At 28.4% G+C, this 1,153,433-nt stretch overlaps 28 protein-coding genes and 1 long non-coding RNA gene across 40 annotated transcripts; 14 read left to right on the forward strand and 15 right to left on the reverse strand.

Annotated features, from left to right (window-relative positions):
* The first annotated feature begins 5,849 nt into the window (after positions 1-5,849).
* On the forward strand, positions 5,850-248,848 carry LOC123296251 (protein scabrous-like). Its single transcript, XM_044877713.1, has 4 exons — positions 5,850-6,010; positions 93,293-93,728; positions 248,242-248,802; positions 248,834-248,848. The coding sequence occupies exons 1-4, from the start codon at positions 5,892-5,894 to the stop codon at positions 248,846-248,848; spliced, it is 1,131 nt and encodes a 376-aa protein (XP_044733648.1). The 5' UTR covers positions 5,850-5,891.
* LOC123294632 (protein scabrous-like) lies at positions 248,844-268,858 on the forward strand. The gene is made up of 2 exons (XM_044875726.1): positions 248,844-249,066; positions 268,054-268,858. Exons 1-2 carry the CDS (start codon positions 248,857-248,859, stop codon positions 268,801-268,803), a joined length of 960 nt encoding a protein of 319 aa, XP_044731661.1. The 5' UTR covers positions 248,844-248,856; the 3' UTR covers positions 268,804-268,858.
* Positions 268,859-275,181: 6,323 nt separating this feature from the next.
* Positions 275,182-277,700, forward strand: LOC123295333 (estradiol 17-beta-dehydrogenase 8). The gene is made up of 4 exons (XM_044876641.1): positions 275,182-275,450; positions 276,700-277,010; positions 277,075-277,387; positions 277,558-277,700. The coding sequence occupies exons 1-4, from the start codon at positions 275,414-275,416 to the stop codon at positions 277,644-277,646; spliced, it is 750 nt and encodes a 249-aa protein (XP_044732576.1). The 5' UTR covers positions 275,182-275,413; the 3' UTR covers positions 277,647-277,700.
* A 37-nt stretch (positions 277,701-277,737) lies between these two features.
* LOC123295716 (deoxynucleotidyltransferase terminal-interacting protein 2) lies at positions 277,738-279,689 on the reverse strand. Its single transcript, XM_044877148.1, has 4 exons — positions 279,547-279,689; positions 279,181-279,491; positions 278,951-279,115; positions 277,738-277,948 (listed from the first exon to the last, which is right to left on the reverse strand). Exons 1-4 carry the CDS (start codon positions 279,608-279,610, stop codon positions 277,739-277,741), a joined length of 750 nt encoding a protein of 249 aa, XP_044733083.1. The 5' UTR covers positions 279,611-279,689; the 3' UTR covers position 277,738.
* A 1,484-nt stretch (positions 279,690-281,173) lies between these two features.
* On the forward strand, positions 281,174-282,392 carry LOC123295331 (28S ribosomal protein S29, mitochondrial). The gene has a single exon (XM_044876639.1). The coding sequence runs from the start codon at positions 281,202-281,204 to the stop codon at positions 282,348-282,350; it is 1,149 nt and encodes a 382-aa protein (XP_044732574.1). The 5' UTR covers positions 281,174-281,201; the 3' UTR covers positions 282,351-282,392.
* Positions 282,393-285,019: 2,627 nt separating this feature from the next.
* Positions 285,020-286,472, reverse strand: LOC123295210 (putative peptidyl-prolyl cis-trans isomerase dodo). Its single transcript, XM_044876462.1, has 3 exons — positions 286,267-286,472; positions 285,997-286,200; positions 285,020-285,266 (listed from the first exon to the last, which is right to left on the reverse strand). Exons 1-3 carry the CDS (start codon positions 286,340-286,342, stop codon positions 285,046-285,048), a joined length of 501 nt encoding a protein of 166 aa, XP_044732397.1. The 5' UTR covers positions 286,343-286,472; the 3' UTR covers positions 285,020-285,045.
* An 820-nt stretch (positions 286,473-287,292) lies between these two features.
* LOC123296252 (zinc finger protein OZF-like) lies at positions 287,293-289,320 on the forward strand. The gene is made up of 2 exons (XM_044877714.1): positions 287,293-287,320; positions 287,549-289,320. Exons 1-2 carry the CDS (start codon positions 287,293-287,295, stop codon positions 288,856-288,858), a joined length of 1,338 nt encoding a protein of 445 aa, XP_044733649.1. The 3' UTR covers positions 288,859-289,320.
* A 12,290-nt stretch (positions 289,321-301,610) lies between these two features.
* On the reverse strand, positions 301,611-763,264 carry LOC123296756 (protein bric-a-brac 1-like). Of its 4 annotated transcripts, XM_044878401.1 has the most exons (8): positions 763,230-763,264; positions 762,137-762,185; positions 703,863-703,936; positions 660,791-662,409; positions 336,454-336,520; positions 302,877-303,301; positions 302,385-302,810; positions 301,611-301,867 (listed from the first exon to the last, which is right to left on the reverse strand). In XM_044878401.1, exons 4-8 carry the CDS (start codon positions 662,306-662,308, stop codon positions 301,742-301,744), a joined length of 2,562 nt encoding a protein of 853 aa, XP_044734336.1. In that variant the 5' UTR covers positions 662,309-662,409; positions 703,863-703,936; positions 762,137-762,185; positions 763,230-763,264; the 3' UTR covers positions 301,611-301,741. The 4 variants fall into 4 exon arrangements, with proteins under 4 accessions (XP_044734336.1, XP_044734335.1, XP_044734334.1 ...); XM_044878400.1 differs by lacking the exons at positions 703,863-703,936; positions 762,137-762,185; positions 763,230-763,264 and adding an exon at positions 671,667-671,762 and having other exon boundaries at positions 302,877-303,298; XM_044878399.1 differs by lacking the exons at positions 703,863-703,936; positions 762,137-762,185; positions 763,230-763,264 and adding an exon at positions 671,667-671,762.
* On the forward strand, positions 428,373-432,259 carry LOC123296773. The gene is made up of 4 exons (XR_006535195.1): positions 428,373-428,383; positions 429,845-429,852; positions 430,211-430,214; positions 432,192-432,259. It is a non-coding gene; the product is annotated as an uncharacterized LOC123296773 (long non-coding RNA).
* Positions 763,265-765,011: 1,747 nt separating the features above from the next.
* LOC123296758 (MAGUK p55 subfamily member 7) lies at positions 765,012-777,136 on the forward strand. Of its 4 annotated transcripts, none has more exons than XM_044878403.1 (10): positions 765,012-765,083; positions 765,449-765,521; positions 767,056-767,345; positions 767,405-767,536; positions 768,709-768,738; positions 771,049-771,216; positions 771,848-772,172; positions 774,523-774,810; positions 774,878-775,221; positions 775,938-777,136. In XM_044878403.1, the coding sequence occupies exons 2-10, from the start codon at positions 765,473-765,475 to the stop codon at positions 776,112-776,114; spliced, it is 1,803 nt and encodes a 600-aa protein (XP_044734338.1). In that variant the 5' UTR covers positions 765,012-765,083; positions 765,449-765,472; the 3' UTR covers positions 776,115-777,136. The 4 variants fall into 4 exon arrangements, with proteins under 4 accessions (XP_044734338.1, XP_044734340.1, XP_044734339.1 ...); XM_044878405.1 differs by having other exon boundaries at positions 774,631-774,810; XM_044878404.1 differs by lacking the exon at positions 768,709-768,738.
* Positions 777,137-794,160: 17,024 nt separating this feature from the next.
* LOC123296762 lies at positions 794,161-803,498 on the forward strand. Its single transcript, XM_044878412.1, has 5 exons — positions 794,161-794,314; positions 798,455-798,596; positions 800,888-801,028; positions 802,027-802,347; positions 802,809-803,498. The coding sequence occupies exons 1-5, from the start codon at positions 794,183-794,185 to the stop codon at positions 803,213-803,215; spliced, it is 1,143 nt and encodes a 380-aa protein (XP_044734347.1). The 5' UTR covers positions 794,161-794,182; the 3' UTR covers positions 803,216-803,498.
* Positions 803,499-807,392: 3,894 nt separating this feature from the next.
* LOC123296763 lies at positions 807,393-809,800 on the reverse strand. Its single transcript, XM_044878413.1, has 4 exons — positions 809,618-809,800; positions 809,040-809,204; positions 808,277-808,680; positions 807,393-807,966 (listed from the first exon to the last, which is right to left on the reverse strand). Exons 1-4 carry the CDS (start codon positions 809,798-809,800, stop codon positions 807,576-807,578), a joined length of 1,143 nt encoding a protein of 380 aa, XP_044734348.1. The 3' UTR covers positions 807,393-807,575.
* A 361-nt stretch (positions 809,801-810,161) lies between these two features.
* Positions 810,162-814,377, reverse strand: LOC123296253 (zinc finger CCCH domain-containing protein 3). The gene is made up of 6 exons (XM_044877715.1): positions 814,357-814,377; positions 814,215-814,271; positions 812,961-814,143; positions 811,867-812,062; positions 810,867-811,243; positions 810,162-810,195 (listed from the first exon to the last, which is right to left on the reverse strand). Exons 2-6 carry the CDS (start codon positions 814,255-814,257, stop codon positions 810,162-810,164), a joined length of 1,833 nt encoding a protein of 610 aa, XP_044733650.1. The 5' UTR covers positions 814,258-814,271; positions 814,357-814,377.
* Positions 814,378-815,568: 1,191 nt separating this feature from the next.
* Positions 815,569-816,079, forward strand: LOC123296770 (protein SREK1IP1-like). Its single transcript, XM_044878422.1, has one exon. It carries the CDS (start codon positions 815,614-815,616, stop codon positions 816,043-816,045), a length of 432 nt encoding a protein of 143 aa, XP_044734357.1. The 5' UTR covers positions 815,569-815,613; the 3' UTR covers positions 816,046-816,079.
* A 1,187-nt stretch (positions 816,080-817,266) lies between these two features.
* On the reverse strand, positions 817,267-821,484 carry LOC123296764 (LETM1 domain-containing protein 1). Its single transcript, XM_044878414.1, has 4 exons — positions 821,223-821,484; positions 819,268-819,636; positions 818,464-818,755; positions 817,267-817,963 (listed from the first exon to the last, which is right to left on the reverse strand). Exons 1-4 carry the CDS (start codon positions 821,324-821,326, stop codon positions 817,613-817,615), a joined length of 1,116 nt encoding a protein of 371 aa, XP_044734349.1. The 5' UTR covers positions 821,327-821,484; the 3' UTR covers positions 817,267-817,612.
* Positions 821,485-832,370: 10,886 nt separating this feature from the next.
* LOC123296767 (ER lumen protein-retaining receptor) lies at positions 832,371-838,463 on the reverse strand. The gene is made up of 4 exons (XM_044878418.1): positions 838,287-838,463; positions 834,644-834,903; positions 833,768-834,020; positions 832,371-832,814 (listed from the first exon to the last, which is right to left on the reverse strand). The coding sequence occupies exons 1-4, from the start codon at positions 838,375-838,377 to the stop codon at positions 832,780-832,782; spliced, it is 639 nt and encodes a 212-aa protein (XP_044734353.1). The 5' UTR covers positions 838,378-838,463; the 3' UTR covers positions 832,371-832,779.
* Positions 838,464-838,762: 299 nt separating this feature from the next.
* Positions 838,763-841,440, forward strand: LOC123296255 (zinc finger protein 525-like). Its single transcript, XM_044877716.1, has 3 exons — positions 838,763-838,767; positions 840,295-841,241; positions 841,433-841,440. The coding sequence occupies exons 1-3, from the start codon at positions 838,763-838,765 to the stop codon at positions 841,438-841,440; spliced, it is 960 nt and encodes a 319-aa protein (XP_044733651.1).
* A 992-nt stretch (positions 841,441-842,432) lies between these two features.
* Positions 842,433-846,100, reverse strand: LOC123296759 (probable cytosolic Fe-S cluster assembly factor CPIJ010948). Its single transcript, XM_044878408.1, has 8 exons — positions 845,996-846,100; positions 845,840-845,935; positions 845,630-845,785; positions 845,299-845,572; positions 843,806-844,042; positions 843,336-843,546; positions 842,813-842,970; positions 842,433-842,751 (listed from the first exon to the last, which is right to left on the reverse strand). Exons 1-8 carry the CDS (start codon positions 846,056-846,058, stop codon positions 842,507-842,509), a joined length of 1,440 nt encoding a protein of 479 aa, XP_044734343.1. The 5' UTR covers positions 846,059-846,100; the 3' UTR covers positions 842,433-842,506.
* Positions 846,101-847,615: 1,515 nt separating this feature from the next.
* On the reverse strand, positions 847,616-852,065 carry LOC123296769. Its single transcript, XM_044878421.1, has 4 exons — positions 851,868-852,065; positions 849,636-849,834; positions 848,668-848,778; positions 847,616-847,801 (listed from the first exon to the last, which is right to left on the reverse strand). The coding sequence occupies exons 1-4, from the start codon at positions 852,018-852,020 to the stop codon at positions 847,647-847,649; spliced, it is 618 nt and encodes a 205-aa protein (XP_044734356.1). The 5' UTR covers positions 852,021-852,065; the 3' UTR covers positions 847,616-847,646.
* An 884-nt stretch (positions 852,066-852,949) lies between these two features.
* Positions 852,950-855,031, reverse strand: LOC123296256. The gene is made up of 4 exons (XM_044877717.1): positions 854,852-855,031; positions 854,080-854,293; positions 853,532-853,636; positions 852,950-853,113 (listed from the first exon to the last, which is right to left on the reverse strand). Exons 1-4 carry the CDS (start codon positions 854,999-855,001, stop codon positions 852,950-852,952), a joined length of 633 nt encoding a protein of 210 aa, XP_044733652.1. The 5' UTR covers positions 855,002-855,031.
* Positions 855,032-856,755: 1,724 nt separating this feature from the next.
* On the reverse strand, positions 856,756-859,025 carry LOC123296768. The gene is made up of 4 exons (XM_044878420.1): positions 858,826-859,025; positions 858,120-858,324; positions 857,407-857,505; positions 856,756-856,977 (listed from the first exon to the last, which is right to left on the reverse strand). The coding sequence occupies exons 1-4, from the start codon at positions 858,973-858,975 to the stop codon at positions 856,802-856,804; spliced, it is 630 nt and encodes a 209-aa protein (XP_044734355.1). The 5' UTR covers positions 858,976-859,025; the 3' UTR covers positions 856,756-856,801.
* Positions 859,026-960,623: 101,598 nt separating this feature from the next.
* LOC123296766 (CTD nuclear envelope phosphatase 1 homolog) lies at positions 960,624-966,175 on the reverse strand. Of its 3 annotated transcripts, XM_044878417.1 has the most exons (5): positions 965,837-966,175; positions 964,289-964,355; positions 963,151-963,340; positions 962,921-962,967; positions 960,624-961,010 (listed from the first exon to the last, which is right to left on the reverse strand). In XM_044878417.1, exons 1-5 carry the CDS (start codon positions 965,933-965,935, stop codon positions 960,865-960,867), a joined length of 549 nt encoding a protein of 182 aa, XP_044734352.1. In that variant the 5' UTR covers positions 965,936-966,175; the 3' UTR covers positions 960,624-960,864. The 3 variants fall into 3 exon arrangements, with proteins under 3 accessions (XP_044734352.1, XP_044734351.1, XP_044734350.1); XM_044878416.1 differs by having other exon boundaries at positions 962,921-963,340; positions 965,846-966,175; XM_044878415.1 differs by having other exon boundaries at positions 962,921-963,340.
* Positions 966,176-967,343: 1,168 nt separating this feature from the next.
* Positions 967,344-968,126, reverse strand: LOC123296771 (DNA-directed RNA polymerase II subunit Rpb4). Of its 2 annotated transcripts, none has more exons than XM_044878424.1 (2): positions 968,017-968,126; positions 967,344-967,952 (listed from the first exon to the last, which is right to left on the reverse strand). In XM_044878424.1, exon 2 carries the CDS (start codon positions 967,880-967,882, stop codon positions 967,469-967,471), a length of 414 nt encoding a protein of 137 aa, XP_044734359.1. In that variant the 5' UTR covers positions 967,883-967,952; positions 968,017-968,126; the 3' UTR covers positions 967,344-967,468. The 2 variants fall into 2 exon arrangements, with proteins under 2 accessions (XP_044734359.1, XP_044734360.1); XM_044878425.1 differs by having other exon boundaries at positions 967,344-967,949; positions 968,017-968,116.
* Positions 968,127-968,934: 808 nt separating this feature from the next.
* On the forward strand, positions 968,935-969,555 carry LOC123296772 (biogenesis of lysosome-related organelles complex 1 subunit 1). Its single transcript, XM_044878426.1, has 3 exons — positions 968,935-969,071; positions 969,134-969,206; positions 969,261-969,555. Exons 1-3 carry the CDS (start codon positions 969,011-969,013, stop codon positions 969,502-969,504), a joined length of 378 nt encoding a protein of 125 aa, XP_044734361.1. The 5' UTR covers positions 968,935-969,010; the 3' UTR covers positions 969,505-969,555.
* Positions 969,556-970,469: 914 nt separating this feature from the next.
* LOC123296755 lies at positions 970,470-977,899 on the forward strand. 2 transcript variants are annotated; one of them, XM_044878397.1, is made up of 3 exons: positions 970,470-970,790; positions 970,863-971,000; positions 972,696-977,899. In XM_044878397.1, exon 3 carries the CDS (start codon positions 972,728-972,730, stop codon positions 977,441-977,443), a length of 4,716 nt encoding a protein of 1,571 aa, XP_044734332.1. In that variant the 5' UTR covers positions 970,470-970,790; positions 970,863-971,000; positions 972,696-972,727; the 3' UTR covers positions 977,444-977,899. The 2 variants fall into 2 exon arrangements, with proteins under 2 accessions (XP_044734332.1, XP_044734333.1); XM_044878398.1 differs by lacking the exon at positions 970,863-971,000.
* Positions 977,900-989,532: 11,633 nt separating this feature from the next.
* LOC123296257 (CD63 antigen-like) lies at positions 989,533-1,021,395 on the reverse strand. Its single transcript, XM_044877718.1, has 5 exons — positions 1,021,372-1,021,395; positions 995,784-995,975; positions 993,881-994,063; positions 993,286-993,510; positions 989,533-989,627 (listed from the first exon to the last, which is right to left on the reverse strand). The coding sequence occupies exons 1-5, from the start codon at positions 1,021,393-1,021,395 to the stop codon at positions 989,556-989,558; spliced, it is 696 nt and encodes a 231-aa protein (XP_044733653.1). The 3' UTR covers positions 989,533-989,555.
* A 27,400-nt stretch (positions 1,021,396-1,048,795) lies between these two features.
* Positions 1,048,796-1,055,283, reverse strand: LOC123296760 (UDP-N-acetylglucosamine--dolichyl-phosphate N-acetylglucosaminephosphotransferase). 2 transcript variants are annotated; one of them, XM_044878410.1, is made up of 5 exons: positions 1,054,966-1,055,283; positions 1,054,711-1,054,881; positions 1,054,521-1,054,635; positions 1,052,249-1,052,694; positions 1,048,796-1,050,974 (listed from the first exon to the last, which is right to left on the reverse strand). In XM_044878410.1, the coding sequence occupies exons 2-5, from the start codon at positions 1,054,869-1,054,871 to the stop codon at positions 1,050,491-1,050,493; spliced, it is 1,206 nt and encodes a 401-aa protein (XP_044734345.1). In that variant the 5' UTR covers positions 1,054,872-1,054,881; positions 1,054,966-1,055,283; the 3' UTR covers positions 1,048,796-1,050,490. The 2 variants fall into 2 exon arrangements, with proteins under 2 accessions (XP_044734345.1, XP_044734344.1); XM_044878409.1 differs by lacking the exon at positions 1,054,966-1,055,283 and having other exon boundaries at positions 1,054,711-1,054,910.
* A 1,464-nt stretch (positions 1,055,284-1,056,747) lies between these two features.
* Positions 1,056,748-1,065,312, forward strand: LOC123296258 (polycomb protein Sfmbt). The gene is made up of 7 exons (XM_044877720.1): positions 1,056,748-1,056,896; positions 1,057,094-1,057,293; positions 1,058,965-1,059,202; positions 1,060,024-1,061,320; positions 1,063,035-1,063,698; positions 1,063,788-1,063,952; positions 1,065,139-1,065,312. The coding sequence occupies exons 1-7, from the start codon at positions 1,056,890-1,056,892 to the stop codon at positions 1,065,310-1,065,312; spliced, it is 2,745 nt and encodes a 914-aa protein (XP_044733655.1). The 5' UTR covers positions 1,056,748-1,056,889.
* A 1,004-nt stretch (positions 1,065,313-1,066,316) lies between these two features.
* LOC123296761 (transcription factor AP-4) lies at positions 1,066,317-1,133,094 on the forward strand. Its single transcript, XM_044878411.1, has 3 exons — positions 1,066,317-1,066,619; positions 1,081,067-1,081,244; positions 1,131,323-1,133,094. Exons 1-3 carry the CDS (start codon positions 1,066,552-1,066,554, stop codon positions 1,132,277-1,132,279), a joined length of 1,203 nt encoding a protein of 400 aa, XP_044734346.1. The 5' UTR covers positions 1,066,317-1,066,551; the 3' UTR covers positions 1,132,280-1,133,094.
* Positions 1,133,095-1,153,433: the final 20,339 nt, after the last annotated feature.

The following is a 1,153,433-nucleotide window of genomic DNA, read 5'->3' on the forward strand; positions in this document are numbered from 1 at the left end:
CAAGTTATAACATAAATCGCCATCAAAGTTGAAAAAAAATTTCTTTTAAATTGTCTTCCCACTATCGTGTTCATACATCCTTAATAATTCTGACACAACGGATTTTTTTTTGTTTTAAATGATTTATTAAGGTTTTAAATTTAATTTAAATAGTCTTGTTTTTAATTTCCACCGACTAGTTTTGGAGAAATCTATGAAAATATATCATCCATCTACCGTTTTCCCATAAGACCAACGTTAAATATGCCTACTTTTGAAGTAATTTATTTATTTAAATAATCGGCAAACCCACCCTCCCCCTAAAATATTCAGAATTGATTTAGACTAAGTCCAACTTCATATAAAAAAAACTGAGCTTTTTATCCAAATTATCCCTGGCGCTCGTACATCCTTAAGAAATGAGTTCAGAAAGTGGCAGTCCCAATGTCTTAATGACTCAACTCCTTCAATTCTTTTTATATCGAAATTTAATGTACAAGGGAGTATTGTGGATGCCACCCATCATAAGTTTTTGTATATTTCAATAACAACAAATTTATAATAATAAATACAATTTATATATTTTTTTGTTCACCTGCTCTGCTTTAGCTCTTTGGTTGCTTTTGCTTTGCTGCTGCTACATGCATATGATGCTGTTTTTTTATTTTTATTGTTGGACATTTTGTATGCATAGCACATAAAACGCTCACTTCTCTACCAGAGACCTACCATGCATACATACATCGTCCGTCGCGTCGTCCGTCCGGCAGCTGCTCTTTCCAAAAAAACACCACCTTACTAAAAATCCTTACGAACTACAATGTATACATTCTTTCCATCTTTATTTATCTTAGTTATTTATACAGATTTTTCAAATCAAAATATTGTATATCTCTCTCAATCTCTCAAATTGTTTTTTTTTTTTTTTTTTTTTTTTGTATTTGTAGCTGAAATATTTTATTATAAAAATTGTATTTCAATTTTTGTTTTGAATACAAATAAAATTATATTTTCAATACAATATTTATACCAAAAAAATATTAATAAAAGATGGCAACTAATAGAGTTAAATGTTTAAGAATTTTTTTCAGTTTTGTACATAAAAAATCGATATTGTTTGGATTTCTTTTGGAAAATCTGTTATTATAAGAGAATAATAAAATTGTGTTCGTCTAAAAACACATATTTACAACCTTGTGGATCAGTTGGCTGCAGCAGTATCAACTCATTACGTGGTATGCCAAGTCCGTCGAAACAATAAAAATTTCTTTAGTTAATAGTTTTGATGGGCCTGGTATAGTGCAGGGTATATGCATGAAGACGGTGTACCTACTTAACTTCGGACAATAATTGTTGATAAATTAAATTAGTAGCGGAAAGTGGGTAAAACACATAAAAGTATCTCAATAAGCCCTATGGTGCCCCTCGTGAATAGCCAAAATAACCTAGCCCAACACGTTGACAATGATAGTTCTAAAAAGTGGGTGAAAAATAGGCTCCCACTCTAGGATCGCTTTTAGTGGTCAGAAGAAAAAAAAAAAAAAAAACAAACAAAGTAATAAGTAATATCGTCTTCTAGTCCCTAAAGGACACATTTTATTGACACATTTCGGGCATTTGAGGAGTGGTTTTAGCAATTTTCAAAAATTTGCTGAAAAAATTTACGTCAGTAGGTAAAATGAATTTTCAGAATATTAGTATACGTACAGATCATTAGTCAGCGCTTACTGGACCATATATATATAATAAGCCAAATAATTCTTCATAAGCTTCTTCTTGTTTCGGAAGTTGCGGTTTTTAAGCTGTTTAATTTTTAAGAAGGCTTGTTATTACGCGTGGCTAATAACACGCAAAAAATGCAAAAGTTATAAACAATTAACATTAATTATAAAATATTGGAGAAAAATGAACTGGCTTTTTTCATTTTTAATTATTTATATCTTTTGAAAGTTTTTATGTGCTGAAAAACGCTTCTGGGGCAATTTTCTAGACATCATTCCGAATCTACCGAGCTATCACAAGTATTTTTACGATCAGTATTTCTATATTTCACCAATTTGAACTTGTCGACCAGACTAGTAATAAAAATTGATTAATTTATACATTCTTTGCATTCATTTCATTTCCTGTAACATTCTGTACACACATTTTGTAACCAAAGTGCAACAATCAGTTGATTTTCATCTCCCACCTGTTCATATTATTAAATTGTTATATATTTTACGCGCATGCGTGTCTCTATCATTTATTTTAATAATATCGTTACGTTAAAATTGTATCCTGTATGCTCCTTCTATCTCCGTTCTGCTTCTAGTGCTACAAATTTACTGTCATATGGGCTCTACGAATGTATATACGTAAGTGCATATACACAAAGCCAACCAATCGACCAATTCAATGTAAACATACATAGAAATACAAAATGATCCAGGAATTATATCTTAAATGTGTATTAATCGAAGCATAGGAACGTGACGATAGATAATAGGTGGAGAATCTCAATTCTGGTAAACGATAAAATAAAATTTTAACCGAAAATTTAAGTTAACAAAACAAAGTTATATGATGCCGAATAACGCTTTTGTCCAGGGGGTGGTAACCACCCCTTCCAAGGACTGGAAAATATACTTTCAAAACGACAACAGGAATGAATTCTAAGCAAAAAGTGTCATTCAAGCATATGTCGAAGAGTCATTACTTTCCGAGATAGAAATTCGGAGTATTTAACGTCAAATAACTGAAAAATTTAACGTTTTTTGAAAAAACCTTAAAAATGAAACAAATTTCAAATCATTTGCATGAAAGTTAACGGAGTTATAATGAAAAGAAAGTTGCTTTTATCTTTTCTTTATGTTATATTCAGCACAAAAACGGAAGAATTTAACACGGGAACTAAAATTAATGCTTTCCGCTTTTCAAGTACTGATAACATGCTCAAATAGTTATAGAAGTTTCAGATAAATATTTTCTGAAATATTGCAATTTAAATGCAAAAAAAAAAATTCGAAACAAACAAAAAATATGTCTTGCCTGTACTTAAATAAAGTATTTTGGAAAGCGGCAAGCATTAATTTTAGTTCCCGTGGTAAATTTATCATTTTTTGTGTTTAATAAAACATAAAAAAAGATAAGAGTAACTTTCTTTTCGTTAAAACTCCGTTAATTTTTATGCAAATAATTTAAATTAGTTCTTTAAAAAGTGTACGATATACATTTTTCAAAACATTTCTTTGACATTCGAAATATGCTTGGAAGATAATTTTCGCTTAGAGTTCATCCCTCTTTCGATTCCCGTTATCATTTCTAACATATATTTACCACCCCCCTGGACAAAAAACAACCCCCTGGACAAAATTTAGAGATTTTCTCTTTTTTTTCTCTTTGTTTACTAGAGTAATAGTATTTCTAGCACATTTAGTACATATATTGTCATACTGTTAGAGTTAAAGCTGTCCAGTACATATAGTATATACTTGATAGGTATAAATGAGTGTAGTCTAGTGCATTGCATACCCAGTATGTATGGTGTACTGTACATACATAGTAAGTTTAGTTGGTACTATATGTATACTAAGTACCAAGTACCATGTACTAACATAGTCGTGCATACTCTAAGTATAGTTACTGTATGCACGATGTATATAGTACTGTGTAGTAAGCATAGTAGTCACTAGTCAGTCAACGTCACACTTATCACGAGAGTTGTAAGTAAGTGTTGTTCACACAGCAATGTAGGATGCTATAGTATATACTACTTTGGGGGTAGTGGTATATATTATATAACTAGAGCTGATTTCAAGGAAATTGACATTTTTAGAAAACGCACTTAAGGATCTATGTACGTGTTCTCAATACTTGATTTAAAGGTTCAAAAATTTTTTTATAGGTAGGCTTTTACTTTCAACATAGGTATTCATGCAAATTTTTCATAAAAACTAGTGAAAGCAAACAATTGACTGAGTTAATTGTTGAAATACCATGTATAGACAGTGTTGATGATGCAATCGTTTGTTTTTCGACGTCATGTAAGTAAAGAAAAGATATCCACTATCCGATAGCCACACATTCATAACTGATATTCCCATATAGTATATATTATAAAATTTGCACCTAATTTGCGCCCTCGTGGGTAAACATTTTTTACAACAACTTTTTTCTATCTCTGTTGTTCATTTACGAACTAAGTCTCACTTTTTACGTCCTGAGCACGCTATAAATTTCAGCTTGATATTTCATTTCGTTTTTGATTTATCGTGTCCACAGACAGATAGGCAGACGGATAGACGGGCGGACAACCGGAAATGGACTAAAGATAGTGATTTCATGAACACCTATATCAAACTTGGGAGCAAACTTTATATACCATGATATATTTCATATATACATGATATATAAATCATTGAAAGAATATATATTGCATCAAATACATTGCTCCTATGGAGAAATCTCAAAAAACAACATATTTTGAGAATTTTGAAAATTTTCACTTGAAACGAAAGAATATATATTAGCAATGAAACAGAAAAGAAAAAACCAAGTGGGATCCATCCATATAAGAAATGTTCGAGCAGACTGAATTTAGGGTTGAAATTATTATAACATGTATATGAAATATACCAAGGTATACTAAGTTTAGTATACTTGGCAAAAATTTAAATTAAATTTTAAACTTCAAAAACTCGGGCATCCAATTTGGTGACGTAATATCGGTATTATTATACGAAATAACACAGTTAAGTTTAACAGATATATTCATAGACAACTAATTATAATAAATATAAATATTTATTATCTATGGATATATTATAGCCAGCTGTCTAAACTGAACTAACTGATGGTCTATGGTTCATACCGATATGACATCACATCCGGCCTTTCCTGCGTTTTAGGTCACGTGGTATACAGTTTAAAAATTACGATTTTTAATTTTGTGTTTTTATGACTCGAAATTATAATATTTAAGTATATTTTTACATAAATTTTCACTTTTTTCAAATTTCATAATTTATTTTTCACTATCGAAAGTACTCTATTATTACGTAGTTATATTGTTTCCGCAGTGCGTTATCATCTATCCTCACTTATCCAATCGCAATGCATGGAAAACCAAAAGAGAACACATTGAATCGGAATTGACTCTAGAGTATGCAACGTACAGTTGAACAACGACTGATTCGTTGTATGTACATGCCTGCCTAGCATACCTTCGTTAATATTACACAGCCACTAGATTCACTTCTCATGCTGTGGTATATATACATATATATACGATGTACGATGCAGATCTCATTCTCAACTAAGCATACACACTGAACAACTGAACAGATGCTCTTGGTTGCTGAGTAACAACGAACGAGTCGTCGTGAGTGTTTTGTATGCGGCTGAGTCAACGCTGAGCTTATCGTTCGTTATATGTTCGTTACTAGCTCCCTCAAACATACATACACTACACAGAGCGAGCATACACACAAAATATAAATAACTTGTGTTTACATCAAAACATATTCAGTTAACAAAGATTGTTGTTCAACGAATGTATTAAACTCATTGTTGTGTTTTCTGTGTAATACAAACGACCGTTACGTTACATTCGTGTTTGATTTTCAATTGTTTTTCACGAGTTTTTTTTTTGTGGTTTTCTTTTGTTTTTATTTATTTATTTATTTTTGGTAAAAATCACGTGTTTTTTGTGTGAAGATTATTATTTTTTTGATGAGATAAAAACAAATTAATTTGTTAAAATGTGTCGTGTTTTGTGTTTAATTGTTGTTTGTTTTTTCATTGTTGAATATATCAATTGTGTAACAACGGATCATGATGATGATCAGTTAAATGATAATAATGATACATATGATAATAATGATATTGAATTGTTATCATATAAAGAACAAATTAAATTGTTAAATAAACAAATGACAGCATTGTTAAGTAAACGACGTGAGGATTTTGAATTGTTGGAAGATAATATGCGTAAACGGTTTATTGAAAAATCGGATTTGGATGTTGTAAGGCAAGAACTGAATGAATTAAGGTAAGTTCGTTTGAAACTTCTGGTCTATTTGTTTGTTTGTTTTTTTATTTTTTGGAATTGAAATTTCCAAACCAATGGAATGATTTTAATGTGCTTTTTCTATTGAAAAATAGGTAAATAGAAGGATTAGTTTCCATTAAAATTAAAATTAACTATTTCTTTGCGCTTCCACACTGAAAAAACAATTAATTATTTAATCTAGCTAGAGTTTCAATTCATATATCGTTGGATTGTTCAAAGAACAGCTTTAACAATTGAAGCTACATTTAAATACTTTTTATGCAACGATTTATTTTCTGTTCTTGATGAATTAGTTTTGTTTTTAATGAACAATAAATCAATTCTTGATACTACAAAAGCCCATTTCCTTGCGCTTTCATACTGAAAAACCAATAATTATTTTATCCAGTTGGCAATTTTGAATTCACTATTGTAATCGCTAGAGTTTCAATCAGATAGCTTTCGATTGTTCAAATAAAAGCTTAAACAATTAAAGCTACTTTCAAATAATTTTGATGCAACGATTTTTTCTCTGTTGTTGATTAATTTTTTCTGTTTTTAATGAATTATAAATCGATTCTAGGCACAAGAAGAGCCTATTTTCTTGGACTACCAAACTGACCAAAAAATAATTTAATTTTATCCAATAAAAAAATTTTCTATTTAAAATAAATTATGTCTTCAAGTTGTGTATTTTGAGCTCGAGCTATATTTAATATTAACCACTTAAAAATATATAAAATCATGCGAGTTAAAATGTTATAACCGCCAGAGTTCCAATCACATACATTTAAAGCTACAAGTGAAGCTACTTTTAAATATTTTTGATGCAACGATTTCTTTCCTGTTATTGATGAATTTTCGATGTTTCATCGTCCAATAGAAAGTGAATTAAATCAATAATAGAGCTATGAAACTACATAAATATTTGAAATTGTCATGACAGTAATGTGAAATATGGTGGACGCGTCGGGAAAAAAATTTGTAGACGATTTTTTATATTAAAGAATTTGAACATTAACTAATCAAAAATTATTTACCATTAAGTTTGAGAGTGACTTTTCTAAGAGTTATGTAAAATATTTGGTTATATAAAATAAATATTTTAATAATTATTGAAGATGGTAAAACCAAATTGATCCAAGTTTCATTTTCTTTAAAATAGAAATTTCTTTATGACGATGAAAAAAAAAGTTTTTATAATTTCTATGCTTCTAACCACACTCAAGTGTCATTTGGCATAATTATTCCTGAGAAATTCCAAGTTCTTATATTCATGAAGAATTATAAAAAATAATATAATTTTTTTAAATAAAAATAAATTAATAAAATATTCTTTTATAATATTTATTTGTACTATTTTAACCATTAAAAAAGCATAATTTGCTTACAATTTAAAAGCGCATTTTCTGTATTTTCTCACAAAGATAAAAGTGTAGGTTATATTATTAAGATTGTATCGTCCTCAGTTATAAAATATACTGTTTGTTGGATAAAATTGTCACATGTTTGACTACTAACTGAAATTAATTAACTATAAAAGCAAATCGTGTTTATATTATATTAATATTATATTATATTACACAATATAATAGAGTCTATAATATTGATAATATATGAACGAGCCTATAGTCTATACATATAATATATACAGGCTGTCTACTTAAGTTGGCTATTTTTTTGTTATAAGGTTTACGAAAAAAGGTATTCTTTATAAAAATCTCTGCTTTCGAAAATATTAATATTCAGCTATTCACTTTGGGCAAAGAATGTGCAGGGTGTCTGCAACTTCAAAAAGTTTGACAGGAATGTTAATTATCGCTTAGAAGAGTAATATATGGACATGGACATTGTTTTACTATATAAGTTCTTAATACAGTTTTAAATTTATTTATATTTTCAATGTGCTTAATTTCTACTGGTAAGTTGTTATATAAAATTCAGTCCCAACGATTTGAGGATCTTTTCTATATTTATCAATTCGATAATTTTGAACATGAAGATCAGTACATTGTCGAGTATTATAAGAATGAATTTCTTTTCTCAGTTTAAAATTTTGGTAGTTTTTCTTGATGTATACTAACAATTCATACAGGTATATACCATAAAAAGTTAAAATATTGTGCTTTATAAAATGATCATTACATGTTTCTCTATAGTTCAGATTAAAAATATAAGTCGAATAATTCTCTTTTGTAGAGTTCGTACAAAACGAAGTGGCACCGAGCAAGAGAGAGTGTATGATGTATATGTATGTGCACTCGTATCTACACTCTCTCTTGCTCGGTGCCACTTCGTTTTGTACGAACTCTAACACAAATATTCGAGAGCAGTCCGAACATTGTCCCCAAAGAATAACACAGTATTGCATGCAACTATAAGCAAGCCCATAATACAGAGCCAAAAGTGCGTCTGTATCATGCGTTTGCTTCAATTTTCTTATATAGTAGCATACTGTACTCAATTTTTTACAAACTACATCAACTTGAAGATGCCAACCCATGTCTTTATCTAGCACGACTCCTAGGAATTTCATTTCAGTTACTCGACTGATCGGATTCCTGCTATTCAATAGCTTGGTATTGTCGATGTGCTTATTATTAAACAGTAAATAAGTAGTTTTGCTCATATTTATAATTAAATGATTTACTCTACACCAAACACTAAACTGATCAAAGACCATTTAGACCATTTAGAACCCGAAGGAGGAGACGTTGAGGGTAAAACGTACTAAAGATAATTGTTTTTATTACGTCAAAAATAATAATTGTAACATTTTGTATAAAAAATAAATCTTCTGTATTAATTACTTTGTTATCAATGTTTCAAATTAGCAAATAAACGTTTTAATTACGATAACTTAACTGGTTAATTTGGATAACGTGTTATATAAGTAGTATTTGAAAATTTAATTTAAAATTGAATTGGTCAAAACATTCCCATCAACAATTCATTCCAAAACAGTTATCTTCAGTTGGTTTTTGCCTCAACGTATCTACCATCATGTTCCATACATATAATTTTTCTTTTTTAAAATTGCTTAAATACACTCCTACATATCTTGGGATTGATTTCTTAAACCGTTCCCCTTAATATCTGTTCAAAATACCTTACATTTATAAACGACTGTTCTTATCGAACTTTCTCAATTTTTGGACAATCTGTACCTACACTCGATGTCAAAAGTGAATAGCTGAGTGTTATCTGTTCAAAAGGGCTTACATTTCTAAACGACCATTCCCATCGCGCTTTCTCAATTTGTGGCCACTCTGTACATTCGATGACAAAAGTGATTAGCTGAATGTTAATATTTTCAAAAGCATTTTCATAAAGAATAACTTTTTTTCGCAAACCTTTCAATAGAAAGTTTAGCCAACTTAAGTAGAGACCCTGTAAAGGTATCCCTTTGGTAATCATCACTACATATTATAAAACAAAGTCGATTTTTCTGTCCCTATGTCCCTATGTCCCTATGTACGCTTAAATCTTTGAAAATACGCAACGGATTTTGATGCGGTTTTTTAATAGATAGAGTGATTCAAGAGGAAGGTTTTTATGTATAATACATCCATATTATAGTAGAGTAAGGAGTTGAAATAGGGGTTGAAAGGGATATGCTTCAAAAAATAAAAAAGTTGTGCATCGATTAAGCTCAAATATTGACACGATATACAACCAGCTTCAAAGATCTATTGTTTTTATCTACTTTTAACCTTCGGAGGGTAGAAAGGTGTAGCGAGAAAGTGGGAAGGAATGATCGAATATTTACAAATATACCTAAGTGGGGTATCAAATAAAAGAGCATGACGTGTACATTACAAAACTGTTATCCAACGCAAGGAAATGTGGAGGGAGGGATGCAAGTGGGGATGTTGCCCAGCAAAGCGGGTAATTCACAGCTAGTCACTAATAAAGAAGTAAGTTCAAATAAGGCTGCTTAGAACAATAATAAAATTAATATGCAATTAAAAGGAAAAGAAATATTTATTATTTCTTCTTCAGCCTCAAAAAAGATAAATCAAGGTTTTATTGATATTATATTACTTTTTTGACAAGAAATACAAATTCTAGTTAAGTCTGATTCCGGAAAACATGTAGAAGAAGCCGTGGGCCCAACTATTTCATTCAGAAACTATTCAACCTTTTATACCGTTTTGTTGTTATATACTACATGTATGCATTATTCGTACAGGCATGTATGTATGATGGCCTATACTTGCATGATTAAACTAAAATATTACAACAAATATATAACATTGTCCGAATTGCTTTGTATTAAATTTTTTTATATTTATAATAATAATGAATTATCTTGATTAATAGAAATAAATAAATAAAATTTTTTTTAAATTTCATGTTCGTCATCAAATTATAATTAAGTTAATGAATGAAATGAATTTAATTTATTTAAATATATTTATCTGTTAGTTAGTGTTCATTTTACAAATACATATATAAACGTCTATCTGCCCTACCAGCTGCGCCATTTATATTCTCGTGTTGTATATGTTTGTGTGTTTTTTTGCTGTATATGTGTATTTTTTTCATGCACTATACTACGGAAGCCTGAATGGCTCACAATCAATTTATGAGAAAGTGGCGCTACACAAGCTTTTTTTTTTTAAATGTGTACTACCCACAAGTATAAAACCAACTTTTAAAAAGCCACTAGTTCACTTTCAACAAGTGCACTAGTGGCTTGTGGTATTATGGAAACGAACCTTTTTGAAGATGTCAGTATTTTGTCGTGTACAGATAATTATAACATCATAATAAACATTTAATAATACTTTTAAGGTTAGAAATTAGAAATGTGTAGATGCAAAGAAAAACATCAACAATTAAAGAATTATATTTTTTAAATAATACTAAAGAAAATTTTGAACTAACTACATAAGACAAATTATAAACATTATCATATTATTATTAAATCCGGACAAATAATTATTAATAACTTCAGACAGTTTCGGTAGTGTCTAATTAAAGGATAATCATCACCGACTGACATCTTCAAAATGGTTCGTTTCCATAATACCATAAGTCCCAAGTGCACTTATTGAAAGTGAACTAGTGTCTTTTTAAAAGTTGGTTTTATACTTGTGGGTAGTACACATTTAAAAAATAAGCTAGTGTAGCGCCACTTTCTCATAAATTGATTGTGAGCCATTCATACTTCCGTACTATTCGTATTTACATTATATTTGGTTTTGTTTTTTTTTTGTATTTTATGCTGATTAATTTTTTTAATTCTATTTAAAATTTAAAGTTAATTAAATTATAAATTGAATGAATATGGTTGGTTGTTTTTGATTATTTGTTTTTAGTTAACAATCTGTGTGTATGATTTGTAAGAGAGGTTTTATAAAAAACAAGACAAAGGAGAAGGCTTTTTTAATTATAATTTAATTTATTGAGTGCTCATGAAGTTAGCCTTTAAAAGTCTCTTATTGAAAAAATAAATGAACATAAATATAGGTATTCTACCATGGAAAGTGTGTAATACCTGCTTCTTATATGCCTCCTTCGACTTTTTTCACATCAATGCCAAGATATTTTGTGTAAAATTATTAGTCGCATGATAAAAACTTAACCTCTACATAATTTCATATAAATTTATTTTTTAATGCACTAGCTAATTAAAAATAGTTTGATTACGTGATTATTGATCGATTAATGTTTGAGACTGAAATTGTTCGAGCAGAGAAATAATCTAAATAATTAAATTCATTAATTTCACCATATTTCTATCACAAGTTTTTTAATTTACTGAGTACAACTTTTATTAAACTAACGAAAATGCACGAATAGGAATATTTCCCAAGATCATGTTTTTTCTACTAACGGCTTTATTCTCGTGATGAGAGAAATTCTCACACTTTCAGAAGGGTTTGAAAAAAAATATACTTAAAAAAACTGTGGATAGATTGGAAAATGTGTAAAATTCAAAATTCAATGTTTCAACCAAATATATCATTTGAAAAATAAGAGTTATTTATGTTTTAAATCGAGCACTAAATGCTCATAAGATGAGTGCTGACGGGTTAATAGTGTTTCTTATGAGATAAATGAAAAGTTGAGTAAATTTGCTTATTATTTCTTTTGTAGAGATGACCTGACATGGATCATAATTAATTATGATTTTCGTATATTTTAAATTAAATTTACTAATTAAAAATAATTTCACTTAAACTAATCGAAAAATGTTCGTTTTAGTTACAACTCTTTTTAAACGACGTTAATTTACCAACTCTTTAAGACGACGAAAGATCAAAAAGTAATGTCTATATGTATAATATGTTCGCAATTTGAATGAATTATGCGATCAAATAAATTTGATGAATTAGGAAAAATTTAAAAATCGTTATAGTGGTTATTTGATGATAATTTATGAGATTTCAACTAAACCCATCACAGAGAAGCGAAATTTTAACAAATAACACTAAATCAATAAATCGGGATTTCGCACTAATTTCATTTTTAAATTATCTATGATCAAAGAAAAGTTTTGTATACATCTTTTGACAAATGAAAAATATATTAGATTTGAAATTTGAAGGCTCTTAGCTTAGCTTTTCTCATATTGATTGTAAAAATTTCAAATATTTATATATTAATACGATATTTTATAAATAAGCTTGGAAAATATCTTTTGTGACGCGCATTTGAGGCGTAGAAAAACCCGGCAATATTTTGTACACAAAAAATTTCGGTAGGCTGTTTTCTGACATAAATTCCAAACAGAAAAGAAAGGCTTGGCTGAAATATTTACACATGATATATACATTACATTCACACATATTTGTATAGTAATGAGAAATAAAGTAAAATCGAATAGAAGTGTATTTAGTTTAAAAAGTGTATAGCAAGTAATATGATCGTATTTATAGATAGTTGATAACTAAACTAAAAAAAAGTCTGAGCTATACACATTCTAAGCTTTACACAGTTGCAGAGCTGCTAGCACATAAATAGGTAGCGTTGAGAGCTTGTTCAGAGCTTTATACACAAGATGTAGTATTGGTTGGTAGTTAGTTACATTTCAGTTTCACACAGAATAACTTTATATTTATGCACAGACTGTAACCATCAAGATTAGCCATCATTTATTTCGGCTTTGCAGAATAATCCAATTTTTATGAATAGGTTTATAAAGTTTTAGTCATTAAGTATAAATCTATTGTCGCTATAATCTTAAGAAGGTCTTCCAATTTTTAATCGAGTGAAAGTTTCCTAAAAATTACTGATACAAATTATAATATGTGCCCATTCTGAAAACTAAAAAATTGTAAATGTGAAACTGTATTAATCAGATACATAATCTCATGATAATGTCATATTTAAGCTATCGGCCTGAAACAATGCAGAGGGAAATTTGTCGGATACTATAACCTCTTGATAACATAAATAATTATTAAACAACACAGCAAAAGTGAACTATGTATGTATTGAAAAACAAGAAGTACGAAATGTTCGCGGTGGTAGACAAAATCATCGATGCAGTATTTTTGCCGCTCTAAATATTTTTCGAATTTCTTATTAAATTATCTTGTAAATAGGAGAAAAATAAGAATATATTCGCCAAGAAAGAAAAATTCAAGTATCTGGTATATTTCGAGCAAGCTTGTTTGAAAACGAAGCACTTTCGAAAAAAATCGTAGAGGAAAGTTAGGTTGACTAATCACAAGGAAGTCACGAAGTTTCAAAGTGTGTATTACCATTTAAAAAAAACCGTGGTGTCCCACTGTCTATATATAAAAAGATCAATTTCATAAAATATTTTTAATTATTTATAGAGGTTATATTGATTTTTAAATTATACCATGTTTCCGAAATGGTACCTATACACACTAATTATGTTTTCCTTAGAGTTTGTATTTATTTTCTGTGCAATTTTTATCAAATAAAATTATTTACAAGAAAGATCTTGATTTTGAACATCGTCCTTAATAAATTTTTTTCAATTTTAAGCTTGAAGAGAAAACCACGCCGGCAATATTTTCGCATTTCAAAAGGTTAAAAATGATCTTAACAACAAACACCTCAAATTTTCAGCTGTTCAGAAATGACAGTTAAATACTAGGCCTGACCCAAGACCGAACAGTGGTTGTGATTACAGAAAAAAATTTATGTGTATGTGCTACTCTAATTCAGACTAAACCTATATCTGGCTAGTTTTAAAGGTAACAATGTATACAGATAAGTACACAATGAAATTCATGCTACATACAGGATATTATATAACATTTGTAAAGCCCTTTTTGACAGATTTTCTGTTTTTCTTTTTGAGTTGTTGAGATTGTGTGTGAAACACCTTTTTTTTTATTTTGATAGATATAGGTTTAGGTCGAATGTATAGATTCGAGATGAGTCGAAGATGGCAGTGGGTTAGTGGGTAGGTATTGGTTTTCACTGAAGTGTATGTATACGTGTGAGTGTGTGTGCCAATGTAGAAATTCAAGTGAAGTTTTATTTTCACTTAAAATTCAAACGCATTCTACTGTAAACTGTGTGATAGATACAAGGAGTTCTTTGAAAATCGTACACTTATATTTTTTTCCTGTTTCTTTGATGAAGATTTTAGTTTTTGCCTTTTTGTTGGCAAAAATTTAAAAACTTTATTCTCTTGATACGAAGATCGAAAAAATATTTTTCTTTCAATTGGCAAAGTAATTTTCTTGACTTGGCGATTCTGTTTTATTTAAATACAAACAATGCAACTTTTTACAAGAAACTGTCGTTAAAAGAATAATTTATTTAATTTCTAAGTATGTATTTATAAATATTAAGGATTTACGAGCGCATATTAACGGATGCGTGTTATTATTGTTGTCGCTCTAGATTTACCGTGTCATTCAATTTACGTTTGCTATGTTTGTTAGTGCAATTAGGTAATGATTTTTTTTTCTATATAAAACGAAGTTTTGTGCTTTCTTTATTAGTATATAATGTTAATGTTTCTATTAATATAATTAAATATTTGTGGTTCATATTTGCTGTTATAAAAGGTAATTTCTTTCATTAAATTTATCATACTCAGAGCTTTTCGTTTATGTGTCTGGTTTAGCTGGGCAAAATTTTTTCTAACAAGTCACAGTTTAAATTTCTTTTAACAAGTTTTTAAAAAAATATTGCGCAAACTTGCCCGTTTTCTTTTAAGACTAAGATAAGGAGAGAGATCAAGATAGCTTAAGGAAAAAATCAAAAAAAGGAGCAAGCAGTTTTCCAGCGAACGTTTGTAACTTATAAGTCCAAAAACACCTTACGTGGAAACAAAAGCAAGCAAAGATAAGAAAGAAAATTGGTTCAGAAGCAAAAAAATTAAATAAATTGAATAATAATTGGGTTTAAAGACGAATACGATTAAGATTGGCAAATAAAAGATACTTTTTGATATAAATACTCCACTGTGAGACGGCTTACAAAAGAAACGTTTGGTTTAATAACGTTTCGACAAAATCTGATTTAAAAGTAAACAATCTATATAAACATATAAAACAGTATTTTTCATTCTAGATGGCTTTTCAGAGTTGTCGACAATGTTTCTGACTTTTCTTTTGATGAAAAGGAAATATATTTCATTTATTATACATAACCTCAGCTCTCAGAGATTGTGAGCTGAAGCAAGCCTAGGCTTCCATGTATTTATGTATGTATATATGGTTTGTAAAGAAAGATTTATATATATGATATCCTCGCATTGGTTTGGGAACCACTGAGGTTTATGTCTCTTTTCTATCCACTTGTGAATTAATATATGTTTCTGTAATTTGTGAAAAATCACTGACGAAAATGAATGGACATTTGATTTCCTGTTTAGTACGTTGAATGTCTATATAATATCGATGGACGTTCTATTTGATTCGATTCCAATATTATGTAGGTTTGATAGGTCATAATACCTATTTATTATTCGAACATTTCCAGTTTTATATTCGATTTATATCTGATCAACTGTAGGTACTAGAACCACAAGTAAAATCGTTTTTATTTTTTTTTTATTGAGATCATTCAGTTTTACAACGTTATTTAAAATTTTGTATTAAGTGTAAAAATTACTTTTATCGGTGCAATTATCAAAAAAATCTACAGGGGAATTTTATCTTTTTTTTTAAATCTCATGTATTATTATATCATAATGGAAAATGACTATGTTTACAGAAAAAAAAAAACACCTTAAACTGAAAATTTTTCAAAAATGTGCTTCATCATGAGGATTGTCTCAAACTGATGCAAGTATTTCCGAAGATAAGACCGAAAATTAATATTATTTCTTTTGGGAAAGCCATAATTTTTATATTTAACAACGATTTAACATTGTTATAGAAACAAGAAATTTTGTTTTTGATTTATTATATAAAAACCTAGCTGTTTCCAGCCCGCTTCGCTGGGCACACTAACCATTTGCATGTGAAGATGGATGTGATTACTTCGTAAGTCTACACCGGCTAATTTTAAACTCTGACCTTGTGCTTTATTGATAGTCATCGCATAGCAACATTTTACTGGAAACGGCAAACGCTGAAATTCAAAATAATAGTCCTATGGAATCAGAGGGATTCTCGGAAATACGCTTTCACCCTCATACTTTCCTGTAAAAATTGTTGCTTCGATAACGTTTCTTTGCAAGGTTTTTACTCGTAGACTGGTGCCATTACACAATTTTGGGGGGGGGGGGGTCACCAATTTTTAGATTAAGAATATGAGGTGGTATTAACGGTAGGTTGAGTGTTTGTAGAAACTCGACAGGATAGTGAACAGTATCTTCTACCTCTAAAACTATAGCTACAGACTTATAAACTGCAGAAAATCCGTTGGGACTACAGAAAATCCGTTGGGATAGGAATTCCGTAAAATCTGTCCTTAGTGGACGTCTTTGTGGCGAAAGAGGTAAGTAGGCGAAAAATGAAGTTAATCGGACCGATAGTTTCGGAGATAAATCGGTAGGTTATTTACTGATTTGGGTGAAGAAGATAGTCAAGATTTTTCTTTTTCCACTTATACTTAATTTCCACTTAATTTCATTTGGAAATCCAAAACACACAAAAATAACATTACTTTGCGTAATTGAAACTTTACCTCCTAAAAATTTTACGTTGTGTTTAAAACTAGAATAACGTATAACAGTATACTTATGTATAATCGATGAAAAAGTGCGAAAATGGTGTTAATTTAGCCATTTGTATTAATTTTGGATTGCCTTCGATTATTTTAAATTTTTTTATAAATCTTTGTTCATTGGGAATGTAAACTTCGGAGTTTTTCCTTACAATTTCTATTAGAATATCGAGAATAATTTGTCACAAATACAAGCTTTTTATGTTTATTGAATAATGCTTTTGTTAGAACCACTTTGTTTACAATTGTCAAAAATGTCAGTCGATAATAAAATATATAAAGGGTCGATTTACAACTTCTATTAATAACTTTTTTTTTGTGTTCATGTGCAAATAACAGTCATATATTAAAACTTAAGAGTATCCTTCAGTAACTCAAATTGTACACGTATAATATATTATCAAATGTATTATACTATCATGATCGTAAATGATTCAATGTTCTCTGCCCAACTATATCTTAAATGCTATCAAATCTATATTTTTGGAAAAAATGGTCACCAATGTTCTCACCTAATTTGCTCCATCACGAGAAAACAGTGATATTTACTAAAACTTGTTTCAAACAAAAGTTGTTTTTTTCTTATAAGGAACATTTTTACGTTGAAACTTGTGCTATCTCTAACGGTTTAACATAAGCAAAACTTAAAATTTTATTATTTTGGAAAATCAAGTTCATTTTTTCATAGCAAAATAGCAGGTTTACATCCCGTAAACCCGCGATTGCAGATTTTAATGGCGTAAGCAATTAAAAATTATTTTTGTTATTTTGTTTCTGTGATTCAAAAAAAATATAAATACGTTTTATTTGGTCAGACGCAAAAAAATATGATACCTAATCAGAGAAAAGTTGATTTATCGAAAATGATTTTCTACGTTCTATTAGTTTCGGAAAAAGAAGAATAGGGCATTGGACTCACTTCATATGAAGAATTCTCACTTCAGAAATACAAAAATGAAGTGGGTTTTTAAAAACTTTTACAAGTATGCAAGATATAAACGTTTAAAATTCTTAATTAAACAAAGAGAAAGATACCCACTAGTGACGTCATACGTGGGTATCACCATAGAGATTACATATAAAACTTTCTTTTGCTAAAAGGAGATGGACAACCTTTGAATGCAATCATTGATTGCTTATAACTTCTTTGTTTTTTAATCAATTTAAAATTCACTTCCAAATTTTATCATGGTATCAATTCAACATCAAGATTATCCCCTATTACGGTCATTTTTTAACCAGTTTCTCATCTTGTTACTTACATTTAAATACATTATTTGTATGTTATATATATGTACACAAGATCCTTATAAAAACCTCTTCAGAAACACTAGAAGCTTTCCATAGGTTGGCAGTCATGTACTCATCATAGGCATAAAGCATTCACAAGAGGAACCCGGGCAGTATGAGGCACATGAAGAGTCGTATGAATTCTTGAATTTATTATCTACACCTCAATTTTGTTGTAAAAAAAAGTAATAATAAAAAAAACTAGCTGGACCCGTCAGGAAATTATTTCCCGTAGTTATCGTAACCTGTGGCTACTCTGTACCCGTGGCTAAAAATAACAAACAACAATATTATGTTATTAAATTAATATTATGAGGAGCACATCTGTAAAAACTAACATGTTTGCCTAATAATATTTTGAATATTATATGTCTAGAGTATTAGGAGAGCATCTGTGAAAACTAACATGTTTGTCTAGTAAACTTATTATTTAAATTTATAATATTTTTTCGTAAAATTTATTTGTCTAGCGTGTTTTTTCCTAAGCGGTACATATTTAGACCTCTAGAATATTTTTCGCCAAACCTAGACATAATAAACTTGAAAATGATGGGTCAATCATGGAATTTGATAACGAAATAAGGAAGATAAGGGTAGGACAGAAAAAAACCTGCTAGAGTAAATAATATAAAAAATAAAATAAAATTGTATAAAAGAATTATTATATTTGTGCGTTCTTTGTGTGTGTATTTTTTTTGTTTTGAGTACTCTAGGGAATCACTTTTTTTTTATTCCATATTTACTTCTCTTTACAAAATTAAAATATTCATAATGGTCAAATCGAATTAGTTTTGATTCGTCAAGATTTAATTATAAAGTTCTTTTTTTATATTTGTGGAATAAAAAAACTTTTTAACACAAAAAAATACAATTACAGAAAAATAAAAAACACTATAAAAAGTATTTAAAAAACAAAAAATTAAAATAAATGCTATTCACCTTTCTTGGTGCTATGGAAAGTAGAAAGACAAAACAAGTGAAAACAGACAATTGACAGAGTTAATTGTTGAAATACTCTGTACAGAAAGTGTTGAATGTTAGTACTAATTGCATAAATTTTTATAAGTGAAAAGACTTTCAAATTACATTCATACACAATTATGAAGATCTTTCAGCCGCCTTTAATATGGTTTTCGAAAGCTTCGAAAATTTTCGAAAGTATATTCTAGAATGTTTTGTTTTTCGTAAATGTTTTACTAGACCATTATTTTACAAGACTACCTACTAGTGGAAGCTACCTGCAACTTTTCAACTTCCTGTCTTTTATAATTTTGAGAGAAAATGAAAGGAAAACCAAAGGTTTCTTTTATCCTATAATTGGCGCCCATACGGATAAACAGTGATGACATATGTTGCTCATTTACTAACTAAAATTCACTCTTTACGTCCTGAGCACACTATAATTATCCATTGCAAAAGATATTAACTTTTAAATCACGCATAATTATCCATCACAAAAGAAAGGAAATAGTTTTCTGCATCTGGAAAATAAACTAAATAATCAGGTGATATGTTCGTTTCAAATATCGACCCACATCATTATTACCATTAAACCCGCAAATTTTCCCAAAAAAAAAAAAACCATTAACGAAAATTATCTCTAGAAACTACAGCATTAAAAACACTACTGAAAATGGATATAAATATATGTTGTTAGAAATTGTGATGAATGTGATCTTCAGAAGTCAGACTTACCCTTGCTTTATGATTAAGGTTATTGTCTTGCTTTGGGCATATTGACAAAAAATTCTAAATTTGTGTATACTTATTAGGAATATAATAATACATTAACCAAAAAAATTTGAAGTCGATCGACCGTCTCTAACTCGAGTTAAATACAATTATAGTTCGGATAATTAACATGGAGAGCATAGGAAAGGTTGCGTTTTGTTGTGTTTTTAACAAGTTTTTTAATTCTAGAAAGTCCCATACCACTGTTATCTTTTTTATTATAGATTTAAGTCCGCGTTTGACTCCCACATTGACTACGTCGTCACTTATTGTCCCAACAAAACTTTTAATTTCGATTTTCTGATTGAAAACAATAACTTTCTAAAAAAAAAAGTGGAAAAAGAGGGAAAAATCCCCAAAAGACTAATAGATAAAAATTGACGTAACTGAGATATTAATCAATTTGATTATATATATGTATGTAGTTACGTCATGATTACGTCACTTGGAAACCATTATAACACAACACTGAGTATTGGTGCCACAACAAAATACACAGATGTGTGCGTTAGAACGAGTTAATCATATCACATTAAATACAAGTTGATGAGAGATCATCATATACATCCTTATCCCTGTATATTATAAATGTGAAAGTAAGGATGTTTGTTTGTTTGTTTGTTACGCTTTCACGCAAAAACTACCGAATAGATTTGAATGTACAACAATATAGCTCATTAGCTATAATTAATAAAGATATATTGAAATATAAAAAATCTGACATTTTACTGCTTCTATTATAGATCTACTCCATCTATAATCATCAGTTTGAACCATAAATAAAAGATTTCTGTAAGAAATTGAAAAAGGTAAATGTAAAACAATTCACGGCCATCTTCTCTGATATACTTAATGAATTATGAGTCTTTTACACTTAAAAAAAATTGAAAATTATACATATATTTTAGCTATGTACAACAAGCCCTTCGAGTGTTATAGAAGGGAGATAAGTCAGATCAAGAGTGGTGGATGCTATAAAGCGGTAGTTTTTACTTTTCAATCCAGTGAAGTGGGCGGGTATCAAGCTAGTAATATATAAATGGATGCTATATAAAAACAGAAACGAACCAGAATTTCCAGAACATTGATGTGGATTTTATGGTTTTTGATACAAATAATATAGAGAACAAAATATAAAAAAAAAATGAAAAGAAACGAAACTAAAAGACAAAAACAGGTAACAGGATAAGAAAAAATTACGTAGACACGATCCTTAATTCTATTAAATATGTTATATATGTGATAAGGATCTTATTTACTTCATTCAAGGTACAGGATGGATTAAGATATATGTTGTGATCTGTTCAGACTGTCAGAAAATTTTAAATTTGTGTATGCTTTGTAACTAGTAACTAGTAACTTAGTTCAATTATGTTTGGAAAAGTACTTCAAAATTTTGATTTTCCTAATATAAAGCCACAAAAAAATATATTTCGGCAAAATAAACACACTTTCTTGCCACAAAATTAAATTAAATTTGAAACCTTTTTTATCCTTGCAAAAATATTGTCAGCCATTTTGGTGACGTAATATTGGTAAAAACAACAGTCGTGTACGTAATTATTATACGTAAAAATAAAGTTGATGATAACATAACCTACAATTATTATGAAAGTCATCAACAAATCAGTAATTATTGCATATTATTTTTGTCTATATGATGTCACCTCATGGCGGCTCGTGTTTTAGGTCACGTGATATACAAATTAAAAATTTCGATTTTTAAATATTAAAACAATAATGCTTTTATGCCTCAAAATCAGCATCAACAAAATCAACATTTAAGTATATTTCTAGTAGCGATTTTTTGTCTTGGAGAAAGTCATATTTTTATTTTTGAGGAACACCCTCCAATGTTTTTCTAGCTACGAGTGTTTCACAATGTGTTGTGAAAGACTCAGTACCAATATTCACAGACCTATCTATATAAAGTGATAAAGTGATAACAACTACACTCAACACAACTCAACTCAAACTGATGAGATGTGATAAAAACATAAAAGAAAATGTTCACAAAAAATTATTAGTCAAGTGTGTAGTGAACTGTTCTTTTTAAATTCAGTTGGTTAACAATTGTTTTTTAATTTTTATTAATTATCATATTAGCAATTAAAAAAATGCAGAAATGAAACAATGCTGATAAATGCTGTCCGAATTTTTACATATTTTTTGGCGAAGCAGACTATTGGAATATGGGAATATCAGTTATGCGTGTGTGGCTATTTTACAGTAGATATCTTTGTTTATTTACGTGATTAAGCAAAATTTTTATGTATATCGAATTCTGGATCTTAGTTATATAACTGACTCAAATTCGATTTATCAAACACTCTCAGGTTTGAAATTACGTAAAAGGGATTCAAATTCAAGAAAATTAATTTTAAATCGTAATGTTATGAAGCAAATGTAAATGAAAGTTATCATAGATGCGAGTAGCGTTTAGGATCATTTCTTGAAATTTTGCAAACAATAATTAACCCATCTACTTCCCGGTTTCTGCTTGAGTTGAAATTTAACATGCTTGTATGTAAATTGGAAGGAAACTTTTATGGTAAGTATGACCTGATTTTCCAAGCGCTTCCACCATATTCCACCTTTTTAGCGAATTGCCGAAGGAAATTAACTCTCTAGAGGTCGCAATTGTATAAAGTCCGATTTGTATAAAACTTGGTATCAAGAAGGGTTTTGGTACTTGAGAGGTCCAGTTCGTTAATGAGAAAAATTTTTGAAGTTTTTCAAAATAATAAATATTTTTGTATTTTTGATTGAAATTCTTGGAAAACTAAGAATGCAATGCAAAGAAAGATGTGTTATTTTTTCAATCTCTGAGAGAAATCGCTTATCTAACGCAGCTCCTGCGCTACGAATTTTTTTTAGTTTCAAGTTTAAAATTTAAATAAAAATACTTTCGTAGGGACAATCTTGATATTTTAAATTGAGCACGCCAATCTTTTACAAATAAGAAAGATTATTTTCGACTTTTTAGTTTAATAAAAGCTTAAGTAATTAAAAAAGGATTTTTTTAGAAAATTTTTTCGGATTAGGTACTTCTTTTTTATATCTTGTTTCATAGTTTATTATTTTTTGAAACGGAATAATAAAAAAGTACAAGAGTATTTGAGTATGAAGTTTTTAAAGACAGTGAAAGACAAAACTTTACTTCAAGATGTGTACAGTATTTCACATATTACAGGATAAGGAATATGTATATATACAGTGTGTCTTTCTTTCTTTTAATAATCCTGTAAAACAATTTCTTTCAATATAATTTTAAAGTTTTACTTTTCAAAAACTTCGTGATAACTTTCTAGGAAAAACTTTCTTTTCCTTCGATAGAAAAATATTCAACTTAAGAAATTTATTAAAAAACATACTTTCTGTTAAAAGATACCTTCATTGATTTTATAGATTACTGTTAAGCTTCAAAATACATTTTGGGATTATAGAAAAACAGCTTTTCATAAAGCTTTTGATTTTTAAGTAAGTTTCGCATTAATTCAGAGTTTTAGAAATATAGCAATAGTACACGGGACGGTATACAGTCGAACTTCACCCATCTGATAACCAGATGAGACACTTTTTTTATGAAATTTTATTGATTTACTACAGTGTGAGTGGCTTCATTTCAGTGTAACCTACAACATTTTTATTTACGAAAATTTTGGAAATTGGAGCGTTAGCTTATAGTCGTTAACCTGACATGTTTAAGGCTTAGCTTGGTCTGAGAAAACTGCTCATGAAATATTTAGGGCAGTTTATATATATTTTTTTATGAATATAGTAAGAGAGAATAATAGTACCCTACAAAAGTTTTAGGCCGTTTGGTGTGACCTCCACCCACAACATGTCGAAAAAACGAGGGTATGAATTGTTTAATAAATATAAGTGAAATTAAATGTTCATACTGGCCTTCATATTTCATGAGCCGTTTTCTCAGAACTTCGCCTTAAACACATCAGTTTAAGGACTATTCACGAAGTTTCGTGAGGGTGTTAGTCACAAAATCATACCCCCCTCTGTACCTTAGACTAACAGTTTTTATATAGAAAAGTATTACTATATTTAATTAAATTAATTTTAATCAATTTCTTCCATGAACGGTTTTTTCCAGAAAAGCCTATACCATTATTTTCGAAATCAAATTATCTTTGGATAACAATAACGAATCCTGAACAAATCGGTGTATTTACTTATATTGCTCTACCTGTTCATATGGTATGAGCAAATCGATACCGTTCTGTTAACCAATCGAAGTTTGGTTTGTCTGGAAAAAATCGTTTATGGAAAAAGTTGATGAAAATTATTTAAATTAAATAGCCATGAAAAATTTGCGATATAAAAACTATGATAGGTGTTAAATCAATAAAATTTCATAAAAATTATGTCTCATCTGGTTAACAGAAGGGTGAAGATTATCTATAAATTTCCTTAATGTATCTTTCTATCTTTACAATGAAATGTAATGTACCGACCAGCTAAGTTATCGACCAAAGAAATAGAAATTAGAAAATTTTTTTGTTTTTATGACATAGTGGTACGTGTGAGTACTTTCGGAAGCTGAAGAGTTAGTAAGGATGTGTGACACCCTGTATGTGAAGTAACTTTTAACTTTTAACAGATACACAATATCTAATATAATAATGTGTATTTATTTTGTTTTGTAGTGTGTTTTTTGGTTTTTGTTTGTTATTATTTGAACATTAGTGTATCTACCTTTCTATTCTACCTATAGAATGGAGAAGAGTTAGATGCCAACAAGATAAAGAAGTTTGTATAGTTCCTTCCGGTTTTACAGCAACCTTTATGCTATCTAGATATTAGATGATACGAATGAACAAACATAACGAAACACAGGTGCATCTTTTGTGACAGATATATTATAATGTATATTTAAAGTACAAGCTGTCACACACAGGTACATTGAACTCAATTTACTTAATAAATACCAGACATTTTAACATCTGTACAGAAAATTTTAGATTTACTTTCAGTTAAGGATTAATTTTAGACCATTACCAAAATCGCGGTTCTGGATTTCCATTAATTTAGTTGGTTGAAAAACTAATTTATTAAGGAAATTTTTAGGCCAAGAATGACCGCATGAGCGAAGACTTTTCATTTTAGGGGCTTGGAAAGGTTTTATTTCCGAAGAAATTTTCTAATAAATTTACAAACAAACATTTTTTATGGTTAGTAGCGAGCGGTATCGAGTATTCCGATTATCGAGACTCTACTGTATATGTATTCCCCGCCATGGAGATAATTCCAACGAGCTGTAAAGACATAGGAAACAATTCCATAGAGCTGTGTAAGTGAATTGTTGACCGCAGTGAGAGAGGTAGAAAGAGACTGATATTGTAGGCGTATTAGAGAGACAAAGACAGCTACATGCGCCTACTTTATCTAACTTTATTTGTATCTCTACAGCTGTTCGCCTACTTTATTATCTTTTTCTCTTCGATCAAGCGATTGGTGGCGACTATGCAGCTCAATGGAACTATCTATCTCTATATTCTTCTCGGTTAAATAATAAAATGCATTTGGTAGGATCACATAACTTTAACTCACTATACTTGAGTTATTTTATCAAGGCCAACCTGGAAAAAAAAACAAAGTACGTTTTTAAAGCACACAGTTTAATTTAAGTGGTTAAAATAACTCAAATTGTACTAGTAGGCTCGAAAAGTCACTTTGAAATTCCCAAGGTTGGCCTTGGTAAAATAACTCAAGCATTGTTCTTATAAGGGTTGGCGTTAACCAAGGATTCAATACATGAATAAGTAAAGAAAATTCAACCTTGAATATTTTCCAAACACTCCATATTATAACATAAAATATCTATATAGAATGAAAACAGGATATTAGATCTAACACAATATAGATTACAATTGAAAAACAACAATAGAGAACTTCTGGGGGTAGTAAGTTGTAAGTAGTAACTAAGCGGAATTGTTGCTGTTCCTTGTTCTATAACTGAAAAGCAAACAAAACAAAACATTAACTACACTAGAATAGAAAAGTAATATTAAAACAGTCACAAACAATAAACTCATCTATAAATATGAATGTTATTACCTGCAGTTGTTCATTTTTAACATCAACAGATCGCACAGCGTGTATCTGTTAATTTAATAAAACTTACCCTTGATTAAGGATGAAATTATGGTTAGGTTAGTTTAGGTTATTAGTTATGTTGGCTGTCGACGAAGAGTACACTTAGGCTATAGAGCCTATTGTGATACCATATATGTGTTTTACCATTTTTCCACTGATAATTTCATTTATCCAGCTCCTCTATTATTTTCAGAGGCTGAGTGCACCTCCTTCATGCATATACCATGCACTACACCAGCCCATGACAACTATCAATTAAAATATTTTTTGTTATTACGGCAGGAATCGATCCCGCTACCCTAGGCATACCGCAAACGGAATTAGTTACACCATAACCAACTAAGCTACAAGGGTTATTATTATTATACCCGATATATATGAAATATATATCAAGGTATTCTAATTTTAGTCCTAAGTTTGTAATGCTTAGAAACAATGATGATACGAATAAAATATTGGTACAGGTGTTCATCAAATCATCTAAATATTCCATTTCCGATTTTAATACAGCCCGCCCACCCTTCTATACGATAACTAAAAAACGATAAAGATATCAAGCTGGAATTTTTAGGAAGCGTGCTTAGGAAGTAAAAAGTAAGTTTGAGTTCGTAAATGAGCAAAAAAATAAAGTTAATAATACACAATTAATAATAAATTAAATTGTTTGTTTGATAAAACAATTGCACTAAAATGAATAAAAACTAAATAAGCATAATTTGTATAGAAATTCAAATGCCCGTTTTCAGTAACTTTGTATTGGTACGATTTAGGAAACATAGTGCAATTTATAAAAAATCAAAATAACCTTTATATTTATTTAAGATGATACCAACACTTTATTTTGTACATTTAGTCGTCATATAAAATTGAAATTTGTTGTCGTGATTATCAATTTATCAATTAGTCATAGAATTGCCGGTACTGTTTAGGAACCAGTGCGCAATATTCTTCCTTTTTACCTTCTTATTAATGAAATCCTGTATCCATGGCAGCTTACCTCTCTCCTCCGACCCTTAAAATTGCGTTATACCTGATACATTGTGTATGTCATAATAAAAATAAAAACATCCATTCAGTTTATTCATTGTTTCTAGATTTTAATAAACTAAAGATGTTTATCAGACAATTATTACTATTATTATTATTATTATTATTATTACTATTATTATTGTCATTGTCAATTTTTATTGTCATTGTTATTGCTATTGACTGTTGAATGCATGTTGTCATGTTATTGTTTTAGTATTATGTTGTTTTACTCCAACATTGACTAGTGCAGTAAAAGATGTTAAAAATAAAGGAAATTGAAAGAAATCGCTCGCATTGTGCTAAAACCACATGGACTGAGTTTCTTAGGTGTCAAATATTATTAGTAAAGCATGATTTAGTGGTGCAAATGTTTCTATTTGCTTATAAACAATAAATTGTTTATTTAATGAATCGATCAATGGTAGATTTAATTTACAAAATTAATAAATAGGCAACTTGAGTTACGTATGCTTTATACATGTATAATAAATACTTCGATTATTTGACAAACACTTAACATTTACGTCATGGAAGTTGCCTATTTACGAATTTTTTAAGTGAACTTTTATATTGATCGTTTCATTGAATTAACAATTTATTGCTTATTAACAAATAGAAACATTTGCATCACTAACTCATGCCTCACTAATGATATTTGACACATAAGAAACACATTCCATGAGCTTTAACAAAATTCGAGCGGTTTCTTTCATTTTCCTTTATTAGTCGATTTTTGTAACATCTTTTACTGTACTAATATGAAGTGTTGTTGAAGAACTATTTACTCAATTTTATCACTGCTTTTAATTTTAATTAACGTTGACTGTGATATTTCGATGTTGTTTTTATGATGGAAGGGTGGAGACAGATTGGGTGATATTAAGTCACCCACCCACTACATTTTAATAAAATATGTCACTCGCTTTTCAGAATTTATTTAAATGCATTAGTTAGAAAAAAGTTGCAGTCGGAAAAAATAATTTTTGCATGTTTTTCTTTAATTATCTTCTTATTGAATATCTTTATCAATGAATATTCAATTTTTAGTGTTCGCTGGAAGGGTAACCAACCTCTGGAAGATATCAAGAGAATAATAGCTTTGTTTATCACTTCAGGTGATAAACAAAGGGGCAAAAAAGTGAAGTTAATTTTTGAAATATTTAGAATAGAAGAAGTGCGCAAAATATGAACGTTTAAAGTTCTTAATTAAACGAAAAGGAAGATATAGGTTCGTGACATCATTGCACAATATCACCATGGAGATACATATAACATACATGTAAAACTTTGTTTTGCTAAAAGGAGATGGGCAATAATCTTTGAATGTTTATAACTTCATCATTTTTTAATTAATTTTAATTTCACTTTCGACGACAGGCAACTATTATGGTTACCGCCATTTATTTTGGTTTTAGACAACTTCAAAACTTTTAAAATTGCTCTCTCAAGTTTGAAATAGTAAAAATAGTGAGTACTCACTATTTTCTAATGAGAAGTATACCACTATTTCAAATAGTCGTATACTTCTAACTAGCAAATAGTGGATAGTCACAACAAAATAGTGATTTTTTATACTTTTTACTTTTTCGTTTTTATAGAGTGTAAATACTTCTAATTTTTTATACTTTTATGGAAAATAGACCCCAAAACTTTGTCCTAGCCTGTGATAGAAATATGGTGAAATTAGTCAAGATAAGTTAAATTATCACATCAATAATCAACGTAATCAGTATAGCTTTAATTAGCTAATGCATTAAAAAAATAAATTTATATGAAACTATGTAGAGGTTTTGATTAAGTTAAAGAATATTTAAGCAAATCTCGTGAATAATGATTACCGAACGGTTGACGCGAATGCTGACGAGATAAGGGTTTAATTTTATAAAAATTACGAAATTTATTATTAATAAATTTCTTAACCCTTCTTTACAAAAGCATACAATTATAAATTTTCCATTGATAATGAGTTAAAATAAAGATATAATTTCCCAAACGATCAAAATAATTTCCTAATAACTGTGAGTGACCATTTCCCAGGACCGTAGACCACTTAAAACTGTGTAACCGTAATTAATTATAATACTATGATGTCCTTTTCTACATAATTTATATTTGGTTCATATCATATGATTACAATTATTAAAACAAAACTTTGTACTGCAGGCTGTACGGTATGTTCTCTGACTGCCTTTAGTCCTTTTGTTAAATGAATTTTTTATATGATAAGGAATATCCTCTTAAATAAAACATATGGTAAGATGAACACGGACAGAAGAATAGTATTTAAAGGATCTCCTATAAGGACCTTTTATATTATATAATATTAATAGTGGTCTTTGAATTTATAATAATTATATTATTAATTTTGATTACATGTTATTGTAGAGTTTATTTCAAGTAAAATGATCCCTGTGTGTTGAAATAGCCTGTATATTAGAAACTCGTTATGTACTTTGATACAGAGATGAAAGTTCCTAGAAGAAAAGTTCTTATAAATTCTTCAATTCGATATCCTAATAAAGATATGAGACTTTGAAATAATAATAATCAATTTTGAGAATTTCTCGATTAAGCATTTTTGACTAAAGCTCCCTGAAACCTTACAATTGAGTAATGCCTTAAAAACAAGTTATCGAATTGTTAAACAAACGTGATTTTTGTATTTTGTGATCAAAATTTTGGATAATTTTGATGTCGAATTGACCATATTATCAATTAAAATGTATATTTAGATTTTATACCATGACAAAATTGGAAAGTGAAACAAAAATTGATTGAAAATCAGGAGTTTTAAGCAGTCAAAGATTGCATTCAAAAGTTTTCAATCTCTTTTTAGCAAAACAAAGTCTTGTATGTAATCTCTATGTTCATACCCACGTATGACCTCACTAGTGAGTATCTTCCTCTTTGTTTTATTAGGAATTTTAAACGTTCATATCTTTGATACTAGTAAAGATTCTTAAAAACCAAATTCAATTTCCTATTCTTGAAGTGAGAAATCTTCATCTGAAGTGATAAAAAAAATTTAATCCGATCCGATATTATTCTACTAAAAAAGTTTTGTTAATTTACCGGTACTTTTTAAGAAAATTTTTAAAAATGGAGAAACAATTTTTTTTTATCTAGATAAAATTTATTTAAATGAGTAAAGACCCAAAAACAAAATAAGTTTATTATTATTAAGTTTATTTGATGATTGACTGGATATTTTCTGAAATATGTCCCAAATTTCTCTGCAACAATAAATTTTTCAAGTAGATTTTCATCCTAATTAACCTGATTTTTGTATTTTGTGCTAAGATTTCGATCTTTTAAAAGTTTTTTTTTATAAGATTCGGTAGTAAAAACTGTAAAAAAATGAAACACTGCCCAAAATTTTTTATATAAAATCGGGAAAAAAATTCTAGAATTATCACAATTTTTGCTAAACAATCCTTTTTACCCGCGAGGGCGCAAATTGGGACAAAATTTGTGTGTCTCTTTCTTCCAAAACTATAAAATTAAGTAGCTACTTCAACTACTGATATGGTGAATGATTCTCGAAAAATGAAAAAAAACTTATAGAAAATACATTCGAAAACTAAAAAAAAAACAGTCGAAAGTCCGTCATAATTGTCTTGGTTTTTAAACTTTTCTAATTTATGAAAAATTATGGAACCAATGTCATTTAATATTTTCTATACAGGGTATTTCAATTCTTGAAGACTCGTATTATCTGATACTTCCTCTAGATTATCATATTATAGTTTTATCTTCCCCATATTTATAATTGATAAAATTCATATTTATATTCCCTACATTATACATACATATATTTTAAAATAATTTTCATAAATATTTTAATATGTTGGGTTGAGTTTGAGTGTTAGAGATTGGGTTGCGTTGTGTTGGGTTTACCTGCTTCTTGCTATTATGTGTATAAAATTATTAAATAATTCATACAATTTATATGCAAATATTAATAGTTTTATAACATTTAAGATAAATATGTTGAAATTTAATTACATTTTAGAAACACATATGGTTGTTTGTTTCATATTTATTTTAATGTGTATACCTTGGCCGTAGAACGTAAATGTTATTGGTATGTTTGTCGAAGATGGTAGAAGGAAATATATCTGTTTATTATATACTGTTTACAGCCTGAGATATAAAAGTAAATATCCCAAACTATATTATTAGGCTTCTATTAAGTCCTTATATTTCTCACTTCATATTTCACGCCACTTGCTCTGGCATAAATTTAATTTTTAGATCATTCAACTCTTCTTGATTAAAAGCAACAATTAGCCATGTTGATTTAAACAATTAACAAATTGAAATGTTAAGGTTGATTGGTGGGTTAAGGTTGATTGCAGATTAAGGTTGGTTGATTTTATAAAAGAAATTAAATATTACGATAGGGTACTTTCGGTATTGAAAAATTAATTATGAAATTTGATAAAAATTTAAATTTATGTAGAAATATGCTTAAATATTCTGATTTTGAGTCATAAAAGCACATTATTGTTTTATTATATTAAAATTAAAAATCGTAATTTTTAAACTGTATATCATGTGACCTAAAATACTAGCGAGCCCTGATGTAATGTCATATAGGCAAAAACTGTCAGTTCAGTGTAACTAGTTGGGTAATATCTGTCAAATTTAACTGTGTTCATTCGTGTAAATTTAGATTGCATCTAATATCACTAAAAATAATATATAATCATCTTTTGACTCTGTCCGTGACTTCTACTTGTTTCTTTTGACTTCTACTTTTATAAAAAGTAGAAGTTTTTTCCTTTTTAATCTATAGAAAAGGGATCAACGTTATCAAAAATGTATGATTTCATTCAGCATTTTCTGTTCACAGCATCTAAATATTCCAATTATTAACGATTAATTACATCAAAATCCATCACCTCAATTGGACACACTTTTTTTGATCACTTCAGGTGAAGAATTCCCACTTCACGAATAGAAAAGTTTACTTGATTTTTAAAAATCTTTAGTAGTATGCCAGATATGAACGTTTAAAATGCCTAACTAAAAAAAGAGGAAGTAACGTCATATGTGGGTATCGCCATGGAGATTACATATAAAACTTTGTTTTGCTAAAAGGAATCTGATTGCTTATAACTTCTTCGTCTTATAATCAATTTTAATTTCACTTTCAAATTTTGTCATGGTATAAAGTCTAGTTATACATTTTTATGCGTAATGTGGCCAATTTGACATCAGGGTTATCCCCTATTAATTTTTTCTCTACGAGTAAAAAATGCTATTTAGTTGATTATACTTTATGATTTTGATCAAAAGCTAATTAATTAGATTTTACATCGCTGGAATGATTTCATATTCATTTTAAGGTCTCCAAGGAACTGGAAGTAATGCCATATATTAATGAAATTTATAATCGAATTGAGAGAAAATTTTGAACTTTTTGAAACCCTTTGTTGAATTCAGTAAATGAGAAAACAAAATTATGTTTTACAAAATTTATGAAAATTATTATATTTGTGACCGAACGTATAAACATATATGTACATACACTACGGACAAAAATCCCTTAAAGCAAAAATTAATTTAGTTTACAATTTAAAATATTTGCAGCAAATATAATACATATAAATGGGATAAATTCTAATACATGTTTGTTCATAATTATTGTACCGACTAACACTAATAAAGTAAATTAATTTTACCTCAAAAAATTAATAACTTCAGATTCTTATGGCAAGGTAATCAATTAGCATACGGTAGACTTATGCTTAGGAACAGATAATCAATTAGTGATAGCTTCTGTTTTGATCATTTACGGTTTAGCATGGATACCACGTTGTTCAGGGGGAGAAGAGTTACTTGGGCAAAAAGTTCACCACTTAGAAGGCGGTTACCATAACTGTACCATTTGGTTTATAAAATCTCCCTAGTATAATAAGGCATTTTTAACCCCCGAATAAAAAAGAGGTGTTGTAAGTTTGACCGCTTGTGTGTCTGCCTGTGCAATTTAATTTAGAAAAAGGTAATTTAATGGGAAGTGTTCTTAGATATGTTTCAACCGCAGGTTCAGGGTTCCGTACCCAAAATATTTTTCGAGGGTTTTTTAAACTTTGGTTATTCCACTTGTACAAACGCGCTTTTGTGAAGGACTTGCGAAGCACTTTAGGTTATAATCTTGACTACTTTTTGTCAGATGAAGCAAAAGTTTTTTTTACCATTTGCAGGGTCGTTGTTGCCAGGAAACATTCTGTACACATGAAGTATAAATAAGTTTGGTATAAAGTGAACATACACAGATATTTATTATAATTTGAAACAAACAATAACATTGTATTGTTATTTTAAAGTAAATAATTACAACGTAACACATCACATGACTATAGACTGACTGTTTGTTCACTGTTGACACTATAAACTGTAATATTGTGGCACTGTAGATGACTGTAGATGACTGTAGACTAGTATATCTCTATATAGATATTGTTGGTACAATAGTACAGTAAACGAAGTTACAAATAATGGAAAATGAAAGAAACTTCTGGCATTTTTCCTAAAACCTCATGGACTGAGTTTCTTAGGTGTCACATATTATTAGTAAGGCATGAGTTAGTGGTGCAAATGTTTCTATTTGTTAATAAACAATAAATTGTTAATTCAATGAAAGTTGTCTCACAAAATTAAACACTTAACATTTATGTCATACAAGTTGCTTACTTACTAATTATTTTTTAAGTGAACTTAAAAATTTATTGTTGATTAACAAATGGAAACATTTGCACCGCTAATGCGTGCCTTACAAATGATATTTATCAAATGAGATACACATTTCAGGAGGTTTTAGCAAAATGCGAGTGGTTTCTTTCATATTCCTTTATACGCCGATTTTTGTAACATCTTTTACTGAACTATAATAACAGTACCATACCAAGCCATTGTTTGTTGAATGGCTTTGTATTTATATTAATAATAATAGCAATGTATATACATTCCATTTAAAGACAGCATATAGCCTTAACGGCTACGAGCACGGTATCCCAAGTTCCAGTTTTCCTTCTCCTTTTTTATTTTTTCTTTAAAGTTAAATATTTTGAACTCTTTGGGAAACAAAGTATAATAAACAAGTAATAATAATGGGGTTTAACCTCCGTTTCCCAATCTTCGCCGATAACAGAGGCCACCCACATCATTTTTTTTATCTTAATGTTTTCTTAAACTACATCAGAATAAGTAAAAATAATTTATGATGTGGGTGGAACCTCCCAGATAGTAGGCAAAGCAAGTTAAGACGCCTTAACAAGCTTGGCTACTAGCCGGTTTAATAATAAACAAGTGAAAACAAACAATTTACTGAATTATTAGTTGAAATACTCTGCAAAGAAATTGTCGAAAGCCAGTGCTTGTATTAGTAGGAAAGTGAAAATAAACCAACACCTTTATGGCAGCCAAAAAGCCGTCATTTGTTTTGGTTTTTGAAAATATTTTCTGGACACAGAGATTGTTATAGCGCGTATTTTAAGTGTTTCAAAATGATAGTTATTACTTATTCTCACTGAGGTATCGTGCTCGTTAATCTCTAAAGGTATCTATTTCTGTATTATATATACTTAATTTCTGACAGCGTTTATTATTGTCTCCTTTAATGAAAAGAAAAAGCGCTGTTATGCACGCTACGGTAAAGCTTCGTTCTATTCTTTACTTCTTTATTCTCTACTTTCTGCTGCGCTACTTTTTGTTTATTTATTTGTTTGCTAACTTATTCGTTTTTCAGTTTTTGGCTAAAAGGAAGACTTATAAAGAAAAGCTTTAATAATAATAAAATATAGTTTATAAATTAAGTACAGAGTATGATTGGAGAAAAAATGTACTACGGTTGAGTAACAAACATTTTTTTCACACAATAATATAGCACAAAAAAATTTTCTTACACAAAAAAGGAGAAATATAATTCTGTTAGTACACTTATTTGAATTCGTTTATTGTAAAGGTTGATTTTTAGAGTTTTACTTTTTTGAGTAGGCAACACTCTTTTGCTTGATAACCGATTTGAAAGCAGACAGTTGTTTTGTGTTTAGTTTGGTGTGCTATTTCATATACATATAATAGACCCACGACAGAGCAACGCTTGCAAATTGTTATAAAAATTATGAAACTCTATGCAATTTTTTATTAATCTCACGCAATATAGAGCTGTTAATTAGTCTCCAAGATAGTACGGTGTAACTTCATTTGATTATTTTCTTTGCGAATATGTAAAGTCACTTGTCTACGCCGATAAACGCAATGATATATGCGCAATTAATTACTGCGAAAAGTGTGAAATAATTGAACATTCAAATTTAGCCTTCTACGCATGGAAGTCGTATTTAGGAATTGATAGCATAAAATTATTTTTTTAATAAAACCATTTCATTGATATTAAAAATATTTTTATTTTATTTATTTAAAGCTGTGAAACTATAAAAAAAATCATCCGTAATAAATATATCGGAGCTGACCAGCGTCTACTAATTTGAATACTATAGTAAATTCAGATTTTCAAATTTTTACCATCAACTCCCGATTAAAATTTCTGAAGAGAATCTAACATAAACTTCGAAACAGTATTCTTGTCGAATAACTCTTAAAAAATAGTATACTTACATGATTTTTTGGCGTCTTAGTAGTATACTTGAATATTTTTGTTCGTTTCTCATTCAGCAATGAACGACATAATTTCGAGATAACAATTAACTACATTGAAATATGGAATGCAATTTAATACGATCGTAATTCTACATTTAAGAACAGTCAATTCCACTTGTATCAATTAATATGTTGACAATTTATATTAAGTGTCGTCACTGTATTAATCTATAATTGAATATACTATGTTTTAATATATATCTTCGGTTCTGTTAAATTGTTTCATATACAGAATGTTCGACCAAACGATGCTAAGAAATAAAGATTGGACATACATTACAACGTTTTTTAAAAATCGTCAGCTTTCGGTGAAAATGTGACTTAAAAGTATGTCATTATTGCATTAAATCGAAAAAAAATGCGCTAACTACGAAGAAATGCTTTAGCCAGAAGTTATTAAGGGCAAAAGAGGACATTCGCCTGTGTCCGTGACTTTGACCTACAATTATCGATAAACATTAAGCGTATTTTCTTTTGATTAAATGCAATAATGGCATATTTTTAAATCGTATGTCCTTCGAAAGTTAACGTTTTTCGAAAAAATCTCTTAAACAAAAATCGTTGGTTTTTGTATCAGAATTAATTTTCAAATTTAAAGTGTTATTCTATCTTTTACCGTTTAGCATCTAAATTGGCTATTAATACAACCTAAAGAACCCTAGTTGAATTTGACAGCTACATGCTTTCTAAATTTTTTAGTGAAATTTTCTACGATTGTTTCGAATTTGCTTATTAATTCTAATTTTCAAGATCCTTAGGACTCAAAAAAAACAAGTTTTTTTGACCGATAGAGATGTTTCTTAATTTTTTATTTTTTTATTTTGTAAAAATATTTCTGGTTTGTCTAATTAAACTATCTTTTCTACTGTCTATTTTTTGATAGAAATAAGTTGAAAAACGTAAATTTAGCGTGATTCCGATTGGTTCCAGCCTCCACGAATGTAAATACGTCACTAACGTTTTTAGACCTATCCAATCTGGTGTCAGAACTTGATGTGCCCCATCAAACTCTACAAGTTTTGTTTTAAGTTATTTCTTTATTGTTTAACTACAAAACCAGCTATTAAAATTCGACTGTAGTGTCCGTAACATTTACTTCATAGATCCCCCCCCCCCAAACTCAAAGCATACATAATTACTTAAAACAAATAAATAACTAAATTATTGGGAGACAGATTGTAAACTTTTCCCAGACATTTTGTAATGATTTAGTTAATTTTGTATAATAATATATAACATAGCTAACGAATACTATATAATTTAGTTGAATTCTCTAGATGTGTAAAAAGAGTTATTTAAGTATTAAATTTAACTTGAAAACACTTTTTGTTTTAGTAGATAGAATAGGTAGGTAGCTATATAATATCTACCCACGTAGATACCTTCTAAATGTATACAGATAAATAGATACTACAGTAGTTACATACATAGTTACATACATACATACCTTAGTTTAAGAATTGGTATTAATAAACTGTTGGTTTATATTGTGGTTTTATTTTATACCCAAACAACAAAAACTTTTCACTATATTCACTAAAGTAGACACAGTTAGTTAAATAATTGTGTATGCATATATATACTCAGAAATTGAGGCGTTAAGTCTCATTATCTGCTCCTATTGTACTGGAAAAGATTTCGAATTATATCCTAAAAACAGTTTGATAAGTTTTTGGATACATGTAAATTCAATCATCAAAATTGCCTTATACTGTGAGTTTTACCCAAATTGGAGATTCGATTTTTGGTATTTTTCTTAGGGGCATTTTTCTTACGTTTCGTAATTCAATAAAATCGGTAAATAGAATAATTTAGACCCAAAAAGCTATTTTATAAAGTACTAGCTGTGAACTACCCGCTTTGCTGGACAACATTCCCACTTTCACCCCTCCCCCCATATTCCATATCCTTTTCTAGGTTACTATCTATCACCTAACTAAATTTCAACAAAATCCGTTCAGCCGTTTAGGCATGATAGAGCAAAACTCCCAGCAAAAACCATAAAAAAATCACTAACTCAATTCACTTTTCTGCCTACTTCCTACCCCCTAAGTACGATGACGTGATCATATTGATCTTATATCCGTTTTTAGGTAACCATCTATTACCTTACTAAATTTCATCAAAATCTGTTCAGCCGTTTAGACGTGAAAGAGCAAAAGTCCCAACAAAAACGACTAAAAATCACTAACTCAATTTAGTTATCTGCCTACTGCCTACCCCCTAAGAACGATGGCGTGATTATTTATAGCCTATGACCATTTCTAGGTTATCATCTATCACCATACCAAATTTCATCAAAATCCGTTCAGCCGTTTAGGCGTGAAAGAGTAACAGACAGACAGACAGAGTTACTTTCGCATTTATAATATTAGTATGGATTGAAAAAACAGATCTTGCATTAATTTTTTTTACCGCTAGTTCATACATAAATCAAAGAATAATTCAACTAAAGTATATTTAGACAATTTTTTTAAAATTAATAATTTCATTTTGTTATTAATTATTAATTAAAAATAGATATATTTTTGAATTAAAAAAACGTTAGTTATGTACATCCGTGGAGGCTGGAGCCAATCAGAATCATGCTAAATTTACGTGTTTCTATCTAAATATGCGTTTAATTAGACAGACCATTCTGCATGTTATTTGATTCTCCATGTGGTGGGCCTGCTGAACCAAAATTGGAAATCTATTTTCTAAAATTTATAGTTTAGAAAACTTATTTTCATAAGTAAAATTACATGAAAAAGCAATTTAAAATTTTTTAAATTTATTTTTAAAAATTTTTGAAAAAAAAATAAAACTAATAAACATCTTTATTGGTCAAAGAAACTTGTTTTTTTTGGGTCCTAAGAATCTTGAGAATTAAAATTCATAAGCGAATTCAAAGACAAGCGTAGAAAATTTCACCAAAAAATCTAGAAAGCATGTTGCTGTCAACTGAAATTATTTTCCCAAAAATTTGAAAAACCAGTCACGCTACGCTGTTACTTTACCTGTTCGTTTAAAAAAGTTTTCAGGCATTTGTATAACTTTAAAATTTTATGTAAAATTATGTGCGTTATTTTTGGTATTTAGCCCCTCAAAGGTAGATAGATGGATCCTTATAAGTATATACAAATAAATGTTTTATATTTATAATACTTTAATTTATTAAGTACGGTTTTATATAACTAAATAGTTAAATATTTAATTTCTTTCACTATTTGTCAGTTTATTAACGTCACTCGGTTAAAATAAAATTAATATTTTTACTACCAAGACGATTTTACTACTTTGTTTGTTACTTTGTAGTTAGTAGCAATATTATTAGAAATTATGATAGAAAATAAATTCAAATTGTTCTAACTTTGATGTAAATAATATACACGGTTCGACAAATTTAGACTTAAGGTTGAAATTATTTCTACTTTATTTTCAACTTTGATGATGAATTTTATTATAACTTCATTAATGTAGACGAAAATTTCAATCATTTCAATTTTCGATATTTTGAAAATTACTCCAAATATTGATTAATTTTAATCTTACTTTCCATCTTATATTGTCCTGTTATTCACCATCAAAATTGAAAAAATAAATGTTTTTAAATTTGTGTCCCCACTATCGTGCTTATACATCTTAAATTAGTATGGCGCAGCGGGTGTTTTTTTGTTTTCAATAGTTTATTAAGGTTTTAACTTTAATTTAAATAGTTTTTTTTTTTTTATTTCCACTGATTAGTTTTGGAGAAATGTTTGAAAACATAACATCCATCTACCGTTTTCCCATAAGAACATATGCTTCCTTTTGAAGTCATTTATTTATTTAAATAATTGGACAAACCCCCCTCTACATTCCCTAAAACTTTCAGGATTGATTTAGACTTAGACCAACTTCATTTAATAAAAAATCAAGTCTGTTATCCAAAATTGCCATGGCGCTCGTACATCCTTAAACTTACCATACGGACTAGCGTAGTAAATGTGCCGCAGGACTCTGATACGGACGTCTAAAATGATTCACCTGGAACCATGTTGAAAAAGATGCCCATTATTGAGCGATAGAGATGTGCCATAGATGAATGTCCAGTAAATATATACGGCGTTGCTGGATACTAACTCAGGATAAGTAGGTATTCGAAGCGAATTACATAAATGCCGTACAGAATTACTTATGCAAAGTTAGTATCCAGCAACGCCGTACATATTTGTTGGTGCAGGGGTGAGACGCCGAAGGGTGTGACATTCAAATTCTCACCTGTATTCACCTGTTCCGCAAAAAACTGACGCCATGGTACTTTAACTTACTTTTACATATAGGAGAAGCATCCTTTTCAACATTATTGTTGGTGTGTCATTTCACTCGGAAATTTTAACATGGGATTGTAGAGTAGAACATTGATTTTTAATTGCTGTTCTTAATTTTCCAGTATTTATAAAAAAAGAATTGTACATTATTTTTATATTTTCATAAAATTAACATGTTATTTCAATGGTTATATGGGTAATTGTAGATTAAAAGTTTATCTAATAAGATAAGCTTTTGAAAATGATAGTAATAACCATTTGTATTTTAAACTCAGATTAAATTATATTATGTGTTGAAACAATTAAGTTTTACTTGTTCTAATTCGATCTATATGAATCGAATCGAATCGAATCGAAAATTTTATACCTAATGATTTTTGATATTGAGACAAAATTTTTAACAACTGTAGTAAAATTCTAAAAAAATTTAAATTTAAGTCTAAATTAATTCATTTTCTAAGCTTAAGACAATAATTTAACTGCACTATTGATTGATTAGTAAATGCGCTGTTCTTACTTTTTTCGTCTTGAGAAATCCAACGTGTGTCATTATTGTAGTAATATTAGAAATAAATTATAAATAAAATATTAATCAATTGTAAAAATTCAATTAAAATAAATATCTCTATTAAAACTAGCAACGCTCCGCGGTGTTACCCGCGATTAAAAGCCAACTTGTTACCCGAGATTTTGAGAGTTTTTATCGTTACTGTGTAAATTAATAAAGCCATCTTGAGAAAAAATCTATTTCACGAGCTGTTACAAAAATCTTTAAAAAAAACACGGATCTTGTATGCTATCCCATAGGAAACCTATATTTTTTCTGGATAAAAATTAGCCTTTGCCATTTTTTGACTCCCAAACTACCACTATCTGTGCAAAAATATTGTCGAACTTTTGCTCTCTAAATATTTAAAACAAATCTATTCCACGAAAATCATACATTTTACTGGGATTATTTTTACTGGGAGTATATGTGCTATTCCAGACTATAATCTATCTCTATTTCAGATTTCCTCCAAATCTGCACCCATCCATCCATCCATGCAAACTTTCATGATTATACTATACTAGTTTGATACCCGCCCGCTTGACTGGCCTCGAAAGTAAAAACCACCGCTTTGTAGTCTCTACCTCTCTCAATTTCACTTACCCCCCTTACTCACTCCAAAGGATTGTTTCACACAGTTAAAATATATGCATAGTTTTTTATTTTTTAAAGTGTAAAATAATCATTCAGTATATCAGAAAAGATGGCCATGAATTATTTTTTATTTAATATTTAAAATTTTTACAGAAATCTTTAATTTATGGTTAAAAATGATGATCATAGATGGAGTAGTAAAATGTTAAATTAAATTTAACTTTTTTAGTTCAGTAGTTCAGTTTCATTCAAATCCATTCGGTAATTTTTGCGTGAAAGCGTAATAAACTAACAAACAAACATCCTTTTTCAAATTACAAAAAATATACGTAAAATAACCTAATTCTAAAAAAAAAAAACTGCATCAAATTCTAAGCAGCTTTTCAGTATGAATTGCAATTATTTAATGTGCTTATGATTTATGTCTGACAGCTACATGGTCAATAATACAGTTAGAGTCATCTGTGACTTATATAAAGAGGTTTTTAGGAGAGTCAATGACAGGTTTTTAGGAGATGAATTGACTATCTTATTGAACTAGCGTCATGGACAATTTTTAAGAATTTGACGTACACTTGGCAGTTTTATTTTTCTTATAAAGGCGGTAAAATCTACAAAAATAATTTTCATGTGCTTAGAAATTTTACGCTAGACTAACAACATGGTCGACAATTCATATGGAGTCATCTGTGAATTATAAAGTGGATTTTAGGAGAGTCAATGTATTGACTATCTTATGGACAATTTTGTAGAATTTGGCACATTTGACAACTGTATTTCTTTCAGTTGGAGGTATAATCATTTATTCCAAACAATAATAGAATACCATGTATACACTTAATATATTTTGAACTATTTAATTGAAAATACTGGGCTTTTGTTGTTATTTAAAATAATGAATAATAATTATAAACAATATAATACATACATGGGTAGTAGATAGACCATGTAGAGTACCTACGTAGGTAGGTAGGTAGGTAGATAGATGGGTAAGTAGATAGTATATACAGACCATTAGCACATAATGAAATGAAATTTCTATGTTTCTTTGTGCATGCCTATAGCTAAGGATTGTTAAACGTAAGTTGGTGATGACAGAAATTTGAAGTTTTAATCGTGCCTCGTTTTTATGAAAATAGACTTTTCAATGTTCTCGAAAAGGCTGGAAGAAAGCAACTATCGAATAGATTGATAAATGATATTTCATTTTAAAATTACAATTTATTTTTAGGGTTCCGTATTCAAAGGATAACTAATGGGAACCCTATTACTATGACTCTTCTTTCCGGCTGTCTATCTGTCAGCTCGTTGTATTTCATAAACGGCTATATGTAGAAGGCTTAAATTTTATCAATGTTTGTATTACTATTGCCGCTACAACAAACAAGTATGGTTGTACGAACCCTACATGTACGAGTCTCTTACTTGACCGATTTATTCAATAGGTTTGTTGACTAAATTTTTTCATCACTCAGGTGATGAATTTTCACTGTACGGGCAGAAAAGTGAAGTTGGTTTTTGAAAATCTTTGGAAGTACGCAAAATATGAATGCTTAAAATTCATAATTAAACAAAGAGAAAGAGATAGGTTAGTGACATCATTGTCCGATATCACTATAGAAATACATATAAAATACCTATGAAGCTTTGTTTTGCTAAAATGAGATGGGCAATCAATCTTTGAATGCTTATAACTTCTTCGTTTTTGAATCAATTTTAATTTCACTTTCAAATTTTGTCAAGAAAACAAGAAAAATCGAAAAACTCGATTTCCATTATTAACATTTACATATAAAAAATTCTAATTTCTAACTTACCAAACCCTCAAGTATTTTCGCTGATAGAATCAAAGATATTTCGTGTGATTATTGGCTCACGGTCTGTGCACCATACCTAAAAACCTCTGATTAAATAACAAAATGTACAAAAGTCTCATTCAACATCTACTCTTCTCTGTAGAAACGTGAATTTTAATTAAGTTAAATAATTATGCATATCTGTTTTATCTATTTATTGTTTTATATATATTGTGTTTTGTTGTTGTTAACCTATATTGTTGTATCCAACTCTACCTTTTTAGAGGAAAATTTGGAATCAAATATCTATATGTATCTAGATATAGTTGAATGTATACATTTAGATACATAGATATAGACACATTCATTGTTGATGTTTCTAATTAATTTTTATTAATGTTTTATTTGTTTGTTTTTTGAAAACGTTGTTTGTGTTTCAACAAGCTTTTTAAACATAACAATTGTGATTGGTTCAAAATGATCTTAAGGTAGTTCATAAGTAAATTTTCTAGTGACTATGGTACCCTCCCAGCATGCACAAGGTTGCCAGCCTGGTCGAAATCCCGCCACTTTATGTTTTTGCTGTCTACCTGTCCGCCCGTTAACAGGATAACTCAAGAAATTTTGAAAAAACTCCTGGAGAAATTTTTCGGGTCGGTACAGAACCCTTAACTCGCTCTTAAAACGTATCTAAGAACCTTCTCCATTAAATTACCTTTTTCCTTAGAGCCTCCTCCAAACTGAATCGATTTTGATTATCATATTTATTTTTTTTTTGCTTGGGTACAGTTGGGCACTCGAAAATAGCTAAGAACACTATCCATTATATTACCTTTCAAACGAAATAAACAAAATCAAAATCAGTTCATCCGTTTAGGCGCTATGATGCCACAGACAGACACATATGGCGATCAAGCTTATCACATCCCTTTTTTGGTTCGGGGGTTAAAAACGAAAATACATATCATGCTGAAATTTTAATAGCGTGCTTAGGACGTAAAAAGTAAGGTCGAGTTCGTAAATGAGCAACATAAGGCAAGTCCGTACTACCCATCTTGAAAACCGTTAGAGGTAGAACCAAAGTTTAAATGTAAAAAATGTTCCTTATAAAAAATAAACACATTTTGTCGTAAACATGACAGTGTACTCGTTAGGGCGCAAATGGGTGAGGGTACACTGAAGAAGTGAGAATAAAAATACTCTAATTAATTTGCGTGGAAGAGTGGCTATCTTTCTTTACTTACATGACATAAAATACAAACGATTGCTTAATCAACACTGCCTAGTTAATTGTTTGTTTTCACTTGTTTTATTTTTATTTTTATTTTTTTTTTTTGTGTATTTAACCCAGAAAATCGGATCCCTTTACTATTTTGAAACTAAACATATCTCGAATCGAAAATCACACAACCAATTTAATAAAACCAATATCGGTTTACATTAAAAATAAGTGAAAGCTTTCGATTCGTTCCTAAAATCTACATACATACAACATACACATAAAACTTTTTAATCTTAAAACCCTTCGCACGTAATTTTGAAAAGTAAATTCACAGCAGATGAATTTTAAAACGTAGAGTATTATTTAATAAATACGTTTTGCTTGCTTGTTGTGTTCGTTAAGAATTTTGATCTGATTTCCTCTATCCATGTGTAAAGGAATTTATAGGTTTTTGTATATAAATTTATTACGTAAGGTAGAATGGGGCTAGATGAGAATGGAGTATATGTATATGCATGTGTAAAAGGGATTTTGTTTGTATGTTTATGTGTAGGTATAGTTACTTAACAGTTTATTTAGTTTTATTAAAAAGTTAGACGAATTCATTTGGGGATATATTTATTTTAAGTCGTATTAAAACTTTACTTGAAATTAGAAAGTATATACAGTGTGTCTAAACACAAATTAATACTCCAAATCCAATCTGCTTTCTGAGTTTTAAGATTGAAGAATAATAAATTCAAAATTTATATGCCGTTAAGGTAGTTTAATCGTTATTTTCAAGTTCATAAAAACATGCTACTATATCCGTGTACTATTTGTGACAACAGTGTACAATACTAAGACATTGTATATACAGCGTGTCTTCTTAAGTTGGTTTCAAATAGAAAACTGCTTTAGAAAATATTACCATCGAGCTTTTCACTTTTGACATCGAATATAGAGGGTGTCCACAAATTTAAAATGTTGGATAGGAATGTTAATGGCTGTGCTTGAAATGTAGGTCGCTTAGAAGAGATAAGAATGATTAAAGAGATATTTAGGAGCGTATTTAAACAATTTATGAACAATTACATCATGGAACGTGAAGGTGGATACGTTGAGGCAAAAACGAACTGAAGACAGCTTAAACTTTGGGTGGTACACCCAATATTTTTGTATGTATATGCGTGTGTTAAAGGTATTCAATGAAATATATACAAAACGTAGGGGTTTGGGGATAAAAAAGAAGAAAATAAAGTTTTTTTTTTTATAAGTAATTCATAAAATAAAATCCTTAAAAAGTTTATAAAAATAATTTAGTTATCTCTATGAATAATAATATTTGTTGAGTATTTTGTAAAAATAGTTACATCTTGCTTGTAAAAATATGCTGATTAAGATTTTGTGAATCAATTTCCTTAAGGTTGATGGGACATTATGGCAAGTTATAGATAAATATCTAAATTTTTCATATGTTAATCTATCTAAAAATGAAATCTAGACTTGATTCAAAGATTGATTGCCCATTTCCTTTAAACAAAACAAAGTTTTATATGTATCTCTATGGTGATATCCGACAATGACGTCATTAACCTATATCTAATTTTAAACGTTCATATTTTGTATACTTCTAAAGATTTTCAATAACCAACTTTTCTTTTCTGCCCCGTGAGTGAGAATTCTTCACCTGATGAGAAAATTTAGCCAACAACACTAGTACAAATTTTTTTAAGCCCGAACTAAAAAAAAAAGAAGTGTTATAAGTTTGACCGCCATGTGCGTGTGTGCCTGTCTGTCTGTTTATCTGTGGCATTGTAGCGCCTAAACGATTGAACCGATATTCATTTTTTATGTTTCGTAATTTAATGGAGAGTGTTCTTAGCTATGGCCCAAGTGCGAGTTGAGAGTTCCGTACCTAAAAAAAGTAAACATTGGTGATGATGTTCAAAATCAGCTCAATTTGGAAAAGCCTTTATATTAAGGAAAAAGGTAATTTAATGGAAACCGTTCTTAGATATGTTTCAAGCGAGTTTATTGTTCCGTACCCGAAAAATTTGTCTACTTTTTTAAATTTTGGAAACTTCAGTTGTTGAGAGAACATAGCATTATCAAGATTTGATTAAAATTTCCACTTTTTTTTCATCAATGCTGGAAATTAATATCTCACATAACCTTCATATAAATGTAAATATTTACATCAAACAAGATTCTTGTTTAATATAAACATAGAAAAATTAAAAAGTCCCATGAGGAAAACGCATACTTTTTTTAGTTGAATAAAAATAATAATAAAAAGTTTCTATAAACATTTTCAGTTATATTCGTCAGTCATCACCGTGGGTACAACTTCAATAAATAAAAAAAGTTGACGAAAAGTAAAAAAAGTATTTTTGTGTTGTGATCTTGTTGGCACAACAAGAATAACTTAATAGATTTTATACAAATTTTCCTTGGAAAGTTTTTTAATACCTGGACACAGAGAGAAAATTTTACGTCGAAGTTTTTGTAAAATGTTGTTAAGTATAGGATAATAATTTTTCTTTTTTTATTTATTATGTTTATAACCTTTTTTTCTTTAAATGAATACTTTTTTTTTGTAATGAAAAGACAAAATGCCTTCTAAAAATTATTTGTGCTAAGAAATTTTATATAATATCCATACACTGTAAAAAAAAAGTACCAACTAGTTGCAAGAGAAAATTTTTCTAACATTTTTTTGGTTTAAGAAAATTTTTAAGTAATGAAATACTTATTTTCTTAAATTAAGTATTGAACTTATTGATTTAAGAAATACTTTCTTGTTATAAGAATATCAACAGTCGAGTAAACGTGGTTACTTTCGTTCAGGAATTTTTTTTTACTGTGTAGAAGTCTTCAATCTGTTATCATTTCAATCAATTAATAAAAGACCTGAAGTTTCCAGATAATTAGTCCGGAAAATGTTTCGGGGCTACGGTTTGAGCTTTATGCTCTTACCACGCTTACTACGAGATATCCGTAATTATGTCAATATTTTCTTGCAACTTTTACAATACTACAAACAACAAAATTATTGCTAGGTTTCATTTGAGTACATTTAAAGATATTACAAATAAAGAAAAATGAAAGAAACCGCTCGCAATTTGCTAGAACTTCATGGAATGTGTTTCTTAGGTGTCAAATATCATTAGTAATGCATGAGCTAGTGGTGTAAATGTTTGTATTTGTTAATAAACCAAAAATAGTTGCCTATTAATTAAGGAATTGGATAAGCTCTTGGAATACAACATTCGTGATTATTGGCGAAATATGGCTACAATTTAATTTTTAAAGTGGCGAATCTCTAAAAATAGTACTTTTTATAAAAGATACTCATTTTTTCTATTAGCGAATTTAAAAACTTACTTAAATCGTTTTATTTCGAAGTAAACTTGAATGACAATTCTGGGATTAGGCTAGACTTGTTGAAGAAAGCTTAGTTTGATATGACTCAGGATACCAACGCGATATCTATAAGAGATCTGTTTTTCAATTAAAATTTGACATTTCACTTTTCTTTCAAATTTATAATAAAATTACTTGAATTAAATTCTATTTTCAACTTCCTCATTTAACAACTCCCCTTCCCCGCAGTTACAATGTTTTATAAGTAAATAAATGTTATTTAAATAAATAAGTATATACCCTTATATTATTATTTTTGTATATTTCTCTGAATTCTTCCTTTACCCCTGCTCTCCCACGCACACATATCGTCAGTTAAAACATATATAAAGTTAACAAATATTTGTGTTTATTAAATATTGTATAACATATATAGACGAATCATTTTAGATCAAAAAAGGCTTAAGGAAGAATTTTTATGTACCTCAACCTATCGGGCCGGTTTTTTTTTAAATGTTCAGGAAGGTACTTATATCAAAATCTACATCTAACTTCTTGCCGCTAGAAAGTAACTAGCCATTGCTATGGTCCAAAAAAGCCCATTATTATAATAGGTGATTTTGAAAATTTCAAAACCTTGAAAATATGCAACAAAATGGGCCAGAAACGTACATTTGGGGATTTTCGGGCTCGCTGATCACTACTCTGAAGTTAGAGTTTCGATGCCCCCCCCCCCCGGGGAGTGTAATTCGTCTCGCTGGTCCAAATTGAATATTTACAGAAAATTGCAGTGTTAGGTCAACGAAGGGCAAAAACCCCCGCGTATACTTTTTTGGACCAGCGGGGGCGAATAACCCCAGAAGATTTTTGTTGAATATTTACAGAATATTGCAAATTTGGGCCAGCGAGGTAAATTACCCCTAGAGAGGGAGATTATATCGTAATACTGATTTCGGAATAGTGATCGGAGACTCCGAAAACCCTCGAGTATACGTTTCTGGCCCATATTTTCAAGGTTTTAAAATTTTCAAAAATCACCTCCTAAATGAATTCTAATGATTTCTTTCAAAACCAAAGCTTTCTAGCGGCAAAAAGTTAGATATAAGTTCCGATATATGGGCCTTCCTGATCATTTAAAAAAAAAAAATACTGGCTCGATAGGTTGAGGTACAAAAACATTCTCTATGAAATGCTAAAATGACACGACTAATAATATACGTAGTATATATAAAATTCTCTATTAAACCGAAAAGTATTTTTTTTTTTTTTGAAAATTATTTTGAGAGAGGGCTGTAACCGGAAGTTTATAAAAGAATATAGTTTATTTATTGTTCATTTCAAATAAATTGAATTCATTTTAGTCATATTTTTCTCAATTGTTTTGTGTGGTTTTTAAGATGAAATTGATATGTTTTGAGGGGTTTATAACATCTGTTTAGCGTGTTTTTAGAAATGAAAGTTTTCTATGCTGGCGGTTACAGAATTATTAAGAGAAATTAATAGCTCCTGGTTGATGATTAAGAATATAGTAAAATATCTACGTTAGAATTAGGATGAAGTCTATCGAAAAAAGATAAATCCTTCCGTTTAAAGTATATCATGTTTCTTTTCTGTGTGAAAAAGCACCCTAAGTTTTAGCGGTGTTTAAGACAAAGTTATTGGAATTTTGGTCTACATTTTGCTTTCATTCGTTTTATATGCTACGAAGAACTCTTTTTGTTACAAAGTTTTTACCAGAACGTTTTATTTTCTCCTTACAAGTATTACTCCCAGAAAGATTGAACTTATTCCAGTCACTTTTTTGCATTGTCTCAATGTTTAAAGATGTACGAGCGCCAAGGCAATTTTGGACAAAAGGATTGATTTTTTTTAATGAAGTTTGACTTAGTCTGAAAATTTTAGGGGAGGCTTAGGGTAGATGGATAATATGTTTTCAAAGATTTCTCCAAAACTAATCGGTGGAAATTTAAACTTTAATAAATTATTGAAAACAAAAAAAAAACCGTTGTGTCCGAATAATTAAGAATGTATGAACGCTGTAGTAAGGAAACAAACTAAAATTATATTTTTTCAATTTTGATGATGAATAATTTTATAACTTGATATCTAAAGTAATTTTCAAAATATCGGAAATTTAATAATTTGTTTAATTATTTATATTTCGATATTTCAAAAACTAAGGCAGCTGTCGAAAAATTTTATTCTTATAATTGGTTCACATTTACGAAGTTATAACAAAATTCATCATCAAAGTTGAAAATATGGTAGAAATAATTTCTACCACAAATCTAAACTTGTCTTGGAGTTTGTACTACCTTAATTAGGTTTAGTGAAACACAAAAATATTTCATTAACAAAATTTCTTTTTCTTGTTTCAGGTAATTAGCAAAATATCTACTTTTTGTTTTGGAAATTATTTGGGTAATGTATACAATTCAACTTTTTAAGCCATGATAATAATCTTCGCATCGAATCATATTCAACGATTTTTGTAGAAAAATATTTTCCCAAGGGCGCAATAGGTTTCATTATGTACGAATGGCCAAAATAATAGTTTTAAAAATTACTTGGTTTTGGAGACAGTGGTATTGATTCTTCAGAACAACGGACAAAGTACCTGTTTGTCTTTCAAAGGTTAATGCAGGCTTTTCAAACAGCATTTATTTGAAGCTACTCCATATAAAACAAGAGATGAGCTATTAAAATTATCTAAAATAAAATATATAATATTAGTAACTAAAACTATTAGCCATATATTGTTTTACAAAACTATTATGATTTTTTAGCCTGGAGCCAACTAAAAACAACGACCAAATTATTGTTAAACTACAAAATATAGAAATAACGTATGGAATATTATAATAATGGCTATACCAACAAAGTATTATTATCATTAACAACATTGTATTTAGTTACATTGACTGATTAACTAAACAATAACCATCAATTAACCAGCTAACTAACTAACAAACCTTAAATCATAATAATAAAACTAAATATATGTATCGAAAATCCGGAGTATATACCGTGTGTCAAGTTGCTCTCGTGCATGAGAAATGGTGGACAGTTGGAATAAAAATAATAAAATCGTGAGATTGGAAGAGATGGGAATTTTATCACTTTGTCCCGTTTTGTTTCTACAATTTTGTCGACAAAATTAAAATTAAAAAGTTAGTTTTTGGTCCTAAAGTTGATCAGTTATTTAGTCAGCACTCGCATTAATCGTTTGCCTCTTCCATATTTATTCACGTGATTACAGACTGCTTATGGGTTTTGCACATGCGTCAAATATTTCGAGCGTTAAATATTCTTGCTTTGATTGAGAGTGAAAATATTAGAGAAGAGAAATATTGTAAATAAGTTAATTCATTTTAACTAATTTCAAAATATCACAAATTTTTTTAATTGATTGAGTATGACTTATATTAAACTAACAAAAGTAAACGAACAGGCACGAAAATTTCGGAAGTATATTTACTCTCCTGATGTGAGAAATTCTCACAATTTCTGATGCACTTGAAAAAGTATATTTTTAAAAACTGTAGAGTTGAATAAATCTATAAAATTTATAATTCGAAAATATATAAAATTATATGAAGATAGAACTGAAACATATGCTTATATATACCATTTGAAAAATAAAAGTTATTTATGTTAAGTCGAGCGTGAGCAAATTGCTCATAACGCGGAGTGCTAACGCGGTTTTTGTTGCTAACTCATACTTATTTCTCATACAAATAGTTATTTTTTAAAAACTGACGAAGGGTTTTCATGTAATAGTCATTAAAAATTGGAATTTTATCAAGTTGTGAATAGCAAAATAAAGCTTAAAATATAGATACTCATACTAAAATTATTTAAAATGATACTTTACCTTAAAATTAAAAAAAAATAGTTTGACGAAGTATTGCTAATATTTAAATAAAAAAGGTAGCATACCTATTCGCGTAAATTTTCGTCTGCTAAGACGGACAAAGTAAATCAACGATTATTTATTATTTTTAGTAATTAATTTAAAAATTCTTAAATTAAATTTTTAATTCTGTAAAAAAAAAGTTGCAGTGTACTGAACAATAATTAAGTTGACATTCGGTATACATGAAAATATACAAAATCTTATTAAAAACATGTAAATTTTAGGTTTTAAGACTCATACACTTATCCCAGGTGGTGGGGATGTAAAGAGAAGGGTTTTTTGTAACGAATTTCTTTGTTTCCTCTTTAATCTTGCTATTCACATAAAATTTCTATCCATTTCATTAATAATAAATTATTTCGTATGTATGTAATTTTATCTTTTATCTTGTGGGTACAATCAGCTAACTATATTATATCTTTAATATATAATACATATATTTTTACTTTGTAAGTCTGTTATCGGACTTTTAACCGAACGGTCTTGTCCATCTGTCTGCGAGACTCATGTACTTACCTGGTTTATTAAAAACCATATGTTTATTTAAATATTCATTGTCCTCTGTAAATAATTTGAAATGTATAAAAAAGGGATCTTTAGAAAATAATTAACAACCAGAAAAATTAACGAATTCGTTTTTTGTACAAAACTAATTGGCCTCAAACATTTTGATACAAATGATCTAGGTAAGGCGGTTGATAATACAGGTATTTCTTCTATAGAAATAATTTTAACCTGAGGTCTTACTAAAATCAGTTTTACTGAATCTAAGGATATTTTCCATATTTCCCTTTTAGGTTCAATGCAATAAAACACCACTAAGTAAATTTTTTTAAAACTTTGTTATATTCTATTGTTTAATACAGAGGTTCGTAAATTGTTCTACATAAAATCTTGTTTTCTAAATATATTTACCACATTTAACAATAATTAACTATATAGTCCGTACACTATGACAGTCCATAGAGGACTGATTCGTTGTTTCCAAAGCACCTATTACTTTAGACTTTTTCAAAATTTATTTTCCATGAAATCTTGTTCTTCAAGAAAAGACTCTTACTGGAACTAAAACTGATATAATTACCGTGCTAACTTTTTACTGCCAGTCTTTTCTTAAGGTAGTTTGATCATTAACTTACTTTTCTTAAGATTTTGGTGCAATTTAAATATAGTGTTAAAAGTATATGAGCATGACAACAAGGTTTGATTCAAAAGCTCAACATTTTTTTATAGGTAGACTTTTTCCCAAAGAATAAGTGGTTGAAATTTTACCTCAGGTATCCATGTAAATTTTTAAGAAAAAAATCATTGAAAATCGATATCTCAAAATAGTGTATATTTTGAAAGTTTTTGATAATTTTAACTTGGAACAAATGAAAACAAATCAAAAAAATTTTATAATAGAAAGGAAACATAGACTTATGTACGAGCAGAGTAGATTTAGAGTTGTAATTATTTTTATCTTATTTTTAACTTTGATGATGAATTTTATTATAGCTTCATAAATGTATACGAAAAATAAGAATAAAATTTTTCGATATCTACCTTGGATTTTCAAAATATCGAAAGCTGAATAATTACAAAAATTTTCAAATTTCAATATTTTGAAAATTTCGCCAGATATCGAAAAATTTTATTTACGAAAAAGCTTACTTTTGTACAATATCGTCAAGTTTTCGCATCTTTTTTTAAGTATACTACGTCAAAGTATTATGTATAATTATATGACTTGTGTGCGTCTGTGTGTTTGCCTGTCTGTGGAATCGTAGCGCCTAAACGGATGAACCGATTTTAATTTTTTTTGGTTTCATTTGAAAGGTAATTTAACGTAGAGTGTTCTTAGCAAGTGCGAGATTAGATTTAAACATTGTAGATGATCTTCAAAATCGAATAAGTATGGAAAGGCATGACATAAATAATTACTATGGATATGAATGGTCAAGTAAACCTGGTTCAATTCATTTCGAAAAGTGAAACGGTAAAATAATAAAGTAATTTAAAACAATAATTCAAAAGAACAAAGTCAACTCAAATATTTCATTTTCAATTAAAATATTTCCAAAAATGTGTCCCAAAAAATTATAGTTCTCCAAAACGGTCGATCCGACTTGATTGAGAACATTTTGTAGCAAAAATCGGTTTACAAGGAATAAATCGCATTTGTTGGGGGTTTTTTTAATTTTGTAAATTTAACGTGTTATACCTTCTCCGGACAGACGACCCTATAACTATTTACTTCCAGTAGCTCACTGTTTTATCTATAACCATTTACTTGATCTAATTAGAGTATTTATCTTTGATCCCTATAAAAAACATAATTACCTACTCGTGACAATAGAATCAATCAATTTACAATATGGATTCTCTCTGGTGTTTTGTCACTAGAAACTAATTCTATTGTTTGATTCTCTAACTAAGTATCTTACGATGTCATCTTTCATTACATTATTATATTTGTGTAACCAAAGCTGTATAACAAGTATCTAAAGCTAAGTACTGAAAGCTTTATGTTATGTACATTTTAAAGTAAAGCACATGATAATATTATTAGATATTCAATGTAATGGGTATTCGAACTAATGATCAATGAATTGGAAAGCCAAACTAGTTTATGTTCACACATACCTATATATAGGAGTACCTAAAGCTCATAAAGCTTCAAACCATATACGTACATATAGCTATGACAGAAGCAAAAGCTCAAGATATCATATAAACGATTTATTGTTTAAACCTGAATGCATATTATTTTATATTCATATCGATGTACAAGTGGATCTATTTCACTTTGTCAACAAAACAAGTACACAGTCTTAAGAGGTTTAATTTTTGGCGTGTTATTTAATGCGCGTAATAACCATCACTTCTTAGAAATTTAAAGAAAACCAGAACAAGTTGTTCAATGTAGTTTTACAAAACCTTTCCTGTGATCCTTGAAAATACGTAAAATCAGTCCTTAAATGTCCAAAATCTTACAAAGATATAAATAATTTTATTGTATTACCATTTTTATACCATGTAAGAATATATGAAATATATCAGGGTATACTAAGTATTGATGCTACCAACAAAAATTTGGTGTATGTGTTCATAAAATCACCTAATTAGTCCATTTCCGATTGTCCGTCCGTTTGTCTGCCTGTAAACACCTAGAGACTTTATTAGCCCGGATTAAAAAGATTTGAGCAAAATCGATCATCTTATACATTGAAGACAACATCTAGTAATGTAATAATTAACTAGTCCAATCAAATTAAGAATTAATAATAGCTTAACTGTCCCACATAATGTGTTGTACATCGATTATCTTCGAAATTTATTGTGCAATATCAGAAACAAATGAATACTTTGGAAATAGATTAAGTAAAAGTACTGTTCGAGTAAACTTTGTTCTAAATATATCGTGAAACATTATATTCGAAAAATTAATAAACTCAGATCACTTGTAAACGGGGACAAGTTTTGTAGAAATAAAATAATTATAAAAAGTATGAAACTAAATGTCTTTATTTTCACAATAAAAGTTTAGAATTTTTTACATTTATTTAGAGTAATGGAAAAATATTATAGAATTCTTATAACCACTTGCTTTAAGGTTGACTTGACAGTATATTCTAAATTTTTCAGAACAGAAATAACAAATTTTTACCTGAAAATTAATTACTTAAGGCTGTTATACCTACACAAATTTAAGACATACTTTTATTGGCGTGAAACTTTATAACTTTTTTTGAGAATACTCTTAAATAATCGTTGGTGGAAAAAAAAATTTACAAAGAAAAGCGGTTTTTCAGATAGGAATGTTTATAATTACAATTGAATTTCATGCACTGCGATTATACTCTTTACGTTTCCAAAATTTTATTTTTCACACCCAGGTACAGTGGAATAAGAAAAATTTCTATAGCTTTGAGCCTTAAAATTACTCAAAATAAATTGTATTTTAGAAATGGTTCACTTGTTTTGTAATATTGAATCAAATAGTTAAACTTGTAAATTTTTCTTACACTATTTGTAGGTAAATAATTAAATATAAAATATAGTGTAGTACAATACGAACAAAAAGAATTTAATTGAATTTAAAATTAATTTTAAAGTCTTTGTTTTTAAAATAATAATAAAATTTTACAGACTGTAAAAAATGAACAATTTTTAATTAGTAGGTGGTTGGTATCTATTTTTAATTCTCTGTCTGTAAATAAAAATAACTAAAACTTTATTTATGTATATTAAGTTCGTATAATAAAAATATTATATGTATAATAACATAATAATATTGTTAAATTTACTTTTAAAACATTTGATTTTGCTTGCTTGAGCAAATTTTCAAAAAATATATGTTACGTAGTTTAACGTCACTGACCTGGAAAAAAATGATAACGAAATTAATTTTTTTTATGTTTTTTTAGCAGCTTGTTTGTTGAAATTTGCCAAAATTTTTAACAACAAAAATATAACCGATAAATTGGAAAATTTTCACGGACATTAGGTAACAGAAAACTAATGTCGAAAACATAGAAAAACTACACAGAGTTCAACAACATAAAGGTGATGGAGAGAAGGAACATTTTCCTCTACGAAAATGTTCATAGCTGAGTTGTTCTCGTTCAGAGAGTGTGAGAAATATTTTATAGCGAGGCCAGCTTAAATATGGGGAATATTCTTTGAGGAAGATATTCAAATGAGAAGATTTGATACATAACGCAAAAATAGCTTTTACTGACTCTCGAAGGTCAGCCTGCCATATTGAGAGTATGGCAAAGTTTATTATCACTCTGGTTGAATATTCATCAGTTTTATATTGGCCACGCAATTAAAAATTTTCCAGATGCCTTGACCTTTGCTCTACATTTTCGAGTAGTAACCTTGTCGAGTAAAGTTGCCAAGGTTAGCGGAAGTGAAGCACTTACTACAACACTATAGTCTTACTGCACAAGTATCTCACTCTTATGGCTGACATCGAAGTTGCAATAGTTGCTTCGTTAGTTCTCTGTGCGTATTGCTTGTAGTAGGTATAAATTTTTGGCAGAATGGCCATTTTCGAGAGAGGGTGTAGAAATGAGGTAAACCGTGGACCCTAACCGTCTGGAAAAAACGATAAGTCAAAGCATCCATTATGTATAAATGGGGAAAAAAGTTTCAGATAAAACTTTATGGCGGTTTTGGAGAAGGTGGGTTTGAAGTTTATCGGATAAAAGTGGATCCTAACAGGATAAACTCATGTGCGATTTTCTTGTTACAGCATATTATTTTATGGAAAAGTAGTGGTAGACACCACGGACTGGTAGTAGACAATAACTTGAAATCAATTATGGAAGAAGTGCCACTTGTCAAGTTACTTCCATAACGATTGCCCAACCGTTATACAATAGGGGCAGACAATTCCCCCTCCCCTTCGATGGAAGAAGTATCAAATCCCTTGCCTGGGCTATTGTGCCTCGCTGTCTCTACACTGTCCTTAATCTATCAACGATTATCTGATGTGAATCTATTATGTTAAATGGACCCTTAAAATTCATCATTCGAATTAATTTCTCATCAAATACACACAAAAAAGCTTTATATATACAAAATAAAAACGTTTCTTAGAACAACAAAAATAATAATAAACCGCAGATGTTTTTGGCTCTTTATTTACAACAAACAACAACTCTCTAGTATATATAACATTTATATATATAAATAATATAATTCAGCAAAAGAAAATAAAAGCCAAAGGATTTCCTGTTGACTGATGATAAGTACTTCGTAACATAATTTAACTTGTGAACCTTACAACTATGCCTTGTGTGTTGTTTCACTTTGCATATACATATATAAAGGTAATAATAGGTAATATCAAAAGACATTATTACATGTTATTTACATAAAATAATCTATAACCTCACTTTTGTTCTAAATTCTTGAAATGTAGTTGAAGAGGCAATTGCAAAATATTGAAGCACTCTTATAAAGATAAAACTTTTTGAAATGATAATGTTATTACAATATTGTATTAACACTCATGGAACTTTTTTGACTTTTAATGAAAGTCTACGTAAAATAAACGCTTTAGTTTTTCATAAAGTCAACATATTTCAGTATGCACAGGGTACTTAAAATTGTCTACTTTGAGTATTGTATCTCCCATATATATCTTTAACGAACTCTTGATTTTTATATATCTGTTGTATTTCCTCTAAATGATTTTACATGTCTCAAGGCTAGCAGATTCCTTGTTTTATTTACGATTCCCCATATTGGTATACTTCAGATTCACTAAAAGTCACAAAATAAAAATAAAAACTATAAAAAAAAAAGAAAACCGACTTCAAAAGAAAAAAACAATTGCAAAACAAATTAATATGTACTAAAAAGAAAAAAAAACGATAATATAATGTAGTTAAAATTATTGTTATTTTCGGAGTCGGTGTCAGCCAAGGAAACAACTCTGACAGAATAGTTTGAAACATTAGCTTGGCTGACACCGACTCTAAAAATAACAATAATTTTAACTACATTATATTATCGTTATTTTTTTACTTTTAAGTGCATATTAATTTGTTTTGGAGAATTTGTCGGTTTTCGTTTTGTTAAAAGTTTTTTTTTTTTTATTTTGTGACTTTTAGTATCTGAAGTACACTAGCTCATTTGTCACTAATAAAAGAATCATCGAAATCGGTTGGCGTGATATTTAGTTATTCGTCCTCTTGTCTTGCAAACTTAATGCAAATTTAAGACTTTTATGGTTTTCTCATGGATGCCGGAACATTGTCAGAACTGGACCAAAATGAAACGAGAACACACGGGAAGCATCAGCTTTCAACTAGATAAAGAATCACCAAAATCGGTCCACCCAGTCGAAAGTTCAGAGGTAACACACATACAAAAAAAAAAAAACATACAGTCGAATCGATAACCTCCTCCTTTTTTGTTTGTAGGTTAAAAAATAAAAATAGTCGCGAGGAAACTTTTTTAGTGGAGAGGATACGAAAAGAATTGCGCGGATTAGACAACGATGGGATAGTATTGTGGTTAAAACAGAAACAAATGTGTTAGCATCATTTTTTCATAAATAAGGATTGGTTTTTTGGACTCGTCTCTTAAACTAAATGTATTATAATAATAGTACTTCTTATTGAAGGTATTATTACCTTTAAACCTGTGTGTATGTTCCTGTAGGTTCTTGTCTATACACATATCACGTATGTAGTAGATATAAAGGACACAAAACATATAGAATACGGAAATAAGGATATCAAACAATATGATATTTTCTTGCAAATATTCAGCAAATAAATGTTATTTACTTTACTATACTTATTTTACTACGACAAACCAGGAAAAAAAAAGTTACTTGGTGTTTGGTTCAATTTGTATTTATGTGTCCTTCTTCATGGTAGACTGGTATGGTTTAACCTGAATTCATTCATCTTAACTTCGAAATATAGCGATTTCAAAATTTCTTTTCTGAAGAAGCTGGGCATACTTTTTTGTCAATACAAACCTAAAAGAACCATATATAAATCGCATAGGGGTTAATTATTTAAAACCCGATTCGAAAACGGTCTATAAGTGGATAAACACATAAAATGTTTCATAATTGCCCGTCTCGCCCTTAAATATATTCCAATTCGGACGCGATTTATCTTTAATTTTGTTTCAGTTTTGTAGCCTACAGAGGTTCGATACAATAAAACAGCACTAGATGAATTCTTTGAAAACTTTGGTATATTTTAATGTTTTACACAATGGTATATACGTTAATTGATCCATCTCAATTTCTAAATAAATTTACAACCATTATATTTAATAGTAATTCAGAACCTACTATTGGCACTGCACTAGTATATTCGCCGTTCATATTGACTGTCCATAAGGAACTCTTCATATCGACTGACTTGATATTTAACAGTATCCACTACCCATAACCACGCTTTTACATAAAAGTCATTTAAAAGAAAACCATATACTGTTTTCGTTATCCACAGCTGCCTAAGATTCCAGACTTAATTGTACTGTTCTCGATTTGTCCTTCACAGCTGCTCACGTTACCAAAATCGCCAAAAAATTATAAACGGCGTCAAGATCCAATTTGTATCTTGATACATTTAGTTGTGTTACAATTTGTGTAGCAGCAAATCGTTATTTTTTGATGTTATCTGAGTGAAAATTATTTTTGGAAGATGCTCTTGACTCCATAAAAGCTGAACCATGATCTCAATGGTTTCCTACCAGAACAATCTCTTAACATCAAATTCCGATGTTAATGTTGTCGATTACGGCAAAAATTAAAAGTCCATATTTACTATAAACTCTTTAATTTATGTGGAATGTTAATTAGGTTTGTAACCTTTAACCTTTTTTAGAATAAATTTTCGAATTCGAACACTATCTACCTAGAATATATTCACATTATGTATATAATATGTATATATTGTTTATATAAGTACATTTATTGTACCTATATTGTCTGATTATGTTTGGTGGCAATATGTACTTGTTAGAAAATGTAATAATACCGTAAAACCAAAAATATTAATATATACTTTCGTGAACGAGGCTTAACCTTTTAGCTCTCGGCGATACTCTTTGCCACTCGCCGTGCCTCATTTTCCAACATAATGCAAAAATATAATAATTTCATAGGTCTGAAACACAAGGTCTGAAAAACTATAAAAAAGGAATGTAAATCTCATACGGCACCATAGTTAATAAACAAAAGTTTTATCCACTAAAGACAAATTCGTTGGTTTAACTTGTAACTGTAAGAGATCCAAGGAGAGTTTTTCCCAAAAAATATTTTTAGTGGAAGGGTGATTAAATGGTGTTTAAATTCAACGATATGTATAAGTGACATCAAGATCCAATGCTCAAAATTGTACTAGTAACTGAAGAATTGATATCAAAATTAAAATGAAATAAGTTATGATTTAAATTAAAAGTAAAAGTTACTGTCAAGATTTCAAATTATGTAATATACATTTTTTATTAAAAGCCGAATTTTGGTGAAAACAGTACTAGAAAATACGTTTTACTTCCGTCGGAAGTTTGTCTAGCTTCGTTAATTACTGTAAAAAATAATAAATTTAAATACATTTAAAAAAAACCTATCGGGTAACACTTTTAACACTCAAATAGTAGGTATATGATAAATTTGGTTTAATAATATTTGTTGTATACCTGTAAATAAGATACATATTTATATATATGAACAGAAATAGTCGTGTACAAAATGTAAATAATTAAAATGAATATCGTCATGATATATTTTATTAAACAGCCATAACTTGGTTTGCAACCAACTCAACGGAGAACTGTAAGCTTTAAGCTCAACTCATTTGAACGAAAAATAAAATAAACAAAGTCATAAATAAATCTTTCTTTATACTTTCTAACAAAAATAATATTATCTCTCAGAAAGTCGTATGTCGTTTTTATCGAATCCATCTACATTGAAAATACATACAACAAAATTCGAAATTCATTTTTGTATCAAACTAACAAAGATTCTAAGTAAAATAATTCTAAGAAATTTAGAAATGAAGAAAACCACTTTAATAAGCTACATTTCAAATTCGTTTTAAATTGAAAAATAGAATCTTTGATAAAAACAAGAGAAAACAAACAATTGACTGAGTTAATTGTTGAAATACCATGTATAGACATTGTTGACTACGCATTCCTTTGTTTTTTGACGTGACGTAAATAAAAAAATTATCCACTTTTAAATAGCCACACACATATAACTGATATTCCCATATTAATACAACCTATAAAATTTTCTCCTAATTACCTCTCTCGTATGGGTAAGCAGTGATGTTTCCAAAAAAAATTTTTTTGAACAAAAGTTGTTTATTTTTTAAAAGGCACATTTTTTACCATTAAACTTTTGTTCTATCTCTAACGGTTTAGAAGATGGGTCCTACAGTCCCAAGACCCCATTGAGCTATATTACTCATTTATCTACTCGACCTCACCTTTTACGTCCTGAGTACGCTATAAAAATTTCATCTTGATATCTCTTTTTGTTTTTGATTCATCATGTTGACAGACAGACAGACGGACAGACAACCGGAAATGGACTAATTAGGTGATTATATACCTACACTAAAATTTTTTCGTAGCATCAATATTTTTAAGCGTTACAAACTTGGGACTTAGCTGAATATACCATGTATATTTCATATACAATCCGTTTTTGTACCATCTAGGGATACCAATATCACTAGTATGACAGAATACATGCGCTAAGCAATGAATCTAAGTGAGAGGTATTATAGTTGTAAGACTACAGATACGATACGACAGATCTTATGTTATGTGAATGCATCTTACAACTACATGCTCAATACATGTATATAATACCTCTCACTTAGATGCATTGCTTAACGCATGTATTTTGTTATACTAGTGATATTGGTATCCCTAGATGGTACAAAAACGGCCTGTATACATGGTATAAAAAGGGAAAGCATGAAAGTTATATTCGTTGAGAATACTGAATAATAGTTTTTTGTGCTTAGTATAAACTTATTATTATTATTATTATAATTTGCATAGTGCAGAAATTGAAATGTACGTTTTCAGCAACTAAAATTATTTATTAAGGGCGTGATGAAGTAATTTCAGGTGAAAAAACTTTTTAACTACTTCTCGGTTGTATAAAATCCTATATCTCTTTTGTTATCATTTTAATTCTTCCAATATCTAAATATCATTTACAAAATTACAAAATTTAATCTTGCCAATTATTTTTCGAACAATATAATTTTTTTTATTAAAAAACAAATTACATTTGAAAGTTTAACAACGTACGTACACTTAAGAAGATAAAATTAATATATTTTGATATGGTTTCTTCTGTAATTAAGTAGTACGATAACACTACTTAGAAAGTGTTTTGTTGGGTAGAAATTGATATTTAAATAGATTTTAGAACACATCATCATCTATCTCATTATGAACACAAGAGAATATATAGAAAACATAATCAATGAACTTTATACGTTTTACTTCTTATCCAAAAAGGGGTAAAACATTTTCTGTTGTGTGATGTGATAACACTTAATGAAAGTGTATTGTAACATAGAATCCATTATCTTTTGAATATCTAATGAACCTGAATTACGGATCAATGCGTTCTTAATAATGTAATATACTCGCATATACTGTAGGTACGTCGATATATCTTAATATATATATTTCTTGTGTGTGTGTGTATGTGACTGAACTCCTCCTAGACGGCTGGACCGATTTCGATGAAATTTTTTGTGTGAGTTCAAGGGGATTCGAGGATGGTTTAGATTATGCATATAACGCATATAAATCATATCACATTATGTATACTATGTGTACTATGTATTTTTAATAGTATTCAGGTATTGTCAATAGGCATTTATTAGAGCCATATGCGAGCGCAGCGAGCTCTACTATCAAAGGTCAGGGCAAAGGTCGAAGGTCAGGCCACTCCAATAAATAGGAGTTAAATTGGGGTTTAGCGGGATGGGTTTAGCGGACAGGCTAAACGTAGTATAGGTATTCATGAATTGGAGCTACGTTTTTACGGGACAACGTCCGTCGGGGCCGCTAGTATATATATATATATATATATATGTACTCAATACAGATACTCAATCTCATTTCGATATTATCATCTTTCTATCTGCCTATTATCGTCTACATCTGCACTGTAAATTACCGGAAGTACGAACAAATTTAATAGAAATTTTGAAAAAAATAAATTCGAAAAATTCAAAGACAAAAGATTTCGAAGTCAAATTATTCAAGTTATTAAATATAATTTTCATGTTTTTTTAGAAATTATTTCTAATTAAGGATGTTCGAGTGTTAGGGCAATTTTAGATAAAAGGCTTCATTTTTTTTTATATGAAGTTGGACTTAGTTTAAATCAAAACTGAAAATTTTAGGGGAGTTCCTTCATTATGTAAATAAATAAATGACTTCAAAAGTAGGCATATTTAACATTGGTCTTATGGGAAAATAGTTGATGGATAATATGTTAACATAGATTTCTCCAAAACTAGTCGGTGAAAATTAAAAAGAAACTATTGAAATTAAAGTTTTAGCCTTTGTAAATTATTGAAAACTTAAAAAAAAAACCGTTTTGCCCGGCTAATTAAGGATGTATGAACACAGAAGTGGAGAAACAAATTTAAAAAAATATATATATATTCGGACACTACTTCGGGTATCATACGTACTTCATCCCTAATTAGTTTCAACAACAAAAAGATATACCTTTCCAAAATCCAATCTCCTTCAAAATCAACTTAACAGCTCTGAAGCCATTTGCTATCTTTTCGAAAAATCACTGTTGTTTGAGAATTGTAGAAGAAAGCATAATTTTATGCTTAACAACATCCAAGTCATGGCGCAGGAGTGGCAGACAAAAAGGAGCATATTTTTGGACAAAGATAGCTTCCGCTAGGAACCCCACGTAGATTTTTCGAAGGCAAAACAAAAAACACACTTCTGTCTGAGACACAGTCACACTGTATGAGGTGAAAACAGACCCCGCTATACTAAATATCTCTAGATACAATATCATTTACACTAAACTAAATGGATAATAAAAGGATTTTACACAATAATGCATTCAATATATTAAACATATTCTAAATATATTCGTGCTATGTGACGTGACGACAAGCGACACGACAACGACAACGACACACACATTAAACATACATATATACCTAAAGTGTGACATTAAATTTCATTTTATTAATTTTGTAATACTTAAAATTGCTTGTATGTCATTTGAAATTAATTTTCAGTTAATTTGTTACTTAACAAACAAATAAATGACACATTATATGTTATTTTGTGAAAGGGTGGAATAGCGAGGAGTTAAGAAATTGAATGTGTTATTTGGGAGAAACAGAACAGGAAATAATATTGTGTGTAGTGGATGAAAATATAGTTAGCTTTGGTGGGTGTGTTTGTAAAGCTAGTCTTCATAACATATATATTATTCTTAATATGAAAATTTAGTTCTCTTAATGTAACCCTCAAAATGTGTCATAAGTTTTTAGTATTTGTACGGTTTTTTTATTTAAATGATTTCCAATAGGGAATATTCATGAAATTTAAATTTGGTTCAAATATTTTTCTTCCGTAACTTTAATGACTGGACATTTCAATAAAACCATTATTTTAGTAATTAATATATTTTTAATTGCTTAAAATTAATTAATAAAAGTGCAAACTCAGTGAAAGAAATTCAAAATTTCTAAAACGGAAATTCAAATTTTAAAACGGACATAAGGCAATAGTATTGGTTTGTCAAATTCGTTGACATACTGTATGGTATTAATTACTTATATTTTGTATGGTATTACATTGAGTTATATTATTCTACGACTTTTTATGAGAAAACTTAATAATAACGAGTGTTGTAAATTCATTTTTTTTAAGCGTAAATTATACATTGAACTGTCACCAATTGGCAGGTCACATATTAATAATTCATCTTCAGAAAGCGCCCAAAGACTGCGTTTAAACATCTCAAAATTATTCTGTATTTTAAATATTTTTGTACACTTAATTAATTTTTAAACAGTATTAATATTTTTACTATGTTATAACGGTGTAAACAATGAATTAAAAAAAAAAAATGAATATTTCCTATTCTCTGCCCATATTTTCTAACAAATACAACATTAAAATGAACGGTTGAGAAGTTATTTACAAAAGAAGAAGCAAAAAGCTTCCATGTTCCCGGGGAGATTCTAGAATATTCGTTAATCCCTTCAATTGAATTAAGTCCACTATTGAACTATCAACGATTTTCATTTCTGTACAGATTTAGTCACAGTTACCAAATTTTTCAAAGCAATCACTCTAGTAGAATTAAATTATTTGCTCTAGTTGAAAAGTTTTTTCTTTCTTTATCTGTACTTTGAATAAACTTTTCAAGTATTTAAAACTTGCAATTCAAATTATAATTTATTGATATTCAAATTATATATATTTGGAAAATTCATCTTTTTTTTTTCGTATGGAAAACTTACAAACTTTTCACAGGTTTTTTTTCCATATATTTTCTTTTCTATATAATTTGTACGAAAATCCTTATTTGTGTATAGCTGTCATCTCTCTTGTTAACCTTCTACCAATGAACGTACCTACACGTTTACACGTTTATAAGGTATAAAAGGTACAAAACCATCAATTCGTCACCACCTATCATTACTCATGCCATATTATTCGAAGCAAACAACGAAAATGAAATCAATAAACGAGAAGCATTTTTATATTTTTTATTGTTGTCAAGTCAAACCATCCCTGAACCTCATACAAATAGTTGTTATTATTTTGGACCGGAATCTAGTCTGAAAAGTTGGCCTTGACTCTGATGTACCATACTCATACATTTTGTTAAGACTGACAGTTTTGAATCAAGTTTTCATCAAGAACGGATTTTAAGCGGATTTGAGCGGATGTTAAGAAATTTACAAAACTTGAAAAATAAGGAATTAAATCCACTACAGAAACCATGTTGAAATTTGAAGGCGATTTACACCATTTACAAGAGAAACGAGGATAATTATAATTTATAATTTTCTGTGCTTAGTAGGAAAATCACCATTTTAATAAAAAACTGATATCTATTAGAATTATGAAGGGTATCTTTTTGACATATGCTTGAAACTCGAAAAATAACTTTTATCGATAAAAAAGCTTCAAGCGAAGAATGTTGGATGTGTAGGCTCACTCTACTCCATAACTGGAACTTAATAGATCCCTTTAAATTAGAAAGTTGTTATTGATTAAAAAAAATACATTTTTTGTTCGAAACATTATTTCGCAAATCTTATTATTGTTATTTGGTATAATTCAGCGAAATCTAGGCTCTCTTCTAAAGTTTCCAATAAATCCAATGAACGTGATTTGTTTTTTTATAAAGACCATTTTCTTTCAAATTACTCGCTACTATTCGTTTAACAAAAAAATGCCCGAAACAAAAAATGTTTCTGTATTTATAAAGAACAGCTTTCTAATTTAAAGCATTCATCTAATGTTTGCCAGTTATGAATCAGAGTGACATTTTAATTGAACCTGGAAAATTAGATCGAATTCGACGTCAGTGTAAGATGTGTGACTTGAAACTCACTTTTTTCGTTTGAAGCATTTATCTTCGATTTTCGATCGAATTTCAAGCATTAGTCAACGAAGCTACAGTCTAAATATAGGCTAGATTGAAGATACAAATGCCATGAATGAAATTTATTGATTAATTATTTGGAGAAATTGATACGATTGATATCTACTTCGGAGTCATGACCTATTCTTAGAGACTAGAAATCGGTCTATCATACGAAATAGTAGTTAACATTTGATTCAACAGAAAATTGTATTTAGTAGAGATGCCATTTCACCTTTGCAAGATCTCCCGGGGTTGTTGTAATATTCAAGGAGCACGAAATCATTTATAGGGAGGTTGTTTTTTCTGTCAGGATATATTTTTTTATGTGTAACGAAAAGTAAAACCACCTTGCTTCGCATTCACTTACATCCATGTAGTAGAACATACTAGACAAATACATTTATGGAATTAGAAGTGGCTTTGTTGAATAAGATCTGAAAATTTAATCTAATCGCAAGGATATCAAATCATACTAATTTTTCCAAAAACACACAGTAAATAACGAAGGGTATCATTTTAGAGTTAGATTTGATTCATTTTCATCAAGTTTAGCCTTCGTATCTTGGCTTTGTTACCAGGACATTATTGGGTTTTTCAATTAATATTTCAGCGCTATAATGTTGAAAATATTAATCATTTTCGATAAAACAGCTGATGTCAAATAGTACTTTTTCTGTCAAATATATTTTTACACCATAGAAACAAAATTATTATTTAATTAATGTCAAATAATTATCTTTTTCTAATTTTGGACATTTCAAAACATTACTTATTTTACTTTTAAAATTTATTGAGAAAATTGAAAAAAATTATATTAAGTTTATTACACAAGATTACAAGAATTGAAGTAATATATATCTTGATTTTTTCGCAGTAACAAGTTGGAACTGTTTTTAGTCGCTCACCGCCTAGACTATTCGATTAGAATCTACTTTCACAATAAGATATTTCTATTATTATTATTATTATTTTTATCAATTTTTTTTTCCTTTTTATTTTATTTTGACATTTTTCTGTTTGTAATTTAATATGTGAATCGTATTAGAAGTATCTACCTTCACTATATCCGTTTTTCGTCTAACTTTTGTCTTATGTAGCAAAGTCATCGAAAAAATTACTTTTACTACAAAATTTTTAGTATAAGCAATTTACTTTTCGAGAAAAAATAATACAAAAAAAACAAACAAAATCTTTGTATTTTTCATAAAATAGATTTTATTAAAAGTTTTTCTAAAATTATTAAATCGAGGTATTTTATTTTTGATTTTATTTTCAAATTTTATTTTAAACATTTTGCAAAATTATCGGTTTTCGAAATTGTATATTTTTGTGTAATGAAAAATTTTGATTGTGATATATTAGATGAAACCATTCTAACTGTGATTTTTTATTCTAACCATTTCAACTGTGATATTGGTTGTTCTCATTGATCAACTATTGATTTTTCCTACCATATTATAAATGCGACAGTAAGCATGCTTCTTTGTTTGTTTGTTACGCTTTCACGCTAAAACTAGCGAATGGTTTTCAATTAAACTGTACAGCTTTATAGCTCATACAGAATAACACATGAGATATAATTTATAAAGATATATTAAATTAAAAAAAAAAATGTTTTAAATAATTTAATTTGACATTACCGTAAATTACAGATTTCTGTAAAAATAATTTAATTATTATAAATTACTACGATTTATTAATATTTATCAAATTTTAAATAATAAATACATGCTGAAACACAGTTTGAGCTTTTTATCGTAGATAAGTGATTTTCGCAATACAGTAGCCGTATAGCCTTAAGATACACTATGTCAATCAAATAGAACAACCTACAAATTTATTGTGTACATCAGTTAAAATGTACTGGTTTTGTGTAAAAGGTTTTGTGTATCCTTTTCATATTATTGTCGGCGTTTTGTTGTACCTCGACAAAACATAACCTTTTTTTTTCGTGTATTTTCCATGCCACCATTTTTTTTATTTATTTCCACTTTCATATCATCATCATTGTGATAAATAATTCAATATAGACTATAGAGAAAAAAAAAAGGTTCCATATCATTGTAACGCATCATATTATATTAGTGTGAGTAGGTACCTCCACCTTATAGTCCCACACTCATTCCAGTTTTTTTTGGTGAATGTGTTTTTTTTTCCTGGATGTGATATATTTAATATAAAAAAATCAAAAACTTTGCAACATCATAAAAGCTGACTTTTCAATAAAAATTTTTTTAACTTTGATACTGAGTGCAAAATGTGCAAAATGTTTTCACAGCTAATAAAAATTATAGAAGTAATTTTCATGATTTGGCATGTATCATTTATAAGCGATATCTATCTTACCTAATAGATAAATATGCGGAATTTTTAATTTTTTTTTGGTTTTTTTTACTCCCGGTTTTGTGGCAATCGAGGAAAAAAATCCCAAAAAAACAAATTTGTTTCAGAATATTTACCCATAATATTCAAAAATGGGTCCCGATTAGAGATGTGACTGTGTCATCTTTGACCAATTTCAAGCCTTATCTCAAAAGTCAAACGTCTAATAGACAAATGTACTGTCTATTTGTTTAATATAACTGAGTAAATTAAAAAAACTTGTGATAGAAGTATTGTGAAACTAGTTGAATCAATTTTAATATTCAAATTATTTCTCTGCTAAAATAATTTTACTCTCAAACATCATCATTAATCACGCAATAAAACTATTTTTAATTCGCTAGGGCATTAAAAAATAAATTTATCTAACATTATGTAGAGGTTATAATTTACAAATAATATTTGACGCATATGCAGATCGCGTGAGAAAATCTCTCATAACAAGACTTAAGATAATCTAATACAAAAATTGTCTCTCGATTTCTAAAGGTTTTCACACAGACCCTGAAGCATATCATTTTGGAACACTCTATAGTTATAGAGTTCTACAGTTGGAGAACATATGTATTTCCGTCGTAATCAAATGTGAACTTTGAACAATTTGAACGTGTCATTGGGTAGTAATCACATACAATATAGATACGTAATATTTGTATTAGATTATGACCCAATTGAAAATTTAATAAGCACAAAAATATCAATACACAGAAATTGGGTATTTTTACTACGGTAAAACTATAATGATCCGAGTACCATTTTTATACCTGTGAGAAAATAAATAAAATGCACTTTTAAGTTGTAAAAAAATTAACTATTTTTACTGGTTAACATTTATATAAACAAACATTGGTAGCAAATATCTCTTTTAATTGACGGGTAAAAATTTTTATAAACTTATCTCATTCTTAAGGGGTCGGTTATTGGTAACATATGCTTAAAATTTCATTTAGAATGACTTTCTGCCTTGATAAATTAAATTCTTCATGAAGTAAGTAAAGTAGTAGTGAAATTTGAGATTTCTCTGGAAAAATTATGACAAATGACATTTGAATGAGGGTGGTATGAAAGACTTACGAAGAATTATGTTTTTAACCGTTACCGAATGGCCAAATTTTTGATTTAAAAAAATGATACTTGGCTTACTATGATTCTACCATCGTCAGTTTAATATTTGGAAAGCTTAGAAGGTTTAGTTTTTATTGATATTTGTTGTATCATTTTTATAAAATTCTAAAAAGCTTATCTCTCTACTAAATATTTGATTTTAGAAAATGCGAAACATTCGATATTGCGAGCTTTTTAATATTTAATCGAAGTTGACATTGTAAAAGAAAATGTCGCATATAAAAAATTATTATTTTATTTATCAATAATAATTTCGTTTTATTGATTTTTATCGTAGAGTTTCTTTTCTTATTTTTAACAACAAAAATAAGTATTTAGTAAAATATTTCGAATTTGAAGTTGAAAACAGGAAAATCGGTTTTGCCTCGTTTGAATTGTAAACTGGGCTGTTTAATTTAACACATAATGAATTACTGGCCCCGAAAATAAACCGCTCCATCCATGCTGGCAAAAAATTATCCCCACATCAGCGTAACTATTTAATAGCAAGTGGTTTAGTTCCAGAAAATATTGATTGATCCTTTATCGAAATCTAGGTAGTTCAAGAGTTTGAAGTGTCTACTATTAAAATATCTAGGATATTTTAGACAATTAGATTATTTAAAAGATGAATATTAATTTGATAAGTCGTTTCCATAAATTTCTAGGTTTGAGTTCATTATTCAAGATTATGGATATTATAGCACATAGGTCTGCTCAAACCTCTAAGCGAACATAATTTATTGATATTTTTATTTTTTGTCATTATAGTTGGTTTAATTTTATCAAAGCTTGAGATAATTTTCGATCTTAAAACCACTGTGACTTGACGTAGAGTTTTCGAGATTGGAGAAACATTTTTCATTACTATACCAAACGTTACAAAAGCACAATGTTGATAATATACTGCGCCAATTTACCAAAGTAAGAAAATTATTACACAAAATTTTACCCAAATTTCAAACAACTGTATCTCCGCGAAAAATCTTCGCATTCGAAGTTTCAATAGCTCATTATTTAAAATTTTTATCTCCTCCTTGCCGCTTTGCACGGAGGATTCAAAGTATGAGAAATGTTTACTTTAAATTTTATATAAAGTTTAGAAGCGTACCAAAATTATTTTTCAACATATTTTTTTAAACCACTGAACAGCATGTAAAAAGGATAATTTAATCGAATTTTTGGGTGATTTAATAATCTTATAATCTTAGATGCAATCATCGACATCTAATAAATACATCATAGATCGGCCATTAATGGATCGAAGTAAATCGTTCTCTTCTAATTGAATCATAAGTTTCATCCAAATAACTGACATTTTTTTGTTTTACAAGAAAAAGTAAAAGTTAATACAGAAATATATTCTAATTTTCTTTTAAATGGAAAATTAGATTTAGAAATATTTGTATATTCTCGTGTAATTAAATTTTTCAACAAAAGATAAGTCTAGATTATAACGCATGACCTATATTTGTCTGCGTATATACATAATAGATTTACATTATTTTTAAAACTACATTTGTAATTTTATGAATGATAGTAAATATGTACTATATGTATGAATATATATTAATCTTGCTTGCAGTCAGTTTTTAATTAATTTATTTTTGTATATAAATTATTATGCTGATTTGGAAATAAATTGGTAAAATTATACTTCATATCTGATCAAATATGTGATTTCACATGAGATTTTTTCTAATTTTATATCTGTACTATATTATGAATGGTCTATAAAATCGAATCGATATCGATAAAAATATCATCTACTTGATGGTTTGATTTCAAGACTGTATATGTGGTTTTCGATAATTACGACTGATTTCTTTGCCTGTGAATTTTATTAAGATAAAAAGTGATAGACTATCAAAATATTAATAGGCTCACGTTGACTAAATTTTTTATCACTTGTTTATCACAGGTGAATAATTTTCACTGCACGGGCAGAAAAGTGAGGTTGGTTTTTGAAAATCTTTAGAAGTACGAAAAATATTAACGTTTAAAATTCCTAACTAAACAAAGAGAAAGACATAGGTTAGTGACGTCATTGTCCGACATCACCATAGGGATACATATAAAATACATATAGAATTTTGATTTGCTAAAAGAAGATGGGCAACAATCTTTGAATGCTTATAGCTTCTTCGTTTATAAATCAATTGCAATTACCCCTTTCAAATTTTTTCACGGTATCAAGTCTAATTTTACATTTTTATGAGTAATATGGTAATAATTCGACATCGTCACGCAACTATTGTTATTTTTATTCCTCCGAAAAGCTAAAAATTCGCAAGTTTTCACGTTATACATTCAATTTTAATTCAGTAGCCGAATAGCCCTAAGATACACCATATCTATGCAAAAAAAAAAAATGTGCATATGTCTATAGCTTCAAAGAATATCAAGTTTCAACGGTTACAGTTGATTCAAGCTTGTACATCCAATTTTGTATAAATTTTAAATAAATCTGCCTGAAGAATGAAAAAACATTTTCTCAAAATTTTCAGTTTTGGTCATTAACTTATTTCAATTTTTATCAAAGGTGAAAAATCAGAAAGGTAAAATTGTAAAAACAATATTGTTTAAAATTGTTCAGAAAATGCTAATTATTTTTTATTTCAAAAATCCCGGAGAAAAATGTCTAAAAAAATTGGGTAGGTCTTTTAAAATTGGCTAAACGGTGATATTTCCTCCTGGCATTTTTTTTATTATATATATATAAGGATTAGCAAGGCTTCTTTTCAAAGTAAACCATTATTGTCAAATACTATAAATTTGATTTCCGTTCCTTGGTGCATATTTAAGTAACCTTTATAAATAATATATTATATCGGAAGTATCTTTTGAATAAAAGAAAACATGTAAGAAAATAAATAAATATATCTAAAATGAAAATTACATATTTGAAATTCTTAAAAAAAAAATTGACTGAGTTAACTGTTGAAAATATATAGACTGTGTTGATTACTCTGTCATATTACACATGCATACATGTCACACATACATAACTGATATTCCTATATAATACATACTATATAATTTGCGCCTAATTTGCGCTCTTACGGGTAAACAGTGATGTTTACGAAAATTTGCTTCAAACAAAAGTTGTTTATTTTTTTACAATAAATATTTTTTACATTTAAATTTTTTTTCTATCTCTAACGGTTTACAAAATGGCCCCTACGGACCCAAGACCCAATTGACCTATGTTGCCCAATTACGAACTCGACCTCACTTTTTATGTCCTGAGTACACTGTAAAAATTTTAGCTTGATATTATTTTAATTTTAGAGTTACTGTCAGACAGACGGACAGACGTACAGGCAACCGAAAATGGACTAATTAGGTGATTTTATGAACACCTATACCAAAATTTTGGTCGTAGCATCAATATTTTTAAGCGTTACAAACTTGTGACTAAACTTAATATACTATGATATATTTCATATATACATGGTATAAAAACATTAAAAACAATGATAATATTAAAAAGAAAAATTCTAAAAACAAAGTCTGCAACAAAGTCAAACACTACAAGCTCAGTACACAATTACTACTAATACAATAAGTTTGAGGTAATATTTTATTGACTTTATCAATACAGCAAAGACAATAATATTTTAATATTTCGATTTCTTAACAAATAAAAAAAGTTTTTACAAGTTCGAATGTTAAACTTTGAATTTTTGTCTACATTACCAAAGAAATACCAATTTATATATCATTCAAATTGATTCCGTCCTTATTTAATATATATACATTTTTCACTCATATACATGTATAACCCATCTCCATAATTCTTTAAACCCCCGTTCTACCCTATTTAGATATTCATATAAACTTGTAAGAATACATAAAGCATATTATTCCAGACACAAGCTTTCAAAAAGGTTTTTTTTTTATGTTTGAACCTACAATCCTATGTTTTTTGTATTTTTTTATACAAAATTACCCAATTTACGCAGTTTACGCAGTTTTAAGAAATTCTAGAACAAAAATAATTCAAATTAAAAAAAAACTACCTCTTTACAAAATTGCAAACAATTGATGGTACGTTTTCGACATTTGATCGATTTTAATACCACTACAAATATGATTCTAATAACAATGCTAGATAGAAATTCCGTAGCTTTACTAGCACCTATCCCTTGTTAGCCTCGAATAAAACTATAGTTTTAGTCTGGATATTCAGAAAATGTGACAACCGGTGGCTTACAATTACATTACGATAACATAGTAATTTACAACAACACTGTTTAAATCTATAAATGAACTGTCTAATTTTAAATAGTATACTTTTTTTTGGTCCACTCATTCTATGGATCGCTACAACTGTCATATTGGCTTGTTGACATCATTATTGAGATTGTGTAGTTACCCACACTTTTGAAATCCATTGTATAAAATTTAAATATTATCATTGTTTCTGTGTATAAAATGTGAACTTATTTTCATATATTTAATAGATAAGACATTGCTTTGCATAGCCTGCTGCTTGAGCTTGAATGAGGTAAGCTTTAGAAGTATGGTGAGGTGAGCTCTATAGCTTGCTTGTAGGTAAACTTAACGTACCTCAGGTAGAGAGAGCATTTATACATACACAAAATCAATAAAATACATTTTAAAATAACATACAAAAACCACACGGATGCGATGGAAATTGTATTTTGTATTCACAAAAATACATAATTAAAACAAATATATTGATGATGATGAAAATGGTAATTTATTATTGACGAGGATTGAATGATTAGAGGAAGTGACATTTTCATTTTCGATATCGAAGTATTAGTGCGGGAGTTGTCAATCTATACCTATTTAAAATGTTTTATTCTACCAGTTAAAGCGAGATTTTGAGAGAAACACCGTGAAACGTTTACTTATACGGTAGTTGCCTGATGAAGAATTTGCCATATTACGCATTAAAATGTAAAACTAGACTTGAGATCATGACAAAAATTGAAAAGGCAATTAAAATTTAACAAAAAACGAAGAAGTTATAAGTATTCAAAGATTGATTGCCCATCTCCTTTAAACAAAACAAAGTTTTATATGTATTTTATATGTATCTCTATGGTGATATTAAACAATGACGTCACGAACATATATCTTCTTCTTTGTTTAATTCGAAATTTAAACGTTAATACTTTGCGCACTAATAAATCATAATTCTTCACCTGAAGTGATTTAAAAAAATTTAGTCCAATCCCCTATTGCAAGAAATTACGTTTTTAAGGTAATTCCAGCCTGTTGTTTGCCGTTCCTATGTTGAGACTTTGTTAAAACCCACTTTCCGACAGAATTCAACCAATTTTTTTTTCTCAGGCAAAGAATTGGATTTTCTGTTAAATTCCGAAGTTTCAAAAATTTTGGCCGTTTAAAACACGAGATAATTAATGCCAAAATCCTAATTTTGACAATTTACGTCCAAATTAATGTCTCAAAATCGGCGTAGTGTTATTTTTTTTAATTCTAGAAACATTCCTTTCATCTCTGCTACTTTTTAATATCGTGTATGATAACAGCTGGAAGAACGTGAGTCTTACATGCTTTGATCCTCGAAATCGCGAACCTTGTAGCTGACTATCTCGCGATCTAAACAACCAAAAATTATGCACCCTCTACACCATTATCAAAAATTAAATCAAGGAGAGATATGCAAAAATCGTGGTAATTGTGACATAGCTCGAAATTTATGGGTAAAATTGATTGAAGTTCTGCTTAGACTAAATTTTCCGAATACGTCATTTAATTACTGACTCAAAATTTAACGGTGAGCTTTACTATGAACTATAAAATTTTTGAATGATTAAGAACGATAAATTCGATAAATTCGATAGGTCCCTGACTACAAAAGATACCATCAAAACCAGGAATTTTTTTGTCAAGAATCTGATTAACAATATTTATTCTGTTTTTATATTTATTTTCGTGTATTTTCCTTTCCCAAAACATTCACGAAGTTTTAATGATTTTGTTCTGGTAATTGTTTTCGATATAAAATCAAATAATTTGCATATGAAAAGTGTTTTTGTTTGTTTTCGTTACATCTCGTCAATCGTTCTTAAATATCGAAAAATGTGGTGAATAATGAGGGTTGAGGGGTGGATTATTCAAATTTATACAGTTAAATAAATATTGATATAAATGCTTATAATTTTTTTTTTTTTAAATTTGTTTTTCATGAATCAAAATTATATCGAATTTCCAATTTTCTAAATACTATAATAACAAAAAAATTATATAAAATAAATAAAATAAAAAAATGATGTTTTAAGGATATACGAGCACCAAGGCAACTTTAAATAAAAAGCTTGTTTTTTAACCGACCTCAAACAAAAAGAGGACGAGGTTATCAATTCGACTGTATATATTTTTTTTGTGTGTGTTACCTCATAACTTTCGACTGGATGGACCGATTTTGATGATTCTTTATCTATTTGAAAGCTGGTGCTTCTCGTGTGGTCCCATTTCATTTTGGTCCAGTTCTGACAATGTTCCGGCATCCATGGGAAAACCATAAAAGTCTTAAATTTGCCTTAAGTATGCATGTCAAGAGACGAATCACTCAATATCACGCAAACCGATTTCGATGATTCTTTTTTTAGTGAAAAATTAGTTAGTATACTTCAGATTCACTAAAAAACACAAAATAAAAAAAATTTTTAACAAAAAGAAAACCGACTTCAAAAGAAAACCTTTTCCAAAACAAATTAATATGCACTAAAAAGTAAAAAAATAACGATAATATAATGTAACTATTATTGTTCTTTTTTGGAGTCGGTGTCAGCCAAGCTAATGTAGCAAACTGTTCTGTCACAGTTGTTTCCTTGGCTGACACCGACTCCAAAAATAACAATAATTTTAACTACATTATATTATCGTTATTTTTTTACTTTTTAGTGCATATTAATTTGTTTTGGAAAAGTTTTTCTTTTAAAGTCGGTTTTCTTTTTGTTAAAAGTTTTTTTTATTTCATATGAAGGTGGACTTAATCTAAATGGATTCTGAAATTTGGGAAGGGAGAGGATTAGTAGCTGTTTAATCGAAGATAGTGGTTTTTTCAAACATTAAGACAAATCTTAATTGAAAACTTTAATAGGAAACATTCAATTGTATTACTAGTAAATAATTAAATTTTTCGTTATGATAGATACATAAAAATAAAAAATTAGATATAAATTAAATTGAAATTTAAAATGTTTAAAAATAAAAGTAAATTCATTTCATATATCGTTATTTATTTAATGCAGTTTATAATTAATAAACAACTGAAAAAGTTTACTTATTCAATTCAACACACGATCATGTGAGAGACTCCTATGACCGACCATATGTATCTAGGATATGGAATAACGTAGGTACTTTTGAGTTTCTTTATTTAGGATTCAGTACTCTTGAATGTGAATTAGCTCTAGGTGCTAATTGTCGGTAGTTTAACATCATGACTGAACCTAATCATAATATGCTTTCATCTCGGAATCTAACTGAGAAAGCTGAATGCTTGTAAAAATAGTTATATGTCAGTGTCCTTAGATATTCAAGGTAAAAAGACACAAAAAGCGGTTTTTTGAGAATATCTCGTTTCCTTTGCCTTCAATCGTACTAACGTTTATTATAAAAGTTGCAGAGGAGAAAATTTCTTACAAATCCATATACCTTTTGACTTGTAATGTCTGAGGACGCTGACATGTCGAATTGAGACAACTTTGGTATTATCAAAATAAAGGTTTGTTCACATATTTATATTTTCCCGAGGTTGACCCTTCGTAGAATACTTTTATGAATCTTATATATATATGTGAATCGAATATATTTATTTTATTGAATTTCTAAGAAAATTTATTTGAGGATTAAAACTGCCTTAAGATATAATACAACTTAAGATATAACAGTTAGCTTAGACAGGTGTTTAAATAAAATAATGAAATCAAAAACTAATAATCTTGAATTTAGTTTTAAATTACAATCTTTTTATTTTAATTAACAAAATATTATTTTACTAATTGGGCTCATATTTTTACTTTCTAAAAATTATCAATAAAATGTGAAAATATTTTAATAAATACCTGTATCACATTTCAGCACGAAAAAAATCGTTGATTAAAAAAAATGTAATGCGATATTTCGTAAATTTTTTATATTTTGAACAAACTGCGCCTTTACGCATTTACTTAGCTGCCTATGATCTTAAAACAAGTATATATTTATGAAAATTAAAGTAAATGAAGTAAATATTTTCTTGAACCAAGAAAATATTAACTTGCTACCATTTATAGAACATATTTTCACATCAGTGCTTTTTTTACTGTGTTCACTTTTCATCAAATAAAATTTTTTTGAAAGTTTCTAAAGTTTTTAAATTTTTAATATCAAAATGGATTTCATACATTTTATGTATGAATTTGAGACAACTATACATGTATATAAATAAAACTGTATGAAAAATGCCTTTTTAAGGATTTTCATTTTTCATTACTGAAGTCTTGTTTTATTACTGACTATACTTCTTAATCTTCAGAACCTTTATCGTAAAGAATTATCATTCTTAATAATTTCCAGTTGCTCTTTTTAACTATATTTATTGTATGTAACTTGAACGAAAAATATATAGGGTGATTAATTTTAATTTTTTCCACGCAATATGAATTACATTATTTGTTCGATTTGTTTCTCAAAGTATACAATTTAAATGTAAAAAACCACAGTCAAAAAAGAACTTTAATGGATTTTTTGGACTATATTTAGAAAAAATTGTTACTGATTGTCAAGATTGTCAAATAGAATTTTTCGCTATATGCCTTGATTTTGGAAATATTGAAAGCTAAATACTTAAACAAAATTTTTAATTTTCGTTATTTTGAAAATTATTTCAGATATCAAATAATTTTATTATTACTCGTCTTATATCGTCAAGTTATAACAATAATTCAAAATCAAAATTGAAAATATGCATTTTGTTTAATTTGTGTCCCCACTAAAGTGCTGATATAACCTTAATTAGTCGGGAACAACGGGTTATTTTTGTTTTCAATAGTTTATTTAGATTTTAATTTAATTTAAATAGTTATCTTTTAATTTCCACCGACTAGTTTTGGAGAAATGTATGAAAACATATCATCCGTCTACCGTTTTACCATAATACCAAAGTTAAATATGCCTATTTTTGAAGTTATTAATATTTTTAAATAATCGGAAAATCCCCCATAAAATTCATATTCAAAAAAAATCAAACCTTATCCAAAATTGCCCGGGCGCGCCCACATTCTTAATGAGAATGCATATAGACGATTTATAGAGATGATCCTAAGAATATGTGATTTTTTTGTGCTTCCCGAAGGACTTTTGTACGTTTTGAATGAAAATCCGCTAGTTTATTTGGATCACAGTTTTGTGTTAATAATAAATGAACCAACAAGTGAAATTTACAAAATTTAAAAAACATCGAAAAATCTTTTGGGTAAGGAACCCTAAGCTCACACCTGAAACATATCTAAGAACACTCTCCATTAAATTATCCTTTTCCTTAGAGCATATTCCAAACTGAACGGTTTTTGAGGATCATCGCCTACTTTTTAGTTCTTGTGGATACGGAACCCTTAAATTGCGCTTGAAACATACCTAAGAACACACTCCATTAAATTACCTTTCAAACGAAACGAAAAAATCAAAATCAGTTCATCCGTTCAGGCACTACGACTGCGTTTTTGGTTAGGGAGTTAAAAATCAAATCAAGTTCCCAGTAAAGTAGAAATCAAATAACCCTGTACTTGTATAGCAAGTCTAGATGATATTAACGTCTATCCAATTAGTTATTTTATTTCAACATAGTTACTGTAATTGATGCATGCTTGTGCATGCTTCAATTAAAAAAACATACAATGCAGCGTAGCACAGCGTAGATATATAAAATTTATACATATCTATAATATGCACTAATTGAATACCATCATATCCAGCACATCGTCAAGACAGACAACAACATCGACTTAGCTCCATAGCACCAGGATAAAAACTCGTAATACCTATAGACGTGCAGTAACTTTAGGATACGGAATCAAATGTATATATATTTGTTCTTTTTATTACTTATACTCCTATTAAAATCGAAACGGAATAAATAGGAAAGTTTATTATATAAATTTTACATAATTTTGCATATTTTCTCCTAGTATTAATAATAATTTTTGCATATTTCATATTTATAGTTTTTTGCATAATTATGTTCTGCATAATTATTACTTTTAAATGTATTTTATCACTTTTTTTAATGTTGTTTTTCTCTCGAAAAAGTGTCGACTTTAATAGTTTTTATTAGTTTGAATTTGAATATTTTACGGTTCATCAGTATTTCGTTGGTAAGGTCCGTTTAACGATGATAATAAACGGATCGTTGTTAAAATGCAAAATACATATCCCGATTAGAAAATAGATTTAAAAATTAAGGAGATGTGTTTACTGCCCTGCGTCAACACAATTTATATTTTTGACGGCTGGTATGTCACTAATGGATCAGGAATCATAGGATTTTCTTCAATATAAATTGCAGTAATAAACAAGACATACTTTCAACATGTTTAGTTCTTGAAAGGGTATATCCAATTGCGAGCGCGTTTTGTTGGGAAGACCATTCATTTTACATAAATATAAAAAAATCTTCTGGAGACCTTCCAAAGGGTGTTTGGCTGAGAGCACCATGTAAAAAATTTAAAAATCCAGAAAATTTCGTTAGTCGATACATGAATACAGATAATAATGATCAGAATAGTCAAAATTATTATTTTTGGCAAAATAGCAGCTTCAAAGTGGTATAAAATATCGAAATAATTTTCAAAAATCTTATTCCTTTGATTTTTATCCGAGTAAAATGTCTAAGATTGCGAAAAAATTTGAAACCAATCAGAGGAACCATTTCCGAGAAATCTTACTCGTCGACTTTGAAAATGCTTGTTCGAGAAAAAACGCATTTAAAGTTTCAAAAGACGTTTACACTCACTTAATTTTGATTTTTGTTTGATGCGTTTATCTTTGTGAATATTAATAAATATATGTAAATTTCGGAAAAGCCAAAAAAATCGGCTCCTTTAAAAATTCTAACTGGATATAACCCCTTAAAACTTCTGTGCCCACTGAATCTCATAACGTTTTGAAAAAAATAGTTTCAAACAAAAGTTTATTTTTAAATATTTTTTTACCTTGATATTTTGGATATAACAAGATATATCTTATGTTTTACGGAAATTTGAGCACTCTTTTTACAATCACTTTCATTTTCAAAAATCAAGATCTTTCAAATCTATAAGAGACTACTCATGCTTTCATGACAAAAAACCGGTTTCCTACCGACCGAAAATAGTTATGTATTTTTACGGCTGATTTTTTAAAATTTATAAATTTTCTCTTTGTTGTTTATGAGTCGAGATAGAGATTTATGATCTAATTAGGTCATTTTATAGAAACTATATGTCCTAAAACTATGTTTCTGCAAACATAATATTTCAAGCTTTGAACTCTTCTTACATAATTATATTATACATTACCTACAGCGAATATAAAAATAAGCATTATTTTTATGTACATCTATGTACATATTTCATACACTTTTCTTTTATGACCATTTTTTATGACATATTTTTAGACATAGTTTTTTAAAGTACATAAAAATCCTGTCCCTTGAAATCATCATCACAAACCTGTGATACATATGAAGTACATAGTTAGTTAAATCTAAACGTATAAAATAACTCTTTAGAATTTTAAAATATGTAAACCTTTTTATAAAATCTATGTTGAATCAAATGGGTAGAATAAGTTTTATATGTATATGTTGCAAAAGGGATGGACGAAGTCTGTTTGACGATGCTTTAACAACTTTTACTTTTTTTGCTAATGTATTTTACTGTTTCAAATCCTGTGATACTTTTTATTCAAGTTTCTCGATGCAAGCTGTTTCTTTGGTGGACATAAAAATATTCTTATTTATTATAACGACGACTTTAAAATTGTTTCATATTCATGGTGGAGGCGCAAGGAACAAATGTAATTTATATTTTCCTCGTGGATTAAGAGCCAAGCCAAAAAAATTCTTTGAATTTACGAAAGGTGGTCATTTGAAGATTGGTTATAGTAGTTGTGTACACACACATACTGTGGTCAAACAAGCGAACGATAGAACAAGGGTCGGATATATGCTATCGAAACGATTATATTTACCGTGATATTTAAATGAATTTACTAAATCTGAAAATTGTTATACAGCTTGTATATTGCATATAAATAACAGTTATGACAGTCAGTCAGTTAAATGTTAGAATAAAACTGCTCAGTCAGCTCTTATGTATCTACGATCGATAAATACAATTTTTTTATGATTTCCGTGGTATTTCAATGAATTTACTAAACCTGATAATCTTTATAGAGGTTGTATATTGCATATAAATAATAGTTATGACACTCAGTATGAATAACAGTTACACGTTAGAACAGGGTTGGTCAGTCAATCCTAATGTATGTACATCAAATAAATTGGTCAATATACCCAATTTGTCGGCTTTTAACTTCAATTAATATTGGTCGATTTAGCCGATATGCCGTTATAGCTGATGTCATCATAACCGGTTTTGAAAACAATAGGTTGAATTTTTCCAAAATAATGGTTAGCCTATTTGAACGATTTATGTACTACAAACTGGAGATATACAAATTTGGAATTTCTTCTTTATTATAATATAACACACTTTTTAGTCATTAACAAATTAATTTTTTTCAAGTGCGTTAGCCAGTTCATTCATACGATCACCAGAGCGTTCTTTTTTCAACGCATCGAACTTTTATGTTTGTATATTAGCCATTCACTTATTTAATTATTCTTTAAGTTTTGTTTACTAAACTCTTGTATACAATTTTTAATTCACTTCAAATTCTCTCGATTAAAAGTGACGTTTTTATTGATAAAATGATTATTTATATTATAATAAATATAACTGACATTTTTATATTAATCGAGAGACTTTGACGGTAAATAAAAATTGTACCAAAAAGTTTAGTATAAAAAAACAAGTTACAAAAATTTTGATACTGTGAGTATAAAATGTGAAAACTTGTTTTTAATGTGAAACATATTACACACTTTAAAATTAAAACCTGTAAAAAGTTCACGAAAGTGTAATATTTGCACGCTCGTTTTATGAGGTATCATTTATAATGTTCTCAAAAAAAATCTATTTTGAAATGAACTATAAAATTTGACTCAACAAAAATTAAAATGAAAAATACAGAATTAAATCCATGACAGGTAAATATTTTTGCAACGAAATCTCATTTTCATATGAAAAAAAAAATGAAAATAAAAAACGAACGTAACATTTAAAAAACGATTTAATAAAATTTGTATTTAAAATAAGTATACAGTCATTGTAATAAACTATAAAATAACTGTCGTATTTAATGTGCAAACTCTTTCCCTCTTGTGAAGCTTGCTGGATACATTCGTAGGTATATATATAGAGTGACAAAATTCAATTAACAAATTCCATCAGTTTTTCCAGTCATTAATAAGGAAAAACGAATATTGTTTCTCATGACTCACCTGAAATTGTGACATTAATTTTTATATATCACACACAAAATGTATATATACAGGTATTTACATTTATATACAGTGTCAATTTTAGCATGTGCTTTCGGATTTTTTTGATTTATACTAATCACTGCTGTAAAGAGGATCAAAAACTTCAGAGGATCAGAAATCGGTTCATAGACAAGTAGTGTCTATTATGTTCGATCAGAGATCATATTTTAGGTCTATATTCCGGAAAATACCAGTCTAATCGTTAAACCTATATCCAATTTTCGTATTTTTTGATTTTGATTTTATCTAACAATTACCTTTTTTACTTATTTTTATCAATTTTCGAAATTGAATATTTGTATTTTCCAAGAATATTTCAAAAACCGTGGAAAATTTTTTCCGATAATGTCGTTACATTTCCATATTTAAGGTAATTTTGACCCAAAACATCGAAAATCGGGATACATTTAATCAGTTGTTAAGATAAATAGTGAAAACCTACACAACGGTATATACATTCGATGTTTTTCAGTCGAAATCATTTGGCTTGTTAAATATAGATTTTCTAAACTTCTGAATCGTATTTACTCTAAACAAATAAAACGTACGAGAAGAGTCGTGGGACTATGGAATCGGAACTATGTTCCTTTTAATCCTACGTTCATGATAAATATAGCGCTTACTTTTTTATTAACAAAATATTCCAGAAATTAACAAGATATTTATTTGAGAAGTCATATACGTGTATTTAAAGAATTTAATTTTATAGCTACTTTTACATTTTACTGTATTGGTAATATTAGTTTAAAAAAGACATACTTTTGATTTAGTAGTCAACCTAATAAGCGCATACATTACCTACATTTGATTTGATTAGTGATCTAAGTGAAAACAGATCGGTTTGGGGTATCATTTAATTTGATTATTTTATTTTATTTTTTTTTGGTTTTACCTTCTAACCAGCAAACAAATGAGAACGATAACGTTATATGAGGAACATAGTTCAAGAACAATTTTTATTGTATGATTTTTGCATAATTTAAAATCATGATTATTCTTAGAAATCCAAAAACTATTTTTGGATATTTTATTTAACTCTTCATTTTAAACTCTGTATATTGTAGAAAATATATTTAGCAATGTCATAGCTTTTTATCTATTACAAAAAATAACGGGTGTTTGTGTTTAAAAACATTTTTTCCGTTTCTAACTCAAGCATATAGGTAAATTTTCAGTTAAATAACTGAAAATTCTATAATTTTATTCCACGCTTATTCACAAGTGGTCTTTACATAGTTTTTAAAATAATTTTTATGTATTACTTTTACATGAAACACTTGATACAAATATAATATGCGGGTATATATGTAATTAATAAATTGAATATCAGGTGTTTTATAGATAATTTTAATTAAATTATTATTAGAGAATACATAAATTCCTCTTTTTTTTTATTATTTATTTTGTGTTCGTTTTTGAAAAATATTTGTGCAGTTTAATCCACTTTTAATTACTCACTAATTAAAAAAGAAGGTATTGTTTTCTCGTAATGATCAAGTTTAATTGAAAATTATTCGAACATTCTATAGCTTTCACATACTAATTTTAACAGAAAAATTTCTATATACCAAAAAAAAAATCACTCTCAGTAAAATATTGCAGGCAATATCTCAAGAACTGTTATGCAGATTTTTTAATTTTTTGTTTTTTCAATGACAATTGGGGATCGAACTTATTTTTTTAATCACTTCACAAGAAGAATTCTCACTTTACGAATAGAAAAGTGAAGTTGGTTTTTTTAGAAACTTTACTAATATGAACATTTAAAATTCCTAATTAAACAAAGAGGAAGATTCCCACTAGTGACGTCATATGTATGTATAGCCATAGAGATTAAATATAAACCTTAGTTTTGCTAAAAGGAGATGGACATCCTTTGAATGCAATCATATTTTGTTATGGTATTCACTTCCAAATTCACTTTCAAAATATCAAGTCCAGTTTTACATTTTTATGGATTATATGGCCAATTCAACATCAAGATTATCCCCTATTATCGAGAACAAACTTTCGTTTCAATTTAGATAAAACTTCGAGCCTATGGTTATTTTGAAGCCGGTTGATTTGACGGCTATAAAATTAACGTACTAATTTACCCTCTTGCGGGTAAGCAGTGATGTTTACGAAAAAAAATTGCATACAAAAGTTGTTTCTTTTTTTATAAGGAATATTATATATGCTTAAACGTTTGTTCATCTCCAACAATTTACAAGATGTTGCTCATTTACGAATTCAACCTCACTTTTTACGTCCTAAGCACGCTATAAAAATCAGTTTCAATATTTTCAGCTACAAATTTCTCTTCCGTTTTTGAGTTATCTTGTTTACGTACAAATTCTCTTTAGGTGATTTTAAGAACACCTGTACCAAAATTTTGTTCGTAGCATCAATATTTTTAAGCGCAACAAACTTTATACTAAACTTATTATACCTTGATATAAATTACATATAGACATGGTATAATAACTAAAATCTGGGAATATATTGTCATTTGAATTATTCAAAAGTTATTTTTATAATGAAGGTTTACTGTAATAGGCCAATGTGATTCAAATTCATATGTAACGTGACTTAAAAGATTATGTTCATCATAAAGAGTTTATATCCACCGATGGAGACACAGAGGAAGCATAGAGGGTAGGATAAAATCATTTATATGTATTTTTTTTCATAAAAACAAATTTTTCCTACAAACTAAGCAATTTTTTTATATCATAATATTAAAGTTAGGATACATTATAGGCAATGTGTTTACTACACTTATGTATATCGTTTAAATTATTGCATATCATATATTTTTATATTCATATTATTATATATTATGCGGGTGTTCCAGGAAGTAACAGATACTCTTGTTGCATCAGACCGAAAATAAAATTTTAAGACGAAAATGACTCTTCCATTTTTTGATCCAATAAATTTACACCCCATCGGCTTCCTTCCTACACAATCACACTAGCTATTCTCCCTCCCTCACTATCTTGCTGCTGTAAAGGCTTCGGATTGGCTTCCTATTAGAAAGCTACTTATCAGGGCATCGGATCAAAAAATTGAAGAACTTTTCTTGTAAGAATTTTATTTTTTACCTTATGCTACAAAGGTGTCCGTTACTTCTGTGTAACTTCTGTGTAATTATTGCTTTACAAACAGATTTCGACAATCTAAACTAGCTAAAAATAATCTTAAGAAAATTGTAAATATGGAATGTATCTTTTGAGATAGTTTCCATGAATTTTGAGCAAATGCAAAAATTCCAAGATAATAAAATTCCAATCAAACAATTTTGGTTTTCACAATTTTTTTCCAAATGGAATTGGAAACTCTCTTGGCAGAATTGAAAAAAAAGTAGAGGAAAGTTGAAATGAATGTTTTTTATAAAAAATATAACTAGCGCCACGTAGTTTTGTTTTCAAGACAATAATTTTGACGTAAATTGTCAAAATTGGAAACTTAAATAATCTCGTGTTTTTAACGGTGAAAATTTCTAAAACTTATGTCACTCCAAATTACTGACATTGTCAAAAAAAAAATTATCCTTTTTTGAGATTTTGGCTTATTTTTAAAAAATTGAATAAGAATAATTAATCACACTAAGAATACACTGATTATTTTGATTTGTCGGTTCAATTATTTTAGAATTATCGAGAAGCTCGACAATTCAATAATCTCGCCGTCTCGTTTGTTTTCTGCAATTTTTAACCAGACTCTAAAAAAAACTACAAATGCTATAACCATAATTCTAGCATAGGAACTGCAAATGCTATGCTGGAAATGCCTTAATTACCTTACAAATCATTCAGCATGAGATAGCTAAAAGTTATAATGACTGCATTAAAATATTATCATCAATTTGTAATTATAAAATAGATAAGATCCGGTTTAGGTTGTCTGCTTGTGTTATAAGTGGCACAACACTCATCAATTATACAAAGTAGACATTAACTATTATTATTATAATATTTATTATGTTCTATATACCCGCATTAAATAGAACACATCCTGTATATTATATTGTATAAATATGTATATGACTACAATATTTTTACTGTGTAATGGTTCAGAGATTTAAAAGGTAAAAATAGGTTAATTGTTATAATAAAATATTAAAAATGATGATGTTTTTCAAACTACCTACTACCTCAAATACCTACGAACGTATATAGGGTATCTAGAAAGTCTCGTGAGGCTCAAAGGTCTGGTTATAAAAGGTCTAATTATTAAACAAGATTTTTGTAACTATGTTCGTTATCGCACGTTATCGTTCTGATTTGTTTGAGTTAAAACCAAAAAAAGTGCCACAAAAAAAAAAAACGTCACCAAAAACCGACATGTACGCTACCTAGGAAACTAAAACTTTGTCAATCGATTCTGCTTGCCATGAATTTTCAGAAAAAGCAGAAATATTTTTATAATATGTATAATTTGTCAATTTGTATATTATATCAAAATTTTATGTTTTATCGTTAAAAGAAAAAGTTGTGAAAGTTATCAGATGTTAAAACTAACAGAGATAATTTAAGGTAAGTAACAATGAAATTTTTTTGCTATGTCATAATAAATATCCTAATCAAAATAAACATAATGTACGGACATATTGGGTTGACTACTAAGCCAGAAGTATGTCTTCTTCAGAAGTATGCAATTTTTTAAAGAACACAACAAGTTCTTGACTTCTAAAATTAATAGCTTTTAGTTTAAACTAAGTAAGCGCTATATTTTTAATGTACCCAGGTACGAAATGAGTATAGTTCCTTTCTTTTACCTCGATGTTTCAACCGTTCTCTCTACCTTGAAACCTGTGAACACAATTTTAGGGAGAAAATTTGTGTCTTATCTCTCATCAAGTTAAATTTTTAGCCGTGGTTTTGAAAATGTATAAATTAGGTTTTCTAGGAGTCTCATTAAAAATTAAAGAAGACAAACAGGACGGTGGCGTTTTGAATTGTCGCAAATAGAGATTACCGGGAAAAAAGCAGTTAATAGTTTCTCGTCAATTATAAAATAATTGAACGAACAAATCGAAATAATCATTGTATTCTTGTAGAATACAAGCCTATGCTAAAATTTTTGGGGTGAAATGACCCACATGGACTCATGTTGAAAAAGATACTTCTTTATGTAAAAGTATAAGCCTTAGCACCATGGCGTCAGTTTTGCGTGGATCAGGTAAGCATACGTGAAAATATCAATGTCACACCCCTTGGTTTCTCACCCCCTGCTCCAGCAAAAAGGCAGCAAATATGGACGGCGTTGCTAGATACTAACTTTGCATAAAAATTAAAATCTGAAAAAGTTTTTTTGACAATACTAGTTATTTTGATTGATTATATGTATATAAAAGTCAAAAAACTATCCGTCCAAATCTTCAAAGACTAAAATTGTCTTTGTGAACACCCATATGCACATAAATAGTTTTTTATAATGTTAGTTAACAACAAAACTCACTGCTATATCTATTTAAAGCTCAGAGAGAGCTGCACTATCAAGCTCCTTTGTATTGTGTTGAACTATAATATGAGCTATGATAATACATAACTGAACTATTTAACTGTTTGTAGGTATGGAAGGTAAAAGTGTTAAAAATGTTAATAGTAGGTACTGTAGAATAAAGGTATGTATGACTGTTATAAATGTTAAGTGAAGTCTGTTTTACCTTACACAATATATACCAAAAATACACTAACTCATGTATGTCACGAGGAATTCAACTTCCTCCAAGCTACCTCGAAGTAGCGTGAAATCGAGCGAGGTACGGGAATATTGATCTGATGTAATAGCTCGCCTTTTTTAAGTTTAAGATTTTTACCGTTTCAGAGCCAAAGACAAAACAAGGTACTCTGACAGGTACAGGCTAGTCAATGACTAAAAATGAAAATCAATAGTAAAACTAAAAAAGGAATGTGATAAAAATGACAAAAAACATCCGTGAGAAACCAAAAAAGGTAAACTGTTTCTTCAGATAAAAAGTTATGACAGATCTAAATATGATTTTATGACATATAATCGATCTGTCCCGACAAATGTAACTAATAAATGTAGGGTGAGGTATCAAAGCCGTCATAATTTACGAAAAACCAAAAACTAGGTGTATAAATTGCTAAAAATATTGAAATTGTGTTGATTATCACAAAGTTCGATGTATCAATGGCAGACGATTTTTGGGGGATTAAATACTTATCGTACTAGTGAAAAATTGATTAAAATTAACAAAACAGGTTTTTTTGTGTAATATCAGGTGAAAAACTCCGACAAACGAAGAAATATCGACAATGAAAAATTTCACTGACCCCAAGCTCTAAAATTTCGTTGAATGGATCTAGTGCAATCCTCGAGATCAACACAAATAGCTTCCCAGTAAAAACTCGACCGAATTTTACGAAATTATTTTCGGATCATATTGCCAGTAAAACGCTTCGATTGATACCTCAACGAAGTCGAAAACATTTTTTGTTCACGAATGGTTCAGGATAAATCCGGATATCGAATCCGATCAGTATATCGAAGATATATTGAAAATTTTGCTTCAATGAATACTTTTTGATTTTGCATCAATGAATACTTTTTTATAAAAATATTTTGAAATGAAAACAGACGTTTAAAATATAATTTGTATTTAACAATATATATACAGTTAGTTACATTAAAAAGATACCAACCTCAATAACATAATACGTTCATACGTTATGTTATAGGTTATGTGGTGTTGGTTGGTGATGGCTTGAATGGTATTCGCGCTACCGTTGCTGGGTTGTTGGACACATTTTACGAATTAGATAAAATTTTGTTTTATAAAATATACCGAGTCATACAATTTAATGATTTTATTTTTAGGGGTTGTTAGGTTTTGTGTTGTGTAAAATATCATTTACGTATATATTACTATTAGTAGAGTAAAAGATGTTACAAATAAAGGAAAATGAAAGAAACCGCTCGCATTTTGCAAAACTTCATGGAATGTGCAAAACCTCTGAGGTGTCAAATATCATTAGTAAGGCATAAGTTAGTGGTGCAAATGCTTCTATTTGTTAATAAACAATAAATTTTTAATCAAATGAAACGATCAATGTTAAAGTTGACTTACAAAATTATTAAATGGACAACTTGAATCACGTATACATTATACATGTATAATACTTTTCGATTATTTGATGAACACTTAACATTTACGTCATACAAGATGCCTATTTACTAATTTTTTAAGTTAACTTCAGCATGTATTGTTTCATTGAATTGAAAATTTATTCTTTATTAACAAATAGAAACATTTGCACCACTAACCCATGCCTTACTAATAATATTTGACCCATAAGAAGCACATTCCATAAGATTTTAGCAAAATGTGAGCGGTTTCTTTAATTCCCCTCTATTAGCCTTTTTTTTAAACATCTTTTACTGTACTTTATACCTTGTGATTAGGTTTTTAGGTTAGGCGAGAATGTTCTCATTATTGTGGAATGGGAGTTACGGGAGGAGAGAGGTTAGGTTGATATGATATTATGTTCAATTGAGGGTGTGAATTTTTTATCATAATAAATATATCGGCAGCTATTTGAAAATTTTATTACATGCATATATGAGTTTCGGGTTTGGTTTTGATATTCATTAATTTCCAATGGCTTATTTAATTGTTTTTCAATTGATTTTTCAACAAAAATTGATTAATTATTAAATTATTTTTTATTGGTTTTTTTTATTCATACATCCGGCTTTACTTAAATGATTATTGGTTTTTTCTCCATTTGTTAGTTATTAAACGGAAAATAACAGTTTTATTAGGAATCCGTACCTAAAATTAATTAAAATGCTGTCTAATTAAATCCTTATATAATATTATTGGTTTTTTTAAATCGTCGTAAAACGTAAAAGCTGGCGGCGCTGAATTTAAAATATCAGTGACTCAAAGCGAAAATTATTTTCTACTTTTCAGTACCTACAATAGGAGCTTGTTCCTTAAAAAGGTTTCTTTATTTAAATTTTTAATTAAAAACAAAATTAATTACATACAGATTTACATCTGTATGCAAAATTTCAGTTCAATCGTAAACTGGGAAGTGGGACAAATTTAACATACAAGAATTGATTACAGACAGATAGCCAGATGAAAGCAAATTAAAGCTAGTTAAAGTATTCCCGTCTATAAGTGTATTGAGAAATTATCCTGCTCTAATTAGTATTACCTCTTTGACCCTTTGTATAAACATAAACATTTTTTAAGATGTTGAACTCACTCTACATCGTTTACAGTCTATCATAAAATTTCTGGTCCTTCCAGCCGGTTATAAATAACTCAAAAGAAACTTCATTATTATACTAATTTTACAATCAACAATGATTTCGTTTACATTAAAATAAAAATTCTACACTTTGTTTGAAGATTATTAAATTATGTCATTTTTTCATGTCATCGCGTTAAGTTAGAATAAATGATAAATTTTGAATAGTTATATCTCGGAAACTATTGGGTCTCCAGAGAGGATTCTAGTCTCATGTTGTAGCAAATTTAGTTTATTTTAAAAAAGTCAAAAACTACCTCTTTAGGGTTATAATCCCCAAAATCTGAAAAAAAGAATCTTTACGGGTTTGTTCAATTTTGAAAAAGTTGCGTTCATCGCTTGAAGTCACAGACTTAGATTCTTCATTGGGACAAGATCATAAACAAGTCTGCTAAAAATCAGAACTACCGGATTTGACGTTAGCTCTGATGTATAAAGTTACGTCGATAAATTTTGAAAGGCTTTATCTCGGAAATTATTTGGTCAATGGAGTCCATTCTCATCTCATATTGTAGCAAATTCAGTCTGCTTTAAAAATGTTCTGAAAAAGTTTCATCAAAAAACTAGTCCTTTAGGGTTATAATCGCCAAAATCGAAAATTTTTACGGATTTTTCGATTTTTGACAAAGTTGCGCTCAGTTCTCGAGGTCAGAACCTTGGATTATTCATTGGAATAACATTATAAACAAGTCTACGAAAAATCAGAACCACCGGATTTGATGCATTCGGTGATGTATAAAGTTATTGTAATAATTATAAAAAAATTTGAAGTAGTTCTTTTGTAATAAGTTGGACCACCATGGATCACTGCTTAAAAATAAACATTCTTCAAAGCGTTAAACTCACTCTACATTGTTAAAGTATCCCATAAAATTTTTGGTCCTTCCAGCCGGATATAAATAGCTGAAAAGAAAATTCATTATTAAAATTATATTAATTTTACAATTAAAAATGATTTCGTTTACATTTAAATAAACATTGTTTAGCCACTGTTAAAATATTTCCTGTTTTTTAAAAATAAATAAAATTCTATACTTTGTTTCAAGGTTTTAAAATTATTTCATTTTTTTCATGTTCACAGACAAGAAATTCAAGAATTACGCACTAACAAACAACAACAAAATCAAAAACCCATATCATCATTGTCAACACATGAAGAACAAAACATTGTTGCAAAGCAACATCCTCATCAGAAACAACAACAACATGGTAACCAAGAGACAAATGATCATTTAACTGTAAAATGGTTATCAGATACTGTAAATGAATTACGAACGGAGTTAAATGAAATACAATATTCACATAATATGAGTGTACAATTAGAACAACGTTCACAAATACAGAATGATATGAAATTATTACATACGGATATTATAAATATGAATAAAGAATTAGAGGGTGTACGAACGGAGCAATTGAAGTATGAGGCAACGTTAGGACAATTAATGGAAGAAGTGACATCGGTACGGGATAGTGAACGTACAACAGCTGTACAGTGTGCGAAAGTTAAAAGCCAGGTAAGCCAATTTTTTTTTTCTATTATTCAATTTTTGTAAAATATTGGAATGTGTGTTTTTATACACAACAGTCACAAATCATCTCACTTGTCTAGTTTGATATTTTTGTGAAAACTTCCTTAGCTGCGTTGAGTGATTTTACTATAAAATATTTTTAAAAGTGACGAACGTCATGATTCTTAAAATTAATGACGGCATCAAAATCAAAAAAATTTAATTTTGCTCTATATTAACCTACCTTTAATAGATTTAAAAAATGTGGGGTCCTGGTTTCGATATTTAGCAAAAAGGTCTATGGTATCGAAAAACTTATTTTATATATAAAAAGTTTAAGCCAAAATTAGTGGGATTCAAAAAAATTCCAATCAAATCCGATAAGCAGTAGTTGTAATATCAAAAAAATCAATTTTTTAAACTTAATGACGTCATCAAAATTCAAAAAAAATTAATTTTGCTCTATCACACCCAAATTTTATCCAATTTTGATACAACAAGCATGAAATGGTCTCGATATTTAGCATAAAAATGGTATTGAAAAGACCAAGAAAGAAACTTCAAAAATGAAAAAATTGATAAAAAGTTAGTGGGATACAAAAAAAAGTCCATTCAAATATCATACAATTTGGCTGTTAAATGGAAAAGATCGTTCTTTCATACTTTATGGCGTCATCAAAATCAAAAAATCTTTTCCAACTCAGGCTATTTTAACTCGAAGATCTTCGTCAATTCATTGATTCGTGTCAGTAATAGTTTTGTACGAAGTTATTTCATTTCTAAATTGTAACTTCACTTCTTGTGCGGTCAGGAAGATAATTACCGACCGATAGAGCTAATTTAGTCTCAGGACTTTGTAAGTAGTTCACGACGTAAACAATTTTTTTTTTTTCAGACTTTTTAAAATATTTTTTTGAATAACTTCTCTTATTTTTCTTAAATACGCCATTGTAATCCTTAGCATGACTTTGAAATTAAAATTTACGCTGAAACACAAGAACTTTCGATATAAAAAATTCAAATACACAATCAATATTTTACAAACTACCAGTAAAACAATCCGTTAAAATATATATATGTAGAAAAGTTTTTGAGAGAACTATGTTGTTCCAAAAGAAGAAAGTTTAAAATTAACACTAATTATAAAACAGTATTTAGTAATTAAATGATTTAATAATTCACAACAAGTAATTTACTTGGGTGTAGATACTGACTGAATTGTTAGTACCCAGCTTTTGATATACATATATATAGATACAAAGCAAGTTCTCTCACAGTCTTCTTGTCTCATCCTATCACTTTTACTTCAAATTACAATTTATATAACTGTATCTGTCTGGTATGACTGTTAGCTTGATATTATGTATTTAGAGTTTAGAGCTACAGTAGTATCATTATTATAATATTTAAAGTTTTTGGTTTGTGAAGGGTTCTGAGATACATACACACTTCACTTAATAAGTAAAACAACTTCAATTAAATTTCATCATAAATTACAGTATGATCAAGAGTTAAAATCTTCATCTACTTCTGGTCCTTCAAGCCGGATATGAACAACTTATTTACTGTTAAAATCTTTAGTGGCTAATGCATACTTTATCTGCATGTAGATAACAATTCCCAACTGATGAGACAATGTATATATTAATATTTTAAGTATCTCGTACTGTGTATGGTCCTTCAACCCGGATATGAATAGGTAATTTTCAGTAAAATCCTTTCGTTACTACTATATCCTTACGAAAATTACACTGTATACAAAATTATAATATGTAAAATCTGCGTATAATTTGGAGAATAATTTACGTAGTAATTTGTAGCACCTCAAATAACAATTTTATTGTGATATAGATAATACTGATTTCAGATTTCTGATATGAAAACTTCTTTATCCGGTTTGAGCGATTTTATTTTAGAATATTTTTAGCAGAGAGAGTTCTAGTTTAGTTATCACCATAGTTTGGATCATCTCGGAATCGACATGCACCGATTCACAACCGATTACTGAAGTTAAACAACATTGGGCAGTGGGCACAGTCAGTATTTGGATGAGATATTGCTTGAGAACATTGTGTGCTGTTGCCTTTTTATTATTTATAATAGTTTTTATATATTTCATATATAAAATTTACATTTCGTATGTTTATAGCCACAAATCTTGAAAAGTAGTCGATGAATTGATTTGAAATTTCAACAATCATTGTACTTATAAACAAGAGTGTTATACTTACTTTGCATTTCGAAGTTCTCACGGGAATAAATATTCACAAATAACTGAAAATAGGGATAAAAGTCATATAATCGTCAAATGTGTGTCTAGGCTATTCTTATTTACTCCCCTAATAATTATTGCGAAACAAAGCCATAGTATAACGCCGATTATAGGTAGTATACTAATTATTTAAATTTTTTAATTATTAAATTTAAAATTCAAAAAAAATTACAGGTACTCCAAAATTTTAAGTATTTATTTGTGTCAGCAATCCCCATGAGAGCCTATCATTTGTTATTTCCTAGAGATTTATCTTGAAAACAAAGTATCTAACCGGATGTATGGCTCCTCTAATCTTTTTTTTCGATTATTATAAATGTCTGATCTATTTTTGCACACTTTGTATTTACATGATATCTGAAGTGTATTCGTTGTATATGTGTTCCTTTGAAGAATGGGTTTCGGGGTAGATTAGTTTATTTAAGTCAAATCAAAATGTTTATATGTATATTTAAGTGGTAAAACTTACCTCAACTTTTAAGTTAGTTCGAACACTTGACATATTTTATTTACATAGTCTAAAGTGTAATAAATTTTGTATTTTAAAGTTAGTAGGAAAAAACACGTTTTTGAAAAATAGTAGATAGTTTTAAAAAGCACTCAAAAGTGACGTCTATATGATTACTCCAGCTGAAAATTTTGTCATTTCTAATGTTTTTAAACTTAGAAAATCAAGGCAGCAGATTTTGAAGATGTACACCACCTTCCACGATTTAATGCAAATTTCGTTCACTAATTCATATTTAAAACAAAAAGAAAAACAAGCAAAACTTTTTTGAAAAAGTAAGCCTCCTGGACTACAATTCATTAGTATAAAGAATGAGTTTATATTATTTCTTACTAGGATACAAAAATAATACATCAAGTTCATTACCCCTCCTGACTCTGCCTCACGTAGTTTGACATGCAAAATATTGCAACAATAGAAAAAGTTCAATTTAAAATAAAATAAAATTGATGTAAAACTATTTGACGCAGATGGCATTTTCCGAATGTGCGAATATATCTAGAGGTGATGGTGAAAATTTTACATTTACATATAAGTATACAGGGAGTCCGCTGGTCTAATGATAACTTCTTAGCGGGATATATGGATATACAATCGGGTCCTTCGTTTCTTCGTCTTTATCAAATTTTCTACGGTAGTTGATATTTGCAATCCCTCATTCCTAGAAATTAACTGCGACAGTATAGTTTTTTGCAAGTACTCCTCTCGTTATGATTTAGAAGTTGTTTTGAGACAATCGTTGATTTTACTTAAGGATTACATCAATATGTCTTCTAGTCATTTGATCGATGGTAGCAGCGAATGGAAAATTTTTAGGTGGTCTTTCTCATCTGATAATTCTGGAATTCTGTCCATTCCTGCTCCCTTACTTGCTGAATCAGAAACCTTTGAGACCAGATGATACCGTCAAGTATTAATAGTTCAGGATACAAATTCTGTATAATTTCGCTCTAATCTTTTATCTTATCTCGATTGTCACTTGAATCAAATCAATAGGCGCTACAGCCTGGTGTATACCTTGCCCTCCTTCACAATTCGTCTTCTTGCACGGTCGTTGCATTTTGTTCTCCACGCAAGTACTCGCATTGCCTTCATATAACTCAGCACTGGGACTATCCATCTAAACCTTTTTCTTTGGTAGCATATACCTTGACATTTAAACCAGTTTTTACCATTCTGGCATCTTCCATTCTCTGAACGTCTCTAAACTAACCTCTTTAGGATTTAATAAATTTCTTCTAAATCGTCACCGTTCAGGATCTCTACTGTTTCGCTGCTATGACGGATACGCCATTCTGTTTTTGATACTCCATGTATTTTCTAATTATTTCGATTTTTCTTATCTTATCTTCTTCTAATCTTGTACACTCTCGTTACAAAAATTTCACGGGTTTACATTGATTATATATACTTAAATCCAGTTTTCACTATTAAGGGTCGAAATAAGGTCTGGTATATTTTTATCTTGTATATCTCGTTTGACTCCATTCAAGGTAAAAGCTATTGTCAATTGTGAACTGATCAATTAATCCATCATTAAGAAGAGATGGCTAGTAGAGGCCATCCTATATAAATATCCAAATAATATAAATAAATAGAGAAAAAATAATGTAGAAAATGTTTCTTCGACAATTCGAAAACTATAAACATACATATAGAAAATACACACAAAACCAAATGACGAATGTTTATATGTCAAAAGCATGGCGATAACAAATGTATTTAAAATAACATTGTTTAGTGTTGTTGGAGGTTATAAACAGGTAACAAACACGGTGTTAGTACTGGAGTCTGGTGGATAACTTAAGGGTATATACCAAACGAATTAGTTCAGGTAACAATAATATACAATAATCCCCAGGATCATACCAAAAAAGGTGGTTCATTTTAGTTTGTCCAGGGAGACGAACTGGGTTATATGGTTTTATATACCTACCATATATGTTTGTATGTTATTATTAACAACATAGCCATACTTTTAAAATATGTTGTTGTTAAAAACATGAGCGTAGTTCTATTGGATCTTTCCCGGTTTTTAGGTTTAAAAATTAGGAACAAATATTAAAAGGACTTTGGAAAAAGCCCCGAAAATACATCTTTGATCACAAATAAAAGTATCCTCTGAAAAATTAGAGGGTTCTAGTTTCCACCTGTTCATGCTAAAGCCTTTCAAAATCTTGCAGAAATCGCTTCCTATGGGATTGAAATCGGTTAATTCCATTTTATAAGTCGTCTGCATCTCAAATAAAATTCTAACATAGAAGTGGATTCTTTCTTCTTCTTTTTAATGGCACAATTTCCGGCCTTCTCCGTTCTCGTAGATTCTGTCTTAGTGCATTCACAGGCCTTATCACTAAGCGTATTTTTTAGAACCTTTCGTAAAAAGACAATTCAGAATGTCCCCGATTCAACTCTGACAATATAAAAATAATTCTCAGAATAACACATAAATTTAAAAAAAAGTCTCCGATCCAAAGTCAGGTCTGATCAATTTGTTTGCGGTATCGTAGCGCCTAAGCGGACAAACCAATTTTGATTTTTTTTTTCGCTTGAAAGGTAAGTTGATTGACATTGTTGTTAGCCAAATTTCAAGGGATCTCAGCTCAGATTTGAAGATTATCACCTCTTTTGTGGTTGTTATCGGAAACGGAATCCTTCAACTCGTGCTTGAAGCATAGCAAATAAAACTGTCGATTAAATTACCTTTCAAACAAAGAAAATAATCAAAATTGATGCATCGGCTTAGGAACTACGAGGTTACAGGCAGACACACAGATACACATACACACTAAACTTCCCTCTATTTTTAGGAGAAAAAGTAATTTACTTGAATCCTTGAATTAATTTGTGACTATTTTCAAAACCGAAATGGAAATTGGATATCAACAACAGGAATAAAATTTGTTTGTACCCTGAAAATGTCTTTTACATCCTGTTAAAGAGTTTCGAAATCAACAGAATCATATTTACAAAATCATATAAATATGATAGATATTTCGTCAAATTTCACAGTTGTTTATCCCAAATGTATTAGAGTACTCTAGACCTTGAGTTAAAAATCTAAATTGAAATGATACATTATCATTCGCCCACATCTTCCTTTGGGACCGTCACTGATTGATACTAATGTAAAATACAATACATAAACAGCATTAGGTTATATTTATAGTACCTTAACCATTTGTTAAAACACAACATATATTCTATAACGAAAATACTATTCAAATATTTTAACTAAGGCAATTCAAGAAACATTAATTCAATCACGTTCTTTTCTTTGAAGTACGGACATTTATTGTAAACAATTCTTACGAATTTTTTTTTTTTTTTGGTCAAATGACTTCCCTCCTATAATCCCAAAAAAACTTTTTGTTTGAAACATTTTTTTGTCAACCGATAAGTTTAAAAAGTAATCGACAGCAAAAGTCTAGCTTTTTGTGCGTTTGTTCATTCAATTTGAAGAAAAATTATCTCTAAAGAAAAAAATCACTTTTATTGAATTTATTGGAATTTTTTTTTTCGAAGAATGAATAGATTTCGCAGAAACAATTATACAAAATTAATTTACAATTTTACAAACAGTACGGAAAAATGTTTCGAACAATGAATGTAACTTTTTTAATGAATAACGGCTTATACATCCAAAATTTTTGGCTTGAAGTATTTTTATTGATAAAACTTATTTTTCGAGTTTCAAGCATATGCCAGCCTAAAAAAACATCTTGTATGCTTAAAATAAGTTTAGAAAAATTGAAAATTATTCAGCACATAGTTTCAAAGGAAATACTAAAAATTATAACACATTTAGGTGACAATTTTTAGTGGATAGGACAACTATAGTAGAGAATTGTGATTGTAACAGAAATAACTAGAGTAGAAGTATTGCAAAACACTAATGACACACTGAGTATTGTATGTATGAAGCCTCCATTGGTACAGTATGAGACAAAAATTATATCTGATTTTACTGCAAGCTTACTTATGCATATAATAACTTTTTGAAAATTAGTCGATTTTTGTAACATCTTTTACTGTACTAAACGGACCAACCACCTTATAATGTGTGAAGTGTACCTAAATTTACACTAAACTTAGTATTATTTAGATCTATGTATAGCAGTAACTATGTAGTTGATGGATTGATGATAGACAATGAATGGAATATAACAAACATACATGTATAGTGAGACATACTGATTGTAAGGTATCTCGTTAGGCATATAAAATATATGATGTAAGAAGAGTTTTTATGGACGTTTTATACAGTCTCTTTGTTTTATACATAAGAACGCCCATAAGAACTTATCTTACTTCATCTCTAGATATTATAAATGCGAAAGAAAGGATATTGTTTGTCTGTTTGTTTGTTACGCTTTCGCGCTAAAACTAGCAAATGGTTTTAAATGAAACTATACAGCAATATTGCTGATACTTCAGAATAACACATGAGCTATAATAAAGATATATTTAAAAATAAAAAAAATTTAATCTGACATTTGCTATTTTAAATTTTTACAGAAATCTTTAATTTATGGTTGACAAAAATGATTATAGATGATAAATTTTTGAATGATAAATTAAAGTATTCTGTAAAAGTTTAAAATAGTAAATGTCAAACAATTCATGGCCAACTTTTCTTATATACTCAATGAATTATGACATTTCACATTTAACAAAATTGAAAACTGTGCACATCAAGAGAGGGTTGAGGCTAACGATATGGTTTCCAAACAGTATACACGTACTGATATAACATGTAAATGTTATAATATAACACTAAACACTGTTATGTTAATAATAACATTGTTGTAGTTTGTTGTGTTGTGTTGTGTCATTGTTGTTGTAGCTGTATATATATTTATAAATGTTTGCTTACATTGTTTACATATAAAATAAATGGAATGAATGTTTGATATTTGATCAAATAAATATTTTATTTATGTAATATAAATACATACACAAACAATGTACTAGCAGTACACCATACCATCCACGGCATCCACCATACATTTATTTTTTTGTGACGAACGACATAGGTATATTATTATTATACATACATACATATAGGTTGTACAGAATGTGCTAATAAACGTCAATCAATCATTAATGTACTATGAATATTACCGAAACGATCGGTTAATTATCGATTAACTTCAAATTCCGCATACCTCTTTCGTGACATAGACTTTCACTTAGAAGGCTTTACGGAATTTCTATCCCAACGAGTTTCGAGTTTCTACACACACTCAACCCACTGGGAATACAACCTCGTTTTCTTCATGTAACAATTGGTGCACCAATAATGTTATTGCGTAATTTAAATCTTCCAAAATTTTGTAATGGCACCAAACTACGAGTAAAAACCATGCAAAAAAACGTTATCGAAGCAGCAATTTTTACAGGAAAGTATGAGGGTGAAAGTGTATTGTCATTCCAAGAATCCCTCTGATTCCATCAGACTATCATTTTGAATTTAAGCGTTTGCAGTTTCCAGTAAAATGTTGCTTTGCGATGACTATCAATAAAGCACAAGGTCAGAGTTTAAAATTAGCCGGTGTAGACTTACGAAGTGACTGTTTTTCTCATGATCAATTTTATGTGGCGTGTTAAAGAGTGAGTTCGCTTGAGGATCTCATCGTTCTCCAACCATGAGATAAACGTAAAGGAATGTTGTTTACAGAGAAGTTTTGTAAATGTAAGTAAAGTATTTTACAGGTTTATATATCTTTCTCCTTTATTATGAGTTTCATGTACATGAAATGTTATTAAATGTTAAAATTAAGAGAAATAAATTAATGTGATGAAAAATGGAAATGTAGTTGTTATTTATAAAAATTGTCATACATAAAAAATAAAGTACGTAAAAATTTAATTGATTACAAAATTTAATTCAATAGATTTAAAAAATTAATTAATATTTTTAATAAAAAAAAAAAGATTTTCAAAATTTGTCCTTAGATTTTAAAGGCGCGTATAGCTATTTTCGATAAGACATAGATGGATAAGACATATTAACGTATAAACGTCTTTATTTTTTGTACCGTTTTTAGTCGCCAAGAATTCTCTTTTTGCGTTCCTATATCTTTACACCTCTAGGTTATTATCGTACCTCACAAAGTCCGGCATAGTAAGTTTATGACATTAATGATGACGTCAAGCTGTCAATATTACAGTCATAAGCAAGCTTAACTCAAAAAATAACAGCGGTCAATTAAACTGTTCGACCATTCGAAGAGTTAGCTACTTGTTGTTAGACAATTCATACATTTGAACAGTTTTGTTTTAAATTACTTAGTATGCATTTATTTATTCAACGTCTGCAGAAATCCAGTTTGAGCATATTACCCTAAATCTTGTTTTAAAACATCGGCAATACTGTCAAAATTGTCGTATAGCAAAATCATTTTTCCAGTAATTTTACGCTTTCCAAAAAGATGATTGTGTGTTGGAAAATGAGTGGCTAAATTTTTTTCGTGTTATAATTCCTGAACGAATAATGTGAGAAAGTGAAACCTCTCCAACCATTGAGCCTCTCTTTTTTGATTCATTGTTGGATCAATTTTGAATAACATGGCGTGATATTAGCTGATATTTAAGTATGTTTGTATTAACGATTTTATCTCATAACTCTCTTGAATTTATGACCGTTGTAGAATTTAGTTGCACTAAAATTGATACAAAAGTTTCTAATTGATTCATAAAATAACAGAAAGGTGAAATCCACTTCTAGATTTTATTTCAAACTATAACATATGTAACCCATACTGTATATCAGAATATATGTAAAATATTTTCTATATATGCTTAGTTGGGTTCCTGTTTTTTCTTCCCATTTTTACTTAAATTTACATTTATTTATAAATAATAAATGTTTTCCATTTATTTTGCGTCTCTTTTCCACTTTATTTTTTGAAAAAATATACTTTTGTTCCGTAACATATTTGATAATGACCATTTTCTTTTAATAGTAAATATCCTTAAAGCTATTTACCCAAAAAAAAAACAAGATATTTTTTATCTGAGTTATTATTATAGTTAATACACTGATCTGTTAAAATGATAAGTAGTGAGAAATTTCTAGTTTTTCTACCAACTGTAGAAACAATTTTAAGAGGATCTTTTGTTATTGTAATCTGATTTCTATTTTGCGTAAAATCCTTTATATAGGGAAATATTTTCCATTACAAGGAAAGATTTACGAACCCTTATATTGAGATTTGTAAAGAAAATTTTGTTACATATAAAATGGAGAAGGAAAAATTCTTCATAAAAACTAAATAATTATTGACCATGTTATAAAATAAGCACAAGATCAGGCTAAGCGATTATCACAAAAGAGTCTGATTATTAGCAAATCAAGAGACTTCTCAAACTAATAAATCATATACTTCATCTACTTATAAGACGATTAATAACGAAAAAAGTGGGCTTGTTAAATACCAAAATTCTTCCGGACACTAGCGTTTAAATCAGGGGGCCGAGATCTTTCATAAATTAATTTCTGCTTTACGGTCTATTCATCTCTGCAGATTACTCTATTTTTTGGATTACTATTTTTTTTAGATCTGAGTAGATAATAGGGCAGGTTGTAAAGGCTGTTCGGGGGAGGGGGTAGAATCACACTTTTGTGACAAGTAACATTTGAGGAGCAGAAATTGAGGACCAGAAGAGGTTTATCGTTGACAGATTTAAGACACAAGGGTTTTAGGTTTCTCTTTGCAATATCTGAGAAATGACAGATTGAATAATCTTACCTTAATCCTTTTATCTCTACTTAATCCCTTTCTTACTGTTCGGCACTTCGTGCGGTAATCGTGGTGTACTGCCATGTTCAAGCGATCAACTTGCCTGAAACTGAGGGGAAAAAGAGATTTATCGCCGACCAATTTATGCTCCGCCGCCCAAATTAAGGGCGTCCAATATTTCAAGCCTTCTTGGCAATACCTGTGCAATGACAGAGGGAATCATTTATCTGTTCTTCCTGAACCTCTGATTGCTACACTTTCCACACTATTCTAACACTCAGTATGACTGGAGTCAGTTGTGAAAAAGCTACTTTGTGACTAATAGAGGTCTTTACAAAGGTCACTGTGTTCGAAACTTGTTCGAACATACACATGTACTGTTCCCAAAGTACTGCAAGTGAATTTCCTCTTTCCACCTAATATTTGACTTTTCTAAGAAAGGTTCCACTCAGGAGTAGCTTAAATTTTTAGTAATGCTTATTTCTGATGCCTTTGTATCATTGCCAACTCGCTCGTTGGCTGTGCATTTCGCGTGTTCTTGTAACGCGCAGTTTATGTTCCTGTCTTGAAGCAGACATGTGTATGATGATGATTTAGAAATGAATGTGTGTGTGAACAGAACACATCATTTTTGAACAGAGAACAAGCCTCAACCTTTCTCATATAATATCACAACGATATTTGTGTCATGTTTTATAAATTTTCATTTTTTTTTTTTTTTTTTTTTTTTTTGCTGTCTTTTTAAATAAATTGTTATATTTTTGTTGTATGTTATTTTTTTCATATATTTTTGTTATTTGTTGTATTTATTTATCGTTTCGTCAAGTAAATAATAATTCTTGTTTTTTTTCATGTTTTTTATTTAAATAACAAGAGGAATTTATATTATTTTGTACACCCCTTGTAATACAAATATACTAAGTGAAACTATTTTTTGTATAAAAAAGACACTTTTAAATTATAAAGTTTACCATTAGGTTCAGGATCGTTCAGCCACTGCAAAATTTAGAAGAGTATTGAAAAACAGATATTGTTAACTTTTTTAATTTGCTGATTTAACTAATGAGAGTCCTTGAAACAAACTTATTATGAAAAAACTGGAACTGAGAGGCCTGCATCAAGATCGTGACATGCAAATATATTTTTCCTATTGGAAAATTTTCATAGCCGAGGACTATTTTTCCAGAGTCTCATTAAAGCAGTTGCTTCATCATCCGATGCCTTTGAAATTGAGATTTCTTCGGTATCGGATACGGAAAACCTTTTTTTTTCTAATTTAAGCAAATAATTTTTGCAATTTTACTTAATTTGATTCACTCTTGAATTCGATGTATCTTAGTGTCAAAAATCAGTGCGTAATGTAGAGAGTACTTTACTATATTTGAACCCCAAATATTAGAACAAGTCAAATTGACAAAATTTAAAAACCCACGACAAATGCTGTTTTACCTTTTAAACTTATAACACCCTTTTTTCGGAGAATAAATGCGGAGATGAAAAAAAATCACCTCAAACTGATATAAACAAAATTAAATGTTCATAATTAAGATAAAAATTTCAGTTTTAATTTTATTATAATTTTATTTCCAAAAACTTTACTAACACACACTAAAATTAAATAAAAAAATGGACACTTGAATACTGAAAAGCCAAGTGGTACTCTATAAAATAAAAACTTTTACCACACAAACAAATGCTGATAATAATAATTATAATAAATAGTTATTGTCGTGGATTAAAATAATAAATATTTTATAAAGTTTTAGAAAATATTATAAACAGGGTGGACCATTTTAGTCTATACACCTAAATATCTCGTTTTGTAGCAAACCAATCAAAAAATAACTTGAACAGAACGTTCAAAGTTTGATGGAGAACATCATGTCCTGGCATCAGAATGTACTTAGTTCTTCGGGTTTCTTTATTAGCCAATTTGTAGAATAATACAGTAGAAAGTTGATCCTTATAAAAAACTGACAATATTTGTTTAAAACATTTTAACGAAAAACGTTAGATTTCTGAGTAAATGTGACTTAAAAATATATCAATATTGCATTTAATCGATAGAAGGCACGCTAACTACGGAAAAATGTTTTATCCAAAAGTTGTTCAGGCAACATTCGCCTCTGTTTATGCTTTAAGAGTAATTTCGTAAATTTTTAGGTCGCATTTCGTACAATAGGTAACATTTTTCGAAAAAATGTTTTAAACAAAAATTGTTTGTTTTTTTTTATGAGGATCAACTTTCTAATTTAAAGTATTATTCTATCTTTCTCTTAGCCTTTAGAATCTTAATTGATTATTAAAACAATACAGAGAACTAGGTCCAATCTGAAGTCAGAATATGATGTCCCTCATCTACAAAACGGGATATTTAGGTGTATAGATTACAATGACCCACCCTGTGTATATTTGCAGCAAGGAAAGCAACAATAATAGAAACTATATTAGAAATTGTCGTAACTATATGATGTAGCAACTAGATAGTAATAGTTGTATCTAGTGTATAGTAATTGTAGTATAGTTCAAAATACTAATTGCTATCTATATAACTAAAATTCTAAAACTTTAGTTATATATAGTAAACAACTACATAGTATTATAAATGTAATTGTGTATATGTCACACATAAGGTTTAAGTTACTACCGACTAACCGACTGCTATAACAGAGCTTCTAGAAGGTCTTTAACTACATAGTATAGTATGTTTAACTCCATTTTTTTAAAGGATTCAACTTGTCAAAGAAATGGTCAGTGAAAGACCACACAAATATAATTTTCTATAATACAACATATTTTATACAAATAAAACTCATTGAAGTAAGTTTGTATAATTCCGGCACGAAGGACCAAAATTTTTCAAATATATATGTATTGCAAAACGGCGTGATGATTTATAAACCATGTGTTGCTAGATTTATCTTACTTACCGTTATTTTTGGTCTAATTATCTCTTATTTTTAAATTTAATCATGAATATGAAGTAGGAATTTCAAGTTTATTACATTTAACCATGTTTTTTTAAGGTTTAATTAGTTTTATTATCCTGTAGTGAAGGAATATCAACAACTCAGCCCCTGTTTTGATGGTTTTTCATTCATTTGAACTTCCTGTACATAATAGTGATAATAAATAGTTCAGTAATAAGTAATAGTCACATATTACTGGTTATACATATATATTTATATATACAGGGTGAGCCATTTTAATCTATGCATCTGAATATCTCGCCAAAGCCACCAATTAAAAAATGACCTCAAAAATAATTGTACAGTTTGATGAGGGTATCATGTTCTAGCATCAGATTTAACCTAGTTCTTCGGGTTTGTTTAACACCCAATTGAGACACTAACGGTAAGAGATAGAATAGCACTTTAAATTAAAAGTTGATCCTCATAAAAAAAGTAATCGTTATTTCAAGATTTCAAGTCAGCTTTTGGAGGAAATGCGACATTAAAATATCAGAAAGAAAATAAGCTAACTACAGAAAAATGCTTGAACCAGAACCAGAATCCGAAGAACAAAATTAGTAGGTTCCAAAACAAATTGATATTTTATACTTTATGACGTCATTGTAATCAAAAAATCTGTTTTTGGTCTATCAAACCCAAATTTTATCCTATTTTAATCAACCAAGTATATAATTCCACTAATTTTGGGTCATACTTTTCAAATTTTTTATCAAATTTAACGAAACTGTAATATTTTTCAAAACACTTGGCAAAAGGAATAGTAAAAGCAAGTAACTAACACGAAAAATCGAAAATATGACACAAAATTAGTAGGTTTCAAAAAAAATTTCATTCAAATCGAATAAACCTAATTTGATGTCAGAACATGTTGTCCTGTTTTGAGGTCATTTTTTTAATGGATGGCGCCTTTGGCGAGATATTTGGTTGTATAGATTAAAATGGCCAACTCTGTATACATAAAATAAGGGGTACAAGTTAAAGTTCCCTAGCCTAGTTGAAGTTAAGCAATGCATTTGCCAAGCTAATATATAACAAACACATACTAAAAACTATACATATAATTGCATATGATTATTACAAATTGTTGTTATTGTCATTGTTATACGTTTGTATGTGCTGTTATTGTTGGTTAAGTCTTCACCATACACAGTTTTGGGGTCGTTTCGTTTGGTACTAAATAATATTAGTTTTGTACAAACTATAACTAAAGCAGGACGTATTCTCATAATAAATTAGATGTTTTTATGTAGGACAAACAATTATATAATTTATTGAAGTTCATACTTGTTTTTATCCGATTTCCTCCGGGAAGAAAGCAGATGAAATGTTTCGGGTAAACATTACTAACAATTTAAATGAAATTATTATAGTTTGTATGAAAGATGAATGTATGTATTTGAGTAGTTTATATCCGGCTCGAAGGACCAGAAGTTGTATAGCAGAATGTCCATTATAATTGTGAAAATTGAAAATATGATCTGAAATATAAAAATAGTTTATATCTTACAGAAATTTCCATCCTTGTTTTTCTATTATAGGAATTTATTAGAAAGGAAGAATAAATAACCCTAAAAATTAATATAAAACATAATAAGTTAGAAAATAACGAACGTAAATATAAAACAAAAATAATTATTTATTTATTTATTAAGATCTTTCATAATCCTTTAATCATTTATAAATTTTAATAATTCTTATTTGACCTTATGAACCTTTGAATAATAAATTTTCAGATATAGCACACACACACACACACACACACACATCTCTAGATTAAAATATTATTTACATTTCAGTATTCAAGAGCCGTATTAGGATAAGATTTATAATTCATACTTTTTAACTAAACTCTTTTTCATCAAGCAATTTTTCTGTGAAAATGGAATTTCTTAAAATGAGAAAAAGACGAAATATGATTTATTCTCGACAAATATCTCGTGAAATGTTACGAAACAAGCGATGATGTATCAGGTTTTAGGTTAGGTTATTTTGGAAGCCCACGAAGGACACACTTAGGCTATAGAACCCATTGTAATACCATATATGTGTTTTACCACCTTTCCGCTGATAATTTCATTTATCAGCTCCTCAATTTCAGGGGCTGAGTGCACCTCTTTCATGCATATACCATGCACTACACCAGCCCATCACAACTATTAATTAAATTAATTTTGTTGCAACGGCGGGAATCGAATCCGCTACTCTAAGCTTACCGCGAACGGTTGAGTTGACATTCAAGTTTTATTTGATAACATGGTCTTATTAGGATCTGACGGAACTAGATTTGTAATTTTTCCAGTTCCATTTTGTATATTAATAGCAACGAAAAAATTTTAAATTTTATTTGAGAACGGATTTTCTTGTTTCATTTCTATTTGATCCATTCTAGTTTCTTTTTACTCGAATTTCTAGCTATTTGGTTCTGACTGAATAGAAAATAAATTCTGACCATACACACCTGTCTTCGGTCATCTAGAAATAAATTTATTCGGATATTTTATTCAACAACAAATAATATATGTTTGACTTTCTACAAACATTTCATATATAACATAAAAAAAAACAAAAACAAACACACATCAAGTAACTAAGTAGACCAAGAGTAACGGCTAAAGCTCTAAGCCTCAATAGTAACCAACTAAACCATATCCAAAAAGCTCTTTTCTTTATTTATGTTCAAGGTGTATAAACGTTCATTTATCCAACTATATATAAACCTTCATACTGGGTTTTTTAAAAGTATCAAATTCTACTTGCTATTGAATTTTATCGTATAAAAAAGATGGTGAACAAGTTTTAATGGAAAAGTTTTTCCTGATAAATAAACTGAAAGATTACTTCCAAGCTCACTCTGAAAGAACCGAGTACAAGCAAATTTTGCAATCGATTTATGCAGATACGTTTAGTTTGTATGACGAATGCATGGTCAATTAAGTGACGTCATTCTAAATTCAACATAGCGGACCACCCAAGATGGCGGAATAGTTATTTTGTATGCCCTATCATGATATGGGTATCAAAGGAAAGGGAACCTTATAAGAATACGAATAATGTACGTCAATCGGGTGATAATGCATTTTTAAGGTAAATATGCCCTGATTTTCTCTACGCTTCCACAATTTTTGATATATATACCATGTTTAGTTTTTATACCAAGTATATGAAATATTTCAAGGTATACTAAGTTTAGCCTCAAGTTTGTAACGCTTAAAAATATTGATGAAATGAACCAAAATTTCTTATTGGTGTTCATAAATTCACCTAATTAGTCCATTTCCGGTTGTCTGTCTGTCTGTTTGTCCGTCTGATAACACGATAACGAAAAAAGATATCAAGTTAAAATTTTTACAGCGAGTTTAGGACGTAAAAAGTGAGGTCGAGTTCGTAAATGATCAACATAGGTCAATTGAGCCCTTAAGGGTAGAACAATAGTTAAATGTAAGAAATGTTCCTTATAAAAAAAATTAGTATTGTTTATTTGAAACATTTTTTTCGAATACATCACTGTTAACTCGTAATCGCGCAAATTAGGTTTAAACATTGTATACTGTGTATTATTATAATTCGGAATATCAGTCATGTGTGTGTGACATGTATGTATGGCTGGCGATCTATCTTTACTTACATGACATGAAAAAACAAACAACTCCGTAATCAACACTTGTCTATACATTGTATTTTAACAATTAACTCTGTCAATTGATTGTTTTGACTTGTTAATTAAAAATTAATTTAAAAACACTTTTAAATAGATAAGCTTTTATTATACTACAAAGTAGAAACTTTAGCGCTTCGAGTTTTCCTTGAAATTCTACATTTAGCGCTGCTAGGTTACACAAACAACCATGTATACATATTTGTAAGTGACTCATTGAATCAATTACTTTCTAAATTTTAGTACAATAAAATCTTGTTCCTATTACAAGTATTCTTCATTTAATTTTTTTTTTTTATATATTGTTAATTTTTTAAATCAAGAATAATGTATTATATACTAAATGAAGATGAGGTTCGAGCCTGAGACCCTTTTTGGAGTTTCATACTTTTTGAAAACTTGGTACATTATACAACTGCTTGTTGAACATTTATCTCTAAAAGCACATGACTAGAGATATCTCTAGATTTGTGGACTGTGGATATTCATTCTAAATCTTGTCGAAAGGATATAAATGACTTTTTTACTCATTTATCCACATTTTTTATTTTGTTTATTTGAATCAGTTTTGTTTATCAGATCAGTTTCTAAGTACAAATAGATATATAGTTTGTAGATCAAACATCCTCTGTAAAAAAAAAATTATTGATTGAAGTAATCGCGTCTACTTGACTGTTGATGTTCTTATTACATGTAAAAAAATTTTAAGTCAACAATCTACATGCTTTTCTTGAAGCAAGTCGAGGTCCACTCTTGATAAGGCACAAGTTAGTGTTGCAAATATTACTATTTGTTAATAAACAATAAATTGTTAATTCAATGAAACGATCAATGCTGAAGTTGACTTACAAAATTAATAAATAGGCAATTTTAATTACGTAAACGTTATACATGTATAATAGTTTTCGACTATTTGAAAAATACTTAACATTTACGTCATACAAGTTGCTTATTTACTAATTTTTTAAGTGAACTTTAACATTGATTATTTAATTGAATTAAAAATTTATTGTATATTAAGAAATAGTTACATTTGTACCACAAACTCGTGCCTTATTAATCATATTTGACGCCTAAGAAACACATTCCATGAGATTATAGCAAAATGCGAGCGGTTTCTTTCATTTTCCTTTATTAGATAATTTTTGTGGTATATTTTACTGTTCTATATGCGCTATAACTTTGTACTTATTGCACTAATGTGCATAAACTGATAAAAGTTTTGAAAGTTGTTTGTGATTAGACTTTACTTGAGTGCGAGCTATAACGTAAAGTAATGCGTTTATGGATTGAATGTGACTTTCCATAAAGTATTATTACACTCATAAAATTCAATTAATCCATGAGCTTCATAAAATCATATAACTCCTTATACAAACCATTTAATTTAAAAGTTTTTAATAATAAAAGTAATAAAAAAGTGTGTGCTTTATTATAATGGAAAATATATCTACACGGAAAAAGTAAGATAAAGAATGAAAAACCATGAATATCATCATAAAAATTTTTAGTGTGCAATGTACCACATAACCTCGATATGCAAAAAAAAAAAAAAAAAAATCGCAACACAGAATCTGCGGTAGCTAAGCGAATTCTCTCAGAGGTTAAAAAAACAGATTTTTCTTAAAATCGAAGATTGCATTTCTAATATTTTTTATTCCAAGAATTTTTATTTCGAAAACTAAGCGCCTAGACAAAAAAAATCACAAGAGTATTTTTTTGCTTAAAACTTATATAAAAAAATACAAAAATATTTTTTCTTTTGAAAAAATTCAATTTTTTGTACTTTGCAACTATTTCATCGATAACAACTCCTAGTTTATTTGTCGATATTTCTCATTTTCGAACTTGAACTTTCAAATACTTACTACCACTATTTGTTTTTTTGAAATCTAAATTTTATTGAAATCAGGCTTAAATTGCGACCGGTAGAGAGGGTATAGACACATAAGTCTTCAGCCTACCTACATTCTGATAAATATATCTTAATTCGCATCCCAAATGTAGCAATTTCACCAACTAAATACTGAAAATAGATTTCAATTCTAGCCATTTACAATGCTGAAATGATTATCTTAAATTAAAACTTTTTTATAAGATAAGCGAATAATTGAATACTACGAATAATTTTTCTACGAGAGTTTTTCATATGGAGGTAATAATAAAATAAAATGTGAATTTGTAATTTAAAACATTATTTAAATTTTATGTACGAACAAAAACACACACAAAAAAAACACAGAACACAGAATCAAATATTAATAAAAAAGAAAAATTTATTTTATAAACATTTAAAACTTGTAAGTAATGTTGTGTTAATTATTTGAGCTAATTAAAATATTATTATGACGAAAAATAGACAACACATTGAAAAATCAATAATATTCTTCATATTTGCCTTTCAAACTTTTCTATTAATATTAAGAAATTGAAAATTTTGATCGTTAGTAAACTTGTAGAAATAATCCAATCATCTTAGGGTTTCACCTCGGAATAGTACAAATGTTGTCTCAAAATTCGTATATGATCACGCGTTCGCGCCCCTATAGATATTCAAATCAAATGTTTCGAAAATCAGTTTTTTTCGAATATCTTGTTTATTTTGCCTTCAATCGTATCATTTATTATAAAAGTTGTAGAAGATAAAATTTTCTACAAATTTTGTCTGAAATTTTTTTTTGTACGTTGAATCGTTTTTGAAATAGAGGGCACAGACGATGGTACGCTAAGCTTAACGAATTTCAGTGCTGGGTCACTATTTATAAAAATAAGGTATTAAATAATTATTTAATACCTTATTTCAGCCAAACAGTATCTCAGCGAAACGTACCTTAGTTCAGAGTCAATATTTATAAATATAAGGTATTAAATAATTATTTAAATAGTATTTAATCTATGATTCAGTGAACAAACCGTATAATCGACAGGGTCAATATTTAATCCCAATTTATTATGCGGTTTTATTACTTAAATAACTATTTAATACCTTATATTTATAAATAGTGACCCAGCACTGAAGTACGTTAAGGTAAGCGTATCATCTTTAGCGTCCTCTATTTCAAAAACGATTCAACATACAAAAAAAAATAAAAAATATGTCTCATCTGCTTATCAGATTGGTTAAGATCAACCTTATACCGTCTCTTAGGCTATGGTTCGTGTCATCAATACGTTTATCTTATATATTATTACTCTAGCAAGTTTTCTTTTGTCCTACCATACCGTCCTTATTACTATATGAAATTCCATGATTCACCCCTCCTTTCAATCTTATGTCTAGATTTGACGAAAAATATACTCACGGTCTGAAAATTACCGCATAGGAAAAAACACACTAGACAAATAATTTGATCGAAAAAATATCATAAATTTAAATAATAATTATACCAACTGTTTTTGTACCATCTAGGCATATACATGTCTGTAGTATGACTGAATACATCCGTTTAGTAATGCATCTAAGCGAGATGTATTATATACATATATTGTAAGGCTACAGATACGATACACAAGACTTTTGTTGTATGCATGCAGAGAGTGGGAGTTTTGTTGCATACAAATATTATTAATTATCTAAAAAACTTCCACTCTCCAAGCGTCTCCCAACTAATGTTAAATACATGTATATAATACATCTCGCTTAGATGCATTACTAAACGGATGTATTCAGTCATACTACAGACATGTATATGCCTAGATGGTACAAGTTGGTATAATGTAAACATGTTAGTTTTTACAGATGCTCTCCTAATACTCTAGACATGTAATTCCTATCTATTTTTAATACATGTTCTCCAAAACGAAATTTGTTGTTTGTGGCTTTTAGCCACGGGAACAGGGTAACCACGAGTTACGGTAACTACAGGAGTGGAATGCCGCTCGGGTCGAGCTAGTTAGTGGATATTGGTGTTATACCATACTTTAATTTAACGAGAATAACCTAAAATGTTGAGGAGGTAAAGTTTTGAAAGACCAAATTAACTGTCATTGCTTTATGTTTACCAACGATTGTACATTGGACATTCCAGCCAATGGCTACATGATTATTATGTTATTATGTTCTTGTATTTTTTTTTTTTTTCAAATTATTTCGTTGAATATTTTAAAATTAAAATTTGTGTGTAATTTGAATTTTAAAACGATAAATAATAATGTTAAACGTATGTATATAATGTGCGGGGTTGGAAGGATTGGATAAATGGAAAAATGAATATGTTGTTGTTTTGTTTTATGTACAAAGATAATGGGATAATTATTTTGTTTTACATAAAAAATTATGTATGTGATCTGTTAATATCCAATCGAATCAGTGTATTAATATATGTATGTAATATCGAAAAATGTATATCATGTAGATTTTGATGACGTTCCTCATATACAGAAGGTCACAAAAATTGCAATTCGCATTCCCCCATTTTTTTTGGCTCGGAAGATATCTCTGGTATATTAGTTATGACCAGCATGATGGATGGAAAATCACAGTTGTTTCATGAAAATTTCGTTGGTTAAAATTATTCTAATTCTTTTATTTTTTACTTAATTTGGTTTCATATATATCCGTTCTTATGATCCATTTGATAACATTTTTAGGGCTCCGTACCCGAACGGTAACCAATGGGGCTGTATTATTAAGACTCCGTTGTCTGCCTGTATTTCATAATCTCATAATTTTGACAGCTGTGAGTATTGAGTGTGTAATTGTGTATTACTACTCTGAGTGTGCATTACTGTTGCTGCAACAAAAAATAAATAAAAATGACAATTTCGAAAATACCTGCCATGCAAATTTTAAGAAATATTACGATCATTATATATTGCAATAATTATACATATAAGGTAGCATACTCCTAATGCATACTTGTAGTGTGTGTTGCATATGTAAATATATTTAGGGTTGATCACAATCACAAATTGTAACTATTAACTATCAAATACCAATCTGGTAAAATCACTTTGAATATAAAATTGTACGTTTCTCATGAAAATATACACAGTTATAGGACAGTTGATGGTATTTGATAGTTAACAGTTTCAATTTACATTTACTGTTGACATAAACCCTGGGTTTGTTTTTTAAGTTAAACAAGTTATTATCGTTTAAAACTTGTAATTCTTTAGTTATAATTTTGTACTAACCTGTATAGGTAAAATTATTCACAGCGATAATAAACTCAATCATTTAGTGGGTAAACTCCAAGTTAAATTTGGTTTGAAAACGTAATATAAGCTTTGAGAAATTAAAGTTAAAATTGCTACTGCAAATTCAGAAAATACAGAAAATTTCGAAAACCGTTAACTTAAAGTGAGGTAAACCCTGATTAAAAACACATTTCTTTTGATCTAAAAATGAAATAATAAAGAGAGTATCCATTTTTAAAAAATGTAGCTTTGATGCATTCAGCGTTTCCGGTCATCCTGTATATTACGAAAATAGTGTTAAAATGTATAGTTAATAACCCTCCATCTAGCCTTGAAAGAAAATTTTGTTAGCTATAATCTTCCGTGTCGTATAGCGTGATCAACCCGGTATATTACATGAAATTAATAATTACATATTGTTATTGCGCCTCTCTTGTTTCTTTACAAAATTATTTAAACTATACAGTGTTTCTTGTAAGATGGTATTGAGCCATTCGTGTGCGAGTCCAACTCACACTTGGTCGGCTTTATTATGATCCATTTAGTAATAATTTCTAGCGTCTTGTTTTGAGTGTGACAATGTCAAAACTAGAGTTAAATTAAGATTGAATGAAGGATATTTACTAACCTGATAGCGTGCTGGGTTGGTATGTAAACTAAACAGATACATACACTACATTGAAAATATGTTTGTCAAAAATAACACAATTAAATTATTAACTCTACCAAATATGTTGAATTTACTTTATAATTATTACGTGCAAGTTTTATACAGAATGTGCCAAATATGTACTGCTATCACCAAAATATTACAAAAATCCAAGGTCATATTATATGGATTTCACATACAGTTTCAGACATCTTACCTAGCATTCCGCAGAGTAAAAATTCCCACAGATATTTCATACCTTATTTCGGTAACGTATAGTTGTTTAAGGTTGGTTTTTGAAACCTTTACGATATTTTTTAGCATTTTAATACATTTGCGTCATACAAATTGCCTAGTGTACGATATTTTTAAAGCATTTTCTTACGTTTACAAATTGCCAAGTTGACTAGCCACGTAACAGCCGAACCACTTTAAGAAATAAATGTGTTTCAATGTAGATTAGTGAAAAAAGTACAGTATATGCGATGATTTTAAGAACTGAACTTATGACACGAAACTTATTTTTCGATCTACACTATCTACACACTCAAGTGCAAATACTGAATTTTTCCACACAAACACATAGTATCGAACTTTTCGATCAACCAGTAAATTTCTATATAAATACATTTGAGTTACAAGTACACTTCTCATTTATTAAAATATAATGTCATGTTATGACATGGTAACAAAACGTCCAATGTCTGTCATTATTTTATAAAATGTCTACTATTATATGCGTCATAATGTGTTATTTTATTTTAGTTAGTATAAAATATAACATACAGACTGGGGTGTAAGTTGATATACAGTTGTAGAAAGTAATAATTAATAAGGCTTCTGTACCCATACAGTAATCAACGAAAATCTATTACTAAGATTAGAGTCCGGCTGTCTGTCAGGGCAGATATATAATAAACCGCAATAGTTAGACAGCTGAAATAAGGGATAATCCTGAAGTCGAATTGGTCATATTACCCATAAAAATGTAAAACTAGACTTGATAACATAACAAAATTTGAAAATGAAATTAAAATTGATTACAAAACGAAGAAGTTATAAGCAATCAAAGATTGCATTCAAAGGTTGTCCGTCTCCTTTTGGCAAAACAAAGTTTTATATGTAATTTCTATGGCGATATCCATGTATGACGACACTTGTGGGTATTTTCCTCTTTGTTTAATTAGTAACTTTAAACGTTCATATCTTGCAAAATAGTGTAAAGATTTTTTAAAACCAACTTCACTTTTTTATTCATGAAGTAAGAATTCTTCATCTGAAGTGAAAAAAACAATTTAGCCCGATCACCTATGCAGCATTGTGTGTATTATCATTGCTTCTATAACAGAAAGTCATAAAAATTAAAAATCCAAGCTCCAAAATAGGATCATACTAATATTGACGAAGTATCCGACCATCCTGGAGCTTCTGGTTTCTGTTACAAAAGTATTCAAAAACTACATATTCTTACGTATTATACGGTGGTACAGAACCCTTTTTATGCAAATTCGACTCACACTTGATCGGTTTTACTTATTTATTGTAGATATAGTCTTTGTATCGATTTCTAAACTATCGGAATATGACACCATTTCTGAATGGTATTGTAAAAATAATGTGATTTCAAAAAAAATTCACATTCCGAAAATCCTGCAAGAAATTTTTTTAATTTTTGTAATAATAATAACTGTATATCTACTAACGGCTCCCTCTGTATAAATAGTTATTTATATGTTCATACATACATACATAAATACATAGCTTTCATATATAATAATATTAAATTAAATAAATAGATAAAATATGTCAAATTATTTATTTATTAAAATAATAGACATTATAATATCAAAATATAATGTGAGTAACTTGCTCGACCCGTGCGACATTGCGCAGTGCAGTGGCTAAACGTGGCTAAAAACAAGCTAGACAAATATTAATATATAATAAGTGATTACTTCCTTTTTATTTATAGACAATTTAATTACAGATATGTTATACAAATTATTTAATGAACAAAATGGAATCTTAATATTATTTATCGAGCCTGTTTTTTCCTAAGCGATACATTTTTAGATTGTGAGTTAATTTTTTTTCGTCATTAACCATTGTTCTGTTTCAAATCAGCTGTAAATCATGGAAGGTGAAAAAAAAAAGTTAGATATCGCGTGGACAGGAAAAACCAGGATAGAGAAATAATATATAAATGATTAATTTCCTTTCTTTGTTATTTATAGGCAATTTTATTACATATATGATATAAAAATGAACAAAATTAAATATTAAATTTTTTATCTAGCATGTTTTTTTCTTAAGCGGTACATTTTCAGACCGTGAACCTATTTTTTGGCATTAACCAGCACGGTTTTAAATGAGAGATAAATCATGGAATTTGAAAAGAAATAGGACGATCTCCCGTGGACAGGAAAAAACAGGCTGGAGAAATAATATATAAGACAGGTGATGAAATGTACAGACTGTGGGGTAAAGGGTTTAGGGGTAACATATAGTTTATTATGTATCGTATGAAATAAAACTATTAAATGATTATTATCAAAAATAATTAAAAAATTTTAAAAATTATACAATATATATGAAAATGTTATTTCGCTTACAATAATTTCTATTTATTATAAAAAATTTCTGATAATGATCGAATATCAGGGAAATGACACTTAATTGCCTTAAAAATTTTTAAAACACGAAAAATGTGATAATAATGATAAGAATGGGGTTTAACCTTCGTTTCTCAGATCACGTCTATAACAAAGGCCACCCACATCATTGTTTTTAATCCTTAATTATTTTTTAAACTATATCTTTAATTAGCCTTTTTACTCAGAAGATTAAAAAAAGATCCGCTAGATGGCAACACCAGGAGGGTAGAAATATATCCTGCCGTCTAGAGGATCTTTTTCTAATCTTCAGAGGAAAAAGACTAATTAAAGCCGGGTTTTTTCTTTTTTCATGGATAATGTGGCTTTTTATAATATTTTTACTCGAATTTTCACAATAAATTTTTTTTGTACTATCGCAAAAAAATTGATAATTAAGTAATATTTTTTTGTTTTTTTTTTTTTGTTACAGGTAATTTTTTCAATATTAATGCCGGAATATTTAGGGTAATGTATACAATTTAAATTCATATTAGTAGGAGGAAAAAATCGGTTTCAGGACAGATAATTTTTCAAACACAGCTGTCTAGGTTAATGTCTCTTAATTTAAGTAAAACATTTGCGTCTGTCTGGGTTATTGACATCACAAGCATGTCTTTCTGTCTGACTTTAGGGTAATGACCATTCGAGGAATACAATCTGAGATTATTTCAAGGTCATTTTCCTTAAAACCGCTATTTTTCTCCTATTCAATTTTCATGAATGCTCGGTTTTACAAACATTCTAAATTAAAATATTGATATCGTGCATAGATCTTGCTTTAAATCATAAAATTTTCAACCAATAAAAAAATTGCAAACTTAACTTTTGCTAACTATAAATAATAATTAAAAGTCGGAATAATTAAAAAGTTCTATTTTCTCACATAAATTGCTTATAAAAATATGCATCTATCATAAATAATAAAATAATAATATTCATTGCTAACGGAGTAAAGTCATAAACATAATCGACCTGATCCAGGTGTTAGTTAATTAGTACATAGAATTTTATATATTATAATAATATTTAGATTAAAATCTATAATTAAATTGGTTAATTCATATTAATAAAAATATTTTATTATACACACAATATGATATATACAATGGATAAAGATATACAGTGGAACTTGGTTAAGTGAGACTTGCATAAGTGAGAAACCTCTATAACTGGAACTCATGCTAAGGTCCCAACACTTTGGCACTCAATTACCTCTGTTAATGAGACGAAACAAACCTCTATCTCTGAAATTCATTCTTTCGATTTTATCGTCATAGTTACCTCTATGTGAATTGCGTGTGAATTTTATATGCATTAATCTCTGCAACTGAGGTCTGAGATAACATCGTTTTGTTCATTTGCTTACTTATTCTGATTCTATCTGCAAATTCCTCACTTAACTGATTTTGAGCCTCAATGAACTTCAGTTTTAGTTTTTCCTTAGTGTCATACGGATGTTTAATTAAATAATGCCGAAACGAAGGCTTAAATCGTTATCAGTGCGTGAAAAACTGAAGTTAATATCCGTTTATAAAAGTGAGAAGACAAGCGATGAAGTCTCTGACGAATTTAAAGTGCACAAAATCTATTCTTTGCACAACAATTCAGAATAAAGTTTCGTTCCGATGAGGCACAAAATTTCGGGTGAAGGATCGGCAATCATAATTCTTGTAGCAGCAATGGGTGGTTGGAAGAGTTTAAGAAAGAAACGGTATAGTTTTCAAAGCAATTTTTGGAGAGAGTAACACTGGTGATTTTAACAAATGTAACCACCAGCTAATAGCCAACCTTGTTAAAGCTTCTTATCAAGTAGCAGCAGTGTGAACAAAGTAGTTAATGGGGCGGTAAATTGATCACGTCACTTGGATAAGAACGAACTAACCGATTCCACCCACATCATAAAATTAATTGTAAATTCGAACGTAGTTTATGAAATAATTAAATATTAAAAATAATGATGTGGATGGCCTCTGTTATAGACGTGGTCTGAGAAACGGAGGTTAAATCGCATTATTATTATTATTATTACAAATATAACCAATGGATTGAATACGTAATTTGCTTTAATAATCGCACTTCCATAACTGAAATAACCTGTATTCTGACCTCTATTAATGGAACGCTCTGTAAATGAGACAAATATTTATTTATACCTAAATATCTGAGACACCGCGTAAGTGGAATAACTCTATGAGTGAGACAAATATGCAGGTCACTTGGTGTCTCACTTAACCAGGTTCCACTGTACATACATATAATATGTCTATCTTTGTTTAAACCATAATATATTTTACACAAGATACTACTTATGGATAAAATTTAATAGGTTAATGTTTGATTTATTACGATAAAATTGAGGGCATAATTATTATATTAGCAAGTATGATATATTTCATGTATATTGTATACCGTATGAGCGAAATATTACCAATATATATTAACTGCACCCTTATACATTGTCTACCCCTTTTTGTAAAATATTTTACCTCGTTCGCATATTTTTCCACCCTTTTACAAGATTTATTTTTCTCAGTATTTCTCAAAATAGATTCGTTCTCATTAGAAATAACCCCGCTATATAATTCAAGTATGAAAATTACACACTTTTCATGCATTAAAAATACACACATTGAATTACACATAACAAGTGATAAGAAATAATTAACTTAGTTAATTGTTGAAATACCATGTATAGACAGTGTTGATTACCCATATACCTATACATGTCACACATATATAACTGATAATCCCATATTAATACAAACTATAAAAGCATCTAATGTGTGCCCTCGTGAGTAAACAGTGATGTTTACAAAAAAAATGTTTCAAACAAAAGGTGTTTAATTTTTGATAAGAAACATGTTCTATCTCTTACGGTTTACAAAAAGGGTCGTACGGACCCAAGACCCATTTGACCAATGTTGCTAACTTACGAACTCGACCACACTTTTTACGTCCTGAGTGCGCTGTAAAAACAATCAATTTCTTAATTAGTTATTCTACAATAGTTTTTTGCGATTCCACAGAAAAAAGATTATTTTATGGCTGGTACAAAAATCATTCCTTTTTGATCTGATTAAATTTTCTGGAATAAGTAATATATTTTCAACCGCTTCGATTTTGAGCTAAATGAGAAATGACATCAAAATCAAGTCAAAACTAAAATCGTCAAAATAAGAGTCTTTGTTTTTGTAATTTGATGACATAGTTAATTCGTGGCGAAGCTGCAAATTACCGCACTCGAATAAGATAAATTGAGATATCTCTAATGGAATAGTTATTAAACATCCAAATTAAGTACTCCGTTATCGAATTATACTTTTTCAAATAAACCACAAAATTTTGGTTTTAACCCGATAAATCACCTAAACTAAACACTGTATATATACATTTTATAAATGCAACTAATCAAACGATTATAATTTATCCTTGATTCCCACATAATATTCTGGATGAAAATCTTTCTCTACTAATTCTCTAAGTTTAGTTAGAACATTGTATATATATATTGTTATTGTTCTAAATCTATACTCATAATAATAGTAATAACAATAATATATTAAAACAGGAATAACAGGAATAGTTTATTATATGTTATATATAACAGGAATACATAGGATATCAACAGGATCAATTATTATTATAGGATGAAATTTATGTATATAGAAACGATAAAACCATTTTAATAGCATGGATTTTAAACTTTCTATCCCCCAGTTTCTTGAAAGATACTGCAATCTATGAGGCAGCAAGCATATACAAGAGAAATTTACAAAATTTAAAAAACACTTATCGAAGAACAGTCTCCATTAAATTACCTTTTTTCTTAGAGCCTTCTCCAAACTACACCGATTTTGTAGATTATCGCCTATTTTTTAATTGTTCTAAACTCACACTTGAACACTCCCCATTAAATTATCTTTCTAACGAAACAAAAAAAATCAAAATCGGTTCATCCGTTTAGGCGCTACAATACCACAGACAGACACACAGATAGATAGACACTTATAACACCCTTTTTTAGTTCGGGGGTTAAAAAGCACAACCTACTTACAAGAAGGCAAGCGACAGTGACAATGGTTTCTATGTGATTATGTTTTCAAGTAAAAAGGAAATAACATTTTTCAGTATTGTTTATTTCTTTACAATTTAGCTATTGTGTTGTGTGTTTTAAGGTTGATCAAATTATAGTGTTCCTACTGTCCCATCAATCTTAGGTCACATTATTTGTACCTTATTCCATATACAGTGAGATATAATATTAGTTAATACTTAATATACTTGTACTCTTGTGATGGTGAAGCATTGTACTTGTAAAGTCAGAGGTATCAAAAATTTTTTAATAACGTTAAAATAAAAATTAATGAATTGAGTCGTTATATAAAATAAAGATAGATGTAATTGATTTTAATGTCTGTGTAAGTGAGATGAACAAATCCATGTTAAAACTTATAATGTATGTTTGTATACCCGTGGTGTTGAGTTAAATAATTGAGGGTATAAACTTTATGCTTCCTTGATTCTGTTTGACGATAGCAAATTTATACAAATAGTGTGTTTTAAGGTACTTGTTTAATGTACTGTGGTATTTGAAACTTTTCACGAAAAAAAAATTATATTTTGTTTCGCGGAAAATACATGCCCCTAGCCAGAAAAAAGGATCTGGGTCCCTAATTTTGTCAGCATCCTACAAAAAACATTTAAAACTTACTAAGACGATTGTCTTTCACGTATACTTCGAAAAATAACGATAAAATATGCAAAACTTACACAAAACCAAAAATGGAGTCAGGATTTTTGCATTGTTTAGGGCGAGATTGGCTATTAAGCAAAAATGTATGTTTATCAAAATCTCAATCCTTTTTCGAAGCTATTTTAAACTTAAGTGAAATAATTAACTGATTTTCGATTTACCAATCACTTCAGTTTTAAATCGACATAAATGACGCTTAGATTTAAGGATCCAAGGATATTTTGTAAACTTATTCCCATAATTATCAAATTAATTTTCTTTTGTTCATTATGACATTCAATTCAATTATACTGAGTTAAATTTTGATTTTATATCTTGTTAAGTGATTTATATAGCGAACGTCGTGGCTTAGGACCATAAATATTTAATCAAACCCCTGTATCACAATCATTGATATAACATATCTCCGATATGTATTTTTGAGCATTGTATATACACTTTAAGGTTAGTTGAAATGCGAATGTATCTCAATAGGAAAATGGACTAGGAGAACTTTTTTAGTAAGTATAACTTTTAATGATTCTTAGCTAGATTTGAATAAATTTACTCAGGTGTTTGAATATCATTGGCTTTTTCGTAGTTATTTGTCAGATTTCTTGTCGATATCTGATGAATGATAAAAGCTTGAATGAGTTAGAAAATCGAAAATTCCTTTTCTTAGTTCTTATTGGGTTTTTCAATTAAGATTGCGGTATAATGTCAAAAGCATCAACCATCATCTTCGATAAAACAGAGGTTTTTTCTTTACCAAATTTTTTTTGTCAGGTCAAGTAAATTATTTTTATCGAATTTATTTGGTAAGGACAGTTTTTTTAATTAAAATATAATTTTAATGTCATAAAAACAAAATAATGTCAAATAATAATCTTCTTACACTTTCTGAAAGTTACTCATTTTTTTTTAATTTTTGAAATTATGATTCCTTGGAAACAAAAAACAAGCAATTATTGAAAATTATATAGGCCATTTCAATGATTTGCTTTTTTTGTTTCGGGCAATTGTCAAAAAACTATTCAACTGAAGAAAATCGAATATATTTGTTTTACTTTTATCAAACAGCGCTTTTTGACAAAGGTATATGATATGTAGTATGTCTTTACTTGATTAACATCTGTCCGAAACAAAAAGAAATCATTTTTAAATGAAAAACTGTATGAACAGTCCCTTTCCTTAGCTAGAAAAGTCAATATTTTGTAATTTTCTAACGCGATTATACATGTGCGCTTTCATTTATACTTCTAATTGAGGATTGAAATAGTAAAAATTCAATTTGTCTATATACAGTTTTAAAACATACAAACTGTTTTTTTATAAACAGACACATAAGACCAAACACACAAGCACAAGCTATTAGCGTGAATAAAACATTAGGTAAGAAAAATACTTATATTGAAAAAGTTTTTAATTTAAAAGTTTTTCATACAATTTTATTTTTATTTTTTGCCTCATTCTTATAATTTTATTTTTTTCTTTGCCTACTCTTACTATATATATATATTTTATTTTTAAATTCATTTTTTAATGACATTAATATTAAGTGTAACAAAAAGAAACATACAATATGTATGTATATGTATTATGTATATGGATAAACTTTCTTGTAGGTCTGTATGTTTAACAACTGTATACACAACTATAGAACCTGGTTTATGTAGTAACTCAGTATATAATAAAGAATAAAATAATTAATAGGGGTGTCTATCGTTACCAACGAACGACATATTATTATGTTTTATGCCACTGTAATATTTTATTTCCGTCCAATTGTAAACTAACTAGTAAAATTGTAAATTTAACTTCCAAAAAAGGGCCAAAAACCATCCCAATTTATGCTTATTAATCGTTGAATTATTTTAATATTTCTTATGCTGCCTGCAAGAACATATATATTAAGGACGTAAAACTAGAGTTGAGAGAGTAGCAGGAAAAAGGTGCTTTCTCTTGCTTTCACAATTTTCAATCACTTAGACAGCCTGATGCGCAGTAAAAAGTACACAACGACCAATGACTAGACCCTGCCCAGGTAGACGCCTCGCATCCAGCCACGGGCGCTTATACTTCAGCATAGAAAGTTCATTTCCTTAATACATATGTTCTTGGCTGGCTGTTTACTTGAAAATTACACCTGTTAAAGAAACTTTAGTTCATGAAAATTTTAAAACTTCCCTCCATCGAAACTATCAGTATAGACGAAAGTTCCGAAAAACTGAGCGCTATTTATGTCAATATAGAACTGATAATACTTGATAAATCGTATTCAATTAAAGACTGATTCGAAATAGTAGTGACAATTTGGTAAACATAAACTTTTATTTAACCCGCCAGCATTCGTGTCAACCGTTCGGTAATATTTGGTCCCATCCCGCGTCAAACATTTCGCGTTTAATATTCTTTTACTTAATAAATCATAACCTCTACATAATTTTATATAAATTTATTTTTTAATGCAGAAGATTATAAAAATTGTTTGATTTCGTGATTATGAGCAGGGAAATAATGTTAATAGTTAAATTCATTTTAACTAATTTCAACGTTTTTCTAATACAAGTTTATAAATTTACTGAGTATGACATATAAAACTAATGAAAGTACATAGAACAGGCCAGAAAATTTTCGAAGTTAATATTTTTCGCTAACACCTTTGCTCTCGTGATGAGCGAAATTCTCACAATTAATGAAGAAAAAACTAGAAAAAAATAAATTTTTTAAAACAGTAGGTAGGTTGAAAAATCGGTTGTATAAAAATCCTACAATTAAATTTATATTTTTTATTTCAGTTTTGAACCTTTTATCGTTAGTAGTAATGTAAAAAAATTATCGTGTTTGAGAATAATTCTACCATAATCCTCACATTTCTTATAATCCGTTATTTAGATGTCTAGTCTATGAAAAAACATAGACTGTTTATTTTCATCTAATAACGTTTATTTGAATTTTACGAATTGAGAATTTCCTTTTGATTAAACAAATCTCTTTCTGATTCTATATCATTTATAAATAAACGAAAATGAAAAGTAAACTAACTCAATAAAATTATGTTTTTGATAATAAAATAGTAATCAAAGGTATTCGCACCGTGCGTGAATTTTATTGGAGACGTTTCTATGGTAACGATGCACTACTTTAATTATAGAATTGAATGGATGCATATATAATTATGTATGGATTGCATTTATGACTTACATTGAAAATTTAATATTATTGTCTCACAAATTTAAATAAATAATTATGATAATTTACATTTGAAAAATAATATTTGTGCAATTTGATTTCTTATTTTCACAATTTTTAATGCATTAAGTTTAATTAATAAGTGTTTTTCAATAATTTAAATTTGACATTTTCTATAACATTAACATGTAAAGAACTGCAAATTAGTCATAACAGCCTTCTTTATGGCCAAAATTTTTCACTGGAAGCGCTGGCATCGATTTTATTGTCCCTACCATGACTACGCACGCAACGAATAAAAATATTTAAAATAATAAAATAAACTAAATGTGTTTATTATATTATTATATAATTAGTTTAGATCCACAAAAAATACTAAATATTATTTCTATGTCTGGCTAAAATCCATGTTTAATTAAACTGAAACTATAGGGTGTCTAAAAATCTAAGTTTAATTTTGGAAACCATTCAATAAAGTTGTTAGTTTTTAGAAATGTTAAATAAATTATGTTTTAAACTGGCATTTGATCATACAGGGTGGGCCATTTTAACATATACACCTAAATATCTCGTTTTGTAGTTAACCATTTAAAAATAAACTTAAACAAAAGTTGAGTTTGAAGGGGGACGTCTTATTCTCACATCAGATTGGACCTTGTTCTACGTGTTACTTTAATAGTCAATTTAGATCCCAAATGGTAAGAGATCCTCAGAAAGTTGATCCTCATAATTTTTTTGGAAAATGTTAGCTTTCGGAGGAAATGCAACTTAAAATATATTATTATTGCATTTAATCGAAAAAAAAAACACGCTACAAAACTCTACTTAATATCAGTCGGAAAGTTTTTATACCATGTATATGAAATATACCAAGGTTTGTTAAGTTTTTTGTATAGGTGTTCATAAAATCACCTAATTAGTCCATTTCCGGTTATCTGTCTGTTTGTCGTCTGTCGTCTGTCTGTCCGTCTGTCATCACGATAACTCTAAAACGAAAAAAGATATCTAGCTGAAAATTTTATAGCGTGCTGAGGACGTAAAAAGTGAGGCCGAGTTCGTAGATGAACAACATAGGTCAATTTGGTCTTGGGTCCGTAGGACCCATCTTATAAACCGTTAGAGATAGAACAAAAGTTTAAAAGTAAAGAATGTTATTTATAAAAAAGTAAACAACTTTTGCCTGAAACATTTTTTCGTTAACATCACTGTTCACCCGTGAGAGCGCATATTATGCGCAAATTGTAGTATTATATGGTTATGTCAGTTATATGTGTGTGGCATGTATGTATGTGTAATGTGACAGAGTAATCAACACTATCTATACATGGTATTTCAACAATTAACTCAGTCAATTGTTTGTTTTCACTTGTTTTATAGGAAAATTTATCCTTCTTGCAAATTTACAAATATTCTGGTACAAACTGTATAATTGAACTGGCATTAACAATAAAAAAAAAGCGGTTGATTTATGAATTGATTTAAAAATTGTTTCCACAAATCTCTATAATCCCCTTTAAATCCAGTAATCAAATTTTATCGTTTTTCAACTTCAATTATAGCAAAAAATATATAAATAACAACTCCAATAATAATCTCGTATTTAACAAAAAATAAATAATATTTAGTCCAAGATATGGCAATAAACAGGTATGGTATGTTCCAGGTAGGAAGTAAATTGGACACTTGTTACCTATATAATAATTGAATATAGCAAATTTCTCGGAATAATTTGATGTTATAAATTTTTTTATAAAAGCTATTTGTTAGAAACTTTTTTTTCACGTTTTGGAACCATCAGTTTTTAGATTTTAGAAAAATTCAAGAAATTTTAGCTTCTGTTGAAAAAAATCGCACAATTTTTGAAATCATACCGATAACTTTCTCCTTTATCTGTGCTCGATATCGGGGAGCAAAATATGTACAGAACATACCTCATTATTAATATATCTTGTTTATAATTCATTTTTTCAACTTTTAAATACATGATTATTAAAACGTCATAATAACAAATAAATTATTATAAATCGTGACGTCACGAATATAAATGTTATTTTTTTTTTTTATATAAATAAACGACACTTAAATTGAGTTTGTTTATATTTTTGATGAAAAATACAACAACAAAAAAATATAAATAAATAATACATGTTTTAAAAAAAATGAAAAATAGATGGTAAATTATTATACAATTTTTTTTTCAAACTTTTTATTTTTTTTATTAAAATGACAACTTTATAACAAAAATACAAAATAAATACATAAATAAATAAACACATTTCATAAAGAACAAGAGCCAGTGACCAATTTTAGGTGGTCATTTCAAAAGTCACGAAACTTTTCATAGTAAAACCTCAATACCTACATATACTGAAAAGCCACTTCTGGCAACTCTGTGTGGCCGGGGTGGACTACCCTAAATTTTTAAGGAGGTTAAGAAATAAGACTTATTTTTGTTAAAGTATAAGTCATAAAATTTTAGGAAATTACTTTCGACAGTATTTTTACTTCATAAATTTTTTGCCAGAGCATTTACATCCCCCCTAATTGCTGACAGAACGCTATAAATATTTATTTTAAAAAAAATCCAATTTTGCCATTTCATCAGTCTTGAAATTTTAACAGAATAAATAAAATAAATTAATAATTCATAATATTTAATGTCAGAATGAAATTCCATCACCAACAGTCTGCCAGAGCGAAAAATGTGCGAAAACCTGTGAGTTAGAGTGAGAGCGCTTGTTGGGCATTGTTGCATACGATTCAACATCTCAGTTGTCGTTTACGAACATTTACGACTGTTTACGAATGTTCGTAAATGACTATTGTTCGTAAACGACTATTTATAGTAGTCCACCCTGGCCACTCAGGGCTGCCAGAAGTAGCTTTTCAGTATCAGCAGGTATTGGGGTTTTACCATGAAAAGTTTCGTGACTTTTGAAATGACCACCTAAAATTGGTCACTGGCTCTCCCTCTAATAGAGAAACGTAAAATTTGTTTAACTGCATTCTTGCAGGATAAGTTCTCTCTTTTCGCACTCTGTTGTCCTTGCTTAAATTGTAATTTTGCCATTGGGAAATTCCACAGGAAAGAAACGTCCTACTAACTTGCAAGAAAATACGTTTTTAACATGGAGCATTTTCTTGAATCAAGAAATATTTACTTTTTATAAGAACATCTACAGCCAAAGTGTACAAGTTCATTCAATTAAGGATGTAGGAGTGCCAGGACAGTTTTGGAAAAAAATGCTTGATTTTTTTATATATGAACTTGGACTATGTCTAAATCAATTCTGAAAATTTTAGAGGGGCTCTCCAATTATTTAAATAAATAAATGACTTCAAAAATAGACTTATTTAACATTGGTATTATGGTAAAACGGTAGATGGATGATATGTTTTCATAGATTTCTCCAAAACTAGTCGGTGGGAGGAAATTAAAAAAAAAAAAACTATTTAAATTAAAGTTAAAAACTGAATAAATTATTCTAAACAAAAACCCCGTTGTGCCCGACTAATAGAAGATGTATGAGTACGGCAGTGGTGACACAAATATAAAAAAATATATATTTTCAATTTCGATGGTGAATTATGTTATAACTTGACAATATTAAGTAATAATAAAATTTTTCGATATCTGGTGGAGTAATTTTCAAAATACCGAAAATTGAAAATTTTATTTACTTACTTAGCTTTCGATATTTCCAAAACCAAGGCAGATATCGATAAATTTGACTCTTTATTTTTCGTCTACATCATGAAGTTATAACAAAATTCATCATCAAAATTGAAAATAAGGTACAAATAATTTCAACCAAAAGTCTAAACTTCCCTTGGCTCTTGAACTACCTTAAGTAATTTCTTTTCTGTGGTAATTATACCGTGAAAATTGTTCCACATTCACAAAAAAAAGTATGTGCAACTCGTACGATTTTCTTATACGCTCCCGAGTGATATGAATACTGACTTCATTGGACTGCCGTGTGCTGTTGACAATTTGCAACTTGTTGCGTAGTATACTAAATTCATACTTTTGTATTTTTTTCTGTTAAATATTTAAATTATTTTGTTAATTGATGCTGAATATCAATTCAGTAATTTTTTATTATTTTTCATTTTTTATTTTTTGTTCGTGTTGTTTAAAAATAACATGATCGATCAATCAGTTAAATAATTTTATAATAAGGTACTGCGATCACGGCTTCCTTAAATGCATTCAAGTTCACTAATAAATTAAATAATTCAAATGGTTTTATAACCCCCGAACTAAAAAAATGGGTGCTATAAGTTAGCAGGTAGCTTCAACTAGTAGTGGTCGTGTGAATCATTCTCGGAAAACAAAAAAATGTTCTAGAAAATATTTTCGAAAATTTTCAAAAACCAAATAAATGGCATCCGAAAAGCCGCCATAATTGAGTTGGTTTTTAAACTCTTGTATATTCAACACTTTCTTAACAGAGTATTTCAACAATTTACTCAGTCAATTGTTTGTATTCACTTGCTTAAAAATTTTGTATCAGAGCGAGCATGGATTAATTTTTTTTTCTCCCTGGACATCATTTAAAATTTCAAATTTTTCAAAATTGAATTGTTCAAATAATAACCGTCGTTTCTGGGAAATAAATTTATTATGTGTGTGGTAATTATCCATATCAAATACATGTATCTCTTCCCATTCTTCCCTGTTTTGTAATAATCTAAATGGATTATTAACGCAAAAACAAAAAAATTAAAAAAATGTTTTTTTATCCATCAGAAAAATTTTCATTGATAAAAAAAAGTAGGTACTATATGAAAATTAATATATTATTTTTTTTAATTACACTAATTTATAAATGAACGTCGTGTAATGCGTAGCGAAGCCTATATATATAGTTTGAGTTTGAGTGAAATAAGTGGCAGGGGAAATGTTGAAAACTCCGCGAGTACTGTGGAATGAGTAAAAAAAGTGTGATAATTAATACTGGGTATCCTATAAAACGTGTTATAGTTAAAAAAAGTAAAATTTACAAAGTTTGAACCCCCTCCCCCGAGAAAATTTTCGGGTTTGGAACTCTAAACTCGCGTTTGGAACGTTACTAAGAAAACTCTCCATTAATTTAGGTTTTTCCTTAGAGTCTTTTCCAAACCAAAACCGATTTTGTGAATCATCGCCTATTTTTTAGTTGTTCCGTTAAAATAGCTAATAGCTAAGAACACTCCCCATTTAATACCTTTTAAACGATATAAAAAAATTGAAATCAGTTCATCCGTTTAGGCCACAGACAGACACACAGACACACAAACACACAAGCAGATACACATAGCGGTCAAACTTATAACACACCCTTTTTTAGTTCGGAGGTAAAAAATATATTTTCAAGGTAATGTTTTGTTCAACACTCTTGCTTTTTGTGAAATTGTAAAAAACTGGGAAATTGTTAATTTCAAATTAGAGTGAGATGGTGATAACTAACACTGAATGCGCATTTTTACGGCATCCGAATTTTTGTCTAGCACAAATTTTAATTACATTCCTAAATCATATTAAAATTACAGCCGCACTATATTTATTTGAAAACGTTTTTCTATTGTAATCTTATAATTGCACTTTACTCGATTTGTTCCAATTACTGGGGAAGTATGGGACAATTCATTATTTTATCAGTCAGCACTCGTGTCAATAGTTCGGTAATTTTTAATCGCGTGATGAGAAATTTGCTCACTCGTTCTGTACACGCGTCTAATATTTTGCGAGCTAAATATTCTTTTACTTTTAAAATCATAACCTCTACATAATTTTATATAAATTTAGTTTTTAATACAGTAGCTAATTAAAAATAGTTTGATTACGTGATTATTGAATGATGTTTGAGAATGAAAATATTAGAGCAGAGAAATAATCTAAATAATTAAATTCATTTTAACTAATTTCACCGTATTTCTATTACAAGTTTTTTTTTTTTTAAATTTACGTCTTATATTAAACTAACTAGAGTACACGAACAGGCCCAAAAATTTCCGAAGTAAGTATTTTTTGCTTACACTTTTACTCTCGTGGTGAGAGACATTCGCACAATTTCTGAAGGACTTATAGATAAACAAAAACTTTTAAAATGATTGTTTCAACCACTCCATAGCCTCACTATTGTGGTTTTGAAAACCTCAGTATATAACGAACACACGGGTCGTTGATAAGTATATATGAGCTGTACGAATAGAGTCTACTACGCGTACCGTATAGATAAAATATATACGTACGACGCACTGCGGAAATGCGTCACGCCTTTGTAATTTTTAACGTATATAAAAATTCAAAAAAAAAAAAAAAAAAATTCCATTCACTTAGTGTCGAGTATTATAGTCGCTTGTACATAGATATTATGATATTAACGCGATGATAGACTGCTTGTACAGTTCAAATATTTATAACGTGGGTAGTATGATAATATCAGTTAATCTACTCACTAGGAAGAAATCTGTATTAGAAAGTTTAAATTTAAAAGAAAAAACCGGCAATGATTTATGGAATCCATGAAAGAAGTTGGTTACTTTTTATTAAACAATTAGTACATTTTAACATTAATGTTGTAAATTACTATTGTTTATTATTATCCATAAGTATATTTTTTCAACGCTTGTTGAACTCCTATTGGTATCTGTCGTTTTAGTTCTATTTCATTACACCAGTTGTGTGTGGCTTTCCCTATAAGAGTGATGCCATTATTTCGGATCACAAACCCCCAAAACATGGTAAGAGAATGGACTTTAGTCTTCCCAAGAATTTTTTATTCTTTTTATTGTATTCACATATTAAATCATCTAAACTTACCAAAACAATTGGTATTTTGAACCAAATTTTTTTTGTCAAAAATGGTACGATTATACATAAATTTTAAAATAAAACCTTTTTTTATTTCCATGATAATTTTAAAGTTACAGACAGTTTTAAAAGAACTATTCAAAATGTAAGACTGGACAAAAGAATTGTTCGTAAAGCATCGTTTTGACGTAAGAAGCTTTATTAGAAAAAAATTTTGCTAATTTTCAAATCGTTTCTTGAAAAAAACAAATTGTGCTTATCTATGAATCTACCTTACCTTTGGTCTTCTACATTGTCTGCGTTTAATTAGTTTTGCTGTAGAATTCACATAAAGCGATAGACAGACTAAAATAACCGACCGACAAGCTTTAGTGGTTTTTAACGTACATTATTTTTATTTTTTATAATCATATGCAAACATGCAAATTTTAATGTGAGAACACAAAAATTTATTAAAAAAAAAAAAAAAAACTGTCATATCATAAAATTAACAAAGAAAATGGGTTGTTGTTAGGTTTTTCCATTATATGTTTCACTTTCTTTTCTATTGTGTGATGTACGATACACATAATACACACATTTTCTCATGTTAAATCTAGTAAGTTTTGGCACCACCCACTCGAATAATTAACCCTACAGTGTTTCTAGCAAAATGATTACACAAAAACACATACATTCCTAGCCAATTCTCTACCTCAAAAGACGTCAACAGTCTTTCAAAAAGCATTTCTTTACCACTCCCATAATTTCCTATCACCTTTGCTTCGAAATATAACGATTTTAAATCTGTAATTTGCTGTTTAAAACCAATTGGAAAAAATGTCACGAATATATGCTTTTTAGTCTGTCTCGGTCTTAAGTATGTAAAAATCCTAGCTTCATTCTTTAGTTTTGTTTCAGTTTTGCTTCAACAAAAAAACAGACAATTATGGAGTCTACAAGGGGCGTCCATTCATTACGTGGGGTATTTAGGGGGGAGTGGTAGAGCCGAATCTTACTAAATCTCACTTCGAGAGATTTAGTAAGAGGAGGGGTCTTGGCAAATATCACGTAATTTTTTGTAGTAGAAAATGTTGTAAAGCTGCGTGAAAATTAAGTTAACTTAAAATGAAAGTAAAAAACGTATCTTGAATCAAATATGGCAAAATCTGACACAATTATATTTATCATATTAGTCCGAACGCCACAGAGCAGCATAGTAGCTCTTCGATTGTTTAACCGAAGTTTTAATTTTATCACGTTAATTTAAGATTACAGCAATATTCGCAAATACTAGTCTTGCTAGTCTTAAATAAAAGTAATTGAGCAAATTGAGCAAATTGTGTTATTTTTTTAATCCAATACTTTTATACCCAAAGTATAAGTTTTGAAAAATTTCCCGTGAGATTGGGATAGGTGGGAGGGACCCGACAAAAATCTTACAATGTCTCACCAAGGGGGAGGGGTGGTAAAAAAATCCTTAAAAATGCCTCACGTAATTAATGGACGCCTCCTATATTCTTCAAAACAATTTTTCATAAATTGTTTGTTATACTAACAAGTTTTTGAGCGCTTTGTCTTTTTCTTGAAATTCTCGATAAAGTTAAAACAATCCAAAATTCTGTCCAACTTTTTCATATTTTAATTTAATAATTGTCGTTCACAATTTTAAAGCAACCAATGTTTTTCCCTCTCTTTGCCAATGCAAGCGGGACTATATCCTCATATACATAAACACATTTTCTTTCATATCTATTAAAATAATTTCGGCTATACGGTAAAAAGAAATATTATTATCATCCATTTTTTTTCGCCTACAGCTAAAAAATGTTTTTCAAAACATTTTTGTTTGAAATCAAAAAATAAAATACGATAAAAATGTCAAACTTTTGTGTTATTTTTTTGTTTTTACTTTTTTAGAAATCTTATTTGAAAAAGTTTGTAAAATAAAACAGAAATTTTTTGTATGTATAATCTTCATGATTTTAATGATCTGACAAGGATAACAACATAACAGTATCATGGCATGATTGGTAAAATTAATATTTTTTAAATAGACTTTCAATCGTAAAAATAGTAGTAATTGGGAAATTTTTTTGAAATAGGACTATAGATGAGGAAAATAGGTATTCTGCACGGGTCAAGCTAGTCAAATATTAGTTTTTAACAACATTCCTATCCAACGGTTTTTAAGATATAACTAAATTATTTTATATACTTCATCGACTGCGTTGCTTGTTAATTATGTGTACTTTAATTATATAAATATTTCGTTTCACAATCTATTGATAAATATTTTTGTGTCAAATTAAAGACATCGTGATTAAAACTATATTTTAATTTCATTAAGTTCTTAAGAAAAGTGGGTTTATAGTCAAACTATCTAAAACAAAGAATGGCTTTGATGATAATACACAATAGAATAATAATTCCCTACACTAGAAAGTTAAAAATAGGTCACTTAAAAAAAATAATTTATTTAAATAAAATAAAAATTCCACTTTTGATGTAGGTAGAAATTTTACCTTATACAGGGTGTCCCGTGATTTGATTGTCATAGTTGAAGAGTGTATTCTCTGAACAGTTTTAAGTCAAAAGTGCCTTCTGGACATTTGTCCAAAACCCAATAGTTCAGGAGCTATGGGCACTATTAAATTTAAATCAATAAAGACATTTTTGAGTGAAAAAGTTTTCAATTAAAAATTTTCATACAAAAGCTATAGCTGATGCAATTCTGCATATTTTTTCTCCAACTTTCTAGTATCAAAATTGGTTGAGATATGTTATTTTTACGAGAATACTAATATCTAAAATAATAGTATATTAACATTAAAAAAAATACTTATTGTAAAAACTGGCATATCTCAGACAATTTTGATGTTGGAAAGTTGAATAAAAATTTGGAGAACTACTCCAAATATAGCTTTTGTAAAACATTAAACTTCTTTACTTACCAATGCCTCTACTTTATTGGTTACTCCTTAACTATTGGGTCTTAGACAAAAGTCCAAAAGGTACTACTTTCGACTTAGAATTGTTCAGAGAATACACTCTTAAGGTATGACCAGCAGCGAGTCACGGGGCACCCTGTACATGAAACAACATATGTTACATATGTGTTGTGGCAGGAGGAGCAGTGGGAATGTTTTGTTCTGCTGTTTATCTATGTCTAAAACTAATTAAAATTAAAAATGACAAAACCACTTATTTGCTCCTAGAATTGTCTAGATACGTACTATACCTATGTTTGTAGATCCTTTAAAAATGTTTAGAATATTTAACTTTAAATAGCTTTTTGTTGTTTTTTCTAAATGAAGGTTTAATGAAAGTAATCATCTATGTTTTCAAACAACACAAGCCGTACACACAAGTAGAGAAAAAAATAAATGCTTGATAATGTTTTTCGTGGTCTTTTTACCTTTTTTAATTATGTCTTGGTATTATAATACTACCAACATTACTCGAAATATATCAGTGGTTATCAAACTATGTTTTAATCTTAACTTTAAACTATCCCATTGGCGCAAGATTTCTACTCTGTGATATACTGGGTGGCCATTTTAATCTATTATGGCTAATTAGTACACTAAAATGTGGCAAAAATCGGCTAATAAAGGAAAATGAAAGAAACCGTTTGCATTTTGCTAAAACCTCATGGAATGTGTTTCTAAAGAGTAGTTTCTAAAGTTTCTAAGAGTCACTAGTAATGCATTAGTTAGTGGCGCAAATGTTTCTATTTGTTAATTAATAAACAATAAACGGTTAATTAAATGGAACGATCAAGGTTAAATTTCATTAAAAAATTAGTAATTAGGCAACTTGTATCACGTAAATGTTAAGTGTTTGTCAAATAATCGACTTCATCTTTTCCAAGTGATGAAAGTGAAATACAAACTTCCATTCTGAGCAGATTAAAACTGTAACTAAATATTGGAAAAATGACGCTAGTCAAGTAGTCAATATGGATGCCATAAGCTGGCTTCAATCTTAAAAAACAGTTGTGGTCTATGAAATGACTAGACTACCATTCGAAAAGTATTATTGTAAATTACTACAGTATTACTTACGACACAACTATTTTATCAACGCCCTCTGAAACCCAGATTAAGACTGTTATCGTAGTTCTATCTTACACCTTGGTTGTCTAATGGTACTTTCGTTCGAGGAGATGATTTGTTCGGTAATTTGAACGCCCTCGTATATATCAATAAATATTTTTGTATTGAGGATTTATTAACAATATTTAAACCCACATTTTTCAGAATAATACAAGCGGAAGCTATTCTTAGAAGCTCGCCCGAGGAAACATGCTGTTTATATATTTAGTTTTTCTAGGAAATTGTTTCAATTACACTGAATATTTTTATAAAATAATATTTTACTTTTATAAACACTCATCATAAGAGTATTAAGCTCTAATAAAAGCTCTATATATATATATATATATATATCTCTCTCCATTTATATTAAGTAAGCTCACATAGACAGGCGGACAGACAGACAGGCAGACAGACAGATACATGAACAAACAAACATAACTATATACTGAGAATAAAACCAACCGCACTTAGTATTAATAACAACAATACTGAAAATATGGAGAAAAAAATATTTTGTAAATGCCACATAACTTCCATATATTATATAACGTAAAAAAATTATACAATCCTTTTACCACTTGTGAGCTTTGTGACTATTATTTTATGATGTTTCTATTATATGTATAGTTCATCTAGTAAGCATACCAGAAACGACAAAATTATTACTTTTCAAGGGCTAATCTTGCAAATATTTCCTGTTTCTATGCCATACTAATATAATTTCGGCCCCCTTCGTAATAGATGCGAGAAAATGGTCTCCATTAGCCTTGGATTGTTTTACGGTGATCTGTCTATCAAGAAAAATTTGAGCTTTGAGGAAATATTTATTATTAAACTAATAGAATATTTCTTAAACTAACCCAGACCAATGAATAAAAAAAGCATTTTTAGATTCGAAGATCCTTAAAATATCAGAGTCCATTGGAATAGATCTCAGGTCTATCCCGAAAAACTAATTACTTCACCGTTGATACGTTGTATCTGTGTATTTATATTATGTAGTACAACTCCTGTAATAAAATTATGTAACAGGTTGTATTGTGTAAAAAGACCCGCAATATTTTTTACTGTACCACCAAGTTTTTAATTGAGGGACAGTCAATATCCATCGATTTAAAGTAAGGTCACGTCATCAACAACAGACATGTGTCCGAAAACGACCACCTTCATAGCTTCGAAAAAATTGGAATTGACAAAAAATTCGGACATGGAAATAGCCACCGTAGAAAAATATTTTCATGAAAATCTAAAACAATTCAAACATTTTGGATGTCATAGTTCTATTAAACAAATAGGCACGATTTTTGTAATATTTGGATCAAGTAACCAGAAAAATGCAATCTGCTTTATGGTTTCCTATATCCGTGAAATTCGAATCCAGCAACATTTGCTGATAAAGTAAAATATTTTCTTGTAACTAATATATATAGAGGTAAAAAAGCTCGGTGCACTATTAAAAGTAGGTGGGTTGCCTAGCTATCAACGGCATACCTATAAGTTTTATTATTATTCCAAAGTCATTTGCACTAACTGCTCTGTGCTTTTAAGAAGCTTATATAGAAAATTTTATTTTTTATTCTGTTTGCCATTGTTTTTCTAAATAATTACTACGAATTAAAGTTCTATATATATATTCAAAGGATTCATATTCGCGGAAAAATTGTCATCAAAATTTATTATTCAGGTGCAGTAAAAAAAGTGCCAAATCTTGTAGTTTTGCATACCTTTTGGGGATATTAAAAGAAAAAGCAATATCCAGGGGCCTAAGCATGTATGCAATTACCAAGACAATGCTGGCCTTAATAAATAATTTAAAACAAAAAAAAAAACCGTTCAGCCTGACTACGAAAATATAATACGAAAAGTTAGAATAAAATTTTTCGATACCAGGAGTAATTTTTAAAATATCGAAAATTGAGAATTTTGTTAAATTATTTAGCTTTCAATATTTCGAAAACTAAGGCAGATATTAATAAATTTGATTTTTATTTTTCGTCTACATTCATGAAGTTATAACAAAATTCATCATGAAAGTTGAAAATAAGGTACAAAAAATTTGAACCACTAGTCTAAAGCCGCCTTGGTGCTCGATGGCAGTTCACGAATGATATGAAACAAGTTTTAGTGTGATTATTATTTCAAAAAGTAAAAATCATAATTTGTAAATATTGATAGATTCTTGTTTGTACAACGTTTTTCAAAATCGCATATTTTTCTGCCTCACCATGTCTACAATAAACTTTAATTTACAATATACATGACAATAAGTTTTGTTACTTCCCTTCGTAAAGATGATGTTATCTGAAATAAAATAAATGTAGCCATAGGGTGGAAAATTGTAACAACGAGATAAAATATTGAGGATTGTGACTGGATTGGTTAGTTTTAGACATTTTCAATGATAATGTTAAATTGACAGAGAAAAATGTTTTTCCAGATTGTTGTCTGGTGTTCTGTTCTCCTAACCCCCCCCCCCCCCCGTTTATTTCAAACTTTATCATTTGACACTTTTTCATTTCGATTTTTATCGAATACAATAACACCTATCGAAATATCCAACAAGCAAATAGTTTATTTTAATGGTAGGAAGATATCGAATTTTCCTTGTCAAATCAAGTGTTTTTATCTACATGAAGTGTTTCATTGAAAAAGAACTACTTAAATTAAGGTACTTAAGTTGTGAAATGGATTTTCTCCTAAATTCAATAAAACAGAAATATAATATTAATCAAACTATTTGATGGCGCACATCATGTTCTGATATCAGATTTGGCCTAGTTCTTCGGATTTCTTTAGTAGCCAATTTTGATCCTAAACGGTAAGAGATAAAACAACATTTTGAATTAGAAAGTTAATCCCCGTTGAAAAACTAACAAAATTTAATTGAAAGAAAACACGTAAACTACGGATAAATGCACTAGCCAAAAGTTGTCCAAGGCAATTAGCATGTGGCCGTGATTTTGACCTACAATTATTGATAAACCTTAAGCGTATTTTCTTTCTATTAAATGCAATAATGACATATTTTAAGTCATATTTTCTCCGAAAGCTGATGATTTTCGGAAAAATGGTTTAGTGGAAAAATGTCAATTCTTTTATCCGGATTTACTTATCCTAATTTAAAGTGCTATTCTGTCTCTTACCTTTCTCGGATCTAAATTGACTATTAAATCAACCAGGAGAACTAGTTTCAATCTGATGTCAGTATATGATCAATCCCTGCATAAATGGTCCACCCTGCATATCTCAAAATGATTCTTATCATTTTTTTCAAAAACAAGTCTTTGAAATATTAATTTTGAACGAATTTTTTGGTACCAAGAAAATGGTTCTTACCAGATTTGTTGAAAAGTTAAGTAAACAAAACAAATTATAATTATTTTAGAGTATATGTATATCGATAAAATGTCTTAATATTGTTCACTGTTGTCACAAATAGTGCACGAATATAAGAGCATATTTTGTGAGCTTGACTTAACTACCTCAAACCATTTTTAAAACATAAAATAAAGCAATAGAATGTTTCATGTTAATTAAAAAATTCTTTCTAAATGCAAAATTACAATTACAATCTAAAAAAAATTGTTTTCTATTGGAAAAAAACTTTTAACCAAAAAAAAAAACCGACTTAAAAAAAAACTATTAGAGAACAAATTAATATGCACTAAAAATTAATATAAGGTAAGTTACAATGATTGTTATTTTTGGAATCGGTTTCTGCCAAGGAAACAACTGTGTCAGAACAGTTTGCTACATAAACTTCTCTGACACCGACTCCAAAAATAACAAAAAATGCAACTACATTATATCATCGGTGAAAGCGTGATATAGAGTTATTCGTACATTTGTTGTGCATACTTAATGCAAATTTAATTAAGACTTATATGGTTTTCTCATGGATGCTATTGTCAGAACTGGATCACACGGGAAGCAACATCATAAATAAAGAATCATCAAAATCAATCAAGTTTTCACCCAGTCGCAAGTTCTGAGGTAACAAATATTAAAAAAGAATACAGTCGAATTGAGAACCTCCTTTTTTTGAATTTAAAGTCGGTTAACAAATGTAAAAAAACCAAAAAAAAAAAAAAAACTCTATCATCAATTCAATGAATGTAACACATTTTAATTTGAAATATAATTACATTAATTAATATTAAATCTACAATCTTTATACACACAGAAAAGAGCTTTTGTTACATAATAAATGAACAGTTTAATACTGTACAAACCTTTTCAATCTACATTTATAATGTTAACTAAAACAATTATCTGAATTTACATTATTGATTTAACTGTCAAATATAATCTTATTTAATTAATTAAATGAGATTATGAAAAATCATGACAATTTTTAGGTTTTATTTTTAAAAATATTCTCGATTATTAATACGTTGGGAGTCATTAACAAAAAGAGTTTATTATGTTACTCATCAATATTTTTTCGTAGGAACATGTTCGATGTGTTTTTTAGACCTATTTATTTCAATAAAGAAATGTCCAAGATTTTTAAAATAGATCAAAACTCTAGGTCGAATACTGCTTGCATCACTAGTCAAAATCCCTTCATAAAACCTTTCGAGTTTGTGTTCTTTAATTTTAGCACTACTAAAAACCTAAATTAAATTTAAAATTGATTCGAAAAAGATCAGAGAATTTGCTTTACATAAGCTTTTGCTAAATAATAGTCATTCACTCCCTAAAATATTTAAAAATTCTGACACCATTTATCAATTTTGTTCCAGTTTTGTAAAGTTTTTATTAGCGTATTTAAATCAACTTGTGTCTGATAATTCCATCAATAAATCGTTATAAATGGTCATTTGGATTATAATAAGCAGACTGTACGTCATTATGTAATGTAGACAAATAAGGTGTCCCGAGGAAATTATCTATCTGTAGGGAACGTATTTTTCTAAGGGACTCACGTCACCACTAAGGTTTAAAATAAATCCCAGTCACACTAGGTACTATACGATTATTTTCTTTCTCAAATTATACTTTGAGGAGGTAATTAATAACATTTTACATACTGGAAGCTACGAACGGCGGAAGATACGACTGTCAGTGAAAATGTCATATTTTATCTATCAATAGTTCTTTGAAGTGAAAAATTGTTGGAAACTTTTGGGATGACGACAAAGCACTGAACTCGCGTGACTGCCACGCACGAGCTTCACGAAATAACCGTCGAAACTAAACGATAAATTCAACGTGCCTGGGGGATCAGTAGTATCGCTACTGAAATGCCATTACAAAACCCGCGCTCGAAACCCAACCCAGCCAAAATATTTTTTTATTATTTATCATGGTTTTTTATACTCACGTTAATAATTTCAATTTATAAATTATAAAATTCAATTTACAAATTATATAATTAATTAAAAAACTTAAAGAAAAAAAACACAGTCGTTCCAAAGTTTTGACATTTTAATTTTGTTGACAGTCACCATGACTGATTATCTCTTTGTATTTGAGCATACGTGGCACACGTTAAGGCTCGTAGTGGAGCTAGGATTTGTCTCCTGGACTTTTGTACCATTTTGCAGACATCGTCTGTCTATTTACAAATGTTTCTTTATCATGCAGAACGAAGATAGTTTTTCTGCACCATGCTGTGTGTTTGTTTATTAGTGAGGGTATTGAAGTGTTGTAAATCTAAGCTTTGTTTGTTTACAATCGAGAACTAAAGCTTTACTCCTGGCTGCTGATTGAGGTGGCAACCAGTGTGAGACTATCTGTTTGTTGACTATAGGTATTGTTGTGATGTTTATTTAATAGACAACACATCACACAATACAACATACAGCTATACAGGCTGTTACCGTTAAGACAAGTTACCATTTATACTTTACTAATGAATTGGCTCCTTTTCTAAAAATCAGCCTTGTGCAGGTGTTCTAGCATTGAACGAGGATAACTTTAAGAAGCAAACATTAAAAATGGCATGACCAAATGGGGCAATCTCATCTTGTCACGACTTTAGTGAATAAAATTAGGTACAATAAAGGTCAAAATCACAGGAAATTGAAAAAAATTTCTTAGTTTTATCTATTTTGTAATATTTTTTCTTTGGTCAATGAAATATATCTATCCTACTGTAACAAAGCTAAAAAAATTGGATAATCTTTGGAAGTGAGGTTCGAATAATTTTATAAGAAAACTCAAAGTTCGTTCCAAAAAACTAGAAATTTCTTCAAAGATAGCAGTAATGTGACGTGTGTCCAAAATTTGTAATATCAAGAATAAACAAAAAAACTACTTAACAGATTTTTAAAATTATTTCACCTATAGAAAGCTACGTTATCAGTAAGTAACATGGGCTGTATTTTATTTTCAAAAAAGTTATTATTTTAGATAGTTACAGCGCGGAATTTGGGTTTTAAATCTGAAATGCCAAGTGAAGTAGGCGGGTAACCGCCAGCTAAAACTTATTGAAATAAAAAAAGTTACATAGATTTGGAAATAAATATGGTGGGTGCGTAATGAAATTGAAATGTGAATTTTACGATATTAATAGGACACCGTATGAATGGCAACTCTTAACGGTAACAACCGATATACAATCACTCATTATATAAACAATAATAAATGTACGAGTATTATTGTGGGTTTTATTTGTGTATTGAGTGTATATAATTATTGATTTTGATTTTGATTTGATTTGATTGATTGATTCATGATTGATTTACAATAAATTTTTATCCACATATCAATCAACATATAACACTTCATATAATTTACAAATCACAATATCTATCGAATTTTAAAACCTAAATTAACAGTCTATGGATTTTAAATAAAAGTAATTTGTATGATAAATACTCAATGCAGCTAAAATGAACATAATATATTCATTCTATGAATTAACTAAAATAAATAAATAATTATGATTTTAATTAAAATATTGTAGCTATAGAAATAATAATTAGCTTTGTGTAGTGTTGTGTGTACTGACAACTGACTTTGTGTACGGTACTGGTTATTTTAGTGGGAGAGCTGGTGATGACAAAGCATTCGCGGAGGCAATAAGCACATCTATCATCTTGTTATCTGTTATCGTAGTACTATTTTTAACCACCGATTGTCGAATAGCAAAATGATTTTCAAGATATTAGAGAAAGACTTAGCTCTTCCTAGAAAGTCATGTTTTGAGGAGTGGTAAAAATATTTCCACATTTTTTTCCACCCAGGTTTAAGAATGACATGTATCATTGTATTTTTAATAGATATTATATACACTTTCAAACAAAAATTAAACTTTTTTGAGCGTACTTTGAGAACGTTCCCAAAATAGTGATCGTAAGAAAATATTTGAGACTCAAATTTCGAGGATGAATTCTGTTAGAACTTGGGAAAATTAAATTAACAGTCAAATTTTAAGATATTATCCGTGAATTGTTAAATGATTTTTATGAGGCCATTCTGTAAAAATTTTTAGGACTTCGTACACTTAAAGAGTTTTAAAATTATTAGGGAAAATAAAAGCTTAATCATAGAGGGTTTATATACATCGCCTCCTTGACTATTTTGTGTATAAATTCCATTGCAGTTGTTTTGTGATTCAAGCGTTAATTCAAAGCTTTGACATCAAGCATGTTATTATGCTTGTTTATTATATTCCAATTTTGGTTTTGTAAATTATATCTAAAAAAACAACAGATATAAACCAAATTCTCATAGTTATTTATATAAATATCCTGTTTACAGAAATTTTTTAGGCTAATGAAAAAAAAAATGCATAATATTGTTTTTGGTTGTGTACATGATGCTAGAATACAAACACATTCCTACTCTACTTTCAGTGGTGAATTTTAATAAGTGCGCCAAGTGATTATATTTTATATAATTTCTTCAAAATTTCCTATTATTTTCGATAAAAACTAGAGAGAGTTGGCACAATATTCGAAAGAAGGGGTTGAAGCTATTGTTTCAGGGCCCCTAGGGAGATTTTTCTCACTGGGTTTCTTTCCTTAAATCCGCCACTGTTTGCTTGTAAGGATGACTTAAGTGTAATTTTAACTAGCATGACAATAATAGATTAACTGTGTACAATAAAATATTTTATCTAAATTTTTTTCTAAATATCATATAGTTTAAAGTATATTACATCACCCCAAAAAATTCACATTTTATAAAATAAATTTATTAATGTTTTCAATTTTTTGTTTTAGGTAATTTTACAAATTGGAATATCAGAATATATTATGGTAAAGTTAATATTATTTAAAAATTAAAATTTATATAAATAAACTCCGGGGTCAATGTTGTTATTATATTCTAAATAATATTGAAGGCCTGAAAAAGTCTTAAAATAATATTTCAATACCTTTTTCTTTTGTTTGAAAAGAATCGTTTTTGAGATATATTCAGTGAGTCGCATTTAAGATGACGAGCCCCAATTTTTTCTGAATTTTTAGGAATTTCGATTTGGAATTTTGCAAGTCATACAGAGTGATGAAATTTTATACTTGAACGAAATATGAACTTTATTTCTCAAAATTATAAAAATTAAAAGTTCAGATTTCCGTTAAGTATCTAGAAAATTGTGACCCATCACCCTGCTTGACCAAATTTCAAATCGTTGATCCCATAAATAACGGAAATGCGAATCTAAAATGCAACACACTGTAGAACAGAATCAATTATATTATACTGGACATACCTCCAGCATATTAATTATTCACATTTGGATGGATAAAGTGATTCGGCTGGGAAAAAGCCTCAAAAACCAAAGTTTGTTTTATGTTTTAGTAAGGTAATTTTTTTTTTTTTGCATAAATAGAATCTGTGATAAATTTTCTTCATGATGAAAACTTTTTTGAAGCTGCTCCGATTAATTTTTGTTCAATTAACATTATTGAGAGTTCTTCCTTAAGAAGTTATGTTAAAAATCAACTTTTTAAATGAAAAAATTTAAAATTTTTCCCTGCAAGAGGCCCTAAAACTGTGTTTATTGTTGTCAAGGGATTTTGAACTATCCTTTATCGCAAAAAAAATTAACATTCACCGTACTTTCTCAAACAGCCGAACCACTTTAATATCTATCTCATTTCACTAATGGTGAAAAAATTTATCTTTTTTTTTTTAAATATATTAATATTATTTTTCAAATTTTTTGAATTCTTAAGAAAAGTCATTGAACTACCTTAAATTATTGTGATTCTTTTTGTCGTGGCCTTAAACGTTAATACCCTAAATATTTTCACGTCAAAATCAGTGAAATTGCCAACTAATTAAATTAAAATGGTTATTTTTCATTTAGATATGTCCTGCATTCATCCACATTTTCCCTTTAATGGATATAAATGAGCAATACCCAACATAATATATATATATATACTAGTTTGATACCCGCTCGCTTCACTGAGCTAAAAAATAAAACCACCGCTTTATAGCCTCCACCTTTTTTGATCTCACTTGTCAACGTTCCATAGCACTTGAAGGGATTGTTTTACGCAGCTAAAAGATATGCACAATTTTCAATTTTTTTAATTGTTAAGTAGTCATAGTCATTAATTAATGGTTCAAAATGGTGATCACAGATGGAGGAGAGCTATGATCATCATTTTGATCCATAAATTAAAGATTTCTGTAAAAATTTAAAATGGTAAATGTCAGATTAAATTTATTTAAAAAAAATTTTTGTTAGTATCTATTTCTTTTTATTTTGTAGCTCATGTTATTCTGATGTATGAGCTATATTGCTGTACAGTTTCATTAAAAACCATTCGCTGGTTTTTGCGTGAAAGCGTAACAAACAAAAAAACAAACAAACATCCTTACTTTCACATTTATAATATATAGGGATAGGGATAGGGATATATTTTATATATGCATATTACTACCCATATACACGTATGTATGTCTGGTTGCCTATAATGCAATGCATTATTAATCTATTGTACAGATGTATATCCATCTTTCTCTATCTTATTATATGTCTAAATGATCTATTATGGTTATCTTTATTATATTCTTGTTACAAGAGTTACAAGTTAACTTTCGTATAAAGCTTGCAAATAATATTGTTTTGTCTGGTGGTTTTATACCGTGTGTTCACCACAACAGAGTACATATTCTTCAATTCAACTCTCTTCTGTCTTATTGACGATGGTGTTATAAGGTAGGGATGAAGTCATTGTACATGAAAATGAGAAATGAAATGGTTGTGGAAATTGTTGGTTACGTGGATGGATAAAGGCATTTGTATGAAATACACAAAATGTACATTAAAAAATATATAGGATGTGACATGAAAATTTAACTTTTCCGACGAAAATTTTCGTGAATTTTTGTCTTTTTAATTAAGATAACTATAAAAGTATTTGCCTAACTAGACAGAAAGACATATATTCGAATTCGAAAATATACTATTTTGTTTCTATTATTAATAACTCACAATTCTTGAATTACACTTTAAATGTCACTCCAAGAAAAATGGTTCAATTTTCCGTCATATAACTGTAATATCTGACAATCGTTTTATGCTTTAACGTCAAGAATTTCCTCAAATTAAAATAGGGGCCATTTGAAACGCCTCTGGAGTATACCTATTGCGTTCAGAAAATCAAAATATTCAGACTTATTCAAATTATTGAGAGTTTTTTTTTCTTATTTTTACAAAGAGACTTGAATATTTTCTTTCCACTGAATTTCAATGTAGTTACATATCCAGACTATGTATATCACGGTTTAGTCATATTTTCCCTGAAACTATTCTGCTACTTTTGGAATCTTCCCATGGCTCTGCTTAGTTCAAAGACCTTGACATTCAGCATTTAGGACTGTTTACTAGGTAGATCGTTTTAATTAAAACGTGGATTGATTTCAATATTTTGAGGAAGTATTTCCGGGGAGAAAAATCTCTTTTTTCGAAATTTCTAAGAATTGCACATCGCCTTCAAACTGGATTTGGTGGTTCGAAAATCTTATATAGCCTTTTGGAAAGCCTTGAAGAGCCTTTTGGAAGTTTTAACCCCCTTCACAGTCTCTCCAAAGTGAATAACGAGGAGGGCGGGCATAACACCTTAGAGATGAAGTTTTACGGCAAACGATTTTTTATTGCTTATTTTTCAGTAACATCCTGTATATAAAACATTTCTATATTGTACATTATAACGTCTTTTCTATTATCGAATAAACCTTATATATGTTTCACATTTGAAAAGCCTTAGGGAGTCTACCGTTTTCCTAGTCTAGCTAGAGTGTAAGTGTATGTTCTCTATTTAAAGTCTGTGTTCTTGTTCTTGTTCTGGGTACATAGCCATTATTATTAGGTACCATGTACATTCAATATCTATCATATTACTGTGCGGGTATCTATGTATATATGAGCTAGAAGCTAGGAACTAGACTAGACTATACTCCATGCTAGGGAGAGTCTAGCTAGTATGTATGCTTATGTCATGCACATAAAGTATCATTCATTCAATATAAGAGGTGGTTGAAAATGAGTTGACATGATCGTAACAATTAGGAAGAGTAAGGATCGATTCAGTTAGATTAGAGTGGTTATTCTGGGGTGGGATAAACTAAGACCATACCGAAAAAGAATTGTCTCATCCCCGGCCACTACTCCATGAACCATTTGGAGCTGTTAATAATAGCAGGGGTGCTTTGATTTCAACGGGCTTCAGGTCGAAGAGATCGTCAAACAAAGGCTGGCTCAAGTGAGTCCACCTCCGCGAGGCAAGAGCTGGGTAGTGACAGAGGTTCATGGAGTAGTGAGTGTCCACTTTTGCATGACTCATTTGGAGCTGTTTAATAACAGCAGGAGTGCTTCTCTATGTTCAGGTCAAAGAGATCGTCAAAGAAGGTCTGAATCAAGTAAGTCCACCTCCTCGTGGCAAGAGCTGGGTAGTGACAGAGAAAATGAGACATCTTTTCCTCCTCTTCTTCACTGTGATAGCTTCTGAAATAATCATGACACACTGTCAGGCCCAGATGTTCAGCATGCCTGCCACCTATAGCCTTTGATCATGAATTATGTTATAACTCAACAGTATAAGATAAAAAGTAAAAATAAAATTTTTCGATGTCAGGAGTAATTTTCTAAATATCGAAAATTGAACGTTTAATTATTTCGCCTTCGATGTTTTGAAAGCCTACTTTTTCGTCTACATTCATGAAGCTATAACAAAATTCATCATCAAAGTTGAAAATAAGGTACAAATAAATTCAACACTAAGTTTAAAATTTTTTGGTGCTCGAACTACCTTAAAGAAATGTGTTCGTAATGCCAACACAATAACTATTGTGTTATTCACATTCCAAACCATTTTCATTTTAATTAATACAAGATACGCCACTGTACTTTGCATATATAAGCACATTATTTAGTATACAACACAAAACAATGCTTTAGAAAATGATGGCCACACTAATATGAAAATATTACATATCATATTAAGTTAATATTCAGTGAAGAACTATAACCACGATATATCATCTAATATATATACAAAATATACAGCATGTTTACTGTAAAATGATACAATTATAACATTAAAGTTAATAGACCGTGGGACAGAAAGGATGTTTTATTAAATGATTAATGCATACTTGAAAATTCGTGAGTGTTTTCATCATTTCAGATAGGTATCATCCCTACAGAAACGTGGAAGTGTGAAAAGTATAAGTCTCTATGCAAGTCAAAGTACCGTGTAGAAAACACCTTTAAAACAAATAGAATTAATCTAATTCACTGTCGCAAACGGAGCAAATCTCGTTGTAAGTTTAAACTTCAATATTAATCGGAAACACATTATAATAACACAGACTCAATTTGTATTATTTTCTTCGAATCATTATCATTTCTCTGCGTTTATAATATATTTAACACTTCATACAAAATCTAAATATAGATTTTTATACATTCAAACAAATACATAAATTTTGAAAGGTATCTTTATTAAAAGTGTTCGTACACATTTATTCAGCCAGGTATATATATGTCGCAGCCAACTGCCTTAATTAGTCGTTCAATTAACATCCTTGACTTTTTACTAAATCGTGCCGTTTATCAAGCGGTCTGAACGATATTCAGGAATTCAATCAAACAGCTAAGCTAATGACTTAGTTCGATAACTTTTAACTACTTACCCAACCTAGTCAATTTAATTTAGTTCCACTTTCTGCCACCTGAAACTGAAATTCACACATAAGCAATATGTCGTCGAAACCTAACAATATTGTTGGTGTTTCTCACAGTTTGAATGCATTTACGTCAAAAGTGCAGTGGAAGTACATTTTTCACTTCAACGTATGAAGTTGGAATTAAATATGGTACTAGTGTTTTAGTACTCAGATACAAATTATGATGACGAAGTTTTAGAAAGTCTAATTTCTTTGAGAGAGGCTGTGGCAATTATGCTGTCTTGGGATGTATCTTTTTTTTTGTCGAGTCAATTGTGTGAATGTTGGGCAAAATTAGTCTCGGTCTTGAAGTCTTGGTCTTGGTCATGCAAATTTTTCAAGATCAAGACCAATATAGTACCACTTCCACAAGACCAATACCAAGACCCACCCTAACTGAACGGCTAATTAAATTAATTGGCTGCGACATATATACATATACCTACAATATGCACCTTACAATATTATAATTATATTGTTATCTTGTATAACTATTTTATATGTTCCCACAGGATTCTATAAAAATAGATATATATACATTATAATATCTAGTCTAAATATATAAAATAACAATAGTTTCTATAATATTATACTGCAATGCAGCCTCAAACTAACACCGCTCAATGCTCATGATATAGGCAAAGGCATTAGATAATATTTATTAGCATTGGAAAAGATATGTATGTCAATATAATACAACGCCAATCTTATATGTTGCACTTTGTATATTATTATTAAATTAGCTGTGATATGCAGCTTTATTTACGAGCATTTCATATGTTCTACACGGTATAGAGCAGGCATGGGCAAACGTGGCTTATAGAAGTCCTTCAGACTTCTGTATCTAAAATACGAGTAAGACAGAGAGACAACATCTTTTTCTACCTATCTCATTACTATTAGGGAAACTGAGACAGGTAGAAGAGTCGTATACCCGTCTCGCTTCCTCCTCTATGAGCAATACGGACTTGGATAAAGAGACACACAATAAAGTCTATGGCACACAATAAAGTTCTAACAATGGTGACTTCGACTTAAAATAACTCGCCCATGCCTGGTATAGAGACAGATACATATATTATCTATATGTTAGCATAAGTAATATTTCAAAATTGAATAGGGCTATCCACCAGAAGTATTGTTGGTATCGCCACCTAGCACACTGCATTAACTCGTCCGCAACAACTATTGTTAATGATAAAAAAATTTTCCCTGCGACAATCGGTGCCTTAAAATAGAACTACAAGAACCAACTTAAACTTGATTTCAGCACGTGTTGAATAAATAGACAGATAAAGGAACCAAAGTAATTTACAACAAAATTGTTTAAAATGCATGCATGAACTGTTTAATAAAAAAAAACTTACTCTTAAATGTTTTTTTTAAGATTTAAGATTGCTTATGACTGCCATATTGACTGCGTAGCATTATAGGAAATTTTCTCAATAGGTGGTCTCCTGAATGCTTAGAAAATATGAAGTCCTCTTTTGATTTTGGGAAAAAATAATGAAGAAATTGTTTCTTTTAGTTGACATCTTATTTCGAAATCGATTTGATTATACAAAAGGCAATTATTTTGCATTCAATTTCTGCTACTGAATGCTTAGAAAATTTCGACTCCTCTTTTGATTTTGGTCAAAAAGTAATGAAAAAGTTGTTTTTTCTGATGGGCATCTTTTCGAAATTACATTGCAGAATATCACATTCAATTTTTGTCAAATTTTATTTTTACTATACTTTTTTCAGGAAATAAACGTTCGTTTTTTTATTGCCGAAAATCATTATGGGTCAAGCAGAAAATATGCCACTGAGGCTTAAATTTTTAAAGAAAGCAGTACTGGTCTATGGAATGACTAAACCATTTAAAGTGTGGGCTATTAATTATTAGACATTTCAATCATACATTTAAACAGTATTATTGTAAATTACTATGGTTTCTTAATATCCATCAATTTTTTTCGACGTTTGCTGAAACTCAGTTGAAAGCTTTTATCGAAATTCTATTTTCATTCTCCGATTGTCGTATAGGAAATGAATAAATTATCTAATCAATTAGAATCACCTTAGTTGAATTTAGAATAATGGTGAAGATCAAAAACCAAAAGTCACCAATAAGTTTCCTTCTTTGTACAAATTAAGTTATCGGTGAGCTATTTTTCTTCAAAGTCTTTGGAATTAGAGTGAAGCGGTGATTTCTGAAAAGTTTCTCTTGTGAAGAAATTTTGCAGTACAAAAGCAAATCAAAAATCATTTCGAATTATCCACGTTTTCAACAAATTTTCAACAAAGAAAGAAATTTATTTTTTAAAAACGTCGTAAAACCATGAATTTTTATGATACTTCAACGTATCTATTGTTGTTATATATATCGAATATAAAATATTATTTTTCGCATCTAGACACATCTAGAAAATATTCTAGGAAGGTTTTTAAAATGGAGATAGACTGATAAATAGACATAATAATATCCATGCATATAAATAATATATAAATATTGTTCTTTTTGTTTGAGTGTATAACACTAAGTGTAAATAGAAAAGCATAGTGATATTGACAGCAGAACTAAACTGTCTTTTTCTATTTACAAGCAATGTTAATCATGTATACACTTTTGTACAACAAGAACACTGTTATCGACATATTTTATACCAGTGCCTATCAATCAGTAACTATATTGCATTAGCAGTGGAATATTTTAATTAAAATTTATAACAAAAAAAAATTGTAATCAAAATGTATTTTTCCATTTTAATTAAAATGTAAATTTTTTTTCTACGAAAAAAATTCGATGTGTCACACTCTAGTCAAATACAAATAAGTATCGACTCAGTAGACTTTATATCATAAAAAATGATCACAAAGAGCCACATTTGGGATTTTATATTTTAAAAGTGTCCTTGGAGCATCTTAAGGCAGGATTTTCTTAGATATTCATTAGAATTGATATATATATATAAGATTAATGCAAGTATTCTGTTTTTAATAAAAAACAAGTGAACACAAACAATTGACTGAGTTAATTATTAAAATACCCTGTATAGAAAGTATTGAATATAATTGCTTGCATTTCAATACAATTATGGCGGCAAAAGTTTCCAAAAATTTTGAAAATGTCAATGCTTGCTTTATTTTTATAAATTATAATTTAACCTTTATTGCTAGAAAACTAAACTTACAGAAACTTTATACTTTTAAAATTTTTACAACCACATCGAATTTTGCGGTCTAGTTTTTATAAATTAGAGGAGTTTAAGAAACCAACAAAATTATTGCGGCCGAATTTATTTGGTTTCCGAAAATTTTCGAAAATTTTCGGAATTATTTTCGAAAATAGAGCTTTTTAGAGTCGGGTACATACCTATCAAATTTAACTGCGTTCTTTCGTCAGTGAATTTCATTTAAACCTATTTATTTATTAAAATGCAAATGATAACCTCTAAGGGCATGGTAAAAAAGAAGGTAAAAACTGATGAAGGAAAAAGTATTGGTAAAGTGACAAATGTAGTAGAAGATTTTTTGACAAAATCAAAAAAAAGAAAAATTACTAATATCAATACTTAAAACATGAAACGTCGAGAAAAGAGACCAAGAATCAATATAGAAGTGGATTAGATAATTAATGGTACGAGTTGGTACGCCATGGGGAGAAGGAATTATTGCTTCGAAATGTTTTGAAGTAATGCCTGTTGATAATACCAGTATAACGTCACTAAAATGGATGACAGCGTTTTTGACAGAATAAAAAAGGTTTAAAATTTAATTTAATTTGATGGCAAGAAAGCGGGTTAATTTTGCCAGAATATTTTGTGGCTTTTTATTACGAAAATCAACATTTTGAAGTACTTTTTTAAACTTAGTAGAATATCCTATTAAATATCGTAGCTAAAAACGTTCCTCGGTAATGACATTAAACTTATGTTTGACTTTGTCTGTTTTTATAAAGGTTTTATTGTGGTTATACGGTTTGAGCTTCACTGGACATTTCATTTGAATGTCGATGAAAGATTTTTTTTCATGGGTAGTTATATATACCTCGATTTTTGCTCGAGTATTCTTAGTAAAAACCACCACATATCGTTTAGATTATGTGCCGTTCGTAGCATATAAAAAAAAGAACAAGTAAAATAAACATAGACACTAGATAAATATAGACTAAACACATCGAACCTAAACCTAAGCCAGACTATACTAGTACAACACTAAACTAACTATAATACTAGGTATATGTATAAGTGAAGGCAGATGAAGCTTTGGTATTACCTAACCGATAACATATTATAAAGCTTATAAAGTGTATTTATGTACGAGGTATATATGAAAAACAACAAAGTTTGTTAGATACGGGCCTTAGGGGTAAGACCAATTACTTTCATTGTATTCAACGATAGATTAGTCTTTAAGTCAAAAAAATTATAGACTAAAAAAACTAAAATAATTATTATCCAATTTTATACTTTTAAGCTATAGGTAATTTTCTTATTTTTTAGTTTCAGTTAATTCTAAATTGTGTACCCTTTAAGTAAGGAAGTGACCTGACCACCTTTGCGCATGATTAGCGGGCACCTTCACCACAAGATCACGTCCTCGTTGAGCCTACTATTACTATGTAAGAAATTACTATGATATTATTCCTGGAGATCCTGATCAGGATTCTAGGATAAAGTTGTTAAATTATTGCATTGTCATTGGACCTTGATACATGTGCAAATTTTCATGTAAATCGGACAATTAAAAATAGATTAAAATTGGCATCTAAGATTTTTTTGCATTGTTAGCTATACAAAAGTGCAGTTAATACAAGCATGTTAAAAATTCATAGAAGATTTAATCATATCAACGTAAAAATCTCTCCAAAAATTTTTTCCAGTTTACTGCGATAATTTTATTCACGTTTACTTAAAGCCTTTTTTAACCCCCGAACTAAAAAAAGGGGTGTCTGTCATAAGTTTGGCGGCTATGTGTGTGTGCTTGTATGTCTGTGGCATCGTAACACCTAAACGGATGAACCGTTTTTTTTTTGTTTCGTTTGAAAGATAATTTTATGAAGAGGGTTCTTAGCTATGTTTCAAGGGCGAGTTTAGGGTTCCGTATCCGAAAAAGTAAAAATTGGGCGATGATCATCAAAATCGGCTCAGTTTGGAAAAGGCTTTAAAGAAAAGGTAACTTAATGGAGAGTGTGCTTAAATATGTTTCAAATGAGAGTTTAGGCTTCGGTAGCCGAAAAATTTGTCGGTGATTTTTTTAATTTTATAAATATCAATTCTTTAAATGTGAGTGGGTTACTTTTGCTTAATCAGTTTTGCATATTTTATAGCTAGTAAACAGCGTAATAAATTTGGAGGAATTCTTACAATTTATGTGGTTTTTAATAAAAGAAAACCAAATCCTGGGAGGGTATGTTAAGTGGGATGACATCCGCGCACAAACAAAACTTGCTTTGGTTGAATTGATTGGAAATTTGATGGTATCGCTTCCCTTTTATTAGCACCATAGGATATGGTACATTTTCTCCTGATTTTTGGGCAGTATACAATAAATTTCTATCAATTATAACCCGTATAAAGCTTACTTGCATATCAACCCCCATCCACGTTCCTTTTTTATATGAGTTTAATACGACGTTTATAAATACCCTATCAAAACATTTTTACCCTTCAATACACTTAATTTTATGTAAATATCAATATATATATACTTAGAAGGTAGAAAGAAGGTCTATCTTCGTATAGATTTCTTTTTCCTTCTTTTTTTTTCTTTATTTGATTGAACAATTCAACCAACAACTTTAACCGTGATTTGTGGAATCAATCATTGCAAGTTGTGGGTATCAAATTACCATTTATCAGGGTTTGTACATAATTTTTTATTCTATTGCATGAGGCACCGTTTGGTTTATTATAAAAACATCGTCTTAATGCGTTGCTTAAGGTAGTTGCTACGCAATTACAGTATTTATTAACACACTGTTTATAAGATATTTCCAATGAAAGTTGGCTTCAGAAAAGTTATAATCTTTATGAAATCTGATATCACCTAGAATTATATGTTCAAAATAATTGGACAAAAATTGAAAATTTTTCCCCACATAGTTTCAATAAAAATTAAAAATTATAACACATTTAAACAGTATTTTTTAGCGAAAAGAATTATGAGAGTAAGGCAACTAGAGTATTGTGGTTGTAACAGAAACAACTGTATTGTAAACATCACACACTGAGTACTATGTATGTACAGCCCCCGTTGGTACAGTATTAGACAAAAATTATACCTCACATCACTGCAATCTGATATACTCTAAGCATGCATATAATTCAAAACTTTGAAACAAAATTGTATAACCCTCAAAATTGTAATCACCTTATTTCTGTCCCTCGAATTTCGATGCTAAATGAATGTAAACTTTCGATGTAACTAAAAATATATTATTTTCACTAAAAATATATTATTTTCTGGAACGAAGGTGTAGGTCATTCCAGATTCGAAGTATCAATCCCAAGTATATTAACGAGGAAACTAAAAATAATGTGCTTTTTTCAAAAAAATCTCAATTTTATATAAAGTTTTTATTATTTAAAAAAAAAATAAAAATATTTATTAACTTCCCAGAGGAAGTTAATGTTATGGGACTGATTTTGAAACTCTCCAGCTTTACATATTGCCGCGGTTTCAAGACCTTAATATCCGAATCAAACCTTTTCAATGGGATGTCTGTGTGTGTGTGTGTGTGTGTGTGTGTGTGTGTGTGTGTGTGTGTGTGTGTGTGTGTGTGCCTCGATTATCTCGCGAACCAGTTAAAAAAAAACTTGAAAAAAGGAAAAAACTAAATAAACAAAATCTGAAAAGTGGATAAAGCACATCATTTATCTATGGAAATAATGATCGTTATATAATAGATATAGGTCCTTTTTATAACTTTTTATTATACTGGGAAGTTTTCGTGTAGACCTCGAGTACGCACCAGACCCAATTTATTTAAATAAAAAATAATAATTTTCTAATTTGATAAAAATCAAAAACATACTCGCAACTTTTTTTTCACAGAACCCTTGTGGGCACGATAAATTCAAGCTTAATCGAATTTTATTCTATTTTTAAATATGACATATTCAGTGATATTTAAACATTTTTTTTGTTATCATATTGAATATTTGAAACTAAAATTCTGTCCAATCTGTCGTAAAGTGATATATTTTAATATCAGCTAATATTAAAATATAAAAAAATATCTATAAATATAAATATCAATGTATATGATATCTGTGATATCAGTGTGCAATCATGATATACACGTATACCTACACACATGAACGGTATGGTATAGAGATATACTGAACAACAGTTTTTGTACTCCGATCGTATATTATCGATATATATTTTTCAACATATTAAATTCCCTAAAGGGCACTTTGAAAACGTTTAAATCTTTTTAAATAAAAATATATTTTACATATACAACAAAATTTATGATATATGTTTTTCATATTTTTTTATAGATAATTTTTTAGTCCACAGTACGTGTATTTTTGATGACAGAATTTCGAAAATTTCTTTTCCTTTTGAAATAAGGTAGAAAAGAAGTGCGCCATGCACGTGTTAGCAATTGCGTTAATTAAGGCGAAAGGCGCTTTAGTAAAGCAACTTTTCTGTCAGGCAAATTAAAATTAGATTATTTAGTTATAATCTAAAAATGAATGAAAAAGCTAAGTCAAACAACTAAGCTAATGACTTGGATCGAAAACATTTTACTACTTGCCTAACCTAGTCAATTTAATTGAGTTCCACTTTCTGCCACCTGAAACTGAAATCCACACACTGGCAATAAGTCGTCGAAACGTAACAATGTTGTTGGTGTTTCTCACAGTTTGAATGCATTTACGTCAAAAGTACAGTGGAAGTACATTTTTCACTTCAACGTATGAAGCTGGAATTAAATATGGTACTATTAAAAACTGGTTTTCGCAGCTAGTGTTACAATACTCAGATATAAATTATGATGACGAAATTTTAGAAAGTCTAATTTCTTTAAGTCTAATACAATAAGAGTTAATCAAAACTTGATAGTTAAAAATATGGTTGATAAAAGATCAAAAACAAGACTCGATTGACCAAGACCAGGGCTGGTATTATTCATGCGAGACCAAGATTAAAACTAAAATTAATAATGCAAGACCAATACCAATATTCAATCGTCAAGATCAAGATCAAGACTAAGATAATTATGGTCTTGGTCTTGGTCTAGTCACGCTTATCAATTTTGAATATCGTTCATCACTTCTGAATATCGTAAGGCTGTTAAAGTGGCTCGGCTGTTTAAGCAAGTTCGGTGAATGTTCATTTGTTTTTGCGGTATATGTTAGTTCAAAGTTCCTTAATCACAATAAACACAGTTTCGGGGCCTCTTGTGGGGCAAAACTTTGAATTATTTCATTTTAAAATTGTGATTTTTAATAATAAATATCGGTCGAGGCTAGATAATGTGTACTAAAATTTTGTTATTGTGTGAAATAATGGATTTTTGTGTGAAATAATTTGACATTAAAAAAAATGAATTTTCCGTGTAATGTTTTTTTAGTTTTACCTGCAAAATACTATTAAATTGGTTTTTAGACAGTAATTACATCATGTTATCAAAGATAATTTCTGAGTAACTATTTTTAAACTTGTTACCTTAAAGCGATTCATTAGAATCGGGTTTTTTTCTAAATATTGAAAACCTTGTATTAAATAAAATTTATGATTTTTAATTATTCTGGTAAATATTTTCAATTACTAAGTGCCATTTTTGTATATTTTTGAATAAAATTTATAGATTATTAGTAAAGCTTAAACTGCATACCTGAAAAAGGCAACAAAAAATTAATTTGGGATATTTTGAAAACTCTACATGATTGAATTATAATTTAGTTCATTATTTCCCTGTTTTTAATAGGAAAGTAAGAACATCGGCTTTGTGAGAGGTTACAATGTCATTTTCTATGTTATTTGAAATGTTTTAAAATTATTTATTTTATATTTGTTGTAATTATTTTACAATTTTGTAAACTTAAAAGTATTATTATAAATTGACCAATAATGCTTGTAATTTTATATGTAAAATTCTCATAGAAATATTATAAAACAATTATAAATAATTTTAGATTTTTTTATAAAAGGGTAATTTATTAATATAGGGTTGTTTTTGAACTAATTTTAGGCTATTAATATTTTTCACCAGAGGCTAGTACATAAAAAAATTTTTTTTGTATTCATCCCGAAACGTGTGATTATAATTTAATATTTATTTTATCAAATATAGTGTACATTTAAGTTATCAAAGTTACGATTTACAAATTAAAAAGTTAATTTAAATGATTTTAATTTGAATAACCAATGGAACCAAAAGCAACCATTAGTGGTACCCTTTCTAAAAAAAATTCCAACCTTATCTACTCAATTTTTTTATTAATTTTTGGACAAATTAATATTTAGTTTACTAAATATCTATCAGACGGACAAAAAACTCAACCCCAAATTTTAAAATTAAACATAAGAACGTTAATTTCATATTTGGGCACTATTTTTGTATGCATAATTAATGATAAAACGTCAATCAATGTACACACATCTTTTATTCTTCAATAGACTATTTTAATTTATTTTTGATAATAATTAATTATTTTATAATTAGATAATTAATTAAAAATATGAATTTCGATAAGCTTGAAGTATTTCAGCTGTTAAAGGATTCAATACGTCGATATTTTATTTAGAAAATACTACCTACCCTATAATTAAAAAAAAATTTTGTAAGCAATTTATTAATTTTTTTTTTCTTTGTTTCAGGTAAATTTTTTTCATTTACCTTTAGATAATATCGAAGATTTGGGGTAATGTAGAAAGATTACAATTATTCAATTTCTATTATTTAAGAAATAATATCCGTTATAGACGATTATAGAAGTTCTTAATAAAAAGCTCAGATTATTCAGTTGTTTTTGAGCAAAATCTGCATAAAAAATTTTACAGTTACCTTTATTATCCTTTATCAAGGCAACTTTTCAACAAAATACAAGGCCTTCTTCGTCATAAGGTATGGGTATAACAAATTTTACATATTACTTTGCCATTGGCAAAGAGAATAAAATATGAATTCGTTAAAAAAATTTTTTTGTATCATAACAGAAATAAAAATTTGGTTTTTGCAACAAAAAAAAAAAACAAAATATTTTTATTGATAATAATGAATGAATTTGATTCATGTTCAAAAAAATATGTACTTTTTTATTCCATACATAAAATATTTTGTTATGCATAATTATCTGGAATGCATTTTGTTCTACGTTTTCTGTTCAACTTCGTACATGAGACAAATTCTGCTTAATTTTAATTGAGAAATTAAATTACAAACGATACGTAAAGGAAATTCTATGTCATTAATTGTATATCAATCGTATTCAAAATGAAGTATCTTTCCTTCTTGGAACTATATTAATGATCAAGAATGTTCTGATTTTACTTATTACAAGTTCTACGAAAGTTTTCTAATTAATGGGCTTCTATTTAATGTAAAATGTATGTGTATGACAACACTAATATGATGAATATTCAAATAAGAGGACCGATAGCACAGGATTGCCGAACCTCCTTAAATGGGCAGAAAAAACAAATTTATGTTAACCTGATATGGGTACCGAGAGACAGGGGCATTCCGGAGAATTTTGAAGCTGAGAAACTCGCTAGAAATTCCACAAGGAAAAATGTTTCATGGAGTAGTGGGCCGGGGATAGATCAAACCATTTTTCGGTATCACAACTGATTCTTTGGCCTAAGTGTGCCTCACCTCAGGCCAGCCACCCTAACCTAACTCTTGCCTAAATAAGAAGACTACATTAAAAAAAAAGGAGATAATTGAATAAAAAATACAAAAATTGTCTAATGCAACACTTCCAATCGTTCAAATATTTGGCCAGACCTCAGACCTATTGATTGCCATTAGCCTCTCAACAGGTTTGCTTCTCCTCATGATGTTAAATAACACATATATAGACAGACAGATAATACAAAGCGAATACCAAATGTATATTATTGGTCTCTGGCGATGGTTCTCACATATATATTATATGGGATAGATGAATGGTAAATTCTAATTAATTATACAAAGGTACCAGAAATATTTTTTAATCAAAAACAAAATAAAATAATGGGTAGAGAATGGTTCACTTTTTATTTCTATGTTTTTATGAATTTAAATTTTATAAATGAAAAAGTCCTTTGTACCTTTACATATTTACATATTATAGATGAAAAAAATAGATTAAACCGATTTGATTTTTTTTGGTTGTTTGTTTTTTGTTTGATTTCCATGTTTTATTATTTGCCAGAATCGGACTCTGTAATAAAATACGGATTTAAGAACCAATGCATTTTTTTAAGAATTCTGTATCAAAATGATAAAAGAAACAAAGATAATGAAGAAAATTAAAAAATAAAGGTAGGTACTAAAAAGGAAAATGGTAGATATTCGATAAATTTCTGGTTTCGTCAAAATGCGTATCAAAGCATGCAGATTCCTAAGATCTTACCCACAAAGGAATTTTTTGTTATATTTTAAACCAATATAAGACCCCGCTTTCACGCACATTATAAAGTCGAATCCGGTTCTCACAGAGGAATTAATAACTGGGCAGGAATTAACAACCGAATTAATTTTGCAACAAGCTTTGGTGAGGATAATCAAGAATTGGGAAAGACAGGTCTCGTCTTACATAAGCATCAATTAATAAAATGGCTTGAGCCAATCCTCGTTTCGAGTTTTCATTCAAGTCAACCAAATTTTGATTTCGTGATTTTTAGTGTGCGACCTTGATAAAGTGTAGTAGATTTAGTTTACGAGCCTTGGCCAAGGCTTGGCCAAAAGTGGATGAATCTGGGCTCGGTTCATAAGTCATCCCCAAAAACAGAAGAACCATTTCCCACCACAAACTCGACGCTTTCTAATTTCGAATGTATAACAAATCTAAAAAGAAATATTTTATCTGTTACACAATAAATCGAAAAAAGTACTAAAAAATAATTCATACCGATGCATTGAATTTACAAAAAAAATGATTCCTTGTTCCATTTTTTTCATTCATTGTTTTTTATATAATTTTTTTTTTCCGCTTTTCTAAAAAAATGGCAAAAAATTATGTAATAATCTATTTAAAATAATAAACTTTTTCGAACAATGGCTTTTGTGGAATAATGATATATTTTTTAAGCAAATTTTTTTTTTTTTTTGTTAATTTATAATTTTTTTTATACAAATATTTGGTTAAAACATGAAAAAATTTATGTTTTTTTTTCTCTTTTTTAAGCAAGCTAATATAAAACTTTACATTTAAATAATTAGGCTAGTTTAAACAGTATGTATCATGTAAATTCAACCTTATTGTACGAGCGCAGTAAACTCAAATTTATGTTCTCTCATAGTCTAGTCAGTACTTACGCATACACCGTTCTTTTTCCTTTTATCTGCCCTATTAGTGGGCGAAAATTATAGAACAAAGACCGAATTCAAACCGAACATTGCAAAGTTTTGGGAAAAATTCAAAATTTTTTTTGATTTAATTAGCTTTTGATTTTTAAGAATTTTATTGTTTCTTTTAAAAAACTGAATGACAATTAAAATTTCATAGGCCCTATTCTGAACACAAATAGGATGATGAAGAACTATGGCTGAAAAACTTTCGAAGATTTCCAGCTTTATATTCGATTTACTCAAAATGATATTCACGGCAGCTCAATCGTTAAATTGCTTTTCGTAAGAACTCAATAGAGTTTCAAATATAATATTAATAAAATTTTATATTCGACTGAAAATATTATTTATGGCAACTCAATCGTCAAATTGCTTTTCTTAGGAACTCAATAGAATTCCAAATATAATAGTAATAAAATTTTTCCTTTTCTAATAACATAAAAGGAAATTTTACTATCTATAAACAAATTATGAACAATTATATAAAGATGTATGTACATTGTCTTAGTATAGTACACTGTTATCACAAATACCAATCTGTAAGATACTGTTGAATCCTGATCTAATTCTGTCCTACTTATTACTTCTTGTTTGATGAAACCGATAAAAAATAATCATCTATAAACAAATTATGAATAATTAATCATAAATTTGATGTAAGTACTTTAAAAGTTAAATAGTAACTTTATATAATTTAAATTTACGTTACAAATTTTCTTCCAAAAACAAATTTTACACTTTATACAGAGTGGTCCATGTTTTTGTAGCAAGATTGTATCAAATAGAAGATAATGTACTGCAAATAAAGGTAATTTTTAAATTTCTCTAATTTGAAGAAAGCATTCTTATCGAACTGAATGTTAATATTTTCTAATGCAGATATTTTTATAAAGAATAATTTTTTTTCGTAAACCTTAATAAAAATATTAATACCTTAACCTTAATAAAAAACTTTTCTATATGAAGCCAACTTAAGAAAACACGCTGTATACTAGAATTATATGCTTAAAATAAGTCTAAACAAATTGAAAATTTGTCTAAGCAAATAAGTATTCATCACAGAATTATTCAATGAAAAATTAAAAATAATCACACATTTAAACGATAATTTGTAATGGTGAGGAGGAACGACTTTTGTGGGCAAGGCAACTACAATAGATTGTGGTTTTAACAAAAACAAACATAGTATTATAGTTGTAACCAACTGATCAAACACCCAAAACCCCTGTTGGTACAGTATTAGACAAAAATTATACCCCATTTCACTACAAACTCATATACTCTTACCGTGCATATAATCGAAAACTTTCTGGAAATATTATTGTGGGACACCATCTTTAATGCTGTCATAGCTTGGACCACGCTGTATATATTTGCAAGAAGAAAACTGACTTCGAAACTAAAAATAGAGTAAGTATATATAGCTTACCGAGAAAAGTATAAGTATATACCTTCGTTTCACTTATAAGTCTCTGCAGTTGTCACAAACACTCAAGATATTATTACCAAAAATATCTAGAGCTTACTAGAAAATATCTCTAGTAAGGTAAATGTAGATACTTTTTTGGTATGTAAATGTGTAAGTTTTGTGTGATGTTGATTGCCTATATTACATCTAACATACAAGTTTATTCAATGTTTTCTAAGTCGTACCATAAATATAGCTCTGTTCGAAAAAATTGCTCAATCGAAATTATTAATAATTATATAAAAATAGCATGGCCCAAAACATTTCATTTATTTTTCTGTTTCGATTGGCTTGTTTTTGATTAACCCCCGATACCGATATGTGTAGTATCAAAATTTTTGATATCTTCAGCCATTTTCCCAAAAATTGGGAAAAACGAGCAAATATATATTTATATGCTAATTAACAATATCTTGAAACTAATTGATTTTATAAAAAAAAAAGTTCAAACAAAAGTTGTTGGAAAATTTTTTTCCTAAAACAGTAAACAATTTCGATATCCTTAGCCCTTTTCAAAAATATTTTTCGTTAATTATTCAATCATTCAGATAAATATATATATATAAAATTGATCGTTTTGAAAACGGCTAAAGATATCGAAATTGTTCACTCGACATTTTTTTTAGAAAAACAAATTTCCAAAATTACGAAAATGACTGAAGATACCAAATTTTTGATTAAACATTTAATAAAGGGAAAAAAATTTCCGATAATTTTGTTTGCACTATTTTTCTTAAAGTTGATGGTTTCCGATATATTGGCCAAAAATCGTTTTTTATGTATACAAAGCGTTAATTAAAGCAACCCTAGAATTTCTGAGATTGCGCGTTAGAGGGTCTTAAAGTAGATGCCAGACTTCCTTCCTTTTTTTTTAGATTTTTTTTTTTTTGCCTTTGAATAAATTCATAAAATCGTTCATCATTTTTATGATGAATGAATGTGTACTTAGGTAGAAAACCAAAACTCTCTTTTAACAACCAATATAAATATCGTATCTATCTATCTCTTTACTTATGTGTACTTATTTCGTACAAACTTCTATTACATTACCTAGGTGGATAAGTAGAAGTGTGTACATACCTACTTTCTAAGTATATTCTAGTTTTCTACCTATACCTATAGTCTACATACCCATATAAAATAGATACATACATACCTTAGTCTAAAAATATTCTAACATAGTTTCAACTACAGTTCTAGAATTTATTTGTTACATCATCATCGTAGAAGACATAGAAAACGTTATTAGGTATAAATGTATACGATATATCTGTACATAGTATATAGCCCTAATATTATTCGAATCATGATTCTAATTTTACTTTGATCTTCTGGGTAAAATACGAATAGAATTTACCATACCGTATAGTTAATACTGTATGCATTATATTTCTTAAAAATAGAGAGTGATTAAAAAGTACTTAGTGATTTTATTCATACAGTCGTTACTCGAACGACTTCTATTTATCCAACGAACAGAGGAAAAAATCCAAACCGGATACGAGAAGGAAATAGTCCCGACTGAATCTTTATACAAGCACATACAGGGTAGGTTAATTTAATCTATAACGAGTAATATCTCGTTTTGTAGTAAACAAAACAAAAAATAACTTACACAAAAGTTACACAGTTTGATGGGACACATCATGTTCTGACATCGGATTGAGCCTAGATGTTCGGGTTTCTTTAATAGCCAATTTGGATCCTAAACGGCAAGAGATAGAATAACACTTTAAATTAGAAAGTTGACCCTCATAAAAAAAACTAACATTTTTCATCTAAGCAATCTTTTCGAAAATCGTAAGCTTTCGGTGGAAATGCGACTCAAAATAATGTCATTATTCCATTCAATCGAAAGAACACACGATAACATCGGAAAAATGCTTTTGCCTAAAGTTTTCAAGGGCAATAGAGGACACTCTCCTATGTCCATGACTTTGACCTACTATTATCGATAATCTTTAAGCGTATTTTCTTTCGACTAAATGCAATAATGCCATATTTTTAAGTCACATTTCTTCCAAAAACTAACGTTTTTCGAATAACTGCTTTTACAAGGAATTATTCACTTTCAACTTTCTAATTTAAAGTGTTATTCTATCTCTTACCCTTTTGGATCAAAATTGGCTATTCAAGAAACCCAAAAAACTAGAATCAATCTGATGACAGAACATGATGCCCCCCATCTAACTCTGCAACTTTTGTTTAACTTATTTTTTGAATGTTAGCTGCGAAATGGCATATTTAGGTGTGCCGAAAATTATACCAGTTAATTAAGCTTATCAAGACAAATAGAAAAGTTCTTTGCCAAATTTCGATTTGAGGCTTCATTCGGAAGATGTGGCTATGGGAAAAATAGAAGAATTTATGCATTCACAGACCATTCAAACTCATCAAACGTAGTAAATGTGACTTTAGAATATTGAGGGAACAATCATAAAACAATAATTTATTGTAAATTGATTAAAATAGGTAGGCAATACTAAAAAGTATTTTGTAAAAATAAAGAGATTTTAGACAACAACAAAATATTACATATTTATCAAATTATTTCGCCAATAAAGAGACAGTTAGATGTGGGAGGTATCAAACTATACATACAGAGGGGATTAAACTTTGTATTAATACTAGTACAATACACTTTAATATTTTATTATTTGTTAAACTACTTTATTATAACTTCGTTCTTATCCAAGCGATGACAGTGTGACCAATTTACCGCCCCATTCATTTTTCCATTGGAACCTACAACCAGCCAATAATCAAAGCAAGTTAAGACGCTTGAATAAGCTCGGCTACTAGTTAAGTGACTTATAAACCACATTATACATATATTTATATAAGATATATAAGTTAATAATTGTACTCACTTATATAATGGATGTCCCAATACTCATAGGTAGTTAAAATTCTATAATATAATTCAATTCAAATACATGATACTTACACGAATCAGACAGACTAGGCTTTATATAGCAGTTACCAAACCAAACCAGTTCTGGGAAGACATTCTAACCATAATTTGCGCTCCAATGACTATCAGTTTCCGAATTCATATTATTTTGTAATAATATATAATACACTTATATACATATATTTGTGTGTTTATTTGAAATCGAATTTATATAACGAATTTTGACAAACACATTTTATTTCAATCATGTCTCTTTGGAATCAAATATTTATAATTAGTTCCAACGTGGAAGAATATTATTTGGTTGTTTTCTAAATCCACACACACTAATCGAGCAAAAATCTTTAGACAAATCATTTTACTAAATTGAAAGCAAAATAAAAAAGAGCCATTGTATAAAGGAGTTTGTTTAAGAACAATTTCAACGCTTATTGATTAAACAAAGAGTTCAGTTGCATTGAAAAACATTTTGTACAAAAAGAAAATAAAGCTGCTGATTGATTATAATAACTATACGTATTTCTATAAAACGTCTGTATACGATGTTCTCAATCAAGTCGGTTCGACCGATTAAGGGCTACGATGTCATTGTAAAACACACGGACGCACAGATTAACACTTTATACTTATAACACTCCTTCTTTAATCAATATAAAACTAATGGCCAAGGACATCAGATGAGATGAAAAGGATACTTAGAGAGCTATCATTTTTTGGGACAAATTTATAGAAATATTTTAATTGAAATTGAAATATTAGAGTTGGCTTTGTTCTTTTGAATTATTGTTTTCAATTACCTAATTATTTTACCATTTTCCTTTTCGAAATGAATTGTGCCATGTTTATTTGGCCATTAATTTCCATAGTAATTATTTATATGTGAAACATAACTAAGAACACTCTCCGTTAAATTACCTATGAAACGAAACCAAAAAAATTAAAATCATCCGTTTAGCCGCTACGACGCCCCAGACAGACAAACACACAGACACACACACACACACACAGCAGTCAAACTTATAACACCCCTTTTTTTTAGTTCGGGGGCTAATTAAAATGAAAAATAATAATCATTTTTCAAATACCGCATAATCCTTATACGACAAAATGTAATCCACTAGAACTGGATAGTAAATGCATATATGTAAAAAATTAATGAATCTAATATAATATTTAATATATAATTAAAAATCATACTATATTTCAGATTAAAGTATATATAATATATAATATATAAATATTATATACAGGATACGGAAATAGGAACTACATTAGATATATATGTTTGGAATTAAATAACATACATATGTGATGTTTATTTATGTAAATTATTATAATTATTTGTTTATATATTATAACATATATTATTATAGATACGATTTATATACAGATTGTAAATAAATTCATTGAATATTTTAGATGATATTAGGTTAGGTTATATTGGCTGTCTACGAAGGACATACTTACGTTATAGAGCCCATTGTGATATCATAAATGTGTTTCACCACCTTTCCGCTGATAATTGCATTTATCAGTTCCTCAATTTCGGAGGCCGAGTGAACCTCCTTCATGCATATACCATGCATATACCACTACACCAGCCCATCACAACTATTAATTAAATTAATTTTTTTACGACGGCAGGAATCGAGCCCGCTACTCTAAGCATACCGCGGACAGAATGGGTTACGCCTTAACCAACTAAGCGAATAGGGCGACATTTGATAGATGATATTAACATTGATAAAATAATTGTACTTCGATGATAAACAAGAGACTATCTGAAGTCGAAAGTCGTTGCCGGGATCGGGTAAGCACGATGTACATGCAGACCGTCAAACTTGGCGAAATAGTCAAGTTTGTCCACTAAGAATAAATCGGTTGGATAAAAGTTTCTAAGGATTAAAATTGATATGTAGATAACAAACATAAAAAATAATTTTTATAAAATATAAAATACAAAATCAATTAACAATCTTGATTTACAAATATATTCGTAACTAATATATTTAACAGTTATTCAACAACTATCCATAGTACATCCATCGTCCATCTTGACTGTCCGCAGAACTGTCAAGATTTCGAACTGAACTGTTATTTCCACTAACCCATCACTAAACATTTTCATATTTGTTGTTTCCATGGAAATCATATTATCTTTTTGTTATTCGCACAGATACCTTGGATGTCAGAATTAATTACAATTTTTCTAGAAACGATTTTCACAGCCACCTACGATACCAGTCTCGTTACAATATGTATATTACATATGGAAGTAATGATGTGATGTATTCAAAATGACACACATAGATAGCTAATAATAACATTAAATAATAGAATATGCAAAATGATTTAATAATATATTTATGTTTTCGGGTATAACTAATAAGGCTATTAATTCGAAAAGGTATGTAGAATAGGCATAGGCACAAAATCTATATAGGTAGGATTTATATTTATTTGTACTACAACAAAGTATTTTACATTAAACAGTATTATTAGGATATGGACAGGATGTTTCAGGGAAAGGTGTCTTAAAAAAGAATGAGATTTCTTGTTTTCGTCTTTCTTAAACTTTATTTTATTTATTTCATTTTCAATATACAACGGTACTCAGGGATGGAAGGTTTCATTTCAAACGTTTCTGTTAAAATCTTCTGATTGCGCTTGTAATCATCCTCTGTGATTTTTCACTTTTGGAGCATCATACCGACCACAGAGTTTCCTGTAAATATGCATACAAAATTCTTTCTATAACTTTTGCTTTAAGGATTTCGCTTTTCTCATGTCTTCTTTTGTGTTAGCTGCTCTTACCCAGTCGCTCCGGCGAAATCAAATAATTGTCCGTGTAGGTTAATGAAATCTCTTTCTGGCTTGCCTGATTAATTTTAGAGATGAAGAATCCATGGACAAAATTATTATGGTCAAACAGTTCAAATGACGACCCTTTCCATATATTCACAACCAACTTCGCATTTTTCGTAAGCTTTAAGTTGACTGATCGGAGATATTGAACAAAATTTAGATTAGTGGAGAGCTTAGATAAAGATAGTCCAAGAGATAAATCAATAAAATGTATGTATAGAGCAATGAAGTAGAAAGTGAAGAACCTTTGCTAATGTTTGTGAAGAACTGAGGAAATCGAGAGTGCAATGGAAGGAAGAATGAATGAGATGATGGATATAAGGTATAAAGAAGAGTAGAAATAGGTGGCTAGAATAATAGGGGATAATACTGATGACGAATTTGCCATATTTCCCATAAAAATGTAAAACTAGACTTGATACCATAACAAAATTTGAAAGTGAAATTAAAATTGATGAAAAAATGATTGCTTATCATAGGTTGCCCATCTCCTTTTAGCAAAACAAAGTTTTATATGTAATCTCTATGGAGATAACCATGTTTGATGTCACTATTGTATATCATCCTATTTAACTAGGAATTTTAAACGTTCATATTTTGCGTACTTGTAAAGATTTCTTAAAACCAACTTCACTTTTCTATTCGTGAAGTGAGAAGTCTCATCTGAAGTGATAAAAAAAATTTAGTCTGAATTGCTATTTTATTCTTTGCGACTTTACTGATACATATTATACACAATATTCACATACAATATTAACTGTATTAAAATTTAGAGAAATAAACCTACGTTAGAATATGCATAGATAGACTTCAAACAATAAGCTTCAGGTGATAGTAACGATACGATATGATGATGATAACTCTCACTAGGTGGGATTATATCAAAACAAAATGAATAATAAGGGTTATGACAACATGATGTTGTGTGTGTATTCATATTGGATTTGTTGTTGGTGTTTTGTTTTTTTACACCCTTTGCATCCTTGCCTATAGGTCACGCAAGTGTGAACCCTTCGCATCCTTATAAGTCATGTAAAATTAAAAGGGTGTTGGGATTATTTATGAATTTTTTATCAAATCATTATCAAGTTGTCACATCTTTCTTCAAAGGGTTTGTTTTTTAATTTTTGTTAAATCCTTTAAGTCAAATAATTTAATAAGTTAGAATTTCTTTTTCAAGGACTAGGTGATCAAAATGTTTTTCTTTTTTCTGTGCATTAAGAAAACCTTCAGGTATTTAGATAAATTCAAACAAAAACTACTGAAGATATTGAGAGTATAAATCTACTCGTTTTGAGAGTATGAATCCACGGATCACAAAGTAGAGAGGAAATATTTTGTTAATTGGAGAACTTCCACTTTAAATTCCTGCAATTCTAAGAAAACGCCAACGCAGACTAATTATCTAATTCCAGGAAATGAAACAAATTCAACTTCCTGTATACCATTTCCTGTCTGCTTAAGTCATCAACCATTTTAAATTTCCCCGCACCACCTCTCACCATCAAGTTTACTAGGTTTCCATATTTTTGTAGGTGTTCGCTTTTTGTGTACCATTACTTTGTGCTAGGACCGGCGTAACTATACAACTCTAGGTCACTGTAAAACTAAAATTATGTAAAAGGTTCATTTCTTCGCTTGTCAAACATTGTGATTTTTTATCAAATTTCTTTTATTGGTTTTTAATCAAAATATTTTACAAAATTGAATGATTTTCTTGCTATAAGTAAGTAAAAGCTTTTTTCAATAATATTTTGTTCCTCCTTTTTTAATTCTTATTTCAAGAAAACATATTCTTGATTCAAGTTTGTTACAAGAAAAACTTTTTCCATCCCTGCCTTAATACAATAAAACTTCACAATATTATTTGTTTAATCAGATTTCCATAAAATTTTCATAATATAATATCGTATAAATTTCATCTTTTGAAGATGACGACAATTGTTGAATATTTACGTCATGGTACAAAGAATATTGGTATCCCTTGTTGTTCCTAACATTTCCCTACTTTATTAATTATTACTTTTTAAGGTAATCGATCAAAGTGAAAAGTATTGTGAAAATTGTACAAAAGTTTTACATCTCTTCGCATAAAATTATAATATAATAAATATAAAATACCATTATTTAAAACCCTTCTATATTTTTAATATAATATTTTATTTAAAATTTAATAAAATATTAATTAAATATTGATAATCCTATTAGCAACAAAAGTTTAAAAATTTGTTAATAAAAGGTTGACAATTATTATTATTCATTCATTCAAGGTAGTGTGTTCTTTAAAGTCAAATTCTTAAAAATGTGCTCATATAAATGTAAATTCTTTCACATCAAACGTGATGAATTAATTTAGAATTAATATATATATATATATATATATATATATATATATATATATATATATATATATATATATATATATATATATATATATATATATATATATATATATATATGAATTAATTTAGCTACTGACGATGGTTGCGATGCAATGATGCAATCTAAATATCGATATTTAACGAAATGTTAGTCTATTGAATGTTTTAATAAAATTTTTTAAATAGAATTTCACAATATATCTTTAACGAGTATCGTGGTATTTCAATAACAAACGAAAACTAATTTAAATGGTTCGTAGAATTTTCTACTTGAGAAATGCATTCTCATTGGTATACATATTCAAACTTGTAGAAATTTTCTTAGAAACCTAAATAATAATTCTTCGAAAAGTAAATTATGGAATAAACTTCATTAATCGTACCTATATACATGAATATTTCTCTTCACCCAGATATTTTTAATTTATGTTTTATTTATCTTCTAGAAAACTCTTGGAGTAAATAAATAAGTTTCGATAATAAATAAAGTTTGACCAGAATTCAAAGAATTATTTAAATATTTTAATAAAACCAAAAAAAGACAAGAAACTCGATTTAGTTTCCGTTTTAATAAAATAAAATATGAAATTTTTAATTATTAAAAATATTAATTTTTAATTAAAATAAACATAATAATAATCATATTTAATATAGATATATTATAAGAAAATGTTAATAATTAAAATATGTATTTACACTTGGTATATATATATAGAATTTTCTTTGTTACAGGTCATACATTATAGCATAGTGAATCGAGTATATGCCATTAGATGCATATTCTAAATTATTTTAATGAAAATGATTGCTAGCTTATTTATTAAAGACGAGCTGGAATTTCAAAGTCACAATTTTCTTGAATTTTGATGTAATGTTTACTAAATAAACAGATATATTATTACAGCCACACTTAACAAATTGGGAACATATTTTTCTAGACAAATATCTGGTACGATGTAAGCAACGGAAAACTTTTTGGCAATTATAATTTATATTGCTAAAAGGGCATGAAAAATGATTTTCAAAAAATTTCCTTCAAATAATGTTAAAATCTGCAATTTTTGTTTTTCGGAGTCGCTTTTAAATAATCGATATCAATTGAAACAATCTAAGAAGGCAGGCGAACTTTCCATATGGAAAGAAATATCCAAAGTTCAGCCGTCTTGAAATCAACTTTTTCCTGACATGACTATAATGGATTTTTGGCATACTACATTCAGAGATTTTTCTCGGGTTCTGCACATGCATCAAATATTTGGAGCGTTTAATATTCTTTAACTTAATCATAACCTCTACATAACTTTATATAAATTTATTTTTTAATGCACTACCTAATTAAAAATAGTTTGATTACGTGATAATCGATTAATATTTGAGAGTGAAAATATTAGAGCATAGAAATAATCTAAATAATTAAGTTGATTTTAACTAATTTCACCATATTTTTATCACAAGTTTTTAATTTACTGAGTACAACTTATATTAAACTGACAAAAGTACAAGAACAGATATGACAATTTCCAAGTTTTTTCGGAATAAATATTTTTTTGCTTACACCTTTACTCTCGTGATGAGAGAAATTCTCACAATTTTTGAAGGGCTAGAAAAAAATATTTTTTAAAACTGTAGATAGGTTGAAAAATTTATAGCTCGAAAATAGACAAAATTATATAGAATTTCCAAGCACATATACCATTTGAAAAATAATAGTTATTTATGTTTTAAATCGAGCTTCAGTAAAATGTTCACAAACGCGGACGTGTCAAACATGAAAGTTGAATTAGTACCTACGTTATAATAACCCATCTATACATACACGAACGAATAATAATATACACCCAACAAAAAAAAACCAATTTTATGTAGGAAAAAAGAAATACGATATAATTTATTTTAACAAAAACGGCAGATGTGATTTTCAATAATATATAATAAAAATATCAGATAACTTCTGTATCAGATGATGATCAGAAAAATGGTTTTATCAAGAGCAGATTTTTATTGTAAATTATTTTACTTTTATGAATGAAATTCTGTATTTTTATTTTTGAAAATAATAACATCAGGAGGACGGCTTTAATGAATGCATATTTTGTTTTGTTGATCACATATTCGAACAAACTCATAAGTGATGACGGATAATTCCTGTTTAATTACAAATTTCAAAAGGTCACTCATTAGGAAATGATTTATGTATATTAATGAGATTATGAGAGATTGCTATATCAAAACAACAAAAATTATCTGGAAGAAATTTTCTTGGTATTTTTCTATCTATGCGTTAATTCATTAAAGTTCACAGTCTCGCCTTCATATGTTGTGAGGTATAATATGTTAATATCGAAAAACTATTTAAAATATCAAAATTCGAAACAAATATACATTTTGTTTCATTAATAATCGTAGTAAAAACTTCCAAACTCACATGCCAGGCAACTTTATCTCTACTTAATTTTAACACTTGAAATTTACAAAATTTAAAAACCTCCGACCAATTTTTCGGGTACGGAACCCTAACCTCGCGCTTAAAAAATATAGCTAAAAACATTCTCCATTACCTTCCCTTTGAAACGAAACAAAAAAATTAAAATCGGTTCATCCGATTAGGCACAACGATGCCACAGACAGACAGACCGACAGACACATACACACACATAGGGGTCAAACTTATAACACCCCTTTTTTTAGCCATCACATGGCTACCATGAAAAAAAAAAAAACCCAAAATTTTGCTTAAATTGGTACTAGGAGAACATGTTTTAAAACTAGTAAAATCGTTTTGAAATATCTGTTGTTAAATCTTAATGATGTCTTTAGTTTTAAGAGAACATTTTTAAAAACTGTTATATTCGAAACATGTTCACCTGATTACACTTGTGATTTCGACTTATGATACTTATTTTTTCGTTAAATATTTGTCTAGCTTTTCTTTCCCTAGCGGCATATTTTTAGCTTGAAGCCAGCATGATAAGCATAACAAGTGAAATTTACAAAATTTAAAATCCCGCGACAAATTTTTTGGGTACTGAACCCTAAACTCGCACTTGAGACATATAAATAAACACTCTCCATTAAATTACTTTTTTTCTTAAAGCATTTTGAAGATCATCGTCAATTTTTTATTTTTTTTTTCGGGTACGGAAACTTAAACACGTCTTGAAACATAGCTAAAAACATCCTCCGTTAAATTACCTTTCAAGTGAAACCCAAAAGAATTAAAATAGGTGCATTCGTTTAAGCGCTACGGTATCACAGACAGACAGACACACATACATATCGGTCAAACTTATAACACCCCTTTTTTTAGCTCGGGGGTAAAAAATGAGGAACAAGGTTTTGACATAAAAATACATCATACTGGGGAAATAATATATAAAGCTTTTCAAAATACAGCCTTCTTGAAATCAACTTTTTTGTGTTGTTAATAAACTCTAAAACCATTTTTAACCAGCAATTTTTATCAGAAAAAAATACATCCTGTGTTAGCTTCAAGCTACTAGCCTATAAATTTGTGTCAGGAAGTTGGGAGTAGTGTAGTTTGGGGTTGATGGTGAGCAGTCTATTTTTGGTCAATTCAGAAATTCAATTAATATCACGATCGGAATCAATAGTCAATTAACTGACATTCAATACAGTTACTTATTGACTGACATCAAGTCAATCATACTGGCCATTCACAGCATATTGTATATGTATACATAACGTATGTCTGAACTTGTTACATAGCCTGCAAGCAACATTAAAGCTCAAAGCTTTCATACATGTAATGTGTGATCACTTGACAAATAGTCAATGGATAGATATTATATTGAATTTTAGTACAGTGAATAGTTTAGGTAGTTCCTTCGCAAACTCAGTTTTAATTTGGAGAAACGAAATTAACTATACACATTAGCTCTTAATAGTAAGAGGAACTACCGTTTTATTTTATATTTTTTAAGTGCTTGAAGAGGAAAACTATTTTATACAGCCACAAAAAAATGGGCGAAAACTTTTTGGGGAAGAACATCTCACCATATACAGAATGTTCGATTTACATCTAGGCATATAAATATCACGAGTATGACAGAGTACATGCGTTAAGCGATGCATCGAACATTCTGTATATACCAAATAGTTTACTAATCATTTGAAAGACACCGACAAATTTTTGAGAGTTGTACAAGTAACCACTTTATGTAACATGGCAAATCTGGATGCCAGGATAGGCGTTAAGATTTTTACAAATTTTAGAGTAGAGGCTAAGTACTAAATTCTCGATTCAAATCGGTTTTAAATTTAATATTTTTTCAAGCACTTTCTCGTAATTTTTGCAAGTAAATATAAATGAAAATTGTCGAATAAGACTAGAAATGGTTTTTGAAGGAAATTGAATGTCTGATGGCTAAATACCAGTCACAAAAATATATACGTCTCAGATTTAAAAAAATAAAATTTTCTTAAGCTCTCTCTGACAATAAACTTTTTTCAATTTTAATCAATAAACATGTGTATATATACAAGAGATTGAGTTAATTGTTGAAATACCGAGTCTTGAATATCAGTGTTTCCGAAATTTTTTCACAAAACTCAGTAGTTGAAGCTACATCTACAAATTTTGATCTCTCTACCTGTATATTTGAAAAAAAGGGATACTAATGGCCTTAATCTACGCCCTCATGGGAAAATAAACGTCTTTACGACAAAATTTCTCTTGAGATGGGTTTATGAGCACCTTTACCAAAATTATATCAGTAAAATTAATATTTTTAAGATTTGCAAACTTGGGACTAAACTGAGTATACCTTGATATATATTTCATATATACAGAGTATAAAAATAACGATTTAATTATTTTAAAATTGATTAGACTGACCTACCGTCCACCTTTTTAGTTAATCCCAAATTTTAGGATAGGTAATTAAAAACAAAAGATATTTTTTATTCTAAAAAAAAATGATTGTCTGAAATTATTAAAAGTGGTTTCGAATTATATCCCATTTTATTATTAAATGGAGAGAATTTAATATCCAACTATTTGTAAATCGTCTACCTGTATTAATATAGGTATCTAAATATCTAGGGGTTGTTTAAATAATAAACATATATTATTAATAATTATATGTGCATCTAATATCTGAACTGGAATTGACTGATAGGATCAGATCCATTTTTAATTGTTAACCTATCACAAAATTATTTAAAAAAAAATGTATATAAAGGTGTCTTTTTTAAGTTAACATATGCTTGAAACTCGATAAATCAATAAATCGAGGAAAAAGGCACACATCTTATACCGGCATCGAATTCAATCTAAGTTTTCAGGTTCAATTAAAACCTCACTATAATTCATAACTGTCAAACATTAGATGAACGCCTTAAATTAGAAAGTTGTTCTTTTTTGTAAACCGAATAATTCAGACAGAACTTGATTCTGCATTCAATTTGAACAAATATGGTCTTTGTAGAAAACAAACCCGATTTACTGAGATTTATTGGAAAATTTTTTTCGAAGAGTGCCTAGATTCCGCATAAACAATTATACGAAACTATAATTTTGATACGAAAAAGCAATTTTGGGTAAAGTTTTCAGTTCGTTTTTGCCTAAACTATTACGGTTTTCAGACATTCGATAAAGTTATTTACTTTTTATTAATATTATATTAATTTATTTTGTTTATTATCTCGCAAAGTAAGCCTCAGATTCAAAATTGGTAAATAACTTTTTCCTTCGACTTTAAGAGCTTATTCTGTGGGCCAACAACTTGCAGTAAATAACAGAACGCCTTGTATACATGGGATACATAGAGTATACTGTAAAATTTCAGTGTTGTTCGATGAACCTTGAAGTATTGAAATAGTTGAATTTGCAGTGCAAATATTTATTTTATTTTTTCAACACATTTTGTGAAGAATGAGAAATATTTTTAATGAAGGCTTTGAAAATCAATCGGTATATAAAGTTCAGAAAAAAAAGAACATTCTAATTAAGACAGGTTTATATGAAATAATCAGAATCACAATATTATTATCTATTAAAATATATTAATTGGTTCTGTATTTTTTTTTTTTTTTTTTAGGGTGTAAATAATTCTGTTTTTCAATTCGTCTGTTAGACACGTTGAAATTGGTTTCCATTTTTTTTTCAATTCCTTTGTTCTCAAATCAATCAATTTTTTTTAAATTAAATGTTGTTTTTTGTATGCTCAATACACTCACTAACATTGGTTACTTGTTTGTTTAAAAAATTTATTCATTGAACACAAATTTCAGAAAAAAAAACAGTTAAATAACAAACAAATAGGCTTTTGTGTTTGAGTATGAACAAGTTTTTCATACAATTTTCATTCAATACAGGTTGAAAATACGCGGTGTCTTATTTTTCCGATATATGTATTATGAAAAATGATCAATATTTCTTCTACATTTTATAACGAAAATGGTCACCAGTCTAAGGGATTCTTCCCAGAAGGAAGAAACAAGGCTAGTTTAAAAATTAAAGAAAATTAATAAAAAAAAAACTTAGTAAAACCCGTAAAAATTGTACTTCCCTTTTTACCGTTAAAATTTCAAAAAATCCAAAATTATACTATAATTAAATTTTTTAAACGAAAATTTGTTTATATCGTCGTCGCGAGTCATCATGCAAAGTTTCAGCTCGGTTGGACACGGGATAAGGGTTAAAAATCGATCCTATTTTTCGACAGGCAAGCAGATTCTACGAGTTAAAAGGAAGGGAGGAAAAAGGGAAGATACTGAATTTTTGAGATTCTCTAAAACGGATTAGTTTAAATAATATGGTAGAAGCGCAAAGAAAAGCACATCTTAAAGGAGCATCCGCAAACCACGTGTTTAAAGTCGATTGCGCTTTAACTTGCTCAGCCACTTAACCTCGGAAAATAGAAATAAAACACCGTGTATAAATCATAGCCAGGTATTACAAAAATATTCAAATGATATGTCATGAATAATAATTTAAAATGTTTTTTTTTTTTTTGTTTAATCTGAAAAAGGGAAATTTTATACCTCTTTGTTATAAATAGGCATACAACAGTGATTTTGTGAAAATTTGTTTTTCAATCGATTTATATAACGAAATTTAATTGGATTAAATTTACTGGTTTTTTCTTAAATTTTCTTATTTGCTGATTTTGGATAGTACCTTGGTTCAATTTTTTTTCAATTTTATTAAAATTTCTTTGATCAAGTTAAATATATATTCTATCATTTTTCAAAAGCCCATATAAAAGATTTGCTGATAGATTTGCTCAATTGTAGATTTAATTTTCTTGATTCTTCAACCGTAGATATTATTTGAATTAGATGAAAATATTATTTTTCCGAAAAAGTCAGTTATATAAAAATGATTCAGGATTTCTGTCCGTCCGCATATATTTTAAAAAAAGTTATACCATTTTTGTAGTATGTATTGCATATATTGGTTTTAAAAAAATGTACTAGAATTAAGATTACCTATTAAATTTGCACTCTCAAACGTTAGCTCTGTTTTCCAAGGAGCGAATATAAATAATAATTTGCCTAGATAATCTAGATTATATTTACATGAGCATTTTTCCTACGAATTTTCAGCCAGTGTGCAAGTAATTAAATATAATAGCTATGTTGGTGATGTTATGAAACTTTGTAATAAATAATGATTCAAGTACTTCTTCGTACTTGTTAGAAGGTAGATAGTTTTAGTACACTAACAGGTAAAAATAATCAAATATTAAATATCAATAAAATTTACTGCAAAAGCGATAAAAACTAATAAAACGATCGGTGGGCAAACCTTTTCAAAATCGAGGTGCATTCAAGCGCGGCAACTACGCCACCAAGTTATTTACTAAGTAATCGGTGCAGTCATCAAAGAGAATGAAACTCGGATGAACTGGTTCAACAGGGGGAAGAACTAGAGGATGACTGGGACATCTATCGTCTTGGGACAAGTTGATGATTTTATTCCATAATGGTTTGGACAAGTTTATGGAACACCTTGATCCAAGATTACTTTCTTTACCCAGCTTGAAATATAAAAGTAAACTCACTAGTCTTCAAACTCTTGTATAGTTACTCGGTGATGGTTCTATTGAGAAAAATTACTAATGACACCAATATGGCAGTCAGCAAGCTTAAATATTGAAAGACAAAAAAACATTGCTTTATGGAATAACTAGATCACTAAAAGGGTAGGTTTTTTTTATTAGACAATTTATTCATTCATCTGATCAGTATTGTTATAAACTATGGTTTCTTAACTCGTCAACTGTTCGGTAATATTTTGACGGGAGATGAGAGATTTACTCACGCGTTCTGCATATTCGTCGAATATATCATGTGTTTAATATATTTTTTAACTTTGTAAATCATTACCTCTACATAATTTTTTATAAATGTATGTTTTAATGCACTATGTTTCAGAGTGAAAATATTAGAGCAGAGAAATAATCTAAATAACTAAATTCATTTCACCGTATTTCCATCAAAAGATTTTTTAATTTACTGAGTACAACTTATATTAAATTAACGAAAGTACACAAACAGGTAAGAAAATTTGGGTAATTGGCGTAGTTCATGTGTTTTGCTCACACTTTTACTCTCGTGATAAAAGAGTTTCTCAAAATTTCTGAAGGACTTGAAACAAATCTATTTAAAAAAATTGTAGTTAGGTTGAAAAAATCTGAGCAATTCATAATTCGAAAATAGATAAAATTAATTGAAGATAAAAAAAGTTTCAACCATATATATCATAAGAAAAATTTAATTTATCTACGTTTTAAATCGAGCGGGAACAAACTGCTCATAACGGGAGTACTAAAGGGTTAATATTCATCTATTTATTCAACGCCTGTTGAAACCCAGTTAAAGTAGATTGTCGTAGTTTGATTTTCCCAATATCAGTAAACCAATTTCTTTACTGGTGACTGTATTATAAACATAGTTGTTGGTATTAACTGATAGCTCTTGAGCCATAAGTCATATGCATTAAGTTTGATACTCTTTACTTACTTTGGTGGTGTAAAGTTACTTTAACTTTAGCTATATTATATTCTAATATAAATAATATAAGGGAGCTAACTACATCGGACAAACTGTCAGACATTTTACATCATCATAGTTAATCTTCATTCAAGTTCAAATAAAATTATCTATCTTGGATACATTTAAGTAGTAGTTCTAGAAAGATCTATTTCTCTATTCATTTAGAAAATATGTTATAATTTAATTAGCAATACAGAGTGATCCAAGCTATAACAAAAAGATGGTAAATAATATTAAATTAATAACATTTTAAAAATACACTGATAAAGTGTCCTTTTATTTAGAAAAAGGATATATTTATGTATATTACCAAAATGATGCCAAAAAAAAAAAAAAAATTATTATTTTATCTATCATTTGATAAAGTCCTGTAGTTATTTCTTGGAACACTTTGTACACCACAAAGATGTACAATTCAGGTAGCTTCCAAGTAGATAAGAATTTATCTTAAAAGCACATTTGGTACGTTATTAAGGAGTTCTATATTTATAACGCTAGAATAAATTAAATTTGAATGCGAAACTAGTTGAAAAATTAATTTTACCCTATTTGAGAAAGAATAAAAGGTAATTTTAAAGCAAGGATCATTCAAAAATCGGGTTCGTTTGGCGATTTTTCACTTACTAACGCATCATCTACTAACGCATACATTTTCGACAATATTGCTTGTTGCTTCATCTTTTATAGATTAAGAAGTACAAAACTTCTACTTTTATTAATTATTTCTCATACAACCCATTAAAATTTAAAAAAAAAAGTCGAATAATAGTCTATAGAGTTTTGTAAATATAATCGTAAAAAAGGTACTATTTCAGAAATTTTTTTAAAGAATGTCTTTTATATTTCTGACTCCTGTAAATAAATAAAAAATTAACTTTAAACAGCATGATCTGCTACAATTCTCCGTGATTATACTTAACGTATTTTTTATATGTGTTGACCTTTTTCCTTTTTCTCGAATATATTCAGAAAATCAATTTTAATAAATTTTTTTTTTTTTTGCAATATAAATAAAAATATCAAATAATAATAATTTAATAACGCCCAATATAATTTTGAATTTTTCTATAATATTAACCGAATACCAGGTGTCCAATTGTGACAAAACCCAGCTAAAAGATTCGCAAACGCCCACTTGGAAAAAAAGAACCCTAATTAAAGTGGTTCTACTCAAAGAAGGGCATCTCACAGACACCCTAAATTTGTCCTTGCATTAGACAATCATTTAAACCGTGAGCACTCGCGTTATGGGGATTTTTCTCGCGCTCGTTTTAGAACATAAATAAATTTTATTTTTCAAATGGTGATATGTACTTGAAACTTTTTCTATCATCGTATAATTTTATTTTTTTTCGAATTATAAATTTTTCAGATTTTTTCAACCTATCTACAGTTTAAAAAATTTTTTTTTTCTAGTCTTTCAGAATTGTGAGAATTTCTCTCATCACGAAAATAAAGGTGTTAGCAAACAATATTAACTTCGGAAATCTTCAAGTCAGTTCGTGTACTTTCGTTAGTCTATTATAAGACGTACTCAGTAAATTAAAAAAACTTGATAGCAATCGTTTTAACATTGACAAATTTACTTCGCTTATACAACTACTATTTAGAGAACTTTATTTTTTCTCTTTCTAAGACATCGTGCTTTTACTCATTCGATAGAAATACCTTAAAATGGGACACTTGGTATTCACGTAATAAATATTTTCATTTACATACTTATTTTTTATTGATTCGAGGTAGAAGGTAGAAGGCAGGTAGAAGGTATATTCGAAGTAGGTATCCATATAAATTGTACCTTGTAAGAGAGTCAACCATACATATACACATGTTGTGTGTATTTTTTAAATGTCTTAAGTGTTTCTGCAAATAAAAATCCGATAAAATACGAAACGATTTTATTATATACAACAATATGTACATATATATTTATAGATTCGAGATAGATTACATCGAAAATACGATAAAAATATTTATGGATGGAGTAAGAGGTTCACGTATTATTTTATACGATGATTCAAAAGTTTGTTAGTTGAATAATTCATATTCAATATCACGTGTTTCTGAATTATCGGAAAGTAAATTCATATAATTTTCTGGAAACTAATAAAAACTACAAAAGTTGCGAAACTCTTACTTTTTACAGTTTTTATTGAATTTTATTTCTAGATTTAGTTTTCCAAAGAATTAATATTCAATTTTATTCCAAAAATGCTTAATATTAGTGCGGAAAAACTACTGATTGTATTATTCAAAACTACTGGAGATATCGAAATGCTGCATATCAAAGTACTGGCTACTTTGAAAAGTAATTGTTCACAAGATATAGGTAAAAAAAATAATATTCGAAAGAGGCTTCTACGCCTTGTCTCTACATAGTAGGTAATTAGAGTAATCACCCGCGAGATTTCGCTAAAATTAACGAATCTATGACAATTTCTGAAGAATTTATTGGATTTTCGAAAAAATCTCTCCACCCAGTATTTTCTAGTTAAGTACTTTTCTTCTAAGGCTTTCAGACTTAAAGAATTTCTGTATCTCTTATTAGTTATAAATATTTGAATAAGCATTAACTATCAAATGATCCTACTTCAAATCTATTGTCGAAATTAGATATCAAAATTGGACTCAAAACTTCCCAAAAAGTTATTTCTTTTGTTGATTTAAAAATTTACACACTATTTCAATTATCGCAAAGATGCTCATAATTAAAATCTTACGATTTAGTATAATTAACCTGTTTGTGGATACAATCAAGTGACTTTTTAAACATCCTATATATTATACGATTCTATACGGGAAAAAAATTCTTCAAATTTCTAAATTGTTTTGATTAATAATATTATATAAAATTCCTCCTTAATTCTATTTTCGTAGAGGGTTGAGATAAGAATTTTTTTTTCTTAGCAAATAACATTTCTGGGAAAATTTTATGGTAAAATTACAATTTTAAGACACAATTAGTACTCAAAATACCATTAAATTTTAAAACTACAAAATCCACTTTGAATCCGTAGGCGATGATCCATATATTGCAAAAAAGTTTCGAAGGCATCCCAGACAGCCTTGAAACCAAACTCAAAATTATTGCAGTCCTGTAGGACTAAGACTATATAAGATTTTGTGGGTTGGGAAAAGTATTTTTTTCCTAGCAAATAACATTTCTGGTAAATTTTAGGGTAAAATTACAATTTTAAGACGCAATTAGTCTTCACAATACTATAAGATAACCATTTTGAATCAATCGTCTATGATCCATATATTGCAAAGCAGTTTCGCAGACATTCCAGGCAGCGTTGAATTAAATTTCCGTAAGTTTTGCAGCCCCATAAGCTAAATAACTAGTCGGGTAAAAAAGATTATATAATTTGTTTAACCAAATAAAATGTCATTTTCTGCTTAACACATACTGAAAAACCCTGAAAACTTTTACCGATGCATGACAAGTCTAAATTACAAAGTTTTCTTGAGAATATTTTTTTTACAAAAACCAATTCCACCCTGAAAAATAACTTTTACCGGTGGATAAAGAGTATAAATTACAAAGCTTTCTGGAGAATTTCATGCCACAAAAAAGGGTGAGAAAAAAACTTTTCTATTTCGATCCGTAAAAGTATGAATATAAAAAGTAAACTATATTGTTAAGGACATTTAGGCTAGATTTAAATTTATTTATATAAAGGTATAAATAATAACATTTTGGGAGAAAAATATTTATTACATAACATATTTCATATATAAACCAGTTATAGTGGATGTAACTGTTTGGAACTAAACCAATAACTCTTTCGGAGTCGGTAAAATTATTATATTCGACGATAAATTACAATAAAATTTATTTCCCAAAACCTTGTGTATGATGAATATTTCAATCGACAACATCGAAACTTCTTTCTTTCTCCAAAAATTCAAAAACATCTTAAATATTGGACTTCCACAAAAAATAATCTTAAAAAAAATTCTAGGAAAATTTCTATACCTTTAATATGAAAATATCGACTTTGTAATTTCGTTTTTCGTGATGAAAATAATAATTTTCGAATCAGAAAATTAATAAAATTCCCTAAGGACATTCTTAGAAGGATAAATCAATCTTATTTTGTTGTTATTAATGATATTGTAATACTTACTTATTTTATGGAGGAAAAATATTCTATAAATATCTGCTGTATAGCTGATTCAGAATAACCCAGTTAAACAGTATAACGTAAGGAGAAAGAGGGTGGTGCATCCTTATCAATCTCCCTTAGAAACTACCTGGAAGATATTTCGTAATTTAACTAACGTTCTGGTATATATGATTTATATTTGTGTTCCATTTATCGTCATTTATCAATTTTTGATATATATTTTTTTTACATTCAAATATCTAGATTCTTCATTCTAGTGTAAAGATTTCGATTAAGATTACGAATTATGATAGTTCGAATATTGAATGATTCCAAGAAGCTTTCTTTTAACCTTTCTTAACGTTGAAAATGTTTTATAATTATTTTCACCCAAATTTTCTCAGAAGGAAATAATAAGAAAATTCCGCCAGTATTGTATAAATACTACTTTAAGAAACAATCTTTTATCGCACTAAAAGTAGAAAATAATTTTTGTTATGAATCACTCATACATAACTGTTTGTAAAAGCTGCACGCGCTTAAGTATGGTTCGGAGCTCTTCAAGCTTTTCTGTCTGGTCACGAATGAGAGACTCATAAGGAATTATTTAAAATTTGAAATTATTTTCTACTTTTTAGTACAATAAACTAAAAAATTATTTTAAAATTTATTAAAATGCATTATTGTCATATGATTTACATTTCAGCTTAATCGGAAACCGCAAAGTGGATAGCATTTAACTTGCAAAATTCCAGGACATACATACATACTTTTATATGAAAACATGTAAAAAAATACAATCCGAAGAAAACTGGAAGAAATCGTTAATTTTTAATTTTAGAAACTTTTCCGTTCAAAACATAAAAAAAAAAGCATTTCTTTTTTTTTATTGAAATGAATAAATTATGATTAAAGTTAAAAGTTCGAACTTTTTAATGGTTTTGTTTATTTTTTTATCCAAGTTTTACTTTAGATCTCAATGTCAATTAGTTTAGATATCCTAAAAGTAAATAATTTAATATCTTATACAGATATATATAAAAGTCTACATCAGATATCTTAGTTCAAATAGTAACGATATGTGAAAGTTAGATATTTCAATTACGTCTTATAATGCAACAAAAAGTCCGGATACTAAGCCCTGTTTTAAAGAGTATACCAACCTTGAAAGCTGTTGTATTCGTTTGGTCTTTATTTTGACTCTAACATTCAAGAAAAGGATGGTATAAGAATAGTGATCCAAGTAATATCATTACCCTTAAAATAAGCATTTTACCACAATAAATCCATCTCCTTTTAGCAAAACAAAGTTTTATATGTATTTTATTAGTATCTCTATGATGATTTCGGATAATGATGTCACAAGCGTATATCTTCCTCTTTGTTTAACGTGCAGTGAAAATTCTTCACCTGAAGGGATAAAAAAATTTAGTCCACATGCCCATAGCCACAAGGCCACAGTCATCCAAATAACGACTTTTTAATGGTTTTTTCTTTATTTTCTCACAAATATCAAAATATTACATCGATCACTATTGTCCTACAGTTCCCAAATAATCCTTTAATTTCCGGTACTCTACAAATATCAACTTTTGTCCTGTGTTTTGTGAAAAGAGCTACTTCAAGTCACAGAGTTTTCCACTACTATGAAGAGAGCTTAATATCATGACTTCTTTCTTCTATTTTGAAAGCTTGATATAAATCAAAAATGACATGACACGACAATTAACAAGAGGTTTTGTAAAATGTTGAAAATGACCTAGAAAACAATAAAATAAATGAATTTCGAAAATTATTTATTTCAAATTATTATAAATATTGTTATTATTTTTTTAATTTAATTGCTTAGAAAAGTTTTGAAGTTTTAATCTTTAGAGGATTGATAGTAAAAATATAAAAATAAACTCCGCCAAACTCTGTAGAGTCTAGTCAAAATTTCGACTGTCAAATTTCAAAAGAAATTAAATGACACCCTCTTTTCAACCATTTCCTGATTTTCTCATCGCTTCCTCTTTATTTGATTTACCTTTATTTTTTTTAGTTTTAAATAAAAAATTTTTATAAAAAATACACAATAAAGTGTTTTTATTGCAGTAGAAAATAACTTTTTATATGAGTCAATTGTACACGAGTATTGGTCAAAGCTTGAGACGCTCCCCATTCATTCATAGTTAGTGACTTTGACTGAAAAAATTATTTTCTACTTTTTAGTACAATAAAAGTTTACTTCGGCTTCCATCATAATTATTAATCAGACTTCTTTGGAATGTTGCTCCGCTACAATGTTGTCAAAAAGTTTGGACTATCTACTCTGTTAGAGTGTATGGGCTTGTAGTGAAATGAGGTACAATTTTTGTCTACTACTGTTTACAATCATAATACTATAGTTGTTTCTGTTACAACCACAATACTCGTGGTTATTTTGTCCACACAATTCTGTCAATTTACTAAAACTAATCCTCTAAATACGTGATTATTTTTAGTTTTTCATAGAAACTATGTGCTGAATAATTTCCAATTTTCTTAGACTTATTTCAAACATATAATTATCAGTTTTCCATACAGATGGTGATCTTTCTACGAAGCAAAAACAAATTATAACTCTTACGTTCGCACGCTTCATACTGTACCTGTAAAATCAATCAATTTTAATTGCGATTATCTTATGAACAAGTTTTGTAAATTTCGTTATATATCTCTATTGCAATCGTGCAACTACCTTAAAAAAAGGCACAGATGTAGAAATTCATATAGAACATTTATTCTAATAGAAAAGATTCCTTCACTTATATTTTTTTTACAAATTGTGAACATTTCAATTTTCTAATACGTAACTAGAAATAGATTCAACAACTTGTTTTCGAGATTGATTGATTCTAATCGAAAACTATAAAATATAGACATTACATATATAACAATCTGACAGAATACACAGATATTTTATTGTTCGACATTTCATAAAAATGTATAAAAGTAAATTTTCAATATAATCGATGTACAATTATAATCATAAAAAATTGTTCTATCTAATATTTATAAATTACTATGTATTGTTAATCATTTTAATTGAACATTAGTGTACATAAAATAAATGCATCTTCTAAAGTGCCAGTCAATGTCATTTGCCACAAAGTGAACAATTATAAAGTTTCTTGCAACTGATGTACACAGGTATTCATTTAAAGTGCACAAATTGTAGAAAATGATTGATGAATTTTGAATATGTACACATTTATGTACAACATTAAAAGTTAATACAAGTCTATCAATGTTAAAAGTGTCATAAATTTGTGTACAGAGTGAATCGGAAGGAATATTCAAATTTATTAAATTTGGTTTCATTGAAAGGTATTTTTTCCTCCACAAAAACAGAAACAAATTATATGCCTGCTATGAAGTGACTAATAGATCCGTCAATGGAATCGATTTTAAATTTTGACTGATTGTAGTGCTCTTGAATTGCATTAGAAGCCAAAAGGAGAATAGGCATGCTGACTAAATTTCTTTTTTCTTAATTAAATGAAGAGGAAGTTATAGGTTAGTGGCGTCATTGTCCGATTTCACCGTAGATACATATAAAATATATATAAAATTTTGTTATGCAAAAAGGAAATCTTTGAATGCTTATAGCTTAGTTTCACTTCCAAATTTTGTCATGGTATTAAGTCTGGTTTTACATTTATGCGTAATATGGCAAATTCGACATCAGGCAACTACCGTATTTAAATTTGATTTTTGTAGATTTCCGTCACTGAAATGGAAATGTTTTTCATAAACAAAATTAAGGCAAACCAATTTACAAAATTTCGAATTTTTTCAAAATAAAAAATATTATCATTTATCGTTTTTAAGCAAACAAGAACTCTTGTGACTTTAAAAAAATTAAAAATGCAATGTTCGATATAATAAAATTGTATTTTTTTCAATCTCTTAGGGAATTCGCTTAGCTGACGCAGCTTATGTGCTACGATTTTTTTTAAGTATTTTATTATCATATTTGCTCATCCTGTTAAAAGAAATGTATTAGTGTTTTGTTCATCGCAGATAATCGTTCAAACAAACACGATCAGACCAGACCAAACCAAATACAACCCAGACCAACCAAAGCACTCATAAAAGTGTCACTAAATTGAAAATACAAACTCCATGAACATAAACCAGATGGTACCCGTAAATACTCAAACTATTACTAATAGTTTACCCATAAAATATAGGATGTCCCAATACCTAGATAAGGCAATAAGCATATTGCATTAGAAATAAAGTTTTTCACCACATTTTAAAGAATGACAAATTTTTATTTACTAAGTACATATTTTAAAGAGAATATTTTTTTTTTGCGTTTGTCCCCGGTTATGTACTTTCTTTCGTTAACTACGATATACGTTTATATCAAAACAGCTATCTATCAACAAAAACTAACAAAGACACACGGACGTCACACTATACAATACATAAGAAGCGAACCACGTACAATGTATATACTCGCCAATAGATGTCAGGTAGAGTCATATTTTGCAGTTTATATTTCACTTTTCCTTTTCCTGAAAACATGGATAAAAACGAGGATTTCTACTAATGAAACCTAGCTAAATCGATTTTTCGACCCCGAAACCAACTGCATTCTGAATTTCATGAAAATAGTTGGAACCATTTCTGAGATTGTTGATATATATACAAGAATTTTTCGTTTAAATATATAAGATATCCACCTATTAAAATTTAGTTTTACTTCCTACATTACCGACTAAGATTGCTGATAACTTCGTTTAAGTCACTCACAAGGGGTTAAAGTTCACTCATAAAGAGTTAAAATAAAAAACTCGGTCGAATGTGATGAAAATCTTTTCGGATCAAATTGTTGTTAATACGCTTCGATCGGCATCTCAAGTCGATACTATTTTTCCTCGCTTGATATTGGTGAGAAAAAAATTAAATAAAAACTCTACTGACTCGATCGAATGCTATGCAATTATTTTCGGATCATATTGCCAAGCAATTTTCGCAGCCTAATAACTTAATAAGGGAGTTATGCACAATACACAAGAACCAGTCATGATATCCTTATCAAATCTCAGGGCCACCCAATGTATACAAATGTTTATAGGTAAACATGACAAGGCTTTTAAAGTGGTTTTTATTATACCAAATAGAAACAAACACGAAAGCACACAAGCTTTATATACAAGTATTATTATTAAAGCTTGCTATTAAGCTACCTACAGACGAACAGACAGACAAGCAGACAGACGATTCATATATAAATAAAATACTACAATGCACATCCAAACACATTTAAACTCAAAATAGTCAATTCAGCTATAAACTATAACAACAATATGAAATGTTTTATATTTATACATTGTGTTTAGATTTTATTTGGATCCATTCAAGGATAATAAGTTGCTCTTCATTGGATAATATTGTAATAGACATTTTCTTGAAAAGAAAAGATTGCACTTATAATATATATAAATTAAAGAACGAAACCCTAAAAAATTATCTGCAAAAATTTAATTTATACTTTCTTTTATTAATATCTTCTTTAATCAATATATTCTTCTTTAATTAATAATTTCTTTTTTTGTTTCAGGTAATTGTCAAATATTGAAGAAGTTTTGGTAATGAACGCAATTGTCTAATTTCGATTTTATTAATTCGGGGTCGATAGTAAAAAGGTGGATTAGGTAAGGTAAGAGAGGCTGTGCAGGGGTGAAGGAACGCACCAAGATCATAAGACTCATTGTGATACCGAAAAAAGGTTTTGCCCATCCCTAGTCACTGTTCCTCGAACCATTTGGAGCTGTTTAAGAACAGCAACTGCTTTGACATCGACTGTCTTCAGATTGGAACAGTGGTCAAAGAACGGCTGACTCAAATGAGTCAATTTCCTCATGGCAAGAGCTGGACAGTGATAGAGAAGATAAGACCCGGTTTTTGATTTCTCCCCACTGTAAAGGCACCTGCAATAATCGCGATATTCTGCAAATCTTCGAAACGCCTACAATTGTTCTAGGACCATGTATGTCTTGCAGTACCACGAAGGCGTTGTTCCTCCCTCCATATAAGTTTGGCCTTTCTTTAGACTTTCTCATACAGGAGCAGCCTTTAGTTCGCAAAGCTACCTCGAAGGTGCCTAGTGACATTCCTTACAAGGTCGTTGACTTCACAGTTGATTGGATTTTCCCTCTGCCTAGATATTGATATCAGGTTTTCATTCATTTGTCCCGGCAGTTTATTTACGGAAATTCGACATCCAGATGCTACTTTAAGTAAAAAGGAACCTTTACATTAAAATTAAATGCTTTAAAGTTGATCAATAGCACAGAATGGAATGAATAGTTCGCTTTTCCTATAGAATCTTTCAGAATTTTATAAAATACGCCCCTATCATAAACTAAAGTACCATCTAAACGAAAGTTTTCTAATTACGTTCAATAAAACCATTATTACAAAATGATATATAAACTTAAGTTCCATTATACCAACAGTTTAAAGGAAATCCTTTCGATTTCTAAGAAAACTTCATTCATTTTATGACTTGTAATAATAACCCACAAATAAACTTAATTACACTTTACACTTGAAACACAATGTATAAAAAACGATCACTTTTGAATACTTAGAATGTATTCGAACTCTCATAATAATAAAATCCTTATTGGAGTGTTTCTATTCAATGTACAGAGTGAAGCAGTAATGTGTGTGATTTTGAAAACGTACAAAAATAATTTTTTTTTTAATTTTTACCATCTTAATATACATTAATAAAAATTTAAGAAAATTTCTTAAGTTGAACTTTATTATATTAAGTAAGTTTTAAATTGATTGACTGAAAAGCGGAGTGTCAAAAGGCAGAGAAACTGTACCAGGATAAGCTATCTTATACCGGCATCGAATTCAAGCTCAATTGAAACCTCACACTGATTCATAACTGACAAAGATTCGATGAACGCTTTAAATTACAAAGTTGTTCTTTATAAGTACGCATATTTTGTGTAAACCGAATAGTTTAGACAGTAATTGATACCAAAAAACTAGCTTTTTGTGCGTTTGTTCATTCAATTTGAACAAAAGTGGTCTTGATAGAAAAACGTACCACTTTTAATGGATTTATGAGAAAACTTTTTACAAAGTGTCCTAGATAACAATTTTGATACGAAAAGACAATTTTGGGTAAAACATTTCAGTCAGTGTTTGACTAATCTGTTCGGTTTACAGACAAATATTTCGAACAAAAAATGTTACTTTCTAATTTAAAGTGTTCATTTATCGATTACCAGTTATGGAGTAGAGTGAGCTTTTCATTGAGTTTGAAAACTTAGGTTAAGTTTAAGATACCTGCTTAAGATTTGTGCCTAAACACCCAACATTTTTTGCTATTTTTATCGATAAAACTTATCTTTTGAGTTTCAAGAATAAGCACCCTGCAAAATTTAACAACATAAAATTGACCCAATTATTAAAAATACAATTTATAATTCACTTGAAAATACAATTATCGTAAATACATTTTAATATAATTCAAGACTATAAAAATAATTTGAAAACATTGATTAGTTTTCATTCAAAGAGCGTTTTCAAAATCACACACTTCTTTGCTTCATCTCTTATATGTATATATACCTTTATATAAACCGCAAATAAAACTTTTAGATGAACGAAATAAGTTATAATGAATTTCCGAATAGCTCTTCTCTAGCAACCGAATAGCTCTAAATGCTCTTTATATAATATCGTATATTTAGATATAAATCTATTGTTCTCAACTCTTTGTTCAAAGTTCGGTTTTTTTTTTTATTCTGTATTTTTATTAAAAATAACTTTAATTCATTTGATAAAATTATCCTTCCTACAGGATAGTTTTATTATTATTATTCCTGTAATTGCCTCTTTTATCAGAAATTTAATCAGACAGTGATTTTTATAAGTATTTATCATATCATTTTAATTGCTAGCTGAATAACTATCTGTTTGTCCCATAGACATTTTTGTTTTTTTTCTGAAAATCATGTACATACAAAAAAAAACCGTAGCGCAGGAGCTGAGTTAGCAAAGTAAATTCCCTCCTTGAAAATGGAATATTACGTTTTTAATTTTCCAAGAATCTTTATTTCGATAACTAAGCATCTAGAAAAAAATCACAAAACTACTTTTTTTGCTTAAATCTTATCAAAATATACAAAAAAAATCAAAATTTCGTACTGTGCGCATCGTTTCTTTCGGAGGAAATTCGGTAAAAACGTCAAAAATCATATTTACAAAACTATTATTGTGCCTTAACTATTAATTTGATATATTTTTTATTAACCTGTGGAACTCACGCGAAATATAATGGAACGTTGTGAATGTACTAATTGTTTACTAAACATATGGTATATTTAATTGTTTATGTTATTTAAGCTAATTTAATACGAATTACAAATAAATAAAATAAATAATACCTACTGCTTCTACCTCAAAATCTTATGAATCGTCTTTAAAAGGATTTAGAAAATAAATTATCCTAAAATAATCCGAAAAATAAATAAAGTTTAGTGTTAAACTGTTAATTAGTTCTTTAATCTTTAAATACAAACAATCCCATTGGTTAAACTGAAATAAGAAAAAAATTTGACTTTTTCCTCTTAAATCATATTCTTTCTTTTTTCATCTGGTATTACAGCCTAAATATCTCGTTTGACCTTCATTGTTCTTCCCGTTAGCCATCATCGGTAATGAAATTTGGATATTTTATAGGCATTCATATTCTACCTGCCTTGGATACTTTTATTTTTCGAAAATCCTGTTAATTTTATCAATTTTTATTGTTTAAACCCAGTGGAATAAGAAAAAATACCATAATGTGAATAATGAAAAATGACTTTCGAAAAATGAAAGTATCCAGGGCAAGTATAATATGAATACCTATTATATATCCAAATTTTCAAATGGATAGAGTCAAGGCTATAATCGCAGGGCTTTAAATTCAATTTTAGCTTCATTCTTTTCTGGAAAACCGCTTTTCTTTCTAAATTTTTTTCCCACTAAACCAAGAAAATATTTACTTCTAACCATGTTAAGAGAATATTTTCTTCTAACTATAGTTCGTACTTTTTTTGAGTACGATTTAATAGATTGCCTTTAACGGTCTGTCATTTGTGAAATATAACTGATATTGTATTTGAAATTTGGTAAAATGTAAAACATTTCCATTAGCCAGAGTTTCTTCTACTTTCGCAATCTTTCTTTTACCCAAAAACCGCCACCGGTTCGAGAACCTCTGATTTAACTTAATGTTTTTTTTCATGTAAAACGTACCCATTATAAACATAAAAGAAGTAGAGAAGAGTTTGGTTGATTCTTTGATGAATTTTATCGTCACACTCTGTGTATTGATAAATTTTTTATAATTATTATTTTAATTATAGTGTGGACAAAATTGGTAGACACCGCTAGACAAATGGTACACTTTTTAAATAATTTAATAACAATGTCGTTCGTATGTATAGCGACTGTACCGATAATTATATCCATCCAAAAACAGGATTGGTAAAAAATGTAATAAATCGATATTAAAATAATATGTTTTATTTTTTTTCTTTTATCAAAATTATTGTCATTATTGTTCATATTTTTATTAATTTAAAAAAAATATATATAAAAAAAGACACAAAGTACAAAGTATTTAAAAATCATGGACATTTTCTGTAATCTTAGTATTTAAAAAGCTATTCACGCTACAAGTGGGATAAGAGCATATTATGTACGTAGGTATGCAAAATTTGCACAACGAGTGCGTAGCAAGAGTTGGGTAAGCCCAGAAGTACATTAATAATACTTTATCATACGAATATCTTACAAAACTTTATCTGCGACTCTAAAATGTAATAATTAACGCTAATTACTCGACTGTCAAGACGAGGTTATGGTTTTCGCGTGTATCTCGTATGTATGTTTGTCTGTAAATTTTTTTATTCCTTCGTACTTCCAAACGACTCAATGGATTTCGATAGTTAAGGTATCGTTGTTTTCGTCTTAAAAATCCAAGTGTTCATATAAAATGACGAAAATTTGGCGCGAAGTAGTAATACGTTAGTAAAAGAAGTGAAAACAAGCAATTGACTGAGTTAGTTATTGAAATACCATGCAAAGGCAGTGTTGAATACTCAGTGTTGAATGTCACACATACATAGCTGGTATCCCCATATAATACAAACTATACAATTTACGGGTAAATAGTGATGTTTACAAAAAAATGTTTCATACAAAAAAAGTTTTTTTTTATGGAGAATATTTTTACATTTAAACTTTTGTTCTATCTCTAACGGTTTACAAGATGGGTACTACTGACCTCAGTCCCAATTGACCTATGTTGCTCATTTTCGAACTCGACTTTTTACCTGAGCACGCTGTAATTTCAGCTTGATAACGTTTTTCGTTTTTGAGTTATCGTGTTGACAGACAGACGGACAGACAACCGAAAATGGACTAATGAGGTGATTTTATAAACACATATACCAAAATTTTGTTCAAAGCATCAATATTTTTAAGCGTTACAAACTTGGGACTAAACTTAGTATACCTTGCATATTACATATATGCATGGTATAAAAATTAAGCAAACCTATCGAGTAGGGTATCATAATAAACGAAATTAAAAGAGAATTTCCAAAATGTACATCAAAATTATATGTTTAATTTATAGTTTTATAAAAACATAAAATCCAGCTCTTACGTGTCAGCATTTTCCATCCCTGTCTAATGTCAATAAGAAAAGAAATATCGAAAACCAGCCATCTGGAAATTAAATTTTTAATGATTAAGCATATACAAAACGATTTTATATTTTCCACGGGTATTTAGATGCCTATATCTTTCTTTTTTTTTGAAGTACACGGTTGTCCTTAAAGCAATTAAATAAATGAAAGTACCCTTGTACTCACTTAAAATTAATGTAATTGCTTTAACTTTTTTTTTTTTATATTTTGTATAAAAGTAAATTATTATAAAATTCATTGGTTATTTTATAAAGTGACTACAAGTTTTTAACTCAAACCATTCGAGAAAAATAAAGAAATTAATAATTAAGTTAAATAATTAAAAGTATAATTTTTTTTTTATACATAATTATACATAATAATGTGTGTGTGTATGGTGACTTGTAGTCAACTCAATAAGTTTTATATTGAATATACAGAATGAATCAGGAAGAATGAAAATAACACTGAGTGAATTCTACAAAGGTATAATTTAAATAAATGTATATGTTCCATAATCCGATTGTATTTTCTTTTCAAGCTACAGAAATTATTTAGTTAACAACTTTATACGTAAAAATCTCTTGGTAAATATTAATTTAAAGGAAAAAACAAGGGAAAACAAACAATTAACTAAGTTAATTGTTGAAATACCATGCATAAACAGTGTTGATTACTCTGTCACATTACACATACATACAAGTCACACTCATATAACTGATATACCCATATAATACATACTATACAATTTGCGCTCTCACGGGTAAACAGTGATGTTTACGAAAAAATTTCCAAACAAAAGTTGTTTATTTTTTTATAAGGAACATTTTTTACATTTTAACTTTTGTTCTATCTCTAACGGTTTACAAGATGAGTCCTACGGACCTCAAAAACGAAAAAAGAAATCAAGCTGAAATTATTACAGCGTGGTCAGGACGTAAAAAGTGCGTCGAGTTCGTAAATGAGTAACATAGATCAATTGAGTCTCCGTAGAAACCTTGTAAATCTTGTAAACCGTTAGAGATAGAACAAAAGTTTAAATGTAATATAATAATGTAAAAGATGTTCCGTTTAAAAAAATAAGAACTTTTGTTTTTTCAACAAATTTTTTCGTAAACATCATTGTTTACCCGTGAGGGTGGAAATTAGGCGAAAATTATACAGTATGTATTATATGGGAATATCAGTTATGTGTGTATGTGACATGTATGTGTGGCTATCTAAGAGTGGCCATCTTTCGTACTTACATGACATAAAAAACAAACGATTGCGTAATCATTACTATCTATACATGGTATTTCAACAATTAACTCAGTCAATCGGTTGTTTTCACTTGTTAACATTAATTTCTATCAATTTTGAAGAATGATAATGATTCCTACCGACTCATTCTGTATATAATGATAACTTTTTTTAATGAATTTATATATTATGAAGAAAGTTGTCAATACAAACAAACAAAATAATAATTATTTTACCATAATTTTAATGTATTTTGTTATCGACAATCAATTTAATTTTAATACCAATCAATATGTTATTGAACACGCATTGAGTTTTATATTAAAAAGGCACGAATTTTCAATGACATTTCAACTTTTTAACATTGAACATTATAACTTAATTCAATGTAAGACTAAAAAACTGGTAGTCGAAATTTCAAACTGATTTTGACAGGCCTATGAGTAAAAGGAGAAACTATATAGTTTTTTCCTTCCAAAGTCATGTGCGTTTTAAAACACATTACAATTGCAATTTACAAAACTTAAAAAACTCCCGACTATATTTTTCGGGTACGGAACTCAAAACTTGCAATAAAAACATACCTAAGAACACTCTACATTTAATTATCTGTTTCCTTAAAAGTTTTTTAGGGTACGGAACCTTAATATCGCCCTTGAAACATAGCTAAGAACACTGGTCGTTAAATTTTCTTTCAAAGGAAACAAAAAAAATCAAAATCGCTTCGTCTGTTTAGGCACTGCGATGCCACAGGCAGGCAGGCAGACACACACACATAGCCGTCAAACTTCTAACACTCCTTTTTTTAGTTCGGTGTTTAAATACAAAACTTTTCAATTACATTTGACTGAATTTCTGTGAAAAAAAGACGCTTATTTTGTAAAACTAAGCGTGGAGTTATTTATATTTTAGGCAGGATAACAAAAATAAACAAAATTGTCAGGAAAATAGGACTCTCTAAAGAACAGAAATTTACGTGACTATGTGATATTTGAACTTTGTTTCTTTTACAAATGATCTTGGATTTTCGATTTTTAAACAATATTCGGGTATGATATCTTCAAGTTTACTTCTTTATCCTCAAAAGGAGCCCCGATTGATGACTGAGTCCAAAAGAACTAAGGATAACAAAACTTCATACCTACAAACATTGTAGTTTTTTAATGAAGTAGATTTTTTTTTTGGTGTATTCCGAATAATTTTTAGCATTATTTGATCATATGCGTCACCTTTTGGGTGAGAGAGGGCCTTTCTGTATTTATACCCCACAACATAACTACAAATAAAGTATATCATATTACGCAGCCCCTTTTTTTTAATTTTTTTTGTTTTTTTTTTTCATTATATTTAAAAGCTCATTCTATTATAAAATTGCACATATCAAAAAGTTTCTAGGTAAAATTCATTTATTATAATAATAGTTTCTAGAATTTAATTACTAGAATCCAGTGCCTCCACATTCTACGGAGCTACTAGTTAGTAATAAGAGCTATAGTAACTAACTGGAAATACATTATATAAAATACAAAACTAATTATTTAATCCGTTCTCTTTAAATATAATATACCTACTGCACATATTTAGGCTAAGTTCTAATAGCAGCAGTGTTGCCAACTCTAAGAAACTTTCAGGTAGATCTACCAACTTTAAGTCTAAACTTTTTTCAAATCTACTCTTCAAGGAAAATCTACCAAGTTTATAAAAAGTTTAAAATTTTAACAAAATATCGTAGAGATGCTTTTAGCTATGCCTCATAATATTATGTTCCTGTGTTCTTTATCGACGATTCTATTGCCCTTTCATTAATTAAACACTCACTGAAGGACAATTATAAATTGTTAAATCAAAATATGAGGTAAAGAATCTAGTTTTGTGGATTACGAAGATAAGATGAAAGGTAGGTTAGGTTAGTTTATATTGGCTGTCCACGAAGGACACACTTTTCTGCTGATAATTTCATTTATCAGCTCCTCAATTTCAGAAGCTGAGTCGAACTCAGTAAATTGTGACAGAAATATGATGAAATTAGTTAAAATAAATTTAATTATATAAATTATTTCTCAGCTCTAATATTTTCCCTCCAAACACCCTTCAGTAATCACGTAATCAAACTATTTTTAGAGGTTATGATTACAAAGTTAAAGAATAATTAACGCCCGAAATATTTGACGCATGTGCAGAATACGTGAGCAAATCTATCATTACGCAACTAAAGAATCGAACGATTGACGTGAGTGCTGACGGTCTAATATCAAGAAATCAGATATCACATTTTTATCGTATATAATTGTCCATTTAACCATAATACTTTGCATCCAGCGTTAGTAAACGAAACGTGTGCAACTTACGACTTATTTTATCCCTATCTACACACAATAAGGAAATAAATATATCCGTAATTCAGTAGTCTTGAAATAAACTTTCTAAAACGTTACCAGCTTTCTTACCATAACATATTCAATCATATACTTTTCATGTTTTTACATTTGAATGTTTTATAACATATTTATTACTGTCATGTGATCTTGGACTATATAGATATAATAGTCTTATCTTATTTATTAATATACCTATCTCATCACATTACTATAGTTAGCATTTTACTAGATACATAACAATCATAATCTGAATATTATGTATTCCAGTAGATACGTATTCCAAATCCACATATCTATATTTGCCTAATATGTAGAATATAGTTTTAGGAGTGTGTATATTTTATTGTCCTTTTATCCTGACACACACACACATACAAAGTAATCAGGAAACAATATATTCATATCTAAAACTATAGTTACATTAATATCATTCCATTTCGATATACAGGACTGGAAATCTTTTTATCCTAATATTCTCAAATAAACTCCTGAGTCAATGTGGAGCATTTTATCTTATAGGGCATATGTATGACAGAACGACCATTTTTGAGATAAAAGGGGTTGTAGAAAACTGTGGGAAAAAGTGTACTCTAACCGCCTGGAACCAACGGTAAGTCAGAACATCCATTTTTTAAAAACCGTCAAAAATAAAGGGGTTTCAGTAAACCGGAAAAAAGTGGATTCTAACCGGATAAATTAAATTGCGAAATTCTTGTTAAAACAGGTACTTTTATGGAAAAACTAGCTGCACTTCGCGGTGTTACCCGCGATTAAAAGAGATTTTGAATTAATCAAGCATTCTTGAGTAAAATGTGCTATTTCACGAACTTTTACAAAACTCTTTAAAAACACGCTCCTTTATCCTATCCCATAGGAACCGTGAATTTTACCGGGTAAAATTAACCTATGTCATTTTCAGACCATTACCTATCATTACCTGTTTTCTGACCATTAACTACCACTACCTATGCAAAAAATCTTGTCGATCCTTTTCTCTGTGAAAAACTAAAATAAATCAATCCCATGGGAACCATACATTTTACCGGGATAGTAGCCTTTGTGTAGACTATAATCTATCTCGGTGATAAATTTCATCAAAATCAGTTCGGTAATTTTTGCGTGAAAGCGTAAAAAACATACATCCATGCATCCATCCATCCACACTTTCGCGATTATAATATATATCAGATAGTGGCAGACACCGCAAACCGGCAGCATGGCGGTAATATAAAGTAAGTAAACTGTAAAAAATATCTTCCACTTGCTGATCGCACAAACGTTACACAATGCTGGCCGCTCATATTTCAAACCTCTCTACCTGGCTATGACTGCCATATTGATTATTTGACGTCCTTAGTAATTTTCTTAACATAAAATAAAAATGTTTTTTAAATTAACATTATGGTATGAATAAAATGTTATACAATTACAAAGTTCAATCGATTGTAAAACATTTACAAAGCTTTGTAGTTTTCCTTCCTTCCGTTGAATTTCTACTAACGAAAATTGAAAATTACTATAACAACTAGACTGAGCTACTACTATATTTTAAATATATATATTTTATTCTATAGATGTACACAATGATTCACGCTCTAACAGCGGGACTTCATCAAATAGCAGAGTTACAGATGTTACAAATGTTTCAATTTGTTAATAAACAATAAATTGTTAATTCAATTCAACGGTTAAGGTAGTACCAGCATGAAATCACTTTTCGACAGATTTGGCCGAATTTTTTTTCTCGGGTTTATAATAGCTTTATTTATAAATTCCTAAAATTTCATAATTTTTGACCGTTTAGATCGCGAGATATTTAAAGACAAAGTTCGCGATTTTAAGGGTCATGTCCCATTTAAAGCATGTAAAATGTCCGGTCTCTCCAACTATTTTCTATGATATTATTATATATTGAAGAAAAAGTAGAAAAAAATGTTTATACAATAAAATTCTAAAAAAAAAAATTTAGAAATTAATTTTCACTTTCGAGATATTAATTTTGACGTAAATTGATCGAAATTGGGACGTTGGCATAATTATTTCCCATTTTAAACGGTCAAAATTTCTGAAACTTTGGGAATTAATAGTAAGCATTATTAAATTCTTAAATTTAATTTTTCGTTAAATTCTGTCGAAAAAAAATTGTACCATTGCTTTAACATAGAAACTGCAAATACCATGCTGGAAATACCTTAATGTTAAAGTTGACTCGCAAAATTAATAAATAGGTAACTACGTATACGTTATACATGTATAATAGTTTTCGATTATTTGACAAACATTTAAGTTATACAAGTTGCCTAACTACTAATTTTTTAAGTGTACTTTAACATTGATCGTTTCATTGAATAAACAATTTATTGTTTATTAACAAATAGAAACTTTTGCACCACTAACTCATTCCTTTGATGCCTGAGAAACACATTCCATGAGGTTTTAACAAAATACTAGCGGTTTCATTTTACTGTAAGTTGAATAATTATCTAATTAACGCAGTAGTTCATTTGGGAAACCTTATATTTAGAAAATACTAGAAAGTATTGTTGAGATATTGCTATTATTTCAATGTTATCCAAGATTTTTCCCTGCGGTTATAACTTGGATCATCCTGTAGAATTGAATATGATGTCTATCCCATCAACCTGCAGCCCCTACATACCCTAGCTAGTAGATAACTACTATACCGCTAACTGTTAGTACATGTGAGCGAACACCGAATAACCATTCTATTATACAAATTTTATAAATATGAGACTATTAATTTATACAATGTGTTTAGCAAACATTTAGAAAATAGTAAAACTTGATAGCTACGGGCAATTAATCCGTCATAATTGGATTACCTGCATCTCGTGAATAATTCAATCGATTTGTATACATACAGTAACTTTAATTTTGTATGCAGATGCAAAAAAAAACTTACCCTTAATTAAGCGGTTATTAGGGATATACGCTGGGACAATTTTGGATAAAAGGCTTGACTTGTTTTTATATGTTGGACTAAATCTAAATCAATTTGAAAATTGAGGGGGGGGGGTCCCCTGATTATTTAAGTAAATAAATGACTTCATGTAGGCATATTTAACATTGGTCTTATGGGAAAGCGGTAGATGGATGATATGTTTTCATAGATTTCTCCAGAAAAAGCCATTTGTGCCTGACTAATAAAGTATGTTCGAGTATGGTATTGGGGGCATAAATTTAAAAAAAAAATATATTTTTTCAATTTTGATCGTGAATTATGTTAAAAGTAAGAATTTAATTTTTCAATATCTGGAGTAATGTTCAAAATACCAAAAATTGAAAGTTTTGTTTAATTATTTAGTTTTTGATATTTGAAAACCAAGACAGAAATCGAAAAGTTATATTCTGATTTTTCTTCTACATTCATGAAGTTATAACAAAATGCATCATCAAAGTTGAAAATAAGGTACAAATAATTTCACCCTCAAGTCTTAGTCTTGCCTTGGCGCTCGTACTACCTTATTTGACTCTTGTGCAGAACACATAAGCGAAACTTTCATCACGCGACTAAAAATTACTAAACGGTTGATGCTAGTGCTGACGGGTTAACCATATGCAAACTGTATATTACTTACATATCTGTCTATTTGATAATATTTTCTATGTGTATAAAATATTTTAGGTTGTGAATTTCAAAAGCGCAGCATAGTTTTTAGAATTATAAATAAATTAAATAATAAATAGTTAGTTTATTTTTTATATATTTCATCATCCATCATTTTCATCATTTTATCCATGCTATGTTGTTATGAAGAACACTAAAACAAAAATTGTTGTTGTCATTTAACAAATTTAATTTATTGATCAAAGCAACAAACAACTATATAATAACAAAACCTTTCAAAAAACATTTTCATTCACTTTACTCAATTTTCTATATTTTATCTCCACAACGACATACATCTCTATCTCTATCTCTATATATTATAAATGCGAAAGTAAGCATGTTTGTTTGTTTGTTACGCTTTCACTGTACAGCAATATAGCTCATACTTTAGAATAACACATGAGATATAATTTATAAAGATATATTAATGAAGAAATAAAAAATTTAAAAATTAATTTAATTTGACATTACCATAAATTACAGATTTCTGTAAAAATAGTCAATATAAAATATTTCACGACCATCTTTTCTGATATACTCAATGAATAATTACTACTATTATACATTTAAAAAATTGAAAACCATTTATTTTACCTATGTAAAACATCCTTATCATTATTTCGAGTGTTATAGAAAGGGGATAAGCGAGAGTAATCTTTATCAATCTTTACTTTTAAATCCAGCGAAGCGGGTGGGTATCACTCTAGTTTATTTATAATAGATTTAAAAAAAACTTTACTAGATAGAGAAAGAAATCTTTTGTGATGCGATTTAGATTTAAATTGTTTGAAAATAGTTTTATAAAATCTTTTTGCGCACAAGTGCACAATTATTAACTGTTTTTTTTTTTGACAATAAACAACCTTTTATTGTTACCAAAAAAGTTGACAACTTAAATTCCTTTGCTAATAATATAATCATATTCAGCGTGGGTCAGGAGTAAACGTTTCAAAGTCACCAGGCTGGAATTCTTGGTATACAAACGAGCTAGATTAAAACAAATTGATTTTTGATGTTTTTATATCCTATGAAATATATATCAAGTTATCGTAATTTTCCCTATTCGCAAGGAAGGAGGAAATAAATATCAAGGTATCCTATTAGTTTCAAGTTTGTAACGCTTAGAAAAATTGATGAAACGAACAAAATTTTGGTATATGTGTTCATAAAATCACCAAACTTGTCAATTTCCGGCTGCTGGTCTGTTGCCATGATAGTCATCTATATATCGGTGTAATAAATTTTTACTATCCTTCTTCCTTGGAGTAAGAAATTCCATGCTTTAAACATAGTAGTAGGTAAGTATATTACAATTAATTTTATGTAGGTAGATATATACTTGGTACAGTTATTTCAATATGTCTCATATATCTTGTAGTATTTCTAGAATTCTACAATATATTAAATTTACAATTGCTTTGCTAGTAAATACATTGTAATTGTAAACTATAATTGTAATTGTATTGAATTGGTATTAGTTATGTAAATCTTCTCAATTGTTTCTTACATCAATTAAAATTGTGTTTATATTTTATAGCAAAATTTACACGAGTTAGTATTTATTAACACTCAACTGAGAACAAAAGCGGGCATAAGTATGGCCAAGATCTTATATCACTTCCAAGGGCCTGTGTTCGCAAAGTTGTTGTGGCTATTACAGGAACCTGTTTGGGCGGCAGGCATGCAGAACGCCCGGGCCTGGCAGTGTATCACGACTATTGCAGGAGCTGCCACAGTAGCAAGGAGGAGGAGACAATGTCTCATCTTCTCTGTCACTGCCCAGCTCTTGCCATGAGGAGATGGACTTACTTGAGTCAGCTTCTCTTTGACGACATTTCCGACCTAAAGTCCGCCGACGTCAAAGCTCTCCTGCTATTCTTAAACAGCTCCAAATGGTTCATGGAGTAGTAGCCAACCCTTTTTCGGTATCACAACGGACCCTATGGACTAAGTGGGTCCCACCCCAGGACTGCCACTCTAACCAAACCTAACCTAAGGACAAGTCAAATAAAGGCTATAACGTAGTAATTTGTCTTTCTTTTGTAAGTTGAAATTTCCCAGCAAAGTGGCCGGGTAACTGTTAGTTGTAATATAAAATTCAAAGCATGGGGTGGTCGGTATCTGTCAAATTATATAATGCAAATTGTGAATTCGGAGCACCCCACACTTTTTAAATTTTATATTACAATTAAAATTACTATCCACTTTTTAGAAAGGTTGTTTTTATACCTTTATACATCCGTTTCGCTGGACAAATACAATTTTGGAAACTTTTAACCGCTGGAAAATATATTTGTCTTTCTGACCCCATAAAACTATACAAAAAAGGAGCCCTGGATCTGCATCTAGAGAGAAAATCACAAGAGTACTTTTTTGGCTTAAAACCGGTAAAAAATACAAAAACCGTTCTTTATACCAAATTTTATTCAAATCGGACTGAAATTGGTACCACTAGAGAGAAGGTACAAACACATTCGACATGTATTAAGTAGTCATCATCAGTACAAAAGCAATAGCTCCATTTCCTTCGAAAATTCGCTAATAAAAGAAACAATATCTAGAATTTTATCCTTGAGGACACCAGTCCGAACACACAAATACTATCAAACTGGGGTCAGGCGTAGAATTTGAGACTATTTTCATGGCTAAGAGCTTTTTCCTCTTGAATTTTGTATTCATTTATTTTCTTCTTATTTGAATAATATTCTAAATTCAGGCTTTGTATCGTGTAAATTATACACTATATTTCCAAATTACAAATAGAACAATTCCTATGTACCTAACAATGACCAAATACTTAACAATTAAATATGTTAACATGGGTTTGAATCTATGGTGTATCGTTGGTTGATAAGGTTGGTGGTATTACAATAATAATAGTAATAATATTATCAAACTAACCACACACAACTATATTATAATATTTAACAATGTTCAATATTCATGTTAACAATATATATATGTTAACCTAGTGTTAAACTATATCATACGTAGGTAGATAGGTATGTATACTAATAATTATGTTATATTTAGAATATATAACTTAATTATAATATCTAAACTGGCTTGGACCATAGTTATGATATACAATATTGTTTTAAATAATATAAAAGGAATATTAGTAAAGTTAAAGATGTTACAAATAAAGGGAAATGTGAGAATACGCTCGGATTTTGCTAAAACCTCATGGAATGTGTTTCTTATGTGTGAAATATCATTAGTAACGCATGAGCTCGTGGTGCAAATATTTCGAGTTGTTAATAAACAATAATTCGTAAATCAATGGAACGTTTAAGTTTAAAATTGACTTACAAAATTAATGAATAGTCAACTTGAATTGCGTATACGCTATACATGTGTAATAGTTTTCGATTATTTGACAAACACTTAACATTTACGTCATACAAGTTGCCTAGTTACAAATTTTTTTTAGTAAACTTCATCATTGATCGTTTCATTGAATTAACAATTTATTTTTTATTAACAAATAGAAACGTTTGCACTAATGATATTTGACACTTATAAGAAACACATATCATTTTCCTTTGTTAGCCGATTTTTGTAAAATCTTTTACTGTACTATAATGAGTCACTTGGCTATTTCTAACAATTCGAAGCGCTCAATTTAAAGTATCAAAAAGTATTTGGAGCATCTCAGGCTTATATAAATAATCGTGTATGATGGTCGTTTACCAACAACTTTAGATTATCAATATAGTTACACAATACAGCGTGTTTAACCCGTCAGCACTCTCGTTTTGAGCATAAGATTAAAGAAGTAACCTAAAAAATATTATCGGCTCTATACGGTATGAATTGTTGATATTTATTTGTCAAAAATGTTGCAATGTCATAATATTTAACTGTGTAATAATTTTAGTGATTTTAATTGTGATAATATTAATTAATTTTAATAATAAGTTTATGATTTATTTATATTATAATTTTTATTGAAAGTATTCTTACTGGTATATAACCTATAAGTACATTTTTTCTATATAAAATCGTTATTTATAATATGCAAAGAATTAATTAATAAATATTTTCGTAATTCGTACTCTCTCATCATGGAACTAGAGTAAAAACATATATATAAGGACGTCAAACTCGATTGGAGAGAATTGCATACAAGAAGCGCCTATATGAACGAAGTCTAGTTCTCGATCGTTGAATACTTTGTACTGCGCTGTCAGGCTGTCTTTTTTTTTCGATTTTTTGTATCTTGTTTTCAATCAATTGAAAGTGGTTTTAAAAAAAATCACTTGTTTTCAATCACTTAGGCAGCGTGATAAAGTACGCAACGACCGATGGCTAGACCTCGGGCGCTTATAGCTCCGCATAGGAGTTTAACGTACTTATATATACTGTTCTTGAACTTAAGATTACTGACGTTGTTAAGGGGAGTGCTGACGGAATAAACAATTAATTGAAGATATATGTTATATTATATTCCAAGGTTTTTTTTTTAAGATTATCTTTCGATTGTTTTAAATAATCAATTCAAATACTTTGACCTCATATAAAATAAAATTCCACCTTTCTAAGGTGATAAGATTACCCACCTTACACCTTACACCTACACATTTACACCCTCCCCCATATCTATTTCTTTTCAACAAAGCTTTTAATAATAACAAACAGCTTTTTAAAATCCATTACACAACACCGTATCACTTACTTTTCTATGTTGTTCAAAAACAACAACGAAAACAAAAAAAAAACACACCACACGTATTTTGTAGCTCATAAACAAAATTTAATCAACATAGCTCGCTGAAACTCAAGCTCAACTCATTCTACTCACATCGTTTTTATGAGCTTTTATTATTCTTTGCTATAGGTATCTATATCGTTGTTGGATATATTTTTATAGTCATAATATATCTGTCTTTCTCTTTCCTATTAATTTATAATTCATTCAATATACGGGGTGACTCATCTTAATCGAAACGCTTTGAGTTTTAAATTTGTATGCAAAGTTTAGTGAACAATCTTAAATAATAAATAAATAAGTTAATGTTGACACATAGAGTCGAGTTGGTTAAAATGTTTGTCATAAATCCAAGAGATCCGGTTTCGATTCGCGGTATGTGTGTATATTTTTCAACTCTTTTAATTAACTCGACAAGTTGCATCATAAAAAACATATTCAACAGGCTTCTACGTTTAAGTTTGTATACAAAATTCAGTAAAAAATATAAATAATAAATAACTACTTTAATTTTGCCAGTTTCGATTTCAATTTTCATATACATAATAGAAGTTTCTAGCCCAAAAATTTTCCAGGACACCATTAATATCAATTGTTAGAATCCCTCCAAAAACCTACTACAAAATCATTAAGTGCTTTTTTCGATGATGGGTTGCATTTTAAACTTCTAACTTAAGTCAATTTCAAAATATTGAATCTTCAAGTCCAAGAATTTGGCATTTCTGAGCTATGAGAGTGCTAGCTTAAAAACGTTTAATTGGATCGTATTTTACCCGGCTATTTTTTATCGAATTTTTACCATTTTTTTTAGAGTATTCTGAAAGTTACGAAAATATTTTTTATTCCCGATTTTAATGAAAATCATTTTCTAGGAATATACTGACCCAAACTTTACCAAAATAATATGTTTATAGCCGTCTGATTTAAGGATTTCGAAATATTGGATCCTCAAATACTTGGATTTGATATTTCTGAGCTATATATTCCGGTCAATTTTTAGTGCTTGGCCTGTCTACAACACTGATTTGTTTTCGTAAATATTAGATACAGTAGAGTCCAGTAATCGGAAAAATTTTCGCTCGACTGCACTTTCTAAAATGTTATTTTATTTATAATGAATTTTTCTATTCCATTTCCCAGTTATCGATATACCGCTGATTTTTATTGAATCCCGACTATCGAGACTCTACTCTATACTTTCTTTCTCAAAGGTAGAATCTTTCCAAGATGTTTTTCGTACCTTTTGAATAATGTCTCAAATTAATCCTGTCCTTAATGAATCACCCGGTAATAAATCCATCCTTTATTATTCGAGTAAGTTTTTTTTTAATGAGAAAAAAAACTATTTATGTGAAATAATTTGTACACGAACATTTGTTTTGGTATTTTTATTGCAAAAACTTTAAAGTCTTCTTTTCTCCTTTGTGTTCTGTTAAAATTGCGTTTAATAGGGAAAGGGAAAAGACATGATGATTCACCTTTTTAGTTTAGTTTGACGTCAATCACAATATGCTTGTGTATTTTAAAAGGGACATAATATTCCCTAAGGATAAACTTATCGTCGTCGATTTAATTAGCAAATCATATATATTTCTCTTCTTATACCCTTTTAAATAGTGTGATTATGTTTTAATGTCCGTGTATTGAAAATCCCTGTTTGTTTCAGGGATATCAAATAATGTATTAACAAAGTGTTCCTTTATGGTAATCTCTTAAATATGCTTAAACTCCCATCGGAATTTCGGATCATTTAGTAACACTTTATATATTGAAAGTACGTAATATTAACATACTTAGCCCCATTTTGGAACAATTTAAGTACAGAATGTTTCATTATAACAATTTTATGCAAATATTTTTTCTCTGATCGATATTGGGAAAATCCTTTTGCCATGAGACAACTGGTACTTTTAAATACTAAATAGGAACTCAAACTGATTTTCATCAGGCGTTAAATAAATACATAGATATTAAGAAACCACAGTAATACTGTTTAAATGTATGAGATATATATTAAGTTGTACTAATTTTACTCCCAAGTTTGTAACGCTTAGAAATATGAATGATAAGATTAAAATTTTGCTATAAGTGTTTTATCACTTAATTAGTCAGCGCAAAAACTCAAAAAACCAAAAGAAATATCAAGCTGCAATTTTTAAAGCATGCTCAGGACGTACTGAGTGCGTTTGAGTTTGTAAATGAGCAAAATATACATCTAATCTTATAAAAGTTCCCTAAAAAAATTTGCATCTTTGGTGTCCATTTTGTCCAAAACTAAAAGATAAGTTGAAAATTTGCAAGTAGCTTCAATGAAAAGTTCTAGAAAACAGTTTAGAAAATTTTCGAAACTTTCGAAAACGAATGGTGCCTTTTCAACTTTGTTAATTGTGTTGGTTTTTTAAACTAAAACGTTTGTTTTATGTGCATTCTTTGAGCTGAAAACGTTATATCTAACCAAGTTATGGCTGTTTCAATGTGCGCTTAAGCTCTCGAGAGAAATTTCGTCCTTTATTTATGAAAACTTGCTGAATTTTATTAGAAAAAACCTTCCTTTTAACAACCAAAATATCTGTATCAAAAAGTCTCAACATACCGAACAAGTTCCATAAATTGACCCCCCAAATGACCTCAAATAAGTATGACATATTTGTTAAACCTAATAATAAATTTTCTCACATTTTCCGATATCTCTATTTTAGCTATGTGTATTATTAACAGAACAAAATTCGATGTCCAACTGTAAATTGATAATTTTATTGAAATATTTCGAAACAATTCGAAACTATAAACGAACAGTATACACAACTGTAGTCGAACAATTTATTTAAATACTTCGTAAATGTATATATCTATTGCATGGTAGAATATTCGATATCTTTATCGTATAATATCTTATTGCAAAAGCAAGCAGGAAGCTTCTAAATTCATTTATATAGTTGGCTGCTTGTTAGAAATGCTTTATATCAAGTGATACGAAGTGCTGGTAACGTTTTCAAGAGTTTATACATTAATTTTAAGACGGCTGAATTTTGAATGGTCCTAAATTGCGTTTACTAGTTCGTATTCTGGAAAAAAAATTGCATGGCTTATTTAAAAATGTACCTATTATAATTTCCAGACAGTTTGTCCGTTATTAACACCGCGTCAGATATTATTCTAATAATTAACCCAGAACTCGCGTTATGAGCATTGTGCTCATTCTCGACTTTAAACATAAAAAATTTATATTTTCAAATGGTATGTATGGTTGAAACTATTTCTATAGTCATAAAATTTTTATCTATTTTCGAATTTTCGAATATTTTTCCAATTTTTTCAACCTATCTATATTTTTTTTTTAATATATATTTTTCAAGTGCTTATGAGAGGAATAATAAGGAATTATGAGAATTTTTCTCATCATGGAAGTAAAGGTGTAATCAAAAAAATGATAACGTCGGAAATTTTCGCACGTTCAACCAGCTTAAAATAATTTCTAGTAAACGTTCCCAGCTCTCGTACTAACATATATCTGTTCGAAGCGATGATATAGAAACCCAAGTTATGTTATATAGAATGTCCAAGCTACAAACTCAAAAAGCTTGTAAATTATATTTAGTTAAAACAAACTGTGGTTTTAATTAATAATTGTTATCGCAATGCTTTCGAGTTTGTCGACATCTATATAGAATTTGAATATCGTACACATGATCGTATTCGGAGGAGGGGGGTCTTATAAACAGCCTTGTTTCTCATAGACAGAAATACAAACGAGATTTTCCAAATTCTAATAAACCAAATTTCGAAATTTCTCTCACTTAATTTTCAATCGAGTTATGGGAGACATGATCGACACTTTTAAGAAAAAATACATCCCAAAATTTGTGAGTAGCAAACATTTTTTATCATAATCAAACTTTCACGAAAATCTACAAAAATTACAACTATAACAAATATGCTAAGGATTTGAAGATTTTGGGTACATGGTCTTTATATTTAACACAAGAAAATATCCCTCGCTTCAGAAATGATGACAATAAATGTGATCAGGATAACGGCGAACCTTACTAATAATAAGTTGGACCCTAAAACTGTAATTGATATAATATGTGTAAATTAATATTTTATCCCCCTCTCTACAAAATGTTTTGGCTACGACCATGCTATCGTATTATTATTATTCGTAGCATAATAATTATTATTTTATAAAATCATTTGATATTTCTAATTATATTAATTACTTTGTACAATTTAATTATTCTATACTTGATTTAATTTAATTCGATATCTTAGCATTATTATTTATTAATATAAATGTATATTTATATTTATCCATTAACGTGTTTTATTAGAAATTTTATTTCTGGATATAAACTCGAACACACAAAAAATTTGAATCTGGAAAAGGTATACTAAATTAACTTCCCACTAAAGAAAGTTATTGTAATGGGTTCGATTTTTGAAATCGAAATTTTCAACATATCTTTATGTTTCATGGTAAGGAGAAGGTATTAACACTAATTTGGAGAAGAAGTATATATATGTGTGTGTGTGTGTGTACGTACGCGAACAAAAACTGATACCGATTTCGTTGCGTGTCGATCGATGCGTAACAAAGGCAATATGATCCGAAAAGAATTTTATTACATTCGGTCGAGTCGTTTCGGGCCGGGCGAGGTTTTTCTTTAATTTTATCCTGTTCGATATGGCGCGAACAAAAAATATGAGCCGAAAATAATTTCATAAAGAATTTTTTAACATTCGATCGAGTCGGTCGAAACTCTGATACTCAGCTTTCTCTCACATCTTTCATAAGAAGGGGGTACAATTTTATAATAACAAAAAAATTTTACAAAATCTTTTTTTTGAATTTTTTAATTAATTAAAGTATGAATAATTAAAATTTCATTAATTGAAAATTGAGAATTATAAACATACTAGGTAATTCCGGCCACGTTTCGCTGTGATTTTGTCTGATATTAATTATTCGCAGATTAAAATAAAACTGAATTTTTTCTTGGATACAATACTTCGTATAAAAGAGTGAAAAATACTAAAAATACAAATAAAATTTACAAAATTTAAAAAACCCCCGACAAATGCGATTTTTTCCTTGTAATCCGATTTTTGCAAAGTTTGCTATAAAATGTTCTCAATCGAGTCATTTCACTGAGAAATACACAGACGCACGGATAAACACTTTAAACTTATTACACTCCTTCTTAAATCAATATGAAAGTAATGGTCAAGGACATCAGATGAGATGAAAATTCTACTTAGAGAGCTATCATTTTTTGGGACAAATTTTTGGAAATATTTTAATTCAAATGGAAATATTTGAGTTGACATTGTTCTTTTGAATTATTGTTTTAAATTACCTAATTATTATACCATTTCACTTTTCGAAATGAATTGAACCAGGTTTATTTGTCCATTCATTTCCAGAATATGATTATTTATATGTCATGCCTTTTCCAAACTGAATCGTTTTAGAAGATCATTGCCTTTCTTTTAGTTTTATCGGATACGGAAACCTAAGTTCGCACACAGCTAATAACACTCTCAGTAAAATTACCTTTCAAATGAAACCAAAAAATTAAAATCGGTTCATCTGTTCAGACGCTACGATGTCACAGACAGACTAACACACAGACACACCCATAAAGCGGTTAAAGTTATAACACTTTTTTTTTTAGTTCGGGAGGTAAAAAATAAAAATTATAACTTAGAAATTGATAGTTCTGTATTTTATTTCGAACTTACTGGAAAATTATTACAGCCCTGACTAATGCTAAAACAATAATATAGCAGGCTTTATGCTAGCTTAGTGCTGCTTATTATCTATATATATATATATATATTGATTTATAATCAAATATTAATTGAATCTACTATTATTATGATTGGTTAATAAATGATAATAATAATTGAAAATATGAATTATTACACAATATAGTGAGTAGGTGGATACTGGAACTCCATTTATAGACTATAATATGACCAGCCACTTCATTATGTTAGAAAAATTATTGTTTTCATCCCAAAATTCAAAACTTTAGCATTGTCTTATTTTTTTTTCATATTTCATGATCCAATTCAATAGAAATGTATTACAGAGAAAACTGGATGGTAAATTTATTATAAACTCGAAATATTTTTTAACTTAACGTTTCGAATTTATTTAATTCATTATCAGGCTCTAAGAATATATATGTATAGATAACTGTCCAATTAATATTCCAAATAATAAAGAACGTCTTAATAAATGTGATCTTAATAAACTGTTAAAAAAGTGATGGTTTAATCGTGGTTCGAGTATTGAATTGATGGTTGTTTTATTTTTACCCTTAATACCTATAGAAGACAGGTGATTGACAGCATCATAAATAATTGGAAGAAAGTTTGTAATTATAGAAATGGGGTGAATTCTTTCGTTTCTTCCAAATTATTTTTCAATCAATTTCACAGTTTCCATGAAATATACAAACATTCTGTTCCAATGGCCTATGTTGCGCATTTACGAACTAAACCTCACTTTTTACGTCCTGAGCACACTATAAAGTTTTTGAGTTATCGTGTCCACAGACAGAAGGACATTCAGAAGGACAACCAAAATTTTGTTCGTAGAATCAATACTTTTAAGCGTTACAAACTTAGGACTAAACTTAGTATACCTTGATATATGTCATATATATATGGTATAAAAAGGGCTATGCCTATAAAATCTATTTTATATAAGCCCATGCAAATGACATTATAATATTGAAATATACATTGATAACACAATACATATAATTTTTAGCGGATAGTATCCTGGTCAAATAATAATTAAAAACATCCCATCTACCCACACATACACACACACACACACACACACACACACACACACACACAATATTTTCCACATTCATAAATAAACCAAATTTTGGTTAATAATAAAATCTCAATATTTGTTTTGAAAATAATTTTATTAATTCATATATTATAATGTAACTAATAATGTTTGTATTTTCTGGTTAGAATCTTGTTTAGTCGGAATATAATATCTGGTGAGACCAGATATAGTATCTGAAAATCATTTTCAAGGTCCTGTCGAATAACTTTTTAAAATGTCAAAATTTCCATAAACGGGGGGCTATTTCAGAGGGCCTAAGATTATTTATGGAAACTGTATGGTACACAAGTCATAAAAAAGTTAATTTCGAGATGGTTGAATCTAGGATATTTCTAAGTATTTTTTGCACCGAAGAGCGTTAACTAGTGACCATTTTCGAAAAAAGCTGTGAAAATTGTTGATTTTACAACCATTTTAAGATATTTATTTAAAATCATTTTTCATGTTCTTTTAGGAATATAAATTATAATTGCCAGGCAGAAATTTAAAAAAAAAAGTTTTATAATCATTTTAGTGTGATTGTAATTTTAAAATGATTTCCCTATATATAAAATTATATATTATAAATGCAAAAGTAAGGATGTTTGATTGTTTGTTTGTGGCGCTTTCATGCAAAAACTACTGAATGGATTTGATTGAAACTCTAACTCTTGAAACGAGAATAATATAAAGAATGCATACATCAGACTAACACGTGAGCTATATTGTATAAAGATATTTCAAAAAAAATTAATTAATTAAATTGAGTCTGACACTTCACTGCGCCATCTATGAACCATAAATTAAATATTTCTCTAAAAATGGTATACGCAAAAATGATAAAATACAATTAATGGCCATCTGTTTTGATATAGTCAATGAATTAGGACTATTTTACATTCAATAAAAAAATTTGAAAACTTGAAAACAAATATTTATAATAGGGATGTTAAGGCTATAGCACGGTTTTAATTAAGAAAATTCAACTTAAATTTACCAGATATTAAATTATTTGCTTTTTTAGGGCAGTGTTAGTGAAGCCGTCCGCTCTCAAGTGCAAGACGTCTTTCATCTTTGCCAATAAAGCAAGGAACATCAAATACACTCTCGAAAACGCCCCTATTTCCCCACAATTGAATATTTCGTTATGGTATATACAAAATCAAAATTCATAGAATTCTGTTTAGGTATAATAATTTATTTTTGTAATAGTTTTTTTAAAATTAGGCTAGCGTGATTATAATACGTCTAAATTCAAATGGGGTTCTAGTCACATTATGTTAATGTAATAGTTCAGCTTTATTATAGCTTTGTATAATGCATTAAAATGATAGATTCTATATCCTACTGGTACCATTATCGATAATTATATATAATTAATTAATAAATTACTAATTTAGTGTGGATGAATAAAATAGCCACTTAAGTTATTATTAATAACTAATCTATTTATTATTAATTCAAGAAGCTTAATAACAAGTTTAGAATTATCATTGGATTAAAATATCAGCTTTATGAGCTTTTAGCGTAACTCGAGGTATTATTAACACGTTCAAGCAAGCGCCTGCTCTTAAAGTAATCCGGCCGTCACGTAACTAGTCAACTAGTAAATCAAAGTTTTTTTATTGGAAAGCGACGTTAGGTAAAGTTTCTTTTGCATAAACAGAATCTGAGAAATTTTCTTTATGATGAAAATATTTTTTAACATTCTTGTAAGTTCTTCCATAACTGGTACTGTGTTAAAGATCACAATTTTAGAATGAAATAATTCAAAATTTTGCTCCGTAAGAGGCCCCGAAACTGTAACTGTGTTTATTCTGATCAAGGGATTTTGACCTATCTTTTACAGCAAAAAATGAACATTCACCGCACTTGCTCAAGCAGCCGGACCACCTTAAATTATCCTCAATATTTATTTGTCCAAAAACCCAACATTTTTCTCAGTCCATTTAAACTTTTCACTAAACATTTTCCTTACTCTGTCCCATTACACATACATACATGTCACACATATATAACTGATATTCCCATATAATACATACTATACAATTTTTGCATAATTTGCGCTCTCGCAGGTAATCAGTGATGTTTACGAAAAAATGTTTGAAACAAAAGTTGTTAATTTCTTTATAAGGAACATTTTTAACATTCAAACTTTTGTTCTATCTTTAACGGTTTACAAGATGGATCTTACGGACCCTAGATCCAATTGACCATGCTCATTTACGAACTCGACCTCATTTTTTACGTCCTTAGCACACTATAAAAATGCCAGCTAGATATCTCTTTTCGTTTTTGAGCAATCGTGATAACAGGTAGGCAGACAGACAGACAACCGGAAACGGACTAATACCAAAATTTTTTTCATAGTATCAATATTTTTAAGCGTAACAAACTTGCAACTAAACTTAGTATATCTTGGTATATTTCATATACATGGTATAAAAATGAATACTCGAAAATCGTTATTATACCAAAGACAAATCCACAGGTCCAAAGAAAGGTTTATTTAAAATCCTTTATCCAACAGAATACTTTTCATTTTTAGTAATAAAACATGACACCAAAAATACAAACAAAAAACACACCAATTTAACTTCGTTTTTTTCAAGTTCACTGAGTATGTCAGACATTTTATAAAATAACTGAGGAGACATTAAAAAAAACCTGTCACTTGAAAAAGAAAAAACAGAACATTATAACGTGTGACAAATGTTTAAATTAATTGGTTATTCAGGATGACATGGAGATCGTTGTCAAATTATTATTATACATAAAGAAAATAAGAAAATAAAATAATATAATATTTTATGTTATATTTGAAAAGCGAATTAACATACAAAAAAACACACGGACAGATAGTAGAGTAAAATTGGTACGAATAACAAATAAAGATGGATTATAATCTAGATATTATTTTGTACAATAATGTATTTATTATTAATTGGGTCTGTTTTACCTTTATTGAGTTTTCTAGTAAGATAACAACGACATACTCAGTCAAAAATGACTTTTAATTTGATAAAGCATAAATTTATACAAAAGAAAACCAAAATCAAGTGAGATTTTCCAAATTGTTATAGGAGGAACACTATTTTTAACCTAAGAACTACCTTGCTATTAAAAAACAAACACTACGATTGTTAATCATCATTATGAATCAACACATTTCATTGTATTTTTCTAAAAATAAGTTAATATCATGTATCTTAAATATATGATAAATATATACCTAGCCTAAACTTTGATACTTCGTTTTAGAAATGGAAAAATTTTAATACAAAAAACCATTTAAATTAAAGCAGTTACATTAAGCTGCTCGTATTTCATTAAATAATTTCATTAAATAATATATCCTGTATATATGAAATATTTATCAAGGTATTTCGTCGCAAGGTTGAAACTCTTAGAAATACTGATGAAACGAACAAAATTCTGGTAAAGGTGTTCATAAAATCAGTCAGTCCATATTCGGTTTTATCCATCTATCCATCTGGTTTTTTATCCATCCGTTTTTCATCACGAGAACTCAAAAAAGAAAAAAAGATATCAAACAGAAACTTTAATAGCGTGCTCAGGACATAAAAAGTGAGGTCAAGTTTATAAGCGAGCAACATACACCAATTGGATCTTGGATCACTTGCACCCATCTTGTAAACTGTTAGAGACAGAACAAAAGTAAAATTAAAAAAATGTTTCTTATAAAATAAACAACTTTTGTTTGAATTATTTCTTCGTAAACATTATGAGTGTTTACAAATTTTCTAAAAAATGGCAGCTAAAAGACTGCCATAATTGTGTTGGTTTCTTGTAATTAATTAAATTTATTAAAAATAATGCAAGCACTGGCATTCAACACTTTCTATACAGGGTATTTCAACAATTAACTCAATCAAATGTTAATTTTTGTAAGATAATTCGTGAAAATAAACTATTTTCTCGACGATACTAGTTTATAAATATATAATTTCTATTAAAATGGTGTTAAAGGAAGGTGAATACTGAATACATCTTGAATACATCTTGAATAAATCAACCTGAAAGTTAATGTTTAAATTCCAAAATCCACAAAAGCATTCAAGGAAATAATTTTGAATTTTTGACGGTTCGAAACGAAATTTCGGTAAAAAATAAATGCTTTATAGCTTTGCTCCTAATCGGTTGTATTGCTGAAGAATGAATCAAAAAATTTTTAATTTTTTTTTTTTTTTTGTTGAAGTGAAAACCAACCCAATAAATATTGTACTACAATATTTGTATGTGCTTATGGACGATGATCATCAAACAAACTGGCTACAAACTTACTCTCTTTATCTTTATCTTCTATCTAAACGAAGATAGATAATTCGATATATTTTCTTTCCTTTTTTTCGTTCCTTTTTTTAATTTGAAACAAAGTTTTTTATTATATAAATTTGTAATAAAATGTGAGATTAGTTTGCGAATTGTAAGAAAAAAGAGGGATGAGCATATACAATCAAAGTCTTGTAGTATGAGAGGGATGAAGCTGTTATTCGATGAAAAAACCAACTGTTGGGGTTTTGTGTTGGAAAAATTGTGAAACAAACGTCGTATATTTTGTTTTCTATGTGTATTCGTGGCATCGCGTTCGCGAACTATATGTATTACATTCACTAAAGGAAATCGGTCTTATTTTCTTTTTTTGTATTGCACTGATTCAATAATATCGTCAAATATTCATACAGAGTGTATCAGTAAAATAATTTATTATTACACATCCTGTACTAATGACGATATGCTTCTTCCGAAAAAAATATGCGGGAAAGATGTGTTCCTTGGCATGAAACTGTCCAGCCAATCAAATCAATGGAGCAGAAATCCATCCATTTTGGCCGAAATTGAATTAGATGAATTGTTGGACGTCATCTTTTATTCAGTGTCAGTCAAAACGATTTTTTCATTTGTTATTCAATTTTCTTCCTCGTCGAATAGAGGTGTCATAGGTTAGGTTAGATTAGAGTAGCTGTCCTGGGATAGGACACACTAAGACCATACCTTCGTTGTGATACCCAAAAAAGGATTGGCCCTTCCCCAGACACTGCTCCATGAACCATTTGGAGCTGTTTAGGAACAACAGGCGTGGTTTGACGTCAACGGACTTCAGGCATTTTTCTTAAGAAGGCTGGATTAATTTACATAGTAACGATAAAAACTCTCAAAATCTCTTTTAATAACGGGCAACACCACTTTCTTTTAATCGCGGATAACACCGCGGGGCGCAGCAAGTAAACTGATACCCCGAAGATTTTGTTAACTAATTTCGATAATAGAAAGTATACAAATTCATAATCAACCCGTATAGCTCCAACAGCAATACTCGTACTATAAGATGGTGGTGTGAATACCATTCACACCACATCCACCTGAGTACGTCTTACCTCACCCATCCTCTACAAATTCTCCCATTCCACACTCTCATTCACCCACAGATTTTACTTTACAAACTGGTATAGGTATCATCGTATAAACAGAGATATATAGATATTTTCCAGTTGATTGTATAAAACATTGAGTAAAAATATTTTCTTCGGTTGGAATATTTTTCTTTTCGTGATCAATATTATTTTCTTGTGTTTTATTTTGGTTTATTTTTATTTTTTATTTTGTTTATTTTTTTGTAAAACTAATTCTATTTTATACCCCACATTTTCAATTCACTTCTACAATGTTTTAAAATTGATAGATAAATATCTCTATATATAAAAACCAACTGGCGAAAACCTGTTGAAAGCTGTTTTTATGAGTCTGTAACAGGTAAATTCTATGAAGGCTAGTATTATATATTTAAAAGGACCAAAAATAAGATATACATGGACTTTTTCTTGATAACATGTCTCGCCCTTAAATAAATAAGTAAAAATCATGACGCAATTTTCTTTCACTTTCACGCATCTTTTAGCGATTGTATAAACGCTGTCAAATTTCAATTTTCGGAACGGCTCTAAAAATGGATTTTAGTGACAATCAGATTACAATTCCAACCCAGTTTTCTATGCTAGGACCTCTCTATCAGAGGTTACTTCCAATCAAACATTCAACAAAATTATTATAATATCCAGTTTATATCTATATATAGGTATCGATACATATCGTACTTATATTGCATATTGATATCTCACTACCTATCGATAGTTTGATACTAAGTCTTATACATTTTCTACGTTATCGTTATCGTTCTGTATACGTATTTTATCTTTGTTTTTTTTTTATCCATACTATTTGTTTTTTTATTGAAATAATTGAAATTTTAAATTGTGTATAATTCAATTAAAATATTTTATTAGAAAAAGTACTTTCTATACCAAACTCTATAGCAAAAAAAACACAACCTAGAAATGTGTCGTACATTTTTACATCTGTTTAATATTCTGCGTACAGAACGTCCCCACACAATCTTATTAACCCCTTTTAATCCAAAAACTTTTAGATTTTGTAAATTATAATCGTATGATTTGCACTCTATATCGACAAGATTAGATGTAGACTAAGAAATTGGACTATCTTTCCAGTCTTTTCTAAATATCGCCTTTTTTTTAATATTTACGATTTTTAATGTTTTAAATTCTTTCAACAGTTCACTGTTTTATGCAAATCTTACATTGCGATGTGGTTTATCAAATATTGTTGTAGTTTCAGCTTTATTTTAGTAGTAATCTCTGCCTAGCAAAATGTTTCTTATTTGTATACCCTGTATACATGATATGTATATCAAGCTATACTAATTTTAATCCCAAGTTAGTAACGATGAGAAATAATGATGCTACAACCCAAATTTTGGTATATTAGTTCATTAAATCACCTAAATTGTCCATTTCCGGCTGTCCGTTTGTCCGTCCGTCCTTCCGTCACCACCATAACTCAAAAACGAAAAGAGATATCATGTTAGAATTTGTATAGCTTACTCAGGACGTAAAAAAGTAAGTTTGAATTTGTAAATAAGCAACGTGGGACGGTAGGACCCATCTTGTAAACTGTTAGAGATAGAAAAAAACAGTTTTTATTTTCGAAAAAAAAATGTTAAAAGCAACTAACCAACGATGTTAAAAGCAACTAAAATAATCATATAGATGTCATTGGAGGAATTCACACCTATTATTTTTTGTCTAAATTAGTAGTGTTCCACAGTGGTTTTTTTTTGTAGGTCAGTTAACAAAAACCATAAAGCATTCGTTGTGGTTTCATGGTTACAGTGATATAGTAGATACGTTTTATCTAAATGAACCAAAACTTTGTTGGTTTTTATACAGGGCTTTTTATAAATAATAATAATAGAGTCTTAAATACTCTAAAAAAACAAGTGAAATTTTGTAAAATTTATTAAAAACTGCGTCAAATTTGTCTAATAAAACTAGCATAAGGTGCACAAATATACTTATCACGCTCAAATTACATTTTTTGTGCTACAAGTAAATTTATCGCAATTAATGAGCAGTTAGTTTTATGTTATTAGATGGAAAATCATTAAAAAAGAGACATTAGAAAATTGTAGTTCAAAATTCGTCAATATCATAAAAATATCTCAACTAAAAGATAATTAAATTTTTTTTTTATAATTTATTTAAATTACTTTAATTATACATAATTATAATATAATAAGTAGATTATTATTATAATTATGTTTATATCTTTATACTTATTTGTTTATATATAGAGTTTAAAATAACATACTAATTTGCATACGAATGTTTTAACTACAAAAGTATCATCAACTTGAAGCTTTAATAATAATGTTTTGTCATCTGTTTTAACGATATATATTCTGTTTTGTTCTGCTCCTTTCAATATGACTTAACTCTTTAGTGAATGAATGGTTGTTACTAAGTAACATTAATCCTATCAAAATATTACCATTTCCATTTCCATTACCATTCTTCATTCACTGTTATAATTAGTTATTATAACATCACATTTGATTTTATATAATATAAATAAATATATACAGTAGCGTAGAATATAAAGAAAGGGATAAAAACCTTTTGTTTCTTAACTTTTATTATCTATCGCTGATGTAAAAAAAATTTTTATTAAAGAATATTTTTTACAGGGCAAGCTTTTATTGTACTAAAAAGTAGAAAATAATTATTTCTATCAGTCACTGATGCATAACTATTTGTAAAAGCGCTCAATTGAAAATATCAAGGATATACAAGCTTTTACAAATTAGTGGCTCATAAATATAATTATTTCCTGAGTGTTCTATGGGTATCGATGTATCCGATAGTTAACGTGTATTCAAAATAATAGCTAGAACAGTTGAGGATAACTCTGTATCACAAAAAATGCACGTGTTTTACCATTCTTAGGGATATAGCTATAACATTTTATGTGAATTAAATATACTGTTATAGTAATATCACTTAGAAAGGTCCAACTTTTGCGTATATTTTGACTTAGAGTGTACATACAAACATTGGAAGTTAAATTAAACCTTGTAAAAATGGTAGTATTGTTGAATCCCTCGTTGATAAAGGTATATCCTTGAAAGATTTAGCTCGTTTAGATAAGTATCTGCTTTACAGACTATTTTTAACCCTCGAACCAAAAAAACAGATGTTATAAGTTTGACCGATGTTTGTGTGTCTCTGTCTGTATGTGGCATCGTAGCGCTTAATCGGATGAACCGATTTTGATTTTTTTATTTCATTTGAAAGGTATTTTAATGGACAGTGTTCTAAACAATGTTTCTAGTGCGAGTTTAGGGTTCCGTACCCGGAACTAATAAAAAATGACGAGTGCCCTCAAAATCGGTTCAGTTTGGAGAAGGTTCTAAGGAAAAAGTTAATTTAATGGAGAGTGTTTGTAGATTTACTTTAAATGCGAGTCGGGGGTTTTTTAATTTTAAAAGTGAACTAATCGATAAAAGAATTCGAAAAAGTTAAACTTCAAATGGTATTCTTTCTTAAAAGATTTACTGTTGTTAAATATTTTATCGATAGCTGAATCGATTGATTGATTACATAAATGAAAGCCTGTTTTTAAGCATTTTCTCATAATAATCAGTCATAACTCAACGAAGTAATGTACTCAAAATTGACCTTTCCATTGAAATTTCCTTTCTTTACTTTCCGCAATGAAGTAATAACAAAATGAGTAGTTTTGAATTTGATTAATTTTACTTTTAAAAATAAGCTTCTCAAATATGTATTTTAAGTACACTCCTGGCACAAAATATTTTATAATTTATATTAATAAATTATTAATTACGTATATAAAATTGTTTATTTCGTTTTAATTTTAGTATCTATAACGAAACATTTAAAGTATTAATTTTACAAAAATTTTAATTTTTAATCAGAAATAATGAAAATATTTTAAAAAAATGTTATTTTCTTTAAAAAGTAATCAAAATACTCCTTTGGGTTTAAATGAATAATAACCTTAATTGAGATTCAATTTTAATTAATATATATTTTTTATATTAGCCTTTTTTTTTGTATTTTTATTCAATATTATTTAATAAAAAGAAAATAATTAAAATCACTTTGAAACAGCCATTTTTGTATTATTTTTATATGATGATGAGAGAGCACTCAAAAGTAAAAAGAGAATAATTGAAAAAAATAGATAAATATTTTATTTAAATAAAATAAAAAAATTTAATGAAAATTTTTTTACCAATAAAAAATACAATTTATATTTACAATTACAAAAAAAAAAATTTCCACTATGTTGATTTGTATGGTTTTAAATGAAAAATTGTATTGTATAGGATGATTTATGAAAATTCATACCGACAGTTTATATCTATTTTTGGCGAAACTGTATACCTTTTTGACTTTCGATTATAGTTATTTGAATAAACCACCTATTCAGGTCTGATCGATTTGCATGTGGCATCGTGGCTTATAAGCGAATGAACCGATTTAGATTTTTGTTTGTTTGGAAGATAACTTATTTTTAAAGAACATATATGTGGGCTTGTTTTAAAGCGATGATCAATTACCGCTTTTATTATTCATTTTTCCATTAAATATTGGAAATTCGGAGTAAGAAACCGAAAAAAAATACTTCTATTTCTCATATAGGAGAAGCTGTCTTATAATGATCCTCCTAAGCAAAAATTAATTTAAAGTCAAACTATTCGAGATATGTATACCTAACGTCGAAATATTTTTGGTTTCTTTATTCAAGTGTTGCAATATTAGCAAGCCAACTTCTTTTGATATGTTCAAATTTTTAAAACTATACAATATTTCTTAAAAGGGATCGTTTTACTGACCTTGTGGGAATAGGTGGGTAAAATGATCCCATTTTCATTTTTTTATCAAACTATTCACATAAAATATTACTTGTTCTTTTAAATTGCATCAAAGATTAGTATGAAAACAAAAGTCACTGGTAAAATCATCTAAATCAACACATTCAAAACCTCCCTCATGATGGGGAATCATTTTATATATTATAATTTTCTTTTTTATGGAAAATGTTCTAATCTATCTATCTAAGAACATTTTCCATTAAATTAAATTTTTGCTTAAAGCCTGAGCCTTTTCCAAACTGTGCCGAATGCGATAACTATCGCCAATTTTTAGTTTCGGGTACGGTTTCCGAAAACTCGCGCATTAGCATAGCTGAGAACACTCTCCATTCGATTACCTTTCAAATGAAACTAAAGAAATCAAAATCGGTTCGTCCGTTTAGGCGCTACGATGCCACAGACAGACTTACACACACAAAGCGATCCAACTTATAACACCCCATTTTTAGTTCGGGGGTTAAAAAATGAATCACCTTGTATTTTGATAGTAGAGTAATACATAGATTTTTGTTCATTTTAAGGTTAGTTATTACAACATTCATATTACTAAACAAATATTGACTTTAAGGATTATTATTGTAACTACTATGTGGGGCGGTTGGGTTAGTTGGTTCGTTGGTACATTGGTCTAGTCTTTTATATCTTTTATATCACTCACTTATACCAGCTCTAGTGCTAGTAAAATAGTACCATACTAGTATACGAGTGTAGTTACTAAGACTTCTAGCTAACTAGAGAGCTACAGAATTAGTTTACTAGTGAAGTGAGCTAGTATACACTGAATGTCCCAACACATGATGGGCAAACTTTTAAGAATATATTACAATTTTGTCTAAAAATACAAAAACTAAGAAGTTATAGGAATTTATAATATTATGATATATTTTTAACAGTATTTTGTTGTTTTTATAATGTTTGAGTGGAGAACCGTAAGATTTATACCTCGGAATCGAAGAACAGTCAATGAATCTATATAAAAACTGTGCGACTGGATTGTTTAAAGCTTACTTAAAAAAGTTAAAAACAAAAATCTTCTTGCCCAGGGGGTGAGAGCCACCCCTTCTTGGGGGTGGAGAAAAATATATTAAAAATGACAACGGGAATCGATATAGAAATGAATCAAGCAAAAAAAAAAAGCAAAAAGTGTCATTGAAACATATTTCAAAAAGTCAATTCTTTCCGAGTTATTGGCAATTGAAATTCGGAGTATTTAACATCAAATAATAGAAAAATTTGACGTTTTTGAAAAAATTATATCGTACACTTCTTAATGTGCTATAAAAATTCATGAAAAAGATAAAATTTTAAGTCATTTCATGAAAATTGACGGAGTTATGATGAAAATAAAGTTCATCGGACCTTTCTTTGTTATGTTTTATTCAGTACAAAAACTGATGAATTTACCACGAGAACAGATTAATATTTTTTGAAATATTGCTACGTAAATGAAAAATTTTTTTCGAAAAATATAAAAAATGTCTTTATCGTTAAATAACTCGAAAAATGATAAAGTTACAGAAAGTTTCGGAGGGAAAAATTAATCTTTTCTTCAGCCAAATATTTTACCTTCTAAACTTTTTTTTATTTCGAATTATTTAACAATAAAGACATATTTTTGTATTTTTGGAATTCTTGGAAAAAAACTTTTTCAAGTCTCGTTTTATATTTCAGTTTTCGTCTTATATTGTCAAGTTCTGAAATGATATAACTTGACAATATAAGACGAAAATTAAGAATAAAATTTTTACCAATATTGTGCAATTATTTAGCTTTCAATATTTCGAAAGCCAAAGCAGATATCGAATAATTGTATTCTTACTTTTCGTCTACATTCATGAAGGTTTAACAAAATTCATCATCAAGGTTGAAAAAAAGGTATAAATAATTTCAACCACAAGTATAAACTTGCCTTGGCGCTTGTACTACCTTAAGAAGTTATGGGCAGAAGATATGGCTATTTTTATATTGTTTGTAGTAAATAATATGCATTTTTTTAAACATTTCTACAGAGATAAGCAAAAACCGATTTTTCGACAAAAGTGTATAAAGCGTTTTTTAAGTAAATTTTCTCGCTTTACGTATCGAGCTTATGGTTCAACCTGTACAATATAATAATATGAAGTTTTCTACAAGTTTTATGTATTATTATGTTTATATCGAACGTACTATAAAATCCATGAAATATGTTATGTGAACGGAGTTTTCGAGTTTTTCCCGTTATGGTATGGAACGATTTTGTGTATAATAATAATATGAACGGAACTACTTTACTATGTTATATGTGTAATGTGTTACGTTGAACTCTGGAGCTGATGCTGAATTGAACACTTGTAATATTCTATGAACATTCATATCAAAAAGTTCTACTTATTATTATTGTTATTGAGTTTAGAGTGAATTTTATAGTTTTTTCTTTATTAGGAAGTGTCTCCTCTGTCAATGCATATCTTCATACAATTTTACAAGTTTTTAATTAACACTTGTCTAAATAAAACTCCTGCGATACACATATTTTGACAAGGAATTGTATGTGAACAGGCTGCAAAGCTTTTGTTTACACATAAACAATTAAATTTTTGATTGACCAGCTAGTTTTTGTCAGCAACACTAATGCCTAATTCGCGGCAGAATCCCCAATTCCTAAATACGGATTGTACTTTTGGATATGTAAATCTACCCATATATCCTTTAAACCTTTGTAACGGTCCAGCTTCTGTCATAATTACTATTCCGATTTATTCTGGATGAACGGAAGAAGGTAGAACCATTGTATCCAAGTTTTTGATAATAGTGGAATATTCAAAAAAATTTATTTTCGCATTTCTAAATAAAATATGAAAATACCATAAAAGAGATGACGAAAAGTTTAATTAAATTAAAATCGACCAAGAAATATGGAAGATATACGCATTTTAAACTGCTAATTAGGCGGATATTAAATAGAGAGATCGGACATAGTAATTGATGTCATATTCTATGTTTGTCATAGAACTCCATGCTAAATTCTGTTTGGCTAGAAAGGCATACAAAAAAATTTTTCACGAATAATTCCCATTGTAAGAAAATAAAGAAAATGGGTTTTAAGATTGAAGATTTAAGGTATTTCGATACCCTTAAAATGAAAATGATATCAAAAATTTGAAATTGTATCTACGGTTTATAAGAAATTAACTATCAAAGTCAGTGTTTTTTTCCAAAAAAAATTTTTCATTTTTATGCACTGTTCCTAATTTTGATTTGATTGTAAAGCTCAAAACTTTATTAAAGAATATTGGTAAAATTTTTTCACGTAAATGTTTAAAAGTACTTATTGACTAAAAAACATTTATTACAACTTCTTCATAAACCACCATGTAAAAAGGGCTATTTTTAATCATTAATTTATCGTAAGCGTTTCAGAGAATCGACTTGAAATTTATACAGAAGGCGTATTAGATACTCAATAATTAAACACACACCAAATTTCAGTTTTTTGGTAACACTTTCAAACACGTCAAAAAATAAATTCTTCACATATTAAAAAGTTGCGATTTCTAGTGAAAAAAAAGTGAAACCTGGCAGTCGGATGAATGTAGTATGGAGGAATTATGAAGAAGAATTAGGTTTTTTTATGATCGTAGGTTACAAAATCTTTATTTTAAGAAAAATGATACTTGGATCACTATGGTTTTACCATTGTCAATTATACTTTTTTTCCAATAAAAATTGAAGTTTGAAAAGTATACTCCCTTTAAAGTATGATGATGATTATTATTGTTATAAAATAATCGTGATCAGGGAACCAATTTTATTATTATTACTAGCTGATTCCCGCCCGCTTCGCTGGGCACACTAACCATTTGAATGTGAATTTATACTTCTTTTATTAACGAAATGTTTAATTTAACGAAATGTTGGTATTTAATGTAAATTTTTCAAATTTTAAATTAAAAAATATAGTGCCAGTCAGTGACTACACAGATTTCCATATCACTCATGAGGCCTTGTGTATTGGGATGCGTTCCCGTTATTTATTGTGGCGTTATCCCCAGTAGGCATACACCACGAAAAAATTGCCAACATAAAACTAAGGACAAATTTTGAAAATGTTTTTTTTATAAAAATATTTATTCATTTTTTAAATCTATTAAATTAAATTTTGTAATCAGTTATATTTTTACGTCTTTTATTTCTCTTAATTTTAACATTTAATAACATTTCATGTACATGAGACTCATAATAATGGATAAAGATATATAAACCTGTAAAATACTTTACTTACATTTACAAAACTTCTCTGTAAACAACATTCTTAGTACGTTTATCTAGTTGGAGAACGATGAGATCCTCAGGTGAACTCACTCTTGAACACGCCACATAAAATTAATCATGACAAAAACTTCGTAAGTCCGGTAACACCGGCTAATGTTAAACTCTGACCTGGTACTTTATTGATAGTCATCGCAAAGCAACATTTAACTGGAAACTGCAAACGCTTAAATTCAAAATGATAGTCCGACGGAATCAGAGGGATTCTCGGAATGAATACACTTTCACCCTCATACTTTCCTGTAAAAATTGTTGCTTCGATCATGGTTTTTACTCGTAGTCTGGTGCCATTATACATTTTGGTGGATTTAAATTACGCAACAACATTATTGGTGCACCAATTTTGAGATTATAAATTTGGGGTGGAATTCCCGGTGAGTTGAGTGTGTGTAGAAACTCGACAGGATAGTGAACTAGTATCTTCTACACCTATGACTGTATCTACAGAGTTATAAAGTACAGAAAATCCGTTGGGATAGGAATTCCGTAAAATCCGTTCTTAGCTGACGTCTCTGTCACGAAAGAAGTAAGTATGCGAAATTTAAAGTTAATCGGACCGATAGTTTCGGAGATTTCGTGATGAGTCAATCAGTGGTAAATCGCTTATATATATATAGATTATTATTTCTCTATTTTTATTTTATTTTCTTATATATATTTATTTTTTTTATTCTTTTATTATTGTAAAAATTGTTTAACATTTTCTTTCTAATAATAATCAGGGTAAACTTGTTCGTTCAGTTCCTCTTCTTATTCTTTATAAAAATTGCTGTTCTTTTGTGTGTTATTCAGAGTTTTGTATGTCGTTCATTTTATGCGAAACAATACAGAAAATTTTTATTCTTATTATTACATGACCGAACAACACGTCCATACGGAGAAAAAAGTTGGGTAAACATTGTCAATTATTATATTTTTAGAGGAAAAGTTTTATTCAAAGTTTTTTTTTTCTTTTACTAATTGTGGGTAGAAAAACGAAATAAGTTCTGAAGCGAAATTCATATTGAAGAATTGAAATGTTAAAAATTAATATTAAAACGACGGTACTCTTGTCTCGTTTGGCGTATCTACGAAAACCCTCTATAAATATGGAAGACTTTCAATAGAATTTTTCTGACAAATTAAAATTCATTCTTTAATTTCAAAACTTATAATCATATTAAAATTACAGTCATACTAAAATGATTTAAGTATTATTTTATTAAATACTAATTTCACTTTCCCGGCCTTTATTTGTCTTTCGGAAGTCTTATTTAAAAAATAAAATAAAATGTAGCCCATGTTATTTGCTGAAAATGTAGCATTCTATAGACAAAAGAATTTTTAAAATCGGTTAAGCTGTGGATTCAAAAATGACGGATATTCATGCAAACTTTCATCCCCTTGGTCCCCTTAATCGAGGGGTGGGGGTCGAAATCGGCAATTTTATTCCTTTCTTAACCAAATATGAAACTACAGTAAATGAGATAAATAGTAAAATTAAAATTGAAATTAACCAAGAAATAATTGGACAGAAACATCCGACAGATACTGTGACGTCAGAGGCTACTACAGCCATATGTTACCATAGCTTTTCTATACTAAACAAATCTTCGATAGATTTTATTTTGTTTGTTTTTATATTTATTTGAACAATTATTTTTCTATGCTTTTTTTACATGTATAAGCTTTTAGAAAATCCAAAAAAAAATCATATATAGGTATTCACTGTTCCACTATTCTCAAATTATTGTAGGAAAACCGGTTAACATGGTTAACAAAAAATAGATACAAAAATTATAAATAAACACTATAATGAAATAAAAAATAGTCCGATAGTGAAACCTTAAAACTTTGGAATAACTGTGTTTTGTATTCAATTAATTATAATATAAATAATTAAAATTTCGCAACTTGTAAATTGAAATTGATAAAAGCAACAACACATAGTTTTTTGTGGTATGTATGGAGTGTTCGGTGACGATGACGCGAGTTCCATGATTTTTGTTCACACAAAAAGTGCTCAATGTGCCAAAAGAAGTCTTCACTTCAAAAATTATTAAGATATGTAAATTTTAAAAACATCAATTTTTTGCATGACCTCAAATGTTATCTTCTCAAATATAATATTTTGTTTCTATAGAAGTACTTAACATCGTAAATGAACATACTCCGGCATTAATCACCTGGTACTTTAGAGAGCTATTGAAAATAATCTATTTTTTAAACTAATAATTGTAGATTCACTAGACTAGATAGATATTACTACTCTCTTGTATACTTACTATTCTTATACATTCGTGTGTTCGTGTGCAAATAAATGTATAAGTTATAACACAAGAAGATATTTTCAATATGTTTGGTTGGTAATATCTTCTACCAACATAAGTATCATATCATATAATATCATATCATCATATTATATTATATGTGTTTTATATACATGGTGTTCCAGACATTACGTCACAAGAAACTACAGCTTTTGTGGATACATCACATTATATAATGATGAAAGTGAAATTAAAATTGATTAAAAAAGGTTATAAGCATTCACAGATTATTGCCCATCTTCTTTTAGCAAACAAAGTTTTATATACATAACGTGATTTATTTCATGTTGATAATATAAGTCAGGCTAGGTTAGGTTAGGTTATATTGGCTGTCCACGAAGGACACACTTAGGCTATAGAGCCCACTGTGATACCATATACAGTAGAATCTCGATAAGTTAAAGTCCAAGGGAAACAAAAAATATTTTAAGTTATAGAGGTTTTTAGTTATCAAGGGTCTATGTATTTTGCTCCATATCAGCTATCATTTTTCTAACAACTTCTTTTCTGTATAATGTTTTAAAATTTTTAATTATTCCCTGATCCAAAGGTTGAAGTTGTGATGTTGTGTTTGGTGGAAGAAATTGGACTTTGTTTGATTTAGATAAAGCAAACAATAGGTAATGTTATTGTTTACGTTAACAAGTAAAAACGTGCAAGCAATAAATATCGAAACCATTTGTTTTGACACTCTTTCAAAATGACTCATTCACACAATTTTATGTTATAGAGGTTGTGGAAACATTTCTTTTAGTTACTGAGGGCCTAACAGAAATTATTTATTTAAGTTATAGAGGTTGCGTATTTTAAGCTATAGAGGTTTTGGGCTCTGATGGGAAGGGAACGTAGTATTTTTTGAAGTAACTAAGGTTTTTATGTTACCGAGGTTTAACTTATCGAGATTCTACTGTATGTGTTTTACCACCTTTCCGCTGATAATTTCATCTATCAGCTCCTCAATTTCAGAGGCTGAGTGCACCTCCTGCATGCATATACCATATACTACACCAGCCCATCACAACTATTAATTAAATTAATTTTGTTGCGACGGCGGGAATCGAATCGTTACCCTAAGCATAGAGCAGACTGAATTGGTGACGCCTTAACCAACTGACCTATAGTGCGACGAATAAGTGACAAAGTTGCGCTAGAAAACTGCTTGCTCCTTTTTTGATTTTTGCTTTGAGCTATCTTAACCTCTGTCCTTAGCCTTGCCTTAAAAGAAAATTCGCAAGTCCGTGTAAGATTTTTTTTCATAAACAATTTAAAGAATATGTAAAGTCGCTATGTAAAATACAGCAGTTTACATAGCGACTTTAACAGTGGGGCGAAATTTCATTACTGACATATCATCTCACAATGTTAAGACTAATCGATTCACGTAAGAATCATAAGACCCGGCCGGCGCGTTTGATCTCTAGTGTGTCACATAGGAACAGACATAGACTGATAAACACTTTGCCACTCCTTTGCGTTGCTCAGTCGAGTAAAATTACCTTTTTTAACAGCAAATATGAATTAAAAATATTTAATTATATTAATAGAAACATTAAAATCAAATACTAATAAATAAAGCACAAACCTTCGTCATCAATATCCAATATAAATATTTCCTTAATAGGGAATATTCATGAAATTTAAATTTAGTTCAAATATTTTTCGTCCGTAACTTTAATGACTGGACATTTCAACTAAACTATTATTTTAGTAATTAATATCTTTTTAATTACTTAAAATTTATTAATAAAAGTACAAATTTAGTGAGGGCATTTAAAAATTTCTAAAACGGAATTTCAAATTTTTATACGGACGTGACATCATAGTAGGGGCTTGTCAAATTTGTTGACATACTGTATGATATTAATTACTTACATTTTATATGGTATTTCATTAAATTATACTATTCTACGGCTTTTTATTAGAAAACTTAATAATAACGAGTGTAAATTCTGTGTTGTAAATTCATTTTTTTAAAGTGTAAATTATACATTGAACTGTCACCAATTGACAGATCACATACTTATACGTCATCAACAGAGAGCGCCAAAAAACTGCGTTTAAATATCTCAAAATTATACTGTATTTTAAATATTTTTTTTACACTTAAATACAGAATTTTTAAGCAGTATTTATATTTTTTACTTTGTTATAACGGTGTAAACAATGGATTAAAAATATAAACAAAATATATGAATATTCCCTATTGCACTAACAAACACAGTAAACATAAACTGAATGACACGATAATTCGATAGCGACAACAATAATAACATGCATTCGTAAGAGCAGGTAGACAAAACAGACATGGGGGCTCAAGGTAACTCAAGTGATCTGTTTGAGATGGAGTGGTTGTCTAACTACATCAAAAAACAACTTTCAATGCAAAACAAAATAGTTGAGTCTTCTGACTTTTGTCCAGAAATTTGATATAAATACTTCACCATGCACTGTCTGAGACACCTTGGAATATAGATACTCTATTTGGTTTTTAGTATTATAGAAAACGAAGAACACATATTCTGTAAATAAAATATGATTTAAAATAGAATCTAGAATACTAGAATACTAGAATCTAGACCATGAACCGCCACTACGACTGATATAGTTCCAGATACAAGAACCATGTTTCAAATACACACTCACTCACTCATTCATTCAATTTCTAATAAAATATTCTTAATAAAAGATGATGATATAGAGAACGATATCTTCCTAAAAACTTGTAGAAAGTAGAAAAATATTATTTTTCCAATATTAAATTTTGTATATTATTATTAAACTTTTATCGATATGTTATTTAGTTTAGGCAACCATGACTACATACATGTATCTGTAATATACATACATGTACATAGTAAGGGGCTCTCCATTAAGAGGTGTCGTTTTATTTTTATAAAAAAAAATACATTTCTCACTCAAAAGCTACGCTAAGCTAGGTTAAGGGAGGGTGGTAATTAAGTCAAGTAACGTAATTTTCTTGAAATATTGCGATATAATATTTAATTTCAAACATTGGGTAGTTTTATACATTATGAACGCCATATGCGTACAAGACAGCAATGCGAGGGCTTTAGAAATTACAAAATGTCTTCTTAACTTGATAATGGAAAAACTACGTTCCATCCGCGAGGGAGAGTTCATAGTAAAGGCTATGGTTGGCTTCAAGGAGGGAGGGAGATGTTTCTAAAGAGGCTGGAAGAAGAGGTTACTTTTTTCACGAATAACAGCTCGAATATTATCCTTTAGCACTTCAAATTTTGGAAAATTGTTGATGTAGACAATATCTTAGATCTAGGACCACAAGAAACATCTTCAATTATGTAACTCGGCTAGTTTTTTTTTTCATTAGGTTATTATTTTTGACAGTAGAATAGTGTGAATTTTAGAACACTTAATGGAGAACCCTATACAGAATGTTCGATTTACACCTAGGTATATAAATATCGTTAAGCAATGCATCTAAGTAAGAGGTATTATAGGTCTTATATGAAATTGCAAAAGTGACTTGTATCGTGGCTTATCTGTTGTAGTTCATCTATTCAACTAAGAATCTCCCACTCTCCAAGCGTCTTACAACTATCTCAACACACATCGAAGCTTCAACACATGTATATAATACCTCTCACTTAGATGCATTGCTTAACGCATGTATTCTGTCATACTCGTGATATTTATATACCCAGATGTAAATTGAACATTCTGTATATAAGTGTTTATTGAATATGGTATTATAGTAAGTAGATTTGATGACCAAACCAAAAAGTCATTTTCTAACTTCGAACTTTTTCTAGGTATAAAGTAACATATTTATTTGACTGGTTCAAAAATAATATATGCTTTTAAATATTTGATTTTAGTTTTTAATATAGTTGCGCCAAGTAGAAGTCTAAATATGAACTATGGATATTATACCAGATGTCCCAGTTTAATCTAGCGTACAGATTTTTCACCTGGAAAATCCTTAATCAAAACATGATCTTCATGCAAGTTATCGAATTGAAAGTGAAAGATCTGGCGATCACATTTACTTGCGCCTTTACAAGAATCTTTTATAAGAGATACTTTGACGAATAAATACCAACTTTGTCGCAAATTATACATTTTGGCGGGCAATGGATCGAAAATTTGAATGATGAAGCTTTTTTTTGTTGTGTTTTTGTTTTGAGAAAACAACGTAACCTTTGCTGGGAATTTTGTGACTGATGAATAATTTGCTCACGCATTCCGTCAAATATTCAACGCGTTAAATATTTTTCAACTTTCTAAATCATAACCTCTACATAATTTAATATACATTTATTTTTCATTGCATTAGCTAATTAAAAATAGTTTGATTACATGATTATTGAATGACGTATGAGACGGAAAATATTAGAGCAGAGAAATAACCTAAACAATTTTGATTCATTTGAACTAATATCATCACATTTCTATCACAATTTTTCTTAATTTACTGAGTAGAACTTGCGAAGTTTATATTTTTTGCTTATACCTTTACTCTCCTGATGAGAGAAATTTTTACAATTTCTGAAGAACTCATAACGATAGTAAAACTTTTTAGTAAGCCATTCTGTAAACTAATATTTACCAATATTTATTACTATTAACGATCAAAAACGTAAAATATAAACGAATGCAACAAAACATTACTATGGCTGCACTCACTATATTATGTAGGTACATATGTCTGTCTGGGCTTATATAAATTGTGGGTTGCTTCATTAAACACTTTTAATATTTATAGCAAAATGATTTTTGAATTATTATTTTCTGTGGTTTTTCATATACGTATATAGTAGCATTTACAATCAATTTAACAATTTATTACCTAATATGTATTGATTTTAATTTTATAATAATTTTATAAATACGTTCATTTTAGTTTCCAATATAATTTGGTTTTTGTTTCATTTACCACAACGTTTACACTTTACAAAACGATTAATTGATGTGACAGAATTTGGTAAATCAAATTTCTTTCAAAATCAGATTATTTATCGATTTAAAACTTTTTTTTATTTGTAATAACTTTTATAGAGCTTTGTATGTAAATATATTTTTATTTTTGAAATACTTGGTTTTGTTAATTAATTACATATTTTATTAATAAAAAATATATTTTTAATAATGAACCGTTGAACGCTGAACATCGTATAACCTCTATATACAAATTATATTATTGTGTCTATTCGAATTTCTTAAGGACTTCTTAAATCACTATTAAAAACTACCAGGATATCTTTTAGTAAAATGGCATATCTTTTTAAGAAGTTTTAAGGATAATATTTATTACTTTCAATAATGTTAATTGTATCAAAATTAATCGGTGATTGAGTTTCAAAAAAGTTTTCATCATAAAGAAAATTTATTACAGATTCTGTTTCACAAAAAAAAACATTACCTCACGGCGCTTTCCAAAAAGAAACCATAAAAAAACTTTTGTTAACGTTTAAACGTTAAAAACTATTCAAATTGACGTATAAATTTTATCTTTTATGATATTTTTTAAGCATTTACGTGATACAAATATTATTTTTTTGCATAACTTAAATTTAAATTCAATGAATATAAATTAGTGGCTAACTTTTTTAGTCATGTGACTTCCGAACTACTTTGAATATTATTTTTTGAATTTTTTCAACCAAACTTTGAAAAATAACTTTTATTTTTGCACGATGGAAACTGTTTTGGAAGCTAAAAACAAAATATAATCTGCTTTTTTCCGTTTGTAATTCGATTATAATAAACCAAAAATTGTGATAAATTATATTGTATATGGAAGCTATAAACTAAAAACGAACGCTTGTAACCACTCAAAATAGTTTTAATAAATTTGTTATTCAAAATATTATTTTAAAATATTTTTAATAGTATGCAAAATAAATAGAGATAGATAGAGAGCAAATATAAAAACAGGATAATAAAATGGGTTGAGTTAAGTGGGGTTGATTTGGATGGATATGGTTCAATGGAATATTATTTTATATATGTAAAGGCGCCAACTAACTAACCATTACAAAATAATTACTGTTTAATTGTTTTGGGAGTTTATACGTTATTTTATTTTATATATTAATGGCTTTAATTGTTTTTTTGAAATTTTGGGTTCAAGTAACTAAATGTTTTTAACTAATAAAGCTACGATATACAGGGTTTTCTAAAAGGTTCGCACACAACTCTTTACCTAAGAAACTAAGGCTCCAGAGAAACGATGAATGTACAATTTGATCACCAAAATCAAGTTCATTCTGTCACCTTTCAACGCTCCTAAAATTAGTCGGACTTATTCGACTTACCTAAAGTATTGGTCGTTTTCTAATCATGGAAATTTTGATTGGGAGAAGGCGGGAATATACATGTCGATATTACTTCGAATCCTTGAAAAAAGTGATTTCGCATTTTTTATCTCTTTTCATATCTCAGTTTCTTTCTCGCAAACTTTTGAAATACACAAGTAAAATTTACTAAATTTGAAATACACAAGTGAAATTTACTAAACTCAAACTTGAAACGTATTTAAGAAAATCTCCATTTAATTCCCTTCTCCAAATTGAACCGATTTTGAGGATCATTACCTATTTTTTAGTTGTTCTAGGTACGGAACACTAACCTCACACTTGAAACATAGCTCAGAACACTCCCCATTAAATTGCCTTTCAATCGAAACGAAAATCGCTTCGTCCGTTTAGGCGCTCGAAGCCACAACCAGAAACACACACCGACAGACAGAAAGACAGACAAAGCGGTCAAACTTATAACATCACTTTTTTTGCGTCGGGAGTTAAAAAATGAATAATTTCTAGGCAATCGAATCAATTTTTTTTATGTAAATAATTATTCTAATCTAATCATGGCTGACTTATAATTTTCATCGTAATAATTATAATAAAAACGTAATACTCCACAATACGATTTAAATTTATTGATAAATATATAAAAAAAATATTTTATTTAAATATTTATTAATATTTTTTTAAATAAATAATAATTTAAATTCATTTCCAAATAAAATAATATATACATTATTAAATATGTAAATAAATTATTTATAAAAACATATTTAAAATGAAATTAACTAAAAAAAATGAATTTATTATATTTTAATGTTATTATATTAATGTTTATTAATATAATCAATTAGACTGGGATTAATTGGCGCAGTCGATTAGGAAATAAATAATATTCAATAATAACTACTGGGCTGTATTAGAGCATTCGGTAGGAAAAGTTTTTAGTAGTTTTTGAATTATCTTCCTTTGATTCTTTAACATTCTCCGTGGAAAAAAAAATTAACTTTAATATTCTTCTTAAACAGAAAAATGTTAAAAATTTATAACATTTCAAACAATCTGTGAAATAAGAAGTTTTTGAATGCATTTATTAAATTATTTTTTATGCTTCATAAATTTAACAATAACCTTTATACAAGATTGTATGCAAGTTCCATCATTTAACTTCCATGTGCATATTTTTATCAAGGCATATTCGACTTCGACCTGATATTAATATTAAAAAGTGAAAACTTGGAATATTAAAATTTTTATATTACAGTGCAACCTTAATATAACGAACCTCAATATAACGAATTTCTCGATTTAACAAATTTTTCGCAATCCCCTTGAATTGTCCATAAGAGTCAATATAAAATATACCTCCACATTTCGAATATTTTTTGCGAACAGTCTCTTTATAACGAATTTTCAACTATGTATAATAAAAAATTTAAATACCTCTAAATAACGAAATTCGTCAATTCAAAACCTTTATATAACGTATAAAGTCCCACCAATATATGACAGTTAGTATACTCCATAGTATGTAATTCATGTCGCGAGAGGTTCCGACACTTTTTTCCTCTTTATAACGAATTTTAGACCAACTTAACCTCAATATTACAAACCTCAGTTTAATGAATTACTTGATATAACGAATATTTACTGGTTCCCTTCAGATTTGTTATATCGAGGTTGCACTGTATATTGTAATTTTGAATATTATAAAGCTTAAATTATGTAATTATAATTTTATCCACATTTTTCTAGGATTCGTAATTAATGAATTGTAATAATTGAATGAAATTTCCTTATCAATTTGGATAAACATTACTTATTAACTAGTTACTGGCTAGACAGTAACTCTAAGTGTATAAATTGAGCTTATTTAACTCCATTATTCTATTTTCGCTCATTTTTTCAAGTTTTCTCGGTACCTACGCATTTAAATCGGACTTACCTGACGTGAATGGATAGGTTTTTTCAGATCTAGAACTTTCTCATTTACTTTTTTTTGCATTTGACTTTTTTTTATCGCAAGAAAACCGTCTTTTTGACTCTTGAACTTTATTGACACCATACGAAAGTTAAGTATACAAAAAATTGTATTTTCATTTATTACATGCATAGCATACATTTTATATAAAAATTCTCTTTTTTACAAGTATACAAGAAAGTGGTAGATACAAGTATACACGTAACCACTTGATATTTTAACTGTATATTACATGCATATAAATATACACTTGTGGGAAAAGAGTTGGGTCACTAAATGTATTCGTAGCTTACATTCAACGTCAGTTCATAAATGATCAAAGATAGGGAGATAATTTAAGAACATCACTTATTTAAATGATCCTGAAAATCCAGATAAACATCCAGACCACCATAACATGCTTTTTTGGAATTTATAATTTATGCTTATTTATAAAGTTATGGTCAAGCTTTAGCATATATATTATCCTGAACCGATTGAGCTAAAATTTTGCAAGCACGTTTAGTTTGGATGACAATGCATGGTTAACTACAGTAACGTTATTCTATATCTAAGATTTCAGACTAGTTATTATTTATGCACTCCCGTGATACGGGTATCATATGAGCAGTTTTGCTGAGAAGAATACGCATAACATATGTAAATCGTATGACAACGTAATTTTATGATTATCATGATCTGATTCTCCCATCGCTTCCACCATATTCGATACCTTTTCTAGTTTAAAATAAAAATACTTTTTTACTTTTTTTTTTATTGTAATAAAAAAATAGAAACTATTTATTTCGATTAGTCACTCATATATGACTAGAAAAACTTGGGGGGCTACGAAACATTCTTAACATTTTAATTGAAGCGCCTCTAGCTTTTCAATTAGTCATATATGACTGTCTTTCCCTACTTTTTAGTACAATAAAAGCTTGTTATTTTAAAATTTTCTTTATTTAAATTTTTATTGATATCAAATCTATCTTGCTATAGTCTATGATTTTATACAGTTCTTTGAACATTTCTACATCATCAGAATAAAACCCGTAGCGTTAGATCGATGTCAAGTGAGCCATTTTCTTTGCCTACGAGTATTAATATGGTAAAGGTACTACAATAAATGAGCTATACCTTTGACAAGAATGTAGAATGCTGAGCTAACTAGCATAGAGTAAAGATTTAACTTTGTGTACTTATTATATACACTACTTATTATAATAAATGACTTAACTTGTTATTAAGATGAGAGCTACCTACCTAACTAACTACCTACCTAGGTACCTACTTTATCAACCTACCTCTACCTAGCTACCTTCCTAACATGCTTGTGATTATATAATTGGTTCGTATTCTTATTATAATATAAAATGTATAGTAAATATATTATACACGTCTTTTTCTGGGATAAATTTCTGTACGCAGGGCCGGATTTAAATTTCTGCCGCCCTGGGGCACTTTAGAAAATGCCGCCCTATGACTGAAATTTTATTTTAATAGTTTTGATATTTTATTTTTAAAAAATTAGAACAACTAATTAATTGCAGAAAATTTATTAATATTTATTACTGTTCTTTTAAATTAAAATTAATTAGTATTATTTGATAATTCTCCAATTTTAGGAAAATTCATTGATCAATTAAAGTTTCTGTTATCAAAAAGACATACATAATTTGAAAATATTTTTAATTCTTCAAAAAAAGTATATTAATTTATCAATTCCAGAAAATAAAAATATCAAATTTTATTTTTGCAAACCTTTATGGAAATAAATTAATTAAACTATTTTAATAGTTTTCACTTAAATTTCCTATAATATTATAATATACAAAATTTTGATTTGATACATAATGCATAAATTATATTTCTTGAAAAATAAAATGTTTATTTAAAAGAATTAGTTAATTATATATTGTATAGAAAATATTTTCTCACATTCCAAATTTTGCCGCCCTAGAAAATTTGCCGCCCTGGGCACTAGCCCCGATAGCCCCTAGTGTAAATCCACCACTGTCTGTACGGATTCATTTACAACGATTTCCAATATAAAAATTATACAAAATAGTTCTAGAAGCTGTCCTTAGTAAAAAATGATAGTACAAAGGTTTAATTTTTGAAGTGAAAACTTCTTTAGCCGCGTAGATCGATTTTATTAAAATAGTTTTTAGTAGGGGGTAAAAATTCTAGTTTTGTGGTATGGATCGTCACCTCGGAAGCGACATGCATACTACGTGAAAACTACGTGAAAACACTGGCTCACGACTGTTAATGGATTGGAGACCGCTTGAGAACATTGTGTATTGTTGCATTTTTATTATTTATAATGGTTTTTTTATACCCATTTTACATCTTACATAAAAAAATTTTACTTATACATACTTTGCATCCCGAAGTTCCTACGAATACGACTATTTAAAAATAATAGCCCACCTCCCTAATAATTAATATCAGACAAAGTCACAGCAAAACATGACGGGGTTTATCTAGTATATTAATAACTTCAATTTTCAAATTATGAAAATTTTAATTTTTCATACTATAATTAATTTAAAAATTCATATAACACAGTTATATTACAAAGTTTTTATTTCTATCGACATCGCAATGACTGTCTTTCATTTATTTTTTAATTAATAGGTTTATTTTTATAGTTCTAAAAGTGGATCAAAATCTAGAAAAATAATTAACAGCAGGATTTCATTATATGTTATATAACGTGAATAGAATGGCAAATTTTTAAGTACCTACGCCTTTACCAAGTATTGAAATTTTAGAAAAAAAAAAGTGAATATTACCAAAACAGGTTCCCTCATGGTTTAAAACTTATGGTGATAAATAACGAAAATCAACGGTGGATATATGGGCGTCCTACCCCGGGGCGAGGCAAAATCTCTAGAGCCATTTACTTTACTGCAAATGTACGAAGCTATTCAATGTCCCATACTTTGGGCATTGTGTACCAAATTTCGAATTCTTCTAAGCAGTTGACAATATTCACAATATTATCCTTTTTTTCCTAAAATTTCAAAAACCTTTATCTAGAAAATGACATTTTCCCGGCTATAAGTAGGTATATGAGAAATTGTCATTATTTTAACGTTATCTACCAATTGATGAATTCCTCTGGTTACTTCTCCATCCGTTTCTTTTCGGAGCGTTTTTAATTTGAATAACTTTTAGATTGAAAATATTTTCTCCATTCGAACTCTACATAAATATAATAATTCTAGCTACATATAATTATATATATGTATATATATATTTATAATAAAATTATAAAATATTCTTCAAACGTAGTACATAATAACTGCAACCATACAGTACAATTCAACTTCAAGTTTTCTACCGAGCTTGGAGTTAGGAAACTACCTCAGCTCGGCTCAACTCAATTCGTGTATACAAGTATATTATAGAATGAAAATCATTATTTCACTAGGAAGTAACTAATTTGTGTCCTGATTGCATTCATATAAAGAGTTTTCCAATAAGCATGTCTAAACTTTCAAATCTAATAATTTAATTTTTAATATCATAAAAAATTTATTGATTTGAAAAAGTTTTTGACGGGAAATCCTACGATTAATGACAGCAGTCCAAATGGCAATCGCAAGTTTTCAGGACAACATGTGCAAATTCCTGAACTTTTTACTAACACGAGTGTTTAATTTTGAGTTACTTACCGTGTACTTAATAATTTTCATTGGCTCATATCGCAGTAAGATTCGACTATTAATCCTTTAATATGAAGTTCTAACAAACTATCAAACTGGTAAATAATCAGACAAAACACTTATTTCAACAATGATATCGAATCCAATTAATGCTTTCAAGTCATCCTCATCGAAATATCGGCTCCCAGCGAAGTTACCGGTTTCATTAGGCCGATATCATATATCAATCAATTTTACATGTTTGTTTTATATTAAGTTTAATATTCGTACAGTCTTAATGGAAAACCTCTTATATCGTTTTATATATCGAGATAATATATCTCCAACTTTATACAAAATAATTATTATGGTACCTCTACTTACTGCATTTGATTTGATATGTAAAATATGTTTTTGTGTTTCGTGAATTTAATAATTTTAATGACATTTATGTCAAAAACGGTTTTTTGTTTCTCAAAATTTTCGCTTCATTCGAATTGAGATTCCAGCTATTCAATTTTTTAAACTTAAGTATTTTTTATTTGTTTTGAGTTTTTATTATTTTTTATGGTCTCAAAAAAATTGTCAAAAAGAACAGAAAAAAATTGAACAAAAACTTGATTTAGGATCTAGATAAAAGTTATTTTCACTCGAAAAAATAAAGAATTCATTTCATTTAACGATTGAATAAGTTCGTATTATACTGTAATCAAATAACTAGCAGACTTTAAATAAATATGAAGCCAAAGAAAAAATTACTAATTTTATAATCTCAAATATCGATAATTATTTACAAGTAATAAAATATCGGTATCAATAAATATTCATTGACCATAATTATAAAATCATTAAAAAATATCAAAAATAAAATTAAAGCAAATGAAAAGATATTTAAAACATCTGCTTTAAAAATTCTTTTAACTTAATGAAATATTCATTTATTATGCCATAACAAATAAAAAAAAAATAGAACTAACTTCAAAAGAATACAAAATGAATTATCGATTATATAGGGAGGTCCAATAATTTAAGGCTTATGATGATAAATTTGGAAAACCAGCGGTTGAGATATGGGTGTGCCATCATCCCGTTAGAAAAAAATACTATAGAGCGACTGACCTTATTGTCAATACAATAACGTTATAGGTTGTATCATATTTGGGGAATTATGTGATAAATTTTCATTTTTTCTTTGCCAACGTCTTGACAATATGCATAATAATATGATTTCTTATCACCAATTATCTGCCATTAATGAAATCTTGCTGTTATGGCATGCTAAATTATTGTGATTTGTTCACTATTTGTACTATTCAACTATTCAATATTTCTCAAAAGGGATCGTTTTTCTGACCTTGTAAGAATAGTGGGTAAATTTATCTTATTGCGTTGTTTACATTGCGTCAACAATCGGCACAAAAAGCACTGGTAAAATCATCAAAATATTCAAAACGTGCCATATGATAATGGATCATTTGACCAATTAGAATTTTACACAAACAAAATAGGGATCATTTTAACCTATGTAAAGGGGATCATTTACCCATAACGACCTATTTGAATGTCGTCATAGAAACTGTTCTTTAAATTTATTTTACGCCTATCAAAATATGTTACAAAATTATTAAAAGTCTATAGAAGCCAAGAGTTAAACCACCAGCCAGCGAAAACTAACACACACAAAAAAAAAACAAAATCGGTAAAATTAATATTTTCTAAGGGATCATTATGTAGCACTTTCTCCTAAATTCGAATCAGCGATGTGACCAAGTAATGAACTTTCGGTAGTGAAAAATAAATTATGAAATTTGATAAAAATTACAATTTTTATAGAAATATACTTAAATATTCTAATTAAGAGTCATAAAAGCACATTATTGTTTTATTATATTAAAATTAAAAGTCGTAATTTTTAATCTGCACATCACGTGACCCAAAGCCCGAACCACCATGATGTGACATAATATAGGCAAAAATAATATGCATTAATTATTAATTTGTTGATGGCTTTCATAGTAATTATAGATTATGTTACCATCAACTTTAGGTATACATATAATAATTACAAACACGACTGTTGTTTATACCAATATTACCGTCACCAAAATAACTGACAGCGTTTTTGCTAGAATACAAAAGGTTTAAAATTTAATTTGATTTTATGAAAAGAAATCGTGTTTATTTTGGCGAAATATACATTTTTGTGGCTTTTTATCAGGGAAATCAACAATTTGATCTACTTTTTCAAACATAGTAGAATACCCTATTACAACGTTTTTGATTTTTATACTACAAATAATGTAGCTCCCTCCGTTGTTTGAAGTCAGTTAAAATAATATGTATTCAAAATTTGAATACAATTTACTCTACTGTATATAATTCGGTCCATTCACTTCACAGTCGGTATGTGTACACCTGAAGTTAATATAATTTGTATAAATAAATATGCTTACAACATCTTAAACGAATATGAAGCTAAAGAAGGAACTTAGTAGACGGGAGGAGGACCAACCTGTTGTCTCCTAAAACACACATGGTCGACGATCTCTTAAATTAAAAACGGCATACCAATAAACTGGTTACCGCACATTTATAACAAATTCACATATTTTTGTGTGATTCGATTTTTGATTTCATTATAATATAATTTTTTTTATGCAGAGGAAATATTATGTAACAAGTTAAATCACTTGCAAAATGTGGATTCAAAAAATTAATTTCATAACGAAATGAAAATCGCTGTATAATTCGCTTTGAAATTTCGAACTTTCTTAAGTTAATTTTCTTTATTTTAAAAAATTTTCTGTATAGAAATGTCTGTATATAAATAGCCCTTTTTATTAACTTGTATAGAAAAGCTTACAGCGCTCAGGGTTAAACCATTCAAGAAAATAAATTTTTACATGAATTGAAAACTCGAGCGTTTTTTTTTTAAATATTACTTCCTTCTTATTTCTTTCATTTTTATACCATGTATATATGAAATACATCAAAGTATACTAAGTTTAGTCCCAAGTTTGTAACGCTTTAAAATATTGAGGCTATGATCGAATTTTTGGTAAAAGTGTTCATAAAATCACCCAAAGACTCCATTTTCGGTTGTCTGCATGTCTGCCCGTCTGTCTGGCTGTGATCACGATAACTCAAAAACGAAAAGAAACAGCGTACTTAGGGTCTAGAAAAGATACTATCATAATAATTAACTCATTCAATTTTTTTTCGCCTATTATAATATTTTATAGCCATCTAATTTACATCTGCAATGCGATTTCCCTTGGGGTGTACAAAAGACAATTAAATCATAAAATTATTTCGAAAATTAAACAATTTTATACTATTTTCAACAAATAATTAATCATACTTTTTTTTATTACAGCTGAAAGCTGCCCAACTGGAATGGTCCTACAATTGGCAACAAATACCAAAGAATCCAAACCAAAAAACAAAAATGGACACCGTATCCACAATATCAACACCATCGAATATTTTGCCTAGAAAATCACGTCATCAACGTGTTATGCGTAATCATATTCTTAAACTAGAAAAAACACACGCAGATATGTCGAGACAACAAACTCTCTTAAAAGAGAAAATTCTCGCTTTAGAAGATTTAATCAATGAAATGTCGAAAAATAAGTTACACAATAAACGTGCAACAATTGATTTGAAGGAAATCGATAATCGTATACATGTAATAGAAACTCGTATGAATCATATTGAAAAAGATTCGAATACTGTGGGGGTACAAACGGATGTAACAAACAATGAAATAAATGAAGATAATAACAATATTTTAGCACGTGTTAATCGCTTGGAAGCAATTGAAAAACAACAAACGGTTTCATTGTTTAATATTAGTCAACAAGTGACAAGTTTCGATCGTTTACATCGATCGATACTCGAATTATTAGAAACAGTTGAACAATTAGAGAATAAAGTTGATAAAACTGTACCCGATTTTCGTAAAGAAATATCACAGTTAGAATTCAATATGGCACAAACATTATCGGAGATTGCTTTGATGAAAGATGATCAAACAAATTTCATGGAACAATTACATACGCTTTCGACGACTGTAAATACAATGCATGATAAGTTCGAATTCGATCATGAAACTTTGGAACAATTAAATATTACTGTCAGCTTACTACAAGCATCAAATTATTTACAAAATTCAAAATTACATGATCATATACTTAAGGTAAGTTGATTTTACTTTTAATATTGGTACGGATATTTCTTTCCTTATTGAAATTAGGAAGGGATGAAGTGCGTCTTGCATTTGAGAGCGATTGCGTTAACTAACGATACATTCGCGGTAGAAAAGCAACCAAATTTCTGTCTGACAAATTAAAATTATATTCTTTAATTATAAAATTAATTCATATTCAGGTAGTACGAGCGCCAAGACAATTTTAGATTTAGGATTTAGGATTTAGGGTTGAAATTATTTGTACTTTATTTTTAACTTTGATGATCAATTTGTTATATCTTCATGAATGTAGACGAAAAATAAGAATAAAATTATTCGCTGTCTGTCTTGGTTTTCAAAATATCGAAAGCTAAATTATTAAACAAAATTTTCAATTTTCGATATTTTGAAAACTACTCCAGATATCGAAAAGTTTTAGTCTACTTTTCGTCTTATATTCACCATCAAGTTATAAATTCACCATCAAAATTGAAAATATATATTTTTTTTAAATTTGTCCCCACTATCGTGCACGTTCATCCTTAATTAGTAGGGTACAGCGGGATTTTTATGTTTTCAATAATTTATTACGATTTTAATTTTAATATTTTTTTCTTAATTAATTTTAATTTTAATAATTTTCACCGACTAGTTTTGGAGAAATCTATAAAAACATATCATCCATCTAATATTTTATCATAAAAGATGTTAAATATACTTACTGTTGAAGTTATATTTATTAAAATAATCGGGTAATCCCCTCTAAAATTTTTCAGAATTGATTGAGACTTAATCCAACTTCATTGCCAGATGCCAGACTTACTTCATTCCTATCTAATTTCAAACACAAAATAAATATCCAAAATCCAGCGATCTTTACTTTTTCGTGACGTTACTAGCTCTTATACTATATTTCGTTTTTGATACGCCTATCAAATGATGTTACCATGGTAGCCATAATTACATTTGAAGAAATTTTTTCATCAGCATCAATTAATTCGCTTAAAGGAATACAGTATAGTTTTCACAATAAAAGTCTCATAGGGTGATTTATATTGGACAAATTATGTATTCATGTTTTATTATCTGAATTCTTTGGAAATTTTTAATTACTTTTAAACAATATGGATTGAGTAAAGTTTAATTAAACAATGAATTTTATACTATGGAAATACTCATCATATACACTGAAAAAATAGTACTACTTAAAAAAATAAATAATGTTTTTATCTATGCTCGTGAGATAAGAATTACTTTTCCCACTCAGTATGCGTGGGAAAAATATAAATTTTTTGGTGAGGAAGTCAAGATTTTCAAGTGTACAACTTGTTCTTAAGTTATTCCAACGAATCTGTGACGGTTTTCGTAGCATCTCTGCTTGACGGATTCTTTGCGTATCGAATTTTTTTAAATAGTAATTACGCTATAACTTGATAAAAAATTACAATCGAATAACAATATTTGCATTTTTGCACCATGTACATATATGAAATATACCAAGTTATACTAAGTTTAGTCTCAAGTTTGTAACGCTTAAAAATATTGATACGATGAACAAAATTTTGGTGTAGGTGTTCATAAAATCACCTAATTAGTCCATTTCCGGTTGTCTGTCTATCTGTCTGTCGTCTCGATTACTCAAAAACGAAAAGAGATATCAAATTGAAATGCTGAAATTTTTATAACGGACTTAGGACGTAAAAAGTGAGGTCGAGTTCGTAAATGAGCAACATAGGTCAATTGGGTCTTGGGTCTGTAGGATCCATCTTGTAAACCGTTAGAAATAGAACAAAAGTTTAAATATAGGAAATGTTCCTTATCAAAATATAATATATTTTTTCGTAAACATCACTGTTTACCCGTGAGAGCGCAAATTGTATAGTTGGTATGTATTATATGGGAATATCAGTTATATATGTGTGACATGTATGTATGTGTAATGTGACACAGTAATCAACACTATATATACATGGTATTTCAACACTTAACTCAATTGTGTCAACTGTTTGTTTTCACTTGTTTTTACATAATTTTCATGTGTAAAGAGACACTCCTGGAGTTTGGTGCATTCCTCACGACTCATTCTGTACAAACCGTAGTTTCTTTCGTTATATTTTGTACAAACGAGTCTCATCAGGACTTCATAAGTATTGACGTTCAGTCCTAGTAGAAAGTTTAAAACCTTCCTTTTTTATGTCCCGTAGTAAAAAGTGCTTGGATCATCTTTGCATGGATAACGATTGAGAGCATTAGGTTTTCTTCCATGGCACTCTCTATCAGAATAAAAAAAATTATAATAATAATAATGGGAATTAACCTCCGTTTTTCAGACATTCATCTAATCTTTATTTTATTTTAAACTACATTCGAATATAAAATTAAATTTTTATGATATGGGTGGAGTTGTTACTTTGTTCTTATCCAAGCGACCAGACTGCCACTGCCTAGTTTCGAAACCGCAACTCAATCAGAATAAATTCTTGGCAATTTGAAATTAACAAAATTTAAAAACCCCCGACAAATGCGATTTATTTTTTTTAAACCGATTTTTGGAAACCTAGCTATAAAATTTTCTCAATCAAGTCGGTTCGACCGTTTAAGCGCTGCGATGTCACTGAGAAACACGCAGACGCGCAGATAAACACATTAAACTTATGACACTACTTCTTTAATCAATATCAAAGTGATGGTCAAGGACATCAGATAAGATGAAAAGGATACTTAGAGAGCTATCATTTTTTGAGACAAATTTTTGGAAATATTTTAATTGAAATTGAAATATTTGAGTTGACTTTGTTCTTTTGAATTATTGTTTTGAATTACCTAATTATTTTACCATTTCACTTTTCGAAATGAATTGAACCAGGTTTATTTGCCCAATCATTTCCATAGTAATTATTTATATGTTAAAATTACACGTCATGTCTTTTCCAAACTGAATTGATTTTGAAGATCATCGCCAATTTTTTAGTTTTTTCGAGAACGGAACTCTAAGCTTGCACTTGAATACTCTCCGTTAAATTACCTTTCAAATGAAACCAATAAAATTAAAATCGGTGCATCCGTTTAGGTGCTACGATGCCACAGACAGACAAACACACAGACACACACAAATAGCGGTTAAAATTATAACACCACTTTTTTTTAGTTCGGGGTTTAAAAAGGTAAATAATGGTAATCTATACCTAACTACGTAATACGTCCTCTTATTATTCAGTCTTCGTGCATGAAGTGAATATTTTAACCAAAGTTTATTATCTTTTTTTTATAAATATGGTATGGACACAACAACTCGATTATACCTAATAATTTAATAAACACAATATTTCAATTGTTATTTAAATTAGATTTAGAACAAAAACCCTCTGATATCATCTCTCTTATCTTGTGACAAACAACTTAGAAACTATAAATCAATTATCTTCTTCTTTATTGTGTGTTAAAGATTCTCTTTCCGCTAACCTCCATCATTCTATGACGTCATATTATCAATCAGACCATTGTGTTTTGATAATGATAGATTTAGAGTTATATTTAGTACGATACTGTACGATACTTGCAGTAACATAAGGAAAACTTGTATCTATTTGATCTGTTATGAGATGGTATACTTTATATTAGTATAATACAGGAACTAACAAAAAAATTTTCAATCTTAACATATTTCTGGTCCTTCAAACTGAATGTTTTATTCACAAAGAAAAGACAATTAACAGTAATTCGAGACAAAATTTGTAGCGCTTAGAAATATTAATGATACGAACAAAGTTCTGGTATAGGTGTTCATAAAATCAAATAATTATTCTATTTCCGGTTGTCTGTCCGTCTCTCCGTCTCTCTGCGGATACGATAACTCAAAAATGAAAAGAGATGTCAAGCTTAAATTTTTATAGCGAGCTTAGGACGTAAAGACTAAAGAGTGAGGCTAAATTCGTAAATGAGTAACATAGGTCAATCGGCTCTTCTAAACCATAAAACAAAAGTTTAATTGCAAACAAGTGAAAACAAACAATTGACTGAGTTAATTGTTGAAATACCATGTATAGACAGTGTTGACAATTCGATCACATTACAAATACATACATGTCACACATACATTACTGATATTACCATATAATACATACAATACAATTGGCGTATAATTTGGACCCTCACGGGTAAACAGTGATGTTTACGAAAAAATGCTTCAGACAAAAGTTGTTTATTTTTTGATAAGGAACTTTTTTTACATTTAAACTTTTGTTCTATCTCTAACGGTTTACAATATGGGTCTTACGGATCCAAGACCCAATTGACCTATGTTGCTCATTTACGAACTCGACCTTACTTTGTACGTCCTGAGTTGTCTGTAAAAATTGCTTGATATCTTTTTTCGTTTTTGGGTTATCGTGTCCACAGACGGACGGGCGGACGGATGGACGGACAACCGGAAATGGACTAATTAGGTAATTTTATTAGGTAACACCTATACCAAAATTTTGTGTGTAGCATCAATATTTTTAAGCGTTACAAACTTGGGACTAACTTAGTATACCTTGCATATTACATATATGCACTGCATAAAAATGTTTCTTATAAAATAAACAACTTTTGTTTGAAACATATTTTCGTAAACATTATGGTTTACCCGGGAGGGTGAAAATTGAGTCAAATCTTAACTAGTAGTTTTGTGAGAGATTCTCGAAAAAAACTCTAGAAAGTACTTTGGAAAAATTTCGAAGTTATCGAATACCAAAACAGTGAAATTTTTGACATTCATCACTTTCTATACAAGATATTTCAACAATTAACTCAGTCAATTGTTTGTTTTCACTTTTTATCTAATATCAATATCACATACTTCGGAGCACTAAAAGCAAAATTAAAGGAGATATAGGATTAGTCACTTGAATCTATTTAACTGAGAGTAGTTTTATTTGCCTCTAGTTTTAAAAATCGAACTAAATATGTGTTGGTTCGATTTCAGTAAATTTCTCCCAATATCCAACGGTGTAATTGACTATTTGGGTCCTTAGAATCGACTTTTCAATCTTTGGTTAACATAAAATGAAAATACTACACCTAAAGACAAGATGAATAAAAAAGGGCAGATCAAAAGTGAATTTTTCTTTGTTTTAAATAGCACACAAAAAACTTGAATCACTCTGTAAAAGTTTTGTATCTATGAAACAAATATTGTATTTAGAATTCATCATTTTCATAGAGTTTCATATAATCAGTCGAGTCTCGTTTCTCGATGTAAACAAAGTCTTTGTGTAATATATAACTGTTCTCTGTTTGTTGTTTATCAAAGTAATAATACGAATTACTTACATTTTGTAACAAACAACAGATTGCAATAATATTTTGTTTTTATTTAAATTCAATTAAATTGATTTTTAAATAAATATAAAATAATTTATTTATAAAATTATAACAACATTACTGGGAAATAATTCTTATATTAAATACATAGTTTACAAATAGTTGAGAGCTGCATACAACGCCTTGGGTGTTAAAAAATTAAATAAATGAGTAGTTTTATTTATTAATTAATTTAATTAAAACTTTTTCATTTATTGTTTTTGGTCCTTCAAGTCGGACGGATATTTAATTCTTATCATTTGAAACATCAAAAAAGGCATCCTTCTTATGTAGAATTTAAAATATATACGTCTGTTTTAGCTGCCGGAAAAAACAGTTTTTTCAATACTATGGTATACCAACTTAGAGAGTTAAGAGAGGGGGGGATGAGTTCAAAAGCTAACTGAGCTACGTTAGGGGAGGTGGAGATGAAGTCAAGCTACGTAATTTTCTTGTTATATTTGTTGAGAAAATGAAAATAATTTCCAGTTTGGGTTGCAGTATATGAATAATAAATTTCAAACATTGGGTACTTTTATATTTTACTATCTAGATACCCGCCCGCTTCCACGGGTTTAAAAGCAAAGACTGGTAAAGACCACCGTGTTATCAGCTTCACCTTCCTTGCTCTCACTTATCCCCTTTATCCCCCATAGCACTCGAAATAGGGATAGGGATTGTTTTACGCAGGTAAAATATATATAATATAAAATTTTTTTTTTCTTAAATGTAAAATAGTCATAGTTCATTGTGTATGTCAGAACAGATGGCCATGAATTGTATTTTTACCTTTTTTTACAGCAATCTTTAATTTGTAGTTCAAAATGATACTAATAGATGGCGCAGTGATATGTCAGACTTAATTTTTTTTTTAATTTTTTTAAACTATAGCTCATGTGTTAGTCTGATGATTTATTATTGAGGAGTTTCAATCAAATTCATTCAGTAGTTTTTGCGTGAAAGCGTCACAAACAAACAATCAAACAATCATCCTTACATTCACATTTATAATAGAAAAGGGATAGAGACGCCACATTCTTACAATGGTGTAATGCCAATACAAAAGGTCTGAAAATCATGGTGAAGGCTACAGTAGGTTACGTGGAAGGAGAAAGGGTTTTCAAAGAGGCTTGAATTGAGCCACGTAATTTATGGAAATGGATTAAGATAACTCTCTAAAGTGAACAAAATTATATCTAAATATTAATTGTATAATGGTGTATTGTACAAAACTGCAGATATTAATTTTAAGTATTAGTAAATATTGTAACAAGAGATTTAGTGAGCTTTACTGATTACGTATAAAATCAAATGAAATATAATCTCTAGCGTAGGTATACCTAGCTCAGAGCTTTATTATTATTTTATATTTATAAAAAAAAAAAAGCACAGCACACAATCAAATTTTCATATATTGAAGTTTAATTTAAATTCGATTAGTAACACACGGTTGAATCTGTTGCTCATTCAATACGAAAATCAAATCAAATGAAAATGATGATTTTTACCATTTGTTGCCTACTATACCGACCGACCGACCGACTAGTGACTACTCTTTATACAATGTTTGTGTATTTATTTATACACATACCTACATTGTGCAATGATATTGTAGGTTAAAGCATTTATGTGTATCGATACTACTGCCCTTTTGTTTATTGTAATATTGATACCCTTTTTATCACTGATAATTAATTCAAATGAAAGGAATTTATGGAAACTGATGAAGGCCGTTAAGCATTTGAAATACTTTTATTTAATTAAAATTTTATACTACGTAATTTTCGAAAGCAATCTTTTAAAACATTGATCAATAATAATTTAAATAAAATATCCGGCTCGAAGGACCAAATTCAATAAAGATTAGATAAGTTAAGAATCTTGAATTTTTATTATAAAAACATCCCAGTTAAAATATTTAGGTTATATTCCGAAATATACACCAATATACTGACCAGTGTTACACATAACTTATAAAATATACCTATTATGACATATTGTCATCATTATAATTAAATATGCCATAATATATTTTATTGGTTATGTGTAACACTGGCCAGTATACTGGTGTATATTTCGGAATACAATCTTTAAAGGTCGTCCCAGTCGTAAATAATATCTTAATGTATTATTCAGCTTAAGAAACTTGTTAGAAAACAAGTATTTGACACAAATGAAATACAAAATGTTTGAAAGAGAAATTTTAAAGTAGAATAAACTCGAAAATGAATTAATATATCTTACATGAATGTCTCAATTCAATCTTGAACAACTTTCTAAGGAAAATAATTTTGTTAACTAAATAACTTGTTCTACATAAATGATATACAAAGTTGCCTATCAATCATTCAGTTAAAATATTATTCATGCTGAAAAAAAAAACGGGAATATACGTTTCAATTATAAACGGGATTTATATCTATAATATGTATATATAAAAGCTTTACGTATAATATACCTGTCGATTGTCGGTTGATTGATGGTTCCCGTAGATATAAATAGTGATAAAGCGATAAGTGAAAAATATTTCGAAATAAAAATTAGCAATTTTTGAAAGTTAAGCTTATCCACTAAAAATTTATACATGTACATGAAACGACAAAGAAAATGAAACAGAAACAGAAAATTAACGTTTTATTAATTTGTTTTTCTCTAAACCAGATTTATTCATTGAAATAATCTACTTTTTCCTCCGGAATTCAGCGCTCAAAAGCTCAATAGCCTTTAAAACAACCCTGAATAACTGTCATATTAAGGATGTACGAGTAACGGGGCAATTTTGAATAGAAGGCTTGTTTTTTTTTATATGAAGTTCGACTAAGACTAAATCAATTCTAAAAATTTTAGGGGGGGTGGGGGTGACCCGATTATTTAAATAAATAAATGACTTCAAAAGTAGGCATATTTAAAATTGGCCTTTTGGGAAAACGGTAAATGGATGATATGTTTTCATATAGATTTCTCTAAAACTAGTAGGTGGAAATTAAAAGAAAACTATTTAAATTAAAGTAAAAACCTTAATAAATTATTGAAAACAAAAAAAAAACCGTTGTGCCCGACTAATTAAGGAGGTATGAGCATGAAGTTATAACAAAATTCATAATCAAAGTTGACAAAAAGGTAGAAATAATATCAATCACAAATCTAAACTTGCCTTGACTGTAGTAATACTTTAATTAAATAAAAAAAATTATTTTTTTTTTTAATTAAAAAAAAATTTAAGGCTGAGGCGAGATTTGAACGCTAGTACATCTATTGAAAGGCGAATACTTGTTGCAATATAATAGTTTTTGTTTCAATTCGATTAAATTTGCTACTTGAATACTGTATTTAATGTCGGTTCGGGTATACCTGCCTTGTTTCGTGATATATGTAGAAAGTATTGTTTTTTATTGCATTGAATATAATATATAAATCATCTAAAAGATATTATTAAACAGGATATGATCCAAAATTTATGTATTCTGCAGTTCTTCGACTCCTGTACTAAATTTTATTTCGTTTATATAGGGTTTATTATTATTATTATTATTATTATGATAAATGTTTTATCCTTTTAAACCACATAATTTTCATTAAAATTACAATTCTGAACTCCCCTCACGTTTTTCGTGTGTGATAAATGAAAATTTTAATAAAATAATAATATTTTTGTAATCATAATACGAGCATAAAGTTAGGGTGAATTGTGATTACCTTAATGTGATTCAATTTACTAAAATTTGCATAATTTAAATTTGTTATATCATGTTTATCTTTTGTGAGATGACAGATGTCAGATGACAGGATATATTTTAATAAAAATGCATTTTATCTTTAAAATATGAACGTCATTTTCGTTTCAAAGTCTTATGTGAAGGGTTTCTGTGATTTTAATGAAATTAACTTCAGCGTAAATCAGCATACCAATTTGTTGCAATAATAATTTCTTGATAAAAGATTATCATATTCACCTTGAAAACCAAAATCAAAAATTTTATTCAAGAGAAGAAACTGACTTATCGATCAACATACACCTGAAACTGCTGGGTATAGAAGCAAGGAATTTAGTTTTCACGTTAAATGACGTAAGAGTGATTTAAGCAGGAATTTTTGAAAATCCATCCCCTAAAACCCATGTAAATAATGTTATAGAAAATATAGATCAACGTTTGCTATAATTTAATATTGCTAATTTTAACTTCATTTGGTTTTATAATATTTTCAAAAGACTTATAATTATTCTTCTCAAAAGCAGTAGTTAGAAATGCTTCTTTATGAATCGGAAATCTGAAACTATATTTCATTGTTATATGAAAAATTTGAAACAACGGTTATAAAACTATAAAGTTCAAACCAGCAGAAATTGTCGAGGGAAAACCATTGAAGATAGAAACTTGAATTTTGAACAGATTTTTAAAGGAAACGCAGGATGTTCTTTACAAAATCAAATATCATAGAATGAATATTTGATACAGAACTACTAATAGTTACGGATCTATAAAATATCTAATAAACTTTTTCTTTCCTCTCATGGACACTATGTTCTGTCGATTCAGATTTTCAAAGTATCAAAATTAGTATACAATTTCTGTTCATAAAAATAAATATTATTAAATTAGGTTGCTTTACTGGCGCGAATCTAGTGTTAGTTAACGCAACCGCTCTCAGGTTCAATAAAAAAAGTCAGCCATCGTATAATAAACTCTCAAAAACATTCCTCAAAAATTTTTCGAAATCACTGTACTTTAAATTGAATAAATTGAAACGACGTTAACATCTAGAGAGATGGTAGTAAACGTTACAAAAGGTTAGGGGCCCAGAGGATGGTATGCATTGTTGATAGGTAGAATATTCTAGGTATTATTCTATCAATTCATTTAGAGAGATATATACTTTTTTTTTTATTTGAGCAAACAATTACGTTTTTATATTTATTATTGGTTTTAACAATTTTTTTTATTTCAAATCGTTTTAATAAAATCATTCAATCATAATCAACTTAATTAAGCTCGACTTACTCACTATTCAATCATATAGCAAGCACATAGAAGGGTTTTGTGCTTATTAGTCTAGGATCAAGTGTAGTAATGGATTAATAGAATTAAATTTTGTTGGAAATTTGGGAGAAACTTAGATGCTCGTTGTTACATCTTAATTACAATTTTATTGGGGGCGTACGACGGGGTAAAAAGGTATATTTATAATTTTAAAGAAAATGATTTCGCTGGAAATATTAATCATGCTATTTTGTTATTTCTCGTTACGAAACCACGGTGTTGACGTCACTGCCGTTTCAATTTATAGTTCCAAAAAACCATTTTCAATTGTAAAGTTACATGAAAAATCAATTAAAAAATTTTTTTTTTAATTTTTCCTAATCATTTTTAGTACTTAATCTTTCGAAGAAAAAAAACATGCAACTTCTCTATTTACAAAATCTTGTGTCTTTTCTGGCTCATATTCCCTGATTTAAAGAAAAGGAATACAATACTCGCTTTTTCGTGAAACCCTGTATAAAACAATTCAACTATAGCATATAATTTTTTGAACCAAATTACGATACAATGACCACTAATCTCTATAGCCTTTATATTCAAATTTTGATTTTTATCAAAAACTATATCATATTTATAAATTCATCACGGTCTGTTAATTCATAATTTTTGTATTTTTTTTTACATACATAGGTTGGTAGATTTTTAGATTTTAATCTTGCCAAAATAAAAAATATTAAAAAATATATTCGAATAATTTTTGATGATAAGTTGTAGGTTCATCGTTTATTGAGCGTAATAACAAGTAACAACCATAGCCGACTTAGACAGTTACTTCCAGACGAATGGAGCGACAGGAGTTAGTCTCAACGGGCATTTAGAAATTACTCATCTACTGTATGCAGATGACTGCACAATATTCGGAGACTCGCCTATAAATCTCCAAAGAAATCTGAACTTTTTCGAAAAATATTGTAACAAGAATAAGTTACAAATTAACATCCCAAAAACAAAAATTGTAGTCTTCAGAAAAAAAGGAAAGATTAAGCAACAGAAATTTTATCTTTGCAATGAACTAATAGAAGTTGTGAATAGATTCGTCTACTTGGGCGTCCCCTTCACTAGCACAAGCTTATTCCTAGAATCATTGAATACATTTACAAAAAAAGCAAATTCAGCAATTGGTTGTGTACGGGAAACATTAGTCAGGTCACAATCAACTTTATGGGATACAAAGCTGAAACTTTTAAATTCTATAGTTGTAACTACTTTACTCTACTGTGCCGAAACATGGAGTTTGCGTTACCTTGAAGAGCTGGATAAAATTCAAAGCAATTTTTTCAAGAGCATTATGTGCTTACCGCGAAGCACACCACACTATATGCTGAGATCGGAAACGCAAAGAGCACACATAGGATCGCAAGCATTAAATTTAATTTTAAATTGGTGGATTAAGATGCTGAATGCACCCAGTGCGAAACTTACCAAAGTGAGTTATTTAAGAATGGCGGAGCTAGATAAGAGTCCTGATAATGTTCATAAGCTTAATTGGGCCACCCAACTTAAGAAAATTGTTACTGATCTAGGATATGGTTATACTTGGGAAGAACAGAATGCACGGTCAATTAAGCAATTAAAACAAGAAATAATACAAAGTTATATAAATAAAATTCGAGCAAGGGATGAAAATAAAATCTTAGAATCTAATTATAACTTAAATTATAAATATTTTCATCCACCCAATACCTCTTCATACCTTGAGCTAGATATACCAATTGATAAAAAAAGAGTCATTTTCCAGATGCGCGTTATAAATAAGAACCATATCAGAATATGCACAAGAGGTATAGTTTATAGATGGGATTCAGAATTGAAATGTGGGATGTGCAATTTGGATGAATTTGATACCTTAGATCATTTTCTGCATAGATGTCCAATTCTAAAATCTTTAAGGGATCAATACATTTCAAAATACAGAAAACATACAAATGTAATAAATATAACAGCATCTTTGCTTGATAACCTCAGCATCTCCAAAATAAATGATATTTATTTCTATACTATCAACGCGCTTAAATTGAGAAGTTTTGTTTTGTCTGAGTAGAAAAGACTTTCGATCCGCCTATAAACTGTATCTTCAGAATATTTTAATGCATTTATATACATTATATGATTATTAATTGTTACTGTTGTTTACTGTTATTATTTAAATTGGTATTATTATTGTTATCCACTCATTTTTGCTCTCAGTCTTAGAATCGTAATCCCACATTATTAGCGATTTTATTTTTTATTGTTATTATTATTGTTATTATTACTGAAGCTATTTTTCTTATTGTTATTGTTATTATAATTGTTATTATTATCGTTATTATTATTGTTATTATTCTTGTTCTTGTTTTCTTTTACATCTGTTATTGTTATTGTTATTGCTATTGTTATTGTTATTATCATTATTATTACTATTGTTCTTATCAGTATTATTATTATTACTATTGTTAATTGCTCTTTTCTCTCTTCTTTCTCTGTTTTGTGTACCAATCACCTGTAATAACCATGGGTTTAAATACAGTATTATTAATAATAAATAATAATAAGTAACAACCATTTATTATATTAAAAAAATTATGCGAAATGATACATTTTAGGCAAATATTAATAAAAAAATAATATTACTAATCATAAAAAATAATCGTAAAAACTAAAAGAGAACCAAAAAAAATTTCTATGTCTATATATTATCAATGCGAAAGTAAACATGTTTGTTTGTTTGTTTGTTTTTTTGTCATGCTTTTACGCTAAAACTAGCCAATGGTTTTTAATGAAACTGTACAGCAATATAGCTCATACTTCAGAATATCACATGAGATATAATTTATAAAGATATATTAATAAAAAAAAAAGAATTAAAAATTATTTTAATTTGACATTACCATAAATTACAGACTTCCGTAAGAATAGTCAATATAAATTATTTCACGGCCATCTTTTCTGATATACTCAATGAATAATTACGACTAGGTATTATACATTTAAAAAAATAGAAAACCATACATATATTTTACCTGTGTAAAACAATCCTTACCATTATTTTGAGTGTTATAGAAAGGGGATAAGCGAGAGCAATCTTTATTAATCTTTACTTTTAAACCCAGCGAAGCAGGTGGGTATCACTCTAGTAAATAAATAAAACCTTTTAAAAACAGTCTAAATGAAAAACGAATTTTTATGTTATACACGCTAAGTACTTATAACCTACTGGTATAGTAAAGTGCGAGCAAAGCTTTCTTAATGGGTTTCGAATAAACAAATAATAATATTTCGAATTGGTATAAAATGGTATAAAAAGGGTACTAGTTTACAACGGTATTACGGTACAAGAAAATATTTACTTACTATACTTTAATTTTTATGCTGTCAAATAGCTGTTGGAACTGTTGAAATTATGTACCTTATGTTTCGTTATCGTTCTGATTTGTTTTCTGGTTGGGAGGTAAAAAGAGCAACAAAAAATAAACGACACCAAAAACCGGCTATTTTCATTTAGGTTACCTAGGAAACTAAAACTTTTTCAATCGATCCAGGTTGCCATAAATTTTGAGAAAATGCAAAAATATTATTATAATTGTCAATTTGTATTTTTTGTCAAAATTTTATGTTGTATCATATTAAAGAACTTAGTTTTGAAAGTTATCAGAAGTTAAAGATAACAGATATAATTTAAAATAAGTATAATGAAATATTTATATCAGGATATTTATGTCATAATAAATATCCTGATCAAAGCAAACGTAATGTACGCACATATTGGCATGACTACTAAATCAAAAGTATGTCTTTTTTAAACTTATAGTACAATTAATTCATACAGTAAAAATTAAAAGTAGCTATAATATTAAATTCTTTAAATAATCAAACAAGTATTTGACTTCTCTTTTTTCAGAAAAATATCTTGTAAATAAGAAAAAGTAAGCGCTTCATTTATAATCTATCAAGGTGGGAAAGGACTATAGTTCCTACCAGGTGTCCCACGGCACTTCTCGTTCTCTTTTTTCTTGAGTTCATAAGTATTGAGTTCGTTGACTCAAGAAACATTTACATAATTTTACAACTCTAGGAATTTCTTGGGAGTTTTTTGGGAAAATAATTTTTCCACACGATAACTGGTAGTGTAATAATACAACTCTCTAACATGCCATAAATTTAAAAATGAAGCTGTATGGGTTACTTTCCGTCTTATGACGAGTAAAAATACAATTTGGTAGAAGCTCCTAAAAATTAATAAATGTAATAGCTGTTTTATGAAAAGTAAATTAAATAAAATAGATAAAAATTGTTTAAAAAAGTATATAATAGGTTTTTAATACATGAAATGACGGTGTGTCGCGATAGGTACACACTACTGAAGCCATACCGAATACCGTCTATACCGACTACCGAGTATTGCAATTGTTTTTAAGATTAAGTATGAGCACCATGGGAATTTTAGATTTAGGTTTGAAAATATTTGTACCTTATTTTTAACTTTGATAATGAATTTTGTTATAACTTAAGTTTTCGATATCTGCCTTCGTTTTCGAAATATCGAAAGGTAAATAAATAAACAAAATTTTCATTTTTCAATATTTTGAAAATTACTTCAGATATCGAAAAATTGTATTCCTACTTTTCTCCTTACATTGTCAAATTGTAACATAATTCATCACCAAAATTGCAATTTACATAGAATTTTTTGTAGCCGATTTATATTCCAAATTCACTCGTTTTTCGTAAAATCGGTTTTCAAACGATAAATTTTTAATTATTTTATAAGGAACCTATTATTTTTATCACTACCAATGAACAACTAAGAAGTTGTAAGTTATAAATTTTTGCGAAATTTTTTTGATTTTAAAACGAGTGTACGGGAAGTCTGTTACACTCGGTACATCTATAAAATATTTTTCAATATATAAAATATAATATTTTTTTATTTTATTGAAAGAGTCTTTTAATTGCAAAATGATCATGTTTTGTACGCCGTTTTTTTCTTCTTTTTTTTAATATTTAATTCAGCGACTGAATACACGAATGGATGCGGTACGATTCTATGATATGGGTTATACAATTTTGTTTTATTTTAATTTATACTTTTTTTTTTTTTAATTTTACAACCATCCATGGTTTGTTTGCTCAGTATAGTAACGTTAAGGTGTACCTTTGAGGGCTGGAGTGACTACATTGATGTTCTATATTAAAGATACATTGCTTAGAAAGCTTTGCCCCACATTAATTTATAAAGATATATTAATTAAAAAAAAAATTTTTTTTTTAATTTAAAATAGTAGTCATTTGACATTACCATATTTTTACAGATTCCTGTAAAAATAGTCAATATAAAATGTTTCGCGACAATCTTTCTGATATACTCAATGAATAATTACTATTATACATTTAAAAAAAATAGAAAACCATACATATATTTTACCTGTGTAAAACAATCCTTACCATTATTTCGAGTGTTATAGAAAGGGGATAAGCGAGAGCAATCTTTATCAATCTTTACTTTTAAACCCAGCGAAGCGGGTGGATATCATTCTAAATATAAATATCTCGCTTCACAATCTATCTTAAGTTTATAATATCTATCTAAGGTTGGGCTAAACATCTATGGTCCATACTTACCTTTTTTACATTAAAAACGGTGTTATTATAATTCATAACAAACCGTTTTACCTAAAACACATACGTATACTATCGCTCGTCGCTCGTTCTTCACTCGCTACCGCTACATAAATATACAGTTTTTTTACGGGTTTTTATTATACCATTTTTATGTTTAAGGATATCATTTTTAATGGGTTTTTATTACTTTGAAATTTATATGATTTTTATATTATTTTTTATGTTGTACATTTATTTAGTTATCTACAGGGTGTTTGGGCATGGCATACTGAAAAACACATGCAAAACATAAAAAATTAATTAGTGTAATCACAGTACGTTGACCGAAATTTAATGAGCAATTATTTAGAATCATTAATAATAATAAAAGCAAACAATTGACTGATTTAATAGTTGAAATACGGAATCGTTTGTATTTTCACGTCATGTAAGTAAAGAGAGATAGCCACTCTTAGATAGCCAGACATGCATACATATCACACACACATGACTGATATGCCCATATAATAATTTGCGCCTGCACTGGTAAACAGTGATGTTCACGAAAAAATGTTTGAAACAAAGATTATTAATTTTTAATAAGAAACATTTTTTTACATTTCAACCTTTTTCTAACGATTTTCAAGATCTCAAGACCTCACTTTTTACGCCTTGAGCACGCTGTAAAAACTTCGGCTCGATATCTTTTTTCGTTTTTGAGTTATCGTGTTGTCAGGCAGACAAATAGACAGATGAACAGATAACCGAGAATGGACTAATTAAGTGATTTTATGAACACTTATACCAAAATTTTGTTCGTAGCATCAATATTTTTTTTAGCATTACAAACTTGGAACTAAACTAAGTAGGTATACCTTGATATATTCCATATATACATGGTGTAAAAATTGTGATTATGAGCTAATTTATAATACGTAACTTTAATTAAACACTTTGTATAAACGGGGTACGTTTTTATACCATGTATATATGAAATATACATAGTATATTAAGTTTAGTCTCAAGTTTGTAACGCTTAAAAATAATGATGCTAGGAAAAAAATTTTGTCATAGGTGTTCATAAAATCACCTAATTAGTCCATTTCCGGTTGTCCGTCCGTCCGTGACGGACGGACGGACTCAAAAACGAAAAAGATATCAAGCTGAAATTTTTACAGCGTACTCAGGACGTAAAAAGTGAGGTCAAGTTCGTAAATGAGCATCATAGGTCAATTGGGTCTTGGGTCCGTAGGACCCATCTTGTAAACCGATAGAGATAGAACAAAAGTTTAAATATAAAAATGTTATCAAAAAAAAATCTTATCAAAAATTAACTTTGCGTATTCCATTCAAAATTATTAATTATTCCAAAATTACAAGTATTGGTTTTTTCGATTTTTTGGAATTTTTTTCCTTTATACAAAATCAAAAAATCGAAAAAAAAATGTTGGCTCCGATTTCGATAAAACTCTGTTTATAAGGTAATTTTGACCCATAATTTACAAAAATCGTATTTATATAACGATTAGGAAACTAGTTTCGGAGATATCGAACCAAAATATGGGATAATGGGTGATATTTCAAAAACTATGCTTCCAATCATCAAATGAATACGATTTTTGAAATTTTTGGGTCAAAATTACCTTATATACTAAGTTTTATCCAAATCAGAAACCATAAATTTTTTTCGATTTTTTGGAATTTTTTTAAGGGGTACCCCTTTACAAAAATCGAAAAAATTGAAAAAAAAATTTTGTCTCCGATTTCGATAAAACTCTGTTTATAAGGTAATTTTGACCCATAATTTACAAAAATCGTATTTATATAACGATTAGGAAACTAGTTTCGGAGATATCGAGCCAAAATATGGGATAATGGGTGATATTTCAAAAACTATGCTTTCAATCATCAAATGAATACGATTTTTGAAATTTTTGGGTCAAAATTACCTTATATACTAAGTTTTATCCAAATCAGAAACCATAAATTTTTTTTGATTTTTTGTTTATGTACTTTAGTTTATGTATATGAAATATACCAAGGTATACTAAGTTTTGTCCCAAGTTTGTAACGCTTAAAACTATTGATGCTATGAACAAAATTTAGGAATAGGTGTTCATAAAATCATTAAATTAGTCCATTTTCGGTCTGTCTGTCTGTCGTCTGTCCATCTGTCATCACGATAACTAAAAAACGAAAAAACATATCAAGCTGAAATTTTTATATAGTGCATCTAAGTGAGCAGTTTTATATACATGTGTTCTCTCCCACTCTCTATGCAGGCACACAACAGAAGAACTGTTGTATAGCTGAAAAGACATCGAAGCCACGATACAAGTCTTTTTTGCAATTTCATATAACATCTATAATATCTCTTACTTAGCTGCATTGCTTAACGCATGTACTTTGTCATACTCGCGATATTTATATGCCTAGATGTAAATCGAACTAGTGGAAATGTGTGACATGTATGTATGTGTAATGTGAAAGAGTAATCAACACTGCCTATACATGGTATTTCAACAATTAACTCAGTCAATTGTTTATTTTCACTTGTTTAAGAATGAATATACACTTTAAACAGATGATTTTATCAGAAACGGCTTCGTCCTAAATAGTTTTTAAAAAAATTTTTGCATAAATTTATTGTTGAATTGTGTCATAGTATTAAATTGAAACGGGTTACCATGATATGAGAATCGAATGAGAAATTAAGGACTAATATCTATAAATATATCAATTCCTAACCCGAAAATGTGTCAGGAAAAGTATGGGATCTGTACGCCATACCAAATTAAATCTGTAAATTTGGCTAAAAATGACACTTCTGTCTTTAGCAAAAAGTAATATAATTATCGGAAATTTTTTATTTTATCTCTAAAATTTATATTATGGCAACATAAACAGACTCATTTTTTCGACTTCCCTTTATAAAAATCCAGGAAGAAATCACAATTCAAAAGTCCTTTAGTCCTTTTACAAAAAAAATTTTAGTAACAACAAAAGTTTAATCTCATTTTTTTTTCTTTTCCAGGTTGAATCATCAAAATTACCAGAAGGTATTCAACATTTAAACACATCCTCCACAAACAACATTGTCGAAGAACTCGAAGAAGTCGAAAATGAATACCATTCAATTATTAACAAATTACCACACGATTGTACTTCAGTCCAAGGACCTCCTGGCTTATATTTAATCTCACCCGGACCTGGTGAACCAGTAATGGTTTCATGTAACAACGGTTGGACCACGGTACAACGACGTCATGATGGCTCAGTTGATTTCAATCGTAATTGGGATGAATACTCACGAGGATTCGGCTCCGCTTCCGGAGAGTTTTGGATCGGTAATCGTGTTCTTAATCGATTAACTCACGATAATTGTACACAATTGCATATTAAAATGATCGATATCTATGGTAAAAGTTATTATGCCGAATATGATAATTTCGTTGTTGAGAATTATCCAAATGGATATCGTCTTCATGTGAGCGGATATCATGGAAACAGTAGTGATGCTCTTGACTATCAAAATCATATGGAATTCTCGACAATCGATAATGATCGTGATATCTCGAATACACATTGCGCCAGTAATTATGAAGGTGGTTGGTGGTTTTCACATTGCCAACATGCTAACTTAAATGGTAAATATAACTTAGGCTTGACATGGTTCGATAGTTCACGGAACGAATGGATTGCAGTTGCCACAAGTGAGATGAAAGTTAAAAGACATCCCATTTGTCAAGTGGCATCAAGTATATCACCGTCAGACACTCAATAATTTCTGTGTATAAAAACTTAAAAAAAAAAGAAGGAATTGAATTTAACCTAAAAAAATCTTGACGTGAACTCAAAAAGTATTTTATTTTTTAAAAAATCATTGAAATCTTCTTTCTAAATAAAAAAAAAAACAAAACTGTGTGTTCAAGGAATAATAATACAATCAAAGATAATAAGATCGAAAGTAAAGTACAATACACTTTTCGCTTAAATAATCGTTTCTTTCTAAATAACATAATGTTCATATCGTTTACTCTCCATCTTATTCTCTTTGATAAAAACTTTGTGGATTTTACAAAGTTACCAAATACCTACAAAAAATATATTTGTAAAACATTTATCAAATAATGACATATCTAGTTTTTATTAATTTAATTTTTTAGAATTTATCAATTTTTTTAAATAAATTTTGATTAAAATTATCACAACAATGCCGAACAGGGTTAATATTCTCGCCTTACGAGCCGCTTAGCCTGTCAGCACTCGCATTATGACAATTTTCACTCACGCTCGATTTAAGGCATAAATAATTTTTGTTTTTCTAGTGGTGTGTGATTGAAATTTTTTCTATCTTCATATAATTTTATCTATTTTCGAAACATTTTTCAAATATTTTCAACCAATCTAAAGTTTTTTTTTTAAATATTTATTTTCAAGTCCTTCAAAAATTGTAAGAATTTCTCTCATGAGAGTAATGATGAATGAAAAAAAAATTATCTTCAGAAATTTTCGGGCCTGTTCTTGTACTTTTGTTAGTTTACTATAAGTCGTACTCCGTAAATTAAAAAAACTTGGAATTAAATTTTTAATTATTTAGATTAATATTCTGGTCTAATTTTCCCTCTGAAATATAATTCAATAATCGCATAATTAAGCTATTTTTAATTAGTTGGTGCATTAAAAAATAAATTTATATAAAATTATGTAGAGGTTATGAAATATTTGACGAATGTGCAGAACCTCTCATCACGCAACTAAAGATTACCGAGCGGTTGACCTGAGTGCTGACAGGTTAAAAGATTTAAAAAGATAAAATTATAGTAATCGAAAAGTTAAACTCTCGTCGAACTCGTTACAGGTCGACTTGGATCGACATCTGTGTTGAGTTTGCCCCCTCTTTTCAAATATACTCTGGTTACCAAAGAATAATTTTAATCAAAATTAAAGAAAAAATTGAAAAAAAAACTTATCATAATTTCCATCCAATCATATCACAACAAAACCAATTTTGTAAATTTTAATAACTATTTATTAACTTTTAGATTTTAAAACAAACCCCATTTTATTATTAATTAATTACTAATTAAGTTTGCTATTTTTATTTAAACTTAAATTTAAAGTAAAAAAAAAAAATGCCAGTTTATTAAAAAGCCAAAGATATACTCTAGTTTTGTAATTTGAAATGAAAAATTTTTCTTAAAATACCGTAAAAAATTTTACAAAAAAAAAAAAAACAAAATTAAATAATAAATAAAATAAATATAAAATAATTATTTTTTTCAAACCATTAGTATTAAAAAAATATTATTTATTTAATATATAAATTAATTAAAAAATTAAAAACATAAACCTTTTGACATACAAATCTATTCAATATAATTAATTTTATATTGAAAATATTTGCATGTATCATAACTGTTTATATAAATAATTAATGAAATTGTAATATATATTATATTTAATTAATATATAAATTAATTATTGTTAGCTGTTACGATTATATGTAAGAATGTAATTTGGCGTTAATCTTATGTAAGCTTTTTACAACGGTTTGGTCCTTCGAGCCGAATATAGATCAAAATGAACGAAGTCTAAACATTTCACGTTGAAACAAAGTACAGATTTCTGAAGGCTTTTAGATCAGCCGTTGGTCGTTTACGCAAGATGACTTATATAAGAGCCTAATATTTATAAGTTTCTTTAAAAGTAATATTTCACTAAGTAAATATTTTTGTTTCAAAAAGATTTGAAATATTAGCTTTTAAAAATAAAATTCTTAAAAAAAAAACTGCTCTTTATCCGGAGTTTACTTTTTTTAAAATAATTTCAGTCATTAAATTATAAACTACAATGTTTTGTACATTTATCCCTATCATTTAGTAAAAGTTATGAGCTTATTATTTTTTATAGCGTATAAAGAAAACTTGATGCCATAAATTTAAATCAAAACAAAAAATGTAAATTTTGTAAAATTTAAGAAAAAACAATTTGATTCATGTTAAAGGCTAAACTACCGTAAAAGCTGACGTACGTCCTGTATTTTTTCCTTATCTGACTCGAAGTTTTTTTTGCTCACAATAGGATATTCTAATATCACAAAAGGGTATTCTACTATGTTTGAAAAAGTACTTCAAAATGTTGATTTTTCTAATAAAAAGCCACAAAAAAATGTATTTCGACAAAATAAACACGCATTATTGTCATAAAATTAAATTATATTTTTAACCTTTTTTATTCTGTCAAAAACGCTGTCAGCCATTTTGGTGACGTAATATTGGTAAAAACAACAGTCGTGTATGTAATTATTATACGTATAAATAAATTTGATGGTAACATAACCTAGAATTACTATGAAAGCCATCAAAAAATTAATAATTAATGCATTTTTTTTTTTGCCTATATGATGTCACACGATGGCGGCTCGTGTTTTAAGCCACGTGTTATTCAAATTAAAAATTATGACTTTTAATTTTAATATAATAAAACAGAATATTTATGTATATTTCTTCAAAAATTTTAAGTTTTATCAAATTTCATAATTTTTTTTCATTCCCGGGAGTACCTTATTGAAAATCCCTCGGTTTATCATCTCCCTTTGATTGAAAATTTTTTATTTTATATAAAACAAAAGTGTCTTCACTGCTTGCAGTATTCCCAGAATATTTGTTTTGAGGTTTCTTTCTAAATTAAAATTATAGTGGACAAAGAATTTGAAAAATCAAAAAAGACTACGGAAAATTCAAAAAATTGAAATATCCACCAAACTGAATCGAATAATCAATTGAGTTGTTGGATAAAAATTATTTGCCACAAATTGTAAATTAGATGTTTAAAAAAAATTAACAGATACATGAATAAAGAGTACAATCAATATTAGCCCACGGTGACTTACATACCACAAACATAATTTTAACAAACAGGATAATATTAATAACAAGTTCATATTGTTAAAAACTCTGCAATTAAAGGAGGGTAGAGGTAAGAAGAATCATCTCTATGTATAAAAAGTGTCCAAATTTTTGCTGCAGCAAAAATGTAAATTTTAAAAGAAAGTAATAAGAGTAAAATAAAGATGTAAACAGGTTGTTAGGGAAGGATAGAGAAGTTCACATCAAACACAAAGTAATACGAGTAAGATCAAGGTCTAAACAAGTTGTTAGAGTAGGATAGAAAAGCTGGACAATTTTTTACTTTGACCCCTTTATTACGTCACATAAAATTAACTTTATTACGTCACAAACATGGCACGCTTTGATCTGTAGTTTATTTGCAAGTAACTAATTTTTTTTCAATATTCATTTTAATTATATTTATGTTGTAAAAAATTTTTATTCAACAACCCAATTAAAAAATATTGCCACATTCCAAAAAGTCAAATACATCCTAGTATTTTAATTTTTATTTAAACATTCTAATATTTATAAAATTATTACATTTTTATTAAAATGTGTGAAATTAAAATGTTTAAAATTAATTTAATGAAAACAAAGTCATTTTATATGTAAAAACACAAAAATATAAACAAAAAAAAATAACTAACTGTAATTATAAATAGAAATAAGGAAAATAAAATATGATCAAATAGATATTCGATCTGATAAACATTGCCACCTCTGGCGAGGCTACTGATTTCATTCTAATAAATCATCATCACTTCAAAAAACACACAAAATTTATATGTAAATAATATTTAGGCTAATATGGTAGATAATGTTATTTAAGAAATAAAAAAAAGTTTATTAATTAATATTTATTATTGAACAAATTATTAATTTATGCACACTTTTAATTTAAATGTACCTATTATTATTTATTTATAAGACAATTAAAACCAAAGAGAATACGATAGATGATAGGTAATGATAGTATTGTATCACTTGAAGGCTTATTTTATTATCGTACAATTTTCTCTATTTTATTCTCTTTGATTACCGAATACTCAAACATTTTTTTTATAAGTTCTTGCACATTATCTTTAAAAAAAAAATCTTGTCATTGAAATCTTTTTAAATTTAGGTACTTATTTTTTTAAACTTTATTTTGTGTAAATAATTTTATGAAAAAATAAAATCAAAGAATTTTGTAATAAAACAATATACACATATCTTTTTTTTCATTCAATGAACCTGCATTTTCCCTCAAGAACCTTTGGAAATATCTTCCCCCTTCTTCCTTTTGTTGTTTCAGAGACAACATTTTTGTTTAAACCGACGTCATTGGAGCCGAGCATGTAGAGTTCTATTTATTCTATTCAGTGTCGATACGACGCCGGCGGACACAAGCGTGGAGAGCTCATGCATGTTAATATCCACGTAGTATTTATCTATGTAACGTCAGATAGAGCAAAATTAAATTTTTTGGATTCTGATGACGTCATAAAGTAAAAAATTCAATTTTTTTGATAACACAGACAAATTAGATCCGATCTCATTGGAAAACTTTTTTGAAACTCCCTAATTTTGGGTCATTCTTTTCAGCTGTAATGTCAGTTTTTCGCTAGCTATCACTTATGTGCTTAATTCCGGGATCAGGACTCCACATTCTCGAAACCTATTAGAGCTAGGTTAATTTTGATCATCAGTTTGAAAAGTTTGATCTCAATTTAGTAGGATTTCATACTTGGTTTTACCAAAAATGGATAAAATTTGTATGTGATAGAGCAAAATTTAATTTTTTGGATTCTGATGACGTCATAAAGTTAAAAAATTCGATTGTTTTGATAACACAGGCAAATTTAATCCGATCTTCTTGGAATTTTTGTTGAAACCCACTTATTTTGTGTCATTCTTTTCAGCTGTGATGTAAGTTTTTCTGCTATCACTTATGTGCTTAATTCCGTGGCCAGAACTCCACATTCTTGAAACCTCTTAAAGCTAGGTTAATTTTGATCATAATTTGAAAATTTGGGCCCAAATTAAGTAGCATTAGTTTTGTTTATCAAAATTGGATAAAATATTGATGTGATAGAGCAAAATTAAATTTTTTATATTCTGATGGTGTCTTAAAGTTGAAAAATTCGATTTTTTTGATAACACTTTATACCTACAGTTTAGTTTTTTTAATTTTTGATTATTATAGAAAACCAATAATGCGACGCCGAAATAATTTTTTTTGTTTTTTAAAAGATTAAAAGTATAAGTTATAGATAACAATACCAAAAACCCAATAAAAAACTATTTTCGTACCCATTAGTTTTATAGACATCACTGGCCATCTATTTGAGAAATGATGAACTATTACAAAGATTACGTTTTTTGTATTCAACTTAAAAATTATTTAACTAAATTTGATTTTCTAATTTCATTTCATTAAATTTTTCATTGGGATAAAAATTATCAAAAGTAATTTCTGTTCGAAATTAGAATGAACACAATATAAACACCGGTATAATTGTCAACTTTTAAAGTGTAAAATAATCACAGAGAATATATCATGGAGGTTAGAGAAAAGGAGAACGATCGCTGTAGGAAATAGTGTCCTAGAAATACGGACAAAATAAGTGAGGCTGCGATCGCTAAGTTGTCTCAATAAAAGTGGGTTGTTGTTTAATTTGTATATTATGCAACTAACTTCACCTACTTATACTCATAAACAGCTAACTTCGCAGATACTACTTACAGACGAATTTTCAGGGACAGGCGCGCTAATGTTTTAGCGCGCAGCGATCGTTCTCCTTCTCTCTAACCTTCATGGAATATATTATGGTCTCTGATAATCATGTCAAACACTTGTAGAATGTGAATCACAAACATACTTTCATAAACAAAGATATCATCATGCAAAATAGATGTATTACATATATTTCTTTCTTTCTAATAAAATAATTCGTATTTAAATATGTAATAATTAGATCTATCATTGAAAAAGCCACCTATAAGTCTTCAAAGTCAAACAGACTGTTTGTATCTAGAAAATAAAGATAGTTTTATATAAAAATTGTTATTTATTGGTAGGCATTTCTCTTTTTATTTACTGATCAAAATTTGTTTTTTTTTATCTCTAATGCTAATCAGGAAATTAAAAATAATTGTGCAAACCTATTTTTTGCCACGTTTTTTTTCATTATGGAGAAATTGAATTGCACTTGACTTAATAAACTTGGTAAACAGAGTATTATTCTATAAATAAACTTGGAATTAAGTGGCTTTATATCAGTTTAATTTATCCTTGAATGGAGGAAGAGTAAACTGTGTGGTTTTTAATCTATTATTTATTTTTAATTTTAAATTTTTGTTTACAAACACGATCTATGTGAGTGATAAAAATTGATATTTTTTAAGGAGTGCAAAGTTTAATGATTTCAAATGTTTTGCATACAATAAATTTGTAATTTGGTTTACAAGTGTTCTTTTTTTTTTGTTTTGTTTGTTCTTTTGTTTTTGCTTAACACAATGCCTGCTTTGTTAGGAAAACTTGTTTTAGTCACTGGTAATTGAAAAAGTGTTAACATTTTCGTGTTTTGTTAACAGCAAAAATGTTTCCAAATAGACCTTTTTTAAAAAATTGTTTATTAGTGCATATATTTTAGGCTTTTAAGGTATTTCGTTGAAAGAATAAGATTCAGCTAGGTAAGAGTAACATCCTTAATAATTAATTGGAAAAGAATCTGCATTTCCCTAGTGATGTAATTAAAACCGCCAGTCATACAGAAAACTTAAAACTTCTGTCGAATCTCACTCCTACAATAAATGGAGCTATAGATTGACCAGTTCATTTACAGTTTACTCAGCCGCAATTTTCAAGTGTGGGGGAGCCTCAAACAGCGCTCAATTGTTAGTAAGGTTTCATATATGGTCCTGCCAATTCACTACAACTAGGCCTGCGAAATTATTCGCATGGAGAATGTTACTCAGTATTTGGTGAATGGAGTGTCTATTGCTAACCGCCGTGGATATACATTTAGAGTCACGAATTGACAATTTTCTTTCGCGTAGTCTCACCCTGTGATCCACCGGTTGGTCATACCTTTAATGGGATCGAGTTAGCACAAATCTGCAGATTTTTTGGCCCTGCGATCCTAAAAAACACTAATATCCGTGGCGGGTGGCAATATTAGCACTCATATGGCGAATGTGAACGTGTTGACGCTGTAACAATTTGTCGATATCGACAACCATTTACAAAGTGTATAACTTTTTTGACGTGGTTTGGAGCCCAGAATTTAAACATTCTGTAATCTCACTATTTTTTCAATCATGGTAAGACCTACCATAAAATGTGATTTCTTTGGAAATTCCTAGGGAGTTTTTACGGTATTTGGTGACAATTCCTATTGGTTATTTCTTTTAGAAGTTTCCTGGCTAGGCCCAAACATACATGATATAATGAAAAAGTATTATCGTTTATCGTATGCCGTAAGATGTTTTTGATTTGGGAATTATAGCAAAAAATTTCAAACCTTTAACTTTTCTAAGTAGACTAGCCAATATACTTGTATACATCTTGTAGTTTATAACCATCTAATACATTAGATGTATGAATATGTCGTTATGGGGTTAACAAGATCTGGATGAGATCTGTTTGAAATGATTTCTCTGGATCAGCAAGTTAAAAGTATTGAATTAGAAGGCAAAGCGAAAATCTGTTCTAAAATAAACGAGTTATCTTAAAAGTCTGGAAACATTTTTGTAAAGTACAATTCCTCGGGATAAATTGATTAAAATTTTTATCTATTTAGGAGCTGGATCAGGAATTGGTCGGGCAGCATGTCAACTATTCTCCAAAGAAGGGGCAAAAGTGATTGCCGCAGATATCGATTTAAATCGTGCACAAAACACCGTGGCATTATTAAATGATATTGATGAACATTTACCATTACAAGTTGACGTTACAAATCTACAAAATGTAGGTCTGTCGTTAAAAAAGATCATGAAAAGATTTAGTAATCCACCAACAGTGGTTGTCAACTCAGCTGGGATAACACGGGATAATTTTTTATTAAAAATGTCTGAAGAGGATTTTAATGCTGTTATTAATACGAATTTAAATGTAATTACAGACGACGCATATTGTATATAAACATCCTTGACGATATGTATTTTAATTATTTTAGGGAACTTTTAATATAATGCAAACATTTGGTAACGCTCTGGCGAATATGGATCCATCCCCAGGCGGTTCGTTTATAAATATTGCAAGTATTGCTGGAAAAATTGCTAATATTGGACAAAGTAATTATAATGCTAGTAAAGTAGGCGTAGAAGCATTAACCAAAACTGCAGCTAAAGAATGGGGAAAATTTAATATTCGATGTAATGTACTTTTGCCGGGTTTTATTCGAACCCCAATGGTTGAAACAGTTCCAGATAAAGTGATTGAGGGTATTTTACGGCAAGTTCCATTACGACGAATGGGAAAACCTTCAGGTAAATATTAATTATCGTAATTTTTAAGATGCAAGCTTTACCCACCTACTCAAAAATAAAAATAAGTTTCTTTGAACCATTTTGTAGCCTAAACGGCTCTATGGATTTTGATAAATTGACGATCGGCCGATAAATACGACCTTTTAAACTTAAAAAAATTTTATTTTCAGAAATTGCCGAAGTGATAGTATTTTTAGCATCTGATAAAAGTTCTTATGTAAATGGAGCTACAATTGAAATAACTGGAGGTTTCTTTTAAATAGGTTAAAGAATAAAATATGTAATAAATAATCAAAAGTGTAAATTTTTTTATATTTTTTTAAGCATAAATTTTAGTACTAAAAATAAATATTATTTATTTTTACGTTTTAATTTTTTCGCTCGTTGATGTGCTTTATAGCTAGTTTTACGCCGTTCCTCAATAATTTCCAAATATTTCCTTTTATTATATTTATTAAATTCAGCATCGGCTAATAATTCGTCGACTAAGGTGCGTTTACGCTCTTTTTTCGTGCATCGATTATTGTAATAATCTAATGGAGAATCCATAACTTTACCAATCTGAAAAAAAAAATTAACAAAGAATTGAAAAAGCTATACCCAGTCCAGAAATTACTCTATATGAGAAATAATGTAAAAATATATTTTTGAAATAGCTTAGGCAAAAAGCAGTCGAAAAATGCTTGTTTTAGTTCATAAAATAACAAAACAAATTTTAAAATTAAAATCCATATTTTCAATTTTTTTAAACTGTTTCTTCTCCAATCATTTCAGATTATAATCTATTTCTGTGCCAAATTTCATCTAAATCCGTTGGGTAGTTTTTGTGTGAAAGAGTAACCAACATTCATCCATTCAAACTCTCACGATTATAATATATACCAAATTATCATTCAAAATATCAGCGCATTTTTACACAGGCAACTGACGTCGCGTCATGATCGCAGAGCAATATAGCGTCCACTGCGTGGTTGGGCAGTATTTGTTTCGTCCTCTGATTGCGAAGTATGTACAATAAATCGAACAGATGCAATAAATCGTAGTCACTTAAAATGTCCTAGTGAGGCAGTATATCAACTTCTGGAATCAGCTTTTCCTTTTTTATTCATGAGCTTTTAACAAGAAGTATTCAGGAATGCTGTTAAACATTCACTTGTCTTTCCTGAATGTCACAAAATACGCGATAAAGTTTTGGAGAAATTCATTTCCTTACGGAATCTAAGTATTAAGAATACTTTAGATATCCATAAAATATAATAAAAATATTTATTATTATTATGGGGGTTGGCATGAAAGTACTTTAGTTGACATTTAATATGTCAAACGCTGGACACATTTCCCATCATGCATTGCAGGATTAGAATACCTGCCTTTTATATTATCCTACGTTTAGCGTTTTCGACAAATTAAGCGCGACATTTGAAAATGTAAAATTTAAACGCATTTTTATGGCACTTATCGATTAAATAAAATTTTCGTGTTTTGGAAGCGGTTTGTTAGCACTATAGAATCTAATTGAGACCATTTAACCGTTAAGAAACTTTAAAGTCTTATTTTACTCACCTGGAAATATTTTGGTAAAACTTTTAAATCATTCTTTTTATAAAAATGTTTTGGATCTAAAACAGATCTCATTTGTAGCACTTCTAAATCTCGTTTAATTTCATCCGTTACTTCTGTGGCTGGTAAATCGAACCATTTTTGTCCCTTGGTTTTTGAACGTTCAATCTACAAAACGGATATTCGTAAAAAAAAATGGAAAAAAAAACTTTTTATTGGTAATCAGTACACACCTGTTTAATTTTCTTTAATTTTTTATCACTAATATCATAATTGGGTACTGATTTGAGTATTTCGAAATTTGGATCACTTAAAACTTTCGATTTTTCTAATACTTTCGAAACAACTGTATCTTGTTTCGTGTCACTTAGAACAATTGAAGAATCGTAACGATTTAAGGTTTTTTCTCGTTTATTATTTAAAATTGTTGATAAATTGTTTGCAAAATTGTCTAAAGTGTTTGATTTAATTTTACTTATTGGTTTTGAAACAGTTACAGTATTTTTCACGCTACTAAGGATGTCTGCGATTTCTTTTGGTAGTTCTAAAATACATAAAAAAATTATTATCAAAATTTCGACTTATTTTTTTTAACTTACCTTTTTCTAAAGGAACGCTTTTGATATCATCATCGTTTCCTCCTGTATCAATAAAAAAACTCATGATGGAAGAATAATTTAAATCGCAATGCAAAGTTTTTTTAATTCACGTGCATGTGTATGTCAAGTCAACCTAGTCGGCTTAACCTGGCTTAACCTCAAAAACTTCTATGCTATCTACTAATAAAACTAAATCAGTAGGCAGCTGTCAACAACATAATTCCGAAGTATATATCAGTATACTGGTCAGTGGTAATGACTTAGATCATATATTTTAAATGAAGTCATGAATCGACGCCATACTATGATTCGTTTCGAAATACATTGGCCCAGTCAAATTTTATCTGTAGTCTATTTGAAAAGAATGGAAGTGTTAGAAATTTAGAACACTCTATCCACGTAGCTTGAACTTATATTGACCGGCTAGTCCTAATTCCTAAAACTTATAGATAGGGATCAGAAAAGAATACATTGACTTGAACTTATTCACAGTGGGATAAGATATTCGTCGTTTTTATGACGGGTAAAATCCTTATTTGTTTAATAGGGGAAAATAGAAATAAATAAACAAGAATGCACATGATAGTATAAAATATTTATTATAAAGATGAGACCAATATCCGAAAAAAAGAATGTTTTTAACAAAATTCTTAGTCAAATTCACAATCTACTTGCGGGTGTTAATTTTTGTAAATTCGTCTATAGCCTTACTCAAATTAAAGTTTGTTGCCGGTGTGTTTTCTATTGCAATTAATGATAAATGTCAGAAGTGGTCTTGCTCAATATTGATTTTTTAATAATTCTTCATAATCTTCCGTTTACTGAAAGATCTATCTGCTGACGCGGAAGTAACCAGAATTTTATAAAATAGTAGCTTTGCGATATATACTTTCGTAAGTTCACATTCAAGCATACTAAATTTCGTTCTAATTTCTTTACAAAATTGGCGAATGTGCCACATCTCCGTCAATTGAGAAACGACCAAATGATATACATTAAGAAATTGAATGGTGTATTCATCCATGCTGAACAAATTTTTTGGAATTAAAAAGTCAAATGTTTTACAAACTGTACACATACCATGAATACGTGCATCCAACTGCTTGATTATTGAATACACTCTGTATAACAAAAAATGTCCATATTTTACAATTCTAAATGTTATAGCTATAATATTTTAAGTGAATTACATAAACTGTTATAGTAATATCACTTAAAATGGTTCGATTTTTGCGTTTATTTATACTTAGAGTATACATTGACAGTCGTAACTTAGGAATCCTGCCATTGTTAATGCTCTTTTAGCATCATTAAAAAAAATTTTGTGGGTAGTCTCAAGGCTTACTAGCTTTGGGACCTGGCTGCTTCTTTATTTTCAAAGCTTAGGGGGCCCTGATGCGCAGCACCACCTGGCACTAAGATAGCTAAGCCATTGACGCCCAAAAAAGTGGCTCTTATTACTTTAGCTTTTATACTATTCTCATCAGCACAATATGGCGTAGAATTCATTACTGCTGGCCAGTATACTTTATGCACTATCCTGAAACATATGTTATATATATCTATGACTAAAACTATGCCTATGGTTGCAATGCAAAGCACCTCTATGTTTTTGATTGCAAAGCACCAAATAACCTAAAAAACGGATTTTAAAAATGTTAAAATTAATAAAAAATTTATCAAAAAATAATCACGTTATTAATTATTCAACACAAGCTGCAATCTTAAATGAAAATGTATCACAAGTTTTCCGATCATCAGAAAATAGTCCCACAAAACAAACATCTCAAAATTTAGGACAATTTTATGAAATTGATACAAATGTAAAGAAAAAATTATTTCAACAAGGTGGTTTACCAAAATCATTTGAAATACAAACGAAAACATTCGGTGAATGTTGTTTGATGGTACGAAATCCAGCACTCGATATTATCAACTGTTTAAAAAATTTAAACTTTACAAAACCAACAACACGATTTGTATTATACGGCAAAAAAGGATCTGGAAAATCGTTAACTATGGCTCATGTTATACATTTCGCATCAGAGAATAATTATTTAATAGTACATGTTCCATGGGTGGCAAATTGGATGCGAAAATGTAAAGAGTATGCAAATTCGACAACCAAAGAGGGTTATGTTGATTTACCGATTGATTCTGCTACATGGCTGGTACATTTTCGTACCCAAAACGCACATTTACTATCAGATTTATTAACTTCAAACGATTATGTGTGGAGCAAACGTGAAAGTACACCAAAAGGATCGAAATTAATTGAATTAGTCGAGCATGGTATAAATCGTATTAAATTCGCTTCCGATTGTATTGTCGCAATCGCTGAAGAAATCAAAATATTATCGACACAAGGAAAATGTAAAACACTTGTTGCGATCGATGGATTCAACGCTTTCTTCTATCCTCATACCCGAGTTTACACAGACGCGAAAGTAGCTGTACCTCCGAATAAAGTGCGATTAACTGATGCTTTTCTAAGTTTAACGCAATGTGATTGGTCTAATGGATCAATAGTGGTGACAGTAGATGAGCAAGCTGTTCCAGAAAAGGATCATGGTTCTCATTATCCATTTTATTTGTTGGGTAAATCTGGCTTTGAACATTTAGATCCATTTGTTCCAATATTAGTGCCTGAATATACATCGAAAGAGTTCGAAAGTTGTATGAAATATTATCGTGATCGATTATGGGTGCAAACAGTCGGTGATCCTCAAACACAAAATGAAGAATTATATTTTTTAAGTGGTTTGAATCCTTATAGATTAATGAAAATATGTGCGCCATTGTAAATAAAGTTGTTTTTAATTTATATTAATGTTTTTTAGCGTTTTTTTTTGTTACTTGTTTTGCGAAATAAATTAGATATTTTTTCCCTAACGTTTTTGTTCCTTTTTAGTCAATTTTTATCTTATATTTAACAGTAAAGGAACCTGTACAAAAATAGTTATAAGCAACAGAGCTCCATCCCTAAGGTTATATTTGTTCTCATCAGAAATTAGTTTAAAAAAATTTTTGACACATAGTTATAGTTGTTAGATTTTAACGCTAATCAGCACCATTAGTAAAAAAATTATAAACCATACTTGTTACACTCAGCTGATTTTTTTTCATTGAATGAAAAGGCAAAAGATACCTACTTCTGTATACATACTCTAGTACTTTCTTCTTTAAAATGAAGACAACATACTTTGGTACACACAACTATCGTTGAAATATTAAGTTTTTCTATTCAAACTTGTCTTCTGTTAACCATTCCAATTTATTTGCCAGTTTTCTTTCATGGCTATAAATTGGAAATTTACGAAAACTTAACTGGCACGCTACAACGATACGACATAATAACCCAAATTAAAATAAAAACAATTATTTTAATGTATTATAAAATTCTTTAACAAAATTTATGTTTTAAAAAATGTTACATTAATCTCTTTTATATGTGTATGATATGTCCGTATGTATGGTTTACAAGATTTTAAACAAATATTTCCATTATGCGCGTTGACAACTATAGTTCCTTTTTCTATCGCTAAGAGTCTTAGTATTAAAATCAAAATATCTAAAACTGGTAATAATAGTACAAATGTAGTTCAATCGACAGATAGTTTCAGATAGAAAATGATTGGGAGTTAATGAAACTTTGGAATGTTGTTCGGCGATGATTAATTAACATTTCCTCAAGTTATGAACCTCGATGACCATGTGCGAAAAGATATATATATTACTGGAATTGCAAAATTTTCTACCTTCCTCCGGTATTTCCTCACTAACTTATTCATTTACATCGTAAGACAAAAGTATCTTTATAATTCTTTGTAGAGCGTCAAATTTCATACAATTTTGAATACTCCAACATATTCGTGTGTAAATTCGTTACCTTAAAAGGTCATTTCAAAATACGCTAATTGTTGTAATTATGGTTCCTGGTTACAATGACTATCTTTGGACAACATCACCCACCCCAATTCAAATAAGCAACTTTTCTTCTCCGATGAAGGCATGGTATGGAGTGGTAGTTTGATAAAAACTACAAATAATTGAGTGGTAGTTTTTTTTTTATTTAAATCATAAATAAAATTAACAAATTACATTCAATCCAAAATCAAGATGGGTGATCCACAAAAATTCGTTTTTTTCCAAAAACAATTAAGTCCAATTCTACATTATTAATATAATAATGAACATTTTTTTTAAATTTAAATTAATATTATTATATACATACACATATATTAGTACAGAATGTTTCAGGGGCACTGGTAAATATTAAAAAAAAATTATGTGCCAGTGTATTCGCATTTCACAAATAACGTATGAGAAATTTTGACAGTTATACTTAAGGTATTTCTATCGGAGTGAGAAAGTACGCGATATCTTAAAAAGACAAAAAAATATATTTTTCTAAATATAAGTGCAGTAAATCTGTTAACGCTACAACGAATATTCTCATATTCATCAGTGAATACACAAATAATAAGCAGCACAGAAATAAATTGTACAACGTTGCCGCTTGTACAATTCACTTTTGGATTAGATTAAATATTCGTTAAATAATAATCTTTATTTATTGTCGTTTCGTAAACTAAACGGTCAATTACATACTGTTTAGGTCCAAAGCATATATCTAGTTTTATTATCAAAGTTATTTTCTGTAGCAAAAACGCAAGCTAAAAATGTTCAAAATATAGACCTAATTTTGAAAATTTATAGCAGCTAATAGAGACGGTCAATGTAGCTAAAATTTTTTTACGACTTGATGTCGTTGAAAACTACCATAATTTCGTGCAAAACTACTTTTAGTCTCATGTTGTTAGAAATACCATAAATATTATTTATATTATAATTTTTTCTTTAAGTATTTACCATAACCTTGACGAGAACACCCTGTATTTTTTTGTTTTATATGAAATACGATTGAATTTTTGATTATAAATGCGATTATAATATCATGTATATGTTTATATTTAAATTATATACAGAATGATATATTTATTAACAATTGATAAGAAAAGTAATGAAAAATAGGTATACCGGAGCCAACTAGATTGCTAAACCGTCCAAATAACAGCCTAGCCTTTTTTCAAAACGGCTCCGGTCACCCAACGCTCGGAACGATATTCTATTAGAAGTTTTGTAGATTGAAAAAGAAGGCTTTCAAATTTGTGTCATAAAAAAGTTCTATGTGTAATGAAAATTTATACTATTAAATTTCAAATTTTATTTAAGAAAAATAATTTTTCGAAAATATTTTATAAAAACGATCTTTAGGATAATTTTAATTTTTCATAAATCATCCTGTACATATTTTTTATTTATTCGCTAGAGATTAATAGCGCTAAGAGCTATATAATTATTTTATTAGAGTACACCTAGTAAAATCGATAGTGAGCTGAGCGATTTTTTGTGTGAGTGTGATTGTAAAAACCAGCTATTATTTGAAATTATGAGCAGGAAATTGAAACAGTTTTTGTTGTTGTTTTTTTTTCTTCTTTAAGCTGTTCGCATAATAATGTGTACTCCAGAATCTGTGTCGACTGGTTCACTTAATTCACCAACTTTTAATGCAAATGCTGCCTCTTCGAATGGTCGTTGCATTGTGCCCCGACCAAATGGTCCCAAATCACCTCCACGTCGAGCCGATGAACAGTCTGAATAATTTTGGGCTAGTTCGGCAAATGATGCTCGACCTTGAACTATTTGTTCTCTGTAAGCTAAAAAAATACGCAGTTAAAAAAACAATTGTCCCGAAAACTAACTGCAGCCAAGCACCCTTTTTTCATTGGCTAATGACCCAGGGCCTCGTCATCGGCAAAGCGCCGATCTTTTTCAAAACAATCTAACTTTACAGCCGTCGTTAAATTTTTACGCAAGTGCACAATTCAATCTGTTGGCGGAGATGGTGAAAAATAAAGTTTTTCTTTAATTAACGAAAATAGAAAAGTTTCCTAGAGTGTTTTTGCAATAAGCAATAAATTCGTGGATTACAGCGTGAGCGTGAGGACCAAAAACACATAATACGTTCTCGCTCGACCCCATTAGAGGCATGATACAACCCGTAGATCAGACCATAACCTTAAATTTTGAAATATTCATTTTTCGCGATTAATAACATTTCTTGTACATTTTAAGCATATTTTAATAACAAATAACAACCCCGGGCAACAAAATACTGCAAAGATAGAATTTCTGAAAGTCAGGGTATTCGTGGCTAACGGATTGATCCGTGGATGGTGTTGAATTCTTGAAAAATTCAGATATTCGATTTAAAAAGTACAAATTCAATTATATTTCAGCCAAAAACTGAACATGGGCACAAGTTTTTATATTAATCGAATTGATACTTACTAAAATCTTATAAACTGAATTTCCCGCTTTTTTTTTTTTGTATTTAATAATTAAATTTATTTAGGAAAATGAGTAAGTGAAATAATGATAACTTACATTTTAAAAGTTCTAAAGCTTCCTCTTTAGAACGAGTAATATTTTCTTCGCGCCATGAAGATGGTCGCCGGGAATTTTTATGTTTAACAAGTAAATGTGAACATTGAACTTGTTCGGGGCCACACGATGCAACAGGCTCTGCTGGTTTATCAGGAACATCCCATTGTGATTCTTTTGTGTAAATATTTAAATAGTAATGATGTCCTAAAAAACCGAAATCGTTAATACGTCATGTTAAAAATGTACATAAGCACCTTATAAAACACACACCCGTTGAACGGCTTAAACGTTTTTCCCAACCGGCAGGTAATTGAACGGCATCTCCATCAGCGGGCGCACTAGACATTTTGGTATATTTAATTTAAACGAAATAAAACTTTACAGAAATAATGTCCTCGTTTTTTTTTTATAAAAGATTATAAAATATCTGCCCGAGTTCTTTCACCAACAAAAATCGTATAAAATAAGCGACGTAACGATAGCTAGTTATCTCTTTTTAGCAAATCATTATCATGAATTAGATAGAATGCAATGGAAGATAAAATTCTGAAAAAATGTAAATGACTCAAAATATAAGAAAATTTAAGAAAATTTTTCATAATTATTTTGGATTTTTATAATTTTTATTTAATTCTAGAATAAAGCTATGTAAATAAACCGGAAAATTATTTTTAATTTTTAAGTTGGTATTAGTTTGACAGCAAAGAAACCATGAAGGTTATAAAGAAGGAGAACGATCGCTAGTACTAAAGCATTAGCGCACCTGTTCCTGAAAATTTGTAGAATTTATAGTTCATTTTCAGCCACCAACCGCGCTGTCGTCGGTAAGTAGTATATTAGCGCACAACAGCCCGCATTTAATGATACAACTTAGCGATCCCAGCGCCTCACTTATTTTTTCAAAATATTAGGGACAATATTTTATATTGCGGTCGTTCTCCTTCTTTATAACCTTCATGAAAGAAACAATGGCAAAGTTTTAAGTTTGAGTTTTTTTTATCAATAAAGAAAATATTGAATTTAAAAAACAATTAAATACGAAATTTATTAAAAAAAGAAGAAATATTAGTAACCGGTTACACAGAGGAAAAAGTTTTTGACAAGAGCAGCAGTATTATTAGTTACAGGAAAACTAATAATTCCCAAGCGATTCCCAAATGAATGGAAATAGTTTGAATGAAAAATAACATTTTTTTCTGTTAAGTACATGGAGCTCTTAAAAATTAGTCGTCGATAGATACTTAAATATCTACAAAAAAAGCTTAATACAAGTTTAGAAATTGAAAACATAAAAAAATGGCAAATAGTTCATTGCATGATTTATGTTTCTTTATCAAAAAAGAAAATAATGAATTTGAAAAACAATCAAATACGGAATTTATTAGCAAAAATGAAATATTAGAAACCAGTGACTCAGTGGAAGAAATTTTTGTCAAGAGTAGCCGTGGTACAAATCATAAACGAATTCAGGAAAATGAAGAGCATTTGATACAAGTCAGCAACGAAGATATTAAACTCGAAAAACAAACAAATATAGAAGTTATTATTAAAGATGAAATATTAGAAAATGCCGAAGACAGTGATAGAAAAGAAGATATACGAATTAAAAAGGAAATATTAGAGGAAAGTGTTTCAATGGAAGTAACATTCGACAGTAATGCTGTGAATAATATAGTGAAACTTGAAAAAGAATTACATACAGAATTAATCATTAAAGATGAAGAACTAATTGAAAGTGGTTTACAACTAGAACATATTCGAACTGTAGAAAGTCCGTTTTCATGTGACTTTTGTAATGAAATATTTACTACTCGAAGCAATTTACTTTTACATAAGCGAACTCACACTGGTAAAAAACCATTTCTATGTGAAATTTGTAATAAAGCATTTACTAATCTAGCCAATTTAGTTGTACATAAACGAAGTCACTCTGGTGAAAAGCCATTTTCATGTGATATTTGTAGTAAAACATTTACTTCTCGAAGCAATTTAGTTGTACATAAACGAAGTCACTCTGGTGAAAAACCATTTTCATGTGATGTTTGTAATGAAACATTTACTACTCGAGGTAAATTAGTTGTGCATAAACGACGTCATACTGGTGAAAAACCATTTCTATGTGAAATTTGTAATAAAGCATTTATTGATAGCAGCTATTTAACTAGACATAAACGAACTCACTCTGGTGAAAAGCCATTTTCATGTGATATTTGTAATAAAGCGTTTAGTGAAAACAGCTCTTTAACTAAGCATAAACGAAGTCACACTGGTGAAAAACCATTTTCATGTGATATTTGTAGTAAAACATTTACTAATCGAAGCAATTTACTTGTACATAAGCGAACTCACACTGGTGAAAAATCATTTCTATGTGAAATTTGTAATAAAGCATTTGCTCAACAAAGCACTTTAGCTACTCACAAACGAAGTCATACTGGTGAAAAATCGTTTTCATGTGAAATTTGTAATAAAGCATTTATTGATAGCAGCTATTTAACTAGACATAAACGAACTCACTCTGGTGAAAAGCCATTTTCATGTGATATTTGTAATAAAGCGTTTAGTGAAAACAGCTCTTTAACTAATCATAAACGAAGTCACACTGGTGAAAAACCATTTTCATGTGATATTTGTAGTAAAACATTTACTAATCGAAGCAATTTACTTGTACATAAGCGAACTCACACTGGTAAAAAACCATTTCTATGTGAAATTTGTAATAAAGCATTTACTCAAAAAAGCAATTTAGCTACTCACAAACGAAGTCATACTGGTGAAAAACCATTTTCATGCGAAATTTGTAATAAAACATTTACTACTTTAGGCAATTTAGTTTCACATAAACGAAATCACACTGGTTAAAACGAATGGATTTTTATACCATGTATATGAAATATACTAAGGTATACTAAGTTTAGTCTCAAGTTTATAACGCTTAAAAATATTGATACTATGAACAAAATTTTGGTATAGGTGTTCATAAAATCACTTAATTAGTCCATTTCTGGTTGTCTGTCTGTCTGTCCGTCTATCATCACGATTACTCATCAGGGATTGAGACAGAACTGTAGAGGCAGCACTACTGCTGACAATAGAGCGCCCTAGTGTTAAAAATGCCAAAGAAAGTGATGTAAACAGTGCAATAGATAGTATTGGTAGTAATAAAAAATGCAAAAAATAATTAAATTCGGATTCTTGCCCGTCAAATATACTGAATCACGGGGTCAAAATCAATTAAGGAATTTATTAATTTAACAACTTTGTAATTGTTTTGTATACCACTTGTCATCACTTTGTTTCACATTTGCCTCGCCAGGTGGTGTCAAAGTCATCTTTCTCAATCTCTATATAAGGCTGAAAAGTTTAAATGTAAAAAATGTTCCTTATAAAAAAATAAACAACTTTTGTTAGAAACATTTTTTCGTAAACACCACTGTTTACCCTTGAGAGCGCAAATTATGCGCAAATTGTATAGTATGATTATATGGAAATATCAGTTATATATGTGTGACATGTATGTATGTGTAATGTGACAGAGTAATCAACACTGCCTATACATGGTAATTCAACAATTAACTCAGTCATTTTTTTTTACTTGTTTATATTAATTTTCACAACAAAAATTGTATACTTAGTATAAAATATAATATTTAATTAACTTGTTACTGAATGTTTTTTTTTTTAATTATTTTCCGAATTTGAATTCTTCAAGACTTATGAACTGCCATTATTTTCAACTTTCTATGCTGACTGCTGAGGTATCTTTCCCATATTATTGTCGAAAAGGTCTCTAGGGAAATTTATTCGGCATAAATATATGGTAGACAAGAGCAACGGACTGTCAGATCATATTAGTGATTCCGTGATTCATGGCGGACTGCACCAAATTAGCAAAGAGTAACATTCACTAGCTAATTCTTACTGATGATGACTACTTGGTAGTCGAAAATACGTATTTTAAAAATACAAAAAACTGATCTAGGAATTGGGGCAAAAATCGAAATTTTTTTCGACATATCCTTGAGTTCTCATTTATTATCTTCGATAATATTTATATTACTCAGAGAGTTTACTGTTCGATCTCTCGTTATTTCAAATAATCGGTATTTTAACTCTCACAAAATTTACTTCATGTTTGAATTTTTATTTTTGTATCCAATTATACGAGGCAATCTGTTATACAAACTGGATACATAAAATAACAATATTATACACTTTTTGTATCCGATTATACAATCTGGCAGCCCTGCCACTGTCAGTCCATATGTATTTTGCTTGACGATATACCATAGAGCTGTATAAACATAGAAAATGAAATTAATGAATTCTTGACCCGATAGAAAGAGACAAATTTTAGACGTTCTTCCCTCTCTGTCTCGCAGTCAATAATATTTGCAACTACAATGAAATGCACAGACAACAACACATGTTTGGTATATATACTATTATGGTTCTAGTACATATATAAGAGAGACGAAGGCAGAGAGCTTTACTCGACTTTGTAGCTCTATGATAGTATCTCTGTTGGTAATACTCCAAGCAAATTAGTCATTTCGTTACTTAAATTCTAAAACGAGCTGTTTCTCAATGTAAAGTTGTTGGTTTTTAATTTCTATAAAGGATTTTCTGGACTACTAATAGGGTTTTAAAATTAAAACAAATATAATCACAATTTAAATGTTTTCTAATTATTTTGTTTTTAATTATAATCGATACATGTCATTTACACTTATATTGCGGCAACATTAAACAATAAATTAAATACAATAAACTAACTAAATTAAACGTAGCGATCGACGATCGATAATGTACGGACGACGATACCTTATAATCAATCATCAAAAACAGTTAAAAGTTATAGGAGGATTGAGGCTGTATCGAGGCTGATTTATTGACAGAACTTTTTAGTTATTTAGGATGGGAATAGGAGGATCAGAGATGGTTAATACTTTTATATTATGTACGTGGTAATTGTGGAGGGGAATAAGGTACGGAGAGTAAATACGTTACACACGGGTACGGTAAACAACATAACATTTACATAACATTTTGTTTGTGTGTGTGTTTGTGTGATTAAATTTATTAATTTAAAAAGTGTTGTTTATCGATATCGCTGCTCTATTGATAATATTTATGAATAATTTAATTAATATGTTCATGATTTTTATTAAAAAAAATAATAATAATAACATAATTTGTTTTTTAAGTTATCTATGATTATAAAAATGGATTGAGCTCATTTTAGCCAATTAGACTAAAAGATTAGACACGAAATTGAAATTTGCCTGAGAAGTAATTTATGACTTCCTTGAATCAGAAAAATGGGCACACACTATATAAGTTTAATAAGATATTTATTTGCTACGAAAGTTACACATGTCTAAATCTGAACTCTGAACGATTAATAATAATAATAAAACAAAATAGGGGTACTGGAGAAAATGCACGATTTCTGGAGTCTCTTAATCAAATCTGGTCGAGAAGTGACAACCCTATAAACCAAGGATATCAATGGGAGGACACCATGAGAAATAAATTAAAAAAAAAAAAAAAATCAAAACAATACTAAAATTCGCGTAAATAAGGGTAAAAAGTTGCCCACTCTTACTATTTTTTCGTGCCTATAGAACTTTTCATGTTCAAAATGATTCTTTTTTGTTTCGGACAAATTTCAATCAAGTAAAGACATATCACATATCTTCTATCCTAGTCAAAAAGCGCTGTTTGATAATGATAAAATATATTAAATTTTCTTAGGTTGAATGGTATTTGACAACTGACCGAAACAAAAGCAAATCGATAAAAAGGCTTATTGAAACAAGTTCAATCCAAAATTTAACTTTTTAACGATTTCAATTTTTATACAAAAGATATAACACAATGATCTCCTTTTCATGGAGTTATATCCGTAATTTATCATAAATAACTTTTCACAAAATTAACAATAAGAAAAATTATAAACAAAAAAACTATTTAATAAAAAGAAAATATTCACAAAAATGTTTGTTTTTTTGTAGATAAGAGTTAGGTTAGGTTTATTGTTAGGTTTAGGTTTAAAAAGTATCTCGTATATAATACAATAAATTACTAATTAATAAACTATTATTTAAACACAGCACTAATTAAAAACATCGACTGTATTTTTTCTTTATAATATAAATTGAGATTTTTTTTTTTTTTTTTTTTGAGATAAAATGAAGATTTGATAAAATTTCGAGTATAAAACTAATATTAAAGACTTTTTGTTTTGTTTTTATAAAGAGTTACACCGAAATATGTTTATAAATAATTTGATCTCTGTAATTCAAAGATATTTTTATCTGAACAAATAACAGGCTAATAAAAAATTTTTTATTTACAATTTTTTTTTACGATTAAAAACAAATAATTCTTCCAAAAATTTTATTAAAAATATGAAAAAATATCATTGAATTCAGAGCAGTTTGTTAATTTTTTAAAAATATGCCATAATTGTAATTTTCGATTAAAAACCGTACTTAAAAAAGTACGCAGCATTTATTTTTTCTTTGTAAATTTATCCGACAACAAAGATGTCTGTACTAAGCTTTGATTGCTAACAACAATGGCTGGAAGCGTGTCTTTATTATATAATCGAAAGGAACTAATTCGCTGTTTAAGAAAATAGCAAGACATCACCGACCTAGGATATTATTTGCTTACTTCTTTTTGAATAAGTGTAAACAATTTGGAAGAAGGCAGCTTAAAAGCTGTATTTTTTTTTAAAGTCATTTACTTAATAATGGAAAGCAAAGAGAAATCTAGAAAAAAAGGAAATTCGCTGTGATGTAATAAGTAGGCTACACTTTTTTTAAAGTACTTCAACGGGAAGAAACTTAAACGAATTTCTAGAATGGAAAAGTAGAGGAGGGCTTTGCGAAAAATGTCCTTTTGTGGGTGCTGAACCTAATTTATCAAAAATAGCAAGAGAATTCTGAGAAAGAAAAGGTTTAAAAAAGTATATCTTTTTGTGTATATATGGTTATATCACCGTGCATGTTGAGAAACCTTATTTGTTGAAAATAATTTAGGTAGGGGAAAACAAGGTGAAGGCGGTGCACTAAGTGCCGAATTAACTCTTTTTTTAGTGTCCTTTTGTGCGACCCTTCTCATAGAAGTTTGTCTTTTCGGTTTTTTTTCTCTTCGCAAATCACCCGGGACCCTAGGCAGTGTGCGCCACTGCACTGGGTGTACTAGCACAAGTTAATAGGATAACCAAAGCTTCTCTTTAATATTTTCAACTTTGATGATGAATTTTGTTATAAAGTCATAAATGTAGACGCAAAATAAGAATAAAATTTTTCGATACATGCCTTGCTTTTCGTAATATCGAAAGCTACTTAAATAATTAAACAAAATTTTCAATTTTCGATATTTTGAAAATTACTCCAGATATCGAAAATTTTTATTCTTAATGTTCATCTTATATTGTCAAATTATAACATAATTCATCATCAAAATTGAAAAAAAAAAAAAATTTTAATTTGTGTCCCCACTACAGTGCTCAATTTTTTCAATAATTGATAAAGGTTTCATTGAAAATTACCACCGACTAGTTTTGGAGAAATGTATGAAAACATACATTTACCAAAAAACAATTCATCTACCGTTTTTCCAAATTCTTTTAACATTCGTGTAGCATTTAGTAAAGACATCTGTGTTCAAATAAGCACTGTCCTACACACTTCTTCGACACTAACATAATGGCAGAGTTATTAATTAACATTAAAATGGTTAGAACATTGGAAGGCACTTACTACTAGACATTTTTGAACACATTACAGCCTAGACATTGCATTTTTTTTTTCAAAATCAAAAATGAAATATTCTCTCCGGAGTAATTTTGGAAAGTCTTTTTTTTACAATAAAAATGTTTGCGAAATTTTCGTTTATTTACTTTTTTTGAAAATCAAAAGATTAGACTTAAAAGATAGGCACACCAGATGAATGCTAAAAATTTTTTTTAAATATTAATTTTTGAAATATGTTCATCGCATCGGTAAGATATCTTCCTGTCCATTAATAATTAATAATAAATAGCTAAAGTTAAGTTCAAAGGCCACATTTTTTTTAATAAATTTTTTTTGTATTTTTAATATATATTTTTACAATTTTTTTTTTGATAAATTCTGCCATTATGATATGATTAGGTAATATGTATGGATGCTGCGGGCTCTAATGCTTTATTTTTGCGTTTCTCTCAAACAATTTTACACAAATTTTATAAATATTTCCAAATTGGCAGGAAGGCATTTTTTTTTTATAATAATAAATATTTTTCAAATAGTTTTTTTTTTCTACAATTAATTTTTTATATAAATTTTGTACATTTTTTCCTAATAACAAAAATAAATTTATATTTTATTTTTTAAATACAATTTTTTATTTTACAAGTGTGATGCCGAAATAAATTTAAAAATTTTTTTTGACATTGAAAAAAAAACATGGTTGATAATCTTTTCATTTGTTTTTGCATCCACTTTATGATCATCGCGCACGCGCATACATCAAAATCTTACAAATTTAAAATCACAATTTTTTTTACTTACTGGGATTGTTATTTTTAAGCTTCGTCTTATAAAATAGTTTTGTTCTTTTCAAAAATTGGCAAATTGTATTTTTTGTTAGTATAAATTATTCAAAAATATGAGAAATCGAACTTAAAAATGGTATGCGTTTCAAATTACGCACAGACTAGAATGAATAAGGAGCATTGTCGTAGGGAATTAGGAAAGTTATAAGGGGATGTTTTGTTTTCTCCAAAAAATTTATACTAACATAAAAAATAGATATGAATTAATAATGAGCTAATGAAATTGTTTTTGTTGAGTCAACGTCGATTACAACAGTTTATTTTAATAATACAGCGATAATATTTCTTGAGAGGAGATAAGGTTCACTGAATTGGCTAGTTAACGAAAATTACTTGTAAATTATATTTTTGATTTAAATAATTTGGATTGGTTCTTCAATTTGGAATAGATTCTTGGTGGGATTTCAACTTTTAGACCATTATTATGGTAACTTTTAGTATTCTTGATTAGTAGAAAACCACCTGAAACAGAACATGTAATATTCATTTTTCCCTTTTACTTTCTAAATGATTCGAATAGTGGGAATTTTTCAATATAGTTCTAAAAAATAGGTATTTTGTTCATCCTTTACAAGCTATTTTCTATTTTCCTTTTTTGGATAAAGAAAATTTGGATAGTTTTATCATTAAGTGACGAATCAAAGAACCAATACACATCAAACTAAAAAAAAAATTATGTTTAAACCAACAGATGGAGAGACATAAAAGATATTGACAGAGAAAGAGAGAACAACAACGAATACAAGAACGTTAAGGAACAAATAAGTAAATTACTTTCAAGTTAAAAGTATTATGATTTGTGTTTCTATTTTATTGTTTAAAGAGTTTTTGTATTTTTTTTTTGCATTTTTCATCCTATTTTTCTCTTATTTACTAATAATAATTAATTATTTAATTAATAATATTTCTACTACTTTTCATTTAAAATGTTTTATTTATTATACATTTGGCATTGATTTTTTTGCTTATTCATTTTGCTTGCGTTTTTTTATACTATTTTTTTTTTTTTTCAAATTTATAAAATGAAATATGAATTGACATTTTTTACATAAAAGACAGTAATTTAGTTTCGATTAATATTCTGTGTACAAACAAAATATTAAATCGATTGGTAAAAAATGCATATAATTAAAAAAATGCGATTTTTTATTAATTTACTTATCAGCTAAAAAATGAATAAACTATAAAAATGTAACAATTAAATGATATGTATTTGTGTTTCCAAATAAAAAAAGGATTATTGCACTGTAAAAGTCTAGAATATAAATATAATAATCAAGAATATTTAAAGCTACTTTATTGAGGGAGCTTTGATGAAATTTTCGATTTATCGAAAGTTATTGTACTACCATTTTATAACAATTCACCGGCCATCTAAATTTGCTTGATTAATGAGCGTAAAGTAGTATCAGATATAATCGTGTCATAGGTGGTATAGGGTATAAATACCCTACACAAGTAGTTTAGGGTATTTTTTCTAAAGGTTCACATCTTTGAGTTGGTAACACTCTTTTGTATGATAACTGATCTTTGGATAGAGAATTTGATCTATATGGCGTAAAATAAATTTATTTGTTCAATAGGTATTGAATAATTTCCAGCGCCTCAGAATGAGTACCTGAAAACTAAATGAAACCATTGTAAAAAGTATAAATTTGTCAAGATTTCATACGAAGTATAAATCTGATAAATATGCGCTTGCGCCGTTTAATATGTTAGTTCTGTAAACTTATTTGGAGGCGCTAATTTCAATTGTTTCAATTGTGTAAACATCGCTTTCTCTCTCGTTCGAGAGAAAGGCAGCCTGATGTTTAGTACAAAGTTCGCATCGATCTATGACTAGACCTCGCCCCGATAGCGTGTATTAAAGTTTAGTAATTATAAAAAATTACTAAGCTCTAAACGTCTTACAGCTCTTTTAACATGTAACGGTTATATAAAACTACTGATTTGACAATCCATCTGTGACATAGAAAGGTAAAGCTAATTATTTAGCTGATAAATAAATTAATTGATAAAACAAAAAATGAATTATTGCACTATTTTTAATTACGCAACAATTTTCTTTTGTATTGATTTGATTTGATTGATTGATATATTTTTTATAGAGCGTAAATAATTGAATATTAATTTTAATATTTATGAATTATTTAAATATAATTAATTATTTTGTATTTCAATTCTATACTTTTTATTATTTTTTTTTTTTGTAAACTATTTTGTTTTGTTAAAATTGTTGATTTTTTTTTTTTTTTAAGTTTTATTTTTATTATTTGTTTGTACATTGTATCTTGTTTTTGTTTTAATTTATTATAATAATGATTAAATTAAATCAAAACAAACGATTGGAATTATTTTAATTAATAATAATTGATATTTTATTTTTATGTAATTATTTATTTTATTTTATATAAATCCTTAAAATTTATGATGAATTAATTTCACTATTTTTAATATTGTGCTTTTATTTTAACGTGTTGTTACGTCAAACTAGTTTACATTTTTATAAATTGTCATTTGGCAGTTAATCAGAAAGTTAAATTTGAATACTTTTAACAAATATGACAAAATTGTAAAGAAAAAACGAATCTCTTACAGCAGGCGTATTTGCACTTTAGCAACCTTTCTTAAAAATGCTCCTAGAACACCAGGAAAAAACATATTTTAATTATTTTTTAAGTAGCTTACGAATCCGGAGTTGGTGAAAAATTAATAGTTTTTCTTTTATTAACGAAAATCATAAATGGTCATTTTCAGTAAGTTATTTTTCGTTCGTAACAATGAGTACAAAAAATTATGTTAATGTCGAAAAATAAATAATTAAGAATTTGAGGTTATAATGTCCATTATTAAAGCATTTTGAATCTACGCTATGAGTGCGCCCGTTCTCTTATCTACGGGTTGGCCATGATTTTAATGGGATCGAGTTACCAGGAGTCTGCGTGTTTTTAGCCCTTAAGTTCACCCTGTGATCCACGAATTTATTTATTAATGCAAAAAAACTATAGGAAAACAGGGTATTTTCGTTAATTAAAGAAAACCTGTAATTTTTCACCAGCTACGACAACGGATTCGTAATCGACGTAAAAATGTTATAATTTGGTTATGGCTACATCCTTGGTGTTCTAGGAGCTTTTTTAAGAAATGTCGCTATAGTGCTAATTTAGCGCAGGCGCTAGAAGGAGTTTCACCTGCAAAATGTGAGGATCGTTAGCTAAGCTTACATTCTTATTCCTGGTACCTCAAAGAATGATAAAATCCATGTTGCCGATAGTTTCTAGAGTTCGCCATTCGCCCTGTGCTGTTAACAGTCAAATGCCGGAAATATAAAAAAATTGTATTTGTTTAAAAAAATTTGTAATAAACTATTGATGCCCTCGCATTTTGGACATTTCGCTCTTGAAACGCGGAATCAGAAAGTCAAAATTCTTTAAGCGTAAAAGGGTACATCAAATACGAAACGGACCAGCCTTGGTCACTGCACTAAATCACAAATTCATGAATAAACAATTGAAAATAATTTTACTTTTTCTGAATTCTTTCCTGCATTCAACCTGAAACATCTTGTACGTAACAACACAATTTATACCAATTTTTTAATCTAGTTAAATTATGTAACTATTTTATACAAAAAAATGACTATTTTGTTCACTGGATCTCTCTTCTTTACAAGGGGCAGAGCACACAGTCTATGAACGATATTGATTGATTTAAAAGAGGGAGAGCGGGGTCGATACAGGACAATAAAAGATAGTAAATATATATTATTTGCTGTATAGTTATAGTAGGGACGGTAATAATTATATCTCTATGAATTCTATTAACAAATAATCTGTTTTTTATCTGTTGTAAATTAAAAATCTTTTTAAACTATTGTGTGGCTGTAAAAGTGAATTGTACTGTTTCTGTTTTTTCATATTAATTCTAATTAATTATAATTAATTAATATATTTATGTATAAATATTATTTTACAAATTGTTTAAAAAAAATGAGCTTAAAAAGTTTTGGGAGGAGTTCATAAAATCACATCAATAATTTTAAGGATATGTGTATGTGAGTCGCCGTGGTTTCATACAAAAAGTAAAACAAACAATGACTTTCTAAATATTTTTCATCCCATATACAGGTGTCTTTCTTTCTTTTATAAGTTGGCATATGCTTGATACTCGATAAATAAATTTAATCGAGAAAATGATTAAAACGAAAAAGGTTAGTTTCAAAGGCAGTTTCATCTTATACCTGATTCATAACTGACAAACATTGGTTGAAAAAATTAGAAAATTGTGTATTCCGAATAGTTTAGACAGTAATTGATAGCATAAATCTAGCTTTTTGTGGTTTGTTCATGTTTTTATAAAAAACAAACCACTTTTATTCGATTTATTGGAAATTTTTTTTTCGAAAAGTTCCTAGATTTCGCAGAAACAATTATGATACGAAAAAATAATTTTGGGTAAAACTTTTCAGTCCGTTTTTACCTAAACTGTACTATTTGCAGAAAAATGTTTCGAACAAAAAATGTAACTTTTTTAAACAATAACAACTTTCTAATTTAATTTAATCTATCCATTATTAGTTATGGAGTAGAGTGAGCTTTTCATTGAACTTGAAAACCTAGGCCAAGTTTAATGCTTGCGTAAAATGTGAGACTTCACACCCAATATTTTTTGCTTGAAGCATTTTTATCGATAAAAGTTATTTTTCGAGTTTCAAGCTCATGTCAACTTAAAAAAAGCACCCTTTATAAATTTCTTCTTAACAACAAGCCATCATTATATGGGAAGCTAAATTTCTAGAGGTATCGCCGTTGTCTACATAATTTTTTATATCGAGTAACCACGGTTAATGTGTATTTTAAGGATTTTTTTTTTGACGACAACAATTTTATGATGAGACGCTAACAACAAATTAATTAAATTAATTGAAAGATGATTGCATGCAAATTATTATTTCTTATTTTGTTTATTAAATATTGTAAAATTGTTTAATTATTTTACCTGAAATCACACCTGAATTCTATATAGAATAAAATTTAGTACAAAAATCAATGTCAGATTATTTGAATTAATATTCGAACCAGTTGAGATTGAGGTTTCGTATTTGTCGAAGAGCGACAATTCTGTCTAGAAAAGAAACTTGTACTGGGATAATATTGCAAATATTCTGGCACTGACTTTTGTAACATCTTATCCAACCATCTTTTTTTAAAATGGATGGAATTATTTGTTGATTATTAAATATTGATAATCCTTATTTTTATTAATTATGATGAGAGACATTTATTTATTTTTAGTAAGGTTTTGACGTTTTTAATGTTTTGATCTAATTACATTGGTACACACAGGTTTGGAAGTTCCATCAACAATGTACGATCGTTTTTCTGTTTTCAGAAACTATCAAAATTATTTAAAATATTTTTATTTCCGTTGCATTTCTCTATGAAATTTCTAGACCAGTGTGTACGATCGTGGTCTTAATAATGTATTCTCTACAGTTTACTAAGTTACAGAGGCCATCGAATATTTCCAATCCAGATCTTCTAAATCGTGTCACAGAATTTCTAAAACGTTGCCATTATTGTTCAACATGGCGTCGTTTTTCCAATGATACCAAATAATTTCCAATCCAAGACATAATGTGTGGTATGATCGTGTCACATACCTTCTAAATCATGTGACAGATCTACTAAAAATTTTCTAAAACCTAGCCATTATCGATAAATTTATCAACATATGTGCTGTTTTGGAAGTCCCTCTGAATGTTTCTAATCCACGACGTAAAGCATGTTACGGTATAATCGTGTCACAAACCTACTAAAAAGTGTCACATAACTTCTAAAAACCTTCCAAAATATCGCCATCATTGGTCAATTTATAAGCATAGTGGAGTTTTAAAGTAGTTCTGAAAATTTTGAATCCACGATATAAATTCTGGTATTTATTGATCGATTTATCAAGATGGCGTTGTTTTGAAAGTAACTTTTACTGTGCGTTTAATAATTATTAAAATTTGGATCTGATCGAAAACACTTCCGATAGACGCACGCACAGTAAGAAATATGGTAAAAATGCGGATTAAGATTCCTTACTCCTTGAAAATCCTTGAGTTTTTAATTTTATAAAAAAATATGATTTAAGTAATAAAAACAATAATTTTAATTCTAAACCAAAAAACCGTGTTGGAAAATATCCAATGGCCTCCATTTAGGCCTAGCATTGTTTTTGCATCAATAATGCAATGACAGAAAATCGGAATGGATGACATTTGAATGATCGCAAAAATATTTGAGGTTATTTCATATGGTTTCTTATTTCTTTTTTTGTTTATTTAGAAATATTGTAATTATTGCAAATTTTTGTGAATTTATAATTAATTTAAATACTTATTGATTTTGATTCCAAGTATTTAAATCAATCATCAATTTCTATGTTGAATATGGATTGTCGATGAGTGATTTTTTTTTTCGAAAAATTATATAAGCAAATCATTTTTACAACTTAAAAAACAATGTGATTCAAAGAAAAAATAAAAACTTAAAAATCCCTAAAAAAAAAAAAGAAAATTTTTTATACAAAGATTTAAAAATAATTTTGAATTTTAATTTGTTTTATACAATTTTCATAAAAACTTTTTTTTTTTACTTAAACATACAGTCTTATCGGAAACTGGCCGAACTTTGGCTTTTCTAAATATTTTTATAATAATAATTAATTAAATATTTTTTAAATATTTTATAAATTTTTTATAAAAATGTCCAAAATTTATTTTCATCTATAATAATTATAATAAGCTAATATTTTTTTTTTTTAATTTGGAAAAATGTATAAATAGATACATTTTAATAATAATCTCTGTTTTTTTTTTTTTTTTGTTTAATTTTTGTATAATAATTAAAAAAAAAATTGAATTAATTTTAATTAATGTTCTTAATTAATATAAATATAGGTAATTAAAGAATAATATTTATCACATTGTGAGTAAATGTTTTGATGACTGCATATTTTTGTTGATTGTAGCTGATCTTTTTAATCGGTTTTATCCAACTACTCCACTAGGATGTTGTTTTAATGGATTATTATTGTTGGACTAATAATGCTACAATAATATGGCTTCTTCATTTGTTCATATTTATCTCATTCACTCCGACATTCTGTCATGGGTTCCATTTTAATTTGGACATCTTTTGGATCTGTTGGTAGTTGCGTCATACGCGGTGATGTTAATTCTAATGGACTTTTTACTAAATCTTCGATTTCATCCTATAAAATAGAAATAATTGTGAGAGGTGAAAATAAATCGTTAAATAAACACGATTTTTGAATTTTCTAAATTACTTTATGTAGCAAGTTTTATCAAATTACACAAAAAATTTCAAAGTTTTCAGCATAGGGCATGAAATTCTATGAGAGAAAATATAAATCAAGTTTATATAGGCAAAAATTCTACTTTTCGGCGAATTTTAAAAGTTTATATCTATGGTTTACAATTTACATGCACAATAGGGTATTCTGCTAAGTGCGGAAAAGTATTTGTTGTTTTTTCTAATAAAAAGCCACAAAAAAATATATTTCGGTAAAATGAACACGCTTTCTTGGCATAAAATTAAATTAAATTTTAAACCTTTTTTATTCTCGCAAAATCACTGTCAGCCATTTTGGTGACGTAAAATTGGTAAAAACAACAGTCATGAATGTAATTATTATATGAATAAATAAAGTTGATGGTCGCATAACCTACAATTATTAAAAAATGTGTTTATAAAGAAAGTTTACTTACTTGGAATAAAGATCGTTCCGACGTGGGCGTTGAATATCGTCTAGGTGGTTTATATGCCATACCCGATACTCCAATTCCCACTTCCACACTGCTTCCAATAGTTGCTAAATTTAATGCTGGTGCGTCAACTAATGCTAACGGGGATGACAACGGGGTATCTAACGGTGATCCTGCAGGACTTATTCGTAAATCATGAGCAGAATCTGTTGGACTACCGCGTGACATCATTCCAGGTATTAGACCACTTAAACTCCCACCTCCATGATGTTGAGCTGCTGCTACCATACTACACATTTGTTGACGTAAGCCTTGTGCTACAGCGGCTACAGCTGCAGCAGCAGCTGCCCCAGGTGATACACTCGGATCAGGTCCCCCATTACTACTACATGATCCAGGCGTACCATAACTGTGTATACTTAGACCATCCTGTTTAAAATAATATAAAATTAAAAAGCTTCCGACGCAAACTACAGTTCCTAAGTGAAAACTTACATGTAATCGTGGATATGCTGCAGCTAATTGAGCTTCTTCTTTAATAGCTTGATGAGAGTCTCGAAACACTACAGCTCGTATCACACCTCGAATATGTTCATCAGGCCATACCCCTAACAATATCCTTTGGGGTCTTCCTCGACCTTTCGGTCGTAAATCTGCACCTCCATCCGCTGATGGTCCCAACATATTATGTACACGATTTGCGTATAATACAAAAGTAGGATATGGTATATCATATTTGCGCGCTGCTTGTGATAATGATAAACCTTCTTTTAATACTGAGAATATTGCTTCGGCCATTGTTTCCGGTCGCCATGATTTTAATGGTCCACGCTCACGAAATCGCAAGTTATGTACCAGACTTTGATTTGTGTTCCAACATTTTTGCCACATGGATTGTAATTGGTACTGGTAGCTGTCTGCTGAAAACGGTAAAACAAATCACAATTAGTTTTTTTGCTTCTTTATTAAATTTTTGGTTTTTTAATAAAAATCATTTTTGTTTCTTAATATGTCAAAAACATTGTAGGTTAAGGAAAAAATTTATATTTCGGATACTAAACATCATCTTCAGCTAGAATTTATGTTTGTCTAAAAACAGACGTCTAATCCAAATTTACCACGAATAAGATGTCTTTTAAATTTGCTTTAAGATTATGGAATGATAAATTGTTTTAGAAATTTTCCACTTTTCACATTTGTCTAACTTCGGTTAGAAACATTATAATTGGTTCAACCTTGTATTTAAAAATGAGTTTTATTAATTATATTAAGAATTAAATTAATTATATATAAAAAAATAATAAATAAATTTACCCAAAATTATTATGACCTAAAAACATAAAAAAATAAAATAACAAAAATAAAATGTTGATCCATTTAATATAATATTCTTTCTTTAAATTTTTATTTATTGATAATTTTTATTCTGAAAAAATAATTCATGAATGTTACATAATTAATTTATAATGGAATGTTTGAAATAAGAAACGAAAACATGAATAAAAATTAATGTAACTTAACCTAAAATTTTGTTAATTAACAAAAAAATAAAAGCTTCAAATTTTTAAACAAAATAAATTGATTTTTTAATTTTTTTACAATTTTTGTAAAAAACTTAAGACTTAATGATAATTGTGCGTCTTCAGAATTGTCATTTTCTCAAATTATATGAAAAAATTTCAAAGTTGCCGACGATTGCTAATGGCTAGTATATGTGATGTGAGCTTTTCATTGAGTATAAAATGATAAATTTTGCAGAATCGAGGCTGCATAAAAACTCTTTTTTTGTTCACTTAAACTTCGAAAAAATTAATAATATTTAGAAGTTGAAATATGTTTCTTAATGGGGACAAAAACAATTAAAAAACATAAAAAATTCGTAAATTTTTAAATATTTTATAGCAAAAAATAAGTGGGATCCCGATTCTGTACAATAGAGAACTTGCATCAATTTTTTTTACCACAAATTCATATAAATGAAAAAATAATCCATCTAAAGTATATTTAAGTAAATTTTTTTTAAATTGATAATTTCACTTTTTTATTAATTATTAATAATATTTTTGAATAAAAAAAACGGTAGTGACGTATGCATACCCGTTGAGGCTGTGAGCCAATCGGAATCACGCTAAATTTATATTTTTCAGTTTGTTTCTATGGAAAATTACGTTATGATTTAGTGAAAGCAGTTGAACAAGCCATTTATCATTCTGCATGTTATTTTATCATTTCTCCGTGCGATGGCGTTGCTAAAACGATGTGTTGACGTCATTGGTGTTTGAATATATGGTTATGAAAACCATTTTTTATTGTAATTTACATGAAAAATCAATTTAAAAAAAGTTTTGTTTTTTAAAGTTTTCTTAGCAATTTTTAGTAAACTTTCGAAAAAAATTACAGTTAAAAAACATGCAACTTCTCTATTGTAAAAAAAAATTCTATGAAAACGCGTGCGACAATTCTGAATTAATAATTATAATAAAAATGGAACTAAAAAACGTAACTTATTTAAATTTTTTGACACAATCTGTCAAAAAAATTTATGTTAAACATAATATTATGTAAATTATAATTATAATTAAGTATAAAAACTAAATTTTCATTAACAAAAATTGGCAAGGGTCTTTTATAAGCTTATATATATATATATATTGTGTGCTAGAAAAAAAAATTATTGTAGTCCTGTAATTCTCCTAAAAAATTAATTGTTGAACTTATTTCCTAACTTATAATAGTAATTTAAATAAATTTAATATCAAACATAAAAATTAATTGATTAATTTTTTTCTTTTTCAAAAAGACATTTTTAACATTTTCTTTTTTATAATATAGTATTGAAAAATTTGATTTTTAACAATATTTAAATGATTTTTGTTTTATTTTTAAATAATTAATAATTGTCAATAACAGTCTTTTAAAATTCTTTTTCATCATTACAAAAAGAAAATGAGTGCGTGTATTGCTATTTTTTTTTTTTTTTTTTAAATATTTTTAATAATTAATTTGTTCGTTTTTAATATGAACGAGTATTAAAAATAATATTTAATGTCTTAATAATTGTTTGTAAACAGAAAATATCCAAGAAAGGCACTTGAAAAATTTATTATAAAAAACAAAGGAACTGAAGTTATTTTTAAAAACTTTTATTGCTTATTTAAAAAGGCACTTTTTAATTAAGACAAAAAATTTTTTTTTGGAATGTCTTTAGCTCGAAATGAATGTTTTTTTTAAAGCTACCTATAAGACTTGGTTTATTTTATAAAATTAAAATATATTAAGAAATATTCGTCCAAAATTTATTTCATAAAAAAAATTTATTTTTGATAATTTAAACCAAGCCATCACATTTTTTAGACATTTTTGAGTGATAATAATTAAAAATTATAAAAAATCTACTTCTAGTTAATACAAAATTATTAATTTTGGGAAAATTAGTTAAATAATGAGCAAATAATTCAGCAAGAATTAATCTGTAAACATGAATAAAATTTCATTAATACAAAATGACAATTTTTCATTTATATTCAAAATAAATTTTATATCTGATCTCAAAAACAAAGGTTTGTTGGTAGGGCTTAAAACAAAGTATTGTTTGATGATAAGTTTTAGTTCGTTATTTCGATTTTCTTGTGAAAGAAAAAATATCCAAAACTATTTTGTCTCATTGGGTAAAATTGGTATTACTTTAAAATTCTTTTTTAATGAAAAAAAGTAAAAAAAAATGCACTGCCGACGGGGATCGATCCCGGGCGTTTGTGTATCACTACCGAGTGCCTTGCCAACTTAACAATTTTTAGAAATTCATTTCGAACATTCATTTTTAGTAATTCATTTCTGTATAATTAAATTTTTTTATAAATTTGCAAATATTTTTGTGTGTGCTAGCATCAAAAGATAGTCGTCTGGAGATGGGCAAGGAATTCTTTATGTGAATACAAAAACGAAAATTGTCTGCGGTTTAAATATGTGAGGTAAATGGAAAAATGTCAGAGACTGCGTTTATTATACACGAAAATTTCCGAAGTTGTCATATTGGAAAACTCTGTTTGACAAATATCTGAGCAACAATCGAGATGAAAGTGCCCAGGGTCCGATCTAGCTATTCAGCCTCTCCGGGAAAAAATAATATTTGACGCTGTTTACACTTATATCATATACAGCGTGTCTTTTTTAAGTTGACATGTGCTGAAATTGGATAAATATATTTAATCGTGGAAAATGCATCAAACGAAAAATATTAGTTTCAAAGACACACATCTTATACCGGCACGGAATTCGAACTAGGTTTTCAGGTTCAATTAAAACTTCACTCTGATTCATAACTGACAAACATTATACGAACGCTTTAAATAAAAAACTTGATAAATACGCAAACATTTTTTTGTAGAGCGAATAGTTTTGACAGTAATTGATGGAAAAAAATCAAGCTTTTTCTGCGTTTGTTCATTTAATTTGAACTAAAATGGCCTTTTTCGAAGAATGCCTAGATTACGCAGAAATAATTATACGAATTAACAATTTTGATACGAAAAAACAATTTTGGTAAAATTTTTGAGACCTGTTTCGCCTGCAAAAACAACAAATGTTACTTTTTAAATCAATAAAAACTTTCTAATTTAAAGTTTCATTTATCGATTACCAGTTATGGAATGAGCTTACAAACCTGGATCAAGTTTAATGTCTGCGAAAGATGTGCGCCCATATAGACCCAACATTTTTTGTATGAAGCATTTTTATCGATAAAAGCTATTTTTCGAGTTTCATGCATATGTCAAATTAAAAAAGCATACGTACAGTTTCGCTTCAATACATAGATACTTATGGTGTTTTTTCAGTGTTTTATTTTATTTATAAATAAATTATAATGAACTTTTCCATACGATTCCAGTTTTTGGAATGGCACTGGTCTTATTGAGTCCCGATTATCGAGATTACTCTATATCATATTTTAAGGATTAGCCGCCCCACATTTTTGCCGCTCCGGGCAGTTGCTCGGTTCGCTCCCCCCTTGATCGGTCCCTGAAAGTGCCTTAAAGTAACTGAAATAATGATTTGAATGTAAAGTATGCAAAAAAATTAGCCTAAAATGATGTGTTTGTAACTTTAGAATTATTATTTTCATAATACAGTGAAACAATACTATGTTTTTTACAAAAAGCCCACCACCAACGGAATCCCGATAATCCCGTAAACATAAATTCTGGATCGCGTGCACGACGCAATTTCTCAACGAATGCTAATACTGATGTTAATGATTTTTTCGTACGACGATTATATGGTGATACGCTTACATCACAACAAAATTCTAAAACAGCATCTTCTTCGGTTTTTGTTAAACCAGCTTCTTCTAAGACAACCATACGCTTTGATTTCCCTAAGATATTATCGTATAATGTTCCTTTCGGTATTCCATAACGTGCAGATGCTTGTGTGAATCGCATCTTTTGTGTTACAACAGCTTCGATGGCTTCTTTTAGCTGTGTTTGAGTCCATGTGGGTGCTTTTAATTTCAACATACTGCGATATTCTATAGTTTGGTACAAAGAGGGTTCAAAATCAAAAAATAATATTTTAATAAAACACACAAAAAAAAAAATTTATTTAAAAAAATTAATATTATCGGGGTTGGCGTTTAGGGAAAAATTAGGATTGTAATTATAGGGATTTATTAACACTATTATTAATTTATAAAATATTTTGATAAATTTTATTCGAAGCTAAATACCTACTAATTTATTTTACTTTGGGGAGTTCTCAGTTTATACAGTGTGTCAATTGAGTCAAAAATTTATAGTTTGCAACGATATGATTTATAATATTTTTTTTATAGAACATGTCAGGGTAGTTTTATCCCAGTAGTCAAAAGTTATTAGCTTATTAGCTATGCTATACTCCACCACATGTCACCTATATGAAACCCACCACCCCTTTAAGAATTTAATTGTTTCCCCTTTTTTAAATTACAGTATATTTCGCAAAATAAATTATCGTGTTTCTCTGGGATATGCTGTAATTTGCAAGTGGTAGACACCTAAAACCTTTAAGTACATGTTAATATAAAAATAAATGTATGTGTCGAAAATTCCCACGGGGAGGGGGGTTCACATCAGCCTCCACTCGGTCATTTTTTTGTGTCTTGACATGTATTTAAGATTTTAGGTGTTTGCCCTTTGCAAATTACAGCATATCCTAGAAAATACGAAAATTTATTTTCCGGAATAGGCTGTAATTTAAAAAGAACAAATTATGCTTCAACGAAACGAAAAAATGTTTCAAACAAAAGTGTTTTATTTTTTTATAAGGAACGTTTTTTACATTTAAACTTTTGTTTTATTTCTAACGGTTTACAAGATGGGCCCTACCCAAGACCTGATCTATGTTGCTTATTTACGAACTAAATCTCAGCTTTATATCTCTTTCTGTTTTTGAGTTATCGTGTCCGCAGACAGACGGGCAGACAAGTGGAAATAGACCAATTAGGTTATTTTATGAATACCTATAGCAAAATTTCAAGATTTTCAAGCGTTACAAACTTGCGACTAAACTTAATATACCTTGATATATAATACATATATACAGGGTATAAAAAATTGCAGTGTACTGTTAGATCTATTTGTAGACATTAAAAAGAAGTCATTCAAAAATTATAAGCAGGCTGCTCTAACTTCGAAAGACTTCGATAGGCAAATAGGTAGATTGAAAACAATAAAAAACCGTCTTTCTTTAATTAAACCGTTTTACTAGGCCAAAAAATATTCATAGCGTTTCTAATAAGGCATTAGACCACCCATTATTACACAAGTTGGCCGGGAAATTATTAATAAACAGAAATAATTACACTAAATATGTTTTTTTATCTAAATGAAATTTTAACGTTTCTGAAACGTATACGTTTCACGTTTTGCAAGTAGTTAAATAGCTTGTTATAAAAATTTATATTTTAAATGTTTGTTTGTAACAGCTTAATGTAAAAAGTTAGCTGCTGTATATAGGCCAGTGCCGGATTTCAACTAAATGATCGATTTCAATTTTTTCTGGAATAAATACGATTCACTGATGAAACCAATATTTTTATTCAAAAAAACATCTACATATTTTTCAAAAGTAGTTTTCAACGCCTTAATTAATTTCGAAAAATTTTATTCTTATGATTTTTCGTCTACATTCATAAGGTTAAATAAAATCCATCATCATAGTTGAAAATAAGATAAAAATAATTTCAACCCTTAATCTACCCTGTTCGTACATTTCTTATATAGATGGAGACATTTGGTTGTTTTCCTTTTTTATTTCATTGCTAATATGTTTACTTTCTATTAAAAAGTTTTGTGTAAATTTGTTTTCATTCATTCCAAGTGAAAATTATCAAAAACTTTCAAAATATGTCGTTTTTTGAGATTTTTTTCAGAAGAGAAATGTATTTTATATCGATTTTCAATGATTTTTTTCTTAAAAATTTGCATGGATACCTAAGCTGATATTTTAACCACATATCTTTGACTAAAAGTCTACCTAAAAAAAATGTTGAGCCTTTAAATCAAACATTGTTGTAATGCTCCTTCATCCACCTCAAATTTATTCAAACTTTTTCTACGGATTAAGGTAGTCCGGCTGCATGTGGTAGATGATAGTTCAAATTTCAGTTTTGGGGCCCCTTCCTGGGCAAAATTTTGAATTATTTCATTTTAAGATTGTGATTTTTAACACAGTGCCTTATGGAAGAACTCACAATAATGTTAATTGTACAAAAAGTAATCAATGAATGAGCTTCAAAAAAGTATTCATCATGAAGAAAATTTATCACAGATTCTGTTTATGCAAATAAAATACCTTACGGTGCTTTCCCAAAAAAAAACATAAAAAATACTTTGGTTTTTGAAGCTTTCACGATATTTTTAGAGCATTTTATTACATTTACGTCATACTATTTGCTTAGCTGACTAACTGACTAGTCACGTGACGGACGAACTTCTTTAATGATTTATAATTACGATTTCAAGTGATCTAAATCAGGCACTGGATTTAGCTAAAACTATAAGCTAAGTTGCTATAGTTAAAAATGGATCGATCAGACCAAATGTTTGCGTTGTGAATAATGTACTTACATATGTAATCTTATATATTTTTTATTGATATAATCATTATTATATAAAATTGGAACCTCACACGTTGATTTTTCAATAAACGATTATATTATATATACCATATATATAAATATAAAAATGTACCATATATATGAATATATATTTTATATGAAAAAAATTTCTCATATCAATATATAATATAAATCGGTAATTGGTAATTGTTACATACATTTATATTCATGTATAGAATGTATTAAAATTAGTGTGGCACATAATTTTAAACCTACAATAGGATACTGAAAAATAAATTATGAAATTTGATAAAAATTAAAATTTATGTAGAAATTTACTTAGGGTTGTTATCTTGCTATGGACACATCGACAGAAAATTCTAAATTTGTGTATACTTATTAGGAATATAATAATACATTAACCAAAAAAATTAGAAGTCGATTGACCGTCTCTAACTCGAGTTAAATACAATTAAAGATCGGATGATTAACCTGGAGAGCCTAGGAAAGGTTGCGTTTTTTGTTGTGTTTTTAACAAGTTTTTTAATTCTAGACAAAAAGTAGATTTAAGATATTTTCAAAAAACTAACTGAACATTCATGTATTTGTGCATGTAAAAATCAAAACTATTGATCGCTTCATTCTTGAGATATAGTCACTCAAAGTTATTTAAATTTTTTGTATAACAGAAACAATTATATTTAGAGTATAAGTAGTGTAAGAGAGATGCCTATTTAATACAGAATTACAGATGTTTATTATAATGCTATTATCATACAGAATACGTGATAAATGGACAGTCGAGTTAAAAGCATGTTAAAATTAATACTTATTTGAGTTTGCTGAGCATATCTATGAGTGTGCTAAGCATATCTATAATTGTACAAAGACAACCACCTTAAATATTCTAATTTTGAGTATATTAAAATTAAAAGTATAAATTTTTAATCTGTGTATCAAGCGAGCCGCCATGATATGCCATCGTATAGGCAAAAATAATATGCATTTTTTCTAATTTGTTGATGGCTTTCATAGTTGGTAATTGTAGGTTATGTTACCATAAGCTTTATTTATTACATATACGACTGATGTTTTTACCAATATTATGCCCCTAAAATGGCTGACAGCGTTTTTTAGAGAATAATAAATTTACTTTTATGGCAAGAAAGTGAATTTATTTTGCAAAAATATATTTTTTGTGGCTTTTCATTAGGAAAATCAATATTTTGAAGTACTTCTTCAAACATAGTAGAATATCCAATTCAAGATATTAATTAATATGATTGATAACAAATTTCCTATTATTTTGAAAAAATAATAGATCTACTAAGTTCAATCCCAAGTTTGTAACGCTTAAAAATATTGATGCTGCGAACACAATTTTTAGTTTAGATGTTCATAAAATATATTGCCGGTTGTCTGTCCGAATGCCAGTTTGTCTGTCTGAACTACGATAATTCGAAAACGAAAAGAGATATTAAGCTGAAATTCATATAGCATGCTTAGAACGTAAAAAGTGTGGTTGAGTAAATGTGCAACATAGGTAAATTGAACCTCGGGTCTATAGGACCCATCTTGTAAACCGTTAGAGATAAAGCAAAATTTTAAGTGTTAAAAATGTTCCTTATTAAATAATAAACAACTTTTGTTTGACTTATTTTTTAGTAAACATCACTGTGTACCAGTGAGGGCACAAATTAGTTTATAACATTAAATATAGTATTTATTATTCGCTCCGAGCGTGAATTTCGTTTCCATGACAACGATACACTACTTTAATTATAGAATTAATGGATGCATATATAATTGTGTGGATTGCATTGAAAACTTACATTTAAAATTTAATATTCTTGTTTCACAAATTTAAATAAATAATTACGATAATTAACATTTGAAAAATAATATTTGTACAATTTGATTTCTTATTTTCACAATTTATAATGCATTAAGTTTAATTAATTAGTGTTTTTCAATCATTTTAATTTGACAGTTTCTATATCATTAACATGTAAATAATTGCAAATTAGTCATAACAGCCCACTTTATCTCCAAAATTTTTCACTTAAAGCGCTGGCATCGATTTTATTATCCCTACCATGACTACGCACACAACGAATATGAGAATATCAATTATGTGTGGTTATCTAAGAGTGAATGTCTTTCTTTAATTAAATGACGTAAAAAAAAACAACAAACGATTGCGTAATCAACACTGTCTATGTAACATGGTATTTAAACAATTAACTCAGTCATTTGTTTGTTTTCACTTGTTTTATTGGTAAATTGAGTCTTATTGGAACAATACGATTTTCAAATACTATCCACATGATTGTTGGTACACACAATACATTATAGCTACACGTAGTTAGTTAGTTATAAATATGAATAATAATAATAAAACATATAAATATAAAACTTTGATTTCTTTCTTTGTTTTAATCAAAACGCTTTGTGTTATTTTTTAATATAAAATATAAAATTTTTTTTATATTAAATGCACGCTGTATGTATATATGTATTTATGTATGTATGTAACTCTTATATTGACTAAGTAAAACTTGGTAACAACCATTCATGGTCGTAACGTAAAAACATTTGTATAAAAAAAAAAATTGTATAAATAATAATAAATACACAAGCTATACTTATATGTATACAAGGTGATATATTTTATATTATTATAGAGTGGGCTTTTAAATTATATAGGAATTCTTTAGAGTTCTAAACGAAGCGCATAAAAACTTAATCTAGTTGATTAAGGAAAATTTGTTTTTAACGATCGTCAGATGACAATTTTTCAAAAACATTCGATTCTGTCTTTGGGTATGTTTATGCACTAAAGAATTCTAAATGGGGTAAAGATATTTTTAGAACATTTTTATTAGCATTAGTATAGCGTGCTTAGGACGTAAAAAGTGACGTCGAGTTCGTAAATGAGCAACATAGGTCAAGTGGGTCTTGGGTCTGTTGAACCCATCTTGTATACCGTTAGAGATAGAACAAAAGTTTAAATGTAAAAAATTTTCCTTATAAAAAAATATACAACTTTTGAAACATTTTGTCCTAAACATCACTGTTTACCAGTGCAGTGAGAGCGCAAACTGTATGTATAGTATGTATTATATGGGAATATAATTTATGTAAGTGTAATGTGACAGAGTAATCAACACTTTCTATAAAAAAGTTTAACTTGCCTGGGCGACCTAAGTGAAAATGGTCAGTTTTTGATGTCGTCAGAACATTTAAGAAACTAAAGAACTTCAATTCAGACCAAATAATGGCTAATCTATTTGTCTTTAAAACTACGAAAATTGTGCTGTTGGCAGTACTCATCAAAAAATGTAGAGAAAGGCTCTAGATTTGACTTCAACACTTCCAAAAACACACAAAGCAATAATAAAATCAATGACAAATTATAAAAGTATTTTTGCTTATTCTTAAATTCATGGCAAGCTGAATCGATTGAAAGTTTTAGTTTCCTAAGTGACCAGGTAAAAATGGTCGGTTTTTGATATCGTTTTTTATGATACACTTTTCTTTGTTTCACCTCCCAACCCGCAAAGAAATCAGAACGATGAGATAAGTAACGTAGTTACAATAATTTTAATCGTAATGTAAAATTCAAGGCTCGAGAAAACAAATTTGTTGATTTTCTACTGATACTGATATTTCGTAAGAATTTCTTCAAATAGTATCAATTCAATCAGTGATATGATTAAGGTGGCCTTAATGTTCTATTTCAGAAAATTTACTAAGACATTATTAGCCATTTTTTGTTTTTTTATATTTTAATAAACATTTTTTACTCGAATAAATTTTCAACTGATTGATATCCTTGAGTTTTGTTCCACTCCATATAATTATGAATAAAATCACGGATAAATAAATATCACAAATCAAAAATAATAACAATAATAATAAAAATAGTAACTAAACATATTGAATTGAAAGTAAAAAAAGTAAATTATTAATTTTTTAATAATAAATAAATATTATAAAACAAATATTTATGTTTTTTAAGTGTTTTAACAAGTGTTCAATTTATTTTACCACCATATATGTGAGTATAAAATTAACAAGTACATACTTTATACTTATGAAATATATCCAATTTAAAGTAAGTAAAGATAATAACTATCAGCGTTAATTGCTTAAACACCATGTATACTTAGTTATCTTAAAAAAGATCCCATAAACATCAGATTAAACCTCTAGTTCTCCGAATAGTGCAAAGGTAAGAGATAGAATAACACTTTAAATTAGAAAGTTGGTCGTCACAAAGAAACTAACATTTTTGTGAAAATCGTTAACTTTCGGAGGAAATCCGACTTAATAATATGCCAATATTGCATTTAATCGAAAGAGACATGCTAGAAATAGAAAAATGCTTTGGTTAAAAGCCACCAGTGTCCATGACTTTGACTTGAAATTCAAGTTTCAAGGTTATTTCACCTTGATCTACAAATGATCTTGAAAATTTACCTGGGCTTAAAAGTTATTAACATAGACGAAAGACCTTTATTGTTCTTGATAATTTTTTCTACAAATTTTTTCTATAACTAGCGTATTTTTTTTCGATTAAATGCAATAATGACATATATTTAAGTTGCATTTCTTCCGAAAGAATATTTTAAATTAAAATTTTTAATTTTTTTATGAGGATCAATTTTCTAATTTAAAGTGTTATTCCATCTCTTACCTTTTAGGATTTAAATTGACTACTAACCAACCCGGAAAACTAGGCCCAATCAGATGTCAGAATATGATGATTCGTTAACTACAAAACGAGCTATTAACCGCAATAGATTAAAATGGTCCAGTCTATATACTCAAAACACAACCATTTCATTATTTAATGGATAATTTCCGAGTAATAAAAGTTGTTAAGCAGGTAACATAAAAAAATCGTGTGAAAATTGTGATAATTGGAAATATTTGAACCTACTTAGACTATACTATATTGGTATGAAATGTATAGAATGTTTTGTCAAATGATTTTTAAATAATTTATAAGTATTAAAACAAAAACAATAACTGAAATTATTAATTTTTAAATAAGTATTTTATAGTTTTTTATATTTTATTTTATTATAAATATACAGATTATTGATTTATAATATAGCTGCAAGGTATTGTAACTTTAAAGTTAACTCTGGATACTTGTTAGCTAAATATTACAAACAAATGTAATGATCCTTAAATCTATTATGAATAAACCTAATCGTGCTATATATTTATTAAATTATTCAAAAAATACAAGTTGATTTTGTAATGTACGATGTACGATATCTGCTGTCTATATAATAAAAACACCTTACGAGAATGTTTCTTTAAAGAAGGTATCTTTGTTCAGTTTCTTGAATGATATTGATGTCTATATGATATGATAATAATTTTATGAAAATAAACTTTAATTACCAGATTGCAAGTAATCGAAAGAATGGTTGTCTATGTGCTTTTGTTTTCAAGTGAAATCAAATTTTAAGTACCTACAAAAAGTAAATTTACTATTGTGTTTTGTGACTTAAATACCATTCTACCTAAATAAATCACTGCTTAATTGGTGTGAATTTTTTAATCCTCGAAACAAAAAAAGAGTTGTTGTAAGTTTTACGGCTACGTGTGTCTGTCTGTCTGCCTGTGGCATAGTAGCGCGTAAACGGATGAACCGATTTGGGTTTTTTTTGTTTCGTTTAAAAGGAAATTTTAGCTATGAGTGTTTGAGCTATATTTAATGTTTCAAGTGCGAGTTTAGGTTTTCGTACCGTAACTAAAAAATAGGCGTTGATCTTCAAAATCGGTTAAGTTTGGAGAAGACTCTAAGGAAAAAGGTAATTTAATGGACAGTGTTCTTAGATACGTTTCAAGTGGGAGTTTAGGATTCCGTTCCCCGAAAAATTTCTTAGGGGTTTCACTTGTGGTGTTATGCTATAATTCAATTTTAAGCTTAACGTATGGTGTTGAGGGAATAAAGTTAAAAAAACGCAACATCATGTACCTTGAATCAATAAAACCTCCTGTACCAGTTAATTATACAATGCGTCCGTTAAAAAGAAGTCTTATTGTCTCAGAGTCAAAACATGAAATAAACAGTTGAAGTTATTGTTGGACGCTCAGAGAAAATAATTCAAATGAATGAAACTTGTTGATACCAAATCAAATTCGTCTACATTTTCCTTAAGAAAATTGACAATAAAAATAAACAACTAATGAGTTTCGTTTAACATATAAAAAAAGATTTCGTATTACTTATCGTTTATTTTTCAATGAGTAATTATTTTTGTATAAAAACAAGTGAAAACAAACAATTGACTGAGTTCCTTGTTGAAATACCATGTATAGACAGTGTTGATTACTCTATCACATTACACATATACCTATACATGTCACACATACATAACTGATATATCCATATAATACATACTATACAATTTACGCCTAATTTGCGCCCTTACGGGTAAACAGTAATGTTAACGAAAAAATGTTTCAAACATAAGGTAATATAATATATAAGAAATAAGAAGAAACATTTTTACATTTAAACTTTTTCTATCTCTAACGGTTTACAAGATGGGTCCTATGGACCCAAGACCCAATTGATCTATGTTGCTCATTTACGAAATCGACCTCACTTTTTATGTCCAGAGTACGCTGTACAAATTTCAGTTTGTTCTTTTGGACGAACGGACGCACAACCAGAAATGGACTAATTAGGTGATTTTATAAACACCTATATCAAAATGTTGTTCGTAGCATCAATATTTTTAAGCGTTACAAACTTGGGACTAAACTTAGTATACCTTGCATATTACATATATGCATGGTATAATAAATATTGAAAATTATAACAGTTAGTACATTATTAAACTATAAATATAAGTAACAATTGTGATTTAATTTAAGTCACTTTTTGCGATATTTTTGTTGTTGTTTATGAAATAAATCAATAAAAATATAAATTTAATTATACATATTTATGTTTGAAATTTTTATTTTTTTAATTAAAAACAATTATTATTATTTTTTTTGAGATAAATTTAATTCAATATAAAAAATTAGTAATATTTATATATGTATTATTTTTTATTTCAAAAAATAATAACGCGTTTGATAAGATTTATAAAATGTAAAGGTTAGGGTCGGATTAACACTTGTAACACTTGTGAAAAATTGTCAAGATTCTATAAACAAAGTATTCTCTTAAATTTATGCCTATACTACAGGTTATTTGGAAGCTAGTTAATCTTGTCCATAATGCACGAAATTACTGGAGTTATTTTATTATTTAAATAGGTTCAGTATAACGTACTGAATGTAAATACACAAAATTCTAACAAAAATAGGCGGAAGGACCGCCTATTTTAAAGATAGATACCTATATATTAGAATATTCAGATATTAAATTATAAATTATAAATAAGATTTGTACTTCAATTGTGTATATATCAATGTATAGTATACACCTACCTATGTAGGTACCTCTAATTATAGAGGTACCTCTATAGTGGTAGCTGACAGTTTTTCACTCCCGTTGCAAATTGCCTATGATTTATAGCTTCATATGCACAAAAAAGGGTTATCGATAAGACCTCATTTCTACTTATTATTATGTTATGTCATCATAAATATCCCGATCAAACCAAATGTACATTAACTACGAACATGTTAGGTTGACAACTAAATCAGAAGTATGTCTTTTTTAAAGTACGTAATATTACAATTATTTCATACAGTAAAAACTAAAAGTATCTTAAACTAAAATTAAATTCCTTAAAGAATAAAATAAGTATTTGACTTTTAAAATTAATACCTTAAATTTTTAGAAAAATTTCTTGTAAATAAAAAAGTAAGTGCTAAATTTATAATGTATCAATGTACGAAAGGAATATAGTTTCCACCGGGTGGCACACGACACCTCTCGTTCTTTTTTTGTTTATTAAAGTATTGCAGAAAATGAGTTTTAAAAGGCATATGTCTTCGAAAAATTTTGGAATAGATGTTTTTTAATCATTTCGTATTTAATTAGTTTGTCCGTTATTTCGTTCGAATGTTTACAATTTCATTTAAATGAAACACTAAGATTTAGAAAAAAAATAGAAAACTAGAGGCATTTTCCAACAGGAATGCTTAAAAAGAGTTTTTCAAATTTTACATCTGTTTCAACGAGTTTTCTGATTAGCATATCGCGTATATTATTTTTCTTTTTGTAAAACACTAAAACAGATTACGAATTAAAATCGTACCTATATAGTTATAATATGGCTATGAAATATCTAATTAATTAAAATATAATTACTTCAAATATAAACTTAATCAAATATTATTATTAGTTTTGTTATCATATATAATTATTATAAATTATACAGTTCAACTGTATAATAACATATCACATTTACAAAATCACAAAAAAATTTCCGAAATTTAAACATGAGGCCGGCTAATTACGTTTTTTTTTTTACAAAAATTTGGTCCTCCATATCAAGCTTTACAATGTTAGTTTAACTTATTTTTTGATTGGTTAAAATGGTCTGTCTACCTTGTATATGAGATCTTGAAATTAGGTAAGATAGTTAACGACAATTTTAACAACTCTTATCGTGGAGTTAAAAAATGTATTGATATTTATATCGTGACACTTATGATATGAGCGTCACTTCACGTGCCTCATGGTATCCTTCTTAGTTCTTAGCTATTATTTTTAGCTTAAATTATATCACAAGTGCACTAATTATATACATTTAATGAAATACAAGCAATCTTACATAGTTATAGATATAGATATATTACAGATATCTGTTTAGATAAGATTAACTGTATATTATTACTATGATAATAATAATAATAATAATAATAATAATAATAATAATAATAATAATAATAATAATAATAATAACAATATATAATATATAATATAATAGCAATATATAATATAATGTTATATAATATAGTTACTTTAGTTTACAATATCAATACAATAGATACATAAATATCATATATATGTACTAGCAGTTATCCGCCAGCATCGCTTTGCAATTTCAAGTTTAAAAACTAAGACTGTGTAATAGTCTTCATTTTCCTTGCTCTCATTTTCCTCCCCTTTTTGTTAATAATTTCATGAACTTTAATTTGTTTGAATAGGCTATCCATATAATTTGCTCGATTAAGTAGTGGATTCAAAAAAAGGCGGATTTCCATATAAACTTTCATCCTCTTTTTCACCACCTTAGGAGTTTAATTTTCAATAATCTGATCTCAATGTGCGACTACATCGCGAAATGAGTAACTGTAACTAAATCTAAAGTCAATAGAGCGTATAGTTTTAAGGATCTCGTGATGAGTCAGTCAGTCAGTAGTAACAAAAGTTTTACACAAAATTTTACTTAAATTTCAAACAACTTTATCTCTGCGAAAAATCATCCAATTTGGAACTTTAAAAGCTCATTTGCTAACTTGTACTTTCTAGTTTTGGAATCTATTGCTCAAAACTTTATCACCCCTTGCGGTTTTGTACGGAGGGTTGAAAGGGTGAAAAATGTTATCCCTAAATTTAATATACAGTTTAGAAGCGTACCAAAATTTAAAAAAGTTATTTAAAACCACTCGTAAGCTTAATTATTTTTCTTCAAAAAGGAGCGATAAAAAATTCCCGTACGACCCGTTTTTGTTTCAGATATTCGCTTTCTCAGCAAAATTGACGCTTCTGAATTTAAAATCCCATATCGTCCGAAATAATCATATATGTATATTAAGATATAATAGGTCTAAAATCGGCCGTAGTAATAGGAAGCCATTTCAGAATGGTTGGAAATTTGATAGACTGCCGTCAAGATTATGTCAACAACCTTGTTCGGGAAATTTAAAATTGAAATTATCTCTATATCTATCTCTATACATTATATATGCGAAAGTAAGCATGTTTGTCTGTTTGTTTGTTTGTTTGTTTGTTTGTTACGCTTTCACGCTAAAACTAGCGAATGATTTTTAATGAAACTGTATAGCAATATAGCTCATACTTCAGAATAACACATGAAATATAATTTATAAAGATATATTAATTTAAAAAAAAAATTAAAAATTAATTTAATTTGGCATTACCATAAATTACAGATTTCTGTAAAAGTATTCATTTGACATTACCATAAATTACAGATTTCTGTAAAAATAGTCAATATATTCAATGAATAATTACGATTATTATACATTTTAAAAAATTGAAAACCATACATATATTATACCTGTGTAAAACATTATTTCGAGTGTTATAGAAAGGGGATAAGCGAGAACAATCTTTATCAATCTTTACTTTCAAACTCAGCAAAGCGGGTAAGTATCACTCTAGTAAATTATAAATTATATAAATGCAAGCACTGATATTCAACATTGTCTTATCTTACCGAGTATTTCAACAACTAACTCGACCGATTGTTAGTTTCACTTGTTTTTCTTTAAATATTGTGCACTCATAATATAACCGTAATTTTCTAAAAGGTAATAAGGTAATAAAGGTAGTATTTGTGTAAATTTTCGATTACTAATGTGATACAAAATTGCATATTCAATAGTCAACAATTACTAAAATTCACAAGTGTTTTTAATCGACTGTACAAAGATTGTGTCTGGCTACAGACTTATATTAAACATTGTATATTAGATATTATTTGTGTTGTAATTTATAATATAAATATAATATATTATTATTATTATTATAAAAAAATTTGAAATTAACGAATTCATGCCTGCCAAGGAGGGAGAGAGGATACAGGATTTACACCCCAGAGCCTCCCATCTCCTTGAGAGACATAAATCTTCACAAGGCAGCTACGTCTTTTGAAGAAAGTTCACTGACTTGTGGCCGTGTAGTCTGTACGTCCGTCAGTCCACGCGACGTCCGTTGGTCCGTCTGTCTTCCGAGTCGGTGGTACGTAAGTCTGTCTAATGTCCTGGTCAAGCAGGCTCCGTCCCTGCACCGCAGCGATGTGGAACCTACTAAAAGAAAGAAAAGAAAAGAAAAAGAAAAAAGAAACTTCAAGGGCTGTTACTTGAAGACAGTCTGATGCGATCTCAATGTACGAAGGGTGCCTATAATGACAGCCTTCTGCATAGAAGAGATAAGGTGACGAAGATGAGACCTGCAGACCGGAATTTGAGATAGATTCGTCTCGAGAGTGGGACGAATTCCGCCTAGGCAACCGATAATGAGGACAACCATTTTGACTGAGTAGCCAGGGTGTAGTTATTATTATTATTATTATTATTATTATTATTATTATTATTATTATTAATGTTAATTGTTGTTAGTAGGTATTATTGTTATTATACGTAACGTACCTACTACATGATAAATATTTTAGTTATCTTATCAACTTGTGTTTATTTATTTTGATTTTAAATTGAATTCAATTATACTTCAACAATTATAAACATTAGATATATAATATAATTAATTAATTAAGACATCAGACTTCGAGACATAAAGTTAAATAGAAAAATTATTTGATAGAAATTAGAGTTTCTAGTAAAATATAATAGGGCAGAGGAGATGATAATAAAACCATTAAAACTGTTAAATAATACAATTTTCATTTAAGTCAACCCTAGTAGCTAAGTTGGTTAAGGCGTAACCAATTCCGTTCGCGGTATGCCTAGGGTAGTGGGTTCGATGGGCTGGTGTCGTGCATAACATGAAGTAGATGCAGTCAGTCTCTGAGAATAATTGAGAAACTGATAAATGAAATTATCAACGGAAAAGATGTAAAACACATATATGGTATCGCTATGGACTAAGTGTGTCCTTCGTGGACAGCCAATACAACCTAACACGCTTTCATTAGCTTCACTTATAGTTAACAAATTAACTAGCTAATAAAAAATGTAGAAAAGTTCTTTTCAATCTACTTCTAATTGGCCGATTAACTTGAAAATTTGCAAACGTATCGTAAGTTGATAATACAATAATTTAATAACTTTATTCTAGTATCCTGACCAAGATTACCAGGATAAACGATCGATAATTTTATTTTTATAACTTGAACATCATTTATCTTGAAATAATAAGAGCAAAGTCAACAATGAGATGGTGTAATGGACACACGCTTCTTTTGAAGAATCCATTCACCTTATTCGAATTTTATTATATTTTACTTTGTTACCCAAAAAAATAATTTAAAAAACACGATTTATTGTACTATAATATATTAATTATAATTTTAATGTAAAAATGATCACTGATCATTGAAGGTAACAACATTGGGCACAGTCAATATTTGGTTAAGACATCGCTGAAGATGAAAGTGTGTTGTTGCCTTTTTATTATTTATAATAGTTTTTTATATCCATTATATATCTAATATATAAAAAATTATCTTCCGTATGTTTATAACCGCCAAAATTGAAAATTAGTCGATGGATTAACTTGAGATGTTGACGGGTCGTTATACTATTTTTATATATTTCCCTAATAATTAATAACAGACAAAGCAACAGCAAACCGTAGTCGAAAGTAGCTGGTTTTTTAATTTTTAATTTTTAAATGAGAAATTTTATATATTCTTAATATAATTAATTTAAAAATTAAAAAAAAGGCGGTTATTTCAAAGTTTAAACATTTCTATTAAAAATAAATTCCTGAATCAATTTCACAAACTTATATTACATTTTCGAGTTATAGTAAACATTATTTTGCAATCTATATACCTAAGTCTTATTAACAATCTGTTATATATCAAAATCCAACCAAATATTAACATTAATATTTATTATCTAATTATTATTATTTGTAATATTTAATTATGTATCTATCTATATTCCTGTATATGTATATCCATTCCAGAAATATAGGATATTAAAATCATATGATGGTGTTTTATCCTGGTATAGCTAGGTACTTAAATATAGTTTTATTAATATATATATATTTTGTTAGTATCAAATATACATATAATTATTATTTTAATTATTCCCATATTAATCAATTATTTTATACTTATTTTTAACAAATAATAAAATTATTGTTTAACTATCCTTTAATTTATAAATTTAGGATATTATAAGGAACAAAGGTCGCCCTGGTTAAGCCGTAACCAATTCCGTCCGCGGCATGCCTAGGGTAGCGGGTTTGATTCCCGCAGTCGCAACAAAAATTAATTTAATTAAGAGTTGTGATGGACTGGTGTAGTGCATGGTATATGCATGAAGGAGGTGCACTCAGCCTCTGAAATTGAGGAGCTGATAAATGAAATTATCAGCGGAAAAGGTGGTAAAACACATATATGGGTTTTACCGTGTGAAAAACCCATGTATCCCATGTGTAAAACACAATGGCCTCTATAGCCTAGATGTGTCCTTCGTGGACAGCCATAATAACCTAACCTAATCTAAGGAACAAAAAATTTATGAATAAAAACACTCACAAATTTCGAGTTTTATATTTCTTTCTTGATTTATTACCGCATAATGAATTTGACTTTTAAAACTTAGAAATAGAGGATTTATAAGCTAACATGTGTAACAATAGGGAATATGATCATGAAATTTAAATTTGCTTCAAATATTTCTTTTTCGTAACTTTATTGGCTGGACATTTCAACTAAACCATTATTTTAGTAACTAATTACTTTTTAATTACTTAAAATTAATTAATAAAAGTACAAACTTGTCAGAAAAATTCAAAATTTCTAAAACGGGAAATTCAAATTTTTTAACGAACGTGACATCATAGTACTGGCTTGTCAAATTTGTTGACATACTGTATGGCATTAATTACTTACATTTGGTATAATATTACATTAATTTCTATTATTCTACGGCTTTTTATTAGAAAACTTAATAATAACGAGTGTAAATTCTATGTTGTAAATTCATTTTTTAGAGTGTAAATTATACATTGAACTGTCACCAATTGACAGATCACGTACTTATACGTCATCAAAAGAAAGCGCCAAAAAACTGCATTTAAATATCTCAAAATTATAATGTATTTTAAATATTTTTTTACACTTAATTACAAAATTTTTAAGCAGTATTTATATTTTTTACTTTGTTAAAACGGTGCAAGCAATGTATTAAAAATATAAAAAATACATTAATATTCCCTATTTTTGTGAAAACTTATCGAAGTATTTTTATTGAAAATATTTTTCTATTCACATTTAATAAATGGAAAATTTTTTAATTTTTTTTTCTATAGAATTCTTATATTATATTATATAAATTATAATTCATTTATTAAAATTATTAAATAAATAATATAAATAATTATTAAATTAAGTAAATATACATTAAATTCAACCTTTAAATTTTAAATAACATAAAATTATATAATTCATAATTAATAATGTTTTATTAAATTAATATCCTTGTATGTGTATGTTTATTATTTAAGGTCCTATATAAATAATACCTAATAATTTTAAGTTATAATCTTATAAATCAAGTATTTAGTCACTTAAATATTTTGTTATTAAACTAATATTTATTAATGAGTGATTTTAAATGAATGAAATTCAAAAATACATCATGAAACTATGTAGGCATTTTGATTTATTAAATTTTTTTCATTGGAATACATTTGTTATTCTAGTGCTTTTATTAATTTCGAATGCAATTCTGTGTAAGGGAATAATGTACAGCTTTTGATAAAATAAATTCAATGGCAAAATTGGCACCATAATTATTTTACAATTCCTTTATACGATTAGAAAAGGTTAATAAGAAAAATTGGGGAGGTGTATATAAGGCAGAATGAAACCATAATATGGTTAGGTTAGGTTAGGTTATATTGGCTGTCGACGAAGTACACACTTAGGCTATAGAGTCCATTGTGATACCATATATGTGTTTTACCACCTTTCCGCTGATAATTTCATTTATCAGCTCCTCAATTTCAGAGGCTGAGTGCACCTTTTTCATGCATAAACCACGCACTACACCAGCCCATCACAACTATTAATTAAATTAATTTTGTTGCGACGGCGGGAATCGAACCCGTTACCCTAAACATAACTGAGCTAATAGGGTTAACCAACCTAAAACTGGCTGTCAGAAAATTGGTGTACAGGTATAATAAAATGTACGAATTAATAGTCTAAAGGTTTTTTGAGTTTATCATCCTCGACTAAAAAGAGGGATGTTAATTGTTGACTGAGTCTCTGCGTGATTGTTGACTGAGTCTCTGCGTGTCTGTCAGTGGCATCGCATCTCTTAAATAAATGAACCGAATTTTGATTCTTTGTTTGTTTGAAAGGTAATTTGATCGAGAGTGTTTGATTGAGAGAATGTTTCGATTGAAAGTTTAGAGTTCCGTTAGCAACTTAACAAGTGATGATTTTCTAACGGCTGAGGAAATTTTCTTGAAGCATTGCTAAGAACTGTCTCGATCAAATTACCTTTCTAATACAAAAAAAAAAAAAAAATTAAAATCGGGTCATTCGTTTAAGAGCTTCCATGACACAATCGAATTAATCAGACCTGGTTTTATTTCGGGAATTCCGTTAAAATTTTCATGTAATATTATTTTTATATTGAATAAAAATAGAAATGTTAAATTCTACGTTTGATATTTTATTGCATTTGTCATGATTCTTTTCTAATCACTTTGTAAATATTAAATTTGGTAGGAGATAAATATAAAATTGTATATATTTATATAAAGTATATAGTTGTATATAGAAAATAGTGGGTAAGTAGGTATATCTTTGGTAGGTGTGTTACATTATTACCTAACTACCTTCTTCTAAGTAATTGTGCTTCAAATTATTTACAATTTAAATCAATTTATAGAAAAAAACATATAGAAAAAGATTTTTTGTATAGAGTATATAGTCGTGAGCGTATAATTTTAGTATTCTCCTGGATTCCATAAAACATGTTAAAGAGGTAAATTAAGTAGGAATTGCATTTCCCAGCGTTCCGGTGCTCAAAAAAAAAGCTCAATAAATATTCATCAAAGTATAAAAATATTAGTCCCAAGTTTGTAACGCTTCGAAATTTTGATGATACGATCATAATTTTAGTATAGGTGATCGTTTGTTTGTCCGTGTGTCCACGATAACTCAAAAACGAAAAGAGATATCAAGCTGAAATTTATAACATGCTCAAGGCGATAAAAGTGAGTTTGAGTTCATAAATGAGCAACATAGTTCAATTGATCTTGTTTAAATGATCAAAAGTTTAAATGTAAACAGTGTTTCTTATAAAAAAAATAAACTTTTTTGTTTGAAACAAAATTTTGGTTTCCATTTTCTCTAAAACTAACTATAAAAGATAGGAAGTTGAAAATTTGCATGTAGTTTCAACTAGTGGTCTTGTTAGAGATTCTATAAATTACTTATGGAAGTTTTTGAAAACCAAAAGAAATAATAAATTTTAAATAGTGCGTTTTTGGTAAAATTTCTTTACGTAATTTAATATCAACATGATGTAAGTACACTTACATCAGTACACTTACAAAACTCAAAGACAGCTAGTTAGAATTAGACAATACTTTCATTAAAAGAAGATCCTATCTTCAATATTTCTCTTAATGCTGTTCTATACACATTTATGATTGGCATGAAATCATGCTTTGTTTGGCATGAAACTTTATAACTATTTTCCTCTTAAATATTCATTGGTGGAAAAATAATTCACAAAGAAAAGCGGTTTTCTAGATAAGAATGGTTAAAATTATAATTGAATTTCTAGTGGTGCGATTATATCTTTTACTTAATCGATTTTAAATTTGGATATGTATAGGTAGTCATACTCTACTGGGTAATTCTACCAGGACAGTGGAATGAGAAAAAGTACCAGGATGTAACCAATAAAAATTGGGAAAATTAACAGGAATTTCGAAACATAAAAGTAGGGAGACCGGGTACAAAAGTAACGGCGGGTCGAAAATAACAAATGTTCTGTACGTTTATCTAACAGTCGAAAAACCTATCCACTGCCGTCAAATGATAGCTCAGGTTTTGTGAGAGGACAATACGTGATTTTACAAGTCAAAAGCAGAATTTTTGAAGTTTACTTATTTGATATTTACGTCGTATTAATAGCCTGATATTAATCTGAGTATTTGCATATTATTTCTTGATCACATTGATTGTACAGTGTTTTAATTCGTTTTTGCCTACTACCAGGTCTTTATTGTTTTACTAAAAATGTGGTAGGGTACAAAAGTAACATAGCTCTGTGGATACACATAAGTAACATGTTACTTACACAAGTGGGTACACAAATACACAAGTAAAATGTTAATTAAGACTCATATTGAATAATCTAATTAGAATACATGATTATCATATAATAATAGATCTCATTACTTAAACTAAAAAAATTTCTTTCGAGGAGTTAATAATATTGATTTGTTTTCAAAAAATATATAATTTTTGTATGTAAATGTTTATTTGTCTTGTTCATATTAACTTTTCTAATAAGTCATTTGTGGATTTATTATATCAAAGCATATTTATTTCAAATCCCTTTGTCCTTTAACTTTCGTGTTTAACAACTTACGAATTTTTTTTTCAGTCTATGTTTTTCATACAAAATATACAATTATAAGGTAAATAAAGACACTAATGTAAAGAGCATGCACGGAATTTATATATGGATATAATAATTTCATTAAAATACTAACAACTAATCAGCAACCAAGGTGAAAGTACAAAATGTTACTATTGTACCCGGTCTCCCTACCCAGGGCTGGTAGAATATGAATACCTAAAATATATCCAAATTTCAAATAGATAGAGTAAAGGGTATAATCGCAGTGCTTGAAATTCAATTGTAACTTTAACCATTCTTATCTGGAAAAAACGTTTTTTTTCGCCAATGAATATTTAAGGATTCTTAAAAAAAAAGAGTTTCACGCCAATCAAAAATATGTATAGAACAGTCTTATAAAATTTATATTTATTTTTATAAATAAATATAAAAAATAGTTTTAAAATAAAAAAGTATATACTTATATATTAAAAATAAATTTAAATAAATAATATACAAATATAAATGGCGTACTTACATTTATACATTATAATATACTTGTTATATACATATTTATTTAATAATTTATATAAGTATGTAGTGTAGATATAGTAAATAGTTTTGATATAAGTAGTACCTAAGTATAAGTAAGTAAGAAAGTAACCGCCTACTTACATAACTATTACCTACCTACTTAAACTATTTAACTATTTATTTATGTACTTAAAGGTAATACTGGTAATGGTAATACAGGTAATATGGTTACTTACTTATACAATTAACTTTTAAACTATGTAAGACAAAGATCACTATTGCTTATTACTTACTGTTTACTGTTTACTAAACTGTTGTAATAAGTAGATACATTGATTCTATTGCTTGCATATTATATTAGTGTACAATCTTATTTTTGTACCATATGTTCAATAAAATTGAACTACGATTTCGTTTAAATGCAATAATGACATATTTTTAAGTCGTCTTTCCTCCGAAAGCAGCCGTTTTTGGAAAAAATGTTTTAAACCAAAAGACCTCGCACAAATTAGTTGTAATCTGCATTTCGGTTAAAATCTTGCAAATTTTGGCAAATGATAGTTTAAGTCATTCTAAAGAAAAGTTCCGATGGTCACAAGACATGAAAATGGCAGGATTTCAGGTTAAAGCTAAATTAAGTTGGAAAATGTACTTATTTGTACAATATATGTCCATGTGTGTATAGGCAAATACATATACAGATATGTATAACTACATGCATACGTGTGTTTTTTAATGTAAGGGTGTTGTTTTTTAATTCTTCTTTTTGTGAAGAATATGTTCCGAAACTCAAAGAAGAAGCTGTGTTAAATGTTCAGTGGATCAATAATATGAATTGTTAAGATCAATATTTTCAGCTACATATATACGTACATGTTTTTTTACAATTAAATTATAATCTTTTTTTTTTTTTATATAAATGAGTACATTTTCCAATTTTAATTTAGCGATAACTTGAAATCCTGCCATCTTCATGACTTATGACCGTGGGAACTTTTATTCAGAATGACTTAAACTATCATTCCCCAAAATTTGAAAAAGTTTGACCGAAATGCAAAGTTCTTAATTTTGGTACATAAGCATAAAACTTGAGGAATATTGATAAAAGTTTTTTATGTAAATTGTAAAATATAATTAAAAGCAATTATCGATTAAAAATCAACATTCATAACGACTTCTTCATATACAACCATGTAAAAAGGGCTGTTATTAATAATTTAATTTATCGTAAACCGTACGGAGAATTGACTTGAAATTTATATAGAACGTGTATTTAATACTCATTAAATGACACACAAAATCTCAATCTTTTTGGTAACACTTTCGTCTTGGTATCAAAACACTTTAAAGTAATAGTTGATTCGTAATATTTTGAACCCAACTGTATAAAATAAAATCCATACACACATATAATATCTGTTACATTTAAATATATCAATGATTTGTTTTAATACCACTGGTTATGATTTGGTTTACAAGTTACTAAGTATGGATACCTTCATCAGATACACTTAGAGGTAGGTAGGTACATCCACCACTAGGTAGGTATATCATTCATTGGTATGTAATAGTTCCACACTAATAATATATTAGATAGATAGGTAACAAACATTGGTAATCGAACTAACATACAAATACAGTGGTGACCAGTGCTGTGACTGACTATGTGTATGTAGTGACCAGTAGTGACCAGTGAGCAGAGTAGTTATAGACCTAGTGATGTGAGACAAAGAGTACCTAGATATTATTGAAGTATGAAGGGTAGGGAGGTTTAGTTGCACTACCTACTACCATCATATTATTTAATGACCATTGAACATTTTGAATACTTAAGTTATGTAAATATCTACTACGTATATTAGTGGATACTTATGGGTAACGAAAATGGGTTTATTAAGATCGATCGGACATTTTTATAAAATTAACATTGCCGGCGAAAGTTCAACGACTTTCTTAATTCAATAAAATAAGTATTTGACTTCTTAAAAAGTATAGCAAGAAAATATTGTCTTTAATCAAAGTATTTACTTGTTGCCTTAAGAACAAATTTTCCTGCGAGTACTTTTTTTTTCAGTTTATTATTTATTTCTCAATAAATTTTACGGTAAAGTATATATTTTAGTGCAAAAATAGAAACTTGAATATTTCGAAAAACTAATTTTAAGTTTTTTTCACTTCATCTAATCGATAACTGGTAGAGTATATATAATTCAAGAAAAGTTGGTAGGGTCTTACTTTCTCGTTAGACTGTTAACAAAATGTTAATATTTTTGAAAAAGTTTTTCACAAAAATTTACACAATAGTATGATCGAAACTTCACTGCACGATAGATAAAGGCTTAAACTATTATAAAAAAATTATGTTTCCTTGTAATTTTAAGGCAGAGCATATTAAACATTAAAAATAGGAATTTTAAGGATGTATGAGCGTGTATGATCAAGTAATTTCAGGTAAACAAGTTTAACTTGACGATATAAAACGAAAAGTAAGAATAAAATTATTTCGATATCTGTTGTAATTTTTAAAATATTGAAAATTGAAAATTTTGTTTAATTATTCAGCTTTCGATATTTCGAAAATTGAGGAAAATATCAAAAAAATTACATACTTATTATTCTTTTACATTTCTGAAATTATAAAATTTATCATCAAAGTTGAAAATAAGATAAAAATAATTTCAACCCTAATTCTACCCTGCTCGTACATCCCTTATATGGATGGAGATATTGATTTTCTTGTCATTGCTAATAAGTTAAAAATTTAATATTTATTTTTTTCATTCGTTCCATTACTGAGGAAATTCATAGTACCAGGACTATGGATATAGTACCCTTATATAAATTTGTTTAGGTAATACATAGGAATGAATTTGTGATTCAAATTCTACTGTCTGCTAGTATACATAGATTAGACAAAGATGTCTGTAATATTTTTTATTTTTGTTTAATATTAAATCAATTTAAATGTATTACACAAATGATTATGATGAAAATTAATGAAAATTTAATCAAATTATTATATAAATTTTTCAATGACATTTATTTTTTTAAATTTATTTTTTTAATATTCACAATTTTTTTCTATATTTTAAACATGCAAAAATACAGTAGAATATCTTTACTACACAGAAAATAATGTTAATTTTTGTCCAAAAATATTTTTTGAGTTTTAAACGTGTAACAAAATTTTTCATATAGTACGGGAGCCGAATTAGGGCTGACGTTCACCCACCTGTTTGCCGAATGAAATGTAAAATGTTGACAAATACTTCTGTAATGGGTTGCCTAAACAAATATGGTCAAGACTACTTTTTAATAAAATATTAAACCTTCGAAAACATGTAAACGTAAATTTTTGTCGATATTTTTTTGACAATCGTATTATACTGTATTTTATGTCAAAGATTAATAAAACTAAAGGTTTATGATGAAGTGAAAATTGTAATAAAGGAAACACTCAATAATTGGATGTAAAATTAGTTTATGACCAGAACAATAATGTCTTATAACTGACCCAACTGGCCACAAGGAGATTATCAATTATTTAAAACATTTATATCCAGTCCAAGTATGAATCAAAATTATCTAGGTAATAAAAAAATTCAATAATTTTTTGGTACCTTCGGGTAAATAATAAAACTTTTGGAATTATGTTATCTTGAAATATTAATATTATTCTCGATGAGGTCGTGGTCTTAAGTTCTCCACATGCGGAAGATCACCAGGTCGAAATCTATCCACGTCAATAGAATATTTTAAATTTTAATAAATTATAGCGAAAAGGACATAGTTTCTATCGGGTGTCCCACGACACCTTTCGCTCTTTTTTTATTTTACAATATTGTTTTCCTGATTTTATAGATCAAAAGACCTTTGTAGAAGCAATATTTTAAGATCAAGATTAAAATCATTTTATAAAATTAACAAGAAAACTTTAAAACTTATTGGACCTTTATTTCATTTCGCGTCGATAGGTAGAAGAAAAACTCTCAGTTTTTCAAAAACCTGAGAGCGAAAAAATTCCATCAAATAATAAGCAGTTAAAAAACGACTAAATCGCTATTTTGGTTAGAATGATTTGAAACAATAAGGGATTGGGTTAATTTTTTTTATCAATTCAGGTGAAGTAAATTCTCGAACGAATAGAAAAGTGAAGTTGGTTTTTAAAAATCTTTGGTAGTATGTAAGATACAATCATTTATAATTCCTAATTAAACAAAGAGGAAGATACCCAGTAGTGACCTCATACGTGGGTATCGTCATAGAGATTACATATGAAACTTTATTTTTGCTAAAAAGAGATGGGCAAACTTTGAATGCAATCTTTGATTGCTTCTTACTTCTTCGTTTATTAATCAATTTTAATTTCACTTTCAAATGTCATGGTATCAAGTCTAGTTTTTACATTTTTATGGGTAATATGGCCAATTCTAACATCAGGGCTATTCCCTTTTGGAGATAGCATCAAGATCAAATTTTTCGAAAAACACTCAGAAGATTTTTGCATTCAATTTCTGGTGTTGGATTTTAAAATAATGTACACACAAAATATTGGTTTACTTTCAAGGTCGTTAGTTTGCTTTCAAGGGGACTTTATACTTTTGAAAACCCTATACAGGGTTAACCTATATAACTGGTACATGGAGGCGGAGTTTACATACATAAGGGCTTACCCTTATACAAAAATTTTTAAATAGTAGGATTTTTTTGAATCATTCAAAATTGTAATTGACCATTTAGATAAATTTTAACCTTTATTGATTCGTTTTAACATGAAATATTTATTACTTTATTGCTTTATTGCTTTACAATGAGACAGATAATATATTTGAAAAATATAGTTTTATGTTCCCGGAGCCAGGCATATGATAAATGAAATTACATCAAATAGGTAGTGTTGTAAATGTGTTTTTTTGTTGGGCATAAGCAAATGTTATTTTCTTTTAATCGCTTTTCATTAAATATTAATTTTTGAGGAAAAAGAACATTTTTCCGGGAAAAATATTTTACTTGTTGGAATTCTTCAAATATAAAAAAGTTATTATTACAGACAATTTAGTCCTTCACGGTTGAATTTTTTTGTATCGTTTAATAAAAATATATAAATTAAAATAGTAAGTTGAAAAATTTTTTTGTGACTGTTAGACGTCGGATATCTAAGAGCTTGTATATCAATATATTTTCTTAATCATTTCCGATATAAATGGAAGCGTGTAATATGCCTGATTGTCTGTTTGGATAAAAGTAGTTAGCTTTTTTAAAACGCATACATATATGTATATTTATAAGCCATGGCTCCAGGATTAATTGTTATTATTTTTTATTATTTACAAAAATCTCCTACTATTGGATATTTGTATATCCAATGAAAATATTAAATTAAATTAAGGCGGCCAACTTAAAGTTCCAATGTACCATATATGTTGGTTGACCCTGTATATATAATTTTGATAGAATACAATGCTTACATATTACCAACATAGATACAAATATATATAAATTGTTCCTGGAGGACATTTCATACATTCAATATTATATACATTGAGGTGGGTAAAACAACCAACTTACCTACCTACCATAGTAAGTTGTTTGAGGTTTGTTTAGTATGTTATTATATAGGGATCAGTCAATATATGTATTGTATATACATAGGTATAGGTAATACCAAAATACATAATAGAATTATATATAAACTACATACGTAGGTACTAGGTGGGTAGTAGTTATGAGAATGCAATCCAATGTGTTTAATTTTGATTTCAAGAATTTATAATTTATCATTGAATTCAGGTACCTATGTATTACCTATGTAAGTATGTATAGAGTGATTTAAAAAAAAGTTTACTAAAGTATTACGTAAATGAAATGGAAAATCAATAAATCCAAAAACATTTCTATGCTCATTTTTAGGCGGAATAAAATATAGTATTTAGATTTTTGAATTTAAAGGTAGTACCTACACGAAAGTGATATTTCAAGAATTTCTCAAAACTCAGAATATAAAATATTTAATTCATAATACACATGCTGTTAAAATTAGAAGATGATTTTCCATGCCATACATGAGATATTAGCAATTAAAAGTGACGCAATTTGTACGTGTACATGGGAGAAGCGTATAAAAATACACAAATTTACAAATATTATATTTATTTACCAATGAATGACGTCCACCATCTCTATGAAAAACTAATATAATGTAGAATACTATATTTAGAAAATATATAAATAAAAATAAAAATTATTTACCATATAGTTTCGATAAAAACTTAAATAAATAACTCGTTTTAGCGATGTTTTTTTGTGGAGAGGATATAGAAACTAATGGTAAACGTATATATCATAGTGTGTGTCTGTATACGTATAGGAGATAAATTAGTGTGTAACTACAGTCTTGTGAAAATAATATATGGTATATGTATAATAGTCATAGCACAGTTAATGCACTGAATGATAGTATTAGTCCAAAACTTTTTGACTGGACTGTCGCGGAGGAACTACCTTAAGCGACCAATCACTGAATGAAGTTAAGCAACATTGAGAACATTGTATGCTGTTGCCTTTTTATTATTTATAATAGTTTTGTATATTGTATTCCCTTTGTAAATATACTTCGTATATTAAGAATAAAGTATTACTCTGGATCTGATATTATAAAAATTACCTTCTGTATGTTTATGGCTGCAACACTCCACTAGGGACTTAGTCAATGAATTGATTTGAAATTTTGGCAGGCTGTTGCATTTAAATCCAAGACTGTTCATTCCGAAGTTTCCACGAGAACGAGTGTTTAAAAACATTGAAAAAGTGAAAGTCGTATAAAAATACAAAAATCGGGATCATTTTGCAATTTGAAAAATATCGCCTGAAATCCTATACGAAACACGATATTTGGGAAACGTCGAATGAACTAGATTTGGCTTTTTTGGAAACAATAGTTCTTTTTCAAAATTTGAGACAAAATTTTTTTGGTTCTATTTAAAAAAAAAACAGTATTGTCCCTGTGGTAGGCTATGAAGACCTACCCCTTCCATTTTCGAACTATTACAGAGTTAACAACTTGGAAACTATTCACCATAACGTCGAATGAACTAGATTTGGCTATTTTATGGGCACAATAGTTCTATTTCAAAAATAGAGACAAAAAAACACAGCACTGATCCCTGTGTTAGACTATGAAGACGTTCCTCATCCATTTTCGAACTATTACAGTGGAACTATTAAAAAATCACTCTGTATATATAATATTTAACTATACCTATTAGATAGGTAGGTACTATTCCTACATAGTTTAGTATATACATAGATAGGTAGGTAGTTTATACGAATACATTTATAATAATTTATTATTAATAAATATATATGTTGTATATACCTACAATTATTAAAAACATGGGTGTAATCTATTGGGTGTTCTTGTAATATCAGGGGTGTCCTTTGGGTGACAATATATGATACTGGGATTCAATTAAAAATTGATTTTTATTTGGAAAAAAATCAAACAAAGTTTATTAAGTTAAATTCTGGTAAGTATCCGTCGGACAAATAATATCAATAAATATATTTTTTTTTAAGTGAATAGAATAAAGTTTATAAAATCCATTAAAATATATTTCTATGAAAATATTCAATTTTTCTTGTACCGAAAGGTAAATTTATTGCGCTTTAGCTTTTTTTGCTTTAAAAGTGAAAAAAGGCGTAAACACTTTGGATATTAGTTTGGTATTGTGTGAATACCTACTCAAAAATAATAAAATTGTCGAATATTTGAATAAAAAATATTAAAAACAATTTTTTCATCAATTTTTTTTATAAATTAATAATATTTTTTTTTTTTGGGATAAATGAATAAGGATTTAAGTTGTAAGGTTATGGTAAAATCAGATTAAATATAATAAAATTAATTAAAAACGTAAAATTAATAAAATTATAAATAAATTACTAAAATAAAAAAGAAGAATAAAAAAAATGAATACGTACTATGATTACCTGCTATAGATGACGTGGAGGCGCCGAGCCAAGCATGTGATGATTCTAACAGCTTAGCCTGTAACAAAAAAAAACAACCAAAAATTAATTGATATACCTTAAAAATGTTTTGATTAATGCAATAAATAATGTTCCGGTAAAAAATTGAAACTGAAAATCAGGGTAAAAATTTTAAGTGAAATTCTCAAATAATTTCATCACTTAGCGAGGAACATTCTCAGCCTTAAGCATTAAGTGCAAGTTAAAGTAGTACGAACGCCAAGACAAGTTTATACTTGTGGCTGAAATTATTTGTACCATATTTTCAACTTTGATGATGAATATTGTTATAACAACATGAATGTAGACGAAAAATAAGATTAAAAATTTTCGATATCTGCCTTGGTTTTCGAAAGCTAAATAATTAAACAAAATTTTCAATTTTCAATATTATGAAAATTACTTCAGATATCGAAAAATTGTATTCTTACTTTACATCTTTTCTTGTCAAGTCATAACATTGAAAATTCATCATCAAAATTGAAAAAAAATATATTTTTTAATTTGGGTCCCCACTACCGGGCTCATACATCCTTAATAAGTCGGGCAGTTTTTTTTTTTTTTTCAATAATTTATTAAGGTTTGAACTTAAAATAGTTTTTTTTAAATTTTCAACTACTAGGTTGTTATTATTTATTTATTTAAATAATCGGGCAATACCCTGTAAAATTTTCAGAATTGATTTAGACTTAATCCAACTTCATATGAAAATAAAAATCAAGCCTTTTATCCAAAATTGCTCCGGCGCTCGTACATCCTTAAATAACTAACCCATATGCAATTTCTCAAGTTTTTTTGTACTTGCTTAAACGACGCTTAGATTTCGACGTCTGATCTGAATTCTACCCGAGCATAATTTGTCGGGCTGGTGACTGGTCTATTAAAGTATAAGTGTCAAATTAAAAGTGATAATCGGCCGTTTCAATACTTAATTTATGTATTAAATAGGAAAATAGGAATATATTTGTATTCAGGTATAATTTACACAAAACAAAAAGTTAAAAATAAATGGTAAAGGCACAAAAAGAATTTATAGTGAATTAAATTTATTAAATTAAATTAATATAAAGTAAGTGGTTTATATTTTAAGTAAGAATTCAACTCCATCATAGTTGATTAAGTATGAAGGTCAATAAGTAATATAAATTAGACTAACTAAACTTAACTATAAAACGTACCTAAGTCATTTATTATTATTTAAAGTCATTTAGTCATTTAACTTAAGTTTATTTATTAATTATTTCTATTTATTTTTATACAAACGAAATGACTGACTCATTATTAAAAAATATTCTTATAATAGAAAATATAAACGGGGAAGTTGTGGCATCAAATGTGTGCCGTGCACTTCTACGGATTTAACGATTTAACATTCCTGCAACTCACATCGGTGAAGCAAAAATTTGGTTAGATAGAACGTTCTATTTGAAATGAGCTGCGAAACTGTTTACTGCATGCATTTATCTTTGATCTAAAATGGCTATTCAATTAACCAATATTTCAAGAAGATTTTGGAACTATTATCAAAAAAACTACAGCAGACACCAAAACCCGACATCTAGGTTACCTAGGAAACTAAAACTTTTTTCAATCGATTCAGGTTGCCATGAATTTTGAGAAAATGCAAAAATCTTTTCATAACTGTCAATTTGTATTTTTTGTCAAAATTTTAGGTTTTATCATTTAAAAAAATTGAGTAGTTAAAGTTATCAGAAGTTAAAGAAAACGGAGATAATTTAAAGTTAGTACAATGCAATTTTTATGTTATGTTATAATAAATATCCTAATCAAAACAAACTGTAATGTACTTACATATTGGGTTGACTGCTAAATCAGAAGTATGTTTTTTTTTTAAAACTAATACTACAATTTCATACAGAAAAAACTAAGAGTAGCTATAAAATTAAATTCCTGATAGAATAAAACAAGTACTTGACTTCTAAAATTAATACATAAAATTTTCAGTAAAGTATCTTGTAAATAAAAAAGGAAGAATATAGTTTTTACCGGGTGCCCCACGACACCTGTCAATCCTTTTTGTTGTTGTAAAAATGATGTTTTCCAGTACGCTAAAACGTATTGCTTTATCAGTATGCGTTGAACTATAACTGTTACATAGAATTTTATTAAATAAATATCGATTTTATGAGATTCATGGGTAATTAAAGCGGTTTAAAGCTTAAGAACAAGATTGCCTTTTAAAATTTTTCTAAAGGATAATATCATGTTTTTATAGCATAAATTTTCAGCCTTATAACGGCGAACTATTAAAAAGGCATGATCGTATGATGAAACCATGTGTTTTGTATGAAAAACCTTAAATTGAAAACGTCAAGCAATCTCTTCTTGAAGTGACTAAAATTTTAATTACGAATCATTGAAATATCTACTCCTTTGTTTTTCACAATGTTTTTTCCGCAAATTTTAACTTTTCGTACTTCCAACGAGTGTTTCTTACATATTTTGTTGTCACAGACTCCTGGTCTATTTTATACAAAAATATAATTTTCTTATCAATTAATTAATAAATTAATTAATTAAATATATTAGTCATATATTAATAATAATTATATTGATTCATTTATAAAATTAAACTTCAAATTGTATAAAGTACGTATATATTGTTTATTATTAGGTATGTATTATTGTTAACTTGTTTATTTATATAACAATAAATAATATAATATGCAAAGTATAACATGTGTATTTGTTTATAGCATATACAGAGTGATTATTTAATATTGTAATACAATGAATATTTATTTTCTCTTTATACTGATTTCGAACACGAATATATAAATTTAAACTGCCTACGGCCTCATACATAGAATTTTATCACAATGGAGTAAAAGACATCCGCGTAGGTAATCCATATAAAGGCATCATAGTATGGGGAAATTTTTGTATAATGGGAATACGAAGAAGAAATAATTTCTACAAATTCCATTGGGTAATGAAAAAAAAATTAAAGAAGAACACTGCATGTTTTAATAGTTAATACATGTATAATATATTTCCAAATTTTTCTTGAAAGATGTCCTGAATGTTGGTGTAAAGAATGGAAAATCTAAGTCATTTATTAAGTAGGTTAGGATTGGTTAGATTATATTGGCTGCTCATGAAGGACACACTTAGGCTATAGAGCCCATTGTGATACCATATATGTGTTCTACCACCTTTTCGCTAATAATTTCATTTATCAGCTTCTCAATTTCAGAGGCTGAGTGCACCTCCTTCATGCATATAACATGTACTACACCAGTCCATCACGACTATTAATTAAATTAATTTTGTTGCAACGGCGGGAATCGAACCTGCAACCCTAAGCATACTGCGGACTAAATTAACCAACCAACTGAGCTAATAGAGCGACATTTATTAAGCACCATCGATAAAAAAATAAATGCGAGTCAATGATCTATTTACTTTTTTATTTAAGAAAATAAGTATTTGACTGCTATAAAAATTTCTTAAACCGTATAGCAAACGCTGCTCCTTTTTACAATTCCGTCGTATACAAAATTAGTCACTGCAAGCGATTTTGAGATGAGTTACGGAAATTAGACATTTATCGTATTTTAAGGACATTTATTTTTTGTTTAATTTATAAATCGGTATGGATTAAAATATTATTAATCCTTGATTAATTTTAAAGTTAATGTACAAGATCAAATAAATATAATTAGTAAATTATTAACTTTTAAACAGCTGTATATATGAGACTTAATTATATAAGTTTATTATTTTTACAAATAAAAAGATGTATGTTCTTCATATAATTATAAAAATAATAATAATAAAAACATTAAATTATTATTTTATTACACTAATAAATAATTAAATATGCAAAAATTATTTTCTTTAATAAAATAAAAATTATTATAAAATTTATTTAATAAAATAATGTTAAGATTGGCATTGTAGAATTATTAAAATGACAGAGATTCGAAGGAGTAGCAAAAAATTATTTAAAAATAATTTATTTTTTATCATAAATCATTTTATATATACTGTAAAAAAAAAAATTATTATTTAAGAAAACACGCTGATTTAGCTACTTGATGCGTGTAACAAGTAAATATTTCTTGACTCAACGATCTAAATACTTAATTCAAGAAAACATTTTCATAGAAAAGTGGCAGCAAAAATTTTTGACTGTGCAGGAGACTGAAAAATTGATGAAAATTATTAAGGTTAAGTTAATTGTATGGAAGAGGTAGATGTTCGCTGCCCGACATTTTAAAAATTTGCAATTTTCAAGATGGTGAATGATGGAAATCTTACTTTGTCGAGCGTCGAACAAAATTTAACTTCTTATTTGATTATTCATCAATCCTCTAAGCTTGCCATGCGATTTAATCTAAACAGTCTTAAAGAAAATTTCTCCCAATATGAATGTTGTTCTAAGACAATGCTCTTTATAAAAAAAAGGGTCACAAGTTTCTATTTGAAAAACTTCTTATGTAATATCCTAGGAGCCCGTGACAGTAAAACTGCGCTTATCCGGATTTCGAAATTTCGCATATGAATCAAAGTTGTTCGACAAATATAATAGCTTGTATATTACCATCATCCTAATTATTTAATTTAAATTTAGTTAATATATTATTAAAGATGCTTGATTTTTTGCTTTATCACCATTAATAAACAATAAATAAATATATAATAAATATGTAAAAAATATTATAATAATAAAAAGATAATAAAAATATATATATACATATATATTTATTTTACACATTAATATAACATATGTGTTAATAATATTATTATTGTATTATTGAAGAGACATAATACAACTTAGTTTGCAGTCTCATCAGTCCATCAGTCAGTCTGTTAGGCCTTTGGAGCCTTTAGCAATCTTATAAAAATAAATATATACGAAGGTTGGTCATACAACACACAGGCTATAAAAATAACATATGTTTTATTAAATTATCATAAATAATTAAATAAATAAAAATTATTACTACAAAAAATCTTAAAGAATTTATTGAATTTTGTAAATAACAATGAAATTGTCAATGTATGCAAATTATTTATTGAAAAAACCTTAAAAAAAAAGTTTTAAATCGATATATAACTGTATCTAATGTGGGTAAAAAAAATTGTTACGTGCATTTACTCACGAGAAAAGAAAAAAATTGGATAACTCAACGATATCGGATTGGCGCCATAGTAAAGTCTAAATTCTAAAAAGACTAGTAAGCGGGGAGTATGTGGTTTAGGGGAAAGAAAACAACAAAATTTGTTCGACGTATATTGAGAAAATATCAAAATTGATCATTATAGTTATGTTCCAAAATTAAGCGCACTTGTTTTATAAGGAACTTCTTATTGGAACTATGTTCCTTATCGCACGTTATCGTTCTGATTTGTTTGCTGATTGGGAGGTAAAACCAAAAAAAAGGAAAAAAAAAACGACACCAACAACCGATCAGCTTGCCATGAATTTTTAATTGTATTTTTTATCAAAATTTTGTTTTTTCATTTAAAAAATTGTGGAATAGAGTTATCAGAAGTTAAAGGTAATACAAATAATTTAAAGTAAGTACAAGGAAATTTTATGTTATGTCATTATAAATATCCTGATCAAACCAAATGTATACGCATGAAACGTGACACGCATATTAGGTTGACTACTAAATCAGAAGTATATCTTTTTTAAACTAATATTACAATTAATTGATACAGTAAAAAGTAAAAGTAGCTACAATTAAATTCATGACAGAATAAAATAAGTATTTGATTTCTAAAGTATTTGATACCTTAAATTTTCAGAAAAATATCTTGTAAATAAAAAAACTAAGCGCTACATTTATAATGTAGATACGATAGGAGCATAGTTGAAGATAGAATTAAAAACTTATCACAAATTTTGAATTATATTTTCATTAAAATTAATATTAATTGATAAAGGCTTCCGCTTTTAAAAAAACAATGAAATACTTATAGTCCATTCTTCAACATTCAGTCATGAAGATGTCTGAAGAAGTCACATAATGTGTAATATTATTGTAATATTTAATTGTATATTACAATAATAATAAAAATAATATAAAATAAAAAAAAATAGTTTAAAATAATTCAGTTCACTGATTTGTGTAGAATATTTTTATTTTAATTTTTTATTCTTTATATTATTTTTAAATAAAAATTATTTTATTGTATTGTTTATTATTTTATTATTATTCTTAAAACTATAATGACTTGAAGAATAACACAAAATAAAATATACATATAAAAATGTATAAAATGTCCTAAAAATAGTTGGCATATTTTTAAATAACACTAAAGACTGTTTAACCTGCCATATTAAAATTGAAACAGATTTTTGAAATTTTTGAAGATAATACAAAATTATATATTTTTTTCTGACCTGCAGATAATGGAGAGTATGCGGTACCAAATTTAGAAGGAGGAAATAATAAAATGTGAATATAACGTGAAAATTAATAAAGAGAAATTTAATGAAAATACCGAGAGAAGAAGGCATTCTATCGTTAAGTTTACGAGATATTAAGAATAAATAAGAAACAATTCTGGTGAGGATAAAATATTTACTTTTTCATTTGAAATTTATGACAAAACTCATAGAAGCAGTTTAATTCAACCTAAACAAACTCATAGTTGAGAAAAAAACGTTTTTCATGTGAATTTTGTGATAAAATATTTACCACAAGTAAAATTATCAGAACTTACAAGGATATTTTCACGTTTCTAAGCTCCGTAGCACAAAAATCCTTGTTTGTAGCAAAGAAACTAGCTATCTTCAAAGAATCAATCGTAGCCAAGTTACAATAGGGTATTCTACTATATGTGAAAAAATGTTCTAATAAAAAGCCACAAAAAATTTATTTCGGAAAAATACACACGCTTTCTTGGCAAAAACTTTAAACCTTTAAATTTTAAACGTTTTTTAAACTGTCAAAAACACGGGCATCCAATTTGGTGGCTTAATATCGGTATCATTATACGAAATAACACAGATATGTTTGACAGATATATTCATAGACAACTAATTATAATAAATATAAATATTTATTATCTATGGATATATTATACCCAGCTGTCTACACTGAACTAACTGATGGTCTATGGTTCATACCGATATGACATCACATCAGGGCTTGTCCGCGTTTTAGGTCACGTGATATACAGTTTAAAAATTACGATTTTTAATTTTAATATTATAAAAGAAAAATGTGTTTTATGCCTTAAATAGCCTCGAAATCAGAATATTTATGTATATTTTTACAGAAATTTTAACTTTTTTCAAATTTGATAATTTATTTTTCACTCCGAAAGTACCCTATTACTAACTTTGAGAAATTCAGTCTCCATTGTGATAAAAATTGTAAAATATTAATATTATTAGTGATGAAAATTGTAAATATTATGTTGTTGCAACAAATTATCGAAAGAAATTATGTTATAACAGGTAATATTATTCTATGCTTGTTTAGCGATCAGTGACGTCATCGCACTCTGATTGGTGTACACAGCCACGTGATAATGGGTAATAAATAACGCAATTGAATCAATTTAATTTAATTTAAGACGAATAAATTACGTTCTTAAAATATTATATAATGTTTTTTATGTGTAAAATATAACTGTACATAAATTTTTAACATGTGTAAACAATTTGTAAATGAAATTTACCTATCACATTAAAATTGTTGAAACAGGTCAAATTTTTTTGAACACTTTGTATAAATGTCTTATATAATATATAAAATCCACATCCAACAAATTAAATATTATAAGTAGTAATATAATAATATAATGATTTGATTTAAATTATATTATATATAATTATATTTAACTATTATTATATTAAATATAATTTATATCATCATTGTCATAATTCTTCATTGTTGACAATAAATAGATATATACTTGATAAACTGATATAAAATACAAATTTCTAAGTATGATAGATTATTATTCTATTTATTTATTTATAAACTAAAAAATAGTATTATTTATTTTATATTTATTGCAAATAATATTCGAAAAATTATATTTGTAATGCAATTTTATTATTTTAAAATATTCAAACACCGAAACAAAAATTGATTTTATTTATGAGAAAAAAATACGCGAATTTCCTTATGTCAGCTTTTTGTGTCAGATTGTACAATTAAATCTTACCAAAGTAGTTTTCGTTGAAAGTAGAAAAATTCGTAGCGCAGGAAAACTAAGTGTCTAGAGACACAATCACAAGAGTACTTTTTTGTTTAGATCTTGCAAATACGAAGATACTAGAAGTTTTATTTACGGGTAAAAAAGTACAATTAAATTGGAATAGAAAAATTTTAAAAGCTATTCAAAAGTGGAAAAACTGTGGGGTAGAAGAATAAAAAATAATTCCTTTTCTATCGAAAAAACTTCGTTTCTTGATAAAAGTATTTTTATAAAATTTATAAAATCATTTTTGTTTTAATGTTTTATCCTCGATATTAGATGTTAAAAAGAATAGCGTTAGTTTTTCAACGGGATTTTCTGTGTATTTTATAATATTAAAATTGATTGATTAACTGAAATAATTAATAAATTTTTTACTATGAATATTATTCTATATTTAAATCAAAGTAATATAGTTGTAAATAGTTGCAAGTGTAACGGACTGGCATGACAGACAAACAGGATAGTTATAAATTTATAAAATTGCATTAATTTTGTGCATAATGCATAAATTAATACTTATCTATTAAAATATTAAAATATTAAATTTATTATTTTTTTTTATTATCATTTCTTAAAATTAAAAAAATAATTTTTTAATTGAAAAGTTTTGGAATCGAATGCTGGAATTTGCTCATTTGAGATCACATGAGCAACAACACATGGAAGTATTTTTTGTCGTCAGAAACCATTGTCCAATTAAAAATAAGGATCAACTCCCTATATTTTATAAATTTGGAGAAAATGAACGCAAATTTTTGCCCTAATTTGCGCCCTCAAGGGTAAACAGAGACGTTTACGAAAACATGTTTTAAACAAAAGTTATTTATTTTTGTATAAGCAACATTTTTGAATTTAAATACTACGGACCCAAAACCCAATTGATTTATGTTATCATATACGAAATTAGCCTCCTAACTTTAAAGTCCTGAGCCTAACAGCCAAAAATGGACTCAAAAATTTCGTTCGTAACATCAATATTTTTAAGCGTTACAAACTTGAACTAAACTTAGTAAACCTTGATATATTTGACAAATAAAGGTACAGGGTATAAAAAGTACACACGGCTCAGAAATCAAACATATAATGTAAAATTTCTCTCCTTAAAGGCACATATTGATCCAAAAATGCAGAACTCGAATAATGAAAGGATGTGGTTTCATTACCAAATTTTTTTTAGTTTGACCGATCTTTTTTTTTTTTAATATTTAAAACATAATTACCTTCGAAATATCACTTTAGAAAATTTGGGTTAAAAAAAAATATTATTTTTAGACCTTAGGCTTGTTTTATAAATAACAGACGAATTTTTTACGCTTGTTTAAAACATCTAATGGGTCATCAAAAAAATTGAAAAAATTACCGAAAAAATACAGAAATTTTTTTATCGTTAAATAAAACTATTTATTTGTATTTTATTTAGATAAAATGCCATAAAAAAGCCTTCGGCCATCCAGACGAATAGGTGAATAAATAAATGTTATTTTCTTTGGTTAAACCACACACGGACACATATGCCAATTGTCTCCCAATATCTCTAGCAAAATAATTTTTGTACTATTGCCAAAAATATATAATTATTTATTTTACAATTTTTTTTTATATTTTTAGTAAATTCATATAATTTAAGTAAGTAGCTTATATATCTATTATGTGACCACGATTCACGACCCACGATTCTAACAAAGTGATCGTTACTTTGTTAAAATAAGTACCTTTGACTTTATTTGTGTGTATATATAACGTTTTAGCTAAAGGCATTTTGACTTTTTTTTTGTATTTATTTTCAAAATGACATCCAATTTTATATAATTAATATTTAAATTACTTTAAATATTATATAATTAAATTGTTTATTATGAATAAATTATAGTGTCACACTTGGACGAATTTTATTTAAAATAGAGTGGGAGATGACATGGGGCATAGAATATTGACAGGGGTTGGATGATATTGACACGCCAAATTTTGTCAGAAGTGATATAAAAATTTATTTTTAAATTTCGCATTTTTATTGATTTTTTTTCTGAATTTTTAGAATAATATGTTTCAATCTTGGAATCATATAAATTAGTGAAAGAAAAATCGACTATTTATAGAACTAAATATTTGAAATTAATAAGTCTGGTTTATACCTACTTTCTGAGAATTAGGTATTTAAGAGATTGTAGTCAAAGTGAACTTAAGTTTCTCTACGATAATTCACATAATTGAGCAATTTCTATTTAAACATCAACCTATGCAGGTAATTGCAGTTTTCAAGGACGAAAGATAAATTGTTGTGATGATGAATGAAACGAGAGTAAGCTATTTCTTCTGAAACACTCTGTAATATATTAGAAATAAATATATAAATGTATATATTTTTATATAATATTTTATGAATATATTACACAAATAATTGTGTTATTTATATTCAAAAAAAATATTTCCTATTGTTTTATTTTTTATATTTTTTAAATATATTATTTTTCTAATAAATTTATTGTTTATTTTTATATCAGTAATTTTTTTTATTGTTTTATTTTATTTATTTGTTTCTTAAAAACAACTTAAACAACACAAACACAAAATGATGTTCTTTTTTTTAACGGTATTTAATTATTTATTAATAATTCAAATTATTACTTTTTAAATAATCATTATTTTCAATCACATTTAAAAAAAAAAACAAATATTTCAGTGTTTTTTCATTCAATTGTATGCAAATTAATGATGATTTCAGTATTTTTATATAGAATTCTTTAAATTATTATTTTATTACTTTTTTTGCTTTTGTTTCGTGTTTTTTTTTTTTAAATATCATAAATAAATAAATAAGCAATCTATTATTAAATAATTTTTTATAGTTTTTAATCGTTTTGGTGTAATTATTTTAAATTATTATGTGGAAAGAAATATTTTAAATTTTATATTAATGTGTATAATTACATATTAACATTTTATTAATATGAAACATGATTATTTTTTTTTGGAGCTTAAGGTGGATTGAGGCATTCGGAAAATTAAAAGTTACTCATGTATTACTTTTTATTTTTGTTTACTTTTAATCATGTATACGATATTTATTTACATCATGGTCTCTCGATTATAATTGATGATTTTTAATATGATACATACAGCGGAAACTAAATATTGACAAATATTTTGTCTAGTAATCTCAATTAAAGAGAATTGAAAAAATACACTCTGTGTCTAGAACTCGAATGGCCTAATTAGAAGGACGCTTGACATGAATCCAAGAAGTCCGGGTTGATTCTTAAATTGCTATTATTTAGGGTATTGGATCCATGAAATAAGAAAGGAATATTTCGATGAAATTGGAATAAATAAAGCATATCGAAATTTTAATTTATTTATTTTTTTCATTTTTTGTTAAGAATTTTTAGTTCATTTGTTAATCAAAGCATGATGATTTAAAACAAAAAGATAGTCAGTCATAGGGACTGTCTACAGAAGTAAAATCTTAAAATTAAGTTTTTTTTTTTTGTTTAACGTGTGTATAAAAAACTAATATAAATAATAATAAAAAAACGTCATCTATGAAAGGTAATCAGAATTTACCAAAGATCAGAACCACTTAGTTAATAATTACTAGTACAGCTTTAATTATTTGAACGTAGGGGTCGTTTTTTCGAGTGAAAAAAGTTTTAGTTTCCTGGATTACGGTGTTATATCTGTAAATATATTGATAGCATGTTGATGACACGCGACCATAAAATTTTGCCGTACCAAATCTTATATATTATTACTCTAGCAAGTTTTTTTCTGTCCTCCTTATCTTCCATATTCCTTTATCAAATTCCATGATTCACCCCTCAATTCAAAGATTATTATATCTAGGAAAAAACACGCTAGACTAATTTGAACGAAAAAATATCATAAATTATAATAACAAGTTTATTAGGAAACATGTTAGTTTTCATAGATGCTCTCCTAATACTCTAGACATATAATTACTATTTTCAATACATGTTCTCCTTTAAGTTCTAATTTAAGAACTTTCGATTTTTGTCACCTCTTTTCTACGAAATTTGTTGTTTGATGTTTTAAGCCACGGGTACAGGTAGCTAAAGGTTACGGTAACTACGAGAGTAGAATTCCTCACGGGTCGAGCAAGTATTATTTATTATACATATATTACATATCGTATAACGCGCATATAGAAGTTTTCTCTTCATAAACATACTTTTTTGTTTTAGTAAGGGAACAGGATCTACTTTAGATACATGCAGAACACCTACCAACTTCTAATTTGTTTACTTGGCGATGACGCCATTGTAGTACGTTCATATATTATATTATATAGAATAGAACATAATAGAATGAATTGTACTATGTTCCTGTAACCAATTGTAAATAGATACAGAATATAATATCCAAATATTAGATAGATAATAATCCAAAACCCACAAAATACCATAAATGTTTATAATGTGTTAGAGAATGCATGTAAGGACCACCACAATAATATATATACCTAGCTGTACCGGTATATGGTAAATATTATTAGATAAATAAAATATAAGTATCTTGATGACCGAACTTTGTTCGGTTTTTTTTAGTAAAAAGGAATAAATTTTATCACTAATATAAGAACCGTTTAAAATGTCTCCACATAAATACCAATTTGAATATCCCGGTAATGTACTTAACACAACAGCTTCTATCAACCAAAACTGATTGAAGTCATAAGTACTTCACATTATACAATACATCAACCTTTCTATCAACCACGTACAATGTATATACTCGCTCGCCAGGAAGAGTCATATTTTGCAATTGATCTTTCAGTTTTTCCTAGCCCCTTTATAAAAATTTTCATGAAAATCGTTGGAGGTATTTCCGAGATTGTTTATATATACAAGAATTGCTCATTTAAAATAAGATCGGGGAAAATAAAAGAGTGAATAAAGACACTGTAATGGCTCTATCATATTTTTTCTCTACATCACTATATTATCTTAATGCGGTTATTAAGGATGCACGAGTATATTTAAGTTTTTATATTATTTTTATATTTAAGATGGGCAAAGTCTTAATTAGTTCTGAGGATTTTAGGAGTGGTTGTCAGATTACTTAAATAAACAGATGACATCAACAAGTAAGTATATTTAATATTGGTCTTATGGAAAAACGGTTGATGAATTTTCATAGATTTATCCAACTATTGGGTGGAATTTTAAAAAAAACTGATAAATTTAAGTTAAAATCTAGAGAAAAATCCTTTGTGCCCGACTAATTACTAATTAAAGATGTATGAGGTCGCACGGTGGTGAGGACACAAAAAAAAAAAAAAAAAATACTAGACGAAAAGTAAGAATAAAATTTTTTGATATCTAGAGTAATTTTAAAAATATCGAAAATTGAAAATTTTGTTTAATTATTTAGTATTTGACATTTCGAAAACCAAGACAGATATCGAAAAATTTTATTGCGCAAAATTACAAAATTTAGAATTTTTGTATTATTTGATCAGTTTTAAGCATAAAAGTACTCTTGTGATTTTTTTCTCTAGGCACTTAGTTTCTGAGAAATTCTTGGAAAACTAAAAATACAATATTCAATTTTAAGAAAAATGTGTTATTTTTTCAATCTCTGAGGAAATTCGCTTAGCTAACGCAGCGCTTGCTTTGCGAATTTTTTTGTATTTGCTATGGATAGATAACAGAAGTACTACTGCAAGATTTCACTAAGTTTAAGGTATTTCCAGCATGGTATCTGCAGTTCCTATGCTAAAGCTATGGTTAAAATTTTTTTCGACATAATTTAACGAAAAATTAAATTTAAGAATTTAATAATGCTTACTAGTAACTCCCAAAGTTTCAGAAATTTTGACCGTTTAAAATGGGAAATAATTATGCCAACGTCCCAATTTCGATCAATTTACGTCAAAATTAATATCTCGAAAGTGAAAATTAATTTCTAAATTTTTTTTTTAGAATTTTATTGTATAAACATTTTTTTCTACTTTTTCTTCAATATATAATAATATCATAAAAATTGTTGGAGAGACCGGACATTTTACATGCTTTAAATGGGACATGACCCTCAAAATCGCGAACTTTGTCTTTAAATATCTCGCGATCTAAACGGCCAAAAATTATGAAATTTTAGGAATTCATAAATAAACCTATTATAAACCCGAGAAAAAAAATTCGGCCAAATCTGTCGAAAAGTGATTTCATGCTGGAACTACCTTAAAGTGTACAAAAATATTTTTAATACATCTGTATATTTGTGTATATATACAAATAATATTGATATCCATCTAATATTATTTGTATTAATATTATTAGTACTTGGTAGATAGTAAATACTATAAATGTTATTGTGTTACATTTCATAGTATCTACATACGTAGGTAGGTAGGTAGGTAGGTAGGTAGTTTTAGATATCTATTTAATTGTAAGTGATATCAAACCAATATTATATATATATACAAAATACCTACCATATAGACTGACTTGATTACATAACTAAATATTATTAAACTATAACTCATAAATATTAAATATATTATAAATATAAATTGATTTATATAATATAAATAATAATAACTATTTAATATTTATTAGTATATTTAAATATATCAAATAATATAAATGTAAATCTGAAATCGTATAATACAGTTAAATTTGTTAAAAATTTATAATTGAAAAATAAGTCTAAAATTGCAAACTTAATTAATATATATATTTTTTTTTTAAATCTTGAAAATAAACAATCCGAGGAATGAAATTGCACTAAAATTTAAATAATGAAATTAAATCCAAGAATGTAGTATCAAATCCAAGAATCCGTCGGTGAACATTAAATTATGTCGTAAAACATTAAAATAGTTAATTGAAACTAATTAACTGAAAATAGAATAGGATAAACTATGGTCAAATTTATTTTCTACAATTTTGTTTTTAAGAAAAACATCGTTCTTATTATTTTTTTTTTGGGCTCTATTTTAATTGCTATGAATATTTTGGCTTAGAATTAAATATAAGCAACCAAGCATTTATTAGAAATTGATTTTTAAAATAACTTTGCCATTAAAGTGAAAAAGTTGCATCATATATGATAATGAAAGAAATGTTTCTTTTGATCGATTTCTGAACTGAACTTTTCCAATTCTCTATTATGTATTGATTTGGTCAATACTTCACGAAAATCCATGTTAAATGAAAAACTATTTATTTCGAAAAAACTGTATTGCGATAGCTGTTTTGAGATTTCTTCTTCATGGCATTTTATAAAATTGTTGTGAAAAAGAGATTGTGATCTCGGAACAATTTTCACAAATAAATAATATTTACGAAAAAAACAAAAATTGTTTCATACAATGTATCTATTTAATAGATATCAAGGTATATTTAAGTCTCAAGTTTGTAACGGTTTAAAATATTGATGCTACGAACAAAATTTTGGTAAAGGTGTTCATAAAATCATCTAAGAAGTTCATTTCCTGTTGTTTGTCTGTATTTCTGCCCACCTGTGGACACGATAACTCAAGAACGAAAACAGCTGCAAATTTTACGTACGTAAATGAGCAACATAGGTCAAGTGGTTCTTGAATTGTAGGATCCATCTTGTAAACCGTTAGAGATAGAACAAAAGTTTACAAATAAAAAATGTTCCTTACGAAAAAATAAACAATCTTTGTTTGAAACGTTTTTTCGTAAACAGTTTACCTGTGAGGGCTCAAATTAGGACAACATTTTGGAGTCCATTTTCTCCAAAACTATAAAAGATAAGGAGTTGAAAATTTGACGGTAGCTTGAACTAACTTTCGAAAATTTTCGAAACTTTCAAAAACCAAATACATGGCGACCGAAAAACCACCGTAATTGTGTTGCTTTTTAAAACTATTATAATTTATAAAAAAATAATGCAATAACTGATATGTTCAACACTTTTTACACAGGGCATTTCAACAATTAACTCAGTCTATTGTTTGTTTTCACTTGTTATTTATAATCTGATGAAGAAAAGTGTACCTTTTTTTTGGTTTTATCCTTTTTTTTAAGGTAATAGTACATTATTTTGGAACAACTTGTAAATTATTAGACAGTATATAATATGACTATGAATAATAAATATAATGCATACAGTCAGTCTACATATTATATTAATATAATACATATAATACACACAATTATATATACACATATATTATGAATAATATATGTATAATTGTAACAAATGATTGTCAAATTAAGTTCTATTATATTATATAATCTATTATAATGTAATATGTATATTATATAATATGTATATATAATGTATTATAAAAAATTAACCATTACAGATATAATTTGCAGCATATACCTTATATAGGTGAATTTATCGATTATAAACATTATAAACAAGTGTAGATAATATAATATATTTGTAAATAATATTTAAACAAATAATTTATTTATAATTTGTTTATTTATAAATAAATATATGGTTTGTATACTATTTATTATTCGTATTTATATAGTTTTTATTTTATGGGTAAATTGCGTATCTTATTATTAAATAGATTAAAACAAGTGAAAACAAACAATTGACTGAGTTAATTGTTGAAATACAATGTATAGACAGTTTTGATTACTCTCTCACATTACACATATACCTATACATGTCACATATACATAACTGATATCCATATAATACTACAATTTGCGCATAATATGCGCTCTCATGGGTAAACAGTGATGTTAACGAATACGTCCTCAGCTTGATATCTCTTTTCGATTTTGAGTAATCTTGATGACAGACGGACAGTCGGCAGACGACAGACGACAGACGACAGACAGACAGACAACCGGAAATGGCCTAACTAGGTGATTTCATGAACACTTTTGTTCATAGCATCACAATTTTGTTCATAGCATCACTATTTTTAAGCGTTACAAACTTGGGATTAAATTTAGTATACCTTGGTATATTTTCATATACATGGTATAAAATGATACTCGAACGATTAAAAATATAGACACAAATCGGAATTATTATTATTTTTTTTTGTGATAAAATTGTATCTCATCGGCAAGAAACTTAATTTGCAAATACAATATTTGCCGGTTTCAAATATAGGTGTTTTTTAAGAGGTTTACAATTTTAAATTTAACTAAGACAAAGAAAAATATTTGTAATATCAATTTATCAAAGAAACTGATTTTGTTAGAAATATAATTCAATGGCAATTTACACAATCTTGATGTACAATTTTCTCACACTTTTCGAAGCATTTGCTGTCGAAGCTGAAGAATTTCGTCAATAGCTTCGCCGAATGTCCGATTCCAAGAGTTTCTCTGGTTTATCTGCATAGAAAAGAGACTGTACATATCTATAAAGAAAATAATCTAATGGGGTTGGATCGCACGATCTTGGGGTCCAATTAACAAGTCCATTACGTGAATTTAATAAAAAATTTCATAAATTTTCATAAAAGTAAAAATTTCAACTCATAAAGAAATGGCAAATCAAACTAAACAAAACAAAGCAACTGTCTGCAGTCAAATCGATTATCAAATAAAAATAAAGTATTGCCAACTCAACGATATGAACCTCTAAAAACTATTCTTTTACTTAGAAATTTACAAATCCCACACATTCGAACGACTTGTTTTAAATAAAATATATTTGAATGCAATACTTTAATATTAAATTGTTTTCTTAAAACTCTTTAATAACTTTATTTGATAATTAATGATTAGGAAAATAATTATTAAAATAAAGTTTTTGACTTTTGTGCATAATAAATTGGTTTAACAAATTTTATAAATATGGGGTAGACCTCTTATTTCAATGATATTGCCGTTGTTACTAAGTGCATCATTTTTGAAAAAAAAAAGAAATAGATTGTTTTCTAAATATTTTGAGTATTTTAACATTCGTGAGGAAACAAAGTTGAAGTTTGCTAGATTTAACATTGCAGCTAGCTATTAACAGTATTTCACCTGTTTTTTTTTTTGCTTTAAGTTTCTAAACTAATCAAGACGGCCATTTTGAAGTTGTAAAGTGGGGTTTTTTTGAGGGTTTTTTTGGTAAAAACAGAGATTTTAATAGTTTATTTCTCCTAATCCACACAGCGAATCGATATGAATTTTCCGCAAAAGGCATATAAATAGATGATTAATTGATAAATAAAATTTCAAATCATTGATATCATTTTCAATTTACGGTATCGAAACACCTTAAAGAGTTGAAAATGATAACAAAAAATTTTCGGTCAAAAAACTGACTTTGCTAGTTAATTTCTACTAAACCGTTCAGAGAATCGATATGAATGTTTTTCACAAAAAATGTATAAAAATATTATTAGATGATAATTTATTTTTTTAGTATCAAAATACCTAACATATGTGGACCTAGAAAAAAACCTATCATATGTGGACCTAGAAAAAAAACCTTTTATTTTATCTAGACAAATATGTAACAAATAAATGTTTTGTTATTTCAAAAGTTTAAACTTGCTAATGGCGCACCCGATACGTCCTAAGTTAGTTTAGCAAAAAACTAAGATCAATTAAAATTTACATATGATACTAATAAATAATACAACAAAGTACTCTACATTGCTTATATTTAATAATTAAATAAAATTAGTACATTATTTCTTTATAGATAATAATGTTTTATTTTGTTTGACTATTATACATCCAGGTCACAAATACACTACATTTGACTATTATTGACCAAAGTTAAAATTATTAATAAATATTATATATAGGGTAATATGTTGTACCAAGAATGAGATTACCATACCATTTTATAATTTTAGAGTTTAGTAAGTGGAACGCAACGAAAATAATGATTATCCGCGTGCATTTGTTTTCAAGTAAACTTGAAATAACATTTTTTTAGTATTTAACCCGAAAGACAAGAGATTTGATCACGCGTTCTGCAAATCCCTCAAATATTTCGCCCGTTAAATATTCTTTAACTTTATAAATCATAACCTCTACATAATTTTATATTTAATCTATTTTTTAATGCACTAGCTAAATCAAAATAGTTTGATGATTATTGAAAGATGTTTGAGACTGAAAATATTAGAGCAGAAAAATAATCTAAATAATTAAATTTATTGTAACTAATTTCACCATATTTCTATCACAGATTTGTTTAAATTTACTGAGTACGACTTATAATAAACTAACGAATGCACACGAACAGGCCCGAAAATTTCCGAAAATAATAATTTTTTGCTTTTCCTCTTGTGATGAGAGAAATTCTCATAATTTCTGAAGGACTTGAAAAAAATATATTGAGGAAAAGTTGAAACATTCAAAATCGAAAATAGATAAAATTATATGACGATAGACAAAGTTTCAACCACATATACTATTTGAAATTTGAAAAATAAAAGCACAAAATTTAGCTCATTTATGTACAAGTTGATTTTTTTTTTGGGTTCAAAATATCTGGGGTACTTAATGGTATAGTACTATGATCCACACTGTCACGAAAGTTGCTTAAGTAATATTTCAAAGAAATTTAAAAAAAAATACACATTGTATAAGAGTAATAGTGCTTTAAATAAAAATAATTGCTATTGTGATATCTTAATGTAAAACTTTATAAATGTAAATTTTAAGGCATTACATCCTCGCCTATGTGTCTGTATGTATTATTTTAATTAATAATTTACAATAAAAGGAAATTACTATTGTATCTCTATATGTGTATGTCTATGGTGGTAGTATTGAGAAGTTATCCATCCTATAATATAATATAATAATATAATATAATACCTATTAGTTTGTTGTATAAAGTCAATTTGTCTCTAAATTTACATATGTATCGGTGTCTGTGTCTATTGTCTGTCTGTCTGTCTGACTGACTGCCACAATTGTATATTTTATATGTACGAGATGGATAACACGTTGAAAAATTGCTTTTTTGGTAACATTTATTAAATTTTTCTTGAAAAATGAAAAAGGTAAAAACGATAAATAAATTTTTTGTGAATAGTTAGTTTTTTATAGCTCTAGGCAGCGACAGAGAATGGGATGTTTTTAAAACGCTGTAAAACTAAAATACACCATCTTGACCAAATTATAATTTACCATCTTAAAAATACATGTAAGACCATGGAACAAAATTACATAAATAAAATTAAATTGTAATGAATATTTTTCAATTGGATAAAGTATAATTGTTACTTTGAATCAACAAAAGTGAATTAAAGAATTATTTTCTACAAGAATAATTAAATCAACATCACGTGTTTCAATTGTGCAACCCAATAAACAAATTATCCATCAATTTCCATATTAGTAGAATCCAAACAATCCTATATACTCCACAAACCCCCCTTTCAAGTAGCTGTGCCGCTACATTATTATAGATTGTATTTTTAATTAAATTATGTAAGTTGTATATTTAACAAATAACAAATGAAAACATACATTTAACTGAGTTAATTGTTAAATACTTTACTAAATTAAAAAATTTCAACATAATTATGGCGGTCGGAAGGTTATTTGTTTTGATTTGCGCAAATTCCGAAAATTTTAAAATAAAGCATAACTGTCTAGTCAAAATTTAATTCTATTTTACATTATTTACAGTAGTTTTTCAGTAAAACACTTTTTTTTAAAATACATTCAATTTGTTTTGAGATAATTATTGAACATCGAACATTCAAGAAAATCATATTCGTAGATATTCTAGTAGATTTCAGTACTTATATTGATTGATTGATTGATTGATTAATTAATTAATTCATTAATAAACAGGATGATATAATAATATAATTTACTTAAATTAAATCGACTACCAACTCGAACACTAAATGCTCCAAAACTATATTTTAAACTCAGATCAATTATATTTACATATTTATATATATTTGTGATGCCGACCAAGAAATCTGTTCGTTCTTGTATTGTCTAGACAAAAATGATGTATTTGAAGAGTTGCTCCAGAATAAATTCTTTTCTACACAATTTTGATGTAATTGGAAAAATGTAATTTCAAAGGTAATTTTTATCAAAAAATACAAAAATCGCATACCATTGATGATTGGGTGATAATGAGATATCGACTAAAATCATTTACGAAAAGTGGAAGCCACAGTAAATTATTCAAATGAAAGCAGATTTTCGTGATTTTTCCCTTTCAAGCAATTAATAGAATCCAGTCTCAGTTCGCAGTAAAATAAACTAAATTATGAGAAGTATACAGTTATTAACTACTCAAAAAATGCTCCAGAAAAGTTCATAACGCCTCTCTTAAAAAATTTTCTGAATTCAGGCTTATAAATAAAGTATATATTTAAAAAAAAAAAAGATTTATCAAAAAAAAAAAAAATGAATAAATAATTCGGTAAAAAAACAAATTGTAATCCCAAATGATTATATTGAATAAAACTAATTATATATAATAATATTGAATACAAAGAAATTAATAATTTATTAGGGAATTTTTTTTTAAAATTCAAATAATTTATCAGAAACAAAACCCAATATCAAGTACCTATCCACGTACGTGAATTAGGGAAAGGGGAAATGGGGTAACGTATTTTATTTTATTTTTTATTTTTTGGTAATATATTATTAGAGAGATACATAAATTGAATAATAAGTATTTAATAATTAATAAATAAATAAAAAAATGTATATGAATATAATATAATTTTGATGAATGTTCTCTGTTCAATGCTAAGTTAAAAAAATTTCATAAAGAAATCTAATGAAATAGACAGTCGTTTAAATTTAAGGTTACCCGATCACTACCATCATTAAAATTTTACGAATAAAAAACTTCAAATATTTTCCTCTTTCAATTTCTTGACTCAAATAGATTTTTAATCCATAGAGTGAGAGTTCATATAACTTTTACTTATTTTTCAGTAAACATTGGTAGTCAAGATTTGTGGTAAAAACAAAAGCGAGAGGTATCGTGAGACACCCAGTGGGAACTATGTTCCTTTCGCACCTTCGTACATTATAAATGCAGCGCTTACTTATTTATAAACAAGATATTTTTATGAAAATTTAAGGTATTAATTTTAGAAGCCAAATACTTGTTTTATTCTTTAAAGAATTTTATTTTAGAGCTACATTTACTTTTTACTGTATGAATTAACTGTAATATTAATAATAATTAATATTTGTTTAAAGAAGACATACTCCTGATTTAGTAGTCAAGCCAATATGTATGTTACCCAAATTAATTTATTTTTTTAAGTGAATGAACATAAAATTTTGACAAAAAATACAAATTGAAAAATAATAAAAATATTTGTTCGTATTCTCAAAATTTATGGCATTCTGAATCGCTTGAAAAAGTTAAAGTTTTCTAGATGACACTTTTTTGGTTTTAGATCCCAACCAGCAAACAAATCAGAACGATACATGCGATAAGAAATATATATATATAGTTTCAAAATCCAGTTTTTAAGAGCTTTATCCCGGAAACTATTGAGCCTAAAGAACTTGAAATTAGATCAAATAATGGAAAATCTAGTTGTCTTTATAACTACGAAAATATTGCTGTTGATAGTAATCATTAGAGAATGGCTCTAGATTTGACTTCGACACTTCCAAAAAAACAGAAAGCAATAATAAAATCAACTACTGGATTTTTTGAACGCGAAGAAATCGTTTTTTGACTTTTTTACTGCATGATTATATTAAAGATTAGTTTGTCCGTAGATAATTTTTCAGTAAAAGATCCAAAGTGATATGAATATATCATTAATTTTTTAACAAGTTTCATCCTGTAAATAATATTATATTTACATATGTGAATTATTAATATTCATCAAATAAAAATGATAATCTACCTAAAAAAAACATATAAAATGTAAAAAAATAAAACCACACAGATATATCATACCAATTATCTATAATCAAACACCACCCATATCATTCAAAAAAAAATATATAAATAAATAATATAACAAATAATACACCAAATGAATGATATAAACAATATTATATATAAAAATTTATATATATATATATATATATATATATATATATATATATATATATATATATATATATATATATATATATATATATATTTATAAATTAGCTTAACGATATATCGATACATGATGGTATTGTTGTATTTATAAAAGTCCTGTAGGATGAGTGAGTAGGATGTGTGTATATTGTAAATACATTTGTTTTAAAAGTATTTTCATTATTGGTATACGTTTGTTGATCCAGAAACAGTGGCCAAACTCTCACACGCCAAATATACAGTGAGATTGATGATATGAAACTCGATTTCATTTTTGGAAATATAAATTCGTTACTAGAAAATACAACTTAAAATTCTAAGCAGAATATTAAGTGGTTTTCGTCAAGAGACTAAACTTAATAAGATAGACAGGATGGACATTTTTTTATCTTTTATGGCTAATAGCTCATTTTGTTGAAAACCAATAAAAAAATGTCTTAAATAGAAAGTTGATCCTAATACAACAACTACGTCTTAAACTTAAAAATATGTCATTTTTGAATTTAATCGTAAGAAAATACGCATGGAAACAGGCGAATGTCCTCTATTGCCCATCACAGCTTTTGGCTAAAGCATTTTTCCCTAGTTAGCGTCTTTTCCTTGGGAAATTTTTTAGGAGTTTAATTGAAATATATTATAATACAAGTTAACAAAAAACAGGAGTAGTTTTCTTTGAAAGTAGATTAAGAATCATAAAAGCACATTTTTCTTTTATAATATTAAAATTAAAAATTGTAATTTTTAAAATTGTATATCACGTGACCTAAAACGCGGGCAAGCTCTGATGTGATGTCATATCGGTATCAACCACAGACCGTCAGTTAGTTCAGTGTAGACAGCTGGGTATAATATATCCATAGGTAATAAATATTTTATTTATTACCTATTATTATAATTAGTTGTCTATGAGTCAAACTTATCTGTGTTTTTCGTATAATGATATCGATATTACGTCACCAAATTGTATGCTCGCGTTTTTGACAGTTTAAAAAGGTTTAAAACTTAATTTAAGTTTTTGGCAAGAAAGCGTGTGTATTTTTCCGAAATAAATTTTTTGGGGCTTTTTATTAGCAAAATCAACATTTTGAAATACTTTTTCAAATATAGTAGAATACCGTATTATTAAAAAGCATAAATCTTTGAAAGTATTTTGGAGTAGAAAAATATTAGAGTAGGTTTTTTGTTTAGTAATATTATTTAGGAGTTTAATTTAATTAAAATATAATTCTTAAAAAGAAGAAATATACTAAAATGGAAATATTTTAACGTAAAACAGTTTAAAATTGTGAAGTAGTAAAATAAAAAGTATAATTATTTCTACACAGTGTTTTTTTTAATGCTAATTGATTTAATTTTTTCGCTGAAATTTCAATAAACAACCCGGTATGATAATATTTCTATAGAAAATACATTTTTATTTTATATAAATATAAATATTTGGGTTATTTGTTTTGTATAAAAAATATAAAAAATGATAACAATAAAAATATAAAATGGATAACAATTCACAGAGATTTGTGTATGTGATTGACTGAGGAAGTACTCTCATACCCTCAAAAAACATCCACAAATTAAACCAGAATCAAGTGTTAGTACCAATTCGTTAGTTCGTGGTTGAGTTTTAAATTGATGTATAAAAAGTGTAATTATCACAAAAAAATGGTCGTTATTTATATAAAAATAGATTATATAATTTATTCTTTTATTAGGGATGTACGAGCGCCAGAGCAATTTTGGATAATAGACTTGATTTTTTTTATATGAAGCTGGACTCGGTTTTAATCAATTCTGAAAATTTTAGTTGTTGCTCGATTATTTAAATAAATAAATGACTTCAAAAGTAGGCATATTTAACATTGGTCTTATGGGAAAACGGTCGGTGGAAATTTAAAAAAAAAAAAACTTTTTAAATTTGTAATGGAATCAAGTTATCCTCTAAAAAACAATTTATATGGAAACCAAGTTTACATCAACAAGATTCTAAATTCAATAATCAGTTCGACCATTTATGTCGACAAGCTAACGTCTCCTTCAAATACATAAACATTATGTAACTTTTTTTATATACAATAATAAATAATTTAAATATACATCTTCGGTGTTATAAAATGGTTCCGATACCAAATTGACTAAAATTGGAAACGAGGAATCTCCGGTGATGGGAATGATTATGTTTAAGTTCGGAATAAACTTTTATGATGATTAATATTATGGACGAAGATACTAGCAGTTATGTCAAAGGGGGCAATCTGCACTCAACATGTCAACATGTTTTGATTTTTGGATGCTACACAGCTATAGTGTTATTATCCACTGATCGATGTCCCAGCGAATAATACGCATCAACTTACAATCAACATGTATTATTTGTTGCTTCAAGGAATTGTACTGCACCATTCTTCTTCAGATTCGAATTCTGCCCGTCCCTTCTTCATCTTAAGGAGGGGGGAATGATGTAATGGAATCAAGTTATCCTCTAAAAAACAATTTATATGGAAACCAAGCTTACATCAACAAGATTCTAAATTCAATAATCAGTTCGACCATTTATGTCGACAAGCTAACGTCTCCTTCAAATACATAAACATTATGTAACTTTTTTTATATACAATAATAAATAATTTAAATATACATCTTCGGTGTTATAAATTAAAGTTAAAACCTTAATAAATTATTGAAAACAAAAAACACCCATTGTGCCCCACTAATTAAGGACGTATAAGCACGGTAGGGCTGACATAAATTTTAAAAATATATATTTTCAATTTTGATGATAAATTATGTTATAACATGACAATATCAGACGAAAAGTAAGAAAACCAAGGCAAATATCGAAATTTTATTCCTTTTTTTCGTCTACATTCATAAAGTTATAAGAAAATGCATCATTAAAGTTGAAAATAAGGTACAAATAATTTCAACCACAAGTCTAAACTTGCCTTGGCCCTCGTATTATCTTAAACCAATTTTAACTTAAAAATATTTCATTTTTTTGGAGTTTACAAAAGTATTTATTTTTTTCGGAAAAGAGTACAATGTACATACAATAGAGGACGTATTTCGAATCATTTTTTAATTTCAAAGCAAGTTAAGTAAAGGGCATTTGTCCAGAATAAAGCGGATCAAAGACTGGTTATTATTATGGTTTTATTTTCGAAGAAACTAAAATAAAGAAAACAAAAAAAAGTAAAAACATTTTTAAAAGTAAACAAAAATTTGATTCTTTAGATTGTATGTTTACAAGTTCCATTGAATATTATTAATCTTTTAAATCTTTTACTAGATTTCATATAAACTAACGTTTCTTACAATAATCCGGTAACATATATATAATGAAATTAAAATATTAAATAATTTAGTAGTGAGTGATATAATCTACAATATAGATCTATCTATCTGATAGATTCATTAAATATTCATTATATTATATTTATTATATTTTATTATTTATATAAACATGTTTTTGTATGTTTATTTATTTATCTACAATATCTACGTGGTACCTACTACATGCATGCAGCTACCTATGTAGGTAACAAACAGTATATAGCTACTGATAGACATTTGATAGACATTATATTCAAATAAAATAAATATATACACTACTTATAGTGAGTGCTATGTATATACCTATGCTTGATTTTGATTTGATAGACCTGGTAGGTAGTAGATAGGTAGGTAGGTAGGTAACAGATCTGCTTGTTTTATCTGTTGACATACCAATAACATTGTGACAACACTATATACTGAATGAAAAGTATCTACATAGGTAGAATTGATACATTCGTATATAAAGGATGTCCTAAAATTAACGCAAGATTTGAATGTTTGCTCATTTGCGTGGTAAAGTGTTGACAATGTAAAAGCAAAGAGAGCCTGATAGCCGACAGTTCAGTGTTTTTAAAATAAAATTTAAGTTTTTACAAAGAGTTTAAATAGTTACAGATCACGATTTTCGTATATATTATAGTTGAAACAGCTGGTTGATTTGGCTTCATCACGTGGTTTAACATTATTGGAATTTTCGTCCATGGAGTTTTCTGACAACAATTCTGTGACCACTCACGTTTTGAAGGAACAAATTCAGATCTGTAAGACGACTATTTAGCTAAATTTATTCAAAATGGTAAAAATAATTTCGACAAAAACTTTTAAGTATCAACAAGACCTTTGAATTTTGTCTGATATGCTATAAATTTTGCCGAATATGCTATTCTATACATAACCCTTTACTGTAAATTTTAGAAATTCATAAAAATTTAAAACTATTAATTAAAAAACTGTGTTTTCTATTCTTCTTTCGTTAATTTTAGGTCACCCTTTACTATTATCGTGTAGATTTAAAAAAAATTTTTATCGATTAAATATTATATTATTTTTAATTGTTTTGCAAGTAAAATTGGGCTGATATTTAGAGAAATTTTGTAAGTTTGTTGAAATGTTGTAAGAAGGAATGTGAAGTTTAGCAAATTTTTTGATTTACAAAATTTTATTGAAAATAATTCTATATAGGGAAATTTCTCAATGCGCTTATAGATTAGAAAGTGTGCCTTTCTACCTAAATGGACATTTTAGAAGAAACTAATATTTTTGTGAATATTAACCAAAACTGTTTCAAAGAAAAGTTGAAAATTTGACAAAATGAGGTTAGGTTCCTCCACGATTCAAAAACGTATAAAATTTTAATCTGTTTTAACAATAATCTGACGCTAATTTTTATCCAAAAAATATAAAAATCATATTTATTGAAATTTTATACTTAAAGAGAAACTTCAGATCTATTGGGTGTTGTATGGGAAATTATTAATTTACAGTTAAATGAGCTAAATTTTTTTAACTTTTTGGTTCAATATGACTATAAAATTTGTTTTATCCAATTCATAAATGAAATTATTTTTATTGATTTTTTTACAATATGTCAAAACTTAAAGGGACAATTTTTCTATTCCCGATTTGAATAAAATTAAACTTGTAAGGTAAAATTGACCAAATATATACAGAAAATGTGTTTTTTTAACAATTAGACAAAATTTTTTTAACAATAATTAGAAATGCTGTGCGACAACAGCATTTCGGAACAATTGTGGATTGTATAGAGGAAATCAGTACCCTAATAGTTGATTAAGTCGAACTTTTTTGAAGTTTTTTAAATTAAAACTATGAGATTTTTCAATATTTATTTTTATAAGCCTCTGGTAAATTCACAAGTTTGCAATATCGGTAAAATTACAAAGAATGACTAATTCAAAATAAGAATATAGTTTAAAAAACTAAAAAACATGCTTGTGGCTTGTTCTAAGTATATATGTATAGTATGGTTATCGGTAGTTTAATAAATATGCATGCTATGATATTAGAGAGTTACATACAAACAAATTAAAATATAGCAACTAAATATTTTCTTGCTACTAAGAAAATATTTAGTTGCTACCGTATTTTCAAACAAATTTTCCCGTAATTTATACTAATTTTGCAGTTATTTTATATCAGATGATCCGGTGAGCTTGGTTTGACCTTTAATTTATTTAATTGTAACTATTTATCAGCGATTATTAATCTTAATTACCCGCAGTTCCAATTAATTAATAGCTATACATTGCTTAGCCCACCCACTAAACACAAATTTTACTACTATCTCTTGGACAAGCCTTTCGCCTGGCTGAAACCTTCTATTCACAATAAATTAATAATAATAAATTCAACCTTTACACTATTCAAATATCTGCACACAATTCCAGATAAAATGGTGTGAGCGCAATTAAATACATAAGTATATGATAAGCTAACATAATGCATTATTTATATGCGTTTCCACCATTTATTGCATTTAATAATTTGTGTTAAATTTTCTAATGTTCCGTTCAACATCCTTAAATTTTTCTTTCATAAAAAACTTCTCCTGACAATAATTAACACAACAAAAAACATATTAGCGAAATTGTTCCATCCTGAAGTTATAGCGTGACCAGGAGAAATAGGGGTTCATTTTTAAATATATAGATAGATATATGAATCTAAGAAGCAATGAAATCAAATTTTTTTTTATTATAAATAATGGAATTTTTAAGGATGTATGAGCATGGTAGTGGGGGCACAAATTTAAAAATAGATATTTTCAATTTTGATGATAAATTTATATTATTACTTGACGATATAAGACGAAAAGTAAGAATAAAATTTTTCGATATCTGGCTTAATTTTCAAAATATTGAAAATTGAAAATTTTGTTTAATTATTTAGTTTTCGATATTTCGAAAACTAAGACATATATCGAAAAATTTTATTCTTAGTTTTCGTCTACATTCATGAAGTTATAACAAAATTCATCATTAAAGTTGAAAATAAGATAAAAATATTTTCAACCCTTGATCTACCCTGCTCTTACATCCCTTATATGACGGTGACACTTAGTTTTTTCTTTTCTAATTCATTGCTAATATGTTTACTTTCTATTAAAAAGTTTTTTTTTAAAATTTGTTTTCATTCATTCCAAATGAAAATTATCAAAAACTTCCAAAATATGTCGTTTTTTGAGATTCCTCCATAGGAGCCAATGTATTTTATATAGATTTTTAATGACTTTTTTCTTAAAAATTTGCACGGATACCTAAGCTGAAATTTTAACCACATATTCTTTGAGTAAAAGACTACCTACAAACAAATTTTGAGCCTTTAAATCAAACATTGTTGTCATGCTCATACATCCTTAAGGACCCTTTTAAATGTATAATTCATTGATATTATCCAATAATATTATAAACTATAGATACCTATAATATATTTATTTACATATATTATGTATATTTAAAATGTTTAAAATGCATTTGACATTTTAAACATTTTGAATGTTTTGACTAAATAAAATACAAACAAGCATACATAGATACATCAGACATGTATGTTATGTAATATCAATGTTGTGTATAGTTTACTATCGATCAAAATCACAAAAATGTTGTTCGTTTTTTTTTAGTTTTTTTTATTTTTTTTATAGAATTTATAAATATTTGTAATGGAAAATCATGTATTTGAGGTGTAAATTGGTAAATAATAATATATACAGTGTGTCGCATTGAAGATAAAGACACCCTTATCGTTATATAAAGGAATATCTATTTGTAATTTTGCACAGCCATACAAGGTGATGGGTCACATTTTTTAAGATACTTAACCGAAATGTGAACTTTAAACTCAACCTTCTACAAATTGACTAAAAAGACCGATTATTAATATTTTGCCTAGCGTCAGAGATGGTTAAAGATATGGAAAACAATTAGAAGAAAAAGTTGCTTAAAATAATTTTTATTAATTTTTTCATTATTTTGGTCTCATTGAAAATTATTTATAATGAATTTTTCCATACAGTCTCAATAATCGAAACAAATTCAGTAATCGGAACACCCCTTCATATTGAATCCCGATTATTAAGACTCTACTGTATTTTAAATCTTATATATTATTACTCTAGCAAGTTTTTTTCTGCCCTACTCTTATGTTCCTTATTCCTTTATCAAGTTCCATGATTCACACCTCATTTTCAAGTTTATTATGTCTAGGTTTGACGAAAAATATATTCACGGTCTAAAAATGTACCACTTAGGAACGAAAAAATATCATAAACTCAAATAAAAAGTTTATTAGGCGAACACGTTAGTTTTTACAGATGCTCTCTTAATACTGTAGACATATAATTACGATTTTTAATACATGTTCTCCTTATATGAATTTAAGAACTTTTGATTTTTTTTTCACCACATTTCTACGAAAATTTTTAGTTTGTTGTTTTTATTCACTTGTACAGTATAGCCGCGGATTACGGTAACTACGGAGCGTGTCGAATTCCGTACGTGTCGAGCTAGTATATTGTTATTGAACTATAAATAAGTATATATGATATATAATACAAAGAACTTAAATAAACAATTAAAAATGTAAATAAAACAATAATAATATTTATTTTTAAGTAAATTAATATCTATATGAGTTAAATAGATATAGGTATAATTAATATTTATTAAGGACTAACTAGAGCCACTCCTAACAAACTAAATATAATAATTTTTATATTTATTATACATAAAATATTATTAAAATGAATATTTATTTATCTATTTAAAAATATCTTTTATTTGTTTTATAATTTATAAAGAATATTATTGGTAGCTTTGGTAGCTTTTTATACCATGTATATATGAAATATACATCGTATATTAAGTTTAGTCCCAAGTTTGTAACGCTTAAAAATATTGATGCTACGAACAAAATTTTGATATAGTTGTTCATATAATCACCTAATTAGTCCATTTCCGGTTGTCTTTCTGTCTGTTATCTGTCTGTCGTCTATCTGTCGTCTGCCTGTCGTCTGTCTGTCATTTGTCTATCATCTGTCGTCTGTCTGTCGTCTGTCTGTCGTCTGTCTGTCCGTTTGTCATCACGATTACTCAAAAAAGAAAAGAGATATAAAGTTGAAATTTGATGAAGCGTGCTGAGAACGTAAAAAGTGAGGTCAAGTGAGCAACATAGGTCAATTGGGTCTTGGGTCCGTATAACCCATCTTGTAAATCGTTAGAGATAGAACAAAAGAAGAGTAAAAATGTTCCTTATAAAAAAATAAACAACTTTTGTTTGAAATATTTTTTCTTAAACATCACTGTTTACCCGTGAAAGCGAAAATTATGAGCAAATGGTATAGTATGTATTATATGGGTATATAAATTATATATGTGTGACATGTGTGTATGTGTAATGCGACAGAGTAATCAACACTGTCAATACTTGGTATTTCAACAATTAACTCAGTCAATTGTTTGTCTTCACTTGTTTATAAAGTAAATAAGAAAAACCTTCTTTTACTCACCATTTTTTACCTTTGTGAAAGACATTCCCCTTTGGTAAGTTTTAGAAAAAAGTACGATGATAACCATCAGACTACATTGTGAGCTTTATTTATTATAACTTAGTTACTTGTAATAATTATGAGTGTGGACTAAAATAATAAAAAAATTAAAAATGCGAATTTTGTCATGAAAATCGATATATAGGTATAAAAAAATATTCTAACCCACTTTTTCTTACAGTTTTTATCGATGTCTCCAACCTTCTCTGACGCTAAGCAAAATATTAAGAATCGACTCTTTTTGTCAATTTGTAGTAGGCTGAGTTTAAATTTCAGATTTCGGTTAAGTATCTTAAAAATTATCATAGTGCAAGATCCATCAAACTTTATCACAGTGCAAAATTTCTAATCGATGTCCCTATAAATAACAAAAATATGAGGATGTCTTTATCTTTAATACATTTCCTTAAAGTCGGATCAAAATTAATTACTCATTTTATGATTTAATCACTAGTTTTTAAGTAAAACATACGGTATAACACAGATTTAAAAATAATAAAATAAAATTAACCATGAAATAACCAATGATTTTTATTTATAAATATATATAAAACCAAAACATCACAAAACTAAAGTGATTATTGAATGATTAGTTACAAATATAGGTATACATTTATATACCAGTTGCTACCATCAAGATAAGCCATTAATTAAATTTAATATCTACGTTGAAATATATTTTTACTTATGAAGAGATAAAAGAAATACTGATTTACACATATGTTTGTTTCTCATTGAGAAGAAATACACATAAAAATATCTTGTAGCTTTTTATATCTATAAAATGCAAGATAAATGGCTAGTCTTCATAGCAACTGTCTGTATATTCTCGACCATACTAAATGTTCAATATATAAACATTATTTGTTTAGTATAGTATTTACTACACAAAAGTTGTTTTTTGGAGGCAAAAATCAATCAATTGATATATTTTTTAAGGGCCATCAATTGGATTTTAACGGGTGGTCACCAAAAAATGATAGTTCTGGAGGTACTTCGATAAACAGGGAAAATTGAAAACAATTTAATTTTTCGGGAACGTATACTCAAATTAAAACTCCATCATAGTATTAAAAAAAATTTTGTAATGATTTATTAATTCACTGGCACCATAAAATTAACGAGTACGATTACGGGTTACTCTCCTATTTTCTTTTTTTGTTTATCCGATAATATTTTAAATTTCTTGTTCCACTATCACACTAGCAAACATATTTTTAGCGAAATGTAAAGAATATTTGCTAACAAGAACGTTTTGGCAAGTGGTTTTATGCTTATACCAAATTTTAATTGTCGATTGGATTGATTTTCTTTGGAAATAAATATTCAAGACTATTTGTACGTATTTCGACTAACAAGTAATCATCATCAACATGAATTAGCTATCAAATAATTAAAAATTTATCTAGGAAATTGGGGTAGAGACTATTTGCTCTAAACTATGTCAAACCAACCTACTTCAGGCAACCAATATGCTTCAAAATCAGCGTATTTTCAGAATGTTATTTACAACGCAAATTTTTACTTTAAGATTTTATGCCTTTCAATAACAATGATATTTAAACTACTCTGACTTGTTGTTTATCTTGAATCTAAACATAACTTGTCAGTATTTATGTCATTACCTGTCATTCTTTTTAATGTCATTATCATTGCTGAGTTGTACAAGTATGTAATTGTCATGAATTTGATTACTTCTTGATATAACATAATATTTTTTATGAATTATTTTATATAAATTTAAATATATTTTTTACTAAATATACATTTTATTTAGTAAACAGTATATTATTGTTTCTGTTCTTTTTGTTTCAATGTAGTATGACCGAGTGTAATTCAAAAAGATAGTATGTTTAAAGAGCTATGAAACTATTCTTTTCTACTTTTATTCAGTGTAAATAGAGTGTATACACCATTGTTTAAAAAAGAACAGAATTTATAGTATTTTATATATTTATTTGATACATTACAAATACTACACCTGTGGTTAATACTATCACTATATGGATAGTAAATAAATATTGGGTTGATATTTAGTGACATCATGTAACAAACATTGAATCAAAGTCATCTATCTAGTCTATATTCAATATCAGTACATGTGATGACAGTCACACATTTACATTATATTACATTACAGTCACAAAATACATTGAGTCAGTCATGTAATGAATCTATCAGATACCTACTCAGAGCGTATAAATAATATCGTTAAGGTTGATCGGATAGTATACTACAATTTTACAAAACATTCTTAATGTTTTTATACCATGTATATATGAAATATGTCATAGTATACTAAGTTTAGTTCCAAGTTTGTAACGCTTAAAACTATTGATGCTACGAACAAAATTTGGTATAGGCTTGTCCATCTGCCTGCGGACACGATAACTCAAAAACTAAAAGTAGTATCAAGCTGAAATTAAGAGTTCAGGAGGCAAACATTGAGATTGAGTTCGTAAATTAGCAACATAGGGCAAAGTCTGCAAGATCTTGTGAACCTTTAAAGATAAAACCAAAGTTAAAGTAAAAAATGTTCCTTGTAAAAAAATAAGCAACTTTTGTTTGAAACATTTTCTCGTAAACATCACTATTTATCCGTGAGGGCGCAAATTAGGAAGAAATTTTCATGTCCATTTTCTCCTAAACTATAACACATAGGGATGAGAAACTATTCCAGGTAGTTTCAACTAATGATCTTTTGAAACATTCTCAAAAAACAAAAACAGTTCTAGAAAAAAATCTTAAAAAAAAAAAAATAGTTTTTGAAATTTTCGAAAACCAAATAATTGTGTTTTTTAAATTTTTTAATTCTTCTAATTTATAAAAAAAATAATGCAAGCAATTATATTTGACACTTTTAATACAGAGTATTTCAACAATTTTCTCAGTCAAATGTTTGTTTTCACTTAAAAACATGCTCTTATATTCGATAACTATTTGCGACAACAGTGTACAATACTAAGACATTTTATCTATACACATAACTGCTAAATTAAAAGTTTTTATTTTTTGCTTATCTATTCAAGAATCATAAACCGTATTCTTGATACCAAAAAACTGGTCATAAATTAATTTTTCAATAGTTTGCCTTTTTTTAATGATGCACATTTTGATTGTTAATAATCTCATTCCACAGACGGTAAAAAAATTTCGCTTTTTATTAAGAAAATTATTTTCACGATTGATATTGAAGATTAAAACAATATGTAAATTATGAAGACAAAAAATTGTTTAAAGAACAATTAAAAATACATAACATAGATAAATATATAATTGAGTTATTAAAATGGCAATATAATCTCATAATTAGTAATAATAAATTTAAAAAAAAAAGGTAAAAGCTAAAAAACATTTATATTTCTTTTGTTCAATAATAATTATAACAAGTTGTAATAGTCTATAACTTGTTATCTATTTATAAATAATTATATTTTCTATAATACAAACGTTAAAATACTCTTCAACTTTTATATATTCAATGGATATTCTATATCTACGTCTATATGTACAAATAGAATTATTAATTATATTATCAATCTATTTATTTTTTAATTACATTATATTTACTTATTACTTGTAGGTACTATTGAAATACAAGGTGTTAGAAGTAATAATATCAATACGTACTATGAAACTTACAATTGAACATTTATTCGCGAGTCAAGGATTCAAGTTCCGAAATGAATTCAATTATAAAAACTATAGATTGTTATTATCTTGGTGTCTAAATACTAAGGGGGGACTAGTTTTTATCGCACTCTTTAACTATAATATTAATCTGATTTTTTATAATAATAAATCAATCATCAATCAATGATACATATTGATGACTCATAGGTATCTTGATAACATTATTATACCTTCTGTATATTAAAGAGTTAAATAATAGTCAGTAGAAAAGTTTTATAAATATCTTTAGAAAATTCATGAAAATTAACATTTACAGCGGGCAGAATCAACAGACGATTGTTAATTATTTTTAGAAATTAAAAAATTACATTTAGTTCTTACGCGGGATAGAGGTTTCGTAGTTAGTAAAACCGGAATGAGTAGACGTAGTGTTTTGTGCAAACAAAAGTAATTAACAATTTAATTTAAAACCACCTACGGCGAAAAATGACCTCTTAGCGAAAAATCTTCTGCAAAAAGGTTGTAGATAAAAATTGAAAAACTTTTGTCTCTTGGTTTTTTTCCAATATAACCTCAACTTTCATAAGAAAATTGCGAAAAAAATTTTTTTTCGAGTGCGAATGTCTGTTAACCTGATAATTCAAAAACGAAAAGATATATCAAGGTGAAATTTTTATTGCGTACTCAGAAAAAAAAAAAACTTCGTAAATGAGTTCGTAAATGAGCAACATAGGCCAATTGGGTCTTGGATTCGTGGCCCATCTTGTAAACCGTAAGAGATAGAACGAAAGTAAATGTGAAAATAATAAACAACTTTAGTTTGAAACGTTTTTTCGTAAACATAACTATTGACCCGTGGGGGAACAAATTAGGTTTGAACATTATATAGTATGTATTATATGCGAATATCAGTCAAGTGTGTGTGACGCCACAGTCGTGCTATTTAAACACGACTGTACATGAAGAGTGGCTATCTTTATTTACTTACATCACGAAAGAAAAGAAACGATTGCGTAATTAACACTGTTTATACATGGTATCTCAACAATTCATTCAGTTTAAAAAAAAACAAAATTGATTCTATAATGAAGTTGATATTATCAAATAGTAAAATAATCAAAGTTTAAAAAAAATTTATATATCTATATTCTTATCAGCTTCTTAACAACAAGTTCTAATGGATCTTAGTCAATGAAAAAAGGAGTTGAAGTTCCTAGTATTTTCGAACGTGGTCATCCCGTACATTTTAAGTGTCAAAATATAATTTCGAAGGTAAAATATTAAATTTAAAAAGAATATTTTATTAGTGATAGCATCTCTAGATATTCAAACTATTATAAATAACATACCATGAAAATAATTAAATAATAAAAAAAATATCACTTTTATGTAAAAGAAATTTACTAAATGCAAAAAATAGAAATAACGTTAATCTCTGTTTGGTGTTAAAACCCTTATGTATTTGATATTTTTATTTATAGTTTGTGATAATGTCTCATATTTTTATTGAATTTGATAACAACACATGAAATATTTGAGATTATATGAGATTAGTTTTATATTCTTTTTACCAATTTTATTTCCTGTTTATTTTCATTTTTAATTTCATTCAAAGTATTAAGAAAAATTGTTATTAATACTTAAATTATTAGGTACATGAATTTTAATTGAAATAAAATACTAAAAAGTTTTAAATATCGAATACCTAAATGTTTGTTTTGATTATAAATATTTAATATCTGGATGACCGAGCTTTGCTCGGTATTCTTAAAAAGACACAAATTTTATCACTAATAGAAGACCGTTTTAAATGTCTCCACACAAATACCAATTTGAATGTCCCGGTAATGTATTTTATTTCATTAACTACGATTAACTACGATATACACCAATAGATGTCAGGAAGAGTTATAATTTGCATTGTATTTCATTAACTACGATATACACCAATAGATGTCAGGAAGAGTCATATTTTGCGATGTATGTTTCAGTTTTTCATGAAAAAACGAATAAAACGACGTTTTTTTAAAATGAAACCTTGTTAGATCGACTTATCGCCCCAAAAAATCCCTACATACTCATTTTCATGAAAATCGTTGGAGCCATTTCCAAGATCGTTGATATATATATATATATATATATATATATATATATATATATATATATATATATACAAGAATTGCTCGTTTAAATATATAAGATTTTATTATCAAAGGCATGAATATAGTTTAGAGCGTTTGAGAAAAAAAATTGCCAGTATGAAATTATTGAGATTATGATTTCTTGAATAAAATGTCAAGTGACTGCCGCAGGTCGACTGGATAACTGTAAAAAACATTAAATTAAAAAAAAAAAAAAAAAAACTTTTTAAAACTTAGATTATATTTGTGGGAGCATTTTTTTTCATTGTAGCAGAAGTGGATAAGAAATTTTGCGTTCTTAGGCAGTTTTAAAAATTATCGCAAAATGGAAAAATTGCTTTACAATTCTTTCCTCTTTTGAAGTACAAGTCTGTCTATAATTACTTAAATATACTGCCATTCATCTTTTGTTAGCATTCCCACCCATATCCACTTTGTGCCTTTTTCATATTCTGTGGCACTTTTTCTGACAGTGAGTGTACATTATGAATGTTTTTGTTACTTATAGCATATACTACATCCACTAAGGAAGTGAGGAGAAAGATATTCTTATTACTTTGCCTGTAAGAGTAGCTATCTTTTTTTGTATGACGTAAAAACAAAAGAAACGATTGCGTAATCAACACTGACTATACATAGTATTTCAACAATTTCCTCAATTTCCTCTATTTGAGCATTTTATGATATAAATAAGTCTTTTTTAGTTACGTAATTTTTAAAAATATTTGATATATGAGTACATTTTTGTCTATGATATCTTTTAGATATTTGTTATATTAAATATTAATTGAATATATAAACACAAGAACAAACAAACAATTATACAAAATAAATAAATAAATAAAGTAAAATGTCCAATAAGTTGTATACAAAATGTTTAAGTAGTTGTAGCTATTTATAGCCATAAATAATAAAATTGACTATTCAACTAACTACATTATACTAATTATATTATATCAATAATATATTATATTTATGTATTATCATCCTATTCGAACTATTTACCATGTTTTAGCTGTCTCCCCACACATCTTACCATGCCTCCATATAAAAGCATTCTACAATATAATATATATCTAAAATTTACTTAAAATATTCAATGTTTTTTGTTACCATTTTTTTGTTTATTTTAAAATTAAATTTATGTAATATTGAGAATTGTTTTATATAAAATAATTAAATTTTAAGGTTGCACTTTAGTTATTATATAAAAAAGACTTATTTTTCATTCCTTGGCGCAGAAATTATTACAATAGCCACGAAAATAGAAATTAAACTTTAGACGGCTGGATTTTGAATGTTTATATACCATGTATATGAAATATACCAAGGTATACTTAGTTTAGTCCCAAGTTTATAACGCTTAAAAATATTGATCCTGTGAACAAAATTTTGGTATAGGTGTTCATAAAATCACCTAGTTAGTCCATTTCCGGTTGTCTGTCTGTCTGTCGTCTGTCGTCTGTCTGTCTGTCATCACGATTACTCAAAAACGAAAGAGATATCAACCTGAAATTTTTATAGCGTGCTGTGGACGTAAAAAGTAAGGTCGAGTTTGTAAATGAGCAACATAGGTCACTTAGGTCTTGGGTCCGTAGTATCCATCTTGTAAGCCGTTAGAGATAGAACAAAAGTTTAAATGTAAAAAATGTTTCTTACCAAAAAATAAACAAATAAACAACTTTTGTTTGAAACATCACTGTTTACCCGTGAGAGCGCATTGTAATATATATATATATATCTATATATACGCAAATTGTAATATTATATGGGTATATCAGTTATATGTGTGTGACATGTATGTATGTGTAATATGACAGAGTAATCAAATAAGCCAATTGTTTGTTTTCTTTTCTTATTGAAAAACGGACAAAAAGTTTTACCAAATATTGCGTTTTTGTATCAAAATTGTTATTTACTATCATTGTTTCTGCAAAATCAAAGCAATTTTCGAAAAAAAATTTCCAAGAAATCTAATAAAAGTTTTGACCATTTTTGTTTAAATAGATTGTAGAAACACGCTAAAAGATAGATTTATGCTATCAATTACTGTCTAAACTATTCGATTTACAAATGTTTCAAACAAAAAATGTTTGCGTATTTATACAGAAAAACTTTCTAATTTAAAGTGTTCGTCTAATATTTGCCAGCCATGAATCAGAGTGAGATTTTAATTGAACCCGAAAACTTAGATTGAATTCTATACCCGTATAAGATGTGTGCCTTTAAAACTAATATTTTTCGTTTGAAGAATTTTCCTGAATTTTTCCCAAGCTTATTTTTCGAGTTTCACGTACATGTAAAGTTAAACCCTGTATTTATAGATTTTTAACAAAATTACTAAAACATTTTTACAAGATAAATTAATAAATAAAAAATATTCCATCTACACAATATATATTTATATTAGATAAACAAACACATTTTAATTTTGTTAATAGAATTTCCAACTAATTGGATATTTTTTTTATTTTAGTATTTTTTTAATAGTTTTTTTAAAGTACTAACATAATATATAAAGCAATTTATATTTAACTCAAATCGATTGGAAATATTGATTAGAGTAAAATTGTACAAAAAATATTGTTTATAAAATATATTAGTTTTATTGAATTTGAATATATTTTTTTACACTTTTTTTTTTTTTTCATAAGAATTTATTAAAATCAATTTTTAATACAATTTACAGAGTGGTTCACATAAAATTAAAAAGAAATTATATTTAAGAATTTCATTGGGCTTACTATTAAATCACAGAGTTTAAGAAGTTTTGAACGTTTAAACCAATTTTAACCAATTTACGTCAAAATTAATATCTCGAAAACAAAAATTAATATCAACAAGTCAAAACAAACAATTGACTGAGTTAATTGTTGAAATACTCTGTACAGACAGGGTTGAAAACTCATATACCTATACATGTCACACATACCTAACTGATAACCCCATATTAATACATACTATAAAATTTGTATCTAATGTGGGCCCTCGTGAGTAAACAGTGATGTTTACAAATGTTTCAAACAAGAGTTGTTTATTTTTTGATAAGAAATATTTTTTACACTTAATTTTTTGTTACACTTAATACACTTAACACTTTTGTTACACTTAATCTCTAACGGTTTACAAGATGGGTCCTACGGACCCAAGACCCAATTGGCTTATGTTGCTCATTTACGAACCCCACCTCACTTTTTACGTTCTGAGTACGCTATAAAAATTTCATCAGGATGTCTTTTTTGGTTTTCAGTTATTGTGTTGACAGACAGACGGACAGACGGACAGACAACCGAAAATCGACTAAGTAGGTGAAGCTATGAACACGTATACCAAAATTTGTTTCGTAGCATCAATATTTTTAAGCGTTACAAACTTGGGACTAAACTTAATATACTATGTATATTTCATATATACATGGTATAAAAATTCTGTCGATATAATTTTTTAATATCATAAAAAATATCTGGGAGGACAGAGAGTTTTACATGTAAACTTTGCCGCCTGTTACCTCGCGTTCTAAACGACCATAAATTCTGCAACTTCGGGATCTCACAGCTGACAATATTCTGAGACCGTCAAATCTGTCAAAAAAAGGATAAATCTACCGACAAGTGCATTTAATGCTGGAAATACATTAAGAACAATTTCTCAAGTGTTAACTCAAACTCATTAACCTTAAAGATTATTTTTTAATAAATTTTATCTGAAATAAAATGTTTTAAGAATTTAAATAAAACTGATACTTTCAAGTTCTTTTGATATTAATTTACATAAAATTTTTTTTCACCTATGACTCGAAAAGTCATTATATAACAAGTGAAAACAAACAATTGGCTGAGTTAATTGTTGAAATACCATGCATAGACAGTGTTGATTACTCATCACATTATACATACATACATGTCACACATACATAACTGATATAATACATACTATACAATTCGAACAAAAGTTGATTATTTTGTAAGGAATATTTTTTGCATTAATCCCATGACCCAATTGACCTATGTTGCTCATTTACAAACTCGATCTTACTTTTTCCGTCCTGAGTACGCTGTAAAAATTTAGGTTGATATCTTTTTTCGTTTTCGAGTTATCGAATTGACAGACGGACGGACAGGCAGAAATGGACTAATTAGGTGATTTTATGAACACCTATACCAAAATTTGGTGCGTAGCATCAATATTTTTAAGCGTTACAAACTTGGGACTAAACTTAGTATATCTTGCATATTACATATATGCATGGTATAAAAAGTTATGCTGTTACAATTTTGCCCCACGTTACAATATTCAAATAGTCCATAATCGTATTAAATTTTTAATTGAAATGTATATCAATTTTTCATCGGTTTTGATTGAAAAAATAAAAAAATTATAAAAATAATAAAATTAATAAGAATTATTTATGAAATGAAATTTTTTACATTCATATATATATATTTTTTTTTAATAAAAAATATATAACTTTTAAATATGATTGCTTTTAAATAACTTAGTAATCAATAAAAAAAAATTATTGTATATTTCCAATTTGATACACTTGTTAATTACCTGCCTACATATTCCCTGCTCTCCCTCTCCTCTGTTTAAATTATTACAGTTTTTATATATTTTGTAATTAACAGTAATTGCAGAAAAAAATATTTTATAATAATTATATACTTTGTATATTTAAATATCTATAGGTATTTTAAATGTATAAACCGTATATGTTTGTACAAAATGATACAGATGGATTTAGGTATTTCGATACCGAAAAAATGAAAATGATCCTTTATCTTATCCTTTTATGCGTTTTTTATGAAAAAATCATATCGATTCCTTGAAAGGTTTAGGAGAAATTAACTATCAAGATCAGATCTTATGGATTAAGAGCCACGCCAAAAAAAATTCGTTAAATTTACTAAAGGTGATAATTTTAGGATTGGTTATAGTCGTTGTATATACACACATACTGCGATCAGTCAAGCGAACGATAGAACAACGGTCAGGTATATGCTATCGAAACGGTGCGTGTTTACGTGGTACTAAAATGAATTTACTAAAGCTGAAAATTGTTAAACAGATTCTATATTGCCTATAAATAAGGTTATATGACCTGTTCATAAATAAGGGCTGACTGACCATCCCTGTTCTAACACCTAATTGACTGACAATCATAACTGTTATTTATGGGCAATATACAAACAATTTGCAGCTTTAGTAAATTCATTTTAGTATCACGTAAAACTGCACCGTTTCGATAGCATATACCTGACCCCTGTTCTATCGTTCGCTTGTACATAACGACTATAACCAATCCTCAAATGATCAGCTTTAGTATTCGACGCATTTTTTTTGGCCTGGCTTTTCCATTATTAATATTGGTATGACTTTAAAGCATAAAACTGGAGGAATATTGATAAAAGTTTTAAAATTTAAATGGTAACATTTTTAAAAGCACCTTATTTAACTTTAGAAAATGCAAAAACCATAAATTTCATATTTTTCTCGATTTTTCCAAGAAAAATATCGATGAAAAATTTCTTGTTTCTAATTTTGATTCAAATAAGTAGGTATATAAGGTATTTGCGACTCAAAATATATAAGAGTCGGTTCAATTTATTGTTGTTTTTGAGAAATTTTATCGCCTTAAAATTCAGCTTCTTTAAGAAATAGTAGATACCTCAAAAATTATTTTCGTAATTAACTACTTTAACTACTTTACCAGATTCAAGCAGCAAAAAATCTCTAGAAGCAAATTAAAAACGAATAATTTCGCAAAAAAAAGCAAGCACAATTAATTATTTTCCTAGGCTCAACGAGTATTTTTAATACGTTTTTATTAGCTTCATACGTATGTTAGTATGTAACGGAAACTTTGACATGTTTGTGACCATCTTCAAAAGTAGAATTAGCTCGTAATTTGGCATAATTATCAAGAATGAATGACACAACAATAATTCAATAAGTTTATTTGATTATCTTGATCAGATTTTTCGGAATTAACGATTTCCATATCTGAAATTTAAACATTTACTTGCGCTCCCACCATATTTATAATAAATTTTTGATAAATAAATAGTAGTCTACAAAAGTAAAAAACACAAAAAAACTAAAAAGCTCGCTTTTGTAAAGAGCTGAACTAAAAAGTAGAAAAAAATTTCTTTGAAAAAAAATCATTTTATCGTAAAAAAGCGTGAGGTGGTTTTTAAGATACTTTATAATGACTTTACTTTTACCAATATCTCTCAATAAAATATTTACAATAATTGAATGACCCCCCCCCCTACACTTTTTTACGATAAAATGATTTCTTTGAATTAAAAGAAATTATTCTCTACCTTTTAGTTCAGCTCTTTTCAAAAGCATGTCTTATAGTTTTGTTAAACTAATATTAAAGCTTTAAATCGTCACCCTATGACATTCTATACAATAAATAGTTAAATGATGTACGTTGAATATATATTAATAAATGATAAAATACCTATTATCTATTATAATATGTAGATATCTACATACGTAGGTAGTGTCTATCTACACTATACACATGTAGTATATACGTAGATACAACAAGTAATTGTTAAAAAATTAAAAAACAATTTTTAATATTTAGTATTTATATTAAGTACTTAGTAGATAGATAGGTAGGTAATATTTTTATAATTATTATTTTTGTTTATAGATATATATATACATATATTATACTAGCAGTTATTCGGCCTGGTCGCTAGGTAATTTCAACTTAAAAAAACAAAGACTGTCAAGTTATAGTATTCTCTTCCCTTGCACTCACTTACTAATACAGTAAAAGATGTTAAAAAATCGGCTAATAAAGGAAAATGAAACAAGCCGCTTGCATTTTGCTAAAAATAATTTTTTATATTGACTCAAATTATTTGCCCATTAAAAAATTTATGCACGATACAAATTTTTTTTTATCTGTATTAACGGAAGAGAAACACCACTTGTTTTAATGGTAAATGCACTGAGCTGGCAACCCTGTCAGTCAGCAGTCAGTGATATTTCGCTTATATGTATATATTTAGATTTTAGTGCTTTTTAATAAATGTAAATCATGTATTCATCATATACTTATTAACATATACCTACAGTGAGGTAGGTAGGTAAGTAGATACCTGAATTAATATCTACGTAGATACATTTTGTAAAAAAAAATAAATAAAACAGTAGGCAGATACCGTTGTTTTATTCAAGATATATTTTTTGTACAAAAATATTCTGAACAATACCAAAAAAAAAAAAAAAATGTCTATTTGCTTGAATGTGTGTCTAAAATACTTGGATGTGGTGATTGTAAGGAATGTACAGGGCGTTTGTCTTAAGAGCGTTACAAAATATGACTCAAAATAATCTTCTATCAATTTACTGCACATTAATACAAAGACATATTTAACACTCCTGTAGTAGAAACATGTCACAGAAGAGCCAAATTTTCGTGAAAATGACAAAATAAGAGAAATTTGTATATTCTTCGCAAGAGAATTTTTTAAAGGCCTACATGTTTATGAAGTAACAGTATCGTAAATAAACATAAAAATTTTACGAAAATTGTTGGTAGGTTCATTTTTGATTTAACTTTTAATCATCTGAATTCTACGAAAATTCATTAAATATCAAAAAAAATCATACAGGACTCGTAGTAATAAAGGACTATTATTATTAAATATTAAATATTGAATGAACAATAATTATTATCAGACAACAATTATACATGAAAGCTTAGCTCGACTAGATTCTATGGATGAAATATATGATATATATGATACTAGACAATTATTATAACATATATGGTAGATAAGTTACCCCCTTTTTTAGTCAGGAATTACACTACGTTGATGAGGTAACGAACGGGGTAAAGTTGTAGGGAGATGTTGATAAATGATATATTTAAAAATAGTACATGTTTGTACAGATTGTATTTTTTAAGATTGATTATACTCCTGTTACAGATGATACATAAAATATGTCAATAACACCTATACAGGGTGGAGTATTTTAATCTATAACGGCTAAAAGCTCCTTTTTAGTTAACAAATAAAAAAATAACTAAAACAAAAGTTGCAGAGTTTGATGGGGAACACCATGTACTGCTATCAGATTGGACTGGATTTAGTTCTTCGAGTTTCTTTAATAGTCCATTTAAATCCTAAACGATATAAGACAGAATAACACTCTAAATTATAAAGTTGATCCTCATAAAGAAACTACCATTTTTCATCTAAACCTTTCGGAGGAAATGCAACTTAAATATATGTCATTATTGCATTTAATCGAAATAATAATTACCGAAAATACGCTAAATATGAAAAAATGCTTTAGCCAAAAGTTTACAAGGGGAATAGAGGACATTCTAAGGGGAATAGAGGACCTGTGTCCATGACTTTGACCTACAATTATTTATAAATTTTAAGTGTATTTTCTTTCAATTAAATGCAATAATAACAAATTTTAAGTCGCATTTCTTCCAAAAGCTAACGTTTTTCGAAAAAATGTTTTTGCCATAAATTGTTAGTTTTTTTTTATGAGGATCAACTTCTTAATTTAAAGCATTATTCTATCTCTTACCGTTTAGAATCTCAATTGGCTATTAAGGCAACCTGACGAACTAGTTCCAATCTGATGCCAGAACATAATGTCCTTCATCAAACTGCACAATTTTTGATTCGTTAACTTTTTGATTCGATAAAGTTATGTTTTGATTCGTTAATTACAAAACGAATTATTATCCATTATAGATTAAAATCACCTACACTGTATACTCATCACTGGAAGACTAGTTCATGAACCATTTGGAGTTGTTTAAGAACAGCAAGCGCGCTTTGAAGTTAACAGACTTCAGATCCGGGCGGTCGTCAAAGAAAGTTTGGCTCAAATGAGTCCATCGCATGACAAAATCGGGAAAGTAACAAAGAAGATGAGTAATCGTCACCTCTTTCTCCACCATTGTGACAGCTCACACATATTACACTACATTGATATAATCAATTTGGTTACATTAAATAATTTGTTACAATATGGAGACCGTGACTGTTTTGAGCTACTTTATTATTGAAAGGAAAATGCATATCAATTCGGTGGCGGTTGGGATGTAAGCTAAGAACGAAGAAAAGGTTTTGCGAACCATTTTCTGCGAAAAACGATCCATTTTCTGCGTCTTAAACACAGAAAATTACTAATGTCCCTTACTTATTGGCTACATTTTCTATCTAATTGAACAGATTTGGTAGTAATTGAAATACAACTATTTACTATTTTTAAAGCGAATTTACAGTTGTGAAGAATACAACCCGTTTTATCTTTTTATATTTCAATATTTACAAAAAAACATATATGTGTGTATAGAACTTAATAATAACTAATAATTTCAGTACTCAAACATATAGTAAACAATCATGTATCACAGATACAGATACATTCTATCTAGATACATTATATTTAGATACATATATAGATACAGCAGACACAATTATCTTATATTTTTTTACATATCATTTTATATATTCATATATAATATTATATTAATTGTTTACTTCGAACCAGTGCAGGACTTTTTTTATGACAAAAATTTGTCAAAATTCCATTTAGTTCGAGATTTATTATACGTTCAACGTTAAATTTACGAGAATATTTTAGTCTCACCAGTCTAATGAAAACAGACCTACCTCAGGGAAAAATAATCTTTAAAGATTCAAAAGTGAAATAATGATTAAAAAACCATCATAAGAAACCAAATCCGATGGGAAATGGTCGCAGAAGTTAGAGAAAACCAGGTTGATTTAAAAAAAAATTCCATTGAAACATTACAAAAACGGAATAGAAAATAAAAAAGCCCAAAATGTATTATTTTTGGGGGAAATGGAAATACAATTTTAAGCTCTTTTATACGGGAAAATATTATTTGTTAAATTTGTTTTTTAAAACAAAATACATATTTTTTGAAGAAGGTTGATTGCCGTTAGAAACCAGTTTTGTTTGAAAATTTCCTTCCCTAGGCCCAGATTCTAATTTTCGGCACCTTTTATACCATGTTTATTTGAAATATATCAAGTTTCCTAAGTTTATTCCCAAGTTTATTTATAAAATCACCGAAATAGTCCTTTTCCAGTTGTCTGTCCGTCTGTTAACACAATAATTCAAAAATAAAAAAAGATATCAAGCTGAAATGTTTATAACGTGCTCAGGAAGTAAAAAGTAAGGTCGAAATCGTAAATGAGCATTAAAAGTTAAGGTCTTTGGCTCGTAGGATACATCTTGTAAACCGTTAGAGATAGAACAAAAGTTTAAGTGAAGAAATGTTCTTTATAAAAAAATATATACTTTTGTTTGAAACATTTTTTCGTAAACATCACTGTTTACACGTGAGGGCACCAATTAGCTTAAAAACATTATATAGCATGTATTTACAGGTACCTATTGTTTATATTTTAAATTTATACGATACATATATTATGTATCTGTTTGTTTATGTTTCTTTACTTACATGACGTAAAAAAACAAACGAATGCGTAATCATCACTGTCTATACATGGCATTTCAACAATTGAATCATCAATTGTCTGTTTTCACTTGTTAGAATTTTAAGAACAGTATAGGGAAAAAATTGTCGGCGACAAGTAAGAATCGCTAAAATAAATTATCATTTTGATAATTATTTGCTAACAAATTTTTTTAAGGGAAACTTTTAAATCTGAAAATAACAACAATAATTTTCCAAATTTTAGCTGAAACCGTTTCTGGATCTATATATAACGTTATAAATATGATAGCTATTTATATATTCAACTATGTATATAATATTGTATTGTATATAATATAATAGTTTGTATAATTATTATTATTTTCTAAATCATTAAACCATTTCATATCAATTATTCTGCTTAATAAGTATAATGCAAAATATAAATTCCTTTCTTCAAATATTTTGCGTGGATAATGTACCGCAGTTTTTGGGCCAGAATACGTTAACTTAATAACAAATCCTTCACTAAAGTCAGTAAAATAAATATCCAAAAATAATTTATTGAAAGAATATCGTTAAAATTGACAATCAAAATCAGTTTGTATAATGTAAATTTTCATATTTTAAAAATGATATTTTTGTATTTTTGGATTCGAAAGTTTAATAACATATTTTAAATTTGAAATGAGTCGAATATCCGACTAATTAAGACTTATTTTATGTGTTTTTACTCTGCAAAAACTGATTTTTAACCCCCGAACTAAAAAAAGGGATGTTATAAGTTTGGCCGATATGTGTGTGTGTCATTCTGTCTGTCTTTCTGTGGCATTACAGCACCTAAACGGATTAACCGATTTTGATTTTTTTTGTTTCGTTTGAAAGGTAATTTAATCGCTATGTTTCAAGGGCAAGATACGGGATCCGTACTTGAAAAAATTAAAAACTTGACGATGAACTTCAAAATCGATTCAGTTTGGAAAAAGCTCTAAGGAAAAAAGTAATTTAATGGATAATGATCTAAGATATGTTTAAAGTGCGAATTTAGGGTTCCGTACCCGAAAAAATTGTCGGAGGTTTTATAAATTTTATAAATTTCACTTGTAAATATCAATCAATTTTCAATAAATTGATAAAAAATGAAAATTTCTCAAAATCAATTATTGTACAAATAATGAAGTTCTGATTTTGAACAAAGCTCTTCAAGGAATGTAAATAACTTTCCAAACACCCTTATTAGAGATATTTCGTTAATATTTTCCATAATCCAAGTGAAAATCAAGTTATATTATAAATAAATCAGTGATATTAGTCAAGATATTTGACAATTTCATAGATTCCATAGAACAAGAATTTTCCATAACAATAATTATTATGAGACTTATATACAAAGTGAAGTACCTGAACTGACTAAGTACACTAATTATAAAACATTGTACCAACACTTAATACATCATACACACATCTAAAAAGTAAATATAAAGGTGTTTGAAATTACCTCAATTAACTCTCTTATATATTTATTTATACATTCAGAGTTCGTATCAAATTGATTGTGAAAGTTTTTGTTTTAAACGTAACAAATATTGTTTTATATTTGGTATATTATAGTTATTTCATGTGTATTCAGCGAAAGTTTATACAAAAGTTTATACAGTTTGAATAAAAGACTGATTGGCCCACTTGGGCGAGTCAAAAAATATACATTTCATAATAATCAATGAATTATAGTGGAACAAGATAGATAAATGTAGTGGACGAAGACTCACAGTGGATTATTTATATCGAAATTCTGGACAAAAGTCAGAAAACTCAACTCTTTTGTTTTGCATTGAAAGTTGTTTTTTGGTGTAGTTAGGTAACCACTTCATCTCAAACTGGTCACTTGAGTTACCTCAATCTCGCCCTTCGCCTGCTTTGTAAGCTGCAATCTATCTTCTTTTACAGATGAAATTATTTTTGTAGTCGCTCTCAAACTACCGTGTCATTCAATTTACGTTTGCTGTGTTTGTTAGTGCAATTAAGTTAGGATTTTTGTTTATATTGATGACGAAGGTTTGTGCTTTATTTATTAGTATTTAATGTTAATGTTTTTATGAATATAATTAAATATTAGTGGTCTATATTTGCTGTTATAAAAAAATATTTTAATCATTAAATTATCATCTTGGAAACTCTATAAGAGTAGGTTGCAAAAAAATTAGGTAACACAGTTTAAAAATTTATGTACATTTACTACTTCAGACTACAGCGAATGTTTTCCTGCATTAAATTACAGGAGTTTTATTTTTAATTAAATAGATTCAGAATCCTGTACTGAATGTAAATGCACAAAATCCTTACAAAAATAGGCGGTGAAAGTCCTTTCATTTTAAGGAAAACCGTTTTTGTCTATATCTCCATAACCGTGCACCTTTAGACCAAAAATAGTAGCTGTCGTTATTGTAGATAATTAAATTTTTTGTCTTTTTTGTATAATATTTTTTTTTTTGTATCACTAACCGTTTATGACTTATTCGACTATGACGATTTTCTTATTGATTATTTGACCGATATCTCTTCTAATATTTGTTTAAACAATAAAATGCTAATAACTTAACTTATAAATCTATAAATTTTCTAAAACTTTTACACTAAACTTTTTTTTCTAAAATTAATATTGTTGAAGATATTTCGGGTTAATACACAGATTAACGAGAATTTTTTCTTGCAGTAATTTACATTACATAATTTACAAAATCCTTACAAATTTGGAGGAGGATATTGCTTAATTAATTTAGTGGACTTAACAAAGAAAAATTGGTTTTATTTATTGAAGAGTATGTATTATACGTGCCTGTTGCCACATTGAACAGCACCTAAAGGTAAACAATTAATATTATTTCCAATTGATTTTACACTAACTCTATTTCATACATGGATGCTACCACACATATATGTATAATAATATAATTTAATAAATATATATATATATAACTAGATGCTGTATACCTACCTATACGTATATAATGATAAGAATCACACATTAAAATCATTCATTCATATACAAATATGTGTAATGTGTTACCTAACCTTTAAACTAAAGCTCACAGCTCATAGCTCACAGCGCGCACTTCTATATAAGCTTTAGTGTTGTGTAGTAGGTAATGAAGATACCTACAACAACATGGGTGTACTGTTCATTATATATTTTATATTTATTATATATATTATTATTATTATTTGTAATGAATAGAGATACTCATTCACACATCACTTGCTTTATTTCATTTTATATTTTAGACTACATGGGAACAGTTGGCGGGGGGGGGGGGGTAAGAGAAGTTATAAGATTCATTAAATTTGATAATACAATCGAATCTTAGAATTTTTTAAAGTCAACACAAGTTAGAAAACAAGGCCTTTATAATACAGAATACTATTGTTTTATTTTTAACTAAAAGAATTTGTTTTTGTTATTAATGTGCATTTATAAGTGAAGAATACATATATGTAGTGACCGACCGAAGCATCGGCTTCGGCTTCCACCTTCGGCATCGGCCGAAATTGAGGTTTGGCCGGAGGTTCCTAGCAAACGTCGGAATTGAACGAACTAATACGAACGAAATTCAAAAAAATAACAAAAAAATAACTTGAAATTGAAAATTTTTGTTCAAAAATAATCATATCAGATTTTCGTGGGGGCCCCTGCCCGTCGGGGGCCCTAGGCCATGGCCTAGTCCGGTCTAATGGGTAGTCCAGCACTGGAACGAATGCCTCAAGATAAGTTCGTACGCGCATAAACTACTTTGCTTAGTGTGACAGTTTCGTGTTGTCATTTGTTTAAATTGTTTTATCTAAATTTGATTGTGTACTTTTATCGCCACAACGGATATATGAAGTTTGTAATAACTTTTGATATATTAACACATTAGCAGTTACGCAACCGCTTCGGTTGGCAATTTCAACTTAAAATATATGTGTTTAACATTAGTTTTATGGTAAAACGATATATAGATGATATGTTTTCATAGTTTTCCCCAAAATTAGTCGGTAGAAATTAAAAAAAATTTAAATTAAAGTTAAAGTTAAAGTTTAAACCTTAATAAATTATTGAAAACAAAATAAAACACGTTGTGCCCGACTAATTAAGTTATAACATAATTTTTCATCAAAATTGAAAAAAATATATTTTTTTTAAATTTTTGTCCCCATTACCGTGTTTATAGGTAATGGGGACAAAAATTTAAAAAAAATATATTTTTTTCAATTTTGATGAAAAATTATGTTATAACTTGACAATATAAGACGAAAAGTAAGAATAAAAATTTTCGATGTCTGAAGTAATTTTCAAATTATAGGAAATTTAAAATTTTGTTAAATTATTTAGCTTTCGATATTTCGAAAACTAAGGCAGATATCGAAAAGCTATATTCTTATTTTTCGTCTACATTTATGAAGTTATAGCGAAATTCGTATTGCCTTAAACGGTGCTCGTACTGCTTTAAATGAGGTTATTTATGTTTTCGCTAAAAGTACAGATTTGATTAATATTGGCAGCTATAATAGTTATGAACTTTGTATATATGATCGTTGCAATTCGTTTGGTTTCCAAACATAGTATTGTAAAAGAATCACCCTGTATTAGTAGTTGGTAGGTAGGTAGGTAGGTAGGTAGGTAGGTAGGTAGTAATAGTATCTACATAGGTATGTATGGTAGGTATAATAATTTTTACGTATGTTAAAGTTTGTGTGAACTCAGCCAATGTGTTAATAATTTGTGTAATGTGGTGTTTATGTTATGTGATGTTATGTTAGCTGTATGCTATACTATATCTATATTAAATGTACTACAAAGAATCCTAAAAGAGTGTTCACAAAATTATTTTTCTTAAGGTAGTTCCTCCGCGACAGTCCAGTCAAAAAGTTTTGGACTAATACTATCATTCAGTGGATTAACTGTGTTGTGACTATTATACATATACCCTATATTATTTTCACAAGACTGTAGTTACTCACCATTATATCTCCTATACGTATACACACACACACTATGATATATACCTTTACCATTAGTTTTTATATCCTCTCCACAAAAAATAATCGCTAAAACGAGTTATTTATTTAACTTTTTTATCGAAACTATATGGTAAATAATTTTTAATTTTTTTTATATATTTTCTAAATATAGTATTCTACATTATATTAGTTTTTCATAGAGATGGTGAACGTCATTCATTGGTAAATAAATATAATATTTGTAAATTTGTGTATTTTTATACGCTTCTCCCATGTACACGTACAAATTGCGTCACTTTTAATTGCTAATATCTCATGTATGACATGGTAAATCATCTTCTAATTTTAACAGCATGTGTATTATGAATTAAATATTTTATATTCTGAGTTTTGAGAAATTCTTGAAATATCACTTTCGTGTAGGTACTACCTTAAAAGGGTATTCTGGTCTAGAATCCACAATTGTAGGCACTTTTCAAACTAAGATTATAAGAAAAAGAAAAACATTTATGTAACCATTTTTTCATATGATATTTATGGGGGCTACAAAAAGATACGGCACTCTGGTTGAAACGCTTCTAGCCCTTATAGTGATATGAATAAAAATTTGAAAAATTCTTTATAAATAAGGATGTCCATTTTTGATGTATTCGAATTCTTGAATAATACTTAAAGATAGAAAGATTTATAAGAAAGATTCCCGCCAAATTTCAAAGTAATCGATCGAGTAGAATTTGAGATATCCAAACCTCCAAAAATGTAGACTCGAGAAAACGCGTATTAAATTGGAGATCCCAGATTCATACATTGCGCCTTCTTCTATTTCACATGCAATGTCTTGCGAAGTTATTTCTGCTAACCGAGCTGTTTTGCTTTTTTTTGAAGCAACAGATGCTCGCTGTACAGAGCGATCAATTCAAACTTCGGTACCAGAAAATCCACTTTATCTCCGAAAATAATTCGAATTTCGAAAAATCATTTTAAGGGCATATTCTTAAAGGGCTAACCTTTACAAATATGCAAAAAAATAAATCGTTTTCTTGAAATTTCTAGGCCAGAATACTGCCTTAATACAAAGGTTTGCACAAATAATCAGCTTATGAAGAGAAAATTAAACATAATTGGACTATTCCGTTATAATTTAAGTGTACTAATTTTCTCGACAAGATTTTTCAATGGAAAACATTTCTAGTACAAAAATATCTAAAGTGACATTGAAGTTTGTAAAAATTAAACAGAAAATGAACATGAGTCAGAAAACTGTAGTTTTAAAGACATCAGTCAGAAAGAATATCGATGCTGATTAAAATAATTTGAATTCGATATGTTGTTCTTTTTAAACACTTTGTATATATATTTATGTATATATTACCTATGTAGGTACTTTTAATGGTAAAATTATATTATATAAAACATATCATATGCATAATTATAATTGCATGAAAATTAGCTAATTTAAATTTTTATATATTTATTTAGCTGTACAACAGTAGATTCATACGGGTACTAACATTATATATCTAAATATATAAGAATTATATTATAGTAAAATAATCAAGTACTTATAATTTTACACTATAATACACTACAATTACATTATATTCTATATGTATATATATATAATATGATGTAATATACCTACGTAGGTAGTTTTATAAGGTAAATACAACTGACTACATAACATGAGTGACGAAAATGTTTTAACGAGTTATATAATACGATTATTCAAATAAATCTGAATTCTTTGTCACATTCAGAATCAAAATTTGGATTTATGCAGTTTTTAAAGCCATGTATTACAAGTCAAATTTACAAAATTTTAAAAACCCCCAAGAAATTTTTCATGTACGGAATCCTAAACTCACACTTGAAACGTATCTAAGAACCCTCCACGTTAAAATTGCCTTACAAACGAAACAAACAAAAATTCGGTTCATCCGTTTATTCGTCATCCGATAGGCAGACATAGCCTGCAAACATATAACACCCCATTTCTTTGGTTCGGGGGTTAAAAATATCACAATGAAGCAATGGTACAATGGTAGTTCATAGCACTGTCGTTACGCAACACTATGTCTTTGAAAATTGAAATATTAAAAACTATCGATGAAAGCTTGTAACTACCGTACATGATATGTATAAGTACAAGAACAAAATTAACAAATAAGTTATCATGTAATATTTAAAAAAAAAATTACGATTTAAATATTTTAACTGACCAAATTTGATCATAATCACCTGTTTATAATATAAAATAATATAAAAAGCTATTATATTTGTGCAAAATAATATAATATAAATATGTATAATTGTATAATACTAGCATGATACCTGCCCGCTTCACTGGGCTTAAAAGAAAAAACCACCGCTTTATAGCCTCCACCTTTCTTGATCTCATTTATCCCCCTTCCATAACACTTGAAGGGATTGTTTTACGCGGCTAAAAGATATGCATAGTTTTCAATTTTTTAAATTGTAAAATAGTCATAATTCATTGAGTATATCAGATAGGTGGCCATGAATTGTGACATTTACTGCTTTAAATTTTTATAGAAATCTTTAATTTATCGTTCAAAATGATGATCATTCTGCTCCATCTGTGATAATCATTTTGTACCATACATTAAAGATTTCTGAAAAAATTTAAAATAGTAAATGTCAGATTAAATTAATTTTTTTTTCTTAAGATCTATATCTTTATAATTTATAGCTCATGCGCTATTCTGATGTATGAGCTATATTGCTGTACAGTTTCATTAAAAACCATTCGCTAGTTTTTGTCGTGAAAGCGTAACAAACAAACAAACAAACAAACATCCTTACTTTCACATTTATAATATATGAATATGAATATAAGAATTCATATACACACACAAACAAATTATATAATTAGCTCTTTTTTTTTATTAAAAATAATTCAAACAATAATTTTTTATATAAAAAGAAAAGGTTTATAATGTTTTTGAATAAAAGCTAATTATATTATGAATTATATATGATATTATATATAATATAAAAAAACATATTGTACTATTATTATGTATATAATATATGGTATTTGTTTATTGTAAAATACAATGTTATACTTTTAAAGTACTAATTTTAGTTAATTTAAAGCTGCAACTCTAAAACTATAAAAAACTTTTTAACAAAGATCTTGTACTGTTATTTCATCATTTTTGATACAGTTGAACCTCAACTAATCGATTTCTTTAAAAGCTCAATACTTCTTGTCTCTTTCTCTTATACTGTTGCCAATCATTATTAACTCCAGAAGTCGAATTTTCGAATACATATTTTTGTAGCCATGATAAGTTTTTATGAACGAAATATGTTTGTTTGTTCGGATTAAGTCTTGCAACAGCTGTTAGCTTAGTGACGAAATTCTAAATCCAATACAGCGGACTGGCCATAGATGGCGAACTACTTATTTTTACTGCATATCTGTGATTTGGATGTAAAATGAAAGAGTTTGTTGAGTAAAATACGAATAACATGTAAATCGGATGGCAATGAAATTTTATAGTATGACCTGATTTTCCCATCACTCCCACCATATTTAATAAACATACCTATTTTAGTTTAAAATAAAAATTTAAATAAAAGAATAATTTTTAAAAGACAATGGGTCAGTTTTATATGACTATTTGAAAATAATTTCTACGGACAGCCCTTTTGAACGTCAGTTACATTACTGAATAATTAGTTGTTGAATTATTCAATATATAGATAAATATATTTGGAAATCATGATGGTAAATTGATTTGGTAAAAAATAATTAATGTATCTGATCTGAACTCAAAGAAAGTCGTCGTAAATTAGGGCACGATGGGAACGTTCCTACTCAAAGTTCACTAGTCAGGAATTATACGTTCTATTGTGTATGATAAATTAAAACTGAGCAACATTTACATTAAAAAATAGATTGCTATATTTTATGTTTATTGACACTTTATTCATATTTCATACCGAGTGTTAAAAAATTGATAGAATAGAGGATAATCCTGATATCGAATTGGCCATATTACCTATAAAAATGTAAAACTAGACTTGATACTATGACATTTAAATGTGAAATTAACATTGATTAAAAAACAAAGAAGTTATAAAGAATCAAAGATTGATTCAAAGGTTACCCGTCTCTTTTTAGCAAAAGAAAGTTTTATATGTAATCTCTATGGTTGATACCCACGTATGACATCACTAGTGAATATCCTCCTCTTTGTTTAATTATGAATTTTAAACGTCCATATCTTGAATACTTTTAGAAGATTTTTAAAACCCAACCTCTATTCTTTATTCGTGAAGTGAGAATTCTGAAGTGATTAAAACAATTAAGTCCGATCCTCTCTCTTTATCCCAAATCATAAAACAGTTTTTCATAAATATTGATGTTTTAAATCAATATTTCTATAATTTCTATATATTTTGCATAAAAACTAAGTAATCAAGATGAAATTCCACCCTTGAACTGTTCAAAAATCCCCTGTAATAATATCTACTTTATATTGTACATATATAATATAATATTAGATTGCAGCTGTATAGTGTATAGGGTAAAATAGGCTAGGCTCTCTGTATTTAGATGTATTACATGTGCATTATTTTAGGAGGTAGATATGGATAAATGGGTTATAATATTTGGTTTGTAAGGGGTAGTTTAGAATGAAGTATACCCTCTTTTCATATAATATAGGATACACAAATATATATTAGTTTGAGGGTTTGTATATATTATGCATTGAAACTGTTGGAGTTAGGAGCTATGAGAAGGGATACTATAGCTATAATATTATATATGGACATATAATATCAAGTATTAGAAATACAAATATATATATATATATATATATATTTACAAAGATTAGGAAAATACAATATTTTCAATGCGGCTGTAAGAATGAAAAGTTGCACTTTTTATTTAGGCGCTATATTAAAAGATAAAGCTAGACATTAAGTTTGATTGGACAGTAAACTGCAATTTTAAAATACTCTCTAAATTAATTATCTATAAATTAATTATTGAAATTTAGATTGCCTCTTACATTAATAGTAATCAGATTTATTTAATTATTTAATTACAAAAAGTAATAAATAATCCAGACCAAAAATTTTTTCTAAAGCTGATCATTTGAGGATTGGTTATAGTAATTGTGTACACACATATACTGCGATCAGTCAAGCGAACAATAGATTACGGGTCAGATATATGCTATTTAAACGGTTATGATTGCCGTGGTATTTAAATAAATTTACTGACGCTAAAAGTGTTTATACAGATTGTATATTGCATATAAATAATAGTAAAGACAGTCAGTCAGTTAAATGCGAGAACAGAGCTGGTCAGTCAGCCCAAATATATGTACAATGAATAAGATGAAATTTTTTTAAGGGTACTTAATTATAATATTAACCATATGAAAATGACCAGCTTTTGGTCAATTTTGTATACAAATTTAAACATCAAAGTCTTTCTATTAGAATTAATGTTTTTCATGATACATCGGCGCGGCGTAAGCTATAAAGACAAATAGCTTGTAGAGACAAATAGCAAATAGTTTGTAACTCCATTGGATACTTTTAGACAGATGCCAGACGTACTTAAATTAGATATGTGTATGTATAACAGAATCATATAGCACTAAAACACATGGATCGATAATATATATAATTAACAATGTAATATTATTGAGAATATTACTTATATAAAATTGGAATGAGAAAGTAGTGGGGTTATAGGGAGCTATATGTTAGGTTATATGCAAGGTTTGGATACATTTATAAGTTATATAGTAGTATAGCAAGAGCTATAGTAGAGTATTATTAAAGACAAAGATAGAAGTTGTAAATACATACATGTAATAACACGTGTAAGTGAGTCAATACATCATAATCATAACTATATAATACAGTGAAATCTCTTTTAATCAGATTTAATCTTAATTGTATGAGGAAAAAGTAAATCGGTAGAAGACACTTACGTTATTGCTTCCAACTTATCGTTATCACAATTTTTCTTTAATTTTCATTGAAAAATCTCTAGGCGGACTTAAAAATAGACCGGAAAAATAGACCAGGCAAAAATAGACCGAAAAAAATTTAAAATAGTTTCCCATTTTTGAATGTAAGAGCTTAAAACTTCAAAACCCAACCAACTTATCTAAACTCGTAATTACAACAATAATCCGACCTAGAAAAATTTGGGTCTATTTTCTCTCTCTTTTTTTTTTGATTACCCTCTAGGCTGACGGTTTGATACCCAGAAGCTTAAAAACTATCATTGTACCAATAAGAAAAAAATAAAATATAAAAATAAAAATTTATTTCCGAAACCAGAGAGGAATTTAAAAAGTAATTTCCACATTTTCACGTAATATGTACTCCGGTGTTTTTTCTTTACGGTTATTATTGCCTTTTAAAAATACACTGAAAAAATGGAGTTTTCCATGAAAAAGTAGAAAATGTGGGTTGAAAATTTATTATTAACTGACACGTTTTTTGTTTTATAACTCCAGTTTTTCCATAATTAAAACTTTAAATAAATATTCTTCCAAAAGGTGTAAATAAAAATCCTAAGAACAGTCGAATTATTCGAAATATGAAAGATATATCGACAATGATAAAAAATTCGACATGATAATTATGAAGGATGTTTATTGACGCCGGAAGTTGAAAGAAAGTACACACGATTTATTTCAGGAATCTCCCGATGAAATTGGGAGACGTGGCAACCATAGTTGTAAGTATAGCATAAAATTCTCGAATTAGGTCAGTGCAGATGTACGCCAGTTTTGAAGATGTATGTTTTGTAGAAAATCTTGTGAAAACGAATGCAGTTCGAATTGTTTAGGTTTAACTGTATTGCCACTCACTAATAGAAGCGAAATGTAGATATATCAGAGAGCTAAATAGAGTAGCCTTGACTATAGATCCAACTATTACAGTTTTGGATATTATACTAATTGTAGGTATAGACTTGGTTGCTAAAGCATTGAATAATAATATTTATTTATTAGTTAGCAATAGTAACCTATATTAAGTTAGCAAAACCAATTTACGAATTTTCCTTTTTTTCTACATGTAGAGGAGAATTAGCCGTTCTTTCTTCCTAAATTATTCGTGTAGTTTCTAAATTCTGCCACTGACTTACTTCTCATAAAATCAGAGTGGCCCCCTAACTTACAATTCAGTCCGATTTTGCTAAAAAAAAAATCGACAATGTGGAAAAGTTGAAAAATTTGTTAAGTGGTTCGATAACTTAAGTACTTGTTTATAATCTTGGAAAAATAAAGCTCTCTAATAGGATAAGGATAAAGAAAATATAAGCTGTCAGACATATTTTTTTTTACATATTGCATTCTATAAGCCTTTGAATAATTAAATTTTTTACTTCTTGTTTAATTCATTTTAAGTTGAATTTTAAAATTTTCTCTCCTGTCATCTCTTCTTGTTAATTGAAAGTATTTCTTGATGACATAAATATGGCTTGTGCGATTTGAACATTACAATTTCTCGACTCTATTTATATTTATTTTTATTTTTGATCTAGAAATTGGAATTCAATAATAGTGCCACGACACGGCACGGGTCGAACTAGTATATTATTATATCGATTTTGAAAAATTTAATTGAAACAAGATCAAATATCGACTACGAAGCGAAGAGACTAAATATTCTTTATAACAAAATCTTTGACACCATATAATTACTTTTAAAATAGATTATTTATAACACAAACATACTTTAGATTCTTTATACGAACTATTATTTATTATAAAAGTTTTTCTGATACAAATTAAACGTTGTTACTTTTGATATAAAAAAATAAACTTTATTATATATATTGTTTGTTCATTTTTGCCTCAGTGTTATACAATAGGTGTATCTGTAAGAGGATAATATTATTATACAAGTTGTTTAAAAATTGAGTGTTTTCTAGCTCAAAAGAAGTAAGAAAGGTCATATAAACAAATGTTCGACAAAAATTTGTTAGCCCGATCCGGAAGATTTAAGATTTATTTCTCTAAAGCAGCTGCCAATTTTACTAGAAGTGAAGACCAGCTTCCGTATATTTGTAGCCCACGAAAAGCAATCGATGAATTTACTTTAAATTTTGACAGGTCGGTGAGTTTTTACCCAAGAGTGTTAATACATACTTTTTATCTCGAAGTTCACACAGGAAAAGGAAATATTTTAAAATATAAATGAAAGTTTTTAAGAAAAAAGTCATTTTTTAATTCATTTTATTTTGTAGTCATGGTAAAAGCAACATTATCAGCAGTAACAAAGACTGCCATTAAAAAAAAAAAATCAGGATGCATTATAAAATTAAACTCGAAAATTTGGAAATATAAGAGGGGGGAAAATGAGGGCTAGGCAAGAGAAGGCTATGGCGCGATAGTCTTTGTTTTGTCCGGAAAGTTGAAATTGTAACTGCAAGTAATGAAATCATATCACCAAGGCCCTTTAGCGACCATATACTATACATTTTAACTAGTACTTATACAATAACTAGCTAAATTTACAGTGGTACGTCCATTTGTAATCTCGCGCTTCTAGACGCGTGTCTACTATGTTTTACGAATAACCGGATATGGGGAAAGAACAAAAAAAAATGGTATGAATTTTCACACCATTTCTTGTAAATACCCTGTAGGCACCATGAAAGTTTTCGAAATAAAAACATAGAAGGCGTAACAATTACCAACAATCGTTCAGTTGTCGTACTAACCTTTAAAGAAGCATGAATTTGTTGCACTGAATAACTTTATTCAACAATACGGCAACTACTTTGAACAATGTTCCTTTGTTCTAAAATTTTTGTATTGCTTTAAAAGACATTTTTTGGATGACATCAATAAAGAAAAGAAAGGAAAATAACCATTGGTGAAATCATAACCTGCAATTGCCATAGAGACTACAAATCAAAAATTATTTTGCAATAATAAAACTTATTTAATTGCTTATATCTTTTATGATTATCAATCGATTTTAATTTTGATTTCAGATCCAGCCATCTATTCTCGCACATTTTTAAAGTCTAACATTTTCAAAGGGCCTCAACATTGAATGTTGTATGGTTAAGGTAGATTGAATGCCTTAAAAAAGAACTTTAACTTGCTGTATCTAAGTAATTAGTTATTTTCGAGCATACGTCTATATGAACTTTTTTGCTTATTTTGAGCTAGATAATATTCTCCTAAAATAGTGCCGGGAAATTTTAAAACAGCCTGTATTATAATAACACTCTATTTTTCAACGTAGTGTATTTACACTACAGTAAAAAAAGAACAAACTGTTTTTAATAATATATTATAAATAATATTATATTTTGATATAATATATTAAAACTATATAGTACATGGTATGGTACATGGTATAGAATTAGAACTTGTAGATGTAAGTTATAACAACATACGTACGATGAGAGTAGTTCAGACAGCTACAACCCAGCTCTCTGTATAATATGATTTTAGTATATAATTTATTATAAATAGAATATTAAATGTAATACAACCTTTATACAATATTATATTATTAATATTTATATATTTATTATAAAGGTTATTCTATATGTATGTGTTTTGTAGTTTATTATTTATATTTGCAGTATTAAAAATCTTGTTATACCCTGTATATTTCTAATTTAATTACATTCCTGTCTTTTTTAACCAGTCAGAATTCGCGTCAGAGCATTATGCTCACGCTCGATGTAAAACATCATTATACTTTTGCGTATAATTTTATCAATCTTCGTATAATTTTATCAATTTTCGAATTATGAATTATTCAGATTTTGTCAACCTATCTATAGTTTTTAAAAATATATTTTTTTCAAGTCAAGGTATGACAGTTAAGGTGTGACATGATTACCATGTTTAATACATGTTCTTCTAATATTAATTTAAGAACTTTTGATTTTCTTAACCACTTTTCTACGAAATTTGTTGATTGTTTATTTAGTCACGGATACAGGATAGCCATGGGTTTTGGTACGGGAGCGGGTCGGGTCGATCTAGCTATTTTTTATTTGTAATTAAATTTACCAATAACTATTAAATAAATTATCATAAATATTCAAAAAAACCATTGGGTTTTGTGAAAAATACAAAATATAAAGCCCTTATCAAATATTTTCGATCATAACTGTTTTTTATAGGGAATTTTAAAATACTGTTAATGGTTTTTTAAATCGATAATACAAATATTTTTCTATTTAAAATATTTTATTTCTCTTGTATGTAGTTGAAAATCCAAGATGGTTGTAATATTTCTTATTTATCTTAAAGTGAATTCGAATTGAACATAATAATTTGTTTGGGCCTGTAAATTCGGTCTTGCATTGCTACCGATGACGTATTCTGTATTACATAGCTAACTTATAAAATATAATATGCAAGTGTAATATTGTATATTATATATAATTTAATGTAGTTTTCATAATTAATAATAAATTATTAAAATAATTATTATTAAAATAGATATTTTCTTTATACATTGTGTACTCCTTCTTATATGTCTATAAAACTATATTCTATCTTTATTCAGTATTCAATATATTACATTTGTCTTATAAATAATTAATTTATATTTTGTTTTATACAGTGTGTCATTATTTATAAAAAGCTAATCTTCAAGGAATAACATATTTATTTGCACTTAATTGAATTGATAAAAATTATGCTTCAATTCTTTATAAAAATGAGTAAAATTATTACGTTTCGTCATTTATTTTATTTATTTGAGTAGGGTTTAATTCATAACAAATGTTACGATTTGAATTTGAATAAAATTGGGTATCAAGAAGGGTTTTAGTATTTGAAAGGTCAAGTTCGTTAATGAGCAAAATCGACATATAAACAAGGGGTGAGGAGGTGCGCAAAGTATAAAATATTAAATTTTTTCAAATAAAAAATATTTTTGTATTTTTTTATAAGTTTTAAACAAGAAAGTACGATTTTGATTTTTTCTCTAGGTGCTTAGTTTTCGAAATATACGTTTTTGAAAAACTAAAAATAAAAATTTATTCGATTTAAAGAAAAATTTTTTATTTTTTCTATCTCTGAGGCAATTTGCTGAGCTAACGAAGCTTTTACGCTACGAATTTTATTTTTTATAATATACTTATTACTGTCCCAGTCGTTTTCTATGCATGTTACTACACCATACAGATTCCAATAGCAATTCACAGTCGACTAATTCAAATTTTGCATTGATTGACTAGTAAAGTATTGGTCTATTTATAAAAAAATATAGTTTTAAAAATTATTTTGTTTTTTACAAGTGAAACAAATTTCATTCGTACCTTCCACTTTTGGAACCACGATTTGCCTACATTTTCAGTTAAAAGCTTAAAATTTGAGGCATGGAAGTTTGTTTTGAAATTAGAGGCCTACAAATTTTGTGTACAACTCTTTTGTTATATATTACCCTCGCTTATATTTCATGTATAAAATAAAAAGAGCTGTCCTGTAACATCAGCTCTCTACAAGAACCTATTCGTATATACGTATATATATGTATATACATAATGTATTATATATAGTATATATAATATATAATATAATATAAATATATTATTATATATATACATTTATTATTAAATTTAACTTTATGCATATTTTATGTAGCCTTATGTTATTACACAAATAATATATAAAAAAACTTTATATATATATATATATATATATATATATATATATATATATATATATATATTATACGAAGTAGTTGGTATAGCAGGGATCTATATATTTTACAGTAAGAATGTATACAGTCACTGTATCTTAAAAGTATGGACATGGTTAAACAACTTTTCAGAAATGAAAGTCAACTTTATTTTCTTTAAATAGAAACTCGTGGTTTTTTAAGCAAATTGTTTGAAACATTTTGAGAAAATTAACGACATTCAGATTTTATGTAATCAAATTTTTCAAGTGAATTCAAGAAAACTCAAAAAAAGAAAAAAAAAGTCGAAAGGTGTCGTGGGACACTTACTTATAGCTACTTTTAGTTTTTACCGTATGAAATAATTGTAGTATTACTTGGAAAAAGACATACTTCTGAGTTAGTAGTCAACCCAATATGTGACAACATTACGTTTGGTTTAATTAGGATATTTATTATGACATAACATAAAAATTGAATTGTATTTACTTTGAATTACCTCTTAAATTTTTCTTTAACTTCTGATAACTTCCACAACTCAATTTTTTTTAACTTTCCACAAAAATTAAAAATTAAGCGTTGTAAAAAGATTTTCACATTTTCTCAAAATTTCTGGATATCTGAATCGATTGAAAAGTTTTAGTTTTCTAGGTAACCTAGATGTCGGTTTCTGGTGTTTGTTGCAGTTTTTTTGGTTTTAACTCCCAACCAGCAAACAACTATCGTGCGATAAGTAACACAGTTCCAATAAATAAATAAATCTCAAGATCAAACCAACGCTTTGATCACTTTATACCTTGTAATGCGTCTAAACACCATTCTAACGAGGTGTTCCTCGTTCACGAGCTTGTTGTTCAAATTCATAGTTTTGTGACACGCTATATAAATATATTATATTATATATAGAAAATGTTGGGTAGAGGATAAGTTATAACCCAAACACCCATTTATTCAACATACATAGACCAGCCATAAAATTATATAGAAAAAAAAACTAATAAATATTCGAAACATAGGTTTGTGTATTTACTATACATATATGTACATATATTTATATATCTTAGAATCAAACCCCGAATTTATTTATTTATTTATTAAATTAGAAGAAAAAAATTAAGCTATATACATTCTAGAATGTATATGGAGAACTTTTTAAATAATTGGAAGAAGAGTTGAAATTTATTTTTAAAATGCATACACATCGGATAAAATTTTTGTGATTTCGAAAACATTTAACTTTAAGACAAAATTTATTCGATTTTAAGATTTTATTTGGATCTAATTTTCATGAGATAAATCGGTTAACTTAAAAAATTAAGAAAATCGCGCATATGATCGCAGTTTTGAAGATATTATTTGTAATCTATTCGAAATATCGTTCAACATATTGAATTTTAGACTAGAACTCCGAAACGATGCATCAAATGTTAAAAATTAAGGTGATTTTTGTATATTTTGAGTCAAAGTTAAGTTATATACTGAGTTTTATCGAATGTATTTCTTAAGAGGTACCTATTTTGAAAAGTAATAAAAAATTTTTGCCAGGGAATTATAAAATTTGTCTAATGCTCATTTTATTTGCCATCAATTATCCCAAAAGCTTACCTCTTGCTTGTTGGCGAATTAATTGCGGGTCAAAATCAATATTATTGTTATAAATAACTTTTTTAAGGTAGTACGAGCGTGAAGGCAATTTTATACTTAGGGTTGAAATTATTTGTATCTTATTTTCAACTTTGATGAATTTTGTTATAACTTCATGAATGTCAGAAGAAAAACAAGAATAAAATTTTTCGATATCTACCTTGGTTTTTGAAATATCGAAAGCTAAATAATTAAACAAAATTTTCAGTTTTCGATATTTTGAAAATTACTCCAGGTATCGAAAAGTTTTATTCCAACTTTTCGTCTAATATTGCATGGTTATAACATAATTCACCATCAAAATTGAAAAAATATATATTATTTTTATATTTATGTCCACTGCCATGCTTATATATCCTTAATTAGTCGGGCGCAACGGGTCCTTTTTTTGTTTTCAATAATTTATTAAGGTTTTCATTCTAATTTAAATAGTTATATCAATTTCCACCGACTAGTCTTGGAGAAATCTATGAAAACATCCATCAACCGTTTTATCATAAAACCAATGTTAAATATTCCTACTTTTGAAGTCATTTATTTATTTAAATAATCGGGCAATCCCCCTTGAAATTTTCAGAATTAATTTAGACTAAGTCCAACTTCATAAAAAAAAAAATCAAGCCTTTTATCCAAAGTTGCTCTGGCGCTCGTACATCCTTAATTCCTCTTACAACTAAAAAACTTATTTTCTTTATTATGTCATAAATATATAAAAATGTTGCGTGAATTACGATAGTTCTGTTGCCATATAGTGGATTACTATAGTTCAAATCGATCATAGGTTTTATATATTTTTATAACTGCGATAAACAGTTTTCTTAAAGTTTAAACTCTTTCTTTAAATAGTATTTTTGAAATCAGCGGATATCAAACCATCTGAACATGAAAATTCAATATCGATTTTTCTAATAAATAACTTCTTTGGCTGAGTTTTTATAAAACATTTTGTATATTTTATAAAAATAAGTATATATGTATATGTATATAATATATACACATTATTTCTTGTTTCCATTAATAATATAAAAAAATAAAAATATATAAAAAGAACTAAATAAAAATAAAAATAACAAAGTTAGATATCAGCTCCCAACTCAACACTCATAAATAATCTAAAAACGTGGATATGTTATGAAATATTAAATACTATTGTTTTTGTTATGTTATAATATTGTATATATATATATAAAAAATATAAATGTACGTCTCTGTATATATTTTAATATATATCAACACATTTATATATAAAATAAAAAATTGTGCAGAAATATTTTACATTTTTTAAACATATATTAAATAATTATAGGTCAAAAAAATTTTAATAAATACAACGTTTTTTTCTCAATGAAATTCATAAGAATAGAAATTGCAATGACAGTAAAATTGACTTTGACCGTTCGAGTTCTAAGAAAGCATTGTAACGTAATATATGAACAAATAATCTTAATTTACTTACAGCTTGATGAATTATAGTTTGAATAAAAAAAAACCATTTGGTACTTACCTAAAACAAAGAGAAAAACATGAAAAATGAGTTTTTTGAATATACGTTTTTGAAAACTAGTTTAATTTTCTAGTGTAGCACGAAACAATTCTGAAAGATAGCAAGCGATGTTAAATTGTATGTTATTCCGATATTTTCTTTAAAAAAATTCAAATAATTATTTGTTTTTAATAACTTAATGTTACTTTTAGGTACTTTATCATCCTTAAAACGTTGATCCCTAACACCCTGTATAGGTAAATGATATAAATAATTACGTACATCGGTATGTATCAGTTTGTGCGTTTTAATTTAGTATATATTCGATAAAATTATAAATATATTTGTATACATATAAAAATACAGGTTGTAAGTTTAACAACTGTATTTAGGGTATAAACTTTAAAAATATTTTTGGTACCTATGCATGATTATTTTATTATAAACACCCAATCATTTTGAACGCCCAACAAAAAAGAAGGGTGTTATTAGTTTGACCGCTATATGTATCAGTCTGTCTGTAGATCTTTGGCATCGTAGCTTCTGATTGATTTTGGTTTGTTTGCCTTGTTTGAAAGGTTATTTAATGGAGAGTGATATTCGATATGTTTCACGTGCTATGAATAGTTTTATCGCCCTTAGCACGAAAATAACCGTGAGAGTCTTTGATCAAAACGGTCTGAAGAACATTTCGAGGTTTGAAAAAGTTTCTCAGAAAGCCATTTTAATAGTCATAAAGGTATTACAACTATATAATATATGTGTAGCTTTGATCGCTCGAAGGCTCAAAAAGTACTTGTTAAAAGTTTTTGTGCCCGTGAGAGGTTATCGAAGGTTAGGTTAGGTTATATTGGCTATCCACGAAGGACACACTTAGACTTTAGAGGAATAATTATAGCGGACGGAATTGGTTACGCCTTGTAATCTTTAACCAGCTGAGCTAATAGGGCGACTTTATAATTATCATAAAAGTAAAAAATAAAAACAGTTTTATTATAGAATTAAGTATGAGTTTTATAAAAAAAAAATTTGGTTCAAAATCTCAATTGTCTATATATAGTTTTAAAACATACACACTGTATTATAAATAAACTAAAATGTCCTATATGCGTATATAAATGTGTGTATGTAATGTGAGTTTAATATCTAGGTACGTGTCAATAATTATTAATTAATAATTTTAATAAATACATTTAAATATTGGTAATTATTTTATATATGTATGTGTTCTATATATGTATGTATGTATAATGTTGATTATCTATTTTTGATAATTATTTTTGTAATTATTATTTAAATAAAATATTTAAAATTATATTTTATTTACATACCCATAAAAAAGATAGTTTTAAAATGTCAATATAATTATGTGATATATCACATATCATCAGCATCATCTGATTAATAAACATCAAAAATTTAAAATTACTTTTTTTATTTAAATTTATTTAAAAAAAAATTATTATTGAAAATATTAAAAAAATAAATATATCAATAAAATGAGAAGTTTCGTGATTATCCCAAAGTGTTCTACATAATTTAAGAATTTTTATAAAAATATAGGAGAAATTTCTTCTTTATAAGTTTAAAGCGTCAGTGCATCAGTTTAATTTACTTCGCTGTTTATTTAAATGTATCAGAGAGTACCATTTTGACCACCAATTTTAAGGAAAGAAGACTCCTTGATCTCTTAATTTAAACTTTTTCTTAAAAGTAATAAAATAGTTAACAGTTAGTTAATTATTAATTTTATCAAAAAATGTTAATGGCTATTTTGAATTTAATTAATTTGAAGCAATTTTTTTCCATGAACGGTTTTTTTTTTGGACCAACCCACATACCATTATTTTCGTAATTAAATTATCTTCTGATACCGATTTCGATTGACTACCAGATCGCTGTAGCTATACATATTTATTTTTCTGTTCATATGGTATGAACAGTCCTACACCGATCTGTTAACCAAGCGTAATTGGTATCAGAAGAAAGATAATTTAATTACGAAATAATAGTGTAGGTTGGCCTGAAAAACCTGTTCATGGAAAAAATTGCTTAAAATTAATTTAATTAAGAACAGCCATTAACAGTTTTCGATAGAACAAGGAGTGTTTAAAAATCAAGAAAAATTCATAAAAAATATGACTCTCCTGGTTATCAGATGGGTGAAGTTCGACCTTATACCGTCTCTTATACTATAATTTGTAAGTTTAGTATAGAAATTTAAATGTGTTTCAACTCTATATTGGCATTTTATAAAATAATAAAATGATCCTAGTTTTATAAAAATATAGTTATCTTCCCAAAGTACGCAATTTTTGAATTTAACGATATGTATTTCCCAGTTAATAAAAAATAGCGGAAATAATTTTACTTGCTACGTAAAAATAATTATTCGAACATCTGTCTTTAGTATACAATTTTTTAACATTATAATAAACACGACTTATATTTTTTTTCGTAAAAAGCAACAAAAAATATAAAAAGCCTTTCGACCAGATGTTTGTACAAGTTAATAATTTTCTAAACATAAATAATAAAATAATTATAACATGTAAGTTAGTTAGTTAGTTAGTACAATTTTATTTAGAATATGTTCGAATTCTAATTAAAATTATTTATATTTAAATGTCGGAAATTGTATTCGACACCTAACAGCATATAATAACATCTATAATAACTATTATAACATATACATTATAATTATAATTATAATTACTTATACATTTATAATCATACTACTTGTAATAACTTGTACTTATTATTTTCTATGAACATTACTTGCTTTATATTTTGTACCTTTTTACACATTCATTCAAAATAAATGACAATATCTGTAATCTTACCTAGGAACTTAGTTAAAATCTTTGAAAAAATTCTTACTGGAATTGGCAACAGAGAGAGAACCACCTCCCCAACATGATTGAGAAGGATAATAAATGACGAAGCATGATTATGAATGCACATGTCTTGAACAAATATTATATAAATATTAAACTTTACTTATCAGTGATACATATCTACTTTAAAATATTACTTGCAAATATAAAATATCTAACCATTTTTTAAAACTTTAACACAGAATTAATAAAACAAACATTAACTATTGAAGCAGCTGATTTTCGTCAACACGATCATGCGCATTGAATACCATGCTCTGTTATAAAATGTACATACTTGGTACACGATGGATCTATCTAGTAATAGATGATCTAAGACTAAATTGGAATATTATACTTGATGTGTTATGTTATTGCATATTCCTTTTAACAGATTGATAAAGATAAGTTTTGTTATACGATTTGATACGGTTTGAAATCGAGTATCAAGCTTTTCGATTTTTTCACCTATTACCAAATGACATGCCAATATAGCAGCTTTTCATCGCCTTCCGGACGCCCAATGTACAAGTTATCGAAAATTTTTGGAATTATTTTCTAGAAATTTTGTTTTTTCTAAATATTTTCGTAAGGCTAACTAGTTGAAGCTATCTACAAATTTTCATGTCTCTATCTTTTATATTTTTTGCCATAATGGATACAATATTTTGACCTAATTTGCCTCCTCACGAGAAAACAATTGTTTTTATCCTCACGAGGAATGTTTACAAAAATGGTTTCAAACAAAAGTTGTTAATTTTTTTATGAGAAACATGCTCTACATTTAAATTTTTGTCCTAACTCAAAACTCAAAACAAAACTCAAAATTTTAACATTTTTGAAAACCATGTAAATTTGTTAACCATTATATCTCAAAAAGTATTAGACGAACAAAGCTGTGGGTTGGCTTCAATTGTTCAAATCCAATATACTTTCAAAATGATAGTAGCAACTAATGTCAAAAGCTTATAGTTGTATGAATTGAATTGAAAAAACTGAAAAAATTCCGAAAATGCAGTTTTTCACGAATTACGCAGGTAGCACAACTTTTTTTGCTTACAAAACGTAGTAAAACCCTTCTAAGGGGTACAATAGGGGTGCCAAGGGGTGTGCTTCTAGGGGTGCCAAATAAAATACAAAAGAAACAGCATTAAATCGCGTTTTGCGATTTTAACGTAGAATTTTGTATTTTTTAGTTATCATTCATCAAGTTCGATTATTTTAAGTTTTTTGGAACTTTCATCGTTTAGGTTCTTTTGAATGCTAGATCTTGAATTCAATTTATTATTCGAAGGCAGATGCATTTCGCCTATTTTAAAAATCAGCAATTGCAATAAAATAATACACTCTTGATAATTAAAATTCGATCTATTTTATTGAATGGGACAGTACTATAAATACAGTGTACCTAAAAATATAATTAAATATTAACTAATTGTAAGAAAAAAAATATTAAAATAAAAAAAAATATATAAAACAAAACACTCACACATTTAAAAGAACATTAAACGGTATTTTTTACGAGGTGATTAATTACTTTTTTCAAATAATTATGTGTGTTTTTTTTTTTTAAATTTTAATACTTTACTTAAAATATATTTGAATATTTATGTGAATGTTTTTAATAAATGTATTTTATGGTTGAACAAATCTATAATAGTTTTTAATATAAATAAATATTTTTACTTTTATACGTATATTATACAGAATGTTCCAGGAGCTGGAGAGATACAATAAGAGATAAGTAACATAATTAAAAGCTATTGGAAATAGTAGGTCCTGAAAAAAATATTTGGTTAATAATGTGAAAACTTGAATTGAAATATGAAATTGTTTTATAACTTTGATAAGTGTTTTGAAAATTCTGAAAACAATTGCCATAAAAATTAAGAAAAATGTAACAGATTTGTATGAATAGATTCGAAAATGTAACAGATTTTTAAAGATACTTTTTATCTAGTCCTTATAAATCATTCCTGATTGATGAAAACTTTGTTTGATTTTAGAAGCCACATTAAAGAGACCCTTTTACCTGTGCCGAAATAAAAATAAAAAACACCTTAGTATTAATTTCTGATAAATAAATTTTATCCAGTCCTTATAAAATCATAGCTTATTCTTATTTTAAGATTGAGAAAGTTGTACCTATATATAAAATTTCAGTATTGTTCAATAAAAACAAGGCAAATTTGTTTCGCTTTTAGAAAAATGAATGACACACTTTAGTAAAACTAATTAGTAAATATGGTCGATACTTTATTCGTAATATTTTGTTAATTCGTTTACGTTTTTTCAAACTTTATCTCCTGAACATTACACGGTATATGCGGTCCGTGTGGTTATGTCAGTTTTGATTGATAGATAGCTGGTGTGATACACGTATATTGTAGTTAACGAAATAAAGTACATTACCGGGGACATTGAAATTGGAATTAATGGATAGAAATTTTAACAGTTCTTACCTAAAAATATACCGATCATCCAGGTACTTATTACTTAAATAGGTCAAAATAAAATGGCACCAATAAGCAATTATTTAATTTTTTGCACTTAACAAATTTTGTCTATTTTACTTAAAAACAAATATATGTGTTGATCATTCTCTCTGTAGCTTGTCCCTTGAGAATTATACAAGATCTTTCTTAATTATAGACACGAGCGTGAAGCTTGGTTATGCAGTGTTTATTTTCTGAGTAAATAAATACATATTTTTTTATTTATAGTATTTTTTTCTCGAATAAAATAATATATATATATATATATATATATATATATATATATATATATATATATATATATATATATTTTTTATTTTAGTAATAAATTTTTAGTATATTAAAAATAATTTGTAATGTGGTGAGATCTGTTGTAATAAAAAAATAAAATAAAATTTAAAAAATCAAATGAATTTCTCATAAAACTTTTAAAAGTATATCAGTACATAAAAAATATATAGGGTGACCATTCTAAAACATATATAGATAAAATAGATTTTTATTGTCATAGTTCCATTAATATGCATAGTTCCATTAATATGCATGCTTTTTTCAGATGAATTCATGGTTATACTGTCGACACTTGCAAATTCGAAGCGGTAAAAGTATAAAAAAATTTATTGTATTTAACCAACTTTTGGATTTCTTTTTAATAAAAAATTTTTCTGTGTATCTTCCCAACTACGATCATAAGGAGATCACTGAGTTTTAAAGTGTTTAAAGATAAAAGTTGATATTGACAAAAGAACCCTGTATTGATTTTATCTATTTGAAGGCTGGAGTAATTGATCAAAGATAAAACACACCTTTAATAAAACACCTTTTTTTTTTTTAATATCCAAGGTGTTAAAATGTGTATTTTATTGTTCTATGCATCTTCACATCAATCATTTCAGTACGTTTTGATAAGATTAAAAAAAGAGTACTAATAAAAATTTATGTGGACATGTGATTTCACCCTTAAAAATATTTAAACAAATAAAAATATTTTAATTAAAATACATTTAAATTCGTTCTTGACATCCATATTCAGCTCAATTTTCTCTAAACAAGGGACACCAAGAAATATAAAATAGCTATGAAGTTTTATTAAGATTAAATAAAAATCAATTCGAGGCTTGACGCATGAGTCATTCGATGTTCCGATCCAATACTGTTAAGTTTTTTGAGCGCTATAGAAAAACAAACACCATTTTGAGACTTTGAGTAATTGGGCTTAAAAGTTTTCTGAACAATATTCAGTTTTTCAGAAAATAAGTTACCGAAAGCGAAAATTATTCGCAAATTGTATAGTATACGTATTATTTGGGAATATCAGTTTCATAAGTGTGACATGTATGTATGTGTAATGTGACAGAGTAATAAACACTGTCTATACATGGTATTTCAACAATTAACTCAGTCAATTGTTTGTGTTCACTTGTTTAAGAAAAATTTAGTAAGTTACTAGCGGCCCCGACGGACGTTGTCCCGTAAAAACGTAACTCCAATTCATGAATACCTATACTACGTCTAGCCTGTCCGCTAAACCCATCCCGCTAAACCCCAATTTAACTCCTATTTATTGGACTGGCCTGACCTTCGACCTTTGGCCTGACCTTTGATAGTAGAGCTCGCTGCGCTCGCATATGGCTCTAATAAATGCCTATTGACAATACCTGAATACTATTAAAAATACATAGTACACATAGTATACATAATGTGATATGATTTATATGCGCTCCCATCATTTAATGAAATTTCATTTTTTTGGTACGGAGCCCTCAAAAACAGTTGTACTGGACCAAATTTAAATCTAAACCATCCTCGAATCCCCTTGAACTCACACAAAAAATTTCATCAAAATCGGTCCAGCCGTCTAGGAGGAGTTCAGTCACATACACACGCACACAAGAAATATATATATTAAGATTGTCAATTGACATCTTTAGGAAATGAATATGGAAGTCATTTGATAATCTTGATAACCAGATTTTTTTTACGTAACAGATTTAATAAACACATAATAAAAATTAAATAACAAAATATATAATAAAAAAGATTTTAAAAATTCTTTCTTTTATAAATTTGATTTATTTGATGTGTTTTTTGAACATAATATGAATCATATTTAGTTAGGTAGAGGTGGGTAGCCATATTTTTTAAAATAACAAATAAACAAATAGTCAAGTGATTGCAATTAAAACTTTAACTTTAAATATATTTAATAAAAATAAATTTTAACTTTAAATATATCAATAGATATTATTAATAATAATTAAATTACTAATAAAATGAACTATTGGTAAAATTTGATCATTATGTAACAGACTTTTCATAACAAACAAATACTTAGTCGAAATTATAAGTCGATTAAGTCGAAATTGTTCTGTTGACCTAGAATGCATTAAATTAGTCAAGAATATGGTGATGAATGAAATGAAAGGAAGGGCAATTAAATTTTTAATGTTTATGTTCTTGTTGATTGGTGATAATTTGATCAAAAAGTTATGAATATAAATTAACGAAAAGCTATAAGCAAATATTTCGAATTTTTGAATAAACGGAATTCCCTTAGAAAAATTCGAAAAAATCGTAAAAAATTATTTGTTTCGGAATTTGATGAAACTCAGTTTATAAGGTAATTTTGGCCCAAGAAATTCAAAAATCGAGTTTATTTGGCGATTGGCCGAGAAATTTTCGAAAAAAAGGATATTTCGGATCGATTTCCGGAATTATCTCGATAATTATTCGCCCAATCGTTAAATGAAACCGATTTTTGTATTTTTTGGGTCAAAATTACCTTATATACAAAGTTTTATCGAAATTGGAAACGATAAATTTGTATCGATTTTTTGCAATTTTTTCAAGGGGTACCCCTTAGAAAAATTTTAAAAAATCGTAAAAAATTATTTGTTTTGGAATTTGATGAAACCCAGTTTCTAAGGTAATTTTGACCCAAGAAATTCAAAAATCGGGTTTATTTGGCGATTGGCCAAGTAATTTTCGAAAAAAAACGATATTTCGGATCGATTTCCGGAATTATCTCGCTAATTATTCGCCCAATCGTTAAATGAAACCGATTTTTGTATTTTTTGGGTCAAAATTACCTTATATACAGAGTTTTATCGAAATTGGAGACGATAAATTTGTATCGATTTTTTGCAATTTTTTCAAGGGGTACCCCTTAGAAAAATTCGAAAAAATCGTAAAAAATTATTTGTTTTGGAATTTGATGAAACCCAGTTTCTAAGGTAATTTTGACCCAAGAAATTCAAAAATCGGGTTTATTTGGCGATTGGCCAAGTAATTTTCGAAAAAAACGATATTTCGGATCGATTTCCGGAATTATCTCGCTAATTATTCGCCCAATCGTTAAATGAAACCGATTTTTGTATTTTTTGGGTCAAAATTACCTTATATACAGAGTTTTATCGAAATTGGAGACGATAAATTTGTATCGATTTTTTGCAATTTTTTCAAGGGGTACCCCTTAGAAAAATTCGAAAAAATCGTAAAAAATTATTTGTTTTGGAATTTGATGAAACCCAGTTTCTAAGGTAATTTTGACCCAAGAAATTCAAAAATCGAGTTTATTTGGCGATTGGCCAAGTAATTTTCGAAAAAAACGATATTTCGGATCGATTTCCGATCGATTTACCTATACCAAAATTTTTTTCGTAGCATCAATATTTTTAAGCGTTACAAACTTGGGACTAAACTTAATATACTATGTATATTTCATATATACATGGTATAAAAAACGTGTGATAGTATTAAACAGCAAAATAATATGTTTCACGTCTATACACAAACCAATAAGATGTCCCTACAAGTTTCTTATTATTTTGTTTTTTTATAAAAATATAGTATGCTTTATTCTTATGTGATATTCTTATTACCTAAATAATCTAATCTAATAATAAAAATAATCTTCCACCAAACAAAAAAGTACATTTAAATGGATCCAATAACAATATTGCTTCAGCTACTTTGACATTGTATTGGTAAATGTGGCTACTAATTTTAAAAACACCTCATGGATTAGCTTTGCTAATAAACCCTGTATAGTCGTTGTATAAAGCTTGTAAATTTATAAAGTTCCATTACATGCATTTAATAATAAATATTTGTATCATATCAATCTTCAGATTAATAAAATTAATAATTAAAATAAATATAAATATAATTTAAAATTTATTTTATGTAAGTAATGCTTAAAATATATCTAATATGCATATTTTAATTGTACAATGTATTACAAAAGTACGATGTAAATTTTTATTTTTAAAAGACATTAAAACTAAATTATATTAATGAATGGTTTATTCCAAAATATATGAATGAACTTTGTAGCAGCACCTATATTAAACAATAAAATTTATATGAAAACTCAGTAGGCATGTTTTTAAATTTCATAATTTTAATTTAAACAAATTTCAATTTTAATTAAGACATTTATACATACAATAATAATTATACATGTAATGAAAGATATATTAACAAATGTTTATTTTAATTAATTATAATATTATTACTTTAAACTTATAATAAATAGACTTTAAAATCATTTTTAATTACTTCCTATATTATTATAATAGAGTAATTTACTGTATATGTAAGCTGTTACCTTCAAGACCAGCCATTTATCTGTTAAGATTATAAAATTAATTATAAGTAATTCGAAATTCGAGTTCTAATTCCAATGCATGTTTTATTACTAAAGCTTGGTTGGTTTCCTTATTTGATAAATTTTTTTGTGTTTCTAGTTCAATAGTAAGTAAAGATAGGTTGTTTTATACATTTATTGGGATGTAAATTTTATGTAAAGTTAATACGCATATAAAAGATGTACGAGCGACATAGCAATTTTGGGTAAAGAGCTTGTTTTTTTTTTTTTTAATATAAAGTTGGACTAAGTTTTAAGCAATTCTGAAAATTTAAGAGGAGATTGCTAGACAATTTAAATGAATAAATTATTTCAAAAGTAGGCATATTTAACATTGGTTTTATGGGAAAACGGTAGATGCATGATATGTTTTCATATACTTCTCCAAAACTAGTCGGTGGAAATTAAGAAAAAAATCTATTTCAATTAAAGTTAAACGTTATTTAACTTATTAATTATTTTAAACCAAAACAAAAAAAAAAAAAAAAAAAGAAAAGAAAAACACATTGTGCTCGACTAATTAAGGATGTATGAGCAGATAGTAGGGACACAAATTTAATAAAATTAAAAAAAATTATATTTTGAATTATGTTACTTCACAATAAAGCGAAAAGTACGAACAAAATTTTTGGATATTGGGAAAAATTTTCAAAATTATCGAAAATTTAAAATTTGTTCAATTATTTAACTTTCGTTATTTCGAAAATCAAAGCAGATATCGAAAAATTGTATTCTTATTTTTTCGTCAACATTCTTTAAGATATAACAAAATTCATTATCAAAGTGGAAAATAAGATACAAATAATTTCAAGCCTAAATCTAAATTTGCCTTGGCGGTCGTACTACCTTAAGCGCAGTATTTAACTAAGTCTTAATATCCAAACATCAAACAACTCCCCATTATTATAAAAACCGTACAAAGTTAACTACCTCCTCAAACTATCACCCATAATCGATAATAAATGTATATAACTTGTATTCACTTAGATATAAGAGATACATATCTATATCTGATAAATATCGTATATTGTATCTAGATGTTATTTAAATAACATTTATAATATAATAGTTTTTTTTTTTTTTTTAATACTTTTACAATAATTGTTGATAATTATTATTTTTGTAATATTTTATATCTTTTATTATTATATAAATCTATCTTTTACTTGTAGCATACATATTATAGACCGATATCTAAATCGAAAAATGAACCGATATCTAAATCAAGATTTCTCCTGGTGTGATAATTGTCAATCAAGCTTATATTGAACAAGTGAAATTTACAAAATTTAAAAAAAAAAAACCCTAACAAATTTTTTTGAGTACAGAACCCTTAACTTGCACTTGAAATATAAATAAGAACACTCTCCATTAATTAAGCTTTTCCGTTTAGGCACTACGATGTCACAGATAGACACACACACACATAGCGGTCAAACTTATAACACCCCATTTTTAGTTCGCTGGTTAAAATTAATTTATTTACTTAACAGCCTGTGAAACAAGGTTTCATGATTGTCCGATACCTTATTACGCAATTGTTCGAACACTAAGTTTTGTTTTGAAATGAATAACGTTTAAATTTAAATCGTAGGGACTGTCGATAGAATGAAAACATAAAACTTTGGGATAACTGTGTTTTTATGAATTATTAAGTTCATTTAATTCGCTGTGTCTGATATTTATTATTAATGAAGGAAATAAAAATAGTCTAGAAACACATTTGACATTTATATGACTTTCATCTCTTTTTTCCGTTATTTTTGAATATTCGTTCCCGTGAGAACTTCGGGATGCAAAGTATGTATAAACACTCTTAGATAGAAATGCAAAAATCTGTCAAAATTTCAAGTCTACCAATCCACTACTTTTTTAGTTTTGCGGCCATACACATACGGAAGCTAAATTATATATAAGATATACAATGAGTATAACAAACTATTATAAATAATAAAAAGGCAATAGCACACAATGTTCTAAAGCTTTCTCCCATTCAAATACTGTTAAGAATGTCACGTGGTATGGATGTCTGACGTGATGAGATTTGTGGTTGAAATTATCTTATTTTCAATTTTGATGATGAATTTTGTAATAACTTCATAAATGTAGACGAAAAATAAGAATAAAATTTGTCGATATCTGCCTTGTTTTTCGAAATATCAAAAGCTAAACAGTTAACCAAAATTTGCAATTTTCAATATTTTAAAAATTACTCAAGATATTGAAAAATTTTATTTTTACTTTTCGTCTTATATTGTCAAGTTATAACATATTTCACCATCAAAATTGAAAATATGAATTTTTTTTATATTTGTGTCCCCATTAACGTGCTTATACATCCTTAACATTAATTAGTAAGACATGGCGGGTTTTCTTTTGTTTTCAATTATTTAATTTAACAATTTTTTTTTAATTCCTCTGACTATTTTTGGAAAAATCTATGAAAACATATCATCCATCTACCGTTTTCCCATAAGACCAATGTGTAATATGACTACTTTTGAAGTTATTCATTTATTTAAATAATTGGGCAACTAACCTCCCCCTCAAACATTGACATAAAATGAGTTTACGTAGGAGTCTGATCCTATTATTCGTATCTAGTTACTGGACTATTGTATAGCAGGTACCTAAATAAGTGATTATTAGTTATTAATAATATTGAATATCGATTTGTAATAAGTACTTATAATATAATAGGTACAATATGTAGGTAATTATAAACATATTTAATTACATAATTATGTCATTTATTAATTTATTATTTATATAAAACAAACATATTTTTTATTTTAATAATATCTAACTATACCAACATATATGTAGATAGGTACTTTATACATATTCATTGTGTATGCTTTTAAATATTATTGTATACCAGTAATTATCATACTTTATTATTTAAAATTATATTTCTAAAAATTATTTATATTTTAAATTATTCAGTAAGATTCTATCCCTATTCTAGACTCAGACAAACACGGAAAAAGTGCTCGAAGGAAATTGAATATTGTTTTCTAATTGATTATTTTTAGAAGTAACAACTTATTTGCATAACTGATCCAATTATCAGCTCATTTTTGATGTGTTTTGTTCATACAATTCTTGCAATTCCTTACACTAAAAATAATCTTATGGTGATTATTTTTAATATTTAATTGAATCTTTGAGAATATTATTTTTATTTTTAAATTATTTTAAACCTACAAATCTATACTGAAAAAAAAAATTTAAAAAAATGACTCCTGAAGTTGGCCGTTTTATAATGAAAAAAGTAAGAATACTGTCAAACAATTTCGTAATGATTGCAATAAGTTCAGCTAAACATTTGTATTAATAATAGAGTGGTCTTGAATTTAAAATATGAATTCATTGATACAAAATCACAGAAGTTAAATAAACAAAATCATTTCTTCTATGAAAGAGATTGATTTTAGTTTAAAGTCATTCATTTTATTGATGAAAAATAAAATTGTACTTAGTTGGCATATATAATCGTGTAAATTAAGCGAATCGACAAGAGCGAATCGATAAAAGAATATTTCTTTGCGTTTGCTTTAAATATAGGATTTAGTTACTTAAATACATACTTGTCATACCCAGCCAATATGCGATTGTATCAACTTCATGAAGATTGTTGTTACTAATTTACAGACAGTTACATAAATAAACTTATTGATCATTTTTATTTTATATAAAATATTTTTATAAGCATATAACAACCATCGGTAGCACAGTTGGTACAGAGGTGTACTTAGACACTAAAATCAACAGTAATCCAAAGGTAGCTGGTTCAAGTTCGGCTCGTTCGGCTGGTTCAAATCTAATTTTTTTTAAACAAACCTAATTATTTTCCAAAAATAGAAACATAAAATAAGTTGTCCCGGTGTGCTCATGCGATTGTGTCAATCACATCACTATATTGCTATAATATTTATAAGTGGTAGAACCAATTAAAAAAAGATTGTTTAAAACTTTATTGCATTTCAAAACAACAATATTTGAAATTTGTTAGACAGTATATTACATTCATACAAACAACTCATCGGTTGTGTCAACTTCACCACTCACCCCGTACAGTAGTTGTATCGCATTCGTGGCCCCATTCACCAGATTTGTTCGCACGACGAGGTTGAGAAAACCTCATTTCGATATTAAGAATTTCTTTTATTTTTAGTGTAGGTATATTCATATGTTACAGTCTCAATTATCGATCATAACGCTTAAAAGATTACAAATTTTTACCGCCATTTCATGTCATTTAAACCGTACCACTTTTGCGCCAAGTAATCTTTGTAAGCTTTGACATGTTTTGTTTATTAACTCTTATAATTATTTCTAGTTTTTATTCACTTCAATAAATAATTATCGTTCGATGCATTTCATAATAATTAATAATTGAGTAAAAAATAGAATGTGACAGCTATTTTAGTTTACAAAATAAATAAAAAAGACAAAATTTTCTAATAGAAAAAGATGATTTCTATTCGAATGCAAAATTATGTTGTTGATTAGATTAGATATATATGAGTGCAGCAAGAGAAGCCAAGCCAAGCTATTTAAACTAAAAATGCTGCTTGAATGTTGAAAATAAAATTTGCATACTAAAAATAAATATTAGTATTAAAAATTTGATATAATAATCGTTAATTGAAGAGTAAATTTTAAAACAACGAATAAATAAATTAACTGTAAAATTATTATCCTTTATCCTTTCTTTTCGTATATATGTATATCTCTAACAAGTATAATATGTACCTATCTAATCAAATATCTCTCCATATATTTATCCATACAGATATTTATCTGGTGTCTGTAACTTATACCTGTGTTATTGTATCCAGGTAGATATATCTATACCTGTATAACTTAGATCGTATTATCTGGAGCTGTGATAGTATTCATTATAAATACTTCGTTGTTCATTAACTAAACGAATATATTAGTTAATATTTTATAATTTCTACAGGGTCCTACAGTTATTTCTAAATCAGGAAGTTCCCAGCTGTGTTAAATATTGGTTTTATTATCGGTTTTGACAGAAAAAATTAAAAGTAAAAAAATTTGTTTAATATTTTTAGATTCACTTCTTAAACGTTTTAAAAGTTACATCAGAAGTGAGATTATTGATGAGTGGTTGCTGATTAGGTTCGTCATAAACACATGTTGCCAATATTACTCTTGGAGAGATAGAAATGACTTTTACACTATAAGGAATATTTTGATGAAGATAGAATGAAAAATATTTCCATAATGCCACAAGTCACAAGTGCACTTATTAAAAGTTGGTTTTATACTTGCTGGTAGTACACATTTTAAAAAAAATGCTAGTGTAGCGCCACTTTTTATAAATTGACAGTGAGACTTTCAGGCTTCCATAGTTATAAGTTCCACAAATTCATCATTTTTAAGTGGGTTACCATGGGTTACCGGACAAGCTACAATCGACAAAAAGATTCTGATTGATAAAAAGTCTGTGACATTCTGTCAATAAAAACAAGAGTCAACTTACATTTTATCTGAGTAAATAAAACAGGTGTGTATTTAAAATAATTTCTCGTCAAACTTCATTTAAATAGATTTTTATAATTTACATATTATTGACGACAACAACGGACATTTTTTTCGTAAATATTGACAAAACTTTGATGAAAAATTTTATTTATTAGTTTAAATTAGATTGAAATAAAACTGAATTTTAACTGAATTATAAATATTTAAATAAACAAATGTAAATGTAAAAAGTTTGATTTTTATTTTTATTAAAAAATATTGTAAAAATTAATATTAAAATAAATATATAATGACATATTATTATTGAACAGTAGACGACATATTTTTAAGAGTATCTACAGATAAATTTAAAATTTAAAATAATAAATATATGAATATTTTATATTATATTCTATTATTTTGAAATGATAATTATTTGAAATAATATAATTAAATTTTCTTGAAATAAATAAATAATATATCATCTACGTATAATGTACACTGATCGACATAAAAAATGGAATAAATACATGAGGTATTGTTTAATTACTATCTCATAGTACCTATATTCCTAGATTGTATATTGTATTTTCTAATTTATTCCAGGTAAATCTCGGAAACTATACAGCATATAAATTCATTAATGTAGTGAATTTTTGAATTTTTTGGGTAAATAACCTTATAAAGAAAGTTTTGACGAAATCGAATTTTAAAAGAATACACATTAAAAAATGCAAAAAAATTTGTTGTCCAATTTTGTTAAAATTCAATTTTTTTGGTAACAAATCTTTGCAAAAAGGGTTTTTCAGGACCATTTAAAGTGATGTATTATTTTTTAAGAATTATCCATCCTTGTAAAAATAAAAAATTTGTCACAATTTGACCGAATTTTCATTTAAAGAAATGAAACGAGTTGATAAGAGTGAAAAAACTTTTACAAGTCGATGACCCTCTTATCTTGTTTCATATCATTACTACACGAGTTTCAGTGATGTTTTCATACTTTCTATACCAATCACTATATTTATAAGTATTAGTATTTATCGATATGATAATAATGGATATTGATGAATAAAATAGGTAATAGTGCAGAATAACAACACTGCTAATAGTAAAATAGATCATGAGCTGACACTAAAGCGAAATTTCTATAGTAAGCTTTTGTTATGATGTCGATTTTATTGAACCTTTCGTTAAAATTTGAAAAGGTACGACAAGACCTGAAATAAAATTTAGAATTGATTAAAAAACATAGAAGATATAAGCAATTTAGTGTTTTCCATATTTTTTTGCCAAATAAATGTTGATATCTAGTCGCAAGTTATGACGTTATCACGTCCTATTCTCCTCTCTTTCTATTGCACATTTAAATCCTTCATACTTCCGTAGTTTTTATAGTATCCAAAAATTGATTTTGCACGATGTTTTGTGCATTATATCTAACGTCGATTGATGCGTCCCATTCCATCTGGAGAATTGATGAAGCAAGATTAAGAAAATGGTTTGAGTGTCGATTTTATGAAAACGATTTATTATGCCTACCGTTTATGTTAAAATAAACTCACAATACGTGGAAATAATTAAATGAAAGTTTGAAACTGAAGAGCTTGAAAAATTAAGTGTTCTTACGGTTTTAATTCTTTCGACGTTGTAAACTTCCAGCCATTTGTTTTTGCGCGTTGTGATGTCAATAACTTGTTTGAATTATATACGTGACAGGCAAAAAAACCAATTAAAAAAATACGAACATACGTCAAAACATGAAAGTCGAAAAAGTTGTGCTTCCTTTTCACTTAGCTTCAATTTATCAATTTTTTAAACGACTGAAAAAAAGAATCATTGGGAAAACCGTATGCGATGTGCCAACCGGTGTCTTAAACCAGGACTACAATAACAGTGTATGAATAAACTTAACTGCCCTTCAAAGTCTACTATTTTCATTCCAAAGACTGACCGTACTGGCCGTACTGACTATTTGACATCATCAATGATTTTTTTCAATTCGTAGAGAGCGCGAGGAAAACGACATCTGACGGCAACATTAAATCATACTTTTAGAACATTAGTTAATGTGTTGGAAGCCAATTATTTATTAAAAAAAGTATAATTTAAAGTAAAAATTTATTGTTCCTACATAAAGGTTACAATATAAGTTTCATTAAATTTTATTCCTTGGATCAGCTGAAAAAAGTAAGTAGAATACAGTAACGAAAACAAATATTATGTGAACTATCAAATTGACTGATTTCATCGGGCATAAACTGTTATTGTTAAATTTATTAAATATTTATTATCGTTATTCAATCTTTCAGATATAAAATGGAATTTATTATATAAAAAATATAATAAATAAAATTTATTTTAATTCTGAACTTGAGCATGATTTAACGAAATTTTGTCCGCATCGAGCGCAACGATCGATTCAGTTGATCGACCATACGGTGTGCTCTCTATGAATAGGCTCACGATCTAATTGTGATAGATATAACATAGTTATAGCATAAATCAATCGTATTTATAATAAATAAATTGATTTTAATAATTAATATTATAAATATATATGAATATAAATAACACATTTAATTTATATATTATTATATAATATATGTAAATATTAAATTTTATTATTATTATTATTATTATTACTATTATTATTATTATTATTATTATATTATATATATGTTAATAATATCAATATCTACTATATCGACTATAGGTATATTGATAATATTAATTATGTATTTACAAATTGATTGGATATGTTTATTTCATTTAAATATCATCATTTTACTTAATTTTATAATATAATAGTGTTAGTCAAAATATTATTTGAAGTCATTAATTTGAAAAAATCGATTTTTATATTTCATTTAAGCGATATTATAAAATTAAAAAATTATAGCTTTTACTTAGTCATATTCATGAACTTTTTAACGAAATAAGTATTGTTCTCTTAATTAAATTATAATTGGTTATTTTCAAAAAGCAATGCCATGGTAGAAACAAAGGGCCCTATTTAACCTTAGCGCTTCCATTGGGTACTGTGAAAATGCCGCCTCATTACCGAAATTTAACATAAAATGAATAAAGTTTCGATATACAAATTTTAGAGAAATAAAATGAATGATTCTTAACAGAAAATTTTGTGTAAATAGGTTAATTATATTTTTAACAATTTTTTGTCTACTAAGAATTAGGATTACTCATGAATTTCAATGTATCTATCATATTTTCAGAGACAAACGCGCCTGTCTTTTTGTTTTGAAAATTCATCAATTAAATTTCCACAATCTAAGCCTTGAAGTATTAACATCTGATTTGATGTATAGAATATATTAGATATTAAAAAAATGTTTTCTCTCATTTCCAAATTTTCCCATCCCTGAATATTTTTCGAATAAGCTCAAAACGACCCTTGTATAAATCCAGCACTGTAGATACAATGCAAGCTTATAGAATGTTGGCGATTGAAAAAGTTGCAGCTAACAATCAGGACCTCCCTGTCACATAAAATTAAATACAAATAAATTTTTTTTTCATGGCAGGCAAGAATATTTAAGCAATTTAAAATATTTTTCTTAGTTTTTAGATTTTAAGAACAAATAAGGACCCAAAAATTATAAAAATTCAGATTATTTTATCATTAGATTAAAAAGTTTTGAAATAACGCCTGGAACGGGTCCACAAAAGCGCTTTCTGATATGGGATTTTGACAATATTTCAGAATTTCTAATTGTCAAATGAATTGTATATTTTTGTACCATGTATATATGAAATGTATCAAGGCATACTAAGATTAGTCCCAAGTTTGAAACGCTTAAAAATATTGATGCAATGAACAATTTTGGTATAGGTGTTCATAAAACTACCTAATTAGTCCATTTTCGGTTGCCCGTTTGACAACATTATAGCTCAAAAACGAAAAAAGATATCAAGGACCCATCTTGTAAACCGTTAGAGATTGAACAAAAGTTTAAATATAAAAAATGTTCCTTATAAAATAATAAACAACTTTGTTCCAAGCAATTTGTCATTAATGTTAACCCGTAAGGGTTAAATAACATAGTAAGTATTATATAGGAATATCAGTCATGTGTGTGTAACATGTATGTATGTCAGGCTATCTCTCTTTTTTACATTACGTGAAGAAAACAAACATTTCAATAATCAACACTATCTATATATAGTATTACAACAATATACTCAGTCAATTGCTGGGATTAAAATTACTTTGAGTACTAAAATTTATAGAATTTTACATATTTGAATGAAGTATAAACTCAAAAGGAACCTTGGAAAAGAAAAAATAATAATAATTGATCAATAATAATATGTGATAAATCACTACATAATATATTAATAGATTGACTAATATGTATGAATATGTATATTAAAAGTATTAATACTATGATATTATATTTATATTATACGTGATAGATTATTAGTTTAACTTTATATATATAGCTGATACACTCCATTACATTATCTCTTTCTCTATCAGATCATCTGCCTTTCTCTCTCTCTCTATGACAGTTAGTCATATTATTTTAAAATTCAATTATCGAATGATGATCATTCAATTTAAATTTAATGCTAATATATGTGTTATTTAATTATATTTTATATTATTTTTAATATTTAATTTAAAAATATTTTATTTTATTTTATGAAAATTATTGTTTAGTAATTAGAAATGGAATTTTAGTTTTAAGACGAAATAAAAATGGTAACTATTAACAGTTAAAGGTTTACCCATTTAAAACATATTTATTGAGGCATTAATAGTGAAAATATACAATTAAACAATTGAAAATTTTCATTTTTAAATTTAATACTTCCTATTTTCTATTTATAAAAGTACAAATCATAGTTTATGATTTGTTATCGTAATTTCACGATAAAACTTTCGACTTTTTTCGCCAATTTTTTCTCGAAAATGCATAGTTCTCGAATAAGTTACAAATATTCAGGAAAAACGTGGAAAATAATTTTTTCACCTCTTCAAGTCACCTCTTTTTTCTGTGCATAAAAATTTTTTATTCCAAAGGTACAAAGCTAAAAATTGACATCGGTGAAATTGCTGTACCGAAAACTTTTGTAAAACAGAAAAACATTTGAAATTTCATTTAAAATGTTCTTGCAATACTGCAACAGCTTCTTTTAAGGATGTATGAGCGCCAGAGAAATTTTGGATAAAAGGTTTGATTTTTCTTTTAATTAAAATTGCCCGATTATTTAAATAAACAAATGACATCAAAAGTAGACATACTTAACATTGATTTATGGAAAAACAGTAGATGGATGATATGTTTTCATAGATTTCTCCAAACTAGTAGTCGGTGGCAATTAAAAATAAACTATTTAAATTAAGCTAAAACCTTAAAAAATATTGAAAAAAAAAACTCCGTTGTGCCAGACTTATTAAAGATGTATGAGCACGGTAAAAATTAAAAAAAAAATATATATTTTTTCAATTTTCATGGTGAATTATTACATAATTTGACAATATAAGACGAAAAGTAAGAATCCAAATTTTCGATATCAAGAGAAATTTTCAAAATATTATTAGTTATACGTCTTTTCTTACAACGTACAAATAATAGTCTTAAAATTCTAGCAATCATGTCAGTTTTAATCATAAAAGTCTTTTTTCTCGCAAAGAGTATCATCAATAAAATAAAGAATTCAAATAAATATTAAAGAGTTCAGGAAAACAGTGCCGCGAGCAACATAACTACTTTGTATTTGATGTTTTTCCCCGTATTTTTTTTTTGTCAGAAGACCGATATGAAATAAAGTACAGTGCACCCTTCATTTAACATAAAATGTGTTTGTGGTATTATATAGAAGTGCATATACATCTTAATATATATATTTCTTGTGTGCGTGTGTATGTAATTGAACTCCTCCTAGACGGCTGGACCGATTTTGATGAAATTTTTTGTGTGTGTTCGTGGAGATTCGAGAATGGTTTAGATTTGGTCCAGTACAACTGTTTTTGAGGGCTCCGTACCAAAAAAATGAAATTTCATTAAATGGTGGGAGCGCATATAAATCATATCACATTATGTATACTATGTGTACTATGTATTTTTAATAGTATTCAGGTATTGTCAATAGGCATTTATTAGAGCTATATGCGAGCGCAGCGAGCTCTACTATCAAAGGTCAGGCCAAAGGTCGAAGGTCAGGCCACTCCAATAAATAGGAGTTAAATTGGGGTTTAGCGGGATGGGTTTAGCGGACAGGCTAAACGTAGTATAGGTATTCATGAATTGGAGTTACGTTTTTACGGGACAACGTCCGTCGGGGCCGCTAGTATAATATAAAATATAAAATAAAAAAAAAGTAGAATTTTATATAAAAGTACACTTGACATAACCTCACACATCACAAGACAAACATGTCGTCTCATATGTGAATTATATGTCCTGTTTTTATATTATTATTATTATACTATAATCTGATTCAAAAATACATTTACACTTCGTATACCAATAATAAGAAACCTATAAATAATAGGAATACAATTCTTAAATACGTACATATTACCATGTATAAATGGTACATTATGTTGAACTTTACCTCCTCAATATTTGACGTTTAAAAAGTGAAATATGGTACAATCAATCTATAACCAATGATTTACGTTGGCTACAATTTATAAAACAAAATGAAATAGTTAGCTTGTAGGAATGAACATTTTTTATTTTGTTCGCTAACAAAACCCAATGACAACCAGTCTTCAACCTACCTTCATTCTGATAAAATACTCTCATTTCAATACAAATGCTGGCCAGTAAATAACAATAGTAAATTAGCAATACAGATAGAAACTAAAGACTCATTAAAGGTTGAATTCAAATTGGGTTCAAGGTACTAATTCTTTCTCCATTGGTAAAGCCCTTTGTGAGCTGCCCAGCGGCTTTAATCTATACATATAAAATGTTTGTCCTGAATGACTAACTGACGGATCAACACACAGCATAAACCCCCGATCGCATAGACCTGAAATTTAGACAATGTATCGGAATTTGTATGGAACAGAGCGATTCCTCGGTACAATCTACTTCAAATTTTGCATAAACATTCTTTATCAAAATTTATGGAAGGCGTGTTCCGTATCTTGGTGAAAAATTGTTAAAGAGGATTTAATTGGGATAGAAAGTTACTTTGGGAGTGATTTGCATCGAAGTTGATATCAATACTCCTCAGTGTTTTTGATTTAAATAACATTTTATTTTAGGGAAATATCTTTTATGATTTAGCTGGTACCCGCCAACTTATCTGGAAGATTTTTAAAACAACTGAATAGATTTTAATGAAACTTTACAATAATATAGATCATAAATCAAAATTACACATAGCTTACAGTAATTTGGTTTCATAATAAAAAGCATATATTGCGTGTGTTATGGATTGGGGGTGGGGGTGGGGGTTGAATAAGTTAGATCATCCAGAGACACAAGCGGATTATTTCTTACATAAAGCCTGTGAACTTGAGTGAACTATCTTGTGAAAGTCAGCTATAAAATAAGATAAGCTACATTGTATTATACAAAGTGGACCATTTTAATCTATTATAGCTCGTTCTTTAGAAAACCAATAAAAAAATTAAAGTTTCATCATAAAAGTTAATTTAAGAAGATCAACATTCTAATTTAAAGTGTTATTTTATCTTTTAAGATCTAAACTAACACTATTAATGCAACCCGGACAACTAGGTCTTATTTTATTTCAGTTCTTTTTTGAGTCTTCAACTATAAAATTATATAATATATTAAAATAGTCCATCCTGTATACTCAGGTTCACCTCATGCTATATAGAATGAATACATCTTGACATAATTAGAAATCACAATGTACAAACAATTAAAGACACAGACAAGACACTTATTCGAGTAACTAATTCAACTAACAACTTAGATATATACAAGCAACATACATGAACCTACCTACGTAGGTAGCTTTATTATTATTATTATTATTATTATTATTATATTTATATATATAAAAAATAACATATATGCACTTCGTTAAGTGTTAACTTATATAGATAAAGCATGTTTAACCTCACAACCTAACAACTTTAAAATTATAAAATAATTATATGGAAAAAAAGTTAAAATAAGCTTTTTTTTATTCTTATTATTTAACAATTTAAAAAAAAATGTAAACTTGATGTCTTTTATAAAAAGCGGTGTAGCGAACACTTCAATTCTCAAATGTAAAACACTTGTTTATATAAGTATATAGGTTGAGCTTTTTAATAATGCGAATTTTAATAAAATTTTGGTTGTTCTTAAGCCGGTTTTCCACTAAACGGACAAAAACAGAAACTTGTGTCAAAAAAACAAAACTGTAATTTTTTACAAACTTTTGAAGACTGGAAAAAAAACGGTATGCTGCGAGCAGAATTTCTTACGTTTAACCAACTGAGCTACTAGGGTTGACTTTTTGATTTTTTTTTGAAACCTACTAATTTGGGGTCAAACTTTTCATTTTTGTTATTTTTTTGCTAACATTCACCTTTCTGCGAAATATCAGTAACAGGGCCCCACTTTTTCAAAACTTTTATAGATAGATTAAATTTGAAAAGTGTGGCCCAAATTTAGTATCATTTCATACTTGATTTATAAAAATTGGACAAAATCTGGATGTGATAGAGCAAAATTTACCTTTTTGGATTTTGTTGACGTCATAAAGTTAAAAAATCGATTTTTTTCATAATACACCCAAATTTTATCTGATCTGGATGGAATTATTTTTGATACCTACTAGCTTTTGGATCAAAATTTTTTCATAACATTTTTTCGAAATTTTGGTACCATAACCCCACTTTTTTGAAAAGTTTAAAAGATAGTTTTTGTAAGTAGGGTAAAAATAGGACCCAAATTGGTTGCTTAAAACCAAATGAATTTAGTATTTTTAAATGATACAAAAGAGTAAAACTTACTCGTAATTTTTTTTCTTTTAATTAGAATTAATATCACTTCGATGAATTAAACTTTATTATTTACGTATGTATTGATATTTATAATTTCCAATAAATCTTTAACGTATTGTATAGCACTCAAAACTCTAATATTATGAAACATTAATTGATATAAAGAATTTGAATAAATCTATAATCATAATTATTATAATATAGTTACATATTATATAATATAATATATTGATACAAACAACATGATATATAATGTTTTAGCTTTTGATCATAAATATATTACTACTGATACGTTGTACCTACGTAGGTAAGCAGTTTAGTTTAGTATTAATTGATTCCTACAGGAACATGTATAAATAATTATATTATATGTGATGTGTATATGTAATATAACCATTAAATTTGACCATCTAATATATATATATATATATAGTATCTATTAAACTCTTGATTCCTGATTCCTATATTCCTATTAAAATATATTATGTATATTAACATGTATGTATGTATAGGTAATATGAAATGCAGCCTAAGTGTAGCCTAGGATATCTATAGCAGCCTACTAGTTTATGGTACAGAATGTATCAGTGATTTTAATCAAGCCCTTTCGAAAAACTGATGTTTCACTTAAACGCCTTCACAAATATTTCGTGAATTGCCATGCCAACATTATTTGCCTTCACAACCCTTCTATTGAAGAAAAATTATATAAGTTTTTTTCTTTGCTATTTGATTATTATTATTTGTGATCAATAAAAGATAATTCCCTCATAATCTGTAATGTCGATCAATTTGAAATACTTACATAGATTTAGAGGTACCACTTAAGCTGGTCTTCGTACAATATTTTTAAAGTGTACTATATAACAGCAAAAGTACACAAGCTTAGTATACATACATAGTCAAATAAAATATTCTTTTTAGCTCTAATGTACAAGCGTCGTAGTCAAACTTCTGCATTATATTTATATTATTAAAGTCCTGTATGATAATAGACATCTCTATTCAACTGCTTATACTCTAAATATAATTGTTTCTGTTTAAAAATAAAATTTAATTACTTTGAGTAATTATATCTCTAGAATGAAGCGGTCAATAATTTTGCTTTTCTGTTGTTAAAGCTCAGAAAAAATATATAAATATTCAGTTAGATTTTTGATGTATCTTAAATCTAGTTTTGTTTTTCCAAAATTAAAAAACTTGTGAAAAACACAACAAATCACACACTGTCCGAAATTTATATTTATAGAGTTAGAGACACTCAATCTAAATTTTTATGGTAAATGTATTATTACATTCTACATAAGTATAAAAAATTTTAGAATTTTCTATAGTGAGACAACAGCCTTAAACACATATACTTGCGTCTTAGAAAGCGTAATTATTTTATATTTAGATTTTCATACTCCAAACGTAATCTTAATTACTAATGATATTTACGTAATGCAAATATATGTACACATTGTAGCTAAGCCTATTTTACACTAGAGTTAATTCAGCTAAATTTAAAAGCCACGTTTGGTTGCTATCATTATTAAACATAATGCTAGATTTAATAAAAGGCCACATTTTTTAAACAGTGTTAAATCCAAAATTTCAAAATTTTATGCCTAATGATTTTCAGTTTTTCCAGTTATACAGTGCAACCTCTATAACAAATCGAAAGGAAAAAAAAAAATTCGTTATATCAAGTAATTCGTTAAAATAACTGAGGCTTGTTATATTCAGGTTAGTTTGGTCTTAAAATTGTTATAAAGAGGCAATTAAGAATGTTTTTTGAACACCTTTTACGTTTCTGCGCCACTGCAACTTGAACTTTTAACAATAGTGACGAGCAGCAGTACTTACATTACTTTCTATCAAACACCTATGATTGGTTTATGAAACAAACGTATCGGAACCTGTCGCGACATGAATCACATACTACGGGATTAAGGGTTATATGTTTGTGGGAGGGACTATATAAAGGTTTAAGATTGACAAAATTCGTTAATTAGAGGTACATACACGTTTTTTTGATAGTTGACAATTCGATATAAAGAGATTGTTTGCAAAAAATGTTCGCAATATAAAGGTATATTTTACATTAATTTTATGGACATTTCAAGGGGACGTTATATTAAGGTTGCACTGTATATTATCTATACGAACGTCAAATCAAAGCTGGTCAAATAAGGTTCCAGAAATTTCAAAATGAATATTTCCGTTGAAATCTTAATAATTTTTCGCGATTACAATACTTGTTTTCCATCGTAAAACGAGTGTTCCCGCATGTCTTAATCAAAAGCAAGAGTTTGTTGAGTTTTTTATTAAAGTTGCCTTCTACGGACACAAATCGGTGAGAAAATATAATTTAAAATAATTTTCAAATTTTTACTTAATATAAATGAGACTTTAGTATGTAGTAGATACTAATATTAAATAGTGTATATACATGTATGTTATATTCTAATTGTAGTTAGTGCTACCTACTAATATATCTAGGTAGGTAGATAGGTAGTAAAATGGTTTGGTATATACACATATATAGTAGGTAGGTAGGTATAGTAGATATCTATATTTGATATTAAATTAACAAGATTTCATGGGATTTGTATGTTATGAATATTAGATAAATTGAACCAATTCTATATAATAAATTGTAATTAAGACAAATCAATATATATAATATTCATATATACATCTACATACACAGGTAGTATATGTATATATAGGATGTTCCATAATTGTCTGTAGAACCCATGCTTCTTGAATAAGATGAGAAAAAAAGAGAAGAAAGTGTTCTTTACCAAATTTGTATCTGAGGCTTTTCTTACGAGATTATCCTTCTCTTATATTAATATATTAATAAAGAATGTATGCATTAAAATAAAATTCATCCAATGGTACACTACTTAAACCGAGGATTTGTTTTATCAAAGTGTGCAGAAGTGAACTAAATGCAAAATTTACTTTTAAAAAAAATTTTAAAATTTTTTGTAAATAAATAAAATAATAAATTTGTAAATAAATAAAGTTTTGTGCGCAATTTATCTTGCGCATATAAATAAATAAAGCATATAATTGACCGAAGCGGGCTGTGTACTTACGGGAAAATCACGCCACGTATATTGTGTTGAAATTGTAAGAATTAGATTGTATCAGATTTTGTTGAAGTTTTTTTTGTAGTAATTTTGCATTTAGGTCACTCCTTCACACTATGAAAAAACATATCCTCTGTTTAATTAGTGTTTTATTGAATGAATTTTATTTTTATGAATTGATTAATGTGAGTAGTTTAATTATCGGCTCATGAAAATGAACATTCCTATTAATTTTAGTTGAAGTAATTCCCCCATTAACAAGTGTAGTTATTATTTATAATAGTTTTATACCCGTTGTACATCTTATTCTTCTATAGCTGTGTTGAGCAATTTAACTATGTTAATTTTTAGTAGGGTGTGAAAATTCTAGTTTGGTCTTGAAAGCGCAATGTATCACGTGATGTACATACCACGTTGAAATCACCCATTTGTACATGAGAGTATGTTATTTGTTCAAAAAATTGTACTTCAATTTCAAGTTCAAAGTTCTCGACCGATTACTGCCAGTTTTTACATTCCATAGCACACTGGTTATAAAAGTTTATTTTATAATTTTTTAACAAGTGTGGTATGGAATGTAAAAACTGGACAAATTCATAGTTTAATAGTGTAATGTATTCAAATATTTCAATAAACTTGTAGTAATTTTGAGTGTGTTCAAAATATTGAAAAAACAAATTTGGTCATGAAATTGAAATATAATATTCTAAGCAACTTTTTCTAATAATTTTTTTCGATATCTCTAACCATCTCTGACCATCTTTGGACAAGTCGTTGCATTTTTAAATAAGAGTATTTATATACACTTTCCATCCCCAAATTCACACGGAAACAAATATTTAAAGTAAAATGACTTTCATTATAAATTTAAAATGTGTCTCTAAACCATTTTTATTTATTCACTTGATAAATAATATCGGAAAAAGCTTATTTTTTTCTCAGCTTATTTAGGAAGCGAAAGTTCTGCAGACAATTATAGAACACTCTGTATATATGACTATTATATGTCTATATATCATGATAGTATAGCTACCTAGCCATTCATGTATGGTAATTAGATATGTGTGTAAACATTGTCTGTAACTTTACATGTTAAATGGTAGCTAGGGTAGGTATAGGAGAGCTAATCATCTTTAATATAGATATTGAAAAAAATTATTTTAATTATTTAATATTCAGCCTAGGGTAAGACATATGAGAGACTGGGGATACTTGATCTTCAATTTGTTTTTCATTCTTAATACATATCGGGTGGTTAATTAATTTACACAAGTAGTAGGGTAATTTGATTGCGTTCACTCTAGAAATAAGTACTATTTGCAAGAAATATATTCATGATTCAAGAATGGTTACATATGGAAATATATGTACCGTTCTACACCTCCTAGATTCGATACAAGATAAAATACCACAAAATGCATTCTTTGAAAACTTTGCTTTCTTTAATGTTTTAAAGCTTAAATTTAGTTAGAATTTTTAAATAATCGTTTTTTTTCTTGCACTTTCAGAATGTACATATATATTTTAAGTAAATTCTCTGAAAATTTCAAGTTGATTCCAGAATTATTCACGAAGATAAACGTAATGCAAAAAATTTTATAACTGAGCGTAAACGTCTTTTGAAACTTGAAACTCGTTTTTCTCGAAACAGCGTTTTCAAAATCGGTAAGAAAAATTTCTCCGAAACAGCACGACCGATTGGTTTCGAATCTTTACACAATTTTTTTAGATCTTTTCCCAAGGTATTCATCGAAGGAATAAAATTACTGAAAATTATTTCGATATTTTAGATATTAAAATCATAATTTTGACTTTTCCTTCGATTAATATCTGTATTCCTCTATCGACTAAAGAAATTTTGTGGATTTTTTGATTTTTTACACATTTTTTTAGAGGACCTCCAGCAGAACGCCAACAGGTACCATATTAAATTGCTGTACCAAATCAGCTGTACCATATTAAATTTGTCAAATCGAGAAGGATATCTTAAAATTTAAGAAATGTCCAATATGTATACGTTTTTATATTTGTGTAAAAAAAACTCATTTCTGATAATTAACCTAATCTTATATATATAAATTATTAAACAATTTATTCATCAAAATAAAATTCATCCAATGATGTATTGTATCATAGTGCGAAGAAGTGTCCTAAATGCAAAAATGACAAAAAAAAATTATAAAAGACGTGTTTTTGCGCTCTCGCAACTGGATACAGCCCCTTAATTATTAACAGATAATAACATATAAGCTTTGTAAATGGGGAGTGCCTATATAGTATCCCGTACGAATCAAGTATTCTCAGACTTCCTAACTGCAAACGGTATTAAAATTCGTAAAAAAATTCGTTGGTAGCCACGAGGCCATGTAAGGCGACAGAGAACGTAAGGAACTTGTAACAGCTATCGTTTTTACATTTTTTATTAGTCTTTCACTTTTCTCTCTGCCTTTGAAGATAAACCCTGTACTTTAAGTTCACTCATAGACTTGTAATGCAACTAGACTTGTACCAACTTGACTTAAATAAACTACCTACGTATATACATATATTGTTACATACGTATGTACTACCTACTAATAATATATAATTGTAATGCATTGTTGTTTATTTAATTATTTATTAATTGTGAACAACAAAACCATTGGTAGGTAGATAGGTATATAAATGAAGAATTGGTTACATACTATTATAGAATTGTATATACAATATTGAACAGGTAGGTAGGTAGGTAGGTAGGTAGGTAGAGCTACCTAATAGAATAGATTGTACATGTAGTATCTACTTTATAAATACTAAATAAGTTAACTTTAGGTGATATTACTACAATAATACATATAATGTAGATAACTCTAATACCTGCTGCTATAGCAAGAATTGGAATTAGTAACTGATATTACTGACTACTGGGTAGATTGGTAGATTGGGGAGATTATATACAGGGTGGTACATACCATTGTACCACCATTAAATACTCACAAAGATTTGTCCAGAAATACTAAAAATATATTAAAAGATAATTGAAAGTTTATGACTTAAAAAGTTGGCGAAATTTGGTAAAATAAACCTTTTCTTACAGTTTGGGGTTAATCATGTGTTAATCAAATTTTATGTATTTTCAAAATTAATCAGCTGATAAAAAATCTATTAGGTAACTATATATACAAAGTGGGCCAACTATATATCTACATATCTCGTTTTGTAGTTAACCAATAAAAAAATAACTTTTAATACAAAAGTTGTCGAGTTTGATGGGGGATATAGTTCATAGAATTTCTGAGTGACTTTAATAGCCAATTTAGATCCTAAACGTTAAAAGGTAGAATAAAACTTTAAATTAAACAGTTGATCCTCATAAAAAACTAGCAAACTTTTGTTAAAAGATTTTTTCGAAAAACATTAGCTTTCGGAGGAAATACGCTGGCAGTTTATCGATAATTGTAGATTAAAGTCATGGACACAGGTGAATGTCTTCTATTGCCCTTGATAACTTTTGGCAAAAGCATTTTTCCGTAGTTGGCGTGTTTTTTTTCGATTAAATGCAATAATGACATATTTTTAAGTCGCATTCTCCTTCTAACTTAAGCAGTTTTTGGAATAAAATATGTCTGTCTTGTACTAACACAACAGATTTTCCAAAAATTTTAGAAAAGATAATTTTCGAGAACATAGTAAAATCTTATGCGCCTATCAGAAATTTTCATTTACTGAAATTTTTAAGAGGAAACAGTTATTCAAGTATAGAAACATATTTATAGTATTTCACCTCATAAAAAAATCAATTTCAATAATAACAAGAAAAAACAAACAATTGACTGAGTTAATTGTTGAAATACCATGCATAGTCAGTGTTGATTTCTTTATCACATTACACATACAAACATGTGACACATATATCTGATAATCAAGTATAGTACATATTATAAAATTTCCGCCTAATTGGCGCCCTCACGGGTAAACAGTGATGTTTACGAAAAAATGTTTCAAACAAAAGTTGTTTAATTTTTGATAAAGAACATTTTTTACATTTAAACTTTTGTTCTATCTCTAACGCCTTACAAGATGGGTCCTACGGACCCAAGACCTAATTGACCTATGATGCTCATTTACGAACTTGACCTCACTTTTTACGTCCTGAGTGCGCTGTAAAAATTTCAGCTCGATATCTTTTTTCGTTTTTCAGTTATCGTGTCCACAGGCGGACGGACAACCGGAAATGGACTAATTAAGTGATTTTATGGACACCTATGACAAAGTTTTTTTCCTAGCATCATTATTTTTAAGAGTTACAAACTTGGGACTAAACTTAATATACTATGTATATTTCATATATACATGGTGTAATAATAATTATAAAATAACCATAAAGTTCTATATATAATTATAATTATACATTTTAAAAATATAGTATAAACAAATTTAAATAAAAAATAATAAAAATATAAATAAAATAAAATAAATAAATAAATATTGTAATTACATTCATGTGATGTATATAACATAATACAGTAGGTAGGTATAATCTATTATTTAAATAAAAAATTCTTACATCATTTACAATATATATGTTGAATATGACTTAAATGACCGGAAATAATAAAACATATTTTAAATATATACATATTATATTATATTTTATTTTATATTCATATAGTCAGTTATTTTAATAGTTTTAAGCTTCTCTTTCACCACTTACAGATATCTAACTTATCTATACATTTAATATTATTTATGTTAATTATTATGTACGTTTTTTATTAGGTATTATTATTCCTATCTTTGTTAAATCATTTATTTTTATAAATCAAATTGATATATTTTTTTAAATTTTATTTTTGTATATATTTAATTCTCAAGGTTCAATGAAAAATGTATAAAAATCAAAAATATTTATTCATATGTCCACTAATAAATTAATTAATTAAACTATTAGAAAAAGTTGCTTAGAATATTTTTTTATATCCATAGGTATACATATTTTCATCACAAAATTAGCATTTTTAATTTGTTCATTATTTTGGTCTTTAATTAATCAAAATAATTACAAGTTTATGGAAATACTCGAATCCAACCCTATTAAATAATCAATTTGTTCATTTTTTACATTCCAAAGAACACTAGTTATAAAATTAAAAAATAAACTTTTGTGTGCTATGTAGGTAATGTAAAATCTGGACAAATTGATAATTTAATAGTGTTATGAATTCAAATATTTCAATAAACTTGTAATAATTATGAGTGTGGACTAAATATTGAAAAAATTAAATTTTATCATGAAAATCGGTATCAGTTATAAAAACATCGCTAACCATTTCTGACGTTATGCAAAATATTAAGAATCGACGTTCATAAAGTTCGGATTTCCGTTATGTTAAAAAATGTGACTCACCACCCTGTATGACTGTACAAAATTTCAAGTCGATATTTCTAAAAATAACGTAAATATGAGGATATTCTCATCTTTTAAATGCGACATACTTTTATAATCTGACATTTTTTCCACATTTGACCTGATTTTATGGAAGGATTATCGAGGTATTTTCACTTATCACAATATTTTGCATTTTCATGGGGATATAAAGAAAACAATCGACTTAATAATAGATTGACTTACTTGCTACCGGGTAATTAAAATAAATAACGCCATGGTACTTACCTAAAACAAAGAAATACAATAAATTAATGCATTAAATAAAAAATAGTTATAATAAAATATAATAGTTCAAAGTAATCGGTTTTTTAATCAATCAATCAATATGCACAGTATTATGCAAATTAGATAAGACTCAGTCTATCAAATTATGTCTTATTTAATATCACAGAGCTATGTGCAGTATCTTTCAATTTTTCAATTTCATAATTCTCTAGTTTACAAAATAAAAGTCATGTCCTTATAATGGAATAGCCAGACCAAAAAAATTCGTTGAATTTATTAAAGCTGATCATTTGATCATCGTTTGGTTATACTAGTTGTGTACACACACTTACTGCGGTCAGTCAAGCAAACGATAGAACTGGGGTCAGATATATGCTCTCGAAACGGTTAGGTTTTACGTGGTACTAAAATGAATTTATTAAAGACGAAAACTGTTATACAGATTGTATATTGGATATAAATAACAGTTATGATTGTCAGTCAGTTAGGTGTCAGAACAGAGCTGGTCAGTAAGATTAATTTATGATTTTCGTGATATTTAAATGAATTTTAGTCCATTACAGTGAATTTTATTTAAAAAAGATGAAAAAATAAAAATTAAAAATATCGAAAATTGAAAATTTTGTTTAATTATTTAACTTTCGATATTTCAAAAACCAAGGCAGACATCGACAAATTTTATTCTTATTTTTCGTCAAAATTCATGAAGTTATAACAAAATTCATCATTAAAGTTGAAAATAAGGTACAAACAATTTCAACCACAAGTCTAATCTTCTGTTGGTCCTCGGATTTAAAGGGCAAAAAAACCAATTATTATTATAATTAGAAAGTCTAACAAAATTTCAAATAATTTTAATTTTTTTAAAAACAAATAATATTATAATGAAAACAAAAACAGTTAGTTATAGATTTTTATAAAATATGTAAATAATATGTAAAATACTTTAAAGTGATATTTAAAGTGATATTTAAAATGAATGAATATGAAGGGCATTATTAGTTTTGGTCTGTCTGCACCATAAAATACTGTATGATTCTTTTGTTTTATTATTTATTTAAAAAACTTATTGTATTTAATTCTAAATTTTTATAAGAATTCAATATTAAAAAAATAACAAAATGTCTAGATTTATATCTTTGATTTTTTTTTTTAAATACAAAAACAAAAAAACAAAAGATTTTTAGTGAATAATTAATAATTAATAATAATAAATAAAATAATACATAATTAAATTGTATATATATATATATATATATATATATATATATATATATATATATATATATACATATATATATATATACATATATATATATATATAGATTATTATAACGTGAACTTAAAACTTCACAAATGGATTCAAGAAAATAGTACGGTAATCTGAGATAATTTATGTTTATGTTTGCATAAACAAATATCAATGTTTTATCAAATTATTAATCAAGAGGTTGGAACATAAATCATCACGAGGACTTGATATTTATCATACAGCTCACCGAAAAGGTGTTCATTCGCAAAGATACCCGTTTGAGAAACTCCCTCCAAAAAAGCCTTCATAAAAACACTTTTTCTCACCTTCGTGAGACATTTTTCTGCCCGCTGTGCAAAACGAAGTTGCCGCTTTCTTCCTCCTTCGGGGATAAAAACAGGTGAACACACCAAGTAAACAATGTCTCAAATGTCATGTTTGTCACTCTCGGCTTCGTATCGGGCCACAATGAACATAAGATCTGAGACCTTCTTTACTTTTAAGACTCCCTAGATGTGTTATATACTATTTTTAAATCTGTTTTTTCTCTTGTCTGGATTGTTAATTTTTTAGAAAAAAACACAAATCGTGATGGACTAAATTGAGAAAACTGAATCCTATTAAAGAGTGCTAAAAGAGGGTAAAGAGTGCTAAAAAGGCATTATATGTTTGTTTCCAAATTTTAAATCACAAGGCTTGTTTCGAACAGTCAAAGAAGTAGACAAGAAAGCTAGTTAATTAAAACATAAATCAGCCCTGGTAGTGTCTAGTTTTTTTCCATTTTCTTTAATTAAGACTGACTACTATATCATAAAAATGATCAATAATAATCGAAAGATGATCTTCGACGTTTAAACTTGTATACAAAATTTAGTAAACAAACATAAATTAAAAATAGAAAATTAAACCATTCGTATGAATAGCATATAGGCCACATTAAAATGTCTGAATTGTAGTTATTTGTACAATATAACATTATAATATTATTCTAAAGAATAGTATTTTAAAAAGTAATAAAAATAAATAAAAATTTAATATAAATAATATAATAATAATAAACAGTAGCAAACCTTAACAGCATACAGTACACCTACTTGTTATTTATAAATAACAATAACATTAACAATAGTACATATAATAATAATAACATAAGAATATATTATTTAAAAAAAGAAAGAATATTTTAAATAAAAAATATTTAAAAATAAATAAATGTTTTAAATAATATTAAAATTAAAAAAAATAAAAATCAGATTATAATCTATATTTTATCCGCTTCAATTATTTTTAAATAACTTACTACATACTATACAGCATTAGCACATAAATTTTATTTAAATTATTTTAATATTATAGTTTATTATTTTATTTACCATAAAAATAGTATTATTATATTGTTTATTAGATCACCTGTGACTGGAACTATACTTGTATGTACAATGAATGAGAAGGAAATATATTAAGAAATCAGAAAATTCATTCAAAATTGATTATAACGACAAAATTGAAAAACCTCGACTGTCCTTATATAAATATATATGAAGATATCGGCTATAACATTATCAGTTTTTTAACGACATGTCGTCTATAGCGACCAATATTCATTAAAATTATAGGCCGATATAATTATACAAAGGGGGGGGGGGCTTCATTTTAATCTATAATGGCTAATAGCTCGTTTCGCAGTTATAACCAATCAAAACATAACTTAAACAAAAATTTAAGAGTTTGGTGGGGGAGTTCATGTTCGTCAGAATGGATCATTTGCTTTCTAGGTGGAAACTTTTTAACCTGAAAATACTTATAATAAAGTGAGAAAAGTGAGATCTAGGAAACAAATTTCAAATAAAAATTGCCGTTCATGCAACAAAAATTAACCACAGACCATGAAGAAATCCTCTCCTAAAAAGTCTCTCAGTATTGGGGGATTGCTAATAGAAGTGAAAACAAAATAACTTGTAAATTGTATAAATACACATGTACACATCTGTTCACAATTCTAGATAAATATGGTGGGAACGCAAATAAATACATTTGAATAGTAAGATGAATTGTAATGATTTATATGCGTTTCCACCATTTATTTCATCGGTTTTAATTTTTTGGTGCGGAATAACCAAAATCATTTTCTAATGGGCCGTACTGTGAATCTAAACCATGTTCGCATTCATTTGAACACACATACAAAACTTTATCAAAATCGGTTCATCCGTTTAAGAGGAGTTCAATTACAAACACATGCGATGACGGTGACGGTGACGATGACACGAGTTCCATGATTTTTATGCACCCCAACAAGTACTCAACGTGCCAAAAGAAGTTTTCACTCCAGAAAAACTTTCTCCCGAAAAATGAGCTGATATGTTTGTTTTTTGATTTTTTGTTTTCGAAAAATAAACGTGGAAACTTTTCAATTAATCATCTTGTATGATAAATGAACAAATTATTCATTATTATTAATGATAACCTAATTTTATAATTAATTAACTAATTAATAAATATTAATTTATATATTAATATATTATATATAGATATACATATAAGAAATAAATAAATAATTGAATTGAAATGAGTTCAACTTACAAAGTAAATATTAAAATGTAAAATACGATTGTATTAGATCTAGGGCCAGGCAAGATATTTAACAGGCGTTTTAAAACGATTAGTTACCTTAAGAATTTTCAATTTTCAAGATGTAGGACATCGAACACTTTCATCAAGCAATTTTAGACTAAGGATTGAAATTACTTGTACCTTATTTTCACTTGGATGATGAATTTTTTTAATGACTTCATAAATGTACACAAAACTAATAATAAAATTCGATATCTGCCTTGGTTTTCGAAATATCTAAACCTATATAATTAAACAAAATTGCCACTTTTCGTATTATATTGTGAAGTTATAACATAATTCACTATCAAAATTGAAAATAAATAATTTTTAAATTTGTGTCTTTACTACCGTTTAACTATAATTTAAATAATCGAAGAAATCTATGAAAACATATTTACCATCTTCCGTTTTCCTATAAGACCAATGTGAAATATGCCTATTTTGAAGTAATGTATTTATTTAAATAATCGGGCCACTCCCGCCCCCTAAAATTTTCATAAATTATTTAGACTTAGTTTATCCTGAAGTTTGATCATAAATTAAAGTATGTATAAATATTTTGATATTTTATTAACTTCTAATTCATAAAATAAAACAAACTATTGACGAAGAGTTTTATAAATATCTTAAATAAAAAGATAAAGAGACGGACAGATTCACAATACGAGTATTTATTTATTATTTTTAGTAATTAAAAAATTACATAATTTCGATTATTAGTAATGGTAGATCAATATTAAAATTATTAATTTACAGTGTACTATGATAGAGTTATAGTTTACTTTCCAGTAAATCTTAATTCATTTAATATTCAATTTAAATGTTCTCAGCTATGAAAATGTTACAACCTCTAAATTTTCCAATCGTTCTGCAATATGTGCCAAAAGATTATCATGGCCCCAGATGTATATATATATCGTTGTTGCTTAGTATTACTTCAACAACAGAACATAATAAAATATTCATTTATAAATAATTAAAATAATTATTATTTATTCTTACAGTTTTGTTATATTTAGTACAATGATCCGTTACTTATACTTATTTTAATATTTTATTTATTTTTGTTTTATTTATTTATTTATTTGTTGTTTACTAAAAAAAATATTATACATTTATAAATAAATAAATATATTAATATATAAATAAATAAAGGTATCAAATGTATGTATATAATATATATATCGCAGTCAACTCGCTTGATTAGCCGTTCAATTAATAGCCTAGCCTTTTTAATAAACGTCGCCGTTTAAATAATACAACATTTAATAAACTGTCTGATTAATGCTTAGGCCATTCATACAACAAAAGGGTTTCCATTTGAAATAAAAATGAAGAAATTAGTAACGCAGCTGCGTTAGCTAAGCGCATTCCTTCGGAAATTGAAAAAAAAAGCATTTTCCTTAAAATCATGTATTCCATTCGAAAACTAAGCGTTTAGAGAATAAATTACAATTACTTTTTTATTTAAAACTGATCAAGAAATATTTTTTATTTTGAAAAAAAATTTGAACTTTGTGCATCCTACCACTCCTTGTTTATCGGTCAATTTTTCTCATGAACGAACTTGACCTTTCAAATCCAAAACCCTTCTTGACCAATTTTTATTCCAATCGGACTTGCGATATGGTCGTGTATGTATGTATGTATGTATACATACATAAATATATGTTTTTAAGACAAACACATCTATTATTGCGACACTAATTCACAACAGGTCTATAATTACACTTTTGGAAACCCCGGCCTCCGAAAAGTGACTGCCTTGTTACATTTTGTAAGCCCTTAGAAGTAGAGCAAAAGTTTAAATACAAAAAATGTTCCTTTATATAAACTATAAAAGATAGGGAGTTGAAAAATTGCTGGTAGACACGTATTTAAATACGGGTCTTGTAAAAGATTCTTGAAAAACAAAAGAAAATACTTTTCGCAAATCAAATAAATGATGGCCGAAATGCCTAGCTCAGTCTAATACCTTGTTTTATAAAAGTTTACAGATTTGTTGGGTGAAAATTGTATGGAATCGGGAAAAAATTCTTTTATATAATTTTCAGTATATTAAATATTAATATTATTTATCTTTTCGACTTATTATCGACTTTTGTACATATTTTTATATAAAGATGAGTTCTTTTATTAACCGACTTCAAACCAAAAAGAAAAAGGTAATTAATAAATATATATCGTTATCAGTAATACTAGAATCCAGATGATAATAGAATAAAATAAAAATATAATAATAATAATAATATCAGTTTAATTTATTAACAATAATAACAAAATAAATAAACATTAGTAGCTCCTAGCTCCAGCAATACTATATTTATCTATAGTTAGCCGTTGTAGTAAAACTCTAACATTACTACAAAAAACATAATGAGTTTACTAAAATATATTATATACAAAACGTTCCAAAGCCCAAAGCCAATCTTTAATAAGAAAGATAGAAAGGTAGAAAAAGTACAAGTAGGATATCTCATAAAGACCTTGATTTTGACTTTCAAGCTTATCTAAAATTCATTTCGAATTCATAGCTCTTTATGGACAGAAGACGATTTTATGTTAGAAGGTTGTTGTTTATAAAATAACTAACAGTTTTGTTTTGGATCATTTTTTCGAACATTAATAAGTTTCAACAGAATTTAAATCAAAAACGCTTATAATAAATTTCTACTGAATTATTTTCATTTAAGGGAACTTTTAAGTTTTTTAAAAAAAGTACTTTTTTTGCGTAAACTTAGAAAAATAACTGCATAATATCAATTGCATTACACATAATACTCTTCATTTCACAACACCATTTTTTGGTTTCAAACATTTTTTTGTATCGAGCTTGGTTTATAAGATACTATAAATTCAAATATAGCTTACGAGTCTTGGAACACACAGTACATTTGGTTTTATTATTATTTTTTTATACACAGTGTTTACTTTTTAATAAATTATATAACTGTAGAAAAAAAATGTATCAATTTTTTATATTTTTTAAAAATATATTTTTATTATTATTTTTTTTTTTTTCAAAAATAATACTAATAAAATAACATATAAATAATATATATTAAAATTTATGATACTAAAAATATTTATATTTGTAAAAATATAATCATATACAGCCTGATTTTATAAAAACGTATCTAGAAAAGTTAAGCTAAATTCCAGTGGAAACCGTATTAACATGTGAAATTGCAGAAACCACCTGTACATTAAACGTTGGGGAGGGGGGATGGGTATAGAAAGATTGACATGTTAGCGTCCCGATTCGTTTCTCAACCTGACGAATAATTGCCTGATCTTATCTTAATCAAAAAAATACTTCCTCTAAAGAAAGAAGTCTTCACAGTAAGTCGTGTTTGAATGAATTTGTATAGCAAGATAAAATTCCGATTAAATCTGCAACGAACAAGAAAATATGGAGCGAAGATCATTTATTGTGACGACGCTCTGATCTGAAATATTGACGCTTTGGGGCAAAAATTATCACCAACATAAAATTCGTATGTTTCTGGATAGGAGAGAGCACCACTGAGCGAGTCTTTCAACTAACTTAACCTTATTCTTAATTTAAGAAGACTACCGCTTTTAAAAATAAGATGAGAGACTATATTGGAAAAATAAGATTAAGGACTATGTAAGGACTCAAGTTTAGAATAAGACGATTTCATTTCAAAGCCAACCCTGTATCATACATACGTAAACAGATATAGTTAGGTGGGTAGAGTCGGGTGAAATTTCTCTCCCAGTGTTTACGAAAAAAAAAAAAAAAAAACATAAAATATATTATTTTACGTAGAGGAGGGTTGGTATTATAGACATACCTATATTATGTATTATATATTGTGTGTACCTATTATGTAATTGTAATAAAATATAGATATTATTTATGTTCATAAATCATAACAAATAAATATTAGTAAATATATTAAAATTTATTGAAATTACATAAAATATTTTTAATTATTTTTTTAAATGAATATTTGTTTAAAAAAAATATAACACAAAAACAACAATAATTATTGTTTAAATAATGTAATCTACACCTATATCTACATATATATATATATATATATATATATAGGCGAAAGATTTTTATTTTTAACAATGTAATAAAAATATATAGGGTGTCAAAAAAAAGATAAAATCGATATTGCGATAAGTCAAAATTTTAGTTATCTACTATTCGAAAAAAATGCAATCATAATAATACGCAGAGGTTGAGTTGTATCGACACTTCAAAAGAGAAATTAAAACGCCCAAAAGCCAAAAAAAAAATTTTCGTAAAACATCGTTGTGACGTAATAATGTTGATTGGATAATATACACTGTATACAATTATTAATTAACATTATGACGTTACACGATCTTTTACGAACAATTTTATTGTCGGGCGCTTTCGGTTTTCTTTTCAAAAATTCTTTTAAAACTGCCTGTAATTTTAAAATTATCTCGAAAAAATAAAAAATAAAAACAGTTTTGATATAAAACTTATATATGATCTTTCCATTTTTGACAAAAAACATTTTTTTTTCTTTCAAAACCCCAATTAAATGAGAAAAATGTGAAAGCCGTAGTAATAATAAAAGATTTGTTAGTCACCCTAAGCTTCTTTGGACATAAGTAAAAACTCGAAATTGGAATTAAAAAACAAATATGAATTAAAAATCAATGAAATACGAATCTTGTGAGTAAAACACCATATGCATACCTCTTTTAATATTAATTTTGGATTAAGCGATTCTGGATTTCAAATCGTCTATTTTTCGAGGCTACCGTAGCATATTACAAAAATAGCTTGTAATTTTAATCACTTAAAAAGAAAATGTCATTTATTACTAAAAAATCCCACGCTTCAATTTGTTTACTAAAATAAGTTATCCTTAAAACATCAATAAATTCAATAAATTAAAGCTAATGATGTACTCCCGAATTAAAATACCAAAATGATTAATTTATTTTCAAAACCTTTATATGTCAATATGCAATATATACAGGATAGACATAAATAATAAATCATTGTATATATAATATATAATATTATTATAAAAATAAAATTGATAATAATATTTAAATATGTTTATAAGAATAACAATAATAATAAATTTGTATTTTATATTCAATAAATAATATTAAGTTTTTTTTATATTATTTTATGTATTTTTTTGAATAAATTTATTTTCGTCCTGTGTAAGTCAATTATATTGTAGTATTATTTATATATTGATTGATTGATTGATATCAACAATTTTATATATTCAAAACTTTTAACGTTCTCAACATTTTTGTAAGAATATGCATTATTATGATTTGTATATAAAAAAATATTTACATCAAAAATATTTGCATCAATTTTTTACAAAATGTAAAAACAATTTATTAAATATGACTGCACTTTGGAATATTATTTCTACAGATGTAATTAGACTTTGTTGTTAAATTAAGTGTGTAAAGTTGATTCAGATAATATATTGATCGTAAGATAATAAGTATATTAATTTAATTCCCATGTAATAAGTATAAAACCAAAATTGTTTAAGAAATAATTTAATAAAAACAAGTGAAAACAAACAATTGACTGAGTTAATTGTTGAAATACCATGTATATACAGTGTTGATTACTCTATCACATTACACATACATACATGTCACACATATATAACTGATGTTTCCATATAATATATACTATACAATTTGCGCATAATTTGAGCTCTCATGGGTAAACAGTGATGTTAACAAAAAATGTTTCAAACAAAAGTTATTTATTTTATACGGAACATTTTTTACATTTAAACTTTTATTCTACCTCTAACGGTTTACAAAATGGGTCCTACCCATGACACAATTGACCGATGTTGCTCATTTACGAACTTTATCTCACTTTTTACGTCCTCAGCAAGCTATAAAATTATTTCAGCTTGGTATCTCTTTTCGTTTTTGAGTAATCGTGATGACAGACTGTTAGACAGACGACAGACAGACGGACAGACAGACAACCAGAAATAGACTAATTAGGTGATTTTATGAACTCCTATACCAAAATTTTGTTCATTGTATTAATATTTTTAAACGTTACGAACGTATACATGGTATAATAATGGCATATGTACATGGAAAATATTGATAAATTTACCCACTGGGACCACACATCTGAGATCTCGTACTGAATTTGAAATCGACGAAATACTAATAGTATCCATTTACAAAATGATATTTTCATTCATCATTGTGTCAATGATTTCGCAGAAGTGCAGAAATAGAGAACGCCCCAAAAATTAGTCTCTATACGCATATAAGTGCTTTATTATCAAAAAATTATAAAACGAGAGGTATCGTGGGACACCCAATTGGAACTATGTTCGTATCATATCTTTGTATGTTATAAATCTGACGCTTACTTTTTTACTGAGATTTGTTTTGATTTTTTTTGCTGGATTGAATGATTGCTTATGGACATATTAAATTTTGCAAGATTATTTTGAGCTTTTTTCTTCTGTCTTTTTTTTAAAATATTCAGTGTGACTTGTAGTCGATTTGCTATAAAAAAAATACAATTCCAAAAAAATGAAAAATATACAACAAGAAAACAATTATTTGAAAATACAAATAACTGTATGAGTAATTAATTATAAATATTGGTTTTGTGGTACGCTACCTTGCAGGCTTAGTGTAATTAGTTTCTCGTAAATGATTTTCTCTCTCACGATATTGTTGCGTTTCTGTGCATTGGTAATTTTAGGTTTAATTTTTTTTTTTTTTTCAGTTTTTTTCTCACGATACTGTTTGCATATCTGTTCATTGGTAATTTTGAAAATTTTAAGTATTAATTTAAGAAGTCAAATACTTAAAGTATTGTTTAAAAAATTAAATATTAAAGCTACTTTAACTGTATACTTTATGACTAAATTGTAATATTAGTTTAAAAAAGACCTACATCTGATTTAGTAGTCAACCCAATTTGTGCGTACATTACCTTCATTTGGCTTGATCTAAATAATTTTTATAACATAATATAAAATTTTCTTGTTTTTACTTTAAATTATCTCTATTATGGTTAACTTCTTCTGTTGACTCACAGCTCATTTTGTTTATTGAAAAGCATAAACTTTGAACAAAAAATGTAAATTGACAGATAGCAAATTATTTTCAAATTATTTTCAAAATTCATGGCAAGATGAATCGATTATAAAAGTTTTAGTTTCCTAGGTAACACATCGTCGTTTTACCTCCCAACCAGCAAATAAATTATAACGTGTGATAAGGAACAGTTCCAAAAATTAAAATACTGCTATTTTTGACGCAGATTTTTATCACGTATATCCGTTAAACTTAAAAATTATAAATTAAAAAAAAATACTAAAATAATAAAAAAAATAAACTGAAGTAAAAAAATAAATAAAAAACACTGTACATCAACAAAATGTAAAATGGGTACCACACTAAATAAAACTTCATTTCAATAAAACAAATCAACATTAGATTGATTTATGATTCTTTAAAATAGATACGATATATGTCAGTCGCAAATCAGGTGAGAAATCGGTCAATTTTTAATATAACTAAGTCATATATTTTATGGGATCGTCCGGCGTAGATAATCTAAACCATATTCGACAAAAAATTGCAATGGCTATGTACAAATGATTTCAATCTGGCATTTTTTTGTTTCTGGGAAGAAACAAGTTTGTTTGTAGAAATTTAAAAATATCAATGTAAGTTCGTTTCTGAATTGAAGCTTTTAAAAAGCTTAAAGAAAATTTTAGGTAAATAATAGCTAGACAAAATACAAACAAGCGTATTTCATAACATTCTGTGTAGTTAAAAGTTTTATGTATATTGTTTATACATTATTTAAATATGTTATTTTTTTGTATACTTCTACATTTTAATTTTTAAGTTTTAATGAGATCTGTTTTAGCTTCTTTAAAATATTATCATAGTGCAATATGCAATCGTTACAGTTCCGTCTAAGGAACAACATCGTTGTAATTGAAACTTTGAAAATCTTAAACGGTTCTCTTGCAGGATTCTAATACTGTAAGTATTCAGCAACAGCTTCAATAGATGACTCAGAGTGAATAAGACAGCATTTACCTTAACTTGGTAAACCGTAAAAAACAAGAATATTTAAATTTAATACATTTGTATTACCATGTATTAATAATACAAACTATTGATACAATGTTGTTAGATTCATGGTACACCACTTTCCGTATATGAAACTTTACCTTTTTAAAATTAAAATTAATTTTAAGTAATTAAAAAGATATTAATTACTAAAATAATGGTTTAGTTGAAATGTCCAGTCATTAAAGTTACGGAAAAAAAATATTTGAAACAAATTTAAATTTCATGAATATTCCCTATTGATTGACATAACAATTCCTAGAAATTTCCAGAAGTAAAAACAATTCATAATTTTATTGATTTAAAAAAAAATTAAAATAATATAAAAAAACAAATAAAAAAAATATATAGGTTCCTATTATCGTTATTACTGCTATTATTATTTATTTATTTAATAATAACAATAATCATAATAATAATAATATTAGATGTATATATATATTTTTTTTAAAACTAAATAAATAATACATTGTTCGTGTTCATAAAATCAAAATAGATAAATTATTAAAAAATAAAAAAATAATAATATAAATATGATAAAAAAATATATAAAACATATATAAATTTACCTATTTGAAAATGTTGTAGTAAATAGATAATTCATATTTAATGCATGTATTTTTTTAAGAATTATATATAAATTTTTATTTTTATTATTTAGGATTAAGGCTATAAAAACCCGAAATCAGTTCCAAATATGATGATTGAAAAAAAAATTAGATTTTTTTTACAAAATTTCCTTGAATTTATATTCTAATAATATGCAAAATATTCTTGTATTATAAAACATGAAAAAAGCTTAATTTGTCTATTTTCTCTGTCTTGACCAAGACAACAGCGCTATAATGAGCACAGAAGAAAGAGGATCACTCCTTTGTTCTGAAATCAAGATTATTACTCAAACTCTCACAGAAGAATATAATCTTATGCATTAATATTAATCATATCTAGAAATAAAATTCCTTTGAATAATTCTTGACATATCGTCAATAAATAGCGTTCCAGGTGTCAAATATGATTTCGTTCAGGGCGATACCTTAAAATCAATTCAACCAATCATATGAATTTGTTTTTTGCATATCCTGGGAGAAAATTACCTAAAATATCAAGTTTCAACAAATTCCAAAGTAAAAACGTTTAATTTTTTAAGAAATTTGCAATCGATTAAGAACTTTGCAAGAAATCGAGCTAGAGTTAAATTTTCGCACAAAAATTCTTTCGAAAAATGATTTGTCCATTCGATTTTATATAATTTCTGGTTAATCAGAATATGAATCAAAATATTCTTCGATACTATTTGGATATTAAATGAATATTAAACCGTTAGCCGAGCAGTCGATAAATAAGATTTTTAATTTATTTTTTCGTAAAAAGGAGGCTGTTATGACTAATTTGTAATTCTTTACATGTTAATGTTATAGAAAATGCCAAATTAAAATTATTGAAAAACACTAATTAATTAAACTTAATGCATTAAAAATTGTGAAAATAAGATATCAAATTGCACAAATATTATTTTTCAAATGTAAATTATCATAATTTTTTATTTAAATTTGTGAGACAATAATATTAAATTTTCATTGTAAGTCATAATTGCAATCCATACAATTCTATAATTAAAGTAGTGTATCGTTAGCATGGAAACGCCGCCAATAAAACTCACACACGGTGCGAATATAACTTAAGTACAATTTTTTATTATTCGATGGCGTTTTGATTTAAAGAATATACAAATTTAGATCATAATTATTCTTGGTACAACTGTTTGTCAGCCTACCCTCAACAAATTAATGACAATGACAAATTTTCTCAAAGTAAGAACAAAATTGTACGTCAAAATTTTTGTTTTTTATTCCTCTTTCGAATAAGATTGGTCTGACATAATGTTAATACTTCACCAAAATTCTGTCAGATCAATATTGAGTTCTTTTGCTCCTTTTTTTAAAGTCCTTTGCTGCTATTTGTTTAGCGCCAGTTTTTTTGTTTCAATCTATTAATTTTGAAATTTTGTCATGATTTTTGAAGGATTTTTACGTTACAGATTGCCATGCTGATAGTTAAATATTTATCTAATATCCAAATAGTAACTAACATAGAATATTTGTGTTCTTATTCTAGTTCTCGACTTTTTTACGGCGGAATCCGCTTGGATTATTCGATTTTTTGCAATGTTTATATTGCTTCCCAAAAGAGTATTTCTTAAGTTCTTTAAAACTATAATTTCTTATTTTGCATATAATAGTAATTTGTTTAATCGCCAGAGACATTGTTTTTTCTTTTTTATAAATTTAATCTATTTTCTAATAAAATAATCATTTAGCATAAAATTTATAACTAAATAATTTGTATGTATGATGCACATGATCAAAAAAAGACAAAAGCAGACATAGAGTCAAAATGGTATATAAGAACATCAGTTATAATGACAAGTGGATTAAAACGACGAACGTGAAAGGTCCTGCTCGGACTAAATGACTAATAGCTCGTTTTTAATAGATAATTTGGATTCTAAACAGTAAGAGATAGAATTACACTTAATTACAAGAAAACACATTAGCTACGGAAAATACTTTAGCTAAAATTTGTCAAGGGCAATAGTGGACATTCACCGTGTCCATGACTTTGACCTACAATTATCGATAAACTTTAAACGTATTTTCTTACGATTAAATGCAATAATAACAAATTTTCTTCAAAAGCTAACAATTTTCGGAAAAAATGTTTTAAACAAATATTGATTGTTGTTTTATGTGAATCAACTTTCTAATTTAAAACGTTATTCTATCTCTTATCGTTTGGGATCTAAATTGTATAGTAAAGAAGCTCGAAGAACTAGGCCCAATCTGATGTCAGAGCATGATTTCAACCATCAAAACCTACAACTTTTGCCTAAGTTATTTTTTGTTTGGTTATCCACAAAACGAGATATTAAGGTGTATAGATTAAAATGGCCCATCTTGTATATACATATTGTACTTGAATATAAAAATTTAGATATATTTCTTAGAACAATTATCAGAGTTAACGATCATAATTGCTATTCCTTTCGATGTCGTAATAAACGATTTTCACTATATAATATATTCTATATATATATAATAGATAATAAATATTTAAGAATTACCCATTAAAGTAAATAAATAAATAATTTGAGTTGTGAATCTTAAATAACTAAAAATCTTTAATAAAACCATCTCAACTTCACTCAATTTCAACTACTATGTACACTAAATCTATACTTATCTCACTTCCATATAATATGTTGTTTAATAAGGTGCAAGTGAGTAAGATATACAGAATATATAAGTATAATGTCTAAGTCTCTCATTTACTCATTCATTACCTTCATATACTAACACAAACTATAATAATAATTACATGTTGGATTGAATGAATATAATATACAGACATTATGCAAAATATTATATACGTATATTTATACAGAGTGTGTAAGTAGCGGTGCATTTTATTAATATTCACAAGTTTTCGTCATAATTTCGAGATGATTTTGGTAAAGATGTTTATAAAATCACATACGTAGTTCATTTCTATATGTCGATTTGCCTTTAAACGTTGTTAACTCAAAAACAAAAAGAAATATCAAGCAGAAAATTTTATAGAATGCTCGGAGCTTAAAAAGTGAGTTTAAATTCGTAAATGAGCAATATTGGTCAATTCGGTAGTTGCCTTATGTCAAATATGCCATATTACGAATAAAAATGTAAAACAAGACTAGATACCATGACGAAATTTGAAAGTGAAATTAAAATTAATTAAAAAACGAAGAAGTTATATGCATTCAAAGATTGTTGCCCATCTCCTTTAAAAAAACAAAGTTTTATATGTATTTTATATGAATTTCTATAGTGATATCGGGCAATGACGTCACCAACCTATATATTAGGAATTTCTTCATATTTTGCAACTGCGCAGCAAAAATTCTTCACGTGAAGTGATATGAAAAAAATTTAGTCAACCAGCCTATTGGTTCTTGTAAACCGTTAGTGATACAATAAAAATTCCTTGTACAAACTGTTTCTTTTAAAAAAAATATACAACTTTTGTTTGAAACATTTCTTCATCGCATTGAAACATCCCTCTTTATCTGTTCGAGCGCAAATCAAAACTTTGTTGTTCATTTTCTCTAAAACTATAAAAGATAGGCAAGTAAAATTTTGCAGGTAGCTTCAAATAATGTTCTTGTAAAAGATTCTTGCAAATCGAAAAAAATATTTTAGAAAAAAAGCAAAAAAGTATTTGAAATTTTTGAAAACCGAAAATTGTATTGGTTTTTTAAACTTTTTCAATTTATTAAAAATCATGCAAGTATTGACATTCAACATTTTCCATACAGGGTATTTAAATATTTAACTCAATCACTTGTTTGTTTTCACTCTTTATTAAGGTGTTTCGATACCAAAAAACTGAAATTTTGTGTGTCACTTAATGAGTATTTAATACACTTTCTGTATTAATAAATTTCAAGATGAATCTCTGTGCGGTCTACGATAAATTAATTATTATAAACAGACCTTTTTACATGGTGATATATGAAGAAGTCGCAATAAAAGTAGATTTTCTAGTAAATAAGGGCTTTTAAAAATATTTTACCATTTGCATTAACAACTTTTATCAATTATCCTTACGTTTTAATCTTTAAAATCATACCAAAATTAAGAATTGTGCATACAAATGAAATACTTCTTTTGGTAAAAACACTATCCTTGATAGGTTTAGGAGAAATTTCCTAAACCGTACAGAGTCGATATGAATTTTTTACAAAAGACGTATAAAAGGATGATTAATTGATCAATAAAATTTTTGGATCATCTTTATTTTTATGACTCGTGTTTTGAATGAATTTAAATACTTTTATGGCTCGTGTTTTGAACGGGTGTATTTCTAAAGCGATTTTTTTATGGATATTTTTGTTGGAATATTATTTAAATAATAATTGAAATATGTTTGGTTATCAAACAAAACCATGAATACCCGTTAAGATCAAAATCTTTGTCCTTGATCATCCTGTACGTACACAAAGATAGATGGATAGATAGATAGGTAGCTCAGTAGATAATAATACTAACAAATGTACATACATAGGTAGATACGTTTGGTTTATATCTACAGTACCTACCTACTAATATTTATAGTTATAGTAATATAAAGTGTATTCCCTTGAATAAGTATTATAGATGTTGAATCTATCTACTAGGTTGGTAGCTGTATCTACTACCAATGTATATACATATATAGATAGATAGGTAGGTAGGTAGGTAGGTAACTTTTGATAAATATTTAATAAGATATTAATAATATATTGTTAAATATTCGTTCTTCATATATAACGATATTATATATTTATATCAAACATAAAGCTGTTGGCTGAACTATACTGTACTGTAGACCCTTCTGTTAGCTCTGGCTATACGAAGCTGTAGTTATAAGAGCTGTAGAGCTCCAGCATCGTTCGTTAGTTAGTGGGCTGCATTCATATTTTTTAACTGTACAATCTACAATATATTTTATAATATACAGGTGATTTTTACGAAAATGTGAGATCAAGTTATTAAATTATATATGTAGATGTTTCATGAAAAATCTTTTTAAAAAAAATCGTAACGCAGGAGCTGTGGTAACTATGCGAATTCCCTCAGGGATTGGACAAATAATACATTTTTCTTAAAATCGAATATTGCAGCATTTTTAGTTTTCCAAGGAGATTTTTTTCGAATTAATTATTAAAAATAGTCACAAGATTACTTTTTTGCTTAAAACTGATAAAAAAATATTTTTTTTAAATTCAAAATTTTGTAATTTACGGACCCCTCATTTATCTGTCGATTTTTCTCAGAGACGAACTTGTCCTTTCAAATACAAATACCCTTCTTGATACCAAATTGCGAACTTTCAAATCTAACTTAAATTGCGAACACTCGAGAGGTTAGAGACAGGTTGTTTATTTTTATAAGGAACATTTGTTACATTTTAACTTTTGTTCTATCTCTTATAGACCAGTGCCGAAGCCTTCAAAAATGATAAAAAATGAAAAAAAATTACAGTAGGATGAAACCCATTAGAAAAGGAGGGGAATATGATAAAAATAAAGGGAAACATAAATTACGGTCGATCCGAGTTCGGGAAGTGGGAGGAGGTGAGCTTTTAAGGGTAAAAAATGGTTTATCTTGATTTCCGGCAAAACTACAAGTCCTATGGAAAAAAGTTAAATGGCAAAGTTGTAGGCAATAAAAAGATCTACAACTTTTGTATTTGCAATTTTTTCACATAACCTCAAAATTTAGGTGAAAAATTCAAAAAACCAAGTTTTTGGTTTTTTATTTATATTTTTTTCAAAAAAATTTTTTTTTCTACGAAATTTGCTGAAAACTTACCTTATTATGTCCCAAATACACTGTAATTTATTTGATTAAAAATATTTATTTTTTCGCTTCATTTTAACTTAATATCAAAAAAACACCCTAATTTTCAATCGAAAATTCTGACGTCAAAATATCAGCTTTTTTCAAAAAGTTTGGGGGCTTTTTGTTCGTTGAAATATCTACTTTCTGATGGTGTAAAAAAAAATATACATTACTATAGAAAATATTCTTAAAAAATGCAAAAAATTGAAAAACCTCAAATTCGAAAATTATTTTTTATTCATTATGTACAATTTTGAGGTATTTATTAAAATTTATACTTTAATTACTCAAAAAACGTAAGATTTCATGTTTTATTGATAAACGAAAAAGTGGCAAATTTGTGAGAAATTAACTTTATTCAATGATTCTAAGTGATTTGTGAAAAATTTACTTTATTCAAAGAATCTAAGTGATTTGTGAGAAATTTACTTTATTCAAAGAATCGGTTGGAATCTACATAGCAAGAATCTACATAGCAAGGTAAATACTATCTGTTCAGGCTCTGGAAATGGAAAGGATCTATTTTTCACGTCTAATAGTTTCAAACATGAATCCTTCAAAAATGTTGTTGCATTTCTGCATTGTTTTTCTGGTTGCGATACAACATCTGGATTTGCCGGAAAAGGAAAGAAAAGTATCGTTAATTCTATATTAGACGCGAAAAATTTGTCAAATTTGGCCAATGTTTTTATAAAAAAGATGAAAGTAAAGAAAATATAAAAAAAAATGGATTACAATTAATCAAATCTATTTATAAATGTAAAAAAGAAAAAATAACACTGAATCAATTAAGGTTTCAAAAATATCAATTGGCAAAAATTAAATCATCTTTCATTTTGGCAAACCTTCCACCCACAGAAGGAGCAGCAGAACAACATTGTTACAGAGCATATTATCAGCTTCAAACTTGGTTGGGTAACGAATTGACAGCAACAGATTGGGGCTGGAAGCAACATCAGCGTGGCATTATGCCCAAATTTAAAGAAAAACTATTTGCTGCAGCAGTGAAACTGGATGTAACAATTTAAAATGTGGCTGCCGAAAACATGGTTTAAAATGCACAAATTTATGCACTAATTGTCATGGTTCTGAAAGTTGCTCCAATTTGACATGAATGTCGAGTAAAATAAATAAACTTTTTAACTAAAAAAAATTGCAGCAATCACATTTTTTTGATGAAATTGTACATAGTAATTAAAAAAGGTTTTTTCAATTTTTGCATTTTCTAAGAATATTTTCTATAGTAATGTATATTTTTTTTTACACCATCAGAAAGTAGATATTTCAACGAACAAAAAGCCCCCAAACTTTTTGAAAAAAGCTGATATTTTGACGTCAGAATTTTCGATTGAAAATTGGGGTGTTTTTTTGATATTAAGTTAAAATGAAGCGAAAAAATAAATATTTTTAATCAAATAAATTACAGTGTATTTGGGACATAATAAGGTAAGTTTTCAGCAAATTTCGTAGAAAAAAAAATTTTTTTGAAAAAAATATAAATAAAAAACCAAAAACTTGGTTTTTTGAATTTTTCACCTAAATTTTGAGGTTATGTGATAAAATTGCAAATACAAAAGTTGTAGATCTTTTTATTGCCTACAACTTTGCCATTTAACTTTTTTCCATAGGACTTGTAGTTTTGCCGGAAATCAAGATAAACCATTTTTTACCCTTAAAAGCTCACCCCCTCCCACTTCCCGAACTCGGATCGACCGTAATTTATGTTTCCCTTTATTTTTATCATATTCCCCTCCTTTTCTAATGGGTTTCATCCTACTGTAATTTTTTTTGGTTTCAAAAATTATCTACTCTGGTCTATTACTGTTTAACATATGTAAACATCCAAATTTTAACATTTTAGAAAACCATGTAAATTTTTCAAGCATCGTATCTCAAAAACTATAAGACAAACGTAGCTATAGGTTCGCTTCAATTATTTCAAATTTAATACACTTTCAAAGTGATGGTAGCAACTAATGTCAAAAGATCATAGTTTTTTAATTGAACTGCAAAAACTGAAAAAAGTATGTAGAATTTGACTGGCGTATAACTTTTGAATCGTCTTGTATTAAATATACAAACATATATATTTATGTTACTCCGTATAAAATAAGAGTATATACTATACAGTGATCAAAAACTCTGTAGATATATTATTATACTAGACTAGTAAAGCTCTATCATATAAGCATAGGAACAAAGCTTTAGGTAAGTATTAGGTATCACAGTATTATATATATATAGTATATTAATACAGTATAGATACACATGTAGTATGTGTTGTGTGTATGTTTAAATTGTATAAAGCATTGAGTATGTATAAGTCTATGCATATTATATATTGTTATATGTCTATATAACATTGAAGGGTAAGGTGTTGTTCCATGGAATATTCTTAAGTTTATTGAGAGATATTGCTACGAGACATCAAGTAAAGGGTGAACTTTTTCTAGAGGTACACAACTTTCAAGTAAAATAAAACAAAGAAAAATATTTTTAATATAAATGAAACTGGCGATATTGAAAAGATTAATGCTTTAATATGACTTAGCACATGTGACGGCGGCTAGTGAGCAATTGCCGTTGTTTTTCACCAATAACTCGCCGAATGTTGTATTCAAAGTGTTCAACCGACCCCAATTTACCGGCGCAGACAAAGAACTTTGCATATCCCTAAAGAAAATAATTTAATGCATTTTACGCACTATCTTGGAGACCAATAAACAGGTTCATTATATAATATTTTCGTAATAAAAGATAATTTAAAAAATTGATCTGGCCTTTATCTATTCATTATGAAATGGCAAACTAAACTAAGCACAAAGTAACTATCTGCTGTGCAAGTTGGCTTGACAACAAGCAAGCAACCGAGAGAATGAGTATCCATGTGCTTATGAGTTCAAGTTAAATAGAAATAAAATTTTATAGTACCAAAAGTAAAATTTGTACTTTTAATGTTTATTTATTTACAAGTTAACTATTAAAATTGTTTTTTAATTGACAATTTAATTAAATCATTGATTCTTCCTCCATATTTTATTCTAGTATGAAACATAGCGGAGAATGTTCAGGAAGTGAGGTTCGAATAGATGTAGCGTCATGTACCATAGATAGTATTGTAGTGCTGACCATAGAATAAAGGTAGGTATTAAATATTTAAAATATTTTGTTCACTTTTATAGGTTATCTTGTATAAGTTAGCGCAATAAAAGTGGAAAAAAAACATAGCATTACGAGAAGAGAAAAACCAAAGGGAAAGAAAGACTTGATAAAGTCAACTCGTGGGGGGTGATCCTGGGTATATTTTGATCTGATTCATGGGATACTATGACATTGTACCATGGATCCTAGTTTCATAAAATATACACAAAGTTTTTATTAAGTATTTATATTCTATATAAATTTTGATCCAAGGTGCAAGACTTTACTCTTTATATGTGTATTTATAATACATGTATCTACCTACCTACGTATGTTGTTCATATTATATTATACTAAATATTATTATATTATATAATATATGTTACGTAGTATATACATATTATTATTATTATAAAATATACAATAATAGTCAAGATAATTAATTTTATTATTATTATTAGTAAGTAATTAGGTAGTTAGAGTACCATGAATATAGCTAAAGGCTGGTATTCTACAAGATTTTATTATACCGTTAATTGTGAAAAACACAAATGTCATAAAACAAACAATTTTAAGATTGTTTTCAGGAAAATAGATGTATAAGAAAATTTACGATCACGTTTTTCAATTTTTACAATAAATTCTCCATGAAAACACATTTCCTATTGCAGAAAATCAAATGTCTTTATTTTGCTTAAAAACTTCCTTCTCAACATAGTTTAGTATACGTTGTGATTAGAACGGAAAAGTTCTTACATTTTGTTATGAGAAACCTTTCTTTGTAGGAATTAGAATAAAACAAGTGAAATTTACAAAATTTAAAGAATCCCCGACATATTTTGCGGATACTGAATCCTAAAATGGCATTTGAGACATATCTAAGAACAGTCTACATTAAATTACCTTATTCCTTAAAGCCTTCTCCAAACTGAACATATTTTGAGGATCAACGCCTAATTTTTAGTTGTTCCGGATACGGAACCCTAAACTTGTACTTGAAACATAGCTAAGATCACTCTTCATTAAATTACCTTCCGAATGAAATAAATAAAATCAAAATCGGTTCATCCGTTTAGGCGGTACGATGCCACAGACAAACAGACAGACAGACACAGACACATAGCGGTCAAAAAATAACACCCCGTTTTTTATTTGAGGGTTAAAAATAAGAAATGTTCATGAATTTATGATTGAAAAAACTTTTACCCCAAGATAAAATTTACCGGGAAAACAAATGAACCGCGAATATTTGCCTAATTTGTTAGGTTTTCAAAATAATAGTAAATATCTAAGTGATTTCTCTCGTGGGACGATCATTTTTCCCACTAGGGTATAACAGAGTTTCTATTATTGATAATTTTTGAGACAATTTAACTAAATCAGAATAAAGTCCGTACAGTACATGATTTTCCATAAAGATTATGTAACAGTTCTTAAGATAAAGATCTTTTTCAAATTGAATTTTAAAATATATTTCAGTTTTTTTTAATTTGAAAGCATTATTATAATACTTTAAATTTTATCTTTGAAATAGCTTTTTGATACTTTATTTGGTATCGTGCAATTGGAATAAAATTAACATTTCGTTGTGAATTTAAATTCAAAAAAATCATTTAATCGTAAAAAAGCGTGGGGTGCTTTTAAGATGTTTTATAATTACTTTACTTTAACCAATATCTGTCTATAATATATTTATAAAAATAATTGAAATTTGACACCCCACGCTTTTTTACGACAAAATGATTTTTTTAAATTTAAAGAAATTATTTTCTACCTTTTAGTTCAGCTGGTTACAAAAGCGATTTTTTTAGTTTTTTAAACTATTATTTTTTATATTCGAATGTAAATACTTATCATAAATATTATTTCTATCTTCAACTTACGATTTAATAAATTTTGAATACTTGTTGTACGTATAATAAGAAATCAACCTGTATTCAACTAACGTAATATAATATTAAATAATAGAATATTCAAACCAACACCATTGTACAACAACATATAACGTATAATGTATAAGGAATACAAATAAACAATAACAAAATATAATTGTATATTTATAATATATACATATTATATAATATTATAATATAATAATATTAACATATATACAGATGGAGGTATAGAGAAGCGGCATAAATACTGGTGGCGCCTTTTTTCCAGTGTTTCTTATTTTACTACATTTGTAACATTTTACAAGAAATTACAGTCAGTGTTTGAACCACGCAACGTGATGTTTTCAAAGCTTGCGTATTCACAGGTTTCTGTATATTTGTGTATCAAAAAGAAAGTATCACAGCCGACAATTCAATTTTTATTCAATTTCAATTTAATTTTAATCTTAAATAAAGTCAATAAAAACGTTTTCTGTAAAACATAGTTCAAGCTTGCTTTTTGCCACTTTTTAAACTGAAAATTCAACGAAATAAATTCGATAACGATATATTTTGTCTTTCTTAAACCATTCAAAATTATTTTTTATATAATCATAATTGCAAATATTTTTTTACTCATATTTATATTTATTTTCTAAACAATATACATGGAAATAAATTAAAATAAAAAAAGATGCATTGAAAACCTTTTATTAATGTTCAAAGATCAAAAATGTATGTGTAAAGGCAATTTAACCATTTTAACCGTTTTTTAAAAATCGAAATTGAATTGGTACTCTACAACAAACTTCAAAATTCAATATGCACATAGATTTTTTGATATTTTTCATCATATATTATTAAAAGATGATAAAAAAAAGATATCGTGATGAATTATACTAATAAACTTATATAACAAAACTTAATTTGCAATTTTTTAATCCATTATTTTCAAAATATTTTAACCAATTTTGACACTACAGGTTGGTGATCATATTTATTTTAAGATTTATTCATTTATGTGTCATCTAGATGGCAGGATATATTTGTACCCCCCCCCCCCCTAGTGTTGCCATCTAGCGGATCTTTTTTAATCTTCTGATTAAAAAGGCTTATGAAACTATTATATTTTTATAAATAAAACTAATAAAAATTTTTAACTAACTACATAAGACAAATTATAAACATTATCATATTATCATTAAATCCGTACATACAATAATTAATAATTCCAGGCCATTTTCCTCTGGAGATTAAAAAAAGATTCGCTAGATGGCAACACTAGGGAGGGTACAAATAAATCCTGCCATCTAGAGGCATTTTTTAATCTTCAGAGGAAAAAGGCTAATAAACTCTTTCTCTCTATGGAAATGAATATTTGATAAAATTAATTTTTTTCATACGATACGAAAGTGCGTTACCAAAGCAATGCTCTCTATTATCCAAGGCAATAATATTTAGTAGAGACACATATCCAGTAGAACCCGAAACATTTCAATTTTCGCAACCATGGACGCTAGTATCGTCCAGATAGTTCATGTAGCTTCTCTATAACTAAATATACAGATGTGATGTATTTTGATTGAATATTATAAACAAATACATTATATTATATATTAAAAAAATTAAAACGTCTTGTAATTATGTTAACGATTATATATTTCTTCATTTTCTTATTTATATACAATACATTGTATAAAACGGTATATCTTCTCATGGACCATTCTGTATATTTATAAATAAAATATTATATTGTAATAATATAATATTAATTAAATATTCTACACAATTCTATATTAACGGCATCTATATGTGTGTGTTTAGTATTTTGTTGTCAAATAATAGATTTGTTATTAGTTAGATTTAGAATTAGATTTTGTTTTATTGTGTTCTACGATCAATAATTATATTATATTATATTAATATTAATAATTAAAATAAATACACATAGGTATTATTAAAACTACTATAATATAGAGGATGAACCTAAGTAAATTCTAAAAAACTATTATATTAAGACTTCGTTAATTTTACTTTTTAAGAATTGCTCGACTAATATAAGCAAATTTTAAAATTTAAAAGTTTAGTTTTAAGAAATAAGGTTTCCTATAATTTATCATCGTCATTACATTTGTTGCATTTAAGATGAAGACACTATTTTCGTTATGTAGAGTAATATCAATTTGAATGTTTGCACAGTCATACAGGGTGATGCGTCACATTCTTTAAGATACTTAATCGAAATCTGAACTTTAAACTTAGCCTTTTAAAAATTAGCAAATGTAGCCGATTTTTATTATTTTGCTTAGAGTCAGAAATGGTTAGAGATATCGAAAATAATATACCAATTTTCATGACCAAATTCGCATTTTTTTAATGTTTTATTTATCGGTCTATACTCAAAATTATTACAAGTTTGTTTTTGAAGCTTATAACTTGTGTGCTATGGAATGTAAAAAATTCATAAATCTTATATATTATTACTCTAGCAAATTTTTTTCTATCCTACCCTTATCTTCTTTATTCCTTTATCAATTTCCATGATTCGCCCTTCATTTTCAAGTTTATTATGTTTAGGTTTGACCAAAAATATACTCGCGGTCTAAAAATGTACCCTTTAGGAAAAAACACAACAAATAATTTGAACGAAAAATATAAATTTAAATGATAAGTTTTTAAGACAAACATGTTAGTTTTAATAGGTACTCTACTAATGCTCTAGACATACTATTTTTAATACATTTTCTCTTAATATTAATTTAAGAAATTTTGATTTTTTCACCAGTTTTCTAGGAAGTTTGTTGTTTGTTGTTTTAAGCTACGGCAACAGGGTAGACACGCGTTTCGGTAACCACGAGAGTGAAATTCCTCCCAGATCGAGCTAGTTTCAATATTTTTTAGGATAACCTTAACTGTATTTTGACTACAGAATTACTCAAGGTACATTGCATTCTAGGAACTATGTCTTTTCCTACATAGTGCATTTACTTGTAAACTTAGCCAAACAACCTTAAACATCTTAATATATATATATCTAAGCTGGATGGCAGACTGTGTCGTCTAACATAAGATAATGAATAATTAATATTATTACATTATATTATATATACGTATATATAATATATATGTATGTATGTTAAGAAAATATAATTTATTTATTTATTTACTAATTTATATAAATATATTACATTATATTATAGATAAGATAATATTTAGATAGTGTTAGACAAGGATAAACAATATAGTATAGTAAGTAAACTATAATAAAATATATAGTATACCATCACACATCTTCTCTTATTACAGTCAATATATAATCATGTTTATCTTACATGGAGTGTATCAAATAATCCAAAAATATACATACAACAAGCAAAGTTGTTGAAAATAAAGTTTATCACAATTAATCATTTGATTATGTCTCAAAATTAACGCAAGAATGAATGAGGACTCATTTGCGTAGTAAAGCATTGATAATGAAAAAGCAACGATAACGTGTATGCTAATTTAATGATTGTTTAGGTTTTACTTTAAAATGATGGACTTCACGAATAAAAAAAGTGGTTTTCATTCAAAATTGTCCTACAAACTATGTTTGGAAATGTGAAAAAATAAATTAAAAACAAGTGAAAACAAACAATTGACTGAGTTAATTGTTGAAAAACCTTGTATAGACAGTGTTGATTACGGGATCTTTATTATGTAAGTAAAGAGAGATAGTCACTCTTACACATAAATTAATAAGAGTGTCTTTCTTCGCACAACCAACATAATAAATGTAACGTATATAATTAAAATATATACAATACCTATATACATACAATATAATGTTTCTAACCTAATTTACGAGCTCATGGGTAAAAAGTGATGCTTACAAAAAAATGAAAGTTATCTATAAGACATAATATATGAATACAAAGTTTACTTATTCGAAGGCAAGCAGTCGAGAGAATGGTTGTTTAAATTGAAATATAAAACCAATGTAAGTATTTTGTATCTAATAAAAAAATGGATATTTTTTCATCGTCCGTGGAGTGAAAGATTCTAAATGTGCATAATTTCTAAATATCTCACAAACTTTTTCCTATTGAAACACCTTCGACGAAACCTTCACCCATAGCCGGTCTTCCGGCCGAAGTTGAAAGTGGTTTCTTGTTCGTAGCCAAAGTTTTGATACTAAACTAGTTTTTATGGCCTTAACTACAACGATACTACCTTAAATAAACGTTTTGTAGGTTGAATTTGTATAAAACATCAGGTACAAGGTATTTATACACAAAATAATGTTATGTAATAACATAACATAGATATAGAATACATAATAGATGATGTTGTTAGTTTTAGTTGTATGTTATTCTATCTAGTTCTATGTTCTTATGTATGTATTATTAATTGTTATCTAAGATATTAATAATAAAATACATTTATATCAAAATATATTATGAAAATATTATATATTATGTTTTATTTAAAATGTTCTTCGGGGTTATCTTTGTTTCCTAGCTCAAGGCATTTAAGCAAATTTTGGATTTTTTTTACTTTTTGACAGTAATTGAAATACAATTCTAATGGAAATTCAGTTCATTTGAAATCGATTCGAGCAATGCTATTACTTTATGCAGTGAGTTTAATCGAAATTGCTACAAATATTTTTATCCATTTCTTTTTCTCAAATATTTTTCTCAACTAAACTTTAAAAAAAATCGAACAAAAATAAGAAAACAATTTTTATTTCGGAATTTCATAAATTGCGATGTTTAGAATAATTTTGACCCAGAAATACGAAAATTGGGTTTATTTAACCATTGGATTAGTTTTTTCTGCAGTATCGCCAGAAATCCTGCATAGTGTTATTTTTTGCTTTACATATCCCTACAGAAAAAATTAATTTTCTGATTTCATTACGCAAGTACCAATTTAAGCTAAAGATATTAAAGAAATATAAATATCTATTCTTTTCTATTTGGATGGTAAAATTTTTGATTTCTTCTAAGATTTCCCACAAAGACCATAATATTAATTCCTTGCGAATGCCTTCTTTTTTCCAGTTTGTGGCCTCTAACTGTATGACAAACTCATTTTACAGTCGATTTAAAAAAATTTATCTTATTCGCGATCTAGTTTACAAATTTAAACTTGATATTTGGTAAATCATATTCTTTGCGACAAGCAGATATCAAAATTGAACAACGATAAAAACAAGTTTAAACAGGCGATTTCAACAGGCGTTGAATAAATAGATAAGATAATAAGAAACCATAGGAATTTACAACAACACTGTTCTTGTATATTTATAAACGAAGTCGTGATTCATAGGCCATGCTTTTAATGATCCTTCTATACACTATTGCGTTGATTTTTTAAGATTTTGCCCTACTGATATACAAGCATTCTTTTTCAGTGACCTTCAAAAGACAATTTCTTTTCGACATAAGATTTTCTTCGTTGTTAATTTTGTTTTCAAAAATAATATGATGAATATTAATTTAAATTTAGTTAAATTAAAAAATTAAATATTAAAATACATACAAGTCAGAAAACATGTGAATAAGATATATGAACTCCTAGTTCAAACCAAACCCAGCTACCCAACCTGCTCTAGCTAGACTTACACATACCTAGTGTATGTTTATAAGTTAAGATCACATCCGAACACAGACATGAAGACCCCCCTCTATCGGAACATGACTGTAGAACTAACTAACATGCATTCATACTGTCTTCTTGGTCAATATATTTTAATTAATTATATATAATATACACTCTGTATATACTAAGATGGTATACACAATATACTACTAAGGGGAAAGTGCAGTATCAAAGCTCAAAATTTAGAACAAGCCTTTTTGAAGGAAGCCACAATTACGGTAGTTATAACCGAGAAACTTTATAAGCGGTATAAACATTTATATATTAAAGTGAGCATATGTGGATATGCACATATTACTAATAAATTTCTATGACAATTTGTCGCTATAATCGATATATGGGTTAATAAAGTCCAGAAATGTGCACTGTATATATGACATTGTTGATTTACAAAATAATTTATATATTAAAAGAGTCCAAAATGAAGTTAAAAATGCATAAAATAAAATTTGTTTAAAAAGAGTACTCTACTTTGTTTGAAAAAGTACTTCATAATGTTGATTTTTAGTATAAAAAACCACAAATAAATATATTTCTGAAAAATAAACACGCTTTCTTGCCTTAAAATTAAATTAGACTTTAAATCTTTTTTATTTTCACAAATGGCTCTGCCAGCCATTTTGGTGACGTAATATTGGTAAAAACAACAGTCGTGTATGTAATTATTATATGTATAAATAAAGTTGATCGTAGCATAACCTACAATTACTATGAAAGCCATCAACAAATTAGTATTTCGTGCATATTATTTTTGCCTATATGATATTACATCAGGGGGGCTCGTGTTTTTGGTCAGATGATATTCAAATTAAAAATAACGACTTTTAATTTTAATATAATAAAACAATAATGTGCTTTTATAACTCTGTTATGTAACAACCGATAAGAAAGAAAGAATTCATAGTAATTTATAACACTACAAATGTATAAATCAACTAAGTAATAATCAATAGCTTACTCTTTTAATAGTCTAGTGATTCCATGAATAACTGTTGGTTTTTAAGACTTGAGCCCACTCATTTAGATACTAATATCATTCAAGAAACTCAAAATAACCTAAAGAGCCAAGGTTCTACACATTGCCCTAAGTAGTATACAATAGTAAATATAGTAAATAAGTTAGTAGATACTATGTAGAAGGTACTAGAAGGTAGAGAAGGTAAGAATACATTTACTATACCTATACATATATACAATAAGTATGTATGTGTACACAATCTTGGATTAAATTCAGAAATTAATTTCTAGAAGGAAAGTTCATACTCCTCTGTGTTACTGTTGTGTAGACATCCAAGTTGAATTGGGCTTAGGTATACGATATTCTAGGTTCAATTCTACCTAACCATCTATGTTTTCTTCTTAATACAATATAAGAGCACATATTATATGTTGTAATACAGAGAAATCAGGAAAAAATGAAAGGGCATCTACGAAAATAACAGTAAATATCGTTCAGAAATCTTATCAATTATTTAATTACTAAAACCTAGCTTTATCCGTGCGGAATTCTGCACTGCGGTTCCCATGGCTAAAAACCGGTTAGAGATATAATATATAAGTGATACAAAATGTCAAAAGTAATTTACTTTCTTTTTATTTATATAGTCAATGTTATTACAGATATGATATAAAAATTACAAAATGAACAAAATCTTATTATTATTTCACTAGCCCATTTTCTCCTAAGCGGTACATTTTTAAACCGCGAGCCTTTAAAATGAGGGGTAAATCATAGAATTTGATAAAGAAATAAGCAAGATAAACAGAAAAATAATATATATGTTAATTAATAATAGTATTTTAACTCTCGGTAATAAAATTATAAAATTTCGAGGATATAATGTAACTAAGGTAGTAAGAGCATCAAAGCAATTTAAGCTTTAGAGTTGAAATTATTTGTACTATATTTTCAACATTGATGATGAATTTTGTTATAACTGCATGAATATGGATGAAAAATAAGGAAAAAAATTTTCGATATCTGTTTTGGTTTTCAAAATTTTGACAGATAAATAATTTAATTATTTTGAAAATTATTCTAGATATCGAAATCGAAAAATTTATTTTGAAAATTACTTCAAATATGGAAATGTTTTATTCTTACTTTTCGTCTTATATTGCAAAGTTATAACATAATTCACCATCAAAATTGCAAATATATATTTTTTTTAATTTGGGTCCCACGCTACCGTGCTTATACATCCTTAAAAAGCCCCTTACTGTCCTACGGACTATAAGATTTTTCTATACCTGATATTCACAAATTTCACTGAGTTATTCAGAAGTTTGTTTGCCAAAATACATACATCTAATATTCAAGAATTACTAAGAAGAAGCATTAGTGACTTGTGAGTGTGAAACAAACTCTCTGTAATATATATTATACATAATATATAAACTAAATACATTGAATATTTAATATATGTAATATATAAATTAAATTATATATTAAATTTGCCATCTGCATAACTTACGAACGTAGAACGTACCAAGGATGCTAAGATTCCCAATGGTAAGTTTCATTCAGTACGTAAGTATACACGTATATATACAGTACGCTCACATACAGAACATTATGCTGCTACCTCCTTCGTTCATAACACCAAGACTTTGAACTTTAGCACACGTTTTCCATACAAACACAGGAACCAGTGAACTTTAATACACAACCAAGGTTTTTCTTTTAACAATTAAGTAGTTATTGTCTGTACTTACATTTTTAAATAAATAATTAATAATTTTCTCTAAGACATCGTGGAAAAGTGGAAAAGCAATGACATCATATAATACAATTATTATATTTGTCTAATTATTTAAATGAAATTGTGAAATTCTTTGATCGGGCACCTGAGAACTGTTAAGTTAACTACCTAATTGACTGCATTGTACCAGCACCAGAGCAATTTTGGATAAAAGGCTTGACTTTTTTTATATGAGATTGGACTAAGTCTAAATTAGTCCTGAAAATTTTAGGGGATTGCCCCATTATTAAAATAAATAAATGAATTAAAAGTGGCCACACTGAATTTTGATCTTATGGGAAAACGGTGGATGGATGATAAGTTTTCATAGATTTCTCCAAAACTAGTCGGTGGAAATTAAAAAAAAAAACTATTTAAAGTTAAAACCTTAATTAACCCGACCCTTGTGCCCGACTAATTAAGGATGTATGAGATGGTAGTGGGACTCAAATTTAAAAATATTTCTTTCAATTTTGATGGAGAATAATGTTAAAACTTAAGAATATAAGACGAAAAGTAAGAATATCAAATTATCGAAAACTTAAAGTTTTTTTTAATTATTTAGCTTTCGATATTTCGAAAACCAAGACACATATCGAAAAATTGTGTTCTTATTTTTCGTCGTAACAGTTTCACCGTTGCCAACACCACGCCAGATACTTTTCTAGTAATTTAAAAAAAACAAATTAAATAATTTTGCTGTATTTTTAATATGATTTAATTTAATACTTAAAGAGCTTTCATTCGTTTTTTCTACTAGCTCGAATCACGCGTCAATTAACCTAACCGCTCTTGGATGGTGAATGAATTTCATCCCTTCAACGTTGCCACATTTCGTATCATTATCTTAAATATTTAACATGCTAAAGGAAGATCAATTTAAAAAATTACTATTTATAATAATTTGAGCCATTTTAATGGTCGATTGGTTTTCGTAATGACTTTACTCTGGATATTACAAAATTACCCCAATCTTCCTAAAATATTTACTACTGATTGAATTAATGGAAAATCAAATATGAAGCTATGCTTTATTCAATACATAAACACTGTAATCAATTCCTGTATCCCCATCCCTTTCTTTCTTCCTGTATATACATCCTCCAAGCATATAGCATACAATAATAATTAGGGAAGAAGAATGGGAAAGCAAAAGCTTCGACCATACAATAATAACATAGATGTTATATTCGTAGGTCGTAGCCATCTGTGTAAGTTGCTCGTGCAGAGAAGAGCGTCTTCTGTTGCAACTAATAAGTAAAATGTATACAGTCTTAAACTAAATATTATTGTATCTTGAAAGCAAATACGCTTTTAAAATTGAATTAAAAATAATAAAATATTATGAAAATTAAAAAAAGATTTCACTGTGTAAAAATTAAAGTTTATAGTGTTTTTAAAGTGGTACGACGTCGCCCTATTAGCTCAGTTGGTTAAGGCGCAACCAATTCCATCCGCGGTATGTTAGAGTAGCGGGTGCGATTCCCGCCGTCGCAACAAAATTAATTTAATTAATAGTTGTGATAGGCTGGTGTAGTGCATGGTATATGCATGAAGGAGGTACACTCAGCCTCTTGTCGCTCTAACGAAAACTATTCTTATCGAGATTGACGCTCTCTGAGTAATATTCGTTAGCATTACAAGTAAACGTATAAGTGACTTTTTAACCCAGCGCCACTTGCTACTGGAACTGCTTTTTAACAATTTTGTCGCTTCAGTGACCGAGCGGTATAAAATAAGTTGGCTCTACTGGCAGCCCTGCTCTTAACCTTCATGATACGAATCAAATAATCAATGTTTTGTAGGAAATTTTAAATCATGCGGTTGGAAACGTCATGTGTGATTGAGTGCCTTCAAAAATAGGTAAAAACAATGCCATCGATGATATCCAACTGAATATATACTGACTAGTGATATCAAAATTGTATTTTCGTTTTAGAGTGTCTCCCAGCGTGATTAATTGTAGTTAATCACAATATTTTTAATATTCCTGTATAATTTATAGACTTTACTTTCTCCATACGATCTTAACAAAGTTAAATAATAATAACAAGAGTAAGGAGGTAGATATGGGTAGACCAGACCGGACCAAATGAGATCGCATCGGTAGCGGACCATTATTAAGACCACTTTCATTGTTTATTTGGCCAACTACTTACTACAGAATGTTACTAAATACTATATATGCTAGATGCTAGTAGATTGGCTAACTATTTTATTATTTTATTATATTGGTTTGAGGCTATACGCTATACACATATAGCGTAAATAGAAGCGTAGAGCAATACTAGTAGGTAAAATGTTGAGTATAAAGGATGTTTTTCTTTGAGCCCCTAAGTATTGGGTACAATAAAGGTTTTTGCAATTTTTGAGTAAGGTTTTACAAACTTTACTCTCAGTTTATTTGATAAAATCGGTAAATTGTCTGAATTTTTTAATATATTGTTGTTCCAAGCATTCTGAAAAAATGTCTCAAGCAGTGGCGCATTTAAGGAAAAGGGCCCAGTGGGCAAAACTAAAGGGCCCTGAAACTACAGTTTAGAGGCTTTTTTTACACAAAAATATGCCTATTTCCTTCTTCGTTTCCTCTTCTTTAATGAACTTTGTACCCCCCTAGTGGTGCCCTTTCATAAACATTTGTCATTTCCCCCCTGCTTTGTCTTCGTCCTGCAATGTTCTTGGGGCTCTTCTTTGGTGAGTGAGAAACTGCTCTTTGGCACTCCTTAAAACCCCCACCGTTCTCAAGCCAATACGTAGAGTTATTACGTATTTTGTCCACTGATAAAGCCATATTTCATTCTCAATTCCATTTAAGTAGTTCAGATATTTTGTTGAGAAATTTGAATTATTTTAGATAAAAACACGCAAAACATACATACACATTTTTAACATGAGAAAAAATTCGCTGAAACACGTAACATGTCGCGTGATATCGATCCTAGATATTACTTTTCGTATCGGATTTCGGACAATATACCAGAATTTTTTTCATAAAATTAATTCGATGTTTGAATTGGTTAAATCAAAATTACCTTTTGAACTTAGATTAATTAAAGTCGGGAACACAAATTTTTTTTAATATATCCCTTTTGAAATAGTCGAAAATAATTTTTTGATAGCGAATTTGAAAAAACTCGGTTGAATTTAAACTCTTTAAAAAAAAATTACAGGCTAATTACATAGTTTTGAGGCTACAGGCAGTTCGATTCAAAAAGTTTTGAACATTAAGATTGAATTGATTTTGAAAGAGAATAGCTTAGCGATTGAGATATCATACCATTGCTCCTCACGGGAGCATAGTTACAACTTTTACAATTCGAGTGCGTAATAGACTAGAGTAATGACTACAATGAGTACGACTTTAATTGTAGCACGCAAATGGTAATTTGAGAATAACAACTTCTTTTTTGCCAGACGCAGTTAAGAGAGAACTTATCCTGCTTGGGAGGAATTTCTAATCAGCTACAAAAAATAAAATACATAAATAAATAAATATTGAATCACTCTATATCAATTAATAATAATATAATTGAGAACGGACTGAACGGCCAATAAGACAAACAGACAGGGAATACGAGAATACGATATTCGAATATAACGTATATACCCCACTAGTACGTACGTACGTACAATATTTCGCTGTTTGCTCCCCTAACGCTAGCTAGCTAACAAACAGCCTAGGCCATATCGTAGCCAAGCACAAGGCAAGCAGTCAGAGAGAGAATGAGTGTGGGAGTACTAGAAATGAGTGTATAATATTTTTTTTTCTATATTTTATTTTGAATATAATTTATCATTACCAATTTTTTTTATATTATTATTTTATAAAATATTTAATTAAAAAATAAATCATTAAGAATTGAAAAGTAGGAAGGAGCTAGCTAGCTAGCTGACTGCAGAGAAAAAAAAATTATTATAATAAAAAGAGTGAAAATAAAAAATGGTTATATAAATAAAATATGAAGTTAGAATGTAGTTAGGGTGTGATGATTGAGAAGACGGTTGGAGCAGTTGTTCGTGGAAAATGAAGAAACATCCATGACTGGGGTATGTATATTCACGATATACAAGAGGAAAAATTATCTCAAAAGTAGGAGATTTAATTTACAGCGTCTAAGGCCAACTCGTAAAAGTTAGTATTAGCTGGGGCCCGGAAGATCAGAAATCTATGGGAACGAAGACATATAGGTCAAAATTGGGCATATGTCTTTCGGTAAATGGCAAAAAACTATTTCTTGTAGTACCAAAAAGCACAATTTAAACAAAAAGAAAAGATGGTACACGAGTTCAACCCCTCTTGGGTAAACATTGATGACCAAGACCATGCAAAAGCTCTTGTTAAATACTTTTCGTAGGAAAAGGTTCAAGAGTGTTTACAACTGGTGAAAAATAATTTGAGGAAATTTGTTGGCATGATTACTGGCCATTCAAAACTAAACAAGCATTTGAACAAAGTCAATCGCATAGGGAATGATCTGTGCAGATTTTGTGATGAAGAGGAGGAAACTGGAATACACCAGTCTGTGTGAATACGAACGGCATTCTCTCAAACGACACCATCAGGAATATCGTTTCTACTGCACATTTGAAGCAACAAATGGAACTGGTCGCAGTACAAATGATTTACTATTGATTCAAATCTAATCCAACCTAAACGCGAAAATGTCGTCGACAGATTAGTTTTAACCCTCGAACCAAAAAAGGGGTGTTATAAGTTTGACCTCTATGTGTTTCTGTCTGGGGCATCGTAGCGCCTAAACGGATGAACCGATTTTGATTTTCTTTGTTTCGTTTGTAAGATAGTTTAATGGAAAGTGTTCTTAACTATGTTTCAAGTGCGAGTTTAGGATTTCGTACCCGAAACAACTAAAAAATAGGCGATGATCTTCAAAATCAGTTCAGCTTGTGGAATGCTTTAAGGAAAAAGTTAATTTATTAGAGAGTGTTCCTAGATATGGTCAAGTGCGAGCTAAGCGTTCCGTACCCGAGAAAATTGTCGGGGGTTTTTAAATTTTGTAAATTTCACTTGTTAATTAGACAAAAATCATCATGAACTGACTTTTAACAAACTGATTCACGCTTTTTAAATAAAAGATGCGTTGTATTTACTTAAAATGAAATATCGTAGAAATAAGGCTGAACATCTTATGTGTCTGACAAAACGAACTTTTATATTTTATGGTATCTGATTGGCTCAAAACGTAGAATAAACAACCAAGTTCAAACATTGAAAAAACGACTTTTTTAGGATAGAAACAAAAAGCAATTGAGGGAAGGAGCCTTGGTTCAGTAGTGAGATTTATGGCATTCATTAGAATTCATCACAACAGATAAAATGTTAAGATTTAACATTACTAATTATCAAATATCGTAGATATAGAAAAATTTACGGTCTGGCTTGTAGTTTTAATGATTTTCCTAAAAAAGTAGTATATTTGAAAATTTAATAAATAATCTAGCTTTAAGGTCACCATTTTACATTGAGATAGTAGTTTAAGTTTTAGAAATTTGCCACCGTGTATTATATTATATATTCAAGTTTTAATTTATATAAAACTTTTTCTATATATATATAATATAAAATATATATAAAATGTATGTATAATAATAAATTAATTTTATTATATATTTTATTAAGATGAATAAATTATTAAATTATATTAAAGGGAATAAATTTTAATAAAATCAAGTATGGATGGAAAACTCTTAATTTGTTGTTTATTATGTATAAAAAAAAATATATGATATTGAAAAAATATATATTCTTAATAAACTTTTATTCTTTATTTTTTATATATAAATATAATTAGAATGATATTCAATATTATTTATTAAATTTTTTATGTTTGATTAATTTTATTAAATTTAACCGTTGTTAACTCCCTACTCTCTTTTTAAAACAGGAAATGGGATTATTGAAGCTCTATCTACGCCTCTTTATATTTTATCAATAAAATCTTTCTTAAAATTTTTATATGAAAGTTTCTGAAACATAAAAATTTCATAGATATCTAAAAATATTTTTAACCTCCGAACCAGAAAAAACGGATGTTTTAAGTTTGACCGCTATGTGTGTTCAGCCTTCAAACCATAAAAGAGGTGTTATAAGTTTGATCGCTATGTGTGTGTGTATGGGTGTGCGTGTCTCTGTCTATCTGTGGCGTCGTAGCGTCAAACAAATGAACCAATTTTGATTTTTTTTTTTTCGTTAGAAAGGTTATTTAATTGAGAGTGTTATTAGCAGGCCATGAACCTCAAAATCGGTTCAGTTTGGAGAAGGCTCTTAGGAAAACGGTAATTTAATGAGTGTTTTTAGACATGTATCAAGTTCGAGCCTAGGGTCCTTCAACCGAAAAATTTGTCGGGAGTTTTTAAATTTAATTCTGTTAATTTTACGCCATAGGAGCTTATTTCAGATAATAAAATTTTTCCCTGCTAATTTCTAGCAATTTCGTTTCGATTTGACGTTTTTACCAATATTACCCGAAAAGGGTATAACAATATGAAATCTAAGAAATTTTTTTTTACTTATTTGAGATATGGATAAAAGTTTTGCTTATAAATTTATTCATTTTTAATTAATAAAATTTTGAGAAAGTTCAAATTGTATTTTTTCGATTGTAAGAGTTGCGATAAGTTAACGTTACACTTTGTAAACATTTTCTTTTTTCAGTTTTGTTCAGAATTCACTTGTATCATGAACCTTTTGAAGTTAGGGTGAAAATATTAATCCTACGAAATCAGTTGAATTATAAAATAGAAATAATTTCCAAGAAAAAGTTCTTTTAAACATTCATCTTTCCCCCTTCTAAGATAGTTTCGTGAAATTTCGTTCCGAAAGTTTTCCACAAACAATATTGTGGAGGTAAATTAATTTATAGAGTTTTGTTCAGGGAATAAAAATTAAATTAACGGATTGAATAGATAAGATAAAGCTGATAATATTTAAAAGAATAAACAGATGTTCTTTAAAAAAAGTTTAATCAGTAATTCCTTCGGGAGAATGTCGGATTTCAACAGAGCTTAAGAAAGTGAAGAAAACCTTAATATCATGTTAATTTACTGTCCCAATTTTGACTTAAATATTAAAAAATGAATTAGTAAGTAATTTTTGATTCAAGGTCTCAAAGTAATTCGTGCTAATGTAGATCAAAATAAAATAAAAAACCAATTCTTAATCAACCTAAAAAGGCACAGATGTACTAATCCCTTCACAAAACATATAAAATCTCCCACACATGCCATTAAAAACAAATGAAATACAACAGAAAGCATAGAGTGAAAAGGAAGCAAACCTATCTATCACTTTGAAATATGAAATATATATAAAAAAAAAAAAAACCTTCAAAACCTTCAAAATGTACTTCGAACTAGAAACACAACACGTCATAATATCGCTCACACATTTTGTTGTGTGTATAGGTAGATATTATTTAAAAACATATTTATAATAGAAAGAATAAATGATATAAATTGAAGAAAGACAAATAGCAAACATAACAGATGGTATATTATGTCAGGGGTAAGTCACATATACATGCATAGCGTCTACGTAGGAAGGTAGGTAGGTAGTTTGGTAGGTATCTATATGTACGTAGACATAAAGAACGTAGACATAACTGTAGACATTACTCACACACGTAGAGTCGTAGTACGTATGTATATACAGAGATATAGACAAAATCGTAGACAGAGGAATATACCACCATAGTGAGTATGGTGGCAACACACACCATATGAGAGGAGAGATAGTAACGAATAACACCAAAGCCGAATGAATGTAACGAACCTCGAACGAAAATAAAATGGTAGGAATCTATTGAGTGTCACTTAAGGTAGTATGAGCACCAAGGCAATTTTAGATTTAGAGTTGAAATTATTTGTTCCTTATTTTCAATTTTGATAATGAATTTTGTTATAACTTCATGAATGTAGACAGACGAAAGATAAGAATAAAATTTTTCGATATCCACTTGGTTTTCTAAATATTTTATTCTTACTTTTCGTCTTATATTGTCAAGTTAGAACATAATTCACCATCAAAATTGAAAAGATGTATATATTATTTAGTGTCCACACTACCGTACATCCTTAATTAGTCGGGCACAACGAATTTGTTTTTAATTTTCAATTATTTATGACGATTTTAATTTAAATAGTTTTTTTTTTCTAAATTTTCCACCGCCTTACTAGTTTTGTAAAAATCTATGAAAGCATATCACCCATCTACCGTTTTCCCATAAAAACAATGTTAAATATGTCTATTTGTTTTAATGTCTAGTAAGCAGTAAGAGCACCAAGACTAGATTTTAGATTCAAGGTTAAAATTACTTGTACCTAAGATATATAAGAATAATATTTTTCGATATCTGCCTTGGTTTTCGTAATATCGAATGCTAAATAATTAAACAATATTTTCAATTTTCGATATTTTGAAAATTACTTCAGATGTCGAAACATTTTTTTCTTACTTTTCGTCTAATATTGTCAAGTTATAATATAATCATAATTGTAAATATATATTTTTTTAAATTTGTGTCCTCATCCTTAATTAGTCGGGCACAACGTTTTTTTTTTTTTTTTTCGTTTTCAATAATTTACTAAAAATTTAACTTTAATTTTAATAGTTTTATTTTTATTTTCCAACGTGTGGTTTTGGAGAAATCTATAAAAACATATCATCCATATACTGTTTTACCATTGGACCAATGTTAAATATGTTTTCTTTTGAAGTCAATTATTTATTTAAGTAATCGGCAACTTCCCTTAAAATTTTCTGAATAGATTTATACTTAGTCCAAATTCATATAAATAAAAATCAAGATTTTCTTTAGACATTACTTGAACCGCATTAGACATTTTTCAGGGGTCCCGCAAGGATCGTTCTTGGGTCCTACATTTCTTAAAAAACTATCATAATAATTTTCCCGCGTAAAATTAATACATTTTCCAAGTCGCACTCCATATATTCATATATTTTAAACGGACAACGACTTATATACTCACATTTGTGTGTATATCTACACAAAACTACCTACCTACCTACCTACCTATCTCTACAGAGTTACTTACACATGAATACGTATACATTACACTCTCTCACATATATATAAAGTGATCATTGCTTACGATGAAGCGCCTTGGGATAGGTCGTTGTATTTAACGAATGTCATATCTCGTTTTATATACAATATAAGAATATGTTGAAGTTTTACCTACTATATATAGTGTTAAGGTACCTACATAGGTACTTTTATTTGTAGATAATAATAACAACATAGAACATATGTTATTCATGGCACACACACACAAACTTTATGTTTGTTATTCACTATCTATGACCTTAGAAATTTTTGTATTTTTTTTATTTTAAATAAAATGTTTACTTTTTTATCTTTTTAAAATATTCATTTTAATTTATTCTTTTTTTTTAAAGTTTTGTGTTTGAGGAATAGAAAAATAGAAACATCTGTGGATAGAAAAATATTACTGTTTTAAATTTTCATAATATAAAGAAAAATTATCATTTTTGAAAATGGTAACTTTTAATTTAACTAATGAATATAAATTTAGTTGTTAGAAACAAAGGGGCATTTTTAATCCTGACAAATTTCAAAAAAGCAAGGGTCTTGGGTTTTAAAATACGTTCGTTTATACCGTATTAATACTTGTTTTCTGTTTTTCTGTCAACACAAGAAAATGATTTTTAATCAAATCAAAATTTCGAGAGGTGTCGTGGGTCACCCAGTAGGACCTATATTCCATTCGTTCCTTCTTACTTTCTTTATTTACAAGATATCTTTCTAAAAATTTAAGGTTTTAATTTAGAATACTAGTTTGATACTTTTATAGCTACTTTTAGTTTTTACTGTATGAAATAATTGTAGTATTAGTTTAAAAAATTTCTGTTTTAGTAGTCAATATGTGAGCCAAGAAAATTTCTGTTTGAGTAGTCAACATTACGTTTGATTTGATTAGGATATTTATTATGACCTAACATAAAGATTGCGTTGCAGGTACTTAGTTTAAATTATCTCTGTTTTCTTTAACTTCTGAAAACTTTCACTTCTAATTTTTTTAAATGATACAAAATAAAATTTTCGCAAAAAATACAAATTGACAGTTTTAGTTTCCTAGGTAACCTAGATGTCGGTTTTTGGTGTCTGTTTTGGTGTCTGGCAGTTTTTTGGTTTTAAATCCCAAGCAGCAAACAAATATCGTGCGATCAGGAACATAAATCCAAAAATTTTTAAGACCATTAATTTATAAAAAAAAAAGTGGCATAGAAGTGTACTGAAATCGATCTTGGAATGGGATTTTGGATTATAGTTTTGAAATCACCCAGTCAACCGTCACATTAATTCGATTTGGTATTTACTAGATGAAAATTACATTATATACTAAGCTGTATTGAAATCGGAAAATTTTTTGTTTTCAGAACTAAGCAAAACTTGGAGTGGGCATTTTTGTTAATTCCTTTAATTAATTAATTTTAATATAACCTTGAAATCTTTCTTGAAATAAAGCATTATATAAACAGAACTTTTGTACTTGACTTTTTGACTTGATATATATAGGATAGTTGCTAATGGTAGCTTGAGAAACATTGAAATAGGAAAGTCGTGAAGATATATGAATATAATATAATCAAGAATGGACACACAAAGAAACATTCTACGAAATAATGCTTCAAAGAAGTCCAAAAGTAAATATCTTATGGCAACCTTAATTTTACCCTGCAGTATCATTTCAAGTCCACTCGAATAATTTTAAACTAGTGAACTATTTTGTTGAAAACTCATCTTTTCGAAAAACAAATATTTACTCGCGAAAAATTGTTAGTACTGATTTTTATTACCGAAATAACGAATAAAGTGTTCACAAGAAGTTTTATTTAAAAATTAAAACATTAAGTTTAAATAATTAAAGTATTATAAATAATAAGTGTATTTATTCTATTCATATATTTAATAATTATATGAATACACATCATAAAATTAAACTTCATAAATGTGAAGTAGTACTTTACAAGAATAAAGACATTACTCGTATGTAAACCGCACAGGGTGGCCAACGAATAAATTCACAAACTTGCAGAGAAGGTTTCTAAGTTCTTTTAAATCAAAACACCATATTTATCTTTTGTGCAAAGCCCTGTAGCTAAGAACTTTGAAGGATATTGAAGGGTGTACGAACACCAAGGCAATTTTAAATAAAAAGGTTGATTTTTTGTATATGAAGTTGAACTAAGTTTAAATCAATTCTGAAAATTTTACTGGAAGTTGTCCGATTATTTAAATAAATATATGACATCAAAATAAGGTATATTTAACATTGGTTTTATGGTAAAACGGTAGATGGATGATATGTTTTCATAGATTTCTCTAAAACTAGTCGGTGGAAATTAAAAAAAAAAAAAAACTATTTAAAACCTTAATCAAGTTAAAACCTTAAAAAACAAAAAATATCCATTGTGTCCGACAAATTAAGAATTTATGAGCACGGTAGTGCAGACACAAGTTTAAAGAAATATATATTTTCAAAATATCGAAAATTGAAAATTTTGCTTTACTATTTAGCTTTCGATATTTCGAAAGTCAATACAGACGTTGAAAAATTTTATTCTTATTTTTCATAAAATTATATCAAAATTCATCAAAGTTGAAAATAATGTACAAATAATTTCAATCCTAAATATAAAATTGCCTTGGTGCTTGTTGGTTGATATTTGGACAAAAGTGGAAGACATATTTTTTCCTAAAAATTGTTTAAAGAATACATTCTTGAAGTTTGTGTATTTATTGGTGGGCCACCCTATAGTACAAGAACATACACAAAATACTACAGTAATTAAATATAAGTAAGTACATAAGTAATATACTTATATTAATTTAATATAATTATAATAATAATAATTAATATTCTTGAATAGATCTAACATAGTAAACAGTTTTATTTTATATTTTTTATGTTTTATGATTTTTTTAATTAAAATAAAATGTTTGTAAGTATTCAAGTACTAAGTAGTAGTAAGTATTCATATTCAATGTTTTATAAGTGATTCATATTCATATATAGTATCAAATATTTTATAATATAAAACATAAGGACTAACTTGAAGGACTTTTATAAATATCATATCATATCATATCATACATATACATATAATATATATAACATAAAGATGAGATATAGATAATATACATATATATTATTTATTATTTATATAATATTGTGTATAAAGTGTTTATAATATATTTGTATTTATATAAAGTTACAGAAAATACTGAAGATAAAATCAAATACTAGAAAATCTATTTTATATTTAAATCTTAGACTAGAAAAGGATGATATGTAAAATGATACTGATAATACATTCTTGAAACTTTGTGAATGAAAAACGAAACAGAGAATTTGCCGGACAGTATGACCACCTACATACCATACAATTTGCGCTCTCATGGGCAAACAGTGATGCTTACAAAAAAATGTTTCAAACAAAAATTGTTTATTTTTTTATCAGGAACATTTTTTAAATTTAAACTTTCGTTCTATCTTTAATGGTTTACAAGATGGGTCCTACGTACCCAAGACCCAATTGACCTATGTTGCTCATTTACGAACTCAACGTCACTTTTTACGTTCTTAGCACGCTATAAAAATTTCAGCTTGACATCTCTTTTCGTTTTTGAATAATCGTGATGGCAGATGGACAGACAGATAGACGACAGGCAGACAGACAACCGGAAATGGACTAATTAGGTGATTTTATAAACACCTATACCAAAATTTTGTTCATAGCATCAATATTTTTAAGCGTTACAAACTTGGGAGTAAACTTAGTATACCTTAATATATTATATATATATGGTTTAAAAATTTGTTCAAAGTGAATTCTTAAATACATAAACTAGCTCGACTCGTGAGGTATGCTGCTCCTGTAAGTACTGTAATCCGTGGCTATCCTGTACCCGTGGCTAAAAACAACAACAACAAATTTCGTAGAAAAGTTGTGAAAAAAGTCAAAAGTCCTTAAATTAATATTAGGAGAACATGCATTAAAAATAGTAATTATATGGCTACGAATATTAGGAGAGCATCTGTAAAACAAAGATGGTTGTCTTATAAACTTATTTTTTCGTTCAAATTATTTGTCTAGCATGTTTTTTCCTAAGCAGTACATTTTTAGACTGTGAGTATATTTTTCGTCAAACCTAGACATAATAAGGTTGAAAATGAGGAGTGAATTATAGAATTTGATAAAGAAATAATGAAGATAGGAAGAGTAGGACAGAAAAAAAATTGCTAGAGTAATAATTATAAGATAAGAGAAATTGAATTAGTGACAATTTGTCAAAAGATAATTCCAATTTTCTACAAACTCGTAACTTTTAATCTAACACGAAGCTAAAAATGACAATAAATAATGTGAATACTTTGTATTATAGTTAAATATATAGGAGACTTTCTATAGATATAGATAGTCACTCATCACGATATCTCTGGAACTATAAGACCTAGACACTTGAAATTTGGCAGGAATATTCCTTTTGCCAAGTAGAGGTCAGCTAAGAACGGATTTTACGAAATTCCACCCACAAAGGGGGTTGCGGGGGTGTTCATGAATAAAAAATTCATATTTTTCAATTATGGCTTTTAATAGTTCAAAACTTGGTCAGAATGTTTTAAATTACATTTAGAAATTTTTTTAACCTTCGGAGGGTAGAAAGGTGTAGCGAGAAAGTGGGAAGGAAATATCGAATATTTACAAATATACCTAAGTGGGGTATCAAATAAAAGAGCATGACGTGTACATTACAAAACTGTTATCCAATGCAAGGAAATGTGGAGGGAGAGGTGCAAGTGGGGATGTTGCCCAGCAAAGCGGGTAGTTCCCAGCTAGTAGTTAAATAAAATTGCATATATAAAATACATATTACATATAGTTAGCATATATAATACATATAATATATAATATACAAGTATATATTTGATATTTGAAGTACATATTTGATGTTGATGATCAGTAGTATCTAACATATATATGATAGATAGTTGAATCAAGCATGAACACATACATGCATTAAAATGCATTCGTTGATAATAAGGACCATTTTTAAATAATAATTATGTATGTAATATTTATTGTTTAGTATTCTACTTATATGTTGTATGTTCATATTATATAATATATATCTATATTTATATGTTTTATATTTATATATTATATATATGTGTGTGTGATATGTCTACTAGTAGTAGTCAGTCAAATAGTCATTAAAAACTACTTAAATATTTCATCATTTTGAAAATACGCGCCTTTTTAAATATTATATTATAACATATGAATATCATATACTAACTATACTACAAGAAGATTTCATATCTTTCATAGAGAAAAACATATTTATAGATCAATAGCACCCGAGAAAAATAATTTCATGAAATCACTCTCTTTTAAGCCCTTTATGGGTAACATATCCAAGTATTACTTGCTCATTCGTTAAATCAACCTGAGATTATGTCTTTTAGACATTAGTTAAACTAGTTGATAACGGTTTTTATATAATTATTGATTTGGTTTTCCAATATAAATAAGATCCATACAGGCCGAAAATTCACGAAATTGGAGCATTGGAACTGTACTTTTCATTCAATATCCAAGATATTGAATCAATATTTGAGACACTTTTCGCTCAACCGTCAAATCAAATTGTTCCGTTTTTTTTTTTATAGTTTTTGGATCAAAATTATTCTGTATATTTAAAAAAAAAATTGACTGTAATAAAACCAGTTCATAATATAACTAATTTTGACCCAAAAAATACTAATTTCAGTAAATTTGACAGTCAGGATGCATGATTTCTAAGATATAGCTTAAAATCCCGGAAATGATTTCGGAGGGACTCCATGCGATATCTTAAAACGTATTCATATAATTCAGAGATGAAGTAGATTTTGGTCATTTTTGGGTAGAAATTATCAAACAAACCCGATTTTTTTGAGTTCAAAAATTTAATGGGTTTTTGTACGTGTATTCCTTAAAAAACTGCATTAAAACATTTTTCTCCAATTTCAATAACATTGAACCTATAAGCAATTTTGATCAAAACAATTCAATAATCGGGTGCGTTTGACGATTTTAAAGGGTACATTTGACGATTCGAAGAACTTATTTAGAAACTGTTTGTAGAATGCACAAATAATGTACAGCTGATTTTATTTTTGGGACCTATTTGTGGTAGGAAATATATAAACCAAGAATTTTATTTTAAGCTAAGAATGTTTTCCACTAAGTAATGAAATTATTAACTATTTGACTTTCGTTTCAAACTTTCAGGGTGGATTCTGTTAAAACTTGGAAAAGAGTAAAATTTTCGATATATACCATAATTTTTAAATATCGATGCCTAAAAATTTAGAGAAAATCACTTTTAGAAGAAATACAGAAATGGTTGCAATTTTATCACTTTAAACGTATTTTATGGAAAAACGAGTGCCGCTTGTTATAATTGTCATTTTTTTAACTAAATAAATATCAGAATATAAGTCCTAATAAAGTTACCCTTGTAACATAATAAAATATCCCTTTAAAAGCACTATAATATAGGATTTGTATGTTAAAAATGCAAACTTAAACAGCTTAAAACAATAAATTTCCTTTCTGTCCTTCCGTGAGAACGTCCTTAAAATGTTAAAACTTAAACAAATCATATCCCCTTTATCTTTTACCTTTAGTACCCTAAAAGATGAAAAATTGAAAAAAACTTGCTTCTAGTAAGACAATCTATTTAAGCTTTTGTCACAAAAAAATGTAAAAAATAATGGTTTTATTTAATAAAATGAATAACCCTGTAAGAATAGTAATAAGTTATTAAGTCATGTCACCACACATACACACATATTACATATATACAGTACAGACACTTTTCTACTGTAGTAGGTAGTTGTTAAATAGGTACAACGTTGAGTACCAAACATATATAAAATGAAAATGAATGAAATATGATGATGATAATACAGACTAGAGTGTGGAGTAAGTAGCTTCTGACTCTCTGACTATACAATATATTGTATACGTATAGTAAGAGTATAGTATGAGAGAGACTAGCTCTGTAGTACAATGTATGGTGTAGTCGTGTAGTATGAGATGTTGATGATATCTTATAAATAAATAATATTTAATACATATACAAGTATGTACATTTAATATGTATGTAGAATGTATGTATCATCTACCTATGTAGGTAGATAGATACATATTAAATACTTATTTGTTTTGTATTCTATATATAATATTTTTTTATATTTTAAGGATGTACGAGCACCAAGGCAATTTTAAATAAATAGCTTGATTTTTTTGATACGAAGCTGAACTGAGTCTAAATCAATTCTAAAAATTTCAGAGTGAGCTGCCTGATTATTTTAATAATATTGTTTATGCTTAAACGATAGATGGATGATATGATTTCATAGATTTCTAAACTAGTCGGTGAAAATAAAAAAAATAAAAAACTATTAATAAAACTAAAATAAATTATTGAAAATAAAAAAAAACCTGTAGTGGGGACACAAATTTAAAATAATTAATATAATTTAATTTGACAATATAAGACCAAAAGTAAGAATACAATATTTCGATATTTGGAGTAATTTTAAAAATATTGAAAATTGAAAATGCTGTTTGACTATTAAACTTTTTATATTTCGAAAATCAAGGTAGATATCAAGTTCATGAAGTTATAATAAAATTCAACATCAAAGTTGAAAATAAGGTACAAATAATTTCAACCTTAAATCTACAAATGCCTTGGTGGTTGTACTACCTTAAGTAAGAATATTTGAAGAAAAAAAATTATAGTTTCATGATACATGATACGAAATTTGTCAATGATGTAATTAATTAGCTTGTTAAGTATATACTAATATAATGAATATAAAAGTGTATTTGTATGTTCTTCTTTGATGTAACATGAACCAAGTAATCAAGCAAGATGTATAATAAATATCATTGATAGTAATAATGGAGAAAAATAAAACGGGTAATTTAATTCAAAAAAGTAGTATTTTTTAGGGAAATTTAGTCTCGGTACAAGTCAATACATTGAAAATCACTCAAAATATCATTAAATTCTCATAATATGATTTGCTACAATTTTGATTTCGTTCCCATTTAAAAAACAACACCTTTTTAAATAAATTATGTCTAATTGCATTTACTTACAGTTTGATGAAACGATTAAGGATTATGAAAAATAATAAAGACGTAGCTAGTACTTACCTAAAACAAAAAGAGAAAAAATTATATAAAAATCATATTCAATGGTAAAAAAGTACTAAATTCATTTTTTTTTATCACTATTGGCCATGTTTTTTGCTTTTTGAGAATATTCCACAAGATCACTAGTTGAAGCTACTTGAATTCTGAACTGTCTATCTTTTTATAACTTTTTTAAGTAATTTACATCAAAGTTTTGTCCTAATTTGCGTTCTCAAGGACAAACAATCATGTTTCCAAAAAAAAAAATTTCAAACACAAGTTGTTAATTTCTATGAGAAACATTTTTTACATTTAAACTTTTGTTTTATCCCTGACCTAAAAGACCTAATTGACCAATATTGCTCATTTACGAATTCAAACTCACTTTTTACGTCCTATAGCACGCTTTAAAGACGGGCGTTGATTTTATAAACACCAATACCAAATTTTTTTCGTATCATCAATGTTTCATAGTGTTACCAACTTTGCACTAAAATTAGTATACCTTGATATATATTTTATATATACAAGGTATAAAAACACCAAAGAAACATTGAAATCAAATTTCTAATTTCAAGGTCAAATTAAATGACCTTAAAGGGAAAGTTCAAGATCAAATTAAAGGTTATCATTAGGAGACCCCGCCAAACTCGACAACTTTTTCTTTAACTATTTTTTTAATGAGAGCTTTTCTGAAGGTATATTTAGATGGATAGATTAAAAAGGGTCCACCATGTATATACATGATATTTGAACCTTTTAAAAAGCATTTATAAAGTATACATTTTATAAAACACGCAATTATATATCAATTATAAATTATAATTGTTATTTATTACAATTATATATGTAACTAACACGAATAGTGTAAAATAAAATATAACTAATAGTAATTCTTAGTTAGTTAATTAGTTATTTAGCAGTTTGATGATTGTTTTTAAATTAAAATGTTTTAAAATATTAATATTATATATATATATTTATATGAATGAATATAATATATGTATAATAATTATTATTACTTATTTTGTATTGATAGATATTAGATTTTGATTTTGACAGTACAAACCAGTACCATTTCACAATGTACCAAGCAAAACGTATATATATTGTAATAAACAACTCAAAAACTATATATAAAATAAATATCTAATAACATACTAATAAGTGAACTCATGTACTATAATTATTATTTGAAATTATTATAACTTTTAATTATATATTTAACAAATGAAAACAACCAATCGACTGAGTTAATTGTTGAAATATCATGTAAAGACTGTATTGAATACACTTTCACATTACACATACATACATTTCACAAATACATAACTGATATTCCCATATAATACATACAATAAAATTTGCGTCTAATTTGCACTCTCACGGGAAAACACTGAAGTTTACGAAAAAATGTTTCAAACATAAGTTGTTTATTTTTTTTTTATAAAAAACATTTTTTACATTTTAAGTTAGTTGTATATCTAACGGCTTACAAAATCTATAAACTTTTGTTCTATCTCTAGAGGACCCAAGACCCAATTGTAAAAATACGCTGTAAAAATTTCCGCTTGATATCATTTTTCGTTTTTGAGTTATCGTGTTGACAGACATACGAACAGACGCATAGACAACCGAAAATGGACTAATAAGGTCATTTTATCAACACCTATACCAACATTTTGGTCGTAGCATCAACATTTTTAAGCGTTACAAACTTGGGACTAAACTTAATATACTATGATATATTTCATATATACATGGTATAAAAAGCTGTGAACGTGATTTCGCTTACGTGGACTGAACATACAGGGAGGACCATTTTAATCTAATATGGCTTTTAGCAAGTTTTCTTGTTGCAGAGTTTGGTAAGAGGGGTGGCCCAAATTGTTCTGACATCAGATTGGACCTAGTATCCTGGGTATATATAATAGTCAATTTAGAAAATAACAAAAGAAAGTAAGAAGAGATAAACACTTTAAATATGAAAGTTTTTATAACTCACAGGTTACATAGACTACATAGGTTAGGTTAGGTTATATTATCTGTCCACGAAGGACACACTTAGGCTATAGAGCCCATTTTGATACCATATATGTGTTTTACCACCTTTCCGCTGATAATTTCATTTATCAGCTCCTCAATTTCAGAGGCTGTGTGCACCTTCTTCTTGCATATACCATGCACTACACAAGCCCATCACAACTATTAATTAAATTAATTTTGTTGCGAGCTAATAGGACAACTAATTTTTTATAACTCATCATTTTTATTCACTTCTTTGGTCTTTCTCTTCTTTTTGCTCCTCCCAGCAATATATATCGTAAAAATTTAAAAAAAAGTAAGAAGATATTTTTCTAAACTATATGAATCTTTTAAATATATAATTAATATTTGACTATAATGTATAAATATATTTTATAGATGTCCATTGTATGAAGTATATATACATGTATATACTACCTACAACATACATCTAATATAAAATACATTGTATAACTGTAGTAGATACAAGGTAGGTACATATGATTCTATAATATATACTATATACGTATAGAGTACTGTGTAGGTAGGTATTATATATATATACATATATATAAATACTTAAATATTTAATTTTTCAATTATACTCAAATATAAGAATGAATAAATTTTTAATAATTACAATAAACATTGAAAATGAATGTATGTATGTATATACTACATACCTAACTACCTACGTATATACAATTTATATATTTATATAGAAAATTTATAGGATGATTCCTATTCTTTATTGATTAAAATTCAAGCAAAAAATCTGATAAATAAAGAAGCAAAAAATTAGATATGTAAAATTAACGTTAATATTGCAACCAGTTAAGTATCGCGGGTAGCTGTGAAGGTCGTTTCTAGGGGAATACCATTAAGTTTCATATCTAAGGTAACTGTGCGAATAAACAAATGTGTAAAAGTACAGTATCAACAGATCAACAGTCTACATGAAGAGTTATCTACGGGCAGTCATTGTGTATAGTTATAATAACAGCGCAGCGAACCATAATTGTTAATATATTTAAAAATTGTGTAGAGCAATAAATGTTCTTTTGCGTTAAACGTTAAAGGATAGCAAAGTTTTCAATGATTTATGTAGTGGTGTTTTATTGTATTGAATTTACGGGAGGAAGAACATTACAATAAAAAAGAATTCTAATTATTTTCAGGTTGAAAAGAAGACTTAATAAGTTTTCAAACTAAAGTTTAAAAGATTGGTTATAGGCAAATTGCACGAGAATTGGCTATGCTAACGAGAGTCTATGTAAAGACAACTGAATTTTAAATATTTCTATTCTCACTGAACTTAAGTATGAGTGGCTCCTGATAGCTGTTGCGATTTAACTAACGCATGACGCGCCTAACTAAAGGAAACGTTCTGTCTGACGAATGAATAATATAACAATCTTTAGTTATATAAAACTAAAGCTTATTAAAATTACAGTCACAATTAAATTATGGTGTGGTGTTAACCACAGCAAAACTGTTAGGCAATTAAAAAGGGATCGGACTAAATTTTTTTATCGCTTCAAATGAAGAATTCTCACTTCACGAATAGAAAAGTTAAGTGGGTTTTAAAAAATCTTTACTATTATTCAAGATATAAACGTTTAAAATTCCTAAATAAACAAAGAGAAAGATATCCACTAGTGACGTCAAACGTGAGTATCGCCATAGAGATTACATATAAAACTTTGTTTTACTAAAAGGGGATGGATAACCTTTGAATGTAATCTTTGATTGCTTACAACTTCTTCATTTTTTAATAAATTTTAATTTCAGTTTCAAATTTTGTAATGGTATCAAGTCTAGTTTTACATTTTTATGGATGATATAGCCAATTTGACATCAGGATTGTCCCCTATTATAACGTATTTTGTAAAAAGAACAAGAAAAACTACTTTTTAAAAAAAATTCTTAAAATGGTTTAAAAATCATCTATTTTCGCACGTTTTTCAGCAATGCTCACTAGTTAACGCGATCATCCTAGGTCTGTCAAATTATCGATGTCTCAATCAACCTGTAAACTTGAAAAATTCAATTAAATTGATATTTATATAACGTAGTGTAGTCGAAAATGAAAATAAGTATATATATATATATATATATATTGAATTCTGACTGAGTCAGTGAGTCATTCAAAATACATATGTATGTAGGTAGGTAGGTAGATAGGTGGTAGGTATCTACGTAGGTACCAACAATATAACACAAGTAATGAATTAAAAATGATTTTAAAATATAACATTTTTATAAAGCATTGTATCTGTTCAATGTATGTATTAGACCGTTAGCCCATGTGACGCGATATTAACATTAACATGATTCTTTTTATGAGCCTTTATGAGGATCGATTTAGGAAAGTTTGGTATACAAGAAAAATGAGGTTTTAATCGGGGCTCGATTTTAATGTCAAATTTATGGAAATTAACTTTTGAATGATTTTTCATTCTGGATAAAACTGGCGAAAGAGTCATCCCTTTTAATATTACGGTACACAAGAAAAACCCAAACACAAAAAAAAAAAAAACGAAAATCGAAATAGTTGATATCCATAAACTCGTTTTACGGCTGAACTTTCTAAATAAAAACAGATTTTTGTTTAACGATGCACGAGTGCCAGGACAATTTTGAATAAAAGGCTTGGTTTTTTTTATATGAAGTTGGACTAAGTCTTAATCAATTCTGAATAAGGAGGTTGCCCGATTATTTAAATAAACAAATGATTTCAAAAGTAGGCATATTTAGTTTTGGTTTCTCCAAAACTGACAGGTGGAAATGAAAAAAAACTACTTAAAATAAAGTTAAAACCTTAATAAATTATTGAAAAAAAAAACCTGTTGTGCGCGACTAATTAAGGGTGTATGAGAACCCTAGTGAGGATACAAATTTAAAAAAAAAACACATATTTTCAATTTTGATGGTGAATTATGTTATAACATGATATAAGTAGACGAAAAGTAAGAATAAAATGTCTGAAACAATTTTAAAAATATCGAAAATTTCAAGCTTTCCTTAATTATTTAGCTTTCGACATTTCGTAAACCAAGGCAGATATCGAAAATTTAAAATCTTATTTTTCGTTTACATTCATGAAGTTATAATAAAATTCATAAATGTGAAAATAAGTTACAAATAATTTCCACCGCAAGCCAAAACTTGACTTGGCACTCGTACTACCTTAATACTAAACTAAATTACCAAAACGACAGACAAAAAGAATCATAGAAATTTTGGATTAATATGCTTTCACGGTCTGAATGTACGTACCAGAGAATACGAGTATTACTACTCAATACTACAATGTATATACAATATGTATGAAGTATATACATACCTACCTAAATATAAAAAAAAATATATATATATATATATATATATATATATATATATATATATATAATATATATATATAGTATGTACTGATAGGATACAGAAAAATTAAATAAATTAATTTTTCATCAGTAATAAAAAAAAAAGCGTAGAAAAAGCAATCGACATAAATTCATATTAAAAATGAAATAAACTATTGGGAATCATAGAAATAATAATACAATATATCTACTGGGTAATTCATTTTAATTAATACAACTGTTATTTTAAGAAATACGTATTTTTATGTTTAGCGTTCACAATTGTATGTAATTAGTGTTCAAGCAATACAACGGTTTCGAAAAAGAATAATCATTTTGATCCTGAGTTCTTATTTGACAGTGAAACAGTTAACATCAAGTTATTGTTGCAATTAAATCAAATAAATCATATTTAAAATACAAAATAATTTATTAATGATAACAAGTTACATAATAATTATAACAAACAGTGAAATCACAAAACATACAATATCTACACTCACCTTGAGTGAGGTAGATACATAACAATTTACAAATATATAATACATAAAAACAAAACATTTAACCAACTACACAAACCTACACTCAACACAACAAAAATGAATCAATCAACTTCATCACACACATACTCAAACATACTACAATCTGAAAACTACCCAACAAAAAACCATGCAATCATTCTACAAAAACTAGAAAACATCGAATTCACCGATCACATTCTGGCACTACGTAACATAATTGATATCAAATCAATAACCGACGCCTACCCCATGAGTCTCGGACGCATATGCATATACCTAAAAACCAAACAACTAGCGGACGAAATAACAGAAAAACACAAATTCATCAAAATCAATGGACAAGAGGCCCAAATCCGTAAACTAGTTAGTACAACAAAACGCCTAATCATCTCAATACCCGCATTCATTCCAAACGAACTACTACTTACACACCTCAACGCCAATAAAATTAAAACAACATCACCCATAATACGAGTCAAACTTTCAAACCCGGAACTACAACACATAAACAGTGGCCGTAGGCAAGTCTACTATCTACCAGACCCCACAACACCACTACCAGAATCAATAACCATAGAATTCGAAAACGAACCACACCGAGTATTCCTATCCGTAGAAAAATGTAAAATATGCAATCGTCACGGACACACACATGATCGTTGCAAAAATACAAATTCCACTGCCCTTAACACTGAAGATATCCCACAACAAACCAACAACACACCACCCCAAGAAAATACCAATACACCAAGAAAACGTACACACACTGACACAACCAACACCCAAGAATCTGAATGCGAGCAAAATAAAACTCAAACCAACAACCCAACAAAAAAAATTAACAATAATTCAACTCATCCCATCGTACAAACGACTAATAAAACCTCCAGTGACGACGATGTCAATGTTACCCTCAACAACATAAACAAACATATACCATGCAACCAAAACACGGAAAACCAAACAAACATTGAAGATACATCACACACCCAAAAAACAAAACAAAAAGATACAAAAAAAACTAAAATGAACATCCAACAAATAATCGAAATACTGAAACCAACAATGGAAAAAAATCCAGACAACTTCCCCATGACATATAACACATTTGAAAATTTTATACTGGACTTCACAAATAAAAAAATGAAAATAGACAGCATAATCAAAAAATACAATATACCAACAGACCAAATAGTTGAAATGCTGCAATACCTATATAACATTCCAGAACAAAATAGAATCGTCAAAACTACACTAACAAAACTAAAAAATAAAATCTCAGCAAAACAAGAAGCCGAAAGTTCCAGTGACGAAACACAATAAATACAATAATGCAAAACACAATAATCCAATGGAACCTGAACGGTTACTACAACAAATTAACTGAAATTAAAATATTATTACACAAATTTCAACCGAAAATTATATGCCTCCAAGAAACACACTTATCACCAGACAATAGTCCCATCTTAGCTAATTACACAATACATAGACACGACCACACAGAAGGACAAAGAGCTTCTGGAGGAGTTGCTACCCTCGTACACAACAACACATACTCCAAACACTTAAACATTCAAACAAGATTCCAAGTTTTAACCACACAAATTCAAATCACAGAAAAACAAAAAATAACAGTCTGCAACATCTACATACCACCACATACAACCTTCACAACTAACGAAATATATTCAATTATCCAACAACTACCCAAGCCGTTCATCATCCTGGGTGACTTAAATACACATACACCATTGATAGGTAGCAACTACACAAATCATCGAGGATTACAAATAGAAAATCTCATTTTAAACAATCCTCAGCTCAACATTCTCAACAATGGCAGACCCACACACTTCTCAACCGCACACGGTTTTTCTTGCATTGACTTAACAATGGCAACAGATAATCTAAGCCTAAAACTTGACTGGTCCACACACGATGACCTCTGCTTCAGCGATCACTTTCCGATAATAATAAAACTTTTATCCAACGAAACTAAGAATCAATTTCTTACTTCCAAATACCTCTACGACGCCGCAAACTGGTCCCTATTTCATCATCTTACACAAATCAACATCAAACCTAACACAAACAACAACGAAGATGAAAACATAACAATACTCACAAACACAATAATTAAGGCCATTCAAGAATCAATACCGACAAAAGAAATACTACACAAAAACAAACAAGTCCCCTGGATGACATCCGAAATAAAAAAACTACTGAAAGAGAGAACAAAACACCTCAAAAAATTTAGACTCACAGGATTAGATATACACAAACAAAAATACAAAATGATTCGAGCAAAAGCACGCAGAGAAATTCTTACAAAAAAAAAAGAATCCTGGAATACATTTCTCAGCTCACTCAACTCGAATACTTCCACCAAAGAAATCTGGGATAAAATAAAAAAAATCAAATCAGGCACACAGCACTCCGAAACTCTAAATGCCATCAATACGCCCAACGGATTGACCACAAACCATATAAAAATTGCAGAAGAACTTGCCAATCATTACGCAACCATCTCAAGCGACCAACGACAAGATCAGGACTTCAAAATATATAAAAACTCACAAATACAAACTAACCCCATCAACTTTCAAACGAATGAAAATCACATTTATAACCAACCGTTTGAATTCCATGAATTCAATACAGCACTGCAAACGATAAAAAACAAAGCTCTGGGACCTGACAACATCCCAATACTGTGCTTACAAAAAATGCATCATTCGGCAATCACATACTTATTTGACACAATAAACAGAATATGGAATACCAGTAACATACCGGAATCATGGAAAAACACATACGTCATCCCTATTTTAAAACCCCAAAAAAACAAACTCGATCCCTCGAGCTATAGACCAATTGCCCTCATTAACCACATGGGAAAGATCATGGAAAAAATGGTCTATAATAGACTATCCTGGATGCTGGAAAAAAACCGTTGGCTAAGCAACAAACAATTTGGATTCAGAACCAAAAGATCAACCCTTGATTGTCACACGATACTTGACACGAATATCAAAAACGCCTTAATATGCAAACAAAACTTAAACGCCATATTCTTCGATATAAACAAAGCCTTTGATACTGTATGGCGACACAAAATTCTAATACAACTACAAAATTGGGGCCTCAAAGGTAATCTACCAAACTACATACAAAACTTTTTACATACCAGAACCTTTCAAGTAAAATTAAACAACAACAGCATATCCAAAAAATACACACTAGAAAATGGCATTCCCCAAGGCTCAATCCTTTCAAGTATATTATTCCTCATAGCCATCAATGACATAACAAACGTACTACCTTACCCAATACAAAAAATAATATACGCAGACGACATTATTATATACCTTGCATCACAGAATCAAGACTACGCCCAAAAATACATCCAAATAGGAATAAACAACCTAACAACTTGGAGTAAACACAATGGACTACAATTCTCAGACACCAAAACGAAACACATGTGTTTTCACAAAACAATAAAACACAACCTCACGCTAACACTGAACAACAACACAATACAAACAACATCGCAACACAAATTTCTAGGATTAATTTACGACGAAAAATTAACATGGAAAAATCACATACAATACTTAAAAACAGAACTAACCCCTCGAATAAACATCCTAAAAATTTTATCAAACAGAAATACTGGCTCAGATAGAAAAACCCTTACGCAAGTCTACAACTCAATTATCAAGTCAAAAATAGACTACAGCTGCCACATATACGTCTCAGCAAGCAATTCAACTTTAAAACCACTCGAAACAATTAACAACTCAGCACTTCGAATAATAACTGGAGCATTTCGTACATCTCCAATAACAAGTCTATATTGCGAAGGTGGATTCCCTACTCTCACCGAATCCAGACACCAACAAATGATAAAATATTACTTCAACACGCGACAAAATCAAATCCCCGAGGTAATTAACACTGCCCATTCAGACTTGTTTCTCCACAAATACAACAAAAAAAAATCTTACCCAAAACCCTTCCATATAAACATCCAAAAAATATTACAAACCACACAAACCCACAATTTCAACCCCTCAAAACTAGAAATCCCACAAAACAAACCACCATGGACGAAATGGCACATAGATACAGATCTAACATTAAGCGAACTTCCAAAATTAACAACAAGTTCTCAAAGGTATCTCCAAGCATTTCGAGAAAAATCAAATACAATTTATAGTAAATACAAACACATATACACCGACGGTTCCAAAAACAACAGAGGGACAGGATGTGCTTTCATAGAAAACAACAACATATACAACTACAAACTACATCAACATACATCAAACTTCACAGCAGAAGCAACTGCTATAAAAAAAGCACTGGAACACATCAAAACAAAAAACCCACCGCAAAAATATCTAATTATTACAGATTCTCTCAGCGTACTACAAGCCATTAGCAATTCAGAAACAAAAAACACTATAATACAAGAAATTCAAAATGTATACATGGATCTCAAACAAATAAAAATAACTCCAAAATTTTTCTGGATTCCTGGCCACACTGGAATAAGTGGAAATGAAAAGGCTGATAATGCTGCAAAACAAGCCCACGACAACGGCATACCAACACATGAATCCACAGCCCAAGACGCAATCATACAAGGAAAACATAAACTCATCCTACTCCGAAACGAAAATTGGGAAAACAGCCCACCAAGCAAACTAAAATTGATCAAAACCGACACCCAAACCTGGGATACCAGTTTTCAACAGGATCGAAAATTTGAAATAGCGCTTGCTAGATTACGCATCGGACACACCAAACTCACCCACTCGTTTTTATTAACAAAAAATCAACAACCACAATGCACAACATGTCAGACAACATTAACAATAGATCATATACTAATCCACTGCAGAAAATATGAAAATACAAGAAACAAACACAACCTGCCACATAATCTAAATCAACTTCTCTCCGACAACAACACAATACTCACCAAACTCAATCATTACCTTAAAGATACAAAATTAATTAATAAACTATAATATTTATGTAATTTACTATACACTGTATATTATTGGCTGTACATATGACCTAAGTTGTTTAACGTACAGCCGTTAAACTACAAAAAAAAAAAAAAAAAAAAAAAAAAAAAAAAATAATCATTTTCTCCACATGCTTCTGAGATAAGTGTCAGAAGTTCAAAACGCTATACCAGCCTCTTTATCTAAAGACTTGAAGATATCCGGGAAAATTTACAGTTTTTATGGGTAAAACAAATTTTCTTTTTTTACACAGGAGTATACACACTGAAGTAGTCGAATACGTGATAAAATTATGAAGCTGGTATTAAAAGGCGATTTCGACTAAAACACTTAGAAAATGCAATCATAGAATTTTAAAATTCACATATTTGGATAGATAGTCTGGAGTGAAACAGGTCTCCCTGACACAGGTCATTTGAATATGCAGTAGCATTTTTTGGATAATATAAATGAAATTGCGAATAATTCAGAAAAAATTTAATCAACATTGTATAATATCAAATAATAAATTATATTGAGAAACATTTAGTTTGCGTCAATGTGCAAACAAACAAGTCTTCCGCATGTACCTGCGAAAATTTATTTTGAAAAGAGTATCTCCTTTTTGTATTGAGAAATTCATTTTGCTATGCAACAACCGGTTGCTTAAAAAATAAAACTACTATAATATTTTATAAGAGTTTCAGTACTAAAAATCCATGGAATAATTTCGTCGAGAAAAGAAATCAGCAATTCAAAATCAAAAAAACAATTGCGAGTAGTCCTTAAAAATTAGTAAATCCGACGGGATTAGTTGAAACCATGTTTTTTAGTAAAGTGTTCCAGAGGTAATTTATGAAGTGAAAACGTTTTGGGGTTGAGTAAAAAGCTCTGAGCTCGTGGAAACAAGACGCTAAACGGTCGAAACTAAATGCTAAAAATTTCATCTAAATTCAACCTGTCTGGTGGATCAGTACTAAAAATGTACCGCTTAGATAAAAATACGCCAAGCAAATAATTTGAACGAAAAAATATCAAAAATTTAAATAATAAGTTTATTAAGCCAAACATGTTAATTTTTATAAATCTTCTCTAATACAGAGGATATCATTAAGCCGGAAAAACAGATATTCCACAACTGTTCTGACATTATTATATAAAATATATTTTTAACCTGTTCTGCTTATACTAATTTAAACAATTAAGTTATTATTTTAAGCCACTGGTACCGGTAGCACGGGAGCGAAATTCCGCACGGATCAAGCTAGTTAGTCTTAATAGCCAAGAAAATGTTTCAAGAACTTTAAAAACGAATGCTGTTTAATTGGAAATGAAACACCTAGTATATGTATAGGTATTGGATAGTTAGATAGATATTGGGTAGGTATCCAACACCCTTCCAATACTAGGTACACACACAGTAGGTAGTAGTTTTAGTAGATGTTTTTAGTCAATTCTCTCGTATGTACCAGAGTACCTACCAAATTTACCCTCATACCATCAGTCCAAATCTATCACTAATACAACTTCACCAATACCAATGGTGAGTCCAGTAATAGAATAGTTATTTTATTTATTTATTTATTTTTTATTTTTAATATTTTTTTAGTTTTTTTGTTTTTGTACAATATATACCAACCAAATATATTTTATGGTAGGTGTGATTTTTTTTTTTTTTTTATATTTTTGGCAGTCGAACTTATTTCTTTCTAAACCTGAGACTCTGAGAAGAATTATGAACAAAGTCTTTCATGTGCTTTAAGATTTATTCAAGTATAGTCTTTAAAAAAACTGTTCACAAAATTAAGGTAGTGCAGTAAGGTAGTCGGTGGAAATTAAAAAAAAAACTATTAAAAATAAAGTTAAAACCTTTATTAATTATTGAAAATAAAAATAAAAAAACCGTTGTGCCCGACTAATTAAGTATGTATGAGTTTGGTAGTGGGGGCACAAAATTGAAAAAAATTTAAATTTTCCGAAATAAGCCGAAAATAAGAATTTAATTTTTACGATATCTGGAGTAACCTTAAGTTAACCTTAAGTTAACCGAAGGGTATTGGAACTCTTGAAATTATGTTCCTTATCTTTCTGATTTCTTTGCTGATTGTAAGGTAAAACAAAAACCAACTTGTAGGTTTACAAGGAAACTAAAACTTTTTCAATCGATTCAGCTTGCCATGAATTTTGAGAATATGTATATAATATCTTTTTATTACTGTTAATTTGTATTTTTTGTCAAAATTTTATGTAGTATCATTTAAAAAACTTGGATTGTGAAAGTTATCAGAAATTAAATCTAAGTACAATGAAATTTTTAAGTTATCTCATTGTAATGTACGCACATATTTGGTTGACTACTAAATCAGAAGTATGTCTTTTCTAAACTAATACTACAATTATTTCATACAGTAAAAACCAAACGTAGCTATAAAATTAAAGTCTTTCAAGAATCAAACAAGTATTTGACTTCTAAAATTAATACCTCATATATTCAGAAACATATCTTGTAAAAAAAAGGAGGCGCTATATTTTTAATGTACCAAGGTACGAAAGGAATAAAATTCCTACCAGGTGTACTTCGATCTCTATCCTTTTTTAGTTTATGCTATTAGAGAGGCATTGTGACTGCTCTCGTATTTACTCTTCTTGTCATTGAAGATTCTGTCAGCTTCATCGTAACTTTGCCTAACTTCAACTTTACCTAGAATGTCCTCCACACATTTCTAACTTGGATATATAAAAATCATTCTATACCACATAGTTTTTTCTAGCCACCACCAATCGAGATAAATTAAAAAATATAAATATTATCGGCATACATATATATAGGTATTGGTTTTGGTGGTCCTCATAGGTAAAGGTGGGGGGTGGGTATAAAAAGGGCGACTACACCACATGCCATATAGTAGAATGGGGTGTTTTCATCAGATGTAGTATATATATCTACGTATATAGATATACACTAGGTTTTGGGTAGGTAGGTAGGTTTTTTGTAGGCGCAGCAGTGCTTGGAGAGCTACATATATCCACAGTGGTATTGCTAGCTAGCGAGCAGCTCCACGCTAGGCTAGTTGTTGTTTTTTTTTGTTTTTTTGTTTGATATTAAAAAATAAATTTAAAAAAAAAAAGTAAATTTGTATTTGAATATTAATAGTTTTTTTTGTAGGTAATGTAACATAGTTTTTCTGAATATTTAAATTTTCTACATTTGTAAATATATATTTTTTTGCAAGTTAATAGATATTTAAAAAAATGAAAAAAAAAAGAAAAAAAAATTGTGCAATTTTCAATGAACACATATAAATATCGTGGTACTAACAACGAGATAGATTCGGTATCATATGTATATAATACGTTATTTGTCCTATGTGCAATGTGCGTTCATATATCTTAACAAGTGAAAGCAAACAATTGACTGAGTTAATTGTTGAAATACCATGTATAGACAGTGTTGATTATTCTGTCACGATACACATACATACATGACACACACATATAACTGATATACCCATATAATAATACAATTTGCGCATAATATGCGCACTCACGGGTAATCAGTGATGTTTACGAGCTTTTGTTTATCTTCAACGGTTTACAAGATGGGTCCTAAGGACCCAAGACCCAATTGACCTATGTTGTTCATTTACGAACTCGACCTCACTTTTTACGTCCTCAGCAGGTAATAATTTTTGCTTGATATCTCTTTCCGTTTTTGACAGGCGGACGGCAGGCGGACAGACGACAAACAGAAAGACAACCGGCAATTGACTAATTAGTTGATTTTATGAACACCTATACCAAAATTTTGTTCATAGCATCAATATTTTTAGGCGTTACAAACTTCGGACTAAACTTAGTATACCTTGGTATATTTCATATACATGGAAAAAAAAGATATGCTACTGACACAAAGATGTTTAAAGTATCGGTAGATAAATATCCTACAGTCAATGTAATTTTACAAATTGATAAAGAAATAATCTCACGCTGCATAGGTCACTTAAAGGTTAAGGCTTAATTTTTCTTTTATATTGTTGGAATACAAATAAAGAGAAATTCATGGAGAAATCTCAAAAAACACCATATTTGGAAGTTTTTGATATTTTTCAATTGGAACGAACTTTTTAATAGAAAGTAATCATATTAAAAAAGAAAAAAACCAAGTGTCACCGTCTATATAAGGTATGTACACAAGCAGGGTAGATTTAGTGTTAAAATTATTTTTATCTTATTTTTAACTTTATATATTTTGAAAATTATGCCATGTATCGAAAAATTTTCTTACTTTCCGTTTTATATCGTCAAGGTACACGTCAAAAAAAATTCACCATCAAAATAGAAAATTTATTTTCAGTTACCTTGTTATCCTGCTCCTATATCCTTAAGATCCATTCGAAGGCATACTGTAAACCCACTTTACTTAAGATTGAATTAAATGAAGATATAGTGTTAATGTATGTTCAAAGTGTGTTTCATTTTCAAAAAAAAAGTTTTATATAATTACCATGCGCCGGTAAAAAAAATATAGTTTTGTGCTTATGTTGAAAACAGTTTTTAAGAATTCACTAAAAGACTTATATTTAATAAGCAAAGAATTAGAAAAATTTAGATATACAAATATTTTTATCGATTTGTGAAAAAAATCACAATTATGCACTTGTATTTGTGAATTAAGTATATGTACACAACATACAACGTCTAATTATTATGGACAGTAACACGACTGTCGTCATAAACAGTACACGCATAAATGATCATGTTTTTATGACCTTGGCTGTAACCAAAATTAAGCACCATACAAAGTTGACATTAGAATGGAAAGCAGATGCTTGGCGCGTCTGTATCTGTATATAAAAATATAAGAGTCATGTTCATTGTAATTTTATAAATTGATAATCAAGAAACCGTTTTAAGAAGGAACTTCAAGTGAAACTTACTTTTGGTTTAAGCATTAAGGTTATAGTTGAGTTAAAATCATGTTAATGGTTTGAATGGATGAAAACTGTAGAATAAAATTTGAGAAATAAATACGAACAATATTTGTAAAAGTTTTTCTCGAATCTTTTTTGAAGGGCATGTTTTTAACGTTTAAATGCTATAAAGATAATCATTTCACTTTCAAAGAATGCAAGGTTAATACCAAGGACACCATGAAATAGTACTTTTTAGAATATATATAAATTTTTATTTTTATTACCTCTTACGACTTAATTAAAAATTTTTTTGCGATCTTGAAATGTTGTGAAACAATCTTTATTAATATTTTGTGTTTTTTCCTAGGTACTAATGATTTTTCAACGGGTTTCATTCATGAGTATATACCTAAATATATTCTGTGTTTATTCTGATAAATAATACATTTTTTTATATTAAAATTTATAATTAGAAATTTATTTATTATTTTAATTCCAAGTAACAACTAAACAATAAAAATAAAAGTATTCAAGTGTGAGTTTTAACATGTACGTAAATGATTCTATACACTATATTGAATACCTTTTAATAACCATAAATTTAAGATTGGTATTTTTTTTATATGAGTTGTTCTCGCAAGCTGACAAAGTTCATTTCAACTGGACAGAATTTAAGACATTTCGTTCTTTTATGTTGAACTTAGATAGGGAAGAAGTACAACTTGCTTCTAAGAGGGATTAAGTAACGCTAAATGCCCACTACCAACCTATTTTCTATCCGACAAATTGAAGTTCTCTAATAATTAAAGTAAATCACGTTAAAATTACAGTCACACAACGTGGCTTGAAAACGGTTTTCAGTTACCTAAAATTATTAAAATAATACAAAAAGGAGTTTTAGTAACGGTATAATGTTTTGGATAGTCCTTATACAAATCGATTTTTAAGCGTTTCAAAGCGTTTTAAGGATCTATACAATTTTTTATAATAATTGCCATTTTAACATACTAGTTAGGTAATGATTAACAATATTAGAAATACTTTTGCTTTAGTATTTAATACCCATCTAGTAACTTTCTAAGTTCGAATACAGAATTATTGTTAGTATTATTAGTATTAGAATTACCTTAGTCTTTTATTAGTTTTTTAAGTAAAATAGTATAAAAATGTATGAAACTGCTTGATTAATATATTAAAACCGTAGGATATTGCCGCGTAAAAATGAAGTTTAACTTATTAATATATATATAACAGATGAATGAATTCATAAGAGATGACGACCAACACAAATTAGAATACACATTTTCTACACAAGCAAACAAGATATACCTACCAATTCATACACATTCAAAAAAAATAAAAAAAATATAAATAGTTAAAAAATATAAAAAATATAGTAAAAAAAAAAAACTAAACTAAAATATATTGATGAATAAACAAAAAAATAGTAATTAAAATTTAAAAAATAAAATATAGCAATTCGAGAAAAACTACTCATTCTACTCTTGGTAGCTGGCGGTACCGCGCGATATAGTCGACACAACTAACAAAAAAAAAACTATATTATATATAGGAGAAAGTGTAGAACCTTGTGAGAAATGTACCTTGAATCATACCGTAGTTTTTATACAATTATTAGTATTTACTGAACATTGTTATTGAAATTTGGGTATTTTGTGAGAATGTGAGTGGGTTGAATACTGGTTGTCAATGTGGTTTTGTTTTCAAATTCTAAACAAAAAGGTAACCATTGCATATAGTAGAAATCATTGGTTATTGGAGGTCAGTTATTATACCAAATTCTAATTTAAAACATAACGTTAAAATTCGAAGAGGTAAAGTTAAAAATACGCAAAGTGATGTACCTTTAATATAACAACATATTGTACCTTGATATATTGAATACATGGTATTATGTATACATTAAATTTTACAATTATATTTTTATATTTTATAGTTAGCCAAATAAGGGATAATCCTGATGTCGAATTGGCCATATTGTCCACACTAATATAAAACTAGACTCGATAGTATGACAAAATTTGAAAGTGAAATTAAAATTGATTAAAAAACAAAGGAGTTATAAGTCTTCAAAGGTTGCATTCAAAGGTTGTCTATCTCCTTTAAGCAAAACAAAGTTTTATATGTAATTTCTATCTCTTCCTCTTTCTTTAATTAGGAATTTTAAATTTTCTATTCCTGAAATGAGAATTCTTCATCTGAAGTAATAAAAAAAATTAAGTCGTCTATAAAAGCGGAAAAAAGAAGAAGTTATAACAAATATTTCATATTTAAGCAATTGAATAACTGAATGTTGGTAAGAGAAACGTTTAAGGTTTTTAAATCAATCACACATATTCTATGAAACTGTTCCCTAGAATCTTCAGAAAAACTATGGTAGATGATTCTAGGTACATTAGTGTGTTAATTATGCTACATTATCATGTTGTACCATGGATCACATATCATACACCATGGTTCTCTTATCTTAATCGACAGCAATTCAATATTTAAATTCTTAAAAAAGACATAGTGGTGAGGAATAACAGTGCCATAAACTTGTACAATTTCCTGTATAATGTAAACTATAATTCAACAAGAACTACAGCTTACCCTATTATTTACGTAGGTACTGGGTAGGTAGTTAGATATAGGTACATATTCTCGCACTCATGGTGGTCCTCTATACATTCGCTTTTGGTTTTGTTTGGTTTCGTACATGGTCCATGGTCTCTCATATATTTGAGAGTAACCAAACCATTCGAACTCGATATAATATGTGGGATACAAAACATCATTCCTATTCACTTTTTTTTTTTTTGTTTCGTGTGTTCACTCTTCCCCTAGAAACATTTCTGTCAATACAGCTTCAACACAATACCAGATATATATTTTTTAGAAGAGAATTGCGGGGTAGTTTAGAATATTCGATATAAATTTGAGTAGTTTGAGGTGTATGAATAAAAAAAAAACCGGGGGTATTTGATAGTTAGAATGTGTGTATTATATGTGTATGGGTATTATATTGGTCTACGAGTCAAAATAGCAAGCGTTGCAATCTGGGTATTATTAATAATCAGTTGAATTTGAAACAGATTTAGCAAAATAAATAAATAAAAAAATTTAAAAATAAAAATATATTTTGTGACTTTAATAAATTAACAAAAAATTTCTTCAATTTTGAACATGTAATTCTTTAGGATAATTCTTTTTTTTTTTTTAATGAACTTAAAGTAATTAAATGCAGAAATATTTGACACAAAATTTGATAACAAAATTGGTACTATTTTAGAAAATTTCACTGTTCTAAATACAAATGTGTTACAACATCTGAAACTTTGTTTCAAAATAGTCCTTGATGAAGTCCAATTCTAGGAATTCGGGACTTTGAGATACAGAAAGATGGGTGGGGGTTTTATTACAAGTTTAAAAATAGAAAATTCACAAATAACATTTGCGCAAGCTTGCATCTAGGTTAATATATCCCATCAGCTAGAAAGAATCATATAACCTTTAAAATTTAATATGAAATTTCAAAACAACTTTTGAAAATACATTACACAATGAAATTGCGTGAATTATTGCAGTCAGATTGATTATCGGACATCAACTTTTTTTTTCAAATGGTACATAAAATTTTCAAGCAAATAGTTTAACATAGTACGAGCACCAAGGCAATTTTGGATTTAGGTTTGAAATTATTTTTACCTTATTTTCATTCAGGTTGAATTTTGTTATAACTTTTCGATATCTGTCTTGGTTTTCGAAATATTGAAAGCAAAAAAATTTTCGATTTTCGATATTTTGATAATTACTCCAGATTTCGAAAAAATTTAAACTTACTCATCGTCTTATTATCTAGTTATAACATAATTCACCATCAAAATTAAAAAATAAATATATATTTTTTTTTATACATTTGTTCCTACTACCGTGCTCATACATCCTTAATTAATCGAGAACAACCGTTTTTTTTTTTGTTTTCAATAATTTAGTAAGATTTTTACATTAATAGTTTTTTTTTTTAATTTCCACCGACTAGTTTTGGAGAAATCTATGAAAACATCATCCATCTTCCATTTTGACATAAGACCAATGTAAAATATGCCTACTTTTGAAGACATTTATTTATCTAAATAATCGGACAACCCCTACCCTATAAATTTCAGAATTTATTTAGACCAACTTCATATAAAAAATTAAGCCATTTATCCAAAATTGCCCTGGCAAAATTGAATTTTTTATGGAAATTTAAAAATCTTCAATTTGTTAAAGAAAATTTGGTTTGATACCAAGAAACCATAGTAATCTACAATAACAATGTTCAAATATATGAATGCTTTGTGTAACAAAACTTGATGCCCACTTTCATACTAATCGTTTTATAGACTACAACGGTTTCTTTAAAACTTTAACGCTGCTGATGATTTCTATATTGAAAACTTGAAAGTAAATAAATAAAATAACTTTTGCATACACCAAAACACCCTGAAACACCCTGTGCAACAAAATTTTTTTACACATTTCTATATATAGATATATATATATATAGTATTCGTCGTATAAAAAATAAAAAATTGAAAAAAATATATTTAAAAAAATACAAAAAATAAAATTAAAAAATAAATATAAAAAAAAAAGATATGAAAAAGAGAAATAAAATATTTTAATTAAAAATGCCAATTTCACAGTGGGCACAGCAACACATTGGTATATAGGTAGGTAGGTAGGTAGGTAGTAGGTAGAGTCACTATATACATTTGGTTTGGTGTTAGAATAGTGAGAGATATAACGGAATGGACACGAACGTAAATGAACGATGTTATATGGAGGAATGATTGAGGATATAAATTCGTTCATACCTCGAAACATATAACCAAACCAACTGTATAGGTAGGTAACTGGTAGGTAGGTAGGTAGGTAGGTAGATATGTAGATATATCTACACGTATGTATGTTATACAGTAGTAAAAAACTACATACTATATAGCATAGAGAGCTACCTACCTATAAATGATGAATAAATTGTATAAATGTATGTGGATATGTTTTTGTTGTATACATGAAGTATGAGAGGTTGTTTCCCATTACCCAAACATTCACACACTAAACACAACACCACACAAAATAACACACACACTTATTATATATACACTGAAAAAAAATTCTCTACTACCAACCGATCTAAGGTTGTCTCAACCTCATCGTGAGATAAAATATGGCGAATGGGGCGACGAATGTCATACAACTACTGTACGAAGTTGAGTGGTAAAGTTGACACAAACGCATGAATTGTTTGTATGAAAGTAATATACTGTCAAAAAAATTACAATCTTTTTTTATTATGCCATGTAAAAAATATGCTATATATTATAAAAATTATCAATAAGATTATTTCAAACTTTCTGTAAGTTAGTATCTTCATTTAGTTGGCTCAATCACATAGGTAAAGATATGCGATCATAATAACTAAATCCTCTATTGAACGCAAACATAAAGAAATTTTCTTTTAATTCATCGATTCGATTTATTGACAGGATTATATATTCCAACTAAGTACAATTTTATATTCCATCAAAAAAATGCATGACTTTAAACTAAAATCAATCTCTTTCATAGAAGTGATGTTTTTGTTTATTTAACTTTAGTCATTTTGTATCAATGAATTCATATTTTAAATTCAATCCCATTCTATTGTAATTACAAATATTTAGTTGTACTTGTTCCAATCGTTAGCCAATTGTTGGAAAGTATTTTTACTTTATTTCAAAATGAAACGGCCAACTTCGGGATGAGCTTGTCATTATTTTAATTTTTTTTTTTCAGTGTACATACAGATACCATTATTTTCACTCTCAAGTGATATGTTTGTTTTATGAATGGTGGTGTGTTTTGTGTGGTATTATGTTCATTTTTTAGGAAAATTTTTGTGGTCAAACAGATTTTGATACTTTTTTTTCAGTTGATTTACTTTTGAATTTGAAAAACTTGAAAAGTTAAGTGATGAAAATCAGAAAGTTATAGATTTTCTATCTTTTGAAGACAACATCAGACTTTGTTACATTCGTGGCGTAAAAATAAATTTAACAATTAAATAAAATTTAAAAACTGTTAAGGTAGTAAGAGAGCCAAGACTTAGGGTTGAAATTATTTGTTCCTTATTTTTAACTTTGATGAAGGATTTTGTTATAACTTCATAAATGTAAATTTTTGGATATCTGCCTGGGTTTTCAAAATATCGAAACTAAATAAGTAGACATTTCTCAATTTTCGATATTTTGAAAAATACTTAAGGTATCTAAAACTTATATTCTTACTTTTAAGTTATAAAATAGTTCACATTCAAAATTGAAAAAATAAATTTTTTTAAATTGGTGTCCCCACTACCGTGCTCATACATCCTTAATTAGCCGACCACAACGAGTTTTCAATAATTTATGATGGTTTTAACTTTAGTTTAAAAGGTTTTTCTCCAAACTATTTTCCTACAACTGATACTTTTGTAATATAACATAGATTACTTCTTATGCCTAAATAATATTGTTTCATGTATGTTCACTTTTACTCATATCAAACCGACAATTGACCAATATATGAATAACCCACTGTACACATTTGAGTAAATGCCATCACGACAATTTACAGGATGCTTAAGTAAAAATACTTCATAGTTGCGGTACTGCGGTAATTGTTATTATAACAATGAATTAACATAATGAATTTGTTTCTCTTTTCGTAATCTGCTGCAGCCAGATACGAAGGCGAACATCAAAACGAAAAACCACAATAGACAAGTTAACTTTGTATTTTCGTATTTTTGTTGTTGTTTGGTGTTCGCCCTGATATCTGGAAGATTTTATATATTGTTAAAAGTCCAAAAATCTGATAACAAAAAGAAATGAGGTTATCGTAAAAGTTTGAGTTAAGTATAAGGCTGTGAGTCTGAGATAAAACCACCGAAATATAGTTTTAAAAAAAAAAACTGTCGTGGATAAGAAGATCCACCTCGTAGTTTTATCCTAATTGGTTTCAAATCTGTCCCAACGGTTTTTGAGATCAGTCTCAAAAATGGAAAATAAAATTTTAACTACTTATTGAAACACTTTCAGAGATATGATACTTCTTATCTATGTATGAGTGTAAAATTGTAAGGTTTTATATGTGAAACACATAGTGTTTGGTATATTTCCAGATTCCTGCTGACACACCCTGTACTCATAGTATTTTATAGTAGTAACCAATTCGTTTCAGTGCTATATGTTACAACATTAACATCATATTTTAACACATTCTAAACACTATACAGCTACCTATATATACAGTGTCTACAGAACACTGTGACACAATGACTGTGTGAATGGTTGGGTGTGTATGTACGTTTGCCACCAACTTAAATGTTAGCATTACACATATTTTGTTGATCATAGATATTACATTATTTATATAGAATTATACATATTTGTATTGTAGATATTATATTTTTAATCTAGATTAACTAATTCAATATTGCATTTGAAGTTTGTCCCTTCAGATCTTCAAATTTATTCTTCTCGAAAACTTCTGAAAGTTATGATACCAAGTTTTTATTGCTTTCTGGATGGGAAATACTTATGTTCTTTGCATTTTTTCATTCAAGTTCTTTCCAACATATTTCCCTTAAACTTTCACAAAATTTCAGTGTTTACTCTGGATTTAATTGGAAATGGTGTTTGTTTTATTGAAAATTATGTTTTAAATAACGTTATTCTATCTAAAACACCCTAAGGAGTAATTAATTTCGCCGCAATCCAAGGGGCCTTTTTGATATAACATACGGGTAAAATAATGGCTGTGTCAAAATTAGATCGTAATTAAAGGTCTTGAGCTTGCAATGTACGATGTCATTGAATCTTATTGAAACCAAAAAAAGAGCGTTCCTTATTGTTACATTTTTCCCAAAAATATCATTTTCATAGTCTACTTGCTGGCAACAATGACACACGACAGAAACAACCCAAAATTTGGTTTAAAAAAAATCTGAAATCCTTCCTTACAAAATTTTTTACAACAAAAACGAGAAATAGCCTTTTTCTTGAAAAACGAATGTCTTAATTTTTACAGACAATTTTAGTAGATAAATCGTAAATTGCAAATAAATCACATACACATTCATTAAAACCCATTGGAAATTTTCTTATTTTATAAGCTTTTTCAACTTTTAAAATATACACAAAATATTATTGCTTCGATAATTGTAAAATCCAAAAATATTAATAAAGGCTTAATAAAAACGTTTATATTCACTTCCTTAACATTAAATTTATTGTACAAATTTTATATCACAAAATATAGCTTTATATTTTATTATATTTATGTTCAATTTAGCTAGAAAAGTATAAACTTCCCCAGTAATTTTAAAATGATTCTTATTACTTGCATTCGAGTGAGTCAGGTAAAAACTAAATTATATAATAAATGATAAAATCTCATATAATTTGATTTAAGTTACATTTATATTTAATATTTATAAATATAAAATCAAACATATGTCCACTATATAACGGTCTAAGGCCAAATGTAGTATTTGCAATTCATTTCAAAAGTAAGTACGAAATTTGAGAGGCTTTTGTCAGGAGGTTCTGAAAGAGCTTTAACCGCGTGAAAAAGAAAAAAATTAGACGTCTATTGAACAACCGCTTGATTTTTCCCAACATCTCTTTAAGAATCCCTAGTGGTCCCCGTTAGTTCAAATGAGCTGAACGGTATGTGAGAGGGCGAATTTCACTAATTTGAGGGGAGGAGTTCTAAGGGGGTGGAGAACCACTATATTTGACTTTTTATGACTTAGAACATAGTAGTCTTTTCAAATTGGTTGTAAAATGACCCTATTGGGGAGTGTTTCCAGTTCTCTTTACCGATTCTTTTATGTACATATTGATTGCAAGTTTTCAAGGAAAAAACCTCAATCGTTTAAAAAAAGCTTTTCAATAAAAACGCCTCATTTAATTAGAAATATATTGAAACGAGTCTGGTATCGTGGTTAGCTGTAAAGGTTGTATCAAGTAGAATATGATTTAGTCAGACATCTTAGATCAATCAATATAGTGTGTTCACTTTAAACAATCGTTATGAAGAGTTCTCTACGGATAATCACTGTGGATAGTTCAAGCGACAATACAGTGTGAACAGTAGTTATTAAATTATTGTTAAATATAATCAACATTCTTTAATTGATTTTGTGTGAAACAATTTATGAATCTTTAAAATGATATAGCGTTAAACATTAAAGGAGGCATGGGCAAATATGACTCAGAAAAATCCCTCGAACTCCTACCTTAAAATACGAGTTAGACAGTGACAACTTAACCAGTGACAACCTAAAATACGAGTAAGGCAGAAAAACAACATTTTTTTTCTACTTATCTCATTACAATTAGAGAAACTGAGATAGGTTGTAGATTCGGATACCCGTCTTGTTTCTTCTTCTATGAGCAATGCGGTCTTGAATAAAGGGACATACAATGAAGTTTATGACACACAATAAAGTTAGAACAATGGTGACTTCGACTTAAAATAACTCGCCTATGTGTGCATTAAAGTACAGTATTCACCCAGGAATGTTTTGTTGTATCGAACCGACAGAAGGGTCAACGTTACAATATAATAAGTTTTAAGATTTTACCCGACTGTTAAGGAGTGGTTATGTTTTTCACGCGTATTTCGTATGTATGTATAAATGTATATTTGTTTGCAAATTTCTTTATTACCTCGTATAGTCGGGCACAATGGATTTCAATATTTAAGGCATCATTATATTTGTCTCAAAAACGCAAATGTTTTTAGATAGGGGTTAGAAAAAACAAAACAAAATAGAGGATTTTTGGAGTGAAATAGTAATGCGTTAATTAAAAAAATTAACAAAACCTATCGAGTATGGTGTGAAAATAAAGGAAATTTAAAGAGGATTACAAAAGTTTATATAAAAAAAGTATAACAAGAGGGTTTTTTTCAAAGCGACTTAAACAGTTAGGACCAATTATTGGGAAGATTTGAATCTGTCTAGATTTTAATGGTCCCTGACTATTAAGGTCACTTAGACCAATAAACTACTGGTCCTGTTTTTTTCTTTTCAGAATTTATTTTACACAGTCGGGTTTTTAACTTTTTTAATTATTTAATATATTTCTATATTGAACTTGAAATTTGCCACTCAACTTCCGAACCGTTCTGAAATCACTAACAAGTTCTACGCCTGGCTCCAGACCATATATAACAGTATAGACACATTACATATTCTCATAGATACATACATATCCGTCTATATCCGGTCCAGTTCAATTGGTAAACAAACATTTATATAAATATAAACATATAACACTACGTTATGTAACATAACAAATATAATATTATATGTTATATAAAATATACTATAGATATGTAATAAAACGGTAGCCGCGTACAAAAATATTAAATCAGTCGGAAATGAAAGCATGATTGCTTGTGTTCGTTTAGTTTAGTTTAGGTACATCATCTACCTATCTATCTACCTACCTACCTAGTACCTACCTAGTGTTACATCTATAACATAACATGACGATGACGATTATTATTATTATTATTATTGTATTCTGTTACATTTTAGTTTTTAACCGATTTACAAAAAACATCCTTCAATATAACAATGACAACACTCATAACAATGTAATTAGATCTTAGAAGTCAATTTCAACCTACATCTTATTGTCCGCGTATTAAGGTCGATAAGAAGTAGGTGGAAATTGATTTTGCACACGCATTAAGGTCAGGTGATAATATGATAGTGTCGTAGCAAGGATCATCAGGATAAACGATCGACAATCTTATTTTTATTACTTTAATTAAATTATCGCGAAATGTTAATAGTTATCTCAGTGGATCGATGAGATTGTACAGTGGTTAGGGTGCCCTCTTCTCTTACGAAAGATATGATGTACATATTATTGTATACTAAGGGTAGTCCTTAGTTTGTAACGCTTACACATTGATCCTACGAACAATATTTTGGTATAGGTATTTTTAAAATCATCTAAAGAGTCCATTTCTGGTTGCCCGACTGTCCGTCTATCTGTCTGACTGTGGACTCGATTACTCAAAAACAAAAAGAGATATCAACAAACCCCATTTTGTAACGCGTTAGAGATAGAACAAAAGTTGAAATATAAAAAATGTTCCTTATAAAAAAATAGCAACTTTTGCTTGCAAATTTTTTTTTGTTAACATCACTGTTTATCCGTGAGTAAGTAAATTAGGTTAGGATCACTATATAATACGTATACATGTCTTGTATATATTTTAAATTTATACGTTAGTTTTATTATGTATTTGTTTGGCTGTTTATAGCATAAACTATATCCTCCGAGGAAGTGGGGCAGTCTTATTGCTTTGTGAATAAGAGTGGCAATCTTTCTTTACTTGCATGACGATAAAAAAACGTAAAACGATTACGTAATCAACACATGTGTAAACATGGTATTTCAACAATTAACACAGTCAATTGTTTGTTTTCAGTTGATTAAACTAATTTATTTTCTTATTTTTTTATCTCGCTTAAGTTTAAGATTGTGTACTCTTTAGGTAGACATAGAAACATGATGTACACTAAACTTAATATTTTACTTTTGTGGTATGCTATTAGAGTCGGTAACATTTTTTCATAAAAAAGTAGCTCTATAAATGCAATTGTAAAGTTATAGTTTTCATATATGTAGTTTGATTCATTCATTGAAATGATAGATAGTTGAATATTATAGGTTAGAATTGTATACACATCCCATATCTAGTATAAAGGTGAAAGTAAGGTTGTTTGTGCGTTTATTTGTATTTGAATGAAACTTTACAATAATATAGCTCATAAATCAGAATAACACATTATCTATAATTTATAAAGATATGTATAAAATAAATTTAAAAATAAAAAAATTTAATTTAATTGGACATTTACCATTCTTTGAATTATAAATTAAAGAATCTGTTAAAATTAAGAATAATAAATGGCAAACAAATCATGGCCAACTTTTCTGATATACTCAATGAATAAGGACTATTTTACAATAGACAAAAATTGAAAAATGTGTATATCAAGAGAGGGTGGAGGCTATACAGCAGTGGTTTATTTTTAAAACCTGTGAAGCGGGCGGGTATCAATCTAGTATATGTATAAAACTATGTCTATGATTCTCCATGCCTATAATAATCTAGTAATATTATTTAAAGGTAAAATACCTATCTAGCTACCGACTAGGTTCTACCTTATTTATATATAAAATTGAGTGAATGTGTACATATGTATTTTACCTAAAAACAATTCATACACTTCATTTAACATCAATCATATATGCTTTGATTATAAATAATAATATACCTATATATAGGTAAGCATACCTATATAGCATTGGAAATGAAACAAATTAAGTTCTATTAATGAAGAAGAATACGCCACAGGTGATAAAATAATGAACTAAATCATTTTAATGTTTAAATATCGCTCAAATTTTGACTTGAATATAATTGAACTTATTCCAAGAATATTAGAGGAATATTAGTGGATCGATTTTGATTCATGTTAAATATGCCTACTTTTGAAGTCATTTATCCCTTTAGTGCTCGTACATTCTTAATAAACTAAACTAAATATTTTGCTGCTGAAGAGTAAAAGTATTCGCACCGTGTGTGAGTTTTATTGGAGGCGTTTCCATGGTAATGATACACTACTTTAACTATAGAATTGTATGGATGCATATATAATTGTATGGATTGCATTTATGACTTATATTGAAAATTTAATATTATTGTCTCATAAATTTAAATAAATAATTATGATAAATTACATTTCAAAAATAATATTTGTGCAAATGGATTTCTTATTTTCACAATTTTTAATGCATTAAGTTTAATTAATTAGTATTTTTCAATCATTTTAATTTGACATTTTCAAATTAAAATCCATAACATTAACATGTAAAGAATTGCAAATTAGTCATAACAGCCTCCCTTATCGCCAAAATTCACTGGAAGCGCTGGCATCGATTTTATTGTCCCTACCATGACTACGCACACAACGAATAGCAAGTAAACATTTTCTTAAATCAACCATGATAAGAACATCATTGCTTGCAACTAATAGTTTTGTGTAAACTAATCATCGTCCAATATTGTACAAGTCAAAATTAGAGAAAAAAATATTGTTAGTAAATATATTTATTTTCCAATATATTTATTTTATATTTTAAATAAAAAATTAAAATCTTTGATTAATCAAACATTAAAAAATGGTCAAATGATCTGATAATAATTTTTGAACATACATAGTAGATAGATGAAAACCTATTTACAAAATGATTTTATATCAGTTTTCAGTGACCAATTTACAATAAAATCAACTAATTATTTTATTTAGTGAATTTGTTCTTTTATTTAGTTTAAATTGTGTAAATAAATGTTTTGGTTACCTCCGTTAAACAATCATGCAATTGTGGAAAATATATAAATTCTGTTGTCACATGGATAAACCTAAAAATAAAAACATAAAACAAACGCTATTTTGGAAAACCGTGTGTATTTATTTTAAACATAGTGTAATCGCAGGTATCTTCTTCCAAAAAAGTAATTATTACCCATTTTTTTTCCAATATTGGTACAGGATTTCAAGGAATGTTTGATAAACTGTTTACCGCACATTTAATTTTTGTATTTTTTAAGCGACTTCAAACAAAAAAGGAGGAGGTTATCAATTCGACTGAATTTTTTTTTATGTGTGTTACCTCAGAACTTACGACTGGGTGAACCGATTTTGATGATTCTTTATCTATTTGAAAGCTGGTGCTTTCCGTGTGGCCCCAATTTATTTTGGTCCAGTTCCGACAACGACATGCATGAGAAAATAATAATAATGAAAATCTTAAATTTGCATTAAGTATGCACAACAAGAGGACGAATAACTCAATATCACGCCAACTGATTTCAATGATTCTTTTTTAGTGACAAATTAATTCGTGTACTTCAGATTCTCTAAAAATCATAAAATAAAATAAACTTTAAACAAAAAGAAAACCTCAAAAAAAATTTTTCCAAAACAAATTATTATGCACTAAAAATTAAAGAAAATAACGATAATATAATGTAGTTAAAATAAATGTTATTTTTGGAGTCGGCGTCAGCCAAGCTAATGTAGCTAACTGTTCTGTCAGAGATGATTCCTTGGCTAACAACGACTCCAAAAATTACAATAATGTTAACTATCTACATTATATTATCGTTATTTTTTAATTTTTAGTGCATATTAATTTGTTTTGGAGAAGTTTTTCTTTTGAAGTCGGTTTTCTGCTACAATGAAAGATGAACAATTTTTCAAGTTCACTCATATGAAAAAATAGTAAATATTTTTACTTTAATTGTCTGAAATTTTCTACACTGTAAGAAGGGCATGGAGTTTATTAAAATGTTGGTATGGTATAGGGTGCTATTTGCAATAATCTGTTACACTATGATGTACAACACGTATACACTATGATGTCATTTATAATACTGTATTGTAAATAACGCCAGATACCATACCAGCATTGTAATATACGTCATGCATTTCTTACCGTATACTTTTATTTTATTATTGATAGTAAAATAAATAAAAATCATCGAATAAAATGTATTCGAAAAGAAAAGCTGCAATATGAAAATTTAAAATAAAGAATAAAAAGTGAAGAAAGTTTTATTAAAAAAAACACAGCTGAATAAAATGAATGAATAGTATGAAGAAAGTGAGCTTTCACTAACGAACAGACTATTTAAAAGGAATAAAAAGCTAACAAAAGCATATAGACTGACTAACTTTATCGTTAATAATTAATAAATTTAATAAATAAATAAATAATAAGAAATGAAATAAAATAAAGACAGACGAATTATTCTATATTTTTAATATGACTTGGGTTTTTTCCTACATATTCACAAAAAGTATTGAGTGGTATTCATTTACAAACATTCTTCAATAGGGTACTTTCGGTAGTGAAAAATAAATTATGAAATTAAAAAAATGGTTAAAATAAAAGCACATTTCTTTTTTTAAATTAAAAATCGAAATTTTTAAACTGTATATCACGTGACCTAAAACGCGGGAAAGTCCTGGTGTGATGTCATATCTTTATGAACCATAGACCATAGATCAGTTAGTTCAGTGTAGACAGCTGGGCATAATATATCCATAGAAAATAAGTATTGAGTATTTATAATCAGTTGTCTATGAATATACCTGCCAAACTTATTTGTGTTATTTCGTATAATTATACCGATATTACGTCATCAAATTGGATGTCCGCGTTTTTTGGAAGAAGCCGTGTGTATTTTCCCGAAATAAATTTTTGGTGGTTTTTAATTAGCAAAATCAACATTTTGAAGTACTTTTTCAAATATTATAGTATACCCTATTCAAACAAACACTATTAAACTAAGATTCAGACTTTTGAGACAGGTCATGAAGGGTTTAATTAATTGCAGTAGTGAAGACAAAATCGTACTCCTTCACTTTAAAATTACATTAAAGTGAATGATTTAAAAAAAATTTTTTTTTTTATTAAATGATTAAAGTAGTGATTTGTTTATAGGTATTTACCCGAACAAAAATTTATTTATAAACAATTTTATTAATATTTTCACTGTTTAAAAAATTACCATTTTTGGTAACCAGTTTCACTAATTTTACTCATCCGTCTCCTAACTGGCACACCAATATTTTACAGGGTGGCTTTTTAAGTTGAAATATGCTTGAAACTTGATAAATAAATTTAATCGTGGAAAATACTTCCAACGAAAAATTTTAGTTTCAAAGGGACACATCTTATACCGACATCAAAGTTTTCAGGTTGAATTAAAACCTCACTCTGATTCATAACTGACAAACATAAGATGAAAACTTTAAATTAGAAAGTTATTCTTTATAAATACGTAAACGTTTTTTGTTTGAAACATTTTTTTGTAAGAAGAACAGCTTAGACCGTAATTGATAATAAAAATGTAGCTTTTTGTGCGTTAATTCATTCAATTTGAACAAAAATGATCTTTATAGAAAAACAAACCACTTTTATTGGATATTGGAAAATTTTTCTCGAAGAGTGCCTAGATTTCACTGAAACAATTATGAGGAAATACACTTTTGATAGAAAAAAACAATTTTGAGTAAAACATTTCAGTCCGTTTTTGCCTAAGCTGTACTGCAGTTTGCGGAAAATTGTTTCGAACATAAAATGTTACCTTTTTAAGGAAAAACATTTTTTTTATGTTTTCATCTACCTAGTACCAGTTATGGAGTATGGAAGATGTGCGCCCATAAACCCAACCTTTTTTGGTTGAAGCTTTTTTATCGATAAAAGTTATTTGTCGAGTTTCAACCATAAACTGTCACCTTAAAAAAGACACTCCGTATATATATATATACTAAAATTAAATTTTGTTTTATAAATTATTTGTTGTAAATCATAAATGATTCATGCAATCAACAACTGAGAAGGTGGTAGATATGATGGGGCCATTGAGGAGTGGGAGGGGGTTTATAATATTCACCGAGTAAGGGTTCTCATTCGAACTGTTTTCATACAGCGTGTCTATCTATCCGCTTGCCAGTGTGTGAATGTGTTGGTCCGTTTTCACCCGTTTTTCGTTTTTTAGCCGTTCACTTCGTTGGTTAGTTTGATATCGTAGTATATAGTATATACTATATATGTAGTTTGGTAGATAGGTAGGCAGGTAGGTAGATAGGTGGTAGGTAGGTAGGTAGGTATGTATAAATATATATTATATTTTCTTTTTTTTTTTCGTTGGTATATACTTAAAATACTAAATATTAAAATAAATGTATAACTTTTTTTCATCAGTTTTTTATAAAAAAAAAAAACATACATACATATCTACGTACTCTACCTACGTATATACATAAAATATATTAAGTTGTTCAAGTGGTGTATAGTAGGTAGTTTGTGTGTAGGTACCATCATTGGAAAATTGGTAGGTAGGTAGGTAAGTAGGTACATGTATATATATATATATATACATTATTATATTTTGGTTGGTTACAACGGCTATAACATTAGGTTTTTACAAGAGTTTGTGTATAAGGGGTAGATAATATGATGAGTTGTACAGGGTTCTTGTAAATCTTGATGAATTTTTAGAATTATAGATCCATATCACACGTTTGACGTATGGGGGCTAGTAGACAACAAACGAACGACACTTTTTTATAGAATATTATCTTCACTTATTTATTAACTGTATTATTAACGAGGGCAGGATCTTGCCGTTTGCGTGTATGCTCCTCATGCGGAAGATCATACGCAACCCAATCGAGTTAAGACATAACTAGAAAATAAATCAATCGAGCTAGAAAATTTAAATAAATACAATTGAGTTAGAAACAAGTGAAAACAAACAGTTGACTGAGTTAATTGTTGAAATACCATGCATAGTCAGTGTTGATTTCTTTATCACATAACACATACAAACATGTGACACATACATAACTAATAAAGTATAGTACATATGTAAATGACTTTATAGGTTTCTGCATTACCGACCGACATTTAGTGTATAGTTTGTACACATATTATAAAATTTCCGCCTAATTTGCGCCCTCACGGGTAAATAGTGATGTTTACGAAAAAATCTAAAGGTTGTTTAATTTTTGATAAGGAACATTTTTTATATTTAAACTTTTGTTCCATCTCTAACGGTTTATAAGATGGGTCCTATGCTCATTTACGAACTTGACCTCACTTTTTACGTCCTGAGTACGCTGTAAAAATTTCAGCTCGATATCTTTTTTCGTTTTTGAGTAATCGTGTCCACAGACGGATGGACGGACGGACGGGCAACCGGAAATAGACTAATTAGGTGATTCTATGTATACCTATGACAAAATTTTTTCCTAGCATCATTATTTTTAAGCGTTACAAACTTGGGACTAAACTTAATATACTATGTATATTTCATATATGCATGGTATAAAAATACCACAATACTTGAAATAAAATTGTATATTAAGAAATTTTATTTAAAAAATATAATTAAACACATACAACCGACTTACATTTCCCTACATATCGATATTTCGATTGCAACGTAACCATCGTCAGTAGAGTAATATATTCATACAACAAATTGCAAGCATTTAGTCATAAAAGTTAAAACAGTTCACAACAAATTATTTTGTGGGTTTTAAAAAAGTTTGGTGGTATTACATACAATTTTATTTCGAATATTGTATTGTCAATAAATATTAAAATATATAATTTATAACGACGTTCGATAGATTACATAGTTCTTAACGGATATCCCACGATATCTCGCAGAAATTTTATTCTTTCTACTGCTTCCCCATCCAAATCTAATTTGACGTGTAAATTCCGATGAATTACTACCTATTTCGTATATTATACATGCCCTAAATTCTGAAATCTGAATTTTTAACTTCAAAAGAGGGTAATTTTAGGTGCATTTCGAGAGAAATCGTTCAAACAACGGATAAACTCTACTCAAAAATCAAATAGAAAGTAAAAGTTTTTTCTCTGTTTCTGATCTGGTTTCTGGTTTTCTCTGTTTAGTTACCATACATGCAAAACGAATGCCAAATGTTGAATGAATCACCTAGTACATACAATATTTAAAACAACAAATACTACTATATAAAATAAATAAATAAATAAATAATAAAAATATATATATAAATAAAATATATAAAAAAAAAAAAAAAAAAAAAAAACTTTATAAAATAAATTTCAATGAAGCCAAAATTAGGCATGTACATTCAGAGTATATACACACTTACATTTCCGTTTATATTTTTTTGAACTGTAAATATACAAAAACTTATAAAAGTCAGTAAGAGCTTATTAGATGGATGAAAAAAGTAAGCAGTGAAGTATACAGTTAGACTATGTCAAATGTAAGGGCCGGGACCAAAGAGCTTATAAAAGAAGGGGCTCTTTTAATTTTTTTTAAAGAAAAATTGATTTTTAACTATCAGCACAATATCTTCTATCCATTCTGTGAAATTTTTTTAAACCGCCTATAAAATGTTCTACAAATTGTTCTGATCACAAGCTCTCACGACTACAAAATTTTTTAACGAGTGCTTTTCGATCTACGTGCGATCAAAGCTACTCATATACTAAAACTATAATATACGCGTAGTTATAATCACCCATAACTCGGAAACTACTCGTTTAAAAATTTTGTGATCGTAAGAGCATTTGATCATATATTATTCTGCAGGGTCCTTTCACGTTTTTACATTTCAGATTTTGACAGGTGACTACACAAATCGTTAACCCCCGTTGTTTCTGTTACACAACTACCCCCTTAACGAGTAACATAATTTGTCAATGGCACCGAATGAATGGTGGAAACGCAATGAAATGATAAAGTATACCAATTTTAATACTAACATTCCATTTTAATAATATCCGTTACAATGTTTTTTTCTTTGATAAATTTCGTTTTTTTCTATATCCATTTCTGAGAAATACAACCTGTCGATTTATACATAGAAAATACAAAAAAGTTAAATATATAAATAATAAAAACAATTGACTGAGTTAATTGTTGAAATACCATGCATGGTCAGTGTTGATTTCTTTATCACATTACACATACAAACATGTGACACATACATAACTGATAATCAAGTCTAGTACATAGTATAAAATTTTCGCCTAATTGGCGCCCTCACGGGTAAACAGTGATGTTAACAGTTGTTTGTTTTTTTTTTTAAATTGTTTCAAACAAAAGTTGTTTAATTTTGGAACATTTTTTACATTTAAATTTTTGTTCTATCTCTAACGGTTTACAAGATGGATCCTACGGACCCAAGACCCAATTCACCTATGATGCTCATTTAGGAAATTGACCTCACTTTTTACGTCCTGAGTTCGCTGTAAAAATTTCAGCTCGATATATTTTTTCGTTTTTGAGTTATCGTGTCCACAGACGGACGGACGGACAACCGGAAATGGACTAATTAGGTGATTTTATGAACACCTATGACAAAATTTTTTTCCTAGCATCATTATTTTTAAGCGTTACAAACTTGCGACTAAACTTAATATACTTTGTACATTTCATATATATATGGTATAATATGTATATTTCATATATACATCGTATAAAAAACTTGGTTCGTAGTAAATTCCTACGTCCTACCTAATGTCTACCTAAATGTTTGGAGTACCTACCGTAGCAATATACCTAGCATCATAGATATAGATATTATTATATAAAATACATTTTTTTTTTTTTTCATAAATATATTTTGAAATATATTTTTTGAAGTATATTCATGAGTAGTTTACTAATAAATTATAATGTTATATAAATAAATATATTATATTTATATTTACATATTATTATTTATTTATTTATATTAAAAGTCAACTGTATCGATTTTAAATCAATTATGTAAGATAGTTTAATGGTGGTTGTAGAATATTAGTTAAAATGTTGCTATCATAATATCAACAAAGTTATTTTGGGTTTTTAAATCGTTTGTGAAACTCGTTTTTTAAACTAGTTTCGGAAACTAAAATTTTTAGTTCTAGAGATAAGAAGATAAGTGATATAGAATACTTTTATAGAGGAATCTCGAAAAATTATATATTTTAAATTCTTTGATAATTTTTACTTGGAACGAATCCCAAAACGAATCGATAAAAAACTTTTTTATAGAAATTAAACATATACGCAATGATAAAGAAAAGAAAAAAGTCGAGTGTCTACATCCATAAAAGGTATGTACCAGCAAGGGTAGATTTAGAGTTAAAATTATTCATATCTTATTTTCAACTTCATGAATTTAGGCGAAAAATAATAGTAAAATTTTTCGATATCTGCCTTGGTTTTCAAAATATTGAAAGCTGAATAATTAAACAATATTTTCAATATGTGTGTGTGTGTCTGTCTGTGGCATCATAGTGATTAAACGGATGAACTGATTTTAGATTTTTTGTCTTCGTTTGAAAGATAATTTAACGTAGAGTGTTCTCAGCTTTGTTTCAAGTGCGAGTTTTGTGTTCCGTACCCGAAAAATTTTGTCGGGCTTTTTTGAATTTTGTATATTTCACTCGTTAAACTGACCACATAAATACCAATTTTTCAGACCCCTTCAAAGAGATATCTATGAAAATTTTTGTAAAGAGAAACAATTGACACAAACTTGAAATAAACCTCTCAAATTTACAGCCATTCTAAAATGACAGTTAAAAACATTTGCTGAAATTTCATTAACCGTATAAAATCAAATGCAAAGAAATTTTTCAGAAAAATCGATAAAAAATGAAATCCAAGTTTTATGAAATTGTATATTAAAGATATGAATAGAAACATAACAACTAACCAGAAAAATAATTTTAAATAAATATTGTATGAAGAAGAAAAAAGTTTTCCTACAAAATTTCTCGCATAAAATAAAACAAAAGGCGAATGGTGATGCGATACGTTATTTAAAATATTTAACACACACACTATTGATGGTGTGGGTGCCTAGAAGGTAAGTAGGTAGGTAGCTAAAGAGTTAAAAAACTTTTTATAAAATATTTTGTAAAATGTGTGAATAAAAAATTCTTCAAGTTGTCTGTCTCCTCTCTTTACTACGATTGTTGTTTGTTGGTTAGTTTTTATATACTACCATCAGGAATATGTTCTTTTTGTACTAAAGTGTACACTATATACACATAAATGTAAATAAAAAATGATCTTGTAATAGGATTCTCGTTTTCTGTTTACACTTTTCGTGATACACTGAGATAAAATGAACAAAGTTCAAATGTTGTTTAGTAGAAGCAGTAAGGTTTTAATACGATATATAGTTTTTAAAAAAATGCTATTATATTTATAATAATAATCAGGGCTGGCATTCAATAAAGGGCTACTAGTGCATTTTCAGTAAAGCTTAAATTTTGGAGTGTATAAATAAAAACAATAGAACCAAACAATTGGATAAGTAGTGAATAGGAGCAGTGAATTTTATATCTGTGTGTTTAATTCGTTTTTTGTATTTTTTGGATCAAAATTACCTTTTAAAGTCAGTGATATGAAAATCAGCATACAATTTATTTCTCGATATTTTGAAGTTTTCAAAACTTTTTATTCCTTAGAAAAAATCGAAAAAATAGTTTCTTCTACAATTTGATAAAACTTCCTTTATAAAATAAATTTGATCCGAAAATAGTTTGAATATATCGACCAAAATATGCCTCCGAAGCTAAATGCATTCTGCATTCTACTACATTTAGTAATATCTCAGAAACGACTTTTTTGAGTATCAAATAAACATGATTTTTGTATTTTTTGGGTCAAATATAGCTCACCAAGTTTTATCAAATTCTGAAACAAAGCTTAAATACCAAGCTTTATCAAATTCTCAAATTAACAATGTCGAGGTAAATTTTGTATTCCCGATTTCAATAAAACTAAGTTAATTAGGTGATTTTGATCCAAAAAATATGAAAATCGGGTTCATTCAATGATCAGGTCAATAGTTTCCATAACATAGGAAAATGATTAATGTTACCTTACTCGTTCAGAATCAGACGATACCTCGGAAAATACTAATCCAGTGATTAAATGAACGAAATTTGGAGTCCAAATTACATTATATATCAAGTTTTATCAAATTTCAAAGTCATATTTTTGAAATTTACAAAGATTAATCTCATATTAACCAGAAGGCTAAAAATTCAAAATGAAGATAAATAAAAAAATCGTAAAGTCTTTCAATAAAAAGTATTTTCTAATTTGACCAAAAATTTTTGTCTCTAATGACGTCAATCTCCAATTAGGCTTTAATCAAAAATATTAGTACAATGTATATATCAAGACTGTCTCTTTTTTTAAAGCATTTTTTGAAGATTGAATTTTCGACCCAAAACACTTTTTTAAAAATATTAACCGGATCTGTATTCCATTTAATAAATATACTTTACTTAACCCTTTATAATATATCTATATAACCCTTTGAACACGATATATATTTTTACTTTTAGTCTTATAATATATATGTATATATAGATAAAAACAAAAAGCATTATTATAGTACTAGCATATTGTACTACAGTACTATATCGTACTATATAGTATACAGTAGTACTTGAATAGTACCTGCCTATCTAACATCTATCTACGTATATACACTTTAATTTTTATATATAAAATCAAATACAGTATGCTTATGGTTATAGTTTCCTAAAATCAAAAAATATATTTTTTATTATGATTTTAACATATATTGGGCCACCATATACTAACACGTGGTAGAGACGGTAGAGATTAAACAACTTTCATGGAAAATAACAAAATTTTAAAACAAAAAATAAAGGGCGGGTCAACAGAAAACTGAACAATTAATAAGGTATTCTAGTATTGATAAATGGGAGTTGCAAGTCGCCAACTGGCGATAATAATTCGTACTAGTTAAAATCAGAAGAAGACCTGGTGACGTAATATTGGTCGTATTCAATTATTATATGTATAAATAAAGTTAATGATAACGTAACCTACAATTGCTATAAAAGCTCTCAACAAATTTGTAATTAATGCATATTATTTTTGCCTATATGATGTCGCATCATGGCGGCTCGTGTTTTAATTCACGTGATAATACAGATTAAGAATTACGACTTTCACATGACACTGGCTGGCCGCAGGCATACTGAACTGCCTGGACCAGGGAGTGTATCATGACTATTGCAGGAGATGTCTCATTGAATGCCTCACTATCACTGTCCAGCCCTTGCCATGAGGAGATGGACTTACTTGAGCCAATCTTTCTTTGACGACCTCTCTGATCTAAGGTCAGTCAACGTGAAATCGCTCCTGTTGTTCCTAAATAGCTTCAAATGGTTCATGAAGTATTGGCCAATGATAGGCCAACCATATTGGCCAGTGATAGGTATCACAACGGATCTTTTGGTCTAACTTTGTTCCATACCAGGAGAGCCTCTCAAACCTAACCTAACCTAAAAACTTTTCAGGTACGATTGACATCACCCTCTCAAATTTTCAGGTAATCTTTCAACTACTACGCCTGAATCTCAGAATTATTATAGAGAAAATTGACGTTTTTATGCACATCCAAATCATTCATGCTCAGAATGACACCAAAATACCATACAACGCGTTGTATTATTAAATAAAAACATAGGTATGTATGTTATAAGTGAAATAAAATGTGTAAAAAGTTAAGTGTTGAACACAACTAGAATTCTAGAATTTCACATGAAAAGTGTGATATATTTGTTATATGTATTATTATATAGTAAGTCTATAAAATACATATCATCACATAGCTCCACAGCTGCATGTACGTGATATTAGCACGTACACGGTGCTATGAAAAGGGTTATAACATCATACTTTAAATATTATTACGATTGTCTTTAAGGATACCGTACCAAATGACTGTAAATAGTATTATTTTTTTTTAAATATTAATATTTTTGATAATCGATTTGACAGCTGACAGTTGCTTTCTGTTTGGTTTGATTTGCCATTTCATAATAAATAAACTCCCGCCGGATCAACGCTTGAAAATTGTAAAAATTTATTTATTAAAATAATGGTTCTGTTCGACACATGACCGAAATCATATTCAAACATTGATGGGATAAAATCCTTCCAATAAAGTCAATTTCATTGATATAAACCTGCTTGATTTTAATTTTAATTTGTGTATCTTTAAATACATCGTTTATGTACAAATTGATGCCAAATTTGAACACTAAGGGCTAAAACCAGATATGTTTGACCATAATTTCAAAATGGAAGGTTATTTGAAAAAATCAGGATCTTATTTAGCAACTTCTTAAAGAGAAATTTTCGGGGGTACGTTCTCATCCGTTCATCTCCCCCCCTCATTAAATTTTCAGAATTGATTTAGACTTAATCCAACTTCATATAAAATAACCGACCCTTTTATCCAAAATTGCCCTGGCGCTCGTATATCCTTAAACACTGATCAAATATTTATTTTCACACAATGGAATTATTATACCATGTATATGAAATATATCAAGGTATATTAAGTTTAGTCCCATATTTGTTATGCTTGAAAATATTAATGCTACCAACACAATTTTGCTAAAGCTGTTCATAAAATCCCCTGTCTGTTAACACGATAACTAAAAAACGAAAAGAGATATCGAGCTGAAATTTATATCGTGCTTAGGATATAAAAATAAAGGTTGAGTTCTTAAATGAGCAACATAGGTCAAGTGGGTCTTGGGTTCGTAGGACCTATCCTGTAAATTGTTTAAAACAAAAATTTAAGTGTAAAAAATTTGCCTTATAAAAAAATAAACAACTGAAGTATTTGTTCGTAAACATTACAAATATTTTAGTATCTTTTATATGGGAATATCAGTTACATGTATGTGTCTATATAAGAGTGGATATCTTTCTTTATCTACGTAGTTAATACATGGTATTTCAACAATTTACTCAGTCAATTGTTTGTTTTCCCTTGTTTTATTCATAATTTTTTCAGTGTTAGGTAAAAACAGATAGATAAGCCGTTTTAAGCAGGTACATTTTATCTAATAAGTTTTTGAATAAACTGTGCCTGCTTAGAATAAAGGTTGAGTTTTTTTTCAACGATATCTTGCCCGTATCTTTTATTCTTATTATTATAGGTCAATATTATCAAGAAAAATAAATTTTAATATTAAATGCCCTTACTACAAAAAAAACAAAAAAATAACAATTTTTAATAATAATAATAATAATTAAATATAATATTGTTCGTATATATTTTGTGTTCGTATGTTCTCGTTCATTTTCGTTTCTTTATTATACCCAATTTAATTTCTTTTATTTTTATTTTATTATATGTTTTTTTTTTCGTATAGAAAAGAAAATTATATAAATGAAAATGTATTTGTAATATATAGAGAGAGGCATAAGTGAGTATACAGTTAAAAAACATAATGGCTTCTTTATAAAAAATCGAGGTGTAAACCACTTGAATATAGCTTTATAGCTTTTGATGTTATCGAACTAGAGTTATAAATCAATAAAATCCAATTTCTCCTGAGGATTGCAGAAATAGTGTATTCGGTAAGAAATGTAATGGGCTTACTACAATGCTGGCATGGTATAGAGACGGATACTATAGTATCTATGTTAGTATAAGAAAAATTACAATATTGAATAGAGATATCCACCAGAAGTATTGTGAATATCGCCAATGAATATGGGCCCAGACGTCCATACTGAATTTTTCGTCCGCCATAACTATTGCTAATAACTATTCCCTCAATGGTCAAATCAGAATGGCGTTCACACCGATACTGACATAGTGATATGCACAAAAAATTTCTTACCATGTATTGATTAACAAGTCATTATGAAATTACAAAGAGTGAAAGTTTCAGATTGATAAAACCAAAACACGTAACAAATCAGCAACTGATAATAAAGAAAATAATATTTTTTATAACTGTATATCCATTTACACCAAATCCTGTATATATATGTATATATAATATAAAACAATATAATTTAAAAAAATATATTATTTAAAAAAAAAAAACTTTCTTAATACATAAAATATAAATAATATAAAATAATAATAATAAATATTATATATTATATGTTTTTACTCATATCAAAATATTATCTATAACCGAAATGAATAAATTTCTTTTTCCCAATTTCCTTCACAATACAATATCCAAAAACCATCCTATGAGACTTTTTCCAAATGTAATGTTATTTTACAAAAAAAAATTCTTAATATCAACCGATATGAGGTTGTCTCAACCTCATCGGGAAATCAAATATGGCGAATGGGGCGACGAATGTATTACAACTGCCTATGGAGTTGAGTGATAAAATTGACACAAACGCATGAGTTGTTTGTATGAAATTAATATACTGTCTAACAAACTTAAAATATTGTTGTTTCGAGCAGGTTTATTAGGTTGTACCGACTGCGCTTTTAATGGTTGAAAATACTTACACAAATTTGATAAAAGTATATTATAAAAATGATGAATAAGTTTATTTCAAACTTACTGTAAGCTAGTAACAACAATTTTTATGTAGCTGACACAATCACATATGGACTAGAAATGACAGCTTTTACTCGTGATAACCAAATCCCATATTTAAAACAAACTAAAGATATGTTCTCTTAATTAGTCTATTCGCTTCATTTACACGATTGTAAATTCCAACTAAGAACAATTTTATTTTCCATCAATAAAATGCATGACTTTAAACTAATATCAATCTCTTTCATAGAAGTAACGATTTTGTTTACTTAACTTCAGTGATTTTGTATCAATGAATTCATATTTTAAATTCAATCCCATTCTATTGTAAACAGAAATATTTAGTTGTACTATTTCTAATCATTAGGAAATTCTTTGGAAAGTGTTTTTACTTTATTTCAATATGAAACGGCCAACTTCGGGATGAAATTGTCAATATTTTAATTTTGCAATGCTGAATTAAAATTAGTCTTTATTTTATAAAGAAAATTAAAACAATATTTATATATTTTACTCACTGTTTGATGAATTAACAAATAATTAAAAAAGAAAAGATTGGTTGGTGGTACTTACCTAAAACAAAAAAAAAAGAAAATTAGTGATCATATATTAGTTTTGAGATCTTAGATATTTAGATACATAATACATAAATAAGCATGTAAGCATTCAGATTTTCTGACTTATAAGCACCCTTTAGGAAATTTTTTTTTTTTTTTTGAAATAGTCCTCTTAATTATGTGCGCTGTAGAAATGATTAAAAAAAAAAAAAAAAACTAAAAAACACGCTTTTGTAACAAGCTGATTAGAAGGTAGAAAATAATTTCATTAAATTCAAAAAAATCATTATATCGTTAAAAAATTTGTGGTGCTAATTTTCAATTATTGTAAATGTTTTATAGACAGATATTGGTAAAAGTTAAGACATTTTAAAATATGAATAAAAATAAGATGAAATGATTTTTTGAATTTCAAGAAATTATTTTCTACCTTTTAGTCCAAACTTGTTACAAAAGCGTTTTTTTTTTAGTTTTTTAGACTATTATTTATTTATTATTTATCAAAAATTCAGTATAAATATGGTGGGAGTGCAAATAAATGTATATATTTTCAGATATTGAAATCGCTAATCCTGAAAATCCTGACCAGGATAATCAAATCAACTTATTAAGTTAATGTATTGTCGCCGGTCCCTTACAAGTATTCCAAATTTCGAGTTAATTCGACGTTTTGAAAGAGGTCAAATCATGTTCAAAGTTAACGTTGCATGCTAACATACTAACATACGTATGAAGCTAATAAAACCGTGTTAAAAATAATTATTATAAAAAAATAACTAGCAGTTTCTCATTCGCTTCGCTGGACAATTTCAACTTAAGATTGACTGTCTTCAACAAAGACTTTAGATTATTTTGATATTATAATAACAACTAGCAGTTTATCATTTGATTCGCCGGCCAATTTCAACTTTAGATTGTTGATTGTTTTCAACAAAGACTTTAGTTTGGTTTTTAATTTGAGATTAAAAATAAATACTGTAAATTTCGTCCATTATCGAATATTTCTATCGAATTTCTAACTTTGTGTGTACAATATACAAGTAAAATAAAAGAATAAATAGCAGCTAGTGGGTGATATAACTCAAGGTGGAATATGGTAGCAAATAGCTAATGGTTTGAGGATGAATTTTTTTTTATATATATTATTATAATATATAATATAATATAATATAAATACATATATATATATATATATATATATATATATATATATATGACCACCATAATTCTTAGAATGAATAATATTATTATTATATTAAAAACTTTTTCTGTTATAATAAAAAATAATAAAAGTATAAATATACATATATAATATATAATAAATATATCTATCTTTATTTTCAATACTATAACTATCTTTATTTAACGTAATAACATATATATATATATATATATAACATACAATTTATATTTATTATTGTTATAATATAATATATTATACAAGGTGTTACAATGTACAAGCCCAATTCAGTCATGAAATTGTTGGTAAAAAAAAATCTAATATCGGTACGAACGAAAAAATTAAGTTTCTATTTACATTAAGGGTGTACAATCACCAAAGCAATTTTGGATAAAAGGCCTGATTTTTTTTATATGGAATGACTTATTCCAGTCTAAATCAATTCTCAAAATTTGAAGGGGGGGGGGTGGTGGCTTTCTCGATTATTTAAATAAATAAATAACTTTAAAAGTAAACATATTTAATATTGGTCTTATGGTAAAACGGTAGATGGATGATATGTTGCCATAGGCTTCTCCAAAACTAGTCGATGGGAATAACAAAAAACTATTTAAATAAAAGTTAAAGCCTTAATAAATTATTGAAAAAAAAAACCTTCATACCCAACTAACGTAGGATATATGAGTACATTAGTGGAAACACAAATTAAAAAAACATCTTTTTTCAATTTCGATGGTGAATTATGTTATAACTTGAAAATATAAGACGAAAAGTTAGAATAAAATTTTTCGAGATTTGGAAGAATTTTTAAAATATGGAAATTGAAAATTATGTTTAATTATTTAGCTTTCGATATTTCGAAAACCAAGGCAGACATCGAAAAATTTTATTCTTAATTTTCGTCTACATTCATGCAGTTATAACAAAATTCGTCATCAAACTTTAAAATAAGGTACAAATAATTACAACCCTAAATCTAAAATGGGCTTGTTAGTGCCAGCCTTAATGGTAAAAGAATCTAAGTAAAGCCTAATGTGTTTAGTACATCTTGTACAATATAATATTTTAGTTATATTATTATATTTTTATTTTTTTTATTTTTATTTATTTATTTTTTTTTTTTTTAGTCGAAGATGAAGAAGAAAAATGAAAGATGTGGGGTTGGTTTGGAATGGAATGGCTATGTTTTTTTTATATATTATTTTTTTATTCTAGACTATTCCACTCACATTACTCAGTATTACATAATAATAATAATAATAATAATAATAATAATAATAATAATGTATATAAAATATATTATAAGTACATTACTATAATAATTATACAGTAGATCATTCGGTAAGATGGAAAATTTTGTAAGGTCATTCATAATAATCAAAGCTCAAAATAAGGTAAACTAAATAGAGTGTTTCAAAAAGACCATATATAATGAAAGAGCCAGGCCAAAAAAAATTCGTTGAGTTTACTAAAACTGATCATTTGAGGTTTGGTTATAATAGTTGTGTTCACACACATACTGCGGTCAGTCAAGGGAACGATAGAAAAGGTCAAATATATGCTATCAAAACCAGAAAAAAAATTTTAATATACATGAGCTGGTTTCGAACGTTGATCAGGTATCGGAGTTCAGTGTTCTACTACAATGCTACTTGGTTTCTGTGTAAATGTATAATATTTTATATGGATATAGTATGACAAAGATATTATTATGTTGTTGAAACCTACCTCTCTCTCTTTTTATCTTCACTAACTTATATCTCCTTCTTAACTTGATCACAGTGTGTGTAACAAGCTTGATACCAAGTTTTCATAACATTCCGATCATTTATTATCCAGTTTACTCCCTAATTCAAGCGTGCCTAAAGAAGTTTTACTTCAAAAAACTGAAAAACTATGAAATTTGTAGAAATGTCTCTTCGAATTCCCGCTCTCCTAATTATGAAAATTTTGTTGTATAATTAATTTTAATGCTACATCGGTCCAAAAATCGTACTTAAAAAATTGTTAAATCAAACTTTGTCCGTACTGTGTAAATAAGCACACTATGATATAGTTTATTTCTATTATTACACATTACTCTAAAAAAAAAACTAGCATTGAATGCTAGTCATCATTTACTATAAAACCATATTCCTCCGTCTTGTACTACTGCTATTTGTTATAATGAACCACCTACGTACGAACGTACATAGCACCCGTTTACGACTCCTCATACCACCAAAACAACCCTAGTAATGTGCAAGAGTAGGGAGAGTATTTACAATATAAAACCAGCCGTCAGTCATCACCCATGCAGTAAGTTTATTTTTTTTTTATAGTAAAAAACATTACTCATATAAAATAATCAGAAAAATAGTTTTTGGGAGAAACTCGGACCAAGTTTACGATAAACTAGGTGGTAGAAAATGAAATGGGGAAACTGGTAGTAGTGAAGAAAGTTCAAAAACAAGAGAAAACAACGATAAAGGAATTTATTCACTGAAGTATTTCAAACTCGACAATATTAGATAGGGAAAATTCTGTGAAACTTTTTAAACCGCCCCCAAAATGTGCTTCAGATCGTTCTGATCAAAAACTTTGAAGGCCACAAAACTGGTTAACGAATAGTTTTCGAGCGAAGGGCGATCCAAGCTACAAATTATATTTTTATTATGTTTATAGTACTTATATGACTAGGAAAATGGCTTTCTGTGAAACTTTTTAAAACCGCCCACTAGATGTGCTTCAAATCGTTCTGAAAACTCCCATGGCTACAAAAATTTTTAACGAGTAGTTTTCGAGCTACAGGCTATATAACTGTAATATATTCGTAACTTTGATCGCCCGAAGCGATGGAAAACTACTCGTTCAAAATGTTTGTGGCTTTGAAAGCTTTCGATAAGAATTTTTACATTTTACGATAAGAACAGAACATTGTAGGGTGGGTTAGAAGGCTAGTTTCCTTTCTTATATGGTGGTGTCCTTTGTTTACTGAATAACAAATATTACATTGTTTTCATTCGTGTTAATTAGTTTAATATTATTCCCAGAGCCTCCACCAAAAATTTATGTTCTTGCGATTATAAGCTAGACTATTAACAAATATGTTGCATTTGTTCTCTCTTTTAACTCTATCAAATAAGATTAATGTTAGTAAAATTGATAAAAATCAGCGAAAGATAATAATATATCCATCGAAAATTGTCTTTCTCTATTATAGTTCCAACAAAAATATATTTTTTTGTCTATAATTTTACGAATGAAATATTAATTTCTTTAAACAAACAGGTAAACAAATTATCACATAATTTGGGGTTTATTTTGTGCAACCCTATTTTAATATTATTGCAAACAGGTTGGAATTTTTTCGACTGTACATAGAAAATTTTATGCCCACAAATATTTATGGTTAGCGCATGTTCAATAGTTTATTCTTTGTCTTTATCATTGTTTGTGTTTCAGTAGGTTTTGAATTAATAAGTGAGAATTAAGAAATCATAGTAATTTACAACAATAATGTGAAAATGTATGTCTAATCATTCCATAGAACACTGCTGTGCCTTTTTAAGATTTTAGCATACTAATAACTACTACAATCTCTAAACGTCAACAGTGACATGATTAAACGAGAAAAGTCGGGGGGCGAAATAAACCATGTAAGAAAATATTGATTGTTTTGACTTTTAAGAAGCAGTATGCATTTAGAGTAAGGTCATTTTTCTTGGAAGGACTTGTAAAAAATCCGTAAGTCACTGTTTTCTATACGAAAATTTTTTAAAGTGCATATACACTTGTTGAAAATGCACCCAGAGTGTTTTATTAATACCCTAGTTAAGAATTATGGTTGATGGTACATAAGTATGATATCGTATGATGTATGACTTGTACATCCTTTATATTATTTTATTATATTTATTTTTATTTATTTATATAATAACGTAAGACGTACAACGTTATAAATATCGATTTATGTATTACACATATACCAAAAATGTTATTCTATATAAGATAATGTGTACAGGCAGAACTAAAATTTCACACTTTGAATGATATGTTGCCGCTGAAAAATATTAGAAAACAGTTTTTATCCCTGCGCCAATACCAACAGCATACGTTTAGGAAATTTTGAATGAAAACTTAAATAAAACAAATATTGGTTAGTTCTATTACAAAAATCAAGAGAATTTGAAAATCGGAGCTTTTCAAAAACAAAATTTTACAAATTTTTCTTAAATTTTTAAATCTTGTAGATTCTTCTAGTCTTAATTCTAATAACAGACAGTTTTTTCGATATCTATGCTCGAAATCAAAAGTTTTTGATACATAAACTTTTGTTACAGTTATTTTTCACCAACTTAAAAATTTGCCCATTGGGAAACTCACTAATGACGTCAAGCAGTCAATTTGATAGTTATAAGCAGTCTTAAAACATAGCCGTTGGCTTAGGAATAACTAGCCCATTAAACAATGGGCTATGAAAAAAGGTTTAAATCAAAAGTGATTTCGTTTTCGAAAATGTTTTGTTTTCTTGTCACACTCAGAAAATTGTTTCTATATTCCAATACGTGTTACGAAACAAATATCACACTCTTTTAAGAAAACCTGATGATACAAAATCTCTTTTAAAGGAGAGATACGTTTAACCGCTCCAAAGACTGTGAGCTTTTTTTATTTTTCGTACTACATTATTAAACTTGTATTATAAGAAATCGAGAAATCCTCTAAATTTTTCGTCAATTGATATCAACCGCAACTTATCAAACAATCAATCTACTACAATAATATTTTTTGTATACATGTAAACAAAATAAAATATTCTTGATATTTATTTATATTTATAAATAAAATAAAAAAAAATATTTATTTTTATTTGTAGACATATAAATATGTATAATTTTTCTATATTATAATTAAATATATTAATTAATTTTTATATTATTTATATCTATATTTTTATAAATAAACATTAAATAAAATAAGAATTATTATTATTAATTTTATTTATTTATGACTTAATATTTATTTATATTTATTTCTAGAATTGTGTATACGTAATCCTCTAACATGATACTTTAATTTTATATCTGTATTATTATTATAAAATTATGGACAAAGATGTTTTGCAATGTGCGTTTTATTTTTATGAACGATTAAAGATTTCAAGATACCTGCGGTTTTTAGTATTTTCATTTTAATATATTCTTATGATCAACTATAGGTTATCAAAATCTGCATAGATTGTGAGTATTCAAACACCTTTTACTGGCTTCTTATAATCTGAAATGGTTTATAGAAATCTGCAGAATATCTCATTCAAGATTTTGTGACTTTCAGGCAGATCGATTGACTGTTTACTATTCACTAAAATGAATATCCAATAAAAATTTTTGATTATTGTATAAAAAAGCATACATAAAAGAAGCAACCTTACTGCATTGTGTTATATGTAGAAGCGACCATTGTTATAACTTTATTGGGTGCCATAAACTTTATTATGTATCTCTTTATCCAAGTCCGCATTGTTCATAGAGGAGGAAGCGAGTCTGTTTCTCTGTCTTACTCGCAGTTTTGGTTGTCACTGGTTAGGTTGTCACTGTCTTACTCGTATTTTAGATACAGAAATAGGAGTGTCTTCTCTAGGCCACGTTTGCCCATGCCTGGTCAAGACCAAAGAACTTATTTTATAGTTCTTCAAGGCCAAGGAACTATTTTTAAAGAATTTATTTTTTTTTTAAACATTCATCTTTAATCATTGTTTGAGATTGTTACTTTGAGTATTGTAAGTTATATCCAATGACAATATGTCATAGCCTTCAAGGTAATTAGGACAAGAAAAGTTCCGGAGCGGAACTTCTGTCCCCATATGATAGGCAGAGGATGTAGATGGCGGTATATGAGAAAAACGTCTACTTGAAAAGTATTGAAAGACACGGGTATCAGCTGGTATAGTATAAATATATTGATTGTCTGATTCTTATAAGTACAAGTAAACCTTTATTCTGAATCTAAGATTACTTTTATTATGATTAAAAGTATTAAAAATATTGGATACTAAAAATTCTGATATGCAATTTTCTTTTATTTAATTCCAGCAGGAATTTTTATTAAGAGTTGGGGTTAGTTGTAAATTTATTAAGAATATGATGAAATCAAAAAATAATGCGATGAACTATTTTTTTAATGATTATCCATTCACCTTCTTGTTAGAATAAAATAATTAAGGTGTTATAACGTAATTAAAGCTTAGCCAACAAAATGTCCCCAAAAGAAATATGTCTTTATATATATATAACGAAATTTACAGTTCGACATTTGGAAAGTTATAGTTCTTTGTTAAATTTTGTATCTTGTGACATATTTCTATTCACACAACTTCCGTAAATTGTATCCAACGAAGAGTTAAACATAAATACCGAACGCGTTATACGTGACTGAACTGTATAAATATAAAACTATATACAGACATAAAATTTAATATAACATAAAATATAATGACACATATCATATAGATAAACAAAAATAACCAAAACAAAAACAAAAAATGTATTATACAAATAAACACAAAACATATACATAAAAATAAATATACAGTGTGTCCATGGATAGAGGTACTTGGAAATATTCTTATTTTGCATTTTAAGAAAAGAAGTCATTCTTTACAAAAAAATTTGCTTATTTTGAAAACTATGTAGGCATTTTTAAAACTTCTAAATATTGTACACGGTAGCAATTTGGAATCACTATTTTTCTTTTTGATAACCACTCTTCCTTTTTATAAACACCCCAAGATTATTTTTTTTGTTTTGGGGTTTCCACAAACAAAAAGTTTATAATTGTGATCTAAATGACGATAAAAAGCTTTTAAATCAAATAAAAAATCACAGCTTAACAAAAATTAGGATTTTGTTTGACAAATGTGTCATGTTTTATTCTCTGTTACGTTTTATCGTTAATTGCGAATAACTTTTCATGATATCAACTTATTAAAAGGGTTGTTTACCAAAAAGAAAAATATTGATTCCAAATTAATAATGTATATTATTTATAAGTTTTAAATATGCCTACATACTATTCAGAATAAGTAAAATTATTTATATAGATTGACTTTTTTTCTTAAAATGCAAAATAAGAAAATTTACAAGTATAGTTACCTCTACCCTTGGACACACTGTATATAGAATGCATTAAAATAAATTCTGATTGGTTTCCATGCAAAGGGTACCGGAAAATCAAAGCTAAAACATGCTGGAAAAATTTAATTCTGACGGCAAAACAGTATAATGACAGAGATTATGAGATAAAATAAAAATAATTTGAAAGTAAAAATTTTTAATTGAACCAAAAAAACAGCCTGAAAAGTCAATTATGGAAGTCATTTGAAATTCCCCTCGATCATCTTTTCATATCTACTTTATTTGACATTCAATGAAATCGAAAATCTAATTATGCTTTGAAGCAATTCAGCAGAAAAATAAACCGAGACATCAAAATCGAAACCACCCCTCCACCCTTTCAGATGACAAGGTGGTCGAACTAAAGATTTCAATGTATAAAAGAAGATAGTTGAAACACTGTTTTTGTTACACGCAGTACATTACATTAAATAAAAATATAAAAATAAAGAATAAATAAATATATCTACAGTCTTGATACATTTTTTTGCTTGTTTTTTAATGTTTTTAATATAATTTATATTTTCCACAAAATTAAAATTTATATTTTTACTACAATGTTACAGTTTTTGTTTTCTAACATTTTCTGTTGATTAAAAATGTTAAATTATTTGTTAATATTAAAAAAAAAAAAAAAATACATATATAAATATAAAACAATTTTTTATATTTTTCATTATATATTTTTTATTTTCAATTTGTGATTATTTCTTACAATTTGAAGCGAAGTTATTGAAGAAAAATATTCTATTGCTTTTGTACCGATCGTGCAATTTTCTTGAATTTTTTTCAAAAGTAAATGATCGATCCTGTGGGAGAGATGATAACCATTTTAGTCGTTCAGTTGCACAATTAAAAATCTTTGTATTATAATTTGTGTCGGTGCATATGTTTCTGGAAATAGAAACGGCTGAAGTTCACTCTCAGATCAAAAGACCACCGCGTTTTAGCCTCCCTTGCTCTCACATGTACAGTTTTCTATTTTTTAAATGTAAAATAGTCATAATTCATTGAGTAAATCAGAAAAGATGGCCATGAATTGTTTTACATTGACTATTTTTGCAGAAATCTGTAATTTATAAATTATAGCTCATGTGTTATTCTGATGTATGAGCTACATTATTATACAGTTTCATTCAAATCCATTCAGAAATTTTTGCGTGAAAGCGTAGCAAACAAACAAATGAACAAACATCCTTACTATCACATTTATAATATATAAGGATAATTAATTTCATTTTGAATTATAGTAAGGAATGAGCTTAGTTTACGCAGCTCCTATGTGACGTATTTTTCGTGAGTTTTTTTTTTCATTATTTTATTATATTTTTTATCTTATTTATAAATAAATATTTGTTGTTATTTTTTATTTTGTGTGTCATATAATTTTATTATATATATTTTTTTCTTCTCTTATTATTATTATTATTCATTCTAATCATTTTTATTTTGTATGGTATGTTAGTATAAATGGGCTTTGTCCGTGTCTATGGGTTATTTTATTATAAACAATACATCAAAAATAATAAATCGTGGATAATAAACATAAAGTTAGCAAAAATTGAGTTATGTTTCATAATTTTACTCATAAACTAGATTTTTTTAGAGAGATAATGAAACTGGGTCTTTAAAAATTGATATCTCAACATTGTTCATTTATTTCTATTTTCACTTTGTCCAAATTAGCACCGAATAAAGTTGTCTTAATAACTAGATTTTACTACCTTAATATGCATCATAGAAAAGCATTTAAGAAAATTACGTTAATTGTATTTTCAAGTGAATCCCTTATTGTCAGTTCCGTTCTTTTTACTATTTGTGGTCGATTTCCCTAACACAGTTTCTCTCTTTCTTCTAAGACTCTTTTTTGGTAAACACAGAAAGTAAAAAGTAAGAAAGAGTCGCAAATTATGAGACTCGAAATTTATTTAGTTAAAAATACAATTCATAATTTACATAAAAAATCTATTTGTGTAATTTTAGTTTTCAAAGTTGCACAATTCTCTGCCCCATCCTATGATTATTGATTAATGAAGATTTAATTTCAGTCAGTCTCGTATATTTAATTTCTCGACTATCATAAAAATGTACACAATTTATTTTTTATAAACAAGTGAAAACAAACAATTGACTGAATTAATTGTTGAAATACCATGTATAGACAGTGTTGATTACTCTATCACATTATACATATACCTATACATGTAACACATACATTACTGATATTCACATATAATACATACTACACAATTTAAGCCCAATTTGCTCGCTTACGGGTAAACAGTGATGTTTACCAAAAAATGTTTCAAACAAAAGTTATTAATTGCTTTATAAGAAACATTTTTTACATTTAAACTTTTGTTAAATCTCTAACGGTTTACAAGATGGGTCCTATGGACCCAAGACCCAATTGACTTATATTGCTCATTTATGAACTCGACCTCACTTGTTAAGTCCTGAGTACGCTGTAAAAATTTCAGCTTGATATCTTTTTTCGTTTTTGAGTTATGTGTTCACAGATGGGCAGACGAACAGCCGGAAATGGACTAATTAGGTGATTTTATGAACACCTGTACCAAAATTTTGCTGGTCGCATCAATATTTTTAAGCGTTACAAACTTGAGACTAAACTTAGTATACCTTGCATATTACATATATGCATGCTACAATAAATAAATAAAATTATATACATAACAAATAAATACAACTTTAATAATATATACAAATAAATTAAATTAATTTAATATTATATTATTATTATTTTATTTAAAAAAAAAAAAAAAAAATGTTTATTTATCTTTTTTACATTTTTATTTACTTATTATTCATTTATTTTTATTAGTTTTACTCTTTTTATTTTTAAATAAATATAACTTATACTATATTTTTTTATTATTATTAAGTGTTAAGTTTCATAGTTTAATATGTAATATCTTTGTATAGAAATAAATAACTGTTTTACTGTATACGGGTACTATTAAAATGTCTTTAATATTGAAAAATAATCTATATGATTGTCTTTCAAGGTAGTTCGATCGTAAACGTTAGCTTTTTTTAGATGATGATTTAATTAAAATAAGATTTATGGGTGCAAAAATTGCTATTAAGAACTGAACAACGAAACTCGAAATTAGTATAAAAACAAAAGCATAAGTAAAGGCATACACATGGATGTTCCAAAATATATTATCATGTCATACGAAGATATTTTATTCAAAGAGATCCACCAGAGACCATTTAAATACGTGAGATACATAATAAAAAAAATGTGAACATTTAAATCGGTGAGATTTTAAGAACATAATACGAGCGAAATATTTTATTACGTAGAATAATATACAGAGGGTCTTTTGAAGTTAACATATGCTTGAGACCCGAAAAATATGTTTTATCGATAAAATTACTTCAAGCAAAAAATGTTAGGTCTACAGGCGCACATCTTACGCATAAATTAAACTTGACCTAGTTTTTTAAGCTCATTCAATTCCATACTTGGTAATAGAAAGATGAACAGTTTAAATTAAAAAGGTATCATTTTTTGTTCCAAAAATTTTTCCGCAAACCCTACAGCTTAAGCAAAAACGGACATAGAACGAAATTTTCCAATAAAAGTAGTTTGTTTTTCTAAAAAAGATTATTTTTTTCAAATTGAAAAAATGCGCAAAAAGCTTTGATTTGCAGTTTCTTATAAGGTCTAATAGGGTAGTTTTGCTATCAATTACTGTCTAAACTATTCGGTTTACTAAAAAATGTTAACGTTTTTATAATTAACAACTATCTAATTTAAAGTGTTCATCTAATGTTTGCAAATTACGAATTAGGTGGAAATTTGAATTGAACTGGAAAACTTAAATCGAATTCAATACCGATATAAGATGCGTGCCTTTGAAATTAACTTTTTTCGTTTGAAGCATTTTCCTCGATTAATCATTATTTATCGAATTGCACGCGTATGTCAAGTCAAAGGACACTCTGTGTATTAAAATAATATACTACTTTAATATGATTGAGTATTCTTAACATACTCACTCCGAATAGTGGTAACATCGTTTTAATGACCCGCTCATTTATATGGTCACATGGTAACATCTTACGGAACCACCCTGTATAAATACTATACAATATGCATACACTAATAAGTATGAATTCTCAAATCAAGGCTATTTTGCTTCGACTAAAATTTAATTATATTAGTCGAACTAATCCCAGAATGCAAAAATGTATGTACAAAAGATTATTTTAACCTTTTTTTGCAGTGTATGAAATTACTGAATTTTAAATTGTTAGCTAAAATCCGCTGAATTAATACGATAATTTCATTATAAATAAAAAATTAATTTCCCATAAATAATGAAATAATAATTATTTATAAATTGTAACATGTTTTAAAATATGATTTTATAATAAATATTAAAACCACATTTTAATTTTTAAATGACCAAAAATCTATTTTTATTACATAACACCTATACACGTATATATGTTCATTTACTGTCCATATAAGCGCACATACAAAGGTATTTTAAGTTAAGGGCCAACTGTAGTAATTGACCATTATTTTAGAATGATTGGAAATGTCAGAGGCTGTTGTCATAATCGAGTCTAACGACTATTTAAAATAGTTCGTTTCTAGAAGAATATGAGGAAGTCTGAAATCTACAGTAGCTGAGTGAATCACAAAAATATTAGAAATGGCAGGTCAGTCAATATAAAGAGTTCAGTTTCAATAATCTATATAAAGAGTTCTCTACGTACAGTCATTGTGGATGTTGTGTGGAATAATTAAGGTGTTTCGATACCAAAACAAAAGTGTAACAAAAACTGAACTGAAATTTTGTGTGTCAATTAATGAGTATTTAATACGCCTTCTATATCAATTTCAAGTCGATTCTCTGTACGGTTTACGATAAATTAATTATTTGAAATTATTAGCCTTTTTTAGATGGTGATATATAAAGAAGTCGTAATAAATGGTTTTTTTAGTCAATATGTACTTTTAAAAATGTTTTATCATTTACATAAAAAACTTATATTAATATTCCTCAAGTTTTAAAATCATAAAAAAGTTAAGAACTGTGCATAAAAATATAATTTTTTTTTTGATAAAAGGATGATAAACTGATAAAGAAAATTAAAAATCTTTGGTATAATTTTCAATTTAAGGTGTCGAAATACCTTAAAGAGTTGAAGTGAAAATGATAATAAAAATTAAAAATTTTATTTATCAATTAATCACCCTTGTATATAGTTCTTTTGTGAAAAATTGATATCGATTCTCTGTACAGTTTTTTAGAAATGTGTTTTTTTGGAGGAAAAAACTGACTTTGATAGTATATTTCTCCTAAACCAGTGAGGGAATCGGTATGAATTTTTCACAAAAAACGCATAAATGGATGATTAATTGATAAATAAAACTTCAAATTTCTTTTTTGGTATCAAAATATCTTAAAGTAATATCTTCAAAGAAATCACCGAGTGGAGTTTTATTGTTACAATATTTTAAAAAGTTGCTGACAGACTGTTATTATTGATTTATTTGACAGACTATTGAAAAGTGTTGACCTTTGTTACAGTAAAATGACCATCAAATACCACAACTGATTCCAGATCTAGAATATTTATATATTATATAGTGTTAAGGTTTATTTATCTAATTAACACTAACCAATTAATTAACAAATCCAAACACACAAACATACTAACTTACACACACACACACACACACACACACATACATACATTTATACAGTTTGTGTAGGTACCACCTGTTGATATAATTGTTTTTGTTGTTAAATAGTGGGATACATGGGTAGTGGTGAAAACATATCACAGCACAGAATAACTAGCGTAGGTAACGAACGTTATGTAACAAACATGAAAATGGTAAACGTTAGCCGTTACGCGTTCATGAATAGCTGCGATTGAGTTAGAGAGGGATAGGTTCACTTTATTTAACTAACTAATTTAGTAAAATTTAAACTACCTGTTTTATTTATAAATATATAGAATTGTGTATTTTATTTTATAAAAATTCAGATAAATTTTCTGTATAAACATTTCAGAATGATTCTTCAAATTTAAATTGCGTGACCCAAAATTGCCATTAAATGAAATCCAAGTAAAAGTCGAAGAGACTTTTTAATAAACAGTAGGTTTAATGGGACCTACTGTTTATGAAATTTTTTTCATTAGTTAACACACCTATGCAGGCAAGCCTATACCATTAATTCCGTAATTAAATTATCTTTCTTCTGATATTTCGATTGGTTCAAAGATCGGTGTAGTTATTTATAGTGACTTAACTCTTCATCAGGTATAAACAGATCTACTTCCATCATTTAACCAATCGAAATTGGTATCAGAAGAAAGAAAATTTAATTACGAAAATAATGGTATATGCTTGCCTGCAAAAAAAAACGTTCATGGACAAAATGTATTACAATTTATTTAATTAAAAACAAGTGAAAACAAACAATTCACTGAGTTAATTGTTGAAATACCATGTATAGACAATATTGATTACTTTATCACATTACACATATATAACTGATATTCCCATATAATACATACAATTTCTGCTCTCACGGGTAAACAGTGATGTTTTCGAAAAAATGTTTCAAACAAAAGTTGTTTATTTTATAAGGAACATTTTTTACATTTAAACTTTCGTTCTATCTATAACGGTTTACAAGATGGGTCCTACCCAAGACCAAATCACTATTTACGTCCTGAGTAAGCTGTAAAAATTTCAGCTTGATATCTCTTTTCGTTTTTGAGTAATCGTGATATCAGATGGGTGTAGGCCCGTTAACCTACTTGTTTACAGTTTGAAATAAAATGTTAAAGTAGTTGTTAAAAATAACTACCCCCTCGAGAATTTCTAAATTCAAAATTTGTTTCCCTCCAATTTAAAAGTCTATTCGTTAACAAAGTTGTAAATTTTATGCATGAGTTTAATGAACCAGTTGACTAAAACTGTCCCAAATTTTACTACAGATTTTGTTCAAAAACAACTTACGTGACTACATTAAGATACAAAATGTAATAAAAGTTTTGGTCTTTAAAGCTGATATGTTGTCCTATTATTACAATGAATATTGGTCGCTATAGCTCATATGTCATTATAACCGACGTTGTTGTAGTTGATACATTTATATATCTTATATATTATTTCTCCATGATTTAGTCTTCATTTGGAAGCATTTTGTGCTAAAATAACATGCGAGATAAACAATGTTCGAATTCAATTTTATTCAATATGTAATTTGTATATCACATCTGTAATAAAATTGCCTATAAATAAAAAGAAAATAAATGACTGTTGATATTTATCACTTATACATTATTTCTCTAGCATGTTTTAGCCAAGGATACCCCACTCCGGAATACCCCACGGATCGAGCTAGTTTGTTTCTTAAGGGAATATAAAATAGTATTTTAAATTAAGCTTTTATATCAATTTCATCCTATCATTATCGTCACAAAAACTCAATATCGTTGTAAAAACCGAATTCATAAAAGCAAATAAAAAAAAACATAGTTTTATTCAAAAAGTGCATTAAGAAGTGAAGTTGACTTAAGTTCGTATTATAGTGTGTTCTTTTTGCCTCGGTGTACTACACTAAGTGTAAACAGACCAGGATAGCCTTCTTATTGTGTTATAAGATTATGTTTTTTTTCTCTATTTACATTCAGTATATATTAAATAATACATACACACTATTATACAAAAAGAACAAATTTTGTATTGTATATTGTGGTAGATACAATTATATTCTCCTGTTTGTGTGTGGTCCATTTTATTATTCAATTCGATTATAACTTATATATTTATGTATCAAATGTTATGTATATATATGTATAGAATGCAACATAAATATATATACAGTTATAGTGGTTTGATTATGTTTTCCAGATAAGAGAAACTCTAACTAGCGTTTTTAAGGTACTAGCGCGAAGGCAAGTTCAGTAAGATCTGTAGTTGAAATTATTTGTAACATATTTTCAACTTTATTATTTTGTATCTATGATGTTAAATACATATTTTCATAAGTTAATTGATATTTGCTCTTAAATTACATGAATTCGATTAAAATGATTTACTCGACCGAAATCTTAATTGTAAAACTGAATGAAAACTAAACGACACGAAAAACATTAATTTAAAATTGAAAGTACGTCTGCCACTGCCGCCTGCAAGCGGTTATTTATTACCACGCAATACAGCGAAAATTGTTGATTTTAAAATCATTTTCAGCAATTTTTTTAAAATCATTTTTGATACCCATGATTAGCATCCAGCGTCCAGGTTCAAAACGTAGGTACTTCGTTGCTATCTCAATTCAATAAAGAAATATTCAAAATTTAGGTGTCTTAAAATTAACTACCGAAATTTTTTTACTGAAAATCGTTATTAAGGTAGTTCCTCCGCGACCGTCCAGTCAAAAAGTTTTGGACTAATACTATCATTCAGTGCATTAACTGTGCTATGACTATTATACATATACCATATATTATTTTCACAAGACTGTAGTTCCTCACTAACAAATCTTCTATACGTATACACACACATACTATGATATATAACTTTACCATTAGTTATTATATCCTCTCCATAAAAAAATATCGCTAAAACGAGTTATTTATTTAAGTTTTTTATCGAAACTATATGGTAAATAATTTTTATTTTTATTTATATATTTTCTAAATATAGTATTCTACATTATATTAGTTTTTCATAGAGATGGTGGACGTCATTCATTGGTAAATAAATATAATATTTGTAAATTTGTGTATTTTTATACACTTCTCCCATATACACGTACAAATTGCGTCACTTTTAATTGCTAATATCTCATGTATGGCATGGTAAATCATCTTCTAATTTTAACAGCAAGTGTATTATGAATTAAATATTTTATATTCTGAGTTTTGAGAAATTCTTGGAATATCACTTTCGTGTAGGTACTACCTTAAGAAGAATTTTCTGTGATCAAAAAATATTCTTCAGTGAAGAAAAACCATTTTTTCTGTGTCTACAAATAAATAATTCATGTTTTTCATAATTGTATATCTACTTATGCACCACTCAATCTTATACACATACGGTAATATGAAGTAGGTTCCTACCTATCTACCTATGTATATATCCCTTTAACGTATTCGTATTCGTCTATAAAGTATATCAAATTCATGTGTATTTCATAAATATAAACAATAATTTAATTTGAAAAAAAAAAAGAATTAAATAAAGAATTATATTATAAAATTATTTATTATTTTATATTTTTATTTTTACTGTTGTTAAGTACTTTTTATTGTAAAGCTGTTTTGTATATAAAAGTACAGGATGGTCTATTATAAGCCACTTTACTATCTAAAATATAAATGAGACGTTTATTAACAAAACTATTTTTATATACTATTTAATCTCTATCTCTATATATTATAAATGCGAAAGTGAGCATGTTTGTTTGTTTGTTATCATTTCACCCTAAAACTAGCGAATGGTTTTAAGTGAAACTGTACAGCAATATAGCTGATATATCAGAATAACACATGAGATATAATTTATAAAGATATATTAATAAAAAAATTAAAAAAATTTAAAAATTAATTTAATTTGACATTACAATAAATTACAGATTTCTGTAAAAGTAGTCATTTGACATTACCATAAATTACAGATTTCTATAAAAATAGTCAATATAAAATATTTCCCGGCCATCTTTTCTGATGTGCTCAATGAATAATTACGACTATTATACATTTCAAAAAATAGAAAACCACACATATTTTACTTATGTAAAACAATCCTTATCATTATTTTGAGTGTTATAGAAAGGGGATAGGCGAGAGGAATATGTATCAATCTTTACTTTTAAACCCAGCGAAGCGGGTGGTAATCACTCTAGGAAGAAATGAAATCTCGTAGAATTAATTTAATAACAATCAAAAAATTTTCTTGATAAGAAATGATTTTATGAGTTTTGTTCAAAAATTTTTACAAATATATATTTTTTATATTCTAGCGATACTGTTTAGAAAAATAAATATTCTACAACATTATTTGGAACAGTATTGCAGTTATATTTCCCAGAAGAATATCAAATTTGTTTTTTTAGAAAAAATAACATTAAACCTGGAGGTAACTAATTTGATAAACATATAAATAAATCTACCAAGTGAATATAAACATTTATACCTACGGATATCATATAATACGATTGTGTTATAAATTCGGGGTAGAATGTTCGATGTACGATATCGTCACACATACTATCTTATTGGGAAAACGGAAATGACGAGAAGCAATTAATATGTCAGTCAAAAGCAAGATATTCGTTGTGTGCGTAGTCTTGGTAAGGACAGTAAAAACGATGCCAACGCTTGAAAAGTTTAGACGATAAAGAAGGCTGTTATGACTAATTTGCAATTCTTTACATGTTAATGTTATAGAAAATGTCAAATTAAAATTATTGAAAAACACTAATTAATTAAACTAAATGCATTAAACATTGTGAAAATAAGAAATCAAATTGCACAAATATTATTTTTCAAAATAAATTATCATAATTATTTTTTTTAAATTTGTGAGACAATAATATTAAATTTTCAGTCATAAATGCAATCCATACAATTATATATGCATCCATACAATTCTATAATTAAAGTAGTGTGTCGTTACCATGGATACGCCTCCAATAAAATTCATGCACGGGGCGAATATCATAAACCAAAAAATAATATAGTGGTCTATGAAATGACTAGACCATTCAAAGAATAATCCATTTGTATTATGCAGTATTGTAGTAAATTACAATGATTTCTTAATATCCAACTATTTATTCAACGCGTGTTGCTTGGCAAAATTCCATTCCCAAAACCGGTATCTCAAAAAAATTTTTAACAATTTATACAAATGATTGAGACGAAAAAATTAATACTTATTTATATTGTATCTTAAGGATGTGCGAGCGCCGGGGCAGTTTTTGGATAAAAGGCTTGATTTTTTTTGTATGAAGTTGGACTAAGTCTAAAACATGAAAAGTTATTGAAAATAAATTTTATTGAAAACTTAATAAATTATTGAAAACGAAAAAACCCACCCGTTGTGCCCGACTAAATAAGGATGTATGAGCACGGTAGTGGGGACACAAATTAAAAAATATATATAGTTTCAATTATTATGGTGAATTATGTTATTACTTGACAATATAAAACGAAAAGTAAGAATACAATTTTTCGATTACTGGAATAATTTTTAAAATATCGAATATTGAAAATTTTGTTTAATTATTTAGCTTTCGATATTTCGAAAACCATGACAGATATCGAGAAAATTTTTTCCTTTTTCGTCTACATTAATGAAGTTATAGCAAAATGCATGCATTGAAAATTAGGTACAAATAATTTGAACCACAAGTCTGATCTTGCCTTGGCGCTCGTACTGCCTGAAATTAAAATTATGAGTAATCTTTCAGGAAATTATAGAAAGTTTGAATCTAGAAAAGGATATGGTTGATATTTAAACGGGTTTTTTGATTTGCTATAAAATTATACATATGTTATACTGTGTATTCAGCTGACCAAATCAGAAGTAAGTAATATATATGTATAAATGTATATTGTATATATATTATGATTGTTAGCATATAACCGTATAAAAAATAAATTAGATTTCAAAAATCTAATTACAATTTTAATGTGTTAATATTTTATTACTTTATATACTTATAATACAGCATGTATGAGGTGATGAAGTTTTTTAAATGTTACCGATTGTTTATCCTACCACGTAACAAATTTTCGAAAAATTTAACCAAAAAATTATTTCAAAAACCATATATATAACTATAATTTTAACAAAAAAGTCTTCGTTAGACCAGTTTTTCTTAAATTTAACGTAATGTATGAGATTTAATTAATAAAAGTAGAAGTTATTCAACATTTGCTGTTCACAATATGTTCAAATTCGTCTAAGTTAATAATTATAAACATATCAATAGATGAAATTTACCAAATTTAAAAAACCCTTTGAGAAATATTCGAGTTCGGAACCCTAAACACGCACTTGAAACGTATCTAAGAACACTCTACAATAAATTATTTTTTTCCTTCGAGTCTTCTACAAACTGAACCGATTTTGAAGATCATTGACTATCTTTTAGTTGTTCCGGGTGCGGAACCCTAAATGCGCACTTTAAACGTAGCTAAGAACGCTCCCCATTAAATTAACTTGCAAACGAAATAACAAAAATCGAAATCGATTCCGTTTAGACCCTACAAAGCCAAAGACAGACACGGAGACATACAGACGCACGTAAAGGTCAAGCTTATAACACCGCTCTTTTGATTTGGGGGTTTAAAATTCAAATCTACTTGCTGCCTGAATGTCCAATAAACCTTAAATATACCAGATTAGGAAATAAAAAGTCTATAAAAACATATTGCTAAGGAATAAAACTTGTATAAAATATGTAGCGCTATAATGACAGGAGTGTAAAATACCAAAAATTTTATTAAGGATATAGGCCCACGTTAGGGGGGGGGGGGGGGTTGTTAATTTAAAAAATATACACATTCAATTTTCTGGATGTATTATGTTATAATTTGACAAGACGAATTTTTCAATATCTGGAATAATTTTCAAAATATTTTTTTAATTCATTTCTAGCGAAAATTATCAAAAACTTTCAAAATATGTCGTATTTTTAAGATTTCTTCCATAAAAGCCAAATTATTTAAAACGATTTGCAATGATTTTTTTCTTAAAAATTTGTATGGATACCTATGCTGAAATTTTAACCACATATTATTTGAGTAAAAGTCAACCTATACAAAATTTTGAGCCTTTAAATCAAACATTATTGTCATGCTTATACATCCTTAAGCATTTAATAAATAGGAAATATTCATGAAATTTCAATTTGGTTCAAATATTTTTTTTTCCGTAACTTTATTGGCTGGACATTTCAACTAAACCATAATAGTAATTACTTTTTAATAACTTAAATTAATTAATAAAAGTACAAATTCAGTGAGAAAAATTCAAAATTTCTAAAACAGGAAATTCAAATTTTGAAACGGACGTGACATCATAGTAGCTTGTCAAATTTGTTAACATACTGTATGGTATTAATTACCTGTCACCAATTGACAGAACACGTACTTATACGTCATCAACAGAATATTTAAAATATTTTTTTACACTTAACAGCACTTTTAAGCAATATTAATATTTTTTATTTTGTTATAACGGTGTAAACAATGAATTAAAAATATAAAAAAATACATGAATATTCCCTATTAAATATTATACTCAAATTACCACATCTTATCGCTTGGGCAATCATCAATAATACCAAATAAGTATTTAAAATAAGTATCGAATACTTTTGAATATTAAATATAATACTTTTTAAAATACGTTTAACATATATAAAATGGTATAATTACTAGTATTTATAAATATGTTTCATATAAAAGTTGTAGCATTGCATATAGATTATAAATAATATGTTAGATATTGTAAATAATATAACATACTAGAGTGATACCCACCCGCTTCGCTGGGTTTAAAAGTAAAGATTGATAAAGATAGCTCTCGCTTATCCCCTTTCTATAACACTCGAAATAATGGTAAGGATTGTTTTACACTGGTTAAAATATATGTATGGTTTTCCATTTTTTTTAATGTATAATAGTCGTAATTATTCAAATTAAATTATTAAAAAAAATTTTTTTTATTAATATATTTTTATAAATTATATCTCATGTTATGTTCTGAAGTATGAGCTATATTGCTATACAGTTTCATTAAAAACCATTCGCTAGTTTTAGCGTGAAAGCGTAACAAACAAAAAAACAAACAAACATGCTTACTTTCGCATTTATAATATATAGAGATAATACATACGTATGGTATGAATGAATGTATATTAATCTGTTTGGTACATATCAGATCAAAATCATGATATTATTTTGAAGTATTCAATACTTCAGTTCACAATATATTATAAAATATAAAATAAAATAAAAAAAGAAGTTATTTAAATATGTTTTTGATCTTAATTGTAAACAATTTTATATATTATAGACAAAAGATTGAAATATTTACAGATATATGTTGTGTATTTATAAATAAAGATGATTTTAAAATCATTGTACATTTAACATAAATCTTAATAGTGGGGTAAATCTACTGGATTTTGATAATCAATTCGGAAATTTTTTGGAATAGGCTAATTTTATTTAAAATATCTGAATGACCGCTCTTTGCTCGGTATTTTTTGAGTTAAACAGACACAAATTTTATCGCTAATATAAGACCGTTTATAATGTCTCCACACAAATACCAATTTGAATGTCCCGGCAATGTCTTTTATTTCGTAAACTACGTTATACACCAATAGAGGCCATAAAGAGTCATACTTTGCAGTACATGTTTCAGTTTTTCATGAAAAGACGGATAACAGGACGTTTTTTTAAAAAAGAAACCCTGCTAGATCGACTTTTCGCCCTAAAAAACCCCTGCATACTCATTTTCATGAAAATCGTTGGAGTCATTTTCTAGATCGTTGATATATATAAAGATATATATAAGAATTGCTCGTTTAATAAATAAGATAGGTTTCTTTCGTTGTAAAATACAGAGAAAATGAATTTTCTGGTACCGAAACGTTCCGGACGACTTGCTATACGCGGTTTTGGGACAATTTATCTCCACATTGTTTTCTTTGATGATGTTTTCTTCAATAATTCTTCTATTGGTCGGATTGAGGCGCATAAAAAAAGAATTGTTATGAATCTCTGTATCGGCCATGCCAGTTATCGAGCCCTGGACATATATAATAACCTCAAAATCTCAAGAAAACCGTAGTAACCTTATATTTTCAACTTTTTCTGATAAGTTTTCAGGCAAATAATCGCATTTTAACTTTTCATACCATGTATATGAAATATATCAAGGTATTCTAAGTTTAGTCCAAATTTTGTAACGCATAAAAATATTGATGCTATGAACAAAATTTTTGTATAGGTGTTCATAAAATCACCTAATTAATCCATTTCTGCCTGTCTGTCTGTATATGATGTAAAAAGTGAGGGCAAGTTCATAAAGAAGCAACATAGGCCAATTGGGTCTTGGATCCGTTAAAGATAGAACAAAAGTTTAAATGTAAGAAATTTTCCTAATAAAAAAAATACACAATTTTTGTATAAAACATTTTTTCGAAAACATCAAAGTTCCCCCGTGAGGGCGCAAAATAGGTTCGAACATTGTATAGTATGTATTATATAGGAATATCAGTTATGTATGTGTGACATGTATGAACGGCTGGCTATCTTTCTCAAACAAACGATTCCGTAATTAACACTGTCTATACATGGCATTTCAACAATCAACTCAGTTAATTGTCGGTTTTCACTTGTTTATTTTTTTAAATTGCAAGTTTTTTATAGTGCCAACTTAAATATAGCACTATACTTTCGGATAGTGAAAACAGTTTTTTTCAAAATATGAAAAACTTGAGTATTTTCATTTTTTTTAAAACTTAAAACACTCGAAAAAATCTAAATTTGCATCATTATAAGGTACAACACTTTAAAATTTCCACTTGAAAAAAAATTGAAATTAAAAATTTGCTAAAATGAGTTTCATGATACTTTAGGATACATGTTTGTTTTTCAATAAAAATATACTCTGAATTATATACTTGACGAGTTAGCTCAACATCGCAGATATTATTACAAGACACATGCAAAGATGGTTTATAACTTAAGCTCGCGGATTTGTCATAAAAGATGATTTTTATTTAAATAGTCAACTATTATCGTCAATATATATAGAATGGTTGATTTTTAATGAACATCAGTGTATTGTATTGCACTGTAAATTGTAATAAATATGTTAAGAACAGTTTTTTAATTTAAAAATTTTGAAGTGAATAAAAATGTTAAATGTTACACATTTAAATGTCTGAAGTATTACTGTACGATAATGGATATGGTATTAAAATGTTATATACTTATATTATTTGAACTATAAAATACTAAAAAGTAACAAAAGTGTTTAAAGAATAAAAAGTTTTCAACATATGTAGTTAGAATATGTATCTAAATTTCATGTAAATTTATTAAGTTTTAAATAAATAATATATTCGTTTTATCTTTTGGTAAAATTTTTGTAGAAGAGTTTTAATTAAATCTATGAATTTAATTTATAGATTTATTTAAATTTCAATTACATTAAAAATGATTAAGAAATCTTGGATTCATTGGGAATTATTTATTGACATTTTTGATACCCGAAGCAAAAATAGGGGTGTTATAAGTTTGACCGCTATGTGTGTGTCTGTGTGTTTGTCTGTCTGTGGCATTGTAGCGGCTAAACGGATGAAGTGATTTTAAATGTTTTGGTTTCATTTGAAAGGTAATTTAACGGAGAGTTCATGCGAGTGAGACAGTCCAGGAGAAAGAGAGTTCATGATAGCTATGGTTCATGTGCGAGCTTAGAGTTTTGTACCCGAAAAAACTAAAATATTGACGATGATCTTCAAAATCGATTCAGTTTGGAAAAGGTCTGGCATATAATTTTATCATATGAATAATTACTATGGAAATGAATGGTCAAATAAACATAGTTTAATTCATTTCGAAAAGTGAAATGGTAAAATAATTAGATAATTCAAAACAATAATTCAAAAGAACAAAGTCAACTCAAATATTTCAATTTCAATTAAAATCCAAAAATTTGCCCCAAAAAATGACAGCTCTCTAAGTATCCTCTTCATCTCATCTGATGTCATTGTCGGGAGTTTTTTAAATTTTGTAAATTTAACTTGTTGATTAAGGTGGAAGGAGCGCAAGCTGAATTTCGACTTGTGGTTGATATTATTTTTTGTGGTTGATATAAAATTTTAACAATAAAATTTTTTAATATCTGCCTCGGTTTTCAAAATATCGAAAACTAAATAATGAAACAAAATTTTCAATTTTTAAGATTTTGAAATTTATTCCAAATATCGAAAATTTTTATTCTTGCTTTTCCTCCTTTTATTGACCTGCCGTTCTTACATATTTAAACTTTATAAAAATGAATTTAATAATTATTATTTTTATTTAAATAAAATAAAATGTGTATAATTAGACCTATAATATATTAAAATCAATTAAAACACATATTTCTAGATATGAGTCATTCACATATACTTTTTTTTAAATAAATTTACTCATAAGTATTTCAATCTTAGTATACTTTTAAAAACACAACATATTTTTATTAAACTTACTTAAATCAAGTAGATTTAAGAACTATATTCTTTATATTTTAATTTTAAACCGGGTTTTAAATTGACTGAAATAATTGTTGAAATACCATGTATATACAGTGTTGATTACTCTGTCACATTTCACATGCCTACATGTCACACATTTATAACTGATATATAACTATACAATTTGCGCATAATTTGCGCTCTCACGGGTAAACAGTGATGTTTACGAAAAAATGTTTCAAACAAAAGTTGTTTCATTTTACTTTTGTTCAATCTCTAACGGTTTACAAGATGGGTCCCACGGATCCAAGACTCAATTGACCTATGTTGCTCATTTACGAACTCGACCTCACTTTTTACGTCCTCAGCACGTTTAAAATTTTCAGCTTGATATCTCTTTTCATTTTTGAGTAATCGTGATGATAGACGGACAGACAGGCAGATGACAGATGACAGACGACAGGCAGACAGACAGACAGACAACCGGAAATGGACTAGTTAGGTGATTTTATGAACACCTATACCAAAATTTTGTTCATAGCATCAATATTTTTAAGCGTTACAAACTTGGGACTAAACTTAGTATACCTTGATATATTTAAAATAAATTGTATAAAAATGTATTGTAGCGTAGCTAATAATACACTAACATATATTGTGTCAGTTGGTCTCAAACAAACTAACAAAAAAGAAAAAATAATACAGAAATTACTCATTTTAAATTATTACACGATGTTAAAAAATTAGCAAAATTTCACACTTTAAAATTTCCACTTGAAAAAAAATTGAAATTAAAAATTTGCTAAAATGAGTTTCATGATACTTTAGGATACATGTTTGTTTTTCAATAAAAATATACTCTGAATTATATACTTGACGAGTTAGCTCAACATCGCAGATATTATTACAAGACACATGCAAAGATGGTTTATAACTTAAGCTCGCGGATTTGTCATAAAAGATGATTTTTATTTAAATAGTCAACTATTATCGTCAATATATATAGAATGGTTGATTTTTAATGAACATCAGTGTATTGTATTGCACTGTAAATTGTAATAAATATGTTAAGAACAGTTTTTTAATTTAAAAATTTTGAAGTGAATAAAAATGTTAAATGTTACACATTTAAATGTCTGAAGTATTACTGTACGATAATGGATATGGTATTAAAATGTTATATACTTATATTATTTGAACTATAAAATACTAAAAAGTAACAAAAGTGTTTAAAGAATAAAAAGTTTTCAACATATGTAGTTAGAATATGTATCTAAATTTCATGTAAATTTATTAAGTTTTAAATAAATAATATATTCGTTTTATCTTTTGGTAAAATTTTTGTAGAAGAGTTTTAATTAAATCTATGAATTTAATTTATAGATTTATTTAAATTTCAATTACATTAAAAATGATTAAGAAATCTTGGATTCATTGGGAATTATTTATTGACATTTTTGATACCCGAAGCAAAAATAGGGGTGTTATAAGTTTGACCGCTATGTGTGTGTCTGTGTGTTTGTCTGTCTGTGGCATTGTAGCGGCTAAACGGATGAAGTGATTTTAAATGTTTTGGTTTCATTTGAAAGGTAATTTAACGGAGAGTTCATGCGAGTGAGACAGTCCAGGAGAAAGAGAGTTCATGATAGCTATGGTTCATGTGCGAGCTTAGAGTTTTGTACCCGAAAAAACTAAAATATTGACGATGATCTTCAAAATCGATTCAGTTTGGAAAAGGTCTGGCATATAATTTTATCATATGAATAATTACTATGGAAATGAATGGTCAAATAAACATAGTTTAATTCATTTCGAAAAGTGAAATGGTAAAATAATTAGATAATTCAAAACAATAATTCAAAAGAACAAAGTCAACTCAAATATTTCAATTTCAATTAAAATCCAAAAATTTGCCCCAAAAAATGACAGCTCTCTAAGTATCCTCTTCATCTCATCTGATGTCATTGTCGGGAGTTTTTTAAATTTTGTAAATTTAACTTGTTGATTAAGGTGGAAGGAGCGCAAGCTGAATTTCGACTTGTGGTTGATATTATTTTTTGTGGTTGATATAAAATTTTAACAATAAAATTTTTTAATATCTGCCTCGGTTTTCAAAATATCGAAAACTAAATAATGAAACAAAATTTTCAATTTTTAAGATTTTGAAATTTATTCCAAATATCGAAAATTTTTATTCTTGCTTTTCCTCCTTTTATTGACCTGCCGTTCTTACATATTTAAACTTTATAAAAATGAATTTAATAATTATTATTTTTATTTAAATAAAATAAAATGTGTATAATTAGACCTATAATATATTAAAATCAATTAAAACACATATTTCTAGATATGAGTCATTCACATATACTTTTTTTTAAATAAATTTACTCATAAGTATTTCAATCTTAGTATACTTTTAAAAACACAACATATTTTTATTAAACTTACTTAAATCAAGTAGATTTAAGAACTATATTCTTTATATTTTAATTTTAAACCGGGTTTTAAATTGACTGAAATAATTGTTGAAATACCATGTATATACAGTGTTGATTACTCTGTCACATTTCACATGCCTACATGTCACACATTTATAACTGATATATAACTATACAATTTGCGCATAATTTGCGCTCTCACGGGTAAACAGTGATGTTTACGAAAAAATGTTTCAAACAAAAGTTGTTTCATTTTACTTTTGTTCAATCTCTAACGGTTTACAAGATGGGTCCCACGGATCCAAGACTCAATTGACCTATGTTGCTCATTTACGAACTCGACCTCACTTTTTACGTCCTCAGCACGTTTAAAATTTTCAGCTTGATATCTCTTTTCATTTTTGAGTAATCGTGATGATAGACGGACAGACAGGCAGATGACAGATGACAGACGACAGGCAGACAGACAGACAGACAACCGGAAATGGACTAGTTAGGTGATTTTATGAACACCTATACCAAAATTTTGTTCATAGCATCAATATTTTTAAGCGTTACAAACTTGGGACTAAACTTAGTATACCTTGATATATTTAAAATAAATTGTATAAAAATGTATTGTAGCGTAGCTAATAATACACTAACATATATTGTGTCAGTTGGTCTCAAACAAACTAACAAAAAAGAAAAAATAATACAGAAATTACTCATTTTAAATTATTACACGATGTTAAAAAATTAGCAAAATATAAAAATTAATCTCTGCACTTTTGTTTCTTTTGTAACGTGAGATCAACTTTTCATCCAAAATCGATTTAAAAAAGAGGTCACCCAAGCTCAAAAAAACTCCTTATTGGTGACAAATGGTTATTTCAAACAAATCGAGGTGTTATTTCAAACTATTCGTGGCTATTAATATACTTCTTAGAATCTTATATCATTTGTTTTCGGGTAATAATTACTGGCATTTTAAACAGTAGGCTCTTACAGATTAATTAGCCCTAGGTAAATTGAAAAGTGTATCTTTTTGTTTATTTCGGTGTAAAAAGTCATAATTTTGAGATACACAGTTAAAAATATATTTATATAAAAATAAAATGTTTTATTAAAAAAATAAAATAAATAAATAAATAAATAAGCATAAGCCAAGTCTGTATATACATAATAATAATAAATAACAATATTTTATTTTATTTATATAATTTTTTTGTGTGTAAAAAAAAAAAATTTAATATAAATTTATTATTTTTATTATTATTATTATAAATATAAACATACTATACCAGGTGTCTTATGTACAACATGCATATACAATTATTAAAATATTAAATTATATTATTTAAATAATATCATAATTTTATCCAACAAAAAATGGTTAAAGTAAAGTGTGGGTTACCTCACACTACCTCTATATAAAATAAGATTACGTACGAAGTTCTCTCTTAATCGATAGGTTTCGGAGGAAATTTGACTAAATAATATGTCATTATTGCATTTAATCGAAAGAAAACATATTAACTGTCAAGGGTAATAGAGGAAATTCGCCAGTGCCCATGACTTTAAACTGAAATTCTAGTTTCAAGATCAATCGACTTTGATCTTGAAAATTGACCTGATCTTAAAAGTTATTATCACAGACGAATGACCTATATTGTCCTTGATAGCTTTTGTCTAAAAGTTTTTCTTAAATAGCGTATTTCCTTTCGATTATTATATTGTATTTATAATGACACATTTTTATTCGCATTTATTTCAAAAGTTTACGATTTTCGAAAAAAAATTTTAAATAAAAAATGTTAGTTTTTATGATCAACTTTCTAATTTAAAGTGTTATTCTATTTCTCATATTTTTCTTTACCGAGTTCCTCCTAGAAGCATTTGGTGCACGTACAGTAATGGCAAAATGTTCGTTGTACTATTCAAATATAAATATAAGTTCTCCCAGAACTAACTTCTACCTACACGGACTGTATCTACAAGTTCAACGGTATATTTTATTTTAGAAATAAAATATAAGGACATGCCTCCATTAAACTATTAGTTAGTGTTAGGTTCTATTTGGTCTGGTAATACCGTTTCAATTTAATTACAAGTATAAGTACCATTGATATAACAAATACATACTAGATCGCTGCTAAGATTAAAACGATAACGATGATAATTGTAGGTTATCAAATCAAACATGTTGACAAAAGAATGAAATCTGAGGTTAAATCATTTTACTCTACTACTCATTTAAATCAAAATTTTCATGATATTTTAAAAGCGTCTTATATTAACTGGTAGTCTATTATATTTCATTATCGATCAGGCAAACATACGGGCAACGAAAAATGGCATATATCAATTAAAAATAAATTTAATCGTTCAATTACATTTTCTAACTTATCTAAGGTATTTTGTCGACTAACGTAAGATAAAAGATAATGGATATAATTATTTAAAATGAAAATTTTTACGTGTACGCGTATTTTTGAATGATGAATACATAAAATTGTGGGAAATAAGTTTTTTTTTAAGTTGATATATACTTGAAACTCGAAATATAAGTTTTATCGATATAATTGCTTTATGTCACCCACGGAATCTAGACACCCTTCGAAAAAATTTTCAAATATAAGTGGTTTTCTTTTCTACAAAGACCATTTTTGTTTAAGTTGAATGAAGAAACGGACAAAAAGCATTGATAAGTCTAAACTATTCGGTTTACAAAAAATGTGTGCGTTTTTATAACAATTTTATAATTTAAAGTGTCTAATTTTTTCCAGTTATGATTTAAGTGGGGTAATTAAACTGGAAAACTTAGATTGAATTAAATATCCGTATAAGATTTGTACCTTTGAACTTAACATCTTTCGTTTGAAAAATTTTCCTCGATCAAACTGATTTTTCGAGTTTCACGCATTTGTAAAATTAAAAAAGGCACCTTGAAATAAAAATGAACCATATTTAAAAAAAAATTAAGCGAGGTTTCTATCTAGAATGTAGTATAATCCCAATAGACTGTCCATATTTATTTAAAAATATCAGTGACTAAGTTGATATAAGTTATTATAAAGATACTTTTATATGTATTAATAATAGTAAATTCAACAACGTCTTATATTATATTCAATATATGTATATCTAGCTAGCTAACATCAACCCTAACCCTTAGTTAGTATATTTTTAATCAAATATATTATATTATTTATTAAATTAAATATGTAGCAGAACAAGATGAAACAAAACATCTTTTTCAATAGACTAGTAACATAGAGTATCTTTTACTAGGTTACATAGCTTATTAAAAAAATATTAAGTTTGAACTTGTGGTTGAAATTATTTGTACCTTATTTTCAACTTTGATGATAAATTTTTTTATATAAGAATACAATTTTTTCGATATCTGCCTTGGTTTTCGAAATATGGAAAGCTAAATAATTAAATATAATTTTCAATTTTCGATCTTTTGAAAATTACTCCAGACATCGAAAAATTTTATTCTCACTTTTCGTCGTACATTATCAAGTTATAACATAATTCAGCATCAAAATTGAAAAAATTAATTTTTTAAATTTGTGTCCCCACTACCGTGCTAATACATCTTTTACTTGTCGAACACAACGAATTTTTTTTTTGTCTTCAATAATTTATTGAGGTTTTAACAATAATTTAAATAGTTTTATTTTTATTTTCCACCGACTAGTTTTGGAGAAATCTATGAAAACATATCATCCAACTTCCGTTTTACCATAAAACCAATGTTAAATATGCTTACTTTTAAAGTCATTTATTTATTTAAATAATCGAGCAATCTCCCCTTAAATTTTCAGAATTGATTTAGACTTAGTCCAACTTCATATAAATAAAAATCAAGCTGTTTATTTAAAATTGCCTTGGTGCTCGATACATCCTTAATGCTCAGCTATGGGTATTCGTATCGTGTGTGAGTTTTATTGAAGGCGTTTCCATGGTAACGATACACTACTTTAATAATAGAATTATATGGATGCTTATATAATTGTATGGATTGCACCATGACTACGCACACAATGAATAAAAATATATAGATCCCTTTTAACATAAATCTTACCTATTATTACACCTTGTATCTAAATATATATGCATATATATTTGTATATACTTAATAATACAATGTATAGTATAGTAAAGTATCTACCTACCTACCTACCTACCTTCCTATCTATGTTAGAAATACAAACAAGTCTATACTTTTACATTTGGTATGAAAGTATAACATGACTTACACAACTATAGGAGTGATGTCAGATAGGTTGTAAAATGTCAAACAAAGACAGATGCTATTAAATAAACACAACTATTTTAATTATTAATGAATATTAATTTTATAAAGTATTGATTTTTATATTTTATATTATTATATATATATATTTTAAAAAGAATTCAACCAACGAACGAATAAAGAATACAACATATACGATACCAATTATTATTATTTTATTTATTTTATTATTTGTATGTATGTTTATATGCTCCATTTTATTTTTATAAATTAGATTCTACCAACTTAATAGTAATAAAAAAAATTTAATTATTTTTTAAATCAGTTCTGCTGTTTTCTAAAGTATGAATATTTTCCTTTGCTTGTAAGGTTGGGAAAGAAAAATTTAATAAATCTTAAAAGAAAATTTAATGTATCTAACTTCGAATTCATAACAATATTGTAATAACAAGAATTAAAGAATAAATAATTTAATTAAAAAAAAAATCAATCGAGAGGTACCGTGGGACACCCGGTAGGAACTATATTCCTTTCGAACCTTGGTACATTATAAATATAGCGCTTGTTTTTTTATTTACAAGATATTTTTCTGGAAATTTAAGGTATTAATTTTAAAAGTCAAACACTTGTTTAGAATAGAATATAAGTTTAAAAAAGAAATTCTTCTGATTCAACCCAATATGTGAGTACATAACGTTTGATTTGATTAGGATAGTGTTTATGACATAACACAAAAATTGCATTGTAATTACTTAAAATTATCTCAGTTTTCTTTAACTTCTGATAACTTTCACAATTCAATTTTTTTAAATGATAAAACATAAAATTTTGACAAAAATAAAAATTGACAATTATAATAAATTTTTCTTTTTTTTTTTTTTAAATTCATGACATAAATCGATTGAAAAAGTTTTAGTTTCCTAAGTAACGCAGATGTCGGTTTTAGGTATTATTTGGTTGCATTTTTTGTATGTTTTAATTCCCAACCAGCAAACAAATATTGTGCGATAAGGAACATAATTCCAATATAGTATAGAATATGAACTCTAACTTTCTGCCGCGTGGCAAATAAGCTCCTTAGTCGATTTGGTGCATTTTTTTTCATAGGACATATATATGGCAGAATAGCCATTTTCCAGATAGTGTGGAGGGGGGGGGGTAGTGTAAATAAACTAAGTAAAATTGAAAAAAATTTCTATCCCTTACCAAATAAGCTGTAACATGAATTTGATAAATTGCTAAATTTTGCAAATTTCACTAGTTCTCACAACGTATCATGAAATATTCTTTAGTTAAAAAAAAGTGAATTACATATTTAGCTCCGGCAATGAATAAAAGTCAATTATACCCTCTATCTAATTAACAATAAGTGTTTATAATACGTCATATGGTACACTTAACAAAAAAAAGTTACCGAAATAAACCCCCCAAAAATAAATATTTTAATTCATGGGGCATTACTTACTGTACACTATTCATGTGTATTAGCCGTTAACATTTCTTTTGTCTAAGAATTAAAAAAAATTTTGTATTACCAAAAAAAAAACAATGCTTTTATTACTTAAAATTTTATAGTTTAAAGAGGAATGCAGAAGTCAAACCTTATCCTGTTTTAAATACACAAACTTAAAAATTAACAAAGAGTAGTAAATATAACTTTGAACATCAAATCAATAACTTACTCATTAAGAAAATTATGGATTGTTTAGAAGTCCATTATTTCAAAATATATATAATAGAGTTTAACCTTCGTTTCTCTGACATATACTCCTATAACAGAGGCCACCCACATTCTTATTTGATAATATTTATTTAACTACATTTATATTTGCAATTACATTTATGATGTGGGTGGAGTCGGTTACTTTGTTCATGTCAAAGCGACGACAATGTGATCAATTCTACCGCCCCCATTAATTATAATTGTTCACACTGACGCTTCTTGGATGCAAACCCGCAACCTTAGTATACGTAGACAAACGAAAAGTACGATAATGAAATCATTAAAATTTTTTAATTTCAGTGAAATATTTGAGTGACATATCTTTCTACTTCCCATTCACTCATTTTTTGAACTCCTGAATTTTGTAAGCAAGTATTTATAATCTAGTTACAAAAAGCTTTGGATTATATGCGCGATAAGAGTATTCTAGCTTGTAGTGAAGCGAGGTATAATTTTTTGTCTAATACTTGTGTGCGCGGAGGCTATACACACACAGTGCTCAGTGGGTAATCAATTGTTTAAATTACTCTACTATAGTTTTTTCTGTTACAACCACAGTACCTTAAATGACATGCGTTCAATTTCAACTTCTCTCTTACGAGAATCAAAAAAGCAGGAAGAAACACAAGCGTAATATAAAATGAATTATCTGTAAAATTAAATTTTGTATTTCATTCTCTCTGTAAGCCCCCACTGGTTCTTCTTGCCCGATGAATATCAATTAAAATTTTATACCGCTTTTCGAAAATTCATAGAAGTAATATAAACATGTAGACAGCCCAAAATAGACTGATATTTTATGTTTATTTTTAAGGTGAAAGCAAGAATTGTCCATCAGAAATTAAAAAATTATAAATTCACCAGTAAAACATCAAAAGAATTTATTTAAACAAATGGCATAATAATTAAAAACAAAAACAAAAAAAATGAAGTATAATAAATTCAATCGATACAATAATTACAATAATAATAATAATAATAATATTAAACAAAAACTAAAAAAACCAAGCACCAACCTACCTAATTATTTTATTTTTAAGGTCCTTTTTACTACATGTATACCCTTCACACACAAAAAATAGCCAAACTTTACATATGGACCGGCTGCTAACAACACTTCCAATTGTCTTATAAACTAAATGTGTGGTATTTGCATAGATATAGTTACAAACAAATTTCCAACAACTTATAATATGTTTTCTAAAATTTTTATTTTTGAAGGTATTTTACTGCAGATAATTGAGAATTTTTTCTTGCACTCATTTGAAGGAGTTATTATTATTAGTATTATTTTTAAATAAGTTGAGTATCACGTCCTGAATGTAAATGCACAAAATCCTTATAAATTTGGAGGGCGGAAGTGCTGTCATTTTGAGAAAACCCGTTTCGGCCAATATTTCCGTAGCCGCGCACTTAAGGCCTAAAAATGGTAATAACTTTTACTATAGGTAATTTAATTTCCTACCTTTTTTCAAATTTTGTTTTATCGTAAAAAAAATTTGGACAGCAAGTCGCTTTTTTTTTGCAGGTAAGAAGGCAAATTATTGATTGCTTATTATGCCACTATCATTAATATTTTTTTATATATTTATTGAATTGAACCCGATGGTTGCAACCCTGAACACTGAACACTATATAGTAAAAGTTTTAGGAAATTTGTAGATTTAAAAGTTAAGTTATTAGCATTTTATTGCTTAAACAAATATTAGAAGAGATATCAAATTAGCAAAAAAATAGTATATTTAACTATTATATATACAATAAAAGTTTAGACTATTTTTGGTGTAAATTGCACGATTTCGGAGGTATAGCAAAAAACGATTTTGTGCAAGGTCGTGATAATGAACTTATTTAAATAAAAAAATTACTCCTGTTATTTAGTTCATTATAGATAAGAGTAACAAGCTTCTATATTACTTGTATTATTAAAAGACAATTTTTAGTATTGTTAGCTGCCGATCCAATACATAAATACATACATAAATATATAAATTACTATTATTTTCGGTATGTATGGTGTTTGATGGCCCCGTCCGTTCTGCACTCCCCCAAAATATAAAATAATTTTTTTTTTTCGTTGTTATGTTTTAAAATGTAATTATTATTATTTTTAGTTTTTTTTTTTTATTATATTTTATTTTGGCTTTGTTTCTTTCTCTTTTTTTTTGTTTTTACGTTATTATATACAAATTATATTTTATTATATTTAATATTATATATTTTATGTCTATATCGAGTGTCACACGCACATAAATGATTCTAAAATATCAAAAGTATAGTTAAAAAGAAAGGAAAATGAAATAAACCGGTTGCATTTTGCTAAAACCTCATGGAATGTGTTGCTTAGGTGTCAAATAATAATAATAGTGCATGATTTAGTGGTGCAAATGTTTCTATTTGTAAAAAACAATAAATTGTTAGTTTAATGGAATGAATAATGTGAAAGTTGCCTTAAAATTAATAAATAGGCAACTTTAATTACGTATATGTATAATAGTTTTCGATTATTTAACAAACATTTAACATTTACGTCATACAAGTCTAATTACAAAACTTTTTAAGAGACCTATCACATTGATCCTTCCATTGAATTAACAATTTATTGTTTAATAACAAAGAGAAATATTTTCACCACTAACCCATGCGTTACTAGTGGTTGACATTAAATAACACATTCCGTGAGGTTTTAGCAAAATGTGAGTGGTTTCTTTCATTTTCCTTTATTAGCTGATTTTTATAACAACTTTTACTGTACTAGAAGACTCTTTTGATATGAAGAATATTGTTATCGCTCACAAATTAAGCGATAAAAAATTGTACAGAGTGATTACGTGATTTGATGCGAAAATTACAAGAACGGATATGTAGTTCTATCAAACCAAAGTGGCACTGAGCAAAAGAGAGTGAAGATATGACTGCATATCCATATATATCTCTTGCTCAATGCCACTCTGGTTTGATAGAACTTTACCTCAGATAGTTTTAAATTGAAAAAAGTCGATTACATATTTTTCAAAAGTAAAACATAAAGTAACAGGCATACTATAATAAAAAGAAGTACTACTTGCAAGAAAATATACTCTTAACATGGTAGCAAATAAATATTTACCTGGATCAAGATAAAAATTACTTGGTATAAATTCGTTTTAAGTAAACAAATACCTATTTTGTTGAATTAAGTAAATCGTTGACTCAAGAAATATTTTCTTGCTATAAGAACGTTAACAGCCTAGTTAACGTATTGAATAATTTTTTTACTGCTTAGAATACGTTGGCATATTTCAGTTTTTACATTAGAATTGTAAAACAACTTTATTATGTCTTTGCTAAGATTGAAAATAATTCAAAATTTTAATAGCATCGTTAAATATACCAACAATGAAATTATTATAATTTATATAAAATTAAAACTAAATTTAGCCGGATATATCTATAATAAAAAAAAAAAAGTCAAGGACATGTCAAAAAATATAGTTCATAGTGTGTGCCACCCTGTATAAAATATATATAAAATTATTAATAATATTTTATCAGATGAAATATTGCCAGTAAGAAAGAATAATAAATACAAATAATACTATATAATTATTAATATGGAATTTACTATAATATACATATACATACATACATACATACATACATACATACATACATACATACATACATACATACATACATACATACATACATACATATCACACCCTTAACAATAATAATAATAATAATAATATTATATAGATATTTTATTTATATAGAGTGATTCATTAAAATTTACTTTTATTACAAAAAAATAATCAATAAATATTGTTATATTCATAATGAAACGAGATATTCCAAGAACAAAAAAAATATAACAAACAAGTGAAAACAAACAATTGACTGAGTTAATTGTTGAAATACCATGCATAGTCAGTGTTGATTTCTTTATCACATTACACATACATAGATGTGACACATACATAACTGATAATCAAGTATAGTACATATTATAAAATTTCCGCCTAATTGGCGCCCTCACGGGTAAACAGTGATATTTACGAAAAAATGTTTCAAACAAAAGTTGTTTAATTTTTGATAAGGAACATTTTTTACGTTTAAACTTTTGTTCTATCTCTAACGGTTTACAAGATGGGTCCTACGAACCCAAGACCCAATTGACCTATGATGCTCATTTGACGAACTTGACCTCACTTTTCACGTCCTGAGTACGCTGTAAAAATTTCAGCTCGATATCTCTTTTCGTTTTTGAGTTATCGTGTCCACAGACGGACAGCTGGAAATGGAGTAAGTAGGTGATTTTATGAACAACCATACCAAAATTTTGTTGGTCGCATCATTATTTTCAAGCGTTACAAACTTGGGACTAAACTTAATATACTATGTATATTTCATATATACATGGTATAAAAATAAAATACAAAAAATTAAAATTTTAAAGACATGAACTTGGAAAGCACTGGATGGATTGAATGGATAAAGAAAAAAAAAAAAAAAACCACAATAGTAGCTATGGCAATGATAAGGAGCCATTCATTAATTACGTAAGCATCGTGCAGGGAGCAGGTGGGTTTTAAAAATCTATTCATGTGCTTTTGTGGAGGAGAGGGGGAGTTAAACACTTTCTTACGTTAGTTTTAATGGGTTAAAATTTAATAAAAGAAATAATAGTTTGTACATCGCGAACATTCTTTGTGTTCAAGAATAAACTGATCCTTTGAGTAACTGATCCTTTTTTAAGTGTTTGATCATTCGGCAAAACTAATTTGAATCTTACGTAGAAAGGGAGAGGAGGAAATTCAAGAAATCGACAAAATCATGCGTACGTAATTCATGAATGGCCCTTAATAACGAACCTATGCATGGCGAATCCAAGACCCAATATATTGCGCATTTACAAACTCGACTCCAGTTTTTACGTTCTAAAAACTCTATAAAAATTTTAACTTGACATTTCTTTTTGTTTTTCTGTTATCGTGCCCACAAAAAGATGGACAGACGAATAAACAACCGGAAATTGACTAATTAGGTGATTTTATGACCTCCTATACCGAAATTTTGATCGTATAATCAATATTTTTAAGCGTAACAAACTTGAGTCTAAACATAGTATACCCTGAAATACTTCCTATATCTATGGTATCTCTATTTATTATAAATGCGATTGACGCTAAAACTAGTGAATGGTTTTTAATGAACTTCAGAATAACACATGAGCTATAATTTATAAAGATATATTAAAAAAAAAAAAAGGAAAAACTATAGCTCATACTTCAGAATAACACATGAGCTATAATTTATAAAGATATATTTTTCAAAAAAAATGAAAAAATTAAATTTTATCTGACATTTACTATTTTAGATTTTTACAGAAATCTGTAATTTATGGTTCAAAATGATGATTGTAGATGGAGCAGATTCATCATCATTTTGAACCACAAATTAAAGTATGCTGTAAAAATTTAAAATAGTAAATATCAAACCATTCATGGGCAACTTTTCTGATATACTCAATGAAAAATGATTATTTTACATTTAACAAAATTGAAAACTGTGTACATCAAGAGAGGTGGAGGCTATAAAGCGGTGTTTTTGACTTTTAAGCCCAGTGAAACGGGCGGATATCAGGCTAGTTAGAATACAAATTTAACATAAAATATGACTTAATATCTGTTTTTTTTTGTGTCTATTTCCATATTAACAACATATGAAATATTCCTCATTTTCTTTATCAACTCTATACCTTCCCATCAAACCCCCATTTTCTATTCATATCATATATTTCATATTTTAATATTTAATATTTATTATTAGATATATATATAAATATATATATATATTTTTTTTTTTTTTTTTTTTATATATTCTGTATTATATTTCTGATATTTATATCTATATATAATATAGTACCAACATATATAATTATTAAAATATATATAAGTAAAGTAAAAAAAATAAAAATAAAAAACAACATTATAATAATAATATAATATAATGGAATAAAATAATAATTATACTTTAATAATAAATATTATATATAAATATTAATGAGAATTCTGTATTTTATTTTATATATATGTATAAATATATACAGGTACAAAAATCAAATATATATACCGGGTGTTATCTGTGAATTTTTGATTTATGATAAGAATTACATTAGTTGTGCAAACATTTAGTGGTAGCGTGATTTTAGTGACAACGTGTCTAATTTGAGAGAAGTATGAAGGCTATCTAGCTTGGATCCTTAATTGGATGAATTGAATCTGTCTCTTACGAATGTTTGACGAACGATAAAAAACGTGTAAGTAAAGGTATTAAGATCAACAAGTGAAAACAAACCATTGATTGAGTTAACTGTTCAAATACCATGTATAGACAATGTTAATGCCGCAATCGTTTGTTTTTTAACGACACGCATGTAAAAATTGATATTCACTCTTAAATAACCACACACACATAAATGATATTTCCATAATTATATATACTACAAAATTTGCAACTAATTAGCGCCCTCGTGGGTTAACAGTGATGTTTACAAAAAAATGTTTCAAACTAAAGTTTTTTTATAAGGAACCTTTTTTATATTTAAACTTTTGTTCTATCTCTAACGGTTTACAAGATGGGTCTTGAGACAGTAAAAGTTGACTTTCTGCAAGAACGGTCTACCGACTAATAAAATACAGATTAAAAAGGCAAAAACCTTTTATAATTTGTATACATGAAAAATTAAAAAATAACTATCAAAAATTACTCTATGTTTAATAAAAAAAAAGGTTGACGTTATACACTATCGTGTGTTTATCGTGAGTCTCACGGTAACATAATTTAGAGTAGATGATTAGCGTGAAAATAATATTATCTATTTAGTTTTTTGAGATTTTCGCAGATTGTCTGACGATCAGTTTAAGAGCGTAATCACAGGGTTAACCAAACAAAACTGAAACAAAGCAGGCCCGTGCTAACTCGACCCCATTAAAGGTATAGCCAACCCGTGAATCAGTGAATGAACACAATAACAGAGAAATGCAAGCACTTAATTTTTCCTCAAAAACTTATATTCTGTTCACGCTAATTATACACTCCATATTACCCAACTAACACATGTACACTATCATGTATTACAACAAGAAATCTGTCATAATTATTACAGTTAAACTAAATTTATTCATCATCTTTTGCTAACCCACAGCAGGTATAGTCAGCTCTTTCAAGGAAGAGTGAGTTTACTCATTTCCAATCGACTTTTCTTGTGGCAAATATACTTTTTCAATTCAAAAAGAAATCCCCTCGTTTTACAAATAATATGATATTGCGTCGTACGAGTATCAATAAAACACACGGTAATAAAATATTATATATATATATTATTTGTAGTATCCTTATTTCGTATGATTATTATTTATAAATTGATTTTATAAAAATTAATTTATAAAATAATTTTAATAATTATATATTTTCATGTTTTTACATTTATATATCTACACACATGTACATAATATTTTATATACTTATTTATTTAATAACTTTTTTTTGAAAAATAATATTTAAAAAAATTGCTTATTAATAATATTATATAAGTAGTTAAGCACTGGTAACGTATTGATATTAGGTTATTAGATATTTATTGACTAACTGGTTGGACTGGCTAACTAATTCACTCATACAAAGTGTATAAAAATGTGGGAACAGCTGAATTACTGGTCACCATAATTGAGGTATTATTATGGGACTAAATAAAAAATAAAATCACTAGAAAATAATTTGAACTAATCACAAAATGAGAATAAATGATCATAAAGTTGGTATTTCAGATATATTTCTGGTATGTTAACGCACGGTCGTATAATTGAACGAGAATGCCATTAATCGTTTAACTACTGACTAGAAGGCAATGGCCATTAACCATTTGACTACTGACTTGAAGGTGGCGGGTTCGAATCCAGACAACGGCAGTTTTTATTCATATTAATAAAAAGAGGTATTTAAAATTATAAAATGCATATTTCAAAATTGACGGTAAATTGAATCAAGTGTAAATTGCCTTAGTGATAGATGAAACGACTCAAAAATCACTGCAAAAATTTGTTTAACTATTACCAAAACTGCTTTACAAAGTTAAAAGAAAAAAAATAGAAATCTTGAAAAGAGTCTTCAACGGCAAATCCAAAATCTTTATTGGATATCTGGTTTAATTCCCAACTACTTTTATACAGGTCAGTCTCATTATTTTTTATTCCTCACGAGTTGTGCAGCGTACTTTTAAAACACCAGGTACATTTATCTAGCTACGTATATCTCAACTGATCTTGTGGGAAATTTCAAAAAAAAAAGTATTTATAATTGAATTAAAAAAAATAAATTATTATTTATTTTTGTTTATATATTATTTATTTATTATTGAATTGTTTTTTGTTATAATAATAAATTTATTTGTAATCAAAAATAAATAATTATTAATTTATTGTAGAAATGTGGATATAATGTAGGTAAATTTTAGATGAAGATGTATTACTTGATTCTTTATCACTATGCACAGAAGTTTCGCAGAGAATAATTCGTAGCGAAGAAGCTGCGTTAATTTTTCAAGAAATTTTATTTCGAATTTTAAAATATTATTTATCAATGAATCATCTTTCGATAAGTCTTTTGTGAAAAATTCATATCGATTCTCTGTACGATGTAGGAAAAATTGACCATCAAATTCAGTGTTTTTACCGATACAAGTTTTTCATTTCTACGCAGACTTCTTAACTTGGCATGATTTTAAAGTTTAAAACTTGACGAATATTGACTAAAGTTTTTACGTAAATGGTAAACCATATTTAAAAGCAATTATTGACTAAAAAACCAACATTTATTACGACTTCTTCATATGTAAAGTGGGCTGTTTTAATATCTAATTTCGCGTAAGCCGTACAGAGAATCGACTTGAAATTTATTCAGAAGGCTTATTAAATACTCATTAATTGACAAACAAAATTTCAGTTTTGGTATCGAAACACCTTAACGGTCTATTTTATTTACAAGTCTATGATTGTTCTAACACAATCTAAAGGTATTTTTTAATGTAAAATAAATAATTTAAAAGCACCTTCTCATTCCTGTAGAGAGATATGACATTTTCCATTCACTGTCAGGTCCGTCAAATCATTTTTATTTTTTATCATATTTTATAATATAAAATAATATAATTTTTTTTTCTTTTTTGAACATAATAATTGAATTTACATTTTGTGATTGATTCACAAAGTTCAATCAAAATGAATCTTTTTATATTTTATTATTGAATTAATTATTTATTATTTTATATAGACGTGGTAGGTAGATATCTACCATACCTACCTACAATTTAATAGGTATCACAGAGACAGTAGATAACTATACTACGAGCTTTATGTGCTCCGTTTACAGGCGTAGAGTAAGTATGTAATTGTATCACTCATCTATAACAACTCACCCTTGTAGCAGGTACTTTATTATATGTAGAGTTACATTTATAACAAAGTCAATACCTTTTTTTTTATTGATAGCGAAATAAAAAAAAAAAATTTATTAAAGGCTATTTATTTTTTAATAATAGATTTGTAAGTGTATAAAAGTGATGATGTTTAATAATAATTATGCAAGCAATATTCAAAGAATCTTTGCAGCTAAATTCTCTCGCTATAGCCTTGTTTACCATATTTTTGAATATCATTATAAGGATGTACGAGCGCCGGGGAATTTTGGATAAAAGACTTGATTTTTTTTAAATGAAGTTGGACTAAGGAAGTCTAAATCAATTCTGAAAATTTGACGGTGGGGGAGGGGGTTTGCCCGACTATTTAAATACATGAATAAATTCAAAAGTAGACATATTTAACATTGGTCTTATGGGAAAACTGTAGATGGATAATATATTTTCATAGATTTCTCCAAAACTAGCCAGTGGAAATTAAAACAAAAACTATTTAAAGTTAAACCTAAATAAATTATTGAAAACAACAAAAAAACTGTTGTGCCCGACTAATTAAGAATGTATGAACACGGTATTGGAGAGACCAATTTTTAAAAAATACATATTTATATTCAATTTTGATGATTTAAACGAAAATTGAGAATAAAATTATTCGATATCTGAAGTAAATAAATTTCAAAATATCGAAAATTGCAAATTTTGTTTAATTACTTAGCTTTCGATATTTCGAAAACCAAGACAAATATCGAAAAATTGTTTTGAATTTAAATTTTTTCTTATTTTTTGTCTACATCCATAAAGCTATAACAAAATTTATCATCAAAGAAAATAAGGTACAAATAATTTCAATGTCAAGTCTAAACTTAGATTGGGTTAGGTTGGTAATAAACTCCTGTATATTAACAGAAAATCTTCTAATTTCTTTTTGGCCTGTACTCTTAACTTAAATACCACGAAAATACTTCTAACCCTCTATGGAATGGGAAGAACAAACAAACAAGGCTTGAAATTATTAGGAAATCAGTAATGACAATAAAATAAACAACTTAAAAGAAATCAAAAATCTGACTACGTTAAATAACATCTGACAAGAAAAAAATAAGTAGAGTAGTTTCTACACATAACGACTTAATAGTTAAGCCGGTCTCGATATTAATGTACCCCAAGTCGCTACGGAAACCGACTTCTTGTTTCTTTCCTTTCAGATTTAATATAACGCGGTCAGATTTTTCGTTTTTTAATTATTTATTTTATTTTAGACTTTTTAGTGTCTCGTCTCGATACTAAAAAACCCTCTAATTATATAATATTAAAAAACATTTTGGACAAATTTATTATTCCAAATTAAATTAAGACATATAAAGTTATATATATTTTTGTAACCCCCTTTTTGATTTGATGAGTAAATTTTCTCCGCGAGTAGGCATATTTCCATAAAAGACAATAAACTTTCGACTGCAGGATTATTTCAATTTCTTGCATTTCAGGATTTTTATACCATGTATATATGAAATATACGTAGTATATTAAGTTTAGTCCCAAGTTTGTAACGCTTAAAAAGATTGATGCTACGAAAAAAAATTTTGATAAAGGTGTTCATAAAATCACCTAATTAGTTCGTTTCCGGTTGTCTGTCTGATGCCTGTCTGTCTGTCGTCTGTCGTCTGTCCGTCTGTCATCACGATTACTCAAAAACGAAAAGAGATATCAAGCTGAAATTTTTATAGCGTGCTTAGGACCTAAAAAGTGAGGTTGATTTCGTAAATGAGTAACATAGATTTGGTCTTGGGTCCGTAAGACCCATCTTGTAAACCGTTAGAGATAGAACAAAAGTTTAAATGTAAAAATTGTTTCTTATAAAAAAATAAACAACTTTTTTTTGAAACATTTTTTCGAAAACATCACTGTTTACTCGTGAGAGCGCAAATTGTACGTAGTTGTATATATATGTGTAATGTGACAGAGTAATCAACACTGTCTATACATGGTATTTCAACAACTAACTCAGTCAGTTGTTTGTTTTCACTTGGATAATTTATATTTCATACAGCCAGATAATTGATCTTTTAAATTTACTAATTATATTACCATTTTCTTTCTTTCCTATACAATCGATGTAAAATTAAATTTACTTACAGTTTTGCAGATAAATTCAAAAGATGTATGATTAAAAATAATTAAAACACAGGTACTTACCTAAAACAAAAAGAAATAATCAAATTAATTAAAAAATATTTTAACAATTGGATAAGTAAAAAAGAAATGTTTACCGTGAGCAAAGATTTAGAAAGTAAGTTTTAATTTAGATAGAATGGAAATATTCCTCATAAACAAAGTTGAAGAAAATAAAATTTATCAAGGAAAACTATAATAATTAATATCCCTTAGATTAATGTATCGGAATGAGTGAGAAAGCGATTTAAAAAGAAAAAATATAGTTCTCATAAGGATGTTTGATTTAAAGGTTCAAAACTTTTGTTTACGTAGATTTTTACTAAAAGAATATGTGGTTAAAATTGCAACTTAATACCTAACAGGAATCGCTTTTATCTTTAAATTTTTGTTTTCATTACCAGTGAATTTTAAAAAGAAATTTACACATATCAACATTGGGAAATTCATTTAGAAAAAAATTAAAAGCAGATGTTGAGAAAATAATAAAAAAATTCAACTCGTCTGTATAAACATAAAAAAACATAAAACTTTGATTCAAGTTCAGAACTTCAATTCTCAATAACATAAACAATAAATGAAGTTAGTTATTTTAAGTTATATTTAAAGTTTTGTAGTAATAAAGTTTTAAATATACATATATATATATTTGTTGTTTGAATATAAAAATAATTATTTTAATATTATAAGTAAAGTTAACTCGATTGATTTATCGTTATAAATTATATATAATTATTTTATCTTTTTTATTTTTAGTTAATATTATAAAATGAATTTACGATAATTCAACTTCTTATATCTATCCTAACTTATTTATATACCATACGTATAAAGTATAAACAGATATACACTAATATTATTAATACAGGGTGTTCAATGATTAAGAATCGCAAAACTAAATGTAATAAAATTTAAATCGATTTTCCTATTTGTTTTGTTTTGTTACAAAAACATAAATTTTTTAACAATATTTGCAATTGCCATTTCCTAGGCAAAGACATTAATGAAAGGTAACTGTTAAAAGTGAGTAGTACCTACTATAAAAAAAAATGGAATCGTAGATAGTTATGGAAAACTAGTCAATAATTTTTCATGGAAGCGGTTTTTATTTGGAAATGTGTGAAGTTATGCTGCGAAAATAACAGAGCAGTTCACTACGGACAGTTAATGTGGAAGGTTGACACTATAGTGCAGTGCGAACAGTTGTTAATTACCTAAATATATATACGCTCTATCACTGACTAACTCATTGACTTATCACGACATCTCTAAAAGTACACACCGATTGACTAGAAAAATAATATAGTTACTCATTTTACGATGCAGACTCTTACTGAGAACGTATTTTTGGAAATTTAACTCTTATGGTAATGAAAAAAGGTGAAAGTTTGTATGATATCCGCCAGCTTTGAATCCACTTTTTAACCGGCTATAAAAAATATTTTATATATAGAATGCTTAATTATCGAGAAGTAACAAAATTAAAACCAAGGAAATTGTGAACGAAAAGGATGATAATTGAGGGCAAGGGAAGTGAATAGAAGGCAATAACGTGGAAATCTTTGTTTTTAAAGGTAAAATTACCCAGCGACGGGGCGGGTAATTAATATATGACATATTTGGAAAAATCAGAAATTGATTTTGTGTGAAATCACTAATGTACCTTCGCAATATACATGAAAGTATTATTGAATTTCCGAAGGAAATGGAGCTATTGCTTTTGTACTTTTCAAATGTTCAAACGATCTACCTGATAGAAAAAAAAATAACCATCGTTAAAATTACAGAGTATCAAATTTTGAATTTTTTTTTAATAAAAATATTTTTGTATTTTTTGATTAGTTTTAAGCAAAGAAGTACTCTTGTGATTTTTTCTCAAGATGCTTAGCTTTCGAAATAAAAATTCTTGAAAAACTAAAAATACAATATTCAATTTTAAGAGAAACGTGTTATTTTGTGTTAAGTTTTTGCCTGAGGGAAAATCTACGTAGAATAGAACGTTACAATATCATAAATATTCGATCATTTTTGTGGTAATCGGATAAAAGCGCAAATTAAAGAAGTTGAATCGTTTTTGAATAAAATTAATAATTTTGTTTTTTTAGGATTGAAAGAAATGAATCAATCAATCTTTCTGTTACATCCTGCACCCATTTATATTATATATTTATAAAAAAATATTATATATATAAATATAAATATAATTCTATATCTATATGTAGGTACATCATCAGACTATAAGAGTTAAAGTCAAGAGAATGATTATTATTTTTATTTGAAAGAAGGTGGATACACTATCATATTTTTTTTTATAATGTACCTACGTCTGAAGTTTTTAGATAGTCTGAGAAACTACCATAACAATATGCATAGGTCTAGATCCAAGCGCAGTATTTGAGAATTATTTCAAAACTGGCTGGAAATTTGAAAGCTATTTGTAAAAATCGTGTGCACTAGTTTCAAAAAAAAAATAAAAGTTTTTAACATGTTAGCACGATGATGTTTTCTTGATTCTAGAAAATTTTTAAGCAGCCTAATACTTATCTTCTTGACTTAAGTATTGAGATCATTGATTCAAGAATAATTCACTTGTTATAATAACATTAACAGCCAAGTAAATACATTTACTTCAATCGAATAACTTTTTTAGTATGAACGACTTTCAGGTTGAATAAAAAATTTCAAAAACCATATTCAAAATTCAATATAACATGGTATTATTCTAGGATATAGCACAAAAAAAACCATGAACCCTAACTTTCTGCCGCTTAGTAAATAAGCTCTTGAGTCCATGTAGAGCATTTTCTCTCACAGGACATAAATATGACAGATCGGCCATTTCCAGGAAAGAGGGGGGGGGTGTAAAAATTTGGGGAAAAAAGTGAATCCCAACCTGCTAGTCTGGGAGCAATGGTCAAAGTCAAAGCATCAATTATTTATAAATCAGGAAAAATAGTAGCAAGCAAAAGGAGGGTGGCAGGGTTGAAGTTAAATGGGAAAAAGGTGGATCCTAACCGGTTAAACTCAAGTGCGATTTTTTTGTTACAACTTGTTTAGAAAAATAGTGGTAGATACCGCAGGCTAACAATATGACGGTAATTTGAAATCAAGCGTAGAACAAGTCCCGAAAACTGCTCTAACACAAAGTAAGTGGAAACTGAAAAACATTGTTTCACTTGCCAAATAACTTCCATAACGATCGCACAAACCTTACACAATACTGGTAGACATTTCCCTTCACCCTCTTTCTACTAGCAAACGAACCACTTTTACCCCTTTTGGGATAAAAGTAAAAAATAATGATTTAAAAATTTTTTATGACTTCTTATAAACTTACTTGCGATACGATATTGTCATTTAATGATAATTTTTTTTCACGAGCAAAGACATTTTGATTCGTCCTGTAATGTATGTAAAATACAACATCCGACCCTAGTTTTATAATTCTATAATAAATGCAAGCAAGATGTTATAACAATTTCTGTAAAAGACTATGATAAAATGAACGAACGTATGTGAATATTCATCTTATAAATAAATAAATAAATAAATAATATTATTTTTTTGATTATAAAATAATAATTCTTTTTTTATAAATTAGAACTTATTATTTTAATTTAATATATCAAAATATAATAATAATAATATTAAGGAATTCTTTTTATATTATTATTTATTATTTATAGATATTATGGATTTATATATTCAACGTAGGTAGAGGTATTTCTTTAATTAATTATAGATTTGATTTTTAATTTACAATATTGCATTCGATAAGGAAAATAAATGTGAAAATAGGGGTCAAGTTCTCGTTTTTAATCAAAAAATCTCGATAAAAATAAAGTACTCGGTAACAAACATCCCTATCCCTATATATTATAACCGTGAAAGTAAGGAGGATTGTTTGTTTGTAACGTTTTCACGCAAAAACTACCGAATATACTTCAATGAAACTGTATAATAATATAGCTCATGTGTTAGAATAACACATGCGCTATAATTTATACAGATATATTTAAAAAAAATTAAATTTAATCTGACATTTTACTTCTCCATCTATGGTCATCATTTTGAACCACTAATTAAAGATTTCTGTTAAAATTTAAAATAGTTAATGTCAAACAATTCATGGCAATCTTTTCTAATAAACTCAATGAATTATGACTGTTTCACAATTTAAAAAAATTGAAAACTGTGCCTATATTTTGGCTGTGTAAAACAATCCCTTCGAGTGTTATGGAAGGGGGATAAGTAAGAGCAAGAGAGGTGAAGGCTATAAAGCGTTGAATTTTACTTTCAAGCAAAGTGAAGCGAGCGGGTATCAATCTAGTGTTGAATATATTCTACCTGATTAGCAAAAATTTAAATTTATACTTAAAACTTGTACCTTAAATACAAATAGATCTTAATATTTTTAAGATCTATTTGTTGTCATCGTTCATTTGTTTTTGAAACCTAGACTTAGATAAGAATATATTTGGAAATATAAATTATAAGTTGTAAAAAATTTAATGTACTTTTGTGATAAGCATTAAAGTTTGAGCTTAGTTTGCAAAGAAATTACCTACGGAGGGTAGAACGTTACATAATATTGACTGAATTTAATCTGGTGTAGTTTAAATTAAAATTAATATATACGAATTTAACAAAATAACCAATTGAATGTTTGATCCGAGATGGATTATGACATTCGGAAAGGAAGATGCTGATTATAATTGACACTTTATTATTTGACGAAAATATTTATTTGAAATTGGTACGTTTTGGTATAAATCTAGTACAAATATATCATTTGTATTTACAAGAAAGTATTTATTTTTTTATTAAACTTGTGATAATTATAATTTGCAGTTATAATGAGTCAGAAAATTAACAAATGCTCTATGAAAATTTTTTCTTCGAAAACCAAATAGACTTTAGATTCTACTGAGGTACCAATCATACCTTTTATAAGTTGTAGACAATGAATAAAAAAAAATTTCATCTTTCAGATTTTTATTCAGCTGTACTTAAATATTAATCAATAAAAATAAAGGATATTAATTTAATAAATCTTATATTTTTAGCAATTATTAAAGAATTTTTCCGTTCTTAAAAATCGTGAATAGACACTAAAAATTTGAATAAAAATTAAAGTAGGTAAATATTATTATTAATGCCTGACTACCAATAACCAACCCAAACCCAATTTTTAATGCAATACCTTGGTTCTTGATAGCTTGAAACAAAATAAAATTTAAAATAAAAAAAAATATATATGCACAGAAATAATAAATAATTTGATATATTCAAAAGTATAAAAAAAAATATTGATTGTTATTAAACACGAGATGTGTATTAAATAAGTACCTACATAGGTAGGTTGGTAGGTAGGTATGTAGTTGTACTTTTATAATAATAACTAAGTACATTATAATCAATATTTATATTATATACAAGATCGAAAACACGTTGAAATATTAACGATACTGTTTCTTGAGTGCAACGATAAGCACCTCTGTGGATTAAATTTTAATTGTTTACGATAAAATGGTAATGCTGACTGTTTAAATCTACATTCTGCTAAATCTAAGCGCTGTTTGGAAAAATGTTTGTAGCAAATTGGCTCAAATATAACTTAAAATTGGTATCAGAATGAAAGAAACCATAGTAATTTATAGCCAAACTGTTCAAATCTAGTCTAGTCATTTTATAGATCGCTGATTCCTATATTGACTGTCCGACGTCATTACTGGATTTTTCAATAAGCACTTTTACTTGTATACAAAACGGTTTATTTTACCATTTTGAATTTATTTCTATTAAATTTATTAACTTTAAATTGATTAAAAAGCAGTGCTTACAATTACCAAAACAAAAAAATATATAAAATAGGCTTTTATCGCCGAAAATTGCGGACTAGGAATACACATAACTTATGTAAATCGGATGACAATGTATTTTTATGGTAAGCGTATCGTGATTTTCTCAGCGCTTCCATCATATTTGATTTACATACCTTTTTATACCTTGTATACATGAAATATATCAAGCTATCTATTCAAAGTTTAGCCCCAAGTTTGTAACGCTTAAAAATATTGATGCTACGAACCAAATTTTGGCAAAGGTTTTAATAAAATCACCTAAACGGTCTATTTCCGGTTGACTGTCTGTCTGTCTGTCTGTAAAGACGATAACTAAAAAAAAAAAATTTCGAGCTGCAATTTTTATAGCGTACGTAGAACATAAAATTGAAGTCAAATATTGGTCAATTAGATATTTTTGTAAATAAACCGTTAGAGATACAACAAAATTTTAAACATAAAAAATGTTTTTTATACATAAATAAACAACTTTTATTTGAAACCTTTTTCGTGAATAACAATGTTTACCAGTGAGGGCGCGAATAAAGTTAAAGCAAATGTGTTATTGTATCAAGTATACATGTTTGTTTTTTAATATGTTATTTCAACAATTAGCTTAGTCAATAGTTTCTTTGCACTTGTTTAGGTTTAAACTAGAAAGCAGTCTTAATTTTAAAGGACTAAAATGTAGAAAATTTTACTAAAAAGTACAAAATAATTATTTCTTTGAGCCACTCATACATGCTTCTTTGTAAATACGCTCAATTTAAAATATCAAGAGCATCGGCTTTTACACCACAAGTTTTACAAATAGTCCTGTATGAATGACTGATAGAAATAAATGTTTTCTCCATTTTAGTAAAATAGAAGCTTGCCTTTTAAAAAGTATTTTTATTGTAAGTTTGTATTTCTGATTTGGTGTGGAGAGTTATCACATCGTACATCCAACTCCATGATATATAATAATAATAATATATACATGTATATATATATATATATAAATAATAAAATATTAAAACACGAATTAAAACTTAAAATAATAATAATGGTATGATTTTTGAATATATGTAGATATATAAAATATTATTTTATAAAACACGATCATTGAATGAGTGAGTGAGTGAGTACATTGTGCATTGATCGCTGATGATTGATCGTACATATTTTGTATTGTGTATTGTCTGATTGACTATATCAACTAACTACTGAGTATTGACTGACTACACAGCTTTAAACTATTGACTACTGACTAAACTATCATGTCTACTCAATACAACAAAACTAACATCATATACAATTTATTGTAATTTTATATTATATTGCATTCAAAATTATAATATGTATAAGCAATTGTATAATATAATATAATATTTAAATTCAATGTTGTTTTTGCTTTATAGTTGTTCTTTATTAGCTAAAATTCCCATGGCAGAAGTCTTTAGGACATATGGTTATCTATAGTGGCTACTCAATGCCATCAATATTTGATTATTACATGGTAAAATCTACGAAAAATGCGTACGAATTGTTAATTTTTTCTTGTATAAAGATAGTAGTTTATACAACTAGTGTGAAAAGTTTGATTTGCATGATGAGGTATATACACGGCGTTCTATTATTGACTGCAGATCGTTGGCCTACATAGTAAGCTCATTAAGACGAAGGAAAAAGTTATTTACCACTTTTGGATCTGAGGCCTACTTTGCGAGATAATTAACAAAATAACTTCATCGAATCACAATTCAATAACATTTTGAATAACACTGCTTAAACAGAGGATGTGTTTTATCATAGTGGAAGGCGTCTCTGAATGCAAAATTATTACAAAAAAACTCTATTTGGCTACTTATGTTATTATAAGAACTAACCCTTAAAAACCTACACTACGTTTCTTTGTAAATTAAATGTTGTACGCAACTTATCGTGCGAACATCACATACCTGAAGCATATATTTGGTCCTCCCGCCGTACCTATATTAATATAGAATTTGATGCCTCCTACATCTAATTGTATCTGTATTGGTGAATTATTTTATTTTTGTTTTTTCTTTATAATTAATGACAACAAAATATCCAATTAATCACTACACAATTAAATCAATTTACAATAAATTATTGTTTTATGATAGTCCCCTCAATATTCTAAAGTGACACCTACTAATTTAATGAATTTGATAGGTCTGTGAATTCATAAATCTTTCTATCTTCCCATCTTCCGAATTTTTAGCTGCATTATTTTTTCGATTGTGTAAAAAATTGATTTTTTCATTATTATTATTTTATCAGAATAAGTTCTCATAATAATAATAACTAACAAATATCTAAAAATTATCATCCATGATATTTAAATACTATAAACGCATGAAAGAATACCTCGAGTTGGTGAAAAAATACATTAATAAGATAAAACAGACCTAATAATTTGTAAATACCTGTACAACATACCTATAAAGCTATAAGTATTAAATATGTATTATTATATAAAATATAGAATTCAAATCAAATTATGATTGTAGTTTTGTATTGCTTTGAAACAGCTACTGTGTTTATTATTTTGTATATTTATACCAATAATTTACAGGATGTTTCAGAAGGAATATTTATCCAATATTTAAATTAAGGTTGGCAAATATAGTCAACTTAATTTCATGTTTATTTTTTATTGAAATATTTACCATTATCACATTGAACGGTTCGACGAATCGATGAGAGCCGACTTTTCGGCGATTAAATCCGCTGATAGCAACAAAAAGGCCCACAAATATATCTAGAGGGTTTGAATTTGGAGTCTTCTGTGTTAATAACAGACAAAATCTAGGAATTTTATAAAGTTAAATACATAACTATACAGAGGTTAGACAAAAAATAATGATTGGAAAACATAATATCAATTGAGAATAATGTTGTAAAATTGGTTGCCATTTTATAAATTTTTCTAAAAAACACATTAAAACTTGTAAAAAAATAGATAGGCAGTCATAGAGACTGAAACAAAACTTAAAACTTTGAAATAAGAGCGTTTTTTTTTGAATTTTTTAATTAATTGTAGTATGAATAATTAAAATTTGATAATTTGAAAATTGAAATCTGACCACGTTTAGCTGTTGCTAACCCTGATATTAATTATTAGAGGATTAAATAAAAATAGGTAGCTGAGAAACACATTTGAAGTTAATATTACTTCTATCTCTTTTTTCAGTTATTTTAAAATATTCTTTTCCTTGAGAATTTCGGAATGCAAAGTACGGAAAAACACTCTTAGGTATAAATACAACGACCTGCCATATTTTAATTGAATCCATCGACTTCTGTTTGAGCTTTGCGGCCATAAATATACTCAAGATATTTTTTTTTTTTAAATGGGATATTTATGGGTATAAAAAAACTGTTATAAATAATAAAAAGGCAACAGCACACAATGTTTTCAAGCTATCACCTATCCAAGTTACTTATCTTGACCAACATACAAAACTTTTTACCCTCTATACAAAAATATGTGAGCAGGCATAATCAACTATGGGGAAGTGAAATAATAGAACTCTTCTCGGAGTTTTTAGAAATATTTTGAATTTCCCATCATAGACGACTGCAAATTTTTCAAGAAAACCATATCGTTTTTCATGAAACACTGTGTATATTCGGTACTTTCGGTATACAGTAGTATCATATCTTTTAGTAGTTTTGTTAAAATATCATACCTTAAAGGTAGCTAATTAACTTCAATATAAAATAAGCATTATTTTCAAACTCACTATCAATACATAATATAATAATCATTTGTATATAATTTTAGCTTATAAATACAGCTTACCTCCTATATCTTACCTATATAGTTTGCAAAAAATTAAAGGTGGTAAATTTTATATGCTTCTTACTACAAATTCTAAAATAACTAATAATAATATATAGGCAGCTAACAGAAATCATTTTCACATCGAATTTAAACTTTAAAAAAATTTATTTTATTTTTACGGTTATTCTTTTTATTTTTATATATAATTTGCATATAATTTTTGTTATTATAAAGTTTTTTTATTTTAAATAAAAATATATGATCTGGTCACGCTAAAATTATTTAATTTTGAAGTAGTGATTACGAGAGTAAGGAATTTGAATGGGTCGTTACAAGACATATTGTTTCATGTGTAACAGAAATATGTTTGGATTCTATGCATTAATAAAAATGACAAAAATTTTCTTTTTGAAATCAAAGGGATTGTTTCCCTTATTTATGTGTTGAAGTCAAGAATACAAACTGATGTTTTGCTAATGCATTTTTTTTTATGTTTTTTAATAAGGGTCAGACTGAATTTTTTTTATCACTTCAGGTGAAGAATTCTTACAGAACGTGCAGAAAAGTGAAGTTGGTTTTTAAAAATCTTGACTAGTATGCAAGATATGAACGTTTAAAATTTCTAATTAAACAAAGAGAAAGATATGCACTAGTAACGTCATACGTTGGTATCGCCATAGAGATTACACATAAAACTTTGCTTGCTAAAAGAAGATGGACAACCTTTAAATGCAATATTTGATTTCTTATAAATTCTTCGTTTTCTAATCAATTTTAATTTCACTTTCAAATTTTGCTATGATATCAAATCTTATTTTACATTTCTATGGGTAATATGGCCGATACGTTATCGTGATTATCCCCTATTGTATTCAAGTTAAAATATTTTACATAATATGTGTTAAACCGTCAAATTTGCATTTGTTTTTGGAAAACAATATCATTTCTGGATTTTACACAATTTCTCGATACGCCTATTTTTGGGAATTTTTACTGGTGTTATTTTCAATGTCAAGAAATTAACAATTAAATTTAAGAACCCAGCTATTGGACGATTGAAAAAAGATTTTTGATGATGTGTCTGAGATCATCCAATATCTTTCGTAGATACCTCGCTTATAGAATTTACAATAAATCATCAAAAAAAAAAAAACATAATTTTAGTAATTTTTGAATAAAAAAAGTTAAGTTACTCTTTATAATAAATTTTATCAAATTTCGAAACGAAAAGATTTTTGTTATTTTATCAAAGGGGTAGGATATCCTTTATAAAAACTGCGCAAATTCGAGAAAACTTCTGATTTCAATAACACTTGATACATAAAAGTCCGTTTTTTAAAATCGATTTTAGGAGATATTATTGAAACGACTCCACTAATCGCCAAACGAACCCGATTTTCGTATTTGTTGAGTCTAAATTACCTTATAAATAAAGTTTTATTAAGTTCCGAAACAGAAATCTTTTGTTATTCGTTCGACGGGATATACGCAAAGAAGACCAATACGATGAAAAAAATTAATATTAAAGTTTTTCCAGTAAAAAGTGTGTTTCAATTTGAGCGAAAAATTGAACCTTTTCTGATATTTTAAGCTTCTTTATGAGGTACATTTATTATTCAAGATAGATTAGCCATAAGCCCACTTTTCTTAAGAGTTTGATGAAATGAAAATATAGTAAAAATCTCTCTTAATATTAAATAAAACAAAGAATTAGGAACATTTAGAAGAGAAAATAAGAAAATCGTTAGAAGAATTAGTTAAAGTGAAACTCAGTTTGTTTTTATAAAACAATAAATAATTACCATAAAAATATTAATAATAATAATTTTTTTCCTACCTACTATATAAATAAATAATTAAATACAAATAATAATGGAATTAAAAAAACAAAGATAGTAGATAGAATTTTAAAAAAAATACAAAGAATAGACTAAAATACCTATATATTATAAATGTGAAAGTAAGAATGTCTGTTTGTTTGTTAAGCTTTCTCAGAAAAACTAACGAATGGATTTTAATGAAACTATATAACAATATAGCTCATACATCAGATTAACACATGAGCTATAAATTATAAGGATATGTTTTTAAAAAAATAAAAAAATTAAATTTAATGTGATATTTTACTGCTTTATCTATAATGATCATCATTTTGAATTATAAATGAAAGATTTCTGTCAAAATTTAAAATAGTAAATGTAAAACAATTCTTGAGCATCGTTTCTAATATACTCAACGAATAAGACTATATTTAACTTTAAAAAAATTGAAAACTGTGCATATATTTTAACTGTGCAAAACAATCCCTTCGAGCTATGGTCGGGAGATAAGTGAGATCAAGAGAGGTGGAGGCTATAAAGTGGTGGTTTTTACTTTTAAGCCCAGTGAAGCAGGCGGGTATCAAGCTAGTAGAATATATATCTAAGTAAGGCAAATGTAAAGTAGATAAATAATAAATAATATTATAAAATAAATATATAAAATATTTATAAAAAAAATATAGTTAATTGTTATTTAATTATATCTTTTAAATAAATAAAAAACATAAAAAATCATTAAAAAAATAATACAAATAATACTATAATAATATTACAATGTTGTTTGATGTTGTTTTATTATTTTTTTTTTTTTTAGTTAAGTAGATAGTATATGCATATGTTATAATTATGAATATTATATATTATTTATATTAATATGGATTAGATCAGTGCATGTAAAAATTAGATATCGAAAAAATAAAAATGATCCAAAAAATTTGAAATTTTAATATCAATTTTGTGAAAAATTAATATCAATTCTTTTCACGGTTTAGGAGAAGTTAAATTCAGTGTTTTTACCAAAAAATATTCTTAATTTTTATGCACAGTTCTTAATTTTGGTATGATTTTAAAGCTTAAAACTTAAGGAACATTGATAAAAGTTTTTTCATATAAATGGTAAAACATTTTTAAAAGCACTTATTTACTAAAAACCCAACATTTATTACGATTTATTCATGTACCACTTTGTAAAAAGGGCTGTTTTTAAAAATTAATTTATCGTAAACCGTACAAAGAATCGAAATTTATACAGAAGGCGGATTAAATACTCTTTAATTGACACACAAAATTCAGTTTTTTGGTAACACTTCCGTTTTGTTATCGAAACACCTTAAATGGGACAATGAAAAGTTACTGCATTTGCATTTAAACTTATAAAATGAGTAGTGCCTCTAAAAATTAAACAAACTTTTAAAAGACAAAGAATTTCTTTAGAAAAATTAAAAGACAAGAAAGAACACATTTTTATTCGAAAAGTTCAAATTAATTTATTTGGACGAACTCAAACGTGAAGCATTACTTTGTGCTCAAAGTATTTTAATAAGAAAATATACTTTTTGTGTGTTAAGGATGTATAAGAATGACAAAAATGTTTGGTTTAAAGACTCAAAACTTTTTTATATGTAGACTTTTACACAAAGAATAGGTTGTCAAAATTTCAACTTAGATAACCATGCAAATTTTTAAGGAAAAAAAATCATTGAAGATCGATATAAGTTTTGATAATTTTCACTTGGAATTAGGAATGACAAAGAAAAGAAGAAAACTACGTAAATTTTCACCGCAACATTGAATATGGCACTAGCGCTAAACTTGACCATTTTGTAAGAAAGGATCATCACTCAAATTCACCAAAGCCCAAATTCGTAAAAAAAAAGCATTAAAATTTTTGTTAAACATGACAATTATTTTACAAATAATTTAAAAAAATAAAAAATGTCAAAAACTTTTTGATAAGGAATATTTTGAAATTCAGGTTCTTTTAAGTTTAAGTTTTTCATCTTACAGAAAAGTTTGAGATACTTTTTGATAGAGCATATTTTGAATAAAATATGTACATGCATTACATTTGTAAAAATTTTTCAACTAAGTTAATTTATCTACTTTTAAACGCATATCGATTACAATCAATAAAATATATGAATTACTCAGATATTGTATCGTGGACAAAAGCCTATCTTAAGTTTTATCAAATTTCGAAACATTTCTTTGTAATTTTTTTCGTTTTCTCTTGAAGAAACTTACGAGAAAGATCCAAATTTCCAATTATGTTTGAACTAACTTTATGAAATATTTTTCACCCAAAAAAGTACTGCAGATATTTAAAAACACATTATTCAATGATTTACTATTCAATAATGTAACAGTTTTTATTAACTTCATGAAATTAATAATAATAAATACATATTAAATTGATTTATTCTCAAAATTGGTATTAAAGGTTGATCAGAAAATGAATGGTAATTAAAATTAAAAGCACTTAAAAATTATAAAATTGATTTAAATTTTTATATAAGCATTACAATTATTAATTTTCTTTAAACTTAACAGGATATTTATCAAAATCAGAATAATAAAATCAAAATTTAATAATAAATATATTAACTATGTTTTAGTAAGTGGACCAAATCTTAAAGTACACAGGTACACAGTAATTAAAAAGTATGTATTTAAGTATGTACCAAGTGTGTAAAAAATATACCAATTTTGTTTAAAAAAACATTAAAAATTAGTAAAAATAATATTAATAACACAAATGATTAAATCAAACATTATAAGTCGAGGAAAGTATGAATTTGGCAAAGGAAACGATTCCTCGCCAGTTGATTTTTATGGGAGACAGTGGAAAATGTTTGTCTGACTATAAAATCAATTTTGTACTCAACAAAATCATATGCCTAAGTCCGAACACCACATTCGCTTTATTTTACATTTTCCACCGGTTTCTATAAAAATATACTGGATCAACCTATCGATTTCAGACTGTTTATTCGGTTTTATTACCTATTTTTGACTTATAATTAGAATAAAATCTTATATACATTTAATAAACATACAACCTGTTTTCAAAATAACATAAACAAAAATATTAATTAGCAAACTTCGAAAACAATATTACTATAAAAGAAATGTTCTTCCATCTTAAGAAATAGCTGTGATTATTAAATAAATATAATAAATTATCAATAAAATAAAAGTTTTTGTTTGTGCTTAGAACCGTTTAATAAAAAACTGTTCTGGCGATGAAATAAATAGCAACAGTATAATGTTATTTATATAAGTAATAATTCTCATTTTAATGTTGCATTGTTCTTTTTTTAAATAAACAACAATATTTTATTTATCAATTAATTATTTATTAAATATGTTATTATTTTTTTAACATAAAACTTAATGGTACAACAAAATCCTATTTTACCCCTAGAGTCAAATTGGCTAAATTTTAATTATGTTAAAATTTTTGCGCTAAGCGACTTTATTACAATAGTTTTCTAACTGGGAGAAAAATTCTAGTTTGGTTGTTACCGTGGTTTGGAACGGCAGCTCAAAAGCGACATGGATACCACATTGCAAACATCACTACCGATTACTGAAGTTAAGCAACATTGGTCACAGTCAGTTCTTGGATGAGACACCGCTTAAGAATATTTTGGGCTATTGCCTTTTTATTATTTATAATAGTTTTTTATACTCATTCAAAAATTAAACGATCATTATTTTTATGCAAACAGTAAAAGTTTTTCTAACGAAAATATAGTCCACAACCACTCGCCTTATCGATATACATTAATGAAAAGAATCCAGCACACGATAAAAATTTGGCAAGTTAGGTCTTTGATATAATACAATATTTCTAATAAGCAATTATCGATTACCTAATTTCAACTTTTTAGTTTTAAATATCTTAGTTTTCTTGAATATATGAAAGTATTGATTATCAAGATTCGTAATAAATAAATTATTTAAACAAATTTAAAATATTGAATAATTAATAATCATAAAAATATTTTAAATAACACACTTGCGTTTATAAGTCAAGTAATAAAATTAATAAAACGGAATGAATCATAGAAATAAATATAAAATATAATAAACTATAAAATAAATAAAAAAGTAGATGAAAAAAAACTACTAAACTAAATTTTATTTTTTTTTGTGCCTTGATTTTTTACTTGAATTTATGAATATTTTATTTAAAGTAGGTACTTGCAAGACTTATATCTATTTCAAATATACAGGCTCTTTATAACACGACCAATATTTTAATCAATTAATCAATTCATATTACAAAAATTAAACCCTTGTACATGGCGCCGACTTGCCTTCATCAGTTCATTCACAGCCCTGAACTTTTATCACAGGTGAACAATTGCCCATTATCTACCCTTCCGAAACTTTAAAAAAAGGGTTGATAGCAGAGCTTTAATAGCAGTCAATATTAAAAGCTTCAGCCTGTTTTAGACGCTTTCAAATCGTTCCGAATATTGATTGAAGATTGAAATTAACAAATTATAAAGTACTAACACAGTAAATTGCTAAAATATCCTGATCATACTGAACTAATGAAAAGAAACTTTCTAACAAAGTTCTAGACGCTTTCAAAACGCTTCTTGAATATTGATTGAGGACATAAATTAAATTTACTAATATCTGTCTAAACTGAACTAATGGAAAAAAAATTCCTAACAAAATATAACCTTTTGTCTTTTGGTATATTTTTTTATTTTTAGAATTATCGTATCACCAGACATTTAAGCGGGTTTGTGGATGTCAAAAGCCAGCAGTCGGTTTGAAAAAGAACTACTATAGCAAGTTTAAAAAAACCATAATTATTTTTAACAATAGTGTTAAAATGTATGAAGTTAGTTGTCATTCATAGCCAATTCTGTCAATAGTTTAGTCATTCCGTATATCACTTCCGTTTTTTTCCAGATTAACTGTTTTACGCCATCAATGATTTTATCAATAGGAAATTAAATTTTGAATCGCCTATATATTCAAAAAGAAGTCATAAAATTCAGTAGACAATGAAATAAGACTTGTCCGTTCGTTCGTATTAATATTATTTAATAAATAAATAAATTATATTTTTTGATAACATTTTAGTAAAAGCAAAAGAAATAACATTTCGGAAGAAATATGTCATTGTCTTCTTCATATACTTTATTAACGTTAGTTAAAACAGTTGGTAGTATTGTATAGTCACTAACTTGAATGTAGTAACAACAGAATGGAATAGATAATTATAAGGTTGGTAGTAAGGTGTAAAATGATGTATTATTTATTATTTAAAATAGTTTTGTTGATATATTCAATTTTTCAATCAGATAACACTTATTCTATTCAATATTGTATTGTGTTCAAAGTTATAGGAACGTGAGCTCATAATAAAACGAAATTTCCATGATTGTTTTTTCTATCATTTGGTGGATTGACAAAGAGATAAATTTTTAAACTACAAATTATTTCCTTTCGTTTAATATTTGTGGCACGGTAAAAACCTTAGACAATTAAAAAAAATTATAGTTGGCAAGAAAATATATTCTTAAGGTTGTTGTCCTGCTATGGGCATATCGACAGAAAATTCTAAATTTGTGTCTAAATTAACCAAAAAAATTTCGATTGACCGTCTCTAACTTGAGTTAAATACAATTAAAGTTCGGATAATTAACATGGAGAGCGTAGGAAAGGTTGCGTTTTGAGAAAAAAAAACTAGATTTAAGATATTTTCAAAAAACTAACTGAACATTCATGAATTTGTGCATGTGAGTTTAAAAAATAAACAAAACTATTGACAGTTTCATTCTTGAGATTTAATTGCTCAAAGTTTTTTAAAAGTTTTGTTGATAGAAACAATTATATTTAAAGTATAAGTAGTGTAAGAGAGATGTCTATTATATACAGAATTACAGATGTTTATTATCATGCTATTATCATACAGAATACGTGATAAATGGACAGTTGAGTTAAAAGCATGTTAAAATTAATACTTATTTGAGTGTGCTAGGCATAGCTATACGTACAAACCACTGCTGTATGATGTAGTACACTATTTTTACAATATTGTACACAGACAACCACTTTAACATGCTAGAAAGTAAGTATTTTCTTGATTCAAGGAAATATTTACTAGTTATACTTTAAATTTTAAGCAGTCAAATAATTTTTTATCTTGAATTAGTTGTTACAAGAAATATTTACTTGTTATAAGAATATCAACAGCCAAGTAAAGTTAATATAGTCATTTTTTTGGCTGTGTATTTTTCGTAATAATTAATCATTCGTCCAAATGGTAGACACAAACAAATCGCAGAAATTTCACTTTATTATGGACTCACGGTCTCTAAGTAGTATTTAAACGTCTTTTGGAAAAGATATGTTTGATTTCCTCCTTTTTAAAAACGGTCTTCTTTAGCTGTATATATATATATATATATTTTTTTTTTTTTTGTGTATAAAATATTATTTTATGAATAATAATTAAAAATAATTATACAATATGTATTGCGTGTTTTATTTCTAATATTTTTAACACTTTTATCTAATTTCATTTATATTTATTATTTTCATTTGAATAATATACCGGAGCCTTTAAATAGAAAGTATAGACCAAGGCGCCGCTGTAAAAGTTTTATAGCCAAGCACAGAACATTATTTTAAAACAAAACTCCTATAAGCTAAGTAAATCATAACACACACAAATGATGTAAAAGCTACTAAACAAAGTTACATACGAAAAATATGTTAAAAACACACATTTTCCTTTACAGAGTGATAAATATTTTATACTAGAGTGATACCCATCCGCTTCGCTGGGTTTAAAAGTAAAGATTGATGAAGATTGCTCTCGCTTGTCACCTTTCTATAGCACTCGAAATAATGGTAAGGATTGTTTTACACAGGTAATAATAGTCGTAATTATTCATTGAGTATATCAGAAAAGATGGCCGTGAAATATTTTATATTGACTATTTTTACAGAAATCTGTAATTTATGGCAATGTCAAATTAAATTTAAAAAAAAATTTTTTTTTAATAATGTACCTTTATAAATTATAGCTGTGTTATTCTGATATATCAGCTATATTGCTGTACAGTTTCATTAAAAACCATCCGCTAATTTTAGCGTGAAAGCGTAATAAACAAACAAACAAACAAACATGCTACTTTCGCATTTATAATATATAGAGATAGAGATATTCTTTATTTATAATATTAAAATATATTTTTAATATGCTATAATTTTTTATTATCATATTAAGATAGTGGATGTGTTCATTTTCTCCAAAATTATAAAAGAAAGGGAGTGGAAAATTTGTGGGGAGCTTCAGCTAGTGGATTTGTGAACGCTTCCCGAAATACAAAAAATATTTTTAGAAAATTTTCCGACAATTTTCGAAGTTTCGAAAACCAAACAAATGGCAATAATTGTGTTTCTTGAACATTTAAAATTTATTAAAAATAATGCAGACTTTAACATGCAACATCTTCTATACAGGGTCTTTCAACAATTCACTCAATCAATTGTTTGTTTTCACTTGTTTTGTATTATTTTTCGCTTCAAATTCATATTTGTTACTTCTAACGTGGGTTTAAAGTACATGGTCACTTCTAATGTTTTGTTTAATTAAATATGAATTAAATTTCTTACCAAAACAAATTTAGGTAAATATAAAATAAAATAACCTATCTAAAAATAACCTATTTAACCTTTATTTAATATCTACAAATAAAGAGTTTTCCATATAAAATGATAAAGCTTTAAAATTAAATTTCACAATGAGACCTTTTTTTGGAAAAGTTTTAATTTACGACAATTTATATGATACATAATACCGCCCAAGCGAAACAGCGGATTATAATTCATAATGGAACATCAAATGCATATTGAATAATGGTTGCAAAAAATTACTGAACTTTTTTATCAAAATGAGTGTTCAGCTTCAGATGCTTAAGCACAGTTTACGAGTAAGCAAAAATAAAGCTATAAATGATATCTTGTAATCAAAAATTTGCATTTTTTTGCGCCCATGCCTCCCTGCATGTGGGTCACCTTTGGCTAGTATCAAATATCATATATATATATATATATATATATCGCCCATGCCTCCCTGCATGTGGGTATATATATATATATATATACCCACATATATATATATATATATATATATACCCACATATATATATATATATATATATATACCCACATATATATATATATATATGTATATATATATATATATATATATATATATATATATATATATATATATATATATATATATATATATATATATATATATGATATTTGATACTAGCCAAAGGTGACCCACATGCAGGGAGGCATGGGCGCAAAAAAATGCAAATTTTTGATTACAAGATATCATTTAATAGCTTTAAAGTTATTTAATTTAAATTAAAAGTTTTATCATTTTAAATGGAAAACCTCTTACATATTTAAAAAAATTAATAAGCAAAAATAACCTCTAAAATAAATAGTAAAAATATTTATTTCTACTATAAGTTATAAATATTAATTAATAATGTTACGATTTCCTTAATAGATATAGTTATATATACAAAATATACCTTCAAGATATAATAAATATAAATATTATTTTTATATATTTAAAAAAATACTATAAAATATTGAAAAATCAAATAAATAATAAATTTAAAAATAAATAAAAAAAATTAAAATAAAATAGAATGAATAAAATATAATTGATATAATAATATATTATAAAAATATAATTATATTTAAATAATATGAAGGTTATTGTAAAATTATTAATAACTTAATTACATATATTTATTATTTTAATATTATTAAATACCATTCTACCTAGCTTAGCTTAGCTATTCAATAATATACACTTGGATGCAAAAAATTTGTGAAGATATAGAATCTAGAATCATTCTGTAGCTTGTGTACAAATATTGATATTTTTCGGATAGTTTATATTACAAAGAGGGTATTCTATAAGAATGCAGATAGAATTAATACTGGTTGTCAATGTGGTCTTGTTTTAGAATAAACTTAAAATACCAATACTTTTGACCGTCACTTTACAATGTGGCCATTGCATTTATAAATAAATGATACTGAACGAATAAAGAATAAAATTTTTCGATATTAGCATTGGTTTTCCAGATATCGAAGTTAAATAATTAAGCAGAATTTTAATTTTCGATATTTGACAAATTACTCCAGATATCGAAAAGTTTTGTTCTTACTTTTCGTATTATAATGCCAAGTTCTAACATATTAACCATCAAAATTGAAGACAAAAAATTTTATAATTTACGATTTTTTGCTTATTTATCCTTCATTAGTCGGGCACAACGGGTTGTTTTTTTATTTTCAAAAATCTATTAAGGTTTTAATTTTAATTTAACTAGTTTTTTTTTTTTAATTTCCACCTACTAGTTTTGGAGAAATCCATGAAAACATATCATCCATCTGCCGTTTTCGCATAAGACCAATGATAAATATGTCTGCTTTTGAAGTTATCCCAAATTATAAACTGAGAACTAAACTATATAAAAATTCATCCAGGTATATTGGAGTACCGAATACCGAGAGTTTTATTTATTTCTTTTGATTGTTATTAAATAGCAAAAAATGGTTTATTTCAAATACTTAGTTCAGTTTTTTTGCTGTTTACTGTGCATGTGTGTAATTTTTATTACTTGGTTGAAAATACATCGCATAAATACAATACTCTTGCTAGAAGCTAAAATTCAATTGCATTGAATTGAATTTCAATCGTATTTTAAGTTGTTTTTTTTTTTTTAGTTTTTAATTAAATTTCTTACGAATTACCAAAAAATTATATTCCCAATAAATAATTTATTATTGAATTTAAAATTTATTAATACTTAGTTCAAAGGAAAATCTAATATTATTGTTTGTTTTATAAGTATATGTTGTACAGATAGTACATTATAATGTAGCCAATTTTTAAATAACTTCTATACAAATCAAAATAAATACATTTCGTTTGAAGATTGGAAAACTTTTTACGTCGGATCTAAAACATTAGTGTATCAAAATTCAACATTAGATTTTTTTGATTCTTAATATAGAAATTTAATCAAACTTAATAAAAAAAATCGTGCCCTATGGCCTAAGTGTGTTCTGAGTGGCCAGTCATTATAATCTAACCTAACCTAATAAAAAAACCATTCCTAAAACATCCCTGAGTTTGCTTACAAAACATAAATAAATTAATATGATTTTTTTCCAGAATTTATGGTATCGGGACTATTTACTTTTTAAGAAAAAAATAACAACGTTAGTATTCGCAAAAATATTTGTGGGAAAAATTCCAAGAGAGAAAAAATTTCCTTGGACCTATGTTTGGTTTAGTTACCAACATAGGTCGGAAACATTATTCGGAAACTTTTGATCTACGAACTCTGAAAAAATGTTTCACTATGAATTTGCCAAGAGTTCGATTACTAACAGGTTATATAAACATACATTTTGTCCAAATTATAACTATTTAAACTATATCACAAGGTACATTTATATTTTTTTAATATTTAATTAACATAAATAATAAAATCTAAAGAGTCTTACGTCATTTATAATAATAATAATAATAATAATATTAAAAATAAAATAATAATAATATTAAAATTGATTGTATAAATCAAATGTTAAAAAAATTTATTACATTAATTATTAAAAATAATATTTTTATATAATAATTATATTAGAGTTAAGTTTTATTAGTTTTATAAGAGTTAAGTTATACAAATGACCTTCAAATATAAAATTATTATTTTATTTAAAGACAAGACAACAAGACTTATATGTTATAATAAATACAATAATAATAATTATGAATCGAAGGAATGAATAAAAATATGTATTTACAAAAAAACAAACATATTTTTAATACTTTTTAATATTTATATTTATTATTATGAATATTTTATAAAACCACAAAACTTTAAAAGTAATAAACCTACCAAAATACTACAAAAATACTTCCAGTGTCTATACCTATGTCCATTTATCTGGGTGAGACAGAGAAATGTGTGATTTTGAAAATACAACAAAAATACCATCAAATTTATCCAAATTGTATCTTGCATGCTATTATAATCGTGCACTATTTGTGACAATAGTAAACAATACTAGGACATTGTATCTGTACACATATTCAATACACACATACACAAAGGCGAAAAAAACATGACGGGATTTCTTTTTAGCCCCAGAACTAAAAAAAAGGGGGTGTTATAAGAATGACCGCTATGTGTATGTATCGTAGTGTCTAAACGGGTGAACCGATTTTGATTTTTTTTTTGGTTTCATTTGAAAGGTAATTTAAATATAGTGTTCTTAGCTATGTTTCAAGTGCGAGTTTAGGGTTCCGTACCCGAAAAAATTTGTCGGGGGTTTTTAAAATTTTGTAGATTTAACTTGTTATATATGTTTTAAAATTAGATTATCTGACTTGTTATAAGAAAATTTGTGTACAATGTTTCGGAGTTGGAAATAAATCAACGAATTTAGCAATATTTTATTGGTTTTATTGGAAAATGATTGGTCTGACCGCTCAAAGTCCAAATCTTTACCACAGCTTTTTTTCTTTTATTTTTTTGTTTTTTTTTTATATAATAAAATAAATAAATATTATATATTACATTCAGAATACAAAGTTATAATATGTAAGTATATGTATAAATAAATAATAGATATAATAAAAATATAATTATTTATTAATAAAAATTCCATCAACTTTTTTTTTATGATCACCAAATAATGTAGTCGAGTATAACATTGGAATTAACTGACCAAACCAATGTTAAAAAGTGGCTAACATACATTTTTATTATTTAATAATTCTGATCTGACGATTCAAATAAATTTATTTATTTATTTTCATTTTTTTTAATGTTCATTTATATTTGTTCCAATATAAACCGAATCATATAAATCTTATTTGTGGATATACCTTCGAAAATATTCGATAAATTGGTTACATGGATACGTTTTCTTTTTAAATTTTATTTTAAACTTTTTACTAGTTTTGTCAAATTATCAAAAAAAAATTTTTGTGTTTTTCTGGACTTTTCATTTTTTTGTTTCCAATTTCAATAAAATTTAACAAGGCTATTATCAAAAAAACTTCAAAAATGCATATTCATTATATAGTTGGATATGTAGTTTCTGCGATTTTGCCAAAAGTGCCTTACAAAGAAGCGATAAATATCTAAGAAAATAAATCGACTAGTCTTCAAATTAACATAATTTTAAGTTAAATCAAGTTTGACAAAGTTACTACTAAAAAAGAAGATCTCGTTTATTTAACGATATGATGAATAGATAGTTTCCGAGGTAACGCCAATTGTTGACTGATTCAATTGTTGAAATATCATGAATATACAGTGTTGATTACTCTGTCACATTACATATACATACATGTCACACATGTATAACTCATATTAATATAACAATCCCATATTAATAAATACTATAAAATTTGCATCTAATGTGTGCCCTCGTGAGTAAACAGAGATGTTTACATTAAATTTTTCAGATAAAAGTTGTTTATTTTTTGATAAGGAATATTTTTTACACTTAAACTTTTGTTCTATCTCTTACGGTTTACAAGATGGGGCCTACGGACCCAGTACCCAATTGACTATGTTGCTCATTTACGAACTCAACCTCACTTTTTACGTCCTGAGCGCTGTAAGAATTTCAGCTTGATATCTTTTTTCGTTTTTGAGTTATCGGGTTGACAGGACGGATAACCGAAAATGGACTAATTGGATGATTCTATGAACACCTATACCAAAATTTTTTCGTAGCCTCAATATTTTTAGCGTAACAAACTTGGGACTAAACTTAATATACTATGTGTATTTCATATATACATGGTATAAAAATACTGGACGACGATTTAAAATAATTTTGGAATTTCAAAATTAAAATTTAACAATATTTCTTGAATAAAATATTTATATTAATTCAGTATTTGTTGTTTTTTTTTATTATTATTAAATAAATCGCATCAAGGTTAAATGTTTTATTTATTGAAGGTTGAATTCAGAGATTACTCAAAAATAAAAAAGTAATAAAATTATGAGAAATAATAATAATCAGTTTAAAAAAATCAAATTTAATCCGATTGCGTAAAAATAAATTAAAATAATTACCCTAAAATAAAAAGTGTATGAGATTATTTGAAACTATGTTATTAAATCGATAAATTTTTCTAAATTTTTTAATTTTTATACCATGTATACATGTAATATACAAGGTATATTAAGTTTAGTCCCAAGTTTGTAACGCTTAAAAATACTGACGCTACAAACAAAATTTTGATATGGTGTTCATAAAATCACCTTTATTAATCCATTTTCGTCGTCTGTCAGTCTGACTGTCAACACGATAGCTCAAAAACGAAAAAAAATAACAAGCTGAAATTTTTATAGCGTGCTCAGGACATAAAAAGTTAGTAAATGAGCTTCATAGGTCAATTGTGTCTTGTGTACGTAGGACCCATTTTGTAAAACGTTAGAGATAGAACATTTTAAAATAAAGTTAAAAACATGAAAAATGTTCCTTATTAGAAACTTTACGTTTAAACTAAAAAAAATGTTCCTTATTAGAAAATACACAACTTTTGTTTGAAGCATTATTTCGTAAACATCACTGTTTACCCGTGAGAGCGCAAATTAGGCGCAAATTATGTAGTATGTATTATACGGGAATATCAGTTAAGTGTGAATGTATGTTTGGCTATCTTTCGTTACTTATATGACGTTAAAAAATCAACGATTCCGTAATCAACATTGTCTTTACATGGTATTTCAACAATTAACTCAGTCATTTGTTTTCACGTGCTTTAAATAAATACGAACTAAAAATTACAGCTACATTTAAATGTTTTGAAAAAACCAACTTTTTTCAAATCATTAGCGCAATATCCGGTACGGCTATAATTTATATAGCTAAATGGACACAAAATAAAAAAAAATATTTCGAAAAAATTGAATTTTTGAGTAACAACTTTTTTAGAGAAGCTTTTGCACAATTAAACGAAACCGTTCTCAGGTACCAGGCGTACTATATATCCTAGATCCAGCCGAATTGAAATTAACTATTCCGTGACGTTTCTCTTATACCGTATTAAGAATAATTTTTTTTCCACCCAAAAACCGTTTAAATAACATATGCCTAAAATACTATTTATTTCTATTTTTATCTATTCCAGAAATTTTTTTTCTTCTTAAGTTAAGTATTATCGACTTAAAAAACATAATAATATTTAAGTCATAAAACTTGATAATTATCCAGTAGGTATAATATATCTATTTTTAAACCCGTTATAAATATATATCTATATTTTTAATTAATATTTATAATATTAGTTAGATCTACACACACGGACCCACGGACCTGTCGACTCTCTAAGTTCTAAACAACAAAAGGACAAATAGATTAAAATATAGTTTTATAAGAAAAAATAAATATATTAAGTTTATTATTACATATTATTATTATTATTATTATATATTTTAATTAGTTTGAAAATTATTATTTTGTCTACTAAGTAAATGTGTTCATAATAATATAATATCTACTATATACAGGGTGATCTATTTGGTTTCCTGGATTATTTTGTAACAAGCTTAAAATTCCTAACCTGTAGTATGTAAACATAAGAAATATTTCGAAAAACAATTTTTGCATGTTCATTATATTAAGGATGTATCAGCACCAAGGAAGATTTTTTTTTAATATGAAGGGCTAAGTCTAAGTCAATTCTGAAATTTAAATAAATAAATAACTTCAAAAGTAGGTATATTTAACATTGGTTTTATGGTAAAACAGTAGATGGATGGTATGTTTTCATACAGTGGAAATTAAAAAAAAAAACTATTTAAATTAAAGTTAAAACCTTAGTAAATTATTGAAAACCAATAAAACCCGTTTTACCCGTCTAATTAAAGACGTATGAGCACTGTAGTGGGGACACAAATTTAAAGGAACATATTTTTTCAATTTTGTTGGTGATTTGAATTCTGAGGTCATATCTCAGTCAGATCTCGATATTTCGAAAACCAAAGCAGATATCGAAAAATTATATTCAAATTTTTCTTCTACACTCATGAAGTAATAATAAACTTCCTCATCAAAGTTAAAAAAAATAAGATAAAAATAATTTCATCCCTAAATCTAAAATTGTCTTGGTGCTTGTATTACCTTAATGATTGTGAAAGAATTACCAAATAAAGTATTATTAATTTGTGACCGGTAGTTCCACTAACCAATTATCGAAAAAATTCGATATCGTTGTCGGTAAAGTCTTCATTTAGACAATGTTGTCAACTGTGGCAGGTGATTATATAACGGCAACAATATTATAAGAACTACCATAGAAACTAAGCCTCTATCGATAAACTATAGGTTTAATTTATCGGAGTATGATTAGTGAAATATACTGATAATAAGACAAACAGCAAAGAATAAATAGATATATTTATAGCCTCAAGAGGAAACCAAGACAATGTATTATTAATTCTTTTTGATCTAGAGTTAATAAATAGAAGCGATGAAATCTTGTTAGTATCTCTTTGTTAGTATAGAGGATAATATTAAGATCCAAAAATCTCCTGAATATAAAACGCTTTTTAAAGAACTTTATTTATGGTTGATACCTTAAAAACTACTCGAATAATTAATTATAAAATGATCACGATTTTTTTACTATGTTATTACAAAATAGCAAAATTAAAGAATATCTAAATAATCTGCAACCTAATTAATTAGAATAAATCACACAGTATAATAACTATACTATATATATCGATAATGTAGGTAGCTTTATTAAATAACTAACTACCTACCTATAATAGATAACTATTTAAAATATAAAATAGTTTTATGTTTAAAAAAAAAATGTTTTATGTTTCTTTTTAAATAATTAATATATTAAGAAAAAAGTAAATAATTAAATAATTACAACAAAAATATTATTATTATTATTATTTTATTTATAAATAAAAATATTAATGTTAGTGACCTATAACAAATATATAAATAATAATATAATACCAACAACTGACGACGAAACGTTGGTCTGGAAGCGAAGACTTAACGTACGAAAGTCAGTTTATAGTAGTCTAAGTAGTCTGGGGACAGATACAATATTTGATAGTTATTTCTAGAACGCTTGTTTAAGTATATAGTCACAGAAATTAGGAACATAAAACTGTATTTGTTGGGATACCACAAAAGAATGGAAATACGACAGAGGTACGTACAAAACAGATTTATCAGAAACGAATCTAGGAAAAAATAGTCCTGGGAAAATAGCGAAGGAAAAAACAGATCGGAAATATAGCGAAAGGAAAAACCGACCTGGAAAAAAAAGCGATCATTTTTGAACAAACTCAACCCAACCAACTCGTAATTGCAACAATACAGTTATCAATCGTAATTGTTTCTGGGTCTACTTTTTCCTGTCTATTATCTCAAAAGTCTTTTATTTTCGGTCTACTTTATTCGTCGCTATTTTTTACAGGACCATTTTTTCCGATTACCATTAGAAACAACTCAGAAACAAACCAAGGCTGCGTTGTATGCACGATTTTATATAAGATCTTCATCGAATTTGAACCACAAAAACAGATCTCAATCGAACTTGAGTCGGAAACTAGAAAGCTAAACCAGAACATAAAAACTTACTAAGAACATTGAAGGGACAAACCAATTTCATTGTTATAACTGATAGTCGTTATAAGCGATTTGTACATTTTAATTTTTAAATGAAAGTATGTGCATATATACACATGCCAGTCGTTATTTCTGGCTAATTCCAATCACGTTTGGGCTCCATAACCAATATATGACTTAATAAGATTCGAAATAAAGTTAACAAAGCTCAAAAAAAGTTTATAAGGTATACACGATGGTGTTTTGTTTAACTAAAAAAGTATGTGTACATGCGAAAAGAGTGTTTGGACATACGTTAGTCATTTTAGCCGATATTTTGCTTATAATTCCAATAAATATTGGTCGCTATAGCCCATATGTCATTATACTCGATGGCACTGTAGTCGATAAATTCATATATGTGTTTATTTAATAATTCAGCCTTAATCAGTCGTTTTCGTTGCTATAACTGGTTCGTCATTATAACCGATTTTAACTGTACTTACTCATCCATTTTAAGTTTCCCGCAATTATAATTTTTCCAGAGTTCTTGATTAAAAAGTTCATAGCAATGTGAATTTTATAATTTTTATAAATTTCTTAGATATAATACTATTATAATAATTAACTATGAAATACTACATATGGCCATAGAACTATAGCACTTAACCTAAGTCAGTTCTTTAAGTAAAGGTATTACTTTAAGTAGATGATACTTAACAGACACAAAAATGTATGCGCGTACTACGTACAAGATATCTATACACTGCAGACACTCAGACACACCGTAATTATAATTTATTTTAATAATAAATATTATATTTATATATATACATATATTTTAATTTATATATTATTATTTATACTTAAATTACTTTTTAAATAATAATACTTTATATTATTTTAGTTTTACTAAGTATTTAAAAAGTCAAATCATATTTTAGCCATTTTAAGAAGAAAAAAAAAAACGGTAAAAACAAAAGAAAAGAATAAGAATGAGCTAGTAAAAAAAGACAATATTAAAAGAGACGAAACAATCTCTTTTCATAGATCCGAAGTTTGTTTAAGAAAAAAATCAAGTAAAAACTTTCCAATCCAATTTACAATATTTTTTAATTTTTATTTTAAGCATAATTTAGCTGAATTATTATTTCAAATTTTATGCTGTAAGTCATAACAAAGCTCATTTCTGAAAATTAAGAGGGGTTGTCCGATTATTTAAATAAATAAATGACTTCAAATCTTGGCATATTAAACATTCATCTTAAGGGAAAACCATCGACAGATGATATGTTTTCATAAATTTCTTCAAAACTAGTCCGTGGAAATTAAGTTAAAACCTTAATAAATTATCAAGATATCCAAAATATCAAGATAGGTCCTCAGAACTGAAGAGCCAATTGACCTATATTTCTCATTTACGAAATCGATATCTCTTTTTACGTTCTACACACGCTGTAAGAATTTCAGCTTAATATCTCTTTTCGTTTTTGAGTAATCGTCATGACAGACGGGCAGACAGACAACAGGACTAATTAGGTGATTTTATGAACACCTATATACCAAAATTTTGTTCATGGCATCAATATTTTTAAGCGTTACAAAGTTGGGACTAAACATAATATACTATGATATATTTCATATATTCATGGTATAAAAAGAGCAAGGAAATGTTTGAATCTCTCAAGAGTTTTATGATAATGACAACTAAAGAAAATTTAGAATGTTTGTTTTTTAAATACTCTGTAACTTATTATAATTTTTAATTAAATATAAGATAATAATATAAGAAAATATTTATTATAATCTTAAATAATATTATTTATAATAAAATAATATTCTTATAACTAACTTTAACTAACTAACTTTAACTAAAGAAAATAATAATTAATAAATATTTTATTTATTTCATATATTATTATTATTATTATTAATGTTTTAGTGTATTAAATAAAATTAACTAATTATTAACAACTACTAACAAATACTAAAAGTCTTTTTACACATATATGTATACTAGAGTGGTACCCACTCGCTTCGCTGGGTTTAAAAGTAAAGGTTGATAAAGATTGCTCTCGCTTATCCCCTTTCTATAACACTCGAAATAATGGTATGTATTGTTTTACACAGGTAAAATATATGTATGGTTTTCTATTGTTTTAAATGTATAATTGTCGTAATTATTCATTAAGTATATCAGAGAAGATGGCCGTGAAATATTTTATATTGAGTATTTTACATAAATCTGTAATTTGTGGTAATGTCAATTGACTACTTTTACAGATATCTGTAGTTTATGGTAATGTCAAATCAAATTAATTTTTAAATGTTTTTTATTTTTTTATTAATATATCTTTATAAATTACATCTCATGTATTATTCTGAAGTATGAGGTATATTGCTGTACAGTTTCTTTAAAAACCATTCCCTAGTTTTAACGTGAAAGCGTAACAAACAAACAAACAAACATGCTTACTTTCGCATTTATAATATATAGAGATGTATATAGAGAGAGGTACTAAAAATAATTAAAAATTAAAATAATAATTTTTTATTTTAAGAAAATAACAAATTATATTTTAAATTAGATCTCAAATCTCATTTTAAAATGAATGATGATATTTTTATAAGATTCTTATTATTATTATTAATTTTTGTATATATTTTTTAGGATTTATAAACTTAACTAAGCAGTAACGCGTACAGATTGAATTTTTTTTTTAAGAAAATTAATATTCATATTTTTTTGGTTAATACAATTATCAATTTTAAATTTGTATAAAAAAAAGAACATCAAAAATATACCGGATGATAATTTGAGTGTATTACTTAAGAATAATTGTAAAATTTTCTTCTTGCCGAGGTGGTTTACAAAGACGCTCCCAAAAAAAATGAATGTTTGAAAATATTTGAGGGTGGATTCTGTTAGAACTTGGGAAAATTAGCAAAATTTTTCAATATTAAGATAAAATCACTTGTAGTAGAAATAGCACACAAATGCCATTCATTTCATCACTTTAAATGTATTTTATGTAAAAACGAGTGCCGTTTGCTATAATTTTCTTAATAGGAAAATATTTGTCATGATTTAAACTTATGAATATAGTTTTACAATTGAATCTTTAGCCTTGTTACATAATAAAGCATATCTCTTTTCGCTTTTGAGTAATTGTGATGACAGACTGACAGACGACAGAAAACATGACAGACAGACAACCGGAAATGAACTAATAAGGTGATTTTATGAACACCTATACCAAAATTTTGTTCATAGCATCAATATTTCTAAGCGCTACAAACTTGGGACTAAACTTAGTATACCTTGGTATATTTCATATACATGGTTTAAAAATTGGATATTTGCATGGTTTTTTTTATACCATATATATGAAATATACCATACTAAGTTTAGTATCCCAAGTTTGTAACGCTTAAAAATATTGATACTATGAACAAAATTTTGGGATAGTCTGTCCGTTTGTCATCACGATTAGTCAAAAACGAAAAGAGATATCAAGCTGAATAGCGTGCTGAGGACGTAGAAAGTGAGGTCGATTTGGTAAATGAGCCGTTAGAGATAAAACAAAAGTTTAAATGTAAAAATCGTTCCTTATAAAAAATAAACAACATTTGTTTGAAACATTTTCTCATAAATATCACTCTTTACCCGTGAGGGCACACATTAAATGCAAATTGTATAGTATGTATTATATGGGAATATCAGTTATATATGTGTGACATGTATGTATGTGTAATGTGATAGAGTGATCAACACTGTTCATACATGATATTTCAACAACTAACTCAGTCAATTGTTTGTTTTCACTTGTTAGTTATAAATTGACATACTGTATACACACTGATAAAACATAAACATTTCAAATATTCGTGGAATATAAAGGAAATTATAAAATATTTTATCCTTGTTTACAACAATAATTTATCTATATACCCATGCATTCATTTTCTTATATCTAGTTACAACACCCTCCTTCTAATATCTATAAATGTATCTAGAAACATATTTATATTATTTATCAACCTTTATCTGCTTCTTAGCCCCCCTATATGGTTTGTCTCCACCTTCAAACCACAATCAAAAACCAAATAAATATTCTTACTTATATATTTATATATTAATAATAAACACAACCATTTTGTCGTTTAATATATTTTTGATTAATTTTCACGCAATGAAAATATTTTACGCTACAATTACCATGTTAACTACATTTTAACACCTTTAAATATATATATATATATATATATATATATATATATATATATATATATATTTATATATATATATATATATATATATATATATATATGTACCAGGTGGTACACATGCTTGAAATGTTTCTTCAAATCATCAGCACTCGCATAATGTGCATTTTGCTAACGCTCGATCTAAAACATAAACAATGTTTATATTTCAAATGATATTTGCTATCTTCATATAATTTTATCTATTTTCGAATTATGAATCTTTCAGATTTTTTCAACTTATCTATAGTTTTTAAAAGTCCTTGTGAGAATTTCTCTCATCACGAGAGTAAAGGTATAGTTAAGAAAAAATATTAACTTCGGAAATTTTCGGGCCTGTTCGTATATTTTCGTTAGTTAATTATAGAGAGGTTATGATTTACAAAGTTATAGAATATTTTACGCGCGAAATATATTCCACGCATGTGCAGAATGCGTAAGCAAATCTTTCATCAAGCGACTAGAGATTAACTCGTTTTGCCGGTGTATCCTTTAGTTTATGAACTGGTTGTCAAATTTTGCGTATAAAAATCGTGAAAAACAAGTGAAAACAAACAATTAACTGAGTTAATTGTTGAAATACCATGCAAAGACAGTTTTGATTAGGCATTCGTTTGTTTTTTTTATGTCATGTAAGTAAAGAAAGCTACTTGCGCCCTTAGTGATGTTTACGACAAAATGTTTCAAACGTTTAAGGAACGTTTATTGCACTTAAACTTTTGTCGTTTCTCTAACAGTTTTGGGTCCTACGTTGAATCCCACGAACCTAAGACCTTGACCATTCATTTATGAACTCGTCCTCACTTTTTATGACCTAAGCACGCTATACAAATTTCGGCTTGATAGCTCTTTTCGTTTTTGAGTTATCGTGTTGACAGAAAACTGAAAATGGACTAATTAGGTGATTTTATGAACGCCTACACCAAAATTTTGTTCGTAGCATCAATATTTTTAAACGTTACAAACTTGTATACGTGGTAAACATATACTACGTGTGTCTGCCTGTCTGTGGTATCGTAGCGCTTAAACAGATGAACCGATTTTGATTTTTTTGCTTGTTTCGTTTGAAAGCTAATTTAATGGATAGTGTTCTTGGCTATCAAGTTCGAGGTTAGGGTTCCGTACCCAAAAATTTGTCGGGAGTTTTTAAAATTTTGTAAATTACACTTGTATGTTAATTTATATCACTTTTTGGGAGTGAAATATGTATACGAATATATTTTGTGTATGAAAAATGCTACTTAAGTTAAAAACTTAGTTAACAGTTAACTGATAAAACCAGCAAAGATAAGAATTGAAGACCACCCAGTACTCTTCAAATACAATTAACACATTATTACACACCCCTTAAACAATCATCATACATATATACATAGATTTAGTTAGATATGAGGTAAAAATCAACCCTCCAGCGTATCTCGTAAACGGAGATGAAAATTTATATTATAAATTAAATGTTATATTATGGATTAATACACACAGGATTTTCAAATAAGGAATCGCTCGTACGTTATATAGCAGATAGGTGTAAGAAATTGTCAAACCATAATGCCTTGTATGTTGATATAAATATAGTTAAACTACCTACCTATCTACCCACTTACCCTAGTCCCTACTCTATTATGGTATATTCACCTATCATCATGATTTGCATAAGAAATCTTTATATAAAGAAAGTTAAATTATATTTTATTTTGATTGGATCAAATCTAAGAGATGTCTTTTATCAAATATAAACATAATAATGTTATATTTTATAAACTCAATCTGATTGGTTCTTGGAAGATGTTTTTTTTTTTAAATAAATTGTGTTTAAAACTTCCACCATTCGCAAAGAGTTTTCAACGCTTGAGAAAAATAGGGAACATGTTTGAATACGGTTTTTGATCTGAAAAAATGGTTCCAATTCGAGTTGGTATGACGCTAAAAGATTTAAAACTTTTTTTTGCATACCAAAAATTATTAAACTGGTTTTGAATTTGGAAAATTTAATACGTAATTACAAACAACTTTGACAGATTTTTACATTTCCTAGTGCACGAAAATTTAATGACTAATTCAATATTACTTTCAAGTAATTATAAAATACTATTTTTTCACACGCTTTTGTTAGCCTGGTATGTATCTATATATCTTTAATGGAATTTTTGAAAGTGATTTTCATCTCCTTCAAAACTTCACATCAAGGGTCGATGTCAATACAATAACTTTAATAACTTTGGTCGATTATCCTGATCAGGATTAACGATTCACTTCAGGATTAACGATTAACTGAAAAATCTTTGATGGTGGATGCACAGATAAGAAATCATAACATAAATAAATTAAAGTTTAAAACATAACAGAAAATTTTTAATTAGCTGAACTGACAAATAGAAAATAAACAAGCCGTGGAAAAAGTCTGGTGCGACCCTTGGGGTTCAAAAAACTTCCCAGTATAATAAAAGTTAAAAAAAATAAAATAAAATAAAATAAAAACTAGAATGACTCGACGAAGCCTAAAAACTAGGCCTAAACGAAGTCGATATCAGGATAAAATTTAGGAAAAGATCGACCGACTCAAAACGGCTCGACCGAATGTCATGAAATTGATCGACACCTCAATCGATATCATTTCTTGTTCGCACGATATCGACGACAAAAAAATGTCTACGGACGTACACACACACGCACACGCTTTGTCTCCAAATAAGTTTAAATGCCTTATCCTACTCATGAAACGTAAAAATATGTTGATTTCGAAAAACGGATCCAGTACAATAACTTATTATAGTGGGAAGTTAAAAAAAGTTTTAAAAAGTAAAAAATCACGCTTTTGTAACTATCTGAATTAAAAAGTAGAAAATAATTTATAAAAGATAAAAAACAAATTTTAGCGTAAAAAAGCGTGGGGTGATTTTTAAGATATTTTATAAGGGCTTTACTTTTAACGATATCTGTCAATAAAATATTTACAATAATTGAAATTTAGCATCCCACTTTTTTTTACGATAAAATGATTTTTTTCTTAATCACTGCAGTTTTTTTTTAACTTATGGAAATAATTATCTACTTTTTAGTTCAGCTAGTTTACAAAAGCTTTTTAGTATTTTTAAACTATTATTTATTTAAACAGTAAATAATATTTATTAGATAATTATTATCGATTGAAGTGTTTTAAACAGGAACTAAAATTATTAATATAATTTTTAAAATGATTAGACAAATAAGCTCCAATTTGTGTATAGATTTGAATACAAAAAAATTTAAATATAGAAATTAGTTGATAATTATATTTATAAAAAAATTAAATAAAAATGTCAATTAAGAGTCACAGTTCTCTCTATATTTGAAATATTTACCATATTTTTCATATTTAATGTGTTTCATTATTGAATACAGATATCATGTCGATTATAAATAATAAACAGCAAAAAAAAATAAAACTGTCAATAGATTTCCATATTGCATGAATGGAGAATGATATATTGTCGAAAATAGATTAGAAATCTTTGAACGAAACTTTTAAGCAAAATTGTGTAAAATAACGGTAAATTTGAAAGAAGGTTTTAAGAGATTTGCTATTTTAAAAAATTTCTTGCTTCTTTACGATATTGCTGGTTAAATTGTTCTAAATAGCAGTAAAGATACTCAGTTGTAAAAATGTAGTATGAAAATAGCGGAATGATTTTTGAAGTCTTGATTTAAGACGATTTTTTAGCGAATTGTTTTTGTTTTAAAAAATTATTATCTATTTCTTCTTCGAATTTGATCCAACTATTTTCTCAAATAGAAAATGCGTATTTCGCTGTCTTTTTAATGGCAGCTTGCGATATCTAATCATTAGATTCGAAAAGCTTAATGATGTAGGAGCAGGATAGGAAGAACAAAAATTTAAAAAGAATATTTTTTCAATTTTGATGGTGAATTATGTTGTACTTTGACGATGTAAGGTAAATATAAAATTTTTCGATATCGGACGTTATTTTCAAAATATGGAAAATTTAAAATTTATAGTTTATAAATTCAATTTTCGATATTTCGAAAACCAACGCAGATATTGAAAAACTGTATTCTTATTTTTCATGTATATTCACGAAGTAATAACAAAATTCATCATCGAAGTTAAAAATAAGGTAAAAATAACTTCAACCCAAAATATACCATGCTCGTACATTCCTTATATGGACGATGACATTTTGTTTTTTTTTCTTCTGTTATTATGTTATTGCTTATAAGTTTACTTCAAAAATTTGTTTATTCATCTTTTTTTATTCCAAATAAAAATTATCAATAACTTTCAAATTATGTCGTTTTTTTGAGATTACTCCACAATAGCGATGTATTAACTTGAATTTTAACATTGATTAATTAAGTAAAGACCCCAGTGACCCCTATGGAACTTCGATAATTGATTTATATGCATTTCAACTACATATTAAAAAAATCAAGCCTTAATCCTTAAGGTGCCTTCTTTGTTTTCTACATCCTTATAGGCAATTTTTTTAAAGCTTTGTTATAAGTTTTAAAAACTTACTTGAGAAGTAGTTTACAAACATCGATAGATTATAAAAAGCTCATGGCATTATAGGACGAGAAATTTGTAGCACCTTCAAGCACAGCTATGATCTAATAAAAAAAACTATACAATTTTTTTTTATATTCTATACAATTATAATATGAGAAATAAAAAAAAATAATATATATATATATATATATATATATATATATATATATATATATATATATATATATATATATATATATATAAAATAAATTATTTTTAATCGAATTTTATGATAGATGTACAAATGTATCTATCTGGTACCTATAAATGTATAAAATGTACCAACCTAGTAGGTACCTAGTAACTACCCACCTACAACCTATAACCAATTCTCCTATCAACTATAGTGTAGTAGGCACTACATACTACTATAGTATATACATAGATACACATAGCCTAACTTACCAGAGACATAGGTCTATCTACAAATAGTAATAGTATAGAGTAGTGATGTATATACAATTCTACCTACCTACCTACCTACCTACCAAACTACCAAACTACCTACCTACCTATCTACCATAAAAATATATAATCAAATTTTTGTAGAATTTTTTACTGAAAAAAATTATATATGGATAATATAATTCAATTACATATATATTTGATCATACATATATATATATATATATATATATATATATAGGGTTGTTCACATTATTCGACACGAAATACTAAGGCATAATAACTGTTTTATTTTAAGGAGATCTTTTCGCTTGGAGGAAGTAAATTGTGTATTTTTTTATTTAAAATTACTATTGGCCGCGAAAAGATATCCTTAAATCAATATCATAAGTATTTGACTTCTTAAAAATTAAAATATGGCAAGAAAATATTGCTTTAAATCAAAGTATTTACTTGCTGCCTTCAGAACAAATTTTTCTGCTAGTACTTTCTTTTTTCAGTTTATTATTTATTTCTTAATAAATTTCACGGTTAAGTATATATTTTAGTGCAAAAACCATGGAGGTTATAAAATAGGAGAACGATCGCTTTGTACTAAAGCATTAGCGAACCTGTCCCTTAAAATTTGTAGAATTTATAGTTCATTTTTCATGCACCAGCCGCGCTGTCGTTGGTAAGTAGTATATTAGCGCACAACAGCCCGCATTTAATGAGATAACTTAGCGATCCCAGCGCCTCACTTATTTTGTCCATATTTTGGGGACAATATTTTCTATTGCGATCGTTCTCCTTCGTTATAACCTCCATGGCAAAAACAAAAAAACATGAATATTTCGAAAAACTAATTTTCAGTTTTTTTGCACTCCATCTAATCGATAACTGGCAGTATAATTCAAGAAAAGGTAGGGTGTAACTTTCTCGTAAGACTATAAGATAGATAAAGACTTTCACTATAAAATAGATAAAGACTTAAACTGTTATAAAAAAAATTATTTTTATTTGTAATCTAATATTTTTTAACTAACATGGGGGGCGAAAGAATTCCTTTAAGAAAATTTTGTTTCAGGGATCGACGGAAGCTTATTGGCTGTACATTTTAAAATTATTTTTGAAATATACAGTGCAAATTGGACATCATCGAATGATAGAGTACCTACTTTAAAATAATGGAAATTATTTAATAGACTTATACTCGGTAATACGTTTTTTTCTAGAAGTAGGTCGATGAAATTGTCAAGATTGCTGCCTAGAAAAATGAAAAATTTGACATATAACATAGCCTTATTAACGTACTTATTGTGCGTGGTAACTTTTTCCTGATCGATATTGCGCGAACAAAATGATATCGACTTAGTTGAGATGTCAATCGAATGGAATTAAAGGCAGTAAAATCCGAAAAGAATTACATAAAATTCAAATCAGTCGTTTTTACTCATTATTATATTGAAAAGTTATTCGTGTGAACCTCAAAGGTTGCACCAGACCCACCCTACAACTCGTTTTATTTGCAATAAGAGCAGTGGCACTAGAGGTTTTTATTCTCGAAACGGGGTAACAGCACGTCCATCGCTGTTTACCGTAATTTATCATTATAAGCCTTAAATCATGAAGTATCTTTACCTCATACTGTCATTGCGATTTTTATAAGCTGGCATTTTGGTAATACTCATAAAATATCCTTCTTCTTACAAAATTTCAGTAATGTGTTCTAAAAAAAGGACACTTTCCCCGCTATAACTCTATTTTTAAATTGTCATTGGGTGCGTTTAGCAGAAAAAAGCGCTTGAGAGCGCTTACTAGCGCTGAAAAACAAACTGTACAGTTTTCGGCCAGGACATTTTTTGTCCTGGCCGTTTGCTAACTTCAGTTGCGCTGACACAATAATAGAGAGAGTAGAGTTCATAGGTTGTTTTCTGCAATTAGTTTCAAGTAATATTAAAATAAAATAAAATACAATAAATGCAATACAGTTAAAGCTAACTTAGCGTCCTAGAGGAATATAGCTATTTATTATTTGACAGCGCTTACCGCTTAACAATCGCCATTTTGCTTACAAGCGCTTCCTAGCGCTTTTTTCTGCTAAACGCACCCATTATTTAAACGTTATCTAACATTGGATAAAGTTTTGCTGTTACAACTTAGATCACCCTGTATAGATATATAGCAACTACATACGCATATACATACATATGTAGTTGCTTTATACGTTTGTATTTTTATATATTATCTATATATATTTATTATAGTTCTAAAGTTGCAATACTTGACTGAGTGCAATGTAAAAGTATTGAATGTATATGTATTTGAATATCAAAAATCATGTCTCAATTCATCAAACAAGTCTCAAATCTATTGGTGTTCATTGAAAAAAAGTCTCATAGATGAAAATACTCAAAATATTTTGACAAGATTTATACGATTTTTTATTTAAAAATTCAGTTATAATTTAAAAATTGTTAATAAAAACGTTTTCAAAAATAATACGTTTAAGATTTTTCGGTTTTAATTTTTAAATTTTTTCTCACCCGCGAACATTACGTACACACATCTTCATTTTATTTAGTTTTTCTTAAATCATTAAATCTTAAAACTCAAATTAAGTTCTTAAGCATTAGCATATTTCAAAAATTTCTACCTTTAAAATAAGAAATTAATATTCAAAAATTACAAAACCAAAAAGATTTTTTTTTGGATTATCGCTATTTTTTTAAATTTCTATACATTGACATTGGACTATGGTATTTACTCTTACCACGAGGTAATATACCGATATAAAGATTTCCCATCTTTATATCCTTACAGTCTTAAAGCAGAAACAATAGTATGACCATTGTTTTTCGTATTTGAGAAGATATAAAATTTAGGAATTCAAGATTTATTCCCAAATTGTAGATTGAAAATGTTACGTTCACTACATCTACTGATTGCCAAGTAGATATTTAATTTAATATTGTACAATGTGTTTGGAAATATTTGTGATTATGTTTTGATTCTCAAACTATTTCTATTTATTGATAGAACATATTTCCCTAGAAATTCTCACGTTCATTATCTTCGAAATCAAATATCAGGTAAACAATTTAAGGGTTTTATTAAATTCAGTGACGAAAATGTGTTGAGCGTTTTTGACGCTTTGAAAATGAGTAAAATACAAAAAGAAAATGTTTTTTATTCGACCAAAAAATACGAATATTAATTTGAAATATATTTTGGCAAGAAATTTTCGAGATTCCCCGTCTATATTACTCGATATCAAATATTTCTCAAGCTTTTTATTCTTCTAAAAAATGAAAATTTAAAAAAAATACTAAACATTGTATGGCATTTTGGGTTCAAAATTTGATGAATTTGTGAAATAAGTGATGCGCTAACCAAAAAGCACACTTTTCGAAAATTAAACGTAAAATCGTTAGATCAAGTAGATATCTGTAATTATTTATATTTATAAATGTAATTCAAATCACTTGCTAAAACGTTGGTACATTTTCCGCATTTTCCATGCAATTGAAAACAATTCACTTTCAAAGCTATACAGTTAACAAATTTTCGATGATTTTTTCGATTAGTTTTTGAAATTTTCATTCTTAGACGTACGGCGTTGTTCAATAGGACATTAATTTTTAAATAAGAGAGATACATTGACCAAAAGTGTTTTTAAACTTAAATTGGTAAACATGTTTAAGGTAGTACGGACACCAAGACAATTTTAGATTTATGGTAGAAATGATTTGTACTTTATTTTCAATTTTAATGACAATTTTTCGATATCTTCCTTAGTTTTCGAAATATCGAAAGATAAATAATTATACGAAATTTTCATTTTACAATATTTTGTAAATTACACCATATATGTATCGAAAAATTATTCAACATAATTCACCATCAAAATTCAAAATATATATTTTTTAATTTGTGTCCCGTACTCAGACACCCTTAATTAAAACATCCTTAAGTCGAGTAGAAAGTTTTTTTTCTTCAATAATTTATAAAGGTTTTGACTTTACTAAAATAGATTTTTTTTAACTTAAGCCTACTTGTTTTGTAGAAATCAATGAAAACATATCATCCATCTACCGATTTACCATAACACCAATGGCAAATATTCCTACAATTTAACTCTTTTATTTATTTAAATAATCGAGTAACCCCCCTTAAAATTTCCAAAATTAACTTACTTAACTTAGACTTAATCCAACTTCATATCTAATTCTATCTTCATAAAATTATAATATTAAAATATATGTCTCCCCGATTTAAGTGTTTTTTTGGACATTTCTCCCGTTTCGTATTGGATAAAAAGTCTCCTATTAACGTGGTAACATCTGATGAAAAAACTCTGTATTTATAACGCAAGTATTAATAATTTACGATAAACTTACAACTGACCTTGAAAACCTTTAAAAATAATATTTAATTTGAATCTGAATACTTTGTATCTCTAAAACACAGCCTACCTACGAGATGCAATCAAAGAACTAAAAATTCGTACATACATACACACGCTACCTCACAATTACTACCACCTAGTGCATCCTACACCTACAGGACTCCTATATATACAGTGCATCATCCATCAGGATAGTGCAACACTGCAACAGTAGTTCGTATCTATACATTAGTATTTGTACACTAACTCATAAGTATATTGTAATAATTCATACATACATACATACATACATAAATATAGACATATAATTTTAAAGGCAAAAGCGATGCTTAACTACACTATTACATATATATGAACATCATCCAAACGTTAAGGGGATGAGGTACTGTATGTAGAGGAGATTGGAGAGTGTAGTAACATACAACCAACTGAGTACGACCACCGATCAAACCAAGCCAACACTCTAAATATATACATACATACACTCAAAAGGGTTGATTTGTTCGATAGATTCAATCGATATATGGTCAGTCTATCTAAAGCAAGGTGTGGTGAATAAGATTTCTTGTGAGTAGAGAAATTAACTTTCTGTTTAAGGAAATTATTATTTTCTTTGATAAATTACACTTTCTTTCTTTTACAGAATTTCGTAAAATCCTCGCTTAGCAGATGCCTACGTCATACAAAGAACACACTTTTCGTGTTATAAGCATTTTAGCTCTAAGAAACTCTTATGACGTCAGGCAATCAATAGTCTCAAACAGGCCAAAATCGTATAAAACAAACGTAGTTGATGTAATTTACGACAATAAAAGAGTAGACTACTTTTTACTATTTCATTCAAACATTTGAACAATTTTATTGTAAATTACTATGATTTCTTAGTATCCAAATGATAAATATGTTCACCCAAAAGTGCAATCAGACTTTTCCAAACAACGGTGTGGTTACAGTTTAGATAGCACAAAACGCTGTTTTTCATTTTATTTTCGGGATGCAAACTATGATTTTCTACCACAAAGTTAATAAAGTCTGTTAGACCACCCCCAGAGTCAGTGAGTCTATCCATCTATCTATCACTGTTCTAATCATTTGACCAGAGAAATATACAGTGTAACATATAGTCAATGTATGAGTGTTACACCAATCAAGTGTATTAGGTACCTACTATCTCTATGCATATACATATACATAGAGGGGAAGGGGTAGAAGCGAGGGGGTTGTATTCAAACCCCCTCTTCCACCTAACACTCACTCATACTATCTAATCATCATCATAACATCATCTCATCTCTCATAATAGACACACACAACTGCGCCTATATATGCCTATACTACCCCAACCCCCCTCCACTATAACCCCTTCCCAATACACATATACATCCCTTATTTTACTTACAACCCTTACAGTCAGTATAGACTGTGCTGTATGTATGTATATGCCTGCTGTTCAATATTTCATACTCATTAATATTTCAAAATAAAATAAAATAAAAAATATAGAAAAAAAAAAAAAACATTTTTTGATTTTTTACATTTTTTTTAGTAATATTTTTATTCGAGGTTATGTGTGTATATGTGTGTACAATGTACAGAGAACATTATACATTTATAAATTGCATACAGGGTGATCGGTATTCGTTTCGATGACTGGATAGGTGTTTTAATATTGCAACAGCAAAAAATGAGTGTATCTTATGCACGCATGTAAGAAATTCTATTTCTTATACTCCAGGGAATAATATACGATAAAAAACATAATATATTCTATCAAAAAGAAAAAGAATGTAGTTGGGTGGAAGAAAAAATTCTAAGAAAGATTTTTTTTACATTTTTTGGAAAAGTTGCAAAAACGGTTTTTCACATTTATTAAAAAATAAAGCAATCTATAAAAAAAAGTTAAAAAGTTATAGAGAATAAATTACATATCGTATAGCATACGATTTCGATGGTTATTTTTTTCACTGTGAGTTTCAACTTTTATTAAAATTATTTGTAATTAACAGAAAATGTTATTTTTACGTAGAGGATTGAATTATCATGTGCAGCAAGAAAAATGCTTTTTCTTCTCACTCTATATCCCCACTTTTCATCACTCTATAACCCCATTGAAAACAGTTCCATTTCTCGAATAATAAAATTTAAATTAATAATGACTCAACCTATACATAACGAAAAAAATTATGTCAGGATGCCATCCATTACGTGGGTAAACTACAAAAAGGAAGATCCGTATATTGGATCGTTTGAAAATTCACTACTTATCATAAGTTTTTTAAAGATGAGACACAGAATTCTCAATTTTCAATAAACGATATTTTATAATATAGTAGAAATTATAATTTTACTCACGATTTTGAAGAAAAATCAAAAATTTAATATTGAAGAAATTAATCAAGTACAGGTACTTACCTAAAACAAAAAGAAATAAATAAATTAATAAAAAATAGTATAAAATTATAATATTTAATTTTCCGATTTATAGTAGTACGAGCTCCAAGGCAAGCTTAGACTTTTAGTTGAAATTATTTATACCTTATTTTCAACTTTGATGAAGAATTTTGTTACAACTTGATGCACACAGACATAAAAAACAAACTCGAGAATACGAATTAGCAATTAATAACATATCAAAATTCAGTATTTATGCATTGCCTTCAAAACCCGAGCAACCTTTATTTAGAAACAATTTAGTAATTTGAGAGTCACAATTATCTGTTAGCCCCAAAAGATCCTGACAGATGGCGATATCTGTTGACTGGATTGAGTAAGTATTCAATAGATGGCGCTTTGTTAAAAATAAAAACGTTTCATATAAGATAACCACCAAGTGTTTCTGAGGCTAAGGTATAACCTAAACTTATGTTGTAATAGACGAAATACAGTGAAATTCAATTTACTTGCCTTGCCTACCTCATTTATAAGTTTAAGTGTATGTTATTTACTAACAACTTTGTAATATACTCATTTTAAAATTAATTCTTTTGTATTAATGTTTTCTTAATATCAACTGTTCGAAAATTTTGATCAATCGTGTTTAAAGTCCTTTCCTTTCAAATCCCAATCCAGTGAACTGTTATACTAGCTCTAACGTTTCCGTCTTCGTTCGTAAATAATAATTTCATTGTATTAAGGGGTAACGGTAGTAGAAAGTCAGTCATGGAGGTCACCATGTTTTTTTACTACTGTTCTCCTTAAATAGTTTACAACAATGTAATATAACAAGAACCTTAGCCACAGAATTTAAATAAAATTCGATCTCTTTCTCTAATAAAAATTTTTCTTCAAAAAACCTAAAACAATTTTTGATTTCATAATCACAGTAAACACTCGGTATATTGATTGATAAAAATATTTTTTTGTCAATATATATTTTGAAACGGTCAAAATATTGTTTTGTAGTGAATTCGTTCACAATTGTTCAATTCTACTTATTATTATTATATATAGATAGTGTATATCGTATATACTACACTGTATGTTATATACGTAAATGAGTAGGTAGATAGGTAGGTAGGTAGATGGGTATAAATAGTGTACCATTCTAGTTTTATTATTCACTAGAATAATATTTTACGAATGTTATATTTTGTTTTTATTTTTAGTTAATTGCAAGCAAGATACAAAAATCAGGATAAGAAATATATACTTCGCTGAAATATTTAAGATGAAAATTTCGCCAAAGCTATGTTTTTACCAAGAAATAACAAAAAATAACCATATTCAGATATTAAAAGCAATTTAAAGAATCGTTACAAAATTATTATTGACTGTTTGTGATCTCCAAACATAAAAAAATTACAAAAATTCAAATCCAAAAAATATATTTAAAAAAAAAATCCAAATAAATTAAAAAATATTTTCATTTTTTGGAAAAATGATTGATGACGTCAAGTAGTGAATATGGTAGCTATAAGCCAACTTAAATATTAAAAAAAAAAAAAAAACAAGTGAAAACAAACAATTGACTGAGTTAACTGCTGAAAAGCCATGTATAGGTAGCATTGATTAAGCAAGGGTTTGTTTTTTTAGATCATGTAAGTAAAGGAAGGTACTCTTACACACAAAGTTATAAGTAATACTATATACAATAGATTTCTTTTTGGGTTTGTGAGTTATCGTGTTGTCAGATCGACAGACGGACAGACAACCGAAAATGGATTAATTAGGTGATTTTGTGAACAACCACCTACACCAAAATTTTGTTCGTATCAATGTTTTTTAAGTGTTACAAACTTGGAACTAAACTTAGTGTAACTTGATATATTTCATATACACATGGTATAAAAAAATTGATAGTCTGTAACAGTATTAAAACATTCAAAGAGTTGACTATGAATGACAAATCTGTTAATTCATACATTGGCATATTATTGTTATAAATTACTATGGTTTCTTAATATTCATGTATTTATTCGACCAGAAATATAGTTGAAATCTGTTGTGAATACACTGATATGCGTTTCCCCTGCACATGAAGAAGATTCTTCAGATACACAAATGGGGATCAAGGAGTGCATTGTATTATGTTCCATTTTTCTCAAGGATTGAAAAAATTATTGCTAAGTTTAAATGTTGAGCTTTTATTTATTTTGAAAATTGACTTGGAGCAGTACAAACAACTATATATACGGACAGAGATGAAGATAAAAGAATCTTATAGAGAGAAAAAGAAGATACGGTAATAATACTCGGATGATTTACTAAATCATCGAAAGATTCGAATTTTTTAAAATAAACTTAGGTTTCTTACTAAAAGCTTGATTGTTCAAATAATTTAAGAATATTTATTCTAAAATGTTTGAATATATTGACTCATCTTGTTTTTCTATATCTTTAATATTTAAAAGTAAATAATTTTCTTAAATATCCCTTGAACTGTACTCCGTTCCAAATTTCTAAGTTCTCTGGTATATTTTGAGCATAAATATGATTCACACAAAAAAATATTAGAGCCAAAAACAGGTTTTGAAGAAAGTTTTCAACGAGTTTTATACCTTGTAGATAATATTTGATTCGATTTCTAAGCGAACATATACATGAATCATAATTCCATTGAGAATAATACCAAGCCCTATAGTCCATACAGTATTCTCTCTACATATGTTCGAATTTATATAAACTACAATAAAAGTTAGAGACACTAAAAAAAACTATAGGTTTTTATTGATGATCTTCGATAACTGCGTGGGTAATGTAGGTATACATATTGGAAAATAGCTTATAGTTTAAGGGCCTACAATTTAATTCCTTGATTTTCAATATATATTACATTAAATTAATTGCAAAGTTGATGATTAAAAAAGTATAATATCAGTGGGCAGATTTTAAATTTAAAAAAGTATAATATCAGTGGGCAGATTTTAAATTAAAAAAAGTTGCAGCACAGGAGCTGCGTTAGCCAAGCGAATTCCTTCAGAGATTGAAAAAATAACACATTTTTCTTAAAATCGAATATTTTATCATTTTTAGTTTTTCAAGAATTTTTATTTCCAAAACTAAGCGTCTAGAAAAAAAATCGCAAAAGTACTTTTTTACTTAAAACTGATCAAATATTACAAAAAGTCTTTTATATATATATATATATATATATATATATATATATATATATATATATATATATATATAAATTAATAAATTTTTTTATTTTGAAAAAATTCAACATTTTGTACTTTGTGCACAGACTCCTCCCGCCCCTTCTTTATATGTCGATTTTTCACCAATGAAAACCTTTATTGACACCAAATTTTATTCAAAACCGATTTAAATTGCGACTGCTACAGAGGGTAAAAATAATAATTTCAGTGATTTGAGTCTACTGGGCAACGAACGTCTACTCCAATGTACAAAGCTGTAAAGACTATTATGCCAACATCGACGGAGCATGAGCGTGTTTTCTTGTTATCGGGAAACATTGCCACTAAAATAAGGAAACGATTATCACACGATGCTGTTACTGCTCTTGTATTTCTGAAAGCCTACTTTTCAATATAATGAGAATTATATTATCGATGAAAATTTGATTTCTTCGTTGATTAGGTATTTTCTGGGTTTCTGGTAGAGTTTTAGTTGCTAAAATTTAAAAAAAGTCACAAATTAAGGTTTGTTTAATCGAAAGACTGTGATGTTATAAATCTCGTATCATTACTTATTTTCATTATGAACAAGACAGCGTACATTTCCATTTATTTGCTCCAAACGACTTTCAAACTCTAACCTCAAAGTAGTAATAAAAAAAACAACTTGGCATTTTTATACCATATTTATGAAATATACCAAGGTATACTAAATTTAGTCCCAAGTTTGTAACGCTTAAAAATATTGATGCTTTGAGCAAAATTTTGATATAGGTGTCCATAAAATCACCTAATTAGTCCATTTCCGGTTGTCTGTCTATCGTCTGTCGGCTGTCCGTCTGTCATCACGATAATGAAAAACGAAAAGAGATATCAAGCTGAAATTTTTAGAGCGTACTCAGGACGTAAAAAGTGAGGTCGAGTTCGTAAATGAGCAACATAGGCTAATTGGGTCTTGGGTCCTTAGGACCCATCTTGTAAACCGTAAGAGATAGAGCAAAAGTTTTAGTGTAAAAAATGTTCCTTATAAAAAATAAACAACTTTTGTTTGAAACATTTTTTCGTAAAAATGACTGTTTACCTGTGAGAGCGCAAATTGTATAGTATGTATTATAAAGGAATATCAGTTATATATGTGTGACATGTACAATATGTATGTGTAATGTGACAGAGTAATCAACACTGACGGTATATGGTATGTCAACCATTAACTCAGTCAATTGTTTGTTTTCCCTTGTTTTTTTTGATTTATAATGTTTTTATAAACAAAAAAATAAAAAGAATTTTTATCGATAATGTTGAATAAAAATTGAATAAAATAAATTGTCAATATGATTTAAAATATATTTATAAATATTCAATTATATATTTATGGATATATGTATTTGTAAACCAATAAGTCAACAATTGTTTTTAGGTAGTAGGTACTACTGTACTACCTATGTAGGTAGATAGGTAGTTTTAGTAGGTACCTACACCTATATAGTAGCTTATTGATATTGATATTGAATGTTGTTTTATTTTATTTATTTAATAATTTAAACAAAATAATTGAATTTAAATGAAATAAAATGAATTGAACAATATATGTTTGTATATATGGAGATATCTGTTTAAATGTTTTGTTACAAAGTATTCTAAAAATGATTTAAGCTCTTTTGACATGATCTTGTTAAGTAAAAAATAAAAATGCTTTAAACAAAAAGAAAATTTACCTCAAAAAAAAAACTTTTCCAAAACAAATTAATATGCAAAAAAAGTAAAAAAATAACAATAATATAATGTAGTTAAAATTATTGTTATTTTTGGAGTCGGTGTCAGCCAAGCTAATGTAGCAAACTGTTATGTCATGAGTTGTTTCCTTGGCTGTCACCGACTCCAAATATACACTAATTTTAACTACATTATGTTATCGTTATTTTTTTACTTTTTTGTGCATATTAATTTGTTTTGGAAAAGTTTTTCTTTTGAAGTCGGGTTTCTTTTTGTTAAAAGTTTTTTAAATTTGTATTTCACCAAGCGATACATTTTTAGATCGTGATTATATTTTTCGTCAAACCTAGACATAATAAGTTTGAAAATGAGGGATTAACCATGGAATCATGGATGAATAAAAGAATAAAGAAGATAAGGGTAGGACAGAAAAAACTTGCTCGAGTAATAATATATAAGAGATGATATTGTCATATCAGGCGCCTAGGAAGATAGACCGATGTATATATCCAGTGATGGATTTAGGCCTAGGCCCGTGAGGCCCGGGCCTAGAGCGGCAGAATTTGAAGGGGGAGGGGCAAAATTTATGAAATGTCAAAATTTTAGAGTCACAAAAAAGTAAAGACAATCAATTATAAAAATTGGTTCAGAATAGTTTTTATAAAAAATTTTCGATAGAAAATATTATAATCCAATTCATTAATCTACTTCTCAATCTGTGTGGGTAAGATGTTAATTTTTTAATCGATCAATAATATTCTTTATCGAGTAATGTTCTTTACTTTCTGTTCCTTTAGTGAGATTAATCTCACGTGTATGAAGCATTTTGAAATTATTTAATCCAAAAATTATATTTCAATAAATAAAGTTACTTTAAAATAAAAAACTGGATCAAAATTAATGAAATTCATTCTATCAAAAAGGGCGGCGCATCGAACGGGCCTAGGGCAGCAGGAAGCCTAAATCCGTCACTGTATATATCACTCAAGTTAAAAAGATTTTGCTTCCTTTATACCGAACACTATATTTTTGAAACTCTTTGTAATTAGTAGATATTGAATGTTATTACATTTAACAAATTTTTACAATAAAACCATCAAAAATATACTAACACACCTATACATATCTATAAATAAATATATTATTGTTTTTATAAATGATATTATATTATTTGTTGATATTATTTAAATATTAATAAATATAATAATTATAATTATAAACAATTTATTTATCAAAAATGATATTTTAATTTTAATTTTAATAATAATAATAATCATCATCATCATCATCAATGTATTTATTGATATCTATTAAACCAATACAAACCATCACAACACAATTCAATGTAAATTAAGTGTTAATCCAATTTTATTTATTTATTTATTTTATTATTAATTTATTTATTTATTATTTGTGCTACTTGTTGGTGGTGGTATAATGTACGGATTTTATCACTTAAATATTTACAATTATTTTATTAATTATTTTTATTGTTGTATCTTGCACGTCGCTCTATTAACTCACTTGGTTAACTCAGTGTCCAATTCCGTCCGCTGTATGCTTATGGTAGCAGGTTCGATTCCCGCTGACGCAACAAAATTATTTTAATTAATAGTTGTGCTGAGCTGGCCTAATGCATATATTGCTGATATTGAGGAGCTGATAAATGAAATTATCAGCGGAAATGTTTTAAAACACATATATGGAAACACATTGGGCTCTATAGGCTAAATGTGTCCTTCGTGGGCAGCCAATATATCCTAACCAAACCTATATATTGTACACGAAAGATTATGATAAGAAATCTGAGCACCAGACTCTTTCTGGTGCAGTAAAAGCACTGTTACCATTAAATATTTCGTAACCTTATGTGCGCTTTAAAAAAAATTCTTAATATAAACCGACTTGAGGTTGTCTCAAAATTAAAGTTGACACAAATGCTTGAATTTCTTTATGAAAGTAATATACTGTCTAACAAATTTTAAATATTGTTGTTTTGAAATGCAAATAGTTTTAAAAATCTTTTTTGATTGGTTCTACCACTTATAAATTTATTCGAGTCGGATTTGAAGCAGCGACATATGGATTACTGTTGATTGTAGTGTCCTAAGTCCACCGCTTAAATAACTGCGCTACCGATGCTTTTTATATATATCCCCAAATTATATGCTATATATTATAAAAATGATCAATCAGTTTATTTCAAACTTTTCAAAAGTTTATTAGAAACTTTTTTTATAATTTATTAATATTATAGTTTTTATTGAAAGCATTCTTACTGGTACATAACATGTAAGTATATTTATTTTCGATATAAAATTATTCACTTATTCAAATTCGTACTCCAGTAAATTAAATAATATTTATCGCACGAAATATTTGACGCATCAATGCTCAATGAACATGAAAACATCTTCCTTTAAATATATTTCAGTCACTATGAACAAGTTCTGTAATTTTTCCATAATAATTAAAACTTTTTTGTTAGGATGACTGTACATAAAAACATTTATGTATTTTTGTTGATAATATAATAATGACATTGAGGTAGACAGATAAATTGTCATTTTATTTATGAATTTATTAATTATTTTTTTTATAATACTTATTTTTAATATTAAATTGATCATCATAATATTTTCACGAAAACCACACCAGACAATAAATTACAATTCATCTGTCAGATACTTGCAAGAATGTCCGTTGAATATATTCGATTTAAGGAAAAGTATGTCTAGTAAGAAATATTAACGTTTGCAAAAAATAATGGAAAATTGAAATTTTGATTTTTGAAAATTGACTTTTACAGAAGATATTTCCTCCGACTTCTTTTAAAATTTATTAAGGTAACCCTTACGGAGTTAACTTTATATATTGGAGCTGTTAAAGTTTGCGTTTTTAATATATAAATCCTATATTGTGTTTTTAAAGTTATGCTTTATTATGTAACAAGGCTAATTTTCTTAAGATTAATTTGAAAGACTAATATTCATAAGTTCAAAACATGGTAATATTTTCCTATCAAGAAAATTATAACAAACGGCACTCGTTTTTCCATAAAATATTTTTTAAGTGATGAAATGAATGGCATGTTGAGAAAATAAGTAGATTTTTGGAAACGTCCTTAAGGTCCGTTTTAAAATATGTTAGTCAACTGGTACATTTCACCCATACAAAAAAGTTCCAACTTTGATAGCGAATAAACAAATTTTGAATTTAGCAATACTCAAGGAGACGGTGATACCCTATTCAATTTGCCTATCCTATCTATTCAAAATTTTATTTGATTTTGTACAAATTTTAAATCGTATTAATATAAATTTGCACAATGGTGATTTTAAGAAATTTTTATAATATCTCTATAGAATAATAATTAAAATTTTATTTATTAAATAAAATATTAAAAATTAATTCCTTAGGAAATATTATTCTTCCATTCTTAATTTAAGGATTTCTTCTTTACCATCATCCATAAATAATCTCTATATATTATAAATGCGAAAGTATGCATGTTTGTTTGTTTGTTTTTTGTTTGTAACGTTAAAACTAGCGAATGATTTTTAATGAAACTGTACAGCAATATAGCTCATACTTCAGAATAACACATGAGATATAATTTTTAAAGATATATTAATAAAAAATAAAAAATTTTAACAATTAATTTAATTTGACATTACCATAAATTACAGATTTCTGTAAAAATAGTCAATATAAAATGTTTCACAGCCATCTTTTCTGATATACTCAATAAGAATAATTACGACTATTATACATTTAAAAAAATAGAAAACCATACATTATCCTTACCATTGTTTCAAATGTTATAGAAAGGGGATAAGCGAGAGCAATCTTTATCAATCTTTACTCTTAAACCCAGCGAAGCGAGTGGGTATCACTCTAGTACAAAATATTTTTTTGTTATAATTCTCATATGATATCTCGTTTTTTTTTTTTTTTTTATAAAAATTCATATCTTTTAGTAAGCCTTTACATTTTATACATATGAATATCTATGGGGTTTATATATATGTTTGTCTAGCGTTAATTTAAGGGATGAATTATTATAATATATAATAACTATAGTGTTTGTGAAATCCACAGAACTGAGTATATCTCTGTTAGTATAATATAGTCTTCTGTAGAATCAGAAAATCTTTGATCATACAGACTTTTTTGTGTATATGAACTTTGGTTTGTTAAGAGATTTGAAAGTTTTCTTTTTTTTTTATTTATAAAAAATTTATATAAGAATAATAAAAGACAGCAGCAAAAAAATCAGAAAATATATATTATGATCCAAAACACCAAGAACATAGAAAATGAAGTTTTAAGATGTCTGAAGCCATTTTGATTGGTAAGCTATCTGTGAAAAAAAAAAAAAAAAATATGGAAATTGTATCTCTCAAGTTTAACCAAGAATGCAAAAGTGTGTTTTTTAAACTATAATTAATTTTCTTAATTTTTGGTTACGCTAAGTGAAAGATTACTCTTTGGGTAACAAAGTAGAATAAACAAAATCTATTAACGTGGTTGGCTTTCTACCTGACGACCTTATTAAGACCTAAGCGATGATTCCATGACAAAGTGTACCATGAATGGAAAAAATAAATTACTGTTTTTGATAGTAAAAATTTAGGTAGTGAAAATAGACTATCTAATCTATAAATAATTGTTAAACAAGAATCAAAAACTACTGTACTCAAAAATTGCATTTTAGTATATTTTTATATCTTTAAAATGATTTTGAAGTTACCATGTTGTGTCCTGTAATATAAAATTCTAAGGTTTGCTTTAAAATGCAACTCCAAATACAACTAATTTGCAATCCAAGTGACGGCAGTGTCAGCCACGTTTCGTTCTGTAGTGTCCGTCCCGTTGTTCTTCTAATAAATTTGATTCTTAAATACTAAAATTCTTTATTTTTTCCATTTTCCGAAAATTTGTTTTATGTAATTTCGCCCCAAATACTATTTTAGGAAGATTTTGGAAGTTTAAAAAAACTCGTGAACGCGTATTTTTTTTGCATGTAATATCAATCACACTTGCATTTTGTTAAATAAATCTTTTATCCTCTATATGAAGAGGGATATATAGAATCAACTATAAAACTGCACTAAAACTATAATCGTTAACATAGTAGTATTCATAATATGACGGAAAAAAAATACATTTAAGGTTAAATGTAGTGTCAGTCACCAGGGCCGGATTTAAAATTTTTCCGCCCTTGGGCAGTCGAATAAATGCCGCCCCATCACTGAAATTTCACTCAAAGTTATATAGATTTGATATCTTATTTAAAAAAAATTAAAATATTTAATGAATTGCAAATAATTTATTATGCTTATTATATACTCAATATAATGTAAGAAAATATGTTTTTGTTCTTAGAACTACAAATTTTGCACTAAGCTTGACTCATAATTATATAACAATAATTTTTTTCACAGACAAACACGTCTGACTTTTTGATTTGCAAATTGGTCGATTAAATCTTCACAATTCAAACGTTGAAGTACGTCCGATTCGATGCATAGAATAGCTAAGCTATTGAGTCTATTAGCACTCATTGTAGAACGCAAGTAGTTTTTAACTCTTTTTAAACAAGAAAAAGATCGTTCTGCGCTACAGTTTGTTACAGCTAAAGTAATGAAAATTCTATATGCAATTTCTACGTTCGGAAACTCAGTGTAAAGGTCGTTTGCTCGTAAAAGTTTCAGAATATCAGAAGGTGAATTTCGTTCCACCTTTTTTTCAGTGCATCAAGCATGGAAGTGCACAAACTCATCATCTAATGAGGACTCAAGATCTGAAGAATAAATATTTTTTAAATGTTTAGCTAGTTTTAAATGTTTAAGGTGCCAAAATTATAATTTACTCACTTTCGATTTGACAAATAATGTATAAGTTGAATTTCTTAAATTATCCCCTAAATAATAAATGATTAATTGAAAGAATAAAAAATTCCTATAGAGAACTTTTGATGACTATAAAAGAAATTTTTTTCCACTTTCCAAATTTTGCCGCCCTAGAAAATTTGTCGCCCTGGGCACTAGCCCCGACTGCCCCTAGTGTAAATCCACCACTGTCAGTCACAAATGGAATGAAACTAAGATGAAACAAACTAAATCTTTAGCATTAAGTTTGAGTTTCAAGATTTGATATTTTAAACTTTTATGACCTAAAAACGAAGAAAGACGAAATCAATTTTATTAACTAGTTGTTATAAAAACTGACATAATTATTTACTAGTGGTACTGGGGGTTTTTGATAAAAATGGAAAGATCATTTATAAGTTTTATAGAAAACTGCTTTTATTTTTTCATGATATTTTTAAAATTGCAGGTAGTTTTAAAAGAACTTTTCAAAAGAGTGACGAAAACGCCCGACAAAAAATGTTAGTAAAACATCGTTGTGACGAAATACTGTTAATTGAATAGTATATACTGTATACAATTTATTAATTAACATTATGACGTTACACGATCTTTTACGAACATTTTTTGTTGGGCGTTTTCGTTTCTCTTATGAAAAGTCCTTTTAAAACTGTCTGTAGCTTTCAAATAATCACGAAAAAATAAAAAATAAACACACTTTTGTTATAAAACTTATACAAGATCTCTCCGTTTTTGTCAACAACAAAAATTTTGTTCAAAACGCCAATTGTGAGAATCATTTTGAGCTCTATGATTAGCCAATAATTACCCAATTAGCCAATTTAATTAGAAAACCATCATGATTTTTCAAATCAATTAAAACAATATTAATATTTAAACATCGCTCCATGTCAACCCTACTTATTTATGACACATAATAATATATGTTCTTCTTCTACACATTAACTTTACTTACAAACAGATAAATGTTCTACCTTAAAACCAAAACCATTTATATTTATTATAAAACCCTACATAATATTAATATAGTGTAAATGTATATATGGGAGAGTCTTGTACCTTAAATCAAAATTTATATATTTCGATCGTTTCATAAGAAGTAAATGTCTTTCAAAATTTTACCTCTTCAACATTCTGTGATTTGCTTCAAGTACGGACTAAATTTTTTTTATCAATGCAGATGCAGAATTCCCACTTCACGAATAGAAAAATGAAGTCGGCTTTGGAAAATCTTTACTAGTATGCAAGATATGAACGTTTAAAATTCCTAATTAAACAAAGAGGAAGATAGCCATTAGTGACTTCATACGTGGGTATCGCCATAGAGATTACATATAAAAATTTGCTTTGGTACAAGGAGATGGGCAACCTTTGAATGCTTATAACTTCTTCTTTTTTTAATCAATTTTAATTTCATTTTCAAATTCTGCCATGGTATGAAGTATAGTTTTACATTTTTATGGGGTATATGGCCAATTCGACATCAGGATTATCGCCTGTATTATCAAAAAGTTTTAGATTATATGCACCATAAGTGTATAAGCTTGCAGTAAAATCAGTGTATTTTCGCCCATATGATAGCATCGTAGCGGCTCGTGTTTTAGGTCACCTGATATACAAATTAAAAATTACGACTTTTAATTTTAATATAATAAAACAATTATGTAATTTTATGACTCAAAATCAGAATATTTAAGTATATTTCTACATAAATTTTAATTTTTATCAAATTTGATAATTTATTTTTCACTACCGAAAGCACTCTACTATTTCGTAAACGTTGTGGAAATTCGCTTTCAAATTTTAAATTGGTATTGGGCATTTATTTACTTATTTTCCAAGTTTTTAATATATTTTAAAGTACCTTAAAAAGAAATGTACATGGATTATCATTCTCTCGGTTATTTGCCTTCTGTTAAGGAAAACTTTGTCGTCATACAATCGCTTTTTCATAGATATCAATATTTTTCCAGACCTTAAAGAGTGATCAAAGGTACAACAGTTTATCGTACTATATGTCTAGAATGATGTCTACATTTTAATATTAATAATGAATATATGTAGACAACTTATAAATAAACACATGCAACTTACAAACTCTAAAAACATTCAAACATATGAGAGATGACTGACGAATGAGAAGACTTACTTACACGATTTACGAACTCACATCATCATCTTCATCATCAGCAGCATCATATTCTTTTGTCTACATGTGCTTTACTTAAAGCCTTGTTTATATATATACATTCTTCGAAAACAAAGATTTAGTACAGTTAGAATGTATTAAAATGGACAATTTTTGTTTTATACATTTTATATTTTTATTTTGATCTTTTTCAAATTTTTTGATAATTTTTAGGATTTAATTTGTATCTGGTTTTCTTTGTAAAACAAGGGAAAACAATTTTATTCCTAAGATTTTTGACAGAAATTAGGAATAATCTAGTACTGGTTCAACAAAAAATGGGGTTCTTTTAATGATAAGGGGAGTAATTCTTCAAATGTGAGTAATTTTTCAAATATCGTCTAAAATCTTGTTGAACAATACCAGTATAGCAACTAAGGATGTACGAGTGCCGGGGAAATTTTGTATAATATAAAAGGTTTAAATTTTTTTAAATGAACTATGAGTAGTCTCAATCAATTCTCAAAATTTTAAGAGGGGTTTCGCGATTACTTAAATATAAATAAAAGAAAACTTTTAACAAGAAGAAAACCGACTTCAAAAGAAAAATTTTTCCAAAACAAATTAAAATGCACTAAAAAGTAAAAAAATAACGATAATATAATGTACTTAAACCACAAGTCTAAATTAGTCTTGGCAATCCTACAGGGTTTTTGGGTCCTATTTACCCTGTCTCTTACAAGAAAAATAAGAACAAAATTTTGAAATTCTAACTATTAAAAATTTAATTTTCTGAGAATAGTAGACATTTGACGTAATAAAATAAAATATTCACTTTTGATATAAAAAATTATTTAATTATCTTAGAAATATTTTTAAATTTTCAATAATTAATGATGTACTATTTTTTCCCTCATCAAAAGTTTCAAATAAATGTGTACCAGAAAAAATTGATTTTTTAAAATAAAATACAGGACTGAACTTATGTCACATCGGCCTGATTAACATACAACACAGCAGCGTAAATAAGGTAGATTTTTATTTATTAATAGCGGTATGAGATAGATAATATGTGGGGGTGTTTATGTGTGGGGGGTGTTTTATGTGAATATTTGAGAGGGTTGAATGTTGATGATAATAATAATAAAGGGTTAAACATATACATATGAAATTAACACACACATACGAAAAACTTAGGAGCAAGTGTAGTATTTGACAATTGACTCAAGAACGTCAGGAAAATACGTCTTTTATGAAAAATTCATATTGATTCTCTGTAAGGTATAGGAGAAAAAAACTATCAAAGTCAGTATTTTTAATAACAAGTTTTTCATTTTTATGCACAGTTTTTAATTTTGGTATAATTTTAAAGCTAAAAACTTGAGAAACACTGATAAAAGTTTTTTATGTAAATAGTAAAACATTTTTAAAAGTATTTACTGGCAAAAAAATCAACACTTATTACGACTTCTTCATACACCACAGTGTAAAAAACGCTGTTTTTAATAATTAATTTATCATAAATCGTACAGACAACCGAATTGAAATTTATACAGGATGCGCATTAAATATTCATTAATTGACACAAAAAATTTTAGTTTTTTCACGCAAACACTTTCGTTTTGGTATCGAAACACTTTAAGAAAAAACCTATTTTAATATTTTCATACTCCAAAATAATTGTCCACTGAAAGATTTATTAATTTAAATATTTCTACTTTTAAAGATTTACACTTTTCGTCCCCGGGACAGCACTCTTTTTGTTAAATGATCAATAAATACTTAAAACTTCGTAAGTGGCTTCTTTTTTGGTGAGTCTAACAAACTTTCTCTCTGAATTTTTTTCGAAATGCCTGCATTTTCAAATACCCATATGATAACGCCATATTTAAGCTATCGGTCTGAAACAACGTAGCAGGAAATTTGTCGGACATTACGACCACTTGATAACATCAATATCTATATAAAATGTTTGATCACATTCTATTTTTCTATGAAACATTGTAGAATTGAATTTGACAGGCATTGTTCTTTGAAGTAGAATTATTTAAAAGCATATTCTTCGAAAGCAGAAAATATTTTGTTAAGAAGTATTATTTAGGAATAGACTAAAGACTAGGAGAACTAGAGGAACTTAGGAGAAGACTAGATAGTTAAAGTATAATTCATAAAAAGTAGAAATACTTTAATGTGGAATAATTTAGAAGTAGAAATTTGAAAAAGTAGAAAAATGTGCAATGGATATATTTTTGTGTAGCAAAAATAAAAATAGAATAATTTTCATAATTAAATATTTCCTTACGGGGGACAAATACTACATCTGACACTATACTAAAACATATACATATTTAGATTAATACTAAAGGTATGTGTACAAATTGTGACCTATTACATACAATATCAAACCTATTTCTAAAACTCCACTCTACTCTCTACGATTCTATAAACAAATAAAAAAAATTACACATTTTTTTTATTTTTTGTGAAATTTTTTTATTTTTTTGAATATTCAATCGATGACGCAATCGTGATAAATGTTTTCCAATTATTATTTTTTCCAACTGTACACAAGTTGTATAGGATGTATCGGAAAGGATGTGTCAGGTATTTTGACAAATATTAAACAATAAACAACAATTTTTGTAGAAAAGGATTCAAAAATCACGAAAATATCTCTCATCTGACACACAAACAAATAGTTTCAAATACATCGCATGAAATTGATCCGAAATAAGTCACGATTTATGAAAGACTAGCTGTGAACTACTCGCTTCGCTGGGCAACTTCAATTTTAAATAGAAAGATAATTGTGGTATAACCTTCACTTTGTATGCCGTCACTTATCCTCCTTTTGTTTACAGTTTCGTCGAATTTACTATTTTGATGCGGAATCTTATCTTTTTTTTAAAACATCCTATGTTACTCGCTGATAAGAAAGCTTTCTATACGTGAAATAATTTTTCAAATCGGTTAGTATCTACACCTATATATTAAATATATAGGTGTATGCATATATCGTGAAGGGTTTGGCCTAGTTCATATCCTCAGTTGCTTTCACCTTTCTAAATAAACACCATTTTACGTTATTGCGTTAATATCAGTTTCATATTTTGTAATGATTCTGTAAATCTCTGTATTTCTTCCATAATTTTATTTTCTGGACCTTAAGCCTTTGCCTACGTCATCACACAAAAACTTTTATGCCTTAAGTTTAACTTCTTAAGGGTAAAATTTACTCAAACTTTGATTGACGTATACTATTTTAAACGCAGGCAGTCAGAGTTATTTTCGCATTTATAATATTAGTAAGGATTCCATACCTTATCTAAAAATTTTCTTTGGCAAGCGACAAAAGAAATCGTTTATTTTTGTTTTAGGGTTAAAATTATCTTACCCGTCGAGAGTTAATTTATTTTTCAGTGTGATTATAAAAATATTGAATTCAGTACTGATTTTGTGATATCTTGAACTTCCTGTACATATAACATATTCATATAAAAAAAAAAAAATATATATATATATATATATATATATATATATATACATTAAACAAAAATAAAAAAAATATATAAAAATTATCCCCTAGAGTTTTTGATTTTGTTGGTTTGTTGTTAATAAGATGAGAGAATTTAGGGTGGTTTCTGTGTTTGTATGTTTTCAATATTAGATAGGGTTGTAAGCATCATAACATATATACACATAAACCCAACATAAAAACCAATAACCTAAACCATACATATCGAAAAATTCTCCTCCAAAAATGATTTTCCCCCGTTACACACATTACTGTAGAAATATTTCAATTTTTTTTTTCATATTTTTTTATTTTTTATTTTTTTAGAAATAAAACATAAAAATTTATTATATCTAGAGAAAAATTACAAACTTGAGTGTGATAAATATATATTAACTGTTACAGGCTAAAACTGTTATATTTTGAATTGAAATTATTGTTTTTACAAGAAGGAAATCATGTTGAAGGATCAACTATGACGATAGAAGCTCATAAAAATAAAACCGACTACGAAAAAAAAAAAAAAACAATTCAAAAATAAATTAATATGCACTAAAAAGTAAAAAATTAAATTAATTATTGTTATAAAATTCAATTATTGTTATTTTTGAAGTCGGTGTCAGCCAAGGAAACAACTGTGACAGAACAGTTTGCTACATTAACTTGGCTGACTCCGACTCCAAAAATGACAAAAATTTTAATTACATTTTATTATCGTTATTTTTTACTTTTTAGTGTATATTAATTTGTTTTGGAAAAGTATTTCTTTTGAAACTACATTATATTTTCGTTATTTTTTACTTCTTAGGGCATATTAGTTTATTATTGAATTGTTTTTTTTTTTTTTGGAGTCGGTTATTTTTTGTTAAAAGTTTTTTTATTTTATGATTTTAAGTGAAGTACACTAACTAATTTATTACTAAAAAAAAGAATCATCAAAATCGATTGGCGTGATAGTGAGTTATTCTTCCATTTGTCGCGCACACACTTAATGAAAATTTAAGACTAATATGGTTTTCACATGGATACCATTGTCAGAACTGGGCCAAATTGAGACCAGACGGGAAGCACGAGCTTTCAAATAGATAAAGAATCATCAAAATCGGTTCACCCAGTCAAAAGTTCTGAGATAACAAACATAAAAAAAATACAGTCGAATTGAGAACCTCTTTCTTTTTTGTATGAAGTCGGTTGAAAAATCAATTTATGCAATTAAAATTACATGAAAGATTACATTTAAACTTTTGTTTTATCTCTAACGCTTTGCAAGATGGTTCCTACGAGCCAAGACCCAATTGACCTACGTTGCTCATTTACGAACTCGACCTCACTTTTTACGTCCTAAGCAACCTATAAAAATCTCAGCTTGATATTTGTTTTCGTTTTTAGTTATCATGCTTTCGGACAGACAGACGGACAGACAACCGGAAATGGACTAATAAGGTGATTTTATGAACACTTATACCAAAGTTTTGTTGATAGCATCAGTATTTTTAAGCGTAACAAACTTGAAACTAAACTTAATATACTATTATATATTTCATATATACATGGTATAAAAAGTGCATGACGTACTGAGGGACACTCGATAGGAATAATGTCCCTTTTCATATGACATAATACATATGCTATGTATTAAATAATAGGCACAGCCAAATAAATGAACAACCTTTGATATGCCAAACAGTGTGGGGAATTTTTCTAGATAAGACAGAAGACATCGTACAAATAATATTCAAGAAAATAAATATTAAAGAGTAATAAAATGATAAATATATTCAAAAATATTCAAATATTTCTTAACCTCAATAAAATAATAATTTGTATTTAAATAATTTTAAATATATTTTAAATTATTAAACGATAGATTTTTATAAATTCGAATATATTCACTTAAATGTAAAAATCTAATAAATAATTTACTAACTTCAACATTAAACTCGTACAATATTAGGTCCTTTTTATTTTATATTGTGTAAGAAGTTTTAGGTAAATTTTTATTTATTTCGGATATTAGTTATAAAATAAGTAATATAATAAACATTTATATTGTAGGTAAAATAGAGATCTGAATAATTAACATAATATATTCAAATAATATAATAAAATATACACTACTTCATGTCTAGAATAAATACATTTATATTTTATCTTTATTGTTTATTTATTTCTAATTAATTAATTAATTACTACTTACTTCTAATTAAATAAATTGATAAATATATATACAAATAATGAAGTTTGTATTGTTTCTAGGTTAATTGATAATAATTCGAAGTTATTCGAATTTTCTCGAATAATTCGAATCAAATACGTATATTAAAAACAAGTGAAACCAAACAATTGACTGAGTTAATTGTTGAAATACCATGTATAGGCAGTGTTGATTACTCTTTCACATTACACATACATTCATGTCACACATATACCACTAGTTCGATTTACATCTAGGCATATAAAAATCGCGAGTATGACAAAGTACATGCGTTAAGCAATGCATCTAAGTAAGAGATATTATAGATGTTATATGAAATTGCAAAAAAGACTTGTATCGTGGCTTCGATGTCTTTTCAGCTATACAACAGTTCTTCTGTTGTGTGCCTGCATAGAGAGTGGGAGAGAACACATGTATATAATACTGCTCACTTAGATGCATTATATAAAAATTTCAGCTTGATATGTTTTTTCGTTTTTTAGTTATCGTGATGAAAGATGGACAGACGACAGACAGACAGACCGAAAATGGAATAATTTAATGATTTTATGAACACCTATACCTAAATTTTGTTCATAGCATCAATATTTTTAAGCGTTACAAACTTGGGACAAAACTTAGTACCTTGGTATATTTCATATACATAAACTAACGTACATAAACAAAAAATCGAAAAAAATTTATAGTTTCTGATTTGGATAAAACTTAGTATATAAGGTAATTTTGACCCAAAAATTTCAAAAATCGTATTCATTTGATGATTGGAAGCATAGTTTTTGAAATATCACCCATTATTCCATATTTTGGCTCGATATCTCCGAAACTAGTTTCCTAATCGTTATATAAATACGATTTTTGTAAATTATGGGTCAAAATTACCTTATAAACTGAGTTTTATCGAAATCGGAGCCAACATTTTTTTTTCGATTTTTTCGATTTTTGTAAAGGGGTACCCCTTAAAAAAATTCCAAAAAATCGAAAAAAATTTATAGTTTCTGATTTGGATAAAACTTAGTATATAAGGTAATTTTGACCCAAAAATTTCAAAAATCGTATTCATTTGATGATTGGAAGCATAGTTTTTGAAATATCACCCATTATCCCATATTTTGGCTCGATATCTCCGAAACTAGTTTCCTAATCGTTATATAAATACGATTTTTGTAAATTATGGGTCAAAATTACCTTATAAACTGAGTTTTATCGAAATCGGAGCCAACATTTTTTTTTTCGATTTTTGTAAAGGGGTATTTTTGTAATAATATTTGTGCAATTTGATTTCTTATTTTCATAATTTTTTATGCATTAATTTAATTAATAAGTGTTTTTCAATAATTTTAATTTGACATTTTCTATAATATTAACATGTAAAGAATTGCAAATTAGTCAAAACAGCCTCCTTTATCGCCAAAATTTTTCATTTGAAGCGCTGGCATTGATTTTATTGTCCCTACCATGACTACGAATACAACGAATAGATTAAAATTGTCCAACATGTATATTAATATTCGAATAATAAAAAGTTTTGTTTATATCGAAGAATATCGAAAATAATATCCGAATCTTTATTCGAATTCATTTGCATACCGTGTACACAACAGAGTCCATACAGTCGTCTATGAAGTTAACAAACAAAATAAAAAGATCACGTAATAACAGTAACAGTAAAGCAGTAAACAGTACCATTTAGTTAGTGTTTGCTAGCTCATAGTAAGATGACAAACAAACTTTTTTAATGGTTATTTCTTAAACATTTATAATTTGTAATAATAATAATATTTAATGTATATATATTTTTATTGTTATTATATGTAATTATTTTTTATTCATAATTTTTTTTATTTTCTTTTATTTTTATAAATATATAATAAATATTTTATTAAATATAATAATTATCATATTTCAGTTGATCTTCAATGGACTGAGATGACACCAAACATTGTATCATAGACGTGTTTTTGACGCTTCAAAAACTACTATTATTGTATTTATTGAAAATGATCAGTTCATTAATTTCTTGAATATTTTTAACAAATGATTTTAATGGATATTAAAATTTGATTCTAAAATTTAAAACATTTATTTATTGAACCTTTAATCTTATTGTCATTGAATTTGTACACCCTGTACTTATGTTATATATATGAAGGTGTACTAAGTTTAGTCCCAAGTTTGCAACGCTTAAAAATATTGATGTTGCGAACAAAAATTTGGTATAGGTGTTCATAAAATCATCTAAAGACTCTAGATTAGTTAAGTGGTTTTTTTTTCGTATAAAAAAATATAATAGATTTAAGGAAATTCATTACAATGCGCAGTTCCTGCGTAATGAATTTTAATCTTTTAATAGGCATCCTGTATACATGATTATAATATTTAACCATACTAAAATTATAAAAAAAAAAAACACTATAATAATAAAAATATATTCTTTTTAAAACTAATTTTGTAATAAAATAAAAATAATAATTATTATTATTTTTATTTTTATTACTGTCTATTTTTTTCTCTTCTTTTGTGTTTGTTTGTTTTTAACATTTTTATATTATATATATTTATAATACGTATGGTAGGGTGTTGTACCTTGTTCGAAACGTATTTTCGGGAAACCTTCAATTTTTATTTAAAGTTATTGATACCTCTAAAACTACAATCATATGAATACAATTAATTTATTTGCAGATCTATTATCGTGCAGCTATTTTCAAATATTATTATATCTATTATGCAAAAAATTAAATTTTTTTAGCTTATACTATTTAGTAAGTTGTATTTTGTAATTTAAATCATTGCTTGTTGGTGAGCATTTGTGTATATTATATTTTCAGTTTCAAGCATGATGTAAAATGTTGAGGAGGTAAAGTTAAAAAAGACATCGTTTTGAAAAGATAATCATTTTGTCCTTTATTTAAGGCCAGCAAAGCAATTAGTACAAGTAGAAAAAAAAGTCCTATTGAATCTCTTCCCATCGAAGCGGGCAACTTCAGATAAACTCGGTAAGATTGTTTCAAGATACATTTGATAGTGATTCATATTATACAAACTGTCTTCCTAAATGTATATTTCGATCAAAGGTATAATCGTCTCCCACATATATTTGTGTATATAATATACTTATATAATACAAAAGTTTTTATTTAAATAAAAAACAAAAAAGTTTTTAAAAACACACTAAACAACATGTTTTAATGTGTTTGTATATAAAAATTAAAAATTATACTTATTATATTCACTGTATACTGAACACATATTAAATAAATGCAGTTAATGAATTCGGTTCATGAAATAATTTTGAGAAATTTTTAAAAAAAGAAGAAGCTTCTATAAAGTAGTTTTTTTTTTTTAATGAAAAGTTTATGCTTGCGTATAGAATTTAGCAGCGAAAGTATCCAACCATAGAAAAAAATCCATTTGTCAAAAAAATAAACTCACATGGATGTGTATTGAAGAAAACCCATAATTGAGATTATGAACCTTTTTTGACAAAAATGGAAAGATCATATATAAGTTTTGTAACAAAATTTTTTTTATTTTTTAACCGACTTCAAACAAAAAAGAGGATGTTATCAATTCGATGTATTTTTTTATAATGTGTGTTACCTCAGAACTTTCGATTGGGTGAACCGATTTTGATGATTCTTTATCTATTTGAATTTGGTGCTTCCCGTGTGTTCCCATTTCATTTTGGTCCAGTTCTGACAACGGTATCCATGAGAAAACCATAAAAGTCTTAAATTTGCATTAAGTATGCACGACAAGAGGACGAATAACTCAATATCACGCAAACCGATTTCGATGATTCTTTTATTAGTGATAAACTAGTTAGTGATCTTCATTATATTATCGTTATTTTTTTACTTTTTAGGGCATATTAATTAGTTTTGGAAAAGTTTTTCTTTTGAAGTCGATTTTCTTTTTGTTAAAAGTTTTTTTTTTGTGATAATTTTAAAGTTACAGGCAGATTTAAAAGAACTTTTCAAAAGAGAAACGAAAACGCCCGACATAAAAAGGTTCGTAAAGTATCGTTGTGACGTAATAATGTTAATTGAATAGTTAACATTGTATACAAATATTAATTAACATTATGACGTTACACGATCTTTAACGAACATTTATTTAGCCGGGCGTTTACGTTTCTCTTTTGAAAAGTTACAAGTTAGAACAGTGTATATAATAAGCATACAGTAGATAAATACTGTATGTATTATATCTTAATATATATATTTCTTGTGTGTGTCTGTATGTGACTGAACTCCTCCTAGACGGCTGGACCGATTTCGATGAAATTTTTTGTGTGAGTTCAAGGGGATTAGAGAATGGTTTAGATTTACCATTCGGTCCACTACAACTGTTTTTGAGGGCTCCGTACCAAAAAAATGAAATTTCATTAAATGGTGGGAGCGCATATAAATCATATCACATTATGTATACTATGTGTACTATGTATTTTTAATAGTATTCAGGTATTGTCAATAGGCATTTATTAGAGCCATATGCGAGCGCAGCGAGCTCTACTATCAAAGGTCAGGCCAAAGGTCGAAGGTCAGGCCACTCCAATAAATAGGAGTTAAATTGGGGTTTAGCAGGATGGGTTTAGCGGACAGGCTAAACGTAGTATAGGTATTCATGAATTGGAGTTTCGTTTTTACGGGACAACGTCCGTCGGGGCCGCTAGTATATATGTAAAAGGTATCTGATTACTTATTCAATATCAATATTATAATACAAATTTAAAATGAATTTAAATAACATATATAATATAATATTAATTGTAATAAATATATTATACTTATACAACCTACCTACCTACCTACCTACCTAGCTACTAGCATATACATAGGTATATATATATATAATTGGTACGTGTAATGTACTGATATCATAAATAAATAAATAATACTTTATATTAATTATATTAGTTATATAGATATATATTATATTTTAATTATATTTTATATATAGATTGATTAAAAATTAAAATAATTAGTTTTCTATTCGCTCCAACCCTTAATTGGCTAAAAAAACGAGATTAGCTTTTATGAGGTACACACTTTTTGATCATAGTGGATGGGTTCTTAATGTTATCAAAAAAAAAAATTCAAAAAAAGGTGCACAAAAATTTGCCTAAAAACAATTTTTGTGGCGTTTTTAGGGAAAACTATTGATTTTTAGTCATAACATTAAATGGAAAAGTTCAAAATAGTTCAAAAATTCTTATTTTGAGCCAAGCTGAACTCTGTATCTTTTTCAAGTTTTGAAATTTTGTTCACGGAAACAGCGGGGCTGGAGGATAATAATAGTATGAAAAGGTTGTACTTTATATGTGCTATTTATGATATTTTTTTTCAAATTTTTATTAACAATAGAAACAGGTCTATAGCAGTTTGTTTTTGAAAATTGATGGACCGCCGCAGACAATTGAGAGTATTAGCGACCAAAATGAATCCCATCAGGTTGAAGTATTTTGTATTAACTTCCCTGACAGTAATTACAGAACTAATATTTTGTGCATTTTTCAAAAATTAATTAAAATTATGACTATTTCCAAAAATTGCATTCTACAAGGGGCTACAAAAATTGCATTCAGGGCGAAATTTTGTCATTTTTGAAGTTAGAAAAATGTAAAAACTTTGCTAGTTGTTTGAGCAAAAGAGTAACTATATACCTTTTTATAAAAATTTATTATTAAAGAGGGTAAAATAGGGCATGAAAGTTTGTATGAAGCTCAATGAGTTTAAAAAGTTAATTATAAAAATTTGAAGAATCAAACAAGTGAAAACAAACAACATGCCACACTTGTATAACTGATATTCCCATATAATACATACTATACAATTTGCGATTAATTTGCGCCATCACGGGTAAACAGTGATGTTTACAAAAAAATGTTTCAACCAAAAGTTGTTAATTTTTGTATAAGGAACAATTTTTAAATTTAAACTTTTGTTCTATCTGTTTTGGTTTACAATATGGGTCCTACGGACCCAAGACACAATTGACCTATGATGCTCATTTACAAACTCAACCTCACTTTTTACGTCCTGAGCACGCTGTAAGAATTTTAGCTTGATATCATTTTTCGTTTTTGACAAAGAGACGGACAGACAACCGATAATGGACTAATTAGATGATTTTATAAACACCTATGCCAAAATTTTGTTCGTACCATCAATATTTTAAAGAGTTACAAACTTGGGACTAAACTTAATATACTATGATATATTTCATATATACATGGTATAATGAAATAATAACAACCTTGGCAGAATGACCAAGGAATGAATTTATGAAATAAAGAACTATTAAGACATCCTGTATTCATTCATACAATATAATATCCAGAGATCATTTTAAATCATATGAATAGAAGTCCTGTTTACTACACAACTATAACATTTACAACAACACTATTGTAAAGTTTCTCCATTCAAAACCTAACTATCTACCTACCAGTACCTACCTACCTACCTACCTACCTACCTGGTACCTACCTACATATATATACATAAATACAATCCATTCAATTGTAAATCATCCAATATATATTAATATAATTCTGTTTAGTATTGATATAATATAATAATATAATATTGTTATATACCTACATAACAAATAGTATTGTTGTAACCTATCTACAAAACTACCTACCTTCTAGCAAACCCCTCTCCTCACCAGGCAGTAGGTATAAAGCTGTTAGACCAGTCTTTAGGCCAAAAAATAGGTTTTGGATCTGATTTGAAGCTCCACTCATATCAATAGTAAGAATTTTTAAACGAGCATTATTTCTGCTGGTATACTAAATTTTGTATACAAAAAACATTAAGAGTTTTTCGATTATAAATTATGTTAATGATACAGTAGTGGTGTACACTATATACTTTTTTTTTTACATATAAGATCTTTTCTATTAAAAACCTCCGACACTATCGATTTTTCACATATACTCTATAAAAACGAGCGTTATCCGAAGATAATTTTTTCTGAATCTAGAAATTTAATAGGGTATCTCTCTCAATATTTCCTTTTCTCAGTGGTATTAGACTATATATGAATTACTTCCACATAAAATTTGGACTTGATAACAATAAAATCCAAAAAATATACTCTACCAATCTACCTACTAAGTACCTACTATGGAATAAACATAACCTAACTATTTATCTACATGACTACTCATGTATGTATATGAATATTATTCATTTATTATTATTATTATTAGGTATTGACTTGTGTTTATTATATTATATTATATGTTTATAGGTAGGTACGTAGGTAGGTAGGTAGGTAGGTAGGTAGGTAGGTAGGTAGTATATGTATGTATGTACGTAGACCTAATAATATCTATAATAATAATACCTATTAGGTATATATAGTACTATTTCAATTATTATATTATTATAATAACTATTATTTGTTTATTTGTCATTTTATTTAATAACAATATAAGTACTGAATGTACTAGAAATTATGTACAAGATGTACCATTATTAACACTATTTGGCAGTAAAGTTTCGTATACAAGTTTCATACATTGTTCGTTCTATGATTGATTAATAGCGATCTACGTCATATACACTTCTTGTTTACATGTCATACATATTTTTTATCTAGATGAACACGTTATGAAACCAAAATGCTAAAATAATTAATGAAATATGTTAAAATAATTAATAAAATGATTTTTACGACACGATAGCGAATATTTAACCAAAATTTGTAGCCACTACTTAGAAAACAATCGATAATAAGAAAACAATATAAACTTCCTAAATAATTCTTCATCCAAAGAAATTTAGCTTTTCTACTTTCTCGAGTATGAGTTCTATGATTTTTTTTTTCACAGAAAATAGACTTCTAATTATAATAAAAGGTACAATACAAGTAAACACAAAATATCATACGTGGACAGTGTTGATTACGGAATCATTTGTTTTTTCACGTCATGTAAGTAAAGAAAGATTTTCAAAATTTTATTGAACTGTGATTCTCAATAAAGTTACTTTTTATTAATATATTTTGTTTATATAATTTATTTTGTTAATTATCTCGCAAAGTAGGTCTTAGATCCAAAATTGGTAAATAACTTTTTCCTTCGTCTTTATGAGCTTATTCTATAGGCCACCGATCAGCAATCAATAACAGAACGCCCTGTATACATGGTATAAAAATATATTTTTTCAATTTTGATGATGAGTTGTGTTATAACTTGACGATATAAGACAAAAACTAAGAATACAATTGTTCGATATTTAAAAATTATTGAAAATTTATTTATTGGAAATAATAAAAATCAAACTTGAATCATATATGTATAAAAAATTGAACTACTTGAAGTGGTCACACATTCAATTGGAACCTAATTTATCGTCACTAGTTAGATAAAGTAAATCGTAGTGTGTAAGGTTTTTTTAACCGAATGACCATATTAAGTTGTTTATATCGAAAACAATGCGTTACACGTGCGTAGAATATTACACAGAATGGATACATACATTTCGTAGGTGATTCATGTTAGATATATACATATTTTTTTTTTGTCTGTTGCTATGCTAATAAAAATTCAGTTGAATTGAGATATTAAATGTAAGGGTTATAAATTTTATAGCAGAAATAGGAATAATATATATATATATATATATATATATATATATATATATATATATATATATATATATAGTACACATTGTCCTGTAGGAATTATATATATTTTATATTTCAAAAAAATTAAATATATATAAATGAAATAGGGGAAAATTTGTGGATACAAGATCGCACACGCAAAATGAAAAAAATATTCATTTAAATTGTATCAAATATTTATCTAAAATTCAGAATTATACTATTTAATTGTACTAAAAAATACAAAATTATCGTTCTTATGAGTCATACGTGACTATTTGTAAAAATGGCTCGCAGCTTCTCAAACCTTTTCAGATAATTCTGTGTATTTTATACTATGTATAAAATATATCATTAGTCCTTTTTCGCTTGTACGTTCGTCTGTCCGTCTGTCTGATAACACGATCAAGCTGAAATATTTATTGCGTCCTTAGGACGTAAAAAGTGTGGTCGACTTCGTAAATGAGCAAAATTGAGTCCTGAATCCAAAGGACCCATTATGTAATCCGTTAGAGTAGAATTAAAGTTTAAATGTAAAACATCACTGTTTACCTATGAGGGCGCAAATTACATAGTATGTATGTGTGAGTGGCTACCTAAGAGTGACTATCTCTCTTTACTTGGCATAAAAAAAACAAACGATGCGTAATCAATACTGTCTATACATAGTACTTCAACAATTAACTTAGTCAATTGTTTGTTTTCACTTGCCTTAATTTAAAAATACCAAACGTATGTATATAAAATTTGGTGGAACCGATTGGAAAGTCAAGTCATCATGAGAATTCACTGTTATCCGATTGGCATGCAAAATTTTAGCTTAATCGGAAAACGGAAAGTGTGTTAAATTTAACAAACAAAATTTGATTATAAACAACGCACAGGTGAAACTAAATAAGAACTTGTAAAAAACGAATGTTTTACATCGGGTTTTTTTCAATTTTTCCGAGACCATCAAATAGATTTTTCCGATAATAATGGAGGACTACACACTGTATTTTCCCATGTAGATACTCGTGTAATGTAATGTAATGTATGAAGGGTGTAAAGTATTTTTATTGTAAACTGATATGATATACAGAACTATATATCCCTATATATTATAAATGTGAAAGTAAGGATGTTTGTTTGCTTGTATGTTACGCTTTTACGGAAATAGATTTGAATGAATCTGTATAACAATATAGCTCTTACATTAAAATAACACATGAGCTATAATTTATAAAGATATATTCACAAAAAAAATTGAATTTCATCTGACATTTTACTGCTCTATCTATGTCATCATTTTGAATATTAATAAATAATTCTGTAAACATTTAAAATAGTAAATGTAAAACAATTCATGATCATCTTTTCTGATATAGTCAATAATATATGACTATTTTTCACTTTAAGAAATTGAAAATTGTCATATGTATTTTAGCCCTTCGAGTCTTATGGAGTTATTGGGATCACGAGAAGTGTAGGCTATAAAGCAATGGTTTTTTACATTTAAGCCCAGTGAAGCAGACGGGTATCAAGCTAGTTCTTATTATAAATACCAAACATATCTAATACTATACGTATAGTATTGAGTAAGCCTTTGGAACCTACTGTTTGTTATTAGTGAAGTGTAGTGAAGTGAACATTGAACGAGTGCAATGACCTAGTGACCAACCAAAACTTATTATACTTACCCAATCTATACCAAAAAAAACTACCCCTTTATTATATGATGCAAAATATAATTATTTTGCAAATATAATATAAAGGGTTGTGTGCAGAAATATATAAATAAAATTAATTATATCAAAAAAACAAATACATTGTACCTAGTTAGAGCTAGCTATCTATCTATCATATATGTTGGGATTCATTTGAATGGAAGAACAAGTGCAAATTTTGTTATTTTCATTTTTTATTTTTTTTATTTGAAAGCGTTTGTTTGAAGTTGGATTTTTGAACAAAAAACAAGTGAAAACAAACAATTGGCTGAGTGAATTGTTGAAATACCATACATAGACAATGTTGATTACTTTATCACATTACACATTCATACATGTCACACATACATAACTGATATTCCCATATAATACATACTATAAAATTTGCGCCTTATTGGCGCCCTCGCGGTAATCAGTGATATTTACGAAAAAATGATTCAAACAAAAGTTGTTTATTTTTTGATAAGGAATATTTTTTATATTTAAACTTTTGTTCTATCTCTAATGGAGCCAAGACCCAATTGACCTATGTTGCTCATTTACGAACTCGACTTCACTTTATACGTCCTGAGTACCCTGTAAAAATTTCAGCTCGATATCTTTTTTCGCTATCTATGCTTACTTTTGAAGTCATTCATTTATTTAAATAATCGGGCAAAATTCATTTAGACATAGTCCAACTGAATACTTAAAAAAAATAAAGCCTTTTATCCAAAATTGCCTTGGCGCTCGTACATCCTTAATATAATAGAATAAATATAATAGAATTATAATTGAATATATCAAACAAATAATTGTCCAATATAACAAGACTGACCTAAACTTCAACAATAAACATGTACTGCTACCAATCCGAACTTTAATTAATACAAATAAAGACTTGATGTGTTACCTGTTTGTTTGTTTATGTTTTTTTTTTTGTTTTGTTTTGTATAAAAACGTTTTATATTATTAAATAAAATAATAACTTGTGTATGTATAAAATTGATATACTAAATAGAAACAATAGAACTATAAATGACAATAATACAAATATATACAACTTTGGTTTTAAACATTTATACATACATACAATAATAAATATACAATGAAATTAAACAACCAAAAATAATTCAATCATTTTCAATATATATATATATATATATATATATATATATATATATATATACATTTATTGTACACAATGATATCTGCAAGATGAGCCATTCATGAATTTAAAATCAAGCAACGCTTCAGAGAGTGGCAATCGAAGTAAAAGTCAACTATTTTAAGTAATAAACAAATAAATTTTCATTGCATGACCATAGAAATACATGATACAGACTTTCTCAATTTTGACTTAATATAAAGATAACGAATAAGCATATTGACTAAATCACTTCTGGTGAAGAATTCTCACTGCACGTACGGAAAAGTGAAGTTGGTTTATGAAAATCTTTCGAAGTAAGCAAAATATGAACGTTTAAAATTGCTAATTAAACAAAGAGGGAGATATAGGTTAGTGACGTCATTATTCTATATCACCATATAAAACACATATAAAACTTTGTTTACCTAAAAGGAGATGGGCAATCAATCTTGGAATGCTTATAACTTCTTCGCATTATAATCAATATTAATTTCACTTTCAAATTTTGCCATGGTATCAAGTTTAGTTTTACATTTTTATGCGTAATATGGCACATTCGACATCAGGCAATTACCATATTTTTCTAGAGTAACTTTGACCAAAAATATACAAAAATTGGATCTGAGAATTCTACTAAAATCGTATACGAGGGTGTTATAGCTGGGAAATTTTTTCATTCGATGCCTTAAAAATCACCATTCAATAAAGAAATCCTCCAGATTTTCATGTTTATGGATTATTCAGGGCTTAGGACTGAACTAAAACATAATTGATAAGATTTCAATTGTTTTCTAATTTCAGCCACGAACAATTCATACATTTATAATAAATCTGTATTGTAAGTACCGTGATAGTTATGTCAGATTACAAGGAATGCCGAATTAGACAGAGGCCAGATTACCGCTGGCCTACTTTATTAGTAAAACCAAATACTTTCGTGTTCGTTAAATAGAAGCGTTTTTATCACAAGGATTCAATCGTATTCCATTTTTAATCAATTCAATGGCTAATCTTAATGGTAATAGTCAATACTTGTGTTGGTTACAATAATTGTTATATCATTTATATAACAAGCAGAGTTCACAAAACTAACCAACTATACTTTGCTCATTTTAGAATTGTGGATACTACACCTAGTAGCTAGATACTAAAACATCATCATATCAGTCAGTTTATGTTGGTACCATTCATATTAACTGGATGATTCATTTTAGCTAAAAAGAGAAAGCAAAAATTTTAAATGGCGCATACTAAAATATGTGTCGTACTTAATTCGCTACAAGGAACTGGTAAAGAAACTACAGATTAATGATAACCAAAAACCCTTGAAAATCTCACTTCAAAATACATATGAGAATGGGAATCTCCTACCTAGAAACTGTCCTTATCGATTATCTCATCTTATACAGGATCTTCCAAAAAGGTATTTACAACCCTCTACCACATAAAGCTTAGCACAAAATAAGTCGATTTAGCTAAACATGACCTAGTAAAAGTTGCTCCGTTTTGGCGCTGTTTCTTGAAGTTGCAATTTTGAAATCGTTTTTCTTCCATAACTTTAGAACATATTTTGTTAAAATTGTTGTGGTGACATTGTTTTTTATACAAAACAACTCGAAACCTTATAAGCCATATCAATTAACGATCGTAAAATGTGGGGTTTTTGGTAGCTAAAAACACCCATATTTTTACGTTGGTAAAGAATTCTAAGCATGGAATTTAGATGAAGTTAACTGTTTACTACAAAAAATGTGCTCTCCATAAACATCGATTATTCTCCTGGTTTACTCAAAATTTGCAATTATAATCATTGGTAGGTAGCAGCAAAACAAAAATTAAATTTCGAAAAATTGTTTACAATTGATTTAGAAATTTTTTTAATAAAAATAAGACTTAAACAACATTAATTATTCATATCGACGCTTTCTTTATGTAGCTGGTACATTCATGAATATAAAGAGTGTTTTTCAAAAAAGAATGAAAGTAATTTGAAAAATTTCTCAATGATTTCGTGTTTACATAAAGTTAAATAAAAAAAAAAAACCTCCTATATATAAGGATTCTATAAGAAACTTCAAATTTTGACATTGATACCGGTTTTGATATATTTCTAACAAAATTGAATAAATGCTTCTTCAAAATTTTCATTAAATTATGGGCTTTAAAAATGTATCGACAATCGAAACATTTGCGTCTGTTCGCACTTTCCAAACCGCTCTCTTCCAATCACTAAAAAATGATAATGTTTGGAAGTAATCGGAATAAATAAAATAAAACTTATTTTCTTGTGTTAGTTTTCCAACCAACATAATTTTGCTATTACCGGAAAAATCATTTTTTTACAAAATTGGCCTGTTTACTTGAAAATTTACCCTCTAAATCGCTAGCTAGTATTTTTTTATCCATAAATTTTTTAGTTTTTACAAATTTCAACAAAAAAAAAAAAAAAAAAACAAAAATTCGAAGTAAAATAGCCAATTTGTAAATCTATCTACAGTGCATGTTTTTAGTTAGTGACTGGCTCTGCAACAACAAAAAATATGACAATATATATTGTTGCAGGGCATTGTTATAATATTTTCTAAAAAATATTTTAACCCTCTGAAATAAAAAAAATTATATGTAAAAATTTAATTGTTTAGTTCATCAAATCTATTCGGAATAGATGATTTTATGTTCTGAAAATAATGACAATACAATATTTTTTTATGGTAATCGATATAGCATGTACTAACGTTTTCATTTCAACACAAAAATGTTATTAAAAAAAAATACATTCGAAAAAAATTGTCGCTAGAAAAATACTTAAATAAATTTTTATACATTTTCCAAATGATTTCATTGTCAATTTTGTATAATTTATTTTTCATATTCAGAACATTCTAATATAAAATTTATCATCGTATAACAAGAGAATCGAGTAACGTGGCATAACGCATCAGTTTCTTGAACAATATGACTATGAGACCGTAACTACATAAAAACAATTAAAGTTAATTAACTAACTAGAAGGTAAGCAAACTATTTAATAGTTGTACATGTATTCAAGTAAAATAGAAATAATTTTTTTTTTTTTTAAATAAAATTTTTACTTTTACTAATTATTTACAAATTGATTATTGCTGTTCTTTAAATCACATTTTATCTAAATCCCTGCATATCGGTGGAAATTAGTGACGTTAATTTTCAGTTTTAAACATAACGTCAAAATATGACAAGGTAAAGTTTGTAAGGATCTAGTATAATATTTTACTTCAAAAAATTCTGTAATAATTCCTATATTTGCTGGATACTAGCAAAATCGAAAAGGTCCTAATAGGGATCTCTCTATGTTTTGTCAGCCTTTTAAAAACGAATAACCAGCTGTTCATGTGAATGCGACCCTTATGATCCACATCATGAACTTCCCGGATAATAAATATTACCATCAATAGTTTGTTTATAACAAAGACGTGTAACTTAACTTTGTTTTTTAAGTTTTATACATTATGGGGTAAATTATTGTATAATTTATTTTCTAGAACTTTACTAATTATCATAATTTCCAATTTTTTAGTATTTACAAAAAAATTTCAAGTTTTGTATATCTCTGTCTCTCCAACGCTCCGATTTCTATGCGCTGCATTTACTAATATTTTCAGCACATCTCAGTGTTAATAAACAACAATTGACGCAAAAATGTGATCCATTTATACTGATTAGGAAACGTTAGGATATAAGTTAAAAAATTGAATAATTGGAATGATATGAATATAAAATACAAACTATACACACATTTCCATAGGTAGTGTAAATATAAATTGTATATGAAATGATTTGTATTGTATTCAAAGAAAAAAATACATAAAAAAATTATACAAAACACAATAAAAAATTATAAAATATACAAAAAATTGTATAACCTTAAAGCCGTTAGTTTGTAAGTTTGTAAGATATGGTGACTTTTGCTGAGCTACCGTCCACTGTTTTTGAATATATTCTATAATTTTTCATTTAAAATAAACACTTCATTCGTCATTAAATTAGTACGAGCATCAAGGCAATTTTAGATTTTGGGTTGAAATTATTTGTACCATATTTTCAAGTTTGATGATTAATTTTGTTATAGCTTCATGAATGCAGACGAAAAATAAGATTAAAATTTTTCGATATATGCCTTAGTTTTCGAAATAATATAAAGCTAATTAATTCAACGAAATTTTCAAATTGCGATATTCTGAAAATTACTCCAGATATCGAAAATTTTTATTCTTACTTTTCGTCTTATATTGTCAAGTAATAACCATAATTCACCATCAAAATTGAAAATATATATTTTTTAAATTTGTGTCAGCACAACCGTGCTCATACATTCTTAATTATTCGGGCACAACCTTTTTTTTTCAATAATTTATTAAAAATTTACCTTTAATTTAAATAATTTTTCTTAATTTCTACCGACTAGTTTTGGAGAAATCTATGAAAACATATCATCAATCTACCGTTTTACCAAAAAAAGTTAATTATGTATACTTTTGAAGTCATTTATTTATTTAAATAATCTGGCAACCCCCTCCCCCAAATTTCAGAAATGATTTAGACTTTCCTTTTTAGAAAAAGGAAATTTTTGTGAACTCAGTAATTAATTTATTCTTTATTTAAAATATCGAGGTATGAGGAATTACAGTCAAAACAGGTTATGAAAAGTGCCGATCGAATTTCTTTATAAACACATCTAAGAATGTGTCAGTTATAACAGTATATCGGCTATAGAGACCAATCTTCATTGGAATTAAATAAATATCGACTATAACGACGATCGTATGCAGTTAAACAAAGCAACATTATAACACTATTTTGAGTTTTATAAACTTTATTTTCATTCTAATCGAGGAAATAAAACAACAACAAAAAAAACATTATAGCCCGTAATTTTTTTCATTATTTTAATTTAAGGATCTCTATATTGCTATATCTTCAAAACCGCTTCTTCTTCAGCAAGTGTAATAAATATATAATAATAATAAATATATAAAATATATAAAATATATAATATAAAATATGATTATGATTATTATGATTATAATATGATTGATTGAGGTCACTTGCAGGATGATCTCTATTGTTTAATTGAGATAGATCAAGTTCTCACTGACCATTATAGATATATATATATATATATATAAAATATATACATGTATATATGTTATAAGACGGAAAGGAATATCTATCATGGAGAATAGTCAAACTAATAGACGGACGGATGGATGGATGGACGGACAAGCGGACGGACTGACTAACTGACTGCCAAACGGATGGATAAATGAATGAACATTTACTATCTTTATAATATATATAGAGTGTGCGAAAAATCTAGTTACAAAACACAAAATGTGTCTTAAAATTAAAAAAACTTTTAACAAAAAGAAAACCGATAAACTTCAAAAGAAAAACTTTTTCCACAATAAATCAATATGCACTAAAAAGTAAAAAAATAACGATAATATAATGTAGTTAAAATTATTGTTATTTTTGGAGTCGGTGACAGCCAAGGAAACAACTCTGGCAGAACAGTTTGCAACATTAGCTTGGCTGACAACGACTCCAAAAATAACAATAATTTTTACTACATTATATTATAGTTATTTTTTTACTTTTTGGTACATATTAATTTGTTTTGGAAAAGTTTCTCTTTTGAAGACGGTTTTCTTTTTGTTAAAAGGTTTTATTTATTTTGTGATTTTTAGTGAATCTGAAGTACACTAACTAATTTGTCACTAAAAAAAGAATCATCGAAATCGGTTGTCGTGATATTGAGTTCTTCGCCCTCCTGCCGTGCACAGTTTTCCACAATTTTTCATAAGAAAATTGGCCTTTTAACAGATCAGAGGTCCAATTTATCTTTTCCCATTTAAGTTTTCACCTGAAACTGATTCTTCATCTCATCCTTCGTATGCGATTTTAAACAATTTTTCAAAAAATTTGAATCAAATCATCAAATACACCTCCTTTTTTCATCAAATTTGATTTAGATTAGAAAAACTAAATAAAAGTTCTCGATTTTCCGGAATTTTCTTAAAAATTTCTAAAAAAAGACAAAAAAAAAGCCTAAACATATTTCTATTTTAAAATTTAATAAAAATCGATGAAAGATCTATAGATATTTGACCCAAAAAAATAGAAAATTGTGTTGAATTTACGCCTGAGCGAACACTGAGATATAACCAGTCTGATCAGCCTAATGAAACGCAATATTTTTTATCGATTTCAGTTAATATCTAGGAAACTAACTGTGTAGATTTTAAAAAAAAAATCAAAATCCTGAAACGATTATCTTCACTTCTCGACTCTCCGAAGACATTTCTTTAAGTATCAAGAATAATATCAAAAACAATGAATTATTAAAATCAATTCAAAATAATTTTTGTAGGTCAAATAAAACCCGCCTCCTATTTTCTAAAATCCTATGATAAGCTTGAACATACAAATTTCATCTTGTTGATTAATTAAAAATATAAAATATTTTTAATTAAAACATATTTTAAACTGTTGTTATCATGGCTAATAAAAATTGTGGAATTTCTCAAATAATTCAGGTTACAAAATTCAAAATAACATTTTGAAATCAAGAAAGTATGAAGTATCATTTCATTCATCACAAGATGGAATAAACAACACTTGATAAATCGTTAAGGTAACGTCTTGTACCTTGGAGCATTCTCCAGTTTATCGATTTTTTTTTTTTGCATTTTTTGAAGATTCGACCTTTAAGAATATATCCCTAAAAATTATTTTTGGAGATACAATGAATATTCTGATAACGAAGTTAGAATTGATCGCTCTGTACTGTGAGCTTCTGTTGCTTCAAAAAGAAGGCAGAAACCGCATTTCAGCGGTTAGCAGAAATAACTTTGCAAGACATTGCATTTGAAGAAGAAGAAGGTAGAATGTATGGATCTGGGATCACCGATTAATTCAAAGTGAGTTATATTATTATCCGAATAGCCCTGCCGGAATTTTATCTTAAAACATTAAACGCGTTTTTCTTGAAACTAAATTTTTCGAAGTGGTTAAACATGATATCTCAATTTCTACTCGACCGATTTCTTTGCCCTTGGATTTAAGAAAAATTCAATTTTGAGTTTTTTTTTTTTCAAAAAGGTCAAAACAATTTTTTTTTATATTTCGACGCCATTTTGTACATTTTTTCTAATTAAGAATTTTTTCGTAGTGATCCAAGCTAAGACATCATGAAGTAACATTTTGGTGTTGTACCATGAATCACATATTAATCAAATATTGTAAAGAATGACTAGATAAAATGTTGTGAAGATAATGTTTAACAACTTTTTCTCCTGGAAGATTGTATAATTTTCGGCATTCGAAAATCACTTTTTGTACACTCGTATTTTCGTATTTTATACAACCAATACAATTTGAAATTTTTGCAAATGCCAATAGTTACGCATTCGTATCCTAGACCAATAAATTTTGTGATCCAAGGTACAAGAGTCTCGTCTCGTAAATAAAATAATATTAAAATATAAATATAAATATTAAATAAGTTGATGGTTTCAATTAATTTATTTATTATTCATATCAATAAATAAGTAAGTAAGTCTTGTATCACACATATATCTAGATATATCTATATATCTGTTATGATATCCTTATCATATTTATCATTAAGTAATATATATTACATACATAGTTTAATATTTATATTATCTATTATCAAACTTTATCATATCATATCATCATTTATTATTATTATTATTATTATTATCAAATTATTTATTTATTTATTTGTTTGTTTATTATATGTTCACTATTTCCGTTACAATAAGATGTTTACTTGCTAGGGGCTAGGAATCTGTTTTATTTACCTATCTAAGTTAATGTTTAACTTTAAGGTAGTAGGTGCGCGAAGGCAAGTTTTGACTTGTGGTTGAAATTATTTGTACCTTATTTTCAACTTTGATGATGAATTTCGTTATAATAAAAAAATATTTTTCGATATCTGCCTTGGTTTTCGAAATATCAAAAGCTAAATAATTAAACAAAATTTTCAATTTTCGATATTTTGAAAATTACTCCAGATACCGAAAATTTTTATTCTTACTTTTCGCCTTATATTGTAAAATAATTCAACATCAAAATTAAAGATATACATTTTTTTAATTTGTGCCCCCTAAAAATTTTTTTGCTGTAAACAAAATGTAGAATCAAAAATTATCAAATATTAGACGTGATTCGAAGATAATGATTGGGTAATTAACGAAAAATATATATAAAATTGATTGTTTTGAAAACGACATATCGGCCAAAAATCGTCTCCTTATGTACACATAGCGTTAATTAATGCAACCCTAGCTTTTTAAAACCTGCGCGTTAGTAAGATCTTAAACAAGATGCCGAACCGTTCCTTTTTTTTAATTTATTTATTTATTTATTTATTTATTTTTTTTTTTGCCTTTGAATAAGTTTACGCAAAAACATTATTTTGAACGGACCAAAATGTTAAGAGATTCTAAAGATTATTAGAATGAGAATTTAAAAAAATTTAATCATTGCCTAAAATAACATTCAATCCAAAAAAAATATCAATGAATGTTTTTACAAAATGTATGAAATGTACGGAAGCCTGAATGTCTCACTGTCAATTTATGAGAAAGTGGCGCTTCTCTAGCATATTTTTTACATGTGCACTACCCACAAGTATAAAAAAAAAACTTGAAAAAAAAAAACACTAGTTCACTTTCAACAAGTGTACTTGTGACTTGTTCAATTATGGAAACGAACCTTTTTGAAGATGTCAGTCGATGATGACTATCGTTTAATTAGACAGTACCGAAACTGTCTGGAATTATTAATAATTGTATGTCCAGATTTAATAATAATATGATAATGTTTATAATTTGTCTTATGTAGTTAGTTAGAAATTTTCTTTATTTAAAAAATATAATTCTTTAATCGTTGATGTTTTTCTTTTGGATCTGCACATTCCTAATTTCTAACCTTTAAAAGCATTATTAAATGTTTATTATGACGTTTAAATAGAAATTAGCACATGACAAATTACCGACACCTTTAAAGAGGCTCGTATCCATAATGCCACAAGTCACAATTGCACTTGTTAAAAGTTGGTTTTATACTTGTGGGTAGTACACATTTAAAAAATTCTCATAAATTGACAGTGAGCTATTCAGGCGTCCGTAGAAATGATGGTGTTGTAACATTTTATATTAAGAAATTTGAAACGGATGAAAATAAAAACTTAAAATTTTTATTTTGCAATGAACTTTTTAAAAACTAAACCACAATGTTTATAATTTTTAAAATATTAAATAAGTGAGATTATTACCATTCAATAACATTTCATTTATAAAAGAATATTAAATAAAATGCAATAAAATTAAAATGAATATCTATTGGATCTTAACAAACAAGACCACTCCAACATTACTGCTTGTTGAATGATAAAATAAAATAAATAAAGACCATTAAAAACACCTACATTAATTAAATATAATTTAAAAAAATATTTAATATATTAATATTATTATTATTATTATTATTAATTCAAATAAAATTATTTTATTATTAAAGTTACTTCATATATATTTTGTGTAACTATACGAGTATGGTTATTATTACTCAGCGAGAAATATGTTTCATTTAAATATTTCATTTTTTTTTAAGGAAACATACGATTTCCGTTACCGTGTGATGCGTCATTTATTCAAATAAAATTATTTAATTCATTTTCTTCACTATATTAGTTAGTCGCAGAATTGATAGTATTGTTGCTTAATACTTAAAACGAATGAATCAATTTTTTACTTTTAAATCTATAAATTTTCTCATCTATAGATTATTTTACTTTAAATTTTCTTTCTAAAATTAACATTGTTAAAGATATTACGCGTTCAATATTGAATTACAGCTGCAGATAATTGAGAATTTTTTCTAGCGCTAATCAACAGGAGTTTTTTTTTTCTAAAAATAGGATTATTATCACGTTCTGAATGTAAATACACAAAATCATTACAAATTTGAAAGGGAAAAATGCCATCATTTTGACAAAAACCTTTACGGCCTATAACCCCGTAGTGTTTTTCAAGCCAGTTAAATTTCCTATCTTTTTAGTCAATTTTTTTTTTAATTTAAAAAGAAAATTTCAAGGGGTGGTCGGTGTTTTGCAGGTAAGAAGGCAAATTATGCAGATATAGCCTAAAACGATTTTCCTTAAAATGGAGGCACTTCCCTCGCCCATTTTTGTAAGGATTTTGTGCATTTACATTCAGTACGTTATACGGAACCTATTTAAATAAAAAATAACTCCTGTAATTTAGTGCATTATGGGCAAGAATAACTAACCTTAATAGTATTACTAAAATAATAATATTTTCAAAAGAGAGCACAGCTATAATTTTCTTAACGTTGCAAGAAAAAGCTAGCAGTGGACGGAATAACTGCATCAAGCTTCCTAATCGTGATTAAGGATTCAAATTTGACACGAATGTTATATATAACATATCAATACCTTCAATTTATGATAATTTATGAAAGTCGAAATCTTAATACAAAAAGAAAGAAAAAAATAAGTTAATAAAATTTTGAAACATTACTCACTCGTTCTTCCTCACGTATCATCTCAGCAATACCAGGTTTAATTTCCATATCATCCGGATGTATATTACTTCCACCACCAGCACCACCACCGCTTAACGACAGCTGATGGTGTGCGGCGGCAGCAGCTGCAGCAGCCGCGGCCAACTGCTGTTGATGATGGTGCGCTGCAACGACAGATGACGCTGACGGAGACGACATCGGTCCACCATCACCACTCATTTGACGTGATAATTGTGACATTTGTTCATTAAACATTGACAGTTGTACGGGTGTTGATCTCTCACGGTCATTACATATCGATACTGATAAACTGGTACCACCCGCACCCACCAATCCAGGTGGAGTGGGTGTTGGTCCTGGTGTTGATAGTGTAGGTGTTCGTGGTGTATGTGATGGTGTTGGGGGAGGCGGAGGTGCTACCAATGGTGGGGGTGGTGGTGTGGGTACTACACCACCACCGCCGACTGATGACGATGGTGAATGTAACATATCACGATGTTGTTGTTGTTGTTGCATTGGGGATGATAAATCAATTTGATGTTGATAATCGATATTATCACCACCACCTGATCGATCCGCACCACCGATAGCTGGTGATGAACGACAACTCGACGACTCACGTGAACGTTGTTCATTCGAGTATCGTCGCCGCTTTTTACTTAAACTATTATTTGTTAAACGAGGCGTCAATGTCGATGGTGGTGTTCCAGCACCTCCGATCGATTGTGGTGATGTTGCAATCTGCATATTATCATCATCAAAATCATCCGGGTGATGTGATAAATGATGTTGTGACGGTGGTGTTATCATTGGTATTCGATTCTCTGACGGGTTAGTGGGTGATTGCCAACTATTCTCCATATTCGATCGATTCGATCTCGAGCGAGGACGATTGTTATTCAACGACGAAGAAGACGATGCAGACGATGATTTTTGATGATAATTTGTCGGTGCTGTGGGTGCAGTTGTTGCCAATAAGCTCTCATTCTCATTCACTCCACCGCCATTTACATCCGCTAATCCACGAATTTTTAACGATTCCGCCACTTTTAATAAAGGTCCAATTTGTTCTTGTGACACGTTTATTTCACCTTTGTACATAAATTCGACGGCCGCTTTCAGCTCAGGCCATTTAATATCACGCATTATTATAATCGGATGTTGACATGGATTATCGAAGAATAGCGATTGAAAGTACGGGCTACATGCGGATAACACCATTTTGTGTGCTTTAACACTGTGCCCGTCACATGCTAGCGTTACATCAACAAATGATTCGTTCTGTAACAGTTGATCGAATACATTTGTTAAATTTGTTTGGTAATTGTTCCATCGTAAACAGAAATGTTGTGGGGGAGTTGTTGTCGAATTTGTATTTGTATTCGTGTTTGTTGAATTATTATTGTTGTTTGATGTTGATATTGGTGGTGTATTTGATTGTTGATGCTGTTGTTGTTGTTGTTGTTGTTGTTGCTGTATTGTTGCCCCACCAACTGATTGTTGCGATGACGTTTGCATTGTTGTATAAATGTTTATTAAATTTTTCGTCGTAAGTAATTTATTATATAATTTTTTTGTTTTGAATTTTTTCGATTTTGTTCTTGTTATACCAACACCACCTGAAATTTAAAAAAAAATTCAAAATTAGTAAAATTTTGTATATTGTATAACATGTATATCTATAATAAGGGCTTGACTCTAAATTCGTAAGGTCCACATTAATAGTTGGATATTTGGGAAGTAATGAATGTTTCGAAAATTAGCAAACGATTATTTTAAGACGACCAGTTTCGGAAATTTCTTTTCTTATTTGAAAATTTATTTATTTTTTTTATTACGGAAGCAACCTAATTTCTTGCAGGCAAATCAAAATGAATTTAATATTCAGGTTGGTTAGATAGGATCAACCAATACAAGTAGTGCTTATTTTCATTTGAGAAATATCCAAAAACAATCCAATTCTGTTTCTTGTTTTCCAAACAGAAATACAAAAAGACAAGTGAAATAAACAATTGGCCAAGTTAATTCTTGAAATACAATGTATGGACAGTTTTGAATGCCAGACCATGTATTGTTTTATAAATTGAAATAATAATAATAATAATAAATAAAATATAATAATAAAATTCTGGCTGCCCTTTCTAAATTTCGAAAAAATTTTTATTTTCTCCTCTTCCTATTGTCCATCAAGTTTGTTATGAAATTATTATCAAAAAGCTAACTATTTGAAGCTTTCAAAATAATTTTCAATCTTTTATCTTATATAGTTTTGGAGAAAATGGGAACTTATGTTCTAGTATAATTTGCACCCTCACGGGTGAACAAAGATGTTTACTAAAAAATGTTTCAAACAAAAGTTGTTTATTATTTTATTGGGAAGTATTCTTATATTTAAACTTTTGCTTTATCTCTTACGTTTTACAAGATGGATCCTGTGCATTCAAGACTCAATTGACCTATGTTGCTCACTTACGTATTCAAACTATCTTTTTACTTTCTGAGCATACTATAAAAAAATCAGCTAGATAATTCTTAAGCACGATAAGATATCGTGATGAAGGACTAATAGACAGAAATGGACTAATTAGGAGATTTTATGCACACATATGCCAAAATTTTGTTCCAATCATCTATAATTCTTAGCGTTATAAACTTGGGACTAAAATTAGAATACCTTGATATTTCATATATATAGGGTATAAAAAGCTGTAATAACGTTTTTAATTTGCGTTAACAGAAAAATACTTAAAAATACTTAAATTTAACAGTTTTGAAAGCAAATCAAAACTGCTTTAAATGAAACATAAAATCTACAATTTGAAGTGATAATTTTAACGTAAAGATTCCTTTATTTTTGTGAAAGAATGTCATTCGAAAGCTCGCTTAGGAAGTTATACCTTAAAACTTGCCTACAAACAAGCCAAATGGGCAGAAAAAGCAATGAATTGAAAAAATCAATTGGTATTATTCAATAAATCTTATGTAAAACCCAACATAAATTTAACAGTAAAGTCAATAAATCATTTCTTATTAACAAAAGTCAATTTTGGTTATTTTCGTAGAAATTTTTTGTTATATAATAAGTAGTACCCGCACCATTCAGTACACTTTTTCCTTATCAAAATTTTGAAATTCTTTCAAGATAATGCTGTTTAAAGAAAATTTTATTTATTTTGTTTTTTAATTACGTAAATTCCGTAATTAATAAAACATAGCACGCAATTTTTTGACCCTGCCCACACTCGTATAATTTTTTCTCGATTTTATAAACCTAATGAAACAATTTCTCATCTTTGTTGATAAACAAATATTCTATGAATTAAATTGATTTCTTCGTCTATGGATTAAATTATTCATCATACTTTTAATTTCCTGTTTTTTTACTAAATAATGATTAATTGTTGCTTAATTTTACTTATTAATGACTTTTTTAAATTTTTGAGCAATTGAAAGAATAAACATACTTATTAAACAAGTAATATTTATAATAAATCTAATTTTAATATTATTTAACCTAATTACATAGTGAAATAAAACTAATTAAATTGTTGTAAGAAATATTTGCAAATTTGATTTGATTTTTTTATATATGGACAATAATATTTTATAATACATATAAATTCCTAATTATACTTCGAGGTAATACAGTTTTCTATAAAATTATTCAAAATTATTGATAAGAATTAGAACTTTTAACTAACAAAATAAAAATTACTATTTAAATATATAGGGTGATCAAATAGGATTTATACATTTTTAATTTGCAATAAAAACAAACCGGTATGAGATATCAAAAATGATTACTTTTTAATTTATTTTTCAATCCACATACCACAATACCGCATGTAAATCTTGTGGATGAGAACAATTCAAATGAATGAATAGTATTTTTGACTCAAAAGAGGTACTTTTTGCCTATTCACGAAGCATTGAACAAAAGATGATCGATTTTTTTCACTGAAATAATGGATTTGTTTGTGCATATAAATTGTCGCTATTGAAATTAAATAACCCCATGATAATCCTCTTTATGATAAAGCCACATGTTTATGAATTACGGTCACATTCGCAATAGTTAACAATTTAACGTGATTTAATTGCGATTTGGAAGTGTAATTGGATCGTATATTTGAGAAGATAGCCTCGCTGTATGTCTAAGAGAATAATTTTTACAGGACATGATATAATATTTATAATTTAAAAAACAATAATTTTGATATAGCTCACACAGTATATTTGTTTCTAAGGAAAGCAAATTTTAAATGTTCTAAAGAATGAATTTCAATATAGCCATTTAACCCACTTATTTTTATATATTATCACACCAAATGAAGGTCTTAAGCCAGAATTTGCTCCGTAAAAAATTAAAATATAATAATACAATTTTTATTAAGCGGTTGAGAAACGCGTGATAATGTGTTTATAAGTCTATATATCTGTGTTCATATATGGCACACTAGAGACGAAACGAGTGGGCAGATTTTAATGATTCAGACGTCAATCGATTTGGAAGTAATGTAAATTCAATATGGCGACCACCAGACGTCACACAAAAATTATTAAAAAAATCAAAAATCCCGACTGAGTTAAATATAAACTAAAAAGAAAAAAACAAGTTCAGCAGTTTACATAGCGACTTTAGGATTCAGGACCCACGAAAATCTACACAGGCTCAAATATTCCCAATAATAGGTCCCGACTTTATATTAAACTCAGTCGGGTTCTTCGATTTTTTAAATAATTTTTTTTTTATATAAAGTATTATTATTACAAAATTATTAGCTTATAAATGTTAATAATAAGTTTTTAGTTAGTTTTTTTTTATTAGCGATTATTTGAGTTAAAATATTTAGTTTTCAAGTTTATTATATTATAATATATAAAATAATATTTAGAGGTATATAAATTACGTTTCTGTAGAACAAGTAGGTAGTTAGTTTTATACTCTTACGGGTAAGTATATACATGTATAGAACTATTTGTATATACGTATAGACTTTTATATACTTATATAGTTCATTTACTGTTAATGTGATCAAATTCAGATAAAACGAAAAGTAAGAATAAAATTTTTCAATGCCCGGCGTAATTTTCCAAATATTGAAAATTGATATTTTTTTTTAAATTCAGCTTTCAATATTTCGAAAACTAAAGCAGATATCGTCAAATTTCATTCTTATTTTTCGTCTACATGAAGTTATAATAAAATTCATCATCAAAGTTGAAATAAGATGAATAATTTCAATCCTAATTCTACCCTGCTCGCGCATCAATTATATAGACAATGGCACCTGATTTTTTTCTTTTCTATGTCATTGCTGGTATGTTTACTTTCTTTTAAAAAGTTGTTTTTTATTCGTATTTTTTATTCCAAGTTAAAATTATCAAAAACTTTCAAAATATGTCGTTTTTTTAGATTTCTCCTTAAGAGTAAGAGATTAAAAATTTAACATTGATTCATTAATAAAAGACCCAGAAAATCCCTCTGAAACTTTAATAATTGATTTAAAAGTATTTCTACTACATATAAAAAAAAAACAAGCCTTAAACTTGAAGTTGCTACCCTACTCCTACATGCTTGAAAACACGATATTCGTATTTTGTGTGTTACACAAGCTTGATACCGGCCCGTTTCACTGGGCTTAAAAGTAAAAACACCGCTTTATAGCCTCCACCTCTCTTGATGTACACAGTTTTCAGTTTTTTTAAATATAAAATAGTCATAATTCATTGAGTATATCAGAAAAGTGGGCAATTGATGGGTTGACATTTACTATTTAAAATTTTTACAGAATACTTTAATTTATAGTTCAAAATTATGATTATAGATCTGTCCATCTATTATCATTATTTTAAACCATTAATTACAGATTTCTGTAAAAATTTAAAATAGTAATTGTCAGATTAAATTTTATTTTTTTAAATATATCTTTATAAATTATAGCTCATGTGTTATACTGAAGTATGAGCTATATTGCTGTACAGTTTCATTAAAAAACATTCGCTAATTTTAACAAACAAGCAAACATGCTTACTTTCGCAAATACAATATATAGAGATTCCTATCAAGTTTGAGTTTTTCCATCATCTGTCTGTACTATTATCCATAATATCGCTATGGATGTTTGATGAAACAATTTATTTCATCAAAAGTAAGCCATTTTAAAATTACCAACTCCTTCGTAGTTCTTAAAAAATGTCACAAATATTAATTCTTTTATAAGCTTATTGAATGTACCTTGCGCTCCCACCATAATTTCATTATATTAGTGTGAAAAGACAAAGAAACCTTTTCAGTCAGTTTTAACGTTTGCCTGTGATAAGATAACTTGCAAACGAATAAAGCAAATTTTTTTAGATATATTTATGAGATATTACATGAAAACTTTAAATCATTTAAATATTTTTTCACATATGCTAGAAATGGTTTTAAAAAATTCCATTAAAAATTTGGAAAGTGCAGCTTTTTTCTGTTGAATGTATATTGCAAGTAATCAGAAACGCACTATATGCACTTAAATAATACGAACACGTAAAAATACCAACTCAAAAAATTGTGTAACTTGCTGCACTGTAACAAATTACCAAATATTTTATAAATTTTTATTGGTTTTTGTATTTTGATTATTTTTATTGAAGAAAAAAGTATTTTATATGTATATATTTTCAAAAAAAAATTTATTCTTATCAAAAATAATTATTATTTTTATGAAATCAATAAAAATTATATTATTATTATTATAATTATTATTAATATTATTACTATGCAAAAATCTAATAAAAAATTTTTTAACTAACATTTAATTAATAATTTAAAAAGTATAACAAAATTATCAGATTTTTTAAGCTTTATTTTACATATATTTTATTTTTTGAATTTCAAATCAAATTGTACAAAAGACTTCGAAAATTGGTTCTCAGAAGTAAAAATATTAGCTTTAGTATTTAGTTTCGAAAACAGTTCGAACTATCGAAACTATCTCCTCTATTCTGCAATTTATATTATTCCTTAGGGTTCGATTTAAGATTTTCGTATATGATCGAGTGTTCCGTGACAGACATCGCAAACTTTTTAAAACTTAAGGAGCTACAAAGACTCTATGGAGAGAGCAAAGAGAGATAAAATTTCAATCAGCAATAAATGAATGAAGAAAGAGAATTATTAATTATAGATAAAGGTGTTTTTGAATAAAACTGGCTTTCTTGGAAAGATAATTTTGTGGCATTAATGTTTGAATTTGATTTAAATCATGTGGCCAGAAAAAACCAATCACTTTCAAGCATTGCTCTGGCATGAGTCTATTTATTACGAAATGGAAGCCAAATTAAACACAAAGCAACTTTATGCTATCAAATCCGGTAATCATACAAAAGAATGATACCACCTCAAAGATGTGAGCCTCAAAAAAGACACCCTTATAAATGAATCATTAATCTTCACTTGATTCTCCACTTTCTTCATTTAAAATTCGCATCTCTCATCAAATTTTCCAAAATATACGGTTTGCATAATCCGAAAATTTACATAATCCGATGTGCAATTCATTTAAAACTTTGGTTTTAGTGAAAATATCAAATTATGACCATTTATATTCATGTGTGGTATTGGAAAATAAGTTGAGAATATTCCCAAAAAAAGTGAGTGTATGAAAATATTTGAGACTTAAGTTTCAAATTTTGAGCGTAAATTCTGCATAAAATTTTTTCGATATCTCCATTATAAATGCGAAAATAATACAACAATATAGCTCATACTTCAGAACAACACATGAGCTATAATTTATAAAGATATATTTTTTTTAAAATAAAATTTATTCTCACATTTACTATTTTAAATTTTTACAGAAATCTGTAATTTATGGTTCAAAACGATGATTATAGATGAAGAAGATAAATAATCATTATTTTGAACCATAAATTAAAGTATTCTGTTCTAGTATACAATATTTTTTGAAATATTGATGCCTTAAGATATAAGACAAAATCACTTTTAGAAGAAATAACACACAAATGCCATTCATTTCATCACTTTAAATGTATTTTATGGAAAAACGAGTGCCGAATATTTTTCATCATAAGAAAATATTTATCATTCTTTTAGCTAATGAATGTTAGTTTTCCAAAGTAATCTTAATAAAAATAGTCCGTGGGACAGTAAGGATGCTTTTTAAAATGATACATATATACTTGAAATTTTGTGAGTTGCTTTCTTTTGGCGATTCTATCAAACTTCTCCTTACGACTTTTTTCGAAAACGCTGCGTTCTCAAATGAGCACGATTACATCATATTAAAGCTATCGAACTGAAATAATGCACCAGGGAATTTGTCGGACACTATGATCCCTCGATAACATTAATAATTATTTAACAATTCAGCAAAAATGAACTACGAATCTATTGAAAGGCAACCATACTTACTTACAGAATGTTCGAGGTCGTACGCAAGCTCAGCGGTGCAGTATTTTTGTCGAACAAAATATTTTATTGCTTTATAGTTATTAAAGTTATCAAGTGGCCATGAAGTCCCTGCGTTTTTCAGATCGATAGTTTAAATATGACGCCATCGTGCTTATTTGAGAACGCAGCGCTCACGAAATTTCAAGTATGTATGTATCATTTTAAAAAGCATCCTTACTGTCCCACGGACTAAAATAACCTTGTTACATCATAAAATACACCTTTTAAAACATTTAAATATAGGATTTACATGTTAAAAACGAAAACTTTAACAGCTCAAATCTAAGAATGTAACACCGTAAGGTTTATTAAAAAATTTACGTGACTATAAAAGACATTTACGAGAATGCATGTACACGATCTTAAGATGATCCGTAAATTTTTAAGAACGTCCTTAAGATGTTAAATATTTTATACAAAAATTATAAAAAAAAATATAGTAAATAATTTTTTTGATGTCAGGTGACATTTTTTCCATAAAATTAAGAAAAATATGTTTATATTTTATAACAAAAATCATCTATTGCCAAAATTGCGGATAAGTTAAGATTTGTGTATGAATCTGGCGAAATAAAATTTTCATTTGATTAAAAAATTCACATTAGACGGAATAAATTTGTTTCTCTATGTACAGATGTAGTGTTAAAACCATAATTTTTTTTTTAAATTAATTAAATTTGACACCTTTTACACTGTAATGCAGTGTGGTTTTGGATCGTGGTTAATCGGTCTAATCTATACAAAAAACCACAGTACATTTAATTATTATGTATGTAATTTAAGTATACTTAAATATCAATTACCGTAGATATACACTATAAGTACACTTTACTTAAAACATAAGTTGCTTGAAGTATTCCGACGCGTGCAATTTTCAATCGCATTTAATAGAAATAGCACACCTCTTTTATGAAAATTTGTTCCGGATTCTGATCATTTACTATCAATTTTTAATGCATAAATTGTTTAATACTCTATATGTATTGCGATATATTCCCAGGCATTTTTTTTAAGATTCGTGGTATTTTAAAGTTTAAAACCTTTTGATCTCAAATTTTGTTGTTGTGTCAAACAAAAGAAGACAATATCTATAATTTTTTTCGTATTTTCCATATTTTCGGAGATAACTCGAAATTTTTTAATTTTATTATATCATATTTAATCATCTTGTAAGAGGTTGCTCATACATTTTAATGTTGAAATGTGGAAAAAAAGGAGGGCATTTGGTACAACAAACCGAACCTATGAAACGAACATTAAGTTGTAGGGAAAAACAGAACTCTCCAAGGATCATAACAGTTTTCATAAAATAGAGGATTTTTTTCTTTTTCAAATAGTCTTGGATTTCCGATTGTCATGGCAACCCTTGGATTAAATTAGAAGATCCAATAGAACCACAAATAACAAAGTTACATAGACCTACAAATATTTGCAATGAAGAGAGATTTACATTACAATTACAATTATTTTGTACTTTTTAGTTCGCACTTCGTCCGTAAGGTATCGTGCTTCACCCGTAAGTTATTTAAATGAGTATATTTGTATAATCAGAATTTCTGTAGCTTTGTAATCCGAAAATTTTTTAACGAAGGTATATTGTCTTAGTAACAGAGTTTTGATATTCCTAATATTTTTTCCGCCAAAAAGGCGATTTTCAAGTCAAAAGAAAACAATATTTTCAAATATTAGATTTTTGAATCGATCAAAATTGAATACTTTCGTACAATAAATGGTACATACATCCGATAAAAGTTCTCTCTCTTCTCTAGAAATAATATAAATCTTATTATAAATTTTCTATTAAAGTCATTAATTTTTATTGATCTTTTATAATATCTCCAGGAAAATTTTCTATCAAGAATCATTTTTATGAAAATTTTTCTTCTAATCCAAGAAAACGAATTTTATATGAATTTTTAGAGAAACTTATATAAGAATTATTCTTTTATTAATAATTCTATTATTTAATGCAGAAATGAAAATGGTTTTTCCCAATAATATGTTATTTTCCTATGATTTTTCTAAATTTAGAAAAATTTTATTAAAAATAAAACGATAAATTCTTCACAATTGAAAAGATTATTTTGAATCAAAACAAACAAAACCATATATTGCACGTATTAAGGAATCAACTAACTGCGCAAGATCCTCCAAAAATTGCTGATTGTTTATAAACATGGCAAAAATGAAAATATTTGTATAAATATTCCAACAACAAATTTTGCATATTTCAATAAATTTAAAAATATTTAATTTTAAAATCAATTAAAATTCAAAATGTTTCTCTTTTTCAAAAATTTGTTGACATCATACTGTACACACCCAAATGCAATCAAAAAATATGGCGCGAAAAATTCTAAAGCAATAAAAATTTGCTGTAATTAAAAAATAGGCCTAAGTGATTTTCTTTTTATTTACCTGTTCTAAATATACAATTTTTCATCACACGTAAATTAATCAAGTTTTTATCACAAATAAAACCTTATTTTACACACCATTCTATTTTCTAAAAACTATATAGTCAATGTTTTTTTATTTTGGGAGGTAGGTAAAATTAAGTACCGAATTTTCTATATCACAAACACCCCGAAAAATGTTTTTAAAATCACGTGGAATTATGTATTTACCGCTCCGTTATATATAATACATTTTATATATGTATACACAAAAGTTTTCACAGATTTTAACTACCTGTCTAGGTATATACGTTTTTAGTTTTATATATATTTCAAATTTCCTATGTATATATAAAAAACACGTTTTTTGACCACGTTGTTTAAAAGTTTTATGTTTTTCTTTTTTAAAACAACACCCGCACGTAAAAACAAAATTTCTTGTTACTCATTTTAAACTGATTTTGATCTGTCATTAAAGTTTTATTGAACAAACAATTATTTATTTCACACAAAATCATTTTTAACAAAACAACAAACAAAAATTGCACGTAATTCTGTTATTTCTAATTGAAGAAAATTATTTTATAACACTACATGTTGAACGAAAGCTTTTATTGATAGCATAAATAATCATATTTTATTACGTATTTCACAACACGTAATCAAAAGTATTTTAAAAATTCATTAGTTTTTAATAGCACGTAAATGTCTTTTTTTTACACACACACACAAAAGATTGCACGTACTTCGTTAAATGTTTATATTTTAAATAATTGCACGTAAAAAAGTTTATAAGAAACACGTATAAAGAATCACGCCGCGATTTCTTTGGGTTTTCTTTTGCTTTGTATTAAAACGAGAACGAATGTAAACGATTTTATCGTGTTTGGTAGTAACGACGTTCACACGTACACGTTTCAAATAATACTAAACACCGTCGTGTATTATTGTTCTGCTTGACTCTTCATGATTCAATTTCATGTGAGTGTAGTGTGTACGTGTAATCGTGAGTACGTGTGTGTGTTTGTGTATGTTCGTGAAAAACACACATACACAAACGTAACACGAATTGAGTCGACTTGTTACGAATATTGCCGACAGTAATATATGTGTATGGATATATTTATATTACGTATATTATGATTATGATAACTATTGAATGTGTATAGTTACAATATTTAGACATTTATACATCTATATGTATATATATATATATATTGTTTTCAATGTTTATTTGTAGGCTGTTCTCTGACTGCGCTTTGAAATGAAAAGGCCAACCCAATTGAAGGCGGGTATATTCAACTGTTTTTGTATACATACAGAGAACGGTGTTTTTGCGCTACTGTTAGAGCGCATCACATGTGAATGTGAGGTATACACCTGTACTCCCTGCCCCTAAATTAAAAAATAATATACTAAAAATTTATATATATATATATATATATATATATATATATTTATATATTTTTTTAATAAAACATAACAACCATATTCTTTTTTTTTTTTTTTGCTGAGAAAAACAAACGCGAAAAAAACTATAATTTCTAGCAATTGAACTATATATCTGATATAGGTTCTTGGATAAGAAAAAATTATTGTATCCAAAAAACATATCAAAAATTAATTGCCGTAAAGTATTAATTGTATTATAAAACATGATATTCAAAGGCAATTGCAGAAAAAAAAAAAATTAGTGAAGAATATTATTTAGTCAAACTGAAAGATTTTAGAAATTTTCTTAAACTTAAATAACTTGTTGATTGATTTAAGAAAAAAAATAAATTTTTCGATATAAAAAATTATTTGTCTCTATAATTATTTGAAGAAAGCGTCAATTCGAAAATAAAAGACAATAGAATAAAAATTTAAAAATTAAAAGATTTACTTGCAAAATAATTGCATGAAAAATAAGGAATAAATTAAAAAGTAATAAAACAATTCAATATTACCATATTTTATAAGGTACGTTTTTTCTTCAACTCATTTAATATCTACCAGATTTTTCAAAATTAATTATTAAAATTTCAAAAAAATATTTCTTTAATAAATATTATTCGTTTTGTAATATTTCATATGGCGTGTCAATTTGATGGAAGCGCCGATCAATATTAATTACTTTCAAAGTTTTAAAAAAATACAAAAATATTAATATGTACTACCAAAAATAAAAGAAATATTAAATATCCTGCAAAATTCTCTTCAAATAAGAAGTTTATATTTGTTTCCGGGAAAACCAAAAAAAAAGGATATCGAACAGTTCGTTTTAAAAAACTATTATATATTTTCTAATTTAATTTTTAGTATTTCTTTTAAACAAAAGTTTTGTAGTTAAAATAAAATATAATTTTTTAGAAGTCATAAACATACTGTATTTTTTCCCTTCGCTCCATACAAATTTAGATGTATGATAATATGGTTTTTTCAAGAAAAATTATCATATCAATTTACATTCAAGCATACAATGCCAATAAAAATCGATTCAATTTCTTGACAACATGAAAACCAACTTTTGAATCTATTTTGAGCAGAATTGACTCAACATGAGCTCATAATGAAGTGAAATTTTGTTGATTGATGTTTAGTAAGTTTGTAAGATTGATAATTAAGTAAAATAGTTGGTTTAAATCGTGATTTGTTTGTCAAATTTATATAGAAAATGATTTAGATGTTTCGATTTTCGTGTTTCGACGATACTATTTTGCATAGGTATCGGTTAATATTTAAAGGAAATCATTGATAAAATAATGCAGAAAAGGGGATTGGAAAAAGACGAGAAATTTCCGAAAAAAATTGATTTCTTCATTATTGAACAGAAATTTATCAATCATCTAAATGACAGACAAAAATTACCGTAGAAATTTTGTTACATTATAAGCTCATAGTCTCAATGTAGCTTGAATTAAAAATTGAAAAAATTACCTATTGATTAAAGTTAATGTTAAAAGTTTCCATACATTTTAGGAAGAGTGGCTGATTAAAATCTTCACAATTAACGATTAACTACAAAAACTTTAATGGTGGAAGCGCAAAAAATATTCCATAATGTTAACAAATAATAGTTGAAAAAAATAATAAACACGGATTCTACTAAAAAATAGACTTATTTAAGTTCAGCTAGTGACACAAACGTGTTTCTTTAGTTTTTTTAAAACTATTATATTAATAATTTATATTAATCTTTTGGTAGTACATATTAAATTATAATAAATAATTAAAATAATAAAAAATTATTTTATTATTAGTGTATGACTACAAGTTTTTTTATTTGATCTCAAAATTTTTCGAATTTGTGTTCATTCTCAGATTGAATATCTTGACAATGAACGCAAGTTCGAAAAATTTTGAGATCAAATAAAAAAACTTGTAGTCATACACTAATAATAAAATTATTTTTTATTATTTTAATTATTTATTATTATTTTAATATTTTATTGAGAATTTTCTAATTTATATCCACATAAAACACGCAAGTACATTCCTAAACAATTTTAAGATATATTAATATTTCGTTACCAGTGGAGAAAATACGTAATAACTCCAAAACTGTTCATTATATTCATTTTATGCCTAATGAGACATTTTTCTTAATTATTCATTAAATACTACTGAAATAATTATTTAATACCTTATATTTATAAATAGTGACTAAGCACTGAAGTACGTTAATCTGAGCGCACCCTCTTCTGCACCTTCTATTTCAAAACGGTTCAACGTTCAAAAAAAAGTTTCAGACAAAATTTGTAGAAACAGCTTTTATAAAAAATTGTTAATACGATTGAAGGCAAAAGAAACGAGGTATTCACAAAAAACTGATATTCGAGATCTTTGACCTTGAACATCTAAGGACACGCATGCGTGAACATATGTGACTTTTGAGACAACCTTTGTACTATCAAAATAAAGGTTTGTACAAAAATTCAGCTTATTCCGTTAGATTCCGAGGCTGACCACTTAATATGACTAAGATGATCGAGTTATAAATAATTGGCACATTTAGTATGATTTTGATTTGTAATGAAAATGGTTTCTTTTTAACAGCAAAAACGTTTTTTTCTTTTAAATCAAAATTTTAAACTATTTTTCGAATTCAAATCAAAATACTGCAGTATATACATAAATATATATATATATATATTTATATACACAAAAAATATATAAATTTATATAGACCTACGTATGTAGTAATGTAGTATGTAGATTTAATAGGTACATGTAAAAGTTACAGCCTACATAAAAATACGCGCGCCAAATCACATTAATTTAATATTTAAAAAAAATATATTTCGCAGTTGAATTTTCAGTTACATATATAATATATAACAGTATTTTCTACAACAGTGTTGCCATATCATTTCATTCAAAAAAGTGGTAAATTAAAAAGCCAGTAGTTGCTGTAAAAATTCAGCATATTCGAATTTTTAACTAAAAATTTTAGGAAATTATCGAAAAAAATTTCTGAAAGTATTTATCATAACCGTGAAAATATGTTACTCATATTACTTTAACCCACTTTTTAATCATAACCTCCTAAGTTAAAAAAATTAAAAATCCAAAAAAAATTGAATTTTTTTAATTAGGGAAATCATCTTGCCATGGGACAACTTGTTTCGTAATAGAAGTACAATTATAAGCTTTAACTGGATTTCAACAAGCATTGGATAAATAGATGGGTATTAAGCAACCATAGTTAATAACAACGATACTGTTAAATGTATAAATTAAGATTATTATTGAGAAACAATATTTCCTGATTTTTTCTAGGAAGTTTCTCAAACAAAAAATGAAGCACTCGAAAAATCATAAATGACTTTTTGTTTCAGAATTAGATAAAATTTGAATAACATTCGGTAATTTTTGGTTTTTCTATACTTACTATCGCTCAAAATTCTATATGACGAAAACTCTTCTGTCATGAGACCTCCAACCATTTTCCTAATGCATTTTTGTTTACCGTTTCCGAATCTGTCAGAAAAATACACCTTTTTACAATATTATAATAGCTATCTTTATTATAGCGGTACCAATAAAAATATGAGATCACTAGCGGCCCCGACGGACGTTGTCCCGTAAAAACGTAACTCCAATTCATGAATACCTATACTACGTTTAGCCTGTCCGCTAAACCCATCCCGCAAAACCCCAATTTAACTCCTATTTATTGGAGTGGCCTGACCTTCGACCTTTGGCCTGACCTTTGATAGTAGAGCTCGCTGCGCTCACATATGGCTCTAATAAATGCCTATTGACAATACCTGAATACTATTAAAAATACATAGTACACATAGTATACATAATGTGATATGATTTATATGCGCTCCCACCATTTAATGAAATTTCATTTTTTTGGTACGGAGCCCTCAAAAACAGTTGTAGTGGACCGAATGGTAAATCTAAACCATTCTCCAATCCCCTTGAACTCACACAAAAAATTTCATCAAAATCGGTCCAGCCGTCTAGGAGGAGTTCAATTACATACACACGCACACAAGAAATATATATATTAAGATTTTAAATGATCCTAAAAATTTTCTTAAAGAAAAAAATTAAAAAAGATTTACATAAAAACATAAACTTTTGGAAATTAAAACCATTTGATTTTTTGAAAAAATCAAAGCGTTTAACGATAAAATAATTTTTTGGAGATGAAAAAATCAGTATAGCAAGCCGTAAGATGATTAAAAAAGCACGCTTAAATTTGAAATCTGACAACGCTGTTCTACATATGTAGATAGATTTACGTTCACAGTATATAGGGGCTACCTACCTACTACATGTATGGGGAACATATACACACATATGAGACCTGGTAAGATAGGTAGGTAGTTGTATATTGTATATATGATTGATATTTGATTGATTTAATGTTTTTAAATTGACAAATTTTCAGCTTTTCTACATTTGATTCGTAAAAAAACAAATTTTTTTTCTGTTACATAAAAATATGTACCCCCGCTGTTTCGATGTGCGCCCTTACCTCATTGCTTAACCCTACCCATTCCATCCCTGTTTATGTAATATGTTTAAAGTACTTTTGTAAACCTTATTAAATTAATTTATTATATTTGTAATTGAGTTTAACCGATGAAAATGATTTAATACCTAAAGGTCATTTATAAAATATCCTGGCCCTAAATTTTTTAACAGATAATATTTAGTATTTTTGTATAATGATTTAAATTAATTTTGTACAGAAATGAGTACTCCCTTATAATTGCACCCATAATTTTAAAAAAATATTTCAATTTGTTTGGGAAAAATGAAAAGCTGGAAAAAATTATAAAAAGTTAAAAAAAATATTCAAAGCCTCGTACCGACCGCTAATCTTAAAAGTGATTTCTTCTTTTATATATATTTTGTCAAAAAACCGATAATAATTTCTCATCATTATACAAGTCTCTTCGTAATTTTCCGTCCATCTTGTATACAAGTAATCAAATGATAATTAATTAACTCCTCAGCCCTTCCATCAACCGCTCGGTAATTTAAGTCTCTTAATGAAAAATTTGCTAACTCGTTCAATCATGCATGATATATTTCACGCGTTAAATATCCTTTAATTTACTGAGAACGTTTATTTGAAGTGAATAAATCAAGAAACAAAAATTTAAATAATCATAATATATTCATTAATTAAAGGAAATATACTTTATTAAAAATGGCAATTTTAAATAAAAAATAAATATATTTATAAATGTATTTAATATGTACCAGTAAGAATGCTTTCAATAAAAATTATTGAATTTATATAAATAAATCATTTAAAAAATTTACTTACAATTTAACATTTATATATATAAAGAGTTATTTATGTCTAATAAAGAGCGTAAGCAAAAAGCCCATAATGGGAGTGCTGACTGCAAGAGTAATATTCTTTTAAATATAGAATTAGAATTATTCAAAAGTATAAATAAATCTGAATTTAAATGCAGATGTATTTAAACTTTGAGAGTAGGATTATTGTAAATATTTATACGGTAATTTTTTCAAATTATTTAATAGAACAAAAAAAATAATTTTATAAAAATTAATATTAAATAATTTAAAAAAAAAAAAGAATGTAATCATTTATCATTTGGTAATTGAAATGAAATGTTTGATATTTGCAAATAAATTTTCTATTGTTAAATATAATAAGTATTAAATTGGAATCCAATTTTTTGTTTAAAGTTATTTAAATAATAATAATAAATGATTATTTTCAATATTTCAAGCATATCAAAAATAATAATTTTTAATAAATTATAATTTAAAGAATTAATAATAAATAAATAATATTAATAATAAAAATATAGTATTCATTGGATAAAAAAATAACCTCAACCTTTAAACAGACCCACATTATTGAAATTGAAATAATAATTTTTAATTAACAAAATGGTGAATTAATTAATGAAAATTTACATTGACGGCATAATATAGTTTGTTGTAAATAGGTTAAGTATTGTAACTAAATATTAAAATTTAATTTTTTAACAATACTTATATCTTTAAGGTAGTACGAGCACCAAGGTAAGTTTAGACTTGTGGTTGAAATTATTTGTACCTTAATTTCAACTTTTAGTCTTGTATAAGCAGTTTTTTTGCTTTCAATAATTTATTAAGGTTTTAACTTTAATTTAAATAGTTTTTTCTTAACTTCCATCGGCTAGTATTGGAGAAATCTATGAAAACATATCATCAATCTACCGTTTACCCATTAGACTAATGTTAAATATGCCTACTTTTGAAGTCGTTTATTTATTTAAATAATCGGGCAACCCCCCTTAAAATTTTCAGAATTGATTGAGACTTATTTAAACTTCATATAAAAAAATCAAGCCTTTTATCCAAATTTGCCCGGTCGCTCGTACATCCTTAAGTATTGAAATCTATTTAAAGTCTTGAATTTTTTAAACTTTTATACGTAATTATTACTCTTGAAGTTTGGCATATACTGTAAAATCGCTTTTCCACGGTCGAAAATGAAGCTTTCATAATAATTATTACATAAAACAGAATACTTTTCAAAATTTCTATAGTAATTTTACCAAACAATTTTAATGATCACCTATTGATAAAAGTGTAAGTAAGGTTTTTATCGCCAGTTGGTAGGTTATGCCTAATTCGAATTTGAATATTTTGATTGGCCTTTAAAAATTGTAAGTACAAGTATTGCCATCTGGCAGTCTAAATTAGAACTTTTGATACCGGACCCACTTCTCGTTTTTGGAGTATGAATTATTATTGCCAATTGGCGGGTTGCAACTCCCAGTTATCAATAATAGTTTAGTAGAAATACAACAGTAGTTATCACGAAATTACTAATATTTTTATTAAACAAATTATTATTTTTTTAATCAAATAAATTATAAGTTTGTTATTTTTTACTTGCACGCAGTGAAATTAAAAAATATTATAAAATCTTGCAACAACTTAGGTATAGCTAATTGCATTTTGGGAAAAGCAAACTAGTTTTGTTACACATTGCCTTTTTTCAAACAGTTGGTACATGTATCAAGTTTTCCTGCCGTAAATGCTTAACTTAAGTCAAATTTGCTAAACGAATTAAGCATTGCTTACGATATAGACAATTTTCAAATTTATTGCATTTACACAATTAATTAGAATAATTATTAAAAGTTTAAAAATATAACTTTAATATTAACTTCATATAACTTTATTTAAAATAGTTTTCAATACCAATTTAATTAGTCATTTAAGTAATAATTAATTAAAATGAGTTGAGTATTTATTATAAATGCCAAAGTAAGCATGTTTGTTTGTTTGTTTGTAACGCTTTCACGCTAAACTTAGCGAATGGTTTTTAATGAAACTGTACAGCAATATAGCTCATACTTCAGAATAACACATGAGATATAATTTATAAAGATATATTTTTAAAAAATAAAGAAAATTTTTAAATTATTTTAATTTGACATTACCATAAATTACATATTTCTGTAAAAGTATCATTTGACATTACCATAAATTACAGATTTCTGTAAAAATAGTCAATATAAAATATTTCACGGTTATCTTTTCTGATATACTCAATGAATAATTACTATTATACATTTAAAAAAATAGAAAACCATACATAAACTTTACCTGTGTAAGACAATCCCTACCAATATTTCGAGTATTATAGAAAGGAGATAAGCGAGAGCAATATTTATTAATATTTACATTTAAACCCAGCGAAGCGTGTGGGTATCACTCTAGTTTGAAATAAGGAAATGTATTTTAAAATATATTATATTGTATTTAAAAATAAAAATATTAATTATTTAAATGAATATATTATTTATTCATAATTTATGTAACATTATTAACAATATAAAATTATTTTATTAAATGAATTCATTTAAATTAATAATATCAAATATTATTTTAATTCAAGGTTGTCTTGTAAGCATTCTACTTATTATATACATGGGAGAGTTTTGTACCATCGATCACAATATACATTAATATGTTTTTTTAAAATCCTTAAAAAAGAACGGAAATACATATTTTAAATAATACGTGATTTATGGCAAGATATCATAATATTCCATTGAGCATACCTTGATGTACGTACATTGGGTCGTCCATATTTATTTTACCTGGGCTACAATTCTCTCTAGGAAACAACACCATAGAACGTAAACGATTGAAACACTAAAATTCCTATAAGTTTATCTTATAGTAATTTCCACCTCTGAGCTTGATCTGCTGACAGATACTAGTTCTTAAACTAGATGCCAAAACGTTCCTTTTTTTAACGCAATTTTTAACGCAACCTTAGCATCTGAGACTGCGCGTTAGTAGGGTCTTAACCCTATATTCTATCTTCATATCTAATTGCTATTATTTTCATAGTTAGAAAGATCTTTCAAGAAACTGAAGGTTGATTATTGTCAAGATACAATACTTAACCGTACGCTAACATTTAATATTATTTAATTTTTAATTTATAATAAATATTAATTTTATTTTAAATATGGAGGTAGAACTACTAAGTCATTTAACCTTTTATGTCATTTTAATAGAAACATATTTTTAATAATGTGTTTCTATATAATTGTTATTATAATTGCAACACAATAACTCAAAAACGAAGAAAGATTTCAAGCTGAAATATTTACAGCGTACTCAAGACGTAAAAAATGAGGTCGAGTTCGTAACTCAGCAACAGGTCAATTGAGTCCTGGGTTCCTAGGACCCATTTTGTAAACCGTTAGCTATAGAACAAAAATTTAAATGTAAAAACTGTTCCTTATTATTACTTTTGTTTGAAATATTTTTTCGTAAACATCACTGTTTACCCGTGAGGGCGTAAATTAGGCGCAAATTGTAAAGTATGTATTATATGAGATAATCAGTAATGTGTATGTGACGTGTGTGTACATGCTATTTCAACAATTAACTCAGTCAATTGTTTGTTTTCACTTGTTTTCATTTTATTTCTATGGTGTTAAAATTTCAAAACATTTTTGTGGTTCTGTAATACCATCCATTATTTATACATTTCAAATTATATTCTAAAATAAGTTCCTTTATTTATGTTTTTTTTTTTTTCGTTTATAATTTTTGTATATATTTTTTTCGGTTTAAATGACTTAAGGCATTATTTTTTTTTCAATATTTTGTGTTGACTAACAGTAGAAACAACTGCCAAAGTTAACGTATTTAGTGCCTTTTATAGAGAATACCAGATGTATAAAGTTATATAGCGGAAAGTTGTCTGAGTCTGCCCACGTTATTAAGGTACAATCACTTTTCTATCATCTATGGGAGCTTCCATAAAATACGTACCTCGGTTAAAAGGTAAAGGGAATTAGTTCTTTTAGCGCTACGTCACGAACAACTTATTTGAGGAAGTTTTATCGGCATACTATGAAAAATTCGTAGGGTACGAGCTGCATTAGCTAAGCGAATTCCCTCAGAGATTGAAAAATAACATATTTTTCTTAAGCTCGAATATCTATTGCATTTTTAGTTTTCCAAGAATTTTTAATTAGAAAATAAAGCGCCTAGAAAAAAATCACACATGTACTTTCTTGCTTAAAACTGATCCAAAATTGCAAAAATAGTTTTAATTTTGACCTACCTTACGTACACTCCCAATTTTTCTCATTAACGCACTTGACCTTTCAAATACTAAAAATCTTCTTGATACCAAATTTTATTCAAATTGGACTTAAATTGCGACCCCTAGAGAGTTTACAGACCCATAGACGTATAAATAACATATGTATATACATACATAGATATATACATTATGTAAATCTCAATATATTATAAATGCGAAAGTAAGCATGTTTGTTTGATTGTTACGCTTTCATAATGCTTTGTTCACGCTAAAATGAATTCTCCGAAATGTAATTCAGAATCAAAATAATATTCATTGATTAAATTAATTTCAGTTTTTCGGTTTCTCTCAAATTAGTTTTTCCCAAACCTATATGCTCGTGTTCTCAAATTCTTATTTAAATAAAAGCTATACATAAGAGTCCAAATTACGATTCATCTTGACAACGTTCCCATATTACTTCGATGTAGATATACCAAGTGTACATAAATTTAAGCACGTTTTATCTCGATTTTATGGTTGTAAATTAATAAATTAAATAATGTAAGATAATGTAGGTAGGTATCTGTAAAATATATATTAGATATACAAACATATATTTGTAATAAAAGTTTAATATTGACTTAAAATTACAATTAATTTATTATTACAGTAGTTGATTGATAAATGGAATTAAAACTGTAACTAATTTCAATTTCAAATAATATTTTAATCATTTTATTAAATATTTTATTTCCATGTAAATAAAGAACTTCCATAAATCACTCACTGGCTTATCGGAGAATTAAACTTTGGTACCTACTTAAAATTCTAATTTTTTAGCACTGGCCCACTTTCGTTTAATGCAAATGAATGAGAATGCTAAAACATCTGAAAAATATACAAATTTTTCACCGTGCGCATACAATATAATCGACTTGGAAGTCATGGTTTTCACTCCGAACTTTGAAACTTCCGAACATATTCTGAAAGTGAACGAAAATACACGGGGAAAAACTTTCCTGACAGGCTGTTTTTTTAAGTTGACATATGCTTGAAACGCAATAAAAAATTTTACCGATAAAAATGCTAAAAAATGCTTGAATCGAAAAATGTTAGCACGCATCCTAAGCAGACATTAAAGTAACCTTTTTTGTTCGAAACATTTTTCCGCAAAACCGTACAGTTTAGGCAAAACCCGACTGAAAAATTTTACCCAAAATTGTTTTTTCGTATCAAAATTGTTTTATCGTATAATTGTTTCTGCGAAATCTAGGCACTATTCAAAAAAAAAATTTTCAATATATCCAATTAAAGCGGTTTGTTCTTCTATAAAGACCATTTTTGTTCAAATTGAATGAAAAAACTCACAAAAAGCTACATATTTTTTATTAATTATTGTCTAGACTATTCGGTTTACAAAAAAATGTTTCAAACAAAAAATGTTTTCGTTTTTATAAAGAACAACTTAAAGTGTTCGTCTAATGTTTGCCTGTTATGAAATGAAGGTTGGTTTTGATTAAACCGGAAAGATTGAATTCAATACCCGTATAAGATCTGGGTCTTATTAATTAACATTTTTCGTTTGAAGCATTTTCCTCGATTAAACTTATTTTTCGAGTTTTACGCATATGCCAAGTTAAAAAAGACACCATGTATACAAACAAACAATATCGTTTTTGAGAGATTGGTTAAGTGCCGTGTAGAAATTGCAAGCGGGCGAAAATGTTCTGACGGACGTTTCCCATTATCGAGACTGGACTGTATTAATACAATATGAGATAAATTCAATCGCCTCTCTTTCTATGATCAAGTATCAAAGTTGAATTTCAAAACACGACACAAAAGTCAATCATCTTATAAATATTTAAGTTTCGACTTTTCCTTTCGGAATTTAGAGTACAACTATGATTAAAGAGTTTATTAAAACAATGATTTTTTCGAATTATGTAACAAATTTCTTAAGGATCAATAAAAAAAACCGTGTCCTTTTGTTCTTGTACTTATTTTTGCATTGCAAATTAAAACGATTTTGGATCTAGCTAGGTTCAATTTTTAAAAAACGTCGTTTTATTCGCATTTTCAGAAAAATATGAAACATTGACTGCAAAATATGTCTCTTTCTGACATCTATTGGCGACGAAATCAAGTACATTACCGTTACATTCAAATTGGAATTTGTGTGGATACATTTTAAATGGTTCTTTACTTCAGGCTACAGAGAATTTTTATCTGCATTATATTACAGTAGTTACTTTTTTATTTAAACAGGTGAAGTATCACGTTTGAACTCTCGAAAAACTTTATAAATGGAGAGCAGAACTTTAAAACTTCGGATGTAGTAAATTTCCTACAATTGTTTCGTCAATATTTTTTTCTTTAAATCCAACGATCTATTTAAAAATTCGTTAAAAACTCGGAAATAGAAAAATTCCGGTTACGTTCATTTTTCAAGGTCACAATTAAAAAGCCCTCAATATGACATAATTTCTGTGAAAAGCTGACGATTTACAGATAATGGAAGTTACTTTAATGAAATGTCTTGGATTAGTAACAAAAAAATAATAATCGTAGAAATATAAAAATTAATTATGTAAAAATATGAACAGTAATAATTTGTAATTATTAGTTAAATTAATTTTTTGGTTAATAGAAAATAAATAATAATAAATCAATGTGAACTTAAAAATTGATTATATTTTTGATAAAAATTTCGTTTGATTTAATGAAATAAATTGAATTTAAAAAAAAAAAATATATAAATATTAGTATAATTTTTTTATTAATCATTTCCAATCAGTGATGCTCAATTTTCTATTAATTTTTAGTATACCGGGTGGTTTAGAATAATTTTTTGAAACTAAAATTATTTTAAAAAGTATACTAAAAACAGTAAAAAAACTTAAATATATGCACAGTTTTCAATTTCTTAAGAGTGTAAAATAGTCTTAATTCATCGAGTATATCAGAAAAATGGTCGTGAATTGTTTTACATTTACTATTTTAAATTTTTACAGAAACCTTTAATTTATGGTTACAAATATGATGATGATCATAGAAGGAGCAGTAAAATGTCAAATTTAATTTCATTTAAAAAATTTTTTATTTTTTACACAAACATTTTTTTATAAATTATAGCTCATGTGTTATTCTGACGTATGAGCTATATTATTGCACAGTTTCATTGAAATCCATTCGCTAGTTTTTGCATGAAAGCGAAATAAACCAAACAAACAAACAAACATCGTTCCTTACTTTCACATTTATAATATATAGGTATGTAAAAGAGCAGTTAAAAGAATCAAAATTAAAATAAAAAGATTTTTTAAATTATTCTAAAACAAAAGCGCATTTACAATTAGTCTCCAGCCTACCTGGATTCTGAAAAATTACCCACGTTTCCACAGAATGATTCATGGTACATTTTACTATATATTCTCCTGTTTTTTTCAAAAATTTTCTGATTTTGTAAAATAAGAATTGAAATATTCTGTCTTGGATAAAATTAAAAATATTATTCTATCTATTCGGTAGTTTCATCCAATTTTTCCCTCAAATATTTCATAGTTTCAAAATTTTATAAATTTGATTAATTTTGTTTTCTAAGCCCACAATAAATATTGTAAACAATTTTATAGATAAATAATATATAATTATATCAGTTATTACGATTTCAATATATATGTAATATATCTTCTTATTTCTATAAATTTAATATTTTTGTTCTTGATACATATAAATAACTATTAAATAAGACCTACCACATAGTACGAACGTATCTATAAAGTAGATATCTACATTATCAACATTATAAATACATACAAACACGTATAAACAATCGTAATAATATATACAAAAAAACAAAAATATAATAAAGTTATGATTTGATTATTAGATGGGATTATATCAAGATGTACAAAAAAAAAAAGAATATGATACTAAATTGATAATTATTAGAAAAATATTAATTTTATACTTTTTAAAATTCAATTATATTATTTTTATTATTATTTACTGTTAAAATATAATACGCATTTTTTTTTTTAATTTTGAGTTTATAAACTTGTTATATAGAAACGTAAGAATAACCATCCATGTAATAAAAGTTTCCATCTGATATCTTACATGTTTTGATATTCTCCCAATACTAAAAATACGATTGATCTCAAAGACAGGGGAATCGTTTAACAGACGGATTGAATTTATGACGTAGCTATTCGTATTATTAAGAAAGACACAAAACATCTATAAGATATTTCGATATCGAAAAAATGAAAATGATCCAAAAAAAATTGAAATTTGATTTATCAATTAATCATTTGTGGAAAATTCATATTAATTCTCTGAACAGTTTATGAGAAATTAACTATCAAAGTTAGTTTTTTTACCAAGAAAAGAGTACAATACTCAAAAACCTAACAGAGAATCAATATGAATTTTACACAAAAATTCATATTGATTCTATGAACGGTTTAGGAGAAATAAACTGTCAAAGTCAGTTTTTAAGGGCACATTTTTCACAAAGGACCTATTAGGGTGATTCTTCAGTGCCAACTGATTATCAGTCAAAACAACCAGTTAGTTAAAAATAAAACTTTAATACAATAAAACAAAAATAAAGATTGAAAATGGAAAGAAATAACAAAATGAATCCATGAGGTTCCATGAAGAAAAACCTAATATCTTACTCAGTATAAACAAGGTGCTTAAACAATGATTTTTTTTATCTACTCATTCGTCATGAAGATCAGCGCCTCCTCTCTAGTTTTAGCGGGTAGGGAACTCTTAACTCGCACTTGAAACATAGTTAAGAACATTCTGGATCAAATTATCTTTCAAACAAAACTACAATAAAAACAAAATCGTTCCAGACATTTAAGAGCTACGATGCCACTAACGAATCGATCAGACTTGATTTTATATCGAGTTTAATTAAAAGTTTAAGGAAATTGTTTTGCACTATTCCCTTCCAAATCAGTTCATAAACATATGTTTCCGCTTTTTTATGATTTTCCATTCCGTTTTCGAAAATTAAAGGTCGAATTTTTTTTCTTTTTTATCATCGTGTAAATTACCAATTTAGTGTTGTAAGTAATAATCAAAATTATTAAAAATATATGCATAATAAAGAGCAAATAAAATGTTTAAATGTTTATAATAAGTAAATAATATTATTTTATATAGAATTTATTCTGTGAATTTTATAAAATATTATAATATTTAATAATAAATTTATAGTGAAATTAATAAATAATATAAAACAAAATAATTTATTTAATACTATATTATATTATCTAAATTTAATATTTATTTCTTATTTAATATATGTTTTATAAATAATATATCTATATTTTATTTTTAATTTTAAATATCATATTAATATTATTATGATTATTTTATTGTAATTAATTGTTATAATAATTAATATACATTACTTACTAAGTTGTTTTAATTTTAACTTGATATTATATTTTATATAAAAACAATTTTAGGTGTAAATTTTTATTACGAAAAACTAAGTTTGTCGTATATATTGTTTGAAAGTAGGGATGAGGCGTTAGTTCTGAAGCTAATAAGATAAAACAAATATGTTTTTTTGTTTTTTAAAGATTTTATAGTTAAAACTTCTCTAAATAGAAGACTTTTGCTGTCTATTTTCAACCTCAAAATAATTCTATTCAAATACCCATATTTAAAAATTTCAACTTTTCTAATATAGGTACTGTTAATACGCTCTTCTTAAACAAATTTAAATTAAACGCATAGGCATAGTTAAAAAATGGCATTTTTTAGAAAAATTTGTATTAACATTAACGCAATAAATTTTTGGAAAACAAATCTTTTTCTCGCTATTCTGGTTACTTATGGGAATATAAGAAAGCGACCCAGGTCCTTACATTAATAATGAAATCATCATTATTACTGGTAGATACTGGGAGCAAAAATGGTTTAAGAGCAATAACAATTCGAGACAAACTAGAAAGATGCAGCTATTTGAACTCGACGCGGAATTGTTTGAAACCTACCGGAAAAATCAAAAAAATTCAAGTTGTTTGTGAATACTTCGAAAATACATCGAAACCTTTCATTACTTACATCGCAACCTTGTGGAAATTTAAAGAAATTAAAGTTACGTTCTTTAGTTCTATAAATGCTAGAAAGATGCGTCGAAAGACATGAATTTTGAACACGTACCATTCTTGATTTATTATTTGATATAATCTCCATATATTATAAATGCGAAAGTAAGCATGTTTGTTTGTTTGTTTGTTAGGCTTTCACGCTAAAACTAGCGAATAGTTTTTAATGAAATTGTACAGCAATATATCTCTTCAGAATAACACAAAACATTAATTTGACATTACTATAAATTACAGTTTTTGTAAAAGTAGTCATTTGACATTACCATAAATTACAGATTTCTGTAAAAATAGTCAATATAAAATCCTTACCATTATTTCGAATGTTATAGAAAAGGGATAATCGAGAGCAATCTTTATCAATCTTTACTTTAAAACCCAGCAAAGAGGATGGGTATCACTCAAGTGAAATATTCAGTTAAAAACGAATCGAAGTCCCTGACCACCTACCCTTCCAAGCATAAATATTAAAAGCATTGTAAATAATATAAACATAAATACACATTTTTTTAATTAATTTATTATATTTATTTATGTAGTATATTTTTTTTAAATTTTAATATTTTAATATAAAATTATTTATTTGTTTCATACAAAGAAATATATTATTTATTTCACATGTAAAAGTATTTCTTTTTAACTTATAGGTAGCTATAGCTGGTGCCGTATGGAGTTGTAAACCTATATAGCTTCAGTATGCACCTTTGGTGAATATTAACATACAAAAAATTTACATTTATTATTTTTGTGAAATTTATTATCCCGAAAAAAATATGTGTTTGCAAAAGAAAAAAAGTTAAAGAAAACCTTAGAATGTTTATAATATTTATAGTATAAAGAGTATAGATCAAGTCATACCAATGTTTCAATTTAAGGCTAAAGTTACACGGGCATTAGTTTCAACGTACGTTGATTTCAGTTCAAGTTTGTTAAGATCATACATATTCGCACCGTGCGTGAGTTTTATAGGAGGCGTTTCCATGGTAACGATACACTACTTTAATTATAGAATTGTATGGATGTATACATAATTATATGGATTGCATTTATGACTTACATTGAAAATTTAATATTATTGTCTCACAAATTTAAATAAATAATTATGATAATTTACATTTGAAAAATAGTATTTGTGCAATTTGATTTTTTATTATCACAATTTTTAATGCATTAAGTTTAATTAATTAGTGTTTTTCAATAATTTTAATTTGACATTTTCTATATAAGATTAACATGTAAAGAAGTGCAAATTAATCACAACAGCCTCCTTTATCGCCAAAATTTTTCACTGGAAGCGCTGGCATCGATTTTATTGTCCCTACCATAACTACGCACAAAACGAATGGTGTTAAATACAGCTCTATCCTGTGGATATTAATGTTCAAGATAACAATTTTATTTTTAATTCAAGAAATCATGTCTCCTCGCTTTTGCGTATACGTCTATTCTCTAGACTATCATTCCAGATTTCCAGTATCCCTTTTCATCTTTCTATAGCTTGTGATTTTTAAAAATAAATGCAAGTCTTTTAACCGAAACTCATATCCTGTCCGTATTTCACAAGATAGTTCATATTTTATTATATAAATTAGATATAATCCCAATACTTTTTTACACAACTATTCCAAAATAGCGTAAATATGTTTTATTTTTATTTCATTTTCAAAAAGTTTCATTTTAAATTTTCAACGATTAATAAATTTAGATTGGAAAACTGTACAAGAAGTAAACTGTACAAAACATTTGTACAATTATTTCAACGCCGGAATATGAAATCCATAAGCCATCGAAATTTTTGTCAATATATTCAATAGTTTTGATTAGTTGGTTTGATTTTTTTTATCACTTCAGATGAAGAATTTTCACTGCGCGAGTAGAAAAGTGAAGTTAGTTTTTGAAAATTTTTAGAAGTACATAAAATATCAACGTTTAACAATCCTAATTAAACACGGAAAAAGATATAAGTTAGTGACGTCATTGCCCGATATCACCATAAAGATACATAAAAAATACATATACAACTTTGTTTTGCTAAAAGGAGATGAGCAACAATCTTTGAATGCATATACCTTCTTTGTTTTTAAATCAATTTTAATTTCACTCTTAAGTCTAGAGTCACATTTTTTTTCGTAATATGGAAAATTTGACATCAGGCAACTGCCGTATTGTAGGAAAACAATAGAAACGTATGAATCGAATTCAACAACCGCATTTCGATTCATCAATTTGAAATTTCATCACCCATTTGAATATCTTCTTAAGCAGTTTTTCTAGTTTTCAAGTGTTTTGACAATAATATGGAAGGGATGAAAGATTAAAGGAGCTTCTTTTATGATATTTTGTTAAATGTATTACTTCTTTACGCTTCTACCATAAAAATCTAATAATTTTAAAAAATCGCTGCAGGAAAATTTTATGTTTACGGTTGATCGGACATTAACGCAATATTAGATAAAATATCTCGATTTTTAATATGTAATTATTAAAAAAAAAAATTGCTACGCCTTGACGATATATTGAAAATTATCTTCTGCTTTCAATATTTCGAAAACCAAGGCAGATATCAAAAAAATGTAATTTTACCTTTCGTCTCCATTCATGAAGTTATAATAAGAATCATCATCAAAAATAAAAATAATTTCGACCGTAAATCTACAATACTCGTACATTCCTTTTATAGACGCTGACACTTGTTTTTGTTATCATTTTTAAGTCATTGCTAATATGTTTATTTCCTGATAAAGTTTTCATTCCAAGATTAATTACTTGAAGTCCCCAGAAATTATTTAAAGATCTTGGTGATATCCCTCAGGAAACTTTGATAATTGACTTACATGCATTTCAATTACACATAAAACAAGTGAAAAGAAACAATTGACTGAGTTAATTGTTGAAATACCATTATAGACAGTGTTGATTACGGAATTGTTTGTTATTTCACGTTATGTAAATAAAGAGAGATAGCCAGTCATATATACATGTCACACACACATGACCGGTATGTATTACGTATACTATACATTGTTCGAACCTAATTTGCGCCCTCACGTGTAAACAGTGATGTTTTCGAAAAAATGTTTCAAGCAGAAGTTGTTTATATCTTATTTCTTACATTTAAACTTTTGTTCGATCTCTAACGGTTTACAAGATGAGTCTATGGACCCAAGACCCTATTGACCTATGTTGCTCATTTACGAACTAGACCTCACCTATTACGTCCAGAGCACACTGCAAAAATTTCAACTAGATAATTTTTTTTCGTTTATGAGTTATCGTGTTGTCAGACGGACAGTCAAACAGACAACCAGAAATGAACTAATTAGGTTATTTTATGAACACCCAGACTAAAATTATTTTCATAGCATCAATATTTTTAAGCGTTACAAGTTTGGGACTAAACTTAGTATACCTTGATATATTTCATATACATAGTATAAAAAGCATGCCTACTTAATCTTTAATCCAGCTCCTAAAACAAAATTTTGAGTTACTGTAAAATTGCAGTGTACTTCGATCAACCATAACATTTTTGTATAAATCCACCAAATTCAATTTATGCTAGTCATTATTTAATTTGACCAAATAATTAGTTTTCCTTTGAGATATACATTTTAAAACGTAAAACAAATATAAGAATATCTAATAACTGGTAGAAAATAAACAAATGAAATAGAACTAACTAAGAGAAATATTACGCTACGATTGTAGCTAACTACCTACCTACCTACCTACCTACGTAGGTAAGTAAAAACAAACAAACAAATAACCATAAAACTGACAAAAATTCTTACAAAATTTGTTATTTGTATGAATTTTATAGTTTTTCATTAAATATTTCAAACATTTTGTACTTGGAGTAACTTTTGTGTTTTTTATTTTATATTTTATTCTTTTTGCATAAAGTATCGTTACTAACGCCTTACACGGCCCAAATTTTTCCATATGATGGACTTCTTATAATATAAATATTCGTATAAAAGTTATTACTGCACCTACTTGCTAATAGTAGGTATCTACTTACCCACCCAAACTTTAATATAAGTTATATGATTAAAAACAATAAGTTAGTTGTTTTTCAAGTAGGTAGTTACCATTTACAGATATAGGTATGGTATATACCTTTAGGTAGGTAGTTAACAAAAACGTTTTTCACTAATAATTCGTATTAGGGAGAATTGTGACCTCTGTATATACAATTTAATATTTAACAAGTGAAAACAAACAATTGACTGAGCTAATTGTTGAAATACCATGTATAGACAGTGTTTATTACATTGAACTTTATGACAATATCCAAAAAAAATTTAATTTTGCTCTATCGCATCTAAGTAATATCCAATTTTAGTAAACTGAGTACGAGATTATACTAAATTTGGGTCATACTCTTCAAACCTTGAGATCAAATTTAACTTACCTACAAAAGTTTTGGAGAAAGCGGGTTCCTGGTACCGATATTTCAAATAAAGGTAAATGTTACCTAAAAACTAGCATCAGTAATGAAAATTTTGACCGAAAATTAGTGGGTTTCAAAAAAATTCCGTTCAGATCGCACACAATTGGGTGTATTATACAAAAAATTAATTTTTTTAGCTTTATGACACCATAAAAAACCAAAAAAATTAATTTTTCTCTATCACTTCCAAATTATACCCAATTTTAACAAACCATGTATGGAATTATACTAAATTTAAGCCATAATTTTCAAATTTGTGGTGAAATTTAACTTACCTATGAAAGTGTTGAAGAAAGTGGGTTCCTAGCACCGATATTTCGTATAAAAGTGAATGTTAGCTAAAAACTAACATCAGAAATAAAAAGTTGAACCCAAAATTAGTTGGTTTCAAAAAAAATTTCTTTCAGATCGGATAAAATTTGGGTGAATTATAAAAAAATTATTATAAAAATTTATCTTTATGACGTCCTCAAAATAAAAATAATTAATTTTGCTTTCTCACATTCAAATTATATCCAATTTTAATAAACCAAATATAAAATTCTAAGAAATTTGTTTCATTTTTTTTGATAAAGGTCACTGTATATTGTTGCGAACTTTCGAATATTTTAACTTTTGTTCCAATTAACGCTTTCATATAAATATTTAAATAATCCGGCTCAGTGCTCGAGCGATCTAACGCGATAGTCTTTGACCGTTTTTCTACTGACAGAGAAGTTGCGGGTTCGAGTCCAGGCAGCGGCAGTGTGAACAATTATAATTAATGGGGGCGGTAGAACTGATCACATTGTCGTCGCTTGGATAAGAACGAAGTAATCGATTCCACCCACATCATAAAATGTAATCGTATATACACGGATGTAGTTAAGATAAATAAAGATTTACAATTAATGATGTGGGTGGCCTCTGTTATAGGCATATGTCAGAGAAAATGAGGTAAACCCCATTATTATTATTATTATTATTATTATTATTATTATTATTATTAAATATTTAACTCGATTCAAAGATCTGAATACGTAAATACTCGGTGACACTAAAAGCCAATTTTTTAAATCGGGGTGCTTATACTAACTTAAACATAGAGGTTATATAATATATAAACGTCTTATATAATATTTTTTTTAATAAAACAGTGTAATAATTTTCATTTATAAATATTATACTAATTGTAATTTTTAACTATGTATATATATATTAGGCATCTGTATTACCTACTCGCTACCACTACGCTCTGCTACCACTTAACTTTTAAAAAGTTTCTGTTGAAATTTATAATTTATATAAATCTATAAATATTCACTAATTTTTATTCTTTGTTGTGAAAAAAAAACATTATTTTTTTGTTTAATAGTAAGACTAATATATTTTTATGTATAAAATAAAAAGTCGAATGATTCGAGGAGTCGAAAATAAAAGAGTGATTTTTTCCAGATCACCGGAGTGATGGAATGAAGCCCAAATCTCTATTGCTATATTTACTGTCCCTAAAATGACTTTGAACTGAAAGTTTTTTCGTTTTCAAATCTTTACGTATAACCACAAGTGTATTCATATTAAATTTTTCATGTAATTTTGATTCTTTAGGCCACTCTAGTATAATTTTACAAATAGAACAAACTTTTTAATATTTTTACAAAATTCTATGATCTTTTTCAATTCGTCTAGATAATATTTATGACACATTTTGTTGATTTTCAAGAAACTCATAAAGATTAAAGCATTAACATTATAGAATTTTTGAACCAATAAACTTGATTTTTATGTCATCTTTTCTTCTCTAAGGTAAAGAAGTAAGCGAAATCTTATTTAATTAAATGAATTCAAATTTCGTGTCTTTTGAGTGGAAATTATAGAAAGACGTTTATCAAATATATCCTATATTTTGCTGAAATTTTCGGCGTTATATCACATTTAGTCACAAAATAAAGTGCGATTTTATGTTTTTGAACTTTTTTACCTATTATATCCCGAAAATAATGACATAAAAATCTTGAGCACAAAGAAAAATTCCCAAAAATCGAGTATCAATAAATCGAGAATATCATAAAAAAATAAAAACAACTTTTAACAAAAAGAAAACCGACTTCAAAAGAAAAATTTTTCCCAAACAAATTAATATGCACTAAAAAGTAAAAAAGTAACGATAATATAATGTAGTTAAAATTATTGTTTTCTTTTTGGAGTCGGTTTCAGCCATTATAGTTATATTTCTAAAAAAGTGCAACATGACATTTACATCAACCTGTACATATATAAATATATTTTATTTAAAGTTAAGACCTATAAATAATATAAATATTTCATTTCATTTCATTTCTTATTCGTATATATTATTTTTCCCTCGTTTACCCCAAAACATTCTTACATACTTTACTTTCTCTCACTTTCCAACCAAATGTATATATATATATAACAAAATATTATGCAAGTAGAAAGGGAAGAATGGCTACGTTTGGAGAATCGTAGGGTGAGTTTTTATACAACACATACCCAACTAACTGTTCATTTAGTTTTATGTACCTACATCATACAGATTGTATTTTTTTTAAACGTGTATACACTTTAGTCTCCCTATTAGGTCAGTTGGGTTCGACCCGCCGCCGCAACAAAATTAATTTAATTAATAGTTGTGATGGGCTGGTGTTGTGCATGGTACATGCATGAAAGCGGTGCACTCAGCCTCTGAAATTGAGCAGCTGATAAATGAAATTGTCAGCGGAAAGGTGGTAAAACACGTATATGGTATCAATGGGCTCTATAGCCTAAGTGTGTCCTTTGTGGACAGCCAATATAACCTAGCCTAACGTATACACTTTAAATATAGTTCTAGATATACGATACAGTATTTAATTCTGGAGCCGATTTGCTACAATCGCTAAGCTCTCATGATGCAAAAAGAGCATACACTCTCCTTCCTGTGCTCACTCTGTAGGTATATGAAAAAGTTTTTTCTCTTGAGCACTCCGAGACGTGGATTATATTCCCGATAAATACAATCAAAGCAAAATTCATGAATTAAAAGGTATGAAAGCATTGTACACAGCCAGCGTGGTAAATCAGAAAATACAACGCTTGACAAGCCAGAGGTTGTCGATTTGATCCCAGTTGGAGTTTCTTTCTTTATACATACATTATTTTATCAAAAGGATTCGAATAAAATCAGAATAAGCAACAAATGGAATTAAGCCAGTAAAGCAAAAATGTCTGATCAATGAAATATTTCCAATAAAAACTGCACCACGGTATTTTTATTAGTTTTTAAGCGATGCCTGAGCAAATCAAAAACTATTGACAATCTGCTTTTCAACGTTTTCTACAAGATATCAACATTCAATCAAAAATGTTAAAAAATCTGTTTAACGTCAAGTATATAAAGTTTACCCCATGTATTCTTGTTTCTGGATGTAGGTCAATAACAAAATCAAACCATCTGATTTAATTTCAATACAAAAAAAGAACTTTTTATTAACGTAATCGTCTCTCTTCTATAGACAGTTCGAAATCATACCAACTGTATACGAATATGAATCTACTGTTCGCTTACGATATTCGCCAAGTTAAGTATTTATTAAAAAATATAAAACAAAGATATGATATAATAAGAAAATAATATAAGAACAAATAAATAAATAAAGATGGAATTATATTATTAATTTATTTTTTTTAAACTATCCACTTAATATACAGATTGTTTTCATGGAATTATAGTTAGAATTAAAACTTCATCATGTATTTTATTCGGTTGACTTTACGTACAAAATACATATATTTTGATAGAATTTTTATGTCTATTAACCCTGTTAAAATCCTGTTTAACACATTCACTAAATTTAAAAAATTTCATTTTATTAAAATATGGTGGAAGCGCAAATAAGTGTGTAGTATATAATAAAAATGCATATACTACTTTATTTAATTGCGCTTCAATCATTTATTGAAAAATATCTACTTTAATTTTAAGATTAGCAACGTCACGAAAAAGTTGATTTCAAGACGGCTTGATTCTACATATTTATTTGCTTATTTAAAATTATTAAATTATGACATTATGAAAGCGATGGCGTTCATTGCGAATTCCCAAAAAAAGCTATAAAAATTGTTTATTTTAAATGATTTTTAGGTAGTTCCAATCCTGAAAATTGGAACTGCCCCTTGTGAAAGCAGCTGTCCATTCTTGTGCCTTTTTTGATCGAAGTGATTAGCAAAAAATGTTTCGGGCATGAAAAACATGCATATTTTATCAAAAGTTTTAAGGAAAAATATTTCTAAGGAATTAAGAAAAAAGCGTGTCGAATTACAGAACAAACATTATGAGGATGTATGTTAAATTTCTCCAACTTACATACAAATTTCTTTAAAACGCCTTGGGGGTAAAATCTAAAAAAATTTTGCTCATTTCTGAGGACTCATTTAACTAATATCGTGAAATTCGTGAAGTTTATGACAATCTAATAATAGTTTGGAAATACCCACAGACAATTCTTTGAAAATCATTTTTCAAGAAGAATATATAATATATATTGCCAGACAGTTTGCTAACATCGTACCAGATATTATTCTAACAATAACTATGCAAATCATTTAGGAGTGGCTGTAATTTTAATTTGTCTAACAGAAATTTTGTTGCTTTACTAGCGTGTATTAACCACTCTCAGATGCAAGAAGCACTTTACCCTTAACTTTGTTCAATGAGCAAAGATTATCTGAAATTCAGCCGACTAAAAATATACTCCCGTTAACGTTACCCAGCTGTTTCTCTATTTCTTTATAATTTTGAGCATTAGTTAACTACTGCCAATTAATTTCTGGAAAACCATACAACCACAAAACTAGAAAAAATGCTCTCATATTAAAATTTCCACTATTAAGATCAAAAAAATCTCACCCTATATAAAAGGTAAATTTACGGATACATAAACTGTACATATACTGTCAAAACCTTATATTTTTTTGTACATATAAAAAGTAAAAACAAAAATTGAAAAAAGGCATAAGTTAAAAGTAACTTAATATATTAGTTATGAAAGTTTAATATTATTTTTTTAATTAAAATATATATGTACGTACTAAATATACGAGAAATATACGAAATACACTAAATACGAACGTATTGGGCTAGGGCCAAACGTTGCATTTGATAGTATTTTATAGCTTTTATAGCTAAGGGGTTCTTTTTTACGTGTATTTTAATTTGCGATAGCAACTTAAAATGGATGAGTGAGTGGACCTCGACCTCATAAGGTCAGAGTGAAAATTCTGTGCTTTGCTATATCCTATACATTCTGTTGTACACCGTATCACCATGTACCAATAGAGTAAAGGTTCCAAAAGGGACAAGTATCCTTGCTAAACTGTTCTTTTAATAGTGAAAATGCATTCTTTGGATTCATAGTGGGATATGAATAAGAAATTATACAATGAACAAGAAAACGATATGTGTCATGGGACACCCGGTAGGAACTATGTTCCTTTCGTTATAAATTATATATTATTGATTACGTAATTGAATAAACAATGAAGGAATGGTATATATCTAATATAGAGGCTAATTTTAAGGACAAAGAAGTAAATTTCAAGATGCACTACTCCATTTTACTCTTCGAAGTGTCATCATATCAGTTGAAAATTCAAGATCATTTCTAAATGAAAAAAGTACAATGTTTGCCATGTGTCTACTCGGTTTAAGAATAGTGTCTAAAGCAGGCATGGGCGAGTTATTTTAAGTCGAAGTCGTCATTGTTATAACTTTATTGAGTGCCATAAACTTTATTGTGTGTCTCTTTATCCAAGTCCGCATTGCTCATAGAGGAGGAAGCGAGACAGGCATAGGACTCTTTTACCTATCTCAGTTTCTCTTATAGTAATAAGATAGGAGGAAAAAATGTTGTCTCTTTGTCTAACTCGCATTTTTGGTTGTCACTAGTAAGGTTGGCACTGTCTTACTCGTATTTTAGATACAGAATCTGAGGAACTTCTCTAAGCTATGTTTGCCGATGCCTGCTCTAAAGTAGTCAGTGGCCATAAATGATCCTTGGATACTACGCACTGATTCTAGACCTAATAAAGTAATATACGAATGCTACTTGAAATGAATGAATATTTTGTGAGTATTTATAATTAAATTCATAATAAATTTATATTCGAACAAAAAAAAATATAACATTCGACAAAAAAAATTTATTATTTAATATTATGTATGTACGTGTGTGTGTGTATGTGTGTGCGTGTGTGTGTGGGTGAGTATGTAAGAATGTGTGTGTTTGGAGAAAGAAATGAAAGTAATAATAATATTAAATAAAAAATAATATTTTTTTTTAGAAAAATACAGAAAAACTTTTTTGTTCGTTTTGTTTTCTAAAGTTTTTTTTTTTGTTATATTATAAATATTTTTTTGTAAAAATTTAATTTTTTTTAACTTTTTTGTTCTATAAATTATTATTACTATTATATATTTTATTTTTTAAATACTTAAATAATTTTATTGATTTTGTATAATTGTTTAATTGTTCTTAAAATGATCTGCCTCGTTTTTTATAAGGAAAATATGTTTACTAATAGTTAGTTATTACATAAATTTTCAGTGCCTCTCCTTTAATGTCTTTTTTTTCTGCGCTTCCACCAAATTTTAATGTCGTAGTACCATGATATTGTATTGTTATCAGAATTTCAACGTACAAGGCAAATTTGGCTTTTTCAAAACGAGAACGATTATAAATACAGATTACATAATAAAAATAACAATAATGAGATTTATCCTCGGTTTTTCAGATATCTATGTATAACATAGGCCACCCATATAATTATTTTTTTAATATTTATTTATTTTAAACTACTCCAATATACAATTAATTTTTGATGATGAACAGTGTGATCAATTTTACCGCCTCATTAATTATAATTTCTGACACTGCCGCTGCCTAAATTCGAACTCGCAACCATTCACAAGCTGAACGATTAAAAGAGCCAGCTGTGTAATACAGATTACACAAAATTATTTGCTGTCGATATTGTATTTAGTGCCCCTAGCGTTTGCTTTACCAACTAATGCAATTCATATACGTCAAATCTACATCTAAATCTTAGCACATAAATATGTTTTTACCCATATTAGGATATAAGTTAAGTTTGTTAAATATTTTATATAATTCTCTTCGAAAATAGAATTAGCAACCTCCAAAAGTTTTAAATTCAATGCGTGAATTTTGAAAGATTTTTCCCTACTTTATTCTGCTCTAGAATATTTTCTTCAGCTGAGAACTTATATTTTTTATTCGCCGAAAAGCTATGACTTTACGTTTGAATTATTGAGAATCCGAAAAGTGTTGTGGCAAGTAAAAGTTTTTAAAGATAAAAGGGCCGATTCTTCGTAACAAAAGGGGTATCACCTGCTGTATTTTACCCAGTACATTTTGAGTATTATGTTTCTACGATGTGAATACAACTTTTTTGATCGACAAAATAATATCATTTTTACTTGCATTTTCACAATATATTTATAGCAAGTGATTTTTGAATGGGGCCCCCAAATTTGGTCCTCTCAAGAGACTTTCTAGTTTCAGTTCTACTTTCGTCCTTGGTTACATCCCATATGATAATGTAGAGTCGCGATATTTTTTAAAATTAATTTCAATGAAACATAAGCAACAAATTTTTGTATTTCCAAAATACAAAAATAATAATTTTAAATATTTAAAAAGAAGTAGAAGTCCTTTTAAAATATGAATAGCTATTGACTCTAAACGTTTATGTACCCTCAATATTATATGTGTTCTTATACATCTATACAATGTATAAATCTAGGATCAGCCACCTTGTTTGACAGTCTTTCCAAAACTTGAAAATTCAAATGAATATTGCGAAGGTCATAAGTTCATATCTTACAAATTTTATCTCAACGAAAATTTATAAAGCTCCGTCAAAATTATTTAATGCACGGCAGTTCGAAATCGCTAAAACTCAATGAGTACGACCCTTACAGTCTACACCAACAACTTCCCAGGTGATGAAAATAACATTGCTTAATAGCCTTAACCAGTGCACTTAAGGACGTTCCCAAAAAAATCACGTTTTCTTACTATCGTTTATATACATGCTCATTAATGTCCTTTATAAGCAAATAAATTTTGTAATACCCCTTACAATGTTAAATTTATAGATCTGAGATGTAAAAGTTTGCGTTTTGAACATTTGAATGCTATATTGAAATGTTTTTTAAAGCTATGTTTTATAATGTAACAAGGTTAATTTTCTGAAGAATACTTTGGAAAACTATACAATTAATTAGTTCAAATCATAATAAATTTTTTCCTATAAAGCCAATTATAACAAGCGGCACTCGTTTTTCCATAAAATACATTTAAAGTGATGAAATTGAATGGCATTAGTGTGTTATTTCATTTAAAAGTGATTTTCTCTAAATCTTTAAACATCCAAAAACTATGGTTTATACTAATAATAAGTTTAATCTTTCTCCTCCCATGTAAAAGTAGCAAGGCAAGAACAAAATTTCCAATGTTTCTAAAATAGAAATCCACGGCTATACAAATTTTCGTATTTTAAAAGTTTTTAAACTCATTTTTTAACAACAGCCTCTCACAGTCGGCCTGAATTTACTGCAAAAAAATACACTTGATCTTATACCTAAAACATGTGTGTGTTCTTATACAGTCAAAATATATTATAACGATTTTTTAGGGATAAACGAATTTGTTGGTTATTACTAATAGTCGATATAAGCGATATGTACATTTTTATATTAAAGTGAACGTATGTAAATATATATACACATGTTGGTCATTGTTGTTGACTAATTTCAATGAAAATTGGTCACTATAACCGATATATCAATAAATAAGGCATAAAATAAAGTTTGTAAGATTCAAAATATACTCCACTAAAATACTAAAGGAACAAAGTTGTAACGCAAAATTTGACCTAAATTTCAAAGCGTATTTCTGCGAAAAATCATCGAATATGGAAAAATTGTACTTTTTAGTTTTGGAAGCTATTACTCAAAAATTTATTACCTCTTACCGCTTTGCACGGACAGTTGAAATGTTATTCTTAAATTTTAAACAAAGCTTAGTAGCGTACCAAAATTTTCCAAAATTATTTTACTACAAAGTGCACTAAATCCACTCGAAAACATTTTTAGACCAAGATAAATAATCGTCGTATTGAAAAATAAAAGTAAGGGATAACATTTCTCAGCCTTTCAAGTCTTCGTGGTGAATTCTTTCTAACACTAGAAAGTACAAGTTTTCAAATTCGATGATTTTATGAAATGGGTCGTTGTAGTCAATGTATTGATTTATAATTCCAATGGTCACTATATCCGATGTCATTTTTACCGATATTGTTATAAGTGATACATTCATATTTAGGGATTCATTTGGGACCTTTTAATTTTCGTCGATAAAATCTTTTCGCCGCTGATGTCGTTATAAGCGGGTTTGACTCTACTTCCATACAATATACAAGTACTATATATTATGTATAATATATAATACATATATTTTTTATATATAAAATATAAAAAAACTTTAAAAGGGTTGGTTACCCTTATAAACACCCTTTATGCATCATGTAGAGGGTCTACTGGTGTCTGTATACTAGGGTAGAGTCAGTTGTTGGTCCTACTTACTATATGGTATGGTACTTTCTGTATAATAAAAATCAATAATTCAGTATAATTTTAAAAGAAACTACATTCAAGAAAAATATATTACCAAACCAGAAAAAAAAACTTAATACATTATAAATATACATATAATAATGTACGTCAAATAAAATGAATAACTTAGATTATACTTATCCACGGAAAATATACACTTACATTATATTCATTTTATATGAGAAATGTGGTGTCGATGAGCATCCTAGAAATGTCACAAGGCAGTTGAAGACAAACATCATTAGGCATCCAGGAGATTTCATTTGCGTATTGCAAACTGTTTCTGAATGAGGAAACTTTAAAAAAGGCCAATTTTATAGAGGGTCAAAGGGCCTCAATAAATAAAATCGTTGCGGTTATTACAGGACACTGACAAAGCGACAGAACGATTAAGTCATTCCGTTACCAATGAATCGCAATTATCGCAAGAGTTGTCAAGTAAATACGTTGACATAAAACTCTTGCTGCTCTTAAGCAGCTCGAAATAGTTGATGAAGTAGTGACCGGGACCGAGTCAACCTACTTTTCGGTATTACATTAGATGGAAACTAAATTCTCAATTCGGTTATTTTGAGTAGGTACGACATGTATGGTAAGGTAGAAATTAAGTACTCAATCGAATTAATATGAGATAGTTATAAGTGTTTGGTTATTTTTAAAAGGAACAGCTATTTATTTCAGTGATCTTGAACGATTAAAATATTAACTTGAAACGTTTATCACAATTAAATGTATTTTTTAATTATTTGCTTGTCTTGGATCTTTCGAATTCTTATTTATTATACAGTGTATTAAACTCTGAGTATTAAGAAATAAAATTTTATAATTAGTGAGCAATTAGTAATTGGGAAGACCTAAAATCGATTGATTTATGTTTTCGAGAATATAAATTATAAATATGATTGATTAGAACTTACCTCAGCGATTATGAATCGCTCTTAAAATGAACACCATCAAGCATCCACCTACCGAAAACCGTACACCATGCCAACTGAAACAGAAAATTTAAAAAAAAAAATGTTATTCCAGAAATCAGAAATCAGTCGAAATTATTGTAGCAAGAGGGCAATTTTTCAGTCATTTAATTTTTTCGATCGTCTCGTCTAATCTCATTTGAGTTTAAAATCTTTTAGGTGTTCAAATAATTGTTATTAATATCGATCAAACATTTAGCAAAGAATTCGAAGTAATAGAATAGAACAATATTAATATTCTAGCAAAACTCTTGGATTTCGAATAAGTACATTTTCAAAGACTAATAATTAATAAGATTACTTGAAAAATTTATATCATATGTCTAATATTTATCACCTATCTCTCCAATATTAAATCTGATCTGTCTATCCATCGAATACTTATCGAAAATCTGAATTCTTAAAATCGTCTCGCATTGACGTATTATCGCAGCGTCTACGTTTCTCTCGTCTTTCGCGGCCTAAATAGTTTAGAGTGTATTTGTCCGTTTACTTAAAAACCAATGTCTTGATCAAAAAGATTTTTGTAACGAGCAAAATGAGAGACTGTAGAATAGAAACAAATATTTCTAAAGCCATGTTCATGTTTTCCCTCGTACATAAGATAAACGGTATGAAATGTACTTTTGTTGATATAATAAAATAAAATGTATTAAATAATTAATTTTAATATTTGAACGGTGCCTCAAGTTATAAATTTTGTAAACTTCATTAATATTTTATAAATTAACTTACTGTATTACAATACAACTACATATACAATATATATAAAGCTCTCATACTTATATATAGAGCTTCAGAGCTTTAGGTAGTAAACGTTATAGTAAGTACAGTAGAATCTTGATAATCGACACTCCATAAAAACCAGTGGTGTTTCGATTACTGTGTTTGTTCCAATTACTGGGATTGTATGGAAAAAACCATTATCAATACATAGCATAAAACAAAGTCACTTCCCGCTGCCTATCCCTATGTTCCTATGTATGGTTGGATCTATAAAACTACGCAACGGATCTTGATGCGGTTTTTTCTATTAGATAGAGTGATTCAAGAGAAAATTTTAATATAGATACAGTAGAGAAACCATAGAAATAATGAAAGATAGAGAACGCTAGCCTGTAAGCGGATGCGATATGTGAAGCGAAAGAGATGACTGCCAGTTAGTTCCCGTGTGTCCTTGTCTAATACATATATTATACATACTTAATAAGTATATATGTACATATGATTATGACAAGGACACAGAGGAACTCATTCACTGGCTAGCAGACTCCTGGCTTCTCTCTCGCTTCGCATATCGCATCCACTTATAGGCTAGCAGACCCCTGGCGTTCTCTAACTGTATTATCTCATTGAAAGAAACACTGATAATTTTAGAGATAAAACGAAATTGTGAACAAAAGAAGGACCAGTGACGGCATATGAAGTGTAGGTTATAGCACAATAATCTTTGTATTTAAAATTGAAGTTGGCCAGCGAAGCGGGTACTTCACAGCTAGTAAATTAAATAAAGCATTTAAAAAACATCATTGGAGTGTATGTATTCATGTGAGACTGTGCACACAGCATTAAACAGCTACTATTATGTTTTAGAATCAAAACAATGAATCATATTAGATGTATATACAAACAAGCAATATCATTTTTGAGTGATTGACAGAGAGCTCATTACTGGACGTTTCCCATCGAGATTCTACTGTATATATATAATATTCTTATACTTTTACTAGTAAGGTTCAAAGCCTAGCTATACATTTCTACACGTTTATACGAACCTTATACCTTATACACAATATACATATATTATTTATATATTATATTATATATTAAATATTATACATACTTTCATATAACAAAGTTATTTTTTTTTGAATATACAGTCGAAACAGGTTGTAGCGACATCGGTTAAAACGATGAAATTCGAAAGGTCCCAACTGAATTCCTATATAAATACATATATGAATGTATCGGATATAAAAACAACGGTTATAAACGGCAAATAACTTATAACGACCAACGCATGTATACTTGCGTTCAATAAAAACGCGCCACAATCTATATACAGGATGCTTTTTATGTTGACATATACATAAAACGCGATAAATTTAATCGAGTAAAATGCTTTAAACGAAAAATGTAAGTTTCAAAATCACACATCTTATACCGACATCGAAATCGATCAAAGATTTCAGGTTCAGCTAAAACCTCACTCTGATTCAAAACTGGGAAATATTAGACGAGCGCTTTAAATTAGAAAGTTGTTATTTATAAATACGCAAACATTTTTTTGTAAACAGAATAGACAATTTGAACAAAAATGGCCTTTATAGAAAAACGAACCATTTAATTGGATTTAGTGGAAAATTTTTTTCGAAGAGATATCGCAGAAACAATTATACGAAATAACAATTTCGATACCAAAAAAAAAAAAGAAAGTATTTTACGAAAAACTATACAGTTTGTTTTTACCTAAACTCTACAGTTTGCGGAAAAATGTTTCGAATATAAATGTTACTTTTTTAATCAATAACAACTTCCAAATTTAAAGTGTTCGTCTTTCGATTACCAGTTATGTAGTAGAGTGAGTTTTTCATTGAACTTGAAAACCTAAGTACGTTTAATATCTGCGTGAATTGTGTGTCTAAAAAGTTATTTTTCGAGTTTCAAGCATATGCAAACTCAAAAAAGACACTTTGCATTTTAACATTTTTTTTATCATTTTAAGCATTCTGATAAAATCCCAAAAATTAGGAACTAATAAATTAATAAAAAATGTGTATACGGTTTGTATAAATTTATCATATCCTATAGTTGTGATAAATCGAAGAATATATTTAGTATCCGAAACACTTTGTACTAAAAAAAAAGTTAAATAAAAATTGAATTCAAAAAAAATTATGCCAGGTAAAAAAACGGACATAACATAACAAGAAGTTGATAAATTTTGAAATGACAATGACAAATGCTATTAATATTGATTGAAAATATTATTTTATAAATATAAATAAAAATAAAAACAATGCAATGCAAAATGAATTCCATATAATTATTTATTTATAATTTAAAATACACAATAAAAAATAAATAAAATAATATAAAAATATTGTTATTTTTTTACATAACAAACACAGGTAAATGATTTTTTTTATTAATTTCCTTCCTATTTCCAACAATTTTATTACGATTTTTTCCATTCTTCATTCCTTCCTTATTAATAAACAAATAAGTAAGAAAGAAATGTCTTTTGTACGGAGTACTGAGTGTTTCACGACAAATTGTAGTCAACCAGTCAATTTTTTAGCATCTGAGGTGATTTCCAGAGAAAACCCACTTTTTACGTTGTTTCATGCTCATCGCTAAAGCCCATCTAAATTGATCTAGACGGTTGAAATCAATGTCAGTTGGGTTACTGTATAAAAAATGCTTTTCGGAGATGTTACCTTCCCAACAACTCTATCCTCTTCTTTGTGACGAAATATCACGGATTTTCGCAAAGATACAAAATCTGTAAGGAGATTGAGTAATTGTTAAGGAAGTGACCTTTGGGTGGATCTAGTTCAAACGATTTCGCACCTCTACCAAAACTCCCGTAAATTGAGCCAGAGGGTTGGAAATTTAAATAATCAAAACATGAATAAAAATTATCTCGTTTCAATAGGAAAAATATTAAACTATAAGAAGCATCTAGTTAGAGGAAAATATGACCTGAGTGGATCCCTGCAGCGAGTTTTTCTCTTGGAAATATGTTCCTTATCGTACAATTTGTTGATAATGGCTAAACATAAAAAAGTATCCGACATCGTTCATTCTCAACGAGGCCATGGTCTTGTAGATATGATGGCAGCTTCTCATACGGAAGGTCGTCAGGTCGAAACCCCTCCACAACAACATATTTTTTTTAAATCTTTAAGTTTACAACAAACTATCAATTTTTTACTTTATTAAATTAAAAATACTTACTTTATAGCGAGCAAAGTTCCTGTCGAGTTTTCCATGACCCCTTCCGCTCTTTTTAATAATATGATGGATATTTGCATATTACATTTTTTTATATAAAATTGAAAAAGGTTTCTACACAATCAGTCAAAGACCAAAAACAATCAATTGAAATAAAAAGCTATATCTCTACAAAATTATTATACCTATATTATTATTATCAATCAAATTTGGTTTTGATAAAAGATGTTGTCTTTCAGCTTTCAGGCTTTAGCCTTATATTTGTCTGTCTTTTGTTGTCCACAAGTAATATTTTATAAAAATGTCTATTTAAAATCATTATTATAAAATCTATCGTTTTTATAACAAATATTATATGTACAGTCAACAACTCTATAAATATTTTCAATTTAAATTCCAATTTTTAGAAAAGCTCACGATTGACTTTTTGTTCCATAAAATATATCGTTTGTATAAATTTTAGTAATGCCGTCAGTTTAAAGAGTAAATTGTTTTTTTGTTTTTTTTTTTATGGGTATGATTTTTGGAATAAATATAAAAGGTACAAGGAAAGAATTTGCTAAGTAAATCAGACATTGAACTGAGTCGCTATTAAAGGTTTTAAAGGGGTTCCCGTCGCTATTAAAGGTTTTTGGAATTATTTTTGACGAACAATGAAAAGATAGAACTTTGAGGTTTTTGTCACTTATTAATTCATATTTTAAGATTATGTAAAACAAATTGAACAAAAGGACGCTTTCACGATTTCGACTGATTGGCTTATATGAAAGAAGAAAAGGAGACAGCATTTTAATCGAGAAGTCCAAATGCAAGGAATGAACTAGAATTTGAAAATTAGATTTTATGGCAGCATGCTGAAAAAAAAATGTTTGATGACATGGTTTGTTTTTGTTTTTTTGTTACGAAAAAAATAGAAATATTCGGAACTTTGGCATTATTCTAGTTCATTCCATGCGTTTACATGTGTTGAGTCTACCCTCTAAATTTCAAGTGAATTGGTTGAACCTTTCTCGAATTGTGATAGTGAAAAATTTTTAAAAATACACTTTCGAGAAAAATACGTTGTTTCAAGTAGTTACCTGAATTTGCCAACATCTGTCCCTTCTTCACCACACAGGAAGAGCCCCTTAAGCAACTACTAGTAACCACCGTTAATAAGGTTTAATTTTATAGAGTCCATTTACTAGCAATGAAGGGATATACGTCAATATACAGAATTAAACAAGTAAAAACAAACAATTGACTGAGTAAATTGTTAAATTACCATGTATAGACAGTGTTGATTACACAAGCAATTGTTTTTCTACGTCATGTAATTAATTAAAAATAGCCACTCTTACACACAAATTAAAAACAGGATTCTTCTTCTCACTTCTCAGTGAACATATTATTTGCTATAAACAATCACATAATATACAGTAAATATAGGTATAGGTACTTAATAAAATGCATACACATTATATAATACTTAATTTACTCCCTCACGGGTAAACAGTGATGTTTACGAAAAAAAGTTTAAAACAAAAGTTGTTTATTCTTTTATAAGGAACTTTTTTTTTCTTTAAAATTTTGTTCTATCTCTAACGGTTTACAAAATGGGCTATCAGACTCAAGAACGGGCGGACGGGCGGACTAACAACCGTAAATGGACTAATTAGATAATTTTATAAACACATATACCAAAATTATGTTCGTAGCATCAACATTTTTAGTCGTTACAAACTTGGGACTAAATTTAGTATACCTTGATATATTTCATACATACATGCTATAAAAATATGGACAAGAGTTGAAAACAATTCGAAGTAAATAATACATGACATCAATGCATTCAGAGTTATCGTACACTTCGATAACTCGAATGGCTCGGAAGGACAGATGTTTTAGGTTCAATCCAAGCACATTCAATATATATTTTTATTAATATTGAAATCATTGATTGGCGTTTAACTGTACAATATGCATATCTTCTAGTATATTATAATAAAACATATGTAATTTTAATATAAAATGTTCTTCTATGTATGTTCAATTCTATTCTATTTTATCTAACTGTGTATGCAGTTCTTTGTGGAATTTTGTAGTTTTATTTAGTAGTTAGTAGATAGATTTGTAGGTAGGTAGGTAGGTAGGTAGATGGATAGTGGAAGTAGTATATGTAAAAAACATTTTTTTTTTGTATATATCTGCATATTATAATTCTAAACTATAAATGATTGATTTCTTTTGTTCTTTGCATTAGTGTGTCTATAAATATTATATACAGTGGGAGTCTATTCAGCTACACGTTATTTAAGAACGTTGTGTCTTCCTACAATATATTTGTGAAGTAGTTTTGGGGGTATACGCACGATTAGATTATATGAGCTTGTACTGAAATGAGGTAATCAAACAGACACACAGTATGTGATTAGTGGTTAACAATATTTCTACTATAGTTGAAAAAAACCTCTTAAAGCTTCTCTGACTGTGTAGGTCTAAATTATGTCAATTTTAATCACAATTACCTCATAAACGGTGTGATAGGTGATATTGGCTGTCCACAAAGAACAAACTTAGACTGATGAATCATCATCATTTTGAACCATAAATTAAAGAATTCTGTAAAAATTTTAAATAGTAAATGTCAAACAAATCATGGCCAACTATTCTGATATACTCTATGAATTATGACTATTTTACATTTAAGATAATGGTAAACTGTGTATATCAAGAGAGAGTGGACGCTATAACGCGGTGGTTTTCACTTTTAAGCAAAGTGAAGCGGGTATCGATCCAGTAACATACTATATAATCACCCTACAAATATCAAACATTTAAACAATTCATATATAATAATACATATACATATATGTACGTAATGTAATGTTTGTTTTATTAAAAAAAAAGTAAAGTAAAAAATATTATAAAAAGTAAACGGTAAAACCAAACCAAACCACATTTCATTCATATTCGTTTATTTCTTTTTTTTTAATTTCCCTCAAGTCATGTCCAAAATATCTACCATACATATATATATCTAGATACAAACGTCATACAGATACAGATACATTTGTATATAGTGTAGATATTATAGATAATAATATATAGATAAATACCTTCATTATATATATCTTAAGAGTATATATATGTATAAAAATGTTATTATTCATATTATAAAAACCACTAAAATAATTAGATATTACCTACTGACACTGATGTTTGTACACAAACTAGATAGCCTAAACAGAAGGAAACAGTATTGTACTGTTCTTTATACTCTGTATTTTGATTTATTCAAACAACTTATTAATTCATTTAAGGAGTCTCTCTTGTTTTTAATACAAACACACGACATTTTTTTGATTTTTGGAAATATATTACTTATTGCACCATATTTGTTTGCTAGTTGGGAGTTAAAACCAAAGAAACTGCAACAGACACCAAAATCCGACATCTAGGTTACCTAGGAAACCAACTTAATTAATGTTTTATGATTTTAAAAAATTGAGTTGTGAAAGTAATAAAATGGTAAAGAAAACAGAGATAATTTAAAGTACAATGCAATTTTAATGTTATGTCATAATAAATATCCTAATCAAACCAAACGTAATGTACTTACATATTAGGTTGACTACTAAATCAGAAGTATGTCTTTTTTAAACTAATACTACAGTTATTTCATACAGAAAAAACCAAAAGTAGCTATAAAATTAAATTCTTTAACGAATCAAACAAGTATTTGACTTCTAAAATTAATACCTTAAATTTTCAGAAAAATATCATGTAAATAGAAAAAGTAAGCGCTAAATTTATAAGGTATGAAGGCACGAAAGGATTATAGTTTCTACCATGTGCCCACGACACCTCTTGATGATTTTTTTGTTATTGTTTTGAAGAAATTTTAAGGGAAAAAAATATTACATAATATTACGCAAATATGAAAGAGAATAACAACTTAAAAACGTTGGTGGTAATAGCTCTTAAATGGAGTCCGAATCGGCTCCCACGCTAGCACCGTTTTCAGTGGTCACACATAAAAAATTAATTTTCGATTCATCCTTGATATTAAGCGCCCCAAGCTTTTACAAATAGTCGGTTATGAGTGACTTATAGATAAAATTATTTTCTACTTTTTAGAACAATAAAAGCTTGCCCCTTAAAAAGAATTTTTTATTAATCTTTATTAACTTAACTTTTTATTAATCTTTATTGACTAAAAAAATGTATTTATATAAAATATGGTGGAAGCGATGGGAAAATCAGGACGGCGCAACCTTACCATGCATTTTCATCCAAACTTAATGCGCAAGCAAAATTTCAGCTCAATCGGTTGATGATATCTACTTCGAAATTGAGTTCAAAGAATCCACCGCAACATACATACATTGCAAATTAAATAAAAGCTTTTAAAAATTTTCTTGAAACACAAAAGTATTTGCTTGCTACCATGAATTCAACTTCTTTTAATTTTTTTGTTTAAATCAACATCAAAGACTCAAATTTTACCTCTTAAAAATAACCTTTCCATCATTTTATACAGTAGCAATCGCCTAACTTAAGCTATCTAAACCTATTTAAAACATCTCTGCACATCATATATAAAGTCCACATTATTACAATACACAAATGAATACACATATATCTTTTAATATCTGTTTTGAACATATTAATTAATAATAAAAAATATTATTTTTAATATCTACAACCAAAAAAAATATTTAATAATATACCACAAAAAATATAAATATATCAAAAACAAAATATTAAATTAATATTGTAATAATAATATTGTAAAATTTTTAAAAATATGATAAATATCTTACGAATAAATAAATAATTAAAGGTCTAATTAAAAAGTATTTGTAATAATTCTTATATTAATTAATATTATTAAAAGAAAAGGCTTCTTTAATTTTTTTTTATTTCAACTGATTTAGATTTTTTTTTTTTTTTTTGGTTAGAATTGTGACATCAAATTTTGTTAATATTAAATAATATATCAACAATTCTGTTTAAAGTTATAATTAAATTAATACAAAATTAAATTTATTTGTCTCGAGGATATACCTATGAAAACTTATTCAATCCGACTATCAAATACATATAAAATCGGTTATAACGTACAGGCTATAACAGCATTGGTTATAACAACATATCGGTTAAAGCGACCAATATTTTTGGAAATTATTAGCCAACATATCGGCTATAACGACCAATGCATGTACAAACACACTTTTGTTACATGTATGTACTTTTCCACTTAAACTAAACAGCCAAATATTAACATTTTTTAGCCATAAAAACTTTATTTTGGGTCTTATTAACTTTGTTTTGGACCTCATTAACTCATATATCGATTATAGCGGTCAATTATCATTTAAAATAAGTCAGCAATAATGGCTTCATATGTCTAATATAATGTCTAATAGAAAAAGTTACACACTGAGAAGTTCTTTCAAAGTTCCATTAATGAAGTATTTTTTAATGAATTATTCACTTATTACATAGGATTCGTTTTGAAAAAAAAAAGTTCGAGAGGTGTCGTGGAACACCCGGTAGATTCTAGATTACTTTCGTTTCTTGGTATATTATAAATGTAGCGCTTACTATTTTTTTTACCTACAAGATATTTTTCTGAAAATTTAAGGTATTTATTTTAAAAGTCGAATACTTGTTTGATTCTTTAAAGAATATAATTTTATAGCTACTTTTAGTTTTTACTGTATGAAATAATTGTCTATTAGTTTAAAAAAGACAAAATTCTGATTTAGTAGTCAATCCAATATGTGAGTACATTACGATTGGTTTGATCAGGATATTTCTTATGGCATAGGATATAGAAAAAATGCATTTAAATATTTACAAGCAATGTAATAAATGTAAAAAAATAAGTGAGTTCCATGTAATGTAAAAATATAATTATTAGTTATAATTGTAACGCATCAACAAATAATTACAAACAAACAATACATACAACTTACAACAATACACAAACAAATATAATAATTATTTGCATTTTTTTGGTATGTAAATAAAAATAAACAATTGTTTGTTATTGAAGTAGGTAATGTAGGTAACTTTAACTAATTATTAACTATCATAATTATTATTAAATGTAAATAAAGACATTTAATTTATTTTTTGAATGAATTTGTTTGCAAGAAAACATTACCTTTATTTGAAGAAGATTGTTTTTAAAAATCCCTTAGTTGCGTTTTTATTTAGCATGCAATTATTTCCCGTGTATAGAGGTCGTGTATATAGGAAGTTGTATGAAACCATTGTATTTAAACTATACATACATTAAGGGGTGTTCTAGAATAACCACACATGCACAAATATAGAAAATAATTCTAACCAAAGAGGCTCATTTAAAGACCCAAATGACTTTATGACCCCTTAGAAAAATTCGAAAAAATCGTAAAAAATTATTTGTTTCGGAATTTGATGAAACTCAGTTTATAAGGTAATTTTGACCCAAGAAATTCAAAAATCGAGTTTATTTGGAGATTGGCCGAGAAATATTCGAAAAAAACGATATTTCGGATCGATTTCCGGTATTATCTCGAGAATTATTCGCCCAATCGTTAAATGAAATCGATTTTTGTATTTTTTGGGTCAAAATTACCTTATATACAGAATTTTATCGAAATTGGAGACGATAAATTTGTATCGATTTTTTGCGATTTTTTCAAGGGGTACCCCTTAGAAAAATTCGATAAAATCGTAAAAAATTATTTGTTTCGGAATTTGATGAAATTCAGTTTATAAGGTAATTTTGACCAGAGAAATTCAAAAATCGAGTTTATTTGGCGATTGGCCGAGTAATTTTCGAAAAAAACGATATTTCGGATCGATTTCCGATCGATTTACCTATACCAAAATTTTTTTCGTAGCATCAGTATTTTTAAGCGTTACAAACTTGGGACTAAACTTAATATACTATGTATATTTCATATATACATGGTATAAAAAAGGTTATAGTCATATACGTAAGCCAGTTTCGATACAAAACGGCCCGCTATAAAAAACAATAAGCGCATTTTTCTCGAAACTACGTTTTTTAAACCAGTACGATCGGAGAAATTTTTAGGTAGCGTTTTAAAGATATATTGTCTAGTTTGGATCCTCACTTTTGTGGTATTGTTGATTTAGAGGTTTTCAAATTTTTTTTCAGCTTATTATTTTGACTCTACAGGACGTGTTGGGTATAAAGTGATATTTTTCGCATTCGGCGAACAGAAAACAATCAATGAAAACTCAGTTTTAATAAATAAAAATTAAACATCATTAATAAAAAAAATACATAGTCTTTAAAAACCTATTCATTGTTTGTCGTCAATTGCATATATAATAAATTACATTTATTTATTTAATTCATGCAAAAATATAATAAAAATAAAATTATAAAATAAATAATAGAATAAAAAATTATATAGAAATATATATTTACAAATTAATTATTAAAAATAATATCTAATTATTATACATAAATATTAGATTATTATAAAATAGTTAATATCTATTTGAAATTAAATATTACAATAATTATCTGTAATATCAACAGTGCAGAACATAACCATTGTAAAGTTAATTCATAGCTAATACCTACCTACCTACTTGCGTATCTACCTACCCACCTTTAAGGTACTGCGTTTAAGGTCGATAAAGTAAGAAGTCTTCTTCATTCAATAATTATTTTTATTCATTATTTTAAATGCAATTATAAATAATAAAAATATTAATAGCAAATATAAAGTTATTGTCAATAAACATTGTATTTTTTATGTTTTTTTTTACAGCTGGAAATGTCATATTTTCTTTTTCATTCGAACTTATTCTTTGAGAAAAATTACATTATATACTTTTGATAAAAGCAAATTTTCCGAATTATTAATGCACAGATATACAAACAGTATCGTGCAAGAAAAAAAGAAAAAAAAAACACAAATTAAACCAAAAATTGCACAGAAATGCAAAAGATTTCGAGAGATAAAAAATACCAATTAAAAAACTAATTACCCTAAACCTGCAAGGTAGTGTACCACATAACTAATATTTTTAATTAATTACTAATACAGTTATTTGTATTTTCAAATAATTTTTATCCTGTTGTATATTTTCTTTCATTTTTTTTTTAGGAATTGTATTTTTTCAAAACCAAATCGACTACAAATCGCACTGAATATTTTAAAAAATGTAGACAGAAGAAAAAAGCACAAAATGATTTTACAAAATTGAACATATGTGCATAATCAATCATTCAAGCCAGCAAAAAAATCAAAAAGAAACATAGTTCCCACTGGGTATCCCGCGACACCTCTCTTTTTTTTATTGGTCTTTTGTTGTATACGACTGAGTTCTCACCACCTTTTTTTTTTTTAAATATTATAAAATAAAATAATTAAATATATAAACGTAATATCTGATATAGTATATACCTATGAACGAACGCAGTGTGTGTGTATATACAATTCATGTGTAATAAATTTGATAGTTTTCAGATGAATGCATTATAAACTAATTACGCGTAGGTGTTAATTCATTATACAAATCATTACACACAAATTACATATATAAATATGTATATATATAATACAACAGTATATACTATATAGATATCTACCTACTAATAGTATATATACTATAAATTGCATAAAAGTATGTATATTACTTTTAATGAAATTTATAAATTAATTTTTTTTAAATGGATTTTCTAAATTCAATCAAAGTCAAAACATTCACAATATGTCCAACTTTTCAAAATTATTTCTGTTCAGGATTCAAAATTAATTTTAAGGAAATGCGAGCGCCAGAGCAATTTTGGATAAAATAGTCTAAGATCTAAAGAATGAAAGTTATTTTTTATGAAATATAAAAATAAATATCTCTGTAAAAAAGTGTGGTCAAGACTACTTTTAGTTAAGTAAAATTTTTTGAAATTTTTCACTGACTTGCATATCTAACGAACTTTGATCTACTCGAAAGTAAAAGCCATAAAGAATATGCAGCAGCTGTGTTGTCTACCTCTTTTTGTTCAGTATTATCGCATTTATACATATTGTGAATAGTAATTACGTTAATATGTTAATTCATTGACCCGCATATCTAAATAAAGATAACACAGGTCTGCGACTAAAAAACTGCATAGGATTCTTTTACATTTTCTTATAGATTTCGACCTCCCAAAAACAGGAAAACTATTGAAAACATTCACATAGGTTTTTATAGATATTAGTAACAACATAAACTAGTCTTAAGTAGTATTATATAGTATTTTATAGTAATATTATATAAAACTAGTCTTAAAGTAGTAGTATTATTGCACAATAAAAATAAATTAGCTTCGCTTCCAATGGGTTATTCTGTTCATATGGAAGAAAACTAACTATTAACTACAATTTGACCATTACCCTGGAAAGAATCAAACATCAGGACCATCAATGGATGGTTGGTGGGGACTTCAAAATACTCACGATGCTATATGCTACGATATTTTGGATGTTTTGATTACCCAGTTATTCCCTAATTAAAAATGTAAATAAAAATTTTACAAATACAAATTGCTTGAAACTGTCCAATTTACCTAAATATTTAACAAATAATCCAAAAATTGTTTTATTTACTGAACTTTGTAGGATTTATGTTGATATCGGGAGTCGAGAGAAACTCAACCAATTTCTAGAGTCTCCCACGCAAATCGGGAGAAATGGCAACCCTAAGTTTTCCAATAATGTTCAATTTCCACAATCAATAGTAGTTTAGGAAATTGACAGTTCGTGATAAGGCAATACTTATGTTCCACTAAACTTGGTTGGAAAATCCGACATTTTCACGATAATCGATTTTTAGTTGCTGAAAGGAGTTAATTGGAAAATATTTGCCTGGCGTCTAAACTGTGTGTTTTCTAATACACAATAATTCTATAACGGAGTGGTCAGACAATCATTTTTAATTTAATCCCTTCCAAAAACCGAATATATCAAAAACGTTAGAGGAAACAAAATACTTGTCTTATCACTAACAAGGATTGAACAACATTTTTATTTACTACATTTACTTATTGTGCTGAGAACATATGTAAAGTGTTTAAATGATTAACTCTTTTTATAGTTGTCTAACTTAAGTAAACAGTTCAAAAGCCTAGAACTATTAAGTTTACAAATGTAAAAAGTAAGTTCTTCATCTCAAAAGTTGTATATATAAAAACCTAACAGCTTTCAAATTGGATAACTATTTTGTATAACAAGTTAACCACATGGAATAATTTTTTTACAAAGGAACAAAAATAAATAAATAAAACAATTTTTTAATCAATAAATTTAGAACACCCGCTTCTGTTAAACAAGTACAACACAGCAATGAACCCAAAAAAAATTATGGGGATGAGTTTAAAAGTATAAAAAAAATAAATTTCATTAAGTAATTTATAATATACAATTAAGTAGTACTACAAGGGATTGGTGTTTTTTGGTGGAACGGTTTGGTTAGTTAGAGAGTTAGTTAGCAAATAACTACTGCTAGCTGTTACTATACTGTGAAGCGTTGTACCTTGGTTCTTCTCAAGTCTATGAGATAGTAACTACAAATGGAGACAAAAGTTACTTATCAAGAGAAACGTCTCATCATACTTTACAATCAGGGATAGTGATGGGAACCATACATACACTTTTGTTTTCAAAATAAAAATCAGCAAGTGAAAACAAACAAATGACTGAGTAAATTGTTGAAATACAATCTATAGACAGTGTTTATTACGCAATCGTTGATTTTTACAAGTCATGTAAGTAAACAAAGCCAGTCACTCTTAGGTAGACACAGCAATTAAGCAATGCTGATGCAGTACACAAAGACTATTTCCATCGCTTTGTTTCAAAAAAAAGTCGTTAACTACACACAAATAAAAGGTACAGTAACCTCCCATATAAAAAAAAGTTTTCTAAAAACATTTTTTTCACCCTTCTCTTAAAGTGAATTGAAATATTTAAAAAGCATCTCTCTGCAGTGTTCCTTATGCATCTCTCCCATCTCACATCTCCCATCTTCCATATACATATTTATTCACATAGTCAGTCAGCATTCATATAATCATTTATAAATAATATATAATATTTTTTTTATTATTAAATTTAGAGTTTGATTAAATTAAACAAAGATAAATGAACTAAGAACGAACGCATTGCATTCGATTCATTCACTGAATGAGCATGGAGCTACTTTGGTGTGCTTACTTATGTGAATGCTATAAAATTGATTAAATTATAGGTTATATATATATATTTTTTTTTTTAAATATAAGTTATTTTACTATTTAAGTTCAAGGGCTTTTTTTATATCCTTGCCTGATGTATTTTTTATATGGGGTGCTACTCACCAACTAACGAAACTTTTTGCCTGTAAGGTTAAAACTTAAAATTTTGTTAACAGGGTATTCTACTATCTTTTAAAATTTACTTTAAAATGTTGATTTTCCTAATAAAAAGTCATAAAAATCTATATTTCGGCAATAAAATACGCTTTCTTGCCATAAAATTAAATTAAATTTTAAACTTTTTTTTATTCTCACAAAAAACGCTGTCAGCCATTTTGTTGACGTAATATTGGTAAAAACAACAGTCGTGTTTGTAATAATTATACGTATAAATAAAGTTGATGGTAACATAACCTATAATTACTATGAAAGCCATAAAAAAAATTAGTAATTAAAGTACCTATATTATTTTTGCCTAAATGATCTCCCATCATGGCGGCTCGTGCTTTAGATCACGTGATATGTAGAAGAAAAATTACGACTTTAATTTTAATATAATAAAACAATAATGTGCTTTTATAACTCAAAATCAGAAAATTTAAATATACTTCTACATAAATTTTTTTTAATCAAATTTTATAATTTATTTTTCATTACCGAAAGTACCCTATTATGAAAACGTTGATATTACCAAACTTTCATACTTCTCAGTGATTCTAGATTTCAATCAGATCCCAGGACTATCTAGAAAAAAAGTTATTAACTTTTAAATGAACAACCAAACAAATTGTCATGTTTTTTTGAATCCCGATTTCAAGTTTGAATGTTTCCAAGCTAAGGGTGAAGTTCCCTTACAAAGTTAAGCGAATTTTTTTAGAGAAACATTCAATTAAATAGTAATTCACTGAAATGATTCACAAACGAGTTTCAACCTAATGAAGACTTCTGCTCAAAATTTGACAACAAATATGAAATAAAGAAAAAATTAATCGTCTATGTCTTTAAATCAAACCTTAATTACAAAGCAAATATAGTTTAAAAAAGTTATATTATTTAGGATATATGCAGATAATAAGACCAAAATATCAGCATATTTAGTATTACAAAAATTTTACGAAATACGAAGGACACCATTTTTTTTAAGAACACCCGGTATATATTTATTTTCATCATATTTCTTTATTTATAAATACATATATATATATATATATTTTTTTTTTTTTTTAATTAGTATGTATGTAAGATTAATTTATGGATTCCATAATATACTCAAACACCGATTTTGGAATAACATTGTATATCGGTTAAGTGTATATCGTTTATCGCGCATAACAGAATCATTGACAGAAAATTTAACTAAAAATAAAATTTAGTAAAAACTAATCCAATAAGTCATCTTTCAGTTAGTAATGAAATTAAATAATACATAACTGATATCAATTTTGGATACTAAATCTATTTTTTTTAACTTGATATTTGTACAAAAGTAAAATCTAACTAAAAATAAAATTGTTTCAAACAAAAGTTTGATCTTTTAAAAGTCTCGATCCATTTCAAATGCTTATTTAAATTTAAGTGGAGAGGTTCTAAGTTGAATAGCCATTAACTTCATTTTTTCAAATTGATCCCTATATTTTTTGTAGCTGATTTGGATGTTATAGAGGAAATAAGAAGAGAGAAGAAAATTTTTTATTCGTTTTATTGTGAAAAATAACTACAGTATATATATACCGCAGTCGCAGTCATCTTGCTATGCTATTAGACAAGAATTCGCAAACAGAAAATTGAAGAAAACCCACACAAGCATAGTTGGTTGCCAGTTCCGCTAATAATAATTGACAAACTATCTTTGTCGGGAATCAAATAACGACTAATTCGCGACTCAAAAATTTTGCGAATAGGGCAATTATTATAGTTTTTTGCAAAAATCAATCAACTTGGTGAATAAATGTAAATTTTTTTAATTTAAATTATTTCTTTTCAATATGTGATTTGACCAAGAACAGGTTCATTTCAAGTAAATTCGTACTATGACCATAATCAACTTAAAATATATAATATTTTTTATGTAGTTATATATAAATAAAATAACGTATAATATAATTATTTTATTAATAAATAATAATTTTATTCTTATTTATATAATACTTCCAATGTCTGTCCGTAGAATTAAAATTGGTACAGACAAGACAAGATATTACAAGATGTATATAATTTAAATTATATATCTTATTTTATTTATTGTTTAAAAAATAATATATTTAATAAATAATAAATAATATATATATCGATAATATGATTAATATTATTAGTTGAAAATTCAACTTCGATAATAATAGATTTAGTATCAGAATAAATATTATTATGTATAGACAAAAAGTTGATCCACGAATACTTCTACTACAGCTTATACTAAAAAAAAGTAGCTTTTTTGTACAGGTTCTGAAACCGGATCGCGCGGTTTTCTCATAACTGATGATTTTAATGCGAAATTTCACGAACGATACAAAAAATAAATGTTAAATCAGCAAATAATAAAAATTAATTATAAATTAATTTTTAGTCGGGCCACGTTTAGAAAAATATAAATTATTTAGAGGCCGGCTAGAGGTCGATTTTCATAAGCTGACGATTTGCGAAAAAATGTTTTAGATATATAAAAATTTTAATTTTCTTTTGAGGGTCAACATTGGACTTAAAGTGTTATTCTATCTCTTACGTTTTAGAATCTTAATTGACTATTAAAGCAACCCCGGACATCTAGATCCAATCTGATATCAGAACATGATGGCCCCTATCAAGCTCTTCAACTTTTGTTTAAGATATTTTTTATTAGTTATCTACAAAACGACCTATTAGCCGTTATAGTTTAAATGTCCCGGCACAAATAAAAAAAATTGTAGCGCAGGACCTGCGTTAGCTATGCAAATTTCCTCAGAGATTGAAAAAAGAGCACATTCTTCTTAAAGTCGTATATTGCATTTTAATTTTTCAAAAATTTGTATTTCGAAAACGGGTACTTTTTTGTTTAAAACTGATAAAAAAAATACAAAAATATTTATTTAGAAAAAAATAAATAATTTGTATTTTGCCCAGAAACAGAAATTTTTTCAAAATTCTATTATCAATACAAAAGCAATAGCTTCATTCCCATCGGAAATTCGCTAATAAGAAATGAATAATGCGAGGTAAAATAAAAGTTTTTATTCTGTTTGCGGAAAATTTTTTTTTTTTATTGATATGCAAAATAACAAAAATTAACATAAATTATATAAAAGATATTAGTAAATCCACAAAATTAAAACGTAAATATTAGAAATCAAAAATTAAAATTTATAATAAATTACTATAAAACTTGTACTGTTTTAAATAAACTCATGAAGTAACAAAAATTTTGTTAAAAAAATAAATTTCCATATTTAAAAACTATGCACTACCGACCTACCGTATTATGTTTGCATATTTAATAAAAATATATTATAATTAGTTTACCCTATAAAAAAAAACGACATGTCCTCGACATTATTATATTGATAAAATAATTTAAATAATTCATTAAATATTTATAGTATTGTTTGTATTTTTTAAAACATTGATGTACATTAAAAACTCAAGATCGCTCAAAATTTCAATAGGATATTATCGTTAGTCAAAAATAAATCATGAAATTTGAAAAAAGTTAAAATTTGTGTAAAAATATACATAAATATTCTGATTTCGAGTCATAAAAGCACTTTTTTCTTAATAAAAATATTAAAATTAAAAATCGTAATTTTTAAACTGTATATCACGTGACCTGAAACGTGATAACCTGCTGTGATGTCATATATTTACATTATAATCAGATGTCTATGAATATATCTGTCAAAATTATTTGTGTTATTTCGTATAGTGATACCCATATTACGACATCGAATGGGATGCTCGCGTTTTTGACAGTTTAAAAAAGGTTCAAATTTAATTTAAGTTTTTGGCAAGAAAGCGTGTGTATTTTTCTAAATAAATTTTTGATGGCTTTTTATTAGCAAAATCAACATCAAGTACTTTTTCTTTAATAGTGGAATACAATATTGTATATAGTTTGAAAGCGCATGAATAATAAATGGGATCTTAATTTCATTCAAATCATTCTCTAATCTCGAGTTTTTTTTTTTAAAGTAGATTTTATTTTATTTTTTATGGGCTTTTTAGCCCAGTTTCTGTAATCAATATATACAAGTAACAAATTAGAGTTTAAAAAACAAGCTTTATTGCACCAAAAATTTGGATAATATTAATAATTGTATTTGTAATGTAAAATTTAAAACGTGGGACGCACTTTACAATCGTTCTTTGGATTAGTTGATTTGACAGATATCGACTACTCCATGCTTTGAATTTTACCTTACAATTACATTCCATTAATTACTATATTACTTTTTAGTGCAATTTTTCGTTAAGTTAAATATTGTGTACTCTTATGGTAACAAAAGTAAAAAAATATTGTAAAATATGGGTGGGTTTCGACCTGACGATCTTTTGCATGGGGAGCGGGTACCCTAGCCACTACATCTTATTGCTGAGATTACTATTAAGGGGTTATATCCAGTTTCGAGTGCAAAAAAACACGCTTTGTTTTTGGGAATACCATATTTTGCATAAACATAAAAACGTATAAAGGACATTTTTTTAATTTTAAAATCCAGTTGTCTGATTTCTGTAGTCGAGCTCCTGGAGGTCCTCCAAAAAAAATGTGTTCGATGGTGAGCAACATTTCTCTGGTTTATATTAGCCACAATGGGGATTTTTTTTGATAGATTAGGCAAAATTATGTTTTTTGACAAAATGGCAGCTTCCAAAAAAAAAATTCAAAATTCTTCAAAAAACTTCCAACTTCAAAGCGGTCATAGAGAAATAATTTTCAGAAATTTTATTCCTTCGATTAATACCTGGAGAAAATTTCCAAGAATATTGTGTAAAATAATCTTGCTCACCGACTTTGAAAACGTTGATTCGAGAAAAACACGTTTAAAGTTCCAAAAGACGTTTACACTCAGTTAAATTTTTCTTTTTTGGATGCGTGCATCTTCGTGAATACTCCTCGGATCAACTTGAAATTTTCAGAGAATATACTAAAATATATGTCATTCCGAAAAAAAAAAAAAAATATATATATATATATATATATATATATATATATATATATATATATCGTTTATCTTCGTGGTACGGATCAGGATACTAGGATAAAGTTAAAAAATTATTATATTGGCATCGGACCTTGATACGTTAATCGGATAATTAGAAGCATGTTAAAATTTACTTCTAACCCTTTATTTTTCTTGTGTGTTTAGTTATTTGAAGCTAATATAAATTTCTAGACAATCCAGCTCCAATACGATAGTCAATGTTCTTTAATATTATATTCAGTATATAATAAAAAATTATTATAATCAAATATATTTATAAGTCTTTTTATATTTTTTTGTTTAAAACATATATACATAGTTCTTTAATGTTTTGTTATTTCTACAGTCTTTAATAATAACAAAAAAAAAATCTATATTATAAAGTATATACAGTGCAACCTTAATATAACGAACCTCAATATAACGATTTCCTCGATTTAACGAATTTTTCGTAATCCCCTTGAATTGCCCATAAGAGTCAATATAAAATATACCTCTACATTACGAATATTCTTTGCGTACAACCTCTATATAACGAATTTTCAACTATCAAGAAGCACACTATCAACATAGCAAATACATATACATATGTAGTAATTTGATAAAAATGTGTTATCATTTATTAGTAAAAGTACGTAATACATATTGAGGTGAATAAAACTATTCTTTTACCTCTTTATAACGAATTTTAGACCAATCTAACCTCAACATAACGAACCTCAGTTCAACGAATTACTTGATATAACGAATATTTACTGGTTCCCTTCAGATTCGTTATATCGAGGTTGCACTGTATTTATGTTAAGTAAAAAGTACCTACTACCTACCTACCTACCTACCACAACATACATATATGTTTATATAGATATCTACCTACCTACCTAAGTATCTACTACTAGTAGTATATTTGTATAATTTAAAGGTATTACATGCATATGTAACATATGTAGATGTTTATAATAAGTATATACGTACTACTACATGTATGATATACATCTGAGGAATATTACTAAAATACTTGTAGATATTTTAATAATCATAAAATATTTACTAACTGTACGGATAATTTTCTATTTCTTAAATATCCGAGAATATTTTTAAGATCGTATCGTCGCGGTAGTAAACAAATAAATCTTTTATCAGGTCATCCATCTTTTTATCAGGTCATTTTGATTGAATAAAAAGATTATATAGTCCAATAAAGTGAAGATTTAAACTACCCTCAAAACGAACTACCTGGATTTTTATACCATGTATTTATGATATATATATAGTATAGTAAGTTTAGTCCCAAGTTTGTAACGCTTAAAAATATCGATGCTACGAACAAGATTTTGGTTTATCTGTTTGTCAACACTATAACAAACTTTTATAGCGTACTCAGAACGTAAAAAGTGAGGTGGAGTTCGTAAATGAGCAATATAGGTCAATTGGGTTTTGGGTCCGTAGGACCCATCTTGTAAGCCGTTAGCGATAAAACAAAAGTTTAAATGTAAAAAATATTCCTTATAAAAAAATTAACAACTTTAGTTTAAAACATTTGTTGTAAACATAGTATATATACATATGGGAATATCAGTTATGTGTGTGTGGCTATTTAAAAGTGGATATCTTTTTTATTTACGTGACGTCAAAAAACAATAGACAAATCTTTCATAAGATTTGGCAAGATTTGGATTTACATGTCACCGCAATAGTTAATTTTCGTCAGATTATAAACTAACTAGTAAAATTATTTCTACCAAATCTCTTGAAATCGAGCCGAAAAATTGCTCTTTTTATACGTCATTTTAGAAATTACTCCAATCCGTTAAATAAACGTTAAATAGACCGGTTTTTTGTATATTTCGGGTCCAAATAATCTTATATTCAATGTTTCAATAAAAATTCTGATACATGAAAATGTTATTTTTTCGAGAGAAAATCGAAAATTTCATTTCGATAAAACTCAGTATACAAGTTAATTTTCATCAATGTGAGTCATTTACGATTGAATAAATATTCTCCAATATATTGCCATACAAACAAGGATTTTTCGGATCATTTTTAGAAAAATTTTGTTAAACTATCGTATAAAATAATCTTTAGTGATGTTTGTGTTCGGACTATGCACCTAAAAAAATTAAAAAACAAACAAAAAAAAGTTAATCAAATTTTTCTTAAGCTCACCGATTTAATTTTTTGTAGAAATCAAAAAGTACCTATTGCTAGCTAATATTTACCCAAGCCATAAAAAAATTCAATCAATTTGATCATCTATCAAACAGTTTTCTAGAATCTATTTAAAATATTACATTTTATAATTTTCAATACAACGTTTATACAATATTTAACAACTATAATAAATCAACCTATACAAATTTATTTGTAATATATGTAAATATATATCATATATGTATAATAATAATAAAAAAGAATACATATATTGTAGTGCAATATTCTTTTTTTTTATTTGTTTTTTCCAATCATAAGTACAAAGAAAACCGTAATAATAAGTATCTACATATCACAAATTAAACTTACCTACCTAACTTTAAAACAGTAGGTAGGTAGGTAGGTAGGTAGTAGATAAACATATCCATATAATATACACATGTCTATATATTCATATATTGGGTCTACGACAAGGTGTAACATTTGACGATAATCATTTCAAGAAGGCTGGAAATTTAATAAAATATTGCGAAGGTCATATCTGACAAGTTTTTAAAAGAATAAAATGTTCATGGCCTGAAACTCAATTTCAGAGACTTGGAAAATTTTTAATTGCATGGTAGGTTTAAAGTTACAGTAGAATGTCACTAATTCGGGATTAAAAACCAAGGGGATATCGGATTCTTGAATAAATTTTCGGAAAAATACAAGTACCGTAATAAACAAAGTAATAAACAAAGTTAAACGTATCAGTACATATCTTAAAAACTATTGCACCGGTTCTGATTAAAAAATTACAGGACAAATAGAAGAGTAAACCATTGTAAGCAAAATAAATTATAAACATCGATCCTTAATTGGCAGAAGAATCGGTGAACATATCGGATAAAAATTCAGTGATTGAACACTCAATCATTTCCTATTTTTCTAACCGAAGGATCAAAATTTGTTTCCAAATTTAAACAGTACAATCTTTGAGGTATACCAATAAAAAAATAATTAATTTTCGAAATCGGACTCCATAAAAATTTATTCGTTGTCATTGTGACACATTTAGACCATAAGGTCCGTTGCGATACCGAATAGTGGGTTGGTCCATTTCCAGAAAAATATTCGACTTCAAATCTAAGAGATTCTTAAGAAAGACTGATCCAAAGGAGTCAATCCCCGTATACCAAGAGCTGGAACATGGCAGAAAAATCCCCGTATACCAAAAGCTGGAACGTGGCAGAAAAGATGACATCTTTTCTTCCAACTGTCTACTGTGACCACTTCTGCAGTAATCCTAATGCACTGGTAGACCCAGTTCTACATGCCTTCTGTCTAGCCAGTGTCCTGTAATAATAACATTGATTTTGAATAAAGAGGCCCTTTCAAGTGAAATAAAATCTTTGAAACACCTACGATTGTACTCCAAACATATTTATCTTTCAGTACGTCCCTTCCTCCATCTCAAATTGGCTTTTCCTAAAATTTTTCCATTCAGGAACAGCTTGCAGTTCGCAAAAGTAACTGTCGCCGCTCGATTCCTGCAGCTTTGTGCCTTATGCATGGTCATACATAAAAACAAAAATATACGTGTTGGCTTGAAATTGACACTCTGAAATAAGTGCCTGGCCAGGATAATAGCCGTATTTGAATAACTTCCTTGGCAACAGTTTCTCAAAATAGCTGTGAAATACAGCGTCTGGCCATAGACTTATATAAACCCATATTCTAATATAAACTCATATGATTAAATTACTACATTATTAAATATACAAATATCATTATTTAAATATACATTATCTACATACATAGGTACCTAGGTAGGTAGGTAGGTAGGTAGGTAGGTTTAAGTATAAGTTTATACCACATATAATCATCATATGTAGAATATGAAAATTCATTGCATTTTATCAATAATTAATTTCATTTTTATTATTATTTTTTATTTATTTATTCATTCATTTTCTTAATATAAGTAAAGTCTAAAGTAAATATTGATAGAACTGGGAGTTTGTACATCTGTATAAACTCAGAAATATGTAAAAACTTAATGACGTTTCTCGGAAAAGACACAAAAAAATCTATTTTTTCTTAAGAAAATCTTTAAATCGTGTATAATCATTCTCATTAATGCCCTTTATAAGCAGATAAATATTTTAATACCCCTTACGGCGTTAAATTTATAGATTTGGGCTGTTGAAGTTTGCGATGAGCTGTGAAAAGACTAATTTTCTTTGACAAAGTAATATTCATTAGTTAGGTTAGGTTATATCGGCTGTCCACGAAGGACATACTTAGGCTACAGAACCCATTATGATGCCATATATGCGTTTTACCACCTTTCCGCTGAATTTCATTTATTAGCTCTTTAATTTCAGAAGCTGAGTGAACCTCCTTCATGCATATACAATGCACTACACCAGCTCATCATAACTATTAATTAAATTAATTTTGTTGCGACGGCGGGAATCGAACCCGCTACCCTATGCATACCATAGCCCTAAGCATAAGAAGTGGCACTCGTTTTTCCATAGAATACATTTAAAGTGATAAAATGCATGGAATTTGGATGTTATTTCTTCTATAAATGATTTTTTCTGTAAATCTTTACTCATTTTTTGTATACATAGTGAAGTAATCAAACATGGGTAATAAATAGTTTTAGTCCGTTGAAAAATAGATAATACTTTTGTAAATTCTGATTTAAACATCATGACTTTCTTGGATAATACTTTTTATCTCTTTAACTCTCAGTGCAAAGCGGTAAGTGATGATTTTTTAGCGATGAATTCAAAAATTGGGATTTTGAAGAAAAAAAACTTTTTTTTTGACAAAAATAGAAAGATCATATATAAGTTTTATAACAAAACTATTTTTATTTTGTTCTTAAAGGATCGTATAACGTCATAATGTTGATTAATAATTGAATACAGTGTAAACTATTCAATTAACATTCAGTCACAACGGTCTGTTACGATCATTTTTTTTGTCGGTCGTTTTCGTTTCTCTTTTGTAAAGTTCATTTAAAACAATCTGTAATTTTAAAATTATCATGAAAAAATAAAAACAGTTTTGTTTTAAAACTTATATATGATCTTTCTATTTTTGTCAAAAAAAATTTTGTTTAAAATATCAATTAGAAAGGTTTTAAAAGATATATTAAATATTCAGTTTCAATCTCAAGATACAGCAATTTGAAGTTTGTAATATTTCATGATAAAGATGATCATTTTTATCATTTTTAAATGAGTATATATTTAAAAACAATGACTTTTCATTGTATAATATCAAAATATCAAACAGAAAAAACGCACAAAAATTAAAAATAATAAATTTTGAAATGATTTTTCCACAAAGGATTTGTTGTAATATTAAAAGTTTGTAATTTGTGGTCACCCATTTGAATTGTATTTTTTTTTCTTTATTCTACATATTCATTTGTACACATATGTATATATGTATGTGTGTGTATGTATGTATGTATGTATATATGTATAATTTGCATATCTATTCTTTTAATATATTGTCAATGTTTTATTAATATGTATTTATTTGTATATAGTGTTTATATTTTGATAATGACTTAAAAATATCCAGCAATGAAAATATTTTTATTTTTAAGGATCTTACACAATATAAAAAAAACTGAAAAACACGCTTTATTGTACTGTAAAGTATATAGTAATTTTAATTGTAATATAAAATACAAAGCGTGGGGTCATCTTTCACGCAAGCCCTGATGTGATGTCATATCGGTATGAACCATAGACCATCAATTAGTTCAGTGTAGCCAGCTGGGTATATTATATCCATAGATGATCAATATTTATATTTATTATAATTAGACGCTATGAATATATCTGTCAAACTTATTTATATTATTTCGTATAATGATACCGATATTACGTCACCAAATTTGATGTCCGCGTTTTTGACAATTTAAAAAATGTTTAAAATTTAATTGAAATTTTTGGCAAGAAAGCGTGTGTATTTTTCCAAAATAAATTTTTTGTGGCTTTTTACTAGCAAAATCAACATTTTGAAGTACTTTTTCAAATATAGTAGAATACCCTATTGTAGTAGGCTGAGTTTAAAATTCATATTTCGGTTAAGTATCTTTAAAAATGTGACCCATCACGTCTGTATGACTATACAAAATTTCAAATCGATATTCCTATAAATAACGAAAATATGAAGGTGTTTTCATCTTAAATGCCGCACACTGTATATATAACTCATTAGATGTAAGAGATAAAAAGAAGATATATAAATATAAATATATATATATATATATGATCAAACAAACTCAAACAACATATATTCATATATATATATATATATATATATATATATATATATATATATATAAACACATATTACACATCACATCAGCATAAATTAATATTCTATTCTATATATGTTATCATATCCATATCACCACAATCATATGCAATATTTATTTATAAAAAAAAAATAGAAAACAAAAACAGATTGTAAATGATTCTGATCAAACTATATACAAAAGAAAACGTTTGAAACTTGACTTGTATGTTTACAACTATTGTTTACAACTGTTAGTGCTAGCCAAATGATTATTATTGTTTGTTGGTGATAACAAGAGTCATGTTTATAATATTTATATATAAAAGAAAAAAAAATTATAAAATGTTTTTTATTTTGATATACATTTTAGTTATAACTATTTATATTCTGCGGCCGAGTCCGGATTCGCATAGAAAAACGAAAAAAACACGAAATTTCGAACCTTAAGTATGCACCTGGTTTATCCTTAAGCAGGCACGCAAACTCCACAGGCTTTTGTTAATCCACTAAGAAGATAATTTGATAACAAACGTTTTGTCCGAAACTGAATTAAAAGGAAAGTTCTTGAGATTTTATCATTATTCAAGTTGTCGGAGACAAAGGACATCCTTTCTCTGTAATTCAATGTCGAACAAAACCATTTTTGGATTTTTTATTCCAATATCTTTCTGATACTCCGCGAGACAACACCTTTTTTGTTGAATGATTAATATATACTAGAAACTTCGTGAGTAGCTTCTATCAAACTTTCTCTCTATGAATTTTGTTGAAAGTTCTGCGTTGAGGTTGATAACGTCATGTTTAAGCTATCGGTCTGAAAAAACAATACTTAAATAATACTTAAACAATAAAATATTTTGTCCAGTAAAATACTGCACCTATGAGCTTGTCCATCACCTCAAACATGCCGTACTTACGAAGTATTTTTATTTTTTATAGTTCACTTTTGCTGAATTGCTTAATAATTATTAATGTTATCAAATGGTCATAATAATGCGTTTTTTCAGAAAGATAGCTTAAATATGAAATTATAATGTTCCTTTGAAAATGTTGAACTTTCGAAAAAGGCGGGAAAATAGAGAGAAAGTTTGGTAGGCTCGCCAAAAGCAAGCCACTCAAGCCAAATTTGGACGATGGTGATTTTTAACAACTATTAGGTAGGTCTGATGAGCAATTGAAGAAATTTTTTCAAAATTCCACCATCAGTACAAAAGCAATAGCTCCAATAAATTTAACCCAGTACGAGCGATCCAAAATTTTTCGAGACACATGAAGCAGAATGCTCCACTTACAAGATATTTTTGCAGATAGAAAAGTTGATAGGCTAAGCACATTTAAACCAAACACCAATTGCTAGAGGTGGATTTATCGATGACAAAATTTGCTGACGAGTTCTCAGCCTAACATGCTTTATGCCTTTATGCTGAATGCCACTCAGCCTAATTACATGATTTTTATGTTTTTATATACCAAATTTGGTATTCATATTTATACTTAAACAGTAAATGTATTTAAAAAAAGGTATATAAAAATATTTTCGATTTACAAATTACCTTTGATAAAAATTAAAAAGCTATAAATCCTGTTAAAATACAAATAAATAACACATAATATTATTTAAAATTTATTGAATAAAATTTCAAATAATTATGTATTTTTATTGTTTATTTCAATCATATTATTCTTTATTTATTTATTTAAAAAAAAAAAAAAAAAAATGTCAATCATATTAGTTAATTTACATAATAATTATATTAATCATATTAAAAATATAATAATATAATACATATAATATAATTATTTATAATTATTATGTACAAAATAATACAAAAAAAAAAAAAATGTCAAATATATTTTATAATATTTTATTTTTAAATCGGAAATTATTTGTTCATAAAATAAAAAAAATAATTATTAACAATAAATAATAAAATAATAATTCATCAAAAAATTATAAAATAATATAAATGAGAACAAAATAATTATGATATTAAATCGAGTGTAAAATTTAAATTGACTAATTTTTTTTTTTATTATATTAAAATTTGATCATTTTAAAATATGGAGAAATACAACTTTAAAATGTTTATCTTAAACTTATGGAAATACAAGACGGTACAAAATTTTCTTTTTGCTGTTTGTATAGCTGTTGATAAACTCATTTCTACATGCTGGTTGTTTAAGAAGGAAACTAAACAAAAAAAAATTTGAACAAACAGCTATACCAAAATTTTGTTCGTAGCTTCAATATTTTTAAGCGTTACAAACTTGGGACTAAACTTAGTATACCTTGCATATTACATATATGCATGGTATAAAAAGAATAATCTAAGTCAGTTGCCGTGATATTGAGTTATTCGTCCACTTGTCGCGCACATACTACATGCAGATTTATAACATATCATTTTCCATGGATGTCTTTGTCAAAACTGGACCAAATTGAAATGGAACCACACGGGAAACTCCAGCTTTCAAATAAAACAAAATCATTAACATCGGTTCATCCAGTTGAAAGTTCTGAGAAACAATCATTTAAAAAAAATACAGTCGAATTGTTAACCTTCTGTCTTTTTGAAGTCGGTTAAAAACGTATATATACAAGGTAAGTCTGTATTTTGTTTTGTATTAAAAGTTGCAGAGTTTGATGGGGAACATCATGTTCTGGGATCAGATTGGACCTAGTTCTTTGGGATTCTTTTATAGCCAATTTAGTACCTAAAGGTAGGAGATAGAATAACACTTTAGATTGGAAAGTCGATCCTCATAAAAAAAATCTAACAATTTTCGTTTGAAACATTTTTTCGAAAAATGTTAGCTTTCGAAGGAAATGCGATCAGAAAATATGTAAATATTGCACTTAATCGAAAGAAAACACGCTTAAAGTTTATCGATAATTGTATATCAAAGTCATGAACGCAGGCGAATTTCTTCTATTGCCCTTGATAACTTTCGGCCAAAGCATTTTTCCGTACTTAGCGTGTTTACTTTCGATTAAATGCAACAACGACTTATTTATAAGTCGCACTTCTTCCGAAAGCTAGCGTTTTCCAACAATTTTATCTCTTAGGATCTATGGATCTAAATTGACTATTAAAGTAACCCAGATTAAATCTGATATCATAACATGATGTTCCCCATCAATCTCTGCAATTTTTGTCGCAGAGTGAATGTACATCCTTAAGAACCTTTAGACAAGTTTTACCAATTATGGAATTTTTCTCATCTATTCAGTCAATTTCCAACGAAATAGAACGAATATTTACCAGAAAAGAATAAAATAAGAGTAACTTTCACAGCACAAAGTTTACAAGAGTATTTGATTGTCTGATATACTAAAGTGAAGTTAAAAATATAATAAATTCATGAATCACGATCGATTACATATTATTGAATACTAAGATGTATAGGTATATTTATTTATTTACTAACTTATAAAATAATATTGTTAATAAAATTTATATTATAAATAATACATATTTATATTTATTATTTATTTATTTATGCTATTTTATATTGATATATTTTATTATATACCGTGAGCCCATACTTTAAGCAAATTTGTGACTATTTTAAAGTAATTAGGGTTCAAAAGTAATGAAAATCTTTATTTAATTCAAGAACTTCACTTTTCGTATGTGATTTTGGGTTTGATAACAAAATTAATGCGTCCAATTATTAAATAAATCCGATTTTCGAAATTTTTGATCTGAATTACCTTATGTAATGAATTTTATGGAAATCAATGAAAAAATGTAGTCGTTTCTTATGCGATTTTCTTACCTCTTTGAAAAACTTTTGCAAATCGCCAAATTATTTCTGTTTCAGAATTTTCAAAAATTCATTTTATAAGGTTAATTTTACCAAAAAAATTATTATTTACGGTTAAAATCTTAAGATTTCAAGCCATATCTCTGAAACAATCTAATCGGGAAATAAACTCAATTTTTTCGAAAAACAAAATTTTTGCTCAGATTTTAATAAAACACAAAAACACGAAAATCGGGTACATTTGCGGATTCATTGAGTAGCTGTTTTTGTTTGGAAATGAAATATTTTTGCTAATCATTTCGACAGCAAAAAACAACGAGATAAGACTGCTGCTTTCACAACACACAGGGGTACCAACATATTTTTTACGTGCATAATTTTCTAAATAATTTTTTTGAATAGGTACTCAATCAGTAGATATAGTTTAGAAATATCTGAAAATGAACGCAATCGCTTCGTAATGAACTCAATCGCTTTCATAATACCTAAATTTAATAATTTTAAATAAAAAAATTAATATGCAAAATCTAGCCGTCTCGAAACCAACTTATTCGAGATATTGCTAATCTTACAATTAAAGCAGATATTTTTCAAAAAAATGGTGGAAGCGCAGTTAAATAAAGTGGTATATATAATAGTATTATATACTACGCCCTTATTTGCGCTTCCACCATATTTTAATAAACTGAAATTATTAATATTTAGTGAATGTGTGTAGTACAAGAGACTGACCATAACTTTACCCATCTGATAAATAGATAAAACATTTCTTTTTTTTTTATTTTAATTGTTTATAAAAACGCCTATCATAGTTTTTCTATCGATAATTGTTCATGGCTATTTTTAATAAAACTAATTTCAATCAACTTTTTCTATGAATGGTTTTTTGCAGGCAAGCATACACCATTACTTTCGTAAATCAATTATCGTTCTTCTGATACCAATTTCCATTGGTTAGAAGATCGGTGTAGATCTGTTTATATGAACAGATATGTCAATATAGGCAACTACACCGATTTATTAACCAATCGAAATTGGTATCAGAAGAACGATAATTTAATCACAAAAATAATGGTATGGGCTTCCCTGTAAAAAACGTTCATAGGAAAAATTGATTAAAATTAATTTTATTAAAAATAGCCATGAACACTATTCGATAGAAAAACTATGATAGGCACGTTTATAAATCAAAAAAATTTTATAAAAAATATGCCTCATCTGGTTATCAAATGTGGGAAAATCGACCTTATACTGTTTTTTAGACCATATGATTAGATCTGATCTCTTAGAATAATACCCTATGCTTTTATATATTCAAATACCTCCATTATTTCGGGAATAGTTTAAAACAAATCCCCAATTCAGAGCGTATATTCTGAATGTTTATATATTTATCCTGTGATTTTTACGGCCTATATATCGTATATTATCTGCTGTTTTTAACGATTAAAGTATTGGTAAGATCTGGCAACAATGCGCCAGCCACGCTTAAAATCTCTTTTATCTTTATAACCAAACTTAATGAACCTGTAATGACTTGATGATTCTTATTTCTGATTCAGGGTTATAATCTCATCAAAGAGATCCAGGGTTATAATCTCGCATATACTACTTTGGTTACGCCAACAACCAATTATCCTCAGAAAGTGGATTTCAAGACATGAATCAAGTTTTTGTTACTTCTTCTCCACATTTCTGCATTCAAATGTTAAAAAAACCTCTTAAATCATGATTTTGATACCGGGAATCGACCCCGAGCCTTCTGGATGAGAATATAACTTCAAAAGGCAACTAAAATTGAAGAAATTTCAATTCGTTATGGGCTCACAGTCTATTATTCTGTGTAAGTTCTGTTCAATTTTATTTATAATAATATTATAACTTACTTAAATTGTAGTTAAAAGTCAACTATACCCAGTTGTACAAGTAGTCTTGTAATGTTCTTAAGATAACTGTTGTTTTATTATTATATCTACAACAAACTACAAGACATGAAGAAGAGGCCAGAACTAGTTCAGACATAGACATTCTATATACCTAATATAATAGTTTAACGTCAATATTGTACTTACTTGTACTTGTACTTAGATAAATTACATCTTCTGTATTGTACTTGTAATCGTATGAAGAAGACATCTACTGGTGATTCTTCATAATGAACTTTCGTAAAAATACAGAAAATGATTTATTCGTAGAGAATTTCATGTAAATATCTGCCTCAAAGCATCTAGAATCTAGATTGTATAATTAAATGATCTCAACAAAGCGACACTTAGGCGTTTGAAATGTTCCGGAACAGCAGCCAAGCACCGAAAATAACGGGATTGGAAAAAAAAATTGCGTATAAAAGTTGTAGAGCTAAAAAAAACTAGATAAATTTTGATATTGTGACGTTGTAATAGCAGTTACTAGTTTTCGTTGTAGTAGCAGTTTGAAAGACAAATTTGGCACGCTTACCGAATGTTAAACTTGCGGCAAATAAGGCATACAAACCAGACCCACGTTTGAGAAGTAACGCAGTTACAAGCCCTTCTTGAATTTGGCTTCCTGATTAAGTAGCAATTTGAAAGCCAAATTAAGAAAACACCTCAAATGTCAAACTTACAATAAGTGAGGCATTTAAACCAGGTCCACGAAATTGAGAGATTCTCCCTAATTTGGCTTTCAAACTGCCAGCTAATCAGGAAGGCAAATTAGACAGGACATCGTAACTACATTACTTCCCAAACGAAGGCCTGGTTTGGGATGCCTTACTTACCGCAAGTTTGACACTCGGTATGCCATATTTCCATATTTGGACCCAATCAATCCGTCACTGAAATTTTTATTCCGGGTTGTCTTGCATTTAGCAACCGGACTATCGATTTTTGTGGCTCGGTAGCAGAGCAATACTATAGCAATCCACAAAAATCACTCTTCCCTTAACATAACGAGTCGTATGCAAGCCACAAAAGCCGCTCTACGTGGAATTAAATGAGGGCAGCAAGGTTGTACTTTCGGCTACAAGTTATAAAAAATTAATTTTGAAATTGTGAAAATATGAATTCCCATTTATTTTATTGTTTATCATTTTAAGACCTACTACTTTTCACACATTCTTCCAGTGGCGGATTTACTAGCAAGCATGTAATGTTGAGGATAGAGCGATGTTGGCATACTGACGGAAAATGTGTAAATCCGCCGCTGCTTTCTCCACCCCTAACAATTACATCGTTTGTATTTATATAAGGTGAATGAAGTTGCAAGTAACAAACTTCAATATCAGTTTTAAATAATTAAACAACAAAGTTTTAAAATATGGTATATGAAATTTAAAATTCAAAATATAATATTATAGATAGATTTATAATTCATAAATATTATCTATCTATATAAATATACAAAATAATAAAGTTACAATTGAATTCTATTAAAAAATTACAATATCACGATCAAAATAATACCCAAAACAACAACTACTAAAACAAACAGAACATACAAACATTTTAAACAACAACATTATTTAAATATCTCTCTAATATTATATTTTAAAATATATATAATATTTGTTTTTTTTTTTTTAATATATTATCATGACACGATTTTATAAATATTATAACAAAACTACTGTAGGTACTATTATTTTATATTTTTTGAATTTATAATTATATTTCCTTTGAAAAGTATGTAGAAAAAAAAATTCAACCAATATCAAAAAAAATCAAAAGCAATTTTATATCAATTTTAAATCAAACTGTATTTTCAAACGATTTCTCTACGATTCATTTTAAGTTATTGAATTTAAAGTTTGACCTTTGAAGTCAACAAGTAAATTCAAATAAAAATCCAACATAAAAAGGACGAAATCTAATAATAACCTGGAAATGCAAACCACTTTTAAATTTACGATAACAGTTTTATTACTTAATCGAAAGAAAATACGCTAGATTTAGAAAAAATGTTTAGTCACAAATTATCAAGGACAATAAAGGTCGTTTGTGTAAATAACTTTTGAGTCTAGATAAATTTTCTAGATCATTTGAAAATCAAGGGCAAATGTCATGGACACAGGCAAATGTCCTCTATTGCTTGACAACTCTTTGCTTAACCATTTTCAGGAGCTAGCTTGTTTTCTTTAGATTGCATGCAATGCATTTTTGACGTTAATTTAAGTCGCATTTCTTCCGAAAGCTAACGATTTACAAAAAAAAATAAATAAATATTAGTTTTTTTTAAGAGGGTCAACTTTCTAAATTAAAACCCGGAGAACTAGATCCAATCAAATATCAGAACATGATGTTTCCCATCAAAAATTTGATTGGTTAACTACAAAGGAGATATTAGTCATAAAAGATTCACATGGGCCATGCTGTATATTAATTAATTGCCGGACCCTAAAACATACATAGTATAAAACAATAAAAATAATAACCTCCTCCTTTTTTTGAAATCAATTAAAAAGTATCTACATCGCTAAGATATCTACTCGAATGATTTATATAAAACATTTATTGTAAGTAGTGTTTATGTTGGTTACATTTTAATTTCATGTTTAGCTTTTTATATCTAAAAAGCTAATCTTTATCAGCCAATCAAATGTACATTTCTCTTAGAACTATTTTTTTAGAAAAAATATTTTAGAAAAGAGAAACATTTTCCCAGATATGTATATAGTGCTAACAAGTGAAAACAAACAATTGAATGAGTTAATTGTTAAGGATACCATGCATAGACAATGTTCATTACTCTATCACATTACACATACATACACGTTACACATACATAACTGATATTCCCATATAATACATACTATACAATTTACGCCTAACTTGCACCCTCACGGGAAACAGTGATGTTTACGAAAAAATGTTTCAAACAAAAGTTGGTTATTTTTTTATAAGGAATATTTTTTAACATTTAAACTTTTATTCTATCTTAAACGGTTTACAAGATGGATCATACGGAGCCAAGACCCAATTGACCTATGTTGCTCATTTACGAACTCGACTTCACTTTTTACGTCCTGAGTACCCTGTAAAACTTTCAGCTTGATATCTTTTTCGTTTTTAAGTTATCGTGTTGGCAGAAAGACGGGCAGACAAACGGAAATGGACTAATTAGGTGATTTTATGAGCACTTATACCAAAATTTTGTTCGTAGCATCAATATTTTTAAGCGTTACAAACTTGGGACTAAACTTAGTTTACCTTGCATATTATACATATGCATGGTATAAAAATTTTGCAGCCGTAAAGTTGCCAATATAAAACTAAAATATACGTTTTCCAAACTTGAGAAGAAATTTTCCAAAATTTTAGACGATTTAACAGACATATTTTCTTTTCTAGAATGTTGTGTTTTATTTAAATATAAATAAATTATTTTCTCAAGTTCAAAAACCCAAAAAATAAACAATTCACTTGAATACAAAATTGAAAAATTATTTAAATAAAATAAAAAAACACACTTAATTGAAAATCTCAACAACAAAAAACGTAGTTTTTTCAGATCAAATAATCACACAATGGGTGGTATTTTTAAACCAAATCAGACAAATAAAAATGTGATTGTATAGTAAAGTGGGGTGTAAAAGGGGGGTGTTAAAATGTATTTAAATATTGTAAGTTGTAAGTTGTAAGTATTCAAATTGAATTACATGTATTATTCAATAACTCAGTAGTTACTTAATACCGTGTAAAACCAATATAAATAACTTGTAATATAAGTGTATCACTTTGCAATATTATAAATTATAGATTTCAATCAATTGTATTGGTGGGTGGTCTATTTTGATTTTTTATTATTACTGCTTCTGTTATTGTATTTAAAAAAAAAAATTAAACAGATGTAAATTTTGTTTTAAAATATTTTGATGTCTAACTGGGAAATATTCAGTAATGACAAAAGAGCTCTCTTAAATTTAGTGATTATAAATTTCTGTTATAGAATCAAGTCGACGCGTTGCAAAGTGTATCTCAACTGATATTAAAGCGGCATTATAAATGATATCAGGGCTAGAGTAACGATGCGAAAAAGTAGATTATAAGATGATTGGATTTTGAATGTTTCTTTTCTTATTGAAATTAGATAAGGGTAAAATACGTCTAGCATTTGAGGACAATTTTCTTTTCACATCCTGTATATATGAAATATTTATCAACAAAGTTCCAAGTTTGTAACGCAAAAAAATATTGATGCTACGAACAAAATTTTGGTAAAGGTGTTCATAAAAACACCTAATTAGTCCATTTCGGCCTATCCGTTTGTCTGTCCGTCCGTCGACACGATAACTAAAAATGAAAAGAGATCAAGCTGAAATTTTTAGAGCGTGCTCAGGGCGTAAAAAGTTAGTTTAAATTCGCAAATGAGCAACAAAGGACAATTAAATCTTGGGTCCGTAGAACCTATTATGTGTTTACATAATAGGTTCTACGGACCAAAACAGCGGTTTCGCTGGAGATAGAACAAAATTTTAAAAGATGTTCCTTTACAAAAATGAACAATTTTAGTTTGAAACGTTTTTTTGTAAACATCATTGTTTACCCGTGAAGGTGCAAATTAGGAGAAAAATACTCGTATCAAAGCAATTTGGGCGTAAAGATTCCATAAAAACTAATCAACTGGAATAAGTATATTAACGAATACAAATTAGTAAATAATATTTTAAAAATGACGAAAAAGAACTATTTCGTTTTAGAAATTTCATCAAAGAATGATAACATTACACCATCAAACACATTTAACCGCCGTTTTCGTATTTTGTAGGTCAAATTTACCTCAAAAAGTAAAAATCAAAGAATTAAAAAATTGTTAGTTCAATTGTTTAAATAAATATTATCGAAATAAACACAAGCCAAATAAATCTATTTGGTTTTTAATTTTGTAAAATGGTGTATGTTATTGGTGGTCAAAATTCAACTAATTTTCCGAGTTTTTACATTTAACGCCATTTGCAACATACCTAATTTTTTCTCACAAATGAAAAATAAAATTGAGCTGAACAAATTTTCCACAAACATTATTGCAATTTACCTAATACAAGTTTGATATCGGATGAAATATTATAATACTTGTTAAAATTTGATAACATATTGACAAATAACTAAAAAAAAAATTTCTAATCAAATATCCCATCAATATTTTTTTTCAAATCTTCCCCGAAAATTTGAAATATTAAAATAAGATTGAATTATACGTTATACATGCATTTGACTGAATAGTATCATAAGTATAGTATTATCATTGAAAATCCCATGTCCCATATCTGATACCCCAAGATATCTATTCAACATAATAGAACAAGAAAATAAAGGTTTTTCTGCTTTAAAAGTCCAAGTGAAGCTTTGCCACCGGAATTTCTTTATTCAGATGCAAAGGATAAAATTATGCAAAATTCGCAACAATAGTTTTTTTTCAAATGTCTCGTAAACTATTAAGTTTGTGTCAGTTTTAGCAACTATAAAATTTGTTCGTTAGTTAATTTTCCATAAAAAAGGTTCATTAAAAAATTTCCATAAAAAGCAATAGTTTTCGAAATATTTAACTGAAAAAAGTTAGTATACTTTAGTTTAGAGTAGGGAAACAAAAATTAAAGTTAAATTATGTTTCTACAACTTTGCGCTCTATTTGAAAAAAATCAAATTTGATTTCGACCCACAGTAGCTCCTTCGAGCTCATGAACATGTTTGGTCTTTTCATACAGTAAAAAAATTACTTAATTGAAGTAAATTTAAATCCGTTTACTTGGCCATTGATATTCTTATAACAAGTAAATATTTCTTAAGGTAGTACTATTGGTAATAGACTTGGCATTCAGAATTAAATGAAACTTGGCACAGTTGTCCATTATTATATCATAATTAACCAGTTAAATTTTTAGGGGCCTTCAGAGAACAGAAAATCTGAACGTCCAGTTCTGTGAAATAAAATAATATCTGTGATTTCCCATAAGAATCAATGTTAAAATATTTTTAAAATTCCATTTTTTCATTCTTCTGAAAGCCCCTATTAATTTAACTGGTTAATTATGATATAATAATGGACAACTATACCAAGTTTCATTAAATTCTGAATGCAAAGTCTATTACCGATAGTACTACCTTAAGTCAACGATCTAAATACTTAATTCAAGAAAATTAATATTTGATTGTTTAAAAATATTTTTGAACAAATACAATATTTATTTGCTACCATATTTAAAACAGCAGTACTTTTTTACAGCGATATATCAAATTTACTTCAGATATTAACAACGCATTGTTTACTATTCTTAAATATCATTGATTTTTCAACGGGTAATTTCTATTCTATTACATAAAAAAATATGAATATATGATTGAAAATGTAATATTATTTATCAAACAATTACCTTAAAGGGTTTTTTTGATTTATTTATTTTTTTCTATTACTTTTTACCTTTAGCACAAAAAAAAATAAAAATTTCCTTCTTCCTTCTGGTTGTAGCAAAAAATTTTTGAATATGTAAATTTGTACACAAAATAAATATAAAAAAAATACATATTTTATTAAATATTATTTTTAAAAAAAAAGTATTTATTGATTCCGCATGTATTATCATTATTTGATTGATATTTAAATTTAAATTTGAAATTTGATAAAAAGTACATCAATTTTTTTTCTATATTTATATATTTTCAAAGATATTTTTGATTGGTTAGATACATTGACGGGTGTAATATTTTTTGTAAAATCAATCATAAAAATACTTAGAAACATATTCAATAATACTAAAAAAATCAAAAGAAATACAGTACCTACAGTTAAAATCGGTTATGAAGACAAAATGTAATATCACGGCCGAATACCTTAATGGACGCACAATTTAATATGTAGGGTGCTTTTGTAAGTTGCTTGAAACTCGAAAAATAAATTTTATCGACAAAATGTTTCAAGTAAAAGATTTTGGGTCTATAGGCGCATATCTTACGGGAACACCCATTCATTATAATGATGGGTTCATATCGTTTACCATGTTTTCAAATGACAAAAATTTTCTTTTTCTGGGATCCAAGGACTTTGATCCAAATAAATGGGAGAAATATTTTTCTGGTTGTTCTATATTCTGTATACAGTCGCAGTGTCCCCATAAAAGATTTCAAAAATATTACAACTTTTTTTTGTCAATAGTTAAAAAAAAAGGAGTTGCGTAAGCTAAGCGAATTTCCTCAGAGGTTGAAAAAATAATACATTTTCTTAAAATTAAATATTGCATTTTTAATTAATTTTTCCAAAATTTTTATTTCAAAAACTTCACAAGAGTACTTTTTGTTTAACACTAATCAAAAAATACAAAAATATATTTTACTTTGGAAAAATTCAAAATTTTGTATTTTGCACACTCTCCACCCCTTCTTTAACTGTCAATTTTTCTCATTAACGAACTTGACCTTTCAAATACCAAAACCCTTCTTGATACCAAATTTTATTCAAATCGAACTTAAATTTCGACCGGTAGAGAGTTTACAGACACATAAACGTATAGATTATATATATTTAAATTTCAACGAAGGTCATTTTTGACATTTATTAGATAGGATCAAAGAATATTACAATAAAAACAATAGCTCTATTTCCTTCGACAATTCGCTAAAAATAATTAAACTTACGATAATATCAACTAGCAATTTAAAGCTATTTATTTTCTGAGAAAAACGTACTAAAATTTATTTTTAAATTACTATGAATCATTCTGAAACAAGAAAGTGAGAAGTCAAATATTTTTCTGAAAAGTAATAAAAAATTATAACGATAACAAAGTTTGCTCTTTAAAGGACAAACAATAATTTTAATGTTTCACATTCTTGAAAAATTTTCAAGATCGAACACAGCCAAAGCCATAAGTAAAACATTTATAATATATTAAAAAAATATTTTTAATAGACTGTTAAAATATTTACATGAAATTAGAAAATTTTGTGCCATAAAAGAATGTTTAAAAAAAGTAAAATTTTATAGTTTTATTTCAGTAATATCTATGCACGAATGGAACACAATTATTATGTAAAATATAAAATAAATATATAATATATTATATAAATATTATACTATATATATACTATTTATATATTATATAATATAGTAGAATATATAGGTGTAGCTATCTACCTATGGAGCTACCTACCTGTTGTATCATAATATATATATATATATATTATATAATATATAATATATAGAAAAAGCTATTCAAAAAATATATATTTTGTGTAAATGGTACTTTATGTAAAATAAAATAGTGAATTTTATTTATCTAACTAGTTGTTGGTTAGTATGCGTTTAAAACACGTGACATTCACTATTTATGAATTGTTTTACGAATAGAGATAAACACTAAATTCTTTTTTATCACTCCAGGTGAAGAATTTTCACTTTACGGGCAGAAAAATGATGTTGGTTTTTGAAAATCTTTAACAGTATTTAAAAATATGAACGTTTAAAACTCCTAATTAAACAAAGAGGAAGATATAGAGAAGTGACGTCTTTGCACGCATTACGTAAGAAAATCTGGTTTGCCAAAAAGAGTCGGGAGACAATCTTTGAATTCTTATAGCTTCTTCGTTTTTTAATCAATTTTAATTTAACTTTCAAACTTTGCCATGGTATTGCGTACTTTTACTTTTTTATGGATAAAGGTGGCAAATTTGATATCAATCATCTACCACATTGTGTAAATAGATAGAAAACTTTAGAGATAACATTTCTTTACGCTTTACTCTTTAAAAATTTAAGATAACTGAAAATTTTCTCATAAACAGAAGGAAATCGGAATGCACATTATGTATGAATGTGAAAGTCTCTCAATAGGGAATATTCATTTATTATTTTTTTTATATTTTTAATTCATTGTTTACACCGTTATAGCATAGTAAAAAATATAACTATGTTTAAAAATGCGTTAATTAAGAGTAAAAAAATAATGAAATGTATTGGACTAAAAAAGATTTTTTGTTGTTTTTGAAATTTTCTTTTAGAAAAGTTAATTTTAATAATTATTTTTTCTGGTTTCATAGGCCCACTTGGAGAGAATGTAGTTTTCACAATTGCAGCTACAACTTAACCTATTTCGGACAAAAATATGATTCTAAGTTAATTTAAGCCAAAATTAACTTAGCCATTATGATTCGAGCTACCTCTTATTTTCCTGATGACGTTGACTTTAATTCTTACCATTTTTTATTTTTAACTGATCTGAAAACAACTAATTATAGAGATCGTTTTAAAAAACTCTAAATTTTTTTCTACAATTAATATCTTTAACCATTTCCAACTTGGAACTAACGTTTTAAGAGCCGAAATAATAATACCCGCATTTTAAACATATAAATATACAAAACTTTAAGTATTATCTTCTTCCGTTTTTGATTTATCATGGTGACGACCGTTTGACAGGCAGATATAAAAAAATTACCAGATTATTTTCAGAATTTATCACAATTTTGTTTCGATATAAATTTTTCTGGTTATTACAAACTTTAAATTCATTTTTTTATTGAAAAATTAATTCCTATCGCTTATCCACCAAATTTTTATATAATTATTTTTATTATTCCTATCGCTTCCACCAAATATCATAGGCATTTGAATTGCGTCAATTTATCTTTCAAAAGAAGGTTTTAATGAAGATTTCATAACATAAATTTATATTACAATAAAGATAATCAAAAAGCCCATATATTTAAAAAAAAAAAATACTACTTGCAAGAAAATATTTACTTGCTGTACTTTAATTTTAAAGCAGTAAAATAATTATTATCTTGAATTAAGTATTCAGATCGTTCATTCCAGAAATTTTCACAAACGTCAAGTAAACAGGCTCTGAATTTTTGTATTTAAAAATAACCAACTATCGGCAATTAACCAATATTTCGAGAACAAATTATTGTCCAAATGAATAAAATTCATCGAAAAATTGTAACAAAATATTCTAAACACACAAAGCAAAAACATGATTTTTTCCCTGCGTTTGTTGTTTTGAGTGAGAGTAGAATGAGAGGAGATTGATAGTAACAAATGGGTAACAACATTTACAAACACATACAGAGGTCACCCTCATCACTAACTACAAAACAACCTCACCCTTGGACCTCACCCTTACTGACCAATTATATATATACATGGTAACCTATATATTTGTTATATAGAATATGGACTATATATTGATAGATAGATAGGTTATTAGGTAGAGTTGCTGTACTTAAGTTTTTTAATCGAATCAACGAGAAGTTTTCTAATATAGCACACTTTATTTGTGCCAAGAAAGGGTAATAACTTCTTTTTTTAAATGCTGTGAAAAAAAAAAATTTAATGCCACATATAATACACTAAACAAATAACAAGTGAAATTTACAAAATTTACCTTTGCTTCTTGGCATATTTTGTATTTTCCTAATTTTTGGAGTTTACCCTTCAAGAGTCGATTTTCATATAAGGAGCCCAGTATGAAGAGTAAAATCTAGTGATCCCATGACCTCGTTACGTTTTCGGTATGCAACCTATGGTGGGGACCTTTCACCTTTTAGTATTGCGTGTGCGTAACTTGTATACTTATGTGCTGTCGAAGAAGCATCTATTGTTGAAACTGACAATAGTCTGGCGGACACAGCACACAGTGAATTGTTATCCACCGATACAAAATGACTATATAGCTATTCAGCCAATGTACATCGTACGTCTTTAGGTATTTTCTGGTTACCGTATATAAATTGTACTACATAGCACGTATAACATAAAAAACATCTATTGTTTGAAACTGACAATAACCTGGCGGACAGAACACAATGTATAAAACTTTAGGATTAAACTCTAGTCGTGCGCCGGAGCCGAAATACACCTTTTTTTACCTTTTCTATGGTTTTGATTGAATGCATTTTCATGGTAATTTATGTGTCTATGCATAGTATTTTAACAATTAACTCAGTCAATTGTTTGTTTTCACTTGTTGTTTTTTTTTAGTTGGTTATATTTTCCCCTTTTAAAAACTTTTTTTGTTTTGTTTTTGTTGTGTGTACCAACAATTATGTTTACTCAAACCTTCAACAACTGTTCCATCATGTTTCGATTCTAGGTATATAGAACGCACTGACTCGCATGTACACACGTACGAACGCACAACAGACTTCATACATTCGTACACAACACACATCATTCACACATGGTCACTTTAAATATCTACGCATCGCATCGTAGTCATAAAAAACGTTTAATAATCACAAATATTTATAAAATAGTATTTAAAAAAAATCAAATAAATCGATAAAATTAAAAATGCCAATAACTATATAAATGTGCGTATTTATGTTAGAGAGGGGAAGAGGAAAATAATTGATATTGATAGGTAAATTTTATGTAGGATTGTCTCTCATCAGTTTTGTTTAGAAAGTTTTTGTGATTTTTTATACCCTGTTTTATATAAAATATATATTAAAGTATACTAATTTCAGTCCCAAATGTATATATTGATGATACGAACAAAATTTTGATATATGTGTTCATAAAATCAACTAATTAGTTCATTTCCGTTTATCCATCTGTCTGTCTGTGGACACGATAACTCAAAAACTAAAAAATATATCAAAAAATTAATTTGTAAACGACCAACATAGGTCAATTGGATCTTGGGTTCGTAAAACCCATCTTGTAAACCATTTGAGATAGAACAAAATTTTAAATGTAAAAAATATTCCTAAAAAATAACCAATTTTAGTTTGGAACATTTTTTCGTGACAAACATCATATGGTTTATCCGTAAGGGTGCAAATTAGGACAAAACTTTCCTATTTTGTCCATTTTCTACAAAGTTATAAAAGATAGGGAGTTGAAAATTTAAAGTTAGCTTCAATTGGTATTGTATACTGAACCTAAAAATCAAAAAAATATATAAGAGACTTTTGATGTAATAGTCATGTTTACTAAACGTTTTTTATCATTTCAGGTGGAGAATTCTCACTGGATGGGCAGGAAAGTGAAGTTGGTTTTTGAAAATCTTTAGTAGCATGCAGCAAAATATAAACATATGAACGTTTAAAATTCCTAATTAAACAAAGAGGATGATTTAGTTTAGTGATGTCATTGACCGATATCACCATAGAGATTACATATAAAACTTTTTGCTAAAAGGAGGTGGAAAAACAATCTTTGAATGCTTATAACGTCTTCGTTTTTCAATCAATTTTAAATTCACCTTCTTTTGTTGTAGAATTAAATCTAGTTTTACAATTTTATGGGTAATATAGCGAGTTTGACATCAGACAACTACCGAATTAAATACACATCACCTAAGGATTGGGCTCTCTAATAATGCTTTCTTCTATTAGCACGTGCCCGTGCCGCATATTAGGACAAACATTGAACTTTTTCCCATTTTCATTGTAATGACAACATTTCGAGTTTAAGAGAATATTGAAGAAGCGCATCTTCAGGCTCACTTCTTTAACCTTGTAGATCCTAAAAGAACTAAGTTAAAATTTCTAAATACTAATATTCTGATATAATTTCTCAACACTGTCAATCCTAAATGGATACATACAAGTACATATATTTATGTAAATTGAAATAAAAAAATAAAAAACCATTGCTTTGGTTAAAAAAAAAAAGTAAAATAATACACATCAATGGTAACACAGTAACACAGTGCGTACACGCACGCAATGATATAAATATGTAAATAAAAAAAAATTGTCACCCTTTAACTAAATTAGATACATGTATTTGATACAATATGTATGTTATATTATGTATATATATATATATAAAAAATGAAGGTAAATCCCATAATATATAGATGAATGGTTGAGAAGAGCCTGGTAACAGTGTAGGTTCCTACAGAATGTAGGTGTATAAACCAATTCTGGTTTTAAAAATTATATTCTCTATATACTAACAAATGTCGATTTATATATTTATTGTATATAATCAAAACAATATATATATATATATATGGGCTATCATTAAACAATCACACCATATATATATAATATGAATGTTTATATATAGTATGATTATATTTATTGAAAATTAAAAATATTTGAGCTTATAAGATATAATCTTAATATAAGATTAATAATAATTGGTATTGATATGTAAATTTTATGTAGGATTGTCTCTCGTCAGTTTTGTTTCGAAGATTTTGTGTTTTTTAAAACCTGGTTTATATAAAATATATATTAAGGTATAATAATTTTAGTCCCAAGGGTGTATATTGATGATTCGAACAAAATTTTGGTATAGATGTTCATAAAATCAACTAATTAGTTCATTTCCGTTTGTCCGTCTGTCTGTCTGTGGACACGATAACTAACTAAAAGAATGAGTCAAAAAAAAAATGTGTTTGAGTTTATAAACGACAACATAGGTCAATTTGAACTTGGGTTCGTAGAACCCATCTTGTAAACAAAGTATTCTGTGAGTATTCTTTCTATGTATATTTAAAAGTATTCTGTGTTTAAGGTAGTACGAGCACCTAGGCGATTTTAGATTTAGGGTTGAAATTTTTTGTACTTTATTTTCAACTTTAATGATGAATTTTGTTATAACTACATTATTGTAGATCAAAAATAAGAATACAATTTTTCGATCTGTATCTTGGTTTCCGAGATATTGAAAGCTAAATAATTAAACAAAATTTTCAATTTTCGGTATTTCGAAAAAAAAAACCATATATTGAAAAATTTTATCTTACTTTTCGTCTGATATTGCCACTAATCACCATCAAAATTGAAAAAATATTTTTTTTTAAATTTGTGTCCCCACTACCGTGTTATCCATACATCCTTAATTAGTCGAGCACAACGGATTATAATTTTTTTCAATAATTAATTAAGGTTTTAACTTTAATTTAAATAGTTTTTTTTTAATTTCCACCGAATAGTTTTGGAAAAAATTGTGAAAACAAATTATCCATCTACCGTTTTACCATAAAACCAATATTAAATATGAAAACCATTGAATATTATCATTAATTTATTTAAATAATCGAGCAACCTCGCCAAAAATTTTCATTCAGAGTCATTTCAGAATTGATTTAGCGTCCAACTTCATATAAACAAAATCAAGCTTTTTATTTAAAATTTCCTTGGTAAGTTTAAAATATTAAAAGGTATTTATATATCTTCTTTTTAAGGTATTTCCAAACTATATTAACTGATCGGGTAGTAAAGGGCAATAATCTTTTTTTTTTTTTGTTTTAATGAAACTGAACCCTAACTTAATTATTAAAATGATTATATTCTTATGAAAAAATGGCAAAAATGGATTTTTAAAATTATAATTATCTGTATAATTCTAAAAATCAAAAAATTTTACCAATTTTTTTTCAAAAATTACACTAACATTTAAAAAAAGGACTATTTTACGCATAAGTTATCAAACAACCTGATGAGCATTCTACCAAAGTTTTCAGAAAAAATATTTCTAAGAAATTAAGGAAATTATGTGTCGAATTTCAGAACAACCGAGACTATATTGAGCTTCGTTTATTCTGGAGCTTCATTTTTTTAATACCTATTGAAATTTTTGAACAGTTCTTGACAGCGTAATAATAGTTTAGAAATACTTTAATTTTATCGGTTAATTAACTTCCAAATTTTATATCAAAACAATAGATATTTATTTGAATAGATAAAAATTTAGTATGATTTCTCTTGATTAATCTCTCAAAAATCGTTGCTTGGTCGTTGTCGCAACCACCTAAAACTAAATTACTAGCTTTTTCGTTTTCGCAACGTGCGTGAGTATTATAGGAGGCGTTTCCATGGCACCGATAATTGTATGGATTACATTTATGACTTACATTGAAAATTTAATATTATTGCCTCACAAATTTAAATAAATAATTATGATAATTTACATTTGAAAAATAATATTTGTGCAATTTGATTTATTATTTTCACAATTTTTAATGCATTAAGTTTAATTAATTAGTGTTTTTCAATAACTTTAATTTGACATTTTCTATAAGATTAACATGTAAAGAACTGCAAATTAGTCATAACAGCCTCCTTTATCGCCAAATTTTTCACAGGAAGCGCTGGCATCGATTTTATTGTCCCTACCATGACTACGCACACAACGAAACTGAATAGAAACATTAATAACGCTATTATTTCCACCAAAAAAAAAAAAAAAAAATATATATATATATACATCTATATATATTATAAAACTTCAATTAAAAATCACCTAATATTGTTAAATTACGTCATTCTCTGATATATAAATTTTATATACTATACATATATAAATGAAAAATATAGGGTAAATATACTACATATATAGAGTAAAGTAAGGTAATGGTATGAATGAAATTTTTTGTAAAAGGGTTAGTGAATTGTTGTTTAAAAAAAATAGGGTAGGAATGTTAAAATATATATATATATAATGATTTAATATTTAACGCGGATAGCAACAAGCTCATTCCAAAAGATGTAACGCATGTAACCACCATATCACAAAAATACCACCCACAAATGTGTATAAATATCTCCCCTTTCGTAAAATTTTTAACTCATCCTCGTCAGTTTCGCTCCCACCTTCAAATATTGAACCATGATTGTCATATTTAAATAAGTATAGAATAAACAGAAATAAGCGGTTGTGGAAATGAATCTTAGAGATCAAATCTACAGTTTTCTGTCATATATTTTCTATGTTGGACTAAGTCTAAATCAATTCTGAAAACTTTAGGGAGGGTTGTCCGATTATTTAAATAAATAAATGACTCTAAAAAAGGCACATTTAACATTGGTTTTATGGCAATACGGTAGATGGATGATATGTTTTCATAGATTTCTCCAAAACTAGTCGATGGAAATTAAACACAAAAAAACTATTTAAATTAAATTTAAAACCTTAATAAATTATTGAAAACAAAAACAAACCGTTGTGTCCGACTAATTAAGGATGTATGAGCACGGTAGTGGTGACATAAATTTAAAAAAACATATATTTTCAATTATGAGAGTGAATTATGTTATAACTTGACAACATAAGACAAAAGTAAGAATATCGAAAATTGATAATTTTCTTTAATTATTTAACTTTCGATATTTTAAAAATCAAGACAGATATCGAAAAATTGTATTCTTATTTTTCGTCTACATTCATGAAGTTATACCAAAATTCATCATCAAAGTTTCAGCCACAAGTCTAAATTTGCCTTGGCGCTCGTACTACCTTTAATAATTTTTTGTTTAAAACTAAAAAACACACTTTATTGCATTTAATTTAATTGTAATGTAAGATTAAAAGCGTGGAGTGCTCTCTACATTGATTCTTTGAATTAGCTGATTTGACAGATATCGACCACTCTGCCTTTAAATTTTACATAACAATTAAAATTATTACTCACTTGTTAGTGCAATAAAACATGTATTTTAGTTTTTTTTAAAAGTATGTGCATTCTCATTATAAGCAAGTTAATTTTTTAAAACCCCTTATGGTGTTAAATGTATAGATTTGAGCTGTAAAAGTTAGCGTTTTTAATATGCAAATCCTATATTGAAGTGTTTTTAAAGGTATACTTTATTATGTAGCAAGGCTAATTTTCTTAAGATTAATTTGGAAAACTAATATTCATTAGTTAAAAACATGACAAATACTTTCCTATTAAGAAAATTATAACAAGCGGCACTCGTTTTTCCATAAAATATATTTAAAGTGATGAAACGAATGGCATTTGTGTGTTATTTCTTCTATAAGTGATTTTCTTTAAATCTTTAGCCAGCAATAACTATGATACCTATATATCATCATAAACTATGATACCTATATATCGAAAAATTTTACTTTAATTTTCTTCTAATTTTCCCAAGTTCTAACAAAATCCACTCTCAAAATTTGAATCGAAAGTCTCAAATATTTTCATACTCATTTTTGTGGGAACGACCTTAAAGTAGGTACAGTTAATCGAATTATAAGTTAAGTTAAAAAGGACTTCTAAGATATTATTACATTGTTTGTTATCAATAAAGTTGATGTAAGCTTGTTAAAAACATTGTGGCACCCCCAAAATTTGGATCTATGGAAAAAATTTTTGATTTACGGGATAAGGCAATAAATTTATATCAAGATATTAAAAAAAATTATACTACAACCAACATCCAAAACCAAACACACACACACACACACACACGCAGACCATCATTAATCTACACAGAAAAATTTGGACCATGATGAGGACCTGTATATGTGCGTGTATATATGTCTGTCAGTCTGATCGTCAACATACGCATTATGTGTATGATAAGTGGGTTCCCTCTTATATTTAAATAACATAACATATGATTATATTTACAAATACTAAACAAAAAAAGCAAAATAAAATTATTGTAACCCTACTGTAAAGTACCTATTGTATGGGTCTAGTGCCAGTCCTGGTATTTGACAATTATTGAAAAACGTTGTTTGAATACACGAAAATTTTCGTAGCCCAGATGTTGATTATATTTTTTTTATCACTTCAGGTGAAAAAGTCTCACTGCACCGGCAGAAAAGTGAAGTTGGTTTTGGAAAATCTTTAGCGTAATATAGCTAATTCCCCATCAAATAACTAGCGTATTATGCGGATAGGTTAAAATTAATGACTATTGAAAATATGATAACTGGTAATTGATGCAAAAATCAGTTTATCCGAAACTCGAAAGAAACTAAATTCCCGTTTGCCAGATACCTTAAAAATTGCAATTTTCAAAATATTAGATGAAGATTACCTATGCTTTGTAGAGTGTCAAGTATTTTTTTACCCATACGTTAATAAATTCAATTTACAAATTCTGGAATTTTAATCATTCGTACTGTAATTAATTAAAAATTTTATTTAAAAACACAATTATTCCAAAGTTTTAGGTTTTCACTTGTATCGACAGTCTCCGTGGCTAATTCTTTTTTTTTTTTTTTGAAACGCAAATTGGGCCTTCATGTCATTTAAACTATTTATAAAAGATGCAAAACCAAAAAAAAATTGATAAATGAAGTTAAGATTCGATTTTATCATCATCTATAGATAACAAATTTTAAAAAAAAAATCCATTTTAAGGGACAAGCTTTTATTGTACTATAAAGTAGAAAATAATTTTATCTATAAGTCACTCATATTCGACTATTTGTAAGGGCTCTAGGCGCTTAATATCAAGGAAGAATCAAAAAGTAATTAGGCATGTGGAGTAGATGAGGCGTTCCGATTCATTTTTGATATTTTAAATTAACCGCCTCAAGCTTTTACAAATAGTCGGGTATGAGTGACTTATAAATAAAATTATTTTCTACTTTTTAGTACAATAAAAGCTTGTCCCTTAAAAAGTATTTTTTTATCAAAATTTTTAATTTAAGATTAAAAAAATGTATTTAAATAAAATATGGTGGAAGCGATGGGAAAATCAGGACGCCACAACCTTACCATGCATTGTCATCCAAACTAAATGTGCATCCAAAATTTCAGCTCAATTGGTTGATGATATCTACTTCAAAATTGAGTTCAAAGAATCCACCGTAACATGCATACATACATTGCAAGTTAAATAAAAGCGTTTAAAAAGATGCACAAAACTAGAAAAAAAAAACTTTACATATTTTGATTATGAAACTAAATTTTTACATTTACCAAATCTCCCACAAAACTATCAATTTCACTCTTGAACTGTGGGCTGAAATAAAATGCCAGAAAGTGAGTCGGGTTTCCGAATAGGGCTTAGGACTTCCATATGATTGAGTTCATAGTCATTTCAGAAGACTTAGGAGTTCGTTCAGCCGTTCTGAAATGACTATCAAATACAATGTCCGGCCCTAGGCGCATACTTCAGTACCAAAGTACCAAAGTATTGTTAAAAATTAAAATGTTTTTTAGTTTTTAAAAATGTTATAAATTTTATGCATATATATATATATAATATTATGTTTTAATTCTGAAATACATAACTCATGTTATGTAATACATAACGTTATGTTGTATACGTAACTACATATGTAGTATTATGTACTTACACATTAGAGACCAAAACATTATAATATTATTAAATATTTAAATGACCAACATGGACTTTATATATGTTCGAATATGATGAATGTATGTAATGGCAAAAATTGGGATAAAATCAACAAACACACAAAAAAACAAGTGAAAACAAATAATTGATTGAGTTAACTGTTGAAATACCATGTTTAGACAGTGTTCATTACTCGTTTGTTTTTTATGTCATATAAGTATAGAAAGATAGCCACTCTTAGGTAGCAACACACACATTACCGATAATCCCATATAATACATACTACATAGAATGTTCGATTTACATCTAGGCATATAAATATCACGAGTTTGACAGAATACATGCGTTAAGCAAGGCATCTAAGTGTGAGGTGTTATATACATGTGTTGAAACTTGGATATGCGTTGAGATAGTTGTAAGACGCTTTAAGAGTGAGAGTTTCTTAGTTGCATAGATGAACTACAACAGATAAGCGACGATACAAGTCACTTTTGCAATTTCATATATAGCCTATAATACCTCTAATAATACCTCTCACTTAGATGAGAGACATATAAAGAGCATTTTTATACCATGTATATATGAAATATACATAGTATATTAAGTTTAGTCCCAAGTTTGTAACGCTTAAAAATAATGATGCTAGGAAAAAAATTTTGTCATAGCTGTTCATAAAAACACCTAATTAGTCCATTTCCGGTTGTCCGTCCGTCCGTCTGCGGACACGATAACTCAAAAACGAAAAAAGATATCAAGCTGAAATTTTTACAGCGTACTCAGGACGTAAAAAGTGAGGTCAAGTTCGTAAATGAGCATCATAGGTCAATTGGGTCTTGGGTCCGTAGGGCCCATCTTATAAACCGATAGAGATAGAACAAAAGTTTAAATGTAAAAAATGTTTCTTATCAAAAAAAAAACAACTTTTGTTTGAAACATTTTTTCGTAAACATCACTGTTTACCCGTGAGGGCGCCAATTAGGCGGAAATTTTATATTATGTGCTATACTTGATTATCAGTTATGTATGTGTCACATGTTTGTATGTGTAATGTGATAAAGAAATCAACACTGACTTTGGTATTTCAACAATTAACTCAGTCAATTGTTTGTTTTCACTTGTTTATTCATAAATATTTAAACTATTCAATAATAAAAAAATTACTAAAATTTATTTAAACGAATAATCAGCTCTACTTTGCGTATTCCATTCAAAATTATTACTACAAAATTGTTAATTATTCCAAAATTACAAGTATTGGTTTTTTCGATTTTTTGGAATTTTTTTAAGGGGTACCCCTTTATAAAAAATCGAAAAAATCGAGAAAATTTTTTTGTCTCTGATTTTGATAAAACTCTGTTTATAAGGTAATTTTGACCCAAAAAATTCAAAAATCATATTTATATAACGATTAGGCAACTAGTTTCGGAGATATCGAGCCAAAATATGGAATAATGGGTGATATTTCAAAAACTATGCTTCCAATCATCAAATGAATACGATTTTTGAATTTTTTGGGTCAAAATTACCTTATATACTACATTTCATTCGAATCAGAACCAATAAATTTTTTTCGATTTTTTGAAATTTTTTTAAGGGGTACCCCTTTATAAAAAATCGAAAAAATCGAGAAAATTTTTTTGTCTCTGATTTTGATAAAACTCTGTTTATAAGGTAATTTTGACCCAAAAAATTCAAAAATCATATTTATATAACGATTAGGCAACTAGTTTCGGAGATATCGAGCCAAAATATGGAATAATGGGTGATATTTCAAAAACTATGCTTCCAATCATCAAATGAATACGATTTTTGAATTTTTTGGGTCAAAATTACCTTATATACTACATTTCATTCGAATCAGAACCAATAAATTTTTTTCGATTTTTTGAAATTTTTTTAAGGGGTACCCCTTTATAAAAAATCGAAAAAATCGAGAAAATTTTTTTGTCTCTGATTTTGATAAAACTCTGTTTATAAGGTAATTTTGACCCAAAAAATTCAAAAATCATATTTATATAACGATTAGGCAACTAGTTTCGGAGATATCGAGCCAAAATATGGAATAATGGGTGATATTTCAAAAACTATGCTTCCAATCATCAAATGAATACGATTTTTGAATTTTTTGGGTCAAAATTACCTTATATACTACATTTCATTCGAATCAGAACCAATAAATTTTTTTCGATTTTTTGAAATTTTTTTAAGGGGTACCCCTTTATAAAAAATCGAAAAAATCGAGAAAATTTTTTTGTCTCTGATTTTGATAAAACTCTGTTTATAAGGTAATTTTGACCCAAAAAATTCAAAAATCATATTTATATAACGATTAGGCAACTAGTTTCGGAGATATCGAGCCAAAATATGGAATAATGGGTGATATTTCAAAAACTATGCTTCCAATCATCAAATGAATACGATTTTTGAATTTTTTGGGTCAAAATTACCTTATATACTACATTTCATTCGAATCAGAACCAATAAATTTTTTTCGATTTTTTGAAATTTTTTTAAGGGGTACCCCTTTATAAAAAATCGAAAAAATCGAGAAAATTTTTTTGTCTCTGATTTTGATAAAACTCTGTTTATAAGGTAATTTTGACCCAAAAAATTCAAAAATCATATTTATATAACGATTAGGCAACTAGTTTCGGAGATATCGATCCCAAATATGAGAAAATGGGTGATACTTCTAAAACTATGCTTTCAATCAACAAATGAACACAATTTTTGAATTTTTTGGTTTAGGTGTTCATCGAATCATCTAATTAGTCAATTTTCGGTTGCCCGTCCGTCCATCTGTGAACACGATAACTCAAAATCGAAAAAAGATATCAAGATGAAATTTTAACAGCGCACTCAAGACGTAAAAGTGAGGTCGAGTTCGTAAATGAGCAACATAGGTCAATTGGATTTTGGGTCCGTAGGAACCATCTTGTAAACCGTTAGAGATAGAACAAAAGTTTAAATGTATAAAAGGTTCCTTATCAAAGAAATAAACAACTTTTATTTGAAATATTTTTTTGTAAACATCACTGTTTACCCGTGAGGGTGCAAATTAGATGCAAATTTTATAGTATGTATTAAAATGGGATTATTAGTTATGTATGTGTGACATGTATAGGTATATGTGTAATGTGATAGAATAATCAACACTGTCTATACATGGTATTTCAACAACTAACTCAGTCAATAGTTTGTTTTCACTTGTTTTTTAATAAAACCGCCTCAATTTTTTTCTAAACATCACAATATATTTTTAAATACATATGTCATTTTGATGTAAAAGATATTTACCTTATAAATAAATATCGCACGCATTATTACATACTATAAAAATATATATCTATGTGATGTAATTTTAATATTATAATGTATGTAAATGTTACCATTCTTATCATTTCAATTTATTGATAAAAAAATATTTTTATTTACAAAAAATAATCGGCATTTCATCAAAAGCCCTCCGAAGAAAACATACTTTGATGAAACGTAAATAGAATTATTTAAAATAGCAAATTTTAAATTGGGGTTTGTGCAATATGTACTTAAGATAGCACGAGCACCAAGGCAATTTTAGATTTAGAAATGAAATTATTTTTACCTTATTAAATAAAATTTTCAATTTTCGATATTTTGAAAATTACTCCAAATATACAAAATTTTATTCTTACTTTTCGTCTTATATTATCAAGTTATAACATAATTCACACTATCAAAATTGAAAAAATATATTTTTTTTGTATCCCCACTACCATGCTCATACATCCTTAATTAGTCGGGCAAAATGGTTTTATCTTGTTTTCAATAATTAATTAAGGTTTTAACTTTAATTTAAATAGTTCTTTTTTTAATTTCTACCGACTAGTTTTGTAGAAATCTATGAAAACATATCATCCATAGACCGTCCGTCCGTCTGTGGACACGATAACTCAAAAACGAAAAAAGATATCGAGCTAAAATTTTTACAGCGTACTCAGGACGTAAAAAGTGAGGTCAAGTTCGTAAATGAGCATCATAGGTCAATTGGGTCTTGGGTCCGTAGGACCCATCTTGTAAACCGTTAGAGATAGAAAAGTTTAAATGTAAAAAATGTTCCTTATAAAAAAATAAAAAACTTTTGTTTGAAACATTTTTTTGTAAACATCACTGTTTACTCACGAGGGCGTTAATTATGTGCAAATTTTATAGTATGTATTAATATAGGTATATATCTTTTGTTATTTACGTGACGTCATAAAAACAAACGATTGCGCATCAACACTGTCTATACATTTTTGTATGTGTTATGTGATAAAGAAATCAACACTGACTGTGCATGGTATTTCAACAATTAACTCAGTCAATTGTTTCTTTTCACTTGTTTAAAACCATATTTTTTCCAACTCAAATTTGAATATTACTTTGTATAGTATATCTCTGAACACGTATTTAAATTATCCACCTAAATACCCCAAAACCTACCTATGTAGGTTGTTATTTAGATACCTACCATTCACATATATATATATATAGGTAATATATATAAATATATAATGTCATTTTCAAACATACTTTTCATACATACATGACATAAAAATGTATTATTGGTGTCATTAAAAAATATATATTATTTTTTACGACATTTTATATTTTTATTTCATTTTTTTTTTTTTTTTTTAACAGATAAACAAAAATAAATATTGAATTTGTAATCAAATATACAAACTCATTGTATATTTATTTATATATTATATATATATAATATATAATATAAAATATAATAACAACTATAAACTCCTTCGATATTGTGTAATATGTACATATTATATAATGAAACCCTAATAGCCTTGGAGCCCGTAACAGTAAAAATGCACTAACAGGGATTTCGAAAATTCGCATATCTATCAATTCAATTTAACGATAGGTACAATATGGATTAGGTGTGCCAAGGTTTATCCTGGCAGAATAATTTTTCGCCAGGATTTTTTTTCTTTTTACTCGTGTGAAAAATATTTTGGTCAAGTTTTGAGCTGTCACACCGAGATATTTCGAAAGTATAACTCAAAACGAACAAATTAAAAAAGTAATTCCGCGATAAGGGTAAAATTTTATTGGCTTTATATATTAAAAATCGGCTCGACAGTAATTTTTGCCACGCTATCACACCAAATTTTCCTGAAAATGTATAAAATTTGCAATAAAATAGTTTCTTACAAATTAATTTCCATGAAAGTAATAAAAATACTTAATTATTAAAAATATAAAAATTTATAAAAAATATTTCTGCCAAGATAAACCCTGCAGTAAGTGCAGTTTTAATGTCACGGGCTCCCCGCTTATAAACATTATAGAGGAAGATAGTCTACTGCATAGTACAAACCCATGCGATTTTCCGATAATTGATGGTTTTCATAAGCTAAATGAGAAATCGGTAATCTAGATTAAAAAAATTGCAGCTTTATATGACAGTTAAATGTATACAGGGTGTCTTTTTTAAGTTGACATATGCTTGAAACTTGAAAAATTAAATAAATTTAATTTAATTTTGAAAATAAGAATGTGGTAAATAGAATTGATAACGAAAATTTTAAATTTATAAAGTTTATTCCATTCAATAGATACCAAAGAAAAATATAAAATTATATGTCAATACAGATTTAAACTGTCATGACAGTACTTTAGTACTTAGACACAAATTCCAGATGGCATTGATGCCTGTATACGCGACCTAGTCCTCTATCTTATACTCTTTGGTGTAAGTAATAATAATATGCACAATGACGGCAAACTAAGCACATCATGTCTCACGTCACGTGATTTTGATCGAAAGAAAAAAATTTGTGTTTTCATTTATAAAATCAGTTGCCAAAATGGTACTTTTTGATTTTTTTTAATAAACAGTGAAGTATTAATAACTTTTGAACACAAAAATAAATTTCTTGTTTGGGAGCGTAAAGAAAAATCAATTACACGATTGATTATATATTGAAAGGTATAGATCGGGCATAATTAGATCAGGCAACGGCATGCGAGTTATTTTAAGTCACCATTGTTGCGACTTTATTGTGTGTCATAAACTTTATTGTGTAAACTTTATCCAAGTTCGCATTGCTCATAGAGGAGGAAGCGAGGCGGATATACGACTTTTCTATCTATCTCCGTTTCTCTAATAGTAATGAGATAAATAAAAAAAAAATAAGCAAAAAGTCTGAGGGACTTCTCTAAGTCCCGTTTGCCCATGCCTGGTATAGATAAAATCATCAAAAACCCAACAGATGTCAAAACATTATTTACAATTGAAATAAAATTAACTTTTCAGGGTCATTAGCTTCCAAAAATAATTTTCTTGAAGATTTTGCAAAAAAAAAAAAAGGTGTTGGTGCAGGGTAAATTTTTAATACTTCCTTCCGGTTTTTCGTATCCAAATATATTTATAATATCTATTTGAACATTAGTCAAAAAGTTATCGCTAGACTTTTACGCGCTAACAGACACTACGCTATCATACAATAGTCTGCCATCTATGAAACAATTTATCAACTATTCCAATAATGTATATACAGATATCTATAACATGAAATATAATTATGTTCAAAAACTTCCGATAAAATTCAAAATAATTTTTAAAAATTATTATATTATATTATATAAATAAAAAAGAAATTCACTTACTTTGCATTGAAATTATGAAAACATTTTCGGGTAAATGTGAAAACACTATCTGAAAAAAAATAACATAAAATCATCGCCATTACGAAAAATATATTTGAAATTTTGTAAAGAAAATTTACTTATCAATTTCAAACCGACACCAAAGTAAGAATTGATATTTCAATTTAATATTTTAAAGAAGGTATTCATAGTTTAATATTAATGAATTTTAGGAAAATTAAACAATGGTTTTATTTTTAGAAAAAGGGACTCAAAAAACATGTAGATTGATCAATAATAATTTTCGGATCAATAATCAAATATATGGTCAGTTATCAGTCGTTAAAACAGTAGTGTTCAGAAATCATGCTGAATTAATTTCTAATCCTGTCTTGATTAATTCATATGGAATAATCTTGGAATTGAAATTTTCCTCAATGTTGTTCTTTTCTGTGAATGAAAATTGTTTAACACTAGCTGCACATATTTGGCTGTAGATAGTCAAAAAATTAAATTGATTATTTTTTCCAGAATTCATATCTATTTATTCGGATAAATTGGAATTTTCCTGGGTCTAAGTAATCAAATCCCTAGTTTATCAAACGAAAAGGTTTTTTTTTTAGGACTTTTTGAACGAAGGTTTTTAAGAAATTTTTACTTGTATCAGAACAACCTTCATAAATGTCTTATTTCATTGATAAATAATTCATAAAATTCATTATCAATATTGTACTACAATATTTGAACTCTTTTGAACTACCTACAAGCATAAATCATAACTGAATCCCTCTCCCCCTCCTTAAACGTAATAATTAATTAAATCCACAGGTGTGACAAACATAACCAAAATTTAAAATAAAAAATCAAAACACCGATCATTAAATATTTATTTTATTATAAGTATTATTTATTTTAATAAACAGAAAATAAAATGTTATTTTGTTTAGGTTAGTTCATAGATAAATAAATTACATAGATAAAAACATATCTATCAAAAAATAAAATAACAAAAGACAGTCGCCTGATCGCCATTTAAATACAATCATACTGTCATTCAAATAACAAATCAAAAAAATTAATTAATGGAATAAATGAAAAATAAAATGACGCTCACCTTAAAAAATAATAAACAAATGAATTTAATTAAAAAACTAAAAAAAAAAACTAAACTACAAACATAATCAAACATAAAAATTAAATGATAAAAACATAAAATAACATAATATCAAATGTGTTTTTGTGTATATGTGTATAATATTATGATTGAAAGCGTCGGTATGCTGTATCTGACCGTCGGAACATAGCCAAGAATGTTTGTATATGCTGCCTCTCTGTCACTCTTCAAGCAGGTGGCTGAGTATCATCGCGTCGTGGCGCGGACAACGTCGAAAATAACGGCGCTGTCGTCTCGGCGCTCACCGCCTATTTTGAATCATATTATACTATTCATAATTTCTAAAACATTTTAAACAAAACATTCTTTAAATTTTATCAAAACTTAACATGTTTTACTTGATAATGGTTTAAGACTTTTTAATAAAATTATTTCAGAATATTTTTAAAAAGTCGCCTGTCAAAATAAATGCGTCAAACTTCACAGTTGATTATTGTTGCCATCTGCTGTGAAAAGTGTATTACCCAGAACTGTCAATTATCTTGAAAAAGACGAATTTTTTATGAAAATATGTTAAATTAAGATTGAAATTCTTCTTAATCATTTTAAGACAGTTCTTTTGTAAATTGATTTTAGTATAGTTCATTCCATTTCGGTTTTTAATGAAATTAAACACAACTAATAAATTATTTATTATAGTCAAAATGGCTACTAAAATCGAATTTCAAATTCTCACATGACCAGCGGGCCTCTATTCTTGAACTCCTTGGATTGTAGAGTTTACGAAATTTTCGGAGAAAATCACTTGGTTACAAAATAATGTTATTTTAAAGTATATTACTCCGAAAAACTTCCCTGCCTCTAAAAATTTCTAAGATACTGGTTAAGAATTTAACTTATATTAGGATTACCACCTTTCCAGATTTGTTTGGGGCGAGTAAAGCAATCGTGCAGTTTCACCTGGCCCTCAAGATCAACTTAAATCCTCTAGAAACATGTCTGCCCATCCTTAATTATTGCCCTTTGATCACGAAGAAAGTTTTTATAAGAAGATTCAACGTTTGGTATTCAGAATTAAAATGTTGATGAAAGATTCAAATTTATTTTATTTTTTAAGTATTATTAATGTTTTTATGACTTTTTTTTAAATACTGGAATATTTCGCGGCTTCCTGGTAGGAGTTTCTGTTCTCCGTCGGGGGCCGCGTCCCTCAGTTTCAGTAGCACTACATCTAGAGTTCAATAAAGCTATTTTTTGATTATTTGTTTCATATTATTTCAAGTCGACAGTTCTTGACAGCTTTTATTTTAAATTATTTGAAGGATATTTTTTTAAATTTTTAATCATGGAAAAGCTGTAGGTACAATACATCAAAAATATTATACAGATTCGTTGATATAATTTAATGAATTTCACTACCTCGTGACTTTCTGGTTTATATTTCGAATTCTTGCAACTTTAACCCTAAAGTTAATCGATGTATTACCCGGATTTAATTACCTTTAGTTCTTTCATAAGTTTGAAGAAAACCAGGGCTAAGAATTTATTGTCGGCATCGTCGACTTTAAACTTTGATTTCAGTTCGATTTAATCGAAACTTTAAGATTACATGTGAAGTGGTCTATTTCGATGGAACCATACTTTAATGAACAAAGCTTATCGAAAAGTAATCTTTTCGACCGATTTTTAATATCTTCATACATACGCTCATATACATATGAATGTAAAAACTGACAGATAAACATTAGATCATGCGCGTCCGTATCTTTACAAATGGCTAGTAAATTCGATCGACTTAGTTATTTGAAGTGAAAATTAAATGAATATCCATCGATTAATTTCTAATTTCAAGTGGTAATTACACTTATTTATTAATAATTAATAAACAATTATTATTTTAATCCATAAAAATTAATAAATATCATTTATTTTGACTACAAAATTAAACCGACTTTTGAATACTAGGAAAACTTGCGAAACAGATTGCAAATTATTTATAGATAACACCAAAAACTGCTGACAATGTTTGTTTTTTGCATAATAAATTGGTATTTATAAGAATAATATTTCATTTGTTTTATAAACCACTAACTGAGTAAACTTTACTTCATGGGCATTCTTCCAAAAAAATCGTTAAATTTTCATATAAAAATTACATAACAAATTTATAGCTTTTCATTATTTTTAAAAGTTTTGAAAAAAAAAATTATATCTTTTAGATATTTTATAACAAAAATAATTAAATGGTAACTGAAACAATGGCAAACGGTTCGAATGTGACGTGGGATCCAGGTAAAATATGTTTTATAGAATTTGTGGAAACTTGCTTTATGTTGTTTTAATTTTATTGCTTTTTTATATATATATATTTTTTTCTATATATTGTAACTAATTTTCTGTAAATTTTATTTGCTCGTTTTTGTATTTTAATTTTTTTAAATAAAGTTTATTTTTGATTATCTGTATTAATTTGTTGAGATTTTTTGTTGTTATTTTATAACTTTTTAAATGTTATCTTTCCTGTTTTCATTTGTGGTTTCAAATAGTATCCTTTATTCTTAGTTTCAGTTGTTTTTCAAGTCTTAAGTAGGTAATTTTACCTAGTTTTACCATGAGTGTACGTTAAGGTTGCCACCTCAAAGTTTCGGGAAGTTGGGAGATATTGAAATTGATCTAACTATACCACCAGAGTATAATACTTTTTGATGTTTTGGAAACTTTTTTATAATTAAAAATTTAACTAAATACGTTTCAAGAAATTAAAAATAAAAACTGCTCAGAATTGTCGAATTATCTGCATATGAAATAAATAATAAAAAAATATCTTTCTTTACTGAACTCTCGAGAATTTATGTTGGTATAGGGAGTCTCCTGATCAAATCTGGAGAGATGGCAACCCTAGTGTTCACTCTGTGTCAATGGGCTTATTTTTGAGATAGATGCAACATTAAAGTAAAAAAAATTACAAATTAACATTTCTATTTTATTAATTCCTAAGTATTTGATATGCATAAATCTGCCGAACGGTCCAGTTTAGAGCAAAAGTTGTATTTTAGCTTAAAAAAGCGGCCAAAATAGCAAGCATTCTCTCTTACAACGTCAGCAACGAAAAATGTTGAAGTCAAATAAAAAAAAACTTTTATGCCTATCAAAGTGTCTTAGCATTTATGGGACTAACCATTCAACGAGAGTTTTTTTGCATTAAAAGAAAATTTAGTGAAATCAAAAATGCATTTTATATTCATTTGGAAAACACACACGTTAGGTTATGGAAACCGAGGGGAAGTTAAAGTAAAAAAGTGGCCAGCTTAAAAAAGAAAATAAGGAAATTAGAACTTTTACTTTCATTTCAGAAGTGCAACCAATTTTCTGTTTTTCGGTAGACACTTTTTATACGCATAGATGGTTCTTCTCATTTCTACCCTCCATAGACTAAGCTATTAACAAAAGTCTTAAGATAGTTTCTATATCTTCCAAAAGAGTCCAGTGTTGCATTCACTCTAGTTCCCAAATTGAGGACATTTCCATGGGATATTTCTCATCCGAAGATTAAGGAGCTTTTCGAAATTGACATTAAAATTACCATTGCCAATTTGAATTCCACTTATTTTTCTTGCTGAGAATATTTCCCGCCTAGGGGCTATAGAGCCAACGCAAATCTAAAGAAACAAAATACAGTGTGAGGGAAATATATTGCTATCTTCAAAAAATATCGAGACAGCTTCAGGTTTTACGTTTCTACTGATAATCTGATTTTTTTGTATTTGATTTTAAAAAACCGAAAACATTTTTGAATTAAATAATTTTAATTTTTTTCTCCAAATAGCCCTTAGTCGATTACTGTCATCATTAGAAAATGCTCAAGAACAAAAAGAACTGCCATCGTCTGAAGATGAATTTGTATTTTTAAGTGAACTACTAAAATCCAAAGAATTGCATGCCCTAGTGAGTGCTCATAATAAAATTAAGGGTTCAACTACAAGTAAAAAATTTTTCCCATTACTCTCTACATCAATGCAAGTTATGATGGATGTCCTAGAAGTTCTCGCATCACGTACACATGTCTCAGAAGATTGTAAAGAATTGTTTTTTCTATTACAACGACCACATATTCAAGTAATTATTACGCTTATTCTTTTTTTTATATTCGTATTCATGAGAAACGAATATTTTAGGGAATACTGTGTGCTCATGATGCTGTAGCACAAAAGGATTATTACCCTCATTTACCTGAAATCCCATTGGAAGTTGATGAAGATGAAGAGACTATTAAGATTGTACAACTTGTTAAAAGTAATGAACCATTGGTAAGTTTTCAAAATTTTTAAAATTAATTCAAAATGTTTCAATAATTTTATTCAATGAATGTAATTTTCAACGTTAATTACGTTGGTTGTATTCAGGTAAATTTTTTGATACATAATTTGGATATCGTATTATTCATATCGACCAGAAAAATTATTTTATTTGAAATTGAGTGGTTTTGCGTACGAAAATTTGAAAAGTTCGATATTTACTGAATAACATCACATTATTGACGGTTTTCTAACCTTAAATTTGGCGATAAAACATAACCTACCTGATTACAATTTCAATTAATGTTTGCTTTTTTTTGAAATAACTAACAATTTTTGTGACTATTAATGCTAAAAATATAAACTAACATTACGATTTAAACTAATATTTAACAAAATAAATGGACAAAATATTAGAAACGAAGTTTCGAAGAAATGAAGTTTTGAAAAAATGAATTATCGAGAAATAAATGTCCATTTATCAGTAGTACAGTAGAATCTCAAAATGGCGCTATTGTAGCAATACTTAAATTAGCGAAGAGACAAAAAACAAATTTGAAGTTTTTAAATATTTTAGTTTATTAATTTTCCGAAATTCTAAACCATTCCAAAAGTTTTTGCTTTTCTAGTATGTAAACTTTTAATTAAGCTACTTAGTGACAATATTTTAGCGCCCTTTCCATGAATTTTTGAGACTCTGCTGTATTTAATTTTTATATTAATTTTAATAAAATTAATTTACTATATCAATTGTGAAAATAATTATTGATAAAAACATTTACTGAAATTATTTTCGCAATCAGTAACTGAATATCCCAAAAATGATTAAAAAAAGAGAAAATTTGAACTGAATAAAAATGGTTACATTTTGATATGTTGCAGTTTATTCCCTCTTAGCAAAAAGTTCCGTTGGGTGTAAGATCGAAGAATTCGTTTTAAGTACGAAGAGTCAAAGAATCTTAAACTTTTTGATCGGGTCAGAATCTGGTACTTTTCTCCATTATTCTTTTGAAAGAGTTTTGTAAGATAAAACTTTTAAAAAACTTGCGGAGATATTTTAAATTCAAATTAGAAATAGAAAATTTTTGTGATATTCATAAAAACATAGTTTCTATGCGTTATCTTTGTATTTTGTATTGAGAGTATTTGGTGACTTTGGCTGTTTTATTACTTTGCTTGCAAAGACTGGCGCTCAAAGCGCAGAACCAATTGTGGTAAGTTAACACACACACACAGCAATCACTCTGTTTCACATCGCTAAATAGCTTCCATTGCACTACTTTTTTAAACTTCATTAACAAGACTTAAAAATCGTTCAAGGATCAACAATTCATAATGAAATCAAAATCGACTTAAATATGTAAGACAAATTTTGACCATGTTATTACACTGGAATTTTATGACCAAAATTTGATTTACATTGTCTGCGTTTACGCAAACTGAGCGATCGGTGATATCCAGCTAGGACCGGTCTATCTTAACAAAAATTAAATGAAGTGCCGGTGCTAACTGAGAACTCGCGCGAGCTCAGTGCCGCTGAATGCAGCCTTTTTTAATAATTCAAATCATCAAGTATTTCTCATATCATTTCGTATACTTTACAATATTTTTACTGACAACAACAATTTGTCTGCATTTCGCTTGCTTCGCTACTTCCTGTTTCTGTATCTATTCAATTATAACAATAATTTACTTTTCTCATTCTTATAAAGTCTCATTCACACGTGAGAGCTAAAAATTCCGAACATATTGTAAGATCTATTCCTCTAATAATGGCATCGAAAGAAAACAGTATCTAAACAAGTAAAAGTGCCTAACTCACTTCATTCAGCCAGCATAAATGCCACGCAGTTTTCTGAAGTGTATAATAAGACTTAGGCCTTTTTCTATTAATGCAATCAAAGCGAATAAGACTGCTTATTTTTTATTCCTCTCGAAATTTCTTCAATTCCCAATTATCTTACACCGCCTTATCCTCTTATGCGATTTCCTTTTTCTGCTAAATCGATAGGATATGTTCCTTATAAATGTCAGTATCCAAAGTAAAACTTGATTAATGTATGATGGGGATGTTTTGCCAGCATTTTTGTATATTTTAAGGATTTATGAAGAATATGCGAACCAAAGAATGTGTTGAATATGGAAACCAATAAAAAAAAGGTCGGCATTCATGTGAACTGCCGACAGAAGTAAAAACTTAAAACTTTGAAATAAATATGTTTCTTTTAAATTTTTTAATTAATTATAATACTACTAAATACTACTTAAACGTTTCGCTGAGGATTTGTCTGATATTAATTATTCGGGGAGTAAATGAAAATAGACTAGAAACATTTAAAGTCGGCCATTTTGAGTTATTCCTTGAGTCATATTGATCTTAATAACATTACGCCGTCATGCATATTTGTTCTTGTCTTTGATTTAGAGTACTTGTTTCACCCACTGTTGTAATATAGATAGATATCTGCTAGCCTGTAAGTGTATGCGGTATGCGCAGCGAGAGTTCCGCTGTGCCCTTATCTAATACGTATTCTTAATCGTAATATACTGACTATCGTGCATATAATAATTATATATGTGCATTATGATTATGACAAGGGCACAGGGGAACTCGATGGCAGTCTTCTCTCTCGCTACGCTTACATGCTTTATATCGCATCCACTTACAGGCTTTAAATTTAAAATTCTCGAAACTGTACTGGCTGTTAATCATTAGACAATAAAGTGTTCGTGTATAAAACAATTCTAAAACCTGTGTGGATTTGTGTGGAAAGTTACTTGACTCGCCTTGAAAGGCACCCAAACGTTGAAGTAATCAGTCTCTTAGGCAATAGTGAAAGAGAAAATAGACTAAATAGACAAAGTGTTCTATATTTGCGATTTAGATTTACGTAAATAGTTTTTATTATAGTTTACATACTATAATAAACTCGATTAGGTGACTATCAGTGGGTAGTTACCGTTCATGATATCTATTCAGCAGACCTATTTATAGTTCCTTTAGGAACTGGTAATAGAATAATAGGATACAAAAAAAAAAAAAAAAACTTACAGGCTAGCGTTCTCTATCTGTATTATCTGTATGGTTGCAACTGGTGCAAATATGTGTGAGACAAGGACACTGGACCACAGACAAGGCTAAACATATTAGATGTAGTAGAAACTTTTTACCAAAAAGCATTGTGACAGTTATTAGGTTTGTTCTAATAACAAATGCGTTTCGGCTTTTGTGCAGGCGTTAGTTAATAAGAGATAAATAATGTATGCCCGCACTAATGTCGACGCGCATTGTTGTTTTGAACAAGTCGACCATTGATAAAAATCAAAAATACTTATTGATAAAGATCGTTTTCTGAGTTTTTTAGCCTCGGTGCCAATGAGACTATCAATCCTATATATGTTAAATGTATTGAATGGATTTAGATAAATGTTTGATGAAATAAATTTCAATGTTATTGATGACTATAATATTGATTTATCGATTGTTTGATTGTATATTGTTTTATAATTTTTAATATGTATAGGGTGCAACAATTAAAACAGATGAAGAAACTGGTAAAATAGTGATTGCACGTATCATGCATGGTGGAGCCGCTGATCGATCTGGTTTAATACATGTAGGCGATGAAGTTATTGAAGTGAATAATATAAATGTCGAAGGGAAAACACCAAATGATGTTCTTACAATATTGGTAAGTACCAGTTCGTCTTCTTCTATCTTCCCGGCTGTGCTTTTAAAATCCAATCAAATCTTAACAAACCCAATTTAAAACTTTTAAAATTAGTACCAAGCTCTACCAAATAAGATGCCCCACGAAAGCATCTATATGCAAAAACTGGGTAATGAAACGATGAACTTGTATAAAGAACCTATTCTAAATTTGGATTTGATAAAAATTTCAAAATTAAAATTTAATTTCTAGAATTAGTAATAGATTTTGTAATTGAAAAATTTTGAGTTACAAAATTTATTTTGATTTGTAATTTTAATTTTTATCAAATCATATAATAAAATGCTCAAAAATCATTTATTTTAGGAGCGAGTCAAAAAATCCATGAATAACTGAGAAAAATTTCTGCCCCGTACCAAATAAGCTCCCTAATGATCGCACAAACGTAACATATTGTTGGCAGACATTGCCCCCACCCCTTCTCCTAAACACCTGAAAAGGAGTATATCGGAAAAATCGAAACTTATTCCGTGTGATTAGATATGTTTTTAAACTAACTGTTTTTACATACTTCCGATGCGATATTAGGATTGATTTTCTCTAGGAAAATTTAATAAAGATATCAAATTAATATTAATTTACATTTTTCTAGCAAAATTCCGAAGGTACAATAACGTTTAAATTAGTACCAGCTGATAGTAAAAACGGTATATGGGAGAGTAAAGTACGGGTTCGAGCATATTTCGATTATTGTGCATCGACTGATCCGTATATTCCATGTAAAGAAGCTGGATTAGACTTTCAAAAAGGTGATGTCCTCCATATCGTATCACAAGATGATGCATATTGGTGGCAAGCACGTAAAGAGGGTGATAAAAATATGCGCGCTGGTTTGATACCAAGTCGAGCATTACAAGAGCGACGAATTATACATGAGCGTAGCCAAATAACAAAAGATAGTAAAGAAGAAGTAGTTGGTAAGCGTTTAATTTGTTTTTAAATTATTATTTTGGTTATGAACAGTTTTTGCAAGAAATGGTTAATCATGTTTTGTTCGGGTTCCGTAGAATATTTTCAATTTTTAATAATGGCTGTTTGTTAATGAATCTTCTGCTATTAATAATATTCAGTTCTAAAAAATTTGCATACAGATTTGTTTTAAATGTTTCTTTTAGAAATACACGAATCTTTCTGGCACAGAAATTTACTCTTTGTACAGGAAAATTAGAGTTTGCTCTAGCCAAATTAAGTGTATTTAGCAAGAGCGGATCTACCATTGTGAGTACGATGGGCATGCCTACGGCTGTGTATTCGAGCATTACTCAGTTACTAAATTCCTATCTTATATATTTAAACGAGCAATTCTTGTATATATATATTTACGATCTTGGAAATGGCTCCAACGATTTTCATGAAAATAAGTATGTAGGGGTTTTTTGGGGCGATAAGTCGATCTAACAAGGTTTCATTTATCAGAAATGTCGTTTTATCCGCCTTTTCATGAAAAACTGAAACATACAATGTAAAATAGGACTGTTCCTGGCATCTATTGGTGTACCAAGGGATTCAAATTGGTAGTTATGTGGAGTTTTAAACGGTTCTTACATATAATGTAAAATAGGACTGTTCCTGACATCTATTGGTGTACCAAGGGATTCAAATTGGTAGTTATGTGGAGTTTTAAACGGTTCTTATTTTAGTGATAAAATTTGTCTTTTTAAGTAAAAAAAAAACCGAGCAAAGCTCGGTCATCCAGATATTACATATTAAAGCGAATAAATACACATATTGGGTTCACTAAACACTTAGCTGTAGAAAACTATTCTAACTAAATTTAACTCTATGGTAGTCTTTTATTTATACGGCAGAGTATCAAAAGTTTGCGCAATCTTCATTAAAATACACGAAGAACATGAGCCTCTATAGTATGTAGGTTTACTCTCAGAAATAATATAATTTTTTTGTTGCATCATCTACGGAACCCAAAGTTTATTTGCCTGATCTTAAAATATTTAAATCGTAAAAATTGTGATTCATGTGATGGAAAGTGGTTATTATGAATTCCATGAATTTTTAATAAAATCTTTTCTTTGTTTCATCATTTTTCCAAAACAATTTACATCATTTTCAATTTTAAGCAACCTACAAATCAATGCAAAATATTCGCAATGAAAAATAATCGTAATTTTATTGTTTTGGCTTCTAACTAGTGGCCTGTAACAGCCGCTATTACGTTGCCGAAAAAGTCTGTCGAAGGTAAATAATACTGTCCGAACTCTTCGAATTATATTCACTAACGGCGTTGTAGCAGAGAACAGTATGTATCGAATTTCACTTCTAGCCTACACAAGAATATAAAACCACTGTGTACAATTCCGGACCTGGGTACATAAGGATCACGAGCCACTTTTTTTTTTAAATTTCATTTGACAGCTATACCAAGAATGCGCTTCATTTTCTGTGTCTATGGTTACGTCATAGACCTTTTCATTTAAAAAAATGATTCTTTTTTGTTTCGGAGAGAATGTAAAAAAAATAATGTGATAAAATGAAAAACAGATATTTTCTATCTTTATCCAACTTATTACTGACTGTCCGAAACAATAGTGAATTGTAATTTAAATGAAAAGGTCTATTAATGACTTACAGAAAAGAGACAGGCTCACACCTTGTGCCAGAGTGGATAAACAAACTGATTTGTTAAAAAAATATGTCATTTTTCTGCCACGAAATACAAAATATTAGCATTTAGCTTACCCTGGATTAGTTTTTCGACTAAATTAGTATGCTTATTAGACAATTATTCAATGTCACTATCGCAATTCGTCTCACTTTCCGTATTTTGATAGTTGGCAACGCAAATCGAATTTCTTTCAATGCTCGAAATACTAATACTTTAAGTTTACGGCTAGAAACTTCGAAAATCGCATTGTAAATAAATTATTCTGTCACTGAATCGTGCTAATTGTGTAGAACGAAACGACGGTTGTAAAGAATGATTTTTTGACGGCAGTTTGGAGCTCCTGTTGATCGTGGAGCCCTGGGCAAGTGCTCAGTACACTCGGTAGAAAAAACAGACCTGCTGGAATCAAAAACCACCGATGATATTTCGAATATTTTGCATTGTTTTAGTAGAAGACATATTCATTTCATCAACTTTTTTCAATTCTTAAAAATTCATTTATATTTTGAGCTTTTTAATGTGACATGTACGCATGCGTATAATTGAAACGATTAACAGAACATTAATTTTCTTTTCATATAAAAAGCATTGCTTCACTTCCTATTAGACTAACAAATATGCATGTATGCTTACCCTTTGGATAGGGTTGTGTTCTGTTGCAGTCGCTCCTGTTGTGATGTCTTGTGCGCCACAATCTCCTAAATCCCCTAGGTGTACAACCATTAAAACTAAAAAAATTATGTATGACACAGCGGAAAATGATGATTTCGATCGTGAACAAATTGCCACATACGAAGAAGTTGCAAAATTATATCCCCGTCCTGGTATCTATCGTCCAATTGTGTTAATTGGTGCACCTGGTGTTGGTCGTAATGAATTGAAACGTCGTTTGATTGCAACAAATCCTAAAAAATATAAAACTCCAATGCCATGTAAGTTTTAAAAAAAAAGTCTGCACATTTTCTTTGTTTATTTTTTCTTATGCTATTGTTTTTATAGATACAAGTCGTGAAAAACGTCCAGCGGAAGTGAATGGTCAAGAATACTTTTTTGTTGAACGAAGTTACATGGAAAATGAAATCGAAAAAGGGAATTTCATTGAATATGGGGAATATAAAGGAAATTTGTACGGTACTTCGTTAGACAGTGTAAAAATGCTCGTGCACGGTGGTTTTGTAACTATTTTAAATCCACATTATCAAGCGTTAAAATTACTACGTTCGCCACAATTAAAACCGTACATAATTTATATTAAACCGCCATCGTTAGAAGTGTTAAAAGAAACGAGAGCGTTAGCGCATGCACGCTCTACATTTGATGCAAACAATTCTAGAGGTTTTACTGTAAGTATACTTTTATCTATCATATTGCGTAAAAAACTGCTAAGTCTTTGTACATTTTGGAGTTGTTCATGACGTCAGTCCCGTGTCCATTGACTATCTCTCCCCATAAATTGGAACTAACAATAAAGTCCTGTAAATGCTGCCATTTACGAAACACATTTCCACTGACTAATTAGCTGTTTAAGTACTTCTATTAGAAAAGCCGTATCTTGGAGAGGCTAACAAACTAGCTGATGCTGCGAAACAGATTTTGATTGAAAGAAGAGGAGTTCAAGCGAAATCTGCGAAAAATACAACATATAATTGCGGAAGTCAATATTCGCGACAGACTCAATACTTGAATGTACAGACTAATTCAGTTGAAGATTATTACGATCTATATAGCGCACATCGATTTGTTTCTGCCTAAACGGTTTAGCCTAGCTCAATATACATCGCGATGTAGAGGTCGATGCGCATGTCGGTCGAGATGATGCGTATTTTGGAAAAGTCTTTTTCTGTACCTCGCAGGATTACTTTATTGAAAAAAGTGACTGAATATCACATTTTGACATAATAAAATGTTCTCGAACTCGAAAAAAATTGATTATTGTTTTTATTCACTTGATGACCTTACATGATGAACAAATGTTTCAATCTTCTCCCCCCCCCCCACTTCTGCAAAAATATATTCTTACTTAGGTTTATAAGTAGATTAATAAAATTTTTGTTTACAGGATGACGAATTTCATGAAATACTTCATGCATCATCTCGTATTGAATTTTTATACGAACATTTATTTGATGAACAAATTGTAAATGCAGATTTAGCAACAGCATTTGAACAATTAGTAACAGCTGTGAATAGGGTTGAAACGGAACCATTATGGGCACCCGCTTCATGGGTACAATAAATTTATCGATCATTTTCTATTGATTTAAATTTGTCTTATTACGTTTGCAATTTTCTATCTCAATTAGTTTTCGACTTAATTTATATTTGTTGACTGATTTTAAAAAAAATTACATAATTAACGTACGCGTACAGACTTTCTACGCCACTGTTGTGTTAATAATTAGCATAGGCTTAGGTAAGGACTTCTAATCAAAACTTTAATAAGAAATTGGGAGTTGAAAAAGCATACTTCAATTTTCGGGATTCTGTTTAGTTAAATTAGGCACCAACAAGTGAAAGGAGTTAATTCTAAAAAGGTAGGTTTGAATTTACATCATTATAAATCGTCTTACAATTAATAAGCAATATTAGAAACATGTTTTCCGAAAATTTAGTCTATCGAATGTTTATACTTTATATAGCCATGTGAAAAATTCTTCTTAACGTTAAAATTTTCTATAAAATTGCCGTCCATCAGCGTTTTTCCTTTTCTTTTCCCTTTTACCTTTCACTCAGTTACTATTATTTTTTTTTAATTTAAATTGGGACCATTATCAATTTGGCATATACGAAATGGGACGAAAAAATTTTAAGTATATATTCTTTTTAAAAACATGGCTATATTATAAACGATATTTCGATTCCGTAATTAGAAATAGTAAAGCTGTCGCCATTTTGTTATTTAGTGACATCTAGTGACATGAGTATATCAGAATATAGTCCTTAAAATAGTTGCCTTACTACAGGCATGTTGAAGTTTGTTCTGAGTTAGGAGAAGAAAAACATAAAATATTAACTATTTATTTGCTGAGATATAATAACGCAAAGTTAAAACATTTTATTGTTGAACAGAAACAACTATAGTAAGAGTATTGTGCACTACATGCTTATATACTCTTACCCCGCATACAATCTCAAACTTTTTGATAATATTGCAGCAACCTTAACATCAAAAACTACTTTCTAAATGTCTATGCTCAGCTTTTTCACATAAAATGGCGTAGAAAAACGTTTAAACAGGTACGATGACGATCGTTGTGTAAAAACAATTAATTGTAGAAATTTTAACCAAAAAAAGAAATTATTAATATAATATAAAATAATATTTTTCAAGAATTAAAAAAAAAATTTGATATATTTTTTATTTTGTAAAAACGTTAAATTTGAGCTTTAAATACGAAGTTTTAAAATAAAGTTTATAAGATAAAACAGAGCCATCTGCGTTTATCACTTATAATTAAAACAATATTAGATAGTGAATTTGACAAATCATTTGAAATTTAAAAAAAATATAAATTAATTTTCTGAAAATAGAAAGAAAAAAAAACTATTTTTAAATAACACAAAAAAGACATTTTAATATAAATTTAATTAAGTATTTTAGAAACAGTTTTATCACCTTTGATTAAATATTCAAGAGACGGGTTAAAAGAAAAGATCAGTTCTGGTAAGTTGAAGATGGTAGCAGAACTGTTCTCGAGAAAAATTTTTAACCATGAATATCTAATCGGAGCTAGTGAAACCGGACTGTACTTAATTAAAAATAATCATGACATTGTTATTTGTTAATTAATATTTATGTATCATTAAATTTAATTATTAGAAGGCAAATCGCGGAGCTGCTAATTATCGATTTTCTTCAATATTTTTCATATATATATTATATATAATGTATAGATTTTCTGATAAACTTGTTACCGAAATTTTATCGTTTAAAAAAAATCGATTTTATAAACAATCCCACCGAATATGTAAAATCTTGTAAAACACCCGAAATGTAGTTAAAATTGTAATCAAAAATATTTAAAAAATTGGCTTTGTCCTTTGAATAAACTAATTTATATAGCAAAGAGAATAAGATAGAGCATTTACTTATAGATGCCATTTAATAAAATAGTTTAAGGTATATTGCATTAGAAATAAATTTTAATAGTTTGTCACCATATTTTAAAGAATGATAAATTTTTATTTATTAAACACATATCTTAAAGGCAAAAATTTTCATGGCGTTTTGGTTTCCTGAAAATGAATGCGAAAATTATAATTGTGCCCTTCTGACTGTTACATAAAGTAATGGAATAATTTTGATAGTCAAAACTGTTTTGTTTTTTTAATAAAGAAAAAATCAAAAGGTTCTTTTACCCCTAATAAGAAAAATATAACAAATGCTCAACAAAATATTTATCACATATACATATTTATTTTTACACACACATTCATATAAATGTATATATCTATACATAAAACTTACTTTTTACCTACATTACCAACTAAGGTTTCTGATAGCTTCGTTGAAATTCACTCACAGAGGGCGAAACTATATACCGTTCGCGATATACCTTAAGTAGATGTCACTTTAATAGTCATACAACATGTTTCTCTATCTTATACTCTTTGGTTTTTAGTAAACACGATTATAATATTTATAAAAGTAAAGACGCCTTTAATTTTTAGTAAAAAAAATTATATATTGTTGTTACGTAACTAATTTTCATTTAGGTACAACTTGTAGTTTGATAAATGAATAATTATTGTTTTGTCATTTAAGTATAATTAATTAAATTGAATTAATTAGTTCGAATCTCATTTTATTTTAGAAAACAATTTAAATAAATTTAACTAAACGATTCTCTTTTTATATATAATAAATTATTAATCAGCTAATTGAAAGTTAAAAAAAATATTTTTCAATTAGCTCTATTTGATATCAATTAATTAAAAATTATTGATTATTTTTACTTGTCGAAAGCAATTAATAAAAATATATTTATGTGCAACATCTTCAAATGGTGGCCTCATCATTCTAACATTTTGATTGAGATGGCATTTTAATACAACAGTTTGGGACACAAATAAAAGTTTCACACCATCGTCTATACAAACTCGAGTGATTGAAGTAACTTGGTACTTTGAGAGTTTGAACCTCACGACTAAATTGATGAAAATTACATTGCAGGCGTTACTTAAAAATTGATAACATCTCGTTCGAAATTTCATGATGTTGTGGATATAACGACCTCTAGACAATGGAAGTAGACGAATTACCCACTAGTCTAATTCCAAAATAGCTTCACGGGCGTTTAAATTTAAAGTATATACAAGGTGTTCTGTTATTGACTGCAGATCGTTGGCCTACGGAATAAGCTCATAAAGACGAAGGAAAAAGTTATTTACCTGTAAAATAAAAACACAAAAAAGTATAATATTGTTTCCATAGCAGGTCTGAATTAGTTAACGTGAGTCATCAATCATCATCAGCTTAGTTTATTATATGCATATTGATATAATATGGTAGTGGGAATGGTTATATCTATGTACAATGTACCACACCCTATTAATTCTTCTTCTTATTATCATTATTTCTTAGTTTATGTAATAAAACAATACCAGCCATCAATATTTTATTGAATTGTGATTCGATATAGTTATTTATTTTTTATTAATATTATATTAATTTATTTTGTTAATTATCTCACAAACTACGCCTTAGATCCAAAATTGGTAAGTTACTTATTCCTGCGTCTTTATGAGTTTATTCTGTAGGCCAACGATCTGCAGTCAATAATAGAACACCTTGTATATCTAAAATGTATTTCATCTCGTTTTTAAGAATGACATCCTTTTTTTATAAAAGATATCTTAAAGAAAAAAATTTTCTCGTGTTTGGGTTTCCTGAAAATGAATGTGGAAATTATAGTTATGTCCTTATTGTTCTTACATAGCCTAATGGGAAAATTTTGTAAAACTGTTTTTTTTTTTTTCATAGAGAAAAAAATTAATAAGTTTTTTTTCCAAAAAACTATCTTATGGTAAATAAGAAATTGAAGAATATTTGATCCTACTTAGAAAAAGTTAAAAATTATTTATAAAAAACTTTTTAAAAAAAGTATTTACACATATACATTATTTATTTTTGCCCACACATTCATATAAATGTTTTTATCCATACTACTATCCATACATTTTTTTTACCTACATTATCGACTAAGACTTTCGATAAGTTGTTCAATCCACTCATAGATGGCGAGACTATAGTTCGCAATATACCTTATATGAGTTTAAAAAAATTTTCAATCAAACAATGTTATACTGGCAAAGTTCAAAAGATTATAAAAAAAAGCGGAACTCTTAATAGTTTAAAAAAAATCAAAATAAAAAGGTTGACAATTATTTCTTGCACATAAAACCTATATTTTCACTGCCATTATTGTTAAATGTTGGATTTCAAAAATGTTCTAATATTAATTTTTTAAAAAAGAAAAGAAAACTATTTTCTAAAATCCAAAATTCAATTAATGTGAAAAAATGTTTAATGATCTTCAATAAAATATATAGGGTGCGCCATTTTAATCTCCCCAGCTAAAAATTTCTTCAACACATCGCAATTTAAAAAAAAATTCGATTTTAAAAATTGCGAGGAGGATACTTTAATGAAATGTTGCTTTATCAGCAGATAAAATGCTTAATATAACTCCAAAACGGTTCACTTCTGAGAAATTTATTGAGAAAGCTTAGAAACCATAACATATCAAAAATTCCACTTTTTATAAGGTTTGTACGTCGTCCTTTTTAGTTGGGAATAATAAAATGGATCACTCTTTATATAAAGCTGAGATTGTGGAAAAGAAATTAAAATTCCAAGAATACCAAAGTTCTTTAAATATTGTATAAAACAAATATTAATTATTTTGTTATACATTTTAACACATTCTTCTCCATTCTACACTCTTATTTCTCCCTCCATCCGCCTCTTATTCCATTTCTTCCCACCACTGTTACTGTAATAAAAACGATTATTTTGTAACTGAACCAAATCAATAAATAAATAAATGAAGAAACCGATTGATTGATATGTATTTGGAGTACATGATTTAAAAAATAAATTTAAAAAATTATGATTATTTCGTAATAACAATAATTAATTTTGTTTATTTGTGTTTTAATCAATAACTTCCTAACGCTTTTATTAGCTTGACTTTATATAACCTAACCAAATGAATATACACTGTTCGAGCCGCCCAAAATCCTTTATAAATACTTTCTTTTTAAATATATTTGAGCGTAACTTTCAAAGTTGAAATTAAAAATTTTTTATGAATTAATAACTTGACTTTTTAATTTTTATTTTAACTGTCAAAATCATGTGATAAAATACTTGAATATAATTGGCCTATAAGGATCACGCTCATTGGCCAAACACTAGTCACATCATAGCTGATTGGCGACGTCACAATTTTTCACAAGCTACTTGAAACAGTATAAATTGAACACACAACGAATTAGCAGAATGGAGACCGTCACCAAATTAGCAACGAGTATCATACATTATTAGAGTAATTACGATTAGCTAATTCATACTGATGATGACTGCATGGTAGTCGAAATACGTATTTATATAACACAAAAATTGATCTAGGAAATTGGCGCAAAAATAAAAATTTATTTTCTCATCTATTGCTCACTTCTCGATTAGACTAAATATTCGTCTAAAAGTAATATTTATTTATTGTTTTTTCATAAACTAAAGGGTCAATTACATCGTATTTAGACTCAAAGCCATATTTGATTATTTACATTTATCTATCTATAGGTTTGTTTGCAAAATTACTTTCCGTGGCAAAAAACGCGAACTGAAAATATTAAAAAAAGTGTTTTTAAAGTGTGGATTGGTATCATTGACATTATAGTGCATAGACCGAGCATCGCCTATCTTTCCGTACAGTGATAGAAGTGTCAACATCTGAGGTAATTGCTTGGGTTAGCTAGGGACATTAATCAAAAAAAGTATATTTATCAAAAGAATAAGTGACATTTATCAAAAAAATATACATATAAAAATATAAGTTTACAAGTTTACACTTTACATTTATCATTTTATTTATCTTAGGAATCTATAATGACAAATATGACAACAACATTTTGTTTGACGTTTCTACACCATCGCCATGATGGATTTGACCTAAGCAATTACCTCAGATGTTGGCATGCTTAAAACCGTTTGGCACTCAGTCTATGTAACTAAATGGCCTAACATTCCTTCCCTCTACGTTTCATACCGTTAGAAGTACCTTAAATTAAAATTATGTACATATGATTATGACAAGTACACAGGGGAACTCACTGATAGTCTTCTCTCTCATTCATCATATCGCATCACTCACAGATCCCTCGCGTTCTCTATGTAAAATATTATTCTATGGTTAACATATTGAACGAACTAAAGTTCAATATGTATTTTTTTTTCTATATTAATATATTTTTGATTTATTTATAAATATATTTTTTATTTTTAAATTATTTAATAATTTATAAATTAATAATACAATTGAATGCATGGTTTTATTTTTAACGTAATATTATCCAAACTATATTATTATTATTATTATTATTATGTTTATATAGAAATATAATTTAAATATTTATGTAATTAATTAATTAATTGATTCAAGGCCATATCATTTGAATTCATAAATAACAATACTTATCAATATGAAACAAGTATAGAAACAATGCAAGGAGCATGAAACATTAAATTACCATACGTATATGAATAAAACACATACGATATTATGAATCTTTTTATCATATTTATAGTGTTTTTCCAGTAATCAGGACTTTTAACAAAAATATCAATACGCTCAGTTCCAAAATATGTCTTTCCGTGGTTAAAAAGACTTTTGACTTTTTTCATCACCTTTCTACGAGATTTATTGTTTTTAGCCATGGGTTATGGTAACTACGGGAGCGGAATCCTTCACGGGTCGAGCTAGTAACGATAGTAATACCTTAAAGACATATTTGGAACTGAGTGAATTGATATTTTTGTTAAAAGTCCTGATTACTTGGTTAGTAAGTCCTGATCAGTTTTTTACTTGCTAGAGTAAAAAACATTATTACTCTAGCAACCTGTATTGAAATATATCAAGGTATACTAAGTTTTGTTCCAAGTTTGTAACGCTTAAAAATATTGATGCAACGAGGTGTCATAAAATCACCTAATTAGTCCATTTTCGATTGTCTGTCTATCTGTCTGTCAACACGATAACTCAAGAGCGAAAAAAGATATCTAGCTGAAATCTTTATAGCGTGCTCAGGGCATTAAATGTGAGTTCGTAAATGAGCAACATAGGTCAAGTGGGTTTTGGGTTCTTAGGACACATCTTGTAAACCGTTAGAGGTAGAACAAAAGTTTAAATATAAAAAATGTTTCTAATAAGAAAATAAACAAGTTTTGTTTGAAACAGGTTTTCGAAAACATCACTGTTTACCCGTGAGAGCGCAAATTATATAGTATGTATCATATGGAAATGTCAGTTATGTGTGTGTGGCTATCTAAGAGTGGATATCTTTCTTTACTTACGTGACATAAAAAACATACGATTCCGCAATCAACACTGTCCATACATGGTATTTCAACAATTAACTCAGTCAATTGTTTGTTTTCACTTGTTTTACATATTTTTCTTCGAGTATTAAAACTTCATGTGTCTTTGATATTGCTATCTCTTGTTGATTTTATAATTCATTTTTGTCGAAGAAAACCCATTTAAATATTTGGTACCTGGATATAGGTAAGTTGTTTTTTAAATAAGAAAACTTTTAAAGGTTTTAAATGTAAATTTTTGTATAGTTAGCAGCTACTAGTACGTGTTAGTACACTTCTTGACAGCTCTTCAAAAATACACCATTAAGTATCTATACCATTATCGTATAATAAGAAACATCTGGCAACGTCACGAAAAAATTTATTTTATGACGGCTGAATGAATATTAGAAATAGTTCTTTTCGTATTAAAATTAGAGGGATGACGTACGTGTGGAATCAAGAGTAAACAGAGATGCGAAAAGTACTTGCCCATCCCCGGCCACTATTCCATAAACTATTTGGAGCTGTTTAAGAGCAGCAGGAGGGCTTTGACGTCGACTGACTTTAGGTCGGAGAGGTCGTCAAAGAGAGGCTGACTCAAGTAAGTCCATCTCTTCATGACAAGAGCTGGGCAGTGACAGAGAAGATGAGACATTGTCTCCTTCTCGCCACCACTGTGACAGCTCCTGCAGTAGTCGTGATACACTGCCAGGTCTAAGCGTTCAGCATGCTTGCCGCGCAGCCAGGGATCTTTACTGAGAACCTGTTCCTAAAGTTACGAGAAGGTAAAACATAGTCAACGGATTTTGGAAGTGAGTATCTTCGTAATATCCATGTATGACCATAATGAGTTTCAGTCCAAGGTGAGACCAGATTTAGCCTGAGAGCTGCACCTGCTGTATATTTCTCTCCGAAGAGGTCAGTTGGCAGCAAGTGCAGAATTACCTCAAGTGCTTTAGATGGAGTTGTCCGTAGGCATCCCGAGATTAGCATGCATGCTAACCGTTGGACTTTACCTAGTACCTTTTGGTGGATTCCCTTTTCTAGTGCTGTCCACCAAACTAGTGACCCATAGAATAGTATGAATCTAATGACCGCAATGTATAGCCAGTGAGCCATTTTCGGGTTTAAGCCCCAATGTTCTCCATGGTCTTTTTGCAGGTGTATAGCGCCACAGTTGCCTTTCGGGACCTCTCCAAAAAAAAAAAAAAAAACGCCAAAGATATGACAAAGATTTTGACATGTTTAAAAAATAAAAGTGGGAGGGTGAAGTTTTTACAAAACAATATGCTAGTGTTTAAAAGTAAATAGTTTAAACTATTAATCGATATGAAAAAAATTTCAAAGCAATAATTATTTCCATAGACGGGATTTTAAACCCAGAAGTGTCAATTTTGCATAGAATGAAAATAAGAGAATTGAGAATAGTCTCAATAATCAAACAATTAATGACGATTGCACCTTTAACCGGTTGAGAAGAAAGAATTTTCCGAAATTTTTATCTTTTAAAATAAACGTTGCCCGCTCTCGTACCATTATAGATATGGATAGGTAAGTGAGTAGGTTGGTGGATTATGTATAAATGTATACTTGAACGTTATAAACTGTATTAATGGGCTAGGTGTAAATAAATTTAGGCAAATAGTTATTATACTAGACAAACCTGTATAAAAGCCTACAATTAAACATAGGTGTACAGGCAGTAGATATTAAATTAGAAAGTTGATCCTCATAAAAATACTCATACTTTTTCTACAATCGTTAGCTTTCGGAAAAATATGTCATTATTGTATTTAATCGTAAGAAAACTCGCTAGCTACAGAATTGCTTTAGCCAAAAATTGTCAAAAACAATAGGGGACATTAGTCTGTGTCATTTGACTTTGATCTTGAAAATTTACATGGGCTTAAAAGTTATTAACACAGGCGAATGACCTTCATTGTCCTTGATAATTTTTGTCTAAAAAATGTTTCTAAAGCTAGCGTATTTTCTTTCGATTATATGCAATAATGACATATTTTTAAGTCACATTTCATCCGAAAGTTAACGATAAGTTAACTTTCTAATTTAAAGTGTTATTCTATCTCTTACCCTTTAGGATCTAAGTTGAGTCTTAAAGCAACCTGGAGAACTAATTCCAACCTTATGCCCCCCATCAAACTCTACAATTTTTGTTAAATTATTTTTGTATTGCCTAACTACAAAACGAGTTACTTGCTATAATAGATTAAAATGGTACTTTTTGTACATACATTGATTTTCGATGATTTTTTAAGATTTTTAAGTTTATATCTTGAATATTGAATAAAACAAGTGAAAACAAACAATTGATAGAGTTAATTTTTGAAACACCCTGTATAGACAGTATTGATGATCCAATCATTTGTTTTTTTTTTTTTTTACGTCATGTAAATAAAGAAAGGTATCCACTCTTAGATAGCCACACACATGTAACTGATATTCTCCTATAATACAGACTAAAAAATTTGCACCTAATTTTCGCCCTCGTGGGTAAACAGTGATGTTTACGAAAAAATGTTTCAAACAAAAGTTGTTTATTTTTTTATATTTAAACTTTTATTCTATCTCTAACGGTTTACAAGATGGGTCCTACGGACCCAAGACCGAATTGACCCATGTTGCTCATTTACGAACTCAACCTTAATTTTTATGTAAGTACACTACAAAAATTTCAACTTGATATCTCTTTTCGTTTTTGAGTTATCGTGTTGACACACAGACGGACAGACAACCAGAAATGGACTAATGAGGTGATTTTATGAACACCTATACCAAAATTTTGTTCATAGTATCAATGTTTTTAAGCATTACAAACTTTGACTAAACTTAGTATACTTTCTATACATGGTATAAAAATGAAGTTACCAAATGTTTTATTTGCTCGAAGTCACTTGGGTTTTCCACCATCATTTCTAGATCTAGTAAATTGTTAATTTGACTAAATTCACTCGTTTTTCTAACACCATCGAGTGCATACAACAATAATATCCAGGTATAGGTATGTACCTTTCACAAACCAAGAAAATTTCACACATTCAATATACAATAATATTTTTAATAATATTATTGTATGTTAGTACAGGGTGTAAGCTTACTTAAAATTTTATCTTTTAGGAATAGCTTGTAGATCGTAAAGATAACTCCTAGATATACCAATCATGCTTGTGCTCGTCAGCCTTGTGCCATTTCTAACAAGTTCGTCGGCTTCACAATTTCCAGGAATTCCTCTGTGTCCCGGTACTCATTCTAGGTTTACATTTATTTGTGCCCCTCTTATTTAAAGACTTTCCTCAGTCCAGTGATCCCTTTGAGGTTAAGTAGACTGAGCAAGGATTTTAGAGCTTTTCATCCAAATTTACCCTGGCGCTTGTACATCTTTCATGAAGCCCTGTTGTACCACCTGGACCATCCTTGTATATATTTTGTACAGAGAGATGCATTAAATTTGGTACACGTTGCCACTGTATACAGAATGTTACAATAACAACAATGTATATTCTTTATAGACATTTTGTAACAATAGGAAGTAATCTTGATGTCGAATTTGCCATATTACCCATAAAAAAGTAGTCTTCATATCATGACAAAATTTGAAAGTGAAATTAAAAAAGATTAAAAAATGAAGAAGTTAAAAGCAATCAAAGATTGCATTCAAAAGTTGCCCGTTTTCTTTTAGCAAAACAAAGTTTTATATGTAATCTGTATGGCCATACACACGTATGACGTCACTAGTGGAAATCTTCCACTTTGTTTAATTAGGAATTTTAAACGTTCATATCTTGCATACTAGTAAAGATTGTTAAAAACCAACTTCACTTTTCTATTCGTAAAGTGAGAATTCATCATCTGAAGTGATAAAAAAAGTTTAGCACTATCCCCTATTTCAACTTAAACACTTGGTATTTGCCACAAAACGATAAGTTGTTATAAAGGTGATAGGTAGATTGTAAATAAGTGTTAGATACTATATACTACCTATATAGTTACCTACTTATCTACTATATACATGTAATAGTAATAATGGTACCATTGGTACAATATGGTACATTAAAGTAGGTAGTTGAATAGTAAGGTAATAGCACCTCATCATGATTCAGTTAAATCTAACACTTTTATTATATTATAAAATATACGCTTATATACAATAAGTATAAAGGGTCGACCATTTTAATCTATTATAGCCATAATAGATCGTTTTGTACCTAACCAATCAAAAAAAAATAACTTAATTAAACAAAAGTTGCAGAGTTTGATGGGAGACATCATGTTCTTACATCAGATTGATCCTAGTTTTCCGAGTTGCTTTAATAGTCACTTTAGACTCTTAAAGGTAAGAGATAGACTAACACTTTAAATTAGGAAGTTTTAGAAAGATTTGTTCGTAAATCGTTAGCTTTCTGAAGGAATGAGGCATTTCCTCCGATAACTAATGAAACATTTCGAAAAAATGTTTAAATAAAAAAATATTAGTTTCAAAATCAAATATGAGCCATAATATATTAAAATAATCCATCCTGTATATGTTACTAATAATGTGTATAACTAAAAGCTGTTATATACAGCTTTCAACGCACGTAATTAAAATAAAATGTAATTAAGAAATTAACTAATGTAACAGGCAAAGTTACGAAAAACCTGTTAATAAATTCGAGAAAACCGACAAAAATGTTTTATCCTCAATTTTAATAAAAAAAATAATGTTCCAAACTAATCATATCCCAGAAAAAAAAAGAAAATTGAATAGAGAGTCCTTGATTTTCGTTTAAAAACCTCCTATTTCCGAGACACTACGGAGCTTAGTGAATAGCTAAACTAAAAAACCGATAAAGTGTGAGCCAGGCTCGCACTCGAAAGGTTCCGTTCCATTGTACAAGATATAACACCATGTACTTATAGCGGCAATAGTAATACACACTTTGTCAAAATTTCAGCTGTCGAACTATTGCGGTTTATGAGATATAGTCCGCTAGCAGATAGACGGGCGGGCAGTGGAGTTCTTTTGGTTACCCTTTGGGCCAAAGCCCTAAAAACTAATATAAATGATTTTTATAATATAAAATAATTAATATTTTTCAACTAATATTTTTTTACTGTTTCTTCTAAGAAAATTCACTCATACTACGCTTTGCCATCGGATTGAATTGTATGGAACAATTTACACTATAATGAGTATGTAATTGGTGTGACCTTTAAGACTTAAACCCACCACGATATGTATTTTTCGGTTAATATTATTATTTATCTAATCTCATAGTTTTTTATTACTTACTCTTTTATTTGTTTTTCAAGCGAAAATTATCAAAATATGTCAATGCCTTTATTAGCCTAGATTATCAGGATTACCCTATACATTTTATACTCTAACTACAGTAAAACTCGATAAGTTAAAGTTTAGATGAAACGAGAAACTACGATCATTTTACTAATTTGATAAGATGAATTTCTTACAATATTTTTTTATTAGGCAAACATATTAGTTTTTACAGATGCTTTCCTAATAATTATCATATAATTACTATTTTTAATACATGTTCTCAAAATATTAATTTATTAACTAACTTTTGATTTTTTCCTACGAAATTTGTTGTTTGTTGTTTTTATCCACGGATAAAAGTTAGCCACGAGGGCGGAATTCCACACGGATCAAGCTAGATAACTTTATTAAAATGTTAATAATAATTGATTATATATAAAATTCGATTTTTGCTCGGGGATGTATACACTAATCAAATCAATTTAAAAAAAAATTAATCAAATTGATGCACTGTAAGTTAAGGCGCATGATTATGCCTAATCTGCCTTACGTTTTTATGTTAACAAGATGTGAATTATCGAGGTTTTGCTGTATTTAGAACTTTCTGTTCAAATATATTTCATACTTAAAAACACACAAATTACTGCGAAATATTCTATTTTTAACACTATGGAAAAATTCATTGAACTAGACGCTAATTAATATTAAAATAAAAATAATAATCACCCATTCGATAAAAATTTTGAAAAACAAAAAAAAATTACGAAGAAAATATAGGCAATGGGTATGACATCATAGCAGCCTCGCACATAAATACGTTTCCATTATTACCCGTCTGCGGGACGTAAAGGAGTGGTAATGTTTTCATCAGTCTATGTATGTATGTATGTATGTTTCTTTGTGGCGTTCTAGAGACCGAACTCATGGCCTGATTTAGGTGATTCTTACGTCAATTGACTTGTCGAATTGTGAAAAAGAAAAAAACGATAGTCCTAACTTAAAAGTGTAAAATAAAAAAACTAATTTAAAAAAAAAAAAAAAAAAAAAAAAAAAAAAAACTGATTTCGTTAAATAAAAACTGAAAAGAAAAAAACAAATCCAGTAGTTTACATAGCGCCTTTAACAGTCGGGGCAAATATTTGGACAGTTCAAGATTTTCATGAGTTCCAGCTGTTAAAGTCGCTATGCAAATTACTCTACTTGTTTTTCCTTTCCAATTTTTATTTACCGCCTTCGGGGTTTTTGATTTTATGATTTTTTTTTTTTTTTAAATTCTATAAATGAATAATAAATTATAAGACCAAGCCTAGTATTTGACAGTTATGCCCGAAAGGCTGAAAATCTGATACACTATTGTAAAAGTCGTGTCTAACATTTTTTTTTCTCTACAAAAATTCTTTTAGAAGGACTCTTTTCTTTCAGGGTCGTGGAAAATTTTTGATTGTACGTCAAGCTTAAAATTAATGAACAACGATAATTTTTCTCTGGAAACTCCATGGAAGAGGAAATTTTTAAAAGCTGTTAGATACAACTATGACAAAAGAAAGAACAACCTCTTGAATTTTTATCTGTTCGGTAATGGCGTTTTTTCAAATATGCTTTTAATTTTTTAGATCAGTCCCTAGTTCGCAAAGTGGATCATGACTACTTCGATAATTCTCAATCACGTTTACTACGAAAAATAATGATTGGACGATTGTTTTTTTGCACGCAAACTTGAATCTTGAAGCCATTTATCCTACGATCGATAATAGATTCAAAACTGAAACAAAATTAATAGCGTCAGAATTTGTACATAATTTTAGCCGAGACAGAGTAGCAAAAGTCTACGTAGATGAATTTTTAACACTTTTCGAATCGGCGTTAAATTTAAGTTGAATGACTAACCCGTATTTGAGTCTCGACCCATTTTCGGACTAGGGATCTATCTATGAAATATTTATGATTACACAACCTGAGATCGTTTGTTTGATCTGCATTCATCATTGAATAAGTGCGGCTGTTGGTCGATTGGCATAGATATTTTTAAACATAAAATGTATTAACACAAAAATTGAACTCCCACCCATTAAAACGTTCAATACAGTTTTTAGTTTAAAGTGTATTAGAACTGGAGAGCAGTGTTACAAATTAATTACGTATCTTTATTTTTCGACTTTTATGCTAGCTACCGTCGAGTTTACCCGCTTAAGAACAAAATTACCCCTTAAAAAATTACAGAAAATCGAAAACAAAATATTGGAACTATGTTCCTTATCACACTATTCTGATTTGTTTGCGGGCTGGGAGGTAAAACCTAGAAAAGTGTAACATAAACAAGTGAAAACAAACAATTGACTGAGATAATTCTTGAAATACCATGTATAGACAGTGTTGATTACTCTGTCACATTACACATACATACATGTCACACATATATAATCGATATTCCCACATAATACATACTATAGATATTTACGAAAAAATGTTTCAAACAAAAGTTGTTTATTTTTGGATAAGAAATATTTTTTACATTTAAACTTTTATTCTATCTCTATCCGTTTACAAGATGGATCCTACTGAACCAAGATCCAATTGACCTATGTTGTTCATTTATGAACTCTACCTCACTTTTAACGTCCTAAGCACCCTATAAATTTCAAAAATTTCAGCTTGATATCTCTTTTCGTTTTTGAGTAATCGTGATGATAGACGGACAGGCGACAGACGACAGACAGACAACCGGAAATGGACTAACTATACCAAAATATTTTTCGTAACATCAATATTTTTAAGCGTTACAAACTTGGGACTGAACTTAATATACCTTGATATATTTTATATATACATGGTATAAAAATGAGTTGTGAAAGTGAGTTATCAGAAGAAGATAATAGAGATAATTATATCCTTTACAAGGAAATTTTATGTTATGCCATAATAAATATCCTGATCAAACTAAATGTAATGTATTCATATATTGGGTTGACTACTAAATCAGAATCAATTAATTACATACCGTAAAAAGAAAAAAGTTGCTATAAAATTATATTCTTTAAAGAATAAAACAATTATTTGACTTCTAAAATTAATACGTTAAATTTAAATATAAATTTATTGTATTATCATCGGCCCTTGATACGTAATCGTATAGTTTGGAATAAGTTAAAATTGATGTCTTCGATTTTATAACATTGTCAGTTACAATTGAAATAATTATTATACGCGCGATGAAAATTATCGATTGAAAAATGATGTATAAATAAATATTGAATACAATGACCTCCTGCTCTATATAATGTGTATGATCTCATATCTCTCAACTAAACTACTAAACTACCGGTGTCATCCAGCCCAGCATCCAGAGACTAGAGAGTGGTAACATCTTCAATGATACATACAAAACATACATACATCCACACATAACATACATGTACGAGTCGAGTTAGTTTTAAAAATATAACTGAGCTTACAACAAATACAAAACATATTCAAACTAAAAAACATATAAAACAGAACTCAGATAGACTTCACTGTTGTTGCAAAACGCATTTGATAATAATAATAATAATAAAACATTATAACGCGATACGCGCAAATACAACGTAATAACAATTTAAAAAAAAAAACTATTTTATTTTCAAAATTTCATTGCTTGTGTGTGTTTGTGTTTCTTTTTTATGAAATTGTGCGAAATTTTAAAGTGTGAACAGTTAATTTTTACTGGAAGTGGAGAAAACGAAATAAATATTCTAATTGTAAAGTTTTTTCTGTTTAATAAAAAAATTTTAAAAAAATTTATTTGGACGCGGTCAGATTTGAACCTACGTTCCTAAGTCAAGTTTTCAAAATAATTAAAAGGGATTTTTTATATTTTATCATATTAGAATATTCGTTGATGAGCAGGGTTTTCAAAAATGGTAAAATACGATAGTTATTAGGGAAGAAATCTGTTCAAATTTTTCATTTGTAATAATTTATTTTTATACCCTGTATACCTATATGAAATATATATCAAGGTATACTAAGTTTAGTCCCAAGTTTGTAACGCTTAGAAATATTGTCCATTTCAACACGGTTCCACAAAACGAAAAGAGATATGAAGCTGAAATTTTTATAGCATGCTCAGTTATATAAAGTAAATTTGAGTTCGTAAATGAACAACATAGGTCAATTAGATCTTGGGTCTGTAGAACCCATCTTGTAAACCGTTAGAGATAGAACAAAAGTTTACATATACAAAATTTTTCTTTAAAAAAAATAACAACTTTTGTTCGAAATATTTTTGTGTAAACATTACTGGTTACCCGTAAGGGCGCTAATTAGCACAATAACTTCAGTGTCCATTTTCTATAAAACTATAACTATAAAGATAGGGAGTTGAAAATTGCAGGTAGTCTTGTGAAAAATTCTCGTAAAACGGAAAAGTATTCTCGAAAAGACTTTTGAACATTTTCGAAATCTTCGAAAACAAAAAAACAAATGGTGGCCGACCGAAAGGCCACCATAATTGTATTGTTTTTTTAAACTTTTCTAATTTATTAAAACTGATTCAAGCGCTGACATTCATTTCTATACAAGGTATTTCAACAATTAACTCAGTCAATTGATTGTTTTCACTTGTTTTATTTATTTCCAAAATTTTTATAACAGATTGGTTCCATAAAATGATTTTTGCTCGAATCCTACATATCTCGGGGGTGATTTCTTGAACTGTTTTTCTTATTATTTGTTCTAAATGGCCTACATGTCTAAACAACCATTAACATTCTTATCGAATTTTTTCAATTTGTGAACAGCCTGTACATTCGATGTCGAAAGTGAATAGCTGAATGTTAATATTTTCGAAAGCAGAGATTTTTTATAAAGAATAACTGTTTTTCGTAAACCTTATATTTAAAAAAGTTTTCCATATGTAGCCAATTTAAGTGGTCACTCTGTATATTATAGGGTTGCAACGAATATTCGATATTATGCCACTTTTGGTTGGACGATGATTATTGATCGAATATTGAATATTCGTTGCAACACTAATATATTGTGCTATGACCTTAAAAAAAAACCCTAAAATATTACGTTTTAAGAATTTACAATTAGCTAAAAATAAGTGTGTTATAACTTTCTGACTGGCATAAAAATAATTACGTGTATTGTGTTTTTTTTTTTCATACAAAAGTTGTACGTGTAAATAAACGAAATCAAAACGTCTTCTAAAAAAGACTTAAAACATGATTATACATCAAACAATATTGAAACAACAATGGATAAATCATCATCCCAAAAACAACAATCGAATGATATTAATAAACAAACAATTAATAATAAAATTATTAAAAATATTATCAATAATTCAACAACAACAAATCATAATAAAAATAATTTAAAAAATCCAACAGATACTAAAATCAATAATGATTTTGAAATAATCAATAATCATCGTATTGATTTAAAATCGAAATATGTATTAATGGATGCTGTTAAAGATTATATAAATAGTGATCAAAAACAAATGTATGATGTATATAATTATATATTTAATAATCATTTTATACAACAATTAACTATACAACAATTAAATGTACAAGATTCAACTGGACGTGTAAGTATAATACATATTTATTTTTATGATGAAAACTAATTGTTGTGTATATGTTTGTTTATTGTGTACTAACCTGGAAATTATTTGTGTATTCGACTGAATGTTGAATTTATTATGAATTTAAATACGAGTGGATGCTCAACGGTATTGAGTATGCAAAACTTGTGAGCAATATTCCAATAAACGAGCAGAAAAAAAGATGAAATCTCTAAATTTTGAACTATAGAACCGATTTCGATGAAAATTTGGGATTAAGATTTGTTCACCCTCTAGATCAATAGTTATATCGTGCCCAGTGGTGCTTTTACCCAAGGATTTTTAAGTGTATAAAAATATATATTGAAAATGACAACGGGAATCAATAGACGAATTCTAAGCAAAAAGTGTGATTTAAGTATATTTCGAAAAGATAATTCTTTTACTAAAATTCGGAGTATTTAACGTTAAATAACTGAAAAATTAAACGTTTTTTGAAAAAAAGTATTTTGTACACTTTTTAAATATACTATAAAAAACCCTAAAAAAAATAGTTTCAAGCCATTTGCACGAGTTATAACGCAAAGAAAGTTTCTCGTAACTTTTTTTGATATGTTATTCAGTACAAAACTCATGAATTTCTTACGGGAATTAAAAGTAATACTTGCCACTTTCCCATTTCCTTTATTTAGGTACTAACAATATGCTCTAGTTCTAGCAGTTTTGGATATATATTTTTTGAAATATTGGAATTTAAATGCAAAAAATATTTCGAAAAAAACATGTCTTTATCGTTAAATAACTCGAAAAATTATAAAGTTACAAAAAAAAAGTTTGGAAGGTAAAATATTCAGCGGAAAAAAAGCTCAATTTTTTCCCTCTCAACTTATTCCTTGCATTTAAATTGCAATATTTCGAAGTCTATAAATCCGAAACAAATACTTTTTGAGCATGTTGTCAATACCTAAAAAAAGTAAATTTGAAAGCGGCAAGCATTAATTTTAGTTCCCGTGATAAATTCATCGGTTTTTATGGTAAATCAAACATAAAAAAAAAGTACGAGAAACTTTTTTTAAAACTCCGTTAATTTTCGTGAAAATGACTTGGAACTTTATTCATTTTGAAGGTTTTCTATATTACATTAAAAACTGTTTTATATACTTTTTCCGATTTTTCTAACAAGCAACAGTTGAATAATACCACTAAAATAGTGACATAAGTTTCTACTCCATCATAGGCTCACGGTATATTAAGTTTTGTATATTTTTAAGGCAAAGTTTTTTTTTGAGTTAACTATTGTAATTACGAAGAATGGATCTATTCATGAGAAAAGCCCTTTACTACCTACTGCATACTCAATGCCAGCTATCCATTGCTTTTAAATATTGTGCAATATTTTAATATCCTGCACAATCTATCTTTTACTCCAGTAAATCTTAATTTATACAGGAATGATTTTGATTATAAAACGAAGTTCAAAGCACTAGAAGTACTTCGCGGAGTTTTTGTTTTATGGTTTAAAAAATTTTTTTTTTTAAATATAATGACGATTTTTCACTCCAAATTTTCTCAATAAGATTGATACTCAGCTATGCAAATTCTTATCTCCGTTCATGGTTCACTCGTGCAGATCGTATAAAATTTGTTTATATTATTTAAAAAAATGACGTCATCAAAATCCAAAAAAATTAATTTTGCTCTATCACATCCAATTTTAATAAACCAAGCATGGAATTATACTAAATTTGGGTCATACTTTTCAAGTTTGTGGTCAAATTTAACTTATCTATACAACTTTTGCAGATAATGGGATCTTGGTACCGGTATAACCAACAAAGGTGAATGTTAGTTAAAATTAACATCAGAAATGAAAAGTTTGACCCAAAATTAGTGGGTTTCAAAAAAATTTCCATTCAGATCGGATAAAATTTAGGTGTATTATAAAAAAAATCGAGTTTTTGAACTTTATGACGTAATTAAAATCCAAAAAAATTAATTTTGCTATGTTACATCCAAATTATATCCAATTTTAATAAACCAAGTATGAAATTATACTAAATTTGGGTCATACTTTTCAAGTTTGTGGTCAAATTTAACTTATCTATAAAAGTTTTGAAGATAATGGGGCTTTGGTACTGACATTTTAACTTTATGACGTCATAAAAATCCAAAAAAATTAATTTTACTATATCACATCCAAATTACATCCAATTTTAATAAACCAAACATGGAATTATACTAAATTTTGATCATATTTTTCAAATTTGTGAATCAAATTTGAACAAAGGTGAATGTTAGCTTAAAAATATCAGAAAACATCAGAAATGAAAAGTTTTGTTTTTAAATTATTTTTCATGCCTTGTTAGCTATGTACAGATTATAATTATTAGATAGTTTTGCCATTGGTAACACCAAGACCAAGCCAGATATTATTTTAAGTAGAAGAAAACATTTTCAACTCGTGGTTGTAATTATAATATACGTAATTTACTTCAATAATAAAAGAATGTAATGTTAATTTACCAGACAGACATTCGGTTTATTTACTAGCGCGCAAACTGCATTAGTTAACGCAACCGCTCTCAGGTTCAAGACATATTTCATCACTACTTACTAAATTCAATCAGGAAAGAAATATCTGTAATTCAGCCTTCTTAAAATAAACTCTGGAAAACATTGCCAGCTCTCCCCTCGTACCACATGCAGATAAGTGATTAAGTATTCCAGTAAATAAAATTTTTAAATTTTTACCATATCTAATTACCTATTCATATTTATTATATGTATACTGATGAGATTCAAGGTTTATTTAATTTACTTTTATTCACAAAAATAATTATTTAATTTTTAGTATAAATATACAAAAAAAATAACAATTTGTAATTAACATCAAAAATAAACCAAAAAAAACACAGAAAAAATCTTGTTAATTAGTATTTCCAAAAAAAAATCAATTAACATTAATAAAAAAGATGTTTTAATTATTGATTTATTTAAATAAGATATTTTTAAATAAATTCTAATGGATCTAGGACGCAAAGCAGCTTGTTCCTCCTGAACGTGGATTTAACATTACTTTTTTAACCAAACATATGTTTATACCAAAAAACTGTCGAAATTTTTGATATTTTTTGATCAAATATTTCCGATTTGCCCTTCTCAATCAAATATACTCACTAATTTTGAGGTACGCTCATTACGAGCGGGTTGGGTACATTTTGCCAACTCATTTGTAAGGAAAAAAATTTTAAATATTATTGTCGAGATTGGGTCTAAAAAAATTACGACTTGAATTGTAAATTATGAGATTTTATCGCTAAGATGTCGTCACCACGAGTAAACAACATGTTACCCATACCTGTTACACTCAGCTGATCTTTTCATTGAATGAACAGACAAAATACAATTGTCAAAAATTGTTACAGCTACCTCTTTTATTTGTGTATGGTATGCAATATACAAGATTGTAAACAACATTTTCGTTAAATATTATATATCTATGTGAGCTAACACCTATAATTCTTTTTTCTATTCCTAGATAGAGTCTTTCTTAGCATTAAACTCCCATAGTTCCTAGCTCGAAAAATTTGTCCTATCCCTAATATTTCTACTTGAATGTACCTACAATTCATAATTTTCCCATTTTCCGTAAAGCAACTTGCCCCTTCTTTGCCATCGGCTGGCGACGCCTTTGTAAGAAACACTAAACATTTTAGTCCAAGCAAAGTAGACATTTGGTTACTTAAATTCTGAATTCTTCATCCAAAAAGTTTTTTAATATATGCAATTATTTTACAAAAATGTGTTAAAAGCTGTCTAAAAATGTTCACCAAAAATTCACAAAATTTTACAAACCTTTCACTTAAAATTGAGAAACTGATGATTTCAGAATTTTAAGAAAATACACTTATAACCAATTGCTAATATGCTTGGAGTATTAGACTGAACGATTTTTAAAGAGGTGTTCGTTTAAATAAGAATTCTTACTTGAATAATTTGCACTGATAAGCATTTTTTACATTTTATAGTATGAACTCTTATAAATATCAATTTTACAGTTTTAGATGTGAAACAGAACAGGTTACACTTATATACTTCTTTGAATTTACATACAAGTTGATTGATTTTATTCAATAGATAATAATTTTGTTTGTTTGTTTACAGACGCCAATTAGTTATATTGTATCAAATGGACAAATTGATTTATTAGAAATTTTATTACAAACTGATCGAAGTTCAAATAAGATTAATGTCAATTTACCGGATAATGAAGGGAATACACCAGCACATTTTGCTGCTCAAGCTGGTAAGCATTAAATTTTTAACTAAAAATTTGACAATCGAAAAAGCTTATTTTAAAACTTAAAGCTAAAATGAACTTAAATTTTCGTGAATGTCACATACTTGGATTCAAAAAGTTTTTATTTAAAATACTTGACTCTGAGAGGCCATAGATTTTATGTTTTTTGAGGCATAAACAACGAAATATTTGGTCCATTATCCGTGTCTTGGCCCCTCGGCCGAAATATGGATATAGTTTTATCAAAAATGGACAAAATACGTCCGTAACTAAAAGATGTCCAAAAATCCGACCAATAAACAAAAAAATTAGTAATATACGACCAATAAACAAAATAAAAATCAATGGCCTCTTTGAGTCAAGTATGGCTTGAATTCGGGTGTTATGAAGTATTGTGTTGAGAAGTCATTGTTAATAAAAAGCCTTTATTAATTTTTAGCCTTTATTAGTTTTTAGCCTTATTTCATTAGAACACTAAAAAGATAGAGGAAATAGCTCTTTTAGAAGAATCAATTGTGCAATTCGCGATCGCAAGATACGGTGGCGCCGCGCAGCGATTACTAGTGAAACTATTATAGAGGATTTTGAGTTTTGACAGCTACACAAGTGCTGAATGTTTTTGTTGTTGAGATGGAAATTATCAAAAATGAAAAACGTTGTGGTGTTCCCCAGTGTGGGAAAACAAGATCTACAGGCGTCAGTTGTCGCACAATGTCGCAAAAACATGCTTGCACTTGCATCCCGCGCCCGCTTTGCAAGAACAATAGCATTCGATTTTTTTGTTGTCATTGGCTACAAACACTTTGATTTGGATCTCATGAGGTTTCTCGGTGATGTTCCACGTTTGTAAACATGAAGATTTGATTAATAAACAATTATTTTGCTTCGATTGGATACCACAAAAAAACAAGTTTTTGGAACGAGAAAGCGCCTCTCCTTCCATCAACGGCCTTACTGATCCACCAAGTAGATAAAATATATCACCAATATTAATATCCAGGGCTTTCTCCATGTTAAAAAAACAAATAAACAAAAAAAATTCAAAAATTTATTTTGACAACTTGAACGAAAATCCTCTATATCGGCCATATTGCATTCACAGCAGAGCCATCTCTAGGTAATTTCGTTCGCCAATAAAATGTTCCATTACGTCTTCCGGAACTTCCTCTCTAGTCTTAATTCAAACAATAGATAACAGATGGCGATAATTTTAAAATATTAAAATATACACGGTATAAAATACTTTAAGTCGCTCAAAAAATATAAAGCATAATTATTACATCAGCCTAATTAACAAAACTTTTTTGTTTCATTAAACATTTATACACAAATGTAACCCCCATAGCAGATAATAAAACAAAAGTTTAATTGACATTTACCTTTGTTAATTCAAACATAACCTATATTTGAATATCATTTAGATGACGTAGACGTACCTATGTTTCTTGTACGTCATGTAAGTCACTTGTTAAAAAAAAGTACCTATGTATATACAGAATGTCCTAGAATAAAACTATTTCTGAAATTATTTATTTTCCTAAAATAAATCACTCTCATAATAGGGTACTTTCGGTAGTGAAAAATAAATTTCGGTAGTTTATACATATAACAATTACATACACAACTGTTGTTTTTATCAATATTACGTCACCATAATGGGGATAGCGTTTTTGAGAGAATAAAAAAGGTTTAAAATTTAATTTAATTTTATGGCAAAAAAGCGTTTCTATTTTTTGGTGGTAGGCAAAAACGAATTAAAACACTGTATAATCAATGTAATCAAGAAATAATATACAAACACTCAGATTAATATCAGGCTATTGATACGACGTAAATATCAAATAAGTAAATTTCAAAAATCCTACTTTTGATTTGTAAAATCATGTATTGTCCTCTCACTAAGCCTAACAGCTGCGGTGATGGATTGCATATAAAGAAGGCGGCAACGGCTATCATTTGACGGCAGTGAAGCGGTTTTTCGACTGTTACATAAACTTACAGAGCATTTGTTAGTTTCAAACCGCCGTTACTTTAATACCCGGTTTCCCCTACTTTGTTCAAACATAATATGACGACTCGTGGCATAGGAGATAGAGATTTGGATATTTTATGAATAGATGCCTTTGTGCTATTAAGAATTATTTTTCCTTGAAACTCCCTGTACTGTACATGTTGCAATTAAAAACAAACTTGTTAAACAAAAACATACCTACATAATATATAAAACATAATATGTACACACTTACTACTAACAAGTAACATTTATAAAAAAAAAGTACTTTTTTCTTATTATTTAGGTCAAGTGGAATGCTTGAATTTTTTAATAAGTAGATGTCCAAACATTGAGATTGATGCACGTAATCATCTTGGTTTTACACCGTTAATGAAAGCTGCATTACAGGGACGAAATAAATGTGCCAAATTATTATTATTCGCTGGTAAATATCATAAACATTTAAATATTACCTATTTTATTTCTAGTATTATAAATGTGAAAGGGGAATGCCCTACTAAACTTTATTTGTAATTGCGCATATGCAAATATATTTATATCTACTTCATGATAAACCTGGTTTACACTATACAAAAATTTATTACACACTATAGCCGGAAACATCACGAAAAAATTTATTTTAAGACGAATGAATTTTTGATAATTCTTTTAGGTAGAGATGAAGAACGCCTAACACCTGAAAGCGATAGCAATATAAGTATAATTGCGAGATAGTTTTGCCAGAAGGATTGTAATTTTAAAATAATTTACTTTTATAATTTAATAATGAAATTTTAATTTGTCAGACAAATATTCGGTTGTTTTACTGGCGCGCATCCTGCCTTAATTGACACAACCGATCTCAGATTCAAGACGTACTTCATTCTTGCCCAAGTTCGATAAGGAAAGTAATATCCGAATTTCAGTCGTCTTTAAAGAAAATCTCAAAAACTTTGCCAGGTCTTGCATCGATATGTTTACGAGCACGGTTCTTCGCTTCAAGCGTATTGAGATTTGGATTTAGGTTTTTTGTTATCGCGTAAGATACCATGCTCTTGTTAATTTAAACTTAAAAAACTTAACTTAATCCCTCTAATTAATTTTTAACACCCGAACTAAAAAAGGAGGTGTTATAATTGTGATTGCTATGTGTACTTGTCTGTCTGTCTGGCATCAGAGCGCCTAAACGGATTATTCTTAGCTATGTTTCAAGACCGAGTTTAGGGTTCCGTACCCGGAATAACTAACAAAAACGATTATCCTCAAAATTGGCTCAGTTTGGAGAAGGCTCTAAGGAAATTGACAATTTAATGAAGAGTGTTCTTAGATACGTTTCAAGTGCGAGTTTAGGGTTCTATACCACAAAGATTTCTCGGAGGTTTTTTAAATTTTCTAAATTTCACTTGTAGTCGAATAATTTTAATAATGGGTTATTTTGAACAGGAGCCTCACCATCTTTACGTGATACTGGTCGAGGTTTAACAGCTGAACAGTGGGCCCGATATTGTGGTCGCTCTATTTGTGCTGAAATGATTGAAAAATTTACTAAACATCGATTAGTAGCTGTAACATCACCAACTGGTGAAGGAGGATGTTGGGCATCTGAACCGGATATACCTGGTGCTAATCGAATATTAATGGGTAAAGTTAACATGGTTATGTCATCTAGTCCATCAACGACGTGTTCATCGAGTACTCATCAGAATAATTCAACCGTTACTAGCACATCCAACTGTACTCGTAATCAACAAAATAATTCAAATAGTATGTATATTTTAATTTTGAACAATCTAGATAATTTCATGATGCCGCTTGACGCTGGCTTTGAGCGTCAAATTAGGAATCCACTCAGCGGAAAAAAATATAATTATGTCCAGCGTCAAATTGTAAAAAGGAGCGACAAAAAACAAAAAAGCTTATTAATCCATAACGTATTTTTTAATAAGACACATGGTAATGATAAACCACTATATCAATAATGGGTGGTGAGTATGATTATCAATTGTTCAAAAAAATTCTTTGGAAATGGCAATCAATAGAAGATAAACTTTTTTTTAAATGCTCTCAAAATTAATCCTGATAATAAAAATAGTCTTCTAATCCAATTTCCTATCTAATGGCTTGTTATCCCAATAAAATTCTCCACATCTACGTCTTAAAACTGCCTTTCTTTTCTCTCCCAAAATTTAGCAAACTGAAATAAACAGATTATATATTTTTTCTAGGTATAAAAAGTAAAATAAAACGTGTATTTCGACCAAATAATTCAATACCGCCAAATTCAAATCGTTCACGAACATCCAATAACAATAACGATGGTACCATAGACTCAACGACTAATAGTGCACGTTTAATAACACAATTAACCACTGCAGCGCTGTGTGCAAGTACACCAGTACTACCAACATGTGGTGTTGGTATTGCCTCACCATCAAAAGTAAAAAAACCATTGACAGTACCAAAATTAGAAATAACATTAGTCAATAATAATGGTGAATTAGATCGTACAACAAATGTCACGAATGGATATACAACTAAAACTCAAGGATCAATAATTGAACAGGTTAATCAACAGAAATCGATTTATGCAACCACGGCATCCACATCGAATAAAACTAAGAAGAAAAAATGACAGCAATTCATGGTACATTAAAATTATTATATAATTGTCGTTACATTTAATCTTCCCAATGTTTTTTAAAGTAAGAGGCGAATAATACTTTTAATTATTTTCACAAAATACGAATAGAGAACGGCCGACCAATCAGCAATAAAATAAAATCAAAATCGTGTCAAAAATCTTCAGAAGGTGACTACTATATCTATGAAATTTGTAGCTCCCAAAATTAAATTGATTGAAAAAATCCTTCATGTTTGTCAAAGGATCCTTTATAAATATTTGTTTACCAAAATTATTATATTTCAATGATTAAAAAAGGAAATAAATTTGTAATATTTAATCTAATGAAAAAATAAAATTTTATTAAAAAAAGTTACAATAAACAAATTATTTTTTTATAACGAAATAAACAATTTAATATACATAACAAAGAATTTAACAAAATTTCTTTTATGAGGTAAGTACATTTTTATTATGAACACGTAAAAAATGGACGAATCTTAAGTTTTTCATAATTTATTTATAGAACATTAGACTACGTTTTATTTTTATCACACTTGTAAATATTAAAACACTAGAGAAGACAAAGATTTGGAAAAGTACCGTAAAGTAACATTAAGAGTCGTCCATTTGATTAACTCTACCTGAAGAGCTTTTAGAGTAATATAAATCAAAAATGTAGAAAATCTTCAGAAAGTATATGGGAGATTTTTTACTTCCCCCCCCCCCCCCCATTTTATTCGAGAAAATGATGTTATGAGACGGGTTCTTATTTTAAAAACTCACATTGGTCTTCAAGTGACATTGTAAATGTAAGCCAAACGTAGATGAGCGAAAGTAATTTTTCTCCAAGCTTTGAATATAATGATCGAAGATGATACTTTCAGAAAGATTCAGTACGTGAACAAATTATAAGTAAAAATATTAGATATGTCAGTTCTAAGGTACTATATAACACCTATTTAATTTCTTTAACAACATAAATAAACCAAGGCCTCTTTTCATACAAGATAACCTCTGGTTAAATGATAACCAACGATTACCCTGTTTCTGTACGTATAATATTCGCAATCACCATTGACAAAAAATAACTAAAATTATATTGAATTATTTCGCTTTATCATGGAAATTACCTTTTACTACGTTTGTTATTTTGCTAAAGGCAGCTGAAAAAAAAATTTATACCTATAGAGTACAAAAAGATATCACCATAAATGGTTCATAACTGTAGTTAAGTACATAAAAGCTCTATGGTCTCCTAGAAGTCCATACTCGTATGCTAGCTTCCATGATAAAACTGTCAAATACAAATGTAATTTTAAATTTATAAGTAAATTTGTTTCTAGTTCAAAGTTACATAATTGCTAATAATTATTTGGCAGGTAATTAATATATTTTTTAAAACTCTTAATTTACAATATAGGAAGTACTCATTTAATTGAGAATCTTTTGTTAGTATTTATAATAACTAACATACAATACAATATTTATAATTATTATATCATAGTTAGATTAAAACGGAAGCATTTAGAGCATCATAAAACCAGACATCTATTTTATGCTAATAATATTATTTTAAAAGTATTTTTTTAATATGTCTTAATAGACGCCTACAATCATCATGCAGTAATTTATTAAACTAATTATCATAAATTTATCTATCTATCTAAATATTTAATCATAATCAAAAATAATTTATTTATTATTTTATTTATAATACTTGTAATGTATGAGTATTTTATTGACTAACCTAACTAATAATTTATATCTAAATTCAAGGATCTTGATATTCACTTGCACGCTTGTGAGCATAGGCTAGATTAGGTTAGAACCATAGAGAATTTCATGGTTTTTTTTTTCGACGAGATATCAAAAAATTGTAGAATTTTTATATTTTATTTTCTTTGTAAGAGATCAAAGGTTGAAAACAAAATATTCCTATATCATTTGAACTCAATTTTTCATAGATCATACAGCCTTGTATAGCCAAGTATACAAAGTCCAGTATCCAATAGAAGGCCTCTTCAACATATTTTTGTATCAGAATTAAACATGGCAATTGCAAATTAATTACATGATGGAATACTTTCTTCTAAATCCAAACGTTAAAGATTACAATAAACAATCAAATGGAAAAACCATGAAAACTCAAATAGAAGAAATCTAAAATAGTATAGGAATATTTTTGTGGAGCTTATCACTAGCTTTAATGTGAAAATATAAAACAGGAATTTCGTTCCTAGTGGGCAAACTTGACCAATCTATAACTTGTTTCTCTTTCAAACAGCAAAGTCAAAAGTCTACAAAGAGAAGAAGCCTTACTTATTTCATAAATGCGCAATATATGATGTGTGCCTATAGGTTTTACGAGCCTCTATCCATTTTGAACGAATATAATTATAAATTTGTTTTTTTTAGAAAAGTTTCTTACAATATTTATTTTCGAGAGTTATATATCAAATTGTTGATAAAATTTGAACACAGGTGTAACATTGATATTTTAATTTTTAATTAATTTTAAATGTGCGATAATATTCTAATAAATAAATATGTAAATTTTAATTTTAATTTGAGCTGGAATCTAGCTAATCAATTATTTTTAATAATTTCAAAATTTATCTGACATATAAACTATGTCATAGGATCTATGGACAATATTTTCATCAATAATGAAAATGGTTTATGGGCTAAGTACAGTCTTATAAACATGTCTAGATACATGGTATAGATAAATCTCTTAGAGAATTCATTTTAGCTTCCATAAAATCTTCCCAAACTTTCATCACTGTAATTGGACTTGTTTATATGACTTTGAGCTAAGGAACTATTTACAGAAATCCTAAAATACGGATGAATATATACAATGTATGACGCAAACGCCGGCTTATATTTAATATAGACTAACAATACATGTTCTCCTGTGCATTATCATTATGCTTCTGCGAAAACGCTATGAGTATCAACATTCACAGTTGAATTATATACCTCCCCGTCCTAGCATTGATTTAAGTTGACATTTATTTTCATTTACCTAATCAAATGCACATTTTTTTAATGTTATCAGCCTATATTTAATGTAAGTCTATGAATGATGGATAATTTTTAGCAAGCTTCCTCTTAAACTAAATCTAACCGCCTAGAACTAAACCCGTATGAAGTTAGCACCTGAAAATTAAAAATAAAATTGCTCTGAATTCTATCATCAAACGTCTATTTGCCATTGGGTAACTTACGATTTATAAGCATCATAATCTGTATACTCAAAAATATAAACATTTCGGTTTGTGTTTTTAAAGACATAAACATTGAAATTGTTTAACAACATTCATATCGTTTTCCATAGACGATCGATATATTTTGTAGATAGAATACGTATACTTTTCATAGTCCAGAAGAATTACTATTACGACGGTACTATGAAAATAGGACAAAACAAATATTTACTGATCACAACATTAGATGGAATGACTTAGAAGAGTGGACGTAGTTAAGGTACTTCTAACAACATGAGAGAGCACGCGATATTTTGCGCGGCTCTGTAAATAGTAGTTGGTTAGTGAATTAAACCTGGCAACGCTGTAACATATACTATCACATATTGCTCATCTGTCAAAAAGTATTTTATTCATATCGTTTTTTATGAGTAACAACTATAAGGTTTTTCACAAATGAATCAACTATGACATAAAGGTGTATGTATAAAACGCAAATAAAAAAAAAATTCATCCTATTTTGGCTCAAATATCCCTAATTCGTTTTTTACATATATCAAGTGGTGCAGGAGGATGGTTTGGCGCAAAGTTATTTTCTACAGGAAAAACGCGAACTTAAAATGTTCAAAAATATTTTGCAAACAGTATGGATTCCTATCCTTATTTACCGGTTAAATATCGATAACTTTATATCAGCTAACAGAGACGGTCAATGTTCTTAAAGAATTTTTTACAGCTTTATATATCGTTAAAAACTATCTATTTTGGAATTTTTCGTGCAAAAATATTTTTAAGCGCATGTCGTTAGAAATACCTAGCAACAGTTTACCTAGCAGTATTTGTTTCGAACTTAATACGCGATCATTAAAATATACAAACATCGTGCTTTTGCAAGTACAAAAAAATAATTTCGTGAGTTTTTTTTACATATCTATTATCACCTAGTCCAGACTATTTTAATTTCAAGGTTTTTTTTTTAAATTAGGGTGAGTTCTACATTATCGAGTGTAAAAGAAAGTGACAATTATATGAATCGAGTAGCGAATATGGACGAGTTTTTATAAATCAGTAGTAATTGAATTTGTATTATATTTAATAGCATTTTTATTATCACTAGAAGTCTGTTTTGTATAATTATTACTAAATTGCTATAGTTATAGCTATGTAATATTACTACTCGATTCTGGATGATGATATGCAGTTGATGATTGGCTTGTTGTGATTAAAATTTGCTGTTGTTGAGCCTGTTGTTGATGGTGATTTGTTTGCACATTATTTGTTTGTGCGTTTATCGATGATGAACTCCGTTGGACAATTATCGACGTTGGTACACCACCCCCTTGCTGTGTAGAATGCGAATGATGTGATGTATTCATTGATGTAGATGTCACTGATGTCGTTACAGTCGTCTTTTTCACTTTTAATGAGTTATATAATGGAAATTCGCAGCACAAGACAAATTTCAGGAAACCTGGAACTTCTTGATAAATTGATGGTGGTATTGGTATCAAGGGGGATGTTGAGTTTTTATATTTTCGATATTCAGCACATCTATAAATAAAGACAAAAAATAACTAACTTCAAGAAAGGGGGAGAATATTGGATTATGTCTAATGGGTTTAGCTTTTAAATATAAGCGCAATATCTAGTATTCACAGATTACATTTTTAGTCATAATCACAAACGCTGCTGTTATTATTTTTTCCTGTGTCAGTCCTTCTTTTGGTCTATTTATCGTAATCGTATCGTATCGATATATTTCCGTTTTATAAACTGTGGTATATTTTATTCAGATTTCTGCATTTTATTATTTATTCAACAAATTCAAATAGACAGATTAATATGATTCAGAGGTACTTACTCCCTAAATTTTTCATCAGACGATTTTTCCAACATTGGTATTCCGGATAAGAACAGAATAATTAATGTGATAAATATTGGTGACGCAATCACAACCCATTCATAGCCTTTGATAACATTCAATGAAATAATAAAGATACCCCACCATAGTAATATTTCACCAAAATAATTTGGATGTCGTGATAAACGCCATAATCCATCATTACACCATTTGCCTTGATTAACAGGATCTTGTCTAAAGGAGAATTTTTGTAAATCCGCATAAGTTTCGGCTAGTAAACCACTTATAAATAAACCACTTCCTGCTGAATCTAATGACGTCATTGTTTTTGGTGCATTTGGAAAACCATGTTTTGGCGAGTTGATAACAATTACTGGTAAACTTACTGTGTAGACCCAAATTGCCTACAAGTGAAATTTACACAATTTAAAAAAACCCCAACAAATTAATTAAAGTGTTTTCCAAATTGAACCGATTTTGAAGATCATTGTCAATTTTTTAATTTTTTTCTGATACGGAACCTTAAGCTCGCAATTAAAGCATAGCTAAGAACACTCCATTAAATTACCTTTCAAATTCAACAAAAAAAAATCAAAATCGGTTCATCCGTTTAGGCGCTACGATGCCACAGACAGACACACACACATAGCGGTCAAACTTATAACACCCCTTTTTTCTAGTTCGGGGGTTAAAAATAGAAATAATCGAATATACATATCTTAAACTGATTTCCCAAAAGAACATTTTATTTAAAAAAAGTTACCTGAAATGTCCAAAATACAGCAAATCGTATAATATTGCTTTTTTTATCCTCAAATCGTTTATCTCTGCCAATTTTCACGATTCTATATAGCAAGTAACACGATAATCGTGCACCCCATAAGCAAACAAATATTGTTACCATCAATTGTCGACTTTCATAATTTTTCTAAAAATATTTTTAAATAAACTTATTAATCGTGCTTAAAAATTGAAAATTTTAGATTTTGAGCTTTAAAAAAATAACCCATAATAGAAATCATGTAAAAATTTTGATAATTATTGCATATTACATTACTGTTGTAATATCTACATAAATAATCAACTTTTTGTTTAATTTTGAAAACAGAAATTAAAAAAATAAGCTCACGATTGATCGAATATTTTCAATAGTATCGTTCGAAATCATTTACAAATATATCATCAAAAATAAACAAGATTCTAATTACATATGTCTCTGGTCAACTTTTCTATCAAGCACTAGAAAAACCCAAAAGTAATTAATTTCGTCTCAAAAACTTTAAAAGTATTATTTTTTTAAATTTTTGAGTTACAAAAGAAAAAAAAAAAACATAAACATACCCGTCCAACTTGACCTAAAAAAAATGTTAACAATGCCAATATAATAAAATTCACACCCCCAGCAAAATCAGTTAATTTATCCATTTGAAATGTTGCAGCGATTATAAAGAAAATAATTTGCATTGAAACGGTAACAATAGCACTTATTGCTAAATGATTTTCATCTAAAATTTGTATTGCCATAATGTTTATCTATTTTTATCACTAATTTATTTATTTCAAATTGTTTATGCGGTTTGGTGGTACAGAATCGTACGGTTTTTTTTTTTTAATTTTATTTATTGATTTTATTATTAAAATTTTTTATAGACTAATTACAAGTTTTTTTATTAATTATTATTACTTTAATAAATTCATTTTTTCTGATATTATAATTTATCTAGAAGAAACATTGTTGTACAAATGTACACCTCTTTTTACATGACACGAATTCACGCAACGAGCAACGACAGACGTCGATATTACAGTTATCTAGAATTCAATGCGACGCCGCATAGTAGCGTCGAAAAATGACGTCCAAATATGAAAATAATGCGACGATAATTTATTTACCTAGTGTGTTCGAATTATTAAATTTTCTATAGAATCGAATTCATTATGGCAATTATTGTTTTGTTATTTGAAAAATAAATATAAAAATTTTTTGAACAAAATTTTAAATTTTCTATTATTCAAATTATCCATTCATTATAATAAAATTTACCTAATCTTGAAAATTTTCATTTTTTGAATACAAAATTTTTCTATAAAAAAATTTGGTTGATTTTCTATACAAAAATCGTACAGATATGTAAAATATGTTGCCTAAATCAATCAATTAATATTTTGAAAACCTGACTGCTGCTTTGTTAAATTCGATTTTAAAAATACGACAATTTTTTTCGAAGGTGCTGCGTTTAAAATATTTACGAGATTAATAATTATGCAGAGGTTTTAGAACTCTTAGACAAAAAAAACGATCGCGCACGGCTTTCTGGAAGCACCTATTTTTTCATATTTTACAAAAAGATTCCATTAAAAGCTACAATTTGTTGAGCCCAAAATGAAGTCATACGAACCGAGGAAATAAATTTTTTTTGTTGAGAGGAAATTTTATTTAAAAAAAAAAAATCAATTTATGATAGGCAAAATGTTTTGATTTATTTATTAATTTTAAATCACAATAATTATTATAAATAAAAAAATATAAACGATTACAATATTTACAATAAATTTAATAATTTTTATAAAATAAATTTAAGTAGTAAAAGGTATAAAATCAGGTGTTTCAATATTTTTTGTACGTTCTTTATAAGTCTGTAGTATTTGACCATCATCAGTACTACTGGAAGAAAAGTTTGCATCGTTCGCATTCAAGTCATCTTCTTTTATATAATATCTAAATATTTTATTATCTGGACAAGTGACAGGAGGTGTTGGTGTAGCTGTCACGTCTATTTCAAAATTAACAATTTCGTCAACTTTTTCTTTGCTCGTTTTTGATTCTTGTTTATTTCTCGATTCTAATTTCAATTGTTTTGCTTGTTCGCTTGTAATAATTGTGATGTGTGGATATGGGCATTTAATTTTCGAACATTTCCCAGTACGCTCAAATTCGGGACAATAATTCACATGACGTTTATCACACTAAAAAATTAAAATTGTTAGTTTTAAAAATATTTACACCTACGCCAGTAAAATCTTACAAAAAAACAACTTAAATCACAAAACGCGATGTAAAGCTACATTCCATTTTTTTTATGTTATTCGCATCCTTTAAAGGAGTGTGAAACCACGTTTTGCAAGCAAAAAAAAGTTGTGCTACCTTCGTAATACGTGAAAAAGTGCAAAATTTTCGGACTTTTTTTGATTTTTTGCAGTTCAATTAAAAAACTATAAGCTTTTGACATTCGTTGCTAGTATCATTTTGAAAATATACTAAATTTGGAACAATTGAAGCCGATTCACAGTTCGGTATAATAATTGAGATATGAAAAATTTCAGAAATGCTAAAATTTTGAGTTCTACTTTTGTTAAACCGTTAGAGACAGAACAAAAGTTAAATGTAAAAAATGTTCCTTAAGCCAAAATAAACAACTTTTGTTCGAAAAACTTTTTCGTAAACATCATTGTTTTCGCGTGCAGGGGCAAATTAGGGCAAAACTGTGGTGTCCATTTTCTCCAAAAATATAAAAGATAGAGATATGAAAATTAGTAAGTTTTATTAAGAAAATTCACTATTAACTCGGATTGATTAATAAATTATTTACCTTGTCAGCAGCTTGACAGTATCCATTAAGAAAATCTTTACAAATATCAGTTTTTTCATTTAATTTCACATGTAAATATGGGCATTGATCTTTGCTACAAAATCCATCCAAATAAAATTTACAAGTCGGCATTTTTTCCAACGTAATATTATGTGATAATGTACAACTTTTTATATCACAGGCACCCTGTAAGTATCTACAAAAAAAATTGAAAAAAAAGAGTAATTAAACTCATCTCGTTATAATAGTTTCCATTGAAAGTGTCACAAACAACGGTGGTGTCAGTCTGTCCGCATTTGTTTGACGAGCGCAAGCCTTTGTTTTAACTCACGTACCTATTTGAAGTTATTTAAGTGACTTGTTGTAATTATTGAAAATGGATAAATTTCTAAAAAAGTACTGAAACGAAACGATAGACTAAACATCTGTTATGATGCTTTTTTTAACTTTATTTCTTTTTATTGAATCTTCGCGATTATCCACGACCCCTTTGCATAAGTTTTGCAAAACCCCAAGCGGTCGCGATCCACACTTTGAAAATACCGATTGTATGAAAAAATTTCATATCAATTGGTCAGTTAATAATCATCAAACAACATGGAAACGTTATGATTTATTTCAGTGTTAAGTTCAGACACTATTAATGGAAAACAATTTAATAGTATGAAAGCTGAATAAAGATAGCAATCCCTTTCAGATAATATGAATTCAAATTTATTTTATTGAACTGTTTTTACAATCCTTATTGACCGTGAGCCCATGTTCAGTGTAGTATACCCAAATGCAAAATCGAAAAAATTACAAACTTTTTATTTCAAATCTTGCTATAAAGTGTAATTTTTATCTAAAAAAATAAAAACCTTGGCCTTGAATAACTTTTTTACAGATGTGGGATCGGTGGGGGCTTTTAGTATTTTATTTGTAAAAATGTCCCCAAAGTATGTACCAATTTCCAGCCCCATGGAAATAATTGAAAATTGAAATGTTTATTTTGACCGGATAATGAATTAATAAAAATTAAACTTGATTGTCTTAGTTTTACCATCTTACTAGGGAGGGATTGCTATCTTATCTAGGAAAAAATTTCTACTCACTTTTTACAAATAGCGATTAATTTAGGATCATGTACACGACGACAAGTGCCCTTATCATGACTTGAACATTTTCCATAACGATTAAATATCGGGCATGGTACGTTATTTTTACGATATTTATTTGGCAATGTACGTATTAATTTTTTATTTTTAGATTTCGTACTAGTTCGAGAACTGGTATTGATTAACTTGTATTTCGTTGAAATACGACCTTTTATAGCTCGTTTTAATTTTATAGAACCCACCAAAGGTTTTACCACTTTTTTCCGCTTGATAATGGCTGATGATGAGGGAACCACTACCAATGGATTCTTTTTAACCTCCGTTTGTTTAACATAACGATATTTATGTTTCTTTTTATTTAATTTAATCGAATTCGAATTATTTGAATTCGTTTTTTGTAATTTATTTCGTGAAATTTTATATAAATTTCCACTAATATTAATTAAATTTGTATTTCGATTAACCGTAACACGTGATCGAGTATTTTTTAATCGAGTTTTTAACGCTGTAGAATATGAATATTTCCGTTTTCGAGTTAATGAATTTGTACGCCGGCGATCTAATTTATATTTCGATTTAAAACATTCGGATGATGATTTTAACGATTGTTTGATCGGGGTATGTTTTATAATCGAAGGTTGTTTATTTATTTGTACAGTCGGGGATTTTTTTATCAAGTTTAAGTTCGTTTGTACAATTGAGGGCCGTTTTATCAATTTTAAATTAGTTTGTATAATCGCGGGTTGTTTTAGATGTATATTTAGATGTGTTTGGGTGGGTTTTGTTAAATTTTGAGTTGTTAATCTATGATTTTGTTCTTTTAATATTTTATCACCGAATTCAGTTAAACGATTAATATGAACAGTATTGTTAATACGATTTGAGTTAAAATTTGGATTCACGTGTACTTTTACTGGGTGGCTATTGTTAATCGATTGTGATTTAAAATGTGGATTTATAAGTACTTTATTCTGTTTTGGTATAAATACGGGCTGAGATGTTGTTTTAATTGGTTCGATTAATTTTTTACTGTTATTATTAGTCTTTACATATTTATAACAATTATATTTAGTTTTTGTTAAAGGTAAAATTGTATTCCAATTTGGTTTTTGCGAGTATATTGGATTTATTTGAGCGAATTTATACTTCTCTTTTTGTTTTGTACGTTCTCGAATTATACCTAAAAATGTTTAAGATGATTGGTTGCAAGTTTTTTTTTGTATTTCAATAATGTTTGGTAAATATACTTACGTGAATAATATGTTATATCTTGTAGTAATTTCGTATTATCCATTTTACCTGTTTGATCTTTAAAAAAAAGATAACCTTATGCAATTCTACGCAATAAATTTCAAGGTAAAGTTTAACTGGTAAATCAAATTTAAATACTCACTATGAAATAATTAAATATTTTTAAAAACGATTAAAAATTTAAATTTTTTTATATTTAAAATAAATAATTTGACGTTTTTTTTTTTCCTTTAAATTACACAACCTCAAAACAGCTGCTTTCATTTTTCACAATGAACCCATATAGATAATACGGTCATATCCTTTGAAAATACTCTACTGGAAATGTTAACAGTGTGAAAACCACGTCTCAAAGTAGATTGACAAGGAAAATAAATACATAATATCTTGGAGCATATTTAAAATAAGATTATACGGCATTTAAATAAAGTTAAAACAGTATATCTTGTACAAATTACCATTTTAAAATTTTTTTCATAGAATTAACACTAAATTATCTAACAATATTACTCGTTTAAACGTTAAAACAAAATAAATTTTTTATGCAGTTGTGAATCTGAAATATAAACAGATCATTGATGAAGCTGATTTCGTTCATACGATCATGCGCATTGAATACCATCCTTCGGTATTACGTGTTTCTCCGTCAGCTGTTTTAATATTGTATTTTTGTCTTTGTTAATCTACTCTGTGAAGTCAAAATATACATACTTGGTTCATCTATTTAAAATATATCATCTAAGGTCATATCAATATCTGCCATATCTCTATGAATGAAAAATGAACCACAATGAACATTGGGCTGTGTTCTTCTACTATCTTCAGTGAAACAAAAATAAATTTTATAATTTCAAAGAATCCTACACTTTCCTTATAAGAAATGACTCGATGAAACTTTCTAAAACCGTGGATTCTGGTAGTCTTCGATGAATAGATCAAAAGTATATTCGAGTACAAAGCTTTAAATCATCGAATTTTTGAGAAATTAACGTTCAAAGTTTAAAAATATGCTACTCTCTAGCATAATATTTCCCAAAAAAAAAAAAATTTAATCCCTCAGTTTTACTCTATCAATCCTTCCAGTTAAGATTCTATTTATAAAATTGGTGGATTAATATTTGATTTTGGCGACGAACGGCAGGCGATAATTTCATATAATTTACACAATTGATAACTATAATTCTTCTTGGTTATGTAATGTTTGTGTAAATTCACACAACGAGCGACATTGGACTCTTTCAAATTATGATTGAACTTTAGAGTTTGTAATCGCTCTTCAAAATAAGTGTCTCGTAAACAATTCTTGTTTCTTTGAATCACGGGCATTCATGAACTCAACCCAAAAAATCAAAATGTCAGATTTCTGGTGATACGAAAATTTGTTTACAATTTTTTTTAAATGGAGCCTGAGATATTAACACGTTTAGTGCCACAAGGAAAAGAAGTTCTGCGACCAGCATGTAAAAAGTGTGGATATGCTGGACATTTAACTTATCAATGTCGTAATTTTATTAAAGTCGATCCAAATCGTGAAATTGTTTTGGATGTAAGTAGCACAAGTAGCGATACCGAAGAAGATTATAAAACACCATTAACAGATTTACGAGAAATTGAATTAAAAGAGAAATTAAAAGAAGTGAAAAAGAAGAAGCATAAAAAGCATAAGCATCGTTCGCGTAGTCGTTCAAGAACACGTAGTCGATCAGAATCAAGTGACTCGGAAGATGAAAAACGTAAGGAAAAACGAAAGAAACATAAAAAACATAAAAAGAAAAGTTCTAAGAAGAAAAAGAAATCTAAAAGTCGTCATAGTTCAGAATCAGATTCTTGATTCTCTTGAATAATTGTAAAAATTTAATTTTTAAATAAACTCGTTTGATAAGTTTTCTGATTAAAAAAATAGAATTGTTTTTTTAACATCTTCCATGAAAGAAAAACTCATGATGAGAAGTAAGTTCCATCCCTAAAGTTATATTTCCTCTTCATGAAATGCTTCTTATTTATTATTAGATGCTTTTTATTGAAATGGAATTTTCATCTTTTCATGTTTTTTGAAAACAAAATATTTACGATAAAAGAAGTAAGGAAGGGACTAAGAAGTTGACCTGGCAATATCTCCAAAATCCCATAAATCCTTATTTAGAGATTATACAGTGTTGGGCAGGGAGGTATTGATGATTTGAAATAACAGTTACACACTCATTTTTAAACGAAACTCAAAATTTATTTTTGGAATGTGTACTTCTACTTAAAATCACTGTTTTTCACATCCTTGAATCAATGGAGCGAGAATGTTGGTCTTTCGAATATAAGCAGAGTATTGCAGTGACGCAGCATATCGAATACCACGTTTACATTTTTTATATTTTTCGAGCAATAAGTTCTCAAAAATTGACCACACCTTAACAAAATATTACGGACTTATATAAACCTACAGCAAATCAAAGTGCTAGAAAGTTGCTGTTGTTAAAATATTTTAGAGACAAATTAAACCCCAGAAAAACTTCTAAGATTTAGAAAGGGAAATTTCGTTAATTAAAAGTGCATTTTCCCCGATTTAAAATAACATGGGAATTTATGAACCAATCAGATATCTGATTTTTTTCTTGTATACAATTTGTTGAACAATTCAGGAAAACTGAAAATTTTTTTCGAGAACCACACTAAATGTGGTCGTCGATTTTTGCACACTCAAATCTATCTAGCGGCTACTCTACCAGAAATTTTGAGACTTTTGAAAAGTGAGGGAAAATGTTTTTAAAAAAAACTGTACATAGTATTTAAATAATTAATACTATTATTTATTTATCTCTTTCTTTTGTTTAATAATAATTTATGATTTTTTACAAAATATATTAACATTCAAAATAATTATTTTTTAATCTCAAAAAAACACATCAATAATTTATTTAAATTAAATTATTTTATTTACACAAATTTACAAAGAACATTTGTTAAATAAATAAAAATATTTTGGTTTGATAAAATCACTAGAGTTGAACACAACAAAACTTGTCATCAAATCACCAAAAATCACATTTCTCTTTGTTTAAAATTAACAATTTTAGGCAGTTTAATTTTATCATTACGTTATAATTTATTCACTTGACAACATGAATTTAAGATTATTCGATTATGTATTTCGAAAGTCTGAACATATACGGCCGAAAATTTTAAATTATAATCATTTTAATCTTTAATCTACGATATAATATGGATCGAATAACCAGAAATTAGAAACACAAAAACTAAAGACGATGAAATAAACCTTCTTTCGGATTAAAAGATGGCTGCGTTATGGAATTAACACAAAAAAGCGGTCGAATAAATTTTAACGTAATAATTCAACAAAAATCCAATGAAAAAAACGTTTTTGAGAGCAAGCTAGAATTTTGATTTTAAACGATATGTTTGTATCGTTTATTATAAATTAACATCCAATTCGAGGGTTGATTATACGCTAACAGGATTGGTAGATGCAACAATAAGGTGATGTTATTTTCATCTAAAGATTGCGATACACAAAGCCATGAATTTAAGAATTGTATCATGTCTTCGTGTTTCATGTTGGTTCCGTTTAAACCTCGAATAAATAATGCATTCTTTAATACATCACACGTCATGTCCGTAACGCCACCTTCACGTAATATTGCCATATCCATTTCATGTAAAATTTTTGCATGGTCGATTAAGCGTCTGCGTCGACGGAATAATCCCACACGTAAATTATGCATTTTTAATAATTCCTTCTGTAATATAGAAATTCAGAAAAACAATTTGAAATTATACAATAGATATTAATTCTGAAATGATATCAAATAGATTGGCTCTAATATGTATTCTACTACGTTTGAAAAAGTACTTCAAAATAAAATAAAACGATTTAGCAAATAAAACGAGACAAAAAAATATATTTCGGCAAAATAAACATGTTTTCTTTCCATAAAATTTAAATAAATTTTAAAACTTTTTTTTCTCGCAAAAACTTTAAATTTCTATGGTTTTAGGTCACGTGATATACAAATTAAAAATTACGATTTTTAAATTTAATATTATAAAACAATAAAGTGCTTTTATGACTCAATTTCATAATTTATTTTACGCTACCGAAAGTATCCTATTTTTTAAAGGGTTTTTTAAACTTGGAAAAAAAATAGTTTTTTTTTTTTTTTTTTTAATTTCTATTCTATTTAATGTGTTTAAAAATCTGAAAACTCCTTGAAAAAAAAAAAAAATGTTAAGAACTTACGATATGTGGCTTCGTTAACTGTTTGATATGATACACATTTTTCTCATCATACAAACATTTACATTCGTTAATAACGTGTGCCGTGGGCTGTTGTCCACTACCCAATAAACTAATCACTTCTGCCCATTTTAAATGCATTTCCATAGGTTGAATGTCTTTTAGTCGTTCTTGTATACATCGAAATACCGGTTTATAATGAGCTAACCGTTTCGATAAATTCATTATGGCAAATTCGGATCGTTGTTGAATTGACCAAAAATGTGATGATAGTAAAAATCTAGGGAAAAAATACCTAAAAAAAAAATATTTAAATTTTTAAGGTTCATTTAAAAAGAAAAGTTCAAGGTATTGTGGAAAACTTTTTATTTTTTTTAAATTTATGATTTTTGGCCTAGATATAAAGAAATACATCTGTAAACAGGGTGGGTCATTTAAATCTGTAATGACTAATAACTCGTTTTGTAGCTAACCAATAAAAAAATAACTTAAACAATAGCTGCAGTTTGATTGGGGACATACTGTTCTGACATCAGATTGGATCTAGTTCTTCGGGTTTTTTAAATAGCCAATTTAGATCTTAAATGGTAAGAGATAGAATAACATTGTAAATTGGAAAGTTGATCCTCATAAAACAACTCATATTTTTCATTCAAACCATTTTTTCAAAAATTGTCAGCTTTCAGAGGCGACTAAAAAATATGTCATTATTGCACCCTGTATATACTACCATCTGGCAATAATGAGATAAAAGATTTTCAAGCTATCTTTTCTTGAACTTGTTGAGGCCAATTAAAAAATACTTACGCTAAAGGAAATATTAAATAATTCGATAACGGTACAGCGCTTAACAATAAAACAGGTGCAACTCGAACCATATCTTTGGGCATTTTATGATACAATTCAATTTCATTACGTTTCAAACACTTAAATCCATCTTTTGATGTGTTCAATGCTTTAATTATTCTTAAAAATGATTTTAAATCCGTATAAAATTCTTTGGTCCCAACCATAAATACTCGATATACACGCATTGCAGCTGGAAAACGTGTTTCTAATACTTTATCGTAATCTTTTACATAGTTGATATATCGTCCCAAAACAAATGATCGTATTTTTGCTGATCGATCGATGTCTTCTAGTTTCTTATTGTGTATATTTCGTCTATTTCTAGAACTAATAAAATTATTATTTAAAAAAAGTATAAATTTAAGTTTTCCTATGTCAACTTTTTATTATCTCAACACATCGACGTTCATTATCGACCCAAAACATTGCGTGAAATCAATTTTTAAATAACATACAAAAAAAAAAGAAAATATAAAGGATTTAAATTTACAAATAGAAAGAGAGAATAATGGGATATGGTGACGTCATAGCTTGGGACTGCCATAGAGACTACATACAAAAAGTTCTTTGCAAGAAAAAGATCGAGATCAGGAAATACAACATTAATTAGGCATATGCCCATTATGCCTAATTAATCAAATGGGTGATTCCATGTGTGACTTACACTACATTTGATCCAAAATGCATTTTATTTTGCGTCATATTAAGAATACTATTATGTCAACGGTTTTAGTTTTTCTACATTTATTCCTCTGTAGTAAAAATGTTCTCATAAACTTTGATGTTATATGATTCATTTAACAAAATGCAAATGTGATTGACACTACATGCAAAAGGAAGTTGCATTCAAGTGTGTTTAAACTTCGAATATCTTCCTCTATGCAGGATTTATGATTTTAAATATTATCTAGGACCAAATTGCATAAATCAAGTTATTGAAAAATGGTAAAATAAAGAATCTTAGAATTTTAGAATCAAATTTGTTAGAAAAATAAATCGTGACTGACATACCGTCACTTTGGATTGCAAAATAAATGTATTTTAAGTTTTTTTTAAAGAAACATTACATATGAATATTACAGGACACAAGATCAAAAAGATCATTAATAAAATTTAGAATAATTGGAATTTTAACGTTCTTATAAACATAAATAATGTAATTTTAATCAAAACTTATACATTTACGAAAAAAACATATTATTTAGGGACTTAAGATGCTGAAAACTGAACGTATTACAGGGTTGACACCATACCAAAGTATTTTTACAAAAAAAAAAAATTTTTGTCCTTTCATGGTACACTTTTTCATGGAATCACCCAAATATACAATGGGCCATCAGTTTTTAATGACTTTTCCTGGCGAAAATTTGAAAAATAACAAATACATGACCACGTTTTTATGGATTTGACTATAATGGACATAGTACCTTGAAGGAGATGCCCGCTATCCAACAGATTGAAAATGAATTTTTATTGCAATTTCCAAGTTTTTGAAGAATGGAGAATTGTCGTAAATAAAAAAATTTGTTAGGCTAAGCATAATTAAGGCATACCGCAATTTCTAAAGGTGTATTTACCAATGCATCAATGATGATGTGATGAGTACTTCTTTACAAAAATTAAGATTGAATTTATAAAATTAAATGACAAAATAAACAATTTTAGGCATACTCTTGATTAATTTACACTCTCAAATTTCGACGAACCGGCGCGGCGAAATATATTATTTTAAAGATGAATGTTAATTTCATGTAAAAAGCTTAGTAGAATAAAGAGATCTTAACGTTTAAATATAATCGTGGTATACCATAATCGTTAAGCATTCGATCTCCCAATAATTCGAACTTGGAAATTATCTCTTTTATTGACATTTAGGTTAATCCTATTAGAATCATACAGAAAAATAACCTTACTTGTATAAATTTAATATAGATTTTGAATTTATTCGAAAATTTCCACATCGACATGTTTCAGCTCCCAATCGTAATTTTGACAACAATTGAAATGCTAAAGCCATAATGATTTATCCAGAATTTTGAATGCTAATGCGGCAGGTACTTTTTAACAGAAATTTGTGATAATTTTATCGCCAAATAAAATATCAGTTTGATAATTACGTTTTTAAAATTTTACATATGTACGATTTATTTCACCGGAGCTCATTTTGTTTTAATATTTTGTGTTTTTGATTTTTATAAATGTCAAAATTATGATGAAGAAATATTTCTTAAATAATTTTGACAATTCTATTTTAAAATTTTTACACTTGTTTAAGTAGGTAGGATTATGCGCACATAGGTTTCTTATCAAAAAATACAATATACAGGGGGTGTAAAAAATTTATAAATTATATGACTAATACTTATTGATAATTGGGAGTTGCAATTCGCCAATTGATGATAATAATTCGTAGTAATTAAAATCAAAAGACGACCCGAATTAAATAGTTACAATTTCGACTACCAGATGTAGCAATAATTGTGCTTCCCATTTTATAAGGCCAATAAAATCAAATTCAAATCAGATAAATCCCGCCAACTGGTGATAAAAATTTGTACTATTAAACAAGAAGTGGACCGCTTCTTCAGTAGTTCCAATTTAGACCACCTGATTACTTACTATTTATCAATAAAAATGAAAAATTACAAAATTTCTCGAAAATATTACATTGTGGCTGAAACACAGCTGATAACGCATAAGCGATGAAATTCAAAACTTTCCTAATAGTTAAAATTGGTATATTTGGGCGGATATTTTTTGCAACCCATAGATTGCAACAGATAATTTTTTTTCTCTTATTGGTTTGGTAATATATAAATACATTTCGTTGAATAACTGCCTCAGTGTCTACATTTTTTAGCACTCTGTATTTTATAGTGTGCTCACAATAAATATTTCTTCTGAAAACTCCACAATCAGTAAAAATCAAACAAATTAAATCTCAACCTTTTAAAATACCCCAAGTTGATCAACCACGCAGGAGCTTCAATCATTATGTAAAGCTAACTTAAAGGGAGGGGGAGCTCAGTCATATATGACTGTGGGCGGAGGGAGGAGGCACTTCTAGGGGTTGAAAATATAAATTTTTTTTCAGAATTATGTCCTCATCTCAAATCCTGAAATTTTTGGTAATGGAAATTAAGGGTACTTTGCATATTATAGCCAATTATTTTAATTTAAAGAAAATAATTTTTAAGAATCATACAACTGTATTTTTTTTTCTTGTATAAAGCTCAAAAAATAAATTGATGAATTTGTGAACTAATATTATCGTTTTAACTTGAATCTATTATATCATAAAAAATTATATGACCTTGAGCACAAGGGCGAAAAAATTTCAAAATAGAAAAGTATGCCAAATAATGTTTTGTAAACAAAAACAAAGTTTTTCTTCTATAAACAAGTTTATCAGTTTCTTTTACGCTGTATATATATGTATAAAATGTATCAGAGTATATTATTAAGATTATCCAATATTTGTAACGCTTAAAAGTATTAAACCATCAGGTTAAACAAAATTTTGGTATAGGTGTTCATAAAATCACCTAATTGACTCAAAAAAGAAAAGAGATATCGAACTGAATTTTTTATAACGTGCTCAGGGCGTAAATGGTGACTTCGAGTTTGTAAACAAGCAATATAGGTCAATTCACAGATTATTAAGTTTATTACAAATGTTGTCCAAAAAGCTCTAAGGAGTAACACACTAAAGTGAACTATTTAAAAAAAAATGGTGGGAATTATATATTATTTGAATTATTCCTATTCAGTTTATCATTTTATTGATTTTTGTATATATTTTTCTTTTGATAAAATAAAGTGAGGTTTTTTAAATAAAATCACGATTATTTATAAAACATCGATTTATTCCAGTGTTTAAATTATATTAACATATTTTTAAAAAAAATCGTAACGTAGAAGCTGTGTTAACTAAGCGAATTCCCTCAGGCATTGGAAAATAACACATTTTTCTTGAAATCTTGCATTTTTAATTTTTAAGAATTTTTAGTTCGTAAACTAAGCGCCTGGAGAAAAAAATCACGAGAGTACCTTTCTGCTTAAAACTGATCAATAAACAAAATATTTTTTATTTTGAAAAAATTCAATGAACATTTAAAGAAATTTTTTCAAAATTCCATCACCAGTACAAAAGTTATAGCTCCATTTCCTTCGAAAATTCGCTAATAACCACACACCTAAAACGACCTAAACACTATAATGCACTAAATAATCGACAGAATGAAATAATGACATAGGGAATGGACGAAACAAAACAAATCGTTTAAAAATATTTCAAATAAACAATTTTTTTCATAGTATTTTTATTGTTAAAAATGCGTAATTTTTGAGTTACAGGCTCTACTCGACCTATATTTTCATAAAAAATTATCAAAAAGCATTTGTTTTTCATGAAAAAGGTCTATTGGAACTTTATTATGAGTCACTTTACATAGAATATTATGCAGATGTGTATGCTGATTAAATTTTATATTACAAATATCACATAAAAAATGGTTTTTCTCCACTGTGCATTCGTTTATGCTTAACTAAAACATGCTTATAATTAAATGATTTATTACAAGTATCACATGAAAATGGTTTATCTCCACTATGAATACGTTTATGCGATACGAAATGAGTTTGCTGAATAAATCTTTTATTACAAATATCACATGAAAACGGTTTTTCTCCACTATGAATAAGTTTATGTTTAACTAAAGAATCTTGTGCAGTAAATGTTTTATTACAAATGTCACATGAAAACGGTTTTTCTCCACTATGAATTATTTTATGTCGAACTAAATGAATTTTCTGATTAAATGTTTTATTACAAACATCACATGAAAATAATTTTTCTTCACTATGGATTCGTTTATGTAGAACTAAAACATGCTTATAATTAAATGTTTTATTACAAATATCACATGAAAATGGTTTTTCTCCGGTATGAATCCGTTGATGGTCAACTAAATGATGTTTCTGATTAAATGTTTTATTACAAATATCACAAGTAAATCGTTTTTCTCCACTATGAATTGTTTTATGTCGAGCTAAATGTGTTTTCTGATTAAATTTTTTATTACAAATATCACATGAAAATGGTTTTTCTCCACTATGAATTCGTTTATGGTCAATTAAATAAGGTTTCCGAGTGAATGTTTTATTACAAATATCACATGAAAATGGTTTTTCTTCATGTAATACTTTTTCAAGTTTAACATTTTCGTAATTTATTGTGCATAACTGTTCATCGTTTTCACAAACAGGTTCATGTTTAACGCTTACAAAAGTTATAACACTTTCACTATCAATATTATTACTGCATTCTCCAACGTTTTCATTTTTAATTCGTCCATCTTCCATGGTAACTTTGTCATTTAATGTTTCATTTTTTATAATTAATTCTGTGTGTAATTCGTTTTCAAGTTTAATGTTTTCTTCTTTGATTAAAAAGCATTTATTTATATTATCAAATGAATTATTTGCCATTTTGTTAACCATTCTATTTCACAAACACAAATTATATTATTGCAGCAGATTCATTCAGCTCGGCTGTCGATACCAACTGTGAAATAATTAAATGTTACTAGATTTAAATTTAATATTATTTAATTTCACTGCACATTACTCAAAATTGAATATTGATAAATGGCACATTACTCAATTGACTATTGGTAGTCTGGTTGACTAAATTGTAACTACTGATAACGGGTCCACTTCTTTTATAATTGGTACAAATTACTATCGCCAGTTGGCGGGATTTATCTTATTTGAATTTGAATACTTTGATTGGCCTTTAAAAATGCTAAGTACAAGTATTGTCATCTGGTAGTCTAAATTGGTACTAGTAAAAACGGGCCCACTTCCTGTTTTAATTCGTACGAATTATTATCGACAGTTGGCGGATTGCAACTTCCACTTATCAATATTTATATAAACCCTCTAATTTTGAGTCATATTTTTTCATTTTTCGTGGAAGTTATTCGTTTATATTAGCCCTTATACCAAGTGTGAAAACCACGATATGGTATGAAATGTGTCGAAGATACATTAAATTTGACCAATTGTTTGAAAAGTATGATGCAAAATTAGTGGGGTTACATACTTGAATGCTCAAAATTGGACAAAGTTAGCGGGTGGTGGAGCAAAATCAAATATTTTGGATTTTTATGACGTAATAAAGTTCAAAAAGTCAATTTTTTTTTTGATATTTTGGCCAAATTTTTTTATCTTAGAAAATAGGATTATAAAATATAACAATTACTTTTATTTACTTAACTTTTTATTTCAGAACTGAAATAATAAATGAACACACTATAATTTTCCATTTTTTATAAACAATAAAATTAAAAGATTGATTGATGTATGAATTTATTAATTTTTATCTCAAGTAGCTTCTATAATAAAGGACACATAAACAGAAAGCTAGTTTTTAAAAAATAATATTGCAACTTAAATTTTATTTTCGATTTTTTATAAAAATTTATTAGCATCTGTAAGTTAAAACGAAACATTTATACACTTTTTTTTACTTGAAACATATTTGAGATCGAATTATTAATTGTTACTTGAACTATAAAGCAGTTATATCCAAAAATTCGTTTTTTTCGTTTTTCTCGAATTGTGGAACTGATTATTTTGTGCACCGTATCCGCGGTACTTGAAACTTAAACTTTCTAGAAAAAAATTTCTTTAAATAAATTTGGGAAATAAATTAGCACGTAATATAAAATTAAATTTAAAGATTACATTTAAGATTTTAAGCTAAAAATCGCCATAATTTTCATTGAAGGACGGTTCTGTTGTCTAAGCTACTATTTCCACAATAAGATATCTAAGGGGCGATAATTTAATTGGCTTTGAATGTAACAAAATACTAAAATTTACCACCCTAATTTCGAAGTACTCTTAAAACGAATTAGTAAAAATTAATGAAAAAAGTAATCCAAATTTAATAAATAGTTTTTTAGTACATAATTTGACGATAAATTAACTAACGCATTCCCAATGTTTCGATTTTATTTAATTCATCAGACACTATAAAAACAATATAAGTAGACTTTCATTAAATTTGAACATGACAATCAATCCAAGTAATCCAAGTAATTGATTCAAGTAAATTAAATGTGTTTTAACTTACATAACTCGTTTTTAATTAATTATTTAACTGTGTATTATTAATTAATATATTATTTAATTCTAAAAACTATTCATTGAATAGTTTAATTTAATAATGTTTTTCTTTTATTGATAAAAATAATTACATTTATTATTCTAAAAATGTATCAAAATATGTGTTTTTTTTTCTTAAAAAAAATTTAATAGTCTTCCCTTTCCAAAACTTGAAAATCTATGACCTTCTCAAGCAAACAAAATTGGGAAGAAAAATTTTTTTGCCAATTGCATAAAAGAATGTAATGAATAATAAAATGGATGAATTTTATGGCGTAGTTTTTTTTAAGACGAAAAACTGAATTTATTGTATTGAACTTCATAACTTTGATTCAAGTCTTGATTCGTTTAAAAATAACTATTTTGTACACATGTGTAAAACAAATTGTTTTGTACATGGTTATCTTTAAACTTGAAAAAAAATTTAAAACAATGTGTTTGTTCAACAGAAAAAGGTGGAAAACAGCGTGTTCGCTTTCATTATGGAAGGTAGAGGTAAGGAGGACAATCTTAAATGGGGATCAAAGTAAACTAGTGTCCATAATAACAGTTCTAAAATTGACCAGAATGGCGTTTGAATAACAAAAGATGTTTAATGTGAACTTTTCTATCTTTCTCTAACAACTCGGTTAGAACTTTATCTTACTCTTAGTACGTTTTGTTTTATGTGTACTTCTCTATTTTTCTCTAACAACATTTGTATATTTTTATCTTATTCTTATTACTTTCTTTTAAAACTTACACTTCTGCTACACCAACGCTACCAATTTTTTGCTTTTCATGGACACATTTTTATATACAGAGATGATTCTCCTTATCTCCACCCTCCATAGTTTACAAGAGCGGCTACAGACATGCGCACAACAACAATTCTGTCGTAACAAAATAAAACAGCGACCGCTTAATTTTTGTACGGTCGCATAAAAGCGAATACGCTGTTAATCGCCTATTTTTGACTAAACACAGGTTCATTTCAATTTCTTTATTCTAGAATTTAATCTCTGCCAGCAAGCTTTCTTTGACTTATTAACGAATTTTGAAAACGTCAATGGCAATTTGCCCCAAAATCAATTAAATGGATCAATACTTGAACCAGAGCTATTTTAAGTCGACGACTACAATCAATTTATATGAGATGATGCGTGTGTTTTTAACAATTTTCATAAACTTCAATTCAAATTTCAAAGGTGATTTTATGAATAATTCAAAAATTGAAGATTATTTTTTTAAGGAATGTTTAAATAATGTGTTTGAATTGAAACCGGAAACCAGAGATATGCAAAACGTTATTGATTAAGAAGTGTTTCAAAACCTCAATCACAAATTCACCACTAGTTGTAAATTATCAAAAGTAGCGGAATGAACTTTTGTCTAATTGTACACAATTGTGTATTATTAATCGCAGCCTCAATTGAATTATTCATAATTCACCTTCTCTCCTTACAATTATTCAAAAATATATTAATTAAATTGACTTAAGTTTAAAATTTTTTTTTAAAAATTCGTGCTGAGTTGAATGCATACCAAAATAAAAAACATAATAGAAATTTTTATCACATATTACGTTGAAAAAACGTACATTTTTGTAAACCCAAATTAACTGAAATATACCTTTTGATTTATTCCTAAGTCCTACACGGCTAATTGGGAGATCTATTTACTACCGTTATTCCAAGGTTTATTTAAAATGTGATAAAAATCATTAACCGTGGAAAGAGAATTTTCCGATGAGAGACGTGAAACATTATAATTTAACAAGGTGGTCACATGATTTTTTTTAATGAGCGATTTCTAAACACTACTTTAAAAACTTTATTTTGTATCGATTTTCTCGAATGTCAATTAGTTTGAAATACTTTTTCAGGGTCACACAAGTCGCCTTTTTTGCTGTCCATAAAACATCAGCTAAACTAACAATGACACGGTCCATAACTCTTTTGTATAAAGACCCTCTTTGACCCTCTTCGAAACACCCCTTTCTCGCTTTTTGCGTAAGTTTCAATCTCATTTTTCAGAATAATAAAATGTTGTGAGAATAGAATCAGTTACACTAAAACTCACAGTTTATTATAAAAATGAACACATTTAAGATTTTGATATTTTAATAAAGAATACAAATTTTATAAAATAAGATTCAAAATAAACGCAAAAGTTGAACCATTCTAAGTGATATTACTATAACATTACATGTAATTAACATATAATGTTATAGCTATAACAGTTAGAATGGTTCAAATTTTGACATTTGAACAGCTGAAATCGTAATTTACGCATTCTCCGTTCTTTTACGATGTTGACCATACATTACTCTCCAACTATTTGCATACGTATTTTATGGACAGCCCCCTTACCAGGATGAATAGTGGTTTCTATATATTCAAAGTTGTAACAGAAGTAATAAATTTTAGAAAATAATAATGTAATTGGGATCTGTGGGAATCCAGAACTGATCCCTCTCCTAAATAAAATTTTTGAATGATATTTTAATATATTAAACTTTCAACGATACGACAATTTTTCAAGGTTGCCTTCCAAATGATTTTTAAATTTGCTGAATATTTAATACAAAAAAATTTTTAACAAACTAATTAACATTACTAATAATATACATTTCAAGCACGTAGCCCAAAAACAGAAGTTAAGAAACTCTTCTCGAAACATTTTTATAAATTTTTAAGATTTTGCTGCAAACGATGCCTGTGGCTGCGAGCTTAATACGTAGCTAAAACTATAATCTATGCCTTTAAAATAGTGTGAGACTTTCTAGACTTTCTCTTTCAAAAAAAACAAAACATTTAAAATTTAAAAATTTGTATAAACAATGCATGCAAAAACATGAGACTTGAACTAAAAATTAGTGCACTAATAAAAATAAAAAATACATTTATTTTTTACATAATGAATACAAAAGAAAATGTATGAAAATAATTTTCATGATAATTATATTAAGAACAACAAAAGTTATATTTATTTATGACTCTGTCTAAAATTTCAACTTTGTGAGGTCGCTATTTAAAATTAAGATAGTAGTCTAGGCCACAAAGACCTGAAGTCAGTAGTAGTGATTGTTCTTCGTCTCTAGCTAGAGAAAGTAGAGTAAAATGTACATTTAATTCTAAGCCTCTGTCGTTTAATGTTACGTTACTTTAAGCTCAAAGTGTACCCTAAATCAAGCGCAATGAGAATTTGTTACTTGCGTCCATAAACTACGTGGCTAAATTCTAGCCTCTTTGTAAAAATTTGAAACAATTTTATTTTCATTATAGCGAAAAAAAGCCAGAAAATTACATAGCTTGACTTCATTGCCACAACTCCCCTCAAGCTTTTAAACTAAAGAAAATACTACTCAATTCCGAACAACTTCATTCTCGTAATTATTTTTTCACGTGTTGAATTATCCTTAATTAAGTTGCAGTTGTTAATAACTAGGAATTATAAGAATTAGGTTTTAATAACGTCTCCACAACGATGAAATTTTAGCCTATATAGTCTCTATATTTTTTCGTTTTTAGTAGTTTTTTGGTATTTTTTTTATTTAATAAAAACATTTTTTATAAATTGTATAAATCATACATATTTTAAATAATATACGTGATTTCCGTTTTTTAAATACGTTTATTTTAAACAGGGCCGGATATAAAGTCATTGACATCTTGAATCAAAATAACCATAATAGAAGTAATTTATTATATTATCTACCTTTGGAGGAATTGTTAAGATGTCTCAAGTAAAAAATGTCCGCGTAACTTTCAAAATCCGAACCTGAATTTTTTAAATACTTATATAGTGTTTTTTTTTTAAATAGGTATATGTGTAAAGAATTATGACGGAAGTATAAATTGGGGAACAAATAAGACAAAAAATATTACAATTTGCCTCAAGTCTGTAAGTGAACGTAAATTTCATCCAGAGGCGGATTATCCGTAAGGCAAAGTAGGCACGTTCGGGGAAGTTTTTAAATAAACATTAATTGTATAAGTATACAAAAAATTCCAGTCCGTTGATATTGACATTTGTTTAGTAATTTAAATGTATGATGTCTATAATTCATATAATTTCTGCAGAAAGGGAAAATTTTAATAAAAATTAACAGCAAAACTTGAAACTCTCAATAGTCAAAGAATATGAAAAGGAAACAAAAAGGGTACGGAAAAGAAGCTCACAGCAGATGAATCTGCCGAAGACATTATTTCTTAATTATCTGGTCGAGAAACATTCAGAGTGACAGTATATCTAGTAATGATATATAGACAGACTTGTGATTGAACTTCAAAAAAGGCGAGAATTGTACAACAATTTTTACAGCAATTTTTCATTTTTAAGCAATTTGATTAATTAGAACATCGAAGAAGTTCAAAATAGAGCAAATATGTTAATAACAATGTATTCTGGTGATTTAGAAAAGTGCTTGTTTTATGAATGTATTCATTCATCTACGCTCTTATTTACTCCGATACCTCGGCAGTACTCCGAGGAGTCGGAGTCGAGGAGTCGGAGAACTGCCCTGAAATGGGGCAATTGTAATATTTTTTGAAATATTTAGAAGTGAGATATGAAGTTTAGTTTTTTATAAACTCGAAAAAAAAAAATTGTCGGCTTAGTTTGTGTGGGCATAATATTTGTAGATTCAATTTTAATAAGAAATTCCTGCCAAGGACTCTTAAATTATGTGCGTTCGAATATTTCAATGAAGTTAATATTTTTAGGATAGAAGAAGATAAAAATACGTTAAAACAATCATTTTTTAATTACAAGATCATTTTTGTACAAAAAATTGAAAAGTTTGCCGAATATTTTGGTTTTTCGACCAAGTAAAGCTGGGAACAGTCAAAATTGGTTATAGCGTACATACCGATTATTAACAACATAAGATAAGGCTTTAACAGCCTTTTTTTGAAGTACAAAAATAATATTTCTTCGAGGAAAAATAAAAGCATGGTCATCATCAAACTTAAGCTTGGTGCCCTAGTTTGTCTTTTGACTGGGCTTTCATTTTTTTCCATAAAAACTGTGAAAATTTCGGACTTTTTTTTTCAGATTTTGGCGATTATAATTCTAAAGGGTTAGTTTTTGAAGTACCTTTTTAAGATGTTTTTAAAGTAGGCTAAATTTGCTACAATATGAGACTAGAATGGTCTCTGTTGACTTAATAATTTCCGAGATAAAGCATTTCAAAGTTGATCGTTTTTTCGAACTTCGCAATTTTTTGCAATATTCTGTTATTCCAAATGAATTTTGACCCCGAGCAACACTAGCACACTCCGTCTGAGGTAAGTAAAAACTACACCCCGCTAGAGTAGCTCGAGTGACGTTTGAAATATTGTAAAAAATTTCGAAGTTAAAAAAGATGTTTTGAAAAGCTTCATCTCGGAAACTATTGGGTCTACAGAGACGATTCTAGTATCATGTGGTAGAAAATTTAGTCTACTTTAAAAATATCTTGAAAAGGTATTGCCGAAAACTAGCCCTTTAGGGTTTTAATCGACAAAATCTAAAAAAAATCAGAATTTTTCAAGGTTTTTTCGATTTTTGACAAAGTTTCATTCGGCACTCGAGGTCACAAACTTGGATTATTCATTAGACCAACACCAACATCATAAACATTTTTGCTTAAAATCAGAACTATCGAATTTGACGCAAACTATCCAGTATTTTCAGAATTATTGGCATTTCTTTCTTTCCAGAATATTCCAGATTATATCGTCTATAACAAATATCGAGTATAATTATACGGTCCGTTCAATGTTGTTATAACCGATTTTGACTGTAAGTTAGTACCAAAAAGAAAATTTTGAAAAAAAACTCGAATGTTTAGTTTTTTTATAAGATTCGTAGATTTATTTATAATAATAAAAATAAAAAACAATTACATTTTTAAATTACACACATCATTGTTGCAAGAAATTACAAATATTATTGGGTTTTTTTAAACAATGAAAAACTAAACCGACAAAATATCGTTTTAAAATACAGGGGTGAGCCAAAAGTTGAAATAATTTGAAAACCCATTGAAAAAATTAATCGAATCTTGTTAACTCCTTTCTTCAGATAATTATTAACAATTAGGTACCTTCTTTACAATGAGTCGTAGAAACTTTTAGCCCATCCCGCGTAAATGTTGTTAAATACTTTTTTTTTTATTTTTTGTGTAATATACCTTTGATCTCGATTTCGTTGAAATAAGTTTTTCTAATAAAATGGAGAACTTCTTCTTTTGTTTTGTTTTTGTAAAATAAATATTTTCTAGCAATATTTTATTTGTAGATTTGTGTAGGTGGTTTGATTTTGTAGAATTTTTTAAGCTGGTAATTGTAATTTCTTTCCTTTAAGAACTGCAAAAAACAAGTTGAAAATTTTTTAGTTAAGGTAGGACGAGTGCCAAGGCAATTTTAGACTTAGGGTTGAAATTATTTATACCTTTTTTTCAATTTTGATTATGAATTTTGTTTAAAGTGTAGATGAAAAATAAGAATAAAATTTTTCGATATCTGCTCTGTTTTCGAAATAATAACAAAAAGGGGGGTACGTCAAGTGGGCCCCTAGCACCTAGACCAAGAGTCCTCTGTGCCCCCCTTGAGAACAACCTGTTAACCAAAGACCAGACGTCTTCGGGTTAAAGACGCTATTAAAATCAGATGAGGCTATAGAATTCTGTCGAGGCAAGACGCCACGCAAAAAAACCCATTGCTTCTCCGTCGGGATGTCTCCCAGGATTGATGAATCCGAACATTCTAAGTCTAACGCCCTGCAGATTTCTGCAGATGCAAATAACATGTATGGAGATTTTGTCATCTTCCATACAAGTGGGATCATTAGAGATCCCCATGTTATGAGGATAGTTTTTGAAAAATGCATATCTCGGTTTTTTAATTTTCTAGAGTAATTTCAAAAAAAAAAAAACACGAAAATCTAGATCATTCAGAAATCGCTGTTTGTATGAGATTTTGGACGATATCTCAGAAAGCACGTCAAACTAATTCGATTCTTGTACTTCGTGGCTCAAAATTACCTTATGTACTGAGTTTTATCGAAGTTGGAAATAACAATTTTCTTAAGGGGTAATGAAAAATAGAAAAAATTCTAAACTTTATGCTTCGAATTTGATGAAACTTGGGATGTAAAGTAATTTTGACCCATTGAATAAAAAAAATCGTGTATATTTAAGGATTGGGACAATAGCATTTCAGATATCGCTAAAAATCCTGTACGAGTTGATGGTTTATTAGAAACGATTCGTTGATATTGAGACATTACATTTTAAAAGTTGTTGGTAAATAAATCTTACCTTTTGTAATATACAAATAGAAGAAATCACAATATAGAACAGTTTGTACAGCTCCAGCAACAATTGCAATTAAATCATAATGATCTTCAGCCAAATATCGATAGACCCAATTCAATAAATACAATGCTCTATACGATCCTAACGCAAATAAATAATGCGACGTTATACTTTCTGCTTCGCCCGTCTTACTAACCAAAAATAATTGTGGCAATATAGCAACACTCTCCAAATAAATACTGAATGTCCATAAAATCTACAAAACAAAACCAAGTTTTTAAACACCCTGTAAATAGTAAGATCTATTAAGATTACACAAAAAGAAATTTATTTATTTGCTAACTTCGCTCAAAACCGTGTTAACCATTAGACAGAGTAGACAACTTTCTAAGGGTCCCACGAAAGGTAAAAAATACGAAAACTATAAAAAAGGCATCGTTTGATTTGCATATTGCCTAAAAAACAATAAACAACAAATTTCGTAGAAAAGTGGTGAAAAAAATCAAAAGTCCTTAAATTAATATTAGAAGAACATGTATTAAAAATAGTAATTATATGTCTAGAGTATTAGGAGAGCATCTGTAAAAACTAAAATGTTTGACTAACAAACTTATGATATTTTTTCGTTAAAATTATTTGTGTAGCGTGTTTTTTTCTAAGCGGTACATTATTAGACCGGGAGTATATTTTTCGTCAAACATAGACATAATAAGCTTGAAAATGAGAGGTGAATTATGGAATTTGATAAAGGAATAAGGAAGATAAGGGTAGGACAGAAAAAAAACTTGCTAGAGCATTAATATATAAGATGTTCGACGTTATTCTTAAAATCTCTGGGCTCTTAAAACTAATCGCATAATTGATTTATTAAATACATACCTCAAGTACTGTAAATTCATGATTAATAAGTAATGCTAATACAAATGCGGGTGCAATTAAAAATTCAATACGAAATGTATCATGATTACGATCATATGTGGCTTTAAATCGCATGTAAATCAAATATAGTGTAGCTATCGATGCAGCGATAAATACCAATTTCATAATTGTATTATATAAGGATACATATGTTGTCACTAAATCCAAGTATCGAGTTATGTATACCAATGCGAATAATATTTGACTTTTGCCAGATATACCTGCGAAAAAAAAATAATTAAAAAACTATTCAAGTAAATACAATAAAAATAGATCTAGAACCAGGGGTAGTATTTGAAAGTCTTTTTATTGCGGCTGGAAATTAGGAAAGTTGTTGTCAAAGTCGTACTTAACAATTTTAAAATTTTCTTAGTCGGGGATTTCTTTTTCTCGGGGGGGTTGGGAAAATGATATTTCATTCACAACGATATTCAAATAAGAATACTGTAAAAATTCTGGTTCTCAGGACAAAGTCCCCAGAAATTGTTTCGATTAATTATTAAATCAAATCTATTTCGTTTCATTTAATCCTAGACGGTTTAAGTTAGGAATTTTATGGTTCATGATTCAAGAAACATGCGCAGTCGCATGTAACGTCTCATGACGTCACAACAAAGATGAAATATTTAAATCACATTGAATTCGAATAAAATATCGTGAAGTTATTGACTCAACAAAAGGTTTCTTCTCTGAAGAAAAATATTCAAATCCTTGTGTCACTTGGCTTAAGAGTCAAGCGCAGTTCGTCGTATTCAAATGTACACGTGATTCTAAACAAACTAAAATCGTTTGTGCTCCAGTGACCATTTTTAACAATGAAGATAATTGAATAAAATGATAATATTGTTCGAATTCGAAAGATGTCGAATAATAATTTTTTTAATACCCCCTCCCCTCCCCTCTTACTCTTATTAAATAATCAAAATTTTGCATCCGACACCGCTAAAAATGCAGTTTTAAAATATACATTGAGTTAGGTTCAGAATACATGTAATATAGTGCCTTGTATACGCAGTCTTACCCTATTTTCATGACATATTTACTTTTTTTCCCTTTTATATAAGTACGTGTTTTTTATTTCAACAAATTTATCAATTTTGAGAAATTATACTACATCTTTTGATAAAAAAATATGTACTTTTTTTTAAATAATGCATATGTCCTTGGCGCTTGGCACGAGATGCAGGAAAATTAAAAATCTTAGCCTTGTGTACACTTGAAATGCTTTTTATGATTTGACAAAAATATTTTTCTTTAAAGTTTATATCAACTTGCTGTTAAATTTTCGGAAACCTTAGCTAGTAATACAGTGAATAAGGCGGAAAAAAGTGACGATAGTAGACAAGTTGAGAAACCGATTTTAATGGATGTTTTTGAACTTTTGTAACGTGTTTATAGGATTCCAAGGAACATTCAGCCAACTTACCCTACCCATAGAGGGGCATAGAGCTTCAGCGGAGAGCATATGCGACTCAAAATTTTTTTGAAATGTTTTTGGCATAAAATTCTCATATACATAGTAGGTATTTTTGGACGTTGAATACGAATCTGATGTTAGAATACACGAATTCTGTCACGTATGCCGAAAATCGTGCAATTTTTAGCCAAGAATTTTACTTTTTCGGAACAAAACGGTACAATAAAACACACACACAATATTTTTTGACACAAAAAATATTAATTATTGCCGTTGGAAATACTAAATTTTACATTTACACAATTATATCAATCAAGGTATTAGTAGTTTTTAGAGATTATGTTAAAAAAATAATTAATGTTTAGTTACTGGCACTAGTTCGTGTAATCTGACATCGGATTCGTAATCAACGACCAAAAATATCTCCAAGTTCATGGTATATGGATCATAAATACTTAGTTTAGCGTTTTTGTGCCAACATATTTTATTAAAATCGGTGCTGTTTCCCTTACTTTTCCTTAGATCCCGGCTTATTAACTGTACTAGAAACGAAACGAGGGGGGAATTCAATGTTAATTTTATATTAAGTTACATTTTATCCAGTCATCCCTCAAAAAAAAATCTAGTCAAAACTTTTTTTTTTGAAAACTCAAGCGATTTAAGAATACAGAGAATACAAATTACAAATGCGTAAATGTAAAGAAAAAAGAGGTATTTTCATGTTTATTTATTATTTTACGAAGTAAGTAATTTTTGCTTAAATCGTTGAGGAAAATGTGGGTTAAGTTCATAAAATAGAACACGCTACCTAAGGGCTAAATTTAAGGGCACACTATATTTAAAATTTATTGTTTTTCATCAATTTCCAAAAATATTAATAATTCGTTTGTTATTTTAATTTGTTAAATAAAAATAGCATAATCATCAAAAAGTATTTTATTTTTTGATCGAACAAGCAAATTTTCTTATATTTTCATAATAGTTAGACAAAATTTAAAGAGAATATAATATATAATTTAGCATAGAAAAACACGCTTTTCACATATGAGACCATATCTATTAAATCGCTTTCTATGTGTTCTAATCCAATTTTCTATTTTCTGGGGCAATTTATTCTATATATAATAAATTTCATTCAATTCGGATTCAAAACTTTTTTTATAATACTATTTTTAACAAAATTTGTAAGCCCTAAAAGAAATATAGCGCTGCCAAATCAAAATTTCAAATAAACCAGAGATCATACCCCTAATACCGAAGATTACCACCTTTTTTTTTGGTCTTCGTACATATACCAAGAATAAATTATGCAATTAAAAAATTTTTTTTTAAATTCTAGACAAATAATTTATGTTATTACAGTATTTATTAAAAAACTATATAAATAAATAAAATTAACTCTAGTTTTTAGAAAATCATACTTTTTTAACATGCTGCTACCATAGATTATTGCGAAAATGGCCAAACAACCGGAGACTGGAGAAACGCTTCGAAAACCGGAGATTTTGGCCCAACACCTGAGAGGTGGCATTCCTAATGAAATTACGAAATTGTGATCATTTGATGATTTGGCGAACGATGCAGTACATACCCAAATTTCTGGTTGATTTAACTTTAAACTATTTTAAAATTATAAAAACTAAGCGAGATTAAAACTTTTTTGACTAATGAATAAAAAATTACTCCGAAAATTAGAAATAAATTATTTCTACATCTATGTACAGAATTCAATTATGCGTTTGCTTATGAATTTAGAATGAGCCCGAAAACCTCAATAACACTTGGTGGCAAAACTTTTAATATAAATCACCATTTTTATAAAATAAAATTTAAGAATTTGGTTAATAAACGCCGGTATATCATAAATTAATAACAACTCAGCAATTCTCATGCCAAAACCTACGAAAAATCTTATCACAAATCAAAATATGGAAGGTTATATGAAATAAATGTTATGGGAGGTCTCCGTTTAAGAAATATATACATATATAATTAACATAAAAATGCAAATTGAAGAAAAAAATATCGTGTATTTAAGTTAGAAGCATGAATAAGATTGATCATAAATTTTTTGCCTATTTGGCATATCCACCATTGCTAAGTCATTTTTCAACAACAAATGACAAAACCACCGGTGGTCAGCAAACATACACACGAAAGTTGAAAAATTCAATATGAAAAACATACCAGCACATGATCGAGTCTTCCATATTTTTAAAAGTAATATAATAATTGCCAATAAATGTGATAAATCACCAGTTAGACGAAAAATATTCATTTTCGTCGAATGATTGTTTTAAATTACACGCACTCTACACCCTTCTCTTGCTACTTGATGTGACAATGTGACGTGGCTCATTTCTAACATTAAGTGAAGATGGCACTCACATTCGTATCGTGGCTATTTGGAGTACAGCTATTTTTAAAAGAGTAATGAATTGTTCATTTGCTTTCAAAGCAGTAAATTTTAGATGATGTGTTCAATAAAAATGCAAAATTTATCCAATTTGATAATAATAATAAAATATTAACTAATTCATCATTAAAAAATCTCTCCTTATTCGTTTACATGGTAATAATAGCATACAGGTGCCCAAAAGTAATTTTACAATTTACAATTTTTATTTATTTGCTTTTGGTATCTGCCCGTCTGTTTGTTAGAAATGTTGTATTAACAAATTAATGTATTTCTCCGCGAGATAGAGAGAGCTGAAAATTGCGAAAAAGAAAATTAAAACAGTTGAAACCTAAATTTCTTCCCATAACTATAGCACCATTTTTTTACAGAAAGGACCCTTTAGTCTAAGTTCTAGAGACCTATTTGAATAACCCACAAATTTAGTTCGAAAAACCAAACTTGATAAAAGAGACTCCATTCCTACGACTTATTGGAATTCCTTTAAACAAGAGTTCCATTTTCATTCACGTTTATTTTGAGGTAAAATGATTATAACAAAAGAGTGTGCTACTCTAGTTAATATATCAATCACTTGACACAGCCATAAAAGTTATATTATATTATATATTTTATGTACTGATAAAGATTTTATAATTTTGTGATAACGCCAATAAAAATGAATAATTCCTTTTCTAATGATATACCTAACGTGCATTTTTCTTTTTGATTATGTCATAAGTAATTTTAAATTCAAGCAGATTAATTTATTTTGTAATAATCATAATTTATCAAATAAAATATCGATATTAATTTTCAAAATCATTAATAATTACATTGCGTTGGTAGGAAAATTGTCTTAAAGGATTTTATGATTGACTACTATGCGTATGAGCTTAAGAAAATTTTCCCTTAAATATTCTATGATATTTGATCAGTAGATATCAACTCAGTCAGTATTTTATGAGCAATTCCGTTAATTAAAATTATTTATAAGATATCTAATTTGATTTTATGAGAATTGGTATATTTAACGCCGAATAGTATTTTTATAAGATTCAATGAGAAAAGTTGAAGAAAATAAGCATAAAAGAAGTTATCAAGTCAGCTCAGTTTATAAATGAGCAATGGGCTGGTTCAGAATAACAACGCGCATTCACTTTTGTGCGGGCGACCAAAAAAACGTGTCAGAATTCTGTTACACTCTGTACACTCTTGTACGTAATTATCTCTTTATACGAACTAAAATATATAAAACAGTTGCAAAATTAAGTGAACATGTAGACAAGTTTTTGGAGGGGGGCGCTCACACAAAAGCAAATGTTATGTTATCCAACCACGTGCACCGATTTTAACACGACTTTGAAGTTCTGTATAATTTATCTCTTTTCTCTGGTTTGGCTTATACTACTTGTCGAGTTACTATTCTATTGGCTTATACTACTAGGGGTAGACCTCGTCCAGATAGCGCTTTTTTTCGTGCTACCCTCTCCACTCGAGTTTCACGTCCTTATATTATATATTCTTGATAAAAGATTTAGCTGAGTATGATTATTATGTGTCTTTCTCATACATACTGTTATAAGAAAGAAAGATATATGGTGCAAAAGGTATCAAAAGAGGGTTGTCAAATGTGTATACGTTTTGTGTCATAATTCTATGGTCATAATAGCAAGATCCAAATTTAAAGTTTGAAAATTAGAAAACAATGGCAAACAATTCATTTAATCATCAGATGATTAATAAAAACAACATTAAAATTAAAAAAGAATTAAATACAGAATTAATTATTATTAAAAGTGAAATATTAGAAGATAATGTCACAATAGAAGATTGTCGAATTAAAAACGAAATACCAGAAGACGGTGTTACAACAGAAGATGATCAAATTAAAAATGAAATATTAGAAGACAGTAGTGCTAGTGTAAAACATGAAGAAATTTATGTAAATGAGGAGCATTTTTATTTGCCTCATATTAAAGTTGAAAAAGAATTACATACAGAAAGTGTTTCAGAATCACAACGAGTTTATAATGAAGTAGGATCATTTTCATGTGATGTTTATAATAGACAAACTAGTTCAGTTCAAGACAAACAGATTTACACCGGAGAAAAATCATTTTCATGTGATGTTTGTAATAAATCAATTAACACTCTAAATCATTTAATTATACATAAAAGGATTCACACTGGAGAAAAACCATTTTCATGTGATACTTGTAATAAAGCATTTACTCAACAAAGCAATTTAACTAGACATAAACGGATTCACACGGGAGAAAAACCATTTTCATGTGATATTTGCGACAAATCATTTACTAATAAAAGTCATTTAGTTGGACATGAACGGAGTCACAAGGGTGAAAAACCATTTTCATGTGATATTTGTAATAAAACATTTACTCATGGAAGTAATTTACATAAACATAAAAGGGTTCATACTGGAGAAAAACGATTTCCCTGTGATATTTGTAACAAAACATTTACTCAACAGAGTAATTTAGTTCAACATAAACGGATTCACGCTGCAGAGAGACCATTTTCATGTGATACTTGTAATAAAACATTTACGAATAAAAGTCATTTAATTAGGCATACACGAATTCATACCGGAGAAAAATCTTTTGAATGTGATATTTGTAATAAAACATTTACTGATTCAACCAGTTTAGGTATACATAAAAGGATTCATAGTGGAGAAAAACCATTTTCTTGTGATATTTGTAATAAAGCATTTGCTCATCAAAGTAATTTAGTTCAACATAAACGAGTTCACACTGGAGAAAAACCATTTTCATGTGATGTTTGTAATATAAAATTTACGGTTCGAAGTAATTTAGTTAAACATAAACGGACTCAACATATTTAATTATTTTAATAAATTTTATCATATAACACAAAAGATTCATTTTATTTCTGCTGATATCCATTTTTATAGAAATGTAAAAAAAAAAAACGTATGGTCCGGGAATGGACTGCAAAATCACTTGACCCATCGGTAACGGGCTTAAACTTTGTAATAAAGCGGCAATCAAACCCGTAAAAACAATGGGCTATGGCAATTTTACTAGACCGGGGGAGGAGGGGGTTGGTATCTCAATTTTACTATATTGAGATACCAACTTTATCCATAAGTTAACTGGGTAATTTTCACGTGAAGTTATAGCTTTCAATATATCTATTCAAGAAATAATAGGTTGCCAGGTCAACTTTGTGGATAAAGTATGGCAACCTTTTTTAATTTTATGTTTGTTGCCTTATGGATAATCCGCTTCTGAGTTAACAATACTGAAATAAAAATTCGATATGTACTTCTTTCATTTAACTTAAATAAATTATAGTTTAAAAAACTAATAAAACACGCATTATTGCACTAAAAAGTGGATAGTTATTTTTAATTGTAATTCAAAGTGTGGGGTGCTTTCTACATTTACTCTTAAATTAGCTCGTTTGACAGATATCGACCACCTCACGCTTTGAATTACAATTAAAAAGAACATTCAGTGTAATAAAGCGCGTTTTCTACTTTTTTAACATTATTGACATTATCATAAATTACAGATTTCTTTATTTCTGTAAAAATAGTCAATATGAAATATTTCAAAGCCATCTTTACTGTTCTCTCTATTACTCAATGAATAATTACGGCTATACATCTAAAAAATAGAAATCCATACATATATTTTACCTGTGCAAAACAATCCTTACCATTATTTCAAGTGTTATAGAAAGAGGATAAGCAAGAGAAATCTTTATCAATCTTTACTTTTAAACCCAGCGAAGCGGGTGGGTGTCACTCTAGTCTTAATATAAAATATTAATATCTACGTGGTGAAATCTTAGCCCGTTTCTAAGAGAGTCTTTTCAAACAGACGAACAGCTAATGGAATGATCGCATGGTTTAATTTTTTATTTTAGGCATAAATAAATTCAAACACTTTAATAAAATATTAATTTATTTATTTTTTTACATAAAAAAAACATAAAAGACTAACAATACATTTTCGCTCCGCTACCATTTAATATTTAATGCTATATTATTTTTCTCAATCGCATGATACTGTGTGCGTAACATCACTTTAGCTTTATCAGAATGTGCGCCTCCCAGCCATGACGCGTATAATTCTTTAACAATCTGATTCGAACTAGGTTCATATTTTTCTAAATCATTGTATAAGTTTTCTAAATGTTTAACCAATTCATGGGACGATTGTTGTTCCCCTTGTGGACGAATTTGTGCTCCACCATTCAAGCAACCTAGAAATAATAAAGAAAAAATTATAGAAAATTTTATTTAACAAAATTAGCGGTATTTTACCTGATGGGCATGCCATAACTTCCACATAATGATAATTACATTTCCCTCGTTTTAATTTTTGTACAAGATTTTGTATATTTCGAAAACCATTTGCAATTGCAAACCGTAATAATACTTCTCCATTCTGTTCTAATGTTACTTCTCGAAAATCAGGATTTCTAAAAAATAAAAATATCTTTAAAGTTCAAGAAACAGTCACTGAAATTTATTAGTCTGCGAAAAAATCTGGAAACATAAGGCAATGCAAATTTTTAAGGTACTTTTATCGGAGTGAGAGAGAACGCGATATCTAAGAATGAGAAAATAATAAATATTCGTCTAAAAATAATCGTTGTTTATTGTTTTTTCGTAAACTATACGGTCAATTACAACCTATTTGGGCTCAAAGTATCCCTATTGCTTGTAAAAAATTTTTTTTTTACAACATTTTGCCTTTGAAAACGACCTCTCAAGATTTCGTGCAAAACTACTTTTAATCTCATGTCGTTAGAAACATCGTAAGTAATAAAAAGTCAAAACTAACCTGATATTTCTATATTCTAATTTCCCACAATTATCCTGTTGGAATAATTCTTTTGTGGCATATTTAAAAATATGATCTGCATAACCTCCAGAACCTGATCCTTCATGACCGTTACATACTTTATCCGATTTTCCCCAGGGATAATCTAATGGTTTTGGTTCAATTTGATTTAAATTTAAACCGGCTGAATCTAACATTTGTTCCAATTCGACTAAAAATTATCAATGAATTAGATATAAAAAAACAATTTGATCCCTCACCGAAAATATTTATACTAAATCTGTATGGGCTATGCACTAATGAAGACAAGACGGAAAGATTTTCTTTTGCAGTTTCTGCTAGGTACCAGAAAATTGGATCGAGTCAGTATTTGCTTACAATAAATGAAGAAAATGGGCATAAATTATTAAGTATTAATAATTAGCTATCTAGATTTAGTATAAACATCTATGAATTTCATTAATACTAACTAGAAGTTATTACACAATCAACGTCTCGTGTTTGTGCTTCAGTATTGAAAAAATCTTCACGTGCTGCTTCTAATTTTTTATCATAGCACGGCATTAAAGTCACGTGATATACTGATGATGCATTCATTCCTAAATTATGTTTAACTAATGATCCCATAATTTGTTGAGGTGATTTTACGGTTGATATATATGGTAAAATATAACTGCCATGAGTTTTTTCTGCATAACAGACCCAACCTAAAAAATATGTATTACAGTCAAACGCAAATTACTTCCAATCCAAGTTCTTGAAGCGTATTTTTAATCCAATAAACGAGGTGAAAAAAAGACGAAATCTCTAAATTTTGACCAAAAGCACCTTTAGATTGAAAAAAGTTTTAAGCCATTTTCACGAAAATTAACGGAGTTATTATGAAAAGGGAACTAAAATTAATGTTTGGAACTTTCCAATTTACTTTATTTAGATACTGACAACATTTCAGATTTATATATAATGAAAATTATTGGAATTTAAATGCAAAAAAGGTCTTTATAATTAAATAACTCGAAAAGTAATAAAGTTACAAAAAACAAGTGAAAACGAACAATTGACTGAGTTAATTGTTGAAATATCATGCATAGACAGTGTTGATTACTCTATCACATTACGCATATACATGTCACACATACATAACTGATAATCCCATATTAATACATACTATAAAATTTCGTGATACATACAATAAAATCGAATGTGTGCCCTCGTGAGTAAACAGTGATTTTTACAAAAAAATATTTCAAACAAAAGTTGTTAATTTTTTGATAAGGAACATATTTTACTTTTAAACTTTTGTTCTGTCTCTAACGGTTTACAAGATGGGTCCTACGGATCCAAGACCCAATTCCTGAGCACGCTGTAAAAATTTCAGCATGATATCTTTTCTTCTTTTTTTGCATTTAAATTACAATATTTTGAAAAATGTAAATCCGAATCCGGCAATTTTAATTTTAGTTCCCGTGGTAAAGTTATCTGTTTTTGTGCTGAATAAAACATAATAAAAAGGTACGAGAAACTTTCTTTTCATTATAACTCCGTTAATTTTCGTACAAAATGACTTTTCATTTTCAAAGTTTTTTATAGTATTTTAAAAAGTGTATGCCCTTTTTTAAAAAAACGTCCAATTTTTCAGCTACTTAACGCTAAATACTCCGAATCTCAATCGCCAATAACTCGGAAAGTATTGACTTTTCTAAATATACTTTATGACATTTTTTACTTAGATTTCATTGCTCTATCGATTTCCGTTGCTATTTTCAACATATATTTTTCCAACCTCTAGAAGGAGTGGTTACCACCCCCTGGGCAAAAGCACCACTACACATCATATAACTTTGTATCTAGAGGGTGAACAAAGCTTAATCCCAAATTTGTAGGTCAATTGGAGCTATAGGAATGAATTTAGCCTCTGAGGTTTTAGCCTCATTTACTGGATTACTTATTAAATTTTTTCTACCTGGACAACTAGATGCAAGCATTGGTATAATATTTTTAACTTGATCATTTTCAGCATTACGATATCGTTCAATAAATTCCTGTTGATTTTCGAGTAATGCAAAATCATCTGCAATATTCATATCCAAAACCATATCGGCACCTAATTGTCGAAAATATCCCGATAATCTTAACATCGTATCCTCTGCAGATAATCCATATTTAACTGATAATGATAAAATTGGTTGAATTGCTAATGATACGACAATTTTCTTAACATCTGTTAAATTTCCTGCCTAAATTTTCAATTTGTTAATATAAATCTTTGGATTCTAAGGTTTTAGAGAACTCACTTGTGCTAGCTCCTTGTTTAAATTAAATACTCTAAGTAATTCCTCTTGACTCTGTTGACTGACAAGAACACCTTCGGCTGAAGTTATACATCCCGAACAAGCTAAACAGTCAGTTAAGGATATCTCAACTTTTTTTAATGATTGGAGAACACCACCCTAGAAAAATTCTTTATTAAATATATAGTTTTCATAATAAAAGATAATTCTTACTGGATCCTGTTTCAAGTATGATCCATCATCTTGGATAACAATCTTTGCACCTGTTACACTCTTTGTCGTTTCGATTTTTACGGGTTTTATACATTCCTAAAAGCATGAAATTGTTGAGAGATGTCTATTTTATGGTGTTATTTGTATTTTAAATACCTGAGACGGTGTTATGAAATCATCTAAGTTTGTTAATTGTAAAGCTCCACTAAATCTTGACATGTTTTCAAATAAATTAGGTTATGATTCTTTTTAAAAAAAATTTGACAGATCATTGTCAGATAAAGAAATCCTTTAAAGTTGAGATCTTTCGGAAAATAGATGGCACTACTACATCAAATGTTCTTGACTATCTATCTACATCTACATATGTATAATAGCCCCGGAGCCCGTGACAGTAAAACTGCACTTACACGGATTTCGAAATTTCGCATATGAATCAATACTATTTAACGATAGGTACAATATAGACTAGGTGTGCCAGGATTTATCCTGACAGAAATATCTTTTACCAAGATTTTTTTATTCTTTACTGGTGTGACCTACTAACCGGCAGAAAAAGTCGTGAACAAACCATTGAAGACAGAAACTTGAATTTTATTTACAGATATCTAACCGAAACTCAGTATAAAAGATTTTCTTACAAAATCAGATATTCAGAGCATGGATATTTGATACAGAACTACTAATTAGTCGCATCTGTGAAGGTTTTAACTTCTTATTTCTCAGGGAGAGCTCCGATTTTGATGTTTTTTCTTTTTTTTTCTTTTAATGTGTGTTTTTTAATTTAAAAATAAATAAAAATCAAGTGAAAACAAACAATTGACTGAGTTAATTGTTGAAATACCATGTATAGTCAGTGTTGATTTCTTTATCACATTACATATACCAACATTTACATGTGACACATACATAACTGATAATCAAGTATAGTACATATTATAATTATTACATATTATAATTACATATTATAAAATTTCCGCCCTAATTGTCGCCCTCACGGGTAAACAGTGATGTTTACGAAAAAATGTTTCAAACTAAAGTTGTTTAATTTTTGATAAGGAACATTTTTTACCTTTAAACTTTTATTCTATCTCTAACGGTTTACAAGATGGGTACTACGGACCCATGACCCAATTGACCCATGTTGCTCATTTACGAACTTGACCTCACTTTTTACGTCCTAAGCACGCTGTAAAAATTTCAGCTTGATATCTCTTTTCGTTTTTGAGTAATCGTGACCACAGACGGACGGACGGACAATCGGAAATGGATTAATTAGGTGATTTTATGAACACCTATACCAATTTTTTTTTTGTAGCATCAATATTTTTAGGCGTTACAAACTTGGGACTAAACTTATAATACTATGTATATTTCATATATACATGGTATAAAAATTCGGAAACATTCCAATTTTAGGAAGTTATTTTTTATATTGTTTAAACGATAAACTATATGTTATTCAGAATTCTGAATAAAGTAACGATAGAAGCTATGAGAATTAGAGTATTCGATGAAGACTTTCAACTGAAATTACTGCGACCATGATACGTCGTTGATTAGAGGCTTAAATATTTGGACAGCGTACATAGCGTGAAATATTCATCTGAGGAGAAAAGTGAAATGTCGGTGTAGATTATGTTCGGAAAACGAGAGAAAAAATTCCAAAAAATTGAATTGTATTGTTAAAAATGCGAATATAAATTGATTTAAAAAATATATAATTGTTTATTAACTAATGTATAATTGTTTATTTTTATACAATAATTTTGATGATTAATTTTACAAAAATTTATATGTAATTATTTTACAGATTCATAGAATTACAATTTTCAGGGCCTTGGTAGCAGGGCTTTACAATTCCATAGTCTATAGTTTGATTCCTAAGATCGTCTTTCATTTTTTCTTCGTCTTCTGGAGTCCAAGTGATGGTATCATTTTGTGTTAATACTAAAACTTCACCTGTAATAAAACACAGTTCATAAAGTAGTCTACTAAAATTATTATACATAATACATTTATAGTTACGTAATAAATTTCGGTCGGCTATAAAATAAAATTTATACTGAATGAACCAGAATAAATGGTCAGTAGTTTAGGAGGAAATAGAGTAGGGTAGAGTGGGGGAATTACGAACCCTTGGAAAATGGGGTTTTTATTTATGCGATTTAAAAAAATCTTTGATTAATAACATGATCAGATTGGTTACCAATATTTTATATAAAAACTTAAGATAACTTATGCAATAACACTTTGAAGTGTTTTAAATTTTCATAAACAAAATTGGCAAATTTTGAAATTTCGAAACATTTTTAGAAACATGTTTCATGTACCTAAATGCTTGGTCAGATATACCTTACTATCTCCTAGATTATTGACGATTCATTCTGATACACCCGGTATAAAAGCTACCTTCATCTCTTTTAATAATATTACCTGCGAAAAACATTGTTATACAGCGTGTATCATGAGTCACGTAAAATTTCTGGAATAAATCGAGTAATTTGAGAAATTTATTGATCCCAGAAAATTGAAAAACATAATTAAGGAGCCATATCTTGTTAGATCTATTAACTAGTGGAGAATGAAATCAAAAAACTTTTATGGATTTTGCTCCGACTTATTTTGACTTGAAAAATTAATTCTTCAGATATTTGTCGCGACTTAGGATACACTTTGTATAAAACGTTTTTACTTCGAAATGTTAAAAACTATTTTTTACATATTTGTTTTGTATAAAGACAGATTTTGTGTAAAAATTAATATTTGATTAGTATATGCGATGGCATCAATTTTTATAAAAATAAACTTTATTTAAAAATGTTTACTTGAATGTGATTTTAAAAGTCCTTGGAATCCAGGTCTGCAAGAATAGTATAGAATTGCTGATCCATTTGACAAGATATAAGCTTCTCCTAGATTTATTGCACCAGTAATACCTTAAAATCACGAAATCATTTATTTACAAAAATAATTTCATTATATATAGGTGATCAAACTGGGTTTATACTTTTTAAATTTCAAATAAAAACAAAACGGTTTAGGATATCAAAATGATTTTAAAAAAAATTGTATACTTTGGATTATGGCATTTTTATTTAAAAATAATTTCATGTCAATTAAAAATAACCAATTTAAAGTGGTTCGGATGTCACGTGACTAGTCAACTTGTTAACTAGGCAATTTGCATGATGTAAATGTAAGAAAATGCTCTAAAAATATCGTAAACTAGTCAATTAGTGTGACGAAAATGTAAAACAATGCTCTAAAAATATCGAAATAGCGTCAAAAACCAAAGTTTTTCTATGTTTTCTCTTTGGAAAGCGCCGTAAGGTAATGTATTTATTTCATAAACAGAAACTGTGATACATTTTCTTCATGATGAAAACTTTTTTGAAGCTCATTCATCGATTAATTTTTGTGCAATTAACAGTATTGTGAGTTCATCCATGAGGTACTGTGTTAAACTTAAAACTCACAATTTTAAAATGAAATAATTCAAAATTTTGCCCCGCAATAGGCCCCAAAACTGAGTCTATTGTGATCAAGGGACTTTGAACTATCATTAACCGCAAAAAAATGAACATTCACCGTACTTGCTCAAACAGCCGAAATACTTTAAACCTTACACATAGAAATTTCCGCTTTTCAAGGTAAAAAAACGACTCGTTAATTTACATGAAATCATGTATGTATATAAAAATCCAATGTCTAATGATATCTTACACCGTTTTGTTTTGTTTTTCAAATGAAAAAATAAAACTCGCTATTTAATTATCTTTTCAATTAAACTTACTATCCATGATTTTGAATGATCCATTCACATTTTCAGAGAGGAAAATAAAATCAATATAAAGTGGAAGTCCTACGGCAGTTTTGTATCCAATACGCACTTTGGATTTGTTGTCGTTTATTGGGGTGAAACGTATTCTATAACATTGATCTTCTAAGGATCCTGGTGAATAGAACTCAACAGCTTTATACACTCCATTTAACTAAGAAAAAATTATTTAGGTTACACAATGTCAAAGCAAGGTTTTATTTGCCAAAATCAAAATCGATCAGGCCCTTGGGCAAGGACAAAAAAAGGGCGCTCCAACTTTCTTCAGCTAGTTCTGATCCCATAAGATACATATATAATTTGAACTGAAGAGAAAAATTCCACCTTTTTTGTCGATGCTATATGCTTAAGGTAGTACGAGCGCCAATGAAATTTTATATTTAGGATTGAAATTACTTGTGCCTTATGTTCAACTGAACATGAATGTAGACGAAAAATAAAAATAATATTTTTCGATATCTGCTTTGATTTTCGAAATATCGAAAGCTAAATAACTACAAACAAAATTGTCAATTTTCGATTTTTTGAAAATTACTCCAGATATCGAAAATAAATAAATTCTTAATTAGTTGGGTACAATTGGTTTTTTTTTGTTTTCAATTTATTAAGGTTTAATTTAAATATTTTTTTTTTTTTTTTTTTTTTTTTTTTTTAATTTCTACCGACTAGTTTTGGAGAAATCTGTGAAAACATATCATTCATCTACCGTTTTTCAATAAGACCAATGTTAAATATGCCTATTTTTGAAGTCATTTATTTATTTATAAATAATCGGGCAACCCTCCCTAAAATTTTCAGTATTGATCCAACTTCATAATAAAAAAATCAAGCAATTTATTTAAAATTGCCTTGGTGCTCGTACATCCTTAGAGAAACCAAATTTTCGTTTTTATTATAGTAGGTAATATAGATATTTATTCTAACAAAATAAATATTTTAACTGTCTGATAAAAATATTTGCTTCTGTAAGTTGGCATCCTATTAAGCCGACTGACTGTTGTAAAATGGGACCTTGACTCTCGCACTGTACAACATAGATGCGGAGGACAGCTGGGGGAAACCGAACCGGCTAATTCTAATTGCAGAATTGAATCAGCATGGTTATTAAATAAGATAAGTATTGCTGTTTTACAGATTTTTTTAACAGACTTTTTGTTGAATTGTGAAAATAGGTGGTCGACAACATTAGGGTCGCTTTGAGTGGCAAAATTTCATGATATATACAGGGTGGGTCATTTTAATCTATACACCTAAATATCTCGTTTTGTAGTTAATCAATAAAAAATAACTTAAACAGTGGTTGCAAAGTTTGATGGGGGAACATCATGTTTTGATATCAAATTGGATCTCTCGGGTTCTTTGGGTTTCTTTAATAGCTAATTTAGATCCTTAATGGTAAGAGATAGAATGACACTTTATTAGAAACATTCACAGTTTTGAAAATGTCTATGTTAGATGAAACATGTCAACTTATTTTAAATTATTAAAATATTAAAAAATATAGTCAAAGAAAATTAGAAGTTTTATTTCTTCAAAATCCTAATTATGGAGTTCCACAAAGTAAAGCTCTCTATAATTAATTAAATTAGAAAGTTGATCCTCATAATAAAACTAACAATTTTTGTTTAAAACATTTTTTCAAAAAACGTTTGATTTCGGAGAAAATGTGACTAAAAAAATGGTATTATTGCATTTAATCGAAAGAAAATATGCTTTAAGTTTATTGATAATTTCAGGTCAAAGTTATGGACACAGACGAATGTCCTATATTGTACTTGACAACTTTTGACTAAAGCATTTTTCCGAAACTAGGTCCAATTTGATGTCAAAACATGATGTCCCCCATCAAATTCTACAACTTCTGTTTAAGTTAATTTTTTATTGGTTAACTACAAATCGAGATATTTATGTGTATAGATTCAAATGACCCATCCTGTAAATTAAAGCATAACAAATTTAAGTCAAATAGAATATCATATCCAAATTTTCCGGAAAAAATAAAACTATTGAAGATTTTTAAAAATAATATAATTTGATTAAATCCGTTGATGTGAATCTCGTAAACCATATACTTTGCAACAAATTAACAAGGGTGGTAGCTCACTCTTTGACGAAACTAGGTTTTAATAATCTGGCTCTTAGTTTTCGAACAAAATAATATTAAAAAATATATATATTTATATTTACTGCAGATAATGGGAAAGTGGATAATCCAGTAATATTGCCAGGACAATCTGATCCTAAAACGGTAACTTCAGTTGCAAATGGATTCAGCACTTCCGAATGGAATGTATATAAAATATAACACACAGTAATGAAAATGAAACGTGATTGCCACATTTTGAAACAATAAAAATTCACTGAAGTACTATCGTCAAAAAAAAAAACAAACTTAAAAATTGAAATATTTTCACCGTATTTATAACTTTTTTTTATCATTCTGCCATTAAAATTTTTATATAGGGGATTACATTTGTGAATTCTACTTGACGTGATGGATATGACCATAATTAGAGGTCAATAACTTTCAGAATAATAATTGCAGCTAAACGGTTAAATATTTTCAATTAAAAAATGCCAAAAATGATGTGAAATCTAGTAGCCTTAAGAAATACGATCTTCTTAAACTTTTGCCGAGCTTTTAGGGGAGGGAACAGCTGCTCTACCAACCCCCCCCCCCCCCCCCATGAATTTTCTATGTATTTCGAAATATTAAATGTTCTTACTTTATAAACGCGACTTAAAAATATGCCATTATTGCATTTAATCATTTGAAGATCAAGGTCAGATGACCTTCAAGCTAGAATTTCAGGTCAATGTTATGGACACAGCTAAAGCATTTTTCTGCAGCTACCGTGTTTTACCTTTTTTGAGGATCAAATTTCTAATTGAAAGTGTTATTCTATCTCTTATCTTTTAGGATGTCAAGAATATTTACAAGAGTTTATAGGTATTTTAATAAATCGTTTTTTAGCCTGTGCAAGTTCAGACATAAGACAGGCGCTACATCTTTGGCACTCTATTAAGGCCGAAGACCCTCTAACACTTATGAAATTTTCAGCCTTTCTGAAATGACTAATTGAAACTACGCTTGGTCTCAGACCTATTATGTATGATTAAAAAACTGATTTAAAAAAATCGAATAATACTTAAACAGGAATCAGGAACTTTCAGGAATCAGCGACTCAGTAAGACAAGGAGTTTAAAAAAAGTTGAACATAAAGAGTTTTTAAGAATAAAATTTTATTATATGATCGCTTTAATAAAAATTATAGATATGATTTTATCAAATCGGCACATGATTCACGATTTTGGTCGACATCTTTCAAATAACCATAGTCTAATTTATGTTCTTTTAGAATTTGTCCAACCTTTTTATTCTCTTCTGCAGTATAAGATATAGTTTCATTTTTTGTTAATACCAAAACTTCTTCTGCAATAAAAAATATGGTTAATGAGTCACGACATTATCCATAATAAAACTTATATAATTCGATTTAGAAATATTATGGAATTTCTATCGACATGCGATTTACAAGTCGATTTACACAAAAAGCTCCAGAGTTTCCGATTTACACAAATAGCTGCTACAAATTTGCTAATATTGTCAATATTTAGTACGTTTATCAAGTTGTCAATATTTAGAACGTATAGGATAGGATTCCTGCCAGTTGTACGGAGGGGGAAGAGGAGAAGGATTGGGTTGTATGGCTCAGGAGGCAAATACAATCGTCGCGGTTGGCTGAAGTTTAGCATTTATAATTAAATTTTTGCCGATCCACCAGAATATCTACCAAATTTCTAAAATGTATTCAAGTAAATTATAAATAATTATGGCAAATCATACTTACGGTGGTGGAATAAGAAGCCAGGTCTGCAAGAGTAGAATAAAAGTGTATCATTGCCTATTTTTTCGAATATGAAGGCTTGTCCTAATAGTATAGTGCCAGTCAAACCTACAAAGCAATTTATAAAATTTTTTAGATATTTTTCATATTGTCATTAAATTTTCCAAGAATATCTAACCTTATAGTCTAATCATCTTAGGGTTTCATTTTGGAATCTAACGGAATAAGGTGAATAATTGTACAGTTTATTTTGATATAACAAATGTTGTCTCAAAGATCACATATGGTCACGTGTAAGCGTCCTTAGACATTCAAGGTCAAAGGTCACAAAAATAAGTTTTTATCTCAGAATATCTCAGTTCCCTTGCCTTTAATCGTATTTATATTTATAACAAAAGTTGTAGAGGATAAAATTTTTAAAAAAATTTTTCAGCCACTGTTTTACGTTTATAAGAAACTTACTAAAATTTATCTTCTAACAATTTTTTCACAATCTTTTAGGATTGGAATGAAATTTCCTTGTGTATATGCAAACATGGAATTGTACTCACTGTCCAATATTTTGAATTGTTCTTCGTTTTTCTTGCTTATTTTTTCAAACCAAAAGTCAAATTTTATTGGTAGCTGTAGTAGTCCACTTTTCCATACAACTCTGACTTCACTTCCGTCCTCATTGATTGGTTTGAAACGAATTTTGTAGCATGAATCGCGTGGAATTAAACGATCTTTTGAGTACATAGCAAGAACTGAATATACTCCATTTAACTGTAAAAAAAGATAAGTTCGACCAAACGGTTTTCAAAGTTTCTAACATCTCTCTTGTAGATACAATCTGAAAACGACTCTTTTAGATTCATTTTAAATCTTATTGCTTGTTTCTGATCATTTCCGTTAAATATAGGTTCATATGAAAAACCAACAACTATTTCTATATTAATCGTGCTTCTCGATATTTAATTTTAAGAAAAGTTTATGTGAAAGCATTTTATTTCTCAAATATAGCCGCGACTTTTTGGTGAACTTTTTGGCGATACAAAGGTTAAAAATCGATGCATTATGGTAAATTCATAACAAAATTTTCCGAATAACTGAGCTGTATTCGGCAAAACGAGGATATGTCGTTTCAGGATAAATCATGTTGGTGATTTATCCTAGACTGCGGATATGTTAATTTGGTATAATTAAAGATAACAAAGAGTTCATTGGAAAATATCTCGATAATCGAGTGTCGCTTATTGTTCGTTGTTGTGATGTAAAACTAGATAAGATTATACAAATTTGAAAATGAAAATAGAAAAAAATTTAAAATAAAAGAATTCTTACTTCTTCCAATTTGAAATCTTTATATCCTTTAATGTTGCCTGGGCAAGCTCCAAGTTTCATTATTTCGGTTGCCATTGGATTGAGCACATTTGAGTGGAATGTATATAAAATAGAGCAGGCAAAAACGAATTCAAAATATGATAGTTTCATTTTGAAATAAAATTCGATTTGTATAGTTTATTTAAAAATTGAACTATGATTGTTAATATTTCGATTTAGCTTATATATATTTTTTTTAAATTTTTGACCAAAAATTATGCTTTTCATCTCGAAAAATGAAATTGATTGTTAATGTTTGTTCGAGTATTTGTGTCTAACCTACCTACGTGTGAAAATTTCCAAGGCAGACCCATTAATGAAGCTGTTTAAAAAAGAGATTCAAGGGCAAAAATCTTTTAATCATAGAATTAAGGCGTGATAGTCCCGGATCTAGAGCAGGGACTGTAGATAATTCTTTCTACGGGTGTATGTGTGTATGTGTCTGAGTGTGTTTTTTTAATAATCTACTCGAAAATCTACCTACAGCCTCCAACGGGGAAAACCTTCACCAAAAATTGCTTCGTTCCACTTTTCTTCTATTTATCTACTTTATTTTAGTCCTCGTAAATCTACCTGAGGCACTGTGCGGTGCCTAAAAGACGCAGGGTCTGTAGTATTTGCTACTCTTGCTTCGTGGCTAATTCACCACTGAATGCATTCGTAGGCGTTTCGAAGGCCTTGTATTGCTACAAAGGGTCTCTATAAGCAAAATTGTTGCGACTATTACAGGGTACTAGCTAGGCGGCATGCCCAGCTTGTATCATAAGGAGAGCTTGATCCAGCCTTTCTTTAACGATATTTCCTACTTGATGTTCGTTGACGTCAAAGCACTCCTGTTCTTAAACAGATCGGAATGGTTTTTTGGAGTAGTGGCCGAGGATGGGCCAATCCTTTTTCGGTATCACAACGCACTAAGCATGTCCCACCTCAAAACACCCACTTACCTAACCTAACTTTCTTCATTTTATCAATGAACACAACGGCTTGCTTAATCAGAATCATTATTTGTCTGACCAACTAAAGTTCAGATCCCCCACGAATTGTAAAATTACATAAATGCCGTTACTAAAGTTATTGATAAATTTGGTCATAAATCATTTTACCAATTCATAAATTAATCGATTATAATCAATTGTTAGAGAATGCGTCTTTTGACTCCCACACGGACATCATAATGTCATTTCATTTTGTTTCTAAAAATTAAAAGCCATTTCTAATTTCATTATTAGTGATGCCCATTACAGATGATCGCATGGGCGACACCAAGAGGGGTTAGGTAGGGTCAGCAGAATGAAAAATAAAACATAATTGTAAAATTTAGTGCAAATAGACAGCCATAAGAATTCAAAAAACTCCCAATTCAATAAAAAAAGGCTGTACAAGATGATCCCTTACCGGAGTGTTTGTAAATCAAAAGCAGAACCGCATTAACTACTAGTGTGGCCCGTAGACGGATATTTGGTGGATGCTCCCTTAAGCAGCCGTTTTTTTAGTCTACTTAAATCTACCTGGGGCCACCAACAAGAGTCTCCGGACACCCTTAGGCCTTAAGGCGTTTCTGGGGTCACACGTTTGCCCTAACTTTCCATAACCCTCTTAAATGTAGATATTGCTTTTTTTTTTGTATAAACTGGGAAGGAAATGGAAGATCCCGTTTCAATAAAAGGCATCTTTTAATAAAAAATATATAATAAGGGGGAAATATCACTTTAGTGATGGAGGCAGAGACACTTAGATTTATCAACATTTGTGTTTTTTTCTCTAAGTGATCTGTTATTATAGATAGAAAATATTTGTAGAAAAATTATCAGAATTTTTGTAGGTACAAAAATCAAAAAAGAAATTTTAAAAAATTTTGAAAAAATTTTTTTTTTAAATAAAATTTATTAATTACAATAAATAAACAAAAAATTACTGGCTGCACATGTTATAGAATCTCGTTAAACCGGAACATGTTTCTCGACTTTGATCGACAGTTTTCATCAAACCAAAGTCCAAATTCTGAGCTTTTAAAACGTCTTTAGCAGCTTGTAAATCCTCTGCAGATAAGTTTGTTGTTTCATTCTTTGATAATACCAAAGCTTCACCTGTAATAAGACACAACTTATGAAGTTATTTCAAACAAAAAGTATTATGTTTTGAGTTGTAAAAATTATGTAGTACCTAGTGCAATGAAATTTTTTTAACTGAGACTGCATTTCCCTTAAACTTTGTGGTATCTTTTACGGTAAATTTTGTGCATTCTCTTGCGGCTGTCAAGATGGATCCTGAGGACCCAAGACCCACTTGACTTATGTTGCTCTTGTACGAAATCAAACTGATTTTTTACGTCATAAAAATTTCAGTTTGATACCTTTTGAGTTATCGTGATGACTGCCTGACAGGCAGACATGGCGGAAATGGACTACTTAGGTGATTTTACTGGGACTAAAATTAGTATACCCTGCTATATATTTCATATATACAGGGTATATAAATATGTAAATGGATATGTAGAAAAAATTATAAATACTTACGATAACTTCCCAATAAGTCATTTCTGCAAGAGTAGTATAAAACTGTTGAACTATTTGATAGTATGTAGGCTTCTCCCAATGTTAGAAAACCGGTAAGACCTAAAATAAAATTTTTATTCATATCATTTAATAAAGACTAAAGGTGTATTTTCACGCTATCGGAGATTTGGCTTCTTTTCTTATTTTTTTCAACAGTTTTGGAATGAAAATAATAATACGGTTGGAAATTTGATTATCTACAAAAAGTTTTACATAAAATTTATCGAAATCTTGCTTTGTTTACGAGATATTTGGAAAAAACCATAAGGGTTGCGTTAATTTAGTAGCAATCCGCGGTTCTTTCTTTTTCAATAACCCTTTGAAAATTCCTGTAATTAAAATTTTTGAAGTCTTGAATGTCTTAGGTCCTTATTGTCCTGTTCTTTAAGATATACTCAATAGCCTAGATAATATAATTAATTGTAGAGAGCTTTATTTTGTGGAACTCAATAATTAGGATTTTGAAGAAATAAAATTTCCAATTTACTTTGCTTAATCCACTTTTATTTATTTAATATTTTAATAATTTAAAATATTAAATAAATAAAAGTAGACTAAGCAAAGTAAATTGGAAATTTTATTTCTTCAATCCTAAGCCAAGATAATAGTTATAGTCAAATAGTCTCACAATAAATACTATTTTAGGGAAAAAAATCACATAATATTGAACTTACTAGTACGCATTTCGAATGTACCATTATCACTGGTTCTTTGGAAACGCAAATCAACGCTCCACGGTACTCTAAAGTATCCTTTTTTGGCTGCAACTCTCACATCAGTCCGATCATTATTGACTTGTTGAAAACACATTTTGTAACAATAATCTCTTGAGCCATCAGAATTAGAGAGGGCTGCAGCAGCTGAATATAGTCCACTTAACTGTAAAAAAAGGTATTAAATAAATTTTCATGGTATAAGAGCTTTGCCCCTTAGTATAAGAACTTTTTATCTACGAAAATTCTTGTAAGTGGTATATTCTCTTTCACAAGACTCGGAAACTTTTTAATCACACGCACAAGCTTCTCTTTGACGGATATCTGTTTTTTTGTGTTACTCTAACAGGAAGATGATTGAAAATAAATGAAAAAATCGTATTGCTAGAAAGTTTGACCGTTGCTAACACCATTTGATGTTATTTTAATAATTAAAGAAAACAACGTTTTCAAATCATCATTTTCTGTGTAAATGTAAACACAATTTGCGGCATGGGAATGGCGCGGTGGGTCTATCTCTCAATAAATGAAAGATATTGGTATGTATCTCAAAAAGAGAAGACATTGGAAGTTAACAGGTTTATTTTTTTCATTTTTGTCCCCAGGGAAGTTTATATTTTCGTGAAAAATATGACAAATAAAAATAAATTTAAAAAAATATACTTACTTCGTCTAATGTGAAATTAGACAATCCACTAATATTGGTTGGACAACCTTCACCAAGTTTCAAAATTTCCGCCGCTGGATTAAGCATATCCGAACGGAATGTATATAAAATACAACACGCAATAATGAATGCGAAATGTGATTGTTTCATTTTGATATGAAATTGAATTCCGAAGATTAAATCGAACTATGATTTTTAATATTTTAGTTTCTTAGCATTTATATAGAATTTTTTTTGTTATTTTTTTTTTAAACCTACAGAGTGGATTTTATTAAACTTATAAACGAGTGAAAACAAACAATTGACTGAGTTAATTCTTGAAATACCCTTTATAGAAAGTGTTGAATGCCAGTGCTTGCATTGATTTTTTAATAAATTAAAGAGTTTAAAAAATCAACACAAAACGGAAACTAAGTTCGAATAACAGTTCTTTTAATTTTTACTTTTCTTACAAAATTTGGACGTAAAAAGTCAGAGTAATTGCAAGATTTCGGACTGTTTCAGAATAGTTATTCAGAGTGAATATAGCAAGGATAGAAGTTTTTACTTCTCTCGCTAAAGGTATTTTGAAATATAAGGAAATCAATAAACAGTAAAACCAAAATGTTTTTATTTTTTCGTTAAAAAATACTATTTTTATTTTACTCGAAAAGGACATTTACTTTATTGAGAGTCAGAAAAGTTGATAGCGTCGGATAATCGATTATATTTATGTTATATCAACATATACCTACTACCAAAGGGTCACACAAATTTTGGACTTATTGCAAATAAGTCCAAAAAATGTTCGCTATCGTTATATCTATAAATAGAGCCATTAAAATATGTTTGTCAACATGTTGTTATGGACAACATTTCTGGTAGGACAGCCTGTAGAGGACATTTGTAATTATATTATCAAAAAAAAAAATTTCGTCAATATGATATTTTTGGGAGCCTTGACTTTTCCAATGAACTATTTGTTCTTACTGGCATACTTTTATTAATTTGAATCGTTCAATTTTGTAATATTGAATTATAGTTAGCGGATAATTTGGTGTATTTTCACCAACCGAAACTCGGAATTACAGAGTGATTTCGAAGTTTTATAGAACGTTATTTTCATAACCAGGGAAGTTGATGATGTGTGCCACAAAGGTTACACGTATTAATTGATTAATCTCTATTCATAGGTAAAGAAAATAGAAAATCTAACTCTAAAAGCTTCATAATTTGTCTGTTCTAGCCAAAATTTGAGAGCAAGATAGATTTTATGTTAATCGCCTATCATTCTCACGTCACGCCAGTTGAGAAATAAAGCCTATTTTTATACCAAAAAGTTGCACAATCAAAAATCAAAAAAAAAAAATTGTTTTAGAAATGTATATGAAAATTTGTTTTTTGAAAATATAAACGAAAGTTTTATTAATGACTAGAGTGATACCCACCCGCTTCGCTGGGTTTAAAAGTAGAGATTGATAAAGATTGCTCTCACTTATCCCCTTTCTATAACACTCGAAATAATGGTAAAGATTGTTTTACACAGGTAAAATATTTGTATGGTTTTCTATTTTTTTAATAGTCATAATTATTCATTGAGTCTATCAGCAAAGATGTCCGTGAAATATTTCATATTGACTATTTTTACTGAAATCTGTAATTTATGGTAATGTCAAATGACTACTTTTACAGAACTCTTTATAAATCTTTATAAATTATATCTCATGTGTTATTCTGAAGTATTATCTATATTGCTGTATAGTTTCATTAAAAACCATTCGCTAGTTTTAGCGTGAAAGCGTAACAAACAAACAAACAAACAAAAAAACATGCTTACTTTCGCATTTATAATGTAATAATAATAGATGATAATAAGTTTTTTTTCTTATCACCATTAAAAATACAATATTTTTATGCTATAAGAGGAAATTTTTTATATAGTTTTTATCAAATGATAATTTCATCAATATTCTACTCTTTTTGATTGAAGGATTTGACCTTGATTTGGCCTATTGTTCACAGTTTGGTCTTTTTTGTTATTCTGGCTAAGGTAATAGTTGTGGAGGACACTAGTACATTATTAACACATCATATTTTGTATATTTCCGGTACAAAGCGTTAAGATGAGAATGGTGGATTCCAACGCTTCCTTTGTACAATCTATATCGAAATTTTTTGATTTCACCTATAAATAAAAAAATCTTAGAATGTGATGAAATTTTGTATTATTAGTTTTAACATCTATTCATGCATTTACTATTTATTCTATGCTTTCTTAGATTTTTACGATTAACTTTTATAAACAAGAAGTATAAACATATTTATTTGATTTAGATGTGTTAACGGTTCGATTGATTTGAATAAAATAAGTGAGTTATTGGATAAATATACGCGTATCCTGTGTTAAAAAAATAATTTTCCTTAAGGATAACATTATTTGTATACAATAATTCTTTTTTTGCAATCATATTAAAGTGGTTGAATAGATTTGGATAATACTGTTATTTTTTTTATCCTAATGTACTAAAAAAAATGTACTTGCAAAAAAATAAATGCTTATCCTACTATATTTCTGGATATGATTATTTAGTACTTTATACAGCGTGTTCCAGTGACACGATAAATTCTTTGCTCTCTATATGCTGGAAATATAATAAAACATTATTAACAAGCTGAGAGATCCGCACAAACAACTTCCCAGCATAATAAATAGTTACTTGTTCTGACCGTAAAACTTAAAGTGATGTTTTTTCGAAAATTTCGAAAATCGGAAATACTAAATATTTTATTTGCTACTTTCAACATATTGTTGGGAAAAAATTTTCTGTACATTAAACACCCTTTGGAGGTCAAAAATTATCTGTATATACAAAAATCTATTAGCCCTGGAGCCCGTAACAGTAAAAATCCTGGCAAAAAATACTTCTACCAGGATAAACCGCGACACACCTTGTCCATATTGTACCTATCGTTAAATAGCATTGATTCATTTGCGAAATTTCGAAATCCTTGTAAGTGCAGTTTTACTGTCACGGGCTCCCCGCTTATATAGCCCTTCACTAAGCGAAGGTCGGGTACCTACTTGCTGGTGCCAACTTAACGGTGCTTCCGCACGATTCTTCTAGTATTATAGTCGTCAACTTTTCACACCATGTTTATAACATTAATATTCTCAATTCCACTGAGGCAACACTGAACGATATGTCGCTCGATATTTGTTGCCAAGTGTTGCCTCTTGTAGGCGCGCGACAATGTGACACAAATTCAATTAAATGTCGCATGTGGACTTGTTGCCCCATGTGGTATGCGCTTTGCCGTACATAAGTGTGGCATGCTACAAGTCGAACCGATATCCGTTCAATGGTTAATAGACGCCGGCACCGTTCGACACGTGGATTCATATCGAGAGATGACGCATTCGACAGACAACAACAGTGAACTTATAGCATGCGGTAAGGAGACATATTTTTTGTCGCTTTGTGTTCCTTCTATTGAAAGACTGTGTGTAGCATGCGTCAATGTTGCCTCAGTGGAATTGCGCCTTAATAATAATGCCTGTATTTGTATCGAGAATTTAAAACATCCTGTATATCTATGTATATAATCCTGTGCGTAGGATGGAACAAGGAATTTTCTTACACACCTGTAAACATTTATTTCTTTTACACTTTTATTAGTATGAAGGATAAAGAAACCGTGTAAAACGCCTATGGTGTTATCTGGTATGAATGTTGTATACATATATATATATATAATATATATATAAAAGAAAGTTATTTAGGGAAACTTCTTCTATTTATCTTCTATTTCTACCAATGACATCTATATAGTGTCAATTTTCAATCTTGAGACATCGGAATATTTCAATTCTATTTGAAACAAAAATTGAACTAAGGGACTCTTTAGGACCCCTCTAGGAACATAGTTTGTAGTTTTTTTATTATCAAGTCAAGAAGCCCGACTAACCCGTTGTGCCCGACTAATTAAGGACGTATGGGCACGGTAGCGGGAACTCTAATAAAAAAAATACATTTTTTTTCAATTTTGATGGTGAATTATGTTGTATCTTGACAATATAAGACAAAAAGTAAGAATAAAATTTTTCGATAACATGATGTTATAACAAAATTCATCACCAAAGTCGAAAATAAGGTACAAATAATTTTAACCCTAAATCTAAAGCTGCCTTAGTGCTCGTATCTTAAGTAAGTTATTTGAATAAAATTTCTTACTTTTATATAAACTCTTTTGCTCCAAAGACCGTACAATCCTTAAAATTGTGAATAATTCATTTTGCTAATTTTTATAAACATGATTTTTAGGTATACAGTCGAACCACGCTAAGCGACCCAGTTCAAGGGTCCATATTCTTTCGAAGTTTCTCATAAAACCAGTTTCTCGCTTGTAGCGGTGTATGAGTGGATTTTTTCACTTATATAGAGGTTTTAAAGGGTTAAAACATTGGGACTTGGTAATTACTCTCACTTATTGCTTTTTCAGGCCTCGTTTATCCAGATTTAACTATATTAGTAGTTGATAAGATCCATACAAGTTTCTTGCAAAAATTCATACAAAATTCAATATTTCTCGATTTAAATTTTGCCGAAAATTTCAATCATATTTCTTTCTCTCATTTAACTTTCAGTTAAAGTTATAAAAATGCGTACATTCGGTTGAAATTTAAAAGTAACTTCTATCACACTCTCAAAGACTATAAGAAAACAAGTGAAAACAAACAACTGACTGAGTTAATTGTTGAAATTCCATGTATAGACAGTTTTGATGACGCAATCGTTTGTTTTTTGACGTCACGTAAATAAAGAAAGATATCCACTCTTTAATAGCCACTGTAAACATCATATACCACATAACTAATATTCCCATATTAATACATACTATAAAATTTGCACCTAATTAGCGCTCTCGTGAGTAAACAGTGATGTTTACAAAAAAATTTTTCAAACAAAAGTTGTTTTATAAATAACATTTTTTATATTTCAACTTGTGTTATATCTCTAACGGTTTACAAGATGGGTACTAAGGACCTAAGACCCAATTCACCTATGTTGCTCATTTACGAACTCGACCTCACTTTTTTCGTGCTAAGCACGCCATAAAAATTTCAGCTTGCCATCTCTTTTCGTTTTTGAGTTATCGTGCTTACGAACTGGCAGACGGACAGACGGCCAGACAACCGAACTAATTGGGTGATTCTATGAACACCAAAACCAAAATTTTTTTCGTAGCATCAATATTTTACAAACTTGGGACTAAACTTAATATACTATGTATATTTCATGTATACATGGTATGATAAAAAGCTTTACGCATTTTTCCATTTTACGTTGCATGTCCGTTGAGATATTTCGATATCCCAAGATAAATAAATTCACACGGTATTACACATGAGAATTTATTTGATTATATAAACTTTTTCCCTTCTATACATACATAATATAATTATTTCGTTATTTCTATTTTATTTGTATTTCAAAAGTTTTTGTTTTAATTTGGGTCATTTAAAATGGTTCGTTGAAATTTTATCATATAAATTTATTCTATTTTTTGGTGATTACAAATAATTATATATAGTATCCTTCAAATCCGTTTTCCTTGAACTTGTAAAACGTGAGTGATAAAAAAAAATTATCTATGAACATTTAGTTCCAAAATATTATGTTTTTGTTTTTATTTTTTATTTTATTTAAATATTTATTTTAAGAGAGTTTTAATTTGAATATTTGAATCATTTAGACCATGTATATGAAGTTTAGTCCCAAGTTTGTAACGCTTAAAAATATTGATGCTATGAACTAAAAAGGTATTGTGCCCCGGGGCCCGGGCGCGAGTGAGCTCGCTACGCCTTGTATAGTATTAATTTAAAAAAAAGTTAGGTACACAGATAAATAGCGAAAAATGAAAATTTTTTTAAATAACGACAAAAAACGTAGGTACATATTTGTAAATAATTTTTAATTATAGTACATATATACAGGGAGTTGTAGAAAAGTTATTCTCACTTTTCCTGAGTATTATGTTCCTTATAAAAAAATAAGTAACTTTTTTCGAAACAAATTAGGGCAAAATTTTGGTGTCCTTTTTCTCCAAAACTATAAAAAATAGAGAGTTGATTTGTATGTAGCTTCAACCTTCAGCCAGTAAGTCTTGTGAAATATTTTGGAAAAACGATAAAAGTTTTCTAGAAAATACTTTTTATTATCAAAACTAGAAGAAAGGGAGGCCGAATAGGCCACCATAAATGTGTTTTTAAAATTTTTCGAATTTATTAAAAATAATGCAAGCAGTGATGTTCAACATTGCCTTTACAGGGTATTTTAACAACTAACTCAATTAAATGATTATTTTCGTTTGTTTTCACGAATAATGGTTCTGTACAAACAAAGAAATTGTCACATTTGAGGTAAAAAGTTTTCAGTTTTTGTGGTGTGGAAGTGTAATTGAATCGAATATTTTAGATCTTTGTTGTATCTTATACCGTTTTGTTTCTATCATTGACTTTATAGTATACAAAGACTGAGCATCGCTTATCTTTCCGTACAGTGAGAAGCGCGCCAACATCTCAGGTAATTGATTGGGTCAGCTAGGGACATTTATCAAAAAAATACATTTATCAAAAAAATGTAGTTTGAATATTGGGATACTTATCAAAAAAATATACTTTGAATGTCGAATTTCCATATAAAAAAATGTTTTATATAAAACATCATGATTTCATTGAACTATTTCACTTTTTGACTTAAAAAATACCTATCAAGTATCACTTTATATATTTTTTTTACGAATCTACAATAAGATTTGACCTAAGCAATTACCTCAAATGTTTGCACGCTTAAAATCGTCTATGTAACTGTAATGTCGATGGTTTATAATCCATTTTAAACATGTTAAACTCCTATCTGAGCATAATTTAGAAAACTTAATTCTGAGTTCTGACACATTCTGTATAAACCTTTTATTTTCAATATTATTTTGTAACCATGAATAAACAAATAACTGAATATCCTACTTTTTAATTAAATGTAGTTACTATAGGTAGGTTTACATTTAACAAATAAGGTTGGCTCGGAAGCCATGGTTGGAGGTGTGTAGCTTAAAGTTGAATCTTCTGTTTTTAATAAATATAGCTTGAATTGTTTCTTTTTTTTTTGCTTTTTAATTAATAAGTTCCATCCATAAATTTATTTATTTTAATAGTATCATATTTTTTATACGGATTGCATTTTTTACGGTTGCATATTCGTTTTAAAAAAAGTCGCTCTGGCTGCTTAGAAAAACTGAGCAATAGAAAAAATGATGGAAAAAATAGAATTAGAAAATATAGACCGGAAAAGAATATAGAGAGAGACTGTAGAGGAGTTGGTTGGGTTCTGAAGTGTTTAGCCCTTGCATTCAAAAAATGCATCGCTATTTTTTCCAGTCTATTTTTTTCTTTCGCTATATTTTTCGGTGGTATTTTTTCCTCGGCTCAAATTGAAATTTGGCTCAAAATGCTCCAAGCATGAAGAATGGCGTAATTGTATTTGCATTAAGTCAGTGGCGCAAGAGACTTTTTTCTCAAAACAGGGTGTACACTCAAAAGTGTATTATGGCCATAAGCCTTAAATCATGAAGGATTTTTAGCTCATACTTTCAAAATTCCACTTTTTTAAAGCAGACGTTTTGACAATATTCACAAAAATAGTATTTTTCTTTTAAAATTTCTACAATCTGTACCTAGAAAATGACGCTTTCTCGGCGGTATTTTGAGAAATTGTCGTTATAAAAACCGTATCTATAATTTCCTGCGGTTGTAAGAACTGTTTTTTTTTCTTTTTCATTTTCTCTCTGTAGTGAAGGATATATTCTATAAACAGCTTAAAAAAATACAACCCGTAGAAGTAGGTTTTTTTATACGGGTATACTAAATTCTAAAAAAACTTCTAAAATTTAGGATTTTGCTTAGAAATATAACAATGTAAAAACAAATTCTGTCCGGCATACTATATAGTGTAGAATATAATTTTAGGTAGTCTTCTGCATGAAATATGACGGTAGTAGCCGATTAACCTTAATTATAAAACGGTTAAGAAAAACAAATAACTTGTATCAAAGATAATAAATGAGAACTCTAGGATATTCCGAATTAAATTTCGATTTTGTCCTAATTTTCTAGATCAATTTTTGTATTATATAAATACGTGTTTCGACTAAAAATGAGGCGATTTGTATTTTTTGGTTTTTTGATTTTCCATTCCGTTTTCGAAATATAATGTTGGGGATAAATTTCGATTTTTGCCCCAATTCCTAGATCAGTTTTGCACTGCACAGTCCGCCACCAAATTAGCAAAGAGTAACATTCACTAGCTAATTCTTACTGATGATGACTACCTGGTAGTCGAAAATACGTATTTTAAAAATACAAAAAACTGATCTAGGAATTGGGGCAAAAATCGAAATTTATTTCGACATATCCTAGAGTTCTCATTTATTATCTTCGATAATATTTATATAATGTTGGGGGCTTTTAAAATATCATCTTGTTTAATAATATATAAACTGACATGTATCTTTCATAAAATTCTAGGAAAATTGTTAATAGAAAAACAAAAGAAAAACTAATTGAAACATGTTTAGTTTTATTTACTGTTCTTGAAATGTGTGGTCGGATGGATCTCATGCCCACTAAAAACTTTGTTAAAATTTTATTTATATATCTTACGAAAATGTTTTTATGTGTTTCTCTAAAGTTCATTGAGTGATAAAATAACTCGGAGCTTTCGAGAATAGAGAACAATAGGCTTTTTATGGTTGTATGACCACGATCGTCTATAGGTGTGTTTCTCAAAGTGGGCGATATTGCCCTCTTAAACATAAAATATGGGGTAAAAATTATGCAGCGTGTTAACTTAAGTTGGCTTCTTGTGGAAAACTTTTTTATTATAAGGTTTACGAAAAAAAGTTATTCTTTATAAAAATATCTGCTTTCAAAAATATTAACATCCAGCTATTCACTTTTGACATCAAATGTGCGGGGAGTCACAAATTGAAAAAGTTCAACAGGAATGTTAATGGTCGCTTAGAAATGTAGACCATTTAGAACAGATGAAAAACGAATCAAGAAATAATTCCCGAGATATTTAGGAGTGTATATAAACAATTTTGTAAAAGAACAATTACATTCATGGAACGCGAAAGTGTTTACGTTGAGGCAAAAACGAATCATGCTTACTTCTACAAAAATTAACAGTTTGTAAGAAACGTTGATTTACAAGAATTAATTTTTAAATAAAAATGTCATGATTTTGATATCTCATACCGTTTTGCTTTTATTTCAAGTTTCAAGATTAATACCATTTCAAAACTCAGAGGGGGGCAAATCGACAAGTAATAATAATAATAATAATAATAATAATAATCCTTGATTCCAGTAAATGGGCAACGGCCCAATATTATCACAATAAGGGTAGAATGTCTAATGCGTTTCTCCACGCTTGTCTGTCGGTAGCAATTCTCGATCATGTATTTCCACCATAGTTTCTGAACGCATCCGACCATCTCTTACGTTGTCTCCCACAATTTCTACTATTCATTCATGGTGTCCAGAATATAATTCGGTTTGCCCATCGATAGGTTTTTGATCGTTGAATGTGTCCTGTCCAGGTCCACTTTAGCTTTTTAGCAATAAACTTTACTGAGCGAATTCTTGTTATGCATGTATCAATTACCTGAGCTTTCACCCTTAAAAAGTAATCTCCTTTCAAGACTCGTAATCTCCTCAAATCTACAAGTAAAATTTTCAAATGAAATAGATTGTTCGTTTTCGTTTAAGGTTTCAAACTACTTTCATAAAAAAAAGTGTTAATGAAAATTTAGTTCAAGGCACATGGCATGACTTTGTATAAAATTAAGGATTAAAATATTTGATAATAATAAGTTTTAAAAAGGATTAAAAAGGTATAATTAAATTATTAAATCAACTGGTGTAGATAATACCTAACATTACGTGGTCAAAATTCTTACCCAAAAATATATAGAAGCAAATATCATAAAATTTTATAACTAAAAAAATTAAATTTACGATTGTTGCTATCATTCATCAATCCCAAAAATAAGTTGTCCTTGTAAAGATATTTTTATTACGATTATAAATCTTTGTAAGTTCATGGCTCAAATATATTGTATATGGGTCCAGGTTAGATAGTGTTCGGATATTTTACGAACTGTTTGGAATAAGGTAATTTGGCATTGCTAAAAAAGTCTGAATTATATAAAATCAGCAATCTTTCTTCTCGTAGATCCCAGATCTAATAACATTTTCAACTACTTATTTTCAATACGAAAAGAAATATTTAAAATTCAGCCGGCTTAAAATTATTTAAAAATTAAACTTTTTCTTGGGGTTGCTTTTTATGCCATAAGGAAACCAACGTTTTTCAAAAACTGAAAGTTGAAGATTTATGAGAAGTTAAATAAAGACAAGTGAAAATAAACAATTTACTGAGCTAAATGTTAAAATATTAATAATAGACAATGTTGAATATCAGTGCTTATTCATTATTTTTAATAAATTGGAAAAGTTAAAAAAAAATCAACAAATTTAGGACGGCCTTCCATTTGTTCTATTTTGTTTTATTTTACAAATTTTCAACTCCCTATCTTTTAAAGTTTTGCTCTAATTTGCCATTCACGAGAAAACAATGGTGCTAGCAAAAATATGTTTCTCACAAAAGTTGTTTATTTTTGTATAAATAACAATTTTTGCATTAAATTTTTCTTCTATCTCCAACGGTTTACAAGATGGGTCCTACGGACCCAATATCCAATTGACCTTTATAGTTCATTTTCGAACTCAAACTCACTTTTTACGCTCAGAGCACGCTATACAATCTCTTTTCGTTTTTGAGTTATCGTGACGACGAGATGACGGTTAATGGAAATGGATTAATTATGTGATTTTATGAACACCTTTTATGAACACACCATATATTGTTCGTATCATCAATATTTCTAAGCGTTACAAACTTGTTATATTTCATACATTTTTACAGCGTATAAACAGTTGTAAATAGAATTATACATTCAATTTCCATTCAATGTGAAAAATTTCTCCTACAAAAAATTTCAGCTTTTGTAAAATAGGTATTATTCTGAGACTCCTAGCTATTCTTACTGAATCTAAGATGAATTTTACTTGACTTTGAAGATCTAAAAGGTTCAATTGCTTTCCGTGACTGCTACTATCCCTGTTCGGTCCAGCATGTATACAAACTTTTCTAAATAGGATCAAAAAATTTTTTAATTTCTAATTTACAAAGCTTTTGAAAAAAGCTTAAAATTTTTTTTTTATTAAAAAACCAAACAGTTTTGACTGTAAAAATTATTTATTACATTCTACTATTGTAAGAATAACAAGATAACAACTGTAATTTTCCCATACATTTTTAGGAAACCCAAACACTAGTTGCCTCTCTTGTAAACGAGACCCAAACTAATCCCACATTGTAATACAGTGTCTCTAGAACTAGATTAAGTAAATAACTCGATGATTTGTTAACCTAGTTAACTGCTTAAATAGTAGAACAACAAACCATCTAAAACAACTTATAGTAGAGTAAAACATGTTACAAAAATCGGCTAATAAAGAAAAATGAAAGAATCCGCTCGCATTTTGCTAAAACCTTACAGAACTTACGTTTCTAAGGTGTCAAATATCATTGTGTAAGTGGCGCAAATGTTTCTATTTGTTAATAATCAATAAAATTTTTAATTCAATGAAACGATCAATAAGCTCAACTTAAAAATTAGTAATAAGACAACTTGTATGACGCAAATGGTAAGTATATAACGTATACGTAATTCAAGTTGTCTATTTATTGATTTTGTAAGTCAACTTTAATATTAACTGTTCCATTGAATTGAAAATTTATTGTTTATTAACAAACAGAAACATTTGCGCCACTAACTCAGGCGTTACTAATCATATATGACAGCTAAGAAACACATTCCATGTGGCTTTTGCAAAATGTGAGTGATTTCTTTCATTTTACTTTATTTGTAACATCTTTAACTGTACTATTATTATGTAGTATACGGTAGATCCTATCCGGAGATGACTACGAAAAACTTGGTGGGCAAAATGTTATTTTTGATTTTATATACCATAAATACAGGGTGCTTTTTTAAGTTGACATATGCTTGAAATTCGAAAAAATAGGTTTTATGGATAAAGATGCTTCAAGCAAAAAATGTTGGTTGTGGAGGCATTCTACTCTGTAACTGGCAATCGATAGATGGACACTTTAAATTAGAAAATTTTTTATTGGTTAAGAAAGTTACTTTTTGTTCGAAACATTTTCCACAAAGCGTACAGCTTAGACAAAATTGTTTTTCCCAAAATGATTTTTTCGTATCAAAATTGTTTCTTTGAATAATTGTTTCTGCGAAATCTACGCAAAAAATTTTCCAATTAATCTAATAAAAGTGGTTGGTTTTTCTATAAAGACCATTTTTGTTCAAATTGAATGAACAAATGCGAGAAAAGATAGATTTTTGCTATCAATTACTGTCTAAACTTTTCGGTTTACAAAAAAATGTTTTAAGCAAAAAAAGTTTGCGTATTTATAAAGAACAACTTGCTAATTTAAAGCGTTTATCTAATGTTTTTCAGTTATGAATCAGAGTGAAGTTTTAATTGAGTCTGAAAACTAAGATCGGATTCGATGATGGTATAAGATGTGTTTCTTTGAAATTAACATTTTTCGTTTTAAGCATTTTCCTCGATTAAGTTTATTTATCGAGTTTCAAGCATATGTCAACTTAAACAATCCTGTATATGTCACTTTGTATATGTAATTTATTTCAAGGTATACTAAGCTTAGTTCTAACTTTGTAACTTTGATGTTAACACGAATGATGATGACGAACAAAATTTTGGTATAGGTGTTCATAAATTCACCTAATTAGTCCATTTCCGAATGTCTGTCAGAATATTTCGAAAATCGTGAAGTTTAAGTGAAGCGACCTTTATTTTGATGGAAGAACCAGAAAATGAAATAATAAATAACTCTCCATCTATTCCTGAAAGAAAATTTTGTATAAATCAAGCCGTTTAGCTTTAATCTTCCGTGTCGTATAACATGAACAACCTTCTATACTGTGGATTAATAGTGGTACGTTCTTGATACTGGGAGTTCCTGCCCATAAAATATAAGGAGAAACTCGTCAAATTTTGCATACTTAATGCCCACTATCTTGCATACATACTGGTATAAATGTTTGTCTAAATAAACAATGTTTGCCGTCTATGCAGGATAATAAGTTAGAAATGAAAGGACTTTAAAGGAGAGTTATTATTTATACAACAAATACAAGCACAGTTATACATTGTTGAAGTGGTCACATTGTAAACCAATTGTTGTGGAGTTATGTATATAGAGTATAGACTCTTTTCAAAAACAAACTATTTCTATAAGTATGTCTACTTTATACTTCACCACAATATGACATCTTCTACTTGTTTAATAACTCTTATAATATTATTTATATTTATAATAATAATGTTATACATGAAACTATTATATAATAAAGATAAGAATGGTACACTTTGTACATCTCAATGTAATATTGTTTTATATTAACTGCCCTCATGCACTTTGAAAAGCATTCTGAATACAAAGTATATTCTTGGATGGATGAAAAATTATACAGTGCTATCAATATTTCAACTCTCTGAATAATCCTGATCAGGGGCGCAGGAATTCAAACTTTTGTTGGCCACATTAACTACGGAAGCATTTTTGGGGAAAGAGAGGTTTCAAAAAATTTACACAAGCGTTTATGTGGGCGGGGGGGGGGCTGTTGAAACCTATTCTACCACAAAATTTTATGAGTAAGTAAAATAACCTAAACTAGCTTGACTCGTGAGGAATTCCGCTCCCGAACTACCGGTACCCGTGGCTAAAAACAACAACTTAATTGTTGAAATTAGTATTTAGGAGAATATGTCCTCTGTATAAGAAGAACATTTATAAAAACTAACATGTTTGCCCATTAAACTTATTATTTAAATTTATGATATTTTTTCGTTTAAATTATTTTTCAAGCGTGTTTTTTCCTAAGGGGAGCATTTTTAGACCGTGAGTATATTTTTCGTCAAAACTTGCCATAATAAGCTTGAAAATGAGGGGTGAATCATGAAATTTGATAAAGGCATAAGGAAGACAAGGGTAGAAGAGAACAATTTTTCTAGAGTTACAACATATAAGATTATCTGCTTTTTAGTGTAACTGATCCTTTTCTAACAAACGTTTTAATATTCGGCAAAACGAGATTGAATCTTACGTAAGAAAATGTATGTTTACGTGAGGGTAGGGGGGATCAAAAATCGTCTAAATCATGCTTACGTAATCAATAAATGACCCCTTAAGGTCATAAAAGCAAAAAACTTTTTTTTCGAAAAAACTTTTATTTCAGTAAGTTAATTCGGCGAGGTACAGAAACACCTTTTTAAAAATTCTGTACGCATGGACCTCCAAACCGAGATTTATATTATATAAGACTAAATATTATATGAGACTAAATCGTTTGGACGATTTTCAAGTATGTTTTTTCGCCGCTGTTGTCATAGGTAAAACTGCTAGTACGCGAAGCATTTGGTAAGCATTTGGAAACGTATCTTCATTGCAAATATCGAGTGCTTCGAGTGAATTTTTTACGTCCTGCGTGGCGTTTTCTAGAAAGTTTAATTGCATTGACCCAGATTTCACTGGAAATTATCGTGAAAAATTGAAGACTATGATTCAAAAAGTTGCGTGCAAGAGTCTTCATAAAAAATTTTCATTTTGTTGGGATAGAGACAAGCATATGATAAATATTGCAATGGTTTAAAAATTAATTCTGTAAATATTTCAGAATCAAATCGATGTACGGTATGTTGGAAATCTTCAATTGAATCAGTCTGTATATTTGAGCGTTGAGTCCGATTTGATACAAAGATTAGCTTCCGCAATTCCATGTTGTTTTCATCGCAGATTTCATGCACCGTTTTGTCCATCGAATTCAAATACTTACATTTTCGTTATCAATAATTTCAATGCCTGGTTTTGTATACAAAAACCGACGAATATCCATGATCTCAGATAGTATAATATAAATATTTATTATCTATGGTCTCAGATATCAAAAAAATCAATATATGTTAACAAATGTCGAAAAAGGTTGCATAGGTAGTCAGTGGAACTGCGTTTAACTAATGGTTGCATTTACAGGAAATAATGTTACTTCAAACTTATGTGTAGAGATTCTCAGCGGGGATGAGAGTTCATCGGGGATGGGACTTTCAAATTTCTTCGTCTCTTTATTCAATATTTACTTCGAATTATATTATCAAACAACCCTAAAACCATCTACACAAAAAACAATTGAAAACAAACAAGACAGACAGACAACCGGAAATGGACTAATTAGGTGATTTTATAAACACCTATACCAAAATTTTGTTCATAGCATCAATATTTTTAAGCGTTACAAACTTGGGACATAACTTAGTATACCTTAGTATATTTCATATACATGGAATAAAAATGCATTTGAAACGTTGGAACAACGTTTCAAGTTTATTTTGTGAAAATGTCACAGTAGTACTTTAATTATGATTTTAAACAATGACAATAAATTTTCTAATACAGATATATACTTACTCGAAAATTCGAAAATAATACAAAATAAATTTCCATTTATAAAATTTATTACAAAGACCTTGGTAATAAAATATATATTTTAAAATAAAATACGGATTTCATATATAAGGATATTTATTAAAAATAAAAGGGAATTGCTAATTGCTTTATCCTTGATCTTAAACATTTTGAACAGAATGAGAGCAAAAAAAAAAAAAAATGTTTGGAAAAACAGTTTTCAAAAAAAACAAAATTAATGAATCGAAAGTGATAAATGTATTTTATCAAGTTTCGTTTATTTATTTTTTTTTATTCTTCATTTTCCGAATTAAAAAACAAAGTAGAAAGTTTTGTGACGAAAGATTTTTCTTGTAACATAACAAAACACGTGAAAATATACAATTGATTGAGTTAATTGTTGAAATATCCTGTATAGACAGTGTTGAATGCTAGTGCTTGTATTATTTTCAATAAATAAGAAAAGCTTGAAATCCATTACATTTTGTTTATGGCCGCCTTTAAGCAGTATTTTCAAGAATTTTTTTTCGATAAACTTTCCCTAAATTTTATAGCTTTGGGCAAAATGGGTACTAAAGTTTTGTCCTAATTTACTCCCTCATTGAAAAAGGAAGATATTTTGTATTTTTATACCATGCATTGCATATATCTAATATGCAAGGTATACTAAGTTTAGTCCCAAGTTTGTAACGCTTAAAAATATTGTTTCTACGAAAAAAAAATTTGGTATAGATGTTCATAGAATCATGTAATTAGTGCATTTCCGGTTGTCTGTCCGTCTGTCTGTCAACACGATAACTCAAAAACGAAAAGAGATATCAAGATGAAATTTTTATAGTGTACTCAGGACGTAAAAAGTAAGGTCGAGTTCGTAAATGAGCAACATAGGTCATTACTTATTGTTGTTGCTTACTTATAATTATGCATACGATATTATATAGATATGCATAGGTCAATTGGGTCTGATGGTCTAACGGTTTACAAGATGAGTCCGTAGGACCCATCTTGTAAACCGTTAGAGAACAAAAGTTTGTGTAAAAAATGTAAAAAATGTTTCTTATAAAAAACAAAACAACTTTTGTTTGAAACATTTTTTCGTAAACATCACTGTTTAGCCGCGAGAGCGCAAATTAGGCGTAAATTTTATAGTATGTATTATATGGAAATATTAGCTATGTATGTGTGACATGTATGTATGTGTAATGTGATCCAGTAATCAAAACTGTCTATGCATGGTGTTTTAACAATTAACTCAGTCATTTGTTTGTTTTCACTTGTTTTTTACAAATGTAAACTACTTTTACATTTAAATTTGTGTTCTTACTCTTACGGTTTACAAGACTGGTCTTACGGACCCATTATGCAACTGATCAATGTTGCTTATTTATGAACTCAAAGTCACTTTTTACAACTTGAGTATGCTATAAAAATTTCATCTCGATATCTCTTTTTGTTTTCGAATTATCATGGTAACCGGACAAACTAAAATGGACTAATAAAAGGTGATTTTATGAACACGAAAATTTTGTTGGTAGCATCAATATTTTTAAGCATATAATAAATTTCAAACTTGGGACTAAATTTAGTATACCTTGATATATTTCATTTATATACAGGGTATGAAAATTACCAATTCCAAAAAAAAAAATTTTCTTTATTTTTCCATAAAAAAATGGAAAAGGTTTGAGTGAATTTGATTCAATTTCGTTTTTTTTTTTTTTGGCATCAATAACACATATAAATTATATCTATCTACGAAAAAAACTGTAAGAATTTTTATATATTTTTTTTTCGAAAACAAATTTACTAGTTCTTGTATTACAGGGTGCTATTTTTACCTAGAAAAGTTCTCTGATGTGCGTTTTTGGAGAGGGCAATGTAGGTTTCATTGTGACACTGGATCTTTTGTTGACTTAGCAAAACAAAAAAGGAAAATCTGGTTCATGCAACGATCTTAGACCTACTCAATCGTCAAATGAATTTCTGGTTTTACATTTTATGTGTCAAAATTACCCTAGAAAATGATTTTATTCCATATTGAATTCGAAAAACTTTTCTCCATCATACGCTAAATCGCAAAAACTACTCATTCAAACGTTAAGGTAGTACCAGCATGAAATCACTTTTCGACAGATTTGGCCGAATTTTTTTTCTCGGGTTTATAATAGCTTTATTTATGAATTCCTAAAATTTCATAATTTTTGACCGTTTAGATCGCGAGATATTTAAAGACAAAGTTCGCGATTTTGAGGTTCATGTCCCATTTAAAGCATGTAAAATGTCCGGTCTCTCCAACTATTTTTTATGATATTATTATATATTGAAGAAAAAGTAGAAAAAAATGTTTATACAATACAATTCTAAAAAAAAAATTTAGAAATTAATTTTCACTTTCGAGATATTAATTTTGACGTAAATTGATCGAAATTGGGACGTTGGCATAATTATTTCCCATTTTAAACGGTCAAAATTTCTGAAACTTTGGGAATTAATAGTAAGCATTATTAAATTCTTAAATTTAATTTTTCGTTAAATTCTGTCGAAAAAAAAATTGTACCATTGCTTTAACATAGAAACTGCAAATACCATGCTGGAACTACGTTAAATGAAACCGATTTTTGTATTTTATGGGTCAAAATCGACCTAAATTTTTTGTTTTTTGTTTTGTAATTTGATTAAACTTAGTATAAAGGTTATTTTTGACCCAGAAAATACCAAATTTGTAGTCATATAACAATTGGGTGAGTAATTTTTGAGAAATCGCTTTAAAAACCTGTACGAAAAGCTTTAATTTCAAACCACGTCTGTATATATTTAAAACATACACATCTTATTGTGAAATGAGCTTAATTTTTATTATTATTTATTTATTTGTTTTTGGGACTAATTTGCCAAAATAATCCATAAACACGAAAATCTGGTTGATTTTGCTAATAAAAAACAAAGGCTAAAGAAATTTCTCTGAGATTTCACCGACGTAAAGGATTATTATTCTTGATTTTTGAAATAGAAGATGGTGATCTTCGTTTTACTTTTCAAAGCTCCCTAAGGTCTAAAAATTATTCACTATATACATGCAAGTTTATCAGATAAAGATAAAAATGAATAAAAACTCATATGCGAGAAAAATGATAATCGATGGCCCAGCTATAGATAAATTTCAAGGAAATTTTCAGAAAAATTATATATTCTCTACCACGACTTCAACGATAACTCATTTATCAAAATCTATAAAAAACTGCTTAGACCACAAGATGTGCCAAATAAAAAAGGCATGCGTAATATATCTATATATTTGTTGGTAAACATACATAGAATATTATTCTTCTTCTGGATCAATCGTCTTGTAATAAAAGAGAATTTCAAACGTGTCGTATAAAGTCATTTTTCTGTATTTTTGACAATGCCACTACATGTATAATAATCTTTAAGATACAGGATGCTACAGAGACGTATGCAAGTTTGAAAATGCTGTAAAATAATAGCACATAAATATTTCAAAATTACCGCACGGGAAGCACCTGCTTTCAAATAGATAAAGAATTATCAAAATCGGTTGACCCAGTCGAAAGTTATGAGGAAACCTTCAAACAATAAAAAAAAAAAAAAAAAAATACAGTCGAATTGATAACCTCCTCCTTTTTTGTTTCATTCGGTTAAAAAAATATGTATTCTAGAAAATCAAGTAATTGGAATTGATTTGGAAAAATTTGTTCAGTAAGATGTCTTCCACTCAGGCGAACACATTCCTCTTGGCAACGAATCTATTCATCGTATTCCAAAGAATTTCAATCACATTGTGTCAGTTTTGTTCTGACTGTGCTTCAAATATTCGGTCGCCTTTCCTGGGATATTCAATTAGATTTATTCATTCTTTTTTTTAAACAATACAATTGTTGTACAGAACATGTCATAAAAAGGGATAAAGAAAATGAAAGGGAGGGGAAGGTATGCATCTATGATGGACTTTTTTAAGAACTATCCCGGTATTAACCTTTGTGCAAACTTAATGGAAAATCATAGAAAACCATAGGTAGGATAGCCGGCACCTGATACAAAAGATCAAATGCCTCCTGAGTATCACTCATGGTGTGATTCGATTAAGTATTTTGAATTTTCACTTATTCCCGGTATTCGTCTTTTCAGTTAAGCTAACGACTTTAAGATCATAAAAAAAATAATTTGGTAAAATTGATGGGTTTTACAGCATTTTCAAAATCACACACTTCTCTGCCCTTCCGTGCATATTAAGGTCACTCTATATTCGTGATATTTTTGAGGTTATGTATTATAGAGCAGTTTCAAGAAAGTAAACAATATATCTATCGTGTTTTTGTTTATATATTATTATACTTTACAATGGTAGAATATTTATTATATGCATACAAAAAAACTTTTAACAAAAAGAAAATCGACTTCAAAAGAAAAACTTTTCCAAAACAAATTCATATGTACTAAAAAGTAAAAAAAAATAAGGATAATATAATGTAGGTAAAATTATTGTTATTTTTGAAGTCGGTATCAGCCAAGCTAATGTAGCAAACTTTTAGAAACTTGTAGAAAGCTTTTTTTATTTTGCGATTTTTAGTGAATCTGAAGTACACTTACTAATTTGTCTTAAAAAAAAAAAAAAAAATATCGAAATCGGTTGGCGTGATATTGAGTTATTCGTTCTTTTTCGTGTATACTTAATTAATGCAAATTTCAGACTTTTAAAGTTTTCTAATAGATGCCGTAGTCAGAACGGGACAAAAATAAAGAATCATCAAAATCGGTTTACCCAGTCGAAAGTTCTGAGGTAACAAAAAAAAAAAAAATATAGTCGAATTGAGAACCTCCTTTTTTGTTTGAAGTCAGTTAAAAATAATAGTGAGCTTTTTTTGTATATATACACATTTTGCAAAAAGAGCTTTCTATAAAGTATGTTATTGAATTACCAATATAATACGATATATTATGCATGTTTTACAATTTATAGCGAGCTTTTAAAATGTTGAAAGTGAGAAAATTTTTTGTTTGTGAATACTTGCTTTTGTGACGAGATGAATAGAACGATATATCTATCCTTCGAATTGGGAAAGCTCGAGGTGCAACAACTAAAAGAGTAAAGTAATCTGATTTGAATTTTCTGTTACTTTTTCTTGCTTACTTGACTGCTGATTCTACTTTTTACAGACAGCTGTAAAAGCTGTTTACATCTACGCAGAAGGTGGATGGTATGAATTCCATTTCATTTCCGCTTCCATTTCAGTATTTATTATGGTTGAAGAGATAATTTTATGCTCTTTCAAATGAGATATTACAAGGTAGGGGGTGTCATATCCAATTTTAAAGTAAGGGGTGAAGGAATAAATCCTGAAATTCTTTAGGTATCATTTTTGAACTTCCCCTAGATAATTAAATCGGAGTGTATTCACTCTATTGGTAAACAATATCATCTTCTATGTAGTCTATCTTCAGAATCAATCGATCGGCTTCATTTTTATATCATGTATATATGAAATATACATAGTATATTAAGTTTAGTCCCAAGTTTGTAATTTAATTTTGTCATAGGTGTTCATAAAATCACCTAATTAGTCCATTTCCGTCTGTCCGTCCGTCCGTCCGTCTGTGGACACGATTTCTCAAAAACGAAAAAAGATATCAAGTTGAAATTTTTACAGCGTACTCAGGACGTAAAAAGTGAGGTCAAGTTCGTAAATGAGCATCATAGGTCAATTGGGTCTTGGGTCCGTAGGACCCATCTTGTAAACCGTTAGAGATAGAACAAAAGTTTAAATGTAAAAAATGTACCTTATCAAAAATTAAACAACTTTTGTTTGAAACATTTTTTCGTAAATATCACTGTTTACCCGTGAGGGCGCCAATTAGGCGAAAATTTTATAATATGTACTATACTTGATTATCAGTTATGTATGTGTCACATGTTTGTATGTGTTATGTGACAAAGAAATCAACACTGACTATGCATGGTATTTCAACAATTAACTCAGTCAATTGTTTGTTTTCACTTGTTTTTATAATGGTTGAATAGCTAATTTCCATTACCAAAAGTACCATTTTTGTACTTCTCCCTCGATATCTAAATCGACATGTTTTCACTCACAAACAATAATCACATCTGGTCAAGAGTTGGATACCCTTGAAATGGATGGACACACTGTATGATGATTTGATATGAAAATAGATTTACATTTGTTATGAATAATACATACAGAAATAAATAAATTTAAACAAAATACACAAAAAATATAACTAAGTTTTTCGTATGAACGTAATCAACTGAGCATACTCACGTTTGTTTGCATTCAATAATAAATACACAGTTCAATAATACCATACACGGATTTCCATTAAGAGTGGTAGAACCTAATATTTCATAAACCTAACAAAAACAAAACTTTTGTAATATCAGCTAAATGACAATCGAAGAATCATCATCCAACATTACATACAACAATCTCGACCCGCGCGGAATTCCGCTCCCGTAGTTACCGTAACCCGTGGCTACCCTGTACCCGTAGCTAAAAACAACAAATTTCGAAGAAAAGTGGTGAAAAAAGTCAAAAGTTCTTAAATTAATATTATGAGAACATGTCATTAAAAATAATAATTATATTTCTAGAGTATTAGGAGAGCATTTGTAAAAACTAACATGTTTGACTAATAAACTTTAAATTCATGATATTTTTTCGTTCAAATTATTTGTTTAGCGTATTTTTTCCTAAGCGGTATGTTTTTAGACTTTGAGTATATTTTTCGTCAAACCTAGACGTAATATGCTTGAAAATGAGAGGTGAATCATAGAATTTGATAAAGGGAAAAGGAAGATAAGGATAGGACAGGAAAAAACTTGCTAGAGTAGTAATAAGATGTTAAACAACACATGCTAATTATGGGAACTTTTTTTAAAATCAAAATCAGTGTTCAGTTTGAGCTACTAACCGTCTACAATATTTTTATTTTTTCCTAGCAGTTATCCACCCGCTTGTCGCCCTATTAGCTCAGTTGGTTAAGGCGTAACCAATTCCGTCCCCGGTATGCTTAGGGTAGTGGGCTCGACTCCTGCCGTCGCAACAAAATTTATTTAATTAATAGTTGTGATGGGCTGGTGTAGTGCATGTTATATGCATAAAGGAGGTGCACTCAGCCTCTGAAATTGAGGAGCTGATAAATGAAATTATCAGCGGAAAGGTGGTAAAACACATATATGGTATCACAATGGGCTCTATAGCCTAAGTGTGTCCTTCATGGAGAGCCATTATAACCTAACCTAACCTAACCTATCCACCCGCTTCGCTAGGCTACTTGAATTTTAAATACATATAAATACTTCAAACAATTCTATTGAAGAATACTTATACAAAATTTGAAGTAGATTGAACCAAGGACTCACGTTGTCCCATTCAAATTTTGCCCCGTTTTTCACCCCCTTATGAGTAGAATTCCGGAAAATATTTTCTTATCGAATTCCCACGTTATACAAAGAACAAACTCTCCGATTTCAGGTCTCTACGATTAGCGGTTAAAAAGACTGTGCGTTGATCCGTCAGAAAATCATACAATTTTTGCCGTTTTTTTCACTCATGATTTTTTAAAATTCAGGGGGGTCTTTTTGAGCATCCTATATATATTTCACAATTTGCCACAAGTTATTCTTTCAAATAAAAATTTTTTTATAATATTATATAATATTATTTACATGTTGTTTACAGTTCGATCATTCTTAATGGAAAACCCTTTATATACTGAGCTCACGCTTCATTGGAATTTTAGCTCAATCGAAAATCAAATGTCACATACAGAATACTAACATACATAGATATTATATTGTTGTTGTCATTGTATTTTCGCTTGAAAAATCAATCGAATATCGAGTTTATGATTGATTTTCAAAATGAAAATTCTAGAAAAATCATTATGTCCAATCTTTTGGAATTTTATATGATATTCTAGGAAATAATATTCATTATATTATGGTATTTTAGAAATCAATATTCATTATATTATGACATTCTAGAAATACAATACATTTTAAACAAGTGAAAATAAACAATTGACTAAGTAAATTGTTGAAATACCATGTATATGTGCTGATAGTGCTGATTAGACAATCGCTTGTTTTTTTTAACGTCATGTAAGTAAAGAAAGACAGCCACTCTTACACACTCTTATCACTTCCTCAGTGAACATATTATTTGCAATAAACAAACACATAATTAATGTACACTTAAAACAAAAAAATACGGACATATTATATAATACCTAATTTGCGGTCTCACGGGTAAACACTGATGCTTACGAAAAAATCTTTCAAACAAAAGTTGTTACTTTTCTAAGGAACATTGTTTATACTCAAAATTTTGTTCAATCTCTAACGGTTTACAAGATGGGTCCTACGGTCCTACCCAAGATTCCATTGACCTATGTTGCTCATTTAGTTGCTCGACTTTATTTTTACTACCTGAAATATATATATAGAAATTTTAGCTTTATATCTCTTTTCGTTTTCGAGCTATCGTGTTTACGGACAGACGGATAGACGGTCAACCGGGAAAGGACTAATATAATTAGATGATTTTATGAACACCTATACTAAAATTTTGTTCATAGCATCAATTTCTAAGCGTTACAAACTTGGGACTAAACTTATTATACCTTGATATGTTTGATATATACATGGTATAAAAAGCTTTTATTTAGGATTTATTTCACATGAATTGTTGTGGAATTTTGCAATAGAAATTTGACCCACTTTCCGTTTTCCGATTGAGCTGAAATTTTGGATGCATATGTAAGTCAGATGACAAAGCATATTAATGGTGATATACATATGCCTTTGATATAATATTTGATAAACATATGCCTTTTTGTTTTAAATTAAAAATTTATATAAAAAATACATTTTAAGGAATTAGCTTTTATTGCATACTAAAAGGTAAAAATAATTTTTCCTATGAGTCACTCATACTTAACTATTTGTAAAAGCTGGAGGTGCTCAATTTAAAACAAAATTACATAATTTATAACGAAAAGTACATAGTTTCCACCGGGTGCCGACGACATTTCTTGTTCTTTATAACAACTTAACAACTTTATAACAAGCATCATAAAAAACTTGATTTTGTTTAATATGAAGTTGGACTAAGTCTAAATAATTTCTGAAATTTTTAGTGAGGGTTGCCCACTTATTTAAATAAATAAATGACTTCTAAAATAGGCATATTTAACTTTGGTCTTATGGGAAAACGATAGATGTGTGATATGTTTTCATGTATTTCTCCAAAAATAGTCGGTGGAAATTAAAAAAAAAACTATTTAAATTAAAGTTAAAACATTCATAAATTATTGAAAAAAAAACCTACTAATTAATTTAACAAATATATATACATATTGTGAATTATGTTATAATTTAACTCGGTTTGATATAAGACGAAAGGTAATTTTCAAAATTTAGAAAATTGAAAATTTTGTTTAATTATTTAGCTTTCGATATTTCGAATATCAAGGCAAAAATCGATAAATTTTATTCTTATTTTTCATCTACATTCATGAAGTTATAACATAATTCATCAACAAAGTTGAAAATAAGGTAAAAATAATTTCAACCACAAGTTTAAACTTGCCTTGGTGCGCGTAATACCTTAAATAATGGTATGAAAAGACTTTGTATTTAAATATGGAATTAAAGGAGCTAATATAAATACCTACCTGTTTTATTCGTACATATACAAATCGATTTGTCTCATTTATGTAATTACGATGAAGTTATTTAGTACATGAATTAAAGCCCTCATAAACATACAATACTAAGTACAAAAGACATTTAATTAGGAATTGATTTTAATTAGTGATTATAATGTTTCTTCTCATATTATATTAATACGTATTATATTAATTTAATATAATACGTGTGATATCTACGCATTGTGTACGTACGTTATGGGTTTGATTAAATAAATCGGTGTCTCTAAAACTGTGGCTTGTGATTATCTCACATGAAGATTAAGGATTTTTATACGAGCGCCATTGCAATTCTGAAAATTTTAAGGGGTGTAGTGGGGACAAAAATTTAAAAAAAATATATTGTTTTTAATTTTGATGGTGAATTATGTTATAACTTGGCAATATAAGACGAATAGTACGAATTTTCAAATTTCGAAATTTGAAAATTTGGTTAAAGAAAATTCTTAAAACTACATTCATGAAGTTTTAACAAAATTCATCATCAAAGTTGAAAATAAGGTATCTACAATAATTCGAGTTATTAACAAATTTATACTTTCCAAGCTCTTACTTTTATATCCTGTATATTTGAAATAAATATATCCTGTAAATATGAAATGTACCCTGTAAATTTGAAATATATATCAAGATATACTAATTTTAGACACGAGCTTGTAACGCTTAAAATATTGATAATACGCACAAAATTTTGGCAAAGGTACTCATAAAATCATTTAATTAGTCCATTTCCGTTTGTCCATCTGTCTGTCCGTCCGTAAACTCGATAACTCCAAAACGAAAAAAGATAGCACGCTGAAATTTATTATAGCGTGCATATGAAGTTAAAAAAAAACCTTAGTAACATTGACATTATAGCAAACGGTTGATCTATAATTGTCTATAAAATTATTATCGTGGGGTTTCTATATACAACATTTATTTCCTTTTTCACCACCTAAGGAGTTAAATTTCCAAAAAGTTTTGGAGATCTCGTGATGAATCAACCAGTCAGTGATTTTTCGTTTATATACAATGTGTCCTATAATTGACTGCAGAATTATTGACTTCCTAAATAAGCCTATAAAGACGAGCGAAAAAGTTATTTACCAAATTTCGATCTGATACCTAATTTCCATATATCATTCAGGCCACTAGTTGAACGGCGCCGTTTAGTTATAAAGGCTAGGTTGTTAATTTGACGCCGTTGCGACATATATGTACTTTAACCCAAAGCAATGATTATAAATACGAGTATATCTATTTATGGAAGATATGATTTTAAATTGATCAAAACAATACCAAAATACCGGTAAATAATTTTATATTGATAAAAAGCTCTCAGTGTATATGTGTTAAGCTCCAGTGTAAACATACGATGTATATACGTAAAGCTTAAACTAATATTCGAATTCCTATGGGGGATGTGTAGTACCTCGGGTTATTTGCACCTTGAATCATTCTTGATTTATATTCAATCTATGAGACTGAAACTGTATGAAGATAAAGTTTACTTATCAGAAGGCAAACATTTGAGAGAATGATGGTACATGTATAATATTTCAAACGTTTCTATACCCCGCATATGTAAAATATGTATCAAGGTATTCTAATTTTGGTCTCAAGTTTGTAATGCTTAAAAATATTGATGATTTGAACAAAATTTTAATATAGGTGTTCATAAATTGACTTAATTAGTCCATTTTCGTTTATCCATTCAACCATAAATAAACACGATAACTCAAAAACGAAAAGATATATCAAGCTGAAATTTTTATAGTTTTCTCAGGGCGTAAATGATTTAGCTTTCGATATAGCGAAAACCAAGGCAGATATCGAAAAGTTGTATTCTTATTTTTCGTCTACATTCATGAAGTTATAACAAAATTTATCATCAAAATTGAAAATATGGTACAAATAATTTCAACCATAAGTTTAAGCTTTGGCGCTCGTACTACATTAAATTCTGAAAAAAATACATATAGTTGAGTAATAAAAGTGTTATACAGGGCCGTTCTAACAGAAACATTACAGAGGGAATAATCAAAGAACAGACTAGAGCCAATTTGTTTTACTGTCCGATCAACCTTCGGGACATTTTTGAACTTGGTACTATACTCTCCTATATACAACGTGTTCTGTTATTAACTGCAGAAACCTAGCTTCCGAAAATAAGCTCATCAAAACCAACAAAAAAACTATTTTTCTAATTTAGATGTGAGGCGTAATTTGGGAGACACGGGTATGGCAAAAATTGATACATTTGTTCATTCACTGACTATCATTCGATAACCAGTAACCAATGCTAATTAGTAGATATTAGTAAATTTCATTTAATAATATTATGATTTAATTGAATTATATTATTTTGAAAAAACATTAGATTATTGTACGTAAACAAACAAACCATGCGACAATGGGTGTGGTTTGTTTGTTTACGCTCAATGAAAAAATTTAAACTTAAAATTATTATTATTTTCTCACAATAATATAATAATAATATAAAAAGTGGGATGCTTTGACCAAATTCAATTAAATAATTTTATACTTTTTTTTTTTTTTTTTGTTAAATTCCTTCCATTATTAAGTGAAACTTACTAATATCTACTGATTATCATTGGCTACTGGTAATCGAATGATAGTCAGTGAATGAACTGAAATGTATTAATTTTTGCCATACTCGTATCTTCCAAATTACGCCTCAGATCCAAATTTGGAAAAGAGTTTTTTTGTTGGTCTTGATGAGCTTATTTTCGGAAGCTAGGTTTCTGCATTCAATAAGAGAACACGTTGTATACTCTCAAACTAGAATATACGGGATGCTTTTTTTACTTGACATTTGCAAAAAAATTAATGAGTCAGATACAAAAAAATTGTTTCTTACAAAAGTTTGATCTTTTGAAAGCGTCGATCAATTGCAAATGCATGTTTATTTTTAGGTAGATAGGCTCTAGGTTAAATGGTGTTCAACCTCATATTTTTTCAAATGGAAATCTTTCGATGAAAAAAAATTTGTTTAATGTATATTTTTTGTGATCTGAGCAAAAAATGACAGATGTTTTTATTGATTTTTTATGCTGTTGTGTTTTAGAAAAATTTTTAGAATGTGAAGAAATGGTTTTTTATTTCAACACAAAGTCATTGAGAATTCATTCATACATTTTTTGCAAATATCAAGTTATTAAAGCCAACCTGTATTTTGTCCAAACATTGAGTACCTATATTTTATAGATCCACATACTCGTACATATTACGTTATTACTTACGTACATGTTTACGTCATTGCATTTGTTATGGCACGTGTACACTGTGAAACATATTTTTTAGTTATATTTTCTAAAAAAATCTAGACTTATGCACTGTATCGAAAGTCAACGCAGTTTTGTCGAAGTATGTTATAAATCCGTTTCATGGCCCTTGGAATGTGAGTGCCGCATATGGATTGGGTTAGTGTTAAAGAAGAACCTTTTGGGTGTGTTAACTTTTCAGCTGCTCCACTCTTTTGTATAATATCGTTCGATTTTGAGATTTGTGTTGGGTTGAGAATCTGTGTGTAGTTTTAATGTCGAAATTTGTTGTTGTTGTTGTTGTTAAATTACAGCCCTCCTTGTTCCCATTTTCATGTAGAAAAATATTCAATATTTTCGCTTAAAGACTTTAATTTGTTCAAATTGAGCCTTGAAGAGGCTCAATAATTAAGTTACTGTTAAGAAAGTGCTTTTGTAAATATTTCATTTGTCCAAAAACTTAAATAAACAAAAATTTCATTTCAAATGGAAACATTAAATAGTACTTAGCTTTATTAAACATTTAATAAAGGGGAAATATGACCTTGGAAATGAACGCTTGGTGCGCATGAGTTTTTAAAAAATACGATATATTTAGTTACGTAATACCATAAATGCATATATTGAAACCAGATTACTTAGAGAGTATATATTTTCTTGGGTACAGAAAGCATTAATGATTTTAGCCTAAGCGCTCATGCTTGCCTGTGATTTGGCCAATTGAGGGGAGTCTTGATCGAGATTCATATCAATATTACAGCGTGTGCCATATTTTATGCCGGTATGTAAACATTGAATAACTTTGTTATTTGTCAAAACTTTGTTGAAACGTCAATTCAGTACAATTTTTGCCAATCCGGCGAAATAGTGACGCTGAACATTGAAAAAAGGCTGTATTTACTCAACGCGTATATCATCAAAAACATCGTGGCCAACAGGCACCATCTGATACCACTATTTGTCTTTTCGTATCAAATTTTGTTGAGTACGGGATTGTGAGAGATTCCAGTGGACTGGGTGAAACGGTCAGAGATGGCAGTTTCCCAGAACCCAAAAGTGTCGTATGGTCACCAAACAGTCGCTCGAATTGAACCTGATTAAAAAAAAAAAATATTGATGTGTAACGAGGCATACTCTTTGGCGGAGAATTCACACGAGATCCATAAAAAACGCAGCAAAAGAGCATATTTTGTTTTGGCTAATAAAGGTGATTACTTGATTCATGTTGTTTCAAAAAGTAGTCCAAATATATTGCAATGGACCAAATTGAATCAAAATACCTCTTATACAGAAATTGTTTTTTTTTTTTTTCAAAGTTATTCAACATATCGAAATAAAAGAAGGCGCACCCTATATATAGTATAAAGGCAAGCCCTAAAAAACACAGTATATACAGCAAATAAGATCCAGATAAAAAGTTTTGCATTGAAAATGTAATCTATGGCAAAGAGAAGACGAACCTTTTAGGTTTATTCTGTCACAAAATATATAAATTCAAATTTATTCTTATCAGTAGGCGAAAGGGTGGGAAAATACTATTATATAATGCTTGACAAAGAGATAGAGTTGTTAACCGATACTGAATCCTAAAATAAAAATTTGTGCATATCATTGGAAAACTTTTTCAAAAAGACCTTTACAATCCATAAATATTTTAAAAAGGTATTAAATTAGAAAATTTTTTATTATATTATAAGTAGTACTCACTTCTTGCATACATATACGATTGTAAATTACAGTCTGTTCAAAAATACCAGTTTTTTTATAGTTCATTCCATATCAAATTCAAAAAAAGAAGTATAAAGGACCCCACACGGTTAAATAGGAAATTGGCTTTCTGTGAAACTTTTTCTAACCGCCCTAATATGTTCTTCGAATCAATCTGATTAAAAGGTAGCTCTCGTATTCACAAAATTATTTCAAGCGTAGTTTCCGACCTACAGACAATCAAAGCTACACATATATTCTAGTTATAGTATATGACAACCGTCTTAATAATATTTAACACACCAAACTATACACATACATTACAAAGACACTCACACACACACACGACATACGGTAATCATATACTATAACTATAATATATGTGTGGCTTTGATTGTCTGTAGCTCGGAAACTACCCTTTAAAAAATCTTGTGAGTGCGAGAGCTTTTAATCAGAATGATTCGAAGAACATATTGGGGCGGTTAGAAAAAGTTCCACAAAAAGCCATTTTCCTATTCAACCTGAGTGATTGCTACAATATTATTACAATTTACGTCACCTTCACTATAAACTAGACTGTCTGTACGAAATTCTTTTTTCCCCAGGACTACTGATGTACTTTTGTGCCTCGTTTTTCGAAATAATCAATAAAAATTATAGTAAATCAAAATAATAAGAGACTTCTTTTTGTAATAGAATTGTAGATTTTCCTGAATCAACTGTACTTTAAAATCTCACATGCATAAACCTACACAAAACACATCAAAAGATTCAAACTTATATGTGTATGTATATGTATATATTAGTTCTGGTCGTTTCCATATGAGTATAAATACATTCTACGTGGTGTTCCTGAATCTGAGGTCCTGAAAGAACTTATCTTTTTCACTAAAAAATTATCCTTAAAATCTATCCATCTATCTTCCTTTTCTATCTATGTAAAAGAAACTGACTGACTGACTGACTCATTGATTGGTCGATCAACGCACAGCTGAAACTGCTGTGTGTAGGAGCATGAAATTTTGCACAAAGGTTCTTAAGGATGTATGAGCATGACAACAATGTTTGATTTAAAGGCTCAAAATTTTTTTTATAGGTAGACTTTTGCTCAAAGAATATGTGGTTAAAATTGCAGCTTAGGTATCCATGCAAATTTTTAAGAAAAAAGTCTTTGAAAATCGATATAAAATACATTGGATCTTATGGAGGAATCTCAAAAAACGACATATTTTGAGAGTTTTTGATAATTTTCACTTGGAATGAATGAAAACAAATTTTAAAAAAAACTTTTTAATAGAAAGTAAACATATTAGCAATGACATAGAAAAGTAAAAAACCAAGTGTCTTCGTCCATATAAGGGATGTAAGAGCAGGGTAGATTTAGGGTTGAAATTATTTTTATCTTATTTTCAACTTTGATGATGAATTTTAGTATATCTTTATGAATGTAGACGAAAAATAAGAATAAAATTTTTCGATACCAGCCTTGGTTTACCAAACATCGAAAGCTTAATAATTAAAGAAAATTTTCAATTTTCAATATTTTGAAAAATACGCCAGATATCGAAAAATTGTATTCTAACTTTTCGTGTTATATCGTCAAGTTATAACATAATTTATCATCAAAATTGAAAATATTAATTTTTTTAATTTGTGCCCCCACTACCGTGCCCATACATCCTTAAGTGTGCACTAAGAAGGGATTTTTCAAAGGGGTAAAATAGAGGGTGAAAGTTTGTATGAAAATCCGCCCTTTTTTAAGTACTTATATATGTATTTGAAATTGAAGTTACCCAGCAAAGCGTATGGATAACTACTATTTTCTTATAATAATGCCTTTCTATTTTTCTGGTTGTACAAAGTACATACAAACTTCTTAATTTTTTCAAAATAAAAATATTTTTGTATTTTTTGATTAGTTTTAAGCAAAAACGTACTCTTGTCATTTTTTCTCTATATGCTTCATTTTCGGAATATAAATTTTTGAAAAAATTAAAAATACAATATTCGATTTTAAGAAAAATATGTTATTTTTTCAATCTCTGACGGACTTCGCTTAGCTAATGCAACTTCTGCGGTAGTAATTTTTTAAAATTTTGAATTAGTTGAATTGTATAAAAATTGACGAATTGTTTATGGGGCCTGTCTAATTTTTTTTTTTTTTTATTGTATCCCAGATTATAATTTTTAATTTAAAATTGATCTGCAACTCCCTGAAAATTGTTTGCTATTTTAGTTTCCTGAAGGTGCCTTACTCCAGGTGGCTCTACACGTTATAATCGTATAATCGTGTAGGGCCATGTATTAGGTTGGATAATAATAATTTACCTATTTCAATGGTTGTCGGGGAAACAATATTTTATATATTTTTAAATACATAAACAATACGTCTTTCAAAATTGGTTTGCATGTCGTTAAAATTCGTAAAGTGTTTAGGCTGTTTTCATTGTGCTCGTGTTCATTAACTAATTAGTGTAACTTAGTTTAGGTCATTCCAAGTGTATTTATATAATTTTCTGATTTTTTTATGGTATGTACTGATCTATTTTAGTGTTTAAGTCTTGTTAATCGTGTTGATTACTTTTAGATCGTGTTTATTTGTGATTATTATTGACTATTTACGAACTAAAATGGCTAGAATGGCTTGTTAATAATAATGTTTATATTAAAATAATTACTATTTTGTTTCAAATGTTGAAATAAATTATTATTTTATTACTACTTGCTATTTTATTTAAAAAACTTCACTTTATTTTATTAGAAGGCAAATAAATAAATAAAAAAACAATTTAAAAAAAATGATAAACTGCATAGAAATAATTGAAATAGCACCTAATTCCCACCATATCAAAAAAAATTAGTTCACTGTTAGTGTCTTACTCCAGGGGGCTTTTTGAACAACATTTCATGTTCAGCAGAGTTGTCTATTCTATTTATGTTATAAATTATAATCTGTGAAGTACATCTTTAAAATGGAGTAAATTCGTGCAAACCCTTGATACAATTAATTTTCTTCAGTACTTAATTTTCATAAATGCTATAAGGTAGAAAAAATATAATTTGAAAAAATTGATGGATTTTCTTTTTACAGCATATTTTTTCTGTTGTATTCTGTATTCATCCGTATGTACTTACTTCATTGCCATGGCAATAGCTAATATATTCAAATTGCATTCTAGGGATTTCTAAGCAAATATTTTCTGTATGCCATATAACAGCGTCTGTGTATATAATACCAATTCTACTAGATTATGTGTATACAGAGTAAACCAGTACACTTCGAAACTTCGCCACTAACGATGTTAGAATTTGTAAAATATAATGTTGTAATAAGGAAAAGTGTAGTACCTATCCAAATTTATATTGATGTAATTTTTAAAGCCATGCGTTTGTTCCTCAGCATTATGTTTTTTTTTTTTTTTTTTTGAGAATTTAATTATTATGCAACCATACTGGGGAAAACATTTGAACCATGGTGTATGATGTATGAATCAAGATCATATGTACCATGGCTCACACCGTATTGTATATACCTCGAATCACCTCTACCGATTTTATATGAAGCCGTTCTCTACACTATGTTATTCATTACAGTTCACTCTAGGGAACAGAATCAAAAAACATGTAATTAAGAATAAGAATAACTCTAGGTACTACAACTTACCCTACTTACGTAAGTACGTATGTTTATGTATGTATTCGATAACCACCTAGAATTATCTACTATCTTTTAGTTAGAATAGTTAGAAATATCTACCTAGATATCTGGGGATAGTATTATTGTTATCATTAAAAACAATATATATATATATATATATATATATATTTTCTGGGTAATGTTTTTAGTTTAGAATACTACGGCTTGAGTTGTTTCGAAAAAACTTCAAAGACTTCAAAGACAAACAAAAATATATAAAAGTATATAAAACCCAAACAAGTCTGATTTAAGTTGGAAATGATTGATATTTATGTATGAAAAAAAGGAGTAAATTGACATTTTTATTTTATTTTTAACTCCCGAACTAAAAAGAAAAGGGTGTTATAAGTTTGACCGCTATGTGTGTGTGTCTCTGTCTGTCTGTCTGTGTTAGTATCACAGCGCCTAAACGTAAAAGGTAAATTAATGGAGAGTGTTCTTAGCTATGTTTCAAGTGCGAGTTAAGGATTCTGTACCCGAAAACATTAAGCTCAGGGCTCAGTTTGGAAGAATCTTCAAGGAAAAAGGAAATATAATGGAGAGTGTTCTTAGATATGTTTTAAGTGCGAGTTTAGGGTTCCGTCAAAATTCGTCGGGTGTTTTTTAAATTTTGTAAATTTCACTTGTTGGCTAATAACTGGAGAAACTTAGGTACAACGAAGAAAAATCTTATCAATTTGAAATATTTTACAACGTAAAATTCTCTACGATGAGTTTTCGAAGTTGCACAAATTTTTGTGTTTGAAAAATATTTGTATATCTAGTTGTGGGTTAAATATTAAAGAAACGAGTCTTCAAAATTCCATAAAAGAGGGATTTTTTTCGATAAAACAACGCCATTTCATCCTAGTCTTTTATCTTCAAACCTTTCATGTGGAAAGTGTGGAATGATTATTACTCTATAAATTTTCTCCATCTTCGCAGTTTTTTTCCCAATACAAATATATAGATTTATAATGGTATGTAATAAAACCGATAAAGATGGTAAGTAATGATTATTCCATTTTTTCTTTTTTTTAGGATGTGGCACGTAAAAAATCCATGAACCCTAACTTTCTTCTACGTGGTAAATAAGCCCATTTTCTCTCATAGGCATATACCGGATAGATGATCCATTCAATATATAGAATAAGTGGATCCCCAAAAAATATTGTGAATTTGAGGCTTCACGTTGTTACTCCGTCGAACCCAAACACATCAGCCGATTTTAATAAATTAATTATTTATCGTTAGTTATCATAACATCCGCTATAATTTTCATAAAAATTGGTAGCGCAGGAGCTGCGTTAGCTAAGCGAATTCCCTCAGAGATGGGGGAAATAAAACATTTTTCTTAAAATCGATAAATGCATTTTTTAATTTTTAAATAATTTTTATTTCGGAAACTAAGCGTCTAGAGAAAAAATTACAAGAATACTTTTCTGCATAAAACTGGTAAAACAATACAAAAATTATTTTATTTTGTAAAAATTTTGTACTTTGGGTTACAAACCGCACCCTCCACTCTTGTTAACCTGTGGACTTTTATCGTTTACGAACTTGACCTTTCAAATACCAAAAACCTTCTTGATACCAAATTTTATTCAAATCGGACTTAAATTACGACCGCTTGAGAGGGTACAATAATAGGTATGATCGATGAACATTTGAATAAATTTTTCAAAATTTCATCAACAGTACAAAAGCGATTGCGCTATTTCCTTCGGAAATTCGTTAATATGTAGCACAAATGTCTTCGAATTCATTAAACCGTTCAATTAAAAAATCTTCAAAAATATTTGACGTAACTAATTTGATAGTGAACATAGTAGGTATATTTTTGGATTAAATGGAAAAATGCGGTGAAAAGTTAAAATAGATTTGACTGGAAAACATTGCGTCTAAATGAGTACGTACATAAAATTGAAAAAGGAATTTTTTTTTTTTTATTTCCGCATAATTTTATCATTCACATTTGAATTTTTTTAGCTGACGTCATTCAATAGCATAAAAGAAAAAGAAAAAATAAGACAAAATGAAAAACTTTTTCCTATTTATCAAAGAAAAATGTGAAAAAAACTTTTTCCAGCCAATTAAGAAATTCAAAAAATATATCATTTGTAATTTGTAACAATTTTCAAATAGCAAAATTATCATTTAAAAAAATTGTAAAAAAGGACGACTTGGTATATAATAATATATTAGTAAAGTTTATTTCAAGTTTCCCGATAGGGTATTATTGTAGTCCCTCCGAGAACTGAAATCATAAATTTTATAAATTTTTTATTTATTTTCAAATCATTTTAAACAAGTGATAATAAACAATTGACTGAGTTGATTGTTGAAATACCCCGTATGGAAAGAGTTGAATATCAGTGCTTGCATTATTATACCATGCATATATGTAATATGCAAGGTATACTAACTTTAGTCCCAAGTTTGTAACGCTTAAAAATATTGATGCTACCAACAAAATTTTGGTATAGGTGTTCATAAAATCACCTAATTAGTCCATTTCCGCTGTCCGTCCGTCTGTGGGCACGATAACTCGAAAACGAAAAAAGATATCAAGCTGAATTTTTTATAGCGTACTCAGGACGTAAAAAGTGAGGTCGACTTCATAAATGAGCAACATAGGTCAATTGGGTCTTGATCTATGGGTCCGTAGGACCCATCTTGTAAACCGTTAGAGATAGAACAAAAGTGTAAATGTAAAAAATGTTTCTTATAAAAAAATAAACAACTTTTGTTTGAAACATTTTTTCGTAAACATCACTGTTTACCCGCGAGGGCGCAAATTAGGCGTAAATTGTATGGTATTTTATAAATTTTATATGTATGTGCAATGTGATAGAGATCATCAACACTATTTATGCATGGTATTTCAACAATTAACTCAATTTTTTCAGTTTTGACGTAGCTAACACAGTGCCAGATATTATTTTAATAATTACCGGGTAGTTCATTTATTCAACTCAAAATTTAAGAACAAGAAAATTTTTTCAATATACCAATTGAGCTCAACGGTTGTAAAATTTTTATTCCATATATAGGAACCAAAATTATCATGAGGCTAAAATAAACTCTCGCAAACGTTGCAAGAGCTAGTACTACAAAACATTTAAAAATATGTGAAAGAGCGTTTGTCAGTCTACAGACTGACAAACGAGTTATAACAATAAACAACGAACCTCTGGAATACGTGGAAGAGTACATATACCTAGGATAAATCATTTCGTTCAAGGATCAGACGGACAAGGAAATCAAAAAGTAAATAGCAAACGGCTGGGAAAAATACTGGTCAGACAAAGAAACCATGAAGGTCAACGACCTTAGCATCGGTACAAAACAAAAAGTCTATAACACTTTCATCCTACCTTGCATCACTGGCTGTGAAACATAATCTCTCTCAAAACACCGCAGAGATACGCTGCAATTCTCTCAAAAAGTGATGAAGAGAAGCATGATAGGCATCATGAAACAAGACAGGAAACGAAACACTTTTATAAGAGCTAGGACAAGAGATATGGATGTACTTACGAAGATAGACGAACTAAAACGGAAATGGACAGGCCACATGATAAGAAGTACTCAGGAAAAGTGGAGTAAACTTGTGGGATAGTGGTAGGCCAAGGATAGAAAATTAAACGGGGAAGACAACTTAAGAAATGGGAAGGCGAGTTGAAGCTCACAGCGATAGGGGTAGCCAGAGACAGAACACAATGAAAAATGTTAGAGAAGACCAAAAAGCACACTGAACTTAGAGATATCCTCTAAAAGGGGAAAATAAATACTTTAAAACAGATGTAATTTCAGAAAAGAGGGTTTATTGATTGATTGATTCAAAAGAAGGTTTTCTTTAGCCACAAAGCCATTGGTTTGTCCACCATAGGTGTTATATACCACATATAATTATATTTTTCCAACATTTGTTAGTAAAAATGTGATACAGCTATAATTTCCCTAAGAGTTTTTCATAGAAGTATATAAGGCATAAAATTGTTATGTTAAGTGACTGACGTAGTGGAAATAATATACTTTTTTAAAGTGTTTTTGTTGTAACTATTTCTTTCATGAACTTCATAACTGAAAGATTGGACTGGTAATTCCACATCGTTTAACTAAATGGTAAAGGATGTGGAAAAATTCACACTAATGTAGCATAACGACCTTGGAAAAAACGTTGCAAGCCCGTGCACAGGAATTATCCAAAGAAGCAGTTCAAACTTCTGTTCGCCATGTTAGTCATAAAGTCAATAGAAACAAGAAATTATTTTTTCGAGTAAGAGAACATTTAATTAGGTCAAAATGTGATATTCAGTCACTACTTTTCAAAAAGTTAATTCTGCAAGGTACAGAAAAAAACTTTTCCAAAACTGTGTGTGCAATGACCTCTACACCGCGATGTATATTGAGCAAAGGCCGCTAAACCGTTAAGCCCCTCCTCAAATATTGTTTTGAGACGACGCAAAGTTGAAATGGAGCGTTCACTCGTCGCTGTTGTCACAGACAAAACTGCCAGAACGTGAAGCATTGGGTAGGCATTCGAAAACGCATCTTTATTGCAAAAATCGAGAGTTTCGAGATAATTTTTAGCGTCCTGTCTGGCAATACGTTTTTGCCAAAGTTGAACTTTGTCGACCCCGATATCACGAGAATCATTGTGCAAAAATGAATATTCAAGTTCAAAAAAACGAACAAGAGTTTTATCAAAACTTTTCATTTTGTTGAGAAAGAGACAAGCAAAATTTGGTATTTTAATGATTCAAATATCGATCTAAAATCCTCAGCTGAATCAGTTTGTATATTCGAGCGTTGAGTCTCTTATGACGCGAATCTTGGATTCCGTAATTCTATGTCGTATTCCGTAATTACGTAATTCGCAGACATAGCTCATGGTTTTGAAAATTTTCCTGAATTCTTCTCAAGCGTTTTCTCTTTTTTCAATCAAAATTCAAAGTTTTGCAGCGTAAGCCAGTTCGATAGCTTTGCCAAGATCTAGGTTTTCTGTTTGAAGTACTCGACTTATAGACAAGTCAAAGAAGGTACCGAGCTGAAAATATGCATGGATATCTGATTCGTCAGTGAAAATGCGACTCATAAATGGATGCATTTAAAGAACTATATTGTTCATTTAAAATTTACGGGAGAGATTCTCAATGAGAGGGGTTTTAACCGCCAAAACCATTCCCGTGAGTACGGGCCTGAAACGTTGGATAAAACAAGCTACTTCGTTTATTACACAACAGTCTCCCTTGCCTAGTATCTTCTTTGGTAATCTGCCCATTTGTATACTTGATTGAATCTTGAATTTGGTTGAAGATTTTGCCTTGGTTCAACATGTGTGAAATAGAATGTACAGTGAAACCTGGTTAAGTAAGACATCAAGTGGCCTGCAAGTTTGTCTTACTTATAGAAGTATTTCACTTACTTAATGGTGTCTCAGCTATCCAGGTACATCTCATTTACAGAGGGATCCTTTAATAGAGGTCAAAATACAGGTTCTAGAAGAGCTATGATTAAATCATCGAAATCTTGTGTCTTTTCTTTAATAATCAGTCCACTAACCGGAACGTTTTTGTCATGAAGTTGCTTGACCCATGTTACCAAACACCGTTCAAGTTCAGGATATTCTGATAAACGTACACATTTTAGTTTTTCTTGTCCTTCAGAACATTGTGATTGAATTTTATCTTTATTCTGAATTATTCTACAAAGAGTAGATTTTGGGACATTAAATTCGACACAGAATGCATCGCGTGTCATCCCACTTTCATAAACGGATATTAACTTCTTTTCGGCATTTTGCAAATAAACATCCGTATGATAGTAAAGCAAAACTAAAACTGAAGATCAATGAGTCTCAAAATTAGTAAAGTGCAGAATTTGCGGGTAGAAAAAGAATAAGTAAGTAAACAAACAAAACGATGTTATCTCAGTTCTCAGTTACAGAGGATTAATGCATATAAAATTCACTCGCTATCTCAGTTATAGAAGTAACTATGACGATAAAATTGAAAATAACGAATCCCAGATATAGAGGTTTGCTTTTTTCTTTTTCCCATTAAAAGATGTAATTTTATGCCAAAGTGTTGGAACATCAGCATGAGTTTGTAAGAGTTATAGATATTACATCTGAAAATTCCGAAATCTAAAATTCGAAATAAAACCAAAAGAACTATGTTAAAGAATTTATTCAGCAATTTTATGGAGTACAAACAACAGGCGTTATGGAGGTTTCTCATTTACCCAACTCGGTTTCTCACTTTCGTCCTCGCTATAACTGTTACCAAAATTCAAAATATGAAATAAAACAACATATAACTTCAAATACAAACCATGTGATTTAGTTTATCGTTTATAATTTATAAAGCGATCTAAGTTTAATAAATATATTCATGACTTTTTTTGTTTTTTGATATAAAATTAATCCTATGTATTAATATGTCACTCAAATTACACGCACATGACAAGCAAACTTTCTCATTTATAATATTATAGAAAGGATTAGGATTAAGAAAGTGTATTAAGAAAATAAAGAATTCACTAACAGATTCCATCATGTCTTGTGTAGGCTTAGTCTTGATATAAAAAAAAAAGTGAATATATTTCATAGCCACGGATTTCATGATATAATAATAATGTGTTATAAAATGTAGGAATTAAGAAAAGCTGTGCAGAATATTTTAAGGTATTTCTAACGAAATGCAAATAGATAGATTTCTACGTCATAGTTTAAAAAAAAAAAAAAAAAAAAAAACTACAAAATCGATTCATCCGTTTAGGAGCTACGGTATCATAAACGAATCGATCAGACCTGATGTGTCGGGGGTTTTTTCAATTTTTAATTCTCTCTGTGTTATTTTGACTATTAAAAATAGAGATAATCAATTAAAAAAAATCAAAAAAACCCGACTAAAAGATCGGCTCTAAGCAGCAAACGTGTGGGCCGACTTTAATGATACTTCACGTCAATCGATTCGCCTATTCAGTGTTATCAGGTAGGAGGATTTTCACCTAAATTTAGTGGATTTTAGACGGCTTGGTGGAAAATCTGGGGTAAACTTTTTTGAGGAATTTGTTCAGAGATAATAAAGTATCAATGATAATTAAAAGCATGCTTACTTATAGATTATTATTCCCAACAATTTATTACATCAAATATGGTAATCGATATGTCAATTTAGGGGTTTTATTTTCAATCTAGGGGATTTTAAGTAGCCGTTTAGGCGGTTTAGGGGAAATTGAATGAGTCTATCTGACAACACTTGACATGTTTCGCTGACTTTTTTTTTTCTTTTTCACAAAATGGCGTCTAATTTTCACCATATTAAATTTTCATTACTCTTATACCCATAGTGACACTCGCAAGATTAAGACAAATCGATAGACGAAAGAATCATCGAAATAAATCCACGCGTTTGCTCTCTAGAATGCCGCAAAGGGACAAACAAAATACCTTGTTTTGTAGTTAACCAATTAAAAAATAATTTAAATAAAAATTGCAGAGTTCGTTGGGAGATATCATGTTCTGCCATCAGATGTGAACTAGTTCTCCGGGTTTCTTTTGTAATAGGCAATTTAGATCCTAAACGGTAAGTGATAGAATAACATTTTAAATTAGAAAGTTGATTCTTATAAAAAAAACTAATAATTTTTCTTTAAAACTTTTATTCGAAAGATGTTAGCTTTTGCTATGAACAAAATTTTGGTATAGGTGTTTTGGTATAAAATCACCTAATTAGTCCATTTCCGGTTGTCTGTCTGTCGTCTGCCTGTCTCTCCGTCTATCATCACAATTACTCAAAAGCAAAAAGAGATATCAAGCTGAAATTTTTATAGCGTCCTGAGGACGTAAAAGTGTGACCGAGTTCATAAATGAGCAGCATAGATCAATTGGGTCTTGGTTCCGTATGTTAACCGTTCTTGTTAACCGTTAGAGATAGAACATAAGTTTCTTATAAAAAAATAAACAACTTTTGTTTGAAACATTTTTTCGTAGCCATCACTGTTTACCTCTGAGAGCGCAAATTGTATTGTATGTATTATATGGGTATATCAGTCAAATGTGTGTGGCATGTATGTGTGTGTAATGTGACAGAGTAATCAACACTGTCTATACATGGTATTTCAACAATTAACTCAGTCAATTGTTTGTTTTCACTTGTTTTTTAAATAAAATAATTATATTATCAGTCCAGTATAGGTACATATTGTTTTTAATATTCATGATGAATTTGTAGTGCCAAGCCAAGAAACTACATAATACACTTGTCGTCTGCACATATAAACATATATAAAATAAATACAACATGCCATGGAAAACATGGAAAATAAAATGAAAAACTAAATTAACATTTGACATCATTTTAGTGTTGAATTTTCTTTCACCATTGTATATTATACTACCATTGTATACTATGATGAAAATACAAGATTAAACACATTCTGTAAACAACGATACTAAACTAATATCATGTATATGTATACATACGAGTATAGTACAGAAGAAAATGATGTTGAAAAGATTTTCACTATTAAATGTGTTTATTATCATACCAATAACGGCATCCATAATGAAACCTTTCATTATTTTAATATTCAAGAAACGTAGAAAGGGCACTAAGTTTTCTAATTTAAATTTCTTCATGTCTTCTCTTCATTCGAAATTTTTTCTTCTTTTCGAATCAAAATTGAAAATTTCCCGTCAAAATTATTGCCTAAAGCAGTCAATGATAGACTTAATTTCAGTATAATGGGCTTTTGTCCTCAAATTGTTTTATTGCTTCAAAAGACGCTCGTTATCGAGGTAAAATATCGTGTGAAATCAATTTTTAGATAACATCAATAACTATGAAAATATGAAGAATTTAATTGTACAAATAAAAGGAAACGAAAATAACACGTGGTGATGCAATTGCCATAGAGACTTGAAATCGACATCAGGGCAAAGGCCGTGCGTCGCAATTTCCTTGGAATTAATCCTGGTTCAATACTCGATTTAATCCAGTAAAAATTCATCCTGAAAAACATGTAAAAATCATTGCTTATCAAAAATGTTGTCTCATTTATATTAATTAGATTTTAGAAACCAAACCACAAAAGATACTACGACTAAATTTTAATATCTACAATTGTCAAAATGGTTGAAAACTTATTCTTATCGGGAGGCAAAAACCAAAAAATACAAATAACAGGATGGATCAAATTGTTGGAAGTATCCGATTCGACCTGGATATGTGGGGACTGGCCCTTACAGTTTTTTATACGGTTCATTTCGTAAACAGGAGCTCGTAAAAGGAATGTCTACACTTACGGCTGTATCGCGGATACAACCAACCATAGTTTTTTTTAATGTAAAATTAGAAATTATTTTTTCAAGTTATTGATCGCCACTCGAATAAAAATTTGAGTTACGACACTGCTTAAATTATATATCGCGCAAAATGTGTTATGCAAAATTATTTTCAAAAAGTTTTAAAAGCTTTTAATAAAATGCTCAAGCCAATTAATATCAATTACCAGTTCTCTCAAGTTGCTAGAGAAATTTCATTGTAATTAATTCAAATTAAATAAATTAGATTTTTTCTGTATCAGAACTTTTCACGTTTAGTTTTTTATTTGGTCGAGATTTAGAAAATAAAAATTTGGAAATCCCGTATTGCTTGATATCATACTTGTATTGCAATTTTTGAACTTAGAAAACATAAATGCAATTTATAAAAAAATTAGTTTTTCGTGATTGCTGTAAAAGAAAATCTAAAAACATTTTGTAGAGCAATAAAAAATTGCATGACTAGAATTTTCACTTTTCATTCACATTTAAGCATCTTCTTTTTTGCCAATGCAAAGATATATTTATAATGTCGCGTCAAAATATAGTATGTCTCGAAAATATTTAACAGATATGTCTATAATGACAAATATACTCTGCATAATATTTTTCGGAAGAAAAAGTAAAAAGGTCACGTCACAGTATGAAATCAAACATCATATTTCAAGCCAAAAGATATGTATGTAAAGATTTGATCTTAGACCATTAAGTACATAGACTGAGCATCGCCTATCTTTTCGTACAGATAGAAATGTGCACACCTCTGAGGTAATTGTTTGGGTCAACTATGGATAATTAGAAAAATACATTAATGAAAAGGATATAGGGGCATTTATCAAAAAATATTCATTCAATATAAGGGCATGTATCAAAAAAACATACATTGAATGTCAAATTTTCATATCACAAAATTTTTTACATAAAACATCGGGATTTCACTGAACTTTTTCGCTTTTTGACTTAAAAAATACTTATCACGTATCTCTCCACATTTTTTCTTACGAATCTAAAATGACTAGTATGACATCAACACTTTGTTTTGACATTTCTACGTAACTTAATGGTCGCTCAGTCTTTGTAACGTAATGGTCTAAGGATTCGATCCAACCCTACCCTCCTAAATTTTATTTATGCTACTAACATAGATATCCTTCTTTTCAAATCCGTTTATGTTTTTAACTAAAACAATAACAATTCAATTTGTATCTGAAATATGTGGACAAAAAGGATGATGGTAAATATAGATGATTTTAGCAAAGGGAGGAAGCTTATCCCCTCCATAGATATGCTGTAAAAATCTAAAAGTAACGTCTAATAATAATTACTTCTAGGTTTGATTACATAAGCTACTAAAATAAATTATATTCTAATCTAAGAAATAGTAGATGTTAGAATGTCCCCCTGGAGTATCATTCAACGACTTTTATATTTAGACAGTTGATCAAATATATATACAATTCTTTATAGGATGAATCAAAAGTCACAACAAATCTCTGGAAAATGAATTTATCAAATCAAAATAGGGAGACAAAATATATTTCCTGTATAGTTAAGACTTTTAGAAATATTTAGCTTTTTAAAAACCATTTCCATGGTATAATAAGACCTTTTAATTATTCTACCTAAATGTAAAACGTTTCTTAGAACGAAATTCAATGTAAAATGTTTCTTAGGAAAATTATAAAACTACACAATAACTTGTTGCTTAAACATAGTCTCGTTCGTCACTGACAAGATGGCAGCGGACCAATACCGTAGCGTTTACAATTAGAGAGTTTTTGATACGATGTATCCATCCATTCACGATAAATTGCTTCGCTAACTATACTTTTTAATTTTAAGCATTTCTCGAATAATATTAGATAACAAAATTCTTGTAATAAGCAAACTTATAGAAAATAAATTTTATTACGTTTTATCTTCAGAACATTTTTTCTCAATGTTTATCATTTACAGAGATAATTCGATTCTAAGTTTCAGAACACAAAATTTGAAATTTGAGAACAGCAGGAGAGCTTTGACGTCGACAGACTTTAGGTCGGAGAGGTCGTCAAAGAGACGCTGACTCAAGTAAGTTATTTCCTCATGAAAAGAGCTGGGCAGTGACAGAGAATATGAGACATTGTCTCCTCCTTCTCACCACTGTGACAGCTCCTGTAGTTATAATGATATTAATCGAGAAATTCTTACGATTATTAACTTTAATTAACGAAGCCCCGAATCTCGTTAATAGTGCATGGAATCGAAAACTTATCGTGACTTGTGATACAATCTATATATTTATTTAAACTTCATTGACATTAGTAAACATATATTCTTGAAATGTTAAGATAGAAATTTCTATTTAAAGTCAGAGCTAGATAAAATAAATAGAAAAGTTAGACTAAAAGAAACATCTGACTGCATACAGTTTTTAATATAATTTTATATGTTGACTAGGTGCTAGCAATCCGCTGGCGCTGTGATGGATTTCAATTTCCTAAACAAATAACAGATTATGTGACTTCGCTTAAAGTCTCAAGTATATTAAGTTTTTTGAATAAATAAAAACCATGAGTTATTTGTGGTTAACTTTGTTGTTTGCTGAAAACTGTTTAAAACTTAAGTTGTTATTTTAAATGGTAAAGAGAATAATGCAAATAATATTGCTGTTCATGAGCAAAATGAAAATACTAACAAATGACATCATGGTGGTTGAGTTTTTTCAACTGCGGAAAATGTTTTAAGAAGATTAATTATTTGCAAAAAATCGGATGAAATGCTAATAAAACTAGAATAATTGTATGGAATGAATGAATTTGTAAATAAACTCTATCTGTTAAATAAAATTTATAAAATGAAAATGTTATTGAATTTTTGGATGAAATGGTTTTTTTATTGTGTAAGCTTGAAGAGGCATGTGAAGTTATTTCATATACTAAACGAATCATTTTAGCTTTTCAAAAAGAATTTTTTGTATCCCGACCTATAGAACCAATTTTTTTCAATTGTCCAGGAATGTCCATATATCAAAATCTACATCTAACTTGATGCCGCTAGAAAGTTTGGCCATTGCTATGAGCCAAATAGACCAATTATGAGAATCCATTTCTGGGGTGACTTTTCAAAATTTTAAAACTTTGAAAATATTCAACAAAATGTTATAGAATGTGGATATAATGAATTAGCCTGCTTGGGGTAATTCAACCCCCGCTGACCCAACAAAGCAATATTCTGTAAATATTCAACAAAATGGACCAAAAATGTATACTCGGGGTTATATCAAAATCCTAATCGTGATCTGCAACCCCGAAAACTCCCGAGTATACTTTTTTGGTTCGTTTTGTTTAATATTTACAGAAGACTACTGTGTTGGGCTAGCAGGGGCGAATAATTTCTAGAGGGGGAGTGTATCCACATTTTAACTTTGGAATCGTTATCAACGATTTTCATGAAAAATAGTATGCAGTATAGTAGAAAACGTCATTTTATCCGTGCTTTCGGGAAAAACTGAAACATTGGCTGCAAAATATGACTCTTTCTGGCATCTATTGGGGACAAATAAAGTACATTATTGGGGCATTCCAATTGGTATTTGTGTGGAGACATTTTAAATGGTTCTTATATTAGTGATCAAAGTGCCTTTTGAACTCAAACCGACCGACTTGACCGAGTAAAGCACGATCATTCAGGTACTGGCTATTATACCAACTGTTTTTGTACCATCTAGGCATATACATGTCTGTAGTATGACTGAATACATCCGTTTAGTAATGCATCTAAGCGAGAGCTTGGAGAGTGGAAGTATTTTAGTTAATTTATAATATTTGTATGCAACAAAACTCCCACTCTCTGCATGCATACAACTACAATATATGTATATAATACCTCTCGCTTAGATGCATTACTAAACGGATGTATTCAGTCATACTACAGACATGTATATGCCTAGATGGTACAAAAACAGTTGGTATACTATTAGATTCTATATAAAAATCAGAACGTAGTTTTACGCGTAATGCTCGTACAAACAGACAAACAGACAGATGGACCACAGTTTATCTGGTGTTATGATGATAGTAGTATAGCTGATGTTATGAGAAAAGTAATGCATTGTGTAATATACAAAGTTCAAAACACTTATACTTACTATGTATACTGAACATGATAATAATAATAATAGTATTATCGATTGCATTCAGATATAGTACGCTTTAAATATAACAGTGGCGGGTCCACTCATGTGTATGCCCATCAGCTTAATAGACTTATGATTTAATAAAATTTTAAAAAAAATATAAATATTGAATAGAGAAGTTAAAAGAAAATTTTTAGTTGATTTTTCTTGGAATTTTAAAATTGAAAATGGTTTTTCTAAACAATAAATTCAGACTAGGTCTCACCTAGATAGGCGCCTTTTTCTGCTACCGTCTCCACTCGAGTTTCAAATCCTTGTTGATTTGATCCTGAAATCCGGATCAGGATTGACTGGAGTAAAAGGTAGAAAATAATTTCTTTAAATTCAAAAAAAATCATTTTATCGTAAAAAACGTGTGATACTTTCTAAGGTACTTTATAATGACTTTTCTTTTTTAAATATCTGTCTATAAAATATTTACAATAATTTAAATTTAGCACCCCACGCTTTTTTACGATAAAATGATTTTTTTTTTTAATTTAAAGAAATTATTTTCTATTTTTTAATTCAGTTGGTTCCAAAAACGTGTTACCTTTTTAATATATTATTTTGATATTTTAAATCAGAATGAAATTTTCGGATCAATATTGTCTATGAAACAAGCGACTCTCTCCTAAGTTACTATGCAAAATTAATTTTTATTTTCAATAAAAACTCAACAATAATAATCTGACATAATTCTTTTAAAAGTTGATAATAGAAGATGATTGACGAACAAGAAAATATGTTATTTACTGAAATTAAACACTCCAATATTGGACAAAATCGTTTGAAAGTCATAGTTAGTGAATTACAACTCAGTCTCAAGAAAATCAACCAAGAAATGCAGAATATTCAAAAAAATATTTTGAATGTCGATTTACTTGTAAAATATGACGAGATGGCAAGCGAAAACAAATTGTTACGCGAAGAAATAAAACTATTAAATCAGAAACACAAAGATGAAATAGCTAGCGTTCGTAATGAACGAAATAACCAAAATTGTGAATTGGAAAAATATTTCGAGAAGAAAGTAAAAGAGATTATGGATAATGATTCTAATAGACAAAATATAATGATTTTTGAATTGAAAAAACTTAAAGCCGATTTAACAAGTGTTCACAATGAAGGAAATAAAAAAATTTTTGATTTAGAAAAGGATTTGGGGGATGTTAAGAACAAATTGATTAATGTTTGTAATGAACAAGATATGGAGAAAATTGAGTTAATAAAAGATATTGAGAACGTAAAAATTGAAATAGCATAATAATAAAGACGAAATGAATTACCTTCGGGAAAAACAGAGTACAACAGATTCTAAATTTAGAAAAGATTTGAAGCAGGTTAAAGATAAATTGGCAAGTATTCGTAATGGACAAAATAAAAGAATTTGTGGAGTGGAAAAACATTTGAAAACAATTAAAGCAGAAATGGAAAATATTCGCAATGGACAAAATAGAAAAGCATGTGGATTGGAAAAAGAATTGAGAAAACTTAAAGAAATGGTTAATGTATATAATGAAAGAAATACCAGAGCTCGTGAATTGAAAAAAGAATTGGATAAAGTTAAAGAAGGAATGGTTTTTGTTCGCAGAGAACGTAGTACGATAGTTTGTGAGATGGAAAAAAATCTGGAGAAAGTTAAAGATGAAATATATACTGTTTGTAATGGACAAAATACAAGAATTTATGGATTGGAAAAAGAATTTTGGAAAGTTAAAAAAGAAATAGTTTTTGTTCGCAAAGAACAGAGTATGGTCGCTTGTGGGTTAGAAAAAAATCTGGAAAAAGTTAATAATGAAATATATCTTATATTGTTTGCAATGGACAAAATACAAGAATTTATAGATTGGAAAAAGAATTTGGGAAAGTTGAAGAAGAAATAGTATTTATTAACAGTAAACGAAATACAACAATAGCTGCAAATGAGTTAGAAAAACATCTGGCGAAAATTAAAGACGAAATGCATAGTGTTTTTAATGGGAAAAATATAAGATTTTATGGATTGTAAAAAGAATTAGGTACTTAAAGAAGAAAGGTTTTTGTTCGCAATAATACGGTAACTTTTTTGAGTTAGAAAAAGATGTGGATAGAGTTAAAGATGAAATAATATATAGTACTTGTAATGTACAAAATACAAAAATATATGAAATGGAAAAATTATTTTATAAAGATCAAGAAGAAATTGTTAATCTTCGAAACGGAATAAATTCAATAGAAAAAAATAAGTAAAAAAGTTGGAAAGAGTTACTAAAACATTTTGAAAGGAATTCTCAAAGATCGAACAACGGTGTCGAAAAGTTCGAAAAGACTTAGAAAAAGATCTGGAGCGAGTTCAAGATGAAGTATATATAATTTGATAAAGTTAAAAAAGAAATGCCTAGTGTCCGAAACGAACAAAATTCAATAGAAAAAGAATTAGTAAAGTTGAAAAAAGTTACCAAAGAAAATAGCAAGAATCTACTGTCAATAAGCTTCTTTATATTGGGAATCGAAAGGTAAAAAAGAATCGGAAAAATTTAAATTAAAAATAACTATTTTTAATTAACTTTTTATACATTTATTTGTACATACGAAAACTCACCAGAAATGCTTTTTTTGACGTGACCCCGACAACAGACCATCATCACAAGCAGACTCTCATGGTACATATATCTATATCTATCTATCTGGTGAATAGTGATAATATACGTTTCTATTTTCGTATTATGTGCATGTCCGTTTCGAGTTAGAATGTATCTAGAATTTGTTTTACATGAACGGCGCACAGATCATTTGCATAAAATATATTATCATACATACATACAAACATTTACATATATTGTATTTACGTCATAACAGAATGGTTTTGAATTTCTTCTAGAAATGTTTCGCACAATATAGTCTAAGAGTTCATGACGAAAATAATTTCCAATTTCCGTTAGTATTTCAAAATTGTCGATAAGTTAGTCAATAAACGATTTAAATAAAAATAAATAAAAGTAATTTGTTTAATCTTTTAGACGAGGAAATTTAACACAAAAAACGTCAAAACCGCGAAAATTTCTATAGTAAAATGGATCGAGATGCGGCTTTTTGCAATAGGTTCTAGAAGGTATTTATAAAATTTGTGAATATTGCAAATTATGGTGAGATTGTTTTCCTCCTTTGTGCATTAAAAAATTGTCATTTTATAGGCAATTGAAAAAAAATTTTTGTCCCTTCAAATGTACCAAATGGGCTGAAAATGATTACTATGGGGTTTTTTGGCCGCTGAACACGAATCCGATGTTAACTGGAACATACTAATTTCAAAAGCGGAACTTTGAAAAAAAATTCAAATTTTTTTTTGTATATTATTAAAAGCTTGTAAATGTCATGAAATATAAATTATTAAATATTTCAAAAAAATTTACTATATCTACAAAAAAATGTTCAACGAGGAAAATTATCTTCCCATAATTTGCAATCACAAAGTTTATAAACATACCTTCTAGAATCTAATGCAAAAACCGCATCACTATCCATTTTACTTTATAAATTTTCGCTGTAAAATGTAAATTTTCCTCCTCTATTTAACTAATTTGTTTAATTAACTAGCAGTGGTCACAAACGACCTGAAAAACCTTGAAATATGAGGTAATTTTGAGATTCTTGTAATGCCAGAAAATTTCAGTCACGCTTTATACTTATGCGTGTTATGTAAAAAAGCACACCTTTGACGTCGTTTGCTGTGCCGAAATTCACCTTGTGGAAACTTTGGGGAAGCTATAGAGAAAATTTTTTTATACTTAACTTGAAATTTATTTGAACCTAGGCCATACCAGTGTTGAACAAGGCCTGAAATAGTCTCGAGTTATTTCTGAACTAGGCTTTTAAGTTAAGCATATTCTTTTATCATAGAAACAACATTTTTGGGGGAAGGGGGCTTTTTTTATGTGTGAGCTTATTATGAGCCAATTTTGACACCAAATCTTAGCTGAGGTAGTTATAGATTTTAACAAAACAATATTTCTTATATACTAATTTGTATTGGTTATGTAATGGTTATAATTTTGTACACGAGAGAGCCGCCTGCCAATCAATTTTTAGTGTATTGAACAGTCTTGCCTTTTATTTAAATGAATGGTAGACTGAAAAAATTTTATTCTGTGTTTTGCAAATAAATGTTAATTTTTAACTCTGCATTAATTCGTTGTGAATGTTTTTTTCTTTTGCTTGCGTGGCTGTATACCTATATATCCTCTATCATTGCCAGACTGTAAAAAAATGATTGTTTTTCTGTTGACAGTCTATAACGCTGAAAGGCGGCTCAAATCCTAAATAGAATAATTGGTTCATGTGTTCTATCATGAGTGATTTTTTAAACCGTAATAGATAAAAGAAAAAGCTTAATATATTCTCAAAATCAAACAATTTTTGAATATTTTTTCAGTAAAATGGAGAACCGTAAGATTTATAACTAGGAATCCAAGAACAGTCCATGAATCTTTATTAAAACTAATCGACTGCATTGTTTAAAGCTTACCTACTTAAAGAAGTTAAAAAGCATAAATTTTTCCACTCCCAAGAAGGGGTTTGTTTTTAACTTCTTTAAGTAAGCTTTAAATAATGCAGTCGCACAGTTTTTATATAAAGATTCATTGACTGTTATTAGATTCCTAGGTATAAATCCTACAGGTCTCCACTTTAAAAAGTGTACTTTCAATATACTTTTTTCAAAAAACGTAAAATATTTCGAATATTCGACGTTAAATACTCCGAATTTTAATCGCCTAAAATTCGGAAAGTATTGATTTTTCGAAATATGTTTCAATGACACTTTTTGCTTAGAATTCATTCCTATATCGATTCCCGTTGTCAATTTCAGGATAAATTTTTTCACCCCCTTGGCAAGATCGTACAAATTTTTGTTTTTAACTTCTTTAAGTAAGCTTTAAACAATGCAGTCGTAAAGTTTTTATAAAGATTCATTGACTTTAACTTGAAATCCCTTAGAAAACGTTAGCAATATAATGTTAGTAAATATAGAATATTTAAACAGTTAGCACTGTTCATTGGGAACGAAAATTTACCATGAACTGCTAGACTATTACTAAGATTCGAGTATAATAATTTGTTGCATTTCATAATGTTGCGTTGCTATACCGGGTAGCCGTACGTTGCTATCACATGCGCCACGCCCCAAAATAACACATCGTTATCATGGTAACAGTCAATACATCCCGTGGGTTAATTGATTATAAATATCTCTAGATAATGTTTGTTGTAACAATTTATAATTGTTTATTCAATCGAAAATTATTTGAATATAATATATTGAGTAGAATTTATATTTTAAAGGAATGATAATCAACAAGCTAGTTCATATGAGCGACTTTTATGGTCCACACGTTCAACTTATGAGATGAGGAAAATATCTTTCTATAATACTAGACCATACAAACCCATGCTGAAATTTTCGGGTGAAATGACCCACCAGGAATCATGTTGAAAAAGATGCTCCTATATGGAAGAGTAAGTTTAAGCTCCATGGCGTTAGTTTTGCGCGATACAAGTGAGTACAGATGAAAATATGTATGTGTGACATTCATATTTTCACCTTTCACTTTGGTATCTCACCCCTGCACCAGCAAATATGTACGGCGTTGGTGGATACTAACTCTAAATAAGTATTTGAAGCGAATTACATATATGTCGTACAGAAATAAATCCGGTAACTTCGGTACCGGAAATTAAAAAAAAAACTTTTGATCTCGATAATTTCCGAAGTCCAACGTGTTTATTTCTGCACGGCAATTATATTAATCGATTTGAATAAAAGAGGAGTTAATGTCTTAGGTTAGGCTATATTAGCTGTCCATGAAGGACACGCTTAGGCTATAGAGCCCATTGTGGTACCATATATGTGCTTTACCACCTTTCCGCTGATATTTTCATCTATCAGTTCCTCAATTTCAGAGGTTGAATGCACCTCCTTCATACATATACCATGCACTACATCAGCCTATCACTATTAATTAAATTAAATTTGTAGCGACGATTTGATCGAAAGGATGTTCGATTCCTTTAAGTCCGGACACCCAACCTATAATGACTTTGTTATGTTAACCCAGATTTTTTTTGTGATTCGATGCACTTCAAAACACTTTTGAAGTTTATTTCAGGTAAATTTAGCGCTTTGAACGCAGCCTGGCTATCTGATAGCATATAATATTGTTTTATTAATAAGGTGCGGCTGAAGGTTTTCTTTTGCACATTTGACTTATGAGTTATGGGGACGAACTGTATATGAAAACAATTCGATTAAACTCTCTTATAGTATATTCGTCTGCCCGAAGATAAAAGTAAAATGTCAGAAATGTTACAAGAAGAAAAACGATGCCAATCATTAAAATCTCATGAGACAAAAAGAGTAACCAACAATACCTTATACCTCTACTTGTACCCCCCCCCCTTTTTTCTGAAGTTGTTATCCAATGTTATATTATTATTAAACATGTCGGACAAATCAACTTGATATTCCATCTACTGATTACAACTTGTAACATGTTATTATGACTTGTGGTTGTGTTTATTTCTATTTCTATTTTGAAACTAACGAAAAACTTTTTATTAAAAAGATAAAACAATATAATAATCAAAGTTATTAAATTTCGATGACACAAATAGAACAGATACAAGTGAAAACAAACAATTGACTCAGTTAATTGTTGAAACACCTTGTATAGAAAGTGTAGAAAATCAGTGCTTACATTATTATTTTAATAATTTGAAGACAAATTGACAATTTTCGAGTATTTTGTTTAGTTTTGCGAGAGTGTTTCACAAGACCACTAGTTGCAGCTACCTGTAAATTTCCAATTCTCTATTATGTATAGTTTTGGAGAAAATGGACACAAAATTTTGTCCAAATTTGCACCCTCACGCATAAACAGTGACGTTAACGAAAAAATGTTTCAAACAAAAGTTGTTTAATTTTTTATATAACGAACATATTTTACATTTAAATTTTTGTTCTATATGTAACGGTTTACAAGATGAATCCTACGGAGCCAAAACCCAATTGACTTATCTTGCTTATTTACAGACTCCACCTCACTTTTTACGTCCTGAGCATCTGTAAAAATTTCAGATTGATATATTTTTTCGTTTTTGAGTTATCGTATTGTCAGAAAAACAGGCGATCAGACGGACTAATTAGGTGATTTTATGAACACCTATACCAAAATTTTGTTCGTAGCATCAATATTTTTAAGCGTTACAAACTTGGAACTAAACTTAGTATACCTTGCTGTAATTACATACTTACAAGGTATAAACATAAGGTATAAAAAATATATATATAAAAATATATATATTAAGTTATTTTGTAGCTTCTAAATAGAAAATGTTTCCAACTGTTTAAATGAACACGCGCAAACCTTATGCGAGTTGGATTCCAGCTAAATTGTCAGAATTTTTGAAATAGCTTAAGAGCTTGAAATTATCTATCTATAATCTAGCTAAGCCTAATTTTTCAACTCTATATCTGTTATTTAATTCGGGAAAACGGAAAAACAATTCTTTTACTTAAATTTAGATCCTCCGGGGAAGACATTGACATATACGAAAACATGTTTCAAACAAAACTTATTAAATTTTTTATAGGGAACATTTTTTAACTTTTGTTCTATCTTGAACAGTTTACAAAATGATTTATACGAAACCAAGACCACCCAATTAACCTATCTTGCTCATTTACGAACTCAAAGTCATTTTTTACGTCCTGAGCACGCTATACAAATTTCTGCTCGATATCTCTTTCAAGATAAAGTGTTTCCAGGCAGACAGACATACAAACGAACGGACTAACGGAAATAGGCTAGTTAGGTGATTTTATAAACACGTATACCAAAATTTTAGTTCGAATATTTCTTAGCGTTAGAAACTATATATATATATATATATATATATATATATATATATATATATATTATCAACACTTTTGCGAATAAGTAATCGCGCAGTTTGCTTAACATAAAATTGCATAACGATTGAAAATATATAATGCATGTCGTCCAGCTTGACTTTACTTATACTTAAAAAGTTTAAGGGGATTCCACCAAATGTTGAACCCAGGACCTCCGAATTCTCTTCTGAACATTTCCAAGTTCTGCAATTTTTCTGTAGACAAAATAACAAAAACTTAGTGTCGGCTTCCGCTGTAAACACAGCGGCTGACTACGTACTTTTTTTTACGCCCAGCCCCAATATAATTATTAGAGAAAGACTACACATGTCCATTTTATTTGTTTTTTGGCCTTGTAGAGATAAAATTTATAAATTGTTGGTTCCATTAAAAAGCCAAACCGAAATGCGTGCGTTTAAAAAGAACCATGCACGAATATTGATGATACATTTAAAAAATTAGTATTCACAACATGCTAAGAATATTCTCATTTGTTTTCTATGAGCTATGTCGAATTCATTTAGTTTTCGAGAAGAAAAAAAGATAAACTTTACTCATATAATTTATTATAAAATAATTGATATAGTCAAGGACGATTTTTCGAATTTTGTCCATCGATATGTTCGAAGTGATCGTTGTAAATTTTTTACTGTAATTCAAGATAACAGTGATCAATTGATAAATCTGGAAGTAGTCCAAAGTCCTAAAAAAAATTCTTCTTTATATAGAGTGGACCATTTTAATCTATTATGGCTAATAACTCTTGTTAAATTTAACCAATAAAAAACTAACTTGAACAAAAGTTGCAGAGTTTGATATAGGGGACATCATATTCTGACAAATTAGATCCTAAAAAGTAAGAAATAGAATAACACTTTAAATTAGAAAGTTGATTCTCATAAAAAACTAACATTTTTTATTTAAAACATTTCTTCGAAATTCGTTAACTTTCGAAGGAAATGCGACCTAAAATATGTCATTATTGCATTTAAAAACAAGTGAAAACAAACAATTGACTGAGTTAATGAAATACCATGTATAGACAGTGTTGATTACTCTTAATAAATAGGCAACTTTAATTACGTATACGTTATACATGTATAATAGTTTTCGAATATTTGACAAACACTTAACATTTACGTCTATACAAGTTGCATTCTTACTAATTTTTTAAGTGAGCTTTATCATTGATCGTTTCATTGAATTAAAAATTTATTGTTTATTAACAAATACAAAAATTTGCGCCACTAACTCATGCGTTACAAAGGTATTTGACATTTAAGAAACACATTCCAAGGGGCTTTAGCAAAATGCGAGCGGTTTCTGTCATTTTCCTTTATTAACCAATTTTTAACATCTTTTACTGTACTTAATAAATGTTTGTTTTCATGTACTTTAAGAAACCAGCTTTTGACCTTTAAAGGGTTTTTACACTAATTATTATGAAACAAGAAGACACCATGATAACGTATATACAATACCTATCATGGCATTAAATTTTTTAAATGCCGGGGAACGTAAAAAGTCGATTAAAATATGAATTTTGTTTTTGCAAAATATATTCTGTCGAAAAAAAAAATTATGAAAAGAAAACAAACAATGAATTCTTAATGTTAAACAAGTAATTCTCAAAAGGATTTACTTTTACAAGTATTGAAACTCGTAAGTACACAGGATTAACATTATGTATATTTTGTCATCAAGAATTATGCAAAGCTCTTCTCTATATATTATAAATGCAAAAGTAAGCATGTTTGTTTGTTGCGCTTTCAAAACTAACGAATGGCTTTTAATGAAAGTGTACAGCAATATAGCTAATACTTCAGAATAACACATGAGATATAATTTATAAAGATATATTAATAAAAAATTAAAAAAAATTTAAAAATTAATTTAATTTAACATTTGACATTACCATAAATTACAGATTTCTGTAAAAATAGTCAATATGAAATATTTCACGGCCATCTTTGCTGATAGACTCAATGAATAATTAGACTTTTATACAATTAGAAAAATAGAAAACCATACATATATTTTACCTGTGTAAAACAATATTTACCATTATTTCGAGTGTTATAAAAAGGGGATAAGCGAAAGCAATCTTTATCAATCTTTACTTTTAAACCGAGCGCAGCGGGTGGGTATCACTCTAGTTATGTATATATATGCAATATGAAACACGAAAATATCAAGACATTTTGAAGAGATGGGGAGATAGAAAATGGTTGGAAATACTCTACAAATTATCACTGTTAAGTACTTCAGATCTTAAACATCAATCATTTTTGATAACAAGTACTAGATTCACAAAAAAATTGAGTTCCAGAACTGGCTGAAAACAATGTGACCTGGAAATTTGAAATATGGCATGATATTATAGTTTAAATTTTACTAAAGATAATAAATGACAACTTTAGGATGTTTCGAATTAAATTTCGACATTGCCCCAATTTCCTGGTACAATTTTTGTATTAAATATAAATACGAATTTCGACTACCTCGTAGTCATCATCAGTACGAATTAGCCAATCGTAATTTCTCTTATAGTATCTTCTCATTGCTTCGACGAAGCTGATTGGCCAACTTCACAATTTGTTTGATAAATACTTGGAAAAGTACTTCTCAACAAACACTCACCAAACCAGCGTGCAGAGCGTAACCAAATTAGCAACGAGTATCATATATTAAAAGAGTAATTACGATTGGCTTATTCATACCGATGAAGACTACGTGGTAATTGAAATCCGTATTTATATTATACATTTAGAAAGGTACTTTAAATTCGAGTTTACGAAGACTGAGTATTATTACAAAGAGTAAATCGTTATTTCTGAAAAGAAAAATTTCCACAATCGACGGGATTACAAAAAATATACAGTGGAACTTGGTTAAGTGGTATCTTGATCAGTGAGAAACTTCCATAACTGGAACGCATGTTGAGGTCCCAACACTTTAGCACTAAATTACCTCTATTAGTGGGACGAAGCAAACCTTTATATCTGGGATTCGTTCTTTCGGTTTTATCGTCAAAGTTACCTCTATAACTCAGACAGCGAGTGAATTTTATACGCATTAACCTCTGAAACTGAGATCTGAGATAACATCGTTTTGTCTGTTTACTTACTTATTCTTATTCTACCATCAAATTCTGCACTTAATTAATTTTGAGCCTCAATGACCTTCAGTTTTAGTTTTGCTTTACTATCATATACGGATGTTTATTTGAAAAATGCTGAAACGAAGGCGATGAAGTCTGTGTCGAATTTATTGTGCCAAAATCTACTCTTTGTAGAATAATTCAGAATAAAGATAAAATTCAATCACAATGTTATGAAGGACAAGAAAAACTAAAACGTGTACGTTTATCAGAATACCCTGAACTTGAATATTGTTTGCTAACATGGTTTAAGCAACTTCGTAACAAAAACGTTTCGGTAAATGGGCCGATGATGAAAGAAAAGGCACAATTAGGCTCGGTATTCATAATTTTTGTAGCAGCAATGAATGGTTGGAAGAGTTTAAAAAAAACGGTATAGTTTTCAAATCAATTTGTGGAGAAAGTAAAGCCATTAATGGAAACCTCTGTAAGTGAGACAGATATTTATTTATACTTGGATATTTGAGACGCCTTGATGTCTCACTTAACTAGGTTTCACTGTATATCAAATAAATAACAAGCCATGTCATGGTTGTCACATATGTATAGGGATATCCCTTATCTTAAATTATTATTATTTATTTTTTACTGGCACTGTAATGTTTTCTCAAAATTGTACAATACAGCACAATAATTCCATTGAGAAATTATACATTTTGAGTTAGTTCTATATAACATTTAATATATTTCATGCGAAACTCTACGCTGTGAATACATGATTACGAAAAATAAAAATTCTCTTTCAATTTGTTCAAAAAAATAGAAAATTTACTACAGCCCTTCGTTGGAGCTATTATTATAGCGTTGTTGGTGGTTGATGCTGTCTAAAAATTTATCACTATAATTTATGAAACATACAATTTAATGTGACAACACACATAATGATATATTGTACAACAAGTGCGCAAAATTGTCAATTGTTCAAGAGAGTGGATTAAGATAACGAACGAAATTCATACTTTTACTAAGGGAGCATTAAACTCTGAATAAACATTGTATTTAAGCAATTAAAACTTCTAGTTGTTGTATTTTCTTGTTATTTATCGTTTTGTAAAACTTTAAATCACAATAAATCCATTCTTTTTTTGTATACATTTAGCATTACATACAATTATTAAAAAGCTTTCTAAATAACAAAAAAAAGCTTTTAAAATGTATATAAATATTTGTATGTAGGTACTTTGTTCTACTTTTATGTACTTTGACTTTTTTAAGTTCATAATTTGTAATTTCAGTTAATGATTATTTAGTGAAATTACTTCATTTTCAAACTTATATATTCTTTGTTTAAAACGAGAAAATTTATTAGAATAAAAAAAATGTTATTGAGCTCTAGAAAACATCAGAAAATAAACTCTACTTAAAAGTTGATGCAAAAAAATTCTATAATTTAGTTTATTAGATATTTTTAATCCGGCTATTTGGGCAAGTACGGTGAATGTTCACTTTTTTTTGCGATAAATGATATAGTTCAAAGTTCCTTGATCACAATAAACACAATTTTGGCTTGCGGGATTATCAAAGCTATGAAAAATTCAATTAATTAAAAACCAAATATTTAAATGAGAATAAATTATTATTTAAAATTAAAATCGATTTTTTTTTTTAATTTGTTTCAACTTTAAAAGAGACATCTCGATATCTTGATTAATATTCATATTCCAAAATTTCAAGAAAACAAAGTATTTAAAAGTTTTCAAGAAAATAAAATATTTAAAAGTTTTAAATCTCAAAAAAAATTATTTTCCCATAGGCTTCACATGGCTTCCCATCTTTGAAAAAATCTAGCTACGCTAATGGTATTTTGAATGAAAATTGGTATTTATTCACCTACAAGAACTTGATACGATGTCTCATTTTACAAACAAACGCATAAAAAACAAGAATTGACAAAAAGCATTTAATAAAGCACATTGTTTGAAGCACCAAGATGTAAAAGTTTACTTTGTATTGAATATTTAATGCGCTTCATTCTACAAATAAAGCTTCTTATTTTATATACATACCAGTTCAGTGGCGTAGCTCGCCTTGGAGGGACCCTATATCAAAATAGGTTGGGGATCCCCGTTGAACTTTAGGCCCCATTCGGTTTTAAAATAAGTTATTTTACAATAGGATCATAATTAGATATAAATCTCTCCAAACTGTAATTTTTTTAACGATTTCACTTTGCAATAAAATATCGATGGTATTTTCTTGGAACCAAATATTATAAGATAGGGATACATTAATATGCTGCTGTGAGTTTATATGGTCAAATATACATTGTGTAAATTATTAGCCTGGGGGCCTCTGTAGCCCGGGGGTCCCGTATCATTGATTCGGCTGATACGGCGGTAGCTACGCCCCTGTACCAGTTAGAAAATGATAATGTAATACCTTTATGTATGGGAAGGTTATCAAGGGAGGTCATATGTTTCATATTGGTTCATAGCTTTTTATTTAAAAAAGGATTTGAGTAATAAAAACACACAACTGTTTATTTAAAGGTTAGAACACATTTGACTTGCTAAAATTATTGAAAAATAATGTGGAAAATGAATTGAACATAACAAACGCCAAATTAGTTGAACTGATCTATTTTGTAACTTCAGATTGAAGATGTTTCGATGAATCGAAAAGTGAGGAACCAGATCCTTGATTAAAGTCAGCATTATGTCATTATCCGCTTTAGCACCTCACTACACATCCACAATACTTATCACGATGCTTTCATGTTTCTATTTTACAGTTTCAAATAAAAAAATTATAAACTTTTTACGAAATTTGTTTGCTACTAATAGAATAATAGTACTTTCGTCTCATGCTAAAATTTTCCTAATTTATAATGGCACAAAAATTGTTAGTTGCCAGAAAAGACTAAAAAATATAAACAGGCCGACTTATATCGAAAGTCTACTTTGACAACTTTCCCCTATATTCGTTTAAGATGTAATTAAAATTTTTTAAAAGCTTTTTACTCGAATAAAATATGTTACTTATATGTTTTATTATTACCCAAAAATAACTTTTATCTTATCAATTTCTAATATATTTGCAAAATTATTCATACAAAATTCGCAAATCAGTTCCAAACTACCGAAATAAAAAAGCTACTCCTAAGGCTGAATTGAAAGTATAGGAAGTACGCTCATCCTAAGGCTGAATTGAAAGTATAGGAAGTACGCTCATTAAATTACAGTAACAAAACGCCAATAAATTGATAAGAAATGAAAAATCAAACGTTGTGAAAATAATGTATAAAAAAGAAGACATTTTCTACTAACCTCCGGCTAAATAAATACAAAAAAAATATCAAACCCGTAAATATATAAAACTTGTTTATTCTCATTTCATTACAGTATACATAATAAAAGCAGTAGTAATTTACCTTTTTATAGGCAACCTACATAGCATTATTGTAAATACATTGCGTATATACTACATCTATATCTATCTCATATTATAAAATGTGATATCCTATGCAATATTTTTCACTTCTATATGTATATTATACATATACAGGATTTGAAAAAATACACCGACATATTTGCGAAAAATTTTGTTGAAAATCAATAAAGCAGATTATTGGTTGTGTTCTAATAAAAGCGCAAAATAGTGAGCACTCAATGTGAAGCGATACTAGTGGGATAACAGCATTATGAACGTACGCCTGCGAAATTTGCACAACGAGTTCGTAGCACTAGTTGGACAATCGCAGAAGTACGTTTATAATGTGTTATCACACGTATATCGTACAAAACTTTATCTACGCCGCTAAAATGTGAAAATAGACAACAATTACTTTTTAAAATTTGTCATGGCTAATTGAGCAAAATAGAAAATTAAAAAATTTTCTTTAATTACTGATTAAATGAGAACTCTAGGATATTTCGAAATAAATTTGGATTTTTGCCCCAATTTCCTAGATCAGTTTCTTGTATTTTATAAATACATATTTCGACTACCAAGTAGTCATCATCAGTATGAATTAGCTAATCGTAATTACTCTTATGTTATTCGTTGCTAATTTGGTGCAGTCCGCCACCAAATTATGAACGAGTAACATAAGAGTAATTACGATTAGCAAAAATCGAAACTTATATAGTATCTGAATTCATTTCGTCCCTGGTGCGGGAAGGAATTCACTATCACACTAGGACGGTAATGAACTATTTTTTCCACGCGTACAGAGTAGGAACAGTACTTTTTTTCTCACGGGCTTAGATAAAACATATTAGTTGTGTTCTAAAAACAAGGAATGTCCTTAAAATTTTAAATTGTGAGCGCCACCCGTAAGATATAAAATTATAGACTATGATTAGTTAATGTTGTATTTTGTCTATGATATTTTCAGAAAGAATTTTGGAGATATTTTATTGGAGCATTACTGAACCCTGGAGATTATTAATGGCTTCATTCAGTAAATAGCAACGCTACGCTTTTATATGCTTGAAATGACGAATAATCCATAACCTAACCAAATTATCGTATTTTTGAGTTTTTACATATACATAGAAGTCATACGACGTACATGTAATATATTTTACTTCACTTTAACCCGTCAGCGCTCGCGCATACCGTTCGGTAATCTTTAGTCGAGTGATGAGAGATTTGCTCTTGCGTTCTACACATGTTAAAGATTCGTTAGCTTTGTAAAATAATGAAAGATGTTTGAGAGTGAAAATATTAGAACAGAGAAATAATCTAAATAAGTAAATTCATTTTAACTAATTTATATATGAAGGTAGTAAAAGTTTAAACCTCATATTTGAAAAATAAATGTTATTTATGTTTTAAATCGAGCATGAAGCAAAGCGAGTGCTGATGGATTAATAGTAAATGGATCGAAAACACAAAACCTTTTTTTCGATATTAATGAACTAAAAGAACCTTCTTTATCCATCCATCCTTCGTCTCTTTATTTTTTGTATGAATGAAATGAAAATTACAAAATTATGATGATTCATCATTCATTATTTTTGTATTCAAATGATGATTCGTTTTTTCAAAAAAGCTATAATTACATTTTCAAAGAAATAAAAAAATTAAAAAAAAACACATCGAGATCCAGTATGTTTTATTTGTACACAGTAAGCATAATTAAAGCTCCTATTTTATGTGTTTTGTTTTTAGAGCTTTAGAAAGTTTAACTATAGTCAAGATTATTTACACAGCAATATTTTCTTGCAGTAATTCCTCTATGAAAATGATGCTGCCTCTAATTATATAATCAATTTGGCTATACGAGCTCTAGACATAGAGTGTAATTTTTACCCTCTATAATCATGAAATTTGAAAAAAGTTAAAATTTATGTAAAAATATACTTAAATATTTTGATTCCGAGTCATAAAATTAAAAATCGTAATTTTTAAACTGTATATCACGTGACCTAAAACGCGGGTAAGCCCTGCTGTGATGTCATAACGGTATGAGTCATAGACCATCAGTTAGTTCAGTGTAGACAGCTTGGTATAATATATACATAGATAATTAGTATTAATATTTATTATAATCAGATATCTATGAATATATATCTGTCAAATTTATTTGTGTTATTTCGTATTCGTTGTGTGCGTAGTCATGGTAGGGATAATAAAATCGATGCCAGCGCTTTAAGTGAAAAATTTTGGAGATAAAGTGGGCTGTTATGACTAATTTGCAATTATTTACATGTTAATGATATAGAAACTGTCAAATTAAAATGATTGAAAAACACTAATTAATTAAACTTAATGCATTAAAAATTGTGAAAATAAGAAATCAAATTGTACAAATATTATTTTTCAAATGTTAATTATCGTAATTATTTATTTAAATTTGTGAAACAAGAATATTAAATTTTAAATGTAAGTTTTCAATGCAATCCACACAATTATATATGCATCCATTAATTCTATAATTAAAGTAGTGTATCGTTGTCATGGAAACGAAATTCACGCTCGGAGCGAATAGTGATACATGAGTGATACCCATATTACGTCATAAAATTGGATGCCAGCGTTTTTGACAGTTTAAAAAAGGTTTAAAATTTAATTTAAGTTTTTGGCAAGAAAGCGTGTGTATTTTTCCGAAATAACTTTTTGGTGGCTTTTTATTAGCAAAATCAACATTTTGAAGTAATTTTTCAAAAATAGTGGAATTACCCTATTTAAATGTTAAGGAAGAAACTAGGGAATACTTATATTTTCTTGTGTCAAGCAGAAAGCGATGCTGATACATTTATAATACAAACGGCAATTAATATTGAATCTGAAGATATAGAGTCTTAATTAACAGCTTTAACACCACCTCATAGAGAAGTATTTTTCTTAAAGGTACGGTATCCACAAGACTTTATTGTAATAAATGCCTTGAACAAACACCAATGTGCAAGAAACTTATTTTACTTTTACATGCACTAACTGAATGTGATACGACCTCAACGTTTCATAAAAAGGATAAAAATAAATTCGCTAAATTGTTCGAAAGCCGTTTAGATTTAGAAAATTCTACCATTATCTTTATTGATGAAAATTCTGACGTCGCTGATGTTTTGCAACCGGGTATTTCATGCATTTTAGCATTACAACTTGCTTCATTGATACCTACACGAGATGCTACTTTAAAACATTTAGAGTGTATTCACAAGTAAAGTTGTGTATGGTACATCAAAATTACCAACAAAATGACAATGGAAAGATGGAAAAATGGGTATGGACAATTAATTAGTGCCAGTTACGATGAACCAACAACCAGCTGCATAACTATCAGCTGTAAATGGATTGTACTATAAAAATTTCAGCTTGATATCTCCATTCACTTTTGAATTATCGTGATCACCGACGGACAGACTGACAGGCAGACGAGCGGGCAAACGGAAATTGACTAATGGGGTGATTTTACGAGCACCTTTACCAAAATTTTGTACATATCATCAATATTTCTAAGCCTTACAAACTTCTGATTAAAATTTGTATACCTTGATAAATATATCATTTACATATAAAAACGGAAGCGGAAGGTTTCAATAGGTAAACTTTTTACTTATTAGTGGAAAATCATAAAATCCAGAAAAATCAAAATCCATTCCCTATAACTGGGTCTGGTCATTTTATATTTATAATGACTAATTACACTCGACTATAAGAGATCAATCCAATAGCCATTATAATTATGATTACTGTTAATAATTTGTCATTCCTGAAAAAACTTATTTGATCTATTAGTTTTAATTTGTAATAATAGAATTGTTTATCGAAATGTGAATTGTAAAGTTGATTTATTAAATAAGTAAATAGGCAACTTGTATGACGAAAATGTAAGTGTTTGTCAAATAATCGAAATACTATAATACGTATATAACGTATACGTTATACAAGTTGCCTATTTACTAATTTAAAATCAACTTTAACATTGGTCGTTTCATTGAATTAACAATTTATTTTTTACTAACAAATAAAAACATCATACCTTACTAATGATATTTGATATCTCAGAAACATATTCCAGCCGGTTTTAGTAAAAAAAGAGCGCTTTATTTCATTTTCCTTAATTTGTAACATCTTTGACAATAGTAATTCTACTATAAAATATTTTTAATAAAAATATGCTCTTATAATAATGAAATATCATAGCGGGATGAAGTTAATACATGTAGAAAGCTTGTGCTTTCACCTAAATTACTCTTGGTGATTATTTTTTTCCTCCAAAATATAAAAATACGAAATACAACACCGTACATACACGTCATGGAGCTAAATATAAAAAAAAAACTTCCTTTTGAAATCACAACACGATTTTAATAATTCCTATGTTTGTACAGTAAAATTTTCACAAATGATTTAAAAGTTAACAACAAATTACCAAGTGAAGAAGAAAATACTTTTATAGCAGAGGATTTGTGTGTGTATTGGTATGTGTGTGTGTGTGAGCTTTTTTAATGCTCCTACGTAGTCACGTCACGTAACAGGTATCACACATATTATCCTTTGGTGGCATAGTGAATAGGGGGAAGTGTAGTACCTATGTATATTAGGAATTGCAATTTTGGTCTTGGTCTTTCAATTTTCCTAGACCAATATAGTATCACTACGACAAGACCAATACCAAGACAATTTATAGGCAAATTATTTTAAATATTTTTGATGTCTTTATTCAAGTGTTGCAATATTGGAATGCCACTTCCTTTTGATTTGTTCAAATCTTTTGAGCTATTCAATATTTCACAAAAAAGATCGTTTTACCGACCCTTGTAAGAAAATTGAATGAATTGATAACAAATCAATATACTTTCAAGACCTGCCACAAACGGGGGATCATTTTACCTATTATAATTTTATACACAAAATAGGGATCATTTTAGCCTATATAAAAGGGATCATTTTCACCGTTACCACATATATGAATATTGAAAATTTATTATTAGATATGTGTGTTATAATATTATTCAAAGTCAACAGAAAACAACCAACCGGCAAAAACTAACACAAAAAAGAAAATTTTACGTCGAAATTTATTTCACCACAGTTCAAAAGCAGTAAAATTAGTGTTTTTGATACGAAACACGAAATAGCCCGAAGCCATCTATCGATGACTATTGTACTTGGCTTTAATGGTTAACTTATCATTATGTAATACTTTCCCTTAAATAGAAACAAAAAACTTTATCTTTAAACTATTCGAAAATAAAGCAACGTTGACTGAATCGATCTTTAGCCTATCTGCATTCACATAAAATACCGTCATTTCAATACAAATGCTTTCCAGTAAATAACAATAGTAGGCAAGAAACTACTGAAGATTTAAGGTCCATTTGTATCTAGGTACTACTTCTTACCCTATAATATATTTGTAAAGGATTGAAAACTTGTATAGAAACTGACATACTAATAACCCTTTTCCTTTTGCACTAAATTTTAACATAATTTTCAGTAGCTACTTTTAAAAATGTTAAGCACATTACCGTAACAATAAAATATGAAACAAATAATAATAATAATAATCTTTTATTAGTTCCAAATTGTACATAAATTTACAATACAAAATAACAATTTTGAAATGTGATACAATTGGAATAAGTCAATACAAGTATGGCACCCCAATTTACATCATACTTAAAACTTAAACAGACTCTATTATTGAGTTAACAACACAGATTAATCATATTTAAACATTACTTAAAAGTAGAATAGAAAGAACCAGAACAAAATCGTCAAATAAAAAAGAATAGTCAATGAAATCAAATAATAAGGATAAAATTCTTACTTCCAAGCAGTGTAAAGAGCTATCAATGCAGTGCGTCATATTTATAAAAACAGGATAAAATAAGGATAAAATTCTTACTTCAAAGCAGTATAAAGAGCTGCAATGTAGTGTGTCATATTCATAACAAAATTCTGTTTGATATCTTGTGAACCTACCGAATACAATTTGGATCAAACTGCCATTGTGTAAAGTCTACTCAACGGTTCTACAAAACGGACAGTGATGTTGGATTTCTGTTTTCTAGAACCTGAAAAACGAAAATAAAACTGAAACAAACCCAATGTATAAAAAAATACTCATAACCATCGTAAAACACGCGAGTCTTCCAAAAGTTTACGAAAAGTTAAGTAAATTATTATTTTAGTTTGTGTTTTGTTTTTGTTTGCCCGTTTAATGGAAAACCGGCATAACAATGTAAATTTCCAATATGATTTTCCACAAATTAGGCAAGATAGTTGAAAATACATGAAAATATTTTCAAAAGCATGAAAGACAAAAGTTGCATTTCATTAAAAATAATATAAAAATAATAAGAAACCTCCTTGAGAACGATCTGTTACACAAAGGCCAACGTCACCGGGTTAGAGATGTTAATTTAAGCAGATGCACAGCTATAGAACTCTGTCCAGGCCAGACGCTGCTCAGAAAACCCACAGCTTCTTTGGGCTTTCCAAAAATTTTATACCTGATACTCGGCAGGTTTCTAGACGAGCAAATAGCATATATGTAGGTTTCATTGTCCTCCATCCCGGCTCTTCAAGTAGGGTTATTTAGGATCCCCATGTTATAAAAGTTCTTCTCAACTGTGTTCTAGTAAGTTTCAACTGTCGCATGTCCTGCGCAAAATCCCAGTAATCAAGATGGGCTTGTCTGAACCACTCTGGGATTTGGTAAATTAGGGAGCGTCTCCTATGGTAATGACAAGCTCAGCTGAAAACGGTGTTTGAGACGACCTCTCTCGTGTCAGCGAGTACGCTGCTTCGTTCCCTTTCACGTCAAAGTGTGCCGATACCCTAGATAAGTCTGACTGTGGTACAATAATTTCTAAAAAATATTTTTCAAAAGAATTAAGGTAGTACGAGCTCCAAAGCAAGTTTAAACTTGTGGTTGAAATTATTTGTACCTTATTTTCAACTTTGATTTTGTTATAACTTCATGAATTTAGACGAAAAATAAGAATACATTTTTTCGATATCTGCCTTGGTTTTCAAACTATCGAAAGCGAAATAAATAAAGAAACTTTTCAATTTTCGATATTTTGAAAATTACTTCAGATATCGAAAAATTTTATTCTTACTTTTCGTCTTATATTGTCAAGTTATAACTCAATTCACTATCAAAATTTAAAAAAATATTTTTTAAAATTTATATCCCCACCGTGTTCATACATCCTTAATTAGTCGGGCACAACGGATTTTTTTTATTTTCTATAGTTTACTAAGGTTTTAACTTTAAAATTATTTTTAATTTTTACCGACTAGTTTTGGAGAAATCTATGAAAACATTCCATTTACCTACCGTTTTACCATAAAACCAACTTTTGAAGTCATTTATTTATTTAAATAATCGGGAAAACCCACCTAAAATTTTCAGAATTGATTTATGCTTAGTTCAACTTCATATAAAAGAAATCAAGCCTTTTATACAAAATTGCCCTGGCACTCATATATCCTTAAACAAAAATCAAACTGTTAACTTCGTCTCAAAATTATATTAGTTGAAATGATTGTGAAATTTTGTATAAAAGGAAAACAGCTTATATGTAATAGCTATATCATCTGTATATCAACACAAAGTTGTTCTTTCAGTTGGAAAAGTTTTAAACTATTTGTGAACTATTAAAATTGTTGAATAATACAAACACCACATTAATGGATCTTAAGTCTTGCATGCTATTTATTTTATTAAATTTAATGGCTCTGTGTTTTACAATTTACTTTATCTTTACAATTTACAATTTATTTACAATTAAAAATAAATTTTATTTGCGGTGGGTATTATATTCTTTGAAAAGGGTGCTCAAAATTAACGCAATCCTCTAAGTAATTAGGGGAGACCAGGGTTGGAAGTCGCATTTTAGTTCTCTTGTATTTTTAATGCCTATGGTCTTAGTATAGTATAGGTGTTTACACATTAATGGGCAGTGTATTTAATCTAGTTTAAAAATAAATAAAAACTTTTTGGCTATATCATTTTCCATTGAGGAAATATTACACTTTTGTGAGAAAGTAAAGTGTGACTTTTATCCCCGCGTCCGGGATGATTGCCGCAGTGTCTTGGGTAGGTAGTCACATACTAAATAAAGGAAGGGAAATGTATTTAAAACAAGTGAAACACATATCACATAACACATACATACAAGGTGTTCTGTTATTGACTGCAGATCGTTGGCCTACAGAATAAGCTCATAAAGACGAAGGAAAAAGTTATTTACCAATTTTGGATGTGAGCCTTAATTTGGGCGCTACAGGTAGGACAAAAATTGATAAATTAGTAAATTCATTGACTATCATTCGATAACCAGTATCAGTTATGTATGTGACACATACATAACTGATATTCAAGTATGGTACATACTATAAAATTTTCGCCTAATTGGCGTCCTCACGGGTAAACAGTGATGTTTACGAAAAAATTGATCAAGCAAAAGTTGTTTATTTTTGTTGATAAGGAACATTTTTTACATTTAAACTTTTGTTCTATCTCTAACGGTTTACAAGATGGATCCTACGGACCCAAGACCCAATTGACCTATGATGCTCATTTACGAACACGACCTCACTTTTTACGTCCTGAGCACGCTGTAAAAATTTCAGCTCGATATCTTTTTTCGTTTTTGAGTTATCGTGTCCACAGACAGACGGACGGACAATTTTCCTATTTATTTTCTAGGTCAACTCTACTACTAGGTTACTTTAGCAAATAATTTTTATCCTAATGGAAGTAAAAATTCTTTTCTCCATCATTTTTCTGATTGTATACAATTTCCTTGAGGGAAAAACATCAACAATTTTTTGTTTCAAAATTTTATAATCTTGATAGGCAATTTTGATACAGAGAAAACAAAAATCAAGTTCATTTAACGTTTGAATGAGTATTTTTTGAGATATCCCCTATACCTTATCTTGCACGAAAACTATTTATTCGAAACGATTCTGAAATATAGACGGCAAATTTCTCTAAGAGACAACTACTCGTTCAATTTCAATAATACATTTATAATGAAAGGAAATTTTTATCAAAAATACTTCTTATCCATACTGAATTATTTATCCGTCTTATACGCTCTAACTGCACCCTTTGGTACCGTGCTTGTCTTATCATCGGTCAGTAAAAAGTCCGAGCATTTTTGGAAGTCTCTGAATCCCTAGAAATACTTTTTATTACAGATAGAATGATTAATTATATTTATTATCGAATCCTCGAATCGAAGTTATTTTTATATTATTATTCTTTTATATATTTCTAAAATATCTCCCACAGGCCATGTCGTTAGTGTAATAAGCATTGACATAATCACGTTTTTAGTATCCAGACTGTTCGAACGATGTTTGTATAGGTCGCGTTTAAAATAAAATTAGACCGAATAAGAGAGAGTAATACATATATATGCATATACAAATCTACACTCTCTCTCGAACAATTTTATTTTGTTTTGAACGACCTAATAATATGTGTAGGTATGTAATTGGATATAATTGGATTATATTTTCGATCATGAGCTCACAATGAAACAAAAATTCAATGATTCTTAGTATATAAGAGCTAAACGCCACGACATTATAGAGTTCCATTTAAAAAAACTGACGATTTAACCTAGAACTTACCCACCTGAAAATTAATATACACTTGGAAATGATCTAGGCTTTCACATGATCACACTTTTGTTTGAAACAGTTTTTTGTATCTGACTTATTCTTTAATTTTTTTGCAAATATCAAAAAATACCTTATATATAATTAAAAATTTAATTTTAATTTGCCAGGCAGAAATTTGATTTCGTTTGTTTTACTATCGCACATCTCGCGTTAAATAATGCAACCGCTTTCAGATACAAGATGTTCTTGAACCCTGTTTAAACTCTCGTATCTTATTGTCTGCTACTTGGAGAATTGATAAAGATAAGTTTGGAACAATATGGGTATAACATGTGACTCAAGTGGAAATCCAGATTTTCGACTTATGAGCTACGATTTTTCTATTTCGACAATATTTTATATTAAAAGATACAAATTGACACAACAATACATGAAAGCAAATGATAGGAAACATGGAAATTCCGAACGAGTTGAAAACTGGAATCCAATTTTTTTAAATCGATTATTCAACTCATGTTTTATCTGCAAACATTTTTGCCATTTTTATATGTATATTGTGTTGCTAATGATTTTTGTATGCAGGATTGTTCAATAAGATATTACCAAATAAATGGGAGATATATTGTCCAGAAGGATGCTACCACTTAACCACTTAAATGGGAAAGACACATTGTCCAAAACGATGATACCATACTTAAATGGCGAAGAGTATTATTTTAAGAACATGTTCTTGAAATACATATGTCTCATAAGATGTAGCTCGCATTTAAATGGTAACATTAATTGCTAACAAATTTCTGGGCAAAATATCTCCCATTTACGTGGTAACATCTTATTGCACAACCCTAATAAACAGATGCAGCATGCAAACATAAAACAGTTGTCGATATACGAATTCGCATTTTCTTTTATTATTAATGTTACCACTTTCAATCCTCTTCATGGAAAGCACAGAGAATCATTCAAATTTCATTTTGTGGGCATACGATCTAATTCGATATCATCTGGTTTTTATCAAATATCATTTTACTCGACAAAAAAGAATATAATTTAGATTTAATTTTTATTGTAATTGTTTTGTGTTTTTTTTCGGTGAACTGTAATATAATGTAGATATTTCGGGGAGCCGATACTTTTATCGACTATTTCTTTATTTCTTTATTACTGTCGAATGGACATTCATTTTCTTTAACAGAGAACACGGCAGCTAAAGTTATAGTTGATCGGACAGGACAGTGCAATTTTAAAGTATACTCTAAATTTTTTTCTATTAGGGTGATCTAATAAATTTTTTTCTAAATTTGTATTTGGGTGATCTATATGCAGGTTAGGTTAGGTTATATTGGCTGTCCACGAAGGACACACTTAGGCTATAGAGCCCATTGTGTGATACCATATATGTGTTTTTATCAGCTCCTCAATTTCAGAGGCTGAGTGCACCTCTTTCATGCATATACCATGCAATACACCAGCCCATCACAACTATTAATTAAATTAATTTTTATGCGACGAACCTGCTACTCTAAGCATAACGCGGACGGAATTGGTTACGCCTTAACCAACTGAGCTAATAGGGCGATTTTTTTTATATAAATATAGGTATATACAGAAATTTTAATGAAAAAATTTACGAAAAAAAAATATTATTTAGATACTTACGAAACTGAAAGCTAAAATTAAAGAAAGTATTTTACCATCAAAAACAGTATTTAATATTATTTTCCCATTCATGAACACTTTTTCATGGTATCCCTCTAATTGACAAAATTGTCATTATTTTAACATTATCTAACATTTCATCAAATCCTGCTATTATAATTTGGACCATCCTGTCTAGATAGAGCATGCACAGTAAAAGATGCGGTCATGAGTGTGGATAATCGGTCATGAGTTAGTAGCGCAATTGTTCCTATTCGTAATAAACAATAAATTTTTAATTCAATGATACGATCAGTATTAAAGTTGACTTAAAAAATTAGTAATTAGGCAACTTGTATGACGTAAACGTTAAGTGTTTGTCAAATAATCGAAAATTATTATAAATGTATAACGTATAGGTAATTCAAGTTGCCTATTTATTAATTTTGTAAATCAACTTTAAAATTAACAGTTCCATTGAATTAACAATTTATTATTATTAACAACCTAAGTTATAGACAACTTAACCTTGTATTTGACCCGTAAGAAACACATTCCATGAGGTTTTAGCAAAATGCGAGCGATTTCTTTCATTTGCCTTTATTTGTAACATCTTTAACTGTACTGATAAAACAAAATAGAAACTAAAAACCGTCTTTGAATTAGATTCTAATTTAAAAAGTTAAAAGTTTTCTCTTCTTACGTTTAAAAAATAACTATAATCAAAGGAATAAATACAAAAGAACGTATACACATATGCATATGTTGTTATAATAAACAATCAATTACTTATCGATAAAAACAAATTTTCGAAGAAATAAAATAATAAATCGAAAAGAGAAGTAGAACAACATTAAACTTTTATTATTTCTTTGATCGAAAATAAACAAACTGAAAACCAATTCTCAGATTAAAACATCAATCGAACGAATCATTTCACTCAACCAAATACTTATATATGAGTAAGTAAATATAGGTATTGGGTTAAAGGTGGTACCCAATATATTCGATGTTGTGATATCTTTATTCGAATTCAATTCTCTAGAGAATTTACTGAAAAAAAACATATTCACCAAGTACGAACGGCATGGGTGTCGAAATTATGTATAATAAGAATACACGGCGAATTCAATTTACATTGGAGACGTTCAATAGTTTCAGATAAATAACTCAATTCGACTTCTGGTTGAAATTATTTGTACCTTATTTTCAACTTTGATGATTAATTTTGTTATAGCTTAATGAATGTAGACGAAAAATAATAATACAATTTTTCGATATCTGCCTTGGTTTTCGAAATAACGAAAGCTAGATAATTAAACGAAATTTTCAATACTTTGAAAGTCACTCCAGATATCGAAAATTTTTATTCTTACTTTTCGTCTTTAATTGTCAAGTTATAACTTAATTCACTATAAAAATTGAAAATATATATGTTTTAAATTTGTGTCCCCACTACCGTGCTCATTCATCCTTAATTAGTCAGGCACAAGGTTTTTTTGTTTTCAATAATTTATTAAGGTTTAACTTTAATTAAAATAGTTTTTTTTTTTTTTTCATTTCCATCGACTAGTTTTGGAGAAATCTTTGAAAACATATCACCCATCTACCGTTTCCCCATAAAACCAATGTTAAATATGCCAATTTTTAGTCATTTATTTATTTAAATATTCGGACAAACTCCCCTAAAATTTACAGAAAAGATTTAAATTTCATATAAAAAAGCCTTCAAGCGTTTTATCCAAAATTGCCTTGGTGCATATCCTTAAAAAAATTATTATAAACAAAGTATAAAAATTTTTTAAACTCTTTTGACGTGATCTTGTTGAGTATATTTTGGCCCGCAACGAAGCTCGGCGAGTAATACTTGGTAATTTGATAAGAAAAATATTTTTTTTTCATTGTGAAGATCAGCACCTTTATGCAAATTAAATTTAACGTCTACAGTTAACCCTTCTCAAAATGAACTGAAATAATTTTTTAAGGTGTCCAGTTGCGAGCGCAAAAAACACGTTTCTTTATTTTTGGGAAGACCATTTATTGTACATAAATTTCTTTAATTTTAAAATCGCTTTGTCCGATTATAAAATTTGATATGATACTACTCCTATAGACGATCTCCTGGAAGTCCACAAAAAAAAAGTGCCTGGTGGTGAGCTTCATATCTCTGGTTTGATAGATTAATACAGATATTAATTGAAGGAATAGTCAAAATTTTGATTTTTAACAAAATGGCGGCTTCCAAAAAAAAAAAAAAAAAAACATGCGAAAATTACACTCAGTTAAAATTTTGTTTTAAGAATATACTCAAATATATGTAAATTCCGGAAATGTAAAAAATCGATTCTTTGAAAATTCTAACTGGATATAACCCATAAAACTATATAAAAGCTTCATTTAATATTTAAAAAATTCTCCGTGTATACAAATATAGAACGTTATGCCGTAGTATATCGTATATGAGCTTCTCACGATGATAAATAAATCAAGTGTTGGTTAAAGTTCGTCAACAGGCGGGGGCGAGAAAGCGGGTAAGCGGGGGACATTATATCTTGAAAGACGAACATCGATGTATAAAAACACATAGACTAACATATCCTAACGAAAAAGCTCTCGAAAAATAAGCAGGAGCAGTAGGCTTATACTTTTTTTTTATCTTACATTTACATAAAAACATGAGAGAACTTTATTTGCACACTGAAGATCCTTCTATACTATTTATTTCAATCCTTGGCGAATATTCGGCGACGTGTTGTCGATTTTAGATAGTGTATCCCAATTCACACGTACTCGCATATAATATGTTCCTGCTCGTAATTCTCAAATGAATAACATGTTGTGAGCGTAGAAAAAAATTTTTTTTTTATAAATCATACCCTCTATTTGGAGACCAAATTTTTTGAGGTACACACTTCGTGACCGTGATGAGGGATTGGTTCGTAATGTTAACGATCTTGTAGATGGCTCCAACGATTTACATGAAAATGAGTATGGAGGGGTTTTTTGGGGCGAAAAGTCGATCTAGCTAGGTTTCATTCTTATAAAACGTCGTTTTCATGAAAAAATGAAACATACACTGCAAAATATGACTCTTCCAGACATCTATGGGTGTATATCGTAGTTAAAGAAAAAAAGTACATTACCGGAACATTAAAATTGGTACTTACGTGGAGTTTTAAACGGTTCTTATATTAGTGATAAAATTTGTGTCTTGTTAACTAAAAAAATACCGAGCAGAGCTCGGTCATCCAGCTATTGGACGTTATGACGTTAATCAAGTACAAATTAGTAGAGATATGTATACTCTATGTCATTAATAACGCTCGAATTAAAACATTCTAAGTGTTACTATTATAATATAACATATGATGAGTACGCTTAGAATGTCTTAGATACGTCGCGTCGTTATTGTTTTCATAAGCTCTAAACTCGAGCAATTAAGAATAGATTCAGTTGTAGTCAGTCGAAGCAATGTATCAAGTTATCGATTATGTAATGATTACTGAAAGTGAGACTCCAAAAATTCTGAAATAATACAATAAGAGTCAACCGATACTTAAAAGTTGAAAACATATTTAATGCAAGATCAAAAACAAGACTCGGCTGACCAATACGAAGTCTGAGATTATTTTTGCAAGACTTAGGCTCAACTCTGAAAGACATAGACTCGACTCTGCAAGATCAAGGCATATTATTTTAAGATTAAGACCAAGATTAAAACTAATAATGCAAGAGCAATACAAAGATTCAATCGTCAAGGTGCAAAACTAAGGCCCCAAAGACTACAAATCACGCTCTAAAAAGTATGAAACAGAAACTATTTTTATCTGAAATTGTTATGGTAAGGAAAATCATCCTTCTAATCGGGGAACCGTCCTGTTGAGAACTTTTTAATCTTAGACGACTGTAATGACGATTTTACTTATCATAACAATAAATTTGTTCACTAAATTTGCTTGTTGACTAAATTCACACTGCATGGACAGAAAAGTGAAGTTGCTCTTTAAAAATCTATAGAAGTACGAAAAATAGGACGTTTAAAATTACTAATTAAACAAAGAGGAAGATATAGGTTAGTGACGTCATTTCCCAATGTCACCATAGAAATACATATAAAACTTTGTTTTGCTAAAAGAAGATGATCAACAATCTTTGAAAGCTTATAACTTCTTCGATTTTTAGTCAATATTAATTTCCCTTTCAAATTTTGTCATGGTATCAAGGCTAGCTTTACATTTTTATACCATGTATATATGAAATATACATAGTATATTAAGTTTAGTCCCAAGTTTGTAACGCTTAAAAATAATGATGCTAGGAAAAAAATTTTGTCATAGGTGTTCATAAAATCACCTAAATAATCCATTCCCAGTTGTCCGTCCATCCGTCCGTCCGTCCGTCTGTGGACACGATAACTCAAAAACGAAAAAAGATATCGAGCTGAAATTTTTACAGCGTACTCAGGACGTAAAAAGTGAGGTCAAGTTCGTAAATGAGCATCATAGGTCAATTGGGTGTTGGGTCCGTAGGACCCATCTTGTAAACCGTTAGAGATAGAACAAAAGTTTAAATGTTCCTTAACAAAAATTAAACAACTTTTGTTTGAAACATTTTTTCGTAAACATCACTGTTTACCCGTGAGGGCGCCAATTAGGCGGAAATTTTATAATATGTACTATACTTGATTATCAGTTATGTATGTGTCACATGTTTGTATGTGTAATGTGATAAAGAAATCAACACTGACTATGCTTGGTATTTTAACAATTAACTCAGTCAGTTATTTGTTTTCACTTGTTATGGATAATATTGAAAATTTGACATCAGGAAACTATATGGTACTACAGATGCAAATATTTTCTTGTTTTATATTATATTTTAGAGCATGATTTATAGTCGTCGGGGTATTTGTTTTTGAATTTTAAATTTTCGAATTTATGTTCGATCCAAATTCTGTCTCGGTGATGTACTGTTTCTGAAAGGATTCATAATTAATGGCAGGAATAAAATTTATATCTAACTGTCTAACTGGGTACAGCTTTCGTAGTAAGCTGCGTAGATATATTTTACTCATATACATACACATACATACTCTACTGGGCTTTGGAGCTATATTTACCAATTACAAGCTGCTAGTATACTACGGCGCGGCGCTTCCTTCAGTTGATTGTCGGAGCTGCTCGTGTACCCTGGATGCTGTGCGTGTATTTACAATTTAATTTAGTTCATCGTAAAATAATAGTGTAAAATTTATGTGATATTTAAAAAAATAAAATAAAATGTTTCAAGCTAGGTAAACAAACAGAAAATTTTGGTCAAACTTCAATTATTTGAATTTTCTTTTAATTTTAGGCATTAAAAAAATTATAGTGCTTCAAAAAATAAAAAAAAATCGCGGTCCTAAAAACCATGAAGTATTTAAATTATTTATTTTTTCTGTAAGTTTTTATTTTTGTACTCAATAGTGAAATTTTTCTTCAAAAAATTTTTTCAAAATTTTCTTTTTTCCATTTAGTATATCGAAATTATCAACAATTATATTGCCAGTTGATAGTCGGGTAGCTGGAAAAATTGGATATGTTAACAACAATTATAATGGTAGGTTTATTTACAAATTTTTTTTCCCCAGAAAAAAAAAACCCGCGCAAAAGAATATTATATTTTTTTTATATAATTTTATCCCGCGCTAAACATATCATACATATGTATAAAGTGAGACAGACAGATAAACTATGCCTATAGTAGGGATGAACCAGAAGAGGTGAGGGGGGTTTATTTTCGGGGAAGATACGAGGGAATGAATTTAGTTTGCTTGTTGATTGGTTCTAATAATTATAATAAATTTTAAATTATTATTTTAATTACTTTGAAGAGACACACAAAAACAGATGTAAATTTCGAATTAATTTTGTTTTAATTAAAGCTTTTATTGTACTTTTCATTTTAACTAAATTAGAAATTTTATTATAAAATTGAAATTTGAGCGTCATAAAAATTGCAAATGAAAAATATTATGATTAAATTTTGATGATTCTTTTATATGCATTAGTATCATTGGTGTATCTTTGTCGTATGCGGTCAAGTACAAAGTGTACAGGCCACGACTCGAAGTGTTCCGGGTCAATACGAAATTGTTACCTGTTAACACAGGTATAGTTTAATGTTCTAGGTTGAAGTGTTTACATAATTTAATTAATCCTTTGATGTGGGAAAACATTTACACCTTTTATATTCTAAATAAGCCACAGCGTCCAGCGGGTGTGATCCATAGAGACCACACCAAGAATTTCCTAATTTTTTTAAAGTTTGCTTTTGGTTGAGGTTTTAAAACTCTTCACTGCCTCGCGACAGAGGCAGCTGACACTATTTTTGTAAACCATGCAAAAACTTGCAGGGTTTACAACAGGGGAGTTTAGGCCAGGAGGTACGATTGCACCTCAATGTATTGAAGAAAATACACATAAAAATATTAAAAATTCATTGTCCTCCTCTACTATTTTATACCTCTGTCCGATACGAAAAAATTCATATCTCATCATTACAGTAAAACGCTCAATTCGTCAATAAAACCGCAACTCCGCTGCTTCCAGAAGTTATTCTGTTATTTTTGTCACAGTCTTTGATTCGCATGCATTTACAATAAAACAGGCCACTCATAACACCTTAGCATCCAAGTCTTTTTTCATTTAGAAATGTTTTTGTTTGCCAGTAATGACCAGAATTTATTAAAAGCTACCTTGCGAGGGTCGTTCAATTTTGATTTTATGTGCACATCTACCGTCTTCAACAATGAGAACGCCAAGGTATATTGGTTCATTTTTTCCACCATGGTGTTATCAATTCTTAATTCGCACATAGTTTTTGTTTTCTTATCACCATGCACTTTGTCATAACTGTGTCTATCTAGAAATAGTTTGAAAAGCATTCGAAAACACGAATTTTTTTAAATATATTTCCAAAAATAAATGATTTAAAATGGTATTTTCTAAGATAATTATTATTAACTTCGAAAATCGGAATGCTTTGAATTTTGGTTACGAATCTCTTTTGAATTTTGAGGTTTTTCAGGAATAACGGTGGTAGCGCACCTTTTTTTTCTTGCAAAACGTAAAAATCTTCTAAAATTTCCTAAAATTTGCATAATTGATTTAGACTTAGTTCAACTTCATATTAAAAAATCAAGCTTTTTATTTAAAATTGCCTTGGTGCTTGTACATCCTCAATTAAATATTGAAACATAATACAATAAAAATCGGTCAGGTTTCACCCAAAATTTTACGAATTGATTATCAAAATCCGGTAGATTTACCCAACTATATGTTTTATTGCCAATAAATCAATCAATAAGCCCTCTATCCTGAACATCCGTCTGTTTTGAAGTGTTTGTTTTCCAATTTTTGAGGATATCTCTAAGTTCAGTGTGCCTTTTGGTAAAGGCCTCCTCTAATATTTTCCATTGTGTCCTATCTCTGGCAACCGTTCTTCAATAAGGGTCATTTTCACCATGTTTTGATTCTTCATGAGCTTCAACTCATGTTTTACTGTAATATTAATTAAGTATTGAAACATAATACAATAAAATTTGGTCAGGTTTCATATCAATAAACAACAACAACAACAACAATAACAATTACAACAAAAATCATAAAAAATTGTAAATCTTGTTATCCTGTTTTTAATATCCCATACCAACGTTATCCAGAAAGAACAATTCATAATAAAAATAGAAAATTTAATTGAATTATACATTAAAAACATGATACCATTACGACTAAAGTTTTTATATTATTATAAAGAAAGATTTTTATTTTTCAATCAATGTTTTTAACGACTCAAATTTCAATTTTTTATTATTTATTTCGTAAAAATCATAAAATATGTAATAAAAACTCATTCACTATAATTTTTTATATTGAGAAAATATAAAAAAAATTTACTTCCATTTAATGCGATTTCTAAAATAATCCAAACAAATTTGACATTTGGATACTTAAATTTTGATACGAGCAGTTTCTCAACGTAAAGTTGTAGGTTTCTAAAGAAGTTTAATCGCCTCCCCTGAGTAGAAGATTTATATATTTATTTGGTTTCGCTACCAAATTTCATAGGTTCGGTGTCAAACTTCAAAGATGCAACACATTTTTCTTTATAGATATTAAATTTTATTTTACTATGCAGTTTAAGTTTTTATTTAATCACAAAACGTCAATAAAACCCTCAACAAGGCCTATTTTGGTGTGTAGAGAAATTTTGTATCTAAAAAGTTTTAAAATATAGGCAATTATTTAACACAAATATGTTAGATATTGTCTAAAAATCTTCAGAGTTTAAATTTTTATAAAACTATATAAGTTGCAATAAGGCCTTAAAAAACCTTGTTGAAGGTTTTACTGACATTTTGTGATTAAAATAATACTTTAACTGCATATTTGTATCATTTTCTTTCCATAATTTTATTTTTATATTCGTAATTTAAGATATAAATTTCAAAATCCTAAAATATATATGGATAGGCCAATTTAATATATGCATCTGAATATCTTGCCAGAGGCGCCACATATTAAAAAATGACCTCAACAAAAACTTTAGAGTTTGATAGTGGACATCATATTAGATTGATAGTAGTTTCTCGAGTTGCTTTAATAGACAATTTAAATTCTAAACAGTAAGAGATAGAATAAAACTTTAATTTAGAAAGTTGATTCTCATAAAAAAAACGAACAATTTTTTTAAAAACATTTTTGCGAAAAACGTTAGCTTTCGGAGGAAATGCGACAAATATGCCATTATTGCATTTAATCGATAGCAAATACGCTTAAAATTTATCGATATCAAAGTCATGCACATAGGTGAAAATCCTCTATTGCCCTTGGCAATTTTTGGCTAAAGCATTTTTCCATAGTTAGCTTGTTGTCCTTCAATTAAATGCAAAAATGATATAATTTTAAGTCGCAATTTTTCCAAAAGCTAATGTTTTTCGAAAAACATTTTAAACAACAATTGTTAGTTTTTTTATGAGGATCAATTTTCTAATTTAAAGTGTTATTCTATCTCTTACCATTTAGAATCCAAATTGACCATTAAAGAAATCCGAAAAACTACCAATCTGACGTCAGAACATGATGTCCTCCATCAAACTCTGCAACTCTTGTTTTAATTTTTGATTTATTAGCTACAAAACGAGATGTTTAGGTGTATAGATGAAAATGACCCATTCTGTATATAAATTTCCGCTGATTTATAAGGATTCTAATTTGTATATCTTAAGGATGTATGAGCATGACAACATTGTTTGATTTAAAGACTCAAAATTTTTTTGTATGCAGGCATTTACTCAAATAATATGAGGAATCTCAAAAAACGACATATTTTGAAAGTTTTTGATAATTTTCACTTGGAATGAATGAAAACAAATTAAAAAAAAAAAAAAACTTTTTAATAAAATGTAAACATATAAGCAATAGCATAGAATGTAAAAACCCCAGTGTCTCGGTCAGGGTAGATTTAGGGTTGAAATTATTTATATCTTATTTTCAACTTTGATGATTATTTTTAACTTCATGAATGTAGACGAAAAATAAGAATACAATTTTCGATATGTGCTTTGGTTTCGAAATATCGAAAGCTGAATAATTAAACAAAATTTTTTATTTACGATATTTTGAAAATTACGCTAGATATCGAAAAATTTTATTCTTACTTTTCGTCTTATATCGTCAAGATATAATATAATTTATCATTAAAATTGAAAATATATATTTCTTAAATTGGTAAAGGCCTATAAATTTTGTATATACAGAGAATTTTTTGATCCAAAAAGTTTTTTAATACAGGCAATTTTTTATACAAACATTTTAAGGGGATTAAAAATTTTTTTCTTCTTTGGATTCGTTTTGGATAATTTTTTATCTTTTTTTTTTTAATGAGGTAGAACTAGGTGAATTATTTCAGATTAAATTAAAAATAAATTAAATAAATTAGTAAAGTAAATAAATTTCTGGCCTATAAATATGGAAGGTCCATGAACGTGATAATTTAATTTTTTTTGTTTTACTTAATCGTGCTTGTTAATGGTAGCTGAAAACAATTGCTAAATAAATCGTGATAATTTTTCTACTACAAGATTTAAAGACAATTTTTTCCAATATATATCATGCGAATATATATCGTTCATAGTGCAAATAGTGAGGTTTCTTACACCAAAATTCAACATTCTTCTAGTGAGTTTATCATATATTTTGCTGTGCTTAGTTTTCTATTTTAAATTTTTGCTTGAATTATACCTTTTTTTATTGTTATATAATCGAAGATGAAAAAATAAACCCTTATAATTTCGAAATGACCGACTCTTTTATAAAAATCAACCTAAAAAAAATCTTAAAACCGTCTTAATTTTGCCATTTGTTGTTCAATTTTTATAAATAGCAAATAGTTCGATACCTCCTTTAAAGTAAAATAAAAAGTTTCAAGCAGTATCGAGACGGGAACAGTTTAAGGTAGTACGAGCACCAAGGCAATTTTAGATTTGGGATTTAAATTATTTGTATCTTATTTTCAACTTTGATGATGAATTTTTTTTTATAACTGCACAAATGTAAACGAAAAATAAGAATAAATTTTTTCGATGTCTGTCTTGGTTTTCGAAATATCAAAGCTAAATAATTAAACAGAATTTTCATGTTGCAATATTTTGAAAATTACTTCAGATATCGAAAAATTTTATTCTCACTTTTCGTCTTATTCACCATCAAAATTGAAAATATATAGTTTTTTAAATGTGTGCCTTCACTACCGTGCTCATACATCCTTAATTAATCGGACACAATAATTTATTAAGGTTTTCAATTTAATTTAAATAGTTTTTTTAAATCCACCGACTAGTTTTAGATAAATTTATGAAAACATATCATCCATCTACCGTCTTACCATCGTATTACGTCATAATGTTAATTAATTGTATACAGTGTACACTATTGAATTAACATTATTACATCACAAGTACGATGTTTTACGAACATTTTTTTCGTTTCTCTTTTGAAAAGCTCTTTTAAAACTGCCTGTAACTTTAATAATTATGAAAAATAATTATTATGAAAAAATAAATTATAAAAACTGATTTGTTATAAAACTTATAAGCGATCTTTCTATTTTTGTCAACAACAAAATTTGGTTCAAAATCCCAATTCTGATCTTTTGAATAGATTTTTTTTAAATATTAGTTAACGATACTGCTAGAAAATCTTTTATACTAACTTTTCTTCTCAAATGAACAAAGGATAAACAAGTTTTGTCCCACGTTATAACTTTTAAGCCATGTAATTTTGAAATCTGAAAAATGTGTTAATTAGGAGCGAAGCAAGGCTGTTTTGCCAATATTCACAATAATATACTTAGAACACTCTCTAGCTAAAGTACAATGCTTTCTCGATCACAATAGGGGATAATCCTGATGTCGATTTGGCCATATTATCCATAAAAATAGACTTGAAACCATGACAAAATGTGAAAAGTGAAATTAAACTTAATTAAAAAAACGAAGAAGTTATAAGCAATCAGAGATTGAATTCGAAGGTTTCACATCTCCTTTTAGCAAAACGTATGACGTCACTAGTGGGTATCTTCCTCTTTGTTCAATTAGGAATTTTAAACGTTCATATCTAGCATACTAGTAAAGATTTTTTAAAACCAATTTCACTTTTCTATTCGTAAAGTGAGAATTCTTCCTCGGAAGTGATAAAAAAAATATTGTCCAATCCCCTCTTGTATTAATAAATTGATGAAATCCAAGTTAACAGCAATCTTAGACATTCCTGTCCATCCATTTTTACATTATTGTAAAAACAAATAAAAATATTTTTAATTGCCTATATAATATCATAAAAATAATATACCATTAAAATTATATTTTATTTTATATTCTTATTATTCCAGGCCATTCGTATCAAGGGATCAATGAAGAAATTATATGGGTTAGCATTGGAATGGGTATAACAATTGCTGTATTAATAACAATCGCATTATGTTATATAATGCGTGAAAAATGCAACAAAAGACGTGAATATTATATCACAGCATGAGTTCGACCATTATGACTTTTACAACAATATATTCAAATATAAATAAATATAAAACACAATTTTTATTCTGGTTCACACTTTTTTATAAGTCTATGGAATCGCGTGTTTTTTGTACAAAATTCAATATTAATATTAATAACAAGGTTTTAGTTGGACCTAAAATACTTTAAATATCATTTCATAAACATTTATGTGACGTCACAATTCATCATTTTTTAATTCAAAATACTGGAAAGATTTGACAACATCGCTTTAACGAAACAACAGCGGGAATTTTGAAAAATCCAACTGTAAAATGATAATTTTAAGTTTGTATATATTACTTGCTTTATTTTTTATACTAAATTATTAGTTTAAGTAGGGTAAACTGTGTAACGGACGTTTTTATTTTAATGAAGTAAGAAATTTAAGAGATGAATTTAAGTTTGATTTAATTTAGTTAATTAACTGATTTTTACTTTTATGTGAAGTACAAGGAAATCTAACCATTAGCCATGGTACTCAGTTTGTGCTAAATAGAGTGAAAGGTTTATTCCAAAAAGCTACTAACAGAATGTAACGTCACTTTATTTAAAGCCTAAAATTTCACCAGAATCCATTAATTAAATTACCAAATTAAAACTCATTAATTTCCTTTTAATCATGGACATAAACATACTGTTCTAGATCGTTTACAAGCAGCATGCCCACGATTTATTTTCAATGCATAAAAATCAGGGTTACCAAATTTGTTAACATTAACAATGGTATCTGAAAATTATAACCCGAAAAAAGTAAAAATATATACATAAATTACTCAGTTTTAAATTTATTTTTTTGAATTCTCTAAGGACCGGCAATCCTGTAGATAAAGAATTTGTTCAATTTCAAAAAATATGTAAATTAAATTTTTTTTCTGTTATGTGTACTATGTAACAGTAAAACATTTCTCTGAAACGTTTTAACCTTTGATACAGAAAAACGAGATAATTTATTTTACAAAATATATTTTACACATATGAAGTTTGAAATTATTTAATCTATAAAAACGGTTATGGTGAAACTGTAGACATTTTTTTATACGTAAAAAATGTATTGTTTGAGTCAAATGTCTAAATATCTCTTTATAAATTATGCAATTTTTTAAAACCATCCTTTTTTATAATTCATGTTTAAGTAGAATAAGTAGCGAAAGGTGTCCTATAATGACCTCCCTAAGACAAAATGTAATTTATAGCCAAACTATTCGACATATGTATATCGTCGAAATAATTTTGGTTTCTTTAAACAAGTTTTGCATTATTGACATACCAATTTCTTTTGATTTGTTCAAGTTTTTAGAACTATTCAATATTTCTCAAAAAGGATCGTTGCACTGACCTTGTAAGAATAGGTGGGTAAAATGATCCCATTACATTTATTACTTAACAGTTCACATAAAATATTAATGGTTTTTTTACATTGCATCAACGATTAGTATGAAAACAAAAATCACTGGTAAAGTCACTTAAACCAACACATTCAAGATCCACTACATGATGGGAAATACCTATTATAATTTTTCACACAAAATAGAGATCATTTTAACGTATATAAATGGGATCATTTTGTCCGTAACGACATATTTGAATATCGTCATAAAAACTATACTTAAAATTTATTATACGTCCATCAAAATGTGTTATAATATTATTTAAAGTCAACAGAAGCCAAGAGTAAAACAACCAGCCACCGAAAACTAACACAAAAAAGAAATTTTTTGTTGAAATTTGTCTTACCGTATAGATCATAAACAGTAAAATTAATATTTTTATACGAAACACAAAATAGCTTATACAATCGCCATAAGTATTTGTTGAACGATTAATTTAATCACGGGGAATATTTATCTATCGATAAATATACTAGATGGCTTTAATTGTTCACTTAAAACAACGAGGGGTCATTTTACCCTGAGTGATCATTGTAGAGCACTTTTCCCTACTCTCTTTTCACACTGTTTTCTGTGAGGTAATAATCATTTATTGTACATATTTAAACCGCACTCCTATATAAGCTCTCAATCATAGATACAAACAAGTGTAGGCTTCTTTCAAAACCACAAACAAAATTTCAAAATTCATCAAAATCTATTTTTATATTCAAACATTAAAAAAAAATGTTTACTAAAGACTGCCAAAAAATAGTTTGGACCGTACAAATATATAATACAAATTTATGGGACAAAGTAAATATATGGCAATCTATTTGTAAAAGATAATTTTTTTTTTAGTTCACAGTTGGTAGTCTGCTATTTATTCCTGACATTTGTGACGCACCGGTACCGCCAATATTTATTATTTAATCTACTTGACTATATTTGACCCATATTATTATGGGTCAAATTTATACATTTATTCTTTACTATAATCGTACTGGTAACTATAAATTAGATAAAGAGGAAAAGTTTGTATTATCTATGTTCAATGACTTCACTACAATCTACTACGATATAGAACAGAAAAAACAATTAACTTTACCATTGCGAGGCGTTTTATATTTCAAGCCAAGTTGAAATCACTTAAAAACTTTTCTAGGAAAACTTTTGTGGATAATTAATTATTTATTAGTTAAAATAAATTAATTTTCATAGATGTTTATATCAAATCCAGATTTCTAATGCATCAGCACAGTGGCAAACCCTTCTACATCAGATGGACGGATAGTATTACCAACCTAGAGCCACCAAATCAGTCAGCTAACTTTAATTTTGAGAGATTTGAAAAGCTGAGTTGAATAGAATTGTCTATTTACTGAATGGGATATTTTAAAGTTTCTTCTATTTTTATACAGAGTGTGCTATGACACACTCATTTGAACGATACTGTGGTATGGAGAGTAAAATCTGAAGTAGAAGAGTTATTAAAACCATTTTGTACCTGTAACAAGATAAATTTTTCGCGAAAATTTACAAACCAATATTAATCAAATTGAAATTTTATTTGAAAAAAAAAACCATAACTTTTCCATTTCTAATGTATTACCGTTTATTTTGACTCATCCAGTACACTTGTAAACAGATGTGTAACTACTTTAGCAGATGTTTAATTATTTTCTTTACTACAATTCAAAAATTTTTTTTAAAAAACTAAGAATATTTTTATATAATTGAAACGGAAATGAATTCTTATATACTTAGATGTAAGCCATTTAAAAAATAACATTTATTCATTCTATTTGTGCTACAACTATATTACTAACAAAATTTCCGACCTTAATATATTGAATAGTCAACTTTTCTAAAAGCAATAAATTCGACTACACTAATTGAATTTCTTATAAATTCAAAGGTAAGAGTAAATTTCTTAGCAAAAAAAAATTTGGGATTGTTTAAAAAAAACATATCAAATTAGTCCCTGTTTCCCCCAACAAAAAAAAGTAATCGAATTAGTGGTATAAAATTTCTGTTTTTCAAATTAATTTATTGCATTAAAATAACCCTGGGTACTATCCCGGGTCTAGTAGCTATATAAAGATTCCGATCAGTAGAGAAAAAAGCAAATGCCGGTTGCTAAATCTACTGACATTAAATTAAATCCAAAGTAAATGAAATTTTACTGTGCCTCTTGATTTTAAAAATCAGTGCTACATAGATCATAAATTTTATGGAACCAAGGTTTCAAATTCAGATTATCAACTTGTTGAGTATATTCCAAGTTGTCAATTGTTATGGAGCTTAGATTCTTAAAATTCCTGGAAACAATTAATTAAAGGAGCTCTAAAATGGTATTGCTAAACAATCTTACATGTATGTAAGATGGCCGTAGCTTCATAATAAAAAAAACCCTTTTGTTGTAAATCTGACAACATTGATTATAATGCAAAAGATATTAACATAAACTATAGACTTATACCTACCATAGATATAATATAAATATTTACTATAGTATAATAATATATTAAATCTATGAAATAATAAAGTATACATAATTTTCTAGTTCATAATTTATGTTAATGTTGGTATCCATTTTCCATAATAATCCAGCACTGGTAAAAAAGATTTTTAGATAAACGAATCCAAAACTGTATTCTCAAATTCGTAGTGTTAAAAAATTGCTCGCCTTAACGTTTTAGGAGCCATTCATGAAATATGTCACGCAAACAAGGGCAAGGAGGGGTATTGCTAAGCTTTACGAAAAGTTACAAGTAGGAGAGTTAGAAATTATGACGTTATAATTGCATACAACGTATTTTATGAATGACACCGTAATTTAAAAAAATTTTTAAAAATATATTAACAAAATTTTACGTTCTAAAAATAAATATTTACTACCAAAATGAAATTGTTTATTAAAATTTTTAACTTTATATTGATATACAAAAAAGCAAACTTGCTATAGAATTAATTTCAAGTAGTTTGAAAATTACAAATTAGTTTGTAGGTTTATAATATAAATATTTATTATAGATATAGCATAGTTTTAAGCTGGATTTATGCGAAATTTATTTACAACAAATGTAGTAATTTTGCTTGTTGCTCAAATTTAGGCATATGCAATTTTTTTTTTAAACAAACTTTGTTTATTACAATGGATTGAGATTGCGAACAAATCTACAGAATATCTCATTCTGAGATTATCAAATAGAAAACAAAAATCATCTTTGATAAAATTTAATAATAACTAATTTAGGTGATAATTAACTAATTAGATTCACGTTGTATTCAAAATATTAACCTAAAACATTACGGGTATTAAAAAAAAAAGCAAACAAAAAACAAAAACAAATAAGTTTGAACAAAATTTTCTATAAAACCAGCTTGAAATATTCACAAATGTTTAATAAACCAAAACAAAAAGTAAAATGTTACTTTCAAAGGAGTTTAAAAAGTAGTTTTAATGTGAAAAAAAAGAAACAATTAAACGTCCATTAATCTTTGAACTGATACACCTTTTAATATTCTATTATAAATGTCTATACCTATGTAAAATTAATGTATAAATTATTTTGATCGATACGAAGGGAGATCTATACCATCCATAATTTGCAATTTTTTTAATTCAAATATCAATTACATTTGTCATGTTCACAAGTCGTCATTTCAAGCATCGATAAAAGCGCAGACGCTATTTTTAACCAATCATATAGAATGAAAATACCTAATGAAACCAAAAATCGTAGATAACATTAAATAAATTACTTTAAAAGTCTACTTTCTATTATGGGATAGTGCCAAATGTCTTGTGGCATGACCGTAACCTTTATTATTAAAATATTTTCAAAAATTAATTTATAGTTTCGAGAAAATCTATAACAAATTATAGATTTGATCATGCGTCTATAAAATTGAATTGAATTTGTACCTATATGAATTTAACTATAAGCAATGAATTTCAAAAGTTGTGACACGATTTAGGAATCAGAAAAATTATTATTTTAGATCAAAAGTGTCTTTGGGGAAGTCAATTAAAAATTTGTTGAATGCAATTGTCACAGATCTCTTTTGTAATCTAATGCTTAAAGCAAAGTCATATTTTTTTTTAAAGTAACTTCTTTGGCGTTATAATTTTGGTTAAATTACAACAGCACCACATTTGATGAATTTCAAAAATATAGCTAACATTATTACGAAAGACAGCGACAAACACATTAGCCTTAATTATGACGCCATAAATTATGTTTAATTAGTGTTTTTTAAATCATATAACTGTTATTAGATTTCTAAGTAGTAAAACTAAACCTGTTCTCTTCTTATAAGAAAATGAAAATGATACTTTTTTATATAAATTTACTTTACGATTTTCATTATTAATTTTGATAAAAAAAAATCTTAGAAACTAATACAAAACTGTATAGCTCCGTGCATTTGGGATTGATCTTTTACAAACATACTCCTACCTAAATATTTCTAATGAATTTTGCTTTTCCTTTACTCCTAATTTCTCTCAAGCCATAGCTACTATAACTTTTCCATTTATTATTACTTTCCAAATTTGCTCCTTAGACAAGCAATTTAGTTGCCAAAAATTTTGTGATATAACTTCATTATAGCTTCAATTTTTACGCCAAGTGATTTCAAATCAAGAAGCGTTGATAAAAAAAATGAATGTTTTGTACAAGATACATATTAAATTACCACCCCAAATATTATCTCAATTCAAATATTCTTAGCCAAAATTTTTATGGCTAAGAAAACAGACTTGATATGAATTAGAAAAATTCATCAAACAAGAATGTACCAAAAAGAAACATAATATGAAAGACTATTTTTTGAAAGAATATATTAAATATTAGAGATTTTAAAGTTTTATTATTTGGCCAAAATTATGTTATTTAAGGAGAAACTGGAAGTTTAAAACAAAAATACCATGTCTAGAAATAGTTACTAATTGATAGCTACATAATTCAAAAAATTTTTAATGTTTATAAATTCAAAACTACCGCTAAATCTGCTATAATGTCATCAATGCAAAAATTCAATCACTAATGGACCATATAATAGCCATAGATACATACCATGTAAATTGTACTACTTTTTATTCCAGTTTTTCTTTAATCAAATGTTGCAATTTTCTATATCTAATTTTTAACAAGAAAATTTAAATTAAAAATGTATTTATATAAATTAGAATTTTAGAACTTTGTTACAAAAATTTGAAATTGTACTGTAATGGACCAATGTAAAAAAAATTACTTATTTAATTATTTAAATAAATGATATAATTCATTATTAATTCAAATTATTATAACCGTTTGTAAGTTATCTCGCTAAATTCCAGGTTGAAATTTGTCATCATTAGATTTAAAACAACGCGGGAGATAAGAATCATTTTAAATAAAACAAACTTCAAGGTGAGTATAAAAGACAACAACTTCGTTATCATATTTCATTTCCCTATATTCAAACTTTACCCAAGATTGGTGGTATAATTAAAAGATTTCAGCCGAAAATTTGTCAAATATTAGAAAATAGAAAAAAGGTAAGTTAAAGTTTCAAAGAAATGTAAAATAAGAAGATTATAGTGTCAAATATTTCTTTTCATTAAATGGAAAACAACAAAAGTAAACATTGCATCACTCTATTATATTGTATAACAGGATTGTGCAATCGAAACATCATGTCGCCAAAGGTTTGATTAAATAAACTCTACAAATCATCATTTATATTAAATTGACAGAGGTGAAGAGACCCGTATCATATATAGTATTCTATATTGTTTAGATTTTCAAAAGTGATGAATTTGATGAGATGAAATGTCATGTATTTTGAATATTTCCGTTTGGAAAATGATTGACAGTAAAGGAAATTAATTTACCGTTATCTCTATTGAATTATATACCTTTTAAATAAAGAGATCGACACCCCTTTCCCCGTTCAAAATGAATTATTGTAAACCTTTTATAATGTTTGATAAAAGATTGAAGCATGATGAATTTATAGATATTATTGTTTTTTATTTTTTATATCATTATATCCTGATAGCCAGCGACAGGTATTTGTTATCAAAATCACTCTCACAATTTAGAGTTGCCACTTTGAAGTCAGGAGATCGTGACATTAATCAGTTTTTTCATAATTAAAAACTTACACAAATATCCTTCACATAATTTAAAATAAAAGCTTACACTTCCTTTTTCATCCCTTTTAACACAAGCAAACTTCCTACTATTTTTTTCTAATTAAAAATCATCGAAAAACTGGAAAACTAAAAACTAATAACGATTTCCATAAATTCGACGCTGGTGCCAGGGCTAAAAATCTTTTTTTATATCTGCAATCTTCCAAACCCCATGATGACGTTTAACGCTGACTTCGAGAGTCAAATTAAAGTTCCACCTAGCTGAAAAAGTGGTACACTTGAGTTATGTCAAGTCTCAACTTAGGCGACAGATAATAATAGCATCGGTACGTCCTGAATTCTTGCACAGCCAGTGGCAGAAAAAAGAACAATGATCTGGGTTCATTATTGTTTACAAGCATCGGTGCATCCTGAATTCTTGTGTAAATGAATACCACGGAAAACCGTCCCGACTCCTTGTATATATACTTCGTGCGTGTATCCATAATGGCTGGTGAATAAGATTATAAATTATAGGTTAGTTGGATAGTTGAATATTAATTTATTTAACCAGTCCTGTCAAAATCAATTTTAAGAATAAAAAGCTCAACTATGTTTTCGCCATGGGAACTGATTCTAGCGCTGCCTAGTGGTAGAAAATAGAAGCTGTCTATGACAAGTTAAATTTATGCATGGCTATGATCATGAAGGTTATAAAGCATTAGCGCACCTGTCCCTGAAAATTTGTAGAATTTATAGTTCATTTTCAGTCACCAGCCGCGCTGTCGTCGGTAAGTAGTATATTAGCGCACAACAGCCCGCATTTAATGATACAACTAAGCGATCCCAGCGCCTCACTTATTTTTCAAAATATTGGGGACAATATTTTCTATTGCGATCGTTCTCCTTCTTTATAACCTTCATGGCTATAATAGAATCAGTTCCCATGGCGATTAGTTTTTTACGATCTGACGTTGCTAAATTTTTTCCAGATGGCAGCACGGTCTAAACTAACCTCGTGACCTAAGTTGACACCATAACTCTGCATCAGCATGAAAGAATTAAGCTGTTCAAGAATATTAATTTAATTTTAATGAATACGATGCCTTTTACAAGAAGTATATTTTTTAACTCATAACTCTCATTCATGTCTTTTAGCTGAAAATTGAGCAAAATAAAATCACCTTTCACTTCTCTAAAAGCAAATTCTTTTGCCTCATAGGTAATTTTGATAAATTTTTTTAAATATCTGTGTGTAAAATCCTCTCACAATTCATATGTTCTTACCTTTAGATTAAAGCAAAGAAAATCAATTCTTTGTACATTACCATTCGCTTTCCATTGATTTAAAAGAAAAGGTTATAACAAAAAAAAAAAAAAAACAAAAAACAAAAAGAAATTATAATAAAAATTCTGATTTTATTATCATGAATGCAAATAAAAATTCCATCAAAAAAAAATTCATATCTGCATTTACTATTTTGTTTTATCCTTAGAAGTAGAATACAATAGGTTTCTTACATTTTATAAGAGAAATATTTTTATTTACAAAGAAACAAAATCAAATATAAATGATACAAATGAAACAGATGAAACAGATGAGAGGATGAATGGGGCGGGGGTGGGGGTGTATAGTCGTGGGGAGAATCCAAGTGTGATGAGAAGGGAAGAGGGATAAAAGGAATGGAAATGTTTATTATAATGTGATAATGATAATGAGTGAGATGTGTTTGATTTTAAATAATTATTATTAATGTTTTTTTTTTTATTATTATATAACAATCATACTATTTGCCGTATGCTGTTTTTGTCTGTAGTACAAAAAAAAAAGAACTTATTCCACTTGATGAAGGAGGGCGCATTAGTCACTGCGCATGCACCATAGTAAATCAAAGGAATCATCACATTATTATGATCAACATGACTTGTCATTTTTTCCTATTTCATGTAAAATAAATAATAAAAATTAAACAAAAACAAAAAAATTACAAAAATAAAATTCATCTTTTGAATTTACACGAATCACATTATTAACAAAACTTGTAGTACGCAAGCGTGTGAACAAAATTATAGTAAAAAAATAGGAACTTCAGATTTAGTTTCTATTGAAAACTTGAGACAGAGTACATAAATTTAATACGTTCGAGTTAAATAATATCAAAGTAAAAACCATAGACAAACCCACAGCCCTTTTAAGAATATAATTTGTAAACAACCGTACGCTAGCGACACAGTTGACGGTTACACGAATTCAAAATTTTGATGTTATAATTATGACTTAACCCAACTATCTTCAGATTAAGAAGCCGATGTTATAACAGCTCGGCTATGTAAGATATACTCGACACAGTCAAAAAAGATGATCTTATTAACTTCAAAATAGTCTGTGTAACCCTCAAGATATAAGCTAGTGTCGCTCATTTCCACTCCATTATTATGATAGAACCGTCTTATTAATGTCTGTCTATGGTTAAAACGTACACCGTTATCGTTATTTTATTCGGATATTAAGTTGCTCTGCTAGAGGTGGGTATGGTCGTAGGTGAATGTAAATCTCGTCAAAAATTATAAACTTCCATGACATTTTTAACTATAGAAATATTATTCAGACAAATTGCATGCACATTCGAGGAAAGGCTACCGCCTGCCATTCGAGAATCGAAAAGATGTTACATATATACCTGGCTACTATACATCGATTCAAATTTTTGCCTATCAATATATAATTAAATGGATAAATATGCAGAAAGCCACAGTTTCGTAAAAAGAAAAATGGCCCCCTTTACCGGAATTCAAGTACTTGTTATTCCAACTGACATACGGTAACCTTGTAAGTATCAAATTTGCACAGAATTTAGTAGAATATAGAATTCATTCAGGAGACATTAGAAATGCATCATCGTAGCTATGAAATGGCAAACGAAAATGTGATAGCTTCCATATGTTTTCGAGATCACATAATGATAAATTTTGTTCATTTTTTTAATACGTGTAAATTCAGCTGTTTTTTTACTTTTTTAATAATAAAACAAAAATCCAGTGTCATGTACTAAGTTTTTTTTCTTTTAAACAAACAACAAACTCGGTTTTGCCAAGTACTTTTCAGTGGCGAAATCGAACATATATTACCGTATCGTAAGTATTCGGAAATGTTCGTTGTTGCCACCGGCAAGTATGTTCGTTGAAATTGTTCTGGCCAAAACCGAACATGCTTAAAAAAAATTAAAAATAAATAAACTGTATATATAAATTTTGAATAAACATTAAAAAAAAAAAAAAATATTTTGCATTAATTAACAACGTGACATTTATTCATACAAGAAACATATATAGGCTACAATCACATTGAAATCCATAGATTCTTGACATAGTTTTTGGTCATTTTTATTAATTCGTTGTGTTCGAAGTCATGGTAGGGACAATAAAATCGATGCCAGCGCTTCCAGTGAAAAATTTTGGCGATAAAGGAGGCTGTTATGACTAATTTGCAATTCTTTACATGTTAATGTTATAGAAAATGTCAAATTAAAATTATTGAAAAACATTAATTAATTAAACTTAATGCATTAAAATTATGAAAGTATAAAATTAAATTGCACAAATATTACTTTTCAAATGTAAATTATCATAATTATTTATTTAAAGTGAGACAATAATAATAAATTTTCAATATAAGTCATAAATGCAATCCATACAATTATATATGCATCCATACAAGTCTATAATTAAAGTAGTGTGTCGTTACCATGGAAACGCCTCCAATAAAACTCACACACGGTGCGAATAGCGAAACACGCAAAGAACCGCAGTCTCAACGGGAAGAACTTTTACTACCATTTCATTTTTTTTAACGAATTTGTACATCTTAATCTGTACTTCCGTTAACACCTGTCCCCATATATTGCTGCAAGCTTAACAGGTGGATCAAAAAGTGTTACATGAGTAGAAAGAATTGAAAAATAAAATTGATTCTTTTGCAAATATATGTTCTTTATCTCCTTTTACATAATAGTTAGGCACACTCTATTCTACTCCGGACCATTTTATTGTCTATACTGCCCTTCGTTTTAAAACTCGATACAAACTGTTATCCCCCATAACTAGCAAAAAATCATGAAGGGTGACAAAGTATTAACTTGTGAAGAATGTATTCTTTATTGTGACTATAATAACAATTTCTATGAATTCCATTGCGACTACAGCTTTTAAAGACAAAAAAAACACGAAAATTAATATATTTAGTCAAATTTTTTGTATAAACCGAAAAAACAAATAATAAATACTAAATTAAGTTACGTTTTCAAAAAAAAAATAATAATTTCGCTTCTTTTTGTTTGTTTAGAACACATTAGGTTACCTTTTTTGTTTTAAACTATTCATTAATATTTTTTTTTACATAATTATTAATTTTTTAAACCTAACAAAGTAACTTTATTTCGTAGATGTTTATACTCCATTTAAATTGTTAAAAACAGCTGTTTGAGTCAGATAATTCGTAAAGGGATTCCGTTAAATTCATACTGTCCGTGTTTTCATACATTTCTCATACCTTGCATAAAGCCAATGAGTTAATGAGTTTAACAAAGAGTAATAGACAAGTCTTAAATGAATACTTCGAGAACTAAATTAATTTAATTAATTTTAAGTAGGACTTCAAAAATGTCTGTTGAGACAAAAATAACAAAACCATTCTGGGCGGAAAGTATCAACTTTCGTCTCGCTGGGCTAAACGAAGTTGTCGCTTTCTGTCTCCGTCGAGCTGAAAAATAGAATACATACCACGGGAGCAAGTAAAGAATGTCTCAAACCTCATATTTTTCAACCTCGCCTTCGCCTCAGGCGAATGAACATGAGATCTAAAACATTCTTTACTTTTTCTCCTTAGATATGTCCATTATTTTTCTTAATTTCAAATGCTTCTTGATTTAAATTATATGAATTAAAATTATTATCAATTTTTCAACACCAAGTTAACAATCTAGATATAATACAAACATCTATGATTTCTTTTGTAATTTTATTAATTAATTAATAATAATCACTGTTTATTTGTTTATTTTTTTTAATTATATTTAAATATTTCACTACTATTGTCTTTATTTATTTTATTTAAATTTATAATTAATGAGTGTGACATTTTCATTCATCAAACATTTTTCATTTTAATTAATTTAATTATTTTATCGCTATAACTCAGAAGAAAACAAACACACACACTAGTAATTTTGATATTGTTTTCCCTTCAGGAAAAATATTAATAATCTCACAATATAAATTATAGATTTAGTAATATAAAAAAAAGTTAATAAATTTGTACATCGTTTTTTTATTTTAGAAATTTTGACCATCTTTTTTAGTTGCAGTATTAAAAAAAAAATTCGGTTAGAAAAATTCAGAAAATTTTGTATGTTATCATTTCTGGACGCGGAAGTTTGTCGTAACAAAAATTCTTTACGAAAACGATAAAAATGGGACTTTTATGATGTTGTCACGTTTGGTTTTCCAAGATTGTCAAATGAAAGCTCCGTCTCATTCAAACATGAGCAAACAGTACGAGAGATTTTCCACTTTTTTCGTCATAGTGGAAATGTCATTATCATTAATCAATGTCATTGTCATTGTCATTAATCAATATTTTGCCACTCTCTTCTTTAGCCGAATATTTACTGTTATCGCATACCGCACGATTCTACACAATTAAGTTTAAGGGGTTATATCCAGTTAAAATTTTCAAAGAATCCATTTTTTTGTATTTCCGTAATGTACTTTTATTGAAGTATATTCTCTGAAAATTTCAAGTTCATCCGAAAATATTCACAAACGCATTTAAAAAAATTTTTAACTATGTGTAAACGTCTTTTGAAACATTAAAAGTCGGTTAACAATATTTCTCCGAAATGGCTAGACCGATCAGATTCAAATTTTTACACAATCTCCTTAGATATTCTTCCCCAGATATTAATCGAAAGAATAAGATTTCTGAAAATTATTTCGATATTTAGACCACTTTAAAGTTGGAAATTTTTTTGCAGAATTTTGAATTTTTTTTTTTTTTTTTTGAAGCCGCCATTTTGTCAAAAATCATAATTTTGACTATTCCGTCGATTAATACCTGTATTCATCTATCGAATAAAAAAATTTCTGGATTTTTTCATTTTAGATAATCCAAACTAGAGATATGGTGCTCACTACCGAGCAACTTCTTTTGGAGAACCTCCAGGAGATCGCCTACAGGAGCAGTACCATATCAAATTTTTGAAATCGGACACCGGGATCATCAAGAAATGTCCCCTATGTATACTTTTTTTATATTTATGTAAAATAAATTGTCTTCCCAAAAAAAACTAATAAAAAACCTTATTTGTTTGCGCTAGCAACTGGATATAACCCCTTAAGGTAATTTTCCATCTACTATAAGTACATCTCTCGCGCATTCGAATTGACATTATGAAAGAAGTTATTTTCCGTTTAATTGGTAATAAAAATTTCTAATTTGAATGGCAAGCAATTCTAGAGTAAATTACTGAAATAATTAAACGTCCTTAGAATCAAATCAAGATATAATACTTGTTTTTTCAATCTTATTCAAAAATTGAGATAAATAAAGAACAGCTTTAAAAGGATTAAATCAATGGCCCATATTCAGAATGGATAATACGTCGGGACTCTAATCGTTAGCATCCTTTTAAAATACTTTTCTAGCCTACTACGATAATTTTTATACGTGTTCACTTCGAAATATATTACGCGTTACATTTTGGTCTATTGTGATAAATAGTAAAATTTGTTGGCTATCAATTTATTCAATTTGAAGCCAGACTTTCTTTCGAATTTAGCCCCATAAATGATTAATGATTGCAAACTCAATATATTTTTGATGGTCAAGTCAAAATAAATAAACACAAAAAAAAAACAAAAATTTTTCACATTCCGATTTCACTAAGTCATTTTTTTTATATAATTATTATAAATTCTTATCAGCTAAAATGATACACAGGGTGTTCAAAAAGGTCCCGATCCCCCTGAATTTTTAAAAATAACGACTGAAAAAATAGACCGAAATCTTACAACTTTTCTCCTGGTCATTTTTTTCAGTCATTATTTTCTAAAATTCAGGAAAGTTGGCAACTTTTTGAATGCCCCGTTATGTATTGCTAAAAAAAATCGAGGAAATTTTCATGAATTGTGTAGAAAAACAATTCTAAAAAATATTTTTCATTACCTTACAATGAATTTTTTTTTTTTTTTTTTTTTGTTATTTGCGCATGTGATGAATATTATGAATTTTGACGGGACGGGCTGTGAGGGTTTTATTTGTGATATTGAATCATGATGGCCACATATTTTAATTTTTAAGTCTAAAATTCACCATTGCCCATGTTATACAATTTTTGCCTTTATCCAGATCAAGTGCTCATTTTAATCGTTCTTCGTAAAATGTAGGTCGAAAATAATTCTTAAATTACTTCTCAATTAAAAATAAGAAATATAATTACTCGGTATTTTCCAAATTTCGATTTCATATCACAGCCGATATCTCACAAACTATTTAAAACATTTATTAATAATTTGGCAAAAAAACAAAAAAAAAATTTGATAAATATAGAAAATTATAATTAGCATGGGCTCAAGAAAGATTCTATGAAAACATTATTCAGTCTACGTTTACGTAAAATTTATTCGTGATTCTGCAAGACAGCAATTTTTCTTCTCTAGGGAGGGGGGCATTTATTTTAAAAAGCACCCAACAAGCATTAAACCCAGAAAAATATATGCACCAATATTGTTTTGGCACCAACACATAAAAATAAATCGAATATTGATAGGAAGATCCAAAGAACAATTTAATGAGTTTGATATTATTGTTGCCTTTTTAAAAATTATTATACTATTAATTAATTCGATATCCATGCACATATATTTAACACTTCCTGTGACAGTAGAAGAAGGCGAAAAGTCTTTTTCAAAATTGAAAATAATAAAAAACTATTTACGATTAACCATAATCCAAGATAGATTAACAAATTTAGCAATAAAAAGTGCCGATTAAAACAGACGATATCACTAAAAAGTTTACCAACAAGAGCCAGAAAGCAGCTCTGACACAATATTTTCTTTCTATCAAAGAGTGGCCACCATGTAATGTGTCTTTCAACAAGAATAGTCATTTAAAATTTCCCATCTTTTTTTCAGGTGCCAACATATGTCACTCGATAACGTTTGACAAAGAACTACTAAGAGATTTTCAGATATCGTTCAAAACACACTCGCACAACGCATGAAAATTCACTAGAAAAACCAGTAACCAAGCACCTGTAATTGATGCTATGGACGAGGATGACGTTTATTTTCAGCAAAACGAAGCTACATGCCTGGACGAGTGATTTCTCGAAATAGAGGCTTTGATCAAGCACTGACAAATAATCAAGCACTCAAAGACAATATTAGAGCTGTTATTTTTTCGAGATACAGTCGCAATTATGCGAAAATGTGATGAAAAATTTCATTAAAAGAATAATCATATGCAAGAAATGCCGCGGTGGATATTTGGCAGATATTGTGATTCATTTCTAACCACAGAGTTTGTAATTTGGATTAAAATAAAATTATCAGCTCTTTTCACAAAAATATTACATGTGTTTTTTTAAATTTTAATTGAAATCTCTTGTTGAAAGACCCTGTATGTACTGCGAGTACAAGACGAAGATGATTGATAAATTAAAAATGAGAAAACCTACCTGAGACACGTACAAACTATCATCATGTCAAAATTTATTCTTATTTTATATAAATAATTTTTGGAAGATATTAACATTATTTTTAATTTTTTTGTATTATTTTATGTTTTTGTTTAAAAAAAAATACACTCTAGAAGTAGGGTTGTTGTTTAAGAAAGTAATTAAGAAATATAATTACAAATGAGAACGAAGAATACGATATATATATATATTTACGATGTATGTTTATGTTTTTAATGTTTATGTACTTCAGTACTTCAGTATTTCAGTGCTTCAGTACTTGACTCTTATGTGACTGTGACTGTTTTAGTTTGTATGACGTGTAGTGATTGATTTTATAATTAATATTAATTAGTTATGTATTGATTGTTGATGCTACCATAATCGATGAAGATGTAAATTTCGACTTAGAACTGATCGCACATCTTGTGTAAAACGTAACGCATCCAATACAGGTAATAAATTTAATAATGCTGTGTCTAATGGATCACTAAACCATGATTTTATTGGTATTGCATTATCTGTAATCAAAATAATAACCATAAGAGATTAGTTAATAGGGTAACATATAGGGTAGTGAAAAATAAATTATGAAATTTGACAAAAATTAAACAAATTTTGTATAAATCAATTTAATTTAATCTCTTGAGAATGAACGAAAGTTCGAAAAATTTTGAGTAAAAATAAATAAACTTGTAGTAATACACCAAGAATAAAATTATTTTTTATTATTTTAATTATTCATTGTAATATAGTATGTACTACCAGAAACCTAATATAAATTCAATTAAAAAGTTAAACTTTATGTAAAAATATGCTTAAATATTCTGATTGTGTATATCACGTGACCTAAAACACGAGCAGCCATGATGTGACAACATATAGGCAAAGATAATATGCATTAATTACTAATTTGTTGATGGCTTTCATAGTAATTGTAGGTTATGTTACTATCAACAATATTTATACATATAATAATTAGTTTGGCTACTGACTGGGAGGTTGCGGGTTCGAGGCCAGGCAGCGGCAGTGTGAACAATTATAATTAATGGGGGTGCAGAATTGATCACATTGTCGTCGCTTGGATAAGAACGAAGTAACCGAATCCACCCACATCAAAATGTCGTTGTAAAATTTGTATGTAGATAAATAAATAAAGATTAGCAAATAATGATGTGGATGGCCTATGTTATAACGCGTATATGTCAGAGAAACGGAGATTAAACTCCATTATATAAGAATTACATATACGACTGTTATTTTTACCAATATTACGTCAATAAAATCGCTTAATAGGTTGGCTGATAAGTCCCCGGTCTGACACATAGATGGCGTCGCTAGTATTAAATGCATATTATTTTTATATAGTACCAACCTTCAAATGATTCGTGTCAAAATTTGACGTCTGTAAGTCAATTAGTTTGTGAGATAGAGCGTCTTTTGTGAAGCAACTTTTGTTATTGTGAAAAAAATGGAAAAAAAGGAATTTCGTGTTTTGATAAAATACTGTTTTCTGAAGGGAAAAAATACAGTGGAAGCAAAAACTTGGCTTGATAATGAGTTTCCGGACTCTGTATTTTTTCCCTTCAGAAAACAGTATTTTATCAAAACACGAAATTCCATTTTTTCCATTTTTTTCACAATAACAAAAGTTGCTTCACAAAAGACGCTCTATCTCACAAACTAATTGATTTACAGACGTCAAATTTTGACACGAATCATTTGAAGGTTGGTACTTAATATACTCAACTAAAGTATTAAGGGGAACTTTTTAATACCAAATTTTAACAAAATTTCAAACAGTTGCATCCCTGCGAAAAATCAACGAATTTAGAATTGCAATAGCTCGTTTAAAAACTTGTACTTTCTAGTTTTAGAATCTACTGCTCAATAATTTTTATCACCGAAAAGTTGAAATATGTTACCCCTAAATTGCGTAACAAAATTTTATAAATCGTAGACCATAGAAAATGAAATACGTTCTTGATCTATCAAATGAAAATTTACGAAAAAAAATGGATCCCATGATCTTTATGTGTCCAGGCTCTCCAAAATGTTAAAGACGGTCCAGGAAACAAATTTTAATTTTTTAAATCGAAAAATAAAAAATTTAGTTCCAGAGAATGAATACGCAGTGAATTTAACGTAAAAATATGTGCTAGCAATTATAATTTCATTTAGGAACTAGTTAATTCAGATATAGAATTACTTGATCCCAAATATATTAAAAACTATTCTCTATATAACTTGGGGCTTATTGACACTTTTAATTAACAAGTTTAGAACTATCTTCCATCGAATTATTAGCCAAGTTAGCCCAAAGCCATCCCCCATAAGAATTATGTAATCGTCTTTCCAGTCGTTCTTAAATGACTGAAATACTACGCTTAGCTCTAGACTTATAAGTAATTTTAAAAGTAAAATGACATACCTGGATAAGATCGATAAGCACCAGGTGAATTATCTAATATAAAAACGGATGTTAGATCATTACATATCGCTGATAGATCTTTCGTGTATGAACCCATATCAGGTGTACAATGTTGACGATAATATCGTCTCGATAATATACCACGTCCCCCATCTAATTTATCCGCAACAGCAGCACCATAAATCTCCATGCTGGCTGTGAACACAACTAATTCATACCATTGTGAAACTATATCTAAGAAGAAATCAACATGCGGCCGTTTATGTACAAAGAATCGTACTGGATGTCGATCAATGGTAACTTTTAATACAAAGTCTGGTGGTGTGCCAGGTTTTACTGTTTGTCTCACAACACCATCATGATGTGAATGGATTAATGTCTCATCTAAATCTAGGACTAGGACTTTTCTCTTAACTATACCTGCAAATACAAAAACACAATTCATTATTTTATTTTTAAAAATAAGCCAAGTGAGTTCAGTACACATAAAATTGTTCTGCCCAGGCCCGAACGTAGGAATCATCAATGGAAAGGGGGGGGGGGGTCAATATCCCCTGGATGATTCCTGCGCATAGACCGATTCCGTCATATGACCTATTAGAGGAATAACAATGAAACAAACATTTTATCGGACGTGAATGGATTAATATCTCATCTAAATCTAGGGCTAGGACTTTTCTCAACTTAACATGCAAATTTAAAAAAATTAGCCAAGTTTATGTAGTACACATAAAAGTGTTCCGTCGTAGAATGTTAGTTTCTATTGTTAAACCTACCATGCCATTAATTAACGTACCATGTTTCGAAATAAAGTTCTACAGCTTAAAGCAACATTTTGTAAGTATTTAGCCCATAAAGCTTATCTTATTAAATTTATTTATGAAAGGCTGAGGGAAAGAACATGAAGTCACACAGACATTAAACTGAGATATTTGGAATTAAGGGCGTTGTGTCTTGCTACAATATTGTCAAAAATTTTTGGATTATATTCGCGGTAGGAGTATATGAGCTCGTAGTGAACACAGTACTGTAGTTGTTTACAATACTCTACTATAGTTGATTCTGTTACAACACACAATACTCTACTATTGATAACTTTGCGTTATTATATATCAGTCAGAAAAAAATGGTCAATTTTTTTAAATCTTTTTTAAGTAACCCTTTTTTTCTAGAATTGAAAACAATTGTTAAAACACAATCTCTCCAATGCACTCTGTGTTAATGATCCAAACTTTAAGTTTATCTCAAGTAAGAGACGGTCATTCATGACTAGACTTGTCAGCATTTTAATAAAAACACAAAAATGTGACTTAACATTTTCTTTCTCTGTTCCCTTCATATTTATTCTAAATACGGTTTTTAACTTACTAAGTCGATGTCTTGATACGGGCGATAATGGGAACATTTCATATTTAACAGGTTGATGTTGAACGATCTAGAAAAAATATTCATATCCACATTAAATTAATAGTGAAAACTATTTTAGCTTTATAAATTGGGCAATAACGTATTATCTGCAATTACTTCTTTATTAAGAGAGTTTGATACGTACAGTCGGAGGTAAAAATACTGAAAACTAGCAATTCATGAATATTTACGTTTTATAGCATATTAAAAAAATTTCTGTCTAAACAAAAGTACTATAGTTGCTTGTATAGCATATACTAATGGATTTAGCGAGAAGAAATTATTTATATTGATAAATAGTAATTAATCAGGTGGTTTAAATTGGAACTACTGAAAAAGCGGTCCACTTCCTGTTTAATAGTACAAATTTTTATCGCCAGTTGGCGAGATTTATCTGATTTTGATTGGCCTTAAAAAAATGGTAAGTACAAGTATTGCCATCTAATATTCGAAATTGGAACTACTGAATTCGGGTCTCCTTCTTATTTTAATTAGGACGAATTATTATCGCCAGTTGGCGAATTGCAACTCCCAATTATCAATAGAGTTTAGATTATATAATTTGAAAATTTGAAATGCTTCGTAGCTTTTTATATGGTAATTGAAATGTAATTAATCTATTGAAGGAAGAAATCTCTATAAAAACATATGTAAAATTAATGTTTTTTTTAAATTATAATAAATTTTAAATGCAAACATCATTAATAATAATATAATAAGAAAAACTTAAGAGGAGTGCCGCAAATGGGTCCTTAGCACCTAGACCAAGGGGTCCTATGTGTCCTACTCGAGAACAACTTTCCAGCCAAAGGCGAAACGTCTTCGAGTAAAAGATACTATTTTAAGACACCTCGCAGAGAGCCACAACTTCCCCGTCGATATTTTTAAGGATTGATGCATCCAAGGTTTCGGATCCGACCATTCTGATGAACGCTTTAAAATAGAAAGTGTTCTTTATAAATACGCAAACATTTTTTTGTAAACTGAATAGTTTCGAGAATAAAAAAAAAGCATTAATTAAAATTTTAAAACTAATACTTTGACTTTCGCAAGCTTTCCAATTACCAAATACCAATGTTATATTTGTACCAAACATAACTTTATTTAAGAAACTATCAAAATTATTTCGAAAAAGCACATTATGAGCAAACTATTTTTAGTACAATTTTGCTTTGAGGAGGAAGGAATAGTTTTGAATTTTCGCGCCATATATAGAAAAAAAATTGAACATCACAAAATTCTATTTCTCATGAAAATATTGAATAAAATTGACAACAAAATTTTATGGTAGATTTTAATTAAAAACTATAATCTGTGATGGTAGCTAGAAAAAAAATCAAAATAAAGGGGTTTAAATTTTTGACATGTGTAGTACAGTAAATATGAAGTTTAAGATGCCGCCACTTGAAGCGGCCGCTGTGTCGGTTTATTATATTAGATAACAAAAATAAATATGATTATTGAAGATAAAATACCAAAAATTTTCTGGTTTTGAAGTGAGATACTCACGGATCTAACCTGTTTCTTGAACATAAAACACAGACATGTCCATACTCTCGACGCTAGTAATAAGAATGCACGGAGGCCCATTTGCAATTGTTTCAGCATTGGAGTATCTTTTAATGGAATAAACACGTCCACACTAAATATTTATATTAAATATAATTTTTTTTTAACTAAACCAAAAAAGAGTATGTGTTTACAAAATAAAATTTCACTCAATGCCAGGATTGTATAACGGCATTTTCATTATTTATTATTTTTTATTTGATTTTTCACAAAAATCACTTTTTTATGTTATAATATTATTATAAGCACTTTGCAACACAATCGACCCATTTCACACTTCTCTTTTCAACTGCTGTAAGCTTCGCCTTACGTCCGTCCCCACTTCACACGTCTCGATATGCGTTTATAAAAAGCGGCGCTGCTCGTAGCGTCTGTTATTTACAAAAATTTAATAGCAGATGTCACTGTCAAAATAAAATTTTTTTTGAATTTTACAATTATTTAAGATTTTTTTTTCTAAATTTTTATTTGAATTTTATATTTTTTTCGTAAAACCATTGATTTCTGTTTGTGATAATCGAATAATATTTGATCAAAATAAACCCCCAAAATATTTACTTATTTTGACATTGAACAAAATTATTCTTTTTTTTATAGCCAGTGGCGGGTTTTTTGATAATTTACTTTTCGGTCTTATTTTCTCCGAAAATAAAGACTTAGGCAATGTATCGAACGATTTCCAAAACACAAATTATGGGGTTCTGGAAATGTTAGAAATATTTACTTATCTACATATTTGTTTCCCGCTACATTTTTTGAACATCTCCAGGAAGTGTCGATTTCAGCAATTTGAAGGAGACTTCAAAAGGAAAAAACTACTTTGTTTTCGAAGTTTTTCAAGTTTTGTCCACCTCATTTGAACTAGAGGATTGAAAATTTATTTGCAGGTAAAGTTAATGACAAAGAAGTACCATTTGGGGTCACCCTCTTAAACTCTTTCCCTCCTTTTTGTTCTAAAATATTGAGTTTTTTGAAATTTTTAAAGCTTTGAGCACTTTTCCAGTCCCTCCAAATTGAAAAAGAGGGTTCAAAATTGGAATGTAAGATAAGTTATTGCCAAGAAAGAGACTTTAGGAAGTGCATTTTATGTCAAAATAACATGTTTTTTGCTGTTTTAAAGGATTTCCGCACATCTTAAGTCCCTCCAAGTTTAGTTAGGAGATTCTAACTTTGTATGTGAATTCAGTAAATGTTAAGGAAATAATTGCAATAAAAAGCTTTAATAAGGGGAAATTAGGATCTAAGTGACGAAATTTTGCCGCTTACGAGTTTTTTTTCAAACAGAAATGTACTAAGCTTTACAAAGAAAATTTTTGTTAATCTCGTTACATTTTTTTATGATTTAAAATAAAATTTATTACAAATTTTACGGTTTATGAAACTAAAATATAAAATTTATAAATTTACATATTTATTTCGAATGATTTGATTCAAAATTACAATATTATTTACAGTCGAAGTCTTATAGAATATAGAATGTTATTTTCTCAATTAAAATGACCGATTTTTTAACAGTAGCCATTTTTTAAACATCCGATATAACATAAATAAAAGAATAAAATTTTGATAAACTCAGTACTGCAAACTACGTTTAGTTTGTATATCTTCTAATACAATTCGTAATTCTTCATCTTCAAATCGCCCCTCCAACGAAGGTATCAATGATTTAGCTTCTTCAGGTGTTTCAGGGCATAAATTTGCCAACGCAGCCAATTCAAATTTATGTAATTTCTTTTGCATTAATAAATTTCGTACGGCAGCAATTGTTTCTTTGTTTTTAAATTTTCGACATCGATTAGTATATGTTAATGTTTTCATAAACACTTCAGAAAATTCTTGTTCTTCTTCGGCGGATTCATTTTGTGCCTTACGATGTTCCAGTAACATGTGCACTTCAGATATTAAAAGAGTTTCGGCATTTTCGAATTCTTTCGGGAATTGTAAATCAGCTGCGTCTTCTTCAACCAAATCTGCCGTATTTTGCATTTTGAAAACGTATCAACACGCTTCACTCTTCTCAAAATTCTAGATATGTCTACCAAGCTTTTATAATCTTCTAGAAATTAAGTTTACAAGTAGGACAAAAAATTACAGAAATAAATAAATTATTGAAAACATACGATTTTTAATTTAGAATCCAGCAACTTTTTCTAAATTTTTTAAATATTTTACCGACTCTTCAAAGTTGAAATTATCTATTTTGTTAAGTTGTAAACAGTTACCAACCTAATAAATCAACTTACTGTCATTTATTTAGAGTATTTGATTTTCTTATTACAAACATGCCACAAACGTTTTGAGTTTTGACTAAACTTAGATAGAGAAACAAGTGAAAACAAACAATTGCCTGAGTTAATTGTTGAAATACCATGCATAGTCAGTTTTGATTTTTTTATCACATAACACATACATACATGTGACACATACATAACTGATAATCAAGTATAGTACGTATTATAAAATTTCCGCCTTATTGGGGCCCTCCCGGGTAAACAATGATGTTTACGAAAAAATGTTTCAAACAAAAGTTGTTTATTTTGTTATAAGAAACATTTTTTACATTTAAACTTATGTTCTATCTATAACGGTTTACAAGCGCTCAGCGCTTCTGTGGTTTGATAGAACTATAGCTACTTAGCCACCGTACGTCATACGTCTTCGGGTTTTTTCGAGTTACCACATATAAATTATACTATATAGAGCTATATATTACACATAATAAACAAAAATTTATTGGTTGAAACTGACAATAACCTGACTAACAAAGCACACTATACAGCACTTAAGGAGTAAACTCCAGTCGTGCGTCGGAGCTGACACACAATTTTGTTTTTATTAAACTGTCAATTAATACCTTACAACCACCAGATTGAATTAAGAAAAAATTGGTAAAGTTAAATTTATCCGGCTGAAATGACAGATCTAGATTTTTGCTCCATGAATAACTTTCTAGCGGTCTAAATTTGATGAGAAAATTAATGTGTGAAGCAATACACTTTTACCAACACAATAAAAAAAGTTAATAGCATTGAAAATATTTGGAAAAAATTAGCCACTGAACCTCATAATAAAAAGAAAATCCATTGCGAGGAAATTTTTTTAATTGAGCACAAAATGTTGTCTTCTATGTTAAAAGAGCACCAGATGAGGCAGTCTGAGAAGAAAGAAGAGCAAGGTACTCTTAAATTATTTAAATTTATAATTACAATTTTCTTGAAAATTTTGTAATAATTTCAGAAAAAAAACGAAAAGAAGCTATTGCAGCCGCTGATGAATTAGCTCATGCTTTAGTTGATCATTTAAATGTTGGGTAAGATCAAACTGATCTATTTTTGTGCTTAAAATAATCTCTTATCAATTACAGGGTGGCTCAATCGTATTTGAATCAAAAGAAATTAGATGCTGAAGCGAAAAGATTACACCAAGGTTCAGCTGAATTTTCAAAAATGACACAACAATGGCTTAATTTAGTAGAACAATATAGCAGTGCCTTAAAAGAGATTGGAGATGTGGAAAATTGGGCAAAAACTATTGCAAGCGATATGCAAACAATCACTCGAGCATTAGAAAATGCTTACAAAACAGCGCAAGAAACTCCACAACTTTGAACCTTTTATTTTATATAATTATTAATTTTAGCTTTTAATTTTATTTTTTGTTATGTCTATTTTGTTTAATAAAAGTATTGAAAATAAATTTTGTAGATTTTTCTTAATAAAAATTTTTAGGGTGCATTCAGGCATATCCAAATCGTTAAAACGTCATGTTCACTTTTATTGTAACCGTGATATCATGGCATTAGTGCGTTTGGGCCATCAGTGTTTTCTACACCTTTTTTTTCCACGCAGATACAAAATTGAGTTTCTCCTTGAATAAAATGCATTATTTTTTCCACAATGAGCATGCATTTTGTTAGCTGTTATTTCAAAATCATTTCCTTCTCGAGTATATTCAATTGACACCAGAATATTGAATTGTTTTCCTAGACCTGACTTATTTTTACAATACGCGTTTTGCTTATTTTTTGTGCCTCTTTGAGCTTCATGACTGTTATTTTTTATCAAATTTACCTCTATTTTCCAATCAAAATGTGTATATGATGGTGTAAATTTCAACACGGATAAAATATATAGTTTCAATTGATATAAAATGTCTGCGCGTTTATCGCTTTCGATACATTTTTAAGAAAAAATTATTATGGCTTATATTTTAATGAAAGCAAACATTAATAATTAAGTTGGTTACAAATGTCATTATTTCACTCTGTCGTGTAAAAGCATTGTTACAAAGAAAACTGTGATGAAGGGACCCAAAAATTATGTAAACTTCGATTTGATGGTATTTACCATAGAGCATGTTCGTAATTTTCGAAGGTACAGAATAATAATGTCGTCCAATTATGAATATAATGAAATATTGAATAATATTATGCAATTTATTAGATAAACTTCAACATTCATAAAAATTTCTGAATTATAATGACTTTTGAAAATAGGCCCCATTTTTAACCACATTTTTCATCAGCGTATGCTTTACGATATGATTCCCATTATAAACGAAAAGTACAGAGACAAACGAGCAATGTATTGTGAATTTACATACAAGAAACAAATTAAATTACAAATTTGAGTTGACAAATTGAGGAAAATCAAGAAAGCAAACCATTTTTTAAGAACAAATTTAGCAGACTCCTTCGTTATGCCCATGGTGGTAAACCTGTCTTAAATATTGTGTTTCAAGAAATTACATATCCAAGTGGCTTTTTGGCAAATGACGCCATTTCAATAACCTTTTATTTTAGGCGGGGAGTTATTAATTTTCTAAGTGAAAAACTATTTTGAAAACATTCATTTTGAGAACATAAAACGTTGTAATATTCATAGAAACAATACGGGTGAGTTACAATCATCATAATATTTTTCATACATTTTCCCCGTGAAAACTGACGTGTAGTTTTTTTTTTTAGTGTAATATGTTATGAATTTTTATCACGGAATTAAACAAACGTGCCTGGCTTACGTTCGTGAATTACTTTTTAATTTGTGTCTCGGTAAAGCGGTTTATTTTTCAAGTTACCTCAATATTGACAATCGGACAAAGCCGGGTATGTATGAAATTTTTTATATTTCGAATAGTAAAATTTCATTTCTTTAACTTAATTACGCTTAAACCTTTCGAAATTTTATTGAATTAGGTTATAAATGAAATTTTACAATGCTACGATTAGAATTTTATCTTGAAATTTCTTAGAGATAGTCTAAAGCGATCTAGTAGAAACTCTAGAAATATTTTTGTCTAAGGATTTACATCCAGTCTGACTTGCCTTGAATCAAGTCAGGCCCTTGATATTAATTCCGTAAATTATAGTCTTGGAGGAAAAGTAAGTAAATTTTTTCCTTATTTAAATAAAGAATTAATTTGGCGGGATTTTTAAATACAGATTCTAAAATTAAGAAATGTTTGAACTGGAAATGATAAAAATTGAAAAGTAATTTTGGTTATTTTGATATTTATAAAATAATGAAAAAGTTAAAATTTTTGATATCAAGAGTTTTCGAGATACATAACTTTAAGATTACACACTAAAGTTCGTAATAGATCGGGTAATATTAACAGAAATGAAGAAATGGCATAATGAAATATCTTAAAACTACTCAGACCATTTCGGGTATTACAACCATGGGGGTACCAAGGGGGATAGCAGATCAGGGTAGCTTCACTCTTCTGGATCTGGATTTACCAAATATGTGTTTATGCCAAAAAACTGTTTAATTTATGAAATTTTTATTCGGAAAATTCGCGTTGCTTATATCTCTTATATGTATGGCGAAAACGGGTCCAAAATATTATATCGTATGGTTTTCAAATCAAATTTTTGACCAGAAATACAAAACAATCCTTATTTTTATCAATAACGAATTTTCGGCAAAACCCGTACTTTTTTTTCAAACGCTTATATATCGAAAATGGTGAGGTTTGGTGAAATTGTCAATAGTCAAAAAAAGTTTTGAATCGTAAAAAGTATAATATCTAATGGCTTTCAAATCTATTTTCGGCTGGATCCACAAAATAATTTTATTTTTGTTGAATGGTTAAAAAAAATGATGAAAATAAAGATTGTTTTGTGGTTCCGGTCATAAATTTAAATTCCAAGCCATTAGATATTATATTTTGGACGATTCTAAACATTTTTTGAATTTTGTCAATCTTTACTAAACTTCACCGTTTTCAAATGCTTATATCTCGAAAACGTTAAAGTAAAGTAAAAAATGTCAAGGAAAAAAAATGCTTAGAATCGTCCAAAATTATAAATTCCAATAGTTTTTAAAAAAATGTTAAATTAAGAAAATTTGGTGTCCGGAAGTAGGGTACTTATATCCCACTTTGGGTGTCCAACATAGGCGTAAATCGAAGAAACACAAGGCCGCATGAATATAATTTTTTTGAGCACAAGACCAACTTTTTCCACCGCCTTCCATGAAAATCTATGGACGCAAAGTCGATTCCTGGATCAAATGCCTTATTTCCTCGAGTAATGATTCGGTGGTATAATTTGGTTAATTTCACTATCTCTTGACTTTCTGGTTTATCTCCAGATTTCCCAGAACTTTGGTGTGGCAATCTTTTGTATTTTTAACGCCTAAAATATGAAAAACTTTTAGACTGCCAAAATAACGGTTTGAATGTATTTTGCTTGTCCCAAAATTAAGAACAGATAACAAATTTCTAAGATAATCAAATAAATATGAAAAGAAGAGTTATCCTAGTAATTCGTGATGAATATAAAATTTATTTATAGTCTCAGCATCCTGCATCCAGTAGTAAAGAGGAATGGGAGATGTGGAGGGAAGCCGGTTGAAATCAGAATGTACATCATCGTCAAATCAAACAATTGCCACATGTGAAATGGTAAACTATCCACAATGGCCACCTACAATCGAAGATGCAGTCGAAGATCCCAAACTCGAAGATCCAACGACAGTCTCCGACGACGATCTTTTAAATTCGACAATACGTAAACGAAAGAAAAGTGAATGTGACGATTTTCTGGGGTTCAAAAAACATTGTATCGACGAAGCAACCGATATGTATCGCAAATGCTTAAAATATTCGAATACTTTTGATATCAAATTAGAAAATGGTTTCGAGGAAACATTACCCGCAGCTCAGTCATCGAGAACGAAATCAGAATATGCACAATATTTAGGTTTACAACCAACGGTGAAATTTAAGTGTATTAAATGTTCCACATCCAATTTTCCAACACTAACGGCGTTAAATAAACATCTAGAAAAATGTGAAAATCAATCGACATCATCTAAACTAAACACCGCGGAAGATGATGGCCATCAAACTTCGACTCCAAATGATGCAGACGATTCGAGTGTAACAAAACCACCATCAGGAGCTTCTTCGTCGAATTCAACAAACTTTAAAATCACACGACGCGTATATTTATGTTCGGCATGTGGAGTTTATTTCGAAATTTGGAAATTATTTCTACACATGCGTACTGCTCATCGACGATATATCTGTTTAATATGTTTAGGTTTATTTTCTATTGCCGAAAAACTTTCCAATCATCTAATCGTAAAACATAACATCTTAGCGAAAAACTACGATAATTTAACAAATTTCTTTCACGATTTTACGGGTCAAAATTTTATTATGTGTTGTCAGTGTGAGAAAATGTTTACAGAAAAGGATAATTTTGTTGAACATATTTGTGAAGTTAATGGAAATAGTCAGCCGGCTACGGCTACATCATCTACAAATGTTATGAAGAAAATTACCCCTCCAAAACTATCAGAAACTCCAAAAATTAATTCTTCACCAGTAAATAAAATAAATTTGAAATTAAAAAATAAAATTTTACCTAGTGAACATGTAACAGCGGATACGCAAGAAGAGGATGCTACCACATCTGATAATGGTATCCAAGAAAAAACTCCTGATATCGAACCTGAAAATCCAATCATTGAAAACACATCAAAAATTGATGAATCAAAAATTATTACATCACCGTCTTCACCACAACCCGAAACAAAAGAACCAGAAGAAATGAAAAATTTGGTAAATTCCCCTGTAAATAAAATGGAAATAGAAGAAAATGAAAATTATATGGGAAATAGTGAAATAAAAAATGATGTGACAAAAACTGATAATAAAAATGAGGTTATGTTAACTGAATCCACACCTGATGAAGAATTACGACGTGTTCCAAAAGTGACGTTAAAAATACCAAAAAGTGATGAAAATTATGTGGACAAATGTGTGGAAAGTGATACAGATAGTGATGATAGTTTTAAATTAACAATGGAAATTGAATCGAATAAAAAATGTGAAAGTTTTCCAATTGCGGACACGGATATACCAATTGTTGAACTCGGTTTACGACCATCATTAGATAAAATTACGATACAAAGTTTATTAAAAGATTTTATACGGGCAACATGTTACACGTGTATTTATTGTAATTACGCTCGGAAAATCGCTGTTAACGGAAAACAATTAGGTTTACATATGATTGCTGAGCATCGTTTTTCCGCGACAGCGGATAGTATAACCGCTGAAGAACTTTTACCGGAAACATTTGTTAAACATATTCAGGATAATTTCGAGGATTTAAGTAAATTATATTTTAACCTAGAAAGTTATGATAATTCTGATTCGCAAGGTATGATCCCGTATGATCGGACTTATGAATGCTTTCAATGCCGATTCGTAACAACGGTTCACAAAGAACTGTATCTACATAATCGAAAAATGCACCAGAAAACGTTACTTTTGTGTATAATGTGTAAGTCTACTTTTTATAGCTACAGTGAATTATTGTGTCATCTCTGTCCGGGAGTTTATCTAGGGGATGTTAGTGTGTTATTTCGGTGTTGTTTATGCCCAATTGACAGTTTACCATCAGCGTTTCGATTAATGGTTCATCTTCGAAAACGCCATCATGCATGTGATGTTTGTCTCGAGACATGTAACTCCCAATCAAAACTTTCGAATCACGTTTGGAAGCATAAACTTCATCATCTTTGTTATCGATGTGGCATTGCTTATCGCAATAAACCAGATATCACGAAACACTTATTCTGGAAACATGGAACCGAAAGTGTGCTTTGTAAGAAATGCTTACAAAAAAAATGGCCCCATGTGTATCATTTTTGTATACCGCCAACGAGTTTTCTATGTGATGAATGCAATAAAGTTTTCTCAACGGCTGTTGCGTTAAAAGTTCACAAACGACTGCATAGTAACGTAAAACCATACACGTGTACGGAACCTAATTGTACGGAGGCGTTTATTTCGAAAAAATTGTTAGGGAAACATTTATTAGCACATCAAGAGCCTAATATACCGGCTACGACGCCCTTAGAGAGTGATGATATTGATGTACAGGATGAGGAAGAACCAGTTACAAATGTTTCAGTTGTACAAGAAACTTCTGAAAATGTGGAGGTAGCTAAAGATGAAAAACCTGCTGAAGAAGAGGCTCCTAAAGTTATTAAAGATGTTCTTGATTTACCTGCGTTAAATTTATCAGAAAGTTCTGATTCAGATTCTGAAGATGATGCTCCAAGTCAACCACCTCCTAGAGAAACAAAGCAAGAAGAAATTCTTCTATCAGAAGAATCGGATAATGTTGTACCACCACCAGTTGTTATAGAAAATATTTGGGATAATTTTAAAAATTATCAAGCTTCGGTAGAGAAACGTAATTTATCACCAGTTACTGCTGAAACAGATGTACAAAAAGAAAGCGACGCAACAAACTTAGCATTTTTATTAGAGGTAATTATGAGCGATCATGATTATTGTGCACCAGAAGGTCAACAGCCAGCTGAAGAACATGAAATAAAGACTGAGAAAGACGAATGCTGTGATTCGAAGAATGAAAAGGAGACCACGACCAAAGCGGCTAGTGACAGTAGCAGTGATAGTGATTCTAGTTCTTGTAGTTGTGGTTCAAATTGTAGTTGTAGTAGTTCTAGTTCTAACGATAGTTCATCAAGTTCGTCGTCCAGTTCGGATTCAGATAGTTCAAGCTCTGACGATGGTCAACGAAGTACTAGAAAACAAAAGCGTAAAGAACGTAGTAAACCTAAAAGTAAACAGAAAATTAGTGAAACATCGTCAAATATTGACGTTGTACACGTAGAAGATGTACACGGTGTCCAACAACAATCACCACCCCCTAGTATCCCTGTAGCACCCCCAGTAATACCCGATATTCCAATATACGAATCAGATTTATTCACTGATGAAAGCGAAACAGATGAAGACTTCTATGATGAGTGTCCTCAACTTTTAGCGAAAAAATTAATTGAAGAAAAAAAGAATCAGTTATTACTGGATGTTGGAGGACCTCCATTATCTGCAATAAACGGTACAAGTTTCCTAGAAACTTCTCGATCATCAACACCTAATTTACCCGTCGAAGAACATCAAAACTTGATGATTAAGTTAAAGAAACCAAAAAATAAATCAAAGAAACGTAAACGTAGTCAAAAGAAACTAACACTATCGACGTCATCTCCAATTCGACCTAGTGCAGAAGCGGTGCTACCTCCGTTAAAATTAAACATTCCTTCATCATTTTATAAATCATCACCAAATTCTCAAAACATGATGTCATCTTCAACACCTAACACAACAATTCCAACGATACCATCTTCAGGGCCACCTGTTGCATTACCTCCAAGCGTACCTACAACACCCGTTACATTGTCCTTATCAACTTCGTTGTATAATAGTAACACGGGTAGTGGATCGGAAACGGACAGTACGTTACGGCTATCGAAACGACGGCGAGTACCCAATAAGTTTTATGGGTATTCAAGTGACGAAGACCAACCGTCTTCGGCTCATCAACAACAACAACGATTATTAAATAAATTAGCAATATCGACAGAACCACCACAGTTACAATGGAATAAAGAGGATTTACCATCTCCGCGAAGCAGCAATGTTCCAGAAACACCCCCATATGTACCTGCACCTATTATATGGAATACTAAAATTGCAACCACACCCCCGGTACCACCGATAGTTCTAAATACTCCACCAGCTCCAACGCAACAAGTTGTACCACCTAGTTCTAGTTCAAGTGAAAGTGATGCTCCAGATAGTGATGACGATGAACAACGTTTACACATTAGTCATTCACCACCTCCAGCATTACCTAGTGTAACTGTACCATCAACTCCAATCCAACCTAGTGCACCACAAATAACGCATCCACCTCCGACGATGCTATCACTAAATACAGCTCCACGTCCTACCGAAAACTTATATTGCTATTGCCAATGTCCTTACGACGAAGTTTCAGAGATGATTGCATGTGACGGAAAGAAATGTGCAATTGAATGGTTTCATTTTGAGTGTGTGGGTATCATGGTACCACCGAAAGGTAAATGGTTTTGTCCCGATTGTCGGAAACAAACCACGTCTTCGTCATCATCATCACAATCACAATCTACGACTCAACTGCCTCAACAGTTGCCGCCACAACCTCAAAGACCTGAATATTTTATGTCACAGTAGAAAGAATGGACTGTTAAAACAAGGATACGATCTTTTGATAATTCGTGTCTGGTATATCGGGTGTGTTAGGTGAAAAGTTACACGGCATTGGGTTTTGAGAAATTTTAAATTCCATTAAGAAAATTCATGTTGATATATTTTTAAGAAATTCAGAGAGGTATAATCAGGGTCCAAAAAATGTGTTAAGTAATTAGCAAATAACGTGCAACTCAACTCCTAGTTACATTACGTAAAGACAGTTGAATAGCTCTTGGTTGGAGTGGAATATCTCAAAAATTAATTGGAAATTTGAACGACACACTGAGTAAAAATTGAGCCAATTTTAGGGTAAATTTCTGGAATTTTTCTAAGGTTTTTTTTTTTGTAACTAACACTCATTTGACATGTCTGCAAATTGCACTTAGTTAATTACTTAGAATAAACTTCGTGGCCTTGATAATTTTCTATTCATAATTCTTACCGTACTTTTCTTTTAGAATAATGTTTAAATGACTAAAACAGAATTAATTGTTTGTAAGAATTGCCTCAAACAAAAATTAAGTGTATCGTTTTACGTGGCACATCCGGTATATAATTAAAAAGTGATTTTTTAAATAGTGAAAAAATGTGCGCTTGAAATTAAAAAAAAACAACTGAAGACTTAAGTAAAATAAAATTAATATTTCTTTTTTTTTATTATAGAAAAAAATAACAAATTTTGCTGTAAATATTTAATTTTTGTGTTTTTATAATTTATTATTTCACTCTGTGGTTCTTAGCTTTATAAAAATTTAATATAAAACAAAAAAATAGTGAAGTTTTTTTTTTAAAGCTCGACACAATCGATACAAAAAAAAGTATTTAAAAAACAAAAAAGAGTAATCAATAAAAGTTGTTAAAGCATCGTGATTTTTTCTTAATTCAAAATCATACCCGATTTGTTCATCTTTGATTAAATTAACTTGAAGTTAAATTCATAAGCCTAGCGTTTAGCTGTAGTATTTGATAGTCATTTCATAACGATTGGAAATTTAAAAGCCTCTTGTCAAGGTCGTGTCAACACGAAAATTTGCATGGCCAGATATATCTTCTGTGAATACTGATGCCAACCGAAATTGGAACAAGTTTAGATCTAGACAAACATTTCTAAAGATGAAGAAATCGGGTTCTAATTATTACATTATTTAATTTATGAAATGACCATAAAGATAATACCATAGAGCTATATAGACATAGGAAACGCAATAAATGAATTCTCGACAGCAGTAAAAGAGGTAGAAAGAGACAAATTGTAGGCATATAAGAGATGCGAAGACCGCTTTACGCGTCTACTATTTACTGCGATCAACCGTTTGGCGGCGAATTTGCAACTCTATGATATTATCTCTATGGAAAAGCCACAAAATTATTACTACATTTTCAAATGGCAGTATTTTCGTTTAAAAATTGGAATCCAATAATTTAAATTTTTCGATTAAAAAAATCATAACAACCCGTCGAATTTTAAAAAGACGTATCGAATCGAATTTTACGTTGAATCTGTAGATATTTCTGAATTTATTGAGCTATTAAAAGTCCTAATAATTGATTTTAAATCACTGATTCTTTTTAGAATTTGACGATTTCATTTGGGTTTTCAGATTTTTAAATAAATAATATTGATTTCGAATTTGAGATTTTGCTAAATTGCTTGACTATTAAAATATCTACAAATAGTCTTAAGAGAGATTTTCTAGATCATTTCAAAGTTTATTAAATTATTTTAATACTTGGCTACAAATCTTTTATATTATTTGATTCCAATTTTTAAGCCTGAAACGTAAATAATAACCCAATTTTAAAACAAAAGGATTCTTTTGAAATAAATAAACGACTAAATAGACTGTCGGCTCATGACAGAAAAACATAATCAATTTTTTACAATCTGCCAATGATAGAAGAGTTCATATAGTGTGATCATTTCAAAAGTATCCACCCTTAATAATTCTTTACTTGATGTGATTATTGTTTTGAGTAAAAACACGTCGATTTACGCATTGACGGGAAAGTTCAAAAATGGTAAGGAATGAAACCTAAAATTTTCTAGATACAATTTTTTAACTTTCCCGTCGTTATCTAAATCGACGTGTTTTCACTCAAAACAATAATCACATCAGGGTAAGAGTTATTAAAAGCGGATATCTTCCATATTTGTAGTCTATCTTGAGAATAAATCGATCGATTTCATTTTTTTTATCATGGTGAATAGAGAATTTTATGCCCTTTCAAATGATGTAAAACAAGTTAGGGATTGCCATTTATATTTAAAGTTGGGGTGAGATATCTATATCGATATGTTTTCACTTAAAACAATAATCACATCATGTCAAGAGTTATTAAGGGTGAATATTTTTGAAATGATCACCCTGACAGTCTAAAATTGCTTTTTTGACGGGAATTTTGGAAGAATCTTTTGATAACAAATCAACATATCATCAAATTGATTTTTGGCAATTAATTTTAAGTTATTGATTTTCGTTGAGTGTTGATCAGAAATTTTAGAAACAACTTTATATTCTGGAAGCTAACGTTATGTTCCGTACGACATAATATTCCAGCACTATTTGGAAGGGATCGGGAGAGAATGTTCAGTTAAGTTGAACCATTTAATTATATGTTCTAAGATAATGTTTACACCCTTCTCCTCATTTCATATTTAAATCATTACAGGCCAGCTCAGTATTTTGGAGTCACGAATAGAACGCAACCGTTTTGGCTCAACTGATCCAAGCAGTGCTGCAAATAATTATGACATGAAATTCATAACAGACTTCCAGAAATTATTTTATTTTCATTATCATTAAATGAAAATTTTTTTAACCTTGATTTTCCGGACACTTGTATTATAAAAGCATAATCATTTTTTATAACGTTTTTGCGCTGTGTCATTTGTGTGTATAAAAAAAATTTATAAGAATTACTCTCTTAGTGTAAATATTTATTAAATATTATGTTCTGTTTTAAGTTTTTGGAAGATTTTAGGGGCTTGGATTGTATTCCAGCCATGGGGAAAAAAGTTGTTAAGGATTTTTGTTAAAAGACGAAAAAAAAAATTGTTTTTAACAATCTCGGAATTGCATTTTTGTCATATTTTAACTTGTCAATAAATCTTTTTATTTTAAGTTTGGGTCGATAATATTGAAATTGAGCTCATTGAGAGTTTAAAATTTTCAAGGTATGGGATTTTTAAGCGTAATTAATCCAACTTTTAATAAACGGACTCTTTGGATCTCAAAGTTTAAATAAAAAAAATTGGTTGACCCACCCATCTAATACCAAGGACGTATCCGTTAAAATATGACCAAAACACATCGAATCTTATTTTTCTTTATTTTGTAAGTACTTCCAATATAATAATGTATAAAATTGATTAAAATTTGTATATTTGAAGTAAGCAATTGTGTAAATGTAGAAATTAAATTTAATAAAAATTAAGAAAAAAAAATCTTCGCCAAATTTATAAAAAAAAAAACAAAAAAAACTTCTCATAAATTGTTAACGCTACAATATAAATTCAAAAAAAAAAAAATATTTAAACTTGTGTAGAAAAAAAATTAACAAATTATTAATGTATGTTTTGTCAGTTGAAAATTTTTGTTTGGAAAATGGTTGCATTCACAAAATATTAAGCAATTTAAAACTAATCACGGGAGCAATTAAATTTTAACGCTAAGATGTCAGCGCTGCGAGTAAAAAAATGTAAATCATACTTAACTCAGCTGATTTTTTCATTAAATCAAAATGCAAAAGAAATCTAATTATTATATATTTTAAGGACGTGAACTCCTATGCCGAGCTAACGAATATAAGCGCCCGTGGCTGAATTTACTATGTGTGCTCGGTCTATTCATCGGTCGTTGCGTACTTTGTACTGCGCATCAGGTCTTTCTTTCGAACGAGAGTGAAATCGATGTTTACACAATTGAAAAGACAGCCTGATGCGCTGTACAAAGTATCAACGACCGAGGACTAGACCTCGCCCAGACGCCTTTTTTCCTGCTATCCTCTCCACTCGAGTTTCACGTCCTTATTATATGGGTTCGTGGCGGTACTCTTTTATATGGGTATGGTATGTACGTATAGTTTACAAGATGATAAACAAACATTTCCGTTAAAAATTATTTATCTATGGGCGTTGCAATCTCTTTTCTATCGTTAGATAGAGTCTTTCTTAGTATTAAAATCCAATTTTTACCGAATATTATGAATGTAACAAATATTTCAGTTTATTTTCATAGTTTCGATTGAATTACGTAATTAAATTATTTTAATCTGCTTAATATTTCATGAACACAAACGTAATTATTTTTGAAAAAAATATGGCGGTGGTAGAAACGTTCCTTATAACTAATAAATAAAATGTTTATGGTTAAGTAATTTCAGTTGAAAGTCATTCTTTTTTTTTTGTAAATTTCATTTCTATAATCGCATTTTTCTAAAAGTTAATCCACAATTAATTTGAAAAAGATGTGGTTTTCATAGAGATATGAATACATAGAGCACGCCAGGGACCAAAACTTGCGTAGCGTAGCGAGACAGAATATACTGACTATCGTGTATAATAAGTAAATATGTTTCTTCTTGCGGACAAAAAAAAAGCGATACTTCCTTATATATCCGATATATTTGATGGTTGAAAAATACACATTTTTTAATTTGCTTAATTACCACCAAATATATCTGATGTATATAAGTGTCGCATTTTTATTGACCGCAAGTACATAGTTATAAGGACATAGGGGAACTCACTGACAGTCTTCTCTATCGCTCCACGTATCGCATACACTTACAGGCTAGGAGACCCCTGGCGTTTTCTATCTGTATCTCTATAGTGGTTTATTATTGGTTAGCAAAAATATTTATTTAAGTAAGATGATTGGTAAAAATTTTCGTCAATTTTTATAATTATTTGACAAATTTTTCATTATATTAATGAAAATAAATCAACCAAAAATAAATTGAATACTCTTGTAAGGCTAAAATTATGACGTCACTGTGCTAAATTATTAATTGATAGCAACTGCCAATTCTCATCCAAGTTTCTGTAGTTTTAGGAAACTAGATGTTTTTTTTTTTTTTTTTTTTTTTTTTGCAATGTATGCCATTATATTCAATCAATTTAAGTTCAACCTATTTTAGGGAAAATGTGCACCTTTGAATCATTCTCCAAGTAAATACTTCATATAGAAATAAATTTCGATTTTTGCCCCAATTTTCTAGATCAGTTTTTGTATTTTATAAATACGTATTTCGACTACCAAGTAGTCATCATCAGTAAGAATTAGCTAGTCGTGATTACTCTTATTATGAATGTTACTCTTTGCTAATTTGGTGGCGGAATGCACCAAATCTGCAGTCCGCCACCAAATTAGCAAAGAGTAACATTCATAATAAGAGTAATCACGACTAGCTAATTCTTACTGATGATGACTACTTGGTAGTCGAAATACGTATTTATAAAACACAAAAAACTGATCTAGGAAATTGGGGCAAAAATCGAAATTTATTTCGAAATATCCTAGAGTTCTCATATATTATCTTCGATAATATTTATACTTCATATAGAGTAAATTCAAATAATCAATGAGTTTTTGATTTTGAATACAATGGTGTGTCTTTTGGTGGATCTTAAATGAATATTGAATTTGATTTCTTGAATATTTAACTAGAGATTTTAAACAACCACAACCTCAGAAAGTTGAAAGGAAAGGAAATTATTAGTGTACAAAAGTCGTCATAGCTCTGAAAGTTTATAATGCAAATAGTCATCTCAATATTTTTTAGCACGGGCCGTTAATTCTAGATCCCATGATGGAATATATACACAATCCAAATCTCATATTCGTTATTGACAAGCCATTATGGTTGATAGAGGTACAACCTATAAATCCAATCATCTTCTAAATAGAATTAACCCTATGCAGGGTGAGGCTAAGAAGTGTGTGATTTAAAAAACGCTACAAAAAAATACATCAATTTTTCCAAATTATTTTTTTACCACCCTCAAATGCATTAAAAAGCATTTAAGACTGTTGTCTTGCTGAAATATCATCAAAAAGTTTTGGATTTTGATATTGCGACCGAAGTATAATTCTGAAGGTTTTTTTCCGTTCACAAGAGGTGTCGCTCTATAACAGAACAATATTTCTCGTACTTTTTTCTGGATGATACCGCGTTCATTGATCATCGCATTTAACCGATGATTTAAAGTTTGCACATACTTCGTAGCAGGGTGTCCCGGTGTAATTAATTTTTGAAATATACCGTCTTCAGCGCAATACGATCGAAATATTTCGCTTACGAAAATAGTCGCGAGAATGTTGAGATACTCATGTGTAGCGAATATATATCATCCAAAAATTCGATTGTCGATGTCAGTGCGTTTCGAATTCCTTGGACTTTGCGTCGATTACAATTAAAAAATGTCCCAATTCGTACTTGGATCTTCCCAGAAGATACCTTTTCAGTAAACATAACGTCGGCCTAACTATTTCATCTTGGTAATGGCAATATGCGTTTTTTGTAATTCTCGAAGAATTAATTTTTAACGATCTGACCTTTAATTATCTCGTCGAGTTAGAGACGGTAAAAAATCATCTTTTTTATAAATTTTAAGATGGTTAAAAGTTAATTTGAAATAATTGAAATGTTTTTGTTTTATAGCTTATTCAAAATATTCTACCCTGCCCACCCTGTATTTTCGTTGAAAATGTTTTAGATCTAGGACTAGGCATAGTATTCGACAGTTCTTTGAGAACGGCTGGAAATTTAACAGGCTGTTGACAACGTCGTATCTAACAATTTTTCCTTCTATGGAAATGTTTACAGCTAAGAACTTTTCCGTTAGAGGGCATGAAAACTTTTTAATTACGAGTCAAGCTTAAAATTAGAGGATGATATTCAAATAAAACAAAAAAGGAAAATGCAAAAATAATTTTGTTCGACACTTTAAAATAATGAAAAATATGTTGTACGATATCTTAATGCAGTTTCAAGAACTGGAGCAACGGGTGCTATTATTTTTTTGAGAAATATTAGAAATCCAAAACAAAATTTTCAACATATCTTTACTTTTCTTGAGCATTTTCTTTAGATTGATGTCTGCCTGTGAGTTCATTCTTGGGCATTTTTTCGTTCATGATTTCTCGTAAATGGAAGGTGATAAAAATCTCGTATTTGAGCCAATCGTTTCGTAATAACATCTAGATGTGCTGAAAATATTGAAAATTGGTGTATTGGAAGAAAGGGGAAAAATAAATTTTTCTGTAAATATTAAGTAGCTGAATATTTTGATCATTTATAAAGTTGTAGAAAATAAATTAAACAATAATTAATTTATGGTCTGTCTATTTTTTCTATAAAAGTAATATTTACAAATATTGAAATTTATAATTTTATATTTATTTAAAAAAATATTTTTTAATTTAAAAATAATTAATATTTATCAACTTCCAAGTGTTTTATTAAAAATTTGGTAGAGCCCCTGAAGAGTCCTCGACTATAAGAATTTTCATACAGGAAAAATTAGTCGACACGAATTCTACAATTGCCTTTCAAAATTTCTAATCGTTTCGAAATGACTGTCATATACTACGGTTTGACGTTAGTTCTTTTTGAAGTATTTATAATTTTAAAAATAAGAAACAGTGATAAATAATTGACAATGTTATTAATTAATAAAAGTCTTATCAATTAATGTTTTTTTTTTAATTAAGTGTCAATAAATAAAAAACAAAGATTCTCAAACAATTCATTAAGATATAAAACTGAATTTTTCAATTTTATTATTATTAAAATAGTAATTATGTGACATGTTTCGATTATAAAGCATTATTTTATTTTAAAATGAATAACCGCTCATAAAATGATTTGAGTATATGTCTCAGCAATCGGTGTGTCACGTGTGTATGTTTTGAAGTATTTTTGAGTATATGTCGAGAATAATGCTTTATTTTTGAGCATTTAATTTACAAAACTATTATATTTTTAAAATAATGTATTTATCAAAACATAATTCATTGTAATTAAAATAATTTGTTTATTACGAATTCTCCCCATTTTCAGTTAATAAAAAAATTTTTTTCTGAAAACAACTATAAATATTCTGAATTTTATTTTATTTCCTTCAACTTTTAATCTAAAACAAGTCAAAACAAACAACTTAATTGTTGAAATACTCTGTATAAATAGTGTTGAATGAAAGTGCTTACATTATTTTTAATAAATTAGAAGAGTGTAAAAAACCAATACAATTCAGCTTTTCAGTCGTTTTTTATTTTATTTTCGAAAATTTCGAAAGTATTTTGAACTATGTTGTTTATTTACGAACTCAACTTCACTTTTTTTGTCATGAGTACGCTATAAATATTTCAGCTTGATATTTTTTTTCGTTTTTGAGTATTCGTGTTCCCAGACAGACGGAGAGACAATCGTAAATGGACTGGACTATGTAGGTGATTATATGCACACATATACCAACCAAAATTTTGTTCGTAACATCAATATTTTTAAGCTATACAAACTTGGGACTAAACTTGGTATACCTTAATATATATTTCATATATACAGGGTATAAAAGTACATCAAGAGCACGAGGTGAATCTCAAAAAACTTAACTTACTAATTGGTGCCGATGAACCCGTTCAAAAGAGAAAATTGTACAAAATAGCTTCTCACGCCTCCAAGGCAGAAAAAATGTAGAGTCTTTTGGTGTCGATGGACGACTTACACCTTGTTTTATACGTTTGTATAACATTTTTCAAATATCTTAATACTAAGAGCCTTGCCTTAAACTACCCTCCCCTCCATAAAACGGTTAATTTTAGTGAATTTTAAAATTGTACAAAATAGCCTCATACACCTACAAAAAACCAAAAATGAAAATGTTTTTGGTGTCGATGGACGATTTACACTTTGTTATACGTATGGGGTTGATTATTCAAATATCTTAATATTCATATTCTAAATTTCTGATATCCTAATTTTATAACATCAATCTGCCTAATAAACAATCCTGCATGTCCAATTATAGCACATTTGAATAAAAAAGAGCTTCTAATGATGTCCAAAATTGCATAAATGATGTTCTGGAAACCCCTAGAATCACAAAGCCATGAAACGGATTCATTACACACCTCCATCCGTCCCTGTTGACCTTCGATACAGTACAATCTGTATCATAAAAAACGCACATTATAGTATATATACTCTGTGTAAGGGCTTGCGGTTTTTTTTTGACACAAGGATCAGTTTAAAAATTTGAAAATTATAAAAAAAAAAAAAAAAAGAGACATTAAAATTTTAAAATTTAATTTTTATTTATATTAAATTTTCATGATAACAAAAATAGAGATATTATTACAAATATTGAATGAAATTCTTGTACAAAAACGAGAAAAAAATACATACAATACAAAAAATTTTATAAATTTGTATTTTTTAAAATTTAATTTGTAAATAAATATTTCATTTTATTTTATATTCTTATTTTTCTTTCGAAAAAATAAATAAATAAATGAAATATATTAATAATAATATTTATAAAACTATTCTATATTATTAATATTTTATAATAAATTGGTAAGAAATTTTTGTGCAATTGAAAAATTTAAAAAACAATTATTTTTTTAAATATTTGCAAAAATATTTATTATGGAGATTTTTTTCTGATTTTATTGTAAAACAAAGGCACAGTAATTTTGGCAAATTTTAATTAAATTTTTAAGAAACTTAAATTTCCCGGCATATTTTAAAACGGGGATACCAGATCGGAAGTAGGAGTGATCTTTAGTCGGATTTTTATTATTTTTCTTTAGACATTTCTCAATAATATTTGCCCGATTGTTCAACAAACACAGGCTACGTTTAACCGAAAAAATTATTCGTCAGAGAGATTATTCTGAAATAATAATATACAACTGTCTAGGAAAGTGCTTGTTACCTTTAGCAAAACTGATACTATTCTACTAATTTTCTAACTTAGTTTCTTGGGTAAAGTTAGTCATTAATTGCATTGAAGGCACGGAGATAAAAAAAATCATTCTCATTGTCATTATCAGAGGTAGTAACGATCACATTAGTTTCGAATTGGTTTATATGAAAATCATAGACTATGAGACAGATGCATACTAATGGTTAGTACCCATTGTTTGTAGTTTTTACCACTAGAGGTAGCAGTGATAACGAACAATATCAAGTTTGCTAGTTTTCCGATCTCTATTACTTCGTGTGTTTTGTTGTTTTTAAAGGGAGTTGGTTAATATTCGGAGGTCTCTCTTCAGTTTTATAAAAAAGGAAATCAATTTTCTTTTTTAAATTATTTTATGAAAATTGTTTATGTGTTTAGAATACACTTTAAAAATGATCAAGCAAAATTCGATTTATAAGTTTGTAAGTACAAACCGAAAAATACCAATTTTTAAGGTGTTATTCAACGCGCGTAATAACAATCTCTTCTAAAACACTAAACAGCAATTTGCGAAACAGGATGAAATTTTAAACGTGTCTTCCTCAAAATGTAGTCTTCCAAAACGGTTCCCACGATTCTGAAAAAACTATTTGGTCTATCAACTTTGTGCAACTTGTTGAAAATAACTAAAACCAGTCCCCAAATGACCAAAATATGTCAAAGAATGAATTATTTTATTTTATTGTCATTTTAATAACAATTTTTGAATAACAAATTCGTATTTTGTTTTTTTTTTCACAAAAAAAAAAAAAAAAAATGTGTAATTTTTTTGTTTTTGGAAAACTATTCCTTATTTGATATTTAAGGAACAAGAAAGCGAGGTGTCTAACAAAATTTTGTTTGATTTTTTTTTGTTTCTGACTACTGAAAGCGATGCTTGAATGGGAACCGATTTTTAGCCAGTTTTTCTGTCAGTCGCGAGTTCTTCCTTGTTCCTTCATCAAATTCCATAATTTTCCTCTCATTTTAAAGTTTATCTTGCCGGCTAATGACGAAAAATAGACCCACGGTCTAAAAATGTACCACTGTGAAATTCCGCACGGGCCGACTAGCTATTTATACACTCTTTAATACTTGTTACTCATAAATAATAAATTTTCTCCTATTTTTTGCCATAAAAAAACATCAATTTCTTGTTTACAAAAACAAGAGAGACCCCTTAAAACTAAAATTGTATGTTTATTTAGAATTTAGTAATTTTTAACAATAATTTACGATACTAGTGGGATAACAGTAAAGTTAACATAAAACTGCGAAATTTGCACAACGAGTGTGTATCACGAGTTGGACAATAGCAGAAATATGGTAATAATGCGTTATCAAACGTGTATCGTATAAAACTTTATATACGCCTCTAAAATGTGAAAATAAACGAGTGCGAACTATTTTTCCCACGCATACTGAGTGAGAAAAGTACTTCTTATCTCACGAGCGTAGATAAAAACATATAGGTACTTTTGCAACCAACTTGAGCGATTGAAAACCAAATTCCATTTTCAATTTTATCAAATTCCCTCTATTTTTTTATACCGAATTACAAATAAGTGAGATTCTCCACAATAAAATATTTCATATTAAAAAAAACAGTTGAAAAATTCTAAATATATCAAAAATAATACTTATGAAATTTTTAAAAGTTATTTGCAAAAATCAATTCTTTACAAGGCTTTTTTCACATTCACAGCAGCAATTTTTTATTTAAAATTAACATCATTATATCTGGTTCTGTACACTCTCGCCGTAGTTTCCACCGTGAATGAAGAATGATACATACCCCCTTGAAATGTCTCCGTGTAGAAGGATCGCAAATAACCACGGCGAGAGTATAGTCCAGAAGATAAATTAAACATATTTGAGAGAAACATTCAAGGCAAGATCCAATAAGACCTTATCCATACAACAACATATAATATATTATTGGGTATTCAAAAAAATTTATTAAAATACAAGTGTGGGTGTGAGCCACAAAAAACAGCAGCTTATCTTTACAGAAAATAATTTGTGTTACAATAAATTACAATGGTCCAAAAACATAAAAAAAATTTTGGCAAACGAAATAAAATTATGGAACCAAAAAATTTTTCAAATCCATAATTTTATTTTCAAAAAAAAAAAAATATATTTTTTTTAAACACCCATACGGCGTTCTGAATTTTTTATTGAATTTGCGAGACACAGTGCAAATATAATTCCAACAATCTGTAAAAGAAATAAATAGATTTTGATTAATTAACACAGTTTGGTTTTGTGATTCGAGTATTCTGTTTTGTTTCTTTTTACAAACATATTCGAGTTCGATTATTCGAGTTAATTATTAACATACAGCATAGCGTTTGATTGGTTTTGTTGCTTTTAGTATATGTCTGGATAGCGTGAAAATAATTTGCAAACAAACAAAAAATAGTGAAAAAAATAGTAATACAAATAACATTAAATAGCATTATGAAAAAGAAAAACTAAAATGGTGTACTCAGTATAAAATTTTCTGACCTAAAACATATTTTCTGACACAACAATCAAATTACTAATAATTATCTAAATAATAATTGATGGCGTATTGTTGTTGTATCTATTATGTTTACATGGTTACATGTTTTGTAATCAATTTGAATCCGGTTTATACATATCATTCTTTCAAAGTTCTGTTTATTTTCTCCGGATTTTTATTTTTCAGCATTTTCATCATCTTTCTAGCTCTAAACTACTGGACTGACTTTTGCAAATTCTAAGAAATAAAGAACTTGAAATTAAAGAACTAAAAATCGATTGACGTAAGAATCATAAAAATCGACCGACGCGTTTGTTTTCTAATGTGCCACATAGGAACACACATCTGGTGGTCGCCATATTGAATTTTCATTACTGCCACATCTTCAGTAGCACTCGTAAGGTAAAAATAAATTGATTGACGTAAGAATTATCAAAATCGGCCGATGCGTTTAGCCTCTAGTGTGACAGACATAGACTGATAAATACATTACCACTCCTTTGCGTTGCTCAGTCCGGTAAAAAGAAGATCTTTATAGATAGAATAAATAAATAAACCGCCTACAGGAGTAAAATTTCTTAATCCGTCTCCGATTTAAACACAACCCTAATTAGCCAAAATGCAAAAAAAAAAAAAATTTAATTCGACCCTGTATACCATAAAATTAATACACCATTTTAGTTTTTATATGAAAATTATTAATTTTCTTTGTAAAAAAAATAAAGTGCGAAAGTACAAAAAACAAAAAATTGTGTATTCGGTCAGACATTTACTAAAAATTTTGTAAAATAAAATTTTCTTAATACAAATTTGAGTATTAATTTTTTATTAATTTTAATACTAATTGAGATTTGTTCTTTACGTTTCTAAACTCTAAAATGTTGTTCCAACAAATACTTTTTGATTGTAAATTAATTAATTAATTGTTTTTTTGATTGTAAATTAATTATTGTCTCTGTAATTGTTTAATTAAATCATTAATTATTAATTTTTCTTAAATAAAGTTTGTACGATTGGAATGTTTAAATGAGTGCGCAACACATAAAGAGAAAATTATTCCCACAATCTGGAAAAAAAAAGAAAATTCAGTTGAATATTAACGTTTTGATTTTACATAAGATGCTCAAAAAATGCTCACAAACTCTTGGATCAATCAAATCAGGTTTCAAAATCTCAATGCGTAATGTAATATGCATTTTTTTGGATTGAGACAAACTTTTCTGGAAGAAGTATGTAGGGTTAGTTTAGATTCCAAGAAAATGCAGAATAAGTAGGTTTGAGACATGAACCAGAGTTATAGCTTGAAATTTAAATCGGGTCGGAATGAGAGAATGCGAAATTCAGTAAAAGAAAAATGCGATATAAAATTTATGGAAATTGGAAGAATACGAGAAGCCAGTTAGCTTAATTCTGGGTAATTTTGGCGTGAAGGGAAGTCAAGTTGTTCCCATGGCCTTTCTCCTCGAAATCAAGTAGTGGTTCTGAAAAATCTTCTCTGATAGTCAGGATGAAAACATGCGATAGGCTAATTTTATCATTCAACTACGCGTGGTTAAAACTAACTCGAATTAAGAAGAACTATGGATCTCGTGGATGGATTTTAGCGATGAAACCATAATTTTGGTATATCCGATCATTCTCCAGGTGTAAAGGGTGATAAACCCTCTGCTTACAAGATTTGTATCTGCAATGGGCTACAGGGTATTAAGAGAAGGCTAGCTGAAGCTTTGAGAATTCAATTGAAGGCTAAGAAAATGTTTGAGTCATAAACTTTGGAATCATTTGACTTGAAAGGAGTAATTTGTGTGAATAAGCTCTTCGAAGCTTTTTTACTAAACCCTTTACCTAATAAACATGCTAGCTTCTAAAACGTCCCAAACTCAGCATTCAAATTTAAGGATAAAATCACTGAAAACATGCTGATTATAAAGGTTTTTTTTTTTCGATGTTATTTTTGAATGTTTTAAACTAGAAAGTCTTATATTTTTAGATGTGGCAAGTAAGAACATTCCGATTTACGAAAAGAACGTAATATTTGCACGGTTTGGCAATCGAAGAATCCGTCGTAAAGCAGGCGTTAATTGATCGCCTAGATCTTGCGATTTAACGCCTGTTGAATTTAGATTCTTAAAAAATTTTTTTTTAATGAAACACTCTTCATTCACACACGCCTATCGATTGAATATTTTATCATTTTTGCTAACTGGAATGTTTTCACTTATCACTTGTTCACAATACATGGCATTCTAGTACAAAACATCAAAATGGCGATATATTTAAAAATAACATCGAAAATGAAATATTTTTTATAATATGAGTTAATAATGGGTTAATAATGTATAAATGACGACATATTTCCTTGTTCAGGTAATATTGAAATATTCGGATATAAAAAACAGATCTGTAATTATTAAGGACGTTGTCTTGCTACAATATTTTCAAAAAAATTTCGAAAACACCCAAGACAATATTATTTTCTTAGTATACTTGTTGCAATCGCGTTTTATATTATCGGAAGTCGAAAGTGAGCTTATAGCTAAAAAAAGAATTGTTCGGCCGCCATTTTGAATTTTCACATTTTTTATAGCCAGATTGGGTTTTCGATGCTGGTGATTGCAATCAGAAACCATAATTACAACAATATTTAATAATAATTTGGGTATAACAGAATAAATAAGATTGTATCTGTAAATATTGTCATTTTAAACGAATTTTGAAAATTGACCTGTTTCTCGAAGCGCCATATCTCGGTAACGAATGGGCATACACATTTTTTTGAATAGTCAAATTGTTACATGTTTGAATAGTCAAACGCTATACAAAAAAGTAAAGAAATGCTTTTACCGTAGGACGTAAGTAAAAAGTTATCGAGGAGAAACCGGGGGAAGGTCAAAAATTTTGCAGTTCCACACCCCTCTTTTCTTTTTTACACAAGGTCCTCGAGGGCGAAAAATAACTTTCGATTTATTTCCACCTAACCCCACTTTTTCCTATCTGTCGATTGATCCGAACTTTAATTAAATTTATCTCGAGTTAGAGACGTTCCATTGACTTCAAATTTTGTTGGTAATTGTATTATAAAGTCTTTAATAAGTATACAAAAAAGAATTTCCTGACACTATGTACATAGCAAGACAACTACCTTAACTTCCATAAATGCTCCCAAATATAAAAAACCCTCCACCAAAAAATCTGTTGTTCACAAAATTTCAATTTAATAAACCATAAAAATGAAAATAAACTAGTAATAGTAAAAAAAGAAATATTTAAAAAAGGCAGTGCAAAAAAGCAAACAAGTTTTATGATGACAAAACCATGTTTAAACCATGCACAATTCATCAGGCACAATAAACTTATCTTAAAACTTACCTCAACACCAACAATTGCCAATAGAACAATACTCAAAACAGTTCCAATTTTGCTTGCTAAATTTTCCAATTTTTCAAGACAACCATCTGTCCAGTATTGGGCACCAATATTTAATGGGATAACTGGGCATGTGGAACGTCCATCCATACAACATGAACTTGGTAAAATTACCATTTGATGAATTAAAGCGTAATCACTTGGTCCGTTAATACCGCAGCAATGCATCTAAACAAATAAATTCATATAAATTAAAGAAGAACTGTCTTTAAGGAAAGAAAAAGTTTAAGCCTCATCCATACTCTTGTATGGATGAAACACTTGTGCTGTCTCGCCTGTCCTCGCCTTGCCATACCCAATTTCGCTAAAAAAGCGGTTTTTTGTATCTGAGTCAAATGTAACATGAGTCATCCTAGCGAGTAAAGTCATGACACTCGACTCCACATTCCCGATTACTAGTGTTAGGTTAGGTTAGGTTAGAGTGGCTGTCCTGGGGTGGGACACACTTAGACCATAGGATTACTTGTGTAGTGCAGTACAAAAGTACAAGCGTGAGAAGTTATACTTCTTCGGTAATGACAACTTAAAAAATACTTACATTTGATTGGGCAACATCAAAAGTTTGTCTGGCATTTGGATCATCCTTATATTTGGCAAATACATTACGGACAGCTTTTTGGATTAATACTTCAGGTTTTTCATTACCACTAGATGATCCCATATAAACGTAAACACCAAGAGCAATTTGGATAATTAATATGGATAGTAAAATTGTAGCATACTGGAAAAACAAACTTTATATTAATATTATTGAGTTTTTTTTGTCTCGGGTCAAGTACACGGCTTATACTTTCATTACAAAATTGCGGTATAAATATTCAAATTTTATATTTTGTTTAGATATTTCGAAAACTCGGATATCGAAAAATTGTATTGTTATTTTTCGTCTAGATTCATGAAGTTCGTACATCCCTTATATGTACGGCGACACTTGGTCATTCTATTAAAAAGCTTCTTTTTATTCGCCTTTTTTTATTCCAAGTGAAAATTATTTCAAAATATGTTTTTTTTTCTCCATAAGAGTTATGTATTAAAACTCGAACTTTTTTCCGATATCTCTAACCATCTCTGACGTTAGGCAAAATATTAAGAATCGGTTCTATTTATCAATTTGTAGTATGCTGAATTTAAAGTTCTGATTTCGGTGAAGTATCTTAAAAAATGTGACCCATCACCTTGTATGATAGTGCAAAATTTCAAATCGATATTCCTATAAATAACGAAAATATGAGGGAGCCTTCAGCTTAAATGCAGTACACTGTAGATAGTGGCGCGTTTTTATTGAACGCAAGTATACATTAATTATTAATATTTGTGCAGTATAAAGTTACGTTCAATTTAAAACAAAAAAAACTTTTCACATCTGTGTTTTTTCATCTCGAGAGTCTGAGAATAATTTTAATACAAAACCTTGGCCTAGTTATTATCTTAAATAATCCATTAAACAAGATAAGCCCCGTGCAATCGTTGATGGCGATTTCTTCTAGTTAATTCTATGCATAAGTATAGTATACCATCTAATCTGTAGTCCCAAAAAAATAAAAATAAATTTAAGGGGTTATATCCAGTTAAAATTTTCAAAAAATCGATTTTTGTATTTCCGGAATGTACATATATTGAAGTATATTCTCTGAAAATTTGAAGTTGATCCGAGAAATATTCACGATAAAAAACGCATAAAATAATTTTTAACTGAGTGTAAACGTCTATTGAAACTTTTTTTAAATGCGTTTTTCTCGAAACAGCGATTTCAATGTCGGTAAGCAGCAAGATTTCTCCGAAAATGCTCGGCCAATCGGTTTCAAATTTTTACACAACCTTCTTAGATATTTTCCCAGGGTATTAATCGAAGTAATAAAATTCTGGAAATTATTTCGATATTTTTGAATTTTTTTTGGAAGCCATCATTTTGTCCAATATCATAATTTTGGCTGTTCCTTCGATTAATACCTGTATTCATCTATCGACTAAAGAAATTTTCTGGATTTTTTCATGTTACATAATCCAAACCAGAGATATAGTGCTCAGCGCTGGACACGTTCTTTTGGAGGACCTCCAGGAGATCGCCTACAGGAGCAGTACCATATTCAACTTTTGAATTCAGATAACGGAATTTTAAAATTAAAGAAATGTCCTATATGTCTACGTTTTTCATATTTATATGTAAAAGAAATAGCCTAATTGCAACTGGATATAATAACTTAAAAGTTCAAGATAAAAATAAATGGGAAATAAATGCTTTTCCATTCCCCTACAACATTCGATTGAAGGATGAAAAGATATAAATATTTTTAAAATTTGTATCCTCTAATCTCTTATATCACTTTGCCCGGAATCGGAAACGTCGAAACCCGTTTCTTTTTAATAGAAATCGATCGAATGATTTAATTTTCAGGTTACGAGCATAGAATGGCAAATATTTAAAGACATTACAAACTTACCGTAACGACCATACAATGATTTTCACGGATTGTTCCACAACACCCAAAGAAGGAAATGATAAATATTACGGATCCAACAACGATCAATAACATGGGTGCAACTGATAGATTCGTTTCCGCCAGTATATTATCTAAATCATCCATTTGCAATTTGTACATAACACCAACGGTCAATAATCCAAGACCGCATAGCTGTAAGGTAAAAAAAAAAAATTAGTGAAAAATAACGTATTAATTAATTGAGGATTATTTTATAAGTTTAGGAGTAAACAGAATCATAAAAATTCAGTGATTTATTTATTATGCATCGAAGGTTTTGTTTGAAATGTAATATCCAAGATTATTCAGAAAAGAATATTAAAAAAAGAGAGCTACTTAAAATAAATTGTAATCGAAAGACGAGAGGTAATTTTTTAATCCATTCGTTTCTTGAAAAAAACAAAGGCATGGCCAGAGAAAATTTACTAAGTAAAAAACCAGTGAACAAAACATTTTCTCAATCAGTATATGTCATAATTTTGGGGAAAAAATTTTATATGAATGATTAAGATAGAAAACTATTAATCATTTAAATAATAAAAATTACAAATCTTTACATTTAGACGGCACTAAATTATGCACGAAATGAGAATAGAATAAAGTTGTAACTCACTAAGTGTTTGTGCGCGTATTCAAAATCTATGAAAGATATCGAGATGCTATTTTTTTAATATTTGATATCTTAAGGACGTTTCCAAAAAAAATAAGTTTTCTTAGGATCATTTTTAAATCGTGTATATAAGCATTCTCAATAATGCCTTTTATAAGCAGACAAATTTTTTAATAACCCTTCTGGTGTTAAATTTATAGATTTGAGCTGTTAAAGTTTGCGTTTTGAACATATAAATCCTATATTGAAGGGTTTTTAAAAGTACGCTTTATAATGTAGCAAGGCTAATTTTCTTAACATTAATTTGGAAAACTAATATTCATTAGTTAAAAGCGTGACATTTATTTTCCTCTAAAGAAAATTATAACAAGCGACACTGGGTGTTCCATAAAAAAACATTTAAAATGATGAAATGAATGGAATTTGTGTGTTATTTCTTCTATAAATGTTTTTCTCTACATCTTCAGGCATCAATATTTCAAAAACTATGGTACATATATATCGAAAAATTTTACTCTTAATTTTCTAACAGAATCCACCTTCAAAATTTGAAATGTAAGTCTCATTTGCATACTCTCATTAACTGTTGTATTTTGGATCAGCGAAATAATTAAAAATTTATGCTCATGGAAAGAGAGAGAAGGGAAATCTGTTGGCATTATATTAAGCGTTGAGAACGATGCATAGTAAGAAATTTAATATTATGTATAATAATTGAAATCCAATTAAATTCATTTTTGATAATACTATTTAAGAAAAAACTATAATTATCTTAAATTAAAACAAATTCTCTTATCAAAAAACGTTTAAGAAAAATTACACCAACTATTAAGTGGCACGAATTTTTTTTAAACCATTGACGGTTTAATGAATAATTTTGATAAAATTTATCATTAGAAATTTGATGATATCATTTGGTTTTTAAACTTCCTAGAATTGTCTTTTCATATGGAAAATCCATTTGGTTTTTAAACTTCCTAGACTTGTCATTTCATATGGAAAATCCTATACATTCACAATTTAATAAATCACTTTCTTTGAATCACTACAAAATTTAAAAAATAATTTATGATACATTTGCTTGTATAGTTACTTATGAAAATAATGTTTCTTAAGCCTAGTTTAAAATCAAGATTGTCCTATCTCTTCAGATTTGAACTGAAAACTTTTAAGACTTAAATCACAAGTGAAGTTTACAAAACCCCCGACATATTTTTTGGATAAGGAACCCTAAACGCAATTTTTAGTAAACTTTCGAAAAAAAAAATAAAAAAACATTCAACTTCTCTATCTTGGATTCAAGTATGGAGAACTGCTAGCAACAGTAACATCAAAATTATTCAACGGTTTCAATCAAAAGTGTTACAAACAATTAGTGAATCTCCCTGGTACGTGCGTAATGACGACATTCACCGTAGTCTTGAAGTACCCACAGTGCGCGAAGAAATTACGCGGTTCAGTGAAAGTTACTTGACTCGCCTTGAAAGGCACCCAAATGTTGAAGTAATCAATCTCTTAGACAATAATGAAAGAGTAAATACACTAAATAGACAAAGTGTTCTAGATTTAAGATTTAGATTTACGTAAATAATTTTAATTATAGTTTACATACTATAAATTCGATAAGGTGACTATCACCGGGTAGTTGCCGTTCATGTTATCTATTTATCAGACCTATTTACAGTTCCTTTAGGAACTGATAGTAGAATATTAGGATACCAAAAAAAAAAAAAAAAAACTTCTGTATTAAATTTATGGCTTAACCGCTTATGGTTTAATTATTTTATCAACTATTTCTAATTATATAGTATTTAACGTAATCTTAAGTATTTAATTAATCTAAATTTGTGGAGTAATTAATTTATTTCGAATTTCGAAAATTATTATGTATTTTAACTACAAAAACTTAATAATTTAAATTGTAGACAAAATAAGATATGGATAGCAGTACGTTATTTATGACGATGCTATCGAGTAAAGAAGAGCTGAAACAAACGATATGGACCGGTAGCTAGCCTGAAAAATAGGTTTTCCTTAAAGTAGTTCGGCCGTCACATGCTACCCAAGTTAGCAACTAATTTATACTCATTGAATTTAAAATCTAAGTTATGAATAATATTATGAATAAAAATAATATTTGTATCACGTAAATGATTTTTAATGCTTTAAAAATATCGTTAAAAAGATACAATTTATACGTCAATTTGACTAGTTTTTCTGTTTTCTTTTTAGAAAGCGCGTAAGGTAATGTTTTTTTTTAATAAACAGAATCTGTGATAAATTTTCTTCATGATACAATTAACATTATTGTGAGTTCTTCCTTAGAGTACTGTGTTAAAAATCACAATTTTAAAATGAAATAATTCACAATTTTGCCCCGCAAGAGGCTCAAAAATTGTGTTTATTGTGATAAAGGGACTTTGAACTATCATTTACCGCAAATTTACCGTATTTGCTCAAACAGCTGAGCTACTTTAAAATGATGGCACTTCCGCCCTGAAAATGATTTCCAATTACCACAAACAGTACTCCACACAATGATTCAATTAACATTTGCATCCATCGACCTATCGTCAGCAAATATTTTTTCTGAGAATGGTTGGAATGTGATTTTTAAACATTTCTTTCTTGCTTTGTGTGTTAATTTATTATGTGTAACAACTGAGTAAAAACCTAATTGACAGGCATATTTATTAAGGGGAGAATCTGACGTATTAACCACAAAACATTTAAAAAAATTCTCGGTGTGGAACATGAAGTGTTTGGTTCATTTATGCACTTGGTTTAAAATAAAGTTTAAATCACTATAACTCGGGATATGGGGTCCAAATTATCCAAAATATGTAGTATTTATTCACAATTGCATTACTGAATTTTTATGCTAAAGTTTACTTCAGGCGTTAAAATCTGCATTATTTCATCTTTATTTTTTTTCTCCCAAAAACATACAAAACTTAATCCCAGGAGAATTGGTAGTAGTATTGGAACCAACATTTTGCACAAATTGTAAGTTTTGTCCCAAAAAATGTTACAACACACTGTCGATTCCTGAAATTTCTTTAATGTCACCGAATTCGAAATTTGAATCCAGATATCCCCAGGAATAATTGTTTAATTTACAATTTCAAAATTCGGAATCTTGAAAACTAAGCAAGATATGGAAATATTTATTCAATTTTCTAAAATAAATTCTCCCCTTAATATAAAAAAAAAATATGTTGTGACTCAACCAGCATTGATGACTTAAATCATTATAAATGACATCATGGATATTAATTTTTTACATAAGCTAATAGGTGGTATTATTACTAAGTAAGAAAAACAGAGACAGAACTATGAATATTAAACAAGAAAAGGAAGTATACAGGGTGATTCAAGAATTCACTGAAAAATTTCGGACATAGTTTCTTTGCATCACAGGAGGCAAAAAAGTTCATGTGAATATATGTTTAAAACTTTTCATTTTCGAGTTGCAGGTCGATAAAGTTTTACCAAGGCAATTTTAAATAAAAAGCTTGGTTTTCTTTCATATGAAGTTGGACGAATTCTAAATCAATTCTGAAAATTTTAGTGGGGGTTTGCCCGATTATTTAAAGATTTCTCCAAAACTAGTTGGTAGAAATTAAAAAAAAAAAAAACTATTTAAAGTTAAAACCTTAATAAATTATTGAAAACAGATAAAAACCCGTTGTGCGCGACTAATTAAGGATGTATAAGCACAGTAGCGAAAACACAAATTAAAAAAATATTATTTTCAATTTTGATGATGAATTATGTTATAACTTGACAATATAAGACGAAAAGCCAGAATACAATTTTTCGATATCAAAAATAATTTTCAAAACATCGAAAATTAAAAATTTGGTTTTCGATAAGTGGTCAGTTACCAACAAAGGCAAGTAAATTATTTTTTGAGACTTTTTACAACAAATAAAAGAGAAAAGAATTTTAATTTTCCAGTGAAAAGTTTCAGATTATATCTGCATATGAAGTTTTTGTTTCTTTGGATGCAGAAAAACCCAGACCCGATGTTTGTTAGTGTTTATTGAATCACTCTGTACATTAGAAACTATAAAATTTTTTTTGCATTCTCTATCATGGTGAAGTTTAATAATAAAGTCTTAGTCATAAATATATTTTAAATAGCCCTCGAAATCACCTTGATGTAGTAGAGATAGATAATCGTATTTTTTTGAGTTGGATCAAAAATATTTGCATAAAAAGTAGTAGCAACAGGTTTTTTTAGATATTAAATGTGACCTTTGCACAAGAAGGGCGGATGTTTTTATACAGAGTTATTTGAATTGATTGAAACTATAAAACATGTCCTCTGTTTAAATCAAAATAATTTTAACTTGCATAAATTGATAAAAACTTTCCCAATCACTCGGTATAAATTCAAAATGTGAATAATCGTATCATCAAAGGCTAATTGAATCGTGCGGATGTAATAATACAGAAATGTTACGAATCTTAAGGTAGTACGCGCGCCAAAGCAAGTTTAGACTTGTGGTTGAAATTATTTGTACCTTGCGGTCAAATTTAAGCTATCTATTGAAGGTTTCAAGGTAGTGGACACCTGCTCCCGATATTTCGCACAAAAAGGATGGTAGCGAAAGAGTAACATTATAGATGAAAAGTATGACTCAAAATTAGTGGGTTTTAAAAAAAAAAAACCATTCAAATCGGATATAATTTGGGTCTATTATGACAAAAATCGATTTTTTTAACTTAATTAAGACATTAAAATCCAAAAAATGACCTTATCACATTAAAATAATATCCAATTTTGATAAACTAGATGTATAATCATCATACTAAATATTTTTCAAATTTGTGGTCAAATTTAACTTATCTATTGTAGGTTTCAAGACACCTGCTCCCGATACTTCTAACAAATATTTGTTTAAGGTAATTTAAATGCGAAAAATATTTTTTTAAATTGAAAAATTTTCAGATTTGTTGAATGTTGATTTTTGTTAGGTCAATAATAATTTTCGGTTAATCATATCGACTATTGGAAAACTTTTCTATTCGCAATTTTAGTGGATTGTGTTAATCTTTTCGGTCTTATTTTTTTAAAATCAAATAATTTATTGTTATTTTTTTCTGTGTGTATAAATAATTACAAGGAATAGTAAGTAAACTAAGCTAGTTACTGTTACTGCCTACATAAAAATATGTTTGTTTTAAAATGTTATGAGAAATATTACATTCCAAGGTCAGATAATTAAACAATCAATTTATTTGTGTTTCATGTTCACTGTATTCAACGCGATTCATCGTACACAATTATATGATGTCAGATACGTTTTGTAATTCAAATGGACGGTCTGATACAAAAAATTACATTTTTTGTAAATTTTAAGGTGATTGATTCATATGTAAACATTGTGTTCAAATCGAAATACTGTATTAAGCTAAATGGATAGTTCTACAAACAAAGAAATTTTCGGACTCAACTAAAATATCATGAAAAATTTGTTCCAAACTAATATATTTGTATAACGTCCCTGCTATTTTCACCTATTTCTAGTTGGGGGCCCTTTCAAAGTGCTAAATTTTCAGATCAGAAACCTGCAACAAAATCTAGTAAAAAGTGTAATATATTATGGCATTAAGGCCATGAATTAAGATATTGCGATATCGTAAAAATGAAAATGATATAAAAAATTAAAAATTTTATTTATCACTTCAGATTCACTAAAAATCACAAAATAAACCGACTTCAAAAGAAAAACTTGTGCAAAACAAATTAATATGTACTAAAAAGTAAAAAAATAACGATAATATAATTTAGTTAAAATTATTGATATTTTTGGAGTCGGTGTCAGTCAAGCTAATGTTGCAAACTGTTCTGTCAGAGCTGTTTCCTTGACTGACTTCAAAAATAATAATTTTAACTACATTTTATAATCTTTTTTTTTTTTAAGTTTTTCTTTTTGTTAAAAGTTTTTTTTATTATTCTTATTTTAAGATCATATTTTCCCATAAAAATAATTTTTATTAAACTAGAATTATGATTTTACATGATTTAAACATATTTTTTTAATAGTTTTTAACAAGCCTTAACACACATTTTATAATAATTTGATTTTTTATTTACAAAACTTTATCAATACTATTTAGATAGAATAACCTAATGAAAATAATAAAATGAGAATAGATCTTTTCAGTTAGTTCTCGAAATTGTATACGAGGGTTTTCAAAAATTCATATCAATGATATTATTTATTTGTAAAAAAAAAAACCAAATGTGACTAACACAGTTTTGTTTATTTTGTTTTTTGCAATCGTTTAAGTGTATGGAAATTTCGAAAGCATATGGGACTTAATTTATTACACAATCGTTCAAAATGTTTTTGTTTTACTAACAAATGAAGTGTTTGTACCAAAACGACGTTTTAGATTTTTTAAGAGATGTACAGAGTGTCTTATTTTTATTTATTAAGTTGACATATGCTTGAAACTGGAAAAATAAGTTTCATTGATAAAAATGGTTCAAGCGAAAAATATTGGTTGTTAAGCGCACATCTAACGTAGACATTAAACTTGATGTTTTCACGCTCAATAAAAAGCTCACTCTACTCTATAATTGATAATCGATAGATGAACAATTTAAGTATGAAAGTTGTTATTGATTAAAAAAGGAGCATTTTCTGTTCGAAACATTTTTTCCGCAAACCGTACAGTTTAGACGAAAACGGACTGAAGTTTTACTCAATTTTTTTTTTCGTGTGAAAATTATTATTTCGTAAATTTTGTGAAGTTTTTGAGTAAGGCACTCTTTGAAAAAAATATTTCCTATAAATTCATTAAAGTGATTTGTTTTTGTTCAAATTTGATTAACAAACGCAAAAAACTAGATTTTTGCTATCAATCTAAACTATTCGGCTTACAAAAAAATGTTTATGTATTTATAAGGAACAACTTTCTAATTTAAAGCGCTTATTAAATGTTTGTCAGTTATCAATCAGAATGAGGTTTTAAATAAACTTGAAAACTTAGATCGAATTCGATGCCGGTATAAGATGTGTGCCTTTGAAACTTACATTTGCGTTTGTACGATAGTAGGGAGCCCTTTGTGTGCGAGTTTTACTCGTACTTGACCGGTTTTTATTTAACAGATTTCACAGTACGCGTAAAGTTATTTTAATTTTTTAATGCATGTTTATCTTCGTATAATAGGGTATTCTACTATTTTTGAAAAAGTACTTCAAAATGTTGATTTTGCTAATAAAAAGTTACCAAAAATTTATTTTGGAAAAATACACACACTTTATTGCCAAAAACTTAAATTAAATTTTGTCAAAAACGCGGGCATCTAATTTAATGATGTAATCATCGGTATCATTATACGAAATAACACAAATAAGTTTGACAGATATATTCATAGACATCTGATTATACAAATATAAATACTAATTATCCATGGATATTACACCCAACTGTCTACACTGAACTAACTGATGGTCTATGGCTCATACCGATATGACATCACAGCAGGGCTTGCCCACGTTTTAGGTCACGTGATATACAGTTCAAAAATTACGATTTTTAATTTTAAAATTTTAAAAGAAAAAAGTGCTTTTATGACTCGAAATCAGAATATTTAAGTATATTTTTACATAAATTTTAATTTTTTTCAAATTTCATAATTTATTTTTGACTAACGATAATACCTTATTCTTGCACACAAGTAGAAAGTTCAATATTGATTACAATACAAAATAATGAACCCCCGCCTTATTTATGTCTCCCATTCCTCAGATTCCATTACTAAAAGAGTTCATTTAACAAAATAATAAATCATGTTAAATAAATAAATATATTATTATCGGGTATCGGCTTATTTTATGCTTGAAAATTACTGATAGCGTGACCAGTAGACCAATATATAATATGATTTAAACTTTGTTGTTCATAAAACTTGTTGAACACAACATTATAACAGCAGGCTCCCCCCTCTGACCCTTAGTTAGTAATCGTTAGCCATATCACCTCCTATCAACCACTTTACGCCATTATTTTATATAGACAAAATAATATTTGTCGTATTTTTTTTGTAACATACCTAGAGAGTACATTGTATCGACAAGTTCGTCTAGACATGGTGCAGTGTTCTTTCATCATAATATTATCAGACGGATACATAAAATAAAGTTATTTAAAAAATAAAAAACCCGACTGAGTTAAATATAAACTGAAAAGAAAAAACAGGTCCAGTAGTTAACATAGCAACATTAACAGTCGGGACCCATTATTGAAAATATTTGAGCCTGTGTAGATTTTAATGGATCCCGACTGTTGAAGTCGCTATGTAAACTGCTGGACCTGTTTTTTCTTGCCAGGTTACATTTAACTCAGTCGGGTTTTTTTATTTTTTTTTTAACAGTTTAATGTTTAGAAAAACCATAAAAAAGCCATTTTAAAAGCTGAAAAACGGGGCTCACAAATACATTTTTGAGTTTATCAAAATTTTAAAATAAAGTTTGAACATCCTTCTGAAGAGTTCTGAAGAGTAATACAGGTTACTTCATTCAAGAGCCTCAATTTTCAATTCTTAAAAAGATGTTTAATTCCCATTATTAGCAATAAGTAAGACAGATACTAAATATTTCAGTCTTACACACTGCTATTAATAAGAATTATAACATCTTTAAAGAATTAAAAGTTGAGGCTTTAGAATTACAGAATCTGTAATTACTCTTCAGAACTTCATAAAGGATGTTCAAACATTATTTTAGAATTTTGATAAGACATAATAAAAATGTAATTGTGAGCCCCCATTTTTCAGCTTTTAAAATGGCTTTTTTATAGTTTTTCTAAACATTAAACTGTTAATATCTCGAAAACGAAGAAGTAATCACAAAGAGGCTTTTTGACGTTAAATGACCCATAGAACCTAGAGTAACTCTTACTTGATTCAAAAAAATGTCATTTAACTGTTTCTGTAGATTGGGGGGGAGGGTATGCAAAAATCGGGCCAATGGGATTTCTGGCAAGATCCAGAATATTAATCTATAAGCTTTTCTCATCAAGAATCAACTGACAAAATGTGGTACTCATATTTTGCACACTCAACCCCATCCAGCGCCCGCTCTATTAGAAAAAAAATTGTAAATTACTCACTTCCTCACCGTTAACCTTCGATAGAGCGCATGAGTCTATATTTACGAGGAAAGTATGTCTAATTAAATATAATTTTTTTATTATTATTTACAATTAGAGATAGTAAAAATATTCTGTAATGAATAAAAAAATTAAATAAAATATGCGCCTTAATATTTACCAGTGATGTGTTAAAATTTAGAAATATGAAGAGAAATAAAGGAGTGGCGACTCTGCTGCCTTTTATTACATTTGAAATATTATTACTATTTAAATATCACATGTAACATATAATTAATTTGTAATTGTAATTATGTTATATTTTAAATTAAATATTTACTAAAATAAAAAATTTTATTTTTAAACTTAATTAATTGACACCATTTTATTTTTAAAGAATATCGCATGCATGAGTTCATAAATGCTTTTTAAAGCGCGTTTGTATCTGGACGAAGAAACGAAGCACAAGTTCAACAAATTTGAGCAGTAAGTCGCATTTTTCCGGGACCAATTAAAGAACACCGTGTATATAATCTTTGTTAGAGAAGATCACACAAATGATTTTTCTATCTTAAATGCGTACTCACTCTAACACGCACTTCCAACTTTTACATTGAAACAAGAGAAAACAAACAATTGACTGAGTTAATTATTGAAATACCAAGTATAGACAGAGTGAATTCCTCTGTCACATTACACATACATACATGTCACACATACTTAACTGATATTCCCATATAATACATATTATACATTTTGCACATAATTTGCGCTCTCACTGGTGATGTTTACGAAAAAATGGTTCAAATAAACTTTGTTTATTTTTTTATAAGGAACATTTTTTAAATTTAAACTTTTGTTTTATCTCTAAGACTCAGTTGACCTATGTTGCTCATTAGGAACTCGATCTCACTTTTTACGTTCTAAGAACTCTATAAAAATTTCAGCTTGATACCTCTTTTCGTTTTTTAGTAATCGTGATAAACGGACAGACAACAGACGACAGACAACCGGAAATGAACTAATTAGGTGATTTTATAAACACCTATACCAAAATTTTGTTCATAGCATCAATATTTTTAAGCGTTACAAACTTGGGACTAAACTTAGTATACCTTGGTATAGTTCATATACATGGTACAAAAAAAAAACCCAAAAGATATTAATCAAACTAGAGACACCCTTAAAAAAATTTCATTTCTCCAAGGACATATAAATGATTCATTGAACGCGAAATAATTTTACACATAGCTCAACTTTCTAATTAATCTAGAATTCTATTTCTCTCTATCTGGGTATATAGATATAATTCAATTTCAAAAAACTATTCGTATCCATTCCAGTGGGAAAAAACTAACTACGTCTTTAAAATACAAAAATTTATGTTGTATTATAAAACACATATCCTCTCCAATGGCTCCAATAACTCCCTCCCCAGTTCTAGAAACAATTTTATTAATGTATGTTGAATTTATTATAGAAATGTACATGATACTGTTGGAATGGAAATCTAGGGTAGATTTCTGGCGCCAATATGATCGTCATCCTATTTATTTCACCACATCCTTTTTGTAAGCAACAGCCAGCAGCATTCTTCAAGGATAATGTACTTAGATGTAGATGTGTGTAGGAATTCGATGAGGAGACCATATCGAATATATACGACTGTATTAAAACAATTTTAATGTTCTTTTGTTCCTCTAGAAAGAAACGTTCTTTGTTCTCATTTCAAAGTTGTTAACGAATGTCGAAATATTATTGAAATGGCATTATACAGGACGATTTAAAAAAATTTTAATGAAAAATTTGTTTCATTATTCTTTATATGAATAACTATAGACCTTGTTCACATTTTTTTTTTCTTTTTTTTAAATGAAAGTAAATGTCTTGATAAATGAGCTAATGTTTTTCCCCGATTTTTTTGAAGCCATATGGCCGAGAAAACAGACAAAAATTCAAATTGGCGAAAACGATCCGGAAACACACAATGTTACACGAAGGTTGGTTTGACGTCATTTAAAGTTGATAACAGTGATATATTAATACAACTGACTCATATCATAGTTTCAATGTAAGTCATAAATGCAATCTATACAATTATATATGCATCCATACAATTCTAAAATTAAAGTAGTGTGTGGTGACCATGGAAACGCCTCCAATAAAACTCACGCACGGTGCGAATATTACAGACTAAGATTTCTAATAGCTTCGTTTCATTTACTCACAGGTGGCAGGATTATAGTTCGCGATGTATAAGCGCGAAGAAAATACCTTAATGAGAAAAATTTTATTTTGTAAAGAATTAATTATTGTGTTCATTTACATAATAAATGTAACAAATAAAATAGCTGCTCAAATAACTGGGAAAAAAAGCTTACGTTAACTTTTTTTAAATTACGGAAAAAATTTTTACTGTTTAAACACATTTTTTTACAGCCAGGGATGTTAAATCTATATTAACAAATCGAATATGTAAAATATAGATGCAATAATGACATATTTTTAAGTCGCATTTCCGCCGAAAGTTAACGATTTTCGAAAAAATGTTTTAAAAAACAAATTTTAGTTTTTTTATGAGAATCAACTTTCTAATTTTTCCCATAGCAACAACTTCAGAATCAGGCTTCAGATCGAAAGTTAGTAAAGAGCTTTTTTGTTCGTCTTTATGAGCTTATTCTGTAGGCCAACGATTTGCATTTAATAACAGAACGCCTTGTATATAAGATGTACTAAATTTACCAAAAAATTAGAATAAATAATTGAATAAATTAAAACTGTAATCTACTCAATCTTACATTTAATAATTTGTAGGTTAATAGGTAAATTTAGAATTTCCGTTTTTGTAAATTTTGTCAACAACACTTTCTACCAAAATTTTTAAATATTTAAATTAGCAATATAGCATTATTACAAGTTGTGTTAAGGTCATTCTGATAATCAGTAGCGCAGATTTCATGAGGGCGCATAATAATAATAAACCTTGCTCTTAATTTCAATGATATTGAAAATAGAAGTATTGAACAAAATTTAAAAAAAAAAAAAATACTTATTAGAACGACTTTTTATTTTTCCATAAAAAATAATGAAATGATTGATTTTGACAATTGATAAATGGTAAGTAATCAGGTGGTCTAAATTGGAACTATTGAAATAGCGGTCCACTTCCTGTTTAAAAGTACAAATTTTTATCGCCAGCTGACGGAGTTTATCTGATTTGAATTTGAATATTTTTATTGGCCTTAAAAAAAATTGTTAGTATAAGTATTGCCATCTGGTAGTTGAAATTGTAACTACTGAATTCAGGACTTCTTCTCATTTGCATTAGTACGAATTATTATCGCAGTAGTTGCAACTCCCCGTTATCAATTGTTGAATCATGGAAAAAAAAACTCGTTATAAAATTATTGAAAAAATTGTTTTACAAAATTGAGATCATTTTATATCGGCTACAATGCTTGTTTATTTGAGTCAAATCTTACAACTGAATTTTAAAACAGTGATTCTCAATCAATTGAGTTTAAATTTTGCGAGCACGTTTAGTTTTGATAACAATGCGTGGTTAAATAAGTGACGTCATTTTAAATCCAATAAGGCAGACTAGTCATTTTTTCGCATGATATGGGTATCAATTGATAAGGTTTGTCGAGAAGAATGCGAATAACATATGTAAATTGGGCGACAAAGCATTTTTATAGTAAGCACCAGCCGATATTCCCATCGCTTCCACCATATTTGATGTATATACATACTTTCTTTGATGTAACTTGCGGACAAAAAAAATACGACACTTCTTATATATCAGATATATTTGATGGTTGAAAAATACACATTTTTTAATATGTTTAGTGTCACCAAATATATCGGATGTATATAAGTGTCGCATTTTTATTTGCTGCAAATGTACATACTATTTATAAAAGCTAGAAGGGCTTCGAATCTTTATAAGCATCTTGTCGAATTGACCTTAATGTTTTCTTTATTTACTGTAAGATTTAAATACTGAAACAGAGAGTCGGGAGAAACTGTAACGGACACATCAATTAGTTAACTATTAATTTCTTATTCGAGAAATTAATGATATGTTTGGCAACCATTTTATAGTATGTTATATTCATGAAGACTGCGTCCATTACGTTTACATAGTAATATGTTATTTATAAAATATTTATTGAAGTAGATTTTATTTCTTCGCGATATTAGTATTTTCAGAAGGAAGTAAAGCTTCCTTTACTTTTAATTTAAAAATCGTTTACTATACAGGGTGTCCTTTTTTAATAAATTTAATCGAGAAAAATGCTTCAAACGAGAAATATTAGTTTCAAAGGGACACATCGTATATCGGCATCGAATTCGGTCTCTCAGGTTCAATTAAAACCTCACTCTGATTCATAAATGACTAAAATTAGATGAAAGCTTTAAATTAGTTGTTTTTTTTTTTAAACACGCAAACATTTTTTTGTAGACAGAATAGTTTAGACTGTAATTGATAGCAAAAATCTAGCTTTTCGTGCGTTTGTTAATCAAATTTGAAAAAAATGGTCTTGCATATGCCAACTTAAAAAAGCCTTGAGTAAATTTTATAATTTTTTTAACCTCCAAAAAACACTTGTAAATTTCAAAATAAATCATTACAATAGTCACGCATCATTTAATAATGACACAAATTATTTGTTAAGGTAAAATCGAACAAAATGTGTTCTTGAGATTTAGGCAATGAAACACGTGAAGGTTATTGTAAATATAGGTAGATTTTGGACATCCCTGACCTAAGCAAGTAAAGTACCTACATATAATATAAGCTATGTAATAAAATAACAATAAGAAATCAGATTAAAATCACATGTATTATTGCAATAATAATAGTTGTTTGATGCGATGATTCATCGTTTATAAAAACAATAATAAATAAATAAAATTATCGTTATTAATTCAAAAGGAAAAAAATATGGTTTAATATTACATGATTTGTTAACTATGAATTATTTTTTAAATAAATATTTACTGTGGCATGTAATTTTATGTGCGAATTAAATAAATAAGGAAAATGGAAAAATTGACTTTGCAATAAATCTCTTTAAACTGATTTGGCATTTTGTTTTCATAGTTAATTAAGCTGTTGAATATTTGTAATCAATGTCCAAAAATTAAATTAATTATTAGTGAAGAGCCGTTAGGTTTTTAACTCGGAATCCAAAGATAGTCAATGAATCTTTATAAAAACTGTTCGATTGTATTGTTTCAAGTTTACTTAAAAAAGTTAAAAACAAAAATTTGTGCGATCTTGTCCAGTGGGTGGGGGAGATCTCTTCTTTGGGGGGTGGAAAAGTATATGGTAAAAATGATAACGGGAATCGATAGAAGGATGAATTCTAAGCAAAAAAGTCATGAAAAGTCAATACTTTTCGAGTTGCGAGAACGCAAAAGAATGTTCTTTTAACTCGTGTATTCGCTTTATTTACATGAATATTCCTTTAAACTTAAAACTTTCTCTTTCATCGAAGTGGTGATTTTGTTTATTTAACTTCAGTGAATTTGTATCAATGAATTCATGTTTTAAATTCTATCAAATTCTATTGTAAATACAAATATTAAGCTGTACTTGTTCCAATCATTAGGAAATGTTGTTTGAAAGTATTTTTATTATATTTCAAATGAAACGATCAACTTCGGGATGAGGTTGTCATTATTTTAATTTTTTTTCAGTGTACTAAAATAATATAAGCGCAATTCATGATATTGATTGTTATTATTATTACAAAATTTTCAATAATTATTGGAATAAAAGTAATCAATACTTGTACTAGCCTGCTGGTCATCATATTTTTATCGCCGCCTCGTTGCTATGTCCATAAAATTATCAACAAATAAAGAATAGATACAAAATAAAAGCTATATATCATTTCTTTCATATATAATAAATATGATAGTTTTCATTTCTTTTAATAAAAGAGAAAGTTGTTTTTTATAATAATAAACCAAATAAAGTTTATATTTATTATCAACAATGTACGGTTCAGACGAACACGCATAAGAAAAAAAAAAGAAGTAGTAGGTAGTTGTTTTTTAACAAAGAAATGGGCGGCTAAAAGAACATATTCAATAGACCGACCGCTGGATGGGGTTGAGTGTGCAAAATATGAGTACCGCATTTTGTCAATTGATTTTTGTTTAGAAAAGCTTATAGATTAACTACCTGTGAACTACCCGCTTTGCTGGGCAACATCCCCACTTGCACCCCTCCCTCCACATTTCCTTTCGTTGGATAACAGTTTTGTAATGTACACGTCATGCTCTTTTATTTGATACCCCACTTAGGTAGATTTGTAAATATTCGATAATTCCTCCCCACTTTCTCGCTACACCTTTCTACCCTCCGAAGGTTAAAAGTAGATAAAAACAATAGATCTTTGAATCTGGTTGTATATCGTGTCAATATTTGAGCTTAATCGATGCATAACTTTTTTAGTTTTTGAAGCATATCCCTTTCAACCCCTATTTCAACCCCTTACTCTACTATAATATGGATGTATTATACATAAAAACCTTCCTCTTGAATCACTCTATCTATTAAAAAAATCCGCATCAAAATCCGTTCCGTAGTTTCAAAGATTTAAGCGTACATAGGGACATAAAAAGCGACTTTGTTTTATAATATGTAGTGATATTGTGGATCTTGCCAGTAATTGTATTGGTCCAATTTTACATACCCCCCCCCCTTCACAGAAACAGTTAAATGAAATTTTTTTAAATCAAGTAAAAGTTACTCTAGGTTCTATGGGTCATTTCAAAACGGCATCACGTCAAAACGGCTCTTTGTGATTTTTTCGTAAACTTCTTCGTTTTCGAGATATTAACAGTTTAATGTTTGGAAAAACTCTAAAAAAGCCATTTTAATTGCTAAAAACCGGGCATAAAATTAGATTTTTCAGCTTATCAAAATTCTAAAACAATGTTTGAACATCCTTTAATTAGTTCTGAAGAGTAATACAGGTTACATCATTCTAGAGGCTCAATTTTCAATTCTTAAAAAGATGTTTAATTCCCATTATTAGCAATAAGTAAGACAGAGGTACTAAATATTTCAGTCTTACACACTGTTATTAATAAGAATTATAACATCTTTAAAGAATTAAAGGTTGATACTTTAGAATTAAAGAATCTGTAATTACTCTTATTTTAGAACTTTGATAAGCTGAAAAATCTAATTTTATGCCCCGTTTTTTAGCTTTTAAAATGGCTTCTTTGGAGTTTTTCCAAACATTAAACTGTTATACTTGATTAAAAGAAAAGTCATTTAACTGTTTCTGTGGAGAGGGGGGGTATGCAAAAATTGGATAAATAGGGTTTCTGGCAAGATCCACAATATTAATCTATAAGCTTTACTAAACAAAAATCAATTGACAAAATGCGGTATGCGCTCTACAATAAGAAGATGCAAACTTATATTGTTACAATATTTCATGGGAATAATATTCACAAAACTTTGTGAAAAATATTTTTGTAATCCTTTTTTATACAATTTTTGTTACATAAAAACATATATTGTAAAACCCAGACAGATTCATATCTGCAATGCACGGGGAGTTTTAATAAACAGTACCTGGAAGACCGAGCTTTACTGGGTAGTTTTTGATTTAAAAAAGCACAAATGTTATCACTAATATAAGAACCATTTAAAATGTCTCTACACAAATACCAATTTGAATATCCCGGTAATGTACTTTATTTTGTCGCCAATAGATGTCAGTCATATTTATCATGTTTCAGTTTTTCTTAAAAACACAAATAAAACGACGTTTTCTAAAAATAAAACCTACCTAGATCGTTTTTTCGCTCTAAAAACACCCCTTGCATACTAATTTTCATCATATTAATCTTCTATATTTAAACGTCATAGTTTCAAAATTCCCTGTTGCGTTTTTTCAAAGCGACAGCTTAAATATGAAGGAATCTTGTTCATTTGAAAACGCAGTACTTTCCAAAAAAGTCGTAAAGAGAAAGTTTGGTAGACTCTTCAAAAGAAAGCCACCCACGAAGTTTCAAATATGTATTCATAGTTTAACAAAAAGGGTACTGTCCTGCGGATTAACCTTATATGTTTAAACAAGCAATTCTTGTAAATAATACATATTATATATAATATATACATATATATTCGAAAAAAGTCCTAGAGACGTAGAATCGAAGAGAGTAGTAAGAGAGTTTGATGGACTCGCCAAAAGGAAGTTTTAAGCATGTACTAATTTCGACATTTACTTAATTTGTATTTGAAAATTTACGGTATATTTCTGCGCTGACAAAATAAAAAAATCGATCATTTAAAAGTATTAGATTTGGAAAATAAATTCATAAAAATTTTCGCTAGGGTATATAGTATTCAATTTTCTATTCATTCTTTTTTTAACAATACGTCATAAAATGGGATAGAGCAAATGAAAAATTCCAGAATTTCCCTTTATGCAACCGTATATGGTATTATTTTTTCTTTTGGAAACAATAAACGAGAAATAGGCGAAGAACGACATCGAAATACATTGATTTTATTCAACATAAAAATAAATTTATTACATAATCTTGAATAAAATTATTTACTAAATTAAAATTCAATGAATAAAACCAGTTTCCTTATATTAATTATTTATAATTTTTCCTAGTAAAAAAAAAATTTTTTTTTTCAAAAAGTTCATAATTTAGTGATAATTTAAATAAAATATAATTGCAACAAGTAATTAGCGGTCTATTCACTAAATTGAAAAAAGTATACACCAATAATTAAATTTTCTACTTAAAAAATGTTATAATAGTATTATCAGTAGAAATAATAAATTATAATGTTTATTATTTTTATGCCTATTTCGTGTTATTGAAATTATGTAACCATGTGTTTCAGAATTTGTGGCCACTGTTAAAAAAACGATTGCATGAAATTTGGATATATGCTACATTATATAGATCAAATTAGATCAAAATTTTCTGAACATTTTCTTGATTGTCTAGTCGAAAGTACGATCTACTCGACGGCATTTAACTCCGAGTAGAACGATTTTTGTGCCTTGCTAAATTACTGGTATGCTACCGAGCCACGAAGTGGTTTTTCCCGATGTTAAATGTGGTTGGGAAGACCTATTTTCGGCTAGGAAATAAAGAAAATAGTATACAGCCCCCGGCCGAAGTGTTGGATACCCTGGCGCATATAAAAAATCAGTTCATAAACGTCGGGAAATTTCAATCTTTTGGTCTAAGAATAATATACTGTCTTTTTTCACAGACACAGACAGACGGACTAATTAGGTGATTTTATGAACACCTATACCAAAATTTTGTTCATGGTATCAAAATTTTTAAGCGTTACAAACTTGGGACTAAACTTAGTATACCTTGGTATATTTCATATACGTGGTATAAAAAGTTCAAATTAAAATTGTTCGTACTACTGTTTTTTAAAACATATACCATTTACCTTAAAACACTCTGTATGAGTATTTTTATTATGAAAGGTGTAACTATTACTCACATTTCAAAAATATTAAGTACGAAAAAAATTGTGTAATTCGTTTATTCTCAAAGGAATGTTCGTTACAATTTCGTATCAAAAAAATTACTATATAACTCTCACAGAACTAAAAACCCATTAACCGTATACTGTTGCATTTTTGTAGTTAGGGGTGTCAACATACAGAACATCTCCTCTTGCATTTCTTTGTTAGTCTCCACATAACAACATTCTCAGACTTTAACAGAAATATCCATTTTTAGTATTTCTCGTGTTTTCATCCATGAAGTAAGCGAAAATAATGTATAGGTGAAACACAAATTTTGATAAGCTCAAAAATGTAATTGTGAGCTCCGTTTTTCAGCTTTTAAAATGGCTTTTTTGGAGTTTTTCTAAACATTAAACTGTTAATATCTCGAAAACGAAGAAGTTTACGAAAAAATCACAAAGAATCTGTTTCTGTTGAGGGGGGCTATGCAACAATTGGACCAATAGGGGGAGGGGTTCTGGTAAGATCCAGAATATTAATCTATAAGCTTTTCTGATCAAGGAATCAATTGACAAAATGTGGTAATCATATTTTGCACACTCAACCCCATCCAGAGTGTTATTACACAAATACTAGTTAATTTTTTAAGCGACTTCAAAAAAAAGTAAGTTATCTATTAAGTAAGCTATTATTCACGCATGGAAATCTATAAGAGCTTTCAAATCTATACGTATAAAATGCTTTGTCCTAAAATATTGATTGACTGATTGACTGAGTGTCGGATCAAGGCACAGCCTAAACCGCTGATAGCAGAGACCTAAAACTTGGATGATGTGTTTTTTGTATAACGTAGGCATTCGATAAGAAAGATTTCCCAAAATTATAACCCAAAGGGGATGAAAAACGGGATCAAAGCTTATATGGACTACGTGATTCTTTAGTCCAACCTATTTCAAATTTAGTATCAACATTCATTTATGGAAGACGTGTTTCGTATTTTAATAAAACTCATCGCCTAACGAGGTAAAAAGGAGTATTTGTCATTATCAGTAAGTATTATGGGCTAAATTTTATTTTTTTTAAATAGGATTCCACAAAAAAAAATTAAAATCCATAGATTTGTGAATAAAAGGGAGGATAAGTGAGTTCTAGGAGAGTTATTTAAAATAAAAATAACAAACACATGATGATTAAAAACCGCATATTAAATGTAATTTAATATTACGATTTATAAGCATAATTAGGTCAGTATGTTAACATGCAACCAATAAAAATCATAATACAACTCCACCCCTGTGCATCGCACCCCTAAGCTATTCCTATTCTATAGTAAGTTGTAATTTCATACCTTAATAATAAAATAACTACTATTTATTACATACTATACGTCATGAATTGAAATGTTACATTTATAGTAGTTATAGAATTCATTTAATATTTAATATATCAGAAACCACTCAAATTCATTTATCAAGCATTAACTTAAATAGTTTAAGACATTCAATAATTTTCATTATAAGTAACACTAATCCGAAATTTGGTCGTTTCATATTGAAATAAAGGAAAAATACTTTCAAACAATTTCATAATGATTGGAACAAGTACAGCTAAATATTTGTATTTACAATAGAAGGGGATTGAATTTAAAATATTAATTCATTGATACAAAATCACTGAAGTTAAAAAAACAAAATCATTACTTCCATAATAGAGATTGAATTTAGTTGAAGTGATGCATTTTATTGATGGAAAATAAAATTATACTGAGTTGCGGAATATTTAATCGTGTATAAATAAAGCAAATCGATGAATTAAAAGAAAACTTCTTTGCGTTTGCTTTAAATATAGGATTTGGTTATTACGAACACGTAGCTGTCATATCTAGTTCATATGCGATTGTGTCAACTACATGAAAATGGTTGTTACCAACTTACAGTGTGTTTGAAATAAACTTATTGATCATTTATAATATATAGCATATTTGTGTACATTAATACAACTATCAGTAGCGCAGTCGGTACAGCGGTGGGCTTAAGACACTAAAATCAATAGAATCCATATGTCGTTGGTTTAATTCCGACTCGAAGAAATTTAATTTTTTCAAATAAACCTTATAAAACTGCTCTTGTGGTTGTGACAATCAAATCAGTATTTTGTTACAATATTTATAAGTGGTAATATCAATCAAAAAAAGATTGTTTAAAATTATGTTGCATTTCAAAACAAAATTTGTGTCAACTTTACCACTCAATCCCGTACGGTAGTTGTATCACATTCGTCGTCCCATTCGCCATATTTGATCTCTCGATGAGGCTGAGACAATCTCATATCGATTTTTTTAGTATATATTCAGAGTAATTATCGAAATGGAAGACTGATTATCCCTCTGATTGACAAATTTTAATGAGAATTCTCTACAGCTTACAAAAACTTGATTTTTGCATTACTTAATGTGTTTTTATTTGAACAAATAGAAAGAAACAAAAAAATTACACAGAAGTCGGTACTCGAACCCGGCTCCTCTATGTTATGGAAAAATTCGGTTTTTTGGCTTATTTTCAAAAGGAAAAGTGAGAGCGTGATAAGATTTTTTACAAAACAATATGTCAGGGGTTTAAAATTTTCGTACGATATGAGAAAATTTTGAGTGCGATAATTATTTGAGAAGATACAGGATTTTAAATTCAAAAGTAACAGTTTTGGTTGGAAGGCTAATATCTTGGTCCAAAAAGGATTAAAAAGTAAAAGTGTTAAGCGACAAACGTAACTGGGTCGCATTGGATTTTAGAACACATTTTGAGACGCTCGTTCCTCAATAGCTTAAGAAAAACGCTTGCTTAAATTGATGTTATTCAGAGGTTCCATAAAGTTTTTAGTATTAGAAAACTTTTTATGATTCAGAAATATAGAAATCGTTAAATGCCTATCGTATACTACTGACCCAAATATTTTAAAAATACTATTTTATTCAAAAGAAGATAAAAACTTATAAATACATTTTTAAATTATTTAGACACATGGGAAAATTGGCATATGTTAGCATTTAATTTATATTTGGTTTTCAATTTATACTTACATCAAAAGTTTTCCATTAAGGTATAATATCAGTCAATATACTCAAGCACATAAAAACATGCTGCTATACAAGTACTCTGTAATTGAATGCAGAACTTTCGTTTCTCGAATAAGCTGAGAAAAATAAAGAAGAAAATCTTCTTTAACACATATAGATCTGAGGCCTGATTTACGAGATAATTAATCTACTTTTATATTAATCAATTAATAAAACATACATTCATCAAAATAAAATTCATCCAAAAACACTACTTAAACAGAGGATGTGTTTTATTATAGTGTGAAAGAGTGGCCTAAATGCAAAAACTCTAAAACAAAATCTTACACACTATACATACTTACAACTTCAACACACTATACCTAATGTGGTTTGTCTGCGAGTAGACTGTTCGTTACGATAAAATACATGCTGAGGTATGTAAGCATGGATTTCCGTACGATAGGTTGCATACAAAACTTGATTTACAAAGAAAGGGAGTGTAATAAAACTTGATTTTAATTGGTTAGTTTTTATAATAATATAAGTAGCCAAATAATTAAGTTGTGTCCAAAGTTCTTTTTGCAGTAATTTTTCATTTAGATCACCCCTTCACGCTATGATAAAACACATCCTCTATTTTGTGTTTTATTGGATTATTAATCTCTATATATTATAAATGCGAAAGTTAGCATATTTCTTTGTTTGTTTGTTTGTTACGCTTTCACGCTTAAACTAGCTAATGGTTTTTAATGAAACTGTGCAGCAATATAGCTGATATATCAGAATAACACATGAACCATAATTTATAAAGATATACTTAAAAAAATTTAATTTAATTTGACATTTGATATTACCATAAATTACAGATTCCTGTAAAAATATACTCAATGAATAATTACTATATTTAAAAAAATAGAAAAGCATACATATAATTTACCTGTGTAAAACAATCCTTACCATTATTTCGAGTGCTATAGAAAGGAGATAAGCGAAGGCAATCATTATCAATCTTTACTTTTAAACCCAGCGAAGCGGATGGGTATCACTCTAGTTTATTAATATAGGAGTAGGTTAATTATCTCGAAAAAAAGGCCTCAGATCCAAATTTTGTAAAGAACATTACCTTCTTCTTTTACTCAGCTTATTCAGAAAATTCTGCAGTCAATTATAGAACACCTTGTATACGTACATTATTTTTGTCAGGCGTCACAAATTTAGACAATACTTAAATACATCGTATCTATGTGTCGCAGCCAACTAGCTTAATTAGCCGTTTAATTAACAGTCTAACCTTTTTACTAAACATTTAGGAAAATGATTTGAATTTATAACGTTTAACTAAATTACCTAGCCTAGTCATTTAAATTTTCTAGATAAAAATGAAACGCCACATGTGACAATCATAATTTTATTAAAAACAAATAAATAAATGAATCATTTCATTAGTGGTACTTAAAAAAAGTAATACAAGTACACTATAGTCCAGTATGCATATGCATTCTCTCCAGTTTAGGTTCGACCGTGAAAAAGTAATTAATTTATATATTTTTATATGTATTATATGGAATTTTAATTACAACACATTATAGTTTTCAATTACAAAGAAACATACCCAATTATGAATTGTTATAATATCAAATGTATTTTGATTGTAATGCAATGCATGGTAGATTTATTGATTGATTTCTTTATTTTTAATATTTTTTAAATATTTTAAATTAGTATTTTTTTTAATGATTTGTTAAAATATTAATATGGTTAATTGAGCTATCATGATTTTTAATTCAAAGTAAGCAAATTCGTAACTTAGTTTATTCCTCCCTCCTCACCGCCTGTTCTCGATAATGGTTTATTGTGTTTGTAACGGAACCTTAAAACGAATCATAAAGTACCAACAGGTGTTACCAACTCCCACATAAAAAATGAATTTAGGTGAAACGATTCAATATACAATGAATGGTATTAACACAATACAATATTGTACATAGTTTAAAAACTATTTTAACCTACTATCCAAAATGTTCATAATTTAATATTATTTAAAAAAAAAAAAAAAAACACTTTCCAATTTATTTATTTATATTAAAAATTTTATTGAATGCAAATAAACAGAACGAAAATTAAAATATCAAATAACAATTTTTTAATATTTCCATATATTTAATGCGAAACAATCAATTTTTGCCGGTAAAAGAAAGCATATATCGTTATCATTGTTCAGCTATGGGTCCTCTTCATACATGTTCAGCAAACCGCAAACCCTAAACGCTAAATCTTTTTGTTCAAAAGCTTTAATCGAGCATAATTAACCACCTAGGAACCTGTTTGACGCTTGAACCAAGCCTTGACGGTGATTGATGGAATGTTTGAATGACTCAAATATTTGTCTCAAGCCAAATCGGTTGGAAAGTTTAGGCAACCACCTTCCATAGTATGAATCAATTTAGCGATTCTTTTATTTGCGATATGATCGTTATTTACACATAAAAAAAGTTTAGGAAGTAGTAGAATGAATTAAAAATGAGTATTTTACCGCCTAAGTGAAATATAGTAATACAAAGCCTCTTCCACTATTGAAAAATTTTTCCACAAAAATTTCGATGACAAAAAACTTGAATACGACGAAACAGTAATGGAAACTATTCCAGAATACACTCGTAAAATATATACGGATTTAAAAGCGTTGACCTGGCTCGAGTAATATTGATCCAAAATTGTTTTATTTCTAACTCGGTCAACGAACATTTTTAAAGTAACAAACTTTGACGCAGATACAATCCCACCGTGCTTTAAATCACCGAAACAGAAAGTCTTGCGCACAATATATGCTACCACTTTATGGAAAATTGTTACGAAACTAATGTGAATTAATTTAAATTAAGAAGAGTACGAATGTATCCAGCCATTCCAAAGTATCTGCATGCGTTACTGATGTCATGATAACGATGACAAAATCTAATTCGATATTTCAGACGACTTTGGTAACTTCTGATTATTCTGTTATTAATAAGAAAATGTCTATTAACAGAACTTGATAAACGAAAACTTGATACATAATTAAATAATAAATAATTAAAAACGAAAGATATTTAGTTCATATCGGGTGTCCCACAGCAACCATTATGGATGTACATGATTTATCCTTTCAAACTACCTTCAAACCATTATGAGAACTAAACAGAGCTAATTGGCGAAAAATGCAGTTTTGTCTTTTTTGGATTTTCAAGATTTGTGAGTGAACGGCATGGCCTAAAGACATCGTTCTTTGCTTGTATTAAGGCTAATTACATTTGCTTTAACATCTTTTCCCATGATTACATCCATAAAATGAGCATTCGTTATCCTCGAGTCGAAAATAGACCAAGTATGAAAATTTCACTTTTTTCGAAAAAATTGCCAATTTTTGGAGATTTGTATCTTAGTAAGTATTAAACCTACGGAGCTGGTTTTAATTTCAAATTTTCTTCTATTTTAAAAACTTTAAAAAAAATATTTTCTAAAAAAACGCATAGTTTTGGACTTATATTGAGAAAACTAAAAAAGGGGCAAAAATCTGGTCGTAATCTTGAATATATCACTTCCGGTCAAGATTTCGGTAGAGCAACCGACATATTCGGATTCAGCAGAGTCGAAATAGGAGGAAAATACCTTTTGCCCAAAAGTAACAAGAAATGCTTCTAAAAGTTTTTCTTAGGCCTTTTTTAAATATTATGACTAGTCTATTTCAAATTGATTAAAATTAAGAGAGCAATGTTAACTAAATAAATGTTGCTGAATTGCTGTTTATCAATTGTACGACCAAGCATATGTAATAATTGGATCTACAACTTGCATGCGGTTAACCCAGGACACAGTCCACTAGGATGCGGGACAGATAATATATCACTGAATATTTTTAAATAATTACTTTGTTGTTAAGAATAAAAAAAATAACTTTAAATATATTAAATCATTATTTAACAAAGTGGAAGCATTTTTTTTATTAAAAACTTATGGATAATCTACGTTGAACTCGAACAGTTGCATTCAGTAATTAATAATAATGATTATTAATTTATTTAATCAATAATTAAAAATAAATGTGTGAATTAGTGTGTAAATACTTAAAGGTGTGTTATTTATAGATCTTTATATTTAGTCGGGTCAAAATTTATATTTGATTCCAAAAGAAAAATAAAGAGGTATGTGTTATAGAAATGTAATTAAAATTTAAACACAAAACAATTCTGAATTAGATTTGATTTTCAGAAATATATGTCCAAACTATCCAAATTTTATAAAAAATCTAATGAAGAAAATAAATTAGAGGATATTGATAAAAAAAAAGGCAACAAAAATCACGAGATTTACCCGATGATGGAATAAAAAGATTTTAAAGTGATCAAAATGCAGGGTCCTTCTCACCAATCATCTTCTGATGGTAATCGAATTCAGGGAAAAACTTGGGCTTCAAATGAAGAATATAGCGCTTCAGGACTTAAAAAAATTATCCACGGTAATGATTATCAATTAAAATTATTGATGTTGTTTGCATTTAAAGGTGAAAGATCCGAAGTGATTTTTCGCTTAGCTACAGAAATGACTGAAGCAGAGAAATTTGATGATCTGGTTTTTCGTTATACTGATAGTCAAACGAACAAAATAAAGTATCGTTTCCTACAAGCAAAACATAGACAATTTCTAAGAGAAGGAAATAAAATTAAGGTTAGTGAGCTTATTCATAAGGATGATAAGGACTTTAGCTTGCAAAAGTATTTTGTCTCATATTTAAAAGATATAGAGAAATCCGAATTCCAAGATGGAGTGATAGAAGATTTTATTATATGTACTAATACTAATTTTGATTTTGAGCCAAGCACAAGGAAAAAGGACCAACAACGAACAAAAAACGATAAAGAAAGATGGAAAACCTATTTTTCAGAGAAAACAGACCATGACACATTTTTAAATTTGGGAGGTAAGCGTTATCAGTTTAATAAGGATGCAAGTATAAGAAACAATATAATTCTGGAATTAACGCCAATATTTCAAGAAACCTTAAACAAAAATCAATTGTCAATTGATAATATTAAAGAAAAGATAGATGATTTTTTAGATAAACTAGTGTTTGCTGTTGATCAGCCATCTGGAGAAATCTTAGAACAAAAGATTAAAGATACAATTGGTAATGAGTTTAATCTAATTAATGACATCGTTTACAATAATTTTTTTAAGTTTATGCATGATTGGATGAAGCATTTCCACCAAAATCTAGGAGAAGTAGGAGATGGAAAAGCACATTTTCTTACACATAAAGATGTAAAAAAGTTTTTAAGTGAAGCAAGGCAAAAGATTGCCAGTTTGGGGTTAATTAGCTCCACTATATTATGCACAAAAAAGATAGAAAAATTTGGTCTTAAGTTCAATGAAGATAGTGAAACAGTAAAGGAAATTGGAACATTTTTAAGTAAACAAAATGGTAAAAAACAAATCTTAATCATTTGCTCCGAAACTGAATTGTTAAGTGAAATTAAAGTATCTCAGGTACTTACAGATCCTGGTACAAAAAGAAAAGAAAGAACCATATTTTCAGATCTAAAATCATTAGATTTATTGCGAGGTTCTGAGATGGATCCTGTAAGTGCATTCAGTTCACAGGAAAAAGATTGCTTAATAATTACAAGCCTTTCCGAAGATGCAAAGAGTTTATTAAATGAATTCTACGAGATAGTTGAAAAAGATTCTAACAAGAAAATTATTTTAATCATTAAACCAAAACAAAATGATAATATCCAAAACCTTTTTCAAAAATTGCACGTGCAAGAAATAGAAGATAATAATAATAAGCTTGATGATCTTTCTGCTGACTCAAAAGCGAAAATGTTGGAAACAGAAATTACGTTTTTTGGAGAAAAAAGGAAATTATTAAGCCTAACAACCACGGAAGCTAGTAAGAATAGTCTATACTCAGCCATAAATGGAGATGCATTAACTACACTCATTGACGAAGATAGCATCATAATCGGTGGTCAGTATAAATATGACTTTGATACATATATTGATATACCACGCACACTTATTTATCAAACAAAGATAGATAAAAAATGTCTTCAGGAGAATAAGAATGACCTATTTGCTATTAGTGGTACAGAAAGCGACTTTTCTAAATTAGTTCCTAAAGACGAAAAGAAAAGAGAATTTAGCGATAAAGACCCAGATAAAAACGACGTTACCCGATTTATTAGATTAGATAATTATCGTGATATAATGAAAGATTTTGATCAATTATGTCGTGATTATAACAAATACAATATTCATTGGCTTGAAAACATGGATGGTGTATTGGAATGGAAAAAATCTTACGGCTCCTTATTTAATTTACGTAGATTCGTATTAAAAGAGGAAGTTCAAAAAAAACAAATTAATGAGTTAACTAATTCAGCTATTATTGCTGCAGAAGCTGGCATGGGAAAATCTACCATATTGACTACATACTCAATAAACAAAGATTCCTTGTGGCCTATTAGAATTAATTTAAAACATTATCAAACGGAAATAATTAACGCGAATTTTGACGACTTAAGTGGAATTGTGGCGTTTCTGTCTAATGTTATTGATCCAGTAAGTTCGAAAACTTCATTAATAAATAATTTACTAGAATATTGTTTGAAACAGAAAGATCAAGTTACCCTCTTGTTAGACGGGTTTGATGAAATCAAAGACTTTGTTAGAAAAAAAGTAGTGCGATTATTACGAACCGTAAGAAGAACTACAGAAGGTAAAGTGTTTATCACAACTCGTTCATATGCACGATCTGAGTTAGAAGATGCTTTGGGAATATTTGCATATTTTTTAAATCCTATTGACAAGGAACTAATTAAAGAATTTTTACAAAAATTTTGGATTGAAAGATTAAATGTAAAAGAATCAACTCAAAAGGATAAAGTTATTAATTTTACAAGCCAACTCCTTCAAGATTTAAAATTTATTGAAGAAAAGGGTCTAATAGGAATTGCATTACAAGCACGAATGGTGGCTGAAATTTTTCAAGACGAGTGTAAAGAATATTTCGAAGATGAAAAATTTAATTCTGCCAATCTTAAAATTACTAACACATCTGATCTTTATGACAGATTTGTTAAATATCAATATTTAAGATATTTCAAAACAAAAATTAATATAAACGAAAAATTAGGCGAGATTTCACGAATCTCACTTATTAATTCATACGCAAAAGGCCATGGTGATTTAGCATTAAAATCATTATTCTCTGAAGATCAGATACAAGGACTTTTAAAAAAGGTAAAATTTTCAAGTGAGGAATTACAAGATATTGGTCTTATAAAGACTTTAAAAAATGACGGCACTGCAGATTTTCTTCATCCAACATACGCTGAATACTTTGCAGCCGATCTTCTTGTTGATGCTCTGAGGAAAAAGAAAGATCATCCTAAATACACAGCAGTATATTACTTTTTGTTGATGCAAATCTTTAGAGATAATAGCAAAGTAATTTATGATTTTATTGAAAACAAAGTAAAAACAGAAAATGATAGTAATTTAGATAACAATTGGAAAACAATTCAAGACTGTAATTTACTGAAAGATGTTAAAATTCAAGCAAAGCTACCTTTCAATGATTTACCTGAAAAAATTAAATCTTATGATACTCTATCTGTAAAAAGCTTAAGTGAGTTACAACAAGATGTTGAAAAATGCATGAAATGGTGCCCTTCATATGATTATTATTATTATAATGGTGATCCCGATTTTGTTTTCATCAAAAAACTTTTTGAAGAGTTTGTAAGGGAGGCAAATATTGAAACACTAACAACCACTTTAAAATTTTTATTAAACGCAAATGGAAAATCAAAGTATTTCAAGGTAAATAACATGTTCAAAAATAATATTCTTAAAGCAATTCACCACTACTACAGCCAAGTCATACAGCAAAATATGCTCAATGATGAGGTCGCACAGGAAATATTAAAAAATGGTAGTATTAAGTCAGAATTAGAAATAGATTTGGAATTGGAGATGAAATTCAAAAATTTCAAAGTTTCTAATACGGATGAAAATATAAAGAACAAGCAACTGAAGGAGATAATAGATATTTTAATTCCAGAAGAAATACAAACGCTAGAAAAATTGCAGAAATTAAGTTACTTGCAATATTTTTGTGATATTTTTTATCCAGATATTATTGATAGTGCGAAGTCATATATTGGTTTCGCTAAGGATACTCAGAAAGAGTACATAATGAGAATAATCAATTCTCTAATAAATAATATGAATTGCGGAAATAATGGTGTTATTGATAAGGAACTGACTACGTACAAAACAACGTTTTTCATTGCTATTCTTCATCATCCAAGTGCTATTGCATATACTAAATTATCGATCAATGCGATCTATGGTGAAAAAGATGAAATTTGGTTAGAAAGATATGGTGTTCTAATTTCTAGGGTTTTAGAGATCCTCACTCCTGAAATGTCAAAGAATTTTAACTCTATTTTAGATGAAACAACTGTAGAATCATACATACCTAAACCTGGTACTTATTTAAGCTATTACTCAGATGGAATTTTTATTGATCTAATTAAATATATTGTGAACAGAATCGGAAAAGAAGAACTTCCACAGATTGATAAGCTAGCTTTTCTTAAGATGCTTGTACGTTTTGTCGGATTTTCCATAAAAGCAGATAATAAATTCTCTTTCACCTTTGAACAATTTGAAACAACACTAAAATTTGTCACAGGTATATTAAATGGGCAACGTAAATCTGCAATTATGATATTAGAATGCATAGAATATTTATCTCTTCTAAGAAAAGTAGGATTGAAATTAATTCGTGTTGACCAAGAGCTTCTAGTAATTGATCCTGCAGGTGAGTTTGAATATAAATTTTCCAACGATTACATGAACCAAATAATAGAACTATTTAAATGGAAAACTGAAAATCCGTCTAAAACTCAAAAAGAGTTTCTTGAGGAATGCTACAAGATCTTAGAATTTAAGAAATATAGTAGAAAAAGAAGAGGATCTGAAAGTGATTTTCAAGTTCTAAAAAAGAAGTTGCCTATTAAATAAAAGGAAAATATTTGTTCATTGTAGATGAGCTCAATAAAAGGTTTTAAGTAATATGCAAGCTGGGCCATTTTATCTATACACTTAAATATCTCGTTTGGGTAACAAATCAAAAAATAATTTTTTACAAAAGTTGCAGAGTTTGATGGGGAGACATGATGTTCTGACATCAGATTTAACCTAGTTCTTTGTGTTTCTTTAAATAGCCAATTTAGATCCTAAACGGTAAGAAATAGAACAACACTTGAAATTAGAAAGTTTATTCTCATAATAAAACTAACAATTTTTGTTTAAACGTTTAAAATTTATCGATAATTGTAGGTCAAAGTCATGGACATAGGTGAATGTCCTCTTCTGCCCTTGACAATTTTTGGGTTAAGTATTTTTCCGGATTTAGAGTGTTTTCTTTCGATTAAATGCAATAATGACATGTTACTACGCATTTCCATCGCAAGGCGACGATTTTCGAAAAAATGGTTCAGATGAAAAATGTTAGTTATTTTATGAGAATCAACTTTCTAATTTAAAGTATTATTCTATCTCTTACCGTTTAGGATCTAAATTGGCTACTAAAGAAACCCGAAAATCTAGGTCCAATGTGTTGTCAGAGCATCATGTTTCATGTCCCCCATCAAGCTTTGAAACTTTTATTTAAGTTATTTTTTTATTTGTTAACTACAAAAGAAGCTATTAGTCATTAAATGACCCATCTTGGCGAATAATGGACCTGGTGACTAACGACAATAGAAACTATCTAAAATAATTATCCAAGACATCGATATCGTTAAAAGAGAACAGTTTCAGTGGAAATAGATGCCTGTGTCATATCATTTATGAGTATTAAAAAAAATAGTTATTATATTAATAAAAATTTAAGTTTTTTATTTAAAAAAAATGGATAACAAATTCAAATTTTATAGTAAATTTGATAATAATTACAACAAAGCCAAACTCATGAAAATGAGAAGAAAATTGGATCCAGAAAGTTTTGATTTTATTTCTAATATAAATAATATGATTCTGTAAATAAATATGACATTAATATATTTATATATTTTATTAGATTTCTATTAAATAATTATAAAAATACTCGAAGTTTTGTGTTTGTTTATCTCTTAATTTTTATTTATTTAGTAATATACTTCAGACTAAAGAGAATTTTTTTCTGCATTAAATTTAGAGTTTTAGGTTCAGTATCACGTACCGAATGTAAATGCACAAAATCCTTACCAAAATAGGCGGTGAATGTCCTTCCATTTTAAGGAAAACTGTTTTGGTCTATACCTCCATTACCGGTCTATACCATGCTTACTAGATGTTGGGCTATAAAAAACATAATTTCATATCTTTTGTAGTAAATTCTATCGGGAGAATGTTTTAATTCTCGTACCGTACCCTGAAACGGTAAGTAGAACTTTCACAAAAAGTTTTTTTTTTCACAAAATTGTTTAAATGTTTAACGTTTGTGAATTTAAATAATTGATTCTGACTATTTACAATTTATTTCTTAAATTTTAATTGAATGAGAATTATTTATTTACACATTTGGCAAAAACAAAAATTATTTACAAGAGAATTTGAAATATGAAATTGTCTATAACGTAGAATTTAAACCCACAACTTTGGAATTTGATAAATATCAATTTATTCATGTGGTCATGCTTTAAACATAACTAGCTGTTGCCCGTTCGCTTCTCTAGATGGATTATTTACAATAAATTTAAAAATTATCTGTAACGAAAAATTTGAATGCACAACTTTTGAATAAGTTTCGTAATTTTTTACACTTTGATCGTAAAAGTGGTATAATTAATTATACCATGTATACAGGAGGATGTCTTTAAAGTTGAGATATGCTTGAAACTCGAAAAATAAGTTTTAACGATAAAAATGCTTCAAGCAAAAAATTTTGGGTCTACAGGCGCACATCTTACGCAGGTATTAAACTTGACCTAGGTTTTCAGTCTCAATGAAAAGCTCGGTCTACTCCACAACTGGTAACAGATAGTAGGGGGAGAAAAAGTGACCAATTTTAGGTGGTCATTTCAAAAGTCACGAAATTTTTCATAGTAAAACTTCAATGCTTAAAGATAATGAAAAACCACTTCTGGCAGCCATGTGTGGCCGGGGTGGACTACCCTAAATTTTTAAAGAGGGTAAGAAATAAGACTTATTTTTCTTCAAGTATAAGTCATAAAATTTTAGGAAATTATTTTCGACAATATTTTTACTTCCCTCCTAATTTTTGCTAGAACATTTACATCCCTCCTAATTGTTGCCAGAACGCTATAAATATTTAATTTTAAAAAATCCAATTTTGTCATTTCATCAGTCTTGAAATTTTAACAGAATAAATAAACTAGATAAAATGTTATTATTTTGAAATTTTCAAGGTAATTTTTTAATCATCTTTGGATTGACTTCTAGATCAATTTCTCAAGATCATAACCTCTAAATCAACTTCTAGAGATCAACTTTAATATTAAAGTTTTAAAATCATGTTTTAAACCTTCGACTTCGTCTCGGTTTCGGGTTCGGCCGAAGGTCGGACAATAAAAATAAATTAATAATTCATAATATTTAATGCCAGAACGAAATTCTTTGATTATTTTTTTCATAATCAGATAAATTCAACAGTTCTGAGTAGCTTTTATTTTAAATTATTTGTAGACTGTTTATCATAAATTTTTAATTATGGAAAAATATCGTACAGTATTATGATTCGGTGACATAATTAGATTAATTTCAATATTTCCAGGAACTTTGAGGTGGCAACCCCATCTATAGAAGTTGTACTCACATTAAATAAAAGCATGCTTATTAATACTTTTTGAACAGCCTGTAACTATTATAGGTAAACAAAAGTAAGTATTGTTTACAAAGCGGATATTAAAAAAACTAGCGTTTTAATAAAGTTCAAATTAATTCCAATGATATGAATCTGATTGTTTCGTTTTGTCACATATAGGTGGTACCTACCGATATATGTTGATTTATCAACTTCCGCTCAAATATTTTATTTCTTCGATAATAATTTTTTTTAAATAAATAATAAAGTATTTAATTTAATATTCCGTGCGTAGTGTGTAATGTTTATATTTCTCCGGTATGTAAGTTTTTCCTGTTATACTGGATAAAAATCTATTTAATACGTTGTTTTGTTTCTTACGTTTTATTGTCTCTATGATAATAAAAACTGAAAAGAAAAATAGTCCAGTTGTTCATCGGATCAAATCTTCCCAAAAAAGGACGCCGACTGATAAATTAGCTTTTTTTGAAATCCCTATTTAATTTCCTTTATTTTTATATCCTACTCGATAGATTTGGTTTTTTTTTAATATATTACTATTACGCGCCAAAAATCTACAATTTTGTTCTTTTTCCAAAAAAGGATAAGGTTTTTAAGACTTATATCCGTTTAAGACGAATATAATGATTCCTTAACTGTTGAAATCCATCGAGCCGTTTTTATACGAGGTAATAAAGAAATTTACAAATATTTATACATACATACAAGCTTGCCTTCCTTGACAGTCGGGTAACAACGTGTAACTTACATATATTTATTATATGGGAATATCAGCTGTATTAGTTATGTATGTGTGACATGTATGTATGTGTAATGTGATAGAGTGATCAACACTGTTTATGCATGGTATTTCAACAATTAACTCAGTCAATTGTTTGTTTTCACTTGTTAATAAGAAATTTTCTATATTTTCCTGTGAACGTATTTTAGTAAACAATTTCAGCAGATTGATTAGTTTACAAGAAATAACGTTTGATCTAATGAATTTAAAAAAAGTATATCAAAAAGACTATTCAAATTATTCTTGAAAGCAAAACTCAATTTTGTTCGAGAGGTGAGACATATTTAGATCAGAATAATGTTCAAAAATATTCTATTTACATAATACAGTGCAACCTTAATATAACGAACCTCAATATAACGAATTCCTCGATTTAACAAATTTTTCGCAATCCCCTTGAATTGTCCATAAGAGTCAATATAAAATATACCTCTACATTACGAATATTTTTTGCGAACAGTCTCTTTATAACGAATTTTCAACTATAATAAAAAATTTAAATACCTCTAAATAACGAAATTCGTCAATTCAAAACCTTTATATAACGTATAAAGTCCCACCAATATATGACAGTTAGTATGCTCCATAGTATGTAATTCATGTCGCGAGAGGTTCCGACACTTTTCTCCTCTTTATAACGAATTTTAGACCAACTTAACCTCAATATAACAAACCTCAGTTTAATGAATTACTTGATATAACGAATATTTACTGGTTCCCTTCAGATTTTTTATATCGAGGTTGCACTGTAATAAACACACACATTTGTAAAATTAATGAGAAGAGTATTGTTTATATTGTTCATATTATATAAATATTTATTTTAATTTTTAAACATATCAGCATTATTTAAAAGAAAACACTTTACAGACGAACGTGTACTGGATTCAGTGACTTTATCTGTCCGTATTGCCTGTCCCCTGATGAATTCTCATTTACTTTTAGCAACAACAAAATAATAAACGTAAAATAAAAACAAGTCAAAACAAACAATTGACCGAGTTAACTGTTGAAATACAATGTATAGACAGTCTTGATTATTCTGTCACATTACACATACATACATGTCACACACATATAACTGATATATCAATATAATACTACAATTTGCGCTCTCACCGGTAAACAGTGATGTTTAGGAAAAAATGTTTCAAACAAAAGTTGTTTATTTTTTTAATAAGAAACATTTTTTATATTTAAACTTTTGTTATATCTCTAACGATTTACAAGATTGCCCTATGTTGCTCATTTACGAACTCGACCTCACTTTTTACGTCCTCAGCACGCTATAAAAATTTCAGCTTGCTATATCTTTTCGTTTTTGAGTAATCGTGATGACATTTTGAAGTACTTTTTCAAAAATAGTGGAATACCCTATTCTTTCATAAACGGTGTGATATTTAATTACTTATTTTCCAAGTTTTGTAAATTTCTTAATATATTGTAATCACAGAGCAACTACCTTAAGATTCTTTTTGGAACATCTTACACTTGCTCTTATCACACATTACCAATAATATTTTCTAATTTTTTATTTTTATTTATGACTTTGCTGAATCAGCATTCATTCACTCACTAATGAATATAAAAAGAATGAATTCTTTTAATTGTCTTTACAAAAACACTCCTTAAGAGTTTTTCACAGTTTGAAATAAATGTGAGTCATTTGAAATAATATTTACTAATTTCATAATTATGTATCAAATATATCACGTAAGATATGGCCATAAATGTTGAAGGTCTTATACATACAAATAAATATTCCATGCGAATTAGCAATTGGTTATTAATTTGTTTTCGGGACCTATACTCTTACAACACCTGCCAAATAGGGTATTCCACTATTTTTGAAAAAGTACTTCAAAATGTTGATTTTGCTAATAAAAAGCCACCAAAAAATTATTTCGGAAAAATACACACGCTTTCTTGCCAAAAACTTAAATTTTAAACCTTTTTTAAACTGTCAAAAACGCGGGCATCTAATTTGATGACGTAATATGGGTATCATTAATAATTTTGACAGATATATTCATAGACATCTATATATTATACCCAGTTGTCTACACTGAACTAACTGATGGTCTATGACTCATACCGATATGACATCACAGCAGGGCTTACCCGCGTTTCAGGTCACGTGATATACAGTTTAAAAATTACGATTTTTAATTTTAATATTTTAAAAGAAAAATGTGCTTTTATAACTCGAAATCAGAACATTTAAGTTTATTTTTACATAAATTCTAACTTTTTTCAAATTTCATAATTTATTTTTGACTAACAATAATACCCTATTGTATATACATGTTGTACCAAGAGTAACGGACGCCCTTGTTGTATGAGGAAGAAAATGAAATTCTAAAACGAAAAGTCCTATTTAATTTTTTGATACGATGCACGGATAATTAGCTACAAATTAAAATATAACGGCAAAAGAGTGAAGGGAGGGGGGTAGGGGGGTAATAGTAAGAAACTGTGAGAATGAAACGCTAGATCTTCAACGATCTTGGGGTGTACGAATGCGTAGGAAGGGGCAAATATCCGAGCATCAGATAACAAAATGGATAACTTTTCTTAGAAGTTTATTTCCTACCTGGTGCCCGCGGGTCAAAAAAATTTATTTTTTTAAACTAGTGACGGAAAAATTAATTACTGGTCCCCTCTAGAAAAATAAGTTTCTAATCACTCATTAAGGTAGTGGGAGCACCAAGGCATTTTTAGATTTAGGATTGAAATTATTTGTACCTTATTTTCAACTTTGATGTATGTAGACGAAAAATAATAATAAAATTTTTCGATGTGTGCCTTGGTTTTAGAAATATCGAAAGCTAAAATAATTAAACAAAATTTTCAATTTTTGATATTTTGAACATTTATTATTCCAGATAGCGAAAAATTGTATTCCTACTTTTCGTCCCCACTACCGTTCTCACACATCCTTAATTAATCGGACACAACGGGTTTATTTTTTTGTTTCCAATAATTTATTAAGGATTTAACCTTTAAAAAGTGTTTTCTTTCGGCATCCCCCTCTAAAGTTTTCAGAATTGATTTAGACTAGTCCAACTTCATATAAAAAAAATCAAGCTTTAAGTATTTAAAATTACCTTGATGCTCGTATATCCTTAAGGTATAAAATAAAATCGAAAATGGTTAATAGAAGGTATATTATTTTTATTCGAATCTACTAAGAAAAAATGTTTTTCGGTACAATAACATATTCAAATAATAAATGTTTTAACACTACCTTGCGTGGTTGTAATCGCATATCACATCTAACAAAATTATTTCATCTCCCTAAATGTCATTTCCTTCCTTTTTCAAATATTTCCGATCATAAATAAATAATTTATTTTTCATTAATGAATATTAACGAATTGCCGAAGGAAATGAAGCTATTGCTTTTTACTGATGATGGAATTTTGAAAAATGGTTTTCAAATTTATGTATCTATACATTTAAGTGCCTGTAAACTCTCTAGCTATCGTAATTACAGTTCGATTTGAATAAAATTTGGTATCTAGAAGGGTTTCGGTAGTTTGTAAATTAGAAAACTCGACAGATAATCCAGGGTTGGAGTGGTGCGCAAAGTAAAAGAAATTTTGAATTTTTTCAAAATAAAAAACATTTTTGTATTGATCAGTTTTAAGCAAAAAAGTACTCATGTGATTTTTTTTCTATAGACGCTTAGTTTTCGAAATAAAAATTCTTTATTCTTTAAAAATGTGTTTTTTTTTTTATCTGTGAGGAAATTTGTTTAGCTAACGCAGCTCCTGCGTTACGAATTTTGTATAGGTCCTATTACACAGACATAAAAATACTTCAGTATATGTTTATACAAATATTACTTTTTTTTTTGCACCATATTCAACGAGCGATGATAGTCAAGGACACATTGTATAAAAATTCACGCATCACCTGGTCTTTCAACAACTCTCTGACTACACAATTTAATATTATCCCCACATATAAATATTATGTATGTGTGTATGACGTAACAAACAAGATTCTTGTTTATATATTTGAGGGGAATACCAGTTTTATATAATTTGCATTTTATAATAGAGAACCTTGGAAACTAACATTTTGGTAAATAATATTTACTGATTGTACAATGGTTATTTAATAAACACGCTAACTATCGGTAGAAACAGGAAATATTACAACGTTACATTATGAGCACAATAGTGGGGACTCTTTAAAAAAATATATTTTTTAATTTTGATGGTGAATTACGAACTTGACAATATAAGACGCAAAGGAAGAATAAAATTTTTCGATACCTGGAGTAATAGAGAATATTCATGAAATTTAAATTTGATTCAAATATTTTTCTTCCGTAACTTTAATGACTGGACATTTCAACTAAACCATTATTTCAGTAATTAATATCTTTTTAATTACTTAAAATTAATTAATAAAAGTACAAATTCAGTGAGGGCATTTAAAAATTTCTAAAACGGAAATTCAAATTTTTTATACGGACGTGATATCAAAGTACGGGCTTGTCAAATTTGTTGACATACTATATAATATTAATTACTCACATTTTATATCGTATTTCATTAAATTATACTATTCTACGGCTTTTTATTAGAAAGCTTAATAATAACGAATGTAAATTCTGTGTTGAAAATTTATTTTTTTTAAGTGTAAATTATACATTAAACTGTCACCAATTGACAGATCACGTACTTATACGTCATCAACAGAGAGCGCCAAAAAAACTGCGTTTAAATATCTCAAAATTATAATGTATTTTAAATATTTTTTTTACACTAAAATACAGCATTTTTAAGCAGTATTTATATTTTTTACTTTGTTATAACGGTGTAAACAATGAATTAAAAATATTAAAAAATTCATGAATATTCCCTATTTTAAAAATATCGAAAATTTGGTTTAATTATTTAGCTTTCGATATTTCGAAAACCAAGGCATATATCGAAAAATTGTATTCATATTTTTCGTCTACACTCATGAAGCTATAAAAAAATTCATCATCAAAGTTGAAAATAAGGTACAAACAATTTCAACCCTAAATCTAAAATTGCCTTGGTACTGATACTTTTTTAAAGATATAGTAACAAGAGCAAAATAATTACCGCCTAAATCATTTAATTATGTTAAATTTTTTTAAATAATACAATAAATAATATACAATTATGTGCTGCCTGGTCTGATCCACCATTCTGAACTCGTTGTATACACACATTTAGCTAAAAAAGTATACAATTTAAAAAGTTTAAAAACTATCTAATTTACTTCATAGCGGTCACACAGTCATATTTATTTTAAATTTGTAACATGATCTCATTATGTGTGTTTTTTTCTCTGAAAACAGTTCAGAGAATTATCGAGTATGCAAGGTTTATCCTACTTAATGTTATCAAATATGGAATCATGTGTTTATTTGTGTTCAAATAACACAATTCAATAAAAAAAAATTGGAAATTTCATCGACATCGATTTCCATATTTTGTTTGCGACAGCGATTCTTATGTAGTAATTGCAAAAATTGTTTATTATCCCCAAAAAAAAGTTTTAAGGATTATTTGGACAATTTAGAATAAAAGGTATTTTGCAAATTTTCTAAATAATAATTTCAGAGATATTAATTATTTAAAGTTGAAAATAGAAAAATTCTATTCAAACTTATAACATCCCTTTTTTCGTTCGGGGGTTAAAAGCATCTTTAAGGAATACCTAATCTTCATAGAGAGATAAATTCATAACAACTGTAGAGAAATAAAATTCATTAAGTATTTTGTTATGAGTATAATTTACACATAGTTTGCCAAAATGATCATACATTCGAAAATGACAGAATAAATTATTAGTGATAATATAATTTAATTTAATCTTATTTCATCTTACTTAAAAATATTTTGGATGAATCAACTTCCTGGAAAAATACATCGAAAACAGTGTTTTAAGATAGTATAGCCTTGAACAAATCTAATACATGTATAAACAATAATAGGACTTTTCATTTACAAAATGATTCTTTTTGTTTCGGACAGATTTCAATCAAGTAAAGACATATCACATATCTTCTATCCTAGTCAAAAAACGCTGTTTGATAAAGATAAAATATATTAGATTTTCTTAGGCTGAATAGTTTTTTTACAACTGTTCGTAACAAAAGTAAATTGAAAAGATCTATTAAAAATCATAAAAACATTTTTAAAAACTAAGTTGACTAAAATGGCAACTCAATAATCAGCTGTTTTTCGAATTCATAAACATATCCTCATATTTTTTTTACAAATTTTAATTTATATATTATTTTTATTATGGTTAACATAACCCTTATTATATTACTAGCTCGGCCCGAGAGGAATTCCACCCACGTGCAAACCGGTACCCGCGACGACTACACTGTACCCGTAACTAAAAGCAACAACTTTAAATTTAAATTTGTTTTAGTAGCACAGGTTTAAAAAATATTTTATAATAATAAATTAATACCTTAATAGTTGTGAAATGTCTGTTGTTCCGGCTTAATGTTGTCCTCTTTATTAGAAGAACATCTATAAAAACTAACATGTTTGCCTAATAAACTTATTATTTGAATTAATGATATTTTTTCGTTCAAATTACTTGTCTAGCGTGTTTTTTCTTAAGCGATATACTTGTAAAACTTGAGTATATTTTTCGTCAAACCTAGACATAATAAGCTTGAAAATGAGGGATGAATCATAGAATATAATAAAGGAATAAGGAAGATAAGGGTAGCACAGAAAAAACCTTTCTAGAGTAATAATATATAAGTAACAAATCTATTTTTTTCTCTTAACTAAGGGAACTTTGATCTTTTGGATAAAATTATTTTTTAAATAATAGTTAACAGTGACCCTCGATACTGCATTACTACCTTAAGATAAGTATTTTTCAAAAAGTCATTAATCAAATTTTTTCGAAAAACAATCCCATGTAGTATTTATTTTAAACTAATAAATGCATGTAAACAAGATTTATTAGATTATCCAATTAATTAAATAAAATAATTCAAGCCAGAAATTTATACATAAATAAAAATCAATTGCCGAGAACGATTTGAAAGATTTATATGATTTTTTTTTTGTCATGTTTTCAATTGTCAGGATAAGGTTTTAGAGAATCCACCGGAAAAGTGAGAAATTTTGATGGTATTTCTGAATAGTTAGTACCACACCGGAAAAGTGGGAAATATAATGGCTTTAAATATTATGTTTTTAATAGCCTGTACACCGAAAAAAAAAAATTAAAACAAGAGAAAATAAACAATTGTCGAAATACCATGTATGGACAGTGTTGATTACTCTGTCTGATACTATAACTGACATAACCATAACATACATACTATACAATTTTGTGCTCTCACGGGTAAACAGAGATGTTTACGAAAAAATGTTTAATATTTTATAAGGAACATTTTTTACATTTAAATTTTTGTTCTATCTCTAACGGTTTACAAGATAGGTCCTACGCAGCAAAAACCCAAATGACCTTATGACTCGAAAAATTAGAAAAAATCGTAAAAAATTATTTGTTTCGGAATTTGATGAAACTCAGTTTATAAAGTAATTTGGACCCAAGAAATTCAAAAATCGAGTTTATTTGGCGATTGGCCGAGAAATTTTCGAAAAAAAACGATATTTCGGATCGATTTCCGGTATTATCTCGAGAATTATTCGCCCAATCGTTAAATGAAACCGATTTTTGTATTTTTTGGGTCAAAATTACCTTATACTCAGAGTTTTATCGAAATTGGAGACGATAAATTTGTATCGATTTTTTGCAATTTTTTCAAGGGGTACTCCTTAGAAAAATTCGAAAAAATCGTAAAAAATTATTTGTTTCGGAATTTGATGAAACTCAGTTTATAAGGTAATTTTGACCCAAGAAATTCAAAAATCGAGATTATTTGGAGATTGGCAGAGTAATTTTCAAAAAAAAAACATATTTCGGATCGATTTCCGATATTATCTCGAGAATTATTCGCCCAATCGTTAAATGAAACCGATTATTGTATTTTTTAGGTCAAAATTACCTTATACTCAGAGTTTTATCGAAATTGGAGACGATAAATTTGTATCGATTTTTTGCAATTTTTTCAAGGGGTACCCCTTAGAAAAATTAGAAAAAATCGTAAAAAATTATTTGTTTCGGAATTTGATGAAACTCAGTTTATAAAGTAATTTGGACCCAAGAAATTCAAAAATCGAGTTTATTTGGCGATTGGCCGAGAAATTTTCGAAAAAAACGATATTTCGGATCGATTTCCGGTATTATCTCGAGAATTATTCGCCCAATCGTTAAATGAAACCGATTTTTGTATTTTTTGGGTCAAAATTACCTTATACTCAGAGTTTTATCGAAATTGGAGACGATAAATTTGTATCGATTTTTTGCAATTTTTTCAAGGGGTACTCCTTAGAAAAATTCGAAAAAATCGTAAAAAATTATTTGTTTCGGAATTTGATGAAACTCAGTTTATAAGGTAATTTTGACCCAAGAAATTCAAAAATCGAGTTTATTTGGCGATTGGCCCAGAAATTTTCGAAAAAAACGATATTTCGGATCGATTTCCGGTATTATCTCGAGAATTATTCGCCCAATCGTTAAATGAAACCGATTTTTGTATTTTTTGGGTCAAAATTACCTTATACTCAGAGTTTTATCGAAATTGGAGACGATAAATTTGTATCGATTTTTTGCAATTTTTTCAAGGCGTACTCCTTAGAAAAATTCGAAAAAATCGTAAAAAATTATTTGGCCGAGTAATTTTCGAAAAAAACGATATTTCGGATCGATTTCCGATCGATTTACCTATACCAAAATTTTTTTCGTAGCTTCTCATTTTCTTCATTAGTAAATTACATCTATTCGAAATCGAGGCGGGAGTAGGTCGCTTGTTTTTCTTTGTAACTTACACAATCATTATTTACAAATTTGTGTTAAAAAAATTAAATTTTATACATTTGTAACAGTCGTTCAAAGCAATAACATCTAGTCAAGATAAGTAATGACTTGACATTGAGTAATGTACATGTTTATGAATTTTACTAACTTGTAGAGAGTTAAAAAGGTGTTGAAAGCTTGTATGAATTTAGTTAGGCTATACGATGTACATACTACACGGATAATTTTACAATAAATAATTGAACACATGTAAGTATAAATAATAAACCTTGAGAGTTGTATTAATTCATACATGATGATACAATGTCAACAAATTTTATAGATGAAATATTATGATTGTTATACCATGTATATATGAAATATACATAGTATTATAAGTTTAGTCCCAAGTTTGTAACGCCTAAAAATATTGATGCTACAAAAAAAAAATTGGTATAGGTGTTCATAAAATCACCTAATTAATCCATTTCCGGTTGTCCGTCCGTCCGTCCGTCTGTGGTCACGATTACTCAAAAACGAAAAGAGATATCAAGCTGAAATTTATACAGCGTGCTTAGGACGTAAAAAGTGAGGTCAAGTTCGTAAATGAGCAACATGGGTCAATTGGGTCATGGGTCCGTAGTACCCATCTTGTAAACCGTTAGAGATAGAATAAAAGTTTAAATGTAAAAAATGTTCCTTACAAAAAAATAAACAACTTTTGTTTGAAACATTTTTTTGTAAACATCACTGTTTACCCACGAGGGCGTTAATTAAGTACAAATTTTGTAGTATGTATTAATATAGGAATATCAAAGTGAATATCTTTTGTTATTTACATGACGTCAAAAAAAAACAAACGATTGCGCATCAACACTTGCGCATTATATGAGAATATCAGTTAAATATGTCAGATATGTATGTATGTGAAATGTGAAATGTGAGTTATCAACACTGCCTATACATGGTATTTCAACAATTAACTCAGTCAATTGTTTGTTTTCACTTGTTACTGATTATAATCAGTTCGCAATACACATCGCATGATGAATATTAACTTTTAATAGATATTAGGTAACAAACAGAATCAAATGATAGGCACAGAGAATATGGTCAATCAAAATTTGTGTGAGATACTCCTTTTTTTAACGATATTACAGGATTGGAATCCAGACAGGATTGGGATGATAACCTGGTCAAGCCAAAGAGCGTCGTTTTTTACACTGACGGATCTAAGTTAGAAAAGAAGGTGGGTTTTGGGATCTTCTCTGAAGATCTCTATCTACGTCTATCATTTCGGCTGCCGGATCACTGTAGAATGTAGATTGTATAAGACTGAACACTCTTAGGTGCAGGGACATTACAATCTTCACCGACAGTCTATCTAACGTCAAAGGTAGCACAGGACTGCCGTACGTCCTTAAATGAGCTGGCGGAACAAATGAATCTAAACCTAGTATGGGTACCGGGACACAAGGACATTTGCGAAATGCAAGTTGCTCCACAAAGAGGATATCTTAAAAAGGGCCAATCTTAGATGGAGGGAGGAACGTACTTGTGGTACTACAAGACAGATATGGTCCGAGTACAATCGCAGGCTTTTCGAAGATCTTATATCACTTCCAAGGACCTCTGTTTGCAAAGTTGTTGCGGATATTGCAGGACACTGGTTGGGCGGCAGGCATGCTGAACGCCTAGGCCTGGCAGTGTATCGCGACTACTGCAAGACAATTCTTAGAATTTTTTGACTCATGACAATTTTTACCAAAACTCTCCGTTTTCGATATATAAGCGTTTCAGTTCAGAAAATTTGCAAAAAGAAAATATATAGTTAGGTGTCAGGCTTTTAATGCAATTAATTTTTTCTTAAATCAAGCAAAAAAACTTTTTATTTGTCACGGATAAAATTTTCTTATCGCTTTTTTTATTAACACAAAAAAAATATACATTTTTTAATAATCCATGCAAATTGTAAATTATAAATTATTACAAAGAACATTAATTTATTAAGTCGAAATTGTTCAAAATACAGAACCTATGACTGACTACGCTAGAAAATTTTTATTTTACATTTAATTGTCTTTCTCGTCAAATTAGAATTTTAGTTACTATTAACAATAAAAATTTACAAAACTTAAAAATTCCCCATAAATGCGGTTTTTTACTTGTAGCTCCTTCTAAATTGAACCGATCTTGAAATATAGCTAAGAACACTGTCCATTAAATTACCTTTCAAACAAACAAAAAATCAAAATCGGTTGATCCGTTTGGAAGCTACGATGCCACGGATATACACACACACACACACACACACATACATAGCGGTGAAACTTATAACACCCCTCTTTTGTTAGACGGAGTATTTTCCCGCCCTTATAACAGCATTTTATATATTATTACTCTAGCAAGTTTTTTTCTGTTTTACCCTTATCTTCCTTATTCCTTTAACAAATTCCATGATTCATCCTTCATTTTCAAGCGCAAAAATATACTCACGGTCTAAAAATGTACCGCTTAGGAAACAACACGCTAGACAAATAATTTGAACGAAAAAATATCATAAATTTAAATAATAAGATTGTTAAGTCGAACACGTTAGTTTTTACAGATGCTCTCCTAATACTCAAGACATATAATTACTATTTTTAATACATGTTCTCCTAATATTCATTTAAGAACTTTTAAATTTTTTCACCACTTTACATAATAGGAAATATTCATGAAATTTAAATTTGTTTCAAATACTTTTTTTCCGTAACTTTATTGGCTAGACATTTCAACTAAACCATTAATATCTTTTTAATTACCTAAAATTAAGTACAAATTCAATGACAGAAATTCAAATTTCTAAAACGGAAATTCAAATTTTAAAACGTCATAGTAAGTGGTTTGCAGACTTGTTGACATACTGTATGGTATTAATTACTTATATTTTGTATGGTATTACCATGGATATATATACTATAATTACTACATACGCACAGTACATTGAACTGTCACCAACTGACAGTTAAATGGACAAACAGACAAAGACAAGACCGTTCGGCCATTTAGGCTCTTTATTTTTTCAATTTCATTTCATTGTAATTATTATTATTGATCATCTTTTGTCCGCGAGTGTAAAACATAAATAACGCCCCATATTTTTAAGTAATATTTTAAAAATAAATATGACTGATAAAATACATATTAAATTATTCCAAATTTTTGCCAAACAACAATAATGAGTCATTTGTTCTCTTGGGAGTCTCGATTACATATTATGAGTATACAAAAACAAAGAAATTAATTGAGGCCCCTCACGCATATTAAATATGCCCATGTTTCTTCCCCTCTTCCATAAAACATTTTTACACAAACAAATTAATCCTATTATGGTTAATAATTTTATTAATTGTTTCCTTATTCATTCATTTTAAAAAACATGACGAGACCCGTACGTGTCAAAACAGTCAAGACAAAATGATTACCAATTTTTTTGGGAGTCTAATCACGTTTAAATTTACTTTACGGTACCTTTTATGGTTTTCTAAATTTACGACTGTTAATAACAGCAATTATGAATTTAATTTGGACAAAATACAGCTAATTTTTTAATAAAAGTACCGTAAATATTTCCGTAATTGAGATAACGATTTGGTTACATCAATTAGCAAAATTCTGAAAAATAAGTCTAGCTTTGCTCAGGAATCTAACCCTACAATGATATCAACTATCGAAAGAGAATTTTTCAAATCGTATTCTATTTATTATAAAAAAAAACCTAACTCCATAGAAATAGAATAAATCAACAAAAAAGAATTTCTCTTGATAAAAATGGAATTCAACTGGTAGTTATTATGGCGTCCTACTTTCAATTATTTATTTAATTATACATTAAAAACAACAAAGGGGTAGTGGGAGGTGTTGGGGTAAACAACAACATTAAATTAAAACCTTCGAAGCAATAAAAATAAAAATATAATTAATTAGAAAGGATGTAAGTGACTGGCATACAAAAACACCTCTTCACAAAATCAAAATAAACAACCAGAATACTTTTTTTTGGTGGATACGTCATCAATTAAAAAAAAAAAAATTCAAACTTACCGCAAATACTAAGTTAAAAATAAACAATATTAATTTTACAATTTCTATAGCACACCCCATTTTTGATTTATTTTTGTTTAACTTTTAATTTTTAAACACAATCAAATGGATTTCTTTGTTTAAAGAAACAGCACTAAAATATTACCGAAAAAATTTCGAATTTTTTTTAAATGAAAAATAGATAATTGAGACGATAAGTTATCAGATCTTCGTACAATTGTAAACTAACAGAAATGATTTTGAGTGAATGAAGCGGTACCGTGTTTGTAAAAGCTACTCGACTGAATGTTTTCATGAGAGGGGGTTGTGTTATTTTTTGTTGCTTGCTACAGTACATTACAAAATTAAATGGTATTAGTTCAGTTAAGCGATTTTTCTTAAAAATGTTCCTAGAACATCAGAAACAAAACCAAATGAATGCATTTTTTACGTAGATTTCGAATCGCAGAAATAGTAAAAAAAAACATTTTTCCTTTTTTCGTATCTAGAAATAAATAATTACTTAAGTAAATTAACGATGAGTTATTAATTACCTTAATAATTATTAAAATTGCTAAAGTTATACAAACAGTTTTCAAAAAAAGACTTGTGCGTTCACCCTCTGATAGCATTCAACACGGATTTAAGGAATTTTTGACCTTTGTTTTCACTGTATGGGTGCTCCCATCCTCCGATCTTATATCATGCCTTTAATAGGATAGAGTTAGAACAAATCTGTGGGTTTTTTGTAGCCCCGCGTTCATCCTTTGATGGCATCCACTCTGTAATTGGGTCAACCCTGTAATTCATCGGTTTTTCATGCTTTTAATTGAGTTCTCCATATGATCCACGAATTTATTTGGCAATTTTAATAATTAAGGTAATTAATAACTCATCTGTAATTTACTTAACTAATTTTTTGTCTAGATACAAAAATTGAAAAATGAATAATCCGTGTTATATGGTTGTATACTTTTGATTGGCACTGTAATACTTTTAAGTACACTCTCACTCTGTTTTATTTGGAAACTTTTTTTTATTTACACAGATTTTCTTCAATTGATTGAAAACAAATAAATGTTATTTCTAGATTTCCAGTATATATAAATAGCATAATAATTTATTTTAATAAAGCTTATTTCTAATTCCCTTCCCATCTTGAAGTAAAAGATTTCAGAATTTCCAGAGAATATTCAAGTTATGTTACACATGTATAGTAAATTTCATGACTTGAAGAATTGAATGAGGGGATATTCTTCGTTATGTAAATCGAGGACTAAAATAAACGTAGAACTTAGAAAATGAATTCATGTTTTCTCACTGTCATTTTTTTATATTAGATCTCAATTCTGGTGGCATCTTTTTTAGATAGGCCATGGTATGACCAGGACTGGATTAACCGAGGCCTTAGATATTGCAATTCTCTAGTCCTCTTTTCAGCCGTTTGAAGATCATCAGCTCTTTTCAAGTAATTCTAGTATTAATGAGATAAATACGCGCCAGGATATTATATTGCATATTAAGACATGCACATTAATAATCATGATTCGTTATTTATTATACTTCTCAATCATCTTGGAGAGGTGGTTCTCACTCTGCTGCCAATTCTAGTTAGTATATTTTCAAAGAGTATGAAATATTTCATCAACTGGCAGCATGCGTCGAAATAAAGTAATAAAACTTATTGTCATTGTGGTTTCAAATTTTTCAATTAAATTTTCTCTCTATGAAACATTTTAAATTTCTTTTGTACATATCTTTTGCAGTTGCCTACTTGCTCTAATAGTTAATACAGTTCTGGGCTTAATACGTTAAAATTCTCATAGCTGGAGATTTCTCTTTCAAAGGGAAAACTTCCGTCATACCAAAAGAATAATCTGAGATTTAATATAAATGGGAAATTGCTTATCGTTATTAACTTACTCCGTATTTAATGTCTTTAAATATTTCATACGGTCTTCAGTTAGTTGTGCCATGTTTAAAACCAAAAACAAAAACATACAAAAGAAACCCACAATGGACGCTAATAAACATCCAATAATTGCAAATTTAATTATTGTTCCAATTATTTCAAATTCTCGACTAATTTCAGGGCGCTTTTTATCAAGCTTCGAATAGTTCATGGTTTTGAAATTATAATAGTTGTCAAAATAAGTTGTTGAGTATTTTTTTCTTGGATACAAATACAGAGTTGATCAATTAATTTGCACTCGATTATGTACTATACTTGAATATCAGTTATGTATGTGTTATATGATAAAGAAATCAACACTGACTATGCATGGTATTTCAACAATTAACTCAGTCAATTGTTTGTTTTACTTGTTTTTAAGTTAAGTTCTGCACTAGCTGGAAAGATGTAAAAAATGGCTATCTTAGAATTTTTTTCTTCTACCCGACCAAACTTTTTGCTTCTCGGTAGCATGGATTGTTTTTTTCGTACATTTTTTGGAATATTCCTGTGCTTTTATATTGCGGCGCGCTTAGCACAATACTGTATTTTCTACAGCTTCTGATTTCTTGCACATTTGCTTGCGCTTATTATTATAGTTTTTGATATACCCTGCACATACAAGGTATAAAAATTTATCATAATTAAATAAATCTGTGGTAAAAATAATTAAAAATTTTTATTGAAAAAAAAAAACAACAAAAAAAAAACAATAGTTTTACATTAATTATTACCTAATTGAAATTAATAAAAAAAAAAGTCCTCTAGGGCAAGGCGTAGTATTTGACATTTGTAAACTGCTAGAAAAGTGAGAGGTTGTTATTAAAATCGAAAATATTCATAGCCAAGAATTACTTTTTCAGGTAGCTTAATGGTATAAGATTCGAAAATTCAAATCGAAATTTTCAACATATCTTTACCTACATTTCAAAGTCCGGACAATGTATGCACATCACTTTTAGATTGATACCTGTGTGTACGCGTGTATGAAAGGTGATAACGATCTCGGATTCTCGCCAATCTTGCGTAATATCATCAAAATATGATAATATCGTTGGGGGAAAAACAAAAACTGAATTTTGTCTTTGTATATTAATAAACAGGAAATTTTGATAAAAGATGTAGAATATCAATTAAATAATTGTTTATCCTCGGCTCTACTAAACTATACAACTTTATTGTTTAAGGCAGTTAGGGGAAATTATTTGCATCAACAATTAACACATAGTGTGACCATAAGGTTAACCTTCCCGTGTAATTAAAAATATGACAATTTTCGTATTTTAAGATAACAACCAAGCCACTTTTTTCAGCAGATATCAAATATTACGCCTATAGCCTTACATCTATCACTTGAACAATAATATTTAACAAATATATCACTTTCCATAACAAAATAACTCCTCACCTACATATCCTTTTGATTTAATATATTTTACAATTTATTTTTTTATTTCCAAAAATAGAATTAAATATTTATTATGATAACGATCGCAGATAAGAGATATGAATTTATTACTTTTATTAATCACAATATTATAACGTACTAATGCAATCTGAATCAAGCATTGCCCATCTTTAATCTGTACTTGAAAACATTTGAAAGTCTACTGATATTTAGAAAACTGAAAGGAAGGTGTCGTTGTAGGAATAAAAAATTTTGTTTCATAAGGAATCAATTGTGGTTAAGGAATGTCCATAAACTACGTGGCTCTATTTCAGCTTTTTTGAACCTTGAACCACCTTCCTCCCTTCATATTACGGTTTTCTTAATATAAAGTTAAGAGGACATTTTGTATTTTCTGAAATACTGGCACAACGGCATTGTAAGAATATAATGTGCCAAAAAAATTGGTAATCGAAACAAATAGACCGAAAATTTTATAAACCAAAGTTTTGTTGTAATTACGAGTTGGTTAGGTTGAGTTTGTCGACTATAGAAGAGTTGGTTGGGTTCTGAAGTTTTTAGCCATTGTGTCATAAATTAGACACTTTTACTGAAATTTTTTCGGTCTATTTTTTCCTTAATCCAAAAAAGACTGTATAAAGAAAATTACGTAGATTGACTTCATTGCCATCCCTCTTCTGACGTAGCTCAGCGAGCTTTGAACAACGCGATTTATGGATGCTCTTTTAGCTTATAGTGTTGATTTTGTTTACCCAAATTCAACAAAACAGTGCTTAGTATTTTTTGGCAGATACTAATCGCCATTCTAATCTAATTCAATGGAACGATACAATTTTCATGACAACAGTTCGTTCAATACCTGTACGAAAAACGTCATCTTTCTAGACAAAACCCTGCACTTCTTACACAAAAAGCACTTTAACATATGACGCTTCATTGGATACTACACAAGACACAGCCAAGAATGACCGGGCCTTTGATCCCAACTACATCTAAGGATTATATTTTAGAAACAGAGTTATCCCAGCTGTGATATGTCGCCTTTGCAACAACAGTAATCATTCTCGTTTTCTATATCATGCCATCTAAAGAATTTTCTCAGATTATAATACCTTGTGACAAACATTCACCTTCCAAACTTTTATTTTTTTTGAAACTTTGGAATATTTATCTAGATGTTCAAAGAATAAATCTGTCGACAATTTTCTCTTTGCTGAACTGTCTGTAGTCTCTATCAATTTGCATATTATTTAGTTTCCATTAACTCGTACTCAGAATCTTAACCGATTTTCTTTAGATAAATTGAAGCTTCAGTAAATGATAATTGGGTAAGGATCTAAGATCTATAAGTCGAAAGATTCAGTAATGATTAAAACGCTTCGTTTTTATACTAAAATTTTTAGATAAGAACGTAACTTTGGAAATATATCTAAATAATCTAATCTCTACTTATTTATGTGCGCTAAAAAAATTTTAAATTTAATTTCGTGATTTATTTAAATACGTTTCGAAAGCAATTTATTCGTAGCAAATTTTCGTTAATTTTTTGTAAAATTTTTACATACCTATATTTAGGGAGATATAATAGTAATTGACTAGATTCTATCCTAGAAATGCTCTGAAATAGAATTCGAAAAAATATGATATCCTCGAATTAGTTATCAAAATCCTTCTTTTTTTTTACAAAAATAATTACAAATATAATTTTTTTTTAAATATTCCTTACTACTTTTTAAGAATGGCATGAAATTCTAAAAAATTAGTCGAAATCGCAAAATCTAAATTGATTTGGTGTATTTTTTAAAAGCACATTTTGATTGTTTTAAACATTGTTCAGTTTTTTTTTCTAAGTCTTAATTAAGTTTAAAATTGCAATTTTAGAGGTATAGAGGTAGAAAATTGAACTGATAGTGCAATTTTTGATCATAATTGGCGCTACATGAATTTACTGCGTCTGTGTTTAAATAGATCAATTTTTAAGGAACCTTCTGGGTGACATTTTAGGAACTTTTATTGTGACCGGAACAATCGCAGTGTAAATTAAACAAAAATTAAAAACCAATACAAAATTTCAAAAAATTATAACTTTGGCTTACGTTTATCACTGGGTTCGTCTACTGTATTAATTAAGATGCTTTGTTATTTTAATACTTCTGCCTATTGCTCATAAACGTGAAAGTCAAAACCCTATACAGCAGGGTGTACTATTAAGTTAACTTTATTTTTAAAATTATAAATTATCGGGCAGTTTTAATATTCAACTAAAAATTTAAGAAAAACAAAAATCATTCCGTCTATCAATTGGGCTCAACGGTTGTAAAATATTTTTTCCCTTATATGGGACAAAAGTTATGAGGTTAATTTATAAAGAGTAATAAACGACACGACAAACAATACTAAGAGATCACTGTATCCAAAGATTTTCTCTAGAATCTTTCAACAAAAGTGGCTTACGTTTTTAATTTCATAGAAAATTTTGAGGCGAGAAAATCGTGGCAATGTATTTAAAATTTAAAAAAAGTTGGTGAATTACGGGATCGATTTTAAGTCCTACATGTCATCAGGAATCCAAACAGTAGACCGTGTAACCGACATATTTCCTTCGGGTTTATTATGTGCTTACACGATTAATCCACAAAGCTCGGAGGTCCTAAAAGAAAACACTGAACAAAATTTCCACGATAAATTTGCAAAAAAGCGTTTCACCTAGGTCTGCTCTATCTACAGAGTCATAGTGTCATAATCAATTTTTCATAATGTCGAGACCCAGAATATTTGAGAGCAGAATTATATGAAACATAAATACCGCCTTCTATGCTCAATTTTATGAACAAGTTCTTAGTGGATGGTGTTACGCTGCCTTTTTATAGCAAAGTTTTCAATTGGTGCAAAGGGTTTTTCTGTGGAATTTTTTAAACGTTTTTAAAGTTTCGCTAAGCGCAAAGTTGAAAGATCTAATTCTATTCGAAAAAACTACACCCATGAAATCATCAACTTTTTTCCTAACAAAAATAGACGAACCTGCTCAAAATTTTTTTTAAAAATATACTAATAATAGCCCTTTGTCAATAGCCAAACGAGTAAAGTCGATTGGGCTTTAACTCGCGCGGCGGCTGAGTCAGTTAACGCCGGTGACGTCATAACTTGTGACTATAGAAACTACAAATCAAAGTTGTTTTGGAAGAAAATAATAGAAAAATTTACTTAATTGCTTATAACTTTCATGTTTATCAATCGATTTTAATTTTTATTTCATATTTTGGCATCTATTTTCGCATATTTTCAAATTTAAATGGAAGATACATTAAAATCGACATCAGGACAAAGGCCTATTAGTAGGTCAATGCCAACTTTAGAAGGCAATATGTATTTAAACTTTGGTATATTATTTAACTCTATGAAAAATCGTTTAACATTAGTATCGATTTCGATTTTCTAATCATAAACGTAAGATGCCAATGGATAACGAATTAAAAATGCAATACAACTACATAAAATTTGTATCGATATTAACACTGTCGTTAATTTTGCTTCATGCATTGGTCCTGTCCATAATAAAATTAAATTTATAACCGTTAAATTATTTACAATAACATGATCACCCTTTTCATCCCATTTCACTAAGCCTAACATTTTAAATAATCGTATAAATAATTTTCCTAGCCAATGTAGTTCAGAATAATTAAAATTTGTACAACTAATTTCTAATTTATCAATTTTCGAATTAAATTTTGGCATACGATGTCGAGGGCACGGAACTAAATGAAATAGTTGAGGTACGGAATATAGAAAATTAAATACTTGTGGGATAAAAAATAGTAATGTTGTTTTACTAAAATGTCCTAAAATACCGACCACAGCAAATGTCATTCCAGAGAGGTAGCAAAATGTATCGCCAACGAACACTTTTGATGGATACCTAGAAAAATAACATATTTATGTGAGTTTAAACATCTTTTTAAAAATAAATCGAGCATAATTGTACGATTATCGGTTTTCTCTGGTGGAAAAAGTATTTGAAGAAAAAATAAATCTTAATAAGTCTTAGAAGCTCTGAAAAAGTCTTAGGAAATCTGAACAACGCAACCCTTTTGGACTGTCTAATTCAGAGTTATCCAAATTTATTAAGCCTGAATTAGACAGTCCTAAAACGTTGAGAAATTCAGAGTTATTCAGAGTTCCTAAGATTTTTTCAGAGTTTCTAAGACTTACTCTTTCTTCAAATATTTTTTCCATCAGGGTTAATACGCAAAATTTAATGCTTTTATTTAGGTTTTGAAATAAAGTAGAGTCTGTTATTGTAAAACCAAATTCATTTCTTGGATTCGAAGTAACAGAAGGTATAAAAAAACGATCCATAAAAAAATTGCGAGTTTTCGAATCTGTGTCAAAAATTTTTGTATGCCACTTAGCTCTGATCAATCAGAACAAGCGAAGTTATTATTTCTTGGCAGTAAAAGACGGATTGTAGCACGAAAAGTTACAATGAAGCACTAATAAGTTTTTTCTCTGATAGCGATCGGAATATCTCGAAGAAAGGAATTACCAGACACAGCACTAAATGACACAGCCGGTTTGATCCGGATGCCAGCTTTCTTTAAGGGCGAAATGGGATAAAGCGGTAGACTCACGACCATGGTAAAACAAATTAAAACATTGTGGATCAAAATCGGCACAATCAGGGAATCTCTAACGACCCCGATAGTTTATAAATTTGTCAGGTATTGAATTTTTAATTATGAAAATTTTGTCTTGAAAGTAATCCCGACAGAGATGCTGTGGGCGTCGTTAATTTCGGTAGAGTTAGGGAAGATTAAATAAGCATTAAGCAGAGGAGGTAGCTGTCTAGGTACCATACAGCGGGTAGCGGCCCCGGAGAAAGAGCAAAAGAAAAAAAGACAAATTTTTACAAGGGCGCGAAAATAATTAACGAAGACTAGGGCCCCCGCCCTAATCTGACTGGCCCGACTGTAGCTTCATTTGCTTGGACAGAATCTGCTATCACTGCTTCCAGATAATAGGTTGGTTTTAAGAAGGGCTCAAAACGCTAACAGACTTGAATTTTAGAGACCCGATTGAGTTACTCCTTTTGATTGTCTTTGGTTAATAGCTCCATTTTCTCTTTTGCTTTTTTATCTGAACAATTTTTCTCGAAAAATTTTTTTAAACAAAAGGTCGAAGTCTTCAACTTACCAATTATGTCTAAGCAAAGCTAACGACGTCGCAATATATGGAAGCATAAAATACAAACTAAACTGATGCACTTTCCAAACATCACTCGATAATTCGATAATATTAAAAATCGTGATCGATAAAGCAATAACAATACTTTGCCCAGCTTCTAAACCATTGACTCCAGCCAAGATATTGATAGCGTTCGTACAAAATACAGCCAACATTCCCATATACAAGTAATAGATGTAGCCTAAATTTACGGATTGTCCGAATATATCGTGCAACGGTTTTGGAACAAGAATAGTTGTTGAATTAAAATTTACGTAGTAGACCATGAGTAAAGGTAATGATGCCACGGTGGGTAACATTAATTTATGACGCCATCGTAAATCCAAGACATCATCCGCGAATCCAAGTAATAACATACAGCATATAGATAGTAAAGCTGCTATAAGTTCCACAAACTAAAACACAGATAAATTTCGAAGTTATGGGGTGATTTTTTAAAAAGGGTGTGGTTATTTGGACACTATCGTGTGTTTAGCGTGAGTCTCACGTTAAGATAATTTTGAGTATTTGATTAACGTGAACAGAATCGCGCAAATCAAATATATCTTAACGTTATCAAATACTCCTTATTATCTAAGTTTTTAAGCTTTTCCCAGATTTGCTGTGGATCAGTGAATGAACGCAAGACCCGTTCTAACTCGACCCCATTAAAGGCATGATTAACCCGTGTGGATCAGTGAATGAACGCAATCACAGATAATATACTGCCGTTCTAGGAGCTTGCTTTTTTAAGAAAAGTCGTTAGCATCAGATACACGACACACGATAGTGTCTGAATAGCCTTACTGTTATAAAATGCTATTCTAACATAACCCTAAACTGCATACTTTATGAATCGATAAAATAATTTACAACTTTTAATTAAAAAACTCCTTTTTATTAAAATTAATTTTTGCGTCAATTTTGAGACAACATTTATATTTAAAAACATAGATATAAATTAAGTTATAAGTGTGTGTGTGTGTCTCTGTTGGTCTGTTTGTGGCATCGTAACGCCTAAACGGACGAACCGATTTTAATTTTTTTGTTTGTTTCGTTTCAAAGGTAATTTAATGGAGAGTGTTCTTAGCTATGTTGCAAGTTCAAGTTTAAGGTTCCGTACCCGGGACAACTAAAAAATAGGTGATGATCCTCAAAATCGGTTCAGATTGGAGAAGGCTGCAAGGAAAAAGTTAATTTAATGGGGAGTGTTGCTAGATATGTTTCAAGTGCGAGTTAAGGCTCCGTACGAGAAAAATTTATCGGGAGTTTTTTAAATTTTGTAAATTTCCCTTGTTTATAAAGATATCGATAAAATCACCAACAACCAAAAAAGTTCTTTTACTAAAATTTGGTTTTCGATTTGGATAAAATTTCATGAGGTAATTTGAACCCAAAAAATTCGATTCAGTATGGCTTTAATTTAAATACAACTCGAATAATGGTTCTTAGTGCAGAAGATTGTGATTGGCTCAAGTACGATAACTGAGGCGCCACGATTTGACAAATGAATATTGTCAAACACACATAAATAAAGCGAAAATGAAGAATATCAATTTTCGAGTTTTGGTTTGGTTTGGTTTTCGAGATAATGAAGTCTAAAAAATGAAATATTTATGTAATTAAATTCGCCATTTTTGTAATTGAATTCATAATCATTGTGCTAACTCGACCCCATTAAAGGCATGACCAACCTGTAGATCAGTGGATGAACGCAGGGTAAACGGAAGGGCTAAAAACCCGCAGACCTGTGCTAACACGACCCCATTAAAGGTATGGCCAACCTGTAGATCAGTGAAGAAAAAAATTAACGAATTTGTTCGACGAAATTGTAATATTACAATTTAAAATGAACTAATGTGTAATTTTGTAATTTTTAAATCAACTAAAGTGGGTAGTATAGTGTTATAATTGAAAATCGATAATATTAGTTCAAAATCGATATATTAAAAAAAATTATAGGTATGTTTTTCAGAATTCTTTCAAAGTATTAGCTTTAAATTTTAGTATCCATAGGAACTTGTTAAATTTAAACGATTCAACATACAAAAAATGGCCATATGTGTAATTTCAAATGTAGACTTTAGAAGTCGATTACTCGAAAACTAAGCCGAAACTCGAAATTAGCACTCTTCATTTTCGATTTGTTTCACTTTGTTTAACCATATTCCATCGTCAAATCGTGGCGCCACAGTTATCGTATTTATTTCAAAACTACAGAACTATTTTAAAAGATATTTACTTCATCATGTGGAAAATTCCCATTTTCAAATATGGAAGATCCAAATGGAATAGGAATAAAAAGGAACAATGTTACTAAAAATATACAGCCAGAAACCACACCTAATGCTTCAGGTCTGTAAACAAACAAGAAAACAAATTTTAGAAAGTTTTTTTTTTTGTGGGTTTGCTACAAACAATTCAATACCTACACTTTATCGCTAGTTCGTTTATTCATGTCAATACCAAATAAATTCGCTTTGATAAACATTGGTTTTAATTTTGGTATAAGCCGTATTGTAACGGCATACGCAATAATTGACATCATTGCATTTACAACAATTGGAAACCATATTTTCCAAACAGTTTTCATTGTACGATCACTAGAATTTATCATAATTTAATTGTACAAATCAAACATAACCCTATTTTCGTTTTTTTTTTTTTTTTTTTTTTATTTAACTTACGATTGAACGAATAAATAATTTTTTTATTAGAGTAACATTAGTTTTAGATTTATAAATTTCAGTCCGAATTAGACTAGCAATTATGATCTTTACTCTTGAATAATGCCGCTAAACTTAATACTAGAACAAACATATTTTGTAAAATTATAGTCTATGTAAGCAAAAAAATTATCTTATATGTGATAAAGTTAAAAATGTTATCGCTTTTTTACAAAATTTGAATGGTATTAAGAAACGATTCTTAAAAGACAACAAAATTGTATATTAGTTTTATAGAAGATGATAACTCAGTATTTATGAATTATTTCCCATAGACCCATAATGAAAAGTTCCACGTGGAAATTCGATGTTTTTTTTTTTTAAATTATCTGATTATCACAAAAATCGTTTTTTTATTGGTCGTTTGAATGACAAGTAAAAAAACTTAAAAATACAGTTTTAGATAAAAGCGTAAATGATAGTGGAAACTTAACTTATGCGATAGAATTAAGGTAGGTTTATGTTTTACGGAACATTAACGCCCACCGTTAAACAGCATAGTGGTTATAAGCCCTTGTGTTAGAAAACTCTTAGAAAATTTACTTTGCAGGTGGCGTTTATTTTTTTGTGACGATTAGGAAATTTTTGGATTTTATCGACCAAAAGTTCAATGACAAACAATTTGAACAATTTCGATAAAGGGATGACGTTTCTATTTGTTCACATTATTTTTTTATTTTGAAATTTTTGTATGTCTCAATCGACGTTCGTTATCGAGCCAAAACATCGTGTGAAATCAATTTTTTGATAACATCAAAAACTAAGAAAATATGTATGGTTTAAGGAAGATTTAAATGTAGAGAGATAGAAAATAGCCCGTGATGACGTCATAACTTCGGACTGCCGTAGAGACTACATGTCTGGTAAATACACTCGTGGTAAAAGTTGTCTGCAAGAAAAAGGTAGATAAAATTATTAAATTGGTATTGTTTAATAACCTTTAGGATATTCCTGGGCGAAGGGCTATACTTTATTTATTTCACTTGAGTAGAGATAAGTTCTTCGAAACTGATGTTGTAATTTGAACCAAAAATAAGATTGATTTTGTGCATTTGCCAATTGAGTTAACAATGACTAGAAAGCAGGCCAGTAAGTATCCTCAAAAATCATTTGAGGAAACTCAGTTGCAAATCTTTTTCCATGAGAGTCCCAAAAGCGATTGAAATCGTGTACCATTAATTTATTTTTAATTGTGTTTTCGTTATCCCAAGAAATGATTCTGGGTCGATTTATGGATAACATTTACCCATTTTGGGTAATTTGCCAGTCTTCTTCCTTTCCACCGATTCCTAACTGTCCGGGCACCCAGCCAATAATGATTTATATTTCGGTGGTGTTACAGAGATCATCCACGGACTAATGTAATTACAGGTCCGAACAATTCGAAATTAACCTGCAGACCCCCGTGAATTAGTGAATACTCGTAATAAATGAATTTGTCCGTGGATGGTGTCAATAGACTTATATGTTTACTCTGTGTAGTGTGAACTAACCATTAAAAAATTAATTAAAAACATTCTCCAAAACTATTTCTCGAATATATTCATCAATGTACATTGGACGCAATGAATCATTTTACACTTAAATAAAAAAAATAAAAAATTTAAAAACAATTATGTTATTGAAACTATTAAAATTTTTATTTAAAAAATCAATCATGACACTTGCGGATGTAAAATTTAAGTTGGCAGCACTGTTAAAATATGGTTTTATTAATTTTAAAAGATGCACCATAGACAATGACTATGTTCGTATGGTATCTTTGCAATAGTTTGAAGATTATTAATTGGACAATTAACAAAATTATATGAAAAAATTGTAATGTCTTGACATATTATTAATAATATTATCCGATATTTCGTTGAAATTTATATGGAGTCGTAAAATGAATGGTAAACATTTTCATCTTTTATACTTAAGTTTTATTTAATTGGTCAAAAATAAAAGTCGTAAAATAATGTCTTTGTTTTCTGGCTAGTGTTTACTGTTTAAAAAAAGTGTTTTTTATTATTTATTACATTTAAATTATTTCATAATCTTTTTATTTATTTGATTTTTTTTGTTTGTTTTAAATTTTGTTGATGTGTAGTTTATACAATGCCTGGTGTCTCAGAGTTAGGAATGGTATGGATGGGAGCCGGTGGTCAATCTAATTCAAACATCTCAATGGGTTTGATGCCTCACGAGGCTTCGAATATGATGATGGATCATGATAGTCCATTTTTTGCGTCCCACCATTCGACTTCGAATCATTCAACGGATGATATGTCTACGCATACACCAAAAATGGTTTGTATATTTATTTCCATTTGTATTTTTTAGTCAATAAAGTTTTTCGAGTTTCTTTAATGCTGTTGTTTACAATATTTTACTTAAATAAAGTTTTTGATTTTTAATCTTTGAATTAATCATGAAAGGTAGATGTATAAAACGGTTATAGTGTAATCGCTTATCGTAGGTCCTAACTGAATTTCAAATATGAATACATTTGTGAGGTTGATTGAGAAAGATTTTTGAGAAGAAAATTCTTAATCTTCACGTCAAATGATTCGAAGTTAATAATTTTTGAGTCTACCTAATGTACCGAGCTTTATTCAAATCTGACACGAAAATTTTTCCCCCATGTTTTTACAATTTTACTTTCGGTTTCTATTCAACTCGTAATGTTGATAATTTTGACCCAAAAAATTCAAAAATCGTGTTCATTTGATAATTTTATGAATAGTTTCTGAAGAATCGTATAAAATCCAGCACGGAAATCGTCTTCTCGGTTCGATCGAATTTCTTGTAAAATATTTGTCTGGTAGTCGAATCGACTAGATTTTCGTGACTTTTCGGTTTAATTATTCTAGAAAATCTATTTACCGAACCAATATTTTTTTACAATTTTATTGATTTAATCATAAAAAAGGTGCAAGTGAAACTAAATTTTTCATTTGGATAAAAATCAATATGAAGGGTTATTACTACAATAAAATACAAAAAATATATAAATTAATAATAATCAAAAATTGGAATTTCAAGAGGATAAAGCAAAAATGAAATTTGTCCAAAAATTCTACCTTCTCCACAATTTGGAAATAGTATATTATACACCTTAGGAAGCAAAAGTAAAGAATACAAGTAGGAAAAAGCACTTTCCTCACCTCCGTGCAGAAATGAACATGAAATCTGAGACATTCTTTACTTGCTCCCGTGGTTTGCATTCTATTTTCGGCAACTTGACACTTTCTGCACGTAGGTGAGAAAAGTGCTTTTTCTCACTTGTAAAAATTTAGTTTCATTAGAGTTTTCCATTAGAACGGAAATGGCTTCTATCACTTCAGAAAAAAAAAAAAATGGAAACAGGCATTGAAAATAATGACATTCCATAAGAGTTGGAGCCTGATTTCGAATACCTAGAGCTATAGTTTCCAGTGTTCTTCTTGAGCGCAATCTCTCTTCTAGAGGCTGAGTTGACAACAGATTTTATTTTAATCACCAGAACAGGGTGTTAACGGTCCTTGAAAACCTGGAAATGTCTATGATTTATTTTCACATCCTTGAAGATGTGTATTTTTGTACTTAAGTTGAATTTTTCGACTTTTTTTTATCTCGATTTAATAGCATTTTTTGAATGATGGGAAAGAAATCTCTTTTATCCGGTCATGTATATGTTACTGTAAATAGTTTTTGGACTCTGTAAATATGCATGGAGTCTTATAAGTCTAAATTTAAAATATATTAGTAAATTTTTTTTTTTAATTAAAAAAGTGTCATTTTTAAAGCAATATTTTCAATTCTGGAAATCTTAGAAATGCCTTTTCCTTTCCAAATTCGTTAGATATCCTTGCAGAAGCAAATAAAAATAAATTGTATACAGACCAGAAGAGAATCGAAATATATATAAATTCAAAATAAATCCGAATTTCATCTCATCAAAATCGACGTAACTCTTTTATTTCGTTATTTATTTTCTAGGAAATGGACGATTTAAGTTCAATGATGATCGATAGCAATGATACATCGTCGTTCAATTTAGAAGATTTCGATGAAGATAACTCAACTAGATTTATGATGAGTACAGCAACGCAAACAGCTACAATGTCCAGTCGAAAAATTAAACCAATCAAACATCCGGGTCTAGTTTTAAAAACGCCGATTGCATATCAAAGTAATACAGATCCGTCTGTAATACCAATTCAAAAGGATGGCATGGGTTTGTTTATTTTTATTTTTTTCAAGTAATTTTGGTAGGTTAGTTGATCTCAGGCCTCTCTTTTCCACTAGCACTGGCCCAGGTCCCCGCGGGGCCTCCATCTGCCCTAAAAAAATCTTTCTTTGCAGTTTTGATTTGAATAATTGATTTGAAATGCGATTTTCGAAGTTTTTAGCGTCAAAATTATGACAAATTACTATTCAGTTTCTTTTATTGGTTTCGGATTAATTACCGATGGATTCGGGCCAGTAAAGCAACCGAATTTTTATCTGGCAAATTAAAATTATATTCTTTAACTATATAACTAAATCATGTTAAAATTACCACCACACTAAATTTTTTTTTAAAAATTATTAGTTAATGTCTGGCGCGGTGTTAGCAACGGTAAAACTGGTTGGCAATTATAATTTAAATTGCTAAAAAAACATGGAAAAAATTGTCTTAAAATGATTTTAAATTTAGCAATTTCCGCAACTTTTAGTAGATGTAGACAAATGTATGCCAGGCATACTTCATTAGTTCATTCTTACCTAATTCCAAACACAAAATTAAAATCCAAAATCCAGCAAAATCCAGTTACTGTCTCTTATACTATGAATTTATCAGGGACGGATCAAAGATTATTTGGTCCATGGCTAACAATAAGTATTAAAGAATGATCGAATTTGCAAATTCGCCGTTATTGGAGGCCGAAAATTCAAAAAGTGTAAAGCTCTTGTCTATTTACCCTTATGTTAGCCAACATATTTCTAATTGCAACACGTTTGTTATGGCTCTTGTCTTAATTAATTCTTAATAATTTCGTTTTCTCTAAATTTTAGCTGTTTGTGAAAAATGCGGAGCAATCGGAGTCAAACACGCATTTTATACACGGGAACGTCGATTTTGTAGTATGGCATGTGCGCGTGGTTACAGTGGCCTTATACCAGAACCTCTCACCTCATCACCTCAACAATCGCCTGAACAAAACAATTTCGCCGATTACAAATTTAAAATTGAACCAGATGAAGATTACAGTGGCTTAGTACCCGTTGAACCTCTTCCTCAATTACCAACCCCGCCAACATTATTAACTAGTATCGAGGATACAATGCCTTTTGTACGACGTAAAATGCCTGAATTGGCAAATACGTACGAATGGAATTTCTCTGATTCAAGTTTTGTCGCAGCTCCTGTTTCAAGTTTCCCACATGCTCCCATAGCCGATATATGGGATAACATTTTGGTTGGCATGAAAGTTGAAGTTGAGAACACAGATAGTGAAAATTTTTCAGAAGCTTTTCCCGATTCATTTTGGGTGGCAACTGTTTTAAAAATTATTGGATATAAAGCGTTAATGCGTTACGAAGGTTTTGGGACCAATTCCAGTAAAGATTTTTGGGTTTCATTGTGTTCAGCCACGGTACATCCAGTCGGTTGGTGTGCCACACGTGGCAAACCGCTCATTCCACCAAAAACAATTGAAGATAAATATAATGATTGGAAAGATTTTTTAGTGAAACGTTTAACCGGTGCACGAACTTTACCGTCGAATTTTTATAATAAAGTTAGTGATAGCATGAAATCAAGGTTTCGTAACGGGTTAAACTTGGAAGTTGTTGATAAGAATCGTATTTCACAAGTGAAAGTTGCCATGGTTCATAGTATTGTAGGAAAACGTTTAAACGTTCGGTACCACGATAGTGTTGCGGGTGATCAAGGATTTTGGTGCCATGAAGATTCACCGTTGATACATCCTGTAGGTTGGGCTCGCATGGTTGGCCATACTTTAGATGCTCCATTAGATTATATTGAACGAATAAATGAAGGAATTTGGGATGAAGATGATGCTACGGCTACATATTTTACAAATATACAGAGTGGATTAAAAAATCAACATTATAATTCGGGTTTCTGTGTGGGTATGAAATTAGAAGCTGTGGATCCATTGAATTTGTCATCGATTTGTGTGGCCACGGTTATGGATGTTTTAAAATATGGGTATATTATGATTCGAATAGATACTTACGATGTAGAAGCAACTGGAGCCGACTGGTTTTGTTACCATATTAGTTCACCATGTATTTTTCCTGTCGGATTTTGTGAGATGAATAGTATCCCGTTAACACCACCAAAAGGGTATGTGATCTTTACTTGATGAAAATTACTGCATGTTTAATTTTTTCATTCTTCTTTAGAAGCTAATAAAATAGCAAAGAATTCCTTACACAAACCTTGAGGAATAATACATTTTCTTTACATCGAAAAGGTACAAAAGTTTGGAAAATGGGCTCAAATCAATGAAAAATAAACTTTTCTAACAGGACAAAAAGATAAAGTTATTAACTTTTTTACAATGCTAATTTATGGTGGGACAGTCGGTTGAACCTCATGTCTTGTCCACGAGTCGACTGCTGATCGACTTTGAGCTCATTTCCGTAGCTAAGTTAAAATATTCCATTATTCGATATCTTCGGAACTGATACTGTCTCCATTTATTTTATTTTTTTTATACTATGAAAGTCGAATTATTATGTTGAACGTTCAATTGAAAATAACGGGCCTCCTCCTCATTTCCGACACTAAGAAATAGACAAACTTAAACTAACGAACTAACTCCGAAATGACCCGCTCCCTCAACCAAGAGAGCCAACTGAGAGGAAGGGAAAGGATTTTCAAGGAAATACAAGGTCTTCAAGTTTTGCTAAATTATATTAAAAAAGAAATGTGTAAATACATCGATGAAAAATATCTGAAAATCTGACATCAATTTTGAGGATGTATTTATTTTAATCAAACTTTGTCTTTTATTATGGATCTGGTTGGCCAAAATTATCGTCTTTCGAGATGTCAGTAGGGTTTTTAAGAATATCCAAACGGGCACTGAGAGTTTTTCGCTTATTTCATCAAAAATTGGCCAAATTTTGAGAAGCTATATCTCCGAAACTATCGTTCCTATAAAAACCATTATGGCCTGAAAGTGTTGGAAATTTAGACCAACTTTAAAAATGAATCTACAATCTTTGATAAAAAACCAACCCTTTTAAGTTAAAAACTGAACAAAGTTTTTAATAATTTATGCAGCGTTCACGTTCTTTTTAATACCACGTACTATGAAATATATCAAGGTATACTAAGTTTAGTACCAAGTGTTCATTTTAGTACCAAGTGTTTAGTGTTCATAAAATTCATTTCAGGTCGCTCTTTTATCCGTCTGTTATAGCGGATCGTAATTTTTATAGTGTGCTTAAGACGTACAAAGTGAGGTCGAGCTCGTAAATGAGCATCATAGGTCAATTAGGTCTATCTTCTTGTAAAAAGTCGTTAGAGATAGAATGAAAGTTTAAATGTAAAAAATGTTCCTTACAAACAAATAAACAATTTTTGTATGAAACATTTTTTCGTAAACATACTCGTGATGGTGCAAATTAGGTTAGAACATTATAATATTACACAGTATTGGAATATCAGTTATGTGTGTGTGTGACACCACAGTCCTGTTATATTAATCATCATTGTTTATAAATGTTATTTCAACAATTAACTCAATTGTTTGTTTTCACTTATTTATGTTTTATTTGACTGAATTAATGGAATAATTTTCTAATTTAAACTGTTTCTGTATCTCTTGAAATTTTGACCCAATTTTACATTGACCAATTCCTAAGTCCTTACTTTACAAGAACAAGATAGAATTTGGTACTTTTTGAAATCCTTGTGTATTTCATAAGTACATGCTGTAAAAATTTATATAAACTCTGATTAAATTAAGATCCATTTAAAAGAAAAAGGAGGATTCTCCTCTTCCTTTGGTGTAAACACTAACTTTTACACTTCGATTTTACATCCGTAGGTATGACGCATCTACGTTTAATTGGATAAGATATCTACAAGAAACAAATAATATAGCAGCTCCCGAATGTTTATTTGCACGAGATATACCTCCGCATAATTTTAAAGTTGGCATGAAATTAGAAGCAGCAGATTTAATGGATCCGCGATTAGTTTGTGTAGCAACTATATCCCGAGTAGTGGGACGACTTATTAAAGTATCATTTGACGGCTGGGAAGAAGAATATGATCAATGGTTAGATTGTGAAAGTCCTGACATATATCCCGTGGGATGGTGTCAAATGGTTGGTCATAAATTAGAAGGTCCACGATTACCGACCAAACCAAATACAGTTGTTGTAAAATCACCTAAAGGTTTAAAGAAACGTGGACGTAAAAAAAAGAATAAAGATGTGCCCGCAAAACCAGCTCCACCAAAAAATAAAATACATCAACAACAAAATACGGCACATGCACAACCGGCGCCGCCACCACCACCTGTAACGCATGACGATATGATTGATATTAAAGAGGAAATCATAATTAAAGAGGAACATCAAGAAGATTTTACTGAACCAGAAACGGGTCATGAACCATCAGGGCCTGATCAAAATTTACCAATGGCTTCGGATTCAAGTCAATTGTCCGCACCAAATGAGAGGAAAGCAACGTCTTATATCAATAACGTAAGAATTTAATGATTTAGAAAAAGTTTTTTTTTTTAGGTATAATAATTTAGGGTATAATAAGATCAAAATTTATTTGTTATTTTTAGCATTCCCTTGGATCGACTGGTAAATATATACCACGATTGATTGACGGTACGGGTGGAATATCCGATAATGGGGAATTATGTCCGGCAGAATGGAATGTTTTTGATGTTGCACAATTTTTGCGTGTCAATGATTGCGCAGCGTATTGCGATACGTTTAGTAAACAGGTATTTGTTGTTTTCATGAAATTTATCCAAAATTTCCATAAAAATATTGGTTATAAAAAGATATAATTTAAAGGGGCGATTTTCAAGTGGGCCATTCTAAGAAAATTTCAGATATCAAAATCGATTTCAAATCTCAGTAAACTAGCATGTTTGATTTTGCCTATTTATCTTACCTAAAACATTTCTACTCATTCGTAATACGGATTGAAGTTTTAACGCGAATTAGAGGAAATTGATGAGAGAAGAATCCCTTGTGCAATGTTGGATCCCTGCTTTTAATAATTTTTAATGTTTATTAGTCTACTGGCACTAAATAACCAAGTCAAGCTAGGTATCTAGCCACTCTGGCATTAAAGGAAATAAAGCAGCGGACTCGTTGGCACGAGTCGGTTCGTCCCAAAAACCCTTTTCACCTGAGCCTGCCATTCCCTCCGTTATTAACCGATTCAAGAAATAGCTTCGACAAGTCCATTAGATTACTAGGAGCAACAGACCAAACTGTGTATTTAATTATATCTAGGCCATTCGACTGTGCTCGTCTGAAATTTACTAGAGCACAGTTGAGAAGAGTGGTGACACTCTTGACAGGACACTGTCGATTGAATATCACCGTCATAACATGGGTATCTCTGCACCTGCAGAAACCTGCGGTTCGTCAGTTTAACGAAATGTTGGATCAATCAATCCTAGCAGAAATCCTAACAGAGAAGTTGTGGGCTTTCTGTATAGCGTCTGACCTCGGCAGAATCATGCAGCTTCATCTGCTTAAAATACCCTCTCCTAGCCGAAGACGGCTCGCCTTCGGATAAGAGGTTGTTATCAGACTCATAGATTTTGGGATAAGTTTATATGAAATTTTCCATAAAATACGTGTAAGAAAAGTAAAATTACAAGGCGAGGAATTGCGAAAAGCTAATAACGTTTTTATAAGGAGTGACCTTGAACACATTATGTTGATGGTCTGTTTTTAGGTCGAAAATCTCTAGTTTTACAAATAACTAAATAAGTATTGTAAATAACTAGCCTTATTTATTTTATAGTTTGTCAGGGGATGCAGGGAAGTTATATTTGTAGGCCAATATAAAGAGGAAATAATGGAAATTACAGGAAAATTTTAAAAAATTGATAGTAGTTGAATTCAATTTTATGATTGATTTTTAAAAATAAACAATGTTTTATGTTTTAGAAAATAGATGGCAATAGTTTGTTGACTTTAACAAAAGATCAAATAATAAATTTTACTGGAATGAAAGTGGGTCCATCATTAAAAATATTTGATTTAATACAACAATTAAAAATCAAATTAAATCCAGCACATTCACGTTTAATGAAAGCTGCCAATATGAAGAAAATATTATAGTTCTAAAATTTAAAAAAAATTCTATATATAAATTATATACATTTTGTAGTGCCTGTGTTTTTTTGCCATTTCATATTTATATTTCCAAAATGGGCATCAAGAAATCATATTTTAATTGAGAAGAAGATTGAGTCTAATGTGGGACAGTTTCTGGTGTTTTAAAAACTTCAAAAAATAAAAAAATTAATAAAAATACTACTGATTACCAACCGGTAAAGTAGATTTCTGAATTGCATGAATCTTTTAATACGTTTGAATCGGACTCAAATAGGACTCAATACAGAAGAGAATCAACAATACTCCTCCAATATTATTTTAAAAAATGTAATTTTAATTATAGATTATTAAAATATTTATAAATAAAGTATTAGGATTAAAAAAACAAAACAAATGTATGACATATTAAGTTATATTTTTTGTAAAACAATAATATTACTTGGAAAAAATGGAGCTTTTATAGAGCTTTGTGCATTTTTTTCTCATATTATTGTTTAATTTTACTTTTTTTGATTTGATTTTTTATTTTATTTGAAAAACCAAACACCATAAAATCATGTGCGTTTTCCTTCTTTATTTATTATCTTTTTTTTTATTGCAAAAAATTTCTTTTTTTTTTTTCTTAAATTCCATGAAATTTTGAAAGAATAAAGTATGATTTTAAAATATCATGAAAAATTTTTCCAACCGTAGTTTTTTTTTAAGTTACAGCAAAATGTATCAGTATGTATGACAAAGAAAATATAAATGGCTTGTATGAACAGAGATAAATGCATTTGTGTATAACAATGGGCGGGGCAATTATACCAGCTGGCAGACGCTTCCAGAATTAATATTACTCCGCGTCATAATATAGCACCGTATAAAACATTTTCAGGTTATTTTATTATATAAAAAAATTGAATTAATAAAATTTAAATGAAAAACATTGAAAATACTTAGAAAATTTCATCTAATTACAAATTTGACGAAAATGAAATTATGAATTTTTCAAATAATTTAATGATAATGTGTATCAGCTGTGTAGTGTGTAGTAATATCACAATTGGCGTCACCACTCAGACCTCAGCTGTTTCCCGCCATCAGAAAACCGCTGTGAGGCTTTGAGTGTGCCCGTCCCGCGTAATAGTATCTAGGCTAGTTGATTTTTGTAATTTAAGTGTCAATTTTTTTACAAATTGCAAGTTTATTGTTTTTTTCGATAATAATTACGCGAAGAAACAAAGTTTAAAATAAAGTGTTATGTCTATAAATATAAAAACTGAGGAGGTCATTATTGAAGAAGTTGATCTATTCGGAAATTTTAATAGGTAAGTGCATCACTAAATAATTAATTTTTCACCATGCTTATTTTAAAAATAAAATTGTGTTTGTTTTGAAAAAATATTTTGTTGTGCTTTATTTAAATTTTGTGTTCACTGTTTTAATCAAGAACGTCATTTGAGTGTACTATCTAACTAAACTTAAATACCGGCGACAGTCGGGCTCAGCTGTTATCACGCCATTTTGCAACTATGAATGATGCAGGGTGTGCTAGCGACGTTTTTTAAAAATATTTTGACAAAAAGTGATTTGAAAAAATTTTTGTTTTGATTATTTAAATTTACTGACGTCAAATTTTTTTTTACTTAAAGTCAAATGCATTATTTTAACTTACTGAAGCTAGTGAAGAATTGTACACGTCTTTCTTTCTATAATCAATCCATGTACACAGATTTAAATATACATGCATTCTTCAAGACTTTTAAATGGAAACACAACCATGGCTTGAATTCTTTAGTGTAGTATTTTGTTTGAATTATTCAAGTTTATCTTAGTAATCTTTTAATATTTTTAATTTAAATTTATTGTACTGAGTTTCAAAATTATTTTTCTACATTATTTGAGTAATATTTTTTGAGGAACATTTTAAATTGATCGAGCACGTTGTCACTTATGCAAAGGGAATGTATTTCAATTTAGAGATTTTTAATATTTTAATATAAAAAAAAATTATCTCGCGTTCATTAACATCTCAGCTGTTTGACTATAAATAGCATTCAGCATTTTTATAAATGAGATCATTGCATCGAGTTTATTAATTTATTTTTTTTTTTTTTTTTTTTAATTCAAAGGTGGGAAGAAAATTTTTTAAATAAATTTTTCATGAAAATTTTATAATACGCAGTATTTATTTTTATTTATAAATATTTAATTCTTCTAAAAAAAAAGAGAATATTATTGAGTGTCATTCTTCCTGATAATTTAGAAATTTTTTTTAAATTGAGTGTACACCTATTTTTTTCCTAATTTTACACTTCTTTTTTTTTTTTAAATACCATTTTTACTAGGATGTTATTTAGATTTCACGGCTCCGCCGATCTTGAATTTACGTTATTGTATCATTTTTATTAATTTAATTAATATTTTTTTAAAATATTCGTATTTTGGGAAATTGGACTTAATGAATTAAACTTGCTCTCGATATCTATAATTAGCCGAACCATCGTTCTAGATCCAGCACATACGCTTACAATAAGATCTTAAAAAATCTCCATGTATCTGGGGCAATCGGAAAAAATAGAACGAAAATTTTATAGACCCGGAGTATTGTTGTAGTTACGAGTTGAATGGATTGAGTTTGTCGACTATAACGGAGTTGGTTGGGTTCCCAAATTTTTTGCCTTTATGTTAAAAAATGGGACACTATTACAAAAATTTTTTTCAAACTATTTTTCCTAAATCCGATTCAAGTACTTTCTTTGAAGTAAGGTTTTATAATTAGCCTTTTAAGTAAGTTTTGGGATTTGGAAGATAGTGGAGCATTTCCAGCTCGAATTGATCCTACAATTCATTCTCGACGATTCGCAAATTGCTTCCATTTATCCTGAAAGTAATCTATTTTCAAGGACAGAATGAGAGAAGGGCAGATTTTACCAGAATGACCGGGAATAACTTAAAAAATTGTAGAATAATCGGCCAAAATGAAAATTCCATACGAACCTTTTTAAAATTTTTTAAGTGAGATTCGCATGTCTCTGAAAATTTTAACTGGCTCAGTGGCCGAGCGGTTAAAGGTGCTATCGCCTTTAACGGTTTGATTACCAATTGGGAGGTTACTGTTTCGAGTCCAGGTAGCGGCAGTCCGATCATTTGTATTTAATGGGGCGGTAAATATTAAAAAATAATGATGTGAGTGATTTCTGTTAGAGATGATTGTCTGAAAAACGGAGGTTAAACCCCGTATATACGTGAAAGTTTGGATGAATGTGAACGGATCTGGATGAAATTTGGCACCGAGATAGATTATAGTCTGGAATAGCACATAGGCTATTATCCCGGTATAATATATGGTTCCCGTGGAATAGATTTGTTTTAAATTTTCATAGAGCAATTAATCGACATTATTTTTTGCATAGGTATTGATAGTTTAGATGCCAGAAAATGACAGGCTAAATTTTATCCCGTAAAAATGCATGGTTCCTATAGGATAGCATACAGAATCCTGTTTTTTAAAAGGTTTTGTAAAAGCTCGTGAAACAGATTTTTAGTGCATTTTTCTGAAGGCGGCTTCATTAATTTACACTGTAACGATAAAAACTCCCCAAATCGTTAATCGCGATTAACACCTTTTGAATTAGGGAGAGACTTTTTTCTAAATTCCGCAAGGGTGTTGAACGACTTTCAGTCTAACAGACTAACTAAAAAAAAAATTTTATTTCTACTTTTAAGTTCATTAAAATTAGGCCATTGGATTAAAATAAAAGCTTAGTATTTTCCATAATTATGTTTTGTAACTTTTAAAAGATATTTACTATTATAATTTTGAAGAGATAGGACAAACTGTATGTTCATCGCGTTTAAGTTATGTGTATGATACATGCGCTTGGTTCTTTATGTTTATTACCTCTTCCAAGGTCAAGTAACACAAGCAACTGCGCGTAGCCGGCCGGTTATTAAAACCAACTGCTGCAATAATTGTATATATGTATGAATTGTATTGTATGTGTCTATCTGCTTCTTGTATATTTTGCTTGCTATGCAAAAAAAAAATTAAATTATTAAAATGAAAAGACGATTTTACATCCCATCCATCCATCTATCTCTTTTTTAAAAGACCTCTCTTCTTAAAAGTCGACCCATGGTTTTCTTAGTTTTGCGTATGGGTATGTATGTGTAAATGAATTCCTCTTACTTCTCTTCTGTTTATTTGTTTACGTTGTAATTATGTTTTTTTTTTTGCTGTAATTATCATGTATACAATTCACATGATGCAAAAAAATTTTGTGCTAAAAATAATTTTTAATTTGTTTAAAAGTTTTTATTGATTTTTTTTTTTAAAAGTTTGTAAACAATTTAGGTATGTATTTATTTTAATTTTCGCGCCAAAATATATTTTATTGCTCATCAAATTTTAATCTTCAAAGTTCAATTTGTCTCGAGTATTTTCAAATCTGAAATAGAATGCAAAGTTGGCTTGATTTCGAGACTTAATTAAGTCATAAATCTTAACTTGTTAACAGTTCGGTAATCTTTAGTTGCGTGATGAGATATTTGCTCACGCATTCTGCATATGCGTCAAATATTTCGCACGTTTACTATTCTTTAAAGTAGTTCGGTCGTCACATGATTAATCAAGTTAGCAACTAATTTATATTCATTGAATTTAAATTAAAGTTATGAATAAAAATAATATTTGTATCACGTAAATGTTTTTTAATCCTTTAAGCATATCGTAAAAGGTAAAATTTATACGTCAATTTGACTAGTTAAGTGATTGAGCCCGCCATAATTGTAATAATCTTAGGATAAAGTCGGATCATTACTCCCTCTCACCCCCGCCATGCCGCTACCGATGACACTGGTGACAGCATAACCTACCTATAATAAATTTATTGATTTTAGATAAAAAAGTAATATTTCAAAAGATTATCGATGACAATTTCTTTGTAAAATTTAATACATTCACGAAAAAAACAAACAAAAAATCGATCACTTTATAAGTTTCTTGAGAAGAATTTGACATTCCCGCGATTTCCGTTTCTAGAGAAGAATTTGACATTCCCACAATTAACATTATTTTGAGTTCTTCCATAAGTTACTGTGTTAAAAATCACAATTTTGCTCCGCCAGTGGCCCCAAAACTGTGTTAATTATGATCAAGCGACTTTGAACTATCATAACCTCTACATAATTTTATATAAATATCTTTTATAATGCACTAGCTAATTAAAAATAGTTTGATCAGGTGATTATTCAATGATGTTTGAGAGTGAAAATATTAAAGCAGAAAAATAATCTAAATAATTTAATTCATTTGAAATAATTTCTATCTCAAGTTATTTTTTAATTTACTGAGTACTACTTATATTAAACTAACAAAAGTACACGAACAGGCCCTGTGGGCAGTGTTAATAGTTCCAGACATTTTTAATTAGTTATCCAGAATAATTTATGATAATTAAAAAGTGATGTTAATTTAATAGTTCACAAACATCAAATCCAATTAAGAAAATTAAATATTTTATTTTTTTCTCATTTGAAATGTAGTTCAAGGTATTTGCAAAAGCCAATCGTTAAAAAACAACACATTTATTTATTATATTTTTTCAGAATAATAAATACCTCCAATACTATCTTCTGCTTCTGTATTATATATATTTATCGTAGCGTCCGTCGTCCGTCGAACAACTTTGAATGTTTAGTAGACCTAGAGTCAGGTGTTATATTTGACAGACATTATAGAACGGTTAGAAAATTGAGAGGCTGTTGTTAAGTTATTAAGGCATAGCTGGACAGGCTTTGACTTTGGTTTACACTTTATTGCTCTTAAAAAGAAAGGTATGCTCCGAAGTGCTAAAAATAGTTGCAATACAGAGTGTATCTTTTTAGAATCTAAACAAAAAATAGTTTACTGTTGTGGAGTGAATTATAAGAGTAATTTTAATTTACACATGCCAATGATAAGGTTTGAAGGATGGAGATAATTTTGTTTGGTTATTCATTCATCTCTTAAATTTCTTCGAGGAAGACTTACAAAAAAAAATTAATTTTTACTTTTTCAATTCAAAGTCTTCCTCGAAGAAATTTAAGAGATGAATGAATAACCAAACAAAATTATCTCCATCCTTCAAATTATTATTATTTTTTAAATTAAAACATTTATCTGGGAAAAAATATAATAATGTAATATAAATTTAATTGTTTTTATAGACTAAAATCAATGGTCTTTTCTTTTATTAAAGTCACTTACAAAAAAAAATTACTTTTTCAATTCAAAGTGACTTTAATAAAAGAAAAGACCATTGATTTTAGTCTATAAAAACAATTAAATTTATATTACATTATTATATTTTTTCCCAGATAAATGTTTTAATTTAAAAAAAAATAATTGGTAGGATACTCTGTATTTACACTGAGTGAATTTCATCTCAGAACATACCTATTTTGCTTACTCTCACTGGAAGATACGAAAACTATCTACAGTGCTTACTGAATAAATTGAGTAACCGATGCCCAGTGCTGGTCTAAGGGACTTTTTCAGGAGAGCTCAAATTATCCAATGTACTCATTTTCAACTCAACATTTTCAATAATTAATTAAAAATGAAAAAATCCGATTTATAGGATAATCGTTTTGTCCGATACCCAACAAAGCAGGACGTAAACAAATTCCCCGCATTAGGTTCTTCATATTATGAAACGTTTTTTATTGCAACGAAGTTTTATGAGATTGTAGAGGTGAGAAAATTGAAATATCTTAAAACACTAAACTACATACAGATTTGCAACCCATTAACTAAATGTGGAAAGACTGTGTAAATTTAAGCAAAACCATTAAACAGCGAAAATCCATGATATTTTGGCATAAAAAAAAGAGCAGGGCGATTTTGAACTCTTCAGTTCAGTTTGGAAAGGCGGAAAGGAAGTGCGCAAAAGCTTAAAAACCATGGAAAGCCATTATATATTGAAGTAAAAAATGGAAAAGGGTGACTGGAAAGTTGACATTCCCAAAAAGTATTTCCTTGATATTAATTCAACTCAAATTCAGATAACCGTTCAGTTAAATTTGGACTGCCTGTAGAAGCCTGAAAAATCTTAAAAACCATAAAAATCGGTGTAAAAAGGGAGATCAGGGGACTTTATAGCTGACATATCCAAAAACTCTAACTTCTCGTCCTTGACACTAACTCAACCTCCAATCAAATTTTCAAATTCAATTTTGAGAGATTGCAGAAGTGGGCAAAGCCTTTCAAACCGCAAAATCTAGATAATTTTGGTATAAATAACAGGAATAGAGGGTTGAAAGTTTGCGCTCTTAAAAGATATTCAGCGATGTCTGGCCTTGACAGAATTATAAAGCTTCATCTGCTTAAAATAGCATTTTTTACCTGGAGACGTCTCGCCTTCGAGTCATAGGTTGTTCTCAAGAAAACTGCAGAGGACCTCTTGGTCTAGGTGATAGGGACCCAGTTTCGATATCTTTATTATCTCAATATATATATTATTACTCTAGCAAGTTTTTTTCTGCCTTACCCTTATCTTTCTTATTCTTTTAATTCCATGATACACCCCTTATTTTTAAGCTTATTGTGTCTAAGTTTGACGAAAAATATACTCACGATCTAAAAATGTACCGCTTAGGAAAAAACACGCTAGAAAAATAATTTGAACGAAAAAGTATCATAAATTTAAATAATAAGTTTATTAAGCAAACATGTTAGTTTTTATAGATGCTCTCCTTATACTTATATAGTTACTATTTTGAATACATGTTCTCCTAATATTATTTTAACTTTTGATTTTTTTTCACCACTTTTTACGTAGCTACGGGAGAGGAATTCCGCATGGACCGAGCTAGTTATTATTATTAATTCAACGTATATAGAAATTTTCAACACCCAAGCTCAATTTGGAGAGGCAAGTGCGTAAACCTTAACAACAGCTTTTCAAATTCAGTCATTCTGAAATTAAGCTCAAATACTACGGTTGGCACCAGACCTATTAGTATGTCTGGATACACATATTATGTACTCTTTACTTATTGGATTCACAAAACAGCCTTGAGCTACATATTGTTTAAAACAACAATGTTACCATTTAAATATTTTATTGTGTTTCTTTTCTCTTTGAAAAAGAAATTTATTTTCTAAGCTTATAACGGTGTTGCTCCTCTCTACAGCTACGTCTTGTAAAACCATACACAGACAAACACACACATAAACACAATTGTGTAATTGACTGGCAATTGTAACGGATTTTATCGTAAAAAAGCCTAAATAAATAAAATAAACAAATTTAGCTGTCTACTGATTTTTAAGAATTATGGTTTAAGGTAGTTGCAGCGCGATTACAATATGTTAAGAGAACATTAAAACTTGAACCCGATTTATCACACTGTTTACGAGATAATGGCAATTAAAATTGACATATTTTACACGTACAGCATAAGAAAGAACCGAAATATAATTTTTTTTCTTAGGTAGTTGAAATATCAACATTTTTATGAAAAACTGATATCTACTTAACTTTTAAAGTGATTTTATGAACACTTATACCAAATTATGTTCGTAGCATCAATATTTTTAGGCGTTACAAACTTGTGACTAAACTTAGTATTCCTTCATATATTTCATATATACATGTTTTAAAAATAATCATTTAGACGCTAATTTTAAGTGAAGGGGTACGAAAATAATTGTGTTGGCGGAACAAGTATAGTATAGTATTGCGGTTGTAACAGAAAAAATTATAGTAGAAGCATTCTAAACAACTGATCACACACTAAATATTGTCCGTGTAAAGCCTACGTTGGTACAGTATTAGTCAAAAATAATACCTCATTTCACTACAAGCTCATATACTCTTACCATGCGTAAAAGTCCAAAACTTTTTGAGAATTTTCTAGCGGAATAACATCCTTAAATAGATGATCATCATTCCGGAAAAATGAACTTAAATGATTGAAACAAATCCCGCGTCGTTCGAAATTTTATCCATCATAAACACAACTTGACCTTCGTCGTACGAATGTTCTAGAAAGTCACATGAGTTCAAGGGGACAGTTTATACAATTATTTTTTAACATAGTTCACTACGTTTATCACTGGCTCCATGGGGGTCTTAGATCTTCGTGGGTGGTCATTCACTACATTTTAGTATGTATTCATAATTGAGATTACTTCCCTAAGCCAAATAAAACATGATCGAATTAGTAATTTTTGATTTGGCAGTTTTTTCATGGACAGAAAATATTTTATATTTCCTTTTTTGTTATATAATAAATAATGAGTTTTTATATCATGCATATATGTAATATTCAAGGTATACTAAGTTTAGTCCCAAATTTGTAACGCTTAAAAATATTGATGCTAAGCAAAAAATTTTGGTATAGGTGTTCATAAATTGACCTAATTAGTCCATTTCCGCTTGCCTGTCTGTCGTCTGTCCGTCTGTCATCACGATTACTCAAAAACGAAAAAGTATCAAGCTGAAATATAGTGTGCTTAGGACGTAAAAAGTGAGGGCCAGTTCGTAAATGAGCATCATAGGTCAATTGGGTCTTGGGTCCGTAGGACCCATCTTGTAAACCGTTAGAGATAGAACAAAAGTTTAAATGTAAAAAATATTTCTTATAAAAAAATAACCAACTTTTGTTTGAAACATTTTTTCGTAAATATCACTGTTTACCCGTGAAGGCGCAAATTAGGCGTAAATTGTATAGTATGTAATTATGGGAATATCAGTTATGTATGTTTGTGTAATGTGATAGAATCATCAACACTGTCTATGCATGGTATTTCAACAATTAACTAAGTCAATTGTTTGTTTTCACTTGTTTAAAATAAAGTCAAAATTATTTATAACGAAGATTTAAGGGATCAAGAAATTTCTACGTTATAGTCGATAGTTTTTATGAAAAAAGTTGTAAAACTTTTCAGTTTTTTCCTAAACTGTACAGTTTGCGGAAAAATGTTACGAACGAAAATGTTACCTTTTTAATCAATAACAATTTTCTAATTAAGTGTTAATAAGTGTTCATCTATCTATTATCAATTATAGAGTAGAGTGAACTTCTCATTGAGCTTGAAAACTTAAGTTGCCTGCGTAAGATATCCGTCTATACACGCAACATTTTTTGCTAAAAGTTTTTTTATCGATAAAACTTAACAAATCATTTACTGCAACGTTTCGTATCTATTCAAGACTTCATCAGGCTGTCTAGGTTAAGTCAAACATAATTTTAAGGAGGAATTTCCTCGGAAAGGACCAAAAAAATCTCACTAGGAAAATCTTTTAATCGCGTATATGCATTCTCATGAATGGCCTTTATAGGCAGTAAATAAATTTTTCGAGTTTCAAACATATGCCAATTTAAACAACACGCAATATATGTGTTCGTATAAGGATTCGGTCGGGACTTTTTGTTTTGTCGTGTTCACCAGGTTTAACTGTATAATGTTTTTTTATACATCACGAAGATTATTTTCCTTATACATAATTTTTGCTTGCCTTGAAAGTTCAAATTCGATAAGTTCAGTGACTACACGTCAATTAAAATTACCTAGTCCAAAAAGATTAAACTTCACGGTCGAATAAATAAATAATTTTTTACATAAGCGTGCTAATTTTATATGTTTAAACATAAAAAAAAGTAGAACGCCACTGACATAGTTTTAGATTAACGCCCTCCCAAAATTATTTATGGTGCATACTACGCAAAACGATGTACCGATACCGAGTACGTGAACTACATAACACATACATAGACGAATCATTTTAGACGGAAAAAGTGTAAAATGAAAATTTTTTTGTACCAGGACCTATGGGGTCATTTTTTTGTTAAATGTTTAGGAAGGCCCATATGTTAAAATTTACATCTAACTTGGTGCCGCTAGAATGTTTGACCATTTCTATGGGCCAATAATAGAACCAAGTATTAAATCCACTTCTGAGGTGATTTTGAAAACTTTAAAACTATGAAAATATTCAACAAAATGGATTTTCGAGGTGGCTGATTATGATTCTGAAGTTAGAATATACTCTCCCCTTCTGGGGTTATTCGTCCTACTGGCCCAACACAGCAATATTAGGTAAATATTCAACAAAATGGACCAAAAAAGACCAATGGGCCACATACTAGCTACGAAATTGTGATCAGCACCTCCCAAAACTCCCGTGGATGTATTTTTGGTCCATTTTACTGATTATTTAAATAATATTACTGTATTGGGCCAGTGCGGACAAATAACCACAAGAGGAGGGGGGAGTATACCCACATTCTGATTTCAGAATGGTAATCAGCGGCCCCAAAAACCCAAAAGTATACTTTTTTGGTCCATTTTTTTTGAATATTTATAGAATATTTATTGAATTATACCAAGAAGGGAGGAGAGTATATTCACAATTTAACTACGGAATCGTGATCAGTGACCGCCAAAACCCCCGAGTTAACTTTTTGGTTCATTTGGTTTAATATATATAGATTATTGCTATTTTTGACCAGCGGGGCGAATTGCTCCAGCAGGTTAGAAGTGTATCGAAATTCTGATTTCGGAATAGTGATCTGCGCCCCGAAAACCCCCGATTATACGGTTTCTGACCCATTTTGTTGAATATTGTCAGTTTTAAAATTTGTAAAAATCACCTCAGAAATGGATTATAATAATTGGCCTATTTGACCCATTGCAATATGTATATGGGCCTTTCTGCACATTTAAGAAAAAAAATTGGCCCCGTAGGTCAATGTACAAAAAATTCTCTTAAAATGTTAAAATGATTCGTCTAACAACATAAAACTGTTTCAATTACAGAGATAAAATAACATAATCCGAATCCATATTTAGATTCGACCTGCTTTTGAATCAGCTGATCGTGCATAATATTATGTATGTATATGTGTGTACAATATATTTAAATAAATGTATACAATAAAATCGTATGTTCTTTTTGAATCCTAGTGTACACACTATTTTCATTGAGTGTAAGTAGAAAAAGATACTGGTATTACATAGTAGGTAGCATTATCTTTTTTTACATTCTCTCAAGTGTAGTACACGAAACCAAAAAGAACATTGTATAGTAAACGCTAGACAAATATATTATGAGCGTATGGTTAGTTCCAAGAACTTGATATCGACAAAAATAGATATTCTCTGACTGAATTCATGTTGAGTATTTATTTGTGTGTAGGTTTTTATGTATATGTGTGTGTGTGGTATGGCGCGACTCTCTCAATTCAACTACTGTAGCTGTAGTACAGTCATTCGTTGCTGCTGTGGGTTTTTAATATGAAATAAAATTTCTTTTTCAACGTATTTTCAAACTGAATAAATAAATATGCAACATTGTATTTGAAAAATTGATTCTCTGTTAATGTATAATGATAATTTATTATAAATGGCGTAGTTTTCATGTAAAATGGTCAGTTGTTCAGTAGAAGGTCAAAGTCAAGCATGTAAGTCGATCTAGAGTTGTTATCAGTATACACATTCAGTTTTGCATTTGAATATGCAGTACCGAAAACTGAAGATTGCTTATACCTACTTTCGGCATAAACTGTTTTCTGGAAGCACAGAAGGACTATTGTTGCGACTGGTAGCGATCCTATATTAGATAGACCAAAAACTCTGATAAAGGTGTTTTTGATTCCGTGTGAACTTTTACTTAATATGATGAAAATATCAAAGTCTGATGTCCGTATATGGACCCGATACGAAACAAGATTTTATAAATTCCGTAAGTGATTTCGAACGAAAATTAAACCACAATAATAATAGTAATATTGATAAGAATAATATCGCAAATGGGTCTTCAGCACTTGGTAATCGGAAAAAATACTCTCGGAGAAAATAGATACGCTGTATTGTTAGATTCAGTTTGTCGACTACAGAGAAGTTGGTTGGGCTCTGAAGCACTTAGACATGAGGGTCTTCAATGCCCTTCCTGCCACCCGATGGAGAAACGTCTCCGGGTAAGATGGGCTATTTTATGCAGATGGAGTAATAGGATAGGTCGTCTGACGCCTCCCAAAAAACCCACAGTTTTCCCAAAGGGATTGCTCCTAGGACTGATTCGTTCAAAATATCGGATCCAAACATTCTTTACCTGACTCCCTGCAGGTTTCTGCAAGGTCAAAACAAGTAACAAGTCAGATCATCTGAGATCTTCATGTTATTAAGGTCAAATCGACAGTGTCTTATAAAAAGTACCACCTCTCAACTGTATTCTAGGGAGTTTCCACCGAACATAGTCAAATGGACCATTTGTGGTTATTCACAGCCTGACCTGTGACATGTTTTCCGCATAATCTCAGTTATGAAGATGGGTTTGTCGTATCCATTCCTTGATTTAGTAAATCAGGGATCATCTTGCTATGAGAATGGCAGACTTATACTCCATTTGAACTAACTACAAAAAACCAACTTTAAAAACTGTTTACAGTACCAAAATTTTTCTCGATAGCTTTCATAAGGTGGCCGATTTTATTAAACTGAAAAACCTACTCACCCATATTTCATTAAACCGACTTAAAATGGTAAATTTCGATTGTTTGGTCTTCTAATATCACGTACATGTAAATTTAAGAATTTTTTAATTTTTTTGTTAAATTAGCAGTTTCATTAAGATCTCTTCATCATTATAAGGGCATAGTAAAAAGAGGAGGGTGGGGGGGGGGTGTTAAAACTACCGTTTTAACCGAAGTTCAAATTACAACAAAAAGAATACAAAATATAATTATTAAAAATACTATTTATACATCACGATTGTAAAGTTAAAATAAATAATTTTATTATGGTAATTGTTAGAGCTATTAGCTGTTGTTACTTATTAACTTGATGATGTGTTAACTATTAAATTCCAACGCGTCTACGACCGTATGCTGTATGTTGTATGGATCTCTCACCTTACATAACCCTGAAATTTAAAAGAAAATAAATAAACATACTTTTTTTAAATAATCAGATTTTTTTATTATTATAATAGTTTATCTTTAAAAGAAACTGTTCTTGAAGTCTTATAACAAGGTTAAGTTTATTAATCCCACGGCGATCATGCTAAGTTTATCTTCCACTTTTGTTGTTTCGAAAGTAACGCTTCCATGGATGCTTAAGGCATTTTAAAAATTCTATCTCGGATTATAATTGGTCTTAAAATAGATTTAATTTCAATTTTACATCATCCAATGATTGTATAAGAGAATTAATATCTTATCTGAACTTTATTGAAATTAAATGACTTGAAAAGTATACACAAATCCAGTTTTTAAATTACTGACAAATAGAAAGTGAATTGCTTAAAGGACTGCAGATTATAGAAAGTGATATGCGGCGGCAAATCTTCGAAATTATTCCTTATATCTCAAATAATAATTCATGGCATAAGTTCTTTTATTTATTTTATCCAGCTATTTAAAAGAACAAAATAAGTAATTCATGGTCATAGGAACTGCTGGCAAAGTGAAAACAAAAAATTGACGGATTTAATTGTTAAAATACCATGTATAGATAGAGTTGATTAAGCATTCGATTGTTTTTTAATCATGTAAGCAAAGAAAGATCAGTCACTCTTCCACACAAAGTAATAAGAGTATCTTTTTTCTCACTTCCTCAGTACATATACAAACATGAATACTTAATACAATACAATACATGTATATTCACTGTATTTGTTCTAACCTAATTTGCGCCCTCGTGGGTAAACAATGATGTTTACGAAAAACTGTTTCAAAGAAAAGTTTTATATTTTTTTATAAGGAACATTTTTTACGATTAAAATTTTGTCCTATCTCTAACGGTTTACGGATACGGATATAGGACCCAATTGACCTATGTTGCTCATTTACGAACTCGATCTCACTTTATTACGTTCTAAGCAAGTTTTTAAAAATTTTAGCTTGATATCTCTTTTCGTTTTTACAGACGGACATACGGAATTGTGCACTAGGTGATTTTATGAACACTTCCAGGAAGTTAAGAAAGTTCTTAATCACTCTTGTTTTTATAATTCTGTGGAAAGAAATAATAACAACGTAGATTTTCATCCCCTTTTGATAAAAAATAAATTCATTGTATTATCGTTTTTTTAAAATTTTATTCCCTTACTTTTTTTACATTAACACAGCTGCAGTAGTTAGGTCAAGCTTTCAAGACGGGTGAATAAATGAAGTCTCTTTTTATTTTTATTATTGTCTATTTCTTGCGTGCAACAAATTCAGCGCCGTTAGCGGAAATATTTGTAACTTCTATATCGTTTTATAATAATGAGTGATTTATTTGAAGGTACTTTTTTCAAAACTAAAAACAAACTAACCTATAAAAACCAAGTTTTTATTATACCTACTCTCTTTATTTTTATTTATTTAAAAAAATTTATATTTTTCTGTATCCTCTAGCCGAAAGTACGGACTTTTTGGCCGCATTTGGTTCCAGAAAGAACGACTTTTGTAGCCAGTTTTCCACATTATTTGATCACTTAACTAGCGCCATTAAATAGTCACAACATATCGCAAGCGCGAAGTTGAATTTGGAAATTTTTTTATAATTCAATATTATAATTTTACAATCCATAGTAACATTGTTATTACAGCAAACATGTGATATTTTTTGTTAATTAAATAATTTATATGGAGTAATAATTTGTATAAAAACGTGCAACCGTTATTTTAACGATTTATAGACCATACTTTCGACTAAGGAATACAGAATTTTTTTAATCATCGGCCTCAAACTAAAACAGTTGCACAATTTTAAACAAGTATGTATATTTATTTGTTTCAGAGTAAAATCCGAAGAAGGGCCCGAATTAACGGGCGGAGGTGGAAGCATGGAAGCCGAAAAACGCATTCGTCGTGAAATTGCAAATAGCAACGAACGCCGCCGAATGCAAAGTATAAATGCTGGCTTCCAATCATTACGGACCTTACTTCCACACCATGAAGGCGAAAAATTGAGCAAGGTTAGTTTTCAAATTAAATTTTATTTTATATTTAATGAGATCCATGAACCTTATAACCTTTGACCAAATTAGATTAATTAGCTTTTAATGAAAAGTGAATTAATAAATCTCCTCATTTGTTCAACTCTCTGAATTTATGTTTTTGTTAATATTTAGGAGTATAAGAATTCAAACATTACAACTGCAGCTCAGTAATATTGCCGTTTTAAAAATATTGTCATAATGTCTATTAAGGGTTAAATAAATTATCTATATTTTACACCTTTTTATATGTAAATTTAATTTTCTATTAAAAAATAAATAAACCGTTAGAAAATTCCAATAAAATTTTATTAGAAACAAATGACTCATATATTAATTAACTAATTATTGTGTCGAGTATTTATATATTATAAATTAATTATGCCATGCCACTAAATATTATTATCAATTTTTAACCAACAAAAACAGAAGAGGTTATTTATTTGTATTTTTTTGTGAGTGTGTTTTTGTTAAGATATATCCGTTTATTATGAACCGATTTTGATTATTCTTTTTCTATTGAATGGAGTATAGTTTCAGAATAGTCTCATTTAAGGTCACCAAGAGCGAGTGAAAAAGGTTCAAAAATTAAGGGGTGTAATTTTTAGCATACTAAGCGAGCGCCATATTATCTGCTACAAAAACCTGTTTTAATTATTGGAAAAATTATCGAATACTTTTTATATATTTGGTTTTACGGCAACTTTAAACTTTATTTGGGAAAGGTCTATAGAGTTAATCGTAAATATTCATTTCTACTAATACAATTTCAATCTACTGTAATCCGTATAGACGAATTTCACTGTAATAATATTATTAAGCTCAAAATACATGAATTAATTTTTATCAATAATAATCATATTTCAATTACTATATTAATTTTAATATATTTATTTTATTTTCGAATTCGCAGCTCTGTTGTTTTAAATTTTATACACAATTATTTATAATTTATCAACAAGAAATTTTACTTGTAGTTAATTGATTTTTAATTTATTGTTCTAATTAATTAACCAATTCACCTTTTGTTTATTTTTTGAAAGGAAGTTTCATATGTTTACAATGTTCTTACAGTTTTTTTTTTTAAATAATTTTCCGGTTTATCTGTGATCAAGTAGCAGTACCAAGTACTTCTTTTCATCATTTTTAGCTTCTGTCATATTTTCTCTAGTCTTGTGACTATCGCTGAATGAAAAATTTCTATTACGCTAAGCAAGGCATGGTTTCACATTAACTCTTTAATTTCAATGGAGTTGGAGGCTAAATATCTTATTTTATCTTTGAGAGGAAATTCTATGATAAGATGAAAGGACGTTAATACACTCCGTTACAGTCTGAGCAGATTACACTGACCTTCCCATAAGCGACAGATTTATCTTTAGTTTACAGTGATCGATAAGCACTCTCAATTCAATATGACAGGTAGGCAAAGTTGCGGCATTGTACTCAGTTATCCTTTGTTTAGTTTATATGAAGCCTTCTGCCAACTTCTCCACCCGATCGTTCAGGACAAGGGTAGTGCAGTTTCTAAAGGTACCTGTAAATACGGCATGTTCTTCGTCTCTTTCCTCCTTGACCTTGTATTGTCCTGGATCAGTTGAATTGCCCTGGTATCCGAAGCAGAATATTTTGAGGGCATTTTGCGCTTACCAGCGCACTATTTCTTTTGTCGCTGATAAGTAGAGAGTTCCCATTCATACTTTTGTGTCTGATTAAACTCCTAGAAGACATCAAGCAGACAATATGACAGACACAAGGAAGCTTAAATTTTTTAAGAAGCCTCAGTTGGTTATGGAATAACTAGACCATTAAAAGAGTGGGCTATGAATGACAGTCAAGTTCAATCGTATTTTTGATCGGTTTTGTTGCAAATTACTTTGGTTTTTTTAATACTCATTCATTTATTCACCTAGTTTAAGTCTGCTGTAATTCTTGTTGAATCCTCCGGTTGTCACATAGCAAAGTTTATTTCTCGAATGTTTTCAAAATATTTACTATTATGAATGGGGTCTCCTTTTAATATCTCACTACAAATATAAACAGATAATATTAATTTTAGTATGCATACTTTTTTTATTTGAATATAAAAATGATGGCCTTGCATTACAATAACATTATTTATAGAAATTATTATTTTACAAAACTAGTAAATACATAATTATGTACTCATACACAAACATACACACACACACACAAAATAGATTTCATTCATAAAAATAAAAAAAAAATAAAAAAAATAGAATCTATTAATGTATCTAAAATTATATTGAATTACATACAATGTTTGTATAAATTTATGATTCCAATAAAATATTGAATTAAAATCCATTTCCATTTAAAAAAAAACACAACAAACATTATAATATACAATAGAATTCAACTGCCATATATCCACTGTACAAAACCTATCTAAAACTATCAACAGAGGCAGTCAGTTCAGTGTAACAGTAGTCTATAGTTAAGAGAAGAAGTACCAATATTGTACTATGAACAGAAGTGTGTGTTTATAAGAGGTTATGGGCCCTCAAGATAATAATAAAACATAAGAGAAGTACTGCAGATGAGTCCCTAGAGCCTAGACCAAAAGGCCCTCTGTGCTCTCCTTGAGAACAGGTGCTGTTACAATCAAGTAAATTTAAACCACTCAGCTTCTCCGCAGGGATCTCTCCCAGGATTGATGTATCCAAGATTTTGGACCAGACCATTCTAAAACTGAAGCCCTGCAGATTTCTGCCGGTGCAAGTAACTTTTATGGACGTTTCATCGTCCTCCAAACAGATTCTACAGACAGCAGAAGGTCTTCCAAACAGATTCTAGTAGGATCATCAGATGTGTTCCGTCAAGAGTCCCACCTCCCTTCTCAACTGTGCTCTAGTGAGTCACAATCGAATGATGTAGCTGTGGTTATACTCAGTTTGATCTGTCTCATACCCTGCGCTAAGCCCCAGAAATTAAGATGGACTAGTCGTTGCCATTCCTTGATTCGGTAAATTGCGGAACATCATGCTATAGGAATGGCAGGCTCAGGTGAAAGAGGCATTTGAGACGACCCTTCTAGTGCCAACGAGTCCGCTGCTTCATTTCCTTTAATGATTCTGTTATTCATTGCCAGGCAATTCAGCTCCTTTAAGCATTTATAGATTAACCTCGATTGGAATCTTAATTCTTCAAGGGCCCGAAGAGCGGTCTAACTATTAAAAACGCAGAAACCACGCAGAAGATGCTGAATTTTGAGAAGCTGATATGTCCCATTGAAACTTTTCGAGTTACAGATCTAGGCACCTCTCAGCATAGCAAAGATTTTTGATTGAAAAGCCGTCGCATATTCACCAAGAAAAAAACCACCTAAAAATAAACGATTTTCTGTTCTATAAATGCTAGAAAGATGAGATTTTCACCAACCGATTTGAAATAAAATTAACAGAAAAGTTTGGAAAATGAAATTTTTCAATATTTGCGGGATGTTGTTGAGTAAGCTTTACACCACAAATACAAATTTTATACATATTAAAAATCTAATTTTTTTATTCACTTTTTGAGGGATGTAAAAATCGGGTTTTTCCAACATTTTTTATTCGAAAACTAGAGAGTTAAGAGAAAAATGTCCCTAAACTCTCCAGTTTTCCTTCCAGAACGCTTCTTATTAATTTTGAGCCCAATTATATTATAAAAGTTTTTCCGAAGTGATTCGGCCTATATTATAAAAAATAGTTTAAATAACATCCTAGCGGCTTCCCATCGTCAATCTGCAATTTTACGTTCAGGAACATTTTTAAACCAGATCCTACAAAAATTTGCATGCTCAATGATGGATTTTATCGGATCTAAATATTGATGAATGCATCATTATTCAAATGTGAGGCCACTTTTTTTTTTTCAAATACATTACAGCTACACAGTTTAGTTATATAGATAGTAATATTATAACGCCGCGCCGGTCGTGCCATACAACTCGTATGGCAGCCGGATATAAATAGATATCCCGCAACAGAACATCACAGAAACTTACTCTACTATAAACTCAACAATAATATTAATAATTATATAAATAAATACAATAAAAATTGTTATTTATTTTAGTAGTTTCAGTCGAGAGTTGTGATAATAGTTTTTAAGTTGATGTTGAGTGTTGACTTGCTTGTTGAATGTTGAATGTGTTTTGTTACAAATAAAATATACTTCCTAGAACAAAACTAGTCTCATCAACATTATAACACATCGTATCGTTTATCTAACTCTATCTATCTGACTCTCTTCAATTCAATTCAATCATATGGAGATGACTCACCTCTTCATTCATATATTTTCATTTTAATCTGCGATTATTGGTATACGTCACCGTTTATGACGTGCGAAAAATTTAGATAAGATTCGAGTTTTTTTTTTTTAAATAAATAAAATCAGATGGGAGAAAAATGAGGTTGTGCTTTGTGTGGCAACGAGTATGAGCATGGTGTATACTGGAAAGGCAATCGAAATTTCTGAATGGAATAATAGAACTACTAATGAGGGAGCATCCATAAATCGCGTAACTTGATCAAGAGGGAAGGAGATTATTTCCAAAGCTATATATTTATATATATTTTTACTCCTTGAGTATCGATTTACATATAATGCACCCAGTATGAAAAAAATATAAAGAGTAAAATCAGTTGATCGAAAGACCTCGCGAAACCTATCGTGGGCATTTCAATTTTTAGTAATGTTTGTGTATATCTTGTGTGAACTTGATGTGAAACATTTTACGTATAACACATACAAATCCATCTCTTGTTTGAAACTGACAATAACCTGACGGACACAGGATACAAAATTTATATATTTTTGGCATAATGTAAATAATTTTCAGTTTTAGTTGCGGTATACGGATATTTAATTTCGAACATTGGTATACTTTTACATTTTATGAACGCTTTATTCTTATAACGCCATGTTTCAGAAAATACAAAATGTCTTTTTTACATGATAATAAAAAAAAACTACGTTTGATCCGGAGAGGGGATCACAGTAAACGGTACAGTAAGCTACATGGAGAGCCTCTTTGGAATCCCTCCCAAAGGGGCTGGAATTGGCCACGTAGTTTATAGACGCTCCTTAACGCTGTTGTTATTCGATTGGCGAATGAACTATCCTTGTTTTCCGGAATATCGGTGAAAAGAAAGATTTTTTGTCGCTTTTCTTCCACATAAACTTAAGAAGTGCGAGGTAATTTACGCTTTAGCTGGAATACCGTTTTTCTCCATATTTATGTGAGAACTGCAACTGCGTGTTATAATCACTTACTCATCAAAAATTAGTCAAACAATCAATCTTCAGCCTACCTACATTCTCTTAAAATATCATTTAAATACAAATGCTGTCTAGTAAATAGTAATATCTGTATAAGAACTACACGGTAAGAAATGCATGGCGGTTACTAAAATGCTGGTATCTAAGTTAGCATAAGTAATATTACAGAATTGAATAGGGCTATCCGCCAGAAGTATTGTAGATATCGCCAACCAGTATGGACTTGACGCCCATACTAATGTTACTATTTCCTCAATACAGTACACATTATGACGTTCACGCCGATACTGACATAGTGATATCTAAAAAATTTCGTATCGTGTACAGACGATTCACGATACATTTTGTTCTAACTAGGTACTACATCTTACCCTAAAATCACATAATTTGAGTATAGTAAAGTTAATAAAATGGTTTGCTTACCGATGATAATATTATGTTTATAGTTAGTTGGTAGTTAGAGTTAGTACACAACGTAACTGATGCGGCACAGAACAAGGTCGTGAGATCAGTGCTCTCTGTATGCGTTGAATTGAGAGAGAGTTGTGTGCTCACAGCTTGAATGAGGCCCGATCACAGTCACAGACGTTCACGTGACCGTCCATACTCCATATCCATGTACACTATACAAGTATATTATACAAACAAAATAGATAGACATACACAATACAAAAACGAACGAGGCCAAACATGGTGGAAATCATTTTTATTTGAAGTGTGGTTGATAGTTTGGTTATTATTGGTTTTGTGTGTATTGTAAATGAAGGGCACAGGCAAAGAATATACTAAGTCACATTTTTGTTTTTTTTTTTGAATGAAAAAGATATTTTATAGTGCAAAAGTTTTAGAATGCTACGGATAAATTTTTTTGCGCTAACAAGCGTATACACAAACAAATCAGCCTTTAAAATTTATTATATAATTCAATAACATGCTAGGCTGAAGACATTCTAAGTCCATCATTTTATACAACTAACATCGATGAAAGGGAAATATTCTTTAAGGCCGTTTTAATAACTTAAATAGGTCTTATAATAAAATTATGTAACAATACACAAATTTTGGAAAAATGTAGCAGATCCTCATGTCTATATTGCTGAAACATATGCAATTAAGTTGATCCTAAGTAATTAAGTTATCTTTAGGAAGAAATGCGACTTAAAAATAAAGAAATGCATTTAATCGAAAGAAGTATAGCCACAGAAAATGCTATAGCCAAAAAATTGTCAAGGGCAATGGAAGACATTCTCCTGAATTCATTCAGCCGTTTTAATAACTTAAATAGGTCTTATAATAAAAATATGTAACAATACACAAATTTTGGAAAAATGTAGCAGATCCTCATAAAAAAATTAACATTTTTTATTTATAACATTTTTTGAAATTCGTTATCTTTCGGAGGATATCCGACTTAAAATATGTCACTGCATTTAGAAGAATTTTTAGATAAAAGTTATCAAGGTCAATAAAGATCATTCATTAGTCTGTATTAATAACTTGTAAAGCCCGGTTAATTTTCAAGAACATTTGAAGATCAAGGACAAATGACCTTGAAACTAGAATTTCAGATCCAAGTCGTGGATTCAGGAGAATGTCTTCCATTGCCTTTGACAATTTTTGGCTATAGCATTTTCTGTGGCTATACTTTCCTTTCGATTAAATGCATTTCTTTATTTTTAAGTCGCATTTCTTCCTAAAGATAACTTAATTACTTAGGATCAACTTAATTGCATATGTTTCAGTTCAATGCCTGTATGATTTAGCATGTTGTTACCCTGTACCCTTCAAATGTAATGTATGGTTCATCGAAACAACTTTTTAAAAAACCATTTATTTTTATTAGTAAACTGAGCCGAGCCGGCAAATATATAATAATTACGTGTGATTTAATATTTATTACTATAAATAGAAATAACATTTACTTCTAACACATGTTCAAAACTACCTATTTGCATATTTGAATTATAAAATGACTTCGTGCAGATTTTATAGATTTTTATGCTAAAATTTATTTAAACCAAGCAAAAAGCTTTTTACTGTTGATTCGTTTATTTGTTTTGTAAGTAAAGTAGCAGTTATCCACCTCCACCAACGTCGCTTGGAAATTTCGAACTTAAAACTCCTTACGCGTTTCGGGGCGTCCATTAATTACGGCATTTTTAAGGATTTCTCCCCCCCCCCCCCTTGGTGAGATATCGTAAAATTTTTGCCGAGCCCCTCCCCCATACCCCAACCTTACAAGAGATTTTTCAAAACTTATACTTTGGGTATAAAAGTATTGGATTTATTTTAAAAAAAAAACACAATTTGCTCAATTATTTTTATTTAAGACTAGCAAGACTGGTATTTGCGAATATTGCTGTAATCTTGTGGATACGGCTGATCAATAGCGGTTAAACAATTGAAGAGCTGCTATGCTGCTCTGTGGCGTTCGGACAAATATGATAAATATAATTGTTTCAGATTTTGCCATATTTCATTCAAGATACGTTTTTTACTTTCATTCAACATTAAGTTAACTTAATTTCACACAGCTTTACAATATTTTCTGCTAAAAAAAATTACGTCATATTTGCCAAGACCCCCCCTCTCCCCGAAGTAAGATTTAGTAAGATTCGGCTCGACACCCCCTTAAATACCTCACGTAATTAATGCACGTTCCCCTTATAGCCTGCTCTTCCTCTAACCTCACTTAATTCTCCTTTCGTTTGTTTAATTTTTTGGTGCGGAAGCCTTATTAAAAAAAAAAAAAATCTGCCCATGTAACTTGCTGACAATGTAGCATTCTATAGGTGAAATAATTTTTCAAAACGGTTAAGTAGTGGACTCAAAAAAGACGGATTTTTATACAAACTTTCATTCGCTATTTCACCCTCTTAAGGGTAGAATTTCGAAAAATCTTTTCTTATCGGATGCCTACGTCATACAAAAAACACACCCTCCAAATTTCAGGTCGCCACGGTCAGCGGTTTAGGCTGTGCGTTGATCCGTCCGTCAGTCAATCAATCATTCAGGATAAAACATTTTTTATGTATATAGAATAAGCAATATACCAGGTGTTCTATAAATTTCTGCAGAACTTTAGACTTTCTAAATAAGCTTATAAAGACGAACGACAAAGCTCGTTATACCAAATTTCGATCTGAGATCTAATTTCCGAAATAATTAGCCAAATCAATTAATAAATTTATCCAATGACAGAACACCTAGATAAAAATAAGGAACTCTATATTTTAATTTCATCAAATTCTTAAGAAATATACGTTAACAATCAAACTGTCTTAAAGTATAACATCGAAGAGTGTTTTAACCTTTTAGTAAATACACATGACCGAGGTCAACTTGAAAACTTAATTAAAAGTGTAATTAAAATTATTTGGAAAGCACAAATATGCTAATGACTTTTGTTATGGGATAATGCCATTTATATTATTATTACGAACCTTAAACACATTTCAAGTTAAACGAGAGTTCAAGGTTAAATTTCTTTTTTAAAGTATACTCCACTCTAGTAGCTAACTATAGTGTGTTTGAATCCCTTGATTCGTGGATTATAAAATGGTGTGACCAACCAAACTAGAAGCAGATGTCTTATAGTCTTATGTAAAATAGTTTTCAATTTATTTTAGAAGGTCATTGAGTCATTGTAATGTATGTACATATACCAAGAGCCAAAGCCGTTCAAATTTTGAACGTAAGCTGGACTTATCAGATTTTAATACATATGGTCCGGGAGATGAAAAGATTTTTTTCAGGATGATAAGCATCAAGCTAATACTTTAGAAATGGCTTCGTTTCCATTCACTCCTGGGCAGATGACTGGAAAACCCGGAAGTGTTAAGGAAATCAAACTCTACTGGAAAAAACAGAGAAATGTAAGGAAATTCCGTAAAAAAGAGAAAAAATAGGGAATTTTATTAATTTCTTACAAAAATGTTCTTACAAATGTGTTCTAGTTTGATCGCTAAGTGTGTTTGTCTGTCTGTCTGTGGTACCTGTAGCACCTAAACGGATGAACCGATTTTGATTTTTTTGTTTTGTTTGAAAGGTAATTTAATGGGGAGTGTTCTTAGCTATATTCCAAGTGCGAATTTTAGATTCCGTACCCGAAACAACTAAAAAATAGGCTATGATTCTTAAAATCGGTTCGGTTCGGAGAAGGCTCTAAGAAAAAGATAATTTAATGGAAAGTGCTCGTAGATATGTTTCAAGTGCAAGTTTAGGATTTTTGAAAAAATTGTCGGATGTTTTTAAATTTTGTAAATTTTTTAATTGTTCGTAATGAAGGAAGGGACGGGTTTTTGATGATTGAGTCCAAAAGAACTTAGCATGATCAAAACTTCCTTAATCCATAGTTTTCAAAAAATTTTAACCGAAAGCTTAAAGCTATGTATTATGTGCAGGGCCCTTTGAAATCATTTCTTATGAAATTGATCATAAGATATTTTTGAAATGATAGAATTTTGGTTTTATTAAAGATTGTTTAACTTTTAAAGCAACCATACCCGAGGTAGCATTCAGTTCGGCCTAGAGTAAGTTTTTACTGACATTTGTATTATGGTATGCACTATGTACTGCTAACGTAAAAAGTCCCGCTTTGTATCAAAATTTGACAGACGTGGCTCCTGGTGTAATATGTATGTATGAACTGAATTCAATTTGTTAATTTGTATATTTTGTTTTTAAAATATTGAAATTGAATCATTTATGCAAATTTAAATATGAATTCATTTTAGCATATTTGTGTTGTGTGTAATGTGATCGGATGTTGTAATATACAAAAGTATTTTTTGTTAGTAATTATCTGGCGCTATAAAATATAATTAATCTTGGGAAATTTTCCAACATTTTTATTTGATCATTAATCATATGCTTTTTTTATGAGCATTTATTTATGTATAGGAAGCTCGAGGAAGTTAAATAATGTTAACAAAAAAATTATCGTACATTTGAAACTGCAAAATTTCATGTTTCAATAAAGATTGAGAGTTCAGTAACTTGGTGATCAATTTAACTAAAAAAAGACCTTTATTGAATAAAAAAAAATTATATTTCGAAGGAAGCGTGAATGAAAATTATTGGAGTAGGAAAGATTTTTGGAGAGATTTTAAAAATCGATGGGAATGGAGCCCAGACCATAAGTCCGGCCCGGATAAGACTAGTTTAGCATTAAGAATGTCGTGATACAATACTCTCAAAAGGATGAATTATATGCGCGGTAAGAGTATATAAGCTTGTAGTGAAATAATAGGTATAATTTGATGTTAAATTAATTTTTAAATTTTTTAAATTTTTTTTATTAATATATTTTTATAAATTATATCTCATGTGTTATTCTGAAGTATGAACTATAATGCTGTACAGTTTCATTAAAAACCATTCGCTAGTTTTAGCGTGAAAGCGTAACAAACAAACAAATATGCTTACTTTCGTATTTATAATATATAGAGATAAGTAAACAAACATTCAGAATTTTCTGATATTAAGCCCAAAACAAGACAACTATTTTAATATAATAAATCCATAATCGACTTTAGAATATTTTTAGGTTTCTTAACCAATCACAATATAAAATTAACTTCCTGAAGGTTGTAATAAATTACGACTTAAAAGTGTCCTTAATACTTTTTCTTATCCTTTTGCCACTAGTAAATTATTATACGGAAATTATTAATAAATTTAAATCATTCTGCAATCTTGTAAAGAAAAAATATTATTTGATTTTGCAATTAATCGATAGACATTATCAATAATTATTGTCCTCGTAAATAGTAATTAAAGAGAAAAAAAATTAAATTAAAATCAAAGCGCGCGAATGTCATTTGCCTAATTTACGCAATATGCTATTTATAATTATTATTTTAAATATTATTTCTGTTAGTAATAAGTGTAGTAAAAATCATTTATAACGACTTGCAAGCAATTTTAAAATTATGGTCGTTATAAGCGATATGAACATTTTATAATATTATCTTCTTACTAGAAGTGTCGTTAAGAGTTAATTTGGATATACTATTACACTTAAGGATGTACGAGCGTCGGAGCAATTTTGGATAAAAGGCTTGATTTTTATACCATGTTTATGGAATATACCAAGGGATACTAAGTTTAGTCCCAAGTTCGTAACGCTTAAAAATATTGATGCTATGAACAATATTTTAGTATAGGTGCTCATAAAATCACCTATTTAGTCCATTTCCGGTTGTCTGTCTGTAATCACGGTAACTCAAAAACGAAAAGAGATATCAAGCTAAAATTTTTATGGCGTGTTGGGGACGTAAAAAGTGAGGTCGGGTTCGTAAATGAGCAACATAGGTCAATGTATTATATGGGTATATCGTTATATATGTGTGATATGTATGAATGTGTAATGTGACAACACTGTCACTGTGTAATAAACACTGTCTATACATGGTATTTCAACAATTTACTCAGTCAATTGTTTGTTTTCACTTGTTTTTATATGAAGTTGGACTAGGTGTAAATCAATTTTGAAAATTTTAGGGCACGGTGCCCGGTTATTTAAATGATTAAATGACGTCATAAATAGGCATATTTAATATTGGTATTATGCAAAAACGGTAGATGGATGATATATTTTTATAAATTTATCCAAAACTAGTCGGTGGAAATTAAAAAAAAAAAAAAACTTAAGAGTTTAGATAAGAAGAATATTTACCCATATTCTGTCGATATTTGACCGAAATACATTCGCCATATACACTAGCCGAGGCCCTTTTTAAAGTCTAGCTAGTTCTGTAGTGTATAAGTCTCACTTCCATATTAGCCCAGGAAAATACAGGATTTTCTGCTTAAAAATCCAAGTGAAGTTTTTCACTGGGTTATCTGTATTCAGATGCAAGAAATGAGCTATGAAAAGTCCATTGCAAAATCATGTGCGCAGAAAAATTAATTCAAGGTCAAAGGTTGTGATAAGTTTTTTTCTCGTAAACTATTAAAAAAGTTTATAAAAGTTTATTGCAGTATGGGCTATTATGAAATTTGTTTCTGAGTTAATTTTACATAAAAAAGGTTCTAGACAAAATTTTTAGAAAGAGAGTGTAAGAATTTGGTAAATTTATTAATTTAATTGATGTCTCTATAACCTAATTTGACTGTAGTCAAAATAAAATTTTAAAAAAAATAAATGGTTGTATTGAAGTGCGCGTAGCGGCGCAACAGAGAGTTTTCCTTACGTAGGCCCCATACATAATACACAAACAGCTGTTTGAGAACGCCAGTTCAATGTTTCTCTCATATATATAATAAGTAAGTATTCACTACATAACATGCATTGCGTTCCACTAATTTTATATTACTTTGTGACGGCCAGATAGACTAATGAACGGCACGGCGCACCAGTATATGGTATGGTGAACGGACTAACTTACGGACAGACTGACTGACGTACTCACTCACTCACTCACTTATTGAAAAGTCTTATGTGATTCGATAAAAATTATAAAATATTTTTATCTTGAAATTATTCCAACCGGCTTTACTTTAAATGCAATAATTTTTAGCCGGCTTTTTTTTTATTGTGTACGATGATTTGTTATTTTTATGCAAATTTTGTATCAATTTTTATACCATGTATATATGAAATAAATATACACAGTATATTAAGTTTAGTCCCAAGTTTGTAACGCTTAAAAATATTGATGCTACGAAAAAAATTTTGGTATAGGTAAATCGATCCGAAATATCGTTTTTTTCGAAAATTACTCGGCCAATCGCCAAATGATTTTTGAATTTCTTGGGTCAAAATTACCTTTTAAACTGAGTTTCATCAAATTCCGAAACAAATTATTTTATACGATTTTTTCGAATTTTTCTAAGGGGTACCCCTTAAAAAAATTGCAAAAAATCGATACAAATTTATCGTCTCCAATTTCGATAAAACTCTGTATATAAGGTAATTTTGACCCAAAAAATACAAAAATCGGTTTCATTTAACGATTGGGCGAATAATTCTCGAGATAATACCGGAAATCGATCTGAAATATCGTTTTTTTTCGAAAATTTCTCAGCCAATCGCCAAATAAACTCGATTTTTGAATTTCTTGGGTCAAAATTACCTTATAAACTGAGTTTCATCAAATTCCGAAACAAATTATTTTATACGATTTTTTCGAATTTTTCTAAGGGGTACCCCTTGAAAAAATTGCAAAAAATCGATACAAATTTATCGTCTCCAATTTCGATAAAACTCTGTATATAAGGTAATTTTGACCCAAAAAATACAAAAATCGGTTTCATTTAACGATTGGCCGAATAATTCTCGAGATAATACCGGAAATCGATCCGAAATATCGTTTTTTTTCGAAAATTACTCGGCCAATCGCCAAATAAACTCGATTTTTGAATTTCTTGGGTCAAAATTACCTTATAAACTGAGTTTCATCAAATTCCGAAACAAATTATTTTATACGATTTTTTCGAATTTTTCTAAGGGGTACCCCTTGAAAAAATTGCAAAAAATCGATACAAATTTATCGTCTCCAATTTCGATAAAACTCTGTATATAAGGTAATTTTGACCCAAAAAATACAAAAATCGGTTTCATTTAACGATTGGGCGAATAATTCTCGAGATAATACCGGAAATCGATCTGAAATATCGTTTTTTTCGAAAATTTCTCAGCCAATCGCCAAATAAACTCGATTTTTGAATTTCTTGGGTCAAAATTACCTTATAAACTGAGTTTCATCAAATTCCGAAACAAATTATTTTATACGATTTTTTCGAATTTTTCTAAGGGGTACCCCTTGAAAAAATTGCAAAAAATCGATACAAATTTATCGTCTCCAATTTCGATAAAACTCTGTATATAAGGTAATTTTGACCCAAAAAATACAAAAATCGATTTCATTTAACGATTGGGCGAATAATTCTCGAGATAATACCGGAAATCGATCCGAAATATCGTTTTTTTCGAAAATTTCTCGGCCAATCGCCAAATAAACTCGATTTTTGATTTTCTTGGGTCAAAATTACTTTATAAACTGAGTTTCATCAAATTCCGAAACAAATTATTTTATACGATTTTTTCGAATTTTTCTAAGGGGTTTATTAAATGACAGTTATCCGAGAGCTTCTCTTTGATCAACCTTGGTGAGAATTTTGATCGATGGTAGTGATTTTAGTGTAGTTTTCCCACTTTAATCTCTCTGAACAACCAAATATCGTAGCATAAGTGAAAACAAACAATGAATTCAGAAATACGTAGAATAGCCTCACATAACTGATATTCCTATACTATATAATTTTCGCTCTCACGGGTAAACAGTGATGTTTTCGAAAAAATGTTTAAAACAAAAGTTGTTTATTTTTTTTATAAGAAACATTTTTTACATTTAAACTTTTGTTCCATCTCAAAAGCTTAACAAGATGGCTCTATCTCTAACGGTTTACAAGACCCAATTGACCTATGTTGCTCTTTTACGAATTCAACCTCACTTTTATGCTCTAAGCAAGCTATAGAAATTTCAGTCTGATATCTTTTTTCGTTATTGAGTTATCGTGTCGACAGACAGACAGGCATATAGGCGGGCAAAGATTTTATGAACACTTATACCAAAATTTTGTTGGTAGTCGGTAGTTGGTAGCGTTGCTTAAAACTTGGGACTAGACCTAGATACGTTTCATATAATATACATGGTATAAAAAGATGGGGTGTAGTGTGTAGTACAGTTTAGGAAAAAAACGATATCGATCAAATAGTAAACAATATAATTAATCAACGTTTAAAAACAAATTGATAGTTTTTTTTATTTAATAGATATATTCTTTCTCACTCCATTGCATTATATGAAAACTATGATAGATTGTTTGAAGAATATATACTATTAATATTATTATTGTTTATAAATATTGCGTCGTAGTATTTCAAATAAACATAACATTTCACAGATCTCATTCACCTGCTGTCATCACCAACTTATATTTACTACCTACCTTCTCCCCCACTCCACTGTCTCTATTTCTACAATCTACAACAAACAAAACACACAACTGACAAACAAGACTGGTGTTCTCATAGAATTGTATACTCTACTAGTAAAAAGATAAGGTTTCCCTCTTATTTTTATACCATGTATATATGAAATATACATAGTATATTAAGTTTAGTCCCAAGTTTGTAACGCTTAAAAAAAATGATGCTAGGAAAAAAATTTTGTCATAGGTGTTCATAAAATCACCTAATTAATCCATTTCCGGTTGTCCGTCCGTCCGTCCGTCTGTGGACATGATAACTCAAAAACGAAAAAATATATCGAGCTGAAATTTTTACGGCGTACTCAGGACATAAAAAGTGAGGTCGAGTTCGTAAATGAGCATCATAGGTCAATTGGGTCTTGGGTCCGTAGGATCCATCTTGTAAACCGTTAAAGATAGAACAAAAGTTTAAATGTAAAAAATGTTCCTTATTCAAAAAATGAACTTTTACTTGAAACATTTTTTCGTAAACATCACTGTTTACCCGTGAGGGCGCCAATTAGGCGGAAATTTTATAATATGTACTATACTTGATTATCAGTTATGTATGTGTCACATGTTTGTATGTGTAATGTGATAAAGAAATCAACACTGACTATGCATGGTATTTCAACAATTAACTCAGTCAATTGTTTGTTTTCACTTGTTCTATCTAAAAAAATATTAAATTTATTTTGTCTAAAAAACAAACTAGATGAATATCAAAATACACCAACCACGTGATCTCTTGTATTATGTTGATAATAATCTTTTTAATCATGCTATAATTTACTGTGAGAAAATCAAAATATATTTACCGAGCTTTTGTTAGAGTAATAATATATGGGATAAACAATTGATAGAGTTAATTGTAGAAATTCCCTATATAGTCTACTAGCTGGATACTCGTCCGCTTCGCAGGGTTTAGAAGTGCAGAGTGGTAAAGATCATCGTGTTATAGCCTTCACCTCCCTTGCTCTCTCTTATCCCCCTCCGATGGGGTAGAGGGTTTTACACAGGTAAAATGTACGCATGCACAGTTTTCAATTTAAAAAAAATTTTAAATAGTCATAATTTATTGAGTATATCAGAATAGATGGCCATGAATTGTATTTTTACATTTTAACGTTTACCATTTACGTTATTTTTGTACCTTATTCCAAGAAAGTTTCAGAAAAAATTATACCGAATTATTAAGTTAATCAGGCTTAATAATTTTTTTGTGATCTTTACTGAAATTTACTTGGAATAAAGTACAAATAAGTTTAAAAAAAAACAAAACAATTTTTGTGGGATAAAATCTCGGCCATTTTTTCCTCGAAAATTATTCCAGAATTTTTTTTAGATTTTTGAAATCTACTACATATTTTGAAACGACCTAAAAATTTTTTTTTTCGAAAATTTACCCTTTTTTTCGCGTGTCTCCATCTATTTTACGGATTTACGAGCAGGCTATAGATTTAGGGTTGAAAATATTATTATCTTATTTTGAACTTTGATGAAAAATTTTATTATAACTTCATGAATGTAGACGAAAAATGATATATAAAATTTTTCGATATCTGACTCGAAATATCGAAAACTGAATTATTAAAGTAAATTTTCAATTTTAATATATTTTGAAAATTACGCCAGATAGCGAAAAATTTTATTCTTACTTTTCGTCTTCCATTGTCATGTTATAACATAATTCACTATCAAAATTTTCAAAATATACCTTTTTTATTTGTTTTACTGAAATAATTTAATCATATCCGCTCATACATCCTTATAGGAAAATTTTTGGCTGACAATTTTCCACCATGCGTGCGTCTAAACTATATTTTAATTTAACTAAATCATGACTTAGAATACTACACAGAAGAACTGACTGTATTATATACTGTATATTGTATTTTTAAATTGTGTAATATTATATGAATAAACAAAAACAAAAAAATTTACCACGTAATAACTGAACAAGAGGCCCTGCTTTTTCTTGAATTTTTCAATACCCCAACATAAGAACGCAACGATGTAATTCAATTTTATAATCAATAAAATTTATTATTAATAATAAATAATTTTTCATTATTATTTAAATACAGCAAAGACCTTGAAATTTTTTTTTTAATATGTAAAATACTGCGTTTCGATCATAATAAACATAACATACGGCCACACAAAAACATTGTTGTAATTTAATCGAGGAAATTAATTTTGAAAAAAAAAAGTGTTAAATATCAAAATAGTATTTTAAAAAATAATCATATTTATTCATGTGTAATAATTATCTTGAATATCCGATGTTCGAAGAATTATCCGAACAGGCAAGTTGGCTGACCTCCCGTTATTCTATTAACAGTAATTATTTTCTAACGTTATAATATTTTGTCTCTTTTGCAAGAAAGAGGATGCACTCTCGAAAAATTTGCCATTAAACATTATTAAGCCATTTGAATTTCTATAGGAATATTTTTTAACCCCTGAACTTAAAACTGAGGTGTTTTAGTTTGACCGCTATGTATATGTGTGTGTGTGTGTGTGTTTCTGTCTGTCTGTTTGTGGCAACTTAGCGCCTAAACGGATGAACCTATTTTGATTTTTTTTTCGTTTGAAAGGTAATTTCATGGCGAGTATTCTTAGCTATATTTCAAGTGCGAGTTTAAGGTTTCGTACACGAAAAAATTATCAGGAGTTTTTTAAATTTTGTAAATTTCACTTGTTATATAAAGTCAAATATATCCTGATGGGTCTAAAAAGATTGTACTAAAAAAGAAGTATTATTTTTTTCCACGGGTTTTCTGTCTCGTAATCATAATAATTACGTCATAAATATTCCATAAATATTGATGCTTATAATTATAAGTTATAACAGGAAGCGGTTGTCTATGTGGTTGTCTGCTTCATAATTTGCATAAACGTAGTAATAATTGGTGCAGTAATAACAAACACATATATCTACATATTACATGAAAATTTCTTAACTTGGCCTCTAACCACAAAAATTTTATACTTTGTTTCAAATGAAAAACAACTTTTGATTAAATTGTTTTGCCATGCATTAAACAAAATTTCCTTGAAATATTTACGGATATGGTTTCGCTACAATATTGTCAAAAAATTTTGGACTATATATGTCAAATTTAATCGCAATTATTTCATAAACGGTGTGGCAAATCGCCTTTTAATTTTAATATAAAATTTTGTACATTTCTCTTTATATTGTAATCTCGAAGCAACTACCTTAACAAGAAAAATATTAAACCAAGAACTAAAAAATCTGAGACATATCTACTACAATCATATGATTTCACACACACATACAAACATTGTAACCAATGAATCGCAAAATAATCTCTGGCATTGATTAATTGTGTGTAAACATCTTGGGCACGTTCGTCCATACTTTACCTCACCATTCATAAAAGACCATGGTACATAATATTAGTGCATTCAATATATCTCATCTCTCTCTAAACACTTGTATAATATATGTTGATCTCTTTCATACACATTACACACAATAAAGTGTGTAATATGTACCCGCCAAAAGTTATAGGTATAGAGCCAGTCGTAGTAATTGACAGATATTTTAAACGGCGCTGATCATGCTGAACATGCTCATATACACCGTGTTCTGTTATTGGCTACTAAAATTTACTAATATGTACTGATTATCATTGGCTACTGGTTATCAAATGATAGTGCATGAAGAAATTTTTGCCATACCTGCCATGAATATCTCCCAAATTAGGCCTCAGATCGAAATTAGGAAAATAGTTTTTTAGACGTTAACTGGCGATAAAAACTATTAAACAGTAAATGTTTTTTTAATAGTTCCAATTTAGACCACCTGATTACTTACCATTTATAAATATTTTAATTAAAACAAAACCGTGTAATATATCAAGACCATAAAAGCTTGAGGCCCTTAATCATTGATATTTTTTTGTATATAAATAGTCATTTATGAGTGATTCATAGAAATAATTATTTTCTACTTTTTAGTACAATAAAATTACTATTTTAAATTCATCAATGTAAACCTTGTCGCACAATTACTTTTCCAGATCAACTAAAAGTGAAGCCTCCGGCCTTGATAATTTTCGAATTTAAAAAAGTTAATGTCATGTACCACGCCTAACCCTAGACCAATTACTTAAATAATATTGAGGTCATGTAAATCTGGAACTATTACGTTATGATCTGATGTCTGGTGGCCAGTCTAGTACGCTAAAAGAGTTTTTAAAATACATGATGACTCGCACCGCACAGCACCGCACTCATGCGTTGTCAGATTTGTTAACTTTGAAAGTGAGATAAATAAATATAGTTTGCTATTAAAATACATTATCTATTATCTTTGTTTAAATATTTGACATTGGTTGGTGCTTACTCAAAGTAACTGTCTTGCACGCATTTACATTTTTAATTTATTCTCTAATTCTTTTTAAAGAACATTAATTATATGTTATTAAAACAAAACATTTTTTTATTATGATTCATTATGTGTGTATCTGTTCAATGTTGTAACATTTTGGACACTTTTTTAAATAATAATAATAAAGTATTTGCAAATTTTTTTGGCAAGGTTATTTCTGTCGGCTCATTTATAAAGATTACGTCATCGATCGTCAGAGATCTTTTACATAATTACATAGAATCTAATTCATGTGCTACCTTGACCGAAAATACAGTGTAAATGTTGGGCAGATAATTCTAGTGGGCCGTCCAATCTCATGTCAGAACATGATGTCTCCCATCAAACCATGCAAAATAGCTCTTAGCCTTTATCTACCTGTCTTACCCGCGTTTTAGATCACGTGATATAAAGTTTAAAAATTACGATTTTTAATTTTAATATTTTAAGGATGTATGAGCATGACAACAATGTTTGATTTAAAGGCTCACAATTTTTGTATAGGCAGATTTTTACTCAAAGAATATGTGGTTAAAATTTCAGCTTAGGTATCCGTGCAAATTTTTAAGAAAAAAGTCATTAAAAATCGATATAAAATACATTGGCTCTTATGGAGGAATCTCAAAAAACGACATATTTTGGAAGTTTTTGATAATTTTCATTTGGAATGAATGAAAACAAATTTAACAAAAACTTTTTAATAGAAAGTAAACATATTAGCAATGAATTAGAAAAGAAAAAAACTAAGTGTCTCCGTCCATATAAGGGATGTAAGAGCAGGGTAGATTAAGGGTTGAAATTATTTTTATCTTATTTTCAATTTTGATGATGAATTTTGTTACAACTTCATGAATGTAGACGAAAAATAAGAATAAAATTTTTCGATATGTGCCTTGGGTTTCAAAATATCGAAAGCTGAATAATTAAACAAAATTTTCAATTTTCGATATTTCGAAAATAACGCCAGAAAAATTTTATTCTTATTTTTCGTCTTATATTGTCAAGTTATAATATAATTTATCATCAAAATTGAAAATATATATTTTTTAAATTTGTGCTCCCACTACCGTGCTCATACATCCTTAAAAGAAAAATGTGCTTTAATGATTCGAAATCAGAATATTTAAGTATATTTTTACATAAATTTTAACTTTTTTCAAATTTCATGATTTATTTTTGACTAACGATAATATCCCATTGAAAAGGGACGTAGTTTTAACGATTTTCTAGTTGAACTTGACTATTTACCTAAGAGGAATTTTCTTAGTAAAACAATAAATATTATATTAAAGTTGATTGCGGGAGAGTGATTCAAATATAAAAGAAAAAATTATTCAATTCAGCAACGTTTCGATAATTTTATTTTATCTACTTCAAGGTCTACAACGGAAAACTAACAACTTGCTTATTAAATCAACGTTTCTACTGGCATTTTCAAATGTTTTTAAGAATCCCTATTTTTCACCAAAAAAAAAAAAGAAGCATGACAACCTTTTTAATATAAATTTTGACACTTAAAATGATAGTAATCATTAAGTTAACAACAATTTAACTTGAGGATGTAATTAATTTTATTTTTGTATTAAAAAAAAAAAAAAACTTAATAATATCTGCAATATTCAAAATTAACACTAGAACTTTAATTATATTATTTATTTATTTATATTTTTTTTGTTTAGTTATTGATTAATGTGATTTGATCACGCGAATTAACAATTATATTTATATAAAAATATTATTTTTGAAAATTATTATTATTTTTTTTATATGTTATTGTATTTTTATTAAAATAATTATGGGATCCATTTCAGCCCTTTGTATTTAATATAATAATATTTGTTATACGTTCGAACATTATATATATATATATATATTTTAGGTTTAAAGAGAGTAAACATGAAATTTCGTTTTGAGAGTATTTTTTTCAATGAGGCATCACATCCGGTCACGTTAACAAAAATTTACATTGCGTATCACGTTACGTTTTTTACTTAATGTTGAATACAGTTTTCAGTCCCGTTGATGTGACTTGGGTAGGGTTTTTTCCAAACCATAAATAAAATTGTTATTTTTGGGTGCCAATAATTTTTAGAAATTTTTTTTAATCCAACTCTCTCAATTTAATTTTTACTGAATTGTTTTTAGTCTCTTTTCCACTACTTTTGGATTTATTAGGGTGTTTCATTATCCTTCGAATAAATTTTAAGAAAAACCATAATATTTGGTGTGAATTGTTTATATAAGCTAATACGATCAGCTGTGATAAACACTAATGTCAAAACTACTTTGAACAAGTGAAAACAAACAATTGACTGAGTAAATTGTTTAAATACCATGTATAGACTGTGTTGATTACACTGTCACATTACGCTTATACTCAGTGTCACAAAAAATGCTAAGGATTACATATAGCATTATTTGTAATCCGTGCATTTTTTGTGACATTGAATACATACATGTCACACATACATAACTGATATTCCCATATAATACAAACTATACAATTTGTGCATAATTTGCGCTCTCACGGGTAGACAGTGATGTTTACGAAAAAATGTTTCAAACAAAAGTTGTTTATTTTTTTTAATAAGAAACATTTTTTATTTTATTTTATAAGGAGCATTTTTTACATTTAAACTTTTTTTTCTATGTCTATCATTTGACCTATGTTGTCCATTTACGAACTTGACCTTACTTTTTATGTCCTGAACACGCTGTAAAAATTTCAACTCGATATCATTTTTCATTTTTGAGTTATCGTGTTGACAGACGGACAAATACCCGAAATTGGACTAATTAGGTGATTTTATGAACACCTGTACCAAAATGTTGTTCAAAGCTAGAGTTTATAATTTTAATCTCCGAATAAATTACAAAAAACCAAGCACGAATGAAGAATCTATGCAATTCGTTTCAAAACAATTAAACTACAAACAAACAAACCATAATATATGAAGTGAATTGTTTATACGAACTAATACGATCAGCTGTGATTACAAACACTAAGTTCAGCCGCGCCATTCAGACGACTATCGAAGGTCACCATCAATCATCAATTCAATACTAATGAATGTAAACGCCACTTAAATAGAATAAAAGCAACAAAAATTTCAAGTATTGTATGAAAAAAAAAGCTTGTGTGTTTTCATTTTTTTTATCGGTCATACTGATTTTTTGTTTCAAATTTGCATTCACAAATCTGCATAAAAAATGTCCTTGGAAAATGTATTTTACAAATAATACTTTAAGAAAATTTGCAATTGGTTATTCGTAGTGTATTTTCTTTAAATTCTGAAACGTGTAGTTTCTCGACGTAAAATTGAAAACCTAGCCGTCATCTCACAGGACTTGGAAAATTATACAGAGTGTTTTTTTTTTTTTTAAGTTGGCATATGCTTAAAACTCGTTAAATAAATTTAATTGAGAAAAATGCTTCAAACGAAATATGTTTGTTTCAAAGGCACACATCTTATACCGGCATCGAATTCGATCTAAGTTTTCAGGTTCAATTAAAAACCTACGCTGCTTCATAACTGATAAACATTAGATGAACACTTTAAATTAGAAAGTTGTTTCGAACAAAAAATGTTACTTTTTTAATCAATAACAACGTTCTAATTTAAAATGTTCATCTATCGTTTACCCGTTATGGAGTAGAGTGAGCTTTCCATCGAGCTTGAAATCATAGGTTAAGTTTAATTTAATGTCTGTTTAAGATGTGCGTCTTAAACAGACATACCCAACATTTTTCGCGTGTAGCATTTTTATCGATAAAAGTTATTTTTCGAGTTTCGAGCATAATTATGCCAACTTACAAAAGAACTCTGTATGCATATGATGTAATCTTAATGCCTAAAACACAGTTTTTATATACTGTAATTCGATGTGTACAGAATCGAGATCGCAACATAAATTCAAATAGGGAATTAGGAATTGAAAATCAATCCATACCAAAGTCTTTACCAAAAGTGATGAAATTATTAAAAAGATGTTTATTGACTATAATTGGTTGATTTATTGGCTGACATAAAATATGGCGTATCATTGTGGAGAATAACAATTTGCAATAGTTCTTTTTTTATTATAATGGTTTTGAAAAGACCTTTTGTAATGTTTTTATGACCATGATAATCACATTTTCAAACTGTCTTTATGTGTTTTTCTATTAAGATTTCTAAGTTAATGATCGTTAAAAACAGAATGACTTATTTTTTAAATAAACTTTTTTTGTTGAAAGTTTGAAAGAATGGGACAACTTTGAAGGTCTTGTAAAATTAATTTGGATCTTGAGCAAAGGATCGACATGATTTTTTGCCTAGGTAGTGGTAGTTTAAGGGTCAGAAGGCTTAGGGGTGTTTTTTAAAGGGTTTTGTAAAAGATTGTGAAATCGATTTTTAGCGCATTTTTCTCAAGAAGGTTTGATTAATTTACTCATTAACGATAATCATTCACGAAATCTCTTTTAATAGCGGGTATTATCGCGGAGCGCAGCTAGTTAGGCACAAAATAAATAATAATTTTCAACTTTTGTTTTTTTGTTTCTATGATGTCAAAAGTATATTTTGATAAAAAAAAATTGCTATTTAACCTTAAATCAAATAAATTCGATCAAAATGTTTTACTAGACCATACACAAAAAATTTGGTAAACGAAGAACTATTGTTTTAGCGAAGATGATGGTTGATGGTTTTGCCAATATGGCGCTGAAGTCATAATTGAAAACTCCAATAGAAGGTGACCTTATCTCAGTCTTAATCAATATTATTTCTATAGTGACCGAAATTCCTCCTTAACTATAATCAGAAGTGTGATAAATTTTACGACGAAATGATATGTCTGAGACATAAAATCGATGGTGAATTGACGTGTAACTATCTGTTTATTATTCGTTTTGTATAATTTGCGTTTATCTATTCATTGTAAGGATGCCTATAAGGTTTCTGTTCTATAGGCTTGAGTAAATATCTGGCATTAACAAAAATATACACATCTTACTATAGAACTCACAAACTGAAGTATCTCGTGACATTCTAGGTCAGCACGCTACCTTCCCTACAAGATTATTATTTTCCTGGAAGTCGTGTATAGTTTTGAATTGTATTGCTAAATTTCAAGGTCAATAATAAATCGAGGTACTTCCCCTAAAGTAACGTAACGGAATCCTAAAATTAAAAAGTTGTTAGTGTGAACATTGTGTCATTTATTTATAATTTTATTAGTAATATGCGCCATGTTATTACATAGACTTGAAGGAATGTTTTAATATGATTATTATTATTTTATTAAAATCAAACATTTCCCAGAATTCAAATGCATTGTAGCTCATTAAAATTCCAACACACAATTGCATACTTAACAAAGTCTCTTAAATACTTTTTTTTAAATCATTTTATTTATTTTTTACGTCTTTTTAAAAATATAGATTTTTATTTTTAAAATATTAAAAAAATAAACATTTAATTTTTATACAAAATAAGGTTTCTGTGTGAATTTTAATTTCTTACATCTTAAAAACAATTGTTAGAATATTTTACGATTGTTGATTGTTTCAAAATAATGCAAGGCAGTGAACCGGGAAGTCTTGTTGAATGAATCAAACAAAAAGAATTGTGTGTTGCGTTGTAAAAATGTTTTGTAATCTCTTATCAATTGTAGCTGAGAAAATGATGATTTGAAACAACTCATCCATAAACTGTATTGAAACTTAATATACTGACGGATCGTTAAGAAAAACTAGGTTGTAGGTTTGATTTTTAGTACCTCAATTTCCTTAAGAGGTATTCTGGTCTAGGAGGCTAAATTGTAGGCATTTTTCAAACTTAGATTATACAATAATGAAAAACATTATTGTAGTCATTTTTGTAGATATTTGTAGACATTTTATAAATTGTAAAAAAAAGAAAATAACAAGTGAAATTTACAAAATTTAAAAAATCCCCGACAAATTTTTCGGGTTCGGAAACCTAAACTTGCAGTAGAAATATATCTAGGAACACTCTCCATTAAATTAGCTCTTTCCTTAAAAGCTATTCCAAACTGAGCCGATTTTGAAGATTATCGCCAATTGTTTTAGTTTTTTAGGTAGGCACAGAACCCTAAACTCTCTCCTTGAAATTACCTTTCAAACGAAACAAAAAAAATCAAATTCGGTTCATGCGTTTAGGCGCTACAATGCCACAAACAGACAGACACACACACACCTATCAAACTTATAACACCCCGTTTTTTTAGTTCGGCGATTAAAAAATTATTCGAATTACAGGGAACGAATCGGTTGTGTAGAGATTGAGATATCATATCAACCTCCTCGAAAAATGTAGTTTCAAGAAAAATGCGTTTTAAGTTTGAGAAACAATTCTGGGCTTTTCATACATTGGTCTTTCTTCTACTTCATATGCACTGCCTTGCAAAGTTATTTCTGTTAAACGAGCTGTTTTGCTTTCTTTTGAAGCAGCAGAAGCTCGCAGCACAGAGGGATCAATTCAAAAAAATAAACCTCATTTTACTACAAGATCATATACTCTTTCCGTGCATATAATCCATAACTTTTACAGGTGAACTACCTTAACGATCTAAATTAGCCAACTAAGATTTATCTACTCAAGAATTTCCACATTCCATAGGAAAAATGCAATAAAAATTGTATATAAAATTTACATAAAAAAACCGTTAAATATTAATATAATCCAAAGTTTTGCATTTTGAAATACATATTTCAATTGCAGTAATAATTTCAAGGTTTCTAAATTGAAATTTCTTAATATTTTTTGTGTATGTAAACAAATTTTGTGCACAGATAGTATAGTAAGTGAAGTGAGTATGTATGTGGTAACCTTGATTTTGCCACCTTATCTATTTATTGAATGAGTTTGTAATAATTTTTAATCGATATTATTATTATTATTATTAATAATAAGAGTAGCAGTAGCAACATTGTACATACACAGCTATAGCCACATCACAATAAGGCGAACTTTTATCAGTGTTTCAAGGTTTTTTTTGTATGATTTTCTTGATGCAAAATCATTTATGAACAATATTTATTAAAATTTTTTTCATTGTGCATTTTTAAAGAAATATTAAGTTTTAAAATATAATAATTATTAATATTTAACTAAAGAAAATTTTTTTTGGGATTTTAAGGCCTTCTGATAGTGCTAAATTCCTCCGTTCTTGCCCCTTTTTAACACGTTTTTATTAGCTTCATACGTAGGTTAGTATGTTGGTATGTTAGTATGTAACGGAAACTTTGAACATTATTTTGACCCCTTTAAAAACATCGGATTATTTCGAAATTTGGCATACTTATCAAGGATCGATGACAATACAATAATTTAATTTATTAAGTTTATTTGATTATCCTGATCAGAATTTTCGAGAATAACGATTTCCATATCTGAAAAATATACAGCTCCCACCATACTTGTACTGAATTTTTGATAAATAATAGTCTAAAAAACACAAAATAAATAATAGTTTAAAAGAACTATAAAGCATGCTTTAGTAACTAATTGAACTAAAAAATAGAAAATGAGTTTATATTCCAAAAAATTATTTAATCGTAAAAAAGCGTGGGGTTGCTTTTTAAGATATTTTTTAATGACTTTACTTTTACCAATATTTGTCTATAAAATATTTACAATAATTGAAATCTAGCATCCCACGGTTTTTTACGATAAATTGATTTTTTTGAATTAATAGAAATTATTTTCTACTTTTTAGTTCAGCTAGTTACAAAAGCGTGCTTTTAGTTTTTTTAAACTATTATTTATATATATGGAACCCTACAAATGATAAGAGCTACTTTAGATTACGATTTGAACTTGAAAACTGTATGCTCAACTGTCACTAGCTGCCGAATGACCGATTAAAGTATATGGAAAATTTTTAGAAATAATAACTGTTTTATTAAATGGTCAAAACCTTTTGGAATACCCCAACCAGAAATGATAAGAACAATTCTATTTACGCGGTGATAATGTCTTATCAAGTGTAATACTAAATTTGTGTTTAGTATTTTATGTAATACTCTTTTATAATCAATTATGAATGTACAATGTTACAGAGTGTATCAGGGAAATACCATAATTATTTAATTCTAAATTATAAAATTTATTATCCAAAGAAATTGCATGCTTCTTGGCATCTTTTAATCAATCGTTGATTCATTTTTAGAAACTTCATAATACGAATATTCAAAGTGTTCCAAAAATAGTGAGTGGCAGAAAAATATTGGAAATTGAATTCTAATATGAAAACCCCTTTGACATTTTTCCATCTGACACACCGTAAATATATATTTTAATTTTAATATTTTCACTCGAATGCTAGGACTTTGATCGTAAATTTCTCTGTAAATATTAAACTTTGTGCAAAAATGACATGAGAAAAATTGTATTTTTCTAATATTAATCGAAAAATTCTTAAAATTAAAAAAAATTATTTACGAACTTAACTCGTTAATAATTTGCTAAATCTAAATCGTAAAACTCATCGTGTTCGTCATTTTTTATACCCTAATATATAAATCCCTTAAAATATAGATACTGAAGCAGTCAGTATTTGTAGTAAATACTATCAGTGATAAAGTTTTATCAACGTTGGTAAAATAAATTACCAGTAATTTTTAATAAATTATAATATTTCTTCTATATCGGACATTATGAAAACATATTCGACGTGTATTAACAGGAACTAATAAATCTTTCTCTTTTAAAAAATATATTTGGAAGTTGGTTAATATTTTTTCTATTCGAAATGTGTTTTTATATGCTAATTTGATAAGTTCATATAAATTTTATTCCCCTTTGACCTTTGACATTTAAATATGTATATTTGGTACGTATCACATTGATCATGCGCGTTAACTAGATTTGCTACTACTACCGTCAACAGCATATAGTTCCGCTTTTTGTGAATATCTGTTTGGTATAGTAAACATAAACTATGGTGAACTCCACTTTGTCAGGTTACTTCCATTATCGAATAAAATTTCAATGGATGTAATTGTGAATATAAGAATTTTAGCTTGGAAGAATATAAAAAAATGGCATTTTTAAATCGGGTTTTACTTATTTAATATCTGGCTAAGTTCGCAATCGGTTTCTCGATGTTACTTATTTAAAATTATTTTCTCTAATTTCGAGATTTCTAATACTGTAATTTTTAATGATATACTACGTTGGTCTAATTTCTTTTAACTGTTGCTATTCCAAATTTTGACTCTAACTATCAATTTTAAATTATTCAGTCAGGCGGGCCATCTAAGCACGCGAGGCTGCCTCTTTGACAAAGCTGGGATTTCTTTGCGAAAAATGTTATTTATGTATCAAACCAGAAAATGTTTGAAAAAATTAACCTTTATCATTGAGTTTTCGAAGGAGGCTTTCGACGAGCTAACTTCTGAATAATATTTATGACACTTGATCATTGATATTAGGGCGAAGTTGTTGTTAATGTATTTACATCGTTACAATTGATGTTTTGAAACAAATCACAAATCCGTTTGTCAAGTTAGAAAAACGAACCAGAGCAAAAGGAATTACTTGCATGTGCAATGAAAGACAGAAATAAAAAGTCAACGTCTATGATTAAATATGTTGGCAAAGATTGCCATAAGAGCGCGGCAAAGTTACTCGTCTGCAAATGTTGTTGCTCGGCATAGTATATCTTTTCACGAGGAGAGTTTTTGAAGAGCATGTTTACCATGTTGCCTGGTTGACGTCCTCACTTTTTGATGATTTCAATAATAAAGATAAGATAATTGAGCGCATCAAAGATACTCCTCCATCTAGAAACACAATTAAAGAAAGAATCGCAAAACTAGCCAGAAATGCAACAGATCAACAAAAATTGAAATTTACTCCGCTCCTATGATATCGTTATGGTTTGACGAAAGTACTGACGTCATTAAATCTGCCCGTTTAGCTTTTTTATTCGATATTGCGTAGGAAACGTCATTAAGAAGGAATTAATTGTAAATCCCAATAATCACGAAGTAAAAGTTCTTTGGAATGTCTATGACCGCATTAAGCATTTTTTTTTAGAAAAAATGGGACGTCAATACAGGATTCGCCACCTCTGGTGTAGAGTGATCAAAAAATCTTCAAGAATTAGGTGCTAGGAACTTAATCTTATTTGTTAACTATTATTTGTCTATTTGGTAAGAAGATGAATACGAAAAAATCTTATTTAACGTTGATTCAAAAAAAGTTATTTCGAACTTTTAATAAATTCTTTCCCATAACCATTTTTAGATTAAATATATCGGATAACACAAATACAAATTGAATTTAAACCAGTTTTGTAAATAGTAAAAAGCAGAAATTCATGAAATATACTTGTGTCTTACAGTTTTTCTAGTTTTCGATTTACAGCGACAAGAATAGTAAATTTAAAATAACCAACATCACTGGGTGTGGAGTATTAGCAAAAAGGACGAAGAGCAGAGAAGGGGGTGAATAAATATATATAAGCAAATTACAACACGAGAACATGTTGTGTTTGTAGTATAAGCTTCTCCTCACTATGCCCCTCTAACACCCATCTTGTTCTGAAACCTATTTCAAATATTATATTGTACGCAAAACCTGTATCGATTTTCTTCCATTTCGAGCTTTCTATGTACATACATATATACTATGTGAATGACGTCATAGTAAAATTGACGGTAGTAGAGCGTCGGTTGTTATGACGACGCCGGACTATCTCGTCAAGTTTTACTCTCCGTGTATTTTTCCCGCCATATTAAATGGCGAGGACTATGATTGAGAATGTAATGAAAAAAAATAAGAGTATTGCTTTTTTTTTCTAACTTTATGTAGTAATGTTCGTTTTTTGTGAGTCCCGTATCGAGGGTTTTACAAGTTTTTTTTTGCGTTTGGTTCTTCGGTAAGCAAGCAAGCAGCTCTTCCCTGTTGAGTTGTTCTAGATTTTCTATGTGTATGGTATGTGCAATTCTATTTACATTTTACGATACCTAGTAATTCTAGTATGTGTTAAAGGAACTAGCATACTATACTACATCTGCTACCAATGACTATATAATGTAATAGTAACCTTGTTTGATTCTAGTATTCGAATATTACTATTTTTTTTAATTACTAGCATTTCTAGTCTGATTTTAATTATTGTTCATTATTCCTTTTTTTACTACGATTTTAATTGACATTTTTCTAAGTACTGTTTGAATGTATTTTTCTAGTTTTGATTTATTTTTTGTTAAAAGTCCTATTCTGAGCTCATTTTTTATGAGTTATATTCTTTTATGCGAATTTCTGAATAATCGTTTAGCTAAGAGGTCACTCTATTTAACGAGAAAATAAAATAGGAGACACACTAAGTGTCATTGTGGGAAAACCAGTAGATTAAACTCCTTGTCGCACGAGTGACGCGCCATTCCACGCCTCTTCTCTTCGAAGAAAATACAAATTGACCTTGGCCCAGAAATCTCCTAGTTGTTCTTTCACTCCTTTCGCTGTTACATCAATTCGTCTATATTGAGGTCTTCTGATGGTTCTCCTTTCTATGATCTCTTTGTTTTTGATCTTCCCTGGTGAACATGAGCTAGGCCATTGTAAACGTCCAGACTTCACCCGTGTTACAATGCTCATTGATCTGAACTGGCGGAATATGTTTTTCTTATTTCGCCTTAAAGTAGTTCGGCCGTCACATGACTAATCAAGTTAGCAACTAATTTATATTCATTGAATTTAAATCTAAGTTATGAATAAAAATAATATTTGTATCACGTAAATGCTTTTTAATACTTTCAGCATATCGTAAAAGATAAAATTTATGAGTCAATTTGACAGTTTTTGACGTTCTTTTTGGAAAGCACCGTAAGGTAATGATTTTTTATCTAAACATAATTGGTGATAAATTTTCTTCATAATGAAAACTTTTTTGAAACTCAATCACCGATTAATTTTTGTACAATTAACGTTCTTGCATAAGATACTGTGTTAAAAATCACAAGTTTAAAATTATGTAATTCACAATTTTACCACGCAAGAGGTCCCAAAACTGTGTTTGTTGTAATCAAAGGACTTTGAACCATTTACCGCAAAAAAGAAGTGAACATTCACCGTACGTAAATTTTTAAATTTTATAATAAGATTCAATAAAGCCACAGAAAAGCGTTTATATACAAACAACCTTCGCCTAGTTTTCTGCTAGCAAGTAGAAATTTTTGTTAATAAAAGAAATCGTTCGAAGTATAAATTTTCCAATCAACAATTATTAGGTTTTTTATTATGATTATTTTACTATTAAAAACATTATAGATTTCGTTCGGGGTGTGTTGCGAGGAAGTAAAAAAAAAATAAATATTTTCTAGAACACAACAAACATATCGTGACTAATAATAATGAAGACATCTGATAAATAGCATTTTCTACGTTCTCTAAAATCGAATCGACGATCGTAATGTTTACGATGGTGAAATAAGCCACCGTGAATATGGTTTTTAGAGGCCATATCAATCCCTTTCTGATTCGGTACATTATCGAACTGATACTACAAGACATATCTCTCTTGTAGTACCATAACAAGTATTGGTCTGGGTACAATCGCAGGCGTTCCGAAGATCTTATATCACTTTCAAGGGCCTCTGTTCGCAAAGTTGTACGGCTATTACAGAACACTGGTTGGGCGGCAGGCATGCTGAACGCCTGGGCCTGGCGGTGTATCACGATTACTGCAGGAGCTGTCACAGTGATGAAGAGGAGGAGACAATGCCTCATCTTCTCTGTCAATGCCGAGCTCTTGTCATGAGGAGATGGACTTATTTGAGCCAGGCGTTCTTTGACGACCTCTCCGACCTGGAGTCCGTCAACGTCAAAGCTCTCCTGCTTCTCTTAAAAAGCTCCAAATGGTTCATGGAGTAATGGCCGGGGTTGTACAATCCCCTTTCGGTATGACAATGGACCCTATGGTCTAACTGTGTCCCACCACAGGACAGCCACTCTAACCTAGCCTAACCTTAAGTATATTGCATTGGTAATATAAAAAATATGTAAAAAAAAAAAGAAAGTATTTACACATATTTCATACATAAGCATTATTTTTACTTACATTACAAACTAATATTTCCGATCGCTTGTTTAATTTACTCACAGATGGCGATACTGTAGTTCGCTAGTTCGCTGTCTTCGCTTGCAAATTGTATTTCCTGTAATTCAAATTGGAAATGTTTTCGAGCGACGTTTAGTGTGTCACAAGCAATAATGATGTATTAGAATTTTCTCAGAAACTGTAGTCTAATTTCCCTAGAAAATTATAAAAAAAATATTCTAATTTTCTTGGGCGCTCTAGAGTTTGCAAGAATTTTTCAATATGGCTTGGAATATTTCAGATTGTTTGAGAATGATCTGAAATGTTTCGGGATTTCGGAATGTTTTAAGAATGATTTTAAAATGTTCGCAGATATTCAAAAAAATTAAACCATGTTACAAAACTCTAAAATTAGCCAAAGTTTTTAAATACCCCCGACAAATTTTTCGGGTGCAGAACCCTAAACTCGCGATTGAAACATATCTAAGAACACTCTCCATAAAATAACCTTTCAAAACGAAATCAAAATCGGTTCCTCCGTTTAGGCACTACGATGCCACAGACAGACAGACACATACACATAGCGGTCAAACTTATAACACCCCTTTTTTTAATTCGGGGGTCAAAACGTTCCAAAAGATTAGATATTGTTTTTTTGGATTATCTAGAATATTCGACAATAATCTGGATCATTCTTATTTCTGCAACGTCTGATATTGCAGCTGATAGTGTTATGAAATTCCAAGTACTTCGAAATTTATTAGATAACAAAAATCAATTCAATTTCGATTGTCGAATTGAAAACAATATCTTTTCTATCAAGCAGTTTACATGGAGAGCAGTACGAGAAACTTGAGGGTGGTATGGATTGTAGTCGAAAGACGTAGAATAAGATGGTTGGATAATAAATGAAATTGTATGTAGGTAGTGTGGTCATTAGCCTCTATAATAAATCGATACAGACGCAGATAACCGTTAAGATAAGTATGGCAGCAAGAGGGCGCGTCAAGCAGTCAAGCCGGGTTGGATAGGGCGGGAAGTGCCGCGTCGTTGCCTATATTGTACCTCTCTACATAATAATCCCATACATATACTATTATTTTATATACGTACAAGTAGACATTACGCTGCCTATACCATGGTCTACGGGTATCCTGTCGACTGACTGCCGCGCCGGCACACCACTTCATACTAGTAGTGGTGTAAAACTAGTACCTCTACTATATACATTATACATATATGCTAGGGGGTACATCTGCACTGAATGACCTCGACGTTGGTTGACTTGAGTAGCGTCGCGTCGCCTCACGACCTCGCCCTGCGACGTCAACGCCCGGATCGATGAAGCCACTATTACCATCACATGACCAAAACCAACACATATTAATAATATTATTGTGAGTGTTATATACATTTTGCGTCTTACTTTATAACTTACACGTGTTTTACTTCCGCATTTTATTCGTTTTTTTTCCTGTTTTCTTTTCGAATATTTTTCAGTATTTTCATTTTTATCGAAGATATATGTGTTTCACATGTCTGTCACTGATTTTTTAATAGATCAAAAACGCCTCAAGTGGATTTAACAACTGTAATATCATTAGAATAGGGTATTTCATTATTTTTGAAAAAGTACTTCAAAATGTTGATTTTGCTAATAAAAAGTCACCAAAATTTAATTCGGAAAAATACACACGCTTTATTTCCAAAACTTAAATTAAATTTTAAGTTTTTTCCTACCTACCCAAGACCCAATTGACCTATGTTGCTCATTTACGAACTTGAGCTCACTTTTTACGTCCTCAGCACGCTATAAAAATTTCAGCTTGATATCTCTTTTCGGTTTTGAGTAATCGTGATGACAGACGGACAGACAGACGACAGGCAGACAACCGGAAATGGACTAATTAGGTGATTCTATGAACACTTATACCAAATTTTTTTTTTGCTGCTTCAATATTTTTAAGCGTTACAAACTTGGGACTAAACTTAATATACTATGCATATTTCATAAAATATATATAAAAAGTCGATATGGATCTTCTTTTCAGGTATCGTGTCATGATAGATTGATATAGAAAATATATTCATAAAAATTTGATTTTATGTTATTTTATTCCTTGATGACTCACAAAAAGTATTTTAATGGTAGTTTTTTATGTGATTACGTCCAGATATCGTGTCATGACAATTTGACATGCACCAATATTTTACATCTTTTTGATAGCTTTTCTTATTATTATTTTTCCCCCAAATTTCGTTTGAAATCTCGTTGTTTCAAATTTTACGAATTTTTTACTCTAAAAAGTGATTTGGTCAATAAAAATTATTTGTTAAAAAAAAAAGTTTTAACAATATCCTATCGGGTTACCCACCGGCAATCTGCATTTTTACGTTCCGGAGAATGTTTTCAACAGGATCCTGCCAAAGTTTTCCATGCAAAAATTATTAATGCTCAATGACAGATTTTGCCGGATCTATTTATTGTATTTTCAATATGATGTTTGCAGTGTTCCGCTTTGCAAAACGAAGCTGCCACTTTCTGCCTTCGTCGGGAAGAAAAATAGTACACACTATCAGAGCAAGTAAAGAATGTCTCAAATCTCATTTTTGTCAACTTCGACTTCTCCTCGGGCTACAATGAATATGAGATAATGAGACACTCTTTACTTTTTTTCTCTAGATGTGTAATATACTATTTACCTGACACGTCTTCTGAAAAAAATCACTGGTCATGTTCAAAACCAAATCATTTTTCCTAACTACAAAGCGTCTTATACATGTGTCACGGGTACAAATCGAATTATTTACCAATTTGGAGTTCACATCTGTTCCCCATTGCAAACAATAATTCTTCGATGAAAACAATAAATGAAAAATTGGACTACAAAAATCATCCATAATTGAATTTATTTGCTTGTTTCACGTAGGTACACTCCTATAATTTTTCTCTCCAGAGATTGGTTTTAACAACAAGAAGCGTGCAAACATTATTAGCACAGAATATTTATTGTACAACGGTTTTCCCATTCATGTGTGTACGTGGTGTGTGTGTGAGTATGCACAAGCATGTAGCTTGTAGCTCTGGAATCTGGATGGCTCCGACAGCGGTCGAATTGTCTATGCTATACGAGCTTGTATGTAGTTATTATGTACGGGTGAAAAAACAAAATCGTGGTATATTTATGTTATTGGGGACGAATTAGGTCATATTTTTATTTTATCATTGTGAATGTCAGATTTAATAATAATTAATGTGTTTTTTCTTTTGTTTTTTTCCCATTTTGTAACGCAGTAAACATATGTAATTTTTTTATTTATACATGTAATGTACACATCATGCTTGGGGATGATTTTTAAATTCTGCCCTGATTGATCTTAAGTTTATAATAATATGTTAATTGAAAAATCCTGGATTTCCTGCCCTGATTGATATTAAGCTTAAACGAATTTGCCAAATGAAAAATCCTGGAAATATATTTTTATCTTTTAAATTTTTTATGCCTCCATAAACCTCTTGACATTGCGATATCTGAACTCTTAGCAAAAGAAAAAACAAAACTCTAGCTAAATTATTTTATCAAATTATTGAAATAAATACCACGATACTCGAAATCAAATTGTATATTAAGAAATTTTATTTAAAAAATAAAATTAAAAAACATACAATAGACTTACATTTCGCTAAATATCGATGTTTCGATTTCAACACAACCATCGTCTGTAGCTAAATTTATTAATATAACACATTCTTTACACAATTAAAAATAAATATATGGAATTATTACTAATTATTATAGTAAAAAAATACAAAAATTATCCAAAAACCTAATAATTTTCTTTCGAGTATCGTAGCATTAATTTATTATAATAACTGTATCTTAACTCGAAGTCAACAAAAATTCATCCTTATAACTTTAACCAGCTCAACGGCGGTGCCGATGCGTCCATAATTTCTCTGGCTGAATACCTCAATCTTGAACTTGAAAGACCACAGTTTGCCCACTACCACCTGAGTTTTTAAATTTTGGAAATATTTGATCATGACCAACTGTTTGGTCAATAGATGTACAACTTTTCTTAACTGCAAAAAGCTTCCGTTGCAGTTCGTAGTAAGATTAAGACCGAAAAACAAAAAATTTTGTTGCCAAAAAGAGTTTTCTTCGATTGAAATTTGACCTTTTAAGAACGTAGTTTTCGAGATAAGTTACTCTTACTTCTGGGACCTTAATAAAAGTATATTATTCATATTTTATTACTGGAAATTAAGCGTTTTGCAAAGCTATTGAATAATAAATCATGCCATAATATAAAAGATTCAATGATTTTTAGTACATAATATTATTAATTAATCATTTATAAGTACAGAATGGAACATGGGAATCGATCGTTTTTACGTTCTGCCAAAAATCTCAAATCACTAGATTTGAATTGTCTAGGCTACATCATTAGTGCAAATTCTATTTATTCACGGTTTATTTCAAAGAAAATCACCGCAAGAATTGATATGGTGGCCCAAATTGTAACAGCAGATTTCATAAAAATGTCAGAGTATTAAAAAAACTTAAATATAAAATACTTTGGATAATTACTTTTTGTTATTGTTTACTTTTAATCATGTATACGATATTTTGGATAATCTTTTATTATACTAAAAAGTGGAAAATAATTATTTCTTGATACTGTCAAATTTTCAATTTTCTTAACAGGAGTGGTCAATTTTTCTTAACATTGACAATCTTCACAAAAATATCCTATTTTTCCCAGTATTTCTACAACTTGTGTCTAGAAAAGAACACTTTCCACACTGTGAGTGTATTTGTTAATTTCCATTATTGCATAGTTATCTACCCTTTGATGAAATCCTGCCGTTAGAACTTGGAGCACTCTGTAGTACATTAAATCATATGATATTTTTATTATAAAATATTATAGTCTGCGGGACAGCACATCCTTTTTGTTAAATGATCAATACATACTTGAAATTTCGTGAGTGACTTCCTTTTCACGAGTTCACGAGTATATTTAAACGAGAAATTCTTATGGAATCTCGGAAACGGCTCCAACGATTTTCATGAAATTTATTATACAGAGAGTTATTGCGTCGGAAAATCGATCTAGGTAGGTTTCATTTTTAGAAAAAGATCGTTTTATCTGTGTTTTCAGAAACTTAAACATAAACTGCAAAATATGACTCTTCCTGATATCTATTGGCGAGTATACACATTGTACGTGGTTCGTTTCGTATGTATTGCATAGTGTACAGTCCGTATGTCAGTTTTGGTTGATATACGCATATCGTAGTTATCGAAATAAAGTACATTTTAAACGGTTCTTATATTAGTGATAAAATTTGTATGTTTTTAACTTTAAAATAATGAGCAAAGCTCGGTCATCCAGCTACTGTATTAATTAATCATTTAACAAAAAGAGTGCTGTCTCGCGGACTATTAATTGTCTGTTTATAACATTATATTAAATAAAATATATTTATTTATAATGTAATGGTAAAAAATTTGTGATGACTCATTATTAAATAATTTTATTGAAGAGGAAATTCCACATTTTATAAATAGAAATTTAATTATTCACACACAAAACATAAACATTCATTACATTGGATACATACATCATATTTTAATTTTATAATATTTATTATTTTTATTATTATTCACATTTCAATTCAAACGTTTATTAATTAAGTACGTACTTATTTTGTTTTTGTCAATATTTTTATTTATTTATTATTATTTTATTTTATTTAATAAAATTTATAATTAATTGGTAATTCAGTTCAATTTAAATTCAAAACAAATATTTTTTACAATCTTTGAATATTTAATTACACAATGATAACTGTTTTAATTAGTTTTTAATATTTATTGGAACAATAAAACAAATTCCATACAGAAAACAGTTCTTGGAAAAGTTGGTTGGTATTCATCAAAACGATTGATTAAAGTTAAAACGTTGATTAAAGAGTTCACTTTAAAGGTGATAGAGAGGTGATTTCCTTGCTCAAAGTAATCTATAAATTCTTTCACGAATTGAAGTTTTACAAAAAAATATATAAAACTAGTTTGATACCCGCCCGCTTCGGTTGGCCAAAAAGTAAAAACCACTGCGTTATAGCCTCCACCTCTTCTTCTCTTCCCTATTCCTCCGCCATAACACTCGAAATAAGGGTAGAGATTATTTTACTCAGGTAAAATGTATGTACAGATTTCAATTTTTTTAAAGTGTTATATAGTCTTGATTCATTAACTGTATCAGAAGAGATAGTCAGGATTCATTGAGTGTATGGTTCAAAATGATGCTCATAGATGACGTAGGGAAACGTCATGGGCAAATTTAATTTTTTTTTAAATATTCGTTTATAAATTATAGCTCATGTGTTAGTCTGATGTATGAGCAATGTTATTGTAGTTTCATTCCAATCCATTAGGCATTTTTGCGTGAAAGCTTAACAAACAAACGGTCAAACAAACATCCTTACTTACACATTTATAATATATTGTGATTAATATCTATATAATATATTGAGTTTACTTACCGACTTCGTTCACTTATGCACCAACAGATGGCGTGATTGTGCATGTGAATTCTGTTAAACGAAAACATAGACGTATTCACGTCAAAAGAAGTAAATTCAATTCAGTGTGACTAATACAATTGATATTCTTTTTAAAGTGTTTTTACAAACTAGAATTTCTCTTCCTAAAAACAGCACAAAACAATCATCTGATCAATGATGATAAGTATACTATATAGTAGTATTTTGTATACACTGATGGCTCAACTTGACGCGATATCAGCCTAACAGCATGGCAGGCAGGCAGGCAGGTCGTTCGTCATCACCATTATAATAGTTACAAAACATTGCATGTTTATAACAGCTGACATTAATAATATTTTTATTCGTGTCGTTTATTCAACGTCTCGTTTACATTTACCAAACATATGTTTTTTTGTATCCGAGTGTATACACTATTTACACTGAATATAAGTAGCAAAAGATAGTCTTATAACATTGTAAAGGCATCTTTTCTTTTCTACCAACTCTCTCAGAGTAATACACCAATGCAAAAACAACCATTTAATACATAATGTCCCCAAAAACAGATGTAGAATTTGATTAGTCAGTGCAAATGTTCAAATTTATCGGGAATTTCGATGCATTCTTAATGAATTGCCGACTTCAACTGATCGATTTTTGCCGGTTTCGATAAATAAACCTTATTAGTGATAAGTCCCCACGAAAAGAAATCCATTGGCGTGAGGCCTATAGAGGATGGAAGTCATTCGATGACACCTCTGAGCCCAATCCATCCGTTCGGCAGATTTTCATTGTGACAACCTTTCACATTACGATGATAGTTGAGAGGTGCTAGATCTTGATGAAAATAATAGTCCTCTCAACACTAGGCATGCTATTTTCATGCAACAAATTCGAGTAAACAGCATCAGAGTCATCGTGTTGTCAAAAAAGAATGTTTCCTGCGCTGGCAGTCCACACCACACTGAATTTCCTGGTGAATTTAAATTATGTTTTTCTGATTATGAAGATTCTCTTGTGCCCAGAAGCTGAAATTGTGGCGATTGATCGGCCCGATTGTGACCTGTCAGTGGGTCTATCTAAAACTTCCTTCTAAACCACCTTTGCACTTTGACAACGTTCTCATATTTATGGCACTTTAAAAAGAAACGTTTTTAACTCCCCAAAAAAAAAGTGTGTTATAAGTTTGACTGCTTGATGTGTGTGTGTCTGTGGCATCGTAGTGCCTAAACAGATGAACCAGTTTTTAATATTTTTTGTTTCGTTTGAAAGGTAATTTAATGGAGAGTGTTCTTAGCTATGTTTCAAGTGTGAGTTTAGGGTTCCGTACCTGAAAAAACTAAAAAAATTGGCGATAATCTATAAAATCCGCTCAGTTTGGAAAAGGTTTTAAGGAAAAGGGTAATTTAATGGAGCTTGCTTGCTATTAGATATGTTTCAAGTGTGAGTTTCGGGTTCTATACCCGAAAAATTTGTCGATAGTTTTTTTAAATTTTGTAAGTTTCATTTGTTTTATGTCTAGTCTAATATCAGACATTATTTTAAATGGGCTATACCTAAAAAAAATTATAAATTAGAAAAATTGAGGTTTTCGAGTGTGTATACAATTTTTTTGGCACACTCCGTATAGTGTGACGAACGATTCACCATACATACGTTTCGATAACACAGGTATTACACTACATTTTACTACTAAAAAAATGTCAAGCTTTAAACTTGTGTATGCTTAAATGAGCATTTAAAGTAATTACCAACATCGGACAATTTATTTCCGATCAGCTGTTTTCATTTTATAAATACACCAGAAATTATTAAATAAGTTGTTTACTATTTACATTTTTTTTACAATACGAGGGTTACCAACCTATTCAAGTGTTTTTATTGTGTGTGTATGTGTTTAATTACTGATATTAACGATCGGTTTTTTATTTTTTGTTATATATTTTTAAATAATGATTGATTCATTCCATTTAATGTTTAAAGGGAATAAATATTTAAATGACTTCAATATTAATGGGTGTGGTGTTTTTTATTTTTACCCTAAAAATATTTTGGTTTTGTGCCATTAGGTATCATGAACAATATTTTAAAGTTGATTTCTTGGAATATAAATTATTTTAACGTGTTTCCTACCGGTTTCAAATGTCATGATAAAATGAAACGGTTCATGGAATAGTGTATTTTTGCTATGGGTTTTCAAATATTTGCATAGGCGATACAATAATTTGTATACTTGTGTGACAAAGCTTCTATTGTTTGAAACTGACAATAACCTGAGAGACACAGCACACAGTGTAGTGGTTACCGATCGATACAAAATGACATCGTACTTCTTCGGGTTTTTTCGGGTTACCATATATAAACTATAGAGTTCTATAAAACCCAAGTGGCACTGCGAAAGAGATATATATGTATGTGCACTCATATCTACACTCGCTTTTGCTCAGTGCCACTTTGGTTTAATAGAACTATACTACATAGTATGTATAACATACAAAGCATCTATTGTTTGAAATAACCTGACGGACTCGGAACACTGTACAACATTTAAACTCCAGTCATGCGTCAGAGCTGACATACACAACAAAATTTTTGTTTTAGTAGTTTTAAAAAAACTGTTCCCGTCTCGGTACTTTAGTGTAGTTAACATAACATAACCTTAATATCAAAATCCAGAAAAATTGTACCCATTATTTAAAAATCCTTCTATCCATAGCAAGAATTTTATTGTGTGTAAAATTATATATTGCCGCAACACAATATAAAATTAGTGTTTTATGTTCCGTTATAACATAACTCGCACACAGTTCATTTAAAAAAAAAAAAACTACACACTTCAGAAATGGATTGTATTAAGGGTAGGGGTGGATATTCTTCCCACCCTTATATTTTTGTCAGCTAGTAACATCAATGTAACATTAAAAAAATTGTATAAACACAGCTGCTTCGTATGTTACCCGTTAGCACATGTTACCCGTTACAGCCCTAGCTATCATCAGGGTATGGTTAATGATAGAAGATGAAAGTGATTGTTCTCTGTATGAATGTGGCTCGTGTTTATGTTTTATTTTTGTTCAAACATCAATAATAAATCTCTTTTTAGTCATATTTTTATCTCCGAAAATATAGACTTAACGTATTGTATCGAAGGTCAACGAGGAGGGGTAGAACTTTACTTGGCTCAAAAAATTGACATTTTACTGTTTCTACGGAGGAGAAGATATACATAAATTGAAGCAATACGGTTTCTGGTACCACCCGGAATATTATTGTATATACTTTTCTGAACAAAATCAATTGACAAAATGGGGTCCTTACATTTTGGTATAAGTGTTCATAAAATCACCTAATTAGTCCATTTTCGGTTGTCCGTCTGTCTGTCGACACGATAACACAAAAACGAAAAAAGAAATCAAGCTGAAATTTTTATAGCGTGTTCAGAACATAAAAAGTGAGATCGAGTTCGTAAATGAATAACATAGGTCATATGGGTTTTAATTCCGTAGGACCCATCTTGTAAACCGTTAGAGATATAACAAAAGTTAAATGTAAAAAATGTTCCTTGTAAAAAACTAAACAACTTTTGTTTGAAAATTTTTTTGTAAAGATCACTGTTTACCCATGAGGGTACAAATTAGGCGCAAATTATATAGTATGTATTATATGAGAATATCATTTATGTGTGTGTGTGACATGTATGCATGTTTTTCTATCTAAGACTGGCTACCATTCTTTACTTTCATGACATAAAAAAAAAGAAACGGTTGCGTATTCAACACTGTTACTTGTTATTTCAACAATTAACTCAGTAAATTGTTTGTTTTCACTTGTTTATACTCGGTATACTTCTAGCGTTAATTATTCACATTTTGATTGGTAATATCTCATTCCATAGACGGTGACAAAATTTGCTTTTTTTTTTATTAATTACAGAGTATTTTTGTTAATCGTATATTTCAATTTTATTGAATTCCTAAGAAAATCTATTTTCTGATTACTAGGTTCCTTACTTTTGGGGGAAATATGACTTTAGTGATGGAGCACTGTTGCTCACGAGGTTTTTGTTTTGTTTTCATTCCATTGAATTTTTTTTTGTATCAAAAAGTAGCTAACTCATCCCAGCCAATACTCTTGACACGAGAGTAGAGTGAAATATGTGTGTAGAGAGTTAAGGACAATATTTCATTTATATTTGTCAAGTATTTGTTTTTAATAGAGAGCTGTGGACACAATTTAATAAAAATGTATTTTGATGCAACGGAACTAATAATAAATATCATCACATCTTCGACCTTCATCGTTACGACCGGTCAGTCGCTTTCCATTTCCACGTTAAAATGCCCACGCAACGAATATAGTATTCTAATTCTTTATCGTGTCCATATTATGGATATGTTAGCTTAACTTAAGTTAGAAATGCTCATAAAAAAACTAACATTTTTCAGTTAAACCATTTTTTCGAAAGTCACCTTTCGTACGAAATGCGATTTAAAAATATATCATTATTATAATTAATCGAAAGAAAATCCGCTAACTGCTGGGCCTACAATTATCGCTAAACTTTAAGCTTATTTTCTTTCGATTAAATGCAATAATGACATATTTTTCAGTCGGTTTCCTCCGAAAGCTAATGTTTTTCGAAAAAAGTGTAATTCTATCTCTTGCCTTTTAGAATCTAAATTCTCTATTAAAGCAACCCGAAGAACTAGGTCCAACCTGTTGTCAGAACATGATGCTCGCCATCAAACTCCATAATGTGTGTTCAAGTTATTATTTATTGGTTAACTTCAAAACGAGCAATTAGCCATTAAAGATTATTAAAATGGCTCACCTTGTATATTAATAAAGGCTTAAATACGCCGTCTGCTCAAGACTATAGCCACAAGTATTCAAGTTCTAAATAAAAGGACGATGACCCTAAATAAACAAAAAATTAAATTGTATATTTTACTTCACTGAATAACACTAACAGATATGTAATAAATTTTGCCTAACTATCATCATGATACGATAGAAATCGTACCTAGTCAAAATGTACAAAACGAGGCGAAACGCAAAGAGGGAATATACGTATTATATTTTTTATTCAAAAACTAATTAATTTTCCATTTAATCAATATTGAATGTTTAAATTTGGGGTTTACTTTAAATTAATTATTAATACCTCATATATATTTTAATAACTTGTAGTCGATTTATTAATAACGAAAAAGTTATTTATTTTATCGATTAAATAAATATTCAAATAAATTTCGAGTTGATAATTTATTTGATGGTTTCAACAAAAATTGATAATTATTTATTTATTTCGAGCAATACGTTGCAGTCAATTAATTTTACATTCAATACAGTTGTAAAATATCGATCTTATATATTATTACTATACCAAGAATATTTTCTGTCCTACCCTTCCTTATTCCTTTATCAAATTCCATCATTCACGTCGAGATAAGTAGTTTTGAGAAAAACACGTTTTAAGTTTGAGAAACAATTCCGGCAGAGTAACTTGGATAATAAAATTTAATATACTCACTTTGAATTAACCGGCGTTCCTGGATCCATAAATTGGACCTTCTTTAACTGGAATTCCTGTAAAGAACCAGTCCTTAAATTTTACGGCAATATCTGCCGTTTATTGTGTGATGATCTATGCTCGACCGATTTTGATCTACTGTATCTCTAAAAATAATTATAATTTTGACAAATCCGTTTGGACATATTCTGAAGAGTCTAAACTTTTGCAATTTTTTTCAAATTTCTAGACCAGAATACCGCCTTAAGAAAAGTGGGCTTTACGATCAAAACTACCTTTAAAGGAATGTGAGAATATTTTGCAATAGTCAGATAATATTTTTAAATAGTTTAAATATTTTCAAGTAATACATTGATAATTCTTAATAGATATTTAAAGTAGGCACTCAAGTCAGTTAGCCAGCGCAGCGTATATTGACTCGGTAAGTCAGTAAGTTAAGTATGAATGCATTGCATTCCATACATTCAAAGAGTTAATAAATCGTACTATAGAATAGTGTAGTCGTGTTACTTTACTTACTAGCATAGCAAGCAAGCATTACTTTACTACTACAGTACAAATATGAAGTATCAAATAACCACATTCCAATATAATAGTAGGCTATAAATAGATATATTGTATGACTGAGACGGAGATTTTATTTTATTATTCTTGTATTTGTTCGTAGGAATAGAGTTGGGAGGAATCAAGACATACACAACATTCAAACAACATTATTTTATTTAAATAGAGAAAAAAAATAATTCTAATTTGTATACGTTTTTATTTATTTAGTATGTATAATACATTCAAAATTACATGAAAAATTAATCTGATTAGTTGTTGACTAAAAAAATTGAACATAAAAACACTTTTATTGAAATGTAAGATTACCACATAGTCTAACAGGTTTGGTTATCATTTTTTTTACTCGTGCGCTGTCATCTTATTCGTTAAAATCCCATAGTCCATCAGACCCATTACAATAACTTCCTATACTGAAAAACCCAGAAAATCATATTAATCAACAATGGGGGCAACACTAGAGGTAATATGAGATATGTATGATTAAGTTCTAAAGAATTTTAGTCGATATTTATGAATAAACTATACATAACATAAATGCATACAATATGAATTGAATAGACATCCATACATTTGTTCATGATACACCTGATATCATGTTGTCTATCAGCTGTCGGTTATACGATAGATAGACTAAGGACGGGGCACGGTGGCACAGAACAGCTTAGAAAGAGAGGTTATGAGAAACATTTAACAAAAATATTTTAACCTATAACCTACATATTTAGTAAAACTTTTTTTCATTGTTTAGTTTTTTTTTATTGAATTAAGAAAATTTTAATAAATATATTTATTTTAAATAATTAAAATAGAAAAACAAACAATTGATTTGAAGTACATTACGAAAAATATATAATGAATTCATATCCGGTTTCGGTTTTTTTTTTTTTATTGAAATTACATATATTTCTTCAATGGGGTAATGGGACTTTCTCTTTTTGATCGAGATCCACTTCGAATTTCTTTAGGGAAAAATTATACAAATATTTATGGTTCCAAATGATGTTCATAGATGGTGTAGTGAAATGTCAGACTAAATTTAATAAATTTTTGTCTTAAATGTCTTAATAAATTATGTGTTCTGTTTTATGAGCTACATCATTATAGAGTTTCTATCAAATCCCTTTAGTCGTTTTTGCGTGACAGTGCCACATACAAACAAGCTACCTTACTTTCACATTTATAATATATAGGAATTATGAGACTTCAAAAACAATCAGGGAATTTTTGTCACAATCATAGTTATGTATGCCAATATAATATGTTGAACACAAAAACTCTTTTAGAAAACAATAATGTCGGGAAATGTGTGTATAGAAGAATATTTTAAAATCATAATTTTGTCCATTTCCGGTTTAAAACTGAAAATAAAATTTTTTGAAAATTTCCTTTATTTTGGAATATATTGGAATGAATTCTTAAAGTTGCACTCTGTATTTTTATATAGAATGAATTTAAAAAAACATCAGTTTTTAATTTGTAGATAAAATAGATGTGCTTTTTTGATTTTTGAAAATATAAATATAAATAAATATTGTGGTCAAGGCTAAACAATGTCAATATTCTATGGAATTATTCATGTGGTAGTTTATTATTAGAACACTTTTCTGCACATCAAACCACTTTACTGATATTAAAATATTTTTAAATTAATTATAGATTAGTGATATAAACATTAACATTTTTTTTTTTTTATCAAAACAATAATTTATTTTATTATTCATTTATGCAAATATTATTGATGGCATAAAAACTTGTTACCAAATGAACAGTACTCTTTTTTTTAATCTAAAATTGTAGCAAAATTTCTTATCACGTCTTTTTAAAAGTTTCGTTAATTTATGAAAAAACGGTAAAGTTATTTATGTTGCTACTCTTGGGCCTGTCATTTGTCTTTCAAAGCCTCAGACTTGGTTAAACAGGGAAATATAGAATTAAACAGTAAGTGGTCATTCTCTTCGGCTGTTCTCCAAAACTACTGAACCTTGAGTTTTAAGAAGAAATATGTAAATCTTAACTCGTGGCTTGTTTTAAAAACAATTCTGCTCTCGATGACTAGAACAGTTACTAACTAGTGGTCGGTTAGCCTCCTCCCCCCGCCCCCCCCCCCCTGAGAAACAGATTTTTTTGGCACGAAGTTTTTACAACCTAATAAACAACTGTGGAAAATTTCAAAGATACAAAACTTTTTTCTTGATTACCATGATTTTCTTACTTAATTTTGTTGTGCTATTGTGATTCAACGATATTATAAGTTTAGTAGGAGATAATCCTGATGTTAAATTGGCCATATTATCCATAAAAATGTAAAACTAAAATTAATACCATGACAAATTTTTAAAGTGAAATTAAAATTGATTAAAGCGAAGAAGTTATAAGCAATCAAAGATTGCATTCAAAGGTTGGCCCGTTTCCTTTTATCGAACCAAAATTTTTATATGTATTCTCTTTGGCGATACTCACGTTTGACGTCACTAGTGGGTATCTTTCTCTTTGTTTAATTAGGAATTTAAAAAGTTTATATCTTGGCATACCAGTAAAGATTTTTATAAACTAACTTCACTTTTGTATTCGTAAAATGAGAATTCTTCATCCGAAGTGATTAAAAGAAAATTGAGTCCGATTCCCTGTTTAATTCCACTATCTCTCCGCTTTTTGATTTATCTATCTACTTCTCAGAAATTTGAGTTGGCAATTCTATTGCCAATACATTTCATACTTGTTAAATTCTATAGGAACGGACGAACATGACGTTACAATGGTTCGGTTTTTTACAATTTGGAAATGGAAATCTAACAAAAAGTCTTAATTTCGTACTGACCATGCTAAGAACATGCTTAAACAGTTAAAATGCCTATAAATTGTAACAATAATTTGAAATTTCAATGATTTTACACATACAAGACATATATGTATCACGCCAACAGCTGACTTTACTATTAAATAACAAACTGGTAGTGGTTGCAGAGCTGCAGAGGGAACTATCACACAAGCTATTGACTATAAATGAATAATTACTAGGATACACGTAGTGTGCTCAGTGCTTACTGTTTGGATCTGAGCTTTATCACACACCATCACCAGCTTATAGTAGTTGTGAGAACTGACTGTTGTTCAGGATGACGATATGCATTTGTCAGTCAGTTTATATGTGTATATAAACATAAATACAAATATACAAATACAACTAAAACGGCTGCATAACGTAAAATCAATATTACTCGCATCAACTTGAACAGAAACGTACAAACTGCATTCATAACGTTCATTGTAAAATGCATTTCTAATCATTGTGGTGCTGACCTCTATACTTCATTTTAAAAATTAATGTAACAATTTTTTTTCCTTTATTATTTATACCAAAGAGTTCAATATAGAGAAGAAGCTTGCGTATACAGGTACGACTGCCATCTGATATTTGGGTCTTGTAAATACAATCGAAGCAGCACATGTTATTACGATATTATTACACAGGGAAGTGGATGTTTGCTGTTAGGCTTATAATCCAGAGGTCCTTAGATCGAAATTACGCAATGCTAACAGAATTTTTTTTAAACAAAATTATGGAGGTGAAGAGTATTTATGACTAGACTCAATTAATAGAGGCATTGAAACTCTTATACTCTTTTTTAATATTGCCAGTAATGGGAGCTTTCTCCTCTATCTTATAATCTTTGATTAATACCTAACAAAAATGCGATACTTTCAGGTCCTTAATTCATAAGGGCATAAATTAGTTTTTATTGGTCTTACTAAGGTCTTTTGACAGAAATTCACAATTCTAATCTGACACCAATAGTGCGAAGCGTTTCCCTTAACCTACTGCGTAATCTCTTAATTACTGTCATCTTCAATTTTTATCCAAGTCCCCCCTTAGTATGCAACATTTCCCACCCAAACATCTTTCTAATTATCTTTTTTGAAAAAACACTCACCGTCATAAAACATTAAATTCAATTAAAAATCATCTACAATGATTTTTAAAACCTTTTCCATTATAAAACCTTTTCTATAGAACGGGAGGAAGTATCGAAACAAGTAAAATTTACAAAATTAAAAAAATTCCCGACAAATTTTTCGGATACAGAACCTTAAGCTTGCACTTAAAACATATCTAAGAACACTCTCTATTAAATTACCTTCTTCCTTAAAGTCTTCTCCAAACTGAATCGATTTTGAAGATCATCGCCTATTTTTCAATTGTCTCGGGTACGGAACCCAATACTCGCACTTTAACCCGGAACCCTAAACTCGCAAACATAACTAAGAACACTCTTTATTAAATTAAATTACCTTTCCAACGAAACAACAAAAATCAAAATCGGTTCATCCGTTTAGACGCTACGATGCCACAGACAGACGGGATGAATGGTGACGATACTAATGGTCCTCTTTCATTTCAATGTATGATTTACGTGGAAAACTATATTTTATAAAGATTTTTATTCAGTTTGAAGGAAAGGTGTGGAGGAACTTGATCCCCCGTAGATTCCCTTTTAGATCCACACTCGAATATTCTTTTTATAGCTAATTTATACAGAGGTTTTGATTTTTCATTGGGAGCATTTTGACTTTTTGGCCTTTGAAGTACAGAAGAAAATAGCCCCATCATGAAACCCCTTTAATTTTTATTTTAAATTTTAAATATAAAATTTCATAAATTTTTTTCTCTTTTGTTCTAGGCTGCAATTTTGCAACAAACGGCCGAATATATTTATTCATTGGAACAAGAAAAAACACGACTACTTTCCCAAAATTCTCAACTAAAACGTTTAGTGAATCAACATGAAGGTAACGAAATACCAACAAAGAAACGTAAACACGAGAATACATCATCCTCGACACCACCAACTATGACCACAATATCAACCACAGTAATCTCTGAGTCAGCGGATGAAGGTATCGATACAATGTCTCCAGAACCTGTTGGCATTTCAGTTGTACAAACAAACGCAAATATTGAATTAATGGAAGTACGTGCACAATTAGAGCGTGAACGACGCATGCGTATACTTCTAGAAGAGGAATTGCGTGCTCTCGAATCACAAGTTGTTTACTCATCACAAGTATATCAAACTAACGGCGATAATGCAGTGATAGTTTCCCTACCAGATGATATGGAAGTTGTTAGCATGGAATCAGTTCCACCAGTTGCACAAACACAAACAGTTGAATCGTCACCACAAATAATGTCACGATCACCGAGTCCACAATTGCAACAACGTTTACCCAGTGCACTCGAGGCGGCTATTAAAGCTGAACCAAAAGTAGAAGTTGAGCGTTTACCGCCTCCCTCCCCAACGCCATCTTGTCCTGAGGAGATCACATCATCATCACAAACACATCTCTATGTACATGCAAATACTTCACGACAAAATTTAGAGACTATTGTCGAAGCAATACGCCATCTGGAAGGTGAAATATTCGATGATACAAAACAACGGAGTACAACAGTTGTGTCAACGGTGAGAGGAGCAACACCTTCAACAGCAGCTACACAAGAAGTACCGCTTGCATTGACAACAAAACCAAAAGAAATCACACAACGACTACTCAATCCATATTTACAGTTTCATCCTACTGTTCAACAGCAACAGCAAACTCGACCTGGTGTTATTGTTGTGAAGTCACATTCGTGATCAGAGGTAATACAGCATGCACCAGCTCCAAAAGTGACAAATCATCTTCAACAGCAGAAAAAAAGAAATACAATCGAGAATAATCCAATTATCTTGCCTTTTTGACAACAGTAAATCCAAAACACAAAATCAAATTAGCCAAAAATTATGTGACATAGTAGAATTTTCTGTTCCTGCAAAAATTAGACAACAATCCGACTGTGGAGACTTTTATTTTTGATGTTCTGAATAGTTCTTCAAATGTGAAGCACGATTTTTTTAACGTTGGCGATATAGTTTCCTTCAAAAAAAAATCCTTTCCAAACCACCACTGAGTTAAACAAATCGAAATTTATTTCTAAGGAAAACATGGGGAAAAAATTCATGTCAAAAACTAAGATATTTCGAAATATATCTTCGATACATCAAAATGAAAGTCTCCACAAAAATCTTTCTTATTTCTAATCTCGATTAAACTACCTAAATTCAGACTTCTGGAGAGAAAATTCTATATTGTTCATAGATTATAATATTATTCTATTGCGAATTGTTTATATAAAAAAATATTATACAGTAGCTAGAATTTCGAATATGTAGACAAAAAAAATATAGTGTAGCCAAAAAAAAAAATATATTTTGATTTGTGTGTCGTCGGAGGATATTCATAATTTTTGAAGGACATTCAACTGCTGAAGATGATGTTATATTGCTGCTAAATAGTTGACACGCCTCATTTAATAGGTGTTTGTGGCGCTGAGATAGAGACAGTTTTTTTTGACGTTACGATTGACGACGAGTTTATTAATTAATTATTACGACATTACCAATATTGAAAAAAAAAAAACGTTTTTTTATTATTTTGTTACAAAACATTACAAAAAAATTTTTAGTTTTTATGTATGTATTCCTTCTGTTTAACGTGTGTGATATAGAAATATCGTACTAATTTATTATTACACTGCTTTACGTGTGCTAAATTGGTTTCGAATAACTTGAGGAACTCGGAAATACGAGTGCCAAAAGTCGTCGTTTTGATTAAAGTGAAGTTACTATACTTATTGGTAGTATCAAAACTAATTCTTCGAGCCGGATCTGAATATAAAGACTGTTCTTTTTACGATCTTATGTTTAAATATGACGCCATTTTGGTTTTTTGTGCCATAGAATGTCATGCATTGTGAACTAGTGGCGAGTTAAAACATCCTGGTAAACAAATATGACATTTTAATTAACAAAATTTCGTATAATTAATTTCCACACTTAGCTCTTGAATGGTATCAATCATATTCAATTTATGATCATCTATGTTTAGAGAATAATTAGCGCAGACCTTTGACCTTTGATTATTGGATCATCAAACCGAGCAAATATAAAATACTTTGTCATTTTCGTTAACACGAAATGGTAGTACTGGCCACATATCAAAATACAGGACATTTTAGTACAAAACGTCAAATTGGTAACACATCGAAAATAGAACACCCCTATATTTATAATGTTATTGAATAAATCAAAACGGCGATTTCGGATAAGTCAATGAGCATTTTTGGAATACATATGTATGACTAATACAAAAAATATGAAAAATATATAATTTAAAATTTAAAAAATATATAGCTATTAAGAGTCGCAAGTGTTTTTGTTCCTTTTTGTATATATATATATATATATATATATATATATATATATATATATATATATATATATATATATATATATATATATATATATATATATATATATAAATATATATATATATAATTTAAAAAAAAAAACTATATATATATACATTAAAAATATTATGTAGTTATCGAAATTTACAAACAAAATATTCAAAAGATAGAAAAAGAAAAGTTGTTTATTTTTCTCTCATCTTTGTTTTTATGTTGATTTTCTTTTTTCTTTTCTTACTCCAAACAAATTAGTTATCTGGGAACTTAAATCCAGTAACGAGTAGTTTATCAACGTTAAGTTCTAGATTTTTTACCCTAGGAATTCGTACTTGCAGCACCTTGCAAATTATATATATTTGGCTACCCAATATAAATAATATATAAGTGAAACAAAATATCAACAGTAATTTACGTTCTTTTTATTTTGTATAGGCAATTTTATAACATATATGATATACAAATTCCAAACTGTGTATATCTTCTCAATAAAACCCACAACAAGGTTTATTTTAAACCCTTATTGCAGCGCATATACGTTTGTAAAAATTTGTGGAATCTTTGAAGATTCTTAGGCAACTTGGGTGAAAATATTCCTCTGTATATACAAAATTTATAGGCCCTGTTGATACACCTTTACGTTGACACATTGCTCGTTTCGGAATTTAATTCATAACGTCTTATTTGCTTGGAGTATCATTTAATATTATTTTATACTTAGTATACCGATTTTTTTGCATCTGAAGTGAAACTTTGATTGACTTATGGTAGAATGAACCGAAACTGATAAGGAATTGAACGAATGATAGACGACACGTAAAAAATTGAAATTATTCGCGGGAAAATAACGTAAGATAAGTAAGGGGGCCAACGATGAAAAAGTATTATATGTAAATTGTTTTGTTGAAAAGAATCACTAGAAAATTTAGGTAATTCGAAGGAATTGGCTGTGGAAAGTTTTAGGTAATAGGGTGAATACTGTCACAAATGAAAGTGTAGGCTCATTAATTCGAACAATTTTTAGGAAATGTGTTATTTTGTTGAAAGCTAGTTTAGATTTTAGGTGTAAATTAAGATAAGCAAGTTGCCTCGAATAAGTTAACAGCTAAACTATTAGGAAAATTTCTAGGTAATTGTAAAAGGTTTTTAATATGTAGTCTAGAACACGGTGGGTTTTTTAGTTTTCGATTACAAATGATAATCGTCTATCATTCGGTTAATTTCATGATAAATATAAAATTTTTTCTAAATGAAGTTTCACTCTTTAAAATATGTTATGATGAAGATAAATAAAAAAAAAAAAAGCCGGTTCGACATCGACACAGAAAAAATCATCCCTATAATAAAAATAAAAATGGCCCTTCGAGCCGGATCTTTATAAAGTAACAAATATACAAGCATACATATACACATCCAAACTATTTTTTTTTGTTATTATGTTGGCCTAAAAATTAATTTGTATAATTTTTATACATTGTTTTCTTTTTAAAAATTGAAACTGCGCATGTTTAATTAACAATAATAATAATATTTGTAAATATAAACAAAAATATAATTAATAATTAAATATAATATATATATAATAGAATTAATTGGTTGCAATTAATTAATTAATTGCAACTAGAACATTTGGTATACGTATTCAACAAAAAAAAAAAAATTAAATTTTTTTTTAAGTTGCTTATTTATTAATTAATCAAAGATTCATTAATTAATCGATTTGTTTATGTTATTAATAGAAAGTTAAATTACAATAAAGACTTGATTAATCAGACTAATTGGAGCAGTTTTGAGTAAGATGTTATTTTTAAAATTTGAATGAGTTTTGCCAAAATATCTTCAATATTATTCGCGGTAGGTAATCCGATAGGTATGGTATGGGAGACGGTATAAGGTCGACCTTCACTCATCTGATAACCAGCCGAGAAATATTTTTTAAGAAATTTTATTGATTTAAAAACACACCTATAATATTTTCTTTATTCTGGTACCAATTTCGATTGGTTAACAGAACAGTGTAGTTACCTATATCGACTTATCTGTTCATACAGATCTACACCGATTTGCTCACCAATCGAAATTTGTATCAGGAGAAAGATAGTTTATTTACGAAAATAAAAGGTATAAGCTTGTTTGCAAAACACCGTTCATTCAAAAAATTGATTCAAATTAATTTAATTAAAAAAAGCCATGGCCACTTTTCGATAGACAAGCTTTATCATAGGCGTGTTTATTAATCAATCAAATTATAGCGTTTCTTAGACTAGTTATTGAAAGTCCGGATAATCATGTCTTGATTGTATCACAGTGTAAGATAAAGTTGTTGGTTTTCTTAAATGAATGTTATTTTAAAGTAAACTGGCGAAAAAAAATGACGAAAATGGGAAAAAAGAAAACATAAATGCTTGTTGCCTAAATTAATGAAAAACAAAAATATTACTACTTAAATATGTATGAGAAATTAATAGAAATTTCCTTTTGCGCAAGTACAAAATTTACAATATGTTACGGTTAAATTGGAAAGAAAACTAAAGCAAGTGGAAAATTAGTTCAATTTACGTTAAATAGCATGCTAATAAGATTTTAAAGAGACAGAAGGGTGGCAAATAGAATCTCTTATATTTTAATTTCATCGAATAACCTTGGAAATGTTGCTTTATTATTCATTGCCTGAAAAAATAATAAACGCCCGAATTTTTTGAATCCAGGTGTTTTTTTTTTCATGAAAGTTAACGCAAAGGTAAAGGTCATGAATCATTTCGAAAGACATAACCGTTACATATTTTCAACTCAAAAAGATGAATGCTTAAGATTATTTTTCAAATATAAAAATAAATTAATTTTTAAAATAAATCTATGTAAATAAAAAAATTTTAAAAGTCTGTTCATTGTGTAAAGAAAAAAAATTCTCTGTTATTTAAAAATAATGAAAAAGAAAAAACTTGAAAAAAAAATTATATTTGAAGATGAACGTCTGTTTTGTGCCAAATATATTATAAAAAAAATTAAATTAATTGATATTTAATATTAAATAATTAAATAAAATACAAACATTTATGTATATTAATGTGAATGTATTTGATGAAAATTTTGTGAAAATGTCAAAATATGTCCTTGTTCGAAATCACTTTTTTTTATATAATATATTAAATTATAGTTTTTATTAGTTAAAAGAAAACACTTAACGTGTGGTATTTGATGAACAAAAAACTCTTCAAATAAGCAACAAATTTTTGATATACTGAACAGCATAGAACGTTGAATAACAAGTTAAAAGATACAAATGCGACACTTTCTTTTTCTTATTTTAAGGGCAAAGATGAAAACTTGAAGATACGCTTCTCCAATTTACTCTAAAGCTCGAAATGTTATTATAGAAATAGAAGAAATTCAAGACTATTTGTAAAAAGAAAAGTATAGTGGCCTGACACATGGCCCGTGTTACTCTCTGTTATGTTTTTTTAGAGAGTATTATGTGATGAAAATTTATCAATAAAAGTTGATTTTATAATTATTTTTGTTTCACTTTCTATGCAGTTTAGTGTATGTACTTCATATTTATAGGCCAACGAAATTTTTAATTCTTGTACCTACACAAACATACATGCATACATACATATACATACATACACAGAGTGGGAAAAATAAGCAAACAGATTTTGGGATCTAGAGAGATTTGGTTTCAAATAAAAAGAGATACGGAAAAATTTATAAATTTGAAAGTAAAAAAAAAATCATAGAGGGCATTCCAGTAAATAGAAACAATTTGGACTATTATTTAAAAAGAAAAAAAAAAAACCATAGACCATGAATTCTTTGCAATAAAATTAAATATATTTAATTACTTGAAAAAAGTTTTTGCGTACAAATATAAATCGAAAATTTTACCTCGAATAAAAGTCTAAGACGCGTCACGGCCCATTTAATAAGACTTTAAGGGGTTATTCACAACGTAGACCACGAAAGAAAAGTAGGAAGGTTTTGATTTTACACATTTACCATTTTTACTCCATTTTGACTCGTCAGACTGCTTACTTTTGTAATGAGAGAAAATCTCACACTATTGCGCAAGCGCCAAGAGCCATCTGTCATTGGAAACACAGTGTGTATCTACGGGGATAGCCGAAGTATATCGAAGCCATCCGAATCGCGATTTTTTTTATCGACTGAAGTAATCGTTCTGAAGGGTTAAGATAAATTTAGAAATTTAAGGAAAAGTAGAGGAAAATTTTAAACGTTAGACATATTTCGAACTTGAAAAGCTTTGTTAATGACCCCTTAAAAAGTTAAGGATCTCGATTAAATTAATCCCTTAAAATCGCATTCATCTCATAAAAAATTTACGAGGAACAATTTCAACGAGACGAATTTGAAAACCAAATAATTAATTTTATTGCAAAATTTCGAATGAAAATATGTAAATTTTCAATTTTTTTATGATATCGAATTTATTTAAATAAAATGAAGTGTGTGGTTTTTTTTTTGTATGAAATTATTTAATTTCCTTTTTGTACAGGTTGTAGTAAACTGAGGACTTTCCTGGTTTTTCTACTATATATTTTTGACTGGAAATTTAGAAAAATGGATATTTGAGATGTGTTTCATGAGATTGCTAGAGATATTATAGTTAGAAAAGTGTGTTAAATTGAAGTTGAGAGTGAAAATTAAGAATAATAAAAAAAAAAATTTAGTTTTAGTGATTTTTTCTGATAGAAAAAATTCTTTTTTTGGAGGCCAGTAAAAAATATATTTCAAAAAAAAAAAAAAAAAAAAAATTATCAAAAATTGGTTGTTCACAAAAAAAGGTAAAACGATTCCAATTAAAAATAAAATTTTTGTAAAAAAAGAAAACATTGGTTTCCATTTAATACTGTGATTGTATTTTTAAAAATTAATTCGAGAAAAATTTGGAGAAAAAAAAGAAAAATTGTAAATGAAAATTATCGGAAAAATATTGTATCGTAAATTCTCTCTCTCTTACATTTATGTGTAAAGTACTGTTTGTGAAGAAAGATGAAGAATATCGATGGGTAGTACAGAATTTTGGAATAATTTATTTCAAAGTGGAATCAATTTATTGAAAATTTATCATGAATTAAAAGGTTTTCTATTCTCGATCGCATAGATTTGATTTGATATCATTGTAGGCATCACACAAGTTGTTTAATTTGAGTGAAAAATTCTATCACATTTTTAAAAATGCAAAACCTTTTATTTTTGTTTATATAATACTACTTAAGAAATTTTTGCATTCCATGAGTTTATATTTCGAATAATAATAAAAAAATTTAGAACCAAAGAAAAATAGTTTTTTTCTTTTAATTTTCAATAAATTGAAACTCACACAAAATTTCACACAAAAATAGATCTTGCACCACGCGTAATATTTGCCTTGTCATGTCATAATGGTTCGAAATTAGAAAGACTGTTGTCAAAATCATTCTTTAAAACTTGGAAAATATCTCAGTATTGAAAAATATTAACCCGCCCGATTTTTTGACCCGATAATTAGGACAAAATAGTAATTTTTTATGAAATATTTGGGAAAAATCGGAGATATTAAGTTATTTAAAAAAAATCAAAAAGTTGCGAAAAGCCGGTTTTTTGCAAAAAAAAAAAAAAAAGACGGAGAAAGATTTTAAATAAAAAAACTAAAAATAGGGGGTTGTAGCGCTAAAAAAAGGAAAAAAAGGTTAGCTGAGGTTAAATCCGGCGAAAACTTTGCGATAAAACCATGAAAAAATCGCAAATTCGCCATTTATTTTCTCGACTTGAATGACTGGCAGGGAATCCGCCAGAGGTTCAAATCGCAAATTTTTATGAAATTTTTTGCACACTGCCCGACAATATAAAAATAGCTGCCTCGGAAAAGCCGTGCGCGATCGGTAATAAAGCATCTCTACGACAATAAAAAAATAAAAAATTTCTATCTCGTAGATGCATGATAAGAACCGTAGAAACGCAAAGAAAAATAGAAACGGAAAAATTATTTTGTCTGACTCTCGAAAAAACTGCGAGAGATGTTCTTTGAACACTTCAATTTTCCAGATGTGGAATAAAATGACATTTTGTATTTAATTAACTTCTAATATAATTTGCTAAGCTTGCTGCTAAATTACTTTGGACCCTTTGACTCGACTCTGACTATACAGCCACACAAAGTTTCTAGCCATTATGAAATGATTACGCTTGGCATAAGAACTACCAGAATAAAACATAAAATTCTATATCCTCGTTATTGAGAAAGTATTAAATCCATGAATTCCAAAATTCTGTACTTCAAAATTAATGATAATGGATCGTGATATGTAATGTTTAATTGCTTTTTTTTTTAAATTAATATTATTATGTTTCTTGATTAGACACAGATGTTTATACAAATACGTAGATCGCTGACTATTACTAAGATGAAAAAAGGTTTGTAATTAGCAATCTATTTGTTGGTTGATATTGATAAATATCTGTGTAATATTACTCTTGCTTTAAATAGTATTTTAATTATTAAATTATTACTTAATCTATACAAAACCTATAATTAATGTTAAGCTTTTACAATATTATTATTATTTGGTAAAAAATTATAATAAATGTCTGCAGTCATATCCATTCAGTGTAAATTCAGCAAAAAAACAAAAGAATGCATCAATCAGTTTTATTTGCCGGGCTAGGCCTAGTATAGGGTGCTCCATTTTCGACGTTTTTTCTTTAATGTGCCGTCATTTTGGTATCTTTGACTAGATGAATGTGTGTGAATTAAGGGTGTTCAATTTAGGATGTTATTTTTATTAGTTATCAAAACTTTGGATTAAATTTGTACACATTTCCACACTTATCTCTTGAATGGCAGCAATGATATTTAGTTTGGAATCATCTATGGTTTGAGGATCAGTAGCGTAAACCAGGACTCATGACCTCACGTACTCCCGCCGAATTTCACAAACGACAGCAAACCGCCACCCCTTCTAAAAAAAAATAAGAAATTGTGTTGTAGACGTTAATGTAATGGGTGGGATTGTTTCTTGTCGCAAATTGAGTCGATTTTAGGAGTAATCTTGGGCCACTTTAATCTTAAATCTGATACAGCATCAAGTCGATTTCTGGATTTTGTTTTTATCATGACTTGGTTGGGAAAACTCACTCTAACATAAGTATGTTGTTGCGAAGAGTAAAAGAAAATTCATCGCTTTGCGTGAGAGTTCAGAGTATTCTCCCTGGCTAGGTGCCCAAAAATCGTTAAAATATAAAATATTTCGACATAATAATGGTAGCACATTCAATAATAACATCGATAACTTAACACCCTGTTCTTGGCACCGTTGTCACTATTGCCCCGCACTTGTATCAATTTTCATCTGAATGATACAAAACTAATATTTCTAGTTTTTTTGTTGAAATTTTGTATTTTGTATTCACAAAAGTATTTCTTAAGAAAAAATTTTCAGCCATTTTTGTTGTTGTTCGTTTTGACATTATTTTTTAACTCATTCGTATAAATAAATTATTGAATTTTAAAAATATATAAAAACAAAGAACTCTGCATACATCCTATAAAAACATTTCCGATCATCAAGATCGGAAACTAGTTTTGGCCCCAAAAGAGTACGAAAGAAATAGCGTCTGTCTTAAGTTTGAACTTATTCCAGAAAATGTAGAACTGGTTTTAATCGACAGATTTTCCATTTAATAAATATAAATCTAGTTTTACCCTTTCTAAAATTAGTTCTCACTTGAGACAGGCGCTAAATTTTTGGAATTCTATTGGGGCCAAAGCCCCCGTTTTGGGAAAAAGACTTACGATTGAGGACACGGTGTTGGCTAACACCTATAAAATTGCCTTTTTGAAATGACTCACTAAAATTACGCTTGACCACTCACCGATTAGAAGGTTGTCTTTTATTTTTGAAGAACTCTTCAAAGAACTCAATTATTCCATTAAAAAGAAGTATAAGACATCGATTTTTTCGGGGATGAAGAAATAGTTTTTCTATTATATTTGTGCAGAGTTCACATTTTATTTCGTATGTATACCAAAAAACAAAGAAAAACAATTCAAAATACGATGTAAAGAAAATTTATTATTATTTTTTCATTTTACAATATAATGTATGAATTATTATATTAATTATACCTTCGTTCTCTTAGGCCTAGGGTCGGCTGTAGTATTCGACATTCATTTTAGAAAGGCTGAAAATTTGAGAGGACGTTGACAAGAATTCTGTCAAATACAATGACCGGCTCTAGACACATTTTTCCTATCATATGATGAATGAGATGAATTTTCACTTTAAAATTTATATTTAAAAAAAAGAAAATGGAAAATTTACAATTAATTATTATTATTGTATGTATTTATTTTGAAAATTTGTGAATAATATAAAAAAAATTATGTCATCAACAAAGAAACAAAAAAAAAAATAAATAAATAAATAAAAACAAAACAATTGTTTATGTAAGTATAGATAAAAAAATAAAAATTTGTAACCAATTATAAATTATAAATCAGTTTTTCATTTTCATTCTTCATCCTTTCCTTTCATTATTTTACACTTTACAGTTAAAAATAGTTAAAAATTGGTAAGTTTGAACAATCGAATCAAGACCACAATACATGTTTTCAAATTTGAAAATCCGTTATCTTATATATTTAAGCAATTCTTGTATGCAATCTCGGAAACAACTCGAAAGATTTTTATGAAATTTAGTATGAAGGGGGTTTCGGGGTCGAAAAATCGCTTTAGCTAGGTTTCATTTTTAGAAAACGTCGTTTTATCTCGGAAACTTCAATATCGAAAAAACACGATTTACAAAAAAAAAAAAAAAAAAAAAAAAACGAACAAAACTCGGTCATACTATTCCTAAATTATTTGTATTGTAATCAGTTTGATTTATTTTATCTTTTTTCCTTCAAAGTTACACCAGAAGTCTTAGAGCTTTAATAAACTTTAGGATATTCCTGGACAACAGTTCATTTATTTAACTCACTTGAGTAGAGTTCAGTCCATCGCATGTGTTGGTGTCGTTTGAGAGAGATATTTTCGCATTTCGTATTGGGTTTGGATAGGTCTAGGTCGGATTTGGTTACCTTATAAACTAAACTACACTATAATTTTTTTGCAAATTTTTCGATTTTTTCAAACTCCTTAAAAATATTGCAAAGAATCGAGAAAAATTTTTCGTTTCCAATTTGGATAAAACTCATATGGAACAATAATTAGTAATCTTAATAATTTTGAGGTTTGGAGAATTTTGAAAAAAAAAAATTTGAGTTTATTTAACATTTGGACGATTAGGTTCCGGATAATGTCAAAAATAGATCTGAGATATCGTTTTTCTCAAAAACTTTTAGGTCAATCGACGGAAAAGTAAATAAAACGGATCGCCAAACTGTTTCTTCCTCTTCGTGACAAAATCTACAGAGATCGTTCCCTGCGAGATTGATTTGTTGGTTATTTTTCAATTTATTTATGCTTAAAGATTAAGATTAATTTTTAACATTTGGAGCTAGTCTAGATAATTTTGTCAAAAAAAAAAAACTTTTAACAAAAAGAAAACCGATTTAAAAAAAAACCTTTCCAAAACAAATTAATATGCACTAAAAAGTAAAAAAATTACGATAATATAATGTAGTTAAAATTATTGTTATTTTTGGAGTCGGTGTCAGCCAAGGAAACAACTCTAACAGAACAATTTGCTACATTAGCTTGGCTGACTCCAAAAATAACAATAATTTTAACTACATTATATTATCGTAATTTTTTTACTTTTTAGTGCATATTAATTTGTTTTGGAAAGGTTTTTCTTTTGAAGTCGGTTTCTTTTGAAGAAAAGTTTTTATTATTTTCTGATTTTTAGTGAATCTGAAGTACACTAACTAATTTGTCACTAAAAAAAGAATCATCGCAATCGGTTGGCTTGATATTGAGTTAATCGTCCTCTTGTCGTGCATACTTAATGCAAATTAAAGTTTTTTATGGTTTTCTCTTGGATGACGTTGTCGGAACGAAAATGAAATGAGACCACAGGGAAGCACTAGCTTTCAAACAGATAAAAATCATCAAAATCGGTTTACCCAGTCAAAAGTTATGCGGTAACAAACATAAAAAAAAAATACAGTCGAATTGATAACCTCCTCCGTTTTTGTTTCAAGTCGGTTAAAAAGTGATTTTCAGCTTCAGCTAGATCGTAGTACTTTAGCTTTTTTGTGAGTCTATTATATTTTTGTTGAAGCCAAAGAGCATAGGATAGAGGAGAAGCAGCCCATATGAGTCAGGCTTACCGAGTCAGGCTTTCAAACTTAATAGTTAATAGTCACCCCCGCAAAGTAGTTAAACTTAATAGCCATACCCGCAAAGGCCTACAAACTTAATAGTTGATCGCCTCAGACTCCAGATGTCACTTATAATTATACTTCTGCTTCTTGTCTATCCTATAGTCTTTGGTTGAAGCTTCAATCAATGTGCGAACCAACACACAGGGCTCGCTTACATTTATGTTATTTTATATAATTATTCTACTCAGAACACAGATGTCTCTTGCATGAAATTTTCAAAAAGTGATATAGTTAGATGTATGCTATATGATTTACTGATGGTCATGGTTACGATCTGCTGAGTCTGAAATATGATAAACGGTAATGTACCAAATCAGCCTGTAAGGGTTCGCAAATTTACATGGAATATTTACCCCAATAGGATATTTGAAAAACTGTCACTAAGTAGTGGTGCTGAAAACTGTAGTTTTGTTTGATAGCTTATTAGATGTGATTCTCAACATTGATCCTGCAAAGTTTGAGCCCACTATGTGATCCCAAGCCTAAGTTACCGAAAAAACCGAAAAATGAACAATGTCGATACTGCTATAAACAGGGTAGGTATCTTTTTTTAGTGTACATATGCTAAAAACTCGAAAAATAAGTTTTATCGATAAAAATGCCTTAAGCGAAAAATGTTGGGTGTGTAGATTAAAATTGACCTTGGTTTTCAAGCTCAATACTCTATTCCATTTTTTGTTCGAAACATTTCCCCGCAAACAGTACAGTTTAGGCGGACACTCAACATTTACTAAACAGGATCTATGGATATTTGAAGAAATTTGTTCAAAATGTTGTCATCGATACAACATCGTATTCTTTCAGAAAATTGGCAAATAAAAAAGTTAAAACAGCGGAACGTAGGTTTAAATAATAAATTGTTTATAAACAATTGAGCCCATAAAAATTGTACAAATAATTGATTAATGATTACTTAATACAACAATGATATTATCTAAATGATTTTAAACAATAGGACCACAGTTCCACTTACATTATCTATAGTATAAAAAATAAACAATAATTTTTATTGCAATTGTTATAAAGCATTTTAAAAAAAATATTTTTTGAAATTGTCATTGTTAACAATAAAATATGTTATGACACAATATCTTGAAGATGTAATGCTTTTTAACGGAGGAAATACAAAATTGGGAATGTATTATAAATTTTAGTAAAAGGGTCATTCCATGCCAAAACGACTCGTGTTTGGAATTAATCTCCTTTTATTTGAATGAAAGGGAGCAAAGTTCTGTCAAAGGAAAAAAATTAAAAATTTTTTCTTGGGAAAGTAATGTAAATTCAAAATTTTACTAATTTTCAGATTTTTTTTATTTTTTAAAAATTTTGAAAACTATTATAGTTACTGAAATAGACAACAATTTGTTTAAAAACAATATTTAACAAGTGAAAACAAAAAATTGACTGAGTTAATTGTTGAAATACCATGTATAGACAGTGTTGATGAAGCAATCGTTTGTTTTTTGACGTCACGTTAATAAAAAAGATATCCACTTTTAAATAGCTACACACACACTGATATTCCCATATTATTGCATACTATAAAATTTGCACCTAATAAGCGCCCTCACGGGTAAACAGTGATGTTTACAAAAAAATTTTTCAAACAAAAGTTGTTTATTTTTTTATAAAGAACATTTTTTACATATAAACTTTTGTTCTATCTCTAACGGTTTACAAGATGGGTCCTACGGACCCAAGAACCAATTGACCCATACTGCTCATTTACGAACTTGACCTCAGTTTTTAGGCCCTGAGTACGCTATAAAAATTTCATCTTGATATCTTTTTTCGTTTTTGAGTTATCGTGTCCACAGACGGACGGACAACCGGAAATGGAGTAATTAGGTGATTCTATGAACACCTATATCAAAATTTTTTTCGTAGCATGAATATTTTTAGGCGTTACAAACTATGGACTAAACTTGTATATTTCATATATACATGGTATAAAAATGCAAAAAAAATATTCCAAAAATTGGATAATTTGCAAAATTTTGAAAATTTAAAAATCTTAAAAATCGCCGCCCGCCATGAAATTTTTTTTAGAGTACCGTTAACCAATCTCAAAAGATCCTAAAATTTTCAAGATAGGGTTTTTTTTCTTTCAAAACACATTTTCTGAATTTTGAAAAACTATTTGTATATACCTATTGAATAATGTCAAAAAAGTTCGAATAGAAGTCCGCTTGGTCGTTAAGTAAAGTTGAACTTCCTTTCTTATGTTTGTATACCTGAATAGCATGCCATAAATTTAATTTTTCATTTCTTGTTTAGGAATGTGTCCTTATAAGGTAGTACTATCGGCAATAGACTTTGCATTCAGAATTGAATGAAATTTGGCATAGTTGTCCATTATTATATCATAATTAACCAGTTAAATTTTTAGGGACCTTCAGAGAACTGAAAATCTGAACGTCCAGTTTTTGTGAAATAAAATAAAATCTGTGATTTCCCAATTCTGAATGCAAAGTCTATTACCGATAGTACTACCTTAATGACTCGCAAATGCTGATTCTCCTGTTTTCTTCCTCCAGTATCTGCAATGATCACCTTTTAAACAAATTAAATAAAGCACGGGCTTGGTATTGTATAACATCAAAATTTTGGGTCAGACTAATTCATAAATATTTTCTGAAACAGATTAACAGTACTCTATTTAATTATTTCGTCTTAGTTCACTTATATAAATCGGTTTAACTGTTAGAACATCTAATTAAACATGCACCGATTTGACCGCTATATGATGAATCATAAAAGCATAAAATTATAATAATAATTGTTAACGAATACCGTAAATTTCGCATACACTTATTAATTAAAATATTATTTAATAATTAGAAATATATATGAATGCAAAAATTACATAAGAGATAACTGTACCTACACTGGTAGAACTTATTATATTAATTTTCTGGTAGAACTTATTGTTTTCATCCCGAAATCAAAAAATTTATGTTCTCTGTATTATGTGTTTTTCCCTAAGCGATAGATTTTTAGACGTTGAGTATTTTTCGTCAAACCTAGACATAATAAGCTTGAAAATGAGGGGTGAATCGTGGAATTTGATAAAGCAATAAGGAAGATAAGGTTAGGACAGATAAAAACTTGCTAGAGTAATAATATATAAAATAATTACATTAAAATTGTAGCACTGCACAACAAGTAAGTAAGTTTAAACTTCTTAAGTAAGTTTTGATTAGATAAAATGGCAATTGACCCCACACAACAAATAATCAAAATCAAAACATAAACATTATTTTAAAATAAATTTATTACATTTTATTGAAGAAAGAAAACGATACATACTTAAGTATCGTCTCCATATTTTATTAGGACATTCATAAAATGGCTGAGTCAAAAGCTTTCTTTGATACTGTGTAGCGGACTTAACGTAATCGAATTTGTGTAAAAAAAAATTAAACTGTCTATACTCAAATAATTAATTATACGAATTTTTATTGTTAAGCTTTTTTACTACATACAAATATAATGTATAATTCACAATACTTTTATTTTAATGTTACTTTGATAGACGATAAAACTTGACCGTAGTTAATTAACTTGAAGAGTCCGTCGTATTGCAATCTAACCATATTGTAATCTACCGTATTGTAATCTGTGTCTATCGCCTACCATGCTCCGTCTATATAGTTACAATCAATTGTTATCGTATCATCTAGTTCTAGTACATTCTAGAACTGTCACGTATGTTCTATTGCATATATCTTAATTGTAATTGTTACCGTGCAGTCTAGCAAACTCTAGAACTCTAACGTATGTTCTATTGCATATATGCATATATTTTATTTGTATATGTTTTCTTTTGTTGTTTACGTAATTTAAAATGATGTTGTTTATTTCTTTTTGGAATTCTCCAGATTATATTTGTTTTTAATTGCTAACACCACAATAGTTCAGTGTTTATTACGATATTTTTTAGGAATATGAATATAAATTGTTCATGAAGTTAACAAGACTATACAAAACCATTTTATTCAATTTTTCATTCATCGCAGAAATGAAATGCTTGCCGCGAACCGATTCGATACCAAAATAAAAAACCAATTTGACTCTCCCGTAAACTAATTTTAATAAATCAAATTTGTAATTCAGCTTTTGGATAAAAGTAATTGCTAAATTAATTGCTTTGTGAAACGACTCTACCGCTTTCTACCTTTCTCGTAACGGTAAATCATAACGTAGCTCTAAATCAAAGATTTTATATTTTTCGAATGACCAATCTTTGAATCAAAATAACTGGGCTAAGTTTACTAACACATAAATTCAAATTAGCTAGCAAATACTGTAAAATTACTTAAGTGTGCATTTATTATTGCAAAGTCATAGTCTGGTCGACAAGTTCAAATTGGTAAAATATAGAAATAATGGTCGTATAAATACGTGTGATAGCTTTTTGGATTCGGAAATCTAGAAAAATGTGCCAGAAGCGTTTTCCAGCCCATAAAAAATTGCAAAAGTTAGAAACCCATAAAGATGAAAAAAAGGTATTTCGTTTTTCGCCAATATTTCATAAAATATTCATATTTAAGAAATTAAAAAAAGAAAGATTTTTTAGAAGGAGGAATTTTCTAGCAAAAAACTTTCACTCACGGAAGTCTATCTCCATTATTTATCCTTATCCTGTCCTTACTTACAATTATTACTATTTGTTGAAGTTTATTGTAATATTTGAATACATAACACTATTAAATTATCAATTTGTCTAGTTTTTACATTCTATAGCACACGATTTATGAAGTTTATTTTTTAATTTGATGACTAGTGTGCAATGAAATGTAAAAACTGGACAAATTGGTAATTTAATAGTGTTATGTATTCAAATATTTCACTAGACTTGGAATAATTGTGTAAAAAATAGGTATAAAAAATATTCTAATAATTTTTTTTTTGGATATCTTTAATCATCTCTGACGCTAGGCAAAATATTAAGATTCGGCCCTGTTTGTCAATTTGTAATAGGTTCAGTTAAAGTTCAAATTTCGGTTAAGAATTTTAAAAAATGTGATTAATCACCTTATATGAATGTGTAAAATTTCAAATTGATAGACCTATAAATAACGAAAATATGAGGATGTCTTCATCTTAAATGCAACACACTGTCTATTAAAATGAATCTAAATTCCTTTCGAAGTGGTGCTTCGCTCCCGTACTATCCTAGCGTACAACAGCAACGCAACGGTTTGATTCAAAAAAGAAAGAATATAATAAACAGTTATATTTACAAGTTATACATTTCTCTTAAAAAAAATTAATAATACTTGACTTCAAACTCAAGTAATAATGTGTCGCTTCCATTCAATAATAAAATGTTGTTTATTCATTATTGAATGAGTTGAGTGCGCGCTACTATTCTGCGCTACAGCTACTTAAGTCGCTTATGATACTTAAGTAACAATACTTTATTGTTATAAATAAGCATCTCTCGTAAGTTTGTTTTTTTAAATTTGTTTGTTTTTTGTGTAATTATTGTTATTGAAATTTTTTATAGTGTTTGGTGCATGTTTAACTTGTTTTTTTTTTCTGGTGCTTTAAAAAAGTGTCCTCAAATCAGATTGTAATGGTAAGGACTCTTTTGTATTCATTATTGGATTTGTAAATTAATTCGTAGAGTTATTGAACAATAAAGTGAAAATAACAACACAGTTTATGTTTGAAATATTTTGTGGAAAACAAAATCATAAATGCTTTGACATGCGTTGCTCGTTTAGTTAAGACTAAGACGACATTCGTCGATTTTAACACGTTTTTTCCACCGCAAGTTGATAACTGTTATTCGCTGTTAACATCTAGATAGTGCATTGAAATTGACGTCCATCTGACCAGCGTTATTTAGTTTTGACGCACTTATGAAATGGTGAAGGAGTTTATAGGAATATAAAATAATCCTATTTCCCAGCAGGAAAAATGGGGGGTGAAAAAAGGTGGGAATTTGTATAATTGCGTTTTCTGACTAAAGTTGGGGTCAAAATGAAATGTGTTCAGTAGAAAAGTTCTCACGCCAAAATCTAGAACTTCTAAGTCATTTTTAACATAATCACAAAATTTTCTAGAAAATGGTGAAAAACCGTCTTTTTTTGTTTTTTTTCTCTATTCTCCAAAAATGGTCCAATTTAAATGATAGTTATGGAAAAAATATCTGTTTGTGTCCTTAATATCCACAATTATTTTCAAGTAAAACTATCGAGTAGTTTTTGAGATATTTTATTTTTTCGTAAAAAATATCCTTTCCTTAAAATGAAAAATGTACCTCGGAAAATCATCGTACAGGTTCATTCAGTGCTCATTTTGTATGTTTTTATATCTATATTCATATAAAATGAAGATGCCATTTACCAACGATTTAAGAACACGTTCGAACATGAGAAAAAAGAAAAAAATTAATATGCAACAATTAATTTTTTAATAATTGTTGACAAATTGTGTTTTATTATTTGATGCGAAAAAAAAAATGTGTTTTATTATTTGACGCCAAACAACATTTTTGTCCAGCCCGCACGATATTGCTAGAAAGATTCATCTAAAATGTACTATATAGCCACAACTAAAATTGACTGACTTACTTACCGATGCAAATTCTACAGCACTTTTAGACATGCTAGAAAGGTGCGATTTTTGAAACTTCGAACGGCATCTTTTTCATTGAAACCCTCCTGGAAAATCGGAAAAGCCACCCAAAATAACGTTTTCCAGTTCTATATATACTAGAAAGATGGAATTTTCACCAATTATTAAAGAATTTATTACCGCTGGAAATTTATCTAAAGTTAATTTTTCAACAAGTTGGACAAGCCTTGTAGTTTCAGCCCGAATATAATAACATTATATCAGGAAAAAAGCCCTTGATATTGAAGGAAAACATGTTCTCATTTTGACAAATAATTATCATGTTTGTATCAATGAAGAAAAGTACACTTGGACGGTGGGTATCGAGTTCCCATCTACTAACTCGTCGATCCATAATTCGCAAAGCGAAAATTTCCGTAAAATTTATTTAAAAAAACTTCTAATTAAAACTGTAACAAATTTTTTAACTCTTTAATAATAGAGATATCAAATTTGTGTTAAAAAACCGGATAAACAAATTTTTATATGATTTATATAATTATATTAAAATTATATGTTGTCTTTGTGAGAGCTATAATCCGATTATATAAAGTAAAAATGTACTACTTTTTTTTTGCTATAAATAAAACATCACAGATAAAACTAGACCAAAAATAGTTTACGGTATCTTTTGAAAAGATGAACTTTTAAAAAGAATAATTATTTGTTAAAACGTAAAACAATAAAAATGTTTTTTTGTTTGTTTATAGAGTTGTAGTTGACATCATTTCTTCTAACGACCGATCGTGTATGTGAATTTTTTATAAACTTTGTTTGCAAAAGAAGGTCAAATTCAACTCTGTATAATTTGTTTAAGAGAAAAACAACACACTTTATTATTATTATACCAGGTGTTTCATAATTATTCGGGCAGGTGAAAAATACGTTTAAGGCTGTTGTCTTGATATGGACATAGTGTTAGAAAATTCTAATTATTTTTTATACTTATTAAGGATGTACGAATTGGATTAAGTTTAAATCAATCCTGAAAATTTAAGGGCGAGTTGTCCGATTATTTAAATATATAAATGACTTCAAAAGTAGGTATATTTAACATTGGTTTTATGGTAAAACGGTAGATGGATGATATACTTTCATAGATTTCTCCAAAACTAGCCCGTAGAAATTTTAAAAAAACTATTCAAATTAAAGTTAAAACCTTTATAAATAATTTTAAACAAGAAAAACTCGTTGTGCCCGACTAATTAAGGATGTATGAGCACGGATGTAAGGACACAAATTAAAAAAAAAAAAAATATTTTTTCAACTTTGATAGTGATAAGACGAAAAGTAAGGATCAAATTTTTCGATATCTGAAGTAATTTTCAAAATATTGAAAATTGAAAATTTTGTCTAATTATTTATCGATATTTCGCAAACCAAGACAGATATCGAAAAAGTTTATTCATATTTTTTGTCTACATTCATGAAGTTATGACAAAATTCATCATCAAAGTTAAAAAAATAAGGTACAACAAATTTCAACTACAAGTCTAAACTTGCCTTGGCGCTCATACTACCTATAATACCTCATCATAAGTTTAAATCGATTGATCGTCTCTAATTCGATATAATTAAGTTCGGATCATTAACATGAAGAGTTTAGAAGAAGTTGTGTTTTTAATCCTAAAAAAAAAAAGTTAAAAAAAGAGTTAAAAAAATTAAAAGAAAAATTATTAACCAATGCATTGTTGAGATATAATAATGCAAAGTTAAAAGATTTTATTGATAAACAGAAACAACTATATTTAGAGTGTTGTGGTTGAAGAGAAATAATTATATAAAAATAATTTTGAACAATTCATCGTCCACTGTATTTTGTATGAGAAACAGTTGAACTGTATAATATAAATAAGAATTATGCCTTATTTCCCTACAAGCTTATATACTCTTACCGCGTATGCAATCAAAGCTTGTAATAAGTAAACATAAAAGGCACACATCTTATACAAGCATCGAATTCGATTTAAGTTTTCAGGTTCAATTAAAGCTTCACTCTAGTTCAAAACTGACAAACATTACATGAACGCTTTAAATAAGAAAGTTCTTATTTATAAATACGCAAATATTATTTGTTTGAAGTAGTTTTATTGTAAACCGAATAGTTTAGACAGTAATTGATAGCAATATTTTAGCTTTTTGTGCGTTTGTTCATTTAATTTGAACAAAAATAGCCTTTATAAAAAACCAAACCACTTTTATTGGATTTATTGGAAATTTTTTTTCGAAAAGTGCCTTGATTTCACAGTAACAATTATACGAAATAACAATTTTGAAACGAAAAAATAATTTTGGGCATAACTTTTCAGTCCGTTTTTGCCTAAACTATACGGTTTGCGGAAAAATTTTTCGAACAAAAAATGATACTTTTTTAATCAATAACAACTCTCTGATTTAAATTGTTCATCTATCTATTACCTGTTTTGGAGTAGAGTGAGCTTTAAATTGCGCTTGAAAACCTAAGTCTAGTTTAAAGTCCGCGTAAGATGTGTGTAACACACTCAACATTTTTCGCTTGAAGCATTTTTATCGATTATATTATTTTTCG

Source organism: Chrysoperla carnea, chromosome 3, assembly GCF_905475395.1.
Source record: "Chrysoperla carnea chromosome 3, inChrCarn1.1, whole genome shotgun sequence".
Classification (NCBI taxonomy): Eukaryota; Metazoa; Arthropoda; class Insecta; order Neuroptera; family Chrysopidae; genus Chrysoperla; species Chrysoperla carnea.

What these genes read in the sequence shown, in the direction of transcription:
- LOC123296251 (XM_044877713.1), top strand. Translation starts at nt 5,892, where the DNA reads ATGACAGCATTGTTAAGTAAACGACGTGAGGATTTTGAATTGTTGGAA. An exon ending in CAAGAACTGAATGAATTAAG is followed by an intron (nt 6,011 to 93,292) that starts GTAAGTTCGTTT and finishes TCATGTTCACAG; the next exon opens with ACAAGAAATTCAAGAATTAC. An exon ending in GTGCGAAAGTTAAAAGCCAG is followed by an intron (nt 93,729 to 248,241) that starts GTAAGCCAATTT and finishes TTTTTATTACAG; the next exon opens with CTGAAAGCTGCCCAACTGGA.
- LOC123294632 (XM_044875726.1), top strand. Translation starts at nt 248,857, where the DNA reads ATGGCACAAACATTATCGGAGATTGCTTTGATGAAAGATGATCAAACA. An exon ending in TACATGATCATATACTTAAG is followed by an intron (nt 249,067 to 268,053) that starts GTAAGTTGATTT and finishes TTTCTTTTCCAG; the next exon opens with GTTGAATCATCAAAATTACC.
- LOC123295333 (XM_044876641.1), top strand. Translation starts at nt 275,414, where the DNA reads ATGCCTGCTTTGTTAGGAAAACTTGTTTTAGTCACTG. An exon ending in AAAACTTGTTTTAGTCACTG is followed by an intron (nt 275,451 to 276,699) that starts GTAATTGAAAAA and finishes TTATCTATTTAG; the next exon opens with GAGCTGGATCAGGAATTGGT. An exon ending in TTATTAATACGAATTTAAAT is followed by an intron (nt 277,011 to 277,074) that starts GTAATTACAGAC and finishes TAATTATTTTAG; the next exon opens with GGAACTTTTAATATAATGCA.
- LOC123295716 (XM_044877148.1), bottom strand. Translation starts at nt 279,610, where the DNA reads ATGAGTTTTTTTATTGATACAGGAGGAAACGATGATGATATCAAAAGC. An exon ending in AAGCGTTCCTTTAGAAAAAG is followed by an intron (nt 279,492 to 279,546) that starts GTAAGTTAAAAA and finishes TATGTATTTTAG; the next exon opens with AACTACCAAAAGAAATCGCA. An exon ending in AATTAAAGAAAATTAAACAG is followed by an intron (nt 279,116 to 279,180) that starts GTGTGTACTGAT and finishes TCCGTTTTGTAG; the next exon opens with ATTGAACGTTCAAAAACCAA.
- LOC123295331 (XM_044876639.1), top strand. Translation starts at nt 281,202, where the DNA reads ATGTTAAAATTAATAAAAAATTTATCAAAAAATAATCACGTTATTAAT.
- LOC123295210 (XM_044876462.1), bottom strand. Translation starts at nt 286,342, where the DNA reads ATGTCTAGTGCGCCCGCTGATGGAGATGCCGTTCAATTACCTGCCGGT. An exon ending in ACGTTTAAGCCGTTCAACGG is followed by an intron (nt 286,201 to 286,266) that starts GTGTGTGTTTTA and finishes TCGGTTTTTTAG; the next exon opens with GACATCATTACTATTTAAAT. An exon ending in AGCTTTAGAACTTTTAAAAT is followed by an intron (nt 285,267 to 285,996) that starts GTAAGTTATCAT and finishes GTATTTTTTTAG; the next exon opens with CTTACAGAGAACAAATAGTT.
- LOC123296252 (XM_044877714.1), top strand. Translation starts at nt 287,293, where the DNA reads ATGGCAAATAGTTCATTGCATGATTTAT. An exon ending in TAGTTCATTGCATGATTTAT is followed by an intron (nt 287,321 to 287,548) that starts GTTTCTTTATCA and finishes TTATTATTAAAG; the next exon opens with ATGAAATATTAGAAAATGCC.
- LOC123296756 (XM_044878399.1), bottom strand. Translation starts at nt 671,691, where the DNA reads ATGAAAAATTGTATATTTAGAACAG. An exon ending in TGATACGTGAGGAAGAACGA is followed by an intron (nt 336,521 to 660,790) that starts GTGAGTAATGTT and finishes TTTTTGTTACAG; the next exon opens with GCTAAGCTGTTAGAATCATC. An exon ending in ATCTATAGCAGGTAATCATA is followed by an intron (nt 303,302 to 336,453) that starts GTACGTATTCAT and finishes TACCGTTTTCAG; the next exon opens with CAGACAGCTACCAGTACCAA.
- LOC123296758 (XM_044878403.1), top strand. Translation starts at nt 765,473, where the DNA reads ATGGTAACTGAAACAATGGCAAACGGTTCGAATGTGACGTGGGATCCA. An exon ending in TAGTAAAGAAGAAGTAGTTG is followed by an intron (nt 772,173 to 774,522) that starts GTAAGCGTTTAA and finishes CCCTTTGGATAG; the next exon opens with GGTTGTGTTCTGTTGCAGTC. An exon ending in ACAATTCTAGAGGTTTTACT is followed by an intron (nt 775,222 to 775,937) that starts GTAAGTATACTT and finishes TTTTGTTTACAG; the next exon opens with GATGACGAATTTCATGAAAT.
- LOC123296762 (XM_044878412.1), top strand. Translation starts at nt 794,183, where the DNA reads ATGGATGCTGTTAAAGATTATATAAATAGTGATCAAAAACAAATGTAT. An exon ending in TACAAGATTCAACTGGACGT is followed by an intron (nt 794,315 to 798,454) that starts GTAAGTATAATA and finishes GTTTGTTTACAG; the next exon opens with ACGCCAATTAGTTATATTGT. An exon ending in TCAACAAAATAATTCAAATA is followed by an intron (nt 802,348 to 802,808) that starts GTATGTATATTT and finishes TATTTTTTCTAG; the next exon opens with GTATAAAAAGTAAAATAAAA.
- LOC123296763 (XM_044878413.1), bottom strand. Translation starts at nt 809,800, where the DNA reads ATGGCAATACAAATTTTAGATGAAAATCATTTAGCAATAAGTGCTATT. An exon ending in TTTTAGGTCAAGTTGGACGG is followed by an intron (nt 809,205 to 809,617) that starts GTATGTTTATGT and finishes AAATATTTTTAG; the next exon opens with AAAAATTATGAAAGTCGACA. An exon ending in TCTGATGAAAAATTTAGGGA is followed by an intron (nt 807,967 to 808,276) that starts GTAAGTACCTCT and finishes CTTTATTTATAG; the next exon opens with ATGTGCTGAATATCGAAAAT.
- LOC123296253 (XM_044877715.1), bottom strand. Translation starts at nt 814,257, where the DNA reads ATGGATAATACGAAATTACTACAAGATATAACATATTATTCAC. An exon ending in AGATATAACATATTATTCAC is followed by an intron (nt 814,144 to 814,214) that starts GTAAGTATATTT and finishes AAACATTTTTAG; the next exon opens with GTATAATTCGAGAACGTACA. An exon ending in TTAATCGCTATTTGTAAAAA is followed by an intron (nt 812,063 to 812,960) that starts GTGAGTAGAAAT and finishes TTTTTTTTGTAG; the next exon opens with ATACTTACAGGGTGCCTGTG.
- LOC123296770 (XM_044878422.1), top strand. Translation starts at nt 815,614, where the DNA reads ATGGAGCCTGAGATATTAACACGTTTAGTGCCACAAGGAAAAGAAGTT.
- LOC123296764 (XM_044878414.1), bottom strand. Translation starts at nt 821,326, where the DNA reads ATGGCTTTAGCATTTCAATTGTTGTCAAAATTACGATTGGGAGCTGAA. An exon ending in TCTATATTAAATTTATACAA is followed by an intron (nt 819,637 to 821,222) that starts GTAAGGTTATTT and finishes TAATTTTATTAG; the next exon opens with TTCTAGAAATAGACGAAATA. An exon ending in AGTTAACGAAGCCACATATC is followed by an intron (nt 817,964 to 818,463) that starts GTAAGTTCTTAA and finishes TCTATATTACAG; the next exon opens with AAGGAATTATTAAAAATGCA.
- LOC123296767 (XM_044878418.1), bottom strand. Translation starts at nt 838,377, where the DNA reads ATGAATATTTTTCGTCTAACTGGTGATTTATCACATTTATTGGCAATT. An exon ending in GAAGACTCGATCATGTGCTG is followed by an intron (nt 834,904 to 838,286) that starts GTATGTTTTTCA and finishes TTTTTTTCGCAG; the next exon opens with GTATATCTGGCAAAAGTCAA. An exon ending in CTATTTGTATATTACAAAAG is followed by an intron (nt 832,815 to 833,767) that starts GTAAGATTTATT and finishes TGTTTTTTGCAG; the next exon opens with TTCTTAAAGGAAAGAAATTA.
- LOC123296759 (XM_044878408.1), bottom strand. Translation starts at nt 846,058, where the DNA reads ATGTCAAGATTTAGTGGAGCTTTACAATTAACAAACTTAGATGATTTC. An exon ending in TAAACAAGGAGCTAGCACAA is followed by an intron (nt 845,573 to 845,629) that starts GTGAGTTCTCTA and finishes TTGAAAATTTAG; the next exon opens with GCAGGAAATTTAACAGATGT. An exon ending in AGTTATGGCATGCCCATCAG is followed by an intron (nt 842,752 to 842,812) that starts GTAAAATACCGC and finishes TATTATTTCTAG; the next exon opens with GTTGCTTGAATGGTGGAGCA.
- LOC123296769 (XM_044878421.1), bottom strand. Translation starts at nt 852,020, where the DNA reads ATGTGGCAATCACGTTTCATTTTCATTACTGTGTGTTATATTTTATAT. An exon ending in ATCATTCAAAATCATGGATA is followed by an intron (nt 848,779 to 849,635) that starts GTAAGTTTAATT and finishes CGTGATTTTAAG; the next exon opens with GTATTACTGGTGCAATAAAT. An exon ending in ACTTTTAAAATCACATTCAA is followed by an intron (nt 847,802 to 848,667) that starts GTAAACATTTTT and finishes GTTTTATTACAG; the next exon opens with GTGAAGTTTTAGTATTAACA.
- LOC123296256 (XM_044877717.1), bottom strand. Translation starts at nt 855,001, where the DNA reads ATGAAACTATCATATTTTGAATTCGTTTTTGCCTGCTCTATTTTATAT. An exon ending in AAGATTTCAAATTGGAAGAA is followed by an intron (nt 854,294 to 854,851) that starts GTAAGAATTCTT and finishes CTTTTTTTACAG; the next exon opens with TTAAATGGAGTATATTCAGT. An exon ending in ACAATTCAAAATATTGGACA is followed by an intron (nt 853,637 to 854,079) that starts GTGAGTACAATT and finishes ATTGCTTTGTAG; the next exon opens with GTTTGACTGGCACTATACTA.
- LOC123296768 (XM_044878420.1), bottom strand. Translation starts at nt 858,975, where the DNA reads ATGAAACAATCACATTTCGCATTCATTATTGCGTGTTGTATTTTATAT. An exon ending in CTAATTTCACATTAGACGAA is followed by an intron (nt 858,325 to 858,825) that starts GTAAGTATATTT and finishes CTTTTTTTACAG; the next exon opens with TTAAGTGGACTATATTCAGC. An exon ending in TACATTCGAAATGCGTACTA is followed by an intron (nt 857,506 to 858,119) that starts GTAAGTTCAATA and finishes ATTTTATTTTAG; the next exon opens with GTCTTACCGGTTTTCTAACA.
- LOC123296766 (XM_044878415.1), bottom strand. Translation starts at nt 965,935, where the DNA reads ATGCTGAAACAATTGCAAATGGGCCTCCGTGCATTCTTATTACTAGCG. An exon ending in CGTATCAAGACATCGACTTA is followed by an intron (nt 963,341 to 964,288) that starts GTAAGTTAAAAA and finishes TTGTATTTGCAG; the next exon opens with GTATAGTTAAGAGAAAAGTC. An exon ending in TGCTTATCGATCTTATCCAG is followed by an intron (nt 961,011 to 962,920) that starts GTATGTCATTTT and finishes TTTTGATTACAG; the next exon opens with ATAATGCAATACCAATAAAA.
- LOC123296771 (XM_044878424.1), bottom strand. Translation starts at nt 967,882, where the DNA reads ATGCAAAATACGGCAGATTTGGTTGAAGAAGACGCAGCTGATTTACAA.
- LOC123296772 (XM_044878426.1), top strand. Translation starts at nt 969,011, where the DNA reads ATGTTGTCTTCTATGTTAAAAGAGCACCAGATGAGGCAGTCTGAGAAG. An exon ending in TGAGAAGAAAGAAGAGCAAG is followed by an intron (nt 969,072 to 969,133) that starts GTACTCTTAAAT and finishes TAATAATTTCAG; the next exon opens with AAAAAAAACGAAAAGAAGCT. An exon ending in GTTGATCATTTAAATGTTGG is followed by an intron (nt 969,207 to 969,260) that starts GTAAGATCAAAC and finishes TATCAATTACAG; the next exon opens with GGTGGCTCAATCGTATTTGA.
- LOC123296755 (XM_044878397.1), top strand. Translation starts at nt 972,728, where the DNA reads ATGGGAGATGTGGAGGGAAGCCGGTTGAAATCAGAATGTACATCATCG.
- LOC123296257 (XM_044877718.1), bottom strand. Translation starts at nt 1,021,395, where the DNA reads ATGGGAAAAGATGTTAAAGCAAAT. An exon ending in GAAAAGATGTTAAAGCAAAT is followed by an intron (nt 995,976 to 1,021,371) that starts GTAATTAGCCTT and finishes TTTACCTTACAG; the next exon opens with CTATGCGGTCTTGGATTATT. An exon ending in TTGATGTTGCCCAATCAAAT is followed by an intron (nt 993,511 to 993,880) that starts GTAAGTATTTTT and finishes TTATTTGTTTAG; the next exon opens with ATGCATTGCTGCGGTATTAA.
- LOC123296760 (XM_044878409.1), bottom strand. Translation starts at nt 1,054,895, where the DNA reads ATGATAAATTCTAGTGATCGTACAATGAAAACTGTTTGGAAAATATGG. An exon ending in AAACGAACTAGCGATAAAGT is followed by an intron (nt 1,054,636 to 1,054,710) that starts GTAGGTATTGAA and finishes GTTTGTTTACAG; the next exon opens with ACCTGAAGCATTAGGTGTGG. An exon ending in GGAATTTTCCACATGATGAA is followed by an intron (nt 1,052,695 to 1,054,520) that starts GTAAATATCTTT and finishes TCTGTGTTTTAG; the next exon opens with TTTGTGGAACTTATAGCAGC.
- LOC123296258 (XM_044877720.1), top strand. An exon ending in CCGTTAACACCACCAAAAGG is followed by an intron (nt 1,061,321 to 1,063,034) that starts GTATGTGATCTT and finishes TTACATCCGTAG; the next exon opens with GTATGACGCATCTACGTTTA. An exon ending in CAACGTCTTATATCAATAAC is followed by an intron (nt 1,063,699 to 1,063,787) that starts GTAAGAATTTAA and finishes TGTTATTTTTAG; the next exon opens with CATTCCCTTGGATCGACTGG.
- LOC123296761 (XM_044878411.1), top strand. Translation starts at nt 1,066,552, where the DNA reads ATGTCTATAAATATAAAAACTGAGGAGGTCATTATTGAAGAAGTTGAT. An exon ending in CTATTCGGAAATTTTAATAG is followed by an intron (nt 1,066,620 to 1,081,066) that starts GTAAGTGCATCA and finishes TATTTGTTTCAG; the next exon opens with AGTAAAATCCGAAGAAGGGC. An exon ending in AAGGCGAAAAATTGAGCAAG is followed by an intron (nt 1,081,245 to 1,131,322) that starts GTTAGTTTTCAA and finishes CTTTTGTTCTAG; the next exon opens with GCTGCAATTTTGCAACAAAC.